Source organism: Lissotriton helveticus, chromosome 12 (genome assembly GCF_964261635.1).
Source record: "Lissotriton helveticus chromosome 12, aLisHel1.1, whole genome shotgun sequence".
In the NCBI taxonomy this organism is placed as follows: domain Eukaryota; kingdom Metazoa; phylum Chordata; class Amphibia; order Caudata; family Salamandridae; genus Lissotriton; species Lissotriton helveticus.
Window position 1 is genome coordinate 533,325,171 of NC_136073.1, and position 1,153,433 is coordinate 534,478,603.

The 1,153,433-nt window shown below is 43.2% G+C and overlaps 1 long non-coding RNA gene across 1 annotated transcript; it reads right to left on the bottom strand.

The window, feature by feature from the left end:
- Nucleotides 1-49,801: 49,801 nt before the first annotated feature.
- LOC144798892 (uncharacterized) lies at nt 49,802-927,069 on the bottom strand. The gene is made up of 5 exons (XR_013603690.1): nt 927,038-927,069; nt 910,720-910,861; nt 500,266-500,364; nt 155,063-155,131; nt 49,802-50,015 (listed from the first exon to the last, which is right to left on the bottom strand). It is a non-coding gene; the product is annotated as an uncharacterized LOC144798892 (long non-coding RNA).
- Nucleotides 927,070-1,153,433: the final 226,364 nt, after the last annotated feature.

The window sequence follows — 1,153,433 nt, forward strand, 5'->3', positions numbered from 1 at the left end:
CAATCGGACCTTCTGATCCAAAGGAGGGAAAGTGAAAATGAACAGGTGACATTTAGCATTTCTGTTCACATATGTCCTTTTGTATTTATTATTATTTTGTTCACGTAAGCAGTAGCAATCAAGTTTATGGGTCCTGAGGAAGCGGCAGGTACGGTGTTTGACCTTTAATAGTCCGCAGAAACATGTCGACCAGATTACCCAGTCAGAAGTTATTTGTTTGAACCAACTGACTTTTTTGCACTCTATTCGTTTTTAGCTTTGGAGGTGCATGCCTCCAGAATAAAGTTATATTGCATGCATCATCCAATCTTATTGGTGCATGACTCCAGAATAAAGTTATATTGCATGCATCATCCAATCTTATTTTTAACACATTCACATTTTTCACTAATGCACTGCTCTCAGTTACAAGTGAATAATATCTACCAGACATCCATTTTTAATTATTTATCTCCTTTCCATATCCATGGAGATAAACAATGGACTACCTACTGTGAAGTAGACCAAATGATGTACTGGGTGGCACAGAACGAGTAACTGATGGACATTTTTTCGCAGTGGTAATATTATCCGCTATCCTGGCTGGGTAGGGTTGCGGCGGTCAAGATGACAGTCCTCCCTCAAATCTTATACCTCTTCCGCACGATTCCTCTTAGGCCCCGCGGGGCTGGATAAAGCTGGTGCAATCTGAGCTGTCACAGTTTATATGGAACGGGAGGAAGCCGCGACTGAAGCTGCTTGTGGCGATGCTGGCCTCGGAACAAGGCGGGATAGGGGTCCCGGATCTGGCTGCATATTTTCAAGCGGCACAACTGAGCTTCCTGGTGGAGTGGAGTAGGTGGGAGTCCGGGAAGCATTGGTTGTTCCAAGACCAAGCCGTCGCGGGGAGAACCCTGCAGGAGATTACCTTTATGCGTAGGGAACACAGACCCCCTAATCTCTATGCTTCCTTTATTACACGGGTACCAATGGAGATCTGGGACCCTGTAGGGGAGTAGGTGGGAGTCCGGGAAGCATTGGTTGTTCCAAGACCAAGCCGTCGCGGGGAGAACCCTGCAGGAGATTACCTTTATGCGTAGGGAACACAGACCCCCTAATCTCTATGCTTCCTTTATTACACGGGTACCAATGGAGATCTGGGACCATGTAGGGGTTAGTCAGAACCTCACTACTCTTCCGTCGCCCCTTACTCCCATTGTGGGGAACCCAGACTTCCAGCCAGGAATGGATGAACGGGCCTTCGCACGCTGGAAGCCTGCCGGTTGCTGAGCTCTCTACCATATGTACGGCCCGGAGGGCGTCATCCCCTTTCTGCAGTTCCGTCAGGAGTGAGGACTACCGGAATCGGAAAGACTCCGATATCTGCAGGTGAGGTACTGGTCTCTCAATGATAGTGTGCGATCCTCGGCGAATAGACAGTTGACACCATTTGAACGCTGGTTGATTACTCGCAATACAGATAAACAGCTGATCTCGGATCTCTATAAAATGCTCATGCATAAACACACAGACACCTATAACTCAGGCAGGGTGCGATGGGAGCTGGGGAGGTCACTTACACACAAGGAATGGGAGGGGATATACTATAGGGCGTGACATTCGGCATACCACGTGGGACTTACTGACACCCTCACGAAGGTAGCGACTTACTGGTACTACACCCCTGAGCGCCTGTACGAGATGGACCGATCCAACGATCCTCTATGTTGGCGCGGCTGCGGTCAGGTTGGCACACTAGTTCACATACGCTGGGAGTGTAAGTTCCTCCAGGAGTACTGGAGCCAGATTCTAGCGGATGTAGATGCCCACTTTGACACGGAGATCTCGCACTTTCCCTCCTATGTCCTGCTGGGACTCCCTAAAGCACTGACCTACCCGTTGAGGTCTCGAAGAACATACTGGCGCATTGGCGTTCTGCGCAGATTCCCACCTACCAGGGCTGGCTTCACCGCCTTTGGATGATACTTGGAATGGAAAATCTCTCGTTAACTAGGGCAAGAGAGGGCGCTAAATATGCGGAATTGTGGCAGCCCTTCTTGTCCTTGCTGGCGTCTGAGTTCATAGAGGTGACTTGTCCTAAATATCTCCGATTACTGAGGCTGACGGACATGGGGGAGGGGGGGACGGGTGAGGTTCCAAAGAATGGGTATGGACAACAGGTGGGAGTAGGAGATGACCATGGACCATGGGGGAGGGGGGAGGTGGGGGCGGGGAGGACAAGGGCTAAGGGCACAGGTGGGGGTGGGGGTTTGTTGGGTTCTGGGTGGGGAGGGGGTTAGTTCATGGGGTTCCTTTTCTTAGTTTACTCCAACTGGCAGGGTTGCATATTTAGCCTAGGCTGGCTGGGGGGTTGTACGGCAGAAGTTCTGTTCCGGGGGAGCTGTAGTATTGCTCCTATGGGTTGGGTGGGTGTGATTGGCCTGTGCCTGCCCAGTGGAGCTAGTGCGGCGACACATCTGTGGGGACTTCTAGCGTTTTCATCTTGCTTATGACGCGGCCGGCCCGTGCTGGGTTGTAGGCGGCTTGCTGTTTTTAACAATGGTTCCCCCTGACTTGCGAACTGTATGTGCACTGTCCCTTCCATGCCGGCCCGTTGGGTTGTAGGCAAAATGGACGGCGGTCCTTTCTTCTGCTCTCTTCTTTTTGGTCAATACAAATATTTAATACTAAGAACAGTTTCCCACAAATCAGGATCTATCGGAAGGAGAGAAAAAAGAACTCCTAGAAGCCTTACGTCCCTTTTCCAGAATGTTCTCGGATACCCCAGGACGAACACAAATGATAGAGCACAAGATTGAAATCGAACTAGCGAAAGTCGTGAAACTGAAGGCATATAGAATACCAGCTGCTAGGAGACAAGACATCAAACAGGAGGTGCAGGAGATGCTCAAGCTAGGGGTTATACGACCTTCCCGGAGCAATTGGTCATCCCCTATAGTGATGGTACCAAAACCAGACGGTACAACTAGGTTTTGTATGGACTTCAGAGCATTGAATGCAATTTCCTCGCTCGATGCGTACCCCATACCAAGGGTAGATGAGTTCATTGGAAGAATAGGGGAGGCCCGCTATATAACTACGCTTGACCTGACCAAGGGATATTGGCAGGTCCCCCTAAGAGAAGAAGATAAGCAGAAAACAGCCTTTGCTACTGAAGATGGCCTGTTCGAGTTTAACGTGCTGCCTTTCGGCCTCCATGGGGCACCAGCAACGTTTCAGAGACTGATGAAAAACATATTAGTCACCCACACAAAATATTGTTCAGTATACCTGGACCATATAGTCATTTTTAGTGCCTCATGGGAGGAACACCTGGAGCACGTAAGAAAAGTCCTGACGGCCCTGCAGTCAGCGGGTTTACATGTTAACGCTAAAAAGTCTCGAGCTGCTTTTTCCAAAGTGAAATACCTTGGATTCATGTTAGGTGAAGGGGTCATAGCGCCACAGGAGGAAAAGATCAAAGCTATTCTAAACACCCCATTTCCCTCTACCAAACGGGAGTTGAGAGCGTTTTTAGGCTTGATCGGCTACTATAGGCGGTACTTAGACAATTTTGCTGAAGTAGCCAGTCCTCTAACAGATCTCCTAAAAAAGAATGTGAAAACCGCACAAATCATCCACCCACCAGAAAGTGCGAGCAAGCATTTCAACACTTAAAACACTCCACAACCACCAGTCCAGTGTTGATCCCTCCGAACTTTAGCAAACCAATCATGTTGGTGACAGATGCCTCCAATATAGGCATAGGAGCAGTGTTATCACAAGAAGGGGACGATGGAATGGAGCACCCCATTTTATTCATAAGTACAAAATTGCATCCTAGGGAACGTAACTATCCCACTGTTGAGAGAGAGTGCCTAGCCATTAGATGGGCCATAGACAAGTTAAAATACTACCTAGAAGAACGGTCCTTTATACTGTACACCGACCATGCACCACTACAGTGGATGCATAGACACAAAGCTCAAAACCCCCAAATCCTAAGATTGTTTTTATTCCTCCAGCCCTTCTCATTCGTGGTAAAACACAAGAAGAGGGCTGATAATGGCAATGCAGACTATTTGTCCCGGACACCTTTTCTCCCCCATAGGGAGAAACCGGGGGGGGGAGGAGTGTAACGGGGAGGACAGGAGGGTGGAAAAGCCCTCCTACGAGTGGTGGGTTGCTGATTCTACCTCCCCTCCTTCCTACCAGAATGATTGGTCCTCGGATCCATTACTCACCAACACGGAGGAAAATGAAGGAGGTGCCTTTAACTGGGCCTATTCCGTGAACGAGGCCACACCCCCACATGACGTCTGGATGACGGGATTGGAGAAAACTCATGAGCTCGAAGAACCGGTGTGTGACGACACCTAGGCGGTCAAGGAAGGAGCGTGGCGGTGAGTAGCAGAGGACGAAAGGAGAACGCGAAGTCCAGTGAGAAACGAGAAGGAAGCCGAGCCAGGAGACCAACGATCCTGCGGACCGCCGTGCCACACTCCAGAGGGAGGAGTGTGGCTGATACAGGTACGGTAGCGATTGGCAGGCTGGGTCGGGAGGCGGGGAGACTCTCTTCCTTAAAGCTCGACGAACGCCCCAGATACTGCCATGTATATAGCGTACATAGTCCCTTTTCCTATCCTTCCCTTAACGCCCCCTCGCACCCTTTTCTCACTACCTGCACTGTACATATTGTACGATACAGTCGGCAGCGGTGATCCTCACACCACCCGGTTCCCCGTGGATGTCTAAGGTAGAGAGCTAGATTCCTGACGGCATCTCTTCTGTTTTGTTTCATGCATCTGACCGGTGGGGAGCCTATACAGAAGCCCGACGTGCCGAAAGCATATATTAACCGTCCCACGGAGTCTACAAGGAAAGCTATCACCACGGAGCCTGCCGAGTTTGGCCGCGAAAGGATAACTTCACGGACAAGAAAATCACTGTTTAAAATAAAACCCTATCTTACACGAAGAAGTCTACGGTCCCTTACTTTACCCACGTCACACTAGGTTTCTTGAATTTTGGAAGAACTTACATTCTAAACTACGCAGAAAGGGTTAAACCTCTCTACGAATTAATCAAACCTGATTTCAAAACAGTTAATTGCACTCTAAAAACACACAGAAATTTTGCGTTCATTGCAAACAGTCATGTTAGCAACAAAACATTTACAAACGCGCGTAAACATACGCAACTTAGTGATCCGAATCATTCCAGGACAATGCGGATTCACATACTTAACCTTTAATGAAGGAGAAAAAGTACCAAAAGTTTACAAATCACATTTGTATACACAAGCAGAAATGAAATTCCCTTCAACAGAAAAAATTCTGACAGCGGTTCAAACTGCAGTAGCAAAAGAGAGAGCCCTCATACGTGGTAAGCGTATATTATGGTCGTTACACCTGTACCTGCCTTAGAGGCAGTGACGAAAGAGAGCATTCCGAATGCTAAGGCTTTACATCCGAGATGGAAACAATGGGTTAATTCTCTTGCTGCAACAGACGTTGAATACATTTTTGACCCTTATTTGAAAAAACAAGCATTTCTACAATACGAACAAGAATGTCCTCTGCCTACTGAGATTCTGCCTCTAGAACAGTATGAATGTATAATTGATACTGCCGGATCAGCCCAACCTGCTACGGGGGGTAAACAAGCTTATAGTGCTGCGTGTGCGATTGTTAAAGGTCGCTGGCGTGATGGTAAATTCCGACTAATGGTCACTAAAACGCAATCTCTAGAAGATTGTACAGCTCAGCGAGCTGAACTACAAGCATTCAAGATGGCGCTGGAAAATACTGATCACGAATTCCTCACACTCATAGTGTGCGATTCGTATTATTGTGTTCAATCTTACAATGAATACTTGCAAAACTGGATTCAAAACGGTTACAAAGATGCAAAAGGTGGCACAATCAAGCATAAATTGCTTTGGGAACAAGTAGTTCCGTTACGACAAGAACTACAAAAGGCTCACGTGATACATACACTGAGTCATCAGCGTGATGGCGTTCATGTTGCAGTGAATTTATTGGCTGATGAACAAAGGCAGCTGTGGAAATGGCTTCCCTAGCTGCAATCACTCGTTCAAAAACAAAAATAGACGGCGAAATAATGCAAGCTGTCAATGCTTCAAGCAAAGGCAGTGGTAAAACATTACCAAAAGGCTTTCCACTCAAATACTCATACATAACTGATGCGAATAATGTTCTGTGTGCTCGAATCTCTGGAGTGGGGGATAGAGTAATTCCAAACATGGAACATAGATTAGGACTAATCTTAGCAGCACATGAAGGGCTCGCCTCTGCACACGCAGGTGTCTGCCACAGTGTCATTATCAAAACAGCGATACTGGTGGCCGCGCATCAGGAAACAAACCAGAAACTATGTTTTGGAATGTGAAATCTGCCAACAGATGAAAGTCTCTACAGTGAAACGTCCTGCGCAGACGCCCCTGTTAATTTCAGACAAACCACTAGCTTGCGTTTACCTGGATCACTGCGGTCCCTTACAGAGGGATGGTAACTACAAATATATCATGGTCACAGTGGATTCGTGCTCAAGATTCATTTGGATGTGGCCTCAGCGCTCGGCTGACGCTCGAACTGTTATAAAAGATTTGCGAGTCTTTATCGGCACATACGCAGTCGGCACGCTACATTCTGACCAGGGTCCTGCGTTTAGCTCTCGAGCTTACAAGGAGGCCATTGTCAAATTGGGCGTTGCATTGCGGTACTCTAGTTATTTCATCATGAGGAAAATTCTATAGTGGAGAGAAAAAAACGGGACATAAAGCAATCTATAACAGCTAGGGTATTAGGCTCGGGTGATGGGTGGGTCAAACATCTAATAAGTGTACAGCGTAGTCTTAATAATCTGCCAAGAAGTTCTCCAGGGGGAATCACTTCATATGAAATCCTTTTTGGAACAAGAATGATTATTTCACATCTCGATTGTCAGACTTCAGTGGTAGAACAAAAACCCTTTCATATCAAAAATTGTTTGGATCTTTTGCAGGACTTAAATGAAATAAGAAAAAGCCAAAGTAACGTGTTCCTGAAGCCAACAACCACTGAAGAGAAGCCGACCGTCCCAGCATGACCTGTCTAGATTCCAAAGATTGGGGATCTAGTCAGAGAAAAGATCGCGGTCAAGAAGGAATTTGGGCCTTCTTACAGACAACCAGTACCTGTCCTAGAAATCTATGAATCAAGAACAGTATTACTGCAGCCCCTTGCTGGTAAAAAGGAGAACAGGTTTGTGTCCATCAACCTGGTAAAACCACATCATGTGGCCGTCATAAGCAGTAGGCCAAGTGGACTCCAAAGTAGCAGACGCCCTAATCTGGCTACTATCCAAGAGGTTCCAACTGAGAGACTCATCACCTTTGAAGAATCTGCAGTGCGAAAAGAAGGACTATGCAACATAGCCATGGAACTTGTCCCTCTTGAGACCCAAATAACAGTTTGTCAGGAAATGCCGGTCTACAATGAAATAGCATCTGACTTTACAAATGTAACAAGTGATCAAGTGGTTCCAGTGATTTCAACGAATCCTGATGTAATCCCTACAATTGACAGAACTGCCTCTGGCTATTTCATTAACTTTGATACATTTTCCGAGGATCCCAGCGAACCTGAAACGACGCCAGTAAAAAGAACTTTTAAAGAACAAGAAACAGAACTTTTTCATCACCGGGAAAAGACTTATCAGGTTTCACCATGAATTGAACTTTGGATTGCAGTAGGTGTACTTTCTTCTACTTTGGTTGACTCTTGTAATAACTTTGGGAATGCTGATAAATGGAAGCTATGTTAAAAAGGACACAGCAAGTAAGAACATCAACTTACTCCTCAAGCCACACAAATCATCTCATCGTGAACAAAGAGACTTGTCATCAGTGAACATCACAGCTGTTCCTATACCTGGTGGAATAGCTTGGGATAGAACTGATTATGACATTTTCGGTCCGGCGGAGCTGTTGAAGATTTCCTTGAATGACTTTGTTTCATCTAGTACCTTTTCTGATGATTGGGACTTCGAGACAGTTAATAATATGATGTTAGACTTAGAAATGTCTTCTTTATTTACAAATCATGAATACTTAGAAGGTTCATCAGATTATGAACAAATGTATTGTTATAATCACTATGGTCATCATTTCTTGCACAAATCTGCAAATCCTAGAAATGTATTGAAATATAACCAATGGGAACATTGTCCAATGCCACCAAAGGGTAGCTCAAAAACATTTTATGGCAAATTTCCATACTTTTCAGGTTTTAATGTTTCAAATGGTAAAAAAGAAAGGTTTCCCTTTAGGATCACTTTGCCAGAAGATCAGTCATGCCACATCAATCAACTTACGCGTGTGTAAATTTACCGTTACAATACAGCAGTTAAGCACTTGCAAAGAAAGGCAACTAAATTAAAATGTATCACAAAATGTATTTCTTATAAAAATCAACAATGATAAACCCTAATACACAAATTCTATAAATACGCATTTTTCCACAATAGAAAGCTATACACCATTAGATTAAAAACAATTTCAACGAACTACAGGAGACGTGTAGACAATAAACTTTGACTTAAGAGTGTTATTCTGGATACACATAGGACCACAGTAGGCAAGAGATTTAATTCCCTATCACCGTAAAACGAATGGTCTTTCCAAATATAAATAGAACTAAAGCGTCGACGCGTTTCGGTGGTGTTGTGTCTATAAAACCACCTTCTTCAGGACATGTGTTATATTGATCTCCTTTTGTGTAATATCACCTAATTTAAGACAAATCAAAACAATACAGTCATTTATCTAAAATGCATTACAGACACCAATGTACAGTACTATGATAGTCACTATATTCATTTATTAAAAAAACTTTTTTTAATATATATATAACAATACAGTACTGTTTTTTCAGTGATTGAAGGTACATTAGCTGCATTTGCTAAAACACTCATATGCTACTTGAGACAAACTACTCAAAGGCCAGATTTGAAATCGTTTCATGTGATACCCAGTATTAAAAAAACAACACGTAAATGATGACCATTCCTAATTATCCTTAAGACTTTGCAAGGGCTTCATTTCCAACAACACTCACTCAAGACCATTCATCCAGTCAGGTCAGACATACATGTTTCATAAGTCATAAAGACTCACCAGTGCAATCGCACTTGAATTGAAACGTCCTCTTTGGATTAATTTTAAGAAGGAAAGTCCTGCAATGTTGACAATAAAATCTGCAAGGTTTAATGTTTCAAATCCAAAATCATTTTAAAATGTTTATTGGACAGGAATGAAAAGTAGGTTGAAAAATACCAAGCAAATTTTTGCTGCAACCTTTTAAGCTGAGCTATCTTCGTTAGGTTTCGACTTTTGGAAAGACAACATTGAGACGAAAACTGTCTGGGGCACATAAGACTGGCAGGTGCAGGGTTTAGAAGCTTTATTTAGAGCCTGCATAATCCCAGAGCAAATAATGTTTTTAAATGACACTGTCCAACAGACATCTTGTCTTGGGTTAGCCAAGATCAAGGAATTAAACAAACCGTCAATACCTACACCTACATCTGATATCAATAACACTTCAGAGGGGAAGGCCGACGTACATACTATTTTGCTTCACAACAGAACAGATCAGATCCTAATTGGAAGAAATGGTTAATCTGGCCCACAGACACAAACAACTGTCAAGATAGATTCCTGAATAAGACACAAGGGTTCACATTCACTAGGCCAGATCCAAGATATGTTCAGCGACAGCATCCAGGAATAGTAAAAACATACAGTGTAGGGAAACTTTGCCTTGAATGACTACACAAGTCTACACTAAAGGAAGTAAAACAACACTTATCTTTGCTTAAAGATGGCGCTGATCTGAGGGACTTCTCACAAGGAACCTACCAAACTGCATTACAAAAGTTTTATATACGCCGATATCTATTCTCTGTATAATGAAGCATGGAAGATTACGCATGCAAAGACTGCAGAACGAATACGAGAAATTGATTGTATTAATTTAGAGAAATCTCTCTCTGTAGTTGATAATGGGTTAACGGCTCTGTCGTCCAGGATATATTCTTTGGACAGCATAGTATCCTCTGCCATAGACGTAATGGAACAGGACTTGGTCAAATTGCAACATGGTCAGTTGAAATTACATTCTATAATGCTATTAGGCTGGACGTTACAAAACCTTCGTTCAGGCTATGTGCTTTGGTGTTTTATCAACACCACGTCACTGTTTTCAGAATTCACTCTTACATTCTATAATGCTATTAGGCTGGATGTTACAAAACCTTCGTTCAGGCTATGTGCCTTGGCGTTTTATCAACACCACATCACTGTTTTCAGAATTCACTCTCACTGATAAACAGATCAAACTGGAACAGAGGGGAGCAGACTATACGGTGCTGAGCATTGAAAAACCGGAAAGATTGCCATTTACAGTCGCTGAAAAACAAGCCATTGAATGGATAACACACAGTACAATCACTCTGCCTGTTACAATTTTCCATTTTCAGTATTGCTTAAAACATATACCAGCAGGCATGTATGAAAGGTTGGATTAGGTAGTAGCCATCATTTTCTGTGGTTCCATTTATTAGCAGAGCAACAGGGAATGGCCTACTTAATTTCTGGTGGGTTATTTTAATTGTAAATATAGATCTAGATTTGACTTGCAAATACACCCATACCTTGTCACTTCCTTTATATTGTTTAATTAATTTGATCTTGGTATAGAGTGCAGATTAATTCTGATATTTTATTATTGTAAATATTTTCTTACTGTGTTTTGTTTTTTGTGGGTAGATTGAATCATGTTTTTATTATCCTAGGGATTTGTATATATTATATTGTGACTTTATACTTGTAATAGAGTATTTTTTTGCAATATGCTTACTCTGTATTTTGTATTGTGCTTTGTATATATCATGTGTAAAAATGAGAAATAGAAAATCTGAGTTGTAATTTTACTTTGTATTGTTTAACATTTCCAGCCTTGATGAAGTCTCTGTGTGAGACGAAACACGTGTTGGCGATTTACGTGCTGGGAAATCTTTTTAAGAAATTATGAACACTAATAAAGACTGACCTGAAGAAATCTGAAGAGGACTCTCTCTAGAATTATTGTGGATTGTTTTGATCTCTATTCACTTATTATCTATACTATTTTGTATTTATGCTGTGTAGAGTAGTGAAACTTGTCTACTGATGGTATATTATTCTAGCCAAGACTAAAATATTTTGACTGCAAGGTGTGCTGTAATTAGAACCTCATCCCCAATTTTCACATATATGAAAGATTGGGTAAAGAATACATCAAGACATCCTGGGAATTACCATTCACGCACAAATGTTGGAGTGGGGGGAAAGAAGTGTTTCTTAGTGGTAAAAATTGTGAAAACGCACTAAGCAGTTCTCTAATTTGTCAGGGTATTAATTTGCACGGGGCCTGCGATGGTTCCTTTAATAACTTATCCTGCCACCTGCAAGGTGTGCCATTGACCTCGGCCAAGGAGACCTATGATCTGCAAGTCGCAAGGACTTCTGCAGAGATACACACCCTATTAACTACAAATTGCCCAGTACATTTCTCAGAAATGTTAGGTCGTATCTTAAACATGTCTGATACGAGTGGTATTGTACATGTATTTAAGACAGTTTTTTCGGGACTGTTAGCACCCTTTGAAGCAGTCCTAGGTATATTTTCAAACTTCGTGCACTCTGTGTTTGGCGGATTGCCTCTCATTTTGGGACTCCCTGCAGGGATACTATTTTTGCCCCTACTGCTTCGATATGGCAAACCAATCCACAGCAGACACCCAGATCACCGTGGAAAACACTCTACTGGCGATGAAGTGTCTTGAGCACATAGTCCAAATTTTGGGATTAACTCGTTTAAGAGAATTGAATACCACATGGTTTATGTCATTCCGACCAATCTGGCAAGATTGCATCTTACCTGTTATACAATGCCTGCTTTGTGGAGAAGAATGCGTGTTAGACACATGTCTCACACTCCCATCAGTCCTGCCAATGGATGTTGATACTTTGCTTGGACCAGTGACGGCTCATGCACTGTGTTGTCCCCAGCGGCTACCAATCCTGTTGACGGCATTCATTGAGATCTCACAGACGCAAAATGCTGACGGTGAGGTACGAGAGAAAAGCGGCATAAAGGTACCATCCAATTCGAACATTGCTAACGCGACCAACGCTGACGGCGATGCTTCACATCTATGTGTGATTGATCTTCCTAACGAGGTAATCCAACTTTCACCTACAATGGTAGACAAATTCTTTACAGACTTAGAAGATTTGATGTATTCACCAAACAATAACACTGACTTTTGATTTGGCACGCAGTGTTCTGAGAGACTCTGAATTCGACCTTCATTTTTTCAAAACAAAGTTTCTAACTTTGGAACTCTATTTCTTTTTTCTATGATCAACTTTCGTTTTTTGAAATTTGTATTTTTTTCATTTTTTTTGGCACACAGTAATCTGCTTGAAGTAGAACTATCCTTAGAGAACTAGAATTATTTGAAAACTTCCAAGAGACAATATTTGACCTTGTCCAAAACAGTTTATATAATCTGCCATTAAATGGTCTTTTTCTTCTGTAATTAAGAGACATTTCATGAATGTATTTTTGTGATTCATTCGGATAGCATTTTCAAATGTCATCTATATGCTTTGAATGAAACATTGCTTTGAATGCGTACAGCACAATGCTTTTCGTGTACAACCAGTACCAATGCAATTTTCATGTATTTTGGGTGGGTTTTAGCACATTATGTTTAGCTATGTTTTTATGTGTTTAGAACTTAGTAATGTCGTACATAAGAAAGTGGAGTGGGTGTAGTGTGGAGTTTTTAGCTCCGAGTGAATTTTCCCAATTCATGCCCTTATATAGGTACAATTCACATTGCCCTTATATAGGCATAGAAATCAAACACTTATTTAGGCATAGCCCATGCTACCCAAATACAGGCATGGCTACTTCCACCCGTACCAAACGTCACAACGATTCCTTGGAAAACCAGCTTAAGCAGTTAGGGAACTTCCCCTTGCTTGAATATTGATTTGTCCAAGTACTCAGTTACTTTAGAAAGAACAACTATTCCCTAGGGGTTCTTTCCTGACGTTCATATCCCCGACTTTACATCAAACTATGGCATTCATAAACACCATCAAGGTATAAATATACCTTCACTTGCTCTAGCAAGACACGGTGGTTCGGAGCAGTTCGAAGACCTACTTGCCCGACGCAGCTCTCAGCAGCGAGTGCAGAAGGAAGCCGACTCAATTTTGGAAAAGGGGGGTGGTGATGGACAGAGTTTCTGAATGATGCAGAATACTCTTACCAAGTCAAGAGATCATGGTTTTAATCCATCACCGTTTTTTAGCTCACTGCACCATCCCAGCTCAGAACCTGGCTATATGCAAATTAGTCTGTTCCTGTCCCAGTGCATGATGGGAACAGGGCAAACCAAACTACCAAGCCAATTCTTATACTGGGAAGGAAACAAGCTTCCGGGGACCGGTTTCTGGCATCACAGCCTTCTTCGGCCCGGCTTGCTTGAATCCTGATGGTGCAATGAGCAAGGGACTCACGTCTGAGTATACCCTCCCACACATAGTGTGGATAAAACCGATCCATCAGTATTCTGAGCTGGGATGGTGCAGTGAGCTAAAAAACAGTGATGGATTAAAACCATGATCTATTGACTTGGTAAGAGTATTCTGCATCATTCAGAAACTCTGTCCATCACCTTTTCCAAAATCGATTTTATCCACACTATGTGTGGGAGGGTATACTCAGACGTGAGTCCCTTGCTCATTGCACCATCAGGATTCCAGCAAGCCGGGCCGAAGAAGGCTGTGATGCCAGAAACCGGTCCCCGGAAGCTTGTTTCCTTCCCAGTATAAGAATTGGCTTGGTAGTTTGGTTTGCCCTGTTCCCATCATGCACTGGGACAGGAACAGACTAATTTGCATATAGCCAGGTTCTGAGCTGGGATGGTGCAGTGAGCTAAAAAACAGTGATGGATTAAAACCATGATCTATTGACTTGGTAAGAGTATTCTGCATCATTCAGAAACTCTGTCCATCACCTTTTCCAAAATCGATTTTATCCACACTATGTGTGGGAGGGTATACTCAGACGTGAGTCCCTTGCTCATTGCACCATCAGGATTCAAGCAAGCCGGGCCGAAGAAGGCTGTGATGCCAGAAACCGGTCCCCGGAAGCTTGTTTCCTTCCCAGTATAAGAATTGGCTTGGTAGTTTGGTTTGCCCTGTTCCCATCATGCACTGGGACAGGAACAGACTAATTTGCATATAGCCAGGTTCTGAGCTGGGATGGTGCAGTGAGCTAAAAAAACAGTGATGGATTAAAACCATGATCTATTGACTTGGTAAGAGTATTCTGCATCATTCAGAAACTCTGTCCATCACCTTTTCCAAAATCGATTTTATCCACACTATGTGTGGGAGGGTATACTCAGACGTGAGTCCCTTGATCATTGCACCATCAGGATTCAAGCAAGCCGGGCCGAAGAAGGCTGTGATGCCAGAAACCGGTCCCCAGAAGCTTGTTTCCTTCCCAGTATAAGAATTGGCTTGGTAGTTTGGTTTGCCCTGTTCCCATCATGCACTGGGACAGGAACAGACTAATTTGCATATAGCCAGGTTCTGAGCTGGGATGGTGCAGTGAGCTAAAAAACAGTGATGGATTAAAACCATGATCTATTGACTTGGTAAGAGTATTCTGCATCATTCAGAAACTCTGTCCATCACCTTTTCCAAAATCGAAGGAAGCCGACTCTCCCGCTGACGCACTGATCACGAAGCTGCCCTTCGCCTACCGAGAATACAGCTACAGTGTTTCTGGCTCCCCTTGTGGGGTGTTGGGAAATCGAGTCCCGGGACAGAGATACCAGACCTCCTTCATTATAGCAAGGTATGGAGCTGATTAGAACCTAGAGAAACCTTTGGTAGATTCTTGGCAAAAACTAAACCTATGCTACACAATACTTACTTCTTCCCTCGTACTAGACTTAGGTTAGGTACATTGGGGTAGGCATATTTTAGAAGCACCAGTTGAGTATTTTAATCAATGTTATTTATGTTTGTATTTTTATATGGCTTAGAAAACCATACAATGCTCTTAAAGTATTATTTCATATTACTGGCTACGCTGAACGCATTACACTCTGCAGTCTGCATAACGATTGCAGCAGTTCACCTCTTTTGCATGAGAAAGAAGACTGTTCAATAAACCCTTTTTATTGAAAACGCCCGTCTCACTATTTCTCTGCAACTCTGTAGAAACGAAGCATGCACAATTGACTAAGTGAAATACTTATCTATTGTTTCCGCGACTCTGAGAGATATATTCTTATTCTTGGGAAACAAAGTTGTCATGTATATGCGGTTGTCAGAAACTAATCCCTTCTTGTGTATTCGAGAAAGTTTCTAGTGACCTCTGAGTTAGCTGGCACACACACAATTAAGTTTAGTATATTTGATAGAGACCTAGTTGACCTCAGTACTACGTCAAATCTAGAGGATATATTATTCCAATGCGCAGATCCTATTGGGAATATAGGAACTACACTACAAGCCAAACCCAAGTCTCTGTCAATATTACTCCTTCCATAAGCTTCTCTAGTCCAGAATACATAGCTGTGGCCCACAATCCACACACCAACCATTTTGAAGTGAAGTAGCAGTAGCAGACAGGAGATGGTTGGAGATGAATGAAGTAGTTTTCCAAATGAAAGGTAGTTAAAATTGAGGTATTCTCCTGGTTTATAAACAATACGTATTTGATTGTAGGTTGTGAACATGAAGGTGAATAAAATTAGGCAGTGTGATGAGAGGATTAGCAACTAGATCTGTGATTGGCTCTGGTAACAAAAATAAAGTAATGCAAACATGGATATGCTTTTTAATGTGTACAGTAAACCACACCTGCTGACTGTGCAAAGAGTGTATTGGGAAAGAGTGTTAAAGACACAGGTCACTATTCTTTTTTTTATTTAAGGACTCATTTTACAATAAAAAGGGTTTCATTTCCTAGGTAGGGCTTGCTTAAAAAAAGTGTAGCGTACTCTTAGTCATAAAACTATGAAGGTAGATATATATTTGGACTACGACAATCGCGATGAAGTCACAACTATACACAAATAGGCATCCATTTTGGTGGTCTTTGTAAAGGTGAGTGAAAGGGTTAACACATACTAACATTGAGCAGTACAGTTTTAATAATAAAATATGAAATTGCTGCCTTCTGCCTTATCAGATAGTTTGAATTTGAAAGGGTTTCAATTTATGGTTGCTTTGTATGAGAGTGGTATGCCATTCTTATGCTTAGTTTTTACAAACCCTGAGACTATTGCATCTATTTAATAAGAGCAAAAAAAGCTATTTGGTCAATGAACACAATCCTCTTGTATGTGAATTACGTCCTTTAAGCAAATAAATCGATTAAGGAGGTATATGTGTATGTTCGATTGTAAGAAAGGAGTCTGACATTTATATAAAAGTATTTAAAGTACATGAGATGGTTTATGACTGGTAGTATGAGTGCTTTTAAATATTTATTAATAGGAGACTAAAACACAGTTTGTCACAGAGTAGGTGTATGTGAAGTTAGTTCACAATGTGGTGCCATGGAGCTCCATATTCCCTTGTGCTGCTTTACTCCATTCTCTAAATGATAGAAGACAACACTGTACTCTAATGGTTAAAGTTATATGTAATAGTGTATTTTAAGATCTGAACATTTTTTATTTGTACACATGATGTGCTGGTCACAAAGAATGTTTTTCTTTGCAATCTGGGACTTGTAGTCCTCTTTATTCCATTGTAAAAGAGGACACAAACTTTCAGAATTGAAAGAGGAAAACATGCACTGTAGTTGTAAATGAATCAAGAACCTGTGAAACTTGCCAGCTATTTTCTTTAGCGCAGTTCTTTTTAAATTATAAGTCAGGTTTGTATATGCTTAGATGGTGAGATATTTTCTTTAAGTTTGTACTGAGTCAGATGTGTAGTATGAGACTGCTAAGCATAGTTAAACATGCACTGTTTAAACATGGGTCAGGTTTACGAATGCAGACTGCCCCTATGGAGTCTCACTGCCAGCTTGACATTGCATGTAACTTCTCTTTGTGAAGTGTTGAACGCATGTTTTACAAAAGATAGCTGAACTGTCAGATATGCTGCAGATATGCCTTCAGCATGGCTGTTTGTACTTAAAAAGGGAAAGTTCTTATTTTGAGTTTTACTAAGTTAGTCATGCATGTACACACTCTTATCGCAAGCACCACATATGCTAAGGCACCCATAATGCAGGTGAAATATGGTTCCAAAGCATATATGCTTTCTCTCACCCACTAACAGACCAACAGATCGAGTTATACATTCACTAACCTACTACAGAACTAGTGATATATTATTTATTTATTTATTTTATGTAGCTTGTAGAGCGCGCAGCTACCCCCGAAGGGGTGTCCCGGCGCTGAAATTCAGGGGTTGCCAAGGGAGAGGGGGAGTGAAGAAAAGGAAAATGGATAGACTAAAGTCCGGAGAAGAGCCAGGTTTTAAGTTTGGCTCGGAAGATTGCTTCGGAAGGACAGAACCTCAGCTCGAGTGGAAGGGAGTTCCACAGTCTGGCAGCAATGACACTGAAACCTCTGCCACCGGTTCTAGAAAGTCTGAACCGGGGAGAGATCAGGAGGCGGAGGTCATTGGATCTCAAGGATCTGGAGGAGCAGGATATCGAGACCCGTTTTTTCAAATAGGAAGGTCCATAGTTGTTTACGGCTCGGTAAGTAAGAGTAAGGACCTTGAATTGAATACGGCTAGCCACTGGTAGCCAATGGAGTTGTCTCCGGTAGGCAGAGATAGATTGACGGTACGGGATATTACCGATCAGTCTGGCTGCAGCACTCTGCAAGGCAGTTGGACAGACACTGAAATACATTTGTACTTTCTAATACAGACAGTGAGCTATTCATTTAGATATATACGTACACATTTAGTGAGCTATAGAGCTTTCAAAACAGAGAATCAAATACTGGCACATTTACTTAAACATCTCATGAAAGATTCAATGTGCTATATGCACTCCTAGAGACGCATGTGTCCAATTATACATCCACCCTGCCACTCAGACTTAAATCTCACATACCTTAGTAGAAAAGCACACAGACACTAAAACACCCAGTGAAATACTGACAGAAGCACCAAAACATTCACGCACACAGACAAGCACAATTTATAAATATGGAACATTAATGGAGGCAGTTGGGCACACACTTAAAAAACACAGTAATCACTAACACATCCAGGACAATCCATGGAGCCTGTTATACACAGATTTACAGAACCATAGACATCACAAAGATAGCCACTCATATACCAAGAAAGGTATATACACATGTAGTGATAGCCCCATATAGGAACAACGACACTTGGAAGTCTAACATACAGAGAAGTAGGCCTTGCATCATATCTCAGTACTGCTACACTTGAACCTGTCCAGCAGTTTTAATGCTAGGCCAAGGTTCTCAATTAAACTCCTCAACAAGACATAAACTACTCTTATGCCACATATAACTCACCCCTGAAGTAGGGTGCAGCTAGGCCATAGGGCATGATGCTATGTGCTTGAAAGGTAAAATATGTATTCTGAAGATTCAATGAGGTATATGCAGTACCACAGACCCATGTCCCCAATGTACATCCATTTTGCCACCCAGTCTTCATTCTATGATATCTAAGTAGAAAAGCAGAGAGACACTAAAACACTCAGTGAGATAGTGACACAAACACCTAAACATTCACACAGACAGGCACAACTGATATATTTATATCTAACACTAATGGAGGCCGTTGAATACAGACTTTAATAAACCCAATACTCACTAACATACGCAGGAGCCAACCTGTGCAGCCCCTTACAGACAGATATACAGAACCATGGTTGGTACAAATACAGACAGTCATTTACCAACAAACGTAGATACACATGAAATTGTAGCTTCACATAGGGACTGACAAGCACTTTGAGATATCTGCTGAAGTACTGACAGTACCAAGTCACACATCCAAAGAAGTAGTCTTTTAAACATCTGTCAGGCCTGGGACTCTTGAGCCTCTGAAAACACTTTTACTGCTAGCCCAACTGAGCATTTAAAACCCTTTGGCAAACCTTAAGCTGTTCTTCTACCATATATAACTTAACCCTTAGGTAGGCTTTAGCTAGGTGTGAAAGGGCACACTCATATGTGTTTACAAGCTAACACATATAGTTCTAAGTTTTAGTGAGCTATATGTGTACTTGCAGACCCATATTCTTACTTATACATTAAATTTGCAACTACATACACGTGTAGATCCACTAGTAACCCACTTAGTGTGAGAAGCAACTAAATATTCACTAACGCACACAGACAGAACTGTTATGTCTCTAATTCTAAAGGAGGCACTTGCAGACACAATGAAATAAACTAATACTCACCAGCACAACCAGGAAGCAGTCAGTGCTGCTCCTTAAATAGACATGTAGAGAGCTATAGATGTCACAAAGACAGGTACTCATATACCAACAAAGTTACATAGATATGCAAACACACATAGGGACTGAGACACTTATGTACATACCTACTGAAGAAATTACACTTTCAAGTCTACCATTTAGAGGAATACCCTTGCATCATGTCTCAGGCGTGCTACACTTGAACTTGTGCATGCAGTTTTATTGCTAGTGCTATCTTCTCCTTTAAAAGTACTAGAAAAGGTTTAAATTGCTCTTCTACCACATATAAGTCACCACTAAGGTAGCCTGTAGCTACACTATAGGGCAGTGTCCTATGTGCTTAAAAGGTAACACATGTATTCTGAAGATTTAGTCAGCTAAATGCACTCATAAAGACCCATGTACCCAATTATACATCCAGGCTGCCAACCAGATTTCATACAGTCCCTTAGACACGCATGTAGAGAATCATGTCACAAAGAGGCAATCATTTACCAACAAACCTATATACACATGTAATCACAGATCCACATAGGGACTGATACACTCCTTCAGATATCTAATAAATAATTGACACTACCAAGCCAACCATCTAGAGAAGTCGTGCTTTAAACATGTCTTTGACTTGATATTCTTAACTCTGTGCATGCACGCTTAGTGCTAGGCTGATATTTGGCATTTAAAACCTCTTGTCAAGCCTTAACCTACTCTTTTATAACATATGACTCACCACTAAGGTAGGCTGTAGCTAGGCAATAGGTCATGCTCCTATGTGCTTAAAAACTAACACACGTAGTGAGAAGGTTAATTGACCTGTATGTCCACTCAGTGACCCATATGCTCACTTATACATTTAGTCAGCCTCCCTCATTCACATTTCACATAAGTGCATACAAAAGTATAGAACCACTAATACAGCCCCTCAGACAGTGTCAGAAGCATCTACACATTCACTCACACACACAACTGGTATGTACTTAGTACTAATGGAGGTGCTTGCACACACACCTAAATAACCCAATACTCACTAACACACCCAGTAAGCAATCAGAGTGGCCCCTTACATACACATTTAAAGAATCATAGATGTCACAAAGAGAGGAAAGGGACTGTAACACCTACTTAGATATCTGCTGCAGAGCTGACATTTTAAAGTGCACCAGCCAGAGAAATACCCCTGCCTCATGTCTAGAGGTTGCTACTCTTGAACCTGTGCTTGCAGTTTTACTGCTAGACCTATCTGGTATTTTAAAAGTTCTAGAGAATGTTTAACCCCTCTTTGACTACATATAAGTCACTACTAAGGTAGCATGTAGCTACACTATAAGACAGGGTACTCTGTGCTTAAAAGGTAACACATGTAAGCTGAAGATTTGGTCAGCTATATGCACTCATAGAGACCCATGATTCCAATTATACATCCAGGCTGCCACACAGACTTCAATCTCACATACCTAAGGAGGAAAGAAGACAACACTAAACCAACCATTGAGACAGTGACAGAAGTACCTAAAAATTAACTCACACAGAACGGCACAACTGTTATGAATCTAGTGCTAATGGAGGTGTTTGAACACACACTTAAAAAAACCTAATACTCACTATCCCAGCCATGAGGCAACCCATAAAGTCTCTTAGACACACATTTAGAGAATCATAGATGTCACAAAAAGAGGTATTCATGTACCAACAATGTTAAATAGATGTGCAAGCACACTCCCATATATGGACTGTGACACTTAGATATCTGATGAAAAACTAACAGTGCATCAATATCTCTGACCTGCTACATTTGAACCTGTGCATGTAATTTAAATGTAAGTGTTTTCTTCTCATTTAAAAGTTCTAAAAAGTGTATACTGCTCTTCTACCACGAATAAGTCACCACTAGGGTAGCCTGTAGCTAAACCTTAGGACAGTGTCCTAAGTGCTTAAATTGTAACACATGTACTGTAAAGATTTAGTGATCCATATACAATCATATGGTTGCTTGTTGATTTCCTGTTGCAGTTTGGAGACTCCATGTCCCAGTTTCCATTGCGCCACAAGCGCTCACCTGCACCTGCGGCCAGGGGGAGGAGCTTACCTAGCGCTTTTAGTGTGCCCTTAAATCCCACAGCATGGGTTACTTGTTGGTTTCGTTTTGCAGTTTAGGGACTCCATGTCCCAGTTTCCATCCAATCAGGAGGCGTGCACCTGCAGCCAGGGGGAGGAGGTTACATAGCATTTTTAGCGCTACCCGAAATTCCGCATCGCGGGACATGCCTGGGATAAGCCATGCCAAGGGTGGCCCGTTGTGCGCCTGTCAGGGCAGGAAGAGGCGGGGTGGGGCAACCCCTCTTGGTTTTGCAATCCTTTGCTCAATTTCTCTGGCACCCTTGGAGGAGGATCACCTATGAGAAAGGTGCATGCCCAACTGCACTGTTGTTTGACTTGGATCAGTGTGTTTTAAAGAAATTGGGTCCACCCAAAGTCCCCTCAGGGCATTCCATGTAAGATGACAATAGAGGGGTTATTGACACGCGCTGTGAGAATCGTGTCAAAAATTATTGAACTAGTGGAAAGAAGGTTATCCTTATCCAGGGATGGCCCTCCACTCCTGTATTAGATACCACCAGTGCTCAGATAGGTTCTGCCATCTCCATGGGGTTCCACACTTCTCCCACAATCAATCAATCAATCAGTACACTTGTAAAGCACGCTACTCACCCGTAAGGGTCTCAAGGCGCTGGGGGGGAAGTGCTGCTATTGCTCGAAGAGCCAGGTCTTGAGGTGTCTCCTGAATGTGAGGTGGCCCTGGGTCAGACGTAGGTGGGCAGGGAGGGAGCTCCATGCGTTGGCCACCAAGTGTTTTCTTCCATTTAAAAGTTCTAAAAAGTGTATACTGCTCTTCTACCACGAATAAGTCACCACTAGGGTAGCCTGTAGCTAAACCTTAGGACAGTGTCCTAAGTGCTTAAATTGTAACACATGTACTGTGAAGATTTAGTGATCCATATACAATCATATGGTTGCTTGTTGATTTCCTGTTGCAGTTTGAAGACTCCATGTCCCAGTTTCCATTGCGCCACAAGCGCTCACCTGCACCTGTGGCCAGGGGGAGGAGCTTACCTAGTGCTTTTAGTGTGCCCTTAAATCCCACCGCATGGGTTACTTGTTGGTTTCATTTTACAGTTTAGGGACGCCATGTCCCAGTTTCCATCCAGTCAGGAGGCATGCACCTGCAGCCAAAGGGAGGAGGTAACCTAGCGCTTTTAGCGCTACCCGAAATTCCGCATCGTGGGACATGCCTGGGATAAGCCATGCCAAGGGTGGCCCGTTGTGCGCCTGTCAGGACAGGAAGAGGCGGGGTGGGGCAACCTCTCTTGGTTTTGCAATCTTTTGCTCAATTTCTCTGGCACCCTTGGAGGAGGATCACCTATGAGGAAGGTGCATGCCTAAATGCACTGTTGTTTGACTTGGATCAGGGTGTTTCAAAGAAATTGGGTCCACCCAAAGTCCCCTCAGGGCATTCCATGTAAGATGACAATAGAGGAGTTATTGACACGCGCTGTGAGAATCGTGTCAAAAATAATTGAGCTAGTGGAAAGAAGGTTATCCTTATCCAGGGATGGCCCTCCACTCCTGTATTAGATACCACCAGTGCTCAGATAGGTTCTGCCATCTCCATGGGGTTCCACACTTCTCCCACAATCAATCAGTAAACTTGTAAAGCGTGCTACTCACCTGTGAGGGTCTCAAGGCGCTGGGGGGGGAGTGCAGCTACTGCTCGAAGAGCCAGGTCTTGCGGTGTCTCCTGAATGTGAGGTGGCCCTGGGTCAGACGTAGGTGAGCAGGGAGGGAGTTCCATGTGTTGGCCGCCAGGTAGGAGAATGTCCTTCCTCCGGCAGTGGTTCTGCGGATCCGTGGGACGGTGGCGAGGGCGAGGCTGGCGGAGCAGAGTTTGCGTGTTGGAGTGTAGATTGTGAGGCAGGCTGAACGTGATCCTTTTGCTGACGGGGAGCCAGTGCAGGTCTCTCAGGTGGGCTGATATGTGACTGTGGCGGGGATGTCGAGAATAAGTCGTGCGGATGCGTTCTGTATGCGTTGGAGTTTTTTCTGAAGTTTGATTTTGGTTCCTCGTATAGGGCGTTCCCGTAGTCAAGTCGGCTGGTGACGAGGGCCTGGGTGACCGTCTTTCTAGTTTCGGTAGGGATCCACCGGAAGATCTTACAGTGCATGCGCAGGGTGTTGAAGCATGAAGATGGGATGGCGTTGACTTGCTTGGTCATCGTGAGAGAGGAGTCCAGGATGAATCCCAGTTTGCGTGTGTGGTCAGTGGGTGTCGGTGCGGTGCCTAGTTCTATGGGCCACCAGGAGTCGTTCCAGGCAGATGGGGATGGTCCGAGGATGAGGACCTCCGTCTTGTCCGAGTTCAGTTTCAGACGGCTGAGTTTCATCCATTTCGCTACATTTTTCATTCCTTCCTGGAGATTGAGTTTGGCGATGGCTGGGTCTTTGGTGAGGGAGAGTATCAGCTGGGTGTCGTCAGCGTATGAGATGATGTTGAGGTTGTGTTTGTGTGCGATGGTGGAGAGGGGGGATCATGTAGATATTAAAGAGGGTTGGGCTGAGCGATGAGCCTTGGGGTACGCCGCAGATGATCTCGGTGGCAATGGAGCGGAAGGTAGGGAGGCGGACTCGCTGGGTTCTGTCGGAGAGGAAAGAGGTGATCCAGTCCAGGGCCTTGCCTTGGATCCCGGCGTTGTGGAGGCGTGTTATTAGGGTGCGATGGCAGACTGTATCAAAGGCGGCTGAGAGGTCTCAGAGAATGAGAGCGGTGGTTTCTCTGTTGTCGAGTAGGGTCCTGATGTCATCAGTGGCTGCCAGGAGGGCGGTCTTGGTGCTGTGGTTGGCTCGAAATCCGGATTGGGATGGGTCAAGTAACACACAAGGCAGCAAATCCTTTATTGCATATAAATCCTGTTGTATAACTCCTATATATCCCTATATCGTGTTAAGTTAGCATAGGTACGTTTGAGATTTAAACGCCATTTTTCCTTTCTTGCAACTTCTGCACACGACCCTCATTTGTTGACTTAGCTTTCAACCTAGTAGTTTGCCGTGGTGAATGTGAGAATAATATGTTATTGCTCTGATATCTGCTTTGTTTAATAAAACATGTCTGCACGGAGAGTGCTGAAGTTTCAGGAGCAACACGATATGGAATTGTTATGAGGTCTGATCTCCACGCCTTCATAGTCATAACACAAGTGCAGCCTTTGCCAACTTGGGCTTGAGGCGGGATTGATATTGCTTTGCACGAGAATTGTTAAGACACTTGATGCGGTGCACATGCAGAGAGAGCTGGTGTATGCTGATGTGATTCCTTCATGCTAGGACACTAAGGTATGGGCCCGCCCTAAAACAACCCAAAGAGACCTTCTTAGATAATAATATAATATATGTGTTAGGGAGGGTGAGATATAAGTGTTGTTAACTCTTATTCATTACAGCATGTTAACATGCTGTCACCATTCGCTTTTTATGTCTTAGTAACTATGCTGATAATTTTGCTACTGATAATAAGTATACTTGTATTATCAAAGATACTGCGCCTGAGAAGACGGCATTAGTAAATAAACATTTCAAATGCACATGTGTCTTCTTTACTCCATGTTCTGGTTTGTAATGATAATATAACGAAAGAGTGTTCATGAGTCCCACGTACCCTGAGGTACTGTAAGTTCATGTTCTGGTTTGTCTAAACATTGGGTGTTTGATATGTCCAATGAGACACTGTAGCTAGCTCGGTAAGGGGTGAGTTGGTTGCTAAGGTAAGTTTTGGGACATCCTAATTTGCCGAGGTTCCACTCCTCTGTGCACAGTTCTGTGTGAGTACAGAAACCCTGCAACATGGCGCCCAACGGTTTCGGTGGTCTTATATCATGACACTCGAGTAGTTTATCGTTCATGCCTTAACCCCTTCACGTCCGTTTCCGGAAAACGGGGTGTCGGTGAAACCTACCTATTTTTTGAAGTAGGTCTTTATTCAAGCTTGATTCTTTCTTAAACGGTTTCTTTGAATTACTACCCAGTTGTGCTACAAAGTATTCTTTGTGTTTTCTTATTTCCAATACTGTAATGGCGGCAGCGGTGGCTATTGCGCAGCATAGTCGCGTTGCGGTACGCAACCATCTTCAGACGTACCAAGTCCCAGTAGATGGGATGGCTGTGATTTTCGTGGTATGTGCCGATCCGGCGTTTCCTTACGAGTTGTTTTACTCTTGGGTTACGTTTCCGGCAGTGGACGCTAATTCTGGTTTGTTCCACTCCTACACCGCCTCGGATGTCCCGGCTGAATATACGCCATACAGGGCATTGGAAATACCTATTGATCATTGGCAGCATCGAGTTTGGTTTGATGGCGCCCTCCCCCACTCTATGTCCCCTGCGAGGTTAGGTCCACTCTCAATTCCAGGTACTAATTGGCCTGCGTTGGGTGGCTTTACCCCGCACCCGAATCACGGGGCTTGCACCCTGGCTGAAATTCGCAGGCTGCATGTAGTTTCCATTTCCGTGATTCGTGCTTTAGTGCAATACATCGGTCGACATCTTCCTGGTGGTCCCCAGGGGGGTGCGGCCGCTCCCATGGAACGAGGCGGTATGCGTCTCAATCCAGTGATGGTAAATTCGGTTTTTGGTGCGCGTCCTGTTGACAACGATGACTTCCCATTCTGGCTAGCAGAGAAGTTTGATCAACTGGAGGCGGTTTTTCCGAATTCTACTCCTGCTGATAAACATAGAATGTTAACGATTACTCTACCGAAGGATATTACTCCTGAACTTGCTGACTGTGACAGCTGGGGAAAAACATTTGCGGCAGTTTATACAAGGTGTTTCGGCACCCCGTCTATGACTGCCCTGCCTGAAATCGTTAGACGTGTTCAGAATGATCACGGTCCAGAGGCAGCGGTTGAATTGGGTATGCGCCTGTGTGGTTCTTTTGAGATTGTAAGTGATCTCATTCTCTCCAATGTTAAAGGAGATGCAGTTAACTTTCAGGTGTCGAATGCTTTGGCTGCTCTGCCCGATGCCGACAAACCCCGCCAGTTAGCAAAGATTGTGGTGGCCGCTTATAAAACAATTGGCCGCACAAGTAGAGGTCTAAAATATTTTCCAGTAAAGGAGAAAAAACAACCACAGGGACAATCTGCAGTGACAGATGCCCAGCCCAAGTCCAAGAAACAAAATTGGCCTAAAAAACAGACGCAGGGGAAGCAGACAACGCAGACTCAGGGTAATTTTCCTGCAATACAAGCTCCTGCGCCACCCGAAAAAGTTTATGATTTGCGCGACCGCGCGATGATTAAATCGCCTGATCGTTTTCAGGGTTCTGATCAACGCTCTCCTCGTTCCTTTCAGGACACATCGGCTCCCAAGACCGGTGGAGGAGGAGGGGGTGGACGTGGACGTGGTGGCCAACAAGGACGTGGTCAGTCCCGCCAGACGGACGGCGCAGTGAAGCAGGAGGATTCTACGCCTAGGCGTCCGCAGTTTGCGAAAAAGAAAGTCGCAGCCTTAACAGCGCATCGATATGCCACAGATAGTGAGAACGCGGCTTCGGAATCTGACGTGGGCTCTGACCTTGCTGGACAGCGCGGCGGAGATAACCATAGTCAGAGAGGCGCTGCGTCCACTACTGAGGGTGACAGCGACTGATGTCTACGTTGTGATAGAAACAGCGGATACGAGACTTGCTCCCCCTGAAAGACTATATGAAATTGTCCTGTTAATTGAAGGTGACATACAGCGTACCGTTAAAGGTGTATTTTGGGAGAATCTGTCTTCTACATATGATATTTTACTTTCGGAGGCTGACTGGCCCCCACCTTTTGTGCTCGCGGCGCCGCGAGGGGAGGAGGTAATCCTACCCAGTTTCGCGAACACTGTCTCGAAAGAGCATGCGCAGCATTTTGCAGAAGAGTGGGCTCGGGCTCTCGCGCCGGCTCTGTACCGTAACCAATGTGGTTGGGATAAATTGTCGCCTTGCCACGAAATTCCGTTGCGGTCTCAGCCGCAGCCTCAACCTCAATATCCCATTCGGCGTGAAGCAAAATCTTCCGTCGCGGAAATACTTGACCAATTGGAATATCAGGGAGTTATTGAAACGTGTGTGTCACCGATGAATAATCCCCTTTTTACTGTGAATAAACCTGACGGATCATATCGTTTGGTTTTGGATTACCGGCATTTGAACTCGCATTGCCGTAACTGTGCAGTACAGAATACCCACGGCTCTGCCCTAGTGGATAGTCTCGTGCGTAAGCGTTTCAAGACAACGCTTGACATATCCAATGGTTTTTATGCCCACAGATTGGACAGCTTTAGCTCCCAATGGACCAGTTTTACAAGCGCTGGAGTCCAAAAGCAATTCCGGCGTCTTCCAATGGGCTACAAGAATAGTCCTGGTGTATTTACCGCTCGAATTGTCTCTATTCTGGAGGCACTCGACCCTGATGCTTTTTCGTATGTGGATGACATATATCTCACAGACGACGATATTTGGGAGCATCTGTGTCGAGTAAATTCTCTTGTTTGCAACTTCGCAGACATGGGTTACAAATTCAACTTTGCAAAATCGCACATTGCTGAACATACAGTGTTGTTTTTGGGCTATGAGCTCAACAATGAAGGTAGAGGTTTGGCTCCTCACTTCTTGGAGAAGTGCGCACAATTGCGCGCACCAACAACTCTGAAAAAATTACAATCCTTACTGGGCTTTTTGAATTTCGGCAGAACTTACATTCCGGAATATGCCCAGCGTGTCAAGCCTCTGTATGCTTTGATACAACCAACTTTCTCAAAATCATGCTGGCTGCCTGAGCATTCAGCCATTTTGCAATCCTTGCAGGCTGATCTGCTCGCTTCTAAATATTTACTGACTCGTGATAACCACACCAACCTGGTCATAAGAATAATTCCTGGGACGGTGGGTTTCACTTACCTCACTTTTAATGAAGGTGACACAGTACCTATTGCTTACAAGTCACACTTGTACACCTCGGCTGAGATGCGGTTTCCCACCATAGAAAAGGTTTTAACTGCTGTACAGATGGCAATTCTAAAAGAACGTGCTCTGTCACAGGGGAAACGCATGCTAGTGGTAACACCCTGTCCTCATTTAGAGGCAGTCACGAAAGCCAGTGTACCAAATTCAAAAGCTTTGCACCCTCGGTGGATTCAGTGGGCTGCGTCATTGTCATCCTCGGATGTCATGTTTATTTTTGACGCTTCCTTGCGGTCGCAGGAGTACTTGCAGTATGAATTCGTTCATCCTGCTCCTCTGGCGATGCGACCTTTGGAGGACTTCCATTGCATCATTTACACTGATGGGTCGGCGCAGGTTGCGCATGGCTCTAAACATGCCTACGTTTCCGCATGCGCCATTGTGGTCGGTGCTATGTTGAATGATGAGTTCATTTCCAGGGAGGTACACACGTTGCCCCTGGGCGATTGCACCGCACAATTGGCAGAGCTTCGTGCACTCTTACTTGCTTTGGAGTACGCAGATCCAAGTGTTACTACTCTAATTGTAAGTGATTCTTACTACTGTGTCCAGTCTTACAATGAAAACTTGTTCTTTTGGATTCAAAATGATTTTCATGATTCCAAGGGTAGCACAATAAAACATAAAATGATCTGGGTTCGAGTGGCAGAGCTTAAGGCTATGTTGCCACTCGTTTATGTGATTCATACTCTCGGTCATCAGCGCGTGGGAGTTCACGCTGTTGGCAACTCGCTTGCTGATGAGGCAGCGAAATCAGCAGTATCTACATACTTAGTTGCAGCGGTTACTAGGTCGAAAACCAAGATTGATAGCGACATCTTGGCAGCGATTGCTGCCTCTGAGAAGGGAAGTAAACATCCTTCGGGATTCCCTTCGAAGTATAAATACCACTTAAGTCCCGAAAAGGTTCCTTTTGTGACAATTCCTGATGTTGGGGAACGGCTGATTCCCAACTCTGATCGCAGAACAGACTTGATTACAGCGGCTCATGAAGGTGTGGCGTCTGCGCATGCGGGCGTCTCAGCCACTGTAACGCAACTACAACAACGTTTCTGGTGGCGGGGACTGTACAAACAGACGCGTGATTATGTCCTTCTTTGTGACATATGCCAGCAGATTAAACCTTCAACTGCTACGCGTCCGCCTCAGACTCAGTTGTACATTTCTAATAAACCACTAGGCTGTGTTTATTTAGATCACTGCGGTCCATTTTCATCTGATACTGCGTATAAATACATCTTAGTAGCAGTTGACTCATGCACACGCTTTGTGTGGTTATGGCCACATCGCAGCGCTGATTCCCGGACTGTCATCAGAGATTTGCGTATCTTTATAGGGATTTTTGCCTGTGGTACCTTCCATTCGGATCAGGGTCCGGCTTTCGCCTCTAAGGCGTATAAGGATGCCATGACTTCGATGGGGGTCCAAGTCAAGTTTTCGTCACCCTACAGACCCGAGGGTAATAGTGTAGTTGAACGAATGAACCGTGATTTAAAGCAATCTTTGACAGCCCGAGTTATAGGCACTGGCAGAAACTGGCTGGCCCACCTCTATGGCGTGCAGCGTGCTCTTAATAATCTCCCTAGAAGGTCTCTGGGTGGGCGGACCCCATACGAAATGCTCTTTGGCATCAAGATGTTCGTCCCTGACCTTGACGGTCTAGACTCGGTGGTTCGCGCCACTTCCTTTGACGCAGATGAACATTGCACTGTTTTACAGAATCTACAAAAGACGAGAGACACTCTTGCAAAGGAACATTTGCCCTCCACATCGGATGATGCGTTGCAGATCCCGGTAGTTGGCTGGCTACCCCAAGTTGGAGAACTGGTTCGAGAGAAGATCGACAACAAGAAAGAGTTTGGTCCCTCCTATCGAGCTCCAGTCCCAGTGCTTGGAGTGAAGGGCACAAGAACAGTCATTCTACCACCACTTCCAGGTCGTAAGGAAAACAGGTTTATTTCTATTGACAATGTCAAGATACACAGAGTGGCCGATTCTTCTTAGCATGACACCGGCTGTTTCCTGTCCTTCCATTGTGAGAAATTCAATTATGCCCACTGCTTCTAATAATGGACCTGAGGTGGCCATCGAATTACCTGCTGTTTCCAGTCCATTATTGAATAATTTACCAGGAACTAACCTTGATGAGACAGACTATACATACCCCACTGATTTGTCCATGCCTGACCTACAAGCTCGTTTAGCCACGGAATCCAGATTTTCATTTGACTCTGCTTCACTTGCCTCGAAAAAACCCTCTAAAATTGCAGTATATGCCAGCCTGTTTAAAAAACATTTTTTGATACCTCCTTGGATATACATTTGGCTGGTCCTTTTTTCAGTTTACCTTTTTATGTCAATTGGTTTTGTGTTTTATTTTTTTCGGATTATGAATGGACACTATGTCGAGGAGAGAACTTGCATTACTCATTTGAATGGAACTTTGGCCCCACTTTCCTCTTCACATTCTACACACAGATTAAAAAGAGACTTGACTTTGGTTAACATCACAGCGTGGCCTGTTCTGGATGGAATCGCGTGGGATGCAGTTCGTTTTCAGATTCATGGTCCAACGGAAGTCGTTAATGTCCCTAATGTACTAAGAGTTAATATGGGGGATGTGGTGAAACAAAACATTCGTTCTGATGATTGGGATGTTAATGCTGTGGAAAGTTTGTTTTCTGATTTGAAATATTATGCTGCTTTTGATGCTGAGGATTTATATTTAGAATCTGCTAATTATGGTGAATTGTTCTGTTACCAACATTATGGCAATCACTTTTTACACAAGACATCTTCCAGAAGGGATGCGGTTAATTTTACTCAGTGGGAACATTGCCCAGCACCAACACAAGGGAGTTCAGAAACGTTTCTTAAAAAGTATACTTATTTCACTGACTTTAATCAGTCCAATCCGGAGTCCTTTTATTTTAAATTTCACAAACAGCCGCTGTCCAAGGTTCGACTTACAAATACAAAATTGTTGTATTCAAAGGCCTTCCTGGATCAATTAGTTACTGGAGGGTATGAGTTATGGAAGGATACCATAGACCTTAAATCAGTTTGGGGCTCAAAGGCCTGGCAGGTACAAGGCACTGAGGCTTTGCACCGTGCATGTCTCATCCCAAATCATATGTGGTTTTTAAATGAAACCATTTCCCAGACCACGTGCTTTGGATTGGCTACATCTAAAAGGTTAAACACCCCGTCTTTCCCGGAGTTGGAGGAATATGAGAATTGGAGTAATTTTACTAAATTGTCCATTAGAGATGTACAGGCTCTGCTTCTGAATTCCTCCTTTGACATTTCCAGTATGACTCCCAAGGGTTGGCTGCTTTGGCACCGTAGTGCTGATTCTTGCCAAAAAAGATTTTTAAATATAACTGACGGGTTTAAGACTGTTAGATCTGATCCCCGTTTTGATTTGAGTCATACTGTCACCTCTTACTCTGTTGGCAAGTTGTGTCAAGCTTGGCTGAAACATTCAACTTTACCTGCGGTTAAGTATCACCTTTCCAAACTGAATGCAGACGTGGATTTGAATGATTTCATTAAGGGCCCAGCTAGTGGCAGGTCGAAAAGGTGGTTATATGGTGTTTACAATGAAATTTGGAAACTCTCACAGATTGAGGCTGCTTCACGCCTTAGGGCTATTGATCAGGCAAATCTTGAGAAAGTGCTTGCAGTTGTTGACAATAGCATTAACGTGCTTTCCTCTAGAATTTACACATTAGATAATATTGTGTCGTCTGTTGTTGATATTGTACATGATGAAGTATCTGTATTATACCATGGTCAAAATCAATTACGCTCAATCATGCAGTTTGCATGGACACTTCAGACTCTGAAAATGGGTAAAGTTCCCTGGGGATACATGAACGTTTCTTCTTTATTTGCACCGTTTAATTTGACAGACAAACAACGCTTGCTTTCAATGCGTGATGCTTCCTTTTCTATGCTACATATTGAAAGGTTGGAATCTTTACCTTTTTCTGTGGCAGAATCCACCGCTGCTACGTGGCTTATCCACGGTTTAATAACACTGCCTTTTGCTTTATATAAGTTTTCAAATTGTATGAAATATGTGCCAATAGGTCGTTTTGAACCCTTAGGTAGCGGTTTTCTTCATGAGGTCTGGTCACTCCCATACACATACAGATGTTTCAAGGATGACCAAGAGGTTTATCTAACAGGGGATGAGTGTACTGAGACGCCAGATCATTCTTTAATGTGCAGACACATACAGTTACACGGTTCATGTAACAAGGACCGCCCGAATATGGCTTGCGTTTTACAGGGCACGCCAGTTCCTGCTATCATCCCCACGTTTAAATTGTTAGAGAATGGTAGTTATTTAATGCTCAATAATGAAAACTGTTGTGGTTTAATTAGAGGTATAGCTTTCATAGTAACAGTTAGTGAGCGAGTTATTTGCTGCAGAAATGTTCTTTATCCTCCCACACGTGAACATAGGGAGTCTTCCATTTGGCCACAGATACCGACCTTGGGAGCAGAATTCAGCGGCATGGCTAGAATAAGAGCTCTATTGTCCCAGAAAGAGGTGGCCTTGAGCTCGGCCCGTGAAACTTTCGTGCTTCACATTGCTAACACCCGCACGGAGGTTCAGGCTCTTTTAAACACTGATTTGCCCTTGCATTTCGGAGCCATGGTCCGTTCTATCTTTAACGCATCCTCCACAACGGGCCTAGCACATTTTTTTAAAGTTGTTAGCGGTGGTCTCGTGACTTCCTTTGAGAAGATTTTTGGAGTCATCCCTGCTTTCTTCCATTCTATTTTTTCAACCTTATTTGGAGGGTTCCCGTTTTTGCTTGCTTTAGCGGCTGGCGCTTTGGTGGTTTTCTGCCTTTTTAAATATGGATGCCCTTCCTGTGCAAGTCCACGCACAGCTACTACTGACGCGGTTTCGCAACCGCATGCTTGATTATTATGGCACACTGCCGTTGGCGACTCTAAGCACGGCTTTTGGATTATCTTTTCGGTTCTCCTATTTCACCTGTGTCCAGCCTGTATTTCGCTGCCTGACCTGTGATTTCCTTTGGGCCATTGATTTGTGTCTCTGCGGACCAATATCTGCTGACGTCGATTTTGATCAACTGATGAGTCCTATCATTGCTCACGAGTTGGTTTGTTCTGACGAAGGGATTATGGCCTTGGCGGTGGCACATGGACTAATGGGTCCCTGGGATGTGTTGTCGGCAGCGCAAAGTTTCTTGGAACGAAGTTTTCTTGAAAACCCACCGAGCTGTCCTCTGATGGTTATAGAGGATCCGGTGCTGGAAGATCACGTATGTTCCTTTCATCTTTTAAATTGGATGGCTGAACTGTTTTCGGATGAGGACAGTGACTTCCTCCTGGAGGCTGTTGCAGCTTACTTTTCATATACAGTCTTATCATAGACACTGCCTCATATTGGCATGCTGATTGATAGCATTTCCTTGATTTTATTGACTTTTGGTCAAGACATTTTATTTTTGCTTGCCTATTGGCTTGAGCCACATTATATTTCTGGCTATTTTTTAGCATTAGTTTTTATTATTGAATTTTTTATTCATGCTCGTTTATAAATGGATTCTGCTCTCATGTGATGGCACTTCTGTTATCTTATTTAGTCCGGTCTCGGATCATGGGGGGGTGTTGTATAACTCCTATATATCCCTATATCGTGTTAAGTTAGCATAGGTACGTTTGAGATTTAAACGCCATTTTTCCTTTCTTGCAACTTCTGCACACGACCCTCATTTGTTGACTTAGCTTTCAACCTAGTAGTTTGCCGTGGTGAATGTGAGAATAATATGTTATTGCTCTGATATCTGCTTTGTTTAATAAAACATGTCTGCACGGAGAGTGCTGAAGTTTCAGGAGCAACACGATATGGAATTGTTATGAGGTCTGATCTCCACGCCTTCATAGTCATAACACAAGTGCAGCCTTTGCCAACTTGGGCTTGAGGCGGGATTGATATTGCTTTGCACGAGAATTGTTAAGACACTTGATGCGGTGCACATGCAGAGAGAGCTGGTGTATGCTGATGTGATTCCTTCATGCTAGGACACTAAGGTATGGGCCCGCCCTAAAACAACCCAAAGAGACCTTCTTAGATAATAATATAATATATGTGTTAGGGAGGGTGAGATATAAGTGTTGTTAACTCTTATTCATTACAGCATGTTAACATGCTGTCACCATTCGCTTTTTATGTCTTAGTAACTATGCTGATAATTTTGCTACTGATAATAAGTATACTTGTATTATCAAAGATACTGCGCCTGAGAAGACGGCATTAGTAAATAAACATTTCAAATGCACATGTGTCTTCTTTACTCCATGTTCTGGTTTGTAATGATAATATAACGAAAGAGTGTTCATGAGTCCCACGTACCCTGAGGTACTGTAAGTTCATGTTCTGGTTTGTCTAAACATTGGGTGTTTGATATGTCCAATGAGACACTGTAGCTAGCTCGGTAAGGGGTGAGTTGGTTGCTAAGGTAAGTTTTGGGACATCCTAATTTGCCGAGGTTCCACTCCTCTGTGCACAGTTCTGTGTGAGTACAGAAACCCTGCAACAATCCTTTATTGCATCAAATTCTTTATTATGTAAACCATTGCGGAGATTTATTCTTCACTACTGCCATGACAACCGTTTAGGGCACGAGCGCATGCATCTTTCTTCTCTGTCTATCCCACAGATGCTGGCTAGAGCGAGACACACCCACTGAGAGTAGCACTGGGAGCACGCTACTCACACAGACCACGGTCATCCTCAACGAGCTACACCTGTGATCAAGAGAGGGTATTTAAAGCCTCCTTCTCCAAGCACTCAGTTTCTTCGGACCTTGCGACCGGTTCACAGTTGTTCCATTGGGCCTGGAGACACAGCCAAGTAAGTAAGGAGGCCGGTCCCCGCTCGCGGTACAGCCGCCAGTCATGCTGCCTTTGGCCATAACTGAGTGTGCAGCACCTTACCGCTAGCAGCGTGTGACATTCCCTCCTTTTTAGACATTACTTTTTTCTCCTTTTTCTCCACTTCCAGAGTCCTAATAAGTCTCGACCCTCCGGCGGAAGTCCAGGGGGTTTTGTCCTCTGTAGACAGGAGTAAGCATCCTACTTGTAGATAATTTACACATTTATTTTATGCATCTAGGTACTAGCACCTGTAGCGTATAGACCACACCGGCAATTGCCACGTTCCGTCACAAGCGCCTACACCCCCGCCTTATTCGCTCACACGTCTAGGCACCAGGCGCTAAACCACCCATGTGCGTGGTTGACAATTTTGCGTTTTTTAACTTTATGTGTCTCTTGTTTGTCCTTTTTTCCTTTACAGTACAAACTGAGAGGAAATACCTGTTACATATATCAGCACCTTAGCGTGTGCTTCACATACAGGGCACTGATAATCACATAGATCCCTGTAACATCCCACACATAGGTCCTGAAGAAAGCCAGTTTAATAAAAAGGCCTGGCTGAAACTAGTCGACCACACTGGACGTAGGAGACAATGAGTCAACCCCTACACGTCCCAAGCCTTTGTTTTTAACCTCTGCCTGGGGCCCGTCAATAAAGTAACTGTTAGGGACCCCAAGGACAGAATTTTAAAATCTCAGGCAACACACCTGCACAGCACACTCACCTTCCAAAAAACCCGCTCCGCAGTAATCTGGCATCGCAGCACACCTGAGGCGCACTCGGTGCCTCGGGTGGGGCCCGATGATGAAGCATGCCACCAACTAGGTTGGTGGGTGAGGACCTTCACACTAAACCAAATGGTTTCCCATTTAGACACATAGCACACAGACATAGCTAGTTCTCTTTGATTAACCATTAACAGAATGACCCCCTGGGATCTCTGCCCACACCGGAACTAGGTCCTCCTCCTGAACAGTAGCACAAACTGATAGGGTCCTTTACAAGGGCTTTTGACGATCTGGCAGTCCGTCTAGGTAATCTGGAAAACCTAATCAGCCAACTGGGGACTCCATGTATGTTACTCAGAGCCTTGAGACCCTCACGGGTGAGTAGCGCGCTTTACAAACTGTTTGATTGATTGATTGACTTGCTCTTCCCTGACTGCCCCTAGTTGCCTAGGAGAGTATTCTGGTGAGATGAGAGGGTGGCTGAGCCTGGCCCCCAGTGGGGAGCCGGGCTTTGCAAGTCAGGTCCCGTCCACTCTGCCAGTGGGGGTCAGGTTCAAAATCCCATTGATCAGACCACCAATATACCCTCTCTTTTAGCCCCACTCCTCTCATTTCCTCAAGCTGCTTTCACTTAAGACATCTCAAAATGCCCTTTTCAGCAGGGGAAAGGCGATCTAGACCCCCTCACTACTCATGAGGGATATAACCCAATTGAGATTATTATACCGCTACCCCAAGCAGCAGCCCCATATGTTGTTGTCATGGCAAATGCCCCCCCCCCCCTCCCTCACAAATATGTCTTTGGAAAGCTAACCTCAACTGAAAAATAAAGTCTTGCACTGGCTCTACAAGAAGGTTAAGGTTGATCATTTTTTTACCCAGGATATCATTATTGTTCGGAAATTGGGCTGGGTGGGACACTCCCTGAAATCCTTTGCAGGAGACTGTGTTGTTATCAACTTCTCAAACAGCTGGCGAGTAGGGTTCATCTTAGATCAACTCTAGCGGGTAATTGTGCAAGATGGGAATATATTTTTGTTTCTCTTGGGCTATTTTTATAAACCTTCTCCCCTTTCCTAAGATTGGAGGTATGGTAGGAGAGGGTTGCCCAGGCCTAAGCTACAGGGATCGGGGGCTACATATATTTCCCTGTTTCCCCAGGGCTCTACTCTAACCATAAGCAATCGCTTTGAGCATTTGATTGGGTTGGATGCACAGGATTGACTGGGGGTTGGGTTGCATGAGCCCTCGCCCTATAAACTCCCTTGTTCGCCCAATATTATTACTTCTTTGGCTAACACACTTAAGGTTTTGAGTTGGATTATTGCTGGTATTAGAGGAAAGGTTGTGGACAAGGAGTGCACTGTTCTGTTATGACTGAATGATATTATTTGTTTACAAGAGATGTGGCACACGGAGGGTTCCCTTGTTTTAGATGGCTATACCACAACTACCTTGTCTCGTTTGCCCTTCCTCCATGGTAGGGCCAAGGGAGGGCTTACCATTTTTATTAAATTAAATCTTGAATGTAAAATGGAGAAAGTCGATTTTCCTTCTTACTCTGTTTTAGGTACGCTCTAAACCTTTGTCAATCAACTGAGAGTTTTAGTTTTTAATGTTTATCATTCACCTCTGTGGGACCATGCTGTTGTGAGTGAGCGAGGTCAGCTCCTTAGCAACATCATGGCCAATTCTTCTAGATTCACTGCACTCCTTTAGATGGGCAATTTAAATTCATACACTTGTAATGACTGTTTTCTGTATCTGGATTTGTCGCAGAAAGATTATCCGGTGACTGGGGACTAGGACGTTTCAAACACATACACCAAGGTAATATGTTTAACAGTCTGTTTGTAGATCACTTTCTTTTGAATCTTTTTTATTGTCGAGACACCTGCAATATGTTGCAAACCCCAACTTATAAGGGAACTGGCACCAGTTCTTCTATTATTGACTAGATTTTTGTTTCCAACTGTCTCTTTGCCTCTCTAATTGACTTCAATGTAGTCGGGTACTCCTTGAGTGACCACAACCCTCTCCTGGCCTCGTTCATGTGATTTCCGACTGTGTCAGGGCTTGATGTACTTTTCTTGGAACCAGTCCTTCCTGTAGTTCAAGGACATAGAATTGAATGGGTCAAGTTGGTTCCAGTAGATTTCCATCACTCCTCACTTTCTTCCGGTCATCAGGACTTTAGTATTTGTCTAGACGATTGGGCCTCTGACTCTAACATCTGCATGCCTTTGACAATATAGCTGGTTACATTAAGTCAGCCGTTAGTGCCCCCATAGCAGTCCATCCTGCACCACCCATGAAATGATTCCACAATGCTTGTTCTAAGGCCCATAGAGTACGTATGGCCTCACTGCATAGGAAGTCATGGGATGGAGTGGGAATTAGAAGGGCCAGAGCCAGCTATCGTATGGCTCACTATGAGAGGAAGAAGTCTCTCAAGATGAAGCCCTGGGGCCAGTTGTTGGGGGTCTGTGCTCTGTGCAATTGTGTAGAGTTTTGACAGGTAGTGAGTGAACCATCCCATCTTTATCTTCGGATCAAATGAGTGTGCATGATCTGACCATTTCCCCCAGATGAGGTGGGATCACTTTGCGGCAAGTTATGACCATGAATGTGGCGAATCCCACTTGTCTGAGGAGAGGGCTCTTCTGGCCTTCGTCTGCACTGAGATGAAGTTGGAAAGCCATCATGTCCGTCCCAGAGGGTAAGGCCCCAGGCCCTGATGGCCATCCCGGGTGATTTATTTAAATCAGAGGTTGATCTCTGGGCACCCTTGCAGTTGCAGCATTTTAATGTGGGCATCAGTGGGAGGTTCCCACCATTTGGAAACATTCTATCATTGTCCCAATCTTCAAGAAGGGCAACTTGCTATTCTCCAATTTCATTGTTGGATAGTGAGGTTAAGGTGTTGAGTAGGATCCTGTTGAACCATTTGCCTATCTGGACTAATGACAAAAACATCTTTTCAGAAGCTTAATATGGGTTTAGGGCGGATCAGGTACTGTGGACCAGAGACTGAAGCTCAATATGCCGATTGCGAAGTCCGAGAAGGTGGTCCATTTGGCCTTCTTGGACCTAAGCTCGGCCTTTAACAGAGTTAATAGAACCAAGCTCTGGGCCGCGTTTGGGTGTCGAACGGACCCTACTCTCCTTCTTACACTCTCTGCATGAGGGTCTATCTGCTTCCGTCAGATATTGGTCAGGTGGGGAGTGCAAAATGCCCCTGAAGTTGAATGGAGAGGTGTGCTCAGGGTGCATCCTGGCCCCTTTCTCTTCAACAGTAGACCTTGGAGTGGACGTACCGACTGCAGGCAGTCATCGCCTGCCTATTCTTTGATATGCAAACAATGCCATCCTTATGTCTTTACCAGCCAAGGAGCTCTACAGCGTCTGTTAAATCTTTTTGTTCTTTACCTGGATGGACTTGATCTCACCACCAATTACTCTAAATCACACGTCATGGTGGTGGGTAACAAACACTAGATCTAAATGTTTTTGGGTCAAGGAACACCTCCTGACCATTTCTCATATTTAGGGATCATTTTGGATTCTTGATTTTCCTGGCAACCATTGCTAAAGAAAAACTCAATGAGGTTAAAATCGGCTATCATTTGTGTTGGCCTCCTGACAAGGCATTTGGGACATACCAAGGCAGAGGCTATGATTAAAGTTTTTAGGGCTAAGTGTGTCCAGCTAGAATATTTAAGAAAGAAGAAAGAGGTGGAAACTTCCTTTCAAGTCAAAAGTGTCTCCTCCTATCACATTTCTTTGTTTGAGGTGACATGATTTTCACGAACACTGACGTCATCGCTAAAGCGAAGTAAAAAGTGATTAATAATAAAAGTACTTACAGAAAGACAAACTTCTATAGCATAGTATTAAAGTACTGATCAAAACATTAATTAAATAGCTTTTTGTATGTCTAGCACACTTAAAAAAAACGTAATAGGTGGCCAAGATGCGGAGTGAGCGAACGCATCTCGTTCAAGCTGCTGGACCTGCGGCATTACCATAGCACCCGCCAGCACTTCAATACTTCGCTGGTGGTGGGGGGGCTTTACGGCGACCCCAGTGCAGCGTTGAGGGAGAATAGAAGAAGTGAGTTACGCTACCACCCTGCTTGAAGGCGCCGGGCACCAACGGATTTAGCACACTTTTCTACAAGACTTTTTGCAGCGAGTTAGCCCCCCTGCTCGCCCGGCTGTTCAATCTGTTTGCAGAACCCGGCACTTTTATGGCCAAGATGCTGCAAGCCTCGATCACGGTTATACCTAAGCCCAGGAAGGACCACTTGTCCTGTAGCTCGTACCGCTGGATTTCACTATTAAGCATTGATTGCAAACTCTTCCCCAGTATCTTGGCTCATAGATTGAATCCTTTTATGCATGGGCTGGTCAATCCGGACCAGGTGAGGTTCATCCCAAGCTGACAATGAGGGGACAATACAAACAGGATCTGTCATCTTATTGATAAAGTGCAGCTCTCCAAGGAAGAGGCACTGCTGTTGTCAATAGATGCCGAAAAAGGCATTCAACCAGGTTCACTGGCCATACATGTTTGCCACACTGGAGCGGTTTGGCATGGGTATTCGTTTTCCGTAGATGGATAGCTAGCATATATAGCACTCCAAGAGTGGCGGTGAAGGTTAATGGGGCACGACTGGGCGATTTCGCAGTGGGGAGAGGGAATGCGCAGGGATGCCCCTCTCCCCTTTGCTCTCTATAAGGAGCCTTTGGCTCAAAGACTTTGAGATAATCCTAACGCGCAGGGCATTCCATAAGGAGCTGGTCGTCATCTGGTTAGTCTTTACGCCGATAATGTTATTTTCTCTTAGGCACATCCATTGACCTCCATGCAGGCTGTTGTAGCAGATTTGAGGGCCTTCGGCCAAGTTTCTGGAATCAAAATGAATCTGCAAAAATCACCGGTTCTAAATCTCACTGCCAGTCATTCAACGGTGGATACTCTTCGGGCGCTGTTCGACTTCGATTGGGTAGCAGGTGGCATTTCCTACTTGGGGTTGGTCCTGCACAAGAGCCTCAGTAAAACATCGGATCTCTGGATCTCCTCCCTCGCAAGAGTCAGGGTGCCAATGGGTTCCTATCCTGCACTTCCAAATACTACTTTTTTTAAAATAAATTCAAGACATGAATTAATGAGGTTAGTGAACCTTAATTAATGAACCTAAGAAATTAACTGAAAAAATACATTTAAAGTGTAGTTATGGTTAGAATTGAAAACTTCAAAAACAATGACATTTACTAGCTATTATTAGGAGCACATTCCATAAATTTTTCACCAGCCATGCAGCATAACTTGCGTACCAAATGATCAAGTACAGCATCCATGGAAATTCCTTCGGCAACTCTCTATGCACTGCTATTTCCAACTTAGTCTGGCCTTTAACCATGAGTATTGTGGCCTTTGGCTGCATGGAGTGGGGAGGTTGTCAGCAGGTTCTGGGTAACCTGTGTGCCCATATTTTTGCAGGTGACCAACACCTGCAGTGCATTGCTTTCAGCTGAATGCAGCTTTCTTAAAAATTGTTTAACGAACCAAGTCACTAAGTCCTCTAATGGCAGAAGCAATATTTTTCTCACGGTTCCCGGATCTCTCAGTAACACAGGACTGGTCCCACTGTACTGAAATGGCTAACGGGAGATTAGGCGCCATCAATTAATCAGAACTCAATTTCTTTAGTTTTTGGTATAGCAGGACCTTCGAGGGACCAACCATCCAGATATACTACTTTTTTAAAAACCCTTTCGAGCCTAACCTAATCATCTCTAGTAAAGCAAATTTCTTGAAAATGGTTGCACGGATTTACCCTAAACCACAGAAAAACGGGCAACAGCCTTTACTACCCAGTTTTTACCAGTAATGGCTGTTTCCCTATATATGTATTCTGCATATATCCGGATACATAATATATATATTACCTACTGGCGGTCGCCAGTAGGCAGTTATAGTTAGGACCTAGTTTCCATAGGAAATTCACAACATTCTATTTGGAATAACTTTGGCGCCGGTGGACGAATCTATGCGAAATTCTCCAAGAAAATGGCCTGCTCCGCTCTTTCCCTGAAGTTTGGGGTTGATTCGACAAGCGGGGGCCAAGAAAAAAGGGGGTCCCAAAACGTGTTTTCCCCATGCAATTTTCCATAGGACCTTTAGCAAGGGCTACAGCCCAACGGCTGACAGGAATTACACAAAGTTTGGCAAAAAGGTAGAGTTCGGTTCGCAGATTACCCTTTTTGTTAAATGGTGTAAATCCGTTCAGTAGTTCCCGAGAAAATCAAAAGTAAAATCATAGATATATCTATAGGTGAGTACCGTACGCGTTCCTTCCCGAGCACGAGCTGAAAGCTAATTGGCTGTCAACACTCCAAACCAGGAAGTGTTAGCAGCCATCTTGTGCCTTGCAGTGAAACAAACGTTCAAAACACGCAAAGGGGGCAGGGTAGAAACACCCTGACCCCCTTGGCCTGCTCAGGGGGTCCCACAAGGACCCCCAATGCCCCCAATTTGTTTTTGTTTTTTAAACAAATCGCGGGTTACGCGTAGGTACGCGTACCTCGTGAAGAAAAAAAAAATCCCGGTCTGCTTTTTTTAAAATTAGCCCCCGGGGGGACCAAATCCCAGAGGCATAATGTAAAAAAAGTGTGGGGGGGCCCAATTTCCCCCACACTGCCCTGGGGACCGTCACCCCCCGGGGCAAAGTAATTATGATAGCAGGGGGGCACACGGCCCCCCCGCACCGCTACGCTACCCCCCTGGGTTTTGATATTAATGATGGGGGCCTCTAATGCCCCCGGGGACCGCCACCCCCGGGGATTTATTACTAAGTATGCGGGGCTCCCGGCCCCACCACAGCCCCGGGGACCGCCATAGTGCATTAAAATAAAACAAAATCCAGTGTGGGGGGGCTCAAGCTCTCCCCACACGCCCCAGGGACCCCGGGGCTCTAATATGTAAAATAGGGGGGTCCGTGACAGACCCCCACCACCACCCCCGGGGCTTTTAACAGGTGGGAAGGGGGCCACGCGGCCCCCCTCCTGGAGCCCTCGATGGCCCTGGGGACCACGACCCACCAGGGCCGGCTCCTGCAGTGTCCCGGGGTGCCCACTCCCGGGACACTGTTGTTTGCTATGGTAGTGCAGTAGCCTCCCGGCTCTCACCCTACCACAGCAAACTGCTTTAATTTTTGAAAGAGAGAGCATGAAACCAGCTCTCTCTTTCAAAAATCATAGCGGATTGCTTTTCTGCATGGGGAGCAGCATGTTAGCTGTTCTCCATGCAGAAAAGCAATGCGGGGAGCCGGCAGGGACCGTGGGGGGATTGGGGACCCCCCCACGGCCCCCAACGAGGAGGGCCAGGCCTCGGGAGATGGGGTCTCCGGGGCCAGAAGTGGGCCAGGAGGGGGGCTACGCGGCCCCCCCACCCAGAAAAAAAAAAAAAAAAAGTCAGGCCCCGGGGGATGGGGTCCCAGGGGCCTTAAGGGGGCATAGGAGGGGGAAAAGTTGGCCATGCCCCGGGGGATGGGGTCCCTGGGGCCGGAATCGGCCCCCTTCCCGTAATTTTTTTTTTTTAAAGAATTGGGGGCAGGCCCTGGCGGATGGGGTCCCCAGGGCAAAAAAAAAAGAAAAAGAAGGGGGGCTACACAGCCCCCCTTCTTAAAAGTATTTTTTTTAAAAATGGGATCGGGAGGAGGCCAGGCCCCCTCCCTGCACCTCTCTGCAAACGCGCATCCCCTGGCCGTTTGCAGAGAGGTGCCCAGGGACCCCCGTATGCAAGGGGAATTAGTTCCCCCTCTGCAAAAGCACCAGGGGGCTGCGTTGCAGAGAGGTGTAAAAAGGGGCGTGGCCTCATTACACCTCTCTGCAACGCAGCCCGCTGGCACATACTGGAGGTTTCTGGTGGGTTAGTTGGCCTCAGGGACCCCCAGTATGCAAGGGTAATTAGTTCCCCCTCTGCAACGTGCCAGGGGGCTGTGTTGCAGAGAGGAGTAAGAAGGTGTATGGCTCATTACACCTCTCTGCAATGCAGCCCCCTGGCGCATACTGGAGGTTCCTGGTGGACTAGTTGCCTCAGATGGGACCTCAGGATTTAAGAGGAATTAATTACTCAACCTAAAACACGCCATAGGGCGTGTTTGCACACGTTACCTCAGGTCCCGCCCCCTTCCTTCACTATTGAGCAAAAAATTCCTCTAAAATCAGCCGAACTACGAATTCCGATTTACTCACCTGTTATCAAGAGAGACCTCAGTGCTGCATCTTTCAGCTCACTACTAATCCTGAAAAGTAAATTTAACTGTACTAACCAGTAACTTGAATTTCCTTCCATAGGATATCATTGCCTGCTATATAATATATATATAAATTAAAAAAATATTAAATACAAAAATATTACAATTTTCAAAATTTTAAAAACATTTTTTTTCCAATTTATATTATAAATACGTAATGTAATTTAAAAAATAAAATATCTCAAAAGAAATACTTTAAAACAATATAGTAAATTATTATGAAAAAATATAACAATTAATACATTTAAAAATGATCATTTACAAAACCTTTGAAATTCACGGATAAAAACATAGGTTTCACACATGTTATAGTTAGCTGGACATTTCACTCATACAAAACCATTGAAATTGCCCTGTTATAGTTAATTCAGCTAACTAATACTCGCGCGCCCGCAATGCACTGCTGATGTCGCATATTACATCACTCATGACATGGTAAGTGCTTCACTGATGACATCTCAAACGACATCACTGATGACATCATCCTTGTGAAAGAGTGGCAGACCTCCTCTCACCCTAATATAACCTTTGATACACACATTCAAAAATAGAAACTAACATTTTCAAAAAAATGGATATACCAATACCAGTTACAACAACCTATTAGGTAATTCCAACATCTACATACACATCCACTTATTCACCAACAGTTCTATATAGTCACTCATACATGTACTCACTCATCATATGTACTCATACACCTATACATCCTGTTACACACAGATACTCATTCATAGAGTTGCTCACACACATACTCACACATGCAAATAAACTATCAAACAGCCATTTACTTGCATATACAGCTATAAACACACCACTACACTAACTGCTACAGAAAAGTACACATACTTACTCTCTTAAACAATCACTTATAGAAACACATACTTATTTATACAGGAACTATTCCAATCTCTCACTCTCACATATACTCACTTATATACATCAATACTCACATATACTAGTTTAAAACATATGTAGTTACTCATAAAGATACTATTGAGACAGTCATTCACTCACTAACACACCCATACACACACTCATCCACCCATACAGTCCTGCACACATTCTGTCTTCAAAACACATACAGTGAGTCAGTCATTCATGCATCTATGCGTTTAGTAATACTCCCCACCAAACCATACAGACACTCATTCTGATACTCAAAAACAACTAATAACCCATATAGACACTCATGTAGCTACTCACCAACCCATGCAGCCACTTATACACAAAGTGAGACACTAATACAGATATTTACACATTTAAACATTACAGCGCTAATACATGTATTCACTAAGATATACTTAATAAGTCAGTTATACAATCAATTTTTCAAAAAAACATTCATTTACACACTTATTTACCCATTTATTCTTCCATCGAAGCTGAGCTAATTATAAATTATGCCCCCGCACTGCACTGCTTATGACCTCACATATTACATCACTCATGACAGATCTGGGACTCTTGAGATACCAGGAGGGTCTGTGGGACCTAGCGAGAGTCTAGGATTAAAAAATCCAGCATAGGGTTCACAAGTCCTGCGATAATCATTTTATTTCTGTTTATTTTATATCTAGGGAGTTCCCACATGGACTTTGGGGTCATAGTGGGCTCACCTCCTCTCTCAGAGCTTTACTTTTTATTTTTCCCAGAACTGTCCAAGACACACCATGATGGGCAGTGGCAGCCACAACAAAACATTTTCAGAGACTGCCAGCCAATCAGAACATGAGGAGAGAAAAATCTCCCTGATCTAATTGTGTGCATTTATGTTTTTTATTGAGTCCCACGGAGGATCTCGAAAGTAACAGTCCAGATATCGCTATATTTTCCCACCCAGTTAAGCCTAACCCAGAAATATTTAATTTCTTGGAAACTACTGAATAGATTTACAACAAACCAAACAAATGTGCATCCCTGAGTACAGTTCTTTTTGCGTTCAATGTTTGGTTTAATTACATTCAGACTTTTTTTCTGTAATGATGAATAATTAGTAGACGCTTAAAAAAGTCTCACTTCAAGAGGTGGGATCAAGTGATGAAAAGATATGGTTTGGATTTTGCCTGTTTGCAGTCTGAAGGGCAACTACCAGCAGTGACATGAAGGAAATGGAATAATTCAAATTTACTGCCTGAGGCAGAGAGTGAGGTTGAGTCACTTATCTCACATCAAATACCAATCAAAGGGAGTGGGATATTATCACATATCCTGTGATGTTCAGACTATATGTCTCATACGTGGCAGCCTATTTAAAAAACGTATGACATTTTCTTGACGAAATATGCAAATATTTCACTTTCATGGTGTAAATAAAAACGTTCTTTCATCAGAAAATAAAAGACAATGAAATTTTGCAAGAAATAGAAAAAAAAAGTCCAATCCCGTAAAAGGTTCTTTTTCATTCCTGCAATATCGGTGCTCTGCAGAGTGGTAGGCTTTGCGCGGGTGAAACGTCAGTTTCCAATATATTACCACGACATTGTGAGTTAAAAATGTCTTTGCCTCTCACATGATCATCAGTGCTATTTTTACGAATCTCTACAAAGAGAGGGTTGGCAAAATTATAAAGCAAGGGCAGATGCCTGAAAGAACAGGAGCTGTATTTAAAGCACAGTGTCAGTGTCCTAATGATACCAACAGGCATTGGTGAAGTAGACAGCGACATGATGATGATATGTCATATTCCATTTGCGCAGTGCCAATTTTCTTGGCATTGAATCAGTTGCCCCTTTTAGGGACAAGAGATGTAATAAGAGCATCATGTGACGGCGAAATCAGAGGAGAAACTTTTCTTTTACTTGCAGACCACCATCTCTACATAGGTAGCTGGAGTCAATTTGTTTTCAAATATCCATCATTTTCATGAAATCAAACATATTATGCAAAATAAATCTAGCGAGTATCTTGATTTTTGCCATACTTCATACAAAAAATTATGTGAGATATCGGTAAGAGACGAGTTAAAGGAGTACGCGACTCCTTATGGAGAAAATGCGTCTAAGCAAGACATATTTTAGTTGAACTAGTTCACCATGAGAAATAAATCACAATAAATTTCACATTATGAGAAGTGTCAATTAAGGCACGTTTCATCTAATGTAAAAGTAAAGAATAATGGAAGTTTACACTAAACTGACAAACATTGCGCACAGTCCCACCAATAATACACCCTGGCCGTTATTTAAAAAAATATATATGGCTAGTTAGAAATATCAACTGAACTGACTCCAGCAGTCTCCTTTTCCCACGTAGACCAATCAGATGTCGCTACTGTAGTCAAGTCATGCTCAATTTTAAATTTTATTTATTTGAGTCGGGTAACTAGGAAAGTAGATACTACCTTCTCATGTCCAACTCCTCCCCCTCACCGTAAGTATAGTATGCCTCCCCATTGCAGTGTGAGGCAATGCATCGACTTGCACTGCTTTGCCTCACATCATATCTACAAGGCCATGAAAAGTCACATAGGGTGGCTTTACATGGCTTTGTAGATATGGCACTGCACTTTGCGGTGCCAGAAAATCAATAAAAGTGGCTTTCTGGCAGCGCACAGGGACTTTCAAATGAGGCCCTATGTTTTTTTTCCAGTCATTCATTATCCTAATGTTGCTAAAAAAGGATCGTTCATTCTCCGTTGAATTCACAAAAGCCCTGCTCATCCTATATCCGATGGTCCTTCACCCATATTCCCCCTCACCACTGACGCAAACCCCTTTTGCAATATTGTCACATCCTTGGGGTCCCTGGGACGCACTCAGATCTAAGTTTGATTGATTTGTTTCTTATCTCGTTCTGTGGCTTTTTAACACGTCTCCTTACCGGGGATTCCCCGATACGGGGTATTCTACACCTGTATTTCCTCACACTGCGCTGTGACCCCTTTATAATATTGCCTGTGAAATTACTGCTATGCCATGCTACCTATGGCCATTGGAATAGGCGTTTTGAGCAAGTGAGGTACTGTTTGTGAAGACTTTTAATAAACAGATTTCAAGCAAAAAAATAGGATCTGTTTGGATAGCAATACATTTTTATTATGTGAAAGAGCAGCTATGGAGAGATGAGGGGCACTGTTGGGGCGGTATATTGCACTGGGCGCCACTAGAGCTAAAGCCAGCCGCGGCCCGTGTAGGTGAGAGCGGTGGGGCCGTGTTGGTGGGGGGGGGATTTCAACAGATGACGACGAGGAAAATTAATTATTTATTTAATTCCCCCCCCCCGGTCGTCTGTCAAATCCTCCTCCAACTCTGCCCCGCTGCTCTTACCTGCGCGGGCCGCTCCTGAAATGATGATGAAATGATTACGCACTTGTATAGCGCACGACTACCCGTAGGCATCTTGGCGCTTGTACGAATACCACCGAGGAACCCTTCCTGGCCTTCCCCTGTGAGGAGCCCACTCCTGGGCACCCCCAAGGTGAAGTCAGGCATCCTCAGCGTTGTTGGGGCCATTGTAGAGATTAAGCAAGCTATTGCCCAGAGGTGCAGAGTGGGACTCATGATTAGAATAGGCACCGAGGCGAGAATTATCAGGTCCGAGGAAATTGAGCCCGAGACCCGCCGAGGCGGAAATTGAACCCTGGTCCCGGCCAGACTACTGCATCAGGGTCTGCCGCTCTAACCATTGAGCCACACTTCTTTACTGCTGGCTAACGCTGGCCCTCCAAAGCCCAACACTTCGCCTACTGTTGCGCAGACTGGAGTGGTAATAGTACATTTTATCCCTTTGAAATCCAATGTTTTCCCTGCTCTGTTCCTGTTTGGAGTAAGAATGGTAAACTCAAATCCTCCAAAGTCCAAAAGTTTCCTCACTGTTGGGTTTTGTGGAGCAGAATAGTACATTTTACCCCTCCAAAGTTTAACACCTTCCGTACTGTTGGGCTATTTGGAGTGGGATTAGTACATTTTACCCCTCTGAGAGCCAACACCTTTCCTAATGTTGCGCTGTTTGGAGTGGGAATAGTAAATGTAACCACTCTGAAGTCCAACACTTTTCCTACTGTTCCTTACACTCGAATGGTATTATTAAATCTAACTCCTACGTAATCCAACACTTTCCCCATTATAGCGGTAACTGGTGTATGAATAGTAAATCTAATCCCTCTCAAATCCAACACTTTCTCTACTGTTGCATAAACTCGAGTGGGAATAGTATATTTAATATTCTTAGACTCCAATAGTTTTCATAATATTGATTTTATATCATCATTGATTCTGGGAAGGTTACAGACGATGAACATTTTTAAACCTCAACGAGTCAACAGGAACCTTTCGGAGCCACTCAGAATACAAATTAAATAAGGCTGGATGGCCGTGGTAGATTGGATCGGCAATGAATGTTGAACTGAGCTTTTTTTAACCTCAGTAACCAGACGCAGATCTTCCAGATGAGTCAGGCATAGCTCTTTCAGTCCTCACTCCATTTTACCGTTCTGAAAAACAGAAATAGACTTAATATTGGTATGTGTGTGATGCATGTATTTTTGGTGTAATATTTGTTTTTGTTTTTATTATCTGTAAAAATGTTAGTAGTTATTAATTTTTTTTTGTTAAAATTTTGCATTTTTAGTTCCATAGTGGGATGTGAGTTTATAGGGGAATAGGGTGGGAAGTTATTTAATTGCCTCAAATTGTAAAGTGCTCTGATATCCTACGGGATCAAGTTCGCGCTATATAAGAACTTTATAAAAAAAATATGAAAAAAATAAACAAACATTACTAGTGTCATAATCTCAAATGTTAGCATCGTATGGTATCCGTCTTTGTCAAGTTAGTTGGCTATAACAGAATCTACCATCAAACAGAAATAAATTGCTTTTCAGAAAATTACTCAATGATCCTTCTGACATTGTCCTCAAAATATTACATTTCTGAACCTAAGTAAAAGTAAAAAAATCATACAATGTTCTTGTGATATTACTTTTATTGTTCGCTTCTGAAAAAGCATAGAGTGTAAGTGACCTTCAGGCAACTTTAGTATAGTTTTGTCTCCCTCGTGAGCTCCACGGGGAGTTTTCCCAGGATGAACAAATGTCTGTCGGCACACTGGATCCTCAGTTTACCTGAATGCTCATTTTGCCCGAACAATGTGACATGTTGCTTCTTCAAAAGTATTTTTCCCGACATATTGCACATACTGAATTGCAATTTTTTGACGATGTGAAATATTCAGGAGGTTGCAAGCAGGTGCTCTATTAAGTGTCACAGCCTATCTTTCTTTATCTTTATTCGATTATTAAAAATACTCACGAAATAACAATCATCTCATAAAATACACAGGAAACATCAAAAGTGAAGATACAAATTACACATAATATTATTAAAAGTTCTTAAAAGTACGAAAACATAATGCATTTTTTAAAAAGGCTCCCACAGAAGAACACACAGCAGGATTAGTATCACACCAACATTGTCGAAAGCCCTGGGCTTTTAAAGTAAGTAATACATGTCTGAGTCTAAAAATGTCCAAGTACTTAAAGAAAAAGGTAAAGTGCATCAGTGTCTGAAGGGAGGTACCATCACAAGGGCACAAAAAACAACGTTTAGTGTGGTACTGACTCAAAGGGAAACAATGATTGCATCCGATACAGTCTAGCCAGAAACTGGTCAAGAGTGACCTTTCCCAAACTTTGTTGACCTGAGAGAGAGATAAGGTTCGGTACCCTGACTCGTATGCATAATATAGACTCTCAAAGATGGTTTCTCAAGTTCCTTCGCCTTATAGCATCAGATGCAAGTCTCAGGAACTCCTTCCTAACCCAACCAGCCTCCATTTTATTCAACAGATGTGGGGATATAAACAGCTCTGGCTTTCCCACACTATTGGCAGTACTCCTAATATAACTTAACCATGGGATGTTATAATCCAAATCACTTGCCAAACAGTCAGAAATAAGCCTCTGTTAAAATCAGTGTATGCATTCCCACAACACACAATCCAGAGAAGAAGTCGAGCAAGCTTAATACTATCTTCCAGAAATCCCAGACCTCCTTCTGTAAAAGAAATTGGGGACTACCTGGCCCTACCTCGAGCAATCGCTCTTTCTGCTATGAAGTGAGGCAGTCCCAATACCCCTATATAGATGCCCCAAAAGTTATGATAGGTAAACACTTTGGTTAATACACCTCAAATGAAGACAAAACTGGTTTGTTACACATTCTAGATACCTGCCCAAAAACAACCCACGCAGAGAATTAAAGCATGAATAGCACTTCGATAAACAAGGCAATCAGCTGGCCCTAGAGTCAAAAGTTCTCCTAAAAGAGAACTAATTGACCCACCTAATAATTTCCCCCTATATCACCATGGCCCGGTTTTGTGTTGTGGCTTGCCATACATGGTATAATGTGTTTTGGATATGTTAACTTCTAGGTCTAAGTCGTCCATGTATTTAACAAAGGCATCAATAAGACCTTGTAAACAATTATGTGTTTGTGAATGCAAAACCACTTTATCGGCATACAGTAAGACCGGTATGTGCTTACCTTTCACTAGCTGAAGATCCTTTACGTGAGCAACTAAAAAGTATTACAAACCGTTAATAAATAAAAGAAATACAGTTGGGGCTAAAATGCACCCCTGAGGAAACCCCTAAAAAGGTGAAAAGATTTGTTGAACTTACCCTGCATACCATACCTAACTGACCCCCGCATGCAATGCCTGTAAAAATTCAACTATCAGGTGGGGCATGCCCAACTTAAATAATACATACCAGTGTTTTGAACTATATACCGAATCAAAAGCACTGCTGAGATCCAAAAAGGCAAGATATAAAGAGCCATTTTTGGCAATCGTGTGTTTCCCTAACAAGAGATGTAGATTCAAGCACTGCTCTTGAGTCCCAAGGCCTTCATGAAACCCATACTGTACAGATCTGAGAAAATAATTTTCCTGGGCTCAGGTCTCAAATCTGTGTACAATAATACGCCTCACAATCTTGACCATTGAATCCAACAAAGAAATCGGTCTGTAACACAGGGAATCCTTTTTGTTTCCTTTCTTTAAAACGGGTACTATGCAAGCCATTTGCTATGAGGCCGGTATTTTCTGTGAGACGGCGGCATTAAAGACAGTAGTAATGATAGGTGCCCGCAGAGGTATATTTTCTTTATAAAGGTCCATTGCTACCCCATCAGGGTTGGGTGTCATAATAAAATACATTTCAATACATAATTCATGCTAATGAAAGACAATGTGTCTTTGTTAGCAGCCTACCTAGTTAGATAAAGCATCCATTGTAGATACCACACACTGTTTGTAGGCAATTTGTTTACATTTTTCAGATGTTTAAAAGGTTTGCATACCTGTGAGAGATGTATCTCTTCCCTCCCAAGTGCAAAAAAAGGCTGTTTCTCAAATGCCTTCTCTTCAAAGATAATGTTCATGTGCCTCCAGCCATCAACCAAAGTTGGCTCAGACAATGTTTTTCAATAAATGACAACAAATAGGTCTCTTGTGCTTTTGTGTCAGCCAGAATTATGGAAAAGATGGTCCTGCATATTGAAGTAATGCAGTCAGCAACATTTAGGTTATATCAATTCTGTTGACCTCATGATTAAGTCCCTGTCAGCATATACTTGGGTTAGTATGTTGTCTATCATCAGATTATTTTAAGGAGTAGAACATACAGTGTATAGCATGTGAAGCCTCAATTAAGATTTCAGTAGGCACATTTGTGTGATGTGATTTTAAGTCACTAGATGGAATCAATCTCTTTTGTCAATATTCATCTAATTAGTGACCATTCATCAGAAGAATATATCACACAATGAGAAGGAAAAATGTATTTCCTAAATTATTCTCCCTTTACCATACATTTGTGTGAGGATTAAGCCCCTCCAAAGCTTTACAAATTAAAAACATGCCTGTTATATCCTGGCAAATATCACTCTGAGTTTCTAAAATAAGGATGTTATTTTGAAGCCCTGGCTCCCTGCCCAAAGAAAAGATCACCTTTTAAATAGATTATTCTACTTTACTTACCCCCAACTTCAAGCAGCAGATGTTTGGAGCAGAATATATTATCATACAAGATAGTCAATATTTTGTTAATTATGGGTATGCTAAGTTGGGAAACCGTTTTTCACAAATATAATGATATTTTTTATTTCCACATGCTAACTTCTAGGTCCTCATTAGGTGTGACCTGGAAACAGAGCATGGGCATTCAGCAATCAGTATAATCAATACTGTGCTTTAGGACCACACCTTTGCTGGGCCATTCTATGTTCAGCGTCTGTAGTATAACATAGCATGTAGGACTAGTGTGGCGACCTCAATGTATGTCATGCTGGATACTCCCCTCAAGTGTTGGGGTTTTCACTTATAAATCATTGCTATCAAGAGTGCAAGTCTCAGTAGTGCAACACCTGGAATGCTACAACAGCCAAACAACATTAGATTCTTTAACAAACGCCCAGCCCTGCAAACGGTGTCAAAAACATGGAGTGTGTAATTTCAGCACTGATTCCCGGACGTCATCTCCGGTAGGAGTTCACTTTTAACGCTCAATTCTGTTATCCACTCCTTTTGGGGTGGTTTTATTACACTGTCGCAAGTGTTTTTATTTCCTTGTAGCACTCTGTGCAGGGAGGTGCCTGGCTCCCCTCTATGTTTTATCATCTAATTTCCTTGTAGCACTTTGTGCAGGGAGGTGCCAGGCTCCACTTTTTGTTTCATTGGTTTGTGTTTATTTCTCACTTTTAAGCTTGTTTCTTATTTGAGTTTGACTTACTTTACCGATATTGCCAGGCAGCACCAAAGGCGCACCTAAGGGAAGCCTGTCTGTGCCCATTCGCTTCCAGTCGGGGTCAGGGGCCAGGACCCCTGTCCGTATCACACCACATCAGACCATCCACTACTCAGTCACAGAGCTCAGACACCTAACACCTGAAGTTTCAGGAGACTGCCTTCAAGCACTTAAAGTAGACACTTTCCTATTAAAATGTTTCAAATGTGGGTTTTACTTAAACCATGGGGAGACACTATCGATCTTGGACCATAAAGTGCAGTTTATTTTGATCAACTACCAGTAATTGATCAAACATAAATATTAAATATTTGATGTACTCCCGGATAAACAACCAAATGCATTTTTTATGACTGAAACATGGCTCATGGAATCCTCTGCACCTGATATTTAAGATGCCATCCCGCAGGGCTATGGGGTGCTAAGGCAAGATCACCCATTGAAAATGGGAGGAGGCATTGCAATTGCCTACAAACTTACTATGAATTGCTCCATTACTGAGACCAATCTAGCGGATTGTGAGGCAATATTTTTCTCTGTAACCTTATCTAATGATTTCATTTTAAGGGGCTACTTACTTTATCGCCCCCATGGCCAGTAGCCCATTTATTTCTAGCTTAGCAGAGAACATCTTGCAACCAGCTCTAAACCATTATAGGCTGATGAGATTGGGCAACCTCAACCGGCACTCTGATAACATTCTCAGTCTTGAGGCCTGATCCAAAAGCAGGTAGCTTGAAAGGGCCCCATAGTTCCAAAAGGTAGTAGGTCCCATCTATCGACCAGACCATACCTTAGACCCCATTTTCTCAAATTTCTCTATCCTTAGGATTGAAACACCTACAGCAGTTCCTTGATCAGACCACTATTTGATCGCATTTAATATGTCATCATTGGAATCTACACCGACTTACAAGACTAACCAAGTGATAACCACAAGAAAGCGGGCAAAGGGCAACCCTGAGACCTTTTCTAAAGCACTTCTGGCAATTAACCCTGAGATAGGTGAAGACGTGCATACGGCTAATTCGCAGCTAGAGAAATGGATAACAGGAGCACTGGATAGCAATAGCCCCCAAGATTATCAGGAAACAATCAAGGACTCTTAGTACTGCAACATGGTTTAATGAGTCCTTAGCTGCAGTGAAGAATATGTGCAAACGCCTAGGGCACATTTGATGGATGGACTACAGTATAACCGGTCAAGTTAATTACAAAAATAAGCTCAAGCACTATCCACAAGCTCATGAGAAAAACGTGGCATGACTTCTATACTTTAAAAATAGAGAATGCAAACAATTCCACCTAATCATCGTTGACAGCTGCAAAGAGAATGCCTCTTGTTTTGCTTCTAAAGTAGCTATGAAATAGAATACACCTTTCCGGACGAAGCTCGAAATTACAGGGACCCTGGCAACCCTCCAGTGGATTTAGCTATTGAGAACGCCTCAATGAATTTAGTGTCCCTCATTTGGAAGATCTAAAAAGACTTTCTATGGAATTTAAATCAGGGACTCCTCTAGTCCCTATATCACCTAAAATCCTAATGCAAGGGATGGATGTTATTCTCCCTCATCTCCAACAGCTGATCTCAATGTCTTTTTGGTCAGGTTTAATCCCATGAAAATGGAAGCACGTGGTGGTGCTTCCCTTACTAAATAAATACTTCAGCTGATCCCAAGCAACTAGAAAATCTGCGACCCAAATGGGGTTTGAAGTTTCCACAGCCAATCAAACCGAGATTAGTTTTTGTGAGTCGCTGGAGAGCAAAATCGATGTGCTGAATACTAGAACTGTGGCCTTGGAAGACACTGTGGCCGGCCTCTCAGTCCATCTTGGGAAAGCAGAATCAGACATTACTTCTCTCAAAAAAGAAGGGCTAGTCCTTCCAAAAAGGCTAAAAGTGTTGGAAAATAATGCACGACGTAATAACCTCCTTATTCTTAATGTTCCTGAGGGGAGTGAAGGGGTTGATATCAACTTGTTTGTAATTGATCTCTTAAAGGAGTCTCTGGAATTGGAGCAATCAGAGGATGTTCTGGGAATGGATATCCAAAGAATACATAGAGACCCCTTTAGGAGGAATACACAGAGATCCAAACCCAGGAAGATTCTGGTTAATTTCCATACTTACTCTTTGAAACAACAGATCCTCAACCAATCTCTGAAACAAAAGACCCTGAGTGCTAAAGGCTTCCTATTTGAAATAAGATCAGACTTGTCCAGGGCAACTTTAGACAGGCAGTGGGAGTTGGGAAGGAGACTGGAGGATTTTAGGAAACTGGGAGCTGTCACACAACTTAAGTTTCCGGCTGCCCTAAAGATCATGCATAAGAACAAAATGTATAATGTTAGAACTATACAGGCGGCCGACAAGCTGTTGCTTCTGATTTTTAAATGGAATGAAAAGTTAGCATTCTTTTTCATATCTCTTTTCTTTTTTATCTTTTTCACTTTTGGGAGCGAGGGTTAGCGTGAGTCCTTGGGGTGCAATTCTCTGGACTTTGTCCGGATAATTGGGGCAAGGGTTCCCCTGGGAGGGTGGGTAGGCAAGGGCACGGGCTACAGGGGTGGGTGTTGCAGGGAAAATGTAAAAAATAATCCTCATTCTCTCCCTAGTAATCTTTCCTTTCTTAGAATAACTCATGGTATTAATATGTCTGGACTGCATAGGCTGATGTGGATTCTTAGCCAAAACGTGGTACGATGGAGTGGAGGCTATTTCGGTTATGAATCGTTTACAGATTCTCTCCTGGAACATAAATGGCCTGCGCACTAGACCTAGAAGGGACAAGATTTTGCAATATCTGCAAGATTCTAGCGCGCAGGTTATTGTCCTTCAGGAGACCCATTTATTAGAATCAGAGATGATCTCTCTTGCCGAGAAGAATAAATGGATTGATTTCATAGTCAGTACAACTCAGTCTGTGAATATTAGGGGGGTCGCAATCCTTTTTAAGAAAACAGCAAAGGCACGGCTCCTATCCCAATTCGTGGATCCAGGTGGCAGATGGGTCATTGTGAATGTCAACATTTTAGGGACGCAGACTACCATTGTCGGTTATTATGGTCCTAACCAAGATGACCCTTCTTCTCTTAAATCTATCTTTTCTCATTTACTAGAGTTTCCAGAACCAACCATCCTGGCAGGGGATTTCAATATTGTCTTGGATCCATTTATTGATAAATCACCTGACAGTCACGCTTTGGTCCCCTCGAAAACTAGGGCCTTTTTACTTGAAGCCATGAGACAATATGCTTATTCTGATATTTGGAGGTTAAGATCTGGCCAACAATCGGGTTTTCTTTTCGCAACTATATCGGCATCAGTCTAGGATCGACTTTATATTGGTTAGTCACTCATTGAAGGATTTAGTTAAGAACATTTCATATCTCCCCTCTCATTTATCTGATCATTCTGCTGTCTGGCTGGAAGTGGAGGGTACTGTTCCCAGTTTCGCTAGGTCATGGTCCTTTGATCGCTCACTACTTTTGGAGACAGAATGGTTCATGAAAATGAACATAGCATCCGCCTCAAAAGTGTGCGCATGGGACACCTATTAAGCTTTTCTACGGAGCCAAATTACCAGCAGGGCTGGTTATAGGAAAAAAATATATAGAGAGGAGGTTTCCACTATTGAGGCTGGAATAAAAAGGTTGCAATCAGAATTAGATCAATCCAATGGTACCTCCCTTGAAACATCTCAAGAGATACAAAACAAATTGATGAGTTTGAAGGACACCTGAAAACAGTGTTAAATACACGGTTACTTCGTAGGTGGGAGGCTAGTAAAATTGCTCATTTTGAGTATGGCGAAGGAGCAGGCAAGCTTCTCGCCTGGAAAGCAAAGTTCGATCAAGCTAGAAATAATATTCGGTCAATCACGCAAGGCAACCTTACATTTACATCAGATGAAGACATTCGTATGGCTTTCCGGTCTTTTTTTCAAGACATCTATAAAGAGGATAAATGCATTGACCATTCAAGTATTGAGACCTGGCTGAATGAGGTCACATTGCCTTCCTTACCCACAGAACAACAAGGGTATCTTGATCAGCCCATTACACAGGAAGAGGTTAATAAAACTATTGTGAGCTGTAAAAAGATGAAGGTGACAGGTCCCGATGGCCTCCCCTTGGAAATTTATAGAGTCCTGGGTAAGGAAATTGTTCCTATTTTGACTGTTCTTTTTAATCAGATACTACAGGAGGGGGTAGCCCCCCCAGCTTCGTGGGATAATACATCTATAAATCTGATCTTAAAACCTGGCAAAGCTGCATTTAGTTGTGGGTCCTACAGGCCAATATCTATCCTGAATGCAGATTATAAAATCTTCGCCTCTGTTATGGCCACAAGACCAGGCCTCTCCTATTCGATTTGTATATCGAGCCCTTTGTCCAACGGTTGAGGAATGATTTTAACATCAAGCCCTTTAGGTATGGGGAGTGGGAGAGGAAGGTAGCCCTGTATGCAGATGACATTTTGATATTTTCCTCTGATCTGCATACAGCTCTTCCCTTGGTTGTCAAATTAGCCCAGGAATTTGGAGAGGTCTCCGGGTAGGAAATGAATGCCTCCAAAACAGATTAAATGGCTTGGAATATGGGTGAGATTCAGCAAGGGCTGCAGCATAGCTCTAAAATGAGATATCTTGGAATTAGCATCCTTCAGGATGTTTCCAAGATTGTTGAAACCAACTTCTCTGATGTGGCGAGGGAGTGTCGGAAACTTATGCGAGCATGGGCTTTATTACCCCTGTCTATTTTGGGAAGAGTAAATTTAGTAAAAATATCAATCCTGCCTAAAATTACGTTTCTTTTCAATACCATTCCACTTTATTTTGAGAACGCCTTTTTGGTTAAGCTGCAGAGCGACATTAATTAATTTATTCGGGCTTATCATTCGCCTAGGATTGCCTGGAAAAAACTAAGGCGGGGGAGGGAAAAGGGGGGCCTAGCTGCTCCGGACCTCCAGTTGTACGCTTGGGGTTTCCAACTCTCTTATTCTCGCATGCTATGGAAAACGCCAACTAACACCGGGGCTGGTGGCATGTTCTTGGCCATGCTTAGAGGTGCTAGGTTACCAGAGGAGGGTTTTTTGTTCAAATTTGGTGATACCAAAAAAAAAAAAAAATCAAACTAAAGGTTTTACAGGGCTTAGCTAAAACATGGGCAAAGTTGTGATGCTCAGTAGCGCTATGATATTTTTCTAGGATGGCCCCTTTGTGGGACACGCCGGGTGGCCCGGGATGACTTAAAGATAGACTGGTCTTACCCCTGAGAGAAGCTGGGATTGAGGTCTGGGGAGATCTGTTTGTGGAAGGGACTTTAGTTTCATGGGAGTTTCTTAGAGTTAGAGTGGGCATAGGCCTTTCTAGGTTCAAATACTTACAGATGGTCAGTTGAGCCCAGTCACAGAAGTCCACCCAGAGCAAATACCAAATTGGAGGGGGTAACTATTTGGAACATTAGCTGGTTAACAAGGTTCCAGGAAGGAAGGAAGTTTCTTTCTGGTATCAAGCTATATTGGAAGAGGTAGATGGCGAATTTCAACTGGCCAGCAATCTTTGGGGCAGTTCCCTTTTGGATCATGACAGTTAACATCTGTGGATAAACTCCTGTAAGACTCTGTGGGAGGTAGTTAAACCAGCATGGCTTCGAAGGAATCACCTGTTTACTATACACAGGGCCTATTATTCACCTCAGGGACTATCAAGATTCTCAAAGGCCCCCCTGTGTGTTGCATGAGGTGTGGGACAATAGCTGCCTCTGACATTCATATGTTTTTCGAATGCCCTGCTCTCTCCTCCTTTTGGGACTCCATTGGTAAAACATTGACAATATCCTTTGGGTGTTTTGTCACTATCAATTTACCACTGGTTATCTTTGGTCAGGTGGAGGGCGTGACAGGCCCCGCCAAACAACTTCTTTTTTATGCCATCCTGTTGACCAGAAGAGAAAGTTGCAAAAAATGGATGGAACTCTCACCACCCTCCTTTTTGGATTGGCAGTCATCAGTGTTAAAAGTTTCCAGATTAGATCTTATGAGAAGAGGCAACCAAAACCAGCGAGCCTTCTGGAATCTTTTGAAATGGGGGTTGATGCAGAGATAGTGGCGACTTGTTTTTTTTTCTTCTTTTCTTTTAACTATTCCATGATTATGCTGCCCTGCTACTCTGTAGACACTCCCGGCGCCATCAGGAGGCGTCCTTGTGGTAGTGCATTGCTGAGTACGATTAGGCTTGGCAAGCCCGGTAAAGAGGCTCCCCATAATGCTCCATATAGGCCCTCGAGTATCCTTCTGCACAGGTAGGCAAGGGCCCCCCACTTCCAGATGCCTACATATCCAGTATACTGAGGCAGTGTGTGGATGTCTCTAGCGTAGATTGGAGCAAGTTGGGTAGAGAATGAGTAAAAAAATAAAATGAAAAAAATAAGCTCAAGCAATAACACAAGCTCATGAGAAAAACGTGGCAGGACTTCTATACTTTAAAAATAGAGAACGCAAACAATTCTACCTAAGAACTGTTCTCTATTCTTAACTCACTCACCTAGAACGCGTTGCAGCCACAGCGCTATCATCCTTAGACAGCTGCAAAGAGAATGCCTCTTTTTTTGCTTCTAAAATAGCTATGATCTATGACTCCTTTCCGGACAAAGCTCGAAATTGCAGGGACCTTGGCAACCCTCCAGTTGATTTAGCTATTGAGAACGCCTCAATGAATTTAGTGTCCCTCCTTTGGAAGATCTAAAAAAACTTTCTATGGTAGTTAAATCAGGGACTCCTCTAGACCCTGTATCACCTAAAGTCCTAGAGCAAGGGATGGATGTTATTCTCCCTCATCTCCAACAGCTGATCTCAATGTCATTTTAGTCAGGTTTAATCCCGTGAAAATGGAAGCACATGGTGGTGCTTCCCTTACTAAATAAATCCTTCAGCTGATCCCACGCAACTAGAAAATCTGCGACCCATCTCGCTCTTGCCGTTCTTTGCAAAAACAATGGAGAAAATTGTCAACAGCTAACTTACAAGTTTTATTGTCTCCAATGACCTGCTTCACCCAATCAACATAGCTTTAGGGCTTCTTATTCCACTGAGTCAGCTCTTCTACTGGCCACCGTAACTTTGAGATGGTATATGGACGAAAGGCACTGGTCGGTGTAACCATGCACTTTGCAAAATGCTTTATTATTATTCACATATTGTATGCTGATTAAGAGGGCAATTTAATATCAGAACATTTTCCTGTGTGGTAAAATGTTTTGGTGAAACGTTTTAAGACACAGTATGTGGTATTCCTGAAAATGACCTGTAATTCCGATCTGCGAGCAGGTCTTTCACTAGTTACATCGGGATTACTGGGCCACTTGTAAAGAGGGACTTAATGAAGTTGACAAAGGAGCCTAAGAAACATTTTGGAATATGTAAAAAGGTACTCCAGTACACTCCGTCAGTACTATTTTACATACTCTTACATGTTTTTGTGACTTAGCCACAAATTTAAAAAATATGAATACAATATGAATGTTCATGGAATATTCAAATTCAATAAGTACAAATGAAAAAAGACTGTGCCCTCTTTGCTCTTTTACTAATAGGGAGTTGGCTGCTTCAGGTTGAGTCACAAAGGAATGCAGGACGAAGTAAAAGAGCATTACTATGGTACTGCTTCCAGTACTCATTCATGCTTTTGTGAATGGGCCCCTGAGTATTTAAAAACAGCAGGTGATGAATCTCATTAAGAAGTAGGTTTTGTGGGTGAAGAAACTTTCAAAATGTAATTTCATAAGAGAAACCATGCTAAATAAATATACTTGCAAGGAAACTCTTCTAAACAATTGTATTATGGAGGGGGAACAGTCGCATGCAAGTATCATTTAAGAGAAGTATAACGTCGTTCAATCACACATTAACTATATTATTCCGGACAGTCATCATCACATTTATCCTTCTGCTGCTTTTTTGGCTGTCCTGCAGAATTCTCCTCTGTGTTAGTTTCTGTTTAATCAATCAAAAATACACCACTGGGCCAAAGTAGTCTTTAGCACTGCTCAGGAACCAACCAACCAACCAACCAACATGTACACTGAAATGTTACAAGGGCACCCTCTGAGAAAGAACACAAGCTCTCAGAAGAATGACTCATGATTGTGGAAGAGGTGTGGCGCAGCGGCCAGAGTGGCTGACTCATGCACAATAGAGGCTTAAGGTTGGATCACCAGTGGCAGCTCAGCTCAGCATCATGTGACTCTGGGCAATAGCTCACGTAATCTTCCCACCCTGGGGATTATCAATCCCCAAAGAACTAGCAAAGGAAAAAAATCCAGAGGTATCCTCGGCATTCTCCAACTAAAACACTAAAAGAGGCTTGTTAAACAGCAGGACCTCATAATGAGTCTGGCAAAGCGGTCGCAGCCAACTAAACAATGATCCATGCTAAAATGTTTACTGCCCACAATAATGAAAGCCCCCTCAAGTGTGGGTTTAATCTGCAACCTCCGACCCTCCTGAGGTCACACTATGTAGCAGTATCAGTTGTAACTAAACACGCCTGAATTCAAAAGAAGAAAAGGAAGACCCACTACTGGTGCCTCAGTTTCAATGTAGAGCTCATACATGGGTGCGTGCGCTTTCTCCAACTAAAATGTGGGGCTCGGGTCCCAGTGACCCACAGATGTTTGCGTCTGTGATTACACATGGCAGAGGAAAGTTCTATTGTTATATAGAAAAACATGATTTAATATGTTAGCTAAGTAACCTCAAAGGTGTATCTTTTACAACCTACAGGAGTTGGTGCTTATTAGATACAATAGGCAACAATTACATTTTAGGAAAAGTATGAACGCACAGTGAACTGTATAAAAATGATGTTTGTCAACTGTGTAGGAAAATTACATTTTGCATGTGTCTAGTGTCAATAAAGCTCACATTGTCACACCTTGGCCGGCGAAGATGACAAAGTGGTCATTAAAGATATTTTACACTTAATTTTAAAAATATAATTCACTGCTGAAAGTAGATTTGTGTTAATCTTAGTGGAAACATAATTTAAAAAATGTGCACTTTCTGCTGCTCAAGAATAAACTGGTTTAAAACTGGTTAGATTTAAAGAACTACTCCAGAGATTAAATATACATCCCTGGCTGGCTCTTAGTGACCCTCTATCTGGAAGACAATGGCTTGACCTCTGGCAACACGACGGTAGGTGTGATGTTAACAGTGGACACTTAGCAGTTGATTAGCCTTCTAGGAGGGAGACATAAACTGTAGATAACACAGCTTTAATAGATCGTCCTTTGAGGTGGAGCTCCCAAATGGGGCCTACAGGAAACAACTGCAATCATTCATTCCAAGGGTCACCTTCGTCATTCTGTCTATGCCCACAGTAACAGGACACACCTGGTATTACACTGTCAGATAGGAGGGCATCTCATTTCCATAGCATAGTATTTAAAAGAAGGGGCAAAGCGTTGGCAGCTGGAAGCAGACTAGAACTGCAGTAAGTAGAGAGGAAGTACTAAAATATGAGGTGAGACTTCTGCAAGACAGTAGCCGGGATTGGGAGCAGGGAAATCTCCAATCACTTCCTCCACCTCATCAGAGCATTCCTGGACCTGGGTAGAAACGTCCTGAACAAAGAACAATCTGCTTGGCTACCCGAAAAAAACGCAGTGATTTGTGAGACGTCATGGTGAAGGCACTCTACCTGGCTACAGTCTCCAGTCTTGTCGCAGTGGCAAATTTCAGAACCAAAATATGACTAAGTCCGAAGGTAAAACTTTGGATTGAGGCAAGGTAGCTCATCTAGCCCACTGCTGAAGGAACCTCAAAGGCTGTTAAAACCCGCGTTGTCCTGGTTGGAGCTTTTGGTGGCAAAACTGAACACTGGCAGGGTGATGGACTGCACAACAAGGAGTCACACATTTCGACAAGAAGGCTACCTAAGTTCTCAACACCAGTGTGTCTGGAAAAAGGGTGGTGTAGGACTGCTGCAACAGATAGAGCCTGGAGTTTACTAATGTGACAAGCTGAAGTGATTGCTTTGAGGAAGATAGGCTTTAAGGTCAGAATACGCAAAGAGCAGCTGTGCATCAGCCCGAAGGAGTGCACATAAGGGATGAAAGACCAAATTAAGGACCCATTCTGTAATCATGAACGATTTGGGGGGGAAAATGTATGTCAAACTTTTGATAAATCACACCACAACATATGATTGAAATGGCTAGTCCAGCGAATGCAAAAGGGCGGACAAATAACCATGGTTCTCACTGGAAGGCCTTGCTGGTCCAAAGACAAAATGAACAATAAAACATCAGACATTTGGACTTGTAAAAGGTCAGTCTTGTGGACTCCATATCAGGCCACAAATTTGCTCAAGCGCACGGCGTAATTGGACTTCGTAGTTGGATGCCTCCACAACGTCAGTTGGTAGATCGAGTGCAGTCTACTGGTGCAAGTCAGTCTCAATGCATGGAGATGTAGCTTATACAGGTTCAGGTGCAGAAACCTATTCTGCTACTCCAACAGGAGAACCTCTTGTAGTGGTAGTCTGACTGCAGGGGTAGATGCTCTTGCCCAGGCGTTCGGATATCACACTCTCCTGGCCCTATCCAGAGCCATTACAATGGTAATTCCTGATCTTTTCAGAACTTGGGGTGTCAGAGGTGAGAAAACATTCAGGAGTCCTGAGTTTACCCCTACTGGAATGCATCTCCTAGTAAAGGTTTTGCAGGAACACCAATCTACAAAAAATTTGACTGTGGTGAAAGGATCTAACCAGGGTTCCCCAACTGTGCCATCTTGGGATGCAGATGCCATCCAGGATCAACCAGGCGCTGCCAGATACGTCATCTCCCCTGCAATTCAGAAATCCTGCCAGGTTGTTAATGAGGATGTAGATGCCCTGATATTCCAGCTAAAACCTAAGGGTCAGAGTCTCTTGACGCTGGACCTAGGAAACCCTCAGCCCTGCTTGTTGCAGTACCACATGGTAGTAGTGTTCAACCTGTTCAAGTCTCCCACGATGGACAGCAAGAACGCCTTCCAAAACAGATGGATGGTCCACAACTCCAACAGATTGACATGGGATCAGGTTTCCACCAGAGTCCTCTGATCTTCGCCCAGATCACTTTCACAACTCAGCAGTGGTGCATCTGTCACCACCATCACCTCTGGGCAGGAAAGGGATAGGGATCTGTTGCCGGTCCAATTACAGTCAAGCAGGTCACCACAGCAGATTGAGTGCAGTGTCCTCTAAAACCTAGATGGCATCCGAGAATTTTTGTAGGAGCTGGGCTGGCTGAGACTACAGATTATGCTGCAGAGCCCAAGTATGCCACCAGTATATCCAGGCCTGAGGCTGAAACATCAGGCTCATAGCCTGAATTCACTGCGATGGCGGGAAGGCTCTGAACTGTATCACATCCAAGACAGTTCCTATAAAAGAAAGTCTCTGTGAGGGAGTTAGGTTTGACTTGAGATCATTCATTAAAAAGCCCTGTAATGTCAGAGGCTCGCTGTTGTCTGGAGGTGGTCTTTGACTGACTGTGGAAAGCCTGCATTTAACTGCCAGTCATCAAGGTATGTGAAAACTGGAACCCTCAACATCCAAAGATGGGTGGAATCTTCCATCATCCCTTTTATGAACACTGAAGAGGCACTGCTGAGGCTGCAGGGGGGGGCACAGTAATCTAAAAGAGCTCTTGGCCCACCCTACACTACTGGTACATGACAATTGGCCACCATCCAGTCACCCAGATCCAGAGCGGACCAAACCTGGGCCAGTGCAAGCATTTTGAATTTGTCCATCCTCAGGAAGGTATTCAGAGGGGAAACATCTAAAATAGGATGAAGGTCTCCAACCTTATTTGGCACAAGGAAATAGCAGTAGTAACCACCCTTTCCCATTTCAGAGTCTGGGACACTCTTGATGGCTTGGCTAGCCATGCTGAACAATTAGGAAGACCCTTCTGTAATCGTCCACTGTCCTGGAAGAAAGTGCTGTATGCTGCCTCCACTAGGGTAGTTATACACCACTAATGGTAAACAAAATCGGTTTGAAAGCTATTGCTGCAGGAGAAGGGGACTGGGAATACTAATGCTGGGGTGACCTGCGTGATGCACATCCCCAGCTGAAAAGGACTATGGTGATCACAATGGGGACTTGGGAGACTGGGGTTGTCTGTAGACCAATCCCCTTAAGTAGCCTTGGAATATCCTGAACTGGTAAGAAACTGTTTGGCAAGGGCTGAAAGACCCATAAAGCATGCCGTGGCCCCACTCTCACTAAAGCACAGAATCTGCTGTTTCACTGAATTCGCATAAGCACTAAAAAAGGCATATCCATAAGGGAGGCCTGTACATCTCTGACCAGGACAATCAGAAGCATCGAGGTCAGTACAAATCATGTATTTGGACACATCTTGGTTGCCTTGAAGGGTCTGAGCCAAGGAGGTCCCAAACTCTTCCTGGGTTGCCAGCAGGATATTGTTGCCATCTTCCAGAGGGTGAGCCTATACTGATCCAATAAGCAAATAGCAATAACCTACTTCAATGTGACTCTAGCTGATGAAAACGTTTGTTTTCCTAAGACTTCAGTCAACTTCGTTTCCCTGTCCAGAGGGTTGTTGGAAATGAATTGGGCTTCACCTTGCAGGTGGAAACCTAGACCACCAGTCTGTATGGAGTAAAATGTTGTGTAAGGAAAACAGGGTTAACAGGAGCCGGTCTATAACGTCTGGTCACCTGCCTATTCACTGGTGTGCAAGAAAAGTGTTTAGATCAAATGGCAATTAAGGTGTTAGTGAGGGCTTCATTGAAACAAGGACTCAGATCAATCTGGTCCAAGTTGCAAAACCTCTGTGAGGACATTTGTCTTGACTTCAACGGATGGCAGTCGTGGGCCCAGGAATTCAGTCACTCATCAAATTATCACAGCAAAGAAGACACTGTACTCCATTGGGGGGCCCAAATGTGAATTCACCCTGTGTCGTTATTTAACACTACGGCAGGATTATAAGAAACTGATTATTGAAACTAAATCCACTTATTTTTCTTCAAAAATCTTAGCAGCTGAGAACAAACCACGAGAAATTTTCACGATAGTCAAGGAGTTAGCCTTCTCAGATAGGAGTACATCTAAACCCCTTCCTACTCAGATCCTCTGCGACTCATTAAATTCTTACTTCATTGATAAAGTGCATAACATTAAAAATAACATCCCCCTTCCATCTGCTTCTTACGTTGACCCTTGCCCACCAGCCCTGCCGCTTAGCCTTACATCAATTCCTCCTATCACGGAAACCGTGTTCCTGGAAACTTTGCTGAGAGTTAAGTCGGGCTCACCAGATGACATCTGCCCGGCTCGTATTTTGCAGCAAATTTTCTCGGTCTGCGTACAGCCCCCGCTCACTTTCCTAAATAGCTCCCTTTCTCAGGGTATTGACACGCCGGCCCTTAAAGTGGCAACTGTTGTGCCCATCCTGAAAAAACCAGGGGCCGACCCTGCTGTTTCTTCTAATTACCGGCCAATCTCCTTGCTCCCATTTCTGGGCAAGGTACTTGAGCGGCATGTTGCCTCGGTGCTTAGCACCCATGTTGAGGCCACGGGCGGCTTGGCGTCCTGCCAGGCGGGTTTTCGCCCCAAACACTCGACTGAGTCTGTGGTGGTGTCGGTCCTGAACACCCTCAGGGAGGGTCGGGACCAAAATAAACATCAAGCCCTGGTGCTCCTCGATCTCTCCGCCGCTTTCGATACGGTGGATCATTCCATCTTGCTTTCACGTATCGGAGCGGCGGGAATCGGGGGGTCAGCACTAGTGTGGCTCTCGTCCTTCCTGCGGGACCGTACACAGGCCGTCCGGCTGGGAGAGTTCAGGGCAGGCCCTTTGAAGATCACTTGTGGTGTTCCCCAAGGTTCCTCTCTTTCCCCATTATTGTTTAATCTTTACATCTACCCTTTAATTTTTGCTTTACAACAGCTGGAGGTTGCGGTGTATAATTATGCGGATGACCTCCAGCTGGTCTTTGATCTGTCTTCCTCCTCTCATGCTATTTCCAATTTTCAGTCTATTATGATTTTTATCAGGGACTGGATGAGCCACAACCATCTGAAGCTCAATCCGGATAAAACCGAGTTGGTGCTTACTGGTGGCTCCTCCAGCCCCTGGAATTCTTCCTTTTGGCCCCTCACTCTTGGTACCCCCCCTATTCCTTCTTCTACAGTAAAAACATTGGGTATAAAAATTAATCACCAGCTCACCCTTCACTCACAGGTTGCTGCTGTTGTTTCCTCTTGCTTTCTTATGCTCCGAACTATCCGTATGGTTTCTCGTTTCTTTTCCCCGTTGGCACTCAAACTCATTATGTCTGCCCTGGTTATCTCCCGCCTAGACTATGCCAATGCCCTTTACAACGGCATTCCGGCATACAGCCTCCACAGACTCCAGCTGGTGCAGAACCAAGCTGCCCGGCTGGTATATGGCCTTCCCCGGTTCCATCATTCTACACCTCTCTTGAAGGAACTATACTGGCTGCCTGTCCGGCAACGCTCACTTTTTAAGATGGGGTGCATGGTTTTTCAGGCGAGACAGGGAAAGGCCCCGGCCTTTATTTCATCCCTTCTAATCAACTATGTTCCCGCCAGACAACTTCGTTCGTCAGATCAGTCCTTACTTCAAGTCCCTCGCTTCACCAGAAAAAAATGGGGAGGTTCGAATTTCTCCTTCCTGGCACCGGTATTTTGGAACTCTTTGCCGGACCACCTCCGAAGCTCTAAACAATATTCAGCCTTCCGCAAGGGCCTGAAAACCTTTTTGTTTGCTCAGGCCTTCCCTCTCTAAATGTTCCATTTTTAGGTTATTGCAAGCCGTCAAAAGCGCCAAGAAACCGCAATGGTGTACGTTGCGCTATATAAGCTGTTTAAATTCAAATTCAAATCAGGGGAAGTGTCAAGCCCACTGGCTTCCTATGTAAAGACCGTCATGAACAAAATTGGTGGGGAGGACAAACCATCCTCATCCTCACCATTGTTATCTCAAAGTGGTGGCAATCTCAGAGTCTGAAAAAAAAAAGACAATGAAGACTCTGAGGGCGCATTTGTTGTTATAGAAGTGTATGATCAGGTTCAGGTAGTGTGGGACTCATGCTGTAGCAGATTCATAGTGCAACCTCAGTCAGGGTTTGACTTTGGTGTTAGTATTGAATTCGCCACCAGTGTTGTGGCGTCAATAAAAGAGGGACCAATTTGGGTCTCGGAGTCAGTGTGGAAGTTTGCATTTGGGTCAATGATGAACCAGAGATGTGTACAAGGGGGTTCAGGTGGGGCCGAGGATGGATATGCCAGCAGTAAACTGACTGAGGGTCCCTTAGATCCTTGGGGCCCAAAAGCATGTCAGAGGGAGCTAAAAGAGTGCCAGAGATATGTGGATGACCTTGACTTGGTGCGTGGGTCACCGATGGCTCAAAGAACTCGGGCCAAAGTTGGATCAACTGCAGAACTGGACCTGCAATTGAAGAATAGGGATGAGATCACTTGGCACCTTTACGCCCTCAAGACTGATCTTTAGATAGAGAGTGGTGGGAAGGAAAACGACTTAGAGAAGATTTCTTATAGGAGTGACCTCAGGAGCAGGTCAAGGCGTTTAAACTGGAGCAAGAGATGGACTTATACGAGGTCTAGGATTTCTATGTCTGCTCAGTGATGTACAGCTTTCCGGTTCCGGGTCACCTTTGAGTGCATTAGGCTGCACTTATCGCACAACTTGGAGTCATGGCCTGAGACTAAACACAAGACACCCAACTCATGCAGGTCCATGATTGAAAGCTATGGTGTGCAGTTAGCCTTTAGTTTTAGAAGAGGACAGAGTTTTCTTGCTAAATGGATTTTTTCTGAAGTTTATGAAAGTGGGAGCACGTTAAATGGTGCGGAAAGAGAGGAACTGACTTTGGCGAGCTGGGGTGATGCTTATATTTGGCTCTGTTCTTCCACGGTGGAACAAATCCAACTCAGAGGTGCACGGCGCCACCTAGCGACAGCAGAAGCACTGAATATGAAAAGTTTCCTGATCCATTCATGCAGGTGCAGAATATTTGAAAGGTGAGGAATCTGTAGTTAGAAACTTTTTTCAGAAACACAGATGTACCTTCACCTAGAGAATGGTTCAGAGGAACAAAGATAGCATTACTAATTGCCTTAGTCGCATGCACTTTGGGATTAAGGAATATTTAACCCTCATTAACACTACTAAAATGAAAAGTTTATCAACGGGTGGCATGATGACCCTAAATGTTAGTCTTTTCTCCACATTGAGAAAGAAAATTCAAAACATTTGGCCAGAATTTTCTTCCATAGAACAATTCAATAAAGTGGTAAAAAATACCATCTTCTAGTGTTCTTTACTGAGGAAATTCCTATTCTCCTGCAAGACAACAAATTAAGAAAACTAACCAAACATCTACGCATGGCTTGCTTGGCTTATTGAAACACAATGTACACTGAACAACCAAAAATATCATACAAAGAATTTCACTGGTTCACAATCAGGTGGCCAGACTGCACCTACAGATGAAAATACACCATTACATAAAAGCTAGCTCTGAAAAGGGTTCAAATTCAGAATCCTATATACTGTGGTTAGAGCACAGTGGGTCTGTAAGAATTGGTACCTCCTTATTACCCAACCAGAGTTCTCAGAAACAATCTACCACATGACCATAGCAATACATTTAATAGAGACAAATTCTAGGAGTCCAAGCATTTAACAACTGAATTGCTATCAATTTTACACTCAAATCATAGCTATAACATCCCCAGTTTAAGACCTATTTCAAAACAGAAGCTTTTAAAGATACCTTTGTTTAATCTGCAATCAACAATAACTCAGTGTTTAGTTGGTTGGTCTGGATTTGGTTTTATGTTTAATATAATTGTGTTATTAAAAAGCCCTCCGTGTAGGACCACGGTCTAATTTCCCTCCCCATATTCCTAGTAAGCATGCATGCCATATGGGTCACCTCATGTTTCATTTTCCAAAACAGCAAAAACTGAACTCTCCCTTCCATTGTGCAGGTACCGCACCTTTTCTGATACATGGTGTCCCTTCCACCGATAGCTACGGGCATGATTAATACCCTTCAGCAACCAATGGGGGTAGCCAGTGTAAGTCTTGAAGCCTAAAATGTTAGTGGAAAACAGGGGAAACAAAAAATATCTTGATGGATTGGAAGTGCTAGGAAGCAGGAGGCTGAGTAGAAAACCAATCAAGAGGGAATGAAGATTGCTCCCTGCAAGGTAACATGTTCAAGATAAAGGTATGAGCGTAGTCTATTTGGAGTAATGGAATGTGATGAAACCAAAGGCAGACCAGGTTTGGTGGGGGTAATGAGTATGATAGACTGAAATCTTCTCCAATGCATATTTTGAAATTGTGGCTAACAATACAATTCATAAATCACTGTTTAAGTTGTTGATATAATCTAAACAGGAAAGCACATGGTTGTGGCAGAAATGTCTAGATACTGGTGTATACAGTAAATATACTAACAGAACTGTTGAAAATTAACTTGATAATAATTGATAAGGAGAGGCTGGATGTTTGTCGTGCCTGTTGCAGAATCAATAGTCATGGCAGGTGAAGAATGAATAGGTATCCCTGTGACAGGCTGTGATGGGGAGTAATAGTAACTTGCTGTTATTTAACATTATTCTCACATGGTATATTCACATTATTGCCAAGAAAATGCCTTTTGTCTCTATCACCATGCAAGTTGGATTGTTAGGTCATTTTGATTGGTGAATGTGGGCAATATCATTTGTTTGATCCAACACGGTCCAACTTGGAAAACACGGTGTACGCAGATAGGTAGCCTGTGAGGACTACAAGTCCCAGACAGCATTGTGCAGCAGCTATTGTGGCCTTTCTAGCTACTGTGGCCTTATTCATGCTTTAAGAAGGATCACACCGTAGGTGTCCATGCTAAATATCCTGAGTTGCTCACTACAGCTGACTAGCGCTAGGAGTGACCCATCAAACAACAGATTCTGCACTCAACCACACTTGCCCCAGACCCGAGTTGCACTACAGAACTGAACAACATTCTATGCACATACAATGAGAATTGGCTGTTTAGGTAGGCTTAGGAAGAAACACAATTCATGATGCAAAATTCTATTTGATTTGATGTGTTTTTCTTTTCCTTTTAGTCATCACCATGATTAACACTTCCCTCCTCTGCATCAGTGACACGAATAGTTTAGGATTAACATTCAGCTGTTCTTTGTTGAACTATTGTTTTGGATTACGAACAAAAGGTAATCCTCCTTTATTACTGTTTCAGCACTCCTTTGCAGAAGACAATTCCTTACTGCCCCTTTCCCAGTTTAGCCACTCTGATAGTCTATGGGGTTGGTGGTATTGAAAGGTGGGCTTCAGGGAACGGGCTGCACTTGTTGAGTTGTGGACCTGAGACAGTTATGATTTAGTCCATTGTGCATTTAGAGCAATGCAAAGCAATGGAAAGCCATGAAAATTCAGAGTCTTATTTACGGTTTGGTGGTGCAGTGCATCCTCAAAAAAGTGGGGGATGTCTCTTCAACAATACAGGACTATTGGGCTTTTGTTATGGAGGTACAGCATACATGCCCTGTCAAGAAAAAGAGAAAAGAGTATGCAGTTCCTTGGGGTGAAGTGTAGGAGAGAGAGATAGAGAGGTGAAGAACAGAGGAGACAAAAGAGGAAGGGGATTTCCCTTGTCGGAACTAGGGTCCTCACACACCCAGCAAGCTAGATGTCATGCTTTATCATATGGACCTGCTCCTCGTCGGGTGGGTGCTGCAATTCCCGACGGGCACCCGAAAAGGGGTTCTTTAGCGGAGATCTTTTGTTCCTGGCCGTATGGTGGGGTGCAAGTGAGGGGCCTAGTGGTGTAGATGTGAGTAAGTAGAAATTATTTGAAACAAGTTGGTTAGTCCAAAATATGACTTTATTCAGGCTGGCTATCCACCTGACTGAAAACAAACAACGTGTGGTACCCTGCTGACATCAGGGTTCAGCTCAGCTATGCTCATCTCGGTAGGTCAACATGTTTCATGCCTAGCAGTCCTAGTGATCCTCTGCAAATTTTCAGGACCTAGTGTGAAGGAAAAACTGTCTACACAAATGTGGAGGGTGCGGATGCTACCTACCTCGTCAAGTACTATGGGGACAGTCTCTCCATGTATGTCGAGTAACCTAAGAGAAATAAAAAGGTGACCACAACAGTATCAAAGCAGAGCACTGAGTCTTCTCTCCAGTATTTCAAGAAACCATCCTCTCTCTCAGTGATGGTTCATGCAGAGTATTGTGGCTATCGCAGGGGGGGGGTATTGCTTGATAACCACCGTGTAGGTTAAATAACCTTGCTAGATTGTGAGGTTAAAAACAGTAGTAATCAAACTACAACTAAAATTAAAATTAAAAATAGAAGAATAGCGGACCTCGTGCAGCCAATGTATGATGAACAATATATACTAGGGTAGGTGAAATAACCACAGGCACGCTGATCGCCTCAGGTGGAGGTAGCACTCACCTAACTCAGTAATACCACATGCTCCATTATGTGTTCGGAGCAGGACCGGGACAACTAGATTGGGTGTCCTGCGGGTGACAGAGTTACACATAAAACAGAGAAAGCCGTGAACAACAGCACGTGGTAATGCAAGGGCAGCTGCCTCATCGCTGGAATACCAAGTATGAAAAGAGAGGCCCCTGGGGAGGAAAAGACCTGTAATCCAGGGCTTCTGCCAGCACCACAAGGGCCAAAACTGCAATGCTCATTAGTGCACTTGAGTCTCGTTCTAGAGTGTGTGTCGACTCCCAGGGGTAGTACGGCCAAAGGCTATCTCAGTTCTACCCCATGGGCAACCAACCTTTTTTAGGCAGAGGCTGGGGCAGAGGAAGAGGGCAAAAAAGAGGGGCACAGAAAGGAGTACAGTGGCAGGACCAAGAACAATACCCAATGGAAACCAGGAACAGAGGGAAAAGGACCCTTTGGTCAATTATCACACAGATCATTGACAATGTTGGAACAGACAGTACTTGAGAAAGAAGTGGGATATGTCCCCAACCACGAGTGGATAGGTCCAGGGATAATTGCGAGATCCATGCATTTCTTAGCAAAATTTGCTCGAAAGCATTTTTCCAGGATAAAAAAGATATGGCAACCGATGACTCTGGCCTACGCAATCCCTCAACATTTACTCCTGCCAGCGATATGGTCCCACCAGAAGTTTCACGTTTGAGAAAGCCGTTTTCCGGGATCTGGACGCCATCCCTGTAGGGCAGGCATTCCACAATATGTCAAATGCAGAACTCGGGGCTGCCAGGTCATTAGGCGATGACACCAGCATTACTATAAAGCAGGCGGACAAGGTTGGTGCCATCATGATACAGACAACCACTGATTATGACACTGAGTGTATGCGCCAACTCGAGATCACCAGGTACTACACTCCCATCTCGACTGACCCTACACCTAGATTAACCGCACAGATTACATCCATAGTGTTTGAAGCAGAGAGTAACGGGTGGATAAATAGAAAGGAGGCTGATTTTCTCATCACCAAAGACCCCAGGATACCCTACTTCTATACAATACCCAAAATACATAAGGGAATGCCACCAGTACCTGGACGACCTATAGTCTCTGGACTAGGGTCACTCCTGGAACCCCTATCTAGGTTCGTTGATCACTTCTTGCAACCTATAGTGAAAAAAAAACCCGTCCTATATATGTGACTCCACTGACATTCTCCATATAATAGAGGAGAATAATGATCTCAGTGACATCGATCTCCTGGTGACGTTGGAGGTGGAAGCACTATACACTAATATGCCACAACGTGCCACTCTAACGGCAATTGAAACAGCACTCATGAGAGAGGAATGGACGTCTCCTAACCCCATCTCCTTTATTATGGAGTGCGCTACTCTAGCACTAACGAAGAACTATTTTGAGTATGAGAAACAGTTGTTCCACCAATACAAAGGTACTTCGATGGGGAGTACTTTTGCCCCAAGCGTGGCCTGTATCTACATGGCCACCTTCGAGGAGAACATCATTAGGCACCCAAACAACCCTTACTTGAATAACCTAACATTATGGAGGTGGTTGATTGATGACATTCTGATTTTTTGGAAGGGGGACCACCCCACGTGTCTGGCATTCTGTGCATGGATTAACACACAAAACCAGTACCTGAGATTTACCCAAACTATCTCCAACACAGATGTACTGTTCCTGGGTTTGAGGGTCACACTCAATGACACAGGTCTAAGCATGACACACTACAAAAAACCGACTGACAGGAACAGTTTACTTCTTTACAGCAGTCACCATCCTAGGACTCTGAAATACAATCTACCCTTTCTACAGTTTCTCCATATAAGGAGAAATTGTAGCTCTATTGCGGACTACAAGGCAGAAGCACAACAGTTAGACTCCAACCTGAGACAAAGGGGTTATCCTGGCCGTCAGATAAGAAACTCTCTCAAAAGAACTATGAATAACCCTTGTGAGGCGCTATTACAACCCAACCACAGGGAACTCACGGACACCTTGACTTGTGTAACCTCCTTTACATCTAATTCGACACACATCAAAGGCATCATTAAAAGACACTGGGGGATCGTGAGGACTGGTGACCTGAATATCCCTACAGCAAGGTTTGCCTTTAAGCGGACACAGAACCTCAAAGACATTCTCATACACACTAGACCCAAGAGTGTGAGTAATAATGTGCAGAGAACACTGTGGGATCTCCCTCCAGTTACAGGTCATTACCCGTGTGGCAGCTGTTCAGTCTGTCACCAAACGGGAGGTACCAAGGAGGTCACTTTCTCTAATACATTTACCTGGAGAATACAGAGACACACGAACTGGAACACAACACACTGCATCTATCTAGTGACCTGCCCTTGTGACAAGAGATACGTATGGATGATCAGTGAAAACACGAATAACAGAACACAAAAGTAACATTAGATGTCAGAGGGTTACAACAAAGATGTACACTCACTACAAGGACCAGGGACACACCCCAGATTCATTACGATGGCTGATACCGGAAACCCATCCCAGGATAATGCAAAGGGCATTATTCAGAATAGAACAGAGATGGGTACACCGCCTCAGTTCGGATCGGGACGGCCTGCATGATGAAATTCCGTGGTGCTCTCTATCAAACAGCTGAGCCCCACTGTCCATACCTGCACAGTGCAGTTCATCACCTGCTAGCAACACGCAGTGACCTTTGTAACTATGGCAGTCTTCTGCGGCCCAGCTACCGTACCCATTTTGTACATTCTGCAAGCTTCTTGGTTTGACACTACTCCTACACCTGAGCATGACTAAGACGATACAGGGCTGTGCTGAGGATGCGTGCTTGCTTTTGCCACATTGATATTGCAGCACTGGTGACTTAATGTAAGAAACTCCAATGGGAGTGGGGTACTACTTGGATGTGGTGGCGAGTTACTTGATTTTCCCGGCGCTGCATAACTAGATCTCTCATGTGCCGGTTTCCAATGAACATCCTGTACTGGTGTACACACACTGATATTCCCCACAACCTTCCGCCCTACTCCCAATACTTAGTTTGGTGTCAATAATATCCCCTTTCGGCAGTACTAACACGAGCAGCCTGTTTGGCTCTGCAGCTATATTCGGGATAAGTTAGGACTTTGTGCCATTACATAATGGCCTCTTGGCCCGACGAGCAGCGCTCACTCTTAGCTTAGATACGCAACTTTACCATGGGACCTCTGCACGTTCAGATTACCCGGAAGCCAGCTCAGCCCCGCCCACGCTGGCGAGTACTTCAGTGCGATTTCACAATGGCGCGGGACTCCCCGGTTCGAGCGGCAGGTGTTCCAGCACATTCTTGTTTACATACTAATCGTGAATAAACAAATATGGGAATTCCCCATGGTCTCTGCACCTTGTAGGATCTAAGGGATGAGCCTGTGGGAGGGTTAACCATACTGTACGCCTGACACTGCTGCTGCTGCTGCTACCATCGGACCGGACGGGGGCTGGACTTACTGCCCCAGTGTGCACCGCAACATCCCAGTCACATTCAAGCGCCAGGAGGCGCTTGTTTAAATTTGCCAGCTGCCTCCCGCAGCGCGGGACGCCAGCGGGCATCGCCCGGGCGAAGCCCAGGCCAAGGGCAGGCCCGTCCTTGCCCATCAGCGCCCGGAAGAGGCTGGGCTGGGCCACCCCTCTGTTACCTGCCCCCCGATTCGAGGCCATCTTGGCGGTATTCCTCCTGTCACAGAGGTACTGCGCATCCTTTGCTTATACCTTCCTGTTTGCTCCTGTGAGATGGACTAAGTAGGATTTTGTTTGTCGAAACCAAACCTTTCCACTACGGTCTGCTATATAGATAATTCCAGTGTATGTGTTAATCTATCACACTTTGCCTAATCCCAAGTGAAAGATTCTGCCTCAGCTCTGGTGTTTGTTTTCAAAATTGTATATCTGTTCTTTTAACATATTGCTTTCCCCCTTTGATCTATGGGCAAAAGAAGGACCATGGACGGTAGTGGGGGTGGAGGTGAAGAGGGTAATAGCGGTAGACCCTGAAAGGGGAAAAAAGCTCGAAAGTCATCCAAACAAGTTGGAAATCCATGTGTTATGGACAGAATTGATACACTCATTGAGGAGTGTGAAGATATACTAGCAGCAGAAACTAACGCGAGAGTAGGTACGAATAAAGCCACACTCAGCATGACGCCAACCATTAGCGAACACTCTAGCCAACATGTTTCCATCCCGAATATATGTTCCTCAAATCACACAAAGAAGGGCCCACTTTGAAAAAAGATGAGTTGCAACAGGAACGGGGGCAGATGAGCGATTCTTCTTCTTGCATTTCTCACGTAGCCCCGTAATTTTAGATGCAGATACTATTCTCCCTAGCTCTTCCGTTGTGACGGTAGACAGCAACTTCCAACACATTGATGCCATAATTGTATGTACAAATAGGTACGCGGTGCTATCTAACAACTCAGAGGAAATGATACCCCGGGAACCCGAGACACCCCTAGTAAACTTAGCAAGACTGGTAAAGACTCCCACCGTAGACAACCAGGAAGCAACTGCTCTGGTGCAGCTGTTAAAGTCCGAAATAGGGGTCATGAAGGTGGCAATTGAGGATTTGTCCCTAACGGTTAGACAGTTAATAAAAAGGAACTCCTGTTGCCCAAATTGCACCAATAACCAATTTAACAATCCTCTACTACCAATACAAATATCCGCCGCAGAGGGAGAAATTGTCAGGCCCCAAAACGGTGGAGTAAAACCAGGTGAAGGGTTGTACTCTGTGGTGGCGAAGCCCAAAAAACCATTACCACCACTACCCAAACCATCAACCACTTCTAGGCAGGTGCACAACAACATCAGTACCTCAGCCGATTATTCTGTAAACCCAGGCACCACTAGTGAGCTTAATAATCATCCTTTTGGTGGTAGAGGGACTCACCCCCTGGAATCTAATCTACAGCAGGGTAACGCCCATACAAGATGGGGGGACAGAATGTTGATCATGATCACAGTACACATAAAATCTACATGACAAATGTTCCTAAACTAGATATTGGCAGAAGTAGGGAACATGCGGACTCTCTAACAAACAAAGCCATACATTGGATTAGGCATGTCAGGGGCTGTCGCTCTGTGATTAGTGAGGACATCATCAGGGTGCGCAGACTTTCCTTCCCTAATCAATTGAAAGATTGTTTTGTGCTGACCTTTGCTAGGAAAGGTCTAGTCGCCAACCTCCTTGCCCTAGAGTTCCGTACGTGCCCCCCGGACTCCTCAAGTATACAGTTTAGACAGGCCCCCTTGGATACTCAGCTGGACCCTACGGGCGAGTTGCTAACAATGTCGGAGGCATGTCCTTCACTAGAGAGCATTGACTTACTAGGAGCCCTGCCTTTAACAAGTCCAGGTGACATGGGAGATTTCCCAACTACAAGAGATGGCCCACAACCTATATATCCCATAGGCATTGACAGCGAAGTGCAAGCCGGGCCTTTAGGAAGGAACAACTTATCCCCATGCTTACAGGAGAGCCATAGGGAACCCAGTTGTATCTACGCTGTGGACCCAGCGGGCCCACCGCTGTCTTGTATTAGTGATAAACAGGGCACACTTTTGTCATGGAACATAGCAGGGTTGGGCTTAAAACTATCTTCCCCGGAGTGGCACGCCTTTATCGAAGTCTATGACGTCTGCCTTTTTCAAGAAACCTGGCTCATGGCCCCCCATTTTTGTGTAGGATATTTAAATTACCATATCCCAGCCGTGAGAGGGAATAAAGGCCCTCCATCAGGGGGTTTGACAATTTGGGTGCAACAGGATCTAGTCATCACACCTAAGGAGCTTCGGACTATGAACAATGACATCCAGGCTTTACGCCTGAAATTAGATCTTAGAGAGCATGTAGATATTTATAATGTATACGTGAGAGGTACAGGAGGGAGGAAGTCTGATGTAATAGAGGTGCTTGATGAGCTCCTCGATAAACACTCTGCAGATTCCAATGTTATTACTGCTGGTGTTTTCAATGCCACTTTTGAGCCCCTTGACAGCGGGGAAAGTAATCTCTTAGCGGAAGAAGATGAGCAGTGGGCCATACCAAAGCTAGACCTCACACCTATTAAAAAATGGTCATATGTGGCCATACAGAATAACTCTATTTGTCTAGGAAAGGGCTTTCACGCCGCAAATGGTAGGACATCATCGGATAGATTAGGGGCCAATACCTTTAATAATGGAACAGTGGCCAGTCGTATTGACTATATTCTGATTAGCTTGAACCTGTGACACACCCTTGGTGACATGGAAGTCAGGGATCAGCTGGAAAGCGACCAAAACCCCATGTGTGCAAGCCTGGACTTGTGGCGACAGCGGATTCCCACACAGAACAGGTGTGATCTCTATCCTTGCGATGTAGTTCCCACCAATGATATGATGCGCTTAAAGTGGGCATGCTTAGTAGAAAAGCCTGACACATTAACCAGCATTGCAAAGGAATTGGATAAGGCTGTGATAGAGCTTGAATCCACCATAGACACAAATGAAGTGCCAGAGCTTACCACCGAGATCCACAATTACCTTTTCACCCAACTACGTAGATACTTTATGAAGCGCTGCAACCCAAACAAATCTATAAAGAAGAAAGCTAATTCCTGGGTCAATAAAGAATGTAGAAATGCTAGAGTATTACTTGGGGAGGCAATAAAGAAGGGGGAGCCCGCTATAGTCCGAGCAGCAAGGAAGGCCTATAAGAGCACCCAGAAAAAAGCTAAAACATTATGGGACGAGGCAAGATGGGAGAATCTAAGGGAGGCATGCTCTTGGAAGGATAGCAACACGTTCTGGAGTATAGTTAAGTGCGATAGAGGAGGCGAGCCGGAACACCCCCACAATCATGTCGCGCAGGAAGACTGGGTAAAATTCTTTAAACCACAGTATGCCCGCCCTGATAGTGAACCAAATCTGAAAGATCCCACCTATGTACTGTATGAAGAAGTTGCTTTTAACTGAACCGATGTTAGTGTAGCATTGGGTTCAGTTGTAGGAGGAAGGGTTCCTGGTCCTAATGGTGTCCCTGCAGACATGTTTTTATATGATAAATCAAGATGGAGTAGGTACATTCTGTTGCTGGCTAACTTGGTTGCAAAAGGTGCCCCCATACCAGATTCGTGGAAAGGGGCAAAAATAATTCCCATATATATGAAGGGGGACAAGACACAACCCGGCAACTAGACGCCCTACAAAAAATAATGGGCAGGCTAATTCTCAACAAGATCCAGGCGTGGATTGATGAGAGGTGCATTTTATCCCCCATGCAGGCAAGCTTTCGAGCATGCACCAGTACCATTGACCAGGTATTCCGCTTTACCTTGCTGTACTGGAAATCAGTGGTCCTGGCCAATGGTAGCTTGTACGCCACCTTTGTTGATTTAAAATCAGCATTTGATCTTGTTCCAAGCCACAAACTATGGGTAATATTGCATGAGATGGGGATCCCTCCTAAGTTACTCACATTACTTGTGAGATTGCATGAAGAAAACTATGCTAAAATTTGCTGGGGTTCCCAGGGCATGGTTACCGGCCCATTCCCAGTAGAGAGAGGGGTACGCCAGGGTTGTGTGCTTGCGCCAACCTTATTCTCCCTATTCATTAATGGTACTGTTGACTATATGGAAGCCGAGCCCACTGATGCTCCGGTATTAGCTGGCAGTAAGTCCCGATTTTAATGTTCGCGGACGACACGTTGATTATCTTAAAGACCCCGAGTGGTTTGCAGAAGGCCCTGAACATCTTTGAGGAGTTCTGCAACACTCGCGGTCTGGAAGTCAACGTGTCGAAAACGAAATTCATGTCTTTTAATCCTCACAGAACTTTTAAAAGTAAAATTGTAATGAATAATCGTCCATTGGAGCAAGTAAAAGCATTTATATATTTGGGGGTCATTACCCAACACTCAAGCATCGACAACTGTCTGGAGTATTATATAGGAAGTTCAATACCTCACTGACTAAACCAATAAGCCCTGTGCTCCGGGTTTACAATATGAAGGTGGTTAACTCCGCCCTCTATGGAGCAGAGATCTGGGGGTACGAAAACCTTGTTAATCTTACAAACACAGAAAATAGGTTCATGCGTAGCATCACATTGCTCTCACAAAGTACACCAGTGTGTACGCTACTACATGACCTAGGAAGAAGGCCCCTGGCTGAGGTGGCCAAACTGCTCCCCTTACTATACTGGCGTAGGATTTGGACCACACCAGAAATAAACCATTATGCTGTGGGCTTTCTGGACATAATCAGGGTAGATACATTTCAAAATATGAGTTAGTTGAGAGGAATTAGAGATGCCCTAGTAAGTATAGGTATGAGAACACTATGGGAAGAACCAGACAGAGCTAGCTTCCCTTCAAAAAAGATCCTGAAAGAAAAATACTGGGAGATGATTACACAAAAAATTCTCAGCAACAGCGTGTCTTCTACATTAACAGGAAACTTTTTAGAAGCTAAATTGTCACCGAATTTCGAAGTCTTTTGGGACATAATAGCAAATTCACACAATAGGAAATTGTATTTCCAGTTTAGAGTTGGTTCACTGCCCATCAAAGCTTTTACAGCTAGATGGTCCAAATCCCATGATAATGTGTGTTCTCTATGCCAGACTAGAGAGGAGTCGGCAGCACACTTGTTATTTGCTTGTCCAGCTTATGCAGCTCCTCGTCGAGTATGGCTTGTCCCAATTTGCAAACTACTTGGAACTAGAAGGAGTGAAGAAGCAGCAAGAATTCTACGCACAAACACTTCTATTCCAATCATTACAGCTGTAGCAAAATTCTTAAGTTGGGCTTGGACGATAAGGTCACACTCCTTTCCCACCTAACAATTGCTATTTTTTGCACCTGTATACGAAGTTACATAAGTAAACTTTGATTAAAAGTATTAGCCCTATAATGCTGGCTCCTTATGCTAGGACACATTTTTTAATTTCCCTTTACCTGAGCTTTCTAACGGTGCTTGTTTTTTAATGGTTGTTCTTTATGTAAGCTATTAATGCAATTTTATCACTGTTTTATGGCTTTTAACCCCTTCAGTGCTGATGACAAAGCCAGCTCGTCATGGGCGTTACCTGCGCTACGCGGATGACGAGCTGGCTTTGTCATAAACAAGCCATTTTTTTTTTCAGCGCACAGCGGGAAAACGCGGTAGCGCGGTAGGGGTTAAGATAATGTCATGAAGATAAATTTGTATTTTAAGGAAGTCTCTCAATCATGCTTAATTATTCTGTTTACTGATATCGAAATATCCTTCTAGTAATATGTTCGGTATTTCGCTTTTATGACAAATTGTCGAATAAAGCTTTTTTGACTGACTGTATGATTCACCGCTAGACTGTCCGCTTCAGTCTAGGTTACTAGCTGGGGACATAATTGCGGGCAGTTGGCCCTAAGACACTAGCCTATGGTCGTTCTACCCCTGGGAGTCGACACACATGCTAGTACTAGTCTCAAGTGCACTAACGAGCATTGCAGTTTTGGCCCTTGTGGTGCTGGCAGAAGCCCTGGATTATATGTGTTTCCCTCCCCCGGGGCCTCTCTTTTCATACATGGTATTCCAGCGATGAGGCAGCTGCCCTTGCATTACCACGTGCTGTTGTTCACGGCTTTCTCTGTTTTATGTGTAACTCTGTCACCCACAGGACACCCGATCTAGGTGTCCCAGTCCCACTCAGAACACGGACTGGAGCAGGTGGTAATACTGAGTTAGGTGAGTGCTACCTCCACCTGAGGCGCTCAGCATGCTTGTGGTTTTTTCACCTACCCTAGTATATATTGTTCACCGTACATTGGCTGCACGAGGTCCACTAGTCTTTTGTTTTTAATTTTAATTTTATTTTTAGTTTGATTAATACTGTTTTTAATCTCACAATCTAGCAAGGTTATTTAACCTACACGGTGACTATCAAGCAATACCCCCCTGCGATAGCCACAATACTCTGCATGAACCATCACTGAGAGAGAGGATGGTTACTTGAAATACTGGAGTGGGGACTCAGTACTCTGCATTGATACCGTGTGGTCACCTTTTTATTTCTCTTAGGTTACCCGACATACATGGAGAGACTGTTCCCATAACTTGAAGTGGTAGGTAGCATCCGCACTCTCCACATTTGGGTAGATAGTTTTTCCTTCACACTAGGTTCTGAAGAATTGCCGAGGATCACTAGGACCGCTAGGCATGAAACATGTTGACCTACAGAGATGAGCATAGCTGAGCTGAACCCTGATGGAAGCTGGCTGCCACACTTTCTTTGTTTTTCGCAGGTGGATAGCCTCCTGAATAAAGTCAAATTTTGGACTATCCAACTTGTTTTAAATCACTTCTACTTACTTACATCCACACCACTAGGTCCCGCACACGCACCGCACCATACGGCCAGGAACAAAAGATCTCCGCTAAAGAGCCCCTTTATGGGTGCCCGTTGGGTATTACAGCGCCGACCCGATGAGGAGCAGGTCCATATGATGAAGCATGACATCTAGCTTGCTGGGTGTGTGAGGACCCTAGTTCCAACAAGAGGAATCCGCTTCCTCTTTTGTCTCCTCTGATCTCAACCTCTCTCTCTCTCTCCTACTCTTCACCCCGAGGAAGTGCATATACTTTTCTCTTATTGGATGTCCCTTCAACCATATTTCCAATGCCATTGACATCAGTCCACTCGTAAAACGGAGGAGGAGACATCTGACACTTTTGGTGGATGTCCTGAATCTACCCAACTCTAACTAAGAACCAAAGTCCCAAGATTGGCCTTTTCCAGTGTGACCATTTAGTAGTGGAGATGGGTATGATGTCATCGGAGTACAAATTGCTCAACTGATGAACAACTGCTGGTTGTACCCTTCACTCCCAATATTAATGATTCGATTCATGATGAGTGTGCCGCAGGTTTTCTACTCTTAGAGCCAAGACAACATCTCCTTCTCTTCACTTAATTGGTATGCTCCACTGAGTCACATTGAGGAGTTGATAAACATTCAGCGCAGTCACAGCACAGAGGAGGATTTTATGACATCCATAGTGAGACATCATCACATCTGCCTGCTCATCATGTGAAAGTGCCAGTAATGTACTTTCTCACTCGTTCTGTGCATTTTCATCAACTAAATATTTCCTATGTATTTTACTTATTTATGATTGTAAAGCTTGGCTTGTTAGCATTGGTCCCCAGATGAGCGCAAATGATTGCTCTGCTAGACCATATCACAAAAATCCATGATATCACAGATATGCCTTTAGTTGTTTTTTTTGGTGGTCAAACAGCATTTAACAATATACAAACATTCTACAGATCGCATTCGATAGAACACTGTGCAAAAACTCCACACAGCACAGACAAGGCATACCGTTTGGTATTACCATGCGCAAAACATCACCAACGGCTCAGGAACAACACACACATAGCATCCAACACAAACCATTTGTCAAAATGCCTAACATATAACCAACACAAGACAGAGATACCATACAGTATTGTATCACAGTGCTAAAAAAAGCCTACACCCACTTCATGCTCCATATATCAAGCAACAGAACCTGTTAAACAGAAGTCATAACAGAACACCAATATAGTCCAGTAAAGCCACTAGATGGATATACTGTCTCCCCAAAACCACCTCAAAACAGTACAGTTTGACCAGACATCCTTGGTGTAGTATTCCCCCAAACCTTTTGCCTTCACCATTCCTGTTTTGTTGAATATGTTTTTGTTGGCTTTAGGATTCTGCTTGTGCTCTCACATTCAAACATGGTAAAATTGGCCTACAGCTAATTGGTACATTTAATTTGCTTGTGAGACCTTGGTAAATGGTACTAAATGTGCCCACAACCTATACGTTAAATGCTATTAGTGGACATGCAGCTCTCATTGTGGGGGTAGGACAGGGAGTGGCCCCTCACAAAGGCTTGCATCAAGGATGAATATTGGACCTCCAAAGCCACTCTTAGAACACTCCTGGACCTGTGGGCCTGCTGCCAGAGGAATGCTCTCCTGTTTGAAGGACTGCCTTGTAGTAAGAGAAAGAAGACTGGACCTGCCAGTCTTCAACCCAGGCTAACCAGAGTGACTCCAAAGATTAGTTAACTGACCTGCTTTGAGAGCTGCAGGTATACAACAAGCTTCAGAGGTCTCCCTATAACTGCCCAGTTGACCTGCTGCAACTGGACTTGCATCTGGACCTGCTTGAGTCCTTCTGGTATCTGCTGGAGTGACTCCCTGATGTCCTGGAGATGCCCCCCATGTCATGGATCCTTGGCTGGCTTCAGAATGTACTCCTCCTGATATTAAGGTGAAAATCCTGAAGTTTGGGCTCCTCATTCAACCTGTACTCCTTTGTGCCAATATTCTGCTGCCTGCAACAACTGCTAGCACTCCGGTGCGACCAGCTCTTTGCATTGACAGCGAGTGCCAGCAACATCTGGCAATGCAAGGACCGCACTTCACACTGCAGCAATGACAGACTGTGATGACCACCAAAGCAAATCTCCAGCAACGGCCATCCACGATGCTTAAACAGCTCTTCCTGCTACAATGACGACTGTCTGTGAGGCCCAACATCTCTTTGTGCTACAGCCACAACCGTCTGCAGTGTTCAGCTCTCTCCTCTCAGCCTCCTTCATTGCGAATGGAATGACCAGATGACCGCATATGGCGCTTTGTGCTTTTAAGTGCTATTTTCACAAAATATTTGAAACTGCATATCTCCACTTATACAGATTGGAGTTTTATCATTCTGGTATCACTGTATTTATTACAAGGTACTCTTTTTTCTAAAGCTTTTGGGTGTGTTTCTTATGTTGTGTTTTCACTTTAGTACTGTTGGTGCGCTGGAGAAATACTTTGCACATTGCCTCTATATTAAGCCTGACTGCTTTTGTGCCAAATTACCAGAGTTTTAAGTGCAGGTTAATTTTTGTGGTTCACCCTAACAAGGACTGTAGTTGGCACGTGACTGGGGCATCCTTTCCAACTCATCAACCAATAACTACATTTCTTACAAGTATTCTTGCAGAACATCATACAAGGCGATGTACAAGCAAAATAACCCAGTTAGTGCCTGCACCTTACTGTAAGACCTTTGGCCACACCCATCAATGCCTATAACCCAATGTCCTACCACTGACTAAAACACACTCACGATAAACAACAAAACCACATATACATATCGGATTTTACAGCTCACAAACTAATCCAAAGTCTTGTTCTGCAAGGACACATTCATGGTAAAACGGGTGCTATATTAGTATGAATAATAAAATATAAAAGTGCTGACAATCAACAAACATTACATATCTGCTCCTCTTTAGGCTAAAGTAATGCCTTGCAAAGGGGTGTCCTGAGCTTTCTTTTGTAGAAATTGCACTCTGGTTATCAATTGGCCCAAGTGTGAGCTAGGAATGAAAACTTGGGAGTTTGCGGAAGAGAGAGGGTTGCCACTAGCCATAATAGCGATAGATGCGGCCAAAGCCTTTGATCAGGTAAACTGGTCATATCTTTGGGCCACCATGGCCGGTTTTGGGTTCCCTTCCGTTTTTATAGAGGGAATTAAATCACTTTACCAGAGTCCACGAGCAAAAGTCCTGGTTAACGGAGGCCTGTCTGATTGGTTTAAAATCTCCTGTGGTACCAGGCAGGGTTGTCCCCTGTCCCCCCTTTTGTTTGACTTTTATATTGAGCCTTTTGTTTGCGCAATTAGAGCTGATCAGGTAATTCGACCCTTTAAAATAGCAGACCTAGAGCTTAAAACAGCTTTGTATGTGGATGATCTCCTCTTATATACTTCCAATCATGTGGAGGCAATCCCCAGGCTATTTCAACTTGCCGAGGAATTTGGAAGGTTCTCTGGGTATCAAATCAATAAGGACAAAACAGAAATAATGGGGTGGAATAATTGTACGGTCATTCAGGGGGCCAAACACAAAATGAGGTATTTGGGAATCTATCTGACTCAAAAATTTAATGATATCCCTAAATTCAGTTGGCAGATAGATGTTAAAGAGATTACTAAAACGCAAACAAGATGGGGTAATCTGCCACGGAATCTATATGGACGAGTTAATCTTGTCAAAATGACTATACTTCCCAAATTAACCTTCCTTTTTAATACCATCCCATTACCCTTTGCCCCGAAAGATATTATGAGCCTGCAAGGGAAGATTGGATCCTTTATATGGGCCTCAAAATCTCCCAGGATAGCCTGGAAGAGATTAAGGAGGGGGTTGAAGATAGGTTGTGTGGCCCTACCAGATTTATTTTGATATTGTCATGCCTTTCACTTTAAAAAATGTAGGTTATTGGCCAATATATTGGACTCTTCTTCACAGGGCCGCCTCTTTCAGGCGTTGTTGCACGACCAACCACAGGGCCAGGAGTTCTTCCTTTTTAAATTTGGCGACCAGAAATTCTATAAATAAGTCCGACTTAAGATTCTGCAGACAGCACTTAGGAACTGGTTATATGTCCGGAGAGCCTTGGGGATTCCATATTATAACACTCATGCCCCAATTTGGGACTCCCCGGGCACTCCGGAATGTCTTCAGGATCAATTGTCCCAGCCATTAAAAGCAGCAGGTCTGAGCAGATGGGAAGATCTCTGTGGTAATTCAGGCCTTATAGACTGGGATTCTCTAGCGTCCCTGACCAACGGGTCTTTAACAAGATTTAAATTCTACCAACTTTCCGCCTGGTGGTCAAGGCAGGCACTGGAGTTTGAAGATGAAACCGGGATCCTTGATTCTGTCTGCAGGGGGGGGAGTTTGGAAACGAGAGGTCTCGTTTTGGTACAGGTCGCTAATGGGGGTAAAAGGAACGCTAAATTTAGAGCTGGCGAGCCTTTGGGGTAATGTGTTATCAGATAGTCCTGAGGAAACCCAAAAGATTTGGACAGACTCATTTTCCATGTCCCAGAGCCTAATAAAACCTGTTAATCTTAGAAGAAATCATTTGTTTACTGCTTATAAGGTATATTGGACCTCGGCTAAACTATCTAAGGTTACGCTAGACAACTACCATTGCCCTAGATGCAAACTTCCGGCAGCCGATGACCGACACATGTTTTTAGAATGCCCAGAGATTTCTGAATACTGGAAGACTGTTATTGGCTTTCTGGAAGAGGTCTTATCAGTCCCCATTACATGCTCTCCTAGATTAGTTCTTTTTGGTTTGTCACTTTGCTATAACATTAATAGCTTTGCCTCACAATTTATATTCTATGTGATGGTTATAGCAAGGAGAGAAATTTGTAGAGAATGGAAGTCGGAGGCCCCTCCCAGTTTCACTGACTGTTAAAAAAACATTATGTCAGTCAGTAAGTTAGACATGGCTTGTCAAGCGGAGAGCGCAGATAGGGTGTGGTCGGCACTGGTGGCCTGGTCAAAGATCTAATGGTGGTCCAATGATTATGCCAGAGGTGTGTGGGTCCTGTCCTCCCTGGTTTCTGAGGCATTCCATCAGAGGGAATGGGAGTTGGACAAGGAAACAGCCTACCTCTGGGAGATTCCTGTTTGTCGCACACTGAGTACAGGGCGGTAACTAAGATCGACAGTGTGAAAGGCACGTGGAGTTCCCATTTAGAGTATTCATCATCTGGTGGCATGTATGAGTACAAAATAAAATTTAAAAAAAATAAATTGAAAAAAATAGAAAACTTGGGAGTTCAATGATTGATAGGGTTGCACTTGGTGCAATGTGAACCTGTGGAGGGGATGCACCTATTCGCCTTATTACGTCTACAAAAGATGAGAGAATCTCATTTTAAAGCACTGAAATCGTAACATGTTGTTTCAGACAAAGATAAAAACATGAAACCTTATTGCTTGTCTTTTAGAAAAGAGACTTGTGGGTATATATTTTTTATCAATCGGTGATTGCGTCAATCCAATCTTTGGCTCGAACATTAAACATGAACTTGTGATGTGTGCTTCATTATACGCTGCCTCATTGTGAAATGACAGGGGAGTGACAAAACATTTATTTATCTCGTAACCTTTCCCATTTGATGATGAGTTAAAGGGCAATTGTATTGTACTGGGAAGAAGACAAACTGCCAATTGATCACAGAGTGCAATTATTTCTTTTATAAAATTAACCTTTTCACAGCCTCCTTCTTGAAGTAGCACCTGCAAGCCGACTCAACCAAAGATCTCAGAATCTGTTTCGCAAACAAAACAAAAATTTGATCATGCAGGTTTACGCTGATATTCAGAGTGATAATAATATGTCTTTTAAACTCACAGACAATTCCAGGCGTACTCCTTTGAATCGAAGATTGCTGCAGTTTTCCAGGTGTATTCACATGAGTGGAACAAAACATGTAAATGTGGGAGATGTGCATTTATTTATGCCTGAATGAATTTAACTGAATAATGAGTAAATATAATGCAAGCGAATATATGCACCTTAAGATCCTTTTTTTTGTTTTTCCTATCTTTTTTTCTGTAGAGAAAGCCTTTGAAGCACACCCCCACCAATTGTGGTGGTGTTCTCTGTCGTTTCCCTTCCACAATATGGATCTTGTTGTGGTTGGCACCAGGTACGCTTATGGACCTACTACTAGTGCTGGCAAAGGACATCGCACACACTCTGGTTACTGTGTCGGCCCGAACTGGTCACGTGCGACCAGGGCCCCTTTATTTATCCCCTCTGGCCGATCCCAGCAACGAAGGGTGATTGTGATACATTTTATGGGAGGGGTCTGGTTGCTCTTTATATCACGACACGACCATCTTTTAATTACAACCAACTAAATAGACAAAAGTACTCAACATCATTAACATATAAAGACCCATTAGCTTCTGGCTGGGTGTCGAGATTCGGGCGCAGATGATATTGCTGACTTCTCGGTACCGCACCAGGCTCCTTATCACCGCCAACACCTCCAGTGGATGCATCTCTGGCTATGGTAGATGGAGACTCTTGTGACTGGTTGCTGGATGCCCCGCTCCCCAGTGTCTCGCTGGTCACAGGCAGGCTTGAAGGCGGCGTCCCAACATCAGACGCATCAAGCAGGCACTCCTCGTCCTTCCGTCTACTCCCTTCAGTTTTTCGGGTGCTTGCAAAGGTGTTGCAGGCTGCACTTCCTTGAACCATGACATGTTCCTCACCACTGTGTGTTGGCAGCGTTTGGCTGTTATCATGGTTCCGTAGTCCTTACCGCAGGTTCATATGGGGTGTGGAACTTCCAGCCCAGGTGGCGATCCTTTAACACTACTCTAGACCCTACATGTGGTGTCTGGGTTCTCGCACGTCGATCTTGTGATGCCTTTTCATTAGTCGCCTGCCTCTTTTGCTGTGCCTTGGCCACATCCTTGCTTGGTGGCTCCCACTCAGGATCTTCTGGGATGACGTCCCTTGGTGGCTGCTGGAACAGTAAGGTTGCCCGGGGTACATCCCTTGATGGAATGAGGGTTTTGCCTGTACGCTTGGAGGAATTGGTGAAGGCGTACTTTGGCGTCTTGATGTTGGTCGACCCTATCCTGAGAGCTTGATTTAGTGTCCTCTTGAACCTCTCCACCTCTCCGTTAGCTTGTGGCCATTGGAGAGTGATCCTCCGGTGGCTGACAGCTTTCTGTGCCAGTTAGACCAGAAATAATTGCCCGTTGTCTGACTTCACTTCCTCTGGTAAGCCAAACATCACAAATGTCTAATTCAGGGCAGGCTGCACATGGGCAAAAGCAGTGGAAGATACCAGTTTAGCTTCGGGGAACTTTGAGAACGAATGTATGATCACCAAGTTGTTCCGCCCGTCTGGAAATCTCCAGAAGTCTAGGCTGACCTTTGTCCACGGAGTGAGGCACTGGGCTTCTGCTATCACTGGCACTGGAGCAAGATCTTTGCCGGTGATGGCGCAGGAGCTCTTCCTCCATTAGCTCTTTCATCCTTGGAAACCAGACTTTCGTTCTGAGCCTTGCTTTCGGCTTGGCTGCCCCTTAGTGTTCTTGGTGTGTGAGCATGACCATCTATCCCCAGAGGCTCTTGGGGATGATTATCCTCTGCCCCCGTAGTACCAGGCCAAAGCCATTCATGCTCAGCTTGCGCCGTGATCTCCAGACTTTGCGATGCATGTTCTGTTCATCAGCTACCATCCACTTGAACCCTCGAGGAAACAGTGCCACTGTCCCCATGCCAATTCTTCTTTCACCCTCTGGAGGGTGTTGTCAGCCTCGGTGGTCTCCCTAATGTCTTCTCGGGTGACAGCCACCAGGCAACCGTGTGTCTCGACCATGCTCACAAAACACTCAGTGCGTTCTTCGTCCAGGGTTTGCCCATTCGGGGCACTAGGTGAAGGGTGGCATTACAGAAAATCGGCGTGGTAGTTATCCCCAGGTCTATTGATCAGCTTGATGGAGTATTCTTGAAGCTGTATGGCCCATCTCTCGATCCTCTGGGGGGGGGGGGGGGTAGGTGGGATGATCGGTTGAATAGCGGCAGTGGTTTGTGATCTGTCACCACCCTGAACTGGTGGCCGCACATGTAAAGGTGGAAGTGTTGGTAAGCCCACCTGATGGCCAGAGCCTTGCGCTCTATTTGTGCATAGCGGGTCTCTGTCGGTGACAACGCCCTGCTTGCATAGGTCACGGGGATGCACTCCCCTCGAGCATCTTGCTGCAGGAGGACAGATCCAAGTCCCATCGGGCTGGCGTTGCCAACTAGTTTGGTTCTTCTCCAGGGATGTAAGTAGGTCATGGTGGTTTGGTCCAGCAATGCTTTCTTTATGCTGTGGAACACCATTTCTTCTCTTGGGCCCCAGGACCATGGTATGTTGGTCTTCGTGAGTTAGAGCAGGGGATCCAACAGGGTGGCAAGGCAGTTTATGAACCTCTCACAGTATGACACCATACTGAGGAAACTGCGCACCTCTGTAGGGTTCTGTGGCACTGGGGTGCCGCGACTTGCCTCTGCTTTTCTGGATTCGACTTTAAGGCCATCACGGGAAAAAACGTATCCAAAAAAGTCAATGGAGTTTTTGTAGAATGAGAATTTTTTCGGTGGAGGGTGAGGTCACAGTCGGCCATGCGTTGAAAGGTGGCCCGCAGTCGCACGTGGTGTTCTTCCAGGCTCTGAGAGTATATGAGGATGTCACCACTCAGGTTTATTACACCTACAAGCCTTGAGAGGGTTTCTCTGATGGCGTTCTGAAACACCTCTGCTGCTGAGGAGACACAGAAGCTGAGCCGTGTGCATCGCCGGAGACCCACGTGCGTAGAAAATATCATGATGTAACTACTTTCTGGTGACAACTCCAGCTGATGGTATCCTGAGTTTAGGTCCAGCTTCGAGAACCATTATGCATAATTAAGGTCCACAACAATGTCCTCCATGGTAAGGGTCACATATCTTTCCCTCCGGATGGCTTGGTTGGGGAGTATCATATCCACACAGACCCGAATAACTCTGGGCTGCTTGTTTTTGGGTGCAATGAACAATGGAGACACCCAGGGGGTGGGACCTGAGACCTTCTCAATGACTCCTTGGCCCTCCAGGTCTTGTAGTTCCTTCTCCACCAACGGACGGAGATGAAACTAGACACGTTGGTGTCTGAGCTCTGTGGGCTTGATGGTCTTGTCGATATGCAGCATGACCTGGTGACCTTTGAATTTTACCAAGCCCTTGGAATAGTTGGGGGAAGTCACTCAGTATGTCTCCACATGAGTCTCGTGGACTTGTTTTGTAAAGAACACCAGCTCCAAATCTCTTGCAGTGTGACATCCGAGTAGCCTGACCTTCTGGCCTTGGGTGACATGGAATTTGGTCCTGATGATGTGGTCGTTCTAGTGACCTCAACTTTGATCACGCCCATGAGTAGTAGGGCCTCTGTACCTCCGTATCTGTAGATTTTTGCTGAGCTGGTGCTGAGTGGAGGACGGGGAGTTAGTTTCTCATATTGACTTGAGTCCATTACAATCACTGAGGCCCCAGTGTCGATTAGGGCCTGGACCCTGGATATTGTTGATGTGCACAGTGCACATGGGTGGGGACGTCTCTAGCGAACAGAGCGTCCGGCGAAGGAAATTACGAAGATGTCATCATCATCATCTTCAAAGTGGACAGGAGCTCCTGGCGTGGGCTGTGCTTCTGCGCTGGTGGGATCTTACAGTGTCAATTGACGTAGGGTCAGTGCACATCCTCTCAATGCACCACCTCTGGGCCACCCTCTTCCGTCACGGCAGACACTTGTGTTGTGATTGATTTTGCCGCACTTAGAGCATTTCTGTACCCTTGCCGGGCACTGATCCGATGATTTGTGGTCGAAACCCCAGTATCCACACTTTTCGTGGTGCTTCCCTAGGGGCATTCCTTGGTGGGGCTGTCCACTAGGCGTCATCGTATTGCGGCCACCGTCTCCTCTTTGACTGAGATTGCCTTCAGGGTAGTCAGGGCAGGGGTGTTCCAGATCATGGCATCTTCCATTTTGTCATCCCGGCTGTTGGAGAACTTGGCCGAGCATGCACGAATCAAGATTTCATCTAGATTCCTGGTTGGCAGAGTATTTGGCATTGGAGTGCGATAGACTTGCATCCCTGATTGATCTGTGTGCGGATCTGCTCTCGTTGATCAATGTTCACACGCATGCAAGCTTCCGCAGCCTAGAATAAAACATGTTCACCGACAATGCGTCAGTCTGCTTAGTATAATTTGAAATGCCCGTAGTCGGGATTCATCTGGGGGTCAAAGTGCCTGTTGAGTGCTGCAATTGCCTTGCCGTAATCCTCATCGTCTCCAGTGTCTAGTAGAGTCTGAAACTGTTCATGAAGCTCGTCTACTCCAAAGTGGATCAGCAGCGAGCACTTCCAGGCCCCATCAGTCTCGCTTGTCCTGCAAAAATAGTGGTTGAGGCGTCCTAACCATAGCCTCCACAAGGCGCGGCCGTTGCAAGCTCGGCGACCTGGCTGAATGGTGGAAGTGGGGTGAAGAGGCGTGTGAGTATGGCACAGGCTGCATCTGGACCTGCTAGGGCTGCTGAGGAGGTGGTAGGTCCCCCATTGGTGCTGTGGCGCGGGCTGTGGGCGCCCTTGTGGTGGCAGGCTGTGGTGGCGTGCACTGTGCCCGACATCTGGCTTCGTTGCATGGGGCACTCACCCTTGATGATGTCTGGTAACAGCAGCTCAAAGCGGGGGCAGTGCCTGCAAGCTGATGGTACACTTTGTTGATTGACAGTGAGTTGCAGTGCTGGGGAGAGCCTCTTCTTTGCCTTCCTGCAGACTGGCAGCAACCTCCTGATCCCTCCCTTGCCTGTTGTGAGCACGTGGTTGGGCCGGGGAGGGAGGTGTGCAGGGCATGTGCTTGTGGTTTGACTTGGGGGCAGACTTCCACAAAGGGGCAAACTGTCACAAGTCCCTGCTCACCTGCCTTGTATGTCAGCTCGTTGGTGCACGCGGCAGCTCCATGCTTCAGGGCAGGCACCAGATAGATGTCAAGGGCTTACGGAAAACACAGAAGTTGTCCTGGGTTGACTCACAAGCGCCATGCCCCTCCTGACATGGGCGTAGTGCAGGCAGCAGGGAATTCAGGCTGCGGGCGGGCACAGCGAGACTCCAGCACTGGCCGTTTGCACCGCAGAGGCACAGAAAACAGGCTGGAATTGACAGTAACAGCAGACAGGGCATGATGCTGGGCCAGAGCCTCCGACAGAGGAAGCGCCGAGCAGCAGAACAGTGAGGCGGTGAATGGCTGGAACGTCTCCCGCTCGTCGCCAGTGTGGTGGGTAGCACCATTTTTGCTTATGGGCTGACTTGCGCTGGCAAAGGATAACGGACATACTCTGGGTACTGTGTAGGCAAGAACTGGTCACATGCGACCACGGCCCCTTTATTTATCCCCTCTGGCCGAGCCCGGCCATGACGGGTAATTGTGACACATTTTATGGGAGAGGCTGGGTGGCTCTCTACAGATATGTCTCTCCCTGGATAAGAAGCAATTTCTGAGTGGTATCCATGGTGGAAATGTGTCTGGGAATGGATGGTGAATACTCACAAATCCTTAGTTTTGTGAGGTTTCACTGAATTGCACTGGTGGCCGAGGCCCCGCAGTCGTGGCGGGACCTCTGCATTGCAGTTTCTCATTGTGGAGGCCATGCCACGAGTGCGGGCCCCCCACCATGCCTGCTGGGCATCTGCCACGAGAGCGGGCCCCCCACCATGCCTGCTGGGCATCCGCCACGAGTGCGGGCCTCCGCCATGACTGCGGACCTCAGCCACGAGTGAGGATGCCTTTTGTGGATCGGCCCCACAGCTAGTGTGCCAGGAAACAATGTGGGACATCTTCAAAATATTCTGGGACCGACTCCCTGACCGAAATGAGTATCAGAACTGGATGGAGCTGTGCCAGGAAGGCAGCCTGACTATATTTGAAATTGAGGCCAATTTCAGCCACACAGAAGAGCATCTCAGCCAATTTGAGACGAAAACATCTGTATTCAGATTAGTAATCAGCATTAATCATCCAACATGGCGCCCATGCTGCTGCAGCTACAGGAGAGACAGTGGTGGCCCATTCCAACTGATGTTCCACTCCCTTCACCACCAGGGAAGCTCATGATTGCTCGGAAACCCAATCCTGGGAACTGGCTTATCTCCAACAACAAGGGGCATGAACATCACTTCATCGCCTGACCCCAAAATGGCTTCCCCTGATCCCATGTGTAAACAAAGAGAGGAACCAAAAAAGGGCAATGTTTAACAGGGTCCAGTGTACAAGCCCCTAACTTCTCAAAACAAGAAAAAGTACACAGTTCCCCAGGGAATTATAAAATTGAACCAAGCAAAGAAAAGTGAGATAGACAGAAGGGGGAGTGCCCCTTTCAGAACTAAAACCCTCACACACCCAGAGAGCTAGGTGTCATGCTTTATCATCTGGGTTCTGCTCCTCGTCAGACTGGCGCTGCAATGTCTGACGGGCACCTGCGAAGGGGCTCTTTATCGGAGATCCTTTGTTCCAGCCATTTGTTGTATGCGGGTATGAGGGCACTAATATTGGTGTAGACGTGAGAAGTGTGTGCAAAAATAAAAAAGGTTAGGTAATCCACAATCAAACTTTAATAGTGTGGTTGCCTGCCTTAATAAAAACAGTGAAGGAGGTATATCTTCTGGAGTTATGATCCAGTCCTATATCCACTACCTATGTCAATGGTCGACATGTTTCATGCTACCTAAAGCAATTCATCAGGACCTAAGTGTCGTTCTACACTGAGGAAAGGGCTATACTACCTTCCTTGGGGTAATACGAGGCAGGCCAGCGGTCCTGCTCCGGAGGTGAAACCTAGAGGGGGAAACAAAGAACATAAGGAAACGTGATGTCTCTGATCCCTCTGAAGGGTATACAAGTGCTTGGGAAAAAGAAATCCTTTAAAAACACCGGACCCAATGAGGATGGAACTTATTCAAGGGACTCGGTGTGATAAAAGCCACAACTATGTGGAAGGTAAAATGTCAAATAAAGAGAAAATGACAACCAGGTGCATGCACTACCACGGATGCCAAGGTGAAATTATGAGGCAGGCAATGCTTACCCAGTAGGGTTGGCTACTCGCTTCAACAGTCTGTCCCGTGTATAGGCACCGGTAGTGAAGGTACCTTACAGGAGAAAACGGGACATTATCAGGGTAATCCGAGTTGGTGCACTCAGAGTGGCAATAATTGCAGCTGGATGGGCCACTGCGGGTGGAATAAAGAGGACCACCGTGGTGTGCACACATGGCACTAGCACGGTGAGCCTCTGGTCACACAATGAAGAGCAAGCCCGGTTAACAACGTACTCCACACATCCACACATCAAATGCCCAATTGTATCAGCGGGAGCCACCATGCGTGTTGTCAGATCCCTATGATCAATAAGGCATGGCCGCCCGTTGAACGTCAATAAAGGCACTGACCCTGTCAAGTATGCTGTGGGCGAAAGACTCGTAATTGTCCATTGGTCACGGCAGGAAGCCGTCTACACATACACACTCACGCATCCCCATTATGCGACACCCGATGACATGTATGAACGCTGCACACAAAGTACACAAAATGGGTGAAACCACCGCGATTCAGCAGTAGTAGCAACGGAGCGCGGTAGAGTACAGCGGATCAGCGTGCTTACCTTAATGCTTCCAAGCACAGGGCCGTAGTCACCTACCCACACGAAGAGTCCTGCGGGAGACTCAAGGCAGACTGGAGCGGCGAGGAAGCGGCGTTTCCCCGAATATAACAGGAAGCCTCAATGTCTCCCACACCACCGTCACGTGCAGCGGGTGCCCCCGGGGTAACTGCGCATGTGTAAAGGAGCAGTGCATGTCCGCAAGGATCCAGGGCACAACACTGTCATCTACTCTCAGAAACGGGCGCCATTTTGCAGTGTAGGTGATTGCATGCAGACAGTGGTACTAATAGTGGTGCGGGCAACCCAGTATTGGGCAAACCGGTTGCTTCTGGGACACGGAGGTTAAAGGATATGTCAAGCAGTGTGGTCCCTGTTATATGGTCAATACGCCAAAATATTTAAGGCAAAGATTGCGTGTGTTGGACAGAATAGGGTGGGACAAAAAATAGATCCGTTAACACAGTCCAATGTTGAACCGGGTACGGAAATGGTGTAGCGCGGCACTCTCTCACGCTAGGAAATGGAGGCGGTCACTGGACAAAACTTACTTTGTCTCTCTGTTGTATTCTCCCTCCTACCCCTTTACTCCACCCCCTTTATCCTTTACGCTCCATTTATCCATCCCCTTTGCTCTTTAAAGTGTTTTCCCATTGAGACCTAGCTGTTTGGCTGATGCCCCGTGGAGCTACCCAATAGCTTAAGAGGAGCTGGGCTGTTGACTTCCCCCTCGGCCGTCACCTTCCCAGCCGGACTTTGGGCAGACTCTCATTCGTCTCTCCATCCTATCTACCTCCTACCCCTTTACCCCACTCCCTTACCCTTCTAAGCTCCATTTATTTCGTCTTCTACTCTCTTGAAATGTTTTTCTAGTAACTAATGTAACGTGTAACTGATGTAATTTTGTAATTTCTGTGGAACCTTATGTAAAGCGCTCTGATACCTCCGGGTCTAGCCAGCGCTATATAAAACTCTCAGAATAAACCTGCTCATATAGGCTGCTTTTTGTCAGAAAATGCCTACCACTATAAATAAAAAATTCTCATTACCATCCTCATCTCTTTCCTCGTCCCAGTAGTTACTCCATGAGGTTTTACCTCTTCTACTCCCTTTTTCCAAACCAATCAAAAGCTTTCTTCTCTTTCCATTAACCCTTGTTGCTCCACCCATAACACCCTACCTATTCCCCAGCACTTCCTGTTTTCTTTTTGATCAGCTGTTTTTCACACTAGGGCGTTGGGGGATTGCAGGGGCATCCCTCCTTTAGTCCCTTTTGTTATTTTTATATTTTATATGTGTAAGGTTACGTTTTCCAGCACAGCTGGTGTTGCTCCCATCACTTTCGCTAATCCCCTGTGTGCTGTCCTTTGAATTTAGCAGTCAGCGAGGAACTTTGTATGCGGCGCTGGCCGTGCTCTCACAGCGGGAGAAGGTTTGTTCCTGCATTTAGGCAGCCGACAGAATTTTGGTGTTTATGTTTTTAAACGTGATGCTTTGGCCCTCGTTTCTTCATCTTAAAGCCTTATTAAAAGACATGGTTATGAGTGGTCTTTTCACGGGTTTTCGCTCATTTTCTCCCAGTTTGAGCTGAAGACTGATCACTTCCTCCAATGGTGATTTTTGTTTTTAAACGTGGTGCATGGGCCCGCATTTCTTCATTTGTTAGCCTCAATTAAAGATGCGTGGTCATTTGGGGGTTTAGCTCATTCTCTCCCAGCTGAAGGGACTTTGAGCATTGGGCATCAGAGGGTAAAAGCGTGTGAGACAGCAATGAGGGACTCTATTATGCCCTTGCCATGGTGGTTTGCTTTCTGCCTGTTTTCAAATGTGGTGTTTAACTGTGGTTTTGCAGGTGTTTATCTCCTCATTTGTTATATATATTTTCTTCTTATAGGATGTAAGGGGGTAAGTCTTCATTAATTGTTTTTTGCTTCCTGTTATGCAGTTCTTGGGCCTCTATGTGGGGTCCTAATCCTCCACATATATGTGTATTTGTCCTCCATACCCATTGTGTGACTCCTGCGAGCTGTCAAGATGGGCAAAGATGTGTATAAACAGAGACATTCGTCTCCCTCTCGTTCTCCTTTGAGCTATTCTTCATACTATTGAGGGAGTTCTCAGAGCAAGTCTCGTTCTTCTCCAGCAGCAAATACAAACTACAGGAGATGGTGAAATCCATGTTAGAGGCTTATGATTGGTTTTGGGGTAGGAGAGAATACTCTCCAACCCTCTCCTCCTGATTCAGATTCCTCTGCTTTTTCAGTGTTCTCTCCTTCCTCAGTTTCATCTCGGGCCTCTCCAGAGTATAAAGAAGATTTGAGGTTTGAGATGCCTCTTCGGCACCAAATGGAAAAGAAGTGAATAAAGTGGAAATTACGTCCAGTTTTGATTATTTAACTTCTAACTTGCTGCTGATTCTGAACGTCTGTCCTCCAGTGGAGATTGGTTTAGACACTTTCAGAACATGGCAGTCCCTAAACTCCCAGTTATCACAGTGGTCCAGAGTTTGTTACAGAGGGGTGGAGGGATACAGATAGAATTACCATTCCTTGGTTTCTGGGTACACAGTATCCCTTAGCATTGGTGGACTTGGCGCTTCTTCAGAGTCCCACTATTGATCAATCCGCTGCTGGGTAATTTAGTGTGTCATAATGCTCCACTAAATGAAGATGTGGAAGGTAGCAGATCCTGTGGACAAAAAAGCTGCGGGGGCTCTGAAGCGAGCAAATGCTGATTTGAGTCTTTCTGTGAGATCAGAAATGTATTTAGTATACACTTCCCAATCATTAGTGAAAGAGTATCAGTACCTCTCTTCTGCCATTCCCCAGATGGAGATCCAGGTTAAATTGACAGCCTAGAGACTCTTCTATGAATTGAGCAAGGGTAGTGGCGGCTAGGTGTCATTTGCACTTGGGGGCTGGAGGTAGATTCTTTTCAAAAGACTTGCCGTATTGCATGCCCTTTTCTGTGAAAAAAATATTTGGAGAAGAGTTTGAAGAGGTGCTTCATAAGTCCTTCAAGAATCAAAAACACACAAAGCCTTTCAAATACAGGCAAAGAGCGGTTGACAAGAAAAAGAAGGGCCTGGTGAAAAACAAAGACCGGAGGCGCAATTTCTGTTTCAATAGGTCAAGATTCCAACATATATCTCAGAATTCCTCTGCCTCTCACCGACCTCCAGGTAACACAGGCAATCCTTCTAAGTGTTCCTGTCTATGCCAGAGAACCAGTTGGAGGTCATCTGTTTTTTTCTGGACTACTGGGTTCCCAGGGTCCCAGACAAGTCCGTTCTGCAGGTTATAAAAGAGGGTTACACCTACCCTTTTTTTCCTGGCCCATGGCACCCTCATTTTTAGCCCACTCATCTTCCTGTACACAGCTCAAAGAACAAGGCCTCACTGGACAATGTACAAACTTTTATTCAGGAAGAAGGCTATTGTTCAGGTCCCACCAGGACAAGAGGGCCAGGGATGGTATCCACAATTATTCCTGGTGCAGAAACCTCCTGGATAGTGCAGGATGATCATCAATTTGAAACACCTGAATAACTTCACATCAACTGTTCTTTTCAAGATGTGTTCCCTCCAACAGATCATTCCTCTTATCTGGTTGGGGGATTTGCTAACAAGGATCGACAAAAGTTTTGGCTCCTGGAATGGCTTACTTTAACAACAGGCGGATAAAAATGTACCCCTAACTATACTATCTTCTAATTCAGTCCAGTTCTCAGGCTATGTTGATACAGCAGACAACAGCTGTTTGTTGGGACCTGGAGAGCTTTGGGTTTCTCCTCAACAGAAAGTCTGTTCTGGTTGCATCACAGGACTTGGAGTAAATCAGTACCAAATTCCGAACTGATGTGGGTAAAGTCTTCCTGCCGGTGGCAAGGAGAAGGAAGATACGCTTACATGTGGAGCTTCTCCTTCATTGAATTTCGGCCCCAGTGAGAGGCTGGCTTCGAGTCCAGGGGACATGGTAATTATCATATGTGTTCTGTTCTGTTCTGTTCTGGTATGCTGTGTTCCACCATAAGTCGATAAGCGGGTTAACTACTTTTCTGTTTTCCTCATTTTTTCTCACCAGGCAGCAACAATTGTCATCATTCACAAGGCCTGCTTTCCTCTGGGACAGGTGGTGCTGCATATAATTCAACACTGGTCCCCGGTTTGTGAAGAATACAAAAGATTAATTCCACTCAATCTAGAGAGCAGGGCTCATCCCCTTGTGCTTCGGGATCTGTGCAGCAGATGGGGCATTCTGGTCATAGATCCGCTTGTCGACTTTTTAAATGCTCAAATTCTTCAGCTCTTTTCTTGGACTAAGGTGAATCATTCTCTGAGGGTGGATGCCCTTCTTCAAACCTGGCACAGGGCTCTCCTGTATGTCTTCCCCCCTTTTCCCCTCATCTGAAAGCAACTTCTCAAAGTCTAAAAAGAAAAGTCAAATGTGATTTTACTAGTCCGATATTGGCCATGGAGACTGTGGTCCCCCTTCTTTGGACCCTGGCAATCTCCTCGGAATGGATTTTCACTCTAGTCCCCATTCCAAACATTTGTCAACCCTGTCTCTCCAGTCTCTGGGCCAGCTTCAGCTGATGGCCTTGAGGTTGGAAGGAGGGATCTGTTGAAAATGGGTCTGACCTTGTCTGTTTTGTTTGTCTTGCAGGCCTCCAGGAGAAAGTCAACCAGGGAATCGTACAACAATAATTGGGTCTTTGATAAATGGTGTCAGGCCAAGGATTTCTATTCCCTAGGGTGTTCCCTGAAAGTATTTTGGATTTCATTCAGGAGGGTTTTGACAAACAAGTTACTTACCTTCAGTAACGATATATCTGTAAGAAACATAGGTTAGTTATAGATTCCTTACCTCAGATTTACCCCCAGGCATCAGACTGGATCCGCAAAGTTTTTCATCAGCAGTACCCCTGCGCGTCGAAAGGTGGCGTTGGTCGGCTCCACATTCGTCGTTGGCGTCGTGTTTGCCGGGATGACACCGCTGTGGCTAATTAGATGCCGCACTCGTGCGCGGAAGTCAGTTCTGTACACAACTTTCCATGCCAGAGCGCAGAGCCATGCAAGACACTGACCACTGGTGCACAAAACTAGGGGCTTGAAAGGAAATCCTTAACCCTAGAAGTCAGTTTGCAGACCGGGGAGGATGGGTGGGGCAGTAAAGAATCTATAACTAACCTATGTTTCTTACAGATATATCGTTACTGAAGGTAAGTGACTTGTTCATCTGAAAGAAACAGATATAGATTCCTTACCTTAAAATAGATACCCCAGCAGGGCGGGTCTGTGAACCAAGTTCACACCGGAAAGTCCTGGAGAACAGAACGGCCAAAGAAGTCGTCTCTCTGGACTTGGCTGTCCAGGCAGTAGTGTCTTGTGAACGTGTGCGGCGGTGCCCATGTAGCTGCCTGACAGATGTCATTGAGGGGGACTCCACATCCCAAAGCAGTGGTGGCTGTTGTCGCCCTGGGGGAATGGGCATGGAGCCAAACTGGAGCCTCCTTCTTTGCCAAGGAACAGCAAGCCTTGATGCACAAAATGGCCCACCTAGAGATGGTCCGTTTGTGCATGGCCCGACGTTTTGTTGGCACCCAGGTAGCCAACAAAGAGCTGGTTATCCACCCGGAATTGCTCTGTGCGATCCAAATAAAATGAAAGCGCACATTTTGGAACCAGACGGTGGTGCCTCTCTTCCTCTTTGGAAGGATGTGGAGGCAGAAAAAAGGTGGGCAAAGTGATGATCTGTCCAATATGGACAGGAGTAACCACTTTGGGAAGGAAGGATGGACGAGTCCTAAGGACAGCCTTGTCTGTATGGACAGTCAGAAAAGGAGGCTTTGAAGAAAGAGGTTGGAGCTCACTCACCCTGCGTGGAGAGGTGATGGCCGGCAGAAAGGCAGTTTTTAAAGTCAGAAGCCTGAGGTGACAGTTATGTAGTGGCTCAAAGGGAGTGCATATAAGATACGTAAGAACCAAGTTCAAGTTCCACTGGGGCATTACGAAGGGAACAGCAGGAAAAAAATTAGTAATGCCCTTAAGGAAGCGATTTACAATAGGGGACTTGAAAAGAGAAGGCTGATCAGGAAACCTAAGAAAGGCTGAAATGGCAGCCCATTATAGTTCCCAGAGCAGAGCCCTGCTGGGTCAAAGAAAGGGGGAACAAGAGAACCTCAGAAAGAGGGGCTGAAAGGAGATCCACAGCCTTTGCTGGGCACCATGCCACAAATTTGTTCCATCTAGAGGCGTAAACCGTCTTAGTGACAGGACGCCTGGCTGCCAAGATGACATCACAGACTTCGCGAGGCAGGTCAAACGACATCAACTGCCACCACTCAATCTCCACGTAAGGAGGTGGAGGCTGGACAGGTTTGGGTGGAGGAATGTTGCCTGCTGCTGCGACAGAAGATCCTCCCGAAGAGGCAGTCTGGTCGGACGATCGATGGCCATGTGTAGCAGCTCGGGATACCACTCTTCGTACCCAATTCAGTGCCACAAGAATGAATTGGGGATAATGGGGTAACCCTGTGTCCCTCAGAACCTGGTTATTTATGATATATGAAACAAGTGATTTTGTCAGGAAATAACAATTACTTTGTTCAATGTATATAATACACCTTGAACTCTCAAATTCCAAAGACATACATTAGAATTCCAATTTAAACGTTGGTTCAACAACAATTTTTAAGAACCAAGGTGGATAGAAGGGAACACACCACAGAAGCAAGGCAATTTAGGCGAACGTAAAATTATTTACTAGAATATTATATACAACAGACAATGAATATGGCTGTCAGTGAAACATTACACAGACAGCGAAGTAAAGGTGGCTAAGGTGCAGCATAAGTGACTTGTGGTGATATGTGAAGTCAAAAGTGCTATACATATATTATCAACATGGGTGACACATAAAACAATGAAAACAATCGTATTCTTCTCTGTCCATTCCTTACTGCATGAATACACAACCCCACTATTATTTTATGTTAGGTCAGGGAGACTGCATGGTCTAGTGTGACAGCAAAGTCGACGTTTCGACCCTCGATGGAAGCGCAGCTTGGTATACGTCAGAGGCAGGTCTTCATCAGGACGGGGGGAGGGAAAACGAGTGTTGACAGCTGCAAGGAATAAATGCCAGGGATCCTATTGGTTAAGTTGATAAACATCCAAATTTAACTGGAAGGTAGTCCGATTAGGTAAACAAGGATACCTACACCAGGTGGTTGTGGTCTGAATTGTCAGATGTCAAAGCCCTACGCAACACCACGGCGTAAGACGCTCCCTCCTCCGTAGCCACAGTAGGAGGAGACAACATGCTAATGTCTGGTGAGGTATCCAGACCACTGGCTTCCCCAATTTCCACTCTCCAATCCAGTTATAACCTAACTAGTCGGTTAGAGGAACTCCAGACCCCTCCCAGTCCTCTTCACCCTCTACTGGCTGCCAATCTTGTCTAAAAGAGCCAGGGTAGAACAAGGGCACAAAAGTACCTGTCGGCGCCGGCTCTGGGGTCAGTTGACGCCGGTCCGGCTCTGCGTCCACTTCGAGGTGGAGGCCGTAGCTGACGTTGGCTGGGGACACAGCTGACGCCAGCTGCGGATGTGGTGCCCGTGGAATCGGCACCTGGGGAGGAGTCAAAAGCTCAACCAGCAGTGATCCGGATCCAGGTCTGGATTCAAGGGGACCCTGTGGCGCCGGGGCCGAAGCCGTCTGCATCAATGGCCCAGTGCGCCCAGCCAAGTCCGCGGGGCCCGAAGGTACGCCGGCGGATTTGGGCTGCCAAAAGATGGCATGCATCCCCTCGTAGAATTGACGAAGCTTGGGAGGGGTCGCTCCGGGTTCCAGAAAGGGAGGGAACGCTCGAGTCGGCCCTTCAGGCTCTGCACGCAGAGCCACGGAAGGCACCACCTGCATCCCTCGTCGCATCGGCAGACGGATGGGGAGAAGTTGAAGAGCAACGATGCTTCTTCGACTTCTTCTTGTGCTTTGACTTACCTGACCCAGAGTGCGAAGACTTGGAAAAAGAATGATGATGGTGACTCCGTGACTGGGCACTCGACCTCCCACACGACCGTGAACTCGAACGGGGCAGAGCTGACTGTAGAGCCTCAAGGAGCTTTCGAGACCGCTCACGCAAAGACTTTGGGTTCATGGTCTGGCAGTCGGAGCATGACTTGGGGTCATGGTCGAGCTCTAGGCAAAACAGGCACACGCGGTGCATATCCGTCACCGACATCAGTCGGCTCATGGAACCGCAAGCCTTGAAGTCGGGCATCTCTAATGTGCACCAGGAGTTGAAGACTTGAAAACAATGTTGACAAACGTCAGCAAAAAAGTCAGTCAAAAAGTGACTGAGGTACCGCTCTATGGATCTATGCTGGCTGGTGCGGAACAAGAAAGAACTGATGTCAGCGTGTGCCTAAGTAGCTACCGCCATGTAATCCCGGCGACCATGACGCCAGCGATGAACGTGGAGCCAACCGACGCTACCTTTCGACGCGCAGCAGTACTGCTGACAAACTTTCCGGATCCTGTCTGATGCCTGGAGGTAATTCTAAGGTAAGGAATCTATAACTAACTGTTTCTTTCAGATAAACCTTTTTCTGTTTCTATGTTGAGGCTACAGTGGTCGGCTATCAGGGCTTTTAAATCCCCCTGGGGAAAACTGGAGCATCTTGATTCTTTATTCCTTGATTAGTAGGCTCATTTGAGGGATCTCTCTCTTTCAAACAAAAGTCAGGATGTTTCTTCCTCGTTAGGACTTACCTCTGGTCCTTTATTTCCTTTAATGTCCCCCTTTTGAACCATTAGAGTGTGCCATTAGAGTGTGCCTCAGAGTAATATTTATAATTGAAGACTTTTCTTCTTGGTTGCGATAACTTCAGCCAGGCAGCTCGGGGAACTGGGTTCTCTCTAGCATGGTTATCCTTATTTGAAAATGTTTGAGGATAGAGTTATTTTGTCTTTGGGTCCTATTTTTCTCCCAAAAATTAACTCCCCTTTTCACCGTAATCAGGACATTGTTCTCCCTTCCCTGGGGGAGAGCTCCTCTTATCCTTCTGTGACTTCTTTGGATGTGGTAAGGGCTCTTACCATGTATTTGTAGAAATCCATTTTTTTTCGTAAGTGAGATTCCTTGTTTGTTAATTTTGGTCATGCAAACAGAGGAGGTAAGCCTTCCAGGTCTAGCCTTGCTTGAAGGATCACAACAGTCATTTCTTTGGCTTCTAAACAATATGGTTCTAAATTTCATATGAAGGTTAAAGCTCATTCTACATGGGGCATGGCTACCTCTTGGGCTGAATGGGTGGGGGTTTGGCTGACTGACATGTGTGCAGCAGCAACCTAGGCTCCTCTTCCACTTTTGTGTCTCACTATAGATTTGATGTTGCTCAGGGTTCTGAGTCTTTGTTTGCTTCTAGGATTCATTCTAAAGCGGCTTCCCAGATTCCTTTAAAGACAAATCAGTTGTATGTTTGTTGTTTTTCAGCAAGACTGATCATTGGGCATGTGTTGGGGTGTACTTTGTTTCAATAAAAGTGATTCATTCCTACATGTCAGTGTGTTCTTTTTTTTGTTGTTCATCTTGTTTGATAAGAAGGCCTTTGCTTGAGTCGATCCTCATTGAGTAAGGACTGGGATGATGAAGGTGATCAGGATGGTAATGCTCAGATTATTTACCAGTAATCTTCATTACTTCGACTCTCTCATCCTCGCCCCAGTATTATAGGCAGTCCATCCCTCTAATTCTTGGCCTTCTTTTCTGACCTTTTTAAAAAAACTGCTTTGGTAGTGCTCAGTGAGTGCTGGGGAATTGGGTGGGTTTTATGGGAGTGGCGTGGAGGATTAATGGAAAGGGAAGAAAGCTTTGGAATTATGTGGGGAAAGGGAGTAGAAGTAAGTACTGGGACGAGGAAGAGCGAATCGGAGTAATGAAGACAACTGGTAAGTAATCACAGCATTAAGAAACACATTGAATTAAGCACTTCTGCTCAACCTACAGTTAACAAAAATGTACTTTCTGTGGTTTGGTTTGTGATTACACAATTCAATTTGTGTTGGTTACAATTTCCAGATTTTTAATACAGCTGATCATTTCTGATGGTTAGGCAATGCAGCGGGAGACCAAGAGTGGGCGGGAGAGAGTATGTATTTAAACCATTAGCATGATGGAGAAAAGGTGAGAGAAGCACTCTGTCAAGACAGCAAAATAAGGAGATACAGGTTGGGAGTGAGTAATTGAGATAAGGGTGAGGCAGAGTGCCTGTTAAGATGCTTTCCTTGGAGCCATAGCCTTTCAAATGGATTTAATGAGAGAAGCGCCAACAAGGGAAAGTTTAAACAGCTGGTTATACTACTTACACCAACAGTACCACGGTACAAGAATATCAAGGACAGACCATCGAGAGAACACAATATCGAAAGGTAAGTGTACATAGGGAAGTATAGATTTACTATTCCTAACTCCACCTCTATATTCCATTAAGATATATGTACCCCATAGTTAAATATATGTGGTGTTAGGTACAGAATATCCAGACTTGTTCTGTTGTTTGACCTGTCATCCTTAGGGTGGTCTTCCACCAACTGTTTGCCTGCTTTCCTCCACTTTTTGCTGTATGTTTTGTTGGCTTTAGGACTGTGAGCACTTCACCACTGCTAACCCGTGATAAAGTGCTTGTCCTTCTCCCCTAAACATGTTGACATTGGTGTATACCTGATATATAGTTTACCAAAAGGTCCATTGTAAAGTGGTATACCATGTACCCAGGGCCTGTAATGCTATTAGTTGGCTTGCAGCACTGGTTGTGCCACCCAAACAAGTAGCCTTACAAACCTGTCTCAGACCTGCCATTGCATACCACTTCGACTTGGCATTCAATTCCACTTGGGATCAGACTGAGGCAACGACGGAGAGTGCGTGGCCTCCTTTACCCTGAGCCTGGTCCAGGAGAGGTGAGGTCCTATCCCCTGTCATTATAGGTGAACTTCACACCAAGTGACATAGAGGAATAGTCACGCATATCCTTTATGGTTTTTCATTATTATTCTTTGGTGATGGATTTAATTGTACTATACATTTGCAGTCGCAAAGTTTATTTAGAACAGAGGCCCTGAAGAAAGCCTTAGGAGTTTGTTCCCGTTAGGCTGAAACATGTCGGCCCCTCAGCAGCTATTTGTGTGAACTGCTATATTTGCGCTGTTCTTGGTTTTAATGTGGAAGAGACTGATAGCTATTAAAGTTTTTTCGCTATCTTTTTCTATTCATTTTAAGTACACTAGTTCCTTTTTTGCACTGCACAGTTTCCCACCTTACGATCAAACGCATGGTCTACAAGTGACTCAGGAGGTATGTTCCTGTCTGTTTATGGAGGGTTTGGACTTTGTCTCAATGATCTAGAGACCTACCATCCCTACCGTTGGATGACCAAATGATAGAATTGATCAGTTACAAGACTTTGATGGGAATCCATCTTTGGACGTTGGGATGCACCTAGAGCTGCTGGTGGCTATGTGCGTTGATATATGCATTTCCTGTTAATCAATTGTAAGGATTTCTCCTCTGCACCTAAGCGCAGGGCATTGGTTCTTTCACTTATTAGGACACAACTTTGTTCCCTATAGACTCCCAGGTTTTTTTAGTATTTCATGTTGGCTAGCAGGGGACATAGCCTGGTTGAGTCTCTAAAGCTTTTCCCTGAGACCCTTCTCACCCCGTATGTTTTATGGATTCAATTCCACTTGCCATGCCTTAAATTTATCTTTTATTACACATAGGTCAACACTAGGATACGCCTTAAGTGACCCCAAGGGCAGGGTGCTAAGTAACTAAAAGGCAGGACATGTACTTTTAACATTTAAATATCCTGGCAGTGACAAACAGCTAAATTCATTGTTCATTGCTATGAGGCCTACTCCTTCCATAGGCTAGCATTGGGGATTCCTTAAAACACATTTTGAAGCTGTAATTCCTGATTAGAAAGAAGTAGCTACTTCGTGTTTAATATCTTTGGAATGGTTGTGATAAATCCCCTTTAACGGTAAAGTTGGATTGCCCTTACCATTTCAGAAATGCCACTTTTGACTCATCTTGTTGTGCTTGCTATGTTCGCTATAAGTAGCCAAGGATATGCCCAGATGTGGGTCCCTTGCTCGTTGTGCCACTGGATTTAAGCTCTCGAAACCGGTCCCAAGATGCTTGTTTCCGGTCCAGGGAGGACCTAGACTAACAGTTCGGGCTGGACTGTTCCCATGAGGAGCAGGGTCAAGATTGATTTGCACATGGCTGGTTGCAACCTGGGATGGCATAGTCCGCAAAAGAACGATGGATGAAGCCCAGATCTCCTGACTGGGGTGAGTGGTTGAAAAGTGTCAGCACTCCATCAATCATCTTGTTTTGTTACTTTTACAAAGTGGACATTTCTATGCACTTAACTTTCCTCTGTGTGCCTGCAGCTTGTCTCCAATACATGTCTGGGCTAGGTGACAGGCTCACTTTGTGCATTCTGTCTAGGCAGCCACAAATGCAGGTAGGGCTGTGTGTGACAGAGGACTCAACTGCATTCATTTGCATTCAGATGGCCTTCCTGGGAATGAAAAGAGAGAGGTAGCTCACACTTACATCTGAATAGGCTACGTCCTGCCCTTACACAAAGGACTTATCACCCCTCCACAGATAGCCTGACAGACAGGGCTGCATTGGAAGGAATCCTATTGTACTTCAGAGGACTTCTTTGATGTCACCGCCTACATCAAAGGCACTTTTGGGTATAAGTACCAGGACCTGAATTCTACCAAAGAAGTAAACTACTGGACCTGGGAAGAACTCTGCTGGAGTAAGAATTGCTGTGCAGAAAGGACTGCCACTTTGTGTGACTGACTGTTCTGAGGAACTGCTTCTTTCTTTTCTGCTTTACCGAGCTGCCCTGCAACCAGCTGATCTATGCCCTGCTGAGGTCAAGGACTGGACCCACTCACTTGAACCCAGAGTGACTCCAAGGCCTTGCTTCCTGTTTCCTGAAGTCTCAGGGATACAAATGACTTCTTGCAATCTAGCTGTTGCTGCTGGCTCTGCTCCTCCGGTCCTGCTGGCTGAATTTTGTTGGGCCGAAGTCTTCGCCTGCTCCCTCGAGCCCGATTCTGATGGACTATGCCATCTGTGAGTCCTACCCTTGCATGACTGAGGTGACCCCTCTAGTCCTGGGCCTCAGAAGTGGGTTCTGCAGCTGAGTTCTGCAAAAACCGATACATTGCCTCGACAGTGTGAAACTTTCCGCTGCACCGCCCTGTCGATGCTGATGCAGAGCCTGCTTGATGAGGAAAACTCAACAGTCTGCGCAACTCAATGATGATGCTCAGCATAGCTCGATGACGCAGCATTGCATTCACCTCAATGGAGCTTGATAACGACCCGGGACCCTCTCTGCGCGGCTCGATGACGACGCAGTACTCTCGATGTCGACAAATGCTCTATCCAAGTTATTTCTTCAGTGAGAACTGGGTCCTGTAGCCGGCCTGCCGTTGATCGTGGTTGGCCTGAACTTTGACTTTGCACTGGTCCCTTGTGACCTCAAGTAACCTTTTGACCACTAGTGACTTCTAAGCATTATTTGTGGTTTATTCTTTAAAAATTCATATCTCGCTTCTACTTATTGGATATTTGTAATTTTGGTCTTGATTTACTCAGATAAATATTTTCTATTTTTCTAAACCTGTGTGGAGTCCTCTTGTGGTGTTTTCCTTGAGTTGCTGTAATTTAAGTGTTACATAAATACTTTATACATTGCCTCTTAAGTTAAGCCTGACTGCTCTTTGCCGAACTACCAGACAGTGAGCCAAGGTTTATCTAGGGTGTGTATCTGACTTACTTGGATAGGGTGCAAACCTCTGCCAAATAGAGACCCCATTTCTAACACCTGTAAATATTTTATTTTTTAATATTTTGTCCTCCATATTCTGTCCCACTGATATTGTGGGCTCGATATTCAGGGTGCACATCAGACCTGCTGGGATAGGGAAATACAACTTTAGTCATTCACATAAGGGAGCTCTGGAGAGAAATGCATGTTTCTAAAATTCATTGAAATGGGGAAGTGTACAGTAAGATAACAGGGCTATGGGAAGTGTATGGTTGTAGAAATAAGTATTCCAGGAGATTCAGCAATAACAGGTCCTAACTAGAAAAGGGAACTTAAAATAGGTGTGAAGGCCTGTCACAAGTCTCTTAAAGTTAATCCTAGTCTTTCAAATGTTCTGAGGTTACATTGAAGGAGAAATGGAAAAGTGTGGTAATTAAGGGATAGCCAGATAATTAAAATAACCCCCACTTTCAGCTATACCTTTAGTTAAACTGAGCACACAAAGCCTGTGTACCTGAACTTTCTTAGAAGAGTCCCATGCATACTTTCTTCCTCCTTCCAACCATCTATTTATCCATGATCTCACACTTCCATCCATCTATCTATTCTTCTTTTCTTTCCATCCGCTCTCCCTTCCAGCTATACCTTCTTCATTCCATCAATCCTTTTACCATTTAATATATACAGTAATTCTTTCACCTATCAATATATGCATGTATCTATCCATATTTCCCCATCAATCCTTTGTCTCTTCACTCCACCATCTGTTTACCTATCTGTCCTTTCTTCCATCCACTCAGACTTTGGTATTATCCATCCTTTTACTCTTCAATCTAGCTGTTCACCCTTCCTCTATTCCCTCCACACTTCTACCCATCTTGTAACCCTTGCATACTGTCCATCCTTTCATACTGTCACCCCTTCATTCACCCTTCCATCCTATCTTTCATCTTTTCTTCCTTCTTTCTTTTATCTCTCCTTTGCATCTACTCATTGTTTTCTCCCTATCCTTACTTTTACATTCTTTTTTACTCTTTGCTCTCTCTCTGTGTGTTGCTATTTTCATCATTTCTCTTTTTGTTTTCTACACTGTGTATATCAGGCCAAGGAGAGCGCCCTCTCTGATAATATCACCCAAGAGTGTTATTTATGAGCCTTTGTCTGCGAAACTGTAGACATACAGGTCGAGAAATAAATAATGGTGTAGAGAGAGAGAGTTTACCAGCCCATGGGACCCAGCGATAACCCAGATTAAGCTGCTAAAGTTGAGCATTCGCTACACCACTGTGGTAATGTGGGTAGAAAAAAGTTCTTTTTTAACACAATGAGTACTTGTTTTATATGAAAACTCATGATTGGGCTGGCCTGACATAAGAGATTACAGAACTGCAACAATGTGTGGCGCACACAGAAGATCAAAGTGTAGCTACAGCTAAAACTACTAAGCTACGTGATGATCAACTGTTATTTCTCAAGGACAAGGTCGAAGACTTGGAAAATCGACAGCGAAGGAATAATCTGAGAGTATTCGGTATACTGAAGGAGAAAGAGGGGGCTGACCCAGGGCATTTATAGTACCTCTCTTTCAGCATTCGTCTCCTGACCTATCTGACTGGGACTCACATATACAACAAGCTCATAGACTTACACCATTCTTAAGTCATGAATCCCGAGCTAACAGGCAACATCCGCGTTCCATGATTATCTATTTCGTCAACTTTCTGTTGCCAAAAAGCTGTCTTTTTTACTGCCCACCCCGGCACAGCCAATTCGTTATCATTACTTGTTTGGTCGGATCTCTGTAAAGAAACAATGGTCCAGCGCTGGAAACTTCGCCAGCTGATTGACCCTATGAAAGCAGCTGGGGCTCAAGCATTTCTTCAAGAACCAGCATGTTTAAATATTATAAGTGAAGGTCACACATGGACTTTTCATGCGATTAATGAGGTCCAGAAGATACTCAGTTCTTGGGGGTCTCCGGTTAGGAAGGACCCCCTTAGTAGTTGGTTCCAGAACTTGGTCAATCGACTACTGGTCTAGCTTCACAAGTTTCACTTTTGTTATAATGTCTTTTTCTTCTTTATCTCTCTCTTAGAAGCTTGAAGGGATACAGATCTGCTAGGCGATGGCTAGAGATTTAAGGAGGGGATACGGGGAGGGCTATTGATCTCTTTCTTCTCTCCTCTTTCTTACTCTAGGCTATAAATGAGGATTCATCCTTTGTCTTGTGGATCTTAGGGTCTTACTTTATCCACGCCCTGAGGGCAATCTTCATAGCATGCAGCTCAGGGGGTACCTCTGCTCTTTACTGGCTATCAATCTTATTGACAGCCTGTGTGGGGTGATTCCTTCTTTACGAAACTGGTGTGGGTGGGTGGCTCCCTCGGGGTTGGTTGGGGGACTGCAGCTAGGGATGGGGGTGGGCAGGAGGGGGTTATAAATAAAAAGGTATCAAAGGGAATAGACATAAGTGTGATAATTGGGATGTTTTACTTGGGTTCTAGTAGGGTTCTTCGATTGGGTGCAAATTTATTGCTAATACTGTTTCTTGTTCAGGTGCCAATGAAGGTGGGGAGATATGCACATTTTTCATTGGGTTTTTGCTTTTTTTATACTTCATGGAGGTAATTAAGTGCCGGTGTTGGAACGTGACCGGCGTAAATTCCGCTAACAAACGTCGGATGGTTTGGGAGATGTCATATAGCTACTGCTTATCTTTATAATGTGTTAAGTTAGCATAGGCTTATTAAATGTTTAAACGCCATTTTTTCCTTTTGCTGCTTCTGCACAAGACACATAATTGTTGATTTAGCTTTCAACCTACAAGAGCGATGTGATTTACATGAGAATAATATGTTATTGCTCTGATATCAGCTTTGCTTGGTAAACTATGTCTGTACGGAGAGTGCTGAAGCTTCAAGGATAACACGACACAGAATTGTTGTGAGGACTGATCTCCGCACCTTCATAGACATAACATAAGTGCAGCTCCTGCCAAATTCTGGCTTTAGGCGCGTTTTATATTGCTTTGCTTAGAGCACAGATACACACTTGATGCGGTTCGCACGCAGAGAGAGCTGGTGGAAGCAGATGTGATCTCTTCATGCTAGGATCTTGAGGTATGGGCCCGCCCTGCTAAAACCCAAAGAGACCTTCTTAGATATTAATATAATATGCTAGTTAGGGAGGGTGAGAAATAGGTGTTGTTAACCCTTATTCATTAAAGCATCTTAGCATGCTATCACCTTTTGCTTTCTATGGACTAGTAACTATGCTGATAACTTTGCTTTTGATAATATGTTTCCTTGTATTATCTAAGATACTGCGTTTGAGAAAACGGCATTAGTAAATAAATATTTCAAATGTGCACGTGTCCTCATTTACTCCACGTTCTGGTTTGAAATGATTGTATAACGAAAGAGTGTTCATGTGTTCCACGTAACCTGAGGTATCGTAAGTCCATGTTCTGGTTTGTCTAATCTTTGGAAGTTTGTGATGACCAATGAGACACTGTAGCTAGCCTGGTAAGGGGATTTTGGATACTGAGGTGAGTTTTGGGTCACCCTAATTCGCCGAGGTTCCAAATCTCTATGCACAGTTCTGTGGGAGAACGGAAACCCTGCTACATGGCGCCCAAACGTTGGTGGTCTTATATCATGACACTCGAGTAGTATATCATTCAAACCTTAACCCCTTCACTGTCGTTTCCGGAAAACGGTGGTGTCGGAAAATCCTACCTATTTTTGAAATAGGTCTTTTCAAGCTTGAATCTCTCTAAAACGGTTTCCTTGAATTACTACCCAGTTGTGCTACAAAGTTTCCTTTGTTTTTCTTGGATTTCTGTGTAGTCATGGCCCAGCCTGTGGACATTCCGCAGCATAGTCGTATTGCTTTGTGCAATCATTTGCAAACTTACAATGTACCCGTAGATGGCTTGGCTGTGATTTTAGTGGTGAGTGCGGAAGCAGCTTACCCTTACGAACTCTTTTATTCGTGGATGACGTTTCCGGCTGTGGACGCTAATTCTGGTGTGTTCCACACTTACACTCCCTCACCTGTGCCGAATGAATATACTCGGTACAGGGCACTGGAAGTACCTATTAATCATTGGCAGCATCGCGTTTGGTTTGGTGGCGCCCTACCCCATTCTTTGACCGGTCCGAGGTTAGGTCCTTTGTCCATTCCGGGTGCAAATTGGCCTGTTTTGGCTGGATTTACTCCTCATCCACAACACGGCAATTGTACCTTAGCGGAGGTTCGTAGACTACATGTAGTTTCTATTGCCGTGATCCGTGCATTAGTGCAATACATAGGTCATCATCTCCCGGGTGGGGCCCCGGGGGGTCCGGCTCTTCCAGCGGGACAGGGTGGTTTGAAACTCAGTCCTGTAATGGTCAATGCTCTGATGGGTAAGCGTCCCTAGGAAAAGGATGATTTTCCTTTCTGGCTTGCCGAGAAATTTGACAAGCTGGAAGCAGTATTTCCTAATACAACTCCTGGAGATAAACATAGGATCTTAACGATTAGTTTACCGAAGGATTTGGCCCCGAACTCGTTGACTGTGAGACCTGGGGAAGAACATTTGCGGCGGTCTATGCGAGGTGTTACGGCACTCCGTCTATGGCTGTACTGCCTGCGATCGTTAAACCTGTTCAAGATGATCACGGACCGGAGGCAGCGGTTGAATTGGGTATGCGCCTGTGTGGCTCCTTTGATATAGTTTGCGATCTTATTCTTGCTAATGTCAAGGGGGATGCAGTGAACTTTCAAGTTGCTAATGCTTTGGAGGCAATTCCCGATGCCGATAAACCCAGGCAGTTGGCGAGGATTATTGTGGCTGCTTATAGAAAGGTGGGTCGCAATAGCAAGGGTCTGAAGCCTTTTTCTGTAAAAGAGAAAAAGCAACCCTAAGGGCAGACTTCAGAAACGGAAGTTCAGCCCCAGTCCAAAAAACAAAATTGGCCTAAGAAACAGAAACAGGGTAAGCAACAGCAACAGCAGCAAAAACAGGAGTCTCATCCTGCCTCTCAGTTGCCTGCGCGAACAGAACGTGTTTATGACTTGCGCGATCGCGCGACGATTAAATCACCTGATCGATTTCAGGTTTCTGATCAACGCTCTCCTCGTTCCTTTCAGGACTCATCGGCCCCGAAGACCGGTGGTGGAGGAGGCGGAAGGGGTCGGGGTGGTCAGCAAGGTCGTGACTAGCCCCGCCAGACAGAAGGCACAGGACAGCAGAACGGCTCAACGCCGAAGAGACCGCAGTTTGCCAAAAAGAAAGTCGCGGCTTTAACAGCACATCGATATGCCACAGATAGTGAGAACGCGGCTTCGGAATCTGACATGGGCTCTGACTTTGCTGGACAGCGCGGCGGAGATTACCATTGTGAGAGAGGCCCTGCGTCCACTACTGAATGTGACAGCGACTGATATTTATGTTGTGATAGAAACAGCCGATACGAGAGTTGCTCCCCCTGATAGACTTTATGAAATTGTCCTGTTAATAGAAGGTGACATACAACGTACCATCAAAGGGGTATTTTGGGAAAATCTTTCGTCTACGTATGACATTTTGCTTTCGGAGGCTGACTGGCCCCCACCTTTTGTGCTCGCTGCTCCGTGAGGGGAGGAGGTACTCCTCCCGAGTTTCGCGAACACTGTCTCGAAAGAGCATGCGCAGCATTTTGCAGAAGAGTGGGCTAGGGCTCTAGCGCCGGCTCTGTACCGTAACCAATGTGGTTGGGATAAATTGTCCCCATGCCACGAGATTCCTTTACGGTCTCAGCCTCAGCCTCAACCTCAATATCCCATTCGGGGTGAAGCCAAGGCTTCCGTCGCGGCAATCCTTAAACAATTGGAATATCAGGGAGTTATTGAAACATGTGTGTCACCGATGAATAACCCTCTTTTTACTGTAACCAAGCCTGACAAGTCATATTGTTTGGTATTGGAATACCGGCATTTAAACTCGCATTGCCGTAACTGTGCAGTACAGAATACTCATGGCTCTGCCCTAGTGGATAGTCTAGTGCGTAAGCATTTTAAAACCACACTTGACATTTCCAACGGTTTCTATGCCCACAGATTGGATAGCTTTAGCTCCCAATGGACCAGTTTTACAAGCGCTGGGGTCCAAAAACAATTTCGGCGTCTCCCAATGGGCTATAAGAATAGTCCTGGTATTTTTACCGCCCGCATAGTCTCTCTTTTGGAGAGGATCGACCCAGATGCTTGCTCGTATGTGGATGACATATATCTCACAGACGACAAAATTTGGGAGCATCTGTGTCGTGTGAATTCGATTATTTGTACCTTTGCAGACATGGGTAACAAATTTAACTTTGCAAAATCGCACATTGCTGATTACACAGTGTTGTTCCTGGGCTATGAGCTCAACAATGAAGGTAGAGGTTTGGCTCCTCACTTCTTGGAGAAATGCACAGTTGCGCGCTCCTACAACGCTGAAAAAATTACAGTCTTTACTGGGCTTTTTAAATTTCGGGAGGACATACATTCCGGAATATGCCCAGCATATCAAGCCTTTGTATGCTTTGATACAACCAACTTTTTCCAAATCATGCTGGCTGCCTGAGCACTCAGCCATTTTGCAATCCTTGCAGGCTGATCTGCTCGCTTCTAAATTCTTACTGACTCGTGATAACCACACCAACCTGGTGATACAAATTATTCCTGGGACAGTGGGTTTCACGTACCTCACTTTTAATGAAGGAGACACAGTACCTATTGCTTACAAGTCACACTTGTACACTTCGGCTGAAATGCGGTTTTACACTGTGGAGAAAGTTTTAACAGCTGTGCAGATGGCGATTCTAAAGGTAAGTGCTCTGTCACAGGGAAAACGCATGTTGGTTGTTACAATCTGCCCACATTTAGAGGCAGTTACGAAAGCCAGTGTACCAAATTCTAACGCTTTGCACCCTCGGTGGATTCAATGGGCTGCTTCCTTGACGTCCACGGATGTCACATTTATTTTTGATGCCTCTTTACGGTCGCAAGACTACTTGCAGTATGAATTCGTTCATCCTGCTCCTCTGGCTATGCGACCTTTAGAGGACTTCCGTAGCATCATTTACACTGATGGTTCGGCGCAGGTTGCGCATGGCTCTAAACACGCCTACATTTCCGCATGCGCCATTGTGGTTGGTGCCATGGTGAACGATGAGTTCAAGTCCAGAGTGGTGCACACGCACACTCTAGGGGACTGCACCGCACAATTGGCAGAGCTTCGTGCTCTATTACTAGCGTTGGAGTACGCTGATCCTAGTGTGACTACTCTTATTGTGAGTGATTCTTACTACTGTGTCCAGTCTTACAACGAAAACTTGTTCTTTTGGATTCAGAATGATTTTCGTGATTCCAAGGGTAGCACAATAAAACACAAGTTGATCTGGGTTCGAGTGGCTGAGCTTAAGGCTACGCCGCCGCTCGTTTTTGTGATTCATACTCTCGGCCATCAGCGTGTGGGAGTCCACGCTGTCGGTAACTCGCTTGCTGATGAAGCAGCGAAATCAGCGGTGTCTACGTATTTAGTTGCAGCAGTTACACGGTCCAAAAGTAAGATTGATGACATCTTGGCGGCAGTTGCTGCCACTGAGAAGGGAGGTAAACATCCTACGGGGTTCCCTTCGAAGTACACATACCACTTAAGTCCCGATAAGGTTCCTTATGTGAGAATTCCTGAAGTTGGAGAACGGTTGATTCCCAACTCGAATCGCAGGGCTACGTTGAATACAGCGGCACATGAAGGTGTGGCGTCTGCGCATGCGGGCGTCTCGGCCACTGTAACTCAATTACAACAACGTTTCTGGTGGCGGGGACTGTACAAACAGACACGAGATTATGTCCTTCAATGTGACATTTGCCAGCAGATTAAACCTTCGACTGCTGCGCGTCCGCCACAGACACAGTTGTACATTTCTAATAAACCGCTAGGTTGTGTTTATTTAGATCACTGCGGTCCTTTTTCCTCTGATACTGCGTATAAGTACATTTTAGTAGCAGTTGATTCATGCACACGCTTTGTGTGGGTTTGGCCCCATCGCAGCGCTGATTCACGGACTGTCATTAGAGATTTGCGTGTCTTTGTAGGGATTTTTGCCTGTGGTACCTTCCATTCGGATCAGGGTCCGGCTTTTGCCTCTAAGGCGTATAAGGATGCCATGACTTCGATGGGGGTCCAAGTCAAGTTTTCGTCTCCCTACAGACCTGAGTGTAATAGTGTAGTGGAGCGAATGAACCGTGACTTAAAGCAATCTTTGACAGCTCGAGTTATAGGCACTGGCAGAAACTGGCTGGCCTACCTCAATGGCGTGCAGCATGCTCTTAATAATCTCCCTAGAAGGTCTCTGGGTGGGTGGACCCCATACGAAATGCTCTTTGGCATCAAGATGTACGTCCCTGACCTTGACGGTCTAGACTGTGTGGCTAGCACCACAACCTTTGACGTAGATGAACATTGCAATGTTTTACAGGATCTACAAAAGACCAGAGACAGTCTTGCAAAGGAACATTTGCCCTCCACATCGGATGTTGCGTTGCAGATCCCGGTAGTCGGCTGGCTACCCCAAGTTGGAGAACTGGTTCGAGAGAAGATCGATAACAAGAAAGAATTTGGTCCTTTCTATCGAGCTCCGGTTCCAGTCCTTGGAGTGAAGGGCACAAGAACAGTCATTTTACCACCGCTTCCTGGTCGTAAGGAAAACAGGTTTATCTCAATTGACAATGTCAAGATACACAGAGTGGCCGATTCTTCTTAGCATGACACCGGCAGTCTCCTGTCCTTCCATTGTGAGAAATTCTGTTTTGGCCACTGCTTCTAATCCTGAAACTGAAGTGGCCATCAAATTGCCTGCAATTTCCAGTCCTTTATTAAGTACTTTGCCTGGTACTGACCATGATGAAATAGACTACACTTACCCCACTGACTTATCCATGCCTGACCTGCAAACACGTTTGGCCACAGAATCCAGATTTTCATTTGACACTGTTTCCAATGTCTGGAAGAAACCCTCACGTTTTGCAGTTTATGCCAGCTTATTTAAAAAACATTTTTTGATTCCCCCTTGGACATATATTTGGCTGGTGCTTTTTTCAATTTACCTTTTTATGTCAATTGGTTTTGTGTTTTATTTGTTTCGAATTGTCAATGGACACTATGTCGAGGAGAGAACATGCATTCGTCATCTCAATGGAACTTTGGCACCACTTTCCTCGTCACATTCTGCACACAGACTGAAAAGAGACTTGGCATTTGTTAATATAACTGCTTGGCCTGTCCTAGATGGGATTGTGTGGGATGCCGTTAGGTTTCAAATTCATGGCCCCACAGAGGTTGTTAATGTCCCTCATGTGCTTAGAGTGAACATGGGGGATGTAGTGAAACAAAACATACGTTCTGATGATTGGGATGTTCAGGCCGTAGAAACTTTGTTTTCTGATTTGAAGTACTATACTGCCTTTGATGCTGAAGATTTGTATTTAGAATCTGCTAATTATGGTGATTTGTTTTGCTTTCAACATTTTGGCAATCACTTCTTACATAAAACTACTTCTAGAAGGAGTACTGTAAATTATACACAATGGGAGCATTTCCCAGCTCCTATACAAGGCAGTTCGAGTACTTTTTTGAAAAAGTACACTTATTTTACTGACTTCAATCAGTCTAATCCCGAGTCCTTTTATTTTAAAATGACACAGAAGCCTATGTCCAAGGTTAGACTTACCGATACCAAATTATTGTACTCGAAGTCCTTTCTTGATCAGCTAGCTGTTGGCGGCTATGAATTGTGGAAGGAGACTATTGACCTTAAATCTGTTTGGGGTTCAAAAGGCTGGCAGGTACAAGGCACTGAGGCTTTGCATCGTGCTTGTCTCATCCCGAATCAAATGTTGTTTTTGAATTCCTCTATTTCACAGACAACATGCTTTGGATTGGCTACTTCTAAAAAATTGAATACTCCTACCATACCTGAGTTAGAGGAATATTCTGGCTGGAGTAATTATACTCAGTTTTCTATTATGGACTTGCAGACCCTATTGCTGAATTCATCTTTTAACATATCCGGTATGGATCCAAAAGGTTGGCTGATGTGGCACAGAAGTGCTGATTCATGCCAGCAACGTTTTCTGGGTTTATCTGATGGCTTTAAACAGGTTAGACCTGATCCACGTTTTGAAACTGAACATTCTGTCACGACTTACTCAGTGGGCAAATTATGTCAAAATTGGCTGAAACATTATAAATTGTCTGCAGTTAAATAACATCTTGCGAAGCTGAATGAAGATGTAGATTTAAATGATTTCATAAAAGGCCCGGCTAGTGGTAGGTCAAAAAGATGGATATATGCTATTTACAATGAAATCTGGAAGACATCTCAGATTGAGGCGGCGACACGCCTTAGAGCTATAGATCAAGCTAATCTAGAAAAAGTGCTTGCAGTGGTAGACAATAGTATTAACATGCTTTCTTCCCGCATTTACACGTTAGATAATATTGTGTCTTCTGTAGTAGATATTGTGCAGGATGAAGTATCTGTATTGTACCATGGTCAAAATCAATTGCGTTCTATCATGCAATTTGCGTGGACCCTGCAAACGTTGAAATCTGGCATGGTGCCATGGACCTACATGAATGTCTCCTCTCTCTTTGCCCCCTTTAATTTAACTGACAAGCAGCGCTTGCTTTCCATGCGAGATGCATCCTTTTCAATGTTACATATTGAGAGATTAGAGTCCTTGCCTTTTTCTGTGGCAGAGGCCACCGCTGCAACGTGGCTTATCCATGGTTTGATAACATTACCTTTTGCTTTGTATAAATTTACAAATTGTATGCGATATGTTGCCATAGGTCGATATGAACCATTAGGTAGTGCGTTTCTCCATGAGGTCTGGTCCCTTCCTTTTACTTATAGATGTTTTAAAGACGGACAGGAGGTTTATCTGAATGGGGAGGAGTGTACAGAAACACCAGATCACTCATTGATGTGTAGGCACATACAATTGCACGGTTCTTGTAACCAGGACCGGCCAAACTTAGCCTGTGTTTTAAAAGGGACTCCAGTTCCATCAATCATCCCAACTTTTATCTTACTGGGGAACGGAAGTTATTTGCTTTTAAATAATGAAGATTGTTGCGGGTTAATTAAAGGTGTTGCTTATGTGGTAACAGTAACTGAACGTGTGGTTTGCTGCAAAAATGTGCTTTACCCACCCACGCATGGGAACGGGGATGTTTCCATCTGGCCGCGCATCCCAACCTTGATAACGGAGTTCAATGGCATGAGCAGAATAAGAGCACTATTGTCCAAAAAGAAGTGGCCTTGAGTTCGGCTCGAGAAACATTCGTGCTTCACATAGCTAACACCCGTACAGAGGTTCAGGCCCTTTTAAATACTGATTTACCGTTGCATTTCAGCAAACTGGTTCATTCAATCTTTAACGCGTCCTCCACGACTGGGCTGGCGCACTTTTTTTAAATAGTTAGCAGCGGTCTCGTGACTTCGTTTGAGAACATTTTTTGAGTCATTCCTGCTTTCTTCCATTCTATTTTTTCAAGTCTGTTTGGTGGATTCCCGGTTTTGCTGGCACTGGCGGCAGGCGTTCTGGTGATCTTTTGTTTCATTAAACATGGATGCCCTTCATGTGCAAGGAGCCGCGCAGCCCCTCCTGGTGCTGTTTCGCAACCGGATGCTTGAATACTATGGCACACTGCCGCTTGCGACTTTAAGCACGGCATATGGGTTATCGTTTCGATTTTCCTATTTCACCTGTGTCCAGCCTGTGTTTCATTGCCTGAGCTGTGATTTTGAATGGGCCATTGATTTGTGTCTCTGCGGACCGGTTTCTCCTGACGTCGATTTTAATCAGCTGATGGGTCCCATCGTTACTCACGAGTTGATTTGTACTGGCGAAAGGATTATGGCCTTAGCAGCGATACATGGACTAATGGGTCCTTGGAACATACTCGCAGCAGCGCAAGATTTCTTGGCACTGAGCTTTCTTGAAAACCCACCGAGTTGTCCTCTGATGGTGATAGAGGCTCCGGTACTAGAAGAGCACGTATGTTGTTTCCCACTTTTGAATTGGATGGCTGAACTGTTTTCGGATGAAGACGGTGATTTCATGTTGGAGGCTGTTGCTGCATATTTTGCATATTCGGTCTTGCCCTAAAAACTTTCTAGGTTTCTGATCATGACACCTTTTTCTTTGAATTTTTCACCTCCCAGACCTATTGACTTGAGTACTAGTGAACACGGTATTGACATTTTGAATTTTTGAATTGGTTCATGGAATTTTTTTTCCATCAATTTTTCCATTGTAACATTGCTCATCGTTCTTGAACTCTGCTTTCATGAAGATGCCCTTATCTTATCTTATCTTGCTCGGATTATGGGGGAGGGTGTCATATAGCTACTGCTTATCTTTATAATGTGTTAAGTTAGCATAGGCTTATTAAATGTTTAAACGCCATTTTTTCCTTTTGCTGCTTCAGCACACGACACATAATTGTTGATTTAACTTTCAACCTACAAGAGCGTTGTGATTTACATGAGAATAATATGTTATTGCTCTGATATCAGCTTTGCTTGGTAAACTATGTCTGTACAGAGAGTGCTGAAGCTTCAAGGGTAACACAACACAGAATTGTTGTGAGGACTGATCTCCGCACCTTCATAGACATAACATAAGTGCAGCTCCTGCCAAATTCTGGCTTTAGGCGCGTTTTATATTGCTTTGCTTAGAGCACAGATACACACTTGATGCGGTTCGCATGCAGAGAGAGCTGGTGGAAGCTGATGTGATCTCTTCATACTAGGATCTTGAGGTATGGGACCGCCCTGCTAAAACCCAAAGAGACCTTTTTAGATATTAATATAATATGCTAGTTAGGGAGGGTGAGAAATAGGTGTTGTTAACCCTTATTCATTAAAGCATCTTAGCATGCGATCACCTTTTGCTTTCTATGGACTAGTAACTATGCTGATAACTTTGCTTTTGATAATATGTTTCCTTGTATTATCTAAGATACTGCGTTTGAGAAAACGGCATTAGTAAATAAATATTTCAAATGTGCACGTGTCCTCATTTACTCCACGTTCTGGTTTGAAATGATTGTATAACGAAAGAGTGTTCATGTGTTCCACGTAACCTGAGGTATCGTAAGTCCATGTTCTGGTTTGTCTAATCATTGGAAGTTTGTGATGACCAATGAGACACTGTAGCTAGCCTGGTAAAGGGATTTTGGATACTGAGGTGAGTTTTGGGTCACCCTAATTCGCCGAGGTTCCAAATCTCTATGCACAGTTCTGTGGAAGAACGGAAACCCTGCTACAGAGGAGCTTAGAATTCATAAGCCTCATATAGTTGCCCTTACTGAGACTCATCTAGTTTATAAAGACAGACATTTCTTGAGATTCTTAGGTTATAAGATACTTGACTGCACCTCTCAGACTGTTTCTATTAGAGGAGTTGCCATTTTGACGGATAAATCATTTGACTGTACCCTCCTCAAGGCTTCACATGATATTCGAGGCAGGTGGATAATTGCCCAGGTTTTGATTAAAGATCAAAAGTTTGTGTTATGTACAATTTATGGTCCAAACTGCGATGAACCTCAGATGATCGATACTCTAGCATTAGAATTGCTAGATTAGCAAGTTGAGCTAGTTGTTATGGGTGATTTTAATTGTATCTTTGATCCTAAAATAGATTCTACCAACCGGTCCACCTCAGTTAGGATGTGGAAAGTTAGAGCAGTAATCTTAGAGATGGCATGCTTGCATAGCCTTAAAGATGTATGGAGATCACTATTTCCTTCGAAGCCCGGCTACACTTATTATAGTGCACCACATAAGCACTATTCCTGAATGGATATGTTTTTTGTTAATAGAAATAGAATTTGGAGTTTGGCAAGGTCCGAGGTATGCCCTAAGATTGTATCTGATTAAAATCCAATTTGTTAGACCTGGCACCATTGGCGTGGGTCTCGCTTCCAATTTTTGCTGTTGCCTCCTGTGTTTTTGCTGTGTGTTGAACTTTGTTTTGCTGGTCCAGATGCTTTGGGCACTTTGCCACTGCTGTTCAGTGCCAAAGTGCAAGTGCTCCCTTAATCAATTGTTGTTATGGATTAGTGATTCCATAATTGGCATATTTTATTTACTTGTCAGACCCTAGTATAGGGCACTGTGTGTGCCCAGGGCCTGTAAGTCAAATGTTGCTAGTAGGCTGCAGCACTAATTGTGTCACCCACAGAAGCAGCCTGTAAAATGTAACTCTGGCCTGCCATTGAAGAGCATGTCAACTTTGCAAGTGCACACACTTGCCAGTCCCTAAACCTTCCCTTTGCTACATATTAGTTACCCCTGAGTTAGGCCCAAGGTACCCCTGTGGGCAGGGTATATTGTATATTAAAGGTATTATATGGCCTGATGTGTGTGGCATGTCCTGATAGTGAATAACTGCCGAAAACGTTTTTGACTATTGCAAGGCTACCTGTTCCCATATGACAGAATGGGGAGTTTGTTTATAACATCTTATAAACATAACTGGCCCTGGGAACAAGGTAGAAAAATAAAGTTTAGTATGCCTGAACTCAGAATGTTAAAATGCATCTTTTGGTGAGGGTGATTTTTACATTCTGTGTTTGAAAATACCACTTTTACAAAGTGGGTATTTTCTTGTCTAAACATTCAGTGTACTTCTGCTAGGTTTGTGTATTGCATGTCTGGCTTTTGGATGGCAGTGGCTGGAGAGGGGTTGTGGCTCCAGAAGTCTGATGAGTCAGGGCTGGGCTGAATAGACCTGGGCTGCATTCAGAGTAGGGGGAGGAGATTTCCTTTTCACCTAGGGCCTGGTCTGCCTTCAACAATGCTGCCTCCACCTCCTGCCAAGAAGCTGCACCAGTGAGGACAGAACTGGTTTTGGCTGGGTACACTCGGAGAACAAAAGCTTTGTGTGCATAAAAAGTGGGATCCAGACCTTTAGATTACTTCTGGGTAATCAAGAGGTACCTTTGCCAAGGAGAAGAGCCGGATAAGCTGAGGAGGAATACTGCCCCTGTGCTGCTTGCTGTCTGGGGTTGGCCTGCAGTGGCTGCTCACTCCCAAGGAAAGGAGAAAAGGACTTTGCTGTTTGTTTTTTTATCTTGAGGAAAATCTTGGTAGATCTCCAAGGGCATGAAACTGAGCTTGTCTCCTGTTCTAAAATCTCAGGGACACAAAAACTTCACCACCAGCTCCCCTGAATTTCCTTGCTGGTGCTTTTAGGACCTTTGGAGACTGTTTGTCACTAGGAGCTGGAAAATTGACGCAACATTGAAGAAGAGTGACGCATCCATACCGGTTTCCAATGCATCACCAAAGCAACTGTTGCAGCGCCTGGCGCGGCTCAAGAAATCGCTGCACGACGCATCGGGTGTAACGATCTCTGAAGTCCGAGATCACCGCATCAGTTTCTGCTGCACGAAACCACGCATCGTACTGGATCAACGCATCGCATCGAGGCGGCAAGACTGTCGCATCGTTGGGGGCCGCAGTAAGGAGCAGACTTATCAACTCCCCATGCAGTAAGGAATCGATGCATCACCTTCACTGTGCTGCAGTAAGGAACCAACGCATCACCTCCCCTGAGTGTAAGGAACCGACACATCACCTTCCCTGCAGCCATTTTGTTTGTTTTGCGTGAAGCATCCAAGATACTTTTGAGAAAAGTGTTGCATTTACAACTTGGATTTGAAAGCCTTATCTTTAATAGTGTATTGTGGATTTTTGTCGTTTGGCCTTGTTTTGGTTTAGAAAAAGATTAATTATTTTTCTAAACTGGTGTGGTGTCCATTTGTAGTGTTTTCACTGTATTACTGTATGTGTTCACAGATGTTTTACACACTGCCTCTGAGATAAGCCTGTCTGCTCGTGCCAAGCTATCAAGGGAGTGAGCAGGGGTTATTTTAGGAGTGTATCCCCTTACCCTGACTAGAAGCAAGGTTCCCTATTTGGACAACGGTACCTACCTCTGCCAACTAGAGACCCCCATGTCTAACACGGTTCTACTGTCATTTTCGATAGGCCCCACCAGCAGGCAATTGCGTCTGTCTTCCGTTCCACAATATCTGTTGGCTGATACTGACAATGTGGTACATGTTAAGAATAGTATTAGGGTCTTCTTATTTGACAATGAAGGGTCTGCCTCACCTCTTGTAGTCTGGGATACGCTCAAAGCTTATATAAGGGGGATCACTCCAAAGTATATCTTTCAGCAGAATAAGAGTAAAAACACTGCTCTTAGGTTGGTCGGTGACGCGATTCTGCAGCTACAAATAGCTCATGCTGCAGAGGCCAGGCTGGGGGGCCACCTGCAAGGGGTGATGCAGTCATACTAACATACATATCTTTCCTTGATCGAAAAAGGGCTATGCTGGGGAGGATACTGAAAGATAAAATAGCGGCTAGATATAAAAAGAAAATTGGGCCCTGCAATATGAGTATGGGGAAAAAGTGGGAGAGGTTTTAGCACATCAATTCTCTGACAAAAGTGCAAGGCGTGAGATGAAAGTTATTAAAGGTGAAGGTGGCCTATTGTATACACAACCACAGTTAATAGTAGAACACTTTATCCGGTATTACAAAAATCTATATAGTAGTCCTTGCTTGTTTGATGAAAGCAAATATCTTGAATACATTGGAAAGTGTAATTTACTTGGGCTTGAGGAAGAACATACTCTGTCCCTGAATATGGTAATCATTAGCGAAGAAATACTCGCTGCAATAGCGGGCCTTCTGTCGGGCAAAGCTGCTGGTGATGATGGAATACCGGTCGAGTTTTATAAAAAGTATAAGAAATGCATGTTTCTCCCTATGATCAAAGTCATACAATATATAAGTGAGAATGGGGATACAACCAAGTCTTGGGAGACAACAAATATTGTTTTCTTTCCTAAAAAGAATAAACCATCCGATGAGTGTGGTCGTACCACCCAATCTCACTTATTAACACAGATGCTACTGTATTTGCAAAAGTATTGGGAACTCACCTGGCACCTTTTATGTCACAATTGGTCTCACAACAGCAACACAGCTTTGTACCAGGCAGAGAAACTACAGCACATGTAAATGCTACTATAGTAGCCTTTGATGCTGCGAAAAAGCTAAAGCTTGAAATGGGACTGGTCATGCTTGATGCTGAGAAAGCATTAGACCGTGTCACCTGGTAATGTCTCTGGGCTACCCTAGCGGAGTTTAATGTCCATGGTCTATTTTATACTCAGGTCAGGGCTCTTTACAAACAGCTAAGAGCTAAATTAGCTTACCTACAATCACAATCTACCCAGTTTTCGATACTGAGGGGCACTCATCAAGGTTGCCCCCTCTCCCCTCTTCTTTTTGCTTTATACTTAGAACCGTTCATGAGGTCACTCCTCACTAATCCATTTATACTCCTGGTTCAATTAAAGATCAGGTGAAATAAAAATAATGGCATATGGAGATGATATAGCCGTCTTCTTTGCAAAACCTATGGAGGCTGTAGGTTTAATCAAAGCAGAGGCTATAATGGTTGGCACCTTTTCTGGCTACAAGCTAAATATAGATAAGACGCAGGTCCTTCTTAACTTTCAAGCCAACAGAGTAGTGTTGGGGGCCTGCTCGGTCCCAACATACTTAAGGGGTGCAGATCTCTCTGAACACGGAACAAGTTATACGATTAAATTACGACCCACTTTTAAAGTCGGTTGTCCAAAGGATGAAGAACTGGCACAAATTGCCAATTAGCATTATAGGTAGATGTAATATCATTAAAATGATTATTTTATACAAATTCCTTTATTTGTTTCTAGCAATTCCATTACGTGTTCCAAACGTTGCCTTTAGGAAACTAGAGGTGGCACTTAGTAGCTTCATTTGGGGCTATAAGCATCCTCGCCGTGCAATAAAGCACTTAAAATTTTTGTACAAGCAGAGAGGGCTTCAACTACCTGATTTTAAACCTTATTTTTGGGCTTCTTTTGCTGGGCGACTTCGTAGTCTTCTTTCTGTTGGTAGTCAAAGCTGTCTCTATACTCTTGCAATCAGCACTGACAGTAGAATGTTCTTATACAAGATCAACAAACCCAACTATTTTCCGATTTAAGACTCTCCGAGATGTAGCTTATATCTGGCGAGAAATAGTTTTGAACTGTTCTTTACCCATAATGCATAGTAGTGTTCCATTATGGGGCAATCCTCAGTTTCAGGACATATTCCATGATACACAAGCAAAACTATGGGCTAGTTACGGGGTAAGCCAACTAGGGCACTTATATGATACTAATGGGTTTCGTACCTTCAATGATCTAGAAAGGGGAGTCGGCCTCACAAAACAGATGTTTTATAAATACTTACAAGTCATAGACTGTCTTTGGGTACACAGAGGTATAAGAACACTTGTGGAATCCGACACAATGGCCCATTTACATTCAACTACAAAGCGAACCATTAGCCAGGCGTATTAGTTATTCTCTCAAGCCTGGGGCAATGATAGCTTGAAGTTGGCATCTAAGTGCAGTGAGGTATTAGGGCAGGAGATTACTCCTATACATAATGAAGATGCACTAGGTATGCTAGATGAGACTGTGTGCTCCACCAATCTAAAATTGCAGCAATTCAAAACGACATGCAGGCTATATTATACTCCGGATCGAATAGCTCATGGTCAGCTGATAGGGGGACTATCATAAGTGATAAGGGTAAGTGCCCCAAATGTGAATTAATTGCTGCAAATAGCCTGCATATGTTTCTCACTTGTCCATAATTGACAGTATTTTGAAAAGAGGTTGATCAAATAGCAGCAGATCGATTGGGATTTAACCTGCAATTAACTGAGGTGGAGAGAATGCTTGGTTATAAGCATATGCTGAATTGTGGTTTAAGACTTCTTTTCTCTGTTATTATAGTGAGAGCTCGACTTTGTATTGCAAGGACATGGATATCGAAGGTGCCACCCAGGGCATCAGAGTGGTGGGCAATGTTAAATGAAATATGTGAAAGGGAAAGAGCTATAGCCAATACTAGGGGGGTTCGCTCTGGGCAAAAATGATATCCCATTTGGGGGCCCATGGTCAATACCGGATAGCTGGATCTTTAGATGTTCTCTCTAATAAGTAGCATTGTGTCTACTTGCCGGAATCTATAATGTTTCCCTGCCTGCCTGCCACGTTTCTTCTTTTTCTTTCTTTTAGTACTTGTATTTTCTATGCTGTATGATACTCTTAATCGCCTGTAGTTGGTTGCGCGCCTTTTGCTTTTTGTCTTCTTTTTTTTCTCTCCTTTGTATTGCTGGAATAATGTCTTTTATTTTGTCTATTCCTGGAGATAGATAGATAAATAAAAAATAAAAAACTCATTACTGAAGATATACAACCGCTGTTCTATGTTCCAAGCTTCTTAACTCTGGCTGGTGTTTTTTAGGTCCACAGATGGCATTCACAGTGGTCAGTGCACATACATTCATCTTCCAATACGGGTCTAATGTGTCTATTTCCGCCCCCCCCCCCCCACAAAAAAAATGGTACGTTTTCTTTTATGTAGAAGACACAAAAGCAGCTTTTAGATTCCTTTAGAGCACAGAACTAATGCCATGATATGGTATTAGAACTGAGGATGGACTGTAGTGACTGTCTGCATACGTGTTTGGATGCATACGTACATGTGTACTGGACTATATCTGTATGCATCTACCGCTTCTCCCACACTGGAAAGTTCATGTTCCTATCTTACAAACGTGCCATTAATTTTCACAGGGGGTTTCTTTCTTTTGTGAGATGTCCCCTTACGCATAGCTATTTTTGGAAAATTAGACTAGTATCGAGGACAAAATGGTCTCTCTCCCTCTGTTCTGAAAGTTTGGAAGCCCAATATCTAAATTAATTTGCTTGCATATTCAACTTTTTTAAAAAACACGTTCGTGCGCATTTTGCGTGAAGAGACAGCATTTTTCTACACCCTCTCAGATGGCTAGAGCTATAGGCAAACCTTACAGTGCTAGTGAGCATAGAACACGAAAGCTCCCAGCAGATGGGGTTCTTAGTATGAGCTGATGTGAATATACACAATGCGGCTAAAACGGACTCAATGGCAGCATAGGGCAATGAAAACTGTTGGTGAGGTTCATTTGAGAGAAGAGGCATCAATTGGAGATTTTAAATAGTGGTCAATTTTCCTGGGAATATATTTAGAAGGCCCTTTTGGGATAGCATACAAATTGAAAATGCAAACATTAAGAAATAAAAAAATTTGCATGTGAGATTGTGCTATATTAGATACTATTCAAATTCAAATTCAAATTAGTCTTTATTTCGACTTTTGAGTCACAAAAGACACAGACATTTAAAAATACATTTCATTACATTACTATTTACAGGGAAGTACATCTTTAGGATCAACAGATTATATTTCCACAAACAGGGTATTTCATCTTGACCAGTAAAAACATAAATAATGTGTTTAGATAAAAAACATTAAAAATTAGTAAAAAAATGTTCCACATTTTATACCATGATAGATTTACAAGAGCTGCAATACTTTCAATTTGCTACTACGGATTGACCACATCCACTTTAGGAATTTTGCGAGCGCGATCACAAGAGCGTCAGAACAATCTGTCTGAAAAATCCTCAATGCTGCTGTCCCAGTCTGAATCCCCTTTTGGATACAGATCGATCTAATCCATTTATGGCGAGGGGCTTTATACTCTGGGCATTCAAACAGGACATGAGCTATGCTTTCTGTATGAGATATACAGAAAGGGCACGAGTGATCATTTTTACTTGTTGACCATTTGCAGGTAACTTGGTTGAGAGGGAGGGTCCCAACCCTGAATTGATGAAACAGTTTCCTGTCAAGTGGCGATGTAATTAGATCCCAATATCTCTCGTACAAAGGAAAATGTTTCAGCTCCAAGAAAGCCCTGGTAAGCGTAGGATCAGTGTGTAACTGAAATGCCTCCTGTGATACCATCGCCCAATACGCTTCTCTTAACTTGGTTTTTGAAGGAAATATACTCTCCTGAGGGTTATCCCATAGCTCCCTCATACCTATGGCCTTGAGTAGAGATTTAACCTTCCTAAACCACAAGAGTTTACCCCCTGTGTCCATATTTCGCGTTTCCAACAGAGCTAACGCATAGTGAGAAAGTTCAGGTGTCACCCACATTCTCCTCCAATATGCGAGCGGTCTGTACCTGCAAATGTCCTGTATACTATTGCTCCCCAAATCCAAACGTAGTGGTACAAGAGGTGTAGAATGTGGGAGCCCTGTTATACAGCGAAGAAATTTATTATGTGACATTTGCAAGCTCGTGATGTCAGAGACCCCCCATAGATACTATTAATAACTAGAATCAGACAGTCTATCCCCTGAAAAGTTTCCGTTAGACCACCGCTTTAACAAGAACAGATGATCAGCACAAAGGCTGAAAGCATGACGTCATGGCTGGATACACACAAGAAAATATTGAGTCGTTTGCGCTGTGCGCAAAGGCTGCTGTAGCCTCATGATCATGGCAAAGTGATGGCGTCACGAGGTAAATCATGCAAACATCGAAAGGGAGATTCTGCAAATACTGGAGTAGATATCTTCTGATGTTCACCATAAAGGCGTGGCTGACAGTATTCATTTTGGAAATGAAGTGGGGTCCATTTTGAATCCTTCTGGTTGTGGCATTGCACAAGGCAGGGCTGCGGATAGTTTCTCCAGATAGTGGACGTGCATTGCCTGCACTCCTGTGTGGAGTTTGGAGACCAAGACAATGAACTGTGGAGAGTGTGCAATTTAGCAATTGCATGAACCTTGCTAGCAAGGGGCTGCAGATTTGTTCTTCCTGAGCACTGCCATTTGGTCAATCATAGGTCAAAACTAACACATCACACATATCACAAATGGCATAAATAATGTCATCACAGGTGACAGCACAGACATCGCAATTATTATCCCTATGTATAAAAACTCATTGCTCTCAATCTTTTACTATGTTCAACAGGCTCTCGGAAAAACATTTGGCCTTACACTGGCTATGAGTTCAATCAATCAATCAGGTTTCTTGAAGAGCGCAACTATTCAGCCGGAAGGGTCTCAAGGCACTGAGTAGGGGAGTTTGGGGCTGGATCTGTGATTCAGTCAAAGAACCAGGTCTTGAAGTCCTTCCGTAATGGGAGCATCGACAGTGATTGCCTGGGATATAGAGGCAGGGAGTTTCAGGGCTTCACAGAGAGGGATCTCCCTCCAGCCGTGGTCTTGCAGATGTGTGAGATGGTGGCCAGAGCCAGTTGGGCGGAACAAAGATGTCTGTTGGATGTGTAGAAGGAGAGGCAGTGGTTGAGTTATGCAGGTCTGGCGTTGTGGAAGGCTTTGTAGGCATGCTAGAGGAGCATGAAGGTGAATCTCTTGTTCATCGGGAGCCAGTGAAGGTTTCTTAGGTGACTGGTGATGTGGCTGCAGTGGGGAGCTTTCAATATGAGTCTGGCGGAGGCATTCTGGGTGTTCTGCAGTTTCTTTAGGAGTTTTTGGTTGGTGCTGGCATTGAGTGCGCTGCCATAGTCAAGTCTGCTGCTAACAAGTGCATGGGTGACCATTTTCTTGGACTCAGTGGGGATCCATTTGAAGATTTTCTGAAGCAGGCAGAGTGTGTAGAAGCGGGAGGATGATGTGGCATTGGTTTGGCATTTCATTGAGAGCAAGGAGTCAAGGATGATATAGAGGTTTTGTATGTGGTCCATGGGTGTGTGGGGAGGTTCTGAGAATTGCGGGCCACCAGGAGTCGTTTAAGACAGAGGGGGGAGCCCAGAATGAAGACCTCGGAGGAGTTGAGCTGGAGAAAGCTCTCCTTCATCCAGGTGGCATCTGCCTTCATCCCATTGTGGATGTTGCTCTTGGTGGCCGTGGGTTCGCCTGTGAGGGTGAGAATTATCTGGGTGTCATTGGCATAGGAGACAATGTTGAGTATGTGGCTTCTGATAATGGCAGCAAGCTGGACCATGTAGATGTTGAAGAGGGTCAGGCCCTGGGAGGATCCCTGTTGCACTCCGCAACTGATCTCTGTGGGTTTTGAGTAGGATGGAGGAAGTCGGGCTCTCTGTGTTTGTCCGGTGAGGAAGAAGCAAATCCATTCTAGGGCTTTGTCGTGGATGCTGGTGTTGTGGAGTCTTGCACAGAGGGTAAGGCAGGAGACGGTGATGGTGGCGGTCAAGAGGTCCAGGAGGATTACCGCTGCAGTTTTGCCTCTGTCGAGGAGGGAGTGGATGTCATCTGTAGTAGCGAGGAGAGCGGTCTCGGTGCTGTGGTTGCTTCTGAAGCCCGATTGGGATAGGTCCAGGTTGTGGTTCTTTTCGATGAACTCTGAGAGTAGGGCATTGATTGCCTTCTCAATGACTTTGGCAAGGAAATGGGGCAGAGAGATGGGTCCATTGTTCTTGAGGTACGTCGGTTCGGCAGAGGGTTTCTTCAGCAGGGGGTTAATCTCTGCATATTTCCAGTCTTTGGGGAAGGTAGCAGACTCTATGGAGCACTTGATGGCACTGCAGAGTTCGGGGTGATGGGGGTGCTAGCTTTGTTGAAGATGTGGTGTTGGAAGATCTGAGGGGGCTCTGGTGTGGATGCTCTTTATGAACCTGAGGGTGTCTTCAGAGGTGAGGGTGGTCCAGTTGGGCAGGGTTTGTTGGAATCTGGAGTTTTCAGGTGTGGTGGGTGTGGGTGGGGTGGATGGGTCCTGGGTTGTGAAGCTGCCATAGATCTCCCTGATCTTATGGTGGAAGAAGGTGGCAAGGTTGTCACAGAGGTCTTGAGAGGGGGGAATGTCTGCTGTCTCAATGCTGTGTTTGGTGAATTTTTTTTTACAATGTTGAAGAGTTCTTTGCTGTTGTGTGCGTTGGAGGTGATGTGTTCCGGTATAGCTGTTTATTTGTTGTTCTGATGAGGTGGTGGTGTGCGTTGACAGCAGCTTTGAAGGTTGAGAGGTCTGCCAAGATCTTGCTGCTCCACCATCTTTTCTCGAGCCATCTGCAGGTGCACCTGGACTCTTGGAGGGCGGGAGAGAAACATCTGGCTTTCTTGGGGGGCGGCTTGCTTGAGGGTTTCCTGAGGGGAGACAGTGTGTAGGGGCAGTTGTAGATCCAATGGTGGAGTTTGCATGCGTTGGCGTTCGTGGATGCTGGTAGTGGGGTTATGCTGTGGGAGGTGGTGAGCTGGACTTTGGTGACCTTGTTCCAGCTTCTGCAAGGATAGCTGTGGAAGTGGTATTATACAGTAGGTTTGGTGAATGAGAAGTGAACGCAGTTGTGGTCGGTCCAATGTAGCTTGGACATGTGGCTGATGTAGGTGTTGTTGCTTGCGGAGAAGATGGAGGCGAGCGTTCAATGTGAAAGGTTGGTAATCCCATGTCCACTTAAGGTCATGGAAGGAGGAATTCCCCTCAATCAGAGGACTTCCAACCAACCTTTCATCATACATTCCCTTCATTTGTGTTCCATGACCCACTGAGGAACTCCGTACTCTATTTTTCACATTTTCCTGCTTTACCATACGGTGTGCCTCTGGCTGTTTGAGTATTCAGCATCTGGTATTGGAGTGAAAGGAGCTCAGGATGTGCATTCACTCTAGACAGTCACTGGGGGGTTGAGGTGGGCCCTGCCTTGCTTGGATGACTCATCGCGAGGATGAATAGACTTGGTCTGCATTGAAAGTGGTGGGAGGAGTTTTGTTTTCACCTGAATAGGCTGTTTCTCCTTTGCACAATGCTGTCTCTACCCCTTGTGATCATGCTGCACCAGTGAGGACAGGACTGGTTTGGGCTGGGTTCAGAGACCATTGCCACAAAGAGAACAATGACAAAATGGTATATAAGTATAAGACCTAAAACCCAAGGACTTTAGATTACTTCAATAAACAAGAGGACCCTGCCAAGAAGAAGAGCGGAAGAACTGTGTGAGGAGCGCTGCCTTTTCTGTATGAGGAGTAGGTTGGCCTGTAGTTGCTGCTTCTATCTGTGGTGGAAGAAAAGGACTGACTCTTTTTGCCCTGCTGTGGTATCCTGCTTGCGAAGAATCTCCAAGGGCTTGTGTGTGCTGGCCTCCTGTTTTGGAAGACTCAGGGTTATCAAAGCCTTCCTTATGCTATTAATTTCGTATAACGTTCTCCTTGGGAACTTCCAAGTGATGTTCCCGTGTGTTGTGCTTGACTAGGAGCTCTGTGTGCACCGTGGGAACTTCCAAGTGATGTTCCCGTGTGTTGTGCTTGACTAGGACCTCTGTGTGCTTCCTGGTAGCTCTGTGGGAGTTTTCGCCACTGGGAAGGCTCTTTGGTGCTCCCTTGATTATACCGCTATGGGACAGAGTTCTGGGCTGAGCCCCACCCACTTCCCAAAAACCTGGGAAATCCCAGGGAAGTCAAGCACAGTTGCTCATCAGCAAACTGATCACTGCAGGAGTGCCAGGCGTTGCCTAGCAACCAACCCCAGCCGCTAACATAGGAGCAGCGGCACTGAAGGAGGACCACGGTTGACAGAGGCCCCACCCCACAAAAACGACACACCTCCATAGCGAGAGACAACTGCCCAGGAGAAGCTTGGACACTTTCAAAAGACGAGAGAGCCGCCGTCTTGAAAACACATCGGATTGACGTGCGACTGCGCGACCGAGAGGGAACCCCTCTGTTTCTTATCAGCTGCACTACCAGTTTCCAACGGGACCTGAACAGGGACGAGTGAGCGCCCTCCTCTTCTGTTTCAAAGTCACTCACCGCAGCGCAGCCTGTGCGCGATCAACCACTATTTTCATCTGGTGAAAGGGGGCATTCGGAACAGTTACCACACGGCTGTTAGTAGCGCGCAGGCGTTCCTGCAGCCTGGGCTCCAAAACCAAGTTGCTTGGCTTATTGTCATGGCCCCCATTTTAAGGTTGGCCCATTTTCTGAAGGGTCCATAACATGTCTAAGTGATAAGTAGCAATGCAATGCCTATTTTCTAACGGTCCACGACATGTCTTAGTTACAAGTATCAACGCAATGCCTATTCCTAATGGTCCATGACATGTTTGGGTGATGAATATCAAGGCTATGTCTATTTGCTAATGCCTATTTCCTAATGGCCTATGATGTGTATAATACCTACATATTTATGCTAGTGCACTATTCATGCTTATGACAACAGCCTAGTTGGCAAACTACTTCTGATTTATGTGATTGTGGTCTAATATGTCTTATGTATAATATAAAGGATATGTTTATCTAACCTTGTGTGGAGTCTCGTTTGTGGTGTGCCTAGTGTGTCACTGGTGTGTGTACTGTTTTTTCTTATGTGTTCTCTGGTGTCCTCCTGGAGTATTTATAATACTAGGGCTCTGGTTAGTCGCTGCACCTGTGAGGTCTTGATGAAATGATGCTCGAATTCTGACACATGTTCATTTATACAATGAGAGAGCTAAAGGTTTTTTGCAAGGAAAGGGGACTGATTGTGAGGAGAAGGTCCAGGGTAGCCCTATTTCGCTATCAGCAAACCTGCTGGCATTCAACACTAACAGGTGATTCTGAGGAGGATGACTTTTCCGAAAGTGAAGGGGAAACAGAGACAGAGTAGTGGTCTCTGGCTTCTAAACGAAGGCTGAGAGAGCTTGAAGAGTAGGCCAAGTGGGCCTTAGACCAAGAAAAGGAAAAGAGTGTTGCTCAGGAACTGAGCTTGGCTGAGCTGGAGGTGGAAGCCATGAGGACTGAGTCCAGCGCAGATGGTGGAAGCAAAAATATGAGGTCTAAAGCTCAGGGAGCAGTACACAAACCCAGAGATGTGGTTCCTGACTTGAAGGAGAGGGTTGACATACACAAGGGGGTTCAAAGTTATGAGGTTGCTTCAGTGGGGCGCAAGGTCCCTGAGGTGAACCGGGGAACTGGAACAGAGGTTCTCATTACTTATATTGGGCGGGACTCTCTACTGACTCTAGATGAGAGGTGCAGGGAGAGGGGTTCCCCCATGGTAGAAGCCCTGGTACCTGTGTGTGGAGACCGCCCAGAAGAGTGTGGGTTGAGGTCAGAAACAGTCAGACACTGTCTTACCAGTCTCAGGAGGGTGATTTGAGGTAATTTTGCAAGGCACTGGATGGTGAGATGAAGGGTAACGTGGTAAACACATATGATGGGCTGTGTGACTCAATTGTTGGAGAGCATATTTTAAGTCCCTGTTTTCCAGAGCTATGCCAACACCTGGTGGAGTGTAAGTTCTCTGATCTCAGGGAGCTTGCAATGAAGGCAGACCTTTTGGTGGATTCCAGAGGGTCTGATTAAGCTTTTGGGCGTGATCCTGAAGGAGGTGGCTCAGGTTTTCCCCAACCAGGTGAGGAAGGGGAGGTTTGGAGTAACCCCGATAGGTCCCAGTGTATTGGAATGGGTGAGGGGTCCCATATCCTGTCGCTGAGTAGAGGGAGCAGGGGTGGGCTGAGCCCCATGGTGCCCGAAACCCAGTCACAGGGCCTGGTTGGTTCAATGAGCGAACACCATGAGGGGCCTAGTCTGTACCAAGAGGCCATCCCCTGAGGGGGATCTCAAGGTGTCAGGTGAGCTGGGGGGGGGCTGCTCTCCCGAGTGTTCAACTAGTTCTGGTGTTTTGCAGCACCACTTCAGTTGGGATGGTGCATGAGTCCTGAGAAAGGGGTGAGGGGGAGACAGCCACCAGTGGAAGGGCCAGTGGATCAGGGGTTACAAGCTCTGCGGTCAAAGCACCCCAGTACTGACCCTGGTGAGGCAACGTCTGCCCTGGGGGGTTTTCATGCACTGTCCTGTGGACAGGAGGCTGGAGACCTGCGCCAGGCACACACTTGCACACCTTGTGAGGAGTATGTTTCCATTGGGGGTTGTACTCCCCTGGAAGTCCTAGACTGCCAGGCACAGGTTCATCCAAAGTGTACAGACCCTGGGTTGGAGGGCCAGGTGCAGGGTGTCCCCATTGACCTGAAGGAAGGAATAACTGCTAGAAGTACCTCTACTGGTTTGAATTCTGCGGTTACTGCTCCTGGTGGGTGGGTGCAGAGCCCTAGGACGGTGGTTAGGAGAAGGGAAGCTTCACCCCTGACTCCTGTCCAGTCTAAGGGTACAGACCCTGGGCTGGGAGACCAGTTGTGGGATAGCACCCCTGAACTGGTGGAAGAATTGTGCAGGACACACAATTCTGGAGTCTGGGGTTACCTCTCCACAGTGGAGGGTACAGGACCCCAGGGAGGAGGACAGAGTGTGGAAGAGACCACCCCAGACTCCAGTCCACCATCAGGGTACAGACTCTGGGCTGGTGGGTCAGTGTCAGGATGCCAACCCAGACCTGGTAGGAGAGAGAGTGGACAGACTGTGCCAGACACTACCATCCCCACTCTCTGCGCCACAGAGGTTAGAGAACCCTGAGAGGTATAAGTCCTGGCTCTCGTCACTGACAGCTGTCAGTGGCCACTATGGCTCGCTGTCCTGGTGGACAGAGTTGCCCCTGGGAGGAAGACAGGAGTCACAGCCTGAGAGAGGATGGGGTCACACCACTGTGTTGGCCATGTGGGAACTTTTTGCCTGTTGGGACACATCTGTGGGCAAAGTAAGCTTAGGAGCTGCACAGATGGGTTCTTCAGGAGAGGAGAAGGGTTCCCCATGGGCCAGCTTAGTGGGCCCTGAGAGTATGGAGATTTTGGAATGTTACAACACTTAACATTACAAAGCATGCTTTTACAACATGGGCATCACAACCCAAACACCACTGCAACGTCTGATTTTACAACGAATACCAGTGCAACCTATTGCCATAAAACAACATTATAACTACCATTACAATACATGCTGTTCCAAGGCATGTGATTACAACACATACTATTACAACGCAACTCTAGAAACCATGCACAAAATGTGTTTTTTAAGCACAGAACAAAAAATTGTAACACTACTTTTTGAGATAGCAATAAGAATTTGATAATTGATATTTTTCCCTATATATCAACAATAAAGCAAAGGTATCCATGTAATGCTAATAGGAAAAACAGCAAGTGCATTACAAAAACAACATTTCTAGTGTCCATTCTCTTTTTTTTTGACTTACCAAAATGACTATCGTTCTAAACATGAACATTTCGTATTGAATATAATTTCGGTCAGAATTAAAATCTCAGTTAAAAATACAATCAAAATCATATTTTGTTTTAAATTATGATTCACCAAATAAAAACATACAAATTGAGCCGTCCACCATTTTGTGCTGAGTAGAGCACTGACTTCCCTAATGTCCACACACTTCGGAGGAAAAGAAAGGTAGAGTTTGCTTTTGAACATTGCCACCTACAGATCAAGTAAGTTAAACCGTTACACACATACAGATGATGAGGTAAAACCCCAAAACATTTGCTAATAATATATATATTTTTTTAAATCCACAGACATTTACAGTCTTAAAAATAGCAGAATTCACAGAACACTTTCAAAAGTAAGTGTATGTTACATAAATCGATTGGTATTATAAAAAACCTTTTCATTTATTTCTTTAAGAAAAAGTTACATAAACTAAATTACTGAGGTGGTATTTAAAATTACTAAAAATAGTATGCCAGGGACTGTTATTTACAAAGTTAGTGCTCAGGATTTACCTCAGGGAAGATGCTGAAAAGTGAAAAGGGACAAAATTACTAATCTAACTCCGACAAGTGTTTGCCTCATGGATGGTGAGGGATAGTGGAGGGGGGCAAAATTAGGATTCCTACTCCAACAGTTGTTTACCTTAGAAAAAGTGCTGGATAGTGGGGGGGCGCAAAATAACTAGTAAAACTCCGACAAGTGTTTACCCCAGTGAAGGTGCTGGATGGAGTTGGGGGCTAATATTACTATTCCTACTATAGTGTGTTTGTCTCAGGGAAGGTGCTGGATGGCAATGGGGGGCAAAATTACTATTCCTACTCCACCAAGTGTTTGGCGCAGGGAAGGTGCTGGATGGTAGTGGGGGCAAAATTACTATCCATACTCTGACAAGCGTTTAAAACAGTAAAGTACAAGAAGCCCTATGGATGCTGTCTTGAAAGAAAGTGTACAAGTTTACTTAAAGCATAAACAGTAAATACAACTCACATTATCCTTTCTTTTCCAGAACTGCAAACTCTTACCTTTGAAATAAAATGTTCTAATACCACAGCATGATAGAAAACAAATAATCTAAAGAGTTTATGAATTTTGAAATATCCCAATAGGTAAAATTTTACACAAGAAGCTGTTTAATGCCATAAAGTATTACAATCTGCAGCAATATAAGAAAGAAAATGCAACATCACTCCTAACCCAATCTCACTAAACAATATAAAAACATATATCTGAGTAAACAGAGTATGTAAAAACTATCCACAGAAACAGACATGGTCTCTTTTACAAGTGCAATCCAAACCATCCATCTGTCGAAAATAGAAATGAATGAAATAATATACAGCCTTGTCTTCTTTACATTTCTCTACAGATCAACCTATATCAGACCACCAGTCTGGAGGTAAACAAATCCACAAAAGAAATTAAATCATCACCATCAGAAGTTGCTGATCACACAACAGGCCAACCCATTGAAGGTAAACTTGAAAAAAACACAGCCAATAATAACTTTCTTTCACAGGTTTGAAGTAAAAATAAATGTGATTACAAACATAGCATTATCTAACAAATATAAACTTTATAATCAATAAAAGATGTAGAATGTCCCAAAAATAATTTCTAAACATTTTTTCTTGCAGGATAATATCAAAACCACATGAATAAACCAAATTGTGAACACATTTTTTTGGCTTTTCCTTTTTGCACAGATCAAGTCATAGCACGTCACCTATCTGGAACAACAGAATTTCTACAAATCAGAAAATTCACATCATTACCTTTGAAAGTTACTATTTACAGAACAGAGAAACCCATTTGAGGTAACATTCGACAAAGACACAATTATCACCCACAAAATAACTTTTTTTCACAGGTTTCAGCCAAAAAAACTACTCAAAGCAAACACAGCAAAGCCTAAGAAACATAATTATTGTTATCAAAAAGAAATGTAGACTGTGAAATAAGTAATCTAAAACATTTTCCCTCACAGGTTAAATTGAAAAAACACATTCATATACCAATTTATTAAAACATTGTTCTATCTGTTTTTCTTTCAAACCTGCAGATAAAGAATGGCAGCAAGAAAACAAGTTAACTATATCAAATCAAGCAGGGGAAACAGACTTCTGAGTTTCAGTTGCTATCTTTATAGTAAGGCGAGATTAACTGAGCCCAGGAGTAAATGGAGGTGTGTGAAGTATTATGCATTGCATGACAGAGGCAGAGCGGTTACTCATGGTGCACTGTTGAAAAAACAACTGAGCATAACCTCTCTGCCTCTGCAATAGAGACGGAAGTTCGACAACATATTGAACAAATGAAAACCCTTGCATTCACCTCCAATAAACCTTGTGGCTCAGTGTTGAGGTAGGTTTCCCACAATATACCTATGCATGTAGCTAGTTCTATGTCTACAATTCTTAATCTACATCGTATTATACAAAGACCAAAACAGGGAAGTAACCCTCAATGTGTAACATCTCAAACCTACTCAGCTATCAACATCAACATCTCTGATGAATTAACAGTAACCTTTACTAATAAATCTTTCCTTTTGTGGAGGAGTGTGGCTCAATGGTTAGAGCGGCAGACCCTGATGCAGAGGTCTAGCCCTAGACCAGGATTCAATTCCCCGCCTCGGCGGGTCTTGGGCTCAAAATTCCACGGACCTGATAATTCTCGCCTCAGTGCCTATTCCAATCATGGAGTCCCACTCCGCAACTCTGGGCAATAGCTTGCTTAATCTCCACAACGGCCCCCACAACGCTAAGGATGCCTGGCCTCCACCTTGGGGGTGCCCAGGAGTGGACACCTCACAGGGAAAGCCAGGATGGGTTCCACGGCGGTATTCGTACAAGCGCCTTGAGACCCTTGCGGGTGAGTAGTGCGCTATACAAGTATCAATTTACATTTTTTGCATGCCAACAAAAACACTCTAAAACGAATACAAATTTTAAGCACCCCCCCCCCCAATAAACTTGCTAAACTGGAGAAGAGTGATACTTGGATGATAGATGGTACCTTTAAGTCCACCCCCCCCCACCTTGAGCCAAATAAACACTATTCATGCCGACTTTAATAACACCACTGGTCCTTTAGTCTACAGTTTACTGCCTGATAAGCATGCTTAAACCTACACTGCATGTTTTGTCAGTAATAAAAACTAAAATTCTAAATAAAAGTCCTAGAAAAGTGATTATTGATTTTGAATTGTCTATGATTAATAACATTAGTAAATTATACCCAGAAACCCAAATTCAAGGATATTTTTTCCACTTTTCACAGGCATATTGGCGAAAAATACAAAACATATTCTTTGTTGAAGATTACCTATCAGACATTTAATTGCATAAACTAACAGCCTTATTCTTCTTGCCACCTAACAGAGTAGATAAATACTATACCTCAATTACTGAATCTGACTACTTTACTCGAAACAATGACACATGGATTGGCCATCTAAGCAGGTTGGGTCACAGGAGGAAGTTAAAGTTCCAAATTGAATGGTGGAACGGTTATGTGACCTGCTTATAGGGTGGCACGAAGACTAATAATGCCACTGAGGGATGACCCCTTCAACAAATGCTTTGGAAGAACACAACCAAACTTTTATAATTTTTTTGAAACTACAAAGAAGGAGAAAAGATACCAAGAAATGAGAACTGCGCAATCTTTAACAGGTAGTCTAAATCCACGTATATCCCAAAAAAGTAAAGAAATGTCAGAGAGATTATTGGCACAAATGCAACAGTTTACGTTGTCAGTGGCTTTAGACTACCTGGAAAATATTGCAAGCATACTACATTTATAATAAAAACTAACTCCTTCTTCTAACTTGCCTGCATTTTTTTCAATTAAATTGACATTTTCTTATTCTTTTTTTTTAATTAATAGAAATGTTGGAAATCCTTCCTGGTGATATCTTCTTTCTTCAACTTTTAGTGATCTTTCAAATCATCCTGTCACCAATAATCCATGGGTTTTAACCATAAATCCATGAAGGATCCATGACATGTCTAAGTTTTAAGTATCAATGCAATGCCTAATTCCTAATGGTCCATGACATGTATGGGTTATGAGTATCAAGGCTATGTCTATTTGCTAGTGCCAATTTCCCAATGGTCTATGACATGTATAATACATAAGTATGTTTAGGACAATAGCCTAGTTGGCAAACTGCTTCTGATTTATGTGATTGGGGTCTAATGTGTTTTATGTATAATACAAAGGCTATTTTTATATAACCTTGTGTGGAGTCTCTTTTGTGATGTGCCTAGTTTGTCACTGGTGTGTGTGTGTTGCACAAACACTTTACAAATTGCCTCAGGGATAAGCCTGACTGCAATGTCAAGCTACCAATACGGTGAGCAGCAGTTATCTTGGGTGTGCAACTCCCTCACCTGGATAGAGTGGTGGGTTCTGCCTGGCTTAGGTGCATTCTCTAAGCAACCAGAAACCCCATTACTCACAGGCAGTGTATTGTTGCGCAGAAGGTAGACCCAGCAATTTATGTGGTTGTACAATCAACACTCTAAATGACCCCTAATTTCCAAACACAACTGTTAAATGAACTGAGCACATCTGCAACTTTTAGTATTTTTAAACATAAATTTCATCCTCTTTTTGGTCAGATATACACATTGTCCTGAAACATGGTGCAGTTTCCTACACAGAAGCTGTTCATATTAGACTGATGAGTGCACACCCATAAGTTTGTACACAAGGAGCAAGTTTTAGGTTGGATGAGTGTGACACAGTCATAAATATTTGTAAATTCAATTTTTCAGGTATAAATACATTTGAGTTGCATATATTTGCCATTTTTCTGAAACCCACGCCCAATTTTTAAGCCCACTTGGACTTTACATATGCTTAATGGTCTAAAGAGTGGCGTATAGCGTGCACATCTAGGACAGAGGGACATGCAATTGCACATCTATTTTGTTTAGATAATCATGAACAATTTTTTTGCATATGCAGATTTTTATTTTATTTTTAACTATGTATCAGAAAATGGTTGTTCTTCAGCCCAACTCTCACTATATATACTTCGAGCTTTAAAAAAAATACTTCTGAATGCAGCATGTTTGTGAATCAATAGCGATTGCACCTTTCACCTAAATCAGGATCCCTCAACAATTAGATTTTCGCATTGGTGTTTGAATTTATACTTGTGCATTTTACAGTTGCTCTCCGTGAACAGTTTAAGTGTAAAATAAGCACGTTGTTCTTTTCGATTTTGAGACATGTTCAAAGAATGACTCTGTTCCTAGCGTTAAGTTTGTTTAACTATAAACGGAAGAAAACAGGGGTCCTGCTGCTTATCTATTTTCGTTTGGTTCCACATCCCCATGTCTTTGTGAATCAATTATCCTTAAAGAAAATGTGCACAGCAGTTTTTGAAATTACTTTCCTTTGTTAAAATATAACAGTTTTACAATGATAAATCTAATATCCAAACTTCCCGCAGCTCATTTTTAGTTTAATTTGTAAATGGCAAATCTCTGATATTTTCAGTTTGTATTTATCTTACTTTGAAAATGTGACATTTGATAAAACCTCAAAAAAGATATGACAACGTCTGAATTAACAAAATATGGGCACACTGTGAGTAGTTTCTGAAGAGTGACGTATTTCCTGCTTATGGAGAGACCACATTAGGTGCTAATGGCACTGAATTGCAGCGATTACGATTATGCACATAATTCAAAAGTTTAAAAAACCTCCAGTCGATTTTTAGACGAGAGACTTCTCCATCAACACTTTATCAGAAGTAGTTGGAGTTGAAGAAACAAAATATTTTTGACGGAATTTGTTCAGAGCGTAATTGATAAATATATAAATAAGTGCAGGGGCACAGAGTGTTTCACACTTCCCGCGACTGCGGCCAAAGGGCCTAGTGCTGATTTGGGGCAAGTCCTCTATCTTCCACCACCCCACACTTCCCGTCTGTTCATTTATCTCTTGTTGCATCTTTTTTTATCACTGCTTTCTCCCTTTTTCGCTAATTTACCTTTCTTGAACTTCCTCTGGTTCAAAGTCTAATGAAGAAATATACATCTAAGTACCCCAATCAGTGGCAGTGTTCCCACCTAAATCGGACCGTTTTAAATGCACAAAGCCCCATTTGGGAGCCGGTAACGTATTACGACTCGCAAAATAGGGCTTGCACATCACTATTAGGAAGGGGCATGCTAAGGGCGTCCCTTCCTAATAGCGAGTCACAGTGCTATGTAGATTGTTTTGTGATCAAAATGCAAAACAATTCTTTGAGAATGGTAGCAAAAATGTTTTTTAAGGGCAGGCAGTGGTCCAATGGACCACTGTCTACACTTAAAAAATTAAACAGAAATGAAACAGAAATGTTTCATTTTTCTTTTTGAAACTCAGCCCGTTTTCTTTAAGGAAAACGGGCTACATTTTTTTTTTTAAAGTTGCTTCAGTGAAAAGCAAACACAGACATGGTGACCTGCTTTCCCCAGCAGGCCACCATCCCTATGTTATTGCCCATTCCCAATGGGTCGCAAATTGCGACCTGCCTCATGAATATTAATGAGACAGGTCAAGTGCGACCCATTGGGAATCGCTAATGTGTCTGAGACACATTAGTACATTTAATTTTGTGCAAAAAAATCACAATTAGAGTTTCACAAAATGAAATGTTTGTACATCTGGCCCATAATGCTGCACAGCCTGAATGACAAAAACAGACAAATAGTGACATGTACATACATCATTTTCACCTATTTGTCTAATTTAAAACACGTTTTGGTTGAGGTGTGTGTAATCTAAACATTTTGTAAGCTATCTCTTTTAAATGGCTCGGATTCATAAAGAAGGTCACATACTCTTGTTTCTATTTCCTAGCACATGGGTACTGTTTTTACACCGCATACAGTAAAAAAAAGTTGCTGCTTCCATTAAAATATATATATTTTTTTAATTGCAAGCAAGTCAGGTACAGAAACATTATATAAAAAAAGAAAAAAAATCAATCAAAGAAAGGAATGCAAAGAATATGACATAACAATACAATTCCACAGGTGCTCAAAGCACGCATAAAATAAGACAAATTAGGACAAAAACCTAGAAAGTGAAGCCTTCTAGCCCTCCAATTCCCCCTGAATCCACTGCTGTACTGGGCCCCATATTTTCTCCCCCAAAGATCTTTTACTACGTCCTTTCGTAGCATAGATAGCACGTTCCAGATTGTACTTGGCTAGCAGCCGAGCTCTCCAAATATGGAATGATGGAGGGTCAGGGCTTATCCATTCTTGAGTTATGCAAGCACGATATACTGACATACAAATAAATATCAGCTTTTTCTTATCATCTGATATATTTTTGGTAGAAAGCCCTATCAATACCAGTTCTGACGTCAAATTTACAATGTTACCAAGTATTAAAGATAGAAAGATTTGAATTTCAGAAAGAACACAGGATAGCTGTGGGCAAAGAAAGAACATATGAGTTGCATCTGCTGCCTCCAACAGACATCTTTTACAAACTATTGATGATGATGCTCCCCATTTAGACATTTTTGCCGGGGTATGATATAAATCAAAGAGAACCATATAATGCTGAGTTCGGGATCTGCCCGTTAGGAGGATGGAGTTAGCCAACAAAATGGAGTCTTCGATCAACACATTAGTTATTCCGAGATTGAGCGCCCAACGTTCATGTACTGAAGTCAAATCGTCTGAGTAAGCTGAGATCAGCATAATATAGAAGAAGCTAATCTTTCTTCTATTATATAAAGACTCAATCAAGTCAATCTTTTGAAACCCTGAGCGTGCAGTTAGAGATAGAGTTTTAAGATAGCTATACAATTGTAAGTATTTAAAGTAATCAGAAATTGAAATATTAAACTTATCTTGAAGATTCCGAAAAGGAATCGTTTCATCATTCTGCCATAGATCACCAACAGAGTTAATTCCTTGTTTAGACCATTTTATCATAATATGATCCCTAAAGATAGCAGGGAAAATATGCTTAGATGTCAACGGAGTATATTTCAAAATTTTTGGGATCCCCAGATGTCGCTTAATAATCTTCCATGCCCGATATGCTGCTACTACAATCTTAAATTTAATCTTCTTGTAATAGCTCGGTTCTATATTTTTTAGCAGACAGCCATGAGCCTCTGCCCCTAAAGGGTTTTCATAGATAGAAGGAGATTGTGCTTCGTACATTGGGGCTTTAGTGCCGATAATTAAAGGGCTAATAAACTGCAATATGGATGCTGGATAATAAAAAAGAAAGTGTGGAACGCTCCATCCCCCTCTCACCTTTGGAAGGGTTAACTTTTTAAAAGCTCTGCGGTGACGCTTATAGCCCCATAAAAATCTTGCAGCCATTCTCTCGAGTTGTTTAAAGAATTCTGTTGGAAATTCGAGAGGTATAGTTCGGAAAAGGTATAGAAATCTAGGAAGTATTAACATTTTTAGTACATTGTTTCTGCCGTGTAGAGATAAATGTAGATGGTCAATGCGCTCCAGAGTAGTATTTGCTTTATTGAGAATAGGGATAAAATTAAGTTTAGGGATATCAGAGATCGGAGTTGTTAACTTAATTCCCAAATACGTTGCTGTAGTCACTATGTTAAGATCCGTCGGTGGGTTTTGACCAACAAATATAGTTTGAGTTTTGGAAGGATTTAATTTATAGCCTGAAAAGGCACCAAACTGAGCCGCAATGTCTTCAATCTTTGGCACTTCTGATATCTGTGGTAATCACTACCACGTCGTCGGCATATGCCAATGCCCTATAAGAGGTACCTGCAACCTCCACTGGCATTATTTCATCAGCCCGATTTAGCCGATTAAGATAGATATCGATATAAATAGAAAAAAGCAGTGGAGATGCAGGGCATCCTTGACGAGTACCACAGAAAATAGGAAATGGGGTAGAATTATAAGACCCAAATCTAATACAAGATGTTGGTGACTGATACAGAGCTTTCAATGCGACAATCATTCTTGGTCCAAAGCCTTTTAAAGCCAGGACATCCCAAAGAAAAGCCCATACCACCCTGTCGAATGCCTTCCCAGCATCCAACAGGGTGATTCCTATAGGTGTATTGGTGCCCTGCGCCCAATCCATCAGACTGATTACTCTTAGAACGTGGTCCGCTGTGTCCCTGTTAGGAATAAACCTGTGTTGCTACCGTGAAACAATAGAGGATATCACGGATGACATATGAGTGGCTAATATTTTCGATTTTTATTTACTCAGTATTTTGTAAAGTGGAAATGGCTATGGCTAGTTTTTCCTCCCATTCTCGTACTAAATAAAAATTTTGATTTATTTTTTCCCTAATACTTTTTTGTTTCCCGATTGAGTAGGATAGTGTCTCGCCACAAATCCCTGCCTTAAAAGCATCCAAAATATTTTGAATAGATGCACTTACTCTATTAAAAGCAAAGAACTCCTTAATCCATTTTGTCATGAATTCTATATATATATTGAATCTACTAATAGTTTCCGATCGAATGTCCAGGGTCATAAAGTTGGAAGAGACCTACTCTCGATTGCTACTTCTATTACTATGGGATTGTGATCAGAGATTATGCAAGGAAAAATTTCAAATGTGACATTGTTAATAAGCCCAGAATTCACAAAAAAATAGTCTAGTTGTACGAATTTCTGATGGGGATTAGAAAAGGAAGTAAAACCAGGAGATAAAGGGTTTTTTGCATATCCCACATCCCTTAATCCATATTCGAGCACTAAACCTCTTACTGCCTTAAATGTTTTCTTTTTTAAGCCAGGGTATACAGAATCAGTAGAGATATCAATTCCACCTTCCAGATGCATATTTAGATCTCCGCAAAATATTACAGAGGGTGGCCAATCAGCTATTTCCAGGCTTAAGTAATTCAAGATCTCGGGATCATCTATATTTGGGGCATATACTGAGCATATAGTCCATAGTTTAGTATCTATTTGAAGCTCAGCTGTCACCCACCTTCCATATTGATCCGTCTTAATGCGTTTTAGAGATCCCAACCCATGTCTCATAAGGCTTGCCACCCCTCTTGTGGTGGTACCTTGTCTAGTACATCCTAGTAGCTGCATACCCAGAATATATTTTTACCTGCAATATTTCCATTTCTTATTTGAATGATGAGCTTTGTGCTCAAGTTTGTTACCGTTTCAATGCTTTCTGGAACATCTACACAAGTAATGCAAATGTATGATACCCTACAATGCATTAACCTGAATCTGGGCCCACTCACCAGATGTTCATTTAGGAAAAGCTTGGCAGTACAGAAAAAGTCTACAATTCCCTATAGTACTTGTGATTGGCTCGATGATGATTCTTTTTCTGGTTTAAGGACCATCTGTCCAAGATTGGTGAGGTTATTCTGTTTTCCGATATTGATTTTAGATCAGTACTTAAGCTCTAGAATTTCAGGTCTGAGACTAGTATACTCTGTGAATTAAATAGAACAAATTGATATGTTACAATATAGGTAGCCAGCATTATTCATGAACAGCACATCTCCGTCTTATAACTCAAGACTGGAAATGCTGCTCAGTTTCGGACTAGCTACAGTCATGTTAAAACCTTTGTCCCAGACCTATGTACAGGCTGTTACAAAAGCCTAGGCATAGCAATATAGGTGCACCTACAACAGCCAATATATGATACAACTTAAATATTGGTAGGCCTTCCTTGAGCACAGGAATGTGGAGGGAATTGGGTGGGGTGCTCACTGGATATGGTGATGAATGCAATAGATCAGGGGTTGTAGTGGAAGGTAAAGCCATCCAAGTTGCAAAGTTGGTTAAACAGATCCCAAAATACACTACCAGTCAGACCTCAGTTGCTGATATCACAGAATACAACAATTCACTGTAAGCTACTGAAATCTAACGGGGACCAATGACAGGGACTAAAGGAAGAATTCCCAAAATATTCTTAAATATGGTCAACCACTGGAGTGACAGGAGGTGAACTTTCAAGCAGATGAATCACCAAGCTGCCATCGCCCCAGAATGAGAAATCAGATCAGGCAGTTTCAAATCAGAAAGGTAAGAAGGGCAATGTGAAGTAGCAGAAATACATTAATTTCACAGCAAGCATATCCATAACCATCCTCAAAAGCAGTTTGATTAGATTGGTAGATTAATTGAGGAGAGCATAAATGATATCAGATCTAGGAAGTTGTCTTTAGAAGAACTGTGTCTCTCTACAAAAACAGCTACCTGTGAACAGCTGGCCTGTAAATGTGAGAAATGCCAATTACATGTGTAAAGTGGGGATGACTAAGAACATACTTTATTCTTTTCAATAGCTGTACCACCAGAAGAATAAATCAGATAGAATATAGCTTTTTCCCTTGATATTGAGAGCCCTATACTGAATCTCCGGCAAGTATTCACCTAGGCCACTGCCTATTTGAAGAGAGTTAAAATCTATGCAGGAACACTCTCCTCAACCAAAGGTTAAAAACTAGTGAGAACCAGACCTCCCTAACCAAAAGAGCTCCTTTACCTACACCTACATTTAAGCAAAAAATTGCCCAGGCTTCTACACCATAAACAAAACCTATAGGAGAGAAAGGAAATGACAGAAAAAAGCCCACCTATTTACAACTTTTAAAAATTAGTCTAAAGAAAGGTATCAAAATACCTGCACAACAGGAAGGGGCCAGCTAAGGCTGGCAAAGCACCACAGGAGTTGCCAAAAATGTGAAAAATAAAGATCTTAGAGACAATAAGACCAACTAGCATGAAATATGTGATAAAATCATTCTTGAGTTTAATAAATTTGAAATCTCAGAAACGTTCCAGAAATTACATGGCCTTCTAGGTAATACTAGGCCAACTAATGAGGTCAGATTGTCAGACAAATTCAACAAGTCCACACCAACTAAGTGCTAGTTCACCCTAGAGGTCAGTTTGGACATATCCATCTTTAGAAAAAGCATCCAAGAAGGTGTATTCAAAGATTGATATTGAAGAACAACCAAGAAAGGCTTGAATGTCAGTAATGAAGGAAACATTTTGAGACTTCTCACAATCTTTCAGAAATTGAAGCACACCATTTGAAAACAATGGTGCATAATTGAAATGTAACTATAATCAATGCTGATACATCTCAATTAAGAAAGCCAAAAAATGATCAAAACAAGTGCATAGTTGGACAGGAACATCTGCCAGGCAACTTAAGATCAAAAGAAGTTAAAATAACCAAAAAAAAGTACAAATCAAGGAGTGGTCCATGCAAAAAAGATTTAATCATAGCTGGCTGTGAAAGAACTGAACCTCCCCACATTTTCTGTACATTAACAGGAACCTGAGGGAGTGTTGTTCAAGGCTGAAACTTGAAAATTGTTCAAACCATCCCTGATCCTACAATCCTTGAAACGTCTCCTAAAATGTTCAATAATCCAAAGCTACATGTCTCATCCTTTGATGACTTGTCTAATTTTTAGGTCTCTGAGTAATTTCAATTGCACAGGAGTAATTCCGATAATTCTGCGTTAGCCTTTCATGCATAATTACCAATAATTATGTGATTATGCCTGCTCACATAAATAAGAATAATTTAGGGGAAATCTCTTAGCGAAAAATAAATCCTTTCATACCTTTTGGGCACAAGGTTGCATGCTGCGCTAAGAAACTAGTAGAAAATGCTAAGAAAACGGGGCTAAATGCAGAAATACTCTTCTCAAGTAACTACGCGCAGTCTCACAGTTACGCCCATTCGAGTTATGCTCACTCCTATTAATTTTGGATCACTTCCATTAAACCTACACATAAAGCAGTCATAAAACCAAGAAATTCCATTACTCTTCCTTCCCTTTTCCAATGTATTTTACCCCTAGCTTGTGATGAATTTTTTAAACTGCCTGTATGAACCCACAATAAGTATTTTGCATTGAGTCTCAAAATCTATCTGCCTTGATGTATGTTGATTATAGCGTTAAACCTAAACTGTTCTGATGAAAGGTGTTTAAGTAGACTTGAACCTTAATCAGGAGATATTTGCTTTGCAACCCAGTATTCACTTGATAGTTCTGCGTCGTAGATGACTCTCAGATTCTTTACTTTGGGTGCTGGAATTGGTAGATTATGCAGCTTCGGCAGTCAATGATGTGAAGATTAGGGTTTAGTTATCCAAATAATATGATTTTCATCTTTGAGTCCTTGTTGAAAAGGATGTATTAATTCATATATTACTTGGCATGGATTAGGCAGGCAAGCATGTCTAGTTGCTGTGCATGATCTTTTACATGGGACATAATCTGCATATTTTCTGCACTGACTTGAACTGGCATCTTCTGTGCATATATATGTGCATCAACGTTGCACACATTTAGATAAAAAGGATTAGATTACTATTTAAAGTAGGGAAACATTACAGAAGTAGCTGTAGGATTATCTCCTTTGGAAGTATAGAAGGGTAGGGGAAGGGCTAGGGAGTTGGCTCATTGAGTAGTAGAAGGTTAGAGGTACAGGTTGCCAAACCTTGAGAGGAAAGTCGTTAGGTATGTCTATGGAGGCATGCTAATCCCAAGCCCCATGAACATGGAATTACATATTAATGAGTTATTGCTTGAGGAGACAGGCATTTAGCTGTTTTCTAAAGAAGAGGATGATTGTTCTGATGAACAATGATGTGAGCTAGAAGATCTGGCCATGCATACAACAGCTTTGGAAACATTTAAACCCCTTGCAGAACATCAAACAGTGGTTATTTGCATTCGACAAGATGGCTTATCCCAGTTTTATTAGTTGCATTCTAATTTGTTGGAACAACTTGTTCCACAGTAGGTCAATCTCTGTAATTAATCATATCTTATATAATAAGCAGCACCGTAATAGTTTATATGTTTAACAGTGCAACTTTTAGTTACCTGTGAACACTCATGCTATTTAATCTAAATAAGTATTTGTCCAATACATTTCTTTTGCAGTTTATAGGTAAATCCCTTCACAGCCTGAAATTGATTCACATTATACATTTTCCATATTGTTAAAAACCATGAATTTCCTTTGTACATCAAGTACAGCATTCCCTTACCTTGCTGGAACAGTGATCCCGTGTTTCTCTTCATGGAGGCAGTTCAGGCCACCAATTGCACCATCTGATCTGTTAAAAATAAAACACAACACATTAGAAACACTAACATCCTACTAGGTTTAATAAAAATTGTATAGATCAAAGCAAAGGATAAAAAGAAAATTGTCATTTCAACTGACCAGGGCTCATAAAAATGCTTAGTTAGAACTTTGAGCTAACAAACTTGTAAAATCGCCTGAGTATATAAAAAAATGTCTCTCTGTACGTCAGTTTAGTAAAACCAAATGGTAGTAAGGTGAAGTAGAAATGTATCTAGTGTGCAGGCATCAGGATCTTCCCCTCACGGAAGCAAATAATGGCCCAAATGGGGAGATATCATTCATATCCGTAAATACCTGTTCTATTCTTTACACAAAATCCTACTTTCCTGTGCTAGGCTTAAAAACTAAGTTACACTTACTGAAAATGTGTAATGTACACCATTAAGTATTATGGCTCCTGGGCTTTCTAAGGCTCAGAAAGGTTTTTGAATAATACAATACAATGTATGGCATCAGACAAATAGAAAACTACACATATATTTGATTATCACTGAATACATTCTTAAATATGTGAAGGATGACTAGCATTTCTCATAAATATATATATTAAAAACAGAGTGGTCGCAACCACTGTGTGATTATAGTTATGGTTCCCAGGCAGAGGAGTCCCTCTGATTTTTGCTCGCTAATCTTAACAAAACGTTCTAGACCTTAACTATTTTCTACATTTGCAGGGGATGAATAGTTATGTGTGATTGGACAAGGGGACGCATAGATGAAAGGGAGGTCTCCCAGAACAAGTTTTTCCACTGATGCTTTTTTCATATAATTTGATATCGGATGTAGCACAAAAACGGTTGAAAGGATGCCTATGAAATTAGCAGATTAATACATTATGGCATGCAGACAGTCCTTTTGAGTACTACAGGTAAGAAGGGTATTTTTAAAGTTATAAGGCATTTTAACTTAGTGACATCTGTTGTCATAGTATTTCACAAAAGTGCTGTGGTACATAGTGATGACAAGCCATAATGTGATTGGCTATTTACTGTAAAATAAGATTCACCCTTGGAAGATACAGTACCATGATTACCAACACCATTCAATCAAACACCCGGCCAGAACTTTTCGCTCATATACTATGTGTATCCAAACTTCAGTACGATAAGATTTTTTAGATTCTTCCAAGATTTTATTAAAAGTAAATAATTTGAAAATGCATATCAATTGTTACAATAAAAAGAAACCTAAATACCTTTGCAATGTAAAAATGATTTCCACTTTTTAAAAATATCTCAGTTAAAAACCCCCTCTCAATCTTTCAAATTACGGTGCAACATAAGCACAAAACGTGAATCATGCAAACAAATGTAATAACAGGGAGAAACACAACAAGACAACACTAATGGTCTCTTTCACATTACTGCTCTGTTCTCAATATCAAAAGAGAATCGATCACTTGACCTGATTAACCAGGGTTTGCAACGTTTGTGTAGGTTAGTGATAAAAAACCCTCATTCACGTATATAAGTCGTACAGCGGTATATCTTGGTTCTCCGTCCTGTTTTAAAAACGAGACAGCATCATCATTGGGTTTCTTTTTCAGTCGTGTGCTTCCTCCATCTGGAGGTGAACCCCTGGTTATTGCAGTAGTGATCAACGAAAAAATAGAGGTGGAAGTGCTTTAGTGAAGTGAGTTATAACGGTGGTGCTAATAACTCGCATACCTAGATTGTATTTTAATTGGTCTAGGTTCGAGATTGTTTAAAAGCAGTGTCCTACGTAGGAAGACCTATCATTATTCTACCGCCCTAAAGTGTCCATAAAAAGGTTGCCATGTTTCAGCCCTATGGTTTGCCCAGATGGGTCAACGGGGCTTTCTTCAGGACCTAAGAAGAGAGGGGAGGTTGTGTTTTATCTCAGTCTCAGTGAATCGGATGTACTTCACCCGATTTAGAAGTGGTGAATTAGTACCTGTTCTAATAGAAAGAAAAAAGAAACAAATAGGAATGTCTGAATGCTATCTCATAATGTATATTCAATATAATGTCTATTAACCAAGATGAATTTTATTGAAGGAACTCAATTGTGCTCAATGAAGAAATTAAGTAACTAAAAACTGGCAATTCTTTAACCCCGAATGGTGCTCAAATAGGGGGTCAGGGGTAGCTCCTTATGTTGTGCATTGATGAATCCGACATTGTAAGTGGTGAGCACTTTGTTAGTGGTTGACTTTAGGATACAGCAAAACACAGATAAAACAGTATGTCTTAGTACCTGAGTCTGCCGGTACTAATTTGGTGGGGGAGGGGCCTATTTAGTAACGCTTCAGCTCGCTGCTGGCGCGCAATGAAAATGGGCTGGTGTAGTGTAATGAGGCAACTCGAGGTTTGTTACAAGATGCAGTTGACTATGTGTTGTCGAAATTCAAATCCAGCCTTTGGGAATTTCGCATAAAGTGCTTGTATTGCTGTGTCGATATCTGGTCAATATAGGTGCAGCTAAAGCTATTGTCGAGGATCTCGTCATTTGGCACCTGAGTGTGTCTAAAGTTGTGTGTTAGATGTACGTGACAATACTCTTAGCGTGTGCTGCCCATTGAAGGGCTGTGACACTGCTGGTACATGGTGTCATTGTATTAAAAAAAGTTCTCCATTAGAGATAACCTGCAGCACTCAGGACAAAATGTTTCGGTGTTTTAAATTCTCATTGTCCACTGAAGAGTAGAGTTTCTAGGGTCTCCACTTTTTGGTGTTGGGGTAAGCTCGTATAAACACTTTCCAGAATTTTGCAGAAAATTGAAGTGAAAAGCCTTCTTCAACAACCAAGAGGAATATGTCACAGATGGAGACACAACCCTGCGCCGAAAATCCACTTTTTGCCCAATGAACCACCAGATACCTATTGAAATACAAACCTTTGAGCAGGCAGTTATGAAAGAAGTAGAGAATCTAAAAGACCACACAAAGAAACCCTTCATGAACATCTTAAGGTCAGAAGAACAGGCACCAAATGAACTTCGGCAAAATGGAGAACTGGTGATCAAGCCGGCAGATAAGGGTGTGTATAATCCTACTTAACAAAGAAGGGTATAACCAACAGTGCCTAGAACTACTCTCGGACGTGAAATTCTACAAACGAATCACCACTAACCCCACAAAACGACTCCAGAGAACAACTGAACTAATGGTCGATGAGGCTGAACTGAATGATTGGATGTCAACAAATTAGGCAAAATTCCTAAAAATAAAAACACCAGAAGTACCCTACTTCTACTCCCTCCCAAAGATCCACAAAGAACGAAGACCCCCACCAGGACGTCCTATTGTCTCAGGTATTGGTTCAGTTCTAGAACCACTCTCACAATTCACCAACCAATACCTGAGACCCCTGGTACAGAAAACACCAACATATCTGAAAGATACCAGAGACCTGTTGAATCTCCAGAAAGAATAGACCTATTCAGAAGAGAGGATGCTACTTGTTGGACATGATGTGGAAAGTCTTTGTACGAGCTTACCCCAACAAAAAACATTGGAGACCCTAGAAACTCTACTCTTCAGTGGACAATGGGAATTTAAAACACCAAGACATTTTGTCCTCGAGTGCTGCAGGTTAGCTCCAACGGAGAACTTTTTTAATACAATGACACCATGTACCAACAGTGTCACAGCACTTCAATGGGCAGCACTTTCGCCCCAAGTGTGGCAGGACTGTATGTGACTAATTTCGAAGACACATACATACAAAACATCACCAACCCCTTCCTACCAAGGATACACTTTTGGAGGCGCTATATAGACAACATCATCCTGATCTGGACCGGTGATAGAGAAAGTCTAACCGACTTCCATAGATGGATCAACACCAGGGATGAATGTCTGAAGTTAACCTACACAGCAGATAACAAAAAATTGGACTTTCTATACTTAACTAACTACATTGAAAATGACATGATCAAAACTAAAACATTCTTCAAACCAACGTCTAAAAACAGTTTACTCTCTTACAAAAATTTTCATCCTTGACCACTCAGAGACCAACTCCCATGCAGCTAATTTTTACGTCCCAGACTAAACTGCAGCGACATTGGGGAATACAAAAATCAAGCAAAAGATCTGTGTGAGAAACTGAAGAAACAAGACTATCCAGAAAAGACGATTAACAGATGCCAGAAAATGGCTAGAAACCAAACCAAGAGAGAACCTTCTGGAGATTACACCAAGGGAACTACCGAAGGACGTAGTAACTTACGTTAGCACTTATAAAATAGCCTCAAAGGATGTCAAAAATATCGCGAACAAGAACTGGCAAATCTTAACATCAGTATCACTGAACTGGCCTAAACCCAGATTTGCGAATAAAAGAACCAGGAACCTAATAGATATCCTGGTCCACACAAGACCACCACAACCTGCGAAAATTGAACCTGTCCCAAGGCTATGGGACACTGCCCCTTTTGAGGGGCACTACCCATGCAGTTCATGTTCGGTATGTAAAATGACCACAGTAACAAAACCATTCAACTCCTACCAAATCTAAATTGGACCATCAAACATCATACCAACTGCAATTCTACACACGTAGAGTCCTACGATACATAGGGATGACATGCCAAAAAAGAAAACAAAGAATATGCAAGCACAGAAGTAATGTTGAGTACAACAAAGATGAGTAATCATTTCATTGAATTACAGCACTCTGGTAATGACCTAAAATGGATAATTTTGGAAACCTTGGAGAAGAAGAATTATAATGCAGAGCAGATACTTTTTGAGAAAGAGCAGATATGGGTCCATCGCCTTAAGACAAACACGCAAGGCCTAATGATAATCTTCCGTGGCTAAGCTTGGGGCGTTAAAGTCAATATGACAAACTTCCTAAACTAAAACACTGTGATATGAATAAAGAACTATGTGCGACGAGCAGTTGCCAACAACTGTGACAAGAATGTCACCAAAGAAAAGCCTCCACCCTAAAATGAACGACCAAAGTACCAACTTACCATTGACACCAACGCCAATGCCGCTCTCTCTATATATACTTTCTGTATATACATAGGCTTCACAACTGAATTGGCCAAATTACATTACTCTATTTACGTATTTTATTTTTTTAAATGATACAGAAACACCTTTTAAATTGAAATGGTGATCCACAAAATCTCAAAAGAAAGACAAGAAGTCTTTCTGCAATGCCCATTCCTTGACACATAATACACTGCAATTCCCAAGCCGACCATATCGAGGTCACCGAGGGAAGAGCCAGCACAAGTCGTGCTGCGCCCAGCAGCAGGTACTGTGCAAGGAAATGAGGAGAAAAGCACCAACAAGGCACGTATCGTATTAATTCTTGTTACTCTGTTTTGAAATCCCAACTTCTCTTCAGCAGGTTAATATGCTCGAGGGCTGCCTGAAGAAGTCCGTAATCTAGGACTTAAAGGTATGCTTCCCTAATACCGCACTCACCATGTAACCCCACACTTAATTATACGCGCTAGATGCATTTTTTAACAATGTCACAACAATGTTACGTATGTCCAGTGAACAACTGCGGAAAACGAAATAAGCGAAACGCTGAGAACTAACTGCACGCACACCCAAATATAATTAAACGCACTAAGAGTATTGTTACGTACATCTTTCGCACAACTTTAGACACACTCAGATGCCAAATGCCGAGATCCTCGACAATAGCTTTGGCTGCACCTATATTGACCAGACATCGACACAGCAATAACAAGAGCTTTATGCGAATTGTCCAAAGGCTGGATTTGAATTTCGACAACACACAGTCAACTGCATCTTGTAACAAACCTCGAGTTGCCTTATTACACTTCACCAGCCCATTTTCATTGCGCTCCAGCAGCGAGCTGAAGAGTTACTAAATACGCCCCTCCCCCACCGAATTCGTACCGACAGACTCAGGTACTAAGACATACTGTTTTATCTGTGTTTTGCTGTAACCTAAAGTCAACCACTAACACAGTGATCCCCCCTTACAATGTCGGATTCATCAATGTGCAAAACAGGGAGCTACCCGGACCCCCTATTTGCACTCGATTCAGGGTTAAAGAATTGCCATTTTTTAGTTACTTAATTTCTAATTTCTTCATTGAGCACAATTGAGTTCCTTCAATACAATTCATCTTAGTTAATAGACATTATGTTTAATATACATTATGAGAAAGCACTATCCAAAGAATGCGAAGTATGACATTCCTATTTGTTTCTTTTTCCTTTCTATTCGAACAAGTACTAATTGACCACTTCTAAATCGGGTGAAGTACACCTGATTCACTGAGACTGTGATAAAACACAGCCTCCCCTCTCTTTCTTAGGTCCTGGAGAAAGCCCCCTTGACCCATCTGGGCAAACCATAGAGCTGAAACATGTTGACCATTTTATGGACACTTTAGTGCGGTAGACTAATATTAGGTGTTCCTATGCACGACACTGCTTTTAAACAATCTTGAACCTAAACCGATTAAAATACAATCTAGGTATACGAATTTTTAGCACCACCTTTATAATTCACTTCACTAGAGCACTTCCACCTCTCTTTTTTCGTTGATCACTACTGCAATAACCAGGGGTTCACCTCCGGATGGAGGAAGCACAGAAAGAAACCCAATGATGATGCTGTCACGTTTTTAAAACAGGACGGAGAACCAAGATATACCGCCTTACGACTTGTGTACATGAATGAGGGTTTTTTAACCCTAACCTACACAAACGTTGCAAACCCTGGTTACTCAGGTCAAGTGATCCATTCTCTTTTGATATTGAGTAGTAATGCAAGAAAGCTGAATGGATTACGATCCCTTCTTTCTCCCTCTTCTTGATTTAATATATTACTGCTCTGTGTCAGCATTACAAATGATACTTGAACTAGAGATAATCAGTAATTGTACCAGATCAAGTCGTTTTTATTTTTTTTTAAAACCTATAATCCTGCCAATTTCATAGACATGTGTTCCGCCATTTTCGTTCTACATCCGATACAAAAATATATGGAAAATATGCAATAGACCATTATTGTTGTCTTGTTGTTTTTTTCCAGTTATTGTATTTGTTTGTATGATTTATGTATTGTATTTACTTATGTTGCTTCATAATATAGATAAATATAAATACATTTCACTACCTATTATCATTTTAATAATGTGTTAATAGGGAGGGAACAAAAATAAAACCTACTGCTTACCTATATCTAAAGTGTTAACCCAGAATGCAGAGAAGTGTTCGGAAAATGACATGGCTGCAGTATACCTCAAAGCTACCATGGTATACCGCATCAGAATGCGTAACTAAATGTTTTTACACTTATGCCTTTTGCACCGCTTACACTATTTACACCTATTAACAAAAACTCCTATTTACACCTTATAATGTATAATGCTGCTACATTGCACCTACAACCGTTCACCAACTTTCACGCTGCATCTGTTTCAAGTACCACACTCCACCCTACACCACTCCAAGCCACTTCTCTCTATGCTACTCCACTATACGTTATTACACTCTATGCCACTCCACTCTATACTAATTCACTCCACGCTATTACAGTCTATGCCACTGCACTCTATGACACTCCAGTCTATGCCGCTCCACTGTACAGCTCTCCACTCTATGCCACTCAACTGTACGCTATTCCATTGTACGCAACTCCTCTGCAACTCTACACTCTATGCTATTCCACTCTATGCCACCCCACTGAACCCTATTCCACTGTTCGCCACTTCACTCTGCGCCATTTCACTTTACATCACTCCACTCTACAATGCTCCACTCTACGTTATTACACTGTACACTACTCCAATTTACACCGCACCAATGTACACCACTACACCCTATGCTATTCCATTCTACAACACTCCACTGTACGTTCATCTGCTATATGCCACTCTACTCTACGTCATTCTTCATCACTCCACTGTACGCCACTACACTCAATGTTAATCCACTCTACACAACTTTGCTATATCCTGCTCCATGGTATGCCACTCAATTCTACTGCACTCAATTTTTTTCCTCTCAACTCCACTTCATTGTACGTTATTACATTGTATGCCACTACAGTCTACCCCACTACACTTTATACTGCTCCACTCTACAACACTCCCCTGTACAATAGTCCACTCTACACCACTCAATTACACCCCACTCCACTGTATGCTATTCCACTCTTTGCCATTCCACTCTACTCCACTCCAGTCTACACTATTCCACTGTAAGCCACTACACTGTACCCCACTCCACAGTACACCTCACCACTCTGGTCACACCACTCCACCCTACGCTGTTACACTGTATGCCGTTATACTCTATGGCACTTCACTCCACTGTGCAGAATGCCACTCCACTCAGGCTATTCCACTGCACGTGATGCTACGCTACTCCACTCCACTGTATGCCACTGCAGCCTATGTCACTCAACTATACACTACTCCACTCTACACTATTCCACTGTATGCAACTCCACTCTGTGTCACTCCAGTCTACAGTATTCCACTCTATGGCATTCTATGTCCCTATACTATACACCACTCTATTCTATCCCACTGTATGCCACTACACCCTACCTCACTCCATGCTACTCCACTGTATACTATTACTTTCTACCCCACCCCAATCTCTACCACTCCACTCTTTGCCACTACATTGTATGCTGTTCCACCGTACGCCACTCCCCTCTACAACACTTCACTGTACTCTATCCATTCTGTGACAATCCACTCTATGCCACTCCACTATATTCTATTCTACTGTACGTCGCTCAACTCTACGCTATTTGACTCTATGCCACTCCACTTTACCCCACTCCACTGTACACTATTCCACTGTACACTACTCCACTGTACGTCCCTTCGGTCTACACCATTTCACAATACGTCATTCCAATCTATGCTACTCCACTCTACGCTATTTCAGTGTACGCTATGCCACTGTATGCGATTTCACTGTATGCCCCTCTACTGTACGCCACTGCCCTATACGCTACTCCACTGTAGGCTATTCATACACTTGCATGCTTGGTCATAGTTTATTTTGTTAGGTGGGACAGAAGGGAGGAGGGTTATTTTTGTGTTAGTGAAGACCGGAATTCCTACTTATGGTATGTAAACATGTGCATGTTGACCTGTTCTAATTTCCTACCCATTTATAGGTTAATTTTTTCCCAGTTCCTTCTTATTCTCAAGGGGACACTCTAGACATCTGATTTAGGGATAAATGAGCAATTAGAACTGTTGGACACATTAATCTATATGTTTAAACTGAATAGAAATATTCAAACAGATAATATCAGGGGACCACGCTCGAGCAGTGAAATGTAACCCATAGGTAAGGTTGACTATTGGTCCTTTCTAACCAATTATTGCCAACAGCTAAGGAGGAAACGCTCTGTTGGTTGGGACCACAGGCCATAATATAGTATTCAGAATAGTTGGTAACCAGGTGAAGATCAGCCATAAACTGTGCAAAAGATTTACCTAGAAGGTGTAACGCCTTTGGTATACGGGTCATCAAAACTGCCTCGTTGACATATAACAATGCAAACAAAGGGGCACTAGCTATCACTGGGCCATCTGGGTGTGTACTGCCAAGGCCAAGATTTAACTTATTGATATATAATATAAAGGTAAGTGGGACGAGAATACATCCCTTCCACACACCCCGGGAGATAGAAATGAAGTCTGAAAGTTTCCCAGAGGTGCCAAATCTAATTTTTGCAAACATGTTTTCATGGGAGGCAGATAAAAAGCTTGCCAGTGTCTCATCCAATCCTGGCTCAAGTAGGGTTCCCCATACTTTAGATGTTTATCACAGTCAAACTCTGCTGACAGGTCCATAAACACCAGACACAGGGGCCAGCGTTTGGCAATGCTGTATTTGCCTATGACAAATTAGGGTTAAGCACTGCTCCACAGTGTACTGCCACTCCTTAAATCTATATTGGTTAGGATTAAGGATTCTGTTTTCTTTGGTACATTTATTTTAGACAGTGGTTCCTAGACAAGGGATAATGCGAGTAAACAATAAATACAGACCTAATCAGTACTATGTTTTACAGCTGTCTAGCCGGGCAGGTTTTTTTTAATATGCAATTGCTTAATATATACAAAATAAAGAAAGAAACAATTAAAGTGGGACACAAGCCTGTGTCCAACTTAGTGGGAAGGACGTACAACAAGATAACAAAAAAGGCTCAGGCAGAGTAAATTGTTTGTATGGGGCACATTGTGATGCGACAAACAAATTATAGTGGAGACACCATTACACAAAAGTAGTATTAAATAAAGAAGTGTATATGGCCAACAACAAGTCAATGGCGTTTCGATCCTTACAAAAGATATAGGATCATCATCAAGACATTATCAATGGTATGCCTGTGTACATTTTGCCTGTAATAACTAGGTTCAGGTCAGAGTGAAGACCAATTAGAAGTCCGGGCAGAGTAAGAAAGATGCAGAGAGCCGCAGGTGCGGTCTGTACAAGTAGAGGCTGGGTTAGAGTTGACCTAATTAGAAGGGCTGTAACAGCTTAATTAAGCTACCGGATGGTGTACGATGTATTTCGGAGGCTGAGAGGTTATTGCCGCATAGAGGTTTAAGAATCAGGGTCCAGGAAGGCCTTCCCCTTTAAATTGATTACATGTGTGTTAGGTACACTCCAGATTGGATTCTGGGGTACCCCTGTGAGTCCCTAGTATATAGTATACTATGTACCCAGGGCATAGGTACCCCAGAGGACTACCAGGGGCTGAAGCATGTATTATGCCACCCCTGGGAAGCCTTCCAAAATTACACCACAGGTCTGCTACTGCAGCCTGGGTAAGGTGGTGCATGCACCCCTTACAGAGATATAGGTTCACTATATCTCCCTATATCACTGCACATGTAAACCTATCAGTCACCCCTATGGCAGGCCTTAACGATCCTGAAGGCAGGGTGCTGGGTTTCATGTGAGAGGGTACCCATACATGAGCAGAGCCCCTCTGCAGCTTTCAGAATCTTTATTCCGGAGTTGTTTGTGATGCAGCCAAAACAAATACTCCTAAGTGCAATATAACCTTGCGGTAAATGCTAACTTTGGAATGGCTGCATGGAAACATGTTGTGTTTGGTGTCAAACACTTTGGAATCATACCCCCACACCAGTAACTGGTGTGGGAGTATGATCCCACCCTTCTAGAGGGAGAGACATGACAGCACCGGTATACCCGGTACCAGCTAACAGAGCCGTGGCATCACAAAATGGATGCTGCCAGCCACAGACACGAGTCTGGCCTCCTGCTGCTGGCTGAAACTCAGGCACGGGAGGCCTGGGCAATAAGTTTCCTGTCACAGGGAGGTGTTACCACCTCCCAGACAGGCTTTAGTGTATTGGGGCTGAGTGGGTACACTCCAAGAGTGCTTTGAAGTCTGCTCTGGGGGCACATGTGGTGTCCCTGTGCATAGCCCAGTTCAAACCAGTTGCAAGGGCTACCAGCCCCTGCTCTGGTGTGAAACTGGACAAAGGAAATGGGTGTAGCCACCCCACTTTCCTAACCCTCCCATAGGTGGGTCCCTAGAGTTTCTCCAACCTCTTCCTTGGGTATAAGATGGTAACCTCTGGCTACCGGACTTTAGATTTACATGGACGAAACTCTGATACAGAATCCTGGAACTTTGATGATCTACAAAGCGCTAGATGACTGAAGAATCTCCCTTGGAGAAAAGGAGTTACTCCCCTGCAAGGCAGGTACCTAAGACGCATCTGACCGGTTTGCATCTCCAAAGCTCCCGCCGGACTCCGAAGAATTTTGCAACACAGGAGGTGGGTTTCCGTGGTCTCTGCGGTCGATCTGTGCACTCAGCAATTCTGAGGCCCGTATCCCTCGTGGAAGACCATGCAACCTAAACCCCTGGACACCACAACCATTTGCAGAAGCATCAGCTTTGAGGTAACCTCTGAAGCTGAGCCTTGGGTTACTTGTAGTCCTGACCTCGAGCAGCATTCGCACCGAACTCCACAAGTGTTCCATGAGCTGGCCCTTTGTGTTTTCTCTTGAGGTCCCTTTGCGATCCCTAGTCCATTAACGGGTAGGTGCCTGTGAAGGCAACTTTAACTCTGATTGGGCTTACCTGGTTGCTCCAGATGTGCCCAAACCTCCACCACTTGACAGTCCCCCTGACTTTGTTGGTCCGCACCAAAGCATCTTTTCTAACCCTGCGTGGGTTGCTGTTGCCAAGGTTTGTTGTATTCAATCCGAGCACCGACGCTGCAGCACTCGACATCCTTTGTGGGACAGCTCGAATCCAGCTTCTGGTCATCATCGACGCCTTCTGGTCCTCGCGGCCGCAGAGTCAAGCTTCACCTCTTCATCCCTGAAACACCTGACATCGGTGGGCATTCGTCTATCGTGCCCCTGGTCACTGGCAAGTGACATATACTCTGTCCCCTCTGCTTTCAGGTTCTTCACATCTTCGATCCAGGCTTGGATCACATTAGACACTTTTCTTCTCCACAGCAGCAGCACTTTGCAGCAGATCGCCATTGAAATCAACGACAATTGCCGACACCATTTGACACCTATTCACCCAGGTTCCCTGCGTGAGGTAACTAGAGTACTATGGTCCTCCCATGGGTGTTGGCCCTAGAACCCCCTAAGTCTAAAGGGGATTTCTCAAAGTCCTCTCCTAAGTGTCCTTTAACTATAAATTCCAACCGCAACTTTCCCCATAGTAGCTAACAGAGCTTGCGGCTGTGTTCTCACACTGCACACGTCACCCTTGGGTCCGCTGTGTCACTACCTTGTGTGGTTACTTGGGACCCCAGCAATTCTACAGGCTCTAGGCCCTGTGTCTAGTCAAGTCGTGGTTCTTATACCACTTTCTTGATATATGGTTTGGTCCCCCCCCGGAGCCCATTGTATATTGTGCTATTTACTTTCGTTTTAGAACTGTATTATTGTGTATCTTGGACTCTAATTTCGTGAAGAGATTAGTAGTGAGTGTTTAGAAATAAATATATATTTATTATATATAGCTTGTGTGGTTCTGCTTTCATTTAGTAATTCAAGAGGTTATAATCTGGTAAACCAAGCTGCTTTACACTTCTTCAAGACTTAGCCTGAAGGCTGCTCTCCATAGCTACCATTAGGATAGCTTTCAATAAAGGTTGCCTTTAAACCTATCATCAATAAGGGTTGTTTGGACTGGTACAGGGTGCCCACTATAACTAGTGGACAGCATATCCCAGGCCAACTACTCACAGTCTTGAAGCAATTATCAGAGATGGTATATCAAAGTAAAACAACACTACCGCTGATGTTAAACTTTTCCGCAAACCTAAATACAGTATCCCACATCTTAATGGTTGAAAGACAGAATACCATTCCATAGACAGAAGATAATAAATACTTAATTTGCTCCGATATATTTGTTATCTCCTTTACTTTTATATGAATAAATACATGTTAATGGCATCTGTGTTTCCTGCACCTGTTATCATTTGCATATGGGATCTTTGGGGCCTAGTCACATACTGCATTTTGGAGTATGTAAAGCAGTACTACTTACATACTACAAAATGCAATTCACAAAATTACAGCCAAGATGGTGGCGATCTCTACACATGTAGTTACATTTTTTTTTGTAATATATTTAGGAGGTATAAAGGGGATTGGCTGGGCATGGGGAACACTTTCTTCGAAATTGGATGAGTTTAGGGAAAAGCAGCGAGTGACATGTGGATACAAACATACACCTACAAAAGAGTAACACGATTGCCATTCACAAAAATTACTACAGCCCTTAAGATGCTAAAACAGGCACAAATGTGCTCCAGCCCAGTCTTGGAGAAAGGCACCACTAGCCAATCAAATGTGATAATGTAACAAACAAAACCTTGAAAACAATGGAGGCAGGGAAATAAAATAACACCCTATAAGAGCTAATGTTAAATTAATAAAATCATTTTGAAAATTGACATTAATTCGCATCGACCGTGCCACCAGTTGTTGTTTGGGGAGAGCGGGGGACGCAGCAGGATTACCTGTCCCAGGAGGCTGCGAGCAGCGGACCGGCAGCCCCACCCCCTGGTCACCAGGACTGTGAAATACCTCTCGTGCCTCCCGCTTCGCGGGAGACGCATCGACCGTGCCACTAGTTGTTGTTTGGGGAGAGCGGGGGACGCAGCAGGACTACCTGTCGCAGGAGGCTAAGAGCAGCGGACCGGCAGCCTCACCTCTGGTCACCGGGACTGTGAAATATCTCTCGCGCCTCCCGCTTCGCGGGAGACGCATCGGCCATGCCACCAGTTGTTGTTTGGGGAGAGCGGGGGACGCAGCAGGACTACCTGTCCCATGAGGCTGTGAGCAGCGGACCGGCAGCCCTACCCCCTGGTCACCAGGACTGTGAAATACCTCTCGCACCTCCCACTTCGCGGGAGACACATCGACCGTGCCACCAGTTGTTGTTTGGGGAGAGCGGGGGACGCAGCAGGACTACCTGTCCCAGGAGGCTGTGAGCAGCGGACCGGCAGCCCCACCCCCTGGTCACCGGGACTGTGAAATACCTCTTGCGCCTCCCGCTTCGCGGGAGATGCATCGACCGTGCCACCAGTTGTTGTTTGGGGAGAGCGGGGGACGCAGCAGGACTACCTCTCCCAGGAGGCTGCAAGCAGCGGACCGGCAGCCCCACCCTCTGGTCACCGGGACTGTGAAATACCTCTCGCGCCTCCCACTTCGCGGGAGAGGCATCGACCGTGCCATCAGTTGTTGTTTGGGGAGAGCGGGGGACGCAGCAGGACTACCTGTCCTAGGAGGCTGCGAGCAGCGAACCGGCAGCCCCACCCCCTGGTCACCGGGACTGTGAAATACCTCTTGCGCCTCCCGCTTCGCGGGAGAGGCATCGCCCGTGCCATCAGTTGTTGTTTGGGGAGAGCGGGGGACGCAGCAGGACTACCTGTCCCAGGAGGCTGCGAGCAGCGGACCGGCGCCCCACCCCCTGGACACCGGGGAGGATAAATTCAACACCTTATTTCCGGCCCGTGGGACGCGCGCGGGCGGCGCCGGGCTAAGCCCGGGCAAAGGGCGGGCCGTCTGTGGCCGTCAGGGGCCAGAAGAAGCCGGGCTGGGCCACCTCTCTGACCTCTACAATGGGTAAGAGAAAACAGCTATGTCTTGGGGAGCACGAGAGGAAACAAGCTAAGTTTTCCAGGAAATCGGAATCTATAATCTCGTATTTAACTTCCGCGGTGGGGGTTTTAACAAAAGAAATTGCAAATGCTGAGAAAGAACTGGGACCGGGATCCGCCAATGCTGACCTGGCATTAGTATCAGATCATAGCCCGATTATACCTCTGGAGCCGAATATTGTGATCACAAAAACCCCCCTTATAGTTTAGCCCCAGTCAGTCCTGTCAAGCCCATTGGAATCACCCGGTCATCAGAAGGACACAACTCATCTCGCTCCCCCACAGAAGCCTCTCTGTAAGCGTAGGTTACCTAAAAAATCATCTAGGAGTAAAAAAACCTTGGTTGAGGCTAACTCAATGGACTCCAGTCTCAGGGATTATGTTGCAAAAATCGTAGAGGACCTGTTTACATCGCGACTGGAACCCGCACTTGTGGCCATCGCTAAAGACATTGTGGACACACTTAATACCTGTGTAGCGGGACTGTTGAGTAAATGTGAAAAAAATTGACCTATTTATTAAATAACATACAAGTCAAAAGGGGTGCTCTGTTCAGCCTCAAGGATTAATTGCCAATAGGTCTACGGTTGACGTTGTGATTAAGGACCATGAGGCTTTCAGGGAGAAAAGTTCTGCTAAGGGTGTAGACAGTGTTGGGCATGTGCCTACGAGGGATGGGTTGGGGAGTATCAATTCTGGAGTTAGTAATATGAGAAAATCCGCTCCAGAGGGTTACAGGCAGGACCCACATCAGGGCAGATATCTGGAGTTGCCTCCGGAGGCTGCCCCTCTGGTGGCTGTCTTCACAGGGGTCCCCCCAGCTAGGGCTGGTACTAATGAAACAACCCATGACCTTATGAAATTAGCTAGGCAGTGGTGTTTACAGTTTAGTAGTGGAGGAGCCGATATTACAAGCTCTGTCATCATGGCAAGGAGGGTCAGTTGGGTCGGGCGCTGTCCCAAAAATATCCCGCGGGATTGTGTGGTGGTAAATTTTAATAATCGGGCCAGTGCTGAAATATTGTTCTGGGATGCCTCAGATTTGGTTAATAAGGGTATTAGACCACTCCCTCTGGGTTTTTTCTATCCCCCAGTTAAGCCAAACGGAAATCATCTGTCGTCAAACTGGGAACGGCCTTCTCGTACCAGTTTGCAGACGACACTACTCCGGGCTAACGACAGCCCACAGTTTAGACCTGTACAGGGGCTATCACGGAGGGTGGAAAGGGCTTCTAATACCACAACACCAGTTTTCCCGCCCCGTTTTCAATCTAGGGCGGAGATAGGTCTCTCAAATAGTTTTTCTCCTCCGGCTCAGATGGACTCATATGATTGACTACTCGCCAGGCCTGTGGGGCAGAGGGATGTGGTAGGTGGCCAAAATCAGACAGCTTCATGTAAAATCTTGAGCTGGAACGTGGCAGGCATTAGATCTAAAAGTACAGATCCTATATCGTTCGAGTTTGTAAGGCAGTACGATATTCTAGCCTTCCAGGAAACTTGGGACATTGCGTTTAGCTTTATATTGGACGGTTACCTTAGCTTTGCCATTCCTGCTGTTCCTGGGATTGCGGGGAGACCAAAGGGGGGCTTACTTTTCCTTTTCTCGCTTAATCTTGCTGGCGCCTTTAAAAAACTCGATGCATATTATGGCAATTTTTTAATAATTGAATGGACTGTTTCTGATCAGCAGAAATATTTGATAATACATTTTTATAACTCCAATGATGGCTCACAGCAGAATGAGCATCTTAGTGCCTTGGATCAATTTTTGTCAGTTTACAAACTCAATCAGATTTTTGTACCAGAAGTGCTACTTCTGGGAGATTTTAACATACACCCTTGTACCTGGGACTGTTACCGAGGTGAACATGGTGGGTCACTGAGTGGGGGGGTTCCCCATTTCGAGCATAGCAAACAGGGAGAGGCTCTTGAGGACCTCCTCTCCAATATGAACTTATTTGAACCAGGCATTGAAGAGGGGGAGGAGAGGGATCCTACCTTTATAGGACGGGGATCAAATTCAGTCATTGACTACATTTTTTTATCTCCTGTAGTCTTGGCCAAGACACTAGCATACAGAGTGGTGACGTCAACCTTCAGTGACCATAATCCAGTTTTGCTGGAAGTGGAACTGGGGGTTTTGATTGACCACAATGATTCAAGGGGGGGGGGCCCATAGGAACTTATCCACAAAAGACCAGGGAAGACGAATTAAATGGGATAGGGTTGTCCCGGAAGCTTTCTTCGAGGACCTTGCCATTAAAGCCGAGGCTAACTTCGCTATCTGCCTCGATGGTTCCGCTTTGGGCGTTGAAACTATAGAAGCTTATGTAGCAATGTGTGTAAGCAGATTGCCAAGAACTTAGAGGAAGGTTGTAGAGCGCACACAAGGAAAGCCTATAAATGGTTTGTAATGCTCGAGGGCTCATGGGGCCCTACTCAGGGCACTTAAAAAAAGGCAGAGGGATAGGGCCCTAGTCGCTTTCCTATGTAAGGAGTATAAAATTGCCATCGGCATAGGCAAACGCAAAATTAAAGAGGAGGCGTGGGACACTCTCCAATCCATTGACATTCTAAGGGATAGCAAGAAGTTCTGGTCAACCATAAACCAGCCGTTCTTCTCGGAACAGGAGAATTTGGACACGGATTGTGTAATTCCTGATGATAGCTGGCTCCAACACTTTAAGAATATTTATGATAAAGAGCAAAGGGAATCACCAACAGTTATTACAGCTACTGCTCGGTGTGCTCATCCTGTCTCGTTCGAGCTAGCCGAGATAGAAAGGGCTATTAGAGATACGTCCAAACATAAGGCCCCAGGCCCCGATGGGGTACCTGCTGACTTATATATTCTGTACCCGAATTTGTGGGCAAAGATCTTGACCAATGTGTTTAATGCCTCATCCATAGTAGGCTTCCCAGCTTCATGTGCCACCTCGGTCATAGTCCCTATTTTTAAAAAGGGGAATAGAGGGGACCCCACCTGCTATAGGCCAATCTCCCTGTTAGACTCTGCAGTAAAAATCTTGGGCAGAGTCGTTCTCCAGAAACTGGGGGATTGGCTGCTGGGCAGGGGGGTGCTCTCTAACCTCCAGTATGGTTTTAGAGAGCATAGGAGTACCATGGACCAATGTTTAAATTTACACCTCACTACACATTTCCTAGAAGTCAATCATCCGTCCACTTCATTTCAATGGACTGTGTTGGAACAACCGTTCATTCCCTCTCATACTACGGACGTGGCAAAATTTCTCCTCCTAAAAGAACAGAAATGGGTCCTGAAGCTTGACACCCATCGGAGTGGACTCAATGATGAGATTCCGTGGTCCTCTTTTTGAATACATCAAACAGTGGGGGTCCTGCTATTGTTAAGGTTACGGCCATGGAATGGAAATGGGTTTCTACGTTCATCTGGTTTCTATACTCACCCATATTCACATTCTCTCTCGTACCGGTGATAAGATGGCCCGTTTTCAACACCTAGATGCACCATATACTGGCATACACAATTCTCGGCACAGCTCTCGAGGCACTCGCAAACCTCGGCACTTTGAGCTACTGTGTACAGATTTATTTTCCAGAATGGTTCGTACACTTTACTTCACTGTTTTACCTGATAAATGGCTTGTTAACAGACACTGATGACTCAAGTGTCCTTCACGAACCAATGGCAGGTACTTTTGCGTTCTTCGTATTTGAAGTAGCACTATAGTGAACCGCGTTATGATACGAACACTATCACGAGTCTAACAGCTTACTCGCATCAATGCGCGTCTGTTTGTCAACTAACACTGGTAACCAAGGCATTCACACACAACCAATAATATGTGCCGTTACATCACACTTCCTGGGTTCAGGGAACGAATCAGAGAACTAGTTTAAGAACCACGTGACTCCTCTGTCCAATTGAAGTGGTCCTTATAACCTGACGCTGCCGAGGACATTCAATCGAAGTAAAGATTGCCGCCATTTCCCGCTGCTCACTAAGGCCACGCCCCCTTTCGGGGCCACGCCCCCCCACCTACATAAGACGCGAATGCCCAGCAGCTTATCTGAAGTGCATTTCTCCTGAGGCGGAAGCCGGGAGCCACAAGCCACGAGCATTATTTTAAATCCATTGTGAGTCACGAAATACTTTGTTTTTTAAATAACGAACGAGTGAATGTGTGTGTGTTGAGTTGAATAACCTCACCGTTCCACTCTACCAGCCTCCTTGCCACAAGCCTCGCAGCGGATATTAGCGCTGCCGAGGACATTCAATCAAAGTAAAGATTGCCGCCATTTCCCGCCGCTCACTAAGGCCACGCCCCCTTTCGGGGCCACGCCCTCTCCCTCCACTCTTCCTCGCTATAAATTATGTGTAACTTTCGGACGCGCAGCGGGTGCGACGATTGCGCGCCGAAGGCGCGCCTAAGGCAAGCCCGTCTGCGCCCGTCCGCGCCAGCTCCGTGCCTAGGGCCAGCCTCGCTGTCAGTCCTCTACCCGCCCAGAGACGTATGTGGACTAGAACACAGCTCCTGGACATAGGTAAGACATCCTGCTCGTCTCCCACCTCTTGCAACTTCCTCCTACCCAGCCCCTATCTTCACAAATGCCTAAACTGTCCTTACTCTTTATGCCCCGATTGGTCTCGCCCCCGCAAACTCGCAACCAATAAGCCCCCCCCTACCAAAACGTACTCTATGGGATTAGTGAACTGCCACTCACTATCCTGCCATGCCAACGACATCTGGCTTCTATTGTCCGCCACATCCTGGGACGCATTATTCTTAACCGAGACCTGGATCAAAGACTCCTCCAACCCAGACATCGCACTAGCTGTACCCTCTGGTTACAGCTTCACTGGATTAAGCCGTGAAGGCCCCAAAACAGGTGGAGGTATCGCTGTGATCCTAAAGAATCACCTGAAAATTACCTCAAGGAAAATTACAAACATCAAACCTATAGAAGCTCTCTACTTCTCAGTCACAGACTCCTCAACTGCCATCTCCTCAGGGATCCTGGTATACATCCCCCCGAATACTCCACAACCTGCCATTCAAGAGCTAATGGCAGTCACAGCAGATCTCTCCCTTAAACACCCTTACTTCATGGTACTGGGAGACTTCAACCATCATGTGGACATAAGCAGCTGCAACCGCGCCTCTCAGCTTCTGGAATCCATGCAAAACATAAATTTGATACAAAAGGTAAACGGCCCCACTCATACCGCTGGGCACACCCTTGACCTTATTTTTTTAAATTATGAGAAACTAAAAATCCTCCCCCCCTTACCTCTGACCTGGTCTGACCATTACTTAATACCTTTCGAGGTTCCCCTGGCCCACATTGTCAAACAGGAGTCCGCCAATAGAACTCAAGGAAGAAAATGGCACAAGCTTTCATTAACTGCCCTAGAGCAAAAATACTTCAACAGTCTAAACCCGCTTCCGGACGACCTTGATGTAGCGGTGCACATACTAAATAATGACCTCACGACCGCCATAGAGAAAATCGCCCCATTACACTCCCTTACTTCCCGCAGACAAAAACCTACCGCCCCATGGTTCACTCAAGAAATCAGGGCACACAGAAGCTTGTGCAAAAAGTTGAAAAGACAGCGGAGGCAGAACTATGAACCTGGAGCAAAGGCACTTTACAGACAAGGCCTTAAAGAGTTTCGCAAACTCAAACGCCACTCCATGAGCATCTATTCCTCGGATTCTATTTCCAAAGCAAAAAACTCGTCCAAGGCCCTTTTTAATATAGTGAAAGACTTCACCCACCCCAGTGCATTGTCCACCCCAGTACCTTTGTCCCAAGCACTGAGTGAAAACCTATCAAACTTCTTTGAAGAAAAAATAGCCAACATTGCGGCGACTATTCTTCAGAGCAGCACTAGTATTACCGACGACCTTGCCACTAACTCCAAACACACATTCACAGCATTCCAACCACTTACTAAGGAAAATGCTATGATATTATTTTTGGAATGTAAATCAGGCTCTCCCCTGGATCCAGCACCGGCCTTAATCATGAACGAAATTGCTCCCCTAATCATTAACCCCCTACTTGAAATCTGGAATTCCTCCCTAAACACTGGTGTCGTCCCCTCTGCCTGGAAACACGCATTGCTAATCCCAATGCAAAAAAAAGCAGGCATTGATCCCTACTGTCTAAGCAACTATCGACCAATCTCACTTTTGCCCAAACCCGCAAAAGTTCTCGAGAAAGCTGTTCAGAAACAACTATCGTGCTACCTAGAATCTAACTCTCTGTTCCACGACACTCAATCAGGCTTCAGACTAGACTATAGCACCGAGTCAGCGCTACTCGAGGTCTCTGAGTCAATCCGAGAATGCACGGATAGGGGTGAGGAGACCATGCTGGTTCTCCTCGACCTATCCGCGGCATTTGATATCATCTCTCATGACAAACTACTGGCTCGCCTGCAAGAGATAGGTATCAGCGGACCTCCCCTCTCATGGGTGAAATCTTTTCTCACAAACAGAACCCAACAAGTGATGCTAGGACCCTTTCTTTCCTCCAACAAACCACTGATCTGGGGAGTCCCGCAGGGTTCCTCCCTCAGCCCGCTCCTTTTCAATGTGTACCTCAAACCGCTGGCAAAAGTGGTCGAATCCTGTGGCGTCAAAGTAACTTTTTACGCCGACGACACCCAACTGGTGTTCTCCTTCAAAGACCACTCTGTAAAATCATTCGACAACTTTCGCCTCTGCATGCTGAACATCGCCTCCTGGATGTCTACGAACAACCTAAAGCTCAATACAGATAAGACTGAAGTCTTATTCTTTAACCAGAAATCACCCTTACCTTCCAATCTTTGGTGGCCGGCTGAACTCAGCCCCCCTCCGGTACCAGTCCAAGCCGCCCGAAATCTAGGCTTCCAATTCGACACCTCCCTCTCCTGTAAAACCCAAATCAACAAAGTCACCTCAGCCTGTTTCGGGAAGCTACGAATGCTAAAAAAAATCATCCCCTATCTACCGCTAGACTCTCGAAAAACAGTAGTCCACGCCCTCATCACCTCCCACCTGGACTACGCCAACAGCTTGTATGTAGGTGCTCCTACCTACCTCATTAACCAACTACAGAGAGTCCAGAACGCAGCGGCCAGACTGATTTGCAATATCCCATACCGTCACTCCATTTCACCCCACTTGATCAAACTTCACTGGCTCCCAATAAGACTGCGTATCCAATTTAAAGCCTTAACTTTGGCTTTTAGAGCCCTCAACGACCGAGGCCCCTCATACCTCCGTCGCAGAATGAGGTTCTCTTTAGCACCACGAAACCTCCGATCTAACCATCTCCGCCTCATGATCTGCCCCCGTTTTCGTCTTGCACGCACGGGAGGTAGGGCCCTTGCAGTTGTTACTTCCAAACTCTGGAATCAGCTGCCCACAGAGTTAAGATTTCAGACGTCAGAACCCCTGTTCCGGAAAAAACTAAAGACCTGTTTTTTTTCTCAGAACTAACTCCTTCTCCCCCCCCACATACTCCCCTGACCCTCCTGAGATAATGTCTTCAGCGCCGGGACACCTCTGTCGGAGGTAGCTGCGCGCTTTACAAAATACTAAATAAATAAATCCGCCGGTGCCTCCCCAGTCGGTTCAGACGCCGGCTCCGAAGTACCCACGGATAGGTAAGCACGCTATGGCCTCCGTTTCTATCGAATTCCGGTACTTTTCAAATATTCAGCTTCTTGTTGAGTCCACACGCGAAGGCTCTAATCTACTTTGAGATATTCTCGACTCTAGAGTTGAGATAAACAATGAGATCCAGACTATTTTGTCTCTTGAATTGAAACGCTTGTCCGGCGTTTCTCTATTTTTCCTCTATTTCTCCCTCTATTTCTCATTATGGGGCTGCTCGCTATATAGGGGTCTGTTTCACTTAAGAGAGACAAGTTCCTGAATTGTCGTTTACTTGTCTCTTTAGAGCGGTGCTTCACTCTACTCCTGAGCCACTGCCAGGTGGGGTGAGGTCTTCACTTCTTACAAGTTATGGTAGGAATCATTTTATTTTCTTGGCATATAATTTATATATCCTGTAATTGTTAGTTTAACTGTGTGACGTATATGAACGATTGATAGTCAGCACAGACAGTCTGACTTTAGCTGAAGGTTCGTAATCATCAGACCTAGCTACCCTGTGTGGGTTTGTGTGATTGTGTGTGGATTTAACCTTTCTGACACTTAACTTTTTGTTCTGACCTTTCCTAGTGAACGACATAACCTATAAGGAACAAGACAAGACCTTTCACCTAGAGACTGCAGGTGATCTCTGTACTTGTCTTTGAATCTTGTTTTGTCACTAATTATTTTTCATATAGTTTTGCAGTAGCGTTTAATTTGTTGTAAGGTCCTGAAGAAAGCAAGGACATAGCTGTCCACTATTTGCTGAAACATGTTGACCTAGTTCCATTTCTAGAAAAGTTTCTAGACAGCACATTTCTTAAACTGTCTTAACAAATTTTTTAATATTGGCGGAGTGAGTATCACTCCAAATAAATTTTGTTCTGTACTCCCTCATCCAATTTTAAACACACTTACATTTTATTTATTTTTTCACCTAGTTTTCTGCACTGCACTCCATCAGTCACCTTACACTGTTCCACTTACTAATCTCGAGAAGTGGTATGCCACACTACCTGTTTTCTCAACTGAAGAGATCTATCAACATCTTGGTCTTCTTCTTTTTGAGAATAACTCTTTTGGCAGATGGTACTGGAAGAAACCCAAATGATGAAGGGCGGTTCCGAGTGGTGACTGATAGGTATCTTTGACCATCCATCAGGGTGTCATTGAATACTTCCTCTTCATAGGTCAGTTGTGAAGTTATTTGTTGTCTGGTCACGCACACCATAAATCCATTGTTCTTTTTCTTTTTCTTTTTCTTCTAGACCATCTGGTACCTTGTTGTTGTTATAAAATGACACCTCCTCATAAGCAAATATACAATTGCTAAGGAGGGACTTTTATACTTGGGTTTCATGGACCTATCATCTGCGTTCCATTTGGTCAATCGTTCAAAATTATGGCTAATCCTGCGGGAAATAGGTATAGATGCATCTCTGGTTAATTTTTTAAGTGACCTTCACCAGGACCTCTCTGCCTCTGTCAGGGTTACGCAGGAAGGCTGGTGTACAGGTCAATTTAGTTCTAGGAGGGGGGTCAGACAAGATTGCATACTGGCCCCACTCCTTTTTACGATTAACATTAACGCCCTCGAAAAGTTCCTGGGCGTGGCTACTTTGGACACTCCGCGCATAGGGGGATCGGGGATCCCGGTCCTCCTCTACGCGGACGACGCTGTTTTACTTGCACGCACGGGACTGGGCCTACAGAGGCTGTTGGATCACTTCGGCAGCTTTATGGAGTCCCTTGACCTAAAAGTAAATATTAAAAAATCTCATGTAATGGTGGCCAGAGCAGAACAGCAAGGTTAAAACCTTTACGGGCAATGGCGCGGAACTAACGAGGGTCCCAGTTTTCACCAGTTTTGATGAGAAGGGCAATTGGGGGCCCCAGCAGAAGCTGAAGAGCAATGTCGTAGCAAGATCCACAACAGCCCTCTTGAACTTCTCTAAGAGGTTGGGAGTAAGGCCCATGGAGGCTATGTTAAAGATATACAAATCTAAGTGTCTAGCAATTGCCTCTTATGGGGCTGCCATATGGGGCTACGTACCTCTGAGTAAAATACAAGTTGTAGAAAATAGGTTTCTTAGAACTCTTCTGTCACTACCACAATCGACTCCTACATTTTCCCTACATACTAAATTAGGCTTGGGTTATATCTCAGACCATTTAAAAATGGCCCGCTGATTTGTTGGGTGAAAACCTGGTTAAATGAGGAGATTACCCTTAATCACCTGATCCTAAAAGACTGTGTAGCCCTCGAGAAGGCAGATAGGGTCCCATGGTTGGCGTACGTTAGAGCGGCATGCGCCAGACTAGGACGACCGGAAATATACACATCTCCTGAGGGCATAAAGAAAGAGGATATAGGTTGGATTAAATATATCTTCCGGAACCTGTTGGAGGCGGAAAGGGAGGAGCAGGAGCTAAGAAAACCAGGTATGAGAAGCAATTATGGTTTATTAACTTCCCCATCCATTGAACCGTATCTAAAGATTGTTACCAAGCCGTTTCACCGCTTTTTGTTGGTTAGATTTCGGTTCAAACTTATTCATCTTACTGTGGGTATATTTCCCAAATGGGGGAAACCGGAAGATGCCGCACCATGGTCTTGTGATATGTTCTCTACACAAGATACACTTCATCTTGTAATGTTCTGTGAGCATTTTTCAGAGGCGCGTAAACATTTTTAAAACCCAATATTATGTGATGCCGGATTCGTACAAGTGAGGTCTGCCCTTCTATATTTGCAAATGCTTAGGAGCCTGCATGTCACTTATAGCGTAGCAAGTTTCCTGGTGGCTGTGGCCCGGATAAATAATAAGAGACTTATTTGTATGTAATTATATAGTAGGACTAATAGGGGGCTTATGGTTTTAATTTGAAAAATCCAATGATACAGTTTAAATTGTACTTTATGTACCCCTGATTCTTTTTCCTTATTGGGCTTAGGGCATTTTAGGAAAACTGTATATGGTATATTTAATGTTTGATTCTTGTATTGTATATAGTGTACGTATGAACTGTAACAAACGAATGCTTATTTTTTTTTTTTTTTAACTATTTTAAATGTGTGGTGGTATGTTTTTCTGCACTGTCTTTTATGATTTTAACTAATCGAAATAAAGAGCTTTGACTGACTGACATTAATTCAACACATAACTTTTAACAAGATGTAATACATATTGAATAGAAATTAAAATGTTAATAAGGGTATGATTCTTCTGAAAATCTTGTTTACAAATTATTTTTCAATTAAAGTATTTAAATTAATTATGTAATGCATATTCAATTTGAAGGATTACTGTGTTGTAACATTTTATTTTATTAGTACTCAGTTCAAAACAAATATTATAGAATACTTTAATACTTTAATTTATATTATACAATTAGATATTAGTTATATTTTAAAATAATGACATTTAATTATTTTCCCATACTTTTGCATGGTGGAGGAGATCGCTGTCTACATGTACAAAGTTAATAGCAGTACATTTACACTCATAAATCCTGCAGTAGGAGGGTCCACCCCTGATTTGAGGTGGTGGAGACATGCAAGTCTAAACCTAGGTGCAACTCTATCCTCAGAAATGATGAATAGCAGGAAAGTGCCTTGGAAAATACATATGTGAGAAAATACCCATGTGCATATTTACCTTTGCGATTAGGCCCCTTTCAGCTAGATTCATCAAAGACCCGTTTTGCGAGTCTTTAATAGCAATTCATAAGGAATCGCTATTAAGGACTTGTAAAACGGGATTCATGAAGGAATTGAAAAAAAAATGGCGATTCCTACATGTTCCTTACAGGCCCATAGGAATGAATGGGGAGTTATTCCTTATTTGCGATTAGCAATTTGCTAATCGCAAATAAGGATGCGATTTCAAGGGTGCAGGGGTGTCCAAAGGACACCCTGTAGCTCCCCTGAAATGTGAATTTACACTGATGTTGTGCACACACATGTCCAAAGGACATGTGTGTGTGTAACATGCAACTTAAAAAAATGCATTAAAATGCATTTTTCTAAGTTTGCGCTATTTACCACGAGGTTTGACTTCGTGGTAAATAGCGGTCCTAAATTGTGAATTCGCAATTTTTAAATGTTTCATGAATAGCATTTAAGGAATCTCTATTAGAGATTCCTTAAATGCTAATTCTTTATTAGCGATTTTTGCATTTGGGATGATGCAAAAAATTGCACTCGCAAAGGGCCAGATTCTCAGAATCTGGCCCTTTTGCGAGTGCATTTCGCGTGATGAATCTGGCTGTTAGTTCCTACTTGTATCATGCAGTAAACCTGATTTTTTGACACAGTTCAGATTTCAGTTTTTTTGCTTTCTCCGTCTTTATATTGTAATCGGATGCTTGCAAAAGAGGTGGGATCTCTGAATTTGCTCAACTTGATCAGTGGTTATGATTTCCTATAAGTATGGCAATTTTACATTTATAACTGATGAAAAATGAAACTTACATTCTTATAGAAATATTGCTTGATTTTCTGATGTGGGTTTCACTATCAACATCTGATTCTTATTTTTCAGACCCCAAATTTCTTATTTCGAATTTTATAGTGCATAGTATAAGGAGTTAAAGAAGGTGAGGACTAGGTGAGGTTTGAAATTCTTATCTACCATCACGTTTCTAATTATCATTATGTTAATAAGTATATAGTAGCTATATTTATTCATATTTCCATTCACTGATAATTGGGTAGGTTCAAATTACAATCATGTTTAGGATGGTTTACAATGTTGAGAATGTTTATTTAAATATTCTTTTTTAAAACCAATATAGCTCTTTAATAACTTAGTTAGTGCTAAAAACAACACTGTGGTCTTTATTTAAAAAAGTAACACACAATTTAAAAAACCTACACAATAAGGGTAGGTGAGGCCCCTACTAATCAGTGAAACATAATTCAACAGTTATTTCAGGATAAAATGTAACTAGAAGGAGTGAATGTAACTCCTCCTTATGCAGGATTTAGTCCCAACTTTGTTGAGTCCCTACTGAAACAATTTCCCACAGGTTCTAATTTCAAAAACTCTCATTTGCAGCAACCAATCCTATTACTGTATCACTAATTCTTATCTTCTGTCCAGGAGCCCTGTGCACCACCCAGATAATCAAGGAATGAAATAGTTCCTTGCACCCTTCATACGGGGACATGTTAATACATTTTTAGGGAAGGTTCAATTCATGCTACTTTAAAGGAATGCTAGGCAATCCCTTCCTACGTGCACAGGACAACTAATTATCCTCTGATATCAAATCTACTCTTGATAATGAAGATAATGCCGAAAGTGGCAACACTACAGCTACAGGCTCACATGGAAAGTCAAAATATGCTGATTGATAGGCAATCTAGATTCCCTCCACTGGAGGAACGAAAATGACTAAGTCATGCTCAAACCTCTTTTGGATATCACAGAGCATTGCTCATACTATTGGATTCATCAGAGAAGCTCAACACTCCTAATTACCCAACTTTTCTGAATAGTTTGGTTGTGATGCTTAGAGTTTTCGATATCACTCATGAGTGGTCAAACTCTTTCCTTCTGAACAGAATTCCGGGGTGGACACCAGACAGAAACAAACCAATATATTAATATTCCATTGCACAGTTCCACAGGGGTCATGCCTATTTGCACTCCTGTTCAATATGTATGTTCAAGATATTCATTAGCTGGTGGCTGAAATGGAGAAAGGATTATAAAATTAGGCTGATGAAACCCAGCCGGTGTTCTGTCTGGCAAACAATCCAAATATTGGCCAAAGCAGAGTGACCAGGATCTCTGCTGAAATCCAGATCTAAATAAACAACAGTTGGTTGCCATCAAGCAGAATTTGTGTTTTGATCATTTGGTAAAGAAATGTAGTTTCAAATACTGCTCTTTCCAGCTGGGAGATGTTGAGATTTTAGTGAACGGTAAGGTTAGGACATTGAGTATCCTTGGATGCTCGTCTATTAATGAAGAACCAGGTTCATCATAATATACACAAATTATTAGCTCACACTTCTCCCTAAAACTCAATGACTGCTCTCAGAGAAGGCAAGATCACTAATCTAGAACTGTGAACAGTTACAAAATTAGTTACGGCAAATACCTCATACCAAATACATTAAAATATATTATTAAAAAGCTGCCAAACATGCAAAACAAAATTGCTACAGTAATTTGTAATTTCTCTGAGTTTGCATACATTTTAACCATTCAAAGGAATCTCCATTGGAGTCCAGTGGCAGCAAAGATTCAGTTTAGAATTGGGAAAATGTTAATTATGCTGGACAAGGAGGGCAGAGCTAGCCACAAAGGAAGATGGCCGCTTCTTGAGCGAGCTCCTTCAGTCACTGCAATATCCTGCAACTAACCTGCACCAATTATGCCTGTAAAGACCTAAACCTATAGAATAATTGTACCAGAGGATTGCGACTTTCTGTAGACCCCTTTTTTGCTGACAGAGTCGAGCCAGAACTGTCGGTGGTGTGATTCGGCCAAACTGCCGAGGTGAGGCCTACAACGCATGACCATGTGTTGAAGCCGCGGGCTTGCACGGAGTCTGGCCGAGACATACGGCACGCACGACTGCGGTAGCTATCCTGCTGTGCACGGTCATGGGTTACACCACCGGAGGTGAGAAGAGTGGATGGAGGGTCTGCCGCCCTCAGACTGAAGCAGCCCACCTGTGGAATTGCCCCAAGCATACCCAACACAGCATAATCGGCATTGGTGCTCCTGCTCATTAGAAGGTAAGAGTGTCGCAGCGTGGGAGCATACGGCTGCAGGATCAGTTGGGAGCCTGGAGGGCTCCGTGTTGGCCTGACGGCAGATACGAGGCACTGAGATCTAGCATACCGAGTCTGCCCCTTAAAATACCGCCCATAAGGAAGACACCATAATTACAAATCAGGGGTGCCTGTACACAACAGCGGAGGAGCTGCGCTTCATAGTTCAAACCTGAAGGAAGTTGGAAAGGCCTGCGGACCCCACTGCTGCGGGCGGTAAGTAACTGTGGGACAGTGGTGTTGACTTGAGGCCTGGACTGCTACGGCCCTGAGCGCGCCACATCTGCCCTACTATGTGTTGCACCATGGTGAGAGCGAAGATCCTGCCTAAAGGTTGATAGTGCAGAACAAACGCTGAGACAGCTAGTGTGATACAATAATATTGCTGCACAGTAGCTTGCATGGTGTTGAGAACTCGAATTTTATGCCAGGGATTGTAAATATATGTGGCAATTCCATATGGCACTATAATTGATTCCGGAGTGCCGCACAGCGCTACCACCGTGGGGCCCATGGTGTATGCATGCTGGGCGCAGTGAGTCCAATTTATGTGCTGTTGTGACCTGCTGGAATACGGGGATGCCCACCCATGCGAGCAGACCACCAAGCTAAAGAGTAACTGTGGCTCCCCTGAAGAGACTTTGCTGTGCAAATATCTGTACACCCAGCCTGCGCGGGACCAGCTGGCTTCTAATACTAAGGGCAGAAGAACAGTCCACGACTACTCTAAACCTGTGCAGCACACACAACATACGGGGTAAACCCGGAGGAAGGAACTGGGTAGCTCTTAAGGCCGCATCATGGGCAAACCTGACAGGAACCAACCTAAACTTTAACTTTGAACAGTCGAAAAAATCGACCGAGACTAGTTCGGATGAGCAATAGTCTACACAGCAGGCTGACAAGACCACGAGCGGAGTCACCAATGGCGACTTGCAGGCCTTATTCTCGTCAATACAAACTGCCCTCTCGAACATCAACGGTAAAATTGATTCTTTAACCTACAGAGTGGACCGCATGTCTGAGTGCCTGGACAAGCACACAGTATGGATTGATATGGCAGAGCATCGCATCTCCGAAGCAGAAGATGCTCATCAGCAAATGGATACCAAGCAGGGGAAAATGGACAAACACTTGACAACATTAATGGTGAAGGCTGAAGATATTGAGGCGCGCTCCGGCCGCAATAACATACATCTCATGGGAATAGCGGAGTCAAAAAACATGGGGCCCATGGAATGCTATGTTGAACAACTGCTCATAACTCTCCTGGGGAAGGAAACTTTCTCTGATGTCTTTATCATGAGAGGGCACACAGATCACAAGCTCCGCCGCCGCTGCCTGGGGCCAGACCATGGCAGATAATAGCTAAACTATGAAATTATAGGGACCACGATGCAGCACTTCGTAAGCCCGGGAACTGGGTAGCCTGAAACATGAGGGAATGGACATATCTTTCTACCCTGACTTTACGCTGCTTGTCCAGGAGGTGAGAAAGAAAGTAGTGCCTGTAAAAAAGAAACTTCTCAAACAAAATATCCCATATGCGATGCGCTACCCAGTTTGATTGCGAGTAACAGACAACGGAAATAATACTATTTACAGTGAACCAAAATATGTGGTCAAGTTCCTGCAGCAGAAAGGATCCCAGAGTACATGCAGGAGATCACTGAGAGGAGGATCAGAAGAACAGGCCTCTACATCCGACATCAAATAACAGGACACCACTCGCAGAACAGCTCATACCCACGGAGATGAAACTAAGGGGATAAAGTGGGTGCCCCACAAACTGACACAGGACAGCCCCAGGAATGGGACTGGATTAAAAATGTGCAGTGAAATAATCAGTGTGTAACAGAGAGTGCTATCTTGGATGAAGGAACAATACTACCCAAAAACTGTGCACCAATGCCTACGAATTCAGGAAGGGCAGTACACAACCATGTACCCAAAGGACACAGATAAGTGCTAATTGGGGGCTCTGTGAAATAGCTAATGCAGCACTGCTGGAATGCTATATACATAAACACATACTGTATGTTCAGGAGATAATACGATTATTGGTGTGCATGGACAATCCTGCTCTTTAGATGTAGTCTTGCAGGCTTAGGTGTGCATCAAATTCTATGTTTACGCAGCTCCTGCCACCATGTGTACACCACACCTAGTTAATTTTTTGTTGGGGGATGGGGAGGGAAGTTGGGTTTGCTACAAGTTTTTGGGGTTTGTCTTCGCTGAACCGGGAATGGCGAAGGGGGGACAGGGCGTTATTTTAAAAAAAAAATGGTCAGCATTAGAATAGCAGATACTATCTTCCATAGTAGAGACGCATACACAAGATACTGGCAAGTCCATCCCAAGTGTGACACTGAGTACAAATAACAGATCAAGACATACACAATCGCTGACATTCATGACATGGAATGTAAGAGGCCTCCATAAAATGCAGAAAATACGCAAGGTCCTCACATACTTAGACCGCCACAAGGTAGATGTTGCCTGTCTTCAAGTAACACATCTAACCGACCTTAGAGATGGAAGAATAGGTACAAGGTGGGCATCCTATCATATAGCATCCTCTTACTCCTCCTACGCCAGAGGAGTAATGCTCCTTATTAGGCTTGGCACCCCCTTCACATTATTTAGCTCCATTAAAGACGACCAGGGGAGGTATGTGATATTTCAGGGCAACTTCGGAGGCACTGCTTTAACTAATGTCACATTATATGGTCCAAATAATGATGACCCATCCTTTAAAAAAAAATATTGGCAACATGGTGTACCCTACAACCCATAGCTGTCCTATGGGGAGTAAATTTTAACACATGCATAGATCCAGCCTTGGATAGGTCCTCTGGTAATGAAAGATATGGGAAGCAAGAGTCAAAGGCGCTTAGAGAAGGTATGGATGAATGTGCAATGTTAAATATATGGCGTTTGAGACACTTAGGTAGTAAAGAGGGCACTTGTATGTCAGTGGTCCAGAATAGACAAATTGGTTGTCCATACAGGATATCTGCACATGGACAACCTCTGTAGAACACATGCCCAAGACACTGTCAGACCATGTACCTGTCCGTGTTGTGCTTCTCATCCCCACACACACACTCCACAACAGTTTACATGGCGTTTGCAACCTGGTGCACTCTTGGACCAATTATTTCGGTCTGAATTGCACCAGGCAATAGTTGAGTACTTCGACCTTAATGCAGAATCTGTAAGTAGTGCGAGGACATTGTGGGAGGCCTTTAAAGTGACAATTAGGGGCCACTGCGTTGGTAAACATGCAGGCATATGAAAAGACATTCAACAGCAACTGTCCATGGTGGAAAGGGATATACAACAATTAGAGTTGGAGTATGCGGCCACAAAGCACCCTAAAATATTGGCAGATATCAGGTTGAAGGTAGACACTTATCACAAATTCGCACATGATGAGATAAAATATATCTTGCGCAAATACACTACACACAAGTATGGAGAGGGGGGAAGGCCGGGGCGGGCACTCTCACGCAGAATTTGTCCCACACACACGTCAGCTTACATAACCCAGATCACAAACACACAAGGCCATTCCACATATGATACCCCATCAGTTATGGATTGCTTCTCAGAATATTACACATTCGACTGCTTCCCCGCCTGAGATATGCCACTATTTAGACGACATTGACTTGGGATGGCTGTCGGATGAGCATCGCAAATATGTTTGCCATCACATCTCTAAAGATGAGATAAAAGAGGCGATTAATTCCCTCCCAAATCACAAAGCTCCCAGTATAGATGGGCTCCCAGGGGAGTTTTAGAAAGAATTTAGAGACTTACTACCCCCACACCTGGCTGAGATGTACGAGGAGGCCTACGAAGATGGCATGCTACTGGCCTCCTTGCGAGAGGCAATACTGATTACTCACCCCAAACCAGAAAAAGACCCAGTAAAGTGTGAATCTTACTGCCCATTGTCCTAAATAAATATAGACGCTAAAATATTAGCTAAAATTATTGCAACATGAATACAGTCTCTGCTACGCAATCAGATCTTGCCGGACCAAGCTAGATTTATACCGACACGATCCACAACGCAAAATTTGCGGACCATATTTACGATGTTCTACCACTTGAATCTCGAATTTGCCAGCTGCCGGAGCCCTGTTGGACGCGGCGAGGGCTTTCGATTCAGTGGAATGGTCATTCATGTTTACGGTACTGCATAGGATGGGGTTTCCTGAACTGTTTTTGCGTTGGATTGATCTACTATACACAGAGCCCAGAGCGTGTATTAGAGTTAATGGCAACACATCAGACCCGATCAGTATAAGCCGTGGCATGAGACATGGATGCCCACTCTCTCCGCTTCATTTCACACTAGCGCTAGAACCACTAGCATGTAAAACACGGCAAAAGCATGCAGATTCTGCACTACAATTTCAGCTTCGTTCGGTCGCCATATCGTTGTATGCTGACAATATGGTTCTCTATATACGATATCCAGATCTAAATTTAAACTCCCTAATTAGAGAATATATGAGATTCAAACACTACTCAGGACTCAGTATTATTAGGGACAAATCAATAGTAATACCACTTACACCAGCTACAACTCAGCCTAATCTACATTACCCATTACAATGGCAGACTGAACCGGTAAAATACCTTGGTACATGGATACACCGAAATCCAGAGGCGGTGATTAGAGAGAACTATGGTAGAGCAATAACAAAACTAAAGGACCAGATAGATAGGCGGGTAAAACTACCACTCTCACTGGCTGACAGAAGATGGTTGTATTGCCAAAATTTCTATATTTAATTATGAACATACCGATCTGGCTCACACAAGTACTTTTTACTAAACTGCGGTCAGCCATGCTGAGACTAAGATGGGCGGGAAGCAGGCAAGTGAGGGTTGGAAAGTTCTGACCAGACCTTATCATCAAGGGGGTTATACTTTTACGGTGTGCAGGCACAGCATGCTCATTACTGGTTACATCCACATGATCACATACCACATATAGCAGTAGAACATGATTACGTGAAGCTGACCTCACTGACCACTTTCATATCCGACCAGAGGAGAAATACCCTGAGAGGTGTCAAACATCCAGCAAACTGCTCATTGCGGGCATGGTACACGCTAGCAAAAAGGTCACAGAAACTCCCAATATATGCTCCAGCGCTGCCCATCTCCCAGCCCCCACAACAAAAACAGTAACATAAGAAAAGAATATGCTAACTCTACTGGGGGAAATGGGTTTAAGTACTATGGGCAACGTATTTCCGCATAGCCAATTTATACCACAGGATGACCTGTCCCTCAGTGTGCACAGCACGCCATTAAAGATATTTGCATACTTGCAACTGCAGATGGCAGTTAGGGAACTATACTCCTCATTTCCAGATGAACCGACACTGCTTAACACATTACAAATTCTGTTGACAGCACCTACAGGCCAGTGCTTAGTAACACGGTTGTATGCCGTAACCCAGGGCGAACTGAGCCAACTCCCAAATAAGTTGCTTCATAGGTGGGAGGAGGCAGTCAGATTCCCTTTTGGCGGAATAAGACTGGGATTACAGCTGTGCGCTCATGAAATTGCTCACACCGAATTGCAACCTGCGCATCATTCACTTCAAATGTATACATCAAATATATTACACACAGGCAAAGCTGCACAAGTGCAGATTGTGACCAGATGACAAGTGCCACAGATGTGGCGCTCCTGGTGCAGACTTTCTACACATGGCATGGTCATGCCCCCAGCTCCAACCATACTGGCAAAAAGTAAGTAGAACTCTTACGCTCAAGTTGGCTGGATGGGTACCTAACGGCCCACTGGAGTGTCTGCAGAGAGTATACAAGATCCGGATGGCTAGGAGATGAAAGCTTCTGGCTGTGGCATTATTGCTGGCCAAACGCTGCATATCCCTTGGTTGGGGTAGTAAGCGCCCACCACGATACAAGGACTAAGTCACAGACATGACTTATTGCAAAGAGACACCGGAGACATATGCAGAAGAACTACTGCAGGCCTCTAGACCTAGGGATTTCTGGGAACCCTTTGTACAATTCCTCAGGTCTACACAAACCAATGACTGAACATTTAACACAGGACGTTACTAGTACTAGTGTTTCAAGCAGGTGGGCTTTTCCAGAATAGCTGAGACGATGAGAATAATGGAGCAATGGTCGAGATGGAGGGCTAAGGGTGCAGACAGTGCTCACCATGGAAATCATGTTGTAGGAAGGTAGATATCGGACTATATGGTTACCCCAACTTTTTGCCTTGTGTTTTGCTGGTTTTCGACTTAGTTGGCCTGGGATCCTGCTATTCAGGGCCCCAGGCTATCTGCTCTCTCTATAAAATGGACTCCATGTACTTTAGGTACATACCAAATTGGATATTGGGTAACCTCTGTGAGCCCCTGTATAGTGTACCATAGGTACCCAGGGCATAGGTGCATCCAAGGCCTACCAGGGGCTGAAGCATTTATTATCCCACCCCTGGCTGGCCATCCAAACTGACATCACAGGCTGATCACGCAGCTTGGGTAAGGTGGTGTAATCACCCCTTACTTAAATATAGTATACCTGTATCTACCCACATATATAAACACATATACACCTATAAGTCACTCCTATGGTAGGCCTCGACAATCCTGGAGGCAGAGTGCTTGGTTTTATGCGAGAGGGTGCCCTAGCATGAGCTGAGCCCCTCTGCAGCTTTCGGAACCATGTCCTTATAGCTGTTCTATGATATAGCCATACCATATACTCTTAAGTGCATTATAATCCTCGCGGTTAATGCTAACTTTGGTTTGGCTTTATCAAAACATGTTGTGTAAGGTGTCAAACACTTTGGAATACTACCCCCCGCCAATTCTGGTGGCGGGGGTAGCATTCCACCCTTCTAGAGGGAAAAGACATGTATGTTACTGCTTTACCCGGTTAAAGTTAAACAGAGCCTCAGCATCACAAAATGGATGCTGCTGCCACAGACACGAGTCTCACCTCCTGCAGCTGGGGAAAACTCCAGCAAGGGAGGCCTGGACAATGGGTTTCCTGTCGAGGGAGGTGCTAGCACCCTCCCAGACAGCCTGTAGTGTATTGGGGCAGGGTGGGTTTAATGGAAAGATGCTTTTCCAGAAACTGCCTGGGGCACACAAGGTGCTCCATGCATAGCCCGGTTCAAACCAGTTGCTGGGGCACTCCAGACCCACTCTGGCGTGAAACTGGACAAAGAGAAAGGGGTGTAACCACCCCTTCTCAGGTCCACCCATAGGAGGGACCTAGCAGGTAATCCAGTCCCTAAAATCAGTATAAAGATAGGAGCTGTGCCTAGAGACATTAGATTATCCTGGAACGAAACTCTGAAACAAAACTCTTGGACCTTCGACATTCTATACCGACTAGAACACTGAAGACATCTCCCTTGTGGTCAAGGAGTGACCACCCGGTGCAAACAGGCACCACCAGTAACTTTCTGGTCTGCTTTGTCGACGCTCCCGACGGATCCCGAAGACTCAGCAACTCAGAACTAGAGTCTCAGACTTCCCTGACTCCGACCCACATCCACAGCAAAGCTGAGACCCCTGGCGGACACGAGAGACGTGGGACCGGACACCCTGGACATCCTGCATCTTGATAACTGTGCAACTATCGAGGCACCCTCGCAGTTGTGCATTGGGGTACAAGAAGCCCCAGACCCGAGCACCATTTGCACCAAAGCTTAGCCCTCCACACTCCACGAGTGCCGCGTGGGGCCTGCTCCTGCATTTCAGCTTGACGTGTCTTCCTGGTTGCTAGCCCATTGGCTAGTGAGCCCTCCGAAGACGAACCTTTGAATCTACACCGCTTGCCTGGTTGCTCCAGGCTTGCCCCAGCTTCCCTACAAAGGAGAAGCGTCCCAGACTTGCTGGTCTGACCTGAAGTCAATCTTCACTTCCTGCGTGGATTGCGTTTGCCAAGGCTTGTTGGGTCCAATCGCAATCAACTAGATTATTTGTGGGACAGCTCGAATCCAGCTCCTGGTTGTCATCGACACCCCCTGGTCCTCGTGGCAGCAGAGACAAGCTTCACCTCTTCACCTGATTGCATCACGACTACGCCTGGTTCCTTCCTGGTTACTTCCTGGTCACTGGCTAGTGACCCAGATTCTGTCCCCTCTGCTTTCAGGTTCTTCAGTTCTTTGATCCACCCTTGGATCCACCCGGACACTTTTCCTTCGGCCGCCTGCAGCACTTCTTTTGCAGGTCTCCATTGAAAGCATAGACGAAACCTGACACGAAAAGACACCTATGCACCCGGCTTCCCTGGGTGAGGTAACTCGAGTACTCCAGTGCTCCCGTGGGTATTGACTATCCAAGTGTCCTAGTTTAAAGGGGTTTTGTCGTAGTCCATCCAGAAGTGCCCTAAAACAGTAACTTTGTAACTTCTTTGTTCTCCATTATAAGTCAATGGTAACTCACGACTGTGTTCCCACACTGCTCGCGTCTCCTGTGGTTCTCCTACTTCCTAACCGTTGGTTCTGTATTGTAGCCCCAGCGATTCCCTTGGCCCTAGGCCTATTCACTATTCCTGAAGTGGCTCTTATATCACTTACTTAGTATATGGTTTGTGAGGCCCCTAGGGCAAAACTGTATTTGTGCAACTTACAGTATGCTTAATGAGTAACTTGTGATGTATTTCGATCTCTGACCTCATAAAGAGTTCAGAGGGGTTGTGTTAGAAATAAATACATATATATTTGATATATACCTCGTGTGGTGTCCTTTCATTTGGTATTCAAGGGATTATCATTGGTAAAACAGCTTGCTTCACATGCTCTCTGAAGTTTTAGCCTAAGACTGCTGGTCCATGCTACCACTAGGATAGCTTGTCTATAAGGTTGACTTTACAACCACCATCAATAAGGGTCATTTAGACTGGTGCATGGTGCCCACTAGAATAGTGGACATCATATGCCAGGCTAACTTCTCACACATGTAACACACAATAAAGATGTTGCTGGTAACTACTGTATGGAATAATCATTTTTTCTGTGCCATACATGTCAATCAATTTAAGATCCTTGTAATATGTAGCTGTACGCATATGATAATTCTTTATTGTTTGATTTCTTAAAATCTTACAATGCGACATTATACATATAATATATACTACAATATAAAACAACTAAACGAGATAAACAAGCATTGGCATAGCCAATAGGTCTCTCTTTTGGGACCTTATAAGTATTTAGTTATGCAGCACAATATCCTTGGTGCAACAACATCAACTATTGCATGGCTAAACACTTATAAGATCCCAAACATTCCAAATAGTGGCAGTGAACAAAAGGAACAACATCAGCGTGCACTGGACAGGTGTTATATACCTAAACAGGAGTGAAACAAACAAGACAATTTGCGCCCAATTCAGAACCTAAGATGGTAGAATTCACAAATGTCAACAGATACCCATTTGCTCACTTGAATGGTTGATGGCTTTGACACGTTTCCTTACCCACAGAGGCCACTGGGAAGCTCCAGACAGTGACCAAGATTATAATAAAGTATGTTCTTCGAAAACAAGCAACAAAAATACAGCAAAAAACAAACTCTTGGTTACCTATTAAGTAACATCAGCGGAGTAAAACAGTGGCTGGTGACTGACTGATTGTTCAGCATGAAAGACTCCATGATAACAACATCAAAGTATTCTACATGTTTTGGTTAGGCCAGGAATGAAGAGTCAAAACCACTGATCAGATCATATTGTTATTTTAGGTTTGGATGATCATGATTACTTAAAAAACAAAACACTTTTTACTTTCTCCAATTGCTTACTAGATGTACAAAGCAAGGACTGAAAAACTGCAATCAGGGTGATAAATCCAATGGAGGTATAAAACGATTTGTAACGTGCTGATTAAGTAGATGATACTTCAAATGTCTTATTTTGCTCATGCTTACTTCCTTCAGGTTTAGTATCTGAACAACTGTAGCATTTCAGGAAGGTAAAAGACCCCTGTTTTGAAACTGTACAAGGTTGTTTGCTTGACGCCACTAGCGCAAAAATAAATGTATCACCGATCTTTGAAAATGGAAAAATAAGAAGCTTTCTACCGTTGAAAAACAAAGCGTCTTCTTCACTTTCCATGTGCACGCCTTGATCATGTTATCCTGTCAGGAAACATCACTGTCCGGCTCTGTGACTGGCAGAAAGATTGGTTGCCCTCCCACTGCTGCAGGGCTCAAGGTCTGCAGCAGTGCAGTCCTTCAATCATTGCCCCCCGCTCACTGAGAATTTACGAGCTGAGAAAAAAATAAAGACAAAACGGCTAAAGGCCGAGAGGAAAGCCAGATGGTGCGCCGCATGAAGTGGCTGGTGTGAAAGAGCGAAAGAGTGGGTTGTACACTCCTCCTTTTTTATTGTGAAAGAGCAGCAGGGAAGGGGGCGGAGAGAAGGCTCTGAGGAAGAGCGACGGCTAAAGGCCGAGAGGAAAGCCAGATAGCGATTGCGTGTGTGCACGTGCGTAACCGCAGGCGCTAGGCCAGAAAAAGCATGTGATAGCACTTTGAAAATCCACTTACTAAATGTCTCGCCTGAGACAGCGCATGCGCGGGCTCAGGCGAGACCTAAAAATGTAGCATCAAATTCTAAAGCAGTTGCAATAAAAATATACCAATTTCATAATGTAAACAAAGTTTCATACTGTGCTAATGTTTTCTTAATTGTGATCTTCCAATTTGGCTCTTACTCTTAATAAAAACTTTACAAAAGCAGAATTCATACTTATATCATTAGAATGCAGACACCTTATCAAAGCTTGCCTACATTACCTTATTCCTTGTGCATTAAAAAGTATCTTAAGTATAGTTTTTCTTTCAGTTTGCAGTTCGGGGCAGATACATAATAAATGAATGATGTTCTCCTCTCCTCTCCGGTTTTACATAATCTGAATATTGTATCCCCTTCCGACTTTATCCATGGAGGGAGAAGGCATAGTCCAGGTAATACACCAAATCTTGCTTTTATAAAGATTTGTATGTTTTTTAATGACCATGGTATTTCTAAATAGGAATGAATCAGCTTTTTTGTAAACCCACTAATTATTGGCCATGCTTGTTTTCTTTTTGCCAATATGTCTTCATCTCGTCCAATTGATAGGTGATTTGTGAATTTGTTGATTGCCCTTTTGAATGATTCCTTATTTATTGTGGTATTCCAGATTGACATCACATCAAATTCTTTCAGCGCTATATTTAAATATTTCCAGACTTGTAATTTTCTATTGTTATTTATTTCTTGCCATAGCAGCTGAGACATTTGATTTTCATGGTCATTTTTTATCCTGTTTCATACTTTGATAAATTGGCCCTTTCTTGCGTACAACTGGTTCTTTAGACCAAATTCTAGCCTTATTTGTGCTGGTGATGCATTATTTGGTAGATAAAAAAGGGATTTAAAAGGTTTTGAAACTGCATTGTTTATAATCACAGTATCTTTCCCACTTAATGCCTCACTACCATATGTTAAAGTAGGGAGGAGTTTTGCTGATATAACCTTTAAAAGGGGCGATAAGTAAGATTTCCTAGTGATTTCTGCAGAATCCTAAATGCTGCTGTCAAAGCATTTGCTTTCCTTTGTATATCTAATTTTCCAGGCGAAAATTTCCATTGTAATTGAATAATACTCCCAAGTACCTGTATGTTTCAACTTGCTCTAATTGGATATTCTCCAGGAACCATTTGGATTTATGTTTTAATCTTACATTTTTAGTGATAACCATAACTTTAGTCTTGGTTTCGTTTATCACCATTACATTTTCTTTTGAATATGAAGCTATTCGATCTATTAGGGGTTGTAGTCCCACTTTTGTTTGGCTTAGGAGAATGGCATTGTCTGCAAATAGCAGATTAGAAATTTGTTTGCCAGATATTTTAGGCGGGTGTGAATTTAGTTCATCCAGGGCCTCTGTTAAATCCACTAGAGACCTGCTGTTGTTATTATTTCCTTTTTTTAGTGTCTGACCATCCCCTATCCGCACTCTAACCCATGTATTGGTGTAAAAAGTTGAATTAGTTTTAGCAATTGCTCCGAAATATTTTTTGATGCAATTTTCTCCATAAAAGGCATCTGTGCACACAATCAAAAGCCGATCTAAAATCTACAAAGCACAAATACAAAGGTTGTTTCATTAAAATTGTTTTGTCCATTAAAAGTGATAAGGCTAATATCTTTGTTGTAGTTCCAAGTCCCTTAACAAACCCAGTCTGATTCAGAGGTAATATCTTATTATCCGTTGCCCATTCTGTGAGATTTATAAGTAAGATCCCCGCAAACAACTTAGCATCTGTGTCTTGCAAAGTTATTAGTCAATAGTTTTCAGGGTGGGCTCAGTTTCTTTTTTTATAAATCGGGGACATTAACGACCCTCTCCAGGATTTTGGTATATTTCCCGTCCGTACTATTTCTTTAAATCCTTCCGTGAGGTGTTCTGACCATAAATCCAGTTTTTCTTTGTGGAGGGCTAACGGAATATCGTTACGTCCTGGTGCCCCATCTTTCTTTTTAGTAATTAACTTAGTGACTAGAGATTTAGATATGTCAATTTGACCATCATTGTTGTAATTTGGTGTATTCATCCTGCTCTGAGTACCTTCCCTTATTTTTATTTTTTTATTTTCCTATCAGAATTTAGATGATTTACAAGAAAGCTAACCCATTCATTTTCTGTTAGTGTAGATGAGACCACTAACTTATTAGGTCTCACTAAGCCATTTATTGTTTTCCAAAATTCCTTTGAATTTGTTTGGTTACTTGCGAAGAAAAGTTTCGACCACAAGTTTTGCTTAGCTTGATTTCTTTCATTCCAGATCAGTTACTTCAAATTCTGATTCAATATGTAGCTGTATGTAAAAAAGGATATTCATGCTGTATAAATCCGTATTTTCTTTTTGCTGACCAGAATAAATAAAATTAAAAAATGTTTTTAAAGAAAAACATTATGCTGGACAAAAGTGTTTAATTTTGTGGCCTGTGAAATTCCATGAAAATTAGCATTATACAATTTTGTGCTAGGTGAAAGATGGTAATGCATGACTATGATGTAACAGAACAGAGAACAATGCAGAAGCAACCCGCTAGAAGATTTGCAAACAACTTTCCACTGTCAGAGAGAAGTCAAAACTATTGCAGATTAGCATTATAGTTGAATCCTGTTGGCTGGATTTTGTGTTGGAAAATGAGTTTGTTGGAGATATTCTCAAACTGAATTCACAGATATGTTTTGGAACATGGAGTATTATTATCAAATGTTACATATGGATGAAGAGAAGAAGAAATTTAAATAAATTCTCAGTCGACTAGCCCTAGCCTAGTTAACTGTGAACCAAACCATAGGTAATCCAGCTGCAGAAATCTCATTTAATACATTGACATGCGCAATGGAACTTAAGGTCTGTCATGCTAAAGGCCAGATTCACTAAGGGCTTGCTTTGCCCTTGCATGACGCCAGTTGTCAAAAGGCAAAGCAAGTCCTTTAGTGGGATTTACTAAACCACACAAAGCCACCTTGGGCAGCTCTGCGTGGTCTAGTAAATCCAAAGCAGCACAAGGCACTGCATTACCTTGCATCAGGAAGACCTTTCCTGGGTGGCGTGTGGACATTCCCATGCATCCACCATGGATTTTGGCACATTCCCAGATTTAGAGATAATTGTAAACCTGGGAATGCATCAAAATGATACACCTTCCAGACCCAGCCATAATGAGAAAAAATATCTTTATTTTGCGTTGTTACTTTTTTTTTCTATGCGTGATGCATTCAGCATCACACAAGGAAAAAGAAAAATGCCTTTAAGGATTGTCTTTGCATGGTAAGGTGTCCCTTCCTGCAAAAAAACCAATCATGCTCGTAACTCAGGTTCCCATACAGCGTAACGGACAGATGCCTAAATTGGTGCTAGGCAGCACACAGTACGCCAGCAGAAATGCGCCATTTTTTTAAATTTTGCGTGTTCGGATGTCTCCCTTTCGCGCAATGAAGCAAGTTGCCTTGCTGTGCTGCGCTGCATGAAATGTTAGTAAATCTGCCCCTAAGTGCTCCTCCCCATGTGCATGGGCTGAAAGTGGATGCTCATTGGCTGCATCCAGCGTAAGGCGATTGCTCTGACAAGATAATAAGCACAGTCATGAATCTCGCAAATATGTAGCCAGATTTGCATGATCTTTGCCTCAAGTCTTATCCAACAAAACGTCCTTAAACTACACTGAGGTTTACTGGAAAGAGTAAACGGTAACACTTCTTCACCTTCATGTCAGAAATTATTTGCCTCTTTCTTCTCAAACTCTTTTGTATGCACCCACAAATCAATTGCATGCAAGCGGAAAAGTGGCAAGCAAAACTTTATAAAACGTATATCTAATGAAGGGTACCTGCTTTGGGGAAATCCATTGACAGCATTCTTTGTATGAATTAAAAATTTCACCAATACAGTATTATCGCTCCCAATTATTATTTCGTGGTCGTTGTGTTTAAAGCTGAAAATCCATTTTAAACATTTTTATCGAGCATGAGAGATGACCAACTCATTCCTTCATTTTGTTGCCCTGTACTTCCATGCAAAACTAGTCCTGCATATCGAACAATTATGAACTATAGGGGTTCCAAGTGATTTAAGTATAACAGGTGAATAATCACCTCCTATTTTTTTTTTTTTACTATGAAAGTTACCTCCGGCTAGAGCCCAAAAGAAGTACACAAAGTTAAAATTATACTTCACACATTTTTACAGAGGCGAAATATCTCAAATGAAACTGTGATAAATGTAATTAACCAAATGTTTTATATCTAATCAACACATAAACTGCTAAACATGTCAATGAAGTGTATTACTTTTAAACAAATAAAAACAGTAACTTAGAAATAAAAGAACCGGAATTGTAGATCAGAAAACAGAGGTGGCTTACAAAACATCACCTGGAGAATCAAGTATGTCTAGCAAGGTAAAAGGAAGATCAGTTATTTCTATTGAGTTCGAGATGATGTGCAGACAATAATGACTTGCAAATATGATTTTCACCCATTTTGGCTTCAAATGAACGATGAAGATTTAACTGCAGAAATATTATGTTTTTTCTTCGTGCCAACAGTGGGAATAAATTTACTCGGCATGTTTGGTGAACTACTGCAAAGAAACGTATTTTACTCGTTTTCTGTTTTATATCAGCGCTCACAAATTGTGTTAAATTCAACCTCTGCATTTTATAAATATTTGAAAATATTAAATAATGACAAACACATTCAGCCTCGTTTGGAATCCTCCCCACCTTAACATGCTGATGAAGACCAAAGAGATATCTGTAAATATTTGAATTAATCTTAATCCCTGGTAGAGGGCCGACAGTCGAGAGCTAGCACAGCAGCTGTTCCATCTTCGACATCTACCCATTGTGGATACATTTTTAGGGCTCAGGTCTAGCGCACACTGCGCAGCAATGTCGCGCAGCCCAGAGTCCTATTCCGGGCAATTTGAAAATGGACCATGAAATTCCACACGCTCGTGCGTGTGGATTTCCAAGGTCCATTCCCATTGGCCTTGGCGTGCGTGCTGTTTTTAATCAGAACACGCAATAGGCCTTAGGTGGTCGCGTAGCTCCGTTTATGGCCTATTGGTGTCCGTTACGCGCACCAGAGGCCATATGTTTTTAATTATCGCTGCTTGACAGCCGTGATAATTCAAAACATATGCTCGCAATGGCGCGCGCACCACTCGCGGGCTTTTTTTATTGTAGTTCCTGATCGCTTTTGATCGCTTTTTTGTTATGACATCAATATCACAATCTCTTCTTGTTTGCTACGTCGGGTTATTGACTGCGTCCTGCCAAGGCAAGCTCATTAGAGGGCGAGTGATTGCCTGGGTCGAGTCGAGCCTTGCACGGCTCCCGCGCGTGACCCCCTGCTTCCCGCCCGCGCCCGCGCCCATATGTACAGAACGCAATCTGTCATCCAAGCTGCTTTCAATTTCCCCCCGTTTCTTCTGTTTGGCCTCGAGGTTGTTTCATCGAAGGCCGACACCATGAGGGCGGGCCTGGAACTTCTATTGGCAGTGGATTCAACAATCGCAAAACATTGTGCTGAGATCCGTAACTTCTGACTAAACAGTGGAAGGGAGGGTCTGTCCCGTCAGATATCAACCAGTCTCCGTTTTTGTTCTGCCGTGATTCAGCCAATATGTTGATCTTTCCCGTCGAGGTTCTTCCAATCATATTTTACTTCAACACCAATGTTGCGATGATCGTATCTCGTGGCAACTGGGTAAGCCAATAAAACATCAGGATTAAATATGTTGTAGTGACCATAAACATAAGGCGGAACACAAATTCCGAGCCCCACCTCCCCTCAAAGTCATTGAAGAGAGATGTCTCTACGAAGGGTTATCTGCTGAAATAACCCTACATCCTCTCCTGGATACAAGGAAACACGTGGTTTCTCTTTTACAATACACTTAAAGTGGGTGAAATAAATGAAACTCAGTTATCAAATATCAATATTGGTGGCTGCATTGATTAGCCTGCCCTACCAGTGCTTACTTAATCTCATACACAACAAGCATGTTACTATGCGGTTGCTACATACCGACGTCCCTCGTTCAATTGAATGAGATTCCTGGAAAAGGGTCATTAGGGCGGGTCTCCAGACTACCGGGTCATGTTCGTAGTACGTTCTCTGACTAACTCTACGTCAGAAAGGCGGGAATTACAATAGAAACGAAGACGCGCCACAAGACACAAACAGCTGATGGCATGCCTGCAGGAGGTAATATTCAGCAAAGCCCAGCATTTGGGTGATCGATATATTTTAAAGAAACAGACGTTAATGGGCAAGTTAGACCTCCTTAACGCTACCCCGCGCATGTTCAGTTTCTTACAGATGTTGGCGCAAAGAATTTGAGCGCAAAGGTACTTGTTGAATACGTCGTGAATAACACTTATGGTATCTTTGGGAATTTCAACCCCCCAAATAACACGATAGAAAGATGTGACTGTGAAGGCAAATAAAAGACCATTAGGAGTCCTCATTCCCATGTTTTTACTTGTCTATGAAGGTCGTTTGCCGTATCCTATACCTATATGTATTTGTGTGTGAATCATACAGACTATCAGCAAGCTGCTAGTATCTCACTGTAGGACCCTTATGTGAGTTCCCTAATATGGTAATTAATGTTGATACTATTTTTCCATCTTACACTGGACTCAATAACTGAGCAGACTGATTAGGTTAGTGATATACCAATCTCTTCTCCCCCTCCTAATTCTTCGACCGCGACATAATGAAAAACAATTTATGATAACTCACATGTTCCCTTCACCTTTTTGAAATGGTTCTTAAAATCGGATTCAAATTTTGTCTTCTGTCATGTGGTCACAGCATAACTCTTGAATTCTGAAGGAAGACCGCCTTCTGAGGGTGTAAAGATCCCTTTTTGAGAAAAGAATTGGGTGATTGTCTAAGAACACAGTGTAAATAGGTGGCCCTAAAAATGTCTTTGCAATTGAGGTATATGCTTATTTTCACCAAATTGAAGTGGTTTTAAATTTAAAGTGTTATCAGAAGAAGTCTGGTGCTTCAAAATCCAATGATACACCTGAGTAAGAGAAACGTAAGGAGCTATATACGTTTATCTCTGATTTGGCGCCTACTAAATCCTTCACAATTGTTTGTTACTTAGAGGTCAAAAATAGTTTCAGCAGCCATTGTCAGTGCTAATGCTTATTGGCTCAAAGTGTGTGTTAGTTTGTGATATGAGTTCTCCAGTAGACCAACCACTGATGGTTTCACGGCTTTCTTAGGTCGCAGCTACTAGACAGTAGTTGCTAAAGACTTATTTGGGACATTCTGAAAGCTGACCTAGGAAGGCATTCTGCCCATTGCTTACTATTGGGTTTGTAACTTACATTTGCTTACTTTCTATTTTCTGGCTTTATTTGTTTTAGGCCCTCCATCATGTCTTTGACCCTCCCGTGGAGCATAACCTGTTTACTGTATTCTTTCACAAGTGCTCGCTTTCTTTAAATAGGCCTTACATTTTGTTCATATCTTGTCAGATTTGCTGTGCATTCAAAGACAGAGGTCAAATGTCAGACTCTGTCTTCCGAGGGAGCTTGATGTTTTCTTTTTCTGACTTGAAAGTGAGAGGATTTATCTGACAGTATGGCCTGTGAAACAAAAGGCGTTTGTCTAACACACAACAAAATGTAAATGGCTGTTAAAAGAAATGTGCAAGTAATTCAGAATATATAAGAATTAGGAAAGCACAAATGAAGCACTTTTTTTGTAATTCTGAAGTGTGGTGGAAACAATTATTTTTAATATGATCAAAGCAAATCAATACACTAGGTGGTGCAACACATTATCGTTTGTGTGCTGCCTAGGTTTATTAGTAAAACTGTATGTCTGTGCAAATGTAATGGTCAGTTCATTAAAAAAATGTGTTGCTTGTAATAGCAGTGCACTACCACACCATGAATACTCCACTCCACACTGCTCCACTCTTGCCACATGCCAATCCACTCTACTCCACTCTATGCCTCTCTGTTCTACAACACTCCACTCAATGCCACAACACTCCATGCACTCTATGCCACGAAGTGCCACTCCACTCTACCCCACTATGCTTTACTTCACTCTGTGCCACTCCACTCTGAATCACTTCTCTGCAACACTTCACTCTACAACACTCTGTTCAACTGTGTGCCACTTCACTCTACTCCATTCTGCGTCATGCCACTTCATAGCACTTTACTCCACTCTACGATATGCCACTATAATTCCCTCCGCTCTGACACTATTCAACTCTACTCTACAGTACTCCACACCACTCTATGCCCCTTAACACTAGGCCACTCTAAGCCACTTCACTTTATGCCTCTCCATGACACTTCACTCTGTGCCACTTTACTCCACTATGTGCCACACCGCTCACCTGCACTCTAGGACCTACTACTCTACAACACTCTACTCGAGTCTGTGCCACTTCACTCTATTCTACTCCATGCCACTCTACACCACTCTACTGAACTGTATAGCACCCTGTTCTGCACCACTCTACTCTGTGCCACACTACGACACTGTGTGCCACTTCACTCTACTCCTCTCTATGCCACTCCACGCCACTACAATTTACGACACTCCATGACAGGCTCATTTGAAAGTTTCGATTTGCATCTATTTTTCTTAAATTTATTGGCGCACCTTAAGCATTGGCAAAATGGGTCAGCAGACCAAATGAAAAAAGTTATATAAACCGAAGTATATTGTGACCAGTAGGTCATTATCATCATTGGCACTTGGTTATTTCACAATAAAAAGAGTGTTTTTTCTCTATGGTCTGTGTTTGCTCCGTGAAAGCAAAAAAGAGTATCTACTCTTGGGACCGAATAAATAACAATTGTCCGCAGTGTGAAGTGCTTGCAGGTTCTGCAGAAACAATGGGCAGATAGGGACACCCCCGCACTTCCATTCATCCGTGGCGTAAAATGGAAATATGGCTCTGCCCTGCACCGGGAGATCTCTTTCACTCCTACTATAACCACCTGAGGAAGACCCTTTGTAGCCCTGCACACAAAAACTGTAGCTGTGTGTTGGCCCAATAAAGGTATCATCTTCGCAGGATGTTTTAAAAAAAATAAAACATTGTACTTTCTGTTGACGCACAGCTGTGCTGCTCCGAGAGAACTGACTTCATAGCAGAAAGGAAACAACAACTTCTGAAGAGTGTTTGCACGCGGCAAAATGTTATTGGACTGCCTGTCATTTCTATCAGAAAGATTGAGCATGGTGGTACACAGGACCCAAGTCAATTTAGACAGGTTCATTTAGAGATAGGTACGGAATGTTAAGTGATTGAGCGCGAACGACAAACACATTGTGAGAGTGACAGCAGTGTGAGAGTGACAGCAGAGTGAGTGTGACAGCAGAGTGAGTGTGACAGCAGAGTGAGTGTGACGGCAGAGTGAGTGTGACAGCAGAGTGAGTGTGACAGCAGAGCGAGAGTGAGAGTGACAGCAGAGTGAGAGTGACAGCAGAGTGAGAGTGACAGCAGAGCGAGAGTGACAGCAGGGCGAGAGTGACAGAAGGGTGAGAGTGACAGCAGGGTGAGAGTGACAGCAGGGTGAGAGTAACAGCAGGGTGAGAGAGACAGCAGAGTGAGAGTGACAGCAGAGTGAGTGACAGCAGTGTGAGAGAGACTCAACAGTGTGAGTGTTCCAGAGAGAGCAGGGTATACTTGTTCACTTACACGGTGCACTGACACACAGGAGCTAAAACAAAGAACAGCTGAACACGTGTCTTGGGAGCTTCATGGAGGCAGTCAGCCCTCTGTGAGGGGAGCAGCAAGGTGGGGACGCCCCAACCAATCAATCAGAACTACTCACAACCTACTGTACGATTACAACACAGGCCAAAGGGCAGAGCTAGGTCTTTTCGCATTACGTAGGGTGAGCAGTGTGTGAGTGCAGGGTGAGCAGTGTGCGAGTGTGCAGGGTGAACAGTGTGTGAGCATGCAGGGTGAGCAGTGTGTGAGCATGCAGGGTGAGCAGTGTGTGAGCATGCAGGGTGAGCAGTGTGTGAGCGTGCAGGGTGAGCAGTGTGTGAGCATGCAGGGTGAGCAGTGTGTGAGTATGCAGGGTTAACAGGGTTAACAGTGTGTGAGCGTGCAGGGTGAACATGGTGTGAGTGTGTAGGGTGAGCAGTGTGTGAGTGTGCAGGGTGAGCAGTGTGTGAGCATGCAGGGTGAGCAGTGTGTGAGCATTCCGGGTGAGCAGTGTGTGAGCGTGCAGGGTGAGCAGTGTGTGAGCATGCAGGGTGAGCAGTGTGTGAGCATGCAGGGTGAACATTGTGTGAGTGTTCAGGGTGAACATTGTGTGAGTGTGCAGGGTGAACATTGTGTGAGTGTGTAGGGTGAGCAGTGTGTGAGTGTGCAGGGTGAACATTGTGTGAGTGTGTAGGGTGAGCAGTGTGTGAGTGTGTAGGGTGAGCAGTGTGTGAGTGTGCAGGGTGAACAGTGTGAGAGTGTGCAGGGTGAACAGTGTGAGAGTGTGTAGGGTGAGCAGTGTGTGTGTAGGGTGAGCAGTGTGTGTGTAGGGTGCGCAGAGTGTGTGTGTGTGTAGGGTGCGCAGTATGGGAGTGTGCAGGGTGAACATTGTGTGAGTGTGCAGGGTGAACATTGTGTGAGTGTTCAGGGTGAACATTGTGTGAGTGTCCAGGGTGAGCAGCGTGTCAGTGTGCAGGGTGAGCAGTGTGTGAGTGTGCAGGGTGAACATTGTGTGAGTGTGTAGGGTGAGCAGTGTGTGTGTGTGTGTAGGGGCAGTGTATGAGTGTGCAGGGTATGAAAACTCAAACTAACTCCACCACACACACACATAACACCACACACAACACCACACACATAAGGCTACCCACATAAGACCACACACACACACCACACACACACACCACCACACACTCACCACCACACACTCACAACCACACACTCACAACCACACACTCACAACCACACACTCACCACCACACACTCACCACCACACCCGCAACCACACCCGCAACCACACACACACAAAACCACACCGTCAGTGCACGCTTTCACCGGGCACAAACACCACCAGCCATCAGTGCACGCTTTCACCGGGCACAAACACCACCAGCCGTCAGTGCAGGCTTCCAACAGGCACACACCACCAGCCATCAGTGCACGCTTCCACCGGGCACACACACCACTGGCCGTCAGTGCACACTTCCACCAGGCATACACACCACCAGCCATCAGTGCACACATCAATTGTTAACGCATCCACAATTAACTATTGTAGCAATCGCAGTATGTCGCACTTTACTTTTAAACATATTCATATAAAGCGCAGCATGCCCCCATTGCTACAATTCCAATCCAACCCACATAATTCCACTACACACCGCATGCATACACTCGATAACACATGGCTAAAAGACATTGCCATTTACAATGCCATTAGCTCTAACTCAAATAAATCCCAGACCTATTGCATTTCCAATGCTTGTTTTTAAAGCTGGCGAGGCCTCTAGTCCCTAGGAACCCCTCGAAACGCTGAAATGAAAACACCACCTTTAAATATTTCTAGCAACCGTTCCTTGAACTCTCTTGACCTAGCCTAGCATGGGGTAAGGGGAATAGTTATGAATCCCGCTCAGCATGCATATCAAGAATGGCCTGTGATAGTCACCACATTCAGTTCTGAAAGTAATGAACTGAAAAGAGCCTTCCCAAAGCAATGACATGTGCAGAACACTAACGGTGAATTAAAAAGGATGAATGGCATCCAAAGTTGGGCTTAACTCCGATTGTAGGATGCCACAATTGTGGATCGTGTTCAGCAAATCAAATCAGGCCTCTAGTCCTTCAAAACAGTCAAGATCTTGGCCTCTCCCCACCTGGAGGAAGACCTCCAGCCACAGATTGCCAGGGATCTCTAGGTCTTCAGTACATTCGTCAGTGTGGAGGAAGTACTGAACGGTGGGATGCATGCAGAGTGAGTGCCATGATTGCCTGACAAGCTCTGGGTTATTTCATTTTTTTTTGTTTTTCTTTAACAAATTCACAAATTTGAAAGGTTTGTTTTTTACAGAAAACCAAATAAGCCACAGCCTTAATGCACAAAGAATGTTCTTCCTTCCTTGGGGGCATTTTTTGGTTCTCCTGACTTGGTCCACAATGCCTCACATGGCAGACCTAGGGAAGGAAACTCAGTGGTCATGACCCAGTCTTAAATGTGGTGCAGCCATCAGCACTGCGACATGGTACCCTGTGGTGAACACATAATCAGGTGACTGGGTTCATTAGAAGCAAGTGAATGCTTTACTGTCATTAACTCAGTGGTTGACTGTACTCTAAATGAGTCTGGAGGACCTTACGTTTGGCAGCGCATTAAATATTATATTAAACAAGAAACATTCTGTCCTCCGATATACATTTCTAAACCTCTAATTTACCATTCAATTGGGATAATAATTCAAATAGGATTATGAACACTCAACTTTTCCAATCCACCAGGGGGCTCCCAAACTAGCACTGGGAAGCATCATGATGTGGATCAAATTTGTATATAGACCACTGGTATGTATGTTGTGCAGCTGTGATAAACAGTGAATTCATGTGTGAGCAGAGGCCATTCAATGATGTCAACTTTAGTCTTGACATACATGCTAATTTGCAATGCAACACAGAGTGCCTAATTATTTGAGCAATTGCCCAGATATCAAGTACCGTAGGTTTTCAAAATCCAGCTAGAAATAGAGTGCAATGTGGAGGTGTGGCCAGAGTTGGCGAACATAGCGGTAATCAAATTATTATTCTCAGTACTCGTCCTTAATACACATTCAGATCTTCAGAATTCTAAGTGAGGCCTCAAGAACTTTACTTTTCAATATTTTAGCTGTACATTGAACTGGCATACTAAATGCAGGACTATGGCATTGATGTGTGTAAATATAATGTAAAGAAATCAGTGAATGCTAATGAATCACATACTGCTAGCCACTGAACTTTATGTACACACAGAGAATCATGAGAATCAGTAGTAGCGGAACTTGCAAACTAAAGAACTACACATAGTGATTGGAATCCAGTAGCAAATTCCAGCTACCACATGAGCAGTTGATGACATCACAAACCAGGAATAAAACCCCCAAAATTCCAGAAATCCCAGGAGAGGTGCAATGCCGCTAAACAACTTTCAAATACTGCAATGGCAAACCAGAAACCACAGATTGATGGAAGAAGAAAGCAAACTCCTGATGGAGGAAAGGGTTGCTGAGAATGAAAAGTTTGCTGACAAATGCTCTCATTTTCTGATTCCACCAAGAGGCAAACATGGGTTTGGAACAACAAGAGGATGGGTTCTGTAGGGTCAGAAAAATTATTGTGTTTTACAGAAATTGAGAGTGGTGGTATGAACTCTGGTAATGAACACAGAATTGCTGAGACAGGATGCACTTGCAACAGCATCCAGAACAGAACAACTATCCCCCCCCATGGAGGAACTCATGAATTATTTCCTCGAGTCTAAGGCATTACCTGGAGTGGGCAGCATAGACACAACTGATCTTGTGCTCACCATGGCAGTTAATTTCCACCTAAACTGGTATATCTCACACATATTTAGGAATATAGGTAGTGGACTACCACATATCACACCTCGTGCACACAAACAACTAAAAGTAGCTGCACACAGGAAGCACCACTAAAGGCCACACATCAAGTAATCAATTCCTGGAGACATTCCAATTAGAAACAATGCTCCAGGGACATGTAGTCAATGCTGTATTCACCCTGCCTGAATATGTATTCATGTCTTAATGAATATACTCATAACTACATGGAAAATGTAACCATTATCTATTGCAAAACCTGTTCAGAGAATTACACCAACACCACTGCATTAATGTTCAGTTGCTTCTGCTACAACCCCACTATCTACTAAACTCGTTGTGGAACCTTGCCAATACCAGTAGCAAGTACCCACATGAGTCATGACAAGCCGGAGGGGGCGAACAGCAATGCCATCTGATGAAGATGGGGTGGTATAATGCAAACTGATTGTGCCCCCCAGCAGATTATTATGAGGGGCTCCTGTGTCTCTGATTTCTCACAGATATTTATTATTCATAGGCTCAACGGAGGGCCCTGAAGGGTTGGGGGCCCCTAAAGGGTTGCTCCGTGCACCACAAGTGCCTGCATTACACACTTGTCAAGGTGATCTAACACCTTAACCCACCAATTTTAGGGTACTGAAGAGCACAATGTTATGATTGCAGAAAATAAATCTCAGAGACATTGCAGTGTTAGGTTGGAGGTTGAGGAGATGAACAACAACACGACCAAAGACTTTGAAGTGCTAACATGCAGTCTGACTGAAATGTAATTAAAAAAAAACGATCCCCACAGCCATCACCAACTTCACACTGATACATGCCTACAAACCTTTAGTGGATCATTGGTGGAGGGAGGCAAAGCAAGGTGTGCAAGAAGTCAGGGTGGGAAAGTAGTTGGCACTGACACTATGCACCAAATTGAGAATTTTACGTGCGCTCAAAGAAAGGACGATAGATGCAGATGCAATACTTCAGAATATATATTCTCTGGGTTGCTCTTAATTGTACTACCTAATATTTAAGCAGCATAAGCCTTTCATTATGGATACTAGTTGGTCCAGCATGGAGTTGGTGTAGATAAACAATTGGCTAATATGCTGGGTGAATGTTGGTAGTGACTTATTTAACAGACACTCATCTTGCGGGCCAGGGATAATAGGGGAGCAGATATGAGCTGTGCTGCCTGGATACCCCACCCTAATGTCAGTGATGAGGCACTTTGCACTGCACACAATTTGTATGCTCAGGAGCACTGTCACTTCTTATTTCTGTATTGAATATTTTCCCAAACTATCAGCCAATTAGGTGTGTGAAATATCACATTCTTTGCAATTGCATCTTGGTGTCATGCAGCTCGATTGGTTCTTAGAAAAGCTATGTGGGAATCTTTTTGGAGAACATAACATCCGGGAAATCCTTGGATCCACTAGATGGGGCATTTGGGAGACACCTCCAGCCACAACTATTTTGCATGGATAGATTCTTGATGCTAGCTTGTGTTGGGAACACATAACCTGCACATGTGCACAGATGGCCTGGCTCTGTTGTGTGTGTATGTCTAGTACAAACTGCAAGACTTCTATAAGGTCTAGATTTACTTGCCCATTAAATCTACACTATACTATATACGCACACATCTGTTTGATCAAAGAGTGAGGTTTTCAGCCTCAAAGTTACTTTCTTCTTTTTCTGCTTTGCTGAGACTCAATTATTTGGCATAGAACGCGGCCATTTTGGAAGCTTGCATTGCACTTCTTGCTTCCACTTGATGGCAATTTACGAGTAATGGTTGTTTTTCCGACTAATCTCAATTTGCCACTTGTTTTTATGTACAATTTAGCAATTAGAAATTTGGGAATCATTATTTGGTAATTACTATCCACAGGCACAATTGGAGGATGCATTTTTCACGCAGTACGCACTGTTAATTTTGTAATTTTATTATTTTCCTGCTTTGCAAATCGTTATGTATCTCTTTTGATGTCATGAATCAGTTCACAATATATTTGCTGTTTGCAAAGCCTTTGCATTTCAGGACCCAAGAATGTGATTTATTGCATTTTTATGTCCATGCCAGAAGGTCTGTATTCGTTCCACAATCTGAGACCTAAGTGTACATCTAACTGGACACTGATCTGCAAACCACCAATTGCCCAGACCCTCAGTGGTGAATAATCATACTTTACTCTTGAAGAAGGACCATACATTGGTTTATTGTTTGAACATGGAAGAGTAGGTGTTAAATAGGAAAATTAGGTTGGAGGTTTGACCTTGTAGGACGTTTGACTTGCTGGTGTTGATGGGAAGTTTGTTTGAATTTATTGGGCTTTAAGCTTAGTAAGGAGTTGGAAGATTCGTTCGTGCATTAAGCATTTTCAGCAAGACAAAGTTCTTGTCTATGCTTGTAGAGGAACTCAATGAAGCAAGACTAGCTTAACTGCAGTAACTTAGGTTTTAGCTTAAGATGAGCAACGGTGACCACATCTTTACAGATCCTAGTTTCAAATTCAAATAGAGTGTTGAAATCTTGGATGAAGCCCTGGCGAAAAAAAGATCTTTTACAGGAAGTGTTATGATGTGATTTAGCAGTTGAGGCCAAAATGTCATAGTTTGTGAACAGTTAACAGTGTGTGAGAAAGAGGTCAATGCCAAATTTCAGGGTGAAATGCAAAGATAAGGGTCAGGAATCTCAAGGCTTCAAAGGTGAATAAAAGGTCTCCTAGAGCGGAACTGAAAGTAGGTCAAGAATGGTAGATCCTCATATCCACTGAGTAATCCAGCACAAGGTGTTAAGGAATTGGAGTGAGCTTTGCCTTTCTGTGCATTACTGATATTGCCTGATCCTTCTTCCTTTTGTGTTTTTGAGGCTCCACCCCTCAGGAACAACTGGTGCCGTGACAACCCATGGTACAAGAGCAGTTGTTCAGTTCAATAATAAACTGGTGACAATCTAAGTCTGAGCCTCGGAAGACACATTATCTTTCTATGAAAAATTGAGCTTTTATTATCTCTGCAGTATGAAAAGAATCATGTTATGGAAATACAGAAGAACACAGAGAGGCATGAATGTAGTCAAATTAAATACAAACAGTATAATCTGAGGTAGTTACAAACCTCAGGAGGCAAAAAAAGGCTTGGCTCATAATTGCTGGTCCTTCTAATTCTTTTCCTCACGCATCCCCTCCCTGTAAGACTAGATTTTACAGACCTGCAACTCTTTATAGCCTGGTATGTGCTCAAACTTAAAGGTGAAATATTTAGGGGCACAGATAACAAATGAATAGAGAGTTTGAAGGTAGAGATCCGGAAACATCTCAGAAGGAATGAAGCAATTACAAGATACAATAGATATACCCCGTTGTGGCGATTGCCTATATTTCCCTCAATATGTTATGATGGAGTCTGTAACATATGGGGAAAAGTAGGGGTGACCAGACTGGGCAATCTTTTTAGCCATGGCAAACTACATTTGTTCCGGTATCTCCAATCAAAGTTTTACCTGGGAGGGAAAACCTTTTTCAAGTATTTACATATCAGAGATTTCATCTCTAAATCAGGGAGCGGGGCACTATCTGTAGAAAGGATACCGCTCCTAGAGTGCATGATTCAGAGAACAAAGATTGGTCAAATTTACCAGGTGTTGAGTGAGGAGAATTTGGAAGACCCTGAGATCCACAGGGGGAGAGAGGATGCAAGAATGGGGATTCAGAGTATAGATTTGGAGGAGACGCTTGTGGTCGCCATGGTACCTTTGCTTATGGCGACCTTGAGGAATCAGCATTACAAGACCATTTTCAGTCTATACCATACCCCGCCAAGTAGTTCAGTTGGGGTAAAAAAAAAGATGATTGGTGCCATCGATGTGGGGTAGGGGTCACCAGATATGGAGCAAATGTTTCATGGATGTATGTAGCTACAGGTGCTAAAAGAAGGAATTAGAGCTTTTTTGAAGGTGGTCTTTGGTGACGAGGTCAGTATCACTCCTTCACTGATGTTAACTGGTATTGATTGAAGTATCTGTAGGGACAGGGGGATGCTCTATTTATTTTTTATTGCTATGGTGGTAGTACGCCTCCTTAGAGTAGCAGCGTGGCTAGAACAGGAACCCCCTAAAAGCAGAAATGGTTTACGCAACTGCTAAGTATGTGTAATATGGAGAAATCCCTCTATAACTGTGGGGCATTGGGTTGAGAATAAATTGGGAATACAGGATTGGTTAGCTTTAAGGGACTCTGCCTCATATTTGATCAAATGTTAAATCTGCCTATAATATTCTGGATAAGGTATCTGGAAAGTTTATTGTATATGTGATTGCCCTGATGAACTTTATTTTGTGCTGCTTTTTTGGCTCAATTGGTTTAATTTGCCTGCCAAGTGTTTATTTCACAGTACGCATATGCCCCAATAGATAAGAGAATGATGTTTTATTTGTGTTTTGCCTTTTAAGCTTGTTTTAAATTACATACTATGACCAAGCTAGTAAATTGATGAAATTGGCTAAGCAGAAGTGATTGCCTTTGTATGAAATTTCTCGTGTTTTGCTTCATTAAAAAAAATTGAACTTTCCATGAGAATGTGGATAGATTAAGGAGTACATTAAAAAGACTAGTTAAACAAGATTAAACCGGAGTCCAATAGTTTCTCACTTCAAGTCTAATCTGGGGAGGCGTGCTGTAGGAATCAAATTCTAGAATCATCTCATTGGCTGTGCCGTTCTACAATTTTTTCTCCGTCTTTGGCTGTCTCACCTGATTTTTTGTTTTTTGCACTGCTTCCACACCTCTATAAACAAAACTACTGACCAGGTGAGTTTAGGAATAAGCCTTGGTGTGATGTGTGAATGGGGAGTACCCCATTAGTTACCCACACATATTGGTTCAAGAGAGTTACATTCCCTGATCCGATCTACACAATCTGTTGCTGCTGGCTGTGTGTGTAATTGGGTGAGCCCAGGAGATTTCCTACTTGCTTTACCATTACTGCACTGTGGCCTGTCTCTTCCTTGGTAGAAGGACTCCCAGTGTCCTATACGGACAGATTTATTTTACACCTCCTGTACAGTACTATTTGTACCGCACTTCCTTCTTACCCTCAGGAATCTGCTGACTTTCCTCAACATACTACACTTATAGCGCCCTTCTTGTCTCCCATCTATACCATAGTTCTTTATGTCTGAGACCTATCGAGGTGGAAAGGGCGAGGACTGCCTGGAAAAGGGAATTGGGGAGCCCCCCTGCTAGATACAACATGGTATTATTGCTGTGAGCAGATGCGACTGATTTCCTATAACCATTGTCACAAGCTGTTGGATTTTAAATATCCACATCGGGCTTATGCTACCCCCCAGTTACTGGCTAGAGCCGACCCTACCAGATCACACTGCTGCCCCGGATGTGCAGCGGAACACGCTGACTTTGCTCATTTAGCATGGAGTTGCGTCCCTATCCGCACTTTCTGGGAAGCAGTCCATTCCACATCGTCACGTATGATAGGATACACACTCCCTCCAAGACCATTGCTGGCTCTACTGGGTTATGTGAAAATTGCTACCGGCAAAGGTCCGCTGTTATACTGCTCTTGCATTGCTATTCGCGTAGCGTCAGGTATCTCTGCACTGGTGAGGTGTCCAGTCCTGCCGTCCTTGTAGTACTATGACTGATACAAAATGTCATAAATAAAGATTTGTAAAAAAATACTTGCTTTACCATGGTAAACTAAATCAAAAGACTAAGGTGGACTCTTCAACATATTTTCTGAAACAAATGCAATGTCCATAACCATTACGTGCAATCATCTGACGTAACCATTGGCAAACATTAGCGTGTAGGAATTATGATAAGGGCTCACAAACAATATCAGTGTACCTATGTTAATGTTACCTGTATTCTTTTCAAACTGTACTGCGCTTTACCTGTGGGGACCCCTTGTTGCAGCACTTTATCAAGAGTGTGGTGCTAGCATCTTGCCAACTTCCTCATTGCTGGAAATGAGTTAAGGCCCTGCGGAAACTGCCTTTACCATGCTGAGAAGTTTCCAGATTGCCCAAGTAGTCTCACACTTCTAGAGAGCCTTTGGATAGCCTCAGTGTGCTGTACCACTCACCACAATATGTGGCAAGAATTTGATGCATTAGATACTGGTGTTCCCATTTATACTGGATTATGATCCTCCACTGTAAATAACTGTCTGTATTCATGAGACTTCATAAACAGCATATGTTTGAGAACCTTCTCATACCTTATTAACAGTGATGGAATTGGTTCTGTGTTTACTCTGTTTCAGGGATGATACAAGGTTTGTGAACAATACAGCTTCTGATTATCAAAGAATTTTGGAAGCTAGTCCATAATAACGACCCTAAATTGCACTTAGTGAAGCTTGGGAGGACTAGGGAGAAGCCAGGTGTAAGGGCACTATACCAGGGATATTCACAATCTATCCATTTTGGGACTACAGATACGACATATTGTCTCCTTACTCCAAAATATTTAATATTATTTGATATCAAGTTACATGGTAGGTCCATGATATTACCATCCGTCATTATTTCACCAGGAAGTAATGGATTTTTTTGCCACATCATTGTTGTTCAGTTCCTTTGTTGATTTAAGACGTGGATTTAAAGACATTCTTTGCAACACAGTCCAATAGGTGGATGGTAAAGAGATGGTTGAAAGGGGCATGGCACATCAGCAATGGATTTTATTCCAGCTTTACTACATTCTAAATAGTTATATTAAGAAAATGGCCTGGTGTGCTGGATTCTGTTTTTTAATTTTTATTTTATTTATTTTAATATTCCCTGCCAAGACACTAAAGGTCCTATTCAGATGCAGTTCATTTGAGTCTGGTGACGATATTTTTGGGAACGTGTGACACCCAATGGGATAAAGCAGCTTTTGGTTTTCACATACCCATTTTTATGAACTTCAACTCATTGTAATATAAGGTACAGCACATAATCCATTGTACAGAAGTATTCTGAATCAAAAACTTCCATCCTCCAAGTGAGGCTATAAAATGATAATTTAATAGAATTCACTAACTGTATCTGTTGAAAATCATATGAAATATAATATTCCTCACAATGAAACCAACATGTGGCCTCCAATCAAAACACTATCCCACAACAGCATTTGTATGATGGGCAGGGCAAACAAAAGGCTGTAGCTAGCCTTAAATGACATAATACACTTAACTGTACAGTGGCTAAACATATATAATCATTTATGCCTCAATTTATACCTCAAATAGATGAAACTATGTTCAACCCAAGCTGTTTTGGCTAGTGATGGACGTACCTCTTGCCTATCCTTTGCCCAGGTGCACCCAATAATACCTCTACTCTGAGCATGGCTTGACTGAGATTTTGAACACTCAAGCTGCATCCCTAGGTGAAATAAGGAGCGGGTACTGAACATGAAACATGACTACTGAGTTGATGATGTTTTCCTGGTGCTACCTGAACATGAAGTACTGGGTTTAGGAAGACGCAACTTCCTGCAGGTTACAGACCTTGAAGTCCGTCTAGAAACCTCTTCCACCTGAGCATTAACATCTCAGCAGCAATGAGGATTAGAAGATGACTCAGTGGTCCTCTCTGGTGCAAGGGGTCTTTAGAGAAACATTTGCAGGGATTTATCAGATCTCTTCTTTTGCCCCGCCATTCCAAGGAGAGCTTCAACCAGCTTGCAGGCTCCCCTCTCTTAATACCCACAGATTCAATAGAGAATGTGGGACTGTTGGCTGGGTGTTGTTGGATGTTGCTTTGCACTACAACATGCAGGGCACACTGCCGTTCAAGGCATCTTACCATTCAGCAGAGCCCACCCACTGACTGCATGAAACCGTAAAGAATATGGAAGCACATGGTGCTTGAGGTGTACCTCCTATCAATGTGAATGCAGTGGAGAAGGCAGAGAGCTCCCCTCTCTCTACACGCCATGATGGACCCTAGTGGCAGTTGTAATTAGATGGTATAGACCTGCATGGGTGTTGGCACGCCCCAATCCACTGGATTGGATCCCTATTACACCTTTTCATAAGGAGAATGCCTCACATATTCTCAAAAGGTACAGCGCTTAGAACCCCGTTTACCAGCTATATTTTTAGCATTGTGTGAATTCCTATTGTGCTAGTACAATACATGTATAATATTCATCTTGTCAATCAGCTTCTGATTGGCATTTGCATTAAGTGTGGTAGTCATCGGCAATGTTTGCACCTTTACAACTGCAGAAACTTCTCTTCGCCTATCCATTTTCTCACATTCGTGTTTACCTTGTCGCTAACAAACTTCTGCTAGCACCTTCCATATTAAATAGAACTTTTCGTCGAACATCAGAATTTTGCTTCAAAACTTAAAAATGCCTCTAGCAATTTATTTCATATTTCCATCATGAAAATGGAATGACATTTTGACTTTTAAATATATCAGCTAGACTGTCTCTAACTATTCAAAGTAATGATCTTGCATTAATTTGCCATGACATTCACTGTCACAATTACTACAGCTACTGCGCTCACACAGCAAGAAAATAATTCTGACTACAGGATAACTTTCATAATTCCATCACTGTTTGCTTTCTTAGACAAATATCACTGGTTTCCCATTAGCATCAAATAGAATAATGCAAATAGTCACTCGCCGATCCCCTGTAACCCTATTACCAAATGAAAACAGCTAACGTATTGCATATTAAATTTAAGCAAAAACAAGAAAAAGGTGAACAAATATGATATTTTGAAATAACTTCCTTTCAGTATACAAAGTGAAAAAAGTCAAGTAATTACACTACAAGCAAACAAAGAAATTGCTTCTGGAAAAGAGCCAGAAAGGCGATTTCTGAGTGTTATTCTCAAAACTTGTTTAACCTTGAATAATTCCAACCCCTGGAGTTACCAGTACCCCAATAATTTCGGAGGCAGGAGAAGGGAATAACAGGCTAAAATTTACTCAAACACGCAAAAAGTGATAGGAGGAATGCTCGCAATTTGTCTAACCACTGGCAGTCGCTCGGGGTAGTATTTCAAGCCATAGGCTTTATGTACGCCATGCCACTTTAGATTAGACCCAGGCAGCTTCTTAAACGGACCAAAGAGGTGTCTGGGAAATAACCCAGGCTGGCAGGTGTAAGCATTTTGTATAATAATTTTAGATAATGGTATGTGCATTTTGAACACTTTTATGTGAATATATCTGGGAATTTATAGAGGGAACATTAGAGATATAGAGTATGGAATGATTTCAATTTAGGGGGAGACTCTAAAAAGGTAAGACTAGTGCCTAGAAATTATCCCATTAACGTTTTTTCCTACTCCTTTCCTGTATTTTGATCCTGTTTAATCTGACAAACAAAATGTAAGATACCGAACAGCTGGTTGTGAGCCTACATTTTAAAACTCTGCCAAAAAGGATATAATTATTTTCCTATGCACTGTCATCCAGCTCACCTTTCTGAATGTTTAGTGAATGTTGATGGTAATTAGTCTTGGCTAGAATTGAGACCTGCTCTTTGCAGCGCATGATCAAGTGCAAGAAGTTTTTCATAAGGGGTCATTACTATATGATAATCTTTTGTATCCATTAGTGTTATAAACCACTTCATGACACCTTTACAGATTTAAGAAAGTATTGGGGAAGCCAGTAGGTTTGGCTTTAATGTGCTCACACTTGCAGAGTAGGCACAATAAAGTCCAACGAAGAAACAAAAGTGGACTGTATTGAAGACTCCCTTCATTTTAATAGAATTAATTTGCCAAATGAAAGTCGAATGGCAAGAGTCCTTTTTTTATAGCTCTTGCTCAGACCAAATAAAAGGGAGAGCTAAAAAAAAACCTTGCCACCAGGCCTGTGAGTCACATAGAAACAAATGAAGGACATAACTGAAGTCAAGGGAGACTTCTGAATACCCAATATTTTGCTTTTATAAGGCAGGAATAGAAGTGGTGTCAGGCAGGGAAATGTGCACCAGAACGAGGGGGGGGGTGAGAACGAGGGGGGGGACGAGAGAGCAGCAGTCAAGTGAGACCAGCCACATGTTCAACAAATAAGAGATGTTTGTGAGACGTGGAATGAGGAGCACACCAGTGAAAGAGACAAGGGTGTAAGGGAGACTGCGGGGTCGAGGAGCACAAAGAATGAACCATGCAGCAGAAACAGGCAACAGAGAGGGCTACATTTGTACAATATTCCCTTATGCAGTTCATTGCAAGTACTTAATTGGACGAGGAAAAATGCACCCTAATAGACAATAGCGTCAGAACACATGAATCACTAACAGCATTGATGCTGATGCTGTTGGACCTTTATGCTGCTTTTAGCACAGTTTTCCAAGACAAGCCACTTTGAAATTGGCAGAGGTGGGTATCTGTGATTCCTCTCATCAGTGGATTATGTCCTTTTTAGAAAATACATGCAGGAAGTACACTTGCCCCATCCGGCTCTGGATTTAAACATCTACAGCAAGGCAGCCCACACGGCTGATCTGTACCTTTTTAAACATTTACCTACATCCTTTGGCTCAGATGATACGCTCACATAGACTGAATTTAATGAATTATGTAGACACTACCCAGTTGGTAATCTCAACTGATGAGACAGTGCCTTATCCCTATGCACTCTTTTAGGACTTCATGGTAGATTTGATTTCCTATTCATCAATCAATCCAATTGAAATTTGATGTTAACAAGCCAGAGCTCTCGTTTTATACTGATGGCTACCCTTCTACTGTCACTCCCAAGGATTATGTGGTCTTTTGACATTATCTAAATGTTACTGTACAATTATGCAAACAATCAGGTTGATAAACTCACTTGACAAAAGTGTAACTTTGTCTACTAAATTTGGTATCTCATAATTTGTTGCTATTTGTACCTCAGTTACACAGGAGAGGTAACTAGTGGTTCTGAGCACAACTAATACTGGGCACTTACTCCTCCTCAACAGCACAACACTTATCTTTTTTTACGATGTTGCAACTCTTTCCTTCAGTATATGTTATACAGTCTACTACTGTATCAGTTGTCTGGTTGCACTATTGTGGAGTAGATTTGGGACTACCAGGCAGAGAAGTGAGAAATGAGGAGAGAAAGCCTAGCTTTGAGCCTCTGAGGGAAGCCTAGTTGAGGCAACATTTGTTGGAGAGAAGAGCACCTTCTGAAACCAGAAGCTTCCTATCACCTGTGGCTTTCCCCAGGGGTAAAGAAGGTCCCCTGTCTCTACAACCTCTAACTGGAGCCCCCTGTGGACCTGATGCATTAATAATAGAATTACGGGAAGCGCGCGTGATGCGACCCAAGATGACCGCCTGACTCTAGAGCACCGCGTTGCCTCGGGCACTGGCAGTGTAATTACGGCAGTTTTCACACCACTTTTCTTTTAAAGTGGGTGCCCTTTGAAATATGAATATCTGCTACATGTAAAGCTGCTGCCTCCTCGCTACCAAGCTTAAGGCTGGACCCTAATCTTACCAAGTGACTGTCAGGGCTGCCAAGCGGCTGCCATTTTCTTTTTGCACATCTTGAAGACTTTCCCCTCATTGCTTGGCTAATTTACATCAGTGATATTATTTTTGCACTTTATTTCACTCTCCCTCTCATTTTTGCCATATTGGAGGTACTGTTTTTTAGAGGGGTTTCGCTGCTTGAGTGTTCTATGCCCATTATTGTTTTTTACCTCAAAAGTTTTTCCTGGCTTTACTAATTTGGTTCATGGGCAGAAGCAAGAAGTTATTTTACTGCCTTTCTTCCACAGCTTCTGGACCTCCATGTGTTGACCAAATTAAATATCCAACAAGTGCACAGACTGGGTCCGCGCCTATTTTCCTCATCTGCTCCTTCAAAACCCCAGCGGAGTAATTCTTTTATTCACTGATCTATTACAAGTCTTAAATGCAGCCAAGTTCAAGAAGCAACTACTTTGGTCTGGCACGAGACTGTTTTTATCTAAAGATGTCTCTACGTCTACTGCTAAACAATGGGAGGAATTCCTAGATATTCGCCTCGCGCTTCGCCCTCTTGGTGTATGCTAGGGCTTATTCCATCCTTGTTTGTTTGAGGTTACCTCTCAGAACAAGACTTCTTCATTTGAAGATCCTGCTGATCTCAGGAAATATATTCACTCTCACTCTGCATCCTTGATGGAGATTGCTGGTCCCGCCTCTATCACTTGACTTTAACTGTTATCATTTGCATTGTTTGATCTTGTTATCTGCATTTGTGAGCTCATTGATTCTTTAATGTTATTGCAGGTTTCTTGGAATCCCTGTGCACCCACTTACTGTTCATGTTACATGGCATCCCGATGTGGTGCATTGTCCCCTGTCAGATGTGCTGTCTTCATTTGTCTATCTCCACTCCTTATTTCCCTTATTCAATCCTATCTAAAAAGATTCCTTCTCCTCCTCATCTTAATTTTTCTGTGCTTGAGACTGATTTATCACTTGCGAAAATATCTAAAGCCTTAAAATGACTCAAAATAGGTCAAACTCCAGGGCCAGATGGCTTTACGGTGGAATTTTATTTACATGACTCCAATTTATTACTCCATAAACTTCTACAGCTTTTTCAATCTTTTTGTCTCAGGCAAAGCAGAAGGTACTTTTCAAGAAGCCGCAATCTGTTCGATTCATAAAGAGGGTTGTGATCCTTTGTATTTTAAGAATGATCGCCCTATTTGCCTGGTCGATGTGGATTATTAAAGTGTTTGCTGAATTACTTGTTTTACGGTTAGAACCCGTCATGCCGCATTAGATTGGTAAAGAACAATGTGGCTTTGTTAAGGACAGATTGACCTTGGATAATTCTCGGTTATTTTTAATGTTTTGAATAAGGCACCCTCTCTTTCTTACTCCTTGGCTGCCGTTTGCAAAGATGCAGAAAAAGCATTTGATAGGGAGGATTGGTGCTTTTTATTTAAAACTCTTGGGGGGCCATTAGGATGGTGGGCGGACCTTGTCCGTCCGCCATCCCGAGGTAAAACGGGACCGCCCGCCATAAGGGCGGCGGTCCCGTGGGGGCCATTAGGATGCACCCACAACACTGGCAGGCGCAATCCGCATTTTTAACATTGCGGCGGGCGGTGCTGAAAGCACTGCTTTTCACAATGCTAAAAACGTACATAGTGCACTTCAATGCACAACGTGACAGGCACCATGCGGTGTCTGTCACGTTGTACAGTGAAGTGCAGGGGGTACCATCGGTACCCCCATGTGCACGCCCACCCCCCAGGAGTCCCTGGGGGTTTGCAACTGGCCCCCACAAGACATTCCCGCATGCCTTTCCGTGGCGGCAAAAGCATTTCCCCGACTTCACCCTAATATGGATGGCGGTGTCTAACAGACACCGCCACCATATGAAACCCTTTTCCGCCTGGTCAACTCCTTCACTGGATGGAAAAGCGGCGGACGGTCTTTCCGTCCCCCGCGGTCCCCCCGCCAGAGTAATATGGCAGGGAGAAATGGGTGGCAGGCTGGGAAGAATGTCGGGCGGATCGCCACTGCCCGCATGGTGGTGGCGATCCGCCCGATATCCTAATGGGGCCCTTAGTTGGCATAATAATCTTCATTTATATGGGCTTCCAAAGGGCATTGAGGGAGATGACCCTATTACTTATTTTACTGCCTTTCTTCCACAGCTTCCGGACCTCCCTGTGTTGACCAAATTAAATATCCAACAAGTGCACAGACTGGGTCCGCGCCTATTTTCCTCATCTGCTCCTTCAAAGCCCCAGCAGAGTAATTCTTTTATTCACTGATCTATTACAAGTCTTAAATGCAGCCAAGTTCAAGAAACAACTACTTTGGTCTGGCACGAGACTGTTTTTATCTCAAGATGTCTCTACGTCTACTGCTAAACAATGGGAGGAATTCCTAGATATTTGCCTCGTGCTTCGCACTCTTGGTGTACGCTAGGGCTTATTCCATCCTTGTATTTTTGAGGTTACCTCTCAGAACAAGACTTCTTCATTTGAAGATCCTGCTGATCTCAGGAAATATATTCACTCTCACTCTGCATCCTTGATGGAGATTGCTGGTCCCTCCTCTATCACTTGACTTTAACTGTTATCATTTGCATTGTTTGATCTTGTTATCTGCATTTTTGAGCTCATTGATTCTTTAATGTTATTGCAGGTTTCTTGGACTCCCTGTGCACCCACTTACTGTTCATGTTACATGGCATCCCGATGTGGTGCATTGTCCCCTGTCAGATGTGCTGTCTTCATTTGTCTGTCTCCACTCCTTATTTCCCTTATTCAATCCTATCTAAAAAAGATTCCTTCTCCTCATGCTCATCTTAATTTTTCTGTGCTTGAGACTGATTTATCACTTGCGGAAATATCTAAAGCCTTAAAATTACTCAAAATAGGTCAAACTTCAGGGTCAGATGGCTTTACGGTTGAATTTTATTTACATTACTCCAATTTATTACTCCCTAAACTTCTACAGCTTTTTCACTCTTTTTGTCTCGGGTGAAGCAGAAGGTACTTTTCAAGAAGCCGCAATCTGTTTGATTCATAAAGAGGGTTGTGATCCTTTGTTTTTTAAGAACGATCGCCCTATTTGCCTGGTGGATGTGGATTATTAAAGTGTTTGCTAAATTACTTGCTCTACGGTTAGAACTCGTCATGCCGCATTAGATTGGTAAAGAACAATGTGGCTTTGTTAAGGACAGATTGACCTTGGATAATTCTTGGTTATTTTTAATGTTTTGAATAAGGCACCCTCTCTTTCTTACTCCTTGGCTGCAGTTTGCAAAGATGCAGAAAAAGCATTTGATAGGGAGGATTGGTGCTATGTATTTAAAACTCTTGGGGGGCCATTAGGATGGTGGGTGGACTTTGTCCATCCGCCATCCCGAGGTAAAACGGGACTGCCCGCCATAAGGGCGGCGGTCCCGTGGGGGCCATTAGGATGCACCCGCAACACTGGCAGGCGCAATCCGCATTTTTAACATTGCGGCGGGCGGTGCTGAACGCACTGCTTGTCACAATGCTAAAAACGTACATAGTGCACTTCAATGCACAATGTGACAGGCACCATGCAGTGCCTGTCACGTTGCACAGTGAAGTGCAGGCGGTACCATAGGTATCCCCCATGTGCACCCCCCACCCCCCAGGAGTCCCTGGGGGCCCGCAACTGGCCCCCACAAGACATTCCCGCATGCCTTTCCGTGGCGGCAAAAGCATTTCCCCGCCTTCACCCTAATATGGATGGCGGTGTCTAACAGACACCGCCACCATATGAAACCCTTTTCCGCCTGGTCAACTCCTTGACCGGGTGGAAAAGCGGCGGACGGTCTCTCCGTCCCCCGCGGTCCCACCGCCAGAGTAATCCGCAGGGGAAAATGGGTGGCAGGCTGGGAAGGATTTCGGGCAGATCGCCACTGCCCGCATGGTGATGGCGATTAGCCCGACATCCTAATGGGGCCCTTAGTTGGCATGGTTTTGGTCCTAAGATAATCTCTCTTATCTGTTTGCTCTATACTGCCCCCATGGCCTCAGTATCAGTTATTCACCACACATCTCAATACTTTCCTCTAAAACGTGGTGTTCGCCAGGGTTGTCCTCTCTTCCCCTTATACTAGCTCTTGAACGCTTCTTATCTTCTATTCGGAACAACAATTCTATTACTGGATTTCTTTAAGGTAACCATCATTTGAAAATTTCTCCCTAGCGAACGACATCTTACTTTTTATTTCTACCCCTAAGGTTTCTATCCCCCCTTTATTACAAGAAATATCAGCTTTTTTCCTTAGTTTCTGGCTATAAGATTAATTAGGATAAAACAGAAATTCTCCCTCTTACCAAATTTTGCACACAGCATTCTTTTTCATCCACTGGATATTTGTGGAGTAGATCCAAAATTAAGTATTTAGGCATTTGTTTTAATAACTCCATCTCAGCTTCAGTTAAACTAAGTATAAAATAATCTCTCACTCATATTGATAAACTCCTTTCTTCTGGGAATCCTCTATTTTTGTCTTGGTGGGGCAGTCTGGATTCCATTAAAATGATGGTCACGCCTATTCTATTGTACTTTCTCTCTATGCTTCCCTTTCAGAACCAGTCTATTCATTTTAAGAAAATAGATTCTCTCCTTTCCAAATTTCTTTAAAAAAAATGTATTTATTGTTATATCTGGTGCATAAAACATATTCAGTCATTACAAAACATAGCGTTAAACTTCCATATGGTTACAATACGATACAATTGATTTTAAGCCAAAATAGATTCCTCATAAGTACATTACAATGTTAAAAACACAGGAATATACAGTAAAATACCTCCAAAATTTAATTATCCATATCCTATTAGAAAACATTTTTAAATCTAGCTTGCCTCCAGTTTTTGAGTGGGGCCCAGATGTTCAGACCTCGCTCTCGCATCCTCCTACCCCTTCGAGAGTATAGTGCTGCTTCCATATTATGGATCCCGAGTTATCTTGACAACCACATTTGAAATGAGGGAGCCGTAGAGTCTTTCCAGCCTGCAGCCAATATTATTTTAAAAACAGCCATGCAGATAAATATAAAAGCTTCCTCCTCCGTTTTCAATCTCAGATTAGAATCACTGCCCAGGATCACAAGGGTAGGGGATAGGGCAACTCTAGTCCCTAGCAGCCCCTCCCATAATCTTTCAATCTCTGTACCTATATTCCTAAATGCGCTACAATAATAAAACATATGTATCAGGTCTGCCGGACCCTGGGAGCATCTTGGGCATTTATCATCCTCTTTTTTCCCCCACTCAAATAACTTGGCTGGAGTATAATATAAATTATATAATGTCATATAATGTTGGTCCCTGAGATTTGAAGAACGGAATAAATGACCTGCCATCAGTAAGGCTCTATCCAGATCTATATGAGGGTCATCTAATTTCAGTGCCCAGTAGGCCTCCACCTTCTCCATATCATCCTGTAACTTAGGGATCAGGCCAGCATATATCTTACCAATCTTTGTACCTCCTGCCAGAATATACTCTAAGATATCCTTTTTCCCTCCTGGGATAATCCGGGGCCTGATACTGAAGAGAGTTTGAGAGACCTGTAGATATTTAAAACCTTGATTCGATGTTATTCCAAATTTCCGCTGTATATCTATAAATGTCATTGGGACTGTTCCCTCCCAGATGTGTCCAATACTCCTAATCCCTTAGGCTTCCCACATTGCCCAGTAACCATCGCTATCTAAGTGAGAGAACAGGTTTGATTTCCACAAGGGTGTATAATAATTAAACTTAGGGATTTCTAGAATTTTCTGAATCTCATTCCATATCCTTCAAACACTATCCAATACCTTATACCTTTTCTTGTTGTAGTAACGTTGTTCTGTTTTACGTAGTAGAAGCCCGAACGCTTCCTTTCCAACTAATAGTTCAAAAATAGAAGGCGGGTAAATATTCCCAGGCATACTATGCGTTACGTCTGTAATAGTATCCAGAAGTATCGCCATCTGACTGAAAAGGCAGGCCACCAGATATAATCTGATATTTGGAACCCCTAGATTAGCTCTTTCTTGCGGTAGACACAAATATTTAAGAGATCTTCTTGTTTTCCCGTAATGCCAAATACATTTTACAAAAACGGATTTGATAGATTTAAGCACATTTTCACCTGCCATAAATGGGATTGCAAGGAAGAGATATAATACTTTCGGAAGCATTGTCATTTTAATCACATTTGCTCTCCCGATTATGGACAAATGAATGGAGTCTATTCTTTTCAGCTCAGATGACATTGAGTCGAAGTTTTCTTTAATAATAGACTCCATAGAGGGGCTTATCCTAACTCCGAGATAAACTGCTGAGTCAGTATATCTACCGTCCAATCTAGCATTGTCGCGGGAGCATATTATTTGTGTCTTATTTTCATTCAGAAGATACCCCGAATGTTGCCCAAACTCAGTAGTTATTATCCTTAGTACTCGCATAGCCGCTTCCGGTTCCGGGGTCATTATTGCCAGATCATCGGCATATGCGAGCACTTTAGTTTCAAATCCGTTCAACATAACCGGTTTGAGACCCTCATGCCCCAGAATCTTTCTAATTATTGGATCAATATAAAGGGCGAATAAGATTGGAGAGCAGGGGCACCCTTGAGGCGTCCCCTGAGAGATGTAAATTTTATCAGACCCTCCGCCCATTAACTGAATTCTAGCACATGGGTCCACGTACATTGCCTTGATTGCCTTCATTATCGCGGGGCCAAAGCCCCTTCGCTCCAATATCCCCATAAATACATCCAGGTGACCCGGTCGAAGGCCTTTTCGGCATCGAGAAGGATCATGGCAATCCATCCTTCCGTAACAGCATGCGCATCAAAAAGCGTAATAGCTCGCCTTATATGATCTGTTGTTCCTCTACCCGGGGTGAACCCATGCTGTCACGGGGAGACCAGACCACCAATGACCCCTCCCAGCCGATTTGCCGGAACCTTCGCATAAATTTTGGTGTCTGCATTTATGAGTGATATCAGGCGATATGAGCCGGGGTCCTCCTTGGGCTTACCCTTCTTATGAAAGACAGCTATGTTTGTCTCCCTCCAGGAATCTGGGACTACCCCAGACCAAACTATACCACAAAATAGATCTAATAGTATCGGGGCTAAAATTGTTTAAAGGCATTGATATACTTCAAGTAGGATATTATCCGGGCCTGTGGCTTTGCCTACAGCTAAATCCTCCAGCGCCTTTGTTATTTCAATCAATTCCAGTTCTTTATCTATCTCCGCTTTCTCATGATCGGGAAGATTATGACCCAGATCTTCATCAACCAAACTAGGGGGATCTACCCTATCCTTTTCCTGATATCATTTTTAGTAAAAATCTTTAAACACCCTTCTAACGTCTTCTGCTTCTGTATATTCCTGATTAGCGAACTGAATTTTATCTATTGTATTTCTGCTAAATCCTTGCCTAATTCTTAATGCTAAAAGCTTTCCTGTCTCGTACATTTTGCCCCTCTGGCTCTGCTAATCATCAGCACTTTTCTGAGCTGTTCCTTTATTTACTTCCGCCTTGAGAGTCAAGATCTTGGATAGACTTTCCTCAGCATCATTCCCACCTAAGATCTCTTTAACATGCTGTTCCTCTGCCTGGGCTAGCTGTTTCATTAATACTTCTTGTTCTTTCCTACTTTTTTTCCTCTGAGTGGCAGAAAAGCTAATCGTTTCACCCCGTAGTGCTGCCTTAAAGGAGTCCCACACGCAATTCCGAGGGGCGCTATATCTATTCATATCAAAATAGTTTTGAGCCCAATTCCTGAGATGGTCTATGAATTCGGGATCCAATAGCAGCCTTCTTTCAAATGTCCATCTAGATGGTGGAGTAGTAGCCAGAAGATATTCATAGTTTAAGATTAGGGGGTTACGGTCAGATATTGTTTTAGGCATTCTACTAATCCCAATCTTGGCCACTTCTGAGGATGATATAAAAAAATTATCTAATTTAGTGTACTTTTTAAAGGGGCATGAAACATAGGTAAAGCCGGGGTTATGCGGTTCTTTATTTCTCCACACATCCACCAAATTACGTTTATCCATTAAAGCAGACAAAGCTCTGAACACTTTGGGTTTCCTCCCAGTATAGAATAACCTATTACTACCACCAGCAAAGTCTGCTGAAATATTAAAGTCCCCGCATACTATTAGGGGCTGCGGCCAATTCGATAATTCCACTTCCAATCTATCAACCAAATCTGGTTCGTCTTGATTAGATCCGTAAATTGTGCACAAGGTTATCCCTATCTTTGGTTCCACAATCGCCCATCTTCCGTGAGTGTCTGCCAGGGATCGCCTACTACCACTCAAGTTATTATTAGCCAGTATTGTAACCCCCCTAATGGTGGAGGTCTGGGTGGAACATACTAAAACGTCAAACCCTTTAACATTTAAGAGATGTCTCAGACCAGGGCAGATGGGTCTCTTGTATACAAATTATATCAAGATAATTCATCCCTATAAAATGCCCAAATCTTTGTCTTTTAAACCAATCATTCATCCCCCCTATGTTCAGCGTACAGATCTTAAATTTCCTCATGATTGAACATTTGTTCTAGATCTCCCGGAAAACTAGGAACCTGATCATCAACAGTTGTAAAGATTGCATATTTTTTAACACTCGGAACAATGCACCAGATACATTTTACTTTTTCTTTTTTGCCCTTTTTACCCTGCCCTCCCCTTAACCCTTCCTCCCCCTGTGCACCCCTACCACCAACACCTACTGTCTCTGGTAACCCTCTCACCTCCCCTCCGTGACCCCCTTCCCTACCCCCATCCCTTTCCCAAAGCTGCCTACCCCCTTACTGGATGCTCAGACCTAGGTCTGTGCATGAGATGTACACAGTGCTAGTAGACCACCGTCTCTTACTTGCGACCAAAAAACTAATAGTTTTACCATATTGACCCTTTACAATTCAAAAGGGAGGAGAGTGAGGCAAGACATCATTCTCTCCCAAAAAAGAACAAAAAAAAAACATTACAGTTTCAAGCCTACCCCCCCTTTCCCTACCCAATCCTGCCCTCCCCCACGTCATTTCCTTAGTAAATTCAGATAAGGATGAATATCACCCTTTCCCCCATCTCCCCCGTCCACCCACATCCCCACTCACTAGGCATATCACAGATTAAACAAATCAATTAAACAAATTATTTATCTAGAGAGTCCAAGTATTCTTTCGCCTTTATTTCCAGGGAGAAGTATCGGGTGGTTCCCTGATTGATGATTTTGAGCTGCGCAGGGTTGATCAGATACGCTTGAATCTTTCTGTCCTGGAAGGGTTTCAGTAACTGCCTTAATCTCCACCTCCTTTCTACCGTTACATGGCAGAAATCTGGTCTTACAAAAAATTAGTCCCCCCCCCCCCCACTGTCCTCCTTGCATCTGGCCTAGCCTTATCCGCTATGGCCTGCCTTAGCAGAAAGTTTCCGAGAAAGATTAGTATGACCCAAGGCTTATCACCCTCTTTTACCAGTGTTCTTTGTTTAACCACATCGATGCTATGCATTTTCCCGCTGTGTGCTGGAAGCAACAAAAACACATGTTACATGACGAGCTGGGCTCGTCATGAGCGTAGCAGGAGGCTACCTCATGACGAGCCCAGCTCGTCATGAGTGTGGAAGGGGTTAAAGGGTATACAATGTGCCCTCTGAATCTCAGAGGCCCAATTCCATTCGGAAAGCTCTGGAAAGGCTGTCGAGAAAAGGGTGACCATATAGGCCCTGGTGTCAGACCCCTCGAGACCCTCCTGGATACCTAGAACTCTCAAGTTATTTCTTCTTTGTCTGTTTTCAGACTCCTCTAGCTTCCATTGGATGACTCTTATCCGATTCTCATGAGACTCCACCAGGGTTACTGCATTAGCTTCATCAGCTTCAACAACCACCATTCTTTCCTCCAGAGTTACCACTCTTTCTCCCATATTAGAAAATGCTTTAGAAAGTTTCCTTACCACCCCCTGCATTTTTCGCATCCCTGCCTGTGCCTTACGACTATCTTGTTGAGCCTTTTCCCTGTGTGCGAGAATTGCTTGATGGATAGGCTTTAGAGAAGGGGGGGATACCGCCATCGGCGCTTGAGTTTTTTTACCAGCTGCCCCTGAAAGTGGCGTAGTAGCAGAGTAATCCCATGAAAGATCCTTTCTTTCCTTTCCCCTTGGGTCATTTTCTTAATAGATAGTTGATGGTCCTCCTCGCTATCCTCAAGGTCTGATTCTAGGCTGCTTGCACCCTGCAAAGAGCTTAACACATCGTCTGACCATTCTGCTTCTTCTGTCACGGAAAAAAAGCATTCACTAGACTCTTTCTCCCCTTCATCCTTATTTTTGTCTTCCATGGGGATCTTAACAGCCGCTATGTTATTTATATTATGCCTCTCCGGCTGGCTTGCGGGGATAATATTCATAACTGGCCTGGTAGAATCGGGTATCTGCTCATCTAGCTGTTCCAACTGCTCTTGATGTGCTGTATTCCCCGAGTTCTCCCCCCCTACCCCGGCCAAATCCACAACTGCTGGGCTTACTGCGATCTGAGTCTCCCCAGCTGATAGCAATGTCAGTTCATTCACCCCCAGACTTACTTCCATGCCGCTGGGGCCAGTATCAGCCCCGGAGTACATTTTTCTATTTTCCATCAGTCTAGGTCTCGGTCCCAACACTGCAGTCACTTCCACTGAACCCGCTGGACCCGCCGCCAGTTCCTTTCCCTTCTGCATCATTTCGATTACAGTCCGGCCCTTCGTGGCTCCCGCGGCCGAAGATGTCCCGCCCCTTCCTCTTTTTGCCGGGTCTGGCTGTCGCTGACGATGCGGGCGGCCGGGGGAGATCTCTCCTGCGAGCATGTCACTTTCTCCCTGATGCGGCATCTCGAGCAGCGTGGACGCTGCCTGTGCCTCAGCTCGAGCTTTCCGAGCGGCTGCAGCCATAGTGACCTTGGAGCCAGCACCACCCATAGCCAGCTTTGGGGCCATGACCGTCTCCTCGCCTGCGAGTCGAAACAACAGATGCCACACACCATTTCACTATTACAGCCAGGTACAGGGGTCGAGTCCCCTTACGAATAAACAGCATTGAATCTGGAATGGGGGGGCAAGGGGGGTGATATATCCCTTTTTCTTTTAGCGTGAGGGAGGCTTTAGCGCTGGGATCACATAAGAGTTGCCGGACCGCAGTCTGCTAGCACTGCTCACGTCCACCTAAGCGGCCGCCATCTTGTCCCCAAACGCCACTTTCCATATTTCTTTAGAAAAATTAAAATCTAGAATTTCTTTATCACAACTCCAGAAACCAAAATCTAACGGAGGTGTTCAATTGACTGATTTTCGAATCTATCATAAAGCTTTTCATCTAGCCTCTAAATGGCTTCTCTTGGAATCCTCCCCCTTCAAGCCTTTATCGCTCACCACTGAGCACTCTTCATTTACTCCTTTCTCTACAAAATAGGTACTGGGCTTCTCTCCCCTATTTAACCCCTTCGGTGCTACGCGAATTCTCCCGCTGTGCGGGAGAATTAAGAAGTGGGTGGGATTCGGACGGCCCCCGGCCGCCCTCAGCACACGACTACCGTGACGTGGGACGGGCAGAGGCCATCTTGAGCACTGAAGAGGTTAAACATACTTGCTCCCTGTTTAGACAGTTCACCCAATCTTTGTTTTTTTCTAGAGACTGCTTTTTGCATTCTAAGATTTGGTACAATTGCCTTATTACCATTAAGAACTGACCTTTCTATTGGAAATCCTGGCGATTGTGGGGGATAACGTGGGTTCATGATCTATTTGATGGTACAACCCCTTGTTAATTCCCTCAATTTCAAGCCACTTTGTATTACTCAGTCTCCAGTTGTAAGAAAATTTCCCCTCCCTCTTCCTTCCCTTCCTTCTGTTGCTGTATAAAATGTAAACAGCTTCCTTTTCTTTTTTTATTGCCTGCTTATTCGTGTACCTTTTGCTTTCGTGTGCGATGTTTATTGCTGGCTCTTTGTGACCTAAAGTATTCTTAATAAAGCTTATTAAACACAAAACAATTATAGAATCACACTCACCATTATCCCGACACACAACTCTACTTTAAACTTTCCTCATCTCCAGAAATCTAACACCTCAAACACTGCATGCACCTCACCCAGACATAAGATTCCAAAACATGATTCCTGCTATTCACCAAGAACAACAATCCACATCTAGGCCAATTCTCGTTCAATGGCATGCACCTAGATGGATTCAAACCCCAAATATGACCCAACACTAAATCACTCTGCATTGCCTTACACACCAAATTCACCCTTATGGAACAGATTGTGAAGACACCCAAGATTGCCTGCTAATATCCCTCCCAGAGAGGTAATTTAGATCTTCTGATCAAACCCTCAGAATCTGATCCAGGGGGGCATGAGCCAAGCAGGAACTACTGGTCCTCAACAATGGGGACTCAGCGTGTTTGCCTTGGATGTCCCAGTTCTGTCCTACTACAGCTCTCCAAACTGGGTAAAGTACAACTCCCTCAGCATTTGACTCTGAGTAGTAGAGGTGGCTAGCATTCTTATGATTCTCAGGAACATAAAGTGTTTGAACTCGGAGCTCAACAAATCACACACTAATGTAATAAATGAATGGCCATCCCAGTGCTTATCGTTTCAAGGGACAAAAGTACTTTAATGCACACTAGAACAGAATACTTCACACTATCATAACTAGATGCAATTGAGAGTTCTTAGGGAGATCAGGCAATGCTGTGCCTCTATTCACTAGCTCCCAACTTTCAACCTTGATTCATACTCTATTCCTCTAGGAGTAGATGACACTCCCCTACTTTGGGAAATGAGAAAATAGTAATGAATGCACTCCAGTTTTAGTTCTCATTCTTCAATCAATCAACCATTCATAGCATTTGTAAAGTGCACTACATACCCACGAGGGTCTCAAGGCACTAGGGTTGGGGGGGCGCTGCTACTGTTCGAAGAGCCAGGTCTTGAGGAGTCTCCTGAAGGTTAGGAGGTCTCTGGACTTCCATAGGTGGATGGGGAGGATGTTCCACGTCTTGGCAGCGAGGTGAGAGAATGATATGCCGCCGCCGGTCACTCTTCGGATGTGGGGGACGGTGGCAAGGGCGTGGTCTGCGGAGCTGGCGGGCGGGGGTTCAGAGGCTGAGTCGGCTGTTGAGGTACGCTGGTCCGGTATAGTGGAGTGCCTTGTGTGTGTGGGTGAGGAGCTTGAAGGTTATCCTCTTGTTGACCATGCACAATAGATGAGTTCCTGCAGGATCAAGGCAACCACCAGGCTTTGCAGTGTGCTCACACCCTCTATCCTGAGAGCTTTTGCCTCAGCTGGTAACATTGTCTTTAAGTCCAGCTTCGTCTGCTGGCCCTGCACTCATGCACTGACCTCAGCAGTGGTGCAGCATTTGGGGGGTTCAGCTAAGTCCTCAGATGTGGCCTATTCCAGGTGGTCATGACATCAGCAGTTGTAGTCCTTCACGGGCCAGCTGTTTCAGGCATGCACATGCCAATCACTGTGAACAGTTGTGGACACTTCTAGGCTGATCACTCTGGGCAGTTGGAGGCCATACATAGGGTGATCACTCTGGGACGACCTAGCTCAATGTAGGGATCCTAAAGGCTGCAACCCCACTATTACCCATAACAGTTTAACAAAGACTGCATACCTACTAGCTAGAAACAGGATTCTAGGAGCGAGTACAGACTCTCCCCTCACTTTATTGATGGAGACAATGGGGACTCCACTTCACCAGTTCCCAATACTCTACTTTCATTAAGGAATTACTTCAACCTGAGGGGTATAATCACCATCCAAATCCCATGGAATCCTTATTTTTTTGATGATGATTAAGAAACAATGTCCCCAACATTAGCAAAAAACCTACTCAATTTCATGAAGAATTGTAAATAAACCAAACTGGACTGATGTGAATCATGTGCTGAATCTGGTGATACCGTATGTGGTGAGAGATAGGTTGGTTGACAAGTCTGATTGGTTGATACAGGAGCCAGTGATCATAATAATAATATTAAATATTAATACTGAGATTTGTTAAGCTCGACAGCTACCCCCAACACAGGGGTGTCCCGGCGCTAGAAACAATTGGTGACAGTGCGTCAAAAGGAGTAGTATGCTTATCGAGTCTACATTGCAGCTGCACTGAAAAGCCACGTCTTCCAGGTTTTTTTAAAGCAGGATTCTGACTTGACATTTTGTAAGGAAACTGGTAAGGAGTTCCACAGAGCGACCGTTCTAACCGTGAATGCTCTCCCACCTAGCTGGGATTTCTCAAAGCGTGGGGTCTGAAGCCAGTTGAGAGAGTTTAAGTGGAACACCCAGTTTTGCTTGTAGGGGAATAGTCTTTCCTTCAGATACTTCGGGCAGTTTCCGTTCAAAGCCCGATAGGCCATTGTCATAGCCTTGAATATGATTCTTTTCTCCACTGGAAGCCAGTGGAGTTTATATAAATGAGGAGAGACATGGTGTCGGAATGAGATGCGGCGAACCAGTCTCGCAGCCGCATTTTGAATCATCTGAAGGCGATGGATTGCATAGTTAGGGAGGCCAAGATACAGAGCATTGGCATAATCTAGCCTAGATGTTACTATGGCATGTACTACTGTTTTGCGGCAATCTTCCGGTAAAAAATGCAAGACTTTCCGGAGATTTTTTTTTTGCTGAAGCAAGTCGCAGAGACCTGTTATATTTGAGATGAGAAGGTAAGATTTGCTTCCCATTTCACTCCTAAGTTTCGAATAGAGGTGGCCGGAGATGGAGGAGCACCCATTTCTGATGGCCACCATAGTGCTGACTCTGGCACAGTTCCCTGCCCAAAAAACAGAACCTCTGTTTTTTCCGCATTTAGCTTTAATTTCATAGAATTCATCCAAATGGCTTTATCATGTAGGCATCCCTTGAAATTCTTGAAACCGTCCACCGTTTGCTCTTTGAAAGAGAAAACCAACTGGGTGTCGTCAGTGTAGTAAATAGCTTTCACTCCCCAGTTGGCAATCAGGGAAAACAAAGGAACTAGGTAGAAGTGAAAAAATAGAGGACTCAATGCTGAGCCCTGAGGCACCCCACACCAGAACCGTTTTGGTTGGGATTCATATGGAGTAAGGGCGACTTTCTGAGTATGTCCCCTCAGATAGGAAGTCAGCCATGTGAGTGTTTTACCCTCAAAGCCTACTTCTTTTAGGCGCTTGACCAGGATAGTGTGGTCCACAGTGTCGAATGCGCGCAGACAGATCCAGGAGCACCAGCAGTGCTGGTGCTCCTGAATCTAAAGACCACCTTTTCGACTCTGCCATCTCCAGGAGAGCAATCTCTGTACTAAATCCTGCTCGAAAGCCTGATTGAGTATCATGCAGAGCCCCCTTCTGCTCAATAAAGCTGGTCAATTGACGTTGAACCAATTTTTCCAACATTTTTCCTGGAGAGGGTAATAACGAGATTGGACGCAGATTTTTGAGATCACCCGGGTCTCCATTTTGTTTTTTTTTCAACAGGAGAAGTGTTGCGTGCTTCCATTTATCTGGGAAGATGCCTGTTTCCAGAGACGAGTTCCAAATGTGTAATAACTCATCCACCAATGAGGAGGATAACATCTTCCATAATTTGGGAGGGCATGGATCATCTGGGGCTCCTGAATGGCATCTCTGAATTTCAATTAGGGCATCCTGCGGCAAAATTGGTTTAAACTCACTTAGTCTAGGTATCTCCTCTATGAGCAGAGATTTATCCCCTTTCGCAGTGGCCTCTTGGGCCCGAAATGACTCATAGACCTTTACGATTTTATCAAAATAGTTTGTGATCTTATCGCACAGGGCTGGGAATGAAGTTACTTTTGTCTTCAGTACCCTGGGCTTAAAAAAGATTGAACTACATTAAAGACCTTGCTGCTGGATTAATTAGCATTTCGGATACTTGGCGCAATATGATTTCGTCTAGCTGTTTTTATCTCCTTGTGCAACACTTTTAAGGCTTTTTTATAATTTGACTTCGTTCTCTCACAGTAGCTCACCCTCCATTGTCGTTCCAGCTTTTTGCACTTACTTTTGCTCTCCCTAAGGGAATTAGAGAACCATGGGGCAGTGGGGGATAATCTAGTTGATTTCACCATTCTACACAGTGCTACCGACTCCACCGCCGTAGCAATCCAATGGTGAATCGAGATTGCATCAGCATCGGGATTAGCCGATAGGCGGGGGGGATTGTCATGCAAAATGGAGCTTAGTACTGTTTCGGTCAAATTATTCCAATTTCTTTTGAGAGTGAGATGCGTTCCTTTTACTTGCCCTAAATTTGGTAAAATATTGGAAAAAGGGACCAGATAGTGATCTGACCATGTCAGAGGAACGGAAGTCTCCATATCAATAGTGGTACCGTTGGAAAAAACTAAGTCCAGGGTATGTCCCGCTACATGTGTGGGATGGGAGACCCATTGTTTGAGATTAGCCCCACCTAATGATGCAATTAACTGCATTGCTTGTGAACAGTTCAAGTCGTTTACATGCAGGTTGAAATCTCTCAAGGCCAGAAAATTAGTATACATTATTGATTTTTGAACAATTAAGTTACAGATCGTATGAAGGGCAGGCACTACACAGTCAGGTGGTCTGTAAATAAGAATCCCTCCAAGAGCAGACGTAGGGGTTGGTTGTAAACAGAAATTTAAGCCTTCAATGCCGTGAGCAAAGAAAGGAGCTGAGGACACCAACTCCCATGTGTCTCTAAAAATAATAGCGACCCCCCACTGCACGCGGCCGGCAAGCCATCCGTCTAATGGGTCCCAGAGGGACGTGGCACGAGCCAGTGTCCCCCTGGGATATTTTGCGCGGTGGGACTTCCCACGTGGCGCGATTGGGCAGGTTGGGGAGTGGGAGGGGCTGGTTTGTGCTCGCGGTGGGAGCGGGAGGGTGACGTCACTCGGGAAGAGTGAGGAAGCGGTGGCGTCGTCGTTTTTGCGAGCTCCGTTCCTGTCAGCTGGTTTTGAGGTATTTCTTTGGTAATTCCTTGAGGCAAGTTTGTGCGGAGGAGCGGAGAGACCATGTCCGCCGAGGACATAGCGTTGGAAGCAGTCCGTGCGCTGGTGGCAGTCGGGCGGTCTGACTTATTACGGCCGGGAGCTACTGTGCACTGCTCTGAGGAGGTGAAGCGCCCGAGGAGAATGGCAGCGGAAGGGGTGAGTTGCGCGGTGGCGGCTTGTATGCCTGTGTCAAACTGCCAGTTAGACAATGTTTTTGAGGCCCCAAATGCAGCTTTGAAGCCTCGCCGAGCGCGCTCCTCAGGAAGAGGTGCTCGGGGCAGAAAAGTCAATGTGCGATCAGTATCTGCGCCAGGCTGTCTGAGGGAAGGTCAGTTACTGCTAGTGCCTCAGACAAAGAAGAAAGCTGGAAAGAGAGGGGGCAAAGCCGACACCAGTGGTGTGATCAATCGGCAGCATTTGGATGTAAGTGAGGAAGTCATGTTTCCTGATTATGCCACAGGAGACAGAGTGCCTGCACAGTCACCAGGGGTTTATAGGCTACAGAAAGTAGCAGCCATTTCAGTTGCTTTTCCCTCCGTGAGTTACAACAGTGGCCAGGTTAACGCCAGAATTGACATAGCGCCTGAGGTGTTGGTAGGGGGTCCTGTGAACTCGCTAGTGGATTACCCCACGGACAGTGAGGAGGAGGAAATGGGCCATGTGGACTCTGAGGAGGTGAGAGGCACCGGCCGAGGGGAGATGGTTACCCTTGCACACAGCAGTCAGACTCAGGAGTGCGCAGAGTTTCAGGAGGTTTTGCTGCCTCAACCCAGAGGCCCCCCGAGAGCATATAAACAGCGATGCTCTCGCACACAAACACAAGGTGTAAAACTGGTGGTCAGGTAATTATCAACACAAAGTATATATAGCACAAAAATAGACAAATGCAGATTCTTGGGTATATTTATTAAGGTGGGTTGTTTAATGGGTCCACAACCGGCCTTATCGGTCCACAACCAGCCGACTCGTGTTTCATCATGTGGGAATAGGTCACAACGACTCTTCAGGGCTTGTGGCACAACCTGCACGTAAGCAGGTCTGGAAGAAAAAGATTCACTGTAGATACGAATCAGTACTTGCTGGATGGTATTAATTCTTGCGGAAAGTTAGTCAGGGTCATGTATTCCAGAGAACATGAATGTGTGCCTCTGTCGAAATTGAGCCCACCGTGTTGCCGGCTCTTTAAAATTTGCACTTAGTACGTGTAGGTATTAGGCAGGTACCGGGAGGGGATCCACTTCTCATACGTTCTGTAAAAGGAATTTGCTCGCAGTCTTGGCGTTTAGTTCAGATACGTGGTCTCCCTCCTCCTATGTTTCCCGGTCGCCGTTTTCCCACACGATGAAACACGTGTCGGCTGGTTGTGGACCGATAAGGCCGGTTGTGGACCCATTAAACAACCCACCTTAAGAAATATATCCAAGAATCTGCATTTGTCTATTTTTGTGCTATATATACTTTGTGTTGATAATTACCTGACCACCAGTTTTACACCTTGTGTTTGTGTGCGAGAGCATCGCTGTTTTTATGTACTGTGAAAGTCTTTTCTGATTTTCTAATTGAGCGGTTAAGGGCTTTTCCGTTCGCTCTGAACGCACCATACTTCCACTTAGCATTTAAGAACCTCCTGACGTATACACTAGGCAGAGCGCCCTGCTATATCTGAGTTTTCCGTAAAAAACCCTTGCAGCTGCACCCCCGAGAGCATATATTCATGGGGAACCCATACAAGAGGAGGACAATAATGACTTTTTTGTATTTGAATCTGTGCAGGAAGAGGGGGCTTTTGTGGGCAGGGGTGGTGGGACAAGTTCTTTGTGGGCGGGGGGTCATTGTCAGAGTGAAGCTATTAACAGAAGCAGTGAGGTGGTGGCGGTTTTTCCGGAATCCCGGCCTCCGCCGCTTTACCCGCAGGTTGATTTTGACTCAGATTTGGGCCCCCAGCAAGGGCAGTGGGTATGGGTTGAACACACTGAAGTGCCGCGAAAGGTGTTGTCTGGATTACATATTGACAAGGTCACAGGTAAGTTGAAAGCGGTTCCTGGTCGAAGCGGCGGGAATTTGGTAGCGGACTCTGGCCATAGGGCTGTGGCTCAGAGTTCTATTCCATTTTCAGTGAAGCAAGGTGCGACTTTTGGTAAGGCAAAGCATACCAGAAGCGTATCTGGTGCGGATCCAGGGTTATCGGTCGGTTGTGCTCAGCAGCGGCCTGTGTCCAATTGGGGTAATTATGATGGTGGTGTTGGAGATGACGCAATGCCAAGCACAAGTTTTGAAGGGAATACTGTACATGATGATTATGGTGTTTCATATTATGGATGTGATAAAGAAAATGTGGATAATTCAAGGGAATGGTTGTCGCGGGAGGTGGCTCCTGGCTTAAGCGGTCAGGAGTTTAGGGGGGTGGGTAGGGGGCATTTCACGTCTTCTGGTGTGTTTCAGAGAGCTGGAGCGGACTTCTCTGCAGATCGGGGGCGGCGTGGCGGACATCATAAGCGTGATGGTCTTAAAGAATTTCAGCAAAGGGCTACACAGCTGCCGTCAGGTAAGAAAGACTGGTGGGCTGCGTGGACGCGGCCTTTGTTGAGCGGCTCAAGTGTGGTGCCAGGGGTGGGTGATGCTGAAGGGAATGCAAATGTTCAGTTTGAGTTACCCAAGGTTCCACAGGAAATGCCCCAAGCAATTACAGGGGTCAAGTGGGCAAGGGGAATTGGATGGCTGAGGTACTGGGTTTTTTGGAACCCAGTGGTGTCAGGGTACACCCTAAGACCTTGGGTACTTTCCTGATTCAGACACAGAAACTCAGAGTCTTCTAGGTGAAGTCAAAGATCGAATTTATTGGCTGCCACCAAGTAACAGGCGTCCTAGAAGTACAACACGATGTATATTCTCAGGAGACTGCTCAATCTTACAAAGCCAGGCTTCTCTTTTTATGCAAAATATTATGCTTCAGGCAAACATTCTTAGGTTTACAGTTGACCATTCACATATTTTCACTACAAAGAAAAAGCAGAGTCATGATGACAAGCCCACATTTCAGTTTGTTCAGCCCACAATAAATTACCCGGCTAGGCCCAGTATTTTCATCAGATATCGATGGACCCCCAATAAAAACGAGCACCTCCTCCTCGTAAAGCAAGACATAGGTAAAGAAACAGGGACAGGTGTGAGCAAGATTAGGCAGGGTGTGTGTGCGATGAAAGGTTTATGGCATGTTGTGCCTTGATGCTATCTCGTTCGGCCACTGGGAAAGGAACTGGCCGGGCAGGTTCGGCCTGGGGCAATGGTTCCAGCTTGCCCAGGTCGCAGAGAAGTCAACCAAGGTGTATGTGTCCTTCGGAATCATGTTTGGCTTTAATCATTGGCCTATGTGATGGCAACTCACAAAATGGCTGCCGTACACAAAATGGAAGCCCATGGTTCAGGACGAAAATTACGATTTCGAGGTGAAATCGTTACTCGAATATGACGAGAATGCTTGTACATAGTGTACTAGCCATTCTCGGTCTTTTGATACCAAAATCGTCATACTACGATAAAGTTTATTTACACGAGTCCAGAATTTTCAGAACCACAAACCCTCCTTTTGCCCTTACATAGGCAATTTAACCTATCCTCATGCTAATCTGAGTCCAGGTCTATATTCCTAAAGTCATTGAGATGTTGCTGTAACATCATTCTATTACTTAGTTCGTCTTTTGATACAGGTTTCCTTACACATGATGTAGCACAGAGGCCACATATTGCAGGAGCACACTGCACGCACAGACAGAACAGGAAAAGAATGGCTAAGACCATCCCAATGACCATCAGAATTTCCCATCCCCAGGCGGATATCAGTTCCCAGAACCATCCCATCAATGACCAATCTCCTTTATCCACATGAATAGATTCGGAAATCTTATGCAGTTTGGAGATGGCCTGGTACACTGTTGGAGCGTTATCTGGAATGAAAACACAGCAACTCGATTGGATCAATTTACATACCCCACCTCGGTCTGCAAGTATGACGTCTAACGCGACCTTGTTCTGAAGGGTCATAAGACGATCCGACTGGAGCTCAGCAGTCAAGTTACTAAGGGCACCGGCAGTTTCAACTACTGTGGATTCAACCACCCTTGTCAATTGTCTTATGTTCCTGCTATTAACCATGGGTCCCCAGAACGGCAGAAAACCCTTTACGAAGTCCCCAAATTCTTGTCCTGCTGTTTTTTCTTTACTGAAGACACCTCTAACTAGCCTTGTCTTATGGTAATCTGCCGCAGCTGTGTAGGTGGGAGGCAGCAGGAACGAAACAAAACATGTGCCCAAAAAGTCAGGGGGCAACCATGTATAGGCTCTATCATGGCAGATGAAATAGGTACCCTTAGCTGCTAAGAACGAAGGGGAAGTCTGAGACGCAAAAACATATGTTTCAGTACAGATACTCTTCCCTAACTGAGCTCTGGCATTCTTGTCAGTACCTTGCAGACACAGGTGACCCTGATGGGGTACAATCCAAATCGGGGAAGATCTCTTAGCTTGCTGTTTCTCACTCAGAGTAGCTCCATATCCGGTTACGTTCCATCCTATGTATACTAGTGTCTCATCTCTCGGGATAGTCTCGTAGGAAATATCTTCCTTTATCATGTCTACTATACCCTTAACTAGAGCACTATTCTTAGGATTGTCTGTTACAGAACGTAGGGGGTAGACTTCATGTGCGTAGATGAACATTGTTCTGTATGCCCATACAGAACCATTGTGACTGAAAGGCAGACCAGATAAGGGATACCTTTATCCGTTGTGTGAGGCATAAGACCACACACCCAACAGTTAGTCGTGTTCATTACTAGTTGGTGTAGGTGCAAAAGCTGAACGAAGGAGTTATTAAAAAACTCTAATCTCCTAGCGGATTCGTGTTCAGGAAGGGGTTGAAAAGAATGTGGGGAAACAGTAGAAGGAGGAGGTATGGGCAATGTAGTGGGTGCAAATGTCACTCGAAAAGAGAATAAAACATATCCTATCAAAAACATCATTACACTGAATGACATGAAAATGCACAATATCAAAAAGCTTTTCTTTGTCATCATTTTACATATTCTGCTTTTAAAGTTCATTTCTTTGGCAGGTCTCTCCATCTCAAAAAACTCCATCCTCTATAATATGCTGCTCGCGATGGTTGGGTGTTCTATGCTAAGGAATGCTTCTGTCAGTCCAGGGCAACTCCCTTAGACCAACCAGAACTGTCGACCTAATGTCTTCAGCTGCACCCCAAAGACTTTGGGCAACCGCGACCCTACAGCGGAACCCGGATGGTGGTTCGAAAAACAAAAATAAAAAAGTTTCTCAGATGAGAGAGCTGCACTTTCAAAAATAGCAATGAAAAGAAAATTTGTTTTATTTGTCCATAGTTCTCGACCTCAAGTTATATCGTTGCTTTCCCGGTATTGTCTGGTCTCGGAACAAGAGTTCAGGTTCTGTAGTGTCCAATCGAATTGACGGTGATACAGTTGGTTGCAAAATATTGTCACTCTCTTTTTCAGTAAGTGTTCCTTTTATACGTGCATCACTGAAAGGCAGAAAACGAGGCACGGTTTCAGTCTCTGAGTCGGCGACACCCTCCTGGACCCACCGGTCGTACGGCAGAGGCAAAGGCACCCTCTTACAATGTACACCGTGGATCCAGTGCTTCTTTCCTTCCACTCGAACAGCTGATCTTGTTGAAAGAAGGACGGGGTGTGGGCCGGTCCACCGGGGCTGGTCTTTCTTTGTTCGCTGAAAGTTTTTCACCAGAACCCAGGATCCAGGATCGATGGGGTGTCCTGGAGCTTCAGAGACCTGAGGCAGAGTATCGTGAACCTGTTGGTGTAAAACACGCAATTTAGCCGTCAATTCGTACAAATAGTCAAGCAAAACAGGGTGTTTGATTTCACTGAACTTTGTGGGCCTTGGCACTCCCCATATGTTGGCCGGGCGGCCAAAAACGATCTCATAGGGACTAAGTCCCACTCGCGAATGCACAGTCATTCTGGTGGATAGGAGTGCTAAGGGCAGAGCATCAGGCCATTTAAGACCAGAGCTCGCTTGAATTTTGGCCAGTTTTAACTTTAGCGTGCCATTGTAACATTCTACTAATCCAGCTGATTGGGGGTGATTTGCAGCGTGAAATTTCTGATGAATGCCTAGCCCTTCGCATACTTTCTTCATCACTCGACCCACAAATTCACTCCCATTTTCACTCCAGACCATTCTCGGCATTCCAAACCTAGGGAAGAACTCTTTCACAAGGGCTTTAGCTGTGGATAGGGCAGTATTGTCCTTTAGTGGATAGGTTTCCACCCATCTTGAAAAGGCACAAACAACAACGAGTACGTATTTTAAATTGTTGCACCTTTTCATCTGGATGAAATCTAGCTGCAAAACCTCGAACGGATACGTAGGAGGTGCAAAATGACCAGCTGGAGTTGGGGTTCCCCTACCAGGATTGTATTTCAGACACACCATGCAATTCTTGACCACATTCTCTGCACACTTAGGAATTCCAGCATTTTGCCATACTGGAGCCAACAACATACAAATCCCTTTCACACTGATGTGAGCCATTCCATGGGCCATCGTAACCACTGCAAGCACATACGCATCGGGTTGCAACCATCTCTGATGCTCTGACAATTCAACCCAACAACCATTTGCATCCATTTTACCCGTACTTTCTCTCCACACACTCAATTCTTTCTCTGTAGCTTCAGCTTGAATAGACTTCACACTCTCTATCGTGTCTTCACACATTCCAACGTCACCAATCCATCTTGCAGGGCCTGCAACATACATACATACATACATACATTCGACTCATCACATTCCTTGCTGTTTCTTTTGGGATTTCGTCAGCAAATGCATTTCCACGACCAACATCATCAGTCACCTTCTTATGTGCACTGCATTTCACAATCACGACTTGCAAGGGCAAAGTAAGTGATTCAAGAAGCTCATTCACCAACTGACCATGCTGAATCTTAGCTCCATGCGAAGTCAGGAACCCACGTTCTTTCCACAATCGTCAAAAACTGTGAGCCACACCAAATGCATACTGGCTGATGGTATAGATAGTCACTTTCATTCCTTTTGACAACACAAATGCTCGTGTAAGTGCAATCAACTCTGCTGCTTGAGCTGAATTTTGTGGGATACGTGCAGCTTCAACAATCCTATGCAAAGTCGTGACAGCATATGCTGCAGTCGTATCACCATTCGAAAGCTTGAAGCATGAACCATCCACCCATAAGGTACCATCACACTTTGCAAGGGGAGTATCCTGGAGGTCTATTCTCCCTTTCGTTTCTTCTTCTGTTCTAAGAAAACAATCATGCTGTTCAGAAGCATCTAACTCTGTTAGAATAGGCAACAATGTAGCTGGGTTTAGCGTGTTGCATCTTTTTATGTGCACATGACTCGCTAACAGTGTTAACTCGTAACCTGACAATCGAGCACTAGTTAAGTGCTGTGTCTTGGTTCGGTTTAACAACGTGTCCACTGCATGTGGAACCATCACAATCAATGTATTATTCATCACTAAACCAGCAGACTGTTGAATAGAAACAGCTGCTGCCGCTGTGGCTCTCAAGCAACTTGGCAATGCTTTAGCTACCGGGTCTAAAGTCGACGAAAAATACGCACATGGACGCTGCTTGTCCCCAAAAGACTGAGTCAACACTGATAATGCACAACCTTCTTTCTCATGGACATACAATGTAAAGGGCTTACTGTAGTTGGGGGTACCCAACACAGGAGACGAACATAATGTATCACGCAATTCGGAAACACTTTTCTGACACTCTTCAGACCATGGAACAGGATCCGGTGTATCTTTACAAGTTAATGCCACCAAAGGTTTGGCCAGCAAGGAAAAATTTGGTATCCATTGCCTGCAATATGATGTAATGCCCAAGAAAGCACGCACTTCTCTCTGTGTTCTTGGCACAATCAATTTCGCTATTGCCTGAATTCTTTCTGGGGTCAGTTTCCTTCCCTCCTTCGATAAGAGATGACCTAAGTAGGTCACTTCTTGTCGACAATATTGCAATTTTGAGAGAGACACTTTGTGATGCAAATCACACAAATGACGCAATAATGACAACGTGGCTTCTTTACAGATTTCCTCAGTATCTGCAGCAACAAGCAAATCATCTACATACTGAATGAGGGTAGCGCCATCAGGTAAAACAATCGTATCAAGCTGTGTTTTTAAAGCCTGACTATATATCGATGGACTTTCACAGTAGCCCTGGGGAGCGCATTTAAAGCAGAAGCTTCGACCTCCTAAACTGAAGCCAAAAATATCCCTACTCTCCTCGGCAATCGAGATGCTGAAGAAAGCATTCTTCAAGTCAATCACCGAAAACCAGGTCGCGGAAGCTGGAATCATAGTCAATAGGGCAGTGATATCAGGGACAACTGGAAATTGTGGTACAACAATCTTATTGACCTCTCTAAGGTCAAGCACAAACCTGTAAACAGGTGGCTGGGAAGGGTCAGTTTGTTTCAAAACAGGCAGAACAGGACTATTGCAAACGTTACCTCTTGTCTCTTCAATCACATCTTTTTCAATCAAATCGTAAATGATCGCTAGCAACGCTTTTTCACCTTCACTAGAAATTTTGTATTGGGGAATGCGTGGCATTTTAACATTGGCTTTCAATGTCACAACATATGGCGGTATTTCCAAAAGACCCACATCATTAGGACCAGTAGCCCAAAGAATATTAGGAAGAAACGACAACTCGGTCGGGAGTTTGTCCTTCGACAAATACATTGAGGAAACCACTTTCTTACCCAGTGTAAGTTGTACTCCTGAAGGAGAACAGTACAAAGTCGCATACAATCTTTTTAAAAGGTCCAATCCTAACAAGTTTTCTCCACAACCTGTCGTTAAATTAAGGGGTGCTTCTAATTCACAAGGACCAACAGAAAGAGACATAGGACTAGAAATCGGGTTCCTAACCGGGGCGCCAGAAAAACCTACAGAAACATTTGTTTCGCCAGACAAAGGAGCCAGGGAGTTTAGAGTGCATAATAGAACTCTTTGTAGCACCAGTATCCAACAGAAAAGGCTCTGACACACCTGATGTAATCACCTCAACGTAAGGTCCACTCTGATCTACTGGAACTGAAACAACTCCCTCTCTTTGTCTATGGCTGTCCTAGCAATCATTACCTTCCATATGCTCATCCTCTGCATAGTAATCATCAGCATAGTACTTAGCCGTCCTACCAGACGCGTTGTTCTGCTGATCAAACCTATTCATTGAATTTTGAGGCGGAAGAGAATGCGCGTTCTGGGGGAAATTTCCACGTCCTCTACCTCTAGGAGCTTGCTGAACACCTCGACCTCTTGAGCCAGAAACACCATTTCCACGCTGTAACAAAATAGGGCAACTATACTTAAAATGACCCTCTTCCTTACAATATGAACACTGATTGGGACCTACAGGGACACGTGGTTGAGTATACTCGATTCTTTGCCTTTGAAACTATTGAGGTTGCTGATAATTATTCTGATAGTTACTCTGACCACCACCATTTTGACCACCACGTGGCGGATACGCTTGCTGTAACAGAACCTTCGTTTTTAACTCGTTAGTTTTCTTCTCTGCTCTATCTTTCTCATCCTTATCTCTATTTTCGTAATACTGTGTAGTAGCCAATATCTGTGCTGAAGAGGAAACGGCCCAAGAACTTTCTGAATCCTTCAACTTCTTACATAACTCGGGTAACAAATTGTGCACAAACTTATCGACGAACAACCGTTGGCCACCTTTTGTACTCATATCTTGACCACTGTGGTCGACAAACGTCTCTTCAAACCTGGTGAAGAAATCTGACACCATTTCATCTTTCTTCTGCTTACACGCAGACAATTTATCACAATTTACACGCATTGCAGGCATTAAAGTTTTCATGTAATTAATGATCCTACCAGGGAGATCTGCTACTAAAGGCTCGGGTTTAGCACCACCAACTTGTCGGGCATCTGCAGCAGTAATATTAGCCCATGAATCGCCTAACTCCTGATCATGATCTGCATGACGAATCTTTCCCCATAAAGGCTGTGGAACAACATTCCCAAACAACATGTCTATATCAGCTAAATTCATGATGCATGAACCTGCAGTCTGTGACAACTCCTTATAATACCCTGCAGGATTCTTACGGGGATTAGGCAATGTCTGTTTAAGGGCCAAGACTTCAGCTCGCTTCCATGGAACATGTACCCACACACGCTGAAAATGAGCTGGTACAGCATCAATATTGTTGCCTACATCAGCCGCAACGGCGTCCTTCCATACTGGAGGAACTTCTCTCATGGGATATTGTCTTCCCTTCTTCTTAACAGAGGAATCAGACTAAAACAACGACTTAGAAACACCTTCAGTCCTAAGCGACAACAACGTCGCAACTGCTTTCTCAACATCTGAACCCACAATTGCGCCTTTCCCAAACTCGAACCGTATACGGCACAACTCTGACGGATTGGGCTCCATATCATTTTCCTCTAAATCCTCAGAAAGGAAAGTACACATTTTCTCAAAAACGTATCTCTGCTTCGGTTCTTCCCACTGATGGAAGACATCCATAACAGATTCTAGACCATATTTTGTCGGGTCGGTCACCCATCTATGTGCCAAATAATTCAACGTTTCCTTCTCCCTAGAATCAGGCAGTTGACTACGCAACTGCTTGCGCTCAGAGACAGGGGTTGCACTTGTTGCTCCAAAGAGAGGATACAGAAGACTAGTGACAGTACTAGCCACTCTCTGACGAACAGAAGGAGAAGTCAATGAAAAGACAAGCGGAAAAGCAGGGTGAGGCAAGGCAGACGCAGAGCAGTGTCAGGAGGAATACCAGGAGTGGTAGTCGATATAGTGGTCAAAGTTGTAGGAAGAAAAGGCAGAGCAGATGTCAAAGCCGGTGGCCCTTGAGGAGGCTGCACCGGAGGAGCAGGAGCCAACTGAAGAGCAGCTGGTGGCTGTGGAGGAGCAGGAGGCAAAACAACCAGAGGTTGCGCAGCTAAAGGTTGCGGAGGTGCCGTAGCACTCTGCGCATGAGGGGGTGGCGAACTTAACAAATGTGACATTAGGGGGTCTTTCTCAAGCTCTTTTGCTGCATCTTGCTGAAGAGGCGGCAAAACTGGATAGCATTTATCGATTACCATTTTACGTTGCCTGTGCAACTGCTCACTCATCTGTTCTTCTTCGTTGTCTTTAAACTGCATGGCAGCTTGCATTATCGAGATACCCCTTTCTCTCTTATTTTTCTTCGCTAATTTAATTTCCTTCTGTTTGGCTTCCTTACGCCATAGGCGGAAAGAGTCAAACATCGCCGGCCGGGCTTTCTTCTTGAAAAGTTTAACTTCGAGGTTATCTAAGATTTCTGTGTCAAAGCTACCATATTGGGGCCATTTTAAAACACCATCCTTTCTGGTGTATCGGATCCACACTTCATTATATGTGATGGGGCCTACTCCATGTTTCACATACAGTTCATAAGTTGGAGTTCCAATCGGAGGAACCGGACACGAGTCCTCCAATCGGGAATCCCTATTATTACAACCAAGACAAAACAAATTTCCAAGTCTGCTAAGACCAGGCATCTTCGCTCTCTAGTCTAGCTTCAAACTTCAAAGGATTATCGAATACGATATTCTCGTGAATACACGAGTCCTTCGGCTTTGGTACTTGCAAGTTCCAAATCAAAGATCCCGAAGGGATACCCAAAACTAAGAACCAAACTAAGGACTGGGAGACGCTCCACTTATACTTAACTGAGGTATCGATGACGTCACCAGAAGACTCGTCTAACGTTTCGCTCTACCAATCGTCAAGGGTCCAAATCAGGGCGATAGCCAGGGCAGCAGTCCTTCGTAGCCGTCGGGAAGCGGGGAACCTCGCAGCAAAGACTTTCGGACCACGTCGACATGCAGGGGTCGATGAAGTGGCAGCCTTCCTCCAGAATTTTCACACGAAGCTCCTCACGAACCTCTGGCTTGGACCGGTACCGTTGGTATCGCCCCTCGTTGGGCGCCAGCTGAGGTACTGGGTTTTTTGGAACCCAGTGGTGTCAGGGTACACCCTAAGACCTCGGGTACTTTCCTGATTCAGACACAGAAACTCAGAGTCTTCTAGGTGAAGTCAAAGATCGAATTTATTGGCTGCAACCAAGTAACAGGCGTCCTAGAAGTACAACACGATGTATATTCTCAGGAGACTGCTCAATCTTACAAAGCCAGGCTTCTCTTTTTATACAAAATATTATGCTTCAGGCAAACATTCTTAGGTTTACAGTTGACCATTCACATATTTTCACTACAAAGAAAAAGTAGAGTCATGATGACAAGCCCACATTTCAGTTTGTTCAGCCCACAATAAATTACCCGGCAAGGCCCAGTATTTTCATCAGATATCGATGGACCCCCAATAAAAACGGGCACCTCCTCCTCGTAAAGCAAGACATATGTAAAGAAACAGGGACAGGTGTGAGCAAGATTAGGCAGGGTGTGTGTGCGATGAAAATGTTTATGGCATGTTGTGCCTTGATGCTATCTCGTTCGGCCACTGGGAAAGGAACTGGCCGGGCAGGTTCGGCCTGGGGCAATGGTTCCAGCTTGCCCAGGTCGCAGAGAAGTCAACCAAGGTGTACGTGTCCTTTGGAATCATGTTTGGCTTTAATCATTGGCCTATGTGAGGGCAACTCACAAAATGGCTGCCGTACACAAAATGGAAGCCCAGGGTTCAGGACGAAAATTACGATTTCGAGGTGAAATCGTTACTCGGATATGACGAGAATGCTTGTACATAGTGTACTAGCCATTCTCGGTCTTTGGATACCAAAATTGTCATACTACGACAAAGTTTATTTACACGAGTCCAGAATTTTCAGAACCACATGGGGGGGCAAGTCCTGTCTCATCTGTAATTAGTTCTGTGCAAAGTGGGGTTCAGGGGTGTTGTCGGTCCAGGTTACCCTATATGGGATTGGCCATGCCTTTGGGCACTCACTTGCCGGAACGGACGAGACAAAAAATTTGGAGCCATGAATATGTAGATGTGTTCCGTCTATTGCATAGAGATCTCCAGGCTAGAGAGGTTTCAAAAGAAGAAGAGATGGAGTTGTCCCGTCGCCCTAAAGTACCTAAGACCATAGAAAATTGGACGGCCGCTTTTATAATATATGCTAGTGTATATTGTGAACGGTATCCGGAAAGGGCGGTGGCAATGTTCAAATACATTGACATCATTAGGAGGGCTCATCTACAGGTGGGAGGCTATGCCTGGCTTAACTACGACGAAGAGTTTAGGGCCAGAGTGAGTCTTTTCAACGACAAGCCATGGAGGGAAGTGGATCAGGAGCTCTGGCTTCAATGGATGTCTGTGCATCACTCATCGGCGACTGTCCACACGGCGAGTGGTCTTCCTATAACATATCGGCCCTTTCTTCAGCGTCCCGCTCCATTGGGGGCGGGGGGTATTGGAAGAGCTCAATTGCCCGCCACAGGAGCGTGTTGGAGTTTCAATCGGGGTGCCTGTGTCAGGCAATTCTGTAAATTCAAGCACGAGTGTGCTCAGTGTGGGGGGAGACATGCCATCTTTCAGTGCTTCCCCAATCATCACCAAGGAGATCAGGGAAGGGGGCAGAGAGGCAGAGGGGCCCTTCCACCTTTTGTCCCAAAAGGCGTCTACCCCAGTTAAACTGCAGGCCATGTTACCTTGTCTGGAGGCCTATCCGGATAGGGCAGCAGCGGTTAAGTTGTTTTGGGGATTTAGTGTAGGTTTTCGCATTGGATACCAGGGTCTTCGGGAAAAGCGGTGGGCTGACAATTTGAAATCGGCAAAAGAATTGCCTGCTGTAGTTCGAGACAAATTGAGTAAAGAAGTGAAACTGGGTAGAATAGCGGGGCATTTTCAGCAGTGTCCTTTGCCAAACTTGATGGTATCACCTTTGGGGGTTATTCCGAAGAAAGCCCAGGGTGAATTTCGTCTTATTCACCATTTGTCTTGGCCGGAAGGTCAGTCAATAAATGACTTCATTGCATTGGAAGATGTGGCGGTTTCATATGCCTCGGTTGATGATGCGTTGCGTCTGGTGCGTATGGCGGGGGTGGGTGCAGAGTTGGCCAAAAGCGATATTCAAGCGGCTTTTCGGTTGTTGCCCATCCACCCTTTGGATTTTGAACTGCTTGGAATGTATTTCGAGGATGACTTTTATGTAGATCGGGTATTGCCCATGGGTTGTTCCATCTCTTGCTCTCTTTTTGAGACTTTTAGCACATTTTTGGAATGGGGCGTAGTACAGAGGTCGGGGCATACAGCAGTTTGTCATTACTTAGATGACTTTTTGTTTGTTGGTCAGGCAGGGAGTGAGCAATGCAGCAAGGTGTTGGACTGTTTTCAAACGATGGCAAAGGACTTTGGAGTGCCATTGGCTCCAGATAAAATGGAAGGTCCAACCACTAAATTGGTCTTTTTGGGCATTGAAATAGATACAGATGCAATGGTGGCTAGATTGCCTTTGGACAAGGTACAAGAGATCAGGTTCTTTTTGCGGGAAGTTCTTACTGCAAGGAAATTGGAGCTCAGGCAGGTTCAGCGGCTGCTGGGGTATTTAAATTTTCCCTGTAGAGTTGTGAGAGCAGGGCGCCCTTTTTGCAGACGTCTTGGCTTTGCTATGCCGGGTGCTTCACTGCCACACCACCGCATACGATTGTCTAAAAAAGTTAAGGATGACTTGGTCATTTGGTTGCGGTTCTTGGATGAATTCAATGGGGTATCGATCAACTTCGTGGAAGACGACACTGTATGGCAGGTGCAGATATTTTCGGATGCTGCGGGGGCTCAAGGATTTGGGCTGTTTTGGGAAGGGCGCTGGTGCGCGGAGTGTTGGCCTGCACATTGGCTGTCGTAAGGTCGTAGTATCGCCTTCCTGGAATTTTTTCTCTATTGGTGGCATTGCAGGTATGGGGTGAGGAGTTCAGGGATCGCAGCGTACTCTTTCACATTGACAATATGGCAGTGGTAAGCTTAGTCAATGGGCAGAGGGCTAAGGATGTGCGCGTACTGCAATTGTTGCGGGCATTTATGTTACAAACTCTTAAGCTAAACATTGTTTTTAGAGCCAGGCATATACCCGGTGTGAACAACTCAATCGCTGATGCTCTGTCCCGTTGTAATTGGCAGAAGTTTCGTTCTCTGGCGCCAAAAGCAGACAGTTTCAAGACGGAAATCCCTTCGGACATCTGGGACCTGGGGGAGTGAGGATTGCAGAATTGGTCGAACACTCCATTGCTCAGTCCACTAGACGAAGCTACCAGCAAGCGTGGTCTGAATTTCTAATTTATGCTTCTTCGCAGGATCACGGTGGTGCGGCTGTGGGTGATGAGCAGTTCATGTTACATTTTGTGTTACATTTGATGCACAAAGGTTTGTCGCACACGACTATTTCAGGCAAACTTGCTTGCATTTCATTTTATAGTCAGTTATTGTTAGGTCAAGCAGTGCGGGTGGGGTTTTTGTTGAGCAAGATGTTAAAGGGTTTAGGTAGAAGCAGAGTTTGTTCCTTACATTTGAGAGAACCTATTACTTTTGAACTCTTACGTTCCATTTTAGTTGGTTTGCCTAGTTTTTGTTATAGTGAATGGGATTTGGTGAGGTTCAGGTTGTGCATGATGTGGCTGTTCTTCGGGGCTTTCCGGGTTTCGGAGTTATTGGGTTTAAGGAATCAGTTTGGGATCCACACGTCTGATATACAAATTTTAAATGAGAAAATTTTACGGATCAGGTTACGACAGTCAAAGACAGACCAAAGAAGGGTAGGAACTTGGATAGAACTGGGGGAAGCGGGGTGGTGGGTTGTTGTCCTTTGACAGAATGGGAGTAATTTTTAAAGTCACCTGTTTTTAGAGCTGGGGTCATATTTTGTCATGAAGATGGGGGCCAAATATCTTGTTTTCAATTGTTAGCAGTTATGAGAAAAAGTTTATCACTGGTGGGTAAAAATCCACGGTGCTATGGTACACATTCTTTTCGAATAGGTGCTGCTACGGAGGCTGCCAGATTGGGTTGGGGGAGGGAGGAGATTCAGCACATTGAGCATTGGAAATCTGACTGTTGTTATAGATATGTTCGTCAATAAATACAATATGTTTCTTTTCGGCTGGTCACTTTTCTTTCTTATCGTAGGTCGAGTTTTGTCTTTTCCCTGGAAAAAGAGAACATGGATTGTGGGCCACTCTTTGGTGAAGTGGTCATCGGTGTTTGCAGAACAACAGTTATGTGGAAGGGCTTTGGGTTTGCATGGCAAAGAACATGAGGTATTGTGGAAAGGGATTGGGGGGCTGAAATGGAGAGACCTTTTCCCGTTATTGTCCAAATTGGCTCAGGAATGGAGGTTTCCGGATCTTTTACTCATACATTTGGGTGAGAACGACCTGGTCGAACTATCTGGTCTCACTTTGATTCAGCAAATGAAAATGGACTTAGCGGTCATAAAAAACAATTGGGTTGGCACAGCGGTGGTCTGGACAGAATTTGTGTACCGACACCAATGGCGAGGGGCTCGCACGTATTCGGCAGTTGAGAAGGCTCGCCGGAAGCTGAATAGAGCCATGAAAATGTATTGCACTGCTATGGGCATTACTGTATTGGCTCATGAACATCTGTCAGGCAAGGAGCTTCATTTGTTCAGAAGTGATGGAGTACATCTATCTCAATTGGGGCAAGCGTACTATCTAATGGAGCTAAGGGATTTGTTGGCGGGGTTTTGGGGTGCTGATTTATGGTGTTCTAACAAGGAAGGTTGAAGTTATCTGTTGGGAGGGGGGAGGGGTTGGGTGGCTCAGGAAAACACTTTGGGTTTTCCTGGGTGGCGTGTTTTGGGGGATAGGATAGTCTAGTGCGGACGTATCCTTTCTCTCTGGGGGGTGGGGGAGGGTAGGTGGAAAAGGGAATGGTAAAGTTGGAAGGAAAAACATTGGTTTGGTATTAAACAGTTTTGGAGTTTTGGCAAATGATGAAATCGTTGGGGAATGGTGATGCAAAAACCAGTTGGGAAAAAGGTTTTGGTAAATATACAAAGGTTTGTTTATTTAATAAATGCAAGGTTTGGAGTCTGTCTTTGGCTGTCCTAAAAATAAAGTGACCTTTTATGCTACTTAGCAGATGCCTGGAGTGTCCTTATTGCGCGATGGGTCCCGGGGGGACTTGGCACGAGCCAATGTCCCCCTGGGATATTTCGCGCGGTGGGACTTCCCACGCGGCGCGATTGGGCAGGTTGGGGAGTGGGAGGGGCTGGTTTGTGCTCGCTGCGGGAGGGTGACGTCACTCAGGAAGAGTGAGGGAGCGGTGGCGTGGTCGTTTTTGCCCCACCCACCCGCCCTCTTTCTGTGGGTTGGTGGGGGGGGTCTTTTGGTTTAACTGTACTTGTTGTGTTTTTTATAAAAAAAAATCTGTCACTCTAGGGCAGTCTTGACAGTTCTCCTTATGTATTATATTTTCTTTTAGGCGTGTTTTGGGGAATAGGATAGTCTAGTGCGGACGTATCCTTTCTCTCTGGGGAATGGGGGGGGTAGGTGGAAAAGGGAAAGGTAAAGTTGGAAGTAAAAACATTGGTTTGGTATTAAACAGTTTTGGAGTTTTGGAAAATGATGAAATCGTTGGGGAATGGTGATGCAAAAACCAGTTGGGGAAAAGGTTTTGGTAAATATACAAAGGTTTGTTTATTTAATAAATGCAAGGTTTGGAGTCTGTCTTTGGCTGTCCTAAAAATAAAGTGACCTTTTATGCTACTTAGCAGATGCGTGGTGTGTCCTTATTGCGCGATGAACCCACTGGCAGGAAGTGAGGCAGCCACTGTGGGCGGAGTCACGTCGGTCCCTCTGGGCAATCGTCACTGTTTGCCGCGACAGACCGGGGACTGCGACACCTTCGAGTGAGTAGCAGCGTCTGATCAACTACAGCAATGTAAGTTTTTCAGTTTAAAAGTAGATAAAAACCATTAAAAACTTTCCTTATAAGATGAAGGGGATGTGCAAAATACAAATTTCAATGTGCAAATTAGGCAGAGACCAACAGTTTAAAAACCTAGCCTCGGCGCGTAATCACCCTGGATATGGCAAAGGATGCGTTTTTTAATGCAGTTGCACATGTGTGCCCAGTAAAAATAGAGAACTACATTTTTTGTAATTGCAAGCAGGATAAAGGGGAATCACAATCAGATTCTCTAGTTAGGCTTAAGGATGTGTTTGAGAGATATTAGGGCATTGCTATTCCGATGGAGATGGCTCAGGAAGCTGTAGATGCTGCTTTTGTGCACAGATTATTACCCACTGTACGGAATTAGTTAATCACTATTTCTACTGGATGGCAAACGAAGAAGCTGGTTGAATAAATTAGTTAAATACAAAATTACACATGGGATAAGTTTGCATTGCACTGCTCAGTTGCTTTGAATTGAGCACAGTAAAATTTGGTAGTCAATAAATATCTTTCACACACTAAGAGATTTGAAGTATGCATTCTTAAAGTATGACCTAGTTTATCAAATATATCTGGAAAAATCTGTCTTACAAAATAAAGCTGATCACTTAATGCGGACTGTGCTACTACTAATGAGCCCACGTGGATAAGAGCCAAGAAGGTGTAAAGGAATGCGTGATAGGCGAAATCCTATCATGCCTACCATCCACACATGCCACAGTGCTAACTGTTATGTATATATGGATCTGTGAGGCTAGCAAATTATGAGTGGAAATGTAACTCATCTTTTACATGATACCTGGGTTGAGAAGGCAATGTTTGTAAGTAAAGAGCCCACCACTAATTTCTGCCAAGCTACAAGCGCAATTAAAATTAATTATATCAGCCACCGATCCCAGGGCAAAACCGTGCTATCAAATCTTCATCGCAAAATGCATCCTCCATTTAAAAGAATGGATCTTCCCGTAGATCAAGTATACTTGTCGTCCTGCTATCACCTTCTACCTCACCAGCAGAACGCAATAATTGTAATTTACGATCTTGTTTTTTAACTGTTTTTACTATATGATAAAATTGCACATATGATTGTATGTACAGGAAGTAATGAATTGTCACATTTTTGCTTTTATGATTTTAATTAATTGAATAAAGTGCTTTTGACTGACTGACTGACGATCTGGCTGTCGGGCACCCGGTCTCACTTTATTTCTTTGGCAAGCAAACACGACAAATAAATAGGTACAACATGAAAAGTAGTCAATGAAGCTACCTGTTTAGCGATTCTTTTCTCCCTTCCTGAGCATATATTCATTTATTTTTACCCCGTACTTACGTTTTCTTGAAATGAGCTTTATCGTAGCAGAATTTAAAGTATGGTACAATGTACTATGAAAAAATTAAAACCACTCATCCATTCAAATCATTGTTCAGCGCTGTGAAATTGTTAATTTCGATCTGTAACATTGAATAAGTCGGGTCCTTTTTTACATTTCAGTGCATTCATTTTCATATTCCGAACAGCTATAAACAATATGACAGCAGTTTTCTAGAATAACACATTCTTAATTTTCCATTGCATTCCCTAATGAGTTTTCATTCTCTACAATACAATGCGTTCAGATAAAGGAGGTAACATTAGCTACATGATTCAAGCCCCATTTAGCCTTGAGTGGCATAAAGGATATTGCTCAAATTATTTATAGGGATGACAGTTACAAAACTAGATTGCCCATGGATCTCTATGTGACACGAGAGGGGGTTTGTTTTAAACCATTTTAGCGTACACCTGCTCGCTCGCCCTGCTATAAGGATTTTTTTCAATGGCTTAAACGTTGTCAAATTTACATTTTTGTGAATCGTACATACATGGTAGAGGCGTGAAATACATTTACAGTTCAATATCTTGTGAGCTGTAGAAAACTCCCTCATAGAAAGAATCGTGTTATTTAATTAAAATTCAAACTGGAGACTATATGTGTGATTTGAATTAACAGATGTCAAGCACATTTGTAGAAAAGAACAAGTACACCTTCCTTCCACAAACAATTTCCATTAACTGTCTCCATTTTAAAGACTATCCGAAAAGAACTTGTGACAGAAATGTATATAACATATTTGGCGTTACGGAAATAATAAGTTCAGGTGGTGTTTTTTACTTTAGAAACTGTATTGTTGTAGGATTTAAAAACACAAGATGTTCACTGTGGGACGCGATGTGCAGGGCTTGATTGTTCAAGGGAGCAGTTTCAGAGTAAATCACAAACGGATTGCACAGGCCATGGTAAAACAATGAGGACAAAGACAGTGAAAACTAAGGGTTATATTTACTATGATTTTGTGCTGGGGTTGTGTCACTTTTGGGGTGCAGCCTGACGCAAAATATTTTTTTGTATTTGCTAAGTCTTGCAAAGCCACTTTGTGTGGCTTTGCATGGTTTAGTTAATGCAAAGTAAAGCAGCGCATATTAATGCTTTGTGTTGGCAAGGCGTTCCATGTGAGGAGCATGGGAGTTCTCATGCATCCACCCATGGGGTTTGGAGATTCCCAGATTTACTAAAGCTAATAAACCTAAGAATGTGTCAAAATGCTGTGCCTTCCCAAGTGAGATGTAACAAGGAGAAATGCCTTCATTTTTACTCGTTATTTCATCTTTCCATGTGTGGAGTATTCTGCAGCACTCAGAGAAAGAGGAATAGGCCTCTAAGGATTGTTTTTCTGCAGGAAGGTATCCATGATGTAAGGGTGCCTGCGTTGGTGCTCGCAGCCTCAAGAGTGCCAGAACAGGGAGTGAGCTGAAGAGCACCATATCTCTGCGGATATGGCGCTTTTCAGCTCTCTCCAATTCATGCAACGCAACAACTTGCCGTGCTGGGCTGCGTTGTGTGAATTCTAAGTAAATCAGACCCTAACCCCAATCGTAATTGCTTGCAAGTGGACGTCTGTGCTGCAGGTCTGACTGCCGCCACAAAAACAGGGCAACATGCAAACCAACATTGGACAGAGTCACAAGAAGCACACCATTGGTACCATTGAAGCACACTATGCTCTCACGGCCGGAGAGAGAGTATCAGCTTATGTAGTAGTGAGCCATCCTAACCCAAATCCTAATTGGTTGATTTGAGCTTGCTGGGCATCTGCCAGGGAGGGACAAGTCCCACACATGCATTCACTTGCTCGGGACTCCTTTCGGTCAAACCCATGTGACGTTACAGAGGCACAGGGTCCCCAGATCATGCCCGGCATCTTTGTCAGTAGAACAGTCTGCACTGATGCACAGGCAGCAGCACAGAAGTGCTGCTGCACAATGGCCCCCACATGACCAGCATCACACAAAATTCTCCTTCTGAAGAGTGATTGGTAGCAGACAGACAGTGGTGAGTAGGAGAGGCGGGGTCAGTTGCTCTGTTGCTGGTGAAGCTGTCCCCACCACCTGCAAAATTGATGGCACAACTGCTTACAGTGCACTCATATCTGAGCAAATCAGAGGCCAGCCCCAGTAAACCTCCCACTGGCAGTTGAAGGCAGTACTGAGAAACAAGAAAGACAGAAACTCTTAATTGAACATGTTACAGCCTCATCGATGACAACCTTATGGTATGTGCATCCATAGGCGTAGTGTGGGTTGCTAGCACCTGGGGCAAGGCAAGTATTGCACTTGCTAACCCGCGACCGCTAGCACTTCCTGGCACAAAATTTGAAAAGAAATTTTTTTGTAGCACAATTACTTTTTTTTAAAAATGTGCACCCACTAAAACTTTTGCACCCGGGACAACAGCCCCCGTGGCCCCCCACGCTACGCCATTGTGTGCATCTATGATATTTCTTTGTCAGCAGTTTCTCTATTTGTGAAGTTTCACTTGCCTCATGAGTTAAACTTTCAATAACTCATTACGGCGGGCGAGCAGAGGTGTTGCAGTGGAAAGATCGCCAGTACTACTTTTTGTTTGCATTCAAAAACTTTTTAAGTGTATAATGAAATCATCAAAATTCTAAAGAATAAAATGCAATAGAAAAGGAAATAGCTTAGATTAGTACTCACACCTGATGTGGGACAGTTGAGCAAGTCAAGCTGAGATCTTTGAAGGTGCACCAGACCAGGTGACGGCCTACTTTCCTCTTTGGATCTTAGATAACTATTTTTGGTCTAGTGAAAAATATGTGGCAGGTAAAGCAATCCGCTGTTTTAACGTCAACAATATAGGGACACATCAAAGAATTCAAGATGAGAAAGAAAGCTTATGTTTAAGGCACACACTGCATTTCAGAATTGTATTTCAAAGTGACAATGCAAGCAGTGTTCTGGAGGCTTGTAGGCTTATTACTGATTTGGTGGCTTGGTACCACCAACTCATGTTTCATGAAGTAGGAAGATTTTTTACCAGCTACATTCGGAACACTTTCTATGATATTGAGACTTTTGCCTGGTCATCTCAGATTGGTATAACCTGTATGCTGTCTGGTCTTCTAAGCTCTATGTAGCTGTGAAGAATCTTTGCTGCATGAGCCTTTAGGGTTTACCTAGCACTGCTACCTATGACAAGTGATTGTGAGATTTGCATACGTTTTTATTCATCAACCCTGCCACTTTCAAGCAGATTCTCAGAATCTACTTGGAAAGGTTAGGTAAGAAAAATAAGGTGAGGAAAAATGCTATTTACTTTTCATAAATGATTGGCCGGTGAATGTACAGCATTAGGATTCATCGAACTACATGTAGTATACTATAGCACTTTAGAAAGTTTATAAGGAAATTGTGCTGTGAAATATATTGGTTTACCATTCTTTCCCCCAAAGACTACTCGGGGACAGAAATTCCCAATGGCCATGGGGAGGGTAAGCTCCGCAAGACACACGACAAAATCGTTGGAATTTTTGAAATGGTGCGTTTGTGCCTATAAAATTTACCACTCAGAATGCACTCATTAGGAGCACAAATAAAGTTGAGGTCACTTAGACGTTCCTATTTGAAGCAGTCCGTGAATCCCATAAGGTTCAAAGTGCATCAGTTCTGATTGTACTTGCACCAGATAAAGTGGGTGGCATCCATAGTTGCAGTGTCAAGTGCCAGTAGTAGACATTGCTGTCACTCTCCAAAAAGGTCTTAAACTCTGGCACTTACCTTTTTTTCACAAACGAAGTACCGAGCACCCTTCTCCTTATATCTACCTAAAACCTAATTTGATTCACAAAAGACTAAATGTTTGTCCACTGAATCCATGTAACCAATGGTTCTCCTGTCATTTCCTTGAGTATTTCTTGACAAGACGTTATTAGAGATTAACGTGGCCAGCTATTCAAAGGAAAGGGTAAGGAGAATAGGGGGGGGGGCAGAATGAATGAGTACATGTATAAATATTTGAATGCATGAATGATCAACTATGATGCTCTGCAATGCAAAATAAGCTAGTAGTGTAACTTACAAAAAACATTTGTCATAACTTTGTTTAAGTGAATATGCTTTTGAATATTAAAACAGTTATATAACCAAGCTTCATTGACACCTGAGACCAACATTACAGTCAACATAAAATTATTTTAAAGCATTAAGAATGGATTTGACACGCACATTGAAAGTGGTGCAAATTCTGCACATTATCATTACAGAGGGATACAAAATAGTGATGGATGGAATGCTTGAATTAATATGAGCCACTGGTAATTACTCAGGGCCACATCTCAGTAAATCATTATGTTGCACACAATGCCACCTCATTTTGGACCCTGGGTTATGTAAATAAGTTTTGACCCTGCTCAAATGGGACCAGTCCAGTCCGATTTGCCAGGCCGGGTCCTTCCTGAACCAGAACACAAGCAACACAAGACCAGTTTCGTTCTCATTAGGGATCGTCCATTGGGTATAGCTTTATTCCTGTGGCACAGTGTGCACAGGACCCACATCCGGAAATACTCGTCTCACTTAGAGTGTCACACTGAAGTACACAGAAAAGTGATAGATTGAATCATTAAAGAGGGGACATGTTCACTGGTCAAGTGGGAGACCATTCCAAGATCCCAATATAGCTTCTATAGGTAATCTGTCTGATTTGAACAAAAGCATGTTCTTCTGATGGTATTATTTAATGACGGGCCTAAATAGGGTTCCATATATTTATGAGAACATTTTAATATTTTAGGGAATGACAATGTAAGCTGTTTATTTTGTGACTCACCAGGGAAATTGCTCTTTTGTGGACCAATCTTAGTTGGCTATTCGACCAATGCTTTAAATAATCTAATGGGAAAGCCAGGATTAACATTGCATATGTAATCAGTCAGGAAGGAAGTAATCAGGGAAGTTGGGTGGAGAGTATACAGCTGAACAAAGCCTTGGAAAAAAGACAAGGACTGTTTTTTTTCTTTTACTTTTACTTCCTAAGGGGTGAACCTTCTGAGGCTACATCTATTCACCCACACATTAATTTTCCTGTATAATGAATCTGTCATTTGACACGTCAACTAAAAAAAATAAAAAAAATAGAGATAGGAAATTTAAACTGAGATGGGGAATAGGGGAGAAAGAAATAGAGCAGAAAGGTGCTCTGATCTACTGGTGCTTGTATGTTATGCCCAATTGTAAAGTTCATAGAGATTGTAAATGGCACTGTTTAAGATCGCAATTCTCATTATTAGAAGCCTGAGGATCTCAGGCTGGGGAAATTGAGTTTGAGATCTATCCTCCCTGCTGGTATATTAAGTTGAACAGTAATTCCCACTCTGAGACCAATTCTTCTATTAAAGGTTTATACAACTCTGATGGTAAACCGTCCAGGCCAGCAGCCTTACCATTCCTTATCTACAGAAGGTATGTCCTAATTTCTTCTTTGGTTATTAGGGCGCCCACGCATTCTCTACCGTCAATTGTAAGTCCGGGCAGCTGTTCGCTTTCCAGCCAAGCTCTAAGCCTCTCTAATTCGGGATGAACCTCTTCTGTGTATAACTCAGCTAATAGGGATACTAGAAAAGCCTGCATTTCCTCTGCCTTATTCAAGGCATTGCCCAGTGGATTGATTACCAATTCTCTGATGTAGTTCCTTGATCTCTCAACTCTTGCCTTCCATGCTAGCAGTGCCCCGCTCTCTCTCCATATTCAAATGTACTCATACACCCTGTTTGCCAGCGTGCTCTGCACTTCATGTCCAATTTAATCTTATAGTTTAGCCTCGCCTCTTCCAGTTGCCTTAGCAGCCCTAACTTATCTTCATTCGACCTAATGCCTTACTGCTGCAGCTCGACCGCTACTACTCCCACTCTATCTTCCAATCTTTTGAGGTCTATTCTCTCAACCTTATTTTTAAAATGAGCCAGACTTTGAAACACCCCTCTAATATATGCTTTAAAAGTGCCCCAGATTACATCAAGTGAGGCTGATCCTGCATTATCAGGGTGGCAATTGCCTCGGGGTCTAAAAGGATGGCCCTTTTTAATGTCTACCTTACATTCAGATGGCTTCTGTGACACTTTAAGGACATACTAACTGCAGCATGATCCAAAACATGGCCCAGTAGACTATGGACCGCCTTTATATTTTCCTGCTACAGTTCTATCCACAAAAATATTGTCCAATCTGGAGAAATTGCCATATATTTTACTATGGAACATACAGTCCATCCAAGAACCATTTGTATGTCTCCATGCATCTACTAGGCCTATGTCCTGAAGCATACTTTTAAGAGCCTATCTATCATGAGGGGCTTAGGCATAGCTCTTTTGAGTGTATCTATCCAAGGTGAGATCAAGGAGGGTGTTGAAATCCCCTCAATAAACACCAGAGACGTAACCTCCACTACATTCTACTCCAGGCTGGATAAATGCAGGGGATCATCCAAAGTTGGGCCATAAAATTCAGCACATACATACTCATAATCTCCATACCTTGCCATAGCCCATCTTCCAGAGCTGTCCATTTTTAAAGATTATACCTAGACTCCAGCTCCGCTCCTAATCAGGATAGTCACTCCCTTACAGTGTTCTACTTGTTCTGAAACTACGCAGCTATCCACCAATCTGCATTTAGAGAAGAGAGCACTACTCTCGCTGGCCATTAAGTGAGTTTCTTGCAGAAGGAAAATGTGAGCATGACTTACTTCTAAGTATCTCATTGCCAATGTCTGCCACCTGTTAGACTTGAGACCATTTATATCCCACGTTAAAAAATATAACTCATTATTACCCCATCCTTTTCGCATTGTCCTAGGCCAACTTGCTACATAGACATGTCTAGGTAATACAGAGGACTTATTTTTTCCCCTTTTCTCTTGATGCTCCCCACCCTGTGCCCTACCCCACCCCGTGCCACCCACCCCATCCTCCTTGGGGAACCGTCTCATAGCTTTCAGGCAACTCCTCCACTCTTTTTCCTAGTTCCACTGCTTCTGATCGTTTGCCCGACTAATGGAAAGAGAGTAAGTACCAACCAAATAGGGGCTATTCCTTAAAGCTTCACTCAGAATCACCTCCATTACGGAATATGAAAGGAAGTTCACTAGTATTTTCCTTGGCCTTTGCCTTTCAGGGCTTCTTTTAAAGGGGTCTCTATGCATGCGCTGAATCTCTAAGTCAAGATTGAGATCTGGCCTATCTTTCAAGGCAGTGTCTTGCAACATCATGATTACAAAGGCCTTGATATCAGAAACCTTCGGCGACCTCTGGTATGTTCAGAAGCCTGAGGTTATTCCTCCAAGAGTGATTCTTGATCCTCTCAAGATCTTCCCTTAATCCCCGTTTCTGTTTGGAGAGGAGGCTTATGCCTGTGGAGTATTTTTACTATATCATGTCTCATAGTAGCTACCTCCTCCTCCAATGCTCCCATCCGTAAGGCCACTTCCTCCAGTTTTTGAGCTAAAGCAGTGCAGGAGGCCTGCATGTCTCCCTAGTTGATTTCGGATATCTTAAATCTGTTCTTCATCTCCTCTTTTAAGCCTAAGAGGATGGAGGCCAAAGACTCCTCTGGTTCCTCCCTGGCTGCACTCCCAGTATCTGTCGCCTGCTGGGAATGCCCATCTGCAGAACTTGGCTCATCTACTACAGCAAGAACATCAACTCTATTAGAGGTGGGAAACTGGGCTATACTATCTAAATCAGCTGCTGGCCCTTTATTTACTACGGAGCTCAATCTACACAATGACATCTTATCAATGCCCATTGCAGACTCTGCAGTGACATTATCCATACTTAAGCACTCCCAACTCATGCCCACATCTGCCCCTCACCTGCCCCTCTCCCTTCACTTTGAAGAGCTTGTCGATGCCATAACTTTATAAAAAGATTTAAGGGAGGGGGTGACCTTAATCTGGGGAGGAGGAGCACATTTTCCCCAACCCCGTGTGCTCTTCCTCTGCAGCGTTACTGATTTCCCAGTTTGCCCAACTTTTGCTATAGCGACCTCTGCATCTGCAGCCCTCCTGAATGTGAGGCTTTGCCTCTTTGTAGTTTCTGTATCACTATGGACCACTATGACAGGCGGGAATTCCAGCCCAGGACCCAACCCTGATGTTGCTGTTATACCTCTGGTATGCAGTGTGTAACTTGAAAATGCCGGCCGCCTCAAGGAAGATCACTGCAGTCTGAGGGCAGTCCTCTTTATCTTCCCATCGACTTGGGCTGGCTCCGCTGCCACTGCCCCAGAGCAACACTCTGACTGCCCTACTGGGCTGCAGCTCGCTTGCCGCACTCTCCCAGCATGAATCCCCCAAACCGACCTCTGGGTTGGGACCTGACACGAACGCCTCAGCAGCCTGCCACGGCAACCCCATCAGGCAGAGGAGCCATCACAGGTAGGTACCAGAGGCACCAGGAAAGGGGTGAGGGCGCGGGGGCTCACTAACACCCAAAAAAATACACTGTTCTCACCGGTGAGCTTGCAGCCAATTAGCTTAACTCTCTCGGCTGTGAAGTGGGAGCATTCAGATTTAATCTTTTCAATGTACAGTGACTATTCTTAGCCCCCAAAAAATTGTGAAGCTGTGTTACGTCCTTCATGGGGAATAAGGATTCACCTCAAAATTATCTCACAGACAAAGGGTTGTTCATACAGGGGGGGTAAAGTATATAGTAATGATGGAGCAGGGTTTTGCAAAAAGAAACCTGCTCGAATGAATACCCCCATAACATGGACTAACAGTAAGAAAAATAGAAAACTTACATACACCAAACATAAACATGAGGAAAAATTGCATTGTGCATTCATGAACTAACATGTAAATAACATATGGAAGAATTATAACTGTAATAATATTGTGGTTTGTAAGAAACGAAAAAATATTGCATGACTATGCCGTATGTGCATCAGTAGTTGCATGTTGCATCCTGCTTTGAAATAATAAATGCCACTTTTGCTCAAAGCTTATGCTAGGTAACAGTAATGGGGAATAGTGCAAGGTGGGTGGTAAACAGTGAAGGTTTAATTATCACATAATTAATAAATGTTCATATTTCATTTGCTTTAGTGTGCCGGAAAAGGCACCATCTTCATTAAGTTGGCTGAAGTGGGAGGGGGTGATTCGAGGAGTAAATCCTATCTGTCAGAGGAAAGACAGATGCGCTGCGCATCGCAGATGACATGAATAAGTTGATTGCTAGAGTGACGAGCGACTGCCAAGTGATGTGCCCAGTCGTGGGACCAGAGATTCATTCTGCAGATGATATCAAAATATGAATAAAAGACTGTCTAAATGTAACATGTTTAAAAATCGTGAGTTCGAGCTAAGAACCGGACCCTGGGAAAGAATGTAGAATAATAAATTAGCTGAATCGTAGGTGAAGTCACATTGGCGGGACAAGGCCACCTCCTAAGCCCAGTAATCCACTTGTGAGTTGTATGAAAGTTTGCAACAAATGTGGGATGGACATGTCAATTTTAGGGTATAACTGGGGTGCCTTTAGGGATGTGGTTTATGCTTAGGCTGGCAGGAGAGAAAGAGGGGCGATATTTCGCTGTCCGTCGGTTTGCAGAGAGGCCTAGCTGTTCCTGACCTGTCCTGTTCTTGTCCTTTGTTTCCTGATTCTATTTCGGGGAATCCTCACCATCACCTAGGCCGAGGGGGTGGTTTTCTACAGACCATTAGGGTTGTAGTTAGTCTGACTCGTTCTTAAAAAATCTACATATAAATGTATTTTTGCCGCTGAAACTTTTGTCTCTTCACCTATCCACTCCGTTATAGATACAATGAACGCATTATTTTAGATTAAACTATTGTCCCTTCATCTATCCCCTCCTCTAGGTGTATTCTGTATCGCATATATTTTTGCTTAAACTTTTTTCTCTTAATCTATCCACTCCTTCATGCATAATGTCATTTGTTTAAGAGGTGAGCTTGTATTCATTTGAAATTTGCTGTTTTCTCTCCCTTTGTGAGTTTCATTATTTACATCTGTGACTGCATACAATGAGCATTTCGTTATTAATTGAGATAAAGCTTCATGAACTTTACAGAGTGTCTGTGGTTATTTAGCTAACTGAATAGTATGTTAGAGATTATTATCATTACCATCAACTATTCAACTAATTGGTCCATCGACCAAATGGAAGGAAAGTTGATGTAAAAGTAAGGTATTATAAAGATGTCTCATTTTAATCTATGAAAGGAAAAGAATTGAACGTACATATAAATTGACCACAGAGGATCAGGGATTCTGGGTGAATGTGTATGGGCCAATGTAGTACGATGTTATTGAGTATTGATCCCTGAGCAATTACTGGTGTCGCGCTTGATCAGTTTCTTGGTAGGAGAGGATGGTTTTGTTATTGATTAGTTAGATAATGATTATTGATTATATGTTGTTAACATGAACATTTAGTGTCCTGTTCTATGTTGTCTAGAAGTACAGGTACGGAAATACCGGAGGAAATCTCGGGAATGGTATTTAGCCTAAAGTAGGCAGAAGAAGAGTGTGGTAAAGAAATCACATTGCAGAAGTTCTTTGTTGTAATAATACCTAAAAGGCTGTAGGTGTTATATTAGGGAAGTTACATATATAAGTAGAGTGTTTGAAATAGCGAACGGTCCACCTCCAAAACTCTAGCCTTATCCCCAGACAAGTAACAAGACCTCTATTCACACCACAAAGTCCTCTTGTGAAATTTTGGCCTTATCCCTAGAGGAGTAACAGGTCCTCCCGGAGCTTGTTAGAGAAGTGAGAGAACGTTGGTTGTCATTACTGCTTGACGTGCCAGAAAAATACTCTTTTGAAAGGTTGAAGACTATCTCTTTATTTAGTGGAGCAGACAAAGTAGCATTGCTTTACATTGTTACTAACTGAATTTTGATTTAAGAAAACTCAGAAAAATATTGCCCTAATATTTTGTGAAGGGAGGGTCAGTAGAAGGAGTAACACTGACGTCAGAATAGGCCGCGCTGGCATTGGTCAGTTAGCGGACATGTACTGAACTGTGATTGGTGTGAGCCACGCTAGCACTGGTTGAGACTTTACTTACGGAGCAGTGTTCTAATTGGTTTGATGGTGTGAGACGCGCTGGCATAGGACGAAAGCTGACCAATAGAATAAATAGAAATACGGAAAGATTGTTTTGTTTATTTATGTTGAGACCCATTAGCATAAAGAGTCAGAAAATGAAGTTGATGCAGAAAATAAAGAAGGACAAACCAATTGTGACTAGAGAGGGAATTCCGATTCCACCTCCAAAAATGCCTGCTCCCTATATGATGTTAGAGCGAGGATCTCACACATGTATGTGATTAGAAAATTGGGTTGAGTATACAAAGGACGATAGTGTCATAACTTTTCCACTACATGGTAAGGATATTGCAGAATCTGAGATATCAAATGAATGGATTAGAACCAAAACCTAGATTGACGCAGTACGAAGCATTTGAAGAAGGGGAAGTTGAGGCATTTGAAAGAGAGAAATATAGAGGAGGTAACAGAAGATATAGAAGTTTGAGGCATGGTTATCCTTTTGAGAGTAGGGAAGAACAGCTGAAAAGATAGAGGAAAGCTGTGGTAACTGAAGGGTTGTATCTTGTTTTGAGCGTTGATGAACAGACTGGAGGCAAATGTAAAGATAAATAGATAAATATAGAGACTCCGAGTGAATATGAATAATTCTGATGATTCTGATGACGATGAATTGGTAAAAGTCATTATGAACAAAAGACCTCCGCCTTATGAAGAGAATTTATTGGTGGTGACTCAAAGTGCACCACAAATGGGAAACCCATTATCTCCACAAGTCTCATATATAGCGAGAGTAGTGTGGGAAAATGACGTAAATATGTTGAATAAGGCCAGGTTGGAACAGGTCCAGAGATTGAAACAGTTGAGTCGAATGCAGAAACATTGATGAGACCGGTAGCAATCGGTCCTGTAGTTCGGTTGGACGGAGAAAGGCAGAATGTATCCAAAATACATGCATTGACTGTTCCAGGAAGTAATATCAGGGGTGGAGCGAGTGAGGGGGGACAGGCAAATGCAAATAATACTTTGTTAGATCTTTCGGTTTGTAAGCTGATAACTGAGACCCCTAGAAGAAGCATACAAATAGATCCAAAAAAAACAGTGCCAAATGTCACTCCAGTGGCTGGGAGTTTAGCAGGTCCTTTACCGGAATAATTAAATAATTGGATAAAAGAAATGACAAAGCCAAATCCTCAACAACGGAGTATAAATGTGAGTCAGTTGAAAGTGGATTTAGAGGAGATGATTTTTGGTACAATAAATCCAGATAGATTAGGGACTTACCGAGATGAAGAACTGTTGTTTTTATGTAAAAGCATCACTTGGAGAGCAAAGAACTTACATGAAAAGATATATGAGGCTGCTAGTGAGTATGAAGTAGACATAGAGAAGTCGAAAGTGTTGCAGAAATCATACAGGTTGGCTTTCACTGACTAGGATCTAGAGAGCTTAAATGCATCTGGAAAAAGATTGCAAATAAAGGAATTGATGAATATTTTGAAGACATGAGGAGATGTAGATCAATGGAAAAATAGATGGATGAGAAAGAAGGAAGAAGCAGTTAGTAAAGGAGCATCTATGTTTCCATTAAAGGAGACAGAACAGGTTGAAAGGGTGTGTCCAATGAGAGAGGTAACGGGTGGTGGATATGTTCATGTTCCATGGTCAAGACAGGATATATTGTCTTTTACAAACGATTTTCCCAGGTTGAGAGAGAAACCAGTTGAATGGTATAAACAGGTAGAAAGGTTTGTGAAGGTCTCTAAGGTTTTGCTAAAGGATTTAGATGGGTTGTTTAAGATTGTTGTTCTAGCAGATTTATGGACAGAAAGTAAGATCACTGTTGATTGGCCAAAAGAAGAATATCCTAGGGACCCTAAAACAGGTGCACCTTCTGACGAAGTGATGAAAAAGTACAATCAAGTAATCAGGTTTCTCAAAGGAAAGATTTCCCGCAAGGAAACAGATTGGGTTAAAATTGACAGAACTACCCAAGAACCAAAAGAGTCAGGAAATGCCTACTATGAAAGGTTGTTGTAGGTATTTAAACAGTATAGTGGATTTGAAAATATTGGAGATAAGGATATGAGACATTTTGTGTATCGTTTTGTGTTTGGACTGAGACCAGAAATTAGTAATATGATTCAACAGCATTTTATTTGCTGGCAAAGCAAAACAGTAGACTAAATATTGAGGTATGCAAAGTATTGTAGTGATGAAATTGAATCAAGGCATAAGAAGTTAAAAGAGAAAATGATTTGTGAACAGGTGAAAGTGGCAGAACAGCAAGAGGCGAATAACAGTCCTCAAACTGGTAATCAGACGGGTGGTCAGAGTCAGAATGAACAAAATTCTAGTGGAGGAAAAGTAAGGGGGAAAATGAATGAGAGGAAGCTATGAAGAAATTTCCTTGTCATGTGTGCAGAAAGCTTGGACACTGAAAGAATGAGTGTAGATCTGCTAAAAAGATTAACAGGGGAAATCAACATTTAATTCCACAGATGCAGAATGAGGTGTGTGTAAATAAACAACAGCAGCAGATAGTTACTCAACAGTAACAAGTGCCACAAGCTCCCATGCCAAATAATGTGAATGCTCAAGTGCAGAGGTATAGTGTGAATACGGAGGTGACCAGAGTGGTAAGATTCAAACAGTACAAATGGTTCCACATTATTGGTTGCAGTGCAATGAAAATGATTCAGTCTCATCTCAATGACGGTGCCTGAGGGGGGAGGAAGAGTGCGTACTTGACGCATCCGTGGCAGTCGATCAGTCATGTCCATTTGTTGATAGAAACATGGAAGGGAAGGATATTACATTCTTAGTGGACACTGGTGCTACCTTTCTACTGTGAGAGCAGCAGAAATTCCAAACCTACCCATCTCTGGAAAAACTATCCAAGTTGTAGGAGCCTCGAATAAGCATGTTAGAATGGCAGTCACAAATCCAATAGAAGTCCACATTGGTAACTTCAAAGACATGCATTGGTTTGTGGTATGTGACTCGAGTCCAGTAAATCTCTTGGGAAGAGATTTACTATGCAGATGGACTATACACCATCTATTGCACTCCAGATGGTATTGCATTTCAGACACTTGATGAGGATGTCGAATTTAAAAGGATGTTAGTGAAGCAAGGAACAGAGGTGGATGAGTCGTTTTCACTTCTTACCGAAGAGAATTTGCCTGAAGAATTAAAAAGTGCAGTGAGGTCAGATGCATGGTATTTTTCAGGAAAAGAAATTGGCCTAATGACAAACGTAGATCCAATTCAGATTATAGTGAAGGATGGTGCTGTATATCCGAACACACCTCAGTACAAAATGAGTCCAGAAGTAATTGCAGGAGTTGCTCTTGTGATCAACCAAATGATTGAATAGGGAATTCTAAAGGAAATTCTGAGCAGTCCTTGTAATTCGTCTATCATAGGTATCAAAGAGCGCAGTGGGAAATACCAGACAGTGCAGGATTTGAGAAAGATTAATAAAATTGGAATACCCTATTGTCCAATAGTACCAAATCCAGCAGTGATACTCTACCAGATTCACTATGATGCTGAATGGTATACAGTAATTGATTTGTGGCAAGCATTTTTCTTGATTCCTTTGCATACAGAAAGCCAGTATTTGTTTGCATTCCGGTTTGGAGACCATGTTTTGGCATGGTGCCAGGTTCCTCAAGGGTACACTGAGAGTCCCTCAATCTTAAATCAGATCCTGAAAAAAAGTTTAGAGACTTTAGTCATGCCAGGTAATTCAGTTTTGGTTCAATACATTGATGACCTATTGTGGCATCAAAGACATGAAAGGCATGCGTGACTGACACAGTTGCCCTATTGAACCATTTGACAGAGGGAGGACACAAAGTGTCCCCAGCAAAACTACAATTTTGTAAACAAGAAGTCCAGTACCTAGGACACAAAATAGAGAAATGAGTTAGGAAATCGACCCCGGAAAGAATTAAAGTGATAAAACAGATGAGTCCAACCAAAACACAACAAGAAGTACGAATATTTTTGGGAATGGTTGGATACTGTCGACAGTGGATCAGTGGTTTCTCACCGATTGCAAAACCTCTACAGAGGTTGACACAAAAGGATGTGAAAGATCCGATTGTTCTGGATGATGAAAGTATGGAAGCTTTTACTAAATTGAGAAGTCGTCTATGTCATGCACCTGCACAGGGAATGCCAGATTATACCAAGGAATGTGTGTTGTACTGCTGTGAGAGAGATGGGTGCACACTTTCAGTCCTAACTCAGAAACATGGAATGGCATGACGTCCAGTAGCATATTCTTCCGCTACTTGGGATTCAGTGGCTGCAGCGTTGCCAGGATGTTTGAAAACAGTAGCAGCTACTTGTATGAGTCTGGAACAAAGTGAACCAATTGTGATGGGATACCCAGTCAAGGTGTATGTACAACATTCTGTTGAAATTCTTTTGACTCATACACAGTACTTAACTTCTAGTTGGCGGACTAAGTACGAGAGAGTTATTCTGGGTGCTGAAAATGTGACTGTGGTAAGGTGCACTACTGTGAATCCGGCAACTCTATTGCCTAATTCTTGTCAGGAAGTGAGAGAGGAAGCAGATCATGATTGTCTGGATGTGACAGAATTATGCACCAAACCTAGGCCAGGCATAGAAGATAGTCGGTTGGAACAATCAGATTGTGAGATGTTTGTTGAAGGATCATGCCTGCGAAATGAAAGAGGTGAGTTATGCACTGCCCATGCTGTTTGCACCTTAGCAGGGATTCTTGAAGCATCCTGTCTAAAAGGAGTAAACTCTGCCCAAATTGCTGAGTTCATAGATCTGATTAGAGCGTGCAAAGTTGCCAAAAGCGTGAAAGTAACAATATTCACAGATAGCCAATACAGATTTGGAATTGTCCATGATTTTGGCCAGCTATGGATGCAAAGGGGATTTCTGACTTCTTCAGGTTCCCCTATTAGAAACAGTAAAACTGTAAAAGAACTATTGGATGCCTTGCAATTGCCCAAAATATTTGCAGAGGTAAAATGTGCCGCACATAAATCAGATGATTATGTGACAAAGGGCAACAGATACACTGACCAAATAGCATGTTACTGTGCACGAAACCTAATGGCTTTAAACAGGTCAACTGAAAGGGGAAATACCCAATCCCATCCTATGTTCACAACCACATTTGAAACTTCTCCCACATTGCCACAACAGTGTTGTCCTTAGGGGCTGCAGTCATGGTATAACCCAAAGTTTAGGGTCATTGCAGAGAGTCTTTGCCAGAGGTGTCTTACCTGTCAGCAGCAAAATCCAGGCAGAAAGACAGTTGTTAGTCGGGGATGAATTGGAAGAGCGGGAGGTCCATTTACCCGACTCCAACTGGACTTCATCGAACTTCTCCCATGTAACGGGTTGAAGTATGTGTTGGCAATTGTCTACTTGTTCTCTCGCTGGGTGGAAGCCTATCCCACAAGAAGGAATGGTAGCCTTACTGTAGCTAAACTTCTTTTGAGAGAACGTATTCCTAGATTTGGAATTCCAGTCACTTTGGAGACAGATAGAGGAACCCATTTTAATACTGAGATAATTCGGCAGATTTGTGCAGCATTTAAAATTGAGCAGAAGCTGCATTGTGCCTATCGACCCAAAGCCTCTGGAGTGGTTGAGCAAATCAATGGCACTATAAAATCCAGGTTAGGAAAAGTGTGTGCATTCACATCACTGAAATGGCCTGACACTTTACCCCTTGTGCTAATGAGCCTAAAAAGTATTCCTGATAAAAAAGACTGGATTGAGTCCCCATGAAATTCACATGGGAAGAGCAATGAGACAAGCATATATACCAGCAAACAAACTGTTGAGTATATCTGATGATCTAGTGCTTGACTATTGCAGAGGATTGGCTGAACTGGTACGTTCTGTGTCTCACCAGGTTGGAGAAGATGCCACAACATCAGAATCAAGCTCATGATCTGAGTCCTGGTGAATGGGTTCTCATCAAGGATCATGTAAGGAAATCGTGTTTAGAACCCAGGTGGCACGGACCTTATCGAATCATACTGGTGATGACAACAGCAGTGAAGTGTGCTGGTTTGCCAAATTGGATTCATGCGAACCATACCAGACGAACCCTAGATCCACATGAAAGACCAAAAGAGCAATGACTGATAAATCAAAAACAAAAACCAGTGACTAAAGTGTGTGAAGCTGATGAATCTAGTGTGACAGATTCTGACAAGCAAACAGATGGTGAAAAGCCGAGCACAAGTCGAGTAGAGTTGGTACCAGATTCTAGGATTCAAGAGCCTGCTGTTGAGCCAGGAAGAAGTGAGTTTGCTGTTTCTCCAGAAGAAGGTGAAATCACAGCTGAACCAGACACAAGTGAGCCTATTTTTGAACCAGAAGGAAGTGAGTTCACGGTTGAAAGAGAAGCTAATATTGAATCAGAAGAAACAGAAGAAGCTGAAAATCAGGAAAAAAGAACAGTCAGAAGAAAGGGCGAATAAAAAGAACCTGTGAACCAGATGTAGAAATTGAAAAAGTGGTCAAAGCAGAGAAATCAAGAAAAGGTGATAATTGGCCAAGTGGAGTGAAAAGACTAAAGTAAACTCTTGTGAAGAGGACTTTGAGAAAATCTAGAACTAAGTAATGAGGTCTCAAGTCAAACAGAAGAAGAGTCAGGAGAAGAATTAGTACAAAAACAAGAAGAGTAAGAATTCCAAACAAGAAATACAGTGCACCTGAATGAACCTATGTCATTTTGGAAGAAATTTAAACCTCGGATCCCAATGAAGAAAAAAATAATTCTGACACTGAGCAAGTCGATGAAAGCAAACGAAGACCCCCTTAAAAGAACTGTGACAAATTAAGGTGCAACCTTGCTGACTGTAAAGAAAACGAATTAAAGACCCAGAGCAAACTGAAGAAAAAGAATAAAAGAAGGGGGTAAAGAAGATAGCCTTGAAGTGTAGGATTACACTACTATTTAGGATTATTTAAGTTAAAAGTTTATATAGATTTTTATTTTTAGAAAACAAGATGGATAATGCAGAAGTGACTGAACTTCCAACATCTAGTCTAAAACGTAGGTGTATTAAATCTTGCTTATGTAGTGTCTTTTTATTAATTTTCATGTGGTTATTATTAACTGTCCTTGTACCTAGCCTAAAATGTATTCCTGATAAAAAAGACTGGATTGAGTCCCCATGAAATTCACATGGGAAGAGCAATGAGACAAGCATATATACCAGCAAACAAACTGTTGAGTATATCTGATGATCTAGTGCTTGACTATTGCAGAGGATTGGCTGAACTGGTACGTTCTGTGTCTCACCAAGTTGGAGAAGATGCCACTACATCAGAATCAAGCTCATGATCTGAGTCCTGGTGAATGGGTTCTCATCAAGGATCATGTAAGGAAATCGTGTTTAGAACCCAGGTGGCACGGACCTTATCAAATCATACTGGTGATGACAACAACAGTGAAGTGTGCTGGTTTGCCAAATCGGATTCATGCGAACCATACCAGACGAACCCTTAATCCACTTGAAAGACCAAAAGAGCAATGACTGGTAAATCAAAAACAAAAACCAGTGGCTAAAGTGTGTGAAGCTGATGAATCTAGTGTGACAGATTCTGACAAGCAAACAGATGGTGAACAGCCGAGCACAAGTTGAGTAGAGTTGGTACCAGATTCTAGGATTCAAGAGCCTGCTGTTGAGCCAGGAAGAAGTGAGTTTGCTGTTTCTCCAGAAGAAGGTGAAATCACAGCTGAACCAGACACAAGTGAGACTATTTTTGAACAAGAAGGAAGTGAGTTCACGGTTGAAAGAGAAGCTATTATTGAATCAGAAGAAACCGAAGAAGCTGAAAATCAGGAAAAAAGAACAGTCAGAAGAAAGGGCGAATAAAAGAACCTGTGAACCAGATATAGAAATTGAAAAAGTGGACAAAGCAAAGAAATCAAGAAAAGGTGATAATTGGCCAAGTGGAGTGAAAAGACTAAAGTAAACTCTTGTGAAGAGGACGTTAAGAAAAAGACCAGCACTAAGTAATGAAGTCTCAAGTCAAACCGAAGAAGAGTCAGGAGAAGAATTAGTACAAAAACAAGAAGAGTAAGAATTCCAAACAAGAAATACAGTCCACCTGAATGGACCTATGTCATTTTGGAAGAAATTGAAACCTCGGATCCAAATGAAGAAAAAAATAATTCTGACACTGAGCAGATCGATGAAAGCAAACGAAGACCCCCTTAAAAGAACTGTGACAAATTAAGGCGCAACCTTGCTGACTGAAAAGAAAACGAATTAAAGATCCAGAGCAAACTGAAGAAAAAGAATAAAAGAAGGGGGTAAATAAGATAGCCTTGAATAGTAGGATTCCACTACTATTTAGGATTTTTTAAGTTAAAAGTTTATATAGGAGGGCGTGGCTTGGACTGCGATGCAGTGAGACGTGCTCCGGAGGAGCTCCCGTCGCCCACCGCCTACATAAGCTATTATTGCGGAGCTGGGGCTCTTACCTGCCATCTGGGAGGTGCCAGTGCCCTGCTGACATCTGGGCTACGAGCGACGAAGTGACCAGGCTTCTGAGAAGCAACAGCGACCGCCGGACGGAGACGGTGCGGCGGCCCGGACAGTGCGGCCGCCATCTTGAGCCCTGCGCCCCGAGGCTCCATCCAGTACGTGGGAGGCCAGTGGCTGGCCTGCAGGGCACTGGTGTGCGGTCCAGGAGGTGTATACCCGCTGTGGTGATCCTGCGGCGGGAAGCAAGAAGTGCTAGCCCTCCCCACGGTGCGGTGGCTGCCTGTCTGGGGCTGCCCGGAGGCTTCGGACGGAGACCACCATTTTCTCCCGATTCCAGATCGCACTGACCCCTGACTGCTGTGGCGATTCGAGAGGGCCGCGGCCCCTCGCGGGTGGTGTACCCGGGGCTGCTCATGGAGGTGGGGCTCCGGCGCCCGGGGGGGGACCACTGCTAGAGCATCTGCGAGGTTTTTGCTGACATTCGCCCCTGTGAGACGGCGCGGAGTGGCAACTGGAGGCCGCGGCTGCAGGTGGTCCGGCCCGTGACTTTCCTCTATCGGCCTCGGGTGGAGCAGCTGACTGACCGGTCCCCCCCTCCCCCTCTCTGCAGGACGTGATAGCGCGGAGGCGGTGACAGTGGGGCAGGCCCGGGCGGCACATCTGTGAAGCGGCTCCTCCGACCTGGAACTGTGAGGCTGGCTGGCGAGGGAGCCGAAGGAGCTGCGGTCCGCCATCTTGCGAGCCAGGTGCGGGTTTGGCAGCGGCAGCCTAGGCGCTTGCGGGCCCTTGTGGAGGGAGAGGAGCTCTCCTCTGTGCAGCGGTGTGTGTGGGGCGGCGAACTGCCTGTAGTGGAGCCGACGAGGAAGCCAACGTGGTGCCCGGACCCGGGGCCTGGTGAATCCTGTGTGGCAGTCACCCAGCAATCTACAGGTTCCTGTGAGGCCTGCAGCGTGTGCGGCTTCCTGGGGGCCCTGGTCGGTGGTGAAGGGGCCTGGAGCGGCGAGCGACAGCTGCGGTGAGGTCCGGACCCTCGGGGCGCCATTGACTCTGGGCGCGCACTGGGACGGCGTCGACCAACAAGGTGAGCAGCGCGGACCCAGGGAGCTGAGTGGATGTGGGCAGCGCAGCCCGCCATCTTTCTTTGAGACTGTTGTATTGGCCCGGGAGCCCGGTGGCTGGGAGCACGTACCTTGGGGTGGTGTGGACCTCGACTGTATCCCGCCCCCCGCTTGTAGACTCCTCGCCCTATAGGTGGGTGGCGGGTCAGTGGGGTGCTTGGAGTGGTAGCCGGTGGGGCGCCTGGGGACATAGCGGCAGGAACTCTGATATAGACATAGGAGGGAGATGACCGCTGCCTGGACACCCTGGACACCCTTATAAGGGATATTGCTGGTGACTTTTTCTGCTGGAGTGGTAATTGGCCGGACCCCCTCCTCTGACCTTGCACCCCCTGGATCCTAGGGAGCGGCGCTAGTGACCGTGTGTTGTAGGCTTGTGCGCTGCGGGTGGAGGGGAGGACTTATTGGGCTGGTGTGTACTAGGGGACGCGGGAGCAGGTGCAGACCCTTGCTTAAACCTTTTAATAGCCCTCTGTGCCCTCCTCTGACCTCTGCGACGCAGTGGGGACCAACTGTGTTTCTTGGCTGGAAGCCGCTGAGTCTAGCAATGACACGCTCCAATAAAGGGAACAAAGCTGAGTTGTCTGCAGCCCCTAGGGACAACACTGTTGTGGCAATGTGGGAGAAGACGGGGGCGACGGCTGCCGGGGAGGGCTCATCGCGGACTGCTGAGGAGTCCCCGTGGGTCACTCAGGCATTCATGTCCACCTTCATGTCGGAATTGAAAACGGAGATAGGAGCGCTGCGGACTGAAGTGCACACGTGCGTGAAGGAACTGCGGAGGGAGGTAACGGAACTCGGGGACCGTGTTGACGGGCTGGAGCGGACGATGGATGTGCGCACAGAGGACCAGGAACACCTATGGCAGCGCCTGGCGGCCCTCAAGGAACAGAATATCGAGCTCCAAGTAAAGCAGGAGGATTTAGAGAACATAAACCGCCGCAACAACCTCCGTACCTGGGAAATTCCTCTTGGAGAAGAGGGGGAGGACATCATGGGATACGCGACGCAGCTCCTTCATGAAATCTGGGGGGACGAGAACGCTTCACCACCGGCTTTGGATCGGGCGCACCGTGTGACCGGCCCGGCGGGCCAACCAGGACTTTTACCAGACATCCTGACGAGGGTCCATTTCTTTACAGAAAAAGAGGCGATCTGGAAAGCTGCGCGGGACAAACCGGACCTCCGCTGCAAAGGCCACAAAATCCAGATTTTCCAAGACTTGGCGCCCAACACCCTGAAGACGAGACGGGCATTCCGTCCGGTGACCGAAAAATTGCGCAATATGGGCATCGCATACCAATGGGGTCACCTGTTTGCACTCATATTCCAGTGGGAATCCAAGCGTAGAGTAATATGGACATATACGGAAGCGGCGCAACTCATCCGACTGTCGACAACCCCGCCGGCGAGCCCAACTGCGTCGCATAGGCGGGAAAGGAAAGCGGCAGCGCCTTCATGGACTACAGTGCGCCGGCAACATCGTACACCTTCTGATGCTGAACGATCACCCTCACAGGCCAGGCAGGACATCATCGCCCATGGGATAAAGAAGACCGCGACGGGCGCTCCCCGACGTCCTGATCTACGGAACATTGGACTCCCCCCCCCCTTTTCTCTTCTCAAAATAGGGGGCCCGCAACTCGGATCGGCGGCCCCTCTCACATCACCCTGGCTCCTGATGTGCAGGGTGGAGTGGTTGCGGGAGCTCCTTGGGTATTGTCTTTCTAAGACCGTCACAACCCCTCTTAGTCTGTCCCTCAGGGAGTTACATCCCAGAGCGTGTCCAAACCTGCGGGTGTAGGATGCTCTGTAACGGGGACATTGTAACGAGGCCCTGTTGGCCGCAGTTGTTGTTCATCGATGAGTGGCCTTTTTGGCTGCTCCTTCTCTCGCTTCTTTTTTCCAACTTCTCTTGCTCCTTGCTATTCTCTACTCTCCCTCTTCTTTCCTTCCCGAGGGTGCGGGGCGGGGGCGTCGGTCGAGGGCTTGGGGTGAGATTGAGCGACTGAGTGAATGTGGTGCACATGGGGTATGCGAGGTGTGTGTTGCGAGAGTGTGGCTGGTTAGCGACAAGATCCTGATATGGCAGTAAATACACCTAGCCCTTTGAAGATCCTGACGCTTAACGTGAAGGGCCTTAACTCGCCCAACAAGCGTAAGCAGGTATGGCACTATCTTCTTCGGCAGCATTCTGACATCATATTTCTCCAAGAGACACACCTTTTACAGGCTGACACTGCGCGCATGGCACACCCTAGCTACCCGTTCCAGTTTTGGGCTGCAGCTGACACTAAGACAGCGGGAGTGGCAATCTTGTGCAGGGCTGGCATCGGGCGGGGAGACGACAGACCCTTCCGGGGTGGTGATGGACGCTTTCTTCGAGTGGGTGTAGAAATTGGGCAGCGTCGCATCACGTTGTGCAATGTATATGCCCCTAATCAAGCGCAGGACCGCTACCTTCGAGACCTTCTCGGGGGGCAGGTGCCGCAAGACGGCTCGTCGCTCATTGTGGGGGGGGACTTTAACTTAGTATGGAACCCGGTGATTGACCGGAGTGAGAACTCCTCCAGTGGTGCGGGGGCAATGTCGGCCGCTCTGCGCAGGCAGTTGGTGGACTTCGGGCTGTTTGATGCCTGCGTTACTTCTCTCCGGACAAGAGGGAGTACTCGTACTACTCGCATGTTCACCGATCCTACTCTCGCATAGACTATTTATTTGCTTCTAGCGATCTCCTCCGCGACACTCTGGGGGTCGATATGTCTGACATCTCTCTCTCTGACCACGCCCACGTTGAATTACTTCTGCGGGACCCGGCCGCATGCCCTGCCCGGGAACGGAGATGGTGCCTCCCGCTGAGTATTCTTCGGAACGCGACGGACGTTGAGGACATTAGGGGGGCCATTGTCTCTTATTTTGAGAATAACGATCTTCCTGAAATGCCCTTCCCGGTGGTCTGGGACGCCTTCAAGGCTACCATGCGGGGACATATCACCTCCCTTTCAATTGCACGGGCACGCGAGGCGCGGGCACTGGAAGATAAACTTACGGGAGACCTAAAGACAGCGGAAATGCAAGATCAGGGTTGCTCTACTCGGCGATTGCGGCGACAGCTCGCGAACCTTAGACGGCAGCTCAGGCTGCTGCGCGCAAATAGGGCGGAGAAATCCCTCCTGGCACTGAAGCAACGGTATTTTGAAGGGGGGGACAAGGTGGGGAAGCTGCTGGCGAGGAGACTGAGAGCCCGTGCTGCGAAAGCACATATAGCGAATGTTCAGCTGCCGGATGGGACCAGAGTCATGGCGGCAAAGGATAAGTGTCAGGCCTTTCGGGATTATTATACGGCACTGTACACGGAGGAGAACCCGCCTCCGGAGCTGGTGGAGGGGGTGCTGGGGCACTACGGGAGAGCGACACTGCACCCTCACTATGCGAAGGAACTAGAGGAACCGATTGTGCAAGAGGAGATAGGGTCGGCGATCCGTCAGCTTCCCCTGGGGAAAACGCCAGGACCTGATGGGCTTCCTCCTGCCTTCTATTGCATGTATCAGGCGCAGATTGGGCCCTACCTTTTGCATCTGTTCAACTCCTTTACGGAGGAGGTGGGACCGTCCCCACACTTGGGGTTAGCGGAAATTGCCTTAATACCGAAACCTGGAAAAGACCGTGCAATGTGCGCGTCGTATCGCCCGATTGCCCTGCTGAATACGGATTTTAAAATCTACACCAAGTTGCTAGCGAAGTGACTGGGTCCTCACATGCCGGGCTTGATATCCATGGCATCCCTCTAGGCGGCCAGGACAACAAGGTAGCGCTCTTTGCAGACGACCTCATCCTTGCACTCACACAGCCCCGAGAGTCCTTGTCGGCAGTGCATGCAGCATTGTGCCTTTTTGAGCGTGCCTCTGGCCTAAAAATCAATCATAGCAAGTCATGGGCACTCAGCCTCACTATCCCGCAATCAGAAATCCCCTATTTGGAGCAGCTAGCCCCTTATAAATGGTCGACCCAGCACATCCGGTACTTGGGTTTGCAATTGACCCCCTCGCTGGACGGCTGGACGCAAGCCAACTGGAGAGAGTGTCGGCGATCGGTCCTCGAGGACTTGTGGCGGTGGAGACCACTGGTGCTGTCCTGGTTTGGCAGAATCAATGCCATCAAGATGTCCATCCTGCCCAAAATCCTGTATTTGTTTGAGTGTCTTCCTACCCCTATACCGCTGCATAGCATACGAGGCCTACAGCGAGACCTAACCAACTTCATTTGGGGGGGGGGGGAAGAGGCCTCGCTTCTCTCAGGCTCTCCTGATGGCACCTCGGGATCGGGGGGGCCTGGGCTGCCCCAACCTGGTAGAGTACTACTGGGCCGCACACCTTCGGTATATAGTGGAATGGGGTGTAACAGAGAGCGAGAAGGGATGGCTCCACATGGACAGAGCCGTGACTGGGCGCACCATCTGGGACCTGGCGTGGAAACCTAGGGCGGGGCGGTCTCCGAGCGCATACTTGGCAGTGCCCACGAAAACGGTGCTGGAGATCTGGGACAGAATAGTGGTGCGCAAGGGCCTTACGACCTTTCCGTCCCCACACACCCCTATCGAAGGAAATCCGAGTTTTCCTCCGGCACATCGGACTGGGGCTTTCCGCAGGTGGCCTCAGGGCAACTGTAGGGTACTTACGGATCTGTTCGATGGAGGCACCCTCAAGACCTTCGCTGACTGCAGGGAGGAATTCCGAGTGCCGCCCGAGGCCGGACTGCAATACGCTCAACTGAAACACTGGGTGTTAGCAGACGACACATATCAGGCGGCTACACGTGCCTTTACCCCTTTTGAGCGGTTAGCTCGCTCCTTTACGGAAACGAAGGGACTGATCTCCAAAATGTATCAGATTCTACAGCACACACACACCCCGCCCTCCCAGACATATCAACAACGCTGGCACTCCCTTTCGGGAGTAGACATCACTCCGGCACAGTGGTCCAGACTATGGCGTGATATACCCCGAATTTACCATAGTGTGTCGCAATAGGAGAATGCGTATAAAATGATGACTCAGTGGTACTACACGCCGCAACGGTTGCATAGAATGTTTCCGACCTCATCCCCTGTGTGTTGGAGGTGCCGATCTGCGACTGGGGATTTCTTGCATATATGGTGGACTTGTCCCTTGCTGACCTTCTTCTGGAAGGAGGTCTTGAGCCACATCAGGGGGGTACTGGGGTTTCCTCTGCCTGAAGCCACCTGCACGCTGCTACTGGGTATCAAGCCTGCGGGATTGAGGGCCCTCATCCTGAGCGACTGGGCGCTGTCGCTTCAAATGCTGGGGGCGGCTAGGCAGCTTATTGCTCTATACTGGAAAAAGACGGAAGCACCGCCCATTGCTGCGTAGTTTGTGCGCCTCTGGCATGTCATGACAATGGAACTTCTCACAGCTCGACTTCAGGCCCGAGACGCGCGCTTCAAAGCGGTATGGCAACCCCTGGTGAAGTATCTATGCGCAGTAGAGCACGCGCGTTACATGCCCCCCAAGCTCCAGGCGCTGCGCTTAGTGGAGGATGCAGTGGTTCCCCCTGACCCAGGTAGACTGTTGGCGCGAGGCCTTGGTGTGTGTGAGTCGTTGAATAATGTCAAAGGTACCGACCGCTCAGCTGGTTGACTCGATGCCCTTCCCTCTCTCCCCCTCTGTCCTCTTCTCGGCGCTCTCAGACCCTTCTCTTTTCTAGTCTTCTCCCTTTGCTTACTCCTACTGTCCTCTCTACTCTGCTGTGTTCTTTCCTGACATTCTATTGAAGTTTTGACCCTCTTGGTCCCATAGTTTTAACCTTCTTGGTTCAATGGTTGCAGATGGTCTTGGGACCAGGTCATCTTAGGCGGTGACCACACGGAGCTCGTTGATTGAGAATAACGCGACCGGCCCAGATGGGTTGTAGGTGAAACGCTGTGTACAAATCTCTAGGTTGAGCATTGTCAATATTACTTCATTCTCTCATGTCATACCGCAGCCGGCCCTGTTGGGTTGTAGGCTTAACGCTGTGTACTAGTCACCTTATTGCTGCTCCCTGCTATGGGGGTGAAATAAAAAAGATTTGACAGCAAAAGTTTATATAGATTTTTATTTTTAGAAAACAAGATGGATAAAGCAGAAGTGACTGAACTTCCAACATCTAGTCTAAAACGTAGGTGTATTAAAGCCTGCTTATATAGTGTCTTTTTATTAATTTTCATGTGGTTATTATTAACTGTCCTTGTACCTATTCTAATGGAAACTGATAAAGGAAATAGTACTAATGATGAAACAAGTGAAAGAATGAGTGATGTCACTAATGAAGCCCCAAATACTAATGTAGTGCCATTTGATGGAAGCGTTCTCCATCATGATAAATCAATTAGTGATCTCTCGTTAAATGTCTTTACTAAATTACTTTATGAGTACATTAACACAATGAATGTGATTGATTGTTATGTGTGCATGCAATTACCTTTGTCTGTCTCAGAGGGTGTGACCTATCACCACCTTCCTTTAACATATGGTGTGTCATGCAGTATACTAACAAGCCTGTTTTACGTGACGGGGAAGCTCGAGTATCACTTTTCCAATATAGATTAAGTATTTTCAGAAATTCTTGTTATTAAAGAACTAAATACAGTTTTAAGTAGTAAGAATGCATGATATATGGGAGAATTATTTCATATCACTAAAACTTTAGAGATAGAATATGCTTATAAAAACAACCTGACTTGTTGTTTGCGGATTGTAGAAAAGATTTTCATAGAAATGGTAGACGGTAGAAGAGAGAGTTTCCAAAAGAAAGCTGCTGAACAGAAGTAACGAGTACCACCATGGGCTTTTAGAGAAGGCAATTATGAGAAAAGCGAGACATTCGCTGCAATGTTACTGGACTGGTCACAGAAAGAGAAATATGTTTACTTAGAACAAAAACTAACTATAACAATTATTTCATTGATAGTAGTGAATGTGAGCATACTTTTCAAATTACTGAAGGTTGGGGATTGAAAGGTGGAACTGATCCTGTTTTTCCAGGAGTCTATTATGTGTGTGGTAAGAAAGCCTAATATAGGTTGCCTGCACATTGGTATGGTAGTTGTTATTTTGCTATTGGCTTTCTGAAGGTCTACTACATGGACCAAGCAACCACAAACTGAACGAAGTAAAGCAAGGACTAACACGTAACAAACGAGAAAGTTTCTCAGAAATAGTAGGTGATATTTTTGGTGCACCGATACCCTCAGTTGGACTCGTTCTGAATTCACACAAAATTCGAAAGTTGTCCACAGTGGTTGATAGTTTATCAACAGATACTGCTGGTGGGTTCTTGATGATAGACATGGAAATGGTTGCAATCAGATCAATGGTTTAGCAAAATCGATTTGCCCTTGATATCCTTTTGGCAAAAGACAGTGGAGTCTGTGGTATGCTGAACGTCCAACATTGCGGCACATATATCCCTGATCAGAGTAAAGGAATTGAGGGATATATACAAAATATTACAAAATGACATGAGGACTTGACCCAACTGGAGGTTGATAGTGTTTGGGAGAAACTTGGTAAGGGTTTCTCCTCTGTGAGTAAATGGTTTTCTACTTTTGGAAGTAGCTTATTAGGGAAAATAATAATGCCAATAGTTTCTGTAGCCATAGTAGCATTAATGATAACAACATATAAATGTTGTAAGTGGAAGAGTGAAGAAAAGGAGTGAAGAAAAGGAGTGACTGAATAAAAAAATCAACGTAGAGCAGGAAAGAGAAAAAGAGAAGAGATAGAATTAGAGGAAATGAAAGGAGAGGACTATGACTTAATGAAAGATTTAGATGACGGTGCCATAAAAAGAGAGAAGAATACTGAGTTTTAGATAAAATGAAGATGGCACTCGGTATGGTAGGTATTTTATGATGGCTCCTGAAAGCCATCAGAGAGGGGATTGATGGAGCAGGGTTTTGAAAAAAGAAACCTGCTTCAATTAATATCCCCATATTACGAACTAACAGTAAGTAGAAATAGAAAACTAACGTACACCCTACATAAACACAAGGGAAATTGCTTTGTGCATGCATGAACTAACATGTAAATAACATATGAAAGAATTAAAACTGTAATAATATTGTGGTTTGTAAGAAACAAGAAAATAATGTTGGCCGCATGTGCATCAGTAATTGCATGTTGTATCCTACTTTGAAATATTAAATAATGCCTCTTTTGCACAAAGCTTATGCTAGGTAAAATTAATGGGGAATAGTGCGAAGTGGGTGGTAAACAGTGAAGGTTTCATTATCATATAATTAATAAATGTTCATATTTCATTTGCTTCAGTGTGCTGGAAAAGGCGCCATCTTCATTAAGTTGGCTGAAGTGGGAGTGGGTGATTTGAGGAGTGAATCCTATCTGTCAGAGGCAAGACAGATGCGCTGTGCACCGCAGATGACATGAACAAGTTGAAGGCTAGAGTGACGAGCGACTGCCAAGTGATGTGCCCATACGTAGGACCAAAGATTCATTCTGCGGATGATGTTAAATTATGAATAAAAGACTGTCTAAATGTAACATGTCTAAAAACAAGAGAACGAGCTAAGAACCGGACCCTGGGAAAGAATGTAGAATAATAAATTAGCTGAATCGTAGGTGAAGTCACAGTGGCGTGACAACGCCATCTCCTAAGCCCACCAATCCACTTGCAAGTTCTATGAAAGTTTGCAACAAATGTGGGATGGACATGTCAATTTTAGGGTATAATTGGGGTGCCTTTAGGCGTGTGGTTTAAGCTTAGGCTGGCAGGAGAGAAAAAGGGGAGATGCATCGCTGTTCGTCGGTTTGCAGAGAGGCCTAGCTGTTCCTGACCTGTCCTGTTCTTGTCGTTATTGCCTTTGTTCCCTGATTCTATTTCGGGGAACCCTCACCATCACCTAGGCCGAGGGGGTGGTTTTCTACAGACTGTTAGGTTTGTATTTAGTCTGACCCGTTCTTAAAAAATCTACTTAAAAATGTATTTTCGTCTCTGAAACTTTTGTCTCTTCACCTATCCACTCCGTTATAGATATCATGAACACATTATTTTAGATTAAACTATTGTCTCTTCATCTATCCCCTCCGTTAGGTGTATTATGTTTCACCTATATTTTTGCTGAAACTTTTGTCTCTTAATCTATCCACTCCTTCATGCATAATGTCATTTGTTTAAGAGGTGAGCTAGTATTCATTTGAAATTTGTAGATGTTTTCTCTCCCTTTGTGAGTTTCATTATTTACATTTGTGACTGTATGCAAAGAGCATTTCGTTATTACTTGAGATAAAGCTTCATAAACTTTTCGGAGTGTCTGTGGTTACTTAGCTAACTGAATAGTATGTTACAGAGTATCAATTAGTTTTTTTTTAAAATGCGCTACTCACCAGTGATGGTCTCAGGGCATTGGGGTTGGGGGGGGGGGGGGGGCTGCAGCTCCGATTCAGTTGAAAAGCCAGGTCTTGAGGTTCTTCCTGAACGTGTGCAGGGTCCGGGAGCCTCTGATGTTCCCAGGCAGCTCGTTCCAGGTCTTAGCTGCGATGTCGGAGAAGGCTCTTACGCCTGCTCTGCTTCTGCGGATGCGGGGGGTCTCTGCCAGGGTGAGGTTGGCGGAGTGGTGGTTCAACTTGGGTACTTGGAAGGAGACTCTCTCGTTGAGGTATTCGGGTCCGATGTTGTGGAGGGATTTGTAGGTGTGGGTCAGAAGTTTGAAGGTGACTCTCTTCTTGACGGCGAGCCAGTGGAGGCCTCGTAAGTAACCCTGGGCGTAGTATGCGTAGTGGGGCTACACGAAGCTACGCAAAGTGGGCGAGAAACTACGCCCACCTACGCACTTCGCGTAGCCCCACTACGCGCCGCCTGCCCCCCTCCCCTACATACCTAATTTTTGTAAATGCTGAAATAAAAGTAAATAAAAGGCACTTACCTTGTCCGCTACGTCCCGAGGCTCCCTCTGCACGTTCGCGCTGCCATCGCCGCCATCTTGGATAGCAATGCGCATGCGCGGCCGCCCGCGCATGCGCATTTCTCGCGAGAAATGGGGGTGTAGTCCTGCGTCTGTTCACTGAAGTTGTCGTTGAGGGCCTTGATCTTCAGATGGAAGTATGAGCCGAGCTTGTTGCAGAGTTCCTGGGAAGGTGTGATGTCCATGGATTCACCGGGTGGTTTGGCAAAATGCTGTATGGTGTTGAACAGTTCTTTGGTGTTGGTTGCATTGGTGTGGATTTGGTTCCTGATGAAGGTCCGTTTGGTGTCTCCTATGCGCTGGTGGTATTCCTTCAGGATGCTCCTGTGGTTGTTCAGGGCTTCCATGGTTTTTTGGTTTCGCCAGGCTTTCTCGAGGCGTCTGCAGAAGCACCTCGCTTCTTGTAGTTCTTTGGTGAACCAGGCGGCCTTCAGGGGGCGTTGTTTGGCGGGCTGGCGGAGGAGTGCGAGCTTGTCGGTGCAGCAGGAGATCCAGCAGTGAAGTTCTTTGGCTGTGGAATTGATGTTGGTTGTGGCGCATGGGGGTCAAGGAGGAGGGAGGTATTGAGGTGTTCTTCTGTGATCTTGCTACAGTTCCTTCATGGCGGGCGCGGGGCGGGCAGGCGCAGGGCGAGCTTGGGTGCAGTGGAGGTGTTGAAGGTGAAGTGTACACAGTGGTGGGCTGTCCAGTGTGGTGTGGCTGAAGAGATGTTTGTCCCTCCTGCGAAGATGGGGTTGAAGGTGTGTCCTGCTCTGTGAGGGCGAGGTTGTCAAGGAGGCTTGGTGAATCAGGGTCGCTGCAGATGTTGAAGTGGAAGTTCAGGTCCCTGAGTAGGATGTAGTCCGTGGAGGCGACGGCATGGAGTGCGACAAGCTCAGCGATGGTCGTTGCGGACTGGGTGGGAAGTCCCTGGGGTCTGTAGGCGAAGGTGCATCGTAGCGTGGTCCTGGGGCTGGTCTGGATCTGGAAGTGGAGGTGTCCTGTATTGGAGTGGGGGTTGCTTGTGCTGGAGGTGGAGAGTGGGAGGGAGGTCTTGTGTACAATGGCGAGTCCTCCTACTAGGAGGTGGGGGTGGTCCTTTCTCTGGATCTTGTAGCCGTTGGGGATGGCGATGTTGATGTCGGGGCCAAAGTCGGCGATGGTCCAGGTTTCCGTAGAGAATGCTATGTCGGGCGAGAGGGTGTTGATCAGGTCCCAGATCTCTACGGCGGGTCTGTGTAGGAAGCATACGTTGAGGAGGATGCATGTCAGGGCTTTGGTGGTGCGTGCATACGGTTTTTGGCGGTCGAGGGGGTGTTGTCGATGGTAAAGAATCTTTGGCAGTGTCTGCAGGAGAACTGTTCATGGGTGGTGTTCAGTGAGGATCCTTGGTAGTCGGTGAGTCTTCTGGGATTGAGAATGTGGAGGGCCGCGGAGTCATCTCGGATGGGGTCCTGGATATCCAGGGTTCCTGGCGCTGGTCGCATTCAGGTGCAGACAGGCTTGCCTTAGGCACACCAGCGGCACATCCGCACAGTGGCCACCATTAAATTGGGGAGGGGAGGGATTAAGCTGGGCATGCGGGAACGAGCGTAAGTTGGGGGAGGGGCCGCAGGGGCAGCAGCGGCAGGCGAGGGAGACAACCGAAGGCACAGGGAGGAACCCAGGGTGCAAACAAGGTAGAGGGGGGCAGGAAAAAAACCAGCAGCAGTAAACAAAAACTGAGTTACAAACAGGAGCAACAATACAATATTTGGTCCATCGACCAAATGGAAGGAAAGTTGATGTAAAAGTTAGTTGTTATAAATATGTTTCATTTGAATCTATGAAAGGAAAAGCATTGAGCGTACATATAAATTGACCCCAGCGCTTCAGGAATTCTGGGTGAATGTGTATGGGCCATTGTAGTATGATGTTATTGAGTATTGATCCCTGATCAATTATTGGTGGTTAGGATTATTTAACACAAGTCATCATCAAAATAAAGTTTCTTTCATACTTCTCACTTTTTCTGACGCAATGTTGGTTTCTGCAAAACAGAGGATTAATGTCTCTTTTGTTCTCTTTCTCCCAGGTTTCTTTATTTTTCCTCCATTATGCTATGGAGCACCTAGAACTCCTCGAAACTCTGAAAACAAGCTAAGTGCTAGTGAGAAACAGGGATAAAGTTGCCATACATTGTAAGGATGTTGCAAGTCACCAAGGAGTTCCATGACCATTTGGAGGAATGAGGACAGAGAAAGAGTACCTTCATAAGCTTATGGAACTCCCGGGTGAGTTGAAATATCCATAATAGGTAAGGCAGGGGGTCATTTATTCCTTATATCACATGGACACATCACCTTTCCCACAAACCACTTAAAACACTGGTGCCTAGCTCTTTTGGATGAAAGAGAGCATGTTTGAAAACATGAAAAATAGAACGTCTAGTGCAAAATTAAACACATAAAAAACATATCTTTTTTCAACAAATATCTATCAGAATCAACTTAATACAAGTCTGTGTTTTTTTTAAAGGTGTAGTGGCTTGAAATGCGTAGCAACACACACCAAGATTTTAACCTAAGGAGACCAAAAAATAAGCATGCTGCCATAAATAACTCTTTCTGCTTGTCAATCTAAAGCTGGAAAAACAGAACAGAAGAATGAACAGTCACTTTTAGTTTTCATTTGTTAAATAGCTGCTTACATTTTGCTCTGTGACCTGACATGCCTTTTTCTTCTGCTACTGGCAGCAAGCATTGTGAAGTCAGAACTCAACTGTATTAAATTATTACAGCTGAGCAGCTATGTCATTTCTTTATAATAGGTAACTGGTGAATCACAAGTCACCTATTATAATGAAATTAGAGATTTTTGTTTACAAGGGGTGCAGAATCCCATGTATTATACATAGAATTCTGGATGAGTAGCAGTGAATTACAAGATGTGTTTCACTGATTTGTTTTGAGTGACCTCAAATAGACAACAAGAGCAAAACTTGAACAGTTCATGATGTCACTCAGCACACCAAGGTGAAAAACATATACGTAATTCAATTTTTACTTATGTATAGTTTTATGTTACATATGGCTCCAAAATTCATCTGTCTCTGGTTTCAAAGACGACTATGCAGAGGAGTTTAAAGGGAGCCATACATGACATAGCCTCTCATCCCTGACCCAAATTTGAGAAACAAGCATTTGCATAGCCAATAGGTCTCGCCTTTGGAACCTTATAAGTATTTAGTTATGCAGTACAATATCCTTGGTGCAACAACATCAACTGTTGCATGTCTAAACATTTATAAGGTCCCAAAGGCGAGACGTGGTTCCCTTGCTCACTGTGTCACTGGATTCAAGCTAGCATGGCTGATGAGAGGCGAAACCCCAACCGGTCCCAAGATGCTTGTTTACGGTCCAATAAGGACCTGGCTTGGCAATCTAAGCTGGACTGTTCCCATGAGGAGCTGTAATGTGTGTTAACATTCTATATAATGTCAATATTCTAATTACATCTGAACATGAATCACACTCATTAAAACCATTTTTGGTAGCCAGTGCATTCCTTGCGTACAACAGACCGCTCATGCCCAATGTACGCTTCATGCTCTGTGAACCTTATTTAACGCAGCTCTTCACGTTGCTCTCATTTTCTGCTCTGGTTCAGATATTTATGGAAACCTACACCCAGTGTTGCCAGATTTTGAGACATCTTAAAACAAAGTACAAACCCAAATTCAGCCCAACACAGACCAGTATCTGTTCAAAATCAGCAAAAACGTGCAACTCTCAAATGATGGAGGCATAGCCTTCAGAAAACATTTTGGTTTCCGGGGGGGGGGTACACAAAACAGGAATGTATATGTAATCCTTAGGGCCAAGGATACAATAATATTGCAAAGTATTACTCGTGTTGTCTATTTAATGTGAGATTTCACACTTTGTGCACAGTGTCTTTATAATGTATGTATGTAGAGTTACTGAAATAGCACAAACCTGGCTGAGGATCAATAGAGCACAGTAGAAACTCAAGCAGGAGTAGGTATTGGTGGGAGCTTCCTCGTCATGCAGACAGCAAGCACTAGTCATGTGGTCTCTCCAAAAAATGAGGAATGACATTCTATTCAATGTAGAAATGCAGTGCAGAGTCAGCATTTCCACTCATGTCTACAATACATTTCTTTCAACAGATGTGCCCAGTCCCTCCAATTGCTCTGTTAGGGGGGGGGGGGCACATATAAAAGATCCTTTAAAGTCGCAAACCTCATTGTGATGCTAGTAACTAGGGTTGGCGTAACACGTGTAAATCTGTGTAGTGAAATCACGCAGAATTACCACTGAGATTGTATGGAATTAGGTCAGAGTAATTCTGCATTTAGTGCAGAAATGCTCCCTCTCATCTAAAAAAGACACAAGGAAGCATTTAGCGCAAACAAATTGTGCTAATGCAACAGAACAGGAATAGAGAGCACGAGCAGCCACTTGCATCCCCTAATTACCCTCTTTTGGTGGTATGTCTCTCCCCCCAAAAAAGTACTTTTAATTCTGCAAATGAAAGTAATTGTGCGTGTACTTTATTTAACTCATGAATTATACGTGTTTGATTGAAGAGAATATGAAGGGTGTGCAAACAAAATGTGTTCCCCTTCTCCTGATCTGTCCATCCTGCTAACATGTATTGACCAGAAGAATTATTCATGCGATAACAGGCCCTATTTCTCACACTATAAAAGGACATTAAGGAATGCTCCAACTGCAATAGTTGTTTGAGCCTGTGCAAGAAGGGACAACTTTTCTTACACTGCACTGCTGAGCCTGACAACAACCACGGGCCCTCGCAGAGGAACAATACGAGGGTCGAGTAGATTTCAAAGTTAAAAGAAATAACTAGAGAAAAGTTTGGTCTGATAAAAAAGAAAGTGGAAAAATGGGTACTAGGATGATGTGGAAAAATAGCTATGCACTGTGAAACAGTAGAGGTAATGCACAGATGTTTGCACGGGGTCACCATAGCACCGGCACATAGCTGTTCATTGTGAGTTTTTATTCTAGCAAGCTTAATTAGTAGCAATCTAGTCCAGTTGTTCAGAAACGAGACTACAACTCCCAGAAACCCCTGATCTGTTTATTAAAACCCAAGAACTGGCAGAGAGGGGCCTCCAGAAGATTGGCCTCTGTTACCCTGAGTTCTGCCGGGATGACAGAGCAGGAAGCCCCGGGGCTGAAGTGGTTTTTTTATGAATCAAGTACCTAATTATATGCGTTATGCTGTTCATGCATATTTGTACATTCTGGGAAGTATGAAAAAGGTAGATGTGTTGATTTATAGCTTAACGAACATTGATCCGTCTGAGTGGCTGGATTGTGGTATTAAATCTTGCAGGTGAATTCTGTCCTCACTACAGTGACCAAGACATTGTTTTTGTGCACAGAATATATGAGGGCAATTAAGCAAAAAAGCAAATGAAAAGTACTTCTGTGCTGCTCAATTATTAGTACTGCACCAAACTGTACAAACATAAGCATTTTTTGTTTTTCACATCATGACGTGTATGTTATTTCTGATGTTAAAAAATGTAAAAGGCAGACATCGGAGCCTGGAGCAAAATAAACTGATGCAGAGCGCCCCCCCCCAACGTAATATTGAAGAAGGTATAGGCCGAGTATTAGGGCGTTGTACTCGGTTCACTTCATCTCCCCCAGCCCACGAACCCCGCCCATCTTTCGCTCAGAAACACTTCAGGGCTGTAAGGCTCTGCCAAGGCAAAGTGGTCACTATTACTGGGGCTGCGGAGCGAAATAAACTGATGCAGAGCACCCCCCGAACATAATATTGAAGAAGGTATAGGCCGGGTATTAGGGTGCTGTACTCAGTTCACGTCATCCCCCCCCAGCCCCTGAACCCCACCCACCTTTCCCCCAGAAAGACTTCTGGGGTCTAAGGCGCGGCGATCATATGGCGCTGCACACTCACGCAAGGGAATCGCAAGACGTGGACACGTTGGCATTGCAAGCAATGCAACACGTGCACGTTTTGCCCCCAAAGCTGTGCCGATGGCTAAAGGTCTCTCTCCTATGCAGCGCATGTACGCTGCGTAGACGAGACCTAAAAAATAACTCACTTGGCTCCCTTAACCAACCCCCTCCACCATCCCTGCCTTACTTCCCCCCCCCTCTTAAAGCTGGGCTTCTGCTTTCAAAACAGATATGCAGCCCTGCATACAGGCTCTCTGAGAGCTCATTCATCCTGGCTAGATAGGCCTTTATGACATCACAACAGTGGGTAGCCAGTTTTGTTATCAACTGTTGCTATGTCATAGCAGTGAGTCATGACATATAGAAACTGAAATAAACACTGAGGCTCTCTGAAATGTTCATACAGAAAAAAGGCAATTAAACATCTGGAGAAATAACAGAATTAAAACAAAAAAACATAGAAAAAGAAACTACAAGCTCTGTTTGTGAGATGAATTAGCTCCATCCCAGTTTGTTCTATGTGATTGAATCTAGATATTAGTTTCCTGTTTCTATGCTTTTGCGATTTTCTGTCTCTTTTTTCCTCCCTGTTATATTGTATTTAGCCAGCTTCAGCCAGGATGAAGCTAATGTGACATACTCACATTCTATGGATGACATAGGTACAGTCTATGATTTGAATAAGGCAGTTCACTTGTAAGCTGTGCCTGACATAACTGCAGTTTGGGGTTCTCAATTCTGGCCTACTAAACTTTGAAGATCATCCTGCTACAGAGTACTGAATACTTTGAACAGCAATTTTGGCGACGATCTTGCCAGGCATCAGCAAGATTACAGAGATAGATTAACCAAAAACAGAACCCACAGCGTCATTGGAGCCACGTAAAGTCATCCCAAAGACTTTGTTGGTGAGCCTGCAGCGAGAAACAGGAGTCTGAATTCACCTCACCTTAGACCTATCGGCCATGAACGTGAAGTTGTCTGCAATTAAACTTTTTCACCCCTCCCTGAGCCAGAAAAGCAGTCTTCCACAAATTAGTCACATATGCTCTGGCAGTGCGTGTGTTAGGAGGCAAGAAGAGAATTCATGTAAAGTCCGCAGTCCAACTTATTTAAGTGTATCTGGGATTATCATTCAAGTCATTGCACAAAGTAATGCCCTCGAGCAAACTGAGGAGATGGATGGATACATTTCTAAAGGAGCGCGAGGCTCCATCTGAGCGCAAGTGGGTAACACACATTGCTCAAAGCATCATAATCAAGTTAGCAGCTTCACCGTTCCAGCGCATGCAGTGTGACATCACCTTATTGCATATGCCTCCACGTGGAATGGCATCGTAAGGCAGTTGACTCGCAGCTGTGAGAACTAACGTGTGCACCTTGAGCGTGGCAGCCTCAAACGCTGTCTTCCAGCTTTTGCTTTGAATGTGCTTTACAGTACTGGCAATACTCAATTCCGGCAATACCTGTCTCGCTATTACCGATTGGCTGGAACAGTACACTGCATGTTGGTTGTCTTGAACAACAAGATTGAATAATTTTTTCTTTCAAAACAGAGTTTATTAGTATATTTTCAGTACTGAATCATTCCTTCCGGGTACATACAGGCATTATCATATCATATGCTTTTTAATAATACAATTTTACAACAAAACAACCCCAATGCGTTAGCATATAACTTTTACATATACTCTAGTTAGATATGATCCAAAATTCAAGAGTCTTGTCTCTGCGTATACATCACTTCTGTGCATCATATGACTGAATCTTAGAGTCAATAGTATCCGTCATCGGTGCCTGCCTCAGTAAAACCAGCCCCCGGTAATCTGCCCATCTTTTCCACTTTTTTGATGTTTATGTAGGCAACCTCGAGCCTGGAAAACTGGTATCTCCAATCCAATACATAAGTCCATTCCATTTTACCAGGCCCTACTAGTAAGGGGTGTTTCCGATTTCCAAGATCTAGCAAATGTCTCACTTGGCACATGGGAGCCAAAGGAGATGTCTTTTATATTTGTTGCCACCGATTGTGTGTGTTATGTTTAGTAGTGTGAGTCTAGGGGATCTAGGCAGTTCCCATTCAAGTACTTCGTCTAGACATATCAATACACCAGACCAGAAACTATCCAGTGCCATGCATGTCCAAACTGTGGGTATGAAAGAGCCTTCTTCATTCTGACATCGTAGGCATATGGGGGAGTCAATCAAGCTCGCTTTCCATAGCCTATGCCATGTATAGTATGCCCTGTGTAAATATTTAAACTGAATGAGTCACAGTCGGGAGGATAAGCTGCACGCCAGGGAGACTCCAGGTCCTCGATCTAGTCGTCTGTCTGTGTCCAGGGGGCCAATGTCTACTTGCCAACTTGTCTCGAGTGTTGTGACAAATTTGGGTTATGAGAGATTTATATATTTTGGATATCTTGTGCTCACCTAGGTCTCCCATGGGGAGCTTTCCCTCTAACGGATTAAATTCTGGGAGTGACTCAAGTTTATCAATGTGTGGCATGATAGCATGGCGTAGTTGTAAATATTTGTAGAACTGGGAATTATGCATGGAGAATTAATCCTTTAGGCCCTGAAACAATTTGAGGACTGTGCCTTGCATAATATTGCTGAGTGTAGAGATTCCTTTGTTATCCCATCCACGAAAACCCTGGAGTCCAACCAATTGCGGGAGGAATTGATTATGTCATAGTGGGGTTTCGCTAGTAAGACGCCCCCACCATCCCACTCGTCGAAGAGACTGCCGCAAGGGGAAAACCACTGCTCTGGTAACAGATAACAAAGAGCAGAGGTTCGATTTGTCATAGGTATAGGTTGTAAGAGTCAGGTCATTCATTATCCAGCGTTCTGTTGCATATGCCGGATCATCACAGGGCACATGGCACCAATCATTTATTACCTCAAGGTGCGATGCTGCATAGTAGGTCTGCATATCGCTGCTGCGATACCACCACAGTACATTGATTAAAAACAGTTGTGAAGCGCTACCCGGGATGCACCTCCCCCCCAAAGGAATTGCCCCAGCATGGCATTGATATATTTAAACCAAGTGGGTGGGATGGGGTGTAGGTGGTTCTGTAGGTGATAGAGCAGTTGCGGAAGGGAAACCATCTTGAAAATGGGGGATCTCCAGTATAGAGACAAGGGAAGTCCCACCCAAAGAATCATGATGCATCGTACCTTTTCGGTAACACCACCCAGATTCCGGTCCCATGAAGTTTGGGGGTTCTCGGACAGGAACATCTCTAGATACAACAGTCCGTCCGTTGCCAGTTTGAGATTATCAGCCCAGTTGTTGCACCCCCCAAGGGCCAAATAGTGGACTTCGGGGGTTCAGATATAATCCTTAAATTTACAAGAAGATCGGCATAATCTGCAGTATTCTAGGGCCTGTTTTATATGGATCTGTGAGAAATAATAGTATATCGTCAGCATACAATGCTATACAATCTGATATGTCCGCCATCCATTCAAAACCCCGAACCAACATGTCTTTCCGGACCCATATGGCCAGTGGCTCAATGGCCAACACAAAAAAGGAGAGGAGACAGAGGACATCCCTGTCGCGTTCCCTGTCTGATTGGGAAGGGGGCCGAAACACAGTTTGCAATTCGAATCGTAGCGGTCAGGTCTGTATATAAGAGTTTGACATATGCTATAAACTCTGGGCCAAAATTATAACGTGGTAGGAGTGCAAATAGATAGGTCCAGCTAATAGAGTCAAAGGCTTTGTCCATATCTGCCAGTAGTAGAGTTTCTGGGCTATTAAGGTGATGCACTGCTGCAATTGCAGTGTGGGCGTTCTGAATGTTGTGACGGGTAGAGCGATGAGGCATAAAGCCCGCTTGATATAGATAGACAATGTCTTATAAATATGGTATTAGCCAATTCCCAACATTTCTGTCGAGGATTTTCGCTTCGGTGTTTAAGAGAGATATTGGGCGATAGGAGGAGTGTTGTTCAGGAGGTCTACCCGGCTAGGGAACTACCACTATTTCTGCATGCCATCAGTCTGATGGCAGACGTGTCGGTTTGGCCGCCTCCTGAATAACATTGAGAAGATGAGAGCCCATCTGGGATATGAACGCTTTGTAAAACTCACTTGGATAGCCGTTGGGACAGGGAGCACGGCCAGCACGCAACTTGGACACAGCTGTCATTACTTCTTCACGACTGATGGGGGTATCTAAAGATTCCCGTACATCTTCAGGGATGGTACGCGGTGGTTTATCATCCAGGAAACTCGATCAGTGACATATGAATAACATCTCTGGGTCGATAGAGGTCCCCAAAGAAGTGTGCAAATCTACTAGCGATTTCTGTTGGATCTGTAAGGGTCACTCTCGATATATCCCATATGAGGGGAAGGAAAGTGGACATCATGGTCTGCTAACATAATCGATACAATAATTTGCTGGATCTATCCCCCAACTGATATATTCCAGCCCGGTTCGTTTGGCCTCCTGCATTAATTCGCTCTGTCACTGTTTTTGGGTAAGCCGTAGATTTATGCGAGCGGTGTGACTTCACCATTTTGGTAGCGTCTTTCGACGATCGTTATTTTTATTTGGGCTTCTATGTGTAAGATTTCACGTGTCCAGAACTTCCTCTCTGCTGCAGTGTAGCAAATGTCTACCCCACTTATTGTGGGTTTCATGGTTTCCCACATTATCTTCAAGAGGAGGCAGTGTCAATATTAAGGGCAAAGTATTCTGCCATTGCTTTGTGCATGTGGTCCATGTATTTCTGATTGCGCAGGTGCAATGGGGATAGTCTCCATCTAAATGGGCGTCGGTGTGGGCCAATTAAACGTGGTGTCATGATTATGGAGAGATCAGGTAGCCCACAGGGCAGGATTGACCCCTCAGCTAGTCCCTGGATAGGCTTCCCTGGGATGAATAAATAATCGAGCCGAGAGAAGATCTTATGTACGGAGGAGTAATATGTATAGCATGTGTTGCGTGGGTGGATTATCCTTCATGTGTCAGCCCATCCCACCATTTTTACAAGGGAGAGCAGTCTGGACCCTTTTGACCTCTCTGTGGCCCCAGATGGGAGCCCCTATCAACAGAAATATGCATTACATCATTCCAGTTACCATCCATAATTGCAAGGCATTCCAGAAGATGTACCCATATATCCATTAGGTATTCTATGAATGTTTGAGACAGTGGTGGGGGCATAAATGCTGCCTATTACTATATGTTCTCCATAGATAGTCCCCGGGACAATAATTCACCTCCCATGTGTGCCTCCATTATTATTATTATTAGGGATATTTGTAAAGCGCATGGTTACGCAGAAAGCGTGTCCCCGCGCTGGAACTGGGGCTCAGAGACAGATGAAGGGGGGGGCCTAATTATCCTTGAAAAAGGTGCGTTTTAAGTTTCTTTCGAAAACTCGATTCTGAGGGGTCCAAGCGAAGGTTGAGAGGTAAGTAATTCCAACTTTTCGACACCAAGTAGCGAAAGGACCTCCCTCCCATGCGAGTCCTGCTTACCCTAGGGACTTTTAACAGGCCTCCGTGTGAGGAGCGCAGGGCGCGTGATGGTGCATACCTGGTGATAAGGTTGTGGAGTGGGGCTGGCGCCTTTCCAGCAAGAATGCGATGGCAGGTGCATAGGGCTTTGAATGCAATTCTGCTTCTTACTGGCAGCCAGTGGAGGGTCTGAAGGGCAGATTTGGAGTTAGATCTTTTGGGGAGATTGAGGATAAGGCGGGCTGCAGCATTCAGTAACACCTGAAGGCGGTTAGTTGCCTTGCAGGTTGCTCCCAGATACAGTAGGTTTCCGTGTCCAACCGTGATGTGACGAGTGCGTGCACCAGCGTTCTGCGTGCGGACGTAGGCAAGAGAACAAGGACCTTCCGCAGGCTTTTCAAAACGCTGAAACAGACACCCGCCACCCGGTCTATCTGGGGTCCAAAGGAAAGGTCCGCGTCGAGCCAGATGCCTAGGTTTTTGACTTCCTGACGGGGCGTTGGGGCTTCTCCTAGGCATGGTGGCCACCACGCCGACGACCAAACAGATGGACTCTTCCCCACCACGAGCACCTCGGTCTTGCTGCCGTTAAGTTTGAGGCAATTGGTGGACATCCAGGTTGCCAGTTCTTGCATGCAGGTTCTGAAGCTGTCCATAGCAAGGTCGGGAGCACGCGAGAGGGAGATAACCAGCTGCGTGTCATCGGCGTAGGACACAATTTGCAGCCCATGACCTACAGCAATGGAGGCCACTGGGGAGACATAGAGATTGAAAAGAGTAGGGCTTAGGGTACATTGACATGTACATATATACAAACGGGATTTGGTGATGTATCAACAGAGCCACTTCCCTGGAGCCCCGAGCAAATCCCGCATAAAAGACCTGACTATAGTCAAAGCGGGCCAAACAGGGTGTCTTGGAGCCCATAAGATGCGTCTCTTGGAGCATTACTATGTCGGCTTTAAACCGCTTTGCTGGGCGGAGCACTGCACCCCATTTAACTTCATCAAATTGGCCCCTGACGTTCCAATTCATGGTACATAATTGCCCTATGGGGCTTCAGTCGTTGGCGACGGCATTGACATGTGTTAAACAATTATGAGGATGTAAACACACAGTAAGGTATCTATCTATTGCTACAGTGTCTAAGCATTGGGTAGGAATAAGAAACTAGAAAGTTAAAACCAGAATTTTCCCTCTGGGACTCTTTTTCCACACTTAGTCATTTGCTCATCAAGCATACCACTAAACATCTGATGTTTACTTACTACTACCTAAAATTTGGACTAAACACTTTAATCAGAGTATGTAAGCACTCTTGTGTGTATTTAATAGAGCAAAAACACCGAAAAATATATAGGAGTTCTGTCCCTCTGGATTTGTAGAGCCCCTCTCCTTGTTTTCAAGGAATAAAAAACTAACCCATAATCCAACTCGCCCCCACTCCCCACCCCAGTACCTCAGAAAATTTGAAGCATCTGTCGCGGATGAAACACCACATTGACCCCAATGGGGGTTTGACTGAGAATTCCTCCAATGGATCCGTGAACACACATAAGCCATAATGGCATACTTTAAAAGAGAGGGTGCATGTTCGGATGTTGCATCCCAAAAATAACTTACAGTTGCTGCCTTGATCACAATAGATACTGTTCCGTTCAGTTCCCATTGGCCATGATTCCTGTTAATTTATGCTACATTAGAGCTCCCGACGCAGGCATGACTTCGTTTTCGTCATCTTGTCTCTTGGATCTCCATGTGGACCTGGAGCAGTGTCATCTTTTGCCCTTTGGCTGCGCACGCCAGCTATGCAATTCGCTGGGTGAAGAGTCTCAGTCACGATGGGGAGGCGTGTGGGGTTTGGTTCATACTTGTTTTCTGTCCAATTAAATACAGCCTCCAGGGTGTCAAAGAACAGAGTAAGTGAGTTATAGACAACTTGCAATCGAGCAGGGAACTGAATCGAGTATAGAATTTTGAGCTCCCGCAGCTGAGCCATGACTTCTTGGAAAGACTGCCACTGCTGTCGGACCAGTCTCGTGTAGTCTGAGAGTATCATGATTCTCTGAGAGTCATTAAATAGGTCTCCTTTTAACCTGGCATGTTCGAAGATTGAGTCACAGTCATGATAATTAAGGATGCAGAGCAATTATATACCGTGGACATGCCAGAGGGGATGAGGGCTGTCACAGGGCCCTGTGTGCGCATTCCACAAAGAAACAGGTGTAGAAGGCATACCTCAGCATCCATGAGGCCAACCACTCCGATATTAATTTTTGGGTGTCTTTGCCTTTGCAGTTTTCAGCAAAGCCCACTAGGCTTAGGTTGTTTCCTGGTGCCCGCCCCTCGGCATAATCTACACGCGTTGGGAGGCCTTTGGTGAGTTTCTCCAGAGAGGAGACATTCATCTGCAATGTAGAGACTGCATCTTCCACTCCTGAAACCCTCATCTTCGCCTTCGTGAGGCGTTTGACAGCCTCCCTTAGGTCTTGGTGCAACAGCGACACCTCCGAGCCAACCACGCTTATTTGAGCCTCTAGTGTTACTCTCGTCTGAGTGATTGCTGACAGTAGCACAGTGTTGTCTGGTGTAGTGTTGGAGCCCCCTTCAAGTTCCATGGTTTTAGTCCTGGCTCCAGTGTACTTATCCATGGTACTCTGTTTGGCGGCCCCTCCTGACATTTTGTCTTTAATCATGGTGCGCTGGTAGGGTGGGGCACCCCCGGGTGCACCGATTATTTGATCCTGTTGTGTAGTTAATAGTGTGCTATGGGTCCCCCCCTTCGCCTCACAAGCCACACCCAATGCTAGTGTGGCTGCCTCTGTGAGCACAGGGTAGTGCTCAATCCCCTATTGGGTACCTCCAGTACCACTGCAGTTTGCTCCTAGTTAATGGTGTCCTTGTATGGGACAATGATGATAGCTCTGTAATGATCAAGCTAGGCGGTGATCTATCGTATGTGACCATGTCGTGCTTGGCCTCTATTCCGATCCCAAGCAGGGCCACGCAGCCATTTTCTTCATAGTGGCACTCTATAGGCTACTTGGATCCAGTGTGGCAGGGTCTACTATTTTCTATTGTGCTGGCCGCCCCCCAACAGACAATGAGGTTGGGTGATGAACTCGGGTGCCAGGCGGTCTGCATCAAATGTCAGGGCGCATTCGCCGGTCTGCTTCCGGCTCCGTCCCGGCCTCTGCGATTCCGCCTCTCTAATTAAGACACCTCGGCGCCCTGGGAGGGTGAGGACCCACCCCAGGGCCAATGGTTAGAGTCGCCTGGTGCAAGCGTGACTTGAAAGCAAGGAGCTTACCCTGGATTTCTATTGCTGAACAGCCACTGCTGTTCTACACTCACTGCTGATTCTGATACACACACTCATTCAGAGTCAGAAAATCTTCCCCCTGCTATTATCAATCTCTGTCCAAACTGAAAAGTAGTGCTAGTACATGTTTATTTTTCATTTGTATAAAAGGCGGAAAGTTTTTTCAGCTAATACAATTAACATTATAAAAAACACTCATACATTAAAAAAAAACTTAATTAAAAGATCCATTTTATATAAAGAGGAAATACATTCTTTTTTAAAAACACAAAATCACAGTGAATTGCACATAGTTCATTTTCTGAAAATTCCAAGCAGTGGCTGTTCAGCAATAGAAATCCAGGGTAAGCTCCTTGCTTTCTTGTAAATCAGCTCAGTCCCCTGGGACATAGTGAGCCACCTCTCCCGTTTTTACGGCAAGCGTGACGTACACAGCTATGTGTCGAGCCCAGGTTCCGGTCAGCGAATCGCACTCACCAGTAGATGTAGACCCCGCCACGATCCTGGCCCCACTGCGGGATCGTCACTGCCGCTTCTCCGTGAGGCTCCTCCCACTCTGCAATCGTAGACTGCGATCGTCCTGGGGGGACACCGGGGTCGCGGACCTGCGGCAGCTTCTCCTTGGCCCAATCGTCTTCCACTGCAGCACCAGCCGCGGGCCACAGTCAACATCCCTCGGTATGCGCACGCCTCACGGCCCTCTTCAGATGGCTGATTTGGCCAGCGCTCCAGGCACTCAACCGCAGCCGTTGATTCCCACGGGGACACAATGCTCACACCTCTGTTTTCAGTTCACCTGCAGGGCCGATTTGTGGGATCCAGGCAGCCAACAGTCACAGATTCAGTCGAATTTTGTCTCAGGCTGGCGGAGCTGAAGTGACTTGCGTTCGCCATGCTCGCCTGCCTAGCCACGCCCCCCACGATTGAATAATTTTAAGGATCAATATTCACTCAATGTCCTCACTCAGCATTCTCGCTTGATTGGTTATAAATGGGGCTGCCACCTGGAGAAACAAAAAGGAAATACAGGCAAACTAAGAAGAACATTTAAGACAATAAAAGAATATTAACATAATTTTGAAAACGAATATAACTAATGCCATAATAACACTTCCACCACTCTTAAGGACACCAGGCGACCCACCTATAGAATGGGAAGATTGGATTGAGTGTTTTAAGAATGACTTGGGTGACCTTGATAGCTGCAGAGTTTCAGAAACACGAAAGAAGGCATTATTGTAAGTCTCATTAGGCAAAGTAGGTCAACATGCTTTTTAGTATCTTTCAACAATAATTGAGGAGGTGTAAGATGTGTATATAGATGCCATCCTGAGATTGCATAATCTAAGTATGAGTGGGGGGAGCACTTCTATTAATGTTAAAATGTAATCCAAATTTAGAGGGGGTGCTGCAACATGCAAGAGCTGTCAACTCCTGTAGCTAATAAATCCAAATTATAACAGGCAACGTGGCCTGACTCAGTTGCGTACACTTCACTAAGTGTATACCACACTTAAATTTCAACCAATATACTTCAGTATTGTAATTGTGTTTATTTGTGATGTGTCACACAATCTTTGTATTTTTTATCATAATTTTACAATGTTATGTTGTTACATCTCTTATATCACAACAATTACCTGTTCATGTGAACATCACTGCTTTACAATTTTCAATTTCCCAAAAACAACAATATATACATGTACAATTTTACACTCTTAATTTTCATTCAGTGTTGGCGCCCAATGCATTTCGGAACTGATTATAGTTCCTTCTTCAGGGGCTCATCTGTGAACAAAACATATAATACATGCTATCAGTGCTCATGATAGGTTCAAATAGTTGTTTTACATAACAGTATGTATATGACTTTGTTTTCCATAATTCAAAGTATATACCCATGTGCAGTTGTTACCATGCGAAAACCCATGTTTGTGTTTTATAAAGAGAAACTTGGAACGATGGCCCCTTTCTACTAGCAGCACCTGATCTCCTATCCCCCCTGAACAAATGTAACTATCCCTTAAATTACAGTAGGGATTTGTGTGCACACTGTATGGCACCCACCGTTACTGTGCCTATTCCCTAAGGAACTTAATACCATTAAACAACCACAAAGGTGCACCACACAATCGTTTTAAGTACAATTTCTAGTTAATAAAACAAGCGAAGATGATGTCTTTTCTTGTGTTTTCAATCTTTATTTTCCAACATAAGCAGCAAACAGCTTTTGTGGTTGTTTAATCCCATGTTTGTGTTTGTTTATCTGTATGTTACCATACCTTACTCTGTATTAAGCAGTCTGCATCATCCAGTGTACTCATAAAGTGAACTCTAAGTAACAAAGGAATAACGTAAGTACTCAACTCCTCCCTCGCTTATCGAATAATCTTTGATGCTGTATTAAAGTTACTGAGATTTCTTACCTCAGTGTGCTTGATTTTAAGTCACCGACAGCTGCAACAAACATAAATGTTTCACTTCAGTTACACTTCACAGACCGGAAATGCCGTTTATAATACCAGTGCGGTCCGCTGTCACGCTTACCTCTTGCTTAAACCCCCAGTCTGTCATCTAAAAGAAGGATCGAGAAACAAAACCGATCGAAAAAATAGTTAGCCCGTGTGCTCTGTTACTCAGCGCTGAATCTAATAATGAAGATTTTTCGGTGTTAAAATCAATCCGGGATCGTACCTGTAGTGCCAGTAATCCGAGGCGCAACTTCAAAATGTCCGCAATAGTTCCGTGATTACCACGGTGGTCTCAGACGCGAGACTAATATTGTTTAGAGCCAAAGTGATCAAAAACGGACTCTCAGGTCCCGAACCTTAATCCGTGGCCGCCATTTGTAAACGTGAAAAAACTCACTTAAATACAAATAATAATTTTAACCCTCAAATGTTTTATACTAAAAAACAAATGATGCACCTAAGAGCTACTGTGTTGAAAAACCGTGCCACGTTGATGACTAATAGGGTTTGCACTCCACACATTACATACACATACAGCCACTATAAAAATCTGTTATAGTAGTCCACCACTAGTGATAAGGATGCATCATACATAAATATTTGTCTTTGATAGTCAATTCGCCGGACTAGAGTGTATTCATTTATACAGTAGTGAACTCAGGGATATATTCGGTTGCGCATGGTTAATATCATACTTGTCACCATCACGCGGTAAATCGGTTCACCAGGGCTCTATAAGCAGAGTACCGTTTTCTGTTTGCTGGACATTCTGTGCAATTATTAGAGCATCTTAATGTATGTGACAACTTACTCGTTTGCATATGGTTACCCTATTAGTCATCAACGTCGCACGTTTTTTCAACACAGTAGCTCTTAGGTCCATCATTTGTATTTTAGTATAAAACATTCAAGGGTTATTATTCTTATTTGTATTTAAGTGAGTTTTTTCACGTTTACAAATGGCGGCTGCGGATTAAGGTTCGGGACCCGAGAGTCCGTTTTCGATCACTTTGGCTCTAAACAATATTAGTCTCGCGAGACCACCGTGGCAATCACGGAACTATCGCGGAAATTTTGAAGTTGCGCCTCGGATTACTGGCACTACAGGTACGATCCCGGATTGATTTTAACACCAAAAAATCTTCATTATTAGATTCAGCGCTGAGTAACAGGGCACACGGGCTAACTATTTTTTCGATCAGTTTTGATTCTCGATCCTTCTTTTAGATGACAGACTAGGGGTTTAAGCAGGAGGTAAGCGTGACAGCGGACCTCACTGGTATTATAAACGGCATTTCTGGTCTGTGAAGTGTAACTGAAGTGAAATATTTATGTTTGTTGCAGCTGTCCGTGACTTAAAATCAAGCACACTGAGGTAAGAAATCTCAGTAACTTTAATATAGCATCAAAGATTATTCGATAAGCGAGGGAGCAGTTGAGTACTTACGGTATTCCTTTGTTACTTAGAGTTCACTTTATGAGTACACTGGATGATGCAGACTGCTTAATACATAGTAAGGTAGGGTAACTTGCAGATAAACAAACACAAACATGGGTTTTCGCATGGTAACAACTGCGCATGGGTATATACTTTGAATTATGGAAAACAAAGTCATATACATACTGTTATGTAAAACGACTATTTTAACCTATCATGAGCACTGATAACATGCATTATATGTTTTGTTCACAGATGAGCCCCTCAAGAAGGAACTATAATCAGTTCCAAAATGAATTGGGCGCCAACACTGAATGAAAATTAAGAGTGTAAAATTGTACATGTATATATTGTTGTTTTTTGGAAATTGAAAATTGTAAAGCAGTGATGTTCACATGAACAGTTAATTGTTATGATATAAGAGATGTAACAACATAACATTGTAAAATTATGATAAAAAATGCAAAGATTGTGTGACACAACACAAATAAACACAATTACAATACTGAAGTATATTGGTTGAAATTTAAGTGTGGTATACACTTAGTGAAGTGTGCGCAACTGAGTCAGGCCACGCTGCCTGTTATACTTTGGATCCTGAGATTGCAAACAGGGCCGTACTGGGAACTGAAAGCATCCCAGCAAATTTTGTCGAAGCAGTTCCCGTAGCAAGAGAGCCTGATCACTGCTTGGGGGGCTTGGAGGTGTTCTCCCCCAAGAAAATTTAGGAAAAACAAAGACCAAAATGGTGCATTTTACAACACATTTTTATTATATATTTAATAATATTAACTTTCAAAGCAAAGTAAATTGTAAATGATCACCTTAAAGAGGACCAGGTTACCCAGTCATATTTACCCATAGACATTCCTACATAAAACACCAAAAAAAGACACAAGAGTAGTAAATCAGAGAACACAAAGTATAAGTCAGACCAACCCCCATATGGTGTGTAGGGAGCAAACGTATTGAGTTAGCATGACCACTTCTAGGGGGTTTTAAAGACAGAAAGAACAAAACAATGCATTTTTTCAACACATTTTTTATTACATATTTAATTTTATTAACTTTCAAAGCATAGTAAATTATGACTTTATGGTGCACCGGGATACCCAGTCATAACTCACTGACACTCCTACAGAGAGCACCAAAAAATGAGATGTTGCACACGAAACACGAATTTAAATATATGAGATGTATTCTTAATATAAAATAGTATAAAAAGGAGATTTAAAATGCACATAACTTCAAACAACTGTTGAAAAGGTTTAGAGGAAAAAATGTACAACACAATGTGCAAAAAATTATTATTTTTATTTTCTGAGTTTTGTAAACAGTGCTAAAATAAAGCATCTTATTTAAAGTGCAACAATGCACAACATTATGATTGTGGGCATTTTGACATTTTTAACAGTTAACATGGCATGCAGTATTTCCTTAATATGAAATACCGTAAAAACATAATTTAAACATACATAATCTCTAACAAGTGTTATATTCAATTGTACTTCGCACTACTTTGCATTAATTTGTGTCAAAAGGGAGTTTCGTGGGTGGAATGTGGGAGTCCCCAAGCAACCACTTCTGATCTGATCATAATAGAGGACTGGTCTACAACATTTATGTCCTGTGTTCTATCCAGCTGTATTGAGAACATTTCGACATCCCTGACATTACCCTCTTTTAGTAATTAGTAAATAATATCTATGGAAGAGTTCACAGTTGATTTTGATATCAGGGTAACCAGATTGCCATGTCCTTAACCACTCTTTGCAACCTCATGATGTTTTTTACTCTTTTGATTGACATCCTCAAGATGGCTTTTTTCAATAATGGATCAATTTTTAAAAGATATTTTTTTAAGATATTGAATAAGTTCCCAAAAATGTCCATGACCCAATTTTTCATCTTATAATGTGTGGGTAGCTTCTGTAGTTGCTCGATAGCTCAGACCTCTTTTTCCAGTTTTATTGCTTTAACTACTTTTTCTAAAATAGCACATTTTCGCTTGACTTCCTTTTGTTTTGCAGTTGTGTGCTTTTTAAAAAGATGGCTACACATATCTACGTTTCTTGATCGCATCATGAAGGATTCCAAAGTAGTGCAATTAAGGATGCTGTCTTCACACTCAACGATTCTTTGATACATATGCATTTTGTCAGAACAGTCATCAATGAAAGCAATTCTATCTGTTTGCTGAAAGCTAGATATTCCACACAGAAAAAAGTTTGTGTTTGTGTGAATAAGTCACCACTCCCGTGTTTTTCCATTTTTTTGCTGATATCATTTTTTAGCATTCCAATGTAGACCATCTGGTTGACAGGGATAAAACTTGAAAAAGGCATTCAAATTTTCAGATGTTTGTCTCAAAAACCATTGGTTCTCATCAACACTTTCAGCTGGATCAATCAAAGTCAGAGCAACACATGCTGATATCTGATTTATGTGGTCTTCTAGACACTTCTCTTTTGAATCTTCCTCACTCTTTAATCCAATGTAACCTTCTATAGACTTGGGAGCTTCCTCCTTTACTGTAGCATCACTACGTATTTCAGTCTTTCGTCCTTCAACAGTTTGTGCAGCAGCTTCAGTTCTGAAGCTGGTAGACTTGATGCCACCTTCAAGAGAAACCAAATCTTTTTGGGCCTAGAAATATCGGACAATTTTTGGTATAATGGCTTGCTTCTTTCTCTGGTATTTCTTTCTGCTTTTCACGTTCTTTCTCTGCTCCTCTTTTCTAGTGCAGTTCCTCTTTCCAAAAGCTGCCTGTGTCACAGGGTCTTCCTGGTGAGTGCCATTGTGAAAGCCAAGGTCCCCAGTGACAGCGATAAGCTGAGGTCCTTTATGGGCCTAGTGGGGTATTACTCCAAATTTGTGTAAGTCTTTGCTCACAAAACAGAGCCACTGAAAGCATTATTACGGAGGGGGTGCAGATTCATAAGGGGTGAACAACAGCAAGCAGCCTTCTCAAGACAATTTAGCACAAGCAGAAGTTTTAGTACCATTTCAATCTGGTTTAAAGACTATAGTCACAGTGGATGCCAGTGCGACGGGCACTGGAGCAGTAATAGCACAAATGCATGGTAAGGTGGAAAAAACTTTGGCCTTTGCTTCACGCTCTTTAATGGATGCTAAAGTGTTGGGACCTGGAGGCACAAAAAAATGTTCAGAGAGACTAGCAAATTTGGCAGTCAAATTACAGGATTATTTGTGTAGAGTGGAATATGTGCCAGGGTGGAAAAACAAAGTGCCTGATTGTCTCTCTATGTTAACCAACAAAGCTGCTGAACACTCTGAACTGAAGAAGTAGTGGCCGATTTAGATGGTGCCACTGAAGGATTAGGAAATTCTGTATCATAAAAAGACTGGATCAGCGCAATGGAGCGAGATGAAATTCTCAAGATTGTTGAGAAATTGGTGGCATGATGAGGAGGTAGAATACATTACCGGAAGTGTCAAAATCATGTCTTAAAATCATAGATGAATTTTCTGTCTATGATGAGTGGTTGCTGATGAGGGGAGAAAGGTTCGCGTCCCTGGAAGCTATTAGATCTAAGTTGATTAGATTGGCTCATGAGGGATACATTGGGCAGACATTGACCATTAGGAGAGTAGAAGAGACGTTTTGGTGGCCAGTAATGGACCATCAAATGAAAGAATGGGTGGAAAAATTTGAAATTTGCAAGGAGTCTGAAAAACGGTTGGGAGTTGGCATTGGTAAATTAGAAGTGAACAAACATGTATCGGAAGCTGGAAAGGTGTGGGAGAAAGTATGTTTAGATTTCATTGGCCATCTCACTTGTTTTGCTGATCACAAAACATGTACTGCTGTATTGGAGGATGCAACGTGATAGTGGGTGGAGATAGTCTCCATGAAGTATATCACCACAGGTGTGACCACTTATGTTTTGAGAGAGGTGTTCAGGAGGGAAGTACTCACAAACAATGGCACACAACTTATTTCACAGGAAATGGCTAATTTTGTTAAATTCTTGGAGTAAAGCATGCATGTACATCCTACTATAATCACTAAGGTAATGGACTATGTGAGAGGATCAACAGAATGGTGAAGGAAACTATGCAATTAGCATGTACTGTTGGTATGGCGGTGTAGGATGTCATTAAAGACATGTTACTTGGCTTATCACACTACTGTGAATGTCAGTCCAGGAAAAAGTCCCATTGAAATGATGCAAGTCAGACAATCAGGAACCAAATTGGTTCTATGCTTCAAAGTATTTCAGGGAAAAAAACTGAATTGCTTGAAAGATAAGGGACACAAAATGTTAATTCAAGTGAGGGACTAGGTCAAAGTTAAGCCAGGTTGAGTTAGTAAGGGGATGACGAAATGTTGTGGTCCGCATAGGGTCAACTCTATTGGTGTAAATAGGTTCAAGTTAGACAATGGACAACTATGGAAACTTCAAAGGGTGGCTTTGTACCAAACACAAAGGGACGTCACAAAGAAGGAGCATGAAGTTCGGGGTGCATACTCTCCATAGTTACTCACGAATGACAATGAATTTACAGGTCTTCCAGAAGTTATCAGCTCTCAACTAATGACAATGGGTTAGGTGCAGGACAGAGGAGATGGGTTTACAATTATACTCCGTGATAGAGAAGTGAGGACGAGGATGCTTCCAGTGTATTTGGGCGATTATGTTTGTAGGTAGGAGGTTTTAAATGTTGCTCAGTATAACAAATTGTTGAGTTGCATGTATGTGAAGTTGTTTTATCATATGTATTTTTGTGATTGCTTTGTCTCACAAAGTCTTTATGTGTGTTTGTGTTGATGTGTTCCTGTCACTTTGTTTTGGTTGTGTTGACTTGCAAGTACCACTATGTTTTGTTTTGGCTGTATTACTTGTGTTTAATTTGTTATGTCTTTGTAGCAGTAATTAAGTTGAAGTGCGCAGTTATTCATATTAGATTACCAAGGAAAGGAGATATGTTATATTGTACCTAGCCAGTTTCAGCAAGACTGAAACTGCTAGGACATTCTCGCATTCCATGAATGACATAGGTACATTCTATTATTTGAATAATGCAGTTCACTTGTAAGTTGTGCCTGGCGTGACTGCCATATGAGGGTTCTTATCTATGGACAAATAAACAACTTTGGAAATCAGTCTGAATGAGAGTGCTGAATAGTATCTACATGGGCCTCAGTGTCTATCTCCTATCTCACTCTCCTCTGGTAATGGCTTCGAGAAGGGAATCTTCTCTCTCCAGCAATTCCTCTCTTTTGGGCCGTGTCCGACTCCTGTTTCCTGGGGTCTGGACGGGGACCGATAGCGGCGGCGGGGCGAGCTCAATACACGGTTCTGCTGGGGAGTAGTTGCTTTCTCCTTTATTGATTGCATTCTGCAACTCTTCCTGGGTACTGCAAGCAAATACGAAGAAGCCTTTTATAGTTTGTCTTCTTTGTTGTTCTTTTCTTTGTTGTCACCTTTCCCTTTCTACGCTGTCCCTTTGCTCGTCTGCTTCCCCTCTCTATGTTCTCTTTTCTCTAGGGAGTGTGATTGGATAGCCATGGGAGTAAGATGCTGATGCCGGTTAAGGTATTTCTACGCCCCTTTCATTAATAACGGATATATTCCTGTTGTATGTAATGCACCCCAAGTTGTCGACCTAGGCTGTGGCTATATTCTATTGCAACACGATTTATCAAGTGAGCCAGCTCTGAAATAACAACCAGACATAGCAACATTTTGAATTCTGGCTGTGTGTGGGAATACCCGCTGTAGGTATTTTTGTAGAGATGCAGGTAAAGAAATATGTTCTTGTATTCCAGTGAGAAACATCCATGATTTGCTCTTTTAAATGTGTGGGCTGTTAATTATATTTGTATATGAATGTGTACCGATAAGGAAATGCTGTTACATTTAATATTAGTTTCTGTTCTTAATCTATGACACTGAATTAAATTGAAAATGTTTTGGGAAGGCTCACAGAATATGCTTGTGTTTGCATAAGTTAACGAGGTCAATATTGAGAGCTGAATCTTGAATACACATGGGCTCTGTTTTTAGGACCTTTGAGATTTCGGTGGCAGGCTTGAAGTTTGGTTGGGAATTATTTATGAGCGCACTTTGTTAAGTTCAGAATTAATAAACTACCCATATCATATTTTTTCAATTACCATATACGTATACTAGGACATGAGTCAGCTATAACTGCTCTCCTGAATAGAATGTATGACTACAAAATGTTGCATCCCAAAAACTGTTTATTGAATATGCATTAACAAAAAAAAGTTGTTTAAATGAAATTGTTACATTATTCTTCCATCCGCGTAAAAGTATCGCCGTTAAAAGGTATGGGGCAATTTACTCAGTGGAAAGCAGAGCGACATTTTTTAATGCTTGAAAAGAATCTTAACAATTAATGTCCAAATGATGCATGTCCTACAAAAGGATCTCTATGCACCAGAGGAGGCAAACTACATCGTAGGAACATTGAGTGACAACAAGCACTGCATCTTTTTGACAGTATCCCAGCACACCACACTGCATCCTAAGTAAAAGATTTCACCAACTTTGCATTGTAGAAGACAAAAACTCACTAAAGCACCATATTGCATTTTATTTGGGGGCTAAAACCCCATCAAACAGATCGAGGTACTGAGGAAACGATGTAGATACTTCACGCTACATTTCAATAACGACAACCAGCTGTGCTTGCATCCAAAAAACACCACTCTACCACAATGCACTGGAACCTACAAACACTATTTCACCACAATCCACTACATCCTAGAGGCACTAAATCTTTCAACTGCGTCATAAGCATGCAAACCCACCATACATCATTGTACTCTGGAGATGTTAATTAAGCATGGGCGTAAAATCCACTCCGCTCGCGGATTTTTCGGATTTTCGGCAAATTCGCAATCCGCGAACTCTCGCGAATTTGTCGAAAATCCGTGAATTCGCTTGCGGCGGATTTTTTGCTTGGTGATACAATATTGCGGCGTGCGGCGTAGTGCACGGCGTTCACTTTCCGTCATTCAGCGTTTGCCGAGTTGTTTTTTCTCGATCATATTTTGCGAGTGCTGCGCCATTTTGGATCTTGCTGCGGGATCCCGCGGGAGTTTGGCGCCCGCGAATACGTAATGGCGGCTTGCCACCTTGCACAGCACGCCTCGCGAGAGTTCGCAATTGCGAACACGTAGTTGCGGGGGAAAGGAACAATCTCGCACTCGCGAAATAGAGATTTAGCAATTCTGCACAAGAAATCCACCAGCAAACAGGATAAACCTTCAGAAAATGATGATTTTTATCAGAATCAATCCTCAGGTTGACATTTGCATGGCCTTTTTTTTTGCAAGGAGTCCATTTTTGGGGGGGGGGGGGGAAGGAAGTGCCCCACAGTCTCCAACTTCCTGTTCCTGTCCAGCAGGCTCCTCCCAGTGCTTTCTTCATGTGCTGGTCACTTTCATTTGAACCTTGACCTGGAAGGATTACTTTTTGTGGGTGCTGCTGGATATTTGGATTTGAGGCCTTTTTTACTTTCTTTGGATCACTTTTGGATTAGAAATCAACTTTCACAAGTAAGTTTGTTTGGGGCATTACAGTTGCTGCAACTACAATTTTGGAACTTTTTCAGAACATTAAATACAATATATTGTGGGTAGCCTAGCCACAGTATCCAGTAGGACCAGTGTTGGTTATGGGTGCATGATACAACTGTTTTGTTGAATTTAAACACCATTGAGACCATGGATGGGCTGGGATTGTGCTGATTTTTGTTGTTTTTGTCGTTTTTGTGGGGCTGCTGGTGGGGCCCTTTGCCCAGGGGTGGTGAGTGTTGCATGGGCCTAGTCTTTCTGTGGGGTGTCTTCTTGAATGTAAACACCATTGAGGCCATGGATGGGCTGGGATTGTGCTGATTTTTGTGTTTTTGTCGTTTTTTTGGGGCTGCTGGTGTGGCCTTTTGCCCAGGGGTAGTGGTGCTTGAACTGAGTGTGCCTGTGGTGTGGCCTCACTCTCTTTAATGTAAACATCCTGGATGGCATTGGATTGTGGTGATTTTTGGGTGTTTGTCTGTTTTTTTGGGGTGTACTGTTGATGTGGACTGGCCATGTGGGTGGTGGTGGTGGCCATCTTGAGTGCTGGCTGGTACAGGCAACATGTGCTTGGGGTGCAAGGGGCCATTTTGAAGAGAGGCAGTGTCTGAGGCCTGCACTTATTTAGCCTACTTTTCATCCATTATCCCCAGGGGTAGTGAGTGTTGCATGGGCCTAGTCTTTCTGTGGGGTGTCTTCTTGAATTTAAACACCATTGAGGGCATGGATGGGCTATGATTGTGCTGAATTTTGTGGTTTTTGTCGTTTTTTGGGGCTGCTGGTGGGGCCCTTTGCCCAGGGGTGGTGAGTGTTGCATGGGCCCAGTCTTTCTGTGGGGTGTCCTCTTGAATTTAAACACCATTGAGGCCATGGATGGGCTGGGATTGTGCTGTTTTTTGTGTTTTTTGTCGTTTTTTTGGGGCTGCTGGTGTGGCCTTTTGCCCAGGGGTAGTGGTGCATGGACTGAGTGTGCCTTTGGGGTCTCACTCTCTTTAATGTAAACATCCTGGATGGCATTGGATTGTGGTGATTTTTGGGTGTTTTTCTGTTTTTTTGGGGTGTACTGTTGATGTGGACTGGCCATGTGGGTGGTGGTGGTGGCCATCTTGAGTGCTGGCTGGTACAGGCAACATGTGCTTGGGGTGCAAGGGGCCATTTTGAAGAGAGGCAGTGTCTGAGGCCTGCACTTATTTTGCCTACTTTTCATCCATTATCCCCAGGGGTAGTGAGTGTTGCATGGGCCTAGTCTTTCTGTGGGGTGTATTCTTGAATTTAAACACCATTGAGGGCATGGATGGGCTAGGATTGTGCTGAATTTTGTGGTTTTTGTCGTTTTTTGGGGCTGCTGGTGGGGCCCTTTGCCCAGGGGTGGTGAGTGTTGCATGGGCCTAGTCTTTCTGTGGGGTGTCCTCTTGAATTTAAACACCATTGAGGCCATGGATGGGCTGGGATTGTGCTGTTTTTTGTGTTTTTTGTCGTTTTTTGGGGGCTGCTGGTGTGGCCTTTTGCCCAGGGGTAGTGGTGCATGGACTGAGTGTGCCTGTGGGGTCTCACTCTCTTTAATGTAAACATCCTGGATGGCATTGGATTGTGGTGATTTTTGGGTGTTTTTCTGTTTTTTGGGGTGTACTGTTGATGTGGACTGGCCATGTGGGTGGTGGTGGTGGCCATCTTGAGTGCTGGCTGGTACAGGCAACATGTGCTTGGGGTGCAAGGGGCCATTTTGAAGAGAGGCAGTGTCTGAGGCCTGCACTTATTTAGCCTACTTTTCATCCATTATCCCCAGGGGTAGTGACTCAGTGTTGCATGGGCCTAGTCTTTCTGTGTGGTGTCTTGAATGTAAACATCATGGATGGCATGGGATTGTGCTTATTTTTCTGTGTTTTTCCATTTTTTGGGGTGTATAACTGAACTGATGTTCCTCTGTCTTCCATTGCTTTTAGGTGCACAAGACTCTAGAGAACCACCAGTGCCAGGAAGAAGTCCTGCAGCGGTGTGTGTGTGCAGCATAACGTCACGCGACGTCACGTCTGGACACAGACAACTCTGCAACTCGTGCAACTGCTGCCTGCTGTTCTGAAGAAGATGGCCCCAAAAAAAGTTACCCGTAGCTCCTCTAGCAAGAAAGTTGCCAGTAAGGAGCAGAAGAAGCAAGTTACCAAGGAGACTGGTGTGCCGGCCGCCCCTTTTTTTGGGAGTAAAAAAAAAAGTATGCCTGCAGCAGCAGCTGGATCTGCTGGGGACCAAGCTGGGAGCAGCACCCCCGCTCCATTGGGCTCAGTGCCACCACCACCACCACGCCAACTTAAGTCCAAGCCCTTCAGTGCTGCAGAGGCACTTAGTCTAGTTGTTCAATCACCATCGACCAGTGATGTTGGCTCATCGCAGGAAAGTAGCAGCAATGTCCCTCAATCAACACAGGTTGTTGTAACTCATCTGACGAGTGTTGAACAACCACAGCCGCAACAAAAACCACATGTGCAAGTACAAGCCCAAGTACATGTGGAAGGAGAGGCAGCGCAAGGAGATGCGCAAGCAGAGGTGCATGGAGGGTCACAAGTGCCCACAATAGTTGTTCCTCCCGAAGTAGGGGCACATCAGGAAATCGACAATCAAGGCGAGGTATCATTTGAGGAAGACACTCCTCCTGAAGATCATTCATTGTCTTCCACACCCCTAGCAAGGAAGAGATCAAGGGTGGTGTCTACATCTTCTTCAAGCACACCTCCTTCTGATGATACGGATCAAAATTGGGAACCAGCACCACTGCCGTCTGAGAGTGAGGCACATGATCTGACAAAGGTAGTTAAGCGTAAAAGGAAGCTCGTCCAAAGTCTCAGAGTTATGGAGTGTGATGATGAGGCTCAACAAGAAGTGGCGGATACTGCTGCTGATGAAGACTCTGACAACGACGACCCAGTCATCATAAAGGTCACTGCAGCCCCAGCGGGCATGCAGCAAACAGACATTTTGACCCTAGCCCGAAAAGCTGCTGAGCGTGATGATGATGATGTTGTCGACGAGGAGGCAGTGGAAACACCACAATCATTGGAGTTAAGTACACCAACTCGTACCGCTTCCATATTTCTTTCTCACAAGAAGGGACCTCCATCCACCTCGACCTTAATTAGTGGCGGTGAAAGTGCACAACGTACAAAAGTTGGGCAATCCAGATCCTCCACTTCATCTGGCATTAGCAGCATGACCACCACCACCAGTATCGCCGCCTCCTCCAGGCCCCACAGACACTTCAAGTCCCCAGTTTGGGACTTCTTTACTGTTTGCCCAAAAAGGGAAAAGTTCGCCATTTGTACCCTTTGTAAGCTTGCAGTTAGTCGTGGTAAGTCAGGTACCAACTATGGTACCGGAGGCCAGAGAGGTCATCTTGAGAGACAGCACACTGTCCAATGGTTTGCGCACCTAGATGTGATCAAGGAAGCCTGAATTGGAAGTCAAGAAAACGTTGATGTTGCATCTGATGATGACGAGGAGGAAGAAGACGTGTCAAACACTTCACTTACACCCAGTACCCCTGTCAGCAGCACACCCCGTGTGAGGCACACTAAGAGTGTTGGAGCGAGTGAGACACCAACGCGCAAAAGTTCACCAGCGAGCATAATTGGGTCAACGAAGTCATTATCATCCCGTAAATGCTTGGTCCAGGGCAACATTAGAACCATGTTTTGTTCAGACGCGCCATATGAACGCAACCACCCACTGACGCGTCTGTATAACACTAAGCTGGCTAAAATGCTAGCTGTGGACCTTCTCCCTTTTTCTTTTGTAGAAGCGGTAGGTTTTCTAGAATTAGTGGCAACGCTCTGCCCTAAATGGAAGGTTCCTAGCCGGTTCTATTTTGCCAGAGTTGCGGTTCCAGCACTACATGAAGATGTGCTGGAGGCGATTGGGGCAGCTTTGCAGAAGAGTGCTGTTCACACAATACATCTGACAACAGACATGTGGACCAGTGGCGCAGGCGCTGATTACATGTGCATCACTGCACACTGGGTCTCTTTTTCAGGTGTTAAATCAAAGCTAAACGCAGGTGTTGACCCGGACCAAGTTTTTAAAGCTGCTCGGAAACATGCAACACTAGCCATGTTTGGCTTGGAGAAAAGTCACACATCACAAAACATTTTGGAGGAGTTTAACAAAAAGGTCTTTCACTGGCTGTCCCCAAAAAAACGCCAGATTGGTTATGTTTCCACGGATAATGGCGCCAATGTAGTTAAGGCCATGGCGCTGGGTGACTATTTCAGAGTGCCGTGTTTGGCGCACTGTATCAACCTGGTAGTTCAAAAATTCTTGAGTGATAAAGACAGTCCAGCGTTCGAGGTAATGGCCACCTGCCGCAAAATGTGCAACCATTTCAGCCATTCTTTTAAGGCCCGGAAGCATCTGAGGAGCCTGCTACTTGAACGTCGAATGCCAGTGAAAGCACTCATCCATGAGGTGGCAGCACGTTGGAACTCAACCTTCTACATGCTTGAGCGTCTGTATGAGCAGTATACGGTACTCGATCACTATTTCTTAAAAGAGGGTACAGCTCAGAAGGACCTGCGGATGGGTGCGGCGCAATGGGACATAGTTAAAAGCCTGACAGACATGCTTCGTCCTTTTGAGTTCTTCAATCAATCAATCAATCAGAGCATTTGTATAGCGCGCTACTCACCCGGAGGGTCTCAAGGCGCTTGGGGAGGGGGGGTCCGCTACTGCTCGAACAGCCAGGTCTTGAGCTGCTTCCTGAAGGCGAGGTGGTCCTGGGTCAGGCGGAGGTGGGTCGGGAGGGAGTTCCAGGTCTTGGCGGCGAGGTAGGAGAAGGACCTTCCCCCTGTGGTGACTCTTCGGATGCAGGGGACGGCGGCGAGAGCGTGGCCGGTCGATCGGAGCTGGCGTTTGGGAGCGTAGAAATTGAGGCGGCAGTTGAGGTATCCTGGTCCTTGGTTGTGCAGGGCTTTGTGTGCGTGGGTGAGGAGACGGAAGGTGATTCTCTTGTGGACCGGGAGCCAGTGCAGGTCTCGCAGGTGTCCGGAGATGTGGTTGCGACGGGGGATGTCCAGGATGAGCCTTGCTGAGGCGTTCTGGATCCGCTGGAGTCTCTTCTGGAGGTTGGCGGTGGTTCCGGCGTAGAGGGCGTTGCCGTAGTCCAGTCGGCTGGTGACGAGGGCCTGGGTGACCGTCTTCCTGGTCTCGGTGGGGATCCACCGGAAGATCTTGCGTAGCATGCGTAGGATGTTGAAGCATGACGAGGAGACGGCGTTGACTTGTCTGGTCATGGAGAGGGATGAGTCCAGGATGAAGCCCAGGTTGCGTGCGTGGTCTGTTGGTTTGGGTGCGCTGCCCAGGGCGGGGGGCCACCAGGAGTCGTCCCAGGCGGAGGGTGAGGATCCCAGGATGAGGACTTCCGTCTTGTCCGAGTTCAGTTTCAGGCGGCTGTTCTTCATCCATTCGGCTTCACGCGTGCAGTCAGCCAGGAGCACTGTAATTTGGGAAAAGCTATCCCATTGTTGTGCATGCTGGAGCACCAACTGAAGGCGGTGTCTTCTGAGTTAGAAAAAGATGAAAAAAAAGACCCTTTTCTTTTGTCGGAGAAATTATTAGAGCGCCTACGTGGTGATGAACGTCTTAAAAAGATAAACTCAGAACAGCATTACATTTGTGCTACTATTCTGGATCCACGCTACAAAAAGGCGCTGGCAGGCCAAGCATTCTTTCCTTTTGCTGATGAAGATGTTAAAAAGTACAAACGTTGGCTAGCCTGGTCAGCCAAGAGGTTTGAAAAAGAACGGCAGGATATTGAAGGAGAAGGCAGTACATCAGCATCAGCAGGCCATCCCCAGTCAAAAGAATCCACTTCTGCACCTGTGGCTGTGGCACAAGTGACCTCTCAGCCGTTAAAGACACCGGCAACCGGATCATCTGCACCACACACCAGAGTAACAGTGGCTGCTGAAGAGGATTGGCTAACTTTGCTTGGGTATGGTTCTCGAAAAAAGGTCACAGGCACAGCAAAAAGTAAGCAAAGTGGAGGAACCGTTGAGGACCTTGAGTCGATGGTGCAGGACTATCTGAATGACTCAACAGAGGTCTTTCTTAATGATGAGCCATTGCAGTATTGGCATGGGAAAAAAACAATTGTGGCCACAGCTCTCCAACCTGGCTATAAACTATTTGTCTTGCCCACTCGCAAGTGTGTCTTCTGAACGTGTTTTCAGTGCTGCTGGTGGCATTGTAACTCCCAAACGGAGCCGCCTCTCGCCCAAAAATGTGGAGAGGCTAACAATTATCAAGATGAATCAGCACCTCATACCACCAGATTACAAAGTACGAGAAAGCACGCCGCATGAAGACGAGGAGGACGGCAACGTAGATGAGGGGATTCGTTCTCTGTTCGGTGACGCTGACCTCATCCTGTCTGAATTCGCAGAGTATGATGACGAAATCTTCTTCTTATTCCCTGACACCGAGCCCTGAAAATGAGACAATGAATCAATAACTTTCTTTTTCGTCCTTATTCACTTTTATTCCTGTGTGTCTGTCTTTCTTTGTTTTGCACAGTTAATTTAATTCAAACTTTAATCACCTAATCCCAAAAACAAGCCCATCAGCAGAACTGTCTTCACTTGTTTGCTTATTGATTTGAAGGTGCCGCAGTCTACATTCCTCAGGTTCACAAGTTCAGAAGAACATGCTCCTCTATCCTCCTCCTCCTATTTCCCTCAAAGCAGAGGGCTGGATTACGCCCAATGAAGAAAGACTCAGCACTTGTGGGGGTGTTCTACTTCTTTGCAGGTGAGTTGACGGCTCTGGGCCCATTGCTGTGAAGCTCTAATAACGGATAAAAGTGTTTTGGACCAAATATGAGGCGGAAATTTCTTGCCGTTTTTGCTGACTTGCTTGCCTTTGAGGTGCCCTTTGGCGGGGTTCCGGGTGTTTGTGGGTGAGTTTTGGGGTCTGGGAGCACTGCTGCGACAGTCTAATCTTGATTGCATTTGCTTTTCAGGAAATCCGTGGTGGAAAACAGGAGTTATGATGATGATGACCTAGCTGCACAGCGCGTTTGGACCGAAGGCAGAGAGATATTGTAAGTATGAGATTTTGCTTTTTGGCTGTTTGGGGGTGTTGTCGCGTGCTTTTTTGCGGGTGGGTTGGCGGGTCTCTTGGGCAAAATCCATAAAGAAAAGCCTTTTTTTTGCTATTTCTTCTGACATCTTGCTCAATGTAGCGTTTTCGGGGGCCTGTTTGGGGGGCTTCCTGGTGTTTGTGGGTGGGTTGCGGGGTCTCTGTCGAAGCACTGCTGCGACAGTCTAATCTTGATTGCATTTGCTTTTCAGGAAATCCGTGGTGGAAAACAGGAGTTATGATGATGACCTAGCTGCACAGCGCTTTTGGACCGAAGGCCGAGAGATATTGTAAGTATGAGATTTTGCTTTTTGGCTGTTTGGGGGTGTTGTCGCGTGCTTTTTTGCGGGTGGGTTGGCAGGTCTCTTGGGGCATTCCTGGGAAGGTCTAATACCGGATAGAAGTGGTTTGGACAAAATCCATAAGGAAAAGCCTTTTTTTTGCTATTTCTTCTGACATCTAGCTCAATGTAGCGTTTTCGGGGGCCTGTTTGGGGGGCTTCCTGGTGTTTGTGGGTGGGTTGCGGGGTCTCTGTCGAAGCACTGCTGCGACAGTCTAATCTTGAATGCATTTGCTTTTCAGGAAATCCGTGGTGGAAAACAGGAGTTATGATGATGATGACCTAGCTGCACAGCGCGTTTGGACCGAAGGCTGAGAGATATTGTAAGTATGAGATTTTGCTTTTTGGCTGTTTGGGGGTGTTGTCGCGTGCTTTTTTGCGGGTGGGTTGGCGGGTCTCTTGGGGCATTCCTGGGAAGGTCTAATACCGGATAGAAGTGGTTTGGACAAAATCCATAAGGAAAAGCCTTTTGGCACTTTTTGTAACTTAGGGTTCGTTAGGGTTAGCCCTAGCAGCAGGATTGCATGTGTTTCGGGGTGTTCTAGATTTTTGCAACTGAGTTCTGGGGTCTTAGAGCACTCTTGGAGCGATGCTGGCTATGGATACTTTTGCTTGCTTGCAAGTGGTTTGAATACAATCCACGGTGGGTAAGGGTGTATTTGGGCCTACTTTTACTTTCAAAGTACGTTTTGTCACCATTTTTCTGCTAGGCCTCGTTTTTTGAGATCTGATTGGGGGTCTTCTACATTTTTGCGACTGGCTTTAGTAAGGGTCTTGGTGGGAGCATTGCTGGAAAGGTCTAATTTTGTTCTAAAACACAGTTTACAGTACACCTAGCTTGAGGGGAAAGATCCGCTAAATTAATTTGGCCATACTTATTTATCCTTAAAAAGGTGACTCAGACAGATTACGCAATTTCAAAAATATTGTACTGTCTATTAGGAAAATCAAAGTGTGACTTTTTGCACCACACAGCGTACATACCTTATATTTATTTATCAGTGGTATTGTAATAGCACTTCCTGTTTTCCGTTCAATAATTACAGGCCGGGTTTCAGTCAACATCCGCCAGGCAGGCAGTGGACAGGGTGTCTTCTGTCAGTGGTCACTGGTGACCAACATTGATGGACGAAGCGTCAGCTGGAATGGAGGAGTGCCGCTAATAAGAGGAATTGTTTGCTGCATGCAACTTACTTACCAAATTCAACAGGACAACTCCAACAACATACAGAATACAGATACAGTATCCATAGTTTTCTTCTATGAGTGTGACTGCATGTGGTTAGCTTTAGTTTGTACCCAAAGATTTCTTTATCTTCAATTATTGTTTGTCCATGCTGTGCTTTTTTTTTCTTCTCTCAACAAAACCTACCCAAAAAGAAACCCCCATTCCCATCCATTTTCCAAACCCTAACCCTCTTCCCCCGGGCTGTGTGGTTTTGCTTGATGTCTGACTAAATGACATCAATAATTCCACACACTTGCTGGGGAGGATAAGGTCATAGCAACAGGCTGGTGAAGGAATACGAGGATATATTCTAGACTTACTCAGCTTCAGTACTATTTCTTGTAGTAGTAGGAGCTAAGCATGGGCGTAAAATCCGTTCCGCTCGCGGATTTTGCGGATTTTCGGTAAATTCGCAATCCGCGAACTCTAGCAAACTTGCCGAAAATTCGTAAAATCCGTGCGAAGCGGATTTTTTGCTTGCCAACTAGAATACTATACAATTTCGCGGGAGTAAATACTTGCGAACACGTAGATGCGGCGGGCAGCGACAATCTCGCATTTGCGAGATTGCAAAATTTGCAATTTCGCACAAGAAATCCACCAGCAGGCAGCATAAACCTTGAAAATTATGATTTTTATCAGAATAACTCCTCAGGTTGACATTTGCCTGCACTTTTTCTTTGCAAGGAGTCCATTTTGGGGGGTGGGGGTGGGAGGAAGGAAGTGCCCCACAGTCTCCAACTTCCTGTTCCTGTCCACCAGGCTCCTCCCAGTGCTTTCTTCATGTGCTGGTCACTTTGATTTGGATCTTGACCTGGAAGGATTACTTTTGTGGATGCTGCTGGATATTTGGATTTTTGCAATACTGAAAGCACTCAGAAGGTGCAAAAGTTCAATCTTATCATTAGTAACCATTCCCTGTAGTGCTTCCTGAGGGGCCGCTTCAGAGTTCATTTGCCTACTTGCAACTATTCTATGACCCTGCTCTGTCCCTCACAGCAGACTCAGAGAATAGCTACAAGTATACAACAAAGGTCCTGTTAAAAAAATTACACTGCAACAGAAAGCAATTACAGACAATACTGAAAGCACTCAGCAGGTGCAAAAGTTTAATCTTATCATTAGTAACCATTCCCTGTAGTGCTTCCTGAGGGGCCCCTTCAGAGTTCAGCAAATTACAGATAAGGAAGCAGGTGCCAACCAGAATGGAAGTTTAAATTCAGTGACACATTAATCAACCCCAAATTAATTCATGTCAGTTGAAGCAGGGCAGGTGTGCTTGCTTTTTTTCACCCCATAATCTACAGTGATAAACCAACCAGAGGGTGGCAGGGATGTACCTGAGGGTGGCATGGGTGTACCAGAGGGTGGCAGTGGTGAAACAGAGGGTGCTGTGAACCTGTGATGATGAACCAGATGTAGAAACAACATAGTCGCGGTCGTTGCGAGCCGACAAGTAAGTTCGCAATTGCGAACTGGTACAGAATCCTCGCGAACTGGCAGAAATCCTTGCGAACACACAAAAAAAAAAATTCGCGAGAGTTCGCGGATTTTGCGGATTGCGAATCCGTAAATACGCAAGTTCGCGGATTGCCAATTCGCAAAATCCGCCCATGCTTAGTAGGAGCCAATGTCAAATAAATTCAACGCAAGTACTAGTTATACTTGCAATACTTTACCATTTGTTAGGCTACATTGTGGCACTGTTCTAGTGTACTGTCACCTGCTATATTCTCTATCGTACCGTAACCGTTGTAATGCTACAGTAAGGACAAACCAGGTTTCGTTTTCTTTTTTTCCATAGGCATGCAACTGCCACTGTGTCACACCACTAGTACCACCGCAACGAGGAAATTTAATCCGCCCAGGATTGCCAACCTTAATCCCCATTTCCCGTGGAGCCAGCCCTGGGCCTAGCCCTAATTTCTAACACAAATTACAGGTAAGATAAGCGTTTGGTGGGAGGTAGTATAATGGAGTATTAGGAGTAGACGAGAGATTGACGGTAGTACTACTAAAGTCCTAGGACTCTTCAGGAAAACAAACTTACTGTTAAACCCCCACCCACCAGACTGAAAAGCAGTAAAAAACAGGTATGGTCAGATAAAGTTTAAAAAAGTATATTTATGTAGCCCTAACAAAATAATATCCCTCAAGACCCTCCCTAACCCCAACGATTGTCTTTGAAAAGTCCCAAAAAGAACCCAACTCCCAAATCCCACCCCCCAAAAGTCTCTAAAAAAAGGGTAAGAGACACTCCACTACTGGAGGGTGCTGGTGAATTTTGCGGCCAGGGCATCATACTCCTTGCGGAGGGTGGCATGGTCGAAGCGGAGGCCCTCCACCAAGTTCTTGTACCTAAAGACCTCCTGCTCCAGGTAGGACATTCTGACTCCTAGGCGGCGCTGGCGTGCCTTGCAACTCCTGTGGGGGCAGCTGGTCTTTTTGCTGCTTGGCGGTGGCGGTTGGCTTTGTTAGCCCGGCTCCGTACCGCTGGAGCACTGCGCTGGCTGGCAGCCCGTGGGGGCACGGAGGAGGATGCAGCTGTCCCAGTGGAGGATGTTGTGGTTCCACCGGTTGACTGCGTGTCCTCCTCCTCCAGGGCCACCAGCCGCCGATATTCGGCGACAGTGGCATCCAGCCTCCGTTGCCGGGCCATTCGAGCCTGCTCCCTCCGTGATGTCGATTTGGAAGGAGCAACTATATGAAGAAAGAAAGACATAGTCTGTAACCAATGCTCCTTAACATTAATAACACAAAGTGATTGAGCCGAAAGTTGTGTCACAGTACAAGTAGCAAATTGAAAGCACAGTACATAACTATTGAGGACAGTATCTATCTAACCTCCCACTTCTGCATCCTTGCTCTAACATTAGTGGGAGTTTAATGAACAAATTCTACGACCACTATGGACTTCCATTACAGTCGACTATGACAGTACACCAGTCTTATTCTTCTTCATCTCTCTTGTTTAGGAAAATTGGTACGTTATCTTATGCAAGCTGGCAGAATGCCAGCGCAGTGAACTTGCACCCGAGAAAAACAGACGCACACCATGATGAGTGAGACAGACTTGCGTTACTGTACCGGTCCAGTACATGCAGGTGGTGAAGCTATTACTTTTCTATTAGGGGTGGCACTGAGAATACTCTGTTACAAGGGCTACTGCTTAATTAATTTACCTTTCACCCTACAGTGCAAATGAGTACTAGAAAAGGAAAATGAAGAAGCTAAATAATTTGATTATCTATCACTTCACATGGGATGTATTTGATGACATATGGGATGACTTTAGGTGCTTTGCTTATTATTGAGTGAACAGTGATACACCCACACATGAATGACGTACTACTACTAAACTTAAGTTATTAAGAGAGGTACGGAGTGTCCACCGTAATAACCGGATATATGCTGTGCTTGCAGTTGCAATACAAACTACTGCTACTATTCATGGTAGTATTGGACAAATTTACAATTTATTTTCCTTGCCTTCCCTACACTGGAACGGACGTGCGGGTGCGGTGTTACATGCTCTTCAAGGTAACACTTAGTTCATCCAGTGACCATCTACTCTCTCTAGATACACATGTGCTATCTAAGAGTCAGATAATACCATGCTCCAGGCATCCATCCATTCAAAGTATATGCACACATACAGTTTCTGTTTCACCCACCCAGGCTGTTGTCCTTCCACCCATCCTTGCTTCATCATTGACCCAGCCATGCACCATACCATATTCTTTCCTTCCCAGCCACCTCGGGGGCCAAGCAAACACATATCATTCTTCTTTGCCAGCCATCATAAAATTTCTCGTCCTTCCACACTTACTTACACCCTTCTTTCGCTTTTCGTTCATCCCATCCATCAAGTTCATCTAAGATCTTATTGGGATTCTTCTCACCAAAAACTTCACAGCTAAGTCGAAGTACATTTAGAGGAGGCTACTACCTGGTTGATTTATAATACACCCGTGCAGAAAGCACACTATGCAGTCTTCAATCTCAATAAGTAAGGAATATATAGCTTACCTCTTCCCGCCACCACCGTGCGAACCCTCACAGGAACGTCCGGCACTTGCACCGCCTCCTCCCCAGAGTCCTCGCCCAACACCACCACCTCCGCGCTGGCCCCGCCACCAGATGTTCCACCTACAAAGTACATTTAAGAATGTTAGAATACACCACTCACTACTATATAATATTTGGTCTAGGAGGAATAAACAAATGTTAAAAAAACAAAATACAATGTAATAATTTGTAACTGTCTACTCTAAAGTAAAAATGTCCCTTTTTCCACAAGAAATGTGTCCAATTAATCGTTAGCACTAAGCACTTTTCCATTTTCAGTTAAACGTTTACTTTTATGACAAATTTGATTTTAATAAATGTGTTTACTTTTAATAAAGCTTTTAAACGTAAATAGACTCTGTGGTTTTTGGTCCTCCAGACTAGAGTGGATGAGCTAAAAGTTTTGGAATTTTTGCAAGCATGAGTGCCTCTGGCACTTCTTGACTCTGACTCCGTACTCTTGTCCTGCGTTGGATAATCTAATGATCATTGGGGATCAATTATCGGTGACTTTGGGAGCTAAATGACTCTGCCACACTATCTAGTCATTAAGGAGATTGGGGGGTTCTTCAAAGTCTGATATCACTGAGGTATGTGGAAAGAAAGTCTACCTGCGCCTATTATAATTGATAAACAATGCACTATTTAGTGTTCATAGTTCGGTTTGTGCAGATTTGGCCCTGCAACAGTAGTAGAATGGATTGTCCTCCTATCCAAACCAAAAGTAAAGTAGTATCTTATTCTTTCTTGGTGGTCATTCACCTTTTTATTGTTGGCAATTGTCAAAGCATAAACATTTAGAAGACTTGAAAAGACATTATGGACAATCCCAGAGGACTGCACTCAGTGCATAGAGCTATTGCTGACTAGAATGGGAGTCCAATGGAATTGCCAAATGTGCAATCTTAGTTAGCTACACAGACAGACTAATAAGAATAATCTAGTAATACCACAGGGAGTCGAGGTCGAGGCAGGATAAGAATTTAGATCCAGTCTACAAAAAGATCAAATACGATTTAGAAAAAATCGAATGAGGAACGCTAGGAAAAAATAGGTACTCTATATTAAAATTAAAACTTACTGGGGCCAGCAAAGGAGCCCTCGCCTGCCCGATCCTGGCCTGCATCCTCCTGAACAGCACCCTCCTCCTCCTCCTCCTGTGTCCTCTTGCCCTTGGGGGGAGCTGATGCACAACATGAAAGAAAGAAAGACCAGAAAACATGGATGAGATTTGTCAACCAAATCAAACATTTCAAAAGAACAATAACAAAATATTTTGGAGAAATAGCAAATAGATAGACAACTATTCCACGGGATATATTGACCTATCTCATGTGGTATACTACGTTATTCGTATTGCCTGATTTGCGGACCGTTGACTTTGAAAGTTCCTATGTAACTCACTAAACAGACTACTAAAAAGGTTTGCCTAGGCCTGGCAGGCAGCAGTCCGCAGCACGCGAAGTGACAGACAAAGTCCATCCTGCTTGCAGATCAGTGAATATTCAAACTATCAATCCACCGACCACCACCACTATTTCTTCTTATAGCCATGTGTCTAAAAGGAAGTACTGGACTTCAGTCTGTTGGGGCTGATTTAGAAGTCCCTTGCGGCTCACATTCCTCCATTCCTCCGGCGCAAGGGAGGGCGTTCCTGCGCAGGAACGAATCCTAAAAGTGGCTGAGGGAAATCTACAAGATGTCAATCAGTCACTTTTAGGACAATGATGCGTGATTGAAACCCTGCGCCTGCTTGAAGCCGACGTACGGCTTGATGCAGCATTGGGGAGATAGGGCACCCCAGAGCATTGCTGGAGCTGCGCCATCGTTGGCACGCAACTCCAGCAATGCGCCGCCTTTACGGCACAGATGCGTAAGGCTTCTGTGACGTTTTGGGCCCATGGGTGGTGGTGGTGGCATGGTGCACAATTACTGCCGCATCCCTGCTACTTTGCAGGGATGCGCCGGTAATTGAAAATATGACCCTTAGTGTCTAGCATTACGCAGTTCTTTACACTACACTCATACATAATTTCTCAGGCCAATGAAATGAACACAAAATACAAAACAAATAAGCATAGTAGCAAGCAAGGCTACTGAGAAGGAGAGCAGTGCACCTGAAATGCATAGAAGATTTTGAAATATAATTTACCTACAATGTAATCGGCAGCATTATTGCTCTTGGTAAAGAACAAAGATTTGCAAATAACAGAGCCGGATAAAACAGAGTAGTGATGAAATAGCTAGAAATAGCTACTACTACTCACCAAGCCCGGGGACCTCTACGCCGAGCGGGTCCAGCAAGTCCCGTTCCCGGTCCATGACATCCGTCCAGCGGTGGGTGGCCTGGTTATAGGTGCGCCGGACCCCAGAGAGCTTAAACATGGCCCGGCACACCTTCTCCCACCGCTTCCGGCGCTCCCGGATGCCATAGCCGGTTGCGATCTTGCCGCCTCCCAGGATGGTCTTGGGGAGGCGGCACTGGACGTAGAAGATTAGTGCGCCCACCTCCTCCGCGCTAAAGATCTCCCGTGGCATCACTTGCTCCCCCCTCAAACGCCCGCACGGGAGCCGGGCACGGGGTGCGGGACCCTTCCCCTTCTCAGGGTGCTTCCCGGCTCCCTTTACCATGGTCTGGGCAGAAATGAAGTTAAATGATAAAGAAGAAATAGAATAGGGAAGAAGAAAAGAAAAGAGTTTAAAAAAGTAGTTTAAAATTAATTAAAAGTAGCAGAAAACACAAAAATATAGAGCTAGAAAAATAGAGGGATAGATAATAAGTAAAATAGATCAAATAAACTTCAAACAAGCAAAGGATGGCAGAGATTCAGAGAGGATACAGAAAGCATGCCCAGAACCATAGCAATGAATGAGAAACAAGATGGCCGCGCCCATTCATGACCGCGTGGGTAAGTTCGCGCGAGATTTTCCTCGCGATCACGCGCAAAATTGTACTAGCGAGCAGCACACTTTGCGAGATTACACATAGCGGCCGGAAATGGAATTACGTCACGCAAACAAGATGGCCGCGCCCGTGTACGACCGCGTGGGTACGTTCGCAAACGTATCACTACAAGCGCCTTGCGAACACGCAAAAAATCACGCGAACATACACGCCGCAAAAAAAAAAATAGTGTATTCGCACGCATTCGCGGCTTCTGAAATCGATCTCGCACGGATTTGCGCCCCGCAAATTGCGCGAAATTGCAGAAAAACGATTTTTGCTAAACTGAAAGCAATCACCAGGTGCAAAAGTTCAAACTTAACATTAGTAACCATTCACTCTAGTGCTTCCTGAGGGGCCCCTCCAGAGTTCAGTTGCCTATTTGCAACTATTCTATGACCCTGCTATGACCCAAACAGCAGGCTCCTAGAATAGCTACAAGTAGACCATAAAGGTCCTGTGAAAAAAAATTGCACTGCAACAGAAAGCAAATTACAGATAAGGAAGGAAGCAGGTGCCAGCCAGACTGGAAGCTTCAAAATTACTGACACATTAATCACCCCCAAATTAATTCATGGCAGTTGAAGAAGGGCAGGTGTGCTTGCTTTCACTGCAACAGAAAGCAAATTACAGATAAGGAAGGAAGCAGGTGCCAGCCGGACTGGAAGTTTCTAAATCACTGACACATTAATCAACCCCAAATTAATTCATGGCAGTTGAAGCAGGGCAGGTGTGCTTGCTTTTTTTCACCCCCATAATCTACAGTGATAAACAAACCTAATGGGTGGCAGTGAGGATGTACCAGAGGGTGGCATGGGTGTACCAGAGGGTGGCAGTGGTGAAACAGAGGGTGCTGTGAACCTGTGATGATAAACCAGACGTAGAAACAACATAGTCGCGGCCGTTGCGAGCCGAAAAGTAAGTTCGCAATTGCAAAATGGTCCACAAATCCTCGCGAACGCTCGCCAACACAAAAACCGTAAAAATCCGCAAATCCGCGAGAGTTCGCGTATTTTTGCGGATTGCGAATCCGTAAATTCGCAAATTCGCGTACACGAGATCCGCTAGATCCGCCCATGCTTAATGTTAATCCACCATTCAGAATTGCATCCAAATAACACAAACCCACCACTCTTGTATTCTAGTGAGACTAGGCCACCACAATGCACTGCATCTTAGATACTAATCTTGACAGACCCTAGTGTCACTGTTCCACCATTATGCATTGAATCTTATGGACACTAACGTAGTGTACTGAATTCAGAACAGTATTCCACTATGCTACACTGCAAGCAAGGGTCACTATTATACAGCATTGTTTGACAGGCACACAAAGCCAACATACTGCATGGTAACAACGTGTATTAAACCACAACATTCTGTACCTCAGAAGAAGTAACCCGCCACTTTGCATTATAAGCATTGCACTAATTGCATAACTGTTGAAATATTGTAAGATTAATTTTGCGTTGAAGTATTGCAGTCTGGAGTAGGGAACCCCCCGAGATCTGGGACCATGTTTCTCCAGATTACTTATCACTCAAGGTTATGACGTTTTACTGGCCTGGTGTGCCCAAGTAAGGCCTAGTAGGAAATAGTGGACATTTAACATGTACACAGTTGCCTTTCCTTTTTCACATCGACTTTTGACACAGATTTGCATTCGTGACACCTGGGTTAGTTTCTAAGAAACACCGACCTTGCGGACACAAAAGAACGTTGTGACAACACTATCACACTGACTTGGCATTATGTGCAAGGCCTTCAGGTGAGAGGTACAAATGTGTTTGTTATTACATCCATATGGAGACACAGCTATCTGTGTAATACAATCAACAGGCATCCTGATCACAATGATGGCCAGAGGCAAGGGTGCCCTTTTCTATATAAACCTTTATGTTTAAAAATAGTAGTTCTAGAGGGGGTGGGGTCGCTATTCTCTACAATCAGCTCCTCAAGGCCGAGACGGTTTGTGAAGAGAGCATCGAAGGGGCTGATGTACTAGGGGCAAAGTTCTGCTCTCAGACGGCCTGCTTAGTCATCTTGATTTTGTACATCCCCCCGCCCCCCCCACCCCTGAGAACATCGCCCACATTCGTCGAACGCCTGACGGAACTTGTCGACGACATTCGCTCACGATAGCAATGCATAGTAGCGATGGGAGACTTCAACTTCCATTGGGAGCAGACTCCCAAAGAGAGCCAAGCTATACAACTGAAAGAGGCACTGACAGCACTGGAACTCTGCCAGATTGTGAACTGTCCCACCCACGAGAAAGACCATACACTTGACCTGGTTTGGACCTCCCAACCACATACCAACCCTCCTGTCATTAGGCCTTTCTCTTGGTCTGACTACAATATTATTAGTGGCCGCTTCCCACTCCTGGAGCATAAAACCCATTCACCCCCAGAATGGAAAGTTCTGAGGAGTTGGAATAAAATCAGAGCCGATGACCTGGTCTCGATCCTCAGCAAATCCAGCCCCCTAGGAACCACTCAGGGAGACCCCAACACACAAAGCACTGCCCTTGCGCTAAGGCTGAATAACGCTATTGATACACTAGCACCTGCATGAAGGGAAAGAATAAAGGGAAAGGGACGCCCTGGCTCAGTGATGCCCTACGTAGCATGAAACAAACGCTACGCCGATGTGAGAGAGCCTGGCGTAAAGCTTATGTTCCTGACGCTCGACTAGAATACCACGCAAAGTTTGCAACTTACAAAAAAGCAATTCTAACAAGAAAAGCAGAATTTTATGAAGTCAAGATTGCTTCTGCTACCAATACACAGAAAGAGACCTTCAAGATCCTGAAAGAGTTAAGACAAGTGAAGGAACAGAAGCCATTGTTCTGTAGGGGAGATAGCAATAAATTCCAAGCCTTCTTTACATCAAAAGTGAAGGATCTTCTGATGGAAATTCAGCTCACCCCCACGTTCCCCTGCCTTCCACAACCTATACCCCAGTCCCCCCTCTTTGACAAACCCCTCACCTCCTTCCCCACGCTCACGCATGAATCCCTGGCTACATTATTAGGGAGAGTGAAATCAGGGTTGCCTGCTGATCCTTCCCCTCCAAGTATCTTTAAGATGGTTTTCCCCGGGATAAAAACCGAGATCCTATCACTCATGAACCAATCCCTGGAAGCAGGACAAGTCCCCAAGGACTTCAAGGAGACACCTGTCATTCCCCTCCTAAACAATCTGGGGGCGACACAAAACACTTGAAATATTTCCGGGCAATCTCCCAACTCCCATTCCTATCAAAGGTACTGGAACAGTATATACTACAGTCATTATTATCTCACCTGGAAGACAACCATCTCTTACAATCTAACCAGGCAGGATTTCGGGCCCACCATAGCACAGAATTGGTTATGCTCTCAGTACTAGATGGTCTCAGACTGAGGGCGCCCTGATCCTTCTGGACTTATCCGCGGCATTCGACACGGTCAACCATGACCTACTCCTGTTGCGGCTCTCAGATTTAGGCATCCAGGGTACGGCGCTCGCATGGCTTACATCATTCCTGAAGGGCACCTCCCAGAGAGTACAGCTGACTGACTTTGTGTCGAATTCTGGCACACTCCTCTGTGGGTAGGGTCCCACAGGGGTCAGCACTGTCACCCCTCCTTTTCAACGCCTGTCTTCAACCCTTGATAGCGACGTTGAATCAGATGGAGTGCCAGATCTACAACTATGCTGACGATACCCAAATTATCATTCAGATCGATAACTCTCCAATTGCCCATTCAAGAGTTCAATCCAGATAAGACAGAGGTGTTGGCCATCACTACTGACGCCAACCCCTGGAGTGATCTCTTCTGGCCACAAGAGCTAGGCAAATGTCCAGAGCCAGCCTCGGCTGTAAAAAGCCTTGGTGGCAAAATCGATGCTAAGCTGCCCATGACCCAGCAGGTGTCGGCAACAGTGGGCACATGCATAGGCTTGCTGAGACAGCTACGTAAACTCGCATCCCTTCTCACTTTTGACACCCTCAGACTGGCGGTGTAGGAAGGTGGATATCTGACTATATGGTTACCCCCACTTTTTGCCTGGTGTGTTGCTGGTTTTTTACTTTAGTGTGGCTGTGGACCTGCTAATCAGGCCCACAGCCCAGCTGTTCTCTTTCTAAATTGGTAACATGCACTTTAGGTACAAAACAGATTGGTTACTGGGTCACCCTTGTGAGCCCCTGTATAGTGTACCATAGGTACCCAGGGCATAGGTGCACCCTAGGCCTACCAGGGGCTGCAGCATGTATTGTGCCACTCCTGGTTAGCCTTCCAAACTGACACTACAGATCTGTTCTTACAGCCTGGGTAAGACGGTGTAATCACCCCTTACTTAGATATAGTATATCTATATCTACCTTATATATAGACACATAGTAACCTATAAGTCACTCCTATGGCAGGCCTTGACAATCCTGGAGGCAGAGTGCTTGGTTTTCTGTGAGAGGGTGCCCTAGCATGAGCTGAGCCCCTTTGCAGCTTTCAGAACCATCTCCTTATAGCTTTTCTATGATATAGCAATACCATATACTCTTAAGTGTATTCTAATCCTCGCGGTTAACGCTAACTTTGGTTTGGCTTTATGAAAGCATGTCGTGTAAGGTGTCAAACACTTTGAAATACTACCCCCCCCCCCACCAGTACTGGCGGCGGGGGTAGCATTCCACCCTTCTAGAGGGAGAAGACATGTAGTTACTGGTAAACCCGGTTAAAGTTAAACAGAGCCCCGGCATCAAAAAATGGATGCTGCTGCCACAGACACGACTCTGCCTTTCTGCTGCTGGACGAAACTCCGGCAGGGGAGGCTTGGACAATAGGTTTCCTGCCCATGGAGGTGCCAGCACCTCCCCAGACAGGATTTAGTGTATTGGGGCAGGGTGGGTTGCATTCAGTGAATGCTTTTCAGACACTGCCTGGGGTACACAAGGTGCTCCATGCATTTCCCAGTTCAAACAGGTTGCTGGGGTACTCAGCCCCAGCTCTGGCGCTAAACTGGACAAAGGGGAATAGGTGTAACCACCCCCTCCCCAGGTCCATCCATAGGAGGGACCTTCGAGTTAGTCCAACCCCTAAACTTACAATAAGTATAGAACCCCAGTCCCTAGGACTTTAGATTACCCTGGACGAATCTCTGCAACATATATCCTGGACCTTCGACATTCCATATAGACTGGAAGATGGAAGAAATCTCCCTTGTGGTCAAGGAGTGACCACCCTGTCCAAACATGGACCAACAGCAACTTTGCTGGTCTGCATTTTCGAGGCTCCTGCTGGATCCCGAAGAATATGCGACTCAGGACACAGACCTCCAGACATCTCTGACGCTGACCTGCGGTCCCAGCAAAACTGAGACCTGTGGCGTACACGAGAGATGTGGGACCGGAACTCCTGGACATCCTGCATTTTGCATGCTGAACCTAAACACGTATGCCCATTCTGGAAGACTTCTACTGGAGTGTTTACTATGCTAATATCTTCTCGCATTTCTGAACTCCTTCGAGACCCCACTCGAGAAACCATCCTTATTCTAAACTTAGAACCTTGATTAGATGACTCTAGAGCTTAGTCGAGTTAAGGAGGGAATATCAGAGTTTCTTTCTGGAACACCTATTTCTATTTCTCGTTTTCTGCATTGCAGTGGCTGTGATTCTTTCATACTTCATGACCCTGAGACTGAACCTATTGTGAGATTTTAGTTTATTAACTGAAATACTGTATCTGTTTAATATTCTTTTAATATTTGTATATATTGTTTGGATCATTAATTTGCAATAAACCATTTAACTTCAACCACAGATTCCTAGTCCTTATTGTGTGGCCAAACGGGCTTCACAGAGCAGTAATTGGTTTGTTATTGTTAACTACCTTGTTGTCTCAGTCAACGTAAAAAGATCCATCAGAGGAGAGATTTAAAGCACACACAAGTGCGCTCTCATATACCAGGATCAATAACCTTTCTAAGACATCAATGGTAGATAAATCTTATCTAGAAAAAAAAGTTGTAAAAGGCTTCACTGTACCCGAACCTCCCAAAGTTCTATGAGAGGAATCCTAAAATGGTTAGATATACAACAGTCATTTTATATTAAGCAGAAGAAAAAGCAGCTATGGCAAAACCTCAACATTCCACAGACACATAGCAAACCCCTTCAAATTGGTATGCCCCACAGATTTTAAACAAACAGACAGCATGAAAGAACTAACTCAGGAAGGGCTGGAGACTGGATAATAATACATTAATATTCTGGGAAGGAAGGCAGACAAGATTCCCCCCAGCCCAGGCTGGGTACATCCTGAAATATTTACAAATTCAAAGTGTACTTAAGAAATTCTTTCAGCTTCAGAAAGAAAAACGGAAAAAGCAATGGAAACATACAAACCTTAACGTATCACAAAGAAGGTTGAACAATTGGCAAGTTGGCATTCAAACTAGTCACAATGATGCTGCTAAAATGTTTCATATTGCCCAAAATATGTGGATAAAGGATGTTGGCTGAAATGTGGCTGAGGGAGACTGGTGAAGAATATCTGCTTTTAACTCCCAGCTTTTGAGGGGGGCTCATTTTAAATTGATGGAGATGTATTTGCAATGGTTAATACTTTATAACCATAATAAACTACATGACTGGAATGCAAATATTCCAGATAGATGACCTAGATGTGCCTAGATGGGCACTTGGGAGCATATGATTTGGATTTGCCAAAAGCTGAGGGGATTCTGGGAAAAGGTTGTAACATGTTTACAGGCAGTAAGTATTAGGAGCTCAGGTTGTCCTGGAGGCTAAGTCAGTGCACCTCAAAAGCTCCATACATTTGAGCATAAGGACTAGAAAGTTACGATGTTGGTGGCACACAGCAACTGTGCTAGCTTAATCAGTTATAACTAACTAGTGGAAATGAAGGGACCTTCCAAAGTTGCAAATATGGCTGAAGAAGCTCCACATTGCCTATTAATATGAATATTTATATGCAAAAAGTTGGGGAGGGTTAGGATTTCGAAAAGTCTAAAAATGTTTTACTTGCTATAGGGAAAGCACTTTAGTGAAATTAATTAGTATTTTTGTTATTTTAAAAAACACTTTGTTGCACTTTAGCTTTCAAAGGGATGTGGTGTATTCTTTAAGACTTCTGGCAGGGCAACATTTTTGGGCTGAAAAATATGTCTTATGGAATACACCTTGAAAGCATGAATAAACATCAAAGCATAGCTGCAATATTGTTTTCAGCACCTACTAATACAGCAATTTTCAATAAACTTTTCCGTTGATCGCGACCGAGTACTTACTCTGGACTGCTAACAAGAAAATGTAGGAGGGCCTTTGTTAGGATTATTTGGATGTTTTGCTGAACTGGGAATAATTCTATATTTTATGAAAGGGAACGAAATAATGTGTTCAGAATGTGTATGTAATGCACTTTAGAAAGATGAATTAGGAATTATACACAGTTGTACTATTTGTTTTAGCACTTTATAAAGCAATGTTTGATGCACTTTACCCTTGATCGTGTCTGGGAGCTTACTCTAGAATTCTAATAATGAAACGTAGGCAGTCCTTTACTAACATTATTTGGATTTTTTTGTAGAGCATGGATTCATTCACTATTTTCTACAGGAAATTAAATGTGTTGTTCAGAAACTGTGACACTAATTAAAAAAAAAAAACAGTTTCCTGCCCCATCCTAATCCAACAACTCCACGACCACACATCCAGGGACTCGCCCTCAAATGGATATGCTCCTTCCTCACTGGAAGAACCCAAACCATCAACATGCCCCCCATCCCTCAGAAGCATAATATCTTATTTGATGAATCCCTCACGACTTCACTCTCAGCCCAATGCTCTTCAACATCTACCTGACCCTACTGGCCTATGTCATACATAAAAATCCTGATGCAAATGACATGCAACTGATACTGTCCCCCTCAGACAAAACACTCAACACCAGGAACAAGTTCACCACATGCATAACAGAATTGCCCAAATGGATGATATTTAAATCCCTCAAATTTAACTTGGACAAGACTGAGGTGGTAGTCTTCACGAAGAACCCCTTGCTATGGGACTCCATCTTGTGGCCCACATTATTTGGACCCACACCAATGCCCTGGGAGAAAGCAGGAAACCTCTGAATCATCAGAGACAACAAACTGGACATGATTGCCCAAGTCAACGCAGTGGTCTCGACTGCCTCCACACACTAAGGATGCTGCAGAAAATCTTCAAGTGGCCACCAGACAACACCAGGAACAAATCACCCCAGCAGTCTATATTATGGAAACAACTTGCACACAGGGATTACCAACCAGTCTACAAGAAGACTGTAGAAAGTCCAAAACACAGCAGCCAGACTTATCCTCAACCTCCCATGCCGAGCCCACATCACACCACACCTTAAGGAACTCCACTGACTCCTGATATACATAGCCACACACTTTGAATTACTCACCCACACCTACAAAGCACTCCACAAAAACTGGCCCTGCCTTTCTGATTATCCGCATTCACTTCCACCAACCTTCCAACACCTCTGCTCTGTTGGTCTCTCACTAGCATATACCCCACTCATACACAAAAACAGCAGTGCAGGTGGTTGCATCTTCTGGTACCTGATCCCTACAACCTGGAACAACCTTCTACAACTTATTAGAGGCTTCTACTCTCTTCTTGATTTTTGCAAGTAACTGTAGACCATGCTTTTTGATTAAGACCTCAGGGCTGGTCTCACACATCTGCTACAAAATGACTGGATACCAGCACGTGTATTAAAACACTGATAACATAACAGGAAGCAGTATGTTGATTTGGGATCTCTGTGGAATCTCTCTTCATACAGACCCGCCAGGATTTCGCGATTTCGCAATTTGCAAACAAATCACGAAATCGGCACTTTTGTAAAGTGGTCGCGTTTTTTACAAAAGTGGCCGTGAAATTTGGGCTATGGTCGGAGTGTCAGTGTAGAAATACGAACTTGAGATAAAACAGCAAAAGGTTCCCTTCAATATATGTGCATAAAAACGTTGTATAACAATGTGAAGGGCACATACTGTCATGTAGCATTGTCACACCTGGCTCTAACCGCAGTGTGTGCAATCAGGAAAGGCATTGAGCAAGGCTCATGTCCTTATCGAGACATGGCTCCAGGAACCCGGGGTGGTTGTCTGCTCTGGAGCCTGTAACTCACTGGTGTCTGCGTATGCTGAACCTGCCGCTCGGCCTCTTCTCTGAGCTATGGAGAGAAGCGTGGCCCCGCAATAGTACCAACCCATGCGCCCCCCCCCCGCCCTTTATACTGTATACTGCTGGAGTGCAAAAAGCTTTAGAGGAGCAAGAGTTAGAACGGGCTTACAGGGATTACCTGTTGATTCAGCAAGATATCACTCTGTCAGGGAAAGTCTGATTTTTACCTTTTTTTTCTTCCTTTTTAGGTCTTGGGCCTAGCGTACACTGCACAGCAGTATCGCGCAGCCAGAGTCCTTTTCTCGGCGTTTTGAAAATGAAGCTGGAAATTCCACGCAGCTCGTGCGTGTTATTTCCTAGGTCCATTTTCATTGGCCTTTGTGTGCGTGTATTTTTAAAACAGAACACGCAATAGGCCATGGGCGGTCGCGTGGCTCCACCCATGGCCTATTGGTGTCTGTTACGCGCACCAGAGGCCATATGTCTTCAATTATCGGGGCCGTCATGGCCGCGATAATTGGAGACATATGCTCGCAGTAGGGTGCGCGCACGCACCACTCGTGGGTGTTTTTTTTTTAACAATAGTTGTCGCAAAAGCGATCACTTTCAGTGCTGCTTGTTTAATATTGCGTATGTTGTATTTTTCTGTCTGTTAAATTTATGTGCCATTCCTGTGCCCTTTTCCATGCCCTTTCTGTGCCTTTAATGCAGAATTCTATATTAGCAGCTCTCGGCACCCCAGTCTGATTGCCGGTGCAGGGGATCAGGGGAACAGACCTGGTGAAAGGTTTTCAAAGTATGTTCTCTCCAAACTCTCACCTCTTTGGCTCGTGCTTGTACCGCTTGTTCCATACATGGGGTCTTCATGGGTGGAGATGCGCTGCACTGTGCCACACTCCAATGCCCTTGCTCTAAGTTGGGCCACGTCTCAGTACGTGAAAGGCTCCGTGCAGTGTCAGGGTTTTTTTGGTCCTGGTGGGGGGCCCAAGGAGGAACACAGCAGGTTTCCCGCAATCTACTCCGAGGCCTGGCTGGGCCGCTTCTGCCGGGGTCCGGGTTCATGCTCGGCAGCTGCCGGTAGCTACTAGAGCTGCAGCTCAGGCACCAAACCGCCTCCCCTCCTCCTTACCTTGCCTGTAGCCTTTTGCCTTGCAGCCTCACTTATCCTGCCTGCCTCTCCCGCCTGGTAAGAAATAGGTAGAAGCCAGGTGGGTGGGAAGAGGAGCTGGGGAGCAGCACCGTCTCAAGCCTCAAGTCATGAAGTGTGCGTTGGAGCAGACACAGCAAGTAGGGCCTCAGTGAGAAACAGCTGCTCAGAACTCACACCAATGTTGAGGGCCCCCACCTAAAACCGCTGTCCTGCTGCCATGACTGCTGAACCGAGCGCCCCACCGCCTATCACCGCTGCTTGCTCCTACTTGCTCTTGTCGACCCTGCTGCCTCCTCGCGTCTTGGTAGTCACTTCTGGGTCATCATCCTTGCTGTACATCCCTTGGATAAACTGAACTCTCTAATCGGTTTGAAGTGAACCAAAACTGCCTCAGTGTAACTGACACTAAGGAACACCAAAATATTTTTTATTCTCCCAAATAATTCTTCTAAATGCATTTTAATTGGGGAACTAAGCTACTTATCCCTTTCTTAATCAACAGTTCCCCTTCTACCTCATTTTAATGTTTAGATTTTGGTATAAAAATAAGCTACACACTTCTTTCTATTCTGACCCTTTCATTCACCTTACAAATGAACTTTTCCTTACTTTTTTGTTTTCATAGATACACAGCAGGCCCATAAGTACAATTCCTTGGAGTCACCAAAGTAACTTTTTTGTTGAAAGGTGACAGTCATACAGCTCCAACATTTATTTGTGCCACAAAGGACCAATGCTTCCCTTTACTGCATGCAAAGGAGGCTACACTAAGTCAAACTGAACTAACAGGATTCAGCAGAAAGCCAGATTATTCAAACTAGCCAGCCTGGCTTTGTGTCAAATCATTATGCCAAGTGAAACCAAGTGCACTCAAGGGGATTACTAATATATTGTGTGATATACCTTTACAGGACATGCAATTTATCTGAAATATGCTCGCAGTGGCGCGCGCGCGCACCACTTGCAGGCTTTTTTTTTTGGATCCATTTCACGGCGAAGCAACTACATAAAAAAAACAACCGCTGACGTCTTGTTTATTTTGATACCAGAGGGAATGAACTAGAGGTTTCAGGAGCCCTTCCCTACACCTTGGACGCCTGCAGCCTTCTTTTATTGGAAGGGATTTGTATTTCTTTTTTACTTGATAGTCCAGTGGATGCATTCAGCAGTGAGTAGACAGTGTGGTCGTGGGCTTCTGTTCTCAGTAAAGAGGTTTCTTTTCCAATTTGGGAAATGAAAGTTTGAGGCATAACTCTGATGACCATGCACAAATCAGGATCTACAACCCAAGAGGAAACTAACCTAAGAGTTGCCAAGTAAAATTTCTGCAATATTCACCTAGCTACTGCGGCAGGAGTGCTGTGTGTGGTGCTTGTATTTGTTTACGTCAATGGCTCTGTGCTTAGGGTGATCACCTGTCCGTAAATTTTGCGGACGGTCCGTAATTTGGGCCTCTTGTCTGTTGTCCACGAGCTTTTCTTTGACGGACGCCTTTTGTCCGTAATTTTGGGGATGGCAGCAAGCTATGCCAGCTCGCACTTCTCTGAGGCTGCAGCAGCCCCTCCCCGACCTCGCTCAGTCTTTGTATGGGCCATTGTCATTCTTATGTGGCGGATTATCACCTAAAGAATGACAATAGGCCAAAGGTATAGGGAAGCAAGGGGAAGGGGGGTATGGGGGGTGTCATAAGTGTTTAATGGCCCTTCCTTTGATCTATGACTCGCAGATCAGCACAGGACAGAATAACAAACAAGTAAATAAAGAGCAAGAATAATCACTGTGATGCAGCTTGAGAGTGTGTGGGGGAGGGTGCAGAGATGCAGAGGGTGCCAAAGTAGCCAAAAGCGGCGAAAGAAAGAGAAATTATGATAATGGTAAATCAAAAAAAGCCCAAGGCAAATAGAGGGAGAAAGCGAAGGAAGAATAGAATGCAAATAATGAAAGAAAGCTGGACAGAAAGAGAAAGATTTGCATTTAACATTGGAAGGAAGGACAAAAAGATACTGAGATGCAAAAAATGGAACACAAATGAATGTTAAAGTGGAATATGGAAATATGAAAAGAACATTAAATATGAATTTAAAGAATAGAGATAGACCAAATGAAAGGATGCACAAACAGAAAGATGGAAAGAAAATAAATGGAGGATGTACAGAAGACAGTAGAGAACAAAGGTGATACAAAGAAGGACATAAGGAAAGAAAGAAAATGAAAAGACGGAAAGGATAACCGACAACCGTCAATATAGGTAAATGCCGTTTTTGACCAAGTTTCTTTCCTGCTGTAAAAAGCATAGTTTTGCATTATTTTTGAAAACTTTTGCAAGGGGAACCATTTTTACAGAATTCAAAAAGAAAGACCAGGATAGCTCACTTTCCTCCTTTATTTAGTGGCATATAAAGAGTGGGTATTTTATTTTTCTGGCTACTCCCTTGCAATGGGCCCTTGTGTAGTTACAGCGTGTGGCATGCCATCCTCTGCATAGGCCTAGGGCACTGCATGCTGCTTTTGTGGAGGAGCTACATTTTGAAATATCCGACAGGATGAAAGGCAAAGACTTCTGAGTGCTTTGCGCTACTGCAATTTTCGGGCCATAACAAAAATGTATATTTAACTCCGGTAATTAATGTATCTCTTGGAGAGATCTGAGGTTTCACTAATCCCAGTTTTGACTCATCATGAAGAAGCATAGAGGCATAATGCACCTCTTGTAAAGCACAAAGTGTAACATGCAGAGTAAAGTATTTATTTGTATTATAATTGTAAAGACAACCCCACCACTATGTTGTGTACATCCTCAGTTTGTATTTTGGGGTCACTGGAATTATGCAATTGTGTGGGTTCAACAGTTTTCGCATGATTATGGATGTGTCGCATGTGCCACATAATCCATCATTAGCTGAATATAGCTGAAGATTCTAATTTAAAAACAGTTGCTACCTCAAATGGTTAAACAATAACTAAAAAGGCAGTGATGTAGTGCAAAGGATCTTTGTAAAGGTTGACTGGTCACCTTCCTTTGCATTTTACTATATGTGGGTGTTATACGGGTACTAATGAGGTGCAACCTATGACCAGAAAGTGTTAAAATGCGCAAAAATGAGAAAATAATATGGTAATACTATGACAAAATTTGCAGCATTATGCTGCATAAATTACCTTTTCTTGCCAAATAATTTAGTCAACCCTGCAGCATAACTCCAGTGGCCCTGCATGTAGTACCTACCAGTATGGATGCCATGTGACTCCTACACCTTGTAGCCCTCCTTGTTTTAAGTAACATTACCTATATATTGATTTGCATACTTATACTAGTCATTGTCTCTGAACAATAAGCGTTTGAGCTAAAACGCTCAACACCCTACATTGGGCTGAGCAGCACTGTAAAAACAAATGACATACACATGAGCGAGGGTCTATATAGTGATGAGGGGCACCAAGGGAGGTTGATAGTGAGGGAATCTGTGCAGAGGGAGGTCTGTGCTGATGGGGTGTCATGAAGGCTGAAGGACTCTGTATCCCCTGCAGTGCAGGTGGAACAACACTTCGAAATAAATGATACTTTGTTATCAAGAAATATTATGAACGCCTTTCAGGTATGTGCTCGAAAATATTTTGAATTGGTGCATTGTGCCACTGTCAGTGTGAAGAGATCCCCCTTAGAATGCAGTGCCCCCGCTTGAATGTATGTGGCATATTTGGACAGGGACACACACTGCGGCCCGGGCTGTAGAGAAACAGGTTTCATCTGCCTGCTTGCAGAGGACCAGGGGTGTGGCAGGGGCTGCCTCAAGAATCCTTAGGCGGGACTGGCCAGTAAGGGCAGACAGATGCCCCCATGCCCACCTTTTATCGGCGAGGGGTTCTCCCAGCACTGTATCTTACTGACCCTATTGTCACAGAGACGAACGTGAGCACTAGAGCCTGGATAAGATGGATGATGGCCTGACTGAGTAAGAAGGACACAATTTTAAAACGATTGCTGAGCTGTGTGCAAAGGCTTGTTTATGCGGTCCAATGGGAGGTTGCACCGTGAGAAATGAACTCTCCTCTGTCTAACTTGCTTGGGTAGAGGTAGGACAATGCGCCGAAAAATGTACTGATTTGAGACAGAAAGAAGTATCTGGCAGAACAAGTCACCCGAAAGAAAAGGGCACTTTAAAAACCTCACATCCCTAGTAGAAGTGCTAGGTGTTAGGGGCTGAAGTAGGCAGAGGTAGTAGTGTTCAATGGTTCCCAGTGGTGGCACTACTGGCAGGTTTGTTTTTAAACTAAAAAACGCATTTCTTAAATACAACACGGAGTTATCTTTCTTCTTTATTGCGTTAAAGTTTCCCGTTTATCTGCCAAGCTGCAGACAGAAGAGGTACAGATAGAGTCCCACCCCGCTCTAGCTGCTAAAGTGGAGGTTTCACAATGTAAATGCAATAGATCTATTTTCTGTGGCTCGGAAGCTGGGGCGTGGCATTTGTGGATGCTGCCCACCGGTTTTCACAGCTGTCTCTCCCGTCTCCTTGTAACCCTGCCCCTCCTTTCACCAGAGGCTCTCTGTTTCTAACCTGGTCACTTATTTCATCTCAGCCTTTCAGTCTATCCTTGTTGCACTCCCCACCACCACTCTAGGCTGTCTCTGCGCTCTCCTAGTCACCCTGCCCCTTCCTTCACTAGAGTCTCTGCTTCTTACCGGTCTTCTCCATTCACCTCACCCCTTCAGTCTCTTCTAATTGCTCTCCCCATGGGCTGTCTCTCCCTCTCCGAGTCACTCCGTTCCTCCTTTCTCCAGAACCTCTCGGCTTCTTAGTGGACTCCTCCAGCCACTGTCTTCTAGTGGTACAGCCGTCCTGTACTACATGGGCTATCTTTCCCCTCGTCATTCTGTCACTCCTTTCAGCAGAGGCTGTCCTTTTCTCAACCAGTCACTCATTTCATCTCAGTCTTTCAGTCTCTCATGGTGAGGATGTGGATGGCAGAAAGACTTGAGTGGACACCAGGGAGGAATAAAGTGATAACATTTGTGAACCTACATCATTCCAGTGCAGAAAAGCAAGGTGACTGGCCGCCTTCACCAGCTGGCATCTCGTCATGCCAGTGCAACGAAGCAGGGTGACTGTCTGCCTTCAGCAAATGGCATCTCATCGTGCCAGTGCAGTGAAGCCGAGTGACTAGCTGCCTTCAGCAGCTGGTGCAGGGTGGCTGGCTGCCTCACACACACACAACCACACACACTCAACCACACACACATAATCACACACACACAACCACACACACACACACAACCACACACACCCGCAACCACAACCACCATAGTGCTCCATCTGAGAATGATGGAGCTGTGTATTTGCTTCCCCACCTCCCTGACAGCTATGACTGAACTGTACATGTCGGGCAGACCATAAGCAAAATACCAGTCACCCTGACATGCGCAGTTCAGTTAAGAAACCCTAACTGCCGGGTGCCAATAAACAACACCTACTAGTAAAACAAGCATTGGCATCGCCAATAGGTCTTGTTTTTATGTATCTCCCTCACTTACTTTTTTGTATTTGTTCACCCCGTCTTTGTTTTCCCATTTTTCTCTTGTAATTAAAAAAAATTGTAATGTAAATTTCCTTCCCTGTACTTGCCAGCCCACCTCCCAGACCTCTGTCATGGCATCCCCTAACAGTGACATCCCCTCTTGTGTGCATATTTCTGTCTGCGTGTGTTTTTTGCTGTGTGCGCATTTCTGTGTCTGTGTGTGCATCTCTATGTGCGTGTTTCTGTCTCTCGGTGCACATCTGTCTCGTTGTGCGTGTATCTGCGTGTATTTTTCTGTGTGTGCGTCTCCATCTCTGTGAGTGCGTCTCTATATGTGCATTTGTCTCTGTAAGTATGTCTCTTCTCTGTGTGTGCATCTTTGTTTCTATGTGTGTCTCTGTGTGTGCGTCTCTGTGTGTATGTTTCCATGTGCGTGTCTGTCTCTGTGTGCGTTTGTGTGTGTTTGTCTCTATGTGTTTATCGGTGCATGTGTCTCTCTGTATGTTTGTCTCTGTGTATATGTCTACTGTTAGCCTCATTGGCAATGTAAACATAGCATGGGAACGCTATAAAACACATACTTACTCCACAGATACATGCAAACCTGCCATTCACTAACACACACAGTACACAAACCAGCAAACATATCCAGCTAAATATAAACAATGCCAAATTCTCAAACTCTAACTAATGCGAGACCTGTTGCATTGCAAATGCTTGTTTGATCTGTCCTGAGGCTGCTCTTCATAGGGGAAAATGTCCAAAAAAGACACAGGGGAACCAATGAAGTTAAAAAAAGATGGCATGCGCCGTTTCTTGAACTCACAGTTTTCAGCAGGTGAGGAAGAATGAGCTAGAGACTGAATGAAGGGAGAGAAAGAGAGAGCGAGAGAAAGAGGGGGGGGACATTTTTTTTCTTTTTAAAGGAAAAAGGTGGGCGCACTGGGGTAAATTTTTGTTTTGCTTTTAAAAAGAAACAAACATTATTTGCCGCTAAAATGCCACGAAATTTCAATTTTTGTGCCGCTAAATTCATGTTTTTGTGCCGCTAAATTTACAAATTGATGCTGCTATATCCTGGGGGGGTCTGTTCATAGTGGCAGAGCTCCACCCTCAATTATCGATTGAAAGGTGGGTTGATTTGGTATATTTCTTCCAATTGGAGACAAACGAATAACTCGTTTTAGGCATAAAGTAATCTTATATTTAGTGAAAACACCTTTACATTAAGTAAATTATGCTGCAGGCAAGCACACAGCTCCGCTTATTTACCCATGTGAAACTGTAAAAGAATTTTGTGGCGCATAGATAGTGCAAAGTTGGTTCAAATGGAGGTAACAAATATATAAGGGAAGGAGAGATGACATCCCATACCACATTCCATACAAGCTGAATTGTGTTCTACTTAGTTTAACACTGGCAATTTAAATAACAAGTTAGACGCTATACTGAGCCGTGTGCTAGGAGGCACATTGTTGCTTGATAGATCCAAGTGCTCCATAAGTTCCACTAGCAGTGCACTGCATTTGATCACCTGCTATAAAGAGATACATTGGCAAAGAGCATTTGACTGCAATAAAAGTGGTTCTTCAAACTCTTCTTCTCCACTCCAGATTCATCAAACACTGCTTCCAAGTGACTTTAAAATACTCGTGGAAGATTAAGTTTGTACAAGGATGGGATTGAGATGGGGATGAACTACAAATTACCTTAAAAACAAAACTGATTTGATTCAGCTAAAGAGAAGCTTAGAGAGTAAACGTCATCACTCATCTAACCCAGAACATATCGTCTTCAAATCTTGATTTCTTGAAAACATAGTCCAGCATCAGACTTATGAATGATGTCTTTTTTTTTTAAGATGGCTACCCAAAATACTTCAAAAAGACCCGGAGCAGCCTGCTAGCAGTGAGGCAGAGAATTCTCATTTCACCTCAATCCTATTATATCAATTAAACAATATTTTGAAAACTTTCTCAAGCAACTACTTGAGGAAGTAAGCCCTAAACTTTATCACTTCATTAAGTGTCTAGTTCAGTCATGGTTCTTCATCATGCATTATCCATCCAAGCAACAAGGCAGGACTTAATCGTATTCAGCAAACAGAGCAGACCCTTCATGCAGCCTAATATATATTGGCACATACACTTTCAACTCAAAAATATAGATACACACCAGCCCTATACTAAAGAGGGTATCTCCTACATGTCACTGAGGCATCAACCAAACAATTTGACACTTAAGTAGGGCTATTGACATCCAAAGAGCCAGAAAACATCAAATGCCTTAAAACTGCTCTCACTATGTCAAGGAACCAACGCCCAGATGTACCAATTCTCTGTGCTGGATCTATATTACATTTGCTACGCAAACTCTGCACAAAATGTTGTGGTGGTATTTACTTTTCAATGCAAATCAGTATTTGCATTAGGAAGTAGGTCAAAGTAAGGCAAAGTAGTGGTAAACGCTGCTTTACGTTAAGCAGGCCTTCCATGAGTAGTACACAGTCGTTCCCATGAAACCACTCATGGGTTTTGACACAAATCCCAATCTACTAACATCATTAGATAGGGATTTGTGCCAAGAACCTACACTTCCTTGAGGCAGGCATAACTGTGGAGCGAGTTTTAAAACCGTGCATGTGTACAGTACTGCAAGCATACAAAGACTGAAAAGTAATAAAGCCCAGTCTTTGGACTGAAAGGATCCTTTTTAGTACAAAAACTAAGCCTGATAGAACGCACACATCTTTGCACTTTGGAGCAAAGGTGTATGTGTTGGCACAGGCCTCCCTAAAGTGCGCCTGGGCAGACAGTGAGGAAAACTGTGCCCTATCTTGATACATATAGTGCACTTCGGCCCCCGCCCTTTCCTACTGCACAGCAACTTTGGTTGATGTGTTGCACTGCTTGAAAAGTAAGCAAATACTGTCCCCAGATCTACATCAGCTACCAAAGCACTGAGCCAAAGATCCTCCTTCTGTAAAGTATGCACAGTCTTGATCCCAACCCAACATGCCTAGTGTAGCAGGGCTTGACTTAATTTCAAATACGTAAATTTTATTTCAAGTGTTATTTCTGCAAATACTACTTGTTAGAAATGGGGATTTCTGGTTGGCTAAGGCTTGCGCCAAAGCCAGGCAGAAACCACCACTCTAGTCAGGGCAAGGAAGTCACCCACCAAAGATAAACCTGCTCACCCCCTTGGTAGGTTGGCACGAGCAGTCAGGTTTATCTCGGAGGCAATGTGTAAAGCATTTGCTCACACACCCACCAGCAACAACATCCCAGGCCCCCCACAAAAGGAACTCCACACAAGGGTATATCAGAAATAGCCTTTGTATTATCAAAACACATCAGATAGTAATCAAATTATGTACACTGTGCCAACTGGCACTGGGCAATATTTACAAGGGATTATATACACCTGACAGGGCCACATGGACCACTGTCAGGATCATCACAAAGGGAACTTGGTAAAAGGGAACTAGAACATATATTTAACAATAGGTCATAGAACGTACAGTCAGTAAACACTGATAATCACTGCACTTGCAACAGTCTGCGCCATGAAATCCATCATACACAGTATCCCACCAGTCTAACTACAGTAGACCCTCACCACCTAAGTAAAACCTTACAATAGGGGCGTAAATCACACAGGGAAGTACAATCTCCCTAACATACCTAAACAGGTAAAACAACCTCCTATGCATAAGCCATGTCTAGAGGTATCATAACACAGGGTGTGCAAAACATACTACACACAGTACATTTCCTAACACCCAAAGCATTAGCACATAATTCACAATAGCACATAAATCACATTAGGGTCCAGGTTGCGCCACTGCGCCAAGACCTAAACGTAGCAGCTGCCCACTACTTGCTGGGCAGCTGAGGACAATAGAAAGGGGCCTAAATGCTGCAGCTGGCACTAAGTGCTGCGCAGCTGTGGAAGGCCAAGTTAGGGCGAAGGAGTGCATCTCACTGCTAGATGCAAGGTACATGTCCCTAGAAAGGAATGCCTAAACGGTGCAGCTGCCCACTACTTGCTGGGCAACTGAGGATGACAAACTGCGGCCAGGGCTCTCACTAGCACTCCAGAATATTGTGCCTAACCGTTGGAGCCCTCTGTCTCTAGAAATACATATGGCGCATTTTGGAGCCCTCTAAGCTCTGGAAGAAACAGTTCTGCCCCCAAGGGCGAGCACTGGGGATAGAAATCAATTTGCCCCCATGGAGCACACTGGCTCCGGAAAGAAAACATGCCCCCATGGTGGAGCCTCCGGGGGCCCTAAACACACCAATGCCCCTGGGATCCTGGTGGGCTCTGTAAATAAACTTTGCCATCACAGTTGGAGCCCGCAGGCTCAGAACAAACATACTACACATGTGTGAGCCCTCAGGCTCTCAAAATAACGGGGGGGACCTCTGGAGCCGGCCGCCTGACTTCCGGTTGTTCGCCCGGCTGCGGCGGTGATTTTCTTTGTGCAAAATGAGGGTTGGGCACCCTCGAGATTAAAAATAAAAGTAGAAACGGGGTGGACACCCGTAATTAGCAATATTAGTGCAGGCATAATGCAGGGTAGGCTCCTGCCGTTAAAACATCGAAATAAGCCGGGTGGGCACCCGCGCTGGGCGAATTCGGGGGAATCCCTACACTGGGGATTCCTTCAGGACAGAGAGCAGCTCAGCGCTGCAAAGTTAAATTAAGCGCTCCCAGAGGGGGACAAAGCGCAGGGAGTGCTAAGGCAATGAAAGCCAGCACACCCAAGGTGCTGGGCAGCCCCCAGAGTCTCTTCAAGGTCATGAAACACTCCAGCAAGGCAGAAGGGTCCAAAAGAAGTCTTCCAGTATCCAGGGCATTCAGGGGCTGGGCAGGGCCCAGGGAGGCAAGCCTTCCCCTGGGCCCCAGCAGCAGCACGCCCCTGGTAGATTCAAGTCAGGAAACAACAACATTTAACATGAGGTCACAGCCTCTTTTTATATACCAAATCCCTTTGTCTTTAGGGTGCAGGGTGGGAGAAAACCAGACGCAGCTGGTTCTGGAGCACTTTATTTTGCTCAGCCCCTCTCCCTATTCACAGGACAAGCTAGGGTCATCAGTCGCACCACAGGGGGCGGAGCCAGCATTGTGTCAGGTCCCAGGTGCAGCCCCTCCCTGCCATCAACATGCAGATATCCCCATTCACCACCGGGGCAGACCCATCCTGACTTCTGAAGCCAGGCACACCAGCCAGCTCCAGCCAATCACAAGCCAGACAGTCAATTCACATTTACTGCACAGGCAGGCCAACTTCTAGAACTGGCACTTCCACACTAGACACATGAATGCCGCACACATCATCGCGCAACATTCAATCTCACGAGTTCGCACATACCAAACTCAACCTTGCACTCCTCACGCATCAGGAAATACCATGGACACACACATTCCCCATGCATTCCTATGGGAGGGCAGGCCAATCTCACACACACACTCAGAGAGCGCACATACTTTACACTGCGCCATAGTGCTAAAGTGCGCACAGACCAGAAATCACTACACTTATCTCAGAGTTCAATGCAAAAAGTTCAGGGGTGAACCTGTCAGAAGGGCCAAGTCCAACACAATTTAATTCCATTGCATTATGCTTCTTGTGCTAAAAATATATACCTTTATCCATTTGAACAAAATCGTGTTCTGCAATCTAGATCAGTGCTTCTTAGTCTTTTGACATCTCTAGGACCTCACCTAATCATTACTGGAACCTCCAATGAATCAGTATTGGGATTCGGAGACGCCCCCAAATAAGTCATTACTGGAACCCGGGGACCCCACTCGAAGCATTTTCGACAATTTGATCTACAAAGCAAACTAAAAATACAGAAACAAGCACTCATCAAACAAATAAGCAAGTGAGAAAATGTTCACAATTATTAAAATATATATATATATATATATATATATGTAGATCACCGTGCTTCAATGGCAGTAACAACAGCTTCACACCAGAAAAAGACCTCGGACATGGACCAAAGTTCCAGTGCTTTTATTTTTCAACAGAAATCTGCCGCATGACGTTTCGGCTCCATGGGGCATTGCTCACATGACAACGTCTAACAGTGATACTGCTCATTTTAAAGTGACAGTGCCCAATACCATTTTACCATGTGGTTGTAACACAGTAAACAGTCAAGAAAGACTGACTTCGACATAGTAAAAACTATACATAAACAATATAATACACGTAATGTGCAGTTGGAGGAATATAGTGCAAACGCTAATTAAGAGCATAAGTTATGACACAAGGAATTCCATATATATATATTAACTAGCAGCCCGCCCCGGCTTTGCCCGGGGCAGAAGGGGGCCGGGGGCAGCATTTTTAGCCTCTGTGCCCCCCCCGACATTGCCCAGACCGCATCCGCATCCCTCCCGCCTCCCGCCTCCCGCCCCGACATTGGCCATACCGCCTCCCGCCTCCCGCCTTCAGCCTTCAGCCTTGAGCCTCCCGCCCGCCCCGACATTGGCCATACCGCCTACCGCCTCCCGCCTCCCGCCTCGCGCCTTGAGCCTCCCGCCCGCCGCCCGCCTCCCGCCTCTCGCCTGCCTTTTCCTTACCTGAGCCGCCACTCCTCGCCGCAAGTCCACTCCTCGCCGCAAGTCACCGCTCCTCGCCGCAAGTCACCGCTCCTCCCGCATATCGTCATTACGTTACGTGTAGGTCGCGATCAGCGCTACGTCGCCGCTTGTTTTAGGGGACTACTTTGTTTACAAATTTTTATTTTTGAATTTACGTTTTTTTTTAATTTAATGTCGCCTATGTCCATCTACACACCCTGACATTTTCATAGATGTATCGGGTGTGTAGATTGGCGCTGTGGTTCCCGAGTTTACCTTGCCAAAAGGTGCAAGTTCTCTCTTTATAATAGTAGTATAGATCAGAAATTTGGAATTTTTCTAAATTCAATTGAGACTGCTTATCACACTTACACTGCTCTCACGAATAAATCTGAGGATACTAACTTAATTTGTTAGCCTCTAATTTCGAATTCCTTTATCATTACAGAATGTTTCAGCATTTTCATGTGTACATTTTACTTCTTTATTTATATACCCTTTATTAGTCGGTTATTATTATTACATTTGTTATGCCGTCGCTGACCCCCTAAGTAGGTTTTGTGGAACTCCTGCGATGCCACGACCAGTGGTCAAGAACCAATGATCTAGATTGCTTGACAAATGCACAATATAAAATATGAAACTTAAGCAGGCACAATTTATCCACCCAACAGTTCCATAATTGAAAATGAGTACAAGTGACATGCAGGTGCTAGAATCCATACACATTTATTTTAGCAGGAAGGAAAATGCAATGTTTAATGTTTGGACTTTTTCGATAACACATTTATTCTATTGATTTTCAATTATGAAATCCAAAATTGGGCGCACTGGTATTTTTGCAAGCGACTGGTTTAGCTGCAGTCCGTTGTCTCACTGTGATACTGTCTTGTAGATGTTTTTGGAACAGAGCGTACTTAAGATGTCTGCTGCTGTCACATTTATTTGGGACTGAAAAATGTGTTTGTTTCACTAAGAAAGGAGCCTTTACTTTTGGGTTAATGGTGCAGCAGTGTTTTACTGCATTTTAAAGTCTCATAAAAGGTGCGTAATTACCATATCAGCCACTGCACACATGGCCCTTCATCTGGGCCTTTCCACCTCTGTTGCTGTTTAGCCAGGAGCTTGCTGTTCCTTGCTTCAGAGATGACCATGTGTCTGAGGTATTTTTTTTGTTATTCTACTGCTCTGCAACTGTTCTGTAAGTTCTTTATGCACTGGGGAGCCCATCTGCTCAACTGCTCTAAATGTCACTATTCTTTTGCCTGAAGCTAGGACTATAAAATGCCAGGCAGCCCTCCCTGCTAGAAAATTCAGGCTGAAAACGAAAATAGCACCAGTCAGTGTATCCGCCATCTCAAATTCTGCTTCCATATAAAATAATAAGGCAACGTGTAATAGAGACGATAATGAAGAATGCGGTTTTGAAGCGGACAGCTGAGGCCCGCCACATGATAATGTTGGTGACTGATATTTCAGTAAATGAAATATGTTCCCTGATAAGCCTTACCGGCGGTAGTGAGCACACAGTGTGAAAAGTACACATTTTGCAGAGGTGGGTTCATGTAACTTACATTCGAGTCCTCCTTTTCCTCTGAGAGCAGAACAAAACATTTGCATAACTATGGGGCGATACACATAACTCATGGGGAGCAGTAAATATGGAAAATATTACAAGGGTCATGTGAAATATAGGTTTCATGATCATAATAGAAGCCTCCAAACCACTCTACAGAGCTTTGCCAATGTCAGTGCCACTAGGATTATGTGGCAGTGGAGGAACAAGTTATGCAGGAAGGTTATAGGGGTTGATTATGACTTTGGCGGTGCTGCGATTGCTCTCTGCCTACACAGCACCGCCAAAGCTGCGCAAGGACCACCCGCCTTATTACAAGTTGAAATCATGTCCTTTTAGTTTCCCGTGGTGGTGCCTGGAAAACAGGCACTGCAATGGCACCGGCAAAAAAAGTTCCAGCAAGGCATGGACGGTGACGTCCATGCCGTGCGGGAACTTTGGGGGAATACAGGCAAGGGGGTAGGTGGTGTGGCCCCCCTAAATGTATCCCCATGGCGGGGCATAGGGGCCAGGTAGTGGCCCCTTTGTTCCTGCAGAGCCAGCCTTTACATGTGAATGAAATGGCTGGCAGTGCAGGAACTTGTAATATGCTCAGCAGGACTAGTGCAGTCCTGCAGAGCATTTTCCATTGTGGCACAGCTCCACCAGGGAACAACTGTTGCCTGATGCAGTCAGTGGTCCACTACAGGTATGACAGTGAGAGCCGTAATCCGGCAGACGGTAGATCGCCACTGTTGCACCACCATCAATCAATCAATCAATCAGGAGAATTTATAAAGCGCGCTACTCACCCACTAGGGTCTCAAGGCGGTGGGGGTGGTCCGCTACTGCTCGAAAAGCCAGGTCTTGAGTTGTTTCCTGAAGGAGAGATGGTCCTGGGTCAGCCGTAGGTGGATGGGGAGGGAGTTCCATGTCTTGGCCGCCAGGTAGGAGAAGGATCTTCCTCCGGCGGTGGCTCTGCGAGTACGTGGGATGGTGGCAAGGGCGAGGCTGGTCGAGCGGAGCTGGCGGGTGGGTGTGTAGAATGTGAGGCGGTTGTTGAGGTACTTGGGTCCCAAGTCGTGGAGAGCCTTGTGTGCATGGGTGAGGAGTCTGAACGTGATCCTCTTGCTGATGGGGAGCCAGTGCAGGTCTCTCAGATGAACAGAGATGTGGTCGTGGCGGAGGATGTCCAGGATGAGTCGTGCAGAAGTGTTCTGTATGCGCTGGAGTCTTTTCTGGAGTTTGGATGTGGTTCCCGCGTAGAGGGTGTCCCCGTAGTCCAGTCGGCTGGTGACGAGGGCCTGGGTGACCGTCTTCCTGGTTTCAGTGGGGATCCACCGGAAGATCTTTCGGAGCATGCGCAGGGTGTTGAAACAGGATGACGAGACGGCGTTGACTTGTTTGGTCATCGTGAGGGAGGAGTCCAGGATGAAGCCCAGGTTGCGTGCATGGTCCGTTGGCTTGGGTGCGGTGCCCAGGGCAGGGGGCCACCAGGAGTCGTCCCAGGCGGAGGGGGATGATCCCAGGATGAGGACTTCCGTCTTGTCTGAGTTCAGTTTCAGGCGGCTGGTCTTCATCCACTCTGCGACGTTTTTCATTCCTTCCTGGAGGCTGGCTCTGGCGGGGTCGTTGGTGAGGGGGAGGATCAGCTGGGTGTCGTCAGCGTAGGAGATGATGTTTAGGTTGTGTTGGTGTGCGATGGCTGCGAGGGGACTCATGTAGACGTTGAAGAGGGTGGGGCTGAGCGAGGACCCTTGAGGTACGCCGCAGATGACTTCGGTGGCTGTGGATCGGAAAGGGAGAGGCGGACTCTCTGGGTTCTTCCGGCGAGGAACGAGATGATCCACTCCAGTGCCTTCCCTTGGATTCCGGTGTTGCTGAGGCGCTGTATAAGTGTGCGGTGGCATACTGTGTCAAATGCTGCTGAGAGATCCAGGAGGATGAGGGCAGCTGTTTCCCCGTTGTCCAGCAGGGATCTGATGTCGTCGGTGGCTGCGACCATGAACCGCTGCACTCGTAATCAGGTCCATAGAAATTATGCTGCTGAAAGAAAAGCCAAATTATTAACAATTATGCAGCCCATTCTCTGGCAATATGATTTTAAGACATTGGGGCTAGAAATAATTTGTATTACGTTCTGTAGCAAATTATATAGCAGTAAGGATAAATCGATAAATTGGTGATAACGTCACAGCCCCAGAAAGTTAATCATAATTCCTTTCACCCTTATCATGGTCCATTGCTTTATCAACAGTCTGTTCATGAAAGGTAAATACCACTTTAACATTCTAATTCCAATCAGTGTCCATTGTTAGCTGTGCTTTAAAGAGAACAGATTGAACAATTTCCCCTTTTAGCCAGGTTTATACTTTTTATTGCTTATTGTTACTGGAGACTCTTTGTTGCTGGGGCTATGCTTTATGTAGGCATAGGACATCCGTATCTGGATGAGGTGCAGACATCTTCAGGGTTGGACAGGCCTATAGGGCAATCGGACAGTGCCTGATGGGCTGCTTTGACAAAATGCCTGGGCTGTTTTTTTTGGTTTTTCTAAGCAGTTGTGGGCCGGTTTCATGGCTATGTTGGGTGGTTTTTACTGTTAATTTCCCTGATATTACCTTTTTCTTTTTGCTATATGCTTCGCTGATGGGGGACAACTTTATTTTGGAGAGACAATCCCTCATTGGCTAAACCAAAACTATATCATGATTAACTTCATTTGGGGATGCGTTTCTTTTGATGCCTTGAACGGAAAGCAAAATTGCTGCACTAATGGTCCTTCTACAGTAGAGTCTTGATCCGATTAGGTATTTTGTGCAGCCGGCAGACTGTTGTATTAAAACAGCACATTACAAGGATGTTGGCAACCTAGCCATGCTGTTCTTGCTATGTACGTGCAGGTAAACCAAATTGCACCTCCCACACTATTCCCCAAGAGCAGGTTTTATGCACAAACTATATGCACAAACTATTTAGAGGCCTCTAACTGATACCACTGCAAAGCAGATCAACATACAGCTACATTCATATAGTTGTACCCGCAAGGAAAAAATTCCAATGGAAATAGTTCAAATATTCTTGTTTCTTCTTCCAAAATCTTTAATTTCTTCTAAATGAAAACATTTACAGCCTCAACATTCCGTTCGATCAACAAACTTCTTTAGGGTGTTTTGTCACCAAGTAATGTATTTTCATTACAACGGCAGCAGGAATTAATTTCCTGTCCAAACTTTTTGTAATAGTGAATGAGAAGAAACTGCTCAGATCAAGAAAGTTGAGTGAATTTCTTGTCTGTTCTATAAATATGTAGACATTATAACATGTAACACTGCTCTCTTAAAGCTTAGGCAAAATTCACCAGTTAACACACTACTCATACCAAAACTACAAGCATTGTCTGTTACTATGCCCTGCACAGAGTAACGGTAAAATATAGACAATTGTATCTTTGTTCATTATGGTTATTAAGGATTCACAAGTTATATAAATGTTGGGCAAGTCAATATATATATTTGTGGAACAAGTGCTCAAGCGTACCTACCACAATCTTTGTTTTCAGGTTGGGTTCTCAAACTGAAGAAAACATGCCAGATAGTGAATCCATGCATAGTGAATCCAAGCATGAATTGTCTAGAGTCCAAAGCTACTCCTCCTCAACGAGGACCCTTAAGGAGGGACCAAGAGCAACTATCTAGGCCAGAGTGTTCAGTCCCGGAGCTGGTTTGTATTCAGAGTTTAATTTGTAAAAGAATGAGTGATGGTGCCCAAAGCTCTACTCTGGCGCTGACATTAAAATTGGCTTGACGGATGTCAAGGATGCGTACTGTTGAATTCATCTCAGGCCTCTTTAATCCATTATAGACACTGCCTACCTTTATATAACTTTTGCCGGTACCTGCTTTCTTCCTATAATCCCTTTTTGTGTCTTTCACTTCCTCCTTTTTCTATGTTTGTGTGTTTTTCTCTCTTGCTCAAAATTTGAAGGAAAATAAGTGCCGCCCCCAAAAATGAGTGTTGGTGGGCTCCATGGGCAACCACCGGGTCAAATTAAGCACAGTAAGTATTGATTTGCACAAGATGCATTTTCTTCTGTAGGGGCAAAGAATGACCAAAATATGATGGAATGATGCAGAAAACTTAAGGAGAATATCAATTTCATCACATCTCTTCAGAAAATTCCATCAATTCGTTAAAGCCTACGTGTTTCGTCCTAACACAGGACTTCATCAGGGCTTACTAGCTCCTTGTTATTGTAAAGTTTTCTGAGTAATCAAATCCACCTTAATAAGTTTTCTTACTGCGTCTATAATCTTAATTAAAGTCAGTCAGTCAGTCAGTCAAACCACTTTTATTCGATTACTTAAAATCACAAAATGTACGATACACATTTAAATATTCTCAATGCAGGGAGGTCAGGTTTCTCATTGCGAGTGGTCGCGCATGCTCGCGACTGCTCGCAATGAGAAACTACCAGTCCGCGTTGAGAAAGCTGCCGCTCGAGTAAAAATCTACTCGAGCGGCAGAAAACTACAGCTTGCACTGTGCAAGATGCCGATTTCAATGATTGCAGAGTGACAGATGCTTGTCTGCACTGTGCAATCATTGAAAACGCATCTTGCACAGTGCGAACATGCTACTACGCAGCTCGTGTAGTGCTACGTGAAGTTCGCTTAGTGCGAAGTGCACTTCGTGTAGCTTCGCATAGTGCTACTTCGCGAACTACGCCCACCCCTATTAAAAATATCCCAGGTGTTGCTAAGCATTCATAAATAAAGAAGAGCTGGCTTGACCTGTAGGAAACCCTTGCCCTTCAAAAGAGGGACTTGAAACCTCCTTCGTATTTCTGCATAAAAGTCGCAAAACTTCATAAAATGCAGTGTGTCCTTTGAAGAAAAACTATCACACTGTCATGGATCTAGATTCTCAGGTTTATACCAGCCCGAGATAGTACCCAGGGAGAAATTAATTAAGTTAAAACAGAATCTGGTCAGGAGCCACCGATGGAGGGGCTTGGTCACTATTCTCAAGTAGGGCTCAATTGATGGAGAGGATATTATCAGATAATGGGCCCTAACAAGAGGTTTCTGAAGCTCCTGCTCCTCACGTTCCAACATAAAAATATTCAATAGTCGTGCTTTGGTCCATTTCACATCATCCTTTCTTATGCCTTCCGGGCGGTCAAAAAGATCAGAGCGTTGTATTTTAAAAAACATATGCTTAACAAAAGCCAACCACGGGATACTACTGGCTTTATCCAGGGAAACAATGATTCAGGGTTAAGTCTGGATTAGGCCAGATTTTGAGCCAACAAACCAGCGGGGCAATTCTCATTAAATCAGATACATAGCCCATTCCAAATTCCCGATGGATGGCAAAAGTAGAAGTAGATTGAGGGACAGAGAAAATAGATCTTAAAAATCTATTTTCCACCTTCTGTATCTCTTCCAGCTGTTTATAGCCCCAAATCATTGAGCCATACGAGGCAATAGCCAAACGTTTGGATCTATAAATTCCAAGCATGGCTTCAAAATGTCTAGCACCCATTTGTTGTGCGAACCCTAAGAGGGCTGTCGTTGACCTGACTACGGCATTCTTTTTTGCCTTCTGTTGGGGGACCCAGGTACCTCTTTTGTCAAATAACACTGCCAAATAAGTAAAAGAGGGCACCCTAGAGACCTCAGCTCCATTACAATAAAATGATTTAATTTTCCTATTTCTTTTACCAGCTATCATAATATGGGATTTCTTGATATTAACTATCAGATCGAAGGATTTCATAAAATCACCGAAGGCATTCAAAAGCCGCTAAAGCCCAACAGCAGTACGAGCTAATAGTACTGCATCATCCGCGTATAGGAGGACCGGAATAATCAGTTCTCCTACACGCGGAATATCCAAGCAAGCCTCCGCCAAAGATTTTTCTAATATAAAATACACAGAAATGCCTCAACCACACTTACTTCCAACAAAAAACCTTTAAAGGAATGGAAAAATATGTATTCAATCCAAACCTATCAAATTGATTTATTGCCAATTATTTTATATTTCATTGAAAACTTTTCATGTTTTAAACAGCAGAAGAAACACTTTACATTGAAATATTTTACACTTTTTGTACATAGAAACCAACACAATATTTAGACGAATGTACCAACATCTGACATCATACAAAGGAATAAATACATAACACAAAAACCACAAATACATATATGAACAGTCAATGAATGAAAAAAATCTTGTGCATGGGGAATATTGTCAAATGAATGACAGTAGTAGAGTATTCACTGGACTCGTGAGTCCTAGTTGTCATTACTAATGAACTTGGCAGTTTTTTTGTGGAATATAATTTCATTAGTAATGACAACTAGGACTCACGAGTCCAGTGAGTGTTCATTGGTTACAACAGCTACCTCCCTTGAATGAGCACCAGCATTCAACAGAGCTTCGTTCTCCTGTTGGGGATCTTTAATCAGTATTATAGGTTCCAACAGAACCAGGTTCTTCACTATTTCAGTCACCGCAGACCCTTCTCCAAGGACTGGAGACGTACTGTGGGAAGGTGGATACCTGACTATGCTTACCCCAAATTTTTTGCCTTGTGTTTAGCTGGTTTTCGACTTAGTTGGCCTGGGATTCTGCTAATCAGGGTCCCAGGCTATCTGCTCTCTCTTTAAAATGGACTCAATGTACCCTAGGTGCATAACTAATTGGATTGGGTCACCTTATCAGCCCCTGTACAGTGTACTATAGGTACCCAGGGCATAGGTGCATCCAAGGTCTACCAGGGTCTGCAGCATATCTTTTGCCACCCGTGGCTGGCCATCCAAACTGACACAACTGGCTGATCACTCAGCTGGGGCAGGGTCGTGTAATCACCCTTTGCTTAGATATAGTATACCTATGTCTAAACCTATATCTGGACACCTATATACCTATAAGTCACTCATATGGCAGGCCTTAACAATCCTGGAGGCAGAGTGCTTGGTTTTATGTGAGATGGTGCTCTAGCATGAGCTGAGCCTGTCTGCAGCTTTCGGAACCATTTCCTTATAGCTGTTCCAGGGTATTGCCATACCATATACTCTTAAGTGCATTATAATCCTCGCGGTTATTGCTAACTTTGGTTTGGCTTTATCAAAACATGTCGTGTAAGGTGTCATACACTTTGGAATACTACCCCCTCACCAGTTCTGGCGAAGGGGGTAGCAGTCCACCCTTCTAGAGGGAGAAGACATGTAACTTTACTTAAATGCGGTTAAAACTAACCAGAGCCCCAGCATCACAAAATGGATGCTGCTGCCACCGACACAAGTCTGACCTCCTGCTGCTGACCAAAACTCTGGCAGGGGAGGCCTGGACAAAAGGTATCCTGTCACAGGGAGGTGTTACATCACCCCAGACAGGAGATAGTGGATTGAGGCAGGCAGGGCGAGTGAAACTAGACACTGCCTGGGGCGCACAAGGCTCCCCATGCATAGTCCAGTTCAAACCGGTGCTGGGGCACTCCAGCCCCAGCTCTGGCGCGAAACTGGACAAAGGGAAAGAGGTGTAACCACCCCCTACCTGGGTCCCACCCATAGGAGGGACCTAGCAGGATATCCGGCCCTTGATTTGGAATAAAGGTAGGAGCTGTGCCCATAGAAGACAGATAATCCTGACTGATTTGATTCAATTTGATTTGATTTGATTTTGGATTTGTAGAGCGCGTAGCTACCCAAGGGCGTCCCAGCGCTATAGTATCAGCCTGAAGTGCTCCTGGGGGGGAATTATTGGGGGAAGAGCCAGGTCTTCAGTAGCCTGCGGAATGACAGCAGGTTGGTTTCTTTACGGATGCTAAGGGGGAGGCTATTCCAGAGCTTAGGGGCGTTGTAAGCGAAGCGGCGCCCACCCGTGCGCGCTCTTCTTATTCTGGGGATGCTGGCAAGGAAAAGGGAGTCTGACCTGAGCTGTCTGGTGGATTTATGGGGTTTGATGAGTGGTTTTAGTATGGGAGGGCCTTTACCCTGTAAGATTTTATGAGAGATGCATAGGGTTTTAAAGGCGATGCGCTCCTGAATGGGGAGCCAGTGAAGAGCTTTGAGGGAGGGTTTAGCCGAGCATCTGGATTTCGTCCCCGTGAGGAGTCTTGCTGCGGCATTCTGAGCGTGCTGAAGCTTTTTGATGACAGCTACTGGGGCGCCCAGGTACAGGGTGTTTCCATAATCCAGTCTAGAGATAATAAGGCCCTGGATAAGGATTTTTCTAGACTGGGGGGGATAAGAGGGAGGATCTTCCGGGCAGTTCGCATGAGCCCAAAGCATGTGCCGGCTGTCTTTCTCGCTTGGGATCTGAAGCTGAGATCCTGGTCGAGCCAAAAGCCTAAGCTCTTGATTTAATTTTTTGGTGTAGGGGGGGAGCCCATGCTGGGTGGCCAGGCGAGGGACTTGGGGAGTTTGTGTGGGTCGCCTAGGAGCATAATCTCCGATTTTTCGCCGTTGAGTTTTAGTCGGGAGTCGCCCTCCATTTGGATATATTATGCAGGCAGGAGGCCAGATACTCCATGGACTGGTCGGTCTGATTGATGGAGACGACTAGTTGGGTGTCGTCGGCGTACATGACCACCTTTATGCCGAATGGTGAGGCTATGTCGTCTAAGGGGGCCATGTAAACGTTAAAAAGTGTGGGGCTCAGGGACGATCCCTGGGGAACCCCACATTGAAGGGGAAGGGCTTTGGAGTGGCCGTGACTATCGGCCACTTGGAAGGTCCCAGTGATTCCAGTTTTGTGGAGACGGTGGAGGAGGATGGTATGGTCCACCGTGTCAAAGGCGGCGCTCAGGTCCAGGAGGATCAATGCCACTGATCCCCCTGCGTCCAAGATGGATCTAGTCTCCTCTGTCACGGCCTGTCCTGGTCTGAACCCTGTCTGGGAGTGGCAAAGGAGGTTGTTGGTCTCTAGAAAGGTTGATAGCTGATCGTTCACGATTTTTTCTGCCACTTTGCTGATGCCTGGAAGGAGGGAGATAGGTCTAAAGTTTGAGGGATCCGTGGGGTCTAGGTGGGGTTTCTTGAGGAGTGCGCGTACTATCGCACTTTTCCAGTTGGCGGGAACTGTCCCTCGGGAGAGGGAGGCATTTATCAGCCTGGTTAGGAGGGGGGATATTGTGGGAGCAACTAATTTCAGCTTGCTCATGGGCGCTGGATCGGCCGGGGACCCACTCTTCACTTGATTGAGGGTGGCCACCAACCTCTCGATGGAGATGGGGAGGAAGGCATCCAGGAAGGGGGCGTCTTGGTCGATAGGCCAGGCTGGTGGGTCTGTCGGGGGGTGGAGCTGGGGGAAGGTCTTTAGGATTTTGAGAATTTTAGATGAGAAGAACTCGGCGAGTTGGGTGCATCTGGCGCCGGTGGGATCAGCGACGGGCTGAGGTTCGGGGACTTTCATAAGTGACCGTACTATACGGTAGGTCTCCTTGGAAGAGTTGGCTGCAGCTAGAATTTTCCCTTCGAAATAGGCAGCTTGCGTATTTTTTATAAGGATTTTATACTGTTTCATGGATGATTTATACGTTTCTTTGCTGAAACTTTGATACAGAACTCTGTACCCTTCGACATCCCACTCACGTGGAAGACTGAAGAATCTCTCTTGTGGTCAAGGAGTGACCACCCTGTGCAAACAGGCACCATCCAGCGCCCAACAGTTTGCTTTGTTGCAGCTTCCGCCGGAACTCGAGCAACAGAGATCAACAAGAACCAGATTCCCAGACATCCAACAGCTTGATCCACAGCCACAGCAAAGCTGAGACCCTTGGAGGCGACGTGAGACGTGGAACCAGCCATCTTGAAAAGACTGCGAAGTGCTGACCGTGCAGCTCGCGAGGCACCTTCGAAGCTGTGCATTGGGGTTTGAGAAGCCCCAGCCCCGAGCAGCTCGTGCAACGAAGACCACCCCTCAACACTCACCGAGTGCTGCATGGGGCCCTTTTGCATTTTCCTGCTTGATGCGTCTGTCCAGTCACTTGCCCGTTGTCTAGTGGCCCCTACGACGACAAATCTTTAAAACTACTCTGCTGGTCTGATTGCTCTAGACTCGCCCTCGCTCCCCTGAAAAGGAGCAACCTCTCTGACCTTGCTGGTCCGAGTAAAAAGCAATCTTCAAATCCTGCGTGGATTGCATTTGCCAAGGCCTGTTAACTCTAATCCGGAAGCCGACACCACTGACAGCGAGAACCTTTGTGGGACAGTTAGTGATCCACTCTTGGACATCCGCAATGCCCCAGAGTCCACGTGGCAGCGGAGACAAGCTTCTCAACAACCACCTGATTGCGCCCGACATCGCCTGGTTCCTTCCTGCTTCCATCCTGGTCACTGGCTAGTGTCCCAGACTCTGTCCCCTCTGCTTTCAGGTACTCTACATCTTCGATCCACCCTTGGATCCAACCGGACTCTTCTCTCCTGGCCACCTGCAGCATCTTCATCTCCAGGCTCCATAGAACTCCACGACGAAACCCGACACACTTTGGCACCTATGCACCCGCTACCTGTGGGTGAGGTAACGATTGAACGCCGGTGCTCCTGTAGTGGTTAACACCTCTAGTGTCCTAGTTTTAAGTGGCAAAGTTCTAGTCCAGTCGGAAAACTTCTAAAACAGTAACTTTGTAACTTTTACGCACCATTGACTTTGCATTGGTGCATGCGTGTGCTTTTAGTGCTGCACCCGAATCCCGCGGGCAACTCCCGTCCTAACCACAGTTAGTCCAGTGTAGTCCCAGCGATTCCCAAGGCCCTAGGCCTTACCACTGTTCGAAAAACGGTTCTTATACCACTTATTTAATATATGGTTTGAATGGCCACCGGGCCTATCCATAATTGTGCAACTTTTGTATGTTTAACTGTGCTTTTGTTTAAACGCTTGTGCCTCTGCACTCATAAAGAGTACAGAGGATTATTCTAGTAATAAATACATATATTTTGTGTGGTGTCCTTTCATTTGATATTACAGGATTGCATATGGTAAAACAGCTGGCTTCACATCCCCTCTTGAGTTAAGCCTAAGACTGCTTAGGTCTATGTTACCCCTAGGATAGCTTGTCTATAAGGTTGACTTACAACCACCACCATAAGGGATTGTTTGGACTGATACAAGGTGCTCACTAGAATAGTGAACATCATACATCAGGCCAACTTCTCGCAGGTACCAAAGCCTAGTTCCTTTTCATCGTTGGCAATTTCCTTGCTCAATACTCCCACCGCCGAGGTCAAATAAGAAATGATGGATTTAAATTTTAACCCCTCTTGATTCAAACTACAAAGATGTTTGCACTTACCCTTGTTGGATGTAAGGGGGGTGGCCCAGCCCAGCCCAGCCTCCTCCAGCCGCTGACGGGCACGGACGGTTCCGGGCATGGCCCGGACACACCCGCGCGCGTCCCGTGCCGCGGGAGGGCCACTCGCGCTTTATCGTGCCTCCTGGTGCCGCGATGACACCCACAGCAGGCAACTTGCAAAGCCTGCTGGGGCTTGTAGTTTGTGTAAAGCTGTTCCCCTCGCGGCGGGACCTTGTGGGCTAAAGAGAATTGACCCCAAGCCATTTCCATCAAGGCTGATGGCAGGATGTGAATCAGGTAGAAAGTAGAGAAGCCGTTCCCCTCACGGCAGAGCCTGCAGCTTGTGAGCGCGTCCCGCTCCACGGGAGGGCTGCTCGCGCTTTATCGCGCCTCCTAGTGCCGCGATGACGCCCACAGCAGGTGACTTGCAAAGCATGCTGGGGCTTGTAGTTTGTGTAAAGCCGTTCCCCTCACGGGGAGACCTGGTGGGCTAAAGAGAATGGACCCCAAGCCGTTTCCCTCATGGCTGATGGCAAGATGTGAATCAGGTAGATAGTAGAGAAGCCGTTCCCCTCACAGCAGAGCCTGCAGCCTGTGAGCGCGTCTATCATTTTAAATAAAGCCTTCTGGAGTCTCATTTTATAGATCCAATATCCAGTGATAAACTTGTTCCCAATCTTCATTTGTAATCCCTGTCATGGGCCCTTAATTTCTGTATTTTAATCATATGATCATGGTCTAACATCTACTTGTTGTGGATACTTTCTGGTCAACTCCACCAACACCATCAGAACTTTATCATCTGGTTCTTTGAGTTCCCAACTTAACACACCTTAGAGCTGTCACTTATGTTTGTTCTATGTTGTGCTTCAGTTAGTATTTGAGTCTGTGTTGATAGGTTGTTTTTCTTACAAATAGGAATGGTATGATTGATTTACAAGTATGCAAGTATGAGTGGTAAAAATAGCTACTATTAGAGGGCACACTTTCAGCTTCAGAATCTCATCGTTTTTTGTGGAGAAAAAATATGTATATAAAAGTGATGTATTTCTGACTGACGATAAAATGTTAAGTTGTACAGATGCATGTAAGTTCTTTTAATGAAATATTTTTCTAAAAAAATAATAAACATATATGTTTTCATAATATTGTGAAACTTTCCTCTTTGGCATCCGCTTCTAATATTTTAAGATTTATTCAATGCTAAAAGAAATATAGGTCCATATTTGAGGTTGTATACTTCTCTGATTAATTTGCTGCTGTAGCAAGACCTCATATTTCCAAACACCAGAGGTTCCAAAAGAACACTTATTCTGGAGAATTCACAACCACAAATCTTGCATATCACAAACTGTGCTGAAACTCTCTTCTGCCCCTCCTAAAAAAAAGAAAACCACAAGTGACTCAGTGTGGCCTGTGGTCCATTCCTCAGCATCTCCTCTTCATGGACTGGTATTCCCTGTCCTCCACTGGACATGCTACTATAATTCAATCCCAAACAACTTTGGAAAAATAGAAAAAAGCACATGAGACTGCAGAGGGTGAGTTTTCTGAAGTGTCCCTCCATAATAACACTAAGAGGGTGGGATATTCCTGGGAATACATCACACTTATGACATTAGCAAATTAGATGGTGTTTCTCAGTCTGTCATAGCTACCACAGTACCAGTTTTAGGTACTGCAACACCTATAAACAAAAACCTTTTGCTAAAAGCTTTAATCTAACTTTTCTCATTTTAACTGTGAGAAATCTTTTAACCTCAGACTGTAAATAAAACTACCCATTCAAAATGAACAAAACTATTTCATTTTTTTAAGAAGTTCTGGGTCCTGAATAAGTACCACAGGACAAGAACATGAAGTAAACCCATGTCACATTCCCGCTGGACTCTCTCATTGATTCTATGAGGACAGCGGTACATTTGGGAGAGTTAAAAAAAATGAAAACAGTCATTTGATTGGCCACTTAGGACATAATACTCAAAAAAGCCTACACACTTTAGAAACAATATCAAATGATTTTTGCGAACCATCATTACTGGATTGGTGTTCCACAGAGACAGTGTAAAGTAGGTACAACCCGAATCCATCATGGTCTCAGACAAAACTGAAGATCATTATCCACCAGCCCTAAACCAGGTACATCATATGAAGATGGTGAGGTCAGTGTTCTGACAAGCACTTCTGTTGTTTCACAAGAAGCTAGGCCAGTGAAGGAACCACTGGTGTGCCAGGTTTTCGACTCTCAAGCTGGTTAAAAAAAGAGTATAGGAGTTTATAAACAGTTTGTGCTAGAAGGTGCTCTACAGGGGGGAGACAGACCAGTAGTCAATGAGAACCACTGGAATATGGAAGCACCTGAGGGCAAAGCACCCAAAACAGCATACCACATGGATAAATACCAAAGAAACAAGAGGTAGACAAAGAACCAACAGAGGAAGTGCTGCAGCAAGAGGAAGAAGATGATGACAAAAGCATTTCAGGATATAATGAAGACATGGTTAAAGTTTCAACACTTGTTTTTATACCAGTATGATTTAAGGTCGTAAGAGCTGGGTTTGTAGAGTGTGGGTAGGTGCTTCAATCTACACATCTACTCTGGCCATCCTTTTACCATGCAGTCAATAACACCACCACCATCTTTTTTTAGAAGTACCAGGTAATCCATGTATTCATTGGAAAAAATTGTATGACACACTTGTTACTTTTTTAGGAGCCATAGGTGCATCAATGTACCATCCTGAAAGAATTTTTTTTACTGCTACATTCTTTGGATTTCGAGTGCAGATCAATTTTCAAGCACTTGGCACTTTTAGTGAGAAACCAAGGAGAGGAAGACGTTGATGAGTATGTTGAAACAGTAAAAAAACTAGAAATGTGTTTTGATGTTCAACCCAGGCCAGTTGTCCTTCGTCACAAATTTTTCAAAAGAGAACAATTGTCAGGAGAGGATGTGGACACATTTGTTTCTGCACTCAGGCGATTGAGTGCAGATTATCAATTGGAAGGTTTTACCGAACAATTGGTCAAAGACCAGTATATATGTAAATGTTCCGACAAAACTATTCAACAAAAGTTATTATCTATGGGGAAATCCGTCATTAGAGGAAATCATGTGTACAGCTAAAATCATTGAATTGTCTAAGGCATCAGTGAAAGAGTTAGAAAACAAGAACGATGAAACTGTGTGTGCAGTTCGGGGCAAGGAACTAAAATCTAATGTTGTGCCACTTGCAGATAATAAATCCTTTTTCAGGCAAAGTAGCATTTGTTTAAGATGTGGAAATGCTGCTCACACTAAGGGCACCAAGTTTTGCCCAGCAAAGAATGTCATTTTTAGGAATTGTGGCAAACATGGTAATTTTGCAAAAGTGTGTCAAAGTGGGAAGTATAGTGGAGTGAGTGTTCAAGTGAGCAGAGGTCAGGGCAATACGTACAATATTGCAAATGTGAAGGAATGCTCCCATGAAAACCCTGAAAAAATGCAGAATATTCAGGATGAGTTGAGGGATATGGTATTGTTGTCAGTGATGAGATAGTTGAGGTTGCTAATGCATCTACTTGTGTGGATAAGTATGTTGAGATTGGTGTTAGAGACAAAAAGATAAATGTATTAGTAGACTCTGGGGCAAGGATTACCATAATCACACAAGAATTGTTCAAGGAAATGATGTGTGATCGACCTTTGGAACCTCCTGACAGAGCTCCTGTCTCGTACGAGGGGCACAGGATAGAGTTAGCTGGAATTTATTGAAGACATATTGGAATTTAAGGTGTGGAAAAATTCTTGGTAAAGTCTATGTTGCCATAAAGGTTTTGTCAATCTTGGGGTGGTTTCACCAGGGACTTTTTCAAATGGTCCTTAGGCCTGGTACTAAAGAGAAAGTAAGTGTGGTTGGCTCTGTAGATTACACTGATAACTTAATCCAGCAGTTTCCACAGTGGGGGGCTGGGAAAAATCAAAGGTTTTATCACAAGATAAAGGTGAAAGATGGTGCTATTCCTGTAAAGCATCCTGGAAATCTGCCTTTTAGTGTAAGGGAACGTTTGGAACAAGAACTTAATGAACTGTGTGCTAAAGTCATTATAGAACCCATTGAGTCATCCTTATGGCTTTCTCCTTTAGTCGTAGCAAGGGGAAAAAATGGTGATCTATGTGGTTGTGTAGGCGCATGTAGTCTAACTCAAAACATCTGAGTAGATTCTCATCCCTTGCCCCAAATTACTGAATTACTGACGATGATTAATGGGTCCAAACGGTTAACTAAGTTAGATCTTGCTTCAGTGTACCATCAGGTGGTGCTTGATACGTCCTCTCGACATCTTACTGCATTTGTGTCACCAATTGATTCATACCGATACTGTAGAAAGACATTCGGGTTGGCGTCATCAGCGGCAGTTTTTCAGAGAATCATGAGTCACATGTTGAAAGGTGTAAGAGGAGTTGCCTTTTTCCAAGATGATGTGTTTTTTGGAAAGGCTAGTGATAGTTATGACAATACTCTTATCAAAGTTTTGAAGATTATGCAAGACAAAGGTGTTGAAAAGGTAAAAGTGTCTGTTTCTTAAAGACAAGGTTGAGTATATGGGGCATGTAGTGTCCCAACATGGTGTTGAACCAAGGCCTGGTTTAGTTACGGCCATTGTGGACGCTACTGTGCCTACTGAGGTTCTGTAATTCTCGAGCCTGACTCCATTTTGTGTTGCCCTCACGTAGGCCTGTGAAAGAGGCCCGGCCAACAAGTGGCCTGGCCTTCTGAGTTCATGTACAAACAACAGGGAGTGGAGGGTCAAAGGGAAAACGAGATTAAATACCCACTACAAGTTCATTTCCCCAACGCTATATTATGATAAACACACAAGAACTTGTGAGGTCCATCAACCAAAAACGTTGGCCCAACTGGCATGTGGTACACTATGTCAGTAGGTGCTGCTGTCACCTTAAGGAAAATTCCTAAGCCAGAAAAAAGAGAGCATGAGACACATGTGTGAGGAATGCACGTTCAATAATCTATAATCATAAACTGGTCAGCAAGATCCAGAACAGCTTATTATGGATAACCATCAAACAAACCAAGTGATCCGTCATATCATCTGGCCATCCATACTGTGACCAGGCCGGTCCTTAGATCATCAAGACCCAGTGCCTTACAGTGATGCTGGATAAGGTCCACAGTACGCTATGAACCGCCAATTGTTGGCCAGTTAATGATGGTTAGAAGTGGTGAAAACACAGTGCAACATGACAAAAAATGTGGTGAGTCTAAAATAGGGTGATATGTCTAAACAACTCTTTTATGAAAACAAGGCACATCCCCTAATTAAAAGAACAGGAACACTGCAATCGACAGTATGGAAAGAATGACTGTCGCATAAGGGCCAACATAACGGGCTAATCGTCCCTTGGCTTTCATCAGGGCCACTGCTCTTAAATGTTGCTACTGTAACAAATCTGTGAAAATCAATACAACCAATCAGTGAAGAAAAAAGAAAGAATATGATAATAGGCGTAGGAGCAGTACAACCTGTGCCTACAGTATAGTACTCATCCTCCTTGTCATTTGGATACTCAGCGTGATCTAAGGAAGACATACATTTGTTACTCATATTGGTACACACACAGACACATGTGCTCACAATATCTCATGCATGAATCTGAAAATATTAATGATTTATTGCTCACCCAGAATGACAGGGGACTGGACCTCACCTCACCTGGACCGTGCTCAGGTATACGAGGCCCGCGCTGTGGAAAAAATGAGTACAAAACAGGGGACAGCATCAAAAATCCCACTCTTACTGTGGAATCTAATGGTGCTTATCTCTTTACCCTGCTGAATGTATCCCATTATACCACTCCTTGATTCAGGGTAAAAAGCGACCTCAACGACCCGGTCGCCACCCCTTAGACTGGCAAAGTAAGCAAGCCTGCCTAATAATTCAAAAGCACACACTCTGTTCAGGGGCAACCATGTATATCACTAATACTAGATGAAATGTCAAGTAGGTGCCCCTATTTCAAATCATTTAGAACAAGCCTGATCACTACTGGCAGTATGGAAACTCAGAACCACCTCACATTTGGCTGTCAGACACATGAATAACCTTGAAAGTGTACTGTCTCACCTGTCCGTCGGTCCCACCAAAGTCTCCTGAGGCTTGGGGGAGGCATTGTAGCGGCGGAAAATATGGGTATAAATACACTAATACATGGGGGGACTACCTTGCTTTCGTCCTGTCATCCTCAGTGTAAGCTCATACAAAAGGTTATTAAATGAAGCTAGGTAGAGCCCTATTTAGAGTTATAATGACCTCATTGTATGCTCACTGCGATTTTAGATCGCTATAAAGGATCTAACAGCCGCGCCGATACTCGGAACAAAACGAGCGACCAGATCATTCCGCCGGAACTACAGAATGACGTCATCGCGGCCATGCTTGCCGTTCCGACGGCGCTCGCCTCGCGTGTAACACCGATGTATCTGTGGGCCAAACGTATTACTCGCTGGCGTTATAACTGAAAAGTATATGCTGCAAACTGCAATATTACTGTGGTATCCCAAATAGTAAAAACTAAATACCGCCAGAAACTACAGAGTGACTAAACGGCGGCCATCTTTGTAGTTTGAACACGACATTATAACTGATACCGAGTAGATAGCGATCGCTTCGCAAGAAATATCAATGTTGATATAAACCAAACATTTTCTTATTAATAGAGGATGATAGCTGGTTAGTGCTGCAAACCACAATATTAATGAATATTAATGAATAGTCCATATTGGTGTAAACAATGTACCAATAAACTACAGGATGACCAAAAATCGGGCATATTTGTAGTTCGAACCGAACGCTCTGATCCATGTATCATGCTCAATACCCAATAGATGACACAGAACATATGTAAACTACTGTGTAAAATTTATAATTTCTCTCACAATTGTGTGTAATGTACAAAATGACTAGCTTGGTGAGGTTTATTCTCATGATGGGGTTAACATTAGAAAAATTTGTAAGTGTAATATCTCGTACTGCAGAAACCACAACTGATGGTAAATTGGTAAGTTTAAGATTGAATACCTATTACACTCGCAAGCCCCTCAAGGAATACTGTCAGGGTAGTCAAACAATGACATTTACGTTGGAATAACTCAACAGGTGACTAAAGAGCATTCCAAGGTATCTGGTCATTCAATCCAACAATGTCAGAGGAAAGCTTAAAAATAAATTTTTGCTCTCTTAAAAACAGAAATCTGGAAACATTGCTAACATGGGACGGTATGAACGGTTTCTCAAGAACCGTCCATACAAAATCAGATTCCCCATGATGTTTCTCAAGGAAATGTCTGGTTAGGTGCGTCAAAGATTTTTTACAGCGAAACGAGCTCTTATGCTCAAGCATACGTACTCGCACCTTACGGGTAGTCATACCCTTATATTGACAAGAGCATGGGCAGGTCAACAGATAGATGAGATTCTCACTATTACAATTCGTAAAGTGAGATTGTAACCAAGGCCTGTCAGTGCCTATGTTTATTTCAGTGGAATGTTTAGTTTGGGGACTTTCAAGTGAGCTGTGAGTGTTTGCCAGGAGGGCACTCCAACTAAGCAGTACTATTTTCATGGAAGGCCTGAATCAAGAGGCCCAATTAAAAAGACAATGGAAGCAGATTTGATGGACAATAGAAGCCTGCCAGAGAGGCTTTGAACGGACTTTGGGCACAGTTGCACAAGCGATTCCAGTGCAATTGTATAAAGTAAATGTTAATTAAGTTCTCATTTGACTGAATAGCCATGGAAGAGGAAGTGGCTCCGCCTCTAGCATCCAAAAATGGTCCACCAGAAGTGAGTCTTTGTGCTACTATGTGTGTTAGGAGACCTGTCCCGAGAGAAGTAGAGAATAATAGGATGATGCTACAGCAACACTTAGATGACCTAATGAAGATTGATATGGACCTAGATTCAGAGTTTAGGTTATTGCCTACGTAATGGCAAAAGGAGGGTCTGAGGTTCTGTAATTCTCGAGCCTGACTCCATTTTGTGTTTCCCTCACGTAGGCCTGTGAAAGAGGCCCGGTGAACAAGTGGCCTGGCCTTCTGAGTTCATGTACAACTGGGTTTCTTTCGACTTTGAAAGAACTGCAGAAGAACTGACCTCTTCACCTTAAACTGGCCTCGCAAAGGCAATTTCCCTGATCGATCTTTGTCTGAGATTGCCAATCAATGTTCAGGACATCGTTAACTTTTAGTTTCCTTGCACATGCCTTATATTGTTCATCATCTGTTACTGTTTCTTTTTATGTTTCTTCATTACATGGGTTATGCTTTTCAATTATAGGTTTGTCCGGCTTTTGGAGGTTGAATTTGGGACATTCTTAATGATTAACTTTTGGGTTGGGATGTAATCATGCCATGCCCTGCAGTGCCATCTAAATCAGATTAACCTTTGTGAACTATGTAATTATAATGTTTTGCCCATATCCTGCTAAAACCCCAAAGGCTACTCACCTGCTGACACTCCAGATTTTCCATTTGTTTAGGAATGTAATAAAAAGTTAACTGATACAACTCCCTTACATGCCTGGGGCAGGATAAAGAGTATATAATATGTGAAGTAAGAGCATTCTAGCAGACTGCCTCATTCAGTTGCTAAGGCTTCTGAGTGACGTAGTCTCACTCATTTGAGTTTAATAAAAATGTTCTCTTTACATTCCAGCTTCTGTGTCAGATTCTTCTTTTGTATTAGTGAGATCTCTGAGAATGAAGATTTGAGTTTCTTCACTACTGACAAGAGTAGTTTGAAATCTTTCATCGGTCTTTGTGAATTCTACTCAAGGTTCATATCGGGTTATGCATTCCATATGAAACCCCTCACTTACATGTTAAAAAAGTGCCATTTCAATGGTGTAGTGTAGTTCCTATATTCCCAATATGCTCTGCGCATTGGAATAATATATCCTATAGATTTGACGTAGGACTTGTGTCTCCTAGGTCTCTATCGAATATATACTAGACTTAATTGTGAGTGGCAGCTAGCTCAGAGGTCACTAGAAACTTTCTCGAATAAACAAGAAGGGATTAGTTTCTGACAACCGCATAAACATGACAACTTTGTTTCCCAAGAATAAGAAGTATCTCTAGAGTCGCGTAAACAATAGATAGATATTTCACTCAGTCAATCGTGCATGTTTCGTTTCATCAGAGGTGCAGAGAAATAGAGAGACAGGCGTTTTCAATAAAAGTATTTATTGAACAGTCTTCTTTCTCTTGCAAGTAAAGTGAACTGCTACAATCGTTCTACTGGTTGCAAAGTATAAAGCGTACAGTAGGAAGAGTATCATGAAATAATACTGTAAAAGCATGGTATGGTTTCTAAGCCATAAAATACATACATAAATAACAAAGACTAAAAATACTCAACTGGTGCTTCTAAAATATGCCTACCCCGATGTACCTAACCTAAGTCTAGTATGAGGGAAGAAGTAATTATGGTGTAGCATAGGTTTAGTTTGCTTAAGCCTAGAATCTATCCAAGATTTCTCTTAGGGTCTAATCCGCTCCATCGCTTGGTTTTAGAATGAAGGAGGTCTGGTATCTCTGTCTCTCTCAGACTTGATTCCCCAACACCCCTCAAGGGGAGCTTGGACACACTGGAGCTGGATTTCATTACAAGACCGGAGGCTACCATTATGCTTATATCTTTTAATGCAGACCAAGCAGCCGCATATGTCATAAAGTAAAAGTTCCATACTAGAACATAACAGATGAAACAGTAGTAGTAGTAACCAGGCAATCAGCCTCTTTTAAATGCGGCTCCAAGCAGATAAGTTCATTTTTCCTTTCACTCCTCCTTTTACTATTTTGTATGTTCTGTACCATTACTCCTGATTTATACTGTACAGTGATGTTAACTACTCTTAATTTATATTATACAGTGATGTTAACTTGTTTTTACGATTTACATTGTACACTGCCATTAGCTCTGTGTTACTTTTTCTTATTTCCTTACCGTTTATACTAGTAATAACTCTAGTCTTCATTTTAGCCTTCTTCAGCTTGTCAATCCGCGTTGCACCGCCGGTCTCCATAATGCACTACCGGTCACCAATTTACGGAGACCGGCGTAGCCTAATTCTCGCTGTTTTTTCCCCTCCCCCCCTCCCATCTACCGGAGCTTACTGCCCGCGATGTTCGCTTCACACTCAGGGGAGAGTGCTCCTCTCCCCCGTACACCTTAATACTGTCATTCTTTAAAATCGAGCTACCCCGATGTACCTAACCTAAGTCTAGTATGAGGGAAGAAGTAATTATGGTGTAGCATAGGTTTAGTTTGTTTAAGCCTAGAATCTATCCAAGATTTCTCTTAGGTCTAATCCGCTCCATACCTTGGTTTTAGAATGAAGGAGGTCTGGTATCTCTGTCTCTCTCAGACTTGATTCCCCAACACCCCGCAAGGGGAGCTTGGACACACTGGAGCTGGATTTCATTACAAGACCGGAGGCTACCATTATGCTTATATCTTTTAATGCAGACCAAGCAGCCGCATATGTCATAAAGTAAATAATATATATAATAAGGGTGGAGTGGGGAGGATCCAGTAGGACAAAGAGACTCAAATAATGCAAAATATATAAGCGTTAGGTTAAAAGCGCTATCACTATGTAAGTTGGGGCAAAGAAATGAAGAGTTAGACAAAGTAACAGCTGATCGGTCGAGAGCAACTGAAAGATCGTGCTCGAGCGACCGATCCAGCCAAGAAGAGGAACGTTACTTGGCAACGTGCGTGCGCAACGCGGGCGTTGCCAAGGTAAATTCCTCGAGCGGAGCACCGAAGGGCAGCCGGCTCGCGAGCGGTAAGGGAAATCAAGCTCGATTTTAAAGAATGACAGTATTAAGGTGTACGGGGGAGAGGAGCACTCTCCCCCGAGTGTGAAGCGAACATCGCGGGCAGTAAGCTCCGGTAGAAGGGAGGGGGGAAGGGGAAAAAAACAGCGATAATTAAGCTACGCCGGTCTCCGTAAATTGGAGACCAGTAGTGCAACGCAGATTGACAAGCCGAAGAAGGCTAAAATGAAGACTATAGTTATTACTAGTATAAACGGTAAGGAAATAAGAAAAAGTAACACAGAGCTAATGGCAGTGTACAATGTAAATCGTAAAAACAAGTTAACATCACTGTATAATATAAATTAAGAGTAGTTAACATCACTGTACAGTATAAATCAGGAGTAATGGTACAGAACATACAAAATAGTAAAAGGAGGAGTGAAAGGAAAAATGAACTTATCTGCTTGGAGCCGCATTTAAAAGAGGCTGATTGCCTGGTTACTACTACTATTGTTTCATCTGTTATGTTCTAGTATGGAACTTTTACTTTATGACATATGCGGCTGCTTGGTCTGCATTAAAAGATATAAGCATAATGTTAGCCTCCGTGTCTTTAATGAAATCCAGATTCTCTGGTCATGTTAATAGGAGAATCTCAATTCTCAGTGAAAGAAAGGCAGCCTCTCTGTCAGTGCGTCTGCTGGAGGGTCGGCTTCCTTCGGCACTTGCTGCAGCGAGCTGTGTCGGGCAAGTAGATAGTCGAGCTGTTCCTGAACCACTGTGTGTTTGCTAGGGCAAGTGTAGGCATATTTATAACTTGAAGGTGCCTGGTTTGACGTAAGGTTGGACATAATAACGTCACCAAAGAACTCCAAGGGAATGGTAGTTCTTTGAAAACGCCATGATTTCTAGGACAAATCAATATTCAAGCAAGGGGAAGTCCCTAACTGCTGAGGCCGAGTTTTCCAAAAAATCATTGTGGCTTTTTGGAACTAGTGGAAGTAGCCATGTCTGTATTTGGACTGGATGGGTTATGTCTAAATATGGACATGATTTCTATGCCTATATAAGGGCAAGGTGAATTGTACCTATATAAGGGCATGAATTGAGAAAATAACACTAGGGTCCTAAAACGCTATACAGCAATGGGACACAAGTTTTCAGGATGTGTTCGAGTGTATCAAGTCCCATTTGGTGGGCTCTAGAATTCTCAATTCATTTGACCCCCAAAAAAACGTACCATCACTGTCGATGCCAGTGGATTTGGTTTGGGGGCAATTCTTACTCAAGACAACAAAGGTACTGAGAATACTTTAGGTATGCTTCTAGGGTATTGAGAGGAGCATAAACTAATTTTTCGGTCATTGAGAAGGAATTGTTTGCCTGTTGGTGGACCATCAGGAAATTACATTCCTACATCTGGGGAAACCATTTTGTTCTGCGCACGGACCATAGTCTGTTGGTTTCTATCATTTCCAGTGAGAAAATTAATGAGCACACTCCAAGAATCACCAGGTTCTCTACTAAGCTGCTGCAATACGATTTTGAGGTGGTGTATCTGCCTGTTAATAGGAATTGCAGAGCACACTATTTTCTAGATTCCCAGTTGCTGAGACAGATTATGATTCTCTGGATGATGAGGATCAGGATGATTATTTTATAGCGTCTATTGATGTTGAAAATATAGGTGCATTGAGTGAAATGGTGTGAGAGAGAGTTGACCAGTGGTGAGGTACTTGGACAGGTCATGAAGTATGTCAAGGGGTGCTGGCCAAAAGAGAAGTATGTGGTGTTCCAGTTTTAAATATATTTTAACGTTTCGGAATAACTTTTTGTTGAAGATAGCATTTTGATGCATGGAGAAATATTGAGACTCCCTGAAAGGTTGAAGAACAGAATCATGAAGGACATTTGGGAAAGACTTTAGCTAAACAGAGAGTGAGAGAAGTGTTCTGGTGGCCGCACATGGTTAAGGAAGTTGACAATTGATGAGTTGGTTGAAAATTGTGTGGTTTGTGGTGGTGCTGAAAAGGGGTTTAAAGTAAGAGTTCCACCCATGAAGCACATAGACTATCCCAGTAGATCTTGGGAGAAAGTGGGTATCGATTTGGTTGGACCTTTCAACTCATTGCCTGTTGCGTTCAGGTTTGCTGTCATGGTCATTGACTACTATCCACATTGGCCAGAGGTTAGGTTCACAGGAGATCCCACATCTAAAAATGTTATTAACTTTCTCAAGGACATTTCTTTAAGGGATGGGTTTCCAAAGTTCATTGTTGCTAACAATGGTGTACAGTTTCCTGCAACAGGGATGGATTGACCATTGCAGGAGCTTGTTACGAATGGGCTTTTTGAACGCATGAACAGAGTGTTGAACAACTGTGTGTAATGGGCTATTGTTAGCAAGTGTGTGGTACATAATGCAGTGTGTTCCATGCTTTGGTTTTATCACACCACCCCGCAATCTTCAACCAAAGTGTCACCTTTTGAGTTATTTCGAGGAAGAAAACCTTCAAATAAAATATGTCCAGGTTGGATGTCTAGGTGGGTGAAGATTGATGTCATGGAAGACGTGGATGATTTTGCAAGATCGAATCTGGGTAAAGACCTGGAATACCAAAAGGATTATTTTGATGCGAGAAAAAGGGTGGCCTAACATCATATTAGGGTTGGAGATGTGGCACAGGTTAAAGTTCCTGTTCATACTAAAAAGGGCTATATCAAGTATTCTGACCTATGACCATGGACAAGGTTTGCGGCAATGCTCTGAGTGAACAACTGGTGTAACATGGCCAGGGTAGTACGGTGGAAAAAACCCAAAGACAAACAGAAATTTCTAGCATGGAACGTTGTGGTGAAGGTGAGAGAATTTAGGTTTGGCTCTATGTCCAAAACGAATTTGGGCAATGACATGTCCTTGTTGGGCCATGTAGGAGCAATCAACAGTGTGATGTTCCAATAAGATTCTGCTGAGTTTAAATCCTGGTTTTCCTTACAGGTTTCCTGTGTCTTTTCGTACAATTTTTTGGTTATTCTCAATTGTATTGGGTGACTTCTGCATCAAGGATTCATTTTGTTGCTAATGTTTTTGTTTCTAAACCTATGTTTGGATGAATAATTTTTTTCTCCTCTGTTTGTTTTTTTAGTTTTAGTTTTGCTTGTAGTTACTTTTTTTTCAGATTGTTATGCTTTTTAAAAAGGGAAGGGATAATGTAATGGGTCCTAGTCACCTCGTGGAACCATTTTCTCTTCTCATTCTGGTCTAGACTGTTTAGCATTTTTGTACCGTGTTCAGTTGCTACAGTCGCTGACTCTTCTAAACTGCTGTGCAGTACCTGTATGTTACAATAAATCTTCACAAAGATTTACCTGTATTTGTAGTCACTACTACAAAAACCAAAGGCTAAAGTGACGTTATAGTTAGGTGTTGTAAAAATATAAAAACTAATGTTTAAAAACAAAAACACTGACATTCACTAGTTATAGTTTCCTGAGCTAACTATAACTATAACTAGTGTCTCCACCATGCCCTGCTTATGACCATGCTTATTACATCACTCATGACATGTTAAATTACTCCATTGATTGCACATCTCAAATCGCATAATTGAGTGTCTTAGCATAGTTGACTCAACATTTCATCTACAAGAATGCATTGATGCCCAAATCACAGGCTTTGGTAACCAACTGGGTCTACTCTGCAACTCACAAATTATCTCCCAGACTTCTATTGATGTTTGCTGTAATGTATGTACATGTTTAGTATTGGTAACGTTGTTTATTTATGGGTTATATTGCACGGTGTTGTCAGACTTCAATACAGAGTCCTACAATGTTGTAAAGCTGTACAGTTGTTCTGGGAGCCATTCAATCTTTGAAAGTTACTCGAAGCTGGCATGGAGAGATGTCACGCTCTACCTATGTTCTTAATAAACCACATCCACGTTATAACTCTTTGGTTTTAGTGTTCTTTACAGCATAATTTTGGAGACAAGTTATCTACCAGCTAATTAGAGAGGTGTAGCTTGAACTTTGGAACTTTTATACTTGATCAGAGTGAAGTGAGTGTCAGAGTGCAGCTGTGTCGGGGAGCCGAGTCAGCTGACGAAACGAAGAGTAGCGTTTTGCTGACTAGTGTAGCAGCATTGTCGCTTGAGAGGGATGAAGAGTCCCCTATGGCAGACTCAACTGCTGGATTCGAGAGGCATGGCTCAGCCCAGCCATGGTTAAGATGCAGACTGAACAGTTGTGTTTGAGTATGTTAGGGCTTATGGAGCACAGAGGGTAAGCTCTGCACAGTAAAGGTGAAGGGTGCAGACGTGTGGCAAGGCCATGGTCAAGGCACAGACTGAACAGCTGTGTTCAAGTTGTGAGGGGTCACGGAGCGCAGAGGGTAAGCGCTGCACAATACAGAGGTACAGCGCTCAGGCGTGTGGTACTGACAGAACATGTTAAAGTGTTCACTGCATCACTGTGTTTATAATCACCCATCTGGTATGGTAAATGTATAGCTTAATAGTCCAGCACATGGACAGCATGAGGCAAGCTGCTCCTATGTAGGAGTTAAGGCTTAGACATCATTATACAATGCAATGCATAGAGACAGTTACTGAGCCTGGTGATCGCCACTTATACTAGCGCGTGAGCCCCAATGAATATTGTATGCAGTGAGATAATACATGGTTGTGGTCGCGAGCGCTATCAAGGGGAAAAAGCATTGTGATGAGGCATGCATGCAGCACAGTGGCCCAGCCTGTTTCTTTCTCTTCACACTAATTGTTACTTGCACACAGCTGTGCTATTTATGCAGCCAGATTACAAAGATAGTGACCTGTCTCCTTCCTTCTTGCTAGGACTTTATTTATTTCTGCCTGGTCTACCATGTTGCTGATTTTTCTTTATGAGCATGTCTCCTGCTGGCCCAAGGATCCTTAAGACCTTGATGGGAGCATGCTCTGATCTTCACCATGGGAAGGATAAGGGTTTCTGCAGAGAAACATTGATGACAACATATATTTGCTGATATCTGCTGATCACCACAAACGCCACACTAGAGAGATGCACTCTGCGTACGTTCGACTGCTACATGTGCTAGTGAGATGCTTTTTGTCTCTAAGGACTTTTGTTATTTTATCCATTTGGTTGCTCCCTTTTTGATCTGCCATGTGTTGTGGTCCAGCATTCTGTTAGATAGAAAGCTAATCACATTTAGAAACATTTAGGTGTATATTGAGCCCATTGTGCTCCTACGCTTATCGCTCTTGAGTCCATATTAACACACAAAGTCAGTATTCACCCATCGACTCAAACACATGAACTTCAAGACCCCATACACTTCCTTTACAGGTTCCAAAGACAATGTAATGGCAGTTGTTATTGGGAATTCTATGTTCCATATTGCTTTATACGTTTTCAAAACTGTTGGATTGTCATTCTTAAACAGTACTGAAAGTTACAAAATATTGTGTTTGGGAAGGAACATTGGTTCCTCCAATTTGATACAATTTTTATAAACTGTTGGCGATCATTTGCCATTTGTGATTACATACTACACACTGCATTGCATTGTTTCTATTCTCTTACTTTCTATATGTTTTTTCGAGCTTGAACACATTAGAAAGTGGTCCAAGTTAAATAGCATGTTTAGTCAGTGGCCACTGTTTTACCATATTTCATTTGTTATTATTTTATTTAATTTGAGATTAAGGTTTTCATTTTGGATTGCTGGTTTCCTCTTAAGATTAATGCTCCTTAACAAATGGCACCTTTCTCACACACATTAAGGAGTACATGACACAGTTCTTCTGAAAAAAATTAGGAACTCACTAATCGTAGAACATATCCCACCACACTCTAAGCACGAGACCAATACGCCAGCATCCAAGACAAAGCAGTAGACTGGTTCCACTCCTTCCTGACCGGTCTAACGCATCGAGTCATACTACCCTTGTTCCTCTCAGAACCTACAGAGATCAGATACCGAGTGCCTCAGGGCTCCTCCCTGAGCCCCATCCTCTTCAACATCTACATGGCTCCACTCGCAGCCATCGTCAGAAGCCACAGACTCAACATCGTCTCAACGCCAACGACACCCAGCTGATCATCTCCCTCACCAACAAACCCACAGTCGCCAGAATCAACTTTTCCAACAGAATGAAGGCAGTTGCTACCTGGATGCAAGACAGCTGCCTCAAGCTCAACTTGGACAAAACCAAAGTACTCATCCTTTGACTCACACCCCCAGCCTGGGACGACTCCTGGTGGCCCGCTGCACTAGAAACCCCTCCCACCCTTACGTATCACATACACAACCTTGGCATCATACTGGACTCCTCACTCTCAATGAACAGCCAAATCAACGCAGTAGCCTCATCCTGCTTCTACACGCTCCGCCTGCTTCAAAAGACATTCAGATGGCTCCCCACAGAATGCAGAAAGACTGTGACCCACGCCCTCATCACTGGTAGACTGGACTACTGCCACACACACTACGCCAGCGTTGTGAGGAAAAATATATATCTATATGTTTGCATCAGCCAAATAAGTGAATCAATCCCATATTCTCCTCCACACTATCTCAGACGCGCTGAGCTAACTAGGTCTGCTCTGACCAAACTGCTTGCTCTGTGCTCCTAAACACCCCTCCCTTTACAAATCTATTAAAGCCTGATCCCAGGACCTGTATTGCCCTCTTTGACACGTCCTGGGTCAACAGCTGTGAAAAGCCTCTGTATTGTGCAGGTTGCTTAAACTTGCTTTCTAGTCCCTTGTGCCCTTATATTGCTCTATGTTCTGTGCTTGCATGACACTTCTATTTTGTATATGTACAAGCGTATTTGGCCTTGTCCACATCTAAGGATTTTACTGATGACTGCACTTTCTGCCCTATATATTCTCCTGTGACTATCTATGACGGGGCAGAAGAAGCTTGTTCCAAGACGTGACACTGTGTCTGCCTTTTGCCTTGGCATGCCAATAAACGGACAAAGGTGCAAGAACATTTCCTGTGTTATGTGGCATCTGGGATGTGTTTGCTTTGCGTCGCTCTGAGGAGGGTTGGAGGATTTATTACCCAAAATAATGGATTTATTACCCAACAAAGTGGCGTCAGAAGTGAGAGGCATTGAAGGACTAATGTCACCAGTTGGTAAGTAGGCTGTAAAGCTAAAATAACTTGCTGGCGTGACCTTTCAGTGTTTCAAATGCTCAATTAGAACATAGTATTTTTTTTTTAAAAAGAGTGGGGGTAGTATCTGGAATCTAATCTAACTAGGGGACTGTAGAGAAACATTCATTGATTTTTTTCATCATTGAATGAATTCTTTTCCATCAGTGATTGAAATTTTTGTCATCATTGAAATATTTCTCTGTATCAATACCTTGGAGTTGATATGCGACAGGGGTCTACGGGACCCCATACGCAACAGGAGAGCCTAGGCAAAAGAATAATTTATGACCCAAGAGTAGAGGGACGAAGAAATGAAAACAACCCTCCCAGAGTGTAGCGTGGGAAGCATTGACTATTGGCTGGCTGCAGGACACAAGGAAATGATTTTCAAAGTTGCACTGTTCTGTCATTGATCAATGACTGTATTTAATTTTGTTTATGTGTTGATCTTTAAAAGTATTGTCCCTCTATGTTTATTCGAAATGCTTCTTTGAGTGATATCAAAACAAATTGCATCAGAGAAGTCAAATTGTTTTATGTGGTGTCTGAGTGATCCACAATTGCTGATCTCTCAAGTCTCTATATCCAAATCTTAACAAATCTTTCCTTTCAGGAGACAAATCTGTTTATCTTTCAGGGTTTAAATTTGTGAGTGAAGGGCACAATGGGCACCAGCAATTCTAAAGGAACTATGGAGGTGGTAAGGCCTTGCATGGTGAAAAAGACAAAACAGTTGTTTAAACAACTGTTATTAGAGAAGGATTTTGAATTACCAGCAGATAGCCCTGCAGCTCAGGTTGTAAAAGATACAAACTGTTTAGAATATGTAACTCCTTTTTGACTGCTAGTATGTCCAAGGAAAGAGAATGAAGGGCTGTGGCCTAGATTTGGTTCTCTTGAGATAGATGATATTGAACGCTTGCCAGAAAGTATACACTTAAAGGGTGACCCATCATGGGATTCACATTATGTAAAAGATTGTTTACAGCAGTGGCTTTCGATTGCAAAAAATAAATCTCTCCTTTCAAAAAAGAAAGTCCAGGGGAATGCCTCCACTGAATACAGAGACTGTTCTCCAATAGCAATGGTGAATAGTTAGTGCAAGAAGCCTACTAAAAAAGAGCTAGAATTAGCAAAAGATTGGCCCACATCTTATAGCCAGTGTTTATTGGAATTAAGTAACTATGTGCAAACAGAACAGCATTTGTTGTCACTATGGCAAAAGTGTGGGTTTTCAAAATTTGAAGCAGACCGGGTTAAAGAAGTACCAAATGCCACTACTTCTAGACAGGCTGCTGCTCTGCCATGTATTTGGACACACCGCCAAGTGAATATTGGCATAAATAAGTTAAAGAAACTGTTTATCGCCTCCAAGCCTCAAGGTCTTTTTGTCAAACTGGGGGTAGGAACAGACAAAGAGCAAATAACTAGTAGCGCATTGACTGAGGAGGAGATTTTGTTGCTTACTGAGGAAGAAAGGAAAAGACAGAGAGTAGAGTCAAATAGTGAATTTAATTTCTGGGTCTCAGATAGAGCCAGCAATGAGAACAGCCACCAAACATTGGGACAAAACATCCAGTCTGCAGGGCCTGTTTCTCCTGCACCTCAATTCTCATCTCCTCCTCCAGCAACTTCAATTTACTCATCACTTTCAGGCCCCTACATACATAGTGAAAGACATAACACACCTGGGCAAGCACTGACTTCACAACCAAGCTTAGAAGGTGTACCTGATTTCCACATATCACTGGTAGGTGATTTAACTAGGGTAACTGACAAACCAACTAGCCCCAGAGAGGGCAGTTTTAGAACACCAGTCCTGAATGGGCACTTATCCTTAGGAGGGGAATGCTACATGCTTTTGAATCCCCAGCCCAACCTTCCACTTTTGGTCTGAGGGAAGATTTAGGGCTGAGTGCAAAAGAGAGAAACGATGAGGAGGAAAATGAGCAGTTGGCACACCTGAGGAAAGAGGCAGATGAGTTCCAAGAAGAAGTGAACACTAGGGAGGAAATACAACGCTCCATTAATAAACTACAGGATAAGCTAGAGAGGAGGGAACAGCTGATACATATACGGTCACGAACACGGACCCTAAAGGGAAAGGGTGAGAACTCATATACCGATGACATACTATTAAACACTAAACTAACTGCACCAAAATGAGTGTTGGGGGGGACAGCCATGCTAATGCCATGGTGTAGTGTAGTTCCTATCATCCCAATAGGCTCTGCGCATTGGAATAGTACCTACAGCAGTAAAGGCCTAGACCAGACGCTAACTAGGTCTACTACTGTCGATACTAGACTTAAAGTTTTGGGTTTGCCAGCTTAGCTCAGAGTTCACTAGAAACTTTCTCGAATGTTCAAGGAGGACTTAACTTCCCTGATTAGACAAGAAGGGATTTAGTTTCTGACAACCATAGAACATGACAACTTTGCTCTCCCCTAATCAAGAGTATATCTCGAGAGTCGTGTGAACAAAAGGCAATTTATTTTACTCAGTCAGTACGTGCATTCTTAGTCTCATCAGATTGTAGAGAAAAGGAAGAGACGGGCGTGTTCAATAAAAAGGTGTTATTTATTGATCAGTCTCTTTTCTCATACAAGAGAAATGGATCGATATTATTGCAATACTTATGGTTAAGTAAAGTGCATACATTAAAAGCAATAGTATAAAATAATACTGTAAAAACATTGATATGGTTTCTAAGCCATAAGATGTTTAAAATGAATAAAATATATTACATACACATATACATTTGACTAAACGTACTCAACTGGTGTTTCTAAATACGCCTACCCCGTGTACCTGACCTAAGTCTAATACGTGGGCGGGAATAGAAAGTTACAGTTTAAGTTAAGTTTGTTTTTGCCAAGTGAATACTAAAGAATTCTCTGTGAGGGGTTATTCAGTTCTGTACCTGGAATCTAGGTTGAATGAGGGATGGTATCTCTCGTCTCTGGTCTCGATATTCCAGGCTGCCTACGAGGGCTACCTAGAAACGCCGGTGCTGGATTTCTCGGCAGGAGAAAGCAGCTTCTCTCAGCTCGTCAGGAAGGCGGGGCTGCGCCAGCGGGGTCTGCTCTGCTCTTCGCTTCGGCAAGTATGGCTGCTCCGTCTCGTCACCACGCGTGTGTTTGCATAGGGCAATATCGGTAATATTTATACCTTTAAGGTGCCGAGATTGACGTAAGGATGGACATAGATACGTCAATAAGGATGTCATACGACTTGCTCGTTAGCACATTCTTTTACTGAACTTCTCGGTGAAATCAAAACAATGGCCGCAGGGTTTTGCCCAGGTTGTCATAGGTTTGATTTGTTATGAGAACTCCGTATGCCTTATCAGGGGCTGGAGGAATATCGCTTGTCTAATTAGATCGCAAGCGTTATGACCTAATCAGATAACACGTTCCTGTGCCGTAGTGTGACTGCGTCAGATAACGGTATCTGCATCATGGGGGTTTTCTGCTTCATGGGCTGACTGCTAGTTAACTTGTTGGTTTGTTTAACCAGAATAAGGTCAGGAATAGGGGGATCGATTCAGAACCTATAGGAATACATCACACCCACTCCACGCTAACTATGGTCATATTTACTAATCTATGCATAGTATAACATAGTACAACATACTATAGAGTATAGTGTATACCTTACCACCCCAAAATACATAAATGCATTTTGAAATGTTCAAATATACGGAAAAATTGCAGTCATATGTATTGTATGCACTCAAGCTGTAGAATAATGCCAAAGTAATCGCATTTGTATACATTATTGCTATTTTGTATATGAGAATTACACATGAAATGGCTCTTAATACAGAAGAAAAGTTCGAGACCATTTCATCACAGAATATAATAACAATGAACATACCAGCGGGCAGCTAATGTCTATAAGCTATCTAAAATTTAGAAACCTTAGTTCTCTAAGAATAGTTCTTACTTTAAGCAGAAGATAGTGTCCCGAAAAATATGCAAAAATATTCTGGGGCTGCTGAAAAATTGCTGTCCGTGAACTGGAGGGAAAATTGTTCATGTGACTTTATTTTTAAAGTTGAAGGCCGAATTCAGGGAACGCCGTGTGCGAGCTTGTTCAAAAGTCTCTATTTCTGTTCTGGCGAGAACATCATATCATTTAGGCTTTCGAAAAAACTGTCAACAGCTTCCTGGGAAAGTTCCACTAACTCGGATATAGGTGTAATCATGCATTCGTGCGCATGATTGTCGCCATTGACATTCTGATTCGCATTGCTGACAGAAGGTCGTACCTGATCGATGCTGCTTTCATCTTGAACTTCACTACCCATCAATCGTAGTGGTGAAGCTTCCACGAATGCCGTCATCAGGATTGGTAGCCTTTGAGGGCAGCACAAAGCATGAACCTTGATCGGGCTCAACAATGTTTCTGCATTCATTGGTGCATCCGATTGTAGCGTCAGACAGGTGTCTAACACGCATTCTTCTCCGCATAGCAGACACCTTAATACAGGTAAAACACATCTTTGCCACATTGGTCGAAATGATAGAAACCAAGTCATGTTCAGGTCTCTAAGCCGGGAGAGTCCCAGGATTTTTGATATCCGGTCCCGGTATCCAATGGCTAGGATTGTTTCTTCCCTTGTCGCAAGAGTTTTGTCTGTGACATGGGTTGCCATAACGAAAAATAAGGACTAAGAATAGGATTCCTGCAATTAGTCCCAAGATCAGGGGAAGTCTGCCAAAAATCGAATGGACGAAATCTGGAAAAATACCCAGTATGGCTTTGAATGGTGTTAATGCCATCGAAAATACTGTCTTAAATACCTTTGAGACCCCATTGGTATCAGAAATATTTAAGATTTCGTTTAGAATTTCCGCGAAATGTATGGGGGAATTAGTTGATAACAATGAATGTATCTCTGCAGTCGTCCTTGCGATTTGTAGATCATACGTTTCTTTTGATGACGTGAGCCTTGTAGGCGTCTGAAGAAGCACTGTTTTCATTCTGCTTAAAGTATCTTTTCGAATAGAAGTAATTTTCAAATTGGGCCATGCCCTTGCCTCCCTGTCTGGAAAGGAGCTGGGGAACAATGAGCGTCCACAGCACTTGACCTTCGCAGTCGTAGTTACTAGATAAGGAGTCCCGGCCATAAGACTACAACATCTGCTGTCTACAATTAGAATGTAACTCCCATTATAGAGTCTTTGAAAGAATGGTTCTATTTCTGTTGCAGGTGTGCCTTGCTGGTGACATGAAAGGTTGTATGAATTCCCTTCACAGGCTCCATGCAAACTAATTCCGTTACACAGAAGTGTGCCACTTAGTGACATCGCACAATTGTTGCCACTAAGAAACACTTTCTGTCCTTTATTACTGACACATGCATGTGAATAGGGCAGGTTCCATGTTGTTTTAACGTACCCCTTTCCCAATTTCTCGTACATGCCAGCCTGTATATATTTTTGGCAGTATTGAAACCTGAAGGTTGAGATTGGAATATTTATTATCCCATGTATTATCCATTCACTGACAGGTCGTTCTGACATTGTCACTGGTAATCTTTCGAGTTTTTCAATGCTCAAGATTGTATAATCAGCACCCTTTTGTGCCATACTGATTTGTCTATCAGTAAGGTTAAAGATTTGGAATAGTGACGTTGTGTTGATTAAACGCCAAGGCACATAGCCTGAACGTAGATTTTGTAACGTCCAGCCAAGCTGTACAATAGAGCGCAATTGTCACTGACCGTGTTGTAATAACAGTAAGTCTTGCGACAATATGTCGATTGCTGAAGACACAATGCTGTCCAAAGAAAAAATTCTGGAGGACAGAGTCATTAACCCATTGTCCACTACAGAAAGTGATTTTTCCAAATTAATACGGTCAATTTCCCGTATTCTCTCTGCTGTTTCAATTTGAGTAACCTTCCAGGCCTCATTGTATGCTGCATATACAGAGGCTGCTATGAAACATTTTTGACGCTGTTTGCGCGGTCCCATAATGAAATCACGCAAGTCAGCACCATCAGTAAGTAAAGTTAGGTGTTGTTTAATTTCTGCCAGTGTGGAAGTTTGTAGCCACTGAAGGCATAATTTGCCCACACTGTAGGTGGTTATTATCCCTGGGTGATGTCTTTGGGGATATCTAGGGTCTGGCCTGGTCATTTTGAACCCCTGTGTTTTGTTCAGGAATCTGTCTTGACAGTTATTAGTATCTGTGGGCCAGATCAACCATTGTTTCCAATCAGGATGTGTTCTGTTTTGGTTTAATACATAATTTACGTCTATCTCTTCATCTGTAGAGGTATTGCTGTACATTGTTGGTTTTGGAATAGACGGTCTATTTAAGTCTTTGATTTTGGCTAGGCCAAGACAGGTGGTTTGTTGAACAGTGTCATTTAAAAATATCATTTGTTCTGGGATCATGCAGGCTCTAAACAAAGATTCTATACCCTGCACTTGCCATTCTTTTGTACCCCAAACACTTTTCAATTCAACATTTTTGTCCCAATAATCAAAACCAAAAGTATTCATTTGTTCAAAAAATGAGTCTGAATATATCAATTTTGTGTTGGTTATCATGGTCTTTGTCCCTGTCTTGTTTGACAATTTAAAATAGAATGCTTCAGCATTACTTGTGTTAAAACCTGAAAAGTATGAATATTTGTCATAGAAGGTCCTTGAGCTTCCTTTTGGAGGGGTTGCACAATGTTCCCATTGATTATAATTTAAAACATTTCTAGGTTGTGCAGATCTATGTAAAAAATGGTTACCATAGTGGTTATAACAGTACATACTATCATAATTTGTAGAACCCTGCAAATAATCATGTTTGGTAAATTTAGCAGACATTACTAAGTCAGACATCATATTATTAATGCTTTCGAAGTCCCAATCATCAGCAAATGAGCTTGGTTTTACAAAGTCACTCAAGGAGATCTTAATTTGGTGTGGATATTTCAGGATTTCGACCGGACCATAAATTTCATAGTCAGTGTTGTCCCAGGCTACCCCACCCGGTATCGGATTGGCTGTGAAGTTGACTGAAGAAAGTTCTCTTTTCTCAATGTGTGAAGATGTGTGTGGTTTGAGGATCAAGTTGATTTTCTGACTTGCTGTGTCCATTTTTGCATATTTTCCCTCAATGAAGCGTCCCAAAGTTAGTATCATGATGAGCCAAAGTATGAGGATAAATGCACCAAAACCCACCCAAAATTCAATCCATGGGGAAATCAGATATGTTTCTTTCAGTTGTTTCAAAAGTTCTTTAGCTTTATCTTTAAAGGTTTTTGATGATGGCTGTGTCTTTGATTCACTGAAGCCTTCAGAGGAATCATCGAAGTTTATGAAGTAGCCGGATGCAGTTCTGTCAATTGTTACAATTGCTTCAGGATTACTGTTTCTTGCATTTTCACTTGGTACTTCATTATAGATTGGTGTGTCTCTGCTAAATGTTTTTATTTGGGTTTTCAGAGGTCTGAGTTCTATTGCATTGTTGCATAGTCCTTGTTGTTCTTCTGTAGGCGTTTCGAATGTGATGAGCCTCTTCGTTAGGACCTCTGTACTGGTAGCAAACCTTGGTGTTCTGCTACTTATTGGGAGTCCACTTGGCCTACTGTTTGTTATCGGCCACATGTTGTGGTTTTACCAGGTCGATGGATACAACTCGGTTCTCCTTTTTTCCAGCAAGTGGCGGTAGTACAACTGATCTTGTCCCGTTGACAGACAAGACAGGAACTGCTTTTCTGTAAGAAGGCCCAAATTCCTTCTTTACCGCGATCTTTTCCCTGACTAGATCCCCGACTTTTGGAATCCAGACAGGTCTTGCTGGGACAGGTGGAGGTTCTTCAGTGGTTGTTGGCTGTTGTTTCAACTTTATGTTGCTCAGGTCTTTTCTTGTTTTGTTTAAGTCCTGCAAAATAGCCAAACGGTCTTTGATATCAAAGCTTTTTTCTTTCACCACTGAAGTCTGACTATCAATGTCAGAGATCAACATCCTAGTTCCAAATAATAATTCGTACGCACTGAATCCCTTCAGAGAATTTCTTGGCAAGTTATTTAGACTACGTTGGACACTTATTAGATGTTTGACCCACCCAGCTCCCGAACCTAATACCTTTGCCGTTATAGATTGCTTTATGTCACGGTTTTTTCTTTCAACAATTCCGTTCCCCTCAGGGTGAAATGGACAAGAGTACCGCAATGCCACGCCCATGCTGACCATGGCCTCCTTATAAGCTCTAGAGCTAAAAGCAGGACCGTGGTCCGAATGCAGCATGCCAATTGCGTATGTGCCGATAAAGACTCGCAAATCTTTTATAACAGTTCTGGCGTCAGCCGTTCGCTGGGGCCACATCCATATGAATCTCGTGCATGAATCTACTGCGACCAAGATATATTTATAGTTACCGTCCCTTTGTAAGGGACCGCAGTGATCTAGATAAACACAGGCTAATGGTTTATCCGAGATTAGAAGGGGCGTCTGCGCTGGACGTCTCACCGTTGATACTTTAATTTTTTGACATATTTCACATTCTAGAACAAAGTTCCTTGTTTGTCTTCTCATTTGTGGCCACCAGTATCTCTGTTTTAATAATGATACTGTGGCTGAGACGCCAGCATGGATAGAAGCAAGCCCTTCGTGTGCCGCTATTATTAGTCCTAACCTATGTTCCATGTTTGGAATTGCCCTATCCCCCACTCCAGGGATTCGAGCAAAAGGGACATTGTTTGCATCAGTTATGTATGAGTATTTTACTGGAAAGCCTTTCGGGAGTGTTTCTATCGGATCCTTTTCTGAAGCGCTGACAGCTTGTAATATTTCGCTGTCTATTTTTGTTTTTGACCGGGTGATGGCAGCTACGGAAGCCGTTTGCACAGCTGCCTTCGCGGCCTCATCAGCCAATGAATTCCCTGCAACGTGAACGCCATCACGTTGATGACTCAGCGTATGTATCACGTGAGTCTTTGGTAGTTCTTTTTGTAAAAGAACTACTTGTTCCCAGAGCATTTTATGCTTGATTGTGCCACCTTTCGCATCCTTGAAACCATTCTGAAGCCAGATCTGCAAGTATTCATTGTAAGACTGAACGCAATAATACGAATCGCACACTATGAGTGTGGGGAATTCTCGATCGGTATTTTCAAGCGCCATCTTGAACGCCAGTAGTTCAGCTCGCTGAGCTGTACAATCTCCTAAAGATTGTGTTTTAGTGATTGCTGGTTTAAATTTTCCTTCGTGCCAGCGACCTTTAACGATCGCGCACGCAGGACTGTAAGCTTGCTTACCCCCCACTGCGGGTTGTGCTGATCCGTCTGTATATATTATACAGCCGTAGTGGTCTAGAGGCAGAATTTCGGTCGGCGGAGGACATTCAAATTCATATTGGAGAAATTCTTGTGTTTTTAAGTAAGGATCAAATTCGTACGCCACGTCTGTTGCAGCAAGAGAATTAGCCCATTGTATCCATCTCGGATGGAGTGCTTTAGCATTTGGAATGCTTGCCTTTGTTACCGCCTCTAGGGCTGGTATTGGTGTCACGATTATTATTCGTTTACCTTGTGCCAGGGCTCGTTCTTTTGCTATAGCTGTCTGTGTTGCGGTAAGAATTTTTTCCGTTGGGCTGAATTTCATTTCAGCCTTAGTGTACAAGTGTGATTTGAATGCAATTGGTACCTTTTCTCCCTCATTAGAGGTCAGGTATGTGAATCCGCATCTCCCTGGGATGACTCGAATCACAAGATTGCTTGTGTTATCACGTGTTTCTAATTTTGTTTTAATTAGCATGTCTGTTTGTAGGGATCTCAAAATTTCTGTGTGTATTTGAGTCCAATTGGATCTTTTAAAATCTGGTTTTATCAGATCATAAAGGGGTTTGACCCTTTCTGCGTAATTTGCAATGTATGTTCTTCCGAAATTTAGGAAGCCTAGAATCGACTGTAGGTTTTTTTGTGTTCTAGGTGCTTGGATTACGGCACATTTCTCTAGGAAATTGTCGGCCAGGCTTTTGCCTTCACTTGATAATTCATATCCTAAGAACAGGACTGTCAGATGGGCAATTCTGGATTTTTTAAAGTTGAATTTGTAACCCTCTGCTGCGAACCCAAGTATTATGGTGTTCACTCTTTTCAAGTGAGTCTCCAAGTCATCATCTGTTAAGTAAATGTCATCGACATAAGATAATGCTTCATCATCATATAGTTCTAGTAATTCTGTTACTCTCGCTGAGAATACTCCCGGGCTGTTCTTGTACCCCTGGGCTAACCGACAGAATTGTTTTTGAGTGCCATTTATTGAGAATGCAGTTAAATATCTGCTCTCTGGTGCTATGTTTTGACAAAAGAATCCATTAGAGATGTCTAATGTTGTTTTGTATTTTTTGCGCACTATGTTATTCATTAGTGCAGCACTATGTGAGTTTTGCACTGCAAAAGTTTTGCAACATGTGTTAAGGTGTCGGTAATCCAAAACTAGACAATATGAATTGTCTGGTTTGGAGACCGGAAACAAAGGGTTGTGCATTTGTGAGGTGCAAGTTTCAATCACCCCCTGGTATTCTAGCTGATCTAGTATTTCATTTACCTGTTTTTTAGCTTCTTGCTTAATTGGGTACTGCCTTTGTGCAGTAGGTTGTGATTTTAACTGGATTTTGTGAGGAGGAGAGTCCTCATCCCATCCCACGTGATTTTTATATAAAGCAGGAGCTAGAGCTACTGCCCACTTTCTGGCAAGTGTGTATTTTTTATGAATTGGGATATGATTTGAGAAGGCAGGCATAATTACTTCTTTGCCATGAGGGCACTCCCTGACAAACTCTGGTGGCCAGTCTTTTTCAGCTAGAAGGATATCATAGCCCTTGGAGAGATTATCCCAAAATAGTCCCCTTATTTTCCTAGTCTTATCTCCCTCTATACGCAATGTTATTTCGTATATTTTGTGAGGTTTGCTAACTCTGGTGTCCGCAGTTTCCACTTGAAGATATTCATTCGTGTCCACTGTCTCCAGATGATTCATAAGGACTTTGCGAGCTATGCTCACTTCTGCTGCGCTGTCTAGCATTGTCTGAGCCCATTCTCCGTTTTTCAGTTGTGTCCTCAGTATTCTCGGCATTGTTAACTACCTTGATACTGGCTACCTTCTTTTTTGGAAATTGTAATTTCTTTTTTAGCTGAGCAGGTTCCTTGTCTTTGGACTTGGTGTGCTCTTCTCTTTGTTCTGATCGTCCTCTTCTTTCCGATTTCTGCGAGGAAGTCTGAAAAGATTGAGAGGGACGTGTATCAATGTCTTGATATCTATCAGGCTTTTTAATATTATCCCTATTTCTAAGGTTATATCTTTTCCCAGAGGGGTCACTTTGAGGTGACCTGTGTCTTTGGTTCGGAGATTTTTCTCTTCGCCTAGGAGACCTTCCTCGGGACTGGAATTTCTTTTCTTTAGGATTGGATTGTTTGTTTCCATCCCAGTTCTTTTTTGGTGATGTAGAATTATTATTAAAAAATATTTTTTCAGGACTTTCAATTAGTTGCGGTTTTACTGGTATTCCACCTAAACTATCTCTACCTAGTTCCTCATAGGATTTTTCTATGATTCTGGCAATTTCAGCTGGTTGGTCTGCTATATCTGTCTCTTTTAACCTCTGGCGGATCGCCACGTTTGCTGCTTCTCCTTTTATGTTGGCTAATAGTATAGCCGAGACCTGCTTGAAGTCTTTTAGTAATTTCATACCAAGAGTTAAAGCGGGTTCAGGACCATATTCATCTTGAATTTGTTTTAGCACATCTGGTATTACTGAAATGGATGGAACACCGTGCGTTTTTGTGTAGATGGAAGCAAAGACTGTACCCCAAGTGTCACAGTCCTCAATGTGTGGTGCGATTCCCATTGGAAGACAGATAGTCAGAATCCTGTGCTTTTCTAGCGGGGTGGTGTCTGGAAACACCGCCTCTATTTGGGTGATTTTCTGCGCTAGCCAGAATGGTATTTGTTCCCGTTTAGCCGGTACTTTACCTAGGCAGGACTGGATGTTCTGTGGTGTAATTTTATTTGTGTTCCCCTGGTGAGGGGTCAGCTGTGGGAGTTTAATCGCTGGCTGAATTGTTGAAGTCCGCATCACGTATTGGACTAATTGTCTGTGTATTTTTATTAGTTGTTTTAGCTGTGTTAAAAGGTTTGGTGCAGACATCCCATCGATGTCTGGATGTGGTGTGTATCCGGCTAGGACCGGCCACGTTGCTCCTGGTCTACCTAAAGGACCGAGCCTGGTGATGTGATTATTGTGTTTTAGGGCGCCATCAAATAAGAGCAAATGCTCTTGAAATTTGAGTGGTACTTCCACCTCCTCGAAAGGAGTGTACGTTTCAGGAGGTTCCTCTATTTTGTAATAGTGGAAGTACTTTGTTACAGGATTTGCTGCTGGAAAATTTATCTATGAATAGTATACCTCTGTCTGCCGATATTCGTGTGCCTCAATTACGAATATGACTGTACCACCTCTAGGTGTCAGTCCATTTTCTATAAGTTTTATGGTTATAGATTTCCTTTTAATGACCGGGATGAGTATTATATCCTCGTCTGCTGCCTGCATGGTAGCATCAGCTGCTGCGAGTTCAGTTGCTAATCTAACTGCCTCTCTTTCATCCTCATTGTCTGACATTTTACTGTCCAAAAGGTTTTTTCTTTTGTTTGCAGATCAGATTTCTTATGGAAACAAAGATTAGATGCACAATATTTTGGAACCGTGTATCCTTCAACGTTGACTTGTACCAAGAACCATACATAGGAGTTCCCTCCTGCGAGGTCTGGCGGATATAACCTTTCACCCACTCCAGACGTCTTTGGAGTATTTGGGAAAAGGGGTCTGAATGAGAAAGCACGACTGAGTTACTCTAAATGTCTTACGTTAGTTTTATCGCCCTTTCCAAACGCGTTGGGCGCCATGTAGTGTAGTTCCTATCATCCCAATAGGCTCTGCGCATTGGAATAATACCTACAGCAGTAAAGGCCTAGACCAGACGTTAACTAGGTCTACTACTGTCGATACTAGACTTAAAGTTTTGGGTTTGCCAGCTTAGCTCAGAGTTCACTAGAAACTTTCTCGAATGTTCAAGGAGGACTTAACTTCCCTGATTAGACAAGAAGGGATTTAGTTTCTGACAACCATAGAACATGACAACTTTGCTCTCCCCTAATCAAGAGTATATCTCGAGAGTCGTGTGAACAAAAGGCAATTTATTTTACTCAGTCAGTACGTGCATTCTTAGTCTCATCAGATTGTAGAGAAAAGGAAGAGACGGGCGTGTTCAATAAAAAGGTGTTATTTATTGATCAGTCTCTTTTCTCATACAAGAGAAATGGATCGATATTATTGCAATACTTATGGTTAAGTAAAGTGCATACATTAAAAGCAATAGTATAAAATAATACTGTAAAAACATTGATATGGTTTCTAAGCCATAAGATGTTTAAAATGAATAAAATATATTACATACACATATACATTTGACTAAACGTACTCAACTGGTGTTTCTAAATACGCCTACCCCGTGTACCTGACCTAAGTCTAATACGTGGGTGGGAATAGAAAGTTACAGTTTAAGTTAAGTTTGTTTTTGCCAAGTGAATAACTAAAGAATTCTCTGTGAGGGGTTATTCAGTTCTGTACCTGGAATCTAGGTTGAATGAGGGATGGTATCTCTCGTCTCTGGTCTCGATATTCCAGGCTGCCTGCGAGGGCTACCTAGAAACGCCGGTGCTGGATTTCTCGGCAGGAGAAAGCAGCTTCTCTCAGCGCGTCAGGAAGGCGGGGCTGCGCCAGCGGGGTCTGCTCTGCTCTTCGCTTCGGCAAGTATGGCTGCTCCGTCTCGTCACCACGCGTGTGTTTGCATAGGGCAATATCGGTAATATTTATACCTTTAAGGTGCCGAGATTGACGTAAGGATGGACATAGATACGTCAATAAGGATGTCATACGACTTGCTCGTTAGCACATTCTTTTACTGAATTTCTCGGTGAAATCAAAACAATGGCCGCAGGGTTTTGCCCAGGTTGTCATAGGTTTGATTTGTTATGAGAACTCCGTATGCCTTATCAGGGGCTGGAGGAATATCGCTTGTCTAATTAGATCGCAAGCGTTATGACCTAATCAGATAACACGTTCCTGTGCCGTAGTGTGACTGCGTCAGATAACGGTATCTGCATCATGGGGGTTTTCTGCCTCATGGGCTGACTGCTAGTTAACTTGTTGGTTTGTTTAACCAGAATAGGGTCAGGAATAGGGGGATCGATTCAGAACCTATAGGAATACATCGCAATGGATCCCCTTGGAGGCAACCCAAATGACTAAAAACACACCTGACCCACTCACTGCCAGTGTAAAATATTATGAGTGGCTTCATAAAATATGTATTGCCTGTACCCCTCTCCCTCGGGATGTAGAAATGCTATTAAAAATAGGATATGGGAGCAGATGGTCTTTAGAGTGCATTCCAAATTCCACAGGAAAGGGATTAGACCATACTGACACTAATAATATGGATGTCACAGAAAATAGATTGATTAAGAGGTTAGAGTCATCAGGGACACAATTAATGTCCTAGCAGTTAAACATGGTGATTTTTCTCAAGTCACTGCCACGTTGCAGAAGCCAGGTGAGTCAGTAGCTGATTACATCTTAAGGTACAATGAAGCATGGGATAACAGTGCAGGGGTACCGCGCACCACAGAGGCCTATAGGTTATTGGCTACGCAAACCCTTATGAATGGATTGCTAGCTTCTGGGGACCACAGTTGTAAACTACGCCACCCTGATTGGTCCACTAAAGGATATCACGAGTTGTGCACGCTTCTCATAACTATGGAAAGAGATGGTATTTTTAAGGTAAGGAAGGGCATCGCTAAAAATGGCAAAGGAATGATGTTGCAGCAAGTACAAATAGAGGAAGAGCCAGAGGGAATGTACTATCAGGGGGCACAGCAAAGACAGGATAATGGACAAGGGTACCAGAGGAGAGACAAGAGTAGGGATTGGTGCTATAATTCCCATAGGTATGGGCACTGGGGACACAATTGTAGAAATAATAGAGGTAGAAGGGACTGGAATGATAGAAATGACCAGTATCATAGAAATGATAGAAGCAGGAATGAAAGGTTTGACCTGAAGCAGACCCAGCACTCCCTGAGGAATCCTTTCCAGGAGCAACATGGATCAGCATAGGACCACGCAGAGAGAGAGATGGGACAAACTACAGCAACCAGAGCCCAGTGCTTTATGATGAAGGTATCAGAGACACCAGAGGAGAATCCCATGTTTCAAATTAAGGTAGGAGATAAAGAGATCGATTTCATAATATACATTGGTGCAACCCTATCCGCAGTAAGAAACAAGTTGGGTCCTGGTAGTGGTGAAACAGTCACTACTGTAGCACTAAATGGAATGATGATGCACGAAGAATTGTCAGAACCCCTACTAGCTTCTGTTGATGACTTAACAATGACCCACCTGTTTCTGCTGTCACCAGATGCACCCATCAATTTGCTGGGGAGAGACCTCCTCTGTAAATTGCATGCAACATTATATTTTTCACAAAATGGGATTTACTTACAAGTACCCGAGGACAGGTTAGAATTGGCTAATAGAACACTTACTGCTTGCAAATTAAGTGAGGACTCTGTGTTATGTGCACCCCCGTCTTGTCTCTCTCTCCAACACGTTACCAATGGACTCCATTACATGGAGATTTTTATGAAAACATGTTTCAAGAACTGTTTAAATACAGCCCTGACACTGAGAGTGAATTGATCACTCATTTAGTGCAGTTTACATTAGTACCTGAGCTCATACATTGTACTGCGGCATTGTTTACAGGAGCAGTGCCTGAATGGAATGCCTACAGGGCAGACAAACATTTGCACTGGACAATGGAGTTGCTTGAGCACACATTATATGTAGGAAAGAAAGGTGTGCAGTGAGCATTGAACTAGGACCACAGGAAATGAGGTTATTTCAAGTGCCAGATTCTGAACCACAAGTATCCATATCTGTAGCACCAGGTTACTACCCTAAGGATTTGGGCCCCATGGTCAAACGCCTTCAGGACTTACCTAGAACTAAGGATTTTACATTACCTTTAGGAATGATGTCTGTGTTAGGAGATGGAGAAGGGTGGTTTTGGGCGTTGTGTATGAACAGAAAAGACAGGACTGCAGTTTTTGACAAGCTTGAAGGGAATATGGCTTTACAGCTGACTAAAAACAAGGTCCTAGAGCAAGTGAACTCAGAGGTTTGGGCAAAACACAAAAATGAGGCAGGATTATTAAAAACATGCCCTCCCCATAAAGTGGCACTTAAAGAGAATGCTGAATTACCTGATGTCCGTCAGTACAGGCTGTCACCTCAGGCAGAGGAGGGAATAAAACCTGTGATTTAATCTCGCATGCAACAAGGTATCACTAAAAAGACATCCAACCCCTGTAATAGTCCTATCATTCCATTGCCCAAGGGCAATACTGGGCAGTATGGGTTCATACAGGACATACGACAGATAAACATCATTGTGGTTCCCTTAGCACCTGTTGTGCCTGACACCAATACTATATTATCTTCTATACCTGTAGAGGCAGAGTACTTTTCAGTCATTGATCACTCCTCTGCGTTTTTCAGTATTAGAGTACATCCAGAGAGCGAGTACCTTTTTGCTTTCACAGTGAAAGATACCCAATTTACTTTCAGAAAACTGGCACAAGGCTATACTGAGTCCCACGGTCTATGCCCAGGCAGTAAAGAGAGACCTGGATAGTTTACACCTGGAAGAAGGTAGCATCATCTTGCAGTACGCTGATGATCTAATCGTGGCATCTCTATCACTTGAGGCCTGTGAACAAGACACTGTAGGGCTGCTGAATCACCTCCAGGAGAGAGGACACAAAGCTTCATTGTCAAAATTCTAGTATGCCAAAAAGAGGTGACTTACCTGGGTTATGTGGTATCCAAAGGTACACGCCGCATATCACCTGACAGGATAAAAATGATTTAGGGCATGCAGCCTCCGTCCACCAAGAAAGGAATGCTGTCATTCCTGGGGATGATGAACTACTGCCGCCAGTGGATCCCTGAGTACAGATCCTATGATGCCATCCTGCGACAATGTACACTACAAGATGCTCCCAACAACATTGTATGGACTAATGAACTTGCAATCTGTTTTAAGAAACTGAAAGAGACTTTGTGCACTGCACTGCGCCAGCCCTGGGGCTGCCTGATTACAAACTGCCCTTCCATCTCTATGTGTCAGAGCAAAATAGCATTGCAAATGGTGTGCTGACACAGCAGCATGGCTCAGGAAAAAGACCTGTGGCATACTAATCTGTGACTCTGCCTGCAGCAGTAACTGGGCATCCAGCTTGTTTTGAGAGCAGTGGCATCAGCAGCTGTGAAGGTAGAGAAGACGGCTCCCATAATGTTGGACTACCCTTGTATTGTTTATGTGCCACATTCGGTACAGTTGTTGTTGTCTTCCACCTGGCACATCTGCACAGCAAGCCAAGCTGTATTCTGTAACAAGAGCATGCATCCTAGCTGAGGGGAAAAATGTTAATATTTACACTGATTCACGTTATGCCTTTGGTGTTTTCCACGATTTTGGCCAGCTGTGGCAGTATCGTAGTTTCATAACAGCAGTAGGACGCCCCATTCAAAATGGCCCCTTAGTGAAGAATTTGCTACAGGCAATACTACTACCCAACAGAATAGCAGTAATAAAATGTGAGGCACATACAGGAGCTAATACTTAGATAGCCAGAGGTAATGCGATGGCTTACACAGCAGCAAAAGAGAGCATGTTACAGCCAGTGCAGATGGTGCCTTCAATGGCAAAAAGTAGTCCAAAAATACAGCTGATTCAGAGACAATTGTTGCTAGTGTTGTGTACCATTTTAGGACCCTATTGTAATTTTCACCTTTCATGCTCTTCTATAGGTATAAAACACCATATCCTTATATAGGCATAAAAATCATAACCATATTTGGACTTAGCTCATGCAGTCCAAATACGGCAGGGATACTTCCACTAGTTCCGAAAATCTACAACGATTTCTTGAAAAACTCGGCTTCAGCAGCTAGGGACTTCCCCTTGCTCAAGAACTGACTTATCCAAGAACTCATGGAGTTTTCAAAGAACTGAGACTCTTTTATGACGTTATTATGTCCACCTTTACATCAAACTCGGCAACTTCAAGGTATAAATATGCCCACACTTGCTTTAGCAAAAACACAGTGGTTTGGAGCAGTTGGACTATCTACTTGCCCGACGCATCCTGCTACAGCAAGTGCCGAAGGAAGCAGACCGTCCAGCAAATGCACTGAGAGAGATGCTGTCTAAACTCTTGCCGAGAAATCCAGCTCCAGTGTTTCCAAGCTCCCCTGGCGGGGTGTTGGGAAATCGAGTCCTGAGCCTGACCTTCTTCATTCTAACCAAGGTACGGAGCTGATTAGACCCTAAGAGAAATCTTGGACAGATTCTTGGCAAAAGAATAGTAAATCAAATCAAAAAGTCTTTATTTCGATTTTTTGCAATCATAAAAGACAATACCATAAACATTTTCAAAAATTTAACAATTTAAGAAAACAAGAAATTTTTTAAAAATTACCCTTCATTAACAACTCGTAGAATCCACAATTTATCACTTCGTCTCTCAATTAACAATTATTATTGGCCAAACATAAAATCCATAGATTTCAATCATTGAATAAGTTATGTTAAAAAGAAGACATAAATATTTTAAATTTTTTCAAAATTCATCACCAGGAACATTACTCACTAGATACATTTTACAGTTTCAAGTATCATTAGGCCAGAATTACTGTAGGCTCATTTTACGGGCCCGAATTATCCACATCCAGTGGAGAAATTTAGCTATGGCTATAACTACGGCTTGGGAGTTGTCAGTACGTAGGATCCTGACTGCCTCACAACCCGTTTTGAGACCTAACTGGACACAAAAAGGTTTTAGCCAAGATCTCCTAGGAACCTTATATTCAGGACAGGCAAAGAGAACATGCCCAATGACTTCCCGCTGATCAGGACAAAAGGGACAGGCCGATCCTTGTCCCCCTCACCATTTTGCGGTGAAAGCATTTAATGGTAATGCCCCCCCCTAAGCTGATGGTATTTCTTCCTATCCCCTGGGATGGTAATCCAATCCCAGTATGCCTCAAAGGCCGAAGACTGCTTAAGTTCTAGGAAATCTGCAGTGAGGGATGGTTCAACACAGCGGCCAAATCTCTTTGCCTCAAGCATGTTCCAGTACAGGTCTCAAAATGCTTTTCTAGGTGGAAAAAGATTCCCTACTGGGTCATCCCACAATAAAGATAATCCCATAGCCTTGTAAATTGCCTTTACCGCCCTCAACCATACTATTTTATGAGCCTTATCAATGTCTCTTACCTCGAGGAAGGCCCGTGCATACTGGGAGAGTTCTGGAGTAACCCATAATCTCCTCCAGTAGGCAACCGATCTATATCTGGCCATATCCTCGAGGCTATGAGACCCTAGGTCGTAATGGAGAGGGATCAGTGGAGTGGAGGCCGGTAAGCCTGTGATGTTGCGCCAAAATTATTTTTTGCTCCCGTCAGCCTTTTCAAATTACTGAGCCCCCACAGTTCCGCCCCATAGAGAACTGCTGCTCCAACTTTGGCGTCCTAAATCTTTAGAACCGGGGTGATTGGCCTAGTGTGAGATAAATAAAATTCCTTAGTGAGTGCTCCTGTCAGTTGTGCGTGTTTTTTGACCAGCTGGTTAGTGTGCTGTTTCCAATCTAATTTGGATGATAAGGTTATGCCCAGATAATTAAATACTTGGGTCTGCTCCAGTTGAACCCCATCCATAACCATCTTCCCTCTGACGAGTTTATTTTTACGTAGGATCATGAACTTTGTCTTTGATGTATTAATGACAAGACCATGGTCTTTGCAGAAAACTTCAAAGACTCCAACAGCCTTTTGGAGGCCCTCCTGTGTCCTCGAAATTAATAGCGTATCGTCAGCAAACATCAACAGGGGGATCGGCTTGCCATCCAACTTGGGGGCATCAGTTGGTTGCTGTTCAAAATAGCCGATCACCCTGTTGATGTATAGTGAGAAGAGTGTAGGGGCAAGTACACACCCTTGGCGAACCCCCCTGGCAATAGGGAATTTTTCAGTTACACTTCCCTGCTGGTTCCAGAGGACCCGGGCATAATTATTTTCATGCAGTCGGATTAAAAGTGACAAAATATCAAGTGGGATGCCCTGCTCTTGTAAGGCTGCCCACAACTTAGTGCGAGGCACTAAGTCAAACACTGATTTAAGATCAACGAAGACTGCAAAAAGCATACCCCCCCTAGTAGCACTACACGCCAATATAATAAAACAAATCTAAAAACTTGGTCAATGGTACTGGTATGACTACGAAACCCTGCCTGTAGGGGCGACAGAATATCCTTTTCCTCTATCCAGCCCTGAATACGCTGCAGTAAGAGCCTTGCCACTACCTTTTGTATGCAAGAAATCAAGCTAATTGGCCTTTAATTTCCTGGGTCCGAGCACTCCCCCTTTTTAAAAATTGGAATGATCTCGGCACCCTTCCAGGACTCAGGTATTGGTGAGCCCATCGCAATGCCATTAGCTAACAGATGGATATAAGAGGCCCAAAGGTCCTTATCATGCATAAAAAGGTCTGCTGGAACGGAGTCCAGGCCTGGTGCCCTAGCTTTAGGGATATTGTTCAAAATTTTGATGGTGTCAGCTTTGGTAAAGGAAAGGTGATTTGTGCCCTCAATTGCTTTTAGAAGAGCCTCGCTCTCTTCTCCCACCCCGTCCTCGGCAGCAAACTGGGACGCATAGTGAGAGACCCAAGCATTTGGTGAAACATAATTGGTTGGTTCACCCCTTTTGATCCCCCTACCCCATTTGACCATATCCCAGAAGGAGCACATAGATCCTGCTTTACTAGCACTCAGGAGCTCCCTCCAGTATTCATTGTCCCAGTCACTTTTTGCCTTAAGTTGTGTTTTTTTGTACGTGACTCGGGCGGTCTTGATCTTAACTATATCTTTGGTTTTAACTGCATCTGATAGGGCCCTGTATGCAACCCTACAGGATTTTCCATACCATTGATCCTCCTTTCTCGCTGGCCTACTCTGTTTTTTGGTCGCCTTCTTGACAAAGAAAGTTCTTAATTGAGTAAAGAAACTATCGTGAATCCGACTAGCATTGGACACGATTGCCTCCACAGTGGAATTGTTCCTTAGTTCTACTATAGCCTGAACAGTCAGATCCCTCATGGCAGAAAAACCCTCTTCGTTCATTACACAGTTTGCCCATCTGATTCGTCTATGGTTATTAGAGAGGGCTATTTCCACACAATCACCCAGACCCTCGCGTTTTAATAAATCAAATAGCCTGAATGAGAGGACTAGTGGGTTATGATCACTCTCTACCCATTCTTCTATCCGCATATCATCCATGATAGACCAGTTTTCCTTATTCGTAAGGATATAATCTATGCGGCTATGAGATATACCGTTGTTAAAGGTAGAGGCACCCTGTTTGTCGGAACCCATTCTTCCATTTGTGGCACATAAACCATGCTCCACACAAAGGACCATTTTTTAATAGGTGGTATTGTCAGCTGAGGGATCTTCCCAATGTAGTCCTCTTCCACTGTAAGATCCATATCATAGTTGTCTAGGGGTTCAAAGCAGCAATTAAAATCTCCTGCCACAATAATATTACCTTTTGAGCGGTATCGCTCAAGGAGACTATCTAACTGATCAACTGCTTCGGTAGGTTTACCACCTGGGAGCCCCCTTGAATAAATATTAATGACAAGGAGGTCCTTAAAGTCTAAGCTTTTAAGTTTGATTAGCAAAATATCTGGGCTATTTGTGACCAGCTGAGTAACAGAATATCTACAGTCCTGCTTAACCCATGTCAGCAAGCCTCCCTTCGGTCTTCCCCGTAAGCTAGGGATGGCAGAAGTATAAAAATTTAGATATCCTTGTTTAAATTCCGGAGTTACCTGCCATGTTTCCTGAAGGAAGATTATATCCTTATTATCCAGAAAGGCTAGCCAGTCCAGAGATGTTACCTTACTTCTCAGCCCTGCCACATTCCATGGCACCAGAGTTGATAAGGCAAAAGAACTCGTACGGTCAACGTTGGTGTGTGGGTCAGCGCTAACCCTGCCTTCTTTGGGTGATAAACCCCCGCATAGACTAGTAACTAATGCCTCCTGATTTAAATCAATTTTGTTTTGAACTATATTGTCAACCATACGATCACGCGGTTGATTTGGGCCATTAGTCCCTTCCAAATCCACTGAGGTATTACATTTGCCCATTATGTTGTTCCGGGGCGAGCGAATGTCACTTGTAAGGGCAGCACCATGAGCTAAAGTGTTGTCCGTTCCACAGGCTTGAGATAATCTAATGCATGCCGTGTTGCAATCCCCCAGGAGTCAGTCGCAGTCATTTAGGCCTGACAGAATCCCAAACCTATTTACTAGGCTAATCCCCCATTCATTGGATGGTGCACCCGCTCCCCACCTATTCATCATGGTGTCCCACCTTGGCCCTGGAGTCTTAGGATACGTCACATTTTGCCGCTCACCGTAAAAGAACTTTAAGGTGAGGGGCACAATAGTGCCACTCCTGCGTTGAGGGGGGAGTATATTTGACAAAACATTAGGGAGCACAGCCGAATGGGAGAAATTCACCACTACGCAATCTCCTTTAAACTTTTTCGGTCTGTTCCCTATCCAGGCTGCCCTTCTAGCCGACATAATCTCCCCTGCCAACTGCTGTTTCCCTCCAGGGGCCATCTGCATGTTACCGGACAGCCAGTGCAGCGCCTTACTAGAGAGACATGTTGGGGATTCTGGTTGCCCAGGTACCAGAGGTGGAACGTTTGCCAGTACCAACACCAGAGGTGAAGCTTCTACTATAAATTGAGGAGAGTCTGTTTCATGACAAAATACAGGTTGTATGGTTGATGTTGGCAAAACCTCCTCTCTTACTACAGGGTGAATATCTACATTTGCTGGTACCTGACCAGAGGGGATGATTGCTGTCGTACTCCTCTCTACCTCTACCACAGTCACACCATTCTCCCCAGGTGTACCTGTTAGATTTGAGACCAGAGTTGCTATATTACCAACCTCCCCATTTACCTTATTCTGAATCCCACCCAGTTTTTTCACCTCAGCAGTGAGCTTATCAATTTTTGCCACCATTGGTTTAATAATAGCTTTGATTTTACACTCGATCATATCTGCTATCCTAGAAAATAGCTCATCATCCATAATGTGCTTTGCGCTGTCCTCCCCAGCATCCGTATTCTTCTCCTTAGTTTTCCGTGGAGGTGAAGCCCTTTTCTTCCTTAACCCTGAGCGTAACCCGCCACGCTTGGGTTGGGTCTTTTTACATTTTCTGTCTGTCCTAGTTTCCTGTTCTGCAGAGGAAAGATCGTCTTCTATGACATGGACATGTATCTCAGGATCAAAATCATCATCACTTTCTGGATTAATTTCAGGGTCAATTTCTAGATCAACCGCTGGGAGTGTGCTTTCATCATACTTGCCACTGGCATGGAGATCAGTCTCAGAAGCATCACTACCAGCAGCCTGTAGAGATGTATCAGCCATGGTGGATGATTGAGATGGACTCATAGGAAGGAGAACTGGGGATTGACTTAGTCCTAATGACTGTCGCCTTTCGCTATTAATTTTTGTTACCACTTGGACCATGTAATTATCCATCGTGTTGGACGTGGTTGGAGCTAGTTTTTTCGGCATGCTACACAGTTACTAGTTAGCGCTCACAGGAATATAGAAAATTTATAGCCCAGAATAAGCAGTACTTAACTAGGAAAGGGGGGACACAAAAACAATCCTCTACGAGATTTAGTAAGGTTAAGCAGAATAGTCTTACTGCATGAGGATGCCTCGAACTTGATAGGGGCAGAGTGGTCGGCCCAGTCCAGTCGCGGCCAGTCTCGGACTGTCTAAGACTGTCCGTCCTTTGTCCGGGCTTAGCCCCGGGCTGAGTCCTGCGCGCGTCCCGCGATGCGTGATGGCCAGTCAATTTTGTACGTAATAGGGGGCGTGTCACGGCCGGGAAGAGGAACCAGCTGTGGGTGATCAGCTGAATGCTGGTCCTCGCAGTCCTGGTCTCCGCTCCTCTCTCCTCTCAAGCCACGCAACACAGGCTCACCAATTAGCAACAGGGTTCTTAGGGAATAGGGACCTCCAGCTACTCCACACGATGAAGGAATTCACCAAAGTCCGCAATTGAATCTTGAGCGGCGCCCGCGAAGCGGGGGCCGCGAGAGGTTATGAGGCACTGAGAGGGGGCGCGGCACGGCCGGGAAGAGGAACCAGCTGTGGGTGCTCAGCTGAATGCTGGTCCTCGCAGTCCCGGTCTCCGCTCCTCTCTCCTCTCAAGCCACGCAACACAGGCTCAACAATTAGCAACAGGGTCCTTAGGGAATAGGGACCTCCAGCTACTCCACACGATGAAGGAATTCACCAAAGTCCGCAATTGAATCTCGAGCGGCGCCCGCGAAGCGGGGGCCGCAAGAGGTTATGAGGCACTGAGAGGGGGCGCGGCACGGCCGGGAAGAGGAACCAGCTGTGGGTGATCAGCTGAATGCTGGTCCTCGCAGTCCCGGTCTCGGCTCCTCTCTCCTCTCAAGCCACGCAACACAGGCTCACCAATTAGCAACAGGGTCCTTAGGGAATAGGGACCTCCAGCTACTCCACACGATGAAGGAATTCACCAAAGTCCGCAATTGAATCTCGAGCGGCGCCCGCGAAGCGGGGTCCGCGAGAGGTTATGAAGCACTGAGAGGGGGCGCGGCACGGCCGGGGAGAGGAACCAGCTGTGGGTGATCAGCTGAATGCTGGTCCTCGCAGTCTCGGTCTCCGCTCCTCTCTCCTCTCAAGCCACGCAACACAGGCTCACCAATTAGCAACAGGGTCCTTAGGGAATAGGGACCTCCAGCTACTCCACACGATGAAGGAATTCACCAAAGTCCGCATTTGAATCTCGAGCGGCGCTCGACTATATTTATGCTACACCTCACTTACTTCTTCCCTCGTACTAAGTTTAGGTACATCGGGGTAGACGTATTTTAGAAGCACCAGTTGAGTACTTTTAGCCTCTGTTATTTATGTATGTATTTATTTATGGTTTAGGAACCATACAATACTCTTACAGTATTATTTTATTCTACTCTTTCTACTGTATGCATTAAATTTTGCAACCAGTTTTACGATTGTAGCAGTTCATTTCTTATGCCTGAGTAAGAAGACTGTTCAATAAATCCTTTTATTGAAAACACCCGTCTATCTATTTTCTCGTCACCTCTGGTGAAACGAAGCATGCACGATTGACTGAGTAAAATATCTATCTATTGTTTCCATTACTCTGAAGATCAGTTTATTCTTGGGGAAACAAAGTTGTTATGTTTATGCGGTTGTCAGCCCAAATCCCTTCTTGCTTATTCGAGAAAGTTTCTAGTGACCTCTGAGCTAGCTGGCACTCACAAAATAAGTCTAGTATATTCGATAGAGACCTAGTAGACACCAGTCCTACGTCACATCTATAGAATATATTATTTCAATGCGCAGAGCCTATTGGGAATATAGGAACTACACTACATGGTGCCCAATGTTTGGTAAGGCACTAATTTAACGCTAGATACTAGAGTAACTCAGTTGTGCTTTTCACAGAGACCCCTTTTTCCCGTAAAATACTCTAATAGACGTCTGGAGAGGGTTAAAGGATAAAATTATCCGCCATAACTGAGTAGGATGAAAATCCTATGTATTAGTTTTTGGTTTTTGTTCAACGTTGAAGGATACAGTTTTCCAAAATATTGTGCACCTTTATTTCCTTGAGACTTGCTCTGCAAACTTCCATTAAACAATGTCAAATAATTACAACACCGGAGCCGGTGGAGCTGCAGTGAATGCAAATCAACCAGGTTTTGACACCACAGGGTTTAATGAAGACGACGATGATGCTATAATCATCCCGGAAAATGTAAGGAAAACCATAGCTATAAAGCATATAGAAAATGGCCTATCACCAAGAGGTGATTTTTCTCGTAGGAGCACATGAATATCGGCAGACAGAGGTATTCTATTCATGGATTGTCTTCCCTGAAGCAAATCGAAGAACTCATGTGTTCCACTACTACAAAGTAGAAGAACCTCCAGTTGAATACACTCCTTTCGAGGATGTTGAAATTCCACTAACTTACCAAGATCATCAGCTCCGGTTTAAAGGCGCCCTACAACATCAAAATCAAATTACCAGGCTCAGTCTACAAGGTAGACCAGGAGCAACATGGCCGGTACTAGCCAGCTATACACCACATCCTGCCATTGAACAAATGCCAGGTCCAGAACTGTTAGCTCAGCTAAAACAATTAATAAAAAAACATAGACAATTGGTACAATATTTAATGCGGACTCTAACAGTCCAACTTGCTATACGAATTCCACAGCACACCCCTCATCAGGGGAACACAAACAAAATCACACCACAGATTACACAGTCAGTCATCGGTAAGTTGCCCGCAAAAAGGGAACAAATTCCATTCTGGTTAGCTCAAAAAATTACTTAAATAGAGGCAGAATTTCCCGATAGTACACCTCATGAGAAACACAGGATTCTAACAATCTGTTTACCAATGGGGATAGCACCACCTGGGAGGACTGTGACACTTGGGGTACAGTCTTTGCTTCAATCTACACAAAAACACATGGTGTCCCATCTATGGCGGTAATACCGGACGTCCTGAGACAGAATCAAAATGAATATGGACCAGAACCAGCCTTGAATCTTGGTAGGAAACCACTGAAAGATTTCAAACAAGTCTCAGCTATTTTACTAGCTAACATTAAAGGTGAAGCAGCATCCGTGGCAATCCACCAAAAATTAAAAGAACTCGATATTACTGAGCAACCGTATGAACTTGCCAGAATTATTGAGAAATCCTATGAAGAACTAGGTAGAGATAGTTTGGTAGGGAAACCTGTAAAACCTGAACTAACAGAAAATCCTGAAAACGTTTTTATCAAAAATAATCTAACTACTCCTAAAAAGAAATGGGAAAATAGTAGACAGTCACTTCCTAAAGAGAAGCGTTCTCAGTCCAGAGGTAGATCTCCTCAAAAGGAGCACTCTGAAAAGAGGTATAACCTCAGAAATAGGGATAATTTGAGAAAACCTGATAGATATCAAGATACTGATACACGTTCCTCTCGTACCTTTCAGACTTCCTCGCAGAAATCAGAAAGAAGAGGACGATCAGAACACAAGGAAGAACGCGTGAAGTCCAAAGACAATCAACACGTTCCAAAAAATAAGAAAACTCAATTCTCCAAAAAGAAGGTAGCAAGTATTAAAATCCGACATGCTGAGGATCTTGAGGACACAACTCAAGAACGGGAGTGGGCCCAGACAATGCTGGACAGCGCAGCAGAGATCACCATAGCTCGCAGGATCCTGAAAGATCATCTGGAGACAGTGGGTCTGAATGAATGCATTCAGGTTGAAACGGCCGACACCAGGGTTAGTGTACCCCATAAGTTATACGAAGTAACACTCCAGATAGAGTGGGACATAACTAGGAAAATAAAAGCAGTCTTTTGGGAAAAACTATCGAAGGGTTATGACATCCTTCTGGCTGAACAAGAGTGGCCACCAGAATTTGTCAGGGAGTGCCCACATGGCGAAGAAATCATTATGCCAGCCTTCTCCAATCATATTCCTATTCATAAAAAATACACCTATGCCAGAAAATGGGCTGTGGCCCAGGCTCCAGCATTATATAAAAATCATTTGGGATGGGATGAGGACTCTCCTCACCATAAGAGCCAGTTATAAAATCAACCGACTGCTCAGAGGCAGTATCCAGTTAAGCAGGAAGCTAAAAAACAAGTCAGGGAGATCTTGTAGTGTAGTTCCTATATTCCTAATAGGCTCTGCGCATTGGAATAACAAACGATAGTTTAGACGTAGGACTGAGGTCGACTAGGTCTCTATTGAATATGTTAGACTTAATTGTGAATGCCAGCTAGCTCGGAGGTCACTAGAAACTTTCTCGAGTAAACAAGAAGGTGTTGACTTTCCTGAATAGACAAGAAGGGATTAGTTTCTGACAACCACATAAACATGACAACTTTGCTCCCTCCAGAATAAGGAGTATACCTCCAGAGTCTCAGAAACAATAGATAACTATTTTACTCAGTCAATCGTGCATGCTTAGTTTCACCAGAAGTGCAGAGAAATAGAGAGACGGGCGTTTTCAATAAAAGAGGTTATTTATTGAACAGTCTTCTTTCTCATGCAAGAGAAGTAAGTTGCCACAATTGCAATACTTGTCATAAAGTAAAGTGCGTACAGTAAAAGGAGTATTATGAAATAATACTGTAAAAGCATGGTATGGTTTCTAAGCCATACGGTATTTAAAATAGATAAAATATATACATAGATAAAATCATAACTAACCGAACTCAACTGGTGCTTCTAAGATACGCCTACCCCGGTGTAACTAACCTAAGCCTAGTACATGGGAAGGAGTAAGTGAGCTGCAGTTTTAGTTAAGATAGTTTTTCCCAAGAATCTGAATCAAGAATTCTCTAAGGGTCTAATCAGCTCAGTACCTTGTTTATAGAATGAAGGAGGTCTTGTATCTCTCTCTCAGGACTCGATCTCCCAGCAACCCGCAAGGGTGACTGGAAAACACTGGAGCTGGATTTCTCGGCAGGAGAAAGGACAGCGTCTCTCTCAGTGCGTCAATGGGAGGGTCGGCTTCCTTCGGCACTCGCTACAGCAGGGCGTCGGGCAAGTAGATAGCCGATCTGCTCCAAACCACCATGTGTTTTGCTAGGGCAGATGCCGGTATATTTATACCTGGAAGGTGCCGAGTTTGACGTAATGTTGGACATAAGACGTCACTAAGAACTCGCAGTTCTTTCAGGACTCCAGGAGTTCTAGGACAAATGAATAACAGAAGCAGGGGGATTTCCCAGGCTGCTGGAGGCTTGGTTTGTTTAAGAACACGTGTGCTTTCTAGGAGTCTATGGGAGTTGCCTTGCCGAATTTGGACTGCAATGGCTATGACTTAATATGGGTATGATTCTTATGCATTTATAAGGATACGATTTGATATAACCACATAAGGGCATAAATCGGGAATATTTATATAGGGTCCTAGATTCGTTTACAACACCCACTCCACGTATAATGTCCATCATTACTAAATACTAAGCAATTATAAACATATAGCTATGCATGTGTTTTCCATCCCACCCCAAAATACATAAATGCATTCGAAATGGTATATACACGAAAATGAGTAGTATACTGTACGTTTTTCAAGCAATGATATCATTCAGATAATGCATATATTGTACATTGGAATGATGACTGAATGAATCACGAAAATTTACATTTATGAAATGGCTCTTAATACAGAAGAGAAGGTCGAGACCATTTCATCACATATTAAGACTGTACATGTTCTAGAGGCTAAGTCATTATATTGTCTCTAGAGTTTTCAAAAATAGAAATCTTGTTCTCTAAGAATAGTTCTACTTTAAGCAGAGTATTATGTGCCAAAAAGGTAAATATTTTGGGAACGGGAAAATAATTTCGCTTTTCAGGGGAAAAAAATAGTTCCAATAGTTTTTTTAAAGTTCTGTTTATCAAAACTGAAAGCCAAATTCAGAGTTCAGGGAACGCTGTGTGCTCGTGTTTTCAAAAGTTATTCTCGTTGTTAGGAGAGAACATTAACTCAGATAGGCTGGCAAAGAATTCGTCTACAACAGTAGGTGAAAGTTGGACCATGTCAGAAAAAGTAGAAATAGTGCATATGTGAGAAACATTGCCGTCATCGGTGTCTAGATCAGCAATGGTCACAGAAGGTTGTACCTGTGTGCCGCTTTCATCTCGTACCTCACCGTCACCTAATCGTAATGGTGAAGTCTCAACGAATGCCGTCATCAGAATAGGTAGCCGCTGGGGACAACACGTTGCATGAGCCGTTACCGAACCAAGCAAAGTATCGACATCCATAGGTACTGCTGATGGGAGTGTGAGACAGATGTCTAACACGCATTCTTCTCCGCAGAGCAGGCATCGTAGAACAGGTAGGATGCAATCTTGCCAGATTGGTCTGAATGAAAGAAACCAGGAAGTATTCAGATCTCTTAGCCCAGCCAAGCCGAGTACTTTAGTTATCCGGTCTCTGTATCTCATCGCTAGGAGCGTTTCTTTCATGGTAGCCTGAGTTTTGTTTGTGGCTGGACTTGCCATATCGGAGCAGAAGGAACAAAAATAAAATTCCTGCTACGAGTCCCAAGATGAGAGGCAGGCCACCGAACACAGAGTGCACGAAATTTGGGAAGATGCTCAGGACTGCTTCAAAGGGTGCTAATAGTCCCGAAAAAATTGTCTTAAATACATGTGCAATGCCACTGGTATCAGACATGTTTAGGATTTGACTTAACATTTCTATGAAATGTACGGGGCAATTTGTTGATAATAATGCATGTATCTCTGCTGCTGTCCTTGCAACTTGCAGATCATACGTTTCTCTAGACGAGGTTAAAGGCACAGTTGTTTGTAAAAGAATGAGTTTCATTCTGCTTAAAGTATCAATTCGAATAGAAGAGATATTCAGAGAAGGCCATATCGTTGCCTCCTTGTCTCATTTACTGTTTGGATACAAAACTTGCATACAGCAAGTGACCGTGGAAGTTACACTGACAAGATAGTCGCTTCCTGGCACAATGTCACAACAGCTGCGGTCACTTATCATAATGTAACTGCCGTTGGAAATTTGTCTGAAAAAAGGCTCTATTTGTGTAGCAGGGGTGCCGTGCAGGTGGCATGAAAGGTTATTTGAAGAACCTTCGCAGGCACCATGCAAGTTAATTCCTTGACACAGAAGTGTACCGCTCAGTGAATTTTTACAGTTGTTACCACTAAGAAATACCTCTTTTTTCCCCCCACTGTAACATCTATGTGTATAAGGTAGATTCCAAGTCGACTTGATGTAACCTTTACCCAACCTTTCATACAGGTCTGCTGGTATGTGCTTTTGGCAATATTGAAACTGAAAAGTCGTTATCGGAATTGTAATTGTGCCATGTATTATCCATTCAATGACAGGTCTTTCAGAGACTGTCAATGGCAATTTTTTTAGTTTTTCAATGCTCAGCACTGTATAGTCTGCTCCGTTCTGTGCCAAAGAGATTTGTTTATCAGTAAGGTTAAAGATAGAAAATAATGACGTTGTGTTGATTAGACGCCATGGCACGTAGCCTGAATGGAGATTTTGTAACGTCCAGCCTAACTGTACAGTAGAACGTAATTGGGACTGGCCATGTTGTAACATTAGCATATCCTGTTCTATTATATCAATAGCAGATGATACAATGCTGTCCAGTGAATAAATTCTGGAGGACAGTGTCGTTAACCCATTGTCCACTGCAGACAGTGATTTTTCCAAATTAATACGAACAATTTCTCGTATTTTTTCAGCAGTTTCAATTTGCGTTACTTTCAAAGCTTCGTTGTAAGCAGCGTATATACCAGCGTATATGAAACATTTTTAACGCTGTTTGCGAGGTCCCAATAAGAAATCTCACAAATCAGCACCTTCTGTAAGTAAAGTCAAGTGTTGCTTAATTTCTTGTAGTGTAGATTTCTGTAGCCATTTGAGGCATAGTTTTCCTACACTGTATGTTGTTACTATCCCTGGATGTTGGCTCTGGGAATATCTTGGGTCTGGCCTGTTTTGTTTGAACCCCTGTTTGTTGTTCAGGAATCTATCTTGACAGTTATTAGTGTCTGTGGGCCAGAGCAACCATTTTTTCCAATCAGGATTGGTTCTGTTGTGGTGAAAAATATGGAATACGTTTATTTCCACATCTGTAGAGCTATTACTGTCAGGTATGGGCTTTGGTATAGACGGTTTGTTTAAGTCCTTTATCTTGGCTAGGCCAAGACAGGTTGTTTGTTGAATGGTATCATTCAGGAACATTATTTGTTCTGGGATCATGCAGGCTCTGAATAATGATTCTAAAGCTTGTGCCTGCCAGTCTTTTGTACCCCAGACAGTTTTTGTCTCAATGTTGTTTTTCCAAAATTCAAAACCAAATGTAGACATTTTTCATAAAATGTTGTAGAATATATCAATTTAGTATTTGTCAACATGTTTTTCATTCCGGTCTCATTTAAAATCTTAAAATAAAACGTTTCTGTATCAGTGATAATAAACCCTGAGAAGTATGGGAATTTCTCATAAAATGTTTTCGAGCTGCCTTTTGGCAGTGTTGGACAATGTTCCCATTGATTATAGGCAAAAACATTTCTAGGATTAGCAGATTTATGCAAATAGTGATGTCCATAATGATTAAAGCAATACATTTCTTCATAGTTTGATGAACCTTCTAAATAATCATGTTCTGTAAATTTTGCTGACATTTCTAAATCTGACATCATATTATTAATATTTTCAAAGTCCCAATCATCAGAGAAAGTACTAGGTGATACAAGTCACTTAATGAAACCTTGAACTGATGTGGATATTTCAAGAGTTCAACCGGGCCATATATGTCGTAATCAGTAGCGTCCCATGCTACACCACCAGGTATAGGAATGGCTGTGATGTTTACTGATGATAGTTCTCTTTTTTCAATGTGAGAAGATCAGTGAGGCTTGAGAACCAAGTTGATGTTCTGACTTGCTGTGTCCATTGTACTGTATTTTCCATCAATAAATCTTCCCAAGCTTAAAACCAAAATGAGCCAGAGTAGGAGGAAAAGTACACCTAACACAACCCACAATTGAATCCATGGTGAATTCAGATATGTTTCTCCAAGTTGATGAAAGAGTTCAGTTGTTTTTTCTTTGAAAGTTTTGTTTGCTGGTTTTTCTTCATGTTCACTTGGATCTTCAGAAAAGTCATCGAAATTGATGAAGTAGCCAGATGCAGTTCTCTCAATTGTTGGAATTGCTTCCAGATTTTCATTAATCTTTGCATTTGTATAGTCAGAGGCTACATCATTGTAGATTGGTGTTTCTTGACGAGCTGTTGCAATTTGGGTTTCAAGAGGCACTAGTTCTATGGCTTTGTTGCATAATCCTTTTTTATTCACTGCAGGTTTATCAAATGTGATTAGTCTCTCAGTTTGAACCTCTTGAATTGTAGCAAGGTTTGGTCTTCTGCTACTTCTTGGGAGTCCACTGGGCCTACTACTTATTATTGGCCACATGATTGTGGTTTTACCAGGTCGATTGATACAACTCTGTTCTCCTTTTTACCAGCAAGGGGCGGTAGTACTACTGATCTTGTTCCGATGATAGCTAAGACAGGTACTGCTTTTCTGTAAGAAGGCCCAAATTCCTTCTTCACCGCGATCTTTTCTCTGACCAGATCCCCAATCTTTGGAATCCAGACAGGTCTTGCTGGGACAGGTGGTTTTTCTTCAGTGGCCGTTGGCTTTAGCTTTGTGTTACTTAGACTTCTTCTTGTTTCATTTAAGTCCTGTAAAACAGCCAACCGATCTTTGATATCAAAGCTTTTTTGTTCCACCACTGAAGTCTGACAATCGAGATCTTTGATGATCATTCTAGTACCAAACAAAAGTTCATACGGAGTGATTCCACTCAGAGAATGTCTTGGCAGATTGTTAACACTACGTTGGACACTTATTAGATGTTTGATCCACCCGTCACCCGAACCTAATACCCTCGCTGTTATAGATTGCTTTATGTCACGTTTTTTTCTTTCCACTACCGCATTTCCCTCAGGATGGAATGGACTATTGTACCGCAATGCAATGCCCAAGCTGGCCATGGCCTCCTTGTAAGCTCGAGAGCTAAACGCAGGACCCTGGTCAGAATGTAGCATGAAAAATTGCGTATGTGCCAATAAAGACTCGCAAATCTTTTATAACAGTTCTGGCGTCAGCCGAGCGCTGGGCCACATCCAAATGAATCTCGTCTTAATATTTATGGGATCGCATTTTTCCGTGTGGATGTCTGCTTGTAGATAGCCTAATGCTGTCTAATAGCGGTGGCTGGGATGGTATCTGGTCCGGTTCACAACTGCGATCTCTGTTGCAGTCCTGACAATCCTTTGCAAAGTTATAAATTTGCACGCTCATCCCCGGCCACCAGTATTGTGATTGCAATTCTATTAGAGATTTCAAGATCTTTTGGTGCCTCAGACCCATTCCCATGTGTGCTTTTTGAATCAAGTAAGCCCTCTGGTTCGTGTTTGGAATTACTCTGTCCCCCACTCCAGGAATTCGAGCAAAAGGAACGGAGTTCGCATCAATTATGTATGTATTATTGAGTGGATAGTTGAGAGGTAATGCCGCATAATCGCCTTTCAATGAGGCTTTCACTGCCAGCATGGTTTCTCCATCTATTTGTTTTTTAGAACGCTTTTTTGTAGCTACGGAAGCCGGTTGAATAGCTGCCGTAGTGGCTTTGTTAGCCAATGAATTCCCTGCAACGTGAACGCCATCACGTCGAAGACCCTGCGTATGTATCACGTGAGTCTTTCGTAGTTCTTTCTGTAAAAGAACTACTTGTTACCATAGTTTTTTATGCTTTATCGTGACACCTGTCTCATCTTTGTAACCGTTTTCAATCCAGGTCTGCATGAAATTATTATAAGAATGGACGCAATAATACGAATCGCACACTATTAGTGTGGGAAATTCGCGATCGGTATTTTCAAGCGCCATCTTAAAAGCCTGTAGTTCAGCTCGAGGAGCTGTACAGTCTCCGAGTGATTGAGTTTTAGTGACCAGTGGTCTAAATTTTCCTTCGAGCCAGCGACCTTTAACAATCACGCATGCTGCATTGTAAACTTGTTTATCCAAAACGTAGTGTTGTGCAGATATGTCTGTGTAGATTACACAGGTGTACTGTTCGAGAGGAAGAATTTCGATTGACAGAAGACATTCATGTTCGTATTCTAGATGTTCTAGCTTTTTCATTTTGGGATCAAATGTGTGTATCAAGTCTGTTGCAGCAAGAGAATTTTTCCATTGTATCCATTTTGGATCTAAAGCTTTAGCATTCGGAATGCTCGGTCTTGTTACCGCCTCAAGGGCTGACACTGCTGTTAAAACAGATATACTCTTCCCTTGGGCTAGGGCTCTTTCTTTTGCTACAGCAGTTTGAACCGCAGTCAGAATTTTCTCAGTAGAACTGAATTTTATTTCAGCTTGTATGTACAAGTGTGATTTATAAGCTATTGGTACCGTTTCTCCCTCATTAGAGGTCAGGTACGTAAATCCGCATCTTCCTGGGATGACTCGTATTACAAGGTTGCGTTCGTTTGCGCGTGTTTGCAGTTTTGTTTTTGTTAACATGTCTGTTTGTATTGATCTTAAGATTTTTGTGTGTTTCTGAGTCCAATTATTTGGTTTGAAATCAGGTTTTATTGATTCGTAGAGAGGTTTAACCCTCTCTGCGTAGTTTAAAATGTAGGTTTTTCCGAAATTCAGGAAACCTAGAATTGATTGTAAGTTTTTCAGCGTGTTTGGAGCTTGGAGTACTGCACACTTCTCTAAGAAGTTGTCTGCTAGGCTTTTGCCTTCGCTTGATAACTCATATCCTAAAAATAGGACAGTGAGGTGGGCAATTCGTGACTTTTTAAAGTTTAATTTGTACCCTTCAGATGCGAACCCAAGTATAATGGTGTTCACTCTTTTCAACTGTGTCTCCAGGTCATCGTCTGCAAGATAGATGTCATCGACATAAGATAATGCCTCATCATCATACATTTGTAGTAATTCTGTTACTCTGGCTGAAAATAATCCTGGGCTGTTCTTGAATCCCTGGGGGAGACGACAAAATTGTTGCTGAGCCCCCATACAGGAGAAAGCGGTCAAATACCTGCTTTCTGGTGCAATGTTCTGACAGAAGAAACCATTTGAAATATCTAATGTCGTTTTATATCTTTTGCGCATGATGTTATTCATTAGTGCTGCACTGTGTGAGTTTTGTACTGCAAATGTTTTGCAACAAGAGTTTAGGTGTCTTTAGTCCAAAACTAGATGATATGAATCGTCTGGCTTGGAGACAGGAAACAAAGGATTGTTCATTTGTGAGGTGCATGTTTCAATCACCCCCTGGTATTCAAGTTGATCTAAGATCTCCCTGACTTGTTTCTTAGCTTCTTGCCTAACAGGATACTGCCTCTGTGCAGTAGGTTGATTTTTTAACTGAATTTTATGGTTAGGAGAATCCTCATCCCATCCTACATGATTTTTATATAATGCAGAGGCTTGGGCCACTGCCCATTTTCTAGCATATGTGTATTTTTTATGAATTGGAATGTGATTTGAGAAGGCAGGCATAATCATTTCTTTGCCATGTGGGCACTCCCTGACAAACTCTGGTGGGCAGTCTTTCTCTGCTAGCAGGATATCATAGCCTTTAGATAGGTTCTCCCAAAAGAGACCTTTCATTTTCCTAGTTTTGTCCCCTTCTATACGTAATGTTATTTCATATAATTTATGGGGTATACTAACTCTAGTGTCTGCAGTTTCCACTTGAATGTACTCATTTGTGTCCACTGTCTCCAGAAAATTCATCAGGATCTTGCGAGCTATGGTCACTTCTGCTGCGCTGTCTAGCATTGTCTGGGCCCATTCTCTGTTCTTGAGTTGTGTCCTCAGAATCCTCAGCATGTTTTATTTTAATACTAGCTACCTTCTTTTTGGGAAATTGTAACTTTTTTACTTTGATGAGCAGCTTCCTTGTCTTTGGACTTGATGTGCTCTTCTTTATGTTCTGACCGTCCTCTTCTTTCTGATTTCTGTGAGGAAGTCTGAAAAGATCGAGAGGGACGTGTATCATTATCTTGATATCTGTCAAGTTTTCTTAATTTATCCCTATCTCTAAGTTTGCATCTTTTTTCAGAGGGCTCCCGTTGTGGAGACCTGCCCCCCCCCCCATTCTGGAGATCTATTTCTCCGTTGGGGAGACCTTCCTCTGGACTGAAACTGTTTTCCTCTGGGAGTGGTTTGTTTATTACCCTCCCACTTCTTTTTTGAAGTAATGAGATTATTCTTAATAAAGGTTTTTTCAGGATTTTCAGTTAGTTGTGGTTTTAGTGGTTTACCACCCAAACTATCTCTACCTAATTCTTCATAGGATTTTTCAATTATCTTGGCAAGTTCAACAGGTTGTTCTGCTGTATCTGTTTCTTTCAATTTTTGGCGGATCGCCACAGATGCTGCTTCTCCTTTTATGTTGGCTAATAGTATATCCGAGACTTGCTTAAAGTATTTCAGTAATTTCATACCTAGATTTAAAGCAGGCTCTGGACCGTATTCATTTTGAATCTGTCTTAGTACGTCTGGTATAACCGCCATAGACGGATCACCATGTGTTTTTGTGTATATTGAAGCAAAGACTGTTCCCCAAGTGTCACAGTCCTCCACATGTGGTGCGATCCCCATTGGTAGGCAGATTGTCAGAATTCTGTGTTTCTCATTAGGTGTAGTATCAGTAAATACTGCCTCTATCTGAGTAAGTTTTTGAGCTAACCAGAACGGAATTTGTTCCCCGTTTTGCGGGTAATTTGCCAATGACTGATTGTATAGTCTGTGGTGTAATTTTATTTGTGTTCCCCTGGTGAGGGGTGTGCTGTGGAATTTTTATTGCTGGTTGGACTGTTAAAGTCCGCATGACATATTGGACCAATTGTCTATGTATTTTAATTAGTTGTTTTAGCTGAACTAAAAGTTCTCCGTTTGTCATTCCTTCAATGTCAGGATGTGGTGTGTAGCTGGCTAGAACCGGCCATGTGGCTCCTGGTCTACCTAGTGGACCGAGCCTGGTAATGTGATTTTGATGTTTTAGGACGCCATTAAACCAGAGCTGATGCTCTTGGTAGGTAAGTGGAATTTCAACGTCCTCGAAAGGAACGTATTCCGCTGGGGATTCCTCTATTTTGTAGTAGTGGAAATCGCGTGTCACAGCATTTGCTGCTGGAAAATGTATCCATGAATAGAATACCTCTGTCTGCCAATATTCATGGGCCTCTACCACAAATATGACTGTACCACCTCTTGATGATACTCCATTTTCTATACGTTTTATAGTTATGGTTTTCCTTACATTTACCGGGATGATTATAGCATCCGGGTCATCTTGCCGGAGACTTGTGTCCTCCGCTAAAAGTTGAGCTGCCAAAGCATCTCTTTCGTCGTCACTTCCCGTCATTTTACTGACTGAAAATTTTCAGAGCAAGTTTCAAGGAAACAAAGATTAGGTGCACAATATTTTGGAACACTGTATCTTTCAACGTTGACTAAACCAAAAACTAATACATAGGATTCTCGTCCTACTAAGTTTTGGCGGATAATAACCTTTCACCCACTCCAGAAGTCTATTGGAGTTTTTACGGGGAAAAGGGGTCTGTGTGAAAAGCACAACTGAGTTACTCTAGTATCTAGCGTTAAATTATCGCCTTACCAAACGTTGGGCGCCATGTAGTGTAGTTCCTATATTCCCAATAGGCTCTGCGCATTGGAATGACATAAACGATAGTTTAGACGTAGGACTGAGGTCGTCTAGGTCTCTATTGAATATGTTAGACTTAATTGTGAATGCCAGCTAGCTCAGAGGTCACTAGAAACTTTCTCGAGTAAACAAGAAGGTGCTAACTTTCCTGAATAGACAAGAAGGGATTAGTTTCTGACAACCGCATAAACATGACAACTCTGCTCCCTCCAGAATAAGTAGTATACCTCCAGAGTCGCGGAAACAATAGATAACTATTTTACCTAGTCAATCGTGCATGCTTAGTTTCACCAGAAGCGCAGAGAAATAGAGAGACGGGCGTTTTCAATAAAAGAGGTTATTTATTGAACAGTCTTCTTTCTTATGCAAGAGAAGTGAGTTGCCACAATTGCAATATTTGTCATAAAGTAAAGTAAGTACAGTAAAAGGAGTATTATGAAATAATACTGTAAAAGCATGGTATGGTTTCTAAGCCATACAGTATTTAAAATAGATAAAATATATACATAGATAAAATCATAACTAACCGTACTCAACTGGTGCTTCTAAGATACGCCTACCCCGGTGTACCTAACCTAAGCCTAGTACGTGGGAAGGAGTACGTGAGCTGCAGTTTTAGTTAAGATAGTTTTTGCCAAGAATCTGAATCAAGAATTATCTACGGGTCTAATCAGCTCTGTACCTTGTTTATAGAATGAAGGAGGTCTTGTATCTCTCTCTCAGGACTCGATCTGCCAGCAACCCTCAAGGGTGACCGGAAAAAACTGGAGCTGGATTTCTCGGCAGGAGAAAGGACAGCGTCTCTCTCAGTGCGTCAATGGGAGGGTCGGCTTCCTTCGGCACTCGCTACAGCAGGGCGTCGAGCAAGTAGATAGCCGATCTGCTCCAAACCACCGTGTGTTTTGCTACGGCAGATGCCGGTATATTTATACCTGGAAGGTGCCGAGTTTGACGTAAGGTTGGACATAAGACGTCACTAAGAACTCGCAGTTCTTTCAGGACTCCAGGAGTTCTAGGACAAAGCAATACAGAAGCAGGGGGAATTTCCAGGCTGCTGGAGGCTTGGTTTGTTTAAGAACACTTTGTGCTTTCTAGAAGTCTATGGGAGTACCCTTGCCGTATTTGGACTGCATTGGCTATGACTTAATATGGGTAATATTCTTATGCCTTTATAAGGATATGATTTGATATAACCACATAAGGGCATAAATCGGGAATATTTAAATAGGGTCCTAGATTTGTTTACAACCATCTTAGATCAATTTGAATATCAGGGGGTGATTGAAACATGCACCTTGTCAATGAACAATCGTTTGTTTCCTGTCCCCAAACCAGACTAAACATATTGTCTAGTTTTGAATTACAGACATTTAAACTCCTGCTGCAAAACATTTGCAGTACAAAATGCACACAGTGCAGCACTGATGAATAACATCGTGTGCAAGAAATATAAAACCACATTAGATATTTCAAACGGTTTCTTCTGTCAAAATATCGCACCAAAAAGCAGGTATTTGACAGCTTTCTCAATAATAGGGACACAGGGTCAATTTTGCCGTCTCCCCCAAGGATTCAAGAATAGTCCAGGGTTATTTTCAGCTAGAGTAACAGAGTTACTACAAATGTATGATGATGAGGCATTATCCTATGTCGATGACATCTATCTTACAGACGATGACTTGGATGTGCACATGAAAAGAGTGAAAACCATAATACTTGAGTTCGCTTCTGAAGGGTACAAGTTCAATTAATAAAAATCAAGAATTGCTCACCTCAATGTGCTATTCTTAGGAGACGAACTTTCAAGAGAAGGCAAAAGCCTGGCGGCCAACTTTTTAGAAAAGTGTGCACTGCTCCAACCTCCAAAAACGCTGAAAAACTTACAGTCAATTCTAGGTTTCCTGAATTTTGGAAGAACTTACATTCTAAACTACGCAGAAAGGGTAAAACCTCTCTACGAATTAATCAAACCTGATTTGAAACAAACTAATTGGACTCAAAAACACCCAGAAATTTTGTGTTCAGTGCAAACAGACATGTTAGCAACAAAACATTTACAAACACACGACAATGTACACAACCTTGTAATCCAAATCATCCCAGGGAGATGCGGATTCACATACCTAAACTTTAATGAAGTTGAAAACGTACCAATAGCTTACAAATGACACTTGTACACACAAGCTGAAATGAAATTCACTTCAACAGAAAAAAGTCTGACAGTGGTTGGAACTGCAGTAGCAAAAGAAAGAGCCCTGGCGCAGGGAAAACCCATAATGGTTATTACGCCTGTACCTGCCTTGGCGGCAGTGGCAAAAGCAAGCATTCCAAATGCAAAAGCTTTACATCCAAGATGGATACAATGGGTTAACTCTCTTGCTGACAGACGTTGAATACGTTTTGATCCCTACTTGAAAACTCAAAATTTCTCCAATACGAACAAGAATGTCCTCTGCCCACTGAGATTCTTCCTCTAGAACATTACGGATGTATAATCTATACAGACGGATCAGCACAGCCTGCAATTTGGGGTAAACAAGCTTATAGGGCTGCGTGCGCGATTGTCAAAGTTCACTGACGCGATGGCAAATTCCAACCCATGGTCACAAAAACTCAATCACTACGAGACTGTACAGCTCAGTGAGCTGAACTACAGACTTTCAAGATGGTGCTTGAAAATACTGATCGCGAATTCCCCACACTCCTAGTGTGCGATTCGTATTGCTGCGTCCAGTCTTACAACAAATACTTGCAGAACTGGGTTCAAAACTGTTTCAAAGATGCAAAAGGTGGCACAATCAAGCATAAATTGCTTTCTAAACAAATAGTTCTATTACAGAAAGAACTACAAAACACTCACGTGATCCATACACTGAGTCATCAGCGTGATGGCGTTCACGTTGAAGGGAATTCATTGGCTGATGAGGCCGCGAAGGCAGCTGTGCAAACGGCTTCCGTAGCTGCAATCACTCGTTCAATAACAAAAATAGACGGCGAAATAATGCAAGCTGTCACTGCCTCAGTAAAAGACAGTGGTAAAACGCTTCCAAAGGGCTTTCCACTCAAGTACTCATATATAAGTGATGCAAATAATGTTCCTTTTGCTCGAATTCCTGGAGTGGGGGATAGAGTAATTGCAAACATGGAATACAGGTTAGGACTAATCTTAGCAGCACATGAAGGGCTCGCCTCTACACACACAGGTGTTTCAGCCACAGTGTCATTATTAAAGCAGAGATACTGGTGGCCACGCATGAGGAAACAAACCAGAAACTATATCTTGGAATGTGAAATCTGCCAGAAAATGAAACTTTCAACAGTGAAACGCCCTGGGCAGACGCCCCTTCTAATTTCAGATAAACCATTAGCATGCGTTTACCTAGACCACTGCAGTCCCTTACAGAGGGATAGCAACTATAAATATATAGCATGGTCGCAGTGGATTCCTGCTCAAGATTCATTTGGATGTGGCCTCAGCACTCGGCTGACGCTCGAACTGTTATGAAAGATTAGATCGGATAGTGGGCACCCAGTCACTGCTCCCGCTACTTGCCAAATCGGAGTACCTGGGGAGAACCCATTCCGATCATAACCCCCTATGGTTCCAGATTAGTTGGGAGGCAGATAACCCACCTGTGCCTACGTGGAGGCTACAGCCTGCCACGCTTGAGGATGCTGAAATCGCTGGGCACGGCCATCCTAGCCTACTTTGAGACCAACGAAGGGACGGCAAGCAATGCCATGGTGGAATGGGACGCACACAAAGCAGCCATCCGGGGGCACTGTATGGGGCCACTTGGAATATAGGTAAATAATTGTCCGCTTCCCTGACGCGCTTGCAGACTGAGCTCTTACGATAAGAGAGGGAGGGTGAGGGGACGGGCGAGCACTCGCGCACACTGAGTGACCTACGCACTAAGCACGCAGCTCTCATGGAGCAGTTGAGGTGTCATAACTACGCTGCGCACACGGCTAGAACGCATGCCAAGACGGATCAGGACGGCAGGCTGTTAGCCTGGCTGATACAGAGAGATGGGTGTGGAGCCCCGATAGGAGCTTTCTGTACAGCGGAGGGGGAGATGGTGTACACACAGCGCGAAATACATCGTGTCCTGACTGACCACTATAAGCAGCTATACAAAGCCCATGGCACCGGTCCCAGACAAGCTTAGAAAGGTTCCTGTATACCGTTACCTTGCCTGTGGCCTCCCAGGAGCACAGGGCTGTGCTTAATGCCCCCCTCACACTAGAGGAAGTGGGAGACGCGATTCAGGCTTTGGCAACCGGGAAAACTCCAGGGCCGGATGGCCTGCCCGCCGAATATTATAAGGCGAACCGAGAAATCCTCACGCCCTTACTCCTCCAACTGTATAATACAGCTCTGGACGAGGGCTCGTTCCCTCCATCCATGCGGGAGGCATTCCTGGTCTCACTGTCCAAGCTGGACAGGGACCCCACAGCTCTGGGCTCATACAGGCAACTGGCAATGCTTAACGCGGACTATAAAATCTTCGCAAAAAGGCTTGCAGGGAGGCTAGCGCCGATGGTCTCTCACTTGATACACTCTGATCAAAATGAGTTTGTGCCCGCGAAATCCACGTCCTTGAATCTTAAGAGATTTTTCAGGGTGGTGGTTTAGGCGACGAGGGAATGGCCCAGGGCGGGGTGCCTGGTAATAGACCTAGAAAAGGCTTTTGACTGCCTCGAGTGGGGTTACCTGTCCGCGGGATCAGCTCGTTATGAGCTTGACATAGGCTTCCTGCAGATGGTCGAGCTCCTCTACAAAAATACAGTGGTCCGGGTGTGGCTGGGCCCCTACATTTCTGAAGCGGTGGTGGTGGGTCGGGGCACCCGGCAGGGATGTCCCTTGTCTCCATTACTGTTTGCGCTGGCTGTGGAACCCCTCGCGGTGGCATTGCATCAGTCTCTAGGCGACAGAATTCCCTTGGGAGATGTGATCCATCAGGTATCACCTTATGCCGATGACCTGCTGGTGTTTGTGAGGGATGTGGCATGTATACCGGAAAAACTAGCCCCATTGTTGCGTCAATTCGCAGTTGTCTCGGGCCTCCGAGTGAATGCGGGCAAGTCCTGCCTTTATGCGTTTGGCGCTGGGATAGAAGATCCGGGGTACTGTCTTGAAGGCACGAGAGTCCAATGGAAGGCTGACACCTTTAAGTATCTGGGGATCCTGATCTACCGTCAGCCGGTTGACCTCTTTAATGGCAACCATGTGCGGGCGGTGACAGTGCTTAGATCCCAGATAAGCTTTTGGTCCCTACTCCCACTGACCACTACGGGCAGAGTGGCTCTTGCCAAAACGGTCATGCTTCCCCGACTCCTGTACTATTTTGTTAATCTACCTCTATTTATCCCGGCCTCTTTCTTTTTGTCGCTTAATGTGGTCCTGCCGGACTTTATCTGGGGTGCCTCTCGGCACCAATTGGCGCTGGTGAAGTTATTTTTGCTAACGGACAGGGGAGAGCTGGCCGCCCCTAGCTTCGAACATTATTACCTGGCTGCACAGCTCCAATGGATCGCCCGATAGTTGGCGGATAGGGGTAGAGACGATACCGCTGCAAATGAGCCACCGTACTCTCTGGAGCGTGAAACCAGACTCTTCCAACTTCTGGCGGCGCCTACGAGGCCCACTCCGCTGCTGCTGGCAGAGGCATACAAATGTTTTCGTAGAGCCCTGTTCCTCACACGAAAGATGCTCCCGTATGCGCCTGCTATCCCTCTGGAGGGTTCTCCGGGAGGCGCGGGGATCCTTACACGCCCCATGCTGGAGCAGTGGAGGGAGGCAGATATCCAGACACTGGGTGACCTCTACCAGGATGGACCGTTAGTGGCATATTAGACATTGGTCACCGAGGACGGACTCCCCCCTGGGGGGTTCTTGCTCCATCGCTCCCTCATGGCGAAGGTGACGGCCAGGTGGGGAGACGTGGCGACGGAACCTGAACAGCACTTAACCATGCAGTACCTCCATGTCATGGGGAGGGGTAAACGCCTGGTCCGCTGGTTTGCTGCGTCGCTTCGGATCCACACGAGGACCAGTCTGACCCCACTTAGGGGTAAATGGAAGCGTGATATGGGACGGTCAATATCTGATAAGGAGTGGGAGAGAATCCTTAAAAGTCTGGTGCACATCCCCAGGAACATGCGCTTTCGCCAGATACAACTTTATGTTGTGCATAGAGCCTACCTCATGCCTGAGCTAATTAATAAGTACTTCCATCGCACAGATGCGTCCTGCCCCAGGTGTGGTGAGATGGATGCGGGACTCCTTCACCTTTTGTGGAGTTGTCCTGGGCTGGACACTTAGTGTGATCAGTGAGCTACTTAGGAAATGCACTGGCCGTACTATACCCTTTGATTGGCCGAAATACATTTTGCACCACTTCAGGAGACCACCCAAAGACAAGGTGTTGTCCCGTGTCTTAGATCTGGGCATTGTGGTGGCAAAGCGCCTCCTTACGAGGCGCTGGAAGGCGTGTGACCCACCAGGGGTACAGGCATGAACTTCCTCCCTTCAGGCATGGGCCCGGGTGGAGTGGACAGCCATACGTAGAGAGGAAATGTTGGGGCTCCGCAAGGAACCTATAGCGGAGCGCTGGGAACACATGCTTAATTCCTTGCAATTACCGGGTGGGGTTAACGGTGCGGGTACTGTGGAGGTTCTGTAGGTGCTCTTGGGGGCTGGAGTGTGCTGTGGGCTGTTCTTCTGTCTGGATACTCTGTAAGGTGCTATTGCCAACTCGCTGAGGTCGTGCAGGTGTCAGGTGCAGGCCCGGCTGGGGTGCGTATGTGCGCGGGGGTGGGGGGCCATGGAAGGGGTGGTGAGGAAGGGATTAACATGCAATTGTGCCCGTGGTTTTGCCGCTATTGTTTTTGTTTACTTATAGTTGTAATAGAAAAGTCATTTTTGTGCACAGGTCCACGTTGGGGGGATTCACCCTAAAAACCCTGCTAATGTACGAGGCTCAACGTGTGGACAGTCATGGACTAATCTGGAGGTAGCCCGCACAAGCATTCCACGCTCTTGCCAGCCTTTGGCAATTTTCCTTTGCTGTTGAAATGCTGTAAATGTGACACTGTGCCCCTCAATTTTGGTGATATAATGTACACGAATATTTGATTGCGCTGCCCAAGCAGCTGAGATGTAACAGTTGAAGTCCTTGCTATTTCATAAAATCTCTAAAATGCTAATAAACAGATTTGACAAAAAAAAAGACAGTCCCGTCTACAATGATGTAGCATCTGACTATACTAATATGTCAACGGAACAAGCAGCTCCAGCGATTTCAAAGAATCCGGATGCAATACCAACAATTGACAAAACTGCCTCAGGCTATTTAATCAACTTTGATAACTTTTATGAGGATCCCAGTGAGCCTGAAACAACGCGAGCAAATAAAACTTTCAAGGGACAATTTGAAGTACTGGGTTTTTAAGAACCGGCACAGAACCGGTAACCCAGCGGTGTCAGGGTGCACCCAGAGACCTCGGGTTCTTCCTGATCCAGACCACAGAAACTCAGAGTCTTCTAGGTGAAGTCAAAGATCGATTTATTGGCTGCAACCAAGGTAACAAGTGTCCTAGAAGTACAACACACTGGGAAGTATATTCTCAGGAGACTGCTCGAATTTACAAAGTCAGGCTTCTCTCTTTATACAGAATTTTCGGCTTCAGGCAAACATTCTTCGAATTTGCAATATATCATTTACAAGTTTTGGTTACAAAGGAAAAGCAGAGTCATGATGACATGTACATATTTCACGTCGTGCTGCCCACAACAAATCACCCGGCAAGGCCCAACATTTCATCAGATATCGGTGGACCCCCAATAAAACAGGCACCTCCCCACCATAAAGTAAGTGAAGCAAAAAGAGTAGAGACAGATGGGAGCAAGATACGGCAGGTGTGCGCGCTGAAATGGTTTTATGGCTTGTTGAGCCTTGATGCTATCTTGTTCGGCCACTGGAAGGGGAACTGACCTAACGAGTTTGGCCTGGGGCAATGGTTCCAACTTGCACAGGTCATAGAAAAGTCGATTAAGGAGTATGTGTCCTTGTGGAATTGAATTCAGCTGGATTAAGGCCTATGTAAAGGGCAACACATAAATGGAGGCCAAGGGTTCAGAACGCAAATGACGATTTCGAGGTGAAATCGTCGCTCGAATATACTGAAAATATATGTACATGGTATGCTCGTCATTCTCGGTCTTTTGATACCAAATTCGTCATGTTTCGACGAAGTTTTAATTCTCGAGTCCAGAACGATTACATGAATCCAGAATCTTCAGAACCACAAATTAACGGAACTTTGTCACCTGCTTGGAAATACATATCTGGTTTCACCATGGGCTGAATTTTGGATTGTGTTAGGTGTACTTTTTCTCCTACTATGGCTGATTCTCGTTTTAAGTTTGGGAAAGCTGATAGATGGAAAATACAGTAAAATGGACACAGCAAGTAAGAAAATCAACTTGCTTCTGAAGCCACACTAATCATCTCATCGTGAACAACGAGACCTGTCATCAGTGAACATCACAGCCGTTCCTCTACCTGGTGGAATAGCATGGGATAGAACTGATTATGACATTTATGGTCCTGTTGAGCTGCTGAAGATTCTACACCAATTTAAGGTTTCCTTGAGTGATTTTGTTTCACCCAGCACACTTTCTGATGATTGGGACTTTGAGACTGTTAATAACATGATGGCAGACTTAGAAATGTCAGCAAAATTTACAAATCATGATTACTTAGAAGGTTTATCAGATTATGAACAAATATATTGTTTTAATCATTTTGGTCACCATTTTTTGCACACATCTGCAAACCCTAGAAATGTTTTAAGTTATAATCAATGAGGACATTGCCCAACACCACCAAAGGGTAGCTCTAACACATTCTATAGAAGATTTCCATACTTTTCAGGGTTCAATACCACAAATCCAGAAACATTTTGCATTAGAAATGTTAGTAAAACAGGCATGAAAAGTATATTGACTAATACTAAACAGATCTATTCTGCGGCCTTTTATGCTCAGTTGTCCACATTGAGGTTTAACTTTTGGAAAGACAACATTGAGACAAAAACTGTCTGGGGCACACAGGACCGGCAGGTACAAGGTCTAGAAGCATTATTCAGAGCCTGCATCATCCCAGAACAAATGTTGTTCTTAAATGAGACTGTTCAACAGACATCTTGTCTTGGCCTGGCTAAGATTAAAGATTTAAACAAACCGTCCATACCTCAGCCCACACCTGATAGTAATAGAACTACGGATGAGGGAGTAGACTTAAATTATAAACAAAACAGAACAAGTCCTGAATAGAAAAAATGGTTAATCTGGCCTACAGACACGAATATCTGTCAAAATAGATTCCTGAACAAGACACAAGGGTTTACAGTAACCAGGCCAGATCCAAGATATGTCCCGAGACAACATCCAGGGATAATAACAACTTACAGTGTAGGAAAACTATGCCTTGAGTGGCTACAGGAATCCACTCTTCCAGAAATAAAACAACACTTATCTTTGCTTAAAGATGGCATTGACTTACGAGACTTCTTACTTGGACCTCGTAATCCACGTCATAAATGTTTCATTAACGCCCGTATACATGCTGCTTATAATGAAGCATGGAAAGTCACGCAAATGGAAACAGCTGAATGAATACGAGAAATAGATCGTATTATTCTAGAGAAAGCTCTCTCTGTAGTTGACAATGGGTTCATCAACACAAATGAGGGGAGAGGGCTAATACTGTTTAAACTCCAATACCCCAGGCCCCCTGGTACATAACAATAATCCCTCAAAGGGGGTCTATAGAGTACACAACAAAGACACAACAAAGGAAAATTATCCAATTTGGAAAAACTGCCCTCACTCACATACCAAGGTATGTGACATGCTTCATCATAGGGCCTGCTACAGACGCCCTGGTGTAGCCTCATCCAGGGCAGAGCATAAGGGAGGGGGAAAAATAATAAATTCCACACTACAAGACGTACAACCAAATAAGTCAATACGTACAACGAGTAACACACATAAAAAATAGAACGTGCAGTGAACACCTGATAGATTAATTGATAGTGCTACAAAAAAGTGCAGAAGGGATGTGATTAAAACTGATTAAGGGTGCGAATAGAAAGAATTACTTTATTAGACACAGTTTGATACCCCTATCAGGATTAAAAATAAGAAAAGGATGGGAAAATGTCTTATTAAGAAATTGAGGTTCCCCGAGACTTCCCTCCTACCACTGCTGAAGTCAACCTGTTTCGACCGCTTGAATTGTGCCTAAAAAGGTCACCTCGGTCTTCCTCAGGACTGTCGCGATCAGAACCACTTATCACCCCGCCGTAATTCGGTCACAGGGCCTCCAGACTAGAGTAGGTCTTGCAGATCCGTACTCCTCCAAATCCTCTGATCATTCAGTGGAGATTAGACCCCATAATGCGGGGAAAAACATTCACTAGAAAAGAGCAAAGAGTGATGATAGAGACACACATTCTATCCCCTTTCACTCTACTCGCCCCCTTAGATTTCTGCTTCTCTAAATAGGGTATTACTCAAAATGAATGAAATATGCTCACACAAGTTCCAGCGTTAACCTTATATCTACGGTGTTACAGCCCGGGTTTCTTCATTCATGACATTTGTTTAGTGATTTTATGATGATATACGCAACACACTCCTGTTACCATGGCCAGGCCTTGGACTCCCGTGTACCCACACACACCCCACGAGTGAACCACTCTATAAAAAGGCCCGTCGATAAAAGCCTTCATTTAGGCTAATGACCCACTCGTAGATCAAACTTACTGAGTTTATGTTAAATGTTAAATGTCGTATACTTGTAAAGTGCACAGCTGCCCCAGCAAAGGGGCGTCCCGGCGCTGTATACCGCTGGGGAACTCATCCTGGCTTTCCAAGGTGAAGACAAGCATCCCCGGCGCTGATGGGGCCGTTAGTGGAGATTAAGCAAGCTATTGCCCAGAGTTGCTGAGTGGGACCCATGGTTAGAGTAGGCACCGAGGCGAGAATTGTCGAGTCCGCTGACCTTGGCCCAATACCCTGCCGCGTCGGGAATCGAACCCTGGTCCCGGGCCAACCTCTGCTTCCGGGTCTGCCGCCTCTTACCAGTGAGCCACACCACTCCACGAGTGATACACAAACTCGAACTGGTGTCCGGGTTAACAACTCTGTCATCCAGAATTTATTCTTTGGACAGCATTGTATGCTCTGCCATAGACATTATGGCGCAAGACTTGCCAATGTTACAACACGGCCAGTCTCAATTGCTTTCTGTAATGCTGCTAGGCTGGACATTACAAAAACTTTTTTCTGGCTATGTGCCTTGGCGTCTAATCAACACCACGTCATTGTTTACTGGGTTTAACCTTACAGATAAACAAATCTCTTTGGCACAAAGGGGAGCAGACTTTACGGTGCTGAGCATAGAAAAACTTGAGAGATTACCATTGACCGTTTCCGAGAAAGCAGCCATTGAATGGATAATACATGGCACCATCACGATAACAGTGACGATTTTCAAGTTTCAGTATTGCTTAAAACACATACCAGCAGGCCTGTATGAAAGGTTGGGTAAAGAATACATTGTCGACGTGGGATTTACCATACACTCACACAAATGTTGGAGTGGGGGAAAGGAGGTGTTTCTTAGAGGTAAAAATTGTAAAAACTCACTAAGCGGCACACTGTTGTGTCAAGGTATTAATTTACATGGAGCCTGCGGGGGTTCTTCAAATAACCTTTCTTGCCACCTGCAGGGTTCGCCCACAGCGGTGATAAATTTAGTTTTTAGGCAGCTTTCCAATGGTAGCTACATAATGTTAAATGATCACAGCTGTTGTGGAATGATGCCAGGAATAACCTATCTAGTTAGTGTGTCAGCCAGGGTCACTTGTTGTATGCAAGTAGTGTTTCCAAAAATCAAGACAGACGGGGAGTCGCCGCTAAGGCCTTCACTGAACATCTCTTCTATACGAATTGATACTTTAAGCAGAATGAAAAACATTCTTTTACAAAAACTGTGCCACTGACCTCGTCCAAAGAGACGTATGATCTGCAAGTTGCAAGGACTTCTGCAGAGATACATGCATTATTTTCAACAAACTGCCCAATACATTTCGCAGAAATGTTAGGTCGTATCATAAACATGTCTGATACTAGTGGTATTGTACATGTATTTAAGGCAAATTTTTTGGGACTGCTAGCACCGTTTGAAGCAGTCCTAGGCATTTCTCCCAACTTCGTGCACTCTGTGTTTGGCGGCCTGCCTCATCTTGGGACTCGCAGCAGGGAAACTATTTTTGTTCCTTCTGCTCCGATATGGCAATACCCAGATTACCATGGATAATGCTCTTCTGGCGATCCAGTATTGTGAACGCATAACACAGATCCTTGGCTTGGCTCTCTTAGGAGATCTGAATACCACATGGTTCCTGTCATTCAGACCAATCTGGCAAGATTGCATCTTACCTGTTCGACGATGCCTGCTTTGTGGAGAGGAATGTGTGTTAGATATCTGTCTAACACTACCATCGGCAATGCCAACGGATGTTGACGCATTACTGGGTCCGGTAACGGCTCATGTGTTGTGTTGCCCCCAACGGCTACCAATCCTGACGACGGCATTCATTAAGATCTCACTGGCAAATCCAGCTGAAGGTGAGGTACGCGGACCAACAGGCACACAGGTACGATCTGGTATGAACATTGCTAATGCGGCTGACACTGACGGCGATGCTTCACATCTGTGTACAACTGATCTTCTTACTGAAGTGGTTCAACTTTCATCTGCAGTGGTAGACGATTTCTTTGCCAGCCTAGACCATTTAATGTTTTCTCCTGACACCGAGAATAACTTTTGAAGTTAGCACACAGCGTTCTATGAACTTTGAATTCGACCTTCGTTTTTTCATAACAAAGGCTTCTAAGTTTGGAACTCTATTTCACTACGGTTTAAATTAGATTTTTTTCTCCCTTTCCAAAACTGAACTTTGGCACAAAGTAATCTGCTTAAAGTAGAACTATTCTTAGAGAACACGAATTCTTTGAATACTTCCTTGGAACAATTTTGACCTTATCTACATACCAGCACAGTTTATATACTCTGCCATGGGATGGTCTCGAGTTTTTTTTTTCTGTAACTAAGAGCCATTTCATAAATGTAAATTTCGTGATTGATTGGGTTAGCATTTCCCATATTACAATGACATAATTTCCTTTTTAATGCGTACTATGCAAATGCTCATTTTTCCGTGTGCAACCATTTCAAAATGCATTTTATATGAATTTTTTGGGGGTTGTAAACACATGCTCTAGATTATATGTTTCAGTGCTTGATCTTAGATGAACATGGTAACGTGGAGTGGGTATTGTGTACCATTTTAGGACCCTATTGTAATTTTTCTGATTCATGCCCTTATATAGGTATAAAACACCATATCCTTATATAGGCATAGAAATCATAACCATATTTGGCCTTAGCTCATGCAGTCCAAATACGGCATGGCTACTTCCACTAGTTCGAAAATCTACAACGATTTCTTGGAAAACTCAGCTTCAGCAGCTAGGGACTTCCCCTTGCTCAAGAACTGACTTATCCAAGAACTCATGGAGTTTTCAAAGAACTGAGACTCTTTTATGACGTTATTATGTCCACCTTTACGTCAAACTCGGCAACTTTAAGGTATAAATATGCCCACACTTTCTTTAGCAAACATACAGTGGTTTGGAGCAGTTCGACTGTCTACTTATCCGACGCATCTTGCTACAGCAAGTGCTGAAGGAAGCCGACCCTCCACCAGACACACTGAGAGAGATGCTGTCTTTTCTCTTGCCGGGAAATCCAGCTCCAGTGTTTCCAAGCTCCCCTTGCGGGTTGTTGGGAAATCGAGTCCTGAGCCTGACCTTCTTCAATCTAACCAAGGTACGGAGCTGATTAGACCCTCAGAGAAATCTTGGACAGATTCTTGGCAAAAGAATACTATATTTATGCTACACCTCACTTACTTCATCCCTCGTACTAAGCTTAGGTTAGGTACATCGGGGTGGGCGTATTTTAGAAGCACCAGTTGAGTACTTGTAGCCTCTGTTATTTATGTATGTATTTATTTATGGTTAGGAATCATACAGTATTATTTTATTCTACTCTTTCTACTGTATGCATTATATTTTGCAATCAGTTTTATGATTGTAGCAGTTCATTTCTTATGCCTGAGAAAGAAGACTGTTCAATAAATCCTTTTATTGAAAACGCCCGTCTATCTATTTTCTAGGCACCTCTGGTGAAACGAAGCATGCGCGATTGACTGAGTAAAATATCTATATATTGTTTCTACAACTCTGAAGATCAGTTTATTCTTGGGGAAACAAAGCTGTCATGTTCATGCGGTTGTCAGAAACTAATCCCTTCTTGTTTATTCGAGAAAGTTTCTAGTGACCTCTGAGCTAGCTGGCACTCACAAATGAAGTCTAATATATTCGATAGAGACCTAGTAGACACCAGTCCTATGACACATCTATAGGATATATTATTCCAATGAGCAGAGCCTATTGGGAATATAGGAACTACACTACACTAGCTGATGTGAAAGAAGCACAATGGTCTGCACCTCCAGAGGAAGAAAGAGCGTGGATTGATGCTGGATGTGAGCCAAATGATGAGGAATTGTGGGTCCACCAGGATGGGAGGCCTGTGGCCCCACGCAGTATGTTCCTGCCCCTTACAAGGCTTGCCCATGGACCCACTGACATGGCTCAAGGAGGGATGAATGCTTTGATTAGACAAGAATGGTTTGCACCAGGGATAACAGCTTTCACTGCACAATTCTGCTCCCAATGTCTTGTCTGTGCCCAACATGCTAAAGGTCGGTCCCCCACTACCCATGATCACTTGCCAGTACCAGAGGGTCCCTTTACCAACATTCAAATAGACTTTACCTACATGCCCCCAGTGAATGGATTCAAATATTTGCTGGTATGTGTGGATCAATTTTCAAAATGGGTGGAGGCGTTTGTCACTAGGAAGAATGATGCAACAACTGTTGTGCGATGCTTGATGAAAGATTTAATACCCAATTTGGGGTCCCCCAGAGCATAAACAGTGACAGAGGGGGTGAATTTGTGCTGCCATTGTGGACAAGATGTGTGACTGTTTGGGAATACAGTGGAAACTGCATGCCCCTTACCACCCACAAAGTTCAGGCCAGGTGGAGAGAATGAACGCCACAATAAAACATAAATTAGCCAAAACAACTGATGCAACAGGCCTGAAATGGCCAGATGCACTGCCTTTATTGCTGCATGCCATAAGAGCAACACCATCCAGAACAACTTTCTTCTCCCCCCATGAGGTATTGATGGGGCGGCCTATGTCGGTAGGGTTGAGGAGCTTCTCACAGCATCCCAAGCAGCACTGCTGGGGACGGATGAGCAGATTTCTGACTATGCTGTACAATAGTCAGTAGTATTGAGACATCACCATCTCCAGGTGAAGGAAGCTTTGCCCCATACTTCCTTAGTAAAAACACACCCTTTTAAACCTGGCGACGTGGTCATGGTGAGAAAAATAAAAATTGTTTCTGTTACTTCTAGGTGGACTGGACCCCATGTTGTGCTCCTGGTTACCAGAACATCATTAAAGGTGCAGGGACGTCCCGAGTGGCTGCACGGAACACGATGCAGGGCTGCACCAAGAACGCCTGAGGCAGCGGCACCTTTACCAGATGAGCACCGGCCACAAGTGGAGCAGCGCGAACCACAGGACAAGGGGGAGACAGACCAGACCTTTCCTAACAACAACGCTAAGGGTCCATCATCAAGTGTCCCAGGAACGGTGACACCAACTGATGCTGTTGAGTGAAGCACGCAGGGCAGGTCTGTGAAACCACCCCTGAACAAGACAACTACGGACCAGGAGGAGAAGCAGATGACAGCACACAACAAGAACTTTCATTATTGACACTTACAGAAAGCACCCTGGAACTGAGACAGAAAGACACTGCCTAACATTTTAAATTCTGAAAGTGACATTTACCACTGTCAAGAAAACACATTGCATTATGCTAACGATATTTTTTAGTACCTGAATTATGTGTGCGCTACCTGTACTGCAACAACCTGCTGACCATCCCCTCATTGCAGTACATGAGAAAGTTGCCCAGGCTTTAGGTCTTCAAAATTGCTGGATTTGTAGGGAATTATCCAGACACCCCAGCAACCCAATTGGCCTTGATGAAACACCAGTGCCTATACACAATTATGTGCAAGGAATAGGATGACATCACTGTAGATGGAGAGACACTATTAATAACACCTGATGGTCTTTTATATGATCCATTTATTGAGCAAAAGAATAAGCATGCTAGGGCACCAAATGTGATTTCTAAAATATTAGAGTACCCCTTATGGTCAGCTCGCTGCTCATACATGGCACCATGGGCAAATGTTACGTTTATAAATTCTTCATGGATTGATTACAAATGGTGTCATCAATTCCAAAACACTTTTCCTGAAGGGGTAAACCTTCCTCTCAGTAAATATCACACATTGGACACACAGTTACAAGGTGCAATGTATTTTATTTGTGGCACTAAAGCTTACAAGGTGCTGCCCCGGCACTGGGAAGGCATGTGTGCTATTTCTTATCTTTCACCAAACATTTCAGTCGTGCCACACATTGCAGCCCATGAGCCACTAAATTTGGGGAGTTTTGCTCATAGATATAAAAGAGATACACATGCACCTATTCTGGAAACTAGAAAAGGTCTATTCTTTGAACTAATGTGTATATTTATTCCTGGAATGGGGTATATGATTTAGAATTGGCTGAGCTAGCTGTATCATGCAATGCAACAAGAGATGCACTTCAACAGTTGCACATGGAAATTAACTCAGTAGCTGCTATGACTATTCAACACCGAATTGCACTTAACCTCCTAACACTACAACAAGGAGGACTGTGCGTTTTATTAAATTCCTCTTGCTGTCATTTTTTAAACAAAAGTGGAAACATAGCAAGGGATGTGGCGCAAATTAAGAATGCAGTTCAAATATTCCATGGAGCAGGGAAAATTACAGATTCTGATGACTGGTCCTGGCTATGGTCATGGCTACCAACAGGATGGTTAAAGCACTTACTTTTAGCGCTACGGGGTATCTTTTTAACAATAGTGATATTTTTGTGTTGTCTTCAGTGTTGCTGGTCCATGGTACAGCAATTGTGTAGTAAAAGCATCCATTCAATTTCCGCATTTAAAATTCTACCTCCTACAGAGCAGGAGCTAGCCTACAAATATCTCCAAATACAACAGGATGTAGAGAAAGCACACAAAGAAACATTTCAATTAATGGCTATAGATATATAATATAAATGCATTGAGTATTAGTATATAATTTCATCTATGTTGAAAAATGAATACCTCTTGGATGGGTCTACGCCAATATATGCATGTTATTTAAACACAGTGTAATGCTAGTCAAAGATATGTACTTTATTGATACTTTATATTTCTACCATAAGTATAAATATTCATATTTTTTCTTACAATGGTATTTGATGTTGCAATCAAAAAGGAGGGATATTGTGAGGAAAAATATATATCTATATGTTTGCATCAGCCAAATAAGTGAATCAATCCCATATTCTCCTCCACACTATCGTAGACCCACTGAGCTAACTAGGTTCTGCTCTGACCAAACTGCTTGCTCTGTGCTCCTAAACACCCCTCCCTTTACAAATCTATTAAAGTCTGACCCCAGGACCTTTATTGCCCTCTTTGACACGTCCTGGGTCAACAGCTGTGAAAAGCCTATGAATTGAGCAGGTTGCTTAAACTTGCTTTCTGGTCTCTTGTGCCCTTATATTGCTCTATTTTCTGTGCTTGCATGACACTTTGATTTTGTATCTGTACACCGTATTTGGCCTTGTCGACATCCAAGGATTTTACTGATGACTGCACTTTCTGCCCTATATATTCTCCTGTGACTATCTATGAGGGGTAGAACAAGCGTGTTCCAAAACGTGACACTGCGTCTGTCTTCTGCCTTTGCATGCCAATAAAAGGACAAAGGTGCAATAACATTTCCTGTATTTTGTGGCAGCTGGGGTCTGTTTACTTTGTGTCACTCTGAGGAGGGTTGGAGGATTTATTACCCAAGATAATGGATTTATTACCCAACAGGCGTCACCCAGAAACAGCTCAGGAAACTACAGAACTTCCAAAATGCTGCAGCCAGACTGGTCCTCTTCATCCACAGCCACATACCAACACCTGATACAACTCCCCTGACTCCCTATCAACAAGAGAATCTCCTTCAAGCACCTCACAAATGCCTACAGGACCCTTTACGACACTGGACAAAATATCTGAACCACCACCTTGCTTTCCGCATACCCACCAGACAACTCTGTTCTGCCCAACTCGCCCTGGCCTCCGTCCCACAGATCCACAAGAACCGAACCGGAGGAAGATCATTCTCCTATCTCTCCGCTAAGCCATGGAACACCCTGCCCCTCTACCTCAGGCAATCTGCGCTGTTGACCCTGATCAGGAAGGACCTCAATAGCTGGCTCTTTGACTGAACCTCCACACCCAGATGGATCAGCAGCACCCCCCCCCATCATCTTGAGACCTTCACGGATGAGACGCTGTGTTTTACAAACCCCTGATTGATTTATTGGTAGAGTTGTGGAGTGGGAATCCGATAATATTACCTTGAGTGAGGAGTACATGGCTCAGGTTGTTGAAATTGAGAGACAACTGGAGTGTGAGCTGCTGGTCCTGGAGGAAGAACATGAAAACCTTGCAACCAACTGGAGGCCGGGCCCGAGGGACCACTAGACAGGTACGAGAAGTATGGGCTTGACTGGATAAATAAACACATGCACAGTACAGACAGACTGTTCCATGAAGGCGATAAGTCAGGCAGGATGCTGGCATTGTTGGTCAGTAGAGAAAAGCCCCACATACACATCCTGTCCCTGCATGGGACGGGCAGGCTAAACTTGATAGCTAGAGATCAGATAAATGACACTTACCAGGCTTACCTGCAGGAGTGGTTTGCCCTAACCTGTGATGTTTTGAATGATGTCTTGCAGCAGTTCCTCAGCGGGACAGAGCTGTTGACCCTTATCTTTAAACAGAGGCACAGCCTGGATAGCCCACTGGAGGTTGAGAAATTTAAGGAGGCACTCCCTGAGATGACACGTGGTAGGGCACTGGGAGTTGCGGACTGCCTGCTGAGCTATACCAGGCACTACCTGACTTGCTAAAGGAGAGTCCCTTATGGGTTTTCACAGAGGCACAGAACAGAAGAGTGCTCCCTCCAACTATGAGGTAAGCACTGATGGTCTGATACACAAGGGGGCAGAAATTCAGCACAACTCTCTTCTTACAGGCCTCTGTCCATGCTAAATTTGTAAGTCAAATTGTTGTGTAAGGTCTTTGCCAATAGGCTCCTCTGGGTTGTCCGTGAACTGGTCAACCATGACCGTATGGGTTAAATCCCAGGGAGGAGCACAATGTATAGTATCAGGTGGCTGTCCCACATCATGGATAAGGTTGCAGGATCAGGGGGCCTAGATCTGTAGCATGCTTTCAACGCAGTGGGCTGGCACTACATGTGGGCAACTATGCATCACATGGCTTTTGCCTATGGTTTATTGGATGGGTTAAGCTCTTGTCCACTGAACCAGAGGCCAGGGTACGGATTGGGAACATTATTTCTGAAGCCTGGCTATTAGGTACAGAGGTGCCACTTGCCTCTGGTCCTGTTTGCACTTGTGGTGGAACCACTAGCCTCTTGCCTTTGTGTGACTGTGGGTTATATGGATAGCTAAGGGTATACGGACAGCGAACGGGACCCACATAGTATCAATGTATGTAGACGATACATTTAACTATATAAGAGACTCGGTGCGTGCCCCTCCTGCTGAATAGAACTCAATCAAATGTTGTCAATAATGCCTGGCAAATCACCCATAAGGGTCTTGAGGTGCTGAAGATGTTGGCTGCCACGTGGTGAATTGTTAATTTGAACATCCAGATCTTAAGTTGTTTCCTGAATTGCTGGAGCAAGGGGGAGGTCCTGAGGTGCAGAAGAAGGTTGTTCCTTGCCTTGGCCACCAGGTGTGATAAGGAGCATCCTCCGCTGTTGGTTTGGTGTATCCAGGGGGTATTGGCGAGGAAGACTGAAGAAGTCAGATTGGTTGGTGGAAGATCAGGTGTTAGTTGATCTATGCTGGCCCTTCGTTGTGCAGGGCTTTGTGAGAGTGGGTAGGCATCTTTGTTGGGAATTGCCCTTTCTCGGGTGCTTTCTCTCAATGTTTTGCTTTTGTCCCTTCTGGTTTTCTGCTGATCTATGTGCTAGCCTTAGGACTTTGAGCGCTTTTAAAACTGTCATTCAGTGCCAATGTGTTGTGCTTGTCATACACATACAGGTGATTGATGTATACATGATTGGCTGATTTGAGCTAACTGTAAGTCCCTTGTCTGGGGGTAAGACATTTACCTAGGGCATGTAACTCAAATACTCCTCTGTGGACCTGCTGCTCTGGTTGTGCCACCCACAGAGGTAGCTCTTCAAATGTGCCACAGGTTTGCCCTGGCAGCACCTATGTGCACAGGTTACAGTTACTTGGCTTGGCATTTACAAAGCTACTTGCCAATGTTCTGCATGTCTCTCGCTACATCGGAATTCTCCTTGGGGGCAGGGTGGGGTGTCGGGTTGAGGCAGGGCATGGGTGCGCTACATGCACTGGTAGTGAATGGCATCGGATGGTGTGTTTGGTACGGTGGGGCCTGCTTCTCGCAATGATTAACATGGGAAACCAGTGGAAAGGTTATTGAACAGTATTTCCTATGAGCAGAAGAGTAGCAGTATAGTGTTTGATACTGATGAAGTTAGTAATGGAAAATCCTCTCCGGTCGAGCGAGTGAATTCGACATAACTAATGAGGAAATGCCACTTTGGGAAAGTGGCAATTTCTGTGCTTGTGGCTCTGTGTGCCTGTCAGCTTGTCTTAAATCCACATCCGAAAGCTGGGGGGACAGCTACAGCTGTGCTTTTTTAATAAACGGCCATAAACTAGGACTCAAGGGAAACTGTATACCTCTGACTCTGAGGGGCCTTTCTGGGACAGATAGGGGGTGGAAGTGGCACCTGCATTACAAGGGGCATAGTTTTGGCCCTACTAAAGATACTGATTAAGCCTCTCAGATTAGGATGGCAGACAGGACAAAATTTAGAGAGGGCCTAGCATTTCAAATATGACCTTTTGAACTGATCTCATCTTCAAAGGCCATTTTGGGTATAACTACTGGGCTCTGCCCTCAGGAGTTTGAGAATCTTTTGGGATTGGAAACCTACTACACTGGTTGAACGCTAGGACATCGACAAGAGGAACATCTGGGGCAGGAGTGACTGCAAGTGGAATATCCGCAGACGTGTGGCGACCAGGGGTTTGTCATGCTGCTGGAATGGGACTATCATGTGGTGGATTTTGCCTGGATGTTGCTGGCCTGCAGTTAATTGTCAACTGTCATGGCCCAGGTCCCTAAGCACTCTCTAATGACTTGTTGGCTGGCCACCTGTTCACGAGATCCCAGGGACAGAAAGGATCTCCATGTTTCCACAAGATTGTAAAGACTGCGCATGGTGTGTAGGAAATGGGTGGAAGTGATCATCGGTTAGGACAAGGACCGTCCTGACATACTCTGTAATCACACTGTGCGGAGGAGTGTGCTCGTAAAGATCAGTGGCCCACCTGAGGTGCCAGAATGTGAGAATTGCAGAGTCTGAGGGGCCCGTGCTTGAAACCAGAAACCTGTGCTAGCTCGCACTCTGTAGCGTGTTGCTTCCGAGGGGTGTTGGGGGTTGTTAGCTGAGCCAGCGGGACCCAAGCTGGATGCCTAGACTGTCTCCATCCAACCTCCAGAGTGGGAGGACAACTGTTCCTGACATTTCGGCCTCCATCCGAGGTTGCTGGCTTCCTACTCCTGGACCTACACCACAAGGTACTCTGTTGTTGAGAATATTGTGACTGGACCTTATTGTGCCTTGTGTGCTCCCACGGCTGGCTGCCTGGAGCAATTACAGCTCACTCTTCCACCTCAGGAGAAACATTTCTCCAATTCGGAAGCGTGCAAGCTTTCAGTGCCACAGTCTTTTCAAAACTGGGGGGTATAGTGATCCCGCACTCGTGAAGGGGCCGCTGGGTGCATGAAGGCCTATTCTGGAGGGACAAAACCAAGTAATTGTTTCCTTCCGCTTTTGGTGGTTCTGACAATCTAATCAAAGTGTCGCCAGTGTGTCAAATGTGTATCATTGGCTGGTGTGGTTTGAATAGCTGAGGCGCTGGATCAAGAGACATAGTCACAACCTTTGATTTCTTGACCATTACAACTGTATGGGGTATGCGATGTTGGGAATGTCGTCTTTTATGCTAATGTGTTAGCAGGAACGGGAAATACCTCTGAATAACCTGTATATATGTTTCTTTCATTTTTGTTGTGGGGGGATTGCTTGGATCGTGAAAACCTCGGAGAAGTACGCGCATGGGTTTATGTTGCTTACAAGGCTTAGGGGATAACAGGGCAAGTGAATACATATGACTGGTACATATATTTTTATGCTGTTCTGCTACTAATGGGATAGTTCAACAATTGCATATAACTGTAAAGTATATATCCAATGTCTATATCATTTTGATTTCAATGTGCGTAACACAAAGACCAGTATTTCATACATACTGTGTGGAGTCTTTTTGTAGTGTACTCAGTGTGTCTCAAAGGTGGTGTTGTGCCAACATTTTACACTTTGACTCTGAGGATAAGCCAGACTGCTCTGAGCCAAGCTACCCAAGGGTGAGTACAAGTGTATTGTACTCATCCTATCTAGGACAGTGGATTATGTCTGACTTTGATGCCTCAGTACTTGCCACCTCCTCTCAATATTGCCTATTCTTGTAAGAAATCTTACTTGTTACAAGGCCTCTAAGATAGGCCTTCCAGGCATCCCACACTACTGAGATCTCAGCCGACCCGATATGTATGTTTAAGAAGGACTCTGTCTCCTGGGATAAGTATTTGGCTTCTGATTCGTCCAAAAGGAGTGAACGATCAAACGTCCACACTCTTGGTTGTTCTTTCTCTGCCCAAGTTGGATCTATCCATACCGCCGCATGGTCTGACAGATGAGGAGTCAGATAACCTATGTCCTTTCTTTTGTCCCTCAAATCACGGTTGACCAGGATATAGTCGATCCTTGATTTATGTTTATATTTACGGTTATGGAACGAAACACCTAACTGGGATCCCGATCTTTCTCTCCAAATGTCGCTCCGTCCATTCTGCCTCATCATCATTTTAAGATATGTCCTAGATGTAGACAACACATCTGCCCTGCTGCTTGGGGACTTGTCCAACTGAGGATTCAGGACTATGTTAAAGTCGCCCGCAAGAATAATTGGTTCTTGAAATTCCAACATATTTGCAAAAATAGTTTTCAAGATGGCGGAGTCATCAGGGTGAAGTGTTGTTCCTAAAGATGAGGACTTCCGTCTTATCCATGTTAAGTTTGAAACAGCTGTGCTTCATCTATTCAGTGATGTCCATCATGCAGCTGCAGGATTTGGCTCTGGGTTTTGAGGGTCTTCAGACTGTGAGAGGATGAGCTGGGTGTCGTCGGTGTAGGAGATGATGTTGCGTTCATGCAATCTGATGTTGTGGGCCAGTGGGCTAACATAGCTGTTGAAGAAGGTGGGGCTGAGGGATGATGCTTGGGGGGACTCTGCAGATGATTTTCTCGGGGTCTGTGATGAACGGTGGGAGATGGATCTTCTGAGTTCTTCGAATGAGGCAACACATTGTAGAGTGTGTCCCCTGATCGCAATGTGGAGGAGTCTGTTGATTAGGATGTGATGGAAGATGGTGGCAAAAGCAGCGGACAGGTCCAGGATGATGAGGGCTGCCATTTGACTGCGGGCCAGGATCTAGGTATATTGCAGGACTTTACAGAAGCTTCAGGACTATGAACCAACAAAGATAAATCCAAACTAGGGGCATGAAAGGGTAGCCCTGCCAGAAGGACTCGGGCTCAGCTGTGAACAGGACATGATTTGGTATTTGGGGTTATGGATGACCCAATGAACAAAAGGGACAATACAACCTGAATGTAGGGAAGGTAATAGAAGGACTGAGGACTTCTGGAAAACGTTACCACTGTCTATGATGGGGAGAATAGCTCTGACCAAAATGATGTTCTTGCCGAGGTTTTTGAGTGTCTTGCAGAACGTGAAGTGTCCAGTGCTGGAATCTACGTTGTTCCAGCTGGTTAGGTTGTTGCTGACTGACTTAGTGTGGGTGGCTGAGAGAAGCCAGGTGTACTTGGCCCATAATGAAACTGCGATGCATAAAATGTGAGTTGGAGCTGCAGAACATGTTTGCTTATTATGCTACAACACAACTGCAGCATGCAGTGCACTGGCTTGACAAGAGCCCAAACTGGGCAAAAAATACTCATGGTTGACACACATGGCCCCTGTACACTCCCTGAGATGTTCTTAATGAGGGTGGGAGTCCCGAAGGACTTTGCATATCTAATTCTGCACTTGGCGATGTTCTGCAGATCCCCCTTTCAGAGGATCTGCCCCGTGGGCATTGAGGACTTTTTACAACATGAAAAACGATACCTCCTATGCAGCATGGCATGCATTACCATCGGGGGCTTGTACCTCAACAATCACTTCATATCCTTCAGCCAGGGGCTGTTTGGGGTGGGACGGGACAATTTTTACATTTTGCCTGGATAGCTTATACTGCGCATATGATTTGGCCCACATTTCCTGGCAAACCTCAGTAAAATGACATAGTGAGGCTATTGCTGGTATTGGCTACCTTTAGATGGCTGATAGCTCACCTACTTGTAGCCCTAGTTGCAGACGGGGAGGGAGCATGGAACGGGCCCAGGAGCGCTGTGATGTGGACTGTCCTAATGATTTGAAAACAGCAGCCTGGAAAAAAAGCCTGTGCTTAAGTCAAACAGATGTCGCCCAATGCGCATTTTAAGCACATACACTTTCACTACTTGCATAAGACTTAAATGATCCCACAGAAGCTCATCTAAATGTCCTGTGATGCTAACGGCGTGCAGACGTTGCAGCAAGGTCATGGCAGACTTCCTCCACGTGGCGTGGGGGTGCTCGCATATAGCAGAATATTCAAGGGACATGCTACAGCTCCTGACACGGATTTGGGGTTCTGGCACTGGATGGCTCTTTCAAATTCTCAAGGCTCTTTCAAATTGTATCTCTTGGCCTTTTTCTCAAGTTGATAGAGATTAAAAATGGAGTCTAGGATGGTTGCATTGGGAGTGGTATTGGCAAGATGCTGCATAGCAATACACTGGGTGGCACCATCGGCCTGATAGTGGCACAGTGTAAAAGGGATATAAAGGAATGGGCCATTGCAGATGAACAACATATCAGGCTTACAAGGTGGGACGAGGCAGTGGATGGAAACCTGGGGGAAATGATTTTTAGGATGACGGAACCCCCTGATGGTAGCCCCTGTGAAGTCAACCAGGGAGTAGTTGGGGGGAGGGAGCTGAGTGAATGTGGTTTGGAAGAGATGGAATTCTGGGAGAACCTGTGCTATGTACAATGTGCCATGAACGGTGCAGATTGTGTCAAGATGGCCATTCCCAAACCAGTTGAGCTCCTCAAACAGTATGTTGCTATGCTGTTTAAGGCTGTTTGTGAAACAAAATGCAATAAAAATATATATTTTTAAAAAGATCCATACTCTGAAAGAAGATTACCTATTTCTTTATGCAGCTACTGCATTTCCTCCTGCATTGTGTTCTACATAATTTTGTGTGCATTTCTACTCATCTAATTACTAAAAATATACATACAGTACAAACAGTAATGCTTTATTCAACTGGTGTGTTATCATACAACGTTTGCCAGAAATGAATGTACAATTGTGTAATTGTGATAACTCTGTTTAAGTGTAATTAGATTATCCTCACAAAGAGGGATATTTTGTCTATTTGCCTATATATTTCCAGAAGCTTAAAGAATCTTGGGTGAGGCTCATTTTCTGCTGTGAACTTGTTATCTTAAGAGCTGGTGACTACGAGCCCTGAGCGTTCTCTCTTTAAGAAAACCTAGTGACCCATGTAGTTACCAGCCTTGGGGAAACCAGTTTGCCAAGGTGTCTCTTGTGAAAACACAAACATCGTACCAGACAGACTTTTCAATGGACAAGGGAAGAGTGCGGAAGCCAAGCAGACTTTCTATTCTTAAAGAAAAGATTTTCACTTTAGAATTATAAGCACTTTTAAAACTGAACTTAATCCACATCTATGACACAGACACATCCCTTATCAAATGACACTGTGTATGATCTGGTTTATCTTCAAAGTATATAGGTATGGTTGCAATCTGACATCACAGTAACACCTGTTCTTCCCTGTTTATACTTGCTTTCTTCGAAGCATGTGGAATCATTTAGCTATCAGCATGTACCATGCCAGTTCCATTATTGTGAAACTACTGGGTGTATGTAAGAAAGTAGGTTATTGGTTGAGGGAAATGGAAGCCCTACTCAAGCAACAACCACAATCCTGGTCGGGGTGAGCCACAAAAGTCACTAACTTATCCTGTGCTTAACCCTCTGTTAGGTAGATTGGCACAAAAGCAGTCAGGTTGAACTTACAGGCCATGTGCAAAGTATTTATGTAGCACACAACCAGTAATAGTATGAAAACCCAACGAAGGTAAAATCCCAAACTAATTTAGAAAAATAGACTATATTTTAATATATAAATTGATGAAAGTGAAAAATATAAAAGCACAAAGCGCCACTCGCTGTCATCTGGTCGAGCTAGACCAAGGAAAAGTCACAAGTTCAGGCCAAAAGCAATAAAGGATAAGTTGTATACAGGGACCAGATTAGTACCTTCGAAGTCCAGCACAAAGAGTTCTGTTCGTATTGAAAGAGGCTGCATGGAGGTGTCTGAGCATTGCAGATGGTTGTCACTGTAGCATGAAGAACTGGTCAAGCGTCACGGATGGTGGTTGCTGTAGCTACATTTTGGCAGTCATCGTGGGCTGTCATTGCTCTAGAACAAAGTGGATGTCTTGATTTGCTGATCGTCACTGGCATTCACTGTTGATGCGAAGAGCCGGTCTCACTGAAGCTTTGCATGGACGGTCGTCGTGGCCAGAAGCCTTGGCTCAAATGGGCACATTCAAGAAGAGCCCACATTTCAGGACTTTTCCTGTGGAGGATTACACTCTGATGTCAGCCAAGGGTCTAGGACTTGGTGATGCAGCTCTTGGAGATCAAAGGCTCACTCCAGTGGAGGCCAACATGGCTGAGGCATGTCCAGTTGCAGATCCAGGCTCGTCCAATTGCAGCAGGTTAGCTGGGCAGTTGTAGGAGGCCTCTGAGACTTGTTGTGTCCCTGTAGCTCACACATGAAGTTAGCCAACTGACCCTTGGCGTCATTTTGGTTAGCTTGGGATAAAGGCAAGTTGGTCCAGTCTTCCTTCTCAGAGAGCAACGCAGTCCTTCAAGTAGCAGGGCAGTCCTTTTTCTGTAACTCCCACAGGTCTAGGAGTGTTCTGAACAGTGGCTCTGGAGGACAAATATTTATACCTGGTACCAGCCTTCATGTAGGAGACTCCAGTCCTGCCACCACATCTGTTCCTAGAAAGTTCTTCCCCTCCCCCTGTCACTGCTCCAAACTGTCTAGGGGTGACAAAAGGGCAGACCTGGTGGCAGGTTCCATTGTACTGGAAGCAAAACCAGTTGAAGAGTAAGTTGGGCTGGATACAACCCCTCCCCAGTTATCCTACCAGTGTGGCCCAACCTGTTCACACATAAAGCCTCAGTGTGTCACTGTCTGGAAGCAATACACAAACCCCAACAGCAGGGCCATTCACAGTCATGTGACCCAGGACACTGGCATCAGGCATAAATGGTTGGGACAAAGAGATGCCAACTTTCTAAGAGTGGCGTTTTTAGAACATGAAGAGGTGTGGCGCAGCGGCCAGGGCAACTGACCCTGGAACCCGGAGGGTCACGGTTGATCCCCGGCGCCGGTGGCAGATCAGCCTAGCACCAATGGACGTGGCAGGAATGAGCAATTCGGATGGTACCTCTGCACCTAAATAAGGATGAAATGAAGAATAACCAGGAAGAGCAGATTTATTGAGAGAACATCTGAATAGTATTCCCTTTTTTATGTAGATTAATTCTTCAATTTATCACCTGTTCTGTGCAGGTACTAAATGGGAGTAGTGGCCAGTGCAGGGCAGTGGATGAGGGAGGGAACAGAGAAGGTGGTAGTGGGCGGGGGAGGATGCGGCCTTGCTTGGGGGGAGTGTATGACATACACCCTGTGCTGACGGAGGGTGACAGGTGGGGCGGGCAATAAGACAGACTGCACTCAGCCCGAACATAAAGCAATTTTATTGTCAATATTCTCCACCCGGTACAACAAGGTCTGGTGTTCTGGCACTGAGAAATCTGGTTACGGGGACTTCTGGCTTGTTACCAAAGGGTAGAGCGGTATCAGGGGCGTAGCTATCACTGGTACAGCAGGTGCAGTGGCACAGGAGGTCAGGAACCTTAGTGGCCCACTGAGCAATGTATATTGCTGTAGCTTACGAATCAACCAGCAGTCATGAGGGCCACTAACCTTGCTTGCACACTTGCTGCACTACTGAGCGGCATCCTACCTGGGCCTACTGCTCAGTTGAACTTGTAATTGGAGCCCAATTGATTGTCAAAAGGTGATCTAAATAAACATTGAGCAGAATTACACTAATAAGAGAAGTGGCTTATCCATAGGCTTTTCAAAAATATTCTCCCATAAAAAATAAAAACTTTAGTTGCACGAATTTCTACCCACACTGCAGAATTACTTCTTTTTTTGTCTCCGACTCCATTCACATCAATTGTCAATTGCTGTGATACCGGTTTAAGTCGTGAGAGGGGAGGCCACGTTCTCGCAGGGCATTTTTCGTCACACAATTTACCCACACACTAATTACCGAGCTCTTCATTTTCTATTTATTGATTCTAGTTACTCCACTTGGGGAACAATTTTGCCATTACGTTGTGTACCTTTCGTAAGCGTACAGAACTGTCATATGCAATGCATGTACTCATTCTGTTATATTCAAACATCCTAGAAAGGTTTGAAATGTACTTGAAAGCTGTGATAAAAAATCGCTGTCTTTAGAGAGCGCAATAAGAAAGATGTTCAGAGGAGCAGAAAATTTAATCTGACTGCTGCTCACAGTTCCCTGCAGCAATGTGGCCCGAAAAATAACTTTTTCCCTTGTTGGCAAGCTGGAGACATCTCTTCCCACTGGCCTTTCACAGGAGAATTTCGATCTCAGCTATTCTGCAGGTTCACCCAGAACGAATCCAGCGTCATGCCACACAATGAAGTGTTAGGGGAATTGTGAAAATCTTTTAACAAACTGTGGTTATGTGTGTTTCTTGAAGCTTGAAGGACTTGCATCATATTTTACAGTTTGGGCATTTATACAGTTTATATGACTTAACTATTTTTTCCAATCAAATTTTTGAGGAAAATACATTTTACAGCTCCTGCAGGTTAAATGTGATGTTACGCTACCTTCTCAGGTAGTACACGACAATACTGTTATTAAAAGTGCACATGCCTTTATGTAATGTATTGCTCAGCTATTTTGAGTATCCACCCTTGCAATGTCAAACAACATTATCCAACATTACCTCAGAGTGCAGTAGAAAATAATGCTCCTGTATTTACTTTGCTTACAGTACAGGATTGAAAACACCAGCAAAGGATGAAACATTATGTGTGGGTCAAAGACCCAACCCATTAACCCCTTTAGAAACCCCACCAACTGTGTGCTGTGCACCCTTTATTTTTTGGTGTATGAGGCAATACCTTGAACTTGGGCTTTCATCACATCAGTATAGGTAATCCTGACACATGATTTTGCACCTCAATCACCATTACACGCTGAGCAGCAAACATCTTGCCTTCATTATTGTCATTGGATACAACTCATTACTCAAACTGCAAAGAGTACAGACAATAAATTAATGTCCAGCCATATGTTTGCTTATATAAGAAAAAGTGTTTTATTTCTAACTCTACACAGGCAGCGAAGTATGACATTCAGAAGCTACAACACAATCCCCTTTGAGGTCCGAGCTCTCCTTTGTGTAACGTGTTCACAGTTATTCCCCATTCACAGGTGGCCACATCAGGGAAAAAAAACTATTAGGCTGGACTTAAGTGTTACCCTTTGACTCCTCTGGATTTCAGTCAAATGTGTCTTTGGTGCCGCAGCACCATTAGGACTGAATCCCCCAAGGCCCCAAAAGCCTGAGTTCAAGTCTTAGCCACTCTTGCAGCATGGAAGCGCTCGGTGTTACAGTGGGTGGGCACTCACAAGGTCCGATTCTGCTCAGAGAAGTCAGGCTGCTAGCGGTACACGTAACAGCATGGAGTGGGCGCAAGCTCACTCTACTGAAGTTAGCCAGGGAAGATCCTTCAGTACAGCTTATCCTGTCTGTCACAGCCTCACTTCAGTCCTAGGCAATGGCCCAAAGCCTTTGAAAATGTTGTCCTGGCATCCTCACTGTGAAATATGGGGCTTGCTTGCCTACCTTCCAAACTCAACGTAGACTCTTCAAGTGCAATTGCCCACACCACAACGGCCCCTCCTGACATATATGGTATCACCGCTTAGACGTTCATATGTCTTGGCACGGTGGTCACACAACTGCTTGACCAGTGGCCCCCTCTGACTAACGAGGTTACAGCAACGCGGCTGTGTGGGCTTGGCGCCCTCCACACAGCACTCAATACATGCCACAGTCTATGATGGCCCTCTCCAGGCATACGGCAATCAACAAAAACAGTCTTGCTCATAGGCTACAGACTGTTAGGAGCACCCCATTGGACCTCGCTCCCTTCAATGCTCTCCTGTTCCTCACAGGGGACATTGGTCTTGGCAAGCAGGCAGATGCTGGTGCCCCAAGACAGGTAGTTTTGGTTTCCTTTGGTGATGTCCCCTCATCCAACAGGGAGAGTAGCAGGCCTTGGCCCCCAGTCCCGATGCTTGGCAGATGCACTGAGGCATCACAAACGGAACAGGAGGGAACGTGTGTGTGATGCCCTTCAGAAAACGATTTACAATAGGGGACTTGAACAAAGAAGGTTGATCAGGCAGCCTTAGAAAGGCTAAAAGGGCAGAAAGGTAGCCCTTGATAGTGCCCAGAGCAGAGCCCTGCTGGGCAAGAGAAAGAAGGAAGAGAAGTACCTCAGAAAGAGGGGCAGCAAGAGGATCCACAGCCTTTGCTGTGCACCATGCCACAAATCTGTTCCACCTGCAGGCGTATACCGACTTTGTGGAGGGACGCCTGGCTGCCAGAATAACATTACAGACTTCAGGAGGCAAGTCAAATGGCCTCAACTGTCGCCGCTCAATCTCCAAGCATGGAGGTGGAGACTGGACAGGTTCGGGTGGAGGACCGTCCCCTGCTGCTGCGACAGAAGGTCCTCCTAAAGAGGCAGACGAACCAGGGGATCGACTGACATACTGAGTAGCTCTGGATACCAGTACCTTCGTGCCCAGTCCGGAGCCACAAGAACGACTTGTGCCCGGTCGCACTTGATCTTCTTCAGCACTCTGGGCAGAAGTGGTATAGGCGGAAAGGCGTACAACAGACCGCAACTCCACCCGCGACGAAAAGCGTCGCCGAGCGAGTGCCGCCTTGGAAATTCCAACGCGCAGAACTGATGACATTGCGCGTTCTCTTCGGTGGCGAATAGATCTAACCAAGGCTCTCCCCATCGCTGAAAGAGGCCTTGCGCCACGTCCGAGTTCAGACGCCATTCGTGATCCATCATGCACCGACGGCTGAGTACGTCCGCCCTGGTGTTCAGAGAACCTGCCAGGTGTTGAACCACCAGGGTCACGCCCTGATGTTCCAGCCACTGCCAGAGGCGCAGAGCCACCTGGCAAAGGGTCCACGACCCCACCCCGCCCTGTTTGTTGCAGTACCACATGGCGGTGATGTTGTCCGTGAACACCTGCACTACACTCCCCCGGACAGAGGGGAGGAATGCCTTCAGTGCTAGACGAATCGCCCGCAGCTCCAAAAGGTTGATATAGAGCTGGGACTCCGCCGGAGACCAGAGGCCTCTGATCTCCGCCTCTCACATGTGGCCTCCCCAGCCCTGGAGGGACGCGTCCGTCACAACTACGTGCTCCGGTTGGGGAAGGGAGAGGGATCTGCCGCTGACCCAATCGCGGTCCGTGAGCCACCACTGCAGCTGTCTTGCAGTGCCCTCCGAGATCAGGACATGGTCGGAAAGGTTGCCCTGATGCTGGGCCCACTGAAACTTCAGGTCCCACTGCAGAGCCCGCATCCGCCACCGAGCGTGATGCACAAGAAGGATGCAGGAGGCCATCAGCCCCAGAAGCCGCAGCGTCAACCTGACCGAGACCCGGGATAAAGGCCAAAAGAGTGGAATCAGAGCATGAATATCCCGGACACGCTGTTTGGGAGGATAAACCCGAAACTGTGCCGAGTCGAGAACCCTTCCGATGAAGAGGAGCTTCTGAGAGGAGCATAGGTGTGACTTCGGCACATTGATGGAGAACCCCAGCTGATGCAGGAGGTCTGCCTTCGTCTGGAGGTGGCTGACAACTGTCTGGGGCGAGCCCGCCTTCAAAAACCAGTCGTCGAGGTAGGGGAAGACTGAAACCCCTAACCTGCGCAGATGAGCTGCGACCACCGCCATCACCTTTGTGAACACCTGTGGGGCGGTGGTAAGGCCGAAGGGGAGCACGGTAAACTGAAAGTGCTCATGGCCAACCGTGAACCGCAGGTAGCGCCAGTGGGCCGGCAGGACGGGGATGTGGAAATAAGCGTCCTGCAAGTCCAACGCTACCATCCAGTCTTCTGGGTCCAGGGCAGCTAGGACCTGAGCCAGTGTCAGCATTTTGAACTTCTCCTTCCGGAGGAAGCCGTTGATGTTCCAGAGGTCCAAGATAGGGCGTAGGCTCCCTTTGCCCTTCTTGGGTACCAGAAAGTAGTGGGAGAAACAACCACACCCTACTTCTGGCCCAGGAATGTGCTCGATGGCCCCCTTGGCCAAGAGGGCCGTAACTTCCTCCTGCAGAAGTCGCAAATGATCCCCCGATACTCTGTGGTATTGCGGTGGCATGGCTGGAGGGGTCGTCTCGAAGGGGAGGGAGTAGCCCCTTCGGACGATTTGCAGCACCCACCTGTCCGAAGTGACAGTGTGCCAGTGGAGGAGGTGATGGCGAACCCTGCCCCCCACTGGCGACACATGGGCCTGAAAGCATGGACAAGGAGGGCTTTAAGGCGGATGCCGCGGGGGAAGGTGTGGACTGACCTCGCCGTTGTCCCCGACCGCCACCACAGCGGTTTCCACGGCCGCCACCGCGTTGGGTATTACCTTGCGGCGCATGGCTGGCAGCACGTGTGGGTACACCCCTTCCGTGGCCACGAAAGGAGTGTAAGGCAGCCGATTGCTGGCGCGGGGCCGAGAGGCCCAAGGACTTGGCCGTAGCCCTGGAGTCCTTAAAGCTCTCAAGCGCATGGTCTGCCTTGTCGCCAAAAAGGCGACGGCCATCAAACGGCATGTCCATCAGTGTATTCTGGACATCAGCCAAGAAGTTGGGGGATCTCAACCAGGCGTGGCGACGAATCGCCACCGTCGTTGCCATCGCCCTGCCCAGTGAATCGGTGGTATCGAGTGCACACTGAATAGAATAACGTGCCGCATCTCGGCCCTCCACAAGGGCTTGGCCGAGTTTAGCCCGTACCTCCAGCGGGCATTCTGGCAGCACGTTCGCGACCTTATCCCACAGGGAGTGGGTGTAGCGGCCCAAGAGGCATGCGGTGTTAGAAGACCGCAGTCCCAAACTCAGGGAGGAGAATACCTTCTTGCCGTATTGCTCATACCTCTTGGATTCCCTGTGTGGCGGAGCCGACGGGAATGCGGTCTGGGAATTGGAGGCCTGGATCACCAGGCTCTCGGGGGTGGGGTGGGTGGACAGGAAACAAGGGTCGCCCGGGGCCTGGTGGTGGCGTCTGGCCACGTTCCTATCTACAGGTGAACCTGTAGCGGGCCTGGACCAAGTGCCCAAAAAAACGTCAGTCAAGGCCTCATTAAACGGCAGCAGAGGCTCAGCCGAGCTTGACTGCGGTTTAAGGACCTCAGTGAGGAGGTTAGTCCTCACAGCCGCGACGGAGAGTTCAAGGCCCAAGGCCTTTGCCGCCCGCGTCAGCACCACACTGTAGGCAGCCCCCTCCTCCATAGCCACGGTAGGAGGGGAGACAAAGCCAGCGTCTGGTGATGTGTCCAGACCACTGGCATCCCCAAGTTCACCTGTCCAGTCCTCCTGGGACTGACACTCCCGTGTCAGAGGGTCCTCAGACCCCTCCCAATCCTCCTCATCACCCATCTCCTGGTACCCAGGGGTGTCAAATGATGGGGCCGGCTCATGAAAGATATACTTTCCGAACAGGGTCTGAAGCGGCGCCCAGCGGCGCCACTCTGGCGCCGGAGCCGCGTCAAGGGAGGCCTCAGGGACGGCGTCGCGTGAAGACGACGCCGGGGGTGACACCTGAGGGACCGGCGCCGGGGAGGTCGTGAGGTCCACCGGCGACGACCCGGATCCGGAACCGGATCCAGTGGGGCACTGCGGCGCCGGGCCCGAAGGCGCCGGCGGCGCCGAGGCAGAAGCACTCGACGGCGTCGGGGCCAGAGCCCCTGACCCGTTAGGGCATCCAGACTGGTCCGCTGGGCCCGAAGGCGCCGCGGAGCCCGCCGGGGGAGTGACGGACCTCATGGCCATGAGGAACCGCTCGATCTCCTTCTGCGTCGCGCGCGGCCCAGGGACCGGAGGGTATGGGGCCGGACGCGGCGCCTGCGACTCCGACGGAGCCGCGTGGGCGGTGTCACCTGAACCACGTCGTGCGAGCGTCGGGGTGAGTCGGAAGAGCGATGACGCCTCTTCGACTTCTTGTGCTTACCTGATGACTTCGACCCAGAGGAGTGATGTCGACTCCTGGAGCTATGGTGGCTCCACTCCCGCGACCGGTACCTCTCCCGGAGTTCGAGTCGCTTGCAGGACCTCTCCCGCCTAGCTTTCGAAGTCAGGGCCCGGCAGTCGGAACAGGTCTTATCGTCGTGGTCGACACCGAGACAGTGGAGACACCGACGGTGAGGGTCCATGACCGACATCAGTCGGTCGCAATCCTCACAGTGCTTAAAACCTGGCATCCCTACCGGCACCGTTCGGAGTCGAAGACTCGAAAAAGAACGATCAAAAGAGATCAAAAAAGTTTAGTCAAAAAAGACTAATGTACCACAGTGCTCAGGTGAAATCATCAAAATACAACCCAAGTAGTCTCATCGATTCTGCCAAGCCACTAGGGTCGCCCAGATCTAATCCTGGCTGGAGCTGTCACAGGCCATATCAGATTCACTTATATATATAATGTATTTCAGACACTCAGAAAACGTGGGGGGCATGGGGTCCTTCCAAGCCTTACATATGTCCCACCTCGCTAAGACCATCACATAGAAGATAAATTTGGTTGCCAATTCATTGGGCTGATATTCTGAAACTAAACCAAACAGGATTGTTGTGGGGGTGATGAGAAATTGTGTTCCCAATACATCAGTTATGAAGTCTTCCTTTCTGGACCAGAAATCTGTGAGTCTGGGACAATCCACAAACATATGAAGGTCGTCAGCGTCGGGAGCTTTACATCTTGGACAGCAATGTTCTACATTAGTAATCTTAACCAATTTTTTGGGAGAGATGTAATCTCGATGTAGGGTAGAGAAGTCATTTTATAGCTAAACATTTGGATGTTAACTATTAGTTAATTTATTAGCATAATGATCTCCCACCACCTCCCAAAACCTGGCTTTTAATTTCAATAAACCACCTCTTGTGGCCCTATCTGGGCATTCCCATAGTTCCAACATTTTCACAGTAGTATAGCCCCATAACTCTGATCCGTACAGTGCTCCACTTTGGGCTTTTGCACGATAGATTTCAAGTGCTGGGGATAGGGATTGGATATATGATTGTTTGTGGAATCTTAATATAGATTTAGATCTTTGACATAGGACTAAGTAGCTCTTGCTTAACTGATGTTCCCAACTGAGTGGATCGTTCAATCTTATGCCAAGGCAATCAAAATGTTTTACCCATTCAAGGGGTTTGCATGCGATCTTGATATCACGTAGGCCTCCCCGTACTTTCCCAAACACCATATATTTTGTCTTGGATGTTTTAAATTTCAATCTCCTCTCCTTGCAAAATTCGAAAAAACTATCTACAAAAATTTGCAGACCCATAGGTGTTGTGGACATTAAGAAGGAGTCAACTGCAAAAAGCAGGATAGGGAGTTTCTCACCATTCAGGGAGGGTGAATCATTCCTACAACCCATTAAACTACTCGCCACATCATTAATGAACAGAGAAAACAACTTTGGGGGGAGAACACACCCCTGACGCACCCCTCGCTGTATCGGTATCTTCTCTGTTAATGCGCCATTTTCCCCCCAACTGACCTGGGCATAGTTGTCCTTGTGGAGTTTGGCTATCAGTGTTAACAAATCTGCCTGAGCACCTAAATCGAACATTATCTTCCATACTAAGTCACGCTGTACTAAATCAAAAGCAGCTCTCAGATCCATTAATGCTACATAGAGGCTTTGTTTTCTTAGTAGCACATATTTCCAAGTTAATAAGGTGAATCTGAAAGCTTTGTCACACATGCTTATTTTAAAACGAAAGCCCGCCTGATAAGGAGACAGCATCATGTTATCGTCCATCCAACCTTGAAGTTTATCTAAACCTTGTCTGGCAAAAATCTTTTTTAAATTGTCAATCAGACTGATAGGTCTATAATTGAAGGGGATAACAGCATCGCCCTTTTTATACATGGTAATTATCTCAGCTCCCCTCCAGGTTTCTGGGATATCCCCACCAGCCACTATGTAATTAGACAAAAGATTTATATACAGGGCCCATATCATAGGGTCTGATTTGTACAGATCACCCCGTATCAGGTCGGGCCGTCGGCTTTACCTGTCTTTAATCTACTAATCGCTGACAGAGTGTTTTCTAAGCTGAAAACCAATGTTCTATCATTTACAGTCGCCACTGAGTCAGTGTTAACAAAATTATAATCAGCCCTAGGAGTATTTAAGCCACCCAGGTCCTTAGTCCTGGAATATAACTTTGAAAAATGGTCCACTCAAGCCTCCGGCTGATTATGATAACTAAGGGTGGAAACATTCTCCAAACTACTCTTTGAGACTATATGGCAAAAAAGGCGACTGTCCTTACGTTTTGCAGCTATAATAAGATCTTGCCAATTTTTATCTACAAAATCTCGCTTGGCTTTGCTTAGTGCAGCTTTATAACTGTTACCAGCCAGAACTACTTCGGCTCTACTGTGCTCCCTCACTGCTAATTGCAGCGCCCCATTGACTCTCTTGCATTCGTTATTGAACCATTTATTTCCCCCTGTACTAACAGGCCTTCTGCCAGAGCTATTTTTGATGAAAACGGTTTGTAGAACTTCAAAAAATTCTCAGTGCACCGATGTAATATCTGTTAATTCAAGGGATTGTGTGCTTCCCACACTACTACACAGGTCAGTTAAAAACAATACAAAAAGCTTATATATTCTAGTCCTGATCAGCTTGGACTTTGGGCCAAGTGACTCTTTTATGGTTGTTAGTTACATGGGGCTCTTCAATTCTAGAGATGTAACTTGTAAGGTTCCTATCCAGGACCATGCCCCTCATTTTTAACAACAAAGAGTTATGGTCACTCGAGGCAAGATGGCGACCGTGGCGTGGGCTGTGTGAGCAGCTCTCTCCTCCTTCTCCGTGAAAATCCGGAAAGCGGTCCGTGATAAGGGCTTTTACCGAAATTACGCACCCGGGAAAGATAAAGATAAAGGCGAAGGCGATGAAAAGCTTCCCCGTTCGAGACTGAGGAAAAAGCGTACTTTGTGGAGCGGTGCCAGCAAGGCAGCTACGAAGCAGTAAGGAGGAAAAATAAAAGCGGGACGCCGAACCACGTCAGCATATGAAACACCTGAGCTGCGATGCTCTGGGCTAGCGGGGCTCGTTGCTGATAATGGCTATAGGAGAAACTGCAGCTTTGTCACAAAGATGGTTTGTACTGAATATCGGAGCTGACTGACTGTATTGAAAACGCCGGAGCAAACTGAAGCACGAGATCATTTGTTAAGCGTTTCTTACTCTTATGAGAACGGTTTCAACGAGGCAGAAAAACTTTGTAGTGCAATAACGGTACTGCAGCACTCGAGCACCGGAGCGCGGCGAACACGGAACATGGAACACAAGGTACACCTCGGCAGGAGTACTTGGGTTTGAATTTGCAATTGGTAAGTTGCAAGCTGTAAGGCTTAAAGTCGATGAAAAGTCATTATCGGCGGAAATCCCAAGGTTTGCCGCAACGCTGTACAACAGAATCGTAACCTGACGGACCTCACGGATAGCAACGCGGCGCGGGATACTGATGCAGGTCGGCTGTCCCTTTGCCCGCAGACGGTCTTTTCTTTTGCGGCTCCCTGCATTATTGTGGGGGATCCAGCATCGTGTGGTAGGCGGCAGAGGTGGCGCCGTGACGCGGAAGAAAATGCCACCTAAAACTATGTTAGTAAAATCACAAACTACGGTCCTAACTCGTAGTGCAAAGAATGGCAGTCAGCGCACTACAGGACAGGAAATGGGAAAGACTGCTGAGGCTGCTGAGATCACCGAACCAGTAGCTTCGGATAGTATCGGAAGTGAGAGTGCTCAGGTGTGTTCTTCAAAATCTTCACAGAAAAATAATGTTGTGTCTAAGAATATTGCTCTTTCACGTGTACCTTATCAAAAATTTGGTTGCAATGTTTGAGCGACAGAATGCGAAGAACTCTGGGCTGCAAGCTGCCACAGAAAGAACACTCCCTGCGGGCATATCAGTTATGAATAGTACACCGGTTGATGTAACTGTAAACATTCCGGCTCCAGTTAATATTGTCACAAATATACCTATGGAGATTAATGGTACTGACACTTCGAAAGATTAGCGGATAGATGAAAGCGAACTGAATGCTGTACCTATCACTAACATCACTGATGCAAACATTGATGAGAATGGTGTTATGGGAGATGTAGTTCCGACAGAAGTCATCTCTATTTCAGTAACTGCTCAGCTTCAGCCTCAGACCCAGGCAAGCTGTAATGACAACAGGCTCGAAGAGTCAGAGTTAGGAAATGGGATGACTGACGCAGCCGACCAGGTAATGAGTAAAGGTCATGAGGTTGGTGAAAAGTTTTATTCCATGTCGGATCATTCATCGGATGAGAGCACAAATGTGAGCCGAGACTGGGTGGATTCCAGTGAGGGAAGCTCTTCACCGGAGGACGTGAGGATAAGCTTGACTTCCCCAAATTTAAGCACCGTGACAGTTAAGAGGCGCAAGAAGAGAGCTCAGCAGCTCCACGCTGGTAAAGGATGTGACTCTGTCGCCAAGCTCAAAGATAAGAGTGAAGAAAGGGTAACAGAGCCCCTGGACGCAAATGTGAATGAAACAGACAGAAATAACCCACAAGAGATCACATTGGCAACCATATATGAAACTATGATGAAACACAGGGAAGAAAGCAAAGCGGAGAATTTATGAACACAGGCTACCTGTTGCAAAGTGAAAAATGCCGTTAGGAAGGTGATTAAGAACTGCGCTGAGACGGCGGATAAGGTAACAGAAACGGAGGCTAGAATCTCTGTGTTGGAAGACGAGTTGGGTGCCCAGAAAACGGAATTAGACTCAGTTAAGGCGCACAGGGATGACCTCAGCCATAAACTTATGGAATTGGAAAATCATAGCCGTAGGAACAATTTGCGCTTTTTGGGGTTTCCGGAGGATAAAGAGGGCCCTGATACACGGAAATGTGTGGCTGAACTGTTACAGGAGGCTTTCCCCGAATTAATAACATGGGACTTGGCAAAAGAAATTCAAAGGGCGCATCGCTTCCCGTTCACAAAGAAACAACCTCGACAGGCAAAAGAAATTCTTCCACGTGCTATTCTAGTTTGCTTTAATAACTTTTTGGCCCGGGAAGACATCTTTTTTCGCGCTCGCCCAGATAAGAAAGCCTTGGCTAAAGGCTGTAGCTTTTTTGTAAGACCTGACTTTTGTGCAGCAACGGTGTCTAAACGTTGGCACCTTCGCCAATTGATGCCGGAATTTCAGAGCAAAGGGGCTGCGGTATATCTGCAGAACCCGGCCAAGCTTAAGGTGTTGTACAAAGGGCAAACATTTTTTTTGTTTCGGAGGTCAAGGCCAAAGAATACTTGGAAACTATTTAGTAGTATGTTAAGAGGGTAATGTTGAATGAGCTACATTTTAGGGATGAACTGTGTCTCTTACATGCTTCTTCTGTTCTTTATTTTGTTTCTACCTTGTCATTTTTAGTAGAGTGATTACTTTGTTGATGCTTGGACTTGGATCTAGCATTTCTGGACGGACCTGGATGGAGGGGGCCACGGTACCCCATATTATGCAGGGACTGTTGGTCCCTGGGCCTAATGTGTGGGGGGGCTCAAGGGTGGGGGGGATGGGGATCTCAGGGAGGGAGTCGGAGGGCGGTAGGGGTTGTGGTGGTGGTGGGTGGTGGTGGGAGGGTGAAAAGTCAGCATCAGAATGCAAACAGTTTGTGAAGACTAAGACGAAAAAGAGCCATGTTTATTTTGAAATTTTTCTAGTTTGGAGGGTGGAGGATGTATCATTTAAGGTTGTGAAGTTTTTATGATGGATAAGAAAATTAAAATATGCACGTTGAACATATGTGGCTTGAATAATGTTAAAAAACAACAAGTATTGGCAAAAATCGTACAAATATTGCAAATCGATATACTATGTCTGCAAGAGACTCGCGTACCATGGCTAAAAAGGGATATTTTGAAGAATCTGGGTATGGAATTGGTAGTTTGCTCTAGGCAAACCGGGGTAAAAAGAGGGGTTGCCATATTGATGAAACGCGGACTAGGTATTTGTAGTAATTCCGCTGCAGATAAATGGGGCCGCTGGGCAATAGGAATGGTAAAGATCGATCACAGTACGTTTACTTTGTGTAATATTTATGGGCCAAATTTGGACGATACGGAATTGTTTAACTCTATCAATGTGGAATTGGCTCAATGGCCGCAACCCGTGGTACTATGCGGAGACTTGAATATAAATATTGCTGCAGACTTAAATGTTAGATAGAATCAAAGGTATATAGGAAGAAAGACATTAATGTATGGTGCCCTACGGGGCTTAATGGTAGAACAAGGCCTTTATGATGCATGGAATGTTTTTTATTCTGAAAGTCCTGGATATACTTTCTTTTCTGCCCCACACTCTAAGCTTGTCCGCTTAGATTACTTTCTTATCTCCACTGTTTTGTTAACTAAAGTTAATATAGTTATACATCCGAAAGTGGTCTCTGATCACAATCAAGTGATTTTAGAATTAACTATGGAGGGGGTCCAGAGGGTTTCCCCACGGACTTGGACTTTTGATAGGAAGCTCTTGGTCGATGAGGAGTACTGTCAATTAATGCTCAAACACATACAGGAATTTTTTGATCTAAATAAAGGCACGGCTTCCCAGGAGGTAGTATGGGATACATTTAAATCTGTTGTCTGTGGGGAAACTCTCAGCTTCTCCAAATTTAAATACAAGAAATGGATGACTAAATGTCAACAGGATTTTGCAGAGGTTGTCTTGAAAGAACATAATCTAGCTGATGTAATATCTCAGGGTGGAGAGACAGAATTAATTCAAAAGGCTCAGCAAGATCTTAGAATTACGAGGACTTCGGCTTATGCTAATATTGCAGAACAGATTGCGGAGAAATACACACAACACAGAGAAGAGGCATATGAGTATAGCGAAAATACTGGGAGATTATTGGCAAAGAGGTTGAGGGAGAAGGCCGTATATAACGACATAGTAAAAATCATAGATATGAATGGGAGGATACAAGCGTCGAAGCCAGGGATACTTCATGCATTTCATGAATTTTATCAATCATTATATAGCGAGACGGAAGTGGGTAAAACTGGGGAGGAGGAGTCAGAATATCTTTGTTGCCTAGCGTCCAATACTTTGACAGAATACCATCGGACAATTTTATCTACACCACCGGACTGGGTTGAAGTAGAAACTGTGCTTCTGGGATTAGCACAGGGGAAAGCGATGGGCCCTGATAGTATCCCTTTAGAATTTTATAGCACATTCCGGAACGCAATCCAGAAGGAACTGCTGGAAGTCTGCCAACAGGCTTTTCTTGGTCGGGCACCGGATTCATGGTCTCAGGCCACAATAGTTATCTTTAAAAAGAAAGGGAAGAATGCAACGGAAATGGGCTCATATCGGCCTATCTCATTATTGAATGCAGACAACAAGATCAACTAAAAATTCTTGCTAATAGGCTTAATGATCTGATTCCTGGACTAGTTTCACCCCACCAACATGGGTTTATTCAATGCAGAGACACCACGGACCACATCCGGAGAATAATATCTATTCTGGATTGGGCTCAGAGTAGTAACTCACCCGTTGGCGTGGCCCTGTTGGATGCCGAAAAGGCATTCAACAGGGTCACGTGGCGGTTTTTATGGGCAGTTTTGGCCTGGAAAGGGGTTTCCTCCTGAGTTTATAAAAGCAATACGAACGCTGTATATTCACCCAACAGCGGCAATCCGGGTAGGGGGCGAAGTCTCTAAGCAGGTTGTGATAGCAAGGGGAACAAGACAAGGGTGTCCCTGCTCCCCGCTCTTGTTTGTGCTATATATCGACCCCTTTATTACTACCATGGAGGCAGATAGCATAATTAACCCGGTCCAGATAAGAACACAATGCTATAAAGTATATGCCTACGCGGATGATATTGCTGTGGTTACTGCTAACATTGCAGAGGCGCTTCCTCGAATTATTGAGGCAGCAGATGCCTTTGGGCTGTGCTCCGGGTACAGATTAAACGTTGCAAAAACCCAGGTGATTCATTCACCTGTTGGTCGACCAGTGAATATGGTATTCGATTCAGAGGTAACATACTTAGGTATAAAGATTACATCAAACGTTGAGGAAATAGTCGCTAAAAATCTTGACGCGATTATCACCGCATCTAATAAAACACTGGAAAGAATCAATAATCTTCATCTCTCCCTGTTTGGCCATAGCAACGTTATTAAAATGCTTATTTTTCCCAAATGTTTATATGTTTTTCGGGCTATCCCTTTTTTAATACCTGCGGCTTTTTTTTCTCGCATAGAGAGAATGTGTTCATGGTTCCTTTGGAGCTATCATCGCGCTAGGCGTGCTATGAACAGATGCATTTCGCCCCGAGACAGAGGAGGTTGGGGGATCCCTGATTTCCAATTATACCATTGGATCTCAATCCTACAACATATGGGGGTGTTACTGTTACCTATAGATCCAACCCCTGATTTTGCGGCTCCCTCAGTTTATGAGATGCTCTTGGGGCAAGAAGCTAAGCAATGTATAAATCGTATTATCGAGCCCAGTTACTTCAAAAAAATTAGATTTAAGCCGGTTTTAGCCGCATATGTAATATGGAGGAAAACAAAAAAGAGGTTGGGCATTGGCCCGAATTTGAATATTTATACCCCGCTCCAGAACTGCACTCTGTTACCTGCAATTTTTATTGATTCCGTTATGAAAAGATGGAATAATTTGGGAATCTGCTCCCTAGGGGATTTATTTTTGGGGTCACAATTTATTTCTTTTGAAAGTCTACAAAGGAAATATAACCTACCACGAGGGGACTTCTTTAAATACATGCAGCTGCGTAGCTACTGTGAGTGGAAAAAAATTCAAAATGCAATTATATTACAGAAAATCGAGATAATTGAGCTACTTAAGTCTAGATGTAAGATGCGCCCCCTTTATTATTTATTTATGAATAAGGTCAAAGATGATTTAGAATTCTATGAGTTAAAATGGGTTAACAAACTCGGCACTGAAGGGGTCAATCTGACTAGAAGTATTGAAATAGCAATTAATGTATTGTTTAATGGTCCCCTGAAGAGCCAGCATTACATGGCAATCTTTGAGCTCTATTACACTCCGGGGAAACTGGCAAAATGGAATACTGGTAGGGGAACCAGCTGCAATCGTTGCGGACAGTATGCAGCTGATGCATCTCACATGTTTTTTAACTGCCCTAAACTTACCAACTTCATAAAGGAAATTCAGACCTTTATCTCGGGCAGTCTGGGTATTTCAGTGCAGCTTACAGCGACAATGGTAATCTTTGATTGGCAAGGGAACGGGTTGTCGGTTGTTGAGGAGGGTTTGATATTTATATGTATGGCCATGTATCGTTTGTGCATTACTTCACAATGGCTAGATAGCAATCCTCCAACTTTTGTCAATTGGCAAACTAGGCTGCTCTCGATATACCGCTTGGAGATGGCGCTCTATAGAACAAAGGGCATTCGAAAAGAAAGGCAAGGGAGCCAGTTATGGGAGCCGATTGCTAATTGGCTAGGATCTTAGTGTTAGCTAATATGATTATTTGTATAAATACGTGACAAGATTTTGTGATCACACTAATTTGTATGATTCAGGACTCCATATGTCTATTTGAACTGGCTGCTTTGTTTTGTTATGCTTATACACCTTTTTATTTATTGCAGTCGATGTATTTAAACTGTACTTTGTGTATTCTGTGTGCTGACAAAAAATCTCAATAAATAAAAAAAATTAAAAAAAGAGTTATGGTCACTATCGGTCCTCTGTTCAATAGTCAAATCTTCCACTAACGACCACATTCTCACATCAAAAAAATATAATCAATAATACTTGTACAAGTGCCCCTTTTAAAAGTGGCCTTTCTTCCTAAATCAGATGCAGTTCTCCCATTACAGGTCCTCAGACTCCTGACTGTAATTAAATAGGCAATCTGCAAGGAGACAGATTATAACTATTGGCCATATTCACCAGCAACCAGGTTATAGAATACCCCATACTTCGTCCTCATCCTCGAGTAAAGTACTTAATAAGAAAGAGGGTTCAAATGAAGCGTTAAAATTGCCGGCAACTATAATTTTAGAATTGGATTGGTGGACTCCCGCCAGATCATCTAGCAGTGAAAGATTCACTGCTATATGCTTCTGACCTAGCATAAACTTTAAACAAGGTCAGAATTAAACCGGTCAGCAAAACTAGCTGAATCCCCATAACATCTTGATAATTTATCAATAATTGCTTATATTTACACGCTAAGGTGATTTTTATAAAGATTAACTGCCCACCGTTAGCCCTACCCAGTATCTTTGACAGGTTAGCTTCCACACTATAAGTAGTATAGCCATTTATGTGCACCCGATCTACGGCCCAGGTCTCTTGAAAGACACAAATATTGATTTTTCCTATATAAGAGAACCATTCTGGATCTTGAAGTTTAGAATGAATCCCCGCCAGGTTCCAGGATATTAACATTAAATCTATGATTCACCCCATTATAAACTATGGGTAAACACCCATGAATATCTACACTACATGATGGATCATTGTCACTGATTGAATAAATCAAACTTATTATTGGATAAGAGGGCATGGTCATAGCTATACTAGTGACATTATTGGGTAATGCATCAGTATTTATAGTCGACTGCGGATTACCAATAATTGATTTAATAATATGGCTGTTGCCCTCAGGGTTGAAATTTGACTCATTATCAGTAACCAGGTGATCTGGGTGGCGATAACCCTTTTTATTCTCTAATTGAGCACAGACGGGCACTTCCGTATTAAGCTCGCCCTTTGTAGAGCTGTTAGAAAATCGTGATTGCATAATCTTATCTGATATTAAACTGCTATTATTTGACCAAAGCACATCTGGGTTACAGCAGGAAAAGCTGGTTGTATTCCTGAGTCAATCTACCTCTTGTAGTTCGGAAGCTGACCCCTGCCTTAAATTAGGGCACTATCATGCATCGATCTCGGGCCTGCAGTACTTAAATCGAATAGATAATTTGCTTTGAGAATTTGTCCTGATGTCTAGGGCCAGGAAGTCATCAGCCATCCTGGCATCTTTCATTGTAAGACCTATCTCATCAAAAAAAGAGTTCTGAGGAGAGGTTCTTTGGGCGTGGACAATATAATCTCTGATAACCGAACAACAACCTTTAGTGTGCCTAATCCAGTAGATACATTTATTGATCAATGAATCTTCAGATTTGTACCTGATATTAGGATGTAGTTTAGAGACCCTGTTCATAGCAACTTGCTTATTTTACTAAAAGCCCTATTTCTAGGGCAAGGGGTGTGAATATAATTCCACTCTCTGCTTGTTGAAGAATTGGGAATTAGAGGTCCATGTTGGACCTGATCGCTGCGACTGCCAGGGATTAGATGATCTAGAATTAATTGGAGTATTATTATTCCTCGGCTGGGGAGAATTTGCTATTATACTTCGCAGAGGGTACAAGGGGCACTGAAAGAGTGGTTGAGGGCATCGGGGTCCACTGTTGCTACTAGCTAACTCAATTGGTTTATGGGTCACCTGGGGGAAGTAAGACTGCTGCACTTCTGGTAGTTTAGTCAGAATGGTCTGGATGGTCAGAGTAGACTGACTATGCTGGATAATTGATATAACACTATCATTCGTGCTTTTGAGTTTGCTTAATGTGGCAGTCAGTCTAAGTATGGCACTTTTCAGCTCCCCACTTCGGTTCTCAGCTCATTAATCAAAGCAGTACACTCTGTGCTTGCGTGTGCTAATGGTCCAGGCAACATGGTCTCTACAGAGGTACTAGAGGAGGGATTAGAGACAATAACATCATCGTCACCTAAATCAGACAAGGGTAAAAAACGATTGCTACAATGAACAATGCCAGTTGTAACACATGAGGTGAGTTGGCACATCCAGGCTAAGCGGCTTCCCCTGAATATTAATTGCAGTCATAGCATGTACAGCAACCTTCCCAAACATGCTAGGTATACTCGACAGGGCAATAGGTGTGACTGCTGGAATTAAAAGTGAAGTGATTTCGGGCTCTCGAGGTACTGGGGCAACCGAAAGTAACAGTTCTTCACATTCAACAATTAAATTATCAATTCGGTCGATCACACAGTTCCCTCCAGCAGGTTTTGCCATCCTTTTGGCTTTCTTGATTTTTGAGGTGACTGAGGACCCCTCAACTGCCTTCCTCTTCCCCATGGTGAATATTGTTTTTGAACTTTTACACAGATGAAATGAAACAGCACGCAGGTACAAAACTCCTTAAAAGCATTACGGATAGTACAAATGGTGAACTTATCTTTCCGCTAGGTCCCCTAAACCTATACCCCCAACACCGTAATACGTAAATAGCCAGACAGTCCAAACAATCTTAAAATGGAAGCACAGTTGTGATAAAAAATAGAAATGTCAATAAAAATGTAATAGCTAATGGAAGCTCGTCGGTGTACCTTTTAGAAAACAGTTGTTAGATGACTGGCCCAGCCCAGCCTCTTCCAGGCTTTGACGGGCCAGCACATGGCCCGGGCTTTGCCCAGGCACCGCCCGGGCGCGTCCCGTGCCAGGCGAGCCCGCAGCTGGTTGAATGCTGGCGCCTCCTGGCACTGTAGTGACATTGTGCGCTCGAACAGCGCAATGGAATCTGGGGCAGTGAGTCCTGGCCCCTGCTGACACTGTCTAAATACTGGCAACCGAGCTCCCCACCGCCACGCGAGCCCATAGCTGGTGCCTCCTGGCGCTGTAGTGATGTTGCGCGCTGGAACTGCGCAATAGAATCTGGGGCAGTGAATCCTGGCCCCTGCTGACACTGCCGAAGTACTGGCAACCGAGCTCCCCTCGGAAATAACTTTTTAATATCTTCTAGAACACGGGAGTGAGGGCGTTTGAAATAGGACTATATCCTCAAATGCAGCATATGTCAAACAGCGTCTATGATCAGCATTGAGACATGTCTTATAAATTGAAATTAAACACTGTTTGCATGTCAAGGGTTCTGCATTTTTTTTTTTTACATATTTCGCAAGTTGAAATCAGTATGCCACATCTAATCAAGAAGAACAAATGATGGACGGAATGCTGAACAAATCAAACATTCACCTCCTGTCACAGATCTGGGTTTAATCCACTGTTTATTTGCTCATCACGCCACCCCAGTTTGGACCCAGCTATATGCAAATCAGTCTTGACCCGGCTCCCCATTGAAAAAGTCTAGCCCGAAATGCCAGGCCAGGTCCTCCCTGAACCAGAAATGAGCATTGTGAGATCGGTTTTGAGGCATTCCCCCTCATCAGCCAGGCTAGCTTGAATCCAGTAGCACAGTGAGCATTGGACTCAGGTGACTGGAGATGAATTTTTGAATTGTTCAGAATTTCCATTCATCATCTGTTTTTTTGCATTTGTCGTTACATCTAATCAAGCAAGAGATGCAAAAGGATTCTAAAAAAGAGTTTGGAAAAAGTGAGTAACAGAGGGCCATATGTACGAAACATTTTCCCATAGACACAGAATGGGTAAAAAACTTCGATACATTTGGCCCAAAATGTTTTCTCACAGTGATATGTGATGAATCAGAATAGCGGATATAATATATCCCACTAGGAAATCCAGACTCAAAGTGGGTTCTTAGAGGATGAGTAGTGACTGATTCTCTAGAATGCCTAAGGATCTAAGCAAGGAAGGATTGTTGAATAGTATTTAAGTACTACCCCATATGCTCACACATGCAGTTCAGTGATGTACCAGCAAATAGGTTTGCCTATGTCTGTCCTATCTCGTACATGGGGAGCTCTCCACCACAAATGCAGAGAATGTTGCAAGTGGATGCAAATGTTTATGGTGTCAATGTAGTTGTGACAAGGAGGATTGTATAGAAAATGGGGACTATTTACTTCAATGCAGGAGGACCAAAGATCAAATTAAGAAGAGACACAGGAGGAACATTAAAATACATACTTACAAAGGGTTAAGCCATATTGTAAGTACCAAAGGCACATCCACATTTCCTACAGTAGTACTAAAAGCAAAAGAGGGTAAAATCTACTCTAGCTAGCCAAGCCTTGAAGTAAGTCATACACCGCACATTGACGGTCACAGGTCCTGCATGTAAATCAAATACAAATCAATGGAAGCAGAAAATACTGATCCCTGCTCAAAGGGAAAATAAAATCAGATCACAAGCACAGCACACCCACTGAACTTACACACTTGCAGAAAAAAAGAATGTATTTTTAAAAGGTTTTGCCATAGATAATGCACACAAAAGCACTTTAATAATCATGGACGGAAAATTACTTCAGAAAAAGGCCCCCAATACGAATCAAATGGAGAAGTATAGTGCCCCTTCCTGCAAAAAAAGAATTATGCTTACAATACAGACACCTTTGGACCATCGTGCAAGAGTGCCTGCAATACTGCTAGGCAGCACATTGTGTGCCAGCACTGGGGAAAGGCAGGAATGTGCCTCATATATTATATATGCAGTGCATTCCTGCCCTTTCCCTGTCATGCAGCCCAGCAAGGTGGCATGCTGGGCTGCATCACATATTGATAGATATGCCCCTGGATCTTTCCAGAGGACAGCTGGGCATACTATGGGTGTCTACAGGCAAGTCATACCAGATCTACTACGCATGATCAGGTGAAGTTGTCAGTATACTGCCATATTGCAGTCAATTGGTGGAAAGGCAACGGGTAGCATAGAAATCCAATTCCATTGCTCACTTCCCTCTGGTCTTATTTGCCATTGATTACACACATTATAGCACATTACCCACCCAAGGTGTCTGATATACCAGGGAGTGTCACTGATGTGTACGGGGCCTTTTCTGGTAAGCAAACTCTAAAGCTATATTTTCCCGCCGGTTATTGCTTTTCAGTTGGTTGCTGGGGATTTCAGTGGCATGTGACTACTAGGTAAGTCGCTCCAACTCACATTGGGACTGTGTCTGGGGAATGGCTTCACAAAGATTTTCACTCATAACTCACTCTTTCCAGACATACCCAGGATAGTATATTGATTGTATGGATCTATAAAATGTCTGCTGCATTCTCATAGTGACAAATGTAAAACAAATACCTCCTGTCTGCGTTTTGCATTAGATGCTGGGAATGGCCTTTCTTCTCATCACGTCACCTCCTTCCAACATCTAACAACACTAGATCAACAGAATTACAACAGGTCTCTCATACAAATGTGAGACATTTTTAGCAGCCATTAAGTCACACTTCAGGTACCTTGATCATATGGGGTGATCTAGCATTCCCCAAAAGTAGTGTGCAAGATGGTTGTTTCCTATTACTTAGTGCACAATGCCAGAATATAATCAACAAAAATATTGTGGTAGAACAATTATTATAGACCTAATATTGTATAAAAAAATTATTGACCTTCACTACCTTCTATCTCACGGACCATAATTTCGACAAACAAGTTTCCACAATTAAAATGTTGCATATTCAACATTATAGATCAAAATGTTAACAACAAAATATATTCCAGAAAATAAAATTGACATTGCTGACTAACTGAAAAAAGTGTACCATAATAGCAAGCAAAATATGTTAAAAATATGATTACAAAAGCACAAGTAACATTTTTAGAAACATATCCACAAGGTTACCAAATATCTCCATGTAAAAATGTACTGAATTTGGAAGTTGTAATATTCAATCATTTCAAGATAATCAATTACAATAGAACACTTCAAAAAAGTCCATAACTACAAGACAAGATCATGTCCCCAATAACAATGTATATATTTACATGACCTCTAAATATAAGACTACAAACATACTAAACATTTATTTAAAATACATGTAATTATTCACTCCAAAAAATAAATACTTCTCAGTAAACAAAACATGCCCAAAGAGAGCTGATATACTGCAGAAACCATTACTTCAAAGGAGTAAAAACAACAAATACATTTCAACTATATATACATCATTAATGAAAGGTTCATCGTAGAGAAACGACCCAGTAAGAAACTAAGAAATATATGAATATAGAAGGTACTTTATTTCTATAATGAGAATATCCTCATAAAAAACCAATACTGTGAAAATAATTTTTTATAGTGTATCAAAAACAGCCCACTAAATATATACATTTGTAAAGTAAAATATATGTAACCACTTTAACTATTATTTACTGCTTTAAGGACATCTTTGCCCTCAATACCAGAAGTTTATTGGTCCCCAACTCAATTGGTACCCATTTTTTATTACCTCTGGAGGATGAAATGGTGAGTTGACCTACTGGGATTTGAACTTGTGATTAGGAGATCAAACATAGCTCTCTGCAATGGATGCATTCGTCCACTGTGTAAACAGACCCAGCTGGCAGAGTCAACATTCAACACCAAAATATACCAATAATTGCTCAACACATAACATCTACAAAATAAACAAATATAAAATTACTTTAGTTTTTGCTAATGCAGAACACCCACTGATGACTCTCCTCTAAATAATACAATAGTATAAAAAAAGTATTCCAAAAAGCAATCCAAAAAGTATATTCAAAAATGGAAAAAATTTAAAAAGTCCATATCACAACCAACAATACCCTCCACAACCGCAAACATGGTTGAAGAACAATCCAGAAAATAAAAGAAACATTGTAAATATCTGTGGGAATATAAAAATAAAATGACATTTATTTGAGATAACATTAGAATTTATATAGGAATGCAACTCCAATGAAAATCCAATGTCATCAACGCAGTAAAAGCAAAGATTACACTAAGTTACACACTACTACAACTACACATCCCCAAAACAGCACAAACCCAACATATTACTTTGACATACCTCTAATAAAATGTAGTAACATACTCAGCAATAACATGTAAAGAAATACAAAATCAAAAATATACGTAACTTCAAGTTAACATAACTATAAACAATGCAAAGTTAATTATATGTAAATACTTGCAACCTGCATGTGCATCCCTTAATGGCAAATAAAAAATGATGCAAACAATATACTGTACATAATACCAAAATATGTCATCTAAATATGAAAACAGATTAAATAGGCATTGCTTTCAAAGTGAAAATATATATATATATATACCTCCCCAGTTCCAGGACGCCCTATTATTTCGGCACAAGGGAGCATCAATGAGAATCTTTCCAAATACGTAGATTTTTTCCTCCAATCCCACATGATCTCACTTCCCTCTTACCTCAAAGACACTACTGATTTTTTAGTTAAAATTCGTCAAGTCACTTGGTGTTCTGATTTTTGTTTCCTGGTCATGGATATAGAATCACTTTACACCAGCATCAATCATCTCGAAGGTTTGGAAGCTATCCGATATTTTCTTGATACAAGAGTGGTTACTTTCAGAGAACATAATTCCATGTTGTTAGAAATGATACGCATTTGTTTATTTAACAACTATTTCCAATTTGACAGAGATATCTTCCACCAAGAGCGTGGTGTTGCTATGGGTTCGTGCTTCTCCCCCAGTTATTCATGTTTACATGTTGGCTGGTGGGAGGAGCACGTCCTCTGTAGGACCCACGGTCAATGGCTTCAACATCTAGTCCATTATTGGCGGTTTATAGATGATATTTTTATCATCTGGAAGGGAACACAAGAACAAGCAGCTCTCTTCGTTAATGATATCAACATTAACAACAGGATCTTAAAGTTTACCGCTAAAATAACATCTACCTCTGCAGAGTTTTTAGATGTTCAAGTTTACAGTGACCAGGGTCAGATTCACACCAAATTATATAGAAAAAGCACTGCGGGAAATTCCATTCTTCATGCCCGCAGTGCGCACCCACCACACACCATCAATAGCATTCCGCTAGGCGAATTTATTCGCATTAAAAGAATTTGTAGTAATCCTGAGGTAACTAATCAGTGTCTAGCTGTTTCCATGCAAAGATTTTTGAGGCGCGAATATAAATAAGATCTTTTAAACCGTGCCCTCTCTAAAGCACAAAAACGCTCGAGGGACGAACTTTTGACCCCCAGTTCTAAACCAATCTCAGAATCTATTTCTGGGGGTTCAGTTCGATTTATCACTACCTATTGTTCCCAGGTGCACAAATTAAGGCGCATCATCAAGGCACAGTGGCCGATTGTATTAACGGATGTTATCCTAGGCCCCATGTTACCTAAAACACCAGCAATTACTTTTAGGAGGGCTCTGTCCATGAAAGATGCTTTGGATAAAATACAACCTGAGCTCTCCTCCAAAAACTCTTGGTTCACCAAACCAGGTTTTTTTAGATGCACGTCCTGCTGGGCGTGCACTTTTGCTGTTAATGGTACACATTACACATCAGCCTTTAGTGAGAAGCCTATACAAATAAATGAACATCTTACTTGTCGTAGTGATTTTGTCATTTACCAACTTACCTGTACTTGCTCACTTTCTTACATCGGGAGCACTAAGTTGCCTGCTAATCAGCGCATTTTTCAGCATATACGGGCAATAGTAAATTCTGACATGAATTACCCAGTGGCTCGCCACTTTAAGGCAGTCCACGACAAAAAACGGAAAGATCTGAAATACACTTTATTGTGCTCAGTTCCCAATCCTGGACGAGGTGGTGACCGAGAAAGGCTTCTTAGGCAAAGGGAAGCATACTTTATCCTGCTACTTGACACTAGATCACCTAATGGGTTGAATGCAGTTGATGAATTACACCATGTCTTATAATGCGGCAGTCTAGTGAATTGTTTTTCTTTGAGGTAAATTTTGATTATCTGAAATATTGCTTATGAATGGTTTATGCATAAAAATGATGAAATTACATGCATGATGTTGTTATATAACTAAAAAGCCATGTTATAGGTTCCAAAAGGGTTCACAGTCGTCTGACTTTTTAATTGCAATATTATTTTTTAATATGATTTTCTTTTCACGTTTAACAGCACTTACACTATATATAACCTAGCATCGATAAATTGTATGCAATATATGGACACGGAGGATTTGAATTGATTTTGACTGGTGCAACTCAGTATTACTTTTCATGCACTTGCATTTGATTTGTTACTGTCATTAATGTGTGCAACATCGCAGACATTATTGTTGGAGCACTTAGCCCTTTTTTGATATTATTTACTCAATGTCGTATTAAGTATTATTATGTACTTGTACTAATTTGATTTAAGGAAGTTATTTATGAATTGAGATTGATTATTCTCATGAGTTGCTTTGAGCACTAAGCTACAATTCCTCCTGTTGTACCATCTCGCTATTGAATGCGTTTAAATATTTACTTTAACGCTTGGTTTATATTCTTGTTCACCCATGCGTCCTGTTTCTTTAGGCGCATGGGCTTTTATTCACTATAAATGTACCAGCCTACTTCTGACGCGTCATGTGACCAAGCTCCGCCCGCGGAGCGAAACGCGTCAGAGAGGGCACTTGCTCTGGCATTTACAGAAAATAAAATTCTGCACTGCTGACACTTCATTGGTGTGATGGCGTTTTGATATCTGACTAAGTATATTTGAGAAGAGGAGAGGAGGTCTGCGCCCGATCATGACCGCAGCGAAAGGCGGTCGGGATTCTTTTGATATATATATATATATATTACCTACTGGCGGTCGCCAGTAGGTATATATAGTTAGGATTTTTTCCCTATGGGATTTTTGAAAATTCTATGTCTAATAACTTTGGCGTTTGTGGACGGAATTGGCTGAAATTTTCTGGAAAATGGAACATTTTGTTTCTGAGCAGCCCTTGGAAATTTGGGGGGGTTTCGTCAAGGGGGGGCCGAGAAAAAAGGGGGGTCCCAAAACGTGTTTTTAACATTGAGTTTTCCATAGGGCGGTTGGCCTCACTTTTAGCCCGAACGCCTGAATGGATTTGCATGAAACTTGGCAAAATTGTAGGGACTGGTAGCCCGATGTGCCTTTTCTAGGTCTCAATATATGTGCTCCAGTGGATTTTGAGAAATTAACGTTTAAAAAAAGATATATATCTGTAAGCGCGCTCTGGGCAGCGCTCCGGTCCGCGGACCTTAAGCGTACCGGAACTTCGCGTAGCTAAGCTGATTGGCTCTCCGGTGTCTGTCAACATTCTAAACAGTCCGGAGCGGCCGCCATCTTGTCTCTCGGTAGGATTGAGAGACAAGAGGAGGCCAAAACAAAGGCGAAAATGACCATAAGGGGGCATACTAGATCCTCCCTGACCCCCTAGGTTTAATGTGGAGGTTTTAAAAGGGCCCCGCGGGGCAAAAAAAACAAAAACAATTTTTTGTTTTTTTTGCGTGGGGAGCGCCCGGTCCGCGAACCGGGAAGCGTTCTGGGCAGCGTACTGCAATGAAAAATGAATGATAGACTTTTCAAATGCTGTATGTTAATTGATTGTTGGTTTTGTTGATTATTTTTTATTTTCTTTATTTTTTAAGCATTTTTTTTAATTGTGATTGTGTTTCATAATTTATTAAACTTTCTAACATTTCATTGTCAGAAATTTCATAATTATCATTGAATATACATTGTAGTCTCTGAGGGTGTAAAATGTCCTCATTTTCAAGGAGGTTATCTACTGCTTGTACACATTGCAGTAGTTCTTTGTCTAAAGTTTCATCGAAAAATTCAATATCATTTTCATCATTGATTTCTTGGCTGCTCTCTTGCAGGACAATTTGAAATTCAACTTTCTGTTCGCCTTCCATTTTGCCTGAAATTTAGATTAAAAAAATATATATTAGTAGAGATAGGGCACTGTTGGGATTAATTTTGGGCAGTGTATAGTATCAGAGTGGAAGTAGGAATATAAAAAAGTGTATGTGATTTAACGTAAGTAAATTCATAATTATACAAGAGAAGCCTAACTCCATCCATAACTATAACAGAGAAGTCTATCTAAATCTATAACTACTACAGAGGGATAGTATATAACTATCAGAAAAAGTTTACCATATTAACTTATAGTGCACAATATACTTCAGTTTTAAAAATAAAAACTTACCTTTAGATAGAAGTTGAAGGAATTAGTGAAAATCCTATTGAAATGTACACCAAGAAGTAGTAGTCAAAATGGCTGTGTTTTCTTCTCTTCCTTTATATATATTCAGGTATATAACCAATCAAATGTCAGGTAAAAAAAGTAGAAAATGAAAGTAACATTTTAATTGGTTGTCAATTCCAACACTTCAGATGTGTTTTGTGAAGTAATTTACCTCACGGTATTTAGAGAGGTCTACAGGCTAAATGGCTAAATGGAATTCCAATCAAATTTGTGAAAATGGTAGGGATTGGTATGTAGTATGAGCTAGTCTATATTTGGTGAAATTGTCTCCAGTGGCTTTTCTGTGAACTACTTTCCCACCTTTTTTGATGGTGCGCTTCCCAGGGAGCGACCCGGTACGCGAACCGTTGAGCGCCCCGGTTCGCGAACCTTAAGCGTAACGGGAGTCCACCATTTTGTGTTTCGGTCGAATTAAGATACAAGATGGAGGGCAAATAATGTTCAGAATGGGTAGAAGGGGGCACGGTAGACTTATCTTGACCCCCTAGGTTTTGTGAGGGTGGCTGAGGAGGCCCATATGTGCGAAAAAAAAACATTTTTTTAAAAAATTTCGCGAGGTTAGCTCCCGGTTCGCGTACCGGGTAGCGCCCCAGGGAGCGTACTTTGTTGAAAATTAGTGAAAAATGTTAGAGTAAAATAATAATTGTGAGTGATCAGATGTAGGGTAGCTCTGAGAAGAGCTTTTGGGTTTATGGTACATTTAGGTACTTATAAGTAGGTACCAATGCACATTCTTAAATTCAGAGTGAAAATTCTGTTGCCCTCATCTGAGAAGTGAACTCCATCTCCTCTGTAGATATCTTGCATGTAGTAACGCAAGTTATTGTTGTACAGGGAGCCCATTCCATGGTCTCTCATGTAAGCTGAAACAGATTTGTTTACATGCTTCCTCGACTTCTCAATTTGTGGACAAAATTGGTTTGACCACCTCCATTTCTGTCTTTGGCATATATTTGAATATACCAAGGCAGTCTGAGGAAAAAGTGCCATTAATTGCTCAAAGGTGTCCTTTAAAAGCATTTCCAGACCTACACCAGTCAAAGTGCCCAAGTCATTACCTCCACAGTGCACAATTAACAGGTCAGGTTTGGGCAAATGCATAAAGGTTTTCACCAATGGTATCAATTGGTGACATTTTAATCCTCTGTGGCCAAACCACTTAATTTCCACATCTTGTAAATTGAGGTTAGGTAAATTCCTGTTTTCAGTGTACCTTTGAGCCCAGTGAATATAACTATGTCCAACAATCCAGACAGAAAACATGGTGAGAGAAGGTTCTCCTGCAGTCAGATGAAGTGTGGCAATGAAATGGCAGTTGAAAAAATGAGAGTTTAAAATGAAAAAAACTGTGGAGTTTCTGTGTTCATGAAGCAGTAACTGTGATTGGTGGATTTTGATTGCTGAAAACAGAAAGTTAGGGTGCACGGATGAGTTATTTGAAAGATGTATTTTGAATGGTCAATAAAAAATCATTAAATGAAAGAATGCACTGGATATGCAGGTGCACTGAGAGTTCAGAGTTCAATTGCAACATTGTTGTGTGAACTTGCAAACACCAGAAGTCTTCCAAGAGGTGGTTGCTATGCAGAAAAGGCATGAAATGGCAGAGGGGGGAAGGGTTTTCATTTGAAAAAAAGTGAGGGAAGAGTTTTGATTGGGTGACATGAGAGATATGTGTGAAGAATTACAGCATTTCTGTGCTTTTGATAGCTGCAGACTCTGGAGTGCATACCTTTTGCTCTGCTGAAGACAAATTGGTGTGTTTCTGAGACTGTTTTCAAACAAAGTATTTGCTAAGGTGAGAAAATATTTCTTTAATTTAGATAGAGAATAGTGTGCTTTAAGGAGAAAATTATGAATTATGTGGCGCAAATTGCTTGTAAATATGCTCCCACCTGTGCAAGGAAAATTTAGATTTTTAATGTTTGTGTTACATAGCCATGTTAAAAGTGATACAAACATGCTGCAAAGGCAATTAAAAAACGCTTTTATGTGTCTTAAGGACATTTTAAGTAATTTTCCCATGTGCAGTGTTTTGAAATTATGATTTGAAAATCGTTTTGGGGAAAAGGAATTGTTTTTAAATTTATGACAAGGACATAATGGTGTATGCTTCTTTATAAGGCAATTGACTGTCCCTGATGTTATTTTTCCCATTTTAATGTAAGACCTTTCTCTGTGGCGCAAATTGCTTGTAAATATGCTCCCACCTGTGCATGGCAAATTTAGATTTTAAATGTTTGTGTTACATAGCCATGTTAAAAGTGACCCAACCATGCTGGAAAGGCAATAAAAAAACACTTTCATGTGTCTTAAGGACATTTTAAGTAATTTCCCTGTGGGCAGTGTTTTCAAATTATGAATTGAAAATCGTTTTTGAGGTAAAGGAATGTTGTTAAAATTTATGTGCGCCATATGCCCCCAAATTTCTTTTTCAGGGGTGCGGCAGGGTGTTATTGAGACACCCCTACACCTTTGGAAAAATTCCTAATTTGCGATGAGCTAATTGCTAATTGCAAATTGCACCTTCTTTCATATGGGCATCCTGGCGCATGGAAATGAATGGGTAATTTGCAATTAGCAATTTGCTCATCGCAAATTTGGAATGGTAAAGAATCGCTATTTATTCCTTAAAATTCGCTATTTTGGAAATGCAAAATAGTTATATGATACATATGGCGGTTGATGTCTAACAAGATAAGAAGTTTAGGGATAGATTTATGATGACTGGCGCAATGAAGTGGACATCACTTACTTCATTGGTAGAGCTTTACATGTATTATGTCCTCTGTATTCTTCATCAAGCGTAACTTTAATCTGCAATCCTGAGTAGGCCTCACCTTAAACAAACCTCTGGATAGGCCACATCTTATCGTCATCCTGAATTAATCATTTAAAATGCTAGGGACATATTTATGATAGGTGTATGCCTCTTTTGCGCCACTTACAAAACACTGTCCATGGGGAAATGACTTAAAATGTCCTTAAGACACATGAATGTGTTTTTTTAAAGCGTTTGCAATTTTTTTGGGTCACTTTTAACATGGCTATGTGACTCAAACAGTCAAAATCTAAATTCACCATGCACAGGTGGGAGCATATTTACAAGGAATGTGCTCCATGGGGAAAGGTCTTATAATGTAATATGGGAAAAATGACATCAGAGACACTGAAATGCCTTATAGAGAAGCATACACCATTATGTCCTTGTCATAAATTTGCAAACCATTACTTTTCCCCAAAAACGATTTTCAAATCATAATTTGAAAACACTGCACATGTGGAAATGACTTAAAATGTCCTTAATTCAAAATTTGCTATTCCTTATTTTGCGATTGCACTGAAGGATTTGCAAATTTTGCGATTTCTTAAATGCAATGTATCAAACAAAAAATATGTAAAAAAATGACATTAAGGATTTGGAAACTACCACCAACTTCTAGTTGGTGGTAATTTGTGAATTCTTTTCAAAAAGCTTTTTTTCCAAAAAACAAAAGGTGCCATATGACGCCCATACATGCCCTTAGGGCATGTATGTGCGCCATATGCCCCCAAATTTCTTTTTCAGGGGGTGCAGCAGGGTGTTCTTGAGACACCCCTGCACCCTTGGAAAAATTCCTATTTTGTGATGAGCTAATTGCTAATCGCAAATTGCACCTTCATTCCTATGAGCCTCGTAGCCCATGGAAATGAATGGGTAATTTGCAATTAGCAAATTGCTCATTGCAAATTAGGAATGGTAAAGAATTGCTATTTATTCCTTAAAATTCGCTATTTAGGAAATGCAAAATAGTTTGATGGTACATATGGTGGTTCATCTGTAACAAGATAAGAAGCTTAGGGATACATTTATGATGACTGGCGAAATAAAGTGCAAATCACTTACTTCATTGGTAGGCCTTTACATGTATTATCTCTTCTGTATTCTTCATCAAGCGTAACTTTAATCTGCAATCCTGAGTAGGCCTCACCTTAAACAAACCTCTGGATAGGCCACACCTTATCGTCATCATGAATTAATCATTTAAAATGCTAGGGACAGATTTATGATAGGTGTATGCCTCTTTTGCGCCACTGTGCGTCACTTTTATGATGCAGCGGCGGTGCAAAAGATTTGCTATGAGGCGACAAAATTACAAATTGATGCTTTTAGGCAGATATGTCATGGTGTAAAAAAAACGTACCACATGAAACCGATGCAGCAGTGATGCAAAAGATGCACCATGTTGCAAGACAGGCCTCACTTGGGGCCATATGTATCAAGCTAATTAGCATTCACAAAGATCAAAATTCTGCGAATTTCGGCCTTTGCGAATGCTAATTAGACAAATGGTATATATCAAACAAGTTTGATGCAAAATAAGGAATAGCAAAATTTGCTATTCCTTATTTTGCGATTGCACTGAAGGATTTGCAAATTTTGCGATTACTTAAATGCAATGTATCAAACAAAAAATATGTAAAAAAATGACATTAAGGATTTGGAAACTACCACCAACTTCTAGTTGGTGGTAATTTGTGAATTCTTTTCAAAAAGCTTTTTTTCCAAAAAACAAAAGGTGCCATATGACGCCCATACATGCCCTTAGGGCATGTATGTGCGCCATATGCCCCCAAATTTCTTTTTCAGGGGGTGCAGCAGGGTGTTCTTGAGACACCCCTGCACCCTTGGAAAAATTCCTAATTTGTGATGAGCAAATTGCTAATCGCAAATTAAACCTTCATTCCTATGAGGCTCCTAGCCCATGGAAATGAATGGGTAACTTGCAATTAGCAATTTGCTCATTGCAAATTAGGAATGGTAAAGAATTGCTATTTATTCCTTAAAATTCGCTATTTAGGAAATGCAAAATAGTTTGATGGTACATATGGCGGTTCATCTGTAACAAGATAAGAAGATTAGGGATAGATTTATGATGACTGGTGCATCACCAGGGATGTGTCAGTCATCCTGTGCCGCTGTTCCGCCACCCATGGTGTGCTGCATTTACAATGCGGGGCATCATGGGGCAAAAATGGCACAGATGCGTGATGTATCTGTGATGTAAAGGTAGTGATTGCTGGAGTTGTATCGCAAGTGCGATGCAGCTCAAGCAAGGCTCTGGGGTGCCCCATCTCCACAATGTTGCGTCAAGACCTATGCCTGCTTAAAGCAGGCGCAGGGTTTTGACGCAGTTTTCTCCTATCTGATTGTAAATACGGCACACCATGGGTGGCAGAGCAGCGGTGCACGTTAACTGGTGCATGCCTGGGGATGTGCCATTTAACATAAATCTGCCCCTTTACATTTAAGTATGTGCAGGACACACAGAGTCGGTGAGGCTTATCCAAGGTTAAGAAGAGATGAGTCCTGTTCACTGAAAAATTAGACATAGTCTTCACCTGATCAGCATTGCTGGACATGGCTAAATAATAGCTGCAAAATATTACTCTTGTTAAACAATTTTACTATTATAATCTCTGAGATTTGTCTCTTACTCTGCAACATCTCATTGTTGTTATCTTTCTTTAAAGATAAAGACAACATCAACATGAGTGACAATCTGCAATCAGTTGATTTTGACCTCATCATTGAACTTGTAATTGAAACATCAGTGGATGTTGATCCATTGGATGATTTAAATCCTGAGGATGAAGAAGAGCGTGATGAGGATGCAGATTTGTCCGAATTATATGACATAGGGTGGGAAGCTGACCTGCTTGAGCCTATGGAAATATAAACATTTATTTTTAAAATGTATAATTAATAAAAAGTAAAAATGTAAACCGTTTAATTTAAAAATAAAGACACCTTCAAAAACAGGTTATGTGTAGTGTCTTCAATAAAATATTAAAATATGCTCATAAAATTAGATCAGATTCACATATAAAATAGCACAGGTAACATAAATATAAATGTCATTTCTTTTCTGCTATTTCTGTATTGTAAATTTGTCAAGGACTAAAAAATCTTCTATTTAAAATGTCAAGTAGTGTGTTAAGTTTTTGATCATTGTTATTGATTTACTGTTTGGTAATAGTGGTTAATAACATTTTTTATTATATTTTACCACAGATTCAACTACAGATCATTTCAAGATTTCACCATGCCAACAATAGAAAGACAGAGAAAGGCTGCAAAACGTCAAAGACAGCAGGTGAAACAAAATAAGCAGCAGTCCTCTAACAAAAAGATTTGTCAAGTCACGAAGAAAGCACCGGGTAAGAGCACAAAATATTTCATAAGAAATATGTGTAGTAAAAAAAATATTACTACAGAAAATGTTTCAGTCCATAAAAAGATAAGCAAATCAAATGGAAAGGAAATGCCAATCAAAAATGTTACTGCTAGAGCAAGAGATAACTCTGTGCATGATAGTAGAAGGAAACAACAGTTTAGGGACATTCGTAAACGAATGTTCCGCAACAGGATAATTGGCAATTTGTTAAAAAATATTAAGAAAGGTCAACAGAAACTGGTTTTTTATAAGAGAAAAAAAAAAAGTTGAGAAAGTTATTGATCAGGCATTTGAAATTAAACGTAAGTTATTTATTTTGATAATCAATAGAATTAGGAAGCTAAACAAGGCAATTTATGATTTCAAAAGAAATAGTAGATGGAAGAGAATAGTTAATCGTAGTAATTTTTGTGAAGTTTTTTCTGGAGAATGGATGCATAGTTCAAGCTGTGAGGCATTTTTTAATGAGGAGAGTTATTTCCAGGATAATGATTTGGTGCAGTTGACACCAGTGGTCGTGCTTATGAAGTGAAAGATGGTTGTCCAGTTGAAAAAGAAAAACTTGTGACAACAGAGGCAGAAGAGGTGTTAGGTAATGAGGTTTTAGGAAGATGTGCTAAGGGTCCTGTGTACACCTGGAAGTGTAGTAGTATTTGCAGTGTGCGACAGGATTCCATCAATTTGCTTTGTGATTTTGTACGGTCATTTAATAAGAAAAGTTTGAAGCAGAAAATGAAGTTGTTGCAAGAATTAGATCCTTGCAGAGTGAGAGAAGTGACAGGTTTGCATGGTCATTCACTGGCTTGTCTTTCCAGGAGAGTATGCCAGAGTGTTTTTCATCATTTCAGGATGCTAGCAGTGCATCATAATAAAGTGAGGAAATTAGTTAGAATGTTGTATTATGCTAAGAGTCCAGCAATTATGCTTAAACAATTATGCGCTGCTCTTTTGCATGGTTCTGAAATAGATGTGAAGAACATATGTGAAGAAATTGAGTTTTGTTACTTTGGAAGTAAAAAGGAGAATGTTGAAATTGACCCAGAAGAAGAGGGTAATGTGGAAGATAGTGTACAGGTTTCCAGTACAGATAATTTCCAGAGGGAAATTGCGACGTTTCAGGTTAAATCAAGTGAGAGGCCTAATTTCACTTGTGTGTGTTGTCGACGCACTTATTATAAGAATCAGACTAAGTTAGTGGATTTATATGCAAAAAGTGAAAGGGAAAATAATAGTGAATGGAAGGATTTTGCAACATACTTGATGGTAGAAAATTGTTTTGATTTGGGATTTGATCAACGTGTGTGTACTTATTGTTGTTGCAAATTTAATCAAAACCAGATGCCTGCTAGAGCAGTTCATAATAATCTGGAATTGGTTGAGATTCCTTCTGAATTGAAGGATTTAAATACTTATGAATCTATTTTGATTCAAAGTATCCATCCCTTTCAGGCTATTGTAAGAATGGAGCCAAAGACAGGGAAATTGCCTCCATCAGATTTACAGAGAGGATTAAAGGGAAGAGTTGTTTATTTGCCTCTAGATTTGAAGAAAAACATGAACACAATTGGAGTAGAAAAAGTGGAAGAGGAACCTCTGGTTATCTTAGTTAATGGGGTTCCGACAAAGAATAAGAAAATATGGCAAGATTTAGTAGATGTTAGGAAAGTTAAAAAGGCAACATTGTATTTGAAAAAAAATAATAAATACTATAAGAATGTATATGTTGCAGAAGAGGAAGTAAGTGAGGAAGAGGATAGCGATTTGTGTGCTGGTCAAATTGAGAAAGTAGAACCCTCTACTAGTGAAGAAATATATGAACATTATAGTGTTCATCCTTTGCATTCCAAGGAAGTCATGGGGAATGCTATTGAGTTGTTTCAAATGAAACAAGCCAAAGGGAGTCCCATTAGTGTTTGGGAGGAAAGTTTGGAAGCTCGGTGTTTCCCACAGCTTTTTCCAACAGGTCAGGGAGGAAGATATGATGAGCGACCTCATCAAATTCCTGCTTCTGAATACCGGACTTTGCGATTGTATGCAGGAGGTGCTAGGTTTCGACAATGCATTCCCTATTTGTTTCATCTCCTGTTTGAAAGCGATCTGTCTGGACTGTCATATGCAGTGAACCACATCTTGAAAAGTGGTATACACATGCAAAACATCTCGGCAAGTGACTTTATGGATAAAGTCAATGTCCAAGACAGTATTTTGGATTCTCACCTGATTAATCTCATGGCGTGTCAGCGTGGTACTAATGAGTACTGGTACTGTCGTCATGGTGATTTAAAATGTATGCTGAGGAACTTAGGTACTCCCACATGGTTCCTCACTCTGAGCTGTGCCAAGTATGGCTGGGAAGACTTACTTGAATTTCTACGAGAGGCAAATGCTAACGTAGATAACATCGAATTCAAGACACCCGGAGAACTGTGCTCTTTGGATCCAGTCAATGTATGTAGGTACTTCAATCATAGATTTGAAGCTATGATGTCTTTCATCATGAATAAGAAGAATCCACCTCTTGGAGAGGTGTTGGATTTCTTCTGGAGAAAGGAGTACCAAGCAAGAGGTGCTCCTCATATACATATGTTGCTGTGGATCAAGGATGCACCTAAATTTGGAACGGATCCAGAAGACTCAGTGATGAGTTTCATCCAACAGTAATCTACGTGTGCTGTTCCAAACGCAAAGGAGAAGAAAAGCCTAAGAGAAAAAGTTCTGCGTTTCCAAAGCCATCGATGTGGAAAGTACTGCCGTCGTAAATTCCGAAACAAGGACAAGTTCTACACCAAATGTCGTTTCGGTATTCCACGACCGGTGATTTCTAAAGGAAGAGTAAACAGTTTGATGTCTTCGCTGCGACATAATGTCATGAAGAAATCACCTAAAAACACATACAATTTGAAGAGGAACGAAGAGTCCAAGTACATCAATGACTACAACCCGGTGATTTTGTCCATGTGGAATGCTAACATGGATATACAGTTTGTGGCTGATAACTGTATGGCTGTGGCTCGGTATGTGACGTCTTACATCACCAAAAAAGAGAAGACAGAATTGAAGGATATGTGGGAGGACATTTCCCATGAAAAGAGCCTCAGCAAGAAGTTGTACAGTTTCAGTCTGAAGATGTTGTCGCATCGAGAAATTGGAGCTTACGAATGCTCTGACCGGTTGTCTTCAGCAAGTCTCTATGCCAAGTCCAGGAGTATCGTTTGGGCGAGTCTTGGTCTTGCTGCAACGCGTAATCGAGTTCTGAAACCTGTGCGGGAAATTGAGTATTTGGCGGAAAAGGAGCCAAACAGTACCGACATTTTGAAGACCAACATGTTGGATACATATTATCCAAATAGAAGCAGTCACCTCGACAATGTTTGTCTGTATGAGGTTCTTCAAAATTACATATTCAAGAGGAACATCAAAGAAGATACTGAGAAAGGAGTGTATGCTGTAATAGGAAGTGAGGGATGTCTGGTCAAGCAAAGAAAATGCCACTTGGTAAACCATCGAAAATTGAGTGGCGAATCTCCTGAAAAAAAGGAGTTTTTCTATTTAGCACTTTTGCAACTTTTCAAGCCTTGGCGTGCAGAAGAGGAACTGCTTGGAGATTTCCTCTGTTATGAAGACTCTTTCAATGCCGCCAAGGAGACCATAGAATGTCCTGCTTTTCCCAAATATGTAGAAATGTTGAATGCGGAAATTGAGCAGGAAGCAACGATTGCAGCCGAGATTGCCAGAGACAGTTCTCAGGACAGTCAGAGTTCTGCTTCATTGAGTCAGGATCCACTAGGAGGACCTGTTATCGAAAATGAAGCTGCCACTGCCATGAATGAAGTGGAAAGAGCCATGGCACATGCTCAGGAGGATGCGGTTAACTTAGAAGAGTTGGAAAGACAACTCAACGTTGAGCAGAGGAAAATATATGACGAAGTTACCATGCAAATTGATCATGGATTAAGTCATGACAAGAAAGAGTGCTCATGTACGTTGTTGAAGCCTGTCCGACTGTACGTGAGTGGAGAAGCGGGAACTGGAAAAAGTTTCCTCATTAAAGCAATTTCATGCTATTTGCAGGAAAGGACAGAGTCATCGCTGTCTTGTGTTGTCACCGCTCCAACTGGACTGGCAGCACATAACATTAAAGGGATTACTTTACATCGTTTACTGATGCTGCCAGTGGAGCATGACAACAAATTACAATATCACAAGCTATCTGGAGATGCTTGTTTTGAAGTTTCAAGAATCTTGAGGAAAATGAAACTTCTTATCATTGACGAAGTAAGCATGGTTTCCAATGTCATGCTTGCCTTTGTGCATTTGAGAATGCAAGAAGTTCTCAAAACAGAGTATGATGTGTTATTTGGTGGCAAACACATCATTGTTTTCGGAGATCTTCTGCAGCTGACACCAGTGAAAGGGCAACCTGTGTTCAAAATGCTCACGCATGAAGATACCAGGAAGTGCCTAGGCAGCATTGGCAACGTCAATATATGGTTAAACTTCAATTATGCTGAACTGCATGAAAATATGCGTCAGGCGAAGGATGAAGTTTACAAGACTATTCTACAAGATGTTAGAATTGGAAAAGTGACCGAGCATGGGAAAGAAGCTTTACATGCACGATTACTGTCAAATTTATATCCAGAACAAGATGTTGTGCCTGAGAATATTTTTCAGAAAATTACTGATAAGAAATCTGGAATATGTTTGATGCCAACTCTTGCAGAATGTGCCAAATTCAACAACAAAATGTTGCATTTAGAAAAGCAAGAGATTGTGAAACTGGAAGCTATTGACAGAGTAGAGCATATGGGATCAACAATTATTTTGTCTGAGAATCTGAAAACAAAATTGGATTCATTAGAGAAGAGTATATCTAAAACTGCAGGTTTTGAAAAGACTCTGAATGTGTGCTTGAACTGCCGTATAATTTTAAGAAGGAATTTACATGTTGAAAGAGGTCTGGTAAATGGATCAATAGGTAATGTTGTTGATTTTGTAAAATACAGAAATAGAGATGGAATTGAATTTTTAAAAATTAAATTTGATGGCATTGAGGAAGTACAGCTAATTGCTCGTTGTTCTGCTAGATTTTTGCTTGTAAAAGACTTATATGTTCGCCGTAAGCAGTTTCCTGTTTGCTTGGCATATGCGGTGACAATCCATAAATCGCAAGGTTTAAGTGTAGACAGTGCATTGGTGAATATTGGCAGTTCTGTGTTCAAGGAGGGTATGGCATATGTGGCATTGTCACGAGTTAGAACTTTATCGGGATTGTACTTGATTGAGTGTGATGTCACAAACATTTGTGCTGATCTAGATTGTGTTAAGGAATACAATAGGTTAAGAAGAGAGTATGCGCCGCATTTGCCTCAGTATCCTTTGTTTGAGAAACGTGTGGTAGGCCGGAAACGAAGAAATGTGACCAATACTGGGGAGGTTGTAGCAAAAAGACGAAAAGTCGATGAACCTAAAATTACAAGCAGAAACAAAAAGGATTCTGTTGAAGATGTTGTTGGTTTTCAATTTGAAAACAGTTCTGGTGTCAACTGCTATGCTAATGTAGTGGTTAATGTTTTGTTTTCTCTAGAAAATGTAAAAGAAGAGATTGTGGTCAATTCTGATCAAAGATTTTGCAGTTTGTTAAATTCTGTGTTAGAGAAATGTAGCACTGATAGAAGAAACATAGAAAGTGTGTCTGAAATTCGAAATCTGTTAGACAGATGTTCAGGCCAAACACAATTCTCTCAAAATATTCAGCAAGATTGTCAGGAGTTTTTAATGTATATGCTTGATGTATTACATGCTGAAGGTGTAGATGTAGATCAGCTGTTTGGGCTTTCTTATCAATGGCAGCATGACTGCGAGAACTGTATGGTATCAAGTACTACTAGTGTAGACTCAGAAAGATTTATATATTTAACTTTGCCAGACAGTAAATCAGTCTCCTTTAATAAGCTAGTAAAAGCAGCTGATCACAACATGGAGTGTAGCCAATGTAAATCTGAAATGATGTCCACATTATTTATACGAACATATGGCCAGTATGTCATTTTAATGTTCCAACGATGTAGGCCTGCTGGAACAAAATTGACAACTTTAATTAAAAATGTTGTAGCTTCGCAGTTGTCAATATCAGGAAGGACTTTTGTAACTGCAGCAATTATATATCACGACGGCCCTTCAATAACATCAGGACATTACACAGCTTATTTAAAGTCTAGAAATGGCTGGTCATTCTGCAATGATTCTGTTTTAATTTTCAAAAAAAAATTGCCGTATGACCTTAAAAACTCTTACCTGGTGTTTTTAAAACCAAAATTTTAGGGAAATAATCTCGGGATGTGCTCTGTGGAATTTCAAGAAGTTCTAATGGCTCCTACACAATTTGGCCTTGAGGATAAGTGTAGTTCAGAGACATAACTTCTAACCATAGGACTGGACGTCATGGAGAAATACGTGCACTTTGAATGAGTTCAGAAAAACTGTTTCTTTTTATAAGCTAATTGAAGCAGCCAATCAAAACATGGAGTAGAGGGAATGTAGTCTGCAATGCTGTCTACTGTTTTACATTGCTTTGTGATTAAAAGTGATGTAGAGAATTAAATAATTGTAGTAGTCATAGAGGTAGTGTAAGTCTGCTTCATAGTAAGCAGTATCAGTGTCATAGGAAATGTAGAACATGACTGAGCAAGAAGGGGAAGATATTACTATTCCAGGATTGTGAAAATGATCTTCAACATTTTAATTCTGAAAGTTGCGGAAATGCCAAATGACGGGATTGGCTTACAAGAAATCCAAGAGTTATAAATGGCTCTGACCAGATTTGGCCTTGTGGAAACTTGTGGTAGAGAGCAAGAAGTCATTTATTGCATGTAACGTGTTTTTAAAAACGATGGAGATTTTCTTTCAGAAAGTGGCGGGCTGAAAGTAATAACAGCACAAAAGAGTGTAAGCTGTTCATAGGACATCCTTGGACGTCATGGAAAGTAAGTTAACTTTAAGGTGTTCAGAATTTTGATTTCTTATGTTGTATGGGTTTTTTAAACACAAACATTTTGATTGTGTTTTTTTTTCCCCGCTTTTATATGATGAATACCTTCAAGTCACTGTTTTTAGTGAATTTTGATACATTCTGAGAACAGCAAAAATAAACCATTTAACATGTATAATTAATTCTGTACTGTTTGCATTTATGATGTATATGTAGAACTGTGTAGGAGGCATGGAGAAGGTGAGGCTTCTGTAAGTGTCAAAGTTGTTGCATGCAGTGCTGCACTTCTGCGTATTCTTTCATATGCTGGACTACATCTGCACAATGAGATACCTAAGCAAAGAAAACACAAGTGATGTGATTGTGAAATGAGCAAAATAAATTGCACGTATTTCAATTACATCACCTGTGTTTCCTATCATTACGAATCACATTGTGCAGATCAAGTTTAGGTCTGTCCAGGGAAACATAGGAGGTTTGGACTTTGTTGAAGAGTGCAGTGGACATGACTCACTTCATTGGTAGACCTTCACATGTATTATCTCCTCTGTACTCTTCAACAAGTGTAAATCTCATCTGCAACCCTGAGTAGGCCTCACCTCAAACAAACCTCTGGATAGTAGACATCTTATTGGCATCCTGAAGCAATTATTTAAAATTTTAGTGTCTTGCGACACTTTTCTGAAACAACAGCAATGCAAAAGATGCACCATGTTTTAAGATAGGCCTCACTTCATCTGCATCAAAATACTGTTAGTTTAAAATGTATATCTTTAGGACTGTGTAGGGGGCCTGGAGAAGCAGAAGCTTCTGTAAGTGTCAAAGTTGTTGAAAAACTGTTTGTCCTTCAATCTTTTCCCTTGTCTTTTCTAATTTTTAAATACATGTTTTAATATTTTTCAAATGTTTGTTCTCTCTTTCACAGATTGAAAGTATAAAAACAAAAAATGAGTAATTTAACGACAATTATAAGGTAAATATTTTGTACTCTTTTCGTTACATTTCTATCACATTTAACTACTATTAGTTCCACTGCTTCATTTCTTTAACCCTCAGTTTCCTGCCTTTGCTACTTCCATCATTCCTTTCTCTATTACCTACTTACTCAACTCCTTCCACTCTTTTTCTCAGTCCCTCTCTTCTCATAGTTCCTCACTCTTGTTCACTCACTCCGTCTCTATTACTCTTAGTGTCTTTGACTGATCACTCTATCACTACTTGTTCATAATGCTTTCTCTGTGTAGTTGAAGCACACTAAGGGGAATATTATGAACACAGCCAATAAAATTATTGCTCTTTTTATTGGCAGAAAACTGGTGCAAAAGTGGTTTTAGCGGCAGTTTTCTGCCACAAAAGCAGCTTTAGCGACACATTTCTGCCAATAAAAGCTGCAAAACTTTTATTGCCTATGTTGATGATATGGCTCTATGTTACTTACATTTCTTTGCTGTTTCAATTAATCTTTTTCTGTTATTTTTTGTTTTCTGTTTTCTATTTTTTCTCTCTGTTATTCCTCATGTTTTAATCTTATTTTGAACATTCACTCACATTCTCCAAGAAACTCTTCTTTGTTAATGTTATACTCTCTTTTTTTTTCTTTCACTTCGTTATCTATTTTGTTTTTCACAATTATACCCTCTTCTGTCTTTTCTTCGGTAAATAGATCTATTAAACAGTATCTCTTCTTTACTCCCTATAGCTGTCTTTCTTTTAACATCACTCTCTGTTTACTTTCCTTATACTTACACTTTTTTTTTTTTTTTTTTGGTTAGCTCCCGGTCCGCGTACCGGGAAGCTAACCCGGGAGCGAACCAAAAGAAATAGAGCTTGCCAGAGTGCTAAACATTCTAGCAATTTTTTTTGAAAGGGAAGGTAGTTCTGAAAAGAACTTTCTTTTTAATATTTTTGTTGTTTTATATTTTTTTTTATTTTTTGAACATTTTTTGTTTTTTTTGTATTTTTTGAACGATTTTATATTTTTTTGGGGTTTTTTGGGGGGGGGAAACAACAAAAAACAGGCGTTGAAAAGGGCTCAACAGGAGCAAAAAAAATTTACTGGGGGCGGTTAGGGCAATCATGGTGTTCATACGCCAGGTTGAGTGCATTGATGCTCATGTTGCCACAAGCTAATAATGCACGACAGTGAATCATGTGCCCAAAATTTTCTTGAATATTTGGCACAGTTTCCCGTGCCTCTTCTGGTGTTAGAGAAATCGGTATTGTTGGTCTGGCCACAGGAGTTGGTCTTGGATTGTCAAGCATATCCCTTATTTCCGCCCGGCTGTAATTTAGTGGATGCTTCCTTGTCATGTGCCTGTGCATTGTGTGATTTCCATAGCTATATTTTTTGTCCGTCCCTCTGGACAATTGTTCTTTGCATATGCGGCAGGTGACATACCTCGCATTGACTTTTTTTTGGCCACGAGGGATCGAATAAAACTGCCAGATGAAACTGGCTTTCTTTCTGGAAACCCGGGGCACCTCTTCTAAGAACTGTGGTTCTTCTCCCTCCTCATCCATTTCTTCATCTTCCTCCTCAGTGTTGGTAATGACCTGGGGAGGTGGTCCTCTCTTCCCATGAGGAGGTGGAGGTGGTGGTGGGGGTCCACCAGCTGAAGCTACCAATGAAGCCATTTTCCAACAAGCAAAATAGGTCTTCCTCTCACAATGATGAAAGTCAGAGTGAGGAAAGAAGGAGGGGTTTTCATCATTTGGGAAAAACAATACTTCTCAACCAATGAAAAGTGTTATTTTTAGGTCACCTGACCTAGCCTTACATCATTATGAAACCAAAAGTGAAATGAACCAATGAAAAGTTTTATTAACAAGTCACATGACCTCTCACGCTCATGTTACGCGCTGCGGAACGCGCCCCGGTTAGCTTCCGGGTCGCTAAGCTTCGCGCCCCGGTCCGCGCCCCGGGACACTTCCGGGTGCGCTAACGCGGTACGTCACAAGACGCATTATGCGGCAACGCGATACGTCGCGTTTTCGCGACGCGCCGCGGATCGCTTCCGGGGAGCTGCGTTTCGCGCCTCGGTCCGCGCCCCGGGGCACTTCCGGGTGCGCTAACGCAGTACGTCATAAGACGCATTACGCGGCAACGCGATACCGTCACTATGTTGATTTTTTACCGGTTCGCGGACCGGGTCGCGGCATCAAATTGAGCTAACGGGAAGCTTCCCGGTCCGCGGACCGGGAGCGAAACAAAAAAAATATTTAAAAAAAATTATTAATAAACATATAAAATATATTTTGGGATTTAAATAAGAATACATTTTACAGCTATAGATATTTGCTATTAAAAAACCATTGAAATTCACTGAAAAAACCATAGGTTATAAACCATATATAGTTAGGAATTAGCATTTACAAAACCTTGAAAATTCACTGAAAAAAACCATAGGTTATACACCATATATAGTTAGGAATTAGCATTTAAAAAACCTTATTTTACTCACACAAAACCATTGAAATTCCATATATAGTTAGTTGCACTAACTATATATCGCGCACCCGCAATCCACTGCTGATGATGTCACATATTACATCATTCATGACATGGTCAGTGACATCACTGATGACATCACTGATGACATCTCAAATGACATCACTGATGACATCACTGATAACAACATCCAGTGATTTTATGTTTCTGTAAAGTTTAAATATGTCTTACATATTGAAGAATGAGTGGATGTATAAGTGTCTGGACGAAGGATTTAGTAGGTGCATGACTGACTGTATGAGTGAGTGATTAAATGTATCTCACTGAGTGCATGGGTTAGTGACTAAACTGTCTTAATTTGTGCATCATTATGTCTGTTGTTCTGTAAACTGCTGCATGTGTTGATCAGTAGCTATATGAGTAACTATATGGGTTATTGATTGATTGTCCAAGTATTTGTATGGGAGACTGAGTGTGTGTGTGGCTGGCTGGGAGGTGTGTGACTCTGTGCAGATCAATGTGTACTTATATCAATGATTGTATAACAAGGTAAGTATGTGTTAGTATATGTTTGAAAATGTAAGGTGCTCTATGTTTAACTGTATAGACAAGAAAATGGAAGTGTGATTGATTCTTTACAGGACTGACTAGGTGTGTGAGTAACTCCATGGATGAGTGGCAGAGTGTGAGTGTCTGTATAGGTGTATGAGTGCATATGATAGTGTTGTAAAGATGAGTGATTGTATGTATGAATGATTGTATGGGTGAATGAGTGAATGTGTGTGTAGACGTAGGAATCAGTGAGTACATATGTAGTAACTAGTATTGGTGTGTCAATGGTTTCAAAAATTATACTCTGTATTTAACACTGGGTGAAACAGAGGTTATATTAAAATGTGAGGAGATGCATTGTATTGTCACATGAATGATATCATCAGTGATGTGGTCATTGATGTCAAATGAGATGTCATCAGTGGAGTCATCAGTGATGTCATTTGAGATGTCATCAGTGATGTCATCAGTGATGTCACTGACCATGTCATGAATGATGTAATATGTGACATCATCAGCAGTGGATTGTGGGTGCGCGATATATAGTTAGTGCAACTAACTATATATGGAATTTCAATGGTTTTGTGTGAGTAAAATAAGGTTTTTTAAATGCTAATTCCTAACTATATATGGTGTATAACCTATGGTTTTTTCAGTGAATTTTCAAGGTTTTGTAAATGCTAATTCCTAACTATATATGGTTTATAACCTATGGTTTTTTCAGTGAATATATATATATATAAAAAAAATATGTATACCTTCTTTGAAATTCTAACAATATGGTAAAAACTGCCAGTATGAATGCAATAGAATGTAAAATAGATTTAAATTAAAATTATAACAATGTGTCATTTTCCAATATGCAAAGGAAGCAATGTTTTCCCACTGTGCATAATTCTTTGTCTCAAAATGGAAACAGAAATTCTCAAAAAAAGAGCAAAGGCTCCAATTTACCTTGTCTGACCTTACTTTTTCTGATGATATAATGCTTGAACGGTGTTTTTTTGGGTGACAATTTTTCTCACTGTCTATCTGATCACAAAAAAACAATGAATGAATGAAACTACCTGGGTTAAATATCTAGTGTTTGTAGTTTAAAAAAAAGATAAAACGTGAAAACATATTTGTAGGATGGCTCTTTTTGCAGGGTTATCCCCAGATGTTTTGTCTTCCTACTGAATTTGTATGTCTTCATGTTTGCTGGTTTTAGAACTCTGGGCTCCTTAAAACTGTTGATCAGTGCTAAAGTGCACGTGTTCCCTATACACATTGTGATCATGATTGGCATATTTGATCTACTGGTAAGTCCCTAGTAAAGTGCCCAGGGCCTGTAAATCAAATGCTACTAGTGGGCCTGCAGCATTGATTGTGCCACCCACAGGAGTAGCCCTGCAACCATGCCTCAGACCTGCAACCGCAGGGTCTGTGTGGGCAGTTTGAAGCTGCCATGTTGACCTAGCAGGTGCACCCACTTGCCAGGCCTAAACCTTCCCTTTTATTACATGTAAGGCATCCCTAAGGTAGGCCCAAGGTAGCACCATTGGCACGGTGCTGTGTATTTAAAGGGTAGGATATGTTCTGGTGTGTTTGACATGTCCTAACAGTGAAATACTGCTAATCTAATTTTTCACTATTGCAAGGACTCTCTCTCCCAAAGGTATATTATATGTGTAGCTTTCAATTGGGAAGAGATAGAGATTTAGAGTTAGGGCTTCCTAAACTCAGAATTTAAAAATACATCTTTTAATGAATCAGTTTTTATATTGCGTGTTTGAAAATGCCGTTTTAGAAAGCAGGTATTTTCTTGTTTTTCCATTTTGTGTTTCTGCCTGCCTGTGGAATCCACGTCTTGTTTAGACTGACAGTTGGGCTGTTTTCTGCATTCATTTAGGCAGCCACAATAAGGAAGCTGAGGTCTGCCCTGCATATCCGGATGGCCTGTCACCAGGCTCATGGGGCTTAGTGAGCTAGAGTGGTGGGAGGAGTTGTCCCTAACACCTGAATAGGGCTTTGACTATCCTCACACAATGCTAACTTCACCCCCCCTGTAGTGTGTCTGGAGCCAGGTAAGGGAAAGACAGGGTCCTACTTCAAAGTACGAAACTAGTATAAATACTGGAGCTGTGACCCCTCATTTTTAGAACACCTCTGGACTAAGAAAAGGCTCCACCAAGAAGAAGAGTTGGAGAAGCTGTAGGAGGGGAACTGACACTCTATCTGTTGTTGTGATGGGCTGCCTACTGCTTGCTGTTTCTGTCTTGGCGAATGAAAGAACTAGACTTTGTTTTCAACATCCTGTTTTCCAAGGTTCTCCAAGGGCTTGTATGTGCTTGCCTCCTGTTCTGAAGTCTCAGGGACATCAAAGACTTCACCTGCAGCCCCTTAGCTCATCTGCTGGGAGTTCTTACCTGCCAAGTGGTGCCAATTCTAGTTTTAGGCCCTTGGAGGTGGCTTCTACTGCCGGAAAATAAGAAAGTCCATGCATCAATCTTCAGCACCTGTTATTCCCACCCCAAGCTTGTCATGAGGTCTAAAAAACAACGCATTGCCGTGGTGCGGCAGAAAAATAAATGCAGCACCTGACATGCAGCTCCAAGATCTCCACAGCCCGAGCCCTGTGCACTGTGTCTCCGACATCTGAGACACCCACTCTGAATCCGACACAGGCCCTGCTGTGCTGCTGAAGAGTTTGATGCATCATCTTCTCGCGGCTGGTAGAATTGGTGCAGCACCAATTTCGCCGCCGCATCAAACCCAGGGAACCCAGATTTTCCACGCATCGCACCTGTGCGCCAAGTCTTCATTGACGTTGCCCAGCTGCATGCCGTAAATTTGAAGCATCATCTTCCCTCACAGAAGAGTATCGACGCACCACCTTCCCTGACAACAAGGAACCAATGCATCACTTCCTCTGCACCACAGCAGGGAATCAACGCATCACCTCCTCTGGCAGCAAGGAATCACCTGCATCACCTCCCCTGAGAGCAATGAACTGACGCATCACTGTGTTTTCAGCGCCTCATCTCCCTTGCACCTGTTTTCATCTTTTGAATTTGACACATCCCAGGTACTTTGCACTAAAAAGTGACACATCCATAGTTTTCTATGAACAGACCGAATTTAAATCTTCTAAAATTTATATCTTTGCTTGTGTATGTTGGATTTTTGTCGTTTTCCTCTTGTTTTATTTAAATAAAGATTGGTTATTTTTCTTAACTGTCGTGGTGTCCATTTGTAGTGTAATCACTATGTTACAGTGTCTATTTAGTACAAGTACATATTCCCTTTGGGAAAATCCTGACTGCTCGTGCCAAGTTACCAAGGGGAGGAGCAGGAGTTGTCTTAGCTGTGTAATCCCCTTTTCCTGACTAATGGAAGGGTCCCTACTTGGACAGGGGGCAAACAAGTATCAACTAGAAACTCTAATTTCTAAAAGTATTCTACCATAAAGATGCTAAAATTTAAACTAATTTGTCTTCATCCAAAAAGTGTATGTCATTAAAACATTTAAAATTATCCATATATATAAAAAACGAATGTATGTCTGTCTGTCTATCTGTTTGACCTTTATGCATTACTACACCATTCATCCGATCGCCATGAAACTTTGGGAAGTTGTTTAGTACACTCCCGCGAAGGTTTCTGGCATAAATTTGTTTTAAAAATCAGCCCCCCAGGGCCCTCATAATCTTTCGAATACTGATGTACGCATCAGACGGGAAAGCAACAAATTGTGTATCCACAAGCACTCGAATAAGTAAATAGAATTAAAACACCATTCATCCGATCGCCATGAAACGTTGAGAAGTTGTTGAGTACACTCCCGCGAAGATTTCTGGCATACATTTATTTTAAATATCGCCCCCCCAGGGCCCTCATAATCTTTCGAATACTGATGTACGCACAAGATGGAAAAACAAAAAATCGTGTATCCACAAGCATTCGAATAAATAAATAAAATTAAAACAGCATTCATCCGATCGCCAGGAAACTTTGGGAAGTTGTTTAGTACATTCCCGCGAAGGTGTCTGGCATAAATTTGTTTTAAATATCAGCCCCCCAGGGCCCTCATAATCTTTCGAATACTGATGTACGCATCAGACGGGAAAGCAACAAATTGTGTATCCACAAGCACTCGAATAAGTAAATAGAATTAAAACACCATTCATCCGATCGCCAGGAAACTTTGGAAAGTTGTTGAGTACACTCCCGCGAAGGTGTCTGGCAAAACATTTTTTGAAATATCGCCCCCCCCCCCCCAGGGCCCTCATAATCTTTCGAATACTGATGTACGCACAAGACAGAAAAACAAAAAATCGTGTATCCACAAGCATTTGAATAAATAAATAGAATTAAAACAGCATTCATCCGATCGCCAGGAAACTTTGGGAAGTTGCTGACTACAATCCCGCGGAGGTTTCTGGCATAATATTTTTTAAAATATCGGCCCCCCAGGGCCCTCATATTCTTTCGCATACTGATGTACGCACCAAACGGAAAGACAAAAAATCGTGCATCCACAAGCACTCGAATAAATAAATAGAATTAAAACAACACTTTGAAATGTTTTCCATATTAAAATGAATACGTTTCAATAAAAATGACACAATGTAAATTGAATGTTATCATAACGAGGTTCCTTGAATTTCCTTTCTTCGGAGATCGCAGCAACGTGCGACGGGTAAGCTAGTTATAAATAATATGATTCAAGTATTTAATGATTGTGAACATCGTTCACTAAAAAAAGTTAATCGAATAATTCACTATACAAAATCAGAAAGCCAAACAAATAAAATAACCTAACTATAAAGGCTGCTTATACAATATAACAAAAATCATTCCATACAGTGTAACAATCAGGGAGTTTATTTACGTTGCTATTTCCAGGGCCATAAACAATGGGGAAACTGCATAACACTTTGGGCCTGATTTAATACTATAACTCCAGTCCAGCAAATAATGTGGAATATGCATAAATTGATGGGGAATGATGTACTATTCTAACCCCACTTTCCCAAACATTGAGAGAGCGCATACATTTTGGGAGGATATGTAATTTTCAATCTCCAGTCCCACAAATATTTGCAAAAATGTATGAATGTTCACGGACGATTGTCTATTTTACATGCAGTTATACAACTGTTATCAAAAGTTAAAACATCCTGAGGGGCTTGTTTACTATTTAATTCCAATCACACAAATGTAGGCGTAACTGATTAAAGTATGGCTGATTAAATACCACTACAATGAAAAATATGTAATATTTATGTAATAACACTAAAATAATATCCCTACATGGATATAACATGGGAACACGAAGGAATTACATGCACTCCCACAAAAAAAGGATACCCTCCTAATTTCTTGCTATAACCATTGCCTCACCCAAAACAAAAAAACATCCCAAAAAAAGTTAACACATTGATCATTTTAAACACTATTCATTCAATCAAAAACCCAATATAGCCCACACTCATTTACCACCATCCTCCCTCAATATGAGGATGCATGAAGCACAATAAACCCAAAGGATCACCACTACCACTTAAGAAAATAACACCACCAAGACCATGGTAAAAGGAGTACATTATTAACTCACAAATCACTTTTTTAGAGTTAAACGCCAGCAGTGACTTCTCTCGTTTTTGTAATTTTGTTTTCTTTTATGTGGGCGACCATGATATGACGCCTCCTAGTCCTGAAACAGAAGAGAAGAAAGGACTTAAGACATAAAAATTATGAACATTGCCATTTGTTATTCACTTTGTTATTGGATGCATCTTGTATGAATGATAAAAAGAGAACCAAATTGAAAATATAAATAACAAATAAACTTAAGTATTGGTATCTTCTATAATAAGCTACTCACACCAGATTAAACATGGTTAATTTTTACCACGAAAAAGTGCATAATTACTTGAAGTGGCATAACAGCGTAACATTGGAAATTCTGCATAACAAATGCAACAATAACTTTCACCTGCATAATTTTTGATTTTGCCTAGGCCTACTGTTGAGTGAATTATAAAACGGGGACAATGAGAGTCTACACATACCATCATGAGAAATAACTATTTACCACCATAATGCCACACACAAACTTGCTTTTGTAAATGTAATAGGCATCTGCAAACACATTGCGCACTCATTCACCCATGATCTCGCCTCAGATCAGGGTACACCATATGCAGTGTGCAGAGAAATACAGCCAACACATCTAGGATTAAACCCAGATACCTTACTTCATTCATTTCCTATTTTTTTTGTTTGCCCCGTATGAAATTTCACAGTTAGGTATTGCACGGTACCACTGGGGTGCCATCAATGACCTATGACAAGCAGTCCCAATCTTTGCCCATTTTTTTCTCTAGTGTTTATGCATCAGTGGTATAGTACTAAGTAGGAGGGGCAGATGTCTGTCATACAAAGATGTTGACTACAAACCCATGGTACAGATTTCCATCAACAGTAAGAAACAGGAAGTTATATAAAAGATTCAGATGTTTGACACACAAGGGATGTCCTTGGAACACATAACAATCTTACACCATCCTTCTGCTATAGCTATCCTAGAACTTCCCCCATGACAAAAAAGGCTGAAAAAATTATAACATGTGTGAGAAGTTGGCCTGGTATATGATGTTCACTATTCTAGTGAGCACCGTGCACCAGTCCAAACAACCCTTATGGTGATGGTTGTAAAGTCAACCTTATAGACCAGCTATCCTAATGGTAGCATGGACAAAGCAGTCTTAGGCTAATCTCAAGAGGGCATGTGAAGCCAGCTGTTTTACCATATGTAACCCCTTTAATACCAAGTGAAAGGACACCACACAGGTTGTATATCAAAATATATATGTATTTATTTCTAACACAATTCTCTGTACTCTTTATGAGGTCAGAGGCACAAGTACATAACAAGATACTCAATTATAATACAATAAGTTGCACAAAATACAGAAATGCCCTAGGGGCACTTCGAACCATATACTAAAATAGTGGTATAAGAACCACGTCACGAACAAAGGATAGGCCTAGGCCTGGAGAATCGCTGGGGCTACGCTGTACTACCAAAGGATAGGGAGCAGGAGGCCCACGGGATGCGCGTGCAGTGTTAGAATGGGAACGAAAGAATTGGAAACTAGTTCTTTTAGGACACTTCAGGATGGACTAGGGAAAAGCTACTTGAAACTATGACACTAGGATAGTCATTACCCACAGGAGAAATTAAATACTCGCGTTACCTCACCCACAGGTAGCGGGTGCATAGGTGTCAAAGTGTGTCGGGTTTCGTCGCGGATTCCTATGGAGCCTTGGAGAAAGATGCTGCAGGAGACGAGGAGAGAAGTGTCCGGGGGGATCCAAGGGTGGATCGAGGATGAAGAGTACCTGAAAGCAGAGGGGACAGAGTCTGGGTCACTAGCCAGTGACCAGGAAGGAACCAGGCGATGTGGCAAAGCAATCAGGTGATGTCGTGAAGCTTGTCTCTGCAGCCACGTGGACCAGGAGGTGTCGACGACAACCAGGAGCTGGATACAGACTATCCCACAAAGGCTCTCGCTGTCGGCGGTGTCGGCTTCCGGATTGGAGTCAACAAGCCTTGGCAAAGACAACCCATGCAGGAATAGATGATGGCTTCTTGATCAGACCAGCAAGATCTGATGGGCTTCTCCTTTTCAGGAAAGCAGGGGCCAGTCAGGAGAAATCAGACCAGCAGTGTAAATCAAAAGGTTCTTTGTCACAGAAGCCACTAGCCAACGGGCAAGTGACCGGACAGACACGTCAAGCAGGAAAATGCAGAAGGGCCCCGCGCAGAACTCGTGGCGTGTGGAGAGATGATCTTCGGTGCAGATGATGCTCAGGGCTGGGGTTTCTAAATCCCCAATGCACAACTTCGAGGGTGCCTCAGAAGTTGCACGGAAAGCAATTCACTGGCTTTCCAAGATGGCCGGTCCCACGTCTCTCGTCGCTTCCACGGGTCTCAGCTCTGCTGTGACTGTGGATCAGGCTGTTGGAAGTCTGGAAGTCCGGGTCTTGTCAGGCTCTGTGCTCGGGCTCCGGCGGGAGCGAGAAAAAAGCAAACCGTTAATCACTTGATGGTACCTGCTTGCACAGGGTGGTCACTCCTTGACCACAAGGGAGATTCTTCAGTCTTCTATGTCGAGTAGAATGTCAAAGGTCCAGAGTTTCATTTCAAGTTTCAGTCAGGATAAAATCTAAAGTCTTGGGACTCAGCTCCTACCTATATACCAAATTTAGGGGCTGGATTACCTGCTAGGTCCCTCCTATGGGTGGGACCCATGAAGGGGGTGGTTACACCCCTTTCCCTTCGTCCAGTTTTGCGCCAGAGCTGGGGCTGGAGTGCCCCAGCACCGGTTTGCAAACACAACAGTGATGGACAGAATGTGGATCAATGTCACACATTCACCCCAGTCCAAAGATCTGGGCCCAAATCCATCGTTTTTCCACTCCACACCACCCTGGGTTAGACAATGGCGATATGCAAATCAGCGCTGACCCTGTGCCCCATGGGAACAGTCCAGTCCGAACTACAAAAGCCATGTCCTTCCCAGAACGGAAACAAGCATCCGAGGACCGGCCCGGTTTCGAGGTAACACCTCTCATCAGCCCGGCTAGCTTGATTCCAGTGGTGTGGAGTGCCTGGGACTCACGTCTGAGCATCCCCAGTACACTTAGAGCGGTAATTGCAAACACAACAGTGATGGACAGAATGTGGATCAATGTCACACATTCACCCCAGTCCAAAGATCTGGGCCCAAATCCATCGTTTTTCCACTTCATTTCAAGTTTCAGTCAGGATAAAATCTAAAGTCTTGGGACTCAGCTCCTACCTATATACCAAATTTAGGGGCTGGATTACCTGCTAGGTCCCTCCTATGGGTGGGACCCATGAAGGGGGTGGTTACACCCCTTTCCCTTCGTCCAGTTTTGCGCCAGAGCTGGGGCTGGAGTGCCCCAGCACCGGTTTGAACTGGACTATGCATGGGACACCTTGTGTGCCCCAGGCAGTGTCTCATTTCATTCAGCCCTCCCTGCCCCAATACACTAAAGCCTGTCTGGGGTGGTGCTAGCACCTCCCAAGACAGAAACCTATTGTCCAAGCCTCCCTCGCTGGAAGGGCTCCCAGCAGCAGGAGGTCAGACTTGTGTCTGTGGCAGCAGCATCCATTTTGTAATGCTGAGGCTCTGGTTAACTTTAACTGGGATTAGTAGGAAGAACATGTCTTCTCCCTCTAGAAGGGTGGAATGCTACCCCCGTCGCCAGAACTGGCGAGGAGGTAGTATTCCAAAGCGTATGACACCTTACACGACATGTTTTGATAAAGCCAAACCAGAGTTAGCAATAACCGCGAGGATTATAATGCACTTAAGAGTATATGGTATGGCAGTATCATAGCACAGCTATAAGGACATGGTTCCAAAAGCTGCACACAGGCTCAGCTCATGCTAGAGCACCATCTCACATAAGACCAAGCACTCTGCCTTCAGGATTGTTAAGGCCTGCCATAGGAGTGACTTATAGGTGCATATGTGTCTATATATAATGGTAGGTATAGGAATACTATACCTAAGCAAGGGGTGATTACACAACCTTGCCCCAGATGAGTGATCAGCCAGTTTTGTCAGTTTGGATGGCCAGTCAGGGCTGGCACAAGATATGCTGCAGCCCCTGGTACGCCTTGGATGCACCTATGCCCTGGTGTCAGGGTTCGTCAGTAGCGCCAAGGATAATACACCACTAACCTTAGGTACAGCCAGCAGGAACGATGCCGTGTAGAGTAGTTCCCAATATCCCCTAAACACTACTCCTCCCACAATACTCGTAACGCATCCCTGTACATACAAGAGAGTAAGAACAGAATGAGTATCTCCACATTCATACACAATATAGGAAAGAGAAGTATTAGCGATACCACTTTGAAACTTACAGGAAACCCAACCAGGATGTACCTCCTAGAGGACTCTACTGGGATGTACTTGTATACACGCACACCAACCAATCAGGAATTAAACCTTGTTCGGAGAGACATTCCCCATTAGTAAGAGTTAGATGCAGAGAGTGGACGTCTCGAGAGGAGAGCGCCTTTAGGCGCAGTCTCCGACTCTCTAGAAACGTCTGAATACCTGTTTGGTTCGATGGATTCAATGGTGGTTGATGCCGGATAACGGGAGGCTGACAAGTGAGAGGAGAGCGCCCTTACGCACCGTCTCCGACTCTCACGAAGGGCTCCTCACTGGAACAGTCTCGCGTCAGAGCGGGACTCGGATTTCTTAAAGGTCGGTACAGCATGCGGAAATACGGAACGCCTTCTGTCTTGTGCCCGAAAAAAAGTAAAAGCAAAATAAACAACGTTCTCTCGTTCGAATCCTGAACGGAGACGCGAGCACCCACTCGGTGCTGTGGAGGTCAAAGGAAAATCCGGCCGCGCTGCAAACTCGCGCGGTCTCAAGGCTCCGTGTGGTTCTTTTCAGTTATGGTGTCTTCCACCGCGAGGAGATCGCGGAACGACCGAAAACACCAAAACAGGTCCGTCGGTAGGCTCAGCAGGCAGTTTGTCTAGCACCGTTACTCTAGGAGGCGGGGCTTAAATAGGAGTTTGCTTTTTTCTGTTTTCCAGTAAAATACGTCCCTAAGTTTTGTGGGACATGTAGTTCCTGACTCATACGTGACATTCAAAACCGTGAAAGGTGAGGGATGTCTGCTCTATATGTACCCATAATCGCGACAGCACCCCCTCTCGAGGACCGCCGACTCGGTGGTTGACCTGGCTTCCCCGGATTGGCCATATGGTATTGTGCTATCAGTTCGTGACAATGAAGGTTCCCCACAGGTTCCCAGGTCCGGTCCTCTACTCCGAACCATTTCCAGTCCACTAGATATTGAACCCTCCCTCACACCAACCTGGAATCAAGGAGGGACTGAACTTCATACTCATCCCACCCTTCCACTTCAATGGGGGGGGGGCGAATTGGCAGTCTCATACTAGATGGGCATGGCCGGAGGAGTGAGATGTGGAAGACTGGATGGATGTGCCAGGAGACCGGTAAGGACAGTCTCATTGATACCGGATTGATCACCTCTTCGATGCCATAGGGGCCCACGTATCGAGGTCTGAGTTTGTTCACACCTTTCAGAGGCAGGTTCTTAGTGCTCAACCAGACTTTATCTCCTACTTGGTAGGTGGGTTCAGGAGACCTCTTCTTATCTGCGTGTTCTTTTTGGGATTTTTGGGCAGAGAGCAAATGCTGTTTTGCTTCCACTAACACTGCCTTAAGGTGAGCATGATGTTCACTGATACTTGGCAGACGAGACTGGACAGGCCATTCAAATGGGAGCATATTAGGGTGATGTGCGTTGACACAAAAGAAAGGGGAACACCCTAATGTAGAATGTTCAGCGTTGTTGCATGTGAACTCTGCAGTCCATAACAAAGGATACCACTCGGTGGAATTCTGTAGGGAAAAGCAATGGAGGTACTGCTCAAGGGTTTGGTTTAAGCGTTCAGCCTTTCCATCCGTTTGGGGGTGGTAGCTGCTTGATAGTTTAGCTTCTATTGACATGGATTTGCAAGATGCTTTCCAGAAGCGGGATGTGAATTGCGACCCTCTGTCGGTGATTATGACACTAGGAATCCCATGTAGTCGAACGATGTTCTGAAGAAAGACGCACGCTAGTTCAGAAGACGTGGGTAACCTCTTGAGTGGTATGAAATGGCCCATCTTTGATAAGTGATCCACGACAACCAGGATAGTTGTAAACCCTTCACAGGGTGGCATTTCTACTATGAAGTCCATAGAGACTGTATGCCATGGTTTGGGAGGAATGTTGAGAGGGTGTAGAAGTCCCACTGGTCTTGTATGACTTGCTTTTCCTAGTGCACATACCGCACAGTAGATACTTCTCCACATCTTTTCGTAGAGTAGGCCACCAGAATGAGCGTTCTATGTTGGCTACGGTCTTAAATCGTCCAAGTGTCCACCCAGGGTGGAGTCATGAGCCCATGCTAACACCTTTTTCTGGAGAATGGAGTGTGGGACATATAGCGCTTGAAAGTGATATAATAACTCTTCATTTTTGGTGCGATTTTCAGGGTTTTCTTGGATCCAGGCGTCACAGTCTATATCGGATACAGCCACTTTAAGGTCATCCAGGAAATCATGAGACTCTATCAGTGCCAACAGGGGTCCAGGGAAACAGGTCTCAGGTAGAATAGTTGGTACTTCAGTCTGTTCCCCCTGGCCTGAGTCGTGGATGTCTTCATTGCGCGACAGGGCAGCAGCCTTACCGTTTTGGGACCCAGGTCTGTATTTGATCACAAAGTCGTAGTCGGCAAAGAATAAAGTCCTTCTCAATTCTGTGATCTGTATAGATTTCTACGACGTGGCGCGCCCCAAGAAGGTAGTGTCTCCATTCCTCGCATGCCCTCTTTATTGAGAGTAGCTCCTTGTCGGATATTGAATCATTAATTTTGCTAGCAGAGAGCTTTTTCGAGAAATAGGCTACTGGGTGCAGTTGCCCTGTGGACGGATGTCTCTGTGATAGCACTCCTCCGAGTGCATACTGGGAAGCGTCTGTTTCCAGGATGAAAGGCAATTGTGTGTCTGGATGGCGTAAGATCGGGGCTCGTGTGAATCGTTCCTTGAGCGTCGTGAATGCTTTTCCAGCTTCTGTTCCCCATACAAAGGGGGTATTTTTTCTTAGGAGGCTTGAGATAGGTTGAATGATCTTGGAAAAATCCTTAATAAAGCGCCTGTAGTAATTCGCGAAACCCAGGAAACACTGGACGGATTTCACGTTCTGGGGGTTTTTCCAACAGGTTATCGCCTCTACCTTGCCTGTTTCCATTTGGAATCCGTTTTCATTGATGATGTAATCCAGGAAGGCTATTTCTCGGACGTGGAACAAGCATTTTTCCAATTTGGCGTACAGTGAATGGTTTCGGAGACGGTCTAGGATGGTTTTGACATGCCGTACATGTTCAGGGAGAGATGTGGAGTAAATCAGAATATCATCGATGTAGACGATGCAGAACGTGTCTAGCAGCCCTCTCAGTACTTCATCCATAAAGTACTGAAACGCCGCGGGGGCATTACAAAGCCCAAAAGGCATTATTCTATATTCATAGAGTCCGAATTTGGTTCTGAAGGCGGTCTTCCACTCGTCTCCTTGTTTTACCCTCACTAAATGGTAGGGTCCTCGCAGGTCGAGCTTCATGAAGTACTTGCTCCCTTTCAATTGATCCAGTAAAACCGGTATCAATGGTAATGCGTAACGTTTTTTTATCGTGATACGGTTGATGGCCCGATAGTCTATGCACGTGCGAATTTCATCGCAATCCTTCTTCGTGATGAAAAAGAGGGGCGAGGAAGCAGGAGAAGAAGAATGTCTAATAAAACCTGAGGCAAGGTTTTCGTCCAGATAATTGCGGAGGTATTGTGTTTCCGGTTCAGTTAGTGCATAAACCCTGCTACACGGAATTTCCGCACCGGGGGTCAACTCAATCCTGCAATCATATACCCTATGTGGGGGTAATTGCGTGGCCAATTGTTTATTGAAAACCGTTCGATATTCTTCGTATTCTCCTGGTAAGGACGGGGTACAACAGTATGCCGGAGTATGGCAAGCCGAGGCCAATAAGACGGCCTTGGAGTCTTCGTGATACACCTCCGTTAAGCTCTTCTTGTGTGTGCATTGTTCTTGACAGTACAAGGACTCCATCTTCACGGAGCGCTCTGCCCATCCAATGGTAGGATTGTGTACAGTAAGCCAAGGCATGCCTAATATTAGGTGGAACTGCGGAGCATCTATGACATCAAATTGGATGGTCTCATAATGATGTTCACCCAGCCTCATGAGGAGAGGGACTGTGTGATACCAGACAGGCCCTGATGTGAGGGCTTTTCCATCCACGGCGTGGACTTGAGTGGGGGCTTTCTTCTTCTGCCATTCCACTCCTATGGTTCTGGAGTAGGCTTGGTCGACAAAATTGCCGGTTGCTCCTGAGTCCAACAAGGCTGCCACAGCAATGTGATGGTTTTCTTCTAGATATAAATGTACGTTAACAGTGAGATGAGTAGCCGTACTCAGGGGAGTACGTGCAATCACCGAAGAGATCGTCGTCCAGGCGCCTGTTGAACCAGTGACCTCCCCCTGGTTCATGCCTGTTCGTTTTCCGACCCCTCCTTAGCCCTGATTACTGCTTGTCCCTTCCAAATCGGGTTCTGGTTAGGCAACTGGGCTCGGGCTCGACATTCCCTGATAAAATGGCCTCCCTTACCACAATACATACAGAGCATCAATTTCTTCCGTTTGTCCCGCTCTTCAGTAGTAAGGGGACCCCTAATACCCCTAATCTGCATGGGTTCAGGTCTATCGCTCTGTTTAGAAGGTTCTTCCGGATGGGGTTTTGGTCTGGAAAGCAAAAGACGAACATCAGTTTTTGATCGGTCGCCTTTCCTTTCGAGTAAACGGTGATCCAGTTGCACCGTTAGATCGATCACCTCCTCGCATGTCGGAGGTAGTTGCACCACCTGAGAGAGGACATCCTTTCGTTCTCTCCGCAGCCCTTGATAAAAAAGGGAGGTCCGTTTTGCTTGAGGCCAATCGGATTCCACTACTAGCCGGTTGAAGGTGGTGATGTATGACAGGAGATCCTGAGAGCCCTGACGAAGGGTTAGCAGTTCACGGTCTAAGGTTAACATATGTGACTTGCGATCTAACAGTTTCTGCATTTCTAAGCAAAATCCTGCAAAATTGTGTAAAACAGGATCATTGCGTTCCATGAGAGGAATAGTCCAGCTTGACGCGTTTCCACCCAGGTATGACATCATAAACACGGTTTTTGACGCTTCCTCCTGGAAAACCTCAGGCTTGCATAGAAAGTGCATGCGACACTGGTTCAAAAAAGTTTCAAATTTCTTCGGATCCCCGTAAAACCGCTCTGGAGGGGCCAAGGGTATTCCGGTATTTTGTAAGACGTGCACCGTCGGGACTGGACCAGCAGATGGAGTGAAGACAGAACTGGTTGTAAAGAAACCTCCATCTTATGGTGTAGAGGTTGTGGGTTGCGCGGTCTGGGAAGGAGAGGGCAGGGTTGCGTCACGTATATAGGACCTACCGCCTTGTCTAGAGATACCCGCCACCTCTCTTCTAATGGTACCCATCTCTTTTTTATTTTATTGATTCTCTAGCCTGGAGGATTGTACCTCATGCTGTAAGGCATTGAAGCTTTCTAAGAGCGAGGTTAATACTGCGTTAGTATCCATCGCTCGGGCTGGCGATTAACTTAGGCTTGACAATCTGTCAGGGTTCGTCAGTAGCGCCAAGGATAATACACCACTAACCTTAGGTACAGCCAGCAGGAACGATGCCGTGTAGAGTAGTTCCCAATGTCCCCTAAACACTACTCCTCCCAGAATACTCGTAACCCTTTACGGGCAGAGAAGTATCCCAAGGGAAAAAGGGAATGGGATAAAATAATAAAGGTGTCCTGTTCCGTCACAGGACATGGCACCTGTCTTTTGTACACCCTCTAGGATCCCTGTACATACAAGAGAGTAAGAACAGAATGAGTATCTCCACATTCATACAAAATATAGGAAAGAGAAGTATTAGAGATACCACTTTGAAACTTACAGGAAACCCAACCAGGATGTACCTCCTAGAGGACTCTACTGGGATGTACTTGTATACACGCACACCAACCAATCAGGAATTAAACCTTGTTCGGAAAGACATTCCCCATTAGTAAGAGTTAGATGCAGAGGGTGGACGTCTAGAGAGGAGAGCGCCTTTATGCGCAGTCTCCGACTCTCTAGAAACGTCTGAATACCTGTTTGGTTCGATGGATTCAATGGTGGTTGATGCCGGATAACGGGAGGCTGACAAGTGAGAGGAGAGCGCCCTTACGCGCCGTCTCCGACTCTCGCGAAGGGCTCCTCACTAGAACAGTCTCGCGTCAAAGCGGGACTCGGATTTCTTAAAGGTCGCTACAGCATGCGGAAATACGGAACGCCTTCTGTCTTGTGCCCGAAAAGAAGTAAAAGCAAAATAAACAACGTTCTCTCGTTCGAATCCTGAACGGAGACGCGAGCACCCACTCGGTGCTGTGGAGGTCAAAGGTAAATCCGGCCGCGCTGCAAACTCGTGCGGTCTCAAGGCTCCGTGTGGTTCTTTTCAGTTATGGCGTCTTCCACCGCGAGGAGATTGGGGAACGCCCGAAAACACCAAAACAGGTCCGTCGGTAGGCTCAGCAGGCAGTTTGTCAAGCACCGTTACTCTAGGAGGCGGGGCTTATATAGGAGTTTGCTTTTTCCTGTTTTCCAGTGATATGCACCTAAGCTTTGTGGGACATGTAGTTCCTGACTCATACGTGACATTCGAAACTGTGAAAGGTGAGGGATGTCTGCTCTATATGTACCCATAACCCGACACCTGGGTACCTATGGTACACTATAGAGAGGCTCATAAGGTGACCCAATATTCAATTAGGTTTGTACCTAAGGTACATGGAGTCCATTTTATGGAGAGAGCAGATAGCCTGGGGCCCTGATTAGCAGATCCCAGGCCAACTAAGTCGAAAACCAGCTAAACACAAGGCAAAAAATCTGGGGTTACCATAGTCGGGTATCCAACTTCCTACAACATGTCTCCCAACTTCTTTCCAGAGAGAATTAAGGTAATGATGGATGATATCCTCAAAATGTACTCTCAGGTGTATGGTGGGAGCAGAGAACAGGCAAAGGAGTGCAGCACACCTGGTAATCTGGGCAGATATTGCCAGCCGTTGCACGGCAGAGGGTCTTCACACATTTTGGGCTGGGAATTGCAGACCTGTCGCATGAGGCACCATTGAAGGCATATGGCCTGATTATGATCTTAGGGGATGGGACACTTTGTCACAAACTTGACGGATAATCCATATGCCGGATAATCCATATGCTGCAATACAAGTTCTATTATATTCTATGGAACTTGTAATACGGCGGACGGGATATCTGTCCCATTTGTGACTGAGTATCCCATCCGCCAAGATCATATTCAGGCCCTTAGGTTGGTCTCCCATCATCATATGCACTATTCTTGGTATATCCCACTGCACAGGAGGGTCCTTGGAGCAGCTGCAAGTTCATAGATTAGGACTAACAGCATCATGCATAGCTTCACAATAGTAACTCAATGCACAATAGTAACTCAATGCACACAGAAAATATGCACCATCTGTAGTGCCAGAGGCCCTCCCATATACTGGGGCCATGTGATGACCTTTAACTACCATCGTTTTAATTTACTTTAGGTGTTTTACTTTACCCTAGCCTGAATGTACAACACCATGTTTCCTTTCCTGCATGTGCATTTTGCCTTGAAGATTTCATTTTGTGTCTCCTTGTAGCTTCAGATAGGGAGTGTTTGCTTTTTACAGCATTGCCAGGAACAGAACTTGTGGGATATGCATTTGAAAGCATGAGACAAAGAAAGGTGTGGAATGTGCTTCTCTGTCTCTGAGTGTAGTGTTATATGCAGTGGTGCTCAAATGAGCATTATGTTGTACATTGAGAAATAAAGTGTGTGATGCTATAGGGAGTGGTGCACAAATGTGCATTGTGTTCTACAATGGGATGTTTTATGACGTTTTATCTGTTGGGTTTGACATGCCCTCATGCCATCTTGGATTATGACTGTCTAGCTGGAGCTTTGCACACACAGGCAGGCCCCCAGATCACTCGCATTGTTTAGGATATTCACATTCAAGATTATTTTCTGTACTTTTTGAGATGTTTTCTATGTTCTCAAGCTTAACTAAGATAAGGTGCTGGAATGTGTGGGAGCACAGAAGAATAAGTGAGAACTTCTTTGCTTTAGAATGCTTGTGGGAGTTTGGCCAACTCCAGTAAGTTTCCTTGGCACAGAGGACGTCTTCTTGAAACCTTCTGGTACATTGAGATTATAAAACTGGGGTTTGTTAACTTGGAAAGCAAGATTTTGTTTTGACCTCAAGGGACGGACGCGTCGTATTCAGTGTAGCAGTTTACGGCTTGCTGAGTCTCTTTACCCTGGCTGTGAATCCCCCAATCTGGTGTGTGCTAAGATAAAGCTATTGCAGCTGGTGATGTATTTTCTCTGATTATTGGTATTGTTGTGTGTGAGTGCATCTGTATGCATATTCAAGTCTGCAGTGTCATAATCATCTGCGGTATTTGTGTACATATCTTTATATCTTTTCATGCTTTACTGTCTGATTACTTGTATTTAAAAGTGCCTATTTCTTGCAGAGGACGTCCAGTATTATCACTATCTGCTTGTACTTAATCACATGTATATATATATATATGTATATTACCTACTGGCGGTCGCCAGTAGGTATATATAGTTAGGATTTTTTCTCTATGGGATTTTTGAAAATTCTATGTCTAATAACTTTGGCGTTTGTGGACGGAATTGGCTGAAATTTTCAGGAAAATGGAACATTTTGTTTCTGAGCAGCCACTGAAATTTTGGGGGGGGGGGTCGTCAAAGGGGGGCCGAGAAAAAAGGGGGGTCCCAAAACGCGTTTTTCCCATGTTAATTTCCATAGGGCGGTTGGCCTCACTTTTAGCTCGAACGGCTGAATGGATTTGCACGAAACTTGGCAAAATTGTAGGGACTGGTAGCCCGATGTGCCTTTGCTAGGTCTCAATATATGTGCTCCAGTGGATTTTGAGAAATTAACGTTCAAAAAAACATATATATCTGTAAGCGCGCTCCGGGCAGCGCCCCGGTTCGCGTACCTGACGCGTAACGGAACTTCGCGAAGCGAAGCTGATTGGCTCTCCGGTGTCTGTCAACATTCTAAACAGTCCGGAGCGGCCGCCATCTTGTCTCTCGGTATGATCGAGAGACAAGAGGAGGCCAAAACAAAGGGGGAAATGACCATAAGGGGGCATAGTAGATCCTCCCTGACCCCCTAGGTTTGATGTGGAGGCTTTAAAAGGGCCCCGCGGGGCAAAAAAAACCAAAAAACATTTTTTGCTTTTTTTGCGTGGGGAGCGCCCGGTACGCGCACCGGGAAGCGGTCCGGGGAGCGTACTATAAGGAAAAAAGAATTATAGACTATGATATTTTGAAATATTGTATGTTTATTGATTGTTCTTTTTTTTTTTTTTTTTTATTGAAGTAGCAGTATTAATGATTATTAAATATAAATGTATTTTTGGAATTGTGAACAGTATACTATAAGTATGAATTTACATTATAATCAATTTGGTACTAGTTTATGAATTACATATAAAAATGATTAAAGACAAACTATTTTTTAATATTAAATATAATTTTATTTTTCGGATTGTTTTTCAAAATTTAATAGAACGTCTAACATTTGACTGTCAGATATGTCCTCTTGTTGAGTTAACATAACTTCCCACATTTGACCGTCATCATAATGAAGTAAACAATCCACAGATTCTACACATTGTAGAAGTTCATGGTCTCGTGATTCATCCATGAATTCCAAGTCAATGGGTTCAATTATTTCCTCATTGTTCATGTCTAGGACAATTTCAAAGGAAACGTTCTGTTCTCCTTGCATTTTTGTGCTGAAATTTGAATAAAAAATAAATATATCAGTAGAGATAGGGCACTGTTGAGTTTAAGTTCAGACAGGTACTTTTGAGGCATGAAGTAGTACTATTAAAAAGTGCCTGTTAAAAAGCCTATGTAAATTCATAATTATACCACAGAAACCTAAATCAATCCATAATTATAATAAACAAGCCTTTCTCAATGTCTAACTGTTACAGAGGGATAGTATATAACTATCTGAAAATGTTTTCAAATTTATAAAATAACATCTTACCTTTTAAAAACAAGTTTAAGCTGTGAGTGAAAATGATCTTGCAATGTAGTTCAGGAAGTAGTAGTCAAAATGGCTGTGTTTTTTTCTCTCTTTTTTATATATATATTCAGGTACATAACCAATCAAATGTCAGGTAAAAAAAGTAGAAAATGAAAGTAACATTTTAATTGGTTGTCAATTCCAACACTTCAGATGTGTTTTGTGAAGTAATTTACCTCAGGGTATTTAGAGAGGTCTACAGGCTAAATGGCTAAATGGAATTCCAACCAAATTTGAGAAAATGGTAGGGATTGGTATGTAGTATGAGTTAATCTATATTTGGTGACATTGTCTCCAGGGTTTCTTCTGTAAATTACTTTCCCATCTTTTTTAATGGAGCGCTTCCCGGTGAGCGCCCCGGTACGCGAACCGGCAGCGTTACGGGAGTCCACCATTTTGTGTTTCGGTCGAATTAAGATACAAGATGGAGGGCAAATAATGTTCACAATGGGTAGAAGGGGGCACGGTAGACGTATCTTGACCCCCTAGGTTTTCTGAGGGTGGCTGAGGAGGCCCATATGTGCGAAAAAAAAACATTTAAAAAAAAAATTTCGCACGGTTAGCCTCCGGTGCGCGTACCGGGGAGCGTACTTTGGTGAAAATTAGTGAAAAAAGTTAGAGTAAAATAATAATTGTGAGTGATCAGATGTAGGGTAGCTCTGAAAAGAGCTTTTGGGTCCTGTGGCTGATGTAGGTACCTACAAGTAGGTACCAATGCACAGTCTTAAATTGAGGATGAAAATTCTGTTCCCCTCATCTGAGAAGTGAACTCCATCTCCTCTGTAGATATCTTGCATGTAGTAACGCAAGTTATTGTTGTAGATGGAGCCCATTCCATGGTCTCTCATGTAAGCTGAAACAGACTTATTTACATGCTTCCTCGATTTCTCAATTTGTGGACAAAATTGGTTTGACCACCTCCATTTCAGTCTTTGGCATATATTTGAATATACCAAGGCAGTTTGAGGAAAAAGTGCCATCAATTGCTCAAAGGTGTCCTTTAAAAGCATTTCCAGACCTACCCCAGTCAAAGTGCCCAAGTCATTTCCTCCACAGTGCACAATTAACAGGTCAGGTTTTGGCAAATGCAAAAAGGTTTTCACCAATGGTATCAATTGGTGACATTTTAATCCTCTGTGGGCAATCCACTTGATTTCCACATTTTGTAAATTGAGGTTAGGTAAATTTCTGTTATCAGCAAACCTTTGAGCCCAGTGGATATAACTATGTCCAACAATCCAGACAGAAAACATGGTGAGAGGAGGTTCTGCTGCAGTCAGATGAAGTGTGGCAATGAAATGGGAGTTGAAAAAATAAGAGTTTAAAATGAAAAAAACTGTGGAGTTTCTGTGTTAATGAAGCAGTAGCAGTGATTGGTGGATTTTGATTGCTGAAAACAGAAAGTTAGGGTGCATGGATGAGTTCTTTGAAAGATGTAATTTGAATGGTCAAAAAAAATCATTTTATGAAAGATTGCACTGGATATGCAGGTGTACTGAGAGTTCAGAGTTCAATTGAAACATTGTTGTGTGAACTTGCAAACATGAGAGGTCTTTCAGGAGGTGGTTGCTATGCAAAAAAGGCAGAAAGGCCAGAGGGGGGAAGGGTGTTGATTTGAAAAAAGTGAGGGAAGAGTTTTGATTGGGTGACATGAGAGATATGTGTGATGAATTACAGCTTTTCTGTGCTTTTTATAGCTGCAGACTCTGGAGTGCATACCTTTTGCTCTGCTAAAGACTATTTGGTGTGTTTCTGAGACTGTTTTGAAACTCATAAAGTATTTGCTAAGGTGAGAAAAGATTCATTTAATTTAAATAGAGAATAGTATGCTTTAAGGAGAAAATTATGAAGAAAGTTGTGTATTTAAAATGTTGCTTTGTGTCAAGTGTTTTACAAATAGATTTTGTTTCTTTGTGTTACATAGCCATGTTAAAAGTGACGCAAAAAAAGTGCAAGGGTCTTACAAAAATGCTTTCATGTGTCTTAGGGTATTTTAACTCACTTCCCCATGAATGTATGAATATAATTGCTTTACAAGATGTGTTTAAAAACGTTTTTGAAATCAATTAGGTTTCTTGATATGTACTGCTAGAGTTTCATAGGTTGCTTGCGGCATATTTTCAAGGCTTTTGAGTTCCTTTGATGTAATTATTCCCATTTTAATTTAAGACCTTTCCCCGTGGTGCAAGGTCCTTGTAAATATGCCCCCATCTGTGCTTGGCAAATTTAGATTTTAATTCTTTGACTAACATAGCCATGTTAAAAGTGACCCAAAACTGTTGCAAGGGCCTTAAAAAAAACGCTTTCATGTGTCTTAGGCCATTTTAAGTCATTTTCCCTTGAATGTAGGTATATAATTGATTTAGATGATGTGTTTAAAAACGATTTTTGAAAACAATTAGGTTTCTTGATAAGTACTGCTAGAGCTTCATAGGTTGCTTGGGGCATATTTATAAGGCCTTTGAGTCTCTCTGATGTTATTTTTCCCATTTTAATTTAAGACCTTTCCCTGTGGTGCAAGGTCCTTGTAAATACGCCCCCATCTGTGCTTGGCAAATTTAGATCTTGATTATTTGACTTACATAGCCATGTTAAAAGTGATCCAAAAATGGAGCAAGGGCTTAAAAAAAACGCTTTCATGTGTCTTAGGGCATTTTAAGTCACTTCCCGATGAATGTAGGTATATAATTGATTTAGATGATGTGTTTTAAAACGTTTTTTGACATCAATTAGGTTTCTGGATATGTAGTGCTAGAGTTTCATAGGTTGCTTGGGGCATATTTATAAGGCATTTGAGTCTCTCTGATGTTATTTTTCCCATTTTAATTTAAGACCTTTCCCCGTGGTGCAAGTTCCTTGTAAATATGCCCCCATCTGTGCTTGGCAAATTTAGATTTTAATTCTTTGACTAACATAGCCATGTTAAAAACGACCCAAAAATGGTGCAAGGGCCTTAAAAAAACGCTTTCATGTGTCTTAGGCCATTTTAAGTCATTTCCCATTGAATGTAGGTATATAATTGATTTAGATGATGTGTTTAAAAACGATTTTTGAAATCAATTAGGTTTCTTGATATGTAGTGCTAGAGTTTCATAGGTTGCTTGGGGTATATAGTTAAAAGGCATTTGAGTCCCTTTGATGTTATTTTTCCCATTTTAATTAAAGACATTTCCCCGTGGTGGAAGGTCCTTGTAAATACACCCCCATGTGTGCTTGCAAATTTAGATTTTGATTATTTGACTTATATAGCCATGTTCCATACAGTTCTCACCTTCTGCGTAGTCTTTCATATGCTAGACTCCATCTGCACTATGAGATACCTAAGCAAAGGAAACACAGGTGATGTGATTGTGAAATGAGGAAAAGAAACTCCACATTTTTCAATTACATCACCTGTGTTTCCTAAGTTTACGAATGACATTGTGCAGATGAGCTTTGGGCCTGTCCACGGACACAGAAGAGGTCTGGCCTTTGTTCAAGAGTGAAGTGGACATGACGTACTTCATTGGTAGGCCTTCACATGTATTATCTCCTCTGTACTCTTCAACAAGCGTAAATTTCATCTGCAACCCTGAGTAGGGCTCACCTTAAACAAACCTCTGGATAGGCCACACCTTATCGTCATCCTGAATCAATCATTTAAAATGTTAGGGACAGATTTATGATAGGTGTATGCCTCTTTTGCGTCACTGTGCGTCACTTTTGTGACGCAGCGGCGGTGCAAAAGATTTGCTATGTGGTGACATATTTACAACTTGATGCATCTAGGCAGATGTGTCATGCTGTAAAGTCCCGTGCCACATGAAACCGATGCAGCAGTGATGCAAAAGATGCACCATGTTGCAAGACAGGCCTCACTTTATCTCCAACAAGATAAGAAGCTGAATCTTCTGTAAATGTCAAAATTGTTGTATACACTGCTGAACTTCTGTGTACTCTTTCATGTGCTAGACTCCATGTGCACTATGAGATACTTAACCAAAGGAAACACAGGTAATGTAATTGTGAAATGAGGAAAAGAAACTCCACATTTTTCAATTACATCACCTGTGTTTTCTAACGTTACGAATGACATTGTGCAGATGAGCTTTAGGCCTGTCCATGGACACAGAAGAGGTCTGGCCTTTGTTCAAGAGTGAAGTGGACATGACTTACTTCATTGGTAGGCCTTCACATGTATTATCTCCTCTGTACTCTTCAACAAGCGTAAATTTCATCTGCAACCCTGAGTAGGGCTCACCTTAAACAAACCTCTGGATAGACCACACCTTATCGTCATCCTGAATTAATCATTTAAAATGTTAGGGACAGATTTATGATAGGTGTATGCCTCTTTTGCGTCACTGTGTGTCACTTTTGTGACGCAGCGGCGGTGCAAAAGATTTGGTATGTGGTGACATATTTACAACTTGATGCATCTAGGCAGATGTGTCATGCTGTAAAGTCCGGTGCCACATGAAACTGATGCAGCAGTGATGCAAAAGATGCACCATGTTGCAAGACAGGCCTCACTTCATCTCCAACAAGATAAGAAGCTGAATCTTCTGTAAATGTCATAATTGTTGTATACACTGCTGAACTTCTGTGTACTCTTTCATATGCTACACTCCATCTGCACTATGAGATACCTAACCAAAGGAAACACAGGTGATGTGATTGTGAAATGAGGAAAAGAAACTCCACATTTTTCAATTACATCACCTGTGTTTTCTAACTTTACGAATGACATTGTGCAGATGAGCTTTAGGCCTGTCCACAGACACAGAAGAGGTCTGGCCTTTGTTCAAGAGTGAAGTGGACATGACTCACTTCATTGGTAGGCCTGGACATGTATTATCTCCTCTGTATTCTTCAACAAACCTAAATTTCATCTGCAACCCTGAGTAGGCCTCACCTCAAACAAACCTCTGGATAGGCCACACCTTATCGTCATCCTGAATCAATCATTTAAAATGTTAGGGACAGATTTATGATAGGTGTGTGCCTCTTTTCCGCTGCTGTGCGTCACTTTTGTGATGCAACGGCGGTGCAAAAGATTTGCTATGTTGTGACATATTTACAACTTGATGCATCTAGGCAGATGTGTCATGCTGTAAAGTCCTGTGCCACATGAAACCTGCGTCAGATTTCATATAGGTGTTTTGTTGCAGGGTATGCATTTATTTAACCTGTAAAACTAACACAGTGAAATTTAGAAGATTTCACTGAGTCAGCTTTATAGCATTGCTGAATCAAATCCTTACGCCTGTTTGAAACAGGCATAAGGAGTGATGCACCATGCAATGTGAGGCTTCCTCCTGTGCATTGCAGTAGACATGTCGCGCTTACGACGTGATTCCTGCAATGTGCTGCTTTTGCAGCACAGATGCGTGACGCATCTGTGCTGTTTTTTGTCAATGGTGCTCCACATTGTAAATGCGGCACACCATGGGTGGCAGAGCAGCGGTGCACATTAACTGGTGCATCCGTGGGGATGCGCCAGTTAACATAAATCTGCCCCTTTACATTTAAGTATGAGCAGGGGACACAGAGTCGGTGAGGCTTATCCAAGGTTAAGAAGAGATGAGTCCTGTTCACTGAAAACTTGGACATAGGCATCACCTCCTCAGCATCGCTGGACATGGCTAAATAATAGCTGCAAAATGTTACTCTTGTTAAACAATTTCACTATTATAATCTCTGAGATTTGTCTCTTACTCTGCAACATCTCATTGTTGTTCTCTTTCTTTAAAGATAACGACAACATCAAGCATGAGTGACAATGAGCAATCTGTTGATCTCGATATTATCATTGAAATTGTGATTGAAACATCAGTGGAAGTAGATCCCTTGGATGATTTAAATCCTGAGGATGATGAAGAACATGATGAGGATGCCGATTTGTCAGAATTGTATGACATAGGGTGGGAAGCTGACCTGCTCGAGCCTATCGAACTATAAACATTTATTTTTAAAATGTACTTGAAATGAAAAGTAAAAATGTAAACGGTTTCATTTAAAATTAAACACAACTTCAAAAACAGGTTATGTGTATTGTCTTTAATGAAATAGTAAAATATGCTCATAAAATTAGATCAGATTCACATATAAAACAGAACAGGTAAAATGTAGAAGCATTCCATTTCTTTGCTACTATTTGTGATTTCTAAATTTGCCAATGCACTAAAAATTATTCTATGTAAAAATAACAAGTAGTGTGTTAAATGTTTGATGACTGTTATTGATTTACTGTTTGCTAATAGTGGTTAATAACATTTGTATTATATTTTACCACAGATTCAACTGCAGATCATTTCAAAATTAAAGAATGCCTTCGAAGGACAGAAGGCGAAAGGCTACCAAACATCAAAGACAGCAGCTCCAAAAAATATTGCAGCAGACCTCTACAATAAAAACTTGTCAAGTCACCAAGAAAGGTCCGGGTAAGATAAAGAAATCATTCATAAGAAATATTTGTAGAAAAAAAAGTAGTACTACAGAAAATGTTTTAGTCCAGAAAAAGAGAAGCAATTTAAATGGAAAGGGAAGGCCAATCAAAAATGTTACTGCTAGAGCAGGAGATAACTCGTGCATGGTAGTAGAAGGAAAAATCAGTTTAGGGACATTCGTAGACGAATGTTCCGCAACAGGATAATTGGCAATTTGTTAAAAAATATTAAGAAAGGTCAGCAGAAAGTGTTTTTTTATAAGAGAAAAAAAGAAAATTGAGAAAGTTATTGATCAGGCATTTGAAATTAAGCGAAAGTTATTTATTTTGATAATCAATAGAATTAGGAAGCTAAACAAGGCAATTTATGATTTCAAAAGAAATAGTAGATGGAAGAGAACAGTTAATCGTAGTAATTTTTGTGAAGTTTTTTCAGGAGAATGGATGCATAGTTCAAGTTGTGAGGCATTTTTTAATGAGGAGAGTTATTTCCAGGATAATGATTTGGTGCATGCAGTTGACATCAGTGGTCGAGCTTATGAGGTGAAAGATGGTTGTCCAGTTGAAAAAGAAAAACTTGTGACAACAGAGGCAGAAGAGGTGTTAGGTAATGAGGTTTTAGGAAGACGTCCTAAGGGACCTGTGTACACATGGAAGTGTAGTAGTATTTGCAGTGTGCGACAGGATTCCATCAATTTGCTTTGTGAGTTTGTACGGACATTTAATAAGAAAAGTTTGAAGCAGAAAATGAAGTTGTTGCAAGAATTAGATCCTTGCAGAGTGAGAGAAGTGACAGGTTTGGATGGTCATTCACTGGCTTGTCTTTCCAGGAGAGTATGCCAGAGTGTTTTTCATCATTTCACGATGCTAGCAGTGCATCATAATAAAGTGAGGAAATTAGTTAGAATGTTGTATTATGCTAAGAGTCCAGCAGTTATGCTTAAACAATTATGCACTGCTCTTTTGCATGGTTCTGAAATAGATGTGAAGAATATTTGTGAAGAAATTGAGTTTTGTTACTTTGGAAGTAAAGAGGAGAATGTTGAAATTGACCCAGAAGAAGAGGGTAATGTGGAAGATAGTGTACAGGTTTCCAGTACAGATAATTTTCAGAAGGAAATTGCCACGTTTCAGGTGAAATCAAGTGAGAGGCCTAATTTCACTTGTGTGTGTTGTCGACGCACTTATTATAAGAATCAGAGTAAGTTAGTGGATTTATATGCAAAAAGTGAAAGGGAAAATAATAGTGAATGGAAGGATTTTGCAACATACTTGATGGTAGAAAATTGTTTTGATTTGGGATTGGATCAACGTGTGTGTACTTATTGTTGTAACAAATTAAATCAAAACCAGATGCCTGCTAGAGCGGTTCATAATAATCTGGAATTGGTTGAGATTCCTTCTGAATTGAAGGATTTACATACTTATGAATCTATTTTGATTCAAAGTATCCATCCCTTTCAGGCTATTGTAAGAATGGAGCCAAAGACAGGGAAATTGCCTCCATCAGATTTACAGAGAGGATTAAAGGGAAGAGTTGTTTATTTGCCTCTAGATTTGAAGAAAAACATTAATGCAATTGGAGTAGAAAAAGTGGAAGAGGAACCTCTGGTTATCTTAGTTAATGGGGTTCCGACAAAGAGTAAGAAAATATGGCAAGATTTAGTGGATGTTAGGAAAGTCAAAAAGGCAACATTGTATTTGAAAAAAAACAATAAGTACTATAAGAATGTACATGTTGCAGAAGAGGAAGTAAGTGAACAAGAGGATAGCGATTTGTGTGCTGGTCAAATTGAGAAAGTAGAACCCTCTAAAAGTGAAGAAATATATGAACATTATAGTGTTCATCCTTTGCATTCCAAGGAAGTCATGGGGAATGCTATTGAGTTGTTTCAAATGAAACAAGCCAAAGGGAGTCCCATTAGTGTTTGGGAGGAAAGTTTGGAAGCTCGGTGTTTCCCATAGCTATTTCCAACAGGTGAAGGAGGAAGATATGATGAGCGACCTCATCAAATTCCTGCTTCTGAATACCGGACTTTACGATTGTATGCAGAAGATCCTAGGTTTCGACAATGCATTCCCTATTTGTTTCATCTCCTGTTTGAAAGCGATCTGTCTGGACTGTCATATGCAGTGAACCACATCTTGAAAAGTGGTAAACAGATGCAAAACATCTCGGCAAGTGACTTTATGGATAAAGTCAATGTGCAAGACAGTATTTTGGATTCTCACCTGATTAATCTCATGGCGTGTCAGCGTGGTACTAATGAGTACTGGTACCGTCGTCATGGTGATTTAAAATGTATGCTGAGGAACTTAGGAACTCCCACATGGTTCCTCACTCTCAGCTGTGCCGAGTATGGCTGGGAAGACTTACTTGAATTTCTACGAGAGGCAAATGGAAACATTGAAAATATCGAATTCAAGACACCCGGAGAACTGTGCTCTTTGGATCCAGTGAATGTATGCAGGTACTTCAATCATAGATTTGAAGCTATGATGTCTTTCATCATGAACAAGAGAAATCCACCTCTTGGAGAGGTGTTGGATTTCTTCTGGAGAAAGGAGTACCAAGCAAGAGGTGCTCCTCATATACATATGCTGCTGTGGATCAAGGATGCACCTAAATTTGGAACGGATCCAGAAGACTTAGTGATGAGTTTCATAGAATAGTATTCTACATGTGCTGTTCCAAACGCAAAGGAGGACAAAAGCCTAAGAGAACAAGTTCTACGCTTCCAAAGCCATCGTTGCGGAAAGTACTGTCGTTGTAAATTCAGAAACAAGGACAAGTTCTACACCAAATGTCGTTTCGCCTTTCCATGACCGGTGATTTCTAAAGGAAGAGTGAACAGTTTGATGTCTTCGCTGCGACATAATGTGATGAAGAAATCACATAAAAACACATACAATTTGAAAAGGAACGAAGAGTCCAAGTATATCAACGACTACAACCCAGTGATTTTGTCCATGTGGAATGCTAACATGGATATACAGTTCGTGGCTGATAACTGTATGGCTGTGGCTCGGTATGTGACATCTTACATCACCAAAAAAGAAAAGACAGAATTGAAGGATATGTGGGAGGACATTTCCCATGAAAAGAGCCTCAGTAAGAAGTTGTACAGTTTCAGTCTGAAGATGTTGTCACATCGAGAAATCGGAGCTTACGAATGTTCTGACCGGTTGTCTTCAGCAAGTCTCTATGCCAAATCCAGGAGTATCGTTTGGGCAAGTCTTGGTCTTGCTGCACCGCGTAATCGAGTTCTGAAACCTGTGCGGGAAATTGAGTATTTGGCGGAAAAGGAGCCAAACAGTACTGATATTTTGAAGACCAACATGTTGGATACATATTATCCAAATAGAAGCAGACACCTCGAGAATGTTTGTCTGTATGAGGTTCTACAAAATTACATATTCAAGAGGAACATCAAAGAAGATATTGATAAAGGAGTGTATGCTGTAATTGGAAGTGAGGGATGTCTCGTCAAGCAAAGAAAATGCCACTTGGTAAACCATCGAAAATTGAGTGGCGAATCTCCTGAAAAAAAAGAGTTTTTCTATTTAGCACTTTTGCAACTTTTCAAGCCTTGGCGTGCAGAAGAGGAACTGCTTGGAGATTTCCTCTGTTACGAAGACTCTTTCAATGCCGCCAAGGAGACCATAGAATGTCCTGTTTTTCTCAAATATCTAGAAATGTTGAATGCGGAAATTGAGCAGGAAGCAACAATTGCAGCCGAGATTGCTAGAGACAGTTCTCAGGACAGTCAGAGTTCTGTTTCATTGAGTCAGGATCCACTAGGAGGACCAGTTACCGAAAATGAAGCTGCCACTGCCATGATTGAAGTGGAAAGAGCCATGGCACATGCTCAGGAGGATGCGGTTAACTTAGAAGACTTGGAAAGACAACTTAACGTTGAGCAGAGGAAAATATATGACGAAGTTACCAACCAAATTGATCATGGATTAAGTCATGAGAAGAAGGAGTGCTCATGTACGTCGTTGAAACCTGTCCGACTGTACGTGAGTGGAGAAGCGGGAACTGGAAAAAGTTTCCTCATTAAAGCAATTTCATGTTATTTGCAGAAAAGGACTGAGTCATCGCTGTCTTGTGTTGTCACCGCTCCAACTGGACTGGCAGCTCATAACATTAAAGGTATTACTTTGCATCGTCTACTGATGCTGCCAGTGGAACATGATAACAAATTACAATACCACAAGTTATCTGGAGATGCTTGTTGTGAAGTTTCAAGAGTCTTGAAGAAAATGAAACTTCTTATCATTGACGAAGTAAGCATGGTTTCCAATGTCATGCTTGCCTTTGTGCATTTGAGAATGCAAGAAGTTCTCAAAACAGAGTATGATGTGTTATTTGGTGGCAAACACATCATTGTTTTCGGTGATCTTCTGCAGCTGACACCAGTGAAAGGACAACCTGTGTTCAAAATGCTCACGCATGAAGATACCAGGAAGTGCCTAGGGAGCATTGGCAACGTTAATATATGATTAAACTTCAATAATGCTGAACTGCATGAAAATATGCGTCAGGCGAAGGATGAAGATTACAAGAATATTCTACAAGATGTTAGAATCGGAAAAGTGACCGAGCATGGAAAAGAAGCTTTACATGCACGATTACTGTCAAATTTGTATCCAGAACAAGACGTTGTGCCTGAGAATATTTTTCAGAAAATTACTGAGAAGAAATCTGGAATATGTTTGATGCCAACTCTTGCAGAATGTGCCATCTTCAACAACAAAATGTAGTATTTAGAAAACCAAGATATTGTGAAACTGGAAGCTATTGACAGAGTAGAGCATATGGGATCAACAATTATTTTGTCTGAGAATTTGAAATCAAAATTGGATTCATTAGAAAAGAGTATATCTAAAACTGCGGGTTTTGAAAAGACTCTGAATGTGTGCTTAAATTGCCGTATAATTTTAAGAAGGAATTTACATGTTGAAAGAGGTCTGGTAAATGGATCAATGGGTAATGTTGTTGATTTTGTGAAATACAGAAATAGGGATGAAATTGAATTTTTAAAAATTAAATTTGATGGCATTGAGGAAGTACAGCTAATTGGTTGTTGCTCTGCTAGGTTTTTGCTTGTGAAAGACTTATATGTTCGCCGTAAGCAGTTTCCTGTTTGCTTGGCATATGCGGTGACAATCCATAAATCGCAAGGTTTGAGTGTAGACAGTGCATTGGTGAATATTGGCAGTTCTGTGTTCAAGGAAGGTATGGCATATGTGGCATTGTCACGAGTCAGAACTTTATCGGGATTGTACTTGATTGAGTGTGATGTCACAAACATTTGTGCGGATCTAGACTGTGTTAAGGAATACAATAGGTTAAGAAGAGAGTATGCGCCACATTTGCCTCAATATCCTTTGTTTGAGAAACGTGTGGTAGGCCGGAAACGAAGAAATGTGACCAATAGTAGGGAGGTTGTAGCAAAAAAACGAAAAGTCAATGAACCAGAAATTATAAGCATAAAGGAAAAGGATTTTGTTGAAGATGTTGTTGGTTTTCAATTTGAAAACAGTTCTGGTGTCAACTGCTATGCTAATGTAGTGGTTAATGTTTTGTTTTCTCTAGAAACTTTAAAACAAGAGATTGTGGTCAATTCGGATCAGAGATTTTGCAGTTTGTTGAATTCTGTGTTAGAGAAATGTAGCACCGATAGAACAAAAATAGAAATTGTGTCTGAAATTCGAAATCTGATAGACAGATGTTCAGGTCAAACACAATTCTCTCAAAATATTCAGCAAGATTGTCAGGAGTTTTTAATGTATATGCTTGATGTATTGCATGATGAAGGTGTAGATGTAGATCACCTGTTTGGGCTTTCTTATCAATGGCAGCATGACTGTGAGAACTGTATGGTATCAAGTACTACTAGTGTAGACTCAGAAAAATGTATATATTTATCTTTGCCAGACAGTAAATCAGTGTCCTTTAGTAAGCTAGTAAAAGCAGCTGATCACAACATGGAGTGTAGCCAATGTAAGTCTCAAATGTTGTCAACATTATTTATACGAACATATGGCCAGTATGTCATTTTAATGTTCCAACGATGTAGGCCTGATGGAACAAAATTGACAACTTTGATTAAAAATGTTGTGGCTTCACAGTTGTCAATATCAGGAAGGACTTTTATAACTGCAGCAATTATATATCATGACGGTCCTTCAATAACATCAGGACATTACACAGCTTATTTAAAGTCTAGAAATGGCTGGTCATTCTGCAATGATTCTGTTTTAACTTTCAAAAAAAAATGCCTTATGACCTTAAAAATTCTTACCTGGTGTTTTTAAAACCAAAATTTTAGGGAAAGAATCTCGGGATGTGCTCTGAGGAAATTCAAGAGGTTCTAATGGCTCCTACACAATTTGGCCTTGAGGATAAGTGTAGTACAGAGTCAAAAGTTATTTTTGAGTTTTAAATAGTTCCTGGAAAAAAAGAAGGTTTTCTTACAGAAAGTGGTGGGCACGGATTAGTTAAAGGACAACAGAGTATTTCCCAAAACAAACGGTGTTCTTACCATAACACTTGACGTCATGGAAAAATAACTGCACTTTGAATGAGTTCAGAAAAACTGTTTCTTTTTATAAGCTAATTCAAGCAGCCAATAAAAACATGGAGTAGAGGTAATGTAAGTCTGCAATGCTGTCTAGATTATTTGACCAAACTTTTGGTTATAATGTCATTTTAAAATTCCAACTATATAAACCTGATGAAAGTAAGTCTTCAACTTTAATTACAAATGTTGTGGCTACATAGTCGTTTATTTTAGGAAGAACATTTTTAACTGCAGCTATTATATGATATGATGGTCCTTTGACAAGATCCGCTTATTACACAGCTTATTGAAAAAAGCTGCTGTTTTGTAAATGATTCCTATTTGACTACGATACAATGTTGCCTTTTAACTTAAAAATATTCTTACTTTCTGTTTTCAGAAAAGAGAATTTAGGGTAGGTAACTGGCCTATAATGATTCTAGGGGTTGATATAATTGTATCTACTGTTTTAAATTGCTTTGTGATTAAAAGTGATGTAGAGAATTAAATAATTGTAGTAGTCATAGAGGTAGTGTAAGTCTGCTTCATAGTAAGCAGTATCAGTGTCATAGGAAATGTGGAACATGAGTGAGCAAGAAGGGTGAGATATTACTAGTACAGGATTGTGAAAGTGATCTTGAACGTTTTCTTTCTGAAAGTTGCGGAAATACAAAATGACGGGATTTGCTTAGAAGAATTCCAAGAGTTATAAATGGCTCTTACACGATTTGGCCTTGTGGAAACGTGCGGTAGAGAGCGAGAAGTCATTTATTGTATGTAACATATTTTTCAAAACGATGGAGCTTTTCTTTCAGAAAGTGGCGGGCTGAAAATAATAGCAGCACAACAGAGTGTAAGCTGTTCATAGGATATCCTTCGACGTCATGGAAAGTAAGTTACTTTTCAGGAGTTCTGATTTCTGATTGGTTATGTTATATGGGTTTTTTAAACACAATCATTTTGATTGTGTTTTTTTTTCCCCGCTGTTATATGATGAATACCTTCAAGTCACTATTTTTAGTGAAATTTGATAAATTCTGAGAACAGCAAAAATAAACCATTTAACATGTATAATTAATTCTGTACTTTTTGTATTTATGATATACATTTAGAACTGTGTAGTAGGCATTGAAAAGCTGAGGCTTCTATAAGTGTCAAAGTTGTTGCATACAGTGCTCATATTCTACGTAGTCTTTCATATGATAGACTACATCTAAACAATGAGATACCCAAGCAAAGGAAACACAGGTGATGTGACTGTGGAATGAGCAAAAAAAATTGCACGTTTTTCAATTAAATTACCTGTGTTTCCTAACATTACACATCACATTGTGTAGATGAGGTTTAGGCCTGTTCCAGGAGACAGAGGGGGTCTCACATTTGTTCAAGAGTGCAGTGGACATGACTCACTCCGTTGGTAGGCCTGCACATGTATTATCTCCTCTATACTCTTCAACAAGCCTAAATTTCATCTGCAACCCTGAGTAGGACTTACCTGAAACAAATCTCTGGATAGGCCACACCTTATCAGCATCTAGAAACAATCATTTAAAATGTTAAGTGCAGATTTATGATGGCGATACGCCTCTTTTGCGTCGCTGTTCCGTCACTTTTGTGACGCAGCAGCAGTGTAAAAGATGCACCATGTTGCAAGATAGGCCTCAGTTCATCTCCAGCAAGATACCGTCAGTTTAAAATGTATATAATTAGGACTGTGTAGGGGGCATGCAGAAGCTGAGGCTTCAGTAAGTGTCAAAGTTGTTGCATGCAGTGCTGCATTTCTGGGTACTCTTTCATATGCTGGACTACATCTGCACAATGAGATACCTAAGCAAAGGAAACACAATTGATGTGATTGTGAATTGAGCAAAAGAAATTGCACGTTTTTCAATTACATCACCTGTGTTTCCTAACATTACACATCACATTGTGCAGATCAAGTTTAGGCCTGTCCAAGGAAACAGAGGAGGTCTGGCCTTTGTTCAAGAGTGAAGTGGACATGACTCACTTCATTGGTAGACATGGACATGTATTATCTCCTCTGTACTCTTCAACAAGCCTAAATTTCATCTGCAACCCTGAGTAGGCCTCACCTCAAACAAACCTCTGGATAGGACACACCTTATTGTCATCCTGAAACAATCATTTAAAATGTTAGGGACAGTTTTATGATGGCTGTGCACCTCTTTTGCGCTGCCGTTGCATCACTTTTGTGAGACAGCAGCAGTGCAAAAGATGCACCATGTTGCAAGATAGGCCTCACTTCATCTGCATCAAGATACTGTTAGTTTAAAATGTATATTTTTAGGACTGTGTAGGGGCATGGAGAAGCAGAGGCTTCTGTAAGTGTCAAAGTTGTTGAAAAACTATTTGTCCTTCAATCTTTTCCCTTGTCTTTTCTAATTTTTAAATACATGTTTTAATATTTTTCAAATGTTTGTTCTCTCTTTCACAGATTGAAAGTATAAAAATAACAAGTGACTAAGTTAACGACAATTATAAGGTAAATGTTTTGTACTCTTTTCGTTACATTTCTATCACATTTAACTTCTATTAGTTTCACTACTCCATTTCTTTAACCCTCACTTTCCTGCCTTTGCTACTTTCCTCATTCCTTTCTCTATTACTTACTTACTCTACTCCTTCCACTATTTTTCTCAGTCCCTCTCTTCTCATACTTCCTCACTCTTGTTCACTCACTCCGTCTCTATTACTCTCACTGTCTCTGACTGATCACTCTTTCACTACTTGTTCATTATGCTTTCTCTCTGTAGTTCAAGCACACTAAGGGGCATATTATCAACACAGGCAATAAAATTATCGCTGCTTTTATCAGCAGAAAACTGCCGCAAAAGTAGCTTTAGCGGCAGTTTTCTTCCGCAAAAGCGGCTTTAGCACCAGTTTCCTGCCGATAAAAGCAGTCATTATCGGCAGAAAACTGCTGCAAAAGCGCCTTTAGCGTCAGATTTCTGCCGATAAAAGCAGCAAAACTTTTATCGCCTATGTTGATAATATGCCCCTATGTTATTTACATTTCTTTGCTGTTTCAATCATTCCTTTTCTGTTACTTCTTCTTTTCTGCATTGTGTTTTTTCTCTCTGTTATTCCAATGTTTTAATCTTAATTTAATCATTCAGTCACATTCTCTACTCTTCTTTTTTTCTTTCACTTCCTTATCTATTTTGTTTTTCTCAATTATACCCTCTCCCATCTTTTCTTCGGTAAATAGATCTATTAACCCCTTCAGCGCTAATGACAAGGGTAACTCGTCATGGACTTTCCATTGATTTCAATGGAAAGTCAATGGGAAGAGGGGGGAGGACCTTAGCAGCCAAGTGGTTAAACAGTATCTTTGGTTTAGTCCCTATAGCTGTCTTTCTTTTAACATTACTCTCTGTTTCCTTCCCTTATACTTACTCTTCTTTTTTTTAAAAAAAATTTTTGGGTTCGCTCCCGGTTCGCGTACCGGCGAGCGAACCGGGAAGCGAACCAAAAGAAATAGAGGTTGGCAGAGTGCTAAATATTCTACCAATTTTTTTATAAAGGGGAGGTAGTTCTGATAAGAACTTTTTTTTAAATTGTTTTTGTTGTTTTATATTTTTTTTATTATTTTTCTGAACATTTATTTACTTTTTTTGTATTTTTTGAACAGTTTTATATTTTTTTGGGGGGTTTTTTGGGTGGGGGAAACAAAAACGATTCATTGTAAAGGGCTCAACAGGAGCAACAAAAAAAAAAGAATTTATTCTCTGGGGCGTTTCGGACAATCATGATTGTCGATAGCTCTGTTGATCAGAGTGATGCTACTTTCTCTGTAGCAAATGAATTGGTTACAACGCACGCACACTTGTTTCACTTCCCCGTACCTCATTTGTATATTTGGGACCATCTCCCTCGCCTCTGGTCCCGTCACTTCCTGTACAACTGATCTTCTGGCCATAGAAGGGGGATTATCTTGCTGGTCACGTAACTGCGCAGCACTGTAGTTGATAGGGTGCCACCTCTGCATATGGGGATGCATTGTATAATTCCCGTAACTATATTTTTTATCTGTCCCTCTGGATAGACTTTCTTTACATATAAGGCAAGTTACGTACCGGGCATTGACTTTTTTTTGGCCCCGGGGATATTTTAAAAATTGCCAAATATAATTTTCTTTGACATGAGACCTCCTGGGCTCCTCACGCAAAAACTGCCTCTCTTCCTGCTCTTCCTCTTCTTCCTCTTCTTCCTCCTCTTGCTGAATGATAACTTCAGCAGCTGGTCCTCTCTTCCTTGGAGGTGGTGGAGGTGGTGGGGAAGCACCAGCTGAAGCTACTAATGAAGCCATTCCTCAGTGATCACAATAGGTCTTCCTCTCACAAAGATGAAAGTCAGAGTGAGGAAAGAAGGAGGGGTTTTCATCATTTGGGAAAAACAATAGTTCTAAACCAATGAAAAGTGTTACTTTTAGGTCACATGACCTAGTCTTACATCATTATGAAACGAAAAGTGAAATGAACCAATGAAAAGTGTTATTAACAAGTCACATGACCTGTTGTGTTTACGTTACGCGCTTTGGGCCGCGTCCCGGATCGCTTCCGGGAAGCTGCGCTTCGCGCCTCGTTCGCGTACCGGTTCACTTCCGGGTACGCTAACGCGGCGTGTCATATGACGTTTCACGCGACAACGCGATACGTCACGCTGACGCGACGCGTCACGATGTTGTTTTCTAACGCGGCAGTTGCGCAAACGGAACGTTTACCGGTTCGCGGACCGGGTCGCGGCACGATTTTGAGCTAACGGGAAGCGACCCGGTTCGCGGACCGGGAGCGAAACAAAAAAAAATAATAAAAAAAATACATAACATTTTTTATTAATAAACATATAAAATATATTTTTTGATTTAAAGAAGAATACATTTTAAAGCTTTTGATATTTGCTATTAAAAAACCATTGAAATTCACAGAAAAAACCATAGGTTATAGACCATATATAGTTAGGAATTAGCATTTACAAAACCTTGAAAATTCACTGGAAAAACCACAGGTTATAGACCATATATAGTTAGGAATTAGCATTTAAGAAACCTTTTTTTTACTCACACAAAACCATTGAAATTCCATATATAGTTAGTTGTACTAACTATATATCGCGCACCCGCAATCCACTGCTGATCATGTCACATATTACATCATTCATGACATGGTCAGTGACATCACTGATGACATCACTGATGACATCTCAAATGACATCACTGATGACATCACTGATGACATCTCAAATGACATCACTGATGACATCACTGATGACATCTCAAATGACATCGTTGATGATATCACTGATGACATCACTGATGACATCATTGATGACATCTCAAATGACATCACCGATGACATCACTGATGACATCACTGATCACATCACTGATCACATCTCAAAAGACATCACTGATGACATCACTGATGACATTATTCATGTGATAATACGATGAATCTCTTCAGACTCTAATAAAAACTTAGATACACTCAGTGTAAACAGACACTCACAGACTGTCACTCATCCATGGAGTTACTCACACACCTAGTCAGTCATGTAAAGAATCAATCTCACATCCATTTCCTCAACTATACAGTTATACACACCTTACTTATTCAAACATATACTAACACATATTTACTCTCTTATACAATCCCTGATACAAGTTCACAATGATCCATACAGCCACTCACACATTCACTGGCTCTTATGCATAGTTATTTATATATGTCAACTCTCACATGTACTGTGTTTTACATATGTACTTACTTTGACATGTAGCACTTAGATATCCATTCACTCACCAATACACTCATGCACACAGTCAACCGCCCATACAGCTGTTTCCACATGCACTTTTGAACCCATACATCTAGTGAATCAACTGCTCACACATCTGTGCACAGAGTTATGCACCTCCCAGCCACCCACACACACACTCAGTCTCCCATACAAATACTTAGGTAATCAACCAATAACCCATATAGTTACTCATATAGCTACTGATCAACACATGCAGCAGTTTACAGAACAACAGACATAATGATGCACAAATTAAGACAGTTTAGTCACTAACCCATGCACTCAGTGAGACACATTTAATCACTCACTCATACAGTCAGTCATGCACCTACTAAATCCTTCATCCAGACACTTCTACATCCACTCATTCTTCAATATGTAAGACATATTTTAACTTTACAGAAACATACAGTCATTGGATGTTGTCATCAGTGATGTCATCCGTGATGTCATTTGAGATGTCATCAGTGATGTCATCAGTGATGTCATTTGAGATGTCATCAGTGATGTCATCAGTGATGTCACTGACCATGTCATGAATGATGTAATATGTGACATGATCAGCAGTGGATTGCGGGTGCGCGATATATAGTTAGTACAACTAACTATATATGGAATTTCAATGGTTTTGTGTGAGTAAGAAAAAGGTTTCTTAAATGCTAATTCCTAACTATATATGGTCTATAACCTATGGTTTTTTCAGTGAATTTTCAAGGTTTTGTAAATGCTAATTCCTAACTATATATGGTCTATAACCTATGGTTTTTTCTGTGAATATATATATATATGAAAAACAAATTGCGTCACACTCAGGATGATATGTTCAATTAGTTTATTTTAAACCACCTAACTCCGTCTGTGAGTCACACCAACACGTTTCAGCCAAAAGGCCTTGCTCATGGTTGATATAATATATATATATATATATATATATATTACCTACTGGCGGTCGCCAGTAGGTAGTTATAGTTAGGATTGTTTTCCATAGGAAATCCGCAACATTCTATTGGGAATAACTTTAGCGCCGATGGACGAATCTTCGCAAATTTCTCAAAGAAGATGGCCCGCTCTGCTCTGCTCCTTCCCTGAAAGTTTGGGGGGGATTTGCCAAGTGGGGGCCGAGATAAAAGGGGGGTCCCAAAACATGTTTTCCCCATGTTAATTTCCATTGGGCGGTTGGACTCACTTTTAGCCCGAACGGCTGAATGGATTTCCACCAAACTTGGCAACATTGTAGGGACTGGTAGCCCGATGTGCCTTTGCTATGTCTCAAGATATGTGCTCCAGAGGATTTCGAGTAATTTAGGTTAAAAAAAATATATATATCTATAAGCGCGCCCCGGTAAGCGCACCGGGGAGCGTACCCTGCGCGCTACGCGAGTACGCGAGCGGAAAGCTGATTGGCTCTCGGGTGTCTGTCAACAATCCAAACAGTCCAGAGCGGCCGCCATCTTGTGTCTCGGTAGGATCGAGACACAAGACGTGGCAAAAACAAAGGGGGAAAGGACCATAAGGGGGCAGGGTGGACCCCCCCTGACTCCCTAGGTTTGATGTGGGGGCCATAAAAGGGCCCCACGGGGCAAAAAAAAACCAAAATTCGATCTTCGTGGGGGGAGCGTACCGGGGAGCGTACCATGAGGAAAACCCAGTGAAACAGGAAAATAATAATTTAAAGTGCTTAGAGGTAGGGTAGCTCTGAATAGAGTAGTTGTGTTGTGTGGGTGATTTAAGTACCAACATGTAGGTACCAATGCAGAGTATTAAATTCAATGTACACCTTCTTTTCTGTAGATATCTTGTATGTTGTTACAGAAGTTATTGTGGTATATGGAATCCATACCATAGTCTGTCAGGAAAGCAGAAACAGATCCTTTAAGGACTCCCTGAGAAGGCCTAGGGGATCATGGGTAGTCTACCCTGCTCCCTTATGATGATTTAAAATTGCACAGTATACTGTAAGTATCACTTTATATTATAATCATTTTGGTACTACTTCATGAATTACATATAAAAATGAATAATGTCTCAGACAATTTTTAATTATTAAATAAAAATGTATTGGTTAGAATTTTCATAGTTTAATAAAACTTCCAGCATCAGATGATCTGGAATCTCCTCAAAATTGCATGCTTCAATATCTTGTAAACAGTCAATAAATTGTTGGTTCAGAGACTCATCCATAAAATCCTCGTCAACATAATCTTCAAGAACAATCTCTTCATCTGTAATTTCGAAAGAAATATTGTTGATTTCTTGTTCTCCTTCCATTTTCTTGCTGTAAATTGCATAAAAAATAACTATATCAGTAGGGTTAGGGCACTGTTGGGTTTAAGTTCAGAGAGGTACTTCTGAGTTTTTAACAATGAAGTTATCTTTGGGCAGTGTATGGTATCAGGAAGGAAGTAGAAATATTAAAAAGTGTATGTGGGGAAGCCTAAGTAAATTCATAATTATACCAGAGAAGCCTAACTTAATCTATAACTATAATAGAGAAGCCTATCTTAATCTATAACTATAACAGAGGGACAGTAAATAACTATCAGAAAACGTTTTTACAAATTAACTTAAAGTGCCCCTTACAAATTAACAACTTACCTTATATAAAGGTGATGAAGATAAATGAGAAAATCCTGTAAAGATGTACCTCAGGTAGTTGTAGTCAAAATGGCCGTGTTTCCCTCTCATTTTTCATTTATATTCATGTACATAACCAATCAAATGTCAGGAAATAAAAGTAGAAAATGAAAGTAACATTTTAATTGGTTGTAAATTCTAACACTTCATATGTGTTTTTGTCATGTACCTCAGGATATTTAGACAGGGCTACAGCCCAAATGGCTCAATGGTATTCCATCAAATTTGGGAAAATGGTAGGGACTGGTATGTAGTAGGACCTATTCTATATTTGGTGAAAGTCTCTTCAGTGGTTTTCATGTAAATGAACTTTTAAAAATTTTTGGGAGAGCTTACCGGTGCGCGCCCCGGTACGCGTACGGCAGCGCAACGGGAGTCCTCCATCTTGTGTTTCGGTAGATTTGAGACACAAGATGGAGGACGAACAGCGTTGGGAATGGTTCAAAGGGGGCACGGTAGACACCCCCTGACCCCCTAGGTTTTCTGAGGGGTGCTTAGGAGGCCCATATAGGCGAATACATTTTTTTAAATTATTTTTCGCGGGGGGAGCTCCCGGTACGCATACCGGGGAGCTTACTTTGGTGAAAAACAGTGAAAAAAGTTAGAGTAAAGTAATCATTTTGAGTGATGAGAGGTAGGGTAGCCCTGAAAAGAGCTTTTGGGTTCTGTGGCTGATTTAGGTACCTACAAGTAGGTTCCAATGCACAGTCTTAAATTCAGGAGGAATATTCTATTCCCCTCATCTGAGAAGTGCACACCATCTCCTCTGTAGATATCTTGCATATTGTTATGCAAGTTGTTGTGGTATATGGAACCCATACCATAGTCTCTGAGGAAAGCAGAAACCGATGTATTCACATGTTTCCGTGCTTTCTCAAATTGTGGACAAAATTGGTTGGACCACTTCCATTTCTGTCTTTGGCATATATTGGAAAATACCAAGGCAGTTTGAGGAAAAAGTGCCATCAATTGCTCAAAGGTGTCCTTTAAAAGCATTTCCAGACCTACCCCAGTCAAAGTGCCTAAGTCATTTCCACCACAGTGCAGAATTATGAGGTGAGGGTGTGGCAGATGCAAAAAGGTTTTCACCAATGGTATCAATTGATGACATCTCAATCCTCTTTGGCCAATCCATTTGATGTCTACATTTGGTAAATCAAGGTTGTGAAAATTTCTGGTAGCTGCATACCTTTGAGCCCAGTGGATGTAGCTATGTCCAATAATCCAGACAGAATACATGGTAAGAGGAGGTTTTGGTGCAGTCAGAAAAAGTGTGGGAATGAAATGGCAGTTGGAACGGTAGGAGTTTGTAAAAAACAACTGTGGAGTTTCAGTGCTCTTGAATCACAAGCAATGATTGGTGGATTGAGATAGTTGAAAACTGAAAGTTAGGGTGCATGGTTCTGTTCTGTGAAATAAGTAATTTGAATGGTTAAGAAAAGTCATTTAAAGAAACATTGCACCGGATAAGCTGATGTATTGAGAGGTCAAATATCCTTGCTGAGTTCATTTGCAACATTGTAGAATAAACGTTTAAACCTGAGAGGTCAGTGAGGAGGGAGTTGCTATGGTAACAGGTAGAAAGGGCTGAGGGGGGGAAGGGTGTTGGTTTGAAAATAGAGAGGGAAGAGTTTTAATTGGTTAACATGAGGGACATGTGTGTAGAATTAGAGGTTTTCTGTGCCATTCATGGTTGCAGTGCCTGGAGTGCATACCTTTTGCTCTGCTAAAGAAATATTGGTGTGTGTGTCTGACACTGCTCTCAATCTCCCAAAGCATTTGTAAGGGTGAGTAATGATTCATTTAATATAGATAGAGACTTGTATACTCTATGGAGAAGATTTGGAAGCAAATTGTGGTTTTTAATGTTGCTTTGTGTCATGTTTTTTGATAATGCTTGGTAAAAAGTTTTTACTGCATAGAGGAATTGCATTTTGTAAACTTGTGAAGTTTCAGTAGTGACATGGAATGCTTGTACATAGGACGAGCGCTCTGTTTCTTGAATGTTTTTGGAAAAACGATTTTGGGGCAAATTAATGGCTTTTACATTTTTGAGAAGGAATAAATAGTGTCTGCATGGTTAAATAAATATATTTGAACATTTCACAATGATGTCACCTGTGTTACCTCAGATTAGGAAGCACATTGAGCTTCTTTGCTGTTGGTTTGTGTCATGTTTTTTGATAATGCTTGGTATCAACATTTGCATGATAGAGGATTTGTATTTTGTGAAATAGTGAGGTTTCAGTAGTGAAATTGAATGCTTGTACATAGGACCTGCGCTCTGTTTCTGAAATGTTATTTAATGCTTGGTAAGATCATTTGCAAGATAGAGGAATTATATCCAATACATTGAGGCCTGTCCAGGGCGCACGGAGGAGGTGAGGCTTGTCCAAGGATCAGAGGAGGTGAGTCCTGTCCATTGCACTCTTGGACACAGGGCTCACCTCCTCTGCACCCCTGGACATGCCTCACCTCATGTGCACAATCTGCTTACTAATCTGAGGAAACACAGGTGACATAATTGTGAAATGTGCTAATATATTTTTTTAATGATGCAGATACTATGTAATCCGTGTCAATAATGTAAAACAAATTCATGTGTCCGAAATCTTTTTTTAGAATACCATTTAAAAAACAGAGAAAAGGTCATATGTATAAGCATTTCATTACAGTACTGAAACCTCGCTCATTTACAAAATACAATTCCTTTATGCATCAACATTTATTTACTAAGTATTATCAAGAATGTATAAGTCTCTCTTATATTCTCTTCCTGACTTACTGTATTTTTCCACCTGTCCCCTTCTAACACCCTCTTTCTGACTTATTCCTTTTTACATCTCGACTCTCTGTTACACTCTCTTACACTCTCTCTTTGACTTATTTTCTCTTACATCCTGTCTTTGATTTACTCCCTCTCTCTCATTACTCCTTGTTACATCCTCTCTCTGATTTAGTTCCTCTTACACCCTCTCTCAAACGTAGTCTCTCTCTCTACCTTTTACAGCCTCTCTCTGTTGTAGTCTCTTTTACATCTTCTCCCCTTCTAACACCCTCTCTCTGTCTTACATCCTCTTACACCCTCTCTCTGTCTTACACCCTGTTACATCCTTTTTCTGATGTATTCCCTTTGTCCCTTTCTTTGACTGACTCCCTCTCCTTATTACATCCTTTTTCTGTCTTACAACATATAATCCACTCTTTCTGTCTTACTCCTTCTCTATGTTTTACTCCCTCTACCTGTTTCTTTGTCTGACTCTCTCTGTCTTTTTGTGTTAGTTCCTCTAGCTCTCTTTCTATGTCTTACTCCTAGTTACATAGTTGCTGTGATATAAACTTAGATATGTTGTAAAGTAGTGTTTATATCGTTTGCTTATTGTCATTGCTTTGTTGTTTGGTAATAGTGGTCTAAAATGTGTTATCTTTTATCTTTAACACAGATTAAAATCAAGATTTCAATAGTAAGGAAATATGCCCTCAAGGCAGAGGAGAAGAAAAGATGCCAAGCGGAAAAAAATCAAAAACAGCAACGGAATTAAAGCACTCCTCTACAACAAATACTTCAAAAGACAGGAAAAAAGCTCCTGGTAAGACAACTAAGTCTTTCTTTCGGAACATATGTAGATAAAAAAAATGTTGATGAGAATGTGAATAAACAGAAGGAGAGAGCAAATTTGAAGAGGAAGGAGAGGCCCTCCAAAAATGTTACTACTGCAGCAGGAGAGAATAATATGTATAGGAATAGAAGGCAAAACCAATTTAGGGACATTCATAAACGAATGTTTCGCAATAGAGTAGTTTTAAATTTGATGAAAAATATTAAGAAAGGTAAACAGAGAGCTGCTTTTTACAAGAAAAGAAAAATGTAGAGAAAATTGTTGATCAGGCTTTTGAAGTTAAGAAAAAATTATTTATTTTAGTAATGAATAGAATTAGGACACTTAACAAGACAATTGATGTTTTCAAATCAAAAAGTAGATGCAAAAGAGTAATTAATCGGATTCATTTTTGTAAAGTTTTTTCTGGAGAATGGATGCATAGTTCAAGTTGTGAGCCATTTTTTAATGAGGAGAGTTACTTCCAGGAGAATGATTTGGTGCATGCAGTTGACACCAGTGGTCAAGCATATGAGGTGATAGACGGTTGTCCGATTGAAAAAGAGAAACTTGTGTCTAGAAATGCAGAGGAGGTGTTTGCTGATGAAGTTTTAGGGAGACGTACTTAGGGTCCTGTGTACACTTGGAAGTGTAGTAGTATTTGTAGTGTGCGACAGGATTCAATTGATTTGCTTCGTAATGTCTTACGGACATATAGTAAGAAAAGTCTAAAACAGAAAATGAAGATGTTGCAAGACTTAGATCCTTGCAGAGTCAGAGAAAACACAGGTTTGCATGGGCATTCACTGGCTTGTCTTTCTAGAAAAGTCTGTCAGAGTGGTTTTCATCATTTTAGGATGTTAGCAGTGCATCATACTAAAATGAGGAAATTAGTGAGAATGTTGTATTATGCAAAAAGTCCAGCACTTAAGCTTAAACAGTTAAACAGTGCTCTTTTGCATGGAATTGAATTAGATGTGAAGAAAATTTATGAAGAAATTGAGTTAAGTTACTTTGGTGAAAAAGAGGACAGTGTAGAAATTGACACAGTAATAGAAGGTAATGTGGAAGACAATGTACAGATTTCAAGTACAGAAAAGTTTGACCAGGAAATTACCAAGTTTAAGGTGAAATCAAGTGAAAGGCCTAATTTTACTTGTGTGTGTTGTCGACGGACTCATTGTAAGATTCAGACTAGGTTAGTTGATTTATATGCAGAAAGTGAAATGGAAAATAATAGTGAATGGAAGAATTTTGCAACTTTTTTGTTGGTGGAGAATTCTTTTGATTTGAGTTCTGATCAGCGTATTTGTAAATATTGTTATAATAAATTAAATGAAAACAGAATGCCTGCTAGAGCTGTTCATAATAATCTTGAGTTGGTAGACATTCCTCCTGAAGTGATGGATTTAAATACATATGAACCTATTTTGATTCAATGTGTCCATCCTTTTCAGGATATTGTTCGCATGGAGCCTAAGATAGGGAAATTGCCTCTTTGGGATTTACAGAGAGGATTAAAGGGAAGAGTTGTTTATTTGCCTCTAGATTTCAAGAAAAATATTGGTACAATTGGTGTAGAGAAAGTGGAAGAGGAACCTATGGTTATTCTAGTTAATGGGGTTCCGACAAAGAGTAAGAAAATCTGGCAAGATTTAGTGGATGTTAGGAAAGTCAAAAAGGCAACGTTGTATTTGGTCAAAAACAATGAGTACTACAAAGATGTATGTGTTGGAGCAGAGGAAACAGCTGCAGAAGAAGACAGTGATTGTTCAGCCGGCCAAATTGAAAAAGTTGATGTATCTAGAAGTGAAGAAATATATGAACATTATACTGTTCATCCTTTGCATTCCAAAGAAGTTATGGGGAATGCAATTGACTTGTTTCAAATGAAAGCAGCAAAAGGAAGTCCCATTAGTGTATGGGAAGAAAGTTTGGAAGCTCGTTGTTTTCCACAGCTATTTCCAACAGGTCGAGGTGGACGATATGACGATCGACCACTTCAAATTCCTGCATCTGAATACCGGACTTTAAGATTATATGCTGAAGATCCAAGGTTTTGTCAATGCATCCCATATTTGTTTCATCTACTGTATGAAAGTGACTTGTCTGGGCTTTCTTATGCAGTAAACCATATACTGAAAAGTGGAGCACATCTGCAAAATGTTTCGGCGAGGGACTTTATGGAGAAAGTCAATCTGCAAGACAATATCTTGGAATCTCATCTAATCAATCTCATGGCATGTCAGCGTGGTACAACCGAGTATTGGTACTGTTGTCATGGGGAATTGAAATGTATGCTAAGAAACTTAGGAACTCCTACATGGTTCCTCACTCTTAGCTGTGCTGAGTATGCATGGGACGACTTACTTAAATTTCTACGAGAGGCAAATGCAAACATACAAAATATACAATTCAAAACACCTGGAGAACTGTGTTCTTTGGATCCAGTGAATGTATGTAGATATTTCAATCATAGATTTGAAGCTATGATGTCTTTCATTACCAACAAAACAAATCCTCCCCTTGGAGAGGTTTTGGATTTCTTTTGGAGAAAGGAGTATCAAGCGAGAGGTGCTCCTCACATACATATGTTGTTATGGATTAAAGATGCACCCAAATTTGGAACAGATTCGGATGACACAGTGATGAGTTTCATTGAAGAGTATTCAACATGAGCTGTTCCGAAAACTACCGAAGAAAACAGTTTAAGGCAACAAGTTTACCGGTTTCAATCCCATCGTTGTGGAAAGTACTGTCGTCGAAAATTCAGAAACAAGGACAAGTTCTACACAAAATGTCGTTTCGGGTTTACACGACCATTGATTTCTAAAGGAAGAGTAAATAATTTGATGTCTTCTCTGCGACATACTGTGACGAGGAAATCACCAAAAAATACATACAATTTAAAAAGAAACGAAGAGTCCAAGTACATCAACGACTACAACCCAGTGATTTTGTCCATGTGGAATGCTAACATGGATATTCAGTTCGTTGCTGACAACTCTATTGCTGTGGCTCGATATGTGACGTCTTACATCCCAAAAAAAAGAAAAGACAGAACTGAAGGAAATGTGGGAGGACATTTCAAATGAAAAGAGTCTAAGCAAGAAATTATACAGTTACAGTCTGAAGATGTTGTCGCATCGAGAAATTGGAGCGTATGAATGTTCTGATCGGTTATCATCAGCAAGTCTCTACGCCAAGTCTAGAACAATTATTTTGGTGAGTCTAGGTCTTGCTGCAACACGAAACCGAGTTTTGAAATCTGTACAAGAAATTGAGTATTTGGCGGAGAAAGAACCAAACAGTACAGATATTTTGAAGACAAACATGTTGGATACATACTATCCAAATAGAAGTAGTCATCTTGAGAACAGTTGTTTGTATGAAGTTCTGCAAAACTATATTTATAAGAGGACCATCAGAGAAGATATCAATAATGGAATATATGCTATCATTGGGTGTGAATGATGTCTAGTGAAGCAGAGAAAAGGCCATTTGATTAATCATCGAAAATTGAGTTGCGAAAATCCAGAGAAAAGGGAATTTTACTATTTAGCTCTTTTGCAGCTCTTTAAGCCATGGCGTACAGAAGAGGAACTACTTGGAGATTTTCTCTGTTACTTAGATTCTTTTAATGCAACCAAGGATACCATAGAATGTCCTGATTTTCCAAATTATCTGTAAATGTTGAACGAAAAAATAGAGCAAGAAGCCACAATTGCTGTAGAGATTGCTAGAGACAGTTCTCAAGACAGTCAGAGTTCTGCTGCATTGAGTCAGGATCCACTAGGAGGACCAATTATCCAAAATGAAGCTGCCACTGCCATGGATGATGTGGAAAGAGCTATGGAACAAGCTCAAGATGATGTAGTTAACTTAGAAGATTTGGTGAAACAACTAAACCTTGAGCAGAAACAGATATATGACGAATTCACAGAACAGGTTGAACATGGATTCAGTCATGAGAAAAAGAGTGCTCATGTACATCATTTAAGCCTGTCCGACTGTACGTGAGTGGAGAAGCGGGAACAGGAAAAAGTTTTCTGATTAAAGCAATTGCAACTTATCTGCAGAAAAGGACTGAATCAACTCGGCCTTGTGTTGTTACCGCTCCAACTGGGCTGGCAGCACATAACATTAAAGGGATCACTTTACATCGTTTACGGATGCTACCAGTGGAGCATGATAACAAATTACAATACCACACGCTATCTGGAGATGCTTGTTCTGAAGTTTCCAGAGTCCTGAAGAAAATGAAACTTCTTATCATTGATGAAGTAAGCATGGTCTCAAATCTAATGCTTGCTTTTGTGCATTTGAGAATGCAAGAAATTCTTAGAACAGACTATGATGTCTTATTCGGAGGAAAACACATTATTGTTTTTGGAGATCTACTGCAGTTGACTCTAGTGAAAGGACAGTGTTTAAAATGCTCACGCATGAAGATACCAGGAAGTGCCTAGGAAACATTGAAAACGTTAATATATGATTAAATTTCAAATATGCAGAACTGCTTCAAAATATGCGACAGGCAAAGGATGAAGATTATAAAAATATTCTACAAGATGTAAGAACCGGAAAAGTAAGTGAGCATGGGAAAGGAGCATTACATGCACGATTAATTTCAAATTTGTATCCAAATGAAAACACTCTTCCAGAGAATATTTTTAAGAAAATTACTGAGACAAATCTGGGAAATGTTTGATGCCAACTCTGCAAGAATGTTCCATCTTCAGCAACAAAATGTTAAAGTTAGAAAATGAAGAGATTGTGAAACTGGAAGCTATAGATAAAATAGAGCATATGGGAGCAATAATTATTTTGTCAGAAAATTTGAAATCAAAATTGGATTCTTTAGAGAAGAGTATATCTAAAACTGCTGGTTTTGAAAAGAGTCTGAATGTGTGTTTAAATTGTCGTATCATTTTGAGAAGGAATTTAAATGTTGAAAGAGGTCTGGTAAATGGAACAATGGGTTATGTTGTTGATTTCGTGAATTACAAAAATAGACATGGAATTGAAATTTTAAAAATTAAATTTGATGGCATTGACGAAATAGAACAAATTTGTCGTTGTTCAGCTAGATTTTTGCTTGTGAAAGACTTATATGTTCGCCAAAAACAGTTTCCTGTTTGTTTGGCATATGCGGTGACAATTCATAAATCTCAAGGTTTAAGTGTAGATAGTGCTTTGGTGAACATTGGAAGTTCTGTGTTTAAAGAGGGTATGGCATATGTGGCATTATCACGAGTCAGAACTTTATCAGGATTGTACTTGATTGAGTGTAATGAAACAAAGATTTGTGCAGATCTAGATTGTGTAAAAGAATACAATAGGTTAAGAAGAGAGTATGCTCCACATTTGCCTCAATATCCTCTGTTTGAAAAACGTGTGGTAGGCCGAAAAAGAAGAAATGAGAATATTTGCAGTGAGGTAGTAGCAAAAAGACAAAAAGTAGATGAAATTGTAAGCAGAAAGGAAAAGGATTCAGTTAAAGATGTTGTTGGATTTCAGTTTGAAAACAGTTCTGGTGTCAACTGCTATGCTAATGTAGTGCCTAATGTTGGTTTTTTTCTTCAAAATTTACAAGAACAGATTGTTGAAAATCGGGATCAAACATTCTGCTGTTTATTGAATTCTGTGTTTGAGAAATGTAGCAGTGATAGAGCAAAAATATAAAGTGTTTCAGAAATTCAAAATCTTTTAGACATGTTCTGGTCAAAATCAATTTTCACAGAATATTCAGCACGATTGTCAGGAATTTTTAATGTATATGTTTGATGTATTGGAAGATGAAGGTGTAGATATAAAAAATCTTTTTAGCCTTTCTTATCAATGGCAGCATGACTGCGACACCTGTAGTTTATCAAGTAGTACTGCAATAGACACCAAAAGATTTATATATTTGACTTTACCAGACTGCAAATCAGTGCCTTTTAATAATCTAGTTAAAGCAGCTGATCACAATATGGTGTGTACCCAATGTAAGTCTGCAATGCTGTCCACATTATTTATACAAAATTATGGTCAGTATGTCATTTTAATGTTCCAACGATGTAGACCTGATGGAACTAAATTGACAACTTCTATTAAAAATTTCGTGGCTTCTCAGTTATCAATTTCAGGAAGAACTTTTGCCACTGTAGCTATTATTTATCATGACGGTCCTTCAACAACATCAGGGCATTACACATGCTATTTAAAATGTCGAAAAGGTTGGACTAACTGTAATGATACTCATTTGACTTTCAAACAACGTTTGCCTTTTGACTTAAAAAATTCATACCTAGTGTTTTTACAACCAACATTTAAGTAAAGGTAATTGGCCTATGAAGACGGGAGCAGTTAATAAAAGTTACTCTGATGTTTAAAATTATATAGTGAGTAAAAGTGATGAAGATAATATAAAAATTATAATTCTCATAAAGGTACGGTAAGTGGATCGCATAGTAAGTGATATCAGTATTATAGGAAATGTTCAACATGAGAGAGCCAGAGATGGAATTATGAATATTTAAATAATGTGAAAATGTTGTTTGCGCCTTTCTTTCAGAACGTCGGGAAAACTGTAGTTTTAGAGTTTGTTTTAAGTAATTTGAAAATATAATGATACATCTGACACTATTTGGCCTTAAGGAAAGGTGAAGGAATGATTAAAGAGTCATGACTGAACACAAGGAGTATATGAAAACATTGAAACATATTTCAGATGTTCTTGGAGCTTTTCTTCTAGAAAGTCGATGAAATGGAATTTTTAGAGAACAGCAGAGTACCTTCCAACGAAAAGGACCTTCATGATGTACTATTTGGCCTAAAGGAAAAGTAAGTGAATCAAAGATTAGTGTACATATGTGATTTGTAAGTTTATATGTTTTTTTTAAACACAATCTTTTTGATTGTGTTTTTTTTTCCCGCTGTCATATGATGAATAGTTTGAACTCACTGTTTTTAGTGAAATTCAATATGTTCTGAGAACAGCAAAAATATACTATCTAACATGTTGTACAAATTATTCTATAGTTTGTATTGTGTAATTTATATTATATTCCCATTGTATCACACTCACTTTCCTTTTTCCTCTCTCTTTCAGCTCTCTTTACTCACTCACACTGCCTTTTTCTCACTCTGTTTCACACCCATTCGTTTACTGCACTTCTTTCACAACCCCTCCTTTCCATTTCAACTGTCTGCATCCCCTCTCTCCCTTGCACCACTTTTCAGCCTTCAGTCTCTGCTTTACTTCCCTTTTCCGTCTTTTCCTCCTTTGCTCTTTTAGGAATTCCTCTTTACTCACTCACCAGTATTGTCGCACTCTGTCACTATAAGTCACCCACTCTCCCTCGCTTATCTTTGTTTGCTCCTTTCTTTTGACCTCTTCTCTCTATTTTTCGTTCACTACCTCCATGTCCTCAGTCCCTCACTCTCTTTGTGTTATGTTCACTTGTGTTTATCTACCTTCTATCATTTCTCTTACAACAACTTCACTGCTTCTCTCTCATCGTTCTTCACCCCATTTCTTTTAGTCCGGTTCCATTACTACCCCTCATTTCCTATCTTTCAATGTCCTTCTCTTTACTTTCATCACCGAATCACTTTCTCTAAGTACCACTGCTTTAGTCCTCTTCTCCTCTTGTTCCTTCTTTTGCTACCTTACTTATTTTCCTTTCCTCACTCATTGTACTCTACTTCACTCAGTCTTTCCCTTAGTCTCTCTGTCTACTAACTTCCTCACTTCTTTTCCCTGAATCCTTCTATATTATCCTCTCTCCCTTCATCCCTTCACTCTATGACTCTCCTTCACTTACTCTCAGTTATCTTCCATTCCTCATTCTTCTAAATGCATCCTCATTCTTCTAAATGCATCCTCAATCAGACTCCTTTCCCTCTCAGTCTTTTTACTTACTCCTGTTTCCTGATTTAGTTTTGCTAACTCACATTCTTTTAGTATCTTTCTTACCTTCAGTTCATTTCTCTCTTCTTCTCCTCCTCTCTGTCACTGAATGTATCTGCCTTACTATTAGTAATTTGCTCTCCTTCTATTTCTTTTACCCTCTTTTTGTCCTTCTACATTACTCTATATTTCCCTTTCTGTGTCTTTCAATCGTACTTTATTTCTTAATACACTGTTATGATTTTTAACCTCTTCATTTGTATCTTTTATTTTAAAATATATATTTTCCTAATTATAACTTATTTTTTCTTCTCTCTTTCACAGATACAAAGTGTAGTAAAAAATGTAATTAAAGTTACATTAATTATATGGTAAGTGTGACTTAAAAAATGTAGTTTGTCATCACCCTTTCCTTTAATCTCACTACTATTTTCTCACCCTACCTCACTCCTGTTTCCTTACTCTGCTTTCCTCACTTATTCTTATCCTCCATGTTTACTCCCCTTTCCCTAACTCCCCTCCCACATTCAACTTCTTTCAGTCCCCCTTCTCTACTTCCCTTACCCTCTGTTGCCTTCCTTTGCTCCCTCACTCATTCTCTTTCCTTTACTCATTTACTTCACTCCTCTCACTCCTTCTCTCAGTCCGTCTGTCCTCACAGTTCCTCACTTCCGTTCCCTCACTCTGTCTCTCTTACCGTCGCTGTCTCTGTCCCCTCACTCTGTCAATACTCTTTCGTCATGCTCACTCCTTACAACTCACCCACACTCCCTCACTTACCTTTCTTTGCTGCTTCATTCACTCCCTTTCAGTCACTCCTTCCTTTACTCTCTCTCTCCTTTCTCTCTGTCACTCCCCATGTCTTACCCTTATTCACTTTTATCCACCCTCTTTCACCCCTCTTTACTTAGAGTCACTGCTCTTTTCTAACCCTCCCTCACCGTTGTTCCTTTACTCCGGTTCCGTCACTACCCCTCATTCCCCATCCTTTACTGTCCTTCCCTTTACTTTCAACACCCACTCACATTCTCCCAGTACCTCTGCTTTAGTCTTCTTCCTCTCTCTTCCCTTCTTTCGCTCCCTTATTCATTTTCCTTTTTTCACTTACACCCTATTACACCTTCTCTCTGTCTTACTATGTAATAAACAGTCCCTCTGTGTTGCTCCCACTAGCTCTCTTTCTCTTAACATCACTCTCTCTGTGTCTTTCCCTCATGCTCACTCCTATATTTATTATTATTTTTTTTTGGGTGCACGCCCCGGTACGCGTACCGGTGCGCGTACCCTGAGAAAAAAAAGAATGACAGAGTTTTTTAAAAATGAAGTTTTTTTTTAATAAATTGGAGGTAGTTCTAAAAAGAACTTTTTTTAAGTTCTTTTTGTTGTTTTATATTTTCTATTGTTTTTTTGAACATTTTTTACTTTTTTTGGCTTTTCTGAACAGTTTTATATTTGTTTTGTATTTTTTATGGGGAGAAACAAAAAACAGGGAATTGTAAATGGCTCAACTGGAGCAAAAAAAAAACAGGAAAAAATTAATGTTTCCGCGGGCACTTGTGGTGATCCCAAGCACGGGTGATAAGTGTAATGCTTTGCTCACCATAGCATATTGTCACTCCACAAAATATGCAAACGATTTTAAAATTGGAAAATTTGGATTGAATGGTTGGGATCATCTCCCTTGCCTCTGGACCCGATGGGGTAGGTTGATTACATTGGGAGGTGCTGGCAGAAGATTGGGCAGGGTTTCTGGCCAGTTCCCTGACCTCTGCCCTAGCATAGTTATTAGGGTGCTGGCGTTGCATGTGCCGAATCATGGTGTTGTTGCCAAAAGAGTATTTTTTGTTAGGGTTCCCTCCTTGAAAGTTGAAAGCCACAGATTAAACAAGTCGCCTTTGGCGCATTAACTTTCTTCTTGTCCTTTGGGATGGAAAAAAACTGCCAGATAAAGTGCTACTTTGGCTTATATGGGGTAGTATCTTCTGGTAGGAACCTCCCCTCCTCCTCCTCCTCCTCTTCTTGTTCTCCACCACTGTGGTCTTGTGGTGGTCCTTGTGGTGGTGGTGATGGTGCAGATGCTCCTGCAGCTGCTGTTACTGTAGCCATTTTACAGACAAATAGGTACAGAGAGGTCTTTCAACAGGTCTTCCTCACTCAAAGTACAAAGTGAGAATGAGGAAAATAGGTGGGGGCTTTCATCATTTGGAAAACAAAACTGTCCTGAACCAATGAAAAGTGTTACATTCAGGTCACATGACTCGGGCCTTCATCATTTGGAAACCAAAACTGATCTGAACCAATGATAAGTGTTATTTTCAGGTCACATGACCCGACGCGCTTACGCTACGCGCCCCGGGGTACGCCCGGGGGCGTGTAGCGTAAGCGCGTCGGGACGCGCCCGGCGGCGCTTACGTTGCGCGATCGTATACGTTCGGGCGCTTCCGGGTGCGTTTACGCCGTGCATCATAAGACGCATCACGCGGCTACGCGATACATCACGATGATGTTTTCGTTTGCGGCAATAGTGCTAACGGGACGCTCACCGGTACGCGCACCGGGGCCACGCCGTAACACTGCGCTCACCGGTGAGTGCATCGATGCGCGCCCCGGGAGTGGTCCGGGGCAAAAAAAAAAACATAAAAAAATTGTATTACATAATTATACAATATAAAATTCATTATAAAAAGTAGTACATTTCATACCTATAGAGATTTGCTATTAAAAAAACCTATGAAATTTACTGAAAAACCCATAGATTTCACACCAGTTATAGTTAGGAATTAGCATTTAAAAAACCTATTAAATTCACTGAAAAAACCATAGGTTTCACACCAGTTATAGTTAGCTGGAAATTTTCCTCGCATAAAACCATTGAAATTCCCACGTTATAGTTAGTTGGACTCACTATAACTTGCGCGTGCAATGCACTGCTGATGACGTCACATATTACATCACTCATGACATGGTCAGTGACATCACTGATGCCACCATCCTTGTGACAGAGTGACAGACCTCCTTTCACTGTAATGTAACCCTTGAAACACATATTCAATAATAGAAACTAAAATTTCCCAAAAAATGGAGATACCCATACCAGTTACAACAACCAATTCAATAATTCCACCATCTATATACACATCCACTCATTCACCAACAGTTCTATATAGTCACTCATACATATACTCACTCATCATATGTAGTGATACACCTATACATCCTGTTACACACCGACAGTCATCTAAAAGATACTCTGACACATACTCACACATGCAAATAAACTATTAAACATCCATTTATTTGCATATACAGCTATACACACACTACCACTTTACTTCCAAAGAAACTTGCACATACTTACTCTCTTAAACAATCAATTATAGAAACACATACTAATTTCAACAGGAACTCTTACAATCTCTTTCTCTCACATATACTCACTTATATACATCAATATTCACATATACTAGATTAAAACATATGTAGTTACTGATAAAGACACTAGTGAGACAGTCATTCACTCACTAACACACACATTACACACTCATCCACCCATACAGTCCTGCACATATGCTGTCTTGAAAACACATACAAAGAGAGAGTCAGTTATTCATGATCTATGTGCTAGGTAATACCCCCACCAAACCATACAAACACTCATACTGATACTAAGCAAAACATCGAATAACCCATATACATACACATGTAGCTACTCACCAAGCCATGCAGCCACTTATACACAAAGTGAAACACTAATACATATATTTAAATATTTAAACATTACTCACTAATATATGTATTTGCTAAGATACACTTAATAAGCCAGTTAACCAATCAATTTAAAAAAAAAAGAAAAATCCATGTAAACACTTATTTAAACATTTATTTTTCCATCAACTTTTACATATACATATATAACACATTTATTTTTCAGAAAGACACACATTCACTGGATGGTGTCATCAGTGATGTCATGAGTGATGTCACTGACAATGTCATGAGTGATGTAATATGTGACGTCATCAGCAGTGCATTGCACGCGCAAGTTATAGTGAGTCCAACTAACTATAACGTGGGAATTTCAATGGTTTTATGCGAGAAAAATTTCCAGCTAACTATAACTGGTGTGAAACCTATGGTTTTTTCAGTGAATAATATATATATATATATATATATATATATATATATATATATATATATATATCTAGGATTGTTTTCCATAGGGAAATCGCAACATTCTATTGGGAATAACTTTAGCGCCGGTTGAGGAATCTTCCTGAAATGTTCCTTAACTTTGCCTCGCGGCGCTCCGCTCCTTCCCTGAAAGTTTGGGGGGGATTCATCAAGCGGGGGCCGAGATAAAAGGGGGGTCCCAAAACATGTTTTCCCCTAGTTAATTTTCATAGGGCGGTTGGACTAACTTTTAGTCCGAACGGCTGAATGGTTTTCCACCAAACTTGGCAAAATTGTAGGGACTGGTAGCCCGATGTGCCTTTGCTATGTCTCAAGATATGTGCTCCAGTGGTTTTTACGAAAATTAACTTTGAAAAAATATATATTGGGCTACATTGGGCTATATATATGTTAGAGCCCAAATGTAGCCCAATGTAGCCCAATGTAGCCCAAAGATGGCCACCAGAGACAAAAAAAAACAAATGTAGCCCAAATATCAGACAGATGTAGCCCAACTATAGCCCAATGACAGAATGTCCCAGAGTGTTCTAAAGAACAACTAGAGCGCTAACAGTCTTACTTATGACAAAAGTATGGCACACCTGAAGTCATCTTGATTGGAATAAAGTGTTAACACTTAAAACATTTAATTTGCAAAGGAACAAAATGAGGGGGTTCATTTTGCCATAGAAATTATGATTAGTGCTGAAGAAAGAAAAATTAGGGCACATTTTGAGTGACTTCTCAAATCCTCTTATATTTCATTAAAAAAGTTCTGATTTGCAGTCTCCCAAGATGGCCACCAGAAACAAAAGAGCCCAAATGTAGCCCAAATATCAGCCAGATGTAGCCCAACTATAGCCCAATGACAGAGTGTTCTAAAGAACAATTAGAACGCTAACAGTCTTACTTATGACAAAAGTATGGCACACCTGAAGTCATCTTGATTGGAATAAAGTGGTAACACTTAATACATTTAATTTGAAAAGGAACAAAATGAGGGGTTTCATTTTGCCATAGAAATTTTATATATATATATATATTCACTGAAAAAACCATAGGTTACACACCAGTTATAGTTAGGAATTAGCATTTAAAAAACCTTTGAAATTAACTGAAAAAACCATAGGTTTCACACCAGTTATAGTTAGCTGGAAATTTTACTCGCATAAAACCATTGAAATTCCCACGTTATAGTTAGTTGGACTCACTATAACTTGCACGTCTGCAATGCACTGCTGATGACGTCACATATTACATCACTCATGCATATATTTAAATATTTAAACATTACTCGCTAATATATGTATTCACTAAGATACACTTAATAAGCCAGTTAACCAATCAATTTTTTTTTTAAATACTGAAAAAACCATAGGTTTCAGGCCTTACATAGTTAGGAATTAGCATTTAAAAAACCTTTGAAATTCACTGAAAAAACATAGGTTTCAGGCCTTATATAGTTAGGAATTAGCATTTAAAAAACCTTTGAAATTCACTGAAAAAACCATAGGTTTCAGGCCTTATATAGTTAGGAATCAGCATTTAAAAAACCTTTGAAATTCACTGAAAAAACCATAGGTTTCAGGCCTTATATAGTTAGGAATTAGCATTTAAAAAAACCTTTGAAATTCACTGAAAAAACCATAGGTTTCAGGAGTTATATAGTTAGGAATTAGTTTTTAAAAAACCTTTGAAATTCGCTCAAAAAACTATAAGTTTTAGTGGTGTAATGGTTAGCTGGACATTTTACTCATACAAAACCAATGAAATTGCCTCCTATATAGTTAGTTGTACTAACTATATTTCGCGCACCTGCAATCCACTGCTGATGATGTCACATATTAGATCATTCATGACATGGTCAGTGACATCACTGATGACATCTCAAATGACATCACTGATGACATCATCCAGTGAATGTGGTTTGCTTCGTTATTTAAATATGCATTATATATATATAGCAATTTACATTGAAGAATGAGTGGATATATATAAATAAATATTTGGATGGAGGATTTAGTAGCAGTGTAATTGACTGTTTACTTGACCAATTTATAATGTCTCACTAAATATAGTGGATAGTGACTAAACTGTGTGAATATCTGTATCACTTTGTCAGTTGTTGTGTAAACTGATTCTACAGTTGCTTACTAGCTATGTGAAAGTCTATATTAGTTATTGATTAGTTAACTGAGTATTTGTATGGGAGTGTGAAAGTGTGTGTGGTTCGGTGGGGGTGTGTGACTGTCCAAAGATGTGTGAATAGTTGATTCAGTAGATATATGAAGTTAAAATTACATGTTCTAACAGTTTGGGTGAGGAAATCTCTTTATGGGTGTGGTGATGAGCAAATATATTTCTCAAAGGTACAGGTCCAACAAACTAGAAAAATAAAAGGCAGTGTATGTGGCAGTTGTTGTATATAAATAAGTATACATAAGACACAATGATTGTGTGAGTGACTGTATGGATAGCCACATATGTTGCCTCCATCAGGATCTACCACCGGGCCATCTGTCGGGCCCGTGCGGCACTTTATGCCGCCGAATTCCGCAACAGCCTAAACCCGTCAAAGACCATATTTAAGGCCGTGAAAGATCTTCTGGCGAAGCGGTCTTTCTCTGTGGCTGGGGGATCTACCTCCCATTGCGAGTCCTTGGCCTCCTACTGTGATGTATTCCTATAGGTTCTGAATCGATCCCCCTATTCCTGACCCTATTCTGGTTAAACAAACCAACAAGTTAACTAGCAGTCAGCCCATGAGGCAGAAAACCCCCATGATGCAGATACCGTTATCTGACGCAGTCACACTACGGCACAGGAACGTGTTATCTGATTAGGTCATAACGCTTGCGATCTAATTAGACAAGCGATATTCCTCCAGCCCCTGATAAGGCATACGGAGTTCTCATAACAAATCAAACCTATGACATCCTGGGCAAAACCCTGCGGCCATTGTTTTGATTTCACCGAGAACTTCAGTAAAAGAATGTGCTAACGAGCAAGTCGTATGACATCCTTATTGACGTATCTATGTCCATCCTTACGTCAATCTCGGCACCTTAAAGGTATAAATATTACCGATATTGCCCTATGCAAACACACGCGTGGTGACGAGACGGAGCAGCCATACTTGCCGAAGCGAAGAGCAGAGCAGACCCCGCTGGCGCAGCCCCGCCTTTCTGACGCGCTGAGAGAAGCTGCTTTCTCCTGCCGAGAAATCCAGCACCGGCGTTTCTGGGTAGCCCTCGCAGGCAGCCTGGAATATCGAGACCAGAGACGAGAGATACCATCCCTCATTCAACCTAGATTCCAGGTACAGAACTGAATAACCCCTCACAGAGAATTCTTTAGTTATTCACTTGGCAAAAACAAACTTAACTTAAACTGTAACTTTCTATTCCCGCCCACGTATTAGGCTTAGGTCAGGTACACGGGGTAGGCGTATTTAGAAACACCAGTTGAGTACGTTTAGTCAAATGTATATGTGTATGTAATATATTTTATTCATTTTAAAACATCTTATGGATTAGAAACCATATCAATGTTTTTACAGTATTATTTTATACTATTGCTTTTAATGTATGCACTTTACTTAACTATAAGTATTGCAATAATATCGATCCATTTCTCTTGTATGAGAAAAGAGACTGATCAATAAATAACACCTTTTATTGAACACGCCCGTCTCTTCCTTTTCTCTACAATCTGATGAGACTAAGAATGCACGTACTGACTGAGTAAAATAAATTGCCTTTTGTTCATACGACTCTCGAGATATACTCTTGATTAGGGGAGAGCAAAGTTGTCATGTTCTATGGTTGTCAGAAACTAAATCCCTTCTTGTCTAATCAGGGAAGTTAAGTCCTCCTTGAACATTCGAGAAAGTTTCTAGTGAACTCTGAGCTACGCTGGCAAACCCAAAACTTTAAGTCTAGTATCGACAGTAGTAGACCTAGTTAACGTCTGGTCTAGGCCTTTCCTGCTGTAGGTATTATTCCAATGCGCAGAGCCTATTGGGATGATAGGAACTACAATACATGGCGCCCAACGCGTTTGGAAAGGGCGATAAAACTAACGTAAGACATTTAGAGTAACTCAGTCGTGCTTTCTCATTCAGACCCCTTTTCCCAAATACTCCAAAGACGTCTGGAGTGGGTGAAAGGTTATATCCGCCAGACCTCGCAGGAGGGAACTCCTATGTATGGTTCTTGGTACAAGTCAACGTTGAAGGATACACTGTTCCAAAATATTGTGCATCTAATCTTTGTTTCCACAAGAAACCTGATCTGCAAACAAAAAAAAATATAACCATCCTGTCAGTAAAATGTCAGACAATGAGGATGAAAGAGAGGCAGTTAGATTAGCAACTGAGCTCGCAGCAGCTGATGCTACCATGCAAGACGCAGACCCGGATATAATACTCATCCCGGTCATCAAAAGGAAATCTATAACTTTAAAACTTATAGAAAATGGACTGACACCTAGAGGTGGTACAGTCATATTCGTAATTGAGGCACACGAATATCGGCAGACAGAGGTATACTATTCATGGATAAATTTTCCAGCAGCAAATCCTGTAACAAAGTACTTCCACTATTACAAAATAGAGGAACCTCCTGAAACGTACACTCCTTTCGAGGAGGTGGAAGTACCACTCAAATTTCAAGAGCATTTGCTCTTATTTGATGGCGCCCTAAAACACAATAATCACATCACCAGGCTCGGTCCTTTAGGTAGACCAGGAGCAACGTGGCCGGTCCTAGCCGGATACACACCACATCCAGACATCGATGGGATGTCTGCACCAAACCTTTTAACACAGCTAAAACAACTAATAAAAATACACAGACAATTAGTCCAATATGTGATGCGGACTTCAACAATTCAGCAAGCGATTAAACTCCCACAGCTGACCCCTCACCAGGGGAACACAAATAAAATTACACCACAGAACATCCAGTCCTGCCTAGGTAAAGTACCGGCTAAACGGGAACAAATACCATTCTGGCTAGCGCAGAAAATCACCCAAATAGAGGCGGTGTTTCCAGACACCACCCCGCTAGAAAAGCACAGGATTCTGACTATCTGTCTTCCAATGGGAATCGCACCACACATTGAGGACTGTGACACTTGGGGTACAGTCTTTGCTTCCATCTACACAAAAACGCACGGTGTTCCATCCATTTCGGTAATACCAGATGTGCTAAAACAAATTCAAGATGAATATGGTCCTGAACCCGCTTTAACTCTTGGTATGAAATTACTAAAAGACTTCAAGCAGGTCTCGGCTATATTATTAGCCAACATAAAGGGAGAAGCAGCAAACGTGGCGATCCGCCAGAGGTTAAAAGAGACAGATATAGCAGACCAACCAGCTGAAATTGCCAGAATCGTAGAAAAATCCTATGAGGAACTAGGTAGAGATAGTTTAGGTGGAATACCAGTAAAACCGCAACTAATTGAAAGTCCTGAAAAAATATTTTTTAATAATAATTCTACATCACCAAAAAAGAACTGGGATGGAAACAAACAATCCAATCCTAAAGAAAAGAAATTCCAGTCCCGAGGAAGGTCTCCTAGGCGAAGAGAAAAATCTCCGAACCAAAGACACAGGTCACCTCAGAGTGACCCCTCTGGGAAAAGATATAACCTTAGAAATAGGGATAATATAAAAAAACCTGATAGATATCAAGACATTGATACGCGTCCCTCTCAATCTTTTCAGACTTCCTCGCAGAAATCGGAAAGAAGAGGACGATCAGAACAAAGAGAAGAGCACGCCAAGTCCAAAGGCAAGGAACCTGCTCAGCTAAAAAAGAAATTACAATTTCCAAAAAAGAAGGTAGCCAGTATCAAGGTAGTTAACAATGCCGAGAATACTGAGGACACAACTGAAAAACGGAGAATGGGCTCAGACAATGCTAGACAGCGCAGCAGAAGTGAGCATAGCTCGCAAAGTCCTTATGAATCATCTGGAGACAGTGGACACGAATGAATATCTTCAAGTGGAAACTGCGGACACCAGAGTTAGCAAACCTCACAAAATATACGAAATAACATTGCGTATAGAGGGAGATAAGACTAGGAAAATAAGGGGACTATTTTGGGATAATCTCTCCAAGGGCTATGATATCCTTCTAGTTGAAAAAGACTGGCCACCAGAGTTTGTCAGGGAGTGCCCTCATGGCGAAGAAGTAATTATGCCTGCCTTCTCAAATCATATCCCAATTCATAAAAAATACACACTTGCCAGAAAGTGGGCAGTAGCTCTAGCTCCTGCTTAAATAAAAATCACGTGGGATGGGATGAGGACTCTCCTCCTCACAAAATCCAGTTAAAATCACAACCTACTGCACAAAGGCAGTACCCAATTAAGCAAGAAGCTAAAAAACAGGTAAATGAAATACTAGATCAGCTAGAATACCAGGGGGTGATTGAAACTTGCACCTCACAAATGAACAACCCTTTGTTTCCGGTCTCCAAACCAGACAATTCATATCGTCTAGTTTTGGATTACCGACACCTTAACACATGTTGCAAAACTTTTGCAGTACAAAACTCACATAGTGCTGCACTAATGAATAACATAGTGCGCAAAAAATACAAAACAACATTAGACATCTCTAATGGATTCTTTTGTCAAAACATAGCACCAGAGAGCAGATATTTAACTGCATTCTCAATAAATGGCACTCAAAAACAATTCTGTCGGTTAGCCCAGGGGTACAAGAACAGCCCGGGAGTATTCTCAGGGAGAGTAACAGAATTACTTCAAATATATGATGATGAAGCATTATCTTATGTTGATGACATTTACTTAACAGATGATGACTTGGAGACTCACTTGAAAAGAGTGAACACCATAATACTTGGGTTCGCTGCAGAGGGTTACAAATTCAACTTTAAAAAATCCAGAATTGCCCATCTGACAGTCCTGTTCGTAGGATATGAATTATAAAGGGTAGCCTGGATTACAATCTTCTAGAACTAGAAGAATTAAAAAATCTAGAATATGAAAAAACATATCCTCTGCCAATCGATATTCTGCCTTTACGACATTACGCCTGTGTAATTTATACAGACGGACATGCTCAACCCCCCGTTTGGGGCGAACAGGCATACAACCCCACATGTGGGATTACAAAAGAAGTGTGGCGCGGAGGTAAATTAAAACCTCTATTAACAAAAACACACTCAGTAGAAACCAATTCAGAACAAAAAACTGAAATATTAGCTTTGAAAATGGCGCTAGATAATGCGGATCGCGAATTCCCAACACTTATAGTGTCAGATTCATATTACTGCGTCAAATCATATAACAAGGATTTGCAGACATGGATTCGAAACGGTTACAAAGATGACACAGATGCACCAATAAAGCAGAAACTGCTCTGGGAACAAATAGCTCTTTTACAAAAAGAACTACCAAAGACTCACGTGACACACTCACTGAGTCATCAGCGTGATGGCGTTCACGTTGCAGGGAATTCATTGGCTGAGACAGCCACAGCGGCAGCCACTAAGTCGGCTCCCGTAGTTCGAAAAAAGCGTACATTAAAATACATTGACGGTGAAACAGTGCTGGCAGTGAAAACGTCATCAAAAGGCGACTGCTCAGCGTTACGGATCAATTATCCACTCAATTATACATACATAATCGATGCAAACTCCGTACCTTTTGCTCGAATCCCTGGAGTGGGGGATAGAGTGATTCCAAACATGGACAGGAGAAACTTGTTAATCGCAGACGCACATATGGGCGAGGGTCTCAGACACCTCAAACTAAAAGATTCTCTGGAAGAATTACAATCACGGTACTGGTGGCCAGGCATGAGCCTGCGTCACACCATGTTTGTAAAAAACTGCCCAAACTGCAACAGAGATCGCAGTGGGGAGAGAAACAGTTTAATACCTCATCGGTTTACTCCAGGAAAAATCAGGAGTAAAAAGGAAGGGTTGCGATTAACATATACAGGCTAGTTCCACTTATAATGTAGATCACCAGCACTCGGCTGACGTCTGGACTGTTATACAAAGATTTGCGAGTCTAAATGGCATATACGCTAAGAGCATGCTACGTTTGACCATTGTCTCCACTCTAGCCCAACAGCCTGAGGGGAAACATGACCAAATGAGCACAGCCCAGCGGGAATCTTCTCACTTCCTTCCTGAGGGTACGGGATGGTGTAAAGAAAAAACCAAGGCATAAAGCAATCTATAGCGGAAAGGATATTAGGTTCGGGAGCTGGGTGGGTCAAACATCTAATAAGTGTCCAACGTAGTCTAAATAACTTGCCAAGAAATTCTCTGAAGGGATTCAGTGCGTACGAATTATTATTTGGAACTAGGATGTTGATCTCTGACATTGATAGTCAGACTTCAGTGGTAGAAGAAAAAAGCTTTGATATCAAAGACCGTTTGGCTATTTTGCAGGACTTAAACAAAACAAGAAAAGACCTGAGCAACATAAAGTTGAAACAACAGCCAACAACCACTGAAGAACCACCACCTGTCCCAGCAAGACCTGTCTGGATTCCAAAAGTCGGGGATCTAGTCAGGGAAAAGATCGCGGTAAAGAAGGAATTTGGGCCTTCTTACAGAAAAGCAGTTCCTGTCTTGTCTGTCAACGGGACAAGATCAGTTGTGCTACCGCCACTTGCTGGAAAAAAGGAGAACCGAGTTGTATCCATCGACCTGGTAAAACCACAACATGTGGCCGATAACAAACAGTAGGCCAAGTGGACTCCCAATAAGTAGCAGAACACCAAGGTTTGCTACCAGTACAGAGGTCCTAACAAAGAGGCTCATCACATTCGAAACGCCTAGAGAAGAACAACAAGGACTATGCAACAATGCAATAGAACTCAGACCTCTGAAAACCCAAATAAAAACATTTAGCAGAGACACACCAATCTATAATGAAGTACCAAGTGAAAATGCAAGAAACAGAAATCCTGAACCAATTGGAACAATTGACAGAACTGCATCCGGCTACTTCATAAACTTCGATGATTCCTCTGAAGGCTTCAGTGAATCAAAGACACAGCCATCATCAAAAACCTTTAAAGATAAAGCTAAAGAACTTTTGAAACAACTGAAAGAAACATATCTGATTTCCCCACGGATTGAATTTTGGGTGGGTTTTGGTGCATTTATCCTCATACTTTGGCTCATCATGATACTAACTTTGGGACGCTTCATTGAGGGAAAATATGCAAAAATGGACACAGCAAGTCAGAAAATCAACTTGATCCTCAAACCACACACATCTTCACACATCGAGAAAAGAGAACTTTCTTCAGTCAACTTCACAGCAAATCCGATACCGGGTGGGGTAGCCTGGGACAACACTGACTATGAAATTTATGGTCCGGTCGAAATCCTGAAATATCCACACCAAATTAAGATCTCCTTGAGTGACTTTGCAAAACCAAGCTCATTTGCTGATGATTGGGACTTCGAAAGCATTAATAATATGATGTCTGACTTAGTAATGTCTGCTAAATTTACCAAACATGATTATTTGCAGGGTTCTACAAATTATGATAGTATGTACTGTTATAACCACTATGGTAACCATTTTTTACATAGATCTGCACAACCTAGAAATGTTTTAAATTATAATCAATGGGAACATTGTGCAACCCCTCCAAAAGGAAGCTCAAGGACCTTCTATAACAAATATTCATACTTTTCAGGTTTTAACACAAGTAATGCTGAAGCATTCTATTTTAAATTGTCAAACAAGACAGGGACAAAGACCATGATAACCAACACAAAATTTATATATTCAGACTCATTTTTTGAACAAATGAATACTTTTGGTTTCGATTATTGGGACAAAAATGTTGAATTAAAAAGTGTTTGGGGTACAAAAGAATGGCAAGTGCAGGGCATAGAATCTATGTTTAGAGCCTGCATGATCCCAGAACAAATGATATTTTTAAATGACACTGTTCAACAAACTACCTGTCTTGGCCTAGCCAAAATCAAAGATTTAAATAAACCGTCTATTCCAAAGCCAACAATGTTTAGCAACACTTCTACAGATGAAGAGATAGACGTAAACAATATATTAAACCAAAACAGAACACATCCTGATTGGAAACAGTGGTTGATCTGGCCCACAGATACTAATAACTGTCAAGACAGATTCCTGAACAAAACACAGGGGTTCAAAAGGACCAGGCCAGACCCTAGATATCCCCAAAGACATCACCCAGGGATAATAACCACCTACAGTGTGGGCAAATTATGCCTTCAATGGCTACAAACTTCCACACTGGGAGAAATTAAGCAACACCTAACTTTACTTACTGATGGTGCTGACTTGCGTGATTTCATAATGGGACCACGCAAACAGCGTCAAAAACGTTTCATAGCAGCCTCTGTATATGCAGCATACAATGAGGCCTGGAAGGTTACTCAAATTGAAACAGCAGAGAGAATACGGGAAATTGACCGTATTAATTTGGAAAAATCACTTTCTGTAGTGGACAATGGGTTAATGACTCTGTCCTCCAGAATTTTTTCTTTGGACAGTATTGTGTCTTCAGCAATCGACATATTGTCGCAAGACTTACTGTTATTACAACACGGTCAGTCACAATTGCGCTCTATTGTACAGCTTGGCTGGACGTTACAAAACCTGCGTTCAGGCTATGTGCCTTGGCGTTTAATCAACACAACGTCACTATTCCAAATCTTTAACCTTACTGATAGACAATTCAGTATGGCACAAAAGGGTGCTGATTATACAATCTTGAGCATTGAAAAACTCGAAAGATTACCAGTGACAATGTCAGAACGACCTGTCAGTGAATGGATAATACATGGGATAATAAATATTCCAATCTCAACCTTCAGGTTTCAATACTGCCAAAAATATATACAGGCTGGCATGTACGAGAAATTGGGAAAGGGGTACCTTAAAACAACATGGAACCTGCCCTATTCACATGCATGTGTCAGTAATAAAGGACAGAAAGTGTTTCTTAGTGGCAACAATTGTGCGATGTCACTAAGTGGCACACTTCTGTGTAACGGAATTCGTTTGCATGGAGCCTGTGAAGGGAATTCATACAACCTTTCATGTCACCAGCAAGGCGCACCGGCAACAGAAATAGAACCATTCTTTCAAAGACTCTATAATGGGAGTTACATTCTAATTGTAGACCGCAGATGTTGTAGTCTTATGCCCGGGACTCCTTATCTAGTAACTACGACTGCGAAGGTCAAGTGCTGTGGACGCTCGTTGTTCCCCAGCTCCTTTCCAGACAGGGAGGCAAGGGCATGGCCCAATTTGAAAATTACTTCTATTCGAATAGATACTTTAAGCAGAATGAAAACAGTGCTTCTTCAGACGCCTACAAGGCTCACGTCATCGAAAGAAACGTATGATCTACAAGTCGCAAGGACGACTGCAGAGATACATTCATTGTTATCAACTAATTCCCCCATACATTTCGCGGAAATTCTAAACGAAATCTTAAATATTTCTGATACCAATGGGGTCTCAAAGGTATTTAAGACAGTATTTTCGATGGCATTAACACCATTCAAAGCCATACTGGGTATTTTTCCAGATTTCGTCCATTCGATTTTTGGCGGACTTCCACTGATCTTGGGACTAATTGCAGGAATCCTATTCTTGGTCCTTATTTTTCGGTATGGCAACCCATGTCACAGACAAAACTCTTGCGACAAGGGAAGAAACAATCCTCGCCATTGGATACCGGGACCGGATATCAAAAATCCTGGGACTCTCCCGGCTTAGAGACCTGAACATGACTTGGTTTCTATCATTTCGACCAATGTGGCAAAGATGTGTTTTACCTGTATTAAGGTGTCTGCTATGCGGAGAAGAATGCGTGTTAGACACCTGTCTGACGCTACAATCGGATGCGCCAATGGATGCAGAAACATTGTTGAGCCCGATCAAGGTTCATGCTTTGTGCTGCCCTCAAAGGCTACCAATCCTGATGACGGCATTTGTGGAAGCTTCACCACTACGATTGATGGGTAGTGAAGTTCAAGATGAAAGCAGCATCGATCAGGTACGACCTTCTGTCAGCAATGCAAATCAGAATGTCAATGGAGAAAATCATGCGCACGAATGCATGATTACACCTATTTCCGAGTTAGTGGAACTTTCCCAGGAAGCTGTTAACAGCTTTTTCGAAAGCCTAAATGATATGATGTTCTCACCAGAGCAGAAATAGAGACTTTTGAGCAAGCTCGCACACGGCGTTCCCTGAATTCGGCCTTCAACTTTAAAAATAAAGTCACATGAACAATTTTCCCTCCAGTTCACGGACAGCAAGTTTTTCAGCAGCCCCAAAATATTTTTGCATATTTTCCGGGACACTATCTTCTGCTTAAAGTAAGAACTATTCTTAGAGAACTAAGGTTTCTAAATTTTAGATAGCTTATAGACATTAGCTGCCCGCTGGTATGTTCATTGTTATTATATTCTGTGATGAAATGGTCTCGAACTTTTTTTCTGTATTAAGAGCCATTTCATGTGTAAATTCTCATATACCGAATAGCAATAATGTATACAAATGCGATTATTTTGGCATTATTCTACAGCTTGAGTGCATACAATACATATGACTGCAATATTTTTCCGTATATTTGAAAATTTCAAAATGCATTTATGTATTTTGGGGTGGTAAGGTATACACTATACTCTATAGTATGTTGTACTATGTTATACTATGCATAGATTAGTAAATATGACCATAGTTAGCGTGGAGTGGGTGTGATGTATTCCTATAGGTTCTGAATCGATCCCCCTATTCCTGACCCTATTCTGGTTAAACAAACCAACAAGTTAACTAGCAGTCAGCCCATGAGGCAGAAAACCCCCATGATGCAGACACCGTTATCTGACGCAGTCACACTACGGCACAGGAACGTGTTATCTGATTAGGTCATAACGCTTGCGATCTAATTAGACAAGCGATATTCCTCCAGCCCCTGATAAGGCATACGGAGTTCTCATAACAAATCAAACCTATGACAACCTGGGCAAAACCCTGCGGCCATTGTTTTGATTTCACCGAGAACTTCAGTAAAAGAATGTGCTAACGACCAGGTCGTATGACATCCTTATTGACGTATCTATGTCCATCCTTACGTCAATCTCGGCACCTTAAAGGTATAAATATTACCGGTATTGCCCTATGCAAACACACGCGGTGGTGACGAGATCGGAGCAGCCAGACTTGCCGAAGCCCAGAGCAGAGCAGACCCCGCTGGCGCAGCCCCGCCTTCCTGACGCGCTGAGAACGAGACGCTGCTTTCTCCTGCCGAGAAATCCAGCTCCGGCGCTTCCGGGTAGCCCTCGCAGGCAGCCTGGAATATCGAGACCAGAGACGAGAGATACCATCCCTCATTCATCCTAGATTCCAGGTACAGAACTGAATAACCCCTTGCAGAGAATTCTTTAGTCAGTCACTTGGCAAAACAAACTTAACTTAAACTGTAACTTTCTATTCCCGCCCACGTATTAGGCTTAGGTCAGGTACACGGGGTAGGCGTAGTTAGAAACACCAGTTGAGTACGATTAGTCAAATGTAAATGTGTATGTATTCATTTTATTCATTTTAAACCTTCATATGGCTTAGAAACCATATCAATGTTTTTACAGTATTATTTTATACTTCTGCTTTTATTGTATGCACTTTACTTAACCATAAGTATTGCAATAATATCGATCCATTTCTCTTGTATGAGAAAAGAGACTGATCAATAAATAACATCTTTTATTGAACACGCCCGTCTCTTCCTTTTTTCTACAATCTGATGAGACTAAGAATGCACGTACTGACTGAGTAAAATAAATTGCCTTTTGTTCACACGACTCACGAGATATACTCTTGATTAGGGGAGAGCAAAGTTGTCATGTTCTATGGTTGTCAGAAACTAAATCCCTTCTTGTCTAATCAGGGAAGTTAAGTCCTCCTTGAACATTCGAGAAAGTTTCTAGTGAACTCTGAGCTACGCTGGCAAACCCAAAACTTTAAGTCTAGTATCGACAGTAGTAGACCTAGTTAACGTCTGGTCTAGGCCTTTACTGCTGTAGGTATTATTCCAATGCGCAGAGCCTATTGGGATGATAGGAACTACACTACACTACTTTTTGGGAAAAGTCCAGGCTATTTACCGGGCTTTCCCTAGTACCGGGACTGACCGGGGAGTTTTAGAAGGGACTTCCAGCCATCTTACCCTGTGTTCTTTTCCCCCACTATTCCCGGAGAGGTTTGACAAACTTGCGTCGAAGGTCAAATCTGGCTCTCCGTTGGATCCAGTAAGACCTGCTCTTTTTAGAGATCCGGCCTTTTTGGGACGCTCTGCTGTATGCTCATTGGTCAATCTTTCATTGGATTCAGGTGTAGTTCCAACTAAATGGAAGCAGGCGGTGGTTTCTCCAATCATCAAGAAGCCCACTATGAATCCTTCGAAGCCTGAAAGTTACCGCCCTATTTCACTGTTACCCTGGCCGGCGAAGATAACAGAGGCGCATGTCAATCTGGCCCTGTCAGAACATCTTGCCCGCACTAATGCCCTTGACCCCACGCAAAATGGCTTCCGTGCTGGGCACAGCACGGAGACCGCCCTCCTCGTGATGGTAGAGCATCTACGAGCGGTGTTGGATGCTGGTCAGACGGCGGCGCTGATATTATTAGACCTCAGCGCCACCTTTGACACGGTTTCCCACAGTATCTTATTGCACCGGCTCGAGGAGATTGGCGTCGGGGGCCAGGCACTGCAGTGGTTCCGCTCCTTTCTTGACGGTCGTTCCTTCTGTGTTGCCATCCCTCCCTTCAAGTCCAATTTCCAGCCGCTGGCCATGGGGGTTCCGCAGGGATCTTCGCTGAGTCCCACGTTATTCAATCTATACGTGAGACCGCTGGCTGAGGTCGCTAGGCAGTGGGGCCTAACTTTGGTCTCATATGCCGACGACACTCAGCTGGCGGTTACTCTCAGCGGGGATGCGGAACAAGATGCCCCCAGGTTTCAGAATGAATTGAAGGCGGTGGCCAGCTGGTTGACAGGGAACTGTCTCCAGCTTAATGCCACCAAGACAGAAGTTATGATTGTCGGAAAGAGAGTGGAACTATGGGGCGACCAATGGTGGCCGGCAGAGTTGGGACCAACTCCAACTCCGGTGTCGGAACTGAAAAATCTGGGAGTTTGGTTGGATGCTGGTCTCACCTTTGTTGACCACACTAAGAAAACAGCAGCGTGCTGTTTCGGCCTCCTTAGGGGTCTAAGACCTGTTCTTAAATTTTTCGATGCCCCAACCAGGCAGCTGGTAATCCAGGCAACGGTCATCTCTCGCCTGGATTATGCCAGCGCTCTCCTGGTGGGGGCCAACCTGGCAGAAATTACCCGCTTACAACGGATACAAAATGCTGCAGCTAGAGCGATTGTGGGCCTGCCCAGATTCTGTCTGTGTCAAATGTCCTCCGCTCCTTGCATTGGCTCCCAGTAAGGAAGCGAATTCATTTTAAGGTCCTTTGCTTGACTTTTAAAATTTTGAAAGGTATAGGCCCCCAAATTATGTCCAGCTTTTTGTCTTTCTACGTACCTACACGCACCCTCCGTTCTCAAGGCCAGGCTCTTGCTGTGGTCCCTAGATTCAGGCTCTGCCGAGCGGGTGGACGCTCTTTCAGTGTTAAAGCTGCGACCATCTGGAATTCCCTTCCGGTTGAAATCCGCCTGCTGGAGGACCTTATGCTTTTTCGGAAAGCCATAAAAACTTTCTTGTTTTAGCCTGTTCTTCCTAGTGGTTTCCCATCTAGTTCCTGTTATGTTGTGTCCTACCTTGTCACCGAGCCAGGACGCCCCTTCGCTGGAGCAGCTGTGCGCACAACAAATAGCTATAGCATAACATAACATAACATAACATAACATAACATATATTCATACACATTTACATGTTGCTTCGTTTGACATCTGTGAAAACCTTTCTGTTAGAGAGTGGTGCACAAATTAGACCCCATGCTTTATTTTGAAAGCTGTTTTTGATGTGCCTCATTTTATGAAAGTGAACCCCCTTTCCAGGTGTCTTCTTGCTTCCCCATGTGTGCCACGTGGGCCTCTATATGGGAGAGCTGTATTTCTATTATTTGGGGAGTGTGAAGCAACACACCATCCTCTGTTTATTGCAAGTGCTGTTGTGTTATGACTACTCTTTAGTGCACTTGTCATGCCCATGTTGAGGGTATGCCATGGTGTAATGCATAACGTTTAATTATGTGCAGTTGAAATGCATGTTGGCACACAGATTTTTCAGCAGACTGTTCATGTCATATGTCGTCATTTTTGCCACTGGCACTTTGCATTGCTAAATACAGATGGGATCAATTTCATTGTTTACTTGACTCATGCCAACACAACATTAAGATTTCCATTACATTAAGATTACCATCTTACCCAGGGTAGACCAATACCAAAACCTGACAAAAGCTGAAAAGACAGTTTCGAGAGATCTCGCTAATAACACAAGTATTACCATCAAACAGGCTGACAAGGGGGGTGTGATCGTGATCCAATCCACAGTGAACTACGACAGAGAATATAGACGCCAATTGTCTAACACCACCCACTACACCCCCCTATCAGTTGATCCCACAGCTAGACTCAAAGCTGAGATAGCAACTATGGTGTTTGAAGCAGAAACAAATGAGTGGATAAGCAAGAAGGAGGCCATGTTTCTTACAACCAAGGAGCCCAACATCCCATTTTTCTACACTCTACCCAAGATACACAAAGGGACCACCCCTATTGTCTCAGGGATTGGCTTGTTACTAGAACCACTCTTTTGTGATAGTTTCTTACAACCTCTGGTGAAACAGATACCCTCCTACATCCAGGACACTGCAGTTATACTGCGGGTGATTGACAACATTGAAGGGAGAGAGGGGTGGATCTGCTGGTCACCCTTGATGTGGAAGCGCTATATACTAATATCCCCCAGCGCGCCACCCTGGAGGCCATCGGAATGAGCCTCCGCGATGCAGAATGGACCTCCCCAACACGCATCAGCTTCATTATGAACGGTGCCACCCTAGCCCTTATGGAACATTTCTTTGAGTACAATACTCTCCTCTTCCACCAGACACAGGGCACTTCAATGGGGAGCACTTTTGCCCCAAGTGTGGCCTGTCTGTACATGGCCACTTTTGAGAGGGTTGTCATTCTGAGCCCCAATAATCCATACAGGGGCAATATTACCATGTGGAAGCGTTTTATCGATGACATCTACTGTTGTGGAGAGGTGACTTGGATACTTGTGAGTTCTTTTGCCAGTGGATTAACATACAGAACCCCTACCTTAAATTCAAAAGTACCATATCTGACAGTAACATCCCCTTCTTGGACTTGAGAATCTGGCTGACCAATGCAGGCCTGCAAACCAGCCTTTACAAAAAGACAACTGACAGTAACAGTCTCCTGCTTTACCAGAGTCACCATCCCAAATCCCTACAGGACAACCTCCCCGTTGGCCAGTTCCTCAGAATCAGAAGGAACTGTACCTCACTAACTGACTATAAAACTGAGGGACAATTATTACAACACAATCTACTTGACAGAGGCAATCCAGCCCGCTCTGTAAGGCAATCATACAAGCGGGCCATGAACAACCCCAGGGAAGCAATTCTACAAGGAAGAGCAAAGGAGCCCACTGAGGTCCTTACCTGTGTGACCTCCTTTACCTGCAATTCTAACATAATAAAGAAAACTATCAACAAATACTGCAGGATCGTGAATACCGGGGCCCTGGACATTCCTAAAGCCAGATTCGCGTTCAAACGCACTCCCAACCTAAAGGATACTCTGGTCCACACTAGACCTAGGATGAAGGAGATCCCCAGTCAGAGGACCCTCTCGGATCTCCCACCAGTGATGGGCCATTATCCCTGTGGAGGCTGCTCAGTCTGCGAGCAGACAGACACATATAAGGAGATCCAACTCACGGAAACTTTTAAATGGCAATTAATTAGGCATACTAATTGCAATTCGAGCAAATGCATCTACCTGCTCACATGCCCTTGTGGTTTACATTATATAGGCATGACCATGAGACAAGTGAGACTAAGAATTACAGAGCATAAAAGCAACGTGAGATGCCTTAGAACCACCACGAGGCTATATACACACTATAGGGACCATGAACACAAGGCAGACAGTCTGAGATGGCTGGTACTTGAATCACACCAGAACATCACACAGAACACACTTTTCAGGATTGAACAGAGGTGGGTGCATCGCCTCGGTACAGACACCATTGGGTTCAATGACAGCATCCCTTAGGCTTCACTGAATAAACACTGGCATCCACACTAACAACATCACCACAGAGTAATGTGGGATACTTCAGCCTTGTATGTGACCCCCTGCAATACATATATGCACACACTGTCTGGACCCCTAGCAACTCACAGACACCTGAGGAAGTGGGTCTATTCTCTGGGTGACTGCTCTCCCACCTAATGTGCAGTTAAAGAGTACCAGACCATCTACAATGCATCCAACAATTCGGCATACCTTTCCAACCATTTGACTTAAATTAACACTGGGTTACATATGACCTACATTTGATGGGGCAGTGACATCCTCACCCTACACCCACAGCAACACTACAGAGGGCTGTGGGACTTTTCAACTGTGTACGATGTTATACACTTATACGTATACCACCAGGACCTCAAACCTCTTACAACCATTGGAGGCAGCAGTTATAGGCATGTTCACCTACTAGGTTCCCGGTTATGTACTGTATGAAGGAGCTTCTTCACTTCTTTACACTTTTTACACTCCCCGCCAGAATCTTTACTGGCGCGACTGTGTTTGACTGGTTGGTTACTGAGCAGAACTCCACTGCCCTCACCCGTGCAGTTATTTGACACTCCTGCTGGGACTTCCTTACTAGTCTAAGATGGCCTCCGCAAATACCCACGGCATAGAGTGGCGAGATACCGCTCTTTAACCCCCCCCCTCGTGATGCCGATCAAAAGATCAAGCAACGTCACAACCCCTCGCCACGCTTCTTAATGGGTGCCGGGAGACGCGAACCCTGCACCGGTCCCCCAGCACAAGCGTTGGCTAGGAGGTTGGCGCGACTCCGGATCTGGAGAGGTAAGCGTTGTGGGGTGGGTTTTTGAGCTCTGCCGCACTATTGTGGTCTGCATGAGCGTAAAACAGTCCGGAGATGGAAGGTTGGACGAGGGGGATGTCTCGATCTACCCCTCCTCTGCCTCCAACTAAATTTATTGAACATCGGTAAAACCACCAGTGTGGTTACCATGACAGACATGCTGAGGCTGATATAACTAAATAGCTACACCATTGGGCGGTTTAGTTTAATCTAATTTAATTTACTTATGATTTTTGTTGAGCCATGGTGTACACTGAGCCAGCCCCTTTTACCTACACAATGGGGGATTTGAATTAGCGGCGTCGCGTGCCGCCGAATGCCCACGGCCACTCGGCGGCAGCTTCCCTCAAACCATAGTTCCGGGTACTCTGTCCGACATAGTGTAAACAGGGTCTCTTTACCTACCTGTGTGCTGCAGAATCCCTGAGTAGGCTAGTCAATTTAATCGATTCTGAGTAAAGGGGCTCTACCTTTGACAGCCTAAAGAGCCCTACCATAATATGGTCATAATAGCTACATTTACTTTGAAAGACCAACCTTGACACTATGGCTACTGGCCAGCATTCGGCCCCATCTCCATTAGCAGCTTCACGACAGGCCTACTACATGCACACCAGTTCCTGGCATAGATTTTATTAATTTTTATTTTTTATTTGATTTAACTGTAAATAACCATGGGCATAGCTGCCCTCCCAACCTTTAACCCACTTGTGGGACATCGACCATGAGGTGTCCTTTGGCCGGGTGAGACCGTAGGAACCCACGCTCCTCAATTCCCGGGTGAGTGACAGACTCAATATACAGTGTAGAACCAATTTATTGACACTACCGTATACATGACTCCAGTTGTCAGGCCTTTTTAATCTCTTTCTATTTGAGTAATTCTCTAAAACACGGGATAGGAAATACCTTCCCTACCCTTATGACAGTTGTTTTTTTAATTGTAGTGATCACTTTCTGGATGACACCCCTCTCCATCTTTATGTCATCCTCTACAGGTTTCCACAAGGCGGAACCTGTGACACATTCTACTAGAATAAAGAAATGTATCTCTAGTAGTGTAGATAGTCTCCTTTGGTCCTGAGGAAATGCTGAGTATCACTCTGAACAATTAAAGCATGAAACATGTCGACCATTCACTGATAGAGTAGATTCTTGCTTCGATGGACCCTCAAGCCAGGTGAAGCAAACACTCTCCTTCTTTTTACTAAGGCGGGTTACCACTCCATAAAAAAATATTTTGTGGACTACCCTAGCTTTTTTAAATCACCCTTTCACATCTACACACACATACCTCTCCATAATCAATCCATCAATCAATCAATACATTTGTAGAGCGTGCTACTCACCCGTGGGGGTCTCAAGGTGCTGAAGGGGGGGGGGTGACGCTATAGCTCGAATAACAAGGTCTTGAGGTGTTTCCTGAAGATGAGATAGTCCTGGGTCAGTCGTAGGTGTGCGGGGAGGGAGTTCCATGTCTTGGCTGCCAGGTAGGAGAATGATCTTCCTCCGGTGGTGGTTCTGCGAATCCGTGGGACGGTGGCGAGGGCGAGGCTGGTGGAGCGGAGCTGGCGGGTGGGGGTGTAGAATAAGAGGCGGTTGTTGAGGTATTCGGGGCCCATGTTCTGGAGCGCTTTGTGTGCGTGGGTGAGAAGCCTGAACGTGATCCTCTTGCTGACGGGGAGCCAGTGCAGGTCTCTCAGGTGGGCGGATATGTGGCTGTGGCGAGGGATGTCGAGGATGAGTCGTGCGGAGGCTTTCTGTATGCGTTGAAGGCCTTTCTGAAGTTTGGCTGTGGTTCCTGCGTATAGGGAGATCCCGTAGTCCAGTCAGCCGGTGATGAGGGTCTGGGTGACCGTCTTTCTGGTTTCGGTGGGGATCCATCGGAAGATCTTTCGGAGCATGCGAAGGGTGTTGAAGCATGAAGATGAGACTGCGTTGACTTGCTTGGTCATCGTGAGGGAGGAGTCCAGGATGAATCCCAGGTTGCGTGCGTGGTCCGTGGGTGTCGGTGCGGTGCCCAGCGTCGTGGGCCACCAGGAGTCGTCCCAGGCTGATGGGGATTGCCCGAGGATGAGGACCTCCGTCTTGTCCAAGTTGAGCTCCAGACGGCTGTGCTTCATCCATTCTGCAACCTCCTTCATTCCGTCCTGGAAGTTGGTTAAGGCGGTGAGGGAGAGTACCAGTTGGGTGTCGTCGGCGTTGGAGATGATGTTGATGTTGTGTTTGCGTGCGACGGTGGTGAGGGGGCTCATGTAGATATTGAAGAGGGTTGGGCTGAGTGAGGAGCCTTGGGGTACGCCGCAGATGATCTTTGTGGCCCCGGAGCGGAAGGGAGGGAGGCGGACTCTCTGGGTTCTGTCGGAGAGGAACGATGTGATCCAGTCCAGGGCCTTTCCTTGGATCCCAGTGTTGTAGAGGCGGGTTATTAGGGTGCGGTAGCAGATGGTGTCAAAGGCTGCCTAGAGGCCCAGGAGGATGAGAGCGACTGTCTCTCTGTTGTCCATCAGGGTCCTGATGTCATCGGTGGCTGCGATGAGGGCGGTCTCAGTGCTGTGGTTGGCTCGAAATCCGGACTGGGATGGGTCGAGCATGTTGTTTGCTTCGAGGAATGCAGTCAGTTGTTTATTGACGGTCTTCTCGATGACTTTAGCTGGGAAGGGGAGAAGAGAGATGGGGCGGAAGTTCTTGAGGTCTTTAGGGTCCGCTGTTGGTTTCTTCAGAAGGGCGTTGATTTCTATGTGTTTCCAGCTTTCAGGGAAGGTGGCTGAGGTGAAGGAGCTGTTGATGACGTTCCGGAGGTGGGTGCGATGATAGTGTCGGCTTTGTTGAAGATATGATGAGGGCATGGGTCGGAGGGGGAGACAGAGTGGATGGTGTTCATGACGTGGGTGGTGTCTTCAGTGCTGATGGGGTCCATGCGCTGAGGCTGGTGGTGGGGGTCGATGGTTTGGTGTCTGGGGGCGGTGTCTGGGGTCCGAAGCTGTTGTGTATATATGCGATTTTGCGGTGGAAGAACGTGGCGAGGGAGTTGCAGAGGTCTTGCGATGGTGTGACGTCGTTGTGTCTGGCGCTGGGGTTGAGAGCTCTTTGACGATGCTGTAGAGTTCCTTGCTATTGTGGGTTTTGTTGTCCAGCTGCTCTTTGAACGATGTCCTTTTGGTGGTGCGGATCATCTGGTGGTATTTGCGAGTGGCGTCCTTGAGGGCTGTCATGTTTTCTGATGTCCGTTCGTGGCGCCAAGCTCTTTCGAGGGTTCGGCATGATTTCTTTGCGATTTTGAGAGCGTCTGTGAACCATGAGGTTTTTCTGTTGCTGGTTTTGCCTGGGGGTTTCTTCAGTGGAGTGAGGTCGTCAGCGCAGTTGGTGATCCACTGTGCGAGATTGTGTGCTGCGTCGTTGGTGTCAGGGGTGTCGCCAGGTGGGTTCTGGCTTAGCGATGTGGTCAGCTGGTCTCTGCTGACTTTGCTCCAACATCTACGGGGGATCTGTAGCATGTGGTGGTGGGATGTGGTCTTCTTGAAGGTGAAGTGGATGCAGCTGTGGTCGGTCCAGTGTAGTCCGGTGTAGTGGCTGAAGGAGACGTGGTTGCTGGCGGAGAAGATGGGGTCGAGCGTGTGGCCAGCAAGGTGGGTGGGCGTGTCCACCAGTTGCTTGAGTCCGAGGTTGGCCAGGTTGTCGAGCAGGGTGATGGTGTTGTTGTCGCTGTTTTTCTCCAGGTAGAAGTTCAGGTCCCCTAGGAGGATGTCAGTTTCATACGTCTTTATTTCGGTAAAATTAACCATAAAAGACATCACAGAAAATACAATTAAAACATTAAACAACAACATAATTCATAATTTACATGATACAAAGTCACATCTTAAAAATTCTGATTAGATTTTGTCTAACCTCACTCATAGGTTGTTCAAGAATAAACTATCGCTGTGGAAAAAAAATCATAAAAGCGATAGCAGTACATAAGTATACACCTATACATTAATACATTTAATTTCATAAAAATTAGCATCTGTTAAGAAAGGATTAAATCAATAGAATAAATCAGCTAATCAATGAGCAGCAGGAAAAGTGAACAGATTAATTGAAAGCAGGGGAAAGGTGGCCACTCAGTACAAGACCACTTCTAGCCGTCCGGAAATTACTCTGTGTTGCTTGGCATTGCGACAGGACATATAGTGATCTGGGGTAGAATTCACTTAGACTCTAAACAGATATAGGTCCATCACCTATTTGTGGCTGCCAAGATTGGAGGTAAGGGACGACATATTTATTACTAAATTGTACAAGTACCAAATCGCCCACAGTGTTTTTTGGAAGAGGTCCTAACCAGCCCACCCTTCTAACGCTTATTATAGTACCATCTATATTGGGGGGCAAAGGTCTGTTTTTGGTAAGCCAGAACACTACCTTGTTCTTTAGGTCCTGCTGTCTTTCATGTTTCCCCTTTGGGAGTTCAGGTATTCCTGAGAGGACACACACGATAGGGGCTGCCTCTGGTGGCAAGTGTAGGTGGTCAGTTTTGTGTGATATAGTATTATAACTAGCCGCTACTCTTTTTTGAGATGACGTTTCTTTATTCTGCCCAGCCCTAGGGTAAGAGCTCAGTGATAATGTGGCGGCTTTCGAGATATTTAAAGTTTTCATGTATGGGGCATCTGGTTGGTTACGGGTGATCTTGCTTTGTATAATGGAATTAGGCGTTTCTATGGGGGGTGGACACTGTAATTGTACAGATCCTCCCATGGTTTTTGTAATTAACGACATAGCTTGTATTTCTTCCTCAACACCCGTGAGCCTGTCCCCTAAGCTAGTCATTTTATCGATCAACGGGGACATAATTGACTTCATCATATTTTCGAGCGCGGACAGTAGAGAAGGCTGTGTAGGTGCTTTTGGTGTAGCAGTGCTAGGAGTATTGGGTAAAAATGGATTTCGGCTTAATTTTTGTTGCTTGGCCAGACTGCCAGTTTGTTTAACCTCATCTCTCTTCCTTTTGGCAGAGAGCGCCTGGGTGGAGACTGCGGGTAGAGAGTTTGCTATTGGTTGTATTATGGGGGGCGTAACCTGAAGAATTTGAGTTAGTTGGGAAGAACAACTAGACCCAGGATTAGTCATAACTATAGGGGAGATTGGAGCGGTAGTTTGCACATTTTCTGATTCCACTGTGGCGTACAAGGATTTACACATTAGATTTAGTTCTTCCAGTAATGATATAACTGGGGCTGTATCAGCAGTCTGTGGTGGAGAGCCCATACTGAGAGAACTGTCCAAGGCTGGGGATCGTTCTATTCTGTCTAATTCACTGGCAATGGGCAGTATTGCACTCTTGATATAAAAATCCATTGTTCCCCTCAGCAGATCACCCTGGGAGGGAGGTGTTCTAATACCCCCCTTGCAAGACATAGCGTGACAGCTTATATATAAAAATATATATATATATATAAATAAAAATATATATAATAATAAAAGTTAAAACTAAGTCCAAACTATAGTGAACCTTTGGAGGCACCTGTAAGATGAACCGGAGATAGTCAGTGGGTAGCGGTACCATTAGTCAATGATCCTCGTTTCTTGGGTCGAAAACAAGGGGGGGTGCCCAGACCCGGCCTATGATGGCCTATGATGGCCTTAGATGGTCCCGCCCTTGTCCCGGGCTTCTCCCGCGCGCGTCCTCGAGGGACCTGACGCACCTTTATGCGCCTCCTGGCGCGCTCTGTAGTGTCGTGGGCCCCAAAGGATCCTGGGGGATGTAGTCTCTCCAGAGACCGGCGGAGCAAAGCCCGGCCGGTCGTTTCAGCAGCAAGGGGGCGGAGTCAAGCCCGGCCGTAGGCACAAGGGAACCCGGGGCAGCAAAGGACAACAAAGCTCCCCGCAGCAAGGCTCCCGTAGTAACAGCGTCTGGGGGCACCAAGGACTCGGCCCCTGACGCACTTTTATGCGCACTGCGATGGGTTCATGTTTTGCCCCCAGTTTCGCAAACCTTTTCATGGGGTACTGGGAGCAAAACATGGTATTGGACCCGAAAATGTCAGAGTATGTAGGCCACATTGCCACCTGGTGGCGCTACATAGATGACCTGTTTATGGTATGGAGAGGCTCAGAGGAGAAAGCACGGTGCTTTATTGATCTTCTGAATACTAAAACCCATAACATTTACCTCTCCAGTAATATCAGTAAAACAACAGCAGAATACCTTGATGTCAGAATTTTCATCAAGGACAACAAGATAGAGACATCCCTTTTTAGGAAAGCTACGGCGGGCAACAGTGTTCTCTATGCCCTCAGCAGCCACCCTGAAACACTCAAATGGAGCATTCCTTTTGGTGAGCTGCTGAGGGCCAGAAGAAACTGTAATACTGACATTGGTTACAAATGTGAAAGCAACCTCATGTTGGAACGTTTCAAGGTCCGGGGCTATCCGGCATGGGTGTTGAAAAAGGCTAAACAAAGAGCGGATGCTATACATAAAGGCACCACCCTAGAGGATAAGCCCGTAGAAGACAACAGCAGTGACCAGGAACAAACACGACTCATTTTAACATTCAATACTGATTCCCAACAAATACACAAGATTGTGAGAAAAAATTGGGATATCCTCAAATGTGACAATGTCATAGGTAAGGATATGCCAATGAGGCCGAGTATCACTTATCGCAGGGGCAGAAACATTGGTGACATGGTTGTACGGAGTGACATCACCAGATATCCCTTCAACCAGGGACTTGGTCTCAAAGGATTTTTCCCTTGCGGACACTGCAAAGCTTGCCGCAATAGCACTCACATAAGATCAGTTGAGTATAATGGGGTGAAGAAGGAAATCAACCAATTTCTCACGTGTAGTACCACTTTTGTTGTGTATGTGGTGAAATGTCCTTGTGGTTCCTGGTATATCGGTAGTACCACAGCACATGCCAAAAAACGGATTTTGGAACACTACCGAGCTATAGTCCACAACGATGAAAAATACCCGGTGGCTAGGCACTTTCGGGATAACCACTACTCTGACCCTTCCCCGCTCAGTTTCTTTATTCTAGAACAGATAGAAAGAAATCCTAGGGGGGGAAACAGGGTTCTTAGAATGAGACAAAAAGAATCCAAATACATCATCAATTTCCAGACTAAGGATCTCGGGGGGCTGAACCATGATGAAGAGCTGGCAATTCACTTCAGAGATAATTGAAGGGTCTCCTTGCCTCGCATAACTTCTCCCCGTCTCCTTCTCTTTGTTCCTCCATGCCTAGTACAGTTTATTGTTTTTAGGATGACTATACAGTGGTTTTAAATGTTAATACTATTTTGTTTTGCATTCTCCACAGGAGCACGGTGAGAGAAAACGGGGCTCAACACTGCACTTTTTCACAGCCAATCACGTCTTCTCACCAGTATAGTCACTTCATTGAGCACACCCGCTTGGGTTTTTTGTTGACAGGCACTTTGACCAATTGAGACTTATTTGGGCAGATAAGTAAGAACTAGTACTATTTATAGTAAATTATTGTTGGGTATTTTACCTAGTGACTGTTCTTGGTGCTTATCAGCTCTAGCAGTGACCCTTACCATAGGTTTTATCTGCAGTTTATAATTTTTGTGATCGGTAGGTGCAATAAACACCCTTGAACTGGATCCAGTGCGAGTTGTTTTGATTTCTGAGAGGGTGATTACTGAACATTGTTTTTGGAAAATATATATATATCCCAACCATCACAGTTGCCTGCTGTGGAAGACACCACACCACCGGGTATGTTATTCGCCAACTTAGTTTATTTAAGAGACCAGCAGCATGTAGAATTGCTCAGTCCACAGGCATAAATCGTCCACCCTTGGACTCGAGCGTGAGCAGCAGAGCAGTTTGAGCGTCATCTAATTATAGTTCAAATATCCCGCCTCAAGGGCGTGGCCCTCACAAGGTGGCCTGCTGGTACTCGTAGTTCCGCTATCTTACTCCAGTGAGTTGCCTGCTGCTCCCTCGAAAATAAACTTGCATAATATCACAGTGGATTTGTGGCTTAAAGTTACCATCCATGCCACAACTCTATCTCTTTATAAACGGCACCAGTGCCAAACGCCAATCCGCCGGTTGACTGATCAGCTGGGATGCTGCAAACAGCATCGGGGCGTTTATATATATATATATATATATATATATGGGGAGATGCTGCGCATGCGGAGGGTCTGCAGCAATGATACAGATCTTAGAATCGCACAACAGGCCAGCAAGGAAAGATTTTTACAGAGAGGTTACTCTGAACATCTTATTGAAAGTGCACGAATCAAATCCATGCAATGTAGCAGGCAGGAACAGCTAGCGAACTATTGCATTGGTAGTGAGAATGCGGAAGAAACTACTACCACAGCTACCAATGTAAATCAGGACATGACTGACAAAAAGGTATTTAGGGTCATAACGGGCTACAGTAGGCAGCATAAGGCCATATATAACATTATTAATAAGAATTGGCCCATCCTTACTGGTGACCCCATAATTGGGCCAGTGCTACCAAAGAGGGCATCTATAACATTCAGCAGGGCCCCATCACTAAGAGATCAGTTAGTCAATCCTTAGTGGATCCTTACTCCTCAGGCACAGCCGGGAGCTCTGTTCAAAAACTTTGTATTTTTAAAATTATTTCGTGTGTATTGTGTTTTATAATCTTACCTGCCTCACACTCTAGTGGGACACTCAGCATTTCCTCGCTCACCCGCGCAGCCGATCTTAACGCTGCGGCGGGCTTGTGAATTCCTCTTGCCGCCATTAGCGAGCCTGTCGCCTGGACACGCCCACTTACAACGAGGCCACGCCCCCTTCCCCTACATATACGAGCTGAATACAAGCCCACAACAGATCCTTACTCCTGAGGCACAGCCGGGAGCTCTGTTCAAAAACTTTGTATTTTTAAAATTATTTTGTGTGTATTGTGTTTTATAATCTTACCTGCCTCACACTCTAGTGGGACACTCAGCATTTCCTCGCTCACCCGCGCAGCCGATCTTAACGCTGCGGCGGGCTTGTGAATTCCTCTTGCCGCCATTAGCGAGCGAGCCTGTCGCCTGGACATGCCCACTTACAACGAGGCCACACCCCCTTCCCCTACATATACGAGCTGAATACAAGCCCACAACAGATCCTTACTCCTGAGGCACAGCCGGGAGCTCTGTTCAAAAACTTTGTATTTTTAAAATTATTTCGTGTGTATTGTGTTTTATAATCTTACCTGCCTCACACTCTAGTGGGACACTCAGCATTTCCTTGCTCACCCGCGCAGCCGATCTTAACGCTGCGGCGGGCTTGTGAATTCCTCTTGCCGCCATTAGCGAGCGAGCCTGTCGCCTGGACACGCCCACTTACGAGGCCACGCCCCCTTCCCCTACATATACGAGCTGAATACAAGCCCACAACAGATCCTTACTCCTGAGGCACAGCCGGGAGTCTGTTCAAAAACTTTGTATTTTTAAAATTATTTCGTGTGTATTGTGTTTTATAATCTTACCTGCCTCACACTCTAGTGGGACACTCAGCATTTCCTCGCTCACCCGCGCAGCCGATCTTAACGCTGCGGCGGGCTTGTGAATTCCTCTTGCCGCCATTAGCGAGCGAGCCTGTCGCCTGGACACGCCCACTTACAACAAGGCCACGCCCCCTACTTCGTCTATTAAAACATGTGCCTCTCACGTACGCGCAGCGGACGGGCGCAGCGGGCGCGCCGTTTGCGCGCCTAAGGCAAGCCCGTCTGGGCCCGTCCGGGCCCAACCGGACCCAGGCCCAGCCACTCTTCCCAAATCCCCAGATGGACGATTAGTCTACACTAGAGACAGTCTTCTCGCCCTCAATTCTTCCAAAAACCCTGCATGCAATTATCTCCACCCAGGGGGACTACCTTTCACCAAGTGCGATATATGTAATCCCGCCCCCACCAACTCGGCAGGAGAGAACAGCACACGGCTTGGCCTTCTCAACTGCCGGTCCCTACCCAAACACCTGCACGAAATTAATCTTCTGATCAGTGATCATGGATTTGACGTCTTGTTCCTTACGGAAACGTGGCTTACATCATGTTCCGAGTCCGACATCATTGACACCCTGCCTCCAGGATATCAAATTCAATATCAAAACAGACCCCTTGGCAGAGGAGGTGGCCTGGCTGTAATCCATAGAGATTCTTATCTGTGCAGAACAAGGGACGCCAACATCACCGACTGCGAAAGCTGTCATTTCATGTTACAATTATCCCCCCTGCACTCTTTATCGGGGCTACTGATTTACCGCCCGCCGGGAACTCCAGGTAAATTCCCCGGTAGCTTTATGGACACTATTACTCAAACAGCTACTATCGCCCCCAACTTTCTCGTTGTGGGAGACCTCAATCTTCATCTTCTAGACCCCAGTGACTTGACCGTTTCCGAACTTTTAGCCGATCTCACGTCATTTGAGATACGTTTAGTCAACTCTGAACCCACTCATGACAAAGGACACCTCCTGGACCCCGTTTTCACTACCATAGCATCCCTTACCACCGGTCCCCCTCTCCCCCTTCCCTGGACTGATCACTTCCTAGTACCCATCTTTTGGGACCTGCCCACGCCACCCAGACAACAAATCAAAACTCGGATCTCAGAAAGACGATGGCACAAACTCTCACCGGACACAGGGGCATCTGCTCTTATGGTGTCCACCCCTGCCCAGACCTCTGACCCTGCCACTGCTGACGATCAGTATAACTTGTGGATCACCTCGTCATTGGATGAACTCCTTCCTAAAACCACAACCCTTAAACGAACTAAAAGAGTGGCCCCAGCTCCCTGGTACACTCCCAAGCTTAATCTCCTCCGGAAGGAATGCAAGAGAGCAGAACGTTCTTGGAGAAAAGATAAAGTAACTGGTAAAAAAGTCACATTTTGCACCTGCCTAAAAAACTATAAAATCGCTCTGCGTAACACCAAGAGTAGTTTTTTCCAGGAAAGAATAGCCAACTCCGCCTGTTCTGCAAAAGAAACCTTCACCATTCTAAAAGAACTTTTGAAAGTCCCAGATTTGGCTCCAAAGTATCCACCTGATCCCAAGGCAGACGAAGAGAAATGTACCAAACTGGCCAAATTTTCCGAGGAGAAAATTCAGAACATCCTCGTTTCCCTCCCGGCCGTTGACTACAGTACGGCGGAAGAATTCGGTATGAGCCTAAACCACACCACCCCCCACTTGAGCTCCCTTGGGCCAGTCAGCATCGAAGAGGTTTTAGCCACTTTGGGTTCCATCAAAAGCGGCTACCCCAGGGACCCAGTCCCTCTACGCATTCTGAAAAAAGTGGCTCTCACCATTGCCCCCCCCCTCACGCATCTCATTAATGCCTCACTGCTTCAAGGGAAAGTCCCTCCAGGCTGGAAAGCGGCAGTTGTGAAGGCTCTAATGAAAAAACCTTCCTTGGACCCTTCGGAGTTGGCCAATTACAGGCCAATCTCTCTTCTTCCCGGCACCAGCAAAATTGCGGAAAAGCTAGTGAATAAAAAACTGTTGCAATTTCTGGACACAAACAACTTGCTCAAATGTTCACAAACGGGTTTCCGCCCAGGGCAGGGTACCGACATCGCCCTGCTCGCAGCAGTGGAGGAGGCCAGAGCCCTGTTAGATGCAGGAGGATCAGTGGCAGTGATCCTCCTGGACCTCAGCGCGGCCTTTGATACTGTCAACCACCAGGTGCTGATCGAGCGACTTAAGAACATCGGGGTTGAGGGCACGGCTCTGAACTGGTTCAGATCATTTCTCGACCACCGTTCCTTTCAGGTCTGGGTGTATGACGCCCGCTCCCCCGAAACCCTCCTCCAATGTGGTGTGCCCCAGGGCTCATCATTAAGCCCGACATTATTTAATATCTACATGTCGCCGTTTGAGGAGGTTGTTACACCATTCGGGGTGAGGATCATCAGCTATGCCGATGATACACAATTAGTGGTGTCCCTATCTCACCCGAACCAGGAGCCATCAGACCTTTACAACTGTCTGGTAGAAATTCAAGGTTGGATGAATAGGTCATCTTTGAAACTCAATGGTTCAAAGACGGACATTCTCCTCCTTGGCCAGAAAGGGCTCACTCTCCCGCAGAACATCTGGCCCCCGGTTCTGGGAGTACCCCCTACTCCCAAGTCTGAGGTTAAAAGTCTGGGAATATGGATTGATAAAGATCTGACCTTTGCGACACAAGCCACAAAAACTGCCGGGACCTGCTTTGGGCTCCCTAAAGCTATCAGAAAGATCCTGCCCCTGCTTCCTCCCATTTCCCAGAAACTAATAATCCAAGGCCTTATCATATCAAGGCTGGATTTTAGTAACGCCATCTATCTGGGCGCTCTCGAGGCAACTTTCAACAAACTGCAGAGAATCCAGAACGCTGCAGCAAGGATTCTCACTAACACCCCAATGAGATCCTCCGCTAAACCAGCCCTGAGGCAGCTCCACTGGCTTCCAGTGAGAGAGAGAGTGGCTTTCAAGGCTCTTTGCCTGTCACATAAAATCTTACAGGACAAAAAATTCTAAAAAAATTCATCAGACCCTATAAAGCCCCGAGAGCCCTTCGCTCGGACCATGAAAACCTAGTCACTATCCCTAGAGTGAAGAAGGTGCGGACGGGCGGACGGCGTTTCTCCGTCAATACGGGCTGTCTATGGAACTCCCTCCCCCGGGACCTTAGGATGGAACCTGACTATCTCCGTTTTAGGAAACGGCTCAAGACACACTTGTTCCCCTGATTTCCCCCCTCCCTCCCCCCCCCCTCCCGAGCCTCCCTCTGGTCAGATCAGATCTTAGCGCTGGGATACTTACGGGTGACTTTTTTAGCAACAAAATATATCCAGGCATTCAAAAATGATGAAAGATACAAGGGATTGCAATATTCGATTGTTATATTCTCTATAGGGTAACAAGGAAAAGGGGGGTTAAAATGATTTCCCCAGCTGATTATAAAAGTTGATGTCTCTCTGCCCTTGTATCTTTCATCATTTTTGAGTGTTTAATTGAATGTGATTATCAAACTTTTATCATTATTATTAAATTTTATGATACCATGATTACTTGTTAGTTTTCTTTACTTGTGTTTTATTTGATATATTCAATTTGTGCCAGCTGTCTACTTTGTCAATGCCTGGATATATTTTGTTGCTAAAAATTGCTTTGCCCTGATCCAGGATTCTGATCTCACTCAGGGGGTCCCTGTTCTAATGCCATACTTACGGGTGACTACGCGCTTTACAAAACCCAATAATAATAATACCAGCCCTGAGGTCCTGGACCGGGCAATCTGGTTACAGGAAAATAACGGTTTTTACAAGTGAAAAACTTGTAAATCTTGCCAGCATGGAGTGAATAGGAAGTCGTTTATTGATGGCTTCAGTAAACAGGAACATCCCATCACCCAAGTACTGACGTGCAAAACAGAGTTTGCTATTTATGTTTTAGAGTGCCTGTGTCAGTTGAAGTATGTAGGGAGCACAAAGCTCCCAGTACATAAGCGCATACTTCAACATCTACGTGCCATAGCAAATCAGGATAATACTTATCCGTTGGCACGGCATTTCCGGGAAATCCATCAAAGTAACAATAGCAGTCTATGTTATCGACTCTGTTAAGGCCAGTCGTGAGGGGGTGACAGAGAGAGCAAACTCCGCAAGCTGGAAACACGTTATATATTACAACTTGACACCATGGCACCAGGAGGCCTGAATGCTACGGAGGATCTGTATACCTGCTTACCCTGATTATTCAATAGCAGCATTATTCCTCGTCCTTACGTTTCCTGTGGACCATTGTCTGTTCATTGATCTCGGGGATAGCCGGCTGACTTCCTGTTGGAGGCTGTTGCTACATACTGTGCTTATACGCTGTTGGATTAAGACTCTTTGATTTTTCTATCTATTCATTATTATTTAGCTACTGTTTTCTATCAAACAGCAACATTTTTTTTGCAAATTTGAATTTGACTCTGCTTTTCAGGCTTGGACTCTGCGTTCGTAATTTACCCACGTTTAGTTCACGTGCTTCGATCAAGGGAGGGTGTCGAGGGCTGAGCCTTGCACTCACACCGTGTTAAGTTAGCATGGGTTTATTAGAAGCTTAAACACAATTTTTCCTTTCCTGCTCTGCTTTGCACACGACACGCACTTGTGATATTGTTTAGAGAAGGCTGAGTATTTTGCTTTACATGAGAATAATTTGGTATGCTACATTTGTAGACTTCCTCGCTAGTTTAGTGTGTATAGTGAGAGCATGGAACATCAAGGTTATCTTGAATACTGTGTCTGTTATTCAGAATGATCCTCGCACGTTCGAGACATAACACATATGCAGCTGTGGCCACCTCCGATACTGGCGCGTTTAATAATGCATTGTGGAGGCATAATTACACACAGTTGGAGAACATTCGTATCCTGACAGTTTGTGCAGAACTCAATGGGATCCACTACTGCTGAGTACCAGAGGTATGGGTCTGCCCATGTAATCCTATGAGACCTTCTGTAGTTATAAACTAACCTGCTAGGTAGGGAGGGTGAAATGTAGGTATATTTAAAATGTGTTTACCTTTAGCATTATAGGATGCTTATTCCCTTTGTATTTTATGGAATAGTAACAATGCTGACAACCTTGTTTCTGATAATATGTTTTTTTTTATCTAAGGTACTGTGCATGAGATTACGGCGTTAGAAAGAAACATTTCAAACTTGCACGTGTCTTTATTTACTCCTTGTTTTGGACTGGTGTAAGACTATAACGAAAGAGTGCTCTTGTTAGCCACCTTACTTGAGGTAATGTAAGTCGCATGTTCTGGGTTGACTAGTCATTGGTGTTTTTGCTATAGGACGAAGAACCAATGAGTCACTGATTGCTAGTCTGGTAGGGGGTTTGTGTAGTAAGGTGGGTTTTGGTACACCGTAATTCACTGAGGTCCTAAGTCTTTATGCACAGTTCTGTGTAGGAACAGAATTCCTGCAACAGTTGTTACAACAAAAAGGCTCGATAAAGGGCATTCATTTTGAATATACATATAAAATAGAAGAATAGTTGATAATCACAGCTAAGGAATGCAGCAAGTAGATGTGTGTATGTGTGGATGATGTGTTGATTGAGTGGAAGATGAAAAACGTGAAAAATAAGAAAGGCTGGAGAGACGCAAACTACCCACTGTATTGTCAGTGAAGTGGATCTTTGGATTTCCAGCTCATTACACAGATAGGGTGTTGGATTCCGCAGTGGGAGCAAGAGAAACGAGTACCACATCTAAGGAAGAAAGCTAGTGCATAAAGTACACACAGTTGGGCAGATTTACAAGCCCATGGGAAAAATTACGCAAAAGTGGCGCAAGGGGTTTGTAAATCTGCCCCAGTGTGTGGTAGAAAAGATGCAAGAAAGGACGGAAGTGTGCAAATTACCAACTGCTATTCACGGCTAGTAGTTACCAAGAAGGCTGAATAAAGGGCCTGCACTTTGAATTTGAATTAAAGAATAATAATTGATAAGCTCAGCAAAGAAAGGTAGCAAATAGGTGTGTGTATTTGTGGATGTTGTGTTGATTGAGCGGAAGATGAATAAGGTGAAAAATAAGAGAGGCTGGAGAGATGCAAACTTTCTATTTCTTTGTAAGGGAAGTCGGTGTTTACTTTTCCAGTGCGTATATATATATATATATATATATATATATTCACTGAAAAAACCATAGGTTATAGACCATATATAGTTAGGAATTAGCATTTACAAAACCTTATTTTACTCACACAAAACCATTGAAATTCGCATATATAGTTAGTTGCACTAACTATATATCGCGCACCCGCAATCCACTGCTGATCATGTCACATATTACATCATTCATGACATGGTCAGTGACATCACTGATGACATCACTGATGACATCTCAAATGACATCACTGATGACATCACTGATGACATCTCAAATGACATCACTGATGACATCACTGATGACATCTCAAATGACATCACTGATGACATCACTGATGACATCACTGATGACATCTCAAATGACATCACTGATGACATCACTGATGACGGACATCACTGATGACATCTCATTTGACATTACTGATCACATCACTGATGACATCATTCATGTGATAATACGATGAACCTCTTCAGACTCTAATATAACCTTAGATACACTCAGTGTAAACAGACACTCACAGACTGTCACTCATCCATGGAGTTACTCACACACCTAGTCAGTCATGCAAAGAATCAATCACACCTCCATTTCCTCAACTATACAGTTATACACACCTTACTTATTCAAACATATACTAACACATATTTACTCTCTTACACAATCCTTGATACAGGTTCACAATGATCCATTCAGCCACTCACACATTCACTGGCTCTTATGCACAGTTATTTATATATGTCAACTCTCACATGTACTGTGTTTTACATATGTACTTACTTTGACATGTAGCACTGAGATATCCATTCACTCACCAATACACTCATGCACACAGTCAACCGCCCATACAGCTGTTTCCACATGCACTTTTGAACCCATACATCTAGTGAATCAACTGCTCACACATCTATGCGCAGAGTCATACACCTCCCAGCCACCCACACACACACTCAGTCTCCCATACAAATACTTGGGCAACCAATCAATAACCCATATAGTTACTCATATAGATACTGATCAACACATGCAGCAGTTTACAGAACAACAGACATAATGATGCACAAATTAAGACAGTCACTAACCCATGCACTCAGTGAGACACATTTAATCACTCACTCATACAGTCAGTCATGCACCTACTAAATCCTTCATCCAGACACTTATACATCCACTCATTCTTCAATATGTAAGACATATTTTAACTTTACAGAAACATACAGTCACTGGATGTTGTCATCAGTGATGTCATTTGAGATGTCATCAGTGATGTCATCAGTGATGTCACTGACCATGTCATGAATGATGTAATATGTGACATGATCAGCAGTGGATTGCGGGTGCGCGATATATAGTTAGTGCAACTAACTATATATGCGAATTTCAATGGTTTTGTGTGAGTAAAATAAGGTTTTGTAAATGCTAATTCCTAACTATATATGGTCTATAACCTATGGTTTTTTCAGTGAATATATATATATATGTATGTATATATTACCTACTGGCGGTCGCCAGTAGGTATATATAGTTAGGATTTTTTCTCTATGGGATTTTTGAAAATTCTATGTCTAATAACTTTGGCGTTTGTGGACGGAATTGGCTGAAATTTTCAGGAAAATGGTACATTTTGTTTCTGAGCAGCCCCTGAAAATTTGGGGGGGGGTTCGTCAAGGGGGGGCCAAGAAAAAAGGGGGTCCCAAAACATGTTTTTAACATTGAGTTTTCCATAGGGCGGTTGGCCTCACTTTTAGCCCGAACGGCTGAATGGATTTCCACAAAACTTGGCAAAATTGTAGGGATTGGTAGCCCGATGTGCCTTTGCTAGGTCTCAATATATGTGCTTCAGTGGATTTTGAGAAATTAACGTTCAAAAAAAGATATATATCTGTAACAGCGGACCGGGCAGCGCTCCGGTTCGCGGACTTTTCGCGGTACGGAGCTTTGTGAAGCGAAGCTGATTGGTTCTCCGTCGTCTGTGAACATTCCAAACAGTCCGTAGCGGCCGCCATCTTGTCTCTCGGTAGGATCGAGAGACAAGAGGAGGCCAAAGCGAAGGGGCAAATGACCATAAGGGGGCATAGTAGATCCTCGCTGACCCCCTAGGTTTGATGTGGAGGTTTTAAAAGGGCCCCGCGGGGCAAAAAAAAAAAATAATAATAATAATCGAACGGCTGAATGGATTTGCACGAAACTTGGCAAAATATTAGGGACTGGTAGCCCGATGTGCCTTTGCTAGGTCTCAATATATGTGCTCCAGTGGATTTTGAGAAATTAACGTTCAAAAAAAGATATATATCTGTAACAGCGCTCCGCTTCGCGTACTTTTCGCGTTACGGAGCTTTGCGAAGCTGATTGGTTCTCCGGCGTCTGTAAACATTCCAAACAGTCCGTAGCGGCCGCCATCTTGTCTCTCGGTAGGATCGAGAGACAAGAGGAGGCCAAAGCGAAGGGTCAAATGACCATAAGGGGGCATAGTAGATCCTCCCTGACCCCCTAGGTTTGATGTGGAGGTTTTAAAAGGGCCCCGCGGGGCAAAAAAATAAATAATAATAATAATCGAACGGCTGAATGGATTTGCACGAAACTTGGCAAAATTGTAGGGACTGGTAGCTCGATGTGCCTTTGCTAGGTCTCAATATATGTGCTTCAGTGGAGTTTGAGAAATTAACGTTCAAAAAAAGATATATATCTGTAACAGCGCTCCGCTTCGCGGAGATAAAATTATCTCTGTATTACCTAGCTGTTGCTAACACCAGTTAGCGACCGCTAGTAGGAGATAGCGACCATCTTGGGCCCCACTTTGCATGTCAGTGATATTTATCACTAATGACATGCAAAGTGGGCATGCCAAGATGTTAGCGACTTGAAACAGTCGCTAACATCGCTATCTCCTATTACCAACTTTTGGAGATATTCGTGCTAAGCGCGAATATCTCCAAAAGCTACCACCTGCCCTGAGCAGTTCTTAGCCATGTTATCCAATGGGAGGTGGATAACATGGCTAAGAGTGATTAGCTCGGTAATGCATGAATATCGCTGAGTTTTCAGCGATATTAATGCATTGCGGTAGTTTTTTATGGCATTTGCGATAAACCTTGATAATAGCAAGGTTTATCTGCGATAATTTCTGACGATGCTTAGCGGTAAAAAATTCGTTGCTAAGCATCGTTAGGGATAAATATCGCTTAACTTTGGTAATATGCCCCAACGTCTGTTAACGTTCGATTCGAAGGAAATCAGGAAGTGTTGAAAAACATTGTCTGCGCCATCTTGCCTTTTTTCAAATACCACACTTTTGTCGTGCACGGCAGCCATTTTAGATGACTTGACCAGACCCACTCTCTGCACGCTGTCGATCCTTAGCATGGCTCCCCACCCTCGCAAGCATCTCCCCCAGGCACTGGTCACCCCCGCTCTCTGTCTTATGCATGGGTAATAAACCTCCCCCCATCTGCGCTGTTCTTCCCTGAGAATCACACCCTGTGCCCGCCCGACACCTCCCTTTCGCCCTATTCACTACCGCACCCTCTGACACTCCTTTTCCTCTGTGTCCGATTGTCCAGGCCGGTCCTAGGCTATCAGCTAGCCCTGCAGATGTAGTTTATGGCCCCAGCTGTAAAGAATCACCCCTCTTCAAAGGAGTTATAGTAGATCAAGGCCCACACTCGATGAGATCCGTCACAGCACACGCGTTCCTACTATCTGAAAACCATCCTGTATTGTGATTGGGGAGGGGACCGAGCCTGAAGCGGAAGATTCCAGGGATGACTCTTTGTACATCAAAGTTTTTACAATTATGTGTCACATTAAAAATATATAGCACTCCAACAAAGTAGTAAGATTATAAAACTTTAATAACTTATAAATATATACAACAAAACAAAAACAGTAAAAACATATAAACATTTTTAGGGAAAAACAACGAAGTAGCGGTCGGCTGTGCGAATAGTCCCAACGCAGTACAACGTCCAGATTTCTGGACGGCACCCAGGTGATGTTGCCTGGGTGCCGCACTGATTTCGGCATCCGGCGTGGGGCGTCGCGGGGGGTGGGTCATCAGTAGCAAACTGTTGTGCGAATAGTTCCAAGGCAGCAGAACGATGGCACCAAGGTGATGTCCAGTAAGTTGCCGCACTGGTTTTGATATCCTACAATGCTGCTCCGAATAACGGCGTGGGGCGCCCCGGGGGGGGGGGGGGAGGCGGCGTGAACGGGCCTCTCCAGGTGGAGTCTCGTCTGTTGTAGTGGGGCGCCCCTTTACCGTTTCAGTTGCCATTCCGTCCGCTTTTGGTCCACTGTGTCAAAAGCCGCAATTCAGCTGAGTTGCGCCCACTCTTGCGGTGCAGCGATAGGCGGCTGCCACAGGACTCTCAAAATGGTGGCAGGCTCTTTTCTTTTTGGGCCTGGTCCACTGAAATGGCCCTGGGACACCTTGGAAATCGGACGACTGTCTGCTAGGTCTTGGACCCCATTCTCGAAAGCGTCCCCTCCGCCTTGAGGATTCAACAAAAGTTTTGGGGGCCCCCGACTCCTGCAGGCTTCTGGTGGGGAGCGGCTGCCATGATTGCTCGCGGAATGACCACGACGGAGCCACGAGATGGTGGTGCTTTCATGCTGACGCCAGCTTCAGTCTGAAACATCCAGAAACAAGGTGGGGCTTTCATCGTTTGGGAAAAAAAAAAGTTTTCATCCAATGAAAAGTGTTATTTTTAGGTCATATGATCAAGCCTTCCATCATTAGGAAACCAAAAGTAAAATGAACCAATGAAAAGTTTTATAAACAAGTCACATGACCTGTTATGCGGCATAGGGTATAAAATGCGGAGAAAATACGTTGGCACGTGAGGCGGCGTCAGTAGCGGACCGATGTGCGAATAGGCCGAAGGCAACACAACGCGCCAAGATCCGGATGGCACCGAGGTGGTGTCCAGCAAGTTGCAGCACTGGTGTGGCCATCCTACAATGCTGAAAGTCGGCGTGGGGCGCCCCGTTGGCCTGTGAGTTCGCGTCAGTAGCAGACCGATGTGCGAATAGGCCGAAGGCAGCACAACGCGCCAAGATCCGGATGGCACCGAGGTGGTGTCTAGTAAGTTGCCGCACTGGTGTGGCCATCCTACAATGTTGAAAGTCGGCGTGGGGTGCCCCGTTTTGGCACGTGAGGCGGCGTCAGTAGCGGACCGATGTGCGAATAGGCCGAAGGCAGCACAACGCGCCAAGATCCGGATGGCACCGAGGTGGTGTCCAGCAAGTTGCAGCACTGGTGTGGCCATCCTACAATGCTGAAAGTCGGTGTGGGGCGCCCCGTTGGCCTGTGAGTTTGCGTCAGTAGCGGACCGATGTGCGAATAGGCCGAAGGCAGCACAACGCGCCAAGATCCGGATGGCACCGAGGTGGTGTCTAGTAAGTTGCCACACTGGTGTGGCCATCCTACAATGTTGAAAGTCGGCGTGGGGCGCCCCGTTGGCCTGTGAGATGGCTTCAGTAGCGGATCGATGTGCGAATGGGGCCAAAGGCAGCGCAACAATATTTTCTGACTAGAAGACACCACAAGGCGCTGAGATGCCAAGATCCGGATGGCACCGAGGTGATGTCTAGCAAGTTGCTGTACTGGTGTGGCCATCCTACAATGCTGAAACTCGGCGTGGGGCGCCCCATTAGCCTGTGAGATGGCGTCAGTAGCGGACCGATGTGCGAATGGGGCCAAAGGCAGCGCAACAATATTTTCTGAATAGAAGACACCACAAGGCGCTGAGATGCCAAGATCCAGATGGCACCGAGGTGGTGTCTAGTAAGGTGCACTGGTGTGGCCATCCTACAATGCTGAAAGTCGGCGTGGGGCGCCCCGTTGGCCTGTGAGATGGCGGCAGTAGCGGACCGATGTGCGAATGGGGCCAAAGGCAGCGCAACAATATTTTTGGAATAGAAGACACCAGAAGGCGCTGAGATTCGGTTAGCACCGAGGTGGTGTCTAGCAAGCTATGCAGCTGAGTTGCGTGTGCACTTGCGGCGAATAGGTCGAAGGCAGCACAACAATGTTTTCTGAATAGAAGACACCACAAGGCGCTGAGATTCGGTTACCACCGAGGTGGTGTCTAGCAAGTTGCTGCACTGGTGTGGCCATCCTACAATACTGCTTCGTATAACGGCGTGGGGTGCCCGAAGGGGGAGGGGGAGGCGGCGTGAACGGGCCTTCCTAGGTGGAGGCTCGTCTGCTGTAGTGGGGCGCCCCTTTACCGTTTCAGTTGCCATTCAGCTGAGTTTTGGCCGCTCTTGATGCTACAGCGACAGGCGGCTGCAACAGGACTCTCAAAATGGCGGCCTGTTCTTTGGATTTGGGCCTGGTCCACTAAAATGGCCCTGGGACACCTTAGAACTCGGACGCTCGATTTTTTTTTCCTTTCCTCTACATGCAAAAAAAGGTAAATGCCCGGTACGTTATACGCTTCATCTGCCACGATGTACTCTCCAGAGGAACCGAAAAAAAATATAGTTATGGTAACTATACCATGCATCGTCATATGGAGAGGTGGCACCAATTAATTATAGTGCTGCATAAAAGAGAGATTTGGAGGAGAACCCCCGACCTGCCAGTACATTCATCAAAGAAGTGGCACTGACAGCATCAGAGGCAAGGGAAACGGTCCCAAATATTTAGAAGAACTTTGCAAAGATTAAAATGACATGTTTAGATTGTGGCAAATTAATTTCATGTGGACAGATGAGTGTTACTCTATAAATACAGCATATGAACATCATCATAGTCGATGGTTGGTAGAGACATTTTGACTATATCCTGGACCTGCCCGTCCTCGCCCAAAATGGCGCCGGAATAAATGGGACTCGTAACTCCTTGTTGTGTACTGGTTGCAGAACCTTGAAATCACGAGATACGTATGCAATTTTGAAGCACATGGCGGGCGGGGACGAGAATTGATTGAGTATTTCGACATCCCTATTGATATTAAGTTCTGATGTGTTATTGATTACTGTACTATTGAAAGTTCGAATTAACGTCACGCATGGTACTTGCCCGCAAATGTATATCTAGATAATTTTATTGTAACTGGCCCTGTCGTATTTTAATTATAAAATGTACGTCCACCGATTCCGCAACTGTTAGACACCTTAGTTCTTGCAACCTAATGGCCCGCCCGTTACGTTCCTCTACAGTGTAAATGTATACTCATCATATATGATTACAGTTTGCTCCGTGGCCGGCCCACGTGGTTATAGGCTCGTATTTGTATAATGACATTTTCACAATAAAGGTTTTTAAAAGAAAACATGGTAGTAGTATATACATTGGTAAAGTTTTTAATAATAGTCACTGTTTTAGAATCATTAAAAGGCAAGTGAAATAAAGCAGACCAATCACATGAAGGGTAAAAGGTATAATACGCAGGAACGCAGTAAAGATAAATGGTCAAGGGCTGTTGTGTTTTCTACTCCTGCAACATAAAGTGATCGATAAGAATCTCATATTCAGGCGTATCGGCGACTAAGACAGCAGGTCGACCCTCTTTTGCTCAACGGCTCCGTCATGGGACGAAGAAACGCCCTTTTTCTCGAAAAAAGAATATATTTTACTTGCAGGACAGTTGTAAATTTTCCGGGAAAGTACATTAGCCTGGAACATTATAACATATATTTAAGAAAAAATAATGTTCGGAAGTAATAAAAAGCGTAATTTTTAGGTCATATGACCAAGCCTTTCATCATTAGAATAAGAAAAGTAAAATGAACCAATGAAAAGTTTTATTAACAAGTCACATGACCTGTTATGCTTACGTTACGCGCTGCGCGTCGCGCCCCGGATGACTTCCGGATGCGCTAACACGGCGCGTCATATGACGCATTACGCGACAACGCAGGTCCAGAATATAGTCAAAATGTCTCCACCAACCAGCGGTCGGAACACAACCCCTTTCAGCAGGCTAAATAGTTCTGTTAAATGACAACAGAAGGGACAGGCAACAAGAACCATCAGTCAAAGAGGGGAGGGCTAGTTCTTCTCTACCGGGTTACATTGGGGCGCTACCGGAACTGATCGAATTGGTAGTCTACAGTGTTTCTGGATGTTTCAGACTGAAGCTGGCGTTAGCATGAGAGCACCACCATTTCGTAGCTCCGTCGTGGCCATTCCGCGAGCAATCATGGCAGCAGCTCTTTATCGTTATTTTGGGCGGGGTGGGTGGCGGAGCCGAGCTGTATTGCAGCCATCATGGTGTGGAGTTCAGTTCATCTCACTAGTTTCGTATTTGTCATGAGGGGTTGTTCTTAATGTTTCTATTTTAGCGAGGTCAAAAAGAGATCCCATTAGTGGCCTACTGATTTTGCTCGATTCCTTTTGTTTTTTTACACGATTTTTCGTTATCTGCAAAGACTAAACAGAGTATTGCGACTCTGTGTTTGTTTGTAAATAGAGAATGAACCAAAGAGAACCAATTCTAAAACAGTAAATGCTTGGATAACAATCAATCAAATGGAGAGAGAAGCAGGCACGACGTATTACAACGGGGGCAAAGGCCTGCGTTAACTACCTTTCACTATCTGCAAAGAGAGAGTACTCCTAATAGAAATGAGGGGGGGGGGGCAGCATTCAAAGCAGATCAGTGTGCATAAACACGAAAATGTTTTTACTTACCACGTACTTGACATTCGACAGCTTATGATATTTGCTATTAAAAAAACATTGAAATTCACTGAAAAAACCATAGGTTATAGACCATATATAGTTAGGAATTAGCATTTACAAAACCTTGAAAATTCACTGAAAAAACCATAGGTTATAGACCATATATAGTTAGGAATTAGCATTTACAAAACCTTGAAAATTCACTGAAAAAACCATAGGTTATAGACCATATATCGTTAGGAATTAGCATTTAAAAAACCTTATTTTACCCACACAAAACCATTGAAATTCCATATATAGTTAGTTGCACTAACTATATATCGCGCACCCGCAATCCACTGCTGATGATGTCACATATTACATCATTCATGACATGGTCAGTGACATCACTGATGACATCACTGATGACATCTCAAATGACATCACTGATGACATCACTGATGACATCTCATTTGACATCAATGACCACATCACTGATGATATCATTCATGTGACAATACAATGCATCTCCTCACATTTTATTATAACCTCTGTTTCACCCAGTGTTAAATACAGAGTATAATTTTTGAAACCATTGACACACCAATACTAGTTACTACATACGCACTCACTGATTCCTACGTCTACACACACCTTCACTCATTCACCCATACAATCATTCATACATACAATCACTCATCTTTACAACACTATCATATGCACTCATACACCTTTACAGACACTCAGAGTCTGCCACTCATCCATGGAGTTACTCACTCACCTAGTCAGTCATGTAAAAAATCAATGACACTTCCATTTTCTTGTCTATACAGTTAAACATAGAGCACCTTACATTTTCAAACATATACTAACACATACTCACCTTCTTATACAATCATTGATACAAGTACACATTGATCTGCACAGAGTCACACACCTCCCAGCCAGCCACACACACACTCAGTCTCCCATACAAATACTTGGGCAATCAATCAATAACCCATATAGTTACTCATACAGCTACTGATCAACACATGCAGCAGTTTACAGAACAACAGACATAATGATGCACAAATTAAGACAGTTTAGTCACTAACCCATGCACTCAGTGAGACACATTTAATCACTCACTCATACAGTTAGTCATGCACCTACTAAATCCTTCGTCCAGACACTTATACATCTACTCATTCTTCAATATGTAAGACATATTTAAACTTTACAGAAACAAAAAATCACTGGATGTTGTTATCAGTCATGTCATCAGTGATGTCATTTGAGATGTCATCAGTGATGTCATCAGTGATGTCACTGACCATGTCATGAATGATGTAATATGTGACATCATCAGCAGTGGATTGCGGGTGCGCGATATATAGTTAGTGCAACTAACTATATATGGAATTTCAATGGTTTTGTGTGGGTAAAATAAGGTTTTTTAAATGCTAATTCCTAACGATATATGGTCTATAACCTATGGTTTTTTCAGTGAATTTTCAAGGTTTTGTAAATGCTAATTCCTAACTATATATGGTCTATAACCTATGGTTTTTTCAGTGAATTTTCAAGGTTTTGTAAATGCTAATTCCTAACTATATATGGTCTATAACCTATGGTTTTTTCAGTGAATATATATATATATCAAATTCAAAAGTCACCAAAATGTGGAAAAGCCCGCAACAGGTAAGTTATGCTGACATCATTTATTGAAGGTTTGCCGTGCACAGGAGAAAAGTACTGTCTGCTACAATGTCCATTAGTCTGTCCGACGCATTTCATGCTCCTCGGCATTTCATCAGGGACTCTGGATAGTGAGCTGCTTTGAGGCACAACGTTTTTAAACACCTGAATTTATTCGCAAGTCTCCGCCTCAGGTGGCGTGCCCACACAGAGAATTCTGGAACTTGCAGTGCTCATCTTTACAGAAACATACAGTCACTGGATGTTGTCATCAGTGATGTCATTTGAGATGTCATCAGTGATGTCACTGACCATGTCATGAATGATGTAATATAGGACATGATCAGCAGTGGATTGCGGGTGCGCGATATATAGTTAGTGCAACTAACTATATATGCGAATTTCAATGGTTTTGTGTGAGTAAAATAAGGTTTTGTAAATGCTAATTCCTAACTATATATGGTTTTTCAGTGAATATATATATATATTCACTGAAAAAACCATAGGTTATAGACCATATATAGTTAGGAATTAGCATTTACAAAACCTTGAAAATTCACTGAAAAAACCATAGGTTATAGACCATATATCGTTAGGAATTAGCATTTAAAAAACCTTATTTTACCCACACAAAACCATTGAAATTCCATATATAGTTAGTTGCACTAACTATATATCGCGCACCCGCAATCCACTGCTGATGATGTCACATATTACATCATTCATGACATGGTCAGTGACATCACTGATGACATCACTGATGACATCTCAAATGACATCACTGATGACATCATCCAGTGACTGTGTGTTTCTGTAAAGTTTAAATATGTTTTACATATTGAAGAATGAGTAGATGTAGAAGTGTCTGGATGAAGGATTTAGTAGGTGCGTGACTGACTGTATGAGTGAGTGATTAAATGTGTCTCACTGAGTGCATGGGTTAGTGACTAAACTGTCTTAATTTGTGCATCATTATGTCTGTTGTTCTGTAAACTGCTGCATGTGTTGATCAGTAGCTATATGAGTAACTATATGGGTTATTGATTGATTGCCCAAGTATTTGTATGGGAGACTGAGTGTGTGTGTGGCTGGCTGGGAGGTGTGTGACTCTGTGCAGATCAATGTGTACTTGTATCAATGATTGTATAAGAGAGTAATTATGTGTTAGTATATGTTTCAAAATGTAAGGTGCTCTATGTTTAACTGTATAGATTAGAAAATGGAAGTGTGATTGATTCTTTACAGGCCTGACTAGGTGTGTGAGTAACTCCATGGATGAGTGACAGAGTGTGAGAGTCTGTATAGGTGTATGAGTGCATATGATAGTGTTTTAAAGATGAGTGATTGTATGTATGAATGATTGTATGGGTAAATGAGTGAATGTTGTGTGTAAACATAGGAATCACTGAGTGCGTATGTAGTAACTAGTATTGGTGTGTCAATGGTTTCAAAAATTATACTCTGTATTTAACACTGGGTGTAACAGAGGTTATATTAAAGTGTGAGCAGATGCATTGTATTGTCACATGAATGATATCATCAGTGATGTGGTCATTGATGTCAAATGAGATGTCATCAGTGATGTCATCAGTGATGTCATCAGTGATGTCATCAGTGATGTCACTGACCATGTCATGAATGATGTAATATGTGACATCATCAGCAGTGGATTGCGGGTGCACGATATATAGTTAGTGCAACTAACTATATATGGAATTTCAATGGTTTTGTGTGGGTAAAATAAGGTTTTTTAAATGCTAATTCCTAACGATATATGGTCTATAACCTATGGTTTTTTCAGTGAATTTTCAAGGTTTTGTAAATGCTAATTCCTAACTATATATGGTCTATAACCTATGGTTTTTTCAGTGAATTTTCAAGGTTTTGTAAATGCTAATTCCTAACTATATATGGTCTATAACCTATGGTTTTTTCAGTGAATTTCAATGGTTTTTTAATAGCAAATATCATAAGCTGTCGAATGTCAAGTACGTGGTAAGTAAAAACATTTTCGTGTTTATGCACACTGATCTGCTTTGAATGCTGCCCCCCCCTCATTTCTGTTAGGAGTACTCTCTCTTTGCAGATAGTGAAAGGTAGTTAACGCAGGCCTTTGCCCCCGTTGTAATACGTCGTGCCTGCTTCTCTCTCCATTTGATTGATTGTTCTCTTTGGTTCATTCTCTATTTACAAACAAGCACAGAGTCGCAATACTCTGTTTAGTCTTTTGCAGATAGCGAAAAATCGTGTAAAAAAACAAAAGGAATCGAGCAAAATCAGTAGGCCACTAATGGGATCTCTTTTTGACCTCGCTAAAATAGAAACATTAGGAACAACCTGTTGAAAATAGCAATGTGTATGTACATAAGCGGCGTTCATTTGTGTTCACAGTACCCCTTGTTGATTGTTTGAATCGAGCATTGAATTGTTCGAAGTTGGTTCTCTTAAGGATCTTCTCTGCCTGCAAACGAGGAAGAATAGGAATATTCTCTCTCCCTTTGCAGATAGTGAAGGGTAGGTAACGCAAGCCTTTAACACGTCGTACCTATTTCATTCCTCATTGATTGATTGATTGTCCGAACATTGACTGTTTGGGAATTAGTTCTTTTTGGAGGTATTCCCTGTTTGCAAATAAACGTAGGAAAATCTTTGCAAGTAGTGAAAGGGTAGGTAATGCGGACCTTTCTCCCCCGTTGTAATCTGTCATGCCTATCTACTCCCCACTGATTGATGCACCTGTTTCACCCGGACCATTTACTAGAGATAGGTCATCTGGCCCAACAAGAGAGCACCCCTAGTGAAAAGGACATATGCAATAATAACGAAGTGATCACTGTATCCTGTTAACAGAAACTTTAGCATGAAACAACCTGGAAAGAAAAGAATAGGAAAACGAAAATCAGTAGGCCACTGATGAACTTTTTATTAAATAACAAACAAAGAAACGATAACAATACGTAATGATAAAACCTATTATTGTCCTAGAAACAAGAAACGTTAGAAGTAAGCCCGTAATAAGAAACCTGAAAACATCGCCCCTCACTGCCCCAAAACGTGTCTGTCCCACCGCCTGCCACGGCCAAATAACGGCAAACTGGGAAAGATAGAAGTCAGCAGACATCCACATATAAGGCGGGTCTTGCTGCCACGCCTCGGAGATCATCACGTTGGGTGTAGCCGGAGGAGAGGCCGAGGCCGAGGCCAGCGGGACCCGGCCAGGGGGATTGACAACGCTGGAGAGTTGCAGGGGGGGGAATGTCCGTGTCCTCGACCCTCCCCTCTCTCTCCCAGTCCGGCCGCGGTGGCCCTTGACAGTTTCAGGTAGTCCCGCCACATTCTCTACCAGTCCGGCCACCAACGGCCGGGGCCGATGGGATCCGGCTGCAGCCGATAAACCAAGGAACCCGTTCATGGGGCCAGAGCAAGGGGCGTCCGGCCGACATCCACCGGAAGCCCGGCCCGAAGACGGACGGGACACTTCTTCTTTCTTGAATAATGGCTTTGACAACACTGGGGGGGATGTCTTGCACATGCCTCCGACCCCCCCCCCTCGTCCTCATCGCCTGGTCCGGCCATAACAAATCTCAAGCGAGACGCCGTGGGGTGCACTGGGAGGGAGAGACGGTGCGAACAGGCCTCTCCCGCCTCCCCAGTGGAGGCTTCCCACCTGCACCCTCAGCGCTCCAGGCCCCCGGAAAAGGGTTCTTCCACTGTGGCGATGCTGCAACGTCTCGCCCGGCAGGGTGGAGCCCGTCCGCTCATTTGACCCCGCGATCGCCAGTAGCTACCGAACTCTCAAAATGGCGATCGACCTGGCAAGAGCGGGCCCAGCATAAAGAAATGGCCCGGTCACTGGTTGACTCCACCACCGTAGTCCTCCACGACCTTGAAGATTCTAGAGGAGCCGCGGGAGTCTCCGACCCCCGCAGACACCCCCGATGGGGAATGACTGCCATGATCGCCCGTGGAGTGACGAAACTGTATCCGCGGGACGTCGGCGCTCCCATGCTGGCGCCAGCCTCACTTTGAATTACTAGAATCCTGCAAACCTCAGTTCCGGTGAAAGCACACTGTGCCCCGGTAGGAAAAATTGTTGCACCCCCTCCCCTTTTTGACTGATAGTTCAAACCACCGATCCTTTCCTTTGCCCTTTTACCGGAACTATGGACTGCCTCCCCCTCTTTTACATTTTCTAGAGAAAACAAAACATTAACCAATACATTAGCATAGCAGTTGACACCAGAACTGTTTTCAAATTGAAAACCAACAACATCTTCAACAGAATCCTTTTTGTTTCTGCTGTGACCCTGCTACAGCACAGGCATTGTCCCCAGCAGTAATTCTGCAATGCCGGTAAGAATAGCTGTGGTGCCTACTGGACTCACTCACCCCCGCGGCGCCCCACACCGTTATTTGCTGGGCGGCAACTTACTAGACATCACCTTCGTGCCATCTAGATTTCAGCGCGTTCTGCTGCCTTGGAACTATTCGCACAACAGACTGCTACTGACGACCCACCCCCAGGCAACATCTTCTGAATTTTCATAATTTGAAAGAACTAGTAACATGTCCTCATCAGGAATTTCCTCATGAAAAGTCTGCAATGATGATTCTTGTAACTCTATGGTCTCCAAACATTCGATAAATTCGCCATCAAGAGATTGATCAAAAAAATCATTCAAGTCATCTCCTCCTTGTGAGAATATTTCATTATTGGTGCTGTCAATTTCAATAAATGTATTGGATAATTCAAAAGAAATTGCCACGGTCTCTTCGTTGTTTAAATGTTTTTACTGTTTTTGTTTTGTTGTATATATTTATAAGTTATTAAAGTTTTATAATCCTACTACTTTGTTGGAGTGCTATATATTTTTAATGTGACACATAAATGTAAAAACTTTGATGTACAAAGAGTCATCCCTGGAATCTTCCGCTTCAGGCTCGGTCCCCTCCCCAATCACAATACAGGATGGTTTTCAGATAGTAGGAACACGTGTGGTGTGACGGATCTCATCGGGTGTGGGCCTTGATCTACTATAACTCCTTTGAAGAGGGGTGATTCTTTACAGCTGGGGCCATAAACTACATCTGCAGGGCTAGCTGATAGCCTGGACAATCGGACACAGAGGAAGAGGAGTGTCAGAGGGTGCGGTAGTGAATAGGGCGAAAGGGAGGTGTCGGGCGGGCACAGAGTGTGATTCTCAGGGAAGAGCAGCGCAGATGGGGAGAGGTTTATTGCCCATGCATAACACAGAGAGCGGGGGTGACCAGTGCCTGGGGAAGATGCTTGCGAGGGTGGGAAGCCATGCTACGAATCGACAGCGTGCAGAGAGTGGGTCTGGTCAAGGCATCTAAAATGGCTGCCGTGCACGACAAAAGTGTGGCATTTCAAAAAAGGCAAGATGGCGCAAACAATGTTTTTCAACACTTCCTCATTTCCTTCGAATCGAACGTTAACAGACGTTGGTGCATATTACCAAAGTTAAGCGATATTTATCGCTAACGATGCTTACCAACGAATTTTTTACCGCTAAGCATCATCAGAAATTATCGAAGATAAACCTTGCTATTATCAAGGTTTATTGCAAATGCGATAAAAAACGACCGCAATGCATTAATATCGCTGAAAACTCCGCGATATTCATGCATTACCGAGCTAATGCTCTTAGCCATGTTATCCACCTCCCATTGGATAACATGGCTAAGAACTGCTCAGGGCAGGTGTTAGTTTTTGGAGATATTCGCGCTTAGCGCCAATATCTCCAAAAGTTGGTAATAGGAGATATATATCTTGCATGTTGTAATGCAAATTATTGTGGTATATGGAACTCATACCATAATCTCTCAGGAAAGCAGAAACTGATCCTTTTGGGACCGCCTGAGAAGGCCTAGGGGGTGAGGGGTACTCTACTTTGCCCCCTTTTCACGTTCCGAACTATTTTATTTTACTCTCTTCTGTAATTACACAAAATAGCAGCGATAAGATGCATCAGAGACACACAGTGAGAGAAAGGAGGCCGGAGATGAAGAAGAGATGTCAAATACACATTGGAGATAATATAGTGGGAGAAGGGAAGTAAATATGAGTAAACTTACCATGTAACATAAAAATGTTGCACTCTATACTATAAGTCTCATTTTATACTACAATCACTTCGCTACAACCTCATAAATTAAAAATAAAAATGAATAATGTCTCAAACAATTTTTGATTTCTAAATATAAATTTATTCTTCTGAATTTTCTAAATTTGAAAGAACTAGTAACATGTCCGCATCAGTAATTTCCTCTTCAATCATGTTGTAATGCAAATTATTGTGGTATATGGAACTCATACCATAATCTCTCAGGAAAGCAGAAACTGATCCTTTTGGGACCGCCTGAGAAGGCCTAGGGGGTGAGGGGTACTCTACTTTGCCCCTTTTTCACGTTCCGAACTATTTTATTTTACTCTCTTCTGTAATTACACAAAATAGCAGCGATAAGATGCATCAGAGACACACAGTGAGAGAAAGGAGGCCGGAGATGAAGAAGAGATGTCAAATACACATTGGAGATAATATAGTGGGAGAAGGGAAGTAAATATGAGTAAACTTACCATGTAACATAAAAATGTTGCACTCTATACTATAAGTCTCATTTTATACTACAATCACTTCGCTACAACCTCATAAATTAAAAATAAAAATGAATAATGTCTCAAACAATTTTTGATTTCTAAATATAAATTTATTCTTCTGAATTTTCTAAATTTGAAAGAACTAGTAACATGTCCTCATCAGTAATTTCCTCTTCAATCATCTCATCTGGAATCTCCTCATTAAAAGTCTGCAATGATGATTCTTGTAACTCTATGGTCTCCAAACATTCGATAAATTCGCCATCAACAGATTGATCAAAAAAATCATTCAAGTCATCTCCTCCTTGTGACAATATTTCATTATTGGTGCTGTCAATTTCAATCAATGTAGTAGAATCATTCAAGTCATCTCCTCCTTGTGACAATATTTCATTATTGGTGCTGTCAATTTCAATCAATGTAGTGGACAATTCAAAAGAAATTGCCACGGTCTCTTCATTGTGAGCCATTTTATTTTGAAATTGCTTGCTGTAAATTGCAGAAAAAAATAATCACTTTCATTTATCGTTTTTAGTAATACATAATATAAAACTAACTTTATCAAGTATTTAGTATAACAGAAGGACTGCAAATAAATGACAGAAAACATTTTTCAAATTATCTTCAAGTGTACAACATAGTTCCCCTTACAAATTAACAACTCACCTTTTTAAAAGTAGGAGAAGTGTTAGTACTGTGTAAATCAAACACCAGAAATTCACCACCAAAAATTCCTCACAAATGTACCTCAGACAGTAGTATCACAAAATGGCTGTGGTTTCCTCTCATTTGAGATATATACATAACCAATTAACTTTCATCACACACAAATACAAAACCAAAGTAACATTTTAATTGGTTCTAAATTTCAACACTTTCAAATGTGTTTTCCCCATGCAATTTTCCATAGGACATTTACATACGTCTACAGCCTGAATGGCTGAACGGAATTACACCAAACTTGGCAAAATGGTACATCAAACCTAAGAGGTCAGGAAGGATCTACTATGCCCCCTTATGGTCATTTGCCCCTTTGCTTTGGCCTCCTCTTGTCTCTCGATCCTACCGAGAGACAAGATGGCGGCCGCTACGGACTGTTTGGAATGTTTACAGACGCCGGAGAACCAATCAGCTTCGCAAAGCTCCGTAACGCGAAAAGTACGCGAAGCGGAGCGCTGTTACAGATATATATCTTTTTTTGAACGTTAATTTCTCAAAATCCACTGGTGCACATATATTGAGACCTAGCAAAGGCACATCGGGCTACCAGTCCCTAATATTTTGCCAAGTTTCGTGCAAATCCATTCAGCCGTTCGATTATTATTATTATTTTTTTTTTTTGCCCCGCGGGGCCCTTTTAAAACCTCCACATCAAACCTAGGGGGTCAGCGAGGATCTACTATGCCCCCTTATGGTCATTTGCCCCTTCGCTTTGGCCTCCTCTTGTCTCTCGATCCTACCGAGAGACAAGATGGCGGCCGCTACGGACTGTTTGGAATGTTCACAGACGCCGGAGAACCAATCAGCTTCGCTTCACAAAGCTCCGTACCGCAAAAAGTCCGCGAACCGGAGCGCTGCCCGGTCCGCTGTTACAGATATATATCTTTTTTTGAACGTTAATTTCTCAAAATCCACTGAAGCACATATATTGAGACCTAGCAAAGGCACATCGGGCTACCAGTCCCTACAATTTTGCCAAGTTTCGTGCAAATCCATTCAGCCGTTCGGGCTAAAAGTGAGGCCAACCGCCCTATGGGAAACTCAATGTTAAAAACATGTTTTGGGACCCCCCTTTTTTCTCAGCCCCCCCTTGACGAAACCCCCCCAAATTTTCAGGGGCTGCTCAGAAACAAAATGTTCCATTTTCCTGAAAATTTCAGCCAATTCCGTCCTCAAACGCCAAAGTTATTAGACATAGAATTTTCAAAAATCCCATAGAGAAAAAATCCTAACTATATATACCTACTGGCGACCGCCAGTAGGTAATATATATATATGTATATATATATTCACTGAAAAAACCATAGGTTATAGACCATATTTAGTTAGGAATTAGCATTTACAAAACCTTATTTTACTCACACAAAACCATTGAAATTCCATATATAGTTAGTTGTACTAACTATATATCGCGCACCCGCAATCCACTGCTGATCATGTCACATATTACATCATTCATAACATGGTCAGTGACATCACTGATGACATCACTGATGACATCTCAAATGACATCACTGATGACATCACTGATGACATCTCAAATGACATCACTGATGACATCACTGATGACTACATCCAGTGACTGTATAATTCTGTAAAGTTAAAATATGTCTTACATATTGAAGAATGAGTGGATGTATAAGTGTCTTGATGCAGGATTTGGTAGGGGCATGACTGACTGTATGAGTGACTGATTAAATGTGTCTCACTGAGTGCATGGGTTAGTGACTAAACTGTCTTAATTTGTGCATCATTATGTCTGTTGTTCTGTAAACTGCTGCATGTGTTGATCAGTAGCTATATTATTAACTATATGGGTTATTGATTGGTTGCCCAAGCATTTGTATGGGAGACTGAGTGTGTGTGTGGGTGGCTGGGAGGTGTATGACTCTCTGCATAGATGTGTGAGCAGTTGATTCACTAGATGTATGGGTTCAAAAGTGCATGTGGAAACAGCTGTATGGGTGGTTGACTGTGTGCATGAGTGTATTGGTGAGTGAATGGATATCTCAGTGCTACATGTCAAAGTAAGTACATATGTAAAATACAGTACATGTGAGAGTTGACATATATAAATAACTGTGCATAAGAGCCAGTGAATGTGTGAGCGGCTGTATGGATCATTGTGAACTTGTATCCAGGATTGTATAAGTGAGTAAATATGTTTTAGTATATGTTTGAATAAGTAAGGTGTGTATAACTGTATAGTTGAGGAAATGGAGGTGTGATTGATTCTTTGCATGACTGACTAAGTGTCTGAGTAACTCCATGGATGAGTGACAGTCTGTGAGTGTCTGTTTACACTGAGTGTATCTAAGGTTATATTAGAGTCTGAAGAGGTTCATCGTATTATCACATGAATTATGTCATCAGTGATGTGATCAGTAATGTCAAATGAGATGTCATCAGTGATGTCATCATTGATGTCATTTGAGATGTCATCAGTGATGTCATCAGTGATGTCAAATGAGATGTCATCAGTGATGTCATTTGAGATGTCATTTGAGATGTCATCAGTGATGTCATTAGTGATGTCATTTGAGATGACATCAGTGATGTCATCAGTGATGTCATCAGTGATGTCATTTGAGATGACATCAGTGATGTCATCAGTGATGTCATTTGAGATGTCATCAGTGATGTCATCAGTGATGTCATTTGAGATGTCATCAGTGATGTCATCAGTGATGTCACTGACCATGTCATGAATGATGTAATATGTGACATGATCAGCAGTGGATTGCGGGTGCGCGATATATAGTTAGTACATCTAACTATATATGGAATTTCAATGGTTTTGTGTGAGTAAAATAAGGTTTTGTAAATGCTAATTCCTAACTATATATGGTCTATAACCTATGGTTTTTTCAGTGAATTTTCAAGGTTTTGTAAATGCTAATTCCTAACTATATATGGTCTATAACCTATGGTTTTTTCAGTGAATTTCATTGGTTTTTTAAAAGCTAATATCTGTAGCTGTAAAATGTATTCTTCTTTAAATCCAAAAATATATTTTATATGTTTATTAATAATTTTTTTTTTAAATATTTTTTTTGTTCGCTCCCGGTTCGCGAACCGGGAAGCTTCCCGTTAGCTCATCTTGATGCCGCGACCCAGTCCGCGAACCGGTAAACGTTCCGTTTGCGCAACTGCCGCGTTAGAAATCAACATCGTGACGCGTCGCGGAAGCGCGACGTATCACGTTGTCGCGTAATGCGTCTTATGACACGCCGCGTTAGCGCACCCGGAAGTGCTCCGGTACGCGAACTGAGACGCGAAGCGCAGCTCCCCGGAAGCGATCCGCGTCGCGTCGCGAAAGCGTGACGTATCGCGTTGCCGCGTAATGCGTCTTATGACACGCCGCGTTAGCGCACCCGGAAGTGCTCCGGAACGCGAACCGAGGCGCGAAGGGCAGCGACCCGGAAGCGATCCGGGGCGCGTTCCGCAGCGCGTAACATAAGCGTAACAGGTCATGTGACTTGTTAATAAAACTTTTCATTGGTTCATTTCACTTTTGGTTTCATAATGATGTAAGGCTAGGTCAGGTGACCTAAAAATAACACTTTTCATTGGTTTAGAACTATTGTTTTTCCCAAATGATGAAAACCCCTCCTTCTTTCCTCACTCTGACTTTCATCTTTGTGAGAGGAAGACCTTGTTTGAGAGTTGAGCAATGGCTTCATTAGTTGCTTCAGCTGGTGCACCCCCACCACCACCTCCACCTCCTCATGGGAAGAGAGGACCACCTCCCCAGTTCATCAGCAACACAGAGGAGGAAGAGGATGAACTAGAGGAAGAGGAGACAGAAGGACCACAGTTCTTACAAGAGGTGCCCCGGGTTTCCCATCGGAAAGCCAGTTTTATTTGGCAGTTTTTTTCACTTCCTCGAGGGCAGAAGAAAGTAAATGCTAGGTATGTCACCTGCCTCATTTGTAAAGACCGGTTATCTAGAGGCACTGATAAAAAATATAGCTTCGGTAACTATACCATGCATCGCCACATGATCAGGTGGCATCCATTGAACTACAGCCAGGCAGAGATACGTGACATGCAGGATAACCCAACAACAACTCCTGTGGCCAGGTCAACATCACATATATCGTTGACAGGAGCAGAGGCACGGGAAACCATGCCAAACATTCAGGAGAACTTTGCTCATATCAAATTTACCTGTATGTATTGCGGTGCATTGTTGTCATGTGGTAACATGAGCATTACGTTAATCAACCTTGCTTATGTAAATCACAATTGCCCTAACCGCCCCAGACAGTAATTTTTTTTTTGCTCCTGTTGAGCCCTTTTCAATGCCTGTTTTTTGGTGTTTCCCCTCCATCAAAAACAAAAAAAACCATAAAACTGTTCAAAAAATACAAAAAAAACAAAAAATGTTCAAAAAAAAAAATATATAAAACAACAAAAACATAAAAAAATAAGTTCTTTTCAGAACTACCTCCCCTTTCAAAAAAAAATTGCTAGAATGTTTAGCACTCTGGCAAGCTCTATTTCTTTTAGTTCGCTTCCCCGTTCGCTTCCCGGTTCGCGAACCGGGAGCGAACCCAAAAAATTAAAAAAAAGAAGAGTAAGTATAAGGGAAGTAAACAGAGAGTAATGTTAAAAGAAAGACAGCTATAGGGAGTAAACCAGAGATACTGTTTAATAGATCTATTTACCGAAGAAAAGATGGAAGAGGGTATAATTGTGAAAAACAAAATAGATAAGGAAGTGAAAGAAAAAAAAGAGAGTAGAACAATAACAAAGAAGAGTTTCTTGGAGAATGTGAGTGAATGTTCAAAATCAGATTAAAACATGTGGAATAACAGAGAGAAAAAACAGAAAACAGAAAAGAAAAAATAACAGAAAAAGATTAATTGAAACAGCAAAGAAATGTAAATAACATAGAGCCATATCATCAACATAGGCAATAAAAGTTTTGCAGCTTTTATCTGCAGAAATGTGTCGCTAAAGCCGCTTTTGCGGCGGAAAACTGCCGCTAAAACCACTTTTGCAACAGTTTTCTGCCAATAAAAACAGCAATAATTTTATTGGCTGTGTTCATAATATGCCCCTTAGTGTGCTTCAACTACACAGAAAAAGCATAATGAACAAGTAGTGAAAGAGTGATCAGTCAAAGACACTAAGAGTAATAGAGACGGAGTGAGTGAACAAGAGTGAGGAGCTATGAGAAGAGAGGGACTGAGAAAAGGAGTGGAAGGAGTAGAGTAAGTAGGTAATAGAGAAAGGAATGAGGGAAGTAGCAAAGGCAGGAAACTGAGGGTTAAAGAAATGAAGCTGTCGAACTACTAGTAGGTGAATGTGATAGAAATGTAACGAAAAGAGTACAAAACATTTACCTTATAATTGTCGTTAACTTACTCACTTTTTGTTTTTATACTTTCAATCTGTGAAAGAGAGAACAAACATTTGAAAAATATTAAAACATGTATTTAAAAATTAGAAAAGACAAGGGAAAAGATTGAAGGACAAACAGTTTTTCAACAACTTTGACACTTACAAAAGCTTCTGCTTCTCCAGGCCCCCTACACAGTCCTAAAGATATACATTTTAAACTAACAGTATCTTGATGCAGATGAAGTGAGGCCTATCTTAAAACATGGTGCATCTTTTGCACTGCTGTTGTCTCACAAAAGTGTCGCAAGACACTAACATTTTAAATGATTGTTTCAGGATGCCAAAAAGATGTGTCCTATCCAGAGGTTTGTTTGAGGTGAGGCCTACTCAGGGTTCCAAATGAAATTTCGAGTTGTTGAAGAGAACAGAGGACATAATACATGTGAAGGCCTACCAATGAAGTAAGTCATGTCCACTTCACTCTTGAACAAAGGCCAGACCTCTTCTGTGTCCGTGGACAGACCTAAACTTCATCTGCACAATGTCATTCGTAAACTTAGGAAACACAGGTGATGTAATTGAAAAATGTGGAGTTTCTTTTCCTCATTTCACAATCACATCACCTGTGTTGCCTTTGGTTAGGTATCTCATAGTGCAGATGGAGTCTAGCATATCAAAGAGTACATAGAAGTTGAGCAGTATATACAACAATTTTGACATTTACAGAAGACTTAGCTTCTTATCTTGTTGGAGATGAAATGAGGCCTGTCTTGCAACATGGTGCATCTTTTGCATCACTGCTGCATCGGTTTCATGTGGCACGGGTTTTTTACAGCATGACACATCTGCCTAGATGCATCAATTTGTAATTTTGTCGCCTCATAGCAAATCTTTTGCACCGCCGCTGCATCACAAAAGTGACGCACAGTGGCGCAAAAGAGGCATACACCTATCATAAATCTGTCCCTAACATTTGAAATGATTGATTCAGGATGACGATAAGGTGTGGCCTCTCCAGAGGTTTGTTTAAGGTGAGGCCTACTCAGGATTGCATATCAAATTTATGCTTGTTGAAGAATACAGAGGAGATAATACATGTGAAGGCCTACCAATGAAGTAAGTCATGTCCACTTCACTCTTGAACAAAGGCCAGACCTCTTCTGTGTCCGTGGACAGACCTAAACTTCATCTGCACAATGTCATTCGTAAACTTAGGAAACACAGGTGATGTAATTGAAAAATGTGGAGTTTCTTTTCCTCATTTCACAATCACATCACCTGTGTTGCCTAGGCTTAGGTATCTCATAGTGCAGATGTAGTGCAGCATATTAAACAGTACCCAGAAGTGCAGCACTGCATGCAACAACTTTCACTCTTACAAAAGCTTCAGCTTCTGCATGCCCCCTACACAGTGCTAATTATATACATTTTAAACTGATGGTATCTTGCTGGAGATGAACTGAAACCTATCTTGCAACATGGTGCATCTTTTACACAAAAGTGACCCACAATGGAGCAAAAGAGGCGCACGGCCACCATAAATCTGACCCTAACATTTTAAATGATTGTTTCAAGATGCCAATAAGGTGTAACCTATCCACAGATTTGTTTCAGGTAAGTCCTACTCAGGGTTGCAGATGGAATTTAGGTTTGTTGAAGAATACAGAGGAGATAATACATGTGGAGGCCTACCAACGAAGTGAGTCATGTCCACTGCACTCTTGAACAAATGTCAGACCTCCTCTGTCTCCAGGAACAGGCCTAAACCTCATCTACACAATGTGATGTGTAATGTTAGGAAACACAGGTAATATAATTGAAAAACGTGCAATTTTTTTTGCTCATTCCACAATCATATCACCTGTGTTTCCTTTGCTTAGGTATCTCATTGTGGAAATGTAGTCTATCATATGAAAGACTACGTAGAATATGAGCACTGTATGCAACAACTTTGACACTTACAGAAGCCTCTCCTTCTCCATGCCTCCTACACAGTTCTAAATGTACATCATAAATGCAAACAGTACAGAATTAATTATACATGTTAAATGGTTTATTTTTGCTGTTCTCAGAATGTATCAAATTTCAATAAAAACAGTGACTTGAAGGTATTCATCATATAACAGCGGGGGAAAAAAAACACAATCAAAATGATTGTGTTTAAAAAACCCATACAACATAACAAATCAGAATTCCGAACTCCTTAAAGTTAACTTACTTTCCATGATGTCGAAGGATGTCCTATGAACAGCTTACACTCTGTTGTGCTGTTATTACTTTCAGACCGCCACTTTCTGAAAGAAAACCTCCATCGTTTTGAAAAACATGTTACATACAATAAATGACTTCTTGCTCTCTACCACACGTTTCCACAAGGCCAAATCATGTCAGAGCCATTTATAACTCTTAGAATTGTTGTAAGCCAATCCCGTCATGTTGTATTTCCGCAACTTTCACAATTAAAATGTTGAAGATCATTTTCACAATCTTGGACTAGTAAGATCTTCCCCTTCTTGCTCAGTCATGTTCTACATTTCCTATGACACTGATACTGCTTACTATGAAGCAGACTTACACTATCTCTATGACTACTACAATTATTTAATTCTCTACATCACTTTTAATCACAAAGCAATATAAAACAGTAGACAGCATTGCAGACTTACATTCCCTCTACTCCATGTTTTGATTGGCTGCTTCAATTTGCTTATAAAAAGAAACAGTTTTTCTGAATTCATTGAAAGTGCAATTATTTCTCCATGACGTCCAGTGTTATGGTAAGAAGTTATGTCTCTGTACTACACTTATCCTCAAGGCCAAATCGTGTAGGAGCCATTAGAACTTCTTGAAATTCCTCAGAGCACATCCCGAGATTCTTTCCCTAAAATGTTGGTTTTAAAAACACCAGGTAAGAGTTTTTAAGGTCATACGGCAATTTTTTTTTGAAAATTAAAACAGAATCATTGCAGAATGACCAGCCATTTCTAGACTTTAAATAAGCTGTGTAATGTCCTGATGTTATTGAAGGACCGTCATGATATATAATTGCTGCAGTTACAAAAGTCCTTCCTGATATTGACAACTGTGAAGCCACAAAATTTTTAATTAAAGTTGTCAATTTTGTTCCATCAGGCCTACATCGTTGGAACATTAAAATAACATACTGGCCATATGTTCGTATAAATAATGTGGACATCATTTCAGATTTACATTGGCTACACTCCATGTTGTGATCAGCTGCTTTTACTAGTTTATTAAAAGAGACTGATTTACTGTCTGGCAAAGTTAAATATATAAATCTTTCTGAGTCTACACTAGTAGTACTTGATACCCTACAGTTCTCACAGTCATGCTGCCATTGATAAGAAAGCCCAAACAGGTGATCTACATCTACACCTTCAGCATGCAATACATCAAGCATATACATTAAAAACTCCTGACAATCTTGCTGAATATTTTGAGAGAATTGTGTTTGGCCTGAACATCTGTCTAACAGATTTCGAATTTCAGACACACTTTCTATTTTTGTTCTATCAGTGCTACATTTCTCTAACACAGAATTTAACAAACTGCAAAATCTTTTATCAGAATTGACCACAATCTCTTCTTTTACATTTTCTAGAGAAAACAAAACATTAACCACTACATTAGCATAGCAGTTGACACCAGAACTGTTTTCAAATTGAAAACCAACAACATCTTCAACAGAATCCTTTTTGTTTCTGCTTATAATTTCAGGTTCATCGACTTTTCGTCTTTTTGCTACAACCTCCCCAGTATTGGTCACATTTCTTCGTTTCCGGCCTACCACACGTTTCTCAAACAAAGGATATTGAGGCAAATGTGGCGCATACTCTCTTCTTAACCTATTGTATTCCTTAACACAATCTAGATCCGCACAAATGTTTGTGACATCACACTCAATCAAGTACAATCCCGATAAAGTTCTAACTCGTGACAATGCCACATATGCCATACCCTCCTTGAACACAGAACTGCCAATATTCACCAATGCACTGTCTACACTTAAACCTTGCGATTTATGGATTGTCACCGCATATGCCAAGCAAACAGGAAACTGCTTACGGCGAACATATAAGTCTTTTACAAGCAAAAATCTAGCAGAACAACGACCAATTAGCTGTACTTCCTCAATGCCATCAAATTTAATTTTTAAAAATTCAATTCCATCTCTATTTCTGTATTTTACAAAATCAACAACATTACCCATTGATCCATTTACCAGACCTCTTTCAACATGTAAATTCCTTCTTAAAATTATACGGCAGTTCAAGCACACATTCAGAGTCTTTTCAAAACCTGCAGTTTTAGATATAGTCTTCTCTAATGAATCCAATTTTGTTTTCAAATTCTCAGACAAAATAATTGTTGATCCCATATGCTCTACTCTGTCAATAGCTTCCAGTTTCACAATCTCTTGCTTTTCTAAATGCAACATTTTGTTGTTGAATTTGGTACATTCTGCAAGAGTTGGCATCAAACATATTCCAGATTTCTTCTCAGTAATTTTCTGAAAAATATTCTCAGGCACAACATCTTGTTCTGGATATAAATTTGACAGTAATCGTGCATGTAAAGCTTCTTTCCCATGCTCGGTCACTTTTTCAATTCTAACATCTTGTAGAATAGTCTTGTAAACTTCATCCTTCGCCTGACGCATATTTTCATGCAGTTCAGCATAATTGAAGTTTAACCATATATTGACGTTGCCAATGCTCCCTAGGCACTTCCTGGTATCTTCATGCGTGAGCATTTTGAACACAGGTTGCCCTTTCACTGGTGTCAGCTGCAGAAGATCTCCGAAAACAATGATGTGTTTGCCACCAAATAACACATCATACTCTGTTTTGAGAACTTCTTGCATTCTCAAATGCACAAAGGCAAGCATGACATTGGAAACCATGCTTACTTCGTCAATGATAAGAAGTTTCATTTTCCTCAAGATTCTTGAAACTTCACAACAAGCATCTCCAGATAGCTTGTGATATTGTAATTTGTTGTCATGCTCCACTGGCAGCATCAGTAAACGATGTAAAGTAATCCCTTTAATGTTATGTGCTGCCAGTCCAGTTGGAGCGGTGACAACACAAGACAGCGATGACTTTGTCCTTTCCTGCAAATAACATGAAATTGCTTTAATAAGGAAACTTTTTCCAGTTCCCGCTTCTCCACTCACGTACAGTCGGACAGGCTTCAACGACATACATGAGCACTCTTTCTTCTCATGACTTAATCCATGATCAATTTGCATGGTAACTTCGTCATATATTTTCCTCTGCTCAACGTTGAGTTGTCTTTCCAACTCTTCTAAGTTAACCGCATCCTCCTGAGCATGTGCCATGGCTCTTAACACTTCATTCATAGCAGTGGCAGCTTCATTTTCGATAACAGGTCCTCCTAGTGGATCCTGACTCAATGAAGCAGAACTCTGACTGTCCTGAGAACTGTCTCTGGCAATCTCGGCTGCAATCGTTGCTTCCTGCTCAATTTCCGCATTCAACATTTCTACATATTTGGGAAAAGCAGGACATTCTATGGTCTCCTTGGCAGCATTGAAAGAGTCTTCATAACAGAGGAAATCTCCAAGCAGTTCCTCTTCTGCACGCCAAGGCTTGAAAAGTTGCAAAAGTGCTAAATAGAAAAACTCTTTTTTTTCTTTGCTTGACCAGACATCCCTCACTTCCTATTACAGCATACACTCCTTTCTCAGTATCTTCTTTGATGATCCTCTTGAATATGTAATTTTGAAGAACCTCATACAGACAAACATTCTCGAGGTGACTGCTTCGATTTGGATAATATGTATCCAACATGTTGGTCTTCAAAATGTCGGTACTGTTTGGCTCCTTTTCCGCCAAATACTCAATTTCCCGCATAGGTTTCAGAACTCGATTACGCGTTGCAGCAAGACCAAGACTCGCCCAAACGATACTCCTGGACTTGGCATAGAGACTTGCTGAAGACAACCGGTCAGAACATTCGTAAGCTCCGATTTCTCGATGCGACAACATCTTCAGACTGAAACTGTACAACTTCTTACTGAGGCTATTTTCATGGGAAATGTCCTCCCACATATCCTTCAATTCTGTCTTCTCTTTTTTGGTGATGTAAGATGTCACATACCGAGCCACAGCCATACAGTTATCAGCCACAAACTGTATATCCATGTTAGCATTCCACATGGACAAAATCACCGGGTTGTAGTCGTTGATGTACTTGGACTCTTCGTTCCTCTTCAAATTGTATGTGTTTTTAGGTGATTTCTTCATCACATTATGTCGCAGCGAAGACATCAAACTGTTTACTCTTCTTTTAGAAATCACCGGTCGTGGAAAGCCGAAACGACATTTGGTGTAGAACTTGTCCTTGTTTCGGAATTTACGACGACAGTACTTTCCACATCGATGGCTTTGGAAACGTAGAACTTTTTCTCTTAGGCTTTTCTTCTCCTTTGCGTTTGGAACAGCACACGTAGAATACTGTTGTATGAAACTCATCACTGAGTCTTCTGGATCCGTTCCAAATTTAGGTGCATCCTTGATCCACAGCAGCAAATGTATATGAGGAGCACCTCTTGCTTGGTACTCCTTTCTCCAGAAGAAATCCAACACCTCTCCAAGAGGTGGATTCTTCTTATTCATGATGAAAGACATCATAGCTTCAAATCTATGATTGAAGTACCTGCATACATTGACTGGATCCAAAGAGCACAGTTCTCCGGGTGTCTTGAATTCGATGTTTTCGATGTTTCCATTTGCCTCTCGTAGAAATTCAAGTAAGTCTTCCCAGCCATACTCGGCACAGCTCAGAGTGAGGAACCATGTGGGAGTTCCTAAGTTCCTCAGCATACATTTTAAATCACCATGACGACGGTACCAGTACTCATTAGTACCACGCTGACACGCCATGAGATTAATCAGGTGAGAATCCAAAATACTGTCTTGGACATTGACTTTATCCATAAAGTCACTTGCCGAGATGTTTTGCACGTGTATACCACTTTTCAAGATGTGGTTCACTGCATATGACAGTCCAGACAGATCGCTTTCAAACAGGAGATGAAACAAATAGGGAATGCATTGTCGAAACCTAGCATCTCCTGCATACAATCGCACAGTCCGGTATTCAGAAGCAGGAATTTGATGAGGTCGCTCATCATATCTTCCTCCCTGACCTGTTGGAAAAAGCTGTGGGAAACACCGAGCTTCCAAACTTTCCTCCCAAACACTAATGGGACTCCCTTTGGCTTGTTTCATTTGAAACAACTCAATAGCATTCCCCGTGACTTCCTTGGAATGCAAAGGATGAACACTATAATGTTCATATATTTCTTCACTAGTACAGGGTTCTACTTTCTCAATTTGACCAGCACACAAATCGCTATCCTCTTCCTCACTTACTTCCTCTTCTGCAACATATACATTCTTATAGTATTTATAATTTTTTTTCAAATACAATGTTGCCTTTTTAACTTTCCTAACATCCACTAAATCTTGCCATATTTTCTTATTCTTTGTCGGAACCCCATTAACTAAGATAACGAGAGGTTCCTCTTCCACTTTTTCTACTCCAATTGTGTTAATGTTTTTCTTCAAATCTAGAGGCAAATAAACAACTCTTCCCTTTAATCCTCTCTGTAAATCTGATGGAGGCAATTTCTCTGTCTTTGGCTCCATTCTTACAATAGCCTGAAAGGGATGGATACTTTGAATCAAAATAGATTCATAAGTATTTAAATCCTTCAATTCAGAAGGAATCTCAACCAATTCCAGATTATTATGAACTGCTCTAGCAGGCATCTGGTTTTGATTTAATTTGTTACAACAATAAGTACACACACGTTGATCCAATCCCAAATCAAAACAATTTTCTACCATCAAGTATGTTGTGAAATCCTTCCATTCACTATTATTTTCCCTTTCACTTTTTGCATATAAATCCACTAACTTAGTCTGATTCTTATAATAAGTGCGTCGACAACACACACAAGTGAAATTTGGCCTCTCACTTGATTTCACCTCAAACGTCGCAATTTCCCTCTGGAAATTATCTGTACTGGAAACCTGTACACTATCTTCCACATTACCCTCTTCTTCGTGGTCAATTTCAACATTCTCCTCTTTACTTCCAAAGTAACAAAACTCAAATTCTTCACATATATTCTTCACATCTATTTCAGAACCATGCAAAAGAGCAGCGCATAATTGTTTAAGCATAATTGCTGGACTCTTAGCATAATACAACATTCTAACTAATTTCCTCACTTTATTATGATGCACTGCTAGCATCCTGAAATGATGAAAAACACTCTGGCATACTCTCCTGGAAAGACAAGCCAGTGAATGACCATGCAAACCTGTCACTTCTCTCACTCTGCAAGGATCTAATTCTTGCAACAACTTCATTTTCTGCTTCAAACTTTTCTTATTAAATGACCATACAAAATCACAAAGCAAATTGATGGAATCCTGTCGCACACTGCAAATACTACTACACTTCCAGGTGTACACAGGACCCTTAGGACGTCTTCCTAAAACCTCATTACCTAACACCTCTTCTATCTCTGTTGTCACAAGTTTTTCTTTTTCAACTGGACAACCATCTTTCACTTCATAAGCTCGACCACTGGTGTCAACTGCATGCACCAAATCATTATCCTGGAAATAACTCTCCTCATTAAAAAATGCCTCACAGCTTGAACTATGCATCCATTCTCCAGGAAAAACTTCACAAAAATTACTACGATTAACTATTCTCTTCCATCTACTATTTCTTTTGAAATCATAAATTGCCTTGTTTAGCTTCCTAATTCTATTGATTATCAAAATAAATAACTTACGTTTAATTTCAAATGCCTGATCAATAACTTTCTCAACTATTTTTTTTCTCTTATAAAAAACCACTTTCTGTTGACCTTTCTTAATATTTTTCAACAAATTGCCAATTATCCTGTTGCGGAACATTCGTTTACGAATGTCCCTAAACTGTTGTTTCCTTCTACTATCATGCACAGAGTTATCTCTTGCTCTAGCAGTAACATTTTTCATTGGCCTTTCCTTTCCGTTTGAATTGCTTCTCTTTTTCTGGACTGAAACATTTTCTGTAGTAATATTTTTTTTACTACAGATATTTCTTATGAATGTTTTTGTACTCTTACCCGGTGCTTTCTTGGTGACTTGACAAATCTTTTTGTTAGAGGACTGCTGCTTTTTTTCATTGACCTGCTGTCTTTGACGTTTTGCAGCCTTTCTCAGTCTTTCTTTGGTTGGCATGCTGAAATCTTGAAATGATCTGCAGTTGAATCTGTGGTAAAATATAATAAAAAATGTTATTAACCACTATTACCCAACAGTAAATCAATAACAGTCATCAAAAACTTAACACACTACTTGACATTTTTACATAGAAGATTTTTTAGTGCTTGGCAAATTTAGAATACAGAAATAGCAGAAAAGAAATGGAATTTATATTCATTTTACCTGTGCTGTTTTATATGTGAATCTGATCTAATTTTATGAGCATATTTTAATATTTTATTGAAGACACTACACATAACCTGTTTTTGAAGGTGTCTTTATTTTTAAATGGAACAGTTTACATTTTTACTTTTCATTTATTATAAATGTTTAAAATAAATGTTTATAGTTCCATAGGCTCAAGCACGTCAGCTTCCCATCCTATGTCATACAATTCTGACAAATCTGCATCCTCATCACGATCTTCTTCATCCTCAGGATTTAAATCATCCAAGGGATCAACATCCACTGATGTTTCAATTACGAGTTCAATGATGAGGTCGAAATCAACTGATTGCTGATTGTCGCTCATGTTGATGTTGTCTTTATCTTTAAAGAAAGACAACAACAATGAGATGTTGCAGAGTAAGAGACAAATCTCAGAGATTATAATAGTAAAATTGTTTAACAAGAGTAACATTTTGCAGCTATTATTTAGCCATGTCCAGCGATGCTGAGGAGGTGAAGCCTATGTCCAATTTTTCAGTGAACAGGACTCATCTCTTCTTAACCTTGGATAAGCCTCACCGACTCTGTGTCCCCTGCACATACTTAAATGTAAAGGGGCAGATTTATGTTAACTGGCACATCCCCAGGGATGCACCAGTTAACGTGCACCGCTGCTCTGCCACCCATGGTGTGCCGCATTTACAATCATATAGGACAAAGCTGCGTCAAAACCCTGCGCCTGCTTGAAGCAGGCATAGTTCTTGACGCAGCATTGTGGAGATGGGGCACCCCTGAGCCTTGCTGGAGCTGCATCGCACTTGCGATACAACTCCAGCAATGCGCCACCTTTACGGCACAGATGCGTCACGCATCTGTGCCGTTTTTGCCCCATGGTGCGCCACATTGTAAATGCAGCACACCATGGGTGGCGGAACAGCGGCGCAGGATGACTGGCACATCCCTGGTGATGCGCCAGTCATCATAAATCTATCCCTAAGCTTCTTATCTTGTTAGAGATGAACCGCCATATGTATCATCAAACTAGTTTGCATTTCCTAAATAGCGAATTTTAAGGAATAAATAGCGATTCTTTACCATTCCTAATTTGCGATGAGCAAATTGCTAATTGCAAATTACCCATTCATTTCCATGGGCCAGGAGGCCCATAGGAATGAAGGTGCAATTTGCGATTAGCAATTAGCTCATCGCAAATTAGGAATTTTTCCAAGGGTGCAGGGGTGTCTCAAGAACACCCTGCTGCACCCCTGAAAAAGAAATTTGGGGGCATATGGCGCACATACATGCCCTAAGGGCATGTATGGGTGTCATATGGCACCTTTTGTTTTTTGGAAAAAAAGCTTTTTGAAAAGAATTTGCAAATTACCACCAACTAGAAGTTGGTGGTAATTTGCAAATCCTTAATGGCATTTTTTGCATATTTTTTGTTTGATACATTGCATTTAAGGAATCGCAAAATTTGCAAATCCTTAAGTGCAATAGCAAAATAAGGAATAGCAAATTTTGCTATTCCTTATTTTGCATCAAACTTGTTTGATACATACCATTTGTCTAATTAGCATTCGCAAAGGCCGAAATTCGCAGAATTTCTGCCTTTGCGAATGCTAATTAGCTTGATACATATGGCCCCAAGTGAGGCCTGTCTTGCAACATGGTGCATCTTTTGCATCACTGCTGCATCGGTTTCATGTGGCACGGTTTATTTACAGCATGACACATCTGCCTAAATGCATCAATTTGTAATTTTGTCGCCTCATAGCAAATCTTTTGCACCGCCGCTGCATCACAAAAGTGACGCACAGTGGCGCAAAAGAGGCATACACCTATCATAAATCTGTCCCTAGCATTTTAAATGATTAATTCAGGATGACGATAAGGTGTGGCCTATCCAGAGGTTTGTTTAAGGTGAGGCCTACTCAGGGTTGCAGATCAAAGTTACGCTTGTTGAAGAATACAGAGGAGATAATACATGTAAAGGCCTACCAATGAAGTAAGTGATGTCCACCTCATTGCGCCAGTCATCATAAATCTATCCCTAAGCTTCTTATCTTGTTAGAGATGAACCGCCATATGTATCATCAAACTATTTTGCATTTCCTAAATAGCAAATTTTAAGGAATAAATAGCGATTCTTTACCATTCCTAATTTGCGATGAGCAAATTGCTAATTGCAAATTACCCATTCATTTCCATGGTCCAGGAGGCCCATAGGAATGAAGGTGCAATTTGCGATTAGCAATTAGCTCATCGCAAATTAGGAATTTTTCCAAGGGTGCAGGGGTGTCTCAAGAACACCCTCTGCACCCCTGAAAAAGAAATTTGGGGGCATATGGCGCACATAAATTTTAAAAACATTCCTTTACCTCAAAAACGATTTTCAAGTCATAATTTGAAAACACTGCCCACGGGGAAATGACTTAAAATGTCCTTAAGACACATGAAAGTGTTTTTTTAAAGCCTTTGCAACTTTTTTGGGTCACTTTTAACATGGCTATGTAACTCAAACAATCAAAATCTAAATTTACCATGCACAGGTGGGAGCATATTTACAAGGAATTTGCTCCACGGGGAAAGGTCTTTTAATTTAATATGGGAAAAATAACATCAGAGACACTGAAACGCCTTATAAAGAAGCATACACCATTATGTCCTTGTCATAAATTTTAAAACCATTCCTTTTCCCCAAAAACGATTTTCAAGTCATAATTTGAAAACACTGCACATGGGGAAATGACTTAAAATGTCCTTAAGACACATGAAAGCATTTTTTGATTGCCTTTGCAGCATGTTTGGGTCACTTTTAACATGGCTATGTAACGCAAACATTCAAAATCTAAATTTGCCATGCACAGGTGGGAGCATATTTACAAGCAATTTGCTCCACAGGGAAAGGTCTTACATTAAAATGGGAAAAATAACATCAGTGACACTCAAATGCCTTATAAAGAAGCATACACCATTATGTCCTTGTCATAAATTTTAAAAACATTCCTTTTCCTCAAAAACGATTTTCAAGTCATAATTGGAAAACACTCCACAGCTCCTATGCAAAAAAACACCCTGTCAGTACTAATACTTCACATTTTCTCCAATTACAATTTCTCAAAGAAACAAAATCTATTTGTAAAACACTTGAGACAAAGCAACATTTGAAAAACACAACTTTCTTCATAATTTTCTCCTTAAAGCACACTATTCTCTATCTAAATTAAATACATCTTTTCTCACCTTAGCAAATACTTTATGAGTTTCAAAACAGTCTCAGAAACACACCAATTTGTCTTCAGCAGAGCAAAAGGTATGCACTCCAGAGTCTGCAGCTATCAAAAGCACAGAAATGCTGTAATTCTTCACACATATCTCTCATGTCACCCAATCAAAACTCTTCCCTCACTTTTTTCAAATCAAAACCCTTCCCCCCTCTGCCCTCTCTGCCTTTTTTGCATAGCAACCACCTCTTGGAAGACCTCTGGTGTTTGCAAGTTCACACAACAATGTTTCAATTGAACTCTGAACTCTCAGTGCACCTGCATATCCAGTGCAATCTTTCATTTAATGATTTTTTCTTGACCACTCAAAATACATCTTTCAAAGAACTCATCCATGCACCCTAACTTTCTGTTTTCAGCAATCAAAATCCACCAATCACTGTTACTGCTTCATTAACACAGAAACTCCACAGTTCTTTTCATTTTAAACTCTTATTTTTTCAACTGCCATTTCATTGCCACACTTCATCTGACTGCAGCAGAACCTTCTCTCACCATGTTTTCTGTCTGGATTGTTGGACATAGTTACATCTATTGGGCTCAGAGGTATGCTGAGAACAGAAATTTACCTAACCTCAATTTACAAGATGTGGAAATTAAGTGGTTTGGCCACAGAGGATTAAAATGTCACCAATTGATACCATTGGTGAAAACCTTTATGCATTTGCCAATACCTGACCAGTTAATTGTGCACTGTGGAGGTAATGATTTGGGCACTTTGACTGGGGTAGGTCTGGAAATGCTTTTAAAGGACACCTTTGAGCAATTGATGGCACTTTTTCCTCAAACTGCCTTGGTATATTCAAATATATGCCAAAGACAGAAATGGAGGTGGTCAAACCAATTTTGTCCACAAATTGAGAAGTCGAGGAAGCATGTAAACAAATCTGTTTCAGCTTACATGAGAGACCATGGAATGGGCTCCATGTACAACAATAACTTGCGTTACTACATGCAAGATATCTACAGAGGAGATGGAGTTCACTTCTCAGATGAGGGCAACAGAGTTTTCATTTTGAATTTAAGACTGTGCATTGGTACCTACTTATAAGTACCTAAATGTACCATAAACCCAAAAGCTCTTCTCAGAGCTACCCTACATCTGATCACTCACAATTATTATTTTTCTCTAACTTTTTTCACTAATTTTCAACAAAGTACGCTCCCCGGGGCGCTACCCGGTACGCGAACCGGAAGCTAACCTCGCGAAATTTTTTAAAAAAATGTTTTTTTCGCCCATATAAGCCTCCTCAGCCATCCTCAGAAAACCTAGGGGGTCAAAATACGTCTACTGTGTCCCCTTCTACCCATTCTGAACATTATGTGCCCTCCATCTTGTATCTTAATTCGACCGAAACACAAAATGGTGGACTCCCGTAACGCTTAAGGTTCGCGTACCGGGGCGCTCGCCAGTTCGCGTACCGGGGCGCTCCCCGGGAAGCGCTCCATCAAAAAAGGTGGGAAAGTAATTTACAGAAAAACGACTGGAGACACTTTCACCAAATATAGATTAGCTCATACTACATACCAATCCCTATCATTTTCACAAATTTGATTGAAATTCCATTTAGCCATTTAGCCTGTAGACCTCTCTAAATACCGTGAGGTAAATTACTTCACAAAACACATCTGAAGTGTTGGAATTGACAACCAATGAAAATGTTACTTTCATTTTCTACTTTTTTTTACCTGACATTTGATTGGTTATATACCTGAATATATATAAAGGAAGAGAAGGAAACACAGCCATTTTGACTACTACTTCCTGGTGTACATTTCAATTGGATTTTCACTAATCACTTCAACTTCTTTGTAAAGGTAAGTTGTTATTTTAAAAACTGAAGTATATTGTGCACTATCAGTTAATATGGTAAACTTTTTCTGATAGTTATATACTATCCCTCTGTAGTAGTTATAGATTTAGATAGACTTCTCTGTTATAGTTATGGATGGAGTTAGGTTTCTCTTGTATAATTATGAATTTACTTACGTTAAATCACATACACTTTTTTATATTCCTACTTCCACTCTGATACTATACACTGCCCAAAGATAAATTCACTGATAAAAACTGCCTATCTAAAATTAATCCCAACAGTGCCCTATCTCTACTAATATATATTTTTTTTATCCAAATTTCAGGCAAAATGGAAGGCGAACACAAAGTTTCATTTCAAATTGTCCTGCAAGAGAGCAGCCAAGAAATAATTGATCCAAATTATATAGAATTTATGGATGAAACTTGGGACCAAGAACTACTGCAATGTGTGCAAGCAGTAGATGACCTCCTTCAAAATGAGGACATTTTACACCCTCAGAGATTACAAACTATGTTCAATGAAAATAATGACATTTCAGACAGTGAAATGTTAGAAAGTTTATTAAATTTTGAAACACAATCACAATAATAAATAATTGCTTAAAAAATAAAGAAATTAAAAAATAATCAACAAAACCAACAATCAATTAACATACAGTATTTGAAAAGTCTATCATTCTTTTTTCCTTATAGTACGCTCCCCAGAACGCTTCCCGGTTCGCGAACCGGGCGCTCCCCACGCAAAAAAAAAAAACAAGATGGCGGCCGCTCCGGACTGTTTAGAATGTTGACAGACACCGGAGAGCCAATCAGCTTCGCTACGCGAAGTTCCGTTACGCGTCAGGTACGCAAACCGGAGCGCTGCCCAGAGCGCGCTTACAGATATATATCTTTTTTTGAACGTTAATTTCTCGAAATCCACTGGAGCACATATATTGAGACCTAGCAAAGGCACATCGGGCTAACAGTCCCTACAATTTTACCAAGTTTCGTGCAAATCCATTCAGCCGTTCAGGCTAAAAGTGAGGCCAACCGCCCTATAGAAATTAACATTGGAACAACACGTTTTGGGACCCCCCTTTTTTCTCGGCCCCCCCTTGACGAACCCCTCCCAAATTTTCAGGGGCTGCTCAGAAACAAAATGTTCCATTTTCCTGATAATTTCAGCCAATTCCGTCTTCAAACGCCAAAGTTATTAGACATAGAATTTTCAAAAATCCCATAGTGAAAAAATCCTAACTATATATACCTACTGGCGACCGCCAGTAGGTAATATATATATATATATATACACTTGCTTGCTCTAAAATTAGATTAATATATTTTTTGTGGTGTGCTCTCCCCCATGTGGGTAATGTCCAGGGTGGTCATCCGGCTGGGTGACTGTTGTGACAGACCCCGTGGGGGCTGCGAGCACACACCAACAAATATTGTAGGAACTGCTGCTATAGGAAATTTAATTCAGTTATATTAATCAAGTTTTTATCACTGTGCACAATTTTAACCATGTTAGGAACCATTACAATGAAATATACTATAGGGAACCTAACAATGGATTTTTTATGGTTTTTTATTATTTAGGGTTGGGTTTATTTTGGGTATTTATGACCCTGTTAGTTTTTACTCACTCTCTCACACTTTAACTTTTAGACATACCAACAATGGCACACTAATAAGGTAGAGAACTTCATATTATATGCATATTAATTTAATTCGGGATGTGAATTAGGAATCCATCACACATAGCATGACCAATCAATATCTTTGGATATATTAGAGATAATATACGGGTAAGAACCTTCATAAAATCCCTACCACTCTCTATATCAGATTAAATCTGATCGCAAGTGTTGAATACACCTTAGTTGGGCCTATGAATTGTAAAAAATTGCATATTTGCACAGTTCTGTAAAAATTGCATATTTGCACAGTTTTGCTAGATTTGCACATTTGTTAGGATGATGCACTTTAGCACGAATTTGCACTTTTAAATGTTGGCACTTTTGCACTTTATAGCTTTTTTGCACTATGTAGGTCCAGATACAATGTTGCTGATGTGTATAGTCGAGGGGTAGGCATATGGCAAATGTGTCTGACAGGAAGGTTCTTTTAATCTATTTATCCGTTTTTTTACTACTGATGGTATTTTACATTTTATATTTATTGTCCAAAGAATGAGTTTTGTCGAAAGAGTATTGATGGAATTTGTCTAACTTTGTAAACAACATTTTAATGTATTTTACATGTCATTCTTTAAATGTATTTCACATCCAATGATAATACAAATACCTAATCAAAAGTATTATGTGCCTATTTTAGTATGTCTTTTATGTCTAGTCACTACTTTGCACAGGTGATCTCAGTTTAATCACACACTAGCACTTTAAAAGGTGTACCTTACAATACAAACGCTGTCATGTGATCAAGGCTCCGCTGAGCCGAAACGTCTGTGACTCTTTCTGCCAAATAAAATTGTGAAGTACCTCGAGGTCCGTGTCCGGTGTTTACTTGCCAGCAGAGGGAACTGCGTGTGCCTGTGAGGAACGGAATTCAGGATATATATATATATATATATATATATATATATTACCTACTGGCAGTCGCCAGTAGGTATATATAGTTAGGATTTTTTCTCTATGGGATTTTTGAAAATTCTATGTCGAATAACTTTGGCGTTTGAGGACGGAATTGGCTGAAATTTTCAGGAAAATGGAACATTTTGTTTCTGAAAATTTGGGGCGGTTTCGTCAAGGGGGGCCGAGAAAAAAGGGGGGTCCCAAAACGCGTTTTTCCCATGCAATTTTCCATAGGGCGGTTGGCCTCACTTTTAGCTCGAACGGCTGAATGGATTTCCACGAAACTTGGCAAAATTGGAGGGACTGGTAGCCCGATGTGCCTTTGCTAGGTCTCAATATATGTGCTCCAGTGGATTTTGAGAAATTAACGTTCAAAAAAATATATATATCTGTAAGCGCGCTCCGGGCAGCGCCCCGGTTCGCGTACCTGACGCGTAACGGAACTTCGCGAGGAGAAGCGGATTGGCTCTCCGGTGCCTGTCAACATTCCAAACAGTCCGGAGCGGCCGCCATCTTGTCTCTCGGTAAGATCGAGAGACAAGAGGTGGCAATAACGAAAGGGGAAATGAATAAAAGGGGGCAGCGTAGACACCCCCTGACCCCCTAGATTTGAAGTGGGTGGCTGAAAAGGCCCATATAAAGCAAAAAAAAATAAAAAATTATTTTCGCGGGTTAAGCGCCCGGTTCGCGCACCGGATAGCGAACCGGGAAGCGTGACCGGCATAGCTACGGGAGTCCACCATCTTGTGTTTCGATAGAATTTATACACAAGATGGAGGGCAAAGAATGTTGGGAATGGGTAAAAGGGGGCATGGTAGACACCCTCTGACCCCCTGGGTTTGCTGAGGGTGGTTGAAAGGGCCCATATAAAGCAAGAAAAAAAAATTTATTTTCGCGGGTTAAGCGTCCGGTACGCGAACCGGGCAGCGCTCCGGGAAGCGCAACAAAGAGAAAAAAAAGAAAGACAGGGTATAAAAATTTTAGCAATTTTGTTATAAATGGAAGGTAGTTCTGAAAAGAAGTGTTTTTTTATTCTTTTTCTTTTTTTAATTTTTTTTAATTAATTTTCTGAACAATTTTTTGATTTTTTAGGATTTTTGAAAACTATTGTTTTTTTAGTGTTTTTTTTAGGGGAAATAAAAAAGCAGGGTTTGAACATGTCTCAACAGGAGCAAAAATAAATAAAAAGGATTCATTGTTTTCTCTTCTTGTTGCATTCATGATTTTCTCCAGCTCGGTTAATCAAAGTAATACTCTTCTCTCCATAACAAATAGTTCCTCCACAATATATACAAACTATTTTGTAGTTTTCAAAAGGAGTTTGAATATTGTGGATCATTTCTCGGCCTTCTGGTCCGGCGAATGAGCTTTGTCCACTGGAGGTGCTGAGGATGACATTTGGGGGGTTGGCAGCAAGATCCCTTACTTGTGCTTGGGAAAGATTATTAGGATGCCACCGCTCCATGTGGCGAATCATTGTATGATTCCCAAAGCTGTATTTCTTGTTGGGGTTGCCACGAGAAAGTACATTTTTACATATAAAACAAGACACCTGGGGTGCATTGACCTTCTTTTGTCCAGGTGGAAATTTAAAAAATTGCCATATGTAGTGCTCTTTAATATGGCTCTGCCTTGGTGTTTCTGGCAGGAACTGCCTTACTTGTTCTTCCTCCTCCCCCTCCTCTTCGTCCTCATTATCTTCCTCTGCACCAAAGTCCAGTGTTGGAGGTGGTCCTTTTGGTGGTGGTGGTGGTGGTGGTTGCTGAGAAGCAGCAGCTGCAGCTATTACAGAAGCCATTGTCAAAAACAGGTCTTGCTCTCTGGAAGTAGAAAGTAAGAATGAGGTAAAAAGGTGGGGGCTTTCATCATTTTGAAAAAAAAAATGTCTGAACCAATGAAAAGTTTTATTTTCAGGTCCATGACCTGTTACGCTTACGTTACGCACCCCGTGATGTGATGTCATGAGTGATGTCACTGACCATGTCATGAGTGATGTAATATGTAACGTCATCAGCAGTGCATTGCACGCGCAAGTTATAGTGAGTCCAACTAACTATAACGTGGGAATTTCAATGGTTTTATGCGAGTAAAACTTCCAGCTAACTATAAATGGTGTAAAACCTATGGTTTTTTCAGTGAATTTAATAGGTTTTTTAAATGCTAATTCCTAACTATAACTGGTGTGAAACCTATGGTTTTTTCAGTGAATTTCAATGGTTTTTTAATAGCAAATCTTTATAGGTATGAAATGTAATAAATTTTAAAACAAATTTTATATTGTATAATTATGTCAAATTTATTATTTTTTATTTTATTTTTAACTCGGGGCGCTCCCGGGGCGCGTACCGGGGAGCGTCCCGTTAGCGCTATTCTCGCGAACGAAAACAACATCGTGACGTATCGCGTAGACGCGTGATGCGTCATATGACGCACAGTGTAAGCGCACCCAGAAGCACGCGTGCGCATACGATCACGGCACGCCCTGGGGCGCGTACCGGGGAGCGTCCCGGGAGCGCTATTCCCGCGAACGAAAACAACATCGTGACGTATCGCGTAGACGCGTAATGCGTCATATGACGCACAGCGTAATCGCAACCGAAAGCACGCGATCGCATACGATCGCGGAACTTCCTGACGCGCTTACGCTACGCACACCGGGCGCGCCCCGGGGCGCGTAGCGTAAGCGCGTCGGGTCATGTGACCAGAAAATAACACTTTCTATTGGTGCAGAACAGTTTTGGTTTCCAAATGAGTAAACCTGGGTCTTGTGACCTGAAAATAACACTTCTGATTGGTTCAGGACAGTTTTTTTCCCAAATGAGTAAAGCCTAGGTCTTGTGACCTGAAAATAACACTTCTGATTGGTTCAGGACAGTTTTTTTTCCCAAATGATGAAAAACCCACCTTTCTTCCTTATTCTGACTTTGTCCTTTGACTGAGGAAGACCTGTTTCATCTATAGAGACAATTCTTTTGTACTTTGAAATGGCTACTGTAGCAGCAACAGCTGGAGCATCTGCACCACCACCACCACTACCACCATCATCAAGAGGACCACCACAACAATACATTGGTGGTGAAGAAGAGGAGGAGGAGGAGGAGGAAGAGGAGGAGGAGGGGAGAAGATGGCTGCCTGAACAAAATACCCCATACAAGCCAAAAGAACACATTGTATGGGAGTTTTTTTCACTCCCAGAGGGCAAGAAAAAAGTGAATGCGGCCAAGGTAACTTGCCTAATCTGTGGCGAACAACACTCAAGGGGCAATCCAGACAAAAAATATTCATTTGGTAATAATACCATGATTCGACATATGACCTGGAAGCATCCTAACAACTATTCTCGTGCAGAGATCAGGGAACTGGGATCAGGGAACTGGCCAGTCACCTCCCCCAGTGTTCAAGGACCAGCTCCAAAAGAAAGCAACCCACTCCATCGGGACCAGAAACAACGGAGACGATGCCTTGTATTCAGCCACGATTTGCAGATTTTAGAATCACATGTATTGCATGTGGCAAGCTCATCGCCTATGGTGAAAAGAGCATGAAGCTCGTCGTCCGACAATCACAAATGCCCCAAAAAACAGTAATTTTTTCTGTTTTTTGTTTTTTGCTCCTGTTGAGCCATTTACAATTCCCTGTTTTTTGTTTCTCCCCATAAGAAATACAAAAAAAATATAAAACTGTTTTGAAAAGCCAAAAAAAGTACAAAATGTTAAAAAAAACATTAAAAAAATATAAAACAACAAAAAGAAGAAAAAAAACAGTTCTTTTTAGAACTACCTTTCATTTATAAAAATAAACCTATATTTTTAATGATTCTCTGTCAATTTTTTTTCTTAGGGTACGCGTACCGGGGCGCGCCCCCCAAAAAAATTGAAAAAAAAATTTCATGAAGGAGTTACCATGAGGGAAGAACACAAAGAGAGTAATGTTAATAGAAAGAAAGCTACAGGATGAACACAGAGGGATTGTTTATCACATAGTAAAAAACAGAGAAGGTGTAATAGGGTGAAAGTGAGAAAAGTAAAAAGACTAAAGGAGCGAAAGAAGGGAAAAGAGAGAGGAAGAAGACTAAAGTAGAGATAGTGGGAGAATGTGAGTGGGTGTTGAAAGAAAAAGAAAGGACAGTAAAAAATTGAGAATGAAGGGTAGTGGTGTAACCGGGATAAATGAAGAACGGTGAGTGAGGGTAAGAAAAGACCAGTTAGTGTAAGTAAAGAGGGGTGAAAGAGGGTGAAAAATTGAATTAGGATAAGACATGGGGAGTGACAAAGAGAAAGGACAAAGAGAGTAAGGAAAACAGTACCTGAATGGGTTTGACTGAAACAGCAAAGAAAGATAAGTAATGCAGGGTGTGTGTCTTATAGGGAGTCAGTGGCTGTAGGTCGGGTTGTGGGTGTGTAAGGTGTGTCTGTGGGTGTGGCTGTGTGGGGTGTTTTGGTGTGGGTGGAGGTGAGGGTGTGTGAAGTATGTGTAAGGAGTGTATGGGTGTGGGGTGTATATGTGTGCGATGTATGTGTGTGTATGGAATGTGTGTGTGTATGTGAAGAGTGTGTGTGGGGGGATTTTTTGTGTGTACGAGGTGTGTGTGTGGTGTGTGTGTGGGGTGTATGTTAGAGGTGTGTGTATGTGTTGAGAGGGGGATGAGGTGTGTGTGTAGGAGTAAGATAAATAATTAAGAAAAACGAAATGAGTGAAGAAGCAAAGGAAGGGAACAGAGGGTAAGTGAAGTAAAGAATAGGGATTGAAAGAAGTTGAATATGAGAGGGGAAATAGGGAAATTGGAGTAAACATGGAGAATAAGAATAAGTGTGGTAAGCAGAATAAAGACACAGGAGTGAGGTTGGTTGAGAAAATATTAGTAAGCTTAAAGCAAAGGGTGATGACAAAGTAAATTTTTTAGTCATACTTACCATATAATAAATGTTACTTAAATTATTTTTTTTACTGCACTTTGTATCTGTGAAAGAGAGAAGAAAAAATAAGTTATAATTAGTAAAATGTGTATTTTAAATTAAAATATACAAATGAAGAGGTTAAAAATCATAACAGTGTATCTAGAAATAAAGTAAGAGTGAAGGACACAGAAAGGGAAATAAAGTAAGGTAGAAGGATAAAAAGAGAAAAAAAGAAATAGAATGAGAGCAAATTACTAAATGTAAGGCATATAGATTCACTGACAGAGAGGAAGAGAAGAACAGAGAAATGAACTGAAGGTAAGAAAGATACTAAAACAATGTGACTTAGCAAAACTAAATCAGGAAACAGTAGTAAGTAAAAAGATAATGACTGAGACGGAAAAGATAAACACAAGTGAACATAACACAAGGAGAGTGAGGCACTGAGGACATAGAAGTAGTGAACGAAAAATAGAGAAAAAAGGTCAAAAGTAAGGAGCAAACAAAGATAAGCGAGGGAGAGTGGGTGATTTATAGTGATAGAGTGCGATAATACTGCTGAGTGAGTAAACAGGAATTATTAAAAGAGCAAAGGAGGAAAATACGGAAAAGGGAAGTAAAGCAGAGAGACTGAAAGCTGAAAACTTATGCAAGGGAGAGAGGGGATGCAGACAGTTGAAATGAGAATGAGGGCTTGTCAAAGAAGTGGAGTAAAGGAATGGGGGTTACAGAGAGTGAGAGAAAGACATTATAAGTGAGTAAAAAGAGCTGAAAGAGGATGGAAAAAGGAAAGTGAGTGTCAGAGAATGGGAATACAATTTAATTTACACAATCCAAAGTATAGAATAACTTGTACAACATGTTACATAGTTTATTTTTGCTGTTCTCAGAATATATTGAATTTCACTTAAAACAGTGAGTTCAAATTACTCATCATATGACAGCGGGAAAAAAAAACCAATCTAAAAGATTGTGTTTTAAAAAACCCTTAGATACTTTTCCTTGAGGCCAAATAGTATATCATAGAGGTCCTTTTCTCGTTGCAAAGTACTTTGCTGTTCAGTAAAAAATCCATTTCATCGACTTTCTAGAAGAAAAGCTCCAAGAACATCTGAAATATTTTCATTATTTTCATATACCCCTTTTTTTCAGTCATGACTCTTTACTCATTCCTGTACCTTTCCTTTTGGCCAAATAGTGTCAGATGTATGAGTATATTTTCAAATTAATTCAAAGAAACTCTAAAATGACCTTTTTTCCGATGTTCTGAAAGAAAGGCTCTACAACATTTTCACAATATTTAAGTATTTGTAAAACCATCTCTGACTCACTCATGGTCATCATTTTGTATAATACTAATATCACTTACTATGAGATCCACTTACAGTACCTATATGACAAGTCAATTTTTTTATATTACCTGGATCACTTTTTCTCAGAATATATTTTTAAACAGCAAAATAACCTTTATTAACTGCTCCCGTCTTCATAGGCCAATTACATTTTCCTAAATTTTGGTTGTAAAAACACTAGGTATGAATTTTTTAAGCCAAAAGGCAAACGTTGTTTGAAAGTCAAATGAGTGTCGTTACATTGGGTCCAACCTTTACAACTTTTTAAATAGCATGTGTAATGCCCGGATGTTGTAGAAGGACCTTCATGAAAAATAATAGCTGCAGTTGCAAAGGTTCTTCCTGATATCGATAACTGTGAAGCCACGAAATTTTTAATAGAAGTTGTCAATTTAGTTCCATCAGGTCTACATCGTTGGAACATTAAAATGACATACTGACCATAATTTTGTAGAAATAATGTGGACAGCATTGTAGACTTACATTGGGGACACACCATATTGTGATCCGCTGCTTTAACTAGATTATTAAAAGGCACTGATTTGCAGTCTGGTAAAGTCAAATATATAAATCTTTCAGTGTCTATTCTAGTAGTACTTAATAAAGTACAGTTGTCGCAGTCATGCTGCCATTGATAAGAAAGGCTAAAAAGATTTTTTATATCTACACCTTCATCTTCCAATACATCAAACATATACATTAAAAATTCCTGACAATCCTGCTGAATATTCTGTGAAAATTGATTTTGACCAGTACATATGTCTAGAAGATTTCGAATTTCTGAAACACTTTCTATTTTTGCTCTATCACTGGTACATTTCTCAAACACAGAATTCAACAAACAACAGAATCTTTGATCCCGATTTTCAACAATCTGTTCTTGTATATTTTGAAGAAAAAAAACAACATTAACCACTACATTAGCATAGCAGTTGACACCAGACCTGTTTTCAAACTGAAATCCAACAACATCTTCAACAGAATCCTTTTTCCTTCTGCTTACAATTACAGTTTCGTCTACTTTTTGTCTTTTTGCTACTACCTCACTGTAATTACTCTCATTTCTTCTTTTTCGGCCTACCACACGTTTTTCAATCAGAGGATATTGAGGCAAATGTGGAGCATACTCTCTTCTTAACCTATTGTATTCTTTAACACAATGTAGATCTGCACAAATCTTTGTTTCATCACACTCAATCAAGTACAATCCTGATAAAGTTCTGACTCGTGATAATGCCACATATACCATACCCTCTTTAAACACAGAACTTCCAATGTTCACCAAAGTGCTATCTACACTTAAACCTTGAGACTTATGAATTGTCACCGCATATGCCAAACAAATAGGAAACTGTTTTCGGCGAACATATAAGTCTTTCACGAGCAAAAATATAGCTGAACAACGACAAATTTGTTCTATTTCATCAATGCCATCAAATTTAATTTCATTTGGGTAGATTTTGAAATTAATCGTCCATGTAAAGCTTCTTTCCCTTGCTGACTTACTTTTCCGATTCTTACATCTTGTAAAATATTTTTATAATCTTCATCCTTTGCCTGCCGCATATTTTGAAGCAGTTCTGCATATTTGAAGTTTAACCATATATTAACGTTTCCAATGCTTCCTAGGCACTTCCTGGTATCTTCATGCGTGAGTATTTTGAACACAGGTTGTCCTTTCACTGGAGTCAACTGCAGTTGATCTCCAAAAACAATAATGTGTTTTCCTCCAAATAAGACATCATAGTCTGTTCTAAGAATTTCTTGCATTCTCAAATGCACAAAAGCAAGCATTATATTTGACACCATGCTTACTTCATCAATGATAAGAAGTTTCATTTTCTTCAGGACTCTCGAAACTTCGGAACACGCATCTCCAGATAGCTTGTGATATTGCAATTTGTTATCATGCTCCACTGGCAGCATCAGTAAATGATGTAAAGTAATCCCTTTAATGTTATGTGCAGCCAGCCCAGTTGGAGCGGTAACAACACAAGACAGCGGTGATTCAGTCCTTTTCTGCAGATAAGTTGCAATTGCTTTATTCAGAAAACTTTTTTCAGTTCCCGCTTCTCCACTCACGTACAGTTGGACAGGCTTAAATGATGTACATGAGCACTCTTTTTTCTCATGACTGAATCCATGTTCAATCTGTTCTGTGACTTCGTCATATATCTGTTTCTGCTCAAGGTTTAGTTGTTTCACCAAATCTTCTAAGTTAACTACATCATCTTGAGCTTGTTCCATAGCTCTTTCCACCTCATCCATGACAGTGGCAGCTTCATTTTGTATAATTGGTCCTCCAAGTGGATCCTGACTCAATGAAGCAGAACTCTGACTGTCTTGAGAACTGTCTCTAGCAATCTCTGCAGCAATTGTGGCTTCTTGCTCTATTTCTTCATTCAACATTTGCAGATAATTTGGAAAAACAGGGCATTCTATGGTATCCTTGATTGCATTAAAAGAATCTTCGTAACTCAGAAAATCTCCAAGTAGTTCCTCTTCTGTACGCCATGGCTTAAAGAGTTGCAAAAGAGCTAAATTGTAAAATTCCCTTTTCTCTGGATTTTCGCAACTCAATTTTCGATGATTAATCAAATGGCCTTTTTTCTGTCTCACTAGACATCCTTCACACCCAATGATAGCATATATTCCATTGTTAATATCTTCTCTGATGGTTCTCTTATAAATATAGTTTTGCAGAACTTCATACAAACAACTGTTCTCAAGATGACTACTTCTATTTGGATAGTATGTATCCAACATGTTTGTCTTTAAAATATCTGTACTTTCTGGTTCTTTCTCCACCAAATACTCTATTTCTTGTACAGATTTCAAAACTCGGTTTCGTGTTGCAGCAAGACCTAGACTCACCCAAATGATGGTTCTAGATTTGGCATAGAGACTTGCTGACGACAATCGATCAGAACATTCATATGCTCCAATTTCTCGATGCGACAACATCTTCAGACTGTAACTGTATAATTTCTTGCTTAGACTCTTTTCATGTGAAAGGTCCTCCCACATTTCCTTCAGTTCTGTCTTTTCTTTTTTTGTGATGTAAGACGTCACATATCGAGCCACAGCAATAGAGTTGTCAGCAACAAACTGAATATCCATGTTAGCATTCCACATGGACAAAATCACTGGGTTGTAGTCGTTGATGTACTTGGACTCTTCGTTTCTTTTTAAATTGTATGTATTTTTTGGTGATTTCCTCGTCACAGTATGTCGCAGAGAAGACATCAAATTATTTACTCTTCCTTTAGAAATCACTGGTCGTGGAAAGCCGAAACGACATTTTGTGTAGAACTTGTCCTTGTTTCTAAATTTTCGACTACAGTACATTCCACAACGATGGAATTGAAAGCGTAAAACTTGTTGCCTTAAACTGTTTTCCTCTGTAGTTTTCGGAACAGCACATGTTGAATACTCATCAATGAAACTTATCACTGTTTCATCCAAATCTGTTCCAAATTTGGGAGCATCTTTAACCCACAACAACATATGTATGTGAGGAGCACCTCTCGCTTGATACTCCTTTCTCCAAAAAAAATCCAAAACCTCTCCAAGGGGAGGATTTTTTTTGTTGGTAATAAAAGACATCATAGCTTCAAATCTATGATTGAAATATCTGCATACATTCACTGGATCCAAAGAACACAGTTCTCCAGGTGTTTTGAATTCTATATTTTGTATATTTGCATTTGCCTCTCATAGAAATTGAAGGAAGTCGTCCCATGCATACACGGCACAGCTAAGAGTGAGGAACCATGTAGGAGTTCCTAAGTTTCTTAGCATACATTTCAATTCCCCATGACAACGGTACCAATACTCATTTGTACCACGCTGACATGCCATGAGATTGATTAGATGAGATTCCAAAATAGTATCTTGCAGATTCACTTTCTCCATAAAGTCCCTCGCCGAAACATTTTGCAGATGTGCTCCACTTTTCAGTATATGGTTTACTGCATAAGAAAGCCCAGACAAGTCACTTTCATACAGTAGATGAAACAAATAGGGAATGCATTGACGAAACCTTGGATCTTCAGCATATAACCTTACAGTTCGATATTCAGATGCAGGAATTTGAAGTGGACGATCGTCATATCGTCCACCTCGACCTGTTGGAAATAGCTGTGGAAAACAACGAGCTTCCAAACTTTCTTCCCATACACTAATGGGACTTCCTTTTGCTGCTTTCATTTGAAACAATTCAATTGCATTCCCCATTACTTCTTTGGAATGCAAAGGATGAACAGTATAATGTTCATATATTTCTTCACTTCTAAACACATCAACTTTTTCAATTTGGCCGCCTGAACAATCACTGTCTTCATCTGCATCTGTTTCCTCTGCTGCAACACATACATCTTTGTAATACTCATTGTTTTTGACTAAATACAACGTTGCCTTTTTGACTTTCCTAACATCCACTAAATCTTGCCAGATTTTCTTACTCTTTGTCGGAACCCCATTAACTAGAATAACTAAAGGTTCCTCTTCTACTTTTTCTAGACCAATTGTATCAATATTTTTTTTTAAATCAAGAGGCAAATAAACAACTCTTCTCTTTAATCCTCTCTGCAAATCTGTAGGAGGCAATTTCCCTATCTTAGGCTCCATGCGAACAATTGCCTGAAAAGGGTGGACACATTGAATCAAAATAGACTCATATGTATTTAAATCCATCAATTCACAGGGAATGTCTACCAACTCCAGATTATTATGAACAGCTCTAGCAGGCATTCTGTTTTGATTTAATTTATCATAACAATATTTACAAATACGCTGATCAGAACTCAAATCAAAACAATTCTCCACCCACAAATAAGTTGCAAAATCCTTCCACTCATAATTATTCATCTTTTCACTTTTTACGTATAAATCAACTAATCTAGTTTGATGCTTATAATGACTTCGTCGACAACACACACAAGTAAAATTCGGCCTTTCACTTGATTTCACCTTAAACCGGGTAATTTCCAGCTCAAACTTTTCTGTACTTGAAATCTGTACATTGTCTTCCACATTACCTTAGATTGCTGTGTCAATTTCTACACTATCCTCTTTTTCACCAAAATAACAAATCTCAATTTCTTCACAAATCTTCTTCACATCTAATTCAGTTCCATGCAAAAGAGCACTGTTTAATTTTTTAAGCTTAAGTGCTGGACTTTTTGCATAATACAACATTCTCACTCATTTCCTCATTTTGGTATGATGCACTGCTAACATCCTAAAATGATGAAAAACACTCTGACAGACTTTTCTAGAAAGACAAGCCAGTGAATGGCCTTGCAAACCTGTGTTTTCTCTCACTCTGCAAGGATCTAAGTCTTGCAACAACTTCACTTTCTGCTTTAGACTTTTTTTACTATATGTACGTAAGAAATTACAAAACAAATCAATTGATTCCTGTCGCACACTACAAATACGACTACACTTCCAAGTGTACACTGGACCCTTAGTACGTCTCCCTAAAACTTCATCAGTTAACACCTCTTCTGGTTCTCTAGGCACAAGTTTCTTTTTTTCAATCGGACAACCGTCTTTCACTTCATACACTCGACCACTGGTGTCAACTGCATGCACTAAATCATTCTCCTGGAAGTAACTCTCCTCATTAAAAAATGGCTCACAACTAGAACTGTGCATCCATTCTCCTGAAAAAACTTTACAAAAATTAGTCCGATTAATTACTCTTTTCCATCTACTGTTTGATTTGAAAACATCAATTTTCTTGTTAAGTGTCCTAATTCTATTGATTATTAAAATAAATCATTTTTTCTTAACTTCAAAAGCCTGATCAACAATCTTCTCTACACTTTTCTTTTTCTTATAAAAAGCAGCTCTCTGTTTACCTTTCCTAATGTTTTTTAACAAATTTAAAACCACCCTATTGCGAAACATTCCTTTACGAATGTCTCTAAACTGATTCTGCCTTCTATTCCTATACATATTATTCTCTCCTGCTCCAGTTGTAGGATTCTTTGAGGTTCTCTCCTTCCTTTTCAAATTTACTCTCTCATTCTCTTTTTCTACATGCTGTCCAACAATTTTTTTTGAAGTACATATGTTCCGTATGAAAGACTTAGTTGTCTTACCAGGAGCTTGGTTCCTGTTTTTTGAAGTATTTGTTGTGGAAGAGTGCTGTAATTCCGTTGCTGTTTTTGTTTTTTGGCGGTTATGTTGTTTTCTTCTCCTTTCCCTTGAGGGCATGTTTGCTTACTCTTGAAATCTTGATTTCAATCTGTGTTAAAGAAAAAAATAGCACATTATAGACCACTATTACCAAACAACAAAGCAATGACAAAAAGCAAACGATCTATTCAGGGTTACAGATCAGGTGAGGATTCTCCAGGGGTGCACAAAAGGTGAGGCCTGTATTGAAGAGTATCGTGGAAGACAGCTCTGTCCACAGGTACAAAGAAGATGAGACCTGTGTCTAATAGTCCAGTAGGGGATAGACTTCATGAAGCAACAGAGCGATTATGCGCCGTGATGTCCCGCCAGAGGCTCGCCCATTCGGCATCAGGGACGTCTCTTCCGAGCGTCTCCTCCCAATGTCCCATATAGCGTGGGCGGGGTGATGCTGCGGTAGTGAGCAGTAGCTTATAGAGAAAGGAGATGGCCCCCTTCATGGTGGAGGTGCGCAGGAGGAAGGCCTCGAAGGTGGAGGGCGGCCTCGTAGCTGCATCGCCCATCCCGGCGGAGGTAGCCCAGTGGAGGAGCTGGAGATGGTGATATCTCTCAGACGGGGGGACCCCATAGTCTCTCATGCAATTAGCGAAGGTAAGCGGAACGGTACCGTGGAAAAGATGATTAAGTGCTCGACAGCCTCCCTCGCGCCACAATCAGAAGGGCCCCTCCTGTAATGCTGGGGGGAAGGCCGGGTTGAAGTGAATGGGGGTGAAGGGCGACGGGAACGTCGTCCAACGATCATCGCCCGAGACTGTGTCCCACACTTTCAGCACCGTGCTGGTGGGGGTACTGATATAGGCATTTCTGGGCCTATCTCCCTTGGGCTTCCAAGCCAGATCCCATATTGACCGACCCGCGACACTCCTGTCCATATGCAGCCAGTGTTTTTCTGAGAGTTGTTGGGACCATTCCACAAGGACTCGTAGTTTTGCCGCCTTATAATACAGGTGCATATCAGGAAGACCCACTCCCCCCTCTGATCGTAATCGGCGCAGTATAAAAAAGGAGAAACTGGCGCGCCCGTCTTGCCAGATGAAGCGGAGCATCAAAGTTTTGAGGCGGCGAAAAAAATCTAGATCCAGCGGTATGGGAAGGGCCTGAAAAAGGTAGAGGAACTTAGGGAGAAGAACCATCTTAACGGCGTGTATTCTGCCTAGCCATGAGATGTATTTGGGCCTCCAGCAGGCTAAGTCAGCCCGTATGGAAGTCAGCAGCGGAGGGAAATTTGCAGAGAATAGACCCCCTACGGTAGGCGTCAAGTGGACCCCTAGGTACAGGAGCGAGCCGGTCGCCCAAGACAAGGGGGTCAAAAGCCGCACTCGCTCAATTTCAGCCGGTGATAGAGTGAGATTTAGGATGTACGATTTTCCAAAGTTAACCTTAAATCCGGCGACGTCCTCAAACTCGGACAGGACCCTCTGGACGTGTGGGAGCGAGCGGGCAGGTTCCGCTATAGACAGTAGAACGTCATCCGCGAAGAGTGAAATCTTATGTTGCTCTCCTGTGAAGGGGAGGCCCCGAATCCCCTCATGCTCCCTCACTGCCAACGCTAGTGGCTCAATGCTTAGTGCAAAAAGCAGAGGAGAAAGGGGACAGCCCTGCCGAGTTCCACGGGAGTGGGGGAAAAAGGGGGACAAGTGCCCATTAACAGACACCCTGGAGCGGGGAGTACTGTAGTTCGCCCGGATCATCGTAATGAACTTATCCGAGAATCCGAAGGCCGCTAGGGTACGAAACTAAAAACCCCAATTCACCCGGTCGAAGGCCATCTCCGCATCCAATCCCACCAGTACCGCTGGGATGCGGAATCTATCGGCTTTTTCGATCAGGTGGATCACCCGACGCAAGTTATCGTGGGTCTGTCGTCCCGCGATAAAGCCCAACTGATCCGGGTGGATGAGGATCGGCATCAGGTCCTGTAGGCGTCGTGCAATAATAGCAGAATACAGCTTCGCATCGATATTTAAAAGGGCAATCGGCCGGTAGGAGGAGCAACTAGCGGGGTCCTTCCCGGGTTTAGGAATGACCGAGATCACCGCTTCGGCCATAGAGCCGGAGATGCCGCCCGTCTCGGCCATCGCGTTAAAGAGATCAACTAAGTAGTCACAGATCTCTGTGGAGAAGGTCTGATAGAAGAGGGCGGTATAATCGTCTGGCCCCGGCGCCTTGTGAGGCTTCAGGGCTTTGATGGCGTCTAGAATTTTATCCCGGGAGAAGGGGGCCGTTAAAAGTTTGTTCCAGCCCGCAGAGACTTGAGGTAATGATAAGGCTGCCAGATAGCGCCCCTGTGCTTCAGGATCGTGAACTTCGCTACTATATAGGTCAGCGTAGAAGCGGCCAAACAAGGCCGCCTTTTCCTCGTCCCGGTGGACCGGGTCTCCTGCTCCGTCCCGCATGCTCCCAATGTACTCTCTTTCCCGTTTGTCTCGAAGCTGTCGGGCTAAATGTCTCCCTACCTTATCTCCCTGCGCGTATGAAGTGTGGCGCAGCCGCAGTAGGGTAAATTCCACCCTGTTGTTGTAGTGGGCCCTCAGCTTCCCCCGCACCGCCATAAGGGGGCGAAGGGTGAGTCGGGAGGGGTTTAATTTATGCACCGCTTCCAGGGAGGCCAGCTCAGCCTCCAACACCTCCCGTTCCGCTCCCCGCAATTTGTTAAGATTAGCGTTGAGGGCGAGGCATGTGCCCCTCAAGGAAGCCTTGCAGGCATCCCAAGTAGTGAAGATAGAGGTGTCCGAAACCGGGTTATGGGCCCAGAAATCTCGGATGGCCGTCCACAATGCCTTACAAGAGGTGTCGTCTCTCATTAAAGCAGCAGGGAAATACCATTTGCGTAATCCGTCTCCCCTCGCCGACCAGCGCAACCCAAGGACCAGCAAGCTGTGATCTGAGACTGAGAGCGGAAAGATGCTGGAGTCTCGGACATCGCCCCGGATGGCCTGGCTTAGGAAGATATGGTCTAGCCGGGAATAGGAGAGGTGGACAGCAGAGAAGAAGGTGTAGTCTCGAGAGTGGGGGTGCAGCGCGCGCAAACTATCAAACAGGCCCAATTCACCAATCCTACGCTGCGTGGCCGCGGAGAAGGAGCCGGCATCAGCCCTAGGAGTGCCTGAGCTATCCAGGGTTTTGTCCCACACTAAGTTAAAATCTCCGAGGAGAATCAGGTGACCCTCAACAAAGTTCTCAATTTTACGCAGCAGAGCCTGTAGAAAACTATTCTGCCCTGAATTAGGAGCATACACCACCACAAACGTACAAGTCCTTTCATGCAGCAGACCCTTGACCATCAACCAACGACCCTCCTTGTCACTCTGCATCCCCATCGGTTGAAAATGAAGGGCCGCTCGAAACAGAAGGGCCACTCCCCTATGTTTGGTGGTGGCCGAGGACCTATAAATAAGCGGAAAATGCCTATGCCGTAGACGGAGCTCATCCCTACGCGCCAAGTGGGCTTCCTGTGAGCCCACCACATCAAGCTGATGATCAGTCAGGTATTTCCAATTTTTTTGTCGCTTTTGTGGAGAGTTCAGGCCCTTCGCATTCCAAGTAGCTATATTAACCACTTGGCTGCTAAGGCACATGATGCACTTCCATTGACTTTCCATTGAAATCAATGGAAACTCCATGACGAGTTACCCTTGTCATTAGCACTGAAGGGGTTAAGTGGCATAGAGAAAAAGTAGATTCACTCGCATTGCAGACACCACAACTAAGTGCCTCCCTGAACCCACCAGCATACCAGCCCAAGTACCCCAGTCCTTCCAGTACTCAGCGCTCCTCTCACCGATACACCTCACCGCCTCCACCTGCAGCCTCAAGTTTCCCTCTTCCCCATCACCCCCGGGGCTCCCCAAGAGCCTCCCACCGTCGTGGGCAGCAGTAGCATAAGACAAAGTACAACCTCTGTGGGACCCCAAGTCCTCAGAATCAGGGAAGGGCTCCCCAGTAGAATCAGCACTCTCAACAATCCACGCATTCCTGTCATCACCACCCCTTCGAACAACCCACTCGACTTCCCCAACCCCCAACCCCACCTCCCCCTCAACGATCCCTCCCGCAGTCAACTCTTCCAAATCCCAACAATCCTCATAGGCGGAATCCAACAATCCCCCCCTCCAATGGCTCCCAGGTCTCTCCCCTCCCTCCTCCCTCCCAGTCCCAAACCAACAACAAAAAAGTGTACTTAGCAGTCCCATCGGGGAACAGGACGTAGTGGTCTTCCTGGGCAGGGGATGTGGTGTCCAAGGTGGGACTCCACAGGCCACGGTACGGGGTGTCTTCTCCAAAAGTACACTGAGACCCACGGCACCTGGCAGCACATGCCCCTCCGGCACCAACCAGCTGGCGGCTCAAGGATCAAGCGGCACCGGAGCTTTGCTGGGACGACGCCAACGTCGCCGAGGCCACCGAGGCTACCGCATTCCCTCGCTCCTGCAGGCTAGCCGCACTGTCAGGTCTCCCACGATCCGTGGCCGGGCCCACTCTCTGCCAAGAGGAGGAGCGCCTGCGTCGTCGCGGCGGTGATCTGCCAGACCCCTGCGAGGGAGTCTCATCATCCAGCCCCAACAGTTCTTTTGCCACCTGTAGAGATCGAATCTGTGCAAGTCTGTTCTCCCACCGGAAGATGATGGGGAAGGGATGCCCCCACGAGTAGGAGATGTTGCGTTCCCGGAGGAAGGCGGTCACCGGGCGGAACTCCCGTCGCTTTTGGAGGGTCGATGCCGCTAAGTCCTGGTACAGCTGCGGATGATGGTCTCTGAATCGCAAGGAAGAGATGGTTCGCGCCTTCCGGAGGATCCGCTCCTTCAGCTGGAAGTCGTGTACACAGGCTAGGATGTCCGGGGGCAGCCCCCCACCTCTTCTAGGGAGACCGACCCTGTGCACTCTGTCCATTCTGATGTCCTGAATATCAGCGTCGTCCAGAACCTGCAAGAAGAGAGCTTGAACATAACCCCGCAGATCGCCCGCTTCTCCGTCCCAGGGCACCGCCCGAATACGGATGTTGTTCCGGCGGGAACAGTTTTCCAGATCCTCTGTATGGGCCTGAAGATCCAAGTTCTGCTCCGTGAGCCGAATTATATCTTGCTGCAGCTGATAAACATCGTTTGCTACGTTCAAGTCATGGTCCTCCAACGTGGCCACTCTCTCTCCGATGCCGTCAACGTCCCTCCGCACTTCACGGAGGTCCGACGCTAGCTGAGCGCGAAGTTCACTGATATCCTCCTTGATAGAGGCGAAGAGTTCCGTCATGAAGGCCTTGGTAGCAGGGGCCTCATCGTCCGAGTACTTGGGCGATACGCTGGGTCCGGCGGTTGCTGAGAATTCTACGCCGCGCCATCTTTCCCAGTCTTCCCCTTGCGTAGCGCGGAGGACATCACAACACCTCCGGGAAGGGCAGAAGTCACCTCTCCGGGATCCCCAAGGGCTCCACAGCCCCAGCGCCGTGAAAGCAGGGTGTCGATCAGTCTCTTCCCGGTCGGGTTCTCCAAAGGGCAGGTCTCAGTCTATAACACGGGCGTCCGCCTCAGGAATTCCACCTCCAGGGGTGCGGCGCTGATTCTACTGCTAGTGTCCAAAGGGCATGGAACCCCCCAGGTCACGGTCCCGGCATATGTCCGGCCCCGCGGCGGCCAGCCGTCGTCGCACAGCGCATGCCACTCACCCGGCGGGGGGACACCGCTGCCCAGCTGACGCCCAATGAAGCTCCCCACCAAGACGGATCAGCACCTCGTGGGCAGAGGCATGGCGCAGGCAGGGGGGCGCTGGGACCCCTCCGGAGGCCCCCCCAGGGGCTCGAGTCTAAGGGTACCGCTCTCCAACAGGGCCGTCCCAACCACCCGGGCTCTTCAGGGGCGAAGTGGAGGAAAATAGTGCCGGTGCCGGGGCCCCTAGTAGCTGCTGACCCTCCTGCACGATCTCCACTCTTCAGCACGTTGCACCACCACCCTTCGCTCGGGCTCGGATCAGCTCCCCAGAGCGGGGCAGGCGTCAGCCCAAGAGCCGGAGTCCCCTCCGCCGCAGTTCTGCCCTTGCGTCCCCGTCCTTTACTCGCTGTGGCCAGCACGAGACCCAAGCCGCAAGGGTCCTGGGGCTCTCCTCTAGTCTTCCCCCAAACAGGCACAGACCCCCGTCGTCCACCACCCCTCTGCAGGGCGCGCCTCAGGAGCTGATGTGGCCGGGGAGTTCACGGTCGGGCCGCACCGTCAGGTCCGCCGGAGCTGGGTCGGGAGGGGGAGGGGAAGCCGCGAGGCCGCCACACTCACCGGGCCCGCCGATTCTTCCCGTGGGGTCTCCCCGCCGTTCGCCGCCTTCAGTGGGGTGCAGGGGTGTTGCGTCGCAGGGCGAGGGTCGGCCGCTCCGTCTCCGTCCAACTCCGGCAGTACCCGGTCCGCTCAGCCGCGAACCGGAAGTCCGGTGCCTCTCTGCACGCAAAGCCGGGGATTGCTAGGCCGCAAATCGCCGCCGCGGCAGTCTCCACTCCCGGGTCACTGCGGTCGCACCCGAGCCTCCGGATCGGACCCCTCCACTACGGGGGTCACTGCAGGTCGCAATCGGGTGGAAAGCAGGCCGCCTTCGATGCTGGGACAAGGCTTAGCTGGGCTTGGCGCCGGAGGGACTCGAAAGAGCGTCTCACTCCGTCGCCATCTTGGCCACGCCCCAGGTCAAATTTTTTTATGTAAGCATGCACACACTTTTTCTTTTTTCTCAAAAATTTAAAAGCTATTAATTTGCACCAAAATCGATTTTTCAATAACATTTTAGAAACACAGTGCAGGTCCTACTATTAAAACTTTCTCAAAAATGTAAAACTCATTAATTTGCAGCAAAAATATTTTAGTAGTGTAATGAAAAGCTTATACATATGACCTTTTCATTGTTTTTCAAATGTTATTCTAAAAAAAAATTATAAGGCCTAAGCAGGAATACTCATGTGATGAAGCCTGTCCAGAGGAGCACAAAACGTGAGGTTTGTGTCCAAGAGTGCGGTGGACAGGACTAAACTGGAGTAGTGTGTAAGAAAAAGATGAGCCTCATTTATAAACCCCTGCGCCAGTTTTGCGCTACTGATGCGTCATTTTTTGTGACGCATTGGCGGCATAAAACATGTGCCTTGTTGCGCCATATTTAAAAAGTGACGCATGTAGGTAGATGCGTCATTATTTAAACCTCTGCACCACATTATACCTCTGTCAAGTATAATGTACACAGAGGGGTCATTTCTCCGCAAAAAGCCTCGTAATAATGACGCAGTGAAATCTATGAGATTTCACTGCGTCACTTTTAGGACACTGTTACGTCAAAATCTTGCACCTGCCTCACAGCAGAGATAAGACTGAGGCAAACGCTTTCACATGGGGCTTTCCCCATGTGATAGGATTCTGACACCTAAGCAGGAGTGCAGATGAGATGAAGACTGTCCAGGGGAGCACAAAACGTGAGGCTTGTGTCCAAGAGTGCAGTGGACAGGACTAAACTGGAGGAGTGTGCAAGAAAAAGATGAGCCTCATTTATAAAGCCCTGCGTCAGTTTTGCGCTACTGATGCGTCACTTTTTGTGACGCATTGGCGGCATAAAACATGTGCCTTGTTGCGCCATATTTAAAAAGTGACACATGTAGGTAGATGCGTCACTTTTTAAACCTCTGCGCCACATTATACCTCTTTCAGGTGTAATGTACCCAGAAGGGTAATTTCTCCGCAAAAAGCCTCGTAATAGTGACACAGTGAAATGTATGAGATTTCACTGCATCACTTTTAGGACACTGTTATGTCAAAATCTTGCGCCTGCCTTACAGCAAGCGTAAGACTGAGGCAAACACTTTCACATGCAGCTTTCCCCATGTGAAAGGATGCATTGCTGGAGTACAAGCATTCCATATGGATGTATGACGTTACAACGCATACTTTTACAACGCATACCGTTACAACGAATTTTTTACAACGCAAAAACTTTTACAACGCATACCATTACAACGCATGTTTTTACAACGCAAGTACTTTTACAACGCATGCCATTACAACGTAAGTATTGGTAAGTATATAATATTTTTTTTTTAAATTAATTGTAATTAATATAACTTAATTAATTTAATTTTTTTTACCCTGTACCCCTGTACCCCAAAAACCCAAATTAACCCAGAAACCTAAAAATACCCCTGTACCCCAAAAACCCAAAACTGTCCCTGAACCCTAAAAATACCCCTGTACCCCATAAACCCAAAACTGTCCCTGAACCCTAAAAATACCCCTGTACCCAAAAACTGAAAACTGACCCTGAACCCTAAAAATACCCCTGTACCCAAAAACTGAAAACTGTCCCTGAACCCTAAAAATACCCCTGTACCCAAAAACTGAAAACTGACCCTGAACCCTAAAAATACCCCTTTACCCAAAAACTGAAAACTGACCCTGAACCCTAAAAAGACCCCTTTACCCAAAAACTGAAAACTGACCCTGAACCCTAAAAATACCCCTGTACCCAAAAACTGAAAACTGACCCTGAACCCTAAAAATACCCCTTTACCCAAAAACTGAAAACTGACCCTGAACCCTAAAAATACCCCTTTACCCAAAAACTGAAAACTGACCCTGAACCCTAAAAATACCCCTTTACCCAAAAACTGAAAACTGACCCTGAACCCTAAAAATACCCCTTTACCCAAAAACTGAAAACTGACCCTAAACCCTAAAAATACCCCTTTACCCAAAAACTGAAAACTGACCCTGAACCCTAAAAATACCCTTTTACCCAAAAACTGAAAACTGACCCTAAACCCTAAAAATACCCCTTTACCCAAAAACTGAAAACTGACCCTGAACCCTAAAAATACCCCTTTACCCATAAACTTAAAACTGACCCTAAACCCTAAAAATACCCCTTTACCCAAAAACTGAAAACGTAAAAAAAAAAAAAACATATAAAATATTAAATATAATTATATACTTACCAATACTTACGTTGTAATGGCATGCGTTGTAAAAGTACTTGCGTTGTAAAAACATGCGTTGTAATGGTATGCGTTGTAAAAGTTTTTGCGTTGTAAAAGTTTCGTTGTAATGGTAGTGCGTTGTAAAAGTTGCGTTGTAAAGGTTGTTTACCATTCCATTTCATTACTGAAAACTCACTATTTTACAAAATACATTTCCTCTCTCTTGCAAACAATGCTACCAAGCATTACCCCCCAAAAAATTTTGTAGGTAGATGCGTCATTTTTTAAACCTCTGCGCCACATTATACGTCTGTCAGGTGTAATGTACACAGAGGGGTCATTTCTCCGCAAAAAGCCTCGTAATAGTGACGCAGTGAAATCTATGAGATTTCAGTGCGTCACTTTTAGGACACTGTTACATCAAAATCTTGCACCTGCCTCACAGCAGGCATAAGACTGAGGCAAACGCTTTCACTTAGGGCTTTCCCCATGTGATAGGATTCTCACACCTAAGCAGGAGTACAGATAAGATGAAGCCTGTCCAGGGGAGCACAAAAGGTGAGGCTTGTGTCCAAGAGTGCAATGGACAGGACTAAACTGGAGTAGTGTGCAAAAAAAGATGAACCTCATTTATGAGGCCCTGCGTCAGTTTTGCACTGCTAATGCGTCACTTTTTGTGACCCATCGGCGGCATAAAACATGTACCTTTTTGCGCCATATTTAACCACTTGCATGCTAATGACAAGGTGAACTCGTCATGAGGCACACTGGAGCTGTGCTCATGACAAGGTCAACTCGTCATGTATAATGGGAAACATAAATCTGCAGCACGGGAGGGGAAAACCCCTTAGCAGCCATGTGGTTAAAAAGTGACGCATGTAGGTAGATGCGTCACTTTTCAAATCTCTGCGCCACATTATACTTCTGTCAGGAGTAATGTATGTATTGTATATATGTAATGTACACAGAGGGGGCATTCCCCCACAAAAAGCCTCATAATAGTGACAGAGTAAAATCTATGAGATTTCACTGCATCACTTTTAGGACACTGTTACGTCAAAATCTTGCGCCTGCCTTACAGCAAGCGTAATACTGAGGCAAACGCTTTCACATGCAGCTTTCCCCATGTGAAAGGATGCATTGCTGGAGAACAAGCATTCCATTTCATTACTGAAAACTCACTATTTTACAAAATACATTTCCTCTCTCTTGCAAACAATGCTACCAAGCATTACCAAAAAAATAACATAAACCAACAGCAAACAAGCTCAGTGTGCTTTCTAATCGTTTTCCAATTACCATTTTATGAACAGAACACAGGTCCTATGTACAAGCATTCATTTTCACTACTGAAAGCCATTAATTTACCCTAAAATCGTTTTTTATTTAATATTTTATGAACAGAGCACAGATCCTATTTACAAGCATTCATTTTCACTACTAAAACCCATTGTTTTGCACTAAAATCGTTTTTCAATTAACATTTTAGAAACACTGCACAAATCCTATATACAAGCATTCATTTTCACTACTAAAACCCATTGATTTGCACTAAAATCGTATTTCAATTACCATTTTAGGAACACAACACAGGTCCTATGTGCTTCATATACAAGCATTCATTTTCACTACTAAAACCCATTGATTTGCACTAAAATCGTTTTTCAATTACCATTTTAGGAACACAACACAGGCCCTATGTGCTTCTTAATCTGAACTCTCTATCTAAATGAATCATAACTCACCTTTACAAATGCTTTAGGAGATTCAGAACAGTGTCAGATACACACACCAATATTTCTTTAGCAGAGCAAAAGGTATATTCTCCAGGCACTGCAACCATTAAAGGCACAGAAAACCTCTAATTCTACCCACATATTGCTCATGGTAACCAATCAAAACTCTTCCCTCTGTATTTTCAAACCAACACCCTTCCCCCCCTCAGCCCTTTCTACCTGTTACCATAGCAACTCCCTCCTCACTGAGCTCTCAGGTTTAAAAGTTTATTCTACAATGTTGCAAATCACCTCAGCAAGGATGTTTGACCTGCGAATACACCAGCTTATCTGGTGCAATGTTTCTTTAAATGACTTTTTTTAACCATTCAAATTACTTCTTACACAGAACACAACCATGCACCCTAACTTACAGTTTTCAACTATCTCAATCTACCAATCATTGCTTGTGATTCAAGAGCACTGAAACTCCACAGGGTTTTTTTGCAAACTCCTACTGTTCCAACTGCCATTTTATTCCTACACTTCATCTGACTGCACCAGAACCTCCTCTACCATGTATTCTGTCTGGATTATTGGACATAGCTATATCCACTGGGCTCAAAGGTATGCAGCTACCAGAAATTTTCACAACCATGATTTACCAAATGTGAACATTAAATGGATTGGCCAGAGAGGATTGAGATGTCACCAATTGATACCATTGATGAAAACCTTTTTGCATTTGCCACACCCTAACCTCATAATTCTGCACTGTGGTGGAAATGACTTAGGCACTTTGACTGGGGTAGGTCTGGAAATGCTTTTAAAGGACACCTTTGAACAATTGATGGCACTTTTTCCTCAAACTGCCTTGGTATTTTCCAATATATTGTAGTGTGTTTATCTAGGTACCTATATCGATACTCCTATTTCTGACCCTTGTCCGGTTAATAATTCACTAATATCCATACAACGGCACAGAATCCCGTTTTCAGATTAAGTCATAGCGCATGCTGTCACATTAAGCAAGCCCTATTCCTACAGCCCCCTAGAAAGCACACCGAGTTCTCAAAACAAACCAAACCTCCAGCAGACCTGGGAAATCCCCCGTAGCTATTGTTTTGATTTCGTTCGAGAACTCCTGTAAAGAATGCAAGAACGACCAGTTCCTATGACATCCTTACTGACTTATTATGTCCATCCTTACGTCAAACACGGCACGTTTCAGGTATAAATATACCAACGCTGCCCTAAGCAAAGACACGGTGGTGATGAGCTTGGAGCAGCGCTACTTGCCGGAGAGCCCAGCTGATGCAGGAAGCCCACGGACGCTGCCCCTCCCTTTTGATGCGCTGAGAGAGACGCTGTCTTTTCTCCTGCCGAGAAATCCAGCCTCCGGCGTTTCCGGCTTACCTTCGCGGGTGACTGGGATACCGAGTCCTGAGAGAGGGATACCAGCCCTCCTGCCTTCTAAATCCCAGGTACTGAACTGACTAACCCTTTACAGAGAATTCTTGAGTCAGATTCTTGGCAAAACAAACTTAACTTAAACTGCTACTTACTTACTCCCTCCCACGTATTAGGCTTAGGTCAGGTACACCGGGGTAGGCATAGTTAGAAGCACCAGTTGAGTACGATTAGTCAATGTATATATGTATGTATATCTTTTATCCATTTTAAAGTATCATATGGCTAAGAAACCATATCAATGCTTTTACAGTATTATTTTATAATCCTGCTTTTACTGTATGCACTTTACTTAACCTTAAGTATTGCTACTGTAGCGATTCATTTCTCTTGTATGAGAAAAAGAGACTGATCAATAAATAACACCTTTTATTGAACACGCCCATCTCTTCTTTCTCTGCAATCTGGTGGAACTAAGTATGCACGTACTGACTGAGTAAAATAGTTGTCTTTTGTTTTCACACGACTCTGGAGATATACTCTTGATTAGGGAGAGCAAAGTTGTCATGTTCTATGGTTGTCAGAAACTAAATCCCTTCTTGTCTACGGCAGACGGATTACAGTCAGAACAGCAGAATCAGCCTTTGAGGCATTAACAAGCCCATGTAATTTACCTACAATGGCACTAAATCCAAAATGGATACAATGGGAAGATTCTCTTGCTACAGACAGAGTGAAATACTATTTTGACCCGGAAATGAAAAAATTAAAAGATCTAGAATATGAAAGAGAATATCCTCTGCCTAGCGACATTCTGCCCATACGACAGTACGCCTGTGTAATATATACAGACGGACATGCTCAGCCCTCAGTTTGGGGAGAGCAAGCTTATAACGCCACATGTGAAATTACAAAAGACGTGTGGCGCGAAGGTAAACTGAAACCTCTGTTTACAAAAACACACTCAGTGGAAAATAATTCAGAACATCAAACTGAAATAATAGCGTTAAAAATGGCGCTAGATAATGCGGATCGCGAATTCCCGACACTAATAATGTGCGATTCATATTACTGCGTCAAATCATACAATAACGACTTGCAGAAATGGGTTGAAAACGGGTACAAAGATGACACAGGTGCCACAATAGAGGCAAAAATCGCTTTGGGAACAAGTAGTTCTTTTGCAGAAAGAACTACCAAAGACTCACGTGATACATTCATTGAGTCATCAGCGTGATGGCGTTCACGCTGCAGGGAATTTATTGGCTGAGACAGCCACAGCGGAAGCAACTAAATCGGCTCCCGTAGCTACAAAAAAGCGTTCAGGAAAATACATTGACGGGGAAACAATGCTGGAGGTGAAAACGTCATCAAAAGGCGACTGCTCAGCGCTACCCATCAACTATCCACTCAATTATACATACATAATCGATGCAAACTCCGTTCCTTTTGCTCGAATCCCTGGAGTGGGGGATAGAGTAATTCCAAACACGAACAGGAGAGGCTTGTTAATAGCAGACGCACATATAGGTGAGAGTCTTAGACACCTCAAGCTTAAAGATTCTCTAGAAGAATTGCAATCCACATACTGGTGGCCAGGAATGAGCCTGCAACATCACATATTTGCAAAAAACTGTCCAAACTGCAACAGACATCGCAGTGGCGACCGAGACGGTGTTTTACCATGGCGGTTCGCCCAAGACGGGATTAAACAATAAATATATAAAACCCAGTATGATTAATGCGTCAAATTAACATATAGAGACTATCATCACTTAAAATGTAGACCCCAGCTCTCGGCTGACGTCTGAACTGTTATAAAAAGATTTGCAAGTCTATAATGGCATATACGCATGGGGCGTGCTACATTCTGACCATTGCCCTGCTTTTAGCTCTCGAGCTTATGGGGGGTATATGGCCAGCATGGGCATTGCATTGAGGGACTCTTATCACTTCCTTCCTGAGGGAAACGGGATGGTGTAAAGAAAAAACCAAGGCATAGAGCAATCTTAAACGGCAAAGGTATTAGGTTCGGGAGCTGAGAGGGTCAAACATTTAATAAGTGTCCAACGTAGTCTTAATCTGCCAAGAAATTCTCTGAGGGGTCTCAGTCCATACGAACTATTGTTTGGGACTGGAATGTTAATCCAGGACCTCGACAGTCAAACTTCAGTGGTTAAAGAAAAATGCTTTGATATCAAAGATCGTTTGGCTATTTTACAGGACTTAAACGAAAAAAGAAAAGACCTGAGCAACATAAAGTTGAAGCAACAGCCAACAACCACTGAAGAGCAACCACCTGTCCCAGCAAGGTCTGTCTGGATTCCAAAAATCGGGGATCTGGTCAGAGAAAAGATCGCGGTAAAGAAGGAATTTGGGCCTTCTTACAGAAAAGCAGTACCTGTCTTGTCTGTCAACGGGACAAGATCAGTAGTATTACCGCCCCTTGCTGGTAAAAAGGAGAACCGAGTTGTATCCATCGACCTGGTTAAACCACAATCATGTGGCCGATAACAAGTAGTAGGCCAAGTGGACTCCCAAGAAGTAGTAGAACACCAAAGTTTGCTACAAATACAGAGGTTCAAACTGAGAGACTAATCACAATTGATAAACCTACAGTGAATCAACAAGGACTATGCAACAAAGCCATGGAACTTAAACCTCTTGAAACCCAAATCAAAATCTTACATCAAGAAACACCAGTCTACAATGATGTAACCACAGACTATGCTAATGAAACAAAGAAAATTCAAAAGGCAAAAAAGAATCCAGAAGCAATGGAAACAACTGACAGAACAGCATCTGGCTACTTCATCAACTGCGATGATTTTTCTGAGGATCCAAGTGAACCTGGGGAAGAATCAACAACAAAAACCTTTAAAAACAAAACAAAGGAACTCTTTCATCAACTTAAAGAAACCTATCTGATTTCTCCATGGATTGAACTTTGGGTGGCACTAGGAGTATTCATCCTCATACTTTGGCTCATCATGGTACTATGCTTGGGACATTTCATTGAGGGAAAATATGTTACAATGGACACAGCAAGTCAGAATATCAACTTGGTCCTGAAACCACACAAGTCTTCACACATCGAGAAAAGAGAACTCTCTTCAGTAAACTTCACAGCCAATCCTATACCCGGTGGGGTAGCATGGGACAAAACTGATTACGAAATCTATGGTCCGGTTGAGCTCATGAAGTATCCTCATCAATTCAAGATTTCATTGAGTGACTTTGTAAAACCAAGCACATTCGCTGGTGATTGGGACTTTGAAAGTATTAATGATATGATGTCAGATCTAGTGATGTCAGCTAAATTTACAGGACATGATTATTTATAAGGTTGATCTAATTATGACCAGATGTATTGTTATAACCACTATGGTAACCATTATCTGCATAAATCTGCTCAACCTAGAAATGTTTTAAATTATAACCAATGGGAACATTGTGCTACTCCACCAAAAGGTAGTTCAAAAACATTTTATGAAAAATGTTCTTATTTCTCAGGGTTTAACACAAGTGATGCAGAAACATTTTATTTCAAATTGTTAAATAAGATAGGAATGAAAACCATGCTTACAAACACAAAATTGATCTATTCAGAGACATTTTTTGAAAAAATGAAAACATTTGGTTTTGATTTCTGGAACAAAAATATTGAAACAAAGACAATCTGGGGTACAAAAGATTGGCAAGTGCAAGGTTTAGAATCATTATTTAGAGCCTGCATGATCCCAGAACAAATTATATTTCTGAATGATACAATTCAACAGACAACCTGTCTTGGCCTAGCCAAAATGAAAGACTTTAACAAACCGTCTATTCCAAAACCAACACCCGACAGTAATAGCACTACAGATGTTGAGATAGACGTATCCCATATTTTAAACCAAAACAGAACACATCCTGATTGGAAGAAATGGTTGATCTGGCCCACAGACACAAACAACTGTCAAGATAGATTCCTGAACAAAAAACAGGGGTTCACATTGACCAGGCCAGACCCTAGATACTCCCAGAGACAACATCCAGGGATTGTAACTACTTACAGTGTAGGGAACCTCTGCCTCGAATGGCTACAAACATCCACACTGGCAGAAATTAAGCAACACTTGACTTTACTTAAAGAAGGTGCTGACTTGCGTGATTTCATTATGGGACCACGCAAACAGCGTCAAAACGTTTCATAGCGGCCTCTATATATGCAGCTTACAATGAAGCTTGGAAAGTAACTCAAATTGAAACAGCAGAGAAAATACGGGAAATTGACCGTGTTAATTTGGAAAAATCACTTTCTGTTGTGGACAATGGGTTAATGACTGTCTTCCAGAATATATTCACTGGGCAGTATTGTATCATCTGCAATCGATATAATTGAACAAGACTTACTGATGTTACAACACGGTCAGTCTCAATTGCGTTCTATTGTACAGCTTGGCTGGACGTTACAAAATCTGCGTTCAGGCTACGTGCCTTGGCGTTTAATCAACACAACGTCATTATTCAGTATCTTTAACCTTACTGATACACAAATCAGTTTGGCACAAAAGGGTGCAGAGTATACAATTCTGAGCATTGAAAAACTTGAGAGATTACCATTGACAATGTCAGAGCGACCTGTCATTGAATGGATAATACATGGGATAATAACTATTCCGATAACAACTTTCCAGTTTCGATACTGTCAAAAATATATACAGGCAGGCCAGTATGAAAGGTTGGGTAAAGGATACATTAAGTCAACATGGAACTTACCTTATACACACACATGTTACAGTAATAAGGGACAAAGTGTATTTCTTAGTGGTAATAATTGTGAAAAATCACTAAGTGGTATACTTCTGTGTCAGGGCATAAGTTTACATGGGGCCTGCGAGGGGACTTCAAATAACCTTTCATGCCACCAGCTCGGCACACCTGCAGCACGAATAGAACCATTCTTTAGAAGACTTTCTAACGGGAGTTACATTCTAATTGTAGATCACAGATGTTGTGGCTTGCTGCCAGGAAAACCTTATCTAGTAAGCGTGACTTCCATGGTCATTTGCTGTGAACGAGTATTGTTTCCAAATGACACTCCAGACAGGGAGGGAAAAATGTGGCCCAGTTTGAATATCTCTTCTATTCGAATTGATACTTTAAGCAGAATGAAGACTGTGCTCCTACAGACGCCAACACATTTGACGTCATCAAAAGAAACGTATGATCTCCAAGTTGCAAGGACAACGGGTGAGATACATGCCTTGTTATCAACAAATTGCCCCCTACACTTCGCAGAAATGCTAAACGAAATCTTAAATATTTCTGATACAAATGGTATCGCGAGTGTATTTAAGACCGTTTTTTCGGGACTGTTAACCCCATTCAAAGCAGTCCTGGGTATTTTTCCAAATTTCGTACATTCCATCCTTGGCGGACTTCCTCTCCTGTTGGGACTCGTAGCAGGGATCCTATTTTTGCTACTCTTGCTTCATTATGGCAAGCCATGTCACAGACAAGACTCCAGCAACAATGGAAGAAACGATCCTAGCTATACGCAACCGGGACCGCATAACTAAAGTCCTTGGATTAGCCCGGCTAAGAGATCTAAATATGACCTAGTTTCTTTCGTTCAGACCCATATGGCAGAATTGTGTCTTACCTGTTTTAAGATGCATGCTATGCGGCGAAGAATGCGTGTTGGACACCTGTCTTACACTACAATCAGAAGTACCATTGGATGCAGATACTTTGTTGGGTCCAGTAAAGGCTCATGCATTGTGCTGTCCCCAGCGGCTACCTATCCTGATGACGGCATTCGTGGAGACTTCACCACTACGATTGAAGGGTAGTGAAGTACAGGATGAGAGCAGCATCAACCAGGTACGACCTTCTGTAAGCAGTACTGATCTAAACATCACTGAAAGCGAACATGAGCATGACTGCATGATAGCGACATTGTCCAACTTGGTCGAACTTTCACCAGAAGCTGTGGTAAATAAATAAATAATACCCTATTTTTGGATGAATGAATGAATAACAGATAGCTCAATAAATAAGAGTCAAGATTCGAGGTAGTAGGAGTTTCTGCAGGTTTATTACAGCATAAGGACAGGATCAGGACAACCTGCATAGGAACAGGGGAAAAGAGGCCCAGCAGCTGCTGGGGCTAGGTCTGGGATGAGCGCGCTAACTTTTAATAACAAAACATTGACTTATATACATAGCGCAAACACATAGCATTACATTGCAGTAGGCGTAGCAGTGGGTGGAGTAGAAGGCGTGACGCGTAACAGTCGCGAGAGATAACAGTAAAAAGAGGTGTAACTGGGAGTTTACTTAGACATGTGATGCAAACGTAACAGAATATGTCATGAATGGGCGGACACATAGGAGGGAGCTACCTAAGGAGCCGGGACCTCTAACCTAATGGTGCGCGAAAACTGGCAATGACGTATTACTAGGAGAAGCTGGGGGCTACGAACTCTGTGCTAGGAGCAGAGACTAGAGTCTGGAGGGTCGGAGCGACATGTACCTAAACCCTATCTGGTATCTGATGTTTAGGGAACATGTTGATATAAACTAGAAGTCATGAGGGGAGAGGCTAACTTGATTTCTAAGACTGGACCATGCATTATTCTACATGTAGTGCGTGAAGAATATTAAATGACTATTAAATACAGTATTTCTCTAACATGGAGACGAGAAGGCTAGACAATGACGGAAACTATTGATGCAGTTCAGTAGCTTAGGAATGCAGAGGAGGAGGACTGAACTGATAGCAGGAACTATAACATACTTTTGGCAGACTCAGAGGCAGAGCCGGGCTGCACCGGGCACTGCGAGGCAGGAAGTAAGTGAAGGGTCGAGGATACAGGTGGGGGCTGTATCGCTCCTCAGCGAGGCTTTCAGGAGACAGGAGCTGAATCTGTGGTCCGGGCCCTTTTGAGGCCTGGAAACGGGGACTTTATAATGGAATAACGTGCACACTGAGAAACGTGGCAACATTATTTTACATAGGCCTGATATTCGTAGTATTCACGAGGACTAGAAGCTAACATATTAGAGGTGGACACAACTGTAATTGCGTCTTTAATCAGAAATGGGGAATAACATATGCATATTGATCATGCACACATAACATATGATGGATGAGGCGTAGGGACACAGAACATGGCAAAATTTACTTTTCCACATTCCCTCCTTGTCACTACGTTTCCATCAGGAAACATCAATATTCATGATACCGTCTATCATTTCATACAGTACCATTTGCTCGTCTCGAATTGTCTTGGAACGGGATTTAGAACAGGGCTTGGGACTGGGAATACAAGAGGTAGCACACATGCTGCAAATCGCAGGGCCACATTGTATACAGAGGCAGCAGCTAAATATGATCGCTACTGCAATACCTAGAAAGGACAAGACTTTCCATCCCCATGCGGAAATTATATTCCAGAACCAACCTGACCATGTCCAGGTGCCTGGATCTTGGTGTAACAGATGGGCAATTTTATGGAGTCTGGTTATAGCTGAATAAACAGACGGCGCGTTATTTGGAATGAAAATACAACAACTAGATCCGAGAACTCTACAGGCCCCGCCCCTATCGGCCAGTATGACGTCAAGGACGAGACGATTCTGTAAAACGACAATTCTCATAAAGGATTGCTCTTCAGTTAAGTTACCTAGAGCGGAGGCAGTCTCATCTACTACTGCTTCAAGGGTTCTTGTTAACCTACGAATTAGCTTACTATTTACAACTGTACCTAAATAAGGGAAAACACCTTTATCTATATCAATGAATTGCTCTGCGGCGGTTTCAGTATAATCGACAATCGGGAGATTTCTCTTGTGTCTAGTGTGTACTAAGAAGGAATTCCTATGATAGTCAGGTGGGGCTAGAAAAACAGGTGGCAGTAGGAAAGCAATGTAACAGGTTCCCTCCCAATCGAGGGGCAGACGGACATATGCAGTTTGACCACAAATAAAATAAGAATGACGTGAAGCTTTGAAAATAGATTTCCTACCGTCACTATACTGGATAACAGTAGTACATTCACTATGACCTATATGTACAGAACCATAACTACGGACACATAATTCGCCTTTGACTGGTAGTACTGAAATAGCGGGTGAGTCTGGAGTAGTATCAGACTGAACATTCAGAACCATGAAATTCGACGAATAATTTCCTAAATTATATACTTCATTTTCTAAATCTAAACCTGTTCTGTGGGGGAAACCTTGCTTGTCTGGGTAACATGTACTGTTAAGAAAAGACATATCTGTTGAGGATGACGTTAACGTGGACCATGCTCCACACGAACCATTGTGTGAGAATGGATAAGGAAAGAGTGGCAAAACTCCCTTCGGTGTCTGGAAAGGGGGGAGTCGACCACACACCCAACAATTAGTGGCATTGCTGGTCTGGTGTGAATAATGTAACATACGGATAAATGTGTTGTTGCGCATAGCGAGGCGGTATGAATATTCGTGAGGAGGCAGATCACTAAACGTGTGCTCTACTGTAGCATGAGCAGACATATTTACATGAGGAACTGGAAAACACAGGAAAAGTGCGTAGCTGGTGCAGGAAATCATTATGCTAAGAAACAATATGAAACTTAGAAAAACGATACATTTGATTGAGCTTTGACTGACTCTCTCACTATGGGGGTCTATTTTATACATGTCAGAAACAGTCTAACCGTTTCACCTAGGGGAGGACTTATACAATCAAACTGGCTGACTTATTAGACCTGAGCTTTTGCTTATACTCCTGTTGCGGAGTTTTCTCTAACAAGGGAGGGGTTGTAATAATGTCTTGTGCGGGACAGTCCTTTAAAACAATGTTCTGGCAATCCTTCGAATCCTGGGAAATGTTCTTGGAAATGTTTTTGAAGACTGGTTTCGATCCTTTGAAAAGTTTTACATGAGAAAGGTGGACCCACCCCTTCCTGCCTTCCAACTTGACGGCAGTTCGGGTGGTCAAGAGGACCTGACGTGGCTCCTTCCAACGTGGTTCCAGCGGACTTGACCTGTCGAAATTTCTGATCATCACAAGGGAGCCTGGAACGATCTCGTGCGGTGCCACCTCGGTATTGTCTGGAAATGCGGCGGCAACCTGTGAACGACATGAGTTGAGGGCAGACATCAAGGAAGCTAGGTAATCTGTCAGCATATTACATGAAACATCGGTAATACTTCGGGGTCTGGGAGTACCCCACATATTAGGGGGGCGGCCGAAAACGACCTCATACGGGGACAGACCTGATCTGGAATGTGCGACCATACGCATGTAAAACAGAGCGACTGGCAAAGCTACTAACCAGTCCACACCCTTGTCTTTACAGACTTTTGCAATGCGGATTTTCAGAGTCTGATTATGCCTTTCGACTAGTCCAGCTGCTTCTGGATGGCGTACACAATGGAACTTCCACTGGTACCCTAACAAAAGGGAAACATGTTTCATGAGTTCAGATGAGAATGGCTGGCCGTTATCAGAATATACGACTCTAGGGAGTCCATATCTAGGGAAGAATTCACGAACCAACTGCTTGGCAGTGGTCGCGGCTGTGTAATCTGGGACTGGATATGCTTCTGTCCATCTGGACAAGGCGCATACAACTACAAGGACATACTTGAAACCTCGACATCGCTCCATTTGAATATAATCCATCTGGAGGACCTCAAAAGGGTGGTCAGGGGGCTGGAAACCACCTTGTTCCACCGGGACACTTTTACCTGGATTAAACTGACAACATATCATACAGGTACGGACTTTCTGCTTGGCTGCAGCTCGTAAATGCTTGTTGAACCAAATGTTCTGGATACTGTCTAACATAGCTTTTTCTCCTAAATGTGCTGGACTATGTGCGGTATTGATAATGACTTGAACCATAGAATCGGGGAGAAACCATGTGGCTCTACCCTTCGTTAACCATCCTTGATCTGTCTGGACCCCTCCTTGTACAGACCATTTCTTGATTTCATCGGGAGTAGCATGTGACTGGATATCTATGACATCTTGAGTAGGGTCCTTAACTGTCATGCATGTAGTCAGATCTGGAATATGTGTCTGATTAACTGGAATGTCTGGAGTCTGTGCTGTAAGCTTGGCTGTGCGGTCTGCTAAATCATTACCTTGGGAAATAATGTCAGTGACTTTCGTATGTGCTTTGCACTTCATGATAGCAATAGATGTCGGTAAATGTATGGCATCTAACAGGGCTTGAATAAGGAGACCATGCTGAATCTTGGTTCCATGAGAAGTCATAAAACCTCTCTCCTGCCAGAGCACTCCGAAGTCGTGTACAACTCCGAATGCGTAACGTGAATCTGTGTAAACATTAACCTTCAGGTTCTTGGCATGTATACAGGCTTGTGTCAGAGCGACTAGCTCTGCTGCTTGAGCGGACAGAGTATCAATACGGTGTGTTTCAATAACTTCAGTGTCAGTAGTCACTGCATACGCGGCGACTAGTTCTCCTGTACTAGTTCTCATACATGAACCATCCACATAAAGTGTCAGGTCAGGATCTGGTAACGGAATATCTGTCAGGTCTTGTCTTGGCTTTGTCGTAATGTTAACTACTTCCACACAATCATGTGTGTCTGGATTTGAACTAACTGATGGTAACAGTGTAGCAGGATTCAGGACGTTGCAGCGTCTGATTTCTATGTGTGGCTGGAACAGTGTCAATTCATAACCTGTTAAACGTGCAATTGTCAAGTGCTGAGTTTGTGTTCGGTTTAAAAGAACTTCTACTGAATGTGGGACCTGTACTGTCAGGGAATGTCCTAAAACTATGGAATCACTTTGTCTGATAGCTAGTGCTGTGGCTGCAACTGACTTGAGACACGCAGGCAACGCCTGGGCGACTGGATCTAATGTGCTCGAAAAATAAGCACAGGGCTTGTATTGACCTGCTTGATCTTGTGTGAGAACAGATAATGCTGTACCTTCGCGTTCTGTAACGAAAAGTGTAAAAGGCTTACTGTAGTTCGGTGTAGCTAGAACTGGAGCTTGACATAGGGCTTTCTTTAACTCGTTAAAACTAAGTGTATGGTCAGATGTCCAAGGGAGGACAGTCGATACGGCTGCCTCCTGTGTCGTTAACTGTATCAGTGGCTTGGCTAGGAATGCATACTGGGGAATCCATTGTCTACAATAAGAAGTAAGGCCGATAAAAGCACGTACCTCCTTCTGGGTTCTGGGCTGGGGAAGACTCGCTATTAACTGGATACGGTCGGGTGTCAACTGCCTACCCCTCTTGGACAGCAAGTGTCCTAAGTATACCACTTGCTGGACACAGAATTGAAGCTTCGAAGGTGACACCTTGTGCCCCATCTCGGCTAGAAAATACAGAACTGTAAGTGATGCTCGCTCGCAGTCACGTTCAGAACGGGCTGTGATCAGTAGATCATCGACATACTGGAGCAGGGCAGTGTCGGTTGGCATGTGAATGTTGTCTAGTTGTCTCTTGAGTGCTTGACTGTAAATACTAGGGCTTTCTGTGAAACCTTGAGGAGCGCGTGTAAACATATAGCTCCTTCCATTTAAACAAAATCCGAAAAGAAACTGGCTGTCTGGATGAATTGGAACACTGAAAAATGCATTCTTGAGGTCTATGACAGTGAAAAACATGGCTTCGGAATCAATGGCTGTTAACAGGGAAGAAATGTCTGGGACAACTGGGTACTGAGGAATAATACATTTGTTAAGCTCTCGTAAATCAATCACTAGTTGATATACTGGCGGTGCATTTGGGTCAGTACGTTTCATGACTGGAATGATCGGAGAATTGCATACATTGGAGTCAGTTTCTACAACTACTCCCTGAGCCATGAGCTCGTCAATAATTTTGGATAAGGCTGCTACAGCCTCGGGTGGCAATCTGTACTGCCTGATTCGGGGTAACACTACACCTGGTTTGAGAGTCACACGATAGGGTGTGATTTGCATGTAACCTACATCAGTTGGACCTTGCGCCCATAAATGCTGCGGAACATTAGACAATCTTGAATCAAAATCTCGTAATACATAGTGACCCTTAAAGTCACGTAGGAACAGACGTATTCCCTCTGGGGAACAGCAAATAACTGCACCTAATTCTTTCAATGTCTTAATGCCTAATAGATTTTCTGGACATGACTTAGTAAGTAACAGATCAGTAGTACGGGACAATGGACCTACTTCTAGAGTAACTGGCTTTGATATCTCATTAACTATGGGTTTTCCTGAAAATCCAAGGGAAACATTTCTTGAGCCTGAGAGCGGAGCCCCTGGAACTTCGGCGTGACTAATTGTGGTCCTACTTGCCCCTGTATCGATCAAAAACTTTCTGTCTTTCCCTAATACTTGACTATGAACATAGGGACCTTCTTGGTCTACAGGTATCTCGATGAGAGGCAAGCCTACCTCCCTCTCTAGGCTGTTTCATGAATATGACTGGTACTCTGGATACTCGGACTGTGCATACTGGTACATCTGCGATGTAACGTGCTGTGTTGCAGCAATAGGCTGCGGTACTGTAACTGTCTGTGGTGCATTCTGTGACTGAGGAGTCTGTGAAACTTGTTCTTGTCTTGGCGGACGTGGTCTTTCTTTAGTCTTACCAGTAGCTATGTTGTGTTTCAGAACTGCACACTCGTTTATAAAATGACCTGGCTGTTTACAATAATTGCAGTTCCCTTTAACGGGAGCCGCAGGATGACTGGCTTGATTCGGACCCCTCTTCTGACTGTCTTGAGGAATAGATTGTGCAACTAGCACTTTCATTTTCGTGTCTTTCATACGTTTTCTTTCGTGTTCTTGCTCTTCTCTGATTCTATTCTGGTGATACTGGAGCATCTGGAGCATCTGGGACGGAGTATTTGCTTGCCAGGTGCTTTCGACTTTCAAAACTCGGTTTTTAATTTGTGGACTTGAATTCTCGACTAATTTGGTAACGAAAAGATGAGGGTATGACTCACTACTTGTCTTGAGACCACTGTTAATACTGAAACATTTTTCAAATCTAGAATAAAAATCACTAATATCCTCATCTTGTTTCTGTTTACAGGCTGAGATTGCATCCCAGTCTTCTTTTCTCGTTGTCAATAATCTGGGTAAAACTTGAATCAATAATTCTGGTAATTCTTTACATTTATCTCCAAGACCGGTACCTGGTACTCGTGCCTTGTCTTCAGCTTCTAGAGCTGTCCAATCGATCTTTTTCTCTCCCACCTCCCATTCTTTTTCCTTTAACTTTTCATACACCCCTGCGGGTAGCAGGACCTTTAACATTTTAATGATATCTGGGTAAGTGTATTCTCCCATACGGAGCATGTCTTTTAATTCTCTATGGAACCCCGCTGGATCTTTGTCATGACAGGGAATTAATTTCTTCATTTCAAGAAGTTCCATCTTCGAAATCGGAGTGTATACAAACACTCGTTGCATTACGCCACCCGCCCCTTGGACGGGGTGGACTTCTCGTAACGGATTCTGTCTGTCTATATAGAATGGTTTACTTTCTGGGGGTGAGACATGAACAAAATGCGGGTTCAAGAACGTTCTATACTTGTGGCGCTGTTCTAGAATGACACTAATTAAATCGGTACCTAGACCTCTCCATCTATACTGGAGTAACTCGTTCAGAATATCGTGTAACGGGCCTGGATCAGAATGTTGACCCTCATACAGGGTAATGAGGTGCTGGATCATATACATACCCACCAGTCGTTGCTCGGCTGGGGGCAGTTTCAGAAACATTTGTGCCACTATTTCGTCTGGAAAAGTGGTAGAATCAGTAATCCATCGGACTGCTGATCGGGCTAGTTCTTGTTCGTGCATGGTACTTAATTCGCTATAACCGACTCGTGATTTCAGAATGTGATCGGTAGCTTGAAATACTTGTTCTAGAGAGCCTCGTTCTGGTGCTGGATGATGAAAAATAGACTTAGGTTCTGGACGTAAATGGCGATCTGGAAATCTGGATTTTCCTACATACGCTATTCTGGCGGGATTCTCATCTTCCTCTTCAGGATCAGAGATACTTTCTTTCTCGCTTACTTGTGCTGCTTTACGCTGTTCGTGTAACCTTATTATTTCTTTACTAATTTTCTTGTACATACTTTCCATGGCACTAATGGTCTTGTGCTTACCCTCGGCTATATTATCACTCCACCTTGTTAGGATTCTCATTTCGGCGGGATCTTTAGACGGGTAATCTTGTTCTCTTATTAGACAATTGATCAGGAACTTTAATATCATGAGCTGAATCTCGGCTTTCCTTTGAGACATAATCTCGCCAATACTTTCTGGATCATCCCCTGTACAGATGAAACGATATATTCTGTCTAGATCTTCTTTCATATTTGGTAAGGTGACTAGATACTCGGTCACCCTTCTTACGCGTACGGAATATAAAACCATATTATACTCGCCTGGGACTGTGTCATAGACACATTCGGCAAGGGCTTGTCTGATTTCTGTAACAGACTTATTACTTTTAGGAGTACGCTGTGATGCTTGAGCATGTAATTCGAGTGCTGATAAACGCTTGTGTGGCGGCGGGGTTTGAGGAGGACCTCCTCCTGCGGCCCCTAGACTAGAATCGTCGACTGACATTCTTCGTGCTTGCAGGGTCGGTAATTGTAACGTGGGCTGAACTTGTATGGCAGGCTGACCCGGGGGTACCGTAACAGGTACTCCGGTGTCTGGAGGAACGGGAAGTGCCTGATTTACAGGGACAGGTGGAGCGCGAACTGGATTTGCATATTCTGGAACTGTGTCGTCCAAATAGGACGAAATAAAAATATCAGCTGCGGTCGGTTTGTGACGTAGCTTGGTCGGAACTAATGGTGGCGGGAAATTACTGGGTGCCTCTGGGGTCGCTTTTGGCAAGCCTTCGGCAAGGAGAGGATACATACCCTTAATAAGGGCATGCCTCTGTCTGTCTGACTGTTCGGCTTTGACTTGTTCACCTATCTCGATTAATTCTCTTTCTTGGGCTCGTTCTTGGGATTCTCTACTTAACTCTGACTTTCTGACTTCCTTTTCCGTTCTTCTATGCGCTTCCTTACGCCATAACTCGATGGCATCTTTCTGTGACTGTCTGGCTTTCTTTCTCCATAATGCTTCTTCTACTCGCATGATACATTCGGCATCCCATGTACCCGATACGGGCCATCTATACTTTTCTTCTAACTGTTTGGTATACTCTACCCATAAATCTAGATACAATATGGCGCTTATGCCATGCTTCTGATACATAAAGTGACCTGGACTGTCCCTGGGCGGAACAGGAACTGCTGCTTCCAGCAGACCCTTTCTAGTTTTTAACTGACGTAACTTTGAAAAGAGCGGCATTCTAAACTTGAATCGGAACACAATACAATACACGAAAAACAATAACAATTGGGAAAACAATTCAGGCATACCACGACATTGGAAATACATTAAACAACATTATAAATAACAGTTCGAACAGAATACTACCTGAAAAAACTGAAAACAGAAACAGAACAGAATTCTCGAGAACGGAACAGACTAGAGTTACTGGATGCACTGCTATAACAGTACGGAACATACCGGTCCCATAAAGGAACGCATCAAGACCCGTATCCACCTAGGTGAACACTTCGTTTGTGGGCTTGGGTACCACCAACCCACGGACCAGGAGTCAATTTAGACTGACCCTGTCTAGACACTACCCCAGCAATGGTACTCACCGGGCAGCACGGAACGGAAGGCCTCAGACTGGACTGGACTACGACGACGAACTTCGGACTTCGGACTTCAATTACGGGTGGGCCTCCGGATACCTCGGACCTTGGACTCTCGGCTTGGGCTCTGGTCGGGACTCGCCGCGTTCCTCCACCGTCTCGTTCGGATGCTGGACCGCCTCCTCCGTCTCCTCCGTGGGCCTGAGGGATACTTGAAGCAGAAATATCTGCACTTGGCCAGTATGGTTCCGTCACGACTGCAGAGGGTCAGGGGGTCGGCGTGGCTTCACCGACGCGTGGGGAAAGGGCAAGTCCCTGTTCGGGCGCCATTATGTGGTAAATAAATAAATAATACCCTATTTTTGGATGAATGAATGAATAACAGATAGCTCAATAAATAAGAGTCAAGATTCGAGGTAGTAGGAGTTTCTGCAGGTTTATTACAGCATAAGGACAGGATCAGGACAACCTGCATAGGAACAGGGGAAAAGAGGCCCAGCAGCTGCTGGGGCTAGGTCTGGGATGAGCGCGCTAACTTTTAATAACAAAACATTGACTTATATACATAGCGCAAACACATAGCATTACATTGCAGTAGGCGTAGCAGTGGGTGGAGTAGAAGGCGTGACGCGTAACAGTCGCGAGAGATAACAGTAAAAAGAGGTGTAACTGGGAGTTTACTTAGACATGTGATGCAAACGTAACAGAATATGTCATGAATGGGCGGACACATAGGAGGGAGCTACCTAAGGAGCCGGGACCTCTAACCTAATGGTGCGCGAAAACTGGCAATGACGTATTACTAGGAGAAGCTGGGGGCTACGAACTCTGTGCTAGGAGCAGAGACTAGAGTCTGGAGGGTCGGAGCGACATGTACCTAAACCCTATCTGGTATCTGATGTTTAGGGAACATGTTGATATAAACTAGAAGTCATGAGGGGAGAGGCTAACTTGATTTCTAAGACTGGACCATGCATTATTCTACATGTAGTGCGTGAAGAATATTAAATGACTATTAAATACAGTATTTCTCTAACATGGAGACGAGAAGGCTAGACAATGACGGAAACTATTGATGCAGTTCAGTAGCTTAGGAATGCAGAGGAGGAGGACTGAACTGATAGCAGGAACTATAACATACTTTTGGCAGACTCAGAGGCAGAGCCGGGCTGCACCGGGCACTGCGAGGCAGGAAGTAAGTGAAGGGTCGAGGATACAGGTGGGGGCTGTATCGCTCCTCAGCGAGGCTTTCAGGAGACAGGAGCTGAATCTGTGGTCCGGGCCCTTTTGAGGCCTGGAAACGGGGACTTTATAATGGAATAACGTGCACACTGAGAAACGTGGCAACATTATTTTACATAGGCCTGATATTCGTAGTATTCACGAGGACTAGAAGCTAACATATTAGAGGTGGACACAACTGTAATTGCGTCTTTAATCAGAAATGGGGAATAACATATGCATATTGATCATGCACACATAACATATGATGGATGAGGCGTAGGGACACAGAACATGGCAAAATTTACTTTTCCACAAAGCGGTAGACTGATTTTTCGAGAGTCTGTCTGAAATGATGTTTTCACCCGACCAGAGAGAATAACTTTAAACAAACGAACACACAGCGTTCCCTGAACTCTGAATTTGGCCTTCAGCTTTGGGAAAACAAAGCTACTGTGAACTATTTTTTCTCTCCTCTCCCCTGAAAAGCGAAAAACTTTTCTCCCAAAAATCCAAAATATTTACTTTTTTTAAGCACTTGTCTTCTGCTTACAGTAGAACTATTCTTAGAGAACGGAGCTTCTTTTTTTAGGAACCTCCAGCTTGTGTACAAGTAATTGTATTTATATGTGATGAGATGGTCTTGCACCTTTTTTCTGTATTTAGAGCCATTTCATGTGTAATTTCGCAAATCATTCATGCTGATATAAAATGTGCATCTCCTTTTTGAATGATTATACTGCTTGAATGCATACAGTACCTATACTCATTTTCGTGTATTTCGCTTATGCCATTTTTTCAAATGCAAAAAATGTATTTTGGGGTAGTTCGGTATACACATGCACTATTAGTTATGTTTACTATTACTTAGTTAGTAAATATGGACATAAAAGCGTGGAGTGGGTGTAGTGTGTTTATCTAGATACCTATATCGATACTCCTATTTCTGACCCTTGTCCGGTTAATAATTCACTAATATCCATACAACGGCACAGAATCCCGTTTTCAGATTAAGTCATAGCGCATGCTTTCACATTAAGCAAGCCCTATTCCTCCAGCCCCCTAGAAAGCACACCGAGTTCTCAAAACAAACCAAACCTCCAGCAGACCTGGGAAATCCCCCGTAGCTATTGTTTTGATTTCGTTCGAGAACTCCTGTAAAGAATGCAAGAACGACCAGTTCTTATGACATCCTTACTGACGTATTATGTCCATCCTTACGTCAAACACGGCACCTTTCAGGTATAAATATACCAACGCTGCCCTAAGCAAAGACACGGTGGTGATGAGCTTGGAGCAGCGCTACTTGCCGGAGAGCCCAGCTGATGCAGGAAGCCCACGGACGCTGCCCCTCCCTTTTGACGCGCTGAGAGAGACGCTGTCTTTTCTCCTGCCGAGAAATCCAGCCTCTGGCGTTTCCGGCTTACCTTCGCGGGTAACTGGGATACCGAGTCCTGAGAGAGAGATACCAGCCCTCCTGCCTTCTAAATCTCAGGTACTGAACTGACTAACCCTTTACAGAGAATTCTTGAGTCAGATTCTTGGCAAAACAAACTTAACTTAAACTGCTACTTACTTACTCCCTCCCACGTATTAGGCTTAGGTCAGGTACACCGGGGTAGGCGTAGTTAGAAGCACCAGTTGAGTACGATTAGTCAATGTATATATGTATATATATCTTTTATCCATTTTAAAGTATCATATGGCTAAGAAACCATATCAATGCTTTTACAGTATTATTTTATAATCCTGCTTTTACTGTATGCACTTTACTTAACCTTAAGTATTGCTACTGTAGCGATTCATTTCTCTTGTATGAGAAAAAGAGACTGATCAAAAAATAACACCTTTTATTGAACACGCCCATCTCTTCTTTCTCTGCAATCTGGTGGAACTAAGTATGCACGTACTGACTGAGTAAAATAGTTGTCTTTTGTTTTCACACGACTCTGGAGATATACTCTTGATTAGGGAGAGCAAAGTTGTCATGTTCTATGGTTGTCAGAAACTAAATCCCTTCTTGTCTATCCAGGGAGGTTAAACTCCTCCTCGCCTATTCGAGAAAGTTTCTAGTGAACTCTGAGCTAGCTGGCACACAAAACTTAAGTCTAATATCGTCAGTAGAAGACCTAGTTAACCTCTGTCCTACGTCTATACTATTGAAGATATTATTCCAATGCGCAGAGCCTATTGGGATAATAGGAACTACACTACAATATGCCAAAGACAGAAATGGAACTGGTCCAACCAATTTTGTCCACAATTTGAGAAAGCACGGAAACATGTGAATAAATCTGTTTCTGCTTACATGAGAGACTATGGAATGGGTTCAATATACAACAACAACTTGCGTTACAACATGCAAGATATCTACAGAGGAGATGGTGTGCACTTCTCTGATGAGGGGAATAGAATATTCCTCCTGAATTTAAGACTGTGCATTGGTACCTACTTGTAGGTACCTAAATCAGCCACAGAACCCAAAAGCTCTTTTCAGAGCTACCCTACCTCTGATCACTCCAAATGATTATCTTTTTCTAACTTTTTTCACTATTTTTCACCAAAGTACGCTCCCCGGTACGCTTCCCAGTGCGCGTACCGGGCGCTCCCCCCGCGAAAAATTAATTTTTTATTTTTATTCCACCTATATGGGCCTCCTAAGACCCCCTCAGAAAACCTAGAGGGTCAGGGAGTGCCTACCATGCCCCCTTATACCCATTCCCAACGTTGTTTGTCCTCCATCTTGTGTCTCAATTCTTCCGAAACACAAGATGGAGGACTCCCGTAGCGCTGCCGGTACGCGTTCCGGGGCGCGCACCGGTGAGCGCTCCCTAAATTTTTTAAAAGTTAATTTACATAACAACCTCTGTAGAGATGTTCACCAAATATAGAATAGGCCATACTACATACCAGTCCCTACCATTTTCCCAAATTTGGTGGAATTCCATTGAGCCATTTGCCCTGTAGCCCTGTCTAAATATCCTGAGGTAAATTAGTTGACAAAAACACATATGAAGAGTTTGGATTTACAACCAATTAAAATGTTACTTTCATTTTCTACTTTTTTTCCTGACATTTGATTGGTTATGTACATGAATATAAATGAAAAATGAGAGGGAAACACGGCCATTTTGACTAGTACTACCTAAGGTACATTTATAAAAGATTTACTCTGAAAACATCAACTCCTTTCTGAAAGGTAAGTTGTTCATTTGTAAGGGGAACTATGTTCTGCACTTTAACTTAAATTGGAAAAACGTTTTGGATGAGTCTGAGGATCAACAACTAATTGACTGTCTTGAATAATTTGAATCATGTAATGAAAATTTGGAGGACATTCCGGATGATGTAATGTTAGAAGTGTTATTAAATTATGAATAGGGCTCCCGGTTTGCCGTTTTTACGGATTTTTACATATAAATACAGACGGAAAAGTATTTTTCCTTTGTCTGTATTTATATGTAAAAACGGCAAAATACGAGTAAATTTTGCAGCGCTGCCTTTGTTCTAAGTTGCCATGCCATGCCCCTGCTACGGTGCTGGGAATTCCTTCCAGTGACGTACGTACTGTGGTTCAGGGTCTTGAAGTGACCCTGAGCCAATCCTGTTTGTTTGGAAGCGTCACAGTGTGGGCGTGCTAATACCTCCAGCCATGCCTTTAAAGCCGCTCCTGCCTTTTGTCCCTCTGCAGCCTCGGGCTCCTGCCCTCCCTCCCCCACCCCACGTATGAAGTGGCAGCAGCTGTTCGCATCCTCATGTTTAATTTCATTTTTTTCCTTGTTTTTTTTCTTGTGCTCTGCTTGGCTGCCGCATTGTAACCCCTGATGGGGAAAAAAAGCACTCTTTGCTGTAGAATTTTCAGAGTTTTACCGGAGATTGGGCAAAAGTTTGCGAGTAAGTGTTTGTGTGTGTGGGGGCGGGGGCTGGGGGCAGGGCAAGGGGTCTAAGTCTCCCAGCACACACACGAGTACAGCCCCCCTAATTCTGGGGCTTAATTACTGGCCTCTCTAAACTGCCTCTCTCTGTTCGCATCCTCGTGTTTATTTTCGTTTTTTTTTCTTGTGCTCTGCTTGGCTGCTACACCGTAACCCCTGCTGGAAAAAAAGCACATTATGTTATTTATTGCATTATGTCATGATATGGAAAATACATGTTGGACTGCCACATGGTACACACAGATGCTCTTTCACATATTGGGCGCTGCCACAACCATGGAATAGTTCAGCACAATTCTTCAGCTTCATTTTCATACAAAAGTGCATTGTTCGTGTCTTGACTAAGCAATGGCAACGCACATGCCCAGTTTCTTCTTTATATGCCTGTTGCTGTTTACTAGCAAGCCAGATGTAAATCAACAAAATAAAGCACACAAGAACAATGAGAACGGCCAGAATGCTGAGGGCTGCTGGTTATGGCACTTGTGTTTTTTTGCGCTATTCTTTAGTGCGAAATGTGTTCTCATAACCAAACTATGCAAGGACACATTTCACTCTGAAATATAGCACCAAATGCCATGTAATTATTATTACTATTAGCACACTGTTTAAAAGAGAGGCTGTCAATTTTGAATCGGTGGGCCCACTTGGCCTTTCATCCTTATCAGGTTGATAAAAGACCTAGTTTTAAGTCAGTATGGTCTATGCCTACAGTGAAGGTAACTGTTAAGAGAAAATGCACATAATAAAAGAACAAAAAAACACCATTCGTCTAGCTGTCTCCCCACTGGAAAAATTTGAATTTGAAACCTTAAATAAAGCTTTTTTTAACTCCAAGGGAATCCGGAACAATAATGCAACCACTGCACTTCATTAACAAACCAGAAAGAGCCTCAAAGTACTCAAAGTCTCTTGAAATGCACATGTGCTTGTACTACAATGGCAAAGTTTTCAGATGAATGTATTGTGTTGCCCAATAACAACCGGGCGCAGGTGTGCCTTGTCAAATTAAATAAATGTGGAAAAATACTAGCTGTAGCATTGTCTTTTGCTTGTGGCAATAATAAATGCGGATAAATACAGAAAAAATGGCCAAAAAATAAATATGGATAAATACAGACGGAAATGGCAAAAAAATAAATACCATAAAACCGGGAGCCCTAATTATGAACAATCTCAACAATAAATTTGTATTTATTAATTAAAAATTGTTCGAGACATTATTCATTTTTATATGTAATTCATTAAATACTACCAAAATGATTATAATATAAACTGAGACTTACAGTGCAACTTTTTTGTGTTACATAGTAAATTTGCTCATAGTTACTTCCTTTCTCCCACTATATTATCTCCAATGTGTTTTTCACATCTCTTTTTCATCTCCTGCCTCCTTTCTCTCACTCTCTGTCTCTAATGCACCATATCACTGCCAGTTTTGTGTAGATTCAGAAGAGAGTAAAATGTAATACTTGAAAACATCATAAGGGAGCAGGGTACACTACCATGTGTGGTGGGGGGGAGGTGTGTGTGTGGGGGATGGTGGGGTGTGTCTGTGAGGTGTGTGTGTGTATGTGTCGGGAGGGGGTGAGGTGTATAGGTGTCTGTAGGTGTATGGGGTATGTGGGTGTGGGTGGGGGTGTGGGTGTGTAAGGTGTGTGTGTGGGTGTGTGGGGTGTTTGAGTGTAGGTGGAGGTGTGGGTGTGTGAGGCGTGTGGGGGTGGGTGTGGGGGGTATGTGTGTAAGATATGTGTGTATGTGTGGGATGTGTGGGTGTGTCTGTGAGGTGTGTGTGTGTGTGGGGGGAGGTGTGTCTGTGGAATGTGTGGGGTGTGTCTGTGAGGTATCTGTGTGTGCGTGTGTCTGTTGGGGGTGGTGAGGTGTGTGTATGAGTGTGGGTGTGTGGAATGTGTGGGTGTGGGTGTGGATGTGTAAGGTGTCGGTGTGGGGTGTTTAGGTGTGGGTGGAGGTGTGCGTGTGTGAGGTGCGTGGGAGCAATAGCATCAGCAAACAGGTGCAGTGTTCTCAGTTTGGTGGGCATGGTCGCGCCTGTTCTACTTTGCATAGGTATGTAATTAGGGGCTGCCAAACTGCCTTATATCATGTATCGCATGCCTGCAACCGCGCTGTGAAGAGCTCCATACTGACAACATGCCATAAACGCACAAACCAGGCAGTGATTGGAGGCTTCTCAGGCTTTTTCCAGTACAGAGCAACAAGCTGCCTGGCCGCACCCAGAATTTGGAGTGCCAGCGTCCAATCACTCCTGGTAAGCACCTTCAGACCAGCAGGTTTTATACCCAGCAGTACTGTGCAAGGGCTGTCAGGCAGGGGAAATCCCAGCACCCTCCTGATGTGGCTAAGGACCTCCTTCCAGAAGACTGTTAGCAATGGGTAGGCCCACCATATGTGCATAAAATCCCTTGTCGCAGAGCGGCATCTCCAGCATACAGGAGAAGAAGAAGGGAACATCCGATGGAGCCGTTGGAGCATGTAGTACCACTGGGTCATGAGCTTGTAAGCATTTTCCCATTGCGGGATGGTACGGTACACTTTGGGGATGTCCCGCCATAGTCTACTCCACTGGTTAGGGAAGACTTCCTCTCCCAGCAGCTCCTGCCAATGACGTTGGTAGGGGTGAGCAGGTGGCTGTTGTGGATGCTGCAAGAACTGATAAATGCGAGATGTAAGGCCTTTAGACTCCATCGGATGGAGGGGTAAACGTTCGAAGGGAGTAAAACCCATAGTCGCCGCCTGGTGCATGTCTGCCGCTGTCGCCCAATGTTTTAGCTGAGCATACTGTAGACCTGCAGTCAGCGGAACCCTGAATTCCTCCCTGCACTGGGCGAAGGATTTAAATGAGCCCCCGTCAAACAGATCCGTTAGGACCCGACAGTTCCCCTCCGACCACCGAGAGAAGGCTGGAGTGCGGTGGGCCGGTGGGAAGGAAGGGTTTCCCTCGATCGGGGTGTGCGGCGAGGGAAAGGACGTGAGTCCTTTGCGCACGGCAATTTTATCCCAGATGTCCAGGACTGTTTTTGTGGGCACCGCAATATAGGCGCTCTTAGAGCGTGCGGCCCGATGGTGCCATACGAGGTCCCATATAGTTTGTCCCGTCACAGCCCGATCCATATGCATCCAACCCTTTTCTCTCTCCGGGACCCCCCACTCCAGTATGCATCGGAGGTGCGCTGCCCAATAGTACTCTACAAGGTTGGGGCACGCCAGGCCTCCCCTATCCCTAGGGGCCATCAGAAGCTTTTGCGAGAAGCGAGGCTTCTTGCCGCCCCATATAAAATTTGTGAGATCGCGCTGAAGGCCGCGAATACTATGCAACGGCACAGGAGTAGGGAGGCATTGAAAGAGGTATAGAACTTTCGGGAGGATCGACATTTTAATACCGTGAAGTCAGCCTAGCCATGACAGCATCAGGGGTCGCCACCGTCGCAGATCGTCTAGCACTGACCTCCGACATTCTCGCCAGTTGGCCTGCATCCATGTGTCTAGAGTAGGAGTCCCCCGGAGGCAAAGATAGCGAATGGAGCTGGCAGTCCTTTGGAATGGGACCGATCGTTCCAGGTCAGGGATCTCGTCTTGCGGGATAGTTAAGTTAAGAGCCCAAGATTTGCTGTGATTGATCTTGAGGCCAGAGGTACGTTCGAAGAGGCGCAAGAGAGCATACAGGGCAGGTAGGGACTCCCGAGGGCGAGTGAGGGAAAGAATGAGATCGTCCGCAAACAACGCCACCTTGTTGGTACGGCCACCCAGCTGGATACCATGGATATCAGGCGTCTGGCGGATCATTTCCGCCAGTGGCTCCACCACGAGGGCAAACAGCAGAGGCGAAAAGGGGCACCCTGTCTGGTCCCCCTGTGGATAGTGAATGGTTCTGAGAGCCGGCCATTTACTCGTATCCGAGCTTGCGGCGTAAGATATGGCGCCATGATCCGAGCAATCATGTTCTGCCCCAAGCCAAATTTAGTTAAGACCGCCCGTAGGAAAGTCCAGTCCACACTGTCGAATGCCTTCTCCGCATCCAATGAGAGAAGGCACGCAGGGATCTTCCAGTGACGCGCCTTGCCCACCAGATGCGCTATCTTGTGTACATTGTCAGCCCCCTGCCGATTGCGAATAAAACCAACCTGGTCTGGATCCACCGGGCCTGGCATGTGAGGATCAAGGCGCTTTGCCAGGAGTTTAATATAGGTTTTGAGATCAGTGTTTAACAGGGCGATGGGCGGTACGATGCACACGGTGTGGGGTCCTATCCTGGCTTCAGAATTAGCGCCATCTCAGCCATTACCATGTCTCGGGACGGCCCCTCAGTGTCCGTAAAGGAATTATATAGTCTCAAAAGATGCGGCCAAAGCTGGGACTGGAACATACGATAAAAAGACAAGGGTAGACCGTCTGGTCCCGGAGTTTTCCCCAAGGGGAGATCTCTCAGGGCTGCCAACACCTCCTTTTGGGTGAAAGGGTCCTCCAGAGTCGCAGCATGAAGCGGATGTTATCCAGGACGTCCGCTACAATCCCCGGGTCCAGTGGTTCTCTTTGATAAAGCGAATAGTAGTAGGACTGGAACGCCTCACACTTGTCTCTCTCCAGTGTGACCTTCGCCCCGTCAGACTGTCGTTATATGAGCCTTAGCCGCGCGTGCTCGTAAACGTCCCGCAAGCAACCTACCCACCTTATCTCCTCCTTCATAGTACTTTTGCTTGAGGGCTAGCAGGGAGTGCTCAGCCTTGTTAGCGCGCAAAAGTCTCAGTTGTCCCCGAAGATTGGCAAGGCGCCTCCTGGACGCTAGTGAGGATCCACCCTGATCCCTATGTTCCTCCATTTTGATATCCTTCGCCAGCCTATCCTCCAAGGCCCGAGCCTCACGTGCCCGGGCTATTGAAAGTGAGGTTATATGACCTCTCACGGTTGCCTTAAAGGCGTCCCACACCACCGGGAAGGGAGTCTCTGGGAGATCATTGGCGAGGAAATAGGAATCGATGGCAGCCCGTGTACTGTCGACAGCTTCCGGGTCCCTAAGGAGGCTCGGAGGCAAGCGCCAGACTGACTCGCGAACAACGGCAGCACGCGGGTCCTGGAGAGTCAAGTCAACATGAGCATGATCCGAGAGCGAAATATCGGACATGGAGGCACCCAGCAGGTCAGGTAGCAGGGCATGGGTGACAAAGAGGTAGTCGATCCGGGAGTACGATCGATGGGCGTGGGAATAGAAAGAGTAATCTCTTAAGTCCGGGGAGTGAGAGTGCCACGCATCAAACAGACCCAACTCCGCAATTTGGGTGCGCAAGGCGGATGACATGGCCCCAGTACCAGTAAACATGGCATCACTACGGTCCACCCTCGGGTCCCAGACCAGATTAAAGTCACCCCAAGGATCAGGAAGGGGTCACCTCGTGGCACATGATTCTGTAGGAGCGACTGCAAATACCGATCTTGCATCTGGTTGGGTGCATACACATTACAGAGAGTGAGGGTGCGCCGTCCAATCACTACAGTTACTCTGAGAAATCGCCCATCTCCACCCCTGAAGGGCCTAGTCTCCCCCCGCCCGATGCCGGTTTTGCACAGTATAGCTACGCTAGTGTCTGCTGCCGCCCAAAACTGGAGGGGGTATCTGGCATGAGCCATGCGTCCAGTATCGGCCAGCTGGAGGTGAGTTTCCTGCAAAAATATGATGTCAGGATCTTGCTGTAGGAGATATCGCCATGTCTGACGCCGTTTGCTAGGAGAGTTTAAGCCCTTGACGTTTAGAGTTAAGACCTTCATGGGTCTGGGTATGTCAGGAGTCATAGTAAGAACCAATCAGAGCCAACCCCCGCGGTAAGCACCTCCTATCCCACCCCACCCCACAGAGTGACGCCATGCCCCCCCCATCCAAGCACACAAGAAAGAAGGGCAAGAGAGAAAGAATAAGAGCGAAGGAAAGCAAGGCACGAGAGAATAGAGGGAGCGAGAAGGAGAGAGAGACCAGAGGATGAGAAAAGCCAGAGCAGGACAAAGAGGGAAGAAGAATAACAAGAGAACTAAAAGCGGCCAAGTTAGCCAGAAAACATGATAGAACCTTAGCGGCCAACAGGGCCACAAATCTCTGACCCACTTACAGGGCTCCTACACCCTAGGGTTTGGATACTCCCAGGGATGTCACTCCCTTGGGGACAGTCTGGGGTAGAAACGGGAGTAGTCCTACAATTCCCTCCTCAGGGGGCTCCCACCACCCCCACCCACCCATCTAGGAGCCGGGGCGTGAAGTGAGAGATGACAGGGGGTGTCCCCCATTTGCGGCAAGGGGGAGCCACAGGAGAGACAGGTAGACAGCTTTATATCTGTGGGCCTCTCACCCTATTCACGTTGGCAAGAGCTGCGTGACGAGTTCCTCCCGCTCTCCTTCCAAGGACTTAATGTGGGCGATAATGTCCTGCTTGGTCTGAGAAGGCGATCACTTCGCTGCAGGGGACATGCGGTGGTGGCGTTGTACAGTGGACCAGTCGGGCTTAGCGGGGAGGCACTCCTGGCGTCGAGGGCGCGTGGGGCTCTCCGTCGTCGTCGTGATCTTAAGGAGCCGCGCAGCTTCCGTGTAGGACTTGAGCACTCTACGCCTGCCCTCCCATTGAAAAATGAGGGCAAACAGATGGCCCCATTGGTACAGGATGTCCATGGTGCGGATTTTTTCCGTCACCGGTTTGAAGGCCCTCCTCCGCTTCAGAGTGTTGGGTGCTAGATCTTGAAAGATCTGGATCTTGTGCCCCTGATATCGAGGGTCCGGTTTATTGCACGCCGCTCTCCAAATAGCTTCCTTCTCCGTAAAGAAGTGGACCTGCGTCAGGATGTCCGGCAGGAGGCCCGGGCGTCCCGGAGGACCAGAGACTCTGTGCGCTCTATCCAGGGTCGGTGGGGAGGCATTCTCGTCCCCCCACACCTCATGGAGGAGCTGCGCCACATAGTCAAGGATGTCCTTCCCTTCTGCTCCAAGCGGAACGCCCCGGATGCAGAGGTTGTTCCAACGGCTCCTGTTCTCCAGGTCCTCCTGCTTGACTTGGAAGTCTATGTTCTGTTCTTCCAGAGCTGCCAGATGCTGCCATAACTGGTCCTGGTCTGCCGTACGGGCATCCATTGTTTTTTCCAGCCCGTCAACTCGATCTCCTCGGTCCGTGACTTCTCTCCTTAGCTCCGTCACACAGGTGTACTTCAGACCGGAGGGAACCGATTTCCATTTGGAGTTCTGCCATGAAGGTAGACATGAACGCCTGCGTGACCGGCAGTGTGTCATTCGCCGGCTGGGAGGAACCCCCGGAAGCCGCCGGGGGACCCGCCTTGCCCCACATAGTCACCACCGTATTATCTTTGGGGGTCGTAGCCGGTCCCGCCTTGCCCCCCCTAGACTGGGTCATCGCCAGCCCCGGGATGGGGTAAGAACCACCAGGGAGCGTCGAGATGGCCCCCGTAGCACTCAGTAAGTCACAGGCCCCCGAACCGCTTCGCCAAGTCCCAGGTGTGGTGTGAAGAGTCGGGCACAAAGTGGGGCATGGGGAGTGAACGTTCAAATTCTGTCAGGTTCTGGTATGGCCCCCCTCCCCCCCGGTGAAATTGAGACAGATGTGATGAATGCGTACTGCAAGTGGCTTTCCAGGGGGGGGGGGATCAGAGCCGCCAGTCAGGTCACAGGTGTGCCCTACATCTCCCTATTGCAAGTGGTCCCAGGATTCAGGAGGTCCAACCATCACATACAGACCAGGCCATAGAACAAACTACAAGGCCAGCACCGCTCCAACTAGATCCCCCAACCCCTCCGTGAACACAGCGCTTTGTATTACAAGACCCACTATAGTCAGGGACACCAGGCGTCCAGGTTAGGGGGAGCCAGTAGTCAGGGACCTAGAGATAGCTACGTGTCACACAATGGAGAGGCCCAGGCTAACTGGGGAGCATAACACTGTACATTAGCAAGTCGTCTTTACAGTATCCCAGCCAAGGGCAAGTAACCTGAGCACTGGGGTAGCCTAGAGGGCGGTTTGAAATCCACACCTCACCACACTCCCCATCAACAGCAATAGCCCCCACAAGAGGCAAAGTGCACGGATCGAGTCTGTCCACCCCCCAGGAACTTTATCAGAGGGGGGAACAGGAACCCCTAGATCATCACACAGGAGAAACACCAAGGGGCTTCAGCAATCCCCGGGCAACCAAAAGAGGGAGCAAACAAGGCCTCAGGACGGGGCACCACTCGCAGCCAGCCCACCCAACGCCATCAGTCAGCGCAAAAAGGCGGCCCAAGGGAATATGGCACGTCGCACCAAGTAGCCCTGCCGGGCATCCCACGTCGGGGGCCCCCACCAGACCCCCAGCTCACAGTACACCAGGGGGGGCCCAGGTCGATTCCAGTCCGGAGGGTGATAGCAAGCACCAGGGTTCCGCTCTGCCCGTGCGCCCAATGCTGGAGGAGGCGAAGACGGCGGGAGAATGGAGACGCACGCTCAAAGGCATCTCTTACCCCTGGATTGCACCGCAGCCTCCACCAGTCCCCGCCGCCTCTCCGGGCCAAGTCCGTCCCACCTTTGTGGCTCCGCTCGCCGTTCACCAGCTCCTCGCTGTCCTGACCCTGCAGTTCCTCCATCCACCTCACCGGTCCCCGGACAGCCTCAAAGTCTCAGGTCCGAGGGTCGCTTAACCCGGTGGTGGGATGCTGCTCAGGTGGGCACCGTCAGCACCGCTCCGGTGCTACTACTGCCCGCGGCTGGGGGGGGCGGCCAGACAGCCACACCGCTCAATGCCTCCAGGAAAGAGTCACAGGCCGAGTCTCCCCCAGCCGCAGGCCCCAGATGTCACGCTGCACCGTCGCCAGGGGGTAAGCGCCAGCAAGTCCGCGTAGGCGCTCCAGCAGGGGCCCCCGCAGCGCCGGAGCCCCCACCACCACAGGCAGCCCCGGGTACACCGCCTGCAAAGGGTCGCGTTCCTCCCAGGCCCGGCCGCCAGAGGTCAGAGCGAGCTTCAGGCGGGAGAAAATGGTGGCTCCTGTCCGAGGTCCCAAGGCAGCCCCGGCCGATCGTCCACCGCACCGCTGTCTGAGGGAGTCCCGGCTCACAGGGCTCAAGATGGCGGCCGCAGTTTCAGGGTCTCCGCACCGTCTCTGTCTGTCGTCCGCTGTTGCGCCCCAGGGGCCAGACCACCACTCCGCTCGCAGCCCAGGTGTCAACAGGGCACAGGCACCCCCCGGGTGGCAGGTAGGGTCCCCTTGGCTCCGCAATAATGGCCTATGTAAGTGGTGGGCGGCGGTAGCTCCTCCGGAGCACGTCTCACCACATCGCTAGTCAAGCCACGCCCCCAGGACCATGCATTTTAGACAAATTCCAGGAATTAAGCATTGCTGTATATACAATTCAAACACAATTGTGTACATATTTCACAGCTCGCAATATGCTTATGCTTATCTCGCACTTTTTTTTAAAAAACGAGGACTTTTTTCAAATGCAACTTTATTTGTCCTGTCTCAAATTCCTGTCTAACAATAGCGTTTTAATCATGTGGTTAATAGATAGAAGGGCTTTAGAATACCTAGGCACACTTGCATGCATGCCCTATTAAATAATATTAGCATGATTAAAACGCTAATGCCCCCGTTATAGTTAGTCCAGCTAACTATAACTTGCGCGCCCGCAATGCTCTGCTGATGACGTCACATATTACATCACTCATGACATGGTCAGTGACATCACTCATGACATCACTGAGCTGAACTAACTATAACGGGGGAATTTCAATGGTTTTGTATGAGTGAAATGTCCAGCTAATCATAACATGTGTGAAACCTATGGTTTTTTCAGTGAATTTCTAAGGTTTTTTATATGCTAATTCCTAACTACACGATGTGTGAAACCTATGGTTTTTTCAATGAATATATATATATATATATATATATATATATGCACCCTAAATAAAACTACGTCTTCCCTGTTTCCACTGGTGGATTGATTTTCCTTGAGGCTGTGTTTGCTGCTGGTTGCGAGGCATTTTGAGGTCCCGACCGTTGATTCCGACATCTATTCAGAATATGGACTGCTTTCTTCATATATATATATATATATATATATATATATATATATTACCTACTGGCGATAGCCAGTAGGTATATATAGTTAGGATTTTTTCTCTATGGGATTTTTGAAAATTCTATGTCGAATAACTTTGGCGTTTGAGGACGGAATTGGCTGAAATTTTCAGGAAAATTGAATATTTTGTTTCTGAGCAGCCCCTGAAAATTTGGGGGGGTTTCGTCAAGGGGGGGGCGAGAAAAAAGGGGGGTCCCAAAATGCGTTTTTCCCATGCAATTTTCCATAGGGCGGTTGGCCTCACTTTTAGCTCGAACGGCTGAATGGATTTCCACGAAACTTGGCAAAATTGTAGGGACTGGTAGCCCGATGTGCCTTTGCTAGGTCTCAATATATGTGCTCCAGTGGATTTTGAGAAATTAACGTTCAAAAAAAATATATATATCTGTAAGCGCGCTCCGGGCAGCGCCCCGGTTCGCGTACCTGACGCGTAACGGAACTTCGCGAAGCGAAGCTGATTGGCTCTCCGGTGTCTGTCAACATTCTAAACAGTCCGGAGCGGCCGCCATCTTGTCTCTCGGTAGGATCGAGAGAGAAGATGTGGTGAAAAACTAAGGGGGGAATGAAGGAAAGGGGGCAAGGTAGACCCCTCCTGACCCCCTAGGATTGATGAGGGGGATATTAAAGTGCCCCGCGGGGCAAAAAAAATAAATATATTTTTGGGATTTTTCGCCGTAGAGGCGCGTCCCGGTACGCGAACCGGGCAGCTAACCGGCAGCGTAACGGGAGTCCGCCATCTTGTGTTTTTGGAGCGTCCGGTTCGCGTACCGGGTAGCGTCCCGGTAAGCGTAACAAGAGAAACAGTAAAAAAAAAAAAAAGGGAATAGATTTACAGCAAACTTTGAAAAATTGAAGGGACTGTTTGTTTGATGTGCCTTTGCAAGGCCTCAAGATATGTGCACGTGTGGATTTTGTCTAATTAAGGTTAAAAAAATATATATATCTGTAAGCGTGCTCCGGCGCGCTTACGTTACAGGTTTTGTTTGCGCTGCAGAGCCGATACGTCACGGTTGTGCGACGCGTCATGAGGCGTCTCACGTGGCTACGTGATACGTCACGTAATAAAGAATATATTTTACAGATATAGATATTAGCTTTTAAAAAACCAATGAAATTCACTGAAAAAACCATAGGTTATAGACCATATATAGTTAGGAATTTGCATTTACAAAACCTTGAAAATTCACTGAAAAAACCATAGGTTAGAGACCATATATAGTTAGCTGGACATTTTATTGACATAAAACCAATGAAATTCCATATATAGTTAGTTGCACTAACTATATATCGCGCACCTGCAATCCACTGCTGATGATGTCACATATTACATCATTCATGACATGGTCAGTGACATCACTGATGACATCACTGATGACATCTCAAATGACATCACTGATGACATCACTGATGACATCACTGATGACATCTCATTTGACATTACTGATCACATCACTGATGACAACATTCATGTGATAATACGATGAACCTCTTCAGACTGTAATATAACCTTAGATACACTCAGTGTAAACAGACACTCAAAGACTGTCACTCATCCATGAAGTTACACACACACCTAGTCAGTCATGCAAAGAATCAATCACACCTCCATTTCCTCAACTATACAGTTATACACACCTTACTTATTCAAACATATACTAACACATCTTTACTCTCTTATACAATCCCTGATACAAGTTCACAATGATCCATAGAGCCACTCACACATTCACTGGCTCTTATGCACAGTTATTTATATATGTCAACTCTCACATGTACTGTGTTTTACATATGTACTTACTTTGACATGTAGCACTGAGATATCCATTCACTCACCAATGCACTCAGTCAACCGCCCATACAGGTGTTTCTACATGCACTTTTGAACCCATACATCTAGTGAATCAACTGCTCACACATCTATGCACAGAGTCATACACCTCCCAGCCACCCACACACACACACTCAGTCTCCCATACAAATACTTGGGCAACCAAACAATAACCCATATACTTACTCATATAGCTACTGATCAACACATGCAGCAGTTTACAGAACAACAGACATAATGATGCACAAATTAAGACAGTTTAGTCACTAACCCATGCACTCAGTGAAACACATTTATTCACTCACTCATACAGTCAGTAATGCAGCTACTAAATCCTTCATCCAGACACTTATACATCCACTCATTCTTCAATATGTAAGACATATTTTAACTTTACAGAAAAATACAGTCACTGGATGTTGTCATCAGTGATGTCATCAGTGATGTCATCAGTGATGTCATCAGTGATGTCATTTGAGATGTCATCAGTGATGTCATCAGTGATGTCATCAGTGATGTCACTGACCATGTCATGAATGATGTAATATGTGACATGATCAGCAGTGGATTGCGGGTGCGCGATATATAGTTAGTACAACTAACTATATATGGAATTTCAATGGTTTTGTGTGAGTAAAATAAGGTTTTGTAAATGCTAATTCCTAACTATATATGGTCTATAACCTATGGTTTTTTCAGTGAATTTTCAAGGTTTTGTAAATGCTAATTCCTAACTATATATGGTCTATAACCTATGGTTTTTTCAGTGAATTTCAATGGTTTTTTAATAGCAAATATCATAAGCTGTCGAATGTCAAGTACGTGGTAAGTAAAAACATTTTCGTGTTTATGCACACTGATCTGCTTTGAATGCTGCCCCCCCCCCTCATTTCTATTAGGAGTACTCTCTCTTTGCAGATAGTGAAGGGTAGTTAACGCAGGCCTTTGCCCCCGTTGTAATCCGTCGTGCCTGCTTCTCTCTCCATTTCATTGATTGTTCTCTTTGGTTCATTCTCTATTTACAAACAAGCACAGAGTCGCAATACTCTGTTTAGTCTTTGCAGATAGCGAAAAATCGTGTAAAAAAACAAAAGGAATCGAGCAAAATCAGTAGGCCACTAATGGGATCTCTTTTTGACCTGGCTAAAATAGAAACATTAGGAACAACCTGTTGAAAATAGCAATGTGTATGTACATAAGCGGCGTTCATTTGTGTTCACAGTACCCAGGTTTGCGACGCTGATTGGTCATTGGTCATTCTGTCACTGGGCTATAGTTGGGCTACATCTGGCTGATATTTGGGCTACATTTGTTTTTTTTCGTCTCTGGCGGCCATCTTTGGGCTACATTGGGCTACATTGGGCTTCATTGGGCTTCATTGGGCTACATTGGGCTACATTTGGGTTCCAACATATATATAGGCCAATGTAGCCCAATATATGTTTTTCAAAGTTAATTTTCGTAAAAACCACTGGAGCATATATTTTGAGACATAGCAAAGGCACATCGGGCTACCAGTCCCTACAATTTTGCCAAGTTTCGTGCAAATCCATTCAGCCGTTCGAGCTAAAAGTGAGTCCAACCGTCCTATGGAAATGAAGGAAATGAATGGGTAATTTGTAATTAGCAAATAGCTCATCGCAAACTAGGAATGGTAAAGAATCGCTATTTATTCCTTAAAGTTCGCTATTTAGGAAATGCAAAAAACTTTGATGATACATATGGCGGTTCATCTCTAACAAGATAAGAAGCATAGGGATAGATTTATGATGACTGGCGCATCACCAGGGATGTGTTAGTCATTCTGTGCCGCTGTTCCGTCACCTATGGTGTGCTGCATTTACAATGCGGCGCATCATGGGGCAAAAACAGCACAGATGCGTGATGTATCTGTGCCGTAAAGGTGGCGCATTGCTGGAGTTGTATCGCAAGTGTGATGAAGCTCCAGCAAGGGTTGGGGTGCCCCTGTCGCAGGGTTTCTGTTCTCACACAGAACTGTGGACAGAGGATTGGAACCTCGGCGAATTAGGGTGTCCCAAAACTCACCTTAGTAATCAAAAACCCCTTAGCAAGCTAGGTACAGTGTCACATTGGATATAACAAACTCTCAATGTTTAGACAATCCAGAATATGAACTTATAGTACCTCAGGATACGTGGAACTCATGAACAGTCGGTCGTTATATATTTCTTAGAAACCAGAACATGGAGTTAAGAAGAACACATGTGTATTTGAAATGTTTATTTACTAATGCCGTCTTCTCAGGCGTAGTATCTTAGATAATACAAGTACACATATTATCAGTAGCAAAATTACCAGCATAGTTACTAGTACATAAAAAGCGAATGGTGACAGTATGTTAACATGCTGTAAATGAATAAGAGTTAGCAACACTTATAAGCAGCCGCGGGCCGTGGAGGGAGTTACGGTGGGGCAGGGAGGCGGGGAGGGGGAGGGGCAGGGTGGAGAGGGCTCCACCCTGCTTCTCCCCCTCCCCGCCTCCCTGCCTCACCGTAACTCCCTCCACGGCCCGCGGCTGCTTATATCTCACCCTCCCTAATACACATATTATATTATTTGCTAAGAAGGTCTCTTTGTGTTGGTTTAGGGCGTGCCCATACTTTAGTGTCTTAGATTTGAAGGAATCACATCAGCATACACCAGCTCTCTCTTCATGTGAACCGCATCAAGTGTTGTGTATGTGTGTTCGGCAAAGCAATATAAAACCCGCCTCATGCCCAGAATTGGCAGAAGTTGCACTTATGTTATGAGTATGAAGTCGTGGAGATCAGACCTCATAACAATTCTGTATCGTGTTGTTCTTGAAACTTTAGCACTCGCTGTACAGATATAGTTTAACAAGCAATGCAGATAGTAGAGCAATAACATATTATTCTCATGTAAACCACGATGAACTACTAGGTTGAAAGCTAAAGCAACAACTAAGTGTCGTGTGCAGAAGTTGCAAAAAAGGAAAAATGGCGTTTAAACCGGTAATGAGCCCATGCTAACTTAACACGGTGTAAAGATATCCAGGACGTAGATGACACCTCCCCATGATCCGGAAACGAACTGAATAAGATAATAGAAGTGCCATCTCATGAGAGCAGATTGCAAGTTTATATGTGGACGGTCCGCAAGGTAAAGCATTAAAAACTAGGAAAATGTAATGCTAAAGAAAAATAAAACAGCCAAGTACTTTATCGAGTCTTAAGCCAATAGGCAAGGTAAATAATAAAAACTTGACAAATAAGTCAATGAATTGTCAATGAAATGCTAGTACTCAGCATATCAAACATGAAAAAGGTCTATGACATAACTGTGTATGCAAAATAAGCTGCAACAGCCTCCAATAGGAAGTCACCGTCTTCATCCGAAAACAGTTCAGCCATCCAATTTAAAAGCGGAAAAGAACATACGTGCTCTCCCAGCACCGGATCCTCTATCACCATCAGAGGACAGCTCGGTGGGTTTTCAAGAAAGCTCTGTTCCAAGAAAGACTGTGTTGCCGCCAGTAAATTCCAGGGACCAATTAGTCCATGCATCAATGCCACAGCCATAATCCTTTCGCCAGGACAAACCAACTCGTGAGTAATGATAGGAGTCATCAGCTGATTAAAGTCGACGTCAGGAGAAACCGGTCCGCAGAGACACAAATCAATGGCCCAATCGAAATCACAGGTCAGGCAGTGAAATACAGGCTGGACACAGGTGAAGTAGGAGAATCGAAAAGATAATCCATATGCCGTGCTTAATATCGCCAACGGCATTGTGCCATAATATTCTAGCATGCGATTGCGGAACAGTGTCAGCAGCTGCAGGGCGGGAGGTTGCATAGGAGGGACATCCATATTTAAAAATGTAAAAAAGCACAAGAGCGTCCGCTGGTAATGCAAGTAAAAATGGCAATCCACGAAGCAGAGTGGAAAAAATACAATGAAAGAAAGTAGGGATGACTCGAAAGATTTTCTCAAATGAAGTCACGAGACCACTGGTAACAACTTTAAAAAAGTGCGCCAGGGCCTTTGTGGAGGATGCGTTAGAGATAGTCCGAACCATCTTGCTGAAATGGAAAGGCAAATCTGAATTGAAAAGGGTCTGCACCTCTGTACGGGTGTTCGCTTTGTGAAGCACGAAAGTTTCACGGGCCGAACTCAAGGCCACCTCTCTCTGAGACAAAAGAGCTCTTATTCTTGCCATGCCGTTGAAATCTGCTCCCAAGGTTGGTATTTGTGGCGAGATTGAAAACTCCCTATGTTCATGTGTGGGAGGAAATAGAACATTTCTGCAGCAAATAACCCGTTCACTTACTGTTACGATAAAAGGAATACTTTTAATTAACCCAGATCAATCTTCATTATTGAGCATCAAATAACTACCATTTTCCAACAACTTGAACGTGGGGATGATAGCAGGAACTGGCGTGCCTTGCAACACGCAAGCCATATTTGGTCGGTGTTTGTTGCATGAACCGTGTAACTGTATGTGCCTACACATTAGTGAATGATCTGGCGTCTCAGTGCATTCCTCTCCATTCAGATAAACTTCTTGATCATCTTTGAAACATCTGTATGTGTATGGAAGCGACCAGACCTCATGAAGAAAAGCACTACCTAAAGGTTCATAACGACCTATTGGTATATATTTCATACAATTTGAAAACTTATATAAAGCAAAAGGCAGCGTTATTAAACCGTGGATAAGGCACGTTGCCAAAAAACCAGCAATCCTCTGCTGATGATGTCACTGAGCATGTCATGAATGATGTAATATGTGACATCATCAGCAGTGGATTACGGGTAATAGTATCTCTAGTTTACTCCCCTATAGCTGTCTTTCTTTTAACATAAGTGTCTGTTTCCTTCCCTTATACTTACTGTTTTTGGTTCGCTTCCGGTTCGCGTACCGGCGAGCGAACTGGGAAGCGAACTAAGAGAAATAGAGGTTGGCACAGTTCCAAATATTGTACCAATTTTTTAATAACGGGGAGGTAGTTCTGAAAAGAACTTTTTTTTATTGTTTTTGTTGTTTTAAATTTTTTTAATTATTTTTCGGAACATTTTTTTACTTTTTTTGAATTTTTCTGAACAGTTTTATATTTTTTGGGGTTTTTCTTGGAGGGGGCAATGAAAACGATTCATTGTAAAGGGCTCAACAGGAGCAACAAAACAAAAAAAAAAGTATTTATTATTTTGGGCGTTTTGTACAAACTTGCATATGATAGTCAATAGCTCTGTTGATCAGAGTGATGCTTCTTTCTCCGTAGCAAATGAATCCATCGCAAAATACGCAGGTGTGTTTTACTTCACCAAATCTCATTTGTATATTTGGCACCATCTCCCTGCCCTCTGGTCCCGTTACTTCCGGTACAACAGATCTTCTGGCCATAATAGGGAGATTATCTAGGTCGTTCCGAAACTGTGCAGCACTGTAGTTGTTAGGATGCCACCTAGTCATATGGCGATGCATTGTGTAGTTTCCGAAACTGTATTTTTTCTCGGTTCCTCTGGACAGTCTATCTTGACATATAAGGCAAGTTACGTATCTTGCTTTTAGTTTTTTCTCACCTTTGGGAATTTTAAAAAATTGCCAAATGAAGTTTTCTTTCCGGTGAGACGTCCTGGGCTCCTCAGGCAAAAACTGCCTCTCTTCGTGCTCGTCGTCCTGTTCCTCTTCTTCCTCTTCTTGTTGAATTATAACTTGAGCAGGTGGTCCACTCTTCCTTGGATGTGGTGGAGGTGGTGGGGAAGCACCAGCTGAAGCTACTAAAGAAGCCATTGCTCAGTGATCACAAAGGGTCTTTCTCTCACAATGATGAAAGTCAGAGTGAGGAAAGAAGGAGGGATTTTCATCATTTGGGAAAAACAAGAGTTCTCAACCAATGAAAAGTGTTCATTTTAGATTATATGACCTAGTCTTACATCATTAGGAAACCAAAAGTGAAATGAACCAATGAAAAGTGTTATTACCAAGTCACATGACCGGCTGTGTTTACGTTAAGCGCTTTGCAGGGCCTCCCGGTTTGCTTCCAGAAACCTGCGCTTTGCGACTCGGTTCGCGTACCAGTTCGCTAACGTAGCACGTCATATGACGTATCACGCGACAACGTGAAACGTCATGCGGACGGGAGGCGTCACGATGTTGTTTTGTAACGCGGCAGTTGCGGTAAAGAAACGTTTACCGGCTCGCGGTCTATTTCGCGGCATCAAGGTCAGCTAACGGGAAGATTCCTGATTCGCGAAGCGGGAACGAAGAAAAAAAAATATTTAAAAAAAAAATTATTCATAAACATATAAAATATATTTTTGGATTTAAAGAAGAATACATTTTACAGCTACAGATATTAGCTGTTAAAAAACCAATGAAATTCACTGAAAAAACCATAGGTTATAGACCATATATAGTTAGGAATTAGCATTTACAAAACCTTGAAAATTCACTGAAAAAACCATAGGTTATAGACCATATATAGTTAGGAATTAGCATTTACAAAACCTTATTTTACTCACACAAAACCATTGAAATTCCATATATAGTTAGTTGCACTAACTATATATCGCGCACCCGCAATCCACTGCTGATGATGTCACATATTACATCATTCATGACATGGTCAGTGACATCACTGATGACATCACTGATGACAACATCCAGTGATTATGTGTTTCTGTAAAGTTTAAATATGTTTTACATATTGAAGAATGAGTGGATGTATAAGTGTCTGAATGAAGGTTTTAGTAGGTGCGTGATTGACTGTATGAGTGAGTGATTAAATGCGTCTTACTGAATGCACGGGTTAGTGACTAAACTGTCTGAAAGTGTGCATCAGTATGTCTGTTGTTGTGCAAGCTGCTGCATGTGTTGATCAGTAGCTATATAAGTAGCTATATGGGTTATTGATTGGTTGCACAAGTATTTGTATGGGAGACTGAGTGTGTGTATGGCTGGCTGGGAGGTGTGTGACTCTGTGCAGATCAATGTGTACTTGTATCAGTGATTCTATAAGAGAGTAAGTATGTGTTAGTATATGTTTCAAAAATGTAAGGTGTTCTGTGTTTAACTGTATAGATGAGAAAATGGAAGTGTGATTGATTCTTTTCAGGACTGACTAGGTGTGTGAGTAACTCCATGGATGAGTGGCAGAGTGTGAGTGTCTGTATAGGTGTATGAGTGCATATGATAGTGTTGTAAAGATGAGTGATTGTATGTATGAATGATTGTATGAGTGAATGTGTGTGTAGACATGGGAATCAGTGAGTGCGTATGTAGTAACTAGTATTGGTGTGTCAATGGTTTCAAAAATTATACTCTCTATTTAACACTGGGTGTAATAGAGGTTATATTAGAGTGTGAGGAGATGCATTGTATTATCACATGAATGATATCATCAGTGATGTGATCATTGATGTCAAGTGAGATGTCATCAGTGATGTCATTTGAGATGTCATCAGTGATGTCATCAGTGATGTCACTGACCATGTCATGAATGATGTAATATGTGACATCATCAGCAGTGGATTGCGGGTGCGCGATATATAGTTAGTGCAACTAACTATATATGGAATTTCAATGGTTTTGTGTGAGTAAAATAAGGTTTTGTAAATGCTAATTCCTAACTATATATGGTCTATAACCTATGGTTTTTTCAGTGAATTTTCAAGGTTTTGTAAATGCTAATTCCTAACTATATATGGTCTATAACCTATGGTTTTTTCAGTGAATATATATATATATATATATATATATATATATATATATTCACAGAAAAAACCATAGGTTATAGACCATATATAGTTAGGAATTAGCATTTACAAAACCTTGAAAATTCACTGAAAAAACCATAGGTTATAGACCATATATAGTTAGGAATTAGCATTTAGAAAACCTTATTTTACTCACACAAAACCATTGAAATTCCATATATAGTTAGTTGCACTAACTATATATCGCGCACCCGCAATCCACTGCTGATGATGTCACATATTACATCATTCATGACATGGTCAGTGACATCACTGATGACATCACTGATGACATCTCAAATGACATCACGGATGACATCACTGATGATATCTCATTTGACATCAATGACCACATCACTGATGATATCATTCATGTGACAATACAATGCATCTCCTCACATTTTAATATAACCTCTGTTACACTCAGTGTTAAATACAGAGTATAATTTTTGAAACCATTGACACACCAATACTAGTTACTACATACGCACTCACTGATTCCTACGTCTACACACACATTCACTCATTCACCCATACAATCATTCATACATACAATCAATCATCTTTACAACACTATCATATGCACTCATACACCTATACAGACACTCACACTCTGCCACTCATCCATGGAGTTACTCACACACCTAGTCAGTCCTGTAAAGAATCAATCACACTTCCATTTTCTAATCTATACAGTTAAACATAGAGCACCTTACGTTTTCAACCATATACTAACACATACTTAGTCTCTTATACAATCATTGATACAAGTACACATTGATCTGCACAGAGTCACACACCTCCCAGCCAGCCACACACACACTCAGTCTCCCATGCAAATACTTGGGCAATCAATCAATAACCCATATAGTTACTCATATAGCTACTGATCAACACATGCTGCAGTTTACAGAACAACAGACATAATGATGCACAAATTAAGACAGTTTAGTCACTAACCCATGCACTCAGTGAGACACATTTAATCACTCACTCATACATTCAGTCATGCACCTACTAAATCCTTCGTCCAGACACTTATACTTCCACTCATTCTTCAATATGTAAGACATATTTTAACTTTACAGAAACACACAGTCACTGGATGTTGTCATCAGTGATGTCATCCGTGATGTAATTTGAGATGTCATCAGTGATGTCATCAGTGATGTCACTGACCATGTCATGAATGATGTAATATGTGACATCATCAGCAGTGGATTGCGGGTGCGCGATATATAGTTAGTGCAACTAACTATATATGGAATTTCAATGGTTTTGTGTGAGTAAAATAAGGTTTTCTAAATGCTAATTCCTAACTATATATGGTCTATAACCTATGGTTTTTTCAGTGAATTTTCAAGGTTTTGTAAATGCTAATTCCTAACTATATATGGTCTATAACCTATGGTTTTTTCTGTGAATTTCATTGGTTTTTTAACAGCTAATATCTGTAGCTGTAAAATGTATTCTTCTTTAAATCCAAAAATATATTTTATATGTTTATGAATAATTTTTTTTTTAAATATTTTTTTTTCTTCGTTCCCGCTTCGCGAATCGGGAAGCTTCCCGTTAGCTGACCTTGATGCCGCGAAATAGACCGCGAGCCGGTAAACGTTTCTTTACCGCAAGTGCCGCGTTAGAAAACAACATCGTGACGCCTCCCGTCCGCATGACGTTTCACGTTGTCGCGTGATACGTCATATGACGTGCTACGTTAGCGAACTGGTACGCGAAGCGAGTCGCAAAGCGCAGGTTTCTGGAAGCAAACCGGGAGGCCCTGCAAAGCGCTTAACGTAAACACAGCAAGTCATGTGACTTGGTAATAACACTTTTCATTGGTTCATTTCACTTTTGGTTTCCTAATGATGTAAGACTAGGTCATATAATCTAAAATGAACACTTTTGATTGGTTGAGAACTCTTGTTTTTCCCAAATGATGAAAATCCCTCCTTCTTTCCTCACTCTGACTTTCATCATTGTGAGAGAAAGACCCTTTGTGATCACTGAGCAATGGCTTCTTTAGTAGCTTCAGCTGGTGCTTCCCCACCACCTCCACCACATCCAAGGAAGAGTGGACCACCTGCTCAAGTTGTAATTCAACAAGAAGAAGAAGAAGAGGAACAGGAGGACGAGCACGAAGAGAGGCAGTTTTTGCCTGAGCAGCCCAAGACGTCTCACCGGAAAGAAAACTTCATTTGGCAATTTTTTAAAATTCCCAAAGGTCAGAAAAAAGTAAATGCAAGATACGTAACTTGCCTTATATGTCAAGATAGACTGTCCAGAGGGACCGACAAAAAATACAGTTTCGGAAACTACACAATGCATCGCCATATGACTAGGTGGCATCCTAACAACTACAGTGCTGCACAGTTTCGGAACGACCTAGATAATCTCCCTATTATGGCCAGAAGATCTGTTGTACCGGAAGTAACGGGACCAGAGGGCAGGGAGATGGTGCCAAATATACAAATGAGATTTGGTGATGTAAAACACATCTGCGCATTTTGCGATGGATTCATTTCCTACGGAGAAAAAAGCATCACTCTGATCAACAGAGCTATTGACTATCATATGCAAGTTTGTCCGAAACGCCCAAAATAATAAATACTTCTTTTTTTTGTTTTGTTGCTCCTGTTGAGCCCTTTACAATGAATCGTTTTCATTGCCCCCTCCAAGAAAAACCCAAAAAAATATAAAACTGTTCCGAAAAATTCAAAAACAGTAAAGAAATGTTCAGAAAAATAAAAAAAAAAGTTCTTTTCAGAACTACCTCCCCGTTATTAAAAAATTGGTACAATATTTGGAACTGTGCCAACCTCTATTTCTCTTAGTTCGCTTCCTAGTTCGCTCGCCGGTACGCGAACCGGAAGCGAACCAAAAACAGTAAGTATAAGGGAAGGAAACAGACACTTATGTTAAAAGAAACACAGCTATAAGGGAGTAAACTAGAGATACCATTACCCGTAATCCACTGCTGATGATGTCACATATTACATCATTCATGACATGCTCAGTGACATCATCAGCAGAGGATTGCGGGTTTTTTGGCAACATGCCTTATCCACGGTTTAATAACGCTGCCTTTTGCTTTATATAAGTTTTCAAATTGTATGAAATATATACCAATAGGTCGTTATGAACCTTTAGGTAGTGCTTTTCTTCATGAGGTCTGGTCGCTTCCATACACATACAGATGTTTCAAAGATGATCAAGAAGTTTATCTGAATGGAGAGGAATGCACTGAGACGCCAGATCATTCACTAATGTGTAGGCACATACAGTTACACGGTTCATGCAACAAACACCGACCAAATATGGCTTGCGTGTTGCAAGGCACGCCAGTTCCTGCTATCATCCCCACGTTCAAGTTGTTGGAAAATGGTAGTTATTTGATGCTCAATAATGAAGATTGTTCTGAGTTAATTAAAAGTATTCCTTTTATCGTAACAGTAAGTGAACGGGTTATTTGCTGCAGAAATGTTCTATTTCCTCCCACACATGAACATAGGGAGTTTTCAATCTGGCCACAAATACCAACCTTGGGACACGTTTCAACGGCATGGCAAGAATAAGAGCTCTTTTGTCTCAGAGAGAGGTGGCCTTGAGTTCGGCCCGTGAAACTTTCGTACTTCACATAGCGAACACCCATACAGAGGTGCACACCCTTTTCAATTAAGATTTGCCTTTCAATTTCAGCAACATGTTTCCGACTATCTTTAACGCATCCTCCACAAAGTCCCTGGCACACTTTTTTAAAGTTGTTACCAGTGGTCTCGTGACTTCATTTGAGAAAATCTTTGGAGTCATCCCTGCTTCCTTTCATTGTATTTTCTGCACTCTGGTTCGTAGATTGGCATTTTTACTTGCATTACCAGCGGACGCTCTTGTGCTTTTTTACATTTTTAAATATGGATGTCCCTCCTATGCAACCTCCGACCCTGCAGCTGCTGACACTGTTCCGCAATCGCATGCTAGAATATTATGGCACAATGCCGTTGGCGATATTAAGCACGGCATATGGATTATCTTTTCGGTTCTCCTACTTCACCTGTGTCCAGCCTGTATTTCACTGCCTGACCTGTGATTTCGATTGGGCCATTGATTTGTGTCTCTGCGGACCGGTTTCTCCTGACGTCGACTTTAATCAGCTGATGACTCCTATCATTACTCACGAGTTGGTTTGTCCTGGCGAAAGGATTATGGCTGTGGCATTGATGCATGGACTACTTGGTCCCTGGAATTTACTGGCGGCAGCACAGTCTTTCTTGGAACAGAGCTTTCTTGAAAACCCACCGAGCTGTCCTCTGATGGTGATAGAGGATCCGGTGCTGGGAGAGCACGTATGTTCTTTTCCGCTTTTAAATTGGATGGCTGAACTGTTTTCGGATGAAGACGGTGACTTCCTATTGGAGGCTGTTGCAGCTTATTTTGCATACACAGTTATGTCATAGACCTTTTTCATGTTTGATATGCTGAGTACTAGCATTTCATTGACAATTCATTGACTTATTTGTCAAGTTTTTATTATTTACCTTGCCTATTGGCTTAAGACTCGATAAAGTACTTGGCTGTTTTATTTTTCTTTAGCATTAAATTTTCCTAGTTTTTAATGCTTTACCTTGCGGACCGTCCACATATAAACTTGCAATCTGCTCTCATGAGATGGCACTTCTATTATCTTATTCAGTTCGTTTCCGGATCATGAGGAGGTGTCATCTAGGTCCTGGATATCTTTACACCGTGTTAAGTTAGCATGGGCTCATTACCGGTTTAAACGCCATTTTTCCTTTTTTGCAACTTCTGCACACGACACTTAGTTGTTGCTTTAGCTTTCCACCTAGTAGTTCATCGTGGTTTACATGAGAATAATATGTTATTGGTCTACTATCTGCTTTACTTGTTAAACTATATCTGTACAGCGAGTGCTAAAGTTTCAAGAACAACACGATACAGAATTGTTATGAGGTCTGATCTCCACGACTTCATACTCATAACATAAGTGCAACTTCTGCCAATTCTGGGCATGAGGCGGGTTTTATATTGCTTTGCCGAACACACATACACAACAGTTGATGCGGTTCACATGAAGAGAGAGCTGGTGTATGCTGATGTGATTCCTTCAAATCTAAGACACTAAAGTATGGGCACGCCCTAAACCAACACAAAGAGACCTTCTTAGCAAATAATATAATATGTGTATTAGGGAGGGTGAGATATAAGCAGCCGCGGGCCGTGGAGGGAGTTACGATGGGGCAGGGAGGCGGGGAGGGGGAGAAGCAGGGTGGAGCCCTCTCTACCTTGCCCCTCCCCCTCCCCGCCTCCCTGCCCCACCGTAACTCCCTCCACGGCCCGCGGCTGCTTATAAGTGTTGCTAACTCTTATTCATTTACAGCATGTTAACATACTGTCACCATTCGCTTTTTATGTACTAGTAACTATGCTGGTAATTTTGCTACTGATAATATGTGTACTTGTATTCTCCACCCTGCTTCTCCCCCTCCCCGCCTCCCTGCCTCACCATAACTCCCTCCACGGCCCGCGGCTGCTTATAAGTGTTGCTAACTCTTATTCATTTACAGCATGTTAACATACTATCACCATTCACTTTTTATGTACTAGTAACTATGCTGGTAATTTTGCTACTGATAATATGTGTACTTTTATTATCTAAGGTACTACGCCTGAGAAGACGGCATTAGTAAATAAACATTTCAAATACACATCTGTTCTTCTTAACTCCATGTTCTGGTTTCTAAGAAATCTATAACGACCGACTGTTCATGAGTTCCACGTATCCTGAGGTACTATAAGTTCATATTCTGGATTGTCTAAACATTGAGAGTTTGTTATATCCAATGTGACACTGTACCTAGCTTGCTAAGGAGTTTTTGATTACTAACGTGAGTTTTGGGACACCCTAATTCGCCGAGGTTCCAATCCTCTGTCCACAGTTCTGTGTGAGAACAGAAACCCTGCGACAGGGGCACCCCCGACCCTTGCTGGAGCTTCATCACACTTGCGATACAACTCCAGCAATGCATTCGCCGAGGTTCCAATCCTCTGTCCACAGTTCTGTGTGAGAACAGAAACCCTGCGACAGGGGCACCCCCGACCCTTGCTGGAGCTTCATCACACTTGCGATACAACTCCGGCAATGCGCCACCTTTACGGCACAGATACATCACGCATCTGTGCTGTTTTTGCCCCATGATGCGCCGCATTGTAAATGCAGCACACCATAGGTGACGGAACAGCGGCACAGAATGACTAACACATCCCTGGTGATGCGCCAGTCATCATAAATGTATCCCTATGCTTCTTATCTTGTTAGAGATGAACCGCCATATGTATCATCAAAGTTATTTGCATTTCCTAAATAGCGAACTTTAAGGAATAAATAGCGATTCTTTACCATTCCTAGTTTGCGATGAGCTATTTGCTAATTAGCCGAATGTAGCCCGATGAAGCCCAATGTAGCCCAATGTAGCCCAAAGATGGCCGCCAGACACACAAAAAAACAAATGTAGCCCAAATATCAGCCAGATGTAGCCCAACTATAGCCCAGTGACAGAATGACCAATCAGCTTCGCAAACCTCCGTTACGCGAAGCAGAGCGCTGTTACAGATATATATCTTTTTTTGAACGTTAATTTCTCAAAATCCACTGGAGCACATATATTGAGACCTAGCAAAGGCACATCGGGCTACCAGTCCCTAATATTTTGCCAAGTTTCGTGCAAATCCATTCAGCCGTTCAATTATTATTATTATTATTATTTTTTGCCCCGCTGGGCCCTTTTAAAACCTCCACATCAAACCTAGGGGGTCAGCGAGGATCTACTATGCCCCCTTATAGTTATTTCCCCCTTTGTTTTGACCTCCTCTTGTCCTTCGATCCTACCGAGAGACAAGATGGCGGCCGCTACGGACTGTTTGGAATGTTGACAGACGCCGGAGAACCAATCAGCTTCGCTTCACAAAGCTCCGTTGCGCGAAAAGTCAGCGAACCAGTGCGCTGCCCGGTCCGCTGTTACAGATATATATCTTTTTTTAAACGTTAATTTCTCAAAATCCACTGGAGCACATATATTGAGACCTACAAAAGGCACATCGGGCTACCAGTCCCTACAATTTTGCCAAGTTTCGTGCAAATCCATTCAGCCGTTCGGGCTAAAAGTGAGGCCAACCGCCCTATGGAAAACTCAATGTTAAAAACACGTTTTGGGACCCCCCTTTTTTCTCGGCCCCCACTGGACGAACCCCCCCCAAATTTTCAAGGGCTGCTCAGAAACAAAATGTGCCATTTTCCTGAAAATTTCAGCCAATTCCGTCCACAAACGCCAAAGTTATTAGACATAGAATTTTCAAAAAACCCATAGAGAAAAAATCCTAACTATATATACCTACTGGCGACCGCCAGTAGGTAATATATATATATATATATATATACACTCATGAATTAAAGAAAATATTAATCATTATTATTAGCACACAAAATAGAAGCCCATGAAAACAATCTAACACCGCTGATTCTGTAAGTACAGTACTGCCACAAAAATCTTGTGCGTTCAAACAGCACTAGTGATTATTGTATTAGAAATCACAAAAAGAGGACTCACACACTTGTACTTTTTTTAAAAATGCACCAACCCGCGGCACAATATTCCACTGCACCTAAAACAGTCCTTTCCTCCCTCCTTATTCCAACAACATTTATTAGGTCTCGCCTGAGCTAGTGTGCATGTGCTACTCTGCAAGGCTTATTGTAAGGACTTCCAACTCCCAGAGCTTTTCCTCATTTTTTTTTTACTGCCACGCATTTGATTGGCCATTGCGTATGGCTTCCACAAAAGAAAGCACGCAAATGGCCAAAGGCTCGGGTATGTCCTGCCTTATCTTTAAATGTCCCCTCCCATAGCCTATGTGTCTCGGGAGTGAGCAGCGGCGCCATCTGTTTCCAATTATCGCGCCTGCGCTTGTTTACATTTGGCTGTCTCCCGGTCCTGTTATTTGGAAACAGATGGCGTTCCCTTTTGCGCAGCTATTTTACTCAATTTCGCTGTGTTTGTTCAGTAATTCAAACCATGGTCCTGAACCGCACTATGAAACACACACAGCCAATCAGGCCCAAACATGGTCACTAACGGGAATGTTGTGAAGAGATGGGATAGGTTAAAGAATTGTATTCACACTTTGTTTGTCGAGGACATTCTTGGTCGTGTCCTACAAGTGGCTGGGTTAGCTCTCATCGATTGGTTATTGGCTGTCGGTAAAAAAAAAACCCAGATGGTGACAGAAACTGGCTACGTGAATGGTTGAGACAAGTTCATTGGCTGTGTGAGCCATGGACGCTAAACGTGCCTTCGCTTGGGAGCTTTGTTGCTGCACCACTTGTGCTCGCCTGGATGGGATTTGTGCTTGTAAGTGCACTATCCATACAGCAGCATTATTTTTGGTGCACTCTGCAGCCAAGATCCTCCCGATCGGCGTGTTCGTCATGACATGTCACCCACCCTTGCGTTCCGCCCGGTCCTAGACTCTCTCGCTCGCTCGGAGCCCCGCCCCCTGGCGCTCAGAGTCCTACTTTGTGCTGCAAACCGACCTCGGTTTTGGACGGTCCCTCCTTTGCAACCGCTGCCCTGGGCCTCCACTACCGGGCAGTGCTTCTGCGAGGCCAGTGAGTGAAGTACAATCCCACCTATTGAGGGGGGTACCACATGGGCTGCGCACCCTCAATGGCTATGGGAGGGGCTTGGCTGTTTTGATTTAAGCCCGCTCAGGGGTCATGAGAGCTGTTATCAGGAGCCAAACTAGAGAGATCCGGATGTATGATGTTACCACACCATCAAAATGATCGCGGTACATCACAACGCAGCTTTTACAACACAAGTCCTTACCACGACTTGCGCTGTAGGGTGCTGGACTTAGGAATAGTATGATTTACTATTCCAACTCCAGCCTACGTACAGTAGGGAAGGTGTTGGAATAGTAAATCTACTATTCCTTAGTCTAGAGCGCCCTCCAGCGTCGTTACCACGACTTGCGTCGTAAAATCTGCGTTGTGATGGCACTGCGGGTGTTTTGACCACTTTGTAAAGGTTGTTTACCCCCAGGCATATGCAGACTTACTCTCAGTGAAGGGGAGAGGGTGTGGCTTGCGGCCAGAGCTGGCGACTTTGAAACTAGGGAATCATGCTCGAAGTTCCTGCGATGGCTCATCAGCCTGTGATCCTGGACAAATCACTTAATCTTCCGTCGCCTAAAAAGTGAACCTGACCTTGTGTAATGTAACTGGTGCTCTCAAATAGCCTTGGGTTGACTTTATGCTACACAGCAAACAGAAATAACGCCATTAAAGATGCAATTGGACTAGGTGGAAGAAAAAACAAAATATGGTTGAACGAAAGAAAATACACAATAGGGCATATGAATCAAGACAGGAAACTATCCATAAGCATCTACTTTTATTTGCGCTGGCTGAAATACATTGAAGACTCTAAATCCCACATGCAATTCAGATTTGTTTTTGCTGCACAAAATGATCGTGGCCCAGATTCAAAATTGAGAATGGAAAACTCAGCTCACAATTCAAAGTTTGTAACTCCGTTAACACCAATTAGAAACTGTTCTTAGAAACAGGATTTGCATGTGCACAAAAGGGGATGTGGGTGTACCAGCTGGCTTGAATAGATGCTTTTTTTTGTGATTGGGAACATTTTACCCTTTGAGGGATGTGGCAGACACATATATCTTTATATTAGGCATACACAGAGGTGTCACGCTGGCATGTTCATCAGAGAGGTTTCAGGAGACAGGCCCTCTGAAGTGGCTGTCCCACATGTGTGCTGGGGGATCTTTACATGTATTTAATTCCCATGGATTTAAGGAAGGTTGCATTAAAGGGGATGAAAATATATTACATAATATTGTGCTTAGAGATCAAGGGCTGCATTACCAACTTGCATTTGCTCCTAAATTTAGTGTTTCTAGGCCTGTTAGTGTGACCCTTCTTTTATATGCACTGCATGGATGGAAATTTAGCATTTCCACTTGGGCATTCTCGTATTTGCTTGTTGTTGTGGCTCAATTCAAATGACGTAAACACTTTTCTTGCCTGTGCTATGTTGGAGGTGCAGTTACATGCCAAATAGGTTCCAAAGGAATTCATACTCAGCACCGAGAAAGTGCCCCAGAGTTATTGGGTTTTCCCCTCTGTGCCCCACGGTAGACCACATAATGGGCGACAAATAATTCATACCCTATCTAAGAAGGCCTTTAAGAGGCTTCCCGTATACTGGCTCCTAAAGGAGTCTTTTAAGTATTTTATTAATTATACCATGTGCGTTATGGAATACAGAAAACATTGTTGTTTGGGATATTTAGCCATGTAATAACAACCGCTGTGTTTAGTACTGCTAACAAGCACACTTGGAGGGATCTGTGGCAGCTTTTGCAGTTATAGAAAAAAAAAAACAAGCATTGTCCTAGCCAGTAGGTTTCGCCTTTGGGACCTTATAAGTGTTTAGCCATGCAACAGTTGATGTTGTTCCACAAGTATATTGTGCTGCATTAAATACTTATGAGGTCCCAAAAGCGAGACTTATTGGCTATGCCAATGCTTGCTAAAGGATAGGCGGAGCGCAGGCCATCAACCTGGGAAGGATGAAATGCTCAGTTAGCCCTCTCAACATGACAAACCCCAAGCTTCACGCTGCATGCTGAGTTTTGTAGTATGTGTATTAACCCAGCGGTCTGTGTTATTGGATAACGCGGCAGGGGTTGGGCCCAATCAGCAAACATTTTAAGTTCAGGCTCACAGTTTTATATGGTATTAGTGAAAGTCAAGGAATTGTGCCTGACCTCCGTTCAGTTGCCTCACAGGCAGTCTTGCCTATGCAGTGCTAGGTGTCATGGCTGTCACTACTGCAGTGCATGTTTGTCCCCAAACTTTGCCAACAGCAGGTAAAACAGGGATCAGGGATCTCTCGGTAAACAACCTTTACAACGCGGTCAAAACACCGCAGTGCCATCACAACGCAGATTTTACGACGCAAGTCGTTACCACGACTTGCACTGGAGGGCGCTCTAGACTAAGGAATAGTAGATTTACTATTCCAACACCTTCCCTACTGTACGTAGGCTGGAGTTGGAATAGTAAATCATACTATTCCTAAGTCCAGCACCCTACAGCGCAAGTCGTGGTAAGGACTTGTGTTGTAAAAGCTGCGTTGTGATGTACCGCGATAATTTTGATCGCGTGGTAACATCATGCCTGGGACTCCCACTGGTTTGATGTACTAAGTGGAACTTTTAGGAACTTGTCTTTTAATGGCATGCACAATTGCCATCACTTCTGTCCAGTCTTAGGGCCACGCATTCAGAACATCTCTCATCATTCATAACTTCCATAGTCCTTATATTTTCTGTGCTGCTACAACAGAACTAGAAATTGTTATAAGGAATCCTAAAGGTCATATTTTGCAAGTGAAATCAATTAGTGGCAAGAAAGAAACAAATATCCTGCTTTTGTACCGTTCATGTTTTTACGAAATGTAATGTTTTGTTCTCTTTTCAGCAAATTGCCGGGAAGATTTATTTCTATTTGCCCTCTTGTTTCTTTCCGCAGAAAGCAGGAGCTGCTCAGATCCGAGTTTTACCAGAAGAGTTTCTCATTGATCTTCAGTCAGCCTTTGTTTATTCAACACCTGATATGCTGCTCTTGTCTGAGGAGGCAGGCAGCGGGGGCTTGAAGCTGGCAGGCAGAGTTGTTTGTAGAAGTCAGCTGTCATGATCGAATAATCCCAGGGGGTTGCAAAGTAATGGATTGCTTTCAGAGCAGAGAAGCAAATGCCTCGCCCCTTCCCAGCCACCATTTCCACCGGCTGGGAAGAAACTTTCATTTTTCTTACAAACAAGTTGTCAGATCACATCTTACTTAGAGGCAGATATCTTATTGCCTTCTATAAGCAACCACAAAGTACCTTGCAGCAGAAACAGCAAAATAAACAAACATGTACAACTTTGACAAAAAGGTTTTGCTAATGATGACAGGACACACACTGCAGTCACTGTTCTTTTCAAGTGAAAAGACATGAAACTAAATAAGCGCATGTATTTGTGAATCTAGATTAACATATAAAGGTGAATCTACAGATTCACTGGCACACACACTACCCTATACAATCAGTGTCCGTCACAGATTAATTTGAGTGTGGAAATGTATTTCCCTGTTTTTGTTAGTGTGCACATGCTTGTCCAACGGAAACTCATTTTTGTAATGGATGTCCAGATAAACTGTCATCAAAGCTTGGGACTTTCAAGCTGGAAATTCCTTTAGAACATGATAGTCGAAAAACCTAGATACATAACCCCCATCAACACACACTTTGAACCATGTACCCAATGGAACTGAGAGAGCGACTCAGGCTCATTCCTTTGGCGGAACGAAGGGGGGTGCAGCTCACCCCTCCAAGGAAATTCATTAAACAGTGCAGCCGAACGTTGCGTTTTACCCTTCAGTTCGCAAATGTTTGACTAACAAGGTAGAGGTTTTACAGGACATCCTCTATGGACAGTCACGTAAAAATCAAATGAATTAAGGGGAAAGTGGGAAATTTTCTTCAGAAATGTAGAAGTGGCCCTCTTGCCAAATAATATGGAGAAAAAGATCGAACCATGTACTGCAGAACAATTTTCTAATAAAGTGTCAAAATAGCTGTAGGTTTTACAGTCAATAGCGAACTGGCACTTATGTGCAAAATACCATATATCCACTCCACGGAAATTGGAAGTGTATTTCCATTTTCCCTTATCTTTTTAAACTTTCTTTCCCGATGTAATTCTTTTCCTCATTTTCCTTTCTTCCTTCTTTTCTTCTTTCATTTTTGATTTCTCCTCTGTTCCTTCTTGTAGGAGAGTAGGGTCTGCTTCCTATGGTTACCCCCACTTTTTGCTGTGATTCTCTGGTTTTTCGACTTTAGTACGGCTGTGGCCCTGCTAATCAGGCCCACAGCCTAGCTGTTCTCTCTCTAAATTGATACCATGTACTTTAGGTACATACCAGAATGATTACTGGGTCACCCTTGTGAGGCCCTGTATAGTGGACCCTAGGTACCCAGGGCATAGGTGCACCCTAGGCCTACCAGGGGCTGCAGCATGTATTGTACCACCCCTGGTTTGCCTTCTAAACTGACACCACAGGTCTGTTCACACAGCCTGGGTAAGGTGGTGTAATCATCCCTTACTTAGATATAGTATACCTATATCTATATACCTATATAGACACATATACACCTATAAGCCACTCCTAAGGCAGACCTCGACAATTCTGGAGGTAGAGTGCTTGGTTTTATGTGAGAGGGTGCCCTAGCATGAGCTGAGCCCCTTTGCAGCTTTCGGAACCATCTCCTTATAGCTGTTCTATGATATAGCCATACCATATACTCTTAAGTGCATTATAATCCTCGCAGTTAAAGCTAACTGTGGTTTGGCTTTATCAAAACATGTTGTGTAAGGTGTCAAACACTTTGGAATACTACCCCCCCCCCGCCAGTTCTGGCGGCGGGGGTAGCATTCCACCCTACTAGAGGGAGAAGACATGTATTTACTGGTAAACCCGGTTAGAGTTAAACAGAGCCTCAGCATCACAAAATGGATGCTGCTGCCACAGACACGAGTCTTTCCTCCTGCTGCTGGACAAAGCTCCGGCAGGGGGAGGCCTGGACAATAGGTTTCCTGTCCAAGGAGATGCTGGCACCTCCCCAGACAGGCTTTTGTGTACTGGGGCAGGGAGAGCTGCATTCAGTGAATGCTTTCAAGACACTGCCTGGGGCACACAAGGTGCCCCATGCATTTCCCAGTTCAAACCGGTTGCTGGGGCACTCTGCCCCAGCTCTGGCTTGAAACTGGACAAAGGGAAAGGGGTGTAACCACTCCCTTCCCAGGTCCACCCATAGGAGGGACCTTAAAGGTAGTCCAGCCCCTAAACTTAGTATAAGTATAGGAACCCATTCCCTAGGACTTTAGATTACCCTGGACGAAACTCTGAAACATAAATCCTGGACCTTCGACATTCCATTTTGACTGGAAGACAGAAGACATCTCCCTTGTGGTCAAGGAGTGACCACCCTGTTCAAACAGGCACCAAGAGCAATTTTTCTGGTCTGCATTTTTAAGGCTCCTGCCAAAACCAGAAGAATCTGCGACACAGGACACAGACTTCAAGATATCTCTGACCCCGACCTTTTCTCACAGCAAAGCTGAGACCCGTGGTGGACACGAGAGACGTGGGACCAGAACTCCTGGACATCCTGCATTTTGCAAGCTGCACTCACTTCACAAGGTATCTCGAAGTTGTGCATTGGGGTACTTGAAGCCCCAGCCCCAAGCAACATTTGCATTGAAGCTCAGAGGCCCACACTCCACGAGTGTCCTGTGGGTCTTGCTTTTGCATATCAGCTTAATGCGTCTTCCCAGTTCCTAGTCCATTGGCTAGTGAGCCCCTCGAAGACTTCCTTTTGAATCTAACTTGTTTTCCTGGTTCTTTCAGGCTTGCTCCAGCTTTCCCAGAAAGGAGAAGTGCCCCAGATCTTGCTGGTGGGCAACTAAGCCAATCTTGACATCCTGAGTGGATTGCGTTTGCCAAGTCTTGTTGGGTTTAATCCGGATACCAACACTGCAGTTCACTAGATCCTTTGAGGAACAGCTCGAATCCAGCTACTGATTGTCGTCTACACCTCCTGGACCTCGTAGCTGAAGAGACAAACTTCACCTTTTCACCTGAAATCACCCGACATTGGCTGGCAGCTTTCCATCGCCATCCTGGTCACTGGCAAGTGACCCAGACTCTGTCCCTTCTGCTTTCAGATTCTTCAGATCTTTGATCCACCTGGACACTTTTCCTCTGGTCGCCTGCAGCACTTCTTTGCAGCTCGCCATTGAAATCGACGACGAAACCCGACATCAAAAGACACCTATGCACCCAGCTTCAGTGGGTGAGGTAACACTATTACTCTGGTAGTCTCGAGGGTACTGGCCCTCCTAGGGTCTAAGTCTAAAAGAGTTCCATCATAGTCCATCCGGAAGTATCCTTAAATTGTAAAATTGTAACTTGTTAGTTTCCCATAGAAAGTCAATTGTAACCCGCAGCTGTGTTTAGACACTGCACGCGTCTCCCGTGGGCCTCCTACTTCCTAACCCATGGTTATTCATAGAAGCCCCAGCGATTCCCTAGGCTTGCTTTCTATCTCAGACGTGGTTGCAAATCGGATCAAGTTTTTAAGACCTTTGTTTTTTTAATATGATGCTCTTCATAGGAACAAAGCGATACAAAAGGGGATGATGGACGGAGCGTTTGAGCAAATCAAACACTCACCCCCAGTCAACTGATCTGGGTTTAATCCATCACCATTCTTTAGCTCACTCCGCTACCCCAGTTCAGACATGGCCATATGCAAATCAGTCTGACCCTGTGCCTCATGGGAACAGTCCAGCCCGAACTGCCAAAGCCATGTCTTCCCTGGACCGGAAACAAGCATCCTGGGACCGGTTTCTGGCATAACAGCCGTCATCAGCCAGGCTAGCTTGATGCCAGTGGCAAAGTGAGCAAGGGACTCATGTCTGAGCATACCCTGCCAACTTAGGGCGAACAAACCGATACAAAAAGGGATGGTAGACGGAGCGTTTGAGCAAATCAAACACTCACCCCCAGTCAACTGATCTAGGTTTAATCCATCATCATTCTTTAGCTCACTCCGCCACCCCAGTTCAGACATGGCCATATGCAAATCAGTCTGACCCTGTGCCTCATGGGAGCAGTCCAGCCCGAACTGCCAAAGCCATGTCTTCCCTGGACCGGAAACAAGCAACCTGGGACCGGTTTCTGGCAATACAGCCGTCATCAGCCAGGCTAGCTTGAATCCAGTGGCAAAGTCAGCAAGGCACTCACGTCTGAGCATACCCTGCCAACTTAGGGCGAACAAAGCGATACAAAAGGGGATGATGAACGGAGCGTTTGAGCAAATCTAACACTCACCCCCAGTCAACTTATCTGGGTTTAATCCATCACCATTCTTTAGCTCACTCCGCCACTCCAGTTCAAACATGGCCATATGCAAATCAGTCTGACCCTGTGCCTCATGGGAACGGTGATGGATTAAACCCAGATTTTTCCGTCCATCACCACCCTCTTTTGTACCGCTTTGGGGGGCTCATTTTAAGATTTTAAATAATGTGTACTTTTTAGAATGTTTTATGGACAATTGTCTAAATAAACTTGTTTTTAAACCAACCAGACGTGGTTCTTATACCACTATTTTAGTGTATGGTTTGTGAGGCCCCTAGGGCAAAACGCATACTGTGCAGCTTATCGTATGCTAATTGAGATCCTTGCAATGTACTTTTACCTCTGACCTCATAAAGAGTGCAGAGGGGTCGTGTTTAGAATAAATACATATATATTTGATATATACCTTGTGTGGTGTGCTTTCATTTGGTACTCAAGGGATTATAATTGGTAAAACAATTAGCTTAATTCGCTCTCTGAAGTCTTAGCCTGATGACTGCTGGTCCATGCTACCACTAGGATAGCTTTCTATAAGGTTGACATTACAACCACCATCAATAAGGGTCGATTAGACTGGTGCAAGGTGCCCACTAGAACTAGTGGACATCATATGCCAGGCTAACTTCTCACATTGGTGTGCAGCGGATGGGATAAGAGCTTGCATTGCTTTACAGAATAATCTTGAGAATATCATTTGAAAAATCACATCAAGGTACCTGTAGGTACATATAAATCAAGTCATATAATACATAAGTTCTACTGAACTTAGCAGTTGTAGGTGGTAAGGGCTTAGCACACCCTGACTACAACGTCTAGAGAGGTTCTAGTAGGAAACCAAATAGTGTAGGTAGGTGCACACACCACACCAGTAATGTCTTTAAGAGCACGAGGTATTGCCTCTCTGCCAGATGTAAGCCAAGGGCAGAAAATTAAGACAAGGACAGAGTCCAACCACCCAGCACCTAGTAAATCTTTTAGTGGCAGATGACTTGGAAAAAGCATCAGACTCAGAGGCACATGTTAGTAGGGATGGAGGACATTTATCATCAGAGGAGGACCTAGTAGGGCTCCCTAGTAGGGCTCCCCACCAGGACTCTGAAGAAGAGGATGAAGACCAGAATGTGGTTCCTGAAATCCATCTGGAAGACACAGGGCTACCTGGAGATATGGATGGCCATGGTGGGCCTTCCTTTATCCCCCCAAGTAGGCCTACTGGTGGACCCAGAAGACAGAGATCTCTCTCAGGAGAATCTCACCATTCTGGTCCATCACGGTCCTCTGTCTCATCTCACAGGAGGAGAACATCCCCTGAGACAAAAGAGCATGAAGCTAGAATGAGAGAAGTCAACCTTAGGATCAAGAGGCAAGAAATTGCCCTTGAGAAAGAGACCATGGCTCTTGAAAGAGAGAGGAAATTGTGTGGGCTAGAGCCCACTGGTGGCAGCAATATCCCTAGTGGTAGGATAGGTCTCATGACCATAGAAACCTGAACAAGATTGTCCCTCCCTATCACAATGGGGATGACATCCACAAGTGAATAACTGCTTTGGAGAGGGCCTGCGAAGTACAGCAGGTACCCCAGAGTCAGTGGGCAGCAATCTTGTTTCTCTCCTTCGCAGACAAAGGAAGAGACAAGCTCCTCACTGTTAGAGAAGAGGATGCTGACAACTACACTGTCCTGAAGAGTGCTCTGATATGTGGGTTTGGCTTAACCACTAAGCAGTACAGGTTGCTGTTCAGAGACATCCAGAAGACACAGACTCAGGACTGGACAGACTTTGTAGATTGTGCTACTTAGGCTCTGAAAGGCTGGTTGATGGGCAGTAAAGTAAGTGACAATACAGGATTGTATAACCGTATAATGAGAGAAAAGATTATTAATAATTGTCAGAACCAGTTATTGCCTCAACACCTGGTTGACTCTGAATTGACCTCTCCACAAGAATTGGGTAAGAGGGCAGACAAATGGGTCAGAACCAGGGTGAAGCAGAAGGTACAGAACCAAGGTGGTGACCAGAAGAAGCAAGACCAAAAGGGTGGGGAGAAAGCAAAAGACCAGAAGTCTTCTCAAGGTCCCCAAAACGCTTCTAATGGTGGGGGTTCCCAACAATCCAAAAAGAAAGAAGGTCCTAGAAATCCAAGGTGCAACATTTGTAAAATAAATTCTCATTGGACTAGTGATTGCACCAAGAAGGAGACAGCTCCAGGCACCATTGCCCCTACGGCAACTGTTCCCCCTAGTCCAGCTCCAAGTGGTGTTCTCAACAGAAGGGTGTAGTAGGGTTAACCCTGGGAACTGAGATGGACTCTGGCCTAGTCAGAGTACCAACTCAAGCTGTTTTGATCTGTGATGGGGACATAGGCATGTCCCCTACTGTGAGTCCCAATAACTTGGGCAAGTACAGACAAACTCCTTTAATCAACGATAAAGTGGCTCAGGCCTACAGGGACACATGTGCTAGTGTCACAATGGTGACACCCAGCTTTGTGAACCCTGGACAGATCATAATAGGTGAAAATTACATAGTGATCAATGCTAGCAATGTCACTACCACAAATGAGATGGCAGTTGTTAATTTCTCCCGGGGAGGGGTAACTTGCCTTAAAAAGGTTGTTGTTAGCTCAGACCTCCCTGTAGAATGTTTGCTTGGCAATGACCTAGAGACTTCAGCCTGGTCTGAAGTGAAGTATAGGACACATGCGGGAATGTTAGGCATCTCAGCACATGTGCCTGCTGTGACTAGGTCACAGGTCAAAAATTGCAACACTGAACAGGCACTGAATTCTGGAATAATGGATCAGTTGCCTACCAGGAATAGGAGCAGTAGGGTTAAGGCTGTGCCTTCCCCCCTGCCTCAGAATGAGGATCAGCCTTCTGAGGAAGCTGATTGTGAGTCTGAAGAAGGAACTGTCCTAGAAGAGTTTGAGCTTGATCAGGTTGAGTTTCTTGGGACAGGGGGACCTTCCAGGGCAGATCTGAGGCAGGCGCAGTTGGACTGCCCTTCTCATGAACCCCTCAGACAGCAAGCTGCTGCTGAGGCTGCAGGGAATGCTAGTGAAACCCATAAGGTTTACTGGGATGAAGGGCTCCTGTATTCAGAGGATAGAAACCCCAAGCCTGGAGCTTCCACGAGGTTGGTCATACCTTTGGTATTCAGGGGTTTCCTTTTGACACTAGCCCATGATATTCCCCTTGCAGGACATCTTGGCCAGAACAAGACTTGTGACAGGCTTGTCCCCCACTTTCACTGGCCCCACATGTCAGAAGACACCAATGAGTTTTGTCGCTCCTGTGTCACCTGCCAAGCCAGTGGCAAATCAGTTGGCGTTACAAAGGGCCCCCTTATACCACTCCCTGTGGTGGGGGTTCCCTTTGAAAGAGTTGGGATTGACATTGTTGGACCAATGGAACCCCTAACAGCCTCTGGGCACAGGTTTATTCTGTTGGTAGTGGATCATGCCACCAGAAGCTTTTCCCCTTAGGACCACTACAGCACCTGTTGTGGCAAGAGCCCTCTTGGGAGTTTTCTCAAGAGTGGGTTTCCCTAAGGAGGTTGTATCAGATACAGATGCAAACTTCATGTCTAGTTACTTGACTGCAATGTGGAAGGAGTGTGGAGTGAACTACAAGTTCACCACACCCTATCACCCACAATGCAATGGTCTAGTTGAAAGGTTCAACAAGACCTTAAAGGTCATGATTAAGGTTCTCCCTGAAAAGCTCAGGCGAAGATTGGACATCCTACTGCCCTGTCTTTTATTTGCCTACAGAGAGGTCCCACAGAAGGAGGTTGGCTACCGCCCTTTTGAACTTTTGTTTGGGCATCCTGTAAGAGGACCCCTTTGTCTGGTAAAGGAAGGATGAAAGTTACCTCTCAAACATCCCAAGCAAGACATTGTGGACTATGTACTTGGTCTCCACTCCCAGATGGCTGAGTATATGAAAAAGGCATCAAAAAACCTTGAGGCTAGTCAGGAATTGAAAAAGGCCTGGCATGACCAAAATACTGTACTGGCTGTTTACCAGCCAGGGCAGAAAGTGTGGGTGTTGCAGCCTGTGGCCCCAGCAGCTCTCCAAGACAAGTGGAGTGGACCCCACACTATTGTTGAACAGAAGGGAGAAGTCACCTATTTGGATGATCTTGGAACTCCCAGGAGCCCCCACAGGGTGCTTCATGTCAACAGACTGTAACCATATGTTGACAGGGCAGACATGGGCTTGCTCATGGCTACTGATGAAGGACAGGAGGAAAAGAGTGACCCTCTCCCAGACCTGCTCTCTCAGAACCCTGATGATGGGTCAGTTGATGCTGTAGCCTTGGCAGGCAACCTCACTGACCAACAGCAGAATGACCACAGACAAGTTCTGCAGGCCTACAGACATATGTTTTCACTGACTCCAAGTCAGACTACCTGGTGCACTCATACTGGGGACAGTCTGCCTGTTAAAAGTAAGATTTACAGGCAACCTGATCATGTCAGGGACTGTATCAGGACATAAGTCCAGAAGATGTTGGAATTGGGAGTCAATGAACCCTCAGAGAGCCCTTGGGCCAGTCCAGTAGTCCTGGTGCCAAAACCTCACACCCAAGATGGTAAGAGAGAGATGAGGTTTGTCACTAGGACAGATGCCCATCCAAAACCCAGGGCAGATGAACTCATTGACAGGTTGGCATCTGCCAAATTTCTGAGCACATTTGACCTGACAGCTGGCTACTGGCAGATTAGACTAGCTGATGATGCAAAGCCAAATACAGCATTTTCAACCCCTGGTGGACATTATCAATTTGTGGTAATGCCCTTTGGTCTGAAAAATGCACCTGCCACATTTCAAAGGTTGGTGAACCAAGTCCTCTCAGGCCTGGATGACTACTGTGCAGTTTATCTAGATGATATTGCTGTATTTAGCTCCACCTGGGACGATCACCTGATCCACCTGAAAAATGTTTTGGAGGCCCTGCAAAAGGCAGGCCCAACTATCAAGGCTACCAAGTGCCAGATAGGGCAGAGTCAGGTTGTATACCTGGGCCACCGTGTAGGTGGAGGCCAGGTTCAACCATTGCAGAGTAAAATCCAGACCATAATGGACTGGACTGCTCCAACCATCCAGACACAGGTCAGAGCTTTCTTGGGCCTCACTGGGTACTACAGAAGATTTGTCAAGGGGTATGGTTCCATTGTGACACCCCTTAATGCCTTAACTTCCAAGAAAATGCCTAAGAAAGTTCAGTGGACAGTCAGCTGTCAAAAGGCATTTGATGACCTGAAGCAGGCCATGTGTACTGCACCATTTCTGCAAAGTCCAGACTACTCCAAAGAATTCATTGTTCAAACAGATGCTTCTTATTTGGGGGTAGGGGCTGTGATATCACAACTGAATAAAGATGGTCAAGACCAACCAGTAGCTTTTATAAGCAGAAGGCTGACCCCTAGAGAGAAACGTTGGTCAGTTATTGAGAGGGAGGCCTTTGCTGTGGTTTGGGCCCTGAAGAAGCTGAGGCCCTACTTGTGTGGTGCTCACTTCAAAGTTCAGACAGACCATAAGCCCCTCTTTTGGCTAAAACAGATGAAGGGTGAAAATCCCAAACTTCTCAGGTGGTCCATTTCCCTACAGGGGATGGACTTTACAGTGGAACATAGACCTGGGAGTAACCATGCCAATGCAGATGGTCGGGGGGGTGGGGGGGGGGGGGGGTTGTGTAGGAGAGTAGGGTCTGCTTCCTATGGTTACCCCCACTTTTTTGCTGTGATTCTCAGGTTTTTCGACTTTAGTCTGGCTGTGGCCCCGCTAATCAGCCCACAGCCTAGCTGTTCTCTCTCTAAATTGGTACCATGTACTTTAGGTACATACCAGATTGGTTACTGGGTCACCCAGCAGTTCGGGTTTTGCAGTCAGCCGGTGGCAGCAGAGTTGTGCGGAGTCGAGCTGAGCGGGAAAGTGGTTGCTCCTCTGCCACCGCCGCCTCCACTGCTGCCGTTATCGCCACCACTACCACCACTACTGCAAGGACGCCGCGCAAAACGTGTAGAACATAAGGCAAAAGGCAGAAGGCAGAACGCAAAGGTGAGAGGCGCTAGAAAAGATCGTGCTCACCGCTCTTGGGAGACTTGGGGGGAATCGTGAGAGGCCACGTGAAGGGGTGGAGCCCTTTGTAATCAGCAGGGCTTGGGGAGTCTAGTTTCCCATGGCCCCCGGGACAACCCCCATCCACCTCACCCCACAACGCTCCTGCTGCTCCTGTTGCTCCTGCTGCTGTTGGAGCACATGCTAACTTAAACACTCTGTAAGGGCAGAGAGTGGGCATCAGACTCCGAGAGGCAAGGAAGCGGTAGCATGGCAGCCGTGGAAGTAGCAAGTCTCTAACAAAGAAGGAACAGAGAGAGGGGCCGCAGGGCTGGTTAGGACCAGGATCAGTCCAGGACCAGATCATCGTTCCCATTAACATTTTTACTTAATTTCACGTTGCGTGCCGCCCAGTACTAGGTGCACAAGGAGCTACAAGGAGGACTGGAGGGAAAGACTGGAAGGAATTGAACAAGCGGGACAAGCATCCCGAAGGGAGGGAGGTCCTGAAAAATCCAGTCAGGGAAACCAGCCAAAATCAGTCAAAATAAGTCAAACCTGAACAATAGACAGCCAGTCAAACACCTACCAAAAAAGCTATTACCAGCTATTACCAATCCCAATCACTAACACCTAAACTAAGAAAACCAAGAAAATCAAATAATTCAAATACAAAACAATGCAAAGCTATATCAAGTAATCAACCCCTGGAGGTAAGCAAGCAAGTCTGCAAGAAACAAACAAAAGCTAAACAAGCAGACAGAGGAGTAACAAAAGAGATCACAAAGTACAAAACCAGTATAATTAACCTAGCACGAATCAGCCAGACATGAGCCATAAGACCGATAAGAACAGGGCCAAAGTACGCTATGAAGTCAGGGAAAATTAGGAAAGCAATAGTCAGTGCTCTTGCAAAACAGCGCAGGACCAACAAGCACAAACCTACAAACACTACAGATAACTTGCTGCTGGAACAGGAAGAGTCCCGACTAGGAGACCCGACTTCAGAAGGGACTGACTTAGGAACCAGCAAAACAGAAAGAAAGAGCCTTGAACCAAAAATCTAGACTATTTTCTCCTTTCTGAAAGAACCTGGCTCTTTCCTAAGTACTTCAAATACCAATCTCAAGGGCCTGCCGTCACCTGTGGAGCCTGAGGGGTGCTCTCAAAGCTCCATTACAGGAGGCAAAGAAAACAAAAAAAGAGGAAAAGCTTGGAAATTGCACACCGCCAAGGAAAGTAATGCACAAACTAAAAGGCCCTGCAATGGAGACAGCGGGGTGGCTAACGATACTAATATATGTATCAGTAACTAAATGGGCTACCCGCTTGAGCCAAGGATAGTAATTCAGACAAACGTGCAGCAATTTACCATAGCATCAGGGGCCGAGTATAGCAGCTATGAAACCAACACTAATAGCAAAACAGACCTATCTAGGACCGACAAGCCAAAAACTTCAATACGGTCAGTTATGGAGACTCCAAAGGTGCCGGATCAAATAAAATCCAACCCAGGAGGCAACACTAGCATCCCGCCGGCGGCCCCCGCTGCAGACCGAGACCAGGTGAATCAGGCAGACCAGGAACACGATCAAACGGGAGAGGGCAGAGAGATAGAAGAAACACCGGAAAGAGAGCACACAGAGGTAGTCGAGCTCACAGAAGAAACTGGAATACCTGAGCCAAACCAGGCACATGACCAACCAGATGCGTCCAACATAGAAGATTACTCCCAGCTAACAACAGAGGAGTGGGAAAGGCCAGTAGCTTCATACTCCCCAGCGATCAGTCAGGCCGACGACATCACAGCAGATATCAAACAAGAATCTGACACAATCCCATTAACTTAAGAACACCCAAAAGTGCTGAATTATTGTGGTCGTCCTTGTTAAATACGCTTCAGCTATCAATAAAGGCTATGCAGTACCATTCGGAAAAAATGGACATACAACTATCCCTCTTAAATTTCCTGGCCATACATGTAGCCAAAATGGACAACAAGCTGGCAGACATGAATGGTATGATTAAGAGGGTACAAGCGGAAACAAAAATAGAGCAGCCGAGCTGTGCCTGCTACTCCGTAGATAAACTTACAACAATCCCACAACTTCTGGGAGGCATCCCGTCGGATCTAAAAAAGACAACGGAAAATGCAAGTGAAATCAACCCAGAATTCGAGACAGACTCATCTAAACAACATCTTAGACATTTAAGAGAACAGCCAGACATTGCAAACCCGCAGAACATACCAAACACGTCCAACAGCCGAAGAGCAGAGCGCGAGTCAATCAGCCCAAACAACCCGGAAGTTAGCAAACCTATTCACGAAACCTATGCTGCAGTTACAGGGAAATCCTCAATGCGGCCTGCCGAAAATCAAAGGAGAGCAGCCCCTGTGCAAGGGAACACACAGCCAGGTCATACGCAGGGGCAACCTTCAGACATTTCTATTCACCAAAGCCCTCATAACGAAAACACACTGAAAGCAAGTACAGGAGAACTTAGGGCAGAAAATAAAAGAGCTCAAAAACAAAAAAGGAAAGGAAGAAAAAAGACCGCCAATATAAAAACATTCTTCAAAAGGACCACAGAAGAAGAAGCAGAAACAGAAAGCCCAACCACGACTACAAGAACATCTCCGGTCAAGGAGACGGTACAAACAACACTAAGGGAGACCCAACCCACTTAACTCTAAGGGTGGGACTGTCGGAGGATGGAAGCAAGGGTTCTCCCCCGAAACAGGGATCCATAGCAGCATATAATATGGTGAAACGAGAAGGGCAGGGGAATGAGCCACTATCTGGCAAGAGACACGACTGCACACAAACTGAAATAGTCACAGAAGACCTCAAACAACGGGAGGTCAGGCAGGCGGAAGCCGATAGAGGCATAATCCTGTTAGTTCCTGAATACAAGTCAAGAGGCAGAGGGGACACCCTCCATCGAGGCAATATCTTACGCCTACTATCAACTTTCAGCAGTCTGACCGATATCAGTACTAAAGACTTAGAGGCTGTGGAATTTATCCATTATAACCATCTGCAGATCATGAGGTTACCAAAACAACATGGGCGAGGAACGAAACAGCAATGAGAATAAAGGAATCAGAATCACGCTTTCAAACTGGGGGGATACGCCTAAAAAGATTGGAAAAAATAGGGTACCCGGAACCACTACACCAGGCATACAATGAGCGACAAGGCCAAAGCTCATTAAATAAACTCCAGCGAAAACTGAAAGTGTCTTAAAGGGCGCCAGAAGCTTATCAGTCTCAAGGACAAACTCTCAGACCAACAGGCAAGTGCAAAGGTCACTTGGACAAGATGACTGGAACTGGATAGCAAGGACAATCAACATAAGGGCCCCAACGTCTTGACAAAATACACAACTGAACACCTCAATACAACAACAATTAAGAATATGTTCCTGGAATATAAATGGCTTATGGAACAAAAAAGATGATATTCAGCTTCTTCTCTACCTCCATAAATTCGATATCATTGCCCTCCAGGAGACCTGGCTAGATCAACCATATCAAATCCAGGGATTTAATTCATATCATCTACCAGTGACAAGAAACGCCAAATATGGTAACCCAAAAGGCGGCCTAACAATATACACTGCCATACAGAGCTTCAATGAACCTAAGAATAAAAACGTGAAACAGTCAGGCAACAATAGCATACTCACAATAGAACTGGAAGTATGAGGAAAAGAACAAAAACAAAAGTTAATACTGATGAATGTATACTTACATCCCAGGGAGAAAAAAGCTGGAATGAACCTCCTGATGGAAAAAGTGTCAAAAACACTGGGAGAGGTGGCAACACCCAACCTCATAGTAACAGGGGATTTTAATATGTACCTTGGAGGGCTCCAGACAAGGGACTCACTCCTGGAAGACCAGTTCCGGGCGTGGGACATACCACAACAGGAGACAAGTAAATGGGATACACAAAATCGGCTGGCAAGGGACAGCGTAAAGGACCTAGAACACCTCAACCTGGTAGCTCTAAACGGCCGCTTTATAAATGACAGCCCCCCATCAGCTACTTTCCACAACTCGACTGTCAGCTCTACCTTAGACTTTACATTTTCATCTCTTCACCTTTTCAGGAAAGTCACGGACTTCCAAATAGGAACAACGTCAGCCAGTGAGCATCAGCCGCAAAAAATTATCCCTTAACTTCTAGGGGGTTGTGCTATCCTCGCCAGTGATAAATTTAGGATGCTCACTTTCGGTGGCACAGAAAAGAATAAAATGTAACACGTCCAACTTGGAAGGATTCGTAAATGACGCAAAAAGCGGTAGGAAAAAAGCATTGCAAACCAGACTGACTATCTAAGAGCTTGGGAGCAATTTACGAGAAGTCTTGGATGGGCACACACAAGGAAATCTAAGAACCACACAATGCCGGATTCCCTAAGCGTCCTGATTCAATGGGCAGTTATGACAAGGCCATAAAACAAAATATCAATATAAAGCTCCTTAAAAGAAACATTAACAAACTATTGCGTAAATTACACCGAGACGGACCGGACATCGCGGCTCAAAAGGAACGGCAAAAACTAAAAAACAGCAAAAAGAAACTAATTTGGCATGAAAGAAGGGAAGCACAGGAAGAGCTTTGGGCTAGGCTCCTTCATGACGCAAAAGTAAACAATACTAGCAGAAGATTCTGGAAAACAGTCAACACACTCCAGAACCCAAGAAGTCCCAGCATTGATTCTTACTTAACCGAGGAAGCCTGGTCCAATTACCTCCAGCCCCACTTGAATACAGTGCCAAAGTCTGCCATAACTAGGCGACTAGAAAATTACAGCAAAATTCAAGCTTGCACCCCACAATTGGCCATTACTTCACTGGGGCTCACCGAAAAACAAATCATAGGTAGGATTGCGAAAGGGAAGCCGGAGGGGGCCCCAGGTCCCAACGGGATCCCTCCCATTTTGTACAAACAAAACCTGGAATACTGGGCAGCGGCTCTACTGCCACTTTTTAAACAGATCACAGACACCGTAACAATTCCAGCATCATGGAAAGGCTCTTTAATAGTTCCAATTCACAAGAAAGGCAATATTAAGAACCCTAAAAACTACACACTTGTTGCCCTAATTGATAATGAGGCCAAATACTATGCTGGTCTTCTACTAGAGGAGCTCACAGAATGGTCAAATGAAAACGCTGTTATCCCCATTACCCAGACAGGCTTCCGCAAACAAATGGGAACAACATCAAACATTCTGGCTTTATCACTCCTATTGACGCCATTAAGATAGCCAATCTTCCCCTGTATGTATGTTTTATCGATTTCACTTCAGCGTTTGACAACATTAATAGAAATCTACTATGGGCGAAGCTGGAAAAAAGGAACATTCCACCTGGTCTACTAACACAGCTGATATCACTACACACGGATACATGGGTCCAGGTTAAGCTGGGACCAGGAGACCGCCTGTCAAGGAAAATACAGACGACAAAGGGCCTTAAACAAGGGTGTATGCTAGCGCCGACATTATTCAACATCTTTATGTCTGACCTTTCACAGAAGCTCGACGAAAGTAACGCTCACGCCTCGAGCTTAGGTGGTCTTACCCTCTCTAATCTGATGTACGCTGATGACATTGTGCTGATCAGTAGAGCACCGAAAGGGCTACAACATCTAATCAGCACAACTTTCAATTACTCAACAGCGAATAGCCTAAGCATCAATTTCTCAAAAACTAAAATAATGAGGATAAACGCTAAGACATCATCATCAAGGTTCTGCTGGCACATGGGAGGGCTCACACTGGAAACAGTGGATGAATACAAGTACCTGGGCGTAACTGTGGACAGAAAAGGTTTATTCCAACAACAAAAGGAAGCAATAAAATGAAGAGGAACCAGCATAGCGATCGCACTAAGGAGCCTCAAAATAAAAGCAGCTGGCCGTAGCTTCACCCCTCTGCTTCAAGTGATTCACGCAAAACCAACTCCGGCCATAACTTACGGGAGCGAATGCCTCCGAGGGAGGGACGCTCAGCTACTTAATACCACAATAGCAAAGGCTATGAGAATGATTTTCAGCCTGCCCATTTATACCTCGCAGGCACAAATAAGGCTGGAACTCGGCCTGAGAAATCAAACTGTAGAACGAATGGGTGCCTATGTCAAAAGATGGCACAAAATCCGGGGAGGAGAAGACGCAAGTCTGAATCATTACCTATGGAAAGAGATAGAAAGTAAGAACACTGCGCAGCTGCAAAATATCTAAAGCATTCAATAAACTCCTTGGGCCTACAAGAAACCTCGAAGAGCAATGGGTCCCACAACACCTTCAAACAACTAGTTAATAAATCAGTAATATCAATCTCGTTAACAGAGGACAAAGCAAGCCTAGCCAACAGGGCTCATGGTTGGATAGTTATCCAAAACTTCACCAGCAGCTCCTGCCAAAGCTATTTATGAGTTGGGTTCACCAGGCGCACAAAGGAGAAGTTCTTACGCCTACGGCTGGGCATACTTCCATCACAAAATCATCTTCCTCCATGGAAAAGGCCCCAAGCGACAATGAACTGCCGAATATGCGGGAACGCAAAAGAGGACATCCTGCACTTAATATGCACCTGCAAAGGTCTGGACAAAGAGCGCAGATATCATCTAAAACCGTCCCTAAATAAGCTAGGAATAAGAATATGCCGGCAGGCGGTCAAGGCTTGATTTGATGGAAAAAACATTCAACTAGCAAGCCATCTTGTCAAATTCCTGGAGATAGCGGAAATGAAACAAGAACGACAGAAGGCAGGGAATGGATGAAGCAAACACAAAGGGGCAAATAAAATCTAACTACCTACTCAGAACGGTCAAGGTACAGCCACCCGAATGCAAGCAAGCATACAATAAAACTGAAGAAGCTGATTGCTACGAACTAAAAGACTCCCTCGGATATCAATCTTTTACGCACTAAGCCTACATTACAGCGCAGCGTAAACCTAGGAGCAAGACTTTTAACACAGCCACCATAGGCTATATAAGGGACTTACTCTATTTTTTTTAATCTATGACCAGCGTGAAAGAAGTGTAAATCTCTGTAGAAAGTTCTACTTGCCACATGAAGCTATTATCATTTTATATCTTTTTTAACATTTGCATCTGGCGTTTTAATGTATTATATGCTACTCTTTGCAATGGTTTTAGTTAACTGAGCAATACAGATTCACTTACTTACTTACTGGGTCACCCTTGTGAGCCCCTGTATAGTGTACCCTAGGTACCCAGGGCATAGGTGCACCCCAGGCCTACCAGGGGCTGCAGCATGTATTGTGCCACCCCTGGTTTGTCTTCCAAACTGACACCACAGGTCTGTTCACCCAGCCTGGGTAAGGTGGTGTAATCACCCCTTACATAGATATAGTATAACTATATCTATATACCTATATAGACACATATACACCTCTAAGCCACTCCTAAGGCAGACCTCGACAATCCTAGAGGTAGAGTGCTTGGTTTTATGTGAGAGCGTGCCCTATCATGAGCTGAGCCCCTCTGCAGGTTTCGGAACCATCTCCTTATAGCTGTTCTATGGTATAGCCATACCATATACTCTTAAGTGCATTATAATCCTCGCGGTTAATGCTAACTTTGGTTTGGCTTTATCAAAACATGTTGTGTAAGGTGTCAAACGCTTTGGAATACTACCCCCCTTCCCGCCAGTCCTGGTGGAGGGGGTAGCATTCCACCCTCCTAGAGGGAGAAGACATGTAGTTACTGGTAAACCCGGTTAAAGTTAAACAGAGCCTCAGCATCACAAAATGGATGCTGCTGCCACAGACATGAGTCTGCCCTCCTGCTGCTGGACGAAACTCCGGCAGGGGAGGCCTGGACAATAGGTTTCCTGTCCAGGGAGGTGATGGAACCTCCCCTCCCCAGACAGGCTTTTGTGTACTGGGGCAGGGAGGGCTGCATTCAGAGAATGCTTTCCAGACACTGCCTGGGCCACACAAGGTGCTCCATGCATTTGCCAGTTCAAACTGGTTGCTGGGGCACTCTGCCCCAGCTCAGGTGCGAAACTGGACAAAGGGAAAGGGGTGTAACCACCCCCTTCCCAGGTCCACCCATAGGAGGGACCTTAAAGGTAGTCCAGCCCCTAAACTTAGCATAAGTATAGGAACCCAGTCCCTACGACTTTAGATTACCCTGAACGAAACTCTGAAATATAAATCCTGGACCTTCGACATTCCATTTCGACTGGAAGATGGAAGACATCTCCCTTGTGGTCAAGGAGTGACCACCCTATTTAAACAGGCACCAACAGCAACTTTGCTGGTCTGCATTTTCGAGGCTCCTGCCGGATCCCAAAGAATCTGCAACACAGGACTTAGACTTCCAGACATCTCTGACCCCGACCTTTACTCACAGCAAAGCTGAGACCTGTGGCGGACACGAGCGACGTGGGACCGGACCTCCTGGACATCCTGCATTTTGAAAGCTGCATTCACTTCATGAGGTATATCGAAGTTGTGCATTGGGGTGCTTGATGCCCCAGCCCGAGCACCATTTGCTCCGAACCTCAGAGGCCCACACTCCACGAGTGTCACGTGGGCCCCGCTTTTGCATTTCAGCTTGACGTGTCTTCCCGGTTCCTAGTCCGTTGGCTAGTGAGCCCCCGAAGACTTCCTTTTGAATCTAACTTGCTTTCCTGGTTGCTCCAGGCTTGCTCCAGCTTCCCTACAAAGGAGAAATACCCCAGACCTTGCTGGTCTGCAACAAAACCAATCTTGACATCCTGCGTGGATTGCGTTTGCCAAGACTTGTTGGGTCAAATCCGGATACCAATACCGCAGTCAACTAGATCCTTTGTGGGACAGCTCGAATCCAGCTCCTTTTTGTCGTTGACACCTCCTGGACCTCGTGGCTAAAGAGACAAACTTCACCTTTTCACCTGAAATCACCCAACATTGGTTGGCAGCTTTCCATCGCCATCCTGGTCACTGGCAAGTGACCCAGACTCTGCCCCTTCTGCTTTCAGGTTCTTCAGATCTTCGATCCACCCAGACACTTTTCCTATGGTCACCTGCAGCACTTCTTTGCAGTTTGCCATTGAAATCGATGACGAAACCCGACAACTATGCACCCGGCTTCCGTGGGTGAGGTAACACGAGTACTCTGGTAGTCTTGGGGTATTGGCCCTCCTAGTGTCTAAGTCTAAAAGGGTTACATCGTAGTCCATCCAGAAGTATCCTTAAATTGTAAAATTGTAACTTTTTTGTTTCCCATAGCAAGTCAATGGTAAGCCGCGGCTGTGTTTAGACACTGCACCCGTCTCCCGTGGGCCTCCTACTTCCTAACCCTTGGTTGTTCCTAGAAGCACCAGCGATTCCCTAGGCCCTAGGCCTGCTTTCTTTTTCAGACGTGGTTCTTATACCACTATTTTAGTATATGGTTTGTGAGGCCCCTAGGGCAAAATGTATACTGTGCAACTTATCTAATGCTAATTGAGATCCTTGTAATGTACTTTTACCTCTGACCTCATAAAGAGTGCAGAGGGGCTGTGTTTAGAATAAATACATATATATTTGATATATACCTTGTGTGGTGTGCTTTCATTTGGTACTCAAGGGATTATAATTGGTAAAACAACTAGCTTAATTTGCTCTCTGAAGTCTTAGCCTGACGACTGCTGGTCCATGCTACCACTAGGATAGCTTTCTATAAGGTTGACTTTACAATCACCATCAACAAGGGTCGATTAGACTGGTGCAAGGTGCCCACTAGAACTAGTGGACATCATATGCCAGGCTAATTTCTGACACTTCTTTCTTTACTTTTTTCTTTACAGCCATAATTCTGTACTTGTTTCCATCTATTTGTTCTTTCTATCTTAACTTCTGTTCATTTTTTTCTTACTTCATACTTACTTTCTATCTTTTTCTTTCCATCGCGTTTTCAATTTCCATCATTTCATACATCATTTTGTATCTCATTGCATTTTTAAATTTTCGTATCCACTATATCTTACTTTTTCACTTCATTACACAGGACTTTCCTTCTTTGTTTCCTTCTTACACTTAAGTATTTTTAACTAAGCTCTTCTGCACAGCTTTTAATTGATTTGCTTATCCTAGGTAGCCATTGCTGAATTTAGCCTTGAACCCTGTCTTGTTAGTAGAGGCTGGATCCAGAAAAGAGAGAACCTCGACCATTTATAGTCCCACTGTAAAGTTATCATTTCCATAAAATGACTCATTCCTTTTACATTTTGTGCTGATTGAAAGTTGCTCAGGAAAACGGCTTGTGCAATGTGGTTTTATAGCATCATGGATGTGGTTCAATTGATTCGACAGACAGTTCTTTTGACAATAACATCAATACATGGCTAGTGGTGATCATTGAAATGAAAACATGAGAAACAGATTTTAAAAGTTACCATTAATTATTGTGCATATTACTCAGAAAGGTCACAATCAGGAGCTGCAGTCAAGCTCATTCAATCATTACGCTACTGGACTCCTAGTTTTGCATTATGCACCTAATGCACACCTAATTAGGAGGTAATGTTGAACACAAGGCCCAGGAAACCGAAACTACTAGACCAAATATATTCATGAATCACATCTCTTAACTAAGGTCCTGCTCAATGTGAGTGGGACCAAGAAGATTCTCCCGAGGTTGCTCGACAATCGGAACATTTTCCCCCTTACCTCTCTCCCTATCCCCTTTTTTATTTACAGACAGCCACAGGACACCGCTGTACCTTTAAGCCCATAAGGCTTCCTGGTCACGTGACGGGTCATCTGACCAGCAGGGGCTTCATACGGAAGACACCGAGGTTTCTCCGTGTTCAACTGAACCCTGGGAGCTGGCAGAGACAACGTCGGAGCAGCCGTGGGTAACGACCTTCTCAATTCCGCCACGGAGCAGCTGCAACTATCGCGGAGAAGACGAGGAGCCTGCAAAGAGCGGCGGAGAGTCCCGGGAAGCTGAGGCAAGCGGAGGAGAAGGAAATGGGCAGCCAGACCCTACCTGGCAACATGAGGAAGCCCGCCATGGCCCAGGAGGGTCATGGCTTTACAAGGTACTGGGGCGTTTCGGGCAGGTCTGGGGACGCATGACTGGCGGCCATAAGGGAGGGGGTGTGCAAGAGTGATTACGCTAACCCGACCAGCGCGACTCCTGAGATAGCCTCACATTGGATAGGACTTACTGGTGAAGGATAATTGGTGACACTCCCTGGCACTCCCCCTGCTCCTAGCGTCAAACCTAGAAGGGAAATCACCTTCCTGACGTCCTGTCTTTCTCTGTTTTATTTCCCTTTCGCCCTTCCGGACATCGTGAGAGGAGAGAAGACCACTCGCCCGATCCTCAAGCACAGCCCTACAGAAGGAATCCGGAGGCGGGACCTCGAACTACAACTCCCAGAAACCCTTACTTTTGTTAAATAGAAATAAACATCCTACCCTGTAATTCACTTGGTCTCCTGGTCTGCTTCTCCACTGTGCCACACGTGGTGTCAGAAGTGGGATACAGTCCGCCTCACCATGGATAATTTGATCCAGCAGTTAATTCGGAGCCAGGAAAAATTAGAATGGGCGGTGGAAAAACAAATGACTTCTGCCCAAGCAGACCGGGAGCTGTTAAAAGACAGTTTAGCCAACCAAGCGGAGCAAATGTTAAAGGTTGCTGACGACCGCCTAGAGTTATTCACGCAGCTCCAGATAAGAGCAGGAACAGGACCTAATGTTCCCCTGCAGAAATATATTGCTGGAGAAGATCCAGATGCCTTTTTACTGAACATCGAAGGAGCAGCTCGAGCTTCGGGTTGGCCCGAAGGCAAGTGGCCTTTTTTCTTAGCCCCCCTCCTCACAGGCGAGGCCCAATCAGTGTATCAAGTGGCTAACCACGATGGACGTACTCGATACAAGGAAATAAAAGAAATAATTCTAGACCACATGGGAATGGATGCAGAGGCATACCGGGTCCGTTTTCGAAAAGAACAAGGCTCCACCCATGACAACCCTAAGACTTTGTACTTCAAGCTCAAAGCCGCTGCAGATAAGTGGTTAAGACCCCAGGACCACTCTAAGGAAGAAATCATGGCAATGATTTATTTAGAACAGTTTATTGAGGCCCTCCCCTTTCCTATCCAGAGATGGCTTAAGCAGCACAAACACTTGAGCCCCGAGCAAGCGGTAGAGATGGCTACCGCCTTTTATAGGGCCCGACCTAGAGCTCTACTATGGGATACGGAGAAATCCACGCGTCAACCATATCTCCAGGCTAAACCAGAGAAAAAACCCCTGAAGCCCCCACCAGAAACGGTAAAACCGAAGCCGTTGCGATTAGAGCCTCCTCCCCTCAGGAATCCTCAATGTTTTGAATGTGGAGACTGGGGCCACATCGCACGAAATTGTCCACGGAAGAAACCGCAGGAGGAACCAATGGATATTGGGTGCATACCCCACTCCATTCTGTATACAGCTGAACTAGGACCTAGTTTTCATGTAAGTGTACTTATAAAAGGAGTAAGGGTAAAAGCACTACTGGACTCGGGGTGCCGACAGTCGGTTGTTCTCTCTTCCCTTATAGCGCCTCTGTCAGTAGCAACCCAAGAGACTGTACCTATTAGGTGCGTACATGGGGATATCAAGGTGTACTCTGTATTGAAGGTTCCGGTCACCCTCCCAACGGGGTAAACATTAGAAGTTAGACTGGGGGTGGTATCATCTCTTCGCGAGCAAATGATTATAGGACAAGACAATCCATCTTTCTTACATATGTTACAGGACAAAGTGTACACTCTGAAGTCCACAACATCAATAAACATGACTCTTTTAACCCAGGCTCCCTGGTTGTCAGACAAGAGTTTCAGGTATACACAGAAAAACGACCCGACTCTCCAACCTGCCTGGGACCATGCACAACAAGGAAACTCTCAACCTACCCCTACTTTTCCCTTATTTACCATAAAGAACAATCTCCTGTATAGGATCGGGAAACAAGGGGACATGCCTCGGCTGGTAGTACCCCAAGCCTTTAGGGACCAAATCCTTTTCTTTGCACATTCACACCTGCTGGCAGGACACAGGGGGGCCCATAAAACCATCCAAATGGTGTTACAACACTTTTATTGGCCTGGGATCTTCTCACATGTCACCCGGTTCTGTCAAGAGTGTGAAGTGTGCCAAAGAAAGAATCCCTATAGACCCCCAGCCATTCCTTTGCAACCTCTTCCTATTGTAGGCACACCGTTTGAAAGAACAGAAATGGATTTAATTGGACCCCTTCCCAGAACAAAAAAAGGGCGCCTATATGCCTTAGTTATAGTTGATTATGCCACCCGTTATCCGGAAGCCTTTCCCTTGCGAACCCCCACAACCCGGAATATCTCGGAAAAATTGATTGAATTGTTTTCTCGGATGGGGTTTCCCAGGGAAATCCTTACCGATCAAGGGACCCCTTTTGTCCCAGATTTGTAAGTCACTGGACATTTCCCACATTAAAACCTCTGTGTACCACCCTCAGACTGGCCTCTGTGAGCGTTATAACGGCATCCTGAAAATGACCCTGAAGAAACGTAACAATAGAGGGTAAGGAGTGGGACATGTTACTCCCCTTGGCCCTATACGTACTCAGGAGTCAACCCCAAGCCAGCCTAGGCTGTTCACCATTCTAGCTTCTCTACGGGAGGGAACCTCATAGCCTATTGGAGATCACAAAGGAAGTGAGGTAACAGGAAAAGGAAGAAGAGGCCAAGTCCTTTTTGGACTACACTCAGAGTCTTCGTTCTAAGTTACAGAAATTAAGAGACTTTGCTGACGCTAACCTAGAAAAAGCCCAAGTACAACAGCAATTACTGTACAATAAGGGAAAGAGATGGAGGCACTTAGCTATAGGGGATTGGGCCTTAGTCCTGTTACCCTCTGCCATAGCGAAAGCAAAATCCAGTTGGCAAGGGCCCTATAAAGTGGTAGACAAGGTGGGTTTGACCTCCTATAAGCTACAGGTCACCCCAAAAAAACAACAGCTCGACCACATAAATCTTCTTAAAAAATGGTTAGGACCTCCCCCAAAAGACGTACATATAACAACAGAGATACCAGCCAAACCAGAAACCACCTTGCCACACTTGATTGTTAATCCAGAACTAACAAAGGAACAAGCCGACACTCTCCAAGAAACCCTGAAACCCTTTGAACCCCTTTTTTCTGACCTGCCGGGGCTTACTACTCTTGCACAACATTCCATCCAGACCCAACCAGGGAAAATAGTAAAGCAAAAACCCTATTGTATCCCTGCAGCAAGAAGAGAAGCAATAGCCCAGGAGGTAAAAAGCATGTTGGCCTTGGGGGTTATCAAACCCTCCCACAGTGAGTAGTCCTCTCCAATCGTTTTAGTGCCAAAACCGGACAGCTCTGTCCGGTTTTGTATCGACTTTAGGGCGGTCAATGTCATATCTAAATGCGATTCATATCCCATCCCCAGAGTCGATGAACTAATCGAAAAACTAGGAGAGGCCCAGTTTATCACGACCCTTGACCTGACAAAGGGTATTGGTAGGTGCCCCTGCGACCCGAAGACCAGGAAAAAACTGCCTTTTCAACACCCGCAGGTCTATATGAATTCACGGTACTGCCCTTCGGGTTACATGGTGCACCTGCCACGTTTCAAAGGCTAATGAACCGGGTACTTCACGAACACCAAGATTACTCGTCGACATACCTTGACGATATTGTTATATATAGCCCTGACTGGAAAACCCACATGCAACACTGTACCCAAGTCTTATCAGCCCTACAAGACGCTGGTTTGCACATTAATGCAAAAAAATCAAAAGCGGGGTTCAAAAAGGTTAAGTACTTAGGGTACCTCTTAGGTAAAGGGTTCATTGAACCCCAAACCGAGAAAATAAAAGCCATACAAGACACCCCTTTTCCATCCACCAAAAGAGACGTCAGAGTTTTTTTAAGCCTTTTGGGATATTATAGGAGATTTATCCCTCAATATTCCGAAGTCGCTACACCCCTGACGGACCTGCTGTAGAAAAATGTCAGGTCCAAAGACTTCCAAAGCCCCAATCCAAAAGCCCTAATAGCCTTTCAGGATCTAAAAACCGCCATAACCACTGCACCCATTCTACGCTCCCCTGATTTCACCTGTCCATTTCTGCTGCATACAGACGCCTCAGATCATGGGTTAGGGGCCGTCTTATCGCAAGTATCCCCTGACGGCATTGAGCATTCTATCCTCTTCATTAGTAGAAAGCTTTTCCCCGCGAACAAAGATACCCGATAATTGAAAAGGAGTGCCTGGTGATTAAATGGGCTGTGGACAAACTGAAATACTATTTGGAGGGTGCTCATTTTCGCCTATACACTGATCATGCCCCATTGCAGTGGATGAGTCGTAACAAGGGGAACAATCCACGGATTCTACGTTGGTTCCTTTCCCTCCAAACCTACTCCTTTGATGTTGTACATAGAAAGGGAGCAGATAATGGGAACGCGGATTTCCTTTCTCGTCTGCCCCTGTTCCCCGATCGTGAACAGACTGGGGTAGGGATGTGTGATCGGGACCAAGAAGATTCTCCCGAGGTTGCTCGACAATCGGAACATTTTCCCCCTTACCTCTCTCCCTATCCCCTTTTTTATTTACAGACAGCAACAGGAGCCCGCTGTACCTTTAAGCCCATAAAGCTTCCTGGTCACGTGACGGGGTCATCTGACCGGCAGGGGCTTCATAAGGAAGACATCGAGGATTCTCCGTGTTCAACTGAACCCTGGGAGCTGGCAGAGACAACGTCGGAGCAGCCGTGGGTAACAACCTTTTCAATTCCGCCACGGAGCAGCTGCAACTATCGCGGAGAAGACGAGGAGCCTGCAAAGAGCGGCGGAGAGTCCCGGGAAGCTGAGGCAAGCGGAGGAGAAGGAAACGGGCAGCCAGACCCTACCTGGCAACACGAGGAAGCCCGCCATGGCCCTGGAGGGTCATGGCTTTACAAGGTACGGGGGCGTTTCGGGCAGGTCTGGGGACGCATGACTGACGGCCATAAGGGAGGGGGTGTGCGAGAGTGATTACGCTAACCCGACCAGCGCGACTCCTGAGATAGCCTCACATTGGATAGGACTCACTGGTGAAGGATAATTGGTGACACTCCCTGGCACTCCCCCTGCTCCTAGCGTTTAAACCTAGAAGGGAAATCACCTTCCTGACGACCCCTGTCTTTCTCTGTTTTGTTTCCCTTCCGCCCTTCCGGACATCGTGAGAGGAGAGAAGACCACTCGCCCGATCCTCAAGCACAGCCCGACAGAAGGAATCCGGAGGCGGCACCTCGAACTACAACTCCCAGAAACCCTTACTTTTGTTAAATAGAAATAAATATCCTACCCTGTAATTCACTTGGTCTCCTGGTCTGCTTCTCCACCGTGCCACACTCAACTAATGTTTTAACATTCATATATGGTTTAATACGAGAATACCTCGCTCATAGCTCACTGTGACTTCCTCTTATGGTGAAGAAAGCTGTGGTAATTAGTTATTATGTTTGGTATTTGAGGAACGCCCTCCAGGTTAAGCTGATCGTTAACTTCAAAAGAATGTGACAAAGCTTTGATGCAGTCAATGCAAAATTGAGAACTCTTGAGAACCAATACATGCTTCTGTTCCCCGCACAGCTTAATGTAATCTTCCAGAGCTCCTCGCAGTTTTTTCAGACCCCATAGGACGCATGGGCCTGGATCAAAGAACACCGCAGGTGGATAAGCAGAAACAATTGGGTTTGGAATGACCCAGAGGGAAGAGGCTACGTCGCTCAGCAGCAGCGCGAAGGGCCAATGTGGGAACACCTTGGCGTCCCAAACGGAATGTAGATGAGAGGACACAAAATTCAGAATCAGAGGAACAAACTTAGAGAGGAAACACTGGAGAGAAACAGCAGGGATTCCGGGATCGAACAGCCTCCGAACCATCGGAAAGAGAATATTCAGCTGGTGCAGATAGTGATCATCCACTTCTTAAAGACATTCAGCAGATCGAAGACCTGGGCCTCAGCTTGGCAGCCCTGGATGTTCAACAGCAGCAACAATCTAAGAGTGGCGAAGAAGGTTTAGATGCAGGGCCTGACGGCAGCCAAGAGACAGTAAGACACAATTAAGGGCCCACTAGACACTAGAACGTTCAGCCTCAGAGGCTGTGGGTCTGATAGTAAATACAAAGTACGTGAGTAATAGTTGATTGTTTTGGGGAGAGGGAGGGAGACAGACCTCTTAATATTTACCTGTGCTGCAGTTGTCATGTTGGCGAGTTGGGGGGCAGAGTGGGTAATGGAAGAGTGTGGGGTGGAGGGGTCCATTTTGGGAGACGAGAAATGTCATAATGCGAGTTGGGTAAAGGGGATGCTATATGTAGAAATTAGTCAAATGGATACGATGAATAGGGGCAGAGAAGGGAGTGGCTGTAGCCCTGACAGAATACATCAGAGTGGGCATGGAAAGCAAGCAAATTGACACTCGGCGAGGGAAACTGCACAATAACGACATGGACCGACAATGGGCTAGGGAATAAAATCAAAATAGGACTGGTAATTAGACATCTCAAAATTCTCAAACCTGACATAGTCCTCCTCTAGGAGACACACCTTATGGGCACACACTGTTCCTTTTAAGGAAGAGGGCAGTACACTACACTGGTTCATGCAGGATTTTCCACGGGGTCGAGAGGAGTGGCCATATTAATTAAAAAATCACCGCCCTTCCATGCCACCAAAACATCGGTAGATACAAATGGAATGTTTGTGGCGGTAAAGGGGACATGGGGCCGGAGAAATCGCATGCTGGTTAGTGTATATGCACCCCAGCGACTGTAACAGCAAACATTAGGAAAAGTAGCTAGGATAATTTTGGAGTCAGGGGCAGCTACACACATTATAGGGGGAGACTTTAACAATGTCACAAATCTGCATGTAGATCGTACGCATGTGAGTCCCGGGACTTGTGGCCCCACTCACTTGGCCCAATTCCAAGACATGCATGGTCTGACTGACCTTTGGTGTCGATACCATCAAGTGGTGTGCACCTACTCTTATTTCTCTGGTATTTTCCAGATTGGACTACTTTTTTGCCCTGGCGGGGGTGGTTGGAGATGGTGGAGAGAGCAGATTATCTGGCGAGCCTTATATCTGTTCACTCACCACTTTGGCTGACAGTAGGAGCGAGATTCAGTGGACACAGAATGGAGTGGAGACTGAGTGCCTGGGCTTTGCAAGATAGCGATGTTGCCAGCGAAATCTGAACAGACTAAGAACTATATTTTTGCGAGAAAGAGGGCTCGGTGACATCAGCAGTCACTTTATGGGAGGCGTGTAAGATGGTCGTGTGGGACAGGGAGCAAAATATTATAGCCCATAAAACAAAAGGAGACTCGAGAGATTGATAGATTGAGACTCTGGAGCGCAGGCTTCTGAAACTAGAAAGGAACATCGATCCCGAGGCCGACCAACATACCGTCCGCCACCTCGAGATAACACAGGGGAAAACAGTACCCTGGTGAATCAAGAAGTGAAAACTCAACATCAGGCATCATTTGTATGAGCCAGGTGATAAAGTAGGGAAACTCTTTGCATGGCTAAGTAGAAAAGAGAAGCAGGAGAGAAGGGTGGCGGCCATATAGGAGCAGGGAGAGACACACACAACACCCCAAGACATAGCAGGTGCCTTTGCCCACTACTACGCAGACTTATACAGAGATAGGCCACTAGCAGGTGACGTACAAATCTGTGCCTACCTGGAGGCAAAAGATGTCCCCATACTCTCGCAAGAGGCCTGAGACACACTAGAGAAGGAGCTGACCCTTGAGGAAGTGATGGATGCCATTGGTAGGCAGAAAGCAGGGAAAAACCTGGACCAGAACGGGCTACCTGCAGAATTCTTTAAACAGAATGCTAGCCAGCTGGGCCCACACTTGTTAAATATGTTTTTAGTGACAAAAGAGGAGGGAACACTCTCACCTGATCTCTGTAGGGCCACGGTGGTGGCGATTCATAAAACAGGGAAGCCCCCAGAGGACTGAGGGTCTTACCAACCTATTTCATTGCTTAATATAGAGACGAAGTTCCTGGCAACCATTTTGGCGACGCGCCTTATGGCGGTTATCAATCCCCTCATATACTGGGACCAATCTGGCTATATGCCAAAATGAGCCACACGCCTCAATCTTTGCCAGCTTGCCAACTGGGTAGACACAGGGACAGTTTAAATGTGCTCCTCTTCCTTGATGCCCAAAAGGCATTTGACACAGTTCACTGGCAGTTTATGAGGCAAACTTTAACAAGGTTTGGATTTGGGGGCGGCTTTTAATGCCTGAATGACCCTGCTTTATACCAACCTAGAGGCTAGAGTTTGATTAAATGGGATAACCTTGGCTAGCTTGCCTGTGAAAAGAGTTACTAGGCAGGGATGTCCCCTATCCCCATTGCTGTTTGCCTCAGTCATGGAGCCTCTAGCCTCCGTAGTCAGATCCCATCTGGAAATAAGTGGCTTTAAAGAGGAAAGGAACATGCAGGGCGAAGAGCGAATTTCGCTCTATGCGGATGATATCCTACTATATGTCACTGACCCAACTAGGGCGCTCCCGACGGTTCTACAAATTTTCGAGGAATATGGCCATCATGCAGGATATAGAATTATTTGGGGCAAGTCTAGTTTATATTCAGTTGGGAGACCCATCTATAGTCAGGAAATCCCGGGATGCCTGCAGGGGGGTCAAGAAGGGTTCTGCTACCCAGGCCTTTACATTACAATCAGCGAGGTCGCGAACCTGGCACAGAACATTAAACAGGTTTTAGCAGAGTTTCAGGAAGACGTAGGACGATGAATGCGAATTCCGCTGACAATAATGGGTAGGACTGCCATTTATAAGAGGATTACACTCCCCAAGCTATTGTACATATTACAAAATACCTACTGTAAGATACCTGCGGCCATATTTACAGCAATAAACAATGAATTATGCACACTCCTCTGGGACGGGGCCCACCCAGGGGTGGGGCTACAAACACTTCAACACAACAAGTATAACAGGGGCCTTGCACTAACCGATATAAGAGCATATTATAGGGTGGCCCACTTGGTGGTCATCAATGAATGGGGGCATACCACAAAAGACCACCACACTTATGTACTGTAGAGGCTGTAATTTCAACACCATACGCATCTACACTACTTACACAGAGTCAGGGGTACTAGATGACTGGTGAGAGCTACCCATAGGGTAATAGAAGCCTGGAAGGGAGCGGAGAGGCAAATGAAGTGGGACACAAGACATTAAAAAAAAAACTCCCTGTGGGAGGGAACACAACTGCCATAGATTGCTAAACTCCAGGGCTTTAGACAATGGGACATGATCGGAATCTCCAAGTTGTGAGACATTATAGAGGGAGGTACCCTTGCACCCATTGCCACAAATCAACCCACATACCAACTAAAGGACAACCAAAACTATGCTTATCTCAGATTGATACAAAAGGGGGTGGTGATGGACGGTGCATCAGAACCAATCAAACACTCACACCCAGTCAAAAGATCTGGGTTTGATCCATCACCGTTCTTTAGCCCACTCTGCCACCCCAGTTCAGACATGGCTATTTGCAAATCAGTCTGACCCTGTGCCTCATGGGAACAGTCCTGCCCGAACTGCCAAGCCATGCCTTCCCTGGACCGGAAACAAGCTTCCGAGGACCGGTTTCTGGCATTCCAGCCGTCTTCAGCCCGGCTTGCTTGAATCCTGTGGCAAAGTGAGCAAGGGACTCACGTCTGAGCATACCCTGCCACACTTATGGCGGCCAAAGCGGTACAAAAGGGGGTGGTGATGGACGGTGCATCAGAACCAATCAAACACTCACACCCAGTCAAAAGATCTTGGTTTGATCCATCACCGTTCTTTAGCCCACTCTGCCACCCCAGTTCAGACATGGCTATATGCAAATCAGTCTGACCCTGTGCCTAGTGGGAACAGTCCAGCCCGAACTGCCAAGCCATGCCTTCCCTGGACCGGAAACAAGCTTTCGAGGACCGGTTCTGGCATTCCAGCCGTCTTCAGCCCGGCTTGCTTGAATCCAGTGGCAAAGTGAGCAAGGGACTCACGTCTGAGCATACCCTGCCACACTTATGGCGGCCAAAGCGGTACAAAAGGGGGTGGTGATGGACGGTGCATCAGAACCAATCAAACACTCACACCCAGTCAAAAGATCTGGGTTTGATCCATCACCGTTCTTTAGCCCACTCTGCCACCCCAGTTCAGACATGGCTATATGCAAATCAGTCTGACCCTGTGCCTCATGGGAACAGTCCAGCCCGAACTGCCAAGCCATGCCTTCCCTGGACCGGAAACAAGCTTCCGAGGACCGGTTTCTTGCATTCCTGCCGTCTTCAGCCCGGCTTTCTTGAATCCAGTGGCAAAGTGAGCAAGGGACTCACGTCTGAGCATACCCTGCCAAATTAGGGCGAACAAAGAAAAACCAAAGGTGATGATGGACGGAGCGTTGACAATACAAACACTCACCCCCAGTCAACTGATCTGGGTTTAATCCATCACTGTTCTTTAGCTCACTCCGCCACCCCAGTTCAGACATGGCCATATGCAAATAAGTCTGACCCTGTGCCCGAACTGCCAAAGCCATGTCTTCCCTGGACCGGAAACAAGCATCCTAGGACCGGTTTCTGGCTATCAGCCGTCTTCAGCCAGGATAGCTTGACTCCAGTGGCGTAGTGAGCACGGGACCCACGTCTGGGCATACCCTGCCAACTTATGGTGAACAAAGTTGGTACAAAACGGGGTGGTGATGGACGGAGAATCTGAACCAATCAAACACACCCTCCCAGTCAAAAGATCTGGGTTTAATCCATCACCGTTCTTTAGCCCACTTAGCCACCCCAGTTCAGACATGGCCATATGCAAATCAGTCTTAACCCGGTGCCTCATGGGAACAGTCCAGCCCGAACTGTCAAGCCATGCCTTCCCTGGACCGGAAACAAGCTTCCTAGGACCGGTTTTTGGCATTTCAGCCGTCTTCAGTCACGCTTGCTTGAATCCAGTGGCAAAGTGAGCAAGGGACTCACGTCTGAGCATACCCTGCCAACTTATGGCGAACAAAGCGGTACAAAAGGGGGTGGTGATGGACGGAGGATCTGAACCAATCAAACACTCCCACCCAGTCAAAAGATCTGAGTTTAATCCATCACTGTTCTTTAGCCCACTCTGCCACCCCAGTTCAGACATGGTAAGTAAGTAAGTAAGTTTATTGGCATAGTTAATTAAAACCATTGCAAAATGTTACACTATAAAATTCATAATCCATGGTTAAAAACATTTTAAGAATTAGAATAAAATACTGCATTGTGATAATACATGGTCAAATTACGGTGTTTGGAGTAGTCAATGGGTCACGCGTGCTTGGATATCATGGCGAGATTGTCTCTGCTTGTTTCGGTTAAGTTCCCGCCATAGCTCCTTGTCCACTTCCGGTAGCTGTTTCACACGCAGTCAGAGAAGAGACTTTAGCCCCGTTTTTTTGTTCGGCCATCCTTAGATATTTTACCAGTCTGCAATTTAATTGGATGTTCGCTGGGTTAAAGCAGGCCAGCACTGCTTGCCTTCTGGTGCGGATCCCTTTCTGGTTGAATGAATCTTTTAGAAATTGAGACCGTACTTGACGCAGTTCTTCACATAGGCAAATTACGTGCAGAATGTCACCATTCTTGTTGTTACACAGTCTGCAGGCAGCTTGGCCTTTGGTCCTCAACCATGGTGGTAAATGTTCAGACATGGCCATATGCAAATCAGTCTTGACCCTCTGCCTCATGGGAACAGTCCAGACCGAACTGCCAAGCCATGTCTTCCCCGGACCGGAATCAAGCATCCTAGGACTGGTTTCTGGCTATCAGCCGTCTTCAGCCAGGATAGCTTGACTCCAGTGGCGTAGTGAGCACGGGACCCATGTCTGGGCATACCCTTCCCACATAGGGTGAACAGCAAAACACACAAGATGATAGACGGAATGTTGCACAATGGCAAAACATTCACCCCCAGTCACAGATCTGGGTTTAATCCATCGTTATTTTGCTCACCAAGCCACCCCAGTTCAGACATGGCCATATGCAAATCAGTCTTGACCCTGTGCCTCAAGGGAACAGTCCAGATCGAACTGCCAAGCCATGTCTTCCCTGGACCGGAATCAAGCATCCTAACACCGTCACCTCCAGCTGTTTTAACCCCCTCTCATCCTCCAAAAGACCTTCAAATGGATCTCCCCGAATCAAGGAAAACAGTCACCCACGCACCCCTCACCATCAAACCCGACTATGGTAACGCACTTTACGCCGGCATCAACAAGTCCCTACTCCGCAAACTGCAAACAATACAGAACACCACAGCCAGACTTGTCCTCGTCATCCTCCGGCACGAACACATCAGCCAACACCTGCAGCACTCCACTGACTGCCCATGGAGAAGAGGGTCACCTTTAAAATCCTCATACACGCCTACAAGTGCATGCACAACAACGGACCCAAATACCTAAACGACAGAGTAAACTTCCAAGTACCCAAAAGAAACCTGTGATCATTCACCCTCGCACTGGTTGAAACTCCGCAGAACCACAGAGCCATATCAGGCGGAAGATCGTTATCGCATATCGCAGCCAAGACCTGGAACGAGCTATCGGCAGACATCAGACGTGCCCCCTCCCTGAACACCTTCAGGAAGACCCTCAAGACCTGGCTCTTCGATTGAACGGATCAGCGCACCCCCCCCAGCACCTTGAGACCCTCACGGGTAAGTAGCGCTCTTTATAAAACCCTGATTGATGGATCTATACATGGTAGCAGAGAGAGTAACGTATAGGGCTAGAGGGTGCCCACGCAAATTTAAAAATATCTGGACCCCTTGGTTGAACTTCTATGGGTTGGAAGTAGGACAGGAGGAGGATGCATCAAGCCAGACACGGGAATGCCCCAGGGAAGGAGAGAAGACAGACCTTAACCCCTGTTCTCATGGATGGGTCCACACTGTATAAATGTAACCCTTACTGATTGTATGCCGAGGGTGATCGTATTAATTGTGACCACAGTTAGTAACATTGACATCCCATTCTGTCGTCTATGTAATTCGATAACACTATGTATCTTCTCGTACAACACGTGTATCTAAAGTATTTGTGTTATATATGTCAATAAAAACCTTTTATTAAAAAAAAAAAATCTACTTTACTCCAGCCTTATCAATTATATTCTCTTGGAAATAAGACTGTGGCCAACCTTGGTAGATATGGCGGTAATTCAAAGGTAGGATAGTGATCATAATCCTCTGAGCCGATCACTGGTAGCCCTGGGTGACTCTTTCCCTGCAGCACCAAACGAGGCCGTAAAAAGAAGATTAGTGCCCACCAGTAACTGGTGGAGGCTCAAGTGGATTGTGGCAGCTGAGTCAGAAGAAACTCGCAAGAAGATGCTAGCGGTTGTAAATGTAGGGCTGGAATCAGTGGCAAGTATGATTGTGAACATTAATAACCTAGACCTTTTGCAGAATTTGCATGCAATGCATAATTCTATTTTCGTATCGCTGAGGGCCCTACTGACAAAGAACACCCGGGGGTCAAGGAAAAAGGAGGCCTCATGATATACTAAGCTTGCCCGTAAGCTAGGCGTGCCTAGCTTACCGTCCATAAGAGCAGGACATAGAGATGCCATACAGGCAGCCAGGTTACATTATAAAGCCACCATACTAAAATTTAAAAGAGTGGGAGTGTGATAAATGATCTATGATGTTAGATGCCATTAAAAGAAAAGACTGCTGTGCCTTTTGGCATTTAGTTGCAGGGGGTGACCCAGGCATAAAGACCCCACTTGACAACAATACTGCGGTGAGTGCTTGGGTCGAGCCTTTTCCCAATTTATATGCTCGAGTAAAAATTCAGGGAGCCTCCACTCAAAATCTGTCTGTAGCCTTCAGAACTGAACTGCAGGAGTAGTAGAATTCCAGGCTACAGCTGACAATGTGAAGGTTATGTGGAACACTGGCAATCTTAATGGTTCTGCCACCACTGGCCTTGTTATCGATCAACCACACTTAGACATCCCTGCATAAAAGAGGTAGAGGTTTCCAATGCCCTGAACTTGATTACACCCAACAAGGCACCAGGCTTGGACAAAGTGCTTGGTGACCTGCTGTGCGGTGCTCCCATACCCTCAATGTGGGCTGGGGTAGAGATCATCTCAATTTTTAAAAAAGATTGCAGATCATCCCCTGCCAATTACAGACCTATAAGCCTTATCAATATTGCCCAAAAATGTTTTCATATCATCCTGAATAGACTGAGTGAGTGGATGGTGGACGCAAAAGTGCTGAATTCAGAGAAGGTATTATCACTATAGACTAGGTCTTTAGACTACAGCTATTGTACTGGAAGTATATCAACTTTATATGGTCTTTAATTCCTGCCCCACAACCCGCTCGAATCCCACTCTCAACAGCGAACGTTTGGAGCGTGTTAGAGTGTTTGCTTATTTGGGGGTGACCTTATTGGATCACTGATCAATCCATATTCAGAAGCGCAAAATTAAACTTGAACCATATTGTGGGGGTATTTTGAAGGCCCACTGCATATCCGCATACCAACCAATTACCCCAGCCTTAGCCATCCATAGATGTCAATCCACTCTATGGTGCTGAATTATGGGGGGGTTGTGATGCTAGGCCCCTTGAAGTAGTGGAAAATTGTTTTTGGAGGAGCTTGATCAAACTCCCTGCAAGCACCCACCTACACCCTTTATGACTAGATTATGGATTAAAGAGAGGTAAAGATGTAGTGGGGTTGAAACCTTTAGTGAATTGGCAAATACTTTGGTCAGCCCCCGAACTCTTACATCTCCGAGGAGCCTTGGAAAAAGTAATGGGGCAGTTGGGATACAGTAAGATTTCCTTGCTTAAGGTGGTCAGGGATTGGTTGAGACAGATTGGTTGGGGCAATTTCTGGCCAATATTAACTGATGTTGCACTGGTCTCCAAACAGGCATTTAAAAGAGCTTATTGACAATATGTGGACCAAAACACTGCAAGTACCTCCATGGTGGGCTCCCTCAATGCCTCTTTCTTGGAGTTCAAAATGACTAATGCTTTGAACCATTTTTGGATGAGGTTGAACCCCCTATGACAGAACCCTGTACTTAAACTTCCATCTAGGGATCCTACCAATTCGAGCCTTTACTACCGCATGAAGGTCTGGGAATACGGAGTCTGACAAATCATGTCCTATCTGCCCTGGGTTGTTTGAAGTGGTTGAACATGTAATTCTTTTTTGCCCAACCTCTCGTGGTCCAAGGAAAAAGTCGATGTTTGCCTCTTTGCTGTAATTTGAGTCTGAGGAATTACAGCATCGCACTCAGAATTCTCAGAAGTAACACAAGTCAGCCCATTGTCTTTGCAGTCTCAATGTATCTCATATTTATATGGAGATTAAGACTGTTTTTCTCTAACAAGGAAAAGAAAGGTCAAGGAAACGCAGAAAGCTTCTCTACATGATTCCACTATACAAACATATGTTGGAACAGAACCTTGGAAAATGATGCTTCTGACAAAATTTAGTTTGGAGACTATCAGAAGCTCTGTATCTTTTCCCTGGGTCAGTTTGATTTTGCATCCATTTCGATTTGTCTTTGTGAGGAAACGTCCTCTCAAACTTTAAATATGTTTTTATTTGTCTGTAAATACAATGAATTCTTAAAAACGTTATTTTGTATATGTTTTAAGTCATATGGATTCTGTCAGTACAAACCTGCATTTTACTGTTGTCGGATCCAGTTGTCTGTTACTTTGTGGGGTGTTTAAAAAAAATCTGCAATACACCAGCGTAACCTCGTGAGCCATTGATTTTTATGTAATGTAGATCATTATTGTAAGATGCATTTTAATCATCATATTGTTACTCTTTTTAACTGCTTTTATTTGTGCTTTTATGATTGTTTGATTGTAATCGAATAAATGTATTATTATTCTTTTTAACAGTTCCAGAATGCTTTTTCACTAAAATGCACGAAGGCCAAATATGTGTTAGAGGCTGTTGTTTCTAAAACGATACAAAAAGTGCACCATTTCTGGTCTCACTTTCTACCTCTTGGATTAAATGCCTGTACTCTGTTACAGAGGAGGCTTTGACACTTTGCAGAGCAATCATTTTCTTGACATTCTTTTTTGGTGCAGTGCTTCGAGGTTTACAGAGAGCAGAGATGTTTCTAGCTTGAAAACCGTAATAGGTTGAAATGCCTCAGCCCTGCTCCAAGGCATCCAACTTAATTTGTTGCAATGGAGCTACCCAGGCTGAGAGTATGACTAAGGGAATCAGAATTCCAGCAGTGTGCGTCAGAGGTTTTCTGCTGCTGTATCAGCTGTGCTGGTCACAAACTAGCCAGTGGGCACCAGCAGAAGCCATCAACAAATTCAGCATATAGTGACAGAGCTATATGCATGCAGTAGCTGCGGATACCTCCCTCCCCAGATTCCCCAAGAGGACCTAATTCCTACATCTCCTATAACGCCTCACCAAGAGGGCCCTTACCTCTCTCCTCCTTCCCCTCACCTATCTCCAGTCTTAGCACTTTATTTCCATTGCAGTCCAGATCGTACATGCAAGTTTCACTCTTCTATCGTTTATGTACCTTTCTTTCTCCTCGCTTTCTTCATATTTTGCCCCTTTTCAATACTGCCATTATGTCACCACTGTGTCACCCTATTTCTGCCCTTCTAATTCTCTTTGCCTAGCTCTTGTTCTACTTTCCTTCTCAAATGTCCTTCATTCCCTTCTTTCTGCATAATTTATTTTCCACTAATACTTTTTCTCCACTCCTACCTATTTCCTCCTTTTACCTTTTATTTCCTTTCTCTACCAATTTTCTTTTGTCTCCCTCATTCTCCTTTTTACCTTTCTTCTCTCTTCTGCTCAGCTCCCAGCCTAAACGATGCTAATTCTTGTCCCTCTTCATCCACCCTTACTCCATCAGTTTATCTCGCTTTTTGCCCTCACCTATCTACCCTCAAATCTTCTCGTCACAACAGTCCTCTAAACTTCCCCTTTTCAGCTGCTCTACCCCATCTTATCTTACCATTCTCTTTTTAAACCCCTTCTCACCCTCTTTACTGAGTGGCAGTGCACCTTCCCTGTGCCTCACAGCAACCTTCTCACATTCGCCGAGATTGATCTTGAGTTCAGAGCCTCACTCACCTCTCTGTCAGGAGCCCTCAGGCTCATTCATTGCCCATGCTGACAGCCTGGGTACCAGTGAAGAGCATATTAACTAACATTGCACATTGTGGTGGTAAATGTTGCTGAACAGGAAATAAAAATACTTGCTTAATGTCTACATTATGCATTGGTTTAACTGATGTCTATGTGAACGTTTTGTTAGAGTTGAATTTCTGCTGGGCAATTATGACAATCACTTATTACCCAAATTACAGGTTATTCTTCTACATATCGTTTTCATCCAGTCATATATAACTGCTATCCTTGTGTGGTCCTCAGAGTTGTAAGTAGAGAATTAGTCATATGCGTTTTGACTCTGCAACCATATTATGAGACACTAAGGGGGTAATTACGATGGCGGGCAGACTTGAGTCTGCCCACCATCGTAGCGGGGATTGGGACCGCCCGCCTGTCATGCGGCGGTCCAGCACTCCACATTACGATGCGACCGCCACCGTGGTGGTCGCATCCAGCAATTTAACATTGCGGCGGGTACTGCTGGCTGCAGCACCCGCCGCAATGCCAAAAATGCATGTAGTGCATTTACCCGCACTACGTGGCAGGCACTATACAGTGCCTGCCACTTAGTGCATGGAAATGCAGGGGCAGGGGGGTACCATGGGTACCCCCCAGTGCACCACCACCTCCCCCCAACACAAGGGGGGCCCGCAATGGACCTCCAAAACCAATCCCCGCCTTCCTTTCCATGTCGGTTTGCTGCCATGGAAAGGCAGGCTACAGCCAACATCATAAATTGGCGGATGGTGTCTGCTAGACACCACCACCATTTTAGGCATGCTGACCGCTCCGACAGGCAATCGGTACCTGTGGCGGAAGCGTGGAGGGTGGTCTTTGCGTCCGCCACAGTCTGAAAGCGATTTCCCCACCATCGTAATGTGGCAGGAGGAAAATTGCTGTCCGATGGCTGAGGGCCTGCCACCGCACAGCTGGGCCCAGCATCCACCTTGAAATGACAGAAAAATAGGAAATACATGTAGAAGAGGAGGAGTAAAAACAAAAAAACAAGAAACGATTGTAATGTCTCTTTCCCTTGCACTTGAAGCTCCTAAAACAGAAGGCCCAGCCAGGCCCTCCACTTTATCTACCAGGAACACCACACATGTCGGCAATTAACTGGTAGTGTTAAAAAAAACAGAGCGCACTGCTTGGAGAAAAGCATAAATAACCAAGGTGCTTTCCGCCTTTCTGGACACCAGGTTTCAAAAACTATTTAGACTCCGATACACTTCCCATGTACTTATATACCTCACCACTACTCTGTATCCTTTGGTGTCCAATTATCAAAATGTATACCTCACTTTCTTGGGCAAAAATGACTCTGTTTGGTCCCTCATCCAAATTTTAATGACGGGATCTTCTTGACTGGGTGTGAATTATAATCGGGCTGCTGAAATTATGTCACAATGAGGACCAACTTGTTTGGCAGGGCTAAGTAAACTATGCAGCAAGCAAAGACAATGCATGCTGCTTAAAGTAGCATAATTTGGGCAGCACTATTTCTCTATTTTAACTTTTTAACACTTTAATACTGCTTCTGCAAATATTTCACTTAATTCGTACCAGTGCTATAACTGCACGCATCAACTGAAATATCACCAGTTAGCATTTGCAAGGGGTAGTTGCCCACTCTGTTTCACCATGTGTGGTGATCTTTTAGTAACTGTTGCTCCACTAGAGCTTGAAACAAAAGGTTCATGATGCGATTATGGAAGCTATGCAGAAAATTGCTAATTATGAACCTAGTGCTGTAAATCATTTCAGTCACTGGCATTTGTTGAACTATCAAACGAATATACAAATAAGTATCCCTTGATGAAATAACTGCAGTTCGACAGCTTATCAATCGTACTTTGTATTCAGCTGAAGAATTTATGGAATGCAGATTACCTTTACATATCGGGATCCTGGTTCACCAAAGAATGCTTTTGCTTTTCTCTTTTTAATCAAGGTTGAATAATATCAGAAAAGTATTATGATATAATATTTCCTTAAAGTCACCTGAAAGGTATTATATCCATACAGCGGACAGCACAGCACACCACACAGCTGAGATGATTCTCCGGAAGGCGGAGCTGGGAGAACTTTGACTAGCTAATATGTTCGGAAACGGATTATTTTTAGCCTGTCTCCCAAAATGTGTAAATAGATTTTGAGCCATTTGCTGATATGATGAAGCGGTTCATATGTTGAACAAGATAGCTCATGCTCACATCCAAAACTTGCCAATCAGTAAAGGAGCCCTTTCATTATTAAAATTGTTAGACCAATTGGTTTTGCAAATGCTTGTTCTAAATGGTAGTTAGATTTTTCCAGTTTTTTGTGGCTTCTCCCTATTTGAAGTTGAGGTGGAAACAGGTGTGAAACTAGGGTGACCAACTGGCATGGGTGCAAATTCAGGAAGACAAGTGTAAAAATAAGGGACAAAGGGTCAAAATTCAGGACAAAACATCTGGACAAAAGGTAAGTTTTACAGACACGTCAGAGAAGGTCGCACAATAGTATAAAAGTAAGTAAATAGACAACCCCTTAAGTACAAGTCAAAATAAGTTTATATTAGTCTGAGACAATCTTGCACTTCTCGGTTTTTCAGTATGCTCGCAGCTTGCTACCTTAGACGATTCGCTCCAGCAGGTATTAGTCACCAGGCAATGGTGAACCACACCTGATTACAAGTGGGGCCGCTTTTATTGTTGATTGAAAACTACTGGATATACAAGGAACTTTGCAGTGCCAGTTGCCAGTCACAAAACCGCCCCCACCCTTTCCAGCCTCCCAGGGAAACATCCGGTGCCCGGTCCGGCCAGTCCAGCCTTGCTACCACCCTCCAATGGTGCCCCTCATCTTCACATAGACCGTCTCTCATGTGTCTTTAATTTCTCTTATAGTGCTATTCATCCCAAGTATGTAGGGCAGGGTGTCAGAGTGCGTTACATCAAACACACATTATATAGAGACAATGCTCATATAAACGTGCAAATCAATGTATAGGAAATGTTACTTAAGATAATGGGTGCTACAAGGTGTAATCATTCTTTTATCTATCATTCAGTCTTTCACCATTCATTCTGTCCTTCCATCTCTGTGCCCATCTATATCCAAACACATTCAACCATTTACAAACCTATCCAACATGTATCCTTCCATCCATCATTTCACTCATCCATCCCTCCATCCACCCTTTCACTCATCCATCCCTCCATCCACCCTTTCACTCATCCATTCATTATTCATCCATCCACCCTTTCACCCCATACATCTATTCACTCATCCATCCAGCCATTTACCCTTTCACCCATCCAGCCATCCTTTCACTTACTCATCCATCCACCCAGTCACTAATCCTTCCACCCATTCACCCTTTCAGTCATTTATCCTCCCTTTCTCTTTCCATCCTTCTTTCACTTATCCATCCATCCATCCTTCCACCCACCCATCTACTCATCCATTCATGAATCCATCCATTGACCCTATTACCATCCATCCTTTCACTCGTCCATTGATTCCGTTGTCTCATCCATCCACACTTTCACTTCACTCATCTATCCATCCTTTTGTCCATCTATCCCCCTTTCACTCACTCATCAATCCCTACAACCACCCTTTCACTCATCCATCCATTCACCCTTTCACTTATCAATTAATCAATCCATTGATCCACCAATTCACTCGTCCATCATCTACCCTTTCACTCATCCATCCATCCATCCTTTCACTCACCCATCCACCCTTTTACCCATACATCTACTCTTCCACCCATACATCCATCTATTTACCTTTTCGCTCATCCATCCTTCGCTCACTCATCCATCCATTCTATAATTATCTATCCATTCACCCTTTCATTCATCCATTCACTAATCCATCCAGCCATCCACACATTCCTACACTTATTTATCACCCACTTTTTCACATTATGAGCTGAGCCTTTGTCTGCAGAGTTGCAGACAGAAGTGGCACATCAAGAACTTCACCTCGCTGTAGTTCCTAAAGCAAGGGGTGGGGTGGGGAAGAGTTCACTATGCCCCTGCACAAAGGCAATCTGAAAACGTAGAAGTCATACATGATGCACAGTGCCAACACGTGAGGTGACTGTGACATGGTGGTGTTTCCAGGGCCTTAAGTGGGGTAACAAACTGGAGGGTCTCTTCAAAGGGGATGTTTGATGTAATTAAGGGCGTGGCTTAAAACACCTAGGCTTAATATTTGTGCTTAGCATTGTGTTCTGCCCGACTAGTATCATATTGTTTCTGTCATTGCATCTAGATATATAATACAGCAAGTATCATTACACCAAAAACAAGCCAGGACTATTGGCTTTGTCAATGGTTGTTAGTTGCTTAAAATAAAAAAGCACAAACCATGGCTTTGTTGAATACAATATTGAAAATGCGTCAGTTGTAAAATGATGGGATAGTGAAAGAACTATAACCCTTTTTTAGGTCTCGCCTGTCAATGCGCATGCGCATTGAGCTTGCAAGACTATGGGGGCTTAAACAGACTTTAACCAACTTGCGCGATTTCATGGCGATTCCTTGCAGTGCCCGTGAAATTTAACCTCAATGCGCAAGCGCATTGACATTAAAAGCGCGTGCACATGAAAGCGTCAAGGCTCCCTCCCACGGCTATCCCCAGCATGCGCTGTGCCTCAGGCATTTCTCCTCCCCTAATTTATTCACTGCCACGGCTTTCGCTTTGACGGGTGCCGGTCCGTCTCTCCCCTCCTGGCCCCCTCTCCCCTTTCTCTAGCACGCTCATACAGTCCACAATAAACAAACGACTTGAAACTGAAATCGCCGCCGGTCCGTCTCTCCCCTCCTGGCCCCCTCTCCCCTTTCTTTCTAGCACGCTCATACAGTCCACAAAAATCGCAGCCTAAAGAATTAAAAGAAGACGTGCAAACTCCTTTCTGAAATCGCCGCCGGTCCGTCTCTCCCCTCCTGGCCCCCTCTCCCCTTTCTCTAGCAAGCTCATACAGTCCACAATAAACAAACGACTTGAAACTGAAATCGCCGCCGGTCCGTCTCTCCCCTCCTGGCCCCCCTCTCCCCTTTCTTTCTAGCACGCTCATACAGTGCACAAAAATCGCAGCCTAAAGAATTAAAAGAAGACGTGCAAACTCCTTTCTGAAATCGCCGCCGGTCCGTCTCTCCCCTCCTGGCCCCCTCTCCCTTTTCTTTCTAGCACGCTCATACAGTCCACAAAAACAAACAAGTTCAAACTGAAATCCCCGCCGGGCCGTCTCTCCCCTCCTGGCCACCTCTCAGCATACATTGTATACATTCATACTCTAGGCTCGCATCACAACTTCGAGTCACTGTAGGGGTGTATAACTTTCAGTACAAAATACTTGGGCACAAACAGGCACTGCAATACAGCCATGCTCACATTCAAGAATTAAAAGAAGACGTGCAAACTCCTTTCGGAAATCGCCGCAGGTCCGTCTCTCCCCTCCTGGCCCCCTCTCCCCTTTCTTTTTACACTCAAATATACAGACCAAAGAAATGAAAGAAGACGTGCAAACTCCTTTAATTCCTCTTCAGGCAGCCTCTCTCCCATTGAGCAGCATACATCAGCTCATACCTATTCGCAACACCTTTGTATAAATTTCCCTATTCACACACAAATCAACCAGCATCTCTCTCATTCAACATCATATATTTGATATATTCACATACATCGGCTCAAAACAAAGAAAAAAAACGTGCACATTATTTTAAATCAGAAGCATCCACCCTCTGTCCCATTCAGCAGCATACATCAGCTCATACCACTTCGCCACACCACAAACACAAAACTGAGAGCAACTTCGAGGCACAGGAGGGATGGCTAGCTTTACTTTAAACATACTTGTGTACAAACTTAATAAAAGACACAGGCTCACCACCATTCAGCAGGCCTACTATTTCCCCCCCTCCCTCTACAGCGTGCTATGGAAATTTGGGGGATTGTATCTCTAGGCTTGCACCTAATAAAAATTTCCGATGTTGCCATCATTGGAATAACGTTACTATAACATTTGCAATGCTTGGGGACAATAAATACATGCGAAAATTTACAGTATGTCTTTTGGGTCATAAGGCAGATTGCTTTTTACGAACGAAACAAACACAGAGCCTCTCTCCCATCTACTTCACTAAACACTCCACCCAACCCCCACAACACCCACCAATACGTCTATACCGCTCGGACCACTCCTCAATTCCATTTACATAAACACACAGGCCCCAGACTCCAAGGCTTTCGTAAACAAAACTACAGGATGCTAGAGTGCTTTAAGCGCCGTCGTCAAGATTCTAATCAGTTGTGAAGTTGCTTTTGGGATATGCTAATTTGAACAGCAGGATGCGAGCCGGTTGTTAGCCCTAGAACCCCAACAACAACAACAAAAAAAACCACATTCCCACTGAAAGAAAAAAAAACCCACTGGAAACGTGACGCTTTTTGTAACAAAACTCCTATAGTTCACATTTTGCACACAGACTTAAAGCTTACAAGTTACGACTTACGTTCTCTTGCGAGACTATAGCGTCTTAAACAGACTTTACCTAACTGGGCGATTACCTTATTCACAACCTTCGGTATCAATCAGGCAAGTTAACTGTAAGCTGTGTCTGAGGTCTGTGGCACAAAGGCCCCTGCTGCTTCACACTACGGCCCGTGTCTCTCCCCCATCGCCGCTCTCCCCGCTCCGCCCCCTGCTGCGGCCGTTTCGCATTTCTCCTCCCCCCTCCCCACAGCAATGCCCTCCGTCTTGTTCGTCTTACTGTTTTTGTTTTTTTGGTAACTAAATAATGGTATTAATTACTACCAAACGCTCTCATTTTAGAAAATACCTCGCACATATTCAAACGTAAATCTCGCCATTTGCATGGAGATGTTTGCTCCAAAGACATAGCCCACTGCGTTATTTTGCAAGGACTGGAACTTGTTACCTGCAATTACAACAAGAACTCCTGCTATAAACAAATTAACCCTCTGTGGTATCTTCTCTAAATTTAGTGATCGCTTCAGGTTATTCACAACCCTCGGTATCAATCAGGCAAGTTAACTGTAAGCTGTGTCTGAGGTCTGTGGCCAGAGGTCAGGCGCGCGCACACATTTTCTCTCCTATATTGCGCGCATTAACGTCCTGAGTTATCCTGTCTGTTGATTTATGAATTCCTACATACGATTAATTCATTATGAGGCTGTTTCACATATTTTTTTATTCACGTTATAACCGTGCTGAGACTTTTAAGAAATTAGAAATTTTCAGGTAAACCATATCCCATTTTAGATGCATCGCCAACCTTGCATTTCTAAAATTATTTGCCCTACAGCGGGCTGAGTCTTCTGTTCAGTTGTTGTTTCCTGTCATGTCCTCTTCAAATCGCTTTTGTTCTTGCCCAAGATTGATTGATTAAGCCAGGCACAGATTTTACCGATTTTGTAATTTTAACGCGTTCTTGCCCTCCATTTGGCAGCAGTTATCCAAGAATCACATTTTTACGAGCTGCTGATTATCTTCACTTTTATTGTAAATATTTTAATGCTACTGGATTTTTGTTGGTGTTGCGTCTCTCCCCTCTCTCTACACCCCTCTCTCTACACCCCTATTGCCATTATAAATTACAATAACTTTTTATTTAAGTATTAATTATAAAAAAATAAAGGCCATTGTTATTTGTAATATGAATACATATAAGTCACGTAAATAAAACATATTGCATTACAAATGCTATAGGTGTCACATTTGCAAAAGTTATAACTATTGGCATTGTAAATGACAAAGCTATCAATTTAGCTATTTTAAAAACCAACACATAAATAAAATATGTGTCATTTACAAGACCAATAGCTCCAACTTTTCTAATGCGAGACCTATTGCATTTCCAATGCTTGTTTTTACTTGTTTCACAGGCTTCTTTATGTAAATCGTATTCTCACTTTGCAGCATGGGCGTTTTACCTTTTATACATCTAACAGAATGCACTGCTGTACACTGATGCAGGAGGAGGCCACCACATGCTTTAACAGCCCAGACTGCCCCATTGTCATTCTGTATGTGGCAATTAGCCAGCATGCAGAATGACAATGGGCGCTGTTGTGCTCGAGGAGGAGTGCAAGGCAGCCCCATCAAGGGCCTATGGCTTCTTTCAGGGGAGCAGTGCTGCTCCCTGTAATGGCCATAATTACTAACAAAAGGCGTCCGTAAAAGGGATCCTCATGGACAACGGATGTGAGGTCCAACTTACGGACAGTCCGTGAAATTTACGAACGGTTGGTCACCCTATGTGAAACCCATTGATGAACTCATACAAGTTACACATTTCTGAAAAATAGACAAAGTTCTATGTTCAGAAAGGTGTCATTTACATAAATCGCTCATGGTTTCCCAAAAGTAACTGTTCACCTTTCCTTCTCAAATGTTCTTCACTCCCTTCTGTAATTGTTTGCCCCAATGGCTGATTGACAAAAGTAATATACGTCAGACCCTTATAATCCCAGGGATATAGTGTTTGTTGATTACCCCAAAGCATTAAATACTCACAGCCTACAAATGATCTGCAGTTTATAATGATTTTCCAGTGTGTAACAACCTTGCACCAAGCCATATGGTAAAATCTAATGAATGAAAAATGGGTATGAAGGAAACCTATCATTTTTTTCCCATATTCCTAAAATACTGGGTTTAAGATTAGTGGTTATTTGGCAAACTCTCAGTTTGGGATTACTCATACTATCATGTGATCCAGAGGGCATTTTGCAAAATGTGTTCTTTTTTGCACACCGGCTTACATTTAGAAACCAAATATGGAGAGAATTTCAATTGGTAGTAAAAATGTTGTAATATCCCATATTCCCACACTTCCCCCGAAAAAGTGAGATCAACTGGCAGCTCATAATGGGCTTTGTGCCCCCCTCACCCAGGGAGGCAGATTGGAGTAAATCCGCCACCCGCCAAGGGGGGTAGAAAGACTGTTGTGGCCAATAACAGGGCAGGCTGCCCCACCACTTCTTATTTAATTTTTCTTCCCCCTAGGTTCGAATCAGCCATGTATCCCATGTGGGACAGATTAAGGGTAACTCCCCCCCCCCCCAATCACTCCACCAAGGTGAGAGGGGAGAGTGTTATTGTACTTTTAAGAGGGAAGGACTACCGGCCTACACCCGAATTCCCTGGTGTCTAGTGGGTAGATTCTTACTTGGGGATCCCAGTACTGGTACTAACCTGAAGCAGGGATCCACTTGGGAGAGGTAGACAGGAGGTTAAAGGAATGCTGTGTAGGCAGCAGCAGCACCTGGAAGCTCCAAGAGATAAAACCAGATGGTGCAGAAGCTCTTACTACCAAAAGAGTTACAACTCGTTTTTTTGGGAATTTCAAATAATGTCAAACAATTAAACAGCATTCAGTAACATTTTGGCATGACTTATTTTTACATAAAGTCGGACTGTAGCAAATTAACTGAATTAAAAATTTCAAACTGTAAGGCATCTATTCAACAATTGTTTAGCACAACTCCAGAACATTTTATATAATCTAAAAAGCACAAAGCAATTTACAAATAAAGAGCCACACAGCTGAACTATAATTACGTAGAGTTTAGAACTTGAGCAAACACAGGCATCTAGTATTAAAGTGTGGGTCTTGTCTGTGAGATTGCCCTTCAATCTATACCCACAGGTAAATACACCATCTGTCCTACGTACATATGAACACTTAAGCCTGTTCTGAAAATCAGCAAGCTGCTTTCTTTTTCCATGCAGAGTTTATCCCATGGGTGAAGGCTCAACTTCATCAACTTTCTAAATACAGAGATCTGTTCATGTTTGTTCATTCCCTTATAGTGCCGTATTTTAGATCTGCATTATAGACACATCAATCTGCATTCTCCCTTTTTGATCAATATACTGAATGTTCTTGATGTGACTGCTAATAAAAAGTGTGTTCATATGAGTTGCCAAATGCTTTTGCTACAATTTCCCAAGTCAAGATACTACTGCCAACAGAAAACTGCAACAGTGTGATCCCATGTGTTCTAATTAAAATGTTCCTGTCTGAGAAAAACACACAAAAGTCAGGATCAAAAATGAAACTGTTTTCACAAATATTTTTCTTGCACCTTCTATTTCTATGTTTCCGTCGCCTGCCTGTTGGCCAGACCTATATGTTCCAATATATTACACTTCAAAAAGAATGGACAGCCTCTTGGTCAAGAGTGGTACTTTTTTGTAGGATAGCTCTGTTGTATCTCACGTCCCTGCTCCTGATTTTATGAATTTCCTCCCTGTGCTTGTGTTTGTCATGGCCAGAAGCATGTCAGTCTCTGTGTTCAGAATCAATAGCTTGCATCCCTCCACTGCATACTTTAGGGGGTAATTTTAGGTATAGCCTACAGACTGCTTTCGCTATCTGTGACACCTCATGTATCAAAAAGAAAACGAGCATTAAGAATTTTTACTGTGAAAGAGCGGGAGTCGGCTTTGGGGTCGGTCCTCTTCACCCATTTGGCCTACTGCACATTTCATTTATCATTCCCTATTCATCCCTGACCCTGCTCCATCAGTGGCTGTCCTAATTCATTCCCACACCTCCTCACTCTCCACTTCTGTCATTGTAGTTTCACTCCCCTATAAATCACTGCAGGTATTCTGTCTGTTTAAGTTCCCTATGAGTTAACAGGTAGGGGAGAATTAATTATTAGAACACCAGTATCCTTGCCTCACAGAACTCAGTGTGCACAGGTACTGCTGTCAATGCTTAAGAAGACTGTTTCACAATTGCGACTTGTTTTAGTGTCCTTAAAAACTGTGAAATTATGTGAACTCCGAAGCACAAAAAAACACTCAATGTACAGAGGTAAGACTGGCCCCTCAGCTAGCTGTGGTCCGTGCAAGAAAGAGCGGTGGGCCGGGGTGGGGTGGGGGCGGCGGCATAGGGTGGGGGATGGGGACGATGGGGGAATTCGACAGATGAACACGAGGGAAAATTAAATAAATCAATAATTTTCCGTCGTCGTCTGTCGAAATCCTCCCCCCCCCCCGCTATAGCCCCTTCAACCTTTTACATAGGTGAGTGTAAGGAAGCCTTAGCCAATTGAAAATCAATATATTTATTAATCATCCAGCTTCTAACAGCCCATAATGCTTTTGAGCGATTTACTAACATATCCAAAGGAAACGCATGCATTGGTGTTTTGAAATCCAAGTCTGTTTTTTTTGGAGTCACCCACCCCGCCCATGTGCTTGTAAATATTATGCAAGAAACGTTTACAGTTAGAAATGAGTGCTAACATGTAGAACCCAGCCTTTGGTATTGCCTAAAGAGCTGACGCCTGATCACAACACAGACTTACTGCGGAAGCCAGTGTAGAGAGCCACACGGGCTCTCCCCTACAATGTTGCCAGTTTAACACGCATCCAGTCATACCCCGGGGCGGGCTAGCGCCGGGGTATAAATAAACAAGGCGGAAGACCACTCGGGGTCTTTCCGGCTAACCTACGATACAGTGTGCGTGTCACCTTATTGCCAGGTTGTTGTCCACGTGCTAGGCCCCGATCTGGCCCTCCACACTGGCAACGAGGCCTGTCTTCCTGCTGCAGTGCCCACCCGCTGATGCTCCGGTGCCCGGCTCCGGCTCTGAGGCCCGCCCACGCGTCTCCCCGTCGGGAGCGCCTTCAGCTGGCGGGGCTCGCCGGGAGTCCTGCCTGTGGATGTCCGGCCACTGGAAGGTGCGGTGAGTCCACTCTCGTCCCTGCCGACGCCCCGTCGCACGGTTCACCTAGCGCTAGGTGCTTCCGCTAGTGAGCGCAGCAGGCAGGCGTGCGAAGGCCTGTGAACGCCAGCGACACCCGACCTCAGCCGGAGGGGAGGGGCGACGTGCAGCACGAGGCGGCAGAGCCCGCGCTGACGCCGAGCAGCCTGAAGATTGCCCCACCAGCGCGAAGGTCGCCAGTACACTGGCAGAGACAGCACGCTGCCCGCAATCACTCGCAAATCCATCAAGCACTGGCAAAAGAAAAAAAAAAAGAGTTGAGACAGGAATAGAACAAATACACATACCAAGGGTCACGCGGCCACTCCTAGCAACAGCTCCACACGTATCAAGCACTGGCAAAGACAAGGGAGACCTGAGACATTCCTGGCCTGTCCACGCAGCTACCAAGATCAGCTCTCAAATTACCTCACTCAGGCAAGCACCAGAAGGCCTGCAAAGAGTCAAGAGAACATAGCGCGTCAGCGAGGCGGCGGACCCTGCAACGGCAACGCCGAGATGGAAAGCGTGGGTCGGGAGACTAAACCTTTACTTCAAAGGCACCCAGGAGACCGATGGGACAGTCAAGAGGTTGCTTCTCATCCTGTACGGAGGTCCAGAAATATACGACCTGTTCGAGACACTTCCCAACAACGGACCAGAGCACGACTACGACGCCGCGGTCGCTGCACTTGACGCCCACTTTGACCCCCAACTCAACAATGACTTCAAAAAATTCAAATTCAAAAGAGCCTGGCAAACCGAACCTGAATCAATGGACATGTTCTATGCCCGGCAACGCCGGCTGGCCAAAACCTACCCGTTCACCAACCCGCAGGAAGAAATCAGAGACCAAATCATAGTGGGTTGTCGCTGGAAACTATTGAGGAAGCTTATTCTCCGACAGCCTGGCATCTCACTGGATGAGATACTGATCCTGGCCCGGTCACACGAGCTGTCTGACGCCAGAGCGGAAGAGATGGAGGTCGCTCTACGGACACCGGTAGTCGCACCGGCTGTGACCAGAACAACACTGAACAAGGAGGAGAAGGTCGACGCGATCCAGAGGAGACCACAGGCAGCCCGCCCGCGGGCCCCCACCTCCAGAGGGAGCCAGTGCGGCTACTGCGGTGAGGACCACCCAGCGTCGGCAACGTGTGGGGCAAAAGGAAAAACATGCTTGAAATGTGCTCGACTGAACCACTTCGCTGAAGTATGTCGAGGAGGAAAGTATAGACCAGCAGGTCAGAGGCCCAGGACCGTGACGCAACGCGTTCGGCAGTTGTCGCTGGACCAGGAACCGCCTCCTCCAGACAGTCAAGCCCAAGGGAGACGACCCCGATATGAAGATGACGAGGACGATGAGGTATATGTCATCTCATACATCAGCAGAGCGTCAACCAAGAGGAGACCACCGCCCATGTGCTCCGTCTCCATAGAAGGCACCGAGATCGAAGCCCTTATAGACACGGGGGCCTCAGTAAATGTAATGGACTCAGACCAGTACGATAAAATGTCTCCCAAGCCTCCTCTTGCACATTCTAACGCCAGGATTTACACATACGGTGGCACCGAGCCGCTGCCACTGAGAGGGGTTATTCAGACGACAGTTGTAAATGGCGAATACTCAACGGAAACGCGTTTAACACATCACGGAAGGGAAGAAAGGAACCCTGCTGAGCTGCCACGCAGCTGAGGACCTTGGGTTAGTGTTCTTTGCGAATCAGGTACACCAGGCACATGCAGACATCCTCTTGAAAGAATTCCCAGCACTGTTCCAAGGCCTTGGAAAACTAAAAGGGAGAAAATTCAAACTCCACATCGACACCTCCGTGAAACCAGTAGCCCTCAGACACAGACGAGTGCCATTCAATCTGAGACCGCAGGTAGAAGAAGAACTCCAGATATTGGAATACCTTGGAGTGATAGAAAAGGTGTCGGGCCCGATACCCTGGGTGTCCCCGTTGGTAGTGGCGCCTAAACCTAAACAGCCTGGGGCGATCAGGCTGTGTGTGGACATGAGGTTGCCCAACGTGGCTGTCAAACGGAAAAGACACATCACCCCTACCATGGATGATATAGTGGCCGACCTGAATGGGGCCAAATGGTTCTCAAAATTGGACCTCAACTCGGGGTACCATCAACTTGAACTAGAGCCAGCGAGTCGGTACATAACTACCTTCTCAACCCATGTAGGTCTGCGTCGCTACAGGCGGCTGAGTTTTGGCGTGTCCTCCGCTTCTGAAGTATTTCAAATTGCCATACGTGAAGTGTTGTCCGGGCTGAGAGGAGTGATCAACCTCAGTGACGACATCCTGGTATACTCGGCGACGCTGGAAGAACACCATGCACATCTGAGGGCAACCCTCAAAAGGCTAGTAGACTGTGGACTGACCCTACACCGGTCAAAATGTTCCTTCTATCAAGAGTCCATAGATTTCTTCGGGTATACCTTCACGAGAGAGGGACTGAAAGTTGACCCCAAAAAGGCGGAAGCGATCAAAGCAGCTAGCACTCCGCGGAACCCCACTGAAGTGCGCAGCTTCCTGGGCATGGCCACTTACTGTGGCCGGTTCATCCCGAACCTGGCAGCTCTCACGGAGCCCTTAAGAGCCCTCACGCGGCTGGACCACAAATGGTAATGGACGGCGTTAGCAAACAAAGCATTTCAAGACATAAAAGCCAATCTCCTGGACACGACAGTGATGGCCTACTTCCAACCCCGTCGCAAAACAGAGCTGATAGTGGATGCCAGCCCAGGGGGCCTAGGGGCAGTGCTTCTGCAGGAACAAGGACCGGAGATATGGAAGCCAGTAGCGTATGCAAGCAAAGCATTGTCCGACACAGAAACTCGACACGCACAAATCGAGAGAGAAGCACTGGCCATAAAATGGGCGTGTCAGCATTTCCACCTATATCTGTGTGGCCAAGAGTTCACCGCAGTAACGCACCACAAACCGCTGTTGCCACTGTTCGCGGGATCCTCCAGGCTGGCGCCCCCACAGATAGCCGTACAACTACAAGAGTACAACTTTAGGATTGTCTTCCGACCTGGAGCACATAATCCAGCCAATTATCTATCCCGGCACCCTTGTGGAAAATGATTATTTCTCGTAGGTTATGTCCCATCATACACCCTCTTCAGTCACGTCCCCGAGCCCATCATGCCGGTACACGAGCACACGAGCACGAACCAATCACGCGCTCACAAAGTTGCACACTCACTCTCCTTCCCCAAAAATTCAAAGGTACATCCTTATGGTCAAAGCAATTCCGAGAACCAGCTACCTCACTCAAACCGTACATTTCTGTGGTCAAGTCGATGCCGAGAACAAGACCCCCCCCCCCATTCATAACCATTTCCCTATAATCGGGCCAATTCCGAGAAATGGGCCCCCTTCTGTTAGACCACGAAAACCAATTCCGAGAAGAAGAGCCCCCGAATGCTGAAACACGACAAACAGACATCCTGTCACAACCATCTCTCTCTCTTATCTAAGGAACCAGCCTAGTGTTACTTCTCCACATTTCTGTTTCTCTTGTGCTTCCTCATTCCAATCATGACGCAGCCTCATCTCCTCTGCTATGTTTCCTTTTTCATGGCGCAGCCTCTTTTTCTAGTCATGACTTCTGTTTTATTGCAACATATGATCCGGGCCTGCATTGAAGGGAAGATCCTTCCTCTTTTCTGTGTATAAATACTGTGTGTTCAGATAATAAAGTTAGAGATTCTTCCGATCCTCCTCAGGTGACGGAGCTCTCCCTTAACTCGAGTTACTGAATAAAGACCCTGAATTCGAACTACCACGGACTCTGCTCTTCATACTTAACCTTATTGATATAGAAATTATGATCAAGGTAAATTACTAAAATATTTACCACAGCAAATTGGCGCCCGAACAGGCACTTCCCTTTCTCCCCACACGCCGGGAATGCGGACCTAGACAGGTCTCTTCAAGACATCGACGGACTTCTACGTGCACACTGCAGGGTGTTCCAGCATGAACTCCTTCGTGTCCAAGACAGGCTGTACCAAGATCTGAGCATCCATACGAGGCGGTGAAGACGACAGCGGAAGTCTCGACCCAGAGCCCGAAAACCTGTGAAGATTGCAGAGTCCGAGGTCGTCTGAAACGCGACCAGTCCCTGTCCATGAGCGCTGCGTAATCAAGTGTCCAGATCTTCAAGTTCTCTGCACCTCGGTGAGTACTGCTGGGGGTGTATCAAGACGGGTTCTGATTTTCAGAGCACGGTCAAGACGGGTTCTGATCTTTTCAGAGCACGGTAAAGACCGGTTCTAGGTTTTCTAGAAAACGGTATGTTTGTATTCTGATACTCAGAATATATCAAGTTTTTTCACGTGTAAGTTTTATTTGTATCTAATACAATGCCTTTGTTCTCTAAACTATGTAAACTGGGTACCCGGAAGGGGTTACTGGAACAATCTGTACCAGTCCCTCCGAAGGATACTCCTGGTTACTTCATGTATACAAAGTATGGAATTGGTGCCATCTTGTATTTGGATCTTTGGGAAGGTTATACTAAAGATTTAGAGATTGCGGTTAGATGGCCAAAGAGTGGTATATGGGATTTGAATTGTATTATGGCTGTAGAGAAGAAATCCCATATACCACTCTTTGGCCATCTAACCGCAATCTCTAAATCTTTAGTATAACCTTCCCAAAGATCCAAATACAAGATGGCACCAATTCCATACTTTGTATACATGAAGTAACCAGGAGTATCCTTCGGGGGGACTGGTACAGATTGTTCCAGTAACCCCTTCCGGGTACCCAGTTTACATAGTTTAGAGAACAAAGGCATTGTATTAGAAGTGTTGGGAAAGAAAGCAAGACCCTCGATGTTAGAGAGTGTAGAACTATGGTGAAAAGAAGCACATCGAAGGGAACAGAAAGAGCGAGGGAAAGTTGAGAAAGCACAGAGAATGTCAGAAGAAAGTAAGATGAAAAAGTTACAGGATCAGAATGATGATATTTGTTTTGAACAAAAGAAAAGGGAGGTCTCGGCCTCAGTAACGGGTATATATCCTGTCCTCTCACCAAAAATAGGGTCCGAGGTTAGCTCAGACTCTAGTACCCCTACAGCACCTCCACGTCCTAAGGTTCCTTCCGTACCCGACAATTTTATTACTACCTACTTAATGGAACCTCCTCCCGCTTATACCAATCAGATAATAGCTAGACGAATAGTCACCCAGACTGAACCCACCTCTGACACCTCAAGCGAAGTTCCACCCATGATAGAGTGCGATTATGACCCAACCCCAGGGGAAGGGTCACAAGCAAATATCTCCCTTCACCTACGAGAGGCTCTAGAAGGTTTACAGGAGGTACCGAATGTCACAAATTGCCTAAACAAAATTTACGAGGCTCTTCGAACAGGAGAAAATTTAGAAACCTTACAGGAAGCTATTAAAAATAGACCAATAGCACATAAAAAATGCCTCTCATGATCCATGATCACTTGTTTTATCCGAATGATAGCTAGCGCAGGAAAAAGAGTCCCTGATGATTTACTACAATTAGATCAAGCAGTAGTCGCAGGAAATTACAATAAAATAAAAGAAATAGATCTTTTTATTCCACTCTTCACAAGCAAGGTTTCTGATTACCATCGAAAAGATGCCCATACCCAGGAAACAGAGAATGAGAGTACAAGCGAAGACAGGGAAGAAGGAACTGCCTTTCATGGTGCAGTACGCTCCAGTATCCCTCGTTCTCAGAACAATGGACAATTCAAATTTAAAACAAAGAAATTATCAGCCCCTACAGATAGGTTGTTCCAACGAACACAAGAAGCTCTAGATGATTGGATGGGCGACGAGCCTCCACTCACCGCACAAGAACAGGAACTCGCTAGAACAAGCACCCACTGGGTATCTCAATACTCTATATACGGCCCTGATATAGTTGCTCAAATGTTTTTATCGATACCTCTAGCATCTCAAAGGCTAGCTAGCATCTATATGGCTCAACACCTCATTACAATGTACGAAGACACCGGTTGCCCACCCAGAAAGTTACACTCCCTCTTACGATAATGTTTAGAAGGGAGGTGGGTGGCCAGGGGACAAGAGTTTCTTAATATCTTCCTTGAACTACGACAGCGGTATATTTAATGTTTTACAGACAGTTATGATGCAAATCCCCATCAGTATGACCAAGGACAGTTCCCTCTCCGAGAAGTACACCCCGTTGCGGATTCTGCAGGAAAGTTACAACAAACGTTTGTTTACACTCCCCTGACAAAACTAGAAATACTAGAAATGAAGAAAATGGTCCCTTCTCATGAAAAAGATCCCTCGGGTTTCCATAGGGAACTCAAGGATGTTCTTCAAATGGGTTCCTTTACCTATAAAAACCTCAATATTCTCCTCAAGGTCCTGCTACCTCAAGGAACGTATGACAAGCTAAAGGGAAAGGATTGGGAGGTTGAAGGGAAAAAGGTAGCATGGGCAGATTTAGAGAAAGAAGACATTACCCGTAATCCTGGACAAGGCTTGGGACCTCTAGTTCAGGAACTCCCTCGCCTTCTCCCTAAAATATTATCCCAGTTGCTGACCACTAAGAAAGAAGATTGGGATGCTATCTCTGCCTGCAAACAGAAACCAGATGAGGATATAGGGGACTATTATACAAGATTAGAGAAATGTTTTCTCATCAATAGCGGCCTTTCCTCAGGTGGAGACGCCTATAGTCGATTATTTGTCTCCAAACTCGTAGAAAATGCTTTGCCCACGATCAAAAATAGAGCTAAAAGTAGAAAGTACTTGGCAAGCAAGCTCCCCTTCACAAGATCTTCAGATACTTCAATATCACCAAAATAGAATTAGGGACGAACAAGAACAAGAAAAGAAAAGGACAAAAGATACTAAAATGAAGGTATTGGTAGCACAAACTAATACGATCCAACAGAACCATAAACAACCCCAAATGTCACAGGAAAAAGTTACTTGTAATTATTGTAAAAAGCCAGGTCATTTTGTGCGTGACTGTCCAGTATTACAACATAATATTGCCACTGGGAAAACACAACCCCGTAACTATCCCCCTCGACCTTCTGTTCCCACGTCAGCTCCTCCAACTGATGCTAAACCTACCACCCAACTCTATCAGTACCCAGTGTCATCCTATCCTGAATTCCCCACGATTTCATGAGACAGCCGGGAGGAACACGATAGTCGTCCACTGATCCCGGTCCCAGTTGATCAAGAGGGTCCCTATGTACATGCTAAACTCCTAGGTAAAGAAGCAAAATTTCTGATTGACACCGGGGCTAGTAGGACGACAGTACAACACAACGAAGTTCCCAAGGTACCCCTCTCTGGCTCAAATAGTATTTCCTTGGGTTTTTCAGGTACACCTGTCATCAACAAAGTTTCTGAACCAATATCACTTCAAGTTGGTCCTCTTACAACTTCCACCGACTTAGTGCTTACAAAGTCCTGCCCCGAAAATCTCCTTGGCATCCAGACACTAAAAGAACTAGGTGCTATAATATGTTGTTCCCCGGAAGGGGTTCGACTGTTTTTACGAGATTTCAAAGGTCATTTCACCACACGAGAACTAGATGTCAGACTAAGGGACATTCCTGTTACGCTATGGGCTACTGATCCAACAGATGTAGGAATCATGGATATTACACCACACCTAGTGACATTGAAGGAAGGCATTGTCTTACCCCGTGTCCGTCAATACAAATTACCTCCAGATGCAGAACAAGCCCTTATTCAGATTATCGATGATTTGATAACAAAAGGAGTAGTCAGAGAAGTACCTTCCAACATATGTAACTCGCCAGTTCTGCCAGTCCGAAAGAAAACTGATGATGGTGCCCACCAGTCTACAGACTCGTGGTTGACTTACGTGAACTCAATAAATGTGTAGTACCACAACACCCCGTGATCTCAGACAGCAGTACTCTGTTAACAGCTATAGATACTGAGGCCACACACTTTACTGTAATCGATTTGAAGAATGCTTTCTTCAGTGTACCCATTCACCCAGACAGTCAGTACCTATTCGGATTCTCCCTACAAGGTCGTAGCTCCCCAAGGATATACCGAAAGTCCCAGCATCTACCGTCAGGCACTCAAAAGACAGTTAGATGACATTGACCTGCCCGCCAATACGACATTGTTACAATATGTCGATGACTTACTGATCACCGCACGCTCCGAACCAGAATGTGAGCACGCATCACGAATCGTTCTAATGTTCCTTGCACAACATGGCCACAAGGTGTCACCCTCGAAATTACAATTATGTTTACAGCAGGTGGCCTACCTAGGACATCTATTGTCAAAGGAGGGTAGGGCACTCACATCTGAAAGAATTCAACTCATTTTTAACATTCCTGTCCCCAAAACACAAAAAGAAGTACGTGCCTTTATTGGCCTCACGTCCTACTGTAGACAATGGATTCCCCAGTTTGCATACTTGGCCAAACCCCTGATACAGCTAACGACCACAACCTCTTCCCCATTGCCATGGACACCTGATCATACTTTTTCTTTTGACACCCTCAAACAAGCATTATGCTCTGCACCTGTCCTAGCTACACCCGATTATGCCAAACCTTTTGTCCTCTTTGTCACAGAACGGGAAGGTACAGCCTTGTCAGTACTCACACAAACACAAGCCAACAAACATCGTCCCTGTGCTTATTTTTCTAGCACCCTTGACCCTGTTGCACAAGGTTTGCCTGCCTGCCTGAAATCTGTTGCAGCTACAGCTCTAGCAATACGACAAAGTGATTCCATAGTACTAGGACACTCTCTTGAAGTACAAGTTCCACATGCAGTAGAATTACTCTTGAATAGAACACAGACACAACACTTGACCATAGCTCGACTCACAGGTTATGAAGTCACTCTGTTCCAACCCCACATCATCACCAAAAGATGCAATATCCTCAACCCAGCTATGCTACTGCCTACTGTTCCAGTTGACAATCAAATTCATGACTGCTTAGAGGTAGTCGAACTAGTCACAAAACCCCGGTCTGATCTTACAGATGTTCCTCTGAGTACACCAGAACACACACTGTTTGTAGACGGTTCCTGTATGCGCCTCCAAACAGGCAAACTTTCAGCAGCCTATGCTGTCACTACAGAGAACACAGTCCTTTTAGCCGCCAGAATATCTGTACATTCAGCACAAGCAGCAGAACTAATAGCCCTTACTCAAGCATGTGAATGGTCCAAAGGAAAATGAGTCAATATCTACACCGATTCGCAATACGCCTTCGGGGTAGTCCACAACTTTGGCATCCTTTGGAGGGAGAGAGGTTTCCTAACCTCTCATGGTACCAAGATCCAACATGGAGATCTTATCCTCCAGCTACTAGAATCAATTCACAGACCCACAGAAGTAGCTATACTGAAATGAAAAGCACACACCAAGGTCACAGACTCTATCACTAGAGGTAATGCTCTGGCAGACGCCACAGCTAAACATGCTGCTCAGACAAAAACACTCAACACAGAAACCACCATTAGAACTATCTGTCCAGTTATCGATCCCACCAAAGATGTAGTAGACATCCAAAACCAAGCCACAGAGACCGAAAAGAGAAAATGGGAGGAGGAGGGAGGTTCACACACAGATCAAGGTTGGGTAACAAAGGACAAGTCCAAATGGTTTCTCCCTGACCTAATGGTTCCCATAATGATAGAAACTGCCCATGGTCCCGCACATCTAGGAGAGAAAGGAATGTTAGACAGTCTGAATCTGATATGGCACAACAAGCATCTGCGTGCAGCAGCCAAACAAAAAGTACGAACCTGTATGATTTGCTGTTAGTTCAATCCAGGGAAAAGTGTATCCGTTGAACAAGGAGGGTTCCATCCTCCAGATCACCCCTTCGAAGTCCTACAAATGGACTACATACAGATGGAGAGATGTTGGGGATATAAGTATGTCCTCGTAGTAGTCTGTACCTTAACTCGATGGACTGAAGCATACCCCGTCCCAGACTATGGTGCCCAGATGACTGCCAAGCAATTGGTAAGGGAATTCTTCCCTCGCTATAGGTTGCCAATAGTCATTTACTCTGACAACGGACAACCATTCTCCTCTAAATTGATGGAGGCTGTCTCCTTACTGTTAGGATACACCTGGAAGTTTCACTGTGTTAGGCATCCCCAAGCAGCAGGCCTAGTCGAACGACATAAACAGACATTAAAAACGAAGTTAGCAAAAATATGCGCTGACAAACAAATAGATTGGGTTACAGCTCTTCCGGTTGCCCTCTCCTATATGAGAATGGTGGCACATTCCCGGACGGGTCTGTCCCCTTACGAGATCACATTTGGGAGGCCTCCGAATATCTGGGGTGTCCCATCTCCTAAAAAGCTAATTGACATTGATGCAAATGTACTGACAGATTACTTGGCTTCTTTGATGTCTGCACTACGTTCTTGCCGTTCACAGGTGGCTGCAGCCTTTCCAGACAAGACCACGCCCGACGAGCACTCCCTTCAGCCTGGCCAATGGGTGCTCGTCAGAAACTTTGACCGAACCAGCCCTCTGGAAAGAAGGTGGACATCTCCCAAGCTGGTGCTGCTGACGACGAGGACCGCCATCAAAATCGAGGGACAGAAAGGGTGGCTACACGTATCCCATTGTAAACCCTTCTACGGACCAACTCCTTTGGACGCTGTTGCTGATCCTGAGACCAGAGACATTGAGAAATCAGACTTTAAAGACATTGAAACAACAGACTTTATTTCACCCCTTCCAGAACTTTTACCCAAAGAAGAGTACAAATCACGGCTGCGATCCTATCCCAAACAGACTTGAGACATTGCATCTGACCTCGGCCTGCCAGTGGCTATTTAAGCCCAAGACGGACGTTTGGAGAAGCGGTTGCTGGGAAGAGTCCGGTCACTGGTGCATCTTTTACTCAAGACTAAGCAGCCGAAATCATGAAGATAAAGACTCATTGTGCGAAATTGTTACAGAACAAAATTCCCCTTTTCCTTTCTATCATGATTCTTATTTTCTGCATCATGGCTTGTCTAGGTTGGTTCCTTCATCTAGCTTTCCCACCGTCTTCCCCCACGCCTTTGAACAACACTACTATGCATTCACACGTAGATCTTCCTCCGCATCTCAAGAGCAGAAGAAAAGAGTTCTTCAATAACACATTCATCTCCACACTCCACCAACATCAATTGGTGATTAACAAAACCAATTGTTGGGTCTGTGGTTTAATGCCACACTCTGTGCACGGAGGAATGCCTTTTATTGCTCTCCCTTTTGGCTATGCTGGATCTACCTATGCACTCTCTATGATATTTTCCGCCTCTGTTGGAAACATTCCTGAGACCCAGATCAAGAACGCTAGTACCTGGAACGAGATAAAAACAAAAACAGTACGAGCCGTCGGAAGGATGGTAACTTTCACAGCAACATGGGGACAAGCAGACATTAGTGAAAACACCAGTTATTCCCTCTTTAATGACACTACCTCCTTTAGGGAGATATTCTCAGTCCAGAAAAGACAGACAGACCAGGGAGGATGGGCCGTGCCCCACAAGGGCCTATTCTGCATAAGAGGAAAGGGCAAGGGTCAGAAAATGGGAGATAGTGAATGTAACAAGACCTACACCCTACCTGATCCAAATTTCCCAACGATGGCCACTGCCCCCAACACCTACTTTATCTGTGGACCTCACGCACGCACTTGGCTACCTTAAGGCTGGTCCGGAAAATGCAACATTGCATTTCTCCTGCCCCCTACCTACACCGCCCCAGCAGATTACCATCTCAGTGACCCTCCGACCGTAATTAATAGTCGGCGAAGGGGGGGCCATAGATGCTGAAGATACAGCGGACCAAGAGGCCGGTGACTTCTTTAAAGGAGCCATCCCATTCTGGGGGCCTATGATCAACAGCCGCCACATAAGACAACTGACTCGTGTAGTCCAGGGAGCCATAAACGAAACAGCTGGTGCATTAAGTAACATCACCGCTGAGATGGCTGCCGATAGACTCATGACGTTACAGAACCGTATGGTCCTGGATATCATATTGGCTGACCGTGGTGGTGTATGTGAACTGATCGGGTCCAGCTGCTTTATATTTATCCCAGATAATGCACCCTCGGTATATTCCGCTATTTCCCGCCTTCATATACTTTCCAGAAAACTAGATGCAGACACTGGTGCCTGGTCCCTGACAGGTTGGCTCTGCGGCCTCCTGTCCTCATGGGGATGGAAGGTGCTTACAGTCATAGGTCTTGCTCTAGCTATTCTCTTCACCTGCTGCCTCTGTATTCAGTGCGGTCCAGCACTCTGTAGTTTCTGTATCACTACCTGCATTCCCAAAACCCAGTCCAGAAAGAAAGAAAAGGAAAGAATCATATTACAGGAACAAGTAAACGGCCTAATGAGTATAGAAATGGATTAGAAAAGGAAAAGGGTATATTATGGGACAAGGAGGGAATGTGGAAAATGATTATTTCTCGTAGGTTATGTCCCATCATACACCCTCTTCAGTCACGTCCCCGAGCCCATCATGCCGGAACATGAGCACACGAGCACGAACCGATCACACGCTCACAAAGTTGCACACACACTCTCCTTCCCCAAAAATTCAAAGGTACATCCTTATGGTCAAAGCAATTCCGAGAACCAGCTACCTCACTCAAACCGTACATTTCTGTGGTCAAGTCGATGCCGAGAACAAGACCCCCCCATTCGTAACCATTTCCCTATAATCGGGCCGATTCCGAGAAATGGGCCCCCTTCTGTTAGACCACGACAACCAATTCCGAGAAGAAGAGCCCCCGAATGCTGAAACACGACAAACAGACATCCTGTCACGACCATCTCTCTCTCTTATCTAAAGAACCAGCCTAGTGTTACTTCTCCACATTTCTGTTTCTCTTGTGCTTCCTCATTCCAATCATGACGCAGCCTCATCTCCTCTGCTATGTTTCCTTTTTTCATGACGCAGCCTCTTTTTCTAGTCATGACTTCTGTTTTATTGCAACATATGATCGGGCCTGCATTGAAGGGAAGCTCATTCCTCTTTTCTGTGTATAAATACTGTGTGTTCAGATAATAAAGTTAGAGATTCTTCCGATCCTCCTCAGGTGACGGAGCTCTCCCTTAACTCGAGTTACTGAATAAAGACCCTGAATTCGAACCACCACAGACTCTGCTCTTCATACTTAACCTTATTGATATAGAAATTATGATCAAGGTAAATTACTAAAATATTTACCACACCCTGACGCCGCCAGTCAGAGTCCACCACAGGAAGACGGGACGGAGGCAGAAGAATTCGTCCACATGATCTCCCAAGCCGCGTGTCCAGAAACCATGACACTGAAGGAGATAGGAGAGGTGACTGCAAAGGACGAAACATTATCCAGAGTGCACCACGCTCTTGAAGGAAACCGCTGGGCACACTTCCTCGTCGGAGCGCAAAGCCTTTGGCCAGAAGTCAGACACGCGCACCAACAACTGTGGCAAGTCAGGGGCGAGTTAACCGGGGGAGATGAAGGGGTCATCCTTAGAGGACATCTGATTGTAATACCTGAGAGCCTCCAGCAGAGGATGCTAGCGCTGGCTCACGTAGGTCATCAGGGAATGGCCAAGACGAAAGCCCGCCTGAGAAGCAAGGTCTGGTTCCCTGCCATGGACTGTCTGGTCGACAAGATGGTGCGCTCCTGCCACGCCTGCACCATCACTGGCAGCGATCCGGCACCCGCGCCAGTGACCACCGAAGAGGCTACCCAGACGCCGTGGTCACACCTCAGCATCGACTTCGGGAGTTTCCCCGACGGACGGCACACGCTAGTACTGGTTGATTCGTTCTCCAAGGTCCCGGTGGTGGAAGTAATATCATCAGCGGCTTTTCCCCAGGTCAAGAAAGCATTGAATCTCATCTTCGCCACTATGGGACTTCCGGACGAAGTCAAATCAGACAACGGGCCACCCTTCCAAGGGAGAGATTTCCAGAACTATCTTGAGAATCTCCAGATCAAACACCGGAAGATTACCCCTCTATGGCCCCAGGCAAACGGGGAGGTCGAAAGACTGATGAGGACTCTCATCGAGCCCTGAGGATCGCAGTAGACAATGGAGAAGATCCTGAAACGGCCCTTGATCAGTTTCTAGGGGCCTACCGGCAAACGCCGCACAGCACCACCAAATGTGCGCCAGCACATATATTGTTCAGGAAAGCACCCCGAGACAGCATCCCGACTGTCAGCACGTGGATGCCTGGAGACAGAGACAACGAGGCTATTCAGGCGCGGAGGCAGGCCACCAATCAGAAAGCGAGCGAGGCACGCCACGCCAAAGAGCCTACACTGCAAGTCGGAGACACCGTGGTGGTTCGGGATCAACACCCGGGATGGAAGTTCCGAACACCATATGAGCCGGAGGTGTGGGTCGTAGACCGGATTCAAGGGACCATGGTCACCACTCAGCGGCATGGGCAAGTAGTAACACGCAACGTGTCGTGCTTCAAAAGGACGAGAAACCCGACAACGAGCAATGAAACAACAGAATATCCTGAGATGGGAGAGGATGAAGGTCTAGATCTTGGGGCATCATTCCCAGGGTCCCCGACGGCAGGGCATTGCGGAGGGGGCTCACCAAGGACGGCGACGCAAAACACCACGGTTGACTCCGGCCGACCGAGCGTGCCCCTGGGCGGTGAGAAGGAAGAGACAACCCCGGCTGGGGTTGCAGTATCTCCGGTTGCCCAAAGTCAGCGATACAACCTGCGGTCCAACCCAAGACCCAGCCAGAGGTTGAGAGACTTTGCGTGGACATCTCCCTGAGGCAAAGTCTCTGATTATGGAAAAGGAATAGACTAAATTGAAGGAGGGATGTAGAGAGCCACACTGGCTTTCCCCTACAATGTTGCCAGTTTAACACGCATCCAGGCATACCCCGGGGCGGGCTCGCGCCGGGGTATAAATAAACAAGGCGGAAGACCGCTCTGGGTCTTTCCGGCTAACCTACTATACAGTGTGCGTGTCACCTTATTGCCAGGTTGTTGTCCACGTGCTAGGCCCCGACCTGGCCCTCCACAGCCAGGGACCTCGAGTGACAACCTAGGAAAGTGCAGCCTGACCAGTGGTCGAAGTGGGGGGAAAAAAGTGGGGGAACTGTGGCCAGAGATCAGGGTGCGGGAACAACCCGAGGACTAGGTCAGTGGGCGGAGTCAGAGGTGTGTGCAGAAAGAGCAAATCATTCAAATTTTTAGTGTTTGTTTGGCATTTCAGTACCCAGCTGCAGCTTATTACAATATTTAATTCAGCCAATGAATACACGTTTATTTTAGGTTTAATATGAGTTATTGACATTAAAATACATTCACAATGTGGGATTTATTTTTAATCACAGAATGTTCCAAATACGCTTAAAAATTGAATCACAAGCCGTTTGTCTCCGAGCCATGGAGTTTCTGTCATCAGCAGTTCTCCCTTTTTCCACAAGTGCAGTTCAAACATGAATGGCAAAATATCCTAGTTTGCAAATGTTTTCTATACAATTATGGTTCTGCAATATTTGCCACATAACGCATTACCAGCTGCATAATTTGATGATTTTAACTAATAAATTGTTTGTAGCTCAAACGGATCAAAAGTTACAAACAAACATGACTTGTGTATCTGCGAAGTGGACAGCCTTTTGCAAAGGTTGACTGATCACGCTTCACACTGCTGCATTTGTATGTTGCACTGCTACTAATAAGGCAAAATCTTTGCAGACTGTTAATGAGTGTAAAAGGAAATATACATTATTACGCTGTAGCTTTTTTTTGCTGCATAACTTAGTGAAAACTGCAGAATAATGTTGTTCTCCATTGCTACATGATTCCAGTGGTCCCAAAGCAGGCAGCACATGCTTAAAGTGGTTGTGCATGAAGCAGAAAGACCATGAACTTTGTAAACTAAGTTTGGTGTGGGTGCAAATCCTGCATCGCAGACTCCTGGTGAGTTGCAGCTACTACTGCTGAAACAAGGCCAATAGAGGTACCAATGGCTGCAGCGGACTGTTCCCAAGGGCAAGGCCGGCTTTCGAGCTGGGGGAAGCCCTGTGCGACAATGTTTGCTGATGCCCCCAATGACTCCCTTCATCATGGATTCCCTCACTACCACCCTTCAACAGTGCCCCTCAAGTCTCCATAACCACTTTCTCACTCAGATGCATTTGATTTGACTTACAGAGCCACTGATACCAGTGTAGGGTGTCAGAGCACTTTACATCACACACATTACAGAGAGACAATCAATCATATGTGGGTAAATCACTCTCTAGGAAATACATAAGGAAAAGTACTACATGTGTAGGAGTCCCATGACACTATACTGGTAAGCAGTTTAGTTTAATAGTGATTGGTCTGGAGAAACACAAACTCTGAATTTAGAATGTAATACCATGGTTGGGGGTTCTCTTTAATAATCAGAATTGATTTTACCCATATGAACACCCTTTGCAACATTAGGATAATCAAAGACTGGGAGGAAAAAACATTATGCTCTAATTTATACCTCGCAGTTTGCATGCAGCTCTTAGATGACAGTTAATAGCTCACTGTTCTATGTTAGGATTTTTACTTATAAACTGCAAGTAACAAAAGAATCTCACTGACAAAAGCAGTAACCCACTGACCTGTTTACATTATTTGCACTTTGTGATCTGCATGATACATGTTCTTTGCAGCAGGCACATTAACCCTCTGCGCTACCTTTCCATGAGTCAAAACTTCCCCTTGACAAACTCCATCTCTTTCTAGGATGAACATTAATCACCAGAGTTATCATAACATTTTTATTGTTTCCAAAAATTGCTGTAGGCCAGGAAGGAGGCAGCAAGTGATTTTAGAAACATAATATACTTGCAAACATGAGGCCCCCCATCCGAGTCAGCCCTTCCCCACTCATGGAAAACAATGTTGTTCAAAGAAAGAGGAGAAAACAAAAGTAGCGCTTCACTGTCAAACTTAGTAAAGTGGCGATAATATGTTTGGATGAATAAAATCAATCTGCCCATTTTGAGACCACTCTATCTTTTACTGTGTTGTAATTGCATTTATATAGCGCAAACTACCCCTGACAAGGCGTCAAAGAACATTTTCTGCAAGTATAAATGATTAGTGGTGAATTAATATGGTGAAATATAAAAGTAATTTGAGTGGTGGATGTGTTAGTCTGTTACACAAACGGGAAAGGGCGGGCATTCAGTGGTCTGACTGAAAGGAGCGGACATGTTTCTGAGGCTGAGTCAAGCTGGAACTGGGGTGTTGCGGTGACTAAAACAACGATGGATTTAGGCCCAGATCTCTGTACTGGGGTGAATGTATGACATTGTTCTGCATTCTGTCCATCAACTGTTGTTTTTGCATTGGTGACCCCCCACTGCACAGCCCTGGGAAGGGTGTATCACCAACGTACTCCCTCTCGCCACCATAGGCAGATCTAACCCTTCTCCTGCTCGACCAAAGCTTGCCCAGCCCACAAGAGAGTAGTGCAGAGAGCTGGCCCAGCCCTCTCTGTAACCACTGACCCGAGGACACATAGTGCCAGTTTTATCTTAGGCACTTAAGTATCCTGGGAGTAGGTGTGGGAGGTCGGGGCTGCAGTACAAGAGCACACATCAGCTAGGGCCCAACAGAGCTGTGTCTCCGTGCAAACAGTCTTTCTGCTGATTAACATGCAAAAATAAAATGTGCTGCAGTTCACCTCTAGAGCAGGCAAGGAAAAAAGGTCTCCTGAATGGACAATATATTTCATATATTTGAAGTGAATGTGAACATTCAGCCAATAATGTCCACATATAATGCATAGAACATAAAAGTAATTGTTAACTACCCTTTAATTAGCATTTAATACTGCATTAAATACTTCCCAAAAGTACTCGTTTGATCGCCCTCAGAAGAATGAAAACACGAGCTGGCCCGGCAGGGATTCAAATGTATGCTATGGGCACGAAATGCAGACAATTGCAGCTTGTGTATAACACACTTTACTTTCTTATCAGTAACAGAACCTATGCCCTAAAGGTGGTCACTAAATCTCTAACAAATGCGTGAGCCCACGGAGCACTCTGCTAGGATTTAACCCTGTGACATACAGATCACGCACAGTGCATTGCATCAAACACACTGACCAACTGAGCTTTTCCATTAGTTTGAAAGAAACCAATGACTTTGATTACACACGGATCGTTGCAGCAAGTCCCTTAATCCACTGAGATTTCTTACTATCTGATGCATCTGGCCCGCATACAAATATTACATTAGGCAAGTGAGGTAATGATTCTATTGAGGAAATCTGTAAAGCAGTTGAACCCCATGGATTCCAGTGCCAATGTGGTCAGCACAGCTTTTCATCCCACTAAGGTTGATTAATTAAAACAACTGAGATTGAGAAAAAAGACACAGATTAATTACAGTGTTACATAACAAAATGTCTGGTATACCCAAATACGCTATCGTCTTATTTAAAGTTTGACGACGGGATAGTACCTCAAACAAGCATTTGTAATGGAATAGTTTCAATAAGTGAGGAGGAGCAAGACATAAAGAGAGGGAGACAGAGTGAAAAAGTGGGTGGGGGCGCTGCCAGCGGCAGAGCAGGAGAAGTGCACACTGCATCTCTCTCTCTAGGAAGAACATTAATTACTGGAGTTATCATTACATCTTTATTGTTGCCTTCTCTGGGCAGCAGAGGTACAACTAGAGCCAAATTTCGAGGGGTGGGGGGTGTACGAAAAATTTCAGTGGGGGGCTGACTCTTCTATTAATATGCAGAGTGGAGATGCAGGGGCTTGAAGAAGGGCTGAAAAGCAACAAAGCCTCGTTAGCAAGTTAATGGTCTTTAAAAGACCTGTGAAGTGTTCGAGCACGGCTGAGTGTGTGCCCGGGAATCTGTCTCAGGCGGGCTGACACACACAGGTGGGGGCAAGTGGGCAATGGGCATTGCACACCTTCTGTGCAGGAAATAGAGTCCTTTTCCTTCTCTGCCAGTCCTGCCTCCCCGACCTGCCACGATCGGCAAGCCTTATCTATAGGCCCTTGCTATTTCTGGCCCTGGGACGCGTGTTTCACTAAAAAAAAGTAGGGGAACGAACTCGGCTAAATGAAAGAAGTAGGGGTACGCCGTGCACTGCCGATCACGCCCACTTCAATCACTGAGCCTGACCACACAGACGACTCATCTCAGACACCAGGGCCTTTTATTAATGAGCAAAGGAACTGCAATCTAACTACACCATGGACCTATGTCTGACCCCAGAACTTGACCACACCAATAACAAATATCAGACACCAGGTACTGCCAGTAAATACCCAGTGTACTGTAGCACGGCCACACCAAGGACATAAGACTGACTTCAGGGACCTCCAGTAACGACGTAATGTATTGCGGCCTGATTGCAACCAAGTCTAGGGACCTCTAATAATAAAGTAAGGTTCAGTAGCCTGGAGCAACAACCATTTGCATCTGACTCAAGCGACCTTTAATATGGACTAATGTAGTGCTGGGAGCATTTGTGTCTAACTTAAGGGTCCCCTAGCAGTGATATAAAGTACTGCAGCCTGCAGCAATAAAGTACAGATTGCTTTTATAGGGAAGATGAATGTGCTTATATATAGAGAACAGCATTTCTATGGAGCCAGTGGTTAATTTGTAAAATAAATAAGTGCCAAGGCTCTCATCAGGAGGCAGCTTGTACCAGCCCATTTCTGCAGTTGGCTAAAACAGAACCAACTACTAACCATGTAATTGGGGAGAGGATGTGGCATAATGGCCAGAGCTGCTGACCTCAGAGCTAGGGAACCAGATTCACATCTCTGCATTAGCTCAATATCCTGTGATTCTGAGGGAATCACTTAATCTCCCTGTGCCATGAAAGTGTCCTTAACTGGTGCTCATGAAAAGCACCAGTGTTGATTAAGTACGCTCCGGAAACCATTGTCTCAAATTCAACACTGTATGAAGGACTCCATGTGAAAGCATGTGTTTCTTTTGTCTCTTTTTTTTACATCCTCCAGCACGCTTCCTTTTGATAACCCTCTCTCTAGCTCCATCCCGCTCTCAATTTTATTGTTTTTTTACTTATTTTTTCTTTGCTCTCTTCCATATTGCACGCTTGCTCTCTTTTGTTTTCACTCTCTTGGTTTACCAATGCTTCCTGTCCTGCTTTCCATATTAATTTTTTTTTTTGTATGAAGTCCCAATGGCAGCAAAGTGGTAATAGGCTGCTCACACAGCCTCAAGTCTTGTACACTTCTTACTGACTGTTTGTATATTTTAATTTACTGTTTTGTCATGACAGTTTTGACTTGTTAGAATGGCAAATTAGAATTGGCCACCATCGGTCAAGACGCATGTGCACTCCATGAAGCAAGCATGCATGATAACAAATGGCGGCCTCAAGAGTGCATGCCTTTTCAAGTGTGTGTTCCCATACACAAGGCACAAAGGGGCATATGTACAAGCCCCTATCGCCACCACAACGTCACCTATATGGGGTTGCGCCTTATGTACAAGGCAGCGATAAGCCGCTTAACGCTGCCTGTTACATAAGGCCCCCTTTCACGCTATAGTTAGCATAAAAGGGGAGGGCAGTGGGTGTTGCGGTGGACGTTCCACCGCAACACCCATTCATTATGATACTGCTCCCTATGTACAAGGGTGGCGCAAATAGGAGGCAGCGCCAAAATTAAGACCAGGTAAAAACTGGTCTAAAGATGGCAAAACGAGGAGAAATGCATTATTTCTCCTCGTGTTTGCCTTTTCCATGTGTACTGCCTTGTGCAGCACACAAGGAAAAAGTAAAATGCCATGGTTTTTTTATGTACAGGAAAGTCTCCCTTCCTGTACATAAAGACACTTTTTTTAAAATGCCATTTTGTCACTTTCATGTGTGCTGCATGAAGCAGCACACATGAAAGTGACAGAATGGCATTTCTAGGATTGTTTACGTGCAGGAAGGGACACCTTCCTGTACATAAACAATCCTCCCCTGCACACAGACACCCTTGCACTCTGGTACAAGGGTGCCTGCATTGGCGCTAAGTTGCTAAACTTAGTGCCATCGCAGGGGGAAATGCAAGGCTGCATCACATTGTTGTAAATAGGGTGCAGTCTGGCGTTTCAGAAGTGGAGGAGAGAGGCGTTAAGTCAGGAAGGCTAACGCCTCTCTCCTACACTTCCTTGTACATATTCCCAAAGTGCTGGCAAAGTCAATATCGCTGGATTGTTATGAATAATTGGCTTTGCCAATAGTTACATTTTCATTTTCCTAGTCACTTGGAACATATTAGTGTTATGCCAAACGCAAAACGTTTGAACCAATTCTCTTTCTGAATTATAGCGTTTCTGGAATAGAGAGGTCGACTTGCAATTCACCGACAAGAAAAGCTGACCATTCAAAGAGACTCCTCTCTACGGGGGTCAGAGGGCTGAACTGGAAACCCCTCAAGCACCCAGTGTATATTTCCTGATGTACATTTTAATCTCTAATTTTCATCATGTGATTTTGCTGAGTATGTTGTTCCTCTTAAATCTATGAGTGGCTGGTGTACCTGTCTTCATATTATGAATGAGTCACCTAAAAAGTAGAGATTGTGAAAGAGGAGATTGCTGTCTTTTAACCAAATTCAAAAAGAGAGTCATCTTGCATGAAGTAGTTCATATGTTCGGCTAGCGAATCTCCAGAGCCTTAATTTGTTTCATTATGCGCAAGACAACGTGTGACAGTGAAACTCTTTTTCATCCTCACTTGTCACAGACGATAGGCCTTCGGCTTGTCAGCCTGCTTTTAACTTCCTTTGCCTCGGGAGGCTTACGTAGGGACGAGTCATGCCTAATTACTGCTAGACCTGTGTTATGGCCCATAAATAACATACTGGGGCCTTGGCAGTTCTATATGTCCGTTTCAGTCAGATATATAGATACACACACACACACATTTAAGAAATAATCCTCAATGACGTGTGAAAATATCACAAGGACCATTAGAATTCTTGGACTGGAAAATATTAAGAGTGCACTGATTGCAAGAGAATCACCAGACATGTGAGTAAAGACAAAGGGAAAGAGCGATCTTATGATTACTTCTTTTAGGCAAAGCACAAATACTTCCTCAGGAAAAGTATTTTAGTCCTGTTCCTATGTGGTACTCTCCTCTAAGGATACAAACACAAGCTCTGACACCAACAGACTGAGCATAGCGATTTACAGCTGTGATTCTTATTCCTGGGGTCGGTTACGCCTACTCACGGGATCGTGACTGTTTACAAAATTAAATAATGTTAGCAAATTCATTATAAAAAAAATATATCTATATATGTGGTATACATATATATATATATTACCTACTGGCGGTCGCCAGTAGGTATATATAGTTAGGATTTTTTCTCCATGGGATTTTTGAAAATTCTATGTCTAATAACTTTGGCGTTTGTGGACGGAATTGGCTGAAATGTTCAGGAAAATTGAACATTTTGTTTCTGAGCAGCCACTGGAAATTTGGGGGGTGTTTGTCAAGGGGGGGCCGAGAAAAAAGGGGGGTCCCAAAACGCGTTTTTCACATGTTAATTTCCATAGGGCGGTTGGCCTCACTTTTAGGCCGAACGGCTGAATGGATTTGCACGAAACTTGGCAAAATTGTAGGGACTGTTAGCCCGATGTGCCTTTGCTAGGTCTCAATATATGTGCTCCAGTGGATTTTGAGAAATTAACGTTCAAAAAAAGATATATATCTGTAAGCGCGCTCCGGGCAGGGCTCCGGTTCGCGTACTTGACGCGTAACGGAACTTCGCAAAGCGAAGCTGATTGGCTCTCCGGTGTCTGTCAACATTCTAAACAGTCCGGAGCGGCCGCCATCTTGTCTCTCGGTAGGATCGAGAGACAAGAGGAGGCCAAAACAAAGGGGGAAATGACCATAAGGGGGCATAGTAGATCCTCCCTGACCCCCTAGGTTTGATGTGGAGGCTTTAAGAGGGCCCCGCAGGGCAAAAAAAAAAACACATTTATTTTTTTTTTGCGTGGGGAGCGCCCGGTCCACGAACCGGGAAGCGTTCTGGGGAGCGTACTATAAGGAAAAAAGAATGATAGACTTTTCAAATAATGTATGTTAATTGATTGTTGGTTTTGTTGATTATTTTTTAATTTCTTTATTTTTTAAGCAATTATTTATTATTGTGATTGTGTTTCAAAATTTAATAAACTTTCTAAAGTTTCACTGTCTGAAATGTCGTTATTTTCATTGAACATAGCTTGTAATCTCTGAGTGTGTAAAATGTCCTCATTTTGAAGGAGGTCATCTACTGCTTGCACACATTGCAGTAGTTCTTGGTCCCAAGTTTCATCCATAAATTCTATATAATTTGGATCAATTATTTCTTGGCTGCTCTCTTGCAGGACAATTTGAAATGAAACTTTGTGTTCGCCTTCCATGTGGCCTGAAATGTGGATAAAAAAAATATATATTAGTAGAGATAGGGCACTGTTGGGATTAATTTTAGATAGGCAGTTTTTATCAGTGAATTTATCTTTGGGCAGTGTATAGTATCAGAGTGGAAGTAGAAATATAAAAAAGTGTATGTGATTTAACGTAAGTAAATTCATAATTATACAAGAGAAACCTAACTCCATCCATAACTATAACAGAGAAGTCTATATAAATCTATAACTACTACAGAGGGATAGTATATAACTATCAGAAAAAGTTTACCATATTAACTTATAGTGCACAATATACTTCAGTTTTTAAAATAACAACTTACCTTTACAAAGAAGTTGAAGTGATTAGTGAAAATCCAATTGAAATGTACACCAGGAAGAAGTAGTCAAAATGGCTGTGTTCCCTTCTCTTCCTTTAAATATATTCAGGTATATAACGAATCAAATGTCAGGTAAAAAAAGTAGAAAATGAAAGTAACATTTTCATTGGTTGTCAATTCCAACACTTCAGATGTGTTATGTGAAGTAATTTACCTCACGGTATTTAGAAAGGTCTACAGGCTAAATGGCTAAATGGAATTTCAATCAAATTTGTGAAAATGGTAGGGATTGGTATGTAGTATGAGCTAATCTATATTTGGTGAAAGTGTCTCCAGTCGTTTTTCTGTAAATTACTTTCCCACCTTTTTTTGATGGAGCGCTTCCCGGTACGCGAACTGGTGAGCGCCCCGGTACGCGAACCTGAAGCGTTACGGGAGTCCACCATCTTGTGTTTCGGTCGAATTAAGATACAAGATGGAGGGCAAATAATGTTCAGAATGGGTAGAAGGGGGCACGGTAGACTGATAAACAGATTTGTTTACATGCTTCCTCGACTTCTCAATTTGAGGACAAAATTGGTTCGACCACCTCCATTTCTGTCTTTGGCATATATTTGAATATACCAAGGCAGTTTGAGGAAAAAGTGCCATCAATTGCTCAAAGGTGTCCTTTAAAAGCATTTCCAGACCTACCCCAGTCAAAGTGCCCAAATCATTACCTCCACAGTGCACAATTAACAGGTCAGGTTTTGGCAAATGCATAAAGGTTTTCACCAATGGTATCAATTGGTGACATTTTAATCCTCTGTGGCCAAACCACTTAATTTCCACATCTTGTAAATTGAGGTTAGGTAAATTTCTGTTCTCAGCATACCTCTGAGCCCAATAGATGTAACTATGTCCAACAATCCAGACAGAAAACATGGTGAGAGAAGGTTCTGCTGCAGTCAGATGAAGTGTGGCAATGAAATGGCAGTTGAAAAAATAAGAGTTTAAAATTAAAAAAAATGTGGAGTTTCTGTGTTAATGAAGCAGTAACAGTGATTGGTGGATTTTGATTGCTGAAAACAGAAAGTTAGGGTGCATGGATGAGTTCTTTGAAAGATGTAATTTGAATGGTCAAGCAAAAATCATTTAATGAAAGATTGCACTGGATACGCAGGTGCACTGAGAGTTCAGAGTTCAATTGAAACATTGTTGTGTGAACTTGCAAACACCAGAGGTCTTCCAAGAGGTGGTTGCTATGCAAAAAAGGCAGAGAGGGCAGAGGGGGGAAGGGTTTTGATTTGAAAAAAGTGAGGGAAGAGTTTTGATTGGGTGACATGAGAGATATGTGTGATGAATTACAGCATTTCTGTGCCATTGTTGGTTCCAGCCTCTGGTGTGCATACCTTTTGCTCTGCTAAAGACAAATTGGTGTGTTTCTGAGACTGTTTTGAAACTCATAAAGTATTTGCCAAGGTGAGAAAAGATTTATTTAATTTAGATAGAGAATAGTGTGCTTTAAGGAGAAAATTATGAAGAAAGTTGTGTTTTTAAAATGTTGCTTTGTCTCAAGTGTTTTACAAATAGATTTTGTTTCTTTGAGAAATTGTAATTGGAGAAAATGTGAAGTATTAGTACTGACAGGGTGTTTTTGTGCATAGGAGCTGTGCAGTGTTTTCAAATTATGACTTGAAAATCGTTTTTGAGGAAAAGGAATGCTTTCAAAATTTATGACAAGGACATAATGGTGTCTGCTTCTTTATAAGGCATTTGAGTGTCTCTGATGTTATTTTTCCCATTTTAATTTAAGACCTTTCCCCGTGGTGCAAATTCCTTGTAAATATGCTCGCACCTGTGCTTGGAAAATTTAGATTTTGATTGTTTGAGTTACATAGCCATGTTAAAAGTGACCCACAAATGCTGCAAAGGCAATCAAAAAACGCTTTCATGTGTCTTAAGGACATTTTCAGTCATTTCCCCATGTGCAGTGTTTTCAAATTATGACTTGAAAATCGTTTTTGAGGTAATGGAATGCTTTTAAAATTTATGACAAGGACATAATGGTGTCTGCTTCTTTATAAGGCATTTGAGTGTCTCTGATGTTATTTTTCCCATTTTAAATTAAAAGACCTTTCCCCGTGGTGCAAATTCCTTGTAAATATGCTCCCACCTGTGCTTGGCAAATTTAGATTTTGATTGTTTGAGTTACATAGCCATGTTAAAAGTGACCCAAAAATGCTGCAAAGGCTTTAAAAAAACGCTTTCATGTGTCTTAAGGACATTTTAAGTCATTTCCAAATGTGCAATGTTTTCAAATTATGACTTGAAAATCGTTTTTGAGGTAAAGGAATGCTTTTAAAATTTATGACAAGGACATAATGGTGTCTGCTTCTTTATAAGGCATTTGAGTGTCTCTGATGTTTTTTTTCCCATTTTAATGTAAGACCTTTCCCCGTGGTGCAAATTCCTTGTAAATATGCTCGCACCTGTGCTTGGAAAATTTAGATTTTGATTGTTTGAGTTACATAGCCATGTTAAAAGTGACCCAAAAATGCTGCAAAGGCAATCAAAAAACGCTTTCATGTGTCTTAAGGGCATTTTCAGTCATTTCCCCATGTGCAGTGTTTTCAAATTAAGACTTGAAAATCGTTTTTGAGGAAAAGGAATGCTTTTAAAATTTATGACAAGGACATAATGGTGTATGCTTCTTTATAAGGCATTTGAGTGTCTCTGGTGTTATTTTTCCCATTTTAATGTAAGACCTTTCCCTGTGGTGCAAATTCCTTGTAAATATGCTCGCACCTGTGCTTGGAAAATTTAGATTTTGATTGTTTGAGTTACATAGCCATGTTAAAAGTGACCCAAAAATGCTGCAAAGGCAATCAAAAAATGCTTTCATGTGTCTTAAGGACATTTTCAGTCATTTCCCCATGTGCAGTGTTTTCAAATTATGACTTGAAAATCGTTTTTGAGGTAAAGGAATGCTTTTAAAATTTAGGACAAGGACATAATGGTGTCTGCTTCTTTATAAGGCATTTGAGTGTCTCTGATGTTATTTTTCCCATTTTAAATTAAAAGACCTTTCCCCGTGGTGCAAATTTCTTGTAAATATGCTCCCACCTGTGCTTGGCAAATTTAGATTTTGATTGTTTGAGTTACATAGCCATGTTAAAAGTGACCCAAAAATGCTGCAAAGGCTTTAAAAAAACGCTTTCATGTGTCTTAAGGACATTTTAAGTCATTTCCCCATGAATGTAGGTAGGCCTCACCTTAAACAAACCTCTGGATAGGCCACACCTTATCGTCATCCTGAATTAATCATTTAAAATGCTAGAGACAGATTTATGATAGGTGTATGCCTCTTTTGCGCCACTGTGCGTCACTTTTGTGACGCAGTGGCGGTGCAAAAGATTTGCTATGTGGCGACAAAATTACAAATTGATGCATCTAGGAAGATGTGTCATGCTGTAAAAAAACCGTGCCACATGAAACCGATGCAGCAGTGATGCAAAAGATGCACCATGTTGCAAGACAGGCCTCACTTCATCTCCAACAAGATAAGAAGCTTAGGGATAGATTTATGATGACTGGTGCATCCCCAGGGATGTGCCAGTCATCCTGCGCCGCTGTTCCGCCACCCATGGTGCGCTGCATTTACAATGCGGCGCACCATGGGGCAAAAACGGCACAGATGCGTGACGCATCTGTGCCGTAAAGGTGGCGCATTGCTGGAGCTGCATCGCAAGTGCGATGCAGCTCCAGCAAGGCTCAGGGGTGCCCCATCTCCATTTAATCTGAAACCCTGAGTAGGCCTCACCTTAAACAAACCTCTGGATAGGCCACACCTTATCGTCATCCTGAATCAATCATTTAACATGTTAGGGACAGATTTATGATAGCCGTGTGCCTCTTTTGTGCCGCTGTGCGTCACTTTTGTGACGCAGCGGCGGTGCAAAAGATTGGCTATGTGGCGACATATTTAAAAATTGATGCATCTAGGCAGATGTGTCATGCTGTAAAGTCCTGTGCCACATGAAACCTGCGTCAGTTTTCATATAGGTGTTTTGTTGCAAGGTATGCATTAATTTGCAAGAAAGCCCTGTAAAACTAACACAGTGAAATTTAGAAGATTTCACTGACTCAGCTTTATAGCATTGCTGAATCAAATCATTACGCCTGTTTGAAACAGGCATAAGGAGTGATGCACCATGCAATGTGTGGCTTGCTCCTGTGCATTGCAGTAGACATGTTGCGCTTACGACATGATTCCTGCAATGTGCTGCTTTTGCGGCACAGATGTGTGACGCATCTGTGCTGTTTTCACTCAATGGTGCTCCACATTGTAAATGCGGCACACCATGGGTGGCAGAGCAGCGGTGCACATTAACTGATGCATCCCTGGGAATGCGTCAGTTAACATAAATCTGCCCCTTTACATTTAAGTATGAGCAGGGGACACAGAGTTGGTGAGGCTTATCCAAGGTTAAGAAGAGATGAGTCCTGTTCACTGAAAACTTGGACATAGGCCTTACCTCCTCAGCATCGCTGGTCATGGCTAAATAATAGCTGCAAAATGTTACTCTTGTTAAACAATTTTACTATTATAATCTCTGAGATTTGTCTCTTACTCTGCAACATCTCATTGTTGTTCTCTTTCTTTAAAGATAACGACAACATCAACCATGAGTGACAATCAGCAATCAGTTGATTATGACATTATCATTGAACTTGTAATTGAAACGTCAGTGGAAGTAGATCCATTGGATGATTTAAATTCTCAGGATGATGAAGAACATGATGAGGATGCCGATTTGTCAGAATTGTATGACATAGGTTGGGAAGCTGACGTGCTTGACCCTATGGAACTATAAACATTTATTTTTAAAATTTATAATAAATGAAAAGTAAAAATGTAAACCGTTTGATTTATAATTAAAAACACCTTTAAAAACAGGTTATGTCTAGTGTCTTCAATAAAATATTAAAATATGCTCATAAAATTAGATCAGAATCACATATAAAATAGTAGAGGTAAAATGAAGAAGAATTCTATTTCTTTTCTGCTATTTGTGTATTATATATTTGCCAAAGCACTAAAAAATGTTCTATGTAAAAATGTCAAGTAGTGTGTTAAGTTTTTGATGACTGTTATTGATTTACTGTTTGGTAATAGTGGTTAATAACATTTTTTATTATATTTTACCACAGATTCAAATGCATATCATTTCAAGATTTCAGCATGCCAACCAAGGATAGACTTAAAAAGGCTGCAAAACGTCAAAGACAGCAGGTACATGAAATAATGCAGCAGTCCTCTACCAAAAAAACTTGTCAAGTCACCAAGAAAGCACCGGGTAAGAGCACAAAAACATTCATAAGAAATATTTGTAGTAAACAAAATATTACTACAGAAAATGTTTCAGTCCAGAAAAAGAGAAGCATTTTAAACGGAAAGGAAAGGCCAATCAAAAATGTTACTGCTAGAGCAAGAGATAACTCTGTGCATGATAGTAGAAGGAAACAACAGTTTAGGGACATTCGTAAACGAATGTTCCGCAACAGGATAATTGGCAATTTGTTAAAAAATATTAAGAAAGGTCAACAGAAAGTGGTTTTTTATAAGAGAAAAAAAAAAGTTGAGCAAGTTATTGATCAGGCATTTGAAATTAAACGTAAGTTATTTATTTTGATAATCAATAGAATTAGGAAGCTAAACAAGGCAATTTATGATTTCAAAAGAAATAGTAGATGGAAGAGAATAGTTAATCGTAGTAATTTTTGTGAAGTTTTTTCCGGAGAATGGATGCATAGTTCAAGTTGTGAGGCATTTTTTAATGAGGAGAGTTATTTCCAGGATAATGATTTGGTGCATGCAGTTGACACCAGTGGTCGAGCTTATGAAGTGAAAGATGGTTGTCCAGTTGAAAAAGAAAAACTTGTGACAACAGAGACAGAAGAGGTGTTAGGTAATGAGGTTTTAGGAAGACGTCCTAAGGGTCCTGTGTACACCTGGAAGTGTAGTAGTATTTGCATTGTGCGACAGGATTCCATCAATTTGCTTTGTGATTTTGTACGGACATTTAATAAGAAAAGTTTGAAGCAGAAAATGAAGTTGTTGCAAGAATTAGATCCTTGCAGAGTGAGAGAAGTGACAGGTTTGCATGATCATTCACTGGCTTGTCTTTCCAGGAGAGTATGCCAGAGTGTTTTTCATCATTTCAGGATGCTAGCAGTGCATCATAATAAAGTGAGGAAATTAGTTAGAATGTTGTATTATGCTAAGAGTCCAGCAATTATGCTTAAACAATTATGCGCTGCTCTTTTGCATGGTTCTGAAATAGATGTGAAGAATATTTGTGAAGAAATTGAGTTTTGTTACTTTGGAAGTAAAGAGGAGAATGTTGAAATTGACCAAGAAGAAGAAGGTAATGTGGAAGATAGTGTACAGGTTTCCAGTACAGATAATTTTCAGAGGGAAATTGCGACATTTCAGGTGAAATCAAGTGAGAGGCCTAATTTCACTTGTGTGTGTTGTCGACGCACTTATTATAAGAATCAGACTAAGTTAGTGGATTTATATGCAAAAAGTGAAAGGGAAAATAATAGTGAATGGAATGATTTCACAACATACTTGATGGTAGAAAATTGTTTTGATTTGGGATCGGATCAACGTGTGTGTACTTATTGTTAGAACAAATTAAATCAAAACCAGATGCCTGCTAGAGCAGTTCATAATAATCTGGAATTGGTTGAGATTCCTTCTGAATTGAAGGATTTAAATACTTATGAATCTATTTTGATTCAAAGTATCCATCCCTTTCAGGCTATTGTAAGAATGGAGCCAAAGACAGGGAAATTGCCTCCATCAGATTTACAGAGAGGATTAAAGGGAAGAGTTGTTTATTTGCCTCTAGATTTGAAGAAAAACATTAACACAATTGGAGTAGAAAAAGTGGAAGAGGACTCTCTGGTTATCTTAGTTAATGGGGTTCCGACAAAGAATAAGAAAATATGGCAAGATTTAGTGGATGTTAGGAAAGTCAAAAAGGCAACATTGTATTTGAAAAAAAATAATAAGTACTATAAGAATATATATGTTGCAGAAGAGGAAGTAAGTGAGGAAGAGGATAGCGATTTGTGTGCTGGTCAAATTGAGAAATTAGAACCCTCTACTAGTGAAGAAATATATGAACATTATAGTGTTCATCCTTTGCATTCCAAGGAAGTCATGGGGAATGCTATTGAGTTGTTTCAAATGAAACAAGCCAAAGGGAGTCCCATTAGTGTTTGGGAGGAAAGTTTGGAAGCTCGGTGTTTCCCACAGCTTTTTCCAACAGGTCAGGGAGGAAGATATGATGAGCGACCTCATCAAATTCCTGCTTCTGAATACCGGACTTTGCGATTGTATGCAGGAGATGCTAGGTTTCAACAATGTATTCCCTATTTGTTTCATCTCCTGTTTGAAAGCGATCTGTCTGGACTGTCATATGCAGTGAACCACATCTTGAAAAGTGGTATACACAAGCAAAACATCTCGGCAAGTGACTTTATGGATAAAGTCAATGTCCAAGACAGTATTTTGGATTCTCACCTGATTAATCTCATGGCGTGTCAGCGTGGTACTAATGAGTACTGGTACCGTCGTCATGGTGATTTAAAATGTATGCTGAGGAACTTAGGAAGTCCCACATGGTTCCTCACTCTGAGCTGTGCCGAGTATGGCTGGGAAGACTTACTTGAATTTCTACGAGAGGCAAATGGAAACATCGAAAACATCGAATTCAAGACACCCGGAGAACTGTGTTCTTTGGATCCAGTCAATGTATGCCGGTACTTCAATCATAGATTTGAAGCTATGATGTCTTTCATCATGAATAAGAAGAATCCACCTCTTGGAGAGGTGTTGGATTTCTTCTGGAGAAAGGAGTACCAAGCAAGAGGTGCTCCTCACATACATATGCTGTTGTGGATCAAGGATGCACCTACATTTGGAACGGATCCAGAAGACTCAGTGATGAGTTTCATACAACAGTATTCTACGTGTGCTGTTCCAAATGCAAAGGAGAAGAAAAGCCTAAGAGAAAAAGTTCTACGTTTCCAAAGCCATCGTTGTGGAAAGTACTGTCGTCGTAAATTCCGAAACAAGGACAAGTTCTACACCAAATGTCGTTTCGGGTTTCCACGACCGGTGATTTCTAAAGGAAGAGTAAACAGTTTGATGTCTTCGCTGCGACATAATGTGATGAAGAAATCACCGAAAAACACATACAATTTGAAGAGGAACGAAGAGTCCAAGTTTATCAACGACTACAACCCAGTGATTTTGTCCATGTGGAATGCTAACATGGATATACAGTTTGTGGCTGATAACTGTATGGCTGTGGCTCGGTATGTGACATCTTACATCACCAAAAAAGAGAAGACAGAATTGAAGGATATGTGGGAGGACATTTCCCATGAAAAGAGCCTCAGTAAGAAGTTGTACAGTTTCAGTCTGAAGATGTTGTCGCATCGAGAAATCGGAGCTTACGAATGTTCTGACCGGTTGTCTTCAGCAAGTCTCTATGCCAAATCTAGGAGTATCGTTTGGGCGAGTCTTGGCCTTGCTGCAACGCGTAATCGAGTTCTGAAACCTGTGCGGGAAATTGAGTATTTGGCGGAAAAGGAGCCAAACAGTACCGACATTTTGAAGACCAACATGTTGGATACATATTATCCAAATCGAAGCAGTCACCTCGAGAATGTTTGTCTGTATGAGATTCTTCAAAATTACATATTCAAGAGGAACATCAAAGAAGATACTGAGAAAGGAGTGTATGCTGTAATTGGAAGTGAGGGATATCTGGCCAAGCAAAGAAAATGCCACTTGGTAAACCATCGAAAATTGAGTGGCGAATCTCCTGAAAAAAAGGAGTTTTTCTATTTAGCACTTTTGCAACTTTTCAAGCCTTGGCGTGCAGAAGAGGAACTGCTTGGAGATTTCCTCTGTTACGAAGACTCTTTCACTGCCGCCAAGCAGACCATAGAATGTCCTGCTTTTCCCAAATATGTAGAAATGTTGAATGCGGAAATCGAGCAGGAAGCAACGATTGCAGCCGAGATTGCCAGAGACAGTTCTCAGGACAGTCAGAGTTCTGCTTCATTGAGTCAGGATCCACTAGGAGGACCTGTTATCGAAAATGAAGCTGCCACTGCCATGAATGAAGTGGAAAGAGCCATGGCACATGCTCAGGAGGATGCGGTTAACTTAGAAGACTTGGAAAGACAACTCAACGTTGAGCAGAGGAAAATATATGACGAAGTTACCATGCAAATTGATCATGGATTAAGTCATGAGAAGAAAGAGTGCTCATGTACGTCGTTGAAGCCTGTCCGACTGTACGTGAGTGGAGAAGCGGGAACTGGAAAAAGTTTCCTCATTAAAGCAATTTCATGTTATTTGCAGGAAAGGACTGAGTCATCGCTGTCTTGTGTTGTCACCGCTCCAACTGGACTGGCAGCACATAACATTAAAGGGATTACTTTACATCGTTTACTGATGCTGCCAGTGGAGCATGACAACAAATTACAATATCACAAGCTATCTGGAGATGCTTGTTGTGAAGTTTCAAGAATCTTGAGGAAAATGAAACTTCTTATCATTGACGAAGTAAGCATGGTTTCCAATGTCATGCTTGCCTTTGTACATTTGAGAATGCAAGAAGTTCTCAAAACAGAGTATGATGTGTTATTTGGTGGCAAACACGTCATTGTTTTTGGAGATCTTCTGCAGCTGACACCAGTGAAAGGGCAACCTGTGTTCAAAATGCTCACGCATGAAGAAACCAGGAAGTGCCTAGGGAGCATTGGCAACGTCAATATATGGTTAAACTTCAATTATGCTGAACTGCATGAAAATATGCGTCAGGCGAAGGATGAAGTTTACAAGAATATTCTACAAGATGTTAGAATTGGAAAAGTGACCGAGCATGGGAAAGAAGCTTTACATGCACGATTACTGTCAAATTTATATCCAGAACAAGATGTTGTGCCTGAGAATATTTTTCAGAAAATTACTGAGAAGAAATCTGGAATATGTTTGATGCCAACTCTTGCAGAATGTGCCATCTTCAACAACAAAATGTTGCATTTAGAAAAGCAAGAGATTGTGAAACTGGAAGCTATTGACAGAGTAGAGCATATGGGATCAACAATTATTTTGTCTGAGAATTTGAAATCCAAATTGGATTCATTAGAGAAGACTATATCTAAAACTGCAGGTTTTGAAAAGACTCTGAATGTGTGCTTAAACTGCCGTATAATTTTAAGAAGGAATTTACATGTTGAAAGAGGTCTGGTAAATGGATCAATGGGTAATGTTGTTGATTTTGTGAAATACAGAAATAGAGATGGAATTGAATTTTTTTAAATTAAATTTGATGGCATTGAGGAAGTACAGCTAATTGGTCGTTGTTCTGCTAGATTTTTGCTTGTAAAAGACTTATATGTTCGCCGTAAGCAGTTTCCTGTTTGCTTGGCATATGCGGTGACAATCCATAAATCGCAAGGTTTAAGTGTAGACAGTGCATTGGTGAATATTGGCAGTTCTGTGTTCAAAGAGGGTATGGCATATGTGGCATTGTCAAGAGTTAGAACTTTATCGGGATTGTACTTGATTGAGTGTGATGTCACAAACATTTGTGCGGATCTAGATTGTGTTAAGGAATACAATAGGTTGAGAAGAGAGTATGCGCCACATTTGCCTCAATATCCTTTGTTTGAGAAACGTGTGGTAGGCCGGAAACGAAGAAATGTGACCAATACTAGGGAGGTTGTAGCAAAAAGACGAAAAGTCGATGAACCTGAAATTATAAGCAGAAACAAAAAGGATTCTGTTGAAGATGTTGTTGGTTTTCAATTTGAAAACAGTTCTGGTGTCAACTGCTATGCTAATGTAGTGGTTAATGTTTTGTTTTCTCTAGAAAATGTAAAAGAAGAGATTGTGGTCAATTCTGATCAAACATTTTGCAGTTTGTTAAATACTGTGTTAGAGAAATGTAGCACTGATAGAACAAAAATAGAAAGTGTGTCTGAAATTCGAAATCTGTTAGACAGATGTTCAGGCCGAACACAATTCTCTCAAAATATTCAGCAAGATTGTCAGGAGTTTTTAATGTATATGCTTGATGTATTGCATGCTGAAGGTGTAGATGTAGATCATCTGTTTGGCCTTTCTTATCAATGGCAGCATGACTGCGAGAACTGTAGGTTATCAAGTACTACTAGTGTAGACTCAGAAAGATTTATATATTTAACTTTGCCAGTCAGTAAATCAGTGTCCTTTAATAAGCTAGTAAAAGCAGCTGATCACAACATGGAGTGTAGCCAATGTAAGTCTGCAATGTTGTCAACATTATTTATACGAACATATGGCCAGTATGTCATTTTAATGTTCCAACGATGTAGGCCTGATGGAACAAAATTGACAACTTTAATTAAAAATTTTGTGGCTTCACAGTTGTCAATATCAGGAAGGACTTTTGTAACTGCAGCAATTATATATCATGACGGTCCTTCAACAACATCAGGACATTACACAGCTTATTTGAAGTCTAGAAACAGCTGGTCATTCTGCAATGATTCTGTTTTAATTTTCAAAAAAAAATTGCCGTATGACCTTAAAAATTGTTACCTAGTGTTTTTAAAACCAAAATTTTAGGGAAAGAATCTCGGGATGTGCTCTGAGGAATTTCAAGAAGTTCTAATGGCTCCTACACGATTTGGCCTTGAGGATAAGTGTAGTACAGAGACATAACTTCTTACCATAACACTGGATGTCATGGAAAAATAACTGCACTTTGAATGAGTTCAGAAAAACTATTTCTTTTTATAAGCTAATTCAAGCAGCCAATCAAAACATGGAGTAGAGGGAATGTAAGTCTGCAATGCTGTCTACTGTTTTATATTGCTTTGTGATTAAAAGTGATGTAGAGAATTAAATAATTGTAGTAGTCATAGAGGTAGTGTAAGTCTGCTTCATAGTAAGCAGTATCAGTGTCATAGGAAATGTAGAACATGAGTGAGCAAGAAGGGTAAGATATTACTAGTCCAGGATTGTGAAAATGATCTTCAACATTTTAATTCTGAAAGTTGCGGAAATACAAAATGACGGGATTGGCTTACAAGAATTCCAAGAGTTATAAATGGCTCTTACATGATTTGGCCTTGTGGAAACGTGTGGTAGAGAGCGAGAAGTCATTTATTGTATGTAATATATTTTTCAAAACGATGGAGGTTTTCTTTCAGAAAGTGGCGGGCTGAAAGTAATAACAGCACAACAGAGTGTAAGCTGTTCATAGGACATCCTTCGACGTCATGGAAAGTAAGTTAATTTTAAGGAGTTCTGAATTCTGATTTGTTATGTTGTATGGGTTTTTTAAACACAATCATTTTGATTGTGTTTTTTTTTCCCCCGCTGTTATATGATGAATACCTTCAAGTCACTGTTTTTAGTGAAATTTGATACATTCTGAGAACAGCAAAAATAAACCATTTAACATGTATAATTAATTCTGTACTGTTTGTATTTATGATGTACATTTAGAACTGTGTAGGAGGCATGGAGAAGGAGAGGCTTCTGTAAGTGTCAAAGTTGTTGCATACAGTGCTCACATTCTACGTAGTCTTTCATATGATAGACTACATTTCCACAATGAGATACCTAAGCAAAGGAAACACAGGTGATATGATTGTGGAATGAGCAAAAAAAATTGCACGTTTTTCAATTATATTACCTGTGTTTCCTAACATTACACATCACATTGTGTAGATGAGGTTTAGGCCTGTTCCAGGAGACAGAGGAGGTCTGACATTTGTTCAAGAGTGCAGTGGACATGACTCACTTCGTTGGTAGGCTTGCACATGTATTATCTCCTCTGTACTCTTCAACAAGCCTACATTTAATCTGTAACTCTGAGTAGACCTCACCTCAAACAAATCTCTGGATAGGCCACACCTTATCGGCATCCTGAAACAATCATTTAAAATGTTTGGGGCAGATTTATGATGGCCGTGCGCCTCTTTTGCGCCGCCGTTGCGTCACTTTTGTGACACAGCATCAGTGCAAAAGATGCACCATGTTGCAAGATAGGCCTCACTTCATCTGCAACAAGATACCGTCAGTTTAAAATGTATATATTTAGGACTGTGTAGGGGGCATGGAGAAGCAGAGGCTTCTGTAAGTGTCAAAGTTGTTGCATACAGTGCTCACCTTCTGCGTAGTCTTTCATATGCTAGACTACATCTGCACAATGAAATACCTAAGCAAAGGAAACACAGGTGAAGTGATTGTGGAATGCGATGTAATAATGTATATAATAATATATAATAATGATGTAATAATGCGACCGGGTCGCGGCACCAAATTGAGCTAACGGGAAGCTTCCCGGTTCGAGAACCGGGAGCGAACAAAAAAAAAAAATAATAATAAAAATTATTAATAAACATATAAAATATATTTTTTGATTTAAAGAAGAATACATTTTACAGCTATAGATATTAGCTTTTAAAAAACCAATGAAATTCACTGAAAAAACCATAGGTTATAGACCATATATAGTTAGGAATTAGCATTTACAAAACCTTGAAAATTCACTGAAAAAACCATAGGTTATAGACCATATATAGTTAGGAATTAGCATTTAAAAAACCTTTTTTTACTCACACAAAACCATTGAAATTCCATATATAGTTAGTTGTACTAACTATATATCGCGCACCCGCAATCCACTGCTGATCATGTCACATATTACATCATTCATGACATGGTCAGTGACATCACTGATGACATCACTGATGACATCTCAAATGACATCACTGATGACATCTCAAATGACATCACTGATGACATCACTGATGACATCTCAAATGACATCACTGATGACATCTCAAATGACATCACTGATGACATCACTGATGACATCTCATTTGACATTACTGATCACATCACTGATGACATCATTCATGTGATAATACGATGAACCTCTTCAGACTCTAATATAACCTTAGATACACTCAGTGTAAACAGACACTCACAGACTGTCACTCATCCATGGAGTTACTCAGACACTTAGTCAGTCATGCAAAGAATCAATCACACCTCCATTTCCTCAACTATACAGTTATACACACCTTACTTATTCAAACATATACTAACACATATTTACTCTCTTTTATATTGCCTGATACAAGTACACAATGATCCATACAGCCACTCACACATTCACTGGCTCTTATGCACAGTTATTTATATATGTCAACTGTCACATGTACTGTGTTTTACATATGTACTTACTTTGACATGTAGCACTGAGATATCCATTCACTCACCAATGCACTCAGTCAACCGCCCATACAGGTGTTTCCACATGCACTTTTGAACCCATACATCTATTGAATTAACTGCTAACACATCTATGCACAGAGTCATACACCTCCCAGCCACCCACACACACACACTCAGTCTCCCATACAAATACTTGGGCAACCAATCAATAACCCATATACTTACTCATATAGCTACTGATCAACACATGCAGCAGTTTACATAACAACAGACATAATGATGCACAAATTAAGACAGTTTAGTCACTAACTCATGCACTCAGTGACACACATTTATTCACTCACTCATACAGTCAATCATGCACCTAATAAATCCTTCATCCAGACACTTATACATCCACTCATTCTTCAATATGTAAGACATATTTTAACTTTACAGAAACATACAGTCACTGGATGTTGTCATCAGTGATGTCATTTGAGATGTCATCAGTGATGTCATTTGAGATGTCATCAGTGATGTCATCAGTGATGTCACTGACCATGTCATGAATGATGTAATATGTGACATGATCAGCAGTGGATTGCGGGTGCGCGATATATAGTTAGTACAACTAACTATATATGGAATTTCAATGGTTTTGTGTGAGTAAAAAAAGGTTTTTTAAATGCTAATTCCTAACTATATATGGTCTATAACCTATGGTTTTTTCAGTGAATATATATATATATATATATATATATATATTCACTGAAAAAACCATAGGTTTCAGGCACGTTATAGTTAGGAGTTAGTATTTAAAAAAACCTTAGAAATTCACTGAAAAAACCATAGGTTTCACACATGTTATAGTTAGCTGGACATTTCACTCATACAAAACCATTAAAATTCCCCTGTTATAGTTAGTTCAGCTAAATATAACTCGCGCGCCCGCAATGCACTGCTGATGACGTCACATATTACATCACTCATGACATGGTCAGTGACATCACTCATGACATCACTGATGACATCTCAAATGACATCACTGATTACATCATCCAGTGAATGTGTGTCTTTCTGAAAAATAAATCCTTTTTATATATTTATATCTAAAGGTCCATCGAAGAATAAATGGGTAAAAAAGTGTCTAAATGGATGTTTTTTTTTGTAAAATTGTATAATGAGTTATTAAGTATATCTTAGTGAATACATGTATTAACGCGTAATGTTTAAATATGTAAATATCTGTATCAGTGTCTCACTTTGTGTATAAGTGGCTGCATGGGTTGGTGAGTAGCTACATGAGTGTCTATATGGGTTATTAGTTGTTTTTTTGAGTATCAGAATGAGTGTCTGTATGGGTTGGTGGGGAGTATTACTTAGCGCACAGATGCATGAATGACTGACTCACTGTTTGTATGCGTTTTGAAGGAAGCATGTGTGCAGGACTGTATAGGTGGATGAGTGTGTGTATGTGTGTGTTAGTGAGGGAATGACTGTCTCAACAGTGTCTTTATGACTAACTACATATGTTTTAAACTAGTATATGTGAGTATTGAAGGTATATAAGTGAGTATATGTGAAAGTGAGAGTTGAGAAGAGTTCCTGTATAAATAAGTATGTGTTTCTATAAGTGATTGTTTAAGAGAGTAAGTATATGTAAGTTTCTGTAGAAGTAAGTACAGTGTTGTGTGTATAGCTGTATATGCAAATAAATGGATGTTTGATAGTTTATTTGCATGTGTGAGTATGTGTGTGAGTAACTCAGTTCAGTAAATCTTTATTTCGATGATTAAAAACCATCATAAAAATACATTTTACAAAAATCCATTTACAATTCTGAACTTGATGCGAAATAAAATTTGTACAATTATAAAAACATGGTATTGCATACATGATTGCTTAGCCTCTTGAATTTCTTAGTCTTACTGCGACTTTTAGAAAATTCATTACAGAACATAAAGTGCGCATGTCATTTGCTCTTTGTAAAAAGAGTAGTGCAGTTTTAGCGTGAACAAATTTTGCCTCCTTTAAAATATCCACCAGAAATCTACGTCGGGGACTTCGATAAAATGAACACAAAAGTACAAAATGAAGGGTGTCCTGCGGAGACCTATTGTCGCAGCCGCAGGCACCCTTCTGCTCAATTGTTACAGTAAAACCAGATGGGTAAGATAAAATATGGGGTAACAAATTGAGCCTAAAACGGCACATTAAAAACCTATCCTGCTGGTTGTGCATCAGGAATAGATAGGGTTCCATGCCCTCCCCATTAGTTACTAGGCGGTAAGCCGCTACTGATCTCTTTGGGGAATCAGAGCCTGATCTGTCAGATGTACATTTTTCTAGCAACAGTTTTTTAATTCGAGATGTGCCCGAGGGGGAAATTGCGGTCGGGTCGCTGAAGAGGTTATGCTGATCTATATTCTCTAGCGTGCAATTGACATAATTTAACCAGGGGATTTGCACCCCCTTATCTTTTTGTAGGCAATCCCCAACAATTACTCTGCTTAATTCTGCCTCAGGATTTACCCAGATTCTGAGCCATGCCATAATGGGCCTCAATTTCACGTGATCTATAATGTATGGGGTCCCAAGTTCGGTATGTGCAATTTCTGCTGGTGTGCTCTGTGGCATCTTTAGGCTTCTGCGGAGGAATTAATCTTCCTCCTGCTGTAAGTGGGTTGTGTCACTAAAACCCCACACCTCTGCTCCATACAGGGCCTTTGCAGTACTTATGGAGCCATACAGGCTCATCACTTGTTCTGGTTACCAGCGGCCCAGCCTTCGAACAAAATTTAGTATCGCACCGTTTGAGGAGACTAGCTTTGTACAGCGTTCCTCAATCAGGGAACCAAACTTCATTTCCCCGTCAAGTAAGAGGCCCAGATCAGGGAAAGTAGTTACAGTTTCTAATTTATGGGTCCCTATTTTAAATACAAATTTCCTGGATGGCCTTTTACCTGCCACCATCACAAAGGACTTGCTCAGGTTCACGGACAGATCTAAATTGTCCATGAACTTTACAAATCCGTCAACGAGATATTGTAAGCTTCGTGCTGTTTGTGCAAGCAGAACCGCGTCATCCGTGTACCACAGTACCGGATTACAGAATCTGACGCGTTCCTGCTTTGGGGCAGTCTACATTCAGGGCAATCAGGGTTTTCTCTAAGTTGTTAATGTACAGGGAGAATAAAAAGGGAGCAAGGATACACCCTTGCCTCACTCCACTAGTGCACGGAAAGGGATCAGTACTCCCCCCACCGTGCTAAAGCGGACCCTGGCAGTGGTGTTCCAATGTAGTTCTTTGAGGATATTTATAAGTCCTGGGTCACTTCACAAGTTGTTCATAATAGCCCACAGTTTGTTCCTATTTACATTATCAAAGGCCGCAGCCAAATCCATACATCGCATATAAATGGTTCCATTACTGGCTTTCGTGTACTTGGCAACTAATAGATATAAATTTAGACACTGATCGCTAGTTGATTTACCCGCTCTAAAGCCATACTGAGTGTCTGCTCTGGTGTGGTGCTCTTCCGTCCAAGTCATAATACAATTCAGTACCACCCGGCCCAGAATTTTGGCTGAGACGTCAATCAGAGATATTGGTCTATAGCATTGAGGATTGTCCCTTCTACCCTTTTTGAAAATAGGGACAATTAATGCAGTAGACCAAGATCGAGGAAGCCCTGATTTAATAGCAGCGTTTAGAACTCTCATCAAGATTGGCGCCCATAGGTCGATATTACTTAAGTAGAGATCTGGCGGAGTACCATCGGGCCCTGGGGCTTTATTTCGGGACAATCCTTGAATAGCCTTGATTATCTCTATGAGTGAGAAATCTATATCCATGCTCCGTGTCCCATCCCAGCCCTCGTCCGGCTTTGTATCATGGATATGGTTGTAGAGGCCCTCAAAGTGGGTGACCCATTGTTCAGGAAGTATGTTGGTGCTGATCACCGGGGCACTGTTATCCTGGAAACAAGGCCTGTTTATTTTTCTACAGAATTCCGTGAAATCTCTATTCTCCCCAGCCTCCCTGAGATCGGCCCAAACTTCCGCTTGCAGTGTAGCCGTTCTTTGTTTTACCATGGTTTTATATTTCTGTCTGCAAAGGGCCACTTTTAGTTTGTCCCTAGGATTAGCTTTGAGGCTCACTTTTAGATCTCTTAGTGCTCGTGAGCAATTGGTGTTGAACCATCTTGGTTGTGAGACGTTTCTTCTGGGGCTTTTTGTCTTCAACAATTCGTCCACCATTTTAGTTAGCTGCCCAAACACTATGACCAACTCACATCCGCCTACAGTGGGTTCTAGGCAATCTTCAATCTGCTTTTTGCCTGTTACTATTAGGGATTTGTAGAATTCCGGGGCATTGACTTTCGACCATCTGAGTCGCCTCCCCTGAACAATAGGCCTCATTTTGGTATCGGCTTGTTTGCACCTTATGAGGCTGCCGCTATATATTAACTCCAAAGCTAAAGGATTATGGTCACTAAACATTCAGTTCTAGCCTCCATAATCCAGTGTTTTAGGAAGGTGGATATCACCATATAATCTATGATCGTGGAACAACCTCTTCCTTTGAATGCTCCTGTCCTTGCTCTTGGTAGGACAGGAGGACCAATCTGCAGTTACTGGGAGCAGATTTGGGCATAGATGGCAGTTTAGATCGCCCATTACCACAACAATTGGTTCTGCCCCTCTTTTCCTTTGTTCAGCCTCTTGGTTGAGTCTGCAGTCTAATTCCTGGAGTACCGCGTTATGTCCATTAACAGGCCCTGAGTTATAAATATTAAATAACAGTAGCCTCAACCCTTTCCCTTGAAATGTCACCGTCTGGAGAGTATGTGATGTCCAGGGGGGTAGTGTGCACGATCCTTCAATATTAAGGTCAACATATAGTGCGAATCCTCCCTTTGCCCATTTGTAGCCCTCAATTTGATAAGGAGAGCAGTCCACCGCCCAGATCTCCTGGAAAGCTAGTATGTGAAACCCACGTAGGTGATTTCTACAGACTGTGTTTTCTAGTTTTCCAGCAAGACCTGCTATGTTATTATATTCATCCCTCCCCTATGTCCCTTACTATCATTCGTGCCCTGTATATGTGACATGGGTTCAACCCTTTTTGTTTGCATGCCCCTTCGTTCTTTCCCATCTTGTTTTGGTGCGAGTTCTGCGAGCCCCTTCACCTGGGAATTAACCCGGTCTGTATGGGCAATAGGTTCATGGCCCACATTTCTAACCATCATCTCTTGAGAGTTCCCTGAGTTGGATAGTCAGTCATTTTCGTCCAGGGACAGTAGGGGACTGAATCTATTTGTCCACTGTGGGAGACCCTGGTATAATGTGGGTGGGCCTGCCTGTTCATAGTTCCTTGCCCAGTTCATGTCTGGTACCCTACCCTTTCTGCCATACTTGTTACTTGCGATATGTGTGACACGTTTTCTTGGGTAAAAATACCCTAGTGGTAATGTTGTTATGGTACTAGTGTCATTCCTGTTTCGGTTGCCCAGTATGTATTCCGCTAAATGAGTGTCCCTAAAATTCGCAATAATGCAGTTCCCTGCAATATCTTTCCTCCTGTTACCAATCCAATTTACCCTCCTCACATGGAGAATCTCCCCGCCTTCCTCACACTGCAGGAGCCTATGTATGTTCAGCCAATTAGTTATCTTATTTTTTAATTCTGTGTGTGACTCTTTCTGCCCCGCCCTGAGTTCTGGTACCCCAGCAAAAATAACGACGTAGGGGCATGCTTCAGGGGGTAGATTTATATTTGGTAGGGGGTGATTTGTGCTGTCGTTTGGCTCCGGTCCTACTTGGTGTATTTCTGCCACTCTACCAATTAAGGGATTTCCTCCTTGTGTTGGCTGCCTATTTATCTGGTGTTTATCTGAATTCTCATTCCCACCCTTTTGTGTGTTTGTCACCCCCACCTGGGCTGTAGGTTTGGGGGGTACATGGACTTGTGCAATGGTACATTGTTCATTGCTAACACAGTTGTTCCTAGTAGGAGTTTGCTGCACTGAAAGATTCACTGATGGGGTATGGTTTGCTGTTAGGCTGGTGTTTGTGGAACCCTTTATCTTGCCCTGCTTGTTCATTAACGATTTTATCTAGTCTGCTAACTAGCGGTTTTATTTGGCTCACAATTAAGGCTTCTAGGTGTTTTTGGAGGTCTGCTATTACATCGTCCATCCATCCTGGTGGACATGAATGGCGTGGAGGTTCTACTACCATCACCTCCTTCTCTATCTCTTTTGACCTGTGTACAACTGTGCTCGATTTCACTTTCTTCGGTTGAGTCTTCCTAGTCCCCCCTTTTTTAATATTTTTGCCTACTGACCCAATTTCAGCCCTGGTTGTGATTGCCACTGCATGTTCTATCGGCTGGGCACAAGGAATGCTTTCATTCGAAAATTATAGGTTGTCAATTTGGGAAGCCTCCAATGTAATAGTTTCCATAGCTTGTGTAGGTGTTGATGGGGTGATCATTGGTGTTGTGGACATGCGCCTCTCTGTGCGCTCAATCTCCCTAGAGACCGCCTCAATGACTTTTCTCAACATTAAATCAATTGCAGTAGGTGGCGCTTTATATGATAATATAGGGGTAGGCTCAGACCCTGACGTACTTGATATGAGGGGTGTGTGTACTTTTCCCTTCGCAGGGTGCGTTTTCACTGTACTGGCCATAATGATGGCCTTAGACGTGCAGGGAATCTTACCCTTGGTATCTCCTACCCCTTGCAAGACTATCTCCAAGTTTCGTAGTTGGAGCCTCCCACCTCTGCCAAGTGTTACATAGGATTTCCTCCCTTTCCACCTTCACACACAGATTTATACTCAGCTAGTCCGTAACCCCTCGTCCAATGCTGGACAATTATGATTGTTAGGATGTCGTGTTCACAATAGTCTGTCACATGCAAAGTACCTGTTGGTTAGGCCAAGGGGGGTGACCCAGCCCGGCCCCCTCTGGCCCCTGATGGCCACAGATGGCCGGCCCTCTGCCCGGGCTCAGCCCGGCGTCGCCCGCGCGCGTCCCGCGAGCGGGAAATTTCTCGTGCTTTTAGCGCCACCAGGCATGTTGTGGGCGTGGACCCGCCCGGCTTCCTGGTGGCGGGAATGCTGGGAAACGTAGTTTTCCCCTGCTCGGAGGCCGCGCACAGATCCCAAGTGTGGCGGTGGTGAGGGGAAAATGCTGGCAATAGGCTTCAGGTCACAGCGAGGTAAGGCCCCCCCAGACACCAAGGGCTCGATGGAAAGAAGTGTCCCGCTCCGCCGGTAATCTCCCGCACTTTTACCGCCACCAGGCGTGTTGTGGGCGTGGTCTCACCCGGCTTCCTGATGCCGGGAATGCTGGGAAACTTAGTTTTACCCTGCTCGGCGGCCACGCACAGATCCCAAGTGCGGCGGCGGCGAGGGGAAAATGCTGGCAATAGGCTTCAGGTCACAACGAGGTAAGGTCCCCCAGACACCAAGGGCTCGATGGAAAGAAGTGTCCCGGTCCGCCGGTAATCTCTCGCGCTTTTAGCGCCACCAGGCGTGTTGTGGGCGTGGTCCCGCCCGGCTTACTGGTGCCGGGAATGCTGGGAAACATAGTTTTCCCCTGCTCGGCGGCCGCGCACAGATCCCAAGTGCGGCGGCGGCGAGGGAAAAATGCTGGCAATAGGCTTCAGGTCACAGCGAGGTAAGGCCCCCCAGACACCAAGGGCTCGATGGAAAGAAGTGTCCCGCTCCGCCGGTAATCTCTCGCGCTTTTAGCGCCACCAGGCGTGTTGTGGGCGTGGTCCCACCCGGCTTCCTGGTGCCGGGAATGCTGGGAAACGTAGTTTTCCCCTGCTCGGCGGCCACGCAAAGATCCCAAGTGCGGGGGCGGCGAGGGGAAAATGTTGGCAATAGGCTTCAGGTCACATCGAGGTAAGGCCCCCAGACACCAAGGGCTCGATGGAAAGAAGTGTCCCGCTCCGCCGGTAATCTCTTGCGCTTTTAGCGCCACCAGGCATGTGGTGGGCGTGGTCCCGCCCGGCTTCCTGGTGCCGGGAATGCTGGGAAATGTAGTTTTCCCCTGCTCGGTGGCCGCGCACAGATCCCAAGCGCGGCGGCTGCGAGGGGAAAATGCTGGTAATAGGTTTCAGGTGACAGCAAGGTAAGGCCCCCCAGACACCAAGGGCTCGATGGAAAGAAGTGTCCCGCTCCGCCGGTAATCTCTCGCGCTTTTAGCGCCACCAGGAGTGCTGTGGGCGTGGTCCCGCCCGGCTTCCTGGTGCCGGGAATGCTGGGAAACGTAGTTTTCCCCTGCTCGGCGGCCGCGCACAGATCCCAAGTGCGGGGGCGGCGAGGGGAAAATGTTGGCAATAGGCTTCAGGTCACATCGAGGTAAGGCCCCCAGACACCAAGGGCTCGATGGAAAGAAGTGTCCCGCTCCGCCGGTAATCTCTCGCGCTTTTAGCGCCACCAGGCGTGTGGTGGGCGTGGTCCCGCCCGGCTTCCTGGTGCCGGGAATGCTGGGAAACGTAGTTTTCCCCTGCTCGGCGGCCGCACACAGATCCCAAGTGCGGCGGCAGCGAGGGGAAACTGCTGGCAATAGGCTTCAGGTCACAGCGAAATAAGGCCCCCCAGACACCAAGGGCTCGATGGAAAGAAGTGTATATAACTCTATAGATGAGTATCAGTGTGTAACAGGATGTATAGGTGTACGAGTACATATATTGAGTGAATACATGATGAGTGCCTATATAGAACTGTTGGTGAATGAGTGGATGTTGGAATTACCTAATAGGTTGTTGTAACTGGTATTGGTATCTCCATTTTTAAAACAAAATGTTAGTTTCTATTTTTGAATGTGTGCATCAAAGGTTATATTAGGGTGAGAGGAGGTCTGACACTCTTTCACAAGGATGATGTCATCAGTGATGATATCAGTGATGTCATTTGAGATGTCATCAGTGATGTCATGAGTGATGTCACTGACCATGTCATGAGTGATGTAATATGTGACGTCATCAGCAGTGCATTGCGGGCGCGCAAGTTATAGTTAGCTGAACTAACTATAACGGTGGAATTTCAATGGTTTTATATGAGTGAAATGCTAGCTAACTATAACATGTGTGAAATCTATTGTTTTTTCAATGAATTTCTAAGGTTTTTTAAATGCTATTTCCTAACTATAACGTGCCTGAAACCTATGGTTTTTTCAGTGAATTTGAAAGGTTTTGTAAATGATAATTTTAAAATGTATTAATTATTATATGTCTTTCTTTTTATAGTAATTTCCTACATTTTTATTATAAATACTTACATGTATTTTATGTTTTAAGTTACATTTTATATTTATTATGTAAAATAATAACAAAAGTAAATTAAAAAAGAATGCACTGCTAGTGAAACTGCCTGGGTGAATTTGTGAGTATTTGTTAGGGGAAGATTTATAACCCCCTTGTGCCTCTTTTACACCGCCGTTGCATCACTTTTCTGATGCAGCGGTGGTGTAAAAGATGCGCCATGGTGTGTGGTATTTAGAATGTGGTGTATCTGGGAGGTGCGTCACATTGTAAATCCCTGTACCAGAAGGAGACATTCCTATATGGGGGGGGGCGTTCCGGCGCAGGAACACCTCCTAAAAGTAGCTGAGTGAAATCTACAAGATTTCACTTTGTCACTTTTGTTCTCATGCTGTGTCAAAACACTGCACTAGCTTGAAGCAGGTGTAAGGATTGACATAGCATTCTGAGCATAGGGCCCCCAGAGCATTGCTGGAGATGTGTTGCACTTGCAACATAACTCAAACAATACACCACCTTTACAGCACAGATACATCACATATCTGTGCCGTTTTTGTCCCATGGTACACCACATTGTAAATACGGCGCATCCATGGTGGCGGTGTCACGGTACACAATAACTGGCATATTCCTGGGGATATGCCAGTTATTGTATATGTGCCAATTAGTGTTTTAATGTAGTGAATGGATTACTACATACCGATGAATGAGTCACTACAAAACTAAAACAGCAGTGACAGAGTGTTTGGTGGAAGTGTAAGGATACAAACTGGGGAATTGAAGGTATAAAAGACAAATTTGCAAGTACATAGAAGACTGCATGCATAGTCTATAGCGGTTTGAAGCAGCCTATGGCTTAAGGCCTATTTTAATGCATGAGTACTTAGTGGATGATTACAGTTCTGCAAGGAAAGAGCCTGATTGAATTTATAACAGCCTCAGTTTTTCCACAGTATATAGATAAAAACATACTGCTGAATGGCTCGCTACAATATTGAAACAGTAGTGTGAGAGTGTTTGGTGAAAGTGTAAAGATACCTACTGGGGAATTGAAGGTATAAAATACAAGTTTGCCGGTGCATAGAACACTGCATGCATAGTCTATAAGAGTTTAAAACAGTCCATGGCCTAAGGCCTACTTTGCTTCATGACTACTTAGCTACTGACTGGATGATTACAGTTGTCCAATGAGAGTGTCGAGCTGAATGTATAACTGCTTCACTTTTAAAACAGTGTATAGATAAACACAAACTGCTGTATGGCTCACTACAATACTAAAATAGCAGTAGCAGAATGTTTGGAGGAAGTGTACAGATACAGACTGGGCAATTGAAAGTTTAAAAGCCAAGTTTGCAGGTGCAACAAAAAGTCATTTATTATTTATTAATCTTCCCAACGCCCGAAGCGCCAGCACACCTTTCCGAGGGTAGGTTTCCGATTTACAAATGCTAACAGTTTTTAAATTAAAAAGCATAAAAGTAACAAATATTATTCCTTTTTTTTTCTAATGAGAACGATTTGTATATCTTTTATTTACATGTTTTTAATCATGAAAATGCAAAGAACACATTTTATCGAGTAACACTTTTTAAACTCTTGAATGTATGTAGATAATAATACCTTATACGTGTTACGATCGAAATCGAAACCTTTACAGCTTCACAGTTTGTAACTTTTCAGAACACGTGCAGAACAAAAACAGTTAAAACTCGAGCACCTGTAAACTGCAAAATGTGCCATCTAAATAGGCGGACCCACATCTTCCTTCCGTAGACTACTAAACAACCAAAAACTATATAAACCACACCTACTGTGCAATTAGTTTCGTTCTCGCAAGTTATTTCTGAGTCGCCAATCTATGTTGCAGGTTCCGTTTTCTAACATCGGACTCTCTTTTTCCGTCAACAAACATATTCCTGAGTTGTATGTTGTTTCAATATGGCATCGACATAGTACTTAGTTATAATTTATCAATATTTAAACATGTAGATGTAGAAAAAAATGTTATTGCATGTTTTTCGCTTTTTCTCTGTAACGTCAGGAGCTTGTTTTTAGAAACAGATAGATTATAACAAACATTGCTCCTTTTCTGGCTCCTTTCACCTTATATATAGTGAGTTTTTATACTATAATATTGACACTGTACTTAGCTTGAGAGGTGTTGGTGACCCGTCGACGCAAACCCTAAACATTTACAATCAACGTCACCATCTTCCACTTATTATTGTGTTAATATGTATATTATAACATTAACAGTCTTGGTGATCTTAGTGGACTTCACGATCCGTCGTCACAAAGAGTAACAATAAGTAAGCAACGATACCGGCTTGTGGTTTTCAGTCTATTTTCCACTTGTGATCATGTGCAGTGAGAATATAGACATATTATTATTCTCACCGTCATGATCTCAGAGGAGTTTATGACCCGTCACCACGAAGATCAAACTTTTTCACCTCCGGAGAAAAGAAGTTCAGTAATAATTACAGCTCGAAAGTATTTCATCATAGATGTTCTGCTAAATACATAACTTTATTTTCCTTTTCTTTTTACTGTAACAATGGTATCAAACATTATATTATAATAGATTGTCCTATTGCTACATAAGAGGAATGGGAGATTTTTCAGCACCATCTGTAATATAACTTTAAAATTTTAAAAAGTACTTGATCAGATATTTTTTTCAAGAAACATATTTTACAAAACTGCAGAACAAAAAAATATAGCTATCATGCATACTTTGTTAATTTAAATATTTAATAAACCCAACATTTCTGAATCTTATTTTCTAATTTCTATTCTTATTTGCGATTCCTATTCACCTTCTCCCTAAAGAATATATAGGATCTGTACTTTATATTATGAGTACCATCCTATATATTCTTTAGTGAGTATGTGATTTATTAGCGGAACAGTGTGCAACCTCTAAGCACTAAGACAGCACATTCCTGAATTGTACAGAATACAAATTTGAAAAATAATAATGTATGCATATCTATGTAATATGAAATCATTTGTATTGAAGTGTCTTTTACTTGTTCTCTTGATCTGAGATAATGTAGTGCGGGTTTGTTGTAGCACTTCTATTCTACTTTATCTAAAAGTAACTGATGCCCTCTTACATTATCAAGAATATGGGGCAACACTTTTACAAACTATATCAGAAAAAAGGAGGGTATGGCCCCGCTTAACTGATATTTTATGAAAATTGCATTTTTAATTGTCACCCCTTTCATATATACAGCGACAGTTTCTGCAGAAAGTTTATTTGTATTTGCTTAATAAAAACTGTGCAACCACACCTTCCCATCAGGAAAGTAAACACCACATTATAAGTAAATAGTACTCCTAAGAAGTATGTCACCTACAAACTTGATTAAAAAAACAGCGCAAGACACTATCATTTTTCCGCCGTGATTTATACACCACAGGCAATTTTAAAATTGGCCCTTGAGGGTAGCGATCCCCGCGCATTATGAAAAAAAAATTGCCCCCGGAGGCTAATTAACAATACAGAGGGCTTCGCGTTTTTTTCTTTTTCGCCCAAAACGCGTACCCCGTGTTTTTTTTAAATTAAAAATAAAAAAATTCCGCATGATGTCATGTATGGTGCCCTGTACGCGTACGGTGCGAAAGATTTTAATTGGTCAAAAACATATATTTATGTATTTAATGTACATATTAAGGGAAGACATTATCGGGGATAATCATGAAAATAGTTTTTAAAAACTTTAAATAAGCGTATATTACTTTTAAAAGCAATTACCAAAATAACGGCCGTACGTCGTAAGAGCAAAGATGGTTTGAAGAGTTATACATTTTATAAAACAATATAGTACTGCACGCTAAAGGAGAAAAGTCAGCACAATTATTGACCCCTCGCCCAACATTTAAAAGCCCCTGGAGGAGGTGGTAAATTAATCGAGACTAAATGCGTTAGTACACCCTACTGTGCTTACGCTACCAGGAAAACACAACAACAGTGCAAGGCCCAGATTTTCATTGTAGTGATTTCTTAGTTGCAGGTCTAGTTGTCAGATCGACACACACACTCCCTCATGGCTGGTTTACACCCACAACACACCCATTCAGCACATTCATCACTACACATGTGACCCTATGTATAAAAAAGACGGAGCGCAGGTGTTGTACGCCATTTTAGAGTTGTTCCCAAAGTACAGAACAAGGGACCCACTACTACATGCATGGCCTCTTTGGTCACTGAGTTAGTGGTGCCTGAAGCACTGAGCGGGTGAAGAACCTGCGATGATGATGATGGGAGCAGGAGTATGTCGTTAGCCATAGAGATATCAAGACTCGGCACCATATATGAGACTTCTTTGTTGGAGATCGGGACTACATCATGCAGAAGGTGTCTTTTCCACGAAAAGGTGAGCAGTGAGAATTGAGTACGCATCGGAGGGAGGCAAAGGGTTGTAGCAGACAAGATAAAAAAAGGCGACTTAGCATTTTAGACGAACGCACTCCAATATAGTGTATTAATTTACATGTATAATTTATTTTCCCAATAGCAGGAATGTTTTTATAATCGCTGAAATGTCTGGAATATTACCAATACAAACAGTTCGTAGAAATGTGAGAAGGAACGTGTATAAAAGCACAATGTTATCTAACTCCAAATTAATATAGTAACAATTACCAATCATAACATCTTTCTTTTAATATCCTTTAGATGTACAGCTTCATGATGCATTATGTAATAAGGACAACGGCAATGGCACAAGGTGAGTAAAGAAGCTTGTTTCTGAAAGAACGACAAGTTATCTGTGAAACGAGAGAATATGTAGTATGCAGCAGGTGTGCAAAACACACATTGGGCTAACGGGGCTTCAGCTAGGATCAGATAGCTTTCTGGGCCCACACACAATCGCACCCGAGTACTTCACAAGTCTTTTAAAGACATTTTGCTTGTTAATGAGGCTTTGATGTCCCCCCCCCCGCTTACTGCCCCTGCAGCTCCACTCTTCTTTCTCCTTGAAGGTAAGCCCCCCCGAAAAGAAATTCTAGCCCCCCCCCCATATTTTTGATTGTGGTTGCGCCTCTGGCTTCAGGCACCCCCCCTGTCGTGTGTGTCTCTCCCACGTTTTAATGTCCTTTTTTCTCTCTTTCTCTATCTTACTCTCTCACATCATTTTTCTTTTTTTTTTAAAGTTTTGGACGCTGCTATCTCCAGTCTGCTATATACAACCTTATCTGAGTTGAAGTGGGGAACTCTCTTGATTACTGTGAATGCTTCTTCAACACGTAGAGCACCCTCTTTCAATCACGCCAATGGCACTAGGTGAGCAAAGAATTTTGTTTCCAAAACAATAACACATTTTTTGTGAAAGGAGAAAATGGGTAGTGTGCAGCAGCTTCACTGTGTAGAAATGTATAATTACCTCCGAGCAGTGACAACAGATAGGTTACAACAGTCTGAGAAACAGATCTACAAGCTTATTACACCACTTTTGTGTCACTTTTAACATGGGAAAAGTGGCACAAGGAGCTTGTAAATCTGCGTCTGGCTTTTCAAGAAGAAATCTCAACTCCAGACTCTGCGAGACAGTTTTAATGTTGTTTTCTCTCTCTCACTCTCTGTGACATCATTTCTCTTTTAAACTTATAGACACTGCTGTCTACTTTGACGTGTAGAAGCAGAATTGAATTGAAGTTGTGAAATACGGTGGCCGCAGTGTTTGGCAGCAGTGTTTATACAAGGTAAGCACAGCGGCCTAGATATACAATGCCTCCATTGCAATGCATTAGAAATAAGTTGGCGTATTTACAATCCCGTTGTGCCACTTTTGTGTCAGTAACACAGTAGGCGCTTTCATATAGACACCGCTTGAACGTGGGACTATAACAGAAGTGAAATGTACTAGGCACCCTGCACACGTAAAATTGTTGTGTTACCTTCACTTGAAATGCTTCAAGTCAAGTCAAGTCAGAGAATTTATATAGCGCACTACATACCCAGAGGGTCTCAAGGCGCTTGGGGAAGGGTGGGGGAATTATTTGTCGAAAATCCAAGTCTTAAGCTGTTTTCTGAAGGATAGGTGGTTTTGAGTGAGGCGGAGGTGAATGGGAAGGGAGTTCCATGTTTTAGCTGCTAGGTAGGAGAAGGATCTTCCCCCCATGGTGGAATTGTTGATGCGAGGAATATCAGCGAGGGCTTGGTTGGAAGAACGTAGCTGGCGGGATGGGGAGTAGAAGGATAGACGCGTGTTGAGGCATTCTGGTCCAAGTTCGTAAAGTGCTTTGTGTGCGTGGGTGAGGAGGCGGAACGTTATCCTCTTATTGATAGGGAGCCAGTGGAGGTCTTTTAGGTGACCGGAAATGTGGTCTTTACGCGGTATGTCTAGTATGAGTCTGGCTGATGCGTTTTGGATGCGTTGGAGTTTTTTCTGAAGTTTCGCGGTGGTACCGGAGTATAGGGTGTTTCCGTAGTCCAGGCGGCTTGTAACCAGTGCGTGAGTGACCGTCTTTCTGGTTTCGGTGGGGATCCAGCGAAATGTTTTTTTGAGCATGCGGAGGATGTTGAAGCAAGATGATGAAACTGCGTTGACTTGTCTGGTCATCGAAAGTGAGGAGTCCAGGATGACGCCCAGGTTCCGTGCGTGGTCAGTTGGGATGGGTGCTTTTCCTAGGGCAGCTGGCCACCAAGAGTCGTCCCAGGTGGAGGGAGAATTACCTAAGATAAGGACTTCTGTTTTGTCTGAGTTCAGTTTGAGACGGCTGAGCTTCATCCATTCGGCTACTTCTTTCATTCCTTTATGTAGGTTGGTTTTGGCGGTGTTTGGGTCTTTGGTGAGGGAGAGGATTAGTTGAGTGTCATCAGCGTAGGAGATGATGTTGAGGTTGTGTTGGCGTGCGATGGCCGCGATCACCTTATTTAGTCACTTCTACATAACTTTAAACTCTTTTTTTCTTTTTTTGTTTTGCAGATTACCTACCCAACGTCTTTTGGAGTCCACATCACAATTTGTTTATAATACTGTTTTATTAAAGTTATTTTTCTAGTTGTTTATTACATTATCTTTAAGTTACGTTTACAGTTATTGTTGTTTTAATAAAAGTTAATAAAAAACGATATACTTGTTTTTTTTGGGGGGGGACAGTCCTCAACAAAAATAATATTTATAATTTGAAATACTACAGGAGGATGTTTGACAATAGGGTTGAAAAGTACTGGCTGTAAATTAACTTATATTTTCTCTGGATGGACTGCAACATAGAAAGGAAATCAAAGTAAAACAATGTGTACCACATTTACAAATCTCTTGCGACATTTTCGCGTGCAAACCTACCCCCCTACAAAATTAACTGTGTGGACCTCAATGATGCCCCTCAAACCACGAAAACGACCCCCCCCAGAGATTTCATATAGTGTGAGGGAGGCTGCGTGGCCCACCGCCTGATGCCCTGGAGTCCGCCACACCCAGACCCGGTTCCTGCAGTGTCCTGGGGGAAAACAGACATTACAACGTGGTCATAACCACACGTGATGGTCACCACGAATTCATTAGCACGCATATGGCTTTATCACGCATGCCTTTACCATGCGTGCTTTTACAACTAGTATACATTTACCACGCATGATAAAGGCATAAGCATGCTAATGGCTTTGTGGTGATGGTCATGCGTTGTAATGGCTGTGCCTTACGTGCTTCAAATTAGGTTTTAGGTATGCGTGTGACCAAGTCTGATAACATCAGAGGCCAAGGACAAACACCATAATGTCTGTGGCAGAAAATCTCATCGATCACAGAGAAGATAGGCGGAGGGTAAAATGAAAGTAACAGGTATAATAAAGATAACGGAAGAAAACTACTGAAATGGCGGTGGACGGAGTATGTAATCAACGTTTGACGCCTCGGCAATACATTTCAAATAAATATAGATAGAATATGATTATTAATATATTACAAAAGTATAGCAGCGGATGACACACATGGCCTGGGAAAGGAAAGCGGGAAATTTAATACCTGAAATGAGGACAGCTTTGCTTGGCGAACTTGAAGAAAAAGAAAGAAACATGGGCTTGGAAACGAGGCTGCGCATGCGTAGAGAGTACAACTGGTGCACAAAAAAAAACGGAACGTTTTACATACTATTATAGAAATATAGCTCTTCTTAGACCAGTAAAGTTAGTTCTCAAAAAGAACTGTTTTGTTTTTAGCCCCAATACCCCCACAATCCCAGATGGCTTCCTGCGTCCTTCGAGAGCTCACATTGCTTTGTCAGAGAGAGCAGCTTACATGCTGCTCTCTCTGATGAAAAACTATCTGCTTTCCTACTTGAAAGAGAGAGCAGGTTAACTTGCTCTCTCTTTCAAATAGGAAAGCGGTTTGCTGTGGTAAAGTGGGAGCCGCGACAGTCCTGTCCTACTATAGCAAACAGCAGTGTCCCGGGGGTAGGCACCCCGAGACACTGCAAGAGCCGGCCCTGGGAGGTGGGTGGTCCCCAGGGCCGTCAAGGCCTCCAGGAGGGGGACCGCGGGGCCCCCTCCCAACATTAAAAACCTTGGAGGGTGCAGGTCCCCGGGGCTGGAAGGTCATTTTACATATTACTGCGCCAGGAAGGTGGCGGTACACAGGACATGTATGGGGGGAGAGGGAGGGGGAGCTGAAAACATTCTTTTTCCAAATAAATATTTAAAAAAAAGCCCCGAGGGGGTGCCGGTCCCCGGAGCTGCGGAAAGGGGGGGCCGTGAGCTCCCGCATACTTCAAAATAAAACCCCAGGGGGTGGCTTTCCCTGGTCTCGGGAGGCCTTACAAGCCCCCCATTATGGAAAAAAAATGCCCCTGGGATTTGGCCCCCCGGGGGCTAATTAAGAATAAAACGGACTTCTAGTTTTTTTTCCTTTTCCACCGCGTACGCGTACGATACACGTACCCCGCGATTTCTTATTTAAAAAAAAAATGTGATACCCCCTGAGCAGGCCTAGAGGGTCAGGATGTTTCTACCCTGCCCCCTTTCCTTATTTTTCAACTTTGTTTTACAGTTTTCTTGTGACTCGGTTCTACCGAGCCACAAGATGGCTGCCAACACTTCCTGATTTGGAGTGTTGACAGACAGTTGACATCCAATCAACATGCAGCTCGTGCTCGTAATTGTACGAATTTCCGTACACGTACAGTACTTTGTCTATAGATATCACTATGATTTTCTCAGGAACTATTGAACGGATTTACACCATTTAACAAAAAGCACAATCTGCGAACCAAACTCTACCTCTCTCCCAAATTTGGTGTAATTCCGTTCGGGCTGTAGCCCTGGCTAAAGGTCCCTATGGAAAATTGCATGGGGAAAACATGTTTTGGGACCCCCCCGTTTTTCTCAGCCCCCAATTGACGGATCACCCCCAAACTTTCAGGGAAGGAGCCGAGCAGGCCATTTTCCTGGAGAATTTCACAAAGATTCGTCCACCAGCGCCAAAGTTATTCCAAATAGAATGTTGTGAATTTCCTATGGAAAGTAGGTCCTAACTATAACTACCTACTGGCGACCGCCAGTAGGATGGGTAGGATTTCCATATATATGATGGAAAATCAACACGTTTACAACCGAAAAGCGTTGATTTTCCTTGCACGTCAAATAAAGATGAATTAATATCCTCAACTGCCATGTCATGATTTGAGAACAGGTAATTTGGCATAGTTAGTGAGGAGGCGCTGGAGATATATATATATATATATATATATATATATATATATATATATATATATATATATATATTATATACTGGCGGTCGCCAGTAGGTATATATAGTTAGGATTTTTTCTCTATGGGATTTTTGAAAATTCTATGTCGAATAACTTTGGCTTTTGAGGACGGAATTGGCTGAAATTTTCAGGAAAATGGCATCTTTTGTTTCTGAGCAGCCCCCGAAAATTTGGGGGGGTTTCGTCAAGGGGGGCCAAGAAAAAAGGGGGGTCCCAAAACACGTTTTTCCCATTCATTTTTCCATAGGGCGGTTGGACTCACTTTTAGCTCGAACGGCTGAATGGATTTCCACGAAACTTGGCAAAATTGTAGATAAGGTTTGACCGATGTGCCTTTGTTAGGTCTCAATATATGTGCTCCAGTCGATTTTGAGAAATTAACGTTCAAAAAAATATATATATCTGTAAGCGCGCCCCGGTTAGCGCCCCGGTCCGCGTACCTGACGCGTAACGGAACTTCGCGAAGCGAAGCTGATTGGCTCTCCGGTGTCTGTCAACATTCTAAACAGTCCGGAGCGGCCGCCATCTTGTCTCTCGGTAGGATCGAGAGACAAGAGGAGGCCAAAACAAAGGGGGAAATGACCATAAGGGGGCATAGTAGATCCTCCCTGACCCCCTAGGTTTGATGTGGAGGCTTTAAAAGAGCCCCACGGGGCAAAAAAAAAAAAAATGTTTTTTCGTTTTTTTTTGCGTGGGGCGCGCCCGGTACGCGCACCGGGAAGCGGTCCGGGGAGCGTACTACGAGGAAAAAAGAATGATAGACTTTTCAAATATTGTATGTTTATTGATTGTTCGTTTTGTTGTTTTTTTTTGTTTTGTTTTTTTTTTGTGATTGTTTTTCAAAATTTAATAGAACGTCTAACATTTGACTGTCCGAAATGTCGTCATTTTCAGTGAACATAACTTGCAACATTTGAGTGTCTGAAATGTCCTCATTTTGAAGGAGGAAATCTACAGATTGTACACATTGTAGTAGTTCATGGTCCTGTGATTCATCCATGAATTCAATGTCATTTGGTTCAATGTTTTCTTGATTGGTCTCTTCAAGGACAATTTCAAATGACACTTTTTGTTCTCCTTCCATTTTGCCTGAAATTTGCATAAAAAAATATATATATCAGTAGAGATAGGGCACTGTTGGGATACATTTAACAGTGAATTTATCTTTGGGCAGTGTATGGTATCAGACTGGTAGTAGAAATATAAAAATGTGTATATGATGAAACCTTAGTAAATTCATAATTATACAAGACAAGCCTAAATCCATCCATAACTATAACAGAGAAGTCTATCTAAATCTATAACTATTACAGAGGGATAGTATATAACTATCAGAAAAAGTTTTCCATATTAACTTAAAGTGCACAATATACTTCAGTTTTCAAAATAACATCTTACCTTTTAAAAACAAGTTTAAGTTGTCAGTGAAAATGCTCTTGCAATGTACTTCAGGAAGTAGTAGTCAAAATGGCTGTGTTTCTCTCTCTTTCTTTATATATATTCAGGTACATAACCAATCAAATGTCAGGTAAAAAAAGTAGAAAATGAAAGTAACATTTTAATTGGTTGTCAATTCCAACACTTCAGATGTGTTTTGTGAAGTAATTTACCTCAGGGTATTTAGAGAGGTCTACAGGCTAAATGGCTAAATGGAATTCCAATCAAATTTGTGAACATGGTAGGGATTGGTATGTAGTATGAGCTAATCTATATTTGGTGAAAGTGTCTCCAGTGGTTTTTCTGTGAATTACTTTCCCACCTTTTTCAAGGGAGCGCTTCCCGGTGCGCGCCCCGATACGCGAACCGGCAGCGTTACGGGAGTCCTCCATTTTGTGTTTCAGTAGAATTGAGATACAAGATGGAGGGCAAATAATGTTCAGAATGGGTAGAAGGGGGCACGGTAGACGTGTCCTGACCCCCTAGGTTTTCTGAGGGTGGCTGAGGAGGCCCATATGTGTGAAAAAAAACATTTTTTTTTTAATTTTTGCGCAGTTCGCGTCCGGTGCGCGTACCGGATAGCGCTCCGGAAAGCGTAAATTGTGAAAATTAGTAAAAAAAAAGTTACATTTAAAATTTCTTTAGAGTGATCATAGTTAGGGTAGCTCTGAGAAGAGTTTTTGGGTATGTGGTAGATTTAGGTACTTATAAGTAGGTACCAATACATAGTCTTAAATTCAGGATGAAAACTCTGTTCCCCTCATCTGAGAAGTGAACTCCATCTCCTCTGAAGATATCTTGCATGTAGTAACGCAAGTTATTGTTGTAGATGGAGCCCATTCCATGGTCTCTCATGTAAGCTGAAACAGACTTATTTACATGCTTCCTCGATTTCTCAATTTGTGGACAAAATTGGTTGGACCACTTCCATTTCTGTCTTTGGCATATATTTGAATATACCAAGGCAGTTTGAGGAAAAAGTGCCATCAATTGCTCAAAGGTGTCCTTTAAAAGCATTTCCAGACCTACCCCAGTCAAAGTACCCAAGTCATTTCCTCCACAGTGCACAATTAACAGGTCAGGGTTTGGCAAATGCAAAAAGGTTTCACCAATGGTATCAATTGGTGACATCTTAATCCTCTGTGACCAATCCAGTTTATTTCCACATTTTGTAAATTGAGGTTGTGTAAATTTCTGTTATCAGCATACCTTTGAGCCCAGTGGATGTAACTATGTCCAACAATCCAGACAGAAAACATGGTGAGAGGAGGTTCTGCTGCAGTCAGATGAAGTGTGGGAATGAAATGGCAGTTGAAATAGTAGGAGTATGTAATGAAAAAAAGTGTGGAGTTTCTGTGCTAATGATTCAGTAGCAGTGATTGGTGGATTTTGATTGCTGAAAACAGAAAGTTAGGGTGCATGGATGAGTTCTTTGAAAGATGTAATTTGAATGGTCAAGAAAAATCATTTTATGAAAGATTGCACTGGATACGCAGGTGTACTGAGAGTTCAGAGTTCAATTGAAACATTGTTGTGTGAACTTGTAAACATGACAGTTCTTTCAGGAGGTGGTTGCTATGGAAAAAAGGCAGAAAGGGCAGAGGGGGGAAGGGTGTTGTATTTGCTAAGGTGAGAAAAGATTCATTTAATTTAGATAGAGAATATTATGCATTAGGGATAAATTTATGAAGAAAGTTGTGTATTTAAAATGTTGCTTTGTGTCAAGTGTTTTACAAATAGATTTAGTTTCTTTGAGTTACATAGCCATGTTAAAAGTGATGCAAAAGTGGTGGAAGGGCTTTAAAAATACGCTTTCATGTGTGTTAGGGCATTTTAAGTCACTTCCCCATGAATGTGGGTAAATAAGTGATTTACTTGAAGTGTTTAAAAACGTTTTTTGAAATCAATTAGGTTTCTTGATATGTACTGCTAGAGTTTCATAGGCTGCTTGAGGCATATTTACAAGGCCTTTGAGTCACTTTGATGTTATTTTCCCCATTTTAATTTAAGACATTTCCCCGTGCTGCAAAGTCTTTGTAAATACGCCGCCATGTGTGCTTGGCAAATTTAGACTTTGTTTCTTTGAGTTACATAGCCATGTTAAAAGTGACGCAAAAGTGGTGGAAGGGCCTTAAAAATACGCTTTCATGTGTGTTAGGGCATTTTAAGTCACTTCCTCATGAATGTGGGGAAATAATTTGTTTTTTTGATGTGTTTAAAAACGTTTTTTGAAATCAATTAGGTTTCTTGATATGTACTGCTAGAGTTTCATAGGCTGCTTGACACATATTTACAAGGCCTTTGAGTCACTTTGATGTTATTTTCCACATTTTAATTTAAGACATTTCCCCGTGGTGCAAAGTCCTTGTAAATACGCCCCCATGTGTGCTTGGCAAATTTAGACTTTGTTTCTTTGAGTTACATAGCCATGTTAAAACTGACGCAAAAATGGTGCAAGGGCCTTAAAATACGCTTTCATGTGTGTTAGGGCATTTTAAGTCAATTCCCCATGAATGTGGGTAAATAAGTGATTTACTTGAAGTGTTTAAAAACGTTTTTTGAAATCAATTAGGTTTCTTGATATGTACTGCTAGAGTTTCATAGGCTGCTTGAGGTATATTTACAAGGCCTTTGAGTCACTTTGATGTTATTTTCCCCATTTTAATTTAAGACATTTCCCCGTGCTGCAAAGTCTTTGTAAATACGCCGCCATGTGTGCTTGGCAAATTTAAGTACTGACAGGGTGTGCTTCTACATAGGAGCTGTGTTTTGTTTTCAAATTATGACCAGAAAATCGTTTTTAAAAAAAAAGAAATGCTTTATTGTGAGTAATGTACATTGCTCTGTTGCATACAGTCCTCATCTTCTGCGTACTCTTGGATATGCTAGACTACATCTGCACAATGAGATACCTAAGCAAAGGAAACACAAGTGATGTGATTGTGAAATGAGCAAAACAAATTGCACGTTTTTCAATTACATCATCCTTTGTTTCCTAACATTATGAATCACATTGTGGAGATCAGGTTTAGGCCTGTCCAGGGAGACAGAGGAGGTCTGGCCTTTGTTAAAGAATGCAGTAGACATGACTCACTTCATTGGTAGGCATGCACATGTATTATCTCGTCTGTACTCTTCAACAAACATAAATTTCATCTGTAACCCTGAGTAGGCCTCTTGTCAAACAAACCCTTGGATACGCCACACCTTATCAGCATCCTGAACCAATCATTTAAAATGTTAGGGGCAGATTTATGATGGCTGTGTGCCTCTTTTGCGCCGCTGTTGCGTCATTTTTGTGACGCAGCAGCGGCGCAAAAGATGCGCTATGTTGAGACATATTTACAACTTGACGCATCTAGGCAGATGTGTCATGGTGTAAAGTCCTGTGCCACATGAAACCTGCGTCAGGTTTCATGTGGGAGTTTTGTTGCAGGGTGGGCATTCATTTGCATGAAAGCCCTGTAAAACTAACACGGTGAAATTTAGAACATTTCACTGAGTCAGCTTTATGGCATTGCTGAATCAAATCCTTACGCCTGTTTGAAACAGCCATAAGGAGTGACGCACCATGCAATGTGTGGCTTGCCCCTGTGCATTGTAGTAGACATGTCGCGCTTATGACGTGATTCCTGCAATGTGCCGCTTTTGCGGCACAGATGCGTGACGCATCTGTGCTATTTTTGTTCAATGGTGCTCCACATTGTAAATACGGCACATCATGGGTGGCAGAGCAGCAGCGCACGTTAACTGTTGCATCCCCGCGGATGCGCCAGTTAACATAAATCTGCCCCTTTACATTTAAGTATGAGCAGGGGACACAGAGTTGGTGAGGCTTATCCAAGGTTAAGAAGAGATGAGTCCTGTTCACTGAAAACTTGGACATAGGCCTCACCTCCTCAGCATCGCTGCACATGGCTAAATAATATCTGCAAAATGTTACTCTTGTTAAACAATTTTACTATTATAGTCTCTGAGATTTGTCTCTTACTCTGCAACATCTCATTGTTGTTTTTTTTTAAAGATAACGACAACATCAAGCATGAGTGATAATGAGCAAACTGTTGATCTCGATATTATCATTGAAATTGTGATTGAAACATCAGTGGAAGTAGATCCCTTGGATGATTTAAATCCTGAGGATGATGAAGAACATGATGAGGATGCCGATTTGTCAGAATTGTATGACATAGGGTGGGAAGCTGACCTGCTCGAGCCTATGGAACTATAAACAGTTATTTTTAAAAGTTACTGGAAATGAAAAGTAACCATGTTAACCGTTTCATTTAAAATTAAACACATCTTCAAAAACAGCTTGTGTGAAGTGTCTTTAATAAAATAGTGAAATATGCTGATAAAAATTAGTTCAGATTCACATATAAAAGAGCAAAGGTCAAATGTAGAAGCATTCTATTTCTTTGCTACTATTTGTGAGTACTAAATTTGCCAATGCACTAAAAATTATTGTATGTAAAATTGACAAGTAGTGTGTTAATTTTTTGACGACTGTTATTGATTTACTGTTTGGTAATAGTGGTTAATAAAATTTTTTATTATATTTTACCACAGATTCAACTGCAGATCATTTCAAAAATACAGTATGCCATCGAAGGAAAGAAGCCGAAAGGCTACAAAACATCAAAGACAGCAGCTTACTACATGCTTGCAGCAGTCCTCTACAATAAAAACTCGTCAAGTCACCAAGAAACCTCCGGGTAAGACAACGAAATCATTCATAAGAAACATTTGCAGAAAAAAAAATATCAGTACAGAACATGTTTTAGTCCAGAAAAAGAGAGCCAATTTAAACGGAAAGGAAAGGCCAATCAAAAATGTTACTGCTAGAGCAGGAGATAACTCTGTGCATGGTAATAGAAGGAAAAATCAGTTTAGGGACATTCGTAGACGAATGTTTCGCAACAGGATAATTGGCAATTTGTTAAAAAATGTTAAGAAACGTCAACAGAAAGTGGCTTTTTATAAGAGAAAGAGAAACATTGAGAAAATTATTGATCAGGCATTCGAAATTAAGCGAAAGTTATTTATTTTGATAATCAATAGAATTAGGAAACTAAACAAGGTAATTTATGATTTCAAAACAAATAGTAGATGGAAGAGAACAGTTAATCGTAGTAATTTTTGTGAAGTTTTTTCAGGAGAATGGATGCATAGTTCAAGTTGTGAGGCATTTTTTAATGAGGAGAGTTATTTCCAGGTTAATGATTTGGTGCATGCAGTTGACACCAGTGGTCGAGCATATGAGGTGAAAGATGGTTGTCCGGTTGAAAAAGAAAAACTTGTGTCAACAGAGGCAGAAGAGGTGTTAGGTAATGAGGTTTTAGGAAGACGTCCTAAGGGACCAGTGTACACCTGGAAGTGTAGTAGTATTTGCAGTGTGCAACAGGATTCCATCAATGTGCTTTGTGATTTTGTACGGACATTTAATAAGAAAACTTTAAAACAGAAAATGAAGTTGTTGCAAGAATTAGATCCTTGCAGAGTGAGAGAAGTGACAGGTTTGCATGGTCATTCACTGGCTTGTCTTTCCAGGAGAGTATGCCAGAGTGTTTTTCATCATTTCAGGATGCTAGCAGTGCATCATAATAAAGTGAGGAAATTAGTTAGAATGTTGTATTATGCTAAGAGTCCAGCAATTATGCTTAAACAATTATGCGCTGCTCTTTTGCATGGTTCTGAAATAGATGTGAAGAATATTTGTGAAGAAATTGAGTTTTGTTACTTTGCAAGTAAAGAGAAGAATGTTGAAATTGACCCAGAAGAAGAAGGTAATGTGGAAGAGAGTGTACAGGTTTCAGGTACAGATAATTTTCAGAAGGAAATTGCCACGTTTCAGGTGAAATCAAGTGAGAGGCCTAATTTCACTTGTGTGTGTTGTCGACGCACTTATTATAAGAATCAGACTAAGTTAGTGGATTTATATGCAAAAAGTGAAAGGGAAAATAATAGTGAATGGAAGGATTTCGCAACATACTTGATGGTAGAAAATTGTTTTGATTTGGGATCGGATCAACGTGTGTGTACTTATTGTTGTAACAAATTAAATCAAAACCAGATGCCTGCTAGAGCGGTTCATAATAATCTGGAATTGGTTGAGATTCCTTCTGAATTAAAGGATTTAAATACTTATGAATCTATTTTGATTCAAAGTGTCCATCCCTTTCAGGCTATTGTACGAATGGAGCCAAAGACAGGGAAATTGCCTCCATCAGATTTACAGAGAGGATTAAAGGGAAGAGTTGTTTATTTGCCTCTAGATTTCAAGAAAAACATTAATACAATTGGAGTAGAGAAAGTGGAAGAGGAACCTCTGGTTATCCTAGTTAATGGGGTTCCGACAAAGAGTAAGAAAATCTGGCAAGATTTAGTGGATGTTAGGAAAGTCAAAATGGCAACATTATATTTGAAGAAAAACAATAAGTACTACACGAATGTATATGTTGCAGAAGAGGAAGTAAGTGAAGAAGAGGACAGCGATTTGTGTGCTGGACAAATTGAGAAAGTAGTAGCCTCTAAAAATGAAGAAATATATGAACATTATAGTGTTCATCCTTTGCATTCCAAGGAAGTCATGGGGAATGCTATTGAGTTGTTTCAAATGAAACAAGCCAAAGGGAGTCCCATTAGTGTTTGGGAGGAAAGTTTGGAAGCTCTGTGCTTCCCACAGCTATTTCCAACAGGTCAAGGAGGAAGATATGATGAGCAACCTCATCAAATTCCTGCTTCTGAATACCGGACTTTACGATTGTATGCAGAAGATCTTAGGTTTCGTCAATGCATTCCCTATTTGTTTCATCTACAGTTTGAAAGTGATCTGTCTGGACTGTCATATGCAGTGAACCACATTTTGAAAAGTGGTATACAGATGCAAAATATCTCGGCAAGGGACTTTATGGATAAAGTCGATGTGCAAGACAGTATTTTGGATTCTCACCTGATTAATCTCATGGCGTGTCAGCGTGGTACTAATGAGTACTGGTACCGTCGTCATGGTGATTTAAAATGTATGCTGAGGAACTTAGGAACTCCCACATGGTTCCGAACTCTCAGCTGTGCCGAGTATGGCTGGGAAGACTTACTTGAATTTCTACAAGAGGCAAATGGAAACATTGAAAATATCGAACTCAAGACACCTGGAGAACTGTGCTCTTTGGATCCAGTGAATGTATGCAGATACTTCAATCATAGATTTGAAGCTATGATGTCTTTCATCATGAACAAGAAGAATCCACCTCTTGGAGAGGTGTTGGATTTCTTCTGGAGAAAGGAGTACCAAGCAAGAGGTGCTCCTCATATACATATGCTGCTATGGATCAAAGATGCACCCAAATTTGGAACAGATCCGGATGACTTAGTGATGAGTTTCATAGAACAGTATTCTACATGTGCTGTTCCAAACACAAAGGAAGACAAAAGCCTAAGAGAACAAGCTTTACGCTTCCAAAGCCATCGTTGTGGACAGTACTGTCGTCGTTAATTCAGAAACAAGGACAAGTTCTACACAAAATGTCGTTTCGCCTTTCCACGACCGGTGATTTCTAAAGGAAGAGTGAACAGTTTGATGTCTTCGCTGCGACATAATGTGATGAGGAAATCACCCAAAAATACATACAATTTGAAAAGAAACGAAGAGTCCAAGTACATCAACGACTACAACCCAGTGATTTTGTCCATGTGGAATGCTAACATGGATATACAGTTTGTGGCTGATAACTGTATGGCTGTTGCTCGTTATGTGACATCTTACATCACCAAAAAAGAAAAGACAGAATTGAAGGATATGTGGGAGGACATTTCCCATGAAAAGAGCCTCAGTAAGAAGTTGTACAGTTTCAGTCTGAAGATGTTGTCGCATCGAGAAATCGGAGCTTACGAATGTTCTGACCGGTTATTTTCAGCAAGTCTCTATGCCAAATCTAGGAGTATCATTTGGGGGAGTCTTGGTCTTGCTGCAACGCGTAATCGAGTTCTGAAACCTGTACGGGAAATTGAGTATTTGGCGGAAAAGGAGCCAAACAGTACAGATATTTTGAAGACCAACATGTTGGATACATATTATCCAAATAGAAGCAGTCACCTCGAGAATGTTTGTCTGTATGAGGTTCTACAAAATTACATATTCAAGAGGAACATCAAAGAAGATATTGATAAAGGAGTGTATGCTGTAATTGGAAGTGAGGGATGTCTGGTCAAGCAAAGAAAATGCCACTTGGTAAACCATCGAAAATTGAGTGGAGAATCTCCTGAAAGAAAAGAGTTTTTCTATTTAGCACTTTTGCAACTTTTCAAGCCTTGGCGTGCAGAAGAGGAACTGCTTGGAGATTTCCTCTGTTATGAAGACTCTTTCAATGCCACCAAGGAGACCATAGAATGTCCTGTTTTTCCCAAATATCTAGAATTGTTGAATGCGGAAATCGAGCAGGAAGCAACGATTGCAGCCGAGATTGCTAGAGACAGTTCTCAGGACAGTCAGAGTTCTGTTTCATTGAGTCAGGATGCACTAGGAGGACCAGTTATCGAAAATGAAGCTGCCACTGCCATGATTGAAGTGGAAAGAGCCATGGCACATGCTCAGGAGGATGCAGTTAACTTAGAAGACTTGGAAAGACAACTCAACGTTGAGCAGAGGAAAATATATGACGAAGTTACACACCAAATTGATCATGGATTAAGTCATGAGAAGAAAGAGTGCTCATGTACGTCGTTGAAGCCTGTCCGACTGTACGTGAGTGGAGAAGCGGGAACTGGAAAAAGTTTCCTCATTAAAGCAATTTCATACTATTTGCAGAAAAGGACTGAGTCATCGCTGTCTTGTGCTATCACCGCTCCAACTGGACTGGCAGCACATAACATTAAAGGTATTACTTTGCATCGTCTACTGATGCTGCCAGTGGAGCATGATAACAAATTACAATACCACAAGTTATCTGGAGATGCTTGTTGTGAAGTTTCAAGAGTCTTGAGGAAAATGAAACTTCTTATCATTGACGAAGTAAGCATGGTTTCCAATGTCATGCTTGCCTTTGTGCATTTGAGAATGCAAGAAGTTCTCAAAACAGAGTATGATGTGTTATTTGGTGGCAAACACATCATTGTTTTCGGTGATCTTCTGCAGCTGACACCAGTGAAAGGACAACCTGTGTTCAAAATGCTCACGCATGAAGATACCAGGAAGTGCCTAGGGAGCATTGGCAACGTCAATATATGGTTAAACTTCAATTATGCTGAACTGCGTGAAAATATGCGTCAAGCGAAGGATGAAGATTATAAGAATATTCTACAAGATGTTAGAATCGGAAAAGTGACCGAGCATGGGAAAGAAGCTTTACATGCACGATTACTGTCAAATTTGTATCCAGAAGAAGACGTTGTGCCTGAGAATATTTTTCGGAAAATTACTGAGAAGAAATCTGGAATATCTTTGATGCCAACTCTTGCTGAATGTGCCATCTTCAACAATAAAATGTTGAATTTAGAAAACCAAGAGATTGTGAAACTGGAAGCTATTGACAGAATAGAGCATATGGTAGCAACAATTATTTTGTCTGAGAATTTGAAATCAAAATTGGATTCATTAGAGAAGACTATATCTAAAACTGCTGGTTTTGAAAAGACTCTGAATGTGTGCTTAAATTGCCGTATAATTTTAAGAAGGAATTTACATGTTGAAAGAGGTCTGGTAAATGGATCAATGGGTAATGTTGTTGATTTTGAGAAATACAGAAATAGAGATGGAATTGAATTTTTAAAAATTAAATTTGATGGCATTGAGGAAGTACAGCTAATTGGTCGTTGCTCTGCTAGGTTTTCGCTTGTAAAAGACTTATATGTTCGCCGTAAGCAGTTTCCTGTTTGCTTGGCATATGCGGTGACAATCCATAAATCGCAAGGTTTAAGTGTAGACAGTGCATTGGTGAATATTGGCAGTTCTGTGTTCAAGGAAGGTATGGCATATGTGGCATTGTCACGAGTCAGAACTTTATCGGGATTGTACTTGATTGAGTGTGATGTCACAAACATTTGTGCGGATCTAGATTGTATTAAGGAATACAATAGGTTAAGAAGAGAGTATGCGCCACATTTGCCTCAATATCCTTTGTTTGAGAAACGTGTGGTAGGCCGGAAACGAAGAAATGTGACCTATAGTAGGGAGGTTGTAGCAAAAAGACGAAAAGTCGATGAACCCAAAATTATAAGCAGAAAAAAAATGGATTCTGTTGAAGATGTTGTTGGTTTTCAATTTGAAAATAGTTCTGGTGTCAACTGCTATGCTAATGTAGTGGTTAATGTTGTCTTTTCTCTAGAAACTTTAAAAGAAGAGATCGTGGTCAATTCGGATCAAAGATTTTGCAGTTTGTTGAATTCTGTGTTAGAGAAATGTAGCACTGATAGAATAAAAATAGAAAGTGTGTCTGAAATTCGAAATCTGTTAGACAAATGTTCAGGTCAAACGCAATTCTCTCAAAATATTCAGCAAGATTCTCAGGAGTTTTAATGTATATGCTTGATGTATTGCAAGATGAAGGTGTAGATGTAGATCATCTGTTTGGCCTTTCTTATCAATGGCAGCATGACTGCGAGAACTGTAGGTTATCAAGTACTACTAGTGTAGACTCAGAAAGATTTATATATTTAACTTTGCCAGTCAGTAAATCAGTGTCCTTTAATAAGCTAGTAAAAGCAGCTGATCACAACATGGAGTGTAGCCAATGTAAGTCTGCAATGTTGTCAACATTATTTATACGAACATATGGCCAGTATGTCATTTTAATGTTCCAACGATGTAGGCCTGATGGAACAAAATTGACAACTTTAATTAAAAATTTTGTGGCTTCACAGTTGTCAATATCAGGAAGGACTTTTGTAACTGCAGCAATTATATATCATGACGGTCCTTCAACAACATCAGGACATTACACAGCTTATTTGAAGTCTAGAAACAGCTGGTCATTCTGCAATGATTCTGTTTTAACTTTCAAAAAAAAATTGCCTTTTGACCTTAAAAATTCTTACCTGGTGTTTTTACAACCAAAATTTTAGGGAAAGAATCTCGGGATTTGCTCTGAGGAATTTCAAGAGGTTCTAATGGCTCCTACACTATTTGGCCTTGAGGATAAGTGTAGTACAGAGTAAAAAGTAATTTTTGAGTTTTAAGTAGTTCCTGAAAAATAAGAAGGTTTTCTTACAGAAAGTGGTGGGCACGGATTAGTTAAAGGACAACAGAGTATTCCCCAAAGCAAACGGTGTTCTTACCATAACACTTCACGTCATGGAAAAATAACTGCACTTAAAATGAGTTCAGAAAAACTGTTTCTTTTAATAAGCTAATTCAAGCAGCCAATCAAAACATGGAGTAGAGGTAATGTAAGTCTGCAATGGTGTACACATTTTTTGAACAAAGTTTTGGCTATAATGTCATTTTAAAATTCCAACTATATAAACCTGATGAAAGTAAGTTTTCAACTTTAATTACAAATGTTGTGGCTACACAGTTGTTGATTTTAGGAAGAACATTTCTAACTGCAGATATTATATGACATGATGGTCCTTTGACAACATCCGCTTATTACACTGCTTATTGAAAATGTAAAAAAAGCTGATGTTTCGGAAATGATTCACATTTGTCTATGAAACAATGTTGCCTTTTGACTTAAAAATATTCTTACTTTCTGTTTTCAGAAGAAAGAATTTAGGGTAGGTAACTGGCCTATAATGATTCTAGGAGTTGATATAATTATGTACTGTTTTAAATTGCTTTGTGATTAAAAGTGATGTAGAGAATTAAATAATTGTAGTAGTCATAGAGGTAGTGTAAGTCTGCTTCATAGTAAGCAGTATCAGTGTCATAGGAAATGTGGAACATGAGTGAGCAAGAAGGGTGAGATATTACTAGTACAGGATTGTGAAAGTGATCTTGAACGTTTTCTTTTTGAAAGTTGCGGAAAAAGAAAATGACGGGATTTGCTTAGAAGAATTCCAAGAGTTATAAATGGCTCTTACACGATTTGGCCTTGAGGAGAAGTGCGGTAGAGAGCGAGAAGTCATTTATTGTATGTAACATATTTGTCAAAACGATGGAGTTTTCTTTCAAAAAGTGGCGGGCTGAAAATAATAACAGCACAACAGAGTATAAGCTGTTCATAGGACATCCTTCAACGTCATGGAAAGTAAGTTACTTTTGAGGAGTTCTGATTTCTGATTGGTTATGTTATATGGGTTTTTTAAACACAATCATTTTGATTGTGTTTTTTTTCCCCCGCTGTTATATGATGAATACCTTCAAGTCACTGTTTTTAGTGAAATTTGATATATTCTGAGAACAGCAAAAATAAACCATTTAACATGTATAATTAATTCTGTACTTTTTGTATTTATGATATACATTTAGAACTGTGTAGGAGGCATGGAGAAACTGAGGCTTCTGTAAGTGTCAAGGGAGGTGAGTAATGTACATTGCTCTGTTGCATACAGTCCTCACCTTCTGCGTACTCTTGGATATGCTAGACTACATCTGTACAATGAGATACCTAAGCTGAGGAAATACAGGTGATGTGATTGTTAAATGAGCAAAAATATTTGCACGTTTTTCAATTATATCACCTGTGTTTCCTAACATTACGAATCACATTGTGCAGATGAGGTTTAGGCCTGTCCAGGGAGACAGAGGTGGTCTGGCCTTTATTCAAGAGTGCAGTGGACATGACTCACTTCGTTGGTAGGCCTGCACATGTATTATCTCCTCTGTACTCTTCAACAAGCCTACATTTAATCTGTAACTCTGAGTAGGCCTCACCTCAAACAAATCTTTGGATAGGCCACACCTTATCGGCATCCTGAAACAATCATTTAAAATGTTAGGGGCAGTTTTATGATGGCCGTGCGCCTCTTTTGCGCCGCCGTTGCGTCACTTTTGTGACACAGCAGCAGTGCAAAAGATGCACCATGTTGCAAGATAGGCCTCACTTCATCTGCAACAAGATACCGTCAGTTTAAAATGTATATATTTAGGACTGTGTAGGGGGCATGGAGAAGCAGAGGCTTCTGTAAGTGTCAAAGTTGTTGCATACAGTGCTCACCTTCTGCGTAGTCTTTCATATGCTAGACTACATCTGCACAATGAGATACCTAAGCAAAGGAAACACAGGTGATGTGATTGTGGAATGAGCAAAAAAAATTGAGCGTTTTTCAATTACATTACCTGTGTTTCCTAACATTATGAATCACATTGTGTAGATGCCTCACTCAGTCTGTATCTGACACTCTTTCCTTCACTTCCTCTGTCTCCTCTCTCCCTCACTCTCTTTTCCTTATTCACCCTTTCCTTATATAGTTTACCTTACTCACTTTCTTTTAGTAGCTTACACAACTTCAATTTAGTTTTCTCTTCTATCCTTCTTTTCTGTCACTGAAAGTATCTTCTTTTTTTTCTCTTAGTAATTTACTCTATTTCAATTTCTTTTTGTCTCCGTCTATCACCGTTTCTTTCTCTTTTTTTCTGCATGTTTATCTCTAACTTTATTTCTTTGTAAAATTGGATGATTGTCAATCTTTTCCCTTGTCTTTTCTAATTTTTAAATACATGTTTTAATATTTTTCAAATTTTTGTTCTTTCTTTCACAGATTGAAAGTATAAAAATAACAAGTGACTAAGTTAACGACAATTATAAGGTAAATGTTTTGTACTCTTTTCGTTACATTTCTATCACATTTAACTTCTATTAGTTCCACTGCTTCATTTCTTTAACCCTCATTTTCCTGCCTTTGCTACTTCCCTCATTCCTTTCTCTATTACTTACTTACTCTACTCCTTCCACTCCTTTTCTCAGTCCCTCTGTTCTCATAGTTCCTCACTCCTGTTCACTCACTCCGTCTCTATTACTCTCACTGTCTCTGACTGATCACTCTTTCACTACTTGTTCATTATGCTTTCTCCCTGTAGTTCAAGCACACTAAGGGGCATATTATCAACACAGGCGATAAAATTATCGCTGCTTTTATCGGCAGAAAACTGGCGCAAAAGCGGCTTTACCGGCAGTTTTCTGCCGCAAAAGCGGCTTTAGCGGCAGTTTCTGCCGATAAAAGCAGCGATAATTTTATCGCCTGTGTTGATAATATGCCCCTATGTTATTTACATTTCTTTGCTGTTTCAATCATTCCTTTTCTGTCACTTCTTCTTTTCTGCTTTCTGTTTTTTCTCTCTGTTATTCCACATGTTTTAACCTTAGTCATTATCATACATCTTGTTTTATTCCTATTTACTTTTGCTCACTGTTTTCTTAACACTTTCCCTCAGGATTGTTCTTTTAGTCCGGTTCTATCCCTACCTCTTATTCCACATCCTTTACTATTTTTCTTCTTATTTTGAACATTCACTCACATTCTCTAAGAAACTCTTGTTTATTATTCTTCTACTCTCTTTTTTTTCTTTCAATTCCTTATCTATTTTGTTTTTCACAATTATACCCTCTTCCATCTTTTCTTCGGTAAATAGATCTATTAAACAGTATCTCTGTGTTACTCCCTCTAGCTGTCTTTCTTTTAACATCACTCTCTGTTTCCTTCCCTTATACTTACTCTTCTTTTTTTTTTTTCTTTTTTTTTCTGGTTCGCTTCCGGTTCGCGTACCGGCGCGCGAACCGGGAAGTGAATCAAAAGAAATAGAGGTTGCCAGAGTGCTAAACATTCTAGCAATTTTTTATAAAGGGGAGGTTGTTCTGAAAAGAACTTTTTTTTAAATTATTTTTGTTGTTTTATATTTTTTTTATTTTTTTTCTGAACATTTTTTTACTTTTTTTGTATTTTTTGAACGATTTAAAAATTTTTTTGTTTTTTTTGAGGGGGAACAACGAAAAACAGGCATTAGAAAGGGCGTTTTGAGCACTTGTGGTTTTCAAATGCTCTGTTTATCAAATTGATACTCATATTTGCACATGAGAGTAGGTCACCACAATAAAGGCACACTATCTTCATGTGCACAAAATTCTGTTGGATGTTTGGGACCGTTTCCTTCGCCTCTGGTCCCGACAGAGTTACCTGTGCCGATGTACTGGCCACAGGAGTTGGTGGGTTGTCTTGGAGGTGACGCATCTCTGCAACGCTGTAATTCAGTGGATGCCACCTCTGCATATGACGGTGCATAGTATAGTTACCATAACTATACTTTTTGTCTGTACCTCTAAATAAAACATCTTTACAAATGAGGCATGTCACATGTCGGGCATTCACTTTTTTTTGGCCTCGAGGAAAAGAAGAAAACTGCCAAATAAAACTGTCTTTGTGGTGGGATTTCCGGGGCTCTTCACGTAAGAAATGCCTCCTCTCTACTTCCTCTTCCTCTTCTTCTTCCTCTTCCTCCTCTGGGTTGGGAAGGAACTGTGGAGGTGGTCCTTCCTTCCTAGGTGGTTGTGGTGGTGGTGGGGGTCCACCAGCTGCAGCTACTACAGATGCCATTATTTTAATAAGCAAAAACAGGTCTTCCTCTCACAAAGATGAAAGTCAGAGTGAGGAAAGAAGGTGGGGGCTTTCATCATTTGGGAAAAAAAAATGTTCTAAACCAATGAAAAGTGTTATTTTTAGGTCACATGACCTAGCCTTACATCATTAGGAAACCAAAAGTGAAATGAACCAATAGAAAGTTTTATTAACAAGTCACATGACCTGTTACGCTTACGTTACGCGCTCCGCGCCGCGCCCCGGATCGCTTCCGGGGAGCTGCGCTTTGCGCCTCGGTTCGCGCTCCGGAGCACTTCCGGGTGCGCTAACGCGGCGCGTCATAAGACTCATTACGCGGCAACGCGATACGTCGCGCTTACGCGACGCGTCACGATGTTGTTTTCTAACGCGGCAGTTGCGCAAATGGAACGTTTACCGGTTCGCGGACCGGGTCGCGGCACCAAATTAAGCTAACGGGAAGCTACCCGGTGCGCGGACCGGTAGCGAAACAAAATTTTTAAAAAAAAAAATATATATACATAAAAAAATTATATTAAAAACATATAAAATATATTTTTCGATTTAAAGAAGAATACATTTTAAAGCTTTTGATATTTGCTATTAAAAAAACATTGAAATTCACTGAAAAAACCATAGGTTATAGACCATATATAGTTAGGAATTAGCATTTACAAAACCTTGAAAATTCACTGAAAAAACCATAGGTTATAGACCATATATAGTTAGGAATTAGCATTTACAAAACCTTATTTTACTCACACAAAACCATTGAAATTCGCATATATAGTTAGTTGTACTAACTATATATGGCGCACCCGCAATCCACTGCGGATCATGTCACATATTACATCATTCATGACATGGTCAGTGACATCACTGATGACATCACTGATGACATCTCAAATGACATCACTGATGACATCACTGATGACAACATCCAGTGACTGTATGTTTCTGTAAAGTTAAAATATGTCTTACATATTGAAGAATGAGTGGATGTATAAGTGTCTGGATGAAGGATTTAGTAGGTGCATGACTGACTGTATGAGTGAGTGATTAAATGTGTCTCACTGAGTGCATGGGTTAGTGACTAAACTGTCTTAATTTGTGCATCATTATGTCTGTTGTTCTGTAAACTGCTGCATGTGTTGATCAGTAGCTATATGAGTAACTATATGGGTTATTGATTGGTTGCCCAAGTATTTGTATGGGAGACTGAGTGTGTGTGTGAGTGGCTGGGAGGTATATGACTCTGTGCATAGAGGTGTGAGCAGTTGATTCACTAGATGTATGGGTTCAAAAGTGCATGTGGAAACAGCTGTATGGGCGGTTGACTGTGTGCATGAGTGTATTGGTGAGTGAATGGATATCTCAGTGCTACATGTCAAAGTAAGTACATATGTAAAACACAGTACATGTGAGAGTTGACATATATAAATAAATGTGCATAAGAACCAGTGAATGTGTGAGTGGCTGTATGGATCATTCTGAAATTGTATGAGGGATTGTATAAGAGAGTAAATATGTGTTAGTATCTGTTTGAATAAGTAAGGTGTGTATAACTGTATAGTTGAGAAAATGGAGGTGTGATTGATTCTTTGCATGACTGAGTAGGTGTGTGAGTAACTCCATGGATGAGTGACAGTCTGTGAGTGTCTGTTTACACTGAGTGTATCTAAGGTTATATTAGAGTCTGAAGAGGTTCATCGTATTATCACATGAATAATGTCATCAGTGATGTGCTCAGTAATGTTATCAGTGATGTCATTTGAGATGTCATCAGTGATATCATCAGTGATGTCATTTGAGATGTCATCAGTGATGTCATCAGTGATGTCACTGACCATGTCATGAATGATGTAATATGTGACATGATCAGCAGTGGATTGCGGGTGCGCGATATATAGTTAGTACAACTAACTATATATGCGAATTTCAATGGTTTTGTGTGAGTAAAATAAGGTTTTGTAAATGCTAATTCCTAACTATATATGGTCTATAACCTATGGTTTTTTCAGTGAATATATATATATATATATATATATATATATAAAATGAAAAATGTTAAATTTTCCGTAAATGTGAAGAAATTTAATTGTAGGCTAAAAATTAAGTTTGTATCCTCAGCTTGATAGGTAGCAGCAGTACAAGCAGAGCAAAGAGGATCTGCTATAGAAGACTGTCAAGTACAAAAAGCAAGGCGATCACAGTGGATAGCCTAGTAGGGCAATCACAGCACCCATACAAAAAACTAAACAAACAGTTTTCGCATATTCAAATGTTTTATATCAGCATTATAGTCATGCATTTAAGATATACATATATGAACAGGTGCTCCAAGGGGGATCGTGCTCAAGGAAGTGCTCTTGTGAGAGTTTGAAGTGACTTGTCTGATTGCCTGGTCGGCCGAAAACAATTCGTAATACAGTCATATATTAGATACATTCTTTCAGCACATACATCCATCATCCATAATAATTTGGTTATTCCTTTCACTTAGTATATATTTGCAGGTATCTCCCTATGTCCTGATGAAGACCCCGGTGTAAGGAACTAATGCACCTCTATTTGTCTATGGGGTCGAAACGTAGACTGTGATTTTGTTCTTATACTGATTATGATTCACAGAATTGATAACAGCAATTGTGTTACTGTATTTAATATATAACTGTATTATGAATTGTTTTCGGTCGATCAGGCAACCAGACAGAACTGTATTATGAATTGTTTTCGGTCGATCAGGCAATCAGACAGGTCTTCTTATAAGACACATTGTGAATATTGTAGAAACACCCCCATTCCACACTTTCAAACCCTCACAAGAGCACTTCCTTGAGCACGATCCCCGTTGTAGAACCTGTATGTGTATATATATATATATATATATATATATATATATATATATATATATATATATATATATTACCTACTGGCGGTCGCCAGTAGGTATATATAGTTAGGATTTTTTCCCTATGGGATTTTTGAAAATTCTATGTCTAATAACTTTGGCGTTTGTGGACGGAATTGGCTGAAATTTTCTGGAAAATGGAACATTTTGTTTCTGAGCAGCCCCTGGAAATTTGGGGGGGGTTCGTCAAGGGGGGGCCGAGAAAAAAGGGGGGTCCCAAAACGTGTTTTTAACATTGAGTTTTCCATAGGGCGGTCTGTCGCACTTTTAGCCCGAACGGCTGAATGGATTTGCACGAAACTTGGCAAAATTGTAGAGACTGGTAGCCCGATGTGCCTTTTGTAGGTCTCAATATATGTGCTCCAGTGGATTTTGAGAAATTAACGTTTAAAAAAAGATATATATCTGTAACAGCGGACTGGACAGCTCCCGGTTCGCGGACCGGGGCGCGTACCAAAACTTCGCGTAGCGAAGCTGATTGGTTATCCGGCGTCTGTAAACATTCCAAACAGTCTGGAGCGGCCGCCATTTTGTCTCTCGGTAGGATTGAGAGACAAAAGGAGGCCAAAACAAAGGTGGAAATAACCATAAGGGGGCATAGTAGATCCTCCCTGACCCCTTAGGTTTAATGTGGAGGCTTTAAAAGGGCCCCGCGGGGCAAAAAAAAAAAAAATTTTTTTTTGTTTTTTTGCGTGGGTAGCGCCCGGTCCGCGAACCGGGAAGCGTTCTGGGCAGCGTACTGCAATGAAAAATGAATGATAGACTTTTCAAATGCTGTATGTTAATTGATTGTTGGTTTTGTTGATTATTTTTTATTTTTTTTTATTTTTTAAGCATTTTTTATTGTGTTTCATAATTTATTAAACTTTCTAACATTTCATTGTCAGAAATTTCATAATTATCATGGAATATACATTGTAGTCTCTGAGGTTGTAAAATGTCCTCATTTGCAAGGAGGTTATCTACTGCTTGTACACATTGCAGTAGTTCTTGGTCCCAAGTTTCATCCATAAATTCAATCTCATTTGGATCAATGATTTCTGTGTTGGACTCTGGAAGGACAATTTCAAATGAAATTTTTTGTTCGCTTTCCATTTTCCCTGAAATTTGCATAAAAAAAATATATATTAGTAGAGGTAGGGCACTGTTGGGATTAATTTTAGATAGGCAGTTTTTAACAGTGAATTTATCTTTGGGCAGTGTATAGTATCAGAGTGGAAGTAGGAATATAAAAAATTGTATCTAAATTTATAAGTACTACAGAGGGATAGTATATAACTAACAGAAAAAGTTTGCCATATTAACTTAAAGTGCACAATATACTTCAGTTTTAAAAATAACAACTTACCTTTAAAAAGAAGTTGAAGTTATTAATGAAAATCCTATTGAAATGTACACCAGGAAGTAGTAGTCAAAATGGCTGTGTTTCCTTCTCTTCCTTTATATATATTCGGGTACATAACCAATCAAATGTCAGGTAAAAAAAGTAGAAAATGAAAGTAACATTTTAATTGGTTGTCAATTCCAACACTTCAGATGTGTTTTGTGAAGTAATTTACCTCACGGTATTTAGAGAGGTCTACAGGCTAAATGGCTAAATGGAATTCCAATCAAATTTGTGAAAATGGTAGGGATTGGTATGTAGTATGAGCTAATCTATATTTGGTGAAATTGTCTCAAGTGGCTTTTGTGTGAACTACTTTCCCACCTTTTTTGATGGTGCGCTTCCCAGGGAGCGACCCGGTACGCGAACCGTTGAGCGCCCCGGTTCGCGGACCTTAAGCGTTCCGGGAGTCCACCATTTTGTGTTTCGGTCGAATTAAGATACAAGATGGAGGGCAAATAATGTTCAGAATGGGTAGAAGGGGGCACGGTAGAGTTATCTTGACCCCCTAGGTTTTCTGAGGGTGGCTGAGGAGGCTTATATGTGCGAAAAAAAACATTTTTAAAAAAAATTTCGCGAGGTTAGCTCCCGGTTCGCGTACCGGGTAGCGGCCCCGGTAGCGTATTTTGTTGAAAATTAGTGAAAAATGTTAGAGTTAAATAATAATTGTGAGTGATCAGATGTAGGGTAGCTCTGAGAAGAGCTTTTGGGTTTATGGTACATTTAGGTACTTATAAGTAGGTACCAATGCACATTCTTAAATTCAGAGTGAAAATTCTGTTGCCCTCATCTGAGAAGTGAACTCCATCTCCTCTGTAGATATCTTGCATGTAGTAACGCAAGTTATTGTTGTACAGGGAGCCCATTCCATGGTCTCTCATGTAAGCTGAAACAGATTTGTTTACATGCTTCCTCGACTTCTCAATTTGTGGACAAAATTGGTTTGACCACCTCCATTTCTGTCTTTGGCATATATTTGAATATACCAAGGCAGTCTGAGGAAAAAGTGCCATTAATTGCTCAAAGGTGTCCTGTAAAAGCATTTCCAGACCTACACCAGTCAAAGTGCCCAAGTCATTACCTCCACAGTGCACAATTAACAGGTCAGGTTTGGGCAAATGCATAAAGGTTTTCACCAATGGTATCAATTGGTGACATTTTAATCCTCTGTGGCCAAACCACTTAATTTCCACATCTTGTAAATTGAGGTTAGGTAAATTCCTGCTTTCAACGTACCTTTGAGCCCAGTGAATATAACTATGACCAACAATCCAGACAGAAAACATGGTGAGAGAAGGTTCTCCTGCAGTCAGATGAAGTGTGGCAATGAAATGGCAGTTGAAAAAATGAGAGTTTGAAATGAAAAAAACTGTGGAGTTTCTGTGTTCATGAAGCAGTAACAGTGATTGGTGGATTTTGATTGCTGAAAACAAAAAGTTAGGGTGCACGGATGTGTTCTTTGAAAGATGTATTTTGAGTGGTCAATAAAAAATCATTAAATGAAAGAATGCACTGGATATGCAGGTGCACTGAGAGTTCAGAGTTCAATTGCAACATTGTTGTGTGAACTTGCAAACAACAGAGTTCTTCCAGGAGGTGGTTGCCATGCAGATAAAGCAGAAAGGGCAGAGGGGGGATGGGTTTTCATTTGAAAAAAGTGAGGGAAGACTTTTGATTGGGTGACATGAGAGATATGTGTGAAGAATTACAGCATTTCTGTGCTTTTCATAGCTGCAGACTCTGGAGTGCATACCTTTTGCTCTGCTGCAGACAAATTGGTGTGTTTCTGAGACTGTTTTCAAACTCAAAGTATTTGCTAAGGTGAGAAAATATTTCTTTACTTTAGATAGAGAATAGTGTGCTTTAAGGAGAAAATTATGATTTATGTGGCGCAAATTGCTTGTAAATATGCTCTCACATGTGTATGGAAAATGTTGATTTTGAATGTTTGTGTTACATAGCCATGTTAAAAGTGACCCAACCATGCTGGAAAGGCAATCAAAAAATGCTTTCATGTGTTTTATTGACATTTTAAGTCATTTTCCCATGTGCAGTGTTTAGAAATTATGATTTGAAAATCGTTTTTGGGGAAAAGGAATTGTTTTTAAAATCATGACAAGGAGATAATGGTGTATACTTCTTTATAAGGCTATTGACTGTCCCTGATGTTATTTTTCTCATTTTAGTGTAAGACCTTTCTCTGTGGCGCAAATTGCTTGTAAATATGCTCCCACATGTGCATGGAAAATTTAGAGTTTGAATGTTTGTGTTACATAGCCATGTTAAAAGTGACCCTACCATGCAGGGAAGCCAATCAAAAAACGCATTTATGTGTCTTAAGGACATTTTAAGTCATTTTCCCATGTGCAGTTTTTAGAAATTATGATTTGAAAATCGTTTTTGGGGAAAAGGAATTGTTTTTAAAATCATGACAAGGACATAATGGTGTATGCTTCTTTATAAGGCAATTGACTGTCCCTGATGTTATTTTTCTCATTTTAGTGTAAGACCTTTCTCTGTGGCGCAAATTGCTTGTAAATATGCTTCCACGTGTGCATGGAAAATTTTGATTTTGAATGTTTGTGTTACATAGCCATGTTAAAAGTGACCCAACCATGCTCGAAAGGCAATCAAAAAACGCTTTCATGTGTTTTAATGACATTTTAAGTCATTTTCCCATGTGCAGTGTTTAGAAAATATGATTTGAAAATCGTTTTTGGGGAAAAGGAATTGTTTTTAAAAATCATGACAAGGACATAATGGTGTATGCTTCTTTATAAGGCAATTGACTGTCCCTGATGTTATTTTTCTCATTTTAGTGTAAGACCTTTCTCTGTGGCGCAAATTGCTTGTAAATATGCTCCCACATGTGCATGGAAAATTTAGATTTTGAATGTTTGTGTTACATAGCCATGTTAAAAGTGACCCTACCATGCAGGAAAGCCAATCAAAAAACGCTTTTATGTGTCTTAAGGACAATTTAAGTAATTTTCCCATGTGTAGTGTTTTGAAGTTATGATTTGAAAATCGTTGTTGAGGTAAAGGAATGTTGTTAAAATTTATGTGCGCCATATGCCCCCAAATTTCTTTTTCAGGGGTGCAGCAGGGTGTTCTTGAGATACCCCTGCACGCTTGAAAAAAATCCTATTTTGTGATGAGCTAATTGCTAATCACAAATTGCAACCTTCATTCCTATGAGCCTCCTAGCCCATGGAAATGAATGGTTAATTTGCAATTAGCAATTTTCTCATTGCAAATTAGGAATAGTAAAGAATTGCTATTTATTCCTTAAAATTTGGTATTTAGGAAATGCAAAATAGTTTGATGGTACATATGGTGGTTCATCTGTAACAAGATAAGAAGCTTAGGGATACATTTATGATGACTAGCGCAATAAAGTGCACATTACTTACTTCATTGGTAGGCCTTTACATGTATTATCTCCTCTGTATTCTTCATCAAGCGTAACTTTAATCTGCAATCCTGAGTAGGCCTCACCTTAAACAAACCTCTGGATAGGACACACTTTATTGTCATCCTGGATTAATCATTTAAAATGGTAGGGACAGATTTATGATAGGTGTATGCCTCTTTTGTGCCACTGTGCGTCACTTTTATGATGCAGCGGTGGTGCAAAAGATTTGCTATGAGGCGACAACATTACAAATTGATGCATTTAGGCAGATATGTCATGGTGTAAAAAAAACGTACCACATAAAACCCAAGCAGCAGTGATGCAAAAGATGCACCATGCCGCAAGACAGGCCTCACTTGGGGCCATATGTATGAAGGTAATTAGCATTTGCAAAGATCAAAATTCTACGAATTTCGGCCTTTGTGAATGTTAATTAGACAAATGGTATGTATCAAACAAGTTTGATGCAAAATAAGGAGTAGCAAAATTTGCTATTCCTTATTTTGCAATTGCACTGAAGGATTTGCAAATTTTGTGACTACGTGAATGCAATGTATCAAACAAAAACTATGTAAAAAATGACATTAAGGATTTGGAAACTATTGTGGTAAATTGGTGGTAATTTGTGAATTCTTTTCAAAAAGCTTTTTTTCAAAAAAACAAAAGGTGCCATATGACGCCAACACATGCCCTTAGGGCATGTATGTGTGCCATATGCCCCCAAATTTCTTTTTCAGGGGTGCAGCAGGGTGTTCTTGAGACACCCCTGCACCCTTGGAAAAATTCCTAATTTGTGATGAGCAAATTGGTAATCGCAAATTAAACCTTCATTCCTATGAGCCTCCTAGCCCATGGAAATGAATGGGTAACTTGCAATTAGCAATTTGCTCATCGCAAATTAGGAATGGTAAAGAATCGCTATTTATTCCTTAAAATTCGCTATTTAGGAAATGTAAAATATTTTGATGATACATATGGCAGTTCATCTCTAACAAGATAAGAAGCTTAGGGATACATTTATGATGACTGGCGCATCACCAGGGATGTGACAGTCATCCTGCGCCGCTGTTCTGCCACCCATGGTGTGCTGCATTTACAATGCGGCGCAGCATGGGGCAAAAATGGCACAGACGCGTGACGCATATGTGCCGTAAAGGTGGCGCATTGCTGGAGTTGTATTGCAAGTGCGATGCAGCTCCAGCAAGGCTCAGGGGTGCCGCATCTCCACAATGCTGCGTCAAGACCTATGCCAGCTTCAAGCAGGCGCAGGGTTTTGACGCAGCTTTCTCCTATCTGATTGTAAATGCGGCACACCATGGGTGGCAGAGCAGTGGTGCATGTTAACTGGTGCATGCCTGGGGATGTGCCATTTAATATAAATCTGCCCCTTTACATTTAAGTATGTGCAGGGGACACAGAGTCCGTGAGGCTTATCCAAGGTTAAGAAGAGATGAGTCCTGTTCAGTGAATAATTAGACATAGGCTTCACCTGCTCAGCATTGCTGGACATGGCTAAATAATAGCTGCTAAATGTTAATCTTGTTAAACAATTTTACTATTATAATCTCTGAGATTTGTCTCTTACTCTGCAACATCTCATTGTTGTTATCTTTCTTTAAAGATAAAGACAACCTCAACATGAGCGACAATCTGCAATCAGTTGATTTTGACCTCATCATTGAACTTGTAATTGAAACATCAGTGGATGTTGATCCTTTGGATGATTTAAATCCTGAGGATGAAGAAGAGCGTGATGAGGATGCAGATTTGTCCGAACTATATGATATAGGATGGGAAGCTGACCTGCTTGAGCCTTTGGAAATATAAACATTTATTTTTAAATTTTATAATTAATAAAAAGTAAAAAGGTAAACCGTTTAATTTAAAAATAAAGACACCTTCAAAAACAGGTTATGTGTAGTGTCTTCAATAAAATATTAAAATATGTTCATAAAATTAGATCAGATTCACATATAAAATAGCATAGGTAACATAAATATAAATGTCATTTCTTTTCTGGTATTTTTGTATTGTAAGATTGCCAATGACTAAAAAATCTTCAAATTAAAATGTCAAGTAGTGTGTTAAGTTTTTGATCACTGTTACTGATTTACTGTTTGGTAATAATGTTTATTAACATTTTTTATTATATTTTTCCTCAGATTCAACTGCAGATCATTTCAAGATTTCACCATGCCTACAATACAAAGACAGATAAAGGCTGCAAAACGTCAAAGACAGCAGGTGAAAACAAAAATCCAGCAGTCCTCTAACAAAAAGATTTCTCAAGCCACGAAGAAAGCACCGGGTAAGAGCTCTAAATATTTCATAAGAAATATTTGTAATAAAAAAAATATTACTACAGAAAATGTTTCAGTCCATAACACGAGAAGGAAATCAAATGGAAAGAAAAGGACAATGAAAAATGTTACTGCTAGAGCAAGAGATAAATCTGTGCATGATAGTAGAAGGAAACAACAGTTTAGGGAGATTCGTAAACGAATGTTCCGCAACAGGATAATTGGCAATTTGTTAAAAAATATTAAGAAAGGTCAACAGAAACTAGTTTTTTATAAGAGAAAAAAAAAAGTTGAGAAAGTTATTGATCAGGCATTTGAAATTAAACGTAAGTTATTTATTTTGATAATCAATAGAATTAGGAAGCTAAACAAGGCAATTTTTGATTTCAAAAGAAATAGTAGATGGAAGAGAATAGTTAATCGTAGTAATTTTTGTGAAGTTTTTTCTGGAGAATGGATGCATAGTTCAAGCTGTGAGGCATTTTTTAATGAGGAGAGTTATTTCCAGGATAATGATTTGGTGCATGCAGTTGACACCAGTGGTCGTGCTTATGAAGTGAAAGATGGTTGTCCAGTTGAAAAAGAAAAACTTGTGACAACAGAGGCAGAAGAGGTGTTAGGTAATGAGGTTTTAGGAAGACGTGCTAAGGGTCCTGTGTACACCTGGAAGTGTAGTAGTATTTGCAGTGTGCGACAGGATTCCATCAATTTGCTTTGTGATTTTGTATGGTCATTTAACAAAAAAAGTTTGAAGCAGAAAATGATGTTGTTGCAAGAATTAGATCCTTGCAGAGTAAGAGAAGTGACAGGTTTGCATGGTCATTCACTGGCTTGTCTTTCCAGGAGAGTATGCCAGAGTGTTTTTCATCATTTCAGGATGCTAGCAGTGCATCATAACAAAGTGAGGAAATTAGTTAGAATGTTGTATTATGCTAAGAGTCCAGCAATTATGCTGAAACAATTATGCGCTGCTCTTTTGCATGGTTCTGAAATAGATGTGAAGAATATGTGTGAAGAAATTGAGTTTTGTTACTTTGGAAGTAAAGAGGAGAATGTTGAAATTGAGCAAGAAGTAGAGGGTCATGTGGAAGATAGTGTACAGGTTTCCAGTACAGATAATTTCCAGAGGGAAATTGCGACGTTTGAGGTGAAATCAAGTGAGAGGCCTAATTTCACTTGTGTGTGTTGTCGACGCACTTATTATAAGAATCAGACTAAGTTAGTGGATTTATATGCAAAAAGTGAAAGGGAAAATAATAGTGAATGGAAGGATTTTGCAACATACTTGATGGTAGAAAATTGTTTTGATTTGGGATTGGATCAACGTGTGTGTACTTATTGTTGTAACAAATTAAAACAAAACCAGATGCCTGCTAGAGCAGTTCATAATAATCTGGAATTGGTTGAGATTCCTTCTGAATTGAAGGACTTAAATACTTATGAATCTATTTTGATTCAAAGTATCCATCCCTTTCAGGCTATTGTAAGAATGGAGCCAAAGACAGGGAAATTACCTCCATCAGATTTACAGAGAGGATTAAAGGGAAGAGTTGTTTATTTGCCTCTAGATTTCAAGAAAAACATTAACACAATTGGAGTAGAAAAAGTGGAAGAGGAACCTCTGGTTATCTTAGTTAATGGGGTTCCGACAAAGAATAAGAAAATATGGCAAGATTTAGTAGATGTTAGGAAAGTTAAAAAGGCAACATTGTATTTGAAAAAAAATAATAAATACTATAAGAATGTATATGTTGCAGAAGAGGAAGTAAGTGAGGAAGAGGATAGCGATTTGTGTGCTGGTCAAATTGAGAAAGTAGAACCCTCTACTAGTGAAGAAATATATGAACATTATAGTGTTCATCCTTTGCATTTCAAGGAAGTCATGGGGAATGCTATTGAGTTGTTTCAAATGAAACAAGCCAAAGGGAGTCCCATTAGTGTTTGGGAGGAAAGTTTGGAAGCTCGGTGTTTCCCACAGCTTTTTCCAACAGGTCAGGGAGGAAGATATGATGAGCGACCTCATCAAATTCCTGCTTCTGAATACCGGACTTTGCGATTGTATGCAGGAGATGCTAGGTTTCGACAATGCATTCCTTATTTGTTTCATCTCCTGTTTGAAAGCGATCTGTCTGGACTGTCATATGCAGTGAACCACATCTTGAAAAGTTGTATACACATGCAAAACATCTCGGCAAGTGACTTTATGGATAAAGTCAATGTCCAAGATAGTATTTTGGATTCTCACCTGATTAATCTTATGGCGTGTCAGCGTGGTACTAATGAGTACTGGTACCGTCGTCATGGTGATTTAAAATGTATGCTGAGGAACTTAGGTACTCCCACATGGTTCCTCACTCTGAGCTGTGCCGAGTATGGCTGGGAAGACTTACTTGAATTTCTACGAGAGGCAAATGCTAACGTAGATAACATCGAATTCAAGACACCCGGAGAACTGTGCTCTTTGGATCCAGTCAATGTATGTAGGTACTTCAATCATAGATTTGAAGCTATGATGTCTTTCATCATGAATAAGAAGAATCCACCTCTTGGAGAGGTGTTGGATTTCTTCTGGAGAAAGGAGTACCAAGCAAGAGGTGCACCTCATATACATATGTTGCTGTGGATCAAGGATGCACCTAAATTTGGAACGGATCCAGAAGACTCAGTGATGAGTTTCATCCAACAGTATTCTACGTGTGCTGTTCCAAACGCAAAGGAGAAGAAAAGCCTAAGAGAAAAAGTTCTGCGTTTCCAAAGCCATCGATGTGGAAAGTACTGCCGTCGTAAATTCCGAAACAAAGACAAGTTCTACACTAAATGTCGTTTCGGCTTTCCACGACCGGTGATTTCTAAAGGAAGAGTAAACAGTTTGATGTCTTCGTTGCGACACAATGTCATGAAGAAATCACCTAAAAACACTTACAATTTGAAGAGGAACGAAGAGTCCAAGTACATCAACGACTACAACCCGGTGATTTTGTCCATGTGGAATGCTAACATGGATATACAGTTTGTGGCTGATAACTGTATGGCTGTGGCGCGGTATGTGACGTCTTACATCACCAAAAAAGAGAAGACAGAATTGAAGGATATGTGGGAGGACATTTCCCATGAAAAGAGCCTCAGCAAGAAGTTGTACAGTTTCAGTCTGAAGATGTTGTCGCATCGAGAAATCGGAGCGTACGAATGTTCTGACCGGTTGTCTTCAGCAAGTCTCTATGCCAAGTCCAGGAGTATCGTTTGGGCGAGTCTTGGTCTTGCTGCAACGCGTAATCGAGTTCTCAAACCTGTGCGGGAAATTGAGTATTTGGCGGAAAAGGAGCCAAACAGTACCGACATTTTGAAGACCAACATGTTGGATACATATTATCCAAATCGAAGCAGTCACCTCGAGAATGTTTGTCTGTATGAGGTTCTGCAAAATTACATATTCAAGAGGAACATCAAAGAAGATACTGAGAAAGGAGTGTATGCTGTAATAGGAAGTGAGGGATGTCTGGTCAAGCAAAGAAAATGCCACTTGGTAAACCATCGAAAATTGAGTGGCGAATCTCCTGAAAAAAAGGAGTTTTTCTATTTAGCACTTTTGCAACTTTTCAAGCCTTGGCGTGCAGAAGAGGAACTGCTTGGAGATTTTCTCTGTTACGAAGACTCTTTCAATGCCGCCAAGGAGACCATAGAATGTCCTGCTTTTCCCAAATATGTAGAAATGTTGAATGCGGAAATTGAGCAGGAAGCAACAATTGCAGCCGAGATTGCCAGAGACAGTTCTCAGGACAGTCAGAGTTCTGCTTCATTGAGTCAGGATCCACTAGGAGGACCTGTTATCGAAAATGAAGCTGCCACTGCTATGAATGAAGTGGAAAGAGCCATGGCACATGCTCAAGAGGATGCGGTTAACTTAGAAGAGTTGGAAAGGCAACTCAACGTTGAGCAGAGGAAAATATATGACGAAGTTACCATGCAAATTGATCATGGATTAAGTCATGATAAGAAAGAGTGCTCATGTACGTCGTTGAAGCCTGTCCGACTGTACGTGAGTGGAGAAGCGGGAACTGGAAAAAGTTTCCTCATTAAAGCAATTTCATGCTATTTGCAGGAAAAGACAGAGTCATCGCTGTCTTGTGTTGTCACTGCTCCAACTGGACTGGCAGCACATAATATTAAAGGGATTACTTTACATCGTTTACTGATGCTGCCAGTGGAGCATGACAACAAATTAGAATATCATAAGCTATCTGGAGATGCTTGTTTTGAAGTTTCAAGAATCTTGAGGAAAATGAAACTTCTTATCATTGACGAAGTAAGCATGGTTTCCAATGTCATGCTTGCCTTTTTGCATTTGAGGATGCAAGAAGTTCTCAAAACAGAGTATGATGTGTTATTTGGTGGCAAACACATCATTGTTTTCGGAGATCTTTTGCAGCTGACACCAGTGAAAGGGCAACCTGTGTTCAAAATGCTCACGCATGAAGATACCAGGAAGTGCCTAGGCAGCATTGGCAACGTCAATATATGGTTAAACTTCAATTATGCTGAACTGCATGAAAATATGCGTCAGGCGAAGGATGAAGTTTACAAGACTATTCTACAAGATGTTAGAATTGGAAAAGTGACCGAGCATGGGAAAGAAGCTTTACATGCACGATTACTGTCAAATTTATATCCAGAACAAGATGTTGTGCCTGAGAATATTTTTCAGAAAATTACTGAAAAGAAATCTGGAATATGTTTGATGCCAACTCTTGCAGAATGTGCCAAATTTAACAACAAAATGTTGCATTTAGAAAAGCAAGAGATTGTGAAACTGGAAGCTATTGATAGAGTAGAGCATATGGGATCAACAATTATTTTGTCTGAGAATCTGAAAACAAAATTGGATTCATTAGAGAAGAGTATATCTAAAACTGCAGGTTTTGAAAAGACTCTGAATGTGTGCTTGAACTGCCGTATAATTTTAAGAAGGAATTTACATGTTGAAAGAGGTCTGGTAAATGGATCAATGGGTAATGTTGTTGATTTTGTGAAATACAGAAATAGAGATGGAATTGAATTTTTAAAAATTAAATTTGATGGCATTGAGGAAGTACAGCTAATTGCTCGTTGTTCTGCTAGATTTTTGCTTGTAAAAGACTTATATGTTCGCCGTAAGCAGTTTCCTGTTTGCTTGGCATATGCGGTGACAATCCATAAATCGCAAGGTTTAAGTGTAGACAGTGCATTGGTGAATATTGGCAGTTCTGTGTTCAAGGAGGGTATGGCATATGTGGCATTGTCACGAGTTAGAACTTTATCGGGATTGTACTTGATTGAGTGTGATGTCACAAACATTTGTGCAGATCTAGATTGTGTTAAGGAATACAATAGGTTAAGAAGAGAGTATGCGCCACATTTGCCTCAGTTTCCTTTGTTTGAGAAACGTCTGGTAGGCCGGAAACGAAGAAATGAGAACAATACTGGGGAGGTTATAGCAAAAAGACAAAAAGTGAATGAACCTAAAATTACAAGCAGAAACAAAAAGGATTCTGTTGAAGATGTTGTTGGTTTTCAGTTTGAAAACAGTTCTGGTGTCAACTGCTATGCTAATGTAGTAATTAATGTTTTGTTTTCTCTAAAAAATGTAAAAGAAGAGATTGTGGTCAATTCTGATCAAAGATTTTGCGGTTTGTTAAATTCTGTGTTAGAGAAATGTACCACTGATAGAAGAAACATAGAAAGTGTGTCTGAAATTCGAAATCTGTTAGACAGATGTTCAGGCCAAACACAATTCTCTCAAAATATTCAGCAAGATTGTCAGGAGTTTTTAATGTATATGCTTGATGTATTACATGCTGAAGGTGTAGATGTAGATCAGCTGTTTGGGCTTTCTTATCAATGGCAGCATGACTGCGAGAACTGTATGATATCAAGTACTACTAGTGTAGACTCAGAAAGATTTATATATTTAACTTTGCCAGACAGTAAATCAGTCTCCTTTAATAAGCTAGTAAAAGCTGCTAATCACAACATGGAGTGTAGCCAATGTAAATCTGAAATGATGTCCACATTATTTATACGAACATATGGCCAGTACGTCATTTTAATGTTCCAACGATGTAGGCCTGATGGAACAAAATTGACAACTTTAATAAAAAAAATTGTAGCTTCGCAGTTGTCAATATCAGGAAGGACTTTTGTAACTACAGCAATTATATATATTGACGGCCCTTCAATATCATCAGGACATTACACAGCTTATTTAAAGTCTAGAAATGGCTGGTCATTCTGCAATGATTCTGTTTTAATTTTCAAAAAAAAATTGCCGTATGACCTTAAAATCTCTTACCTGGTGTTTTTAAAACCAAAATTTTAGGGAAATAATCTCGAGATGTGCTCTGTGGAATTTCAAGAAGTTCTAATGGCTCCTACACAATTTGGCCTTGAGGATAAGTGTAGTTCAGAGACATAACTTCTAATCATAGGACTGGACATCATGGAGATATATGTGCACTTTGAATGAGTTCAGAAAAACTGTTTCTTTTTATAAGCTAATTGAAGCAGCCAATCAAAACATGGAGTAGAGGGAATGTAAGTCTGCAATGCTGTCTACTGTTTTACATTGCTTTGTGATTAAAAGTGATGTAGAGAATTAAATAATTGTTGTAGTCATAGAGGTAGTGTAAGTCTGCTTCATATTAAGCAGTATCAGTGTCATAGGAAATGTAGAACATGACTGAGCAAGAAGGGGAAGATATTACTATTCCAGGATTGTGAAAATGATCTTCAACATTTTAATTCTGAAAGTTGCGGAAATGCCAAATGATGGGATTGGCTAACAAGAAATCCAAGAGTTATACATGGCTCTGACAAGATTTGGCCTTGTGGAATCTTGTGGTAGAGAGCAAGAAGTCATTTATTGTATGTAACATGTTTTTAAAAACGATGGAGATTTTCTTTCAGAAAGTGGCGGGCTGAAAGTAATAACAGCACAAAAGAGTGTAAGCTATTCATAGGACATCCTTGGACGTCATGGAAAGTAAGTTAACTTTAAGGAGTTCTGATTTTTGATTTCTGATGTTGTATGGGTTTTTTAAACACAATCATTTTGATTGTGTTTTTTTTTCCCCGCTGTTACATGATGAATACCTTCAAGTCACTGTTTTTAGTGAATTTTGATACATTCTGAGAACAGCAAAAATAAACCATTTAACATGTATAATTAATTCTGTACTGTTTGCATTTATGATGTATATGTAGAACTGTGTAGGAGGCATGGAGAAGGTGAGGCTTCTGTAAGTGTCAAAGTTGTTGCATGCAGTGCTGCACTTCTGCGTATTCTTTCATATGCTAGACTACATCTGCACAATGAGATACCTAAGCAAAGGAAACACAAGTGATGTGATTGTGAAATGAGCAAAATAAATTGCATGTATTTCAATTACATCACCTGTGTTTCCTATCATTACGAATCACATTGTGCAGATCAAGTTTAGGTCTGTCCAGGGAAACATAGGAGGTTTGGACTTTGTTGAAGATTGCAGTGGACATGACTCACTTCATTGGTAGACCTTCACATGTATTATGTCCTCTATTCTCTTCAACAACTCGAAATTTCATCTGCAACCCTGAGTAGGCCTCACCTGAAACAAAACTCTGGATAGTAGACATCTTATTGGCATCCTGAAGCAATTATTTTAAATTTTAGTGTCTTGCGACACTTTTCTGAGACAACAGCAATGCAAAAGATGCACCATGTTTTAAGATAGGCCTCACTTCATCTGCATCAAGATAGTGTTAGTTTAAAATGTATATCTTTAGGACTGTGTAGCTTCTGTAAGTGTCAAAGTTATTGAAAAACTGTTTGTCCTTCAATCTTTGCCCTTGTCTTTTGTAATTTTTTAATACATGTTTTTATATTTTTCAAATGTTTGTTCTCTCTTTCACAGATTGAAAGTATAAAAATAAAAAATGAGGAATTTAACGACAATTATAAGGTAAGTATTTTGTACTCTTTTCGTTACATTTCTATCACATTGAACTACTATTAGTTCCACTGCTTCATTTCTTTAATCCTCAGTTTCCTGCCTTTGCTACTTCCCTCATTCCTTTCTCTATTACCTACTTACTCAACTCCTTCCACTCTTTTTCTCAGTCCCTCTCTTCTCATAGTTCCTCACTCTTGTTCACTCACTCCGTCTCTATTACTCTTAGTGTCTTTGACTGATCACTGTATCACTATTTGTTCATAATGCTTTCTCTGTGTAGTTGAAGCACACTAAGGGGCATATTATGAATGCAGCCAATAAAATTATTGCTCTTTTTATTGGCAGAAAACTGGTGCAAAAGCGGCTTTAGCGGCAGTTTTCTGCCGCAAAAGCAGCTTTAGCGACACATTTCTGCCGATAAAAGCTGCAAAACTTTTATTGCCTATGTTGATAATATGCCCCTATGTTATTTACATTAGGGCTATATTGTCCAGTATAACAATCAAAATTGCTCTCCAAAGACACCAGGCAAAGCAGACGCTCCCTCAAACAGATCACCAAGCGCAATTTACCCTACTTACAATCTAGCCTGTTCTCTGTCGAGACTTTAGCAATCTTTAGAGCACAAGATAAGATCTTTTCACATGGAAGAGCCAGACGTATTGCAATTCTACTTAAGAAACAAGCATTGGCATAGACAATAGGTCTCGCCTTTGGGACCTTATACGTGTTTAGCCATGCAACAGTTGATGTTGCTGCACCAAGGATATTATGCTGCATAACTAAATACTTAGAAGGTCCCAAAGTCGATACCTATTGGCTATGCCAATGCTTGTTTTTCTTTCACTTCGTTATCTATTTTGTTTTTCACAATTATACCCTCTTCTGTCTGTTCTTTGGTAAATAGATCTATTAAACAGTATCTCTTCTTTACTCCCTATAGCTGTCTTTCTTGAAACATCACTCTCTGTTTACTTTCCTTATACTTACTCTTTTTTTAAAAAAAAAAAATTTTTTTTGGTTAGCTCCCGGTCCGCGTACCGGGAAGCTAACCCGGGAGCGAACCAAAAGAAAGAGAGCTTGCCAGAGTGCTAAACATTGTAGCAATTTTTTTGGAAAGGGAAGGTAGTTCTGAAAAGAACTTTTTTTTTTATATTTTTGTTGTTTTATATTTTTTTTGTATTTTTTGAACATTTTTTGTTTTTTTTGTATTTTTTGAACGATTTTATATTTTTTTTGTTTTTTTTGGGGGGGGGGAAACAACAAAAAACAGGCGTTGAAAAGGGCTCAACAGGAGCAAAAAAAAATTACTGGGGGCGGTTAGGGCAATCATGGTGTTCATACGCCAGGTTCAGTGCATTGATGCTCATGTTGCCACAAGCTAATAATGCACGACAGCGCATACATAAGTGTATCATGTTCCCAAAATTTGGTTGGATATTTGGCACAGTTTCCCGTGCCTCCTCTGGTGATAAAGAAACCGATGTTGTAGGTCTCGCCACAGGAGTTGGTCGAGGATTGTCCATCATATCCCTTAATTCCGCCCGGCTGTAATTTAGGGGATGTTTCCTCATCATGTGCCTATGCATGGTATGATTACCATAGCTGTATTTTTTGTCCGTCCCTCTGGACAATTGTTCCTTGCATATGAGGCATGTTGCGTACCTGGCATTGACCTTTTTTTGGCCACGAGGGATGGAAAAAAACTGCCAGATGAAACTGGGTTTCTTTCTTGAAACCCGGGGCAACTCTTCCAGGAATTGTGGTTGTTCTCCCTCCTCATCCATCTCTTCATCTTCCTCCTCAGTGTTGGTAACCACCTGGGGAGGTGGTCCTCTCTTCCCATGAGGAGGTGGAGGTGGTGGTGGGGGTGCACCAGCTGAAGCAATCAGTGAAGCCATTTTCATACAATCAAAATAGGTCTTCCAAGAAGCAAAATAGGTCTTCCTCTCACAATAATGAAAGTCAGAGTGAGGAAAGAAGGAGTGGTTTTCATCATTTGGAAAAAACAATACTTCTTAACCAATGAAAAGTGTTATTTTTAGGTCACATGACCTAGCCTTCCATAATTATGAAACTAAAAGTGAAATGAACCAATGAAAAGTTTTATTAACAAGTCACATGACCTCTCACGCTCATGTTACGCGCTGCGGAACGCTCCCCGGTTAGCTTCCGGGTCGCTCCCCTTCGCGCCCCGGTCCGCGCCCCGGGACACTTCCGGGTGCGCTAACGCGATACGTCACAAGACGCATTTCGCGGCAACGCGATACGTCGCGCTTTCGCGCCGGGGATCGCTTCCGGGGAGTTGCGTTTCGCGCCTCGGTCCGCGCCCCGGGGCACTTCCGGGTGCGCTAACGCAGTACGTCATAAGACGCATTACGCGGCAACGCGATACCGTCACTATGTTGATTTGTTACCGGTTCGCGGACCGGATCGCGGAATCGAATTGAGCTAACGGGAAGCTTCCCGGTTAGCGGACCGGGAGCGAAACAAAAAAAAGATTAAAAAAAAAATTATTAATAAACATATAAAATATATTTTTGGATTTAAAGAAGAATACATTTTACAGCTGTAGATATTAGCTTTTAAAAAACCAATGAAATTCACTGAAAAAACCATAGGTTATAGACCATATATAGTTAGGAATTAGCATTTACAAAACCTTGAAAATTCACTGAAAAAACCATAGGTTATACACCATATATAGTTAGGAATTAGCATTTAAAAAACCTTATTTTACTCACACAAAACCATTGAAATTCCATATATAGTTAGTTGTACTAACTATATATCGCGCACCCGCAATCCACTGCTGATGATGTCACATATTACATCATTCATGACATGGTCAGTGACATCACTGATGACATCACTGATGACATTTCCAAAGGACATCACTGATGACATCACTGATGACATCTCAAATGACATCACTGATGACATCACTGATGACATCTCATTTGACATTACTGATGACATCACTGATGACATCATTCATGTGATAATACGATGAAGCTCTTCAGACTCTAATATAACCTTAGATACAGTAAGTGTAAACAGACACTCACAGACTGTCACTCATCCATAGAGTTACACACACACCTAGTCAGTCATGCAAAGAATCAATCACACATCCATTTTCTCAACTATACAGTTATACACACCTTACTTATTCAAAGATATACTAACACATATTTACTCTCTTATACAATCCCTGATACAAGTTCACAATGATCCATACAGCCACTCACACATTCACTGGCTCTTATGCACAGTTATTTATATATGTCAACTCTCACATGTACTGTGTTTTACATATGTACTTACTTTTACATGTAGCACTGAGATATCCATTCACTCACCCATACACTCATGCACACAGTCAACCGCCCATACAGCTGTTTCCACATGCACTTTTGAACCCATACATCTAGTGAATCAACTGCTCACACATCTATGCACAGAGTCATACACCTCCCAGCCACCCATACACACTCTCAGTCTCCCATACAAATACGTAGGCAACCAATCAATAACGCATATAGTTAATCATATAGCTAATGATCAACACATGCAGCAGTTTATAGAACAACAAACATAATGATGCACAAATTGAGACAGTTTAGTCACTAACCCATGCACTCAGTGAGACACATTTAACCACTCACTCATACAGTCAGTCATGCACCTACTAAATCCTTCATCCAGACATTTATACATCCACTCATTCTTAAATATGTAAGACATATTTTAACTTTACAGAATTATACAGTCACTGGATGACGTCATCAGTGATGTCATCAGTGATGTCATTTGAGATGTCATCAGTGATGTCATCAGTGATGTCATTTGAGATGTCATCAGTGATGTCATCAGTGATGTCACTGACCATGTCATGAATGATGTAATATGTGACATCATCAGCAGTGGATTGCGGGTGCGCGATATATAGTTAGTACAACTAACTATATATGGAATTTCAATGGTTTTGTGTGAGTAAAATAAGGTTTTTTAAATGCTAATTCCTAACTATATATGGTGTATAACCTATGGTTTTTTCAGTGAATTTATATATATATATATATATACATCTTAAATGCATGACTATAATGCTGATATAAAATATTTAAATTTACTAAAAATGTTTGTTTAGTTTTTAGTATGGGTGTTTGGATTGTTGTACTAGGCTATCCACTGTGACCGCCTTGTTTTTTGTACTGATATTGAACCAGGTGCGGTGGTATTTTGGGTTTTCCCATTGTAGTGCAACGTCCATGGAGGACTGGTGGCCTCAATTGAAGCAATGGTCGCAGCAATAAAAGTGTATCATATCACTTTGTCTTTCAAAAAAGAACACTACATTTTGATAAGCAGCCACCTTCCCAATGAAAATAGATTGTATTTTTTGTTACTGAATTACATAATAAAATTCATAGTTTATATGTTTTAAGTATAGTTGTTCCTGCATGTTTGTGCATTGTTTTGAGGTTCAAATCGTACATATTTCCTGGACTATGGTCTCCAGCTTCCATGAGTGATTCAGTGGGGATCCACAGAAATAAAATGTTTGAGAGCCACTGATATAAAGCATGAGCAAACAGCATAAGAGAATAGCTTTCCAAACAAACTAGGGGGCATATTTACTAGAAAATGAGCGCAGCGCGTTGCTGCAAGCCATCTTGCTGCTCCGAGAAGCGTCATTAGGAAGGTGCAGGGATGCATCATATTTACAGCAATAAGATGCATCTATGTGTTTTCCTCTGCACTGGCACACACTTGGCTGCCTAGCGCCAATGCAGGTACCCTTGCACCATGGTGGAAGGCTGCCTGCATTGCCAGGATGATTGTTTTTGTGCAGGAAGGGACACCAGCACACATAGAATTAGCAAAAAATTAGGAGAAACTGTATTTCTCCTTGTTGAGCCACTTCAACGCCTCCCCTGGGGAGGCGTTAGAATCTGACTCATTTCCAGGTTTATAAAACCTTGTCAATCTGAAAATGCATCAGAATCCGTGGGAGTTGCTTGTGAACACCCACAGCAACATTCATAGACCGCCCCTTTCACGCAGAGTAATACGTGAAAGGGGGCCATATTTACAAGGCCATGAAAAGCCACGCAGAGTGGCTTTGCGTGGCCTTGTAAATATGGCTCAGCAGTGTGCGCCACTGGAGAGTCAAACAAGTTGATGCTCTGGTAGTGCAGTAGCCTTGTAAATATGCCCCAAAAAGTTAATTTTGCAAACTAAAGCATTCAATGTTTGCCAGCTGAGAATCAGGTACAGATGTTTCACACTTAGCCACCTGATGTTTAGATAAACAAAATTCTTAACTGGTTATGTGATCTTGGAAAAGATTGCATTTACTGTACAGAAAGGAGTTTGTGCATGGATCAGAATTCTGAGTGTTGTCCTATTTATCACACCCCTCTATTAACCCCTAGCAAATTTGAACAGGTCTGTCAACATTTTCTGGGGTAATCCATTTGGTAAATTCTGTTACATGTGGAGTTTATAGAGAAAAATACTGATTCTGCAATTTTTAGGGGTAAAAGATGTTTGCCATATCTGGTACAAAATGGATGTGGGTTCATGTAATTTACTTGGTGCAGTAAATGTTTGACTCTTTACTAGTCCCCTTGTAATCAGGGCATTTTAAATACTTTACACTCATTAAAAATAAAAGCTGAAATTGAAGTTCTGTAGAACAATATTTATTGAGAAATCAGGAAAAGCAAGGGAGAAAGTTCAGAGACAGTGTTGCCCCAAAAGGGTTTAGTAATGGCATAGACACGTAGGTGAGGTTATTGTAACTATTTTAGTGTTAGAAATAGGGGTCTCTAGTTGGCAGTGGCTTGCACCATGTTCAAGAAGAGACCCTTCCTTCTAGTTAGCGTAATGGAGTTACACAACCAAGATAACCCCAGCTCGCCCCCTTGGTAGCTTGGCACAAGCAGTTAGGCCCATCTCAGAGGCAATATTTAAAGCCTTTGTACATAAAACACACAGTAAAGCAGTAAAAACACTACAAATGGACACCACACCAGTTTAGAAAAATAAGCAATCTTTATCTAAACCAAACAAGACCAATTGGACATAAATCCAACAAGCAGTAGAGATATCAAATGTTAAAGGGTAAAGCATGTTTTACCTAGCACTCTATGGCTGCGTTGATTTTCAGTACAAACTACCTTTGATGCATCAGAATCTTGAACAAAAACCAGCCACAGGCGATGTAATCCTCAAAAATACATGCAATGAGTCTGCTCTTGAGTCCCAACGGAATGGAAGCGTCAGCTCTGCTGCACGCAGGAAAAGTGTTGCATTGATTCCTTACTGTGAGGAGAAGCGATGCGTCAAACTCCAAAAGCGGTTCCTTTCTGCGGGGCGATGCGCTGGAAACTTGGCGCACAGGTGCGATGCATGGAAAATCAGAACACAATTGTGTCGATGCAGCAGTGGTGAAACAGATTCTGCATCGATTCTTTCAGCCACGAACAGGCTCTGCGACGATCCTTCAGCTTCAATGTGGCAATGCGATAGTTTCTCGGCTGCTCAACAGGGCCTGCGTCGGAGTCAGGGAGAGTGTCTCGGACACAGGAGCACGGTGCTCGGGCTGCAGTGATCTCAGAGCCACACAAGGTACTTGTTGTCGACAAGATCCTGCCTTGGATCCAGACGTAATACAGTGGGGTGGAAACAGCATTGTGAGAGGACAGGCACAGCCCTATTCAGGTGTCAGTGACAACTCCTCCCACCATTATAGCTCAGAAAGGCCCACCAGCCTGGTGATGGGCCGTCAGGATATGCAGAGCACACCTCAGTTCCTCCTTTATGTGACTGTCTAGAGTGAATGCACAAACATCACCAGTCAATCTAAGCCAGATGTTGATTCCACAGGGAGACAGAGACACAGAATGGTAAAGCAAAAAAATACCCATTTTCTAAATTTGTCATTTTCAAACACACAGTTCAAAAAAACAACTTTACTAAAAAATGTATTTTTAAATTCTGAGTTCAGGGAGCCCAAACTCTACATCTATATCTCTTCACAATTGAAAGCTATACTTGTAAGGTGTTACAATGCAGCTCGAATGATAGAAATGACAGAAAGGACTTGCAATAGTGAAAAACGAAATTGGCAGTATTTCACTATCAGGTCATGTAAAACATACCAGTACATGTCCTATCTTTCACAAACACTGCACCCTGCCCAAAGGGTTACCTTTGGCCTACATTAGGAGTGCCTTGCATGTATTAAAAGAGAAGGTTTGGTCCTGACCAGTGGGTGCACTTGCCAGGTCAACATAGCTGTTTAAAATTGCAGTAGCAGACACTGCAGTGGCAGGCCTGAGACATGGTTACAAGGCTACTCATGTGGTTGGCACAATCAGTACTGCAAGTTCACTAGTATCATTTTCTTGAAAGGCCCTGAGCGCACACAGTGTACTTTACTAGGGACTTACTAGTAACTCAGATATGCCAATCATGGTAACCAATCATAATCACAATTTACATAGGGCGCACTTGCACTTTAGTACTAATCAGCAGTGGTAAAGTACCCAAAGCACAAAAAAAAGCAAAATCGAAATCCAGCATCGTCAAAAATACAGGAGGTAGAGGCAAAAATGCTGGGGAAACCATGCCAAGAATACCAGAACTAGCAATGTGTCTCCTACAGCTGAAAGTAGGGAGAACCTCCCAACGTCCTGCAAGTCCTTATCAATAAGGCGGAAGAATCTGGACAGACCATCAGCACTGGCATGTTCTGTGCTGGGGCGGTGTACCACTGTAAAGTCCATACCATGTAGGGAGATGACCCACCTCAAAGGTTTTGGGTTCTCATCCATCATCAACCATGTGAAGGGCCTGTAGTGTGTCTGAACCCAGTGGTTAGTACCAAAAAAGTAGTGTCAGCTCCCAGACCACAGCAAAAGCTTCCTGTAACCGGGGCCCGCCAACCTGCCCCGAGGAGGGCCCTCAAGTAATCACATGCGACCCCCCCCTCTTTTTTCCCCAGCCTCAGCAGCCCCCGGTATGGTCGGGACCGGAGAGATACAGCTGCGACGACGAAGAGGAAGAGGACTGGGGGCCCTTTAAGTGGACAAGAAGTCTGATGGAGGAGGAGCCTCGTACAGTACTTGAGGACGACATCGACAGCCCAAAGGGTGTTACTACACCGGAGGAGCGGTCAGTGTGAAGGAGAGCGGAGAGGCGGGAAGCAGCGAGGAGGAGCGGTGGAGAGGAGAGGAGTGGAGAAGCGAGGAGAGCGTCCAAGACCCTGAGAGGATCGAGAGCAGAGGACAGAGATGGACGCCTCGAGACCCAGCGGAACCCGAGGAGGTCTCTGGAAGAACGGAACAACAATCAGCAGGACCAGCTGAGCCCGGAGGCCAACACCACGATCCGCCCAGCCGTACGCCAGGAGGGGTACGGCTAACAGAGGTGCGTGAACGCTTCCTGGGGTGGTAGAGGAAAGGTCGAAGCCGGCCTTAAATTCCCCGTTGTCTAGATCGGTCCGGGCCCCCCCCTTCCTCCCGTTCTCACCTGTACTCACACTCCCGTGCACTCGTCCCGCTAGGTAGAGTGAAAAGGCACCTGGGGGTTATTAGCACGTCCCTCACTTTCCCCAGTCCCAGTGTGAAGAAATGCAGCTTAGCTTGAATATTTACGTTTCCTCATTTCTGTTTGTTCCCTCGGTCATCGGCGAGAGCGGACACCACGGAGCCTCCGGAGCCTAGCAGAAGGAGGAGCCCCGTCAGAAGGAAGGAGGAGGGCGTTCTCCGGAAGACTCGCCAGGAGAGGAGCCGTTCACCCCGTAGGGGATCTACACGAAAGACATGTACTGATGCACTGCTCTCTAAAATAAATAGATCAGCAACAAAAACCCGTCTGCTTCCATTTCCTAGTCCCGCGCTTACAGTGGTGGAGAATGCGGGCATAACCTCCGTCTGTCCAGCAAAGATGGATGAAATTGTACAAGCCCTTGTACACGGGCAGGAGAGACTTGAACACATAGCCGAGCAGCAGCTGCGGGCTGCAGAAGCCGACAGGGAGATCATCAAGGCGGCTGTTGTAGCCCGGTCCCTGGATCCTCCTCTGGGCTCCAACCCGGTGGCGGTTGGCGGGACTCCTCATAGCCTTGGAGGAGTATCACTGCAGAAGTACCAGCCCGGGGAGGACCCGGACGCGTTTCTTCTAAACTTTGAGAGGGCCGCACGAGCATGCGGGTGGCCCGGAGCGAAGTGGCCATTCTTTCTGGCTCCTCTATTGGTTGGTGAGGCCCAAGCGGCCTATCAGGTGGCGAACCCCCGTGGGGACACTCCATATACGGAAATCAAACAGATTATATTGGACCATCTAGGCCTGGACAAAGAGGCGTATAGGCTGAGGTTCAGAAGGGAGAGAGGAGTGCCGGGGGAAACGCCGAAAACGTTATTTGTCCGCCTGAAGATGGCTGCGGATAAATGGTTGAAGCCCAACGAGAGCACCAAAGAAGAGATAATGGATCGCATATATCTCGAGCAGTTCCTGGAGGCTCTTCCTTTCTCTACTCAACGGTGGTTAAAACAACACCACGACCTAACCACCTCTCAGGCAGTCGAGATGGCGAACACATTCTCCAGAGTACAACAGAGACCACCGGGGATGGGAGAGTCCGAGAGACCGAAAATCGCTACCAAACCCGAGAAGAGACTCGGGGAAAGTACCAGAGCCACAGAAACACCGGGCTTGGAGGCCAGAGCCCCTACCACACAGCGGACCGCAGTGTTTCGATTGCGGTACCTGGGGACACATCGCTCATCATTGCCCACGTAGGAAACAAGAGGAAGAGCCCATGGAGGTCGGGTACCTGCCCCGGACCGTTTTATATTCAGCAGAGATGGGACGAGCCTATCGAGTGAGTATGGAGGTAAACGGTAACCCTGTTAAAGCCCTTCTCGACTCTGGATGTCGCCAGTCTGTAGTTCAAGCCCACCATGTGCATACACATCAGGTTCTGCCCAAGGAGAGGGTGTACATCCGGTGTGTTCACGGGGACGTAAAACCCTACCCCGTAGCCATTCTCCCGTTAGTTCCCTCTAAGGGAGAACCCTATCGAGTCAGAGTGGGAGTGTTGTCCTCACTACCGGAGGACCTGATAATCGGAACGGATAACCCGGCTTTTCTGGACATGTTCAAACAAAGCATAGGAACCAAGGGAAGAAAGATAAATCCCTCTTTGAGACGGAACCCCGTCGACGCCATGGTTTCTCCGGAACCCTGGACCCTAGACAAGAGCTTTCAGTTTGCACAGGCCAATGATGCGACCTTATTTAACGCTTGGGAGAAAGTGCACCAAACACAGGATCAGGTTCCTATCCTATATCCTCGCCTCTTCATCAAAAATGACTTATTGTACAGACAGGGGAAGGAACGGGAACCCGACCAGCTGTTGGTACCCGTACCATTCCGGGAGCAAGTCCTGTTCTATTCCCACTCACACTTAGTAGCGGGTCACAACGGGGCCGAAAAAACGACACAGAATCTCCTGAAATACTTCTACTGGCCCGGGATATATAAGGACGCCATGACATATTGTCAAGAATGCGATGTGTGCCAAAAAAGAAACATGACCAGACCACCCGCTGTTCCTTTACAACCTCTCCCAATTATAGGAGTCCCCTTTGAACGGGTTGGGATGGACCTCATAGGACCCCTACCCAAAACCAAGAAAGGTCACCAATATGTACTTGTAGTGGTAGATTACTCCACGAGATTCCCCGAAGCATTTCCTCTCAAGTCAGCAACAACGAAGAATGTCGCAGAGAAGATGCTGGAACTCTTCTCCAGAGTGGGTTTCCCGAAGGAAATATTGACCGATCAGGGGACCCCCTTTGTGTCACGGCTTATGAGAGAAGTGTGTGACCTCTTACACATCCACCAAATCCGCACCGCAGTTTACCACCCCCAAACGGATGGACTAGTCGAGCGGTACAACCGCACCCTGAAGACTACCCTGCGTAAGATGTTGGAGGTAAACAGTACGGAGTGGGACCAGGTGCTCCCCCTAGCTCTATACGTCATTAGAGGGCAAAAACAAAGCAGCCTGGGGTTTTCCTCATTCGAACTGCTTTACGGTCATCAGCCTCGCTCTCTGTTGGATATGACCAAAGAGGCATGGGAGAAGGAGACCCCAGAGGAGGTAGCCAAGACCCTGGAGTACGCCCGGAACCTCAGGTCCAAACTAGGCAAATTACGAGACTTGGCATTTGCTAACTTGGAAAAAAGCCAAGCGAAACAGAAATCCTTCTACGATAAAGGAAAGAAGGGGCGAAGACTTTCAATAGGTGACTGGGCTCTGGTGCTCCTGCCGTCTTCGACCCAGAAGTTCAAGGCAGAGTGGGGAGGACCGTACAAGGTGGTGGAAACTATTGGCAACACCAGTTACAGACTTCAGATACGGCCACGGAAGCAGCAGGTGTACCACGTAAACATGTTAAAAAAGTGGCTTGGTAGCCCCCCGACTGCGGTTCATCTGGCAGGAACAACGACACTCGACCCCTCTAATACCCTAGCTCAACTCGTGCTCAATGATGAGCTGCGGGAAGCCGAGAGGAAAGATCTTCTTAAGACATTGCAACAACATGCCAAGGTGTTCTCGGATATTCCCGGGCAGACCTCCCTGGCCGAACATAGCATAAACACAGAACCAGGAAAAAGGGTAAGGATCAAGCCCTACAGGATACCGGAAGCTAGAAGGAAAGGGATCAAACAAGAAGTGGAGGACATGCTGAAACTAGGGGTGATTCGTCCTTCCCACAGCGACTGGTCAAGTCCCATAGTCCTGATCCCGAAACCAGACGGGACACGCCGGTCCTGTATGGACTTTCGAGCTTTGAATGACATTTCCACTTTCGATGCTTATCCCATTCCAAGAATAGACAAACTCATCGAGAAATTGGGCGAAGCCAAATACATAAGTACGATCGACCTCACCAAAGGGTATTGGCAGGTCCCACTGAAAGAAGAAGATCGGCACAAAACGGCTTTTACCACAGAAAACGGCAGATACGAATTTACGGTTCTCCCTTTTGGCCTACACGGCGCGCCTGCCACTTTCCAAAGGCTGATGAACACAGTACTAAAAGACATTTCGGAATTTACATCAGCATATCTGGATGACATTGTAGTCTTTAGTCCGGATTGTTAAACGCACTTGCAACACTTACACCAGGTGTTAGAAACCCTAGCCCAGGCCGGATTGAGGATAAACACCAAGAAAACAAGGATCGCTTTTCAGAAAGTGAAGTATCTGGGATACGTTCTCGGGCACGGTCTCATCGAGCCCCAAGTTGAGAAAGTGAGGGCCATTGCCGAGACCCAGTTCCCGACTACAAAAAAAGAGCTGCGTGCGTTTCTAGGTCTTATCGGATATTACAGGAGGTTTATACCAGGGTTCGCGCAAAAAGCAGCCCCCCTTACGGATACCCTGCAGACAATGGTTAAACAGGCGGCCTTACAGACCCCCACCGCGGCAATGTCCGACGCCTTTACCTCCCTCAAACGCACGATCACCTCGACCCCGATCCTCACTTCGCCAGACTTTTCAAGGCCCTTTTCGCTACACACAGATGCCTCGGACTACGGTATCAGGGCTGTATTGTCTCAGCCGGGGGTGGATGTGGCTGATCACCCCATTTTATTCATCAGTCGGAAGCTGTTTCCACGAGAGCTCCAATATCCGACCGTGGAGAAGGAATGTTTGGCCATAAAGTGGGCGGTCGAGAAACTGTCTTATTACCTGGAGGGGAGGCCCTTCACTCTATACACTGACCATGCCCCCCTTCTCTGGATGGCACGCAACAAATCCAATAATGCGAGGGTCATGCGGTGGTTCCTGGCCCTTCAGCCTTTTGCCTTTCAAATTAGACACATGAAGGGGGTTGACAATAAGGGGGCTGACTACCTGTCACGGTATCCACTTCCCGATCGGAAGTGTTCTGGGGGGGAGGTGTGTAACCGGGGCCCGCCAACCTGCCCCGAGGAGGGCCCTCAAGTAATCACATGCGACCCCCCTCTTTTTTCCCCAGCCTCAGCAGCCCCCGGTATGGTCGGGACCGGAGAGATACAGCTGCGACGACAAAGAGGAAGAGGACTGGGGGCCCTTTAAGTGGACAAGAAGTCTGATGAAGGAGGAGCCTCGTACAGTACTTGAGGACAACATCGACAGCCCAAAGGGTGTTACTACACCGGAGGAGAGGTCAGTGTGAAGGAGAGCGGAGAGGCGGGAAGCAGCGAGGAGAAGCGGCGGAGAGGAGAGGAGTGGAGAAGCGAGGAGAGCGTCCAAGACCCTGAGAGGATCGAGAGCAGAGGACAGAGATCGACGCCTCGAGACCCAGCGGAACCCGAGGAGGTCTCTGGAAGAACGGAACAACAATCAGCAGGACCAGCTGAGCCCGGAGGCCAACACCACGATCCGCCCAGCCGTACGCCAGGAGGGGTACGGCTAACAGAGGTGCGTGAACGCTTCCTGGGGTGGTGGAGGAAAGGTCGAAGCCGGCCTTAAATTCCCCGTTGTCTAGATCGGTCCGGGCCCCCCCCTTCCTCCCGTTCTCACCTGTACTCACACTCCCGTGCACTCGTCCCGCTAGGTAGAGTGAAAAGGCCCCTGGGGGTTATTAGCACGTCCCTCACTTTCCCCAGTCCCAGTGTGAAGAAAAGCAACTTAGCTTGAATATTTACGTTTCCTCATTTCTGTTTGTTCCCTCGGTCATCGGCGAGAGCGGACACCACGGAGCCTCCGGAGCCTAGCAGAAGGAGGAGCCCCGTCAGAAGGAAGGAGGAGGGCGTTCTCCGGAAGACTCGCCAGGAGAGGAGCCGTTCACCCCGTAGGGGATCTACACGAAAGACATGTACTGATGCACTGCTCTCTAAAATAAATAGATCAGCAACAAAAACCCGTCTGCTTCCATTTCCTAGTCCCGCGCTTACACTTCCCTTTCTATTGCACTTCACCTCTGTTCCCTGGGGTGGCACCTCCTGCTAATGAAGACTACAGGTTGGTCCAGGCCCTCTGCGGTCAGCTGTGAGAGTACCACCCCCACACCATGCTCTGAAGCATCTGTCTGCACAGTGAATTCTTTGGAGAAGCCGGGTGCCTTGAGCACAGGTGCCATGCACATGGCTGCCTTCAGGGCATCAAAAACCGTCTGGCCAGCCTCAGTCCAGATAATTTTCCCGGGCCTCTTCCTGGAAGTCAGCTCAGTCAAGGGGGCAACAATGGTGCCTTTACAAATCTCCTGTAATACCTAGTGAGACCTAAAAGGCTCTCACCTCTGTCTGGGTCTTGGGGGCTCCCAAGCCAGAATGGTGTCAATCTTGGGTTGTAGGGGCACCACCTGACCACTTCCTAACTGATATCAAAAGTATACCAAAGACCCTGTCTGGCACTTACTGGCCTTACTAGTGATGCCTGCCTTCTGCAGGGCCTTCAACACTTCCCAGAGGTGGTGCAAGTGATCCTCCCAGCTGCAGCGTAACATTGCAATGTTATTCAGGTAGGCGGCACTGAAATCCTCCAGCACAGCCAAAACCTGGTTGATCAACCTCTGAAAGGTGGCAGGGGTATTCTTCAACCCAAAAGGCATAACTCAGAACTGGAATTGCCCTTCTGGCATTGAGAAAGCGGACCTCTCTTTGTCCCCATCGGTCAAGGCAATATGCCAATACTCAGACATTATGTCAAACGTACTGAGGAACTTGGCAGCTCCCAACCGACCTATGAGCTTATCAGCTCTGGGGATGGGGTGCACCTCAGTCTTGGTGACGGCATTGAGTCTACAGTAGTCCACACAGAACTGCAGCTCAGGTGTGGCACTGGGTCAACAGCCTTTGGGACCAAGACAATTGGGCTGGCCCAAGGACTGTTGGGCTCTCTCACCCCTAAAGCTCGCATATTTGGAATGTCTTCCTTGATGCTGGCTTTGACCTTGTCAGTCAACTTGTAGATTTTGTGCTTCACAAGTGGACTGTCCACAGTATCCACATCATGGGTACACCAATGGGTGACTCCTGGGTTCAAGGAAAACAAAGAGGCAAACTGTCCCAGAAACTGGCGACAGTCACTCTGCTGCTCCAGGGTCAGTGTAGGGGAGAGGTTCACATCCTTCAATGACCCTTCTTGCTCCTTGGCAGACAGGAGGTAGAGAAGAGGTTTACTCTCCTTTTCCACATCATCATCTGTTGCCAAGAGCATGGCCAATTCAGACCTCACAAAGTGAGGTTTGAGGCGGTTCATGTGTAGGACCCTTAAAGGGTTCCCTGGAGTCTGCAAGTCCACCAGGTAGGTGACATCATTCTTGCACTCCTTTACCTCAAAAGGCCCAGACCATGTGCTTTGCAGAGCATATCGCTCCTCTGGGGCCATAATCCACTCTCTCTGGTCAGGTTGAAACTTAACCAGAGTGGTATTCTTGTCATACCACCATTTGATGTCCTTTTGGTTTGCTCCTAGGTTCGCCTGAGTGAGTTTTCTGAAACACGCTTTCTGGTTTTTAAAGGTCAGCATGTAACTAAACACATCCTGAGGGGGTTTCCGGGGAGCTTTCTTCCAGCCTCCCTTCACCAGACTAAGAGGTCCCCTAATAGGGTCTCCGTAAAGCAGCTCAAAGGGGCTACAGCCAACCCCCTTCTGCGGCACTTCCCTTTAAGCAAAGAGAAGGCACAGCAAGATTATGTCCCATTTATACTTCATGGAGTCGGACAGACCCCCAATCAAGCCATTCACGGTTCGGTTGAAACTTTCAACAATCCCATTATGTTGGGGGTGGTAAGTAGTGGTGAATTTGTATTTCACCCCACACACCTCCCACATGGCCTTAATGTATGGGGACATGAAGTTGGTACCCAGATCAGATACTACTTCCTTGGGGAACCACATGCAGGAAAAGATTCCCATCAGTACCCGGCCAACCATGGGTGCAGTCACTATGCTCAGAGGGATAACCTCTGGGTACCAGGTGGCATGGTCCACCAAAACCAGGACGTACCTGTTGCCCATGGCTGTCTTGAGTTCCAGAGGCCTCACAATGTTAATGTCCACTCACTCAAAAGGGGTTCTCACGGAAGGGATAGGTTGAAGTAGAGTGTCACATCTCCCTCCACTCTTGCCACTTGTCTGGCAAGTTTGGTAAGACCTGCAATGTGTATCAGAGTGCCTTCACATCTGGGGTCAGAAGAAGGGGCTGACAATCCTTTCAAAGGTCTTGTCCTGCCACTATTGTCCTGCCAATGGCACATCATGAGCCAGACCCAGTAGGACAGCTCTGAAGCGCTGGGATTCCACCAGCATCCAGGCTGGTCCAGGCTTAGCAACCTTAGGCTCACAATACAGGAGACCATTCTTCCAGTAAATCGAGTGTGATCCTTGCCAGCTGCCTGGTCAACAGCCATCTGCCGCAGACCCTCGAGAGAAGGGGACTCCTGCTGGTCCTTGCAGAATTCCTACCTGGTGGGACCCTCTTCTTGCTGTCAATGGGTCAGCTCAGACAAGTCTCCCAGTTCGGCCACTTGCTCCCCTGTAGGTTCTGGGGCATCTTCAAGGTCAGCTTCCTCCAAGACTGTGAGGACTTCTGGGGTGGGTTTCCTTTGCCCCCTGCCCCTCCTCTTCCTGGCAGGCACCTGGGCAACTCTTTCAGGCTCGATGTTCTTCTGATCACCCTTACTGGCGGCAATGAACCGAGTGGTCCCACATGCTCACTCAGGCAGGCCCACCATCTCCAAGTGTGACCTGCGATCCACCACACATCAAGGGAAATCCTCCATGTCACTACCTAGCAGACAATCAACAGGCATGGATGGACTTACAGCTACCCTCAAACAACCTGAGACACCGCCATTCAAAGGTAACCTGCACCCCCTTTTACTGGTGCTATGACTTATCCGCTGCAAACACTTGGTGGAAAACATTGGGGACCACCTGCTCTTCAGACACCAGGTGACACCTGACAGTAGTCACACTGTCTCCAGTGTCTCACAGAGCCTCCACCCTCTGTCCATTGATGGTCACCCACTTCCTGCACTACCTAATGTTCTCAGGCATGTGGGTCCTCTGGGCCATCTCACTGTCTCCTAGTGAGACAAGGGTCATCTCAGCTGACCACCATTCTCCTGGAACCAACTCTTCCTCAAGCATTACACTGACCAACCCCTGTGACTGCCCACTAGTTGGTGGCGGTGCCTGCTTGGGACAGTTGGAATCCCCATTCATGTGGCCTTCTTGATCACATACATAACACCAGTGAGGTCCCCTCTTTACAGGCTTCCCAGTGGAGATCCAAGGTTTCTTACCACCTGGGGGTGGAAATCCTTACCCTGGGAACTAGATTGGGGCCCTTTAGAGAACTCTGTTTGCCCTTGTCCCCCAACTCTTCTGCCGGGATCCCTACCCACCCTTGGTGGAGTCTCCCCCATACTGCAAATAGAAGCAACCTCTTGTCTAACCTATTTGATTTGGATCAGGCAACTGCTCTGCTAATCATCTTTGAATGTACAGCACAGAAACACAGGAAGAGATAAAAATGTCTTTCATTTGAATTTCATTTTATTTATACAAAATCATTCTTTCGAGCCGCTCCGACTTCGTGGGAGACGACGACGGCACTATGGCGAGACGTTAGCGTTCCTATCTCAGAACATATGCAGCATACAGAACTGAACAAAATCGAGCCAAAAAGAACTTTTGGATATATATAGAAGAGCAGAACCACTTTATCTACCTCAAATTGCATATAGCTATCCCTTCCTTAGAGGCAATACTAGGAAGTCATTTGGTGTATCTCCTTTCGGACTATTAGCACCATTTTTTAGCATGCCTAAAAAGACCTCAGAATAATTTTCCTTCTTTCCACCAGTAGTTTGATTTACAGTGCCAATAAGGAAACCCATATTCAGACCCTAGAGCTACAGATTTCGTTTTCTGATATACCCTTTGGTATTAAAGATAATTTTAGAACCCCCACTTGTTTCCTTGGATTTTGTTGTCCTTTTCGGCCCTGATGAAGGTGATAATACTATTTTTTCACCGAAACGCACGTAGGCCAACTACGCACATCTGAAAGCCTTAACACAAAGAAACATGTCAAAGAAAGGAATTTTTGGAAATTAAAAGGATGTACTGATGCCCCTTTCATGTATATACTTCAATAAGCCAAGCCATTACTAGTTCAGATGTGCTTTTCCTATGTCTTTTTCTTATGAAATTTCTGCACAGTATGTTAGTTAGTATGTCTGAGAAGATTGATTGGTGAGACTGGTTGTATGAGAGTATGAATTTTATGTCACTAGTGTTATGAGTCCTTCTTGTGTGGGGTTTACTAATTTCTTGCAAAAATTTCTTTGGCTAAAGAAATATAGAATGTGATTTTTTACTTGATTCTTTGAAAAAAACTTTTTGTGTCTATTGTACAATGCTGTCAATAATTGAATGGTTCTGTTTTCTGTCTGTAAATCTTTTTTATACACAAAAATAAGAAACATAAAGCCAAAAAAATAAAAGAATGATTTTGCATAAATAAAACTAAATTCAAATGAGACATTTTTATCTCTCCTGTGTTTCTGTGCTGTACATTCAAAGATGATTAGCAGAGCAGTTGCCTGATCCAAATCAAATAGGTTAGACAAGAGGTTGCTTCTATTTGCAGTTTTCTTAACCCCCTCCTCTTGAACCACAAATTAACAAGCTTTATAGGGAGTCACCCCCATACCCCTTATGACACCAGGTACTTATCCAGCAGTCTGCCTCCTGAGAAAGCGTTCTGGGGTCAATCAGCTTGCTATCAATCAGATGCTGGTGCAGCTCTGGAAAACAAAGACTATACAAGTGCTCCCATGCTGATGAATTAAACAGCCCCTTTTAGTCTGCTACATGGCTGCCCTTCATCCAACCATCCAGTTATCTGGAAAAATAATCTACACATTCAAGCCAAGTTTAGGAATCAGACTTCTTGTATGTCCTAACATTTACCTTGTCCTGCTCTGGGGTGAGACCATACCTAGTGATCAGTGCATCCTTCATGGCAGAGTAGGCGAATGTTTGTGCTGGCCCTAGGGCTGTCAAAGTCTCCCTCCCCTATACCTCAAAGTTTTTCCAGAGACCCACATCCTAGTGTATGTCAGGGACTTGGTACATGGGGAGAGCGGACTCATACCCCAAAAACCAGTTGTGTATGTCATCCTCCCCAGTGTAATTCTTGAATATATTCTTGGGAATGTACACTCTCCCCTCAGAATGCACTGGACGTACATTGCTACCATTTGTGTCGGGCCCTGACTGCTTGGCCTTGATGTCCAACTCCTTCAAACTCAACTTGTGAGCCAAAAGCAATTTCTTCTCCTCCAGAGCAAATGTTTTATCCTTTTCCTATTGCTTTTGCTCCATTTCAAACTTTTTGCTTTCCATCTTGAGCTTCTTAAGCTCCAGCTCATGCTCTCTGGCCTGTCACCTGTCCTTCAGATCTACTGGGGACAAACCTCCAGATGACACACTGGTGCCAGTCCTGGAGGGTGCTCCTCCCAAAGGCAGATCATGGGACACAAATTCCTCATGCAGGCTCTGTACCTCCACATCCACATCCTTAGCCCCAGTATGCCCACCAGCTTCTTGTGTTGCTCACCAGGGCGTCAGCACCTTTTGCAGTTCTCTTCTCCTAGCGGAACTTCTAACAGGGCATTTGACATCCTTGCAGATCTGTTTAAGTTGAGGCACCCTATGGGATTCCAGTCTCTCTATTTCAAAAACAAGCTCCGCAGCTCCAACTGCAAGCTCACCAGACAGACAGGATTTGTAAAAAAACTCAAGAGTTGGTATGAAGTAGCAAAAAAGAGTATGTGGTTGCGTGGTGGTCTGCGCTATAAAGTAGTGTACACCAATCACTGTATGTTAAGGACAAACACAAGTCCTATCCTCACCACTGACCATCAATGTTATAAGTGGGGGTCTCTAGTGTGCGGTGACCTGCACCCTGTCCAAGTAAGGACTCTTCCTTCTAGTCACGGTAAGGGTGCTACACAACCAATATAACACCTGCTCACCCCCTTGGAAACTTGGCACAAGCAGTAGGCCTATCTCTTTTTTTTTTTTTTTTTTTTTATTGCTTTTTATTTTATTGCAAACAAGTCAGAAAAGGTACATACATTTTTTTTCCTTTTGTTTAAAGTACATAATGCATACATTTTTCAGTATAAACAGAACTGAACATAAATTTTTAACATCTTTAAGACAGCCAATTCCATACTATGTTCTCATTTCCTCTTGAATCCAAGATTGTAATGGTAACCAGATTTTCTTTCCCCTTTGCTTTTTTTTCCGTCCTTTTGTTTCATAGATTGCTGATTCAAGATTAAATTTAGCTAATAGCCGAGCTCTCCAAATAGAAAAAGAGGGTGATTCAGAACTAATCCCCTCGTGGGTGATACATGCTCGAAACACAGACATCATAATAAAGATCAAAGACCGGTGTTCATCTTTGAGGGGAGCAGACGAAATCCCAGTTATAACCCATTCCGATGTTAATATGATTGATATACCCAAAATATTTGAGAGAAAACTCTGAATTTCAGTTAGTTTAGGGCAACCATAAAACATATGTATTGCGTCTGCTCCTCTCAAAGTGCATCTATTACAACATATGCCTGTGTTTGCTCCCCATTTCATAACTCTAGCCGGTGTATAATAAAGATCAAACGAAACCATATAATGCTGTGTACGTGAGCGTCCAGACAGAAGAATGGAATTTGCAAGCTCTATTGATTCCTCTATTAAAACATTATCCACCCATAATTTTTCTGACCATTTCTGTTGGATCACAGTTAAATCATCTGGAAGCATAGAGATGAGTACATTATAAAAATAACCAATCCTTTTCTTAACATAAAGGCTATCTATCAATACAATCTTTTGAAGACCCTGTTGTTCAGAAGATGTAATAGAGCTTAAAAAGCTATATATCTGAAGATATTTAAAATAATCCTGTACTGTAAGATTAAACCGTGATTGAAGTTCGGGGAATGTGATTATACGATTATCTTTCCACAAATCTCCAAGGTGAATAATCCCCTTATTCTCCCATTTTCTCATAGTGAGATCTCTGAAGATTGGGGGGAAGAAATGTGGTGAGGTTAAAGGAGTATATCTTAATAAATTTGAGATCCTCGTGATTTTCTTAATAATTTTCCATGCCCTGAATGCTGCAATTATCACCTTAAATTTTGTTTTTTTTATAGTAGCTTGGTTCAATGATACTTAGTAAATGGCCGCAAGCTTCTGTACCTAGAGCGAATTCATAGATAGATGGTGCATGTGCTGGAGATATTGGGGCTTTAACACCTACTATTAAAGGAGCTATAAATTGCAGTACTGCAGCAAGGTAATAAAATAAAAGATGTGGGACGCCCCACCCTCCTCTAAGTTTTGGAACAATCATTTTTTTGTAAGCTCTTCGGTTACCCCTATAAAATCTACCTAGCATCTTCTCCAGTTGTTTAAAAAAATCAAATGGAAATTCCAGCGGTATTGTTCTAAATAAATATAAAAATTTAGGCAAAATTATCATTTTTAAGACATTATTTCTGCCGTACAAAAATAGGTGTAGCGGGTCAATACGCTCAAGAGTAGAATTGGCCTTTTTCAAGATTGGAATATAGTTTAACTTCGGTATGTTAGAAACTGGAGTTGTTAAATTTATTCCTAGATATATTGCTTCAGAAACTATATTAATTCGAGGAGGAGGATTTTCGCCTACATACAATGTTTGTGTCTTAAGTAAATTCAATTTATAACCCGAAAAGATTCCAAAAGTAGTTGCTAGCTCCTCATTCTTAGGGAAAGCTTTATCTAGATGTGTCATTACCACCACCACATCATCCGCATATGCCAATGCTCTATAGGTAACACCTGCAACCCTTACTGGAGCAATATCTTCTGCTCGGTTTAGCTCATTCAAAAAAAAATCTATATAAATAGCAAAGAGAAGTGGAGAAGCGGGGCATCCTTGTCGGGAACCTCTCTGAATAGAAAACGAGGCAGATTTATTAGCTCCGAATTTAACACAGGATGTTGGATTTGAATAGAGCGCTTTCAATGCTATTATTATACTTGGACCAAATTCCATTAGATGTAATAGGTCCCAGAGATATGGCCAGGCCACCCTATCGAATGCCTTCTCAGCATCCAATAGGGTGATCCAGATAGGTGTCTTAGTAGCTTCTGCCCAGTCCATTAAGGCGATTACCCTTCGAATATGATCTGAGGTGTCTCTATTCGGAATAAAGCCATGCTGCCATCGAGAAACTATTGTCGATATGATTTGTGATAGCCGAGAAGCCAATATCTTTGAATATATTTTGCTATCAGCATTAATTAATGAGATGGGTCTATACGATGCCGGGTTTAGTGGGTCTTTATCTTTTTTTAAGAAATGTCATGATTGTAGACTGAGCCCAAGAAGATGGTGGTGCCCCCCTCTGTGCTTCTAAAAAGGTAGTCAAGATGTCTTGTTTTAATACGTTTCTAAATATTTTATCAAATTCTAACGGGATACTATCAGGTCCCACGGCTTTGCCTATTGCTAAAGATAATACAGCTTTCTCAATTTCCTCCCATGTAATGTCTGCCTCCAAATCCTGCCTTTGCTCATTGGATAAACGAGGAGACAGATTTGTAACCCCAAAATTAAGTAAAAGATCAGAAGAGTAAGGAGAACTGTCATGTTGGTATAATTTAGAATAGAAATTGCGAGATTAACTTGGGTGTGTTATGTACCTGGCCAGCTTCATCTTTTATTGAATTTATGGTATTAAAAACCTCTATCTGTCTAATTTTTCTGGCTAAAATCCTACCAGAATTCTCCCCCATTTCATATATCTGTGAACGATAGCTTGCCATCTGTTTAGCCAATTTGGACGCGAAGCTCTCATAAAGCCGTGCTTTATTGATGGCTAACTTTGTTTCTATAGCCCCGTCTCTTGTGAAAGTGATATCGCTACTACTAATTTCTTCTCCCAATTCAAAACCTCTCTATTATCTGCGTCCGTTTTCTGGTGTATGATTTTTTGTTTCTTAATAACATAAGATAGTGATTCTCCGCGAATCCCCGCTTTAAAAGCGTCCCATACAATCTGTGTTGATGTTGATCCCCTATTAAATTCAAAAAATTATTTTATCCATTTTGACATATATTCCAAATAGACGAGATCTAACAATAATTTCCGATCAAATGTCCATGTTCTAACTTGAGGTGTAGACACCATGTCAAAGCCGAAGACAAGAGCAGCTACAGCCACAGCCACAGCGGCCACGGCAGTGGTACAAGCTTCAGCACAGACTAACGGTGAGGTAGTGGCTGCTCCGAGTTTGTCTAATCCTGTTGCTGAGATTGCTTCTATTGAACCCTCCTTAGATTGTATATCTAATGTCCCTAATAACGCTTTAGCACAGTCAAATCAGTTAAATCTGTTGAATTCTGGGACTTGTAGGACAGGTGCTACACCAAAAATTCCAGGGATGTTTTCTAAAAAAACCTCAGCTCTCGTCAAGGGATTAACAACTTCCTCTAAAACTTTGAATACATCGGCGGGTATACAGTCTGAGCAGTCTGAGCAGCTACAAGCAGTTGGAACTTCCAACACTAATATACTGATCACCGCAGGACAGGCTATAATAGACTCCGCCACTGAGACATTAACAGCACAGCTTCCGGGAGTACAGGCTTCAATAACACAAAATGATGTAACTATTATTGAACCTGCCATACTTGAACCAGCTGAATCGCAATTCATTGGGGAAGATGAAGAGTCTATTGATTCGGCTGGTAATTTTTACTCCATGAATGATCTTTCTCAAGCTTTGGACTCAGACTGCACAGATCCTGATAAAGATTTGAGTGATACTGGTTCTGTGCAGGATATAAGGAATTCTGGTGTCGATGAGGAAGAGGAAGGTTCCCATATCGAAGACTCGCCGAATAGACTAGAATGGGGGAGTGAGGGGAACTCGGTTATTACAATACAAGGCAGTAACCCCCATGCTACTCCACTGGCTAGATTATCAGAACCCGTATTTGAAGGACTTGAAGGACCTGAAACACCTGAAATTACACTGGCAGTTCTATATCAGGTAATGCTCCAGCACAGGGAAGAAACGAGAGCTGAGAATCTTCGTACACAGGGAGCTGTGCGAAAGTTACAAAATAATTTAGGGAGATTGGCTAAGACATCTACTGAAACAAATGTGAGAGTAACGGAGGCAAAAGGTAGGATCTCGACAATAGAAGACGATATTGCTCAACAAAAGGTTCAAATCCAGGCGATGGAAGGACTAAAGGAAGAAATTAACTGGAAACTTGTTGATTTGGAGAATAGGTCGCGCCGGAATAACCTCAGAATTTTGGGCATACCAGAGGGAATGGAGGGGGGTAACGTGAGGCAATTTGTAACTGAGCTTTTTTCAGAGGCCTTTCCTGTATTAACACAATGGAGATGGGAGATTGAACTCCAGAGGGCCCACAGATTCCCTTTCCAAAAAAATCTTCGACAAAAATCAGACTCCAAACCTCGTGCTATTTTGGTTTCTTTAAACAACTTCTTAGCTAGGGAGGCTCTTTATGATCTGGCCAGGCCTGACAGGAAACGTAAGGGTAAAGGAGTAGATTTTTTTGTACGTCCTGATTACTGTCACGCCACGGTCCAGCAGCGCTGGCAGTTTCGACAGCTTATCTCTCTATTCCAAGCTAAGGGTGCCCAAGCCTTCCTCCTTAACCCTGCTAAGTTAAAGGTTATCCATAAAGAGCGATCCTACTTTTTGACTTCGGAAAAGACAGCAAAGTAATTATTAGACTCATTTTGATTACTGTTTATTGTATTAAGGCGAGTACTCAATGAATGAATGGCTACGCTAATTTTTTGTTATTCTAGTGGGGAAGGGTGATTCGATTAGAGCACCGTCATTGTATTAGCTTCCTGCTTTGCAATTGTTTATTGTGTTTTTTTATATGCAACCTAAACAATCGCTATTACGCTCTTTTTATTTTCTCTGTGTAGGTTGTATTCGACATATAATAATGGTAGAAGCGAGCTGTTAGGCGGGTGCCACTCATAGCTTCTCATGACATCAATATTAGGGACTAGTAAGTCCCTTTGCCTCGTTTGGGTTGGGGGTTGGGGGGGGTCGGCTTGGGCTAAGCCGGGGGTGGCTAGGGAGGGAGAGTGGGGGTGCAAACAATGTCAGAAAAAGTGCTAGATTGCTTGATTTCTTTTTTAGACCTTGTAAGAATAAAAATATTTTGATGCATACAGACCAGCCATGGAAACCTAGATATGTTCTGTCTCATTGCAGATTTGGTGTTAATGCTGAGATGAATATATATGGAGGGAGCTATGTACTTGCGAAGTTAATTGATTAAAGATGGGAAAATTACGAATATGTTCTTGGAATATCTGCGGACTAAATAATAAAAAAAAGGGGAATTGCTGCACATATTATATTGACTATGAAGATTGATATCATTTGCATTCAAGAGTCACATATTATTTGGAATGACAGACAGGTATATAAGGATTTAGGGATGGTCTTATTAGAAGTACTCGACAAGGGACAACCACAAAAGGGGTTGCAATTTTAATGAAAAAAGGCCTGGGTCTTCTCAAACGTAGTAAAGAGGATCAATATGGAAGATGGGTGATTGTCGAAATTAGTATCAATAATAAATTGTGGACATTATGCTCAATATATGCCCCGAATTCAGATGATCCGGTTATGGTTGATTTTCTAAATACAGAACTAGCTGAATGGTCGCCATCTTTGATAATATGTGGTGACTTAAATTTTCACCTAGGAAACGGCTTTGATATATGTGGTAACTCAGTGTATCAGGGTGTTAAGAAAAAATTGTATAGAGCAATTCGATCCATGGTATTGGATTACGGTCTATGTGATGTAGCCTACTCAAAAAATTCTTTAGCAGCAGGATTTACTTTCTTTTCCTCTCCACACAAAAAATGTGTACGTCTAGATTATTTTTTTATTAACTCCGCATTAATTAAGGATACTACATTCGAATTATATCCACAAATAATTTCCGACCATAATCCAATCATGATTGCAGTAGGCCTATATCAAAGGTAATGTGTAAGGCATTTGTAGATAAAACATACTTTAGTGAAAACACTAAAATGGACACCAAACCAGTTTAGGAAAATAACCAATCTTTATCTAACCCAAACAAGACCCAAAACAACAAACATGCAACATACAGAAGTAGAGATATCTATTTTTAAAGTTGGAAGCAAATATATCCATAGAACTCTATGGATGTGTTTATTTTTAGCACCAAGTACCTTTGATGCGTCAGAATCAGGAACTAAAAACCGCTGCAGAGGAAGAATGCGTTGAAAGCACACAGTGTCTGCCACATGGTGCAGGGCTGTTTAGGGGTGCCCCCAGGCTCAAATGCGGAAGGGCAGGTGGAAGGAGGACATGCTAGGGGCCCCTAATGTCACTTTGACGGACTTTCCATGTCGGAAAGTCCGACATAGAATGGCTGTCGGAAACCAACATCATAATCCCAACGGCAGAACCGCAGTCATTTAGGGAATATGCAGGCTTTCCAATGGACCGACGGCTTCTTGAGCCAGTCGGAACCACATCATAATTGCCCCGCAGGTTTAACTCCGATTCCCATCATCCCCATACGGCGGTCAGCTTGAGCCTGTTGAAACCACGTCGGAATCTCCCCGCAGGTTTAACTCCAACTGCCATCATCGCAATACCGCGGTCGGACTTTAAACTTGTCATATCAGGCAGAAAACCTCCGACTGTTTGGAGGCTTTCCACCCGACATTGTAGTCAGGCCCTTAGTATTTAGTACCTCTTGCTATCTTTTTTAATTCTCATCTTCATGTTTCTCAGCAAACCTTTCTCATTTGCTTGTTTTGGAAAGTTGGAAAGGCTGACATCATATTTTTTCTGTATGACCATAAAACAGAACAATCCTGTTCTATAAACTACTTATTGGGGGAGTTAAGATAATATATTCACAAGAAAAAAGAAATTCTGTTTACTTTAGTGCAAATAATGAGACACATGTCAAAGCATCCATTTTATAAACTACTTATTGGGGGAGTTAAGATAATATATTCACGAGAAAAAAGAAATTCTGTTTACTTTATTGCAAATAATGAGACACGTCAAAGCATCTGTGACACCAACAGTGCAGCATCTGCAAAACCGAAAGCAATTTTTAGATAAGTAGCAGCATACTATATATGGATATACTGGCGTATGCACTATGACAATAAATGCTAGTAGTTATATTCACAAAGCCCACACAAGTGGTGTTTTATGCCACTTGCATGGCTTTGTAAAGAAATATAACACAACACAGCGGCTTGCAATGGATTGCATTACATTTTGTTCTGGGAGGCGTTCCATAGATGGAGCATGGGCATTCCCGTGCATCACCCATGAATTTCACGTAATCCCAGATTTACAAAATTTTGTAAACCTAGGATTGCGGGAAATCGCTACGCCTCCTAGAAGATGGCATAATAAGGAGAAAAATATGTTTTCTCCTTGTTACTTCCAAAATGCCTTGAGGGATTGTTTTTGTGTAGGATGATATCCCTTCATGCTCAAAAACAATTCTCCTTGTAACTCAGGTACCTTTGCACCTTGGTTCAAGGGTGCATGTGTTGGCGCTAGGCAGCTTAAAGTGCACCAAGTGCTATAAGAAAGCACAAGCGCACCATATTTTAGCAGATATGGTGCATTTCTGTGAGGTACTCCATTAAAAACTTCCAGTTAATGAATCAATTTCTCTTTATAACATTGTCAAATCAAATACTATACAAAGTTTATGCGTCCTTGTCAATGTCATGATAAGACTAAGCAGCTGTTGCTGTGAACAAAGGCCTCACAGAGCCCGAGCGGATTTCAATCCCCTTGTGCTCTGTGAGGCCTTTGTTTTACAAATTAGAACATTCTGCCCCCTAGATGGGGAATGTTCCAATAGCCTTAGAGCCATCTGTAGAGGGCTCTACTGGCCATTAACGGCCCACTCCCTTGTTAAAGGCCCTTATTTTAGACCACTGGAGGATAATGAGAGCCACAAATTATTTGGGAATCTGGTTTCTAAGGAACTGTAGGCAATAGGTTTTACTGATCAGGCATAAAGGAAGGAGCATGATTTACTCTCGTACTTAGGAACTTATATCACAACCCAAGAAGTCTCACAGTAGTACCTATCATTTACATTTATGAGAAAAATTCTTACCCTTCCCATCTAATGGAATTTTTTTCAGAAGAAAAGTAGAAGGGTTCTCCTCCTGGGTGTTATTGCCTTTTATCTTTTGTTAGGAGGATACTATCTCGAGGTATTGGACCTTATTTACCTCAATTTGTAACTGATTGGAAGTATCTAAGTGCCTCCTCCTCCTTTTTCAGTGTAGGTAAGATAAGAGTGCTTCAAGGATTCAGGTGATGATTTTTTATTGTGCTTTTGTTCATAAGTGTTAAGTTTTCATCATTTGTTCGATATGTTACAACTTACTTTTTGAGACTTTCATCAGCCGACACGTGTTTTGCCCTTACATGGTCATTTGCACCAGGGCTTCCTCAAGGCTGCAATAGATTTAATAAAACGTCTATGATTCAATATTGAAGCGATCACTCATATCTAAATTAAACTTGCGTTGCCAGCACTTTTGCCAGTTCCTTTTCATCCTTCCTTTATTTATTTCCATTACTTATTTTTAATTTTTCATTTTTTCTCTTTAATCACAATATCACTACACCACTTCTGCGTTCATTTAGACTGAAAATGCATGGCAGGATAATCATCAAAAACAATTTTTACCTTTGGCACATAACACTTGGTGGTAGCTATGAGTGATCTCTTGAATATTGAATCATAGCCTTTTTATTAAATCTATTGCAGCCTTGAGGAGGCCCTGCTCCGGATGACCATGTAAGGGCGAAACATGTGTCGGCTGTTCCAAGTCTCAAACTGTACCTTGTAACATAGTGAACAAATGATGAAAACTTTAAACTTATTGAACAAAAGCACAATAAAAAAAATCATCACCTGAAACCTTGAAGCACTCTTTTCTTACCAACACTGAAAGAGGAGGAGGAGGCACTTACATACTTCCATTCCCATCTAATGGGAAGTAAACTATGACAGGGTCACAAGATAATCTTTTGGATACGTGACATTGTATTTTTGTTCGGAGCCTATTTAATCTGCTTTAAGACACCCCCCAATGTCAACTAAGTCTGCGGATTGCAGTGCTTAGGTAAGCTTTCTGCACAAAAGCCAATTTTGTTAATGTTGTTTTTGTGCCTGTGCATCAAAACCTACAACTATAAAAGGTTTTTAGTGTGGAAGACAATTGAGACCTCTAGCACAGGGACTAACTCAAAGTGGTATAGGCATTATAACAGTGTCTTAGAATTTCACAAGCTTAGTCAAGTCTTGGTGGAGAGGACTTATTGCTTCATGTTCTAGCAGAAACTGAAAAAAACTGATAAGGGAACATAGCACTGAGCTCCTCATACACCCTAAACTAAAAAGAAAATCATCACAGACACTTCTCTGGAAATGCCCCTGTAGTGTAGTTCCTATTATCCCAATAGGCTCTGCGCATTGGAATAATACCTCCAATAGTATAGACCTAGACCAGACGTTAACTAGGTCTTCTACTGTCGATATTAGACTTAAAGTTTTGGGTTTGCCAGCTAGCTCAGAGTTCACTAGAAACTTTCTCGAATAGGCAAGGAGGAGTTGAACCTCCCTGGATAGACAAGAAGGGATTTAGTTTCTGACAACCATAGAACATGACAACTTTGCTCTCCCCTAATCAAGAGTGTATCTCTAGAGTCGTGTGAAAACAAAAGACAACTTATTTTACTCAGTCAGTACGTGCATTCTTAGTTTCACCAGATTGTAGAGAAAAGGAAGAGACGGGTGTGTTCAATAAAAGATGTTATTTATTGATCAGTCTCTTTTCTCGTACAAGAGAAATGGATTGATATTATCGCAATACTTATGGTTAAGTAAAGTGCATACAATAAAAGCAGAATTATAAAATAATACTGTAAAAACATTGATATGGTTTCTAAGCCATACGTTATTTAAAATGGACAGAATATATACATACACATATAAATATTTGACTAATCGTACTCAACTGGTGCTTCTAACTACGCCTACCCCAGTGTACCTGACCTAAGCCTAATACGTGGGCGGGGATAGAAAGTAGCAGTTTAAGTTAAGTTTGTTTTGCCAAGTGACTGATTCAAGAATTCTCTGTAAGGGGTTATTCAGCTCTGTACCTGAGATTTAGGATGGTTGAGGGATAGTATCTCTCGTCTGAGGTCTCGATATTCCAAGCTGCCTGCGAGGGCTGCTCGGAAGCGCCGGAGCTGGATTTCTCGGCAGGAGAAAGCAGCGTCTCGTTCTCAGCGCGTCAGGAAGGCGGGCAGCGCCGGGGGCTTCGCTCTCTGCTGGGCTTCGGCAAGTCTCGCTGCTCCGATCTCGTCACCACCGCGTGTGTTTGCTTAAGGCAATATCGGTAATATTTATACCTGTAAGGTGCCGAGATTGACGTAAGGATGGACATAGATACGTCAATAAGGATGTCATATGAGCTGGTCGTTAGCACATTCTTTTACTGAAGTTCTTTGAGAAATCAAAACAATGGCCGCAGGGATTTTCCCAGGTTGTCATAGGTTTGATTTGTTTTGAGAACTCTGTATGCCTTATCAGGGGCTGGAGGAATATTGCTTGCCTAATTAGATGGCAAGCGTTATGACCTAATCAGATAACGCGCTCCTGTGCCGTGGTCTGGCGTAATCAGATAATGGTTTCTGCATCATGGGATGGCTGCTAGTTAATTTGTTAACCAGAATAGGGTCAGGAATAGGGGGATCGATACAGAACCTATAGGAATACATCACACCCACTCCACGCTAACTATGGCCATATTTACGAATCTAGGCATAGTAAAACATACTGTAGAGTATCGTGTATACCTTACCACCCCAAAATACACATAATGCATTTTGAAATTATGTAACATACAGGAAAAAAATTGTCATATGTACTATATGCACTCAAGCAGTAGAAAAATGCTAAAATAATCACGCATATGTATACATTATTAGTAATTGAATATTAGAATTACACATGAAATGGCTCTTAATACAGAAGAAAAGTTCGAGACCACTTCATCACAGTTCAAAAATATTTATGAACATACCAGCGGGCAGCTAATGTCTATGAAGTTTCTAAAAACAGAAATTAGTTCTCTAAGAATAGTTCTTACTTTAAGCAGAAGAAAAAGTGTCCCGTAAAATTTAAAAAAAATATTTTGGGGCTGCTAAAAAGTTGCTGTCCGTGGACTGGAGGAAAAGTTGATCTTGCTACTTTATTATTAAAGTTGAAGGCCAAATTCAAGGTGTCGGGAACGCTGTGTGCTAGCTTGTTCAAGAGTCATTATTTCTGCTCTGGTGAGAACATCATATCATTGAGACTGCTGAAAAAGCTTTCAACAGCTTCCTGTGAGAGTTCCACTAACTCGGAAAAGGATGTAACCATGCATTCATGTGCATGATTGTCTCCATTGACGTTTTGAGTAGTATTGCTGACAGAAGGTTGTACCTGATCGATGCTGCTTTCATCTTGATCTTCACTACCCCTTAATCGTAGTGGTGAAGTTTCCACGAATGCCGTCATCAGGATTGGCAGCCGTTGAGGGCAGCACAATGCATGAGCCTTTACCGGACCCAACAATGTTTCTGCATCCATTGGCGCATCCGATTGTAGCGTCAGACAGGTGTCCAACACGCATTCTTCTCCGCACAGCATGCACCTTAATACAGGTAAAACACATCTTTGCCATATCGGCCGAAATGAAAGAAACCAAGTCATGTTCAGGTCTCTAAGCCGGGTTAGTCCCAGGATTTTAGATATCCGGTCCCGGTATCCAATGGCTCGGATTGTTTCTTCCCTTGTCGCGGGTGTTTTGTCTGTGACATGGTTTGCCATAACGAAATATAAGGACTAAGAATAGGATTCCTGCAATTAGTCCCAAAATGAGGGGAACTCCTCCAAAAATCGAATGGACGAAGTCTGGAAAAATACCCAGTATGGCTTTGAATGGTGTTAATGCCATCGAAAATACTGTCTTAAATACATTTGAGACTCCACTGGTATCAGAAATATTTAAGATTTCATTCAGGATTTCTGCGAAATGTATGGGGGAATTAGTTGATAATAATGAGTGAATCTCTGCAGTCGTCCTTGCGACTAGGAGGTCATACGTTTCTTTGATGACGTGAGCCTGGTCGGCGTCTGAAGAAGCACTGTTTTCATTCTGCTTAAAGTATCAACTCGAATAGAAGTAATTTTCAAGTTAGGCCATGCCCTTGCCTCCCTGTCTGGAAAGGAGCTGGGGAACAATAAGCGTCCACAGCACATGACCTTCGCAGTCGTACTAACGAGATAAGGTACCCCGGGCAGTAGACTACAACATCTGCGATCCACAATTAGGATGTAACTCCCGTTATAGAGTCTTTTAAAGAATGGTTCTATCTCTGTTGCAGGTGCGCCTAGCTGGTGACATGAAAGGTTATTTGAGTTCCCTTCACAGGCTCCATGCAAACTAATTCCATTACACAGAAGTGTACCGCTTAGTGACATTGCACAATTATTGCCACTAAGAAACACTTTCTGTCCTTTATTACTGACACATGCATGTGAATAGGGCAAGTTCCATGTTGTCTTAATGTACCCTTTTCCCAATTTTTCGTACATGCCAGCCTGTATATATTTTTGGCAGTATTGAAACCTGAAAGTAGATATCGGAATATTAATTATCCCATGTATTATCCATTCAATGACAGGTCGTTCTGACATTGTCAATGGTAATCTCTCGAGTTTCTCAATGCTCAGGATTGTATAATCAGCACCCTTCTGATTTGTTTATCAGTAAGGTTAAAGATATTGAATAGTGACGTTGTGTTGATTAAACGCCAAGGCACATAGCCTGAACGCAGATTTTGTAACGTCCAGCCAAGCTGTACAATAGAACGCAATTGAGACTGACCGTGTTGTAACAACAGTAAGTCTTGCGATATTATGTCGATTGCTGATGACACAATGCTGTCCAATGAAAAGATTCTGGAGGACAGAGTCATTAACCCATTGTCCACTACAGAAAGCGATTTTTCCAAATTAATACGGTCAATTTCCCGTATACTTTCTGCTGTCTCAATTTGAGTTATCTTCCAGGCCTCGTTGTAAGCTGCATATATAGAGGCTGCTATGAAGCGTTTTTGACGCTGTTTGCGCGGTCCCATAATGAAATCACGCAAGTCAGCACCATCAGTAAGTAAAGTTAGGTGTTGCTTAATCTCTGTCAGTGTGGAAGTTTGTAGCCATTGAAGGCAGAGTTTGCCCACACTGTAGGTGGTGATTATCCCTGGGTGTTGTCTTTGGGAATATCTAGGGTCTGGCCTGGTCAATGTGAACCCCTGTGTTTTGTTCAGGAATCTGTCTTGACAGTTATTAGTATCTGTGGGCCAGATCAACCATTGTTTCCAATCAGGATTTGTTCTGTTTTGGTTTAATACAAAGTTTACGTCTATCTCTTCATCTGCAGAGTTATTGCTGTTCATTGTTGGTTTTGGAATAGACGGTTTATTTAAGTCTTTGATTTTGGCTAATCCAAGACAGGTAGTTTGTTGAATAGTTTCATTCAAGAATATAATTTGTTCTGGGATCATGCAGGCTCTAAACAATGATTCTATGCCTTGTACTTGCCATTCTTTTGTACCCCTAACACTTTTTACTTCAACATTTTTTTCCCAATAATCAAAACCAAATGTATTCATTTGTTCAAAAAATGAGTCAGAATATATCAATTTCGTGTTTGTAAGCATGGTTTTTGTTCCTGTCCTATTTGACAATTTGAAATAAAATGTTTCAGCATTACTTGTGTTGAACCCTGAAAAATATGAATATTTGTCATAAACGGTTCTTGAGCTTCCTTTTGGAGGGGTTGCACAATGTTCCCATTGATTATAATTTAAAACATTTCTAGGTTGTGCTGATTTATGTAAAAAATGGTTACCATAGTGGTTGTAGCAGTACATACTATCATAATTTGACGAACCCTGCAAATAATCATGTTTGGTAAATTTAGCAGACATCACTAGGTCAGACATCATGTCATTAATACTTTCAAAGTCCCAATCATCAGCAAATGAGTTTGGTTTTACAAAGTCACTCAACGAGATCTTGATTTGGTGTGGATATTTGAGGATTTCAACCGGACCATAAATTTCATAGTCAGTATTGTCCCATGCTACCCCACCCGGTATAGGATTGGCTGTGAAATTGACTGAAGAAAGTTCTCTTTTCTTGACGTGTGAAGACGTGTGTGGCTTGAGGATCAAGTTGATTTTCTGGCTTGCTGTGTCCATTTTTGCATATTTTCCCTCAATGAAGCGTCCCAAACATAGTATCATGATATCATGATGAGCCAAAGTATCAGGATAAATACACCAAAGGACACCCAAAATTCAATCCATGGAGAAATCAGATAGGTTTCTTTCAGTTGTTTCAAAAGTTCCTTAGCTTTGTCTTTAAAAGTTTTTGTTGATGGCTGTGTCTTTGATTCACTTAGATCTTCAGAAGAATCATCAAAGTTGATGAAGTAGCCGGATGCCGTTCTATCAATTGTTCCAATTGCTTCAGGATTACTGTTTCTTGCATATTCATTTGTTACTTCATTGTAGGTTGGTGTGTCTCTACTAAATGTTTTTATTTGGGTTTTCAGAGGTGTGAGGCCCATTGCATTGTTGCATAGTCCTTGTTGTTGTTCTGTAGGCGTTTCGAATGTGATTAGCCTTTTAGTTAGCACCTCTGTACTTGTAGCAAACCTCGGTGTTCTACTACTTATCGGGAGTCCACTTGGCCTTCTGTTTGTTATCGGCCACATGATTGTGGTTTTACCAGGTCGATGGATACAACTCGGTTCTCCTTTTTACCAGCAAGTGGCGGTAGTACAACTGATCTTGTCCCGTTGATGGACAAGACAGGAACTACTTTTCTGTAAGAAGGCCCAAATTCCTTCTTTACCGCGATCTTTTCTCTGACTAGATCCCCGATTTTTGGAATCCAGACAGGTCTTGCTGGGACAGGTGGTGGTTCTTCAGTGGTTGTTGGCTGCTGTTTCAACTTTATGTTGCTCAGGTCTTTTCTTGTTTCGTTTAAGTCCTGCAAAATAGCCAAACGATCTTTGATATCAAAGCTTTTTTCTTTCACCACTGAAGTCTGACTGTCAAGATCTAAGACTAGCATCCTAGTCCCAAACAGCAATTCGTACAGACTGAATCCCCTCAGAGAATTTCTTGGCAAGTTGTTTAGACTACGTTGGACACTTATTAGATGTTTGACCCACCCAGCTCCCGAACCTAATACCTTTGCTGTTATAGATTGCTTTATGTCACGGTTTTTTCTTTCAACAATTCCGTTTCCCTCGGGATGAAATGGACAAGGATACCGCAATGCAATGCCCATGCTGGCCATGGCCTCCTTATAAGCTCTAGAGCTAAAAGCAGGACCCTGGTCAGAATGCAGCACGCCAATTGCGTATGTGCCGATAAAGACTCGCAAATCTTTTATAACAGTTCTGGCATCAGCCGTTCGCTGGGGCCACATCCATATGAATCTCGTACATGAATCCACTGCGACCAAGATATATTTATAGTTACCATCCCTTTGTAAGGGACCACAGTGGTCCAGGTAAACACAGGCTAATGGTTTATCCGAGATTAGAAGGGGCGTCTGTGCTGGTCGTCTCACTGTTGATACTTTCATTTTTTGACATATGTCACATTCTAGAACATAGTTCCTGGTTTGTCTTCTCATTTGTGGCCACCAGTATCTCTGTTTTAATAACGATACTGTGGCTGAGACGCCAGCATGTACAGAAGCAAGTCCTTCGTGTGCCGCTATGATGAGTCCTGACCTATGTTCCATGTTTGGAATTACTCTATCCCCCACTCCAGGGATTCGAGCAAATGGAACATTATTCGCATCAGTTATGTATAAGTACTTTACTGGAAAGCCTTTCGGGAGTGTTTCTATCGCATTTTTTACTGTAGCGCTGACAGCTTGTAATATATCGCTGTCTATTTTTGTTTTTGACCGAGTGATGGCAGCTACGGAAGCCGTTTGCACAGCTGCCTTCGCGGCCTCATCAGCCAATGAATTCCCTGCAACGTGAACGCCATCACGTTGATGACTCAGTGTATGTATCACGTGAGTCTTTGGTAGTTCCTTTTGTAAAAGAACTACTTGTTCCCAAAGCATTTTATGCTTAAATTGTGCCTCCTTTTGCATCCTTAAAACCATTCTGAAGCCAGATCTGTAAGTATTCATTGTAAGACTGAACGCAATAATACGAATCACACACTATGAGTGTGGGGAATTCTCGATCGGTATTTTCAAGCGCCATCTTGAATGCTAGTAGTTCTGCTCGCTGAGCTGTACAATCTCCTAGAGATTGTGTTTTAGTGACCGCTGGTTTGAATTTCCCATCGTGCCAGCGACCTTTTACAATCGCACACGCTGCACTGTAAGCTTGTTTACCTCCTACTGCGGGTTGTGCTGATCCGTCTGTATATATTATACAGCCGTAATGTTCTAGAGGCAGAATTTCGGTCGGCGGCGGACATTCGAATTCATATTGGAGAAACTCTTGTGTTTTTAAGTTAGGATCAAATTCGTATGCCACGTCTGTTGCAGCAAGAGAATTAGCCCATTGTATCCATCTCGGATGGAGCGCTTTAGCATTCGGTATGCTTGCTTTTGTTACAGCCTCTAGGGCTGGTATCGGTGTAACGATTATTATTCGTTTACCTTGTGAAAGGGCTCGTTCTTTTGCTATAGCTGTCTGTGTTGCAGTAAGAATTTTTTCCGTTGGGCTAAATTTCATTTCAGCTTTAGTGTATAAGTGTGATTTGAATGCAATTGGTACCTTTTCTCCCTCATTAGAGGTCAGGTATGTGAATCCGCATCTTCCTGGGATGACTCGAAGCACAAGGTTGCGTGTGTTATCACGTGTTTCTAATTTTGTTTTAATTAACATATCTGTTTGTAGGGATCTCAGAATTTCTGTGTGTATTTGAGTCCAATTGGTTTTTTTAAAATCTGTTTTTATTAGATCATAAAGGGGTTTGACCCTTTCTGCGTAATTTGCAATGTATGTTCTTCCGAAATTTAGGAAGCCTAGAATTGACTGTAGGTTTTTTAGTGTTCTAGGTGCTTGGAGTACGGCACATTTCTCTAGGAAATTGTCAGCCAGGCTTTTGCCTTCACTTGATAATTCATATCCTAAGAACAGGACTGTTAGATGGGCAATTCTAGATTTTTTAAAGTTGAATTTGTAACCCTCTGCCGCGAAACCAAGTATTATGGTGTTCACTCTCTTCAAGTGAGTATCCAAGTCATCGTCTGTTAGGTATATGTCGTCGACATACGATAATGCTTCGTCATCATATGTTTGTAGTAACTCTGTTACTCTCGCTGAGAATAATCCTGGGCTGTTCTTGTACCCCTGGGGTAGCCGACAGAATTCTTTTTGAGCGCCATTTATTGAGAACGCTGATAAGTATCTGCTCTCTGGTGCTATATTTTGACAAAAGAATCCATTAGAGATATCTAATGTTGTTTTATATTTTTTGCGCACTATGTTATTCATTAGTGCAGCACTATGCGAGTTTTGCACTGCAAAAGTTTTGCAACATGAGTTAAGGTGTCTGTAATCCAAAACTAGACGATATGAATTGTCTGGTTTGGAGACAGGAAACAAAGGGTTGTTCATTTGTGAGGTGCAAGTTTCAATCACCCCCTGGTATTCTAGTTGATCTAGAATTTCTTTTACCTGTTTTTAGCTTCTTGCTTGATTGGATACTGCCTTTGTGCAGTAGGTTGTGATTTTAACTGGATTTTGTGAGGAGGAGACTCCTCATCCCATCCTACATGATTTTTATATAAAGCAGGAGCTTGAGCTACTGCCCACTTTCTTGCAAGTGTATATTTTTTATGAATTGGAATATGATTTGAGAAGGCAGGCATAATTATTTCTTCGCCATGTGGGCACTCCCTGACGAACTCTGGTGGCCAGTCTTTTTCAGCTAGAAGGATGTCATAGCCCTTGGAGAGATTATCCCAAAAAAGGCCCCTTATTTTCCTAGTCTTATCCCCTTCTATACGTAAAGTTATTTCATATATTTTGAGAGGTTTGCTAACTCTGGTGTCTGCAGTTTCCACCTGAATGTATTCATTCGTGTCCACTGTCTCCAGATGATTCATAAGGACTTTGCGTGCTATGCTCACTTCTGCTGCGCTGTCTAGCATTGTCTGAGCCCACTCTCCGTTTTTCAGCTGTGTCCTCAGTATTCTCGGCATTGTTGAATACTTTAATACTGGCTACCTTCTTTTTTGGAAACTGTCATTTTTTATTTGGATGAGCAGGTTCTTTGTCTTTGGACTTGACGTGCCCTTCCCTGGGTTCCGATCATCCTCTTCTTTCCGATTTCTGCGAGGAAGTCTGAAAAGATTGAGAGGGACGTGTATCAAAATCTTGATATCTATCCGGTTTCTTTATGTTATCCCTATTTCTACGATTGTATTTTTTTACAGAGGGCTCCCTTTGGGGAGACTTGGGTCCTTGGTCCGGAGATCTTTCTCTCCGCCGAGGAGACCTTCCTCTGGACTGGAATCTCTTTTCTTTTGGATTGGATTGTTTGTTTCCATCCCAGTTCTTCTTTTGACTGTTTAGATTATTTTTAATAAATATTTTTTCAGGACTTTCAATTAGTTGGGGCTTCACTGGTATTCCACCCAAACTATCTCTACCTAGTTCTTCATAGGATTTTTCTATAATTCTGGCAATTTCAGCTGGTTGGTCTGCTATATCTGTCTCTTTTAACCTCTGGCGGATCGCCACATTCGCTGCTTCTCCTTTTATGTTGGCTAGTAATATTGCCGAGACCTGCTTGAAGTCTTTTAGTAATTTCATACCGAGAGTTAAAGCGGGTTCTGGACCATATTCGTCTTGAATTTGTTTTAGCACATCTGGTATTACCGACATGGATGGTACACCATGTGTTTTTGTGTAAATGGAAGCAAAGACTGTACCCCAAGTATCACAGTCCTCCACGTGTGGTGCGATTCCCATTGGAAGACAGATAGTCAGAATCCTGTGTTTATCCACAGGGGTGGTGTCTGGAAACACCGCCTCTATTTGGGTGATTTTTTGTGCTAACCAGAATGGTATTTGTTCCCGTTTAGCTGGTACTTTACCTAGGCAGGACTGTATGTTCTGTGGTGTAATTTTATTTGTGTTCCCCTGATGTGGGGTCAGCTGTGGAATTTTAACTACAGGTTGGATGGTTGAAGTCCGCATTACATATTGGACTAGTTGTCTATATATTTTAATTAGTTGTTTTAGTTGTACTAAAACATCTGCTGCAGACATTCTTTCGATGTCTTTCGATGTGGTGTGTATCCGGCTAGGACCGGCCATGTTGCTCCTGGTCTACCTAGTGGACCGAGCCTGGTGATGTGATTATTATGTTTTAGGGCGCCATTAAACAAGAGCAAGTGCTCTTGGAATTTGAGTGGTACTTCCACTTCCTCGAAAGGAGTGTAGGTATCCGGTGGTTCCTCTATTTTATAATAGGGGAACTCCTTTGTTACAGCATTTGCCGCTGGAAAGTGTATCCATGAATAGAATACCTCTGTCTGCCGATATTCGTGTGCCTCAATTACGAATATGACTGTACCACCTCTTGGTGTCAGTCCATTGTCTATAAGTTTTAACGTTATAGATCTTCTTATGTTGACCGGGATGAGTTTTATATCCGGGTCTGCTTCTTGCATAGTATTATCAGCTTCTATTAGTTCAGCTGCTACTCTAGCTCTCTCTCTTTCATCATCACTTTCTGGCATTTTACTGTCAGGAAGGTTATTCTGTTTGTTTGCAGATCACGTTTCTTGTGGAAACAAAGATTAGATGCACAATATTTTGGAACAGTGTATCCTTCAACGTTGATTGAACCAAGAACCATACATAGGAGTTCCCTCCTGCGAGGTTTGGCGGATTTTACCTCTCACCCACTCCAGACGTCTTTGGAGTATTATGGGAAAAATGGGTCTGAGTGAAAGAGCACGACTGAGTTACTCTAAAGTCTTGTGTTAGTATTATCGCCTATCCAAAGACGTTGGGCGCCATGTAGTGTAGTTCCTATTATCCCAATAGGCTCTGCGCATTGGAATAATACCTCCAATAGTATAGACCTAGACCAGACGTTAACTAGGTCTTCTACTGTCGATATTAGACTTAAAGTTTTGGGTTTGCCAGCTAGCTCAGAGTTCACTAGAAACTTTCTCGAATAGACAAGGAGGAGTTGAACCTCCCTGGATAGACAAGAAGGGATTTAGTTTCTGACAACCATAGAACATGACAACTTTGCTCTCCCCTAATCAAGAGTGTATCTCTAGAGTCGTGTGAAAACAAAAGACAACTTATTTTACTCAGTCAGTACGTGCATTCTTAGTTTCACCAGATTGTAGAGAAAAGGAAGAGACAGTCTCTTTTCTCGTACAAGAGAAATGGATCGATATTATCGCAATACTTATGGTTAAGTAAAGTGCATACAATAAAAGCAGAATTATAAAATAATACTGTAAAAACATTGATATGGTTTCTAAGCCATACGTTATTTAAAATGGACAGAATATATACATACACATATAAATATTTGACTAATCGTACTCAACTGGTGCTTCTAACTACGCCTACCCCAGTGTACCTGACCTAAGCCTAACACGTGGGCGGGGATAGAAAGTAGCAGTTTAAGTTAAGTTTGTTTTGCCAAGTGACTGATTCAAGAATTCTCTGTAAGGGGTTATTCAGCTCTGTACCTGAGATCTAGGATGGTTGAGGGATAGTATCTCTCGTCTGAGGTCTCGATATTCCAAGCTGCCTGCGAGGGCTGCTCGGAAGTGCCGGAGCTGGATTTCTCGGCAGGAGAAAGCAGCGTCTCGTTCTCAGCGCGTCAGGAAGGCGGGGCAGCGCCGGGGGCTTCGCTCTCTGCTGGGCTTCGGCAAGTCTCGCTGCTCCGATCTCGTCACCACCGCGTGTGTTTGCTTAAGGCAATATCGGTAATATTTATACCTGTAAGGTGCCGAGATTGACGTAAGGATGGACATGGATACGTCAATAAGGATGTCATACGAGCTGGTCGTTAGCACATTCTTTTACTGAAGTTCTTTGAGAAATCAAAACAATGGCCGCAGGGATTTTCCCAGGTTGTCATAGGTTTGATTTGTTTTGAGAACTCCGTATGCCTTATCAGGGGCTGGAGGAATATTGCTTGCCTAATTAGATGGCAAGCGTTATGACCTAATCAGATAACGCGCTCCTGTACCGTGGTCTGGCATAATCAGATAACGGTTTCTGCATCATGGGATGGCTGCTAGTTAATTTGTTAACCAGAATAGGGTCAGGAATAGGGGGATCGATACAGAACCTATAGGAATACATCACACCCCCAAAATCTGGAACTCACTCCCTAAGGAACTAAGTGGCAACCCTTCCTTCATCAATTACTTCAGCTAGATCATGCAATTACTTATGCCTCCCAAAGACCCTACTCTCTTGGACAATTCAAATAGGAATCTTTACCAGTCTAACTTAAAGTCTATCCTCCTCCCCAGCATCTAATTACTTTATTAATTTATATTACTATGCTCTCACTGTGTCTACTTTAATACTCTGTGCTCTATTTCTGTATACGACTTCTTGTGATGCCCTTTTACCTCTCCACGTGTACTTGTGTACATGTATTCTCTAAAAATGTAAAGTGCTCTGTTACCTTTGGGTCGAGCTAGTGCTATATACAACTCAATTTTTTTTTTTAAAAAAGCTTCACTAGGAAGATTTTGTTTTTAAGAAATTCAGGGTATGGCACGTTCCCTTATATGAGCTGGGATTGAAGCTGCTTTACTGAAAATATGTTATGGGTCGACCTGTAAGGCATACATTTATAAAAATACACTTCTTTCATCTTCTGAGGCTCTTGGGACCATGTGTTAAAGGGCATTACCGAGTGTTGGTTGTGCAGATACTGCAACTAAGCTCTGCATCCTTTGCTCTTATCCAGCTTTACTGGCTGAACAGCGAAAATACCAGAGACTTCACTGGTGCAGATGAGGCACATGTTCTCACAAGGAAGATTTTGCAGTGCCTCAGGGCAGCAAACATGCACGTAACCAGTACAAAAATAAAGTACTTTGAACATTTGTTTACAGTTGCTTAGAAGATATTGATTCAGGCAATGTTTGTCTTCTGTTTTCATTCACCTCGTCTATGAAGAATCTTCTCTGTGAGAGGCACCTAGTATTTGAAGCTAAAAATTTGCAGTGATTAACCAGTTCTGAAGTCTGGTGTAATGACAGCTTATGCTGTCTCGTGAAACTCCCAATTTTTTAAAACATACATGCATAAATATGTGCATATAGTGATTTTTAGTCAACCTTCTTCATCCATTGGTCTGTTCAAGTGATTTTTCACTTTTTGCTTCCACCCTCCATAGCATACAGCAGAGAGAAATGATCCGGCTCACTTGAGTCTTAGGGTGTGATTCACAAGGGAAACTTTCACTTCTGTGTAAGCTTACACTTACTGTAGTAACCTCACTACATTTTGATATTGCCAAACTAATTTTACTACTAGTAAAATTACTAGTAGTAAAACTAGACTCATAGTTTAACACCAAAACCATAGTAAAATTACTACAGCAAGTGTAAAATTACACAAACGTGTAAAATTCCCTTTGTGAATCAAGCTCCAGCATACAAGTCCTATGTGGATAAGATTAACAAAGGCAAACATAAACTTGGTAGTACCTTTATTACTGTTTACACTAGTAGTTTGTGAATATGAAACAGAAGTAAAGCTACTACAGCAAGTGTAAATGGAATGTATGACGTTACAACGAATTCCGTTGCAACGCATGCCTTTACCACGCATGCGTTACAACGGAATTCGTTTTCCACGCATAACCTTTACCTCGGATGCTTGCGTGGTGACGTCACACGTCGTTAAGAGAAAGCGGAAGTTTATTTTCTGATTTCTCTTAAACGACGCTGATTAAATACATAACCCGACGTGACTTCAGGTGAGATTTTTTTTGGGGGGGAGACCCCCCCCAAGCCCACCTTTTTTTACTTTTTACCTTTACCACATATGCCTTTACTACAAAACTCGTAGTAAAAGTATGCGTGGTAAAGGATTTCGTGTTAACCACGCATGCGTGGTACTGCATGCGTGGTTAAGGATTTCGTGGAAACGGCTTCGTTGTAGAGGCCGTTTCCCGTGTAAATGTACACAAAAGTGTAAGTTTATGTTTGCGAATTAGACCCATTGGTTCTCTAACTGTGAGCGACTTTATTTAGTCTGAAACATGTACATATCTGCCCTAAATGTAGTCCACTTCAGTGCCATCCTGGTAAGGCAATTTCTACTTTATTTCTGCTTTAATTTATTTTAATAGATCTTTCTGCGTTGCCTTTTTTAACTTATTTTGCAACTTTTATTACTTTTAATGTTCACTGGATATGTTTACAAAACCAATTGAAATAAAATTGGAGACTAATAAAGCCAGAACTGTTATTGATGTTAATAACCTTTACGAGTTTATTTTAGAGGCGTGGCATTCTTTTATTTAGTTTGATAATGGACTTTAATTTATTCGCTCATAACGATTGCAATATTGTAATCTGTATTAATGTAATTCATTTACAAAGATTGATCTCAAGGGAACCACTAATACGAGTGTATAACAAGGATGTGCCTTCCCACGGAATTACACATCGTCCTGTAATTGTGTCTAGAAGAGCCATTAACCTTTAAAAGCAACAGCATTTTATTCAGTGTAAACAAATACCTTCTTGTGTATACGTGACACAGATGGTGTAATTTTACCGACTGTCATTACTGCTAATCAATGCATGCTAAGCTTTCAGATTGTAACAGATAAGAGCATTTTAATGCTCATTCTTTCCATCAAAACAAGGGATTGATTTTAATTGCGCATTGCATGGACAAGTGTGACCTTTGACCTATGGGATATATAATTTTGGATAGGTATAAAACATTTTTTCAGGGCGTTCATTTTAAACTCAATGTGAGACTTCCGTGGAGAATCACACTATTTCTTATTTCCTCTACATTTCTTCAAGGTCAGTCTTCAAAGCAAGATCAGTGCAAAATGAATGGTAACATTTTTTTTTTTTTTTAATGCGGCTTTATTTATCAATGCCCCTAACTATCCTTTGATGGATTTGCTCCAGGAAAAGATTCACTATGTATAAACATGAAAAGCTAAAGAAAATAGATTTCGTAATAAAAGGTATTGGCTCCATAAATAACAATAGAATCAGCCTGCCTACCCCCATGCATGTAGACTTGAAAAATCTTAAGAACTCTTGTGTTGAGTGGAAACGAACCAACAACTTATTCCTCCGGATCACCGACGATGAAGCACTTTATGATGTAGTGAACGGAAATATTTAAGTAGATCTTAATGAAAATCAAAATTTGTACCGTAAAACAGTGTACTAAGGGCATCTCATTCGAAGGCACTCAGCAAGTGGAGTGGGCGATTGGACAATTCTAGTCAACATTCAGCTATATTTATACATTGTTTGCCGAGGTATACATAGTCGCTATATCAAGCACCTCCCACTATTATTTTATGGTTACAGTCTCTTGATCATTTACAGTAAATGCATTATAAATGTTGCTTGCTTTTGGTATGTATGCGTTGAACATTTTCTAACAGCATGTTTAGCATGCTTAAGTAGTATGGAAGAGAGCTTTCAGTTCATATAGTGATAGACTAAGCCTAGCCGTAGCAGTTTCCTATATGGACAATTGAAGTACAAAATTCCCAGGAGTTTCTTCTAACACCACATAATGAATCATAAGGTTGCTGTCAAAACTCCTTTCAGAGGGCCATGGAACAAGCAGTAGGTACTGAGCCCAACAGTGGTGGTTGAGGCCTATTCCCTCCAGATGTCCCATGGCCAGGCCTACTATGAGCTCTTTGGAACTGGGCCAATAAAACCCTTCAGCACATTACTCTTAGTAGTAGCATGGGTCGAGATGTCCAAAGCTTCTTGGGGAGGAGGTAGGTGTAAGGCGAGCACAGATTCACAACTTAAAATATACCTAGCAACCCCACTAAATTGTATTTTTTGTAAAAAGGAGTATTTCTCTACTAACACGAAGAGCAATACAACAAACTGCGAACAATATACAGCCTTAAATGGCAGGCCTGCTAGCGTTACTCAGGTCAGCTCCTGTCCCCTTTCTAGTCTATGGATGATAGCTATTCCCCATTCAAGTGTGGCGACATCCAAGCAAGGCCACAGCGCTTGTGAGTTTAAGTCAGCTTAGAAGTTGTATGAGGGCTTTTAGCAAAGGTCCATGCATAGCCCCAGCTGGGCAATTTATTCAGAGAAGATTCCTCAAGGGCCCAATGGCGTAGTATCAATCTTACCCACACTCGCTGGGATGGCAATTTGGACTCCCTGGGCGTTCATTCTCGGCTCAGGGGTGACCAGACTCTGGAATTTGCCGCTGTTGCAGCAGACATCCACGGCGCTCCTCCGATTCCAGCGTTAAGTCTTCTTCTTCGTCCAGGTGCAGGTCATGGGTGCCCCTGGACTCAACAGGTGAAAATTGGTTCCAGCATCAAGGGTCAGAACTTGTGAGGTGTTTATGCCTACATGCTACCCTCAGGCAATAGCCCTCTTCTTGGACTAAGCACTCTCATGATATGCGGGTGGTATTCACATCACACACAAGGCAACAGCCATTAGCCTCCTCCACAATCCCTTCCTGGCATCAGGGGATTACTTAGGAGCACTGATAAGGCAGCAGACCTCTTTGAGTTCCAGCACTTCCAAGAGCAACAGCCCTCACTTCGAGGCAGTACAGCTCCAGAGAAGCAACCCTTTCTATTAGTAGCAGCCCCCTACTGGCACCAGGGTGTCACACACGTTCAGACCTGATTATCCTGCAGTTCTCAATGTACCAGAATCTTGCATTCCACTCCTGTGATCCTCTCAGTTGGACATCCATTGGACCTCACTCTTTCCAGGCAATCTCCTTCTACTGACAGGGACACTGGTCTTGGGTTAGGCAGATGCTGGTGCTCCAGCAAGTGTTCTTGATTCGCCTGGGTGTCCCCTGACCCAGGATGAGAAACTGGCAAACCTTTATCCCCTGTCCTGGGCACAACAGGTAGAACTCATGCAGAGCTTCTCGGCGCTGATGGACAGCCTCAGTTTAACAATTTGGGAGCCTACAGTTCCCCTTTGTATAATCCTTTGCCGGACACACTTGTGATCTAGTGTCTCGGTCTTTAAAGTTCAAGTTCTGAGGTTTGCTGACTTTGAAGTACCTACACCTTTGTTATGATGTTCCCCCAGACAACAGTCTATTACAGAAGGTTAGTCTCCAATCTTGACCTCCCCAAACACAGACCATGGCTGTGACTAGACGTTCACACATGGATGTCAGCCTCAGTAATATACGCCTTTCAAGGTTACAACTAGCCTCAGCCCTACTCTTTATAATTCTCTTACCAGACCCAACTTCCTCCTCAGATGTGCCCAGTCCTCTTTGACCAGTGACCTCCTTTATGAATCAAAGAGCCCTTACTGATAAACACAATGAGCCTGGTGCTTCTTTCCTCTAATGTGTGTCTCATCCAGCTCTCAGGCATGCAGCAATCCACAACTATGTGTGGGCAAAACCTCTAACTCTCCCTGCTTCTCCAGCAAGCTCAGGGCCTTCCAAAATAGAACCCAGTGTCTTCTACGTGCTATATTCATTGCAAGCTCACACACACACCACCGAGAACCCACATGCCTACATGTACAGCCACCAATGTTCTGTACACCCACATGGGCAGCCATACATTCCACTGTGCTGACACAACACTGCATGCTATCTCCTACATGCTGTACTAGCTCGGAGGCCCACATATAGCGCAGGTCATGCATGTAACGACACATGCTATTTCCTGATGCCCTGTACCTTCTCAGAGGGACACGTGTATGCCAGTGTGGACGTGCACCCATGCGTCTGTTTTCTGATGCACTGTACCTTTTCACAGGTATACACACATCCCATCACTGCACTCAATCCAATGCAGGCCAAGGGCGAGTTAAGTAAATGGCAGTAGAACTTTACTAGCAGGGGCCAGGAGGCACCACTCCTGTGACAGAGCTAAAAAAAGGACTTTTTTCACTCTACTGATCACTAAAATCTAAATCCATGGTATGCTGCCACTACTGCGCTTATGCTGCTTAACTCCTGAACGAAGGCAGTAGACTTCCACTACTTGAGAGTAGTGCTTTGGATGCCCCTCTCAGTCTAAGCAGACCGCAGTCCATGAGACAATCCTAGGTCATAGCGCACACGCATGATCCAGGTATGTCCATAGCAAAAGTCGATCCCATGGATGCAGATATCACAGCAGCTGGGGCAATCAGGGCAGCGATACACATCTATGCCCATGCAAGGGACTTTTCTATCCAACAGTTTATTTCTCATAATAGCCTTAAAAACAATCTAAATTGTTTTTGAGTCTCCCGGAGAGGTGCACCTATTAATTTCAGGGAGTGTTCTTGTTTTTTTCCACAAAGTTAAGGCCACTTATTAATAACAAGCTGGGGATCACACATCCAAAGCCTTTCTACTCTGGCTTTAGGCAGCCTGCTGATCTGAAGCAGGTATGCAGCTGTATTACAGCCCTCATAAAAGCAGACATGTTAGAGCTAATTATCATTAACAAATGCTTCATAGAAAGACCATATATATAGACTATCATGTTGCCTATTTTTATATTGTTCCTTTTATGTTTATTCTTGTTCACCACAATATGTATAATATTTACAACAATTCTCTTGCAGATATTCTGCACGAGATTGCCTTCAAACTAAAGCCTTATAAATATACTAGTCTAAATTGCTTGTGTGTGCTTAGGTGAAGGCATGAGGTGAACCCACTATCGAAAATCTCTCTCTTGCAGGCAATGTTTCTTTTCTAATGTGTATTTCCTCCAGGTGAGAGCACATAGATTCATGGGACACTACTTTTCTGTTTTTCTGCTCAAAATAGAAGACTGATATACCTGCTTTGCCTAGGGGTTTATTTAAACCTACCGGGGGAAGCCAGGAGTGGCCCTGGCATTCAACAGTTCCTCCTTTACGCCTATATTGCCGCTGTTATCTGGCATCTCATATTTTTGGCATCAGAATTCGGGGAAAAACTGCAAGACCCAGGTGCAATTTCAAATGTCTTCCTAAATTTCAAGCTTGATTTTGTGGTCCTCGTTCAACTTTATACTGGGTGTGTTTCTGTACAAAGTAAAACTTATAATTGCGAGGCTCATGTACCAACTCAGAGATGGCCACTCATCGACTTGTAATGGGTATACAACTGGTTTGAATACTTAAACCTAATCTTCATTAGGCTGAGACATCTTACTAATGCAATTCCTTACATCATAGGATGATCTACTCCTAGACCAGTATCATTTATCAAAATAATTATTGGGATCAGCATGTTATCCTCCTTACTTCTGCCACACAAACACAGGACAAGCTGTACAGTTCAAGGTACCTATTATGGCTTGAATGTACTAACACACTTTGTAGGAGCAAAGGGCTGAGTTAGATAGGACAGGAGTAATGCAGATTTAAATTAATTACACAGTGGGCCACATACTCATCCCATTCTTCATATTAATACAAATGCATCAAACCAGGGTCCTTGCTTTGACCAGAAATGCCATATATCAATAGATACTATGTCAGTCAATGTACTTAAAGCAGTTGTGAGCAATGATTTAAAGAGAGAAAGGGTGAAGTATCAAATTAGAGAAAAGAAACTCAAGTTAAGATTTTGTACCAAATTATATGTCATCTTCTCCTTCAATAATCTTGTAGTGAAGGAATAAAGTGGGAGCAACAGCTCAATAGAATGCTATGCAGATACTGGAAACCTACACTCAAGTTTCTGCTCATGAACCAACAAGGAAAATATTTTTCTCTACTATCAAAATTGTTAGAAAAGAGATTCCTGGTTGGCTGAAGTATGCACACACACCAGACAGGAACCACCCTTCTAGTCAGGGTAAGCTAAGTAAACACTAAAAGATAACATGTGCTCACCCTCTGGTAGACTGGCACAGAGCAGTCAGGCTTATGTAAAGAGGCATTGTGTAAAGTATGTGTGCAACACCCACACACAGTAACATAATTAATGCACCTAAAAAAACTTTACACAGGTTTATACAGATAGATTATATTATATACAAAACAAGACCAAAACAACACAAATTCAATGTATAGAAGTTGAGATGTTGAATTTAAAAGGTATAAATGCAGTGAATTGCTCAGAAGGAAGTAGTACTAAAAAAGGTACTTTAGGTCGTGGTGGACTGGGGCAAAGTCAAAGTTGGGGACGACCAATATGGAGCGCTGGCTGGGTACAGGACCCACACAGATCCCAGTACACAAAATACCTTTCCTGGCCGCAAAAACGACGAGATGTGTTGCTGTTGAGTCCCACAGCCACAGGATGGGTCGATCTTCTTGATGCATTGAAGGTGATGTGTCAGGTCTGAAGATGGGTGCCGGAGTCAAGAGGCATCGAGCAATGCACCAGATTCTGCCACGCAGTTGAGGGGATGCATCGATCTCACCAAGCTGCAGCGGCGGCGATACGCTGTCCTGGGCCACTTACCGTGAACCAGGAAGAGCAGCAAGGGTAGAGACTTTGATATCCCTGCCTGAGTCTCAAGCCAAAGGAGGCAAGCCAACTAGCTCTTGGAGATATCTTTGAATGAAGGCATAGTCCATCTCTCCTTCAGCAGAGTCCAAGAGCAGCAGGGCAATAAACAAAAAATAGACCTTCCAGATCAGCAGTCCTGTTGAGTCCTTTAAGTAGCACAGCAGATCTTCTGGCAGAGTTTAATTACAAGTCCAAGAGGGTCTGATTTTAGGGGGGTCAGAGACCCAGTACTTATACCCCAAAGTGCCTTTGATGTGAGGGGTGACTTCAAAGCAGGTCTCTGAAGTTCACACATATCCCTTTCAACCCAGTCCTGTCTGATAGGTTATCTTTGGGGGTAATCAGTCGTTTTGTGTTGGCACAGGACTCAGCCAATTCAAGTGAAGTATTAGCATCTCCCTTCCTTCCTAAGGTAGGACATCAAAATGCAGGTGTATATAGATAGGTATACAGACACACCTATCCTTCCTGTGTTGTGGCTGTCTGGAGGGAATGCACAAAGTGCAGCGGTCACCCAGCCCAGAAGTCTATTGGAGAAAGGTTGCAAAGCAAACAGAGTTATAAGCACACAGAAATGTCCACTTACTAAAAGCAGCATTTCTAAAATAGTAATGCCAAATCCAACTTTACCAGTAAAGAGGATTTGTCAATACCATTCTAAACATATGAAACATGAAAAAGGTACTCTTCCATGAGCAGGAATTACAGCTTAAACGTGTATTAAGGAATTCCCAATGCTAACCTATGTGAGTAGTAGGCCTCACAGTAGTGAAAAATGAAATCGGATGTTTATCACTAACAGGACACGCAAAACATAAAAGTACATGTCCTACCTTTCATTTACACAGCATCCTGCCCTTTGGGCTAGCTAGTGCCTACCTTAGGGATGACATGACCAATTGCTTGCCACATCGTGCTGTCTGAGTAGCTGACCTGGGCTGCTGTTCCCCCCTGCCGCCGCTACTTCCACCAAGCGTGCGCAGAGCGGGGGGACCACAAGTCCCACAAGTCCTGGTGCCTCCTCCCCGCCCACCCTGGACGACTCCCGCGCCTGGAGGCGCTAAAAGCATCGCGGTGTTTCCTGCGTCGCGGGACGCGCGCGGGGCAGTGACCGGGGCTAAGCCCGGGCAAAGGGCGGGCCGTCTGTGGCCGTCCGAGGACGACACGGGAAGGGGATGGGCCACCAATCTTGGCTGCACGATAAGATACGATACGGTACAACAACTCGAGGTACCGATAGATTAATCACAAGAGGGATGGGGACACCAAATAGCGGACGATACACAACTGTTCCTCCAAAAGCCTACACGGCTGGTGAAAGCTGTTATACAAACATTGATTTGGCCCATTGGGACGAAGGAGGAAAGAAGACTCAAAAACCACACAAAATACCATGGCTACAAAACCTAAAACCCGTTCCACCAAAGGTAAACTAGATACACCACTGAGATCAAAAAAGTCAGGGGTAGAGAATAGTATCCCTGCACTTCACAAAAGTACCCCTACTGCAATAGATCTAATGCTAAAAAAGGTGGCGGGTGAGCTAGAACGCACAGAAAGACGTATATCCATGACATTAACTACTGTGCCGCTTTCACCCACGCTGACGGGGGATGGGAATTGTAGCCTGTTATCTATTAATGATACCCAGATTGATTCAATTAATGATGTCCCATGTGCCCAGATAGTAATAGAGGATGAACCACTGATGAAGGCAGGGGAAATCATAATAGCTAATAAGAGAAGCAGAAAAGGGGGGTTGAAAAACCCACAAATACGAAATCTGAAGAAACCCGCAAGGAGTGGTAAACTAAGAGCCAGGGGGGATGAGGTCTCTACACCAGAAACTAGTGGCCGTTGTATCCCGCCGGGATGGTTGAATGATGTAATCCTAGACCTGCAAAAGCATCTAGAAACCTTTATAATTAGCCAAATCAAACCACTGGTCAGTAGACTGGATAAAATAGCACATGAAATACAGAAGCAGGGCAAGGCCAGGGACACACAAACCGCAAATCAACTAGGGAGTGTTAGCCCAGAAATCACCGCTCCACCCCAACAAACCCGTCAAACCAACAATTGTGTGAGCAATGAGCAATGTAGTATTGCACAGGTGCACGCCTAGCCAATACCACCAGTGAATAGGGGCCAAGAAGGTAGAAGGAAACCACAGGGAAATAGGGGCAATGATACAGGACCAGGACAGGGATATGCTGCTCATATGCACCCAGGATCATCTGCTATGCCTAAGCAAGTGGATACCCAATCAGGTTTTGAGCATTATGATAGACACCAAGCTCACTTGCCATATGTAAACCTCCCGCCGGAAGCTAGTCCCTTTGCAGTCATATTCACGGGGGTGCCTGAACTCAGAATAGGGCAGAGAGAATCACAGATGGAACTTAAAGCCAAGATTGTCAATTGGTTAAATATCCACAGACCATTGCAGGGCGAAGAAGAGGGGGAAATCCCACATGTAAGAAGGGTAAACTGGGTGGGTAGGAGAAGAAAAGATAGAGAAGGTAACTGCATTATTGCAAACTTTAAAAACCCAAATCTAGTGCAGTACATATTGGATAATCAAAATAGAAACTCCACGAGTACAATCAGGACAATGCCACTAGGTTATTTTTACCCCAGAAAACTTGTTGCGTACCCCCCAAACCCTAAACAGGGCACCAGAGGAAGAATTGTGGATGACCACTGGGTAAGGCATAATGATTTTACTACTCAGTACTTCCCACACCAGCTAGGCCCACAGTGGACCAATAGATTTAGCCCTTTGCAGACACTAGATGATAATGAATGACTAGCGCTACCAATTAGGACCGAAGTGGTCAAGAGGAGTAGGGGGCTGATTAACGAGCTGGCAGCGAAGGAGCAAAGCAATGTACAAGGAAAGCAAGTTGTAGATTGCCCCCACCCAATGACAGAGTAAAAAAAAGGGAGGGGGAAATGATAGTGACGGATGCTAGGCCATTGCACCAGGGTCTCAATGTAGGAGAGGCCCAGGAGGGAAAGATAAATATTATGTCTTGGAACATAGCGGGGTTAGCTGGCAAATTTGAAAACCCTGATTTGAGGAATGAACTTCATGGCTATCATATAGTAGCCTTTCAAGAGACATGGGCAGTTAACCCGGCAGTGTACCAAATAGAGGGTTACAAGTGCTTTGCGGTCCCAGCACAGGAAAGCAGAGCAGGGAGAGCGAGAGGAGGACTGTCTATCTATGTTGACCTAACCATAGAAGGGAAATGGTCAGTGTCAGCCTGGACGTCGCATACCCTTCAGGCAGTAACGTTCCAAGGCAGAGGGCAGAAATTACAACTTTTTAATATTTATAACCCAGGGCCCATACAAGGGGAAAACGCTGCTTTATTGGAGTTAAATGATAGATTAAGTGAAGAGGTTGAACAGAGAAAAAAGGGGGGAGCCCAATTATACTATTGATGGGTGACTTTAACTCCCACCTTTGCCCAAACCTTTCCACCACACTAACAGATTGGGATGCTTGTCCACTAAGAAAGGGGCAGCATTTTGAGCACACGCAGGAGGGCACATTACTATCCACACTAATAGATACCTACTCATTAGGGCACACTATGGATATGGTAGCACAGGAGAGGGGGGGTACACATGTCCCTACATTTAAAGGTAGAGGTTGTTCCTCAACAATCGACTACATACTCATATCAGCTTTTGAGATACCACAAATTATAAAGGTCATAACAAAATGGAGCCCCTTTAGTGACCATAACCCACTAGCTGTAGAACTAAGTCACATGAGTTGTAGGAGAAAGAATAATAAAAGGGAGGGCAGGCTGCAGCCTGTAGACCAGGGGAGGCGACTTAAGTGGACAAAAATAAATCCACAGGAATTCTACAAAGCTCTAATCCAAAAAGGGGGGAAATATGTAGAAGAATGCCTGAACCCCCAAATAGAAGGCTCAGATGTAGTAGCATCGTTTGAATCCCTAATGAAACTAGCAGACAAATTGCTGGAAGCGAAAGGCTCTACCAAGATAACAAATCACCCACGTTGGTTCGACACAAGCTGCTCTAAAGCATTAAGGAACCTAAAAAAAGCCCTCAAATGCAAACCAAGGAATATCACACTAGTGACCAATTATAGACAAATCTACAAGTCTAGTGTCAGGGAGAGGAAAGCAGCACTGCAGGCAGAAGTCTGGGCAGATTTAAGAGAGGCAGGTGAAAACAGGGACTACTCTGAATTCTGGAGAATTGTGAATAGGCCATGTTTCCAGGATAATACCGCCCCAGTTATTACCTCTAGTATCCTCCCAGACCAATGGGTTATGCACTTTGAGGGCTTGTATAATAACACCAAGGCGGTCACGCAAGAGGGAGCGTGGGAGGGTGACAGGAGTGTGGAATTAGCTTTTGCCTTGGCAGAGCTAAAAACGGCGATTCAAGGTCTTACCCCCAACAAAGCACCAGGACCTGATGGAACAGCCCCAGACCTATACAAAAGCAACATAGATCTCTGGGCACCAATTTTAACAAGGGTCTTAAACGCAGCCATTAGGTCTGGCCTACCACGTTCCTGGTCCACCGCACTGATCGTACCCATCTTTAAGAAAGGGAGTAGAGAAGATCCCAAATGTTATAGGCCGATTTCTTTAATTGATGTCTCTGCGAAAATATTAGGGCGGGTGATCTTGAATCGGCTAATAGACTGGACGGAGGAACACCATACCATAGTGGATACCCAGTACGGTTTTAGAGTGGGCAGATCTACTAGTGACCAGTGTCTGAACTTGTACCTGCTAACGGCCAAATACACCAAAGCTAGTAATGGCACTGTTTATATGGGGTTCATGGATTTGGCAGCAGCTTTCGACAATGTTAATAGAAGCAAACTATGGGCCATGATGTACAATATGGGCATGGAGGTGGAGCTCATTAACATACTAAAAGAGCTCCATTGGAACACCACGGCTAGGGTGCGCTTCAGCCTAGAAGGGGGGCGTACTGAGGCTTTCCCCTGCTCAGGAGGTGTAAGACAAGGATGTATCCTTGCTCCTTTTCTCTTTTCATTATATATTAATGGTCTGGAAAGCACCCTCATCTCCCTTGCCCTGGATTGCCCGAGAGTAGGATCGCTTCAAATCCCAGTACTATTGTACGCGGACGACGCGGTCCTGCTGGCCCGCACATCGAGCAGCCTACAACAACTGGTGAACGGCTTTGTGAAGTTTATGGCCGACCTGGACCTGTCTGTAAACTTAAAAAACCCGTTAAGAAGCCTGTGTTCAAAATAGGGACACATACTCTTGAAACAGTTAATACTTTTCCCTATTTGGGCCTCTTGTTGGATGGCGATATGCACTTTAAACCGCTGGTGGAGGAACATTGTTCTAAATTGGTGTCTTCTAATGGGGCAATTCTAAGCTTTGCGCATAGACTGGGGCGTTGGTGTCCTGAACAAATAATGACTTTGTATGGATCAATCACTGTGCCAAAGGCACTATATGGCGCGGAGGTATGGGGATTCAGGGACCCGAAAATGCTGCAAATCGAAGAAGACAAGTTTCTCCGCAGAATTCTCAAAATCCCACATTCTATCCCCACTGATATTGCTCATTCAGAACTGGGGACACAATACATCTCAGACCAAGTGAAGATTAGACCAATCACTGCATGGATCAGAATGTGGACTAACCCAGAGGCTGAATTGAGCAGGGAAATCGCCAAAGACTGTTTGCAAAGGGACAATGCATTGCAAATCCCCTGGTTAAAATATGTTAAAAATACTTTGATAAATATTGACCAGTCTCATTTGTTTTCTGACCAGTCCCTAATTACAAACAATTGTAAAGCTACAGTAAAGAAATTGCTCCTAGAAAACTTTCCAGCAACCAGACTAAAGGTGAGAAAGGTTAAGACATCAGTAATTGCACATGGTTTAGTGGACAATGGGGTGGGCATGGAGCCTTACTTGTTCCTGATGTATAATCAACAGGCCAGATTTTTAATGTGCCGTTTTAGGCTCAATCTTTTACCTAATATTTTAGCCTATCCTACGGGTTTTACTGCAACGATTGAGCAGAAGGGTGCCTGCGGCTGCGACAATAGGTCTCCGCAGGACACCCTTCATTTTGTACTTTTATGTTGATTTTATCAACTGCCTAGGTGTCGATTCCTTGTTCACATTCTTAGAAAACAGAAACTACGTCACGCAAAAGAAGCCCTGCTATTCTTACAGAAAGCAAATGACATGTATACCTTGTGCGCCATCTCAAGTTTTTTTAAAGTAGCAGTTAGATTGGGAAATACAAGAAACTAATTGAACTGTGAACTGGAACCCATTTCTACCTCTACTCTTGACTTATATGCCCTGCTCTTGGTGTTTCGTTTTTAATCCTTTTAATTTGATGAAAACTTCAGAAATGTAATTTAGTGATATTTTATGGGTAAATGTATTGTTACTATGTATTTTTATGATGATTTTTAATTATCGAAATAAAAACTAACTGAACTGAACTGACATGTGTAATAAAAGGGGAATTTTAATCCTGGCAAGTAGTTTTAAATGCCACGTTGAAGTGGCAGTCAACTGCACACACAGGCCCTGCAGTGGCAGGCCTAAGACAGATTTGAAAGGCTACTTCTGTGGGTGGCATTTAATTTGCAGGCCCTGGATATATGGTATACCACTTTACAAGGGACTTACAAATAAATCAAAGCTGCCAAACAGGTGTAAATCAATTATACCTTGTTTAGAGGAGAGAGCACATGCACGTTAGCCCTCGTCAGTGTTGGTAAAGTGCCCAAAGTCCTAAAGACAACAAAAAGAATGCCAGAAAAAGAGGAAGTGGAAGGCAAAAAGTTTGAGTAGACCCTGGGCCATTTTCCGCCGAAAATATTATACATAAAATGGATTACAAAATTTGACTTACAAATGTAATAGATATGCCAAAACAAGGTGCAGGTTTGTACTTTATTAGTGCATGAACATTCCAAATTGTTTTGCACATCTGAAGGAGCATGTTTGAATGTTATATTCATATCTTAATTGGCTGTCTTACTCTGGTCTTATAACCAGCTATGTATCGATTGCCTTTCCCTGGAGACTGCCAGTTTTTTTTAATTATCAGCAAATCCAGCAACTATTTCCCCATAACTGCCCACCTGCCCCACCTTGCTGAATTCTACTATCACCTGAATGCAATTATAACAGGTCTCCATTCTAACGTCAAATGACCGTGTCACTATCCTTTGCTGGGGTCAAGAGTTATCTTTCACTTGCTGCAAAAAGCCCTTTACCTCTCTCCAAGAAGCTAAAGTCACACCTGTCTGCTAAGGTACATGCTCATAGTCACTTTACTATATCGAGGCTGGAAAATAGCTGACCTAGGGGTTAAATAGTTCAAAGAATATTTTTACCTGGAAATATTTCTCATCTAACCACCAAACCGTTAAAAAGTGATGGCAGCAACCACCCGTAGGTCTGATGATACTTATTTGTAGATAGGGGCCTCTGTTTTATGATTATCTGTGGGAATTCAAATCTAAGGACAGCCCAGGTCTTTGATTGGGTGAATTGAAGACCTCACTCAACTGAGAACAGCTTCATGAATCAACGTTAGGAGAGCATTGACAACAGAGCAATAAATAGAGAAAAATACAGTTCTTAAAAAATATTACAATAATGGAGTGAGGCATCACTATTAGGGTTAGTGACAGAGCCTAGGTGCAGATTTGGGTTAAAGTTAACGTCAGTGTAGAGTTAGATTCAAGTTTACATTTATGTTAGAGTAAGGGCTGGAAGTAACGTTTGAGCAAGGCTGAGCAAAGCTTGAATAAGTACAAGGCTGGTGGTCTTGATTAGGGTGAGAATTAGATGATTTACAACAAGGGGTGGTGATGGACAGAGTCTCTGAATTAAGCAGAGTACTCTCACCCAGTCAAGAGATCAGGGCTAGATCCAACACCGTTTTTTAGCTCATTGCACCATCCCAGTTTCAGAACCTGGCTGTATGCAAATTAGTCTGTCCCTGGCCCAGTGCATCATGGGAACAGGGCAGACCAGACTACAAAAGCCAATTCTTACACTGGGAAGGAAACAAGCTTCCGGGGACCGGTTTCTGCCATTTCAGGCGTCTTCGGCCCGGCTTGCTTGAATCCTGATGGTGCAATGAGCAAGGGACTCACATCTGAGTATACCCTTCCACGCTTGGGGTGGACAAAATGATTTACAACAAGGGGTGGTGATGGACAGAGTCTCTGAATTAAGCAGAGTACTCTCACCCAGTCAAGAGATCAGGGCTAGATCCAATACCGTTTTTTAGCTCATTGCACCATCCCAGTTTCAGAACCTGGCTGTATGCAAATTAGTCTGTCCCTGGCCCAGTGCATCATGGGAACAGGGCAGACCAGACTACAAAAGCCAATTCTTACACTGGGAAGGAAACAAGCTTCCGGGGACCGGTTTCTGCCATTTCAGGTGTCTTCGGCCCGGCTTGCTTGAATCCTGATGGTGCAATGAGCAAGGGACTCACATCTGAGTATACCCTTCCACGCTTGGGGTGGACAAAAGGATTTACAACAAGGGGTGGTGATGGACAGAGTCTCTGAATTAAGCAGAGTACTCTCACCCAGTCAAGAGATCAGGGCTAGATCCAACACCGTTTTTTAGCTCATTGCACCATCCCAGTTTCAGAACCTGGCTGTATGCAAATTAGTCTGTCCCTGGCCCAGTGCATCATGGGAACAGGGCAGACCAGACTACAAAAGCCAATTCTTACACTGGGAAGGAAACAAGCTTCCGGGGACCGGTTTCTGCCATTTCAGGCGTCTTCGGCCCGGCTTGCTTGAATCCTGATGGTGCAATGAGCAAGGGACTCACATCTGAGTATACCCTTCCACGCTTAGGGTGGACAAAATGATTTACAACAAGGGGTGGTGATGGACAGAGTCTCTGAATTAAGCAGAGTACTCTCACCCAGTCAAGAGATCAGGGCTAGATCCAACACCGTTTTTTAGCTCATTGCACCATCCCAGTTTCAGAACCTGGCTGTATGCAAATTAGTCTGTCCCTGGCCCAGTGCATCATGGGAACAGGGCAGACCAGACTACAAAAGCCAATTCTTACACTGGGAAGGAAACAAGCTTCCGGGGACCGGTTTCTGCCATTTCAGGCGTCTTCGGCCCGGCTTGCTTGAATCCTGATGGTGCAATGAGCAAGGGACTCACATCTGAGTATACCCTTCCACGCTTGGGGTGGACAAAATGATTTACAACAAGGGGTGGTGATGGACAGAGTCTCTGAATTAAGCAGAGTACTCTCACCCAGTCAAGAGATCAGGGCTAGATCCAACACCGTTTTTTAGCTCATTGCACCATCCCAGTTTCAGAACCTGGCTGTATGCAAATTAGTCTGTCCCTGGCCCAGTGCATCATGGGAACAGGGCAGACCAGACTACAAAAGCCAATTCTTACACTGGGAAGGAAACAAGCTTCCGGGGACCGGTTTCTGCCATTTCAGGCGTCTTCGGCCCGGCTTGCTTGAATCCTGATGGTGCAATGAGCAAGGGACTCACATCTGAGTATACCCTTCCACGCTTAGGGTGGACAAAATGATTTACAACAAGGGGTGGTGATGGACAGAGTCTCTGAATTAAGCAGAGTACTCTCACCCAGTCAAGAGATCAGGGCTAGATCCAACACCGTTTTTTAACTCATTGCACCATCCCGGTTTCAGAACCTGGCTGTATGCAAATTAGTCTGTCCCTGGCCCAGTGCATCATGGGAACAGGGCAGACCAGACTACAAAAGCCAATTCTTACACTGGGAAGGAAACAAGCTTCCGGGGACCGGTTTCTGCCATTTCAGGCGTCTTCGGCCCGGCTTGCTTGAATCCTGATGGTGCAATGAGCAAGGGACTCACATCTGAGTATACCCTTCCACGCTTAGGGTGGACAAAATGATTTACAACAAGGGGTGGTGATGGACAGAGTCTCTGAATTAAGCAGAGTACTCTCACCCAGTCAAGAGATCAGGGCTAGATCCAACACCGTTTTTTAGCTCATTGCACCATCCCAGTTTCAGAACCTGGCTGTATGCAAATTAGTCTGTCCCTGGCCCAGTGCATCATGGGAACAGGGCAGACCAGACTACAAAAGCCAATTCTTACACTGGGAAGGAAACAAGCTTCCGGGGACCGGTTTCTGCCATTTCAGGCGTCTTCGGCCCGGCTTGCTTGAATCCTGATGGTGCAATGAGCAAGGGACTCACATCTGAGTATACCCTTCCACGCTATGGGTGGACAAAATGATTTACAACAAGGGGTGGTGATGGACAGAGTCTCTGAATTAAGCAGAGTACTCTCACCCAGTCAAGAGATCAGGGCTAGATCCAACACCGTTTTTTAGCTCATTGCACCATCCCAGTTTCAGAACCTGGCTGTATGCAAATTAGTCTGTCCCTGGCCCAGTGCATCATGGGAACAGGGCAGACCAGACTACAAAAGCCAATTCTTACACTGGGAAGGAAACAAGCTTCCGGGGACCGGTTTCTGCCATTTCAGGCGTCTTCGGCCCGGCTTGCTTGAATCCTGATGGTGCAATGAGCAAGGGACTCACATCTGAGTATACCCTTCCACGCTATGGGTGGACAAAATGATTTACAACAAGGGGTGGTGATGGACAGAGTCTCTGAATTAAGCAGAGTACTCTCACCCAGTCAAGAGATCAGGGCTAGATCCAACACCGTTTTTTAGCTCATTGCACCATCCCAGTTTCAGAACCTGGCTGTATGCAAATTAGTCTGTCCCTGGCCCAGTGCATCATGGGAACAGGGCAGACCAGACTACAAAAGCCAATTCTTACACTGGGAAGGAAACAAGCTTCCGGGGACCGGTTTCTGCCATTTCAGGCGTCTTCGGCCCGGCTTGCTTGAATCCTGATGGTGCAATGAGCAAGGGACTCACATCTGAGTATACCCTTCCACACTTGGGGTGGACAAAATGATTTACAACAAGGGGTGGTGATGGACAGAGTCTCTGAATTAAGCAGAGTACTCTCACCCAGTCAAGAGATCAGGGCTAGATCCAACACCGTTTTTTAGCTCATTGCACCATCCCAGTTTCAGAACCTGGCTGTATGCAAATTAGTCTGTCCCTGGCCCAGTGCATCATGGGAACAGGGCAGACCAGACTACAAAAGCCAATTCTTACACTGGGAAGGAAACAAGCTTCCGGGGACCGGTTTCTGCCATTTCAGGCGAGAATTAGGGCAATGCAAGGGTCAGGTTAAAGTTTAAAAGCAAGGTAATTTTTAGGTTAAAGTTAGGATTTTGGTTTGGGTGAAAGGTTAGAGAGATAGTGAAGATTATGTTTATCTGTTTAGGTTTTTTTGTATTTTGAGATACAATTCAGAGAAATATAACAAACATTTACTGCAAAAGAGAAACAATGTTGAAAGCCAGCACCATTTCATATTGACAATGCTTTCACCCAAATAGATTTTAAACATATTGCCAGTTTGTCGTAATGTGCAGCAAATCCTTACTTTCTCATTGAGACACTAACATGTGGTACACTTGTTGGACACAGTGAACAAGTGAGACCAGAGCACATGAGATACCACACATGGGGAAGGATGGTGCATTGTAAAACAGTGGTTTTACTTACATGGCTAAAAGCTCCCAGGTTCTAAAAGAGAGCACCTGAAATATATCAATTCTTTCATGATGTGTCAAGCGAGTTCAAAGAACCCCATGGGCGTTGAAGCTTGGATGTTCTCCTTCAATAAATAGTGGCAACAAAATAACGTTGTAAGCAAGGTTTCCATACTATTTTGCAAACCATTTATATGTTTTTTCAAGTTAAAAAATATCTGGGATGTAGCTTGACACAGACTATCATGTAAGAACGAATATAGCATCTTTCTTCACACCTACTTTCAATTCCCATCATTTAACCGACCTTCTCCCTTCGGGATAGACTCACTGTCATGTGGTGTAAAAAGAATCTAATTAAAAAGCACAGGGAAACACATTTCCCTTTATTTCAGTTTTAGGTCTGCCTTGATAGCACATCAGTCTTCGAGTCCTAGTGTGAACAATTCGTAAGTGAACTAGACCCAGAGGATTGTTGCCATCTCAACTCCTGCTATTTATTTATTGTTTGGTGTAACCTTCCACCTCCTCCACACTGTCATGCATTAGTGACTTTTACATCTGCAAAGTAAACTGATGCAAATATTAAATTATTGATGACCTGCATACATTGTATACGGACCGCAATTCCATTTCTTTTTTACTACAGCAAGCTTTGTATTTATTTTTGTAATGACCTGTGCGTGTGTTTTACTTGCCTATCTCATGTTTTCTTTCCCCTAAGCGTTTTTCTTATTGAGGGCCCATTGTTCCTGCATGAATGTTACCTAATTCTCCATTATTTTCCTCCTCTGTTTCTTCAAAAAAACAAATCCAAAGCAAATATATATATATATGTCTTTTGTGACCTCAAGACGCAAATCAACACCGGCACACATTCTGTTTCTGTGTATTGGAACTTTAAAGTCAGATATATTGGTTTCATAAAGCTTGTTCCATTTAAGAGTTCAGGCAATATGAGGTAATGGACATCACATTGTAGATCTGCCCTCTCAGATTGTAGAGAGCCTAAATGGTCACCAAGCAGAGGTTAAACCCCACTACAGGCTCAGAACAACGAGAGGTGTACTGATAATGCCACAAAAAATGTATTATGAGCTACTATTTTGCTACAAATACCGTTCTGTAATATCTAAAATAAAGACACAATTCATTTTTATTAAATTAAGTCACATTCGTCAACCTATTTAAATTCCTGAAATTACATATATATATATATTGGCTTCAAGAGTCAGATTGTCATGTTTGGTTTAAAAAATGCTTTTCCTCGACCTTTCAATTTCTAAAAGTAGCCCCTTGTTCCTCTCAAGTACAGGATTTCACTCTCGTTACATAGCCTCAATTCCCCATTAAAAAGTGGCATTTTCCCAACAGGCCTTCCTTTTTGTTACAACCTTTCATTGTCTATTAGTATGGAAGATAGTACCCAAATCCACTTCAGCAATCACATGTTCTACTGCCCAACATCGACACTTTCTCCCTCACATGTCCATGCATCACCTTTACATCGAGATGACCGCACATGCCACAGCAGACTTCCCTGTATACAGAAGGGCTACGAGTATGCGAGGTATAACTGGGTTAGGGAATTCTAATTTTACTACTCTTTCTGCCACGATGCAAGCAGAAGTGTTAATTCTGGTGAGAACTGCATTGGCAGGTTTGCAAACCATCCTGAAAAACCAAAGTTGAACAGACTGAATTGATCCACAGAGGAATGATAAGAAATTAGATCTCTGGCTGCTAATGATATTGTCATTATCAAGCGGGGGGATACAGAGAACTTAGGAGCAGCAGGATAATAGCGCCCAATGCCCACCCATAGATGGCGGTGCAACCAGATCAGTACTTGTACAGATAAAAGAGAACACAGGTTTTTCTTTAAAGGAATGCTAGATTGATGATAAGGAATATGAGTTTTTAATGTTCCACATCTGGGAGTTCATCCCCTTAATACAATTCACAAAACTTTGGTAAACCTACATGAGCAACTAAGTTTCGGAATTGCCAGTTTTGTCTGAAATTCCTATCTAAATATGAGGGGTTTCAAACAAAACATTTGTATCCCACACACAATCGTTTGTTTAGGACTTTATACACATGATACAGATTTAAATAGTGTATAAAATGTGATAAACCAAAACATCTTCTGGTTACATGTCATGGCGAGTTTGCACAAATATTGCCCAAGACTGGGCATTAAAGGTTCGTAAACACTTTTTGAACAGACTGCTGGTCATACAGTCATCAGATTCATTGTTATCCTTGCAGAGTTACCTCCTACCTCTGCACCAAACTGCAATGGCCATCATCTGTCACAGGTTAGTAATGCCACACCACTCATGACAATGGCCCCATCCGTCCCAGAGGATTACACAACTCACCCACCGCAGTGGCACCTGAAATCCTCCACCTATCCAGTATGTTCAGGTGTGATAACAAACCCTTTGTTCCCCTTTCAATAAAAACGCCCTGAACTGGCTGCCTCTGTTGTAGGTGATACAAAAGGGGGTGGTGATGGACGGAGCATCTGAACCAATCAAACTCTCACACCCAGTCAAAAGATCTGGGTTTGATCCATCACCATTGTTTAGCCCACTCTGCCACCCCAGTTCAGACATGTTTATATGCAAATCAGTCTGACCCTGTGCCTCATGGGAACAGTCCAGCCTGAACTGCCAAGCCATGCCTTCCCTGGACCGGAAACACAGAGGACCAGTTTCTGGCATTCCAGCCGTCTTCAGCCCGGCTTGCTTGAATCCAGTGGCAAAGTGAGCAAGGGACTCACATCTGAGCATACCCTGCCACACTTATGGTGGCCAAAGCGGTACAAAAGGGGGTGGTGATGGACGGAGCATCTGAACCAATCAAACATTCACACCCAGTCAAAAGATTTGGGTTTGATCCATCACCGTTCTTTAACCCACTCTGCCACCCCAGTTCAGACATGGCTATATGCAAATCAGTCTGATCCTGTGCTCATGGGAACAGTCCGTCCATCACCGCACCCTTTTGTACCGCTCTGATGTAGGTGAAGCAGCAACAGTTGGTTGGTTTGGCTTCCAAGTCTACCACGCACTGCATCGCCGATTCAGCAGTGTGTCTGGAAATTGTGTTCACAAAAGGAGCAGGAATTCCGAGCTCTTATGCGAGCACTACATTTCAGCAGACATTTTGACCTGCAACTCTCTTTAAAAAAACAGCAAGCTCCTGATTGCCATGGTGGTCTAGTGAGAATGGAAGCTGTTTGAGTTTTGCTCCTGCGCTAAGGAGAACTTACCTGACAATCACAATAATGCGTCTTCTTCTGTTTGGTGTTTTCATCCATGTAAGATGTTCTGATGGATTTTCTTCGTCAGGACACAATCACGTGCCTTCAGTATCCTGACTCATTTTTTTTTCTTCAGTCTTGTATGGCGTACCTGAAAAAAAGAGAGAAAAGAATAATAAGGTTAAAGGAAGCATGTATACCAACAACCAAGTGTGTGAATTAACAGGAACAATGAACAGCCTCATGACACTAAAACACGAGCCTGAACTCATTTGGGAGAAAAGAGATCTGAGCCACATGGAGCTATAGCCTAGGAAAACAGATGCTCAAAGAGCAATTGATACAAATGTGGGCACATAACCTTCTCTGGAGAGCAAGGCGTAGTGATGAACAGGACTTCAACAGAAGCAACATTGTTTGATGGTCTGGCATTTCTCATTTCAATTTTAAACTGTGGGGCATATTTACAAGGAGTTAGCGCCGCCGCAGCATCATTTTTTTTTGACGAAGCGATGGGGCAATCCGTCCTCCACACTGCTCCATATTTACAAACTGCCGCATTTTGCCCAATGCGTCAGTTTGTAGAGGCCTGTGTCACATTATACCTACTTCAGGTGTAATGTATGGGGCCTAGGTGTTCCCACGTTAACTGCCACGTAGAACTGATGCAGTGAAATTTACAACAATTCACTGCCTCACTCTATGACTTGACTACATCAAAATCCCTACACCGTCTAAAACCGGGCTTGGGGACTGATGCAGGTCTTTTAACATGGGACTCGCGTTGCTGGAGTTGCGTCACACTTACAACCAACTCCAGCAATGCGCCACTTTAGCGCAAAAAGTTGCATCAGACTTTCGGACGCATCTGTGAATCCTTGCGCCATGGAGCACTGTATTTTAAATACAGAGCATCCATGTCATCGTTGGGGCACTTTCAGCAAGCAAAAGAAATCTGATGCAACAGTGCTGATACATCATTTCTTGTATATATGCCCATGCATGTCTTGTCTAAGAACAGGTAATGTAAAACAAAAAGCAAGGGCCACAGAAAGATTCTATCTGAAGCATTTGTAAATGGGTACTTAAGTCATTATGAATTGAAAGACTGAATGTAATTAGGTTGTTTACTAAACCTCTTGCTATTTGTGTATTCTTCAAAGCTTACCACTGTATGCCGAATGAAGAAGCACAATAGGTAAACTGCTCTATAGATATTCATTCTTTGGGGAATAGCAGCACTGACTTCCTACTACAATTACTTTATGAAATTAATACTTAATCCGCCCATTTAGAGTAAACCTTGAACTATGTCCAGCTGAAGGTTGCACTTTAGGCTTTATGACCTTTGAATAGAACGGGGATGTCAAATCTATATTTGAAGGAGTACATTTAGATGTCATATGCTTGACTTTTGCAGACTGCCTATCTGATAGCCCATGATCCAAACTCAGTAAGGGAACAACAAATGGTTTATGGAATCACAGATTGTTTCTGGTTCCAACCAAGTGGACTATCTTAAAAGTAGGTCTCACTTATGCCAGGATATGGCTATTCATTCAACTTTGTAGTCCACAGTCTAAAAAAAAAAAGACAACCACCCCTCATCCCACCACACCCCCAATGATGTACCAATCAAATTATTATCATGAAAGGTTGCTGATCTAAGGAAAACACATCAAGATTACAAATGGGTACATTTAATCAGGACTACAGTTAGATCATGGTGTACATGAAACCTGGTTATCCATTCCTTGTCACCTCAATAGCTATCAGATCTTTCTTGCACCACCGGCTAGCATATAGTAACAATCATTTTCTTAGAAGGAAGAGAGCAGAGTAGCTTCAGTATTGGACTACAGGAGATGGAGCAGCAGAATGTGTGTGAACCAAATGAAAATAACCTGGTGAGCGTGTCTGAGGTGGTCACTAATCATTCTAAGTTATTATAGGTGGCAGAAGCTCTGGATCACTTTCATTAATCAAAAGTACCTCTCAGTACTGAAAAAGCTGAAGATCTGCTGAACTAGATCATTCAACTCAGAAAAGGGAGGACAGCAGAGTGACATGCTTGCTCCTTTTTTAGGCCTTGCCTACTCAAAAAGACCTTTTCCTGTTGCTTTGGATTTTCAGCCAAGCACGTGCACGCTCCATTGCCTTCAATGGCAACGCGTGCATGTCAGGAGATTCACTTGTGGGAGCGAGCGCCACCATATGGTAGCAATTATCGCTCCCGCAATTGAATCGCGCAGGCCACCCCCCTGTCCCCCTCCCTCCTGCTGCCGCCGCGCGAGCTGATTAAAAAAATTAAAGTGAACGTTCTGACTCCCAAGTATGGCAAATTGAGACACGCAAATAAAGGAAACTCCGGCATCTGTGAGCACGAGCTGCAGACACAAACCTTCATTTTACCCAGATTTCTGCAAGCGCTAAGGTCTTTTTCTCAATAAAACCAAAATCCGCCTCCCAGAAGTTTCACACCTTCGGCGGCGATCCCCCAAGCACTGAACGATACTTATGATTCTGGACAGGCCGGTGAAAGCGCCTTTGGAGTGGCTCCGACAGACCAAGGGCTTCTCTCCTTCCCCGGCTGAGGGCAGGGCAGAGAGAGAGAGGGTTTACCTTTAACAGGAGCAGTCAGGCCAGTTCAGCTGGTTCTGGAACCTCTCGCTAAGAGCCCCTTGTGCCCCCGGCCATCCCAGGACTCGCAATCACCCAGGGAGCCTCGGGCAACCCAGGGCCGCCCATCCCTTCAGGTTCTTTCACCTCCCTTCTGTTAAATGTTTATAAACATTGGCGTTCTTCCGTTTTTGCGCAAGAGCACACAGTTGCCGGCATGTTTTGGTACAGCTGAGAATGACCGATAATCTGCGGCAAAGGGCGTAAGAGTGAGGCAAAATAAACTTCTCCGTGAATTGGGCATTCCGTGAAAGGCCTAATTGAGGCAGTGAACAGGAAGTTTAAAATGAATACATTGTGGCAGGAGCCCCGGATTTATTTACCTTAGGGGCATATATGCTGTTCGGTTTTAGGACGTTCATAAAGTACAACAAGCATTTGCAATGCAATATGTCTAGCATTAGGAATGTTTGAGCTATTGGTATTGTAAATTAAATTTTATTTATTTATGTGTTGGTTTTGAAAATAGCGAAAATAATAGCTTTGTTATTTACAATGCCAATAGTTATAACTTTCACAAATGTAACACCTATAGCATTTGTAATGCAATATGTGTTGTATTTACGTGACTTAGATGTATTGATATTACAAATAACAATGGCTTTTAATTTTTTTAAATAATTAATACTTAAATAAAAGTTATTGGAATTTATACTGACAATAGCTTTAACTTTTGCAAATAACTTTTGTGAACATTATGTTCTGTGTATTTTATTGTGATGAAAATCCAGGAAAAGAAGTGAAATATTAACATCTTTTTGTGACATTTATAATAAAGCTTGAAACATTGAGAGAAAATATTTGAACCACTTGTTGTTGAATGGTTGCACAGATTGATGCTGTGGTGGCGCTGAGTGATGTTGTGGTGGTGACGAGTGATGCTGTGGCGTTCAGTGATGCTGTGGTAGCGCATATTGATATTGTGGTGCCCCTGAGTGATGCTGTCATGGTGCTGAGTGATTCTGTGGTGATGCGATAGATAGAGTGAGTGCAATAGATAGAGTGAGGGCGATAGATAGATAGAGTGAGGGCGATAGATAGATAGAGGGAGGGCGATAGATAGAGGGAGGGCGATAGATAGAGGGAGGGCGATAGATAGAGGGAGGGCGATAGATAGAGGGAGGGCGATAGATAGATAGAGGGCAATAGATAGATAGATAGAAGGAGGGCGATAGATATATAGAGGGAGAGGGATAGATAGATAGAGTGAGGGAGAGCGATAGATAGATAGAGTGAGGGTGATCGATAGATAGATAGAGTGAGGGCGATAGATAGATAGAGTGAGGGCAATAGATAGACAGATAGATAGAGTGAGGGCAATAGATAGATAGAGTGAGGGCGATAGATAGAGTGAGGGCGATAGATAGACAGATAGATAGAGTGAGGGCAATAGATAGAGTGAGGGCGATAGATAGAGTGAGGGCGATAGACAGATAGAGTGAGGGTGATAGATAGAGGGCGATAGAGTGAGGGCGATAGATAGATGGAGTGAGGGCGATAGATTGATAGAGAGATAGAGTGAGGGAGATAGATAGAGAGATAGAGTGAGGGCGATAGATAGAGTGAGGGCGATAGATTGAGAGATAGAGCGAGGGCGATAGATAGATAGAGAGATAGAGTGAGGGCAATAGATAGATAGAGAGATAGAGTGAGGGCAATAGATAGATAGAGAGATTGAGTGAGGGCGATAGATAGATAGAGTGTGTAGTCTGGTTTCTCTGAGTTCTGTGCTGCCTCGCGGTCCCGCACTGCTGCGCCCTTGGTGTGCTGTAAACACTAATTGTGGAGTAGCGCCAAGAAGTGCAGAGTGTGTCCAGGGGTGCAGACAGGCACAGGAGCTGGCACAGGAGTGGCGCTTAATTAAAGTTCATTAACAAACGAAGATGAAGGTGGTGCAGAGGGGTAACAATTAGAAGAGGCCTGTGGGCAGGAAGTGTGATAAGGGAGGGGGTAATGGTCACGTTTTGAATGCGCCCCTTGAAAGCCATCTATTCACAAAACGTGTTAGCGCGCATAAAACTTTCTTTCTCTCAATCCGGACAGACTGCAGTCAGCAGCAAGTGCTTAGCTCACGGAGCGATTTTACTGTCAATGAATGTGTCCTTGTGTAACATAACTGGTGCTGATGTAAAGCGCTCCAATACCTTAATATCAAGTTCGCGCTATATAAATCCGTAAAAAACATGACTGACCACTGGGTATTACCCACAGATTACATTCTCAGCAGCGTAGTTTATTTAGCTCACTGAACTATTTTACTGGCAATGACCCACCACTGTTTGTTACCCGCAGTACACAGATTTCATTGTCAGCATGGTGGAGTCAACCTTTCGGTAGCATACTTCAACCCAATTTAAAAGAATGGATACACACTTATTCAAAAGAACCAGTAGTACTGTGCTGAGGATCACACTGGTGACAGACTGCAGTCAGCAGTAAGCGTGGTTACTGGAAAGCCATTTTAAGTGAGAGAGAAGGAAGGCGAGAGATAATGGCCGATGCACAGCCTTCAATGCGTGAGGTGGCTTTCTCTGCAGTGCTCAGAGGAAGACACGGTGCCGCGTTACAACAATTTTACAGCTTTATCGTGTGTACACTGTTCATGATCAGAAATTAGTAAGAAAAGGAGCGCTTTTTTCTGGGAAAAATCTGCTGTGTTTAGATAGCGAATGGACTTTAAACGTAGACATGGCACTGCGATTTAAATATACGATTTAGAGTTGTTGGGCAAAACAGACCTATTGGCTTTGACATTGCAAGTTTAGAAGTGCTTGAAACTTCAAAAGTGGTCCACTCTAGCGCTCTTCAGCTAATTTTTGGAAAGGCAGAGATAACAAGACATGCGCAGCCGTGAAAGTCGGCTGTGAAAGTGAAAGTGCAGCCGTGAGACGCGCTCTGTGGTGAGTGAAGGTGAGTTGTGCCAAAGGGAAGGCAGGAGAGGCAGATGGCCGCATGTGCACGCACACGTGAAGCATGGGAGACATGTCCGGGTGGAGAAAAAAAAAGAAAGAGCAGTGACTGTAAAACATTAAAGATGAAAATAAGTGAGTTATTGGAGTGACAAGTGCTTAGTTGATTTTTCATTAGAAAGTATACTCACTTATCTCTTGGAATGTTTAACTGGCGTGGAGGTGGGGCGGTTAATGAGGCAGTAAAAAAGAAAAGTGCGTTATCGCTGCGCCGATATTATGAGCAGGCTTGGCTTCATCAAAGTATGGCGTTTCTTGTGTAGAGCAGAGAAGAGGGATAAGAGAAAGGAGACATGAGAGTGAGAAAGACGAGGAAAGGGAGTTAAAGTAAACAAGCTCTTAAAATCAACAGAAATACGGCATTCAGGGTTTCCGGTGACCACCTGGAAAAAAAGCCTAATTTGAGCATCTTTCTGCATAAGAGAGTTATTTATCTGCAGGTCGAAGTCAAGAGGCTTATGAAACCGCCTGAAAACTACCTGGATGAATAGATGATATAATGGCTGCACCGCTATTATGAGCAGGCTCGGCTTCATCAAAGTATGGCGTTTCTTGTGTAGAGCAGAGAGGAGGGATAAGAGAAAGGAGACATGAGAGCGAGAAAGACGAAGAAAGGGAATTAAAGTAACAAGCTCTTAAAATCAACAGACAAGTTTAGAAAGATGCTCCTTTCCTAGCAATCTTAAATGTGAGCGGTGATTGTTCATTCTTAGGTAGGTTGTTAAATGCACATTAAATGCACATTCATACAGTGTTGGACGCCATCTAGAGGCAGTATCGAGCAATTTAGAAGAACTTCTAATGGAGGTATTCAGAGACGTGACGTGGCATGATATTTTATTTCTTGCTGTATTTGGAGAACAAGTTCGACAAAACCACAAGAAAAATGACGTACTGACATTACCCTAAAACTGACGACATGTAGAAGCGGTAATAAAACGTACTTGGAATGGCCAGTAGTTATATTTGTCAAATGGAAATGGCAGTCTCTCCTTTTGAATTACAGGAAATGAAACCTGCAAAGGAAATAATAGACAAAAGGAAAAATACAATGATAAGAGAAGATAGAATGAATCGATCTCTGAGTGGATGGGGAGACATAAAACAAGCAGTGGCGGCCGCAAAAAAAATTGGCGCGAAATGAAGAGAAGTCAGATGGGGTGAGGGGCGGGGGCGGGGGAGAAGGAGAGTGAGCAGCCTTTGATGAGCGAGTGGGAGGGAACACCATATGGGGCACTCTGTTACATCAATGTCTGCAAGCAAGCTCTTGGCATTGCTGTGGGGAGGGGGGGAGCGGGGAAGAGAATCGAGAGACACGGCCTGGCGGCCGTGAAAGTATGGCCGGCCGGCCGTGAATAATTAGGGGAGGAGAAATGACTGAGGCAGAGCGCACAGCTTCAGATGCCTGTGGGAGGGAGGCTGGTGGCTTTGACGTGCACACGCCTTTTTCACGGGCACTGCATGCAATCGCCGACGATGGTTAAGCTCTCGTTAAGCCCCTATATTCTCGCAAGCGCATTGACAGGCGAGACCTAAAAATTTATTAAAAATTAAGTGAGTTTGCGTTTTACTGAAGGAGTGCACAGCGCTTCCCTCTGGAAAGAAAACAAAATTAAATAAGACATGGGCAGTTTATCTCTTTATGTGTATGTAAAGACTCTTTGCAGGCAGGCCACCAGCTTACTATCACGAGCTTGTGACGTGCACAGATGCCATCGTGCACAGCTACCATTTGGCTTCTTTTCCAGGAGCCCAGCCGCGCTTTTACTCCACCCCCCTGTGTGAGTGCATGTGTAACGAATGCTCGTGGTATCGATCTCCAGGGTCAAACTGTGCTCAATTAATGAAATATTGTCCCTGCGGGTTATATTCCAAGCCGCCGGTTTTACATCCTGTGATTGATGTTGCGTGTCTTGACCTCTTTTCAATTAATCGAGGACCTTTGTCTTCACTAGAAGAAGCGTTTATTGGAACAACATAACACTACACTTTACACTAGGAGGTTTCATTGTCCGCGTGTCTTCAGCTGCATTCCACCAGGGTAAGGAGAGGAGGGCCGGGCTGAGATCGGGCCGAGAGTGTCCGCCGCCCGCACCCGCTTCAGATTTTGTGGAGACAGGGTCGGGGTAACCATTAACAGCTGTTTCCAGATAAAGCCCTCAACCAGCAAAGCTATTGCGTGTACTCAACAATGGCACTTTTCTTCTGAGAGTCTAGAGGATTCGGACTTGTGAGCCTGTCTGGCAATAATCCAAAATAAAGTGGGAGGGGCTGAATTCAGGAATATTGTTGATTGTGGATAAAGTCGTGAAAATTCCTTTTAATGGAAATGAGAGTGGTGTCAAACGAAAACGACCTCTCCGCTCCAGATGGAAGTTTGTATTCATTGTAAAATTGGACTTAAGTAGTTCATTGTCCAACTGACTTCTTTTTCGTGTCCCTTCTTAGCTCTTCATTTTTTGGGGAGTATTTTAATCTTACTTTAAAATATGTGGAAGGCCTAAAATTATTGTTTCAAGAAATGAAAGAGAAAAGAAAACAAAAAATTTCCCAGCTTAATAGGGCCAAGGCAAATAATTACAATGTATATAATGTGCCACACTCTTTCTGTAAACACCGATAACAACGTCTGGGAACAGCTCTTCATGTGCAATTTTGAAATCTAGGGACTGATGTACAAAACGCTTTTGTAACAGCCTACCCGGCTACCTGCAAAATCACAGGGTTTCCAAATGCAAAATGGATTTTCCTAATGTACAAAAAAATCCCTCTTACATGTCGGAAAAATCTTTCTGAATCGTAAAACGGCTTTATTGATCATTTCAAAATTGCATGTAGGAGGGAGTACGGAAGGGGCATCACCCACCTATTTCAGATTCTGAAAAGAATAGATCAATGACTTATGACTACAATTGCATTAAAAAAAGATTGACGACTTATCAACCCCAAAGGTGGGGTGGTAACAGATTCACAAAGGGAACCCCCCCTTTCCCCTTTGTGAATTGTCAGCGGTCTTGCGGTATCAGGTGTTGGCCCAGGTTACCTCTGCCTGCTCCTCCTGATGTTTTCCCAAACTGATTTACCTATGTTTTAAACTGTACACGCACAACGTAAAAAAAATTCCCTTGAGAATGTAAATACAGGTACAGAGGTCTGCCATCCCCTGCTGGCCTCTATCCCGGCATTTGCAAGCAATTATTTAGGCACGTCGTTTTGCAACCTCATGGGTGGGAACGGACGGTTTGCAATTCGTCTATTAGTACATACACTTCATCTCACATTGCATTCCTATTCACAAATCAGTAAGTGTACAGCCTCTTGGTTTGCTAATGAGAAAGGTTACCTCAAGCCTACCAAAAATGAATGTGTCCTTGTGTAATGTAGCTGGTGCTCAAGTAAGGCACCACAATACCTTCGGGTCAAGTTCGCGCTATATAAAACCCCCAAAAAGAAAAAAAAAAAGCCCCAAACATGTTAAAATGATGCAGCCCTGGAAACTTAGTTTAAAAATTGTCCTTATTCTGTATAGGTTGAGCAGAGAAAAACAGTGATGCCATTGCACGAAAAGGCCCAAAACAGGTAGTGGTGTATGCATGCTTTATAGAAACTTTTTTTTCTCATGACTAAAAGTGTTTTTTGTACTCAATAGATTGTGAAGTGTCCTTCATTAGAAACATGTATTGTTCCACAGAGAGATGAGGCCAGGCCTTTCACTGCTCCTACAGCGTTTCAGTTTTAATCATGGCGACAGATGCTTGTCACATGGACAACTGCATGGCATGCTGATCTCAATGAAATTCTTTGAAGAATGAAGCCTGCAGGGAAGATGTACAGGAACAGGATGTAACGGAGACACACAACCTTACTTCAAACTAGATGATTAGCATGATTCAGCAGACAGAGAGAGTGAACTAATGGCATACCACTGTGCGCGGAGGAAGGGGCAGAGTTCTTACTCAACCCAGCATGGGCCTCAGTTGCCTCCGGCTGAGACACCTTCATGAATTGTGCTTTAAAACATCTCTGGCATGCCATCACAGACGCCGGCAACATTATGTAAACATGGACACACACAGTCGCTAAGAGGGAAACTTTCATTCTCTCAGTACAGTCATTCACAAATAGCATATGCAGAGATTTCATTGTCTCACTGTCCAAAACACAATTCATCCCGAAAATTTTCTTTGCATCTCACTCCCTCTTTCCTCTGACTTTTATTAGTAACATTAATGCCAGACACCATGTCATCAAGAGGTTGACAGGGCATAATAATAATAAAAACCTGGTATTTGTAAAGTACAAACTAATCACCCATAAGGGTCACAAGGCGCTGGGGGCTGCCGGGTAGATTAAGTGAGCTATTGCCCAGAGTCACAAGATGCTGGGCTGATCTGCCTCAGATGCTGAGAATCTGATCTTGAGCCTGGACTCCGTAGTCAGCGGCCCTGGCCGCTGCACCACACCTCCTCTCCCCTTAGTGGGCTCCAACTGTGGTGGTTGAGCTTGCTTTCCACTGATTTCCTGAAGGAATTGTACTACAGCTCTGCAAATTAGAAAACTGGAAAAAGTACACCCCTTCTGCATTTCACTCACAGAGTAGTGACGGAGAGCAGTCAAAGGCGTCTCAGGGGGGGGGGGGGTAGTGTGGGACTAGTGAGTCAGAACTCGAACAATCACACAGCATGTACCATAATGTAATTTCCATCCCAATGCTTGTTTTTTTTTTGTTGGCAAAATATAAGTATTTTAATCACAGCACAACTTAATATGACCGCCCCCCCTTGCTACACTGCTGTATGATGTTCTGTACATACAGAAAATGTGAAATTAATAACCATAAAAGCTCAGGTGTAGGCTCACTGTGTTGCAGCAGAGCAGCTTCTAAGGTTTTTGTGACCTGAGGTCAATCCATAGCAAAAGCCTGTTCAGTTCTTGTGTGGAGACAGTGGTGTTCACAAAATGTTACAGCAAACTCTACTAGCCAAACGTTCACAGTCAATCAATCAATCAAACTTTATTTCTCTGATACAATACCCACATAAAAAGTATTCTACAGACATAATTTCATTGCTAATTATAACAAGCATTGGCATAGTCAATAGGTCTCGCTTTTGGGACCTTATAAGTATTTAGTTATGCAGCACAATATCCTTGGTGCAACAACAACTGTTGCATGGCTAAACACATAAGGTCCCAAAGGCAAGACCTATTGGCTATGACAATGCTTGTTATTACATATTAGTGACATGGAAAATTATCTTGCTGCGGTCTTTATGACCCTTCGGTGATTGCAAAGCTTCCCTCTATTGATTTTTGTGAACATGCAGTTTGGCTATGAAGGACAGTAACATATCTTAAGCAGTTTGTGATGTATTATATGTCACATAGGGAATAACCTGTGCTCAATATCAACATAGCTGAAGAGCTGATGTCTCTGTGCCAAAACAAATGTGATTATAAAAAGTATAAAAGTAACCGGTATATTCCTGAAAAGGATATATTCCTTCCCTTATTTGAGCACTTAGATGCTAACCTAAATTGAAGTCCATTGGTATCTTCCAAATGTAAGTAATCTAGCAAAATGTAATGGTGTTATTTAGAGTTTTGATACATGAAAGGGGAATATGCATATAGCATCTGCACTCAAGATTTATTAGTCAATAAGTGGGGACTGCCACATATATAGCTGCAATCTGGGGGTTTTCTGAAAAGTAATACCTCAAGATAAGAGAAAACAGTTTCTTGTGGCAGATTCCTGGCCTATCCCAGGCAGTCACCCCCTTTTCCATACACCAGGAACTTGATGTGGTATGCTTGAAGAATAGAAGAAAATGTGCCCTTTTTTGATGTTGATTTTAGTATGAACTAACTTTTTCCCTGATCTCACAAGATCAATTTCGATAGATATAACTGCCAAAAATATTCCCAATGTTAATGTATGGCTGGAGTAAATAAATGCCACACTGCAGAAAATATATTGCACATAGGTTTGTAGGCATTTCAATAAAATCTTGATTTCTTATGAAGGACAATTTGTTTGCTTGCTCTATGCTGTTCTTTTGAAGGACCAGGAGGTGACTGAGCTATGTAAACAATCTCACATACGCCTTAAAAACTGGTCTGGGACAGAGCAATATTTAGAACGAGTCCCTAATTCACATAAAAGTGATTTGCTTGCTCAGTTGAGGTTTAGTTTTTCAGCAAAAATGTTGCGTTTCCCTAAGGTAAGACGTGTGGAAAAATACATATTTTTTGACAATGTGTCACATCTTGTCTAAATCATGTAAGCACTTCATTTTCTCAAGTTTTATAATATCCTCAGGACAAAATACCTAAATCAGTGCTACCAACAATGGGTTATCCTAACGGAAGACCAGACGTTTTGCATTTTCTTTGGATGAATTCCCTTTTGACTACTTTTGTAGCATCCAAATATATATCAGCAGCCTTCGAGATCAGAACCACTGAGTGAACAATGTATAATCATGACTTCCGCTCAGCTTAGTCATTGAACTTTTTTACTTTTTTTTAACATTGCTTTACTATTTTGGAAGAATGGGATTGCATTATTCTAATTATATTTTAGTAGCTTTGTTATGAAGACTATTAACCAAAATAAACTATTTCAATCTACTACCTGTGTTTCCATCAATGTAGCCTCAGGGACAACTTGATGTTTAAATAGTTCTTGTTAATCCAAAGGAATTTTATAGAAAGAAAAAAAGAGTACTTCTTTTACAACTCAATGACTCTTTGTGTGGGTACCCAAGAACTTGGTATGCTACTCGAGGAAGAGAATGTTGTCCATACACTTTGAATCCTTACTTTAGTTAAAACACCGGAACACACCTACCTATTTATATTACAGTAAAATACCTTCATCGGTGCAAGTAGTATACATAAATATTGTCAAAAATGTACATCCATTTATAAAGTGGAAGACCATTACCCTGGTAGCAAATATCAAACATGTATAACACATCATGTGTGAAACTTTGGCAAGACTGCTGGTGCTCACCTGCCAGGGAAATCATTTTGGCTACATTCACAACCAAGACCTCTTTTTTTCTTTATTTCTTCCTAAATGATTCATATCAAGATTACATGCCAATTATAGGTATAAGAGTATTTCCATAATGCTCTAGAGGGAAGCCCATAAAAACAGTGCTATAAGAGATTGTCGTGTGGTCCCAAAGAATAAGTGTTGTTGAAAATATAGCTCCAAAAGGATATTAACGTTGAAATTGGTAACAGCAGTACATGTGATGTTCATTAGCAAAAAATAAAATAAAAAGTGGCCTCACTATGGAAGCATTATCATTCAGAAGCAGATAAAAGGAGCTCGCTTAATATTGGCCGTGGAAATTAGTCAGGCAATACATATTTTTGCATGATCATCCCAAATGTGTTGGACTGATGCTGCTGGTTTTACTCTGGATGTGCACTAAGTCTGTCTAATGGGTCTCAGTGCCAGTGCTCTGTCCCTTAAAATGTGTATGTCTAATTGGTTTATCCACAATTGGTGTAAGTTAACTTACTAAGTCCCTAGTATATGGTAAAAGGGATACCCTGAATCTGTAAGTTAAGTGCAAGCACACTCGTAAGTACATGGGCGATGTTTTGCCATAAAAAGTGTGACAGACAAAACCACTCCAAAATGATTATACAATTACCTGCTGTGCTCTATCACACTCATGAGCTCAGTGTACATAGAATACTCTACATACAGCCCATACTAAAACAATAATGCAACTAAATATGAGTTGACATAAACACGACGCAGTGTAGGTAAAAAGACATTTACAAACTTAGGGCCTTGGTAGATGGGTTACTCAGTCACAACGGTGACACAAATTCTGTCCCCCAAAATATAAATCCCATTATATCGTACGGGATTATATTTCGGCGGATAGGATATCCGTCATGGATGTGATTGAGAAACCTGTCCACCAAGATCTAAATCAGCCCCTTATACACACATAATCAAGAAGCAGTATTGAAGAAGGGCTTGCTATTGTATTACCTAGCACTGTCTCAATCCACATATGTTAAATAGGGAGCTTAATAGCACTGGTTATATTCCATTACACATTTGCTCTTTCTGCAGGGTCATTGGAAATGTTTTGGCCTTTTTTTGCTGGCTGTAGAATTTTGTTCACTTTACCCCTGATAATCAGTGGTAAAGTGTTTGTGCTCCTCCTTTTCAACATGATGAAATTGGTATGCCCCTAATTGGCATCTTAATTTACCTCTACGTCCCTAGGATATGGCCTGTAAGTTAAATGTTGCAAGTAGGATGCAACTCTTGTGCCACCCACTGCAGTGAAAATGCAAACATGAATACAGGCCTGTAATGTGCAGCACAGTGGTGGAAGTTGTAACTTTAAATTCAACCTGTCAAAATAACCACTTTTGACAGGCCTAAAACCCGTCTTTTAGATACTTAAAAGTCACCGCTAAGTAAACCGTACTGCCCAGTTAGGTAGGGTGCATGGTATTTAAATGTAGGAAATTTAAAGGTTAATGTTAAATGTTCCCATACAGTGACTAGTACCCCCACGCTATTTTCACTGCAGCAAAGTTAGGCGCTACATAGGAAAGCACCAGGATACAATATTAAGTTTAATAAATGTTACCACACTACAAAATTAACTTTTAGACTTTTTGAAATATTTATTAAAAGCAAAATTCACTAGCGAAGTCAAATTTGTAATAAATAATTTGGAAAGATGAAAGTTGAAAATCCACATTTGCCCTGCATGACGTTCCTGGAAGCTACATCTGGATTTTGCTCTCTCCCTTCTGCAAGCCAGTAATTAGCATTTCAGTGGGTGCGAATGAAGTGTGATCTTGCTCCCAGGGTGGAGAGGTGGTATTTTGCCCTTGACAGGATGGCCTCTGGACTGGGCCCAAGGACTTGATTAACGTCAAAGAGGCCTACCCTATCACAAGCAGATGTAGGTAACAGCAAGGTCTGCATCCTTTTCTTGTCCTCACAGCCAGAGCAGTCTCCATCACACGAGGGCTCTTGTTGACATCATAGTGTCAGATCCTGCTGGAGCGTCAAGATCTGTGTGACAGATCTTCTGGGTGTTTTCCTATGACATTTGAGGCACACCTCAAAGAAGGAAAACAGAATGACAAAACAATGTGTGTGTATCTACAGTTTGGTCGCAGAAAGATTGATCTACCATACATCTAATTCTGAGGTTGTTGTGGGTACAGGGGCTGCCTAAAACTGGAATCTGGTGTTAGATGTCAGAAGACGCTGGGATTACCATAATGCACTCCCCACAAACGCCCCATCCCTCGGAGCCCAAGTGTAGTGTGACCAACAACTTCGCCATCTTGTAAATGTCCAAAGTAGGTAGGATTACCCCTGGAACCTTTACCCTCCCATTAGTTAAAGCATCCCTAGGGGTCATTCCCACGCACTAGCTCATGTCAGGCATAAATGTGGCATTTACAGGCACCAAATCCAGAACACTCCTGGACCTATGGAAGTTCATAAGTGAGCTAAATCTGTTGTCTGAGACCAAGGAAGAGCCTAGAAGACTGACCTCCCCTCTTATACCCGATCAAAGAGTGAGGCTTCAAGAGTCATAACACTGACTTCCTGTTAAGGCAACAGAGACACAATAATCAGCAAAGGGTCTTTTCCAGCAACCACCCAGCTAACCAGTGGCAAATTGACTTGGACTGACCCTCTGTCAGATGCTCTGTAAATCCATCGGTGCCTCCCCAGAGGTTCTGGGGGCTTTAGAAATGTACTCCTGTGGTGGATTAGGACACAAAGGACTGAAGTCAGAAGGTAAAATCTTTGACGAGGACGGATCTGGTTAGTGTATCTGACCCACACACCAGTCAGCCTCAAATTACACCCAGGTCCTGTTCTACTATGACTATTGACTATCATTGCCAGTTTGTGCTTCTTGCCGCTATGTCTGCTTAAAACTTTAGGATTTCATATGTCCGGTTTCCCTTACTGAATATTTTGTCCTTTAGATGTCAATATTTAATTACATTTTACTCTAGTTTTCTAATTCGGTTTGGGATGTTTAATGTTTTGCATTACAACTTTGTTACTGTTTTAGTACTGCATAAATACTTTGCACATTGCCTCTAAGAGAAGCCTGTCTGCTCTGTACTATTGCTACCAAGGGGTTGTGGTCAGGTTTATTTAGTGACTGTAGTGATTCACCCTGACAAGGGTAGTGATTATTACTTGAGGTGAGTACATACCTCCCTCAAGAAACTCAATTTTCTTTTTACTGATTCCAGTGAGCAAAATAACTGTGTTGACTTTATAACTTCTAGGTCAACGTATTATATATAAGGAGCTGAGAAAATCGTGTATCTGTGTGTGGGGGGGAGGGGCTGTATCTCAGTCTTAAGTACATACGGTGTAGTCATTAAGTCACATATTTAAACAGCTGGACCTAGGTTATCATATCTTCTATGCATGTTCCTCAGTAAGGTGTAAATTAAAGAGTAACACGTTCGCACAATTATTGCTTCAAATGTAATAATAAGTATATTATAATTTAACACATATGTGTACATTTATAAATATTGTGAAAAACATTCTTTCTAAGATATTGTAATTTAGTCGCAGGCAGACAAACTAACTAGTGTGACCCCCGGAGTCTGTCCCCCTGGGTGATCGAGCACTGAGCTACCTTGCGTGGTCCCCGCTGTTCCAGAGTCTCGGGAAAGCCCGCGTGACGACAGCAGCTCAGCTGTAGGCTGCGCTTTCCGATAAACCAGGGCAGCCTTCCCTCGCGCTCCTGCGCTCCTGCGCTCCGAGCTGCTGCTTCTTGGTTCTCAAGCTCCAAAATGTTAATCACCGGCCTGAGGGTTTGCAGCTGCCTTTTAAAGCTGCTCTGCACCTACTCCAGTAATTTGCATTACATCAGACGTTTACCTGTACCAGGTGAGCTTTTTTTTCTCCACTTTCTCTGCCTGTTAATGACCATGCTTCCTCACAGAGGCCGTGTTTTTTTGTTACTAATGACAACATATGTTCTGCTGTCTCCAACGAGATTACAAACACAAGCTTTCACTTGGGAAGACGCGACGAACAATGTGGGCATTCATAACACCAATGTTAAGTGTTTTCTGGTAGATTTTTATGGAAACTTTGATATGGCTATTACGGGCACGCTTTTATCTATGTACGAGTCAAATAAGAAGAAATAATTAAAAAAGATTTCTTGCTTATCAATATAACCATAATCATTTCGTTGGCAGGTGTAATAGCTCGGAATTCTTTCTCAAGTTTCACACTGGGGTGTTACGTTTCTGGTATTTGAAACCAGGGTACGGTTGACACTTTCCAACGGTTGTTAATTTCAGAAAATAAACAGATGGGCACATTGTATTCTACTTCACAGAAGAAAACACTTTATGTATTATACATTGATGGGAACTATGACGCGACATTTTTAGGAACCTTGATGAGGTCACAGGATTATTACCAAAATGACAAAAATAAATTGTTGCCCTGGCTGGAATTAGTTCTTATGATTTGAAGTTTGAAATGCAAAAGTATTGCTTCAATGGATTAACTGGAACGGACTCTTATTTAAGGACATTTGTGACTTTGTAATGTGGTGTGCAAGCATGTAGAGTACCATGCATTTCTTTTTTTTTTAAAGCGGTTTCGCATTATTTGCTGTTTGGTGATTTGCCTCACGTAGGCTCACTCTTGCTCTCATCCACCCATCAGCACGTACTTTATTATTTAATTTCAAGCTTACGATGGCCACTTTCCTCCATTTAATAGGCGACACTGTGATCGGCTGTGGGTAGTGTACATAAAATGATTGCGTTCAGGCGTGCTAGTCTAAACAATTTAATAGAAAAATTTGAAGAATCCAACAATCGGATTGCATGAAGCTGTAATAAGAGAGCCCTGGATAGGATCCAGTGTCCATGATGACATGTAGCAAAGAGCTGATCATCTTCGCTACTTTACAATAATTCCACATTTGTAAAGTGCAAATTTATCACCCCTAAGGGTATCCAGGTGTTTGTGGGCCATCGGGGAGATTAAGGGCCCAATGTAGGTAGGCAAATACCGGTCGGAAACGGCCGAAAATACCAATTTTCGGCCGTTTCCGACCGGTATTTGGATATTGAGATGTAGGGGCATGTTAAATTACAGAATCGGTAATTTTACAGAATCTGTAATTTTTCAGATTCGGTAAAATACCGAATCGGTAAAATTACAGATTCTGTAATTTAACATGTAGGTAGCACTGTAATCAGTGCTACAAGGGTTTAAGAATTCGTTATTTACCACCAACTAGAAATTGGTGGAAAATAATGAAAACCCTTCAAAAAGCTTTTTTTTTGCTTTAAAAACTGTGCCATGTTGCAGACATACATGTCTGCAACATGGCACAATTTTTTTTTGCTTTAAAAACTGTGCCATGTTGCAGACATACATGCCCTAAGGGCATGTATGTCTGCAACATGGCACAATTTTTAAAGCAAAAAAATGCTTTTTGAAGGGTTTTCATTATTTACCACCAATTTCTAGTTGGTGGTAAATAACGAATTCTTAAACCCTTGTAGCACTGATTACAGGGCATGTATGTCAGCAACATGCGCACCCATGCACAATTGAGGGGTGCAACAGGGTGTCAAAATGACACCCTGTCCCCCTTGCAAATTCGGTAATTTTACTGAATCGGTATTTACCGATTCGGTAATTGGCATTGATTCCTATGGGCCTCAAGGCCCTTAGGAATCAATGGCAATTACCGAATCGGTAAATACCGATTCGGTAATTACAGAATCATTCCGATTCGGTAATTTCAAAAGTGAAATTACCTACATCCCATTTACCTACTCTTAAATACCAAATCGGTATGATTCGGTATTTAAGAGTAGGTAAATCGTGATTACTACATCTGGCCCTAAGTGAGCTATTGCCCAGAGTCACATTATGTTGAGCGGAGCTGCCTCTAGCGAACAAAAAGTGAGCACCACGCCCCGGAGTCAGCTGCTATGGCCGCTGCGCCACACCTCTCCTTCTCAAGACATTTTATCTCGCTCAGCCACCTTGTTACAAACATGGCCATTGTGCCTTTCGTGACCCTCCAATCAGAACTTCCTTTCCTCAGCAATTTCTATATCCTCAAACCTGCTTCGCTTTCATAGCCTTTCTGCCCTACCTTAGCCTCCTGCACGGAGCTTTTACTCACCCCTCATGTCCCTCTCCTTCACCCTGTCTCTTCACAAATATCTACATCTAGGCATTCAGCTCATCCTCTTTCCATCTGCAGTCCCTTTCAGCTTTTTGCTCCATCTCCGTTTGAGTGTTTCTTCTCATTTTCTATTACCCAAGATCTTGCCTTCCCTCATACACCTGTTCCTTTGGGTCTATCTCTGCTGACTCTTTAACCTCTCTCTGACCTTGATTACCCTTGTCACTCTTCCCTCAACTGTTATCCCGCTCTCATTTGCTGAGCATATCCAATATCCCTCTCCTCACTCACCACCCTTTCCTTGCCCCTGGCGGGTTCTGAACTGATTGAACCACATATTTTGCGGCCATTAACCCTACCACCTCTACCAACCTCCCTGTTAATGCTTCCTGGAACACCGCTAATACTCGATGACCAACCCCCCCTTGAATCTCCCATTACCGCCTCTGACCCCTCTAACACACATCTACATATTCCCCCCCTCCAGATCTCCACACTCAACTTCCTCCCCTTTACGCAACACCCAGACTTGTTGGCACGCTTGGACGATATTTCCCTCCAGCTGCACCTTCTCTCCCTCAAACTTCATGATTTGAAAGCCCTCTCACTTGAATATCTCCCCTTGTTAAGCCCCCTCCTCTCTCGTCCGAACTGGCCCAGAGCCCCCACCAGTGACAGAGTGCTACAGCTCACCTTGACCAACTCTATTCACCCACTACCTCCAAAACCGTAGCCCTACCTAACGCAGCCTCTCGCCCAAGAAGCTTGTTGACCTTTCTTGCGCCCAACAAAATTGACAGCCTTCTCATGTCTTATTCGTCCAGCACAGACATCAACATGATTCCAAAAGGAATAATTCAAACCATTCATTCTATCCCGAACAGAGAATCCCACCACAAACTCAGTCATAAACGACGACAACCTCACGAGAGTGAAAAACATTCAGACTCCTCCCCCCCTCATACTCCGGCTTCACCCAAATGCATACTACTCAATTGCAGGTCTGCCAACAAACACGCCTCCAATATCTTCGATCTCATACAACATAATGAGATAGATATCATTATCCTCACAGAAACTTGGCTCAACCCTTCGTCCACTCCTACTCTAGACCTCCTGGTGCCCCCCACCCATGACATAATTAGTCTAGACAGAGTTAAGAAGCTAGGAGGGGGCCTAGCTTGTATACATTGAAGCACGCTCGCGGTCTCCCTCTCAGAGTCCTCTTTGCCAGTAACTTGCGAATACCTTTGTCTCAACATTTCTAGTAACAATCATTTGGTTTGCAAACTACACACATTCTATCACCCCCCCGCCCCCCAGGGGACAACCTCCCCTTCACCGAACAATTAATGGAAATCATCTCTGGCAATGTGGATTCGTGCAGTCCCACATCTACCTTGGGAACTTTAACTTTCACTTGTTGAACCCTAATGACCAAGCAGTATCATGCCTCAATACTTTCTTGAATGATCACAAATTGATTCAACATTGTGACCAGCCTACCCATAATAAATGGTAAACACTAGACCTCACCATCTCCAAAGGACAAACTATCACAATGGACTCCATCAGTCCCTGCGATTGGTCAGACCATCACATCATTTCCTTCCATATCAACTCTGAGGTGTCTCCGAGTAAGGCTCAAACAACTAAACCAAAGATTTGAAAAAGGGACCTCAGAGATATCAATACAGCTGATCTAGCAACCCGCTGTAAATGTGCCGTCTCTTCCCAAGAGGACATACACAATGTCCATGCACTCACAGACTTCTACAACTCTTCTATTTCTAGCAATATGGATTTCATGGCTCCACTCCAACCAAAAAATGCACCTACAAAACTATGCAAACCTTGGTTCACTGGCAACCTAAACTCGGAACGTCGCAATCTAAGGGCCATCGAATGTACCTGGAGATCCACTTCATCTGTGGACCAGCTAAAAATCCTTAGATCAGCAAGAAGCTCTTATAACAAACAAATCAAGACGGTTAAGGTGGAATATTTCAGATCCCAACTTAACCAAGCTGCAAATCGCCCAAAGAAACTGTTTGAGCTGGTTAAACAACAATCGGTGGAAGCCCCTAACCGATCAGTTTTGGAAGTCAGCCCTCCCTCATGTGATGGTCTGGCTGCCAATTTTACTGAGAAAACTAGACTCATTAAAATTGATCTGGTAACCTGACGGGCTCTATTGCTACTGATCCAGCGCCCCTATAGAAAATATGTCATAGCAACGCTACCCAACTCCACAATACTCACCATTAATCATAAAACACTTACAAGGCCCATAAACTAACAGGACATATTTTTGGGCAACTGAATCATGTGACCTAATTAATAAAACCTATTCACAAAATATATACACATTTATATACAACTGCAGTATAATGATTTCGCCATGCTTTTTAAAATTCTCATCATTTAATTAAGTCACTTAGGCAAATGGATCTGCTGATGGTAACAAGACCATGAATAAACAAGACCAGCTTGTTTGTTTCAAAAATCTTTTTTATTAACTATTTATTCAAAGGAAGTGCATTTAAAAAGTTTCTCTTTATTAGCATAAAATTAGCAGTTTTATTTGAGGAATAGCAAAATAGACTGACAGTTTCAAGCATAATCAAATAGCATGATTAAAGAAGAATAAACAGTTTTCATCTCCTAAGCCTATCTTCCCTGTCTAAATCTCACTTCACCTAAAGAGAAAAGTCATTTAACTCCATTAATCCTTACGACACCGCCGGTGTGTGAGTAGTGTGCGACCCCACCCTCATTTGTAACTTTAAAGCTCCCGTGAGCAGTGGGCTGACGAGCCTGGGATCCCGCACCTACGCGCCGGAGTGGTACTATACCTGGCAGATATTGGCAGCCATCGGCAACCCCAGTACACGGCCTATCCCTGCTGACGAGGGGTGATACCCCGAAACACGTGTCCAGGGATGGCGAAGACAGCGAAGATAGCAGAAGATCGAAAGATGATGCATCGCGAACACTTTACTACATTGACCAGAGTCCTTAGGGGCGACACCGCCGGTGTGTGAGTAGTGTGTGGCCCCACCCCCATTTGTAACTTTAAAGCTCCCGTGAGCAGTGGGCTGACGAGCCTGGGATCCCGCACCTACGCGCCGGAGTGGTACTATACCTGGCAGATATTGGCAGCCATCGGCAACCCCAGTACACGGCCTATCCCTGCTGACGAGGGGTGATACCCCGAAACACGTGTCCAGGGATGGCGAAGACAGCGAAGATAGCAGAAGATCGAAAGATGATGCATCGCGAACACTTTACTACATTGACCAGAGTCCTTAGGGGCGACACCGCCGGTGTGTGAGTAGTGTGCAACACCACCCCCATTTGTAACTTTAAAGCTCCCGTGAGCAGTGGGCTGACGAGCCTGGGATCCCGCACCTACGCGCCGGAGTGGTACTATACCTGGCAGATATTGGCAGCCATCGGCAACCCCAGTACACGGCCTATCCCTGCTGACGAAGGGTGATACCCCGAAACACGTGTCCAGGGATGGCGAAGACAGCGAAGATAGCAGAAGATCGAAAGATGATGCATCGCGAACACTTTACTACATTGACCAGAGTCCTTAGGGGCGACACCGCCGGTGTGTGAGTAGTGTGCGACCCCACCCCCATTTGTAAGTATAATGATTTCGCCATGGTTCTTAAAATTCTTATCATTTAATTAAGTCACTTAGGCAAATGGATCTGCTGATGGTAACAAGACCATGAATAAACAAGACCAGCTTGTTGTTTCAAAAATCTTATTTATTAACTATTTATTCAAAGAAAGTGCATTTAAAAAGTTTCTCCTTATTAGCATAAAATTAGCAGTTTTATTTGAGGAATAGCAAAATAGACTGACAGTTTCAAGCATAATCAAATAGCATGATTAAGGAAGAATAAACAGTTTTCATCTCCTAAGCCTATCTTCCCTGTCTAAATCTCACTTCACCTAAAGGGAAAAGTCATTTAACTCTATTATTCCTTACGTGCTCCAAAGTAAGTCCTTCAGCACGGCACGCCTAACAGGAATCGGAAAGCGAGAACCGCCCTCCTGCCCAAGGGGGCAATCGTTATACCTTTTTCCCTAGCTAATCTCACTAAAAAGTATACATTTTCCCTGCCAACCAAAGTCCTCATTGGCTGACAAGCGTCAACCCACATGGTGTCATCATCTTTTGGAAGCCTAGTTCCGACCTTTCTTAGAGTCTGTTGTCTCTTATTCACAAGTCACGCAGCTTCCTCAAAGAGAATCATTTTGTCAATGACAGTCTGTGACTTCCTTAGCTTGGCAATCTTTGCCGGTTTCCGTCCTTGGCTTAGTCCTTCCAAGAGCACGTAAAATACAGATTTCAATTGAGCTTGCAAATAACTCCAACGTGATAAAACTTTCCACGCAGGGCTCTTGCTCTTTTCTGGACAGGACTCGACAACACCATCTTTAAAACGCTAGGCCTCAGGCCTTAGGCCTCCATCATGGAGAACTAGTATTCAAGGAAACACAAAAGAATAATTAATGAAAGAATTGATATTCATTCTGTTTCCCACCCCCTTTGCTAATTATTAACCCATTAATAAATGTTAGCTAGCCGAAGCATATGAAGCAGCAAACAGGATTCTTTCTCAAACTTGTGCCACATAAAGACGAAAAGACATAACAAAAGCACACAAAAATAAGCACATGCCATTAATAAAACAGCCGCAATTAATTCTGACAAAAACAATAGACAAAGTTAATTTATTATTTTTCACATACATGCAGTTACAACATAGAGCACATATATGAGCACATGTATTAGTCCCCCCCTGTGTTATGTAAGCATTTTTAATCTAGGTTGATTAGTAAATTCACTCTATGCTTGTTAATACAATTATTTTATTATGGAAGTTTAACTTTGCGAGTCAAAACAAATATATTTTCTAAAACTCGCTCCATCACTACCAAATGAATCTGCACCCCCCCTGGCCTTACTAGACAAGGCTGAACCAAGTAGCTGGGGTATCAAGAACAATGCTTCCTGGGACACCTTTACTCCCCTCAATGAAAGTGATATCGCACACGATAATTAGAGTATATGAACATGTCATAAATAGCAGTCATTAAAAACATATAGAAATTAAACAAGGTGGACACATCTGAGTAATTTCTTTCAAATGAAATATAATTAGCCTTCCTTTCAGGAAGGGTAATATCAAAGAAAACGACCAGCCGACACGTGTTTCGTCATGCGGGCACTGGACCCATGACTCTTTAGGGCTGTTGATAGTCACTAGTTCTGGGTTCGCGTAGACGGTGATAATTCCTACCCGGCATGAACGGGTGAAATGGAAAGTATCTAGTTGAAGTCAATCTCAAGGTGTAAAGCTTAAAGGGGATGGGCGGGTACAGCCATCTTTGCAGCTATCTGGGTAATATCGCCAAAAGATCGTGACCGGTAATGCCTCGTTTCATTCGTTGGAGTGTCCCCTTTAAGCTTTATACCTTGAGATTGACTTCAACTAGACACTTTCCCTTTTACCCGTTCACGCTGGGTCGGAATTATCACCGGCTACGCGAACCCAGAACTAGTGACTATCAACCGCCCTGAAGAGTCACAGGTCCAGTGCCCGCATGACGAAACACTTGTCGGCTGGTCGTTTTCTTTGATATCACCCTTCCTGAAAGGAAAGCTAATTATATTTCATTTGAAAGGAATTACTCAGATGTGTCCACCTTGTTTAATTTCTATATGTTTTGAATGACTACTATTTATGACATGTTCATATACTCTACTTAACGTGTGCACTGGACTCTTGCTATAAAGTAATAAAGCTATTTGTGTAGTCATGATAAAGGCATTGTTAGCAGCGTTATCATTGCACTAGCACCATAGTTCAAATCTGAGGCTGTTTGACTCATTAAAACCATACTGGCTTAAGAGCCTTTGGGGGGATAAAACTATGTATGCCATCGTAATATTGCGCCATACAGGCAAAATTGCATTCGCAAGGTTTTAAGCTGTATAAACAATCCTGTCACAGGTGGATTTGGGATCAGCATCTTGGTCTGTTGTTACAGATAGAGTTTACCGTAATCCTACTCTGTGAGTCATAAGGACTAAAAGTGCATTTGAAAGGTTATAACACTCTATGTGCGATCATGATAATAACAGGGTTAGCAGCATTTTCTCATTAAGACCATACTTGTTGAACTGCCTTCAGAGGGATTAAGCTATGTGTGCCATCATAATGGTGTTCCATAGTGCCTAAAAGTGCATCACTTCTTCTCATTAAGACCATACTTGCTGAAGTGCCTTCAGGGGGATTAAGCTATGTGTGCCATCATAATAGTGTTCCATAGTGCTTAAAAGTGCATCACAAGGTTTTAAGCTGTATGAACAGTCCTGCCACAGGCAGACTTAGCTCAAATAAAGCTGATGGACAGAGCGCTGAAACTTTTCAGACACTCACCCCCAGTCACAGATCTGGGTTGAAACAATCATCATTCTTTAGCTCACTTCGCCACCTCAGTTCAGACCCAGCCATATGCAAATCAGTCTTGACCCTGTGCCTCATGGGAACAGTCCAGCCCGACCTGCCAAGCCAGGTTTTCACTGAACTGTAAACAAGCATCCTGGGACCAGTTTCGGGCTAACAGCCCTCATCAGCCAGGCTAGCTTGAATCCAGTGGCAAAGTGAGCAAGGGACCCACGTCTGGGCATACCCTGCCAACATAGGGCGAACAAAACAAGCACAAAGAGATGATGGACGGAGCGCTGAAAATTTTCAGACACTCACCCCGAGTCACAGATCAGGATTGAATCCATCATAATTCTTTAGTTCACTTCACCACCTCAGTTCAGACCCAGCTATATGGAAATCAGTCTTGCCTCTGTGCCTCATGGGAACAGTCCAGCCCGAATTGCTAAGCTAGGTGAAATGAAATGAAAATAAATGAAATGAAAAGGGGATTTGTATAGCGCGGCTGCTGCCCGAAGGCGTCCAAGCGCTGAGTAAAGGGCAACGTACTCTGAGGAGGCTGGGGGTGAAATTAGTTTTTGAAGAGGAAGGTTTTTAATTCTTTGCGGAAGGACAAAAGGCTCTGGTTGGTCTTCCCTGAACCGGAAACAAGAATCCTGGGACTGGTTTTGGGCTAACAGCCCTCATCAGTCAGGCTAGCTTGAATCCAGTGGCAAAATGAGCAAGGGACCCACGTCTGGGCATACCCTGACAACTTAGTGAGAACAAAGCAATTACAAAGAAATGATGACAAAGTGCTCAATTGTGTCTCTTTTGCTTTCTCACCCTACATGTGCTGGGTATGCCCAGACATGGGTCCCAGGCTCACTGTGCGACTGGATTCAAGCTATACTAGCTGATATGGGGTGAAACCCCGAAACCGATCCTAGCATGCTTGTTGCCGGTCCAGGGAAGACCTTGCTTGGCAGGTTGGGCTGGACTATTCCCAGGAGGCACAGAGTCAAAGACTGATTTACATATGGGCAGGTCTAAACTGGGGTGGCATGGTGAGCAAAAGATTGATGGATTTAACCGAGATCTCCTGACTGGGGGTGAATATTTTGATTTGTTCTGCATTACGTCCATCAATTGTGTGTCTTTTGCTTTCTCACCCTAAGTGCGATGGGTATGCACAGATGTGAGTCCAGTGCTCGATGTGCCACTGAATTGAAGCAATCCTGGCTGATGAGGGGTGAAACCCCGAAACTGGTCCTAGGATGCTTGTTTGCGGTCCAGGGAGGACCTGGCTTGGCAGTTCAGACTGGACTGTTCCCGTGAGGCACAGGGTCAAGAATGATTTGCATATGGCCAGGTCTAAACTGGGGTGGCACGATGAGCAAAAGAATGATGTATTTAACCCAGATCTCTTGACTGGGGGTGAATGTTTTGATTTGTTCTGCATTCCGTCCATCAATTGTGTGTTTGGCAGACTTAGCCACAGCCTCTTTGGTCTGATATTACAGATACAGTTTATTATAGAAGTATTTGACCGAAAGCCAGCTTGCAGGGGACATACAACTGCATGGTCTTCTAACCACTGCCGAATCCTAGTCAGTATCACCCCACTGAAGAGTTTCTGAGTAGTCTCAAAAAGGCTAATAGACCTGTGTTAGACTTGACAACTTTTGGCGTGTTTCTCCTGTCTTTTTGCTTTCTGACCGCCTGGTTTTGATTCTGTGTTTGCTGGGTTAGTGTCTCTGTGCACTTTCTCACTGCTGTTCAGTGTTAAAGTGCAAGTGCTCCTGTTGTAAATTGTGTTATGGATTGGTGGTTCCATGATTGGCCTTTTGGATTTACTGGTAGGTCCCTAGTAAAGTGCACTGAGAGTGCCAGGGCCTGTAAATCCAATGCTACTGTGGGCTTGCATCACAGGTTGTGCCACCTACAGAAGTAGCCCGTAAAAAGGTAACGCAGACCTGCCACTGCAGAGTCTGCACACAGTTTTGTAACTGTTATGTCGACCTGGCAAGTGCACCCACTCTACATGTTAGTCACCTCTAAGGTAGGCTCAAGGTACCCATGTGGGCAGGGTGTAGTATATGAGAAAGGTATGACATGCCCTGATGTGTTGGCCATGTCCTAATAGTGGTATACTGCCAATTTCGTTTTTCACTATTGCAAGGCAACCTGCTCCCATAGGACTGAATGGGGAATTTGTTTATAACAGCTTATAAACATAACTGGCCCTGGGTATTAGGTGGAAAAATAAAGTTTAATATGCCTAAACTCAGAATCTAAAGATGCATCTTTTAGTGAAGGTAATTTTTACATTCTGTGTTTGAAAACACCACTTTTAGAAAGTAGGTATTTTCTTGCTCAGCCATTCAGTAGGCTCTGCTAGGTTTGTGGATTGACTGTCTGGATTTTGGATGACAGGGGCTGGGGAAGAGCTATGGTTCCAGACAGTCTAGGTGGGTCAGGAAAGGGCTGAATAGACATGGGCTGCATTTAGAGTAGGGGAAGGTGATTTCCTTTCACCTGAATGTGCATGGTCTGCCTCTGACAATGCCGTCTCCACCTCAGGCCAGGAAGCCACACCAGAGAGGGCAGAACTGGTTCTGGCTGAGCACAGACACTCTCTGCTTGAGAGGACAATGGATTTGGGGCTAAAAAAAGTGGAGGCCAAACCCTGAACTTTAGAACTCTTTTGCACCAAGAAGACTGCCAAGAAGAAAAGCTGGAGAAGCTGTGAGGAGGAACTACCACTTTGCTGAGTGCTTTGCTGTGTTGGCCTGCAGTGGCTACTTCTGTCTTGGGAAGTGAAAGGACTCGACTGAGCTTTCTGCAATCTACTTTTGTGAGTTTCTCCAAGGGCTTGAGGTAGAGCTTGCCCCCTGTTCTAGAAGTCTCAGGAACTACAAAGACTTCAAGTTCTTCTGCCCTCAGCACTGGGGACTGTGTGTTTTGTGCTGCAACAGAAGAAAAAGCAACCCAACGCTGCCTACGATGCTGCTGTAAACTCTGTGTCCTGAAGGCACCACAAAGGGCCCCATCGCAATGCCTGGTCTCACGACGATGCCTGCTGATGCCACCGCTGAGCCGCTGCTCGGACCGCGACCAGTGGCACCACACTCCGCATCGCCTCACTTCACGCCGCTGCCTTGGTATCCCTGACGACACCGGTCCATGCCAAGATTGACACTGCTGCTTGTATCGTGGTTCGAGGGCACCACTCGTAAAGTTACACGATGCACCGCCCTCATCCCGCACCGCAGCCTTGGCCTACTGGCACCATTGACTCCAGCTCATCAGCCGACGACAGCGCTTCAGCAACGATGATGCCGCTGCCTGCCCCATGACCTGCCAGCACCGCAACGAGCACCACATCACTTCGCACCACGACCCACAGACGACGCCATCCATCTGATGCTGCCTCCGAGCTGCTGCTCGCACTGCGACCTGAGGGCATTGCACGTCACACCGCTGCCCTTCGCACCGCAGCACCCAACACCTGCTGACGCCAGCGCTTCTGACTTCAACCGCCAGGAGTTTGATCTGCAACACGTGTGACTTCAAGGGCCTGATGACTCCTGCACCAACCCCTGGAGCAAACGCCTGCGGACACCATGCTTTCGGAAGCTCAACAAGAGGCCGCTGACTCAATGCATTTCTAAAGGTACTGTTTTGCGGGTCTTCCCGACGCAGTAGCTGGCCCGCGACGCCGCAGTCAGCCAGAACTGTTTGGATTTGTTTGTTCACAACGCCGTGATAGCCCCCTATGGAGCTATCGACTTCAAGGAACTGTATTTCAAGGTTATTTTATTAACTGAAGATTTCTAAGTACTTTATTGTGGATTTTTAAATCATTTTTGGTCTTGTCTTGAGTATATAAAAATATTGGATATTTTTCTAAACTGGTGTGGTGTCCTTTTGTAGAGCTTACACTGTATTAATGTTGGTTATGTCCAAATGCTTTACACACTGCCTCTAGAATAAACCTGACTGCTCATACCAAGCTACCAAGGGTGTGCAGGGGTTATTTTAGGAGTGTAACTCCCTTATCCTTACTAGAAGAAGGGTCCCTATTTGGACAAAGGTACCTACCTCTGCCAACTAGAGACCCCCATTTCTAACAACCTGTAATTGGCAGGGTCTACGGTTGAACCCTTCATAAATATAGGATAGTTTTTAGACCCTGCCCATGACTCGGGAGTACTCAACCCAATCAAGATGGCATTAAAAATCACTGTAAAATATGGTCCCCATATGTAGATCTCTGAAAGAAATTGATCCCTGGGTATCTTGTCTATTCCTGGGGCTTTATTGGGCACAACCTTTCTAATCAATCAATCAATCTGTCACGGTCTCCCGGCCGCCGGTAATCACTGCCTGCCTTTGTTGCATTGTGGTGAGTTTGGGACGATCGATAGTGGAAAACTACACTCCCAGGCAGTACTTGCAGGTAACCCATCACGTGACGTTCACGCAAAGCCGAAAACTGAATTAAGAGGCGACTGCTGGATGCCACGGCGCCGGTAATTCTTGATCCGAGGTCTGGCATAATTCTTCACTGATTCTTTGTATCTTCAAGGCGGTAAGAGTGCGTATTGCACTGTTCTTCAGGATCGCCTATTTTGCAGCCCGGGTGACTTTGAAATTGTCCATGTATGTGGGATTTGGAGACCCGTTTTCTATCTCTGTTCTTCCCGGCGTTAAACACTGCTCCGTCATTGTTTTCTTTTGCCCATGCAATCCTCTGTTGGCAGAGACCTGATCCAGGGTCTCGTGCAGAGGAGTCTTTGTGTTTGCCTCCCACTATTTCGTGCTCTCCTCTGTTGGATGAGACCTGAGTACGAAGCAGAGGAGCCCTTGTTTGGTTTCTCATATTTTCCGGCTCATGTGCTCCTCTGTTGGAAGAGGTCGGTGGATTTCGATCTCGTGCAGAGGAGCTCCTTTGGTTTATTGCATTAAGAAAAGGTACTGCTGACAAACATTTGTATGCATTACATCTGAAGTGCCCAGCAAGGGAAACTATCTATTGGATGTATTATTGGTTTATGGAAAAGATGACATTGTGATTGCATTCATTTTCTACCTATGAGTAAGAACTAGGAACAAGAGTTATTGTTCTTAGCTCAGGATTCTACTCCTCCTAAGATTTTGCCTTTTGTTGTTTCTTTTATATTGCTCTAGGAGAGAGGTCTGAGAGGGTATGTCACCACTGTTGCTAGGCACCTACCTTCACTTCAACCGCACTGGTAGGTGCAATAGGAAAAAAGGAAACGTGATATAAGATCTGGTAATCCTACAGAAATACAGTTATATGATCTTATTTTCTTTTGTCTTGCAACCTAGCGTATTGAGGTGATCTTGCCACTGTCCTCTACTCTCTTCTATGACCTAGGCTCCATTTATTTTGCTTTACAGGTAAGGGCTAAGAGACGGTTAGCAATGCATTCCTTAATGCTGTGTGTCAACAGTCATCTTTAAACATTATGCTTACTCTGTGTCCTTCATCTCTCCTCCTCAGATCTCCCTCCCCGCAGTTCCTACCCTTTCCTTCCCCTGCTCAATCACCTCAAAAGTGTGTGTTGCTTCCTAAAGCCAGACTTGGGGTAGTTCAGAGGTGGGCGCCTTATAGAGCATCAACACAGCCCTGAGGATTCATACGGAGGAGCCTGACACAATCAATCATGTCATTTGTAAAGCGCACTACTCACCCGTGAGGGTCTCAAGGCGCTGGGGTGGGCAATGCGGCTACTGTTCGAAAAGCCAGGTCTTGAGGAGTTTTCTGAAGGTCAGCAGGTCTTGGGTCTGCCGTAGCTGGATGGGGAAGGTGTTCCAGGTCTTGGCGGTGAGATGGGAGAACGATCTGCCGCCGGAGATCACTCTCGGAAGCGGGGGACTGTGGCAAGGTCGGCGGAGTGGAGCTAGCCCGTGGGGGTGTAGAAGCAGAGCCATCTGTTGAGGTACGTTGGTCTGGTGTTGTGGAGTGCCTTGTGTACGTGGGTGAGGAGCTTGAAGGTTATCCTCTTGTTGGCCGGGAGCCAGTGCAGGTCTCTCAGGTGGGGTGTGATGTGGCTGAGTTGAGGGATGTCGAGGATCAGGCATGCAGAGGTGTTCTGGATGCGTTGGAGCCATTTCAGGAGTTTGGCCAAGGCTCCTGCACAGAGGGCATTTCCGTAGTCCATCCTGCTGCTGACGAGGGCCTGGGTGACCGTTCTTCTAGTTTCAGTGGGGATCCACTTGTAGATCCTGTGGAGCATGCGGAGGGTGTTGAAGCAGGAGGAGGCTGCGATGACCTGTTTAGTCATATAGAGGGTGGAGTCGAGGCCCAGTGCGATCAGCCACCAGGAGTCGTCCCTGAGGACCTCCGTCTTGTTCGAGTTCAGCTTCAGTCGGCTGTTCCTCATCCATTCAGCGACGGCCTTCATTCCTTCGTGAAGGTTGGTTTTGGTGGTGTGGGGGTCCTTGGTGAGGGAGAGGATCAGCTGGGTGTCATCGGCATAGGAGATGATGTTGAGGTCTTGCCGACGAGTGACGTGGGCGAGCGGTGCCAATTAGATGTTAAACAGAGTTGGGCTGAGGGATGAGCCCTGGGGTACGCCGCAGATGATCTCGGTGGCTTCGGAGCAGAAAGGGGGAAGGTGGACGCTCTGTGTTCTGCCAGAGAGGAAGGAGGTGGTCCTGTCCAGGGCCTTCTCTTGGATCCCGGCGTTGTGGAGTCATGTTCGTAGTGTGTGGTGGCAGACCGCGTCGAAGGCGGCTGACAGGTCCAGGAGGATGAGGGCCGCCGTTTCTCCGTTGTCCAGCAGGGACTTGATGTCATCGGTGGCGGCGATGAGGGCAGTCTCGATGCTGTGGTTTCTGCGGAACCCGAACTGGGAAGGGCTGTTCTCCTTGAGGTAGTGGGTCAGGTGTTCGTTGACGGTCTTCTCGATGACTTTTGCCGGGAACGGGAGCAGAGAGATGGGCCGGAAGTTCTTGAGGTCCTTGGGGTCCCCCTTGAGTTTCTTGAGTAAGGTGTTGATGACTTTCCGGAGATGGGGTGCGATGGATGTCCTGGCTTTGTTGAAGATGTGGTGTGGACATGGGTCTGAAGGACATCCGGAGTGGATGGTTTTCATAATCTTGATGGTGTTGTCGTCATTGGTCCAGGACAGAAGGCGGTTGGTGCGGATGGTGGTCGTGGGGGCATAGGTCTCAGTGGTTGTAGGGGCGGTCGTGGCGTTGAAGCTGTCGTGGATGTCTGCGATCTTGCGGTGGAAGAAGGTGGTCAGGGAGTCGCCCAGGTCTTGCGAGGGTGGGACGTCTTTGGTGTTGGAGCTGGGGTTGGAGAGTTCCCTCACGATGTTGAAGAGCTCTTTGCTGTTGTGCGCGTTGTTGTATAGGCGGTGTTTGAAGGAGGCCCTTTTAGATCTGATGAGTTGATCGTGTCTGCTGGTGGTGTTCTTGTGGGCTGCGTGGCTGTCCGGTGTTCATTCACGGAGCCAGATCTTCTCTAGCCTTTGGCAGGTTTGCATGGAGGCCCGGAGGTCTTCAGTGAACCAGCTGGCTTTCTTGTTGGCGTGACTGTTGGAGGGTTTCTTGATCTGGCAAAGGTGTTGGCGCAGTCGTTGATTCACTGTCTGAGGTTGCAGGCTGTGGTGCCGGGGTCGGTGGGGTCGGCGGGTGGGCTCTGGGCGAGGGTGGTGGTTAGCTGGTCTTCCGTGACTTTGCTTCAGCAGCGGCGAGGCATCTGTTGGGTGCAGTGGTGCGTGGTGGGTTTCTTGAAGGTGAAGAGGATGCACCGATGGTCGGTCCAGTGGAGTTCGGTGGTGTGGTTGAAGGAGACGTGGGGGCTTGCGGAGAAGATGGTGTCAAGCGTGTGACCGGCAGAGTGGGTGGGTGTCGTGATGAGTTTTCTGAGTCTAAGGTTGGCTAGGTTGTCGATCAGGGTGGTGTAGTTGGTGTCGTTGTTGTTCTCGAGGTGCACGTTCAGGTCCCCGAGGAGCATGTAGTCCGCGGAGGCGAGGGCGTGTTTGCTGACGAAGTCGGCAATGGAGTCGCTGAACTGTGGTCAGGGTCCGGGGGGGTCTGTACATGAGGGTTCCTCTGAGGGTGGTGTTGGGGTCAGTGTGGATCTGGAAGTGCAGGTGTTCGGCGGTGCTGAGGGTGTCGTCGGTGTTGGTCGAGACTCTGAGAGTGTTCCTGTGAACGATGGCGATTCCTCCTCCTGCTCCGTTGGTGCGGTCCCTGCGGGTGATCTTGTAGCCTTCCGGGATGGGTATGGCTATGGCAGGTGCTGAGGCGGGGTTCAGCCAGGTTTCCATCAGGAATGCGGTGTCTGGGGAGGTTGAATCGAGTAGGTCCCAGAGTTTAACGACGTGTTCGCGGGGAGAGCGGGTGTGGAAAAGGATGCATTTGTGGTGGTTGGGTTCTTTCCTTGTTGACAGCATGGTGGGGCGGATGCTTGTGAAGCTGCAGTTACGGCAGGTGAATGCTCCGTGGGTGCGCTTCAAGCGGGCAGGAAGCAGGTGTGTGATCGTCCAGTGTTCAGTGCGTGGAGGGTTCTGGCATCGTAGCGGTGTCGGGCGTCATGGCGTTCGCGAGGTCCAGGTGTCCAGGGGTCCTGGCGCTGGGCATGGTACAGGCGCGGACAGGTACAGATGGGCTTGCCTTAGGCACACCAGCAGCACACCAGCGGCGCGCCCGCTGCGCGGCCTCCATATGAGGGGATGTGGGAGGGAGGAGCACCTAGGAGGCGGGAGCGGGGCGGCAAATGGGATTGCAAGGGGGCGGGTCCGCAGGGATGCCGCAGTGGGAAAAATGGGCGGGGGCTGCGGGAGTACTGGGTACAGGAAGGAAAAACAAGTTTAGGCAAGAAAACAAGTACAGGCACAGAGGAATAAAAACAAGTCTGGGCAAGAAAGAAAGTACAGGCACAGGGAAATAAAAACAAGTCCGGGCAAGAAAGAAAGTTAGGCACAGGGGAATAAAAACAAGCCTGGGCAAGAAAGCAAGTACAGGCACAGGGGAATAAAAACAAGTCTGGGCAAGAAAGCAAGTTAGGCACAGGGGAAAAATACATGATTAGGCAAAAACAATGCAGGCAGAGCCGTGCAGCAGCATGGGGAGCGACCTGCCTACAGATTCAACCTCAAGACAGGTAATTGATTGAAACACCCAAGTCTCTGCTGGTCTAACTATGTTGTCACTGCATAGACTACATAGTACAGTATCTTCTTGCTAGCCCCTGGTAACGGCGAGTAGAGGTGTGAATAGTGCTGAATTCATGCATCAGCTGCAATGTAATGATCAAACTCCACTCGGCCCTCCGCATTCTCTGGAACTACAACGTTCCAAAAGAGAGTTTGGTATTTTTCCAATAGAGGCTTTGAGAAGTTGGTCCCACGTCCTGTTATCCCACTCCCTTTTTTCCTTGCTGAGTGCCTTCTTTTAGGTAGCTCTTTTGATTTTAATTACCCCATATCCTCTATTTTAATTACCCTAACCAGTGCTGATTTGGCCTATCTACATTGAGAATCAGACCATAATAAAGCCCTTCTCCTTGTGCATTCGTTCCTCGATGCGTTAAAAAAATTCCTTTTTTAAACTCACAAATTTGGAACCTTTATCTGGACAGCTTCTTGGGTCAAACCATGTCAATATTACAGAGTTCCGCAAGGCTCCATTCCACATGTGTATAAATGAATGTCACTGCCTGGTCTGAATGGGCCACTGAAATTGTGGAATTTCGTTGATAACATATTTGTGCTCATTGGTCAAAACTATGGTCGCTGCTGGTGTCTTTACCCAGCTGTCAAGTTGTTGTTGTGGTTGGTCCTGTTGCATTTGCAGCTGTTGATGCTCTTTTCCCCACTGTGGCTACAACTGTGAGAACACCTTTGGCCCTGCTAGGTCCCTGCAGATACAGAAGCTGTTGTCCCTGCAGAGATAGCAAGTAAGGTTGCTGCTATGGTCCATCATGATTTTACAGCTGTGGTTTACTACTATGCTCTGTTGTGCTTGCTATTTTTACAGCTGCAGGCCCCGCTGTGCTGGCAGCTGTAGTTGTTGCTACAGTCTCTCTTGTGGTGAAAGCTGCTGTCACTGCTGTTTACCCAGCCATGGTAGCACTTGCTGTCTATGTTGTGATTACAGTTTTGGTCTCTGCTGTTGTGGAAGCTGTTGGCACGTCTGTGGTGCCTGCAGTGCGTGCAACTTTTGTTACAGCTGTCATTACTGTGGTGGTTGGGCTGCTGCTGCTGCTATGCTCTCTGTTGTTGTAAACACTCATCATTTCTGGTGTTGCTGATGTGGTGGTAGCTCTGGTTGATGATGCAGTCTCAGCTATGGTTACTGCTTTGGTCCCTGCTGTGGTATCCGCTGTAGTCTGCGAAATCACTTCCTGCTTTGCTTTGAGTTACCGTTACTGCATGGACAGCTGTTGATGCTATTTTGGTGGTGGATAATGTGGAAGTTGTAGTTTATGTGGTGGCAGTTGAAGGTGATGTGGTGGTAGTTTTTGTAAATGTGGCTCCCACTGTGGTACGATTGCTGTAATTGCTGTTGTAGTTTATGTGGTGGCAGTTGATGTGGTGGCAGTTCTTGTAAATGTGGTTCCCGCTGTGGTACGATTGCTGTAATTCTTGTTGCTGTTGCAACTGTTGTTCAGTGGTTTCAACTCTTGTCACTGCTGTGGTCTCTGCCTTGCTGGCAGCTTTTGTAAATGTAAAGTCCACATTTGTAAAGCGCACAATCACCCGTAAGGGTCTCTAGGCGCTGGGGGGCCGTCGGGGAGATTAAGCGAGCTATTGCCCAGAGTCACATGGTGCTGGGCTAACCTGCCGCCGGAGCCGGGGATCGAACCGTGGTCCCCAGATTCCAGCGTCAGTCGCCCTGGCCGCGGCGCCACACCTCTCCCTCCCTTGTAGTTGATGTTGTGCCTGCAAGAGTGGCAATTGCAGTTGTTGCTGTCATCCCTGCAGGCGTTCCATCAGTGGTTGCTGTTCCTGCTATGCTAGCAGAAAGTATTGCTATTATTGTCCCTGCCACGTTGGCAATTGTGCTCACTACTGTTACAGAAGCTGTGGTCCCTAATGTCATGAAACCAGTTGTTGCTGCTGTGGTTCCTGCATTGTCAGTAGATGTGGTTGCTTCTATAATGCTGTTTGTGAATCTAATCCATTGTTACATGCTTCGCTATGAAGCATTAGTGCGAGGAAATCATGGAACAGGACTATTTGTTTATACTCCTTGCCAATGCAAAGCACAATGAAATAATGCATACAGGTTAAAATAAAGACTGAAAGGGTCTCTCTAAATTATCAATTTTTGCTATCATATGAGTTCTGTAAACAGCTAAAGCAGTGTATAGCTAACCTAAAAAGACTAACTTCGCTTGATTTCATCATGTTTATGTTATCACCCACAGAACTAATAAAAATGAGGGATAATATTGTTAATTTGCATATACTTCTGCTGTGTTACAATCTAAATAGATGAAAATGGGCTAGATCCATAGCAGGAATGTTTTTATGTCTTAAAGACCTAGCTCTACAGCAATAAGGTTATCGAGCAATCTCAGTAGCTAGCCTCATTCTTTTAGAAATACCACATGAAAAGGATGCTTTGTGCCACTCTAGATATTGGAACGATGCTGGCTGTTAATTCTATAACTACCATATGAGCTTGGTAAACGCCCAATTAATCAAATACTGAGAGTAAAGAACATAGCAGGAAAGGATGTGGTGTATGACCAGAGCTGCTGACTTTGGAACTAGGGAACCAGATCCATTCTCTGCGTCATCTCGGCACTCTAGTGATTCTGGGCAAATCACTTAGGCTCTGATTACGATGTTGGATGGAAAGCTTCAACCGACATCGTAGTTTTCATTCTGACCGACGTTTAACGATAGCGGTGGTCGGTCAAAACCAATGGGGAGATTCAGATGCGGTTCGGACGGAGCATCGGAAACCAGCATAATACTCTATTGACAGTGGAGCCAATTTTGGTTCTGCCGTCTGGATTATGATGGCACTTTCCGACAGCCATTTCATGTTGGATTTTCTGACATGAAAAGGCTGTCAGAAAGTGTCTTTTGGGGCCTCTAGCAGATCCTCCTTACCCCTAGCCCGCCGCAATGGGGCTGGGGGGCATCTATGGTGCCCCCCTAAACATCAGTGCAACGTGTGACTGGTGCCGCATGGTGCATGGCACATGATGCAGGGATGTTTAAAAACATCCATTCTACAATGGAAGCTTGTGCTGCATGCCTTTTTCCGTCAGCGGCACACGCTTCCATTTTAGAATGGATGTTTCCGACCGCCCTATGAGCGGTCGCATACAAATCAGGAGGTCGGAACCGCCGACCTATGGTCGAGCAGTTCCAGACCGATACAGTCCACCCAACATCGTAATCAGGGCCTAAATCTCCCTGTGCCTAAACAAAAAATAAATAAATAAAAAGAATGTGTCCTTGCGTAATGCTCATATAAGGAGCTCCAGTACCTTGGGGTCAAGCTTGTGCCACATAAAACTACAAGACAAAAGAACGTAAATCTTGAACACTCATTGGTTTAGAGCATGGGTACTCACCAAACTTTAGAGTAATCACAACTCTCTTTCATACAGTGCTGTCTTTAGCACCTATTTTATGTACATCTCGCAAACCCTTTCTCCTTGAGCTACTGAACGATTGCTGACCTTGTTTAAATAACTTCTGCATTGTCCATTTGTGTTTATTGTTACTGTTCAATAAATGTGCACCACCATTTATTTACTGCAAGCCCAGTGTACTATTTATTATAAATCCAGTCTACTAAACGTGACCCTCAATGTTGCCCTAGGAAAATCTATTTCGTTCATTTTTGTCTACCTGTGCTTTCGCTTTCTCTTCATAAGGTCTTTTTCTAGTGAGTACCCTGCTGAACTACAAGTAGATATTAACAATAAATGACCTTTTGTGTTCATTCTTTTGGTTGCCTGAATAAGAGGAAATAATTGAACATTTACACCACTGAAAAGTCAGCATTTTATTGTGAAGTCGTGTAGTCTATTTCATGACACGCTGCCATGGGTTTGGGGAGCAGGAGGAGGGGGTTGAAAAGAAATGGAGGGTGCGTGGGAGTAGGTGGGGGGTAGTGAAGTACAAAGATCGACTGGATTAAGTGATGGCACGAGGTGTAATAGATGTGAAATTACAGCTGCAATGTAGCAGTCCTATGGCAACAAAATCAGTCACCTGTGACGGAGAATCATAAATCCTGCAGGATTTTTGATATTAAAGATTGATTTACAGCTACACAGTAGACTTCATAACCCTTCTATAACCTCAGGGAATCTACTGGTCTCACAGCGATTGTAAGTCATTGTTTGACACTTGAGACCTGAACTGCATTTAGAGCCTTCATAGGAATAAATGCTGGACTGTTATATTCAAATGTTAAAAAAGAAATGCTAAGAACCGTGTCGCAATTTCAAGAACAGGATAACCTGTGATAAACTGCACCATTTCAAGACTACGCTACAAAATAACACATGTGAGAGTTGGAGAAAGAGTTAAGGCCTTCTACTTAAACCAATTGCATCATATTTCATCTAAAAAAGCTCAAAGGTTTTGCCCCCAATTACAATTTGGGCCCTAATCCCGTTTTGGGCTCAAAATGTAGTTTTCAATAACAATAGGATTACAACCAGAGTGCGAATTGCGATTTGAAACTGCATGAAATAATAGACTTGGTAAAGAACGCCACACTGAGGCCCAGATATACAAAAGTGTCATGCAGCGCAGTAGACAAAAATATTGCGCTCCGTTGCATGATGGGGAGCGAGCAGGAGAACGATATCTCTACAGAGATGTGTCACCCTCCTCCCCTCTTCCTAGCTCAGATGCAGAATTTTGCTGCTGAGCACCATGCACACACCTTTGCTCCATAGTGCAAGGCTGTGTGCTTGAGGCTAGCATAGGTTTTGAACTTCTTCCAGTACAAAATACGATGCTTAGATCATCTTTTCCCACCTTTTATGGGTGATGTACAATGCAGTACAAGTGCAAAGTCGGAAAAGAAAGGAGAAATGAAAACATTTCTCCTGTTAAAGCCTGCTTTTAGGTGGTGTTAATTTTTGCTGCAGATCCCTGTCTACTATTATTAGTAAATAGGGTTTTGCAACAAAAACCATGTGTGGTAGCATGGGAAAGCCTATGTACTACTCGTGGATGAAGAGTAATGCAGAGCTGATTTGTGTTACTCTTTGTTACAAACCAACGTGATACCAATTTGCATTGGTTTGTAAATGCCCAAAAAGATTTAGCATCAGGCAGTGCTTAATTTGTAAGATATGAAGTGCAGGTGCTCACAGTCTTTAACGAGGCCACACCCACTCCCTCAAGTTGCCCCGCCCACTTCCTTTTATTGGCTCCACCCATATCCACAAGCCTCAACACATCGGAGTCACCTCCTCCCCTAATGAGTTCCGCAGGAAGATGTAGGGCTGGCTCTTCACAAAAGCAATTCAGGTACCTCACACCTACACAGCTGCCCAAATCCCTGGATACCCTCCTGGGTGATTAGTGCACTATACAAATCAATATAACATAATATAACATATTGGAAGACTATGACAAAAACTTAAAAGTGAACTCAAATTAGAGAAAGGTCATTTGAGGACTTGAGGCAGCTTTGCAAACAAAAGAAAATGTGCTTGCACTGCGCTGTTTAAAAGAAAAGAAAAGAATGAAGGAAGGAATACATTAAAGAAGGCAGTAGCAAATGCAGGCAGGAAGAGGAGCACTGGAGTAAGGAAATAAATACGTAATGGATGAAAGAATTAGGAAATAAGAAAAGAATATGAAAGGAAGAAATGAAGAGATAGAGGGAGAAACACACCATGTATGTTTGTAAAGTAAAGTTCACTAGAGGGGACCTTGACACCAAATTAAAAATGTTGTTATCCAGCTCAATTGCACTCATTTTATCTAAAGATGAAAGACTGAGTGGCCACACCAAGATTTCAATTTATGACCCTGCGACAGAACACAGATTCCTGGAGTAGATATAAACATATGTGCAAAAAGGAAACAATTAAAAGGGAGGGAGGAGGAGAGGTTTAAAGGCAAAGATAGATGCAGTAGACAATGTGAAGAGAAATGTGGAAAGTAGAGATTGGGATTGCAAGACTGGAGTGGGATGTGATGAGAAGGAAAAGTGAAAAGAGGAGAAAGGCAAGGGAAGAAAAGCGAACAGCGGGGAGCGTGTAAGCGTAGAGTGAAAGGGAAAGATGGAAAGGTGAACAATGGAAAGCATTTAATGAGGGGAGGTGGCGATTAAGAGAAAATGCAGATGCAGGGCAGAAAGTGAAGTAAATTGGAGAGAAATGAACGAGTGAGATGTGAAGGGGAGGAAGAAAAGCAGATACTAAGATAGAGCAAGCAAAAAGTACACCTCTGCGTTATTAAATATACAGTCATTAATTATGTAAAGTTGAGAGGTGACAGCAGTGTATCCTTCTTGGCCTGTCTCATTAATGCACAGCAGTGTTATCCAAGACACACAATAGTGATTCTTTAACTGTGTTAAGTTTTATGCCATAAAAAGATGTTTTGTTATGTCACAATAGGTATTCCTGATAAAACATAATAAAGTGTCAGTTATACCATTTGGATTACGCCTTGATGGAGAACCACACTCTCATGCTTCAAACAAATAGTTATATTACATGATCAGACTATAAATCGCAAAATCTCACTGCCACCTATTTTCAAATGAAGTCAGACATTCAACTCCATTCAGACAGGCTTCTACACATACCTTTTAACTAATAAAGCACAAAATTCAACTGAGACTGCCGCCTGTGCTCTATTAGGATTGTAATGTATGATCAGCGAGTAACAAAAGGACGTCTGTGACAAAAAACAGAAACCCACTGAGCTATCCACATAATATAGTTCTATCATCTGCATGGTACATGTTCTACATTACCCCTCTGTGCTACAGTCAAAACTTCAACTAGACAAAATTCTGATCTCTCTCCAACAGGGACATAAGGCTGTAAGTATACAGCAGGGGTTTACAGGACATGGGTTTTTGGAGGTGAAGAGAAGGTGTGGGGCGATAGATCTCAGCAGGCTTGTGGGGGTGGGGGAGGTACCGAGCACCCAACACAGCCTAGCCCCTCTGATAGCACGTTTTGAATCAACACAATTTTTCTCTAGGTCAAAGCTGAGAAATTTCCTGTGTATCCTCTCTCTGGTTAGGGGGTAGTTGGGAAAGCCTCCTGCTTCGAGTGGCCAAGATTGAGAAGGGTTTTGCATGCTTTAATACAAAGCGATGGTGGGGAGGGGTGCTCTGAGAGTGAGGGAGGGAGTCAAGGGGTACTGTAACAGGAGTAGGCGAGTGTTGTTGCAGGGAGGGGCATTGTGATACAGAGGGGAAGGGGACTGTAAGCAGAGGGGCACTGAGATACAAGTGGGAAAGGCACTGTGGAGAGACGGGCACTGGGTAAGTCAGAGAAGGCCACTGTGGAGAGAGGGGCACAGTCACAGTGGCAGGGATGGGAGGTGTTCTTCAAGGTGCTTGTGGCTGCAACGATGCCCATTGCAGAAGGGAGAGGACGGGTCTGATAGAGACGAGATGGTACTGGGACAAGTAGCAGCGTGGTACTAATACACTGTCTGACAAGAAGAATTGTTTTCAGTTTCGGACCACCCTCAGCTGCTTCCCGTATTTTGTTATTACGCTGCACGGTCTTGTCTGGGCTGCTGGGGCAGGCAGCTACTGGGCAGTTTCCTGTGGGTGCTACTGTGCAGGAATTTATTGATGATGTCCCACAGCCAAGCACTATTATGTCACCTGTAGGATAACAGTTGTGTGTAAAGTAACGCACACACAACTCACCTAACCTTGCAGCTTTGGCTACACTGGAAAGCGCAGACTGCTGGGTAGCGCATCTGAAATTATGCTCCCAGTTCATCATTCATGCAAATTATACTGCACATGACACAACACGCCTGCCCTTCCCCAACCCTGAAGACCAGGCACTGGTGCATGCCAAAGGAAGCATACTAGCAGCATGCACCAAATCTGAACGTACAGCTGCACAAGCCTCGCTCGAGGCTGGGCCTTTTTAATGGCCTGTGCACAGTGCTGGCTGTGCATGGGAGAAAAATTCAATAGACCGGGCCCTGAGAAATAGGTGCCGGTGCTCAGCACCTGCACAAATTAAGCACTGGCATCAGGTCTACGTTAAAAAAGTTACGCAAACCTGATATAAAATGTTTCTAAATCTGGGCCTGAGTGTGTTAACCTTGGATTTGGGTAAAACAGCACAATTATTGTGTTACCCCCATTTCATGGTCAGAAGCTGGGAATGAGGCGCAACTGTCTACTTTGGAAAATACCAAAAACACTATTTACTGTTTGCGCCAGACAGTGCACTCTGGTTGGGATTGGGAAACTGAGGAGTCTATTTACGAAATGTTCACGCAACGCAGCAGCCAAAAATGTTGTGTGCATGAGAAGGAGAGAGCAGGACAGGGCCATGGAGGACCAGGATTTTTCGCCATTACTCTGTAATTCTGGAATACCATGTCCCTGATATATTCTTGCATGAACTGTTTGAAAAAAAGATACCACTAACATTAGTGACAGAGAAATATCACTAGCTGCAAGAGTGCCAAAAGCCCTTTTAAGTTGTAAAATGTAAGCCAGTTAACATTTTTTCTCTTGCCACTTAGCGAGGCATTGGATAGATTTAGAAGCCCAAGCAAGAAAAACTGTTCCAAGTTTATAAACACCAGTGCCATGCATGCAATCAATAAATTAAAAAACACAAACAATCATGCTGAAGTGCTTTCATCTCGCATGTTTAGTATTCTGTAATCCGTAACAACAACAAAAAAGGAATCCGGTGGTCAAAAGAACAGATCTAAGATAGAGAGAAAATACGACTGTCATTCATGTGTCCTCTTTCCAGACGCATTACATCCAAAGACAACAGATGGAGAGTGGACCATCTCTGAGATGGGAAGATGACTAATGGATTTCCATCAACTGCCCTTCGTGGCCAGTGTCATCATTTGAAATTCCAGCTTCCCTGTCACAACTCCCCATTCAATCAGAAGGTGACACTGTGATCTAGAAGTATGAATCAGATAGCCAACAAACCAGAAAAGCCACCATAATATGACAGACAGCCTATAGTCTTACATACAGCCAGGGCAGTTTGCCCTGGCTTTCTTCAGGACCTTCTCAAATTTATAGCTATTGCAGTGAGTGAAAATAAAAACACAATCACAATGTGCACACTTGTGAACATTCGAAATACCTCCATACAGGAAGGATGAATTCCACACCTGTCCCGTATGAGGTCTTGGCCTCACCTCACCTGGTACAGACTCAGGTTCAAGGAGACCCCGCCCTCTCCATCGGTGCCTCGGTCCTACTTCTGAGTCAGTGGGAGGTGACCTCCCACTGACTTGGAAGTAGGACCGAGTCAGTGTGTTTTTATTTTCACTTACTGCAGTAGCTATACATTTGAGAAGGTCTTGAAGAAAGCCAAGGCAAATTGCCCAATTTGGCTGAAACTAGTTGACCAAAATCTGCGGCATATCTGTTGAAAGCCGTACCTGCATTCTTTTTAATAGGTTTGGAAGCAAACTCCAATAAAGTTTCTGGTTTGCCGCCATATCATTTTTAATTTCTCACTAGTTTTTGCACTGCACAGTACTCGGCCTGTGTATGTAAGACTATAGGCTGTCTGTCATACTACGGTGGCTTTTCTGTTTTTTTGGCTATCTGGTTCATACTTCTAGATCACAGTGTCACCTCCTGATTGAATGGGGAGTTGTGACAGGGAAGCTGGAATTCCAAATGATGACACTGGCCACGAAGGGCAGTTGATGGAAATCCAATAGTCATCTTCCCATCTCAGAGATAGTCCACTCTCCATCTGTTGTCTTTGGATGTAATGCCTCTGGAAAGAGGACACATGAATAACAGTCGTATTCTCTCTCTATCTTAGATCTGTTCTTTTCACCACCGGATTCCTTTTTTGTTGTTGTTACGAATATGAGTTGGAGATTGAATCTGATGTAGGTCGGTAAATATGTTCCCTAGGACCCTTTCTTCCTTGTGAAGTTTAGTGTAATATGGTATTCTGAAATGACAGGATACCTAAACTTGCATCACAAGCTGCTTAAAAAAAGAAATAAAAATCTTCCGCACACTGTTTGATATCTGAAGTACCACTAATCGAGACACCATGTTACGAAATGTCCAAATATATGTTGCAAGAAGCTTCACGAACAGAGCAAACAACTTTTGAAACAATGGGCACTACTGACGGGCACCTCTGAATCCTTTTAAAACCCCTGAAAGATGGCCATTTCTTATTAAACTTTCTCCCAATTTGTGATACAGAGAGGCAATGAACCCCATGATCCCATGAGCAGAGAAGGAAGATTGAAACAACAGACCACTGTGTCGTAACTAACGAGGCCCAACCCCTTCACCACATCCATAAGACAAATGATGCCAAAGTGTTAGTTTTACATAAAAAATATGCATATTAACTGTCACTAAGTGCCCTCAACCTTCTTGTGTAGTCTTTGTTTGTTAGTCCTCACATAACCTCGGAATATAATGAAAGAAGCTGCAACATTGATTGCCTCAATTTGGAGCTTGAGGGACCTTTTTCTCGACAACACCACTGAGATGTTTCTCCTTTTTTCCTCCAATCAATTATCTGAGTAATATTTTACCTTGACTATTTGGCTCAAGTATATCTACAGTTTATTAGGTGTAATTATTGGAAATTAGACAATGAGACCATTCAATCCTCAACCACGGGTCAAAAGGTTGCCACACCTCTGTTCTTGTTACATTTGAGCATTTCCCATCTAAAGCATGGATACATTTTAGGTATTCTAGCCATTTTACATGCAATGGGGCTGTTTACTAACCCAATATCTACATATTGCCCTTCTTGACAACAATACGAGTTAAAATAGCAGTGTACATTGATATATTGATAATTGTTCTCTGCTTTTTCTTCGAACCTCTCAAATACAAGTGCAGCTGACCTCTATTTTCCAGTGCCTAATTGTTGCTATTGTCTCACCCACAATTAGCTAAAAAGGGTGTATCTTCAGGCAACTCACAAACCTGGAGATCGTCTGTTCCCTTACTTATGCATTTGTGGCGCCTTCATTTATTAATTTTTGCCAGTTGTGAAGGAGTCCAGTATAAAATATGCAGAGAGGACAAATGGTTCTTCCTTAGAGTAGAAGACTCAACTGTAGTATAAAAAGCATTCATAGATACTTGCCATAAGTTTTATAGTTCACTCGAAGACAAGTCTCCCTCCCACACACAGGATATTGCCTCCAGTACCATAGTGCAATTTCCTTTTATTCATTGTGTTCAATTTGTCCTGTAGTATTCTGCTTACAAACATTTGCTTGAATTCATATGGTAAATATTTATATCTCAATATGGCATACATAGGCAAGATAATCCTGCGCATGCCTAATTCTTACTCACTGGAGGTGATACTCTCTCTTAATGCAAGAAAAGGGCCCCAACACCAGGACAAAGAGGTTAGGGTCATGTCATGTGGCCCATAGGGACATTGTCGTCTTCACTAAGTTAGCATGAGAACGATGCAGCATGTCTGCTGCTTTGCACACGTTACTACACGTCTTTATTTTGTGCAATCATTTCTATTGCTGTTTTCACATGATAACTCATTGCTGTGTTCAGTCTCTGCATGTTCCTGAGATTTTGACTGAACATTATGAGCAAAGTCGAACAACAATGCCCCTTGTTATTTTGTTCTGACCAGTCCTTAGCCCTTAGACAAAACATACCAATGCGGCTGTTGTTTGGGACAACGTACTTGGGTTTTACTGGAATACATGAATAGGTAGCAGACACTTTGAGATTTATGGACTAGCTACTATGCCGACTGTATTTGTGCTATGCATTTTCCTGCTTGTTGTGGCAGGTATACTGTATGTTAGGGCACGTTTGTTAAATTAAATATTTTAAACTGTTATGTGTCTCCGTTAGATCATATTGTGGACAAGTACAAGAGTGCGAGTGAATGGGTGTGTCTTGTTTCCGTGATTGCTGGGAGATCTGGGAGTGTTGTGTTGTGGGGTGTCTAAACATTTGTTTCTCTGTGAGTGAGAAGGAGAGCAAGTGAGACACTATAGCTAGTCGGTCCTGGGTTCATAGGTCCTAAGGTGAAAGGAGGACTCAGTCCCTATACACCAAGGTCCTATACTCCTGTGCATAGTTCTGGTTTGGGGCAGAATCACTGCACATGTCATCCCTGCCTAGTCCTTCTTCTGATAGGTTATTAAGTTGGTTCAGTATAGAGTAGGATGACCTTTCTCAGGAAAACCTTGCCTACACCGATCCTTTCTATTGCCCCCTGACAAAAATGCCATTTGATGGAATTGAATGCTGTGGACACGTCTGATGGAGCAAGGTTGCGTATGTAAAGCGACTTGCTTGGATTTATTCCTCTCAGAATAACACATAATATGCTAACCAATATGTTTAGTTTACTAATGACTGACTACACAACATTTCTAGTATCTAGGGGAAGCTCGCCTATGTGCTTTTACTAACTGTAATCCAAATGCATTAAAATGGCCGCCGCAACGCGGGAACTTTACTGCACATGCGTCTGTCATAATCATGTGACATGACGTATTATCTCGGCTTGGTGGGAAATTCTTGCTTCTGCGCACTAGAACTAAGATGGCTTCTCTATGTTTTAATGTGCTAAAGCTTGCATCTCTGATTTTGCTAAATTATTTGTTCTGCTTACCTCCTAACGCTGTAGTGAAAATAAAGTAATGGGAATAGAGTAGAGATAAGTGGCATACAGTGCGTTCATTTATTCTTTGTTCTAAAACTGTTTTTCTTTGACTTTGCTATTAGCTCGTGTTTGGACCAATCATGTACAATGTTGCTTCATCTTGGGTCTTGAAACTAAGCATGCGCTGACTTCACCCGAATCCACAAGCCATGGCACTGAACCTATGCCGTACAAAAGGGGGTGGTGATGGACGGAGCATCTGAACCAATCAAACACTCACACCCAGTCAAAAGACCTGGGTTTGATCCATCATCGTTCTTTAGCCCACTCTGCCACCCCAGTTCAGACATGGCTATATGCAAATCAGTCTGACCCTGTGCCTCATGGGAACAGTCCTACTGAACCTATGCCAGAATCAGACTTGACTGTGAAAACTCTGGGAACGTGACCCTTCAACCCTTCAAGAGGAAGCTGGATTGTACAATTTATAATACATTGTATTTGTTATTGATACATTCACTGCCGGGTGGAATAAAAGTGCATGGGAAAATACTTTTATGGGAGGGAACGTTAATTTGAATACAGAATGCAAGTTACCTCATATTAATATGGTGTGATGACCTCTCCTTGTCTTTTTGTCCAATCAAATTGCGGGATTCACTCTTTTGCAACATTGGGGGGTGGTACACTGCCCTGGAAAATTGTATATCTAACGTAGGCTTAGCTAGTTACATTGTCCGACTTATCCGAATAGCTGACCTGTCACTGACCCAATGCTCTCAATAGGCGATCGAGAGCAGGGGTGCTGGCGGAGCACTCTGTCAGAAGATTCAATAACCCAATTGGGGTTCTGGGAAGGAGTTCGATAACCCAATCGGGGTCCGACTGTTAGCTGCAGAGAGGGGTGTCATGCTGGTGTTACACTTTAGCTGTGGGTGCCGGTCCTGACCTACGGTGGTCCTGTCCTGATTTCAATTTGGTCCGTACCTGTCCTGATTTTGGTCTATCCTGCTGGCACCTGCACTATCGCTGTTCTGTCCTTTATCCCAGCTCGTGGCCAGGGTTGGTCTTCACACCATTCTAGGTAACTATAAATAAGTATGGGTTCGTCATTATATTGTTTCCTTTTTCTACCCACCCTATGTTCAAATGCTTAATGACATTTCCTTCCAAATCGCTGCATATTTTGCTTAAATCATTGTCTTTCTTACTAAACGAGATTTTAATTGAAATTGATAATGGACCCTGACATTTAAGAAATTTACATAGATAAAGAGTTAAAACTTTTCCAGAGTCTGCGGTTATTTTATACAAGGAATGTTATTTACTACCTATTTTCTTGCTAACTCCTTTGATCCCTTAGGACTCTAGGTACTGGTGACTAGGATTTGGTAAGTCAAAGGTATAGATCCTAAAAGGTTCAAATCTAGTTAAGCGTGAGTTTACCTGTTCAAAGTGTATATGTTTTATGGGCCCAGGTGAGTATGGTAAAATCCCGAGCAGGTAAACCAGTGCTCTATCAGTATTGTTGGTAGCAGAGCAGTGGTTAGGGATTAGTTAAGATAGGTAGTTAGTTGTGTTAGGATTATTGATTTGTATTTTAAAATTGATTTATGTATTAACCAAAACCCGATTGTATTGTTATACGTTTGTTTTGGAATCCCCGGGGGCAGAATAGCGGGTGGTAAATGGAAGCCACACTGCAGAGAGGTCACTTGCCTGTGGAGGTAAGTGCATGGTTAGGTAAAACCGGAAGCACTATTTAGGGACTTTCTGTATAAATGTGTGAATAATTGATAGCAAAGAGTTCCCTGGTGAAACTTTAGTGCAATATCACCTAGAAAGGGTCACACTGAAGGAGTAGCAGGTTCTTCTGAGCTTGATTGACAGCAAAGGGGTTCGCTGGTGAAACTTTGGCCTTATATCACCTAGAAAGGGTAAGTCCGAGGGAGTAACAGGTTCTCTAATGCTTGCGTGAAGAGTAGGCGGAAGGGATCTACTTGCAGTATATGAAGAGTAAACGGAAGGGAGTAACTCGTAGTGAGTGCAATCATCTTTTCTTTGAATTAGTCACTCAGGCACAGTGGCAAATGTTTTTACGTTGTTAAATAATGAAAACTGCATTTTAAATTGAAAAGAAGTAAGCTGTAGTAATACCTTGCAAAGAGGGAAGTCAGTTGCGGAGCTGCACTGACGTCACTTAGAGCCGCGCTGGTATTGGATGAGACAGCGGGTGTGTAGCTGAGGTAATACTGTAAAGGAGCGGTGAGTGCAGGAGCGTGAGAACTTGTCTCACAAAGAAAAGCAGCGCAATTATTGGTCTAAAAAATATTTGAATTCTAAACATTGATTGATTTGTGAAAAATAAGAAACGTGCTGGTATTGGTGAAGCATTTAGTAAACAATTGAGTGTAACCGCATATTGAAATTTATCGGTACAAATCATATGTGGCATATAGATCCAGCAATTGTAGGAAACAGGCCCGATAGTAGGTACTTGGGGTTTGCGCAAGAGCAAAACATTAGAGGAAGACAACATATCATGTACGGAGGAAAGAGGAAAATGTCGCTTATTAAAAAAGTCAAGAATTTCTTTAAGAAAGATAAACCGATTAAAACTAGAGAAGGGATTATTATTCCACCACCGAATACGCCTGCATCATACATGATGGTAGCAAGAGGCTATCACACACATGTGTGGTTAGAGAATTGGATGGAGTACACTAAAGATGACCGTGTTTTGGCATTTCCAGAAAATGGTACTTTTAATGGTAGAATTTTGTATAATTTAAGGACTCGCATGAATGAATTAGATCCTAGACCTAGATTAACCCAGTACGAAGCATTAGAAGAATGGGAAACTGAGGCTTTTGAGCGAGATAGACCCAGAAGCGACAGAAATTGGAGTACATTTTATCCCAGATTTCCTAAAGAGACAAGAGATAAGCAAATGAAACAATGGAGACAATCAATGCTAGTGGAAGGGTTATATCCTGTTCGAGCCTTAGAAGAACAAACACGAAGTAAGAGTTCAGAGAAAATGTGCCGCTCGCAGTCGGAGACTCTTCTGGGGCTTTGGATACTTTGTTTGCTATTCGCCTACCCCTCTGGTGCTCACCTGGACAGACCGCCGATATTGGGGCTAACTCTTCGTGACATCAACTGGCAGCGAGATTGCGAGCGAGGACCAGCAGTCTTTGCGGCGCTCCATCTGCCGCACCTGGGGCCTCTTCCCACCCACCACCTCCTAGTGCTTCATAACGACTCGCGGCCCCCGCTTCGCGGGCGGTGCTCAGAGTTGGAGACTCTTCTGGGGCTTTGGATACTTTGTTGCTATTCGCCTACCTCTCTGGTGCTCACCTGGACAGACCGCTGATATTGGGGCTAACTCTTCATGACATCAACTGGCAGCGGGACTGCGAGGACCAGCAGTCTTTGCGGCGCTCCATCTGCCGCACCTGGGGCCTCTTCCCGCCTACCACCTTTTCCTATTTAGCCACGCCCATACCCGCGTTTCGCGGGACGTGCGCGGGCATGCGCCGGACGAAGCCCTGGCCAAGGGCGGGGCCGTCTGCGGCCGTCCGAGGCAAGACGAGGCAGGGCTGGGCCACCCCCCTTACATCGGAGGACAGAAACGTAAAGTAAGAGTGGGGTACTTGCCGAGACTTTTTTATCCATTCAGGACTGTACTTTCTTTCCTGGCAATTCATACAATGTTATAATGCCCCATTTGCTGTAGCTTTCTTATATTGTATGCATTTGATCCCCCGCAGCTGTCTTGTTTGTTCAATACATTTAGTCTAAATTGACAGGACAATGAGCACCAGGAGTAGTACAGGCAAGAAATCCCTGGGGGGAGGGTCGATTAGAGGGACGCTGGACCATTTTATCACGAGGGCAACATTAAGGCTGGAACGTGAAATAGCAATCACAGAGCGGCGCCTGTCTTCGGAATTATTACATAATAGACGCTCGTCCCTGGGTCCCATCCAGCAAGCAACAACTCCAACATTAGTAAATACGCAAAATGATTCTAACGGGTACTCTAACATTCCCTTGCTATTGCAAGACATAACTCCCCCAATAGAATTAAACAGGGTTATACCTTTAAAAGGTGCCAATACTAATTCACTAGCTGAAATGATATATGACGATGGTTCACCCATAATTCCCCTAACGCAGGTCCCAAAAAAGAAATCACCTAATAAAAGAAGCGGACCAGCCCAGTCATCGAAGAAAAGAAAGCGAAGGGGAAACAACTATAACGGTAGACCTGCTAAAACACTGAAAATACTTCCGAGTGCCACACCCAATTTAGGATCAGCTGTAGAGAAGACGAGGCAGGACGATATCGCCCCAAACTCTATTGAGACTCAAGTACTTTTAAGGGGCATCGAACAACTACTCAAATCTCTTCTATTACCTTTAGTGGAGAGGCTTAAAAGAATGTCAGAACACCTGGGGTCTATACAAAACGCAATCTAAGTTACCGCCGACCTATTGAAGGAACTATCAACCCTTAGACAGACTCAGCCCATCCGTACTCCATCAGCAGGGGCGATACCCATAAATCAGCTGAATAACATGAATTCTCCTACTACTTGTGTAGAGAATACATTGCCTTTACGGCCCATAAATAAGGCCATTACAGTACCTAGGGGACCAGGAGTGGGTGGTGTCTGTAGTAAACCAGAAGGTCCTCTAGCCATTCCTGCCAGGAGAATTTCTTCCCCGAAGAAATTAAGAGTCGCTTTTCCCAAGATTGATTTGCCCCCAGAAACGGCAGGTTACCACGACTTAAAAAACAAAGTTGTATACTGGTTGAGGAAAAATAGACCACTTCCATCTAACATCAACGGCGAAATCCTTCACGTTAGACGACTTGACTGGGTGGGGCATAGGCCGAAGGACATAATGGGCGACGTAATCATTATTAACTTTAGAGATTACAGGGTTGCTCATCACATTGGTGTCTGGTATACGGAGAGAGGCAAGGAGGAAATTTCAACACACGACCTAAGCTATTTCTACCCCCAGTCCCTAATATCGGATATGACAAGAGAATGGGTTTCCCATGGATCAGAATTGAACTATAATATTCCCATCTTCAATCGCTTCACCACACTTTCTGGTTTGGATGGAGTAGATTGACTTTCATACGAGTTACCCAGGACGCAGTATACACCTAAAAAATTAGAGTCCATGGAGATCACAACGTACGGCCCCCAAGGTGACTTAGTTAATAAAATGGAAATTAAGCAAATATCTGAGGGACCCAAAACTAAAGATCACGGGAGAGAAACCCCCGATTTTGGGATTAAGCAGACTGGGTTAAACAAAACATTGTTTTCCCCTACCCTTAAGGAACAGGTTGCGAAAATGTGTCCAGGAGGGGCTTCCCGACTGAAAGCAGCTACCAAGACTTTGGGAGCTAACCAAGCACCAGATAATTCGGCAATTAAGGTACTATCCTGGAACTCAGCCGGACTCCATCATAAGGTGGAAAATAACATCTGGCTGAATTTCGTCCAGAACTCTGGCATAATTTGCCTTCAGGAGACCTGGTCCACCATTGAAATCCACCTCGTAGGTTTTAAAACCTTCTTTTCTCCCGCCCTGGCTGCGCCCTCTGGAAGAGCCAAAGGAGATTTGATTGTCTATATTTCCAATAGACTAGCGGGCTTGGAAGTAACTTCAGTAAAATCAGAAGTGAACTTCCAGATACTTACCCTCTGTTTTAACAAGGCAGAAATAGTACTTCCGGTAAATTTTTATAATAACCTCCGAGAGGGGGAGTTATTGACATTACTGCGTCAGCTGCATGGTGAACTGTCTGCCCTGATAAGGGGTTCCGTAAGAGCAGCTACAATCATCTGGGGGGGGAGATTTTAATCAGCATCCTTGCCAACGTATTAGTCTCATCCTTTGCGGGATAACGGACGAAAAGAACAACCTAATTGCCCATTTTTCCCATGCCAATATTGGAAATTTCTTAAATGAAATCCTATTTGATTTGGGCATTGTTATTGCTAATGCAAGGAATTCTTCTTCCCTTCTACACGCACCGACCTTTCTCGGTGGTGGCAGGCAAAGCACTATAGACTTTATCCTCATATCTAGCACACTTGAAGAGCGGGTAACTAATTTTGAACTTCATATAACCGCACTGAGTGATCACTGTGCCCTTAGTATCTAATTCCGTCCGCTTCAGAAGTATAGTACGCAAAGTATAATCAGCGCCTTGAAGCAAAACACCTTAACCTTGGATACAATAAACGGGTTTTCATTAAAATGGGAGTAAGTTGACCCCTTGGAAATTACAAGGAGAGTTTTTAACACAGCCTCCTCTGAAATTTCTAAGTGCTTAGATCTGTCTACCCCAGACGAGGAAGTATTAATTAACTTCAGGGTGATCCTAAATGTAATAAATAAGGAGCTTTTTGTAAATCTGAAAAATATTCAAAAGAAAAATCAGAGGTGGTTCAATCATAGATGTACAGTAGCCCACTCTACACTGAAAAAAGCACTCAAAAAAACAACCAGGGTGCCCCAAGAAATAGCATACTGTTGTGAAGGAAGTAGACTGGTACCAATAGTAGATAATAAAATAAGGATGTTTATTTTGAGTAACGGAGAGTAGTTGGTGCTCCCACCAAGACTAGCAGGCAACTGCCAACCAGATGCATTGCACAGAACATCTACTCCACTAAGGATCCAAATGGAACATATTATTTAAAGGGAAAGGTACAAACAATGCTAAATGGGAATACAACATATCCTCTTCCCTTCATACATTAATGTGAATAAAAGAAAGAAAATAAATTAAAGTATATAAAAACAAGTAAAACCAACAAAGAAGAAACGCCCCACACACTAAGCCTCCTCACAGAAATAATCATTTAAATAACTTGGTGGTCGTCTGCATCTCTGTATTGAAACACTATCGTTAACTAATTTTTTATCACACTCTGAGGTATGATCATCACCCTTATGACCAACATGGGTATCATCATGAACACAAGTTTCACTATCCTCATTCTTTGAACCTATTTTGTACAACGCAACCCTCCTCATATTCCAGTGTTCCCCATTATACAACGTTACAAACCGATTATGTACAGATTTCACCTTAAATGGACCCCTGAACTTCGTCAAACCGCTGCTGATCCGACCAGGTTTAACCTTCACTAGGTCATTTACAGAAATTTTATTTACAAATCCTCCACCACCATACTCCTTTTTCTTTCCACAATTTTCCAAATTCTCCAAACCCATACATTCCTTCATCCATGCCGGAACAAGCTTAGTACCAGCTGCTCGCCCCCTCATCAATTTGAAAGGAACTTCACCAGAAACGCTGTTCTCAGTGGTGCGATACGCCCACACTAGATCGTTCACCATACTTTTAACATCACCACCAGAGGATACCGCCATCTGTATTGCACCCTTCACCATTCTGTTCGCCCTCTCCACAATACCATTCCCTTGTGGGTTATACAGAGACGTTCTTGAATGTATAATCCCACATGTCTTTAAGAAAGACACCATTTCACCAGAAGTTAATTGTGTTCCGTTATCAGTAATTATTTTCACTGGAAAGCCTTCTTCCCTGAATACCTCAGACATTATTTTAATAGTAGACTTGGTTGTAATCTCACTACAAAACTTTACAACCAACCACTTTGAGGATACATCAACCATGACAAGTGTGAATTTCAGATCCACCCCAAATCCACTAAAAGGTCCAATAGAATCCAAACACACAGTGTGCCATGGTAACCTTGGATCCTCTATTTTACCATGATTTTCCTGGCTGCCCACCTTCAGTCTCTTCTCACTTTTTAAACATTCCACACACCTTTCAACCCACTCAGATATCTGCTGAACCATTCCCGGCCACCAAAAATGCTCTCTCACTCTTTTCTTGGTAAGAGACTGACCAAGGTGTCCCTCATGCGCCAACTTGAATAAGAGAAACCTTAAATCACACAGTGGAATATACTTGTCATCCTTCATCACTAAGTTTTCATCTTTATCGTAAATTGACAACTCATCCAAAACCTTCAAATATGGTCTAACGTCAATTGCAAGAGTGCTTTCCCGCCTAGATCCTTTAACTATTAGCTCCTTCACACTATGTAAAACCTCATCCTTTGCCATACTTTCATTCCACTGCGTCTTCCCTATCGCACCATAACACAAACTTACAACTTCATCAATAGCTGCTACGGTACCCTCACATTGAGCTAGTTCCAGACCTATCCACATCTTGCCACGGTAAAGGAAGTCTCGACAACCCATCTGCCTGGCAATTCTTCCAACCAGGTATATAAACAACCTGGTACAAGAAATTTTGCATGCGTGCTGCCAATCTCGCCAACCTTGCGGACCCCTTCCCTGCACCGCCCGGTGACAAGATTCTTAACAAAGGTTTATGGTCCGTGAGTAATCTGAATTTAAATCCCCACAAGTACATTCTAAAATACTCACACCCCCATGCAGCTGCTAGCGCCTCCCTCTCTATTATCGAGTAATTTCTCTCCGAACTAGTAAGGGATCTTGATGCGAATGCCACCGTCTTGACACCAGATGGATGCTCCTGTGCCAAAACTGCACCTACACCAACACCACTAGCATCGACAGTTAATACAGATTGCAACCTAGTATCAAAAGGTGTAAGAATTTTTGCCTCACAGATCTCCTTCTTTATGTTATCAAACACTCCCTCCAGTTCCTTATCCCCAACAAATTTACAACCTCGATTAAACCCAAGAACGACCTCAACTGATCTTTATCCTCAGGTGCAGGGGCCTTCCTTATAGATTCCAATAAGTCAAGTTTAGGTCTCACCCCATCTGCTGACAAGGTATAACTTAGATACTCTACCTCCTCCACAGCGAATCTACACTTCTCTTTTTTCAAGGTCAAACCTGCTTTCTCCATTTTGTTCAAAACCTCACTCAGAATCACATTATGCTGTTCCATATTCTCACCAAATAATAAAACGTCATCCTGGAAGTACACCACGTTCTTTATTCCCTCCAAAACTGAACCCATCATACGCTGAAACACACCAGCGGCAGACGCCAACCCGAAAGGCATTCGCGTGAATTGATAAATACCCTCAGGAGTGATGAACGTAGTCAATGATTTCGAATCATCATGCAGTTTTATCTGGTGGTACGCACTACGTAGATCTAACTTCGTAAAAAACTTCCCTCCTTTCAACAACAAAATCAATTCATTTATGTTTGGTAAGGGATAATTATCTACAACAATATTCTGGTTCAGAGTGCGTAAATCCACACAGAACCTATACTTCCCATCCGACTTGGTCGAAATGACAACAGGCGAAATCCAATTAGATGTCTCTATCTGTTCTATGATACCCTGCTCCAACATCTCACTCAGCATTTTCTTCACTTCATCCCTTGCTATAATAGGTACTTTCCTAACCTTGTGCTGCATGGGAATTGCATTTTGCTTAAGCATAATTTTATGAACATACCCCCTCAAAGCACCGATCTCTTCCTTGAACAAACTGGACATCCCGTCCACAATCGATTCTGTTGTCATCTCATCCACAACCATCACTTGATTTTTCGCCCTTGGATTTATAATGATATGCAGGTCGTACTGATGACCCCACCCAAGTATTGGTGGTACAGAATGAGCGAGATACACTTTACCATTCACACTCCTTCCCTGAAAGACAATATCTGTCAACATGTACCCAATTATATCTATCCTCTCACCCTGGTACCCCCCCGGGTTAATATCCTTTGGCTTCAAAACAACATCTGGCCAATTCACTTTAAACAACCAAGCCGGAATAATCGTCCAAAACGAGCCTGAATCAACCATCAGTTCAGTTTTCTTCCCCTCTATAATAAACAATGCCTTAGGTCTTTCCTTTCTCCTATTCTCACCTTCCATCTCCTCATCACTTACACACAATATCTTGTTTGCACCCTCGACCTTGCATCCGTTAACCACACATACCCCCTCATTTTGAACCACAGCAATTTTCGTCTTATTATTCGATTTACACATCTTATAGAAATGCCCTTTTTCCCACACTTCTTGCACTCCTTGTCCAATGCAAAACATCTTCTATAGTCAGCTGTGTGGTACGTGCTCCCACACCTTGTACACACCTTCTCTTGTCCTCTGTACTGATCAACACTGTTTTGTACATTCCCATTATACTTCTTTACTCCTCTATCATTTCTTTCACCACTTTTCCTAGACACAACAGCTACATCATCCTCTTTTTCCACATGAGACACACCCACAGCACTCACATTTTCCTTTACACTTTCTTTTTTCTCCATTTCTTTCATGCATGCACTCGATTCTTTCACAACCTTGGCTATTTCTATCGCATTTTGCAAAGATGGGTTCTTTGCTGCCCATAACTTTTCCTGCATTTTCTTGTTCTTACACTGGACAATAAGTTGATCCCTTATCATCTCATCTCTTATTGTCCCAAAGTTGCACTTTATCGACAACTCTCTTAATCTCGTAACAAACTGGTCAATGTTCTCATCTAGTCTCTGCGGTTGCGTATAAAATTTATGCCTGGCCATAACAATATTCACCTCCTTTGAATATTGTTTCTTTAATCTGGCCTTTGCCTCAAGGTATACATTAGTAATCACTCTCCTATCCGCATTTGTACCTGCCGGCAAAAATTTGAACGCATGCTGAGCCTCCTTACCTAGAGTACTCAACAATAACGCTTTTTTCCTAGCGGCACTGAAATCTTTCGCATCTAGTGCCTCTATACAATTTTCAAAAATGTCGATCCATTCGTCCCATTCTATAGGAGGATCGCCACTCTGCTGCAAAAACAAAGGTGGCATCACCACATTATGACCTTCCATTTTTTCCAAGCTAGGTTCTAACCTGGTATGACCCCACACCAACAATCCTATAAATTTAACCTCTTTTACTTCTTTCACTTTCTTATTCTTTTCCTATATGTTACTCCACTAAATTCACCATATATATATTTTCCTTGCCCCTTCAACTCAGTCAGTACAGTTCCGTGAACTTTTCCTTTCGCACTTCACCCGCCGTTTTTCTTCTTTTTTTCTTATGTTGGCTTCAATTAGATTACATTAATCCACTCAATTTCTCTTAATGTCACCTTAAATTTCGCCGACACCTTTTCCACTTTCTTAGTCCTCTTTTCTCTCTTCCTCGATAAAAAAAAAAACGGGTTGCCAAGATACTGTTTGTTATTTCCAAGATGGCCTCTACGTGATGCGTCACCGCGCACGCTTCACGTCCCGTACTCCTGTTGCGCTCTTCGTCACTCCTTATGCGTCATTCTTCTCTGTCAGACGCTCCATGGATACATGAGCCACAACTCGCGCTACCTCTCGAGCACAACGGATATTCAAGGTACACATTTGAATGTCACACTTCACGTTACGAGCATATGTACAACCATTTAGTTCTCCTTGAATCCGCTTATTCCTTTTTTCTTTCTTTTTTGTAACAAACAAAGTCTTTTAACTCACGCTTTGTTGTTTTCCTCGCTTATATTTCCTCCGTTTTTTCCACAATGAGCACTTCTTCTTTATCTTAATGCTCCTTCACCTCTGCTTGTCCCCTTTTTTCCGAGGATGTTTTCTTTCTTCAAGTATATCCTTACATCGGCTAACACAGTTCCGATCTTTTTTTTAACTTTCTTTTCTGGATACACCACTGCACGCGTAGTTCTTTTCCACAAACGGAGGTACAACCTCACTCTGTACTCTTCTTAATTCTGCTAGTCAACCATCGCCATCTGTTGTGAAGGAAGTAGACTGGTACCAATAGTAGATAATAAAATAAGGATGTTTATTTTGAGTACCAGAGAGTAGTTGGTGCTCCCACCAAGGCTAGCAGGCAACTGCCAACCAGATGCATTGCACAGAACATCTACTCCACTAAGGATCCAAATGGAACATATTATTTAAAAGGAAAGGTACAACAATGCTAAATGGGAATACAACACATACCTTAGGAGAAAATATAACGCAGCAATGAAGGATAGGAAATTGGAACTAAAACAAGCTTTATTGGACCAAATATACAATAGCAGTAGGCAAAAAGATAGCTCTACTTTTTGGGCAGTGGTCAAGTCTCCATACCTAACTGATAATAAGGCCACACCAAGTATTGATGTCGCTATCGATGAAACTACTTGGGTGCGGCATTTCTGAAAGATTTTTGCGAAAGGGCCAGTAAACCTGGGCGAACAAGCATGTACAAGGCAAGTACAATCTATATCCCCCTACCCGATTCCCCTAGACATTACAATCGAAAAGGTTCTCCTGGCCTTAACATCCAGTAAAAACAGGCCGGACCGGATGGGGTTCCAATGGACTTATTTAAATCTAATCTAGATCTATGGGCCCCATTGGTGACAAGAGTATTTAAGGCATCCTGTGAGGTGGGGCTATTCGACTCATGGTCCAAATCAATCATGGTCCCAATCTTTAAATAGGGGGACTGTCAGGAGGTTTCCTACTATTGCCCGATCTCACTGTTGGATTCTCTGGGAAAGGTGGCGGGCAGAGTAATCCTCGAACGCCTCCAGCAGTGGGCGGAAGATAGCGCGATCCTCTCAGACTTCTAATTTGGGTTCCGGGAAGGCTTGGGGACGATTGAACAAGCTTTAAACTTGGCATTGCTTCTAGGCAAATATGTTAGTGTAAAGGGAGGCTCCATCTACATGGTTTATGTACACTTATCAGCTGCCTTTGACTGCGTTTGCCACACTAAACTTTGGTCCCTACTGTCGGAAATGGGTGTCGAAGAACCATTGGTGAACTTTATGCGAGAATTGTACTCTAATGCCTCAGCAAGGGTGAGGTTTGGGGTACAGGGTGAGCTAACGGCATGGTTCGGAATAGAGAGAGGAGTTAGACAAGGATATGTCCTGGCCCCATTCCTCTTCACCCTATATACCAACGGGTTGGAGAGGGGTATGATTAATGGGAGCCGGGACCTTCCTTCAATAAACAATCGACCGATTCCTGCTCTCCTCTACGCCGACGATGCGGTGATTCTCGCCAGAACACCCCTCGAACTGCAGAAGGCATTAAACAGATACGCACAATTCATGGGCAACCTAGACCTACGCATAAACATTAAAAAAACTTTTGTCATGACAGCAGGTCCAGGGAAAAAAATGTTAACAAATACCCATTTAGGAAATGAGAAATTAGCCGCCACAGATCAGTACCCATATTTGGGAATCATTATAGACAATAGACTCAATTGGAAACCTGCTGTCAAGGCCAGAAAACTTCTCCTCATGAGAGCAACTATGGCCCTGTTAAACTTCTCGAAAAAATTGGTCAAGAGGCCCCCGTTAGAACTCCTGCAGATATACAAGGCAAAATGTCAAACAGTTGCATTGTATGGGGCAGGTGTATGGGGGGTACGTAAATAATAACAGCCTGCAACCAGTGGAAAACGCTTTCTTGAGTTTCCTTCTGGCTGTTCCAAAGAGCACATCTACTTATTCATGTCATACTGAGCTGGGGATTCCCTACCTCACAGATCTAGCAAAAATAGAACCACTCCTCCTGTGGCATCGCATTTGGTCTGGGGATAAAAATGCGCTTACACAGGGGATCATTCTAGACTGTATGTCTCTCGACCATTCCTACAAAATGGGCTGGTTAACATATATAAAACGTTTCCTAAGTTATCTAGGTCTGGAAAAATATTATCTTGTTCCATCTTCTATCCGCTCCCTCCCAAGGAAGACACTTAAGGCATTGTGCTTAGCACATCTAGATGAAATGAGACTGGCCAAAGAGATTACCAAACCATCTGTACAACATTCAAAAGCCGTCCAAACCACACTTTCCATTCAGCCATATTTAACTCACAACTTTTCGGTGTTCGAAAGATTTCTTCTGATTAGATTTAGGCTCAAAGTCTTTCATCATTGGGTTGCCTTCCCACAGAGTAATAACTGGTCCCCAGAATTACCCTTATGCCCATGTGATGGCATCTCGGTCCAGGCAACAATCCATACTCTATTCTTTTGTAAATTCTATACTGAACACAGAAAGATCTGGCTGATTCCGATATTACAACTCATGGGTATTAGAAGATGTCGCCCGGCCCTGCTTTATTTACAGTTTTTGGAAGAGGAGTGGATATCAAGGTACATTGTTAAATTCTTGAAATGTATTTTCCGACATCGTCCTAATTTGTAACAAAAACTCGTATGCCCTATGATTTCAATACCGTGTTTAAGCCACTCATTAATTGAAAATACGATCATTTTATTGTTGTATTTAGTCATTTTGAATAACGATCTTTTCGTGGGAGACATGCTACTTTAGGTTGGAATTTGATCTTGTTTTCTTTTAATGATTTTTGAAAAAGTTCTTATATCTAGTACTTGTTTTAGACGTTTTACTACAAAATTAATTGTATTTGTGATAATGCTTTTATGGTTTTTCTTGTGAAAAATAACCGAATAAAGATGAAAGAAAGAAAGAAAGAACAATCTAATGTTTAGTGGTGACTTAGAAGATGATTATTTAGAAGATTTGTTCATTAAAAATTTGCCACCTTATCATGAACAAGCAAGTAGAGTTAACCCTAGTGCTCCATTTTTTAACACCACCTTTGGTTCCGCAAGTTGTGCATGAAACCTCATTAGAAAAAGTGTTACAAGATAGGGAACAAGAAGCAATAAATAAACAGAGAAGTGAATTAGTTCAGAAAATTTCCCAGTTGAATACTAATCCTGAAGCCTTGACCATTCCGGTAACCATAGGTCCTGTTGTTCCATTATATGGAGAAAAGCAGTCCTGTTCCAAAACTCCCGTTTTGACTACACCTGTAGTGCAGCCAAGAAAAGAGACATTAATAGTGGATGATCAAGCAAATGAATGTGAGTCAGAAATGTCTCTGATGGATTTACCTATAAGAGGGAAAACTACTCCCGCAAGTTCTAGAGAGGTACGGATGGAAAAATCCTCAGGTACAAGGAGTGCTACTGTAGTATCCCCGGAAGAAATTGAGAGATTGTCCCGAGAAATAGAAAAGCCAAAATCACAGCCAAAAGCATGGGATATTTTCAAATTAAGAGTCGATTTGGAAGAATTGCTTGCTGGAAATGTGGGGTTAGATAGATGGAATACATTAAATGAAGAAGAGGTGTTATTCATATGTCGAAGTATCAATCGAAATACGAAAACATTTCATGAAAAGTTAACAAGTCTAGCCTCGGAAATGGGAATTGATATTGGTAAATCAAAAGAGTTACAGAAACCTTATAGAGCTGAATTTTCTGACAAAGATTTAGAAAACATGAATGTGTCAGGACGTAAATTGCAGATTAAGGAATTGCTGTCACTATTGCAAAAATGGGGTGATTTAGACAAATGGAAGGCAAGATGGATCAAGAAAAAGGAGGAAGCACAGGGAAAAGGTACTGCCTCTGAATTTTTGTTAAAAGAAACAGAAAAGGTAGAAAGGTTGTGCCCAATGAGAGAACTACCAGGAGGAGGTTATGTGCATGTCCCATGGTCTTGACAGAATATTTTATCATTTACAAATGATTTCCTAAAACTTCGAGAGAAACCTGTAGAATGGAACAGACAGGTCGAAAGATTTGTAGAGGTCTCAAAAGTATTGTTAAAAGATTTATATGGGTTATTTAAACATTGTTGTTCCTGTAGATCTATGGACAGAATGTAAAATAGCGGTAGATTGGCCTAATGATGAGTACCCTAGAGACACAAAGACAGGAGCCCCATCAGAGGAGGTTATGAAGAAATATAATCAAGTAATACTATACTTAAAAGGAAAGGTACCCTTATATGAAACTGACTGGACAAGAATAGACAGAACTACCCAAAATAAGGACGAATCAGTACATGCATATTATGAGCGACGTTTACAGGTTTTTAAACAGTACAGTGGTTTGAAAAACATTGATACGAAAGACATGACACATTTTATTTTTCGGTTTGTGTCAGGTTTGAAACCAGAAATTTCGCAAATGATTAAAGATCATAAACTCTGTTGGCAGGCCAAGCTGATAGATGAAATTTTAAAATATGCAAAATACTGTGGAGATGAGATTGACAATAGACGGAAGAATCTAGAGGAAAAAGTAATGTGGGCACAGGTAAAACTAGCAGAGCAACAAGAACTCCAATTAAGCCAAATGAAAAATAATCAGACCCAAAGAGATGAAGTGGGGGCAAACCGAGGGAAAAATTCAATAGAGATGAGGCCAAGAAAAAGTTCCCTTGTCATGGGTGCGGAAAATTGGGGCATTGGAAGAACAAGTGTAAGGCTGTAATGAATAATAATGTACAAACTAACTATTTGAATTCACAGACGCAGAATGAGGTGTCCAAGAAACAGCAACAACAGGTAATACAGAACCAGTTACCACTAGCTCCTATTCCAAATTCTGGGAGTCAAGCCCCATGCAGTGTGGATACCACAAATTGGGAGGGAAGTGGTAGAAGAGATGCAGTGACATCACAATTCCTTTGAGTGACACATACTGTGATGAATACAGCTTCTGATGGTGCCTGAGAGGGGAGGACGAGGAGTGCATACTTGGCGCATCCTTGCCGGTAGATGAGTCAGGTCCATATATTGAAGGGAAAGTTTAAGGAAACAATGTTACCTTTTTATTGGACACTGGCGCTACCCTTTCTACAGTGAGAACAGCAGACGTTCCAAACCTACACCTCTCGGGAGAAGCGATCCAAGTAGTGGGCATTTCTAATAAACAAATTAGTACTCCAATTACAGAACCAATGGAGGTTAGAATAGGCAATTTTAAAGAGATGCACAAGTTTGTTGTGTGCGATTCCAGTCCTGTAAACCTATTAGGTAGAGACTTGCTGTGCAAAATGAATTGCACTATCGTCTGCACACAAAGTGGTATTGAAATTCAAACCCCAGATGAAGATGGAATTTATAAATGAATGTTAGCAAAACAGGAAACTGAAAATAAAAAGTTAACTTTAGAAGACTTACCAAGAGAATTACAGCATAGGGTGAATCCTAATGTGTGGGATTTTACAGGAAATGATGTAGGATTAATGGCAAATGTTGATCCAATAAAAGTGACAGTAAAAGAAGGTGCCGTTTACCCAAACATTTGGCACTATAAAATGAGCCCAGAAATAAAAGCAGGAGTTGCAACAGAAATAAAGCGTCTAGTTGAAGCAGGCATTTTGCAAGAAATAATGAGCAGTCCATGTAATTCACCCATAATTGGCATAAAGAAACCAAGCGGAAAGTACAGGGTCGTACAAGACCTTTGCAAAATTAATAAAATTGTTGTCCAGTTGTGCCAAATCCTGCTGTGATTTAGTCTCAAATACCGTGGTTCACAGTAATTGTTTTATGTCATGCATTTGTCTCCATTCCATTACATCCAGATAGCAATTATCATTTCTCGTTCAAATTCGACGACCATGTCTACGTTTGTAACCGTGTCTCTCAGGGGTACACAGAGAGTCCTTCGATTTTTAATAAGATTTTGAAAAAGTGCCTTGAATCTCTGGTACTGCCCGGACACTCAGTCCTGGTGCAGTATATAGACGACCTACTAGTGGCGTCTAAAACTTGAAATGACTGTGATGTTGATACCATTGCTTTACTCAGTCATTTAGGTGAAGGAGGACGCAAAGTATCACCTGAAAAGCTGCAATATTGTACCACATCTGTGAAATATCAGGGGCACCAGATAGAGAGAGGTGTTAGAAGGGTTACCTCAGAAAGAATCGGAATAATCCGAAACATGAATCTACCTCAAACACAGAGAGAAATCAGAATGTTTCTTGGAGTTGTAGGTTACTGCAGGCAGTGGATTGTGGGATTTGCAGTCCTAGCAAATTCATTGATACAAATGACAAAGAACAGAGCAAAAGACCCAGTAGAATGGGATGATGAAAGCATGTCATCTTTCTTAAAATTACGAGATTGTCTGTGCTCAGCTCCAGCATTAGGAATGCCTGATTACTCAAAAGACTCACACTGTTTTGTGATACACAAGATAATTGTGCACTTTCAGTTATGACTCAGACCCATGGTCTGATGAGACGGCCTGTGGCATATTTCTCTTCCACACTGGATCCAGTGGCATCTACATTACCAGGATGTCTGAAAGCAGTAGCTGCAACTTGCATGAGTCTTGAGCAAAGTGAGTCCATTATTAAGGGACATCCAGTAAATTTGTATGTTCCACATGCAGTTGTGATTTTGTTAACAAGAACTAAAACTCAGTATTTGACCCCTAGTTGGCTGACTAAGTATGAGCGAATCCTTCTAGGTGCAGCCAATGTGACCATTGCTAGGTGTAACCCAGCAACATTATTGCCTGAATCACATTTTGCAGAAGTCAAAAATGAAGTTGAACATAATTGTATCGACCTTACAGAGTACTGTACCAAACCTCGCCCAGACATAAGAGAAGAGCCATTAATAAACTCAGAACATGAGCTATTTGTAGATGGTTCATGCATGCAACATGAAGGAAGTGGATTGAGTGCTGCTTATGCTGTGTGTACTTTATGGGGCCCAGTCGAAGCATCCTATTTACCTGGAGTCAAGTCTGCACAAGAAGTTAAATTAATTGCATTGACAAGAGTTTTCAAAATTGGGAAAAATGGGAAAATAACCATTTACACTGATAGCCAGTATGGTTATGGGGTTGTGTATGACTTTGGCCAACTTTGGATGCAAAGGGAGTTTCTGACTTCATCAGGTACTCCTTTTAAAAATGGAAATTATTTGAAAGACTTGCTAAAAGAAATCCAATTACCAGAAACAGTGGCTGTGGTCAAGTGTGCTGCTCACCAATCTAGCAATGGCAGAGTGATAGCAGGTAACTGATATGCTGACCAATTAGCCCAACACTGTGCCAAACATAAAATGGCAATAAACAAGAACATTGATGCATGTGGAAACAGCTGCCAACTTATGTTGCTTGGAAGAGTGAAAACGTGGGAGGACGTGAGAGACACTTGCAAAATGATGCAGAGCAAAAGGAAAAGGAAGAATGGAAAAGGATAGGTTGTCAGAGAAGGGCTAAAGTTGGTATCATTATTTACCTCAATGGTAGGCCTGTGTTACCAGACTGTATGCTTTCTCCTATGGCTAGGATGTACCTTGGAGATTCACACTTCGGCAGAGACGCCATGATCAGGTTGTTCAGGCAAACTTGGTAGAATGCGAGGTTCAGCAACATAGCAGAGAGTCTTTGCCAGAGGTGCTTAATTTGCCAGCAAAAAATCCTGGAAATAAAACTGTAGTGTTACCAGGAAAGATTGGAAAAGCAGAGGGTCCCTTCATCCGACTACAGATTGATTTTATTCAGTTACCCCCTTGTCGAGGATTGAAGTATGTCCTAGTTATTGTCTGCCTATTTTCAAAATGGGTGGAGGCTTACCCTACCAGAAGAAATTATAGCATTACTGTAGCAAAACTCCTACTCAGAGAGCTCATTCCACGTTTCGGTTTTCCAGTAACAATTGAATCAGACCGAGAAAGACATTTTAATAATGAAATAATTGGTCTAATCTGTGAAACATTTAAAATTGAGCAAAAGGTGCACTGTGCATACCGCCCAGAGGCTTCTGGAGTGGTAGAACAACTGAATGGCACAATCAAGTCAAGATTAGGAAAGATATATGAATCTACTAGATTAGAATGGCCTGATGCTTTACCTCTTGTTCTGATGGGACTCAGAAGCATTCCAGACAGAAACCCAGGCTTGAGTCCCCATGAGATACTCATGGGAAGAGCAATGAGGCAGGCATGGGTGCCAGGACACAAGCTGATAAATATATCTCATGGCTTAGTACTAGAGTACTGCAAAGAACTGGCTGTCCAAGTGCGTTCTATCTCTCATCAGGTTGGAGAAGACGCTGTCGCCAGACAATCAATTCCAGCACATGATCTGATTCCAGGTGACTGGGTTGTGGTAAAGGAACATACTCGAGAATCTTGCCTAGCTCAAAGGTGTGGAAAGCCACATCAAGTGTTATTGGTTACCACCACAGCTGTAAAATGCAAGGGAATCCCAAACTGGATCCACGCAAGTCACACCAAGAGAGTGACAGAACCTGATGAAGTAGGAGCTGAAGGTTGTGCAGCCATGGGGTCTCAAGAAGTTGATCCCGAAGTAGTTGATGAGGAACAACTGAGCACCAGTCAGGATGAATGGATTCCAGTGATCAACATTCTTGCAGATTTTGTAAGAACCAGAAGTCAAACATATCTAGATAGACAGAGTGATAGTGAGGATGAGTCAGGAATAGAAGAATGTACTCAGATTATAGAAATCAAAGCCAGTAGTAATTCTGAGGTGGAACAGAGAAGGAAAGATCAATATACTCAGACATTCAGCATACCTGTCACAGCTCCAGAGTCTGAGGAGGGACAGATAGGTATTAGGGTGCAGGCTCAGGAAGAAGAGAAACAAGAGATCGTGATACCTGAGCAGGATCAGATAGGTGTAGAAAATCGTGTTCAGGAAGAAAAGGACAAAGTCAAAGTCAAACTCAGCACAACCCTGAACAAGGCCAGATTAGTATCCAGGCAGAAGAAACAAAAACAAGACCTGGACCAAGTCATATAGATAGGGATACAGGAGATGAATATGTGCAAATTGTGCCACAACTGAATGAAAATAAAAGAACATTTGAGGAAGAACAAATCACAGTGCCAGCTAAAAGACTCAGAAAGGGGGATAAGTGGCCTGGATTTGTCAAAAGACTGAAATTTCCCCTTAAAACAATAAATGAAGAACCAGAGCAAGTAAATGAAATATCAAGTCAAGCTGGACCATCCACAGAGCAACCGAGAAGGAGAAGTCCACGTTTGAAAAGACTGAATAACAAGTTCAGAGGCCGAGAATGGACCTAAGTCATTCTTGAAGATTTCGAAAACTTAGAAATAAGTGACGAAAGTGATGACTAATTAATTGCTGATGAAGAAGTGAGACCAACTTGAGAAAAGTTCACAGATAAAAAGTCTGTGGAAAAGTTACAAAGAGGGGCTAAGTTTCCTTAGTCAAAAATGGCTGATCATACTGTTAATGGTAGACCAAAAAGAAATTGCTTAAAAACATGCAGTAGAATATGCACATGTAGTATAGTGATAGTAGCAAAACACACAAGATGATGGACGGAATGTTGCACAATGGCAAAACATTCACCCCCAGTCACAGATCTGGGTTTAATCCATCGGTATTTTGCTCACCAAGCCACCCCAGTTCAGACATGGCTATATGCAAATCAGTCTTGACCCTGTGCCTCATGGGAACAGTCCAGCCCGAACTGCCAAGCCATGTCTTCCCTGGACCGGAATCAAGCATTCTAGGACCGGTTTCTGGCTATCAGCCGTCTTCAGCCAGGATAGCTTGACTCCAGTGGCGTAGTGAGCACGGGAGCCACGTCTGGGCATATGGACGGAATGTTGCACAATGGCAAAACATTCACCCCAGTCACAGATCTGGGTTTAATCCATCGTTATTTTGCTCACCAAGCCACCCCAGTTCAGACATGACTATATGCAAATCAGTCTTGACCCTGTGACTCATGGGAACAGTCCTGCCCGAACTGCCAAGCCATGTCTTCCCTGGACCGGAATCAAGCATCCTAGGACCGGTTTCTGGCTAGTACTCATAGTATGGCTAGGATTGACAGTAGCTATTCCTTTTCTAATGAGTAAAAATATGAAGAATAACACTAACATACATGAGAAAGTAGATGCACCTGAAAAGTTAAATACACACGAAAGGATAGATAGTCTCAGACAGCACAAGGTAGATTTAGAAGCATCAGATTTGGAAGGCTTACACTTTAGTAGAGTCAAAAATAGAACCAATTTAAATGTTTTTGCTAACCTATTAGTATATTATTTAGAAGCAAATTACCAACATCTGTAGCTTAGGGTGTTACGTACCACCATTTGCCCCTGACATATGGTATTTCATGTAGTATTTTAGCTAGTTTATTTTATAAGAAAGGACCTTTATATTATTATTGTTCTAATTCAGATGTAATTTTTTCTGAACTTCCTATAAGTAGTGATCTGAATCCTGTACATACTAAAAGTGACATAACTCGTTATATGGGAGAATATTTTCTAACAATAGGTACAATAGCTGAAGCACACAAGAACAATTTAACATACATTTTACATGAAAAAGAGAAAATATTTTTTAACTTGGTTGAGAAAAGGTGAGAGGATTTCCAGAGAAGCCACTGAGCAGAAATGAAAGATTCCTAAATGGGCTGAAAATAGAGAGTTCACCTTAAATGGCAAGACTCACACTGCTATGTTGCTGGATTTCGAAAAGAAAGGGAAACTCCGTCTCCACAGGGAGAGAACGAGTTATTATAACAATATTTTCATTGGTTCCAGTGAATGTGAATACAATTATAAGGTAATTGGGGGTTGGGGTTTCAAAGATGGAACTGAACCAGTATTTCCTGGGAATTATTATATATGCTGAAGCAAGCTATATTACAAACTGCCAGATCATTGGTATGGGAGTTGCTATTTTGGAATAGTATTCCCAAAAGTATATCATGTAAACAAAATCACTGGAAACAATGAAGAAACTAATGGACTAATACCTAGAAAAAAGAGCTTGTTTTTCTGAAATAGTAGGCGATATATTTAGTGCATTGATACCTTCAGTGGGAGTGGTTCTGAATATTCAAAGAATCTGCAAATTGTCAACAGTGGTGGATCGTTTATCAACTGACACTGCTGGAGGATTTTGATGATCAATACAGAATTGGTTGCGATAAGATCAATGGTTTTACAAAATTGACTTGCTCTTGATACATTGGCGGCAAAAGAGGGCGGAGTCTGTAGAATGTTGAAAACGCAACATTGTTGCACTTACATACCTGATCAACACAAAAAACACAGGGGGTCTATAAACCAACTATCTCGCTGGCTGCCCTTAACTCCAATAAGGGAGTTAGTGCCCAAGTCACCCTAGAAAGCCTAAGAGAAGGAAGACAATCATGTGTAGGAACAAATAAACACAATACTGGTCGACAAGATCCAATCCACCAATTAGTTGATTACCATCAAACGGACTTGGTGATCAGTCATATTATGTGGTTCTCCAGCATGTGAAATGGTAGGTCCCTTGATCATCGAGACCGATTACCAATCAATGGGTAGTGGAGCTGGATCTGGTCCACAAGTACTTATGGACTACCAAATGACTGCTAATCATTGATGGCTGAGACAGTGATAAACACGCAGTGCAACAGAAAAAAGTGGTGAATTTAAAATAGGATGCTCTCAAAATATTGCTACTGTTACTCATGTGATGTACAAATTATACCAAATCAAGTGAATCAAAAGTGATAACAAGTAATATAGGTTGGAATAAATACAACCTGTAACATGCTGATCCTCCATGTCAATGGATGTGAGTGAACATCCAATTTGACAGGGACTGGACCTCACCTCACCTGGACCGTGCTCAGGTATTCGAGGCCCCGCTCTCTCCGTCGGTACCTCCAAGCTCTATCCTGAGACTTTGGTATAATTTGTACATCACTTGGGTAGCAGTAGCAATATTTTGAGAGCAGAGGCCCTGATGAAAGCAGAGGGATTTATCGCCTGGTAGGCAGAAACATGTTGGCCTTTTTCCCGACTGATATTTGGCCTTACTGTCGTTTGCACTGCTCTGGTTTTAATTAGGAGATGTGTCCTCATTTCAATTAAAATAGCAGTTTTTAGGACACATCATCCTATTTTAAATTCACCACTTTTTCTGCTGCACTGCGTGTTTATCACTGTCTCAGCCATCAATGATTAGCAGTCAATTGGTAGTCCATAAGTACTTGTGGACCAGATCCAGCTCCACTACCCATTGATTGGTAATCGGTCTCGATGATCAAGGGACCTACCAACTCACATGCTGGAGAACCACATGATATGACTGATCACCAAGTCCGTTTGATGGTAATCCACTAATTGGTGGTTTGGCTCTTGTCGACCAGTATTGTGTTTATTTGTTCCTACAAATGATTGTCTTCCTTCTCTTAGGCTTTCTAGGGCGACTTGGGCACTAACTCACTTATTGGAGTTAAGGACAGCCAGCCAGATAGTTGGTTTACAGACCCCCTGTGTTTTTTGTGTTGATCATATATTGTATTTGGGGATTTGAACCAGGATCGGTCTTTAAACATTTTTTCCATACGACCCCCCCTCCTCTGATTGTTTTGGCACTTACATACCTGACAAAATGTGTTGAAATTAAAGGGTATGTAAAGAATATTACACATTTGGAAATGGAACTTAAACCACTGGAGGTTGATAGTGCATGGAAGAGACTCACAGATGGTCTCTCTTCTATAGGTAGTTGATTTTTTAACGTAGGAAAAAGTGCCAATATCGGGAGCAGCTTTACTGATTTTAGCAATAATAATTTGGTGTAAATGCTGTAGAAACAAAAAGACATATATAATAAATTAGAAAGGAAAGAAGAGAAATATTAATGAAATTGAGTTAGAAGAGTTGAATGGAAATTTGTAAAAGAAAGTGAAAAACTTTCACATGAATAATGAAAAGAAACATAACAGAAAGTTTGAAGAAATTGAGTTGGGAGAAATTTGAAAGTTGGCATCTGTTTCATTAATTAGTGATGATATAAAATATCATCAAAAAGGGGGTTGATGGAGCAAGGTTGCGTACGTAAAGCGACTTGCTTGGATTTATTCCTCTCAGAATAACACATAATATTCTAACCAATATGTTTAGTTTACTAATAACTGCACTACACAACATTTCTAGTATCTAGGGGAAGCTCGCCTATGTGCTTTTACTAACCGTAATCCAAATGCATTAAAATGGTCGCCTCAACGCGGGAAATTTACTGCGCATGCGTCTGTCATACTCACGTGACATGACGAATTATCTCTGCTTGGTGGGAAATTCTTGCTTCTGCGCACTAGAACTAAGATGGCTTCTCTTTGTTTTAATGTGCTAAAGCTTGCATCGCTGCTTTTGCTAAATTGTTTGTTCTGCTGAACTCCTAACGCTGTGGTTAAAATAAAGTAATAGGAATAGAGTAGAGATAAGTGGTATACAGTGCGTTCATTTGTTCTAAAACAGTTTTTCTTTGACTTTGAGTTTACTATTAGCCCGTGTTTGGACCAATCATGTATAATGTTGCTTCATCTTGGGTCTTGAAACTGAGCATGCGCTGACTTCCCCCGAATCCACAAGCCATGGCATTCAACCTATGCCAGCATCAGACTTGACTGTGAAAACTCTGGGAACGTGACCCTTCAACCCTACAAGAGGAAGCTGGATTGTACAATTTATTATACATTGTATTTGTTATTGATACATTCACTGCCGGGTGGAATAAAAGTGCATGGGAAAATACATTTATGGGAGGGAACGTTAATTTGAATACAGAATGCAAGTTACCTCTTATTAATATGGTGTGATGACCTCTCCTCGTCTTTTTGTCCAATCAAATTGTGGGATTCATACATTTGCAACAATGGTGGGTGTTACACTGCCCTGGAAAATTGTATATCTAAGGTAGGCTAAGCTAGTTAGATTGTCCAACTTGTCCGAATAGCTGACCTGTCACTGACCCAACACACTCAATAGGCGATCGAGAGCAGAGGTGGTGGCGGAGCACTCTTTCAGAAGATTCAATAACCCAATCGGGGTTCTGGGAAGGAGTTTGATAACCCAATCGGGGTCCGACTTTTAGCTGCAGAGAGGGGTGTGACGCTTGAGCTGCAGGTCCCGGTCTGGACCTACGGTGGTCCTGTCCTGATTTCAAAACCTGTCCTGATTCTGGACTGCACCTGTTCTATCCTTCTGGCACCTGCACTATCGGGGTTCTGTCCTTTATCCCAGCCCGTGGCCAGGGTTGGTCTTCACACCATTCTAGGTAACTATGAATAAGTGTGGGTTCGTCATTATATTATTTCCTTTTTCTACCCACCCTATGTTCAAATGCTTAATGACATTTCTTTCCAAATCGCTGGATATTTTGCTTTAATCATTGTCTTTCTTACTAAATGAGATTTTAATTGAAATTGATAATGGACCCTGACATTACAAAATTTACATAGATAAAGAGTCTGTGGTTATTTTATACAAGGAATGTTATTTACTACCTATTTTCTTGCTAACTCCCTTGATCCCTTAGGACTATAGGTACAGGTGACTAGGATTTGGTAAGTCAAAGGTATAGGTATTAAAAGGTTAAAATTTAGTTACGCGTGAGTTTACCTGTTCAAAGTGTATATGTTTTATGGGCCCAGGTGAGTATGGTAAAATCCCGAGCAGGTAAACCCGAGCTTTATCAAGTCTAAAAAAAACAGAAGCCATAGATAGCTCTGGGTCAATTTGATGTGCAAGAGTGTAGAATGTTACCATGAAGTAAAAAGGCAAAAGATACATTTTTTTCCCAATGTCAGGTTTATTCCACAGATAGGACGCATGGCCGCTAGCCACAGGAGCAGGACAGTCAATGAGCCACAAACTCCACATTCCAGAACCTTTAACAACATGACAGAAGTACATTCCAATATATCCATAACAACATTTAAGAAACATATTCCTGAACCAAAAGAATACTAATAATACACCCATACTAAACATCCCCTTCTTTAATAAAAACAAAACAGTGTACTAGCGAATCAATAATACACATAGTCCCTAGATCGAACAGGAGCAGTTCTAACTCTGCTACTACTCATATGCACACCACCCACATCACCACAAGGAGTGTCACACACACCTGCCCTTTGCATGAAAGAATTGAAAGCCGTATGATCATTATCTCCTCTGTCAGCTCCTGTACTGAGTGGACTTCCATTACGTGAATAATCAACACCTCCCTCGAAAGAATTAGTAAAATCACCCAGATCAAACCAATCATTTCTCATCAACCCATTCTTCATGATCGCACTCAGATCACTCATTCTCTGACCAATGATAACTGCTTGTTATTCACTCAACTTGACTAATGGGACTCAACATGGAGATAGGTTTTCCACCCCTTAAAAGTACATACAGAGAAATATTGGTAGTGCTATGGGGAGTGGTATTATAACCCCAATCTTTGTGATGCTAATATTCTGCCACATCCAATTTATTAAAAATAGTTGTTTGCACACCTTCTTTCAACAAACGGTTTGCCCTCTCAACAAGTCCGTTGAAACCGGGACTATACAGTGGTACAAGAATATGCTTGATACTTTTTAAGAAACATGATCGTTTTTTCCGAACCAAAATGCATCCCATTGTTAGTCACAATTTCTTTAGTAATACCTTATAAAAAAAAAAAAACAAGCGCTCCAAAAAACTGACAGAACTAGTATCAGCATTTTTAAGAATAGCAAAATACAACCATTTAGAAAAATAATCAATGGCTACAATAAGAAACCTCTTCTCACTGCCAAAAATATTAAATGGACCTGCAAAGTCCAAACCTATCTTTTCCCATGCACCTTTAGGCCATTCAACAGGACATAGGGGTGCCATGAAAGTTTTCCAATGCTTATCGGAAGACAAACACTCCGCACACTTCTCAACAAAATGTTTGACCTGACCATCAATGCCAGGCCACCAATAAGACTGTTTAATCCTCCTAACTGTAGTAGTAATACCCAAATGCCCTTCGTTTGCCAATTAAATAATCTTCCCCTCAAATCTACAGGTAGCACAAACATGTCTTGTCTCACCAAAATATTGTTAACCAAAGATCATTCAGATGCTACTTGTGAAAAACACTTTACTTCTAAAGACATACTCCTATCACTAGGCGAACCTTCAGCCAAATATGTCTTAACATTATTTAACAATCATCCTCACAACTTTCAAACCACTGCTTCTCAATAATTTTAAACTCTTCGACAACATCACCCACATTTAAAACAAACTCATTCTCATTCCTACCTGCATCAAGGTTATCTTCACTCTCCACAGGTAAACGTGACAGGCAGTCCGCCTGAACATTCTTTCCTCCTAGGCAAGTACTTAATGTCAAAATGAAATTCTTGCAATTTTGCAAGCAACCTGATAAGTCTTGAAGATGCGTTTTTGGAGCAACTATCTCCCAACATGTAAATCAAAGGCTTGAGGTCAGTAAATAACTGACATTTTGGCCTCCAAATATACATTTTTCTGCAACCAATGAACACACCAATGCCTCCCGTTCTATAGTGCTGTAATTCTTTTCAGCTGCACTGAGTGTTCTTGAGGCAAAAACTACTGCCCACTCTTGTCCCTTGACAACTTGACTTAATACAGCCCCCAATCCTTTAAAGCTAACATCCACTGTTATAATGCTTCTTTCATCATGAGTAAAAGGTCTGATGGCAGACGCATTCACTATCAATTCCTTAACACAATCAAAAACATTCAGAGTCTCGTCAGACCACACATACTTTACATTTTTCTTAAACAAATTACTCAGTGCCTACACAATCACAGCATAACATTGCACGAATCTAGCATTATACTCACTTAGACCAAGAAATGCCCTCAGAGAGTCTTTGTCGGCCAGAATAGGTGCATCATTGATAGCAGTCAACAATGACAATTTTGGTTTTATCCCTTCTAATGAGATGTTATGGCCCAGATAATCCACTTCCTCAGTGATAAATTTACACTTGTTCATATTAACAGTCATACCATGTTTCCCCTACTCATTCAAAACTTTTTCTATTAGATGATAATGTTGGTCCAAGCTTTCAGTGTGAATAAGGATATCATCTTGAAAAGCTTGGACACAAACTTCCCCTCCAAACATTTGGTCCATAAGCCTCTGAAAAACGCTGGTAGCTGATGCCAACCCTTTATACATGTACACACCAAATGGTGTCACTAAGATTGTCCATGGCTGCGATTTCTCTGATAAAGGAATTTGGTGGTACACTGACCCTAAATTAATAGTGGTAAAATACCTGCTCCCACCTAACTTAGCCAACATCTCATGAATCCTCGGAAGAGGATGGCAATCCACTATAATACTGTGATTGAGAGTCCTCAAATCTGCACCCAAGCGTGTATCCCCTGGACGTTTGTGTGCCACAACAGCAGCGGAAACCCATTTTAAAGATTCAACAGGCGTTATATTACCTTGGGAACACATAGCTTCTAATAGCTTTTTAAGAACATCCCTGGCAGAAAGCGGAACCGGTATAACTTTCTGTGCAACAGGAATGAAATTAGTTTTTAACTTAATAGTATGTTGAAATCTTTTAACAACCCCAACCTTGTTGCTGAAAACATTAGAAAATGTAGAAAATACGTCACGCAAAATTTCATCATGCTCACTTTTTGGATCAACAGATAAAATCAGCAGGTCCCCCAACACCACAGGTTCATAATGTCCTGGTCTAAGTATGATATCTAAACTAGCTTGACCTTGCCAGCCCAAAATGTTGCGTCCATCACATGCACCATATATTGTAGTATGAATTTCTCTTCCTTTAAATGTATCCATGTCAGCAAAGTAACCCCTCATTATAATACCTTACTCCCCAAATGCCTTGGGGTTGACACCTGTAGGTTTTAACAACCTATTGGACCAATATTTATTAAATGTAGTCTTTGCCGGAATCATTATAGGTGACCTTGAATCAGCCATGACACCTAAGTCAATTGATCCAATTTTTACTTCAAAAATAGGTCTTTTACACCTTTTACCAGAACTCCTTAACACCTTGGATGCTAGGGAGATTCCCCTCCTGTGCTGAAGACCATTATTTACCATTGTTCATGACAAGGTCGGCTCGTCATCAGCACAGGAGCAGTGTACTGCATGACGAGCTGAGCTCGTCATGAGCATGGAAGAGGTTAATGTGCTAACTTCAACTGCAACAGTACATTATTTAGTGCTTCACAAACTGACTCATCTTCTACACTGAGTTGATTTACTTTCCACTTATCTTTTGAAGACGTGCATACCGTATAGAAATGTACAATATTCTTACAATTTTTGCACTATTTCCCTTGTGTGGACAATTGCTATTACCCATATGATATCTAGAACCACATCTGTAATATTCTCCATTCATGTTTTTGTTTTATCAAACGTCTTCTTAGTCTTGGCCTTCTGTATACCAGCACTAACATCAGAATCATTTGCATTATTTAAAGCTGCTACTTGCATTACCCCCACACGTTCTAAGGTTTTGCTGGTACCACCTTCTGTTAAAATGTTAGAAGATATTCCAGAGTGTTCTATACTTTTAGTTATATCCGTAACCTCTTCTAAAGATGAATTCTTACAAGTTAATATATGTTCTTGAATTTTCTTGTTGAAATAATTAAAACCAAGTTGATCACGTAAAGATGTATCCAAATTGGTACCAAATTCACACTTGGATGCTAACACCCTCAGAACTGCTAAATAATCTTCAATGGATTCCTCTGGCATTTGCTTACGCTTAAAAAAAACTGTCGCTCTACCATAACAGATGGTCCATCCACATATTGTTTACCCATGCGTGCTAAAGCTTTAGAATACACATCCAAAGTGTCATCACCATAGGGTGCAGCTACAACTGGCAGGTTATCAACAACTTGTTGGCCTGCACTTCCCAAATGGTTGAATAATAAAGCTTTCTTTCTAGCCGCTGAATATCTGGCAGCGCCTATAGCAACTAGATAGTTCTCAAAAACCATATACCACTTGTGTCATGCCATAAGTGGTGACCTGGAATTTGTAGAAAAGGCGGCGGCTGCACAACATTACTAGAAGTAGCCATACTAAAGTAAGAAATATATAACAGGAAGGTTTTATAAATGTGTGTCTGTCACAGTAGATGATTCCCAACAGGCAAATAAAATAACTCTGCAACAATACATGAAAGTACCTTGTAATCCAACTGTTGATGAAAATGTTGACAGAAATCAAATAAAATGTAAAAGAGCAGCATGTGCTTGTTACGGAAACAGGCAGAAGTGGAGTCAATGAATGGTTACGCAATAATGTGCAGACGTGTGCTTGTCATGGAAGAAAGCAGAAATTAAGTGCACAAAATGAGAAGAAACATGTGCCTGTCACAGAAACAAGCAGAAACGAAGTGCACAGAATGGCGTGTTTCCTGAGGAATCAATGAAGAAATGAACAACCAATAAAATGGCCATCGAAGAACATGTGGTGTGTGCCTTTCAATGGGCGATTGAAGTAATACAGCAACGTTGAGCAGGCGCGTTGACGTCAGGACGTCCCAAACAGCTTATTGAAGAAAGCAGCAGGCACAGAATGTCCAGCTCGAGACTCTCAACGAGGTAAGAACATTTTCAAAGAATGCATGGGGCGCACCAATAGTTAACGAACAGACACAATGAAGGCCCACAAGATCATGGTGCGCATCGGCACATCAAAATCAGTCTCAATACATTCCAGCATACAAAACTAACATGTACAAAATCAAGAAATATCTCAAAGTATCCAAGAGAGACAAAGAGATATTTTTCTTCAAAATATGAACGTGTGGTCGGAGGATCCTGAATCTCTGGAAGATAGTAACTTGTCACCATACAAATGTAAAATGGTACCATGAAGTAAAAAGGCAAAAGATTAATTATTTTCCAAAGCCAGATTTATTCCACAGATAGGACCCACGACCGCCAGGCACAGCAGCAGGACAGTCAATGTGCTACTAAACCTACATTTCAGAACCCCCAACAACATGACGGAAGTACATTCCAATATATCTGTAACAACATTAAAGAAACATATTCCTGAACCAAAAGAATACTAATAATACACCCATAGTACACAGTGCAAATGAGGTGCTCAGATTGTCGGAAGTGGAACTATCGGGAACAAAACCCAATTGATCCAAACAGGGAGGTAAGGGAAGGAGTCTATGAGTGAGAACCTTCACAATAATTTATTATCTACATTTATCAATTACAGTGGGGGTAGGATTCACTGAGATTCAGAGGTTTACCTGGTTTAAGGAGTATGATTATGATGACCTCTCAAAGTTGGGAGAAGACTGCCATGCTGAAAGGCCTTATATACATTATAAAATTCTACTGGGAAGTAAACTTCGGTGGGTGTGGATCCATTTTTCATAGATTTTATCATCCTTCTTGATTTCTTTTACAGTAACCTGCTTATATAAAGGTTCCCACTAATGGAGGTCAAGCTTGGCCAAAACTACCTTATATAGACAGTTGTTTATGAGTTGTTTGGGCTGGTCATTCCTGGATTTATAGAGCTTTGTATAGAAGTGTCCAAACTGCTTCAGAATATCTGTGGGTTTATAGTACGTCTTGGTGTGAGGTGTGTCTATCCTTATATTAGAGGGTGCCCAGGGTGGGAAGATCATGTCAGCCAGAGTTCTACCAGGTCTGTCATGCTTCCCCCAATGCCTAGTTGTTGCATGCTTACTGAGAAATGTAACCTCCATCTCAGCAACTTCCAAAAACTAAACCAGCTTCAGGGAAGCTAAACTTGTGCAGCTGATCCTGCCATCTCCATCCTGCTTCAAGGTGCTCATCTCAGATTCCAGTTTAGCAAGGTGATTGCATAAGGATTTCAGATACATTTACCATGTGCAACTGTGTTAAAGGGCTCCCATAATGAGGACATCAAAGATAGCAGCACACTGGAGAAATAGCAAGAAATACATTGATATAGATAAGGGATGAAGAAACCAAGAATAACAACAGTGAGAGAGGATGAGGCATTATGGCCAAAGATGCTGACTTTGGAACTGGGGGAATCAGGATCGAGTCTGGCATAGGCTCAATAGCCTGTAATTCTGGGCAAATCACTTAATCTCCCTGTGCCTAAAATAAATAAATTCATACATAAATGTGTCCTTGTGTAATATAACTGTTGCTTATATAAAGCACTCCAACAGCTTCTGGTCAAATGTGCGCTATATAAAAACGACCAAAAACAAAACAATAAGGGCATACAGGTGGTTTTTAGGGACCCATAGGTAAAGTTAACCTTCCACAAAGAATCTGGTAGGTAGGTCTCCCGATTCTCCTGAATATGTTATACAAGAATATGTATCAATACATAGTACTTTTACAGCTAGAAATGTTTGCAAGCCTATAAAGAAAGATAGTAAACTCCAACAGGTTCTGAACATTACAGTACACTAGTTTTCAGACCGAGGAAAAGAGGCCAACATTTACACGTTTGCAACACCAGAATCTTGATAAAAATAAGAGGTTGTAACATAATATACTTCAAGAACATGCTCCAGTCTACAAGACAAAAACTGCAACCTGGAAAGTCACACAAATGCTTCTATGCTTAGCTGACCAGATGGTATTAATGATGCAGACTTTTAGACTAGCCACCTACAAGAAAGGTATTTCTTAGTCCTCCTACGATGGACAGCTTGGATGTAATCTGTAAAAGTATCTTGAAGATTTTCAAATATCTACCTACAAAAGTATGCATATTGGCAGTTTGCATTCGTAGTGAGGCTATGAACCATAATACAAAATCTTCAAAATTGTGCCAAAATGGGAGGAAAGGTTGCAAAGAAGTTGAGACAGTGCTTGGGCTGAAGGAGGTGAGGAATGAAAGGGACAGGAGTGAAAAACACAAGTGGCAGATAAGATAGCAAAATGCAACAAAACACTACCCAGTTTGGTAACTGTTATTGCTGTAAAGACGCGTATAATCTGTGGGAGACATGTTAAAAGCTTTGGTGGTTGATAGGTGGATTAAAGCCCTAACTGTAAAGGCCTGCATGTAGATAGTTACTCACACCTGAATAATCCAGTTGTGATTTCATTACAGAAAACTTTCAATTATTTTCTTTTGTATTATGGTGATACTTATAAGTCCCACGATGCAATCCCAGATAGAGTTCAGATCAAAGGTCTCCACCAATTAGCCCAGGGGCTACCAGTAGCTCACCCGCACTATTGAAGTTGCTTTCAGAAGAAAAGCCAAGCCCAGGAACTCATTCAGAGGGCCTGTGCATATTAAAGAAGGCAGCTCTCTCAGTCATTCCATGTGTGCATATAATGGGCCATAAAAGAATAGTGCTAGCAATAGTCTGAGAAGGAGCCATTGCTGACCTTCCAAAGTGTAAAACTGGAGCAGCCAGAGGGAAAATTGGTTAGTTGGGTGCATAGATCAGCACCAACAGATGAGTATAGCAGGGTATGAATACAGAGTGGAAACAGGCATCTTGTGTGCATTTGACTGTGTGTGGTAATGTATGTGTGCACATGTTTGTGTGTGACACTATATTCTCCCTGTTAACAGAGTCGATACCTGGAAGCTATGCTTGGCATCAAGGACCGCTAAATGTGATCCTAGAGATGATACCCCCATCTCTAGTAACATTGTGCCTATTCATGGCAATATAGTGAAAATGGCTGGCCTACATTTAGCCATCCTGACATAATGGTGGCTGACCCTCAAGTAATACTGACTATTACTAATATATGGTGGTTGTGGTGTCCATCCTTGGTTCAGTGATGGCACTTGAATAATGGTGGCCTTTATTGACATATTACAGGCATTTGTGGTTATAATGAGCAATCATGGCCTATCATTGCGAATCCTGAGCATCTGAAGCAGACTCAGTTCGTGCAGAGGAAATGTGCATATAAGTACTCAATAAAAACGACAAGCTGTTATTTGGGGACTGTGTATTTCCTAATAATGAAAAATAGTATTTTGAAGTCAAAAACTGTATTTATTACTAGATGAGGGCGAGGGTAGGAGAAGAGATTTGTGCTAGATTGAGATTCTGATTGTAACGTGGTCATTGTCACATACGAATATTGATTGCTGATTATGCACTATTGTACTGAGGATGCATAGAATATGAGACTCGCCATAATGCTATATTTTGATGCTGATGTATGTTTAATAAAAAGATTTTACAAAAAAAAACTATATTTATTCAGAAACAGTTTTTCATCTGGTAAATTGAGTTTGTTTTCCCAAAGCGAAATGTGGTATTTGATGGAGAAATATGTGCTTTTTCAGAAACTGAAAACAAAAGGTTGTAATTCTAAATCACATTAAAACTTGATAGTTGAATGGTATTTTAAGCTGAGTTGGTGGGAAGTATTGTTGTGGTTGTGTCCTTTGTTTGAAAGGTCACGGGATACTCTGGATGATAATTCCTTTGTCAGGTGGAGGCATTTGACATTGAAAAGCTTTTTCACAGACATTTTTGCTGGTAACCTCACCTGAAATGTTTGGGTACTCAGTACTAATAGCCATGCTTAGGATGGTCACAGTGTAATATACAGGCATGAGGCCACTATTTTTCAATGATAAAGTGTGCTAGTAGCTTAAACGGACTTTCCTGGAGAAGGAGCTCTCAAAGAAAAGGATTGCTCACAACTGTTTAAATGATTAAAGTGTCGGCTTGTGAGGCCTGTTTTGCAGAGGCTGCTCCCGAAGGGGGCTCGAGAGCCGGCGCCATAACCAGCGCTGCGCCCCCGGACACAAACAAACTAGTGGGGGCCGGTTTTTGGCGCGCAAAGCGACCAGGAACTAAGGAAATGACCGGCCCCTCCCCTAGCGGCGGCCGCCGAAGAGGCGCCAGCACCCCCGGCCAATGGAGGCCGAGCCAGGCTACGAACTCTCCAATGGGCAGGGGGCCTACCTTGCCTGGAAGGCGAATGGGGGAGGCATATAAGCGCTGCTCCCCCTGGCAAGCTCCTATCTTATCGGAGCGGGGGAGCAGCACCGGCGGCGGAGCACAAATTCTTGTCGAGGGTTCCATTATATCCGTGGGTTCCAGTGACAAAGGTGAAGCCCTCCACGACTGAGGAACCGGCCGGTGCTGCACGAAGAGGAACAAGGGGTTTCCAGAGACGTCGGGGTGCCCACACCTTTCTACTTGCAAGAGCGTGAAAGACGGCCCGGAGCTCGCTGGAAGCGAAGGTACCCCCTCCGACGCACAGGACAGAGCAAGCAACAGGACGACACCAGAGCTAGGCGGCACCTCGCAGGAACCAGGGTCCAGGAGGTTGGAATCAACGGCCAGCTGTTGGGAAGGCGACCGAGGCAGAGCAGGGTGCCAGAACGGCGACCCGAATGCACCTTAAGCCAGAACGGCGGTGCTCACGAGGAAGCGATCCAGGGCAGCTGACAGGTTTTGGCGCAAGCAGCTGGGACAATGAAGGAACAGCAGCCAGGCCCAGGGCGGAACCAGTCGGGGCGGGCGGTGGTGCCCCCGAGAGCACAGGGGCCGGGGCAGGCGGCAGTGCCCCCGCACCTATCGAAAGAGGTAAGAGACAGGGCGGCGCGAATATTGCTTGTTGCCCGGCAATGCAAGGGACAAGGAAATAGCGAGGATAGAAAGCGCCCGATACCTACCATCCATGGCATGCTAGAGATCGATGTTGCGGCACTTAGGGCGGCGCCCCGCAGAAGGACCGTTTGCCAAAGGTGCTTCAGGCAGGGTTTCTCACATCGCGGTATGGCTGCGATGCCACCTAGGGCTTGTCAGGTCATCTCACGCTGCGGCTACCGACCCTGGCGGGGAGGTCAGGGCGAGCCTTAGATCAGCTCCGTGCTGCTTTTACAGCAGACACCCGCGCCAGCATGGGATCTTAGCAAAGAGATACCGGGGAAATATGGTAAATAAAATAAAATAGGAAACGATGGACGGAGGGCTTATTTACACACGACATGCCCGCGGAGCTCTCATGCCGGGAAACGAGGGTTAGAAACTCGCGCTACCAGCGCTTCAAACGTGCTTTTGTTTTGCCACACTTCATAGGCGGGATATGCACAGAGGCCTGAACCATTGTGTGCTGGCTCGGTGCGCACTAGAATCAAGATTGGCTCAGTGAAGAAGACAAAGCCTTTCGGAAGGCAAGCTGAGAACGGCGCAATTGCAAGATTAGTAGTGACATCATAACGGCGGCAGTTCAATCTGATTCGGGGAGTGAGGGCCAGCTGTATAAAATCTGAGGTTGGTGTAGAGCAATCATATTACTTGAGCAGAGGAGCACTCCGGGGATACGGGGTGGGGCTTGCCCAAGCCTGCTTAGAGAGTTGCCCCCGGTGCCGGTATGCCTGTGCGTGAACTCTACGGCATTAAGACAGCAAAAAATGAACTAGGCCATTGTACAAGAACCCATGCAGTGCTACGTTGCACCTAAGTAAAGGCGACTGGCGAGAAACTAGACGCTACCAGAATGAAAGTCAGCATGGGATTCTGGGCATAGCACTGAATCTCCCTGTGCCCCAATGCGTAATGTTCAATATGGTGTCCAGGTAAAGCGCTCCAATACCCCCAGGGCGAGTTCGCGCTAGATAAAGGATATGGGCGGGGTTTGCAGGGGCCGTTTTTGATAACGCCATTTAAGACAGCGACCCTTGGGCCCTGTCATTTCTGAAGTACCTTCATGAAAGAAATAATGTTGGGTAATCTGTAGCTCGGCTAATTAACTCATTAACCGGCAAATCCTGGTAGGACCAGCGCCACTTCTTTCAGCAGATGAGGAAGGTATGCCGGTAATATCCACCACCCGGGCAGCTAGGTGAATAGGCCAAGCGGCGCTCTCATAAGGGAGACGTGGGGATACCTTGCTAGGCGAAGTGGGGGGGGGGTTCAGACACGACCCAAAAATGACAATAAATTGAGATATAATGAGAATTGCCTGGGCTTTCACTACTCCCCTCGTGTAAAACAATTTGGGAGCACGGAGAGACCCTATTCCAGCCTGACCGTGGTGATTCGCCTGACGAGGCCCAGAGTCCGACACCTACAACGCTATAGTCACAGGTGACAAATGGTTAACATTCTTACTGCAAAGGGCGGGGACCAGGCAGAGAGGAATGCCTGCAATCAGGTTAAGGTTAGATGACGGCCTGGGGGCAGGGGTGCCGTTTTTCTTTGATGGTAATCACTGGGATATCCGGGTACTACGTAATAAATGAGGCTCGCACATGAGAGACCTACTAATTAACTCCGCCCGAGCGCGGCGGGGTGTAAGGGAGGAGCGAGGCAGCAGCAAATATGGCTTGAGTGAGGGCGCGCTGTGAGGGGCTACAGCCTACAAGGCACGAGGTCAGTCAAAACACTTCAGGGAGTGGGGAAATAGTTAATAACACACACACGACCTGAGTGTCGCAAGAAGCGAGAGAGGAAAGGCACATAGGAATAACGCAAGGTTATTTCGCGAGGTCAGGTCACAACGGGCATTACTGATTCCGTTTCCAAGGGTAGTAGGGTCGCTTCAGGGTTGGGGAGCCCGGGCGTGCATATCGCAACTTCTCTGTCGGTTTGCCTACTCCTGCTTAGGAGTCCGTGACAATGGGCTCAATTGCCGTGTGCACCAAATTACCCCGAAAGAGATAAGCAGCTGTCAGCAGCCAGTGATTGCCCGGAGGCTATTCAAGAGGTGAGTTGCAGGCTGATCCGGGATTGGTTTATTCCAATCCCCGGGACATAAGTGTCCTCGGGAGAGACATCACAGCTTCGATTATAGAACTCCCCGAGAGTAGGGGACAGCTGGATTGATCTGCGGGATTGAGGATTTTTGTTTTTTTTCCCCTTACACCTAATAGAATCCAGTTAATGTAATAGTGGCTGTCACAAACTGTAGACACGTGAAGTGTGTGTGTGTGCACGTGTGGTGTGTGTATGGTGTGTGTGTGATGTGTGTATGGTGTGTGTATGTTATGTTATGTTATGTTATGTTAGGGTGTTTTATATAGCGTGACAGCTGCCCCAGCAAAAGGGCGTCCCGGCGCTGAAAGAAGACCGACAGATTGCAGAGTGACACCAGCTAGTTAGTGTGTGCATGTGTGTGGTGTGTGCGCATGCGTGATGTGCATGCAAGAGAGAAAGCTAGAGAGCCACAGACCACAGTTTCCAACATAGTAATGCAGCTCAATAGCTGTGTTGTCTGCATTAGAAATGTGTGTGAAATTTACAGGTCAAAAGTTAGAATCTTTTTAAGATTGCTCAGCAGACGCTTGTGGCTCAGCTTTTCATACTGCTAAAATTGAACAGAATGAGAAACCTAGGGCCAGATGTAGGAAGGCCATTAGCGGTCGGTAAAGGCCGAAATCGTCCGTTACCGACCGGTAATAGGCTTTTCCAATTTAGGTGGCAAATTTACCGATTCGGTAAATACTGAATCATCATTTACCGATTCGGTATTTACCGAATCGGTAAATGAAATGTAGGAAGCACATTGAAGAGTGCTTCTGTGCTTACAGGATTCGTTATTTATCACCAACAATTAGTTGGTGGTAAATAACGAATACCTCTGTAATTGCAAATCTGTGCATTTACACCTGTATGTGTATGTGTGCCACACGTGGGCATTGCAGATAAGAGCAAAAAAGACATTTCAATATTTTGTCATGAAAACGTTCAGTCGTATTCCAACTGCTACATATTTTTTTCTGAAAATCACAAACACTTTGACAAGTTTGCAAACTCAGAGCCCAAAGAAATGTGAACAGTCCAGTCCTACTGTCAAGACCTCTTATTTAAAATCTTATTTTTCCAAGTTATTTTCAAAATGCCCACATTATTCCCACTCACAAGAGCACGGAGATGTGATCTCTTAGCTTCATAATCTCCTTTCATATTAACCTCAATCTTGCTCAAGGGAAGGTTCAGTGGCAGCTGCCTCTTAACGGGGTGGTGCGGCGGGGGGTCAGGAAAAGGTCACTGCTTTTCCGCCGCATCCATCGCACGCCTCTTCTCCATCTTCTTTCTCGTCTTCTTCCCGGCTGCTGCTTACGCCGGAAGAACCTAGGCTCCGACTCTGCCAGCCAATCACGACGCTTCCTGATTGAACTGAGTGGCCTGTTTGGCTCCTCAGGTAGTGCCTGGGGAGGCTGGGCATGTTCTCCACAGGGCTGTTCAACATAGCCTAACTACGCATGACTGTTTGGCTGGCCCTACAGGGCCGGTCAAAGCGTCATGCGCATGTAGGGAGGGAGTGCAAACCACTCCTGCTCCCTCTTGCAAGCCAGCCCCACCCTGCATTGCAAAGGAAAATAAAATGATAACTTCTTGTTATTATCATTTAATTTGTATTTTCCATGAGCAGTGGGGTGGCGCTCCTCAGCATTAGCGGAGGGGCCACCACTGAACAAAAGGTTCACTGTCCACAATGTATGCCAAGTAAAAGGCACCTTACTAACAACAACTGACAATCGTTTGTAAATGTAATGCTTTAAGAGGGGCATATTTTTCACAACAGCTCTTTGCTATTAGGGTTCGATTGCTCTTCTGTTGAATTAATTAGAGAGATTACATGGCCATCTAATGGGCTGTATGGAAAAACAATGTATGGAGAATAAATTGTAATAAGGCTGCTACTATATTTGTACACATGGCATACAAAGTAAGAAAACCAAGACGCAATTTTCATAAGTAAATGGCATATGGTCTGGTGACAACATTTTCTTTTCAGGTGCATTTTTCGTTAGTGAGCAGTAATACTTGGAGCCACATTGCAGGTGTGAGCACTTCCCATTCAACAAAAGCTGCAGAAATTTGTCTTTTTATACAGAACAAGCACCCTTTGAAACGTTTTGTGTACCTTTTTCCACAGCTGGTGTGAATCGTGTTTCAATCTGGTTGATCAAGTTTCTGAGAGAGATCCCAGTGATTGACTGTGCCAACCCACAGGGCTTTCACCTTTTGCCTTTGAGCTGCTCCTCTCTGGGTGATTTAATTAGCAGGCACATCCACATTTTGCTTTAGATGGTACTGTAATGCTGATGATAGCTGGATCTACTGATTTGTTGATGTCTTCCTCCCTGACCCGATTCTGTGAGACTGTTTATCTAAAGCAGTACATGGATTTCTGCCAACAAATTGACCCCACGTGCTTTTAGCTGTGACATTCGTTTTTTTGGCTGTTTTTCTGCAGCCAACATTCATACTGTACTCCCCTGTGTCCTTGAGGGGTCAGGACTAAATGGAAGTAATGTGTTGGAGAATTCACTTTTAAAATCGAATGTTATCATTCTTCAATTACCTAATGAGATAAATGTGGATGATATGCTTATACAGAGAAGAAATTCATCCAAGTGTGCTGCATGGAAACATTAATAAGAATGCGGGTAGTTCCATCAAGATATTGATTCACATCCACTGTAGTTCCTCATAAAATGGTACACTGCATGAATTCCATTTTCTGACTTTGGAATCATCTACTCAGGACCTGGTTGTAACTTACTACTTTTTTGGAAAGACTATTGAGAATGCATTATGCAACAGCATGAAGTTATTGTTACTTGTGGAACAAATGGCCGCTCCAAAAAGCGTTACACAATTACTTGTGTAATTGTCACGCATAGTTCAAGGAGAAATTGAATGTTCGGTTCCAAGAGATATAACATTGATCCTAAAGACCAGTGGGGATGGTGGAACCAGTTGGGACTTAGAGAACGTTTGACATGCTTGACCAGAGATCTGTTTCTCACCTCCAGCAAAAAGGGGGCTTGGAGAAAAGTAAATCAAGAACGGTATAATTATGGTTTGGGACACTTAGAAATGATTTAAGATTTGGAGACTTGAAAACACATTTGCACAAATGTATGCCTTAACAGGAAGCCATTTTGGCTGCTCTTTAATTTTTCATTGTCAGTCTAAGTCAATTTTTAAACTCTTGCAGGGATTTTCAATAGGAGTAAGGGAGTCAGGATTAAATTAATACATACATTATGAATTATAGCATGAGATTTACTTAGTTATTAAACACAATGTATGAATGTATGACACATGTGAATACTGTTCAACCAGAATTACTCTTGAGACTATGTGAAGGCAGTTGTAGCTGGCAGTGATAATCAAATGCAACCTGGTGTGGGGTATAAAAGCTACAACAAACCTGTTGGTTGCGGCTAACATGGTGGTAGGCTAGACCTGGGTCACAGGACACTCTGTGTAGCCTCCAGTGTGACTTTCCGGGGATGAGGAAGACTGAGTTCCATTTTTTGGGGAAGGTTCTTGGGAGGGTCCATACTGGAGAAATCAAACAGTGGCTTCAGAGAAGGGTACTGCTGCTTCTTAGGAACGCTTAAGGGATGGCATCCCCAGTATAAAAGGGGAAAACAGATAGCAATATTGAGCAGGGAGCCTGTGGCAGTAGTCTCTGCATCGGCGCATGGAGCAGAGCGCAGTCAGGAGTACGATGAAGGAGGCGTGCCTCTATGAGAATTCCCTTCTTTCTTGCTGGAGGCAGAGGTAGGGCAGTCAAAGCATGGCACTTGTCTGGAACGGAACACAAAGCAATCTGGAGATGCAGACGTGCAGTCTGGAGAAAGCGCGATAAGTGTACTGCCGTTTGCCTAGAGACCTCAACTTCCAGGTGAGAGGTAAAGGGGAACATGGTCTTGAAATGCAGGAGAATTAAAAAAGCGGTCTAAAAGGGGGTGATCTATCCCCCTAAGAAGTAAAGTAAGCGAATGAGCAAAAAGGATGACCCTGATAACAATCTACAAGTTGGGACGGAGGGAGTAAAAAGAAATTGACTCAAGGAAGATCAAACATAACTCCATCAGTGAGTTCCTTTATTAAATCACTGCTAAGTAACTCAGAGGAGATGGAAAAAGGTACATTGATGGTTGATAAAGTTCAAAATGCCCCCGTTAAGGGGGGTTCTCAGAAGCATGCATATTGTAGTGACAGTGTGTCAGTTTTACAAAAATCACTCTCAGGAGGAAGGACAGGTAGAAAGAATGTTGAAAGATCTGGTATGGGGAACATTTCAAATGTACCTGTGGCAAACGTATTTCAAGCCCTGGCAGAAGTGAATGAAGTATGTGGAATAAGAGTGGTGGAGGCAGCAGAGGAGGCAGTACCACCGATGAGGGAGGTTGAAATTGTAACAGAAAAGGAGACAGTTGAAAGGTGGATCGATGGAGCCCCTCTGGTCCTTCTGTAATAAATCCTTTCTCTTAGCAATCAGAGCCACAAAACCTATCCACAACAATGGAGAGTATGTTGAGGTCTTTAACACCAGACTAAAACAAGATTCTTTGTATCAGAAATGAATCAGAAGGAGATTCGAGAAGCCTATGTCACTTTGGAAAAACGCTGGATGCCCTAGCACAGAAAACTCAGGCCCATGAGGAGGAAGTTAGGGTAGTAGCCATAGTTAGAAAGAATACTTATGCAACAATTAACGAGAATGACACGGATAACACTGGGATGTGTATAATAGCTTATTTGAGGATGCTGAATAAAAGATATCAATTGGTGGGGTATTATGGGCAAATACAGATGACATTACACAGATAAAAACAGTGCATTTGAAGTTATTAAATGATAATACCCTGATGATAACGGTAGGCGATTCTAATGTTTTGATCAATGATTAATGTGTTAGATAAATTCTCTAGAAGGGAGTTGAATCATCCTCCTAAGATGACACAGTTTGTCAGAAAAGTGATGTCAGAGCTAGTTATGAGTTACATCTGGAGAAAGGAGACTGGAGAAAAAAAGAAAATATACTTTCCAGAATAGGTAAGTTGGTGCCTCAAGGATCAATTATATTCTTACGGATACATTGTTGCAGAGGAAGTTCACAATGTCAGGCATATACCAGTGCATCTATCAGATCACTCATCAGTAATATTAGAGCTGAAGACCATGCAGAGGCTGCAGCAGAGAAGGTGGACATTGGAAAGAGGTCTGCTGATGGATGATAAGGTGGTAGAAAACCTCAAAGCAGATATGGAAGAGTTTTTTAGGCTTAATGAGGGTTCTGCCCTCTTAAATATCATTTGGGACGCCTTATATGCAGGGCGGAATAAGTAACAAAGTTACATGTTCTGGCACAGAAACAGGGTGTACAGGTAGGAATGGGGACTGATGAAGGAGGCCATTACAAAGCTAGAACATCTGAAACTAGGGGTTAACACAGATGAACAGATAAGAAGGTTGGATATGGAGCTGCACAAAAATAGAAAAAAACTGGTGGGACTGATGAAGGAAAAAGTAAGGAAGAGGTGGAAAGCTAGTAAACTGACCTCAGTAGCTACTTACTTGAAATTACTTTTACACGCTAGAAAGCAGGGTTGACATGTTAGTGTTTTTTTTCTTAAAGAGTGGTATTAAACATGTTGTGGGCCAGGATGAGTAATTTTTCTTTTTAATTCTTAGATTTTTTACAAACGGGGAGGCATACTCAAGCTCTACAGCCATAGCTTTATTGCTTCTATTGCTGCAATTTTAGGTTACTGTGCCCCAAAAATGGGGAGAAAGTTTTGACAGGTACTGACTACCTTTCATGAAAAGCATGGAAGGTGAAGGACAGTTGCTGCCTTTCCCTTCACTGATGAAGTTTGGGTGAAGGAACCCACTCTTCTTAAGGCTTGAGATTATCTGGCTAGGCACGGGATCATCCTGCAGCCAATTTACTCCTCAGCAGTGCGCAGGGCTTATTGAAAGCAACGCTTTACTAGAAATATCTGGACAACAGATGTAGAGCCATTTAGCAATAAGTAAAACAGGTGAACTATCAACTGAGAATTAAAAGTTTTATAACAGGGGTCTGCAGCAGAAAATATGACTCCTGGAAACCTCTACTAATATATTACATTTAATGAAAGTGGATAATAGTGCTGTGCTTTGGTGCATCTATTTATTTAATGTGTTTTGTATTACACTTTTGTTCATTTTCAAAGAATGGTTGGTGAGTGGAGGAATTTATTTGACTGTTTTAAAATAACAAATGTTCAAATCTTTCAATTGCAACATGAGGAGATTCAAATATTTAAATAGGTGCATTTGCAAAGGAACATTGTCAGCATTCACACTGAAGACAATACAATAATATCACTTGTTTTCGTCTGAGTAAGTTAATTCACATGTCTACGGCTGATGCAAGCCAGGGGTTGATAAATTATTATTTCAATTTTCTTTCTGCAAAACACAAAGCTTTGAAAAAAACGTAGCTTTTCATAGCTTCATTAACATACACAACTTTTCTTTTTCCCTTTTAGGTAGATGTGAAGCTGTTAATATTGATTCATTGCTTCAATAATACTTTTTTCTACATAGATTCTTTTTTTACATATCTTTTGGCAGCGTAAATGGTTCATAAAAATGCTTGATGATTGAATTACTAATCAAAATATAGCTGAATGGATTTTATCTTCATTTTAACTTTGGTATTGAATCATCCAGCAGTCCTTTAGCTGTCAATATCCTGGCAAAATCTACCATAGGAATTTTCAATGAAAAATTAAGCAAATGAGACCTGGTCAGACCATATTACACAATCCTTCTAATAATTAACCTTAGTGTACCAATTTTCTTTTGGGAAATAATCAAGCAGATGATTGTTTTTATTTCACAAAAGGGAGTGTTATAAAAACCAGAATTTCATTGGGATGCTTTCATAACCATTAATTATTTTCCATACTTCATGAAATAAATTAATTCCTTTGAAATATGGAGTTCAGCCAATAGGAGACCTCTGTCTAATTTCCTTCCCTGCAGCTGATTAGCCTTTCAATTTGACAGAGTTCTTAAATAATGACAGCAAGAACCATTCTGCAGAGCTTTACAACTGTTTATTGTTTAATCAACATTCTATTCAGAATAGGTTAAAAAAAACTGAAAATTCAATTTCAGGTCAGTGCCTATTTTTAACCCCTTCGGGGCTAATGACGAGCTGGGCTCGTCATCGCGCTTACCTGTCCTGCGCGGATGACAAGGCCAGCTCGTCATCAGCCCCACCCTCGGGGGAAGCGCTGGCGCTCCCCCCGAGGCTCTCTGATCGTCGTTGTTTTGCTGGGGGCGGCAGTGGAAGAGCTTCCGCTGCCGCCCCCACCCCCCCCCCATGGTAATCCCTGATGACGTCAGCGCGCACAGCGCGCGCTGACATCATCAGGGATTCCCAGCGCTCGGGAAGCCATTTGCTTCCTGCGCGCTGGGAAAGAAGGTAGGTTTCTCGAGGCTGGCGGGGGTTTGGGGGCAGCGAAGAGGCATCAGGGGAGAGGAAAGAGATTTTCCTTTCCCCTGATGTCTCTTTGCAGGGCATTTCTGCCTCACGATCGCGCACAGCGTCGCGATTGTGCGGCGGAAATGCCCCCACTAGACACCAGGGATATACTTTTAGTTTTTAGGAAGTGACCCCTTGGGCAAGGGTCGCTTCCAGGCTGGCTGGCAATATGTTTTCGTTTTTCTGCCCCCCCTGGGGGGAAATCGGCCCGTTTTTTCGGCCGTTTTGCCCCCAGGGGGGGCAGAAATTCCCCACTAGCACCAGGGATATAGATTTTTACAAAGATGGCGGCCATTGATTTTGTTTACGTTTTTCTGTCCCCCCTGGGGGCAAATCGGCCCGTTTTTTTTTGCCGTTTTGCCCCCAGGGGGGACAGAAAATGCCCACTAGACACCAGGGATGTAATTTTAGTTTTTAGGAAGCGACCCCTTGGGCAAGGGTCGCTTCCAGGTGGGGTCTGAGTATGTTTTCGTTTTTCTGCCCCCCCTGGGGGGAAATCGGCCCGTTTTTCGGCCGTTTTGCCCCCAGGGGGGGCAGAAATTACCCACTAGAACCAGGGATTTTTGTTGGGGCAATGTGTTTGTTTTGGGAAGCGACCCCTTGGGTAAGGGTCGCTTCCAGGTGGACATGATTGTGTTTTTGTTTTTCTGTCCACCCTGGGGGCAAATCGGGCTGGTTTTTTTGCCGTTTTGCCCCCAGGGGGGGCGGAAAATGCCCACTAACACAAAGTTTTTAGGAAGCGACCCCTTGGGCATGTTTGCTGGTGGTGTGTGTGGGGAGTGGTACTTGGCTGGATGGTGTGCGTGGAGCGGTGCTTGGCTGGCCGTGTGTGTGGAGTGGTACTTGGCTGTCGGTGTGCGCTGAGTGGTGTTTGGCTGGCGGTGTGCGTGGAGGGGTACTTGGCTATCTATGCACGGAGTGGTGCTTGGCTGGCGGTGTGTGTGGAGTGGCGCTTGGCTGGTGGTGTGTGTAGAGTGGTACTTGGCTGTCTGTGCACGGAGTGGTGCTTGGCTGGCGGTGTGTGTGGAGTGGCGCTTGGCTGGTGGTGTGCGTGGAGTGCTACTTTGCTGTCTGTGCACGGAGTGCTGCTTGGCTGGTGGTGTGTGTGGAGTGGCGCTTGGCTGGTGGTGTGCGTGGAGTGCTACTTTGCTGTCTGTGCACGGAGTGCTGCTTGGCTGGTGGTGTGTGTGGAGTGGCGCTTGGCTGGTGGTGTGCGTGGAGTGCTACTTTGCTGTCTGTGCACGGAGTGCTGCTTGGCTGGCGGTGTGTGTGGAGTGGCGCTTGGCTGGTGGTGTGAGTGGAGTGCTACTTTGCTGTCTGTGCACGGAGTGCTGCTTGGCTGGCGGTGTGTGTGGAGTGGCGCTTGGCTGGTGGTGTGCGTGGAGTGCTACTTTGCTGTCTGTGCACGGAGTGCTGCTTGGCTGGCGGTGTGTGTGGAGTGGCGCTTGGCTGGCGGTGTGTGTGGAGTGGCGCTTGGCTGGATGGTGCTTGGCTGGCCGTGAGTGGTGCTTGGCTGGTGGTGCTTGTGGAGTGGCGCTTGGCAGGTGGTGTGCGTGGAGTGCTACTTTGCTGTCAGTGCACGGAGTGGTGCTTGGCTGGCGGTGTGTGTGGAGTGGCGCTTGGCTGTTAGTGTGCGTGGAGTGCTACTTTGCTGTCTGTGCACGGAGTGCTGCTTGGCTGGCGGTGTGTGTGGAGTGGCGCTTGGCTGGTGGTGTGCGTGGAGTGCTACTTTGCTGTCTGTGCACGGAGTGCTGCTTGGCTGGCGGTGTGTGTGGAGTGGCGCTTGGCTGGTGGTGTGCGTGGAGTGCTACTTTGCTGTCTGTGCACGGAGTGCTGCTTGGCTGGCGGTGTGTGTGGAGTGGCGCTTGGCTGGATGGTGCTTGGCTGGCGGTGAGTGGTGCTTGGCTGGTGGTGCTTGTGGAGTGGCGCCTGGCAGGTGGTGTGCGTGGAGTGCTACTTTGCTGTCTGTGCACGGAGTGGTGCTTGGCTGGCGGTGTGTGTGGAGTGGCGCTTGGCTGTTAGTGTGCGTGGAGTGCTACTTTGCTGTCTGTGCACGGAGTGCTGCTTGGCTGGCGGTGTGTGTGGAGTGGCGCTTGGCTGGTGGTGTGCGTGGAGTGCTACTTTGCTGTCTGTGCACGGAGTGCTGCTTGGCTGGCGGTGTGTGTGGAGTGGCGCTTGGCTGGTGGTGTGCGTGGAGTGCTACTTTGCTGTCTGTGCACGGAGTGCTGCTTGGCTGGCGGTGTGTGTGGAGTGGCGCTTGGCTGGTGGTGTGCGTGGAGTGCTACTTTGCTGTCTGTGCACGGAGTGCTGCTTGGCTGGCGGTGTGTGTGGAGTGGCGCTTGGCTGGCGGTGTGTGTGGAGTGGCGCTTGGCTGGATGGTGCTTGGCTGGCGGTGAGTGGTGCTTGGCTGGTGGTGCTTGTGGAGTGGCGCTTGGCAGGTGGTGTGCGTGGAGTGCTACTTTGCTGTCAGTGCACGGAGTGGTGCTTGGCTGGCGGTGTGTGTGGAGTGGCGCTTGGCTGTTAGTGTGCGTGGAGTGCTACTTTGCTGTCTGTGCACGGAGTGCTGCTTGGCTGGTGGTGTGTGTGGAGTGGCGCTTGGCTGGTGGTGTGCGTGGAGTGCTACTTTGCTGTCTGTGCACGGAGTGCTGCTTGGCTGGAGGTGTGTGTTGAGTGGCGCTTGGCTGGTGGTGTGCGTGGAGTGCTGCTTGGCTGGAGGTGTGTGTTGAGTGGCGCTTGGCTGGTGGTGTGCGTGGAGTGCTACTTTGCTGTCTGTGCACGGAGTGCTGCTTGGCTGGCGGTGTGTGTGGAGTGGCGCTTGGCTGGTGGTGTGCTGGAGTGCTACTTTGCTGTCTGTGCACGGAGTGCTGCTTGGCTGGCGGTGTGTGTGGAGTGGTGTTTGGCTGGCGGTGTGTGGGGAGTGGTGTTTGGCTGGCGGTGTGTAGGGAGTGGTACTTGGCTGGATGGTGTGCGTGGAGTGGTACTTGGCTGTCGGTGTGCGCTGAGTGGGGTTTGGCTGGCGGTGTGCATGGTCTGGTGCTTGGATGGTGGTGTGGGTGGACTGGAACTCTGCTGGCGGTGTGTGAGTAGTTACTTTCTGTTGGTCACTACACACACTGCTAGTTGAGTGACACTCTACGCAGTCCATCATTTTCTGTAGTTGCTATGTCAGATATGTGGGCGTGTGAAAGTGATGGGCGGCTGGCGGTGTGAATGTTTTGTATGTGTCACACGTACAAAAGGTGTATGAATGTCCTTACTGCCCCTGTGTGATATGGGTACTGGTAGTAGCAAAAGACTGACTGGCACCAAAGTGGTCAGGCACTTTACAAAAATTCAAAAAATTATCCAGTGTCTTGATGTTAAACCTCATCTAATCTCATTTGGTCTAAGCCCTAATTGATGGCCCATCTGGACGAATTTTAATTTGGGGGGCAAATTTGTGTGTTGTTTTTTTAATTGTTATATTGTTTGTGAAATGTGGTAGTAATTTTTTTTTCTTCTCTATTTTTGTCTTGTTCCAGGCTTTTGCTGTTTGGATTGTTGTAGGTTGCGTGTCTGTTTGCAGCTTGTGTAGTTGCTTGTGCTTGGTAAGTGAATGTATTTTGTACTACTTCTCCTTGATGTTTGTCTTTTTGAAAAAGGTTGTACTTCTAGCAGTTTGTGTGGCTCTGTGTTTTTTTTTTCAGCATTAGTGTTTGATGTGCACTTTGTTTTCTAATGTCATTTATTTTTTTCTTTCTAGTGGGATTTCATTTCTTTTCGCTGTGTCTCAACAGAGTAGGTGCTGGTGAGTGTAGCTATATTTTGTAAGAGTGAAATTGTTTTGGATTGTATTTATCTTTTAGTGAAAGCCTTACCTTGTTTACTTCTTACTTTGCACAGTGTAGGTTGTTGTTCACTTGTGTGTGCAGTCTTCTTGCTTTGTAAGGATAATGGCTAGTCGCAGGATTACTGCTCAGCAGGTTCTTGGTTTGCTTTTTGAGTCTTCCTCGGACCATGGTTCAGAGTCTGAGTCCGATTCGGACTCCCAGGAAGCGGCAGAAGATTCAGGCAGTGAGTTTTCTCTTCGCATGGAATCATCATCATCGGATGATGACTCTTCTTCTAGTGCTGATGAAGGGCCTATGGTACAGGAGGACATTGTGTTGCCGGTAGTGGGCCAAGAGGCACCTGTGCTGCTGCCTAGGGCCGCAAGGTTTCCTTTCTTTTTACGTCGGCAAGAGGCATGTGGGCTGGAGCCTGCACCCAAAAGGCTTCACATTGCTGTGGTGCGCAAAGGGGCATCTGGTGCTTTTCGTCTTCCTGCTCGTGTAGTGCAGCAAGAGGCATCTGGGGCTGTTAGGCTTCCCATTGGTGTAGAGCGGCAAGAGGCATCTGGGCCTGCTGGGTTTCCCGGTGGTGTAGTGCAGCAAGAAGCATCTCAGGCTGCTGGGCTTCCCGTTGGTGTAGTGCAGGAAGAGCCCTCTGGGGATGCTACGTCTTCTGTTGGTGTTGTGCAGCCTGAAGTATCTGTGGCTGTTAGGCTTCCCGTTGGAGAACAGCAGCAAGATGTTTCGGTGCTGCAGGCTGGGGTGGCTGCTCCCCCCGTTGATAGGGATGGCCTCTGGGTTCCCCCTGGCTTGGTGCAGCCGGCATTGCCAGAGTTCACTGGTGTTCCTGGGTGTAGAGTGAATACAGAGTATTTTCTGCCAATTAATTTTTTTCAGTTGTTTTTTGACGATGTGTTTTTGCAAGAGATTGTTGAGCAAACCAATTTATATGCAGAACAATATTTGAGGGCCAACAGTGCCAGCCTTAAGCCCTATTGTAGAGCAATCCGGTGGACTCCCACCAATGTTGAAGAGATGAAGAAGTTTCTGGGATTAACTTTTTTGATGGGCTTGATAAGGAAGTCATCAATTACTTCATATTGGTCCACTAGTCCCTTGATGGTAACAGCTATATTTCCAGCAGTCATAAGTCGTGATCGGTATACGCTTCTTCTTCGGATGATGCATTCTGCTGATAATAGTTTAGCGTTGTCACGCGATCACCCTGATTGTGACCGTTTGTTTAAAATTCGGCCTGTCCTTGATCACTTTGTTGATCGTTTTTCTGAGATTTTTGTCCCTGGTAAAGAAATTGCAGTGGATGAGTCTTTGGTGTTGTTCAAGGGCCGCTTGGTTTTTAGGCAATACATTCCTAGTAAGAGGTCACGCTATGGAATCAAACTGTATATGCTGTGTGACAGTGAGACTGGATATGTCTACAATTTCAGGGTGTACACTGGTAAGGAGTCCCGCATTAACCCTCCTGGTTGTCCTTCTACTTTTGGAGTAACTGAGAAAATTGTGTGGGAACTAGGTAGAGGATTATTTAACAAAGGCCATCATTTATATGTAGATAACTTCTACACTGGTGTGCAGTTGTTCAAGGAGTTGGCCAAAGTGGGCACTGTTGCTTGTGGCACAATGCGCAGTAACCGTAAAGGTTTCCCAAAGGAACTTGTTTGCAAAAGGCTTGTGCGGGGACCGTCTACGGCATTGCGATGTGGGGAGCTTTTAGCTGTGAAGTATTCAGACAAGAGAGATGTGTACATGCTGACTACTATCCACGATGAAAGTACTGTACCTGTGCCTGTTTGGGGTCAGGGTGCTGAAGTGCGCAAACCTGTGTGCATTCTAGCTTACAATAAGTTCATGGGTGGTGTTGACAGAGTAGATCAGAGGTTGGACCCTTATGCTGCTCTTCGAAAGGCTTACGTTTGGTACAAGAAGTTGGCTATCCATCTGTTCCACTTGGCATCATTTAATGCTTTCGTTGTGTACCAGAAGTCTTGTCCTGGGACGAAGATGACTTTTCTTAAGTTTCAGGAGTCTATAATAGGCAGCCTTGTACTTGTGCAGCAGGCAAGTGTTCCTAGATTTGGAGTGGTGGAGGAAGTGGCTAGATTGCAAGATCGCCACTTTCCTGAATCTATTCCTTCCACTACTGCTAGAGACTTTCCGACTAGAAGATGCAGAGTCTGTTGGCGAAGAGGCGTGCGGAAGGAGTCTCGTATATACTGTCCTGACTGTCCTTCTAAGCCTGCATTGTGTATGTCAGCTTGTTTTAAATCGTACCACACGCAAAAGAACTATTGGGAGTTTGATTGAGCTGTACAGTGAATTGCTTGGTCTGCATTCTGTAAAACATTTTTAGTTTGTTTCAAGGATTGGCATTAGTGCAAAGTTTTTATTTTAAGAATTTGTGTTACCTGATTTGTAGGTATTTCCATTTGTTTAGTGTCATTTTCAAAAAAAGAATTCTAAATGTGTTTGTGGTGTGTGCCGGCTGGTGCTTGGCTGGCGGTGTGTGTGGAGTTGCGCTTGGCTGGCGGTGTGTGTGGAGTGGTGCTTGGCTGGCGGTGTGTGTGGAGTGGTGCTTGGCTGGCGGTGTGTGTGGAGTGGTGCTTGGCTGTCTGTGCACGGAGTGGTGCTTTGCTGGCGGTGTGTGTGGAGTGGCGCTTGGCTAGTGGTGTTCGTGGAGTGGTACTTGGCTGTCTGTGCATGGAGTGGTGTTTGGCTGATGGTGTGTGTGGAGTGGTGCTTGGCTGGCGGTGTGTGTGGAGTGGTGCTTGGCTGGCGGTGTGTGTGGAGTGGTGCTTGGCTGGCGGTGTGTGTGGAGTGGTGCTTGGCTGGCGGTGTGTGTGGAGTGGTGCTTGGCTGGCGGTGTGTGTGGAGTGCTGCTTGGCTGGCGGTGTGTGTGGAGTGGTGCTTGGCTGGCAGTGTGTGTGGAATGGTGCTTGGCTGGCAGTGTGTGTGGAGTGGCGCTTGGCTGGTGGTGTTTGTGGAGTGGTACTTGGCTGGAGGGTGTGCGTGGAGCAGTGTTTAGCTGTCTGTGCACGGAGTGGTGCTTGGCTGGCGGTGTGCGTGGAGAGGCGCTTGGCTGGTGGTGTGCGCTGAGTGTTTGGCTGGCGGTGTGCATGGTCTGGTGCTTGGCTGGTGGTGTGGGTGGACTGGCGCTCGGCTGGCGGTGTGTGAGTAGTTACTTTCTGTTGGTCACTGCACACACTGCTTGTTGAGTGACACTCCACGCAGTCCATCAATTTGTGTAGTTCCAGTGTCAGAAATGTGGGCGTGTGAAAGTGATGGGCCCTTGAATGGCGCTGTTTGCTGGTGTGAGTGTTGAAATGTGATGGGTCCGCGGCTGGCGGTGTGAATGTTTTGAATGTGTCACACGTACGAAAGGTGTATGAATGGCCTGTAAAGAGGTTGGTGCCTTGACGTGGCTTTACAGCTCACGAGCTGTGAGTCAGTGGTTCAGTTTATCATACTTGCAATTATACACAGTGTATTTCATTTTTGTGAAATTACTTGCGTATACAATTGTATGTACTGAATCATCACTCACCCTCGTGCCAAATCCAACCAGTATGTGTGTGTGCTTGCGGATTAGATGGGTGTGCAGTAATAATTGTTTTTTTTCTCTTTCTGCATTAGGGTGTACCTTGTCCCTTATTGTGATTGTTGTAATGTGTTGCTTTTATTCCAGATGGTGTCAGTGGTCTTGTTTGTATCAGGTATGAAAGGTGCGTGAATGGCCTGTAAAACGGTTGGTGCCTTGTCGTGGCTTTACAGCTCACGAGTTGCGAGTCACTGGTTCGGTTTTTATGCATTTATTTATTGACAGAGCATTTCATTTTTTTGAAATATCTTGTTAATAACATTTTATATACTGAACCATCACTCGCCCTCGTGCCAAATCCAACCTGTATGTGTGTGTCTTTGAGGAATAGATAGCCGTGCTTGAATGTTTGTCTTTTGAGTAACTCTGTTAAGGTGAGGTACCCTTTTACTCGGGAGAACAAGGGGAACGCTGGGTGGTAGGACATTTTTGCCGGCACGGCGATCCCACGGCAAAATTTTTGGAAAAGTGCTATTTTTACCTAATTAAGGTTTGCAAGGAGTTCTGGGTAGGAAAACATTGGGGGACCCACGCATGCCATACCTCCCTGGACTCCCCCGGGTGTCTACTTTTCAGAAATGTGTGGGTTTGGTAGGTTTCCCTAGATGGCTGTCTCGCACGGGGCCAGAAACCCAGGTAACCCCTCTTGCAAAAGCTGGAGAATTCATGTCCACCAGCTTTTGCAAGAGGGGTTACCCGGGTTTTTGGCCCCGTGCGAGACAGCCATCTAGGGAAACCTACCAAACCCACACATTTCTGAAAAGTAGACACCCGGGGGCTTCCAAGGAGGTATGGCTTGCGTGGATCCTCCAACGTTCCTTTACCCAGAATCCCTTGCAAACCTCATTTTTTGCTTGGAAAAAATCATTTTTTTTCACACGTTTTAGTGTGGGAAAGCGTGGCATCACTGGGCTCACACAAATTACCTCCCACCCAGCGTTCCCCAAGGTCTCCCGATAAAAATGGTACCTCACTTGCGTGGGTAGGCATAGCGGCTGCTTTAGGAAAAGGCCCAATTCATACTGTGGAGACGAAAACATTACCTTTAGCCAAATAATCTTATTTTTTGAGGGGGTCACCTGAGCTTTTGGCCCGGGGCTTGGCAGGCATCTTTGGAAACTACCAAACCCAAACAGTTCTGAGAACTAGACACCCGGGGGAGTCCAGGGTGGTATGGCATGCGTGGGTCCCCCAATGTTTTCCTACCCAGAAACCCCTGCAAACCTGAAATTTTGGTCCAAAAACCAACTTTTCCATACTTTTTTGGGTGGGATCTCGCTGCCGGAACAAATGTCCTACCACCCAGCGTTTCCCTTGTTCTCCCGAGTAAAATGATACCTCACTTGTGTGGGTGGGCCAAAGGCAAGTGACTTAGGCTGGGGTGCTTAATTTGTAAAACGTAAATATGAGTAAAAACTACCTTTTTCAAAATTCATTTTTGGGGTGTTCTACTTTGGGGCACCCACACAAGTGAGGTATCCTTTTACTCGGGAGAACAAGGGGAACGCAGGGTGGTACGACTTTTTTGCCGGCACGGCGATCCCACGCCAAAAAATTTGGAAAAGTGCAATTTTTACCTAATTTTAAGGTTTGCAGAGAGTTCTGGGTAGGAAAACATTGGGGGACCCATGCATGCCATACCTCCCTGGACTCCCCCGGGTGTCTAGTTTTCAGAACTGTTTGGGTTTGCTACTTTGCAAAGAATACCACCGAGCCCCGGGCCACAAATTCAGATCCCCCCCCCCAAAATCAAGGTAGTTTTGCAATAAGGTAATGTAAATTCACCACCGTACGATTTGAACCGTTTCCTGTTGCAGCCACTATGTCTACCCACGCAAGTGAGGTACCGTTTTTTTCGGGAGACCTGGGGGCACGCTGGGTGGGTGGAAATTTGTTGATCCACGCAGATTCCAGAACTTTCCACCACAGAAATGTGAGGAAAATGTGTTTTTTTGGTCACATTTTTATGTTTTCAAGGGATTCTGGGTAACAAAACCTGGGGGTAGGCAGACGAGTCACCCCATCCTGAATTCCCCTGGGTGTCTAGTTTTCAAAAATGTATAGGTTTGCTAGGTTTCCTTAGGTGCTGGCAGAGCTACGGCGCAAAAACAAAAGGTAGTCTTTTTGTCCGAATCGTTCAAAATTTCACTGGGAAATTGAGGTGCGACCATGCTGCGTTTTGCGCTGTTTCATGTCGCAGCCACTATGCCTACCCACGCAAGTGAGGTACCATTTTTTTCGGGAGACCTGGGGGCACGCTGGGTGGGTGGAAATTTGTTGATCCACGCAGATTCCAGAACTTTTCACCACAGAAATGTGAGGAAAATGTGTTTTTTTGGTCACATTTTTATGTTTGTAAGGGATTCTGGGTAACAAAACCTGGGGGTAGGCAGACGAGTCACCCCATCCTGAATTGCCCTGGGTGTCTAGTTTTCAGAAATGTATAGGTTTGCTAGTTTTCCCTAGGTGCTGGCAGAGCTACGGCGCAAAAACAAAAGGTAGTCTTTTTGTCCGAATCGTGCTAAATTTCACTGGGAAATTGAGGTGCGACCATGCTGCGTTTTGCGCTGTTTTATGTCGCAGCCACTATGCCTACCCACGCAAGTGAGGTACCAGTTTTTTTCGGGAGACCTGGGGGCACGCTGGGTGAGTGGAAATTTGTTGATCCACGCAGATTCCAGAACTTTCCACCACAGAAATGTGAGGAAAATGTGTTTTTTTGGTCAAATATTTATGTTTTCAAGGGATTCTGGGTAACAAAACCTGGGGGTAGGCAGACGAGTCACCCCATCCTGAATTCCCCTGGGTGTCTAGTTTTCAAAAATGTATAGGTTTGCTAGGTTTCCTTAGGTGCTGGCAGAGCTACGGCGCAAAAACAAAAGGTAGTCTTTTTGTCCGAATCGTGCAAAATTTCACTGGGAAATTGAGGTGCGACCATGCTGCGTTTTGCGCTGTTTCATGTCGCAGCCACTATGCCTACCCACGCAAGTGAGGTACCATTTTTTTCGGGAGACCTGGGGGCACGCTGGGTGGGTGGAAATTTGTTGATCCACGCAGATTCCAGAACTTTCCACCACAGAAATGTGAGGAAAATGTGTTTTTTTGGTCACATTTTTATGTTTGTAAGGGATTCTGGGTAACAAAACCTGGGGGTAGGCAGACGAGTCACCCCATCCTGAATTGCCCTGGGTGTCTAGTTTTCAGAAATGTATAGGTTTGCTAGTTTTCCCTAGGTGCTGGCAGAGCTACGGCGCAAAAACAAAAGGTAGTCTTTTTGTCCGAATTGTGCAAAATTTCACTGGGAAATTGAGGTGCGACCATGCTGCGTTTTGCGCTGTTTCATGTCGCAGCCACTATGCCTACCCACGCAAGTGAGGTACCATTTTTTTTGGGAGACCTGGGGGCACGCTGGGTGGGTGGAAATTTGTTGATCCACGCAGATTCCAGAACTTTCCACCACAGAAATGTGAGGAAAATGTGTTTATTTGGTCAAATTTTTATGTTTGTAAGGGATTCTGGGTAACAAAACCTGGGGGTAGGCAGACGAGTCACCCCATCCTGAATTGCCCTGGGTGTCTAGTTTTCAGAAATGTATAGGTTTGCTAGTTTTCCCTAGGTGCTGGCAGAGCTATGGCGTAAAAACAAAAGGTAGTCTTTTTGTCCGAATCGTGCTAAATTTCACTGGGAAATTGTGGTGCGACCATGCTGCGTTTTGCGCGGTTTCATGTCGCAGCCACTATGCCTACCCACGCAAGTGAGGTACCATTTTTTTCGGGAGACCTGGGGGCACGCTGGGTGGGTGGAAATTTGTTGATCCACGCAGATTCCAGAACTTTCCACCACAGAAATGTGAGGAAAATGTGTTTTTTTGGTCACATTTTTATGTTTGTAAGGGATTCTGGGTAACAAAACCTGGGGGTAGGCAGACGAGTCACCCCATCCTGAATTGCCCTGGGTGTCTAGTTTTCAGAAATGTATAGGTTTGCTAGGTTTCCCTAGGTGCTGGCAGAGCTACGGCGCAAAAACAAAAGGTAGTCTTTTTGTCTGAATCGTGCTAAATTTCACTGGGAAATTGAGGTGCGATCATGCTGCGTTTTGCGCTGTTTCATGTCGCAGCCACTATGCCTACCCACGCAAGTGAGGTACCATTTTTTTTGGGAGACCTGGGGGCACACTGGATGGATGGAAATTTGTTGATCCACGCAGATTCCAGAACTTTCCACCACAGAAATGTGAGGAAAATGTGTTTTTTTGGTCACATTTTTTTGTTTGAAAGGGATTCTGGGTTACAAAACCTGGGGGTAGGCAGACGAGTCACCCCATCCTGAATTGCCCTGGGTGTCTAGTTTTCAGAAATGTATAGGTTTGCTAGGTTTCCCTAGGTGCTGGCAGAGCTACGGCGTAAAAACAAAAGGTAGTCTTTTTGTCCGAATCGTGCTAAATTTCACTGGGAAATTGAGGTGCGACCATGCTGCGTTTTGCGCTGTTTCATGTCGCAGCCACTATGCCTACCCACACAAGTGAGGTACCATTTTTTTCGGGAGACCTGGGGGCACACTGGGTGCATGGAAATTTGTTGATCCACGCAGATTCCAGAACTTTCCACCACAGAAATGTGAGGAAAATGTGTTTTTTTGGTCAAATTTTTTTGTTTGAAAGGGATTCTGGGTAACAAAACCTGGGGGTAGGCAGACGAGTCACCCCATCCTGAATTGCCCTGGGTGTCTAGTTTTCAGAAATGTATAGGTTTGCTAGGTTTCCCTAGGTGCTGGCAGAGCTACGGCGCAAAAACAAAAGGTAGTCTTTTTGTCCGAATCGTGCAAAATTTCACTGGGAAATTGAGGTGCGACCATGCTGCGTTTTGCGCTGTTTCATGTCGCAGCCGCTATGCCTACCCACGCAAGTGAGGTACCATTTTTTTTGGGAGACCTGGGGGCACACTGGGTGGATGGAAATTTGTTGATCCACGCAGATTCCAGAACTTTCCACCACAGAAATGTGAGGAAAATGTGTTTTTTTGGTTAAATTGTTTTGTTTGAAAGGGATTCTGGGTAACAAAACCTGGGGGTAGGCAGACGAGTCACCCCATCCTGAATTGCCCTGGGTGTCTAGTTTTCAGAAATGTATAGGTTTGCTAGGTTTCCCTAGGTGCTGGCAGAGCTACGGCGCAAAAACAAAAGGTAGTCTTTTTGTCCGAATCGTGCTAAATTTCACTGGGAAATTGAGGTGCGACCATGCTGCGTTTTGCGCTGTTTCATGTCGCAGCCACTATGCCTACCCACGCAAGTGAGGTACCATTTTTTTCGGGAGACCTGGGGGCACACTGGATGGATGGAAATTTGTTGATCCACGCAGATTCCAGAACTTTCCACCACAGAAATGTGAGGAAAATGTGTTTTTTTGGTCAAATGTTTTTGTTTGAAAGGGATTCTGGGTAACAAAACCTGGGGGTAGGCAGACGAGTCACCCCATCCTGAATTGCCCTGGGTGTCTAGTTTTCAGAAATGTATAGGTTTGCTAGGTTTCCCTAGGTGCTGGCAGAGCTACGGCGCAAAAACAAAAGGTAGTCTTTTTGTCCAAATCGTGCAAAATTTCACTGGGAAATTGAGGTGCGACCATGCTGCGTTTTGTGCTGTTTCATGTCGCAGCCACTATGCCTACCCACGCAAGTGGGGTACCATTTTTTTCGGGAGACCTGGGGGCACGCTGGGTGGGTGGAAATTTGTTGATCCACGCAGATTCCAGAACTTTCCACCACAGAAATGTGAGGAAAATGTGTTTTTTTGGTCAAATGTTTTTGTTTGAAAGGGATTCTGGGTAACAAAACCTGGGGGTAGGCAGACGAGTCACCCCATCCTGAATTGCCCTGGGTGTCTAGTTTTCAGAAATGTATAGGTTTGCTAGGTTTCCCTAGGTGCTGGCAGAGCTACGGCGCAAAAACAAAAGGTAGTCTTTTTGTCCAAATCGTGCAAAATTTCACTGGGAAATTGAGGTGCGACCATGCTGCGTTTTGTGCTGTTTCATGTCGCAGCCACTATGCCTACCCACGCAAGTGGGGTACCATTTTTTTCGGGAGACCTGGGGGCACGCTGGGTGGGTGGAAATTTGTTGATCCACGCAGATTCCAGAACTTTCCACCACAGAAATGTGAGGAAAATGTGTTTTTTTGGTCAAATTTTTTTGTTTGAAAGGGATTCTGGGTAACAAAACCTGGGGGTAGGCAGACGAGTCACCCCATCCTGAATTGCCCTGGTTGTCTAGTTTTCAAAAATGTATAGGGTTGCTAGGTTTCCCTAGGTGCTGGCAGAGCTACGGCGCAAAAACAAAAGGTAGTCTTTTTGTCCGAATCGTGCTAAATTTCACTGGGAAATTGAGATGCGACCATGCTGCGTTTTGCGCGGTTTCATGTCGCAGCCACTATGCCTACCCACGCAAGTGAGGTACCATTTTTTTCGGGAGACCTAGGGGCACGCTGGGTGGGTGGAAATTTGTTGATCCACGCAGATTCCAGAACTTTCCACCACAGAAATGTGAGGAAAATGTGTTTTTTTTGTCAAATATTTATGTTTGCAAGGGATTCTGGGTAACAAAACCTGGGGGTAGGCAGACGAGTCACCCCATCCTGAATTGCCCTGGGTGTCTAGTTTTCAAAAATGTATAGGTTTGCTAGGTTTCCCTAGGTGCTGGTTGAGCTACGGCTCAAAAACAAAAGGTAGTCTCTTTGTCCAATGAGCTTAAGATTTCACTGGGAAATTGAGGAGCGACCACGTTGCATTTTGTGCCGTTTCCCGTCGTAGGCACAAGGCCGACCCACACAAGTGAGGTACCATTGTTTTCGGGAGACCTGGGGGCACGCTGGGTGGGTGGAAATTTGTTGATCCACGCAGATTCCAGAACTTTCCACCACAGAAATGTGAGGAAAATGTGTTTTTTTTGTCAAAATCTGAGCTTTGCAAGGGATTCTGGGTAACAAAACCTGGTGGTAGGCAGTCGAGTCATCCCATCCTGAATTCCCCTGGGTGTCTACTTTTCAAAAATGTATAGGTTTGCTAGGTTTCCCTAGGTGCCGGAAGAACTAGGGTGCAAAAACTACAGGTAGGCACTTTGCCAAAAAAGGGTCAATTTGTAACTGCAAAATTTAGGTGTGACCACGTTGCATTTTGCGCCGTTTCCTGTCGCAGGCACAAGGCCGACCCACACAAGTGAGGTACCGTTGTTATCGGGACACTTGGGGTAATTCAGATTTGTAAATCAACTGTTATTACCAATTGAGCTTTCTTGCATTTCTCCCTTTGAATGAAAGATATTGTGTAGAAAAAAAAACTTTATGAAAAATGACCAATAATTCTCATGCTAGTATGAGTATTCCCAACTTTGAAAATGTGCAATTATATACTGTTTCTGAACTCTATAATTTGTACCCAATTCATACATACATAGGTGTCTTTCATGCAGATTATTCCATGTGTACATTTTCCAAGACAAAGTGCACTATACCCAGTAAATGAAAAAATACCATTGCAAGTTGCTGCTCAGTTTTTGGATCTGGGTTCGTCGGGTTCTTGGTGAAACTACAAGTCCCATATATCCCCACAACCAGGAAGGTCTAACGGATGTAACGGTATATTGCTTTCCAAGAGCTGTCAAAATTAGAGAAAGTTATAGGTGAAAACGTTGAGACAAAAGGCCGTTGTTTTCAACAAATTTTCAAATATTCCAATATCTAACTGTTAGTTTCTATAACGAAACCTTCATGGATTTAGACAAATGACCCCTTTCTGAATTCAGAATTTTGTCTATTTTTCGGAAATGTAAAGCTTTCCAGGATCCATTATTGCTTTCAAACTCATTTCTACCATTAACTGGAAGGAGGTGGAAAGCTCTAAAAATAGCAAAAATAGGCTATGTCCCAGAAAAATGCCAAAACTGAGTGAAAAATTTCGGTTCTCTGACAAAACACTGTCATTCCCTAAAAGCTGAGAAAATGGAGAATTCAGCCCCACAAACCCTTTTTTGATACCATATTCAGGGAAAAAGCCAGAGGCTTTCATTTGCAGCCCGTTTTTCCCATTTTTCTGAAAAAAACAAAAAAAACACTATATTTTGGTTAATTTCTGGGCCCCCTCCAAGGGAATCCACAAACCCTGGGCGCCTTTAGAATCCCCATGATGTTGGAAGAAAAGGACGCAAATTTGGCGCGGATCCCTTATGTGGTCAAAAAGTTACAAGGGCCTAAGCGCGCACTACCCCAAAACACCAAAAAAAGCCTTAGCACAGGAGGGGGAAAAGGCCTAGCAGCGAAGGGGTTAACAGTGCGTCACAGAGAAATGCATTAATAACACAAAGTCGTTTTTTCTAAAACACAAACATTTTAAATTTTCTTGACCCCCTCCCATAATTACAGATCATTGTAGGCATTACATTGTTCGATTTTACATAGATTCTAAAAAATGTTTCATCATTGTTATTTAACAGATCAGCACACTATCCCAAATAAAGGGCCTGATGTAGATCAAGGTGATACTACCGGCGTCCCGCCACGGCAACGGTTCCATGTACTCCATCAAGCTCACGGTGGTCCGCACGCCCTATTTAGATGTATGCTGGCTGACTCTCTAGATCAGTCAACAGTGTTTACTGCTGCGTATGCGGCTTACTGCTGCTGACGTGCCGGACTCCAATGCTGGCGAACAGTACTCCATTGCCGTCAGGGCAGCAAGGTTGCGCTGAGCATATTAAGATTTCACAGTTGTACTGAAGGTCTTCTTGCAGCAGTTTTCTGACAGAGTAAATCCATTACAGGACGGCTGTCAGGAGTGGACTATTCCTGTGGCTGTAAGGTGGATGCTAGCATCACACACCTGATGTGCTTTAGCTAATTGTGAAAACCTGCTTATCACACCATAAAACACACCATTCCAGCACAGCAGAACTTTGTAGCAGAGAACTTTACCACTGAATTCAGGGTTTTGTTTCTGTTTTTTGCTCTCTGTTTCTTGTTCATTTACCCTTTTTTCTTTATCATCTTGTGGGTTATTTAATTTATTTAGGTTTATAATCTCAGAGTGGCTGGGAACAAAAATCCTAATTTTACTGAGGGAGAAGTGTCCATGGTAGATCAAATTATTGGAGTAGAGCCACAATGGGTTGGAGCCCAATTACAAAATACAACTATAGCACAGAAAAGGCAAATGTGGGTCAGAATAGTTGACAGAGTGAATGCTGTAGCAAACAACCTACGCACACAAAAGGAAATTAGGTTAGAGGTGGAATGACCTGTGGGGGAGAGTGCATTGCCTGGCCACCAAGAGTCACCTTAAGCCCCTGAGGACTGATGGTGGTTATCCAAGGGCCCCCTTACAACTCTTTCCCTGGGAGGAGAAGGTCTTATAGATCCTACATCCGGAAGGCTTGACAGGAATCACTGGTGGAGTGGAGATTGGTAAGTCAGATTGTGGAATGGGTCACTAAAACAAAATGTCCTTATTACTTTTCAGGAAGCTGTTTGTAATTTGTTTTGTACCTTTAGCAAACATAGAAACCATCATATATTTCTGTCAATCTTTTTTTCGTCTTGGTTGTGTTTCAATGTATTATCTCTTATTTAAGATTTCAGGTATCAACCTCCATTACATTTCCCATGATGTAATGGTGCTTGTAAATAACTCATTACATAAATGTGTCTTATATAGTAAATATCTGTCTTTTTTAACTGCATTTTTTCACTAGGTATGTTTAACTTTCAATGTTGCAAGTGTTGTTATTATATAATTGAAATTACTACAACTACCATTATGCCTTGTTTTGGTTTGGTGAAAATAAGATTACTATTTTATCTTCCTCATTTTCTTCTTCTACGACAATTCCACATATGTTAAGGTGTAATGCATTTATCAATCAATAGTCCATCCTAAGTTTAGAAATCTTGTAAGCTTTACATTTCCATGTTGTCTTATCCTTGTTATGGTATAGAAATGATGTCATATGTGTCACAAAGCATTAGTCATATGACGACTAATTCTATCTATCATTGTAGGTTGTGTAATTGTCTGATTTTCTGTGTGCTACATCTTGCTTAGGATGAGTTCACATTTCTCCTCTCTACTGTGTTCTTTGGAATGTTTGGTGTATTTAATGTATACTTTCTAATCAATTCTTTTTTTGTCATTTCAGGACATATTTCTACTTGCTTTTCTGATTAACTTCTGTATGTCATTTACACGGTCTCTGGTATTGATTATAATACAACTTAAACATACAATCTTTATGTTTGATATCTTTTTCCTTGTAGGTTTCTACTTTCTTAGCTTCAACACATTTAATGTTTAATACAGACTTCTAATATTTGTATTTTTTCATTCATAATAGGTCCAACATCAAGAGTATGTGGACAAACACCTGTCACTTAGGAGACCTCCAATCCATATTGGTGTGTATGTAGAGATATATCTATGTATAAGTTTGATTTACATGTGAAATTTAGAAATCTCATATCATGTAAATTATAAAACACATTCTATTTTCTTTAGAACTGTACATATATATGTTTTCTGTACAAATCAAATGAAAATGAAGTTTGCTATGTGTATCATGCCACAAATCACTCAGTCTAGATTAGGGATCTCCAAACAGTTGATTGGGAGCTACCAGTAGTTCCCAGACCACTTCAGAGTAGCACAAAGCCTTTAGGTCAGTTATTAGATGAGCACAATGTCATTTTTTCATATAACAGTTAAGGGAAGGCTGTGTTCTTTTGACATCATGATCATCAGGCTGCAGATAGCAGGGCCTGACAATGAGCAGTGCTCAGTCAGAATAATGGGCCAGGCTGGGGCTGAGTCACAGCGGCACACAACTGTAGCACTGAAGTATATCTCTCATAAAAATATTTCTTGTCAACTTAAATTTGGAGCTGTGAGCAAAAGTATGCACCTAGATACTTTTAAATGGACAACAATTGAAATGGAGAGTTACCTAACTTCTTGAGCTAATACACATTTCATTTTACTTCCATTTCAAGTGTTTCATCTTCCAACTGCAGGCCCCTTACTCCCAGTGGTCAGTATTCAGTGTGCCATAAGTATTTATACAAGATGCAGCCCGCTTTTACATGTGAGAATTTTAAAAGAGGAGAAAAATGTTCCATGATATGAAGTGTTTAGTAGAATATTTCTCTGCACTTTTAAATTCCCCCTATTCAAAATGCCATACAATTGTATGTTTGTGTGATCCATGTAACAGTGCCACATATGGCAAAAGGTGTGTCATGTGCTACAAGTACATACCACACAGACTCTGTCACCCATACAATTATATCCCATTCATATGTGCACATGTTCATACATCCCAAAGAGCACGCTCTCACTGGTACACATGATCGCCCTTTCATATTGCGATTAGTAATAGTATGTAGTTCAAACCACAGTACCTGACTCTAGGCATCAAGTAAATGAAGCTGGCCGTGAGAGTGTCTGGTAACAATGCACAAGTTGTTTAGCCTTCAGTAGTTCACAATGTTTTGCACTGATCTGAAGCAGCTCACATCACAGAAAATGTAGGAGCCCCCTGGGCTAGATGATGTCAATGGACTGGATTGGAGAGTTTAGGACATGACAAGGGATGATGGTAGTCAACATGTTGCTACAATAGCGTGTATTAATATATTTGTTTTGGCCAGCATGTGAAATACACATGCTGTGTGGTAAATTATGAGTCATACTTGTGCATTAAAATTCTGTTACATCCATACAGACAAACAAAGTCACAAAACCATATTAGTTTTGTCTTCCATATCTTATATCCACACATGTCCACACGCATCAGAAGCGGAATATCTGGAAGGCCATCGTCATGAAGATGCAGACCCAGGGGGTCTGCAAGCAGTGCATCCTCCATTGCAGGAAGAGGTGGGAGGACCTACTATGCTAGACCAAAAAGTCAGCCGAAGTCCAGCTCAGGCTGTCCTCCCAATATGGGAAGCACGTGCCCCGCACCCTGACCCCAATAAAACCCTGCATTCTTGCAGTGGCCTAGCCCTAGCTTGATGGTCATTTGAGAGCCCAACAGCAGCAACAATGGGGTACGTTCCTATTAGAATTTCACATGTCACATGACAAATTTTATGCTACAGCCAGGATATTTCCCATCAACATTAAGGGTGACCTATGTCCAACGCACAAGAAGAGTTCTTGAAGGTTTAAGTTTTGCACAATGTGTATGATGATTTGCTTTGTCCATTCATTTGTTGGAAAGGATCCCACCTGATTCTTGTTCACTACTAAAGGACTGTTCTGAGCAGACACATGGCTGCAAAACTGCACATATACATCAGGTTGTTTGATATTGTGAGGAACAGTTGTACCAAACAGGCTAATGGTCTTTGTTGTGCCAGGTGTGATGCTCCTTCACTATTGTGGATGATGTAATAGTAGACCAATTACATGTGACATAGCATGCTATGCACTTATGATACAGTGGGTGTTCCAAACATCACATTGGTAAGTTAGGATTTTCACACAAACAAGAGTGAGCATGTGATCCAAAATAACTAGTCACACCAGAATTAATGGCTGCATTTTGGAGTCGACACATATCCCAATTGTGTTTTTCATCAGATATGCTGTTTCATACTCATTAAAAGCAACTGATTTGCATGATGTCTTACTTTTTCCCAAATGTGTATGTAAGCCAGTGTGGTTTTGTACAAATACTTGTGATAGGCATACAATTTTTGTAAAACACAGACAGGAAAGTGTACACAATGGTGACAGAGTAACAAATACCTCTAGCCATTTTCACTGCCCTTTGTTACATCCAGATGATAATTCTATTATATAGAAAAATGGGACAGTTGAATGGATTATGCCAGATTGCATGTTCCATCACATATATGTTGGATTATCCCATTTTAAAGACTCAAAATCAGCCCCAACTCATGACTCATTTGCAAAATGGTGAAACGCATCGAAGTGTGATCTGTTTCATATTGTGAACTGTATTTGATTAATTGGTGTGCGTATCATATGTGATTCAGTGTATGTCATATTTACTGTGATGCTTTACCACTTTTTGCAAAGGTTAAAGCCTCCATAGCTTGTTCAACTATTTCAACTATTTCACGATGGTGAGGCAACCTTGAAATAATTTGAGATATCTTGGCGTCAAATGTGAATAAGTAGTTGATCTGCGCTAAAGTGGGCTAGAAATGCATCAAGCCCTATGTATTTACTTATGTTATTGGAGGCATTTGTCAATCCACAATGAAAATATGTCAAAATGTATTCAACAGCATAGGTAAATACATTGTGCTTGATACATTGCTAAGCTACTTCAGTACTGAAACCATATAATATGTTGTACGTTTGAACTATACTTAAGTTACTTAAGGTAACTGTTACCATTGTGAAATAGCCAAAGGAGACAGGCTTTCAGTTTCTACAAATATTGGTACAACATTGCTGGATTTGTTGACATACATCGATTCATATTTTACTTTTAGTGTATGTCATTAATGCCGCTTTTAGGACCTTGTAAACACAGTGCCCAAAGATATCTTTGGTGTATATATCCTTATTGGTGACCTAAGTTCACTATTCTGGAGAACAAAGGCCAACCATTCACAGGTGTTCAACAGTTCCTTCAGAGAAATGAATATGGTTAAGAGACAAGATAATATATACGATGTAGGAGATATCATAGAGAATGACAAAACTGTGACCAAGTAGTTTCAGAAGATGTTCCCTACTTGCATGAGATAATGATGTAAAGAACAAAAGTTTGTGAGCCTTGTTGCAGGTGCATTATGGAAACTAGGAACATGTTTTGCTCTCAAAGTTATTAAACAGTACTATTAACACAATAAACACTATTGTATATGTATTTTCAGCATCATTCGAAACAGGCAAATGAGAAGTTGGCCACAGAGGCGGGGAAGCAGCTGGCCTCTGTGTCTCAGCTGGTGAGACCACTGAAACCGTGGGAGACAGTGCCACGGAAGGTGAGGGGAGTGGCATGGAGGCCACCCGCTCGACATCTTTTTTGGAAGCCTCCCCAAACAACCAGCAACTAGTGGTAGTGGACCCTGCTGCTTCACTTACAACTACATCATTGCCTGCCACTTAGATATCCATCTCCACCATCACTCTTGATCCTCCCCCAATTGGCCAACCCCCAAAGCTTGTAAATCAAATGCTACTAGTGGGCCTGCATCACTGTTTGTGCTACCCACATGGCAGGCATGCAAAAATGTCTCAGGCCTGTCACTGCAGTGTCTGTGAGTGGAATTTCAAACTGCCATGTCGACCTACTCGAATCTGGGTATTGTTCTAAGATCACAGCCGCACAATGTAATAATATTCTGTGACTGCAAATAGAAGTATAATGTACATGCAGGATAGTCTAGTAGGTTCATCGTGTATTGTTCATAGTGAAGTGTGGGAGTGCGGGCCGGATAAATAGACGTGGAGGCTGTATGTAGTGTGCCAGTCGACGGCTTTTATTTAAAGATTCAGGTATTGAACATGGGGGGATTGGTGGATTTAAGACTTTCTTGGGGTTCTTCTCTCTTTCGGGTGAAACTTCGTCTTTGTCAGTTCCCTTTTCCATCTGATCTTCTCCACTGTCAGGGTGTCTCCTACGGAGGCTCATAGGAGTAAGAAAAAGAAAGGAGCTGTCAGTCCCTTTTAAATGGTATACCCGTAGGCTATTTTGTACCCGTCACCACACCCGGCTGTTCCTTCGCCCGACGACTTCTTCCTTTCTCTGGCGCCTTCGCACTCTCTCCTTGAGTTGATCCTTTCCTTTCCGGTTGGGAATCACTTCCAGGGTTAATATCTCCTCCTTCCGCTGCGACGTCCGGAGTGTCTCTTCCCTGTATGGATCGAATACGAAGGGGTGTGGTTATCCTCACGTAGGGCGTTGTGAACGAAGTTGGATTCCGTGTTTTAGTCACCACAGGTAATCGGTCTCCGTTATTATTTATTGGCCAGAGGCGTGACCCGGTCGGCACTCTCTCACATTCCCTTTCCCCTGCTATCCTTCTAGTAGGGGGGTTTCCGTGAGGATAACGGGAGAGGAAATCCACGTTTACCTGATCAGTCCCTTTCCGGTGTTTTATTTGCAATCTGTAGGGCTGTAAGGATAGGAACCATTATAACACCCTTTCATTATTCCCTTTGTTGCGGGCCAAACATTCTAAGGTAGCATGGTCTGTGTATGGGGTAAATTTGCATCACTCCAGGTAATATTTTAAAGAGTCAATCATCTATTTTATAGCAAGGGCTTCTTTTTTCGATGACAGTGTAATTTCTATCTCGGGGAAACAGTTTTCTGCTTATCTATAGTAAAGGTTTTTCCTCCCCCTGACTGTTTCTATGGGATAGGACTGCCCCCAACCCTTGAACAGAGGCATCAGTCTGCAGGATGAAGGGTAAGGTATATTCAGGACTAGCCAACACTGTATCTGATGTTAGAGATGCTTTTAGTATTTCAAAAGCTCTTGTTACTTCAGGATCGGGGTCCTTCAGTCTCCCTCCGGTTTTCACTGGCATTTGTGATAGATCTGTGAGAAGGGCAGCTAGCTCAGAAAATTGGGGTATAAATCTTGGATAGTACCCGAGTAACCCTAAAAAGGCACGGAGATCCCTTGCAGAATGGGGGAAAGGTTTTTGGGATATAGCGGCCAATTTATTACTTTGAGGTCGTATGATTCCTTCCCCAATAGGTAACCCAGGTTCCTCACGTTTGGACAGCCAAATGACTTTTGGCAGGGTTGTTTTTGCTTGGATCACTTGGTATAAGTGGGTAAGATGTTGTTCCCGTGTCTCACTATTGATGACAATATCATCAATGTAAGCCCCGGCATAGCTTTCATGGGGCTTCAGAATAAGATTCATGGCCCGTTGAAAGATAGCTGGTGCCCCGTGCAACCCAAAGGGTAACACTTTGAATTGAAACAGGCCATCAAGTGTAGAAAATGCTGTATTTTCTCTATCTTTGTCTCTCAGGGGAATTTGCCAGTATCCCTTGCATAAATCAAGGGTTCTGATGTATTTGGCTCTCCCTTTCCGTTCGATCATCTCGTCTACCCTTGGGAGAGGGTAGGTGTCAAACTCAGAGATTTTATTCACCTCCCGGAAGTCGCTGCAGAATCTGGCTGAGCCGTCTGGCTTGGGCACGAGGATGATGGGAGCGTTCCACTCACTAGTAGATGGTTCTATTATGCCCATTTTCAGCATCTGTTGCACCTCTTCTCGGATGGTGTTCCTACGGGCCTCGGGAATACGATAAGGGTGGAGACGCACTTTTTTTCCCTGGAATGGTTTTAATAGAATGTTCTAGTAATGTGGTCTTCCCTGGGGTCAGAGAGAATATCCTGTAGGGGTGATAAGGTGCTGACTAATTCATTTTTAAGTGGGATGGTAGATCATAGTCAATACATTGGTCATAAAAAGGAACTTGTTTTCCCACATTCCCTACTAGGGTCGGAAGGGGTCCCTCCCTTTTCTTTAGGAGATTAATATGACATACTTGGGAGGTTCCTCTGTCTTTATCAAGTTCCTGTCTATAGGTAACAGGAGTTACCTGTTCAAGGACGATATAGGGTCCTTGCCATTGTCCTATGAGTTTATGATCTGAGGAGGCCATCATTAGCAATACGGCGTCCCCCACTGCAAAGGACCTCTTCTTTGTTTTCTTGTCATGTTGTGATTTTTGCGCTTCCTGTGCTCTCTCCATATTGTTCCGGACTACAGCATGGATCTGTTCTACATGTGTTTTGAGGTTGGTCACATATTCTACTAGCGGTGTAGTGTTAGTAGGTTCTGTCTCCCATTTTTCACGGACCATGTCCAAGAAGGAACGTGGTTGGTGGCCATAGAGTAGCTCAAACGGGGAATATCCGTACTCTTTGGGTTTCACACTGGATGGCATATAAAGCTAGGGGTAACATATCTTCCCACCGTTTTGATTCAACTGCAAAGAGGTTTTTAAATGTGAGCTTAAGAGTAGCGTTATAGCGCTCAACAAGACCGTCTGTTTGGGGGTGGTAGGCCGCCGTTCATATCTGCTTAATACCCAATTGGGTACATACTTATTTCATTTTCTTAGATAGGAACGGGGTCCCCTGGTCTGTAAAAATCTCTTTTTGAAACCCTACCCTAGAGAATAAGGTCATCATAGCCTTGGCTATGCTAGAAGCATCTGGAAGTCTTAAAGCAATTACTTCTGGAAACTGTGTAGCATAGTCCACCAGAACCAAAATGTAGAGACACACGCTACGGTAGGGTAATAGTGGACCAGTAATGTCCATCTCTACCTATAAAAGGGTTCATCTATTATGGGTAGTGGATGTAGAGGTGCTCTAGGGGGTCTATATCTACTGTTTGTTTGACATATGGATTATTCACGACAATACAGTTTCACTTGCCTATATATCCCTGGCCAACAGAACTTTTCCAATATCAACTCCTCTGTTTTCTCTTCACGGAAGTGTCCCCCCAGTAAATGACTGTGAGCCATATAGAGGATTTTTTCCCAGAAACGGGGCGGGAATCAATAACTGAGGGGCTCTAGTGAGCTCGGCTTTTCTATACAATAGTTAGTTTTTAATTAAACAAAATAGGGACATACGAGTAGAGGATCTTCATTGGTCAGGGGTTGATTCCAGGCTTCCTGTATGAATGGATCTTCTCTTTGTGCCGCATGAAAGTTTCTATCGTCCTCCCATGGATTCTCTTCTGTCTGGACTGGAAGGGCAGTTATAGGCTTTAATTTTTCTTTCCGTCTTTAGTTTTTGGTTTTCCTGACTTTAGAGGGTGCCCACTCTGGATTATCATTCTGAGAAAAGGGGGCGACAGCCCACCAGTCTTTCTCGTCCTGTTTTGCCTTTGAGAGCAACTGAGATAGCTGTGGGTAATCCTTCCCCAATATAACCTGTTCTGGTAGTCTAGGAATGAGACCAACTTTTAAAATGGATTCTGATCAGTGGCATGTTGTATGCGTACATGAGTAGTGGGGTATTGTTTCGTGTCCCCATGGACACATCGTATATTCACAATTCCATTGGTTTCTCCAAGCTCGGGCCCAAGATCCTGAGGACGTTTTACGATCTGCCGACACCCTGTATCAGCTAGAGCGGTCATGGGTTGTCCATTCACTGTTATGCCACATCGGTAAGGGGGCGATTGGTTGTTCTGGGACAGACAACAATAGTTGCTAGCAATCCCTACTTCCATTGCTTCTTCCTTCTGTGGACAGAAGCGTTCTATATGTCCTAGTCCACCTCAGTTAAAGCATGCTATGTCCTTTATACTGAAATATAGGGCTCTGGGGGTTTCTTGAGGACCCTCCTTAATTTGTCTCAACCTCATTCTATATGTTTCGTCGTCAACGTCTAATCTTTCCATGATGCATTGTTTTATCTCTGCAAAGGGGGTTACGTTTAAGATATTGGTTGCTTGGTAGGAAGCCTGAAGCTCTCCAGACAATAGGGGTCCTAAGTACTGGCCCCATTTTCCTCTGGCCATTCGGCTGCCAGAGCCATCCTCTCAAAGTTATTGAAGAAGTCATCTGGATCTTCTCCTTACATATTTCTGTAGGATTACTGATGGTAGGGTACTCGGGGTTCTTTGTTGGCCGATGGCGTCAGCGAGTTTCCCCATTGCTGTGTCATGAGTTTGGCCTTGTTTAGTGATGACTTGTGGTACCTTTCCCTGGTCTTCTTGTACAACAAAAAGGAACCTCTCCATTGCTTTCCCCAAACGCTCTTGGTTTTCAGCCATCTGACAAGTACAGCCTCCATGTCTCCGGCTAATCCCACATCTGACACCACTTGTGGGAGTGAAGACCGGATAAATAGACGCGGAGGCTGTATGTAGTGTGCCAGTCGGCTGCTTTTATTTAAAGATTCAGGTATTGAACCGGGGGGCTGGTGGATCTTCGGCTTCCTTGGGGTTTTTCTCTTTTTTGGGTGAAACGTTGTCTTCGTCAGTTCCCTCTTCCATCTGATCTTCTCCACTGTCAGGATGTCTCCCACGGAGGCTCATAGGAGTAAGTAAAAGAAAGAAGCCATCAGTCCCTTTTAAATGGTATACCCGTAAGCTAGTTGGTACCCGTCACCACATCCGGTTGGTGCTTCAGTAAGGTTTCTCTGACAGGATAGGGGTTACTCGTGAGGGTAGTAAATCAGGGAAAAAGCGTAAACTCACACTTGCATTCAACTCTCCCTTAATCCCCACCTCCCTCCTCCACTGTCCCTCTTTCCCCTGTCCTGAGTCACTCTCCGGCTCGGCCGTAACTCTCGTCAGCTGTGGCCCCTCTCCAGCCTCCTCCTGTGGGGACCACTAGTCTTCATACCACCTCTCGTCTTCTTCCCCGATTTCTTCCTTGTCCTCTCTTGATTTCGCGTCCTTCTCTTTCGCCGTTCCTTTGCCCAACGGCTTCCTCCTTTCTCTGGCGCCTTCGCACTCTCCTTGAGTTGAATCAATGCTTTTCTCTTCCGGTTGGGAACCACTTCCGGGGTTAATCCCTCCTTCTTCCTCCGCGACGTCCGGAGTGTCTTGTCCCTGTAGGAGTAGAATACTGAGGGGTGTGGTTATCCTAACGGAGGGCGTTGTGAACGAAGTTGGATTCCGTGTTTTAGTCACCACAGGTAAGGATTCCGTGTTTTAGTCACCACAGGTAATAAGTCTCCGTTATTATTTATTGGCGAGAGGCGTGACCCTGTCGGCACCCTCACATCGCCTTTCCCTTGCTGTCCATCTAGTAGGGGGGTTCCAGTGAGGATAACGGGAGAGGAAATCCACGTTTACCTGATCAGTCCCTTTCCGGTGTTTTGTTTGGAATCTGCAGGCCTGTAAGAATAGGGACCATCGTAACACCCTTTTATTATTCTCTTTGTGGCGGGCAAACCATTCTAAGGCTGCATGGTCTGTGTATAGGGTGAATTTGCGTCCCTCCAGGTAATATTTCAAAGAGTCAATCGCCCATTTTATAGCAAGGGCTTCTTTTTCGATGACTGCGTAATTTCTTTCTCGGGGAAACAGTTTTCTGCTTATATATAGTAAGGGTTTTCCTCCCCCTGACTGTTTCTTTGGGATAGGACTGTCTCCAACCCTTGATCTGAGGCATCAGTCTGAAGGACGAAGGGTAAGGTATAATTGGGACTAGCCAATACTGTATCTGATGTTAGAGATGCTTTCAGTATTTCAAAAGCCCTGGTTACTTCAGGCCCGGGGTCCTTCAGTCTCGCTTCGGTTTTCACTGTCTTATGTAATAGATCTGTGAGAGGGGCAGCTATCTGTCTCGTCCCTGTATCGGTAGAATACGCAGGGGTGTGGTTATCCTCACGGAGGGCGTCGTGAACGAAGTTGGATTCCATGTTTTAGTCACCACAGGTAATCGGTCTCCGTTATTATTTATTGGCCAGAGGTGTGACCCGGTCAGCACCCTCTCCATGGAGAAAGCAAATAAATGCACAACTGGATAGGTATGAATAACAATATTCGGACTTTATATATATATATATATATATATATATATATATATATATATATATATATTCACTGAAAAAAACATAGGTTATACACCATATATAGTTAGGAATTAGCATTTTTAAAACCTTATTTTACTCACACAAAACCATTGAAATTCCATATATAGTTAGTTGCACTAACTATATATCGCGCACCCGCAATCCACTGCTGATGATGTCACATATTACATCATTCATGACATGGTCAGTGACATCACTGATGACATCACTGATGACATCTCAAATGACATCACTGATGACATCACTGATGACATCTCATTTGACATCAATGACCACATCACTGATGATATCATTCATGTGACAATACAATGCATCTCCTCACATTTTAATATAACCTCTGTTTCACCCAGTGTTAAATACAGAGTATAATTTTTGAAACCATTGACACACCAATACTAGTTACTACATATGTACTCACTGATTCCTACGTCTACACACACATTCACTCATTCACCCATACAATCATTCATACATACAATCACTCATCTTTACAACACTATCATATGCACTCATACACCTATACAGACACTCACACTCTGCCACTCATCCATGGAGTTACTCACACACCTAGTCAGTCCTGTAAAGAATCAATCACACTTCCATTTTCTTGTCTATACAGTTAAACATAGAGCACCTTACATTTTCAAACATATACTAACACATACTTACCTTGTTATACAATCATTGATATAAGTACACATTGATCTGCACAGAGTCACACACCTCCCAGCCAGCCACACACACACTCAGTCTCCCATACAAATACTTGGACAATCAATCAATAACCCATATAGTTACTCATATAGCTACTGATCAACACATGCAGCAGTTTACAGAACAACAGACATAATGATGCACAAATTAAGACAGTTTAGTCACTAACCCATGCACTCAGTGAGATACATTTAATCACTCACTCATACAGTCAGTCATGCACCTACTAAATCCTTCGTCCAGACACTTATACATCCACTCATTCTTCAATATGTAAGACATATTTAAACTTTACAGAAACATAAAATCACTGGATGTTGTTATCAGTGATGTCATCAGTGATGTCATTTGAGATGTCATCAGTGATGTCATCAGTGATGTCACTGACCATGTCATGAATGATGTAATATGTGACATCATCAGCAGTGGATTGCGGGTGCGCGATATATAGTTAGTGCAACTAACTATATATGGAATTTCAATGGTTTTGTGTGAGTAAAATAAGGTTTTAAAAATGCTAATTCCTAACTATATATGGTGTATAACCTATGGTTTTTTCAGTGAATTTTCAAGGTTTTGTAAATGCTAATTCCTAACTATATATGGTTTATAACCTATGGTTTTTTCAGTGAATTTCAATGGTTTTTTAATAGCAAATATCTATAGCTGTAAAATGTATTCTTATTTAAATCCAAAAATATATTTTATATGTTTATTAATAATTTTTTTTAAATATTTTTTTTGTTTCGCTCCCGGTCCGCGGACCGGGAAGCTTCCCGTTAGCTCAATTTGATGCCGCGACCCGGTCCGCGAACCGGTTAAAAATCAACATAGTGACGGTATCGCGTTGCCGCGTAATGCGTCTTATGACGTACTGCGTTAGCGCACCCGGAAGTGCCCCGGGGCGCGGACCGAGGCGCGAAACGCAGCTCCCCGGAAGCGATCCGCGGCGCGAAAACGCGACGTATCGCGTTGCCGCGTAATGCGTCTTGTGACGTATTGCGTTAGCGCACCCGGAAGTGTCCCGGGGCGCGGACTGGGGCGCGAAGCTTAGCGACCCGGAAGCTAACCGGGGCGCGTTCTGCAGCGCGTAACATGAGCGTGAGAGGTCATGTGACTTGTTAATAAAACTTTTCATTGGTTCATTTCACTTTTGGTTTCATAATGATGTAAGGCTAGGTCAGGTGACCTAAAAATAACACTTTTCATTGGTTGAGAAGTATTGTTTTTCCCAAATGATGAAAACCCCTCCTTCTTTCCTCACTCTGACTTTCATCATTGTGAGAGGAAGACCTATTTTGCTTGTTGGAAAATGGCTTCATTGGTAGCTTCAGCTGGTGGACCCCCACCACCACCTCCACCTCCTCATGGGAAGAGAGGACCACCTCCCCAGGTCATTACCAACACTGAGGAGGAAGATGAAGAAATGGATGAGGAGGGAGAAGAACCACAGTTCTTAGAAGAGGTGCCCCGGGTTTCCAGAAAGAAAGCCAGTTTCATCTGGCAGTTTTATTCGATCCCTCGTGGCCAAAAAAAAGTCAATGCGAGGTATGTCACCTGCCGCATATGCAAAGAACAATTATCAAGAGGGACGGACAAGAAATATAGCTACGGAAATCACACAATGCACAGGCACATGACAAGGAAGCATCCACTAAATTACAGCCGGGCGGAAATAAGGGATATGCAGGACAATCCAAGACCAACTCCTGTGGCCAGACCAACATTACCAATTGCATTAACACCAGAAGAGGCATGGGAAACTGTGCCAAATATTCAAGAAAATTTTGGGCACATGATTCACTCTTGTATGCACTGTCGTGCATTGTTAGCTTGTGGCAACATGAGCATAAATGCTATAAACCTAGCATATGAACACCATGATTGCCCTAACCGCCCCCAGTAATTTTTTTTTTGCTCCTGTTGAGCCCTTTTCAACGCCTGTTTTTTGTTGTTTCCCCCCCCCAAAAAAAACCAAAAAAAATATAAAATCGTTCAAAAACTACAAAAAAAACAAAAAATGTTCAAAAAATAAAAAAAAATATAAAACAAAAATATAAAAAAAAAAAGTTATTTTCAGGACTACCTTCCCTTTCAAAAAAAATTGCTAGAATGTTTAGCACTCTGGCAAGCTCTATTTCTTTTGGTTCGCTCCCGGGTTAGCTTCCCGGTACGCGGACCGGGAGCTAACCCAAGAAAAAAAAAAAAAAAAAAAAGAGTAAGTATAAGGAAAGTAAACAGAGAGTGATGTTAAAAGAAAGACAGCTATAGGGAGTAAAGAAGAGATACTGTTTAATAGATCTATTTACCGAAGAAAAGACGGAAGAGGGTATAATTGTGAAAAACAAAATATATAACGAAGTGAAAGAAAAAAAAAGAGAGTATAACATTAACAAAGAAGAGTTTCTTGGAGAATGTGAGTGAATGTTCAAAATAAGATTAAAACATGAGGAATAACAGAGAGAAAAAATAGAAAACAGAAAACAAAAAATAACAGAAAAAGATTAATTGAAACAGCAAAGAAATGTAAGTAACATAGAGCCATATCATCAACATAGGCAATAAAAGTTTTGCAGCTTTTATTGGCAGAAATGTGTCGCTAAAGCTGCTTTTGCGGCAGAAAACTGCCGCTAAAACCACTTTTTAACCAGTTTTCTGCCAATAAAAAGAGCAATAATTTTATTGGCTGTGTTCATAATATTCCCCTTAGTGTGCTTCAACTACACAGAGAAAGCATTATGAACAAGTAGTGATAGAGTGATAGAGTGATCAGTCAAAGACACTAAGAGTAATAGAGACGGAGTGAGTGAACAAGAGTGAGGAACTATGAGAAGAGAGGGACTGAGAAAAAGAGTGGAAGGAGTTGAGTAAGTAGGTAATAGAGAAAGGAATGATGGAAGTAGCAAAGGCAGGAAACTGAGGGTTAAAGAAATGAAGCAGTGGAACTAATAGTAGGTGAATGTGATAGAAATGTAACGAAAAGAGTACAAAGCATTTACCTTATAATTGTCGTTAAATTACTCACTTTTTGTTTTTATACTTTCAATCTGTGAAAGAGAGAACAAACATTTCAAAAATATTAAAACATGTATTTAAAAATTACAAAAGACAAGGGAAAAGATTGAAGGACAAACAGTTTTTCAACAACTTTGACACTTACAGAAGCTTCTGCTTCTCCAGGCCCCCTACACAGTCCTAAAGATATACATTTTAAACTAACAGTATCTTGATGCAGATGAAGTGAGGCCTATCTTAAAACATGGTGCATCTTTTGCATTGCTGTTGTCTCAGAAAAGTGTCGCAAGACACTAAAATTTTAAATAATTGCTTCAGGATGCCAATAAGATGTGTCCTATCCAGAGGTTTGTTTGAGGTGAGGCCTACTCAGGGTTGCAGATGAAATTTCGAGTTGTTGAAGAGAATAGAGGACATAATACATGTAAAGGTCTACCAATGAAGTGAGTCATGTCCACTGCACTCTTGAACAAAGTCCAAACCTCCTATGTTTCCCTGGACAGACCTAAACTTGATCTGCACAATGTGATTCGTAATGAAAGGAAACACAGGTGATGTAATTGAAATACGTGCAATTTATTTTGCTCATTTCACAATCACATCACTTGTGTTTCCTTTGCTTAGGTATCTCATTGTGCAGATGTAGTCTAGCATATGAAAGAATACGCAGAAGTGCAGCACTGCATGCAACAACTTTGACACTTACAGAAGCCTCACCTTCTCCATGCCTCCTACACAGTTCTACATATACATCATAAATGCAAACAGTACAGAATTAATTATACATGTTAAATGGTTTATTTTTGCTGTTCTCAGAATGTATCAAAATTCACTAAAAACAGTGACTTGAAGGTATTCATCATATAACAGCGGGGGAAAAAAAACACAATCAAAATGATTGTGTTTAAAAAACCCATACAACATAAGAAATCAGAATTCAGAACTCCTTAAAGTTAACTTACTTTCCATGACGTCAAAGGATGTCCTATGAACAGCTTACACTCTTTTGTGCTGTTATTACTTTCAGCCCGCCACTTTCTGAAAGAAAATCTCCATCGTTTTTTAAAAACATGTTACATGCAATAAATGACTTCTTGCTCTCTACCACAAGTTTCCACAAGGCCAAATCTTGTCAGACCCATCTATAACTCTTGGATTTCTTGTAAGCCAATCCCGTCATTTCGCATTTCCGCAACTTTCAGAATTAAAATGTTGAAGATCATTTTCACAATCCTGGAATAGTAATATCTTCCCCTTCTTGCTCAGTCATGTTCTACATTTCCTATGACACTGATACTGCTTACTATGAAGCAGACTTACACTAACTCTATGACTACTACAATTATTTAATTCTCTACATCACTTTCAATCACAAAGCAATGTAAAACAGTAGACAGCGTTGCAGACTTACATTCCCTCTACTCTATGTTTTGATTGGCTGCTTCAATTAGCTTATAAAAAGAAATAGTTTTTCTGAACTCATTCAAAGTGCACTTATTTCTCCATGACGTCCAGTCTTATGGTTAGAAGTTATGTCTCTGAACTACACTTATCCTCAAGGCCAAATTGTGTAGGAGCCATTAGAACTTCTTGAAATTCCACAGAGCACATCCCAAGATTATTTCCCTAAAATTTTGGTTTTAAAAACACCAGGTAAGAGTTTTTAAGGTCATATGGCAATTTTTTTTTGAAAATTAAAACAGAATCGTTGCAGAATGACCAGCCATTTCTAGACTTTAAATAAGCTGTGTAATGTCCTGATGTTATTGAAGGGCCGTCATGATATATAATTGCTGCAGTTACAAAAGTCCTTCCTGATATTGACAACTGCGAAGCTACAAAATTTTTAATTAAACTTGTCAATTTTGTTCCATCAGGCCTACATCGTTGGAACATTAAAATGACATACTGGCCATATGTTCGTATAAATAATGTGGACATCATTTCAGATTTACATTGGCTACACTCCATGTTGTGATCAGCTGCTTTTACTAGCTTATTAAAGGAGACTGATTTACTGTCTGGCAAAGTTAAATATATAAATCTTTCTGAGTCTACACTAGTAGTACTTGATACCATACAGTTCTCGCAGTCATGCTGCCATTGATAAGAAAGCCCAAACAGCTGATCTACATCTACACCTTCAGCATGCAATACATCAAGCATATACATTAAAAACTCCTGACAATCTTGCTGAATATTTTGAGAGAATTGTGTTTGGCCTGAACATCTGTCTAACAGATTTCGAATTTCAGACACACTTTCTATGTTTCTTCTATCAGTGCTACATTTCTCTAACACAGAATTTAACAAACTGCAAAATCTTTGATCAGAATTGACCACAATCTCTTCTTTTACATTTTCTAGAGAAAACAAAACATTAACCACTACATTAGCATAGCAGTTGACACCAGAACTGTTTTCAAATTGAAAACCAACAACATCTTCAACAGAATCCTTTTTGTTTCTGCTTGTAATTTTAGGTTCATCGACTTTTCGTCTTTTTGCTACAACCTCCCCAGTATTGGTCACATTTCTTCGTTTCCGGCCTACCACACGTTTCTCAAACAAAGGATACTGAGGCAAATGTGACGCATACTCTCTTCTTAACCTATTGTATTCCTTAACACAATCTAGATCCGCACAAATGTTTGTGACATCACACTCAATCAAGTACAATCCCGATAAAGTTCTAACTCGTGACAATGCCACGTATGCCATACCCTCCTTGAACACAGAACTGCCAATATTCACCAATGCACAGTCTACACTTAAACCTTGCGATTTATGGATTGTCACCGCATATGCCAAGCAAACAGGAAACTGCTTACGGCGAACATATAAGTCTTTTACAAGCAAAAATCTAGCAGAGCAACGACCAATTAGCTGTACTTCCTCAATGCCATCAAATTTAATTTTTAAAAATTCAATTCCATCTCTATTTCTGTATTTTACAAAATCAACAACATTACCCATTGATCCATTTACCAGACCTCTTTCAACATGTAAATTCCTTCTTAAAATTATACGGCAGTTCAAGCACACATTCAGAGTCTTTTCAAAACCTGCAGTTTTAGATATACTCTTCTCTAATGAATCCAATTTTGTTTTCAGATTCTCAGACAAAATAATTGTTGATCCCATATGCTCTACTCTGTCAATAGCTTCCAGTTTCACAATCTCTTGCTTTTCTAAATGCAACATTTTGTTGTTGAATTTGGCACATTCTGCAAGAGTTGGCATCAAACATATTCCAGATTTCTTATCAGTAATTTTCTGAAAAATATTCTCAGGCACAACATCTTGTTCTGGATATAAATTTGACAGTAATCGTGCATGTAAAGCTTCTTTCCCATGCTCGGTCACTTTTCCAATTCTAACATCTTGTAGAATAGTCTTGTAAACTTCATCCTTCGCCTGACGCATATTTTCATGCAGTTCAGCATAATTGAAGTTTAACCATATATTGACGTTGCCAATGCTGCCTAGGCACTTCCTGGTATCTTCATGCGTGAGCATTTTGAACACAGGTTGCCCTTTCACTGGTGTCAGCTGCAGAAGATATCCGAAAACAATGATGTGTTTGCCACCAAATAACACATCATACTCTGTTTTGAGAACTTCTTGCATTCTCAAATGCACAAAGGCAAGCATGACATTGGAAACCATGCTTACTTCGTCAATGATAAGAAGTTTCATTTTCCTCAAGATTCTTGAAACTTCAAAACAAGCATCTCCAGATAGCTTGTGATATTGTAATCTGTTGTCATGCTCCACTGGCAGCATCAGTAAACGATGTAAAGTAATCCCTTTAATGTTATGTGCTGCCAGTCCAGTTGGAGCGGTGACAACACAAGACAGCGATGACTCTGTCCTTTCCTGCAAATAGCATGAAATTGCTTTAATGAGGAAACTTTTTCCAGTTCCCGCTTCTCCACTCACGTACAGTCGGACAGGCTTCAATGACGTACATGAGCACTCTTTCTTGTCATGACTTAATCCATGATCAATTTGCATGGTAACTTCGTCATATATTTTCCTCTGCTCAACGTTGAGTTGTCTTTCCAACTCTTCTAAGTTAACCGCATCCTCCTGAGCATGTGCCATGGCTCTTTCCACTTCATTCATGGCAGTGGCAGCTTCATTTTCGATAACAGGTCCTCCTAGTGGATCCTGACTCAATGAAGCAGAACTCTGACTGTCCTGAGAACTGTCTCTGGCAATCTTGGCTGCAATCGTTGCTTCCTGCTCAATTTCCGCAATCAACATTTCTACATATTTGGGAAAAGCAGGACATTCTTTGGTCTCCTTGGCGGCATTGAAAGAGTCTTCGTAACAGAGGAAATCTCCAAGCAGTTCCTCTTCTGCACGCCAAGGCTTGAAAAGTTGCAAAAGTGCTAAATAGAAAAACTCCTTTTTTTCAGGAGATTCGCCACTCAATTTTCGATGGTTTACCAAGTGGCATTTTCTTTGCTTGACCAGACATCCCTCACTTCCTATTACAGCATACACTCCTTTCTCAGTATCTTCTTTGATGTTCCTCTTGAATATGTAATTTTGAAGAACCTCATACAGACAAACATTGTCGAGGTGACTGCTTCTATTTGGATAATATGTATCCAACATGTTGGTCTTCAAAATGTCGGTACTGTTTGGCTCCTTTTCCGCCAAATACTCAATTTCCCGCACAGGTTTCAGAACTCGATTACGCGTTGCAGCAAGACCAAGACTCGCCCAAACGATAATCCTGGACTTGGCATAGAGACTTGCTGAAGACAACCGGTCAGAGCATTCGTAAGCTCCAATTTCTCGATGCGACAACATCTTCAGACTGAAACTGTACAACTTCTTGCTGAGGCTCTTTTCATGGGAAATGTCCTCCCACATATCCTTCAATTCTGTCTTCTCTTTTTTGGTGATGTAAGACGTCACATACCGAGCCACAGCCATACAGTTATCAGCCACAAACTGTATATCCATGTTAGCATTCCACATGGACAAAATCACCGGGTTGTAGTCGTTGATGTACTTGGACTCTTCGTTCCTCTTCAAATTGTATGTGTTTTTAGGTGATTTCTTCATGACATTATGTCGCAGCGAAGACATCAAACTGTTTACTCTTCCTTTAGAAATCACCGGTCGTGGAAAACCGAAACGACATTTGGTGTAGAACTTGTCCTTGTTTCGGAATTTACGACGGCAGTACTTTCCACATCGATGGCTTTGGAAACGCAGAACTTTTTCTCTTAGGCTTTTCTTCTCCTTTGCGTTTGGAACAGCACACGTAGAATACTGTTGGATGAAACTCATCACTGAGTCTTCTGGATCCGTTCCAAATTTAGGTACATCCTTGATCCACAGCAACATATGTATATGAGGAGCACCTCTTGCTTGGTACTCCTTTCTCCAGAAGAAATCCAACACCTCTCCAAGAGGTGGATTCTTCTTATTCATGATGAAAGACATCATAGCTTCAAATCTATGATTGAAGTACCTACATACATTGACTGGATCCAAAGAGCACAGTTCTCCGGGTGTCTTGAATTCGATGTTATCTACGTTAGCATTTGCCTCTCGTAGAAATTCAAGTAAGTCTTCCCAGCCATACTCGGCACAGCTCAGAGTGAGGAACCATGTGGGAGTACCTAAGTTCCTCAGCATACATTTTAAATCACCATGACGACGGTACCAGTACTCATTAGTACCACGCTGACACGCCATGAGATTAATCAGGTGAGAATCCAAAATACTGTCTTGGACATTGACTTTATCCATAAAGTCACTTGCCGAGATGTTTTGCATGTGTATACCACTTTTCAAGATGTGGTTCACTGCATATGACAGTCCAGACAGATCGCTTTCAAACAGGAGATGAAACAAATAGGGAATGCATTGTCGAAACCTAGCATCTCCTGCATACAATCGCAAAGTCCGGTATTCAGAAGCAGGAATTTGATGAGGTCGCTCATCATATCTTCCTCCCTGACCTGTTGGAAAAAGCTGTGGGAAACACCGAGCTTCCAAACTTTCCTCCCAAACACTAATGGGACTCCCTTTGGCTTGTTTCATTTGAAACAACTCAATAGCATTCCCCATGACTTCCTTGGAATGCAAAGGATGAACACTATAATGTTCATATATTTCTTCACTAGTAGAGGGTTCTACTTTCTCAATTTGACCAGCACACAAATCGCTATCCTCTTCCTCACTTACTTCCTCTTCTGCAACATATACATTCTTATAGTATTTATTATTTTTTTTCAAATACAATGTTGCCTTTTTAACTTTCCTAACATCTACTAAATCTTGCCATATTTTCTTATTCTTTGTCGGAACCCCATTAACTAAGATAACCAGAGGTTCCTCTTCCACTTTTTCTACTCCAATTGTGTTAATGTTTTTCTTCAAATCTAGAGGCAAATAAACAACTCTTCCCTTTAATCCTCTCTGTAAATCTGATGGAGGCAATTTCCCTGTCTTTGGCTCCATTCTTACAATAGCCTGAAAGGGATGGATACTTTGAATCAAAATAGATTCATAAGTATTTAAATCCTTCAATTCAGAAGGAATCTCAACCAATTCCAGATTATTATGAACTGCTCTAGCAGGCATCTGGTTTTGATTTAATTTGCAACAACAATAAGTACACACACGTTGATCAAATCCCAAACCAAAACAATTTTCTACCATCAAGTATGTTGCAAAATCCTTCCATTCACTATTATTTTCCCTTTCACTTTTTGCATATAAATCCACTAACTTAGTCTGATTCTTATAATAAGTGCGTCGACAACACACACAAGTGAAATTAGGCCTCTCACTTGATTTCACCTGAAACGTCGCAATTTCCCTCTGGAAATTATCTGTACTGGAAACCTGTACACTATCTTCCACATTACCCTCTTCTTCTGGGTCAATTTCAACATTCTCCTCTTTACTTCCAAAGTAACAAAACTCAATTTCTTCACATATGTTCTTCACATCTATTTCAGAACCATGCAAAAGAGCAGCGCATAATTGTTTAAGCATAATTGCTGGACTCTTAGCATAATACAACATTCTAACTAATTTCCTCACTTTATTATGATGCACTGCTAGCATCCTGAAATGATGAAAAACACTCTGGCATACTCTCCTGGAAAGACAAGCCAGTGAATGACCATGCAAACCTGTCACTTCTCTCACTCTGCAAGGATCTAATTCTTGCAACAACTTCATTTTCTGCTTCAAACTTTTCTTATTAAATGACCGTACAAAATCACAAAGCAAATTGATGGAATCCTGTCGCACACTGCAAATACTACTACACTTCCAGGTGTACACAGGACCCTTAGCACGTCTTCCTAAAACCTCATTACCTAACACCTCTTCTGCCTCTGTTGTCACAAGTTTTTCTTTTTCAACTGGACAACCATCTTTCACTTCATAAGCATGACCACTGGTGTCAACTGCATGCACCAAATCATTATCCTGGAAATAACTCTCCTCATTAAAAAATGCCTCACAGCTTGAACTATGCATCCATTCTCCAGAAAAAGCTTCACAAAAATTACTACGATTAACTATTCTCTTCCATCTACTATTTCTTTTGAAATCATAAATTGCCTTGTTTAGCTTCCTAATTCTATTGATTATCAAAATAAATAACTTACGTTTAATTTCAAATGCCTGATCAATAACTTTCTCAACTTTTTTTTTTCTCTTATAAAAAACCAGTTTCTGTTGACCTTTCTTAATATTTTTTAACAAATTGCCAATTATCCTGTTGCGGAACATTCGTTTACGAATGTCCCTAAACTGTTGTTTCCTTCTACTATCATGCACAGAGTTATCTCTTGCTCTAGCAGTAACATTTTTGATTGGCCTTTCCTTTCCATTTGATTTGCTTATCTTTTTATGGACTGAAACATTTTCTGTAGTAATATTTTTTTTACTACACATATTTCTTATGAAATATTTTGTGCTCTTACCCGGTGCTTTCTTCGTGACTTGACAAATCTTTTTGTTAGAGGACTGCTGCTTATTTTGTTTCACCTGCTGTCTTTGACGTTTTGCAGCCTTTCTCTGTCTTTCTATTGTTGGCATGGTGAAATCTTGAAATGATCTGCAGTTGAATCTGTGGTAAAATATAATAAAAAATGTTATTAACCACTATTACCAAACAGTAAATCAATAACAATGATCAAAAACTTAACACACTACTTGACATTTTAAATAGAAGATTTTTTAGTCCTTGGCAAATTTACAATACAGAAATAGCAGAAAAGAAATGACATTTATATTTATGTTACCTGTGCTATTTTATATGTGAATCTGATCTAATTTTATGAGCATATTTTAATATTTTATTGAAGACACTACACATAACCTGTTTTTGAAGGTGTCTTTATTTTTAAATTAAACGGTTTACATTTTTACTTTTTATTAATTATACATTTTAAAAATAAATGTTTATATTTCCATAGGCTCAAGCAGGTCAGCTTCCCACCCTATGTCATATAATTCGGACAAATCTGCATCCTCATCACGCTCTTCTTCATCCTCAGGATTTAAATCATCCAATGGATCAACATCCACTGATGTTTCAATTACAAGTTCAATGATGAGGTCAAAATCAACTGATTGCAGATTGTCACTCATGTTGATGTTGTCTTTATCTTTAAAGAAAGATAACAACAATGAGATGTTGCAGAGTAAGAGACAAATCTCAGAGATTATAATAGTAAAATTGTTTAACAAGAGTAATATGTTGCAGCTAATATTTAGCCATGTCCAGCAATGCTGATCAGGTGAAGACTATGTCTAATTTTTCAGTGAACAGGACTCATCTCTTCTTAACCTTGGATAAGCCTCACCGACTCTGTGTGTCCTGCACATACTTAAATGTAAAGGGGCAGATTTATGTTAAATGGCACATCCCCAGGCATGCACCAGTTAACGTGCACCGCTGCTCTGCCACCCATGGTGTGCCGTATTTACAATCAGATAGGAGAAAACTGCGTCAAAACCCTGCGCCTGCTTTAAGCAGGCATAGGTCTTGACGCAACATTGTGGAGATGGGGCACCCCTGAGCCTTGCTTGAGCTGCATCGCACTTGCGATACAACTCCAGCAATCCCTACCTTTACATCACAGATACATCACGCATCTGTGCCATTTTTGCCCCATGATGCCCCGCATTGTAAATGCAGCACACCATGGGTGGCGGAACAGCGGCACAGGATGACTGACACATCCCTGGTGATGCACCAGTCATCATAAATCTATCCCTAATCTTCTTATCTTGTTACAGATGAACCGCCATATGTACCATCAAACTATTTTGCATTTCCTAAATAGCGAATTTTAAGGAATAAATAGCAATTCTTTACCATTCCTAATTTGCAATGAGCAATTTGCTAATTGCAAATTACCCATTCATTTCCATGGGCTAGGAGGCTCATAGGAATGAAGGTGCAATTTGCGATTAGCAATTAGCTCATCACAAAATAGGAATTTTTCCAAGGGTGCAGGGGTGTCTCAAGAACACCCTGCTGCACCCCCTGAAAAAGAAATTTGGGGGCATATGGCGCACATACATGCCCTAAGGGCATGTATGGGCGTCATATGGCACCTTTTGTTTTTTGGAAAAAAAGCTTTTTGAAAAGAATTCACAAATTACCACCAACTAGAAGTTGGTGGTAGTTTCCAAATCCTTAATGTCATTTTTTTACATATTTTTTGTTTGATACATTGCATTTAAGTAATCGCAAAATTTGCAAATCCTTCAGTGCAATCGCAAAATAAGGAATAGCAAATTTTGCTATTCCTTATTTTGCATCAAACTTGTTTGATACATACCATTTGTCTAATTAGCATTCGCAAAGGCCGAAATTCGCAGAATTTTGATCTTTGCGAATGCTAATTAGCTTGATACATATGGCCCCAAGTGAGGCCTGTCTTGCAACATGGTGCATCTTTTGCATCACTGCTGCATCGGTTTCATGTGGTACGTTTTTTTTACACCATGACATATCTGCCTAAAAGCATCAATTTGTAATTTTGTCGCCTCATAGCAAATCTTTTGCACCGCCGCTGCATCATAAAAGTGACGCACAGTGGCGCAAAAGAGGCATACACCTATCATAAATCTGTCCCTAGCATTTTAAATGATTAATCCAGGATGACGATAAGGTGTGGCCTATCCAGAGGTTTGTTTAAGGTGAGCCCTACTCAGCATTGCAGATTAAAGTTACGCTTGATGAAGAATACAGAAGAGATAATACATGTAAAGGCCTACCAATGAAGTAAGTGATTTGCACTTTATTTCGCCAGTCATCATAAATGTATCCCTAAGCTTCTTATCTTGTTACAGATGAACCACCATATGTACCATCAAACTATTTTGCATTTCCTAAATAGCGAATTTTAAGGAATAAATAGCAATTCTTTACCATTCCTAATTTGCAATGAGCAATTTGCTAATTGCAAATTACCCATTCATTTCCATGGGCTAGGAGGCTCATAGGAATGAAGGTGCAATTTGCGATTAGCAATTAGCTCATCACAAAATAGGAATTTTTTCAAGGGTGCAGGGGTATCTCAAGAACACCCTGCTGCACCCCTGAAAAAGAAATTTGGGGGCATATGGCGCACATACATGCCCTAAGGGCATGTATGGGCGTCATATGGCACCTTTTGTTTTTTGGAAAAAAATGCTTTTTGAAAAGAATTCGCAAATTACCACCAACTAGAAGTTGGTGGTAGTTTCCAAATCCTTAATGTCATTTTTTACATATTTTTTGTTTGATACATTGCATTTAAGGAATCGCAAAATTTGCAAATCCTTCAGTGCAATCGCAAAATAAGGAATAGCAAATTTTGAATTAAGGACATTTTAAGTCATTTCCACATGTGCAGTGTTTTCAAATTATGATTTGAAAATCGTTTTTGGGGAAAAGTAATGGTTTGCAAATTTATGACAAGGACATAATGGTGTATGCTTCTCTATAAGGCATTTCAGTGTCTCTGATGTCATTTTTCCCATATTACATTATAAGACCTTTCCCCATGGAGCACATTCCTTGTAAATATGCTCCCACCTGTGCATGGTGAATTTAGATTTTGACTGTTTGAGTCACATAGCCATGTTAAAAGTGACCCAAAAAAATTGCAAACGCTTTAAAAAAACACATTCATGTGTCTTAAGGACATTTTAAGTCATTTCCCCATGGACAGTGTTTTGTAAGTGGCGCAAAAGAGGCATACACCTATCATAAATATGTCCCTAGCATTTTAAATGATTAATTCAGGATGACGATAAGATGTGGCCTATCCAGAGGTTTGTTTAAGGTGAGGCCTACTCAGGATTGCAGATTAAAGTTACGCTTGATGAAGAATACAGAGGACATAATACATGTAAAGCTCTACCAATGAAGTAAGTGATGTCCACTTCATTGCGCCAGTCATCATAAATCTATCCCTAAGCTTCTTATCTTGTTAGACATCAACCGCCATATGTATCATATAACTATTTTGCATTTCCAAAATAGCGAATTTTAAGGAATAAATAGCGATTCTTTACCATTCCAAATTTGCGATGAGCAAATTGCTAATTGCAAATTACCCATTCATTTCCATGCGCCAGGATGCCCATATGAAAGAAGGTGCAATTTGCAATTAGCAATTAGCTCATCGCAAATTAGGAATTTTTCCAAAGGTGTAGGGGTGTCTCAATAACACCCTGCCGCACCCCTGAAAAAGAAATTTGGGGGCATATGGCGCACATAAATTTTAACAACATTCCTTTACCTCAAAGACGATTTTCAATTCATAATTTGAAAACACTGCCCACAGGGAAATTACTTAAAATGTCCTTAAGACACATGAAAGTGTTTTTTTATTGCCTTTCCAGCATGGTTGGGTCACTTTTAACATGGCTATGTAACACAAACATTTAAAATCTAAATTTGCCATGCACAGGTGGGAGCATATTTACAAGCAATTTGCGCCACAGAGAAAGGTCTTACATTAAAATGGGAAAAATAACATCAGGGACAGTCAATTGCCTTATAAAGAAGCATACACCATTATGTCCTTGTCATAAATTTAAAAACAATTCCTTTTCCCCAAAAACGATTTTCAAATCATAATTTCAAAACACTGCACATGGGAAAATTACTTAAAATGTCCTTAAGACACATAAAAGCGTTTTTTAATTGCCTTTGCAGCATGTTTGTATCACTTTTAACATGGCTATGTAACACAAACATTAAAAATCTAAATTTTCCTTGCACAGGTGGGAGCATATTTACAAGCAATTTGCGCCACATAATTCATAATTTTCTCCTTAAAGCACACTATTCTCTATCTAAATTAAAGAAATATTTTCTCACCTTAGCAAATACTTTGAGTTTGAAAACAGTCTCAGAAACACACCAATTTGTCTTCAGCAGAGCAAAAGGTATGCACTCCAGAGTCTGCAGCTATCAAAAGCACAGAAATGCTGTAATTCTTCACACATATCTCTCATGTCACCCAATCAAAACTCTTCCCTCACTTTTTTTCAAATGAAAACCCTTCCCCCCTCTGCCATTTCATGCCTTTTCTGCATAGCAACCACCTCTTGGAAGACTTCTGGTGTTTGCAAGTTCACACAACAATGTTGCAATTGAACTCTGAACTCTCAGTGCACCTGCATATCCAGTGCATTCTTTCATTTAATGATTTTTTATTGACCATTCAAAATACATCTTTCAAATAACTCATCCGTGCACCCTAACTTTCTGTTTTCAGCAATCAAAATCCACCAATCACTGTTACTGCTTCATGAACACAGAAACTCCACAGTTTTTTTCATTTTAAACTCTCATTTTTTCAACTGCCATTTCATTGCCACACTTCATCTGACTGCAGGAGAACCTTCTCTCACCATGTTTTCTGTCTGGATTGTTGGACATAGTTATATTCACTGGGCTCAAAGGTACACTGAAAACAGGAATTTACCTAACCTCAATTTACAAGATGTGGAAATTAAGTGGTTTGGCCACAGAGGATTAAAATGTCACCAATTGATACCATTGGTGAAAACCTTTATGCATTTGCCCAAACCTGACCTGTTAATTGTGCACTGTGGAGGTAATGACTTGGGCACTTTGACTGGTGTAGGTCTGGAAATGCTTTTAAAGGACACCTTTGAGCAATTAATGGCACTTTTTCCTCAGACTGCCTTGGTATATTCAAATATATGCCAAAGACAGAAATGGAGGTGGTCAAACCAATTTTGTCCACAAATTGAGAAGTCGAGGAAGCATGTAAACAAATCTGTTTCAGCTTACATGAGAGACCATGGAATGGGCTCCCTGTACAACAATAACTTGCGTTACTACATGCAAGATATCTACAGAGGAGATGGAGTTCACTTCTCAGATGAGGGCAACAGAATTTTCACTCTGAATTTAAGAATGTGCATTGGTACCTACTTATAAGTACCTAAATGTACCATAAACCCAAAAGCTCTTCTCAGAGCTACCCTACATCTGATCACTCACAATTATTATTTTACTCTAACATTTTTCACTAATTTTCAACAAAGTACGCTCCCTGGGGCGCTACCCGGTACGCGAACCGGGAGCTAACCTCGCGAAATTTTTTAAAAAAATGGTTTTTTTTCGCACATATGGACCTCCTCAGCCACCCTCACAAAACCTAGGGGGTCAAGATAAGTCTACCGTGCCCCCTTCTACCCATTCTGAACATTATTTGCCCTCCATCTTGTATCTTAATTCGACCGAAACACAAAATGGTGGACTCCCGTTACGCTTAAGGTTCGCAAACCGGGGCGCTCAACGGTTCGCGTACCGGGTCGCTCCCTGGGAAGCGCACCATCAAAAAAGGTGGGAAAGTAGTTCACAGAAAAGCCACTGGAGACAATTTCACCAAATATAGACTAGCTCATACTACATACCAATCCCTACCATTTTCACAAATTTGATTGGAATTCCATTTAGCCATTTAGCCTGTAGACCTCTCTAAATACTGTGAGGTAAATTACTTCACAAAACACATCTGAAGTGTTGGAATTGACAACCAATTAAAATGTTACTTTCATTTTCTACTTTTTTTACCTGACATTTGATTGGTTATATACCTGAATATATATAAAGGAAGAGAAGAAAACACAGCCATTTTGACTACTACTTCTTGGTGTACATTTCAATAGGATTTTCACTAATTCCTTCAACTTCTATCTAAAGGTAAGTTTTTATTTTTAAAACTGAAGTATATTGTGCACTATAAGTTAATATGGTAAACTTTTTCTGATAGTTATATACTATCCCTCTGTAGTAGTTATAGATTTAGATAGACTTCTCTGTTATAGTTATGGATGGAGTTAGGCTTCTCTTGTATAATTATGAATTTACTTACGTTAAATCACATACACTTTTTATATTCCTACTTCCACTCTGATACTATACACTGCCCAAAATTAATCCCAACAGTGCCCTATCTCTACTAATATATATTTTTTTAATCTAAATTTCAGGCAAAATGGAAGGCGAACAGAAAGTTGAATTTCAAATTGTCCTGCAAGAGAGCAGCCAAGAAATCAATGATGAAAATGATATTGAATTTTTCGATGAAACTTTAGACAAAGAACTACTGCAATGTGTACAAGCAGTAGATAACCTCCTTGAAAATGAGGACATTTTACACCCTCAGAGACTACAATGTATATTCAATGATAATTATGAAATTTCTGACAATGAAATGTTAGAAAGTTTAATAAATTATGAAACACAATCACAATAAAAAAAAATGCTTAAAAAATAAAGAAAATAAAAAATAATCAACAAAAACAACAATCAATTAACATACAGCATTTGAAAAGTCTATCATTCATTTTTCATTGCAGTACGCTGCCCAGAACGCTTCCCGGTTCGCGGACCGGGCGCTCCCCACGCAAAAAAAAACAAAAAAAATGTGGGGTTTTTTTTGCCCCGCGGGGCCCTTTTAAAACCTCCACATTAAACCTAGGGGGTCAGGGAGGATCTAGTATGCCCCCTTATGGTCATTTTCGCCTTTGTTTTGGCCTCCTCTTGTCTCTCAATCCTACCGAGAGACAAGATGGCGGCCGCTCCGGACTGTTTAGAATGTTGACAGACACCGGAGAGCCAATCAGCTTAGCTACGCGAAGTTCCGGTACGCTTAAGGTCCGCGGACCGGAGCGCTGCCCAGAGCGCGCTTACAGATATATATCTTTTTTTAAACGTTAATTTCTCAAAATCCACTGGAGCACATATATTGAGACCTAGAAAAGGCACATCGGGCTACCAGTCCCTACAATTTTGCCAAGTTTCATGCAAATCCATTCAGCCGTTCGGGCTAAAAGTGAGGCCAACCGCCCTATGGAAAACTCAATGTTAAAAACACGTTTTGGGACCCCCATTTTTTCTCGGCCCCCCCTTGACGAAACCCCCCCAAATTTCCAAGGGCTGCTCAGAAACAAAATGTTCCATTTTCCAGAAAATTTCAGCCAATTCCGTCCACAAACGCCAAAGTTATTAGACATAGAATTTTCAAAAATCCCATAGGGAAAAAATCCTAACTATATATACCTACTGGCGACCGCCAGTAGGTTATATATATATATATCTATATATATATATATATACATACATATATATATATATATATATATATATATCCAGAAACTACCAAATTGGATCGAGTTTCCCATGTGATTTATATTTGTATTTATACAAAGATTTAGACATTTTAATACAAATCTGTATTTTATGTTTGTGGTCACATGATGTGAGGAGGGGTGGCTACATTGTGGAACATTGGGCACTATAAAAAGAGAAAATGTACAAAAAGTATGTTGCATGTGAACAAGGGCTCAGGGAGCCCGAAACGCGTTATGCACTCTCTCACGGTGATGAGTTAATAATAAAGAAGATCTCAGCAATTGTCCTGGTCCTGTGGTCTGTCTCCTGTGCTTTGTAAGGAGTTTTTCGTGGATAATTACGGAGGTTGGCTTGCCTCCGTGCACAGACCCCTTTCCCTGAAGAGGTATCTGCTTTCAAGCCGAGATTTTCGAAAATATTCCAGTTTGGATATTTGCAGATGCTCCCTCAACAGCCGAGCAACTTGTACCAACGACCGGTGTGGAGCCGCAGGTGAGAGCGGGGTCGGAGGGCTCCGTGAAACCGTGTGGTGTGAACGCCGGCGCGGTGTAAAGATAAATTCGGCAGCGCTGAGGTGGGAAAGTCACACTTTGCTGTGGACCGATTTGGACTGATTTGCTTAAAACGCTTCTAACAACGAAGAAACGAAGTTAAAGCCACAAGCGGCGGGCGTTTCCTGGAGCGCGCAAGATACTAATTAAATAACTAATTTGCTCTAATTTTCACTGTGGGAGAGGCATGTCCGCCGAAGAGTTCCGTGCAAGGGAGGAGGAAGGCGAAGGACTGTTTGATCAGATCTCCGCGCCGAGTCATGACGGTAATAAGCAGCCCCCAGCGAGCGCATCAACTGAAGAGGAAACAAATGTTGCAACATTGTATAAGGCACTAGAGAAGCAAAGACGGCTTGAGATAACGAAATGGTGGGAACATTATTCATTATCAAAATATATAACTGTTGGACGGGTGCCAAGAGGATTGCGCATATTACTCGCGCCTAGTTTTGAGAATCCAAACCCTTTGATGCTCAAAGAATGGGGAGAAAATCATTTAGCTGCTTCTATGAATTCAGTCCGAATTCTCACGAAATATGCAGCCATAGACCGGGAAGAGATTCTGATTACCATTGAAAAGATCCAAGAAGACATTAATAATATTGCGGAAACTGAAACATCTAAAAGACTGAAAGACACGATGCTGGAAAGATTGAAAAAACATGAGGCCAAAATTAAAATGAGGAAAATCAGTAAATTTGCTCGGGACCAAGCAGATTACGCAAATGGCCAAATTTTCACGTTTGCACGCAAATATAATAATGTGAAACGACAACAATATATGGGTAAAGGTTGCAAACACCAAACTGCAACTGCCATGGAGAATAATGCAAGCACAAGCGGGATTGGCCAGGGCGACACTGATGCGCTGAACATAACATCAACGGATTCCAACACCTTGTCAAGCGCATCAAGAGTTTCAAGCACAGGATCATACACCCAGCAGCAACCGGAGACAGTTTTCAATATAGAACAGGAGCTTGATTTTTTAGTTTCGGAAAGACTGTCAACACTCCGACCTCGACAAAAGAACTTAGTCGGAATTGCAGGAACGCAAGAAGACGTGAGAGACGGCGGAAACAAAAACAAAAAACCACAGCAAAAGTAGCCACAAGGGTGGCGGAAAAAGAAACAACAATAAATAATTCCATCGTTAATCTCTCTGATGTAGTCTTAACTAAGGCGGAAGAACAACTACTGTCATTAGGACTCAATTTTTGTCCAGCGCAATCTTTCAAATATGCACCAACTCGTGTTGACGTGTATTGTTACATTAGGAAACTCAAGCTCAAAAAATTCTTTACCTTACAAAATTTGAAAACTGTCTCAAAAACTGGAACTTCGGCATCTGTCTCAGGGGCTCCTGAGATATCAGCAGCTGACGTCCCATTATTTTTGGATTTACATGATTTAAATACGTCCCCAAACTCACAATTGATTCAACAAGATGAGGAAACATCAACTCAACAACGACTAAGCAGAATAAATCTGACTCAGAAAGGAGCAGGACTGACTCCGTATAAAGGCAAGTCTGATTTTTTTCCACTGATGGCTAGAGATGCTATTGACACTTTTCATGACTGTGTAATTTCAGAGGTTAAAGAACTATATAAGAAAGTTAACAAAAATAAGAGACAGAAGTACAATCAGCAACAAGCAAATTATTTTGCATTGATGAAAAAGTTAGATACTAATCCCAACATTGTGATAAAAACAGCGGACAAGGGAGGTAACTTAGTCTTGTGGCCAAAATCTGACTATATTGCAGAGGCACATAGGCAGTTGCTTGACAATGAATGCTATACTAAATCAAGCAATAAGGAATATTGTCAAGCAAAAGACAATCTGTATAAGTTGCTTAATAAATGGAGAAGGGAAGGATTGATTTCAGGGGAAGAGTTCAAATTTTTGTATAAAGAATTCCCCACCCAACCCGTCTTCTACCTTATACCCAAAATTCACACGGGTATTTCACCACTATCTGGGAGACCAATCATCTCAGCTATCAACAGCATGGGTGAAAATGTGGGGCGGTATATTGACTTTTTTCTGCAAGAACCTGTCAAATCACTTTCTAGCTATGTGAGAGATACCACTGACTTTTTAATGAAACTGGAAATGGTGGAATGGCAGGACGATATGATATTGATAACGTTGGATGTTGAGTCATTGTATACTAGCATAGCTCACACTGATGGTCTCAATGCGGTTAAGTATTTTCTAAGTCGTAGGCCTGCATATTTCTATGAACATAATAAGGCCATTCTAAGTTTAATTGAGTGGTGTCTTTGCAATAACTTTTTTGCCTTTGAAAAAGATGTCTGGCGACAGTTGCGAGGTGTGGCGATGGGGGCCTGCTTCTCTCCCAGCTACGCGTGTTTACACGTGGGCTGGTGGGAGGAGCAGGTCCTCAACAAAATACACAAAAAATGGGTGGATGAAAAAATAATCAAGTACCTCAGATACATCGATGACGTGTTTATCATTTGGCAGGGAGAAATGGAGGAGGCCATCATGTTTATTAATGATATTAACACGAACCATCTGAATCTCAAATTTACATCACATATGAGTAGGAAAGAGGTAGAGTTCCTAGATGTTAAGATATACATCGACGGTGCGAATAGAATACAAACTACACTATTCAGGAAACCTACCGCAGGGAACACCACCCTTCATGCCTCGAGTCTTCATCCCAGGCACACCATCCATAGTATCCCTTATGGAGAGATCCTTAGACTCAAAAGAATCTGTAGTACAAATGGGGATTACACTGAATGTGTAAGGGATCTCGAAATCAGATTACGGCAAAGAGGTTACTCAAAGAAAACCTTTAACCAAGCCTTGATCAATGCAGACTTAAGACCACGAGACAGTTTATTTTCATCCAATCTTGTTGAAGAAGTAGAAACAGTATCAGTTGATGATGTCAAAGATAAATCATGCCCTAGGTTCATCACGGCGTTTAGTGATCAGGAGAATCTAATCAGGAAAATCATCACTAAGAATTGGCCAATTATAATGTCTGACTCGGTTTTGGGAGTTCTGTTGCCCCCTAAGCCCACAATTACTTTTCGGAGAGCACGCAACATGGGAGCCATTTTGGATCGACCATGTCCGGAATTGAAACAAAAACCCAATTGGTTGCAGACAGTGGGGGGATTCCGTAAATGCTCTAGTTGCAGGGCCTGCAAATTTGGGGTTAACAAGACACACTACTCCACCCCTTTCAGTGAGACCTCAATTCCAATTGTAGGTCAGCATACCTGTAAGACTGAATTTGCAGTGTATGTCCTGACGTGCACCTGTGGCTTAAACTATGTCGGAAGTACTGGCAAACAGGTGCACGTCAGGATTCTTCAGCACCTGCGGGCCATCTTGCATCATGACTCTAGTTATCCGGTTGCACGTCATTTTGAGTTAGTACACAATAGAGATCTGAATTGTTTATCGTACTATGTGGTTGCAGCTGTACCAAAATCTAGAAGAGGAGGCGACAGGAATCTCAAACTGAGACAGCTTGAATCCAATATGATATTGGAGTTCGATAGTAAAAGCCCGAATGGCCTCAACAACACAGAGGATTTGCACACTTTTCTATAACAATCCTCATGTATCACTATTTTGATGATATTCTTCCTGAATTTACAGTACTGATCACTACTCTTTTTCCTCCAGGTAGTCAAGTTCCTTGTTGCCTGGAGGTTTTGCACAATCTAATGATGTAGTCTAATCAGTTTACCCAGACATGACTATACTATATATATTTAATTCCGTCTAGTCAGGGTCCCTGTTAGGCGGAATATATGTATTTGTCTTGATCTACTTTCCTTTTTAGTAAATATATGTAATTTATTGCCTATATTTAAATATGATATTATTCTATTTTTCTATTAACTTTTGTACACACAGGGTGTTTTTATGAAGTTTAACAATTGAAATGTATTCTTACTTGTTTTTTGGAAAAGCTTTTTATCAAATATATTAGATGGAACAAAATGTGGTGGATAACCCAATTGTTGATATCATATGATTGAAGCACTACATGTACAAGTAGATTTCAGACTGCACTCTAGCACTTTTTCTTTCCCTTCTCCTCTTTGACAGGATAGTGGTCACAATAGTTTCTTGCACTTTTATGGACATGCACTATTTGCACTTTTTGAAATGAATGTAGAATATTTAAAATGTTGCCCAAATGATATTGAAATCTTTTAAAACCTGTTCTTTATTTGTAGACATATACTTGAGATAGTGAAGAGGGATTGCTTATAATGGCTTTATCCTCTTTTCTTTTGCCCCCTTCTAGATACATAATGTTGGATGGATTTATCCAGAAACTACCAAATTGGATCGAGTTTCCCATGTGATTTATATTTGTATTTATACAAAGATTTAGACATTTTAATACAAATCTGTCTTTTATGTTTGTGGTCACATGATGTGAGGAGGGGTGGCTACATTGTGGAACATTGGGCACTATAAAAAGAGAAAATGTACAAAGAGTATGTTGCATGTGAACAAGGGCTCAGGGAGCCCGAAACGCGTTATGCACTCTCTCACGGTGATGAGTTGAAAATAAAGAAGATCTCAGCAATTGTCCTGGTCCTGTGGTCTGTCTCCTGTGCTTTGTAAGGAGTTTTTCGTGGATATATATATATATATATATATATATGTATATATATATATATATATATATATATATATATATATATATATATATATATATATATACATATATATGGTGAATACAATAATTGGTTGGTTCAAAAGTGTTTTTCGTTTCCATGTATTGTTCGTAGGAGTCTATGATATGTTTTATGTGATTTTTAATGTTTGTGGGAATTTCTGAAGTACATCCTAATATATTAGGTACAATGGCATGGATTTGCCCCTATGTGTAAGCAGGTCACAACTGCATACTGTCCAAATTGCTTAGAGTTTTAAAAATGTTGATATTTAATTTTTTTCTCTAGTTTATTTGATATTGTTCTTGTTCCTAGAAATACAACGGGTAACACAATGAGTAAGGATGACCTGCATAGCAGTAAGCATACACCGCCCAAAGACTCCCCCCACCTATTAAGTAGACACACTCCACAGCCTCAGGGCGTGCCCATTGGCAGACAAATGGCACACACTGACAGCCAGCAACATGGATTTACGGATCCATTTGCATGGCACTCATAATATGGCCAGATCATAGTTGTTGATTTAGTTGTGAATATTGAAAATGAAGACAAAAAGGGCAAGGGAATGGACATAAGTGGCAGATCAAATGATTCCGGAAACATGGAGATAAAAAACAATTGGATGCAACTTGGGTCTTCCCCTGTGCTGCTGTGGCAAGTGCACAGACGGGGGATAAAGGGGGAAAAGTAGACCAAGTCCTAGAGAATATAATAACAGGGCTACTCCTATCAGTAAAGAACATGTGCAGGAGGAGTGCTTCTCAGTTGCAAAACCTATACAGCTAACTGCAGCAGAAAAGGCAGAGAGCCATGTTCTGCCACAGAGAATGGTAAACAGGGAACTAACAACAGACAGTCTGGATAATATTTCATACTACATTTCCTTTGCACCGATCAGGGAGAAAGCCTGGTGAAAGCATACAAAGGAAAGAACTTGGTACCACCAAACTTGGCAGCAGATGTTTTACAATGGATCTTTAGAACATACACTGGACTGTAGGCGACTGCATACACTCATATGAGATATGAGATATTGCCAAACATGGAAAACATACTGAACACCATACATCAGCTCTAGCACAGACATGTGACAGGCAATCAAAACCAGTAGGGGCTCGGGGGGATAGCATGTCATGGTCCCTCACCCTTGCTAACTACCTCAGACAGCCCTCAGCAGTACAGATAAGATTTATTTTTTGTTTTAAACAATGACAGACCGTCAGGAACGCATGATAGACCACACCAAGATACAGTGTTGGGTCTGATGCTGGCTCACTTTATGGAGGCAGACCCCCGGGTGCACTGCCCTTATGCACAGCGCCCAAAAACCTTGTTCATTGACGCAACCCCCCCCTGCCCCAAGCATACGAATGGGATCTCTCTAGATTGAGCTTCCAGGTCCACATTTACCGTCTTCAGCAGATGCCAGAATAATTGACACACTACAGTATGCCAAAGACAAGCTACACCAGTGGCAAAAACTAGAGGGCTCTGTGGCAACTATAGGGGTAGCACAAGTAATAGTAGCCCAATGCCAAGCATTAACTAAAAAAACTCTGGATTATGCTGCCACATAAAGGACCACTGGCATCAGCGCTGCCCTGAGAAAAGCCAAATTTCCTTACATACATACAAGTCCCACCATCACACAATTTGTCGCCGACCACACATTCAGAAAAACGTGGCAGACTACTGCAGGCTTTGACAGACAAATGTTCTAGACACTATGCCATCCTCTGATGAATATGACACAGCATTCTACACCCTAATGAATGAGTGGGGTAAGGCACCTAGGGAGTTCCGCCAGCTCCACAGCGGAAGATGGGGTTCCTAACTGGGGGTACTGACTGTGTTGGCATGACATTGCCATCAAAAGATGCACCACCCTCAGCCACGTCTGACTTTTGCCCAGTGATGCTTGGGAGCTCGCCACTGACTGGCACATTAGGGTACGACCAGATTTAATCAACACAGCACTGGACGGCAGAGTTCAGAATCCTAATGGATGACTCCTTGTGGAACGAACAAGTCCAATAAGTTTGTAATTTCAATGGATGATTTTAGGTGAAAATAAACAAGGCACAAAATAATGTGTGTAAGCATAATAGATGATCAGTGATAAAAATAAACAAATTGCAAGGCGGCGTGACTAACCAGCCAAGATGGCTGACACACTCTAACGAGGCTCCATCTCCCAGCCGCAAATCCAACAATTATCCTGTGCATAACAGTGCCATACGGACACCAAAACAAGCCCTCCGGGACTGCAGTGCATGTCTGTGCGTGCACAGCAACTTTGGCGGAGCTGGGGACTGTCCTGGCTGAGAAATGGCCACCTACACCTTGCTGCAACTGTTGAGCCAAGCTAGAAGCCAAGCGTCACTGGGGGATGCGTGACTGCTGAGGCCGTAGCCAAACAGAACCGCACAGATCGGAGGCTCGGCACTCCACGCTGGGTGAAGCGACTGGCAGGCACTGAGAGGTGAGCTGGGATTGGCCCTATACCCCATGGGAGAGGTGTGATATTGGCTTAGCTGAGCATTGCTACGTGCGAACAGGGTGGAGTGTAGCACCCCGGACGGTGAGGGGGACCCGGGCGGGATCCTGCTCCACAGAAAAAAACTGCTGAGCCTCAATGGCCAGCTGGCATCCTACGTCAGGAGATATGAGCAGTGTCATGATGCCAATCTTCCCACGTATCTAGAGAGGCCGGTCGACTACTGAAACGGTGCAGTGAGCTGCGCAGCGGCCTGGGGAACTGCTGTCCATAGCATCTCATATAGGCACAATGGGGGAACCCTGTGTCTCTCAGAACCTGGGTAAGTTAAGTAAAGCTACAAAGGTTCTGTCGGGGAGACAGCAATTACATTATCAACAAAACCGAATCCTGTTACAAAAATTTCATATATATGAGTAGTATATATGATTCACAGCTTAACAAATATGCTGGAAAGTAAAAAGTGGGCTAAGTCGCAGCACACAACAAAGGATTATTGGTATATTGGAACATAATAGTACAACAAGAGACTCCAAAAATGCTTGCAAAAATACTTATTATTTGTTATTTTAGATTTTTCATTGTTCACACATTTCTAAAAATACATTTTTCAAAGGCTGTCAAGGTGAGGCATATTTATATAGTGACAAGTGTTTCAATGTGACAGTGAGAGCTTAGTGCTGGTAGTGCAGTGCATAAACACAAGAGTGAAGCTATATACAAATATGTACAAGTTGCAGATTGGTCAGAACAACAGCAATGACAATATCTCTGGTTGTGGCAGGGCCACTCAGTAGTATCCACCAAGTGATTTGTTAAGACTAAGCCATGGTATATCGTCGACATTTTGACCCTAATAACGTGGTAATGTGATGTCATAGCGGGTTTCCTTCCGGACTAAGGACAGCCCAGCATGTGGGAGGAATCCCTTGGCGTCCCTCGCTGAGTGTAGGCTGCCAGAAAAATATGCACTTGTCAGGAAGGCTCAGGCAAATGGTATCTCTGAGATGAGCTTAAGTGTATAATTCACCTTAAAAAGGCACAGCAAAGTGGTGCCCTATAGCGAGTTGAAAAAAAGAAGGAATTGGTTCAAAATCACTCCAGGCAATTTGTCCTAGGATGTGTGTGCTTCTCATTCAGCAGTCCTCCCGGCAAGTGCAGTGACAGTGCGATGACTGTGGCAGTGAGCGCGCCGCTTGACAAGTAGGTAACTGTAGTTCCCTGGTTCCCCTCGCTCCCTCGGGGGTCAAGCTGTCAGGAATCAGTCCGGTGGCAGGCAGCAGGCAATGGCAGGCACAAAGGAAAGTGAGCTCCTGCGCTGTGCGAGCCCCGACCGCTACTTAAGTGACTCCTGGCGCATGCGATGCCGGTGGCAGTGAGCTTGCCGCTTGACAAGTAGGGAATTGTAGTTCCCTGGTCCTCCTCTCTCCCTCACGAGGTCAAGCTGTCAGGAATTAGTCCGGTGGAAGGCAGCAGGCAATGGCAGGCACAAAGGAAAGTGATCCTTTTTCGGACGATGATGACCAATAGCAAAAATATCGGTTCACTGATAAACCTAGAAATGTACATCAGAAATGTTATAAATCTCTGTACTCACTGTCATCTGACAGACACTACTGTCTCATGAAAATGTACTTCTGTAAATGTTATTATTGCAAGTCGTATCTTCAATAAAAATTGTTTAAAAAAGAAGATCTAGGCCATCCTGGACTGGGTAGCTCCAACAACACAGACACAAGTCAGAGCATTCCTGTGCTTGACTGGGTACTACAGGAGGTTTGTGAAGGAATATGGGTCCATTATGACTCCCCATCACAGAACTCGCCTCCAAGAAGATGCCCAAAAAGACAAACTGGATAGTAAGCTGTCAAAAGATTTTTAACACCCTGAAAGAGGCTATGTGCCCAGCACCAATTATCAAGGCTCCAGACTATACCAAGCAGTTCATTGTGCAGACTGATGCCTCTGAGCTAGGGATGGGAGCAGTCCTATCCCAGACCAATGTTGAAGGCCAAGACCAACCTGTTGCTTTTATAAGCAGGAGGTTACACCCTAGGGAGTAGAGTTGGAGTTCTATTGAGAGGGAGGCCTTTGCTATGGTGTGGTCCCTGAAAAAGCGGAGACCATACTTGTTTGGTACTCACATCCTAGTTCAAACTAACCACAGACCTCTGAAAGGGCTAATGCAAATGAAAGGTGAAAATCCTAAATGTTTGAGGTGGTCCATCTCCCTACAAGGAATGGACTTTATAGTGGAACACATACCTGTGACTGCACATGCCAATGCAAATGGACTTTCCAGGTTCTTCCACTTAGACAAGGAAGACACTCTAGGAAAAAGTTAGTCTCATCCTCTTTCGTTTGTGGGGGGTTGTGTAAGAAAGTGACCTCTTTTTGCATGGTTACCCCCACTTTTTGCCAAACTGCTGATGTACTTTAACTGAGTGTGCCCTGGGTTCCTGTAAATAGATACCCAGGGACTTTGTTCTTCCCCTGAAAACTGAGCCCTGTACCCCTTCAGTGTCTAAATCATTTTTTGGATGGTGTAAGTGCAGTACTGCCAGTAAGAGTATATGGTGCTTGGAGTTTGACATTACAAACTCAACAGCATCATAATGGCTGTACTAAAAACTGGGAAGTTTGGTATCAAACCTAAGCATGGGCGTAAAATTCGTTCCGCTCGCGGATTTTGCTGATTTTCGGCCAATTCGCAATCCGCGAACTCTCGCGAACTTGCCGAAAATCCGTAAATCCGTGCAAAGCGGATTTTTTGCTTGGTCGCACTTGCCAAATAGAATACTATACAATTTCGCGGGAGTAAACACTTGCCAACACGTAGATGCGGCGGGCAGCGACTATCTCGCAATTGCGAGATTGCAAAATTTGCAATTTCGCACAAGAAATCCACCAGCAGGCAGCATAAACCTTGAAAATTATGATTTTTATCAGAAGAACTCCTCAGGATGACATTTGCCTGCACTTTATTTTTGCAAGGAGTCCATTTTGGGGGGGGGGGGGTGGGAGGAAGGAAGTGCCCCACAGTCTCCAACTTCCTGTTCCTGTCCAGCAGGCTCCTCCCAGTGCTTTCTTCATGTGCTGGTCACTTTGATTTGGATCTTGACCTGGAAGGTTTACTTTTTGTGGATGCTGCTGGATATTTGGATTTTTGCAAAACTGAAAGCCCTCAGCAGGTGCAAAAGTTCAATCTTATCATTAGTAACCATTCCCTGTAGTGCTTCCTGAGGGGCCCCTTCAGAGTTCAGTTGCCTACTTGCAACTATTCTATGACCCTGCTCTGACCCTCACAGCAGGCTCAGAGAATAGCTACAAGTATACAACAAAGGTCCTGTTAAAAAAAATTACACTGCAACAGAAAGCAATTACAGATAAGGAAGCAGGTGCCAGCCTGGAAGTTCAAATTCAGTGACAGAGGCTCAGGCTGTTAACTCTAGTGAATTAGTTAACTGAGCTTTTGTTAACCCCTATCTTATATCAGTTTACAATGACATGGCTCAATCAGCGGATGCTTGACATCTAGGAAACATGCCGAATTCTGGCAAGACACGTCCTTCATCACCTGAGATGGATACAAGTTTTCCTGTAATAAAAAGGTTGTTAGGGTAACAGTACAAGCCCATTAGGAATCCACTGACGAGGCAGAGGGGAGCCCGATGTCCCATACTCCCTCCCCGGAACAGACATGCTCTCTGAGTATGTTTGGGTGGGGTGACTCACACATAAGACTTTAACTCGGTTTGAATTTACAGAACAACACTGCCATCCCCCCCAAAAAGATCTTGCGATTCATATCGACCCATCTCTCTGCTCAATATCGACTATAAGATCTACACAAGAATATTGGCGGAGAGGTTAAATGGGGGTAGCAAAGGATCTTCTAAATAGGGATCAAAAAGGATTTATTAAAGGTAGGGGCATAGCTGAACTTACCTACAATTTGATAGGGGCAATAGATATAGCAACTGTTTATAAGTGTTCATTAGCCATAATAACATTAGACGCAACAAAAGCTTTTGATAGAGACAACTGGGTCTATCTAAAACATATACTAAAGGAGTACAATCTAGGGGAAAACTTTTGTAGGTCTGTTTCGTTGGTATATCCATCTCCCATGGCAAGAATTTTAGTGAATGGGAATTTGTCTGCACCAGTTAAAATCCAGAGAGGCACTAGGCAGGGGTGTCCTTTATCTCAGATGCTTTTCAACCTATACATCGAGCCCCTTGCCGAAAAAATTAGATTGAACACAGGTATAAAATCTTTCTAATTTAGGGATTGGGACAGGAAGGTGGCATTATACGCTGATGATTTAATGGTTTTCACCTCAGACCCGAATACTGCGATCCCTTTGATATATGAGGAAGCAAATAGCTTTGGTAGTATCTCAGGTTACGAAGTTAACGCCACAAAAACAGAGTGCATAGTATGGAATCTGAGTACATGTTCCCTTCCAAAAAATAGTACGATCAGGTATTTAGGAATACGGATCAGTCAAAACATTGCTGAGATCCCAGAATTGAATTTGCAAAGGGTTGCTAAGGAAATTAAATCTTCCCTGACGGCCTGGGCTTACTTGCCTCTAACGCTATTTGGCAGAGTTAACCTAATAAAAATGATGCTCCTGCCCAAGTTAATTTTTATTTTGCAGAATATTCTGAAGGCATTCAATGAAAAAAGCCTAAGATCTCTCCAGTCTGCATTTAACTCCTTTATTTGGGCCTCCACAACGATCAGAAGAAATTACGCAGGAAAAAGAATAAGGGGGGTTATGTCTACCAGATCTAGTAATATATTCCAGAGCTCTGTCTCTGACTGGAGGGAAACTTCTCTTAGGTATTCCAGATGAGTCAGATGTAGGAGCAATGTTTAAGGCAATGCTTGTAGATGTTCAGAATGGGAATCAAGGGTCTTTCTTATATAAATATGGGGATCCAAGATTTTTCAAGAAAGTGCGACTAAAGACATTACGAGAATTTGCTGGTACTTGGGAAAAGGTCAGGAAAGCTCTGAAGATCAGCTTCTTTAGTGCTCTTGCCCCCATCTGGAATGCTCCAGGATCACCTGGTTGGATTAGAGACTCTTTGTCTACTGCATTGATAGATGCTGGTATTCGGTACTGGGGTCAATTAGTTTCAGGAGAGTCTTTGTTATCATGGGAGTATCTGTCTTCTCTTATGGATATTAGGCTCTCAAAATGTAAATACTGGCAAATAACGAGTTGGCATCAGAATATAGGACTAGATATGGGCAAACAAAATGAACTAGAAAATGCTCTGTGGAAAAAGTCTGGGAAGAAGATGAAGTTATCGACTATTTATTGGCTAATGATGTAAGGAGAATTTGACCTACCGACGGAGGTGTGGCAAGAGAGCTTGCTGGGTGGCCATCTTAAAGATTTATGGCAAGTATCTCTTGACACTTTGTATGCTAAGGTCCAGCCTGCATATTTGAAAAGGAACCATATCTTCTGTATCCACAGGGTGTACTTGTCTCTAAGCATGGGCGTAAAATCCGCTCCGCTCGCGGATTTTTCGGATTTTCGGCAAATTCGCAATCCGCGAACGCTCGCGAATTTGTCGAAAATCCGTGAATCCGCTCGCGGCGGATTTTTTGCTTGGTTGCGGCGCGCGGCGTGGTGCACGGCGTTCACTTTCCGTCATTTTAGCGTTTGCCGAGTTGTTTTTCTTTGCGAGTGACGCGCCATTTTAGATCTTGCTGCGTGTTCCCGCGGGAGTTTGTCGCCCGCGAATACGTACTCGCGGCTTGCCACCTTGCACAGCACACCTCGCGAGAGTTCGCAATTGCGAACACGTAGTTGCGGCGGAAAGGAACAATCTCGCACTTGCGAAATAGAGATTTTGCAATTTCGCACAAGAAAATCACCAGCAAACAGGATAAACCTTCAGAAAATTATGATTTTTATCAGAATCACTCCTCAGGTTGACATTTGCATGGCCTTTTTTTTTGCAAGGAGTCCATTTTGGGGGGGGGGGAGGAAGGAAGTGCCCCACAGTCTCCAACTTCCTGTTCCTGTCCAGCAGGCTCCTCCCAGTGCTTTGTCCATCTCCTGGTCACTTTCATTTGGATCTGGAGCTGGAAGGATTACTTTTTGTGGGTGCTGCTGGATATTTGGATTTGAGGCCTTTTTGACTGTCTTTGGATCACTTTTGGATTAGAAATCAACTTTCACAAGTAAGTTTGTTTGGGGCATTACAGTTGCTGCAAGTACAATTTTTTAACTTTTTCAGAAAATTAAATAAATTATATTGTGGGTAGCCACAGTATCCAGTAGGACCAGGGTTGGTTATGGGTGCATGATACAACTGTTTTGTTGAATTTAAACACCATTGAGGCCATGGATGGGCTGGGATTGTGCAGATTTTATTGTTTTTTGTCGTTTTTTTGGGCCTGCTGGTGTGGCCCTTTGCCCAGGGGTGGTGAGTGTTGCATGGGCCTAGTCTTTCTGTGGGGTGTCTTCTTGAATTTAAACATAATTGAGGCCATGGATGGGCTGGGATTGTGCTTATTTTATTGTTTTTTGTCGTTTTTGGGGGGGTGCTGGTGTGGCCTTTTGCTTGCCCAGGGGTGGTGGTGGTGCATGGACTGAGTGTGCCTGTGGTGTGGTCTCACTCTCTTTGATGTAAACATCATGGATGGCATTGGATTGTGGTGATTTCTGGCTGTTTTTCTGTTTTTTGGGGGTGTACTGTTGATGTGGACTGGCCATGTGGGTGGTGGTGGTGGCCATCTTGAGTGCTGGCTGGTACAGGCAACATGTGCTTGGGGTGTAAGGGGGCCATTTTGAGGAGAGGCAGTGTCTGAGGCCTGCACTTATTTTGCCTACTTTTCATCCCTTATGCCCAGGGGTAGTGAGTGTTGCATGGGCCTAGTGTTTCTGAGGGGTGTCTTCTTGAATTTAAACACCATTGAGGCCATGGATGGGCTGGGATTGTGCAGATTTTATTGTTTTTTGTCGTTTTTTTGGGCCTGCTGGTGTGGCCCTTTGCCCAGGGGTGGTGAGTGTTGCATGGGCCTAGTCTTTCTGTGGGGTGTCTTCTTGAATTTAAACATAATTGAGGCCATGGATGGGCTGGGATTGTGCTTATTGTATTGTTTTTTGTCGTTTTTGGGGGGCTGCTGGTGTGGCCTTTTGCTTGCCCAGGGGTGGTGGTGGTGCATGGACTGAGTGTGCCTGTGGTGTGGTCTCACTCTCTTTGATGTAAACATCATGGATGGCATTGGATTGTGGTGATTTCTGGCTGTTTTTCTGTTTTTTGGGGGTGTTCTGTTGATGTGGACTGGCCATGTGGGTGGTGGTGGTGGCCATCTTGAGTGCTGGCTGGTACAGGCAACATGTGCTTGGGGTGTAAGGGGCCATTTTGAGGAGAGGCAGTGTCTGAGGCCTGCACTTATTTTGCCTACTTTTCATCCATTATGCCCAGGGGTAGTGAGTGTTGCATGGGCCTAGTGTTTCTGAGGGGTGTCTTCTTGAATTTAAACACCATTGAGGCCATGGATGGCCTGGGATTGTGCTGATTTTATTGTTTTTTGTCGTTTTTTTGGGCCTGCTGGTGGGGCCCTTTGCCCAGGGGTGGTGAGTGTTGCATGGGCCTAGTCTTTCTGTGGGGTGTCTTCTTAAATTTAAACATAATTGAGGCCATGGATGGGCTGGGATTGTGCTTATTGTATTGTTTTTTGTCGTTTTTGGGGGGCTGCTGGTGTGGCCTTTTGCCCAGGGGTGGTGGTGCATGGACTGAGTGTGCCTGTGGTGTGGTCTCACTCTCTTTAATGTAAACATCATGGATGGCATTGGATTGTGGTGATTTCTGGCTGTTTTTCTGTTTTTTGGGGGTGTACTGTTGATGTGGACTGGCCATGTGGGTGGTGGTGGTGGCCATCTTGAGTGCTGGCTGGAACAGGCAACATGTGCTTGGGGTGTAAGGGGCCATTTTGAGGAGAGGCAGTGTCTGAGGCCTGCACTTATTTTGCCTACTTTTCATCCATTATGCCCAGGGGTAGTGAGTGTTGCATACTTGCATGTCCCTAGTCTTTCTGTGGGGTGTCTTCAATGTAAACATCATGGATGGCATGGGATTGTGCTCATTTTTCTGTGTTTTGTCGATTTTTTGGGGTGTATAACTGAACTGATGTTCCTCTGTCTTCCATTGCTTTTAGGTGCACAAGAAGACTCAAGAGAACCACCAGTGCCAGGAAGAAGTCCTGCAGCGGTGTGTGCAGCATAACGTCACGCGACGTCACGTCTGGACACAGAACCCTCTGCAACTCGTGCAACTGCTGCCTGCTGACCTGCTCTGAAGAAGATGGCCCCAAAAAAAGTAACCCGTAGCTCCTCTAGCAAGAAAGGTGCCAGTAAGGAGCAGAAGAAGCAAGTTACCAAGGACACTGGTGTGCCGCCCGCCCCTTTTTTTGGGAGTAAAAAAAAAAGTATGCCTGCAGCAGCAGCAGCGGGATCTGCTGGGGACCAAGCTGGCAGCAGCACCCCCGCTCCATTGGGCTCAGTGCCACCACCACCACCACCATGCCAACTGGAGTCCAAGCCCTTGAGTGCTGCAGAGGCAGCCAGTATAGTTCTTCAATCACCATCGACCAGTGATGTTGGCTCATCGCAAGAAAGCAGCAGCAATGTCCCTCAATCAACACAGGTTGTTGTAGCTCATCTGACGAGTGTTGAACAACCACAGCCGCAACAACAATCACATGTGCAAGTACAAGCCCAAGTACATGTGGAAGGAGAGGCAGCGCAAGGAGATGCGCAAGCAGAGGTGCATGGAGGGTCACAAGTGCCCACAATAGTTGTTCCTCCCGAAGTAGGGGCACATCAGGAAATCGACAATCAAGGCGAGGTATCATTTGAGGAAGCCACTCCTCCTGATGATCCTTCATTGTCTTCCGCACCCCTAGCAAGGAAGAGATCAAGGGTGGTGTCTACATCCTCTTCAAGCACACCTCCTTCTGATGATACGGATCAAACTTGGGAACCAGCACCACAGCCGTCTGAGAGTGAGGCACACCATGATCCAACAAAGGTAGTTAAGCGTAAAAGGAAGCTCGTCCAAAGTCTCAGAGTTATGGAGTGTGATGAGGCTCAACAAGAAGTGGCGGATACTGCTGCTGATGAAGACTCTACCAACGACGACCCAGTCATCATAAAGGTCACTGCAGCCCCAGCGGGCATGCAGCAAACAGACATTTTGACCCTAGCCCGAAGAGCTGCTCAGCGTGATGATGATGATGATGTTGTCGATGAGGAGGCAGTGGAAACACCACAATCATTGGAGTTAAGTAGTACACCAACTCGTCCCGCTTCCATATTTCTTTCTGGCAAGAAGAGACCTCCGTCAACCTCGACCTTAATTAGTGGCGGTGAAAGTGCAAAACGTACAAAAGTTGGCCAATCCAGATCCTCCACTTCATCTGGCATTAGCTTCATGACCACCACCACCAGTATCGCCGCCTCCTCCAGGTCCCACAGACACTTCAAGTCCCCAGTTTGGGACTTCTTTACTGTTTGTCCAAAAAATCCAAAGTTTGCCATTTGTACCCTTTGTAAGCTTGCAGTTAGTCGTGGTAAGTCAGGTACCAACTATGGTACCGGCGGCCAGAGAGGTCATCTTGAGAGAAAGCACACTGTCAGATGGTTTGCGCACCTAGATGCGATCAAGAAAGGGCAAATTCAAGGAAACGTTGATGTTTCATCTGATGATGACGAGGAGGAAGAAGACGTGTCAAAGACTTCCCTTACACCCAGTACCCCTGTCAGCAGCACACCCAATGTGAGGCACACTAAGAGTGTTGGAGCGAGTGAGACACCAACGCACAAAAGTTCACCAGCGAGCAAAATTGGGTCAACGAAGTCATTATCAGCCCGTAAATGCTTGGTCCAGGGCAACATTAGAACAATGCTTACTTCAGACGTGCCATATGAACGCAACCACCCACTGACGCGTCTGTATAACACTAAGCTGGCTAAAATGCTAGCTGTGGACCTTCTACCTTTTTCTTTTGTAGAAGCGGTAGGTTTTCTTGAATTAGTGGCAACGCTCTGCCCTAAATGGAAGGTTCCGAGCCGGTTCTATTTTGCCAGAGTTGCGGTTCCAGCACTACATGAAGATGTGCTGCAGGCGATTGGGGCAGCTTTGCAGAAGAGTGCTGTTCACACAATACATCTGACAACAGACATGTGGACCAGTGGCCCAGGCGATGATTACATGTGCATCACTGCACACTGGGTCTCTTTTTCAGGTGTTAAAGCAAAGCTAAACGCAGGTGTTGACCCGGACCAAGTTTTCAAAGCTGCTCGGAAACATGCAACACTAGCCATGTTTGGCTTGGAGAAAAGTCACACAGCAGAAAACCTTTTGGAACAGTTTAACAAAAAGGTCTTGACAATGCTATCCCCCCTAAAACGCAAGATTGGTTATGTTTCCACGGATAATGGCGCCAATGTAGTTAAGGCCATGTTCATGGGTGACCATGTTAGAGTGCCGTGTTTGGCGCACTGTATCAACCTGGTAGTTCAAAAATTCTTGAGTGATAAACAGAGTCCAGCGTTCGAGGTAATGGCCACCTGCCGCAAAATGTGCAACCATTTCAGCCATTCTTTTAAGGCCCGGAAGCATCTGCGGAGACTGCTACTTCAACGTAGAATGCCAGTGAAAGCACTCATCCAGGAGGTGGCAACACGTTGGAACTCAACCTTCTACATGCTTGAGCGTCTGTATGAGCAGTATACGGTACTCGATCACTATTTCTTCACAGAGGCTACATCTCAGAAGGAGGACCTGCGGATGAGTGCGGCGCAATGGGACATAGTTAAAAGCCTGACAGACATGCTTCGTCCTTTTGAGTTCTTCACGCGTGCAGTCAGCCAGGAGGACTGTAATTTGGGAAAAGCTATCCCATTGTTGTGCATGCTGGAGCACCAACTGATGGCGGTGTCTTCTGAGTTTGAAAAAGATGAAAAAAAAAAAACCATTTCATTTTGTCTGAGAAATTATTAGATCGCCTACGTGGTGATGAACGTCTTCAAAACATCAAGTCAGATCAGCATTACATTTGTGCTACTATTCTGGATCCACGCTACAAAAAGGCGCTGGCAGGCGAAGCATTCTTTCCTTTTGCTGATGCAGATGTTCAAAAGTACAAACATTGGTTAGCCTGGTCAGCCAAGAGGTTTGAAAAAGAACGGCAGGTTATTGAAGGAGAAGCCAGTACATCAGCATCAGCATCAGCAGGCCATCCGCAGTCACAAGAATCCACTTCTGCACCTGTGGCTGGGGCACAAGTGACCTCTCAGCCGTTAAAGACACCGGCAACTGGATCATCTGCACCACACACAATGACAACACTAACAGTGGCAGCGGAGGAGGATTGGCTAAGTTTGATGGGGTATGGTTCTCGAAAAAATGTCACAGGCACAGCAAAAAGTAAGCAAAGTGGAGGAACAGTTGATGACCTTGAGTCGATGGTGCAGGACTATCTGAATGACTCAACAGAGGTCTTCCTTAATGATGAGCCATTGCAGTATTGGCATGGCAAAAAACAATTGTGGCCACAGCTCTTCAACCTGGCTATAAACTATTTGTCTTGCCCACTCGCAAGTGTGTCTTCTGAACGTGTTTTCAGTGCTGCTGGTGGCATTGTAACTCCCAAACGGAGCCGCCTCTCGCCCAAAAATGTGGAGCGGCTGACAATGATCAAGATGAATCAGCACCTCATACCACCAGATTACAAAGTACGAGAAAGCACGCCGCATGAAGACGAGGAGGACAGCAACGTAGATGAGGGGATTTTTTCTCTGTTCGGTGCCACTGACCTCATCCAGCCTGAATTCGCAGAGTATGATGACGAAATCTTGTTCTTATTCCCTGACACCGAGCCCTGAAAATGAGACAATCAATCAAGAACTTTCTTTTTCGTCCTTATTCACTTTTATTCCTGTGTGCTTTGTGTCTCTCTTTCTTTGTTTTGCACAGTTAATTTAATTCAAACTTTAATCACCTAATCCCAAAAACAAGACCATCATCAGAACTGTCTTCACTTGTTTGCTTATTGATTTGAAGGTGCCGCAGTCTACATTCCTCAGGTTCACAAGTTCTGAAGAACATGCTCCTCTATCCTCCTCCTCCAGACTGCGATTTCCCTCCAAGCAGAGTGCTGGATTACGCCCAATGAAGAAAGACTCAGCACTTGTGGGGGTGTTGTACTTCTTTGCGGGTGAGTTGACGGATTTGGGCCCATTGCTGTGAAGCTCTAATAATGGACAAAAGTGTTTTGGACCAAATATGAGGTGGAAATTTCTTGCCGTTTTTGCTGACTTGCTTGCCTTTGAGGTGCTCTTTGGCGGGGTTCCGGGGGTTTGTGGGTAATTTTTGGTGTCTGTCGAAGCACTGCTGCGACAGTCTAATCTTGATTGCATTTGCTTTTCAGGAAATCCGTGGTGGAAAACAGGAGTTATGATGATTGATGATGATGACCTAGCTGAACAGCGCCGCATTTGGAACGAAGGCCGAGAGATATTGTAAGTATGAGATTTAGCTTTTTCGCTGTTTGGGGGTGTTGTCGGGTGTTTTTTTGCGGGTGGGTTGGCGGGTCTTGCCTGGGGCATTCCTGGGAAGGTCTAATACCGGATAGAAGTGTTTTGGACAAAATCCATAAGGAACAGCCTTTTTTTTGCTATTTCTTCTGACATCTTGCTCAATGTAGCGTTTTGGGGGGCTTCCTGCTGTTCGTGGGTAAGTTGCGGCCGGGGTCTCTGTCGAAGCACTGCTGCGACAGTGTAATCTTGATTGCATTTGCTTTTCAGGAAATCCGTGGTGGAAAACAGGAGTTATGATGATTGATGATGATGATGACCTAGCTGCACAGCGCCGCGTTTGGACCGAAGGCCGAGAGACATTGTAAGTATGAGATTTAGCTTTTTCGCTGTTTGGGGGTGTTGTCGGGTGTTTTTTTGCGGGTGGGTTGGCGGGTCTTGCCTGGGGCATTCCTGGGAAGGTCTAATACCGGATAGAAGTGTTTTGGACAAAATCCATAAGGAACAGCCTTTTTTTTGCTATTTCTTCTGACATCTTGCTCAATGTAGCGTTTTGGGGGGCTTCCTGCTGTTCGTGGGTGGGTTGCGGCCGGGGTCTCTGTCGAAGCACTGCTGCGACAGTGTAATCTTGATTGCATTTGCTTTTCAGGAAATCCGTGGTGGAAAACAGGAGTTATGATGATTGATGATGATGATGACCTAGCTGCACAGCGCCGCATTTGGACCGAAGGCCGAGAGACATTGTAAGTATGAGATTTAGCTTTTTCGCTGTTTGGGGGTGTTGTGTCGGGTGTTTTTTTGCGGGTGGGTTGGCGGGTCTTGCCTGGGGCATTCCTGGGAAGGTCTAATACCGTCTAGAAGTTTGTTGGACAAAATCCATAAGGAAACACCAGTTTTGGCACTTTTTGTAAGTTAGGGTTCGTTAGGGTTAGCCCTAGCAGCAGGATTGCATGTGTTTCGGGGGGTTCTATTGCAACGCGGTTCTGTTGTTGTAGAGCACTGTTGGAGCGATGCTGGCTATGGATACTTTTGCTTGCTTGCAAGTGGTTTGAATACAATCCACGGTCTGTATTTGGGCCTACTGTTACTTTCAAAGTACGTTTTGTAAACATTTTTCTGCTAGGCATCGTTTTTGGAGATATGATTGGGGTTCTTCTACATTTTTGCGACTGGCTTTAGTAAGGGTCTTGGTGGGAGCATTGCTGGGAAGGTCAAATTTTGTTCTAAAACACAGTAGTACACCTACCTTGAGGGGAAAGATCCGCTATAATATTTTGGCCATACTTATTGATCCTTAAAAAGGTGACTCAGACAGAGCACGCAATTTCAAAAATATTGTACTGTCTATTAGGGAAATCAAAGTGTGACTTTTTGCACCACACAGCGTACATACCTTTTATTTATTTATCAGTGGTATTGTAATAGCACTTCCTGTTTTCCGTTCAATAATTACAGGCCGGGTTTCAGTCAACATCCGCCAGGCAGGCAGTGGACAGGGTGTCTTCTGTCAGTGGTCACCACATTGATGGACGAAGCGTCAGCTGGAATGGAGGAGTGCCGCCAATAAGAGGAATTGTTTGCTGCATGCAACTTACTTACCAAATTCAACAGGACAACTCCAACAACATACGCAATACAGATACAGTATCCATTGTTGTCTTTTATTCTATGAGTGTGACTGCATGTGCTTACCTTTAGTTTGTAACCAAAGATTGTCTGTATCTTCAATTATTGTTTGTCCATGCTCTGCTTTTTTTTTCTTCTCTCAACAAAACCTACCCAAAAAGAAACCCCCATTCCCATCCATTTTACAAACCCTAACCCTCTTCCCCCGGGCTGTGTTGTTTTGCTTGATGTCTGACTAAAATGACATCAATAATTCCACACACTTGCTGGGGAGGATAAGGTCATAGCAGCAACAGGCTGGTGAAGGAATACGAGGATATCTTCTAGACTTACTCAGCTTCAGTACTATATCTTCTAGTAGTAGTAGCCAATGTCAAATAAATTCAACGCAAGTACTAGTTATACTTGCAAGCAAATACTTTACCATTTGTTAGGCTACATTATGGCACTGTTCTAGTGTACTGTCACCTGCTATTTTCTCGATCGTACCGTAACCGTTGTAATGCTACAGTAAGGAGGACAAACAAGGTTTCGTTTTCTTTTTTCCATAGGCATGCAACTGCCACTGTGTCACACCACTAGTACCACCGCAATGAGGAAATGTCACCCGCCCAGGATTGACAACGTTAATCCCCATTTCACCTGGAGCCAGCCCTGGGCCTAGCCCTAATTTCTAACACAAATTACAGGTAAGATAAGCGTTTGGTGGGAGGTAGTATAATGGAGTATTATTTCGGAGTAGACAAGAGATTGACGGTTGTACTACTAAAGTCCTACGACTGTTCAGGAAAACAAAGTTACTGTTACACCCCCGCCCCCCACCCACCAGACTGAAAAGCAGTAAAAAACAGGTATGGTCAGATAAAGTTTAAAAATATATTTATTTAGCCCTAACAAAATAATCTCCCTCACCCACCCTAACCCCAACGATTGTCTTTGAAACGTCCCAAAACGATCCCAACTCCCAAATCCCACCCCCCAAAAGTCTATAAAAAAAGGGCAAGGGACACTCCACTACTGGAGGGTGCTGGTGCTGGTGCATGATGCGGCATGGGCATCATACTCCTTGCGGAGGGTGGCAAGCTCGGAGCGGAGGCCCTTAACCAAGTTCTTATACTTTAGGACCTCCTGCTCCAGGTTGGACATGCGGACTCGTAGGCGGCGTTGGCGGTCCTTGCAGCTCCTGTGGGGGGCAGCTGGTATTTCGGTTGCTTGGCGGTGGCGGTCGTCTTTCTTAGCCCGGCTCGGTCCCGCTGGCTTAGTCACGGAGGAGGATGCAGTGGTCACAGTCGAGGATGTCGTTGTTGCCCCGCTCGACTGCGTGTCCTCCTCCTCCTCCAGGGCCACCAGCCGCCGATATTCGGCGACTGTGGCCTCCAGCCTCCGTTGCCGGGCCAATCTAGCCTGCTCCCTCCTTGTTGTTGATTTGGAAGGAGCAACTATATGAAGAAAGAAAGACATAGTCTGTAACCAATGCTCCTTATTAATAACACAAAGTGATTGAGCCGAAAGTTGGGTCACAGAGTACAAGTAGCAAATTGAAAGCACAGTACATAACTATTGAGGACAGTATCTATGTAACCTCCCACTTCTGCATCCTTGCTCTAACATTAGTGGTAGTTTAATGAACAAATTCTACGACCACTATGGACTTCCATTACAGTCGACTATGACAGTACACCAGTCTTATTCTTCTTCTTCTCTCTTGTTTAGGGAAATTGGTACGTTATCTTATGCAAGCCGGCAGAATGACATGGACAGCACAGTGAACTTGCACCCGAGAAAAAAAGTTGCACACCATGATGAGTGAGACAGACTTGCGTTACTGTACCGGTCCAGTACATGCAGGTGGTGAAGCTATTACTTTTCTATTACGGGTGGCACTGAGAATACTCTGTTACAAGGGCTACTGCTTAATTAATTTACCTTTCACCCTACAGTGCAAATGAGTACTAGAAAAGGAAAATGAAGAAGCTAACTAATTTGATTATCTATCACTTCACATGGGACGTATTTAATGACAGATGAGATGACTTTAGGTGCTTTGCTTAATATTGAGTGAACCGTGATACACCCACACATGAATGACGTACTACAAGTAAACTAAAGTTATTAAGAGAGGTACGAAGTGTCCACCGTAATAACCAGATATATGCTGTGAATGCAAACGCAATACAAAGTACTGCTACTATTCATGGTAGTATTGGACACATTTACAATTTCTTTTCCTTGCCTTCCCTGCACTGGAACGGACGTGCGGGTGCGGTGGTACATGCTCTTCAAGGTAACACTTACTTCACCTGGCGACCATCTACTCTCTCTAGATACACATGTGCTATCTAAGAGTCAGAGAATACCATGCTCCAGGCATCCATTCAGTCAAAGTATACGCACACATACAGTTTCTGTTTCACCCACCCAGGCTGCTGTCCTTCCACCCATCCTTGCTTCATCATTGACCCAGCCATGCACCATACCATATTCTTTCCTTCCCAGCCACCTCGGGGGCCAAGCAAACACATATCGTTCTTCTTTGCCAGCCATCATACAAGTTCGCGTCCCACTTACTTACACCCTTCTTTCGCTTTTCGTTCATCCCATCCATCACGTTCGTCTAAGAACTTATTGGGATTCTTCTCACCAAAAACTTCACAGCTAAGTCGAAGTACATTTCGAGGAGGCTACTACCTGGTTGATTTGTAATTGTAATACACCCGTGCAGAAAGCACACTATGCAGTCTTCAATCTCAATAAGTAAGGAATATATAGCTTACCTGTTTCCGCCACCACCGTTTGATCCCCCACAGGACCGTCCGCCGGCTCTTGCACCGCCTCCTCCCCAGAGGCCTCCGAGTCCTGGTCCAACACAGCCACCTCCGCGCTGGCCCCGTCACCAGATGTTACACCTACAAAGTACATTTAAGAATGTTAGAATACACCACTCACTACTATATAATATTTGGTCTAGGAGAAATGTTAAAAAAACAGAATACAATGTAATAATTTGTGACTGTCTACTCCATAGTAAAAATGTCCCATTTTCCAGGGAAGGCTGTTGTCTTGCTGCACTTTTATGCACAACTGATGAATGCTTGCTTTTGATTTTTAACACGCACCACTTTTTCTCCTAACAGACAGAAGCTTGACTCCTAAGAACACGACCAGGATCAAGTTCAAACCAGGTGAGAGCTCGGCTCGACCACAAGAAATGTGTCCAATTAATCGTCAGCACTAACCACTTTTCCGTTTTCAGTTAAATAGTTTTATGACAAAGTAGATTTTAATAAATGTGTTTACTTTTAATAAAGCTTTTAAACTTAAATAGACTCTGTGGTTTTTGTTCCTCTAGACTAGAGTGGATGAGCTAAAGGTTTTGGAATTTTTGCAAGCATGAGTGCCTCTGACACTTCTTGACTGTGCTGTGACTCCGTACTACTCTCTTGTCCTGCGTACGATAATCTAGAGATCATTGGGGATCTATAATCGGTGACTTCGGGAGCTGAATGACTCTGCCACACTATCTAGTCAGTAAGGAGACAGTGCATAGAGGTATTGCTGAATATAATGGGAGTCCAATGGAATTGCCAAATGTCCAATCTTAGTTAGCTACACAGACAGACTAATAAGAATAGTCTAGTAATACCACAGGGAGTCATATTCGAGGCAGGATAAGAATTTATATCCAGTCTACAAGAAGATCAAAGACGATTTAGAAAAAATCGAATGAGGAACGCTAGGAAAAAATAGGTACTGTTTATTAAAATGTAAACTTACTGGGGCCAGCAAAGGAGCCCTCGCCTGCCCGATCCTGGCCTGCATCCTCAGCACCCTCCTCCTGTGTCCTCTTGCCCTTGGGGGGAGCTGATGTACAACATGAAAGAAAGAAAAACCAGAAAACATGGATGAGATTTTTCAACCAAATCAAACATTTCAAAAGAACAATAACAAAATATTTTGGAAAAATAGCAAATAGATAGACAACTATTCCACGGGATCTATCTCATGTGGTATACTACGTTATTCGTATTGCCTGATTTGCGGAACGTTGACTTAGAAAGTTCCTATGTAACTCAATAAACAGACTACTAAAGAGGTTTGCCTAGGCCTGGCACTGCAGGCAGCAGTGCGCAACACGCGAAGTGACAGACAAAGTCCATCCTGCTTGCAGATCAGTGAATACTCAAACTATCAATCCACCCGCCACCACCGCCACTATTTCTTCTTATAGCCATGTGTCTAAAGGAAGGACTGGACTTCAGTCTGTTGGGGCTGATTTAGAAGTCCCTTGCGGAAGTTGTGGCTCATTTTCCTCCATTGTTGCGTGCCTTTTGTGACGCAGCGGCAGAACAAAAGACTCGCCATGGTGTTGGTGCGGCGTATATATTAAAAAAAAACACATATGGGCATATGGGCGATGCATCACGTTGTAAAGCCCTGCGCCATCAGGGGGCGTTCCGGCGCAAGGGAGGGCGTACCTGCGCAGGAACGAATCCTAAAAGTGGCTGAGGGAAATCTACAAGATGTCAATCAGTCACTTTTAGGACAATGATGCATGACTCAAACCCTGCGCGCTTGAAGCCGACGTACGGCTTGATGCAGCATTGGGGAGATAGGGTACCCCAGAGCATTGCTGGAGCTGCGCCATCGTTGGCACGCAACTCCAGCAATGCGCTGCCTTTACGGCACAGATGCGTAAGGCTTCTGTGACGTTTTGGGCCAATGGGTGGTGGTGGCATGGCACACAATTACTGCCGCATCCCTGCTACTTTGCAGGGATGCGCCGGTAATTGAAAATATGACCCTTACTGTCTAGCATTACGCAGTTCTTTTCTTTACACTACACTCATACATAATTTCTCAGGCCAATGAAATGCTTCTGAACACAACATACAAAACAAAGAAGCATAGTAGCAAGCAAGGCTACTGAGAAGGAGAGCAGTGCACCTGAAATGCATAGAAGATTTTGAAATATAATTTACCTCAATGTAATCGGCAGCATTATTGCTCTTGGTAAAGAACAAAGATTTGCAAATAACAGAGCAGGATAAAACAGAGTAGTAAATGTACTACTACTACTACTCACCAAGCCCGGGGACCTCTACGCCGAGCGCGTCCAGCAAGTCCCGCTCCCGGTCCATGACATCGGTCCAGCGGTGGGTGGCCTGGTTATATGTGCGCCGGACCCCAGAGATCTTGTACATGGCCCGGCACACCTTCTCCCACCGCTTGCGACGCTCCCGGATGCCATAGCCAGTCGCGATCTTGCCGCCTCCCAGGATCGTCTTGGGGAGGCGGCGCTGGACGTGGAAGATCAGTGCCGCCACTTCCTCCGCGCTGAAGATCTCCCTCGGGACCACTTGCTCCCCCCTTAAACGCCCGCACAGGAGCCGGGCACGGGGTGCGGGACCCTTCCCCTTCTCAGGGTGCTTCCCGGCTCCCTTTACCATGGTCTGGGCAGAAATAGAGTTAAATGATAAACAAGAAATAGAATAGTGAAGAAGAAAAGAAAAGAGTTTAAAAAAGTAGTTTAAAAGTAACTAAAAGCTGCAGAAAACACAAAAATATAGAGCTAGAAAAATAGAGGGATAGATAATAAGTAAAATTAGATAAAAAAACTTCAAACAAGCAAAGGATGGCAGAGATTGAGAGAGGATAGAGAAAGCATGCCCAGAACCATAGCAATGAATGAGAAACAAGATGGCCGCGCCCGTTCACGACCGCGTGGGTAAGTTCGCGCGAGATTTTCCTTGCGAGTACGCGCGAAATTGTACTAGCGAGCAGCACACTTTGCGAGATTACACATAGCGGGCGGAAACGGAATTACGTCACGCCAACAAGATGGCCGCGCCCGTGTACGACCGATAGGGTAACTTGGCAAACGTATAGCTAGAAGCGCCTCGCGAACACGCGCAAGATCACGCGAACATACACGTCGCAAAAAAAACAATTTTGTATTCGCACGTATTCGCGGCTTCCGAAATCGATCTCGCACGGATTCGCGCCCCAAAAAACGCGCGAAATTGCAGAAAAAAACGATTTTAGCTAAACTGAAAGCAATGAGCAGGTACAAAAGTTCAAACTTAACATTAGTAACATTCAAGGTAGTGCTTCCTGATGGGCCCCTCCAGAGTTTGCAACTATTCTATGACCCTGCTATGACCCAAACAGCAGGCTCATAGAATAGCTACAAGTAGACCATAAAGGTCCTGTGAAAAAAAAATTTCACTGCAACAAAAAGCAAATTACAGATAAGGAAGGAAGCAGGTGCCAGCCAGACTGGAACTTTCAAAATTACTGACACTTTAATGAAACACAAATTAATTGATGGCAGTTGAAGAAGGGCAGGTGTGCTTGCTTTTTTCAACCACCATAATCTACAGTGATAAAGAAACCTAATGGGTGGCAGTGAGGATGTACCAGAGGGTGGCATGGGTGTCCCAGAGGGTGGCAGTGGTGAAACAGAGGGTGCTGTGAACCTGTGATGATAAACCAGACGTAGAAACAACATAGTCGCGGCCGTTGCGAGCCGAAAAGTAAGTTCGCAATTACGAACTTGTCCCAAAATCGGCGCGAACGCGCGCCAACACAAAAAACGGGAAAATCCGCAAATCCGCTAGTGTTCGCGGATCTTCGCGGATTGCGAATCCGTAAATCCGCAAGTTCGCGTACGCGAGATCCGCTAGATCCGCCCATGCTTACTTGTCTCCACATATACTTGCAAAGTTTTCGAAAGGTCCACTGCCTTAATGCCCGAAGTGTCGCGGATGTCATCCATATGTTTCTAGAGTGTCCCATGCTACAACTCTTTTGGGCAGAGGTAATTAAAGGTATTGGAGTCATGTTGGGTCTCAACATAAAGGTAAGCCGACTTTTAGTGTTTTTTGGCTTATTACCAGAATGTTAGGGGCTCCCCAGATGGATGAATAAGTTATTGTTTTATTTGATCTTGTTGGCAGGAAGAGAAGTATGTAAAAAATGGATACAGGATACCACCCCCCCTCTTTTCCAGAGTGGATTACCTCTGTTAATTATACTATGAAAATAGATAGAGTTAAACTGGAGAAAAAGATCCCTATGAACAACAGGGAAAATAGGCAAGATTTTTGGGGCCGTGTGAGGCTTGGCTTTCCTCCCGCTAAATTAATAGGTTGGTCCAATGATTAAGCCTTTACACTCTATATACTTTACCTCCCTGGTTCTAAAGGGCACCCAGGTATCCGAACATCTATTCAGTGAGGTTCTGTGTAAAGCACCACCAATTAGCTGCACAGTGTTCCAACTGGTACCTTCTAGAGGGAGGTCACAGGAGCAATCCAATAGCTCTGTTTCTACTCATTGGCGAATGAGGACCAAAAAAATAAAAATAATAATAATAAAATAAAAACACTGCCATACCCAGGACGATTTGGGCTACAGCAAAAGTAGGACTATAGATCAATCTCATGGTAATAACATATCTCCCAAACAAACCAGCAGCTTACACCAAAACTCATTACTGGCATCAATTGACTCGACCCTGGAAGCCACAATAAATGCCCTTCTGTGGCAATCCCATAAGCGTGAACTACAAATAGACACTATGAAGACCATTGCCTCAGCAATAGCAGAGATGGCAGTAAAAATAAGCAAGTTAGAAGCTGGACTGGCTACTTAAGATGATTCTTGCCAATGTCTCCCAATCGTTGACAAACTTAGCTCATTGCTGAAGGTGTTCTCCTCATTATTCACTGATCTAAAGAGCATCCAGGCCCTATCAGTCATTCATAGCCAGAGTCAGACGGTTAACCAATTAGATAGTAGTGTCAACCAACAAAGCATCTTGATCACTACCTCAATAAAGGGAGCAAAAACGCCTAAAAGGATATCGTCCTCATGTTTAGTAGCAGTAGGAACAGAAGCTCAATACTCACCCAATTGTCAAGCAAATGTATCCTGGATGGAGGCAGTGAGCTCCTCCACAGTTGATCATAGCAAAGATAAACCGTTATAATGAAGGGCCAAGAAAGGTTTGAAAAGCACACAAAACATCAGCACCGAATTTCAGCTGTATCCTTCAGGCAGTCAGGAATCTCAGCAGAAGTCTGCAAAGAAAGGAAAGAGCCCTATGAGTCCAAGACCCAGCCCATCCAACCTATTGCAAATTCCAGCAAAAAGTTGTTCCCAATCTTTTAAAACAAACTCTTAGGGAATAATGCAAACAAACCAGAAACATAATCGTCATGCCCTTCTGAGGCCCTGGGAAGGGGGTTGACTGCCTATTGAGCTTAGATCGGACCCATAAAACCTCAATTGCCTCAGACCGCATACAGACATCCCCACTACAAGGGGGAATGCTGCCCCCTATTGTCAATCAAACTAGCCCATCCAAGGCAGTCTAGTGCCAGCAATAAATAAAAGCCCAACAAACCCGGTGATGATGTTGCCTGATTGCCATGGAACAATGTCACTGTATTTATACAAGAATACATCATGCACGGAAGTATGGCAAACGTCTTGCAAATATTGAGACATATTCCAAGCCTAGCGCATTACACTTTTGAAGACTTGCTACGTGCCCGGTTCAAATTACCAAGCAGTCATGCAGTTAAAGAATCTAAAGAATCTACTTTTGTCACTTAGAAAGACAGCGAACATGCCCAAAAGATTATAGTGGCAAAAACCCAATTCACTATTTAGGGGATTTTGCTACAAGCCCCCAACTGGAAAAGTATCCACATATGCTGGTGGGAAGCACTAGCATCTGGACAGCTCACCCGCGAGGGAAGTGTATACTCAGAGGAATAACAAGGAATTTTGTAATAAAACTCCACCAACTTAGAAAATTCAGTGCTCCTTCGACCCAAATAAGCCAATGAAAGCCAGCAAAAATATAGGAGGCACGTCAGACTCTGAACCTGTAAACAAATGGGGATGGTTAGCTTCCAACTCCGCAGGGAGGAACTTGATCCACTCATAGCCCTCCCTTGTACAGAATAAAACAAAGCCCCAGAACCCAACCCCAACGAAGCCCCTGTCAGTCATTTCATGGAACTTTGCAGGGACACAGACCACTATTACTGACAAAGAAGCACTAGCATTCCTCCCACGCTTACAAGAAACCTGGGTCAACGCATTGCTGTTAATTCCTGGCTTCATGGAGATTCAATTGGAAGACACTCAGGAGGCTTTTCCACATATATATAAAGCTGGTGTTAGGAATAACAGCTTAAAAAAAGGAACCCTCCACTGACCTGGCTTTGTCTGTTCATCTTCACGGCACAAAGACAAACAGGTACAACATAGCTATACCATTAATAAACGTGTTTTTCAACTCCTGAGCTATCCCAAGAACAGACAAAATAAGAGAACTGGTGTCCACTCATTCAATCCCATCCTTCCAATGCATTACTCATTGCTAGGGACTTTAACACCTGCTGTGTGGGGGAATGCCCCCCAGGCAAGGGAGAGACTGAAACAGCAGGAAACATGCTAAATACATTTCTTAAAAGCGTACCAGCTAAATTCAGCCCAAAATTGTGTCACCAAGGCAACCCCACAAATGTCCTTTAACACGTTCCAACATCTCCACTATTTGCGGCTAAGTAGTTCCCTCTTTTCATTCTACTAGAATTTTCAATTGAAACACAGCAGACTAGCGATCACTTTCCATTAATCATCACACTATGGGTTCAGCCATTGCCAGTCAAGAAAATTGATGTCTTAGGCATCCCTACTGCGGAAGAAATCTATAAACTGCCAAAAAGAGTGAAATGGGGCAAGGTAAACATCACAACTCTTACTGCCTCGAAGACGAAATGACTATGAGACCAGCCATAGTTTAGGGTCTAATACCTTTCTGCAGTGGACTAGTATATTAGCAGCACTTCACAAACTGATGCAAGGGGGTACAATGGATGAACGCCACGGCAAACATGGAATGGAGTGCCTTTTCTAAACTCACTATAGTAAGCCTGTGAAAGACACCAAGAGAAATCTCAGAAAGGCCAAACAGCAACTCACACTAAACTGGAACATGGAACATCCTAATAAACTAGCCACAGCCAGGAAACATCATTATAAGCTAATATCGCAACACAAGCCTCAACAACCGGAAGCACGATGACTACACATCTTTGAACTACCGAGACACTCCAACCAGGCTGAGCTATGACAGTATATTAGTAGCTTAAAGGGTCACTCTGCAGTTAAATATAATGGTGTGTCAGCCATATCCTGGGTGAATCATGACCAGAGCAAATGATTTAGCATATATCGTACCACAGATAATCCCGGCACAGCATGAACCGTCTCCCAAGGATGATGACCAGCCACTAAGCAGCCCCAATCTATTCTTGACTCTTGTGGATCACAATTGGGTTGCTAAAATACTAAAGATAATAAGACACAAAGGGGTTTTGGGACCAAAGGGGCTACCAGGCTCCTTATTTAAGGAGGATTATGGCTTTTAGGCCTCTTTGCTCTCCCCCTATACTAGAACTGCTTTGCAACAGCCACTGTCCCAAACTCCTAGCGCAGACCAATTTTACATACATTTCACAAAAAGGCAATAGTACAGATCGAACTAATTATAGAATGATCTTCTTGATAGTCATCAAAATATGACACCCTTTGTATGGTATCATCACAAAGTCTGTGTCTTGTCAGCCTTTGCAATGAAAAAGGTCCTGAAAGTAATATTTGCAACTGGGAGGAACCATGGACAGATTGCTGCACGTGACAAATTGATCCTGGCCTTGGATAATTGAGAAGACAGCTTAATCCCATCAACACCATCAACAATTTACTGAATTAACAAGTCAGGTTCCTCTCTAGGCAAGAAGACGTCAATTATATAGAAGAGTCTAATTCTAACATCATGGAAAGGCTAAACTCATATAGACAAAAGCCAATCCAGCCTTATCTGAATAGTGCACTAAGGAAGAAAGCACTAAAGTATTTTATTTATGCAAGATTATTGGCCCTTCCAATCAAAGAAATATATGTAAGGTGGAAGTCATGCTCTGGGTCGGGCCAATGCAGACTGAGATCTAAGACAAGAAACCTTTGAACATCTAATATGTAGCTGCCCTCTTCTTGCACGTTACTAAAACCAGTCTTTTTAACATACGTCGCATGCACCTGCAAAGAAGCTAAAGAGCTACTCTACCGTCTTGAGATCCTGGCAGATCTGGCAAAATTGCAAAAATGTATGGCCATAACCCAGACATTGCTTAAAAGCCAATCTGCAGTAGCTGTTGGGTCACAGCATTTGCATCATCCTGTATTCCGCAATGTGCAGCTGTGCCTGTGAACACGCCTTCACACAAAGTTATTCTGGCCACTGCAGGGCCGCTCCAACAGATAGAACTTTCTGCATTTTTTTCACTGGCAGCTGAGACCCTGGCAGCAGACAGCACAGTCAAAAGGACCAAATGGACACTGGATGTACTGGTGATAGGAAGATCACCATGAGGATGGGACCCGTGTATCAATGGCTGCACAGAGAAGGAGGGAAGGGCCTCCAAGGACTGGTATCTTACTGGCGTCTGGAATGCTTCGATAAACTTTGGGCATGTGGACCACCGGTCGGAATAATAACCGGGTCAAGAATGATTTACTGCATAATATGAACTAACGCAGCTAGACTTACATGGCTCTCTTTTTACTCTTACATAATCCCTCTTTTAATTTAATATAAAGGTGTCGTGACCCGACAGATAGGGCGACAGGACAGGAGGACACTAGAACCCTGTGGGTCATGAGGAAGGTGACCAGGTCACCGGACACCACATCCGGTTAGGGACAGGAAGGATGGCAGATTGACCAGGACGGGTACTGGGACGGACGTACATGTAACCAGCTCCAAGAGAAAGTAATAAAAGAAGCATTGCGTGACCAACCTGTGTCCTGAGTCTGATATATTGCCTGGCGCCGGACAACAGCGACCCGACAACTGGCGACGAAGGTTAGAAACGAACACACGCGTGGAACGTCGCGTGTCCGGGTGGTACAGCGTCGAGAAAAACCAGGTGCCCACCCTGGATGCGCTAGGACGACGAGGGACGACGTTAGGGAGCGACGCGGGAGCCCACCCCGACAGACAAGACAGCGTGCAGCCGATCGCGGTAAGAGCGCGACCTTTGAAATTGAGGCGCAAGCTCTTTGAATGTGATGCGCGAGCTCTCGCGAGAGCTCAGAAGTCTCGGCGGCCATCTTTAAATCAGGCGGCCGGGCCAATCAAGGTGCAGCATCAGCAGGGAGGCCAAATCTCGCGAGAGCGACGGCAGCCATCTTAAGTGGGACAATAAGAAAAAGGCACAAGGAATAGCAGGGTGGCCATCACAAGACCAGGCGAGAAAAGAAAGGATCAAATTAACAAAAAAAAGAGACAATCAAAGAAGAGAAAGAGCAACAAAGACAAAGAGAAGTGAAAAGAAAGAAAGGATCAAATAACAGAAAAAGAGACAATCAAAGAAGAGAAAGAGCAACAAAGGCAAAAAGGAAGTAAAAAGAAAGAAAAGAGACACTAAAAAGAATAAAGAAGAAAAAGAGAAAGAAATACAAACAACAAGGAAAGGAGGGACAAAGACCCTACAAAGGCAAAAGTGAAGAAAAGAAAGGATCGAATTAACAGAAAAAAGAGACAATCAAAGAAGAGAAAGAGCAACAAAGGCAAAAAGAAGTGAAAAGAAAGAAAAGAGACAGTAAAAAGAATAAAGAAGAAAAAGAGAAAGAAATACAAACAAGGAAAGGAGGGACAAAGACCCTACAAAGGCAAAAGTGAAGAAAAGAAAAAAAAAAGAATATAAAAGGAAATAAAATAAAAGGAAACATAGAACAACACGCAAAGAAGCGACAGAACAAAAAGAGAAAAGAGCATATAAAGGCAAGAAGGCAAGAATGGCAGACCCAAAGCCCAGCGCACAACATAGGAGACCACTGCCGTTCAACTTATCGGAGCCACAAATAGGAATCAGGTGGGAGAAGTGGATCAGACGGTTGAAACATATATGGAAGTGACAGATGTAACAGACGGAAAGAGATTAGGGTTACTGCTGAACATAGCAGGGGACGACATCGAAAAACTTCTGGTGACACTGCCAGCCGAAGAAACAAAAACATATGAGAAACTAAAGAAATGCCTAACGGCCAAATTTGACCTACAATGGAATGTTGACTTCAAACGATACACATTCACTATTGCGTGTCAACAAGTGGGCGAAACGCCAGATGACTTCGCGACAAGGCTGAGAAAATTGGTGACACATTGTGAGTTCGACAAATTCGATAACGAACAAGCAATGAAGCTACGGATCATTGAAGGCTGTCGTGACACAGGATTCAGGGCAAGGATCCTAAAAGAACCGACCTCATTGGAGAACATCCTGTCACTGGCGAGAGCAGAGGCGAGAGCAACGACACATGCCAAGGAAATGGAAAGAGGGAAGAACGTCGAAATGGAAAACGCACACCACGTGACAAACAACTATCGCACAGGCCGGTGGAGGAATGACTGGAGGGAACAAACAGAAAGGAGAAGTTCACCACGAGGGTCAGGCGAAGAAGAGGAAGAAAAGGAAGTGGAAAGGCTATATCACATGTCGGAGGCCCACACAGAACTGAGTGGGGGAGACGAAAAAGGAGAAACAACGCACCCAACAGACAGAAGCACACGGGAAAAGACAGACTCGGTAACGATAGGAGTAGGAGCACATGAAGCGGAATTTGTACTGGACAGTGGTGCAACATGCAATGTCATGTGGGCATCAGAGTACGAGAAGATGAAAGCCAAGCCGACACTAAGAGCGTCCAGGGTTGAGGTTTTCACCTGGGGGTCAAAGAAACAGGTAACAAACCTGGGAAAGTTCACAGAGGAACTGAGGTACAAAGACAAAAAGAACAAAGAGGACATCCATGTGCTGAAAGGCGATGTCCCAGGACCATGCCATGGGTCTCATAACCATGACACGGAAAAAACGAAAAACACATTGAGCGTAAGCGAAGAGAAAACGCAGAGACCAGAGACCAGAGGAAAGGAACGGAAAAGAATCACTGAGGGAACAAACACATATATATATATATATATCGCCAGTAGGTATATATAGTTAGGATTTTTTCTCTATGGGATTTTTGAAAATTCTATGTCTAATAACTTTGGCGTTTGTGGACGGAATTGGCTGAAATTTTCAGGAAAATGGCACATTTTGTTTCTGAGCAGCCCTTGAAAATTTGGGGGGGTTCGTCAAGGGGGGGCCGAGAAAAAAGGGGGGTCCCAAAACGTGTTTTTAACATTGAGTTTTCCATAGGGCGGTTGGCCTCACTTTTAGCCCGAACGGCTGAATGGATTTGCACGAAACTTGGCAAAATTGTAGGGACTGGTAGCCCGATGTGCCTTTTGTAGGTCTCAATATATGTGCTCCAGTGGATTTTGAGAAATTAACGTTTAAAAAAAGATATATATCTGTAACAGCGGACCTGGCAGCGTCCCAGGACGCGTACTTTACGCGCAACGGAGCTTTGTGAAGCGAAGCTGATTGGTTCTCCGGCGTCTGTCAACATTCCAAAAAGTCCGTAGCGGCCGCCATCTTGTCTCTCGGTAGGATCGAGAGACAAGAGGAGGTCAAAACAAAGGGGGAAATAACTATAAGGGGGCATAGTAGATCCTCGCTGACCCCCTAGGTTTGATGTGGAGGTTTTAAAAGGGCCCCGCGGGGCAAAAAAAAAAAATAATAATAATAATCAAACGGCTGAATGGATTTGCACGAAACTTGGCAAAATATTAGGGACTGGTAGCCCGATGTGCCTTTGCTAGGTCTCAATATATGTGCTCCAGTGGATTTTGAGAAATTAACGTTCAAAAAAAGATATATATCTGTAACAGCGCTCCGCTTCGCGTAACGGAGGTTTGCGAAGCTGATTGGTCATTCTGTCACTGGGCTATAGTTGGGCTACATCTGGCTGATATTTGGGCTACATTTGTTTTTTTGTGTGTCTGGCGGCCATCTTTGGGCTACATTGGGCTACATTGGGCTTCATTGGGCTACATTGGGCTACATTTGGGCTCCAACATATATATAGGCCAATGTAGCCCAATATATATTTTTCAAAGTTAATTTTTGTAAAAACCACTGGAGCATATATCTTGAGACATAGCAAAGGCACATCGGGCTACCAGTCCCTACAATTTTGCCAAGTTTCGTGGAAATCCATTCAGCCGTTCGAGCTAAAAGTGAGTCCAACCGCCCTATGGAAATGAAGGAAATGAATGGGTAATTTGTAATTAGCAAATAGCTAATCGCAAACTAGGAATGGTAAAGAATCGCTATTTATTCCTTAAAGTTCGCTATTTAGGAAATGCAAAAAACTTTGATGATACATATGGCGGTTCATCTCTAACAAGATAAGAAGCATAGGGATACATTTATGATGACTGGCGCATCACCAGGGATGTGTTAGTCATTCTGTGCCGCTGTTCCGTCACCTATGGTGTGCTGCATTTACAATGCGGCGCATCATGGGGCAAAAACAGCACAGATGCGTGATGTATCTGTGCCGTAAAGGTGGCGCATTGCTGGAGTTGTATCGCAAGTGTGATGAAGCTCCAGCAAGGGTCGGGGGTGCCCCTGTCGCAGGGTTTCTGTTCTCACACAGAACTGTGGACAGAGGATTGGAACCTCGGCGAATTAGGGTGTCCCAAAACTCACGTTAGTAATCAAAAACTCCTTAGCAAGCTAGGTACAGTGTCACATTGGATATAACAAACTCTCAATGTTTAGACAATCCAGAATATGAACTTATAGTACCTCAGGATACGTGGAACTCATGAACAGTCGGTCGTTATATATTTCTTAGAAACCAGAACATGGAGTTAAGAAGAACACATGTGTATTTGAAATGTTTATTTACTAATGCCGTCTTCTCAGGCGTAGTATCTTAGATAATACAAGTACACATATTATCAGTAGCAAAATTACCAGCATAGTTACTAGTACATAAAAAGCGAATGGTGATAGTATGTTAACATGCTGTAAATGAATAAGAGTTAGCAACACTTATAAGCAGCCGCGGGCCGTGGAGGGAGTTACGGTGAGGCAGGGAGGCGGGGAGGGGGAGAAGCAGGGTGGAGAATACAAGTACACATATTATCAGTAGCAAAATTACCAGCATAGTTACTAGTACATAAAAAGCGAATGGTGACAGTATGTTAACATGCTGTAAATGAATAAGAGTTAGCAACACTTATAAGCAGCCGCGGGCCGTGGAGGGAGTTACGGTGGGGCGGGGAGGGGCAAGGTAGAGAGGGCTCCACCCTGCTTCTCCCCCTCCCCGCCTCCCTGCCTCACCGTAACTCCCTCCACGGCCCGCGGCTGCTTATATCTCACCCTCCCTAATACACATATTATATTATTTGCTAAGAAGGTCTCTTTGTGTTGGTTTAGGGCGTGCCCATACTTTAGTGTCTTAGATTTGAAGGAATCACATCAGCATACACCAGCTCTCTCTTCATGTGAACCGCATCAACTGTTGTGTATGTGTGTTCGGCAAAGCAATATAAAACCCGCCTCATGCCCAGAATTGGCAGAAGTTGCACTTATGTTATGAGTATGAAGTCGTGGAGATCAGACCTCATAACAATTCTGTATCGTGTTGTTCTTGAAACTTTAGCACTCGCTGTACAGATATAGTTTAACAAGCAAAGCAGATAGTAGAGCAATAACATATTATTCTCATGTAAACCACGATGAACTACTAGGTGGAAAGCTAAAGCAACAACTAAGTGTCGTGTGCAGAAGTTGCAAAAAAGGAAAAATGGCGTTTAAACCGGTAATGAGCCCATGCTAACTTAACACGGTGTAAAGATATCCAGGACCTAGATGACACCTCCCCATGATCCGGAAACGAACTGAATAAGATAATAGAAGTGCCATCTCATGAGAGCAGATTGCAAGTTTATATGTGGACGGTCCGCAAGGTAAAGCATTAAAAACTAGGAAAATTTAATGCTAAAGAAAAATAAAACAGCCAAGTACTTTATCGAGTCTTAAGCCAATAGGCAAGGTAAATAATAAAAACTTGACAAATAAGTCAATGAATTGTCAATGAAATGCTAGTACTCAGCATATCAAACATGAAAAAGGTCTATGACATAACTGTGTATGCAAAATAAGCTGCAACAGCCTCCAATAGGAAGTCACCGTCTTCATCCGAAAACAGTTCAGCCATCCAATTTAAAAGCGGAAAAGAACATACGTGCTCTCCCAGCACCGGATCCTCTATCACCATCAGAGGACAGCTCGGTGGGTTTTCAAGAAAGCTCTGTTCCAAGAAAGACTGTGCTGCCGCCAGTAAATTCCAGGGACCAAGTAGTCCATGCATCAATGCCACAGCCATAATCCTTTCGCCAGGACAAACCAACTCGTGAGTAATGATAGGAGTCATCAGCTGATTAAAGTCGACGTCAGGAGAAACCGGTCCGCAGAGACACAAATCAATGGCCCAATCGAAATCACAGGTCAGGCAGTGAAATACAGGCTGGACACAGGTGAAGTAGGAGAATCGAAAAGATAATCCATATGCCGTGCTTAATATCGCCAACGGCATTGTGCCATAATATTCTAGCATGCGATTGCGGAACAGTGTCAGCAGCTGCAGGGTGGGAGGTTGCATAGGAGGGACATCCATATTTAAAAATGTAAAAAAGCACAAGAGCGTCCGCTGGTAATGCAAGTAAAAATGCCAATCCACGAACCAGAGTGGAGAAAATAGAATGAAAGGAAGCAGGGATGACTCCAAAGATTTTCTCAAATGAAGTCACGAGACCACTGGTAACAACTTTAAAAAAGTGCGCCAGGGTCTTTGTGGAGGATGCGTTAAAGATAGTCGGAACCATCTTGCTGAAATTGAAAGGCAAATCTGAATTGAAAAGGGTCTGCACCTCTGTACGGGTGTTCGCTATGTGAAGCACGAAAGTTTCACGGGCCGAACTCAAGGCCACCTCTCTCTGAGACAAAAGAGCTCTTATTCTTGCCATGCCGTTGAAATCTGTCCCAAGGTTGGTATTTGTGGCCAGATTGAAAACTCCCTATGTTCATGTGTGGGAGGAAATAGAACATTTCTGCAGCAAATAACCCGTTCACTTACTGTTACGATAAAAGGAATACTTTTAATTAACTCAGAACAATCTTCATTATTGAGCATCAAATAACTACCATTTTCCAACAACTTGAACGTGGGGATGATAGCAGGAACTGGCGTGCCTTGCAACACGCAAGCCATATTTGGTCGGTGTTTGTTGCATGAACCGTGTAACTGTATGTGCCTACACATTAGTGAATGATCTGGCGTCTCAGTGCATTCCTCTCCATTCAGATAAACTTCTTGATCATCTTTGAAACATCTGTATGTGTATGGAAGCGACCAGACCTCATGAAGAAAAGCACTACCTAAAGGTTCATAACGACCTATTGGTATATATTTCATACAATTTGAAAACTTATATAAAGCAAAAGGCAGCGTTATTAAACCGTGGATAAGGCACGTTGCCAAAAAACCCGCAATCCTCTGCTGATGATGTCACTGAGCATGTCATGAATGATGTAATATGTGACATCATCAGCAGTGGATTACGGGTAATAGTATCTCTAGTTTACTCCCCTATAGCTGTCTTTCTTTTAACATAAGTGTCTGTTTCCTTCCCTTATACTTACTGTTTTTGGTTCGCTTCTGGTTCGCGTACCGGCGAGCGAACTGGGAAGCGAACTAAGAGAAATAGAGGTTGGCACAGTTCCAAATATTGTACCAATTTTTTAATAACGGGGAGGTAGTTCTGAAAAGAACTTTTTTTTTAATTGTTTTTGTTGTTTTATATTTTTTTTATTATTTTTCGGAACATTTTTTTACTTTTTTTGAATTTTTCTGAACAGTTTTATATTTTTTTGGGTTTTTCTTGGAGGGGGCAATGAAAACGATTCATTGTAAAGGGCTCAACAGGAGCAACAAAACAAAAAAAGAAGTATTTATTATTTTGGGCGTTTCGTACAAACTTGCATATGATAGTCAATAGCTCTGTTGATCAGAGTGATGCTTTTTTCTCCGTAGGAAATGAATCCATCGCAAAATACGCAGATGTGTTTTACTTCACCAAATTTCATTTGTATATTTGGCACCATCTCCCTGCCCTCTGGTCCCGTTACTTCCGGTACAACAGATCTTCTGGCCATAATAGGGAGATTATCTAGGTCGTTCCGAAACTGTGCAGCACTGTAGTTGTTAGGATGCCACCTAGTCATATGGCGATGCATTGTGTAGTTTCCGAAACTGTATTTTTTCTCGGTTCCTCTGGACAGTCTATCTTGACATATAAGGCAAGTTACGTATCTTGCATTTACTTTTTTCTGACCTTTGGGAATTTTAAAAAAATTGCCAAATGAAGTTTTCTTTCCGGTGAGACGTCCTGGGCTGCTCAGGCAAAAACTGCCTCTCTTCGTGCTCGTCGTCCTGTTCCTCTTCTTCTTCTTCTTGTTGAATTATAACTTGAGCAGGTGGTCCACTCTTCCTTGGATGTGGTGGAGGTGGTGGGGAAGCACCAGCTGAAGCTACTAAAGAAGCCATTGCTCAGTGATCACAAAGGGTCTTTCTCTCACAATGATGAAAGTCAGAGTGAGGAAAGAAGGAGGGATTTTCATCATTTGGGAAAAACAAGAGTTCTCAATCAATCAAAAGTGTTCATTTTAGATTATATGACCTAGTCTTACATCATTAGGAAACCAAAAGTGAAATGAACCAATGAAAAGTGTTATTACCAAGTCACATGACTTGCTGTGTTTACGTTAAGCGCTTTGCAGGGCCTCCCGGTTTGCTTCCAGAAACCTGCGCTTTGCGACTCGCTTCGCGTACCAGTTCGCTAACGTAGCACGTCATATGACGTATCACGCAACAACGTGAAACGTCATGCGGACGGGAGGCGTCACGATGTTGTTTTCTAACGCGGCACTTGCGGTAAAGAAACGTTTACCGGCTCGCGGTCTATTTCGCGGCATCAAGGTCAGCTAACGGGAAGCTTCCCGATTCGCGAAGCGGGAACGAAGAAAAAAAAATATTTAAAAAAAAAATTATTCATAAACATATAAAATATATTTTTGGATTTAAAGAAGAATACATTTTACAGCTACAGATATTAGCTGTTAAAAAACCAATGAAATTCACAGAAAAAACCATAGGTTATAGACCATATATAGTTAGGAATTAGCATTTACAAAACCTTGAAAATTCACTGAAAAAACCATAGGTTATAGACCATATATAGTTAGGAATTAGCATTTAGAAAACCTTATTTTACTCACACAAAACCGTTGAAATTCCATATATAGTTAGTTGCACTAACTATATATCGCGCACCCGCAATCCACTGCTGATGATGTCACATATTACATCATTCATGACATGGTCAGTGACATCACTGATGACATCACTGATGACATCTCAAATGACATCACTGATGACATCACTGATGACATCTCATTTGACATCAATGACCACATCACTGATGTTATCATTCATGTGACAATACAATGCATCTCCTCACATTTTAATATAACCTCTGTTTCACCCAGTGTTAAAAAGAGAGTATAATTTTTGAAACCATTGACACACCAATACTAGTTACTACATACGCACTCACTGATTGCTACGTCTACACACACCTTCACTCATTCACCCATACAATCATTCATACATACAATCACTCATCTTTACAACACTATCATATGCACTCATACACCTATACAGACACTCACAGTCTGCCACTCATCCATGGAGTTACTCACACACCTAGTCAGTCCTGTAAAGAATCAATGACACTTCCATTTTCTTGTCTATACAGTTAAACATAGAGCACCTTACATTTTCAAACATATACTAACACATACTTACCTTCTTATACAATCATTGATACAAGTACAGATTGATCTGCACAGAGTCACACACCTCCCAGCTAGCCACACACACACTCAGTCTCCCATACAAATACTTGGGCAATCAATCAATAACCCATATAGTTACTCATATAGCTACTGATCAACACATGCAGCAGTTTATAGAACAACAGACATAATGATGCACAAATTAAGACAGTTTAGTCACTAACCCATGCAGTCAGTGAGACACATTTAATCACTCACTCATACAGTCAGTTGTGCACCTACTAAATCCTTCGTCCAGACACTTACACATCCACTCATTCTTCAATATGTAAGACATATTTAAACTTTATAGAAACAAAAAATCACTGGATGTTGTTATCAGTGATGTCATCAGTGATGTCATTTGAGATGTCATCAGTGATGTCATCAGTGATGTCACTGACCATGTCATGAATGATGTAATATGTGACATCATCAGCAGTGGATTGCGGGTGCGCGATATATAGTTAGTGCAACTAACTATATATGGAATTTCAATGGTTTTGTGTGAGTAAAATAAGGTTTTCTAAATGCTAATTCCTAACTATATATGGTCTATAACCTATGGTTTTTTCAGTGAATATATATATATATATATATATATATATATATATATATATATATATATATATATATATATCTCTCTCTCCCTCATCCATGTGCTGAAAGGCGATGTCCCAGGACCATGCCTGCTGAGCAACAGCACCGCCCAAGCCATGGGTCTCATAACCATGACATATGACACGGAAAGAACGAAAAACTCATTGAGTATAAGCGAAGAGAAAACGCAGAGACCAGAGAAAGAGGAAAGGAATGGAAAAGAATCACTGAGGGAACAAACACAACGAAGGGTGGCAGTAGAAAGAGAAGAGCCTACGGAGATGGCGCCAGCTGGCCCACACCACTGGACACATGGCAAGGAGCTAGAAGCAGACGAAGAGAGGCTCTCTCTCTCTCTCTCTCTCTCTCTCTCTCTCTCTCTCCCCACAACAATGAGTAAATGCTGTAAAGGGGCGAGGGGGCGAAAATGTTCAGTAGAACTGTACCATGAACATTTGTTTGCAACAAAGGGGGAGATGTCGTGACCCGACAGATAGGGCGACAGGACAGGAGGACACTAGGACCCTGTGGGTCATGAGGGAGGTGACCAGGTCACCGGACACCACATCCGGTTAGGGACAGGAAGGACGGCAGATTGACCAGGACGGGTACTGGGACGGACGTACATGTAACCAGCTCCAAGAGAAAGTAATAAAAGAAGCATTGCGTGACCAACCTGAGTCCTGAGTCTGATTATTGCCTGGCGCCCGACAACAGCGACACGACAAAAGGCTAAACTATTGAGATGCCAATGAATTTTAAATCTGAGTTTTATACAGAGTATAGCTGATTTCACACATGTATGTAACGCCACAAATTTATTGTAGCAATATTAATTAATTGGACAAATACATGTATTACTTACTCAAAAAGGATTGTTCGCTGAGCTATTTATCAGCTCTTGTTGAATTATAAATATACACTACTGACCATAAAAGTGTTTTGATGCAAAGTATTTTGTGTTAAAAAGAATACATTCATGAATCTCTGTTTCCTTATGCACTGGTCTTAATTGTGTGCCGCACATTCTAAGGAGAGATCGGTTTGCTTACTCTATTTAGGGTATAACAGAGTTGACTAGACATCTATTTATTTGTACAGTTTTGAAAAACAATACTGTCAATTTACGCAGCATATCCTTTTGACACTAGTTTGGGTTCAGTAACAAAAAAAATCAAAGGGCCAGAGTCTATGTCGCTACCTAAAGTATTCAGACATTTGCACCTATAGGTTTACACCAATCTCCGAGTGCAGATTTAAAAACTTCAGGAATTCACAAATCTTTCAGAGTACTCATGGAAATTTGTGACAGTTTAAGTATTCCAGGAGTACTCCAGAAAAAGGTGTCTTCTCTCCTAATTATGTTTACACGTAGGCCGTTCTGCTTAAAAAAAACTCTTCACTTTAGTGCAATTGCACTTTTTCTTCTCAAGGAAAATATTTCTCTATGTAGAATCCCTTACCCTAGACCAACACCAATTTTGGGGATAGTCACTTCACATCTTGAATAACTTTCATGAGTGCCCATGACAGAGTGAGAGTTATGAATAATTTTGTGATAACTCAAACACGTAAAGTTTCTGGGTCTTTGTAAACTGTTCAGGGTGTGTCTAAGCTGGAACACCCATCCCAGCTATTGGCTACAAATATACTAAGGCGTAGCCTTACATGTTAGGTTATGTTACAGGATTTGTAAAGCGCATGGAGACCCGCAAAGCATCCAAGCGCTGATTGAGTAAAAGAAATGTTCAGCAGAGGCAGAAAGAATCATTCAAGAGTAATGTTACACATTAGTAAATCGCATTAAATGTGCAAATACCGTGTTTTCAATTATGGAAGGGCATTTCTAAATCAAGCTATTTAAAAGCTGAAGCTTTATATGCATGTTGTGTTGATGTAAGGCTCCTTAACATTAACTTGGGTGCAGGAATGGCTTGATTTAGGAATGTAAATTCACAATTGGGTGATTCCACAAATGTCTCATTCCTTCCTGGAATAAAATTAATATATTCATTCCATTCTAGGGCAGCAAGAAATATATGCCCAGTGTGCGAAAGATAAGGGAACACCCCAAGCACTAATGTGGTTGAAGTGGAAGGGGTGTCTCCTTGGGAAAATATGTCATTGAAATAATTCATTACATTTATGCAGGCCCTAAGGTACACTGCAGGACAAAATGCTTTTCAGATCGAGTACATTATACAGGACTCCCATCAAAAAGTGAAATAAAGTACTTAAGCAAAGACATACATTTCCATACAGCACCTAAACAGCATAATATTGCCAACATAAGCATATGCAGACTTGCAAAAGAAGTCCCGTTCTCACAAATCATGGATTCCCTAATCTGGTTGAATCCTGTTCATTAAACATACATTTTGTTCATCCAAAACGCATTGTAGCAGTACTAAGGATGGTCTCTGTGGGCAATAGGGTGACAGATTTAGATATGGGCAGAAGTTCACCCTTCTTTACATATTACCAATAGAGCAGGTCAACCTTGAACTTGGTGCTGGGCTTACTACAACAAGTGGAAAGGTCAATAAAAAACTCTCGTGAAAGGAGGCAGGATATTGAAGTTGAATCTATGCATATGTTGTGGTTGATAACGTGGAAGCAGGCATGGGTGGCGGTGGACAGTTATTGGCTTCCTCCATGTGAAATGCCAACCCAGGTAAAGGGGAGGAGCGATCTTTAGTAAGGTGGCGAGGACAATCCTCTTTCTAAGTCTGTAAGCATTTAGGCTGACGGTTTTTATAAATGCTTAAATATTTACTATACTCATGCCATGTTACACGTGAGCAGATCCATTCAGAAGTGCAGTCACATTTTCTTGAACACAAACTTTACACTCGTAAATAATGATTTTGCGTTACAAAACAGAATGAAGGTTTTTGCAATTTCTACCACTGCACAGTGGACCCCACATGTAATTTTGTAATTTAATAAATATATATTACTGATTCCGAAGATGAATGTATTATATATACTTCAACTGCAATTAAGGTAAACAATAATCCCAAATGTGTAAATGCTCCTCGAAACTGACATGAGAGGTCAACTGCAAGAAGTGTGAAGATTTAAAAAAATAATAGGAACTTTTGACATAAAAACCCGAAATATACTATACGTGTTCGGTACAAAATGAGCAGTGATAAGCATGGCTTAGTACACTGAAATAGAATGCTTCAGGTGTATCGTGACTTTCAGTAGGAAAGTGGTTCAAGAGGCCGCTGCATTTACTTGAAATGAAATGAGAAACCTACTGGCTAAATGATATAATTGGAACATTCTTGGACTCTTGATTGTTTGCAGTTTGAGTGTCTCATGTGTTTCACAGGAGATGCTCTTTTTCTAACGAACAAAATGTGATATTGGCAATGATAACTAAGACATCTATCCAAGTTTTACAATATTTGTTGCCTGTGATTTTACCCTAGGGTAGTACCACGTTAGCAGGGATCTGGTATTACATATGGATGAAATGTCCACCCCATCTGAGTTTTACATGCTGGAATGAAGAATACGTGCATATTTACATGAAGGGAAAACTGCAATTTGTATCTCTGTTTTGAGAGAAAAAGCTCAGATGTTTAGTCTTCCGCCCCCCTATGAAAATTTAGCCACATATGATCTGGCAAAATCTGTGAGGTAAAAAGCTTGGTCTTTTCCTGATTTAATTCCTGTTGGCTTCTCACTTAGGGTCTACACAACCCACTGTTATGGTACACGGCCCACAATTCGCAATGGAGTAGTGCAGAAATGTAACACTCCGAACTGCTGGGCGGCGCACACATTAGGAAGCAGGAAAGCCTGGCACAGCATTTGAAATATTGGTACTACTGGTAGCGAGACGTTGTATCTATGCTGGATGCACTACACAAGATGTCTGAGTTTTGTCAAGCAAACTAATAATAATAATAATAATAGGGAAGCTTATAAAGCGCCTGGTTACGCACCCCGGCGTGTCCCCGCGCTGTAGTAAGTGGAAACAGCATTCCCTCAGCTCTGCTCACTGCAACTTAGCTACTGTACAAACAGATGGGTCTTGAGCTTTCCCCTGAACCTTGCCTCTGATGGCTCTAGACGGAGCTCCAGCAGGAGTTTATTCCAGCTCCTTGCTGCAAGGAGACGGAAAACTACAAGTCCCATGAAGCCACAGGCCTCTTACAAGATTTGGAAATGAAGGTGGCCACTTTCAATTTCCTGATTATGAGTTCCCCATTGTCCATAGTGTCCTTGCTGGCCAGTCGATATACATTTCTGTTTCAACCTTGTCTTTGTTGCCAGAGTTAGAGGAAACCTATGGAAACTTTAAGAATCAGTTAATTTAACCAACAAAAGATGGGCAACAACTTTACGTTCCTACACTAAAAAACTGAGAATCAAGGCTTAAAGTAAGGCTCTCGTTCTGAGGGTGCCAAAAAGCACTAAGGGCCAGATGTATCAAACAGTTGTACCCATTCTGTGTCAATGGGACGATGTGTTCATACATCTGGCCTTAAATATTTAGTCCAGATGCAAAGTAAGCAATGTAAATTTCAATTTCATAAAGCTTTATTCGGAGCATTTAAAAAACATGTCCATAAAAGCACATATAGTTACAGATACAGACAATTCATACATATTTCATTAAAGAAAACACATAATATAAAAATAGACAGTTATTAATTACGAACAATTCATTATACAATACATATCTCCATAAAAAGAGACACATAATACAATATATCCAGAGGGGGAAGGAATAAATATGTAAAATGTACGGTGTACAAATATTTAAAAACACATGCTTTTCCTGGCGCTAATGGCTTTGAGCAAGAAAGAAGCAGTAAAAAAGCAGATGTCCGGGTGATTCAGGTTAAAAAGCAAACTCATAGCATCCGCGATATTTCTCACTCCAAATCTATTTAACAAAGGCTTCAAGTAGAATTTCCGTAACTCCCTATACAATTCGCATGTCAATAAAAAATGCTTGGTACTTTGTTCTGTTTTATGATCACATACACATGGGCCGATAGGGCGCTTTTTGATGTTAGGGCACGCAACCAGATAATGCACAACACCCATCCTCATTCTAGTTAGTACAAACTGGTGCGAGCCTCTGGTTACATGTGACAAATATGGGCTAAAACCAATAAATTCATTCATGCTATTGTACAGTACACATGTGGTTAGCTTAGAATCCTCTAGAATGTGCCTTTCATTGCAGTGATTTAAAAAGATTGTTTTCACATTAGATTTGGGGATGTCCGAGAGACTATGAGGGTCCATCAGCACATTCATCCCAAATAATTTTTGTGAACATTCAATAACATATTTGAGCCAGGGGATCTTCAGGTGCTGGTCCAATAAAAGACAGTCCGTGATAATAGCTCTATTCAGGGAGGTACCATCACTGAGCCAGATAGAGCGCCACAGTAATAGGGGCCTTAACATAATCAAATCACTTAGGGCTTGAATCCCTGTTTCCTTGTGAACCAAGGGGTTGGAGGTAGACTTAGGTAAACACAAGAGCTTTTTCAGGAAGAGATTCTCCTCTACCTCAAGGCTCTTAGCAGATGAAACACCCCAAACGCCTGCCCCATATAGGGCCGCAGAAAGACATTTTGCTTGGTAAATTTTTAACATGTCTTTAATACGTCTATTCCCCAGCTTCTTGGCGAACAAAAAGACCCCGTTGGAACTCCTAATCATCTTAGTTCTGACTACTTTATGTTCAGTGGCCCAGCTTCCATTATTGGAGAAGGTAATTCCCAAATAGCAAAAATGTTCGACTTTTTTAACCGGGTCACCATCAATTAAATAATGGGTATTGCCTTTAATTTTTGCTTTTCCCGACCTGCACTCCATTACATATGTCTTAGACTTGTTAATCACCAGTTTCCTACTCTTGATAAAAGATGAAAAACAGTCCATCAAACGTTGGAGACCCAAGGGTGTCCTGGACAGTAACACTGCGTCGTCCGCATAGAGTAATACAGGTATATTAAGATTATTAACTCTAGGGACATCCGCGGCGACTGCCTGCAGGACGGATTCGACCTCATTAATAAAGAGAGTAAAGAGTAGGGGTGCTAAAACGCACCCCTGTCTAATACCTCTTCCAATCCCGAACTTGGTCGTACATTCCCCATTGGGTCCATAACGGACACTGGTACGGAGCTTTTCGTACAGGCGGGCTATGAAATATATAATACCCTCAGGAGCTCCCATTTCCAATAATTTGGCCCATAATATTGTATGATCTACCAAATCAAAAGCGCTACTAAGGTCAGCGAAACATAAATAAAGAGACCCTTTTTTTGCCTTGGTATATTTCCCTACCAGTAGCTCTAAGTTCAGGCACTGTTCAATAGTACCGCGGCCTTTCCTAAAGCCAAACTGACAGTTACTTAAGATATCGTTGGTTTCTGCCCACTCCTCTAGTCTTACAAGGAGGACCCTACTCATGATTTTTACCGATGAGTCCAGTAAGGATATAGGTCGATAATTTTTAGCGTCCCCTCGGTCACCTTTTTTATAAATGGGGACGATTATTGACTCTTCCCAAGTAGACGGTATTTTACAACAAATAGCTGTGTTAAAGATTTTGGTAAGCAATGGACCCCAAATCTCTGGTGCAGTTTTATACACGTCTATGGGGACGCCATCCGGCCCCTGGGCCTTGCCTCCTTTACTGGTTCTTATGCTAGCCATGGTTTCTGCAATAGTAATATCTAAGGCTAAGATGGGCCAGCCTTCTCCATGGGGAACTATTTGGTTACTTGAGTCGAAGATGTTAGAAAAATGCTGGATCCACAGTTCCATACTCACATTGGATGTGAGTTCAGGGACCTTGTCGTCTTTTAAGAATGGGCTATTCACCGTGGACCAGAACAGGGTACAATTATTCGTGTCCGCAGCTTGGGTAAGGTTATCCCAGGCTTCCTGCTGTAATTCAGCTTTTCTATTTTTCAAGGTCATATTATATCCCTGTCTAAGTTGGCCCACCAGACTCTTATCTCTTGGTTTCGCTGCAAGAGCCTCTTTAAGATCATTCCGGGCAGTAGAGCAAGCATGATCGAACCAGCCCCTTTTACACCTGGCCTTAGACCCTGCCTCTTTATAAAATTTCTTATTAATGCTTAAATTGATCCTATTAAAGTGGTCGATACTGTCGGGCGTGATATCATCCTGTTCTAAAATTGCCACAATCTCTGTCTGACAACTAGAAATAATGGAATCTGATGTTATGTCCGCTTTTTCCCCCTTCCACCTCAGTCTATATCCATTCTGTCTATGAGGTTCGATATTGACAATGATACCCTGTTCACAGACATAATCATCTTTCCAGAAGGTTAATTCAGTGGACAAACAATTATGATCACTCAACATAATATCGATCACCTTGGGCATTGGACATAGCGGAGCAATGCTTGAGGACATACACATAAAATCAATACTGGTATTAGCGCCCCTTCCTTTAAAAGTAGGTATATTTTCGCCCATGTCGTTTTTAGCATTGTCCATAATTTCCATGTCATATTGAATCAGAAAATTGTTCAAGGTTTCCCCATAGGTGTGATGGGGAAAATGGACTTCAGCTTCCCCCAGTCGGTTATACACACCGCAAACCTTCTGGGCGGATAATGGGCACACACAAACGTTAAAATCCCCCACAAAAATAAATTCAAATACACCATTAAAATTCTTCACGAAATTGTTCAATGCCGCATCTAATTTGTTAATTGCAAAATGTCTAGTGCTGTCGAAAATATTGTTATAAAAATTAATCAGTAAAATATTTCTGCCGGCTTCTTGTGTAAGCCATAAAATTTGTGAATGCGCCCCCACATTGACAAACTTTTTCACTGAGATGGGTAGTTTAACTGAAATTAGCACCATCAACCCTCCTTTAGCTCTACCATGGGTTGAGGGCAATGCTGGAAGCTCATAGGACACATACCCATCAATGCCTTTGAAATTTTTGCACCATGTTTCCTGTAGGCACAGAATGGTATATAAATGCACAAAATCCTTCCATCCTAACGCAACCTCCTTGGCTGCAATTCCGGCAATATTCCAGCTAGCAATGTAACAAGGTAACTTCCCTCTCTCTTGGCTAACATTTGGCAGTTCAACGCTAGATATGGACATGTTATTCTCCATATTAAAAGGCTCTATGTTAGATATAAAATTTGAGACGTCACCCCCTGTCAGCATACAGTTCAAACGCACATCATTGCCTGTTGTATCTATAGACAAAATTACATTTTCATTAAGGGTACTATTTCCTACATCCCTTAGTAGGTCGATCTCATGTCAATCGTTCTGATCTAGAAAACTCAGGCTCTGAAACCTATTCTGGGTTGGAACCTGGTAAACCATTCCATTATCGAACAAAGGGGAACTACCTGATGGTGCAAGTAGGTTGGGGGTATGCATTAAAGATGGAACATTCCCCCCTAACATAGGATTCCCCTTGTACATTGGATAAGTAAATAGACCAGGAGGTGCAAATGAGTTGGGGGTATGCATTAAAGAAGGAACATTTCCCCCTAACATAGGATTCCCCATATGCATCGAAGGGGTAGATAGACTATTTTGTGGACCAAAGGAAGAGTTAGGCATCATTGGTCTATTTGCCATAGATGGATAGGTAACATTACTCAATACCCTCTCCTTACAATTAACATGGGGTTGCCTACTTAGATGGTTGTAAAAGTAGCCCAGTGGTCTAGCAACTACTTCTGTCTCCGACTGTGTAATTGCGGCCGCTCTAAGCAAGACGGTCGCAACATGTTGCGGATATTTAAAATTAATTATCACACAATCCCCCTCACAGACTTTTTTGGTATTACCTATCCAGTTGACTCTTCTGATAGAGATGATTTGATCGGAATAGCCAACTGGATAGCCACAATGTAGGTTTAACCAAGAAATAGTTTTATTCCTCAAAGAATCAGCAGTCTCATGATCATTTGAGGGCTGGGAAAGGATTGGGACATTAGTTAACACCACAACGTAAGGTACACAGTCGGGTGGGAGATCAACTGGGCGTCTGCATATCCTAGTAGGTACCCCGTTAGGTCCCCTTGTCGTATTGGGTGGGGCTGACACCACTGGTGCCGACACTTGCATGGGGGCTGATAGTATGGCACCCGACAATGTACTTGATACCCCAGTATTAGATTGTTTTAATGATCTATCTGCCTCCTGAGTCGATGTGGATATTGGCTGCAGTGGTACTTTGGAGGGGTATTTCCTGGTAGTACTAGAGGGCGCACTAGTTGAAGCTTTAGGCTGCTCCTTATCTCTTGTGGGGGCAGTGGCTGAGCAAGTTGTCTTTTTAATATCGGCTAAAGACTTTTCTAGGTTATCAGCCTGCTTATCCACCACACCCCTTAGCCTAGCTATTTCCTCCTGAAGATCTCCTATTTTATTTAACAGGGGCTCTACCACCATATTAAGTTTACTTAGAATATCACTCATTAGTAAATCAATTTGGTCAGGCTTGATGGAAACATATTTATCTTGGCTCAGAGTTCCTATGTCCTCAGTATGCTCCAAATGTTTGGTGTCTTTTTTCTTTCTTGTGATAAGACTACCTCGCTTAGGGGCCGTTTTTCTACAGGCTCGCATAAATTTGGAAGCCCTACCAGATTGCTGAGGGGTTCCCCTAGCATTATCACATGAGTCATCTTCCCCCCTTGTCGACGTATCTGGAACCATAGTTAGATCAACATTAGTACTATTATCAAACTCGGCTGGGACATTCATCTCATTAACAAAATTGTCTGAGTTGATATAGTTGGTTACATCTACAGATGAGTTCGATGGATGGTCTGCAATAGTACTTTTTCCCAGTGATTTCCTTCTATCACAGTTAATTCTGGAGACCACTTTCAATAGGTAATTGTCCGGTAATGTACTTTGGACTGACATTTTCAGGGCTTTCAGGGCTTGGACTGAAGTCTTAATAAATGTAACTTAGAATACAGGGGGACCAAATGAATTTCCACGATGTGTAGGTCAATTGTACTCACTGTTGTAGCCAAGGGGGGTGGCCCTGCCCGGCCTCCTCTGGCCCCGGACGGCCACAGACGGCCCCGCCCTTGTCCCGGGCTTCTCCCGCGCGCGACTCGCGTGGCGAGAGGGGGTGTCAGCCTTTTACAGGCGCCTCCAAGCGCTCCTCGGCCGTCACCGGCGTGCTCCCGCCCCAGGGGCTGCTGGGGATTGTGGTCCGCTGCCTCGCGCTGCCTCCCGGCGTTCTGATGCGCTTTCTGCAGCGCCGCCGTTCCCCTCACGGCTCCTGGACACAGTGGTAAGTTCTTGGTGTTCCCCCGCTGGGCTCCCGGGGGGTCAGCCTTTTACAGGCGCCTCCGGGCGCTCCTCGGCCGTCACCGGCGTGCTCCCGCCCCAGGGGCTGCTGGGGATTGTGGTCCGCTGCCTCGCGCTGCCTCCTGGCGTTCTGATGCGCTTTCTGCAGCGCCGCCATTCCCCTCACGGCTCCTGGACACAGTGGTAAGTTCTTGGTGTTCCCCCAAGCAATGTATTTTTCCACACTTCTCAGGATCCGATTTCAGCCATAAACAGAATACTATGTTAGGTAGTGGAAGACTGGGGAAGGGGGCTGGGGATAAGACAGATCAAAAGAGAAACTGGAAACCATCACTACCTGGCCATTCAGCGCTTCACTGCCATCAACTGCAGGAGCATTGATATCTAAATATAAAGGACCTTTAATATTTTATCAACCTTGTTGCAGCATCTAAATGTCTTCATTGCCTATGGAATGCCTTCATAATCTCTTTTTCTAACTTTCTAAGCTTAATGAAACGCGGTCTACCTAGAGCTTAAATATAACTAATACCTATGAAAGGGATGTCAACAACATTAAGAACTATTATGATCTTCTGACTTCAGATAACATCCTTCGTATTATAAGAATACTCTATGAAATGGATTATTTTCAAGGTAATAGGTTCATAAATTGCAGTATAACAAACACACATTAGGATTAGCGAATTTCCTGGCACGACACGGAGGCTGATATTATGCAAATCTCCTTTATTACCACAGCTCAGTAGCAACAATTGAAGAATACAGAACTTCAATGAACATTCTGAGTAAGAATAAAGTTCCTTAGAAACCATCTCTCATCCTTCTTTGTTGCTGCTGCTCAGAAAGATAAGTAGCTCTTCCTTATCCTCTGACTTACTTACTAATTACCCCTTCTTTCATTATATATTTACCTTATAAGGGGAACTTCTACATTGGGAATCTTTCCCTACAAGCTTTACTGCATGTTTTATTAATTCTTACATGTTTTACGTTTTATGTTTAAATGTAACCTTGAATATCTATTTATGATATGCCTATCACGCTTTACCTCTCTTGGTAATAGATTTCCTTTCACCCCTCACTATGCCCCTCTCCGGTTCTATTTCGGACCGGTTTCAACGTTTGTTGCCGCTTTTCAACCCCTATTATCCTTTGAATACATGCGTGCGCCGCTTGCCGCACAATGATCGGAATTAGGCAAGCTCACCTCCGTGGTTCTCCCAACTCCCCCTTTACTCGCAAGCGTTATTCCATCTCCGCTCGCAGGGATTTTACTCTGAAACGCCATCCGTCCCGCATTTCTCACTAATTTTCCGACCCCTCGCTAACGTTACTCGAGAGGGGCCAGATTAGAGAAATTGCCCTTAGCAACGGCCCACGCACGCGTAATGCGTGCGTGTCGGCCATTTTAGGAGATTGGGCAATTCCTATTCTTTTCTATTAGACGACCATTTTAAAACATTGGATTAACTTACTGTCTCGATCAAATGACAGTTTATCCCCACACATTACCTGCTATTTCAAGAATCAACAGCGTTTCTTACTGCGAAGACCCAATAATCAAACTAGTTGATATTTAACCATCATATCACTGCGGTTAATACTATCCTAACTCCTTATCTCGGGTAAGGCTTTAACATGTCGGACCCTATCCCTCATATAGAGGGACATCTAGAAAAATTAGTCAACAAGGTCTTTGAGAAGGTCCTTGACTCAATTGACGAAAATATCAATAAAAGGCTTGAGGCCTTACAATCCCCCCACCCCTCTACTAGTGGTACTCAGTCAGGAGCAGTTAAGGCTCCCAAAAAAAGGGCAATATGAGGTAAAGATCGCAAAGACTAAAAAAAAACTAAGACCACCTCCGCCCCTTCACGCCCTCGTGGTGGTGACAAAAATGGTGCCTCGGGCACCCCATGCGTGCAAAATGAAGGCCCAGAGCTCCCTATTAATATTGACACCGAGGATAGTTCAGATGCAGAAATAGACCTGTCCTATTCATCTGAGTTTAACACCGACGAAGATGACTCTCATAAAAGAGGAACAGGGAGCTCAGAAGGGACACCTAAGGTCCCAGAGAAAAATATGACCCTATTAGACCCCTTTGGAGACTCTATGTTCGACCCACTCTTAATTAAACACCCTCTGTCCCCTGAGTGGGCTCCCTCCCAACATGTTGGCGATTACCTTTCATTCTGGCTGCGAAGGGAAATCCCACAAGAAGTCAGGGCAAGACTTCGTTCAGAATGCCCCAGACCTTCCCTACCTAATAAAATAACCACAACCCCCGAACTTGACCCCAAAGTGGTGGCTTTTATTTCTAAAACCTCTCAAGACCCTAGAAAGGGACTAGATAAAGGCCTTAGGTCCTGCCAAGACCGCCTGCTAGACTCAATTGGCCCTATAACAAAAAAATTTGAGATGGCGGAAACAGCTTATCTGGAGGACCGACAAGTCGACCCTAAAGAATTAAGAGAGTGGGTCCAAAGGGCTATATGTTTAATTGGTAATGCCAATACTGCCTTATCTATAGAGAGAAAAAAATGAGTCCTATTTAAGATCGACCCTAAACTAATTGAGTTAGCAAAGAACGATGGGGGTCAAACTACTCAAGGTTTCCTCTTTGGGGAAGAATTCATTAAAGATATGGCCAGATACGTAGGAGCATTTAGCTCTATTCAAAAGTCACAAAAAGATATAAAGAGAGTATTCCAAGATCGTGTTTTTACTCGGGCCGGGAGAATGCGGGGTCGTTGTCCCGGCCGAGGAAACTCAAACTCAAGACCCTTCATGTCTCGTGGTGGTGGCAGATTCAACTCCAACAACTCCAACAACTTTGGACAGTTTAATCCCCAGAGACAAAGATCTTGTGGAAGAAACTTCAGAGGCGAGAGGAGACAACGCTCCTTCTCTTCGGGTAAGAACCTTACCAGACCCTTTAGATACCCCTCCAAAGGTGGGAGGGAGACTACTCCAATTTGCTGGAAACTGGAATTTGGTGACCAAAGACCCATGGGTACTCAACACAGTAAAGGGCTACAAAATAGATTTTATAGATACTCCTTTTCAGAGGAAAACCCCAAGAGTAATAACATTCTCTGGGAAGGAAAAGACGTTAGTCTCTCAAGAAGTTCAAGAACTCTTAAAAAAAGGCGAAATCGTCGAGAGTTTTTCTCTGGGTTTCCTCAGCAATATATTCCTGGTGGAAAAGAAAAACAAAGAACAAAGACCAGTGATAAATCTGAAAGAACTAAACCAATGGGTGGTCTATCAGCACTTCAAAAGAGACGTATTAAGAAAAGGAGACTGGTTAACGAGACTCGACCTAAAGGACGCATACCTAACGATACCTATTTGGGAACCCCATCAAAGGTTTCTTCAATTTACATGGGAAGGCCATCTATACCAATTTCGCAGCCTTCCTTTCGGCCTTTCATCCTCCCCCTGGTGCTTCACCAAAGTACTGCGACCTGTCGCGTCTTGGTTGAGACAAAGGGGAGTGAGGATGATTATTTATCTCGACGATATCCTTATAATGGCACAGTCAAGAAAGACTGTCTCGTCTCATACAGACCTCGCGATACGTCTTTTACAACACCTGGGTTTTGTCATAAATCTAAAAAAGTCATGTATAATTCCTTCTCAACAAACCCAATTCCTAGGGTTCTTGGTAGACACTATCAAAACAGAACTCCGTCTTCCCAGCGACAAAGTGAGGAAAGTCAGGAAAGAACTGAGAAAAACACTTCTTTTGAAAGTTTTTCCCCTGAGATACTTAGCCAAAATCCTGGGCCTTCTTTCCTCCACAATTCAGGCCATATTCCCAGGTCCCCTACATTATCGGGCTCTACAGAGACTGAAATCGAGACACTTGAGATCCAACGGATCGTACTCCCAACTAATCTCACTAGACCAAGAATCAAAAACCGAGCAACTTTGGTGGCTCAAGAATTTAGAAGCATGGAATGGGAAAGCCATTTTCGGAGAACTACCAGATCTAATAATAGAATCCGATGCGAGTTTAGAAGGCTGGGGTGCAAGATGCGGGAACTTATCAATAGGGGGTTGCTGGACCCAACAAGAAAAAGAATTACATATCAATTGCTTAGAGTTACTAGCAGGTTCATTTGCGGTTCGTTGTTTTACCCAAGATTCTATGAAATGCTGCGTAACTTTACGAATGGACAATGTGTCTGCAGTCCGCTATGTCAGCAAACTGGGCGGCCCTCACTCCAAAGACTTGACAGACTTAGCGAAGGGCCTATGGAACTACTGTTTGAACAAAGGTATTTCAGTTGTAGCGGAACATATTCCCGGACTGAAAAACGAAGTTGCAGATTGGTATTCCAGATATTTCAGGGACTCCAGCAACTGGAGGTTGAACAGAGATGTATTTCTATCCATCCAATCGAAATGGGGCCCATTCAAAACAGACCTATTTGCAGACCGTATAAACACACATCTGAAACAATTCTTCAGTTGGAGGCCGGACCCTCAATCCGCGAAAGTAGATGCCTTTTTACAAGACTGGACAAACCTAGCACCTTATGCCTTTCCCCCTTTTTCAATGCTCTCTCGACTTCTCCTTCACGCTCGACGTTACAAACAGAGCATGGTCGTGATAGCCCCTCTCTGGAGATCCCAAGCGTGGTTTCCTATCATTCTGGAAATGAGCATAGATTTTCCAATTTTAATTCCTTCCTTCATGGAAATCCTCCTAGATCCAGAAGGTCATACACATCCCCTTGTAGAGCAGGGCCTTCTAATTCTGACGGCATGGAAGATTTCAGGAGACAATGGAATGTGCCTGGACTTTCGTCAGATGCTTTCAGACTCATTTCAGAATCATGGGCATCTGGCACAAGGAAAGCCTACAGATTGGCATGGAACAAATGGGTTCGCTGGTGCTTTCAACAATGTTATGATCCCATTTCAACTGATCTAGTCAATGTTATCAATTATCTTTCGGATCTTTTTACTTCAGGTCTGTCTTACAGAACTGTTAACGTTTATAGATCCGCAATTTCAGCCGGTCATTCTTTAATTAACGGAATATTAGTTGGACAAATCTTCTTACTAAAAAGATAATGAGAAGCATGAGAGTTATAAACCCTCCTGGCCCTAAATATACCACACTGTGGGACGTCACTCTTGTTCTTAGGACTTTATCGTCATGGGGAGATAATTCTTCTCTATCTCTTAAACGCATCTCTTTCAAAATTACTGTTTTATTGTGTCTGGTATCTTTTCGTAGAACTTCTGATGTTAAAGCTTTAGACATTTCAAGTAGGGCTTTTCAACCCGAAGGAGTTTGTTTCTACCTTAAGAAAGGAACAAAGACCATGTCCTCTTCAATTTTCTATCCCTTTTTCTCTGCGAATTATAGACTCTGTGTGGTCAAATGTTTAAAGGAGTATGAAAAAAGAACTAAACATCTAAGAATGAATGAATCACAACTGCTGATTTCTTATAGATCTCCTCATAAGGGAGTCTCTTCCCCAACTTTAGCCAGGTGGGTTAAGAATGTTATGCATGAAAGTGGTGTTGATATTTCTGTTTTTGGTGCTCATTCCTTAAGAGGTGCTTCAGCCTCAAAAGCTTTCTGTTTAGGAGGAGGGTTACAAGACATCCTTAGGGCTGCAGATTGGTCAAATGATAGTATGTTTAAAGCATGTTATTTCAAACCAATACCTAATGTGATTGATAATGTTCTTAATGCACTTTAAACTTGCATAATATGGCCTCCGTGTCGTGCCATAAAATTTAGCTTTTTCACAGCCTGCTGGGCAGAAAATCTGGATTTTATTAAGGACACGGAGGCTAATATTATCCCACCTCTTTCTTCATACCCTCCCATTTATATGATTTTACGATGTTTACTTTTTCTTTCAGAATAACCTCGTTCTGGATTTTAATTATGGAATTTGGATCTTCAAGTTTTGGATCCTCAAGTTTATCTCACGTTGATCTTTCTTCGCAGTTTGAACAAAGAAGGATGAGAGATGGTTTCTAAGGAACTTTATTCTTACTCAGAATGTTCATTGAAGTTCTGTATTCTTCAATTGTTGCTACTGAGCTGTGGTAATAAAAGAGATTTGCATAATATTAGCCTCCGTGTCCTTAATAAAATCCAGATTTTCTGCCCAGCAGACTGTGAAAAATCTAAATTTCCTGGGCAAGAAACCATCACTGCCTTAATATAACATGCAATAGCATGTATGTCAAAGAAGAATGATGAACTGTGTGAAGGTATGTGGAACTTGTCCATTCTTTACATTAACAGGATGTGCAAATATGAGCTCATAACACTTTAAGGATAGCTCCTGAAACAGTACTTTAGTATTGAAGGTTAAATTATGAACTCCATTTGAATTCTATATTACTTCTTCATACCCAGATCAGTCTTTCGTTGACCCAAATGATGACCAAAATCTAACCTGAACATAAATGGATGACCCAGTTGGAGGGTTTCCTATGTTTTGTTGAATAATAGTTTTAAATTATGATTTCGGATCATTAATGGGTGCTCAGTTCAGTATTTCGCAGCATGCATGGGGGCATATACATGTGAAGTCTCATGTGTGATTTCACAATACCTGCATATTTGCACAAATATAGGAAGTGCTGTCATTTACTGGAACAATTTAACTTTCTTATCCAGGCTGCATATGGAAAGGGGAAAATAGAAGAATATGGAATTGAAGGCAGGCACCACCTGAATGATGACAATACTTCCCTTTTCTAAACAAGCATTGCCAAAGCCAGCAGGGCTGGCCTTGCCTCACCGACGTGATGCTTACTTTTTATTTTTTTTTATTTCAAGCACATCACGAAAATAAATATATATCACTGTTAAAACTTGGTAACTATATGCTGGCAATAGGAAACATTTAAATGTAAATCAATATAATCAATGCATATAGAAAATTCAATAGAACTGCGTGGGTGCAAAATAGGAGCCGGTGAACATAGAACACACATAGAAATACCTTTTTGTTTTAATGCAGATCACAGGAATATATGATTCTTCCTAGAGCAAAGAAAAAATACTATTAGTTTTGAATTACTCAAGCACAAAAACATACTTTCAAAACACAAGGATGACAACAAAAAAAAGAGGGTAGAAAATGGAAAGAAAATCATTGGCAAAACAGTTTAATGGGGCTGTCACTAAAGTGAAATTGTTGGCGGCTGCATATTCAGGTGATCATTACAAAAGGCCATTATTCTTAAAATACAGAGATTTTACGGGATCCGGGAGCTTACTGCCCCGCATGCCGCTTGAGGAATCCCTGCTGTGGCACGGCTTGAGTGCAACCGGGACATCTGTTTTCCTGGATTTAGTCATCATTCCATGGAATCCCTAAACAGAGCAGTCTATATCATTTCTTATCGGTGTCGGCATTACTCTACCATAATAACTGGGAGCTTACGGACCCGCATGCCGCCAGAAGAATCCCTGCTGCAGCAAGGTTTGAGTTAAATTCTTGATCCTATTTGAACTTCCGTAACACACGCTGAATAACCTACTGATCTTTGGACATTGGACGCTCTCGCCGTATTCTGACTTTCATGAGCGCTCGGAAACATGTTGTCTGTATCAATCTCCAGTTATCTGCTGTTGAGCTGGACTCAACATGGTGTGCTCTTCTATGACTGGATAACCTACATTAAGGTTGTTTCTTGTGTTGTCCCACGCTATAGATCTGTGCTGCCCTGATGAAGGTGTAGCCCACACAGGGCCAGACACCGAAACGCGCGTTGGCGCCGAATAATCTCGTGTATTTGGATCTAATGACTATTTACAACTGGGAGAATACACGAGAGCTCCCTATACCTACACCATCTGGCTATATAGGAAACTTGATTGTTTTGTAACTGTATATGCTTTGCTGCCTGAATGGGTTTGATTGTTAGAGATGTCTGAGTATGTATGTATTTTTGGAATTTTGAATGAGTGTTAGTATTGAGAATTGGTTTGTGGGACCGACTTTATATTAAATTTTTTTATATATGTCACATATTTGTCTTTTTCCTGTCTCTTTGCTAATTCTAATTTTGATGAAATCAATGATAGTAAATACATATATACTAAAAATATTTTGATTTGTAAAAAAATCTCTTCCTTTGAATTTAATTGATTAACATGCTTATGTTGGGGGCGTGGCTTCGGTGCCGATGCATCATGGCTCCGTTCGTCGGCGGAACTAATTTCTTCTTCTTCTCCGTTACTCTCCACAACCACGGGCAAATGTTGCGGAAGATGCCGTGAGCATTTGGAGCCTGTTATGGACATTTCCTTTGACCTGAGTACATCGCTGGACGCTCCGGTGTTTTCTCTTCACTTCGTTGTGGGCGGCAGCCATTTTGGGCCGCGCTCGCACCTCATATGCCGGTAATTCATTCTCCTCAACTGCAAATGCCACCCTGAAGCCCCTTTTTACTGGCAACATGTTCTTATTTACTTTTTATTAAGATATTTATCTCCCTAAATGAATGCTCCCTCTTTCTCTGCTTCTCTACGTGGGACAGGAGTTTACAGCTTTCCATTTCTTTTTTTTTTGCCACAAGCCATTTTACATGAATGCATCATGTCTCGACTCCTCAGATATATGCTCGCAATGTTTTTTTTTTTTCACCTCTCACTTTGCTTACACTGTGATACTACTTGATGCCATTTGCTGCCATTTTGAATGTGCTGGGAATTGATATTTTTTGCGCTCCATTCAAGAACTTTCCTCTCAACAACTTTATACTATTATTCTAATTACACTACGTTGTTGTGTGGCTGTTGTCTTTGAGATTTATGCCTTGATTTAGAATGTGCTATTTCCAGTTTTACGCTAGACAACTTTATTTTTGGACGTCTGTTCTTCTGTTGGTGACGTTGGTGGCCACCATTTTGGCCACTGAGCTCCCGTTTCCTGAGGAATTATTCGATTTCATTCACTGGAATTACTCCTTGTATCAGCATTTTACTTGTGGAATAAACTCTGTGTTATTTTACTCTCCTCGATATAATGGCAAGCGACTACCATTTTACCAGATCTTCTGTCACAGGCACGAAACCTAAGAGGCATAAAAATGACCCACCGTCACCTATTCAATCCTCACAGAATCCCGTTCTGGACTCTATTTTGGATGAGGTGAGAGGCCTTCAACCTTTCATGATTGAAACAAATGAAAAATTGAAACAGATAGAGGACAGATGGATTGTTATAGAGAGCAAAGTTTGGGATCTGGAGAAGCGTGTGAGCGATTTACAGGATATCTCTACCAAGATCCCAACTCTGGAACAGGAAATTCATAAGTTAAAGATTCATACCGAGGAATTGGAAATTCGCAACCGTCTTAACAACCTGCACCTTTATGGTCTTCCGGAAAATGTTGAAGGCTCCAATATGGTCTTGTTTCTTCAGAAATTCCTTCCTGAACTCTTCAATCTTCCATATTCAGAATCTCCTCTCAATATACAAAGAGCTCATCGCCTGGGTCGCCTTACTTCCAATCCTACTAGACCACGTGGCATCATTATGCTCTTTTTGGAATTTACTGAACCTATGTCTTGAAGGCTGCTAAACTCAAACGACGGCTCATTTGGTCTGGTCATAGCATCTTCATCTCTCAGGACATCTCTAATGCAACGAATGCAAGCCGGAAAGAATTTCTTGCTCTTCGTCCTCAAATGAGACATCTTATTATTCAATATGGCATACTTCATCCATGTCTCTGCAAGATCACTCATGCTGGGCGCTCGCGCTCCTTCGATGATCCCGAACAACCTAATCTTTTTCTTCAATCCTTTTCTTCCAATGGAATGGACACTACTACCTGATTCTCTGTCTTGTTCTTACCTCCTTGTCTCTCTATGACTGATTTACTCGAATCTTCTTTCCTCACTAATTTGTTTTAGTATGATGCTCTCATTTATGGTTCTCTTACTTCTATATCTTACTTCTCATTTTGGGATCCGCCTTGCCTTGCGCCACTATGCTTCCTCTTCATTGTCTTCTTCTCTTCTTACAGATCTGGCTGTTTTGCCTTGGTCTGTCTGTTCGCCTCTCTCTTCTTGCTTTATCCCTTTCTTTTTTTCCTTTTTCTTCTTCTGCTTCCTCTTTGATTGTATACTTTTTGTTTCATTGTATTTATATTTATTCTTCATTGTTCTTTGTTACTGTCTTAGGGTTTATGTATTCTATTATTGTGGGTGTTTTTGGTGGTTTGTCTTCATGTAACTTTTTTGTATGGTTTGTTCTTTTTTGTAGTCTCACCCATGAAGTGTATCAACTCCACATGTCTTCCATCCTCCCAACCCTCCATTATGTGTAACTTTGTCACGTGGAACGTTTGGGGTCTTGGGTATCCAGTCAAACAACAAAAGTTACTGTCACATTTATCTAAACTCAATTCCCAAATTGCTTTCCATCAAGAAACTCATTGTACAGATGTGGAATCGTTAAAGTTGAAAAGACAATGGGTGAGCCAAGTTGTTTTTTCTCCTGCATCCAACTAAAAAGGGGGTGTTGCTATATTATTTCATAAAGCTTTATCAGTTCAAATTTTATCTACTCAAAATGATGATGATGGTCGATGGGTAATGGCTAAGATTGTGGTACAAAACAAAACATTAGTTTTGTTAAATATCTATGGTCCTGTTAGACCTGATCCCAAATTTTGGAATGATGTTAAAATTCTCCTCTCTTCAATTGATTGCCCTAATATTATTGTTGCTGGTGACTTTAACCTATGGTTAGACCCCTTTTCTGATAGATTGTCCAAATGTAAATTTCAACCTGATAAGTCTCATAAATCTTTTCAATCCGCCATTGCCTCTCGTCCGTTATATGATGTTTGGAAAACTTGTAACCCTGACTTACTTGAATACACTTTTTTCTCAAATATACATCATACTCGTTCTAGGATTGATCACATTTTGGTTAGTAAGTCCCTACTTCCCTCTATTCAAAAATCTGAAATTGGATCCATTTTTATTTCAGACCACGCACCTGTTTGTGCTGTTTTAGAACTCTCACTTACTTCCTCCAAATTCAGCCGTTGGAAACGTAATACTTTCTTATTATCTGATACAGTTTTTATCAAAAACGTTGCCACTTTTATTAATTAATTTTTTACTTTTAATAACCCACTAGACACTTCTGTCCCTAATAACTGGGATGCTTTTAAAGCCGCTCTCCGTGCCTTCACCATTTCTTATGTATCTAAGAAGAAGAAGGTCACCATGACTTAATTGTAGCAAAAACTGAACTTAATAAATCAGCAACTATTGAAGCATGTAACATTCTGCTTAAGATTAAGTCTAAATATCATGGATGTCAAAATAAAGCGGGTAAGATGCTTGCAAACTACTTAAAAGTTAAGTCTGAGCGTAAAACTAGTGGCCCTATTTTCAACGAATCTACTAATAAATTAGTCTCATCAGACGAAGATATTGCCGAGGTCTTTCGTTAATATTATCAACCTCTTTACTCTGACGACACATTCCCCTCCACTCAAAATGTAAACACTTTTTTTTCAGGTCTCCCCTCACCACCATCTCTTCCTGATGAATTTGACGCATTAGAGAAAGATATTACTCTTCAGGAAGTGATCAATGCCATCCAATCTTTGAAAAAATCGAAGGCAACATGCCCTGATGGGTTACCTCTTGAATCTTATTCTACCTTTCGCTCAATTTTTGCCCCTAAACTTTTACAACTTTTTAAATCCTTTATTGCTGATGCTAAAGCTTCTGGGTCTTTTATGGACGCCTTAATTGTTATAATTCCTAAACCTGATAAGGACCATTCTTATTGTCAAAATTACTGTTGTATATCAATAATTAATTATGATTGTAAAATTTTTGCCAAGATTCTTACATCCCGCCTTGACAGCATCATTCCTCTTTTGATTAAAACTGATCAAGTTGGATTTGTGAAAGATAGACTAGCTTCTGACAATGCTCGAATGTTTTCAAATATTATTTCCCATGGCAAAAAAATTAAGGACACACTTGCAGCCCTATTTTTAAATGCTGAAAAAGCATTTGACCGTATTAATTGGCAATTCATGTTTATAAACTCTCCAATGGTTTGGTTTTGGACCCTCTTTTATTTCTTATATAAAACTTTTGTATTCCTGTCCTCGAGACAGTATGTTTGTTAATAATAATTTTTCAAGGTTTTTTTCTTTGTCTAGAGGTACAAGGCAGGGTTGCCCTCTGTCTCCTTTATTATTTATCCTCGGCCTTGAACCATTCTTATAACGTATTCGTACTAACTCTCAGATTACTGGCTTTAAGCTTACCTCTGTTGAAACTAAAATATCTGCTTATGCAGATGATATTCTGATTTATATGTCCAACCCTGTTGACTCCCTTCCACACTTTATGAATGAAGTTCGACTTTATTCCTCTATTTCTGGATATAAACTCAATTTATCAAAAACAAAAGCTCTACCTTTAAATTCTATTTGCTAACAATTTATGTTTAATGTTACTAATTTTGCTTGGTGTCCCTCCAAAATTAAATACCTTGGCATTTGGTTTTCATCAACCCTAAATGATACTTTTAAATTCACATTTAACGCATTACTGAAGAAACTTCAATCCTTCCTCCTCATATGGTCTCCCTTATATCTTTCATGGTGGGGCAGATTGGATACTATCAAAATGATGATTGCTCCTTACGTGTTGTACATAGTGTCTATGCTTCCTATTAAAATCCCTAATGTATATTTTTCTCGAATAAACTCTATTTGTATAAAATTCTTGTGGAATAATAAACACCCCCGTATTGCTCTAAACAAACTTATTCGACCTAAAAATGAAGGTGGTGTTTGCTTTCCTAACTTTAAAGCTTATCACTCAGCTTTTTTGATTAAACAGTCTTTTTCATTAACTTATGATATTCCTGTCCCCAGATGGATCCTTTTTAAATGTTCATTATTGAAAGATTTTTCTTTTAAACATATTATTTTTATGTCTAATTGCTCCTTTTTGTCAAAAAACCCTGTTTTGAAATACTCACAAACGTTACTCTATAATACATTTTCTAAGGATTTGACTCCTCTTCAATGTTTTTTATCCTCTATTGTTGTAGTGTAGTTCCTATATTCCCAATAGGCTCTGCGCATTGGAATAATATATTCAGCAGTGTAGACGTAGGACTGAGGTTAACTAGGTCTCTACTGACTATATTAGACTTAAGGTTTGCCAGCTAGCTCAGAGGTCACTAGAAACGTTCTCAAATGTTCAAGAAGGAACTAACTTTCCTGATTAGACAAGAAGGGATTAGCTTCCGACAACCATATAACATGACAACTTTGCTCCCTCAGAATAAGAGTGTATCTCTAGAGTCGTGTGAAAACAATAGACAGCTATTTCACTCAGTCAAGTGTGCATACTTAGTTTCACCAGAGTGCAGAGAAAAGAGAGACGGGCGTTTTCAATAAAAGGTGTTATTTATTGAGCAGTCTTCTTTCTCATGCAAGAGAAATGAATTGCCACAATTGCAATACTCATAGTAAAGTAAAGTGAGTACAGTAAAAGGAGGATTATAAAATAATACTGTAAAAGCATTGATATGGTTTCTTTAGCCATATGATACTTTAAAATAGATAAAATATATATACATATATACATTGACTAACGTACTAAACTGCTGCTTCTAAATACGCCTACCCCTGTGTACCTGACCTAAGCCTAATACGTGGGAAGGAGTAAATAAGTAGCAGTTTAAGTTAAGTTGGTTTTGCCAAGAATCTGACCAAAGAATTCTCTCTAAGGTTTTAGTCAGCTCCGTACCTGGGTAATTAGAAATCAGGAGGTCTTGTATCTCTCTCTCAGGACTCGATATCCCAGTAACCCGCGAAGGTATCTGGAAACACCGGAGCTGGATTTCTCGGCAGGAGAAAAGACAGCGTCTCTCTCAGTGCGTCAAAAGGGAGGGGCAGCGTCCGTGGGCTCTCGCATCAGCTGGGCTCTCAGGCAAGTAGATAGCTGCTCTGCTCCAAAACCACCACCGTGTGTTTGCTTAAGGCAACGTTGGTATATTTATACCTGAAAGGTGCCGGGTTTGACGTAAGGTTGGACATAAGACGTCAATAAAGATGTCACTAAGAACTGGCCGTTCTTACAGTGCTTTACAGGAGTTCTAGGACGAAATCAAAACAAAAGCAAGGGGGATTTCCCAGGTTGCTGGAGGTTTGGTTTGTTTAGAGAACTCGTTGTGCTTTCTAGGAGGCCGGGGAAGGAGCCTTGCTTAATGTGACTGCATGGGCTACGACTAATATGGATATGATTCCATATGCCGTTATAGGGATATTATTGATTATAGCCGAACAAGGGCATAAAAGAGAAATATCGATTTAGGTTCCTAGATAAAAACACAATACCCACTCCACGATCTAATGTCTATCATTACTAAAACTAAGCAATAGTAAACATATAAAAGTGCATTTGTATTCCAACCCACCCCAAAATACATTTTTAGCATTTGAAATGGTGCATACGATATACACGAAAATGATTATAGGTACTGTACGCTATTCAAGCAGTGTAATCATTCAGTAAAAGATGCATATATATATCAGCATGAATGATTTGCGAAATTTACACATGAAATGGCTCTTAATACAGAAAAGAAGGTCGAGGCCATTCCATCACATATAAATACAGTTGCTGTTAATGTGCTAGAGGCTGAGGTAATATATTGTCTCTAGAGTTCCTAAAAATAGAAGCTCTGTTCTCTAAGAATAGTTCTACTTTAAGCAGAGTACATGTGCCAGAAAAAAGGTAAATATTTTGGAATTGGGAAAAAATAATTTTGTTTTCAGGGGAGAGAAAAAATATAGTTCCAAATATGTTCAGTAGCTTTTGTTTATCAAAGCCGAAGGCCGAATTCAGAGTTCAGGGAACGCTGTGTACTAGTTTGCTTAAAAGTTATTCTTTTTGTTCAGGGGAGAACATCAGTTCAGACAGACTTGCAAAAAAGTGCTCTACCGCTTCAGGTGAAAGTTCAACCAAGTTGGAAAATGCCGCAACTGTGCAGTCGTGAGAATGATTGCTATCATCGATGTCAGGATCAGCAATGCTCACAGAAGGTCGTACCTGGGTGATGTTGCTCTCATCTCGTACTTCACTACCCCCCAATCGCAGTGGTGAAGTCTCAACGAATGCCGTCATCAGAATGGGTAGCCGCTGGGGACAACACGATGCATGAGCCGTTACAGGACTTAGCAAAGTATCTGTATCCAATGGTACTGCTGATGGTAGTGTAAGACAGACGTCCAACACGCATTCTTCTCCGCATAGCATACATCGAAGCACAGGTAAGATGCAATTCTGTCAGATAGGTCTGAATGAAAGAAACCAGGTCATATTTAGATCTCCTAGCCGGGCTAATCCAAGGACTTCAGTTATGCGGTCCCGATAGCGAATAGCTCGGATCGTTTCTTCCATCGTTGCTGGAGTCTTGTCTGCGATTTGGCTTGCCATATCGAAGCAGAAGTATCAAAAATAAAATGCCTGCTACGAGTCCCAACAGAAGTGGTAGGCCGCCAAAGACAGAATGGACAAAATTAGGAAAAATGCCCAGAACTGTTTTGAAGGGTGTTAACAGTCCCCAAAAAACTGTCTTAAATATATGTGGGATACCACTGGTATCAGACATATTTAGGATTTGGCTTAGCATTTCTGCGAAATGCACGGGGCAATTTGTTGATAAAAGGGTATGTATCTCTGCCGTTGTCCTTGCAACTTGTAGATCATACGTTTCTTTTGATGACGTCAAGGGCACAGTTGTCTGTAAAAGAACAGATTTCATTCTGCTTAAAGTATCAATTCGAATAGAAGAGATATTCAAAAAAGGCCAAATTTTCACCTCCCTGTCTGGAGTGCTGTTTGGATAAAATACTTGCATACAGCAAGTGACCATGGAACTAACGCTCACAAGATAAGCTTTTCCTGGCACCATGCCACAACAGCTGTGGTCCAGTATTAGAATATAACTCCCGTTAGAAAGCCATCTAAACAATGGCTCTATTTGTGTTGCAGGTAGGCCATGCTGGTGACATGAAAAGTTATTTGAAGTCCCCTCACAGGCCCCATGCAAGTTAATACCTTGACACACAAGTATACCGCTCAGTGATCTTTTACAATTGTTACCACTAAGAAATACATTCTGTTCCTTTTCACTATAACATGTGTGTGTGTAAGGTAATTTCCATGATGACTTAATGTACCCTTTACCCAACCTTTCATACTGGCCTGCTGGTATATACTCTTGACAGTATTTAAATTGGAAAGTTGTTATCGGAATTGTTATTATTCCGTGTATTATCCATTCAATGACAGGTCTTTCTGACATTGTCAATGGTAATCTCTCAAGTTTTTCAATGCATAGAATCGTATAGTCTTCTCCTTTTTGTGCCAAACTGATTTGTGTATCAGTAAGGTTAAAGATAGAGAATAATGACGTTGTGTTGATTAAACGCCAGGGCACGTAGCCTGAACGCAGATTTTGCAACGTCCAGCCAAGCTGTACAATAGAACGCAATTGGGACTGACCGTGTTGTAACATTAGTAAGTCCTGCTCTATTATATCAATAGCAGATGATACAATACTGTCCAGTGAATATATTCTGGAAGACAGAGTCATTAACCCATTGTCCACAACAGAAAGTGATTTTTCCAAATTAATACGGTCAATTTCCCGTATTTTCTCTGCTGTTTCAATTTGCATTACTTTCCAAGCTTCGTTGTATGCAGCGTATACACCGGCCGCTATGAAACGTTTTTGACGCTGTTTGCGCGGTCCCTTTATGAAATCACGCAAGTCAGCACCGTCTTTAAGTAAAGTCAAGTGTTGCTTAATTTCTGCCAGTGTGGATTCATGTAACCATTCGAGGCAGAGTATCTAGGGTCTGGCCTGGTCAGTTTGAACCCCTGTAATTTGTTCATGAATCTATCTTGACAGTTATTTGTGTCTGTGGGCCTGATCAACCATTTTTTCCAATCAGTATGTGTTCTGTTTTGGTTAAAAATATGGGATACGTCTATCTCAACATCTGTAGTGCTATTACTGTCAGGTGTTGGCTTTGGAATAGACGGTTTGTTTAAGTCTTTAATTTTGGCTAGGCCAAGACAGGTTGTCTGTTGAATGGTGTCATTCAAGAATATTATTTGTTCTGGGATCATGCAGGCTCTAAACAATGATTCTATACCTTGGACCTGCCAATCTTTTGTACCCCAGATTGTTTTTGTTTCAATGTTCTTTTTCCAAAAATCGAAACCAAATGTAGTCATTTTTTCATAAAATGTTTCTGAATAAATCAATTTACTATTTGTCAGCATTGTTTTCATTCCTGTCTTATTTAACATTTTGAAATAAAACGTTTCAGCATCACTTGTGTTAAACCCTGAGAAATATGGGAATTTCTCATAAAATGTTTTTGAACTACCTCTTGGTGGAGTTGCACAATGTTCCCATTGATTATAATTAAAAACATTTCTAGGTTGAGCAGATTTATGCAAATAGTGATGTGCAAAGTGGTTGTAGCAATACATTTCTTCATAATTTGATGAACCCTGTAAGTAATCATGTTCTGTAAATTTTGCTGACATTACTAAATCTGACATTATATCATTAATGCTTTCAAAGTCCCAATCATCAGAGAATGTACTCGGTTTTACCAATTCACTTAATGAAACCTTAAACTGGTGTGGATATTTCAAGAGCTCGACCGGGCCATAGATTTCGTAATCAGTTTTGTCCCAAGCTACCCCACCGGGTATTGGATTGGCTGTCACATTCACTGATGATAGTTCTCTTTTCTCGATGTGAGATGACTTGTGTGGCTTTAGGACTAAGTTGATGTTCTGACTTGCTGTGTCCATTGTACTGTATTTTCCCTCAATGAATGTTCCTAAACAAAGAACCATGATGAGCCAAAGCAGGAGGAAAAGTACACCTAACACAATCCAAAATTCAATCCATGGAGAAATCAGATAGGTTTCTTTGAGTTGATGAAAGAGTTCCGTTACTTTGTCTTTAAAAGTTTTTGTTGTTGGCTGTTCTTCAGGCTCGCTTGGATCCTCAGAAAAGTCATCGAAATTGATGAAGTAGCCAGATGCAGTCCTGTCAATTGTTGGAATCGCTTCCGGATTTTCATTTGCTTTTGGAATTTTCTTTGTTTCATTAGCATAGGCTGAGGCTACATCGTTGTAGACATGTGTTTCTTGACGAACTGTTGCAATTTGGGTTTCAAGAGGCACAAGTTCCATGGCATTGTTGCATAGACCTTTTTTATTCACTGCAGGTTTATCAAATGTGATTAGTCTCTCAGTTTGAGCCTCTTGTATTGTAGCAAGTTTTGGTACTCTGCGATTTCTTGGGAGTCCACTGGGCCTACTACTTATTATTGGCCACATGTTTGTGGTTTTACCAGGTCGATGGATACAACTCGGTTCTCCTTTTTACCAGCAAGGGGCGGTAGTACTACTGATCTTGTTCCGCTGACAGCTAAGACAGGTACTGCTTTTCTGTAAGAAGGCCCAAATTCCTTCTTCACCGCGATCTTCTCTCTGACCAGAACCCCAATCTTTGGAATCCAGACAGGCCTTGCTGGGACAGGTCGTTTATCTTCAGTGGCTGTTGGCTGCTGTTTTAACTTTACGTTGCTCAGGTCTTTTCTTGTTTCATTTAAGTCCTGTAAAATAGCCAAACGATCTTTGATATCAAAGCATTTTTCTTCTACCACTGAAGTCTGACTATCTAAGTCCTGAATATGCATTCTAGTCCCGAACAATAGTTCGTACGGACTGAAACCTTTTAGAGAATTTCTTGGCAGATTGTTAAGACTACGTTGGACACTTGTTAAATGTTGGACTCACCCATCACCCGAACCTAATACCCTCGCCGTTATAGATTGCTTTATGTCTCGGTTTTTTTCTTTCCACAATCCCATTTCCCTCAGGATGGAAGGGACAAGAGTACCGCAATGCAATGCCCATGCTGGTCATGGCCTCCTTATAAGCTCGAGAGCTAAAAGCAGGACCCTGGTCAGAATGTAGCATGCCAATTGCGTATGTGCCGATATAGACTCGCAAATCTTTTATAACAGTTCTGGCGTCAGCCGAGTGCTGGTGTCTACATTTTTAAGTGAATCTAGTCTTAAATGATATAAATTGGGACGCATTTTTCCTGTTTGATTTTGCGTATAGATCGCCTTATGCTTTCTAATGGGGGTCCTGGCAATACTCCGGCCGGTTCACCACTGCGATCTCTGTTGCAGTTTGGACAGCTCATTGCAAATTTGTAGTTTTGCAGGCTCATCCCCGGCCACCAGTATTCTGATTGTAATTCTGTCAGAGATTCTTTGATCATCTGGTGCCTTAGACCTAATCCCATATGTGCTTCTTGAAACAAGAAGATTCTCCTGTTCGTGTTTGGAATTACTCTATCCCCCACTCCAGGGATTCAAGCAAAAGGAACGGAGTTTGCATCGATTATGTATGTATAATTGAGTGGATAGTTCACGGGTAATGCTGCGCGGTCGCCTTTTGAAGACGTTTTTACCGCCAGCATGGTTTCCCCGTCTATGTATTTTTCTGAACGCTTTTTTGTGGCTACGGAAGCCGGTTGAGTTGCTTCCGCTGTGGCTGTGTCAGCCAATGAATTCCCTGCAACGTGAACGCCGTCACGCTGATGACTCAGTGTATGTATCACATGAGTCTTTTGTAGTTCTTTCTGTAAAAGAACTACCTGTTCCCAAAGCTTTTTATGCTTTATTGTGGCACCTTTGTCATCTTTGTAACCGTTTTGAACCCAGTTCTGCAAATCATTATTGTAAGATTTGACGCAGTAATGCGAATCGCACACTATTAGTGTGGGGAATTCGCGATCGGCATTTTCAAGCGCCATCTTTAAAGATCTTATTTCAGCTCGCTGAGTTGAACAGTTTCTGAGTGATTCAGTTTTGGTAATTAGCGGTCTGAATTTACCTAAGCGCCAGCGACCTTTAACAATCGCGCACGCTGCGTTGTAGGAATTCTTCTCTACATCGTAGTGTTGTGCAAATCTGTCCATGTAGATTACACATTTGTACTGTTTGAGAGGCAGAATTTCGATTGGCAGAGAATATTCTTCTTCATATTCTAGATTTTCTAGTTTTTTCATTTTCGGGTCAAAATAGTATTTCACTTTCTCTGTAGCAAGAGAATTTTCCCATTGTATCCATTTTGGATCTAATGCCACGGAAGTCAAATTGCGTGGGCTTGTTAATGCCTCAAAGGCTGATTCTGCTGTTAAAACAGTAATATGTCTGCCTTGGGCTTGGGCTCTTTCTTTTGCTACAGCTGTTTGAACCGCATTCACAATGTTTTCCGCAATACTGAATGTTTTTTCAGCTTGTGTGTACAAGTGTGATTTGTAAGCTATTGGTACCTTTTCTCCCTCATTAGAGGTCAGGTACGTGAATCCGCATCTTCCTGGGATGACTCGGATTACAAGGTTGCGTATGTTTTCGCGAGTTTGTAATTTTGTTTTAGCTAACATGTCTGTTTGCAGTGATCTCAAAATTTCTGTGTGTTTTTGAGTCCAATTGATTGGTTTAAAATCAGGTTTTATTAGTACATAGAGGGGTTTAACCCTCTCCGCATAATTTAGAATGTAAGTTCTTCCGAAATTCAGGAAACCTAGTATTGATTGTAAGTTCTTCAGCATTTTAGGTGCTTGGAGTACAGCACACTTCTCTAAGAAATTGTCTGTTAGGCTTTTGCCTTCACTTGATAATTCATATCCTAAAAACAGGACAGTTAGATGGGCAATTCGTGACTTTTTAAAGATGAATTTGTAACCCTCTGCTGCGAACCCAAGTATTATGGTGTTCACTCTTTTCAAGTGAGTATCCAAGTCATCATCTGTTAGATGTCATCGACATAAGATAATGCTTCATCATCATATATTTGTAGTAACTCTGTTACTCTTGCTGAGAATAATCCTGGGCTATTCTTGAATCCCTGTGGGAGTCGACAGAAATTTTTACTGCGATCCCATTATTGAGAAAGTGGTGAAATACCTGCTTTCAGGTGCAATGTTTTGACAAAAGAATCCATTAGAGATGTCTAATGTTGTTTTGTATTTTTTGCGCACGATGTTATTCATTAGTGCTGCACTGTGTGAGTTTTGTACTGCAAATGTCTTGCAACATGAGTTAAGATGTCTATAGTCCAAAACTAGATGATATGAATCGTCTGGTTTGGAGACAGGAAACAAAGGATTGTTCATTTGTGAGGTGCATGTTTCAATCCCCCCCTGGTATTCAAGTTGATCTAAGATCTCCCTGACCTGTTTTTTAGCTTCTTGCTTAATTGGGTACTGCCTTTGTGCAGTTGGTTGACATTTTAACTGGATTTTGTGAGGAGGAGAGTCCTCATCCCATCCAACATGATTTTTATATAATGCAGGAGCTTGGGCTACTGCCCATTTTCTTGCATATGTATATTTTTTATGAATTGGAATATGATTTGAGAAGGCAGGCATAATCATTTCTTCGCCATGAGGGCACTCCCTGACAAACTCTGGTGGCCAGTCTTTCTCAGCTAAAAGGATGTCATAGCCTTTGGAAAGATTATCCCAAAATAGACCCCTTACTTTCCTAGTTTTATCTCCCTCTATACGTAATGTTATCTCGTATATTTTATGAGGTTCGCTAACTCTGGTATCTGCAGTTTCCACCTGAATGTATTCATTCGTGTCCACTGTCTCCAGATGATTCATCAGGATCCTGTGAGCTATTGTCACTTCTGCTGCGCTGTCTAGCATTGTCTGGGCCCACTCTCCGTTTTTCAGTTGTGTCCTCAGTATCCTCGGCATGTTTGACTATTTTAATGCTGGCTACCTTCTTTCTTGGAAATTGTAAGTTTTTTACTTTGATGAGCAGGTTCCTTGTCTTTGGACTTGACGTGCTCTTCCCTGTGTTCTGACCGTCCTTTTCTTTCCGATTTCTGCGAGGAAGTCTGAAAAGATCGAGAGGGACGTGTATCAATGTCTTGATATCTATCAGGTTTCTTCAGATTATCCCTATTTCTAAGGTTGTATCTTTTCTCAGAGGGCTCCCTCTGGGGAGACTTGTGTCCTTGGTCCGGAGATCTTTCTCTCCGCCGAGGAGACCTACCTCTGGACTGGAATCTTTTTTCTTTGGGAGTGGATTGTTTATTTCCATCCCAGCTCTTTTTTGGAGTGTTTTAGATTATTTTTAATAAATATTTTTTCAGGATTTTCAGTTAGTTGGGGTTTTACTGGTTTCCCACCCAAACAATCTCTTCCTAGTTCTTCATAGGATTTTTCTATGATTCTGGCAAGTTCAATTGGTTGGTCTGCTATATCTGTTTCTTTCAATTTCTGGCGGATCGCCACAGATGCTGCTTCTCCTTTTATGTTGGCTAATAATATAGCCGAGACCTACCTGAAGTCTTTCAGTAATTTCATACCCAGAGTTAAAGCAGGTTCTGCACCGTATTCATTTTGAATCTGTCTTAGTACATCTGGTATTATCGCCATGGACGGAACACCATGTGTTTTTGTGTAAATGGTGCGATCCCCAGATAGTCAGAATTCTGTGTTTCTCAGTAGGGGTAGTATCCGGAAATACTGCCTCTATTTGAGTTATTTTTTGTGCTAACCAGAATGGAATTTGTTCCCGTCTTGCGGGTACTTTACCCAGACATGATTGTATGTTCTGTGGTGTAATTTTGTTTGTGTTCCCCTGATGAGGGGTCAGCTGTGGAATGTTAATAGCTGGTTGGACTGTTGAAGTCCGCATTACATATTGGACTAATTGTCTATGTATTTTAATTAGTACTTTTAGCTGGACTAAAAGTTCTGGTACTGACATTTTTTCAATGTCTGGATGTGGTGTGTAGCTGGCTAGAACCGGCCACGTTGCTCCTGGTCTACCTAGTGGACCAAGCCTGGTGATGTGATTATTATGTTTTAGGGCGCCTTTAAACCAGAGCAGGTGCTCTTGGTATTTTAATGGGATTTCAACCTCCTCGAAAGGAGTGTATTCATCCGGAGGTTCCTCTATTTTGTAATAGTGGAAGTTGTGTGTGACAGCGTTTGCTGCTGGAAAGTTTATCCATGAATAGAATACCTCTGTCTGTCGATATTCATGGGCCTCAATTACGAATACGACTATTCCACCTCTCGGTGTTAGTCCATTTTCTATAAGTTTAAGAGTTATAGTTTTTCTTATGTTGACCGGAATGAGTATAACATTCGGGTCATTGTCTCGGAGACTTGTAACATCCGCTAGGAGTTGAGCTGCTATTCTAGCTGCCTCCCTTTCGTCTTCACTTTCTGACATTTTTACTAACAGAAAGGTTTTTGTTTGCAGATCAAGTTTCAAGGAAACAAAGATTAGGTGCACAATATTTTTGGAACACTGTATCCTTCAACGTTGACTAAACCAAAAACTATACATAGGAATCTCTTCCTACTAATTTCCGGCGGATTTTAACCTCTTACCCACTCCAGACGTCTTTTGGAGTATTTACGGGAAAAAGGGTCTGTGTGAAAAAGCACGACTGAGTTACTCTAACGTCTTGCGTTAGATTTATCACCTTACCAAACGTTGGGCGCCATGTAGTGTAGTTCCTATATTCCCAATAGGCTCTGCGCATTGGAATAATATATTCAGCAGTGTAGACGTAGGACTGAGGTTAACTAGGTCTCTACTGACTATATTAGACTTAAGGTTTGCCAGCTAGCTCAGAGGTCACTAGAAACGTTCTCGAATGTTCAAGAAGGAATTAACTTTCCTGATTAGACAAGAAGGGATTAGTTTCCGACAACCATATAACATGACAACTTTGCTCCCTCAGAATAAGAGTGTATCTCTAGAGTCGTGTGAAAACAATAGACAGCTATTTCACTCAGTCAAGTGTGCATACTTAGTTTCACCAGAGTGCAGAGAAAAGAGAGACGGGCGTTTTCAATAAAAGGTGTTATTTATTGAGCAGTCTTCTTTCTCATGCAAGAGAAATGAATTGCCACAATTGCAATACTCATAGTAAAGTAAAGTGCGTACAGTAAAAGGAGGATTATAAAATAATACTGTAAAAGCATTGATATGGTTTCTTAGCCATATGATACTTTAAAATAGATAAAATATATATACATATATACATTGACTAACGTACTCAACTGGTGCTTCTAAATACGCCTACCCCTGTGTACCTGACCTAAGCCTAATACGTGGGAAAGAGTAAATAAGTAGCAGTTTAAGTTAAGTTGGTTTTGCCAAGAATCTGACTCAAGAATTCTCTCTAAGGTTTTAGTCAGCTCCGTACCTGGGTAATTAGAAAGCAGGAGGTCTTGTATCTCTCTCTCAGGACTCGATATCCCAGTAACCCGCGAAGGTATCTGGAAACACCGGAGCTGAATTTCTCGGCAGGAGAAAAGACAGCGTCTCTCTCAGTGCGTCAAAAGGGAGGGGCAGCGTCCGTGGGCTCTCGCATCAGCTGGGCTCTCGGGCAAATAGATAGCTGCTCTGCTCCAAAACCACCACCGTGTGTTTGCTTAAGGCAACGTTGGTATATTTATACCTGAAAGGTGCCGGGTTTGACGTAAGGTTGGACATAAGACGTCAATAAAGATGTCACTAAGAACTGGCCGTTCTTACAGTGCTTTACAGGAGTTCTAGGACGAAATCAAAACAAAAGCAAGGGGGATTTCCCAGGTTGCTGGAGGTTTGGTTTGTTTAGAGAACTCATTGTGCTTTCTAGGAGGCCGGGGAAGTAGCCTTGCTTAATGTGACTGCATGGGCTACGACTAATAGGGATATGATTCCTTATACCGTTATAGGGATATTATTGATTATAGCCGAACAAGGGCATAAAATAGAAATATCGATTTAGGTTCCTAGATAAAAACACAATATTGTATGGTATAATACATTTCTTAAATATAAAGGCAAATCTTTTTACTATAAATACTGGAAGGAAAAGGATATCTCTTTTGTTTATCAATTTCTCCATAATTATTCTATTATCCCCTTTCATGAGCTACAAATACGCTATCAGTAACCCGATTCCTTTTTCAATGAATACAGTATCACTGCTAATGCCATACGATCCCACTTAGCTATTTTTTCATTCCCACCTGCTTCACCATCTTTAACTCCTTCTACTCCTCTATATCCTTTATTTTCAACCCACAGACCTAAAGCCGCCCTTGTATATAAATTATTGTTATCCAATGTTACTGATCGTCCTAAGTCCAATATTGAGATTGCTTGGGAAAATGATTTGTCCGTTTCTCTCCCTATTGTAACTTGGGAGAAACTGTGGTCCAAGTTGTTTAAAGTTTCTGCTGCTGCGCGTATGACTCAATCTTTGTTTTTTATTTATCATAGAGCTATTATTACTCCTGTTAGCATTTGTAAGTTTTCACCGACCTCTTCTCCACTTTGTTGGTCTTGTTCTAGTGAAACGGGCACGTTAAAACATCAACTATATGAGTGTTCTTCTGTTTTATGTTTTTGGAATTCAGTTTGGAATGTTGCATGTCAATATTTAACTTCAATGCTACTTTATCACTACTGCATGTTTTTTTCAGGATCTTTATCACCTGATGTAGACATTGTATCCTCTGTTTCAAGACTGTTTGATCTTTTTATTGCTTTAGCTTTTAAGGTAATTTTATCATCCTGGAAAGACAATTCCAAATTATCGTTACTTACTTGGTGGAATTTTATTTGTGATGAACACAGGATTGCTACTGTTTCCTCTTCTTCTGTTTCTCAAAAATCAAATCTGATCTCCTTTGGCTTCCCCTTACTACTTAGCTTTCTTCTAACCCTCCTTTACATTAACTATTTTTCTTTCTTTCTACATAATATTATCCTATGTATCATTTTGATTCTTCCTTTCCTCTCTTTTTCTCTTCCTCTTTCCTTTTCATCCTTCTTTCTCTTTCTCTTTCCTGCTATCCTTCTCTTTTCTCTCTTCTAATTACAATTGTATCCTATGTTATATGCCTGATTGTTTTATTTTACTTAGGTTAAAAATATGTTTTAATATGGCCTTTGTTTTGTATTTGCAAAATCTTAATAAAAATGTCTTAAACAAAAAAAAACATGCTTATGTTAGCCCAGTATTGCTGACTATCTACTGATCCTACGTAGGGCACCATACATCATATATATAGGCAGGTTGATCTCCTCTGTATTGGTCTGGTTTCATTCCCCTGCCTCACCTGCCTATTATTTACTGTCAGAGGCCCCCTTCATAGTTGTCATTATTCTTGTAATGCAAGGCAGCCATTGACAGATGTGAGCAGAACCATTGCCCCATGCTATTTGATATGGTCCATTGAAGCAAACTGAATGACAGCTACATCGACCAATGGCTGTAGAGGGCCCCCTTGTGTGAATATATAGATGTAATTTTTAATTTGGAATTGTTTTTATAACTTGAAGCTGGTGATCTACAAACGAGGTTTCTAGGTTATACCTAAACATGTGCTGTCACTGCACATATAAGCAGTATCCCTCCACTAGTCAGTCAGGCCCTAAGTAAGGGCAACGCACATCTAGGCAATGTTGATCACTTTGCTCAAGTATTAAGATCAGGGTGTGTGATTTCTAGGTCAAGCCTAGCGGCAGCGGGTATGCACTGTTCGCTCTGCGAGCCATGCTGTAATAGAGTATGCAGTGGAAGCCCCGTCAAGGCAGCCGTTGACTGATGTGAGCAGAACCATTGCCCCATGCTATTTGATATAGTCCATTGAAGCAAACTGAATGACAGCTACACCGACCAATGGCTGTAGAGGGCCCCCTTGTGTGAGTATATGGATGACATTTTTAATTTGGAATTGTTTTTATAACTTGAAGCTGGTGATCTACAAACGAGGTTTCTAGGTTATACCTAAACATGTGCTGTCACTGCACATATAAACAGTATCCCTTCACTAGTCAGTCAGGCCCTGAGTAAGGGCAACGCACATCTAGGCAATGTTGATCACTTTGCTCAATTATTAAGATCAGGGTGTGTGATTTCTAGGTCGAGCCATGCTGTAATAGAGTATGCAGTGGAAGCCCCGCCCAGTCTCCGCCAATGTTTTTAATTGGCTGGTGTCATTGTCCTTCATAAAAGCTGAATTCCGATTCATTAGGAGGCTTTCTAGTCCCGCTTAGGTACCGCCTTGTCTCCATTTGTTACCTCCCATAACAAATGGACCTTTTACTTGGCTCGTAACACAGTCTCCGTTATTTAGTGGGTGAGCACTATTTTCTTTGATTGTCTTTCCTTATTCCAGCACCGTCCGCTTTCACTTTAGTGGTCGCGCTGCTTTATTTAATTAATTTGCAGAGCGGTCCGCATCAGTTCAGTGTAGCACAGGTAATCAAGCATTTGCACTGAAACAGGTCCTACATTTACGCGATTTTGAGCTATTGGCATTATAAATGACAATGCCTTTTATTTATGTTTTGGTTTTTGAAACATAAATAAAATGCATTGTCATTTACAATGCCAATAGCTTTAAACTCTCATAAATGCTGGACCTATTGCATTGCAAATGCTCGTTGCTTCTTTCTACAAAGCAGATGCCCTGATTGCCGAGTCAAACATGCCAAACCATTGTTAGCACACAGATTATCATGTAGCTTTCTACCACTGCACTCGTCAATTTAGCCAAACTTTGAAGGGGCAAAAATGTCATTTCGTATAATAATCTTCAAATTAATGTTGCCATTTAATAATAACTAGTTTGTCTGTCCTTTCAGTCTAATTTCAGCCTCATTAGCTAGTTGAAACTCATTATCGAGTCTAGTCTTCTTACAAGGTAGGCTACCATATTCGCACACTTTTATAAAATTATCAACTGCTAAATGTTTTTTCGTCCTGTATTATTAGGGAAAGGGGTGTCTAGCACTTCAATTAAATAAGTGCCAAATTCCTTTTTTTTTTTTTAACTCAATCCAATTTGGTAATTTGAGAGTCTGTGAACCTGTTCATCGGTAAATCAATGCCCTGCCGTTAGGGTTTGATAGCCTTTTTATTTATTTATTCATTTCTCATTCACTTCTCGAATGTAGCCAGACCAGAGATTAACAGAGCACCCTATAAAAGTTCTAGAGAAAAGCATTTACAACAGAAAGACAGGGAGAAATAAAGATCTCGAGAGCAAGGCAGTTATGGTTATGCAGTATTGGGACAGAAAAGCCCTCTGCATGGTATTGGACGTGGCCCCGTGCCCTGTGTGCCCCAACTGTACTGCTATATGAACCCTAACGCTGATTTTTGTTGTCATAACCAAACACGGATCTTGCATGTGTGCCATGACATAGGACTGTCTCACGGGTTGCAGTCTTGTTGGACCGGGATGAGCATTCAAAGCGCTACCCTCATATTGGTGGAAGGAAACTGCCTTCACCAGGAGTTAAGCAGCATGAGAGCAGTGGTAGCAGTGGTACCAGCATACCATGTAGTGATCAGTAGGATTGAACTGGTCCTTTTTAACATTATTCACTAGATTGAGGCCTACAGGTTAATTCATTTTAAAGTTCCGCTGTTGTGTGCTTAACTCACCCTTGGCCTCAATTGGTGTTTTGTGAAGTGCTGTGCAACACATGTCGTGTATCTGGGCTTGGTGTATGTGTGCCTGGGTATTGCACAATACAGGGATAATGCAGTGCTCAGCAGTGCATGCATGGTGAATGCATGTACTGGGTGATTGTGTGCCTGCGAGTGGTACAATGGAATACACAAAAGATACAGTGCTGGACAGTGCTTGTATGTCAAATGCACAATACATAAAGAATAAAGGCCCTGATTATAATGGCGGTCAGACAAGCGTCCAGCCGGCCTCCTGTCGGGAATGCACATATCCCTGCACTATGTGGCAGGCATCATGCAGTGACTGCCACATGGTGCAGGGATATGTAGGGGGCGCCAAGTGCGCCCCCATGGCCCAAATCGGAGGGCCAGGGGGAAAAGGGGGCCCGCTACAGGCCTCCAAGTGGAGACCCTGTTGAATGGAATCTCTTTGTGAGATGTGAGGAAACAGCTGCACCACCGATCGGGCAATCGCTCTGTGCAGGACACGCTCAGCAACCTCTGTATGTAAGGGGAGGGCAGTCATGAAGGGAGCTGTATGCCACACTACACTGATCAGGATGGAGCCTGTGTGAAGTGCTGGGTCCACGACTCCATTTGCCAGGTGAAGCCACTGTGATTAAGACTTCTGTGCAGTAAGGCGCCATGACCCCATATGTCAGGAGGAGCTGTCAATGAAGACTTTACTGTGCTGCTCGGGCAGGAGTCCATGTACTGAGAGATACTGTGACCCTGTATGCTAGAGGGGGTCAGTGCAGGATCAAGAGCTGAGATCTGAGCTGCTGTAGTATTTTTCCTTTATGTTGGTAACAGTATAAAATAAAATACTTCTCTTTTTACTCAGTAACCCCAAAACACTGTGGAACAAATACTTGATCTTCTGCCTCGAATCCCTCAAAGCAAAGGACATATGGTCTACCTCGCTGCCTATTGAGGTGAAATCGAAACTTTTTTCCAAACAGGCAAAAATTCTATCAAATGACCATGACACGCAACAAGTAGTACAGCTCTTCCATGGCTCCTGGGCCTCCAAGCTATACGCCCCGAAAACCTTACCGCCCTATCTCGCATCCTCCATGAAATCTCATGTAAAACTCCAACTAATGAGATTCCGTTTTGGCTTAATTCCGCTGAAGGCATATAAGTTCGGCCAAGGATACAAGAAAGAAGCTTCCTCCCAATGTCGCTTCTGTAACCAGAAGGAGGAAAATCGTACCCACATTTTGTGCATTTGCCAACGTTTACATGCCCAAAGAATCTTTTGGCTTCGCCCAATTTGGTTTTTTCTTAACATCAGGACATGCCAAGAAGCACTCGATGCATGCATGAGGGGCGACTCACCTCAGATGGCGACGCGCTTTGTAAAATTCATCACAGAAATTAACTCTTTAATTTTACCATCTGAGCAAAACTGAGTCTTAGCCCCCCTAAAGTGACATTTTTTTCTTTCTTTTTCATCTCACAAATTTCCAGACTTTTTCATCGATTCTGAAAATTGTCCTTTTAATGGTCGATCATGAATGTGTATATTGCAATGATTTTAATTAATTGTGCAAATAAAATTTTACTCCTTTACTCCTTCTCTTTCTTCATAGAAGTGAGTATTTGACTGGACATTATTTACTGCTGCGCACATTTTGTGCTGAGCCTGTGTTCACCCCCTGTATTCACAATGCTACCACCTGGAGGGAGCCTTGGACTGCTCAACTATATTATTACATAAAGTCAAGCGCAGAAGGGTTACTTGGCCCAGTTGCTCGAAATTCATAGTTGGCTGGGCCCATGACATCAGGAGTGAAAGGGCTCAGCCCCTGCAGTAGGGCTAAGGAACCCTTGCTTGCCCCATGGCCCTCTGATAGGGTTTCTGACATGCACTATCCCAATCAATCTCTCAGCATCTCTCAAAATAAAACATGCTGTTAAGTAAAAAATCCAAAGAAAATTAAATGAAATTGGTAAGAGGGTTCACTCAAATTGATAATGCGTTTTTATGGCCGCCCTTGACGCCTCATTTGCTAGAAATTGCCTTTCAAAGGCAGATCAAAGAAACTTGCAATGAGTCATCTGGGACACCAGGGCAGCCTGGTAAAAATTCCAGGGATCTTCTTCTGAGGTTGAGTGCACTTTCTGTAACAAGGGATCTTCTGGACAACTTGTGTTATTGTGTGATGAATGGTGAAGGCACTTTTCGGTGATGGCTTATGGATTAAAAACAGCACAATGACACCGCGATCTTCAGTTCCAAGAATATTCCACTAATGAAGAAGTAGCATTCTATGGTGGGAGTCACCTTTTTATCGTCAATCTCTTAATCCCTGTCATACCTGAGGTTTGTGGCTATGCAGCAGATTTCAGGAGGAAATCAATTACTTTGCGAAGAACTTCTTCAGCAGAGGGTTATTAAGAGCTACATTTACCACACTGCATTTGGGCAAATTCTGTGTCAGTATGCCAGACAGTGTGCTCCCTCCTCCCTTCTTTTGATTGGCTCCTTGCTGGGTTACTGGGCTATTGACCTTATTGGGATGCACCTGCGCTCTAGGAGTGGTACAGAAACCTGTGAATACCGAGCAGCATTGCCAGCACCCACAATGTAAAGTGTTACTCTCTACTGAAGAAGGACACACATCCTGAAACACATATCTAGAGATACACAACACTAGCTGCACCAACAATGGTGAAAACTGTCTGCTGGTATGCCAGGCAGTGTGCACCCCTCCCCCCCACACAGGTGATGATTAATATAATACCATGATGTTGCTCTGCGGACCTAACAACGAGAAACCGATGAGTATGGTACTCAATTTTAATGAGTATTTTCAAAAGAGGTTACCTCAGTGTTCTTGGTTTTGAGAGGTAAGCATTTCACTAGTGTCAATATGCGCTCACAGGTACTGTCTCTTCTATTATTTTTTGTGTGTCAAGAAATAGGTGGAACTTAAACAAACGTCTGCAGCAGTTCAGACAACCTGCTACACATTTAGATACTGTCTCTTACAGTTTTTAAACTATTATAAAAACACTTTGCTTCGCTTCTTGATAAACTATATACACTTCCCCGTGAGCAACAGCTCTCTTCTCGTGTCAAATGCTTGGCAGAAGACTTTTCTTCTCCTAATGCACACAAGGTTATTTTCCTTGCCTTCTCCTCTGAACAAGGACAGTAGGAAATTTAACTTGGTTCTTTCAGAGCCGTGTTTATTGTTCCCTTGCAATCTCTAATGCAGGGTTCGCAGGAGCAATGCCAGGTTTTGCCAAGGGAAAGCTTGGGGCTGCTTTAAAAATTATGTTGTACTCATTGATTAATAAATACGTTGAAACTGTCAAAAGACACAAGGCTGGATTATGTAATTGTGCAGTAGGTTTCCCCAAGGTGTGGTGGGTACCATAATTGGTTGGATGCTAAACTCACAGTTATATTGGCAAGGACTCATACTAGTGGGAAACTCGTGCCAGACAGTTGTTTTCCAATTTTCTCCCCATGGAAAGCCGACAGGTGGAACTACATTAGGGTTGGAGCATTACCCATTCCAGTTCAATACTTCTAACTCACAGTGTTGGCGCTGATACCAATAGCTTTTCTTACAGAACTACACTGATGGCATTATCAAGCCATGTTCAAACTGATCAAAAGGGGGGCTCTGTATGCAGGGGTACCAGTGGGCTGTCTGTAGATTCAACAGCATGTGGATACATCATGGAGCATCCAGGAAACATTTATGAAAAGTAGCAAAAAGGCCCTTAGACACAGTAGGCTCCATATTCCCCTCACTCACAGTGAAATTGCCTGGTGCTCAGATAAATTACAAGGTTGTAAAATGTTTATCTTTGCCCTTTTCCTGTCCATCTTGAATACAAATGATTACTTTTCTGCAATCCCTTTCCACCTGGCCATTTCTATCTGAGTATTGGCTGCCCTAACAGACAGTATCTTTCTGTAACAAATTCTACACATTTGAGAAATGCATTGAAATGATTAAGAAATGTATTGTAATTTAAACTTATCACTGCACGTGGACTGTCCAGTAACAGATATGTTGCATGGCATTGGGAAGTAAAATATATTTAATCCCATAGCACTGAAAAACGCCTTTGCGGCTCTCATGTCCACATTTGGCAGACAGACTGTTTAAACTCCAATACCTTTTCCCAAGAGGATATTAATCAGTTCTTGTTTATTTTCTCAGGCTAGGAGTGGCAAAAGTTAAGCTTTTTACAGCATAGAGGTTTTTTTCCTGACAAGCACTAATCACAAACTAATTTCAATCAGGTTTATGTAACATTGATTATTTTTTTCAAGTCATGAGCTACTTCTACGAATAAATAACTCTCCAGAAAATAACATGAAAGTCCAATTAGGTTACCGCAGCCCTATTTACCAAGCCGCGTCCCGGTCCTTCTCTCCTGATCTTTTCAGTTCCTCACCCTGCTCATCCGCTCTGCGTGTATAGCGCTGAATGCCTTAACCAGGCATACCGCAAGGTTAAAACAAGCGTTGTTCCGCTTGTTTAGTAATGGCACGTGTGGTTAAGCCCACATTGCAAAGGCCGATTCCCTCTTAAGTGCTTACAATATGCGAGAGGCGACTAATGCTCCAATTCTTTTCCTGGTTCTTTGGCTGCAACTATCTACAAGACGGGAAACTGCTTCTGCCTCAAACACATATTGAATACCCCTTTAGATTGGAGAGAACATGTGGTTTTTACATGATTTCCTTTACTTTCTAGAGTTATTTTGCAACAGAATACCTGGTGACCAAAAAGGGGGAAATAGGAGATGAATTGGTACTCATTCTCAAAAACCTGATTCTGTGCAACTGTTTCAACTGCAACCACTTCTCCACTTGTCAATATCGGTGGAAGGGACGTCCCCCAAAATAAAACTGCCAGGAGCAACTTGCAGGTGTAGATCCACAACTCCTTCACTCCTTTGCAACTAACACTATGAAGTATCACCATGCATGTGACATGCAAATGGTTGACTGAGAGAGAAACAGAGAACACACCTCTTGACCTACTTGTTTACACCTGATGTGTTGGTATAAATCCACAGGTTGGTCATGTCTTGCAAGACGGATATGACGTTTTAAATGTTATACCAGAAGGACAAGTTAATAGTGTTGTAACATTAGATGAAATGCTATAAATGGCACACTAGTCCTAAACTCAGTTTTCGGTTGCAAAACGACAAAATGCACGTGAGACATGCAAATTGAACCCCTAACTTACTAACTAACCTTACTTGGATCTTGATCTTCCAGCAGGCACTGAAGAAAGAACCACAAAGCTGGTGTTGGAACTCTGAAGGTAATGAGTCCTGGCAAATCAATAGTAGGAAACATGACGACGAGAGGCAGGAATGTGGTGAAACACATGTATCAGCTGGTCTAGAGTTGGAAGAGCTGAAATCAGGAGAGCTAAAGCCTTGAGAGATGCTGCTGCCTCCTTTTCAGAAATTTCGAAGGATAGAGCCATACTGAATGTGCCTTTTCTACTGAGCCACACCCGTGAGCAGAGTCACATCTAAGAGATGGAGCAAGAAGTCTCACAGGTAAACAGAGAACTCTAGACTGGTTATGGGGATTGGGTTTTTTGTTGAGGGGTGGTTGGGGGAGTGAAACTTTCTTAAGCAATGGTTATCTTTATTAAGGTGAAACACAAACAGTCACTAAATAAATCTGTGCTTAACTTTCTGGTAGCTTGGCACAAAAGTAGTCAGGCTTCACTGTAAAACAATTTGTAAAGTATTTATGCTGCACAAAAAATTATAAGTGAAAACAACACAGGAATAATCTCACACCATTGTAGGAAAATAGAGTCAAATGCAAAAAATTATTTAACACCAAAATGACAAAAATCCAATCAATGGAACAGGAGATTTGCAATTTTAAAGATTTAAGGCTGGAATAGTGCCTAAGAGCACAAATTGGCACTTGTGGTTATCTAGTTGCATGAGACCTCGTAAAAGTCACAAGTTCAGGCCGACTATAACGGAGTGTGGGCTGGATAAAGGAACCAGGTTCATTCTGCTGAAAAAGTTACTTTCTCAAAGTCCAGCATGAAGAGTCAAGTTCGCAGTGAAGGAGTCCCTGAGGATCAGGCAGAGCATTGCGGATAGTCGTACTTGTAACGCAGAGAGCAGACTGGGCATCGCAGAAGGACATTCTATGGTGCAAAGTGTCGGGGTCACCGGAGCTTTGTGTTAGCGGTCAGCATGGCAGGCAAGATCTTGGCACTAACAGGTGCAGACTGGAATAGCCCAAAGCTTCAGGATTTCTCCTTTCCTTCCAGGAGGAGCTCAACTGATGCCACACCCAGGGCCCAGGACCTGGGACGCTCTATTGAGGATCAGAAACTCACTCCAGCAAAGGCCATCAGGGCTTAGGCCGGTCCAGCTGCAGGTCTGGTCAGCTGCAGAGAGGTCTTGCGTTTGCTGTGTCCCTATAGCTCAGAACAGGAGGCCAGCAACCTTGGAGTAACTCTGTGATGAAGGGAGCCGGTCCAGTCTTCTTTCTCAGACAGCAGGCCTGGGCTCAAGCAGTAGGTTAGTCCTCCAGCAACAGTGCAGTCCTTCTGCAGAATATGCAGGTCCAGGAATGTACTGAAGAATGGGTCTAATGGTCTTATTTTCATACCTGATGCCAGCTTTAAAATGAAAGACATTTATGGATCTTCCCCTCACAGAACGGTCTGGAATTTCCTGCCTCCCTGCTGTTGCCCCAGTCTGTCTACAGTCACAATTGGCTAGTGTGTAGTTATTTGTGTGTGAGCTGAGGCAGTGTCTTTGAAGTGCAAGTGGGGCTGTGGATAGCTCCACTCCACATCCTACTGTGGATGGTCCATTCTGCCAATCCAGTCCCTCAATTGTGCAGCTGTCTGGGAGGAATGCAGAAAGGCCAACTGCCAACTACACATAATCATGTGACCTAGGTACCAAATGATTATTACAAGAACATGTAAGCTTTATAAAAGTGGTATGTTCGAAATTGTAACTTAAAATCCAACTTTACCATGATAAAGTCTTTAAAATTAAAATTCCTAAGACACCAAACACAAAATTTTTACCTATTCCTAAACAAAAGTTATCACTTATTAAATGTACTAAGGTAACCCAATGTTATGCTGTGGGAGAGGTAGACCTCACAGAAGCGAAAAATGAATTTGCTACTTTTTCACTTCTAGGACATGGAAAACCCAAAAGAATGTGTCCAACACTTTACGTAAACTACATCCTGACCTAGGGGCTGTTTAGGGCCTACCTTGGGGGTGAAGTATATTTATTAAAAGGGGACTTTTAGGCTTGGCAAAAGGTTTATTTTGCAAAGTTCAATTGGCAGTTTAAAACTGCACACAGGCTGCAATGACAGACCAGAGCCATTTTTAAAAAGCTACTTACGTGCAAGTCACAATAAGTGCTGCCGGCACATTAGACGCATTTAATTTACAGGTTGTGTGTACATGTAGTACCCCTTTACTAGAGACATACAAGTAAATTAAATGTGCTAATTGGATATAGGCCTATTTTACCATGTTTTAGGATGTAAGCACAAGCACTTTTGCACTGGTTAGCAGTGGTAAAGTGTACTGAATCCTAAGTCCAACAAAAATGAATTCAGCAGAACAGAAGATGAGAAGGTAACATGTGTAGAGGTAAACCTGCAGATATGGCCAAGTCAGACACTGGGTGTGGCTTTTAAACTGTATACAAGGGCAGGGCTGAACCACAGCAAATGTCACATAATCTACCACTTGTGATGTGACAGCTTTCTCATTGCAGATCACCTTATTGAACTCATGGCAGAGACACTGAGCTCTGCCTTTAACAACATATTGCTAGGAGACTTTAACTTACCTGGGAAAGCTAGCATGACAAAAATATCACAGAACTATCTGCCTTCGACTCCAGAATGATCATCCTCCAACTCTTTTCCTCTTAGGCCCATGTAAAAGTTGCCTTCAATCGATCTGATAAATGGCAAGCATAGTATCACAGAGAGCAAGACCCCTACCCATGTCAATCAGCCAGACCATAGCATTGTTCCTTCCTCTAACTTCCAATACAAAATAGTGATTATTGGTCAACCAACTAGACCTAAAGAACACAGTAGAAACTAAAAAAGTATTGACATATGCTCCCTTGCCTGACAAGGGATATCAAATCAAATAAATATAGTCATAACCTGTTACAAAGAAATAATATCATAAATCATCAACAAAGTGGTGTACCCCAAATAAAATGAAAAAATTAACAAATCTAACAAATAACTCTCTGAAGAATTGTACAAAGAGCAAGGTTTCCTCGGAGCACATGTACTCATACAGTGACAATATCAATCTCACACAAACCTGCATAAGCTGCAGTCTGACCATAAAAATTTCAAAAAACATATCAAAGCTGAAGATATGCTCTTTAGGTAAAACATTGACTAAGGAGAAAATTGTCCCAGGCAATTACTTCAAATTTTCAAATGAAAAAACTCCTCTAGGCACACCTAACTTTCACAAAAAGAACTGAAATACTCCATGCACTTTGAAGAAAAAGTTAAAAACATATAACACACCGTTATCTACAATTGGTGATACCTTAGATAAGTTCAAGCACTTAGGTTTCCTTCACATAAATCTTTCAATCAGAATGCATGCAAACCTACCACCAATTTACTTCATACTCTACCCCACAACCTCCAAAAAATTAGCAGACCTTCCCTTGTCAGACTGTAGTCAAAAATAATCACTACGTTCCTAACCTCGTCAGAAGTTACAAAATGCAGAGAAATTGGGCAGGCCTCACCTTTATTCAAGGAACCATGAGCTGAACCTTAAGATCTGCACATTTTCTGAAAAATCTCTCCATCCTTACAGAATCACAGTATCAGCAAATTATTGCAAATAATGACACCTTGGGTGAAATTAATCTGGCTTTAGACATGGGTGTTGCACTGAGACTGCAACCCTTCAAATAGTCAATAACTCACTATGCATACTTAACACAGCTGGATTTGACATGATTAATTTCTACTCTCACCTTTAAACACTTGAAGAATAAATTGGAAGAAGAAGGGAGGGGGGTCAAGGAGGGAAATTCTCAAATAGATTTGTTATTATCCTAACAGAAGCACTTGCAACAAGTGAAAAAGGCTACACCTGTCTCCCACCATCTCCCATCTGTAGAAAACATGGAATCTCTGGGGGGTTTCCTGAAACTATACTGCATTGCCTACCTTCTGTACACTGATCCCAGCCAGCTCTACATTGAGGTATCCTCAAAGACATCATACAATTTGGCAAGACTCTCCTCAATATCCATTCTTTGATGTCAGTCCAATATTTCAAGCAGAACCCTACAAAAATGGTGTCCCTCCTGATCTCTCCTAAAAAATGCTCCTGTCCTTAGTTGGCTAGACAACATTAACATAGTGAACTACAAAACACACTGCAACAAATCACTAGAGTTCTTTGTAGGCCAAAATCTAATTCTTCATACCTATAAGAATACGTTTGTCAAAGCAGCATATTATCAAATCAAACTCAACGGAAGATCAAGTGTTTTTTGGAGTGATCAAAAAGGAAATTAATACTTCAATGGCACTATGGTCTTTAATGAACTTTCTGACTGACACTTCTGCTAAGGCTCTATTACAATCCATATACCTGATGACCAAATATGTGTAATGAACCTCTGGTCTTTTATATGACCTAATGTAAAGACATTCTTTCCACCAAAGGAATTTCCTCAATATTTTATCTTATTACTCACAGTTAATAATTACTTCGAGGTCTTAGGCTTTATTATTTTTCTCACTGTTATTTTATAACAAAACAATGTATGCTTCTATCTAAAACTCTGTTAACCATCTAAATCTACAATGTGCTATATAAAATCTAAAAAAAAATGTAAATAATTTTAATAAAAAAATAGAGTGATCTATGTCAATGTCATGGTTAAATATTTCTTTACATATTCTTGCACAATAAATTCCCAGGGTGTTCTATCCAAGAAGAAGTTACAATTAATATTACCACTATGAAAGTAAATCTTGGAAGATACCCAAACCTTCGAGCATGCAGACTGAAGGCTTAAGGAACTCTTATCTGACTCCTTGCCTCCCTTAAAAATGTTGGGGAGTTACTCCTGATAGAATTGAAACGTAACATGGTAATTTTACTCTGGTTATACCCAAATTTATGTTGGCATGTATATGGCTAATACGTTATATCTGCATATTGTGTGTAGATGCAACCAGTAAACACAGAAGTTGCGTTAGGTTGACATCTGTACCACCATTTTTGCTTTCGAATACGCCATTTTCTCTTTCATCGAAACTGTTACTTACTCATTTACGAGAAATGGTCATTTCTCAAATGTTGAAACTTGCTCATTAGCGCATGCCTTTTTTCTTACATAGAGGCCTTATCCCACCTGTCTAGAGGGAAGGATAGGCCAGACGACCTTAGATAGTAGATAACTTGTACCAGGCTGCAGAATCGAAACTTATGCTCTGTGCCCCATTTGTATTACGACAGATACCAGTACTTTTCCATAATAGGTGGGTCTTTGTAGGCTCCGCAATCTACATAATGTAACTTTATGCTTGTTAGAGTCAGTCCCTCGTCAGCCATTACAGGAGGCTGGTCAGATTGGACTCCACTGCAACGCCGAGAAATAAACCTATCACGCCACACCACTAATCGGTCTGGGAAGACCGCAACGTTAACGCTTACCACGGGTTCCCGCTGTACCTGCTTCCCGCTTTTTCACAACCATCAGCGCGGGACACAGGAATTGAAGGACTCCAAGTCCCAGCACTCCCCCTGCGGCACTATCAACCTTCGTCATCAGTGAGCGCAAGGAGGTGCCTGAAAAGCGGAGCGGGGGCTAGAGCAACCTGGGCAACGCCGAGAAATAAACCTATCATGCCACGCCACTAATCGGTCTGGGAAGACCGCAACGTTAACGCTTACCGCGGGTTCCCACTGTACCTGCTTCCCGCTTTTTCACCACCATCAGCGCGGGACACAGGAATTGAAGGACTCGAAGTCCCAGAACTCCCCCTGCGGCTCTATCAACCTTTGTCATCAGTGAGCGCCAGGAGGCGCCTGAAAAGCGGAGCGGGACTTCCGCCCATGCAGAACGCGAATCCCGGGCCAAGGGCTGGGCCGTTTGAGCCCGTTTGAGACGTTTGAGACCAGACAAGGCCGGGCCGGGCCCTCCCTCTAAGCCGGTCAACTTCACAAGGTCAGTTTACATTTGTCATACGGATGGCCCCAGATAAGGCATAATTAATTAGGGTGGTAGAATCTACAGAACTGTAAATTAATTGGGACTGCATGCTAACTTAAGAAGAATAGAGAGAATGAATCCGCGTGAAGGCAAGGGAAGAACTGCACAGCCTACCGGTAGTATTGCGGGGACTTTGGATCAGTTTTTAATCAGAGCCAGCTTTGTCCTTGCTCACGAGATAGCACTGACAGAGCGTCGTCTATCTCTGGATATTCAAGCTGTGAATGATCATCCCTGGGTACTATAGGTTCTGCACGCACCCCGGATCGCTCCCTGGTTGTTGATATCGTTTCCCTTGATGAAGGAGACGATCTGGGATCGTCTGTCAATATACCATTGGAGGTACAAGATGGACAGGGTGTCCAAACTACTTTGCCACCCATTTAACCAGTTGTAGCGGTCATTGAAAATACCGAAAGTACTCCGCCCTCACGTATTGCCACAAGATCTGCCAATCATGGCAAAATTATCATCCCAGGTGTAAACCAAGACTCTTCGCTAATGCGGAAGCGGGGCGGGGGGCCACAGAGACAGAAGCCGGCAAAAATGAAGAAGCCAAACAAAAAAGGAGGGGTTATAGCTTTTCAATACCCCGTAACGGGGGACTCCCAGCCAATTCCGTCAAATATGCTTAGTGAATCAAATCCAGTTGTTCCAGACGACCCTCATGTAAAAACGTTTGACGCTATATGTCTCAGATTGGAAAATTTAATAACATTGTCTTTGTCCCCAATTTTGTATAAGCTGTCCAAAATAGAGGATAGACTAATTGCCTTTGAATTAAAGGTTACACAGAATCCTGGTGATTTGGAGGGTTTTTCTGAAACCAGGAAAAGGACAATGGTTAATGGACCAAATTAATCTAGCAATGTGGTATCTGGAAACCCCACCACCCCTAACTCTCTTGTAGCAAGGCAAATACCTTTAACATCAAAAGCATCTGGAAGAAATGTAGATGCTGTGGGTAATTATAACGCCAACAGAGCAAATGTTGTTATTGATGATGCAAGCCAGCCAGGGATTAACTCCAGTAGACACATTCAGGACAGCTCATGTGCCCAGGGAAGGAGGGCATATGGATCAAGTGCGAGGCTTATGGGGGAAATCTTACCTGGTTTAACATCGGGGGCTCTGCATCAGGAATTACAACAGATGCTGAGGGGTACGGATCACAGTGTAGCCCTAGAGGGTTCCCAGGTTTTACATCTCCCCCCAGCAGCGGCTTCGTTGGTAGTGGTGCTGCGGAACGTTCCAGTTTTACAAGAGGGTCAGTTACAAACCATTGACCAATTGATGGCTAAAACCATGCATTGGCTTTCCAATCATTTGAAGAATGTGGGGGTGGGGGATTTGGATATTTGTAATGATATGATAATGGCTAGACGGTGCGCCTGGTTTGGGCACTCAAGGAAGGAAGGAGGAGGGTATTGTATAGTCGCAAATTTTAATAACAAGTGAATTGTGGAATTTTTGTTGAACTGCCTGGGGAGTACCATTTCAGACTTTAGCGCTGATAAAATTGGTCTTCTACCTCTGTTTTTTTTATAGACCTCACTTTATTCAGAATGGATGGCGGATGCCGCGGGTTCAAAATAATCATAGAGTACCTCAGGGATTTAACCAAAGACTACCTTTTTTAAATCTAGCTAATAGATTTGCTCCATTGTCGGGTCTAGACTGTTGCGATTAACTACATACTTTAAGTCCTACCCCACTGGAGAATTCTGTCGTTCAGTTACCCCTGTCCCCAGTGATCATCCCGTCGACCCAGTTAGATATCTCAGAGGATGCGGGGAGGAGTTTGAGTGATGTTAGCATAGCGGAAAATAAGGGAAAGCCTACAACAGAAGTTGAGTTAAAATGTTTGAGTCAATCACAGTACAAATGTTTACATATAATGACATGGAATGTGGCGGGGGCTAGGAACAAAATGCAGAATGCAAACTGGTATAAAATTATTGAGCATTGTGACATGGTTTTAATACAGGAGACATGGCTTACGGATGCCTTCTTGTAAACGGTTTTAAGACTATCGCAACTAATGCTATTCCCTCAAAGGCAGGTAGGGCTAGTGGTGGTTTAGCAGCCCTTATTTCATTGTCTTCCAGGTTGACTTTAAAAAAATATTACACCAAGTCGCCAAATTTCCAGTTTCTTTTATTCTCCGTAGAAGGACTACAGGATACGATAGTTATTAACTTTTATAATAACATTTTTATTGCTCCGAGACATGAGGTCATTGTATCATTGGACAATGAGTTAATGGACTTCATAAAGAATGTAGGTTGGGACTGCTCCCTTATTTGGGCAGGTGATTTTAATCTAGAACCATGTGATCTTATAGCGGGAATGTGGTCACATTTCCCACATAACAACTACGGTGAAAATATTAACTTTGTTATGTCAAAGCATAACCTGGAAATTACAGAGAAGGTTTTAAAAGGAAGTAGATGGGAAGACAGAGATAATATCTACACATTTGAAGGAGTAAGGTCATCCTCATGTATCGATCATTTCATCACTTCAACAAATTTAAGGACCTTAATATTAGAATGTTCTGTTTCCCCGAGCCTATTGAGTGACCACCATCCAGTATTAATAATCTTAAGAACCTCCCTTAGTAAACAATTACAATCAGGTATCCACGATGTATACATAAAAACACACAGGGGAAAATGGGGTCTCAATCAAATGGGAAGGCGTGGACCCAGATGTCTTTAGAAATAGAATCTTAATAAAAATAGAAGATTATATTGGCACTTGTTTGGACGAATCCACAAGCAGTTTTGACATTGTTAAGGCCTTTCATTCTATTTCTACTGTAATTTCAGATCATTTACGAAGGAAAAGTAAGAAATCTATATCACATTCCCCAAGATGGTTTGACAACCAATGTTCCAGATTAAATAGAGATTTAAAGTCAGCATTTAAAACAACCCGGCGAAATAGGGAGGTGATTAGTACCCTAGGTAAATCATATAAAGAAGCCCTCAAACAGGGAAAATTGGAGATAAGGGAAAACGCGTGGGAGAATCTAATCAAAGCCGCCGACCTTAAAGATTCGGTCCTTTTTTGGAAAACTATGGATCAACCCTTCTTCAAGGAGGTTCAATCAGTAAAGATTGACAATGTAGTGACCCCCGAGGAATGGTTAATCCATTTCGAAGCAATTTTTAATGAATCTAAACAGGGTATTTTAAATATCCAAGATAGAACTGTCATAACCGTGAATAAAACTAACGTAGGGTGCATAACTCAAGATGAAATCAGAACAGCCCTTAAGAATAGCTCCAGTGGTAAGGCTGCAGGCCCCGACGGAGTCCCAATAGATGTATTTAAACACAATATGGACTTCTGGGTACCCGTTTTGTTTAAATTCCTCAATGCAACAACTGACGGGTGATACCGGCTACTTCGGCGGAGAGCCTGATAGTCCCCATTTTTAAAAAGGGTGATAGAAGCAGTGCGAGTTGCTATCGCCCAATATATTTGCTTGACTCAACGTCTAAAGTCATGGGCTGAATACTGTTGGCCAGGTTAGAGCAATGGTCAAACGAAAATATTATTTTATCAAATGCACAGTATGGCAGTTCGGGCTGGACTGTTCCCATGAGGCACAGGGTCAGACTGATTTGCATATGGCCATGTCTGAACTGGGGTGGCAGAGTGGGCTAAAGAACGGTGATGGATTAAATCCAGATCTGTAGACTGGGTGTGAGTGTTTGATTGGTTCAGATGCCCCGTCCATCACCACCCCCTTTTGTACCGCTTTGTTCGCCATAAGTTGGCATGGTATGCTCAGACGTGAGTCCCTTGCTCACTTTGCCACTGGATTCAAGCAAGCCTGGCTGAAAACGGCTGTAATGCCAGAAACCGGTCCTAGGAAGCTTGATTCCGGTCCAGGGAAGGCATGGCTTGGCAGTTCGGGCTGGACTGTTCCCATGAGGCACAGGGTCAGACTGATTTGCATATGGCCATGTCTGAACTAGGGTGGCAGAGAGGGCTAAAGAACGGTGATGGATTAAATCCAGATCTGTTGACTGGGTGTGAGTGTTTGATTGGTTCAGATGCTCCGTCCATCACCACCCCCTTTTGTACCGCTTTGTTCGCCATAAGTTGGCAGGGTATGCTCAGACGTGAGTCCCTTGCTCACTTTGCCACTGGATTCAAGCAAGCCTGGCTGAAGACGGCTGTAATGCCCGAAACTGGTCCTAGGAAGCTTGTTTCCGGTCCAGGGAAGGCATGGCTTGGCAGTTCGGGCTGGACTGTTCCCATGAGGCACAGGGTCAGACTGATTTGCATATGGCCATGTCTGAACTGGGGTGGCAGAGTGGGTTAAAGAACGGTGATGGATTAAACCCAGATCTGTTGACTGGGTGTGAGTGTTTGATTGGTTCAGATGCTCCGTTCATCACCACCCCCTTTTGTATCACTTTGTTCGCCATAAGTTGGCAGGGTATGCTCAGACGTGAGTCCCTTGCTCACTTTGCCACTGGATTCAAGCAAGCCTGGCTGAAGACAGCTGTAATGCCAGAAACTGGTCCTAGGAAGCTTGTGTCCGGTCCAGGGAAGGCATGGCTTGGCAGTTCGGGCTGGACTGTTCCCATGAGGCACAGGGTCAGACTGATTTGCATATGGCCATGTCTGAACTGGGGTGGCAGAGTGGGCTAAAGAACGGTGATGGATTAAACCCAGATCTGTTGACTGGGTGTGAGTGTTTGATTGGGTCAGATGCTCCGTCCATCACCACCCCCTTTTGTACCGCTTAGACGTGGTCTTGGCACAATTGAGCAGTGCCTGAATTTGGTTCTAATAATAGGGAAATACACCCTTGCGAGGGAGGGTTCCCTTCACCTCTGCTTTGTGGACTCATCAAGTGCTTTTGACTTGGTGAACCACTCAAAGCTATGGGAGACACTGAGAGGTATGGGTGGCCCGGACGATATTATTAGTTTCCTATCACAGATCTACGCTCAGCTGTCCGCAAAGATCCGCTATGGAATACATGGGGAATGCACAAAGCACTTTAAAATCACCCGTGGAGAAAGACAGGTCTGTACTCTTGCTCCCCTACTGTTTTCACTTTATATAAATGGTGTCAACATTTTATTACAGAACAGTGGGGTAGATGTCCCAGTGATCGGCAAGTGGGCCACACCCCTATTACTGTACGCTGATGATGCCGTCCTGATTTCTAGGACAGCTAATGGCTTACAGACCCTGATGGATAATTTTACTAGTTTTATGACGGAGACATTTGAAAATTAACCCGAGTAAGACGCTGGTTATGTCCTGTGGTAAATGGAATATTAAAACAAAATCACATTTTATCAACGGGACATTAATACAGAGAACTTTTACATTTTCTTACTTAGGGATACTTTTTAATAGTAAGGGTAGTTGGAATACACACGTAACCCTATGTAAGTTGAAATTTGTGAAAATAGTGGAGGCCATCTTTAGATTCTCCCCAAAAATTGGCAATAAACCGGTTCGGGAGATCCTTAAATTGTACGGAGCGAAGTGCATCACTGGGAGTTGTTACGGGGGGACCCTATGGGGTCAGACTGACACCTCGTCATTCATTACACATCCTTGAAAACAAATTCTTAAGACGCCTTTTAGCTGTCCCTGTCGCTACACCTTCAACTATTTTGCACAGGGAAACTGGAACTCCGTATTTATATGATCTAATTGGTATGGCCGCTCTAAATTTGTGGCATCGTGTCTGGGTCAGGGAAGAAACTCATTTCACGAGGGATATTATTTTAGACTGTTTGTCTCAGGATGGTTGTAAAAAAATTCCCTGGTTAAGCTATATTGCCAGTCTTCTAGAAGAATGCAGTCTGTCTAACTTTGAATGATTTTCAATCAGAAGATGTACATCATCCTAGTAAGGCTGAACTAAAAAGGAGTTTCTTGAGTGTTAGAGCGGTCCGTCGTAACTTATCTTGAGGGCCCTTTGGTTACAGGTTTACAACCATACCTCGTTTTTGTAACCAACGTACAACATAGATTCTACCTAACCAGTCAAAAATTATGCACTTTACATTTCTTATTTGCATTTCCTAATAGGGGTAAGTGGTGCTCCATCGTGCCAAATTGTCCGTGTGACGGCAGGTCTAAACAAAGTACCCTTCACTTTTTATTGTTTTGTAAGTTTTATATTGAAATTAGAAAAACGTATCTCCGTCCTATTTTTAAAAGTAATAGCCAGTACTCCTATAAAACGGCTTTTAATTATGTACGAAACTTGGAAAAAATCTCAGTATGTAACGCAGGTATTTGTAATATAATGATGGCAATGAAACAAAGGAATGAACTTGCTCACTTAGAAAGACAGAATTATGAAGTAATGTAAGCACACCTGTCGTTTAGCGTCTGTGCTCATTCTATTTATGTGATGAATTGGTGCTTCCTGATGTTTTTAATTCATTTGTGTTTCTTTTTCAATTGTAAATGGATTTTAGATTTTTTATATAGTATGCTTTTGTGGACATTTTGTATGATCCGAATAAAGCTTGTTTGACTTCACTTGACTCCACTGCAGTGAATAAACTAGTTTGCTTGTATTCTCTACTAGGTCATCAACTCTTCATTGTTTGGAAGGTAAGAGGCGGCCGAGAGTGATCCGGGTGACCCTAGTGGGCTACTTCCTTCACTCCTATAAACAGGACCACTGGAATTATGCGCTAAGAGAGGGCCAAATTATGCACCAGTGTGGAGTGAATTATGCAGCAAGAAAGGGCAAATCATGCAGCGTGATGAGGAACATTTTTTTTAAGTAATACTTCATTATTTTGTACTTTATACACTTGATAACATTGTCTGGGCATTAGGTGCACCTTATCAGTACCGGTTTAATACCGAAATATAGCAACAGAAAGGTGACAAGTCAACCTTTGCAAAAGGTCTTTCACTGCACGGTAACACATGGTCCTATGTTTTTAGTAATGTTTGAACCACTTGAGCTAGAAACAAGATCATTTTTGTGTTAAAATCTGCAGATTATCCAGCAGATGATGAATAATGTGGCAAATGTGGCAAATCCATAATTATGTGAAAATCGCCACAGCCACACAATCGCATTATTCAATTGACACGGTCAATTAAATCCCTTTTTTGTGCAGTCTTTAACTTGCTTGTGGTCTAAAGGAAGAGTGTTATACAGCTGCTGATGGTGGACACCTAGCAGAGGAGCTCTGGTGCCCTGGCAATGAATTTCTCCATAATCCTGCACCAAACCGGAACACGGGAGGCAGTGAGCGACTGAAGACAGTCGTCTTCGCTGATGTGAGTGAAGCAGACGGCGGGGTCTCTGCGACTCACTAGAAAGGCAACCTATGTCAGATGGGCCCGGGACCGTGACTCGCCCTAACGGCTCACAACAAGCAGGTGTTGATGAGGCGCCTGTGGTTGATGCCCCGGTTACTTACCGGTAATCTTCATTACTCCGAGTATAGTCTTCCTCGCCACATGACTAACATAGTGAGCTTCAGCTCCACGACAGAACCCTCCAAAGTAAAAAAAGCCTCCCATCCCCTCCCAACATGGCCGACCAGTCACCCTTGACCTCTATAAGAGGCGGGCCGGCCCAACCAACAGCCTGAACCACCAAGCAAACAATGAAGCCGATAGCCAGACAGGGAGGGGGGGGAGGGAACTCATGTGGCGAGGAAGACTATACTCGGAGTAATGAAGATTACCGGTAAGTAACCGGGGCATTACCTCCTCGTTAGTCTTCCTCGCCACATGACTAACATAGTGAGCAAATACCCAAGCCAAAAGGCTTCATTGACCACAAGAAAAAAACAACACCACACGGTGAAGTAGAAAACCAACACAAGGTTTATTCAGTACAAAAGAAAGAAAACAGGAATATCAGCAAACCTGAATCCAGAAACAAAAAGGGCCATCAAGGAGCCACCGCTCCAGCACTCAGTACGGCCCCAGCAAAATCCCCAGGAACAGAACCACCCAGGATAACACGATAATGTTCCATGAACATGTGGGGGGACGACCACGTCGCCGCCCGACAAATCTCCTCAGTGGAGACACCCTTGAAGGAGGCCCAGGACACAGACACACTCCGAGTGGAACGACCCTGGACCCCCACCGGAACAACCGAACCCAAAGAAGCATAGGCAAGGAGGATAGCCTGCTTAAGCCAGCTACTCAAGGTGGAAAGAGAGGGCTTGTGGCCAGAATGAACGGGACCAAAAGTCACGAACAGGCTATCACACCGGGAAAGGCAAGACATGCGCTCAAGGTAAACCAAAACAGCACGCCGGACATCCAGCAAGGACAGGGAAGGATCCGCGTCGGGAGGGAAAGAGGGCAACGACACCTCCCGAGACCGGTTCACCAAGGAAGGAACCTTGGGAAGAAAACGGGGGTCATGATGGAGAACCAGCCGGTCAGGCAAAACCCGCAAGAAGGGAGGAGAGCGGAGGAACGAACCCAGCTCGCCCATCCGACCGACAGACACAATGGCAACCAGGAAAATCACCTTAAAAGTGAGAAACCTCAGAGCCACCGAAGACAGGGGTTCAAAGGGGGGACCC